General features: G+C 39.9%; 51 protein-coding genes, 12 long non-coding RNA genes and 22 pseudogenes across 64 annotated transcripts; 34 read left to right on the top strand and 51 right to left on the bottom strand.

Moving 5' to 3' along the window:
* Positions 1–4,822: 4,822 nt before the first annotated feature.
* LOC125314072 lies at positions 4,823–5,371 on the bottom strand. The gene has a single exon (XM_048275527.1). The coding sequence runs from the start codon at positions 5,369–5,371 to the stop codon at positions 4,823–4,825; it is 549 nt and encodes a 182-aa protein (XP_048131484.1).
* A 7,469-nt stretch (positions 5,372–12,840) lies between these two features.
* LOC115731247 (disease resistance protein L6-like) lies at positions 12,841–13,578 on the bottom strand. Its single transcript, XM_030661899.1, has one exon. It carries the CDS (start codon positions 13,576–13,578, stop codon positions 12,841–12,843), a length of 738 nt encoding a protein of 245 aa, XP_030517759.1.
* Positions 13,579–17,480: 3,902 nt separating this feature from the next.
* On the bottom strand, positions 17,481–37,598 carry LOC115733655 (anaphase-promoting complex subunit 4-like). The gene is made up of 19 exons (XM_048276531.1): positions 37,288–37,598; positions 37,081–37,192; positions 35,214–35,305; positions 33,338–33,424; positions 32,749–32,988; positions 31,109–31,189; positions 29,608–29,759; positions 28,530–28,690; positions 28,351–28,451; positions 28,175–28,249; positions 23,867–24,046; positions 23,084–23,166; positions 22,913–23,011; positions 21,725–21,829; positions 20,783–20,918; positions 20,457–20,681; positions 20,233–20,385; positions 18,724–18,805; positions 17,481–17,948 (listed from the first exon to the last, which is right to left on the bottom strand). Exons 1-19 carry the CDS (start codon positions 37,357–37,359, stop codon positions 17,854–17,856), a joined length of 2,331 nt encoding a protein of 776 aa, XP_048132488.1. The 5' UTR covers positions 37,360–37,598; the 3' UTR covers positions 17,481–17,853.
* On the top strand, positions 26,740–37,217 carry LOC125314407. The gene is made up of 3 exons (XR_007197906.1): positions 26,740–26,751; positions 27,528–27,529; positions 37,084–37,217. It is a non-coding gene; the product is annotated as an uncharacterized LOC125314407 (long non-coding RNA).
* A 5,779-nt stretch (positions 37,599–43,377) lies between the features above and the next one.
* LOC115733941 lies at positions 43,378–45,329 on the bottom strand (annotated as a pseudogene).
* Positions 45,330–47,136: 1,807 nt separating this feature from the next.
* Positions 47,137–49,184, bottom strand: LOC125314071 (disease resistance protein L6-like). Its single transcript, XM_048275526.1, has 3 exons — positions 48,450–49,184; positions 47,275–47,562; positions 47,137–47,160 (listed from the first exon to the last, which is right to left on the bottom strand). The coding sequence occupies exons 1-3, from the start codon at positions 49,182–49,184 to the stop codon at positions 47,137–47,139; spliced, it is 1,047 nt and encodes a 348-aa protein (XP_048131483.1).
* Positions 49,185–60,580: 11,396 nt separating this feature from the next.
* On the bottom strand, positions 60,581–61,206 carry LOC115730355. Its single transcript, XR_004014101.2, has 2 exons — positions 61,166–61,206; positions 60,581–60,761 (listed from the first exon to the last, which is right to left on the bottom strand). It is a non-coding gene; the product is annotated as an uncharacterized LOC115730355 (long non-coding RNA).
* A 3,375-nt stretch (positions 61,207–64,581) lies between these two features.
* Positions 64,582–65,333, top strand: LOC125314376 (glucosamine 6-phosphate N-acetyltransferase-like). Its single transcript, XM_048276518.1, has one exon. The coding sequence runs from the start codon at positions 64,770–64,772 to the stop codon at positions 65,241–65,243; it is 474 nt and encodes a 157-aa protein (XP_048132475.1). The 5' UTR covers positions 64,582–64,769; the 3' UTR covers positions 65,244–65,333.
* Positions 65,334–73,578: 8,245 nt separating this feature from the next.
* LOC125314070 (F-box/LRR-repeat protein 25-like) lies at positions 73,579–74,445 on the top strand. Its single transcript, XM_048275525.1, has one exon. The coding sequence runs from the start codon at positions 73,579–73,581 to the stop codon at positions 74,443–74,445; it is 867 nt and encodes a 288-aa protein (XP_048131482.1).
* Positions 74,446–94,279: 19,834 nt separating this feature from the next.
* Positions 94,280–95,446, bottom strand: LOC125314402. The gene is made up of 3 exons (XR_007197901.1): positions 95,377–95,446; positions 94,867–94,906; positions 94,280–94,344 (listed from the first exon to the last, which is right to left on the bottom strand). It is a non-coding gene; the product is annotated as an uncharacterized LOC125314402 (long non-coding RNA).
* Positions 95,447–96,263: 817 nt separating this feature from the next.
* On the bottom strand, positions 96,264–127,681 carry LOC125314069 (putative adenylate cyclase regulatory protein). The gene is made up of 4 exons (XM_048275524.1): positions 126,657–127,681; positions 120,915–120,998; positions 102,080–102,130; positions 96,264–96,555 (listed from the first exon to the last, which is right to left on the bottom strand). Exons 1-4 carry the CDS (start codon positions 127,679–127,681, stop codon positions 96,264–96,266), a joined length of 1,452 nt encoding a protein of 483 aa, XP_048131481.1.
* A 50-nt stretch (positions 127,682–127,731) lies between these two features.
* On the bottom strand, positions 127,732–131,568 carry LOC125314068 (disease resistance protein RUN1-like). Its single transcript, XM_048275522.1, has 3 exons — positions 131,381–131,568; positions 128,868–129,996; positions 127,732–128,082 (listed from the first exon to the last, which is right to left on the bottom strand). The coding sequence occupies exons 1-3, from the start codon at positions 131,566–131,568 to the stop codon at positions 127,732–127,734; spliced, it is 1,668 nt and encodes a 555-aa protein (XP_048131479.1).
* Positions 131,569–178,634: 47,066 nt separating this feature from the next.
* LOC125314396 lies at positions 178,635–179,315 on the bottom strand. Its single transcript, XR_007197892.1, has 3 exons — positions 179,255–179,315; positions 179,009–179,125; positions 178,635–178,645 (listed from the first exon to the last, which is right to left on the bottom strand). It is a non-coding gene; the product is annotated as an uncharacterized LOC125314396 (long non-coding RNA).
* Positions 179,316–183,459: 4,144 nt separating this feature from the next.
* Positions 183,460–184,138, top strand: LOC125314378 (glucosamine 6-phosphate N-acetyltransferase-like). The gene has a single exon (XM_048276520.1). It carries the CDS (start codon positions 183,665–183,667, stop codon positions 184,136–184,138), a length of 474 nt encoding a protein of 157 aa, XP_048132477.1. The 5' UTR covers positions 183,460–183,664.
* Positions 184,139–192,156: 8,018 nt separating this feature from the next.
* Positions 192,157–193,915, top strand: LOC125314067 (F-box/LRR-repeat protein 25-like). The gene is made up of 3 exons (XM_048275521.1): positions 192,157–192,862; positions 193,172–193,246; positions 193,704–193,915. Exons 1-3 carry the CDS (start codon positions 192,157–192,159, stop codon positions 193,913–193,915), a joined length of 993 nt encoding a protein of 330 aa, XP_048131478.1.
* Positions 193,916–197,888: 3,973 nt separating this feature from the next.
* Positions 197,889–199,355, top strand: LOC125314066 (putative F-box protein At2g39415). The gene is made up of 2 exons (XM_048275520.1): positions 197,889–198,333; positions 199,273–199,355. Exons 1-2 carry the CDS (start codon positions 197,889–197,891, stop codon positions 199,353–199,355), a joined length of 528 nt encoding a protein of 175 aa, XP_048131477.1.
* A 3,592-nt stretch (positions 199,356–202,947) lies between these two features.
* On the top strand, positions 202,948–204,549 carry LOC115731781 (probable F-box protein At1g60180). The gene is made up of 2 exons (XM_030662458.1): positions 202,948–203,211; positions 204,036–204,549. Exons 1-2 carry the CDS (start codon positions 202,948–202,950, stop codon positions 204,246–204,248), a joined length of 477 nt encoding a protein of 158 aa, XP_030518318.1. The 3' UTR covers positions 204,249–204,549.
* A 27,315-nt stretch (positions 204,550–231,864) lies between these two features.
* LOC125314065 lies at positions 231,865–234,615 on the top strand (annotated as a pseudogene).
* Positions 234,616–253,321: 18,706 nt separating this feature from the next.
* On the bottom strand, positions 253,322–256,019 carry LOC125314064 (FBD-associated F-box protein At5g56370-like). Its single transcript, XM_048275519.1, has 3 exons — positions 255,762–256,019; positions 254,167–254,349; positions 253,322–253,648 (listed from the first exon to the last, which is right to left on the bottom strand). Exons 1-3 carry the CDS (start codon positions 256,017–256,019, stop codon positions 253,322–253,324), a joined length of 768 nt encoding a protein of 255 aa, XP_048131476.1.
* A 10,216-nt stretch (positions 256,020–266,235) lies between these two features.
* On the top strand, positions 266,236–268,506 carry LOC125314063 (F-box protein At5g03100-like). Its single transcript, XM_048275517.1, has 2 exons — positions 266,236–267,165; positions 268,004–268,506. The coding sequence occupies exons 1-2, from the start codon at positions 266,236–266,238 to the stop codon at positions 268,214–268,216; spliced, it is 1,143 nt and encodes a 380-aa protein (XP_048131474.1). The 3' UTR covers positions 268,217–268,506.
* An 11,053-nt stretch (positions 268,507–279,559) lies between these two features.
* LOC125312550 lies at positions 279,560–281,475 on the bottom strand (annotated as a pseudogene).
* Positions 281,476–298,017: 16,542 nt separating this feature from the next.
* LOC125314062 (putative disease resistance protein RGA1) lies at positions 298,018–300,464 on the top strand. Its single transcript, XM_048275516.1, has 3 exons — positions 298,018–298,301; positions 298,376–299,569; positions 299,741–300,464. The coding sequence occupies exons 1-3, from the start codon at positions 298,018–298,020 to the stop codon at positions 300,462–300,464; spliced, it is 2,202 nt and encodes a 733-aa protein (XP_048131473.1).
* Positions 300,465–314,316: 13,852 nt separating this feature from the next.
* LOC125314061 (F-box/LRR-repeat protein 25-like) lies at positions 314,317–315,999 on the bottom strand. The gene is made up of 2 exons (XM_048275515.1): positions 315,010–315,999; positions 314,317–314,499 (listed from the first exon to the last, which is right to left on the bottom strand). Exons 1-2 carry the CDS (start codon positions 315,997–315,999, stop codon positions 314,317–314,319), a joined length of 1,173 nt encoding a protein of 390 aa, XP_048131472.1.
* Positions 316,000–321,440: 5,441 nt separating this feature from the next.
* Positions 321,441–323,460, bottom strand: LOC125314060 (F-box/LRR-repeat protein At5g02910-like). The gene is made up of 3 exons (XM_048275514.1): positions 322,519–323,460; positions 322,057–322,233; positions 321,441–321,791 (listed from the first exon to the last, which is right to left on the bottom strand). The coding sequence occupies exons 1-3, from the start codon at positions 323,458–323,460 to the stop codon at positions 321,441–321,443; spliced, it is 1,470 nt and encodes a 489-aa protein (XP_048131471.1).
* Positions 323,461–325,155: 1,695 nt separating this feature from the next.
* Positions 325,156–328,233, top strand: LOC125314359 (F-box protein At5g03100-like). The gene is made up of 3 exons (XM_048276482.1): positions 325,156–326,133; positions 327,219–327,389; positions 327,880–328,233. The coding sequence occupies exons 1-3, from the start codon at positions 325,156–325,158 to the stop codon at positions 328,231–328,233; spliced, it is 1,503 nt and encodes a 500-aa protein (XP_048132439.1).
* Positions 328,234–339,452: 11,219 nt separating this feature from the next.
* On the top strand, positions 339,453–341,644 carry LOC125314059 (F-box protein At5g03100-like). The gene is made up of 3 exons (XM_048275513.1): positions 339,453–340,415; positions 340,606–340,779; positions 341,279–341,644. The coding sequence occupies exons 1-3, from the start codon at positions 339,453–339,455 to the stop codon at positions 341,642–341,644; spliced, it is 1,503 nt and encodes a 500-aa protein (XP_048131470.1).
* Positions 341,645–343,499: 1,855 nt separating this feature from the next.
* On the top strand, positions 343,500–359,976 carry LOC125314058 (annotated as a pseudogene).
* Positions 359,977–360,437: 461 nt separating this feature from the next.
* LOC115733436 lies at positions 360,438–365,648 on the top strand (annotated as a pseudogene).
* A 5,217-nt stretch (positions 365,649–370,865) lies between these two features.
* Positions 370,866–372,631, bottom strand: LOC115733779. The gene is made up of 2 exons (XM_048275512.1): positions 372,496–372,631; positions 370,866–372,013 (listed from the first exon to the last, which is right to left on the bottom strand). Exons 1-2 carry the CDS (start codon positions 372,554–372,556, stop codon positions 370,866–370,868), a joined length of 1,209 nt encoding a protein of 402 aa, XP_048131469.1. The 5' UTR covers positions 372,557–372,631.
* A 9,091-nt stretch (positions 372,632–381,722) lies between these two features.
* On the top strand, positions 381,723–385,127 carry LOC125314057 (annotated as a pseudogene).
* Positions 385,128–389,914: 4,787 nt separating this feature from the next.
* Positions 389,915–391,594, bottom strand: LOC125314056 (probable disease resistance protein RPP1). The gene has a single exon (XM_048275511.1). It carries the CDS (start codon positions 391,592–391,594, stop codon positions 389,915–389,917), a length of 1,680 nt encoding a protein of 559 aa, XP_048131468.1.
* A 147-nt stretch (positions 391,595–391,741) lies between these two features.
* On the bottom strand, positions 391,742–392,449 carry LOC125314055 (disease resistance protein RUN1-like). The gene is made up of 2 exons (XM_048275510.1): positions 392,239–392,449; positions 391,742–392,118 (listed from the first exon to the last, which is right to left on the bottom strand). Exons 1-2 carry the CDS (start codon positions 392,447–392,449, stop codon positions 391,742–391,744), a joined length of 588 nt encoding a protein of 195 aa, XP_048131467.1.
* Positions 392,450–393,727: 1,278 nt separating this feature from the next.
* On the bottom strand, positions 393,728–396,068 carry LOC115732030 (disease resistance protein RUN1-like). Its single transcript, XM_048275509.1, has 3 exons — positions 395,499–396,068; positions 394,474–394,707; positions 393,728–393,883 (listed from the first exon to the last, which is right to left on the bottom strand). The coding sequence occupies exons 1-3, from the start codon at positions 396,066–396,068 to the stop codon at positions 393,728–393,730; spliced, it is 960 nt and encodes a 319-aa protein (XP_048131466.1).
* A 6,157-nt stretch (positions 396,069–402,225) lies between these two features.
* On the top strand, positions 402,226–815,349 carry LOC125314374 (annotated as a pseudogene).
* LOC125314054 lies at positions 403,379–404,404 on the top strand (annotated as a pseudogene).
* On the bottom strand, positions 405,727–406,894 carry LOC115730319. Its single transcript, XR_007197886.1, has 3 exons — positions 406,854–406,894; positions 406,126–406,219; positions 405,727–405,791 (listed from the first exon to the last, which is right to left on the bottom strand). It is a non-coding gene; the product is annotated as an uncharacterized LOC115730319 (long non-coding RNA).
* Positions 432,232–435,446, bottom strand: LOC125314380 (annotated as a pseudogene).
* Positions 435,572–441,959, bottom strand: LOC125314053 (disease resistance protein RPV1-like). Its single transcript, XM_048275508.1, has 3 exons — positions 441,157–441,959; positions 439,658–439,842; positions 435,572–435,875 (listed from the first exon to the last, which is right to left on the bottom strand). The coding sequence occupies exons 1-3, from the start codon at positions 441,957–441,959 to the stop codon at positions 435,859–435,861; spliced, it is 1,005 nt and encodes a 334-aa protein (XP_048131465.1). The 3' UTR covers positions 435,572–435,858.
* On the bottom strand, positions 455,727–456,947 carry LOC115733623 (putative adenylate cyclase regulatory protein). The gene is made up of 2 exons (XM_048276507.1): positions 456,739–456,947; positions 455,727–456,333 (listed from the first exon to the last, which is right to left on the bottom strand). The coding sequence occupies exons 1-2, from the start codon at positions 456,886–456,888 to the stop codon at positions 455,746–455,748; spliced, it is 738 nt and encodes a 245-aa protein (XP_048132464.1). The 5' UTR covers positions 456,889–456,947; the 3' UTR covers positions 455,727–455,745.
* On the bottom strand, positions 457,585–463,421 carry LOC125314052 (disease resistance protein RPV1-like). The gene is made up of 4 exons (XM_048275507.1): positions 462,619–463,421; positions 460,355–461,444; positions 458,110–458,424; positions 457,585–457,884 (listed from the first exon to the last, which is right to left on the bottom strand). The coding sequence occupies exons 1-4, from the start codon at positions 463,419–463,421 to the stop codon at positions 457,585–457,587; spliced, it is 2,508 nt and encodes an 835-aa protein (XP_048131464.1).
* LOC115733921 (probable disease resistance protein RPP1) lies at positions 491,460–492,018 on the bottom strand. Its single transcript, XM_048275506.1, has 2 exons — positions 491,541–492,018; positions 491,460–491,495 (listed from the first exon to the last, which is right to left on the bottom strand). Exons 1-2 carry the CDS (start codon positions 491,811–491,813, stop codon positions 491,460–491,462), a joined length of 309 nt encoding a protein of 102 aa, XP_048131463.1. The 5' UTR covers positions 491,814–492,018.
* Positions 492,075–493,917, bottom strand: LOC125314405. The gene is made up of 3 exons (XR_007197904.1): positions 493,905–493,917; positions 493,088–493,091; positions 492,075–492,252 (listed from the first exon to the last, which is right to left on the bottom strand). It is a non-coding gene; the product is annotated as an uncharacterized LOC125314405 (long non-coding RNA).
* Positions 500,258–500,632, top strand: LOC125314051 (glycine-rich protein DOT1-like). The gene has a single exon (XM_048275505.1). It carries the CDS (start codon positions 500,258–500,260, stop codon positions 500,630–500,632), a length of 375 nt encoding a protein of 124 aa, XP_048131462.1.
* LOC125314050 (F-box protein At5g03100-like) lies at positions 502,253–505,008 on the top strand. Its single transcript, XM_048275504.1, has 3 exons — positions 502,253–503,182; positions 504,022–504,189; positions 504,679–505,008. Exons 1-3 carry the CDS (start codon positions 502,253–502,255, stop codon positions 505,006–505,008), a joined length of 1,428 nt encoding a protein of 475 aa, XP_048131461.1.
* Positions 506,448–510,573, bottom strand: LOC125314049 (annotated as a pseudogene).
* On the bottom strand, positions 517,511–519,367 carry LOC125314048 (annotated as a pseudogene).
* LOC125314047 (putative F-box protein At1g49610) lies at positions 531,082–533,808 on the bottom strand. The gene is made up of 3 exons (XM_048275503.1): positions 532,927–533,808; positions 531,947–532,129; positions 531,082–531,429 (listed from the first exon to the last, which is right to left on the bottom strand). The coding sequence occupies exons 1-3, from the start codon at positions 533,806–533,808 to the stop codon at positions 531,082–531,084; spliced, it is 1,413 nt and encodes a 470-aa protein (XP_048131460.1).
* LOC125314046 (F-box protein At5g03100-like) lies at positions 536,726–539,007 on the top strand. The gene is made up of 2 exons (XM_048275502.1): positions 536,726–537,655; positions 538,494–539,007. Exons 1-2 carry the CDS (start codon positions 536,726–536,728, stop codon positions 538,704–538,706), a joined length of 1,143 nt encoding a protein of 380 aa, XP_048131459.1. The 3' UTR covers positions 538,707–539,007.
* Positions 550,494–552,407, bottom strand: LOC125314045 (annotated as a pseudogene).
* Positions 567,157–568,318, bottom strand: LOC125314044. Its single transcript, XM_048275501.1, has 2 exons — positions 567,988–568,318; positions 567,157–567,872 (listed from the first exon to the last, which is right to left on the bottom strand). Exons 1-2 carry the CDS (start codon positions 568,316–568,318, stop codon positions 567,157–567,159), a joined length of 1,047 nt encoding a protein of 348 aa, XP_048131458.1.
* Positions 572,130–576,075, bottom strand: LOC115732069 (annotated as a pseudogene).
* Positions 581,972–583,682, bottom strand: LOC125314043. Its single transcript, XM_048275500.1, has 3 exons — positions 583,220–583,682; positions 582,472–583,106; positions 581,972–582,334 (listed from the first exon to the last, which is right to left on the bottom strand). Exons 1-3 carry the CDS (start codon positions 583,680–583,682, stop codon positions 581,972–581,974), a joined length of 1,461 nt encoding a protein of 486 aa, XP_048131457.1.
* LOC125314042 (disease resistance protein RGA2-like) lies at positions 599,157–601,708 on the top strand. Its single transcript, XM_048275499.1, has 3 exons — positions 599,157–599,440; positions 599,515–600,708; positions 600,880–601,708. Exons 1-3 carry the CDS (start codon positions 599,157–599,159, stop codon positions 601,706–601,708), a joined length of 2,307 nt encoding a protein of 768 aa, XP_048131456.1.
* Positions 627,244–628,042, bottom strand: LOC125314399. 2 transcript variants are annotated; one of them, XR_007197896.1, is made up of 3 exons: positions 628,006–628,042; positions 627,782–627,908; positions 627,244–627,346 (listed from the first exon to the last, which is right to left on the bottom strand). It is a non-coding gene; the product is annotated as an uncharacterized LOC125314399 (long non-coding RNA). The 2 variants fall into 2 exon arrangements; XR_007197897.1 differs by lacking the exon at positions 627,244–627,346 and adding an exon at positions 627,655–627,705.
* Positions 638,806–641,151, bottom strand: LOC125314041 (F-box protein At5g03100-like). The gene is made up of 3 exons (XM_048275498.1): positions 640,162–641,151; positions 639,474–639,653; positions 638,806–639,177 (listed from the first exon to the last, which is right to left on the bottom strand). The coding sequence occupies exons 1-3, from the start codon at positions 641,149–641,151 to the stop codon at positions 638,806–638,808; spliced, it is 1,542 nt and encodes a 513-aa protein (XP_048131455.1).
* Positions 650,332–652,304, bottom strand: LOC125314357 (F-box/LRR-repeat protein At5g02910-like). The gene is made up of 3 exons (XM_048276480.1): positions 651,315–652,304; positions 650,853–651,029; positions 650,332–650,682 (listed from the first exon to the last, which is right to left on the bottom strand). Exons 1-3 carry the CDS (start codon positions 652,269–652,271, stop codon positions 650,332–650,334), a joined length of 1,485 nt encoding a protein of 494 aa, XP_048132437.1. The 5' UTR covers positions 652,272–652,304.
* On the top strand, positions 655,961–658,925 carry LOC125314361 (F-box protein At5g03100-like). The gene is made up of 3 exons (XM_048276483.1): positions 655,961–656,938; positions 657,909–658,079; positions 658,572–658,925. Exons 1-3 carry the CDS (start codon positions 655,961–655,963, stop codon positions 658,923–658,925), a joined length of 1,503 nt encoding a protein of 500 aa, XP_048132440.1.
* Positions 661,017–663,459, top strand: LOC125314040 (F-box protein At5g03100-like). The gene is made up of 3 exons (XM_048275497.1): positions 661,017–661,973; positions 662,390–662,563; positions 663,109–663,459. Exons 1-3 carry the CDS (start codon positions 661,017–661,019, stop codon positions 663,457–663,459), a joined length of 1,482 nt encoding a protein of 493 aa, XP_048131454.1.
* On the top strand, positions 674,338–676,609 carry LOC125314363 (F-box protein At5g03100-like). Its single transcript, XM_048276486.1, has 3 exons — positions 674,338–675,297; positions 675,489–675,662; positions 676,171–676,609. Exons 1-3 carry the CDS (start codon positions 674,338–674,340, stop codon positions 676,534–676,536), a joined length of 1,500 nt encoding a protein of 499 aa, XP_048132443.1. The 3' UTR covers positions 676,537–676,609.
* On the top strand, positions 677,397–684,022 carry LOC115733555 (annotated as a pseudogene).
* Positions 685,165–687,423, top strand: LOC125314039 (annotated as a pseudogene).
* Positions 696,334–701,101, top strand: LOC125314385 (annotated as a pseudogene).
* LOC125314038 (heterogeneous nuclear ribonucleoprotein U-like protein 1) lies at positions 702,978–703,779 on the top strand. Its single transcript, XM_048275496.1, has 2 exons — positions 702,978–703,633; positions 703,720–703,779. The coding sequence occupies exons 1-2, from the start codon at positions 703,022–703,024 to the stop codon at positions 703,777–703,779; spliced, it is 672 nt and encodes a 223-aa protein (XP_048131453.1). The 5' UTR covers positions 702,978–703,021.
* On the bottom strand, positions 716,919–750,971 carry LOC115728327 (annotated as a pseudogene).
* LOC125314037 (putative adenylate cyclase regulatory protein) lies at positions 754,413–758,869 on the bottom strand. The gene is made up of 3 exons (XM_048275495.1): positions 758,545–758,869; positions 756,139–758,415; positions 754,413–754,528 (listed from the first exon to the last, which is right to left on the bottom strand). Exons 1-3 carry the CDS (start codon positions 758,867–758,869, stop codon positions 754,413–754,415), a joined length of 2,718 nt encoding a protein of 905 aa, XP_048131452.1.
* LOC115728328 (disease resistance protein L6-like) lies at positions 759,018–762,831 on the bottom strand. The gene is made up of 3 exons (XM_030658680.2): positions 762,116–762,831; positions 759,667–760,765; positions 759,018–759,287 (listed from the first exon to the last, which is right to left on the bottom strand). The coding sequence occupies exons 1-3, from the start codon at positions 762,766–762,768 to the stop codon at positions 759,018–759,020; spliced, it is 2,022 nt and encodes a 673-aa protein (XP_030514540.2). The 5' UTR covers positions 762,769–762,831.
* On the bottom strand, positions 793,846–795,429 carry LOC125314036 (putative adenylate cyclase regulatory protein). Its single transcript, XM_048275494.1, has one exon. It carries the CDS (start codon positions 795,427–795,429, stop codon positions 793,846–793,848), a length of 1,584 nt encoding a protein of 527 aa, XP_048131451.1.
* LOC125314035 (disease resistance protein RPV1-like) lies at positions 795,299–942,934 on the bottom strand. The gene is made up of 4 exons (XM_048275493.1): positions 942,119–942,934; positions 939,011–939,322; positions 938,020–938,917; positions 795,299–795,615 (listed from the first exon to the last, which is right to left on the bottom strand). Exons 1-4 carry the CDS (start codon positions 942,932–942,934, stop codon positions 795,437–795,439), a joined length of 2,205 nt encoding a protein of 734 aa, XP_048131450.1. The 3' UTR covers positions 795,299–795,436.
* Positions 809,492–810,169, bottom strand: LOC125314392. The gene is made up of 3 exons (XR_007197888.1): positions 810,112–810,169; positions 809,865–809,981; positions 809,492–809,501 (listed from the first exon to the last, which is right to left on the bottom strand). It is a non-coding gene; the product is annotated as an uncharacterized LOC125314392 (long non-coding RNA).
* On the top strand, positions 856,295–859,484 carry LOC125314360 (annotated as a pseudogene).
* On the top strand, positions 879,739–885,624 carry LOC125314271 (annotated as a pseudogene).
* LOC125314382 lies at positions 895,453–903,755 on the top strand (annotated as a pseudogene).
* LOC125314386 lies at positions 908,716–934,914 on the bottom strand. The gene is made up of 3 exons (XR_007197880.1): positions 934,273–934,914; positions 933,500–933,592; positions 908,716–908,843 (listed from the first exon to the last, which is right to left on the bottom strand). It is a non-coding gene; the product is annotated as an uncharacterized LOC125314386 (long non-coding RNA).
* Positions 942,935–962,132: 19,198 nt separating the features above from the next.
* LOC125314406 lies at positions 962,133–962,555 on the top strand. Its single transcript, XR_007197905.1, has 2 exons — positions 962,133–962,180; positions 962,347–962,555. It is a non-coding gene; the product is annotated as an uncharacterized LOC125314406 (long non-coding RNA).
* Positions 962,556–966,064: 3,509 nt separating this feature from the next.
* LOC115729807 (disease resistance protein L6-like) lies at positions 966,065–973,709 on the bottom strand. The gene is made up of 6 exons (XM_048275492.1): positions 972,907–973,709; positions 970,650–971,739; positions 968,671–968,738; positions 968,424–968,583; positions 968,033–968,194; positions 966,065–967,948 (listed from the first exon to the last, which is right to left on the bottom strand). The coding sequence occupies exons 1-6, from the start codon at positions 973,707–973,709 to the stop codon at positions 966,065–966,067; spliced, it is 4,167 nt and encodes a 1,388-aa protein (XP_048131449.1).
* Positions 973,710–977,542: 3,833 nt separating this feature from the next.
* LOC125314034 (uncharacterized mitochondrial protein AtMg00810-like) lies at positions 977,543–978,312 on the bottom strand. Its single transcript, XM_048275491.1, has 2 exons — positions 978,230–978,312; positions 977,543–978,029 (listed from the first exon to the last, which is right to left on the bottom strand). Exons 1-2 carry the CDS (start codon positions 978,310–978,312, stop codon positions 977,543–977,545), a joined length of 570 nt encoding a protein of 189 aa, XP_048131448.1.
* A 19,035-nt stretch (positions 978,313–997,347) lies between these two features.
* Positions 997,348–999,136, bottom strand: LOC125314033 (putative adenylate cyclase regulatory protein). Its single transcript, XM_048275490.1, has 4 exons — positions 999,010–999,136; positions 998,837–998,948; positions 998,236–998,709; positions 997,348–998,100 (listed from the first exon to the last, which is right to left on the bottom strand). The coding sequence occupies exons 1-4, from the start codon at positions 999,134–999,136 to the stop codon at positions 997,575–997,577; spliced, it is 1,239 nt and encodes a 412-aa protein (XP_048131447.1). The 3' UTR covers positions 997,348–997,574.
* A 3,604-nt stretch (positions 999,137–1,002,740) lies between these two features.
* On the bottom strand, positions 1,002,741–1,003,293 carry LOC125314391. Its single transcript, XR_007197885.1, has 3 exons — positions 1,003,251–1,003,293; positions 1,002,963–1,003,162; positions 1,002,741–1,002,892 (listed from the first exon to the last, which is right to left on the bottom strand). It is a non-coding gene; the product is annotated as an uncharacterized LOC125314391 (long non-coding RNA).
* A 6,114-nt stretch (positions 1,003,294–1,009,407) lies between these two features.
* On the bottom strand, positions 1,009,408–1,016,990 carry LOC115733368 (disease resistance protein L6-like). The gene is made up of 5 exons (XM_048275489.1): positions 1,016,144–1,016,990; positions 1,013,634–1,014,724; positions 1,013,022–1,013,255; positions 1,011,926–1,012,434; positions 1,009,408–1,011,775 (listed from the first exon to the last, which is right to left on the bottom strand). Exons 1-5 carry the CDS (start codon positions 1,016,988–1,016,990, stop codon positions 1,009,408–1,009,410), a joined length of 5,049 nt encoding a protein of 1,682 aa, XP_048131446.1.
* Positions 1,016,991–1,030,197: 13,207 nt separating this feature from the next.
* Positions 1,030,198–1,088,648, bottom strand: LOC115729440 (disease resistance protein RUN1-like). The gene is made up of 5 exons (XM_048275488.1): positions 1,087,780–1,088,648; positions 1,085,266–1,086,328; positions 1,031,214–1,031,367; positions 1,030,442–1,030,924; positions 1,030,198–1,030,313 (listed from the first exon to the last, which is right to left on the bottom strand). Exons 1-5 carry the CDS (start codon positions 1,088,646–1,088,648, stop codon positions 1,030,198–1,030,200), a joined length of 2,685 nt encoding a protein of 894 aa, XP_048131445.1.
* LOC115728541 lies at positions 1,050,122–1,073,877 on the bottom strand (annotated as a pseudogene).
* A 13,936-nt stretch (positions 1,088,649–1,102,584) lies between the features above and the next one.
* Positions 1,102,585–1,103,713, bottom strand: LOC125314032 (pyrophosphate-energized vacuolar membrane proton pump-like). Its single transcript, XM_048275487.1, has 2 exons — positions 1,103,441–1,103,713; positions 1,102,585–1,103,048 (listed from the first exon to the last, which is right to left on the bottom strand). The coding sequence occupies exons 1-2, from the start codon at positions 1,103,711–1,103,713 to the stop codon at positions 1,102,617–1,102,619; spliced, it is 705 nt and encodes a 234-aa protein (XP_048131444.1). The 3' UTR covers positions 1,102,585–1,102,616.
* A 2,313-nt stretch (positions 1,103,714–1,106,026) lies between these two features.
* On the bottom strand, positions 1,106,027–1,107,554 carry LOC125314397. The gene is made up of 2 exons (XR_007197894.1): positions 1,107,454–1,107,554; positions 1,106,027–1,106,056 (listed from the first exon to the last, which is right to left on the bottom strand). It is a non-coding gene; the product is annotated as an uncharacterized LOC125314397 (long non-coding RNA).
* A 236-nt stretch (positions 1,107,555–1,107,790) lies between these two features.
* LOC115729438 lies at positions 1,107,791–1,109,775 on the top strand (annotated as a pseudogene).
* An 11,800-nt stretch (positions 1,109,776–1,121,575) lies between these two features.
* Positions 1,121,576–1,123,323, top strand: LOC125314031 (F-box protein At5g03100-like). Its single transcript, XM_048275486.1, has 3 exons — positions 1,121,576–1,122,445; positions 1,122,580–1,122,654; positions 1,123,111–1,123,323. The coding sequence occupies exons 1-3, from the start codon at positions 1,121,576–1,121,578 to the stop codon at positions 1,123,321–1,123,323; spliced, it is 1,158 nt and encodes a 385-aa protein (XP_048131443.1).
* The last annotated feature ends 12,874 nt before the right edge of the window (positions 1,123,324–1,136,197 follow it).

Below are 1,136,197 nucleotides of genomic sequence, written 5' to 3'. Positions count from 1 at the left end.
CGAGGTTCCTCCTTGATTACCCACAAATTCAAAACTAGCACTATCCCGAGGATTAAACTGAATCACCTTACGATGACAATCCACTATCGCCCTCTGTTTCTTCAGCCAATCCATTCCGACTATCAAATCAAAGTCATACATTTCCAGCATAATCAAATCTATCCTATCCTCATGACCACTTACTACCGGTTTACATCCAGGGCAGCCTACAGCAACCACTACACTATCTTGTAAGGGCGTAGAAATCCTATATGTCGTATCCAACGGCTTCGTTTCCAAGTCAACTAGCTTAACAAATTGTTCAGCCACAAATGAATGTGTCGCACCAGGATCAAACAAAGCGTATGCAGCTTGATTATGTAAAAGGACCGTACCTGTCACGGTTGGCGAATCATTCGCCGTATCTCGAGTGACCGCAAACACCCTTCCTTGAGCTGGAGGTCGATTCCGAGTGTTACGTGGTGCGCTTCCTCCAGGTTGCCCTCCCCGTGGCCTACTCCCTTGGCGTTGCGGGCAATCTCTCACTTGATGGCCAGTTTGACCGCATCCAAAACAGGCTCCAGTTCTCATAGGGCACGGGCCTGGCCTATGCCTTCGACGGCAAATGCGACAATCCTCATTTTGATAATAGGTCGGCTTAGTAATGGCGCCAGCTTTGTTTGGTGGGATAGAGGTCCCGCTACCAGGCATCGACCTCTTGCCTTGCCTAATGTCTCTTCCGGCACGAGCAAACCTTGAACCGGCAGTGGCAGCTCTTTCATTAATACCCCTTTCTACCAACTAAGCCCTCTCATACAGCTCATTATAGTCTTTCAAATTAAAAGGCAACAGTACTTCCCTTATTTCGGGCCTCAGTCCGTCCCGAAATCTTTTGGCCTTGTCTTCGGGGTTTTCGACCATTCGTGGAGCATATCGAGACAACTCAGCAAATCTTGCCTCGTACTGATCCACGGTCATCTGATTCAGGCGCAGGCTCATAAATTCATTCAGTTTCCTTTCTCGCGCCGTGTCCGAGAAATATTTGTTATAAAAAGCTTCCACAAACTTATCCCAATTAAAAGTTGTACCTTGAGGGAAGACTCGTCCTTTGGATGCATTCCACCAATGGCTCGCATTTCCTTGCATCCGATAAACAGCCAGAGTGACCTTATCTTCATCGGTGCATCGTAGTAAGGCGAACACTTTTTCTAGATCCATAATCCATTGGGTCGCAACTTCAGGATCGCCTTCTCCTGCGAACCTTGGTGGCTTCAACTTCAGGAAAGACTCTACCAGTCTATGCATCGGAGTACCTTCTACCATAACGGCCGAAGGACCTACTTGAGATGGCTCTGTAGCAATGTTTTGACTCCATACTCGTTGGCTTATCAATTCCCCAAGTGCAGCAAGGATGTCATCAGTCATCCTTGGACCTCTTTCAGGTGGGGCTTGAGGTGGCGTTTCACCTTCCAAGGTCTCATCGACCCTTGGTTCTTGCCTTTCAGGTCTAGCTCGAGGTGGTCTTCCAGCTCCCGAGGTCTCATCAATCTCATTGATCCTCAATCGCCCGACAGGCCTAGTTCGAGGTGCTCTTCCACCGCGTTCGCTCATTATGCAGGTATTATACGGAGTCCTGCTCACCCCAGAGCAAAGCACGATAAGAACAACTCAAACTATTAAGTTAACAAACAGCAATCACATGCACTAATCGTATAATCCTACTAACTATCCTAATTTCCCCATCGCTCCTTATTACTCCAAACCTATGACCGGGTGAATCAGGCTGACCTGCTCTGATACCACTTCGGGCGGGGATGTCACGCCCCGACCCTCGGGTACGTAATATCCCTACCAAATCGCCTCGGGTCATAATGATAACGTCCCAGGTACGCTATCGACCCACGATAACATATGGCACATGCGGAAACGAACAAACTCCCAACCATACAAAACAACGGGGATAGTCAAACATAGCACCCGTAACAGTAGGATATCAAAATACATATCTATTAGATAATAGCTAGCCCTATAGAGCTACAGACAACGCAAGGTCAAATCCTCATCTACTCCAAAAAGAGTCAACGGCTCCCAGCCTACGAACTTCATCACCTCGGACCTGAAAAATGTTCCCACAAAGGGGTGAGATAAAAATCCCAGCGAGTCAACGCCTAAGCCTCGACTAGGGCAATGATTCGTCCAGATACCATATCGGGCAATCACACATTCATATCAATCACATGCAACTTACTTGATATTAAGTCATACATATGTGCACCATGAATATAACGTGAGACCATGCCAACTCGAGACGATCATCGAGGCAATCAAGAACCATGGTATACTCAACCATAAAGCAACACTGGACATCACACGTAGTCCATTTATTAATGATGATTTTCGTGAATGAAATTCTTTGGATCCATACAACGCAATGCTGGGGTCCATTAATTCGACCCGCACAACACAATGCCGGAATCGACTTCTGATAAACAGGCATCGTCCCGACTCCTTTCGGCGACGGCAACCACAAGCGATAACTCGATATCTCAAGTAGGCATTCCCCTAAAGGGCTTCGGTCCGTCACAAGCTGCGACCGGCATCCGACAATCCATGACTCGACATGAAAGGTCGGGCAACCGACAAGTCGTGTGATCCGTACAAAAAGATACGATACGAACTTGACAGGCCACGAATCATCATCCATTATGTGATCACTCAATTCATCCATTAGTCATTCCACTTACTTTATTTAAATTATAACCGGATGTCCAAAACTTGACCACAGGCCATTTTCATGCTGTGTGCATCACCACGAACAATTGAATGCATATTGCTATCTACCAGCTTTTGCATGTGAATACATGATGGAGAATTATCAAACGATCATGCAATCATGACAGTCAATGGCCTTCTATTTATAGGCAATCCATGCTAATAAATCAAGTCAAATATGAACCCAAATCGACTAGGTCAACTAAAATCCATAACAACAAAAATTATCGTTAATCAATTATTAACTAATCGATCGCTCTTGGCTAATCAATCCTTCGCTCACTATCAAGCAAGGCCAAGCACAAAATAAGCAATCTCAATCAGACAGCCATAAATATGACTAACCCAACCGATTAGGGCTATTTAACCTAAATCCACTTCCTCGCCTAACCGGCCCTAATCGAACTACCTAAACGCTTAATAATACAGGAAGACTAATCCAAACGTAATTAAAGACCTAATCAAGGATTATAGGTCAACTCACCAAAAACGGTGGTCAAGGTCGGGTCGGGCACGATTTTCGAGGTCGGGGCCGAATTTCACTATTCACGCCGGAAAATACTGTTCACCGGCAACACTGTTCCGGCGACACTGTTCACGACCGAAAATAGTGACGAGTTCGGCGGTGAAATCGCTGCAAACGGCAGCAGCTCAGCGATTGGAGGTCCGACCAGCGACGGAAGCTGAAAAACAGAACCGACGAAGGTAAAAACAGGGGAAACCGAGCTGAATTTGGGGGAAAAACGATCTCACAGGCTGAGGCGAGGTTGGGGAAGGCTGGGGGACTCACCTACAGGTCGATGATGACCTTCGGGACCAGCTAGGGGCGGCGGATGGTGGCCGGAGGCGACCGAACAACAACGGTGCAGAACAGTCCGGTTTCTCCGAAAACAGGGCAGATTGAGCAGTCCGGACGGCGACGTGTACAGTTTCAATTTCGAGGACTGATCTGGGGGTTTTCTTTAGATGGAAACGTCGTAGAGAGGTAGAGGAAGGTGTGTACAAATTTTGGGGTGGTTTCGGGTCCGTATGCTATGCGAACGGGCTCTGTTTCTCCAAGTCAGTCTTTAAAAACTGCAATGTACCGCAGCAGGGGAGGAACGATTTTGGGCTGTTTCGGGGCTGTGGCCGGCGGGATTAAGGGCGGCGGCTGCTGGGACACATCGCAGGGTGTCTGAGGAGGTTGCAAGTGGCCGGAGATGGGAGCTGGAGGTGGTGGAACCAGCGAGCTTCAGCTCGCACAGAACCGGCCCCAAAACAGGGGAACCGGATTGAGCTTCTGGTTTTCCCGCTCTCCGGCGAGCTGCGGCGGTGACGGACGATTGGCGACGGTCGAGGAAGTCCTATGAATGTCGTAGTTTTCCCTGGTAGCTCGTGGAGTGGGTGTTGTCGTTGAAAAATGAAGAACGAAGAGGAAAAAGAAGGGCTGCTGCAAGTCGGTTGAGAAGGAGGGGGAAAGAAGGGTGTACGTGTACTTGGGCGGCAGAAAGAGAGAGTGGAAGGTGGTAGAGAGAGGGAGAAAGGAGTTGCCAAATTTGACCAAAGAAAGCTTAAGAGATAAAGTGGGTCCGCCTTCATAATATCCTTGTTTTGAGCTCACAAAATTCTAGGGTGTTACATGAAGGATATTCGAGAAATTAAAAGATTTGTTGGTATGGATTTTTAGAGTGGAAGAACCGACATTAACAATGTCTAAACCTGTTCCATTACCTACACGAAGAGATTCGTTACCGCTATGTGGTGCAGAGATCTGCAGATTGGCAATATCAGGCGTCATATGATGAGTGGCTGCAGTATCTGGAAACCAGCCTTCCTGCAACGAGGTAGGAAGAATTCCAGCCATATTAGCAATAGGCTGAATTGCAGTATTGTTAGACTGCGAATACTTGAAATAACATCTTGCGGCAGTATGATTATATTTCTGACAAATTTGGCATCGATCTTTTCTGTTTTTAGATCGATTGTCCGGGTTCCCATAATTGTGCGGGTTGCCTTGACCACGATATTGAGGATTTTGAGTGGTAGAAAGTGGAAAATTGGAAATCGATTGTGGTTGAACAGGAGGGGTGGATCATAGAGGAGTGTAAGCAGTAACATTTGCCTCTATAGGCACTGTGGCAGACTTCATTCGAAGCTCACGATTGAGGAGCAATCGATGGAGTTCAGGAAATGTTATCGGATCAGGTTTTGTAGCCAAGACAGTAACAATGTCAGAAAAATCAGAACCAAGATTACGGAAGACAATGGCATTTAATTCTTCATTCTCAAGAGGGCGATTGGCAGCAGCTAATTGATCTGAAATATATTTTACCTCACGGAGATAAGTTAAGACAAACTTGTCACCTTTAGATGTATTCTGGAGTTGCATATGAAGTTGAAGAATGCTTGTATACGATAGAGATCCGAAGGCGGTTTGTAGAGCCTTCGAAACATCGGCAGCAGATATCGATCCAACCACATAGGGTAAGACATCGGGTGAAAGAAAAGATATCATCCAACTAATAACACGTTGGTCTTTTCGAATCCATTCATCATATGCAGGGTTTGGTGCTGCAATAGTGGAGTCCGTAGGGGTGATGGTTGGAGTGGGACAGACAATGGTGCAGTCAAGGTATCCCATCAAGGATTGGCTATGAAGCAACGGAAACAACTGAGTTTTCCACAGTAGAAAATTATCACCGGAAAGTTTAAGGCTAAGGTGGTGTTGCACAGCCGGAGTGGAGGTGGAAGATGACATTGTGAATAGGAGAGATGGAAAAATGGTAGAGAATAAATAGCGTTGGTATTTTCAAGGATCCTACTGGTCGTTACGATACCATGTAAGAAATAGACTCAAGGTTTGAGAATGAGTTTCGCTTATCCTCAACTCTAGGATAGCGTTTGTATTTATAGAGTTTTCCTACAATGACTAATTCAAAGTATTTTGAATTAATCCGTTACAATATTAACTACAGAATATAACTACATTAATGGACTAATTCAAAATTAGTCCGTTACGATATTAACTACAGGCGTTACGGTATTAAATACAAATATTACAATATTAATTACAGAATAATTTTGAATTATCCGTTACATATTAACTACATTCCTTAACACATATGAACACGAAAAGTCGTACATAGTGAGATATTGTGAACTACCTAAATGCAATTGAGGGGATTTCTCCTTGTTTGCACAATTCTGCACGCTTGCAAGTTTCTAGTCTTGTCACGAATTTATTTTCATTCTAGATTGGTGTTCTTATCTGTTTTCATTGCCTCTAGGCATGATAGCAGGTTGTATATTATTTTCCTTTTGAGTATCTATGTTATACGATTATAATTGATCCAATAGTGGTTTTATAGGGGAGTAATAGAGTAATTTCTACCCAAAATAGGACATTGCTTCAATTTATGCAGGTGTAAGATATATATTTATTTATTTTTTTGTCGAAAGATATATACTTGTCGAAGATAGGAAAATGCGTTGAATAGTATTTAAACAAAAATATAATAAAATAATCCTTTTTTCCTTTTTTTATTATTATTTACCATCATCTTCTTTTTTTCTTTTGTTTTGACCAAAAAAATTTCTCTTGTAAAGGTAATTTTGATAGCAACTAATCAATGACATTAATGATTTAATAAATGTAACTTGGGAAGATAAAGAATGATGGCTTTGACAATCACCATGCACGGTCTGTGATATTATGAGCTTTAAATAAAAATCACCAATTAGTGGTACTATCAGTCTCCCTTAAATATGTAATTAGAAAAGTTTGACGAACGCTAATGTAATGTACACTACAAACATGAAGAAAAATGGTCAATATCATTAAAGCAAAATACTAAAAAGAATATGAGAGTAAAAATTCATTCGAAATATATTTATTTTTCAAACGAATAGGAACATAATATCTATAACTAGATTGTCTATATCATTAAAGCAAAAAAAAAAAAAAAGGAATGACAAGATCTTATTGTTAGTGTTTATATATATCTTGTTATATAAAGAATGAAAATGACGAACTTTTCATTTGCTCCAAATTCGCGGGTACTGTTCATCCAGAATGCTCCCGCCCCCTTTGCCTCGGGCTACTGTTCATTCGACGGGTTGAAGGCTACTCCGGCCAGCTGAGGCAATGGTTGGACCTGACTTTCGCTGCTGAGCATCGTCCTCCTCCCCTCTCTGCCCTCTCCGACTAGATTCCCCCTTCGTGGTGTTGTGTGACCGGTGGAACAGATTTGAGTTTTGCCGTCTGTTGCACTTTCAGGTTGGAATTTCTTCTGTTTCTGCTTTATCCCTGGTTGGCTTAGCCTTGTTGTTGTTTTGGAAGGTCCTCTCCACCCATTATTGAACGATTTTTCTGTTGGTGGACTTATATGAGTCGTGGAACACATCTGGATTCTTCTGGTACTGTGGTTCGAGTTTTCTCTGAGTTCTTTGGTCTCGATACCCGTACGGTCTAGGGATGGTAGATGCATTGACCACCCTTGTTGTATCGCCTCCCCCAATGACTTCTTTAGCTAAAGATAAGGAGCACCAATTCCCTGAGCTTCAGAACCTTGTTATTGGTGCTGCTGGTGTGGCTGGTAGCAGCAAGGAACCTGGCAATAGGGGAGGATCTCATCAGGGTGTTGCTGGGGGGCTGAATGCATTGGGGACCCAACGGGCTGTTGGGCAAGCTGGTAGTAGAAGCCGTAGTAGGGGCAGGCCTTCTAATAGGCAATCACGACCTGCCTTAGTGAGAAATGATGGATTTCGCTATAGAAGTAGGACCAGCCATGGCTCTAAGGCCCCTCTGCCAACTCAAAAGCGACAAGATCAGCCGAGGACTTGGGAAAATGTTGCTAGGTCTTTGGAGAAAGGTTATAATCTATCTTATATGCCACCTACTGTTGAAAATGGGAGGCCCATTGTGGAAATTTCGGCTGCAATTGTGGAGGATGCGAACCCCTTATGGAAGGAGTGTCTTGTTGGATACTTTGTGGGGAAGAAACTCCCCTTCAAGTTGACTGAAGACGCCATCAAAAAAGCATGGGGTGCTCATGTCATTGATGTCCGTTTGAATGAAAATGGATTCTTTTTCTTTCATATCCCGGATGAGGCCTTTAGACGAAAGATACTAGATGTGGGACCTATTTCGATTATGAGGAGTACAATCATGCTTCAACAATGGCACCCGAAGTTGAAGCTTAAGAAGGATCAACATGATACACTCCCAGTATGGGTTAAATTGCGGGAGATCCCCATACACGCTTTGGTCGGCATCGGGTATAAGCGCCATAGCTAGTGCGATTGGTAGACCGTTGTATGTTGATTTACAAACGGAGCAAATGAGAAAAATCTCCTATGCTCGGGTTTGCATAGAGATTAAGGCGACACAACCCCTCCCTCACCTCGTAGAGTTCCGTTGGGATGGTGAAATAAGTTCAATTGAGGTGGACTATGAATGGAAACCTATGGCTTGTGACACTTGTCATGTATTTGGCCATAAAAATGGCACTATTGGGCACCCGTGCCATGCAGCCCCTGTGGCTCCTGCTCTTGAAGTCTCGGCTTCTTCGAATACTGGGGCTGCAAACGTTGGGCTCTCTGTTGTTGAAGATGAATGGGAACAAGTCAAAAGGAAGTCTAGATCTCCTGCAGCAAAGATGCTTCCCCTGCTTCCTATTCCCCAAGAGCAGACCCCTGTGCAAGTCTCTCCCTCTCCTGCTGCTCAACCTGGAACCCATCTCATGCTGTCTGAACCAGTACTCACCTCTCGGGCTACCTCTGCTGCGTCTTCGGACTCGGAAGATGCTGGTGAGGACCTACCCAGTCAGATTGGTAGTGGAGAGGAGGAAGATCCCCCATCACCTCCACCGCCTAATACAAGATCTAAGAGGACTATTACTGGTCTTTTATCTGACTCTCATGAGTCCACCCCCTCGGTGCCACCTGAATCTCCTGCTCCCCCGATAGTCAGTGCTGGCAGCAACCCCTCATCCTCACAGAGTGCCATCCCCAAGTCTAAAAACAAAAGGGGTGGTAGAAGAAAGAGATAATGGCTCGTTATTCCTTGCCTTGTATATATGTTTTTTGGAGTATGGAATATTCGGGGTCTAGTTAACCCCCTCAAACAAGCTGAAATTAGAACTCTTGTTAGATCCCACAAATTATCTTGTATTGGTATCTTGGAGACTAAGGTTACTGAATCTATGTTTCTGCAGATCTCAGCTGGATTAGTACATGGTTGGCGGTGGTCGTCTAATTATCTCCACTCACCCCGGGGTAGAATATGGGTTGGTTGGGATCCTACAATGGTTGACATGGATATCCTCTCCTTATCAGCTCAGGCCATTCATTGTCGTGTGCAAATGCTTCATATGAATAAGTCTCTTGTCCTCTCGGTGATCTATGGAGAGCATACTTTTGTTACTCGACGTGCTCTTTGGTCCGACCTTCTCCTTTCTAGTGCCGAATTCTACGTTGAGCCGTGGGTAGTGGCTGGTGATTTTAATGCCATTAGAGACCATTCTGACAGATTGGGTAGCTCGAATACTTGGATCCCGGCTTTTGATGAATTTGGAGAGTGTCTTATACAGGCGGGCCTTGATGATCTTAGATACGTCGGCCACAGATTTACTTGGTCAACCTCTTCTAGCTTGTCCCGTAAACAGCGGAAGATTGATCGGGTTCTCATTAATGAGCGGTGGTCTTCGGTTTTCTCTTTCTCGGAGGCATCTTTTCCGGCTCCTGGTGTGTCCGATCACACTCCCTCGATTATTAGAATTGTACCTTCCCCCGTGGTCAGGAAACCTTTCAAGTTCTATAATTGCTGGATGTCGCATCCGTCATTTAAGGACATTGTTGCTGAGGTATGGGATATGCAGGTTATGGGGACATCGATGTATGTCCTTTGTTGCAAACTAAAACTTCTTAAATCTAGACTCAAGCAACTCAATAGAGACTCCTTCTCTGAGATATCTTCTCGCACCGCTCAGGCCAGGATAGCCCTTATGTCCACACAAGATGATCTTGCCTTAGATCCCCACAACTGCTTCCTTGCGGACCGAGAAAAGGAGCAGCTCAAGTTATTCTCGAACTTGAGACTCCAAGAGGAGTCCTTCTTTAAGCAGAAGTCCAGAATACGTTGGTTGAAGGAAGGGGACCAAAATACTAAATACTTCCATCATTTTGTCAATAAAAGACACTTGCATAATCGTATTCTCTCGGTTGAAGATTCGGATGGGGTGATTCTCACTGAGCACAACACCATTCGGTAGCATATTGTGAGGCATTTTGAAAATCTGCTAAATGGGACTTCTCTTAGCTACGAACCGGAAATACACGAGATTAGGGAGTTCATTGCTTGTGGCCTCGATGGGGATCAGGTCAGTTTTCTTTCTCGGGCTGTCACGGATGCTGAAATTCGTAGTACCATGTTCTCCCTTGCTTCGGGAAAGGCGCCGGGGCCTGATGGATACAATGCTGATTTCTTTAAAGCATCTTGGGCTATTATTGGACCTTCAGTCATCTTGGCCATTAGGAATTTTTTTGAAACCGGGTTGCTACTCAAAGAAACAAACGCCACCATCCTCACCCTTGTGCCTAAAGTGCCTAATGCTTCGGCTATGTCTGATTTTAGGCCTATAGCTTGCTGCAATACGGTGTATAAATGTATCACCAAGATCCTTGCAAATCGGATTGCCAATGTTTTGCCTTCTATCATAAGCTCTCCCCAAAATGCTTTTGTTAGGGGCCGGCGGATTAGTGACAATATCATGCTAGCCCAAGAGTTGTTTGCTGGGTTTCATCATGATCCGTATCTCCCTAAATGTGCCATTAAGGTAGATTTTCAAAAGGCTTATGATACAATTGATTGGGGGTTCCTTGAATTGACCTTACAAGCTTTTGGCTTCCCGGCTATGTTCATCAAGCTGATTATGATATGTGTTTCCTCTCCTAAGTTCTCCATTGCGATTAATGGTGAGCTCCATGGTTTTTTTCCAAGTTCTAGAGGAATTCGTCAAGGAGACCTTGTTTCCCCTTATCTCTTTACTATGATTATGGAGGTGTTCTCGGGCATCCTCAAGTCCAAGACCGACTCGGGGGCTTTCAAGTTCTATTGGCGGTGCAAACGTACCTGTGTGTCACATCTCTTCTTCGCTGACGATGTCTTACTTTTTGCTGAGGCACACATACCCTCCATCACTCTCTTGAAGGAAGGCTTAGATATTTTCTCAAGGTGGTCCGGATTAAAGCCCAATGCCAATAAAAGTGAGCTTTTCCTCTCCGGTGGCTCCACCGGGCTTCGTGAGCAGATTCGGTTGGTGTTGGGGTTTCGGGAAGGTAATCTCCCTTTTCGCTATCTTGGTGTCCCCATCATTGCATCCAGGCTTACTAAGTCAGACCGTAATGCTTTGGTTAACTCCATTACTGCGCGAGCTCGCTCGTGGTCCCAAAGATTCTTATCTTTTGTGGGTAGACTACAACTTATTAAATCTGTCTTGCATGCTATCCACGTGTATTGGGCTAGTGTTTTCACTCTGCCAATGTCTATACTGTCTCGAATTGAGCTCATCCTAAGACAGTTCCTTTGGAAGGGTCCGGACTTGGGATTTGGGGGAGCTAAAGTATCTTGGGCTGATGTATGTAGGCCGAAGGATGAGGGAGGCCTTGGAATCCGAAGGTTGAGAGATTGTAATAAAGCGTCAATGCTCAAGCATATTTGGATCCTTTTCACCGATAAAGAGTCTTTATGGTGCAAGTGGATCCACTCCAATTTTATTAAGAACAAAAATTTCTGGGTGGTCCCTAAACCCACTTTCTGTTCTTGGACATGGAAAAAAATCTTGGATCTTCGGTCGATTTCTCCTTTGCTCTTTAGATGGAGAATTGGAAATGGCTTATCCACCTCCTTTTGGTTTGATTGGTGGCACGATAGAGGCCCCCTCCACAAGCTATTCTCGGCCGGTGATATATACAGGTCTAAGATCCCCCGCAATGCTACTGTCCAATCCTTCTATGCTTCTGATTGGCAACCTTCGGCTGTTCTGGACACTTTCTTGACTTGGCCGGAGCCTGCCCCTGTTTTTGTGGATGGAAGAACCGACAAGCTTATTTGGCAGAGCCACCCCTCCGGTATGTTTTCGATTGCCTCGGCTTGGGGATGTATTAGGACGAGGGGCCGTGTAGTACATTGGCACTCTTTCATCCGGGATTGTTCCTTAACCCCTCGGCATGCTTTTCTACTATGGTTAATCACCCTTAGACACCTCCCTAATCAAATTTTGCTGTTGCAATACCGTAGAATTGAATATGGAGTGTGTGCTTTCTGTCGATCTAGACCCGACTCTATCGACCACTTATTTTTTGGATGCTCTATTACGGGCTCTCTCGCATTATATTGGGCTACGAAATGCGACATAGCTTGGCAGAACCGTCATTGGGATGACTTCATTCGTTGGGCTATGCAAGCTTTTGGAGACCGTTCTTTTCACCATCGCATTACTAGGTTTTCTCTCGGTGCCCTATGTCATATCATTTGGACCGAAAGGAACAATATCCTCTTCCGAGACAAGCCTCTTTTTGTGCCGGCTATTATCAAACACCTTGTCAAAGTTGTGAGAGACAAGAGTCTCTCTCTTGGTCATGTTCAAGACCACCCTCGTAATAGGCGACTCCAAAGAATTTGGGGGCTCCCATCCTCTATCTTTGAAGATTGCCCTGATGCTGTTTAGTGTATTTTCCTTGTATTTTTTGGCTGCTGTCTTGGCCGGTATCTATGACCCGTTAGATAGTCTTTGTCTTGGTTGGCCGCTGTTTTGGCTGTTCCCTCTTACATAGCCATCTCTTTGGCTTCTTTGGTATATGCGCTTTCAGTTTGTGTATCTTGATAGACCGCTACACCTTTGCACCCATTAAGACAAGCTCTTGTGTACTAATGGGTACGAGGTTTTTGTGTTCGGTCTCTTCCTTGTAAATGGCGCTTTGAAAAGTTATATACATTCTTACCTTACCAAAAAAAAAAAAAAGAATGAAAATGACGCGGGCGGGAATCAGAATAACCAGTAAACATCCACACATGTTAAAAGAAAGTAAAGAATGTTTTGGTGAAAAGTTTTACCCATCTGCTTCGCATCCTTTCAAGGTGCTGACTCCAAGAAGTGCTTGCTTCCATTTCTCCAAAATCGCCGGGTCGAAACGCCTCTTAAGCAAACGCCTCTCACGCTCGTGAAATGCGCCTCCGAAACTCCCGATTTGATGCCCCACGTCAGCTGGTTTCACTTTATAGAATACTGGCAACACTATTTGCCCATTATTATCATTCCTGCACTCTATTAGTTGAACTAGTTCATCCAGGCACCAACTGCTCGCACCATAATTCACGGAGAGAATGGGGATCAGGATCTTTCTATTCGTGATGGCTGCCACAAGATCTGGTCGGATGTCCTCGCCTTGGCAGAGCTCGTCATCGTCTCTGAAAGCATCAATTCCGGCTTCCAAGAGCCCATTGTAGAGGTGATCAGTAAAGCTATTTCGAGTGTCTAGGCCTCTGAAGCTCAAAAACACCTCGTAGCAATTTCCAATCGGTGCGGTCATCGAACTAGATGCACCATTGTTAGCATCTATAGAAGACAAGCTAAATGCAACATCATCAGTTCCTGCCGGAGACAAACTAGATCCACCGAAATTAGTTTTTGTCGGCGCATTCATCGAACCAAATGCGCCGGTATGAGCATCTTCTGTGTTTCTTCGCACACAACCTTTCTTGTTATTGAGAAAATAGAACACCAGCCAAGGGAGAAGGATCAGTGCCACGAACATGGCGAAAGACTGCTCAAAAATGGGATGATGCATTTCGTCTTTGCTCTGATCCGCCCTTGATTTTCGCTCGCAAGTCTCACAGAGAAACGAACCAGGATGCCTCTCAGGAAACAGAAAATGCCTTCTTGTTGCCTAATCTCTTGTGGTCTGACTTATATTAGTCAAGCTTGTCAAGTAATTCTTTCACGGGGAACCGTAACCACGTGGTTAGGAGTCGTTGCCCTCCACGCGGCTGAAATCTCAATGCCCAAGAGAATCCAAGGGTGACAGACAAGGCCGGTCAAAATTTCAATACATATAAAAAGGTGGATTTGTTGGGAAGATGAAAAGTGGAGAGAAAGAGAAAGAGGAAGTGAGAGAGAGAGAGATTCGTCCGGTCCTTAGAAGACCGGACAAACAAAGCGTCAAGACCTCCTCAATTGTAGGTCTTGTCCTAAATCTATCCTCGCTAGCCCACCTCCATCCAAAAATCATCCTTAATCATCCCCAGTTTTCGGGTGTGCGGGCGCTGGCTTTGCGCCAGAGAATGGGCTTCGGGTGTGCCAGAGCGAAGAGCGAAAAGCGCCCGAGGACAGAGCGAGAGAGCGCTGGAAGAGAGACGAGGGAGCCAAAATCATGGTGGTCGTCGCTCCTTTTGCGAGAAAGGAGGGCTCCCCACTTGATTTTTGAGCTTTAATAAATCAAAATCAATATGTTCCAGAACCTTATGATGTGGGTTCGACATAACATGAAGACGTTTACTCTGTCCAGCTAAACTTAAATTGAACTTGAATCCAAGGAGATTTTACTAATTTTGCCACCTCTTTGGCACTGACTCTAAGTTATATTTAGAATAATCTCATTTGTAAGTTAGGCTTTAATGTGTCTTCAGATGCAACCGAAAATGCTCAGAAGTAGTTTTCACTGATGGCGAACAAATGAGATGAGTAGGTTATCACCACCAAAAGTAGTAATCTAATAGATTTTCAGCACAAAGGCAAAAGGGCAAATATCAAGTACTTCATTTTATCAGGGTTCTATTAAAGAGACACGACTTCAATTTGGACTCGACAGAGTTGAAGTGTCAAAATGGCCTGTAAGGACATGCAATGTGGAGAACGGTCAGTATCCAATGTTAAATATGCATGAAAAGATAAATTCCCCAAGCTGTGATAATTGCAAAATGAGCCTCATTCAATGCACTATCCATTTGGCCACTGTATCTGTTCTGTCCAAGAAATTAAAAACCAACTAAAAAAATTTAGTTGGTAACATGTGGTTTTTTGGAGTGGGGGATTGGGGGGTGGGGGAGAGTAGAAACTCATGAACACCTTCAATTAGGTGCTAAGTGGATATTGACATGCTACCACTCGGCAGACACAAGAAGATGTAATAAGCACACAGTAAATTGTCTATATGTGCATCTCTATGGTCTTTCCAGGTACGATCATAGCTTCATTCATTTGTTAACATTTGGAATTTTCAAATGGTGGCCGAAAGATCATCTCCGCAAAGAAGGTTTTTGGTTGGTTAAACTTGTATGTCAGAAATTGGGATATGGAATGCTCAATTTGTGAAGCAAGCGGGCAGGGCCTTGTCAACTGAAGCACCTAAAGATCGCAAAGACCAGGCGCAAGAAAAATTAAAGAGATGTGCGGGGTGAGGAAAAGAAAATTAGTAGCACTTTCCGTCATATCAGAATTGTAAGATTTGATGGGACCACGACCAATCGCTCTAAAAGCTTAAGCTTATAGAAGAAGGCGTGGTTTAATATTTATATATTTCAACACTCCCCCTCACGCTTAGTCTGGTCTTTTTGCCTAGTACTAAGCGTGGAAATATTCATTTGGGGAGGCAAATAGGGGCCTGGAAAGATTTGAACTCATGACCACCTGCTCCGATACCATGTAAGATTTGATGGGACCACGCCTAACTCCTCTAAAAGCTTAAGCTTATAGAAGAAGGCGTGGTTTAATATTTATATATTCCAACAAGAATAATAAAAGCTCACAATTAATCATTGCAAGATTTTCTATAAGCTCGTATACCTGTGCTCACGTAGGCCTATGTTTTTTTTTTTTTTTTTTGTCGAACACGTAGGCCTGTGTTTACTAACCACATTAATGTTCTAGTTCATTGTCCAGGACGTAATGATGTAAACGCTTTGGCATTGCCAGGACAGGATTCTGGGAATTCCATGGAGTTTTCACTTGATGACAATTTTTGTCCCGCTGCACATCAGCCTATGTCATCAGACCGCTTGAATGTTCTCATTTCTCCAGGAGATATTGGCTTTGATACCATTGGATTGCCAATACAGTCCCATGGCGTCAATTTACAATGTGCCATGCGTAGCCAAACGATCAATTGTTTGGGCCAAATGGACTATACAGTAAATGAGCATGTTTGCCCCTGTGAACCACCCCATACCTCAGTATCACAATTTAGTAGTAGACTTGTTCCTGAATGCAATCACATGATGGAAGATTACCAACCAATGGTTTGTGATGATTTGGATTGCTGGTTTTCTGATGCCTTTCAGACTCCACCACGTGATGATGATGCTGGTCGAGGTCCCAGCAAAGGCGTTAATGGCTGGCTCAAGATAAAGGCAGTGCTGCAGTGGGGTTTCTTCTACAGGAGAGGTGTCAGACTTGAGCCGTTAGATGAACCGCCGAATGAAGTCCAGGCTTGATTTGATTAGTTCTTGATGTCGCATTACGTAAGCTGATTCTCCATTTACTTTCTGATAGAATTCATAGCATTCTTTTCTTAGATGCGGGCATATTATTTACTCATCTGTATTCGTTTTATTCATTTGTGTATAGAACAGCTTTGTTTGAATGCCTTTTTAAGAGAATTAAGCTTTTTCATCAGGAAGCCTCTCTACTTCAGTCCTTTGAACTTCTTTTTTTTTTTTTAGAGATATCTGATATTTCGAATGCAAGGAATGCAAGGTAATATCTTTCAAAGAGTTTACTTTGATTCCACATCAGTTATGCATCGGGAAGTGCAACCACGTCCATCGAGTCCTATGTATTAAGTCATTGTCCATTTGCGGCTATCCACAGGCAATAAAGCTATTTCTCGTCTGCTAAATTATGCTGCTAAGTTCCCTTGATATTCTCCATTCATTCACACTGACATTTCAGTTTGAAAGTCACACGTAGTCTTCTATGATGATTTGGTGTTTAGTCCTTGTTTTTTCCGTTTCTCGAAACTTTAACTGTAATTTCTCAAAAACGAGCTTGCGTAAAACGGCTCGTGGAATTTAAATTTAGTATGGGGTTCACACTGGTAGTGGACCTAACAACAATCACCCGTCTTATAATTAATGTTCGATATCACTATTTCTGCACTTGCATCAAGAATGCATTGAAGACGTGAAGATTTGGTAGGGCAACAAATAAAGGGTGATTTAATTCGAGAGAAAAATCAGCTCAAGTTCCCAAAAGGCTATTATCACGACGAATAATAAACATAAGACAAGTATCACATATGCACGTTACATTCAAACAATTATATTTTCTTTCTCCTCGAGATTGGTAATGATGCCAAGCGAGAGAAAAATAACAATTAAACAATTGTTAGATTCCAGAATGTCTATACATCATTAAGTTAAAAAGGTTACATGATACTCTATCAAGGGTACTTAGTCCATCAAAGGTATGGTACACATAATCTCATGATCTTACCTAACATTTATTTGAGGATTCCGAATCACTGAGATTAGAATATAGCCTATGTTCTTTAATGCCCCCTAGAAACCATATATCTGGCTTATGTTCCACACAAGAATGTATATTGTGCATCGGAACGGATCGATGCATCACTTGACAATGACACATGGAGAAGGGAGTTGGTCTTCAGTGAGAGATTTCCACATTCAAATGCGGAGTTCGTTGGTCGAGTACACCGCATGAACCATTTAACCCAAAGCATAAACAATCCAAACATAAGAAAATAATAAACATATACAGAAGAAGCAAAAGCTTGGTGCTATCAAGGTCGTCTCAGGGCTTGCAGCAATACCATGAAGACAGTTACCACCAGATAGAAGCCATGGGTCAGCATCTCAGGGTTGATTCTATCTGACTCAATAGATACATAGCTACCTTTTACTCCACTTTTCTCTTCAACAAATGCCCGCCTAGCAGAAAAGGCACATGGCAGGTATAGATTAAGACTCCAAGAAATGTGGAGTTGAAAAGCTTCAGTCAGAAAGCCCACATACATTTGTTCTCACACCGAAGTCTGCAGCTTTAAGTATTAGAGATCCACCTGCAGGAGTGACACCAGCATAACCACCACAAATTCTTGAACAGATGGTCATTCTGAATCAGAGATTTCATCTTCATCCTCGTCCAGTATGTAGACCAGGGCCCGCTTTCTTGCAGCTAAAACACAAGCCACACCTCTACTTGCTGTTGCCAAAAAAAAATCTCGATTTCAGTCTAACGTTCCTTGAATATATGGCCATAACTAACCTGATGTTTAGATACCATTGTTGGGTAAAAGTAAAAGTACAACACTTGCATTATGCTAAAACACAGGCGGAAAGCAAACCTTGTAGGCCTAAAGAGGCTATGGCATGCATGTAAACTATGAATGCTCTACAGTATCTTGCTATACTAAATACTATGATAGGATCTATCACCATTGACATGTACAGGTTCTCAGTCAGTAACTCAGACTGCAATGTACCTACCATAACAAGATAATTATTCTCCCTATTTGTCTGGCCAATAGAGATTCATCTTTTTCGAACTTTGACCTCTCAATTGACTCAAAATATAGGGGAAAACCTGATACTTTAGTTCACTTCTTCGACTGAAAAAAAAAAACTACTTTTTTGGAGCATGTTTGCACTTCTTCAAACTGTGGGAACGAACATGAAGTGATCCAATAAAGAGACACAATGTACCTAGGCCAGTCATATTTAAATAAGAGTAGGTGGACAGGATTAATTCAGTTCCACTATCCAGTCAACAACATAAATCTGTTACCTACGCTTGCCAGTTTATCAAACATTGATACACAAAGGAAAGAGCATGGGCAACAATAAGTTTTCAAATATCCAAATATGCAAATGGACAAGGTAAGAAGCTCAAGGAAAAAAAGTTTCAGAACTATACAATTGATTGCATGAAAATGAATTAATCCTTAACTTGATAGTATGACAGCATCAAAAATTCATACCACTAACTGACAAGGGAGGAACTACAGCATGGGGAATGCTGCGAATCTTCTCATTCTCCATCTCTAGGTGTAAGATGGAGTCCTAGACGCATAGTTTCACTGGGTTAGTGTTTCAGGAGTGAGAATAAGATAATAAAGCAAAAAATGATCTCACAAAATAGAAGAGAAAATGGCACTACTTACCCATTAGGGCCATCACATGCCCATTTCTTAACATACATACAAGGTTCCCACTGTCAAGATATGTTGAAACTTTTGCAGTTCCAATAAGACAGAGTAAAACATCCTTTAAAAATCCAAGCATGAAGTAGCATGTGTATGCAAATAGGAGGAAAAACTAAGCTGCAGCTCCTCGTGCTGATGAGGAGAGCATATAAATTATAGATAGGAAGAATAAAAGAAATATAAACCGGACCAGTGGTTCAACTGGTCAAACTGGTAGAACAGTGCTCTACCATTTTAACCGGTTGAACCGATTGCATGTGATGTCATATGATAGAATACTCTGCATATATTAGACTACACTTGTTCAGAACAATAGATGCCCGGCTCAGTCAGCAGAACCGCTTGAGCACAAAAACAGGATTCGAGTTCTCAAGAGAATCGTCCAATTTTCCTATAAATTAAGCCAATAAATAAATAATCCACCACAAATTGAAGGGAGAAGACATTGGAGCAATTGGTTGGCACGAATTAGTTACAAGAGGTTGGAGTTCCAAACCCCAACCCAACTCCAACACTCTTCCTTTAAATTTTTGGGATAAGTTTATTGGAAGTCCTAAAACTTGTCACGAATATACAATTTAGTCATAAAACTTTCAAAAAGTACAATCAAGTCCTAAAACTCGTCACAAAGTGCAATTAAGTCCTAAAATTTTCAAAAAGTGCAATCAAATCCTAAAACTTGTTAAATTGGTGCACTCAAGTTCTTAAACTTGTTAGCATTTTCCGTTTGTCAAGTTCCACGGAGTTAATGGAAGGACTTGATTGCACCAAATTGACAAGTCTTAAGATTTTGATTGCACTTTTTGAAAGTTTTAGGACTCAATTGCACTTTCCCAACAAATTTTAGGACTTGATTGCAGTTTTTGAAAGTTTTAGAACACAATTGCACTTGCGTGATCAGTTTTAGGACTTTCACTATACTTATCTCTAAATTTTTTGAATGCCCTGGTCCAGGCTAGTTGACAGGGTTGCCAGGTTACAAGTTTGCAGTTACGCCTGATTACCAATTGAATAGGGTCAAACAATACCACCAGTTCTTGACCACTACTGATTCTGCAGTGAAACCAAACTGGAGAGGTCTGGTTCCTGGTCAAACTGGAGCCGGTTCTTAAACACTAAAAAGAACGGGAGTTGAAAGGAAAGCACAATATCCCCAGTTTTTTCTTTTTGCCATTAATGTCTTAAATAGTGAATTGACGTGTGTCGGAACAAAGAGAACTCAGGAGCATCCCATATGTATCATGAGTACGAAACCAAAATGCAAGCGCTGGATCAACAAGTTACCTTCAATTGGTACAATTCCCAGTTATTTTCCCAAGTGGTTCCTGAAATATGCACAAATGGAAGGTCATCGGCCTGCAAGATCATCATCCAGGCATCTCCCAAGTTTTCTCGAGTATCATTCATCTTATTTAGCAACATAACAATTTGATGTTCCTGTTCAAAACAGAATAAATTAGCCACATCTACAAATTCGGGCATTAAAATATTATGTACCAAGCTCTTACCTTATATAGAGCCAAATCCACACAATAGTAACCAGGAGGAACGCACAACAAGATCCCTTCCAAAGATCTTCCCTGCTTCACATTGCTTAAATCATTCATAAATCCCCTCACTACAGCTATACAGTTTGTAACATCTAAAAAGGACTCATCGGGTATTTGGAAGGAAATATAATCTGTAAACCCAACTTCATGAGTCTGGTTAGATGAAGCAAATTCAGAGGCATCCTGCAGAGCCATACAGAGAAATAATTAGCATGAAAAGGAAGTTGTACTCTGCACATGCAGATCTCCCGATAAAATTGTAGATTCAAATTAAAGTTACATACCTCATAGAAGGACAGTGAAATGGGAATGTATCTGGTGGACGCTGAAACAGACGTAAGAGGGAATAGCGGCAATAAATTCTTACAAAGTATCTTTTTTGAAATAGTAGAAAAAGGCATCTGGGCAGCTTCCTTGAAACTGCGATGATTAAATTAATTCCTAATCAGGAAACCTGAGATTCAGTATTTCCATAATGATTATAAAAACAGAAAGCCCAATCCAACAAGCACCCAAGTTAAGTTTCCATATACATTATCAAGTTATCAACCTGAGATCGAATACAAAACACTAGATTATTAGGCAGAGGGAAAACCCATCGCTGAGTACGACCTCCAGAAGACAACCCCCACCCCTGAAGGTTTCCTTCTCTTTTTCTCCTTCTCTAATTATAGTCTCAGGAATCTGGCAACTCAGGCAAGGAAATGAAAAACATAGGTACATTATCATGGTAAAAGAAATATGGATAGAAAGATCTACAGACAAACCACGTCAACAAGATTCCTGAATCAGCCAAATGAGAAATGAAAATTTCAGCTCACTTAAATGATGAGTTGGGTGAAACCAAAGGCACAGGTTTTAAGTGAAGGATTGCAATGTTTACAAAACCCAATTTTGAATCTGGCCCATCATACTCAAACTCCTGTCATGCATACAAAGAGATCAAGAATTTCACATTTGGTACACTTGTCAGCAATGAGGACCAGACTTGAAGGAGGGAAAAAAGCAATCACTTCAAACAACAGAAAATAGTAACTATTTATCCCTGAGTTCATACTTCTCCCACATAGGAAGCATGTGAGAACACTTATGAATGGAAAATCTAGATAAAGCATTAATACGAAGAATCTACAATGAAATAGCAATAAGCGAGACATTCAAGTAAGACCTTCTATGCACGAACAAGATTCTATTACATTTCACATTTCTATTTCTTTTGCTAATACCTGTTTTCCATCTGTTGAAACTCCTCCACAAGTGTCCTCTGCAAATATTCGCTGTCTCCAAATCCTCCATATTGCACTAACTCTCTGACTCTCTGCATTGTTTCTCTGAGACAATAATGCGTGTAAGACATCTTACTGACCTGACAAGATACATCAGGGCAGAAAAGCGCAAGAAATTACATTTGAACTTCGAAAAGTGAGACTTTCCAATCCAATGAGAAATTACAATCCATCCGTCAATTTCAATCCTTGTTTCCCTGTGGCAAATTAAATAGTGCTGGACCAACAATAACCACATTTGAAGCCCAGCAAACTACCCTAACTTAGTCAACCACATCTAGTTGTGCTCTTAAGTATTTATGAAGACAGTACAAAGATGACCTGAAATGAAGAACAAATCCACAAACCAGAAGCCATTTACAATTTCATATCCTCAGTTTAGCAACTGATTTGTGTCACATTGCATTAAAGCATGAGTGAGCCACTAGAGTGCATGAAAACAATACTAGGTTTGACAGCATATCATTGTGACATTCAAAGCATGAACAAGTTCCATTACACCATGATAATCTAATCCTCTGGCACACAAATGTACAGCATAACCTAGCGAATGGCTACCAAAATTCGGCACTAGGGCACATGAAGGCAATACTAAGCTGACCGCACTTTGCAGCATCCAAGCTATTGCCTCACCAAATTTCAGGTACAAAGAATGAAGATATGACCCACCCTTGGAGTTATACGTCATCTTATGTCAAATTATGAATCCAGTCTCACATCATGTCTGAATGTTAAATATGATTCCGTAACTAGGGCCAGGCAATAACACTTTCTTATTAGATGAATGGAACTCATTAAGAACACCAAGGAGGAGCAAAACTTACAGATAATTCACAACAGAAGAAATTTGTTAATTCATTTGAGAGCCATACTATCGACAATAATGACATGTCACATCTAAGCCCAACTAAAAGTTAATGTTGACTGAAATTACAGGAAAAAAATTACTTTCAAGGAGTATACAAGCAATTTCTACTGGAAGCTTTCTAAAAATGGTGATGCCAAACATTCCACTTGGTGCCTTCATCAGTTATTGAACAATCATTAACTAAACATCTGGAGGTTCCAGATGCCATATTGTAAAGGACGTAAAATTAGGATCTGGACAAGTTAGAAGAAATCACTTACGAATCAATGTCAATTTCTTCATCAGCCTCAGGGAGATCGAGAAGCTGCATAACAGGATCTTGATCATACAGAAACTTCAAGAACACCACAACAAGTTCACTGTTGAAATTTACAAGAGTAAATGGGGATTCACCGTGAGGAAAGACCCTGATGTACAAAAGTTAGACAAACCTATTGTATGTTAAAAGTTGATCACTTGGCTCTGACATCAGTTGCTTTATACATTTCAGAAGCCAGCTGAAGAAATTTGCAAACTGAAAGAGAGACGAAAGCAAAAGCTTCAGCAACATGCACATTATTAAGAGAGATGAAAGGAAAAGCTTCAGCAACATGCACATTATTAACCAATACAAAATGCTTTCGACCCTAGATAAATTTCACAAGCACACCGAAGGCTTGAGAATTTCATAGGATCCTATCAATATTCAGAGCTTGCTCTAGATTTCAGCATTCACACTAGCATATTTTCATTTTGGAACAAGAAAGAATGCATTTCTTGAGTGTAGCGTGTGAGAATTGAAAAGGTATCAACAAACCCCATGTTGTGCGCAATTTCTCTTTGCTCCTTTAAAAGCATGACAATATCAACAAAACAACAATTTTGTATGGTCAGTTCTTCATCATGATCTTAACAGGCACAAAAAGGACCTTTGTTAAACAGGTTCAAGTCATGTGCAAAGGCCCACCAATAACAATATGGCCTTTAAAATCCCAAAAACAAACTCATTTTGCAAAACACAAAATGCTATTTCACTTACAATTCTCTATCATTCTGAACACACAATATATTGTGTCTTATATCCACAAATAGTTCAGTTCCATGTCAAAAATTCAGTAATTTAGTGTCACTAAAGACAAGCACGATGAGAGACACGTAAGATTTTAGAAAATAGTTGCAAACAGAAGATATCGAGAAAGGTAAAGAAATCATAGTAAAGATTGTAACAGGCATACCTGCTGCAAAACAGATGAGAGCACCCTTATGAATCGCTCAACCTGTACAAGCAGCATTCCAGCCTTTTCTACTGCATTGTCCACCAGTGTCTCATCCAAACCAATTCCCAGATAACGAGAACGCCATCTCGAAAGACCCCTGAGCTCACCCATTCTAAAGCCAATAATTTCTACAGCAGGCTACTAAGTACATAACAATACTTCAATTAGCTAACCCAACAAATCAAATATCATGTCTAATTAAGGAAACTGACAGACACTCAGGTGGGATAAAGGTAGCATTGAACATATAAGTAACAAGCAACAGCAAGAGGATTTATCGATGTTAAAATTCTACAGAAGAAAATGTTTCACACAGCAAATGGCCATTACAAGCCATCTTCATCATTCAAGTGCAAACTGTGTTTGAACTACCTAACATGTGCCAGATTCTCTGACAAATCAAAGTTATCCAGGAAAAATCATTCACAAAATGGAGCTTAGACTGCCATCCAATTCATGCAAGCTGGCTGGAAGTTTGGAATGTTTGGGTGAAACAATCATGTCCTATCCCAAAGTGGCTGTGCGCGCGCGTGCGCACGTGTCCCGGGAAAAGGAAGGGCCGGGGGGGTGCTAGCCCTTCTGCTGTTAGCTTGGGCAAGGGTAACTTCTTTAAGACATTCGAATATCAAACTACATCTTTATCCAATAGCTTATGCTCTTTGATTAGTTAGCTCTAGTCCCATAAAAATTAACGAGGAATTAGTGTAGGAGTAACTAGATTCAAAACTCACCTTGCTACCTATTTAAGCCCCCAATTATCAAACTTTTATACTTCAATCTAAGGCCAAGTCCTAGCCTCCATGAGAGGGGGAGTGTTATGACATTTAATTAGCAAACCACATCTTTATTTGATAGGTTAATCTTTTAGATCACTTGGCAGTTATTCCACAAAATTCTACACCATTGTGAATGCACATTTTGAATAACAATAGGAGAAAGGAGGCCCAAAGCATTGATTGACAGTACCATGGAGTTAAAAGAAAGTTCATAAACTTTGGTAAGAAAGAAACAAGCAAGCTCCAAATAATTAGGAAAGTTACATAGATGCTGTACAGCATATATGGCTTTCCACCATGTTCTTTTTGGCATTTTGATGGCAGTTCTTTAGACAGTAAGTCTTTTCTGAATTTCTCAAATAAATATGAGCTTATAGGTGGTGATTTGTAAATAAGAGGCATCCCCCTGATGCTCTTTAATAGACTTACTTATCAAAAAACACAAAAAGAGTACATAATCTTAAAGAATCCAACTAGAAACATCATTTCTCAATATACTAGCAATAAACAAGAATGTGTAGCATGTACGTGAGAGTCCCGGAACCCAGGAGAAGCAAGGATCCGATCTCATTAACGACAGCCCTCTAGTGTGCATGCACATGTACAAACACCTGTGCAAGCACATGATCGCATGCAAGTGAACATGTAATGTACATGTTCACAACACACACAAAATGTCCACATACATGGAGAGAGATCAAGCGGAGAATAACTGGCAATATCTTTTGTATAGATAATAAAGAATTTTGTTAAAAAGAAAATAATTCTACTACATCAGTATATACAAGGACATAACAAAAGTAAAACAAACAATAAGAAAAAATCAGAAGGCTCTGTGGAATCACAATATGAATTCAAAAGCCAGTTAAAAGGTACAACACAGTACCAACAAAATATTCCAAACCCTACTATTATGTTGCTTTCTTTCAAAAGGCACCACATGAGACAAAGGTGCAGCGCTACAAGACTTCTTAGAAATTGATCCTCCTAAATAAGCATTCCACCAACTAAAAAGCTGGATGGCAAGTCTTGGCAAGAACTGAACCGAACCAAACCAACTTAGACAAACTGAAATTTTATGCGAAAGCTTGGGAGCGAGTTTGACTGAAGAAAGAGATGATTAACATTTTCACCCGAATGCTTACACATACAACACCAATCTGTGAGAGTCAAATCTGTCTCCTGAGGCTGTAAGTTTCCCAGTAGATGTGCACCAAATTGGAATAAGGTTCTTACAATTGAGAATCTCAAGAAACGGAATTTGATTCTCACAGATTGGCATCGTATTTGATCATCTCCTAAATCTCTTTGACATTGCAAGGAACAAGGCAGCTTTGGCAGCGGATTGTTATCAGTTGAACAAGGGAATGATCATTTGGGAAATTGGGTTCATGAGACAAGCCCAAGATTGGGAGTTTTTGCCTCTTTTTTATGTCTTATATAATTCCAAGAATTCTGTTGCTTCTGAGGATGCTTTAGTGTGGAACAATGAAAGAGAAGGAATCTTTGCAGTAAAGTCTTACTACAAGCAGCTCGATAGGGACGATGTTGGTCGTAGAATGGCGGAAAGCAATTTGGAAAGTGAGGGTTTCAATTAGAGCTTCTCTTTTTGCTTGGGAAGCAACTTGGGAACACACCCTCACTTTAAGATAACCTAAAACAAGGGAAAATACTGGTTAGCAGTTATCTCCTCTGCAAAAAGGAGGCAGAATCCGTGCGTCATCTCCTCCTTCATTGTCCATGAACAAGAATAGCTTGCACCGAATTTTCTTGGGTTATTGGCGCTTCTATGGAGCTAGAGACCTGGGCTCGGCAGGGCATTCATTTACAGTGGCACAAGAAAAGAAGGATAAACTCAATTCCTCTCTGTTTTTTGGCTGATTTGGAAGGAGCTGAACAAGAGAGCTTTTGACGGAGAGAAATCTTTTGTCTATTGAAGTTTGGCTAAAGTCACACTTTTGGTATATTGGAAATTGCATACGGATGTTACTACCTTGGTTAATATAGTCGATGACTTACCTTGTATTTGAGCTTGCCTATCTTGTTTTTAAACTTACTTTTCGTTTTGTGAGTTGTTTTGTATACAGCTTTATGTTTTAGGCTCTTTTTTTATATGGGTTTGCAACCCCTTGGTGCCCTATAGTTCAAGTATTTATACAAAAAGAAACTCAACACTTTTCTGACGATTTTTAAGATATTCCAATAGCCCTTTACCCCAACATTCATTATCTAATCATGTAGTTCCAAGTACAAATATTAACATCTCATGTATGATTTGGCGCTAATCAGTATAACCATCATCCACATAACATGTTTTTATCGAGCACAAAAACACCCCATTAACTCACAGTCGCCATTCCTTTTATGAGTAAGTTCATCACGACAAAAAGGTGCCTCTACAACCTAGAGTTAAGATCTATACAGTTCAAGAGAAACTTCGGATTTGAAGAGCTACCAACACACTCCCAACAAAGAACAATACTACAGATACTGAGACTAAGATACAAAACTGGTTTGAAGTGGTAAAATTTAAGTATTTAAGTAGATCTCAAACACCTAACACAAATGTTTAGCATTACTCTACAAAAAAAAAATGCCGTTAGCTACCAAAAATGGTGATCCAAATGATATAATAGTTGGGTTAAAAAAAAATATAATAATGAATTCCCACATCTGAGTATGTAAACCAATCATTGTGAACAGAGGCTCTCATAACCACGGTTAAGCATCACAGATGATATCAACGTAGGCTCAATTCACTATCATCTGATCTCCCGCTAGTTAGTTTATCTGTGCATTTTTTTCTGATAACTGAGTTTTCATCCTCATCCTTAGCTTGTCAGCAGTAAAAGTACCATAGGAAAGTAGAGTTTCACTTTCCACACTGAATCCAAGGAGTGGAATTTGGTAGTCTAAATAAGTCTCAAACTGCTCTTAGGCTCTAATGATGCTATTGGCAGGTCAAGAGTTAGAATATGATTCACTGATACAAAGACTGACACATGCAATTATGAGGGAATATGCCAAAATCAAAGCGGGCAATAAACTTTTTCCTTTTAAAACTGAGAACATATCTCTACACCTGCTAATTACAACGTAAATGCATAAACATTCTCTCTCCACACCTCCATGTCCAGTTCTCTGAAAGCTCAAACTTAGATCAAGTTCAAATTCAAACCAATGATTAACGACCTATAAATTCTATTATACACTTATACTAGAGATTACCAACTATTAAATCAGAATCAAATTCAATTTTACTTCACACTTTCCAGCCACTTAATGTTAGTAATCCATATCACTGAATATGATACGTTCGTATAAGAATTCAACATCAGGATGTCTGAAAGATATACCGTGTCTCGAGACATGCGAAGCATAACTTACTATAACAAATTTATCTAATCACCCTCCAAGACTGTCTCTGAGATGCTTAAAACACAATAATTTATGAGAGAGGAAGGCTAAATGCAAAGGTCATAATGTGCACCTGCAGATGATTGAGGACAACCAGCTGAAGTTCTTTTCCAGCACCACAAACAACTTTTGATACACGCTTCATACCCTATCAATGAACAAACTAGCAGATTAAGATTATAAAAACCAACCAAAAAAAAAACACCAAAAGTCCTATAGCAAGACCAGAGCTTAAAAAACCAGCCATACCACTTCACCCAGAGAACTAAGAAGAAACTGATGGACTGCCTGACTGGTCCTAGCACCACCTAGAAGACTCAAAAATTCCTCCTGAGGAGAAGAGTCAAGACCTACATAAGCAAACAGAAACAGTTAAATGAAGAAAAATGAAAAGCCATCTACTGCTCTGTACTAACAGTACCACTTACCATGGTCATTAATAAGGTTTGATAACAAATCAAACTTCTCGTGGAATATATTCATGGCATCAGCCCACTGCTTATTCATGACTGATAATGATGTCCGGATGACATGAAGTAAATCTTCGATGTTGGAAGCCTGTTGAGCAACTTGATGAAGTTCATTTTCACTGCAGACAGGAAGCATTCAGCCGATAAAGATTCTCAGAAACCTGTTCTCGTTCTGTTTGGGAATAAAACAGACCAGAAAGTGTGTTTGGTAACACTTCAAAAGCAGTTGATGAAAGGAAAACTAATCGTAGAATCAAGATTTAAAACTGAAGATGACTGTGTTCTCGTTCCACATGCAAACATGGAGGTTTGGAATAACTGAGCATTATTTTTTATTGTGATGGAACACGAGCATGTTCTCACAATTTTCATCCCTTACAGCATATATCATTGGTACTCAACAAGTTTTCTGTCAAAAAAACATTGAACACAGTTTCTATGAAGATTAATACTAAAAATGTTAAATAAAACTAAGCAGGCCTCTAATGGTTGAGAACAAAAATGACGTGTGAATCATGCAACAATGTTTAAAATTTTGCAACGATAACTACCGCATTTTTGTCCCATCACTGTCAACATCTAAACGTCATCAATTACTAGAGGTTTCTATTGAAAGATGGTACGATACTTAAAGGGTCGAGTGAAACCTTAAGCATGAACATAATTATTCAGGCTTCAAAGTATGAGGCATCATGTTGTTCAGCTTATAGTGACTCTTGAAAGTCAACTTGGGCATTTAAAATTATCAGAAGGATAGTTCTTCTATCATGCAAATTTAGAGTTATTTCTAAGAAAAATGCTTCAAAATTGCTCTATGTCAACTATTGGTTTTGTTTTAAGGAGGATGATAATATCCAGAGTCACTATGAGTTATACTTTCTGTAAAACCAAACAAAGTTGATACCTTTGAAACAAATATCAGTGCACACAAACAATCCTAATGTAATCATAATATCGAGTACAATCACTAGTACGTAAACGAGAACAGAAGTTTCACCTAAAATTTGAACAACACTAAATCCAAGTGCAAGTTTACCTCTTTTGGAATATTGAGGTATCAAGCACTAAGCAATGGAAGCCATGAATGCTATCTCCAACCATTTGACCCCCTCTTGATTCAACAATGTCTTCAACAAGTTCTCCTGAGCATGCAACCATCAAATGACAAAGATCCTTGGATAAAACCACCTAATGATAACAATCACATGCCAGTTAGCTCGCTCTGGTGAAACATCTAACATGATATCTGGAATAATCCAATGACAGGAATAAATTTTACAGCAGGTATACTTAAGTTTAGCAAACAGACAGCATTTTATGTCTATCAAACCAATATACATGCTGTTTGACATTTACTATATCTGGCTGTTTGACATTTTTGTAGAAACATGTTTAGTGACCACTGAGCTTTTATTCAATAGTTGCTTTGTCAAATTCCAATAACGTGTCCATGAAAAGACAATGTATCTGATGACTACAACTTATGTCACAAAGTGAATGAAATTCTTCGTTGGCCACTGAAGCATTTTGAGGAAGAATCTTTGAACAATCACAGACTCATTTAAAACACATGATATATATATAAGAAAATGACGATAAGCATGCCCTGCATATACAAATAAACAAAATTCTATCCACAGCTCAGTTCTCTAGGAAAGACAATTTTCATCAGATTATTGTCTAAGATTCCCTATATAAAAATAGAATATAAAAATGAGTAAAAATAGAAGATAAGAAAACTTCCTAATTCATGTAGGATGTGACACATGAGTAGTGAAACTGTCATCTATGTGAGTCTTGCAAGTGTACACTAAATGTGCTCTAGTTTTAAGGAGAAGTTACACAGTTACTTTCAAAAACATTTTTAGTAAATACATATACTCATTTCTAAATAAAACAATTTCATAAGTGATTGATAAAAGCCGTCATCCTTCCGCCCATAAGGCCATACTGATAACCAGCCCTAATATCCATTGAATCATCCACTTTAAAAGCATTCCAACAGAGTCTTAGGAATTCCTTCTACTTTTTTGTAATGTAGAAAAGATTCTCATCCTCCAACTTCCTTAAGAAGTCTCTGTTTTCTCATCCTTGAGTAACAATCACATTTTTTCCCCAACACACTTCTTTCCAATCCTGTAAAAATGAAATGTCACACCAATGCTTGAAGTCCATTAGAGCATGCAATCTAAAATAACTAAACCATGAGAATCTAAATGCTGACATGGGCCAAAAACATCAAGGTGGGTCCACTGATTTTTTGCTTCATTCGGTCTAGGTTCTTTTGTATTACTTTAACTTGGATCCCAAATACTTCCAAAAGTGTCTGTTAATGTTTATTTGTATTTTATCTTCTTCTAATGCGCGGGAAGAACTAAGGAAAAGACAATTTATCATATCATAAAGTTCAAATACATTAGAAGACTAACTAGGGAGGAAATTAAATCAATCACACGAGCAAAAAGAGGAACTGTTATTATTCCATTAGTTGAAGGAACATGGAGGCTCTTGAGAGGTAACTGTTGTAGCAAGTATACCTTCCTGATGGAAGCATTCAGAAGTCGGCCAACGATATTTCTGTCCTTGGTTGTCGTAGGAATATCACATTCATGTATATTCTGGGGCACATTGCCATGTGTTACAGAAATCACACAGCAAGAAGCAACAAGTGACTCATTATCAAACTGAAAATAGCAAGCTCAATATAACAAAGCAACCATACAAACAAAATGGGAACAGAGAGCTAAATAAGCTTCTAAACTGAAATAACTAGTGGAGTGCGAAACAGTGCTACTCTACAAGGTAAACTTGGAGATCAGCCAAGCACAATATTTAAGTAACATTCCTTTTTAGGTCAGGTCAATGACAGAAACAGAGAGAAGCAACACTTTAAACGAAAAATGTGAACTTCATGGGCAATAGCACAAGTGCAGTATAGGCACTGGTTTAACTATTCTTAAGGCCTTTAGATGACTTAACTCAATGCCAGACTACAGAATATTTACTTCATTGGAACTCAGAAGGCCTTAATTTAGCAGTTATACATTGTGGTTCCACAGAAACTTAGTATTCCTGTCAGTGGCATTGTTTTAAAAGGAAAAGAAAAACCAACCCACAGGCTCATTATTGAACTAAAAGAGCTACATCAACATAACAAGCAATTTCCCATCAATCATGCTTTGATTTTCCATCTAAAATATCTCACCAAAAAGTGCAAATTACCTGTTCTAGGTCAAGGACATAGAATCTGGAATTGACTTAAGGTAGTTCACCGAGTCAAGACATTTTGATCAAATAGTCAGCGACAATTCACAAACCAGTATATAGATCTAAAAAAATCCCCATTAGGAAGCAATAGTCCACACTTATAGATGTAGTGATAGAGCAATGGGCCCTATGAAGCCCATTTGGAAGAGTTCCAACAAGGAATTATAACCATAAGGACTTGACTCCATGTAACTAAAGAGACAACTGACGGAACCTAAATAGTACTGATTAAAACAATTCTCCTGCACGCATATTCTAGACTAATCAAATGTTTGTGGAGAAGTACATAATGTTTGTTTTATTTTCATGTTGAAACAGTACCAAACCTGAACATGCATTGTTCAGAGTACCTAAAATTCTAAATCTTCTAATGGTTGCACACCCACAGAGAGAACTATCTACACAGGCGAACACGCTCACATAACACTTTTCCCAACCAACAGTTGCATAGGCTCTCTCAATCTCCCTAGAACAGAGCAGAAACCCAAGAATCTAAAACAAAAGCAGAAAGTCCGTGAGGCAGGCTAAGCCAGAAAGACGCCAAATTCTCCTTTAGGTGCTTCAACTGCAGTATAGGTAGAAGGAGCACTCAGGGAAACTAACAAAACCTTCGGATAATTGTTCTGTATCCAAGTCGGATGTGTCATCTCTGAAGTGACCAACAGAAGTGATATCTAGCCTGAAAATATGGCATAAACATCTAGAAATTTTACAAGCATAACTTCACCTAGTATAGTTGCTTACTTAACCAGCTCATTACTTTCACTTTCCAAGCAATCCTGATTTACTGCCATCAAATCCATTTATTAAGAAAGACTGCTGTGTGAGAGGCAAGAAAGGAAAGTACTCATTGACAGAATCGGATAGACTATACTGCTAAACATTTGATTTGAACAAAGAGGAAGCTTACAACATTTCCGATTGGAAAGACACCAAATATACTGAAGCACAAAACCCCATCTTTATCTCCACTGCAGAGAATATTGAAACATTGCTTTGAAGAATTTGAGAGCTCTACGAATGAATCTTGACCATCTTCAGTTAAACCAGTTTCTCCAGGTACTAGTCTAGGCATGCGAGGAACTCTTGGAGCTGGAGGGAAGAAACGAGTGGTGCGATCTTCAAATGCCAAAGGGTTACCAGAAGTGTCCTATGAGAAAAAATGGATAATTACCTTTCCAATTGCAAAAATAAATAAGAAACAATATAACAAGAGATTAAAGCTAAGGAGTCAACAATCAGCAAATCAAAAACTAACATATGACTCCAAACATAAGTTTTTCAAAAAAAAACCTTGCATAAACCCACATTGAAGCTGTTGGACTGTGAAATTAGATTCTAAGTTTGAAAAAAAAAATTAAGTAAACCAGACTGCAATAACTACGTAACTGCAAACAAAACATTAGAAACAATATGAAGGGTATGAACAATAAAATATTGTCAGTCAAGAATCAAGATCAAGAAGTTGTATGAATTTATGTAAGTTGACAGATGCATACTCTATTCACTTGGGCATCCTCCTCCCAATTGAGACACACCACAGCTGCCGCATGGGACTTCAAGCTTCTTAACAGTTTTCCATTTTGCTTAAAATATACACCGTGTAAGAAAAAATATACCACAGTATGTATAACTGCTGCAAGCACTATCGCATATAAAAAGTAGTACACCTCATATCCATAGATCCATAAAGACAGCTAGATTGATAAGATAACATTCATATGTAAAAGTAAACTCTTGAGAGAGAAACGTAATCCATGAAGAGGACAATGATTAATAAATTGGTAAAAACCTCAAAGAAACAGAAATGCAGTAGCATCAACTCTAATGTAAAAGTAAACTCTTGAGAGAGAAACGTAATCCATGAAGAGGACAATGATTAATAAATTGGTAAAAACCTCAAAGAAACAGAAATGCAGTAGCATCAACTCTGAGCAATTGTACCCTTGACCAAACAGCAATAGCTTAATGACATAACCGGTTATCTACGAACTTTTCTACCCACAAGCATAGTTGAGGCACATGCAAGTTCTATCATTTAAGAGTCACCTGAACTATTACCTTCCTAATTTGACTGAACTGGACATATGTGGCTTTAAATAAAAGAAAGATAGAAAATAACTGTAAATTTGATGAAAACGAGCATGTCATAGATGACTGCTTCTATATGACACCATCCACTTAGACCGTAGATCCTCACAATGAGCTCAATAACAGTAAACACTGCTGTAATCCATCCTTTAAATTTGGAAAATATTCAGTCATCGATGACAACATCTACAACAAGGTGACAATTTTTTGTCTTACATGAGAATGCAATTGAGCACATCCAGATTCAAGTCCTAAGTGTATAAATCTATAGTATGACTCTACTAGTACTATATCAAACAATTCACCACTGATTTCACCTATTAGATATAAGTCAATCAACTTGATTCATCATTTAATATGATGTTGCGGTCAAAAACATTTCATGGCTTTGATGTAGGACGAAGAGTCCAACAATTAAGAATAGATCTTTAGACATCACATCCAAAACTTAGTTATATTTAATGTATCTTTTCTGTTAGCTATGGAACTACTTAACATTAAGGAAACATCATATTTTATAATTAATTAACATCTGTAATGGACCACCAATGGTCAACACTATATCAAACTTTATGATACTTTTGGATTTAATTCACGATCCACAATCCATAGATTTACCATGTTGATTCATTAAATATATTTTCAAGTGACAGCTATGGGTGACCCTAAGTGGTAATCACATCATATCAAAGTTGCGGTTAGCTACTAAACAGTTGACACAACTAATAAACTAATACCATTTGGGTTCAAAGTTCAAACCACGTAATACTAATTCACTCACATAATCTATCTAACTAAACAATCGGTCATGTTTGGATTGGAATGAACCATTCAATCCAATTAGTTAAATGGATCAGAATGAACCGTTCAATCTAATTAGTTAAATGGGTTATTCATCTCTTGTCATTTGGTTGACCTATTTACAAATGGGTCATGTAAAATAGAGTGTTCTAATAAGATTTGTTAAGCTGGGTCATGTACAATAGTGTTCTAATAAGATTTGTTAGGCTTATCCTGCTCGGATTGACCCATATAGCAGCCCAATGTTAACTTGACAATGGCTGACAAGACCCATAAACATGGATTGCCATCTCAATTAGCCGCTAAATGCCCGCTGAGCAAGTTTGCTGTTTGCATTGCATCATGCAACTTTTAAGCGATTCAGAATCTCTCCCAAGAGAGATTAGAAAAGAACATATTCTGATGATAAAAGATTGTTGCAGGACGAATTTCTAGTTGAGAAGTAGTGAGGGTAATGGTAAAGTAATTACATAGAAAACTTACTTCAACATCATGCAGTGAAACCGTACCATCTTCAAGTCCCAAGACAACAACCTTGCCATCGGGACGCCAGCATAATGATGTTATACACTTACCTGGAGTAAATTAGAATAGTTAAAAGAAGCCAGTATTGACGACACACAATGAAATGTGCAAAGAAAAGTCGATTCATACAGAAAAAAAAAAAAAACCACCAGAAAGAAAGAATGAATAATTTGTTCAGAATAAAATTAATAGACGAAGAGGAAATATAGAGAACACACGTAACCCAAGAAAATGATAATCACAATTTTTGAAGTGAGCAAAGCGTGGTAGCATTACAATATAATTGAGAGGGACATTGGTCGCTTGATATGGTATTTCTTGGTGCTAGTAGGTCATCTAAAGCCAGGCCATCTATACGTTTTTGGCAGCCTCCAATCCATTATCTCAATCCAAAAACGAATCTTGTTGTTCAGCTTTAGAAGCTCAAGGTGGAGTGGGTCCACGAAAGTAGACTTCAGGCAAGAATCATGAGTGTACTAGCATCTACAACTTAGGATCTCAACAGAAACTATTCAAGGATTGGTTAAAGTACTACGGTGCACTCGACAACATGTTTTCTATATCCAGAAAACAATCTGACATGTGAAGCATTCAGATGGTTCTAGAGAAAAAATACCTCCTCTTTAAATTTTTCCAGTGAGAATAGATAGCAAAAACTACCAAGGCTAGGCATCTAATCCTAAGCTCTTATGAATTTGAATTACCAAGTCGTATGAGAACTTAACATACTTGGATGCAGGTCCCCCTACCTCCTAGTCTCTTTGTTTTCTCCAATTCACCCCTCCATCCCTGACCAGATTGTCATACCAGTATGCAGCATAGCTTGAGATATATCCTATACGCAAGTAAGTTAAATTTCCAACAGCGGACTTGCGTAATCAAAATGATGTGACGAAATGCCCCTCCGTAATCAGAAGAAGACAAAGTAACTTCAAGTAATACAAAATGTGAGGAACTTTTCAGACTATACTCTACATTTTAGCAATAAAAAATCTGAGGAACTTTCCAGCCTATACTAGATCTATCCTAGTAGGGAACACTCAATCAGCACAAGAAGAGGAAGAAGAGAAGCCATAACTAATACTACATTGTGAGAGTCACCATCACAAATCGAAGAAAAACTATATAGATGCCTGACGACATTGAGATGGAATTCTGCAGGGGCTAAATCTGCCAACTCCATGCAGGCATCAAGCATTTCTGCATCTGACATAGCTAGTCTATCTAGCATTAATGACATCCCTTCTTTATTTTCATGGACGCTTTAACTGGTATACCGAAAAGGGTAACAAGATGGAAAAACAAGAGTATGGTACACTTCCGGTTGGTCTAGATGACTGTCCGTTAAGTTATGGGTAAACTCCCCTAAGGCACCAACCTTGTCTAGAAGCTGATAGGAATGTATGGCTGCTACAATTAAAAGTCCCTCCATTTAACTGATATCAGCTTGGAATTCTTTACTGGAAACTAAGTCATCTCTAGATTTCCACTTGTATCACCATCATTGACTCTTCATTTTTCTGGAAAACACCATTTCCTTGGTTCAGCTCCGTCCTCTCATCTAGTTCAACGTGGTTTCTCATGTAGACTTTCAAGCACTCCTATATTTGTCCAATTCTCCATCGAATGCAATTTGAACTACATTAACAGTTACAGTGGTTCCTATGGGAAAGCGTAGCACATTTAGCAAAAGCAAAATTTATAAACGATATAAGGCCAATGACTCAAAGGGCACAGCAAGCCATCGTTGAAGAAACGAACACACTGATAAAAAAGAAGAAAAAGAAAAGGGAGAGAGAGAACTTTCTCGATTCAAAGCAATTACCAGGAGAGATTGTCCACAGCCTCTGCCAATTGAAGCGATGAAGCACCACCTTCGAGTCCTCCGTGACCATGGCCAGCAAATCCTTCTCCGGGTTCCACTCCGCCATCTTCACCTGCCAATCGAAAATCGAGCAAACCTCACAAAACCGAGTCGGAACAATCGAATCAACCTGCCCATTAGGTCGCAAAAGAAGGCCAGGACCCGAACCTGAGAAGCCAGCGGTTTGTCGAACTGAAGCTGAAAGGGAAGAACACGCCGCGACCCTTCGTCGGTCTCCATAGCTAAGAAAAAAATGCTTCGGAGGCAGCCGAAAAACGCAGCACCAGCTGCTGGAGCAAACAGCGAGGACTGTACACAAGCGCCGGTGGCCAATGCGAACTGAGTGAAGGGTAGAGCTCGAAAACCCTAGAAGAAAGATCAATGCAAATTGCTACCGAGGGAACGGAGGCACGATGGAAGAGCTAGACGAAGGATGGAAGAGCTAGAGAGTGACGAAGTCCACTGGAGTCAACAGAATTTGTAGAGAGAATTGCAGAAGCGGAGCAGGCGGGAGGGAAAATGTGGAAAGAGGGAGAGACTAATGGGCGGGCCGAACCGGGCCGGATCGGGCTATATGCCGGACCGAACTTGTTGTCCGGGCTCGCTTTCATCATCAAGAAACATATGTGATTTCGTTTCGGAACGGGTCGGGTTACCAAAGTGGTGTGTTTTACTTGCGACCGCAGTGGTCACATTCTCGTGCATCGGTTATCAAATTGATCAAAATGGATTTTCCAGTTAGGCAATCCCTTGCGCATGGTGGGAGAAATAATATGGCAAGAAAAGGCGTTAAAAGAGTACATGAATCTTTCTAAAATTCAATTGGTTATCGAATGTGACCATCGATTTCACGAGAACTACTTTAGTTAACGATAAGGAACAAGATAAATTATTGGGCATTTGTTTTCGAAAATGAAGTTGGCAGTTGGATTCCAATAATGCATTTTCATCATGAGAAAATTATGTAAATAGTCACTATTGATGAATGTTCAATTTTAATTCTTCCATCTGCTCAAATGACTAATTAGACATCATTTAATGATGTCGATTATTATATGTCGAGCCGGACATGAAAAATAATTAGGCAGAGTTTATTTGAGGACAACAATCACTTTGAAATATTTAGACACTATTTGATGACATATGTTCTATAACGGAGATTATCATATTATGAGGCCGATTATTATATACAAAGATGAAAAGCCAAGTGAATAATCCACGTGCAATCTATTTTTTATCCACCGTTCAAATTGAACGGATTGGAAGCCACGTGAGTAAATTTCATTAAATTTTGAATTAACGAAATGATGATACTGAATATTTTCATATAGCCGAGGGACTAGATTAAACATATACCAATACAACGATATTGCATATTGAGCTAAAGTTCTTGAACCATTTGTATCATTTTTCCACTTCTCGAAACTCATCCAATTCGGAGCCAATTTCTTCTCCAAAACTAAACCGACCAAAATCGACTTAACCCCAGCAACAACCAGCATTATATTCCAGCAATACAACCTCAAAGTAAGCACAATATAATGCTCAAATGTTAAGATACAAGGAGGCAACCATGCCAAGATTTTTACGTGGAAAACACAATGCGAAAAAAAAAATCACGGCCCGCTCAAAAACTTTCACTAATCATCTAGAATAGTAGATACGCAAAAGTTCTTCTCTGGTTACACACCGGAGGCTCAACGTCAATAATACAACAACATTTCATCATCACGAAAGTGGATTAATATAAATGGAGCAAGAAACTCTAAACCCGATCGGAGAAAACGAGAAATAATTTGGACAAGGTTTTCAACGAACAAAACCGATCAACTTGTAAATCTCGGTAACAACAAGCTGAAATTTGAGTCACGACAAAGTTCGGGCCTTCGGATCCGGGTCGGAAAGCCGCCGCCCCTTTTTCTTCTTCTCCTGCGTTCTTCTACGGGAACGCTTTCTCTCTCCATTCTTTCACTCCACGATCAGCCTCTCTTTCTTTTTGCTTTTGACTTTTTGACCTGTTTTTTCGTTTTCTTTTATGTTATGTTAGCTAAACCCCACAAAGAGGCGGAACCAGCCAACAGACCTCCATCATTCTAACGGCAAAATCAACACCAATATGATCTCTACCTCGGACCGAATTGCTTCCACTTTAACATGAAGATCCAAACCCGCATCACAAACAACTCTCTTTGAATAAAAAAAGACTCCAATGGACCCTCGATACAAGTGTCAGCTACGATACCAACTTAAGATACAACTGTCCGATTAGCCGGTCATTATATCAGACGAGTTGGCTACATTTCAAGGATTTCAGAAACATCTTGCGGGGTGAATTTCTTGTTGAGTAGTAATGAGGGTGACCTTGCTGCAATAGCATGAAAAACTTACTTCTACATCATCCAGTGAAACTGTACCATCTTCAAATCCCAAGACAACCTATCTTGCCACCAGGACGAGCAAGCATAATGATCTCGTCCACATACCGGGAGTAGATTAGAATAATTATGAGAAACTAGTATTGAAGACACAATGAATGTGCAAAGAAAACAACAGAGAGAGAACGAATGATTTCTTCACCACAAAATTACTATGGGGGAAGATAGAGAAGGCACCACAACAAGAAAATGTCAATCAAAATTTGATAAGACAAGACAACCGAGAGGGATATCGGTCACTTGATATGGGATTTATTTGGCTACTAGGTCATGTAAAGTGGCGGGAATCTACATCTTTATGGCAGCCTCCAATCCATTATCACAATCCCCAAAATGAATCTTCTTGTTCCGCTTTGGAACCTCAAGATGGAGTAGATTGAGGCAAGGTTCCCAAGTGTACTAGTACCAACAACTTAGGATCTCAACAGAAACCATTCAAAGGTTGGCTCAAGAATTATAGTGCACTCAATATGTTCTCCAAATCCAGAAGACCATATGGTGCCCGAAGCATTCGGATGTTTCTGGAGAAAAGATGCCTCCTCTCTAAATTTATCCAATGAGAATAGATATCAAGAACTGTCAAAGCTAGACATCTAATCCAAAGTCCTTGCGACTTTGAATTACCAAGAGATACAATCATATAAGTACTTAAAATACTTGGATGCAGCTCCCTCTACACTCCTAGTTTCCGCGCTTTCTCCAATCCCTCACTCCTTCCCTCTTGACCCGATTTTCATACAAGTATGCATCATGGCTTGAGATATCCTATTAACAAGTAAGTTAAACTCCCACCAAGAAATTTGATTAATCAAAATGATGCGGCGCAATGCCCCTCTCGTAATCGAAGAAGATAAATTAACTTCAAGTAGTTCAAAATGCGAGAAACTTTCCAGCCTATACTCTGCAACTGGGTATTTATTAAATATCTCCTTGTTGGGAACTCTCAATCGGTAAGAAGAGGAAGAAGAGGAGCCACAAGTAGCATTACATTGTGAGAGTCAGCATTAGAAATCCGAGAAAACTATATAGATGCCGGACATCGTCGAGATGTTATTCTCAGAGGCCTAAACCTACCAACTCCAAGTGGGCATCAAGCATTTCTGCAACCGACATAGCTAGGCTATCTAGAGTACAAGACATCCCCTCCAATTCAAGTTTTTTATTTTCATGGACACTTTAACCGGTGTACACGAAAGGAAACAAGATGGCAATACAACAGTATGGTACACTTCCCGTTGGTCTAGGTGACTATCGATTAAGTTAGGGAACTCCTTAGTTCGACACCATGTTCTCATTTAGAATTTCAAGCACTTCACCTTTATATTTGTCCAATTTTCCATCAGACACAAATCGAGCTAGATTGACAATTACAGCGGTGTCTCCCGGGAGAAGGAAGCGTAGCACGCTTAGGAAGAGCGAAAGAAGTAAAACGAGATAAGGCCAATGACTCAAAGGGCACACCAAGCCATTGTTGAAGGAACGAACACGCTGAATTAAAAAGAGAACTTCCTCTAGTCGAAGCAAGCACCGGGAGAGACTTTCTCGTTTCGAAGAAATTACCAGGAGAGATTGTCTACGGCCTCTGCCAATTGACGCCATGAAGCACCACCTTTGGGTCATGCGTGACCATCGCCAACAAATCCTTCTCCGCATTCCACCCCACGATCTTCACCCGCCAATCAGAAATCGAGTAAACTTCACAAAACGGAGTCAGAATAATTGAGACAACCGGCCATTAGGTCGCAAAAGAACGCCGAATGGGAGCCGAACCCGAGAAGCCAGCAGTTTATTGAACCGAAGCCGGAATGGAAGCACGTGCTACGCTCCTTCCTCGGCGCTGGAAAACCCCGAGGAAAGCTTGAGGCTAGACTTCCCTCGAGTCCAAGAGTAGCATGAATAAAACTACGTAAGAGGAACAGGTGGGAGAGAAAGTAAGGAAGAGAGAGACTTGATTACAACAGCAGAGGCGGACATCTCCAGCTCTGCAAAGCTTCTGCTAAATAAAAGTAGGGCGATGTGAGATGACAACATGCAAACATCCTTTACTATTCCAAGGCTGCATTGTCAGACTTTGGAGAAGTTCAAGAAACATCGAGCTCCTCATTCTTTGATGATTTTGTTTCCTTTTAGAAAGGCCTTGCGAAAGCTCCCTTGCATATTTCAGCATCTACATCAACCAGTGGAATGATAACCGAATCCCGGCAGTGAGCCAGATGAAATCAATCCAGCAACTAACATCAACGCACTCCTAATAACACTCTCGAAGTTTAGGGATCCCTGTTTGTAAAACTTAATATTGTTTTTGAACTCTAAGGATCCAACTAATGGGGTATCTAACATAATCAACCACAGAAGCTTTGAGCAAGTTAGTACAATGAATTCAACTCAAGTTGCTTGCTCTTGTGGTATATAGTTTGATTCTTTCCTTGTCATCATTTGCCATTCATGTATTAGAAATAATGCAAGACAGTTTTCAAACGGCACATAGGATAAAATTTCCTCAGGAAACTTATGGAAATGCTTCCCGTGTTTTTCTTTTCAGCAAGTAAATGAAATAACAAGTGCTTATGCACAATGTAAGGGATTATTTCACAGTAGAGTCAATAATGTCAAACCACATTCTAGTTAATGTCTTGCTTGGCTCAAATGTTCGGGCATCTCACGTATGGCTATACCAACTCTACGTACATCAAGATGCATTCTTTGGGTAGTCGCCTTGGACTTTTAGGTATATCCTGGATTCGAAACAAATGAACACGGATTCAAACAAGAACCGATGTGTAGGGTCCTCCATTTAGGATTTCTCAACCTATACAATGACATTTGGCATGCTATCAAATGCCCGTATACATCGGTTTTTCTAAGATTTTTCCAGAAATCCAGAAACAATCAAACGCCACGAATAATTGTTTTTCCGCATAGGATGAAGGATCTTACCCAAAACATATGATGTGCTTAGAAAGCCTTTTCATCTATTTCCGTTATTGGCATGATAAGAAGAATCATTTTGCCAAAGCACACATTAACTTCCATGTACATCTCCCCCAGTTTCCTTGAATTCATGTAACAAAAATAATGATGACACTATCAACCAGGAAATGATAATGAGAAGATTATAAATCTTGAAAGAAATTGCAAATGACAATTGGGCAGTACATCTCAAAAGAGCAAAGGTAACTTACCCGCTTTATGTACCTTTGTTAGAAAATGTGGATCATCTCCCTTATCTTGACTCATCCGAGTCGTCCGAAAAGTCCGATGCAAATTCTATGCTTCTACCACATGCAAATAGCTTTTTCTCGTAATTTTGATAAACCAGCGTTCAGGACAATTCCGGAATTGTTTTGAGTGACTTGCATCCGAAAATATCCGGTTCCGCTAGTTGCTCCGGTTTCTCGAGGCCTCGAAGCTCGGTCAATTTCTCGCAATCTTGCACAATCGGACTTATCAAGCGGGTACATGAAGACAAATCCGGTAAGAGCTCGATCGAGGAACATCCCGAGATAGCAATACATGCTAGAGATATTGACTCCTCAAGCCCCGGGATCTCTCGAAGTTCATGACAGTTTGACAGGAACAATTCTCGTAAATCATGAAAGCTTGACAAGTTCGGTAATTTTGCTAAGGACTTGCAACGTTCAATCCATAAAGTTTTGCAGGATGGGAATCTCTCTAGGCTCTGTATGTCTTGAAGCTTGTCACGCCCGTTGATAGTCAAACTTTCCAAGTAGTCAAAGCAACATAAGTTTGGTAGCCTTTCAAACGAAGTGCACCCAGAGACATTCAACATCGTTAAGCATTTCATCATATTGAGACCTTGAATTTAGACTAAGTTTGCGCAATTGTTTGTATCTAATATCTCCAGCATCTTGGACTTCTGAAGATCCAGCCTTTCAATTGAACACCCGGAGAGATCCAGCTTTTCCAAGAACTCCAACCCTTCAAGCCCTCGAATTTCGGCTAAGTTTACGCAGCCTCCAGCATGTAACTCCTTCATACTCCCGGATTTTGGAAGGTTCAGCCTTTCAATTGCAACGCATCCAGAGATATCCAGCTTGTTCAAGAACTCCAACCCTTCAAGCCCTCGAATTTCGGCTAAGTTTATGCAGCCTCTAGCATGTAACTCCATACTCCCGGATTTTGGAAGGTTCAGCCTTTCAATTGCAACGCATCCAGAGATATCCAGCTTGTTCAAGAACTCCAACCTATTGACACCTTGAATTTCGGCTAATTTTGCGCATTCCGTAGCACGTAATATCTTCATACTCCCGGATTTTGGAAGGTCCAACCTTTCAATTGAAGCGCACTCGTAGATACTCAACTCTTCCAAGAACTCTAACCTATCGAGGCCTTGAATTTGGATTAAGTTTTTGCAAAATCCAAGATGCAATTTCCACTATCAGATTTTGGAAGGTTCAGCCTTTCAATTGTAGCCCAGTTAGAGATACTCAGCTGCTCCAAGGACTCCAACCTATCGACGCCTTGAATTTCGGCTAATTTTGCGCATTCCGTAGCACGTAATATCTTCATACTCCCGGATTTTGGAAGGTCCAGCCTTTCAATTGAAGCGCACTCAGAGATACTCAACTCTTCCAAGAACTCTAACCTATCGAGGCCTTGAATTTCGGCTAAGTTTATGCAGCCCTTAGCATGTAACCCTTTCATACTCCCGGATTTTGGAAGGTCCAACCTTTCAATTGTAGCGCAGTTAGAGATACTCAAGTACTCCAAGCCATCGACGCCTTGAATTTCGGCTAATTTTGCACATTGTGTAGCATCTAATGTCTTCATACTCCCGGATTTTGGAAGGTCCAGCCTTTCAATCGTAGCGCAGTTAGAGATACTCAAGGACTCCAACCTATCGAGGCCTTGAATTTCGGCTAATTTTGCGCATTCCGTAGCACATAATGTCTTCATACTCGCGGATTTTGGAAGGTCCAGCCTTTCAATCGTAGCGCAATTAGAGATACTCAAGGACTCCAACCTATCGACGCCTTGAATTTCGGCTAATTTTGCGCATTTTGTAGCACATAATGTCTTCATACTCCCGGATTTTGGAAGGTCCAGCCTTTCAATTGAAGCGCACCGATGGATACTCGGGTTTTCCAAGCAATCGAGACCTTGAATTTCGACGAGGTTTTCGCAATCTTGAACGTCCACTACCTTCAGACCCTCGGACTTTGGAAGCTCCAACCGTTCAACCGAATCGCGAAACTCAACAATCAAGGATTCCAAATATTTCATTTTATCAAGACCTCGAACTTCAAGTAAATTCCAGCAACCATAGACAGATAATGTCCTTAGATGGATAAACAATGAAACGTCCAAGATTTCAATAGATTTACATCCATAGACTCTCAAGATTTCCAACTTGAACGGAGTGTTTAGGGATTGTGGTAATTCCGATTCTTCAACACCCGTCGGTTGGGAGCATTCCGAATTCTTTAGTAGTGTTGATGGAAGCTCCTGGATGCACTCGAGAAATTCACAAGAATGTACTTGTAGCTCCTTGAGACAAGTTAGGTGGGAGAGTGAAGGCAATTTGCGACTTTGACACTTGACCGTCAAGTATGTTAAGTCGGAAGGAAGGTCCGGCAGCGATTGGAGCTTGTCGCAGCCACGAAAATCAAGGCGTTGTAGGGATGAAAGATTGCACATGCTTTCTGGCATTTCCCCTTTGAGCTTTTTGCAAAATGAAGCATGTAATTCTCGGAGCTTTTTCAGCCTCCCAATACCATCGGGTAATTCTTCTATACCACTTTCCGAAATTATTAGAATTTCTAGATTCCGCAAAGATCCTATGCTTTCTGGTAACGCAGAAAGTTTTGGAGTGTTGTATAGGCGGAGTTCCTCCGGCGCCTTTAATTCACCTATTTCTTCCGGAAGCTTCGTGAGGCTCTCACGGTAGCTCAAGTCCAAGCGAAGGAGGGCCTTCATGCCTCCAATTGAAGAGTCAATTTGCTGCAGTCGCGAACAACGATGGAGGTTCAAAACCTCCAAACTCTCAAAAGCCGAGAGGAAGTCCGTATTTTCCAAGTATTCACAAGTCGTAAGGTAGAGAAATTTGAGCTTCTTTGCCATCCGGTAAAAAGAAATGGTTGTCAAGGGTGATTATGATTATAAATAAAAATAAAAAAGCATAAAAGGGAAAAGAAGAAGAAGAAAAAGACTTGCTCTTACCACGAAAGAACTCCACCCTTGCCATCTCTCATTTATCCCGTTAAATGACAAATCCAGTTTAACTAATTCCGTTGGGTGAAGCCATCTTAACTCCCGCATTAAGTCCACAAAATCGCCAGTGAGATGAGGCCGCTCCATCCGAAGAAATTTTAGACTAGTCAATTTTTTAATTGTTTTTCCGTGTAGAAGTTGTCATCCGGCTCGCCTATTTTGCCAAAGCCTTCTGAGCGGCCTTCACTCAGATCAACGGCCTCAGCCTTTCCCGTTCCATATATGCAACAATTCAATTTCCATTACTACTATATCCAACTAAAGTAATCTAAAATTACCAAAAAAGTCTTTAACCTATTGCAATCGTGCCGGTTCAAATCTAAATTTTTTTCTTTGCTAGTCGAGTCCTAAACCTTTTACGTTTATGCTAATTCAATCAATCTCGCCAACTTTGGCCTCGCGGCTCTAATGTGGCAATTTATAGTAATAATTGCTATTATATCAATTTTCTTTTTGTTTTTTTATTAATTTTCTTTTCTCTCTCTCTTTTTCCCTTCTTCTTCTTCCTCTTGCTGGTCACGGGATTGGCGACCGGTGAGACGCGAGGGTCGGCGGCGAGGCCAAGCTCCCCTAGCAATGGCAAGGATGATGCCAAGCAATTTAAACCGAGAATAGGAAAAATTCACGGCGGATGTCACTTTTATCCCATGAACGAAAACATGTGTTTGAAAGATAATGTCATTTTCGGCCCATATGCAAAAGGCTGTGCTTCTTTTTTATGATACTATGGATGAAGAGTGAAATGGATTCATGCAAAAATACTGAAGTAACTATATGAAAAAATGTACCTCTTCTAGATTCTGCAAAGACCCCATGCTTTCCGGAAGTTTTCCTCCCAATTTTTCGCATCCAAGAGCACATAATTCTCGAAGATTTCTCAGCCTCCCAATAACATGGGATAATTCTTCTATACCACTAAGAGAAATATCTAGAATTTCTAGATTCCGCAAAGACCCTATGCTTTCTGGAAGTTTTCCTCCCAAATTTTTGCATCCACTAGCATGTAATTCTCGGAGATTTCTCAGCCTTCCAATATTGTCGGGTAATTCTTCTATACCACTTTCCGAAATTATTAGAATTTCTAGATTCTCCAAAGATCCTATGCTTTCTGGTAATGCAGAAAGTTTTGGAGTGTTATTTAGAAGGAGTTGCTCCAGTTTTTTTAATTTACCTATTTCTTCCGGAAGCTTCGTGAGGCTCCCACAATGTCTCAACTCCAAGCAACGGAGGGCCTTCATGCCTCCAATTGAAGAGTCGACTTGCTGCAGTCTCCGACAACCGTTGAGGATCAAAACCTTCAAATTCTTAAAAGCCGAGAGGAAGTCCGTATTTTCCAAGTATTCACAATCTGTCAGGTCAAGAAATTGGAGCTTCTCTGCTATCCGGTGAAACAAATAATTTTATGCTTTTAAGGGGTTAGTCTAGAGTGATTATGATACAACAGAAAGCAAGAAAAAAATAAAAATAAAAATAAAAGACGCGTTCTCACCTTGAAAGAACTCCATCCTTCCCATGCTTCATTTATCTTGCTATGTGGCAATTCCAAGACAACTAATTCTGTTGCGTGAAGATTGTTCACTTCAAATTTCGTGGGACAGTTTTCCCATCGAAGCCATTTTAACTCATCAACCGAGTCCTTAAAATCACCCTTGAGCTTTGCCCCCTTCATCATGTGAAGGAATCTTAGACTTGTCAACTTCTTGAATTGTTCATCTTGGTAAACGTCGCCATCCGACCCGCCTTTACTCGGATCAATTGCTTCGATCTCTTCCGTTCCCTATAAGCAAGAATCAATGTTCATTAATACTATTATATCCAACTAAAGTAATCTAATATCATTTGGTTCGTATTGCTATTGACGTGCATTAATGTGCTGAAGAGACTAGAAATGTGAAGATGTGATTTTCGTTTAACGCCAAAAAACAATATTTTTAAAGGCTAACTAAGTGAAGTATGTCAACTTCCATTTTGAAAATTGGCCATAAGCATTCGGATCTTAAAAAGAGTTGTGATTGGGATGGCTCATATGGCAAATACTTGTAATCTTCTTCTTTCCGGTATTGTAGCTCCACTAGCGTATCACTTAGGACATGCGTGTCCAATGCACGGAATTTAATCAAATTACAATGTGCAAAATCAAAATTTGATTTGATGAATTTTTAATAGAAATAGGATAACTTCCTTCCGTAAATTTCATATTAATTTTGTGTATATTACTCGACCGTGCTACTTAAGCGATTACTTAGAAAATAACGTATACTCTGATTTTCGATTCGACTATTAACTAATAACAAGAAACCGATGACAATATTAATATCTACCACTTCTTATTTAATCATAAATTTTAGTTTTTAATGTGATAAAATCATAATCGTAAATAACTGAATTACTTAAGTATTACAAATACTAAATAAAGGACCAACATTACTCTTGCAGTAGAACATAGACTAAGAGAAGAAAAGAAGATAAATGGTTACCTTATTTGCCTTTAGCACTTTCAAGGCTTCGTCGGAGTCCCATAACCTACTATGTTTCCAAGGTCAAGCGCTCGTAATTCTCGCGAACAATTGTCCTACCTAGATCTCTCAATTGGTCATGCATTCCGAGCCAACGATCATCTTGGATTTTTATTAATGACATAAATCTCAATTCTTCAATATTGACCTTTGGGAAAAATTTACGGGCCTCCCACATGTAGGATGCGATTCTCTTGTCGCTGCCAATGAAAAAGCAAGCGATATCCAGAAATATTTGTTTTTGTCCATCATCTAATGCTTCGTAACTTATTCTTAACCTTTCTTGCACTTCCTTACGAGGGATTTTTTTTAACTTCTTTATCATATCTCCCCATTCCGTTGACTCTTTTCCGCAGAATAATGAACCAAAAATCTCAAGGCATAAGGGAAGCCCTCCAGTGATCGATACAACTTCACGAGTGAGGTCCTCAAATCCCTTTGGAGGAGAGTCCATTCGAAACGCATGTTTGCTAAACAGAATCAAGGATTGAGCGTCATCCATTTCCTTAAGGTCATACTTGCAGTCTACCTCAACACCTTTAAAAATCCCCTCGTCTCTAGTGGTAATAATGATTCTACTTCTCGAAGAAAACCAATCACGATTACCACTCAAAAGCTTCACCCGATTGACATTATCCACATCATCAAGGACAACGAGCACCTTTTCATTTTTAAGCCTGGAGGAGATAATATAAGTCCCTTCATTCTCATCACGAACTCCAATATCTTGCTGCAATATATCATCGATTAACCGCTTCAGAATCTGATGAACGCCTTTCTTCCATGATTCCCTTATATCAGCAATGAAGCTACGATGCTCAAATTGATTGGAGAGCTTGTTGTAGATGGCTTTAGCAAGAGTAGTCTTACCAATGCCTCCCATTCCATGGATGCCAAGAAATAGGGGGGCTTGAGATTTGTCATCTAGAAATTCCATAACCTTCTTCACGTGATTTTCAATTCCAACCAAATTCTCAGAAATAACCAACTCAAAATTTTTCTTCAATTCTCTCAACACTCTTTGCACAACCAAATTCACTAACTCTACTTCAGACACATCAAATGTGACAAGAGATCAAATAAGTGGCAACAATTTTATATTGTTAATCTATTGAGAACACAATAATAAACAAATCTGGGATAGATTGAAAAACTCTATGAATCGTTGTCGTCACACCTCTGTACATGATCTTTAATGGTAAGACTAAAGTGGGAAATGCTGGCCGTTGCTTCGGATGGCGTGCCCTATTCCACTCGTTACTCGACATAATTTATTAATGTAGAATAAATTTGAGGGCATCGCTTATGAATCTTGAATATTGTATATATTATGGATTTGAACCAAATTTGAAACTTGTTTGTTAACAATATTAGGGATGACCTGGACATGACTTCGAAAATTTTCTAGCGTGTTTGAATAAGCAAAAATCCAATAAGCCAACCCAAGATGAAAGTCAGCCATAACTTTTGATGCAAGAGAATCTCAGGCCCTATAATGCGAATCCGAAAACTAAAAGTCATACAGATGGTGATATTGTGACTCTTTGTTTGTGCAATTCTACACGCTTGCAAGTTTCTACCAGTGTCTTGAATTCAGTATCATTTTAGATTGGTGTTCTCATATTTTTTAAATTTCCCTAGGGATGATAGCAGGTTGTACTTTATTTTCCTTCCGAGTATCTATGTTATGTTATTTCAATTGATCTAACATCGATTTTATATGGAAGTAGAAGAATAATTTTTACCCATGATAAGAACATTGGTTCAATATATGCCGGTTTATGAGATAAAAATTGCTTGTTGAAGATAGGATATGCATTGAAATTTTTTTAAACAAATATACAATATTTTTTCCTTTTTTGTATTTGCCAACATCATGCATAACCATTTCCTTCATAAAGTAATTTTCATAGATTGAAAAGTTTGTGATGAAGATCAATGTAGCACACACTATAAACATGAAAGAAAGATGGCACGATGTTACAAAATCTTTGGATATAAAAGTAAATATTCACTAAAAAAATCTTATAATCCAGGCGAATGGTCATTACAATAAATTCTATAATTATATTGGTCAATATCATTAAAGCAAAAAACAGGAAAAAAGAAATTGAAGGTGAGAATCAAAAAAGAACGCAAATAAAGCAGGTGAGAATCAAAACTGAAGGTCCATGGGACTTACGGTGTGCGCCCATGCGGCAATCACACCTCCCATTAGAGATAACCGACAAAACGTGAAGAGTCATGTCCGTTGACTTACGAAAAAAAACAGATGTTCTCCCCCATCGTTCTCATTTTTTACAGTAATTAGCACTCAAGAGAAACGAACGACGCTTTCCTCCCTCACGATTGCTGTATTGCGTCAAAAGCGAAAGGATTCTCGAGATTGTGAAGGTGACACTTAAGCTATGGATAGCGGGTACGTTTCTTCATGTGATCTTACTTCGATCGGTGATACAAGTTATTGATTGATTGGGCATGCTATAATAAGATTTTCCGCACTTGTTTCGTATGGAATAAGGAATTCGTTTCCAACGAGAACAACCAGTAAACACCCACACACATTAAAAGAAAGTAGAGAATGTCTTGGTGAAAAATTTTACCCATGGACTTCGTATCCTTTCACTTTGCTGACTTCAAGGAGTGCTTGCTTCCATTTCTCCAAATTCGCCAGGTCTTGAGAAGACCTCTCACGCAAACGCCCCTCACGCTCACGAAATAATTTTCCAAAACTTCCGGCCTGACGTCCCACGTCAGATGGTTTCACTTTGTAGAATATAGGCAACACTACCTGCCCGCTATTATTCCTGCGCTCCATTATCTCAACCAGTTCATCCAAACACCAACTGCTCGTACCATAACTCTCGGACAAAATGGGGATCAGGATCTTACTGTTCGTGATGGCTGCCGTAAGCTTTGGTCTGATGTCCTCGCCTTGACAGAGCTCGTCATCATCTCTGAAAGCACAAATTCCGACACGACAGAGCCCATCGTAGAGGTGATCGGTGAAGCCATGGCGAGTATCCGGGCCTCTGAAGCTCAAGAACACCTCATAGCAGTTTCCAGGAGACGCGTTTAACGAATTTGATGTACCATCGTTAGTTTCTGTCTGAGACGAACCAGATGCGCCTTTGTTTATTTCTGCCGGAGATGAACTGGATCCACCAGATTTAGTTTCCACAGGTGACGGACTAAATCCACCGGAATTAGTTGCCGTCGGAGGCGAATTATTAGTTTCTGTCGGAGACGAAGTAGATGCACCAGAATTAGTTTCTGTTGGAGACGGACTAGATGCACCGTTATTAGTTGCTGTCGGCAACGAACTAGATCCACCAGAATTAGCTTCTGTCGGCGTAGTCATCGAACCAGGTGCGCCAGTATCAGCATCTGCTTCATTTCTACGAGCACCAGCTTTCTTCTTATTGAGAAGAAAAAAGGCAAGCACGGAGAGAAGGATGGGTGCCACGAGCACGGCGAAAGAATGCCCAAAAATGGGTCGATGCATTTCGGCTTTGCTTCGACTCTGCGCTTAATTTTCACTTTCAGGTCTGACGGAGAGAAGAGCCAGAATGCCTCTCTCAGAGGAAAGAGGAAATGGCCTTGTTGTTGCCAATTCTCTCTCCCTGTGGGTTGATTTGTATAATGGGAACCAGTTGGCAAAGAGAATCTAGCTGTAGTAGCTCTGTAGTTGTAGCTCAGTAATTGCAAGGGAGTCTTCTCCGGTCCCCCCTCTCTGTCTCTCTTCACTGCTTCCAATAATCAATTAGATTTCCTAACAAAAAAAAACCAAAAAACAATTAATAATTAGAACTTGTAATTAACTGAACCAATAAATAATCTCTTTCAGGTGCGCGTAGCCGAGCCTGAGCCTCACGACGTGACTGTCTTTTTAATTTATGTGCCTCTTTGCTAGATTCGTTGCCAAATTTAGTAGGTATCACTTATATGGATGTTTTTCTAAAATGGTGGACTTTCGTTTCGGACATTTCCGAACGGCGTATTGAACTGGAGTCGAACCGAGTAAACGAATTGAATGAATGCAAGTGTGAGAGGGACGAGATGAGGGGAACAGGACGAGAGGGACCCGCTTTTGCTTGGTACAAGCAACTAAATATATTGGATCATCGATTAAGTCACGGATGTGTGCATAGACGAGGCTCGTGGCATGAGTTCGATACCCAAGGCATCTCATATAGAATTTCCTTTCTTTTAGTCCAACCTAAATTCCTAATCGATTGATGTTGAATCATCAAATTGGTCCTAGTGCTCTGGACATTTGAGATTTTACACTTATGGCCTTATGTGTGTTCAATGAGCAATTACTAAAACCATTGTGCAAGCAATTGACCAAACAAGAAAATGGATAGAATAATAAAATATACGAGATACCTAATTTCTCTTATTCGACCAAGAGAGAGAGCAACGATGAATCTCGCTCGACCAAAGCATGTAAACCTATTATCCGATTTATTTTCTTATTCCGCCTATTTTATTTTATTGTTCAATTGCTTGTTTATGCAATAATTGGTATCAGAATTAGGTTTGACCGAGTTGAAACATAACAGAAGAAGGAAAAGTGGAAAATCGATGGATTTAACGGAGATAATTTTGATTTATGAAAGATTAACAAGCAAGCTCCATGGTTGATAAGTGAAGTTTCCTTTTTGGAGACATATATCTTAACAGAAACAATTATTTATGGTCACCGATTGTGGATCAACACGTCACGTGTCCACGCACTTTCTCATGTGGCCACCGACAAAATGCCGGTGAAGATTTCTCAAACACAATTGCAGATCTAAATATAATCAATGAAGCTAATCAACACCTAATAACCATCCATGGCCATTAAAACTCAGGAAGGAACAAAAAGAAAGTATCTTCGGAGGCAAAATAAAGAGACAGTTTGCCCTTCAATGAACTAACGAGTGGAGCATCGTGTTTGATCTAATTGCTTGGTATATAGCTATGAGTTGACTGCATTTTGTTAATATATTTAAAGCTCTTGATCCCACTTGGGAATTTACTCCTCTCGCATTGAAACTCTAAATTGATCTATTATATTTTTTCCCCGAAATCCACAATATGGATATCCTCCTTGTTTTTGCCTCACTTTGGCTGAACACAAGTAGAGTCAATCAAACATACAAGGTCAATCCCAAATGCAATCAAGGGGACCGGTGAGGATGTAGAATTACCTTTCTTTTTCTGGAAAGCTTCAATGTAGTGGTAATCTGTCGAATTTATAGTTAGACTAGACCTTCTCTTGATAAGAGAAGAAAATAGATTGCACATATCACTATCTCTTCTCTCTCTAAAAAAGTTTGTTTGATGATCTCATTTTGACCACAAGCAGCACATATTCTAGTCAACTTTTCTCTCTTATGATCGGGAACTTGAAGCACATACCAAAACAAGTTAAGTGCCCCAAAATAGACAACTTGTTTAATCGGGTCTTTCCACTGCGTGCGAAAGTGAGTGGGGAAGGAAGCAATAGAAGAAGGCCCGGGCGTCACGTTTGCCACGAGCATGGTCCCTTACGTAATATTATGTCCAAAAAAAAAATTGATGATGACGAATAAACTGCTCCATTTCCACTCAAACTCAAAGCTGAATGCCTTCTAGACTCGATTAAGCAAACTCTAGAATAGAGTTTAAATGCCTTCAGTCACAATTTGCCTAGATCAACTAGCTTCTCTTTCGATCCGTGCCTTTCATGTCTTTTAAGTTTTGAGGACCAACTTTTCCAACATGAGCGCATCACTTGGCAAAAACTTTACTGGGGAAAATAGAATGCAAGCCCCGAGAGAAGGATCGGTGCGACGAGCTCGGCAAAAGAATATCCAAAATTGAGACGGTGCATTTCGTCTTTGCTCTAACCCCGCCATTGATTTTTGAGTTCAAGTCTCATGGAGAAAAGAACCAGAATGCCTCTTAGGAAATAGAAATTGCCCAGTTGTTGACCATTCTCTTGTGATCCGATTTATACAAGGGTCAATACTACCAAAAATCCTACATTGGTACACTTATGATAAATTTACCCCGGATTATTTTTTTACTACAAAAAACCCCAAATTGAAATACCTACCCAAACTAGTACAGCTGCAAAAAATTTATCATCAATTAGTTTTCGTTAAATTTTACTGTCAAATGCTGAGTTTGATGACATATGAAAATTGTCAAGTGTACACGTAACCGTATGCATGTTACATGTGTATTAATTTAGGATTTTTCTTGATATTTATCCTTTATACAATGGAACCGGTTGGCAATGAGAATCGCACTAAAAAGTCAAACTTGTCAAGCTACACAATAAATTAGTAATTCATTCCCTGGAAATAGCAACCACATGCTTAGAGTCACGAGGAAATATTGGGTTACATGAAATGTTCTAAGTCAACAAAATAACACTATATTAATTGACCAACACGTGTCCAGCGGGAGCCCGCATTCCATATTTTCCACATGACTTGGTCAAAAAGTGGGCTTTAGAAAAAGAAAAAAGCAAAAGAAGAGATATAAAGCCAAAAGGGAGAGCTCGCACTAAGAGAGAAAGAAGAGGAAAGAAGGGGAAAGGAAAAAGGAGCATTTTCGATCCGCAATATCCGGTGAGGATTAAGCCATGTGTTCGTCAAAACGAAGTAATTTTTGAAATTATGACACAAATTCAAAATTATGTGAAATTTGAACTGTGAAATCCAATTAGAATTATTAAGTCGTGGAATTACATGAAAATTATGAATTATGACGTTGTGCGCTTATGAGATTTCATTGAGAGTTGATTTGAAGTATCGTTTTAGTTGGAGCAAAATTTTCGAACTTTGCGTGCGAGCTCCACGTTGCGTATAACTTTGAATAATCGCTTTGTGCGAGCAATTTGTTATTGCCTGGCGATCCTTTTATTAGCGATTAAGCTTCGTTTTAGCCAATTCGGAATCGCGGTAGTATACTGCTTGATTTTGATATTGATTCTCCTTTAATTAACATGCTTACGAGGTGGTCCGCTCGAATAACTATGTTGTTGAGGCATTCTTAGCTGAATAGTGTTATCTCTTCAATAAGAAGGATTAGACATTTCATAGAACGTTTTCACTATACCAAACATATATCCTTTTACAATATAATAATTTCTGTTAATCAGATACACAAATCAATACGAATAACCTTTTTACAATCCCTTGATAATTTCAAACCATGTCACAATAATCAACTCCCTTTTCTTTGATTTGATACCCGATCGTTTGCTCTCTGTGGGTTTCTCACGCGTGTCCCCACAATTTCTGTCTCTGTGTCCTTTCAAGTTTTCCTTTTTACCTCTTCCACAAGAATCTCTCTCCTCTGTTCTTTTTTTCTTTCTTTCTTTCTTTTGACGACCACTTCTCAAATTTTTTATTTTTATTTTTTATTAAATTTTTCTCTCTTTTGCCGACCATAACGCTTTCCCTTTATTTCTCGTTCTTGGCCACGAAGAAAAGCTCCACCATTTTCTTTTTTCGAGCTCTCCTTGCAATGATCATATGCCGAAAAGTCTGCCGCCCCACTTGACCGTGAGTTTTGGTCCGAATGCTGAGATTGCTCCCTTGTCAACATGGAAATTGCAATCTCTTGAGTCTTGGCCTTGTCCTCAAGGTTCTTGCCTTTATTTTGGGCAAATTTGAGACAGGACATAAAATGTAAAACTTTTTTAGACAAGGAATTGCGGGTAGATTTAACACTAGGTCTAAAGTTTGATGATTTTAATTAAAAAAACATTCGGGGTAAAATTACCAAAATTTGAGGGTTTTTAGGGACTATAACTATATTTACTAAATAAGAGCATGAAATGTCCTTATTTGCTCAAATAATTACCTAAAGTGCCTTTATTTTCTCAAATAAGTGTTTGAAGTGAAACTTGTTTCAAACAAGAACTTGAAGTGCCCTCATTATTTAAGAGAATAGCCTAACCAAGTGTGACGTCCCAGGCCCACCACTTACTAAGTACGCGCTTTACTTTAATCTGTTATTATATATATAATATACGGCGTATGCGGAAGACTATCTAAACAAGTGAGGCCAACATACAAGTGCATACAATAGGGTAGGCATGCCTAAAGTGTATGGCCTCATAGGGTTTCACTATCGACACCTATTATAAACAAACATTCACCGACACGTAACAAAGTCATCTAATTATAAAACCTTTATGTACATCATCCTTTTAAATCAAAAGTTTACATTGGGAGGATCAAAAGAAAAATCTACTCTAGAATACTATCCATAGTCACCATTGGCATGCTCCAGCACCGCCACTATCATCCGAAGACACAGGAACCAAGGTATATGAAAAAAAGTTCAACAATGAGAGTGAGCTAAAAGCTCAACGAGTATAGTTCTAGCTAGCCAACCATCAAAAATGTCAATCACCTAGCAAACAAGACATCAACCGCAACAACATGGCAAGATCAATTTGGTAACAACCACGATAAGCAAAAGTATCAAGATCATCTGTTCACTCATGTAATGGCATCGCCGACTTTCTCACATGAATACATCAGTCATCTTGCCTAGCCGGCCTTGAATTCCTCTAATCCAACACCTATAACACCTTGTACAACTCAAAATAACCACATGCGAATCAATTCGAGAGTCCTTCGCCCATCCAAATCATCAATGACAAGAACTTCGAACGGCCAACCACTAATCACCTTCCACCTCAACGAGCAGCCCACCATTATCATGAATTCAACCCTCAAGAGCGCCAATCAAGCAGTTAGATATGACATGCAAAACCAATTCGACAGAGGCATGCCTAAGCCGAAGCTTAGCTCTCTCGGCCACCACTAATCAACATCCGATTTTGATGATCCAACCATTAATTTCATGAATCCCGTTGAGAGCACGCAGCAGAAATCGAATACCTTTACAGGGGAGATCACCAAGAGGGAGTCTAAGTCCGAGCCCGTTAACATATCTAGTTGGACTCACTTTCACTTAAAAGCTTAAGCCAATGAGTTGTGGGCCAACTTGGATATATTAACTGCTCCACACTATATTAATTCTCCAATGTGGGACTTCTCTAACACAATTCACACATGCGTCCTAACAATCTCTCCCTTGCGTGTGAGCTCTAGTGTTAGGTTTGCTGCCTCTCAATCTAAATATCATTCCGTACCAACTTATCTCAACTTGAATCTCCATTAACGCCCATCAAGCCTGCATTGCTACACCACAACGCCCACCGGCCCGGAAACCGCATTGGCTACCCTATGCGTTGATAGCGCCTTGCCTTTTATGTTGATCATAAGTATAAAATCTAACTATTAGTGACATGCCGTTTCGGTAGAATTTAGCATTGTGCAAAGACTAAACGTTGTGAATTAGGGTAGCTATTAGCTTCCAATTACTTCTAGATATCCGTAAAAATAACTATTCTAATCTCCCTAATAAAATAATGCATTGAGATTCAAATTCGGGATGGAGAATTAGAACAACGGTACTAGAATAAACGAGGAGATAATATAGCATAATGTGACCAGCTTTCCCACCGTTCAGGTATTGAACCTAATGTTGCTTGAAGTACTTTTCATTCGGATGGTCAAGTCTTTCATCCAATTGCTATTTTGTTGGTACACCTAATCTTTGTTTTTGCAAGAACAATTATGGTTGTGATCATTTTAACTTGTGCACTATGTTCTGTCGGACTTTAGTTCGCACAATGGAGTTCACTTGTCATTAACATACTTAATTTGGCTATCCACTTCTCCTTTTCCTTATTTTCTCCATTTTGCTCTCTCACGAACTCAATCAAAGGAATCGCTTTGAGCTCCACCATTGCACGGGAAAATTGCATTGGTATAAATTTCAGCCATAATCCTTTCAATTTGGAAAATTTAGTCCTAAACCTTTTAACAATTTACCAATTCAATTCTAAACATTTCAATTGTGTCAATTTAATTCTAAACCTTTTAATGAATTACCAATTTAGTCCTTTTGGTTAATTTTGGCAGAAAATCCTAACGTGACAACCGAATTAGCACCGATTATTCTTCATGGCATGATCAGCATTGACATAAATAGTATATATATATTTTTATTTTATTTTTATATATTTTTAGAACTTTTTATTGATTTATTTTATTTTATTTTTCTTCACAACGCCAGCAAAGCCGATGGCCCCTAGGCGAGGATCGAGGCCCTTGCTCTGCTCGGGGCCGCGACCCTTATCTAGGCCCTTGCGAGCCATATTGAGGGCAAGCTAAGTGCTATGACGCCCTCAATGTCCTCAAGCAATCACCTGTGTGGTCCATTCTCATCTATCGGGTCCGTTGTACTTCACCGTCATGTCCTCGCCTCACCACCTTTCTGTTTCTCCTAGGATTTTTCCTCTACATCTTGTCGGCATAAGCCCCCAAACCCATATAAACTACATTGCATGCTCCACCCGCCGACCATTTTTGTCTCTCTGTCACGCACATTTTGTCCCTCATTGTCTCTTCAGTAGTGCTTCTTCACTAAAAGGTGAAAAAATCGATAAACGATGAGCGATCCCCAAAATCTCCTCCCCGGTTCTTCCGACCGAGGAAGAGCTAAAAGTAAGGCTCTCGCTGGTGCTGGATCATCTTTTTCGGTTGCGGTGGAGTTTAAAAAGCTGTCATCCATGATGGTTTGGAGGCATTGCCTTTTGGGTCATTCTTTGATATGGAGAACATTGGCTTTTATGGGTCTCCTTCACCTCTCATGGAGCTTGAGACATTCTCTCCTTTGAACGGGCTTTTCTTTTTTTTGAAATATCATTAATTTTTTTGACCAATTTATGTGATTTTTAAAAAAATTTACCCTTTTAGGGTTCTGTGCGCCACTTTTAGAGGCGCCTCCTAGAGTGGCGCGCATGCCCCATTTTCTTTTTTTTACTTTCTTTTTTATTTTTGTAGCCGCACATTTTATTCTTTTACTTTTTTTTTATATTTATAATAACTTTTATTTATAACTAGGTGTGTCAACTGTTCGGTTCAATTCGATTTTTTAGAAAAACGGAACGTAACCGAACTGTTAGGATGAGCAATTAAGCCGAACCAAATCGCAAACCAAACCGAATACAAACCGAATAGAAAATTCAAACTGAACCGCTTACCGAACCGAAACATTAAATTATTTATTAATAATTACGTTATAAAAAGAAGGTTTAAAAAGAAAAAAACATTATATTTATAAAGTTGTATAAATATAAATTTTATTATAAATAAATATTATTATAAATATAAAAATAAAAAAATGTAAAAAAATAAAATATGCGACTGCAAAAATAAAAAGAAAGTAAAAAAAAAAAATGGGGCTGTGCGCGTCTTTGGGAGGCGCACAGCCCCATTAGAAGCGCACATGCCCTAAAAGGGTAAATTTTTTTTTTAAAAGTCACATAAATTGGTAATTTTTTAACCATATGTTCAAAAAAGCCCCCTTTCAACTCTATAGGTTCCATTAGACCTCTTGTTTCCTGTATAGGATTAGACAGAACCGAGAAACGTCGCCCTTTATATTTAGTACTGAATTGGTATAAGTGTAATAAATTTAAAATGAAGTGTCTTTGCCGCTTGCCATTGAACAATCTCGAAACCCCAATAGACACCTTGAGCCATTGATCACAACCCCAACCCCCAACTCTCTCCGTATCTATCTTTTTGGATGAGTTCTAGACGTCAATTCCAATGTCGGCGAGCCCATATCCGGTGCTGCTTGCCTTGGGCAACGCAAATTTGGTGCGAGCGACCGGTGATGCTGTTGGTAGCACTGTAATGGCCACATCAGCACAGCTCTAGAGGACAGAGACACGAGGCACAACAAGGACCCGATAAACAACAATGGACGCCGGGTAATTGCTCAAAGACACGAGGGCGAGGTAAAATGGCAATGGGCGATAGCTCGTTGGATGCGAGGCATCGTCAATGGCAGTTCGTAGTGGAGCTTCGAGGAAGCCTATCATGTCATGAAACAATACTGTGGCGGGAGAGAATGGGGAAGATTAAAGATTCAGGCGTTTTTCGCAAAATGATTCTGGTCGGTATGCACAAGCGTACAGTGGGAAGCATCAATAAGCGGGCTACACCAAGTGAACGGCTACTAATTGTTGCCCAAGTTCAAATATTTATGAAGCCCTCTTCTATAAACAAAGCCTCAGTCCCAAAGGATAATTCACATAAAGAACAATGAAATGCTCGATTTCACAATTCTTGGTTGTAGAGAGAGAGAGAGAGGAGGAGGAGGAGGAGGAGGAGGAGGAGGAGGGGGGGGGACTAGTTACTAGACTTCCAAAACAACCTGGATTTTCTCTTTCTGTGGCTTCTCACCTCATGCTTTACGAAGTTAAAAACCAAGTCAGGTGTCATGTTATGAAGCCAATTAGGTTAAATTTACAATAGGCCTACTCATAAACTTCTTGTTGCTCCATGCAGCATATGGAGTATTCCCTCTCTAAGAACAAAAATTCCTGGAAAAAAACCCAAAGACACCATCAGCAACTTTAAGTAACTAGAATAATCCCACAAGAGTTGGCGAAATGCATAAAAGTCGGACACTACTCTTTGTAAGAAGAGTATGGAAGAGTAAAACACGATCCATTTTAGACACGATAAAGGCATACGATCGAGATGTCCTTTGTTCACAGGGTGCAGAATTTAAAGTATCAAAGACAATTTAAACCAACTAGGACCCAGTGGACTAGAGTGAATCATTGTTATGCCAATAAAATTTACGCGCAACACAGTCAGGACTTGCAGGAGAGACTTGCAGGAGAGAAGTTCTCTAGCAATGATGGGTCAGGCCAACTATCCCTGGCATCCCATGATACAGGAAGACCCAATATATTGTATCAAGTACTAGTATCGAAATTACCTGCAATTGTTGCTGACTAAACAGATGAAGTAGGCCTGCTTCATGTGAAGTGATTAATTCAATCAGATCATCATGCGCTTTCAGGAGGGCCACTGGACTCCACTACAGATACCAAGACCTGCGTCGCATAGAGAACGGTTCAATAAATTGAAAGACAGATGAGATGCTGCGTGCATCCATTTTGGTATGTATGCTGAAAATGTCAAAAAGAAAAGAGAGGGGGGGGATTTCTTCTTTGGGAGAAAACACCACCTGCATGCAAATGCATCGCAGAATGACTTCTGGTAGACAACACCTACGACACAGGCCCGGAAAATGTATGATGCTAGGCTTTCCAAAGAACCATCTTTTTTTGAATACCAAGCATCTAATCGGGAGATTTCCATGGTGACTCCAACCTGAAATCCAGCAAGCTCACTTGCAGTAAACAGTCATCAGCACTACAAAAATAAGTCGGCGCATCTGAAAATCTGGACCAAACTGTGTAGACAGCAATGATTTTCAGTTCTTCCAAGATTGGACTGCTTTTAGGGTAAATTTCAATCTTTTCCTCACATAAATTATGCCCAAGAAAGTATCGAAGATCTTTTCTCGATAACTTACAGCAGCTCACCAAACAAAAGCTAAGAGAACAAAGATAGCAAGTATTACTAGCATGACATCTACAATTAGATTCTAAAAAGTGTAGGCCGATCTTCGGTCATTGGATCAGAAACCAAATTGCATCACATAAGCCATCTCGCCGTAATCCCGTATAACTTTTCCTCAAGTCTTTCATTCTATGAAGCTTTCCTAAATTTTTCCCTTTCTAAAATGGCAAGTTCATCAAATCACTCCACCTGTTATAAAACATAATCAAGTGGCTCTGCTTTTCAAAATTAACTTTTAAAGTTAACTTTTGCCTTGCTTCACTTTCCGATGTCCGAAAATCTTCAAAAAGAAAAACAGCTACTAAACTTCACCAACTCTCTTCAAGCAAATCCCATGAGAGAGATGATATGAGATCTAACATGGAGGGAGTAAAAGGAATACTATAATTCGGGGATACCATCGCTTTTCCCGATATGAATACTATGAAGAGCTTCTGGTGCCGATTTGATATGAGGACTATCCTATTGCTACAACACAGAGTTGGTGAATTCTTTAAATTTTTACCGAGAAATCCATTTACCTCCGCACCCAGTTGGAACTACAGAATTCGAAAAGCATAGGGATCTAATCTGAAGCCAATGAAAACAGGCCCTCAATCAGTGTCAACTACATCTAAGCTTTACATACTCCCCCTCTTGAAGCCCATCAGTACAATATTGAGATAAAAATACCCGAATGCACCTGTCAGTCAGGTGTATGTCATCAGGAGATGTCAATGGAGAGGAAGAAGCTTCACAAGTGCGTCCGGATGAACGCCCCGCAAATTCCACCGACAGTCGTGCGGACAACTTTCGGTAATATATCATCACAACGGCCAAGAATTGTTGGATATCGACATAAGAACATCACATCAGCCACGGACAGAGAGGCAACTACGCAAGTAACGAGACGTATAGAGGGTTACCTGATCCAATTTCAGCCCGGTCTTCGCACGAATCAAAAGGAAGTGCGGGAAAGGTGACGCTCCGGAGATAAGGGAGGACTCACTTCACGGGAGGGGATTGCGCCGACTGAACACCAGACATCTCCTCTCCACCTTCGTGGAACTTTCCGCCTTCACCACCCTCCTCTCCACCACCGTCGCCTCGCGGAGTGCGACCTAAACTGAAATTCCTTTTTTGCCCCTCTCGGTAACTTTGGGGGTAAATAGGTTACCAACCGCCAGTCGCGCAGAAGGCACAGCAAGTCTCAGACTCTTTTGCTTCCTTCGTCCCTCGCTTGCATTTCATCAATCACTTGCAGAGTTCGAATCGGCAGAGCAGGGAGCAGCAATTAAATTGAGCCCAAGGGTACTCTCTCGTTCTTCTGGTTTGTGATTGTGATTATTACGAGCGTTGTCAATGCGTAATCTTTTTTGCTCCTCCTGAATTGAAAGCGCAAGACAGTGTTGGGTGTCGTTCGATTCTGGGAATTTCCACTGATTTTGATAAGCTTTATGCCCCTGGACTTCTCTGCTAGCGTAGATTAGAAGTACGCGATGGCTAGGCTCAATCACACTCTAGAAAAAGCGCAGGACAGTCTCGTGTACTCTCTCCGAGATTGCTATGGCATCTGGCATTGATGCATTAGTTAATATGAAGCTTTTGTAATCCATCCATTTCTTCTGCTTTTTGGGTTGAATCTTTTGATACTGTTTAGGCTGTTTAGGAGTTGGGTGCGTCTTTAATGAGTTGTTGCAAACTTCGTAATCTGGCTCTCTGTCTCAACCTCATAGTTTTAAGCGGAGTTAATTTGCAGTGAAGCAATGTTTTCGGGGACTATTTGTGGTGACTTTTTCTCTGGCACTTACAATTTTTGCTACAAGAAATACAGATCGTGGCATTTGCAAATGCCACTCTCAAATGCTTCTAAAGAGAGAAACTTTTGCTGGCATTTTTGGATGTCTTTAGCAGCATTTGCGACAATTAGCAGTAAATGTTTTCTCAACATCGCTCTGAACTTCTTTTTTCCCTTTTGCCTGTAAGAATTCTATTGGCATTTACGACTGCCAGCAAATAACTTAATGAGTGTTGGCAAAAGCTGCTCCTATTGTTGTGTGGTCATCATCGGCATTGTGTCCAAAATATGCAGCCCGTGTCAAGATAGTGTTCTATGGCTTATCTAGAGTGTATATTTCATAGGATTATCTGCCATATCCTAGACATGAACTAAGTCCTAGTAAGAAAAATCTTTTGAGATATTTTATGCTTTGAGAAAGAACTACTCCATTTGTTTGTGAGTTTTTGACTAAAAAGCACTGCAGATGTTGTTTTCCAATGTATCAATTGAGAATGGTTTCGTGTATTAACACCAAACATCATTACAGATACCTATTGTGCACCAAAGAAAGCAACTAATGGAATTTTCTTAGTTGGAATTTTATTTGAAGCTTTAATGAGCTGTTTTGATAAATGACAAAACCAAGGAAACTTGTTCATCGTTCTCTCTTTTTCAGCCGTAATTGTTGCCAGGCTGTAGATAGGTTCTTCGATTCTGCTTTCTAAGTTTGTAATTTAAAGCGAGACTGTCACTCTGTAAACAGAGGACTCCATAGAACTGCTTCTTTGTCCTCTTTGTATTGTGTACGTAAATACTAATTTAGCCTCATTAGTAAGTTTTTCTCCTCTTCTCCTCTTCCTCCTCCTCTTGTTTTTATCATTTGTGAATAGACTCACCAGAAAGTAACCGATATCGCATTTGCATTAATATTAGCTTGATAGAAGAAGGCCGAAAAGTGAATTGCATTTATCTTTTGCTTTATGATTTAGAGCTCAACAGATTTGGCCACTACAAGCCTGTGCAAGGTAGCTTGCTTAGATAGAGAAATGCTATGTGTCTTACGTGTGATTTACCTTTAATAACATGTTGGAGCTTCTAAATGCGTTCCATGTTCTTTTCTTTGACTCTATGAACTCTAATTCTCTCCTTGTCGATGTGAATGAAGTTGGTGTAAACAGAAGCCACATCTCAGGAAATGCAGACTGGGGTCCCACTAAATGAAACATGTAATCTTCAAGTTTGGAAACTAGAGATCTCCGACAAAAGCAAAGGGTTTGTAGAGCTACTGCAGCAACTGACAGTTTGCGATGCTATCTCCGATGAGGATTTCCAAAAGCGGTTTCAAGAGCTCAGCTCTCTAGGCGATGACCATGTGATTTGTGTGATAGAGGATACTAGTCGTGGAAAGATAGTCACTACTGGAAGTGTGTTCATCGAGAAGAAGTTTATAAGGAACTGCCGCAAGGTTAGCCATATTGAAGACGTGGTCGTTGGTTGTGATTCCAGGGGGATGCAGTTAGGGAAGAAGGTTCTTTCTTTTCTCACCGATCATGCCCGGTTTGTGGGTTGCTATAAGGTGATTCTTGACTGCAGCAATGAGAATAAAGCATTCTATGAGAAGTGTGGCTACAAGCGTAAAGAAATTCAGATGGTTAAGTATTTCATCTAAGAAATTACCCAATTTGTTCGGCTTATAAGGAAGCAATCCGTGTCTAACCTCATTTTAAGTTCATTTTTCTCGGTAATCTCTCCCCGCAGTTTCGATCAAGATGAGTAAGTTCAACGGATTTCTGTGTTCTGATAATTCTATAGCGTAACTTGCATTTTCTACTGTGAATTTGGATACTTGGGTGCCCCTTCTAATTTCATCTGTTCGTTCACACCACCTTGCCTTTTGTGTTGATCATAAATATTAATAGAACTATTAGTGACATGTCGTGTCCGTAGAATTTAGCATAAACCGTCACCATGACTTGTTTATCGGTAAAAATCTAAAAGTTGTGAATTAGGGTAGCTATCGGCTTCCAGTTATTTCTAAAGATTTAAGTGAAAATCTAATCTCCCAAGTGAAATTATGCATAGTGATTTAAAGTGAGGATGAAGAATTAAAATAGTGGTAGTAGTGATGAGATACTATAGCATAATGTGACCAGCTTTTCCACCTTTCGGGTATCATTGAACTAGATGTTGCCTCAAGTACGTTTGATTCAGATGGTCTAGTATTTCATCCAATGGCTGTTTTGTTGGTACGCCTAATCTTCGTTTTGAAGTAACAATTGTGGTTTTGATCTTTACTCTTGTGCACTTAGTACGGTGGGATTTCAATTTGCACAACGGAGTCCACATGTCATTAACATAATTTGGCCGAGATAGCTACCGACATGATAATTAGTCCCGGTGCCGCCGCCCTCTCAATGGCCACCGGAGCCACCCCGGGAGATGTCCTCTTCGGGTTTCTATAAAACCCTCTGGTTATTGAATTTACGTGTTCGATTACCCGGTTGTCCCTTGGAGTAATCCGCCACAACCGGCAAAAGTAAAGACGGTGCGACGTATTTGAAGTAACCAAAAAAAAAAAAAAAGGTGTAGCAACATCCGCCATATTTTACCGCCTTATTTATATATTGATTCAAAGTTCACATCGCAAAATGGTAATGGATTTCCTTTTGATTCCTTCAAGTTAAAAAAAGGCAAATAATTAGCTTTTTCTTTTCTTGCGAAGATGTCATAAGGCAATTAATTATTTATAGATTTCTTTATGTTTTACTTTTTTTTCACCGAGCCAGCAAGTCGATCGGCCAACGAGCAAGGGCGACGACCCTCCACTAGGGTCATCGGCCCTTGGGTGGGTGGAGGGTCGCGGCCCTCACCGTGTTCCACGAGGTCTTGGGCGAGGGCTCACGACACCCTCATCGGCCACAACAAGTGCGTTGTGAGCCCTCGTTGGATGCGGTGAGGGTTGCCAACCTTGCCTGAGCCGATGAGGCTCTGTAGCCCTCGCCTAGAAAAAAGAAAGAAAAGAAAATCAAGAATAAAAATCAGTTAAAATAATAAAAATAAGAAACTATGCAAAGTTTGCCTCGATTGTGCCACATAGGACGAATGGCGATGATTGGACTGCCATATCAATGATTCCTAACCAAATTAATCGAACGGACTACATTGATCATTAACATGTTTGAGATTAAATTAGCAAATCTTAAAAATATTAGGACTAAGTCGGCCAAATTAAAAAAACTTATGACTGAATTAGCATAATTGATATAGATTTAAGATTTTTTTTTTGATAATTACTCTGCAAGACCTTTGCCCATTTTCCATTGACCCGCCTCAGCAACACCCGAGCACACAACTCTATTTCTATCTTTTTGGATGAGTTCTACACGTCAAATCTATTTTTGTGGATGCCTTTGGCTACCCAGATTTGGGGTGACCGGCCGGTGATGCCACTCGTCGCATCAGCATAGCTCCACAGGACAAAGAGGGACAAAGACCCAAGACTCGGTGAGGACCCGACTGACGACAATGGACGACGGACGACTGCTTGAGGACATGACGGCGAGGTAAAATACTATGGCGGGAGAGACTTGGGAAAATAAAGATTTTGGGTGTTTTTTCAGCAAAATGCTTACAGTCGGATGCACGAGCGAACAGTGGGAAGCACCAATAAACGAGCTACAGCTAGTGAACAAGTTCAAATCTTTATGAAGCCCTCATTAACAGATGAAGTAGGCCTGTTTCTGGTGAAGTGATCAGTTCAATCAGATCATCATTGGCTTTCAGAAGGGCCACCAGACTCCACGACAGGACACCAAGACCTGCGTCGCATGGAGACTTGCAATTAGGCAAAGAAAACGGCACACCTTCAACCTCTGCGGCAAGTGATATAACCTAAGCACATCCAACAATGAAGAGGCAACATGTAAGAATAAACATAATTCACTCTTCTTTTCAAATACAGTTACAAAAAAAAAAAAAAACCAGTGAAGTTTATGTTTGAGAACTATTTCGTTTCCCACCTGAATGACAGATTGAGTGATGCCAAAGCTTTCAAGTGTTGAAATAACAGAGTTTATATTCTGGAATCAAGATTATTCACTATTGAGAAGATATAGACTAACCCAACGCCAGCTGTTTTTCTCCTTGGTCTTTTGGTAGTCATTCTGAAGGCACAATGCACATTTGCAGCACTAGACATCATGCAGAGTAGCAAAGCATGTGAGCCAGATTCCAGTGTGATAAAATTTAGTATGAACTTCCTCAACTCCAAGAAGAGGGACCATCAACTATCCATAAGTATGAACACAAATTGGTTGAATTAAACAATTTGCTCACCCGAATGCACCAATTGCCAATCAAAAGCTTAGTCACGTTATGCAGCTTCTGAAGTAGTCCCTCAACAAGGCTGCAATACCCTCTGTAAAACTCTTAACCAATTCTGAACAGAACAGTTAGTTCGCCTTTTCGTAGAGAACTTCCAACTCAACTTCAGTCAAGGACGAGGCTTCAATCACCAGCTGCCTCATCATACCGAACAACCCTTCTCAAACGCGGCAACAGCAAAAGAGGACTCGAAATCTCCAGTGGGAAGCCCTCATCAAGAACATACCAAAAGCAGCGATCGACCACAATTTCCCTCAAATGTCTGGAACAAAGCTTGACGTTTTGCTTCAAACCACGGCATTCCTCCAACCTAAGGTACTCGAGAACAGGGCTACCCTTCAAGATTTCCTGCATCACCTTGTCCGTGATCCCCGTGCCGCATATGAACAGGGACTTGAGATTACTCCAAGTGACACTTCTACTAAATGGGAGTGCATACTGTCATCTATAAGAACGAAACTCTCTCAACATCAAAACAGAATGAATCTCGGCCAATCACCGAATCTCGCATTGTCATCAGTGAGCACATATCGCAATCCTTTCTCTAGTAGATTCGTCAACACTATGTACAGAGACGCTAAAAATAGGTTGAAGAAGCTCTAAGATCTAGATTTAGATTGGGAGGGGTATGATGAGCACATAGCGCCTCTAATGAACTTTCTGATCTAGATCTAGATAGGGAGAGGAGCTCCAAGATTTAGGTTTAGATGGGGAAATGAGACCTTCCGAAACTCAGAGAAGTTTTATAAATACTTCCAAGGCAGTAGGAACTCACTGTATTCCTCCTTGATTTTATCAAACTTCTTGATCCGGACGATTTAAAGTAGCAGCTTGATTTTTAACGACGAAAGTGGGAAATACACCCAACAAGCGAAGAAGAGCATCAACAACGAGCAAAGAAAAAAATTAGATGCAAATTGTAAAACATTCCCAGATTAGATCAAAAGAAATAATCTCAACTCAAGTTAAGAAGGTGGAGCCTCCCACAAGTGTTTTCTCATTCAAGGAAGCTTGGAGAGGAAAGAAAAAAAGAAAAAGAAAAAAAGAGAGCGAACCAGAGAGAGGAGGGTGAGGAGAGAAAGCGGCTAGGTTTAAGAATCACTGTTAATACAATTCATGAGGTTCGCCAGCTCAGGATAGAGACGTTCTTCCATTGTTAAACTGGATGACATGTAATGTAAACAGCCGGAGAGGACTCTTTCCTCGCCTCACCACCATGCCAAATGCGAGGCTGGGATGCACGTCATGAGTCGTCTCCATTTAGATGGCTACTCTACGATTCTACTAGTTAAGGTTGTTGACACTTTCGGAGGCGTCGTGGTCGAGCTACGCGGAGAGGATCGGTCGTCCCGGGCCCTGCTGGCCAACTGCTTGCCGCTGGGTCTTGGCCAAGCTCCCGAGCAGTCCTTGCGGACCCCGAATAACTAGTTTAGACCGTATTCAACATCTTATTTGTCCCGTTGGGATTTTAAGGTCATGAATTTTCTTAATTGGGACGAAATAGATTGAATTCGTCCGTCATATTGAAGAACCAGAGGTATTCATAATAATTCGCAACTGGATAAATCTCCGACAAAAAAAAGTGGATAAATTAAATTGAACCGACTAAAAAGTAGTATCAATTTCGTTTCCATTTAAATTTTCCTTACGGCCGGTTTTTAGATTGGTGGGGTTCGATTGAAAATTTTGCTAAAAAAAAAAATCATTGTTCAAATATGATCACAGTAATGAGCAAGGTGATTAAGTAAATTTCAATATTTACGATTTACACCTAAATCTTTCTTACCGAATAGCTTTCTAATCCCATTGTTCTTTCATAGACTAAATCATTCGAACATTTATTCATTTTGTTTGATACATTTAATTTTTTTTTCCACAATTTTCTCACAATGAATTTCTTTTCTCTTTTCTAGTACTACTAAATAACTTATCCTCACTAATAATTAAAATAAGTTCACCTAATTGAGTGAGTCCATTGTTATATCATAAACTAGACATCAAGACACGTAGTGCATGGGTCCGGAAACAAGTAGTATACATTAAAAGGGAATATGCTAATCTATTGTGATGCTTCTGTTCTTCGCAATTAGAAGATGAAATCCATCGACGTCTAGAATGCTTATTTCCCTTGATTTGGTAAGCGGTCGGACCACGCCCACTCAGCCCCAGCCACCCAGCCCATCCCAGCCTCTCGGGCAAGATGTGGGCCCCAGTTGTCTCCGATTATATGAGTTGGTCAACTGCTTGCGGGTGTCCGACCCCTAAAAAAAAAACTGCTTGGGGGTGTGTGTATAAATATATTCTTTTTCTCTTTTTATGGGAGGACTTTAATAAAACATATTGGCATCGCAAATTAATTAAATGATTAGTCCTAATGGAAAAAGATTAGTTGGCTATAATCTCATCATCTTGAATTTTTTTCCATTTTTTGAGTGGTCCCAAATATTATTTGACTAGATATTCGAGAAATACATCAATCCTCGACCTCGAATTGCTTCTTGTTCGGTTTTTTTTTTTATTTTTGGAGCTGACTTGCCTGGCTTTGGAAGTTTTCGTTGACTCATTATCTTTCTCGTTTAGAGCACGTCGCGGCGGGCATGTTTGATAGCTCTCATGAAATCACATAAGTGGGAACATTCATAAGACGGATAGAGTAACATGTTAGTATAATAAGGTGTTAAAAGTTGAGAAGAATTGAAATTCGAAGCCGTTATAACGGAAGGCAAATTGATCATTTTTAATCCGAGAAGCTCTTTTGAAGGCTCAATTGGCTGCTCAAGAAATTTTTTCGTGTCTTTTGGAACACGGCGAATTCGATTATCCGTATCGCAATTGGCGTTTTTTTTAATCGAATAGACATTTCTCAAATCTCTCTTAGAAAATCACATTTTTTTGAAGTATCTTTTCTTACCATATATGTGTGTAAAATTTCTTCTTATTTTGTCAATATTGCGTTCCATCAATAATAATTCAAATATTTCAGAATAATATGATTTTGCAAAACCTTACAAGTTTTTTTTTTTTTTTTGCACACAAGCAACATGTGCCCCCTTTCTAGTAACAATAGATGAATAGAAGCAATTTCTTTGATGCACATTAAATTATGCATATATGCAATAAGAAAAGGTAAGGAACGATAATACTACTTACCTTACCAAAAAAAAAAAGGTAAGGAACGATAACAAAAGTAAGTTTTGAAAGGCTCTTAGAAAGCTAAACATAGATAGTAAGTAAACAAAACCCTATGTGGTACCTTGAAAAACTCTCTCTCTCTCTCTCTCTCTCTCTCTCTCTCCTCTCATATCTATTTTCCGCAATAAATTGAGTGTCTTTCCCCATCAAATCTACTGATGCTTGATAGATTTGGAATTTCAAAGAAGGCTTACTCTATATATGAACCCTCTCTCTCCTTATGGGCACGCATGGCAATACTTATTCTTCAAACATCAACTACCGATCAAAAGTTGATTTTTGTACTTCTTCTTCTGAGTATAAGTTAATCTACTTATGCTCTAGAAGTTAGTATCCGATTATAGAAAATAGTTTGATAATAGGACAATAATTTCTACTTCTAGAACAGAAATTTATTTGGTAACGGTTGAAAATTTCTACTTCTAGGATATTATTAACACAAAATATTCTATAAAAAATTTATTGTCGACGGTTGAAAAATTTCTACTTCAATTTAAATTTTTTAAATTTTTTTTAAAATAATTTTTATTATTAGAAAATATATTATTATTTATTTTTTATTTGGACGGCTGGAGAAGGTCACTCGACAATGGCGGTAGGCGGTGGTCGTCGGCGGCAGGCAACGAGGGGCAATGACAGTTGTTGGGCATCGGGTGGCGATGGTCAAGGGGGCCGGTGGTGGTCGGAGGTGGTTAGCAACGGGTGATGGCTACCGACGGTGGTTGTGGCAATGGGCGGCGACGATGGAGACATGATTGGGAGAGATGCACTAAAAATGAAAGAGGCTAAAATGAGACAAATATTGATGTTGAGAAATTTCTACTTCTTAAATATAAGTAACTTTTTTTAGCTTTTGGAATTGGCTTAAAAACAACTTCATATGTAGAAATTGTCTTCAAAAGTAGAAATGAAATTTTACATAACAAAACTGATTTATGCTTTAGAAATTGCATTACCAAACAGATTTTTGCTTCAGAAGCACTTTTGGAGCAGAAATTCAATCCTAGAAGTGTTACCACGCGTGCCCATATTACCTATAATTGATTCAAATGATAATTATACACCATCCTTTGAAATCATAAAACATGTAAAATTTAATTTTTAATTGGTTTTTGCTTGATATTAGGAGGCATCCATCCAACATTATCGATTCCATGATTATAAGTTCATTCCAACTTTCATCGTACTGTGTTCTCCAAAGAGCAACTCTTCTCAAAATCTCAAAGGGTGCTGAGTTGGAATCCCATTCTAACTAAGGATTCTTGTGGTTCCGGAGGATCCAACTACAGGAGAACCAGGAACGGAGAGCTTTCCCCCCTTTTCCGCCCGACTCTTTGGTCTTAAGAATGCTGGTTTTAAGAATGAGTGATTGCCCTTCTCCGACCCTTACTGCTCAACCTAAGAGCGGACAGCTAATGCGTTCCACTTATTGAACAGGATTCTATGGTCGGTCCGCGACCCTTGGATGCCGAAGGCATCCTTGGGGTGATCTCGTAGTTCCTACGGGGTGGAGACGATGGGGTCGGTCCATGGATTTTCTTTCCTTTTGCTGCATTTCGCTTAAAGGGTTGAAGGGAGATTAATAATAGGTTTAAGACCATTAAAAATTCCAAATTGATGCCCCATGATACATTTAATTCAAAATAATTTTCGTCTGGCAAAAATTTCTAAACTAGAAACCATAACAAATATACCCCAAGTACCTTTCATCTCACCAAAAATCTCAAACGGTACCGTACACTTAACCCAAATTTACTAGTCCTTAGATTTGCATTATGGATTGTTTTTTTTTCCCCAAAATTACTTTAGAGAAAATTTATCACAGGATATCACTTTCAAATTTTTTTTTGAAACGAAAACTATTTTGGGGTAGATGATTCATTGAATACCAATTTAGGACCTTTTGGGATAATATTTTGTTCCCCTAATAATGCTAACTAGTCTTGACTTATAAGTTTCATTTAAGTAGAAAATTCTTCAATTTCTCTTTGGTGCAAAGCAAATTTAAAGGATCTTTCAACTTCACAATCCGGCCCAGGAATTTCAATGACATTCTTGCCTTATATAAGATGAAAAGCAAAAACATATACTAAATAGTTGACAAAAAAATAATTTAAAGAGTCTTAAATATGCGTATAACTCTTTTTTTTTTTCGACCAAGAAAAAAAACCAATCCTTCTAAATATCATACCCTTTTCAAAAAATTTCTCAAAAGATATAAAATAATTTTTATGCCATTATTTTGATTCATTTATCAAAATAACCCTACAATGATGCTTCTAAAACAAAGCTACAAAACAAATCCCGTGACAGATGATATTCGAAATCTGAATTGTGTAGATTTGCGTGACTTGATTTGGCTTCTGTGTCAATCCACCAGCACCTTCATGAACCCTCCAAGTCCCTCAAAATCCATTCACGGCGAGGAGATGGCGCCACCAGACGCCAGCCCTGATCTCTCCTCCTCTCCGCCAGAGGCGGTGGAGGTTGATAACATCAGCCCCCTGCCCGACGTCATAATCCACCATATCTTCTGCTTCTTGCCCTTCAAAGACCTGGTGAAGACCAGCGTGTTGTCCAAGCAATGGCGTTTGGCTTGGACCTCCACTCCATACATCAATCTCTCTTTCCTCTCTCTCCCCTCAAGGCGTGTCGCTCTTTTGATCAGCAGTGCACTGAGTCTCTGCACTGCCACTAAGATAGAGAAGCTCCATGTGGATTGTTACGTCCGCACTGAATTCGATCGGTGGTTCCGCTTTGCCGCGGCATGCCAAGTGGAGGACGCTTCGTTGGTCTTTGGAGGCTCGGATCGTTTCGTACCACAATTCATGTGCGATTGCACGTCGCTGGTGAGTTTGCGAATATCGAAGGCTACTTTTCCACCGGATTTTAGCATCCACTGGCCTTCACTTAAGAAATTGTGCCTTCACGACTTTATTTTCGATTACTTTCCTTCGGGGAAGGATGTGATTAAGAAAATAATAAGGGGGTGCCCTGTTCTTGAATCTCTTACATTGCTTTCCTCCCGGGTCGGCATATTCAACGTCTGGATTGATTCAAGATCTCTAAGAGAGTTGGTGATCGAAGCCGATTCTATTTGGTCTCTCGATATTTCGGCTCCGCTCCATATTTCGGCTCCGAATCTGCATTCATTGCGTTTGTCGGGTGGAGTTGTCTTCAGCCTATTCCTAACGGGAGTATCTTCATTAGCAGAGGCAGAGTTGAACTTTAAGCAGCCAACTGCTTGTCGTTGGAATTTTTCTCGCGACTTGAGGTTCCTCCTTACGAAGCTGTAGCATGTCGTGAAAATCACAATCGGAAGCTGGTGCCTTCAGGTATGAGTTAGGGTTTGGTCTCTCTTCCTGGGTATGTTCGTATATCTATCGAAGTTATTCCCTTCCTTTCCTTTGCATAATGTTCGGCTATAAATAAGGTTAATTGCGACACGAGAAAATGAAAGATGTAGCCTCCAGTATTTTCTATTTCCCTCTCTCTTGAAAGCAAACTTAATTATCTGTATGTCTGATTTTTCAACCGTTATCGGCCTTTCGTTGCTAAGGCAGTAGTTGATCATGCAGCGAGGGAGGTGATTCCTTGTCTGTGGAAAAAGATATTGCTGTTATATCAGACATAGATGAACCGCAACAGCTAAGTTCATATCTTGTTCTGCTACTTGGCTCACAATTCGAGTTGTTTTCAGGTTCTATCAACCATGGGGGTAAAGGGATGGCCGTACTTGTCATCAAGATGGCGAAATGTTGTGGTGTATACTACAGTTTGTAAACGCGAGCTTCAGGGGATGGCGTTCTTGCTGCAGATTTCTCCACTACTGGAAAGGCTAGCCATATGCAATCCAAAATCCAATAATGTCACGGTATTAGTCCATTTTTGTTCTGGACATAGTTACATACCTGCTTTGGTAATCAGCCTCGTATCTACTTTCGGCCTTTTATCATGAGGTTGATGTGGTACGGTACAATCAAGTCTATTCTTGCCATTTATGATTTACGCACGTTTGCATTTACTTACATAACTGAATTGGTACGTGAAAAAATCGGAGCTACATGGAAAAAAGCTATTCATTTGGGTCCGTGAGAACTTACATTGTGCTCTACCAGATTGTACTTATATTTTTTTTTGTATGTAATGTCCCTGCTACATTATCGCAATTCCTAATTATCGCTTACAAAGCTACTGTGGATGTGTGTTTTCAGTTCAAGAAAAAAGACTTTCGGAAGCTCTGCAACTTTGTCGAAAAGCAATTTTGGCGCTCACGGAAGGATTTCCCTTGTGTGGCAAATCAACTTAAAAGGATTGAAATTGTCGGGTTCGAATTCGACAATGAGAAATCAAAACTTTTGCTTGCCTTGACTAAGTTCCTTCTCGAGGAGACAGTTGAAGATGACAATCCATGCTGATTAAAGATGTCACAAACCCTCATGATCTTTGGGATACTCACGATGTGATTCAGCTGTAAGAAGGCCATTAGAGAGCTTCTATAAATGCTGAAATTATTATAATTAATTATCGTTTCAATGGACTCCCCGATCGGTTATGCAAGCATAAGCAAAATCATAGGTGCTCATTACATCCCTAGATATGCATGATAGGTGTGGAACTAAAAGCTTTGTTTCGTATGTGCCACTTTTCAAGTTTGTGATTTCATTTGGATCGAACTTCTCCGACTTGGAGGAACAATTCTTCATCTTAACATGTGTTACAAGCACTTTGTGAAATCCTTAGATTTTCATTAAAATTTTAGTTTTGTCTAGTTAAATTATGCAGACAGCTTGACCTAACCAGACGGCAAGGCCATTGTCTTGTTGATTCAGTTGTGAAAATGATTTACTTGCGCTATCATAACATCCCCACGAAACCAATATGATCGATAGCTACGATGGTGTTAGTTCATATAGACCGAGTCTATTTATTTACTTCTTTAGCATAAGCAATATGAAATGCGCCTAAGCGTTTCTGTTTATACTATATGACAATTCACCTTGCGGTGAAAGGCATATGCAAATCCCTCTTTGTGATAAAAAGAATGCAAAGAAGGATCTCAATCCCAAACTCTTACCATTAAGTACAATAAAATATCCTTTGACACATTATAATATCATAATACTAAATGTGAGAGAAAATGCTGACCTATTGTGTATAATTAAGGTTGGAGCCGGGAGAAAAGTTGCTCTTGTGATCACCATGAGGCATCTCACTTTTCCTCTATAATTGCCACATGGCAAGTCACATGACATATTTTTGCAATGGGGGTTGAATTTGACCGACAAGCTTTCAGCTTATTCATTTATCATCTCCTACTTTTGTCTTTAACTTAATTTTGAGGACAATGGATAACAAAAGTATATTGATTTTTTTTTCTTGAGTTCAAAATCGACAAAAATATATGAATTAGAGAAAGTGTCTTCAAATATAAGGTTCCATTTATTTCTCAAAAAAAGAGTGATTTGAAACATATTCATAAAAATGATGGCTTATGTGAAATGAGTAACTAATAAAAAGTATTTTCATAGTGGACAATGAAATCCTTTTTGGATAATTCATTTTTGGGAGCGATATAAGAAATCATTTTAAGAAAATATTTTCTAACTTATCCGTTTTTTATGAAATAAACAGAGCCCGAATGAAATAAGTTTTCAATTCAACAAATTCTCTTTAACCAAGAAAAAATAAGATAGAATAAAAAAAAATAAGGACATATTTTCTTTCCTAAATTAATTTGCTATTATTTCGCCGGATTTTTTCCCGCAACGAAATATCTTTCACAGAAAGTGACTCTTCGATTTTTAAGTGAAAAGGGTCATGTGGCCTCTCCGGAAGGAGTGATCCAAATCGATCAAGAAATCGAAGATTTTTTTTTTGGGTCGAAATGAAACTTTTCATTCATTAAAACATAAAAAATAACATAAGTTATAAGTTTCTGAACATAAAAGATCCCAAAAAGGTAACAATGGTACTGCGAGTAGGGGTGAGCGGTTCCCGGTCCGGTCCGGTTCCCATAAAAAATCGAGAACCGGACTGGTGGTCCCGATTCCCACTTTTCGGAACCACATACCGGACCGGCCACCCTTGGAACCGGGAACCGGACCGGACCGTCGGTCCGGTCGGGTTCCAAGGGTTTCCGGTCTGCGGTTCCGAAAAATAGATGTACACTTTGCAGAAGGTGTCAATGAAGTTTGAGGCGAGATAAGCGGTGGGATGACTCAAGACTCGTCCGTGTAGTGAAATAAGTGGAGATTGGATAGTGAAGAGGTAAGAAAAAATGTTTGCGATGCTGCACTGAAGTGAAGAAAAGAAATTCTAAAGGACCTAAACCTAAACAACAAGTAAACGTTAGGTTTGTTTTTTAAAAAAATTAAAAGAAAAAAGAGGACCGGTCCGGTCCGGTCCTAGGCCTTGGAACCGGGAACTCGACCGCCCGGTCACCGGTTCCAATTTTAGGAACCGGGAACCGGACCGGATCCCCCTAAAACCGGGAACCGGACCATTGATCCCGGTCCGGTCCGGTCCGGGCGGTCCCGGTTCGGGCGGTCCCGGTTCGGGCGGTCTTTTTTGCTCACCCCTAACTGCAAGCCAATTGTGAGGAAGGGCATTTTTGCGATGAGTTTTGGCGATCCAGTTTGCTACATTGTGTGATTCCCGTGGGCCAAGTGTCAACTTAATCGAACTGGACCTATCGAGCTTCTCTTTACATTTTTGTATAATGGGCCGAAGTGTCCATGGGCATAATTCTTGGCCCATGATTATTTGCACAAGTGATCAGCTATCAGAACTTAACTCCACGTGCAGATCACTTTGCTTCAGTTCATCGTCTTTTTCCAAGTACAATAGAGCAGCTCGCAAAGGGAACCAGATCACTTTGCTTCAGTTCATCGTCTTCACTTGGCTTCCACTTCCATGGCCGAAGCTGCGACGACCCGTTCCGCGAACCCGTCGATCACTTTCCCAGCTGAGTCATGGCAGGTGCCAGCCACTGCTGCTTCGCTCTCCCCCTCGATAATCGACCCGTCAATATTGAACTTCAAGCCACCAAAGTCACGGCAGATTTGTTTGTCATAAAAAAAAACACGTAACTTGGGGTGAAGTTCCAAATTTGCCCAAAGTGATTTTTGTCTAAGAAAACCCCTCAATTGTTGGTCTTGTCCTAAATCTATCCCCCTAGCCCGCCATCCAAAAATCATTCTTAATCATCCCTAGTTTTCCGAATTTTCTGATTGAAAAAAAAAGATGTCATTTTGAAGATAATTTTTCATATCACTCTGCTAATGTATATTTTCAATTGACATAGAAATGCGACGTGAACCATCTTCGAGTGGCTTTGCTTGCCACTCAAAATATACCTAAGCATATTAACATTGTTATTCAACTTGGTTGGTGCAAGCCATTAAGCACTGACATGCTGAGGGAGGTGCTGCGTCGGTGTTCGGACACGGACATGAGACACGCTTCGGGACGCGGTCAATTCCAGTGACACGCTAGGGACATGCTAGTCGGTGAGAAAGGAGGGCGGGGATGGCACAAATCTGGAGGGCAGAGATCGGGGGATAAGGGGAGGAGTTGTCTGCATCTTGGGCCATGAGACAGATGAGGGAGAGAGCCAGCGACCCGTGGTGAGCACCAGAGCAGAGAATGGGCTTCGAATGTGCCGGAGCAGAGCGCGAAGAGCGCAAGAGAACAGAGAGCATCAGAAGAGAGATGGGGCGGCCCAAGCCATGGGGGTCATCATTCCCTTCGCGAGACATAGAGGAAGGAGTGAGAGGTGAGGTAGAGATTTTTACAAAAACTAAAGATAGAGAGGCGGTGGAGCAGACACAAGTCGTGAGAGGAGAGAGAACATGTTCTGTCTAGTCTACCGTGTAGTGCACACGGCTAATTTTTTTTTTTTTTTTTTTGTGGTCCGAAATGCACATGGCTAATTGAGAGCTCAATTTTTTTAATTAATAGGAGAGAGAAAAAGGCAGATTTTGAGAAATCTAATTTGGGCTCACTTGGCTAAGCATGCAAGAGATTTTTTTCAAAAAGTAAGGACAGGGGAGGGGAGAGCGTGTTTTGCCCCGGTCTCGTCAAATGTCTAGACTCTAGTTCAAGTACCTATGGTAGGAAATCTATTCTTCATTTTTGTGAAAAATCATAGAAATAGTAATTATATGTTTAATATATAACATGGCTCAACATGTCGAAGAACTCTATTTTTTCCACAAAGAACGTGTTGGCATGTTGCGACGTGTCGTGTTGTGTGTCGATGTTACTTAGGATGCAAGATGTGAAGCAATTTTTTGAAAAACTATTATTGCAATGCGAACTCGGGTGAGCTTTGCTGGAAATCCGATGTGACATCTACATGATTCGCCGGAACTTCCAAGTCAGCAATAAAAAAAATTTAAAAAGATAAAAAATAAGCCAAAAAAAAAAAGTTGTGTTGCTGCGGCTAGGGCTTGGAAGCCCTCGCTGCCGTTGGCCCCCATTGCCAGCAATGGCCAGCCGCAAGCAAGGCCACACTAGGGATAGTGGGGTCTCACCGTCGCAGATCTAGGTGAGGCTTGGTTGTCGTTAGGCAAGGTCGGCCTCGCCCACCCACGACAAGGCTAGACCTCGCAAAATTGGGCAAGATTGAGCCTCGCCCAGATTTGCGACGGCGAGGCCTCGCCCACGGCCGGCTAGGGTCGCCGGCCACTCGGTGACCAATGCGGGCCATTTCCCATGCTCGCTGCCCATTGCCCATTGCTTCAACAGATTTTCAATTTCGATTTTTTTTATTTCTTTTATTTTTTAGTTGTTTAGCTAATTATTTAAATTTAATTTAATTTTTTAAAAATATTTTAGCTTATTTTGTAAAAAGATATTACATGTGGCATCAACATGGATTAATTTTTTTTAAAAAGTTGCCATGTGGACTCTATGTGGATAGACTTTTTAAAAAAAATCACATAACATTAAAAAATTAATAAAAAAAATGCCTTGTGGCCAGAATTGACACTTAAGTTATCATTTTTCTTTGATGTGATACTTAAATAATTCAAAAAAAAAAATATTGGCATTAAAATGAACGTCATACACAAATATTGACATTTCTAGCATCCTTTTGCCTCAATAAAATAAAGCTCTTCGGACATTGAATGAACTCCAGTTAAAATGTTTGTGTCAAGAATTGAGTGAAAGGCTAAAAATGCAATGCATTAATTACTTCATCTTGCAATAGAAAGAAGGTTATTTTGATAGTCACTTGTAACAATGCAAGCTAAAAGAATTATCAATGCTATTTATGTACCGACAATCCAAACTCCAATAACAATACTTGAAATTGTGGAGTGTGAAACAAGAAAAGGAAAAGAATGCTTGTGCATGTCACGAGCACTAGGGTTCTCTAAAGCCAATCAACTCTAGCTCGGACGTTAGACTGCTTTGCCTATAATGCATCTAAACCAAACGGAATCAGACATGAATGCAATATATCAACCTATAGCTATTTACCATCCTAATAGGAGTACTAGGTATATTTGCCATGTTAAATGTTGCAACACTAAAATATTCAGCCTATTGATGCACACACAATTGTCGATCATTTGCTTGACTCAATAAAGTTGACATCTGATAACGAAAATCACCATCTTATCGAATTCGACGCAAAATTATCTAGTGACAGAAAGGCAATGCCATGAGTTCACATTTTAAAATTAAATCGTACTTGTCATTCCTTATACGCATGCTATTCAGTACTGTAATTGTTGCTTTAAGTTGGTATTTACGTTTTACATTTTTCTCGCGGTTGTCTTTACGGCATCATATTGCCGGAAAGCGTGACAAACGTCTTGGCCCTCCAAGCCGGAAAGGGAAAGATCTTCATAGGCTCTCTCAAATCTTTCCTAGAATAGAGCAGAAACCCACTAGTCCGAGGGAAGAGCAGCAAGCATGCAAGGCAGGCTAGCCTCAGGCCAAACGACAAAAAAGCTTCAGATAATTAATTGTTCTGTATCGAAGTTGGATGTGTCATCTCTGAAGTGACACCAACAGAAGTGAAATCTAGACTGGGAGATGGCATAAGCATCTAGAACTTTTACGAGCAGAACTTCACCTAGTATAGTTGTTTACTTAACCAGCCCATTATTTTCCAAGAAATACTGATTTACTTCCAGTCTGCCCTCAAATCCATTTATTAAGAAAAACTGCCTTATGAGAAGCAAAGAACAAGGAAAGAAGGACTCATAGACTGAATCTGATAGACCACACTGCTAAGTATACTGAAGCACAAAAACCCTTCTTTATCTCCACTGCAAAGGATATTGAAACATTGCTCTGAAGAATTTGAGAGAGCTACGAATGAATTTTGACCATCGCCTAGGCATGCGAGGAAGTCTTGGAGCTGGAGGGAAGAATCCAGTAGTGTTATCTTCAAATGCCAAAGAGTTACCAGAAGCGTTCTACAAAACAAATGAATTACTGCATTCCAGTTGGAAAATAAAAGGATGAAAAATTATGAGATTAGAGCTAAGGAGCCAAACAAATCAACAAGTTATTATGGACAGCAAATCTGGTAAGATAACATTCATTATGTACAAGCAATCTCTCTTCTCAGCAAAATGTAATCCATGAAGTGGAAGATTAGTAATAAACTGGTAGAAATCTCAAAGAAACAGAATTGTAGCAGCCTCAGCCAACTTCTCAGCCATTCTACTCTTGACCAAGCAGCTATAGCTAAGTAATTACCTTCCTTATTTGACTGAACTGAACATGTCACTGATAATCGAAGGAAGCTATTAATTTTGATGAAAATGAGCATGTCACAGATGAATCCTTCGATATGACACCATCAACTTAGAGCACAGATTCTCACAACGAATTGGACCCCAGTAAACACTGTACTGTAATTTGTCGTTGACAACAAAAATAGTTTCAATCATTGATGACAACATTAGCAGCGAGGTGATAATTTTTTTTTTTGTCCTACACGAGAATGCAATTGAGCACATCAATCATTTCAACTCCAAAAGTATATAAATCTATTGAATGAGTAAATTAACTCTATATGATATGGGATTAAAGTAATTCAACGCTGATTCCACCGATTAGATATGAGGTGATCAATTTCCTTGATTCATAATTTAACTCATGCGTCAAAATGTAGTATCAAAAACATTTCATGGCTTTTGTTAGAATGCACGTGTGAGTTGTGTTAGAGAAATCTCATATTAGAGAATTAATATGGTGTGGAGCAGTTAATATATCTAAGTTGACACATAACTCATTAGTTTAAGCTTTTGAGTGAAGGTGGATCTAACTAGATATGTTAACGGGCTCGGACTTGAGCTCCCTCTTAGCGATCTTCCCGAGTGAAGGTATCAGACTTTTGCTGCACCCTCTCATCAAATGGTATCGGAGCTGATGATTGATTGGTAGGCCTTCAATCTGTTTTGGTGTTTGGTGAACATCTCAATGAAGGAATCTGGTAACCAATGCGGTTTTCGGGCCGGTGTGGTATTGTGGTGTAACAATGCGGGCCCGATGGGCATTGATGGAGATTCAAGTTGAGATATGTTGGTGCAAAAAGGATACTTAAATTAAGGGGGAGCAAACCTAACACTGGAGCTCACACGTGAGGGGGAGATTGTTAGAATGCACGTGTGAGTTGTGTTAAAGAAGTCCCATATTAGAGAATTAATGTGGTGTGGAGCAGTTAATATATCCAAGTTGGCCCATAACTCATTAGTTTAAGTTTTTGAATGAAGGTGGGTCCAACTAGATATGTTAACGGGCTCGGATTTGGGCTTCCTCTTGGCGATCTTCCCAGGTGAAGGTATCGGACTTCTGCTGCACGCTCCCATCAGCTTTAATGTAGGATGATAATTTTCAAGAAGAACAATGATCTTGTTTGAGTTTCAAAGTCGATCTTCCCCACAAACTTGGTAAGTCGTTTTGCATGATATTGTTGGCTACATCAGGCTTAGCGGATGGTTTGATTGTCTTATACAAAATTCTGCGAAAGGGAATGCAATTACAGTACCATGCACACGATCTCATATTTGTGTCCTTGCAGTCAAATGGGTACTTATTTGACAAAAGAAAAATAACGTGTTGGAATATCTCATGTCCGGAAATAACGAGGTTGAGTGAATTTGAAGTGTCTTTATCATTAGTTGTTACCTAACGATAAAAATAACACCATACAAGTAATTTACATCTGTCATGAAATACCAATATCAAACATAAACAATCTGCAATCAATAGATTTAACCTTTTGATTCATGGCTCATATTTCCCCATGACAACTAAGGGTGACAATTAACTGGTAATCATGTCATATCAAAATTGTGGCTACCTATTTAACAGTTAACACAATTGATAGACGAATTTTGTTGCGGGTTCAAGTTTCAAACCACAAAACACAAATTGACTCTTGTTATCTGTCTAAGTAAACAATAGTGCCAACTTGATTAGCAACCCGAACTATCATGACTTGTTTATATTTAGTTTAGTAAGTCCATCATCTGGGAATTTCGTTTCCACAAGTTTACAGATTACAATTTGTCATACCATATGAACCTTTCTTTTCTTATAAACCGAGGATTTTGTAAGTTTACGGCTCGTTTCTTTTGAAACTTATTGGACATTGATGAAGATAAGCATATTTTACATCTGCTCTGTTGGACATGTTAGGATTGGAATGACCCATTCAATTGAATCTAATTACTCAAACGGCTTGTTCATCTCTTGTAATTTGTTGATCTATTTAATAAACGGGTCATGTTCGAATAGAGTTTTCTAATAAATTTTATTACTTAATCTTATCCTCCTCGATTGACTTATCTAGCAACTCGTTGTTAACTTCACATTGACAGATATGACAAACGAAAATGGCTTGCCATCTCTATTAGCATACGAATGTTCGCTGAGCAAGTTTTGCTGTTTGCATTGCATCATGCAGATTTTGAGCAATTCAGACTCTTTCCCAAGAGAGATTAGAGAAGAACGCGCTCGTCAAGGACTGTCGCATGAGGAATTTATAGTTGAGAAGTAATAAGGGTAACGTTCAAGTAACAAAATGGAAAACTTACTTCGGCATCCTGCAGCAAAACTGTATTGTCTTCCAGTCCCAAGACAGCAACCTTGCCATCAGGACGCCAGCATAAGGATGTTATACATTTAGCTGGAGTAAATTAGAAGTATTACTTGTTGGCAGGCTCCAACCCAATATCTGAATCAGAAAACAAATCTTGTTTTTCAACTATGGGCCCTCAAGGGGGAGTGGATGCACGAAAGCTTACTTCAAGCGAGGATTACAAGTGTAACTTAAGATCTTAACAGGAAACATTCAGGATTGGCTCAAGTACTATATTGCACTCAAAATGCTCTCCATTACCGGATTACAAGTGTAAGAGAAGGCAGTATAATGAGCGAAGCATCCAGATGTTTCTGAAGAAATGGGCCGGGCTGGGCCAGGCCTAGACGTACCAGATTAACAAATGGGCCGGGCTGGGCCAAGCCAGACTTTATAACTATATAGCCTTGTTAAATAAACGCCCGACATCGCCCTTTCGCGCCCATGGAGGCTGAAGGACATTACATTGATGCGAACGTGATTGATTAGTTATTGAGATGTAATTTGGAAGAAACAATCTGATCATCCTCATTTGCTTTTGAATTTTTTTTTAAAAAAATATGCTGATGGATTACTCAAATCGACGAGAACAAACATTCATACCTGGTTAAATGTCGAGACAATGGGTCAAGCTCGAACTCCACCGAGCCATTGGCCATCACCACCCAAGCTCCAAAACACTCGGCCGGATAGAAACACTCGACCATGTCGTTTGCCATCACCACCCGAAATCCAATCCCTTTCTGCGCGCCTTTTTTTTTCCTTTCCAATTTGTGATGAATGCATATCAAACTTGAACGTACAAAATCATTCTTTAGTCAAGCGGCGAACGTGATTCGTGTCCATGCTTATCCTCATCCACACTTCGGACGGATCATTAAGTCTTGTTACCAATAAATGTGCAGGCCATGTTTGATCCGGCCATTCCCTCTTATCTGCGATGCACAGGAATTCTGCCTGCTGCAAAACTTCACTATGCTTGGCTTGGCATCTGAAGAGCATGGAGATTGCCGGGTTCATATCTGAAGAGCGTGGAGAATGCCAGGTTCGAAGCTCATTCTTTTGACGATGACGGATTGAAGCTTGCCTTGCCAATGCTGCTTTGACCAAGAGCTGCACTCCTGCTAGAGAAGATGGTCATTAACAGCAAGAGCAGCATAAGACGCCAGCCAAAATCTCTCGAGTCCTTGCCACGGATTGTTCTACCCTACCAAATAGCTTTTGAAATAGCTAGGTTGTCTTTAACTATTGTTAAAAGCGAGGTCTTGCTAGCAGCGGCAACGAGTTATACAACCTAAGAAGAACCGCAGTTAGACTCTCCTGGGCAACGAATGTACTGAATCCTAGTACTTATTAGTCTACTAGTCCCTCACATGGTGCTCCTTTGCTCAGATTTAAGTGTCTCATCAACAAAGATAGGCCAGTCAAATAAGCACCATTTTGAAGCTTTTACCAAAGTAAAGCTATATTGTGACTTGCAACGAACTGTGAAGAAATTTGAAGCTGATTTTATTTCCCGAGCATCTTCCGAAGCTAGAGAATATCCTTCCAAAAGAGTGACTGCACCATTGACATCAAACCTTTCAGATTCTCTGGCTGTTGCTTGCCATAACACCTTGCCTTTACTAGCCTTTCTGCCCGCTATACTGGACGCCTTCTAGACTCGATCCTCCAAGCGTGGAGGGTCGTTCTTAGGTATCCTTCCCAAGGATGTACCTCTAAAACATGTACCTACATCCTATTTTTTTTTCATCAACCCCGATGACATCTTTGGCTCCTTGCACATCTGTTTTAGCCCAACATTTACAGAAATTGTGATTGAAGGCATTTAGACTACAATGGCCCAGGGCAGAAATTTGAAAAAATAACCGTGTTTGCTCGACTGGACTTTTGGCTCAGCATAATATTTTGTTCATAGATTAACACAGTGGGTTTGTCTCTAATAACACAAGTTCACAAGCACTCACAATAGCTAACAGACCAAACAAATGAGCAAACATGGTATCTTGAACCAGCAGTTCATCTTGTCCGCTGCACTATGCTGTGAGTTTGCTTTAGTAAAACCTCTGAAAATAAATCACCAACTCTCGCAGACCTCTCGATTGAACTATGATGCGCTTGAAGCCTAGCAATCATTTCAACTCAAGGAACTCTAAAACAGGGCTACCAGTTAGAACTCTTGTCAAAGAATTATCCTTCAGCTCTGCATGTCCAATGCGCAATGTCTTCAGCAAACCCCGGTTCACAGTTTCCAATATCCAATATTGAAAAACGGCATTGGAACACGCGCAAACTCACCTGCATAGTGTAGCAGGACAATATTGGTGGGAAGGCATAACTTTTGAGGCGCCAGGCTTGCAAGGTTACTATTGAAAGGATAGTTTAGTCTTTTCTATAATTAGTGAGCCCTAATGCTCACCATATATATATATGATGTAATCTGAGAACCAAATTGGATGACGATTATGTTTTTCAACATGGTATCAGAGCCTATAGTCACCAAAATCCTTCTGCGCTTTCAGTAAAAAAAATCCAGAGCGGCTGGCGCTGCTCGACGTCTCCGGCATTGCTCGACGCAACCCCGTCCATTGTTCTGTTGGATCGACGAATTTCTTTGCCCAATTATAATCTGGAGGCTTGAATCCATTGGCATCTTCTATTAAATGTTGGTGTGAATCCATTGGCGTGACTTTCTCATAGCAAAGTCCTTCTGTTGTTCCCACTGATGCGAGTAAAATAAAAAAAAAAAAGGGAATTCGTGAGGATCTTTTATGTGAGCAAGGTGCTATGGCGGCCACCTACTGATGGTTCTCTTTCTTCGGATCACCCACAGGCTTCTACTGTTCCATCGTCTCCCTCCCTCTCCGAGCCCGAGCCCGGCTCTGATAAGAAGCAGCGCCATGTCTGGATCTGATTTCAGCATGCCTCGGATGGTGGTCAAGCAACAGCACGAGGGCCAGCCTAGTGATTTCACTCTCTAAGTTGTTGTGTGCGTTGCCTTCTCTTAGGTGAAGCTTGGTGACGTTTCCGAAGTTGGTGTCTGATTGCTAAAGTTGTAGGCTTTAGTATAGCTGGATTTTTTTTTTTGTTGCGAGAAAATATTGGATATTGTTGATTGCGTATTCGGATACATTCTGAGTTGCATATAATGCGATGCAGCTTAGAATTGTCTGCGAGTTGAGACATAGCTGGTCTGGGGGGGGAGAGGTCTGCTTCATTGTTCATGGTTGATGAAATGTGGAAGACAATGTTGATTTGTGCTTCTGTTCTGATGAGTTATTATCATTGATGGTAGTTATCACCTTTGGAGCACAAGGTGCAAATTTTGTTGTTAAATTCACTTTTATATTATTATTGAGCTATGGCTGGCAATTCTGGAAATGCGGATACCAGTCTCACTAATCTAAAGTTGACCTCTGTTAAGCTTGATGGGACCAATTACCCTTCTTGGTCTATGGCAGTCGAAACATATCTTTTGGCCACCAAACAACCGAGTTATCTCGACTTCATCTCTTCCTACGGATAAAACAAATGTGGATGATTGGCGCTGCGCGATGCTGCTATTCGAACATTGTTGTGGAATACCATGGATTCCAAGATTAGTTCTCGCTTTATGCGGTGTACATCAGCCAAAGCTATTTGGGACAAATGTGCTCTTATGTTTTCAGGTCGTGATAATATGACCCGTGTTTGTGATGTGTGGGAGGAGTTATTTGACCTTCGTATTGGAGACATGTCTCGCATCCCGATTACTATTCTAGATTCACTATGCTTTGTGAGAAACTCGGATACTTATTTGCCTCGCCATCGATGACATTAGAGAGTTAGCCAAACGCCAACAGGATATGAGAGTTGTGTTATTTCTTCGAGGGCTTGGTCCTACTCATTCTTCTCTCCGACAGCAGATTATCTCCCAGGATACTCTTCCATCAATAGATGAGGTCTTTTCTCGGGTCCTTCGATGTGTGCCTGACTCATTATCATCTGCACCCGTAGCGAGTGCTATGGTTTCTCAGCCTTCTGGTGGTCGTGGAAGTCGGGGCCGTGGTCCTCGGGGCCGTGGTAGGTCTGTCTTTTCATCAAGTCGTGGTCGAGATGGTGGTAGGGGTGTTGGAAGTTCTCGTTATTGCAACCATTGTCGCCGAGCTGGCCATACCGAGCCTTATTGCTATGTCCTACATCCCGAGCTTCGTCCACGAGCCGCTTATGCGGAAGCAATAGAGTCTTCGGTACAGAAGGTTATTGACTAGTCACAGGAGCTACCTAGTACTATTATGCTGACTCGCAACGAGTACGAGTCCTTAGTGCGTCCCAACCAGGTGGTGGATTCCTCTGCTCCTACCGCTACTTTGGCACTGACTTCTTCAGGTAGCCCATCTTGTTTACTCTCTTCTGCGCCCACTTCTTGGGTAGTAGACTCTGGTGCCATAAATCATATGACCGGTAATTCTAAATTGTTGTCCGGTATTACCTCTATGTCTTCTAGTTCCGTTACACTTGCCGATGGCTCACAATCCCATATTATCGGTCAAGGGAATGCAACCTTGGGTCCCTCTCTTACTCTTTCATCTGTTTACCATTTGCCAACTTTCCCATATAACTTGCTCTCTGTTAGTTCTCTTACTAGAGATTTGAATTGTTCTGTAACGTTTACTTCTACTCATTGCATCTTTCAGGATCCGAGGACCGGACGAATGATTGGTGGCGGGCATGAGTCCAATGGGCTGTACTACTTGAACAAAGACCTTGTTGCTGCAATCGCTCAAAAGAAAACCGCTTTCGACTTATTTCGGATGCATTGTCATACGGGTCATCCACCACCCGACATTCTTCGTCATTTTTCACCTGTTTCAGAGTCTATGAGTCCTATCCAATGTGACGCTTGCCAATTTGGCAAACACCATCGGGTATCGTTTCCTTCTCGTGTCCAGCGTCGTGTGTCAAGTCTTTTTGAGTTGGTCCATTCCGACGTTTGGGGACCGTGTCGTGTCGTTGATATGTCCGGTTACAAATACTTTGTTACGTTCGTGGATGATTATTCCCAAATGACGTGGTTATATTTAATAAAAGATCGAACTGAAGTTTTTTCTTGTTTCCGTATGTTTTACTTTGAAATTCTCAATCAATATCATGTTTCTATTAAATATTTGCGTTCTGATAATGCCAAAGAATATATGGTCATTTCCTCCGGTTTTCAATCATTTCTTATATCTCATGGGATTTTGCATCGACTTCTTGTCCCTATACCCCCAACGTAATGGGGTGGCTGAACGAAAAAAAATCGTCATCTTCCCGGATGTGGCTCGTTGCCTTCTTTTTCATATGAACCTCCCCAAAATATATTGGGGGCATGCCGTTCTTACAAGCATGCTATCTCATAAATCGTCTTCCATCCTCGCACTTCATGGGGGCATACCTTTCTCCACTATCCATCCTACCAGTTCACTTTTTACTTTACCACTTCGTGTGTTTGGGTGTGTCTGTTTTGTGCATCGTCTTGCTCCCGGTCATGATAAGCTCGATCCACGGGCCGACAAGTGTGTGTTTCTTGGGTATTCTCGAACTCAAAAAGGGTATAAGTGTTATAATCCAATCAATCGGCGATTGTATGTGTCAGCAGATGTAACTTTTTTCGAGAATCAATCATATTACTCCTCTACAGCGGGTTCTTCGGAAGATGTTCTGTTTTCGACTATGGCTCCACTACCGCCTATTTCCTTGGCGAGTATGCCCGAGTCATCGTGTCATCACCTAGTTTTCGGTTCGCCGAGAAGACCTATCAACGACGCCCGATCTGTTCAACGTGAGGTAGCATGCCGCCGCCCGCATTGGATATGCATGATTCTCCACCGGTCAATGTCCCGTCTCCCGATCCACTAGTTGCCTCCGAGCCCGATTCTACTACTGAAATTCCCATTGCATTACGCAAAGGTACACGTTCTTGTGTTGGTCACGGTTTACTCCCTATAGTGGATTGTCTTGTCATACACATACTCGTTACCCTCTTTCTCGTTTTTTATCCTATAATTGTCTTTCTCCTACATATTCCTCGTTTGTTGCTTCTTTGTCTCGTGTATACGTGCCAAGTACAGTTGTAGAGGCTCTTGCTCATCCAGGTTGGCGACAGGCTATGGAAGATGAAATGCAAGCACTACAGGATAATGAGACATGGCAACTTACACCGTTACCCGCCGGCAAACAGTCTGTGGGGTGCCGTTGGGTTTTCACAAGAAAGTTTCAACCGGATGGCACCGTTGAGCATCCGAAAGCACGTCTAGTTGCTAAAGGTTACACCCAAACATATGGAGTTGATTATGATGACACATTCTCTCTTGTAGCCAAGATACCTTCCATTTGTGTTTTCATCTCTCTTGCTGTCCATTATGGTTGGACTCTTCACCAACTTGACGTCAAGAATGCCTTTCTTCATGGGAACTTGGCAAAGGAGGTATATATGGAGCAACCTCCGGGGTTCGTTGCTCAGGGGGAGTCTACCGGTGTTTGTCGCTCGCGCAAGGCATTATATGGGTTGAAACAGTCTCCACGTGCCTGGTTTGGTCGTTTTAGTGATGTAGTTATTCAATTTGGTTTGCGACGTTGCACCGTAGATCATTCCGTATTTAGCTCTACTTCCTCTGCTGGTTGTGTTCTCCTGGTTGTGTATGTGGATGATATTATTATTACTGGTAGTGATTCTTTGGGCATAAAAAAATTGAAGCAGTTTTTACGGGCAGAGTTTAGCACAAAAGATATGGGTTGTTTGCGGTACTTCTTGGGGATTGAGGTAGCCTACTCACGTGATGGTATCTCACTATCACAATGGAAATATGTACCGGATATTCTCAGTGAGGTTGGTTTTCTTGGAGCGAAGCCTGTTAATACTCCGATGGATCCTAATGTGAAGCTTGATGCAGAACATGGCGAATTACTTCATGATCCTAGTAAGTATCGGAGACCGGTGGGTAAGCTCAATTATTTAACCGTTACCCGACCGGATATCTCTTTGCTCGTTAGTGTTGTTAGTCAATTTATGAGTAGTCCTCGTACTACACATTGGGAGGCAGTGCCACGTATAGTTAAATACTTGAAGGGAGCACCAGGCAAAGGGATATTGTTCAAGAATCATGGACATCTTGATGTTATTGGCTACTCGATGCTTGATTGGGCTGGCTATCCTTTTGATAGGCGATCAACTTCTAGTTACTGTGTATACTTGGGAGGCAATCTTGTGAGTTGGAAAAGCAATAAACAACAGGTGGTATCTCGATCAAGTGCTGAGGTGGAATATTGAGCCATAGCTCATGAGACTAGTGAGTTGATTTGGTTAAGGATGTTATTATCCGAACTCAGCATGTCATCATCGGCTCCCTCGGTCCTTTGTTGTGATAACTAGCCTGCTATGCATATCGCTTCAACTCCGGTTTTTCATGAGCGCACGAAGCATATTGAAGTAAATTGTCATTTTGTGCGAGAAAAGATTCAAAACAGGGACATAAAACTTCAATACACGCGGATCGAAGACCAACTCGCCGATCTTTTCACTAAGTCATTGTCGGGCAGTAGAGTAATTACTTTGTGTAACAAGTTAGGGCTTTTTGATGTTTATGCCCCAACTTGAGGGGGAGTATTGAAAGGGTAGTTTAGTCTTTTCTATAATTAGTGAGCCCTAATGCTCACCATATATATATATATATATATATATGACGTAATCCGAGAACCAAATTGGATGACGATTATGTTTTTCAACAGTTACCAATGCCTCTTCGACATCGTGCCCTACCGCAACCTGAAGCCACCTATCTATACCTCATTGCATCAAGGCAAGACAAACAAATTTATAACCCAAGACATCAATCAACTACCAGTCTGTTTCATAGTTTGGGACTTCATGCCAGAAATTGAAAATCTTTACTACAGCCATTTAAAAAATTTTGCAGCAGCATAATTGATTACACATCTAAAGCACTTTTTTCTTTGTCTAACTTATAACCCATAAGTTAGCATAGCAGTGCAAGAAACTTGTACAACAATAGTCAGAGGGTAATTTTCAGAAAGAGCACTATTATTTCCATGTGGCTTCTAAGGCCTTGTTTTCTGAACATCTTTGGAAACCGGAGAATAACTTTGAAAGAGAGGACCGCATCGACATCAAACCTTTCAGATTCTGTCTGGCTGCTGCTACCAATAATACCTTCCCTCTGCTTGCCTTGCTACTCGTTATGATGAACGCCTGCTTGAATCAATTCAGCATTCTCAGGCTCTTGCAAGACATCGCCGTTGCTGGCAGAATTCAAGCAATTTGTCAGGATTAGATTCTATCAGGCTGCAGCTTCTAATAACACCTCCTTGCCATTCTGCTTATTATGCTGAATGCCTTCTAAACTCAATTTACTCAATCTAGTATTCCTAGAAACTCTTGGGAGGCATAGAAGTTGCTGGTGGAATTCGAACAATTTGCCAGGTTCAACCAGCTTCTCTTTCGATTCATGCCTTTCATGTCCTTATTAAGGATATGAAACCCAATTAACAATAGTGTAGACATAATCTTATGATCTTAAACCAACCATTTATTTGAGGATTCCAAATCTACGAGATTAGAATATAGCCTATGTTCTTTACTGCCACCTTGAAGTCATATATCTGCTAGTCGTGTTCCACACAAGACAGATGCATCACTTAAAAATGACATGTGGAGTTGCTGAGTTAATCTCAGGTGAGAGATTTCAACATTTAAATGCAAAGTTTATTAGTTGAGTACACTGCATGAACAATTCAACCCAAAGAATAAACAATACAAACCAAACATTTGGTTCTCTTACACATGAAAATGATAGCCACATACAGATGAAGCAAAAGCTTGGAGCTCTTGAAGAGGTCTCAGAGCTTGCAGCAATACCATGAAGACAGCACCAGATAAAAGCCATGAATCATCGGTCGACTCTATCTGAGTCAATAGACGAATACTTACCTTTTACTCCATCTTTCTCTTCGACAAATGCCTGCCTAGCAGAAAAGGCACATGGCAAGTATAGATTAAGACCTTCCAAGAAGGGTGGAGTCGAAGAGCTTCAGTCAGAAAGCCCACATGCATTGCTTCTCACACTCATGTCTGCAACTTCAAGTATTAGAGGTCCACAACAGCAGCAACACGAGCATAACCACTGCAAATTCTTGAACAGACAGTCATTCTGAATCAGAGATTTCATCTTCATCGTCGTCCAGTATATAGACCAGGGCTCCCTTTCTCGCATCTGAAACACAAGCCACGCCTCTACCTTCTGCTGCCAAAAAAACATCAACTTGATTTCATTCCCGTGTTCCTTGAATATGTGGGCATAACTAACGTGATGTTTAGATACCTTTTTCAGTAAAAGTAAAAGTACGACACATGCATTATGCTGAAACACAGGTGGGAAGCAAACCTTGTGTGCCTAAAGAGGCTATGGCATGCATGTATACTATGAATGCTCTACAGTATCTTGCTATACTAGAGACCATGATAGTATCTATCATCATGAACTTGCACATAGCAGTTCTCAGTCAGTAACTCAGACTGCTAGGCACCTACCACAAGAGGATGATTATTCTTTTTGTATTTGTCTGGCAACTATAGATTCATCCCTTTTGCACTTTGTCCTCTCAATTTATTTGAAACGTTTTAGGGGAAAACTCAGTGCTTCAGTATTTTACTTCTTCAACTGAATAAATATTTTTCTTTGGAGCTTACTTTTGCACTTCTTCAATCTGTAGGAACAAACATGAAGTGGTCCACTAAAGAGGCACGATGTACCTATGTCAGTCGCACTTAAACTTAAGAGTAGGTCCGGAGTGGAAATGTAGTAAGGAGCATGGACAGGATTAATTCAGTTCCACCACCCAGCCAATGAGATAAATTTGTTACTGACACTGGCAAGTTTATAGAACATTGATACACAATGGGAAGAGTATGGGCAACAATAAGTTTCCAGACATCCAAAACTGCGAATGGACATGGCAAGAAGCTCAAAGAAAAAATCTTCGGAACATTGCTGTACCAGTTCGACCGATTGAACCGATTGCATGTGATGTCATCTGATAGAATACCCTGCATATATTAGATTACACACGTTCAGAACAAGAGAAGCCCAGTGAGTCGGCAGACACCGCAGCATCTTAAAACATTACACACACTTGATGTCATCTTAATACGGTCAACAAATGAATTAGCCACCACAAATTAAAACAAGAAGACACCAAAGCAAATGGTTGGCACGCTTCTTAGTTACAAGAGGTTGGACTTCCAAACCCCAATCCAACACCAATACTACTCCTCTAAATTCTTTTAAGGCCCAGATGGTCCAGACTAGTTGACAGGTTTGCTGGGTACCAGTTGACAGGCACACCTGGTTACCGGGTGAACAAGGTCAGCACCACCAGTTCCTGATCAACACTATTTCTGCTGGGAAATCAGACTGGACAGTTCCGGTTCCCGTTCCAACCAGACCCACTTCTTAAAACTTAGAAAAGAACCAGAGCCACAATATGCTAGTTTTTTTCCTTTTTCCATCAATGTCTTAAAGAGTGAATGGACATGATCGGAATAGAACTTAGGATATCATGAGTTAACTTCAATTGGTACAACTCCCAGTTATTTGCACAAGTGGTTCCTGCAATATGCACAAATGGAAGGTCACTGGCCTGCAAGATCGTCATCCTGGCATCTTCCAAGTTTTCACGAGTATCATTCATCTTATTTAGCAACATCACAATTTGATGTTCATGTTTCCAACAGAATATATTATCCACATTTGCAAATTTGGCTTTGAAGTATGATTTACCAAGCCTTCACCTTATATAAAGCCAGATCCACACAACAAGGACCAGGAGGTACATGCAAACATCCTTTACCATTCCAAGGATGCATTGTCAGAGTTCAGAGAAGTTCAAGAAACATCGAGCTCCTGATCCTTTGACGATTTCGAAAAATCTTCCATCAACCCATATTAAAGCTGCTGGCCAGTGAAATAAGATTCTAAGTTTGGAACTTAACTGCAAACAAAGCATTAGAAATAACATGCAAGATAGGAAGAATCGAGATCAAGAAGTCGTATCAACTTTTAAATTGAAAGATGCATACTCTGTTCACTTGGGCATCTTCCTCCCAGTTGAGACACGCCACAGCTGTCGTATGGGACTTGAAGCTTCTTACGAATTTGAGACAGTCATATAAGAACTTAACATACTTGGATGCAGTTCCCTCCATACTCCTAGTCTCCGTGCTTTCTCCAATTCCTAACTCCATCGCTCTTGACCAGATTGTCATACAAGTATGCAGCATAGCTTAAGATATCCTATTAACAAGTAGTTAAACTCCCACCAGCGAACTTGATTAGTCAAAATGATGCGACGAGATGCCCCTCTGTAATCAGAAGATAAATTGACTTCAAGTAGTACAGAATAGGCGAAACTTTCCAGCCTATACTCTACAATCTAAGTATACATTAGATATCTCCTTGAAAGGGAAACTCAATCAGTAAAAAGAGAAAGAAGAGTGGCCAGAAGTAGCATTACGTTGTGAGTGTCAGGATTATAAATCTAAGGAAAACTATATAGATACCCGACCATGCCATGCCATTGTTAAAGAAACAAACAACACTGAATTAAAAGGAGAACTTTCTCTGTGTTAAGATGGTATTCTGCAGGGCCTAAACCTACCAACTCCATGTGGGCATCAAGCATTTCTGCATGCGACATAGCTAGTCTATCTAGCATAAATGGCATCCCTCCAATTCAAGTTCTTTACGTTCACGGACACTTAAACTGGTGTACCCAGAACGGAAACGTGATGGTAACTGTCAGTAAAGTTAGGGAAAAAATCACCTAAAGCACCAACCTTGTCTAAGAGTTGATAGGAATCTATCACCCCTATAACTAAATGTCCCTCCATGCAACTGATATCAGCTTGGAATTCTTTATTCGCAACAGAGTCATTCACTCTTCATTTTTTGGTAAAACACCAACTCCTTAGTTCGATATCATGTTCTCATTTAGAATTTCAAGCACTTCACCTCCATATTCAGCCAATTCTCCATCAGACGCGATCGGAGCTAGATTGGCAATTACAGTGGTTTCTCTTGGGAAAAGGAAGTGTAGCACAATTAGGAAAAGTGGAAGGTGCAACTTTTCAATTGAAGTGCACCAACTAATATTTAGCTTTTCCAAAAACTCCAACCTATCGAGGCCTTGAATTTCGGCTACGTTGATGCACAATTCAGCATCCAATATCTTCAAACTCCTGGATTTTGGAAGAAGCAGTCTTTCAATCGAAGTGCAACAAGCTATATTCAGGTTTTCCAAGAACTCCAATCTATCGAGACCTCGAATTTCGACTAAGTTATCACAACCTTGAACATCCAATATCTCCAGTCCCTTGGACAATGGAAGGTCCAACCGTTCAATCGAATTGCAATACTTGATAGCCAAGCTTTCCAAGTATATCAATTTATCAAAACCTCGAACTTCAATTAGATTATTGCAACTACGGGCAGATAATGTCCTCAGATGGTTTAACTATGAAACGTCCAGTGTTTCAATGAACTGACAGTTACCAATTTTCAAGACTTCCAACTTGGATTGTGGTAATTCTGATTGTTCAAAGCAATTACCAGGAGAGATTGTCCACAGCCTCTGCCAAATGAAGCGATGAAGCACCACTTTCGAGTCCTCCGTGACCATGGCCAGCAAATACTTCTCCGGATTCCACTCCGCCATCTTCACCTGCCAAACAAAAATGGAACGAACCTCACAGAACCGAGTCGGAACAATCGAATCGAGCTGCCCATTAGGTCGCAAAAGAAGGCCGGGACCCGAACTTGTTGTTCGGTCTCGCTCATCATGAAGAACTGGGCCCAATCGGGCTATATGCCAGACCGAACTCGTTGTCTGGGCTCGCTCATTAAGATGTGATTTCAGGAACGGCCCGGTTACCAAAGAGTTTGTTGGGTTTTCTTGCAACCGCAGTGGCCACCTTCTTGTGCAACTACCAGTAGTATATTCCAGCAATACAACCTCAAAATAAGTAAAATATAATGCTGAAATGTTAAGAGACAAGGCAACAAAACACCTAGATTTTTACGTGAAAAACCCAATACAGGAAAAAAATAATGGCCCGCTCAAAAACTTCCACTTATTATCAAAAATAGTAGATACACAAAAGTTCTTCTCTAGTCGCACACTAGAGGCTCAACATAAGTAATACAACATTTCATCATCACAAAAGTGGATTAATACAAATGGAGCAAGAATCTCTGACCACGTTTGGAGAAAACAAGAAATAATTTGAAAAAGGATTTCAACGAGATCAACTTGTAAGTCTCGGTACCAAAACATTGAAATTTGAGTCACGACAACGCTAGGCCTTTGAATCCGGACCGGAAAGCCGCTGCCCCTTTCTGTTCTTCTCGTGCGTTCTTCTCCGGGAACAGCCCCTCTTTCTTTTTGTTTTTGACGTTTTAACCTATTTTTGTTTTCTTTTATGTTATGTTAGCTGAACCCCACGAAGAGGCGGAACCAGCCAACAAATCTCCATCATTCTAACAGCAAAATCAACACCAATAAGATCTCTACCTCGGACTGAATTGCTTCCACTTTAACATGAAGATCCAAACTTGAATCACAAACAGCTCTCTTTGAATAAAGACTCCAATAGACCCTAGATACAAGTGTCAACTACGATGCCGAGTCAAGATACAACCGTCCGATTAGTCGGCCATTATATCAAACGAGTTGGCTAGACTTTCGGTTGTTCAGAAACATCTTAACTTAATGTTCATTCAGCAAGCTTGCTGTTTGCATTGCATCATGCAGCTTTTGAGCAATTCAGAATATTTCCCAAGAGAGATCGCAGAAGAACACATTCCGATGATAAAGGATTCTTGCAGGGTGAATTTCTTGTTGAGAATTAATGAGGATAACATTGCGGCAATAGCATGGAAAACTTACTTCTACATCATGCAGAAACCAGAACATCTTCAAGTCCCAAGACAACGGTCTTGCCACCGTGACGAGCCAGCATAATGATGTTGTACATTTACCTGGAGTAGATTAGAATAAGTATGAGAAACTAGTATTGATGACACAATGAATGTGCAAAGAAAACAACAGAGAGAGAAAAATAACGAATAATTTCTTCACAACAAAATTACTATAAGACGGAAGATAGAGAACGCATAGTGACGAGAAAATCAAAATTTGTTAAGTGAGGTAAAGCATCGTAACAAGACAAGACAATTGAGAGGGGTATCAGTCACTTGATATGGGATTTATTTGGGCTAGCGGTCATGTAAAGTGACTGGAATATATATCTTCATGGCAGCCCCCAATCCATTATCACAATCCCAATATGAATCTTGTTGTTCCGCTATGGAACCTTGAGGTGGAGTGGATTCGGGCAAGGATCACAAGTGTACTAGTACCTACAACTTAGGATCCCAATAGAAACCATTCAAAGGTTGGCTCAAGAATTATAGTGCACTCAACAACATGTTCTCCAAATCCGGAAGACCAAATGATGCGTGAAGCTTTCGGATGTTTCTGGAGAAAAGATGCCTCCTCTCTAAATTTTTCCAGTGAGAATAGATGTCAAGAACGGCCAAGGCTGGGCATCTACTCCTAAGTCCTCACGAATTTGAATTACCAAGAGATAGAGTCATATAAGAACTTAACATACTTGGATGCAACTCCTCTACACTCCCGGGTTTAGTGCTTTCTCCAATCCCCGACTCCATTCCTTTCGACCAGATTGTCATACAAGTACGCGGCATGGCTTGAGATATCCTATTAGCAAGTAAGTTAGGTTCCCACCAAAGAGCTTGATTAATCAAAATGATGCCACGCAAGCCCCTCTGTAATCAGAAGAAGATAAATTAAGTTTAAGTGGTACAAAATGAAAGAAACTTTCCAAACTTTATACTCGCAATCTAGTATACCGTAAATATCTCCTTGTTGGCAACTCTCAATCAGTAAAAAAGAGGAAGAAGAGCAGCCAGAGGAGCATTACATTATGAGAGTCAGCATTAAAAATCCAAGCAAACTATATAGATGCCCGACAGCATCGAGATGTTATTCTGCAGGGGCTAAACTTACCAACTCCAAGTGGGCATCAAGCATTTCTGCAATCGACATAGCTAATCTATCTAGAATAAATGACAGAATAAATGACATCCCCTCCAATTCAAGTTCTTTATTTTCATGGACACTTCAACCGGTGTACACAGAATGGAAACAAGATGGCAATAAAGCAAGATGGTACACTTCCGGTTGGTCTCGGTGACTGTCGATTAAGTTAGGGAACTCCTCAATTCGACATCATGTTCGCATTTGGACTTCAAGCACTTCACTTTTATATTTGTCAAATTCTCCATCAAATGCAAATCAAGCTAGATTGGCAATTACAGTGGTTCCTCTCGGGAGAAGGAAGTGTAGCATATTTAGGAAGAGCGAAAGAAGTAAAACGAGATAAGGCCAATGACTCAAAGGGCGCACCAAGCCATTGTTGAAGGAATGAACACGCTGACTTAAAAAGAGAACTTCCCCTAGTCGAAGCAAGTACCAGGAGAGACTTTTTCTTTTCGAAGAAATTACCGGTAGAGATTGTCTACAGCCTCTGCCGATTGAAGCCATGAAGCACACCTACGGGTCCTCGGTGACCATCGCCAGCAAATCCTTCTCCAGATTCCACCCTAAGATCTTCACCCGCCTATCATAAATCAAGCAAACTTCACAAAACCGAGTCGATACAATTGAGATGACCACCCATTAGGTTGCAAATGAACGCCGAATGGGAGCCGAACCCGAGAAGCCGGCGGTTTATTGAACCGAAGCCGGAACGGAAGCATGCGCTACGGTCCTTCGTCCGTGCTCAAAAACCCGGAGGAAAGCTCGAGGCTAGACTTTCCTCGAGTCCGAAAGTAGCATGAATAAAACTACGAAAGAGGAACAGTGGGAGAAAAATAAGAGAGACTTGATTACACGAGCGGAAGCGGACATCTCCAAACTTGGCAAAGCTTCGCTAAATATAAGCGGGGGCAATGTGAGATGACAAAGATGCAAACATCCTTTACCATTCCAAGGATGCATTGTCGACTTTGGAGAAGTTCAAGAACCATCGAGCTCCTCATCCTTTGATGATTTTTTTTCCTTTTAGAAAAGCCTTGCGAAAGCTCTCTTGCATATTTCAAAGCATCTACATCAACCAAAGTGGAATGATAACCGAAACCTCGCGAGTGAGTCGATGAAATCAATCCAAAGAACTAACATCAAAGAACTCCTAATAACACTCCGAAGTTTAGGGATCCCTGTTTGTCAAGCTCGATATTCTTTTTGAACTCTTCGGATCCAACTAATGGGGCATCTAACATCATCAACCACAGAAGCTTTGAGCAAGTTAGTATAGTGAATTCAATTCAAGTTGCTTGCTCTTGAGGGATATAGTTTGATTCTTTCCTTGTCAACATTTGCCATTCATGTACTAGAAATAATGCAAGACAGTTTTCAAACTGCATATAGGATAAATTCTCCTCAGGAAACTTATGGAAATGCTTCTGGTGTTTTTCTTTTCAGCAGGTAAATGAACTAACAAGTGCTTATGCACGATATAAGGGAAGTACAATCAATCATGTCAAACCACATTCTAGTTAATGTCTTGCTTGGCTCAAATGTTCGGGCATCTCACAGATGGCTATACCAACTCTACAAACATCAAGATGCTTTCTTTTGGTAATCTATTGCTTGCATTGGACTTTTAGGTATATCTTGGATCCAAAACAAATGAACATGGATTCAAACCAGGACCGCCGTATAGTGTCCTCCATTTAGTATTTCTCAACCTATACAATGACCTTTGGCATGCTATCAAATGCCCGTATACATCGGTTTTATCGGATTTTCCGAAATCCAGAAACAATCAAACGCTAGGAATAGTTATTTTTCCGCATAGGATGAAGGATCTTACCCAAAGTTTAAAGACATACGATGTGCTTAGAAAGCCTTTCCATCTATTTCCGTTATTGGCATGATAAGAAGAATCATTTTGCCAAAGCACTCATTAACTTCCATGAACATCTCCCCCAGATTCCTTGAATTCATGTAACAAAAATAATGACGACACTATCGACCGGGAAATGATTATGAGAAGATGATAAATCTTGAAAGAAATTGCAAATGACAATTGGGCAAGAGATCTCAAAAGAGCAAGGGTAACTCACCCGCTTTATGTACCTTTGCTAGAAAATGTGGATCATCTCCCTTATCTTGACTCATCCGAGTTCGTCCGAATAGAGTCTATCCAAATTCTATGCGTCCGATCAATGGAGATGGCTTTTTCTCGTAATTTTGATAAAGTCTGCGATCCGACATATTCTCGGAATTGTTTTGAGAGACTTGCATTCGAAATGTCCAATTCCACTAGCTGCTCCAATTTCTCGAGCCCTCGAAGCTCAGTCAATTTCTCGCAATTTTGCACAATCGGGCTCATCAAGCGGGTACATGATGACAAATCCGGTAAGATCTCAATCGAGGAACATCCCGAGATAGTAATACGTTCTAGAGATATTGACTCCTCAAGCCCCGGGATCTCTCGAGTTCATGACAGCTTTGACAGGAACAATTCTCGTAAACCATGAAAACTTGACAAGTTTGGTAATTTTGCTAAGGACTTGCAACCTTCAATAAATAAACTTTTGCAGGATGGGAATCTCTCTAGGCTCAGTATGTCTTGAAGCTTGCCACGATCGTTGATATTCAAACTTTTCAAGTACTCAAAGCAACATAAGTTGGGTAGCCTTTCAAACGAAGTGCACCCATAGAGATTCAACTCTTCCAAGAACTCCAACCTATCAAGGCCTTGAATTTGGATTAAGTTTTTGCAATCCGCAACATCCAATTTCCTCAAACTATCGGATTTTGGAAGGTTCAACCTTTCAATTGAAGCGCACCTAGAGATACTCAACCGTTCCAAGGACTCCAACCTATCGACGCCTTGAATTTCGGCTAATTTTGCGCATTCCGTAGCATCTAATATCTTCATACTCCTGGATTTTGGAAGGTCTAGCCTTTCAATTGAAGCGCACCGATAGATACTCGGCTTTTCCAAGCGATCGAGACCTTGAATTTCGACGAGGTTTTCGCAATATTTAACGTTCACTACCTTGAGACCCTCGGACTTTGGAAGCTTTAACCGTTCAACCGAATTGCGGGAGAGCGAACAGTCAAGGATTCCAAATATTTCAATTTATCAAGACCTCGAACTTCAAGTAAATTCCAGCAAAAAATCGACGAGATAATGTCCTTAGATGGATAAACCGTGAGACGTCCAAGATTTCAATAGATTCACAATCATTGACTTTCAAGATTTCCAACTTGAAGGGAGTGTTTAGGGATTGTGGCAATTCCGATTCTTCAACACCCGTCGGTTGGGAACATTCCGAATTCTTTAGTAGTGTTGATGGAAGCTCCTCGGATGCACTCGAGAAATTCACAAGAATCCGACTTCTAGCTCCTTGAGACCGGGTCGGGTGGGAGAGTGAAGGCAATTTGCAACTTTGACAGTGATGCGCAAATATGTTAAGTCGGAAGGAAGGTCCTAGCAACGATTGGAGCTCTCTACGTAAAGAAAAATCGAGGTGTTGCGGGGATGACAGATTGCACATGCTTTCTCTCCTTTCCCCTTTGATTCTCGCAACTCTCAAAGACGCAACTCTCGGAGCTTTCTCAGCCCCCAATACCTCCGGGCAATTCTTCTATACCGGTTTGGAAATATCTAGAATTTCTAGATTCTCCAAAGACCCCATGCTTTCCGGCATTTCCCCTCCTAGTTCACGGCACCGTGAAGCATCTAAATGTCGGAGCTTTTTCAGCCTCCCAATACCTCCGGGCAATTCTTCTATACCGGTTCTAGAAATATCTAGAATTTCTAGATTCTCCAAAGACCCCATGCTTTCTGGCATTTCCCCTTTGAGATTTTTGCAATAAAAAGCACGTAATTCTCTGAGCTTTTTCAGCCTCCCAATACCATCGGGTAATTCTTCTATACCACTGTATTCAATATCTAGAATTTCTAGATTCCGCAAAGATCCTATGCTTTCCGGTAATGCGGAAAGTTCCGGAGTTTCTGCTAGAAAGAGTTGCTTCAGCGCCTTTAATTCACCTATTTCTTCCGGAAGCTTCGTGAGACTCTTACAGTAGCTCAAGTCCAAGTGAAGGAGGGCCTTCATGCCTCCAATTGAAGAGTCGATTTGCTGCAGTCTCCGACAAGCGGTGAGTATCAAAACCTCCAAACTCTTAAAAGCCGAGAGGAAGTCCGTATTTTCCAAGTATTGACAATGGTCGGGTTGAGAAATTTGAGCTTCTCTCGCCATCCGGTGAAACAAATAATTTTATGCTTTTAAGGGGTTAGTCTAGAGTGATTATGATACACAAGAAAGCAAAATAAAAAAAAAAAAAAAAAAGACACGTTCTCACGTTGAAAGAACTCCATCCTTCCCATCCTTCATTTATCTTGCCACGTGGCAATTCCAAGACAACTAATTCTGTTGCGTGAAAATTGTTCACTTCAAAATTCATGGGGCGGTTTTCCCATCGAAGCCATTTTAACTCCTCAACCGAGTCCTTAAAGTCACCGGTGAGATGTGCCCCCTTCATCATGTGAAGGAATCTTAGCCCCGTCAACTTCTTGGATTGTTCACTGTGTAAATGTCGCCACCTAAGCCGCCTTCACTCGGATCAATGGCCTCAATTTTTCCCTGTTCCCTATATGCAAAGATTCAATGTCCATTAATACTATATCCAATTAAAGTATTCTAAAATTACCAAAACAGTCTTAAATCTATTTTAATTGTGCTAATTTAGACCTAAACTTTTTTTTTCCTTTTTCCGCTTGAGTTTATGATTCTATGATTTATCGTTAGTCAAGTTATTTACTGCATTTGTCAAAGACGTAAGTGAAGCAAATGTAGAAATTCATGATCTTAACACTACAATACTTACTCAAAGAGAGCAACCTCCCTACTTTCTAATCTCGTCAATGAAACATTCAAGTTGCAACAATAGTAGAGCAAGCACTAAGCAGTGGACCAACATTACTTTAACAGTAGAACATGGACTACGTACGAAAAATAAACGAAACGGTTACCTTATTTTTTTTTAGCACTTCCTTGACATCCTCTGAGTCCCATAACCTACTACGGTGCCAAGGTTGTTGTTGGTTTTCCTCAAGAACGATTGTCCTACCAAGATCTCTCAACCGATCATGCATTCCGAGCTCATGTTTATCTCCAATTTTTATTAATGACATAAATCTCAATACTTCAATATTCTCCCCTGGAAAAAAGTGACAGGCATCCCACATGTAAGATGTGATTCTCATGTCGGTACCAATGAAAAAGCAAGCGATATCCAAAATATCTGTTTTTGTCCATAGTCTAATGCTTCGTAACTTATCTTTAGCCTTTTTTGCACGTCCAAATGAAGGACTTTCTCTAACTTCTTTATCGTATCTCTCCATTTGCTTCGCTCTTTTCCACAGAATAATGAACCTAAAACCTCAAGGGACAAAGGAAGCCCTCCTGTGATGGATACTACTTCATGAGTGAGGCCCTCAAATTCCCTTGGAGGAGACTCCTTTCTAAATGCATGTTTACAAAACAAAATCATAGATTGTTCGTAATCCAATTCCTTGTGGTCATAGATATGGTCCACCCCAAACTTTTGAAGAATACGCTCGTTTCGGTGGTAATAATGATCATACTTTCCGAAGAAAACCAATCACGATCACCGGCCACAGGATTACCGGCCACGGATTTACCGCCAAATGCGTCAATTGAACGACATCATCCACGTCGTCAAGAAGAAGGAGGACCTTTTTACCTTTAAACTTGGAGGAGATGTACTCAACCCCTTCATCCTCATTACGGACTTCATTTTTGCGCTTCGATATATCATAGATTAATTGATTCTCAGAAATAATGTCCGCCATTACGCTTCCATGATTCCCTTATATCAGCAATGTAGCTACGGTGCTCGTATTGATTGGAAATCTTGTTGTAGATGGCTTTAGCAAGAGTAGTCTTACCAATGCCTCCCATTCCATGGATGCCAAGAAATAGGGTGGCATGAGATTTTTTAGTATCCACAACTTCCATGACCTCCTTCACATGACGATCAATTCCAACCAAATTCTCAGAAATATGCAACTCAAACTTTTTCTTCGGTTCGCTCAACACTTTTCGGACAATCGATTCCACCAAGTCTGCTTCATACTCGTCAAATGTGAGAATAGTTCAGTTATGTGGCAACAGTAATTTTATGTTGTTTATCAAATGAGAACACAATAATAAATAAATCATGCGGATTGATTGAAAAACTTTAAAAATCATTTTTGTCACACCTCAAGATATTGGTGGTTGCTTCACATGGCGTGCCCAATTCCACTGTTACTCCTAAATAATTTATTAAGCCGAAAAAAAACTTGAGGGTATGAGTTATGAATATTAAATACTCTTATCTATTATGGATTTGAGTCAAATTTTAAACTGTTGTTTGTTAAGGATATGAGGGATGACGTGGACGTGCCTTTGAAAATTTGTAGAGCGTTTGAATATGCAAAGACAAGTTATAACTTTTGATACAAGATGATTTCGGGTGTTGCGATACCAATCGAAAAAGTTGTTCAGAGTCCGATATTGTGAACTACCCGAATTGCGGTTGAGAGGCTTTCTCCTTGTTTGCTCACTTCCACACGCTTGCAAGTTTCTATTCGTGCTGTGAATTTAGTATCATTCCAGATTTGTGTTCTTATCATTTTTCATTGCCTCCAAGGATGATAACAGGTTGTACTTTATATTCCTTTTGAGTATCTGTGTTCTATGATTTTAACTGGTCTATTATTGATTATACACGAAAGTAGAAGAATAATTTTTAACCAAAATAAGAACACTGCTTCAATACATGCAGGTGCATGAGATTAAAATTACTTGTTGAAGATAGGAAATGAATTGGAAATTATTTGAACAAACATATAACAAAAATAATCCCTTTTTCCCTTCTTTATATTTTGCATCATCATATGCAACCAAAGAAACATTTCTTTTGTGAAAAATAATCTTAATAGCAACTAATCAACGATAATAATGATTCAATGAATGTAACTTGGGAAGATAAAGAAATATAGCTTTTTTTTGTTTGGTCGGAAAAGAAATATAGCTTTGACAATCACCATGCACGGTATATGATGTTGCGAGCTTTAAATAAAAAAACACCAATAAGTTGTACTATTAATCACAAATAAATATGGAATTAGAAAAGTTTGAGATGAAGATTAATGTAGCGTACGCTATAGACATGATATGAAAATGGCGCAATGTTGAAAAATCTTTGGATATAAGAGTAAAAATTCATTCAGAAAATCTTATTGTTCAAGCAAATGGGATTATAACAACAAAATCTATAATTAAGTTGATCATCCTTAAAGCAAAAAACCTAAAAAACAAAAAAAAATTATAGAACTCATGCATTGCAGGATCTTACAGTTCTTTTATATACAAATAAAAAAAAAAACGAAAATGAAGCAGGTGAGAATGAGAACAACCAGTAAACACTCGCACATATTATAAGAAAGTAGAGAATGCTTTGGTGAAAAATTTTACCCATCGGCTTCGTATCCTTTCAAGGTACTGACTTCACCGAGTGCTTTCTTCCATTTCTCCAAGATCGTTGGGTCGAAAGGAGGCCTCTCAAGCAAACGCTTCTCACGCTCATGAAATGCTTTTCCAAAATTCCCGATTTGATGTCCCACGTCAGCTGGTTTCACTTTGTAGAATACAGGCAACACCATTTGCCCATTATCATTCTTGCACTTCATTATTTGAGCCAATTCATTCAGGCACCAGCTGCTTGTACCGTATCCCTCGGACAAAATGGGGATCAGGATCTGACTCTTCGTGATGGCTGCTAAAATCTCTGGTCCGATGTCGTCGCCTTGGGGGAGCTCCTCTTCGTCTCTGAAAGTAACAATTCCAGCTCTAAGGAGCCCCTTGTAGAGGTGATCCGAGAAGCTATATCGAGTATCTGGGCCTCTGAAGCTCAAGAACACCTCATAGTGGTTTCCAGTAGTCGCGGTCGACGAACTAGATGCACTGTTGTTAGTTTCTGTAGGAGATGAACTAGATGCGCCTTTACTAATTCCTGTCGGAGACGGACTAGATCCACCGGATTTAGTTTCTGTAGGAGACGAACTAGATCCACCGGAACTAGTTGCCATCGGAGACGAAGTAGATCCACCAGATTTAGTTTCTGTCGGAGACGGACTAGATGCACCATTATGAGTTTCTGCCGGCAACGAACTAGATCCATCACAATCAGCTTCTGTCGGCGTAGTCATCGAACCAGGTGCGCCAGTATCAGCATCTTCTCCATTTCTACGCACACCAGCTTTCTTCTTATTGAGAAGATAAAATGCAAGCACGGAGAGAAGGATGGGTGCCACGAGCACGGCGAAAGAATGCCCAAAAATGGGTCGATGCATTTTGGCTTTGCTCTGACTCTGCGCTTAATTTTCACTTTCAGGTCTGACGGAGAGAACAGAACCAGAATGCCTCTCTCAGGAAACAGGAAATGGCCTTGTTGTTGCCAATTCTCTCTCCTGTGGGTTGATTTGTATAATGGGAACCAGTTGGCAAAGAGAATCTTGTAACCCCTTCTCTCTCTCCCCCCGAATTATGTTTTGGACATATTCTTTGCGGGAAGCTTGTCACGCAATGACTGTAGCAACTTTGAAGCCTGTCGCTGCCTATGTTTCCACGTCTTGATGTGAAGTGATGCCCTTATTCTTTTCTTGTTGTTTGGCTTTTGGGTTTTCGTCGGGACAGTCGGATATTTATCGCAATTTTTTTTTCCAACCCCGTTTAGGGGTTGAGCCTTGAGCGTGTCATTCACGTGCATAGATAATTTACTAGCGGAACAAACAGGGATTTTTTTTCAATTTAATTTTTTTAAATTAAATATTTACGAAAATATTTTTTAAAAATAAATATTTACCGATTTGGGTTTTCGTCGGGTCCTTGCTCTCGGCCCACGGCTGAGCTAGGGCGGAGGTGGGCCCCCACCGGCCCGCTCGGCGGTTCAACCGCCGAGCGGACAGGCGGGGGGGCCCCACGGGCCCGCTCGCCCGCCAGCAGCTGGCGAGCGGGGTGGCGGGTCCCCCCCTCCCCCACGTGTCGCCCCCCCTTCCCCCTCCCCCCACGTGGCGCCCCCCCTTCCCCTCTCTTCCGTGCCGCCCCCTCCCCCTCTCCTCCGTGCCGCTGTCCCCGCTCTCCGTGTGGCAGTCTCCTCGCGTAAGTTTGTGCCGCGAAAGAGTAGGGGCTCTTCTCTCCCCCGCATTTTGCGCACTGCAAAGATCGACGCTACAATACGCAAAATGCTCCGGATTTTCTGGTGCTCTTCTCTTCACTTCTTTAAATTCTCTCTTCCTCTCCTTCTCTCATTTCTTCTCTTTTTGGAAATGCTTTGTCGCTCTCCCTCTCTTTCAAACGTTTTTTGTCCGTCTCAAAACATTCTCTCATTTCTTCCCTCTTTCAAACTGTCTCTCTCTTAGACGCTCTTACTGTCCTTCAAACGCTCTTCCTTAGACACATTTCTTTATAGTTAAGTATGAATTTTTATTTATATGTTGTTAGTACTACGTTTTTATATTAATATTTAAATTAATTCGGTACTTTTTCTTGACAGTTTGAGCTTCTCATTCGGTGCGTGCGCTCTCTCGATAATTTGAGGTAAATTTCTTTTTTATTATTTTTTACGGTTTCGTAAGTGTAGATTTATTTATGTGATTGTTATTTATATCTGAATCATGTATGTTACATATAGGTTATTAGTAAATTTTTTTAAATTGTTGTGAATGTAAATATTGTTTTAAAAGTTTAAAATAAATTTTTAGGAAAATAACTTAAAAAAAGGGTTATCGAATAGCCAATACGAGAAGTGTGGACCGCATTTGACCCGATTAAAAAAAAATCAACGAGATTAGGGCGAATTTTTTATTTACCCTATGTCCAAGTATGCTATCGTGTTCTCCTTCATGACTTTTTGTAGCGCTCTATTTAAAAAAAAAAATTTAATAGGTAGAGCCGTACTTGGAGACAGGGAAAATAAAAAAGTTTGGCCTAATGTGGTTAATTTTTTTTGGACTCATTTTCACAATTATGTCCATATTCATTTTTAGGTTATCGGATGACCCGAGAATTGCATTCCGAATTTGACCCACTCCAAAAAAATAATTTTTTAAAATAATTTGAAAATTCGGAAAAGAAAATAAAAAAATTAAAAATTGATAAAAAAGCATAGAAAAGAAAAAAAATAGGAAAAAATCATTGAAAATTTGAAGAATTCAATGCTGCAATGGTCACAATGAAATGGCCATGGAATATTATGGATATTTGGCCCCCGATTTTAAAAAAAATAAGAATTTTGCGGGTTTTTTTCCAATTTAATTTTTGTAAAAAAAGTATTTAGTAAATCAATTTATAAAAAAAATATTTACAAATTTGGGCCTCGTTCGGCTGTGGAAGAGTAAATGGCCACAATCAATTTTTTTTTAAAATAATTTAGTATATACTTTTTTAAAAAAAATAAATTAGGAAAAAACCTCAATTTTGCCATTCTGGGAAAATCTCTCCCAAAAAAATGAATAAAATTTCGAGAAATCCTGAAAAAGAGTAAATGGCCACAATCTACTGGTCATGGACTATTATTGATATTCGGCTCCCGATTTAAAAGAAAATAACAATTTTGGCATTTTGGGAAAATATGTCCCAAAAAAAATAGGTAAAATTTCGAGAAATCCCGAAAAAATAGTAAATGGCAAAATCAACTGGCCATGGAATATTATGGATATTTGGCCCCCGATTTTAAAAAAAATAAGAATTTTGCAGGTTTTTTTCCAAATTAATTTTTTTTTTAAAAGTATTTACTAAATTAATTTATAAAAAAATATTTACAAATTTGGGCCTCGCTCGGCCGTGGAAGAGTAAATGGCCACAATCAAATTTTTTTAAAAATAATTTAGTAAATACTTTTAAAAAAATAAATTAGGAAAAAATCTCAATTTTGCCATTCCGGGAAAATCTCTCCCAAAAAAATGAATAAAATTTCGAGAAATCCTGAAAAAGAGTAAATGGCCACAATCTACTGGTCATGGACTATTATTGATATTCGGCCCCCGATTTAAAGAAAATAACAAATTTGGCATTTTGGGAAAATATGTCCCAAAAAATAGGTAACATTTCGAGAAATCCCGAAAAATAGTAAATGGCAAAATCAATCGGCCATGGACTATTATTGATGTTGAAGTGCCGATTTTAAAAAAATAACAAATTTTCTCTTATGGGAAAATTTCTCCAAAAAAAAAAGGGTAAAATTTCGAGAAATCCCGAAAAATAGTAAACGGCCACAATTAACTAGGCAAATCCTTATTTCGGTAATTTGACTTTCCGTGCTTTTGAAAATAAAGATTTTTCCCTTTTTGACAAATTGGCTCTGAATTTTTTTTTATTTCCCCATGCAAATCATTAGGAATATATGATACATTTATTTCATTTCATTTGATATATTAATTGTTATAATATTAATTTGTTAATGAGCTCGGGACAATGTTTACCGAATTGTATGTGCGAAATAATTTGTAATTTTTTATTTAGCGGAATGTCATCTTCATTAGTTGCGATTGTATACAGGGAGGTAGAATAGTGCAAACAGAATATGGACATGATTACGAAGGCGGACAATCTATCATGTTCGAGTTTGCAAACATATCAACATTTGATGAGTTACGTGCTACGATAGAGAGCACGTTGAATATAACACCCAACCAGTATATTCATAAGGCGATATATAGATTCTCGATTTTAACATCGAATTGTGTCATATACGACATCACGGAGGTGCGTGATGATGGTACCGTTAGGATGATCAAGCAATTTGCACTTGAGACCGGTGCTACGGGGTTTTTACGCTTTTATGCAACTATAGCTGAACACCAAGTGATAAATGATTCAGCCGAGGAAGGTTGTAATATCGATAAAGATGAAGTTGGCGTGCATAATCAGTACTTGGACCCTTATCATAATGATGATAATGATGGAGATGATAACGATGAAGAAGATGATGAATGGATAGACAGTGATGACAATGATGAGGAAGATATCGAAGGTGACAATATGGAGGCTTACTACAACACCCATTGTAGTAATCCCATATTGCCGTTGGTACATCCGCCGCCATATTCGAGATCGACTTTGATATGATGCAAGTCGATATAAGAGCCAAGTCTGGGACGTATGTTATTTGATCCATCAAAAGAATTTGATGTTGGCATGTTATTTCCATCACGGGACGCTGTTACGGTTGGTCGCTGAAAAGAGTACTCTCGATAAGAAATCGAGCTTTCTGCAACGATGTCACAAATAAGTCCCAATATGTGATAAGGTGCGGTAATTTGAATGGACCATGTGATTGGAGGCTCCGTGCGTCTAATAAAGCGGGTACCCTATTTTGGAAAATAGTTAAGTACAATGGGCCACACACATGTAGTCATCCTCAAATATCACGGGATCATCGACAACTTGATCGAGAGATACATATGCAGCCGGATAAAAGCAATGGTTACCGCCCAACCGGATATCGAAATCAAGGCACTCATGGCGGAGATTCAAGACAAGCTGCATTTCGAACCTACTTATCGTAAAACCTAGGCAGCTAAACAAATGGCGATTGCCGAAGCTTTTGGAGGATGGGATGAGTCGTACGGTATGTTGAGAAAGTTCATGAACGAAATGATGGTAAGGAATCCAGGTTCTTATTTTGTGATCGATGATCACATGAACGTAGATCAAAGCCGCACCGTTTTCAACCGGTGTCGCGACCCTCCGGAAATTTTTCCGGGTGGAATAGGGCTAACGAGCCGATCCTTAAATTTTTTATAACCCCGGTTGTCGGCGGGGTATTTTTTTAGGATCGCGGGTCTCTCCCAAGACCCATTACTCGAATCGCGATGTCGGGTAAAAAATTATAAAATATCGAAATTGACCTTGTGTGGTCGGGTGGCATGTGCGATGTGTACATGCAATTTTAGAGTCGCCACCGATCGATTTATTGGAAGGTACGATCGGAAAACCTTACCGAGCGGTCGGGAGAAACCGTTCGGTTCCGCGAAAACCAGAGATTATTGGGTCCGAGGACTTGGTTACGCCGAAATTTTAATCGACGCCCTTTCGGTTACCGATGTTGAGTGATTTTCTAACCTACGAGTTCATGCGGATGCGATATCGGGTGAGGTAGGCCCTAACGGTTCTAAGTATTCATGCGGATGGGAATTTTCTATCCTAATGATCACAATCGAAAAAAAATGTACAATCAAAATCATCATAAGCAATCAAATCAATCGATCAAGGTTTGACATGTCTAAAATGGCCCTATCGGCCCACACAAAAATCAAATTTGGGTTACGGGGTGATTTGGTGAAAATTTGGGGCGAATGGCCCGGAAGGGTAGAATGGTCATTTTTGGGGTTTGGGACCCGAAAATCACAAAATTGGGGTCGGGCCAGTTGAATGCGGCCATTTCCCATTTTTTGTGATTTTATGGAATTTTTCTAATTTTTTCTATTTTTTTGGAATTTTTATTTATTTTCTAAAAATATTAGGAATTTTCCCGGATCGAAATTAATCGACCCTCGAAGTCTCAAAAATTTTCGATCCAGACTTTATGAGTCCCGAATCGATCTAGGAATTTTTAGAAATTTTTTGTGAAGATCTAGGAATTTTTATGAATTTTCTAAGTATTTTTGCAATTTTTTTGGATTTTTGGAAATTTCTTTTATTTTTTTTATTTTTTTATTAATAAACCAGACCGGGTCAACCCGGTCAACGGCCGGTCAACCCGGTCCGACCGCCCGTAGACTTGCTCTACACCTATACGGCACCATATACGTATTTTCTATATATTCCTATATTATTTTTTGATTTTCTAAATCTAATTTTTAATATTCTGAATATACTAAAATGATGGACGGCCGAGATCAATTCTGGATCAATCTCAACCGTCGATCGACGCCTAAGATGAAACGACGACGCCGGACTCATCTACAACAAAACGACGTCACATCTCGCTATTCAAATGGACGGCCGTGATTTGAGATTGGATCTAATCTCGGCCGTCGACTCTCCTAGGCTAAAACGACGTCACTTCTAAAAAAACCTTGAACGGTCACGATCGACTCTAGCCCTAATCTAGGCCGTCCATTCCACCTACCGCCAAAACGACGCCGCATAAGCCTAGGAGAAACGGCACCGTTTTGCATTTTTATTTTTCTATCTAATATATGAAATTTCGGAAAATATAAAAAGGACGATCCAACGACCGAGAATCAAATCGCCTATTTATCTCAATCGTTGGATCGAGCCCGGCCACGACCCGCTCGCGCCAACGGCCGAGGCCGACGGACTCACTGGACCAATCCGGACACGACACGTAGGCCGCCGACCCGTTTGACTCGCCACGCGTCGGCATCGTCGTCTTCCTTGCGACGACGCCGAACGAACGGCCGAGGTTTCCCGATGAGATCCAACGATGAAATCTCGGCCGATCAACCTCAAACCAACGCCAATCTACTCGCTTTTACATCTAGATTAACATACTCTAAGATCAAACAATTTCAACGGCTAAATCGTAAGAATCGAGCTATGCGCATCACGGCATCTCAAACTTCAATCACGCAATATCGAGCATAACAATGCAATCAAAGCTTCAGGTACGTTAATATCGAGTTAAGGACACTTACCTCGGGCTCCGATCGAGCCCGGCGCGTTGCGATTTGTTCGGGCCGAAGATCGGCCGAACCGAGAAATGTTGGAGGTTTGATTCAGTGACTCGGGCGAAATCAATGCGAAAAAAGGATGCGATCATGGTTAGAGATGCATAGGGATGAAAACGCCTAGATTAATTGCGGAAATCACACTCGGGATAGTAAAAAGCCATGATCGTGCCGCAGGGAAGTTGGAAGCTCAACTCACCGTTTTAAGAGGTCCCAGGCGTAACGAGCTGATGCGATCGTCTTCTCCGAGCTCGGGCGAGCTTCCGGCGGCAGCTTGATGGTCCGATTTGGTCTCGAATCGCGCGGATGAAGTACTTACAGTAGAGCTCCCGCAAAGCGACGACGAATCTCACGAGAACTTCTCTCTCTCTCCTTTCTTCCGTTTCTCTCTATTCCGGTAGTCGAGCGAACGTAATGAGCCCTTCTGTTCGCGAACCTTCTTTCTCCTTTTATACCAAGTTTTGAAATCTCGCGCGTCGGGTGTGAGTAGCCGAGCCCTCCTCGTGCCTTGGCATGTGATTTCCGGTCACCTGGACAAGATAGAATCGGTTATGATTCCGTCAACGTCCGTTTGGCACTGTGCGAGCACAAACGAGCGCAAATTTGACACGGTTTGAGGATTTGTTGACTTTTTGCCTCGCCGGGAGCTTTGACCGTCAATTCCGGCCACCTCCGTGACGACTTGGCCCCGCCGCCGGGTCTCAATCGACGCACCACAACTCCGCAAAGCAAAAGCCCTAATATAATTGGCTTAATTAGGCATGAATTGTCGTCCAATTTGATCACAAAATTCGTCATTCAATTCTGCAAAATGAAGTGCTCGCGCGAGGAAGAAGAAGTATCAGGACCGGTTCGACCGGTCCGACCGGCGGATCGACCGGTCTCGAACCGGATTCGACGGTGAATTTTGTGAATTTTTCAAAATTAAATGAAATTGAGTGGGAATTTTGCAATTAATCTTCAAAATTGGATTCAGGGGCCTGGATATTACCTAGAAATGTGGTTTTGCCCAAAATTTTATATCAATTTGCACAAAAACCCCAAATTTTTCTATTTGCCCAAATTGGGGAAAACTTCAATTGGATGTCAATTTGATAAAATTGGACTACGAGACCCATGCCAATCGATTCAGAATGTTCAAAAACCTTAGGGGTAGCCCAATTGTGTATAGAAAGTTCCTCAATTGAAAGTAATTTCAAAAATTTCAAAGTCGAGGGACTTAATTGCAACATTTTTAAGAATTTCTGTGCAATTCGTGCAATTCACGCAATAAAGGGTGCAATTGATCAAATTGAAGTTCAAAGGGACCACAATAGAATGTCTAGACTCCAAATGTGCAAAAATTGCAAATAAAAAGACTCAATTGGTATTTTTTGTGCAAATTCAACTCTAGGTATTGTGAAGAAACACCTAAAATTGAACTCAATTTTCAATTTTTCTTGAGGTCAATATTAAAAGGGGATTAAAAGAAAAACATTGGACATTTTTGTGTATTTTTGCGACCTCAAAAGGTATTTTTATGCATTTTCTAGTATTTTCTATTTTCCGAAAATATTAAAAAAAAATGTGAAAAATATGAAAATTATTTTTTTGTTCCAAATTGGTTCCTTATGCTTGGCCAAGGCTTCCAATGTTGATTTTTTTAATTTTTTTGATTTTTTGTGAATTTTTAGTGAATTTTGGAAGATAAAACTAAAGGAAAACCGATTAAAAATCGTGTCAATACTTGCCCTCTTTGAAAGTAATCTCGGTTAGAGGTTGCTTTCAAAGACAAGGTGACACCCGAATCCTTAATCGACTCTGGGGGAAAAATCTAAGAAAATAAGTCTTGACATTCGATTGCTTTACCTTTGTTTGTTAAGCTCCAACTACGTGGGGAATTCATTTCAGTCATGCTCATCTTATGTGAAAGAGGGATGAGAAAAGAGAGATACTTACCGTAGCTCACCCGTATGTAATCCGAGATTTGTTGATCCGAGGTTGAGAAATTGGGTGTACGGAATTACCTTTGAACGGTTGGGCGCGATTTTGCAATGGTAAACTTCAATACACGCGGATCGAAGACCAACTCGCCGATCTTTTCACTAAGTCATTGTCGGGCAGTAGAGTAATTACTTTGTGTAACAAGTTAGGGCTTTTTGATGTTTATGCCCCAACTTGAGGGGGAGTATTGAAAGGGTAGTTTAGTCTTTTCTATAATTAGTGAGCCCTAATGCTCACCATATATATATATATATATATATATGACGTAATCTCGAGAACCAAATTGGATGACGATTATGTTTTTCAACAGCTTACCAATGCCTCTTCGACATCGTGCCCCTACCGCAACCTTTGAAGCCACCTATCTATACCTCATTGCATCAAGGCAAGACAAACAAATTTATAACCCAAGACATCAATCAACTACCAGTCTGTTTCATAGTTTGGGACTTCATGCCAGAAATTGAAAATCTTTACTACAGCCATTTAAAAAATTTTGCAGCAGCATAATTGATTACACATCTAAAGCACTTTTTTCTTTGTCTAACTTATAACCCATAAGTTAGCATAGCAGTGCAAGAAACTTGTACAACAATAGTCAGAGGGTAATTTTCAGAAAGAGCACTATTATTTCCATGTGGCTTCTAAGGCCTTGTTTTCTGAACATCTTTGGAAACCGGAGAATAACTTTGAAAGAGAGGACCGTATCGACATCAAACCTTTCAGATTCTGTCTGGCTGCTGCTACCAATAATACCTTCCCTCTGCTTGCCTTGCTACTCGTTATGATGAACGCCTGCTTGAATCAATTCAGCATTCTCAGGCTCTTGCAAGACATCGCCGTTGCTGGCAGAATTCAAGCAATTTGTCAGGATTAGATTCTATCAGGCTGCAGCTTCTAATAACACCTCCTTGCCATTCTGCTTATTATGCTGAATGCCTTCTAAACTCAATTTACTCAATCTAGTATTCCTAGAAACTCTTGGGAGGCATAGAAGTTGCTGGTGGAATTCGAACAATTTGCCAGGTTCAACCAGCTTCTCTTTCGATTCATGCCTTTCATGTCCTTATTAAGGATATGAAACCCAATTAACAATAGTGTAGACATAATCTTATGATCTTAAACCAACCATTTATTTGAGGATTCCAAATCTACGAGATTAGAATATAGCCTATGTTCTTTACTGCCACCTTGAAGTCATATATCTGCTAGTCGTGTTCCACACAAGACAGATGCATCACTTAAAAATGACATGTGGAGTTGCTGAGTTAATCTCAGGTGAGAGATTTCAACATTTAAATGCAAAGTTTATTAGTTGAGTACACTGCATGAACAATTCAACCCAAAGAATAAACAATACAAACCAAACATTTGGTTCTCTTACACATGAAAATGATAGCCACATACAGATGAAGCAAAAGCTTGGAGCTCTTGAAGAGGTCTCAGAGCTTGCAGCAATACCATGAAGACAGCACCAGATAAAAGCCATGAATCATCGGTCGACTCTATCTGAGTCAATAGACGAATACTTACCTTTTACTCCATCTTTCTCTTCGACAAATGCCTGCCTAGCAGAAAAGGCACATGGCAAGTATAGATTAAGACCTTCCAAGAAGGGTGGAGTCGAAGAGCTTCAGTCAGAAAGCCCACATGCATTGCTTCTCACACTCATGTCTGCAACTTCAAGTATTAGAGGTCCACAACAGCAGCAACACGAGCATAACCACTGCAAATTCTTGAACAGACAGTCATTCTGAATCAGAGATTTCATCTTCATCGTCGTCCAGTATATAGACCAGGGCTCCCTTTCTCGCATCTGAAACACAAGCCACGCCTCTACCTTCTGCTGCCAAAAAACATCAACTTGATTTCATTCCCGTGTTCCTTGAATATGTGGGCATAACTAACGTGATGTTTAGATACCTTTTCAGTAAAAGTAAAAGTACGACACATGCATTATGCTGAAACACAGGTGGGAAGCAAACCTTGTGTGCCTAAAGAGGCTATGGCATGCATGTATACTATGAATGCTCTACAGTATCTTGCTATACTAGAGACCATGATAGTATCTATCATCATGAACTTGCACATAGCAGTTCTCAGTCAGTAACTCAGACTGCTAGGCACCTACCACAAGAGGATGATTATTCTTTTTGTATTTGTCTGGCAACTATAGATTCATCCCTTTTGCACTTTGTCCTCTCAATTTATTTGAAACGTTTTAGGGGAAAACTCAGTGCTTCAGTATTTTACTTCTTCAACTGAATAAATATTTTTCTTTGGAGCTTACTTTTGCACTTCTTCAATCTGTAGGAACAAACATGAAGTGGTCCACTAAAGAGGCACGATGTACCTATGTCAGTCGCACTTAAACTTAAGAGTAGGTCCGGAGTGGAAATGTAGTAAGGAGCATGGACAGGATTAATTCAGTTCCACCACCCAGCCAATGAGATAAATTTGTTACTGACACTGGCAAGTTTATAGAACATTGATACACAATGGGAAGAGTATGGGCAACAATAAGTTTCCAGACATCCAAAACTGCGAATGGACATGGCAAGAAGCTCAAAGAAAAAATCTTCGAACATTGCTGTACCAGTTCGACCGATTGAACCGATTGCATGTGATGTCATCTGATAGAATACCCTGCATATATTAGATTACACACGTTCAGAACAAGAGAAGCCCAGTGAGTCGGCAGACACCGTAGCATCTTAAAACATTACACACACTTGATGTCATCTTAATCGGTCAACAAATGAATTAGCCACCACAAATTAAAACAAGAAGACACCAAAGCAAATGGTTGGCACGCTTCTTAGTTACAAGAGGTTGGACTTCCAAACCCCAATCCAACACCAATACTACTCCTCTAAATTCTTTTAAGGCCCAGATGGTCCAGACTAGTTGACAGGTTTGCTGGGTACCAGTTGACAGGCACACCTGGTTACCGGGTGAACAAGGTCAGCACCACCAGTTCCTGATCAACACTATTTCTGCTGGGAAATCAGACTGGACAGTTCCGGTTCCCGCTCCAACCAGACCCACTTCTTAAAACTTAGAAAAGAACCAGAGCCACAATATGCTAGTTTTTTCCTTTTTCCATCAATGTCTTAAAGAGTGAATGGACATGATCGGAATAGGAACTTAGGATATCATGAGTTAACTTCAATTGGTACAACTCCCAGTTATTTGCACAAGTGGTTCCTGCAATATGCACAAATGGAAGGTCACTGGCCTGCAAGATCGTCATCCTGGCATCTTCCAAGTTTTCACGAGTATCATTCATCTTATTTAGCAACATCACAATTTGATGTTCATGTTTCCAACAGAATATATTATCCACATTTGCAAATTTGGCTTTGAAGTATGATTTACCAAGCCTTCACCTTATATAAAGCCAGATCCACACAACAAGGACCAGGAGGTACATGCAAACATCCTTTACCATTCCAAGGATGCATTGTCAGAGTTCAGAGAAGTTCAAGAAACATCGAGCTCCTGATCCTTTGACGATTTCAAAAATCTTCCATCAACCCATATTAAAGCTGCTGGCCAGTGAAATAAGATTCTAAGTTTGGAACTTAACTGCAAACAAAGCATTAGAAATAACATGCAAGATAGGAAGAATCGAGATCAAGAAGTCGTATCAACTTTTAAATTGAAAGATGCATACTCTGTTCACTTGGGCATCTTCCTCCCAGTTGAGACACGCCACAGCTGTCGTATGGGACTTGAAGCTTCTTACGAATTTGAGACAGTCATATAAGAACTTAACATACTTGGATGCAGTTCCCTCCATACTCCTAGTCTCCGTGCTTTCTCCAATTCCTAACTCCATCGCTCTTGACCAGATTGTCATACAAGTATGCAGCATAGCTTAAGATATCCTATTAACAAGTAGTTAAACTCCCACCAGCGAACTTGATTAGTCAAAATGATGCGACGAGATGCCCCTCTGTAATCAGAAGATAAATTGACTTCAAGTAGTACAGAATAGGCGAAACTTTCCAGCCTATACTCTACAATCTAAGTATACATTAGATATCTCCTTGAAAGGGAAACTCAATCAGTAAAAAGAGAAAGAAGAGTGGCCAGAAGTAGCATTACGTTGTGAGTGTCAGGATTATAAATCTAAGGAAAACTATATAGATACCCGACCATGCCATGCCATTGTTAAAGAAACAAACAACACTGAATTAAAAGGAGAACTTTCTCTGTGTTAAGATGGTATTCTGCAGGGCCTAAACCTACCAACTCCATGTGGGCATCAAGCATTTCTGCATGCGACATAGCTAGTCTATCTAGCATAAATGGCATCCCCTCCAATTCAAGTTCTTTACGTTCACGGACACTTAAACTGGTGTACCCAGAACGGAAACGTGATGGTAACTGTCAGTAAAGTTAGGGAAAAAATCACCTAAAGCACCAACCTTGTCTAAGAGTTGATAGGAATCTATCACCCCTATAACTAAATGTCCCTCCATGCAACTGATATCAGCTTGGAATTCTTTATTCGCAACAGAGTCATTCACTCTTCATTTTTTGGTAAAACACCAACTCCTTAGTTCGATATCATGTTCTCATTTAGAATTTCAAGCACTTCACCTCCATATTCAGCCAATTCTCCATCAGACGCGATCGGAGCTAGATTGGCAATTACAGTGGTTTCTCTTGGGAAAAGGAAGTGTAGCACAATTAGGAAAAGTGGAAGGTGCAACTTTTCAATTGAAGTGCACCAACTAATATTTAGCTTTTCCAAAAACTCCAACCTATCGAGGCCTTGAATTTCGGCTACGTTGATGCACAATTCAGCATCCAATATCTTCAAACTCCTGGATTTTGGAAGAAGCAGTCTTTCAATCGAAGTGCAACAAGCTATATTCAGGTTTTCCAAGAACTCCAATCTATCGAGACCTCGAATTTCGACTAAGTTATCACAACCTTGAACATCCAATATCTCCAGTCCCTTGGACAATGGAAGGTCCAACCGTTCAATCGAATTGCAATACTTGATAGCCAAGCTTTCCAAGTATATCAATTTATCAAAACCTCGAACTTCAATTAGATTATTGCAACTACGGGCAGATAATGTCCTCAGATGGTTTAACTATGAAACGTCCAGTGTTTCAATGAACTGACAGTTACCAATTTTCAAGACTTCCAACTTGGATTGTGGTAATTCTGATTGTTCAAAGCAATTACCAGGAGAGATTGTCCACAGCCTCTGCCAAATGAAGCGATGAAGCACCACTTTCGAGTCCTCCGTGACCATGGCCAGCAAATACTTCTCCGGATTCCACTCCGCCATCTTCACCTGCCAAACAAAAATGGAACGAACCTCACAGAACCGAGTCGGAACAATCGAATCGAGCTGCCCATTAGGTCGCAAAAGAAGGCCGGGACCCGAACTTGTTGTTCGGTCTCGCTCATCATGAAGAACTGGGCCCAATCGGGCTATATGCCAGACCGAACTCGTTGTCTGGGCTCGCTCATTAAGATGTGATTTCAGGAACGGCCCGGTTACCAAAGAGTTTGTTGGGTTTTCTTGCAACCGCAGTGGCCACCTTCTTGTGCAACTACCAGTAGTATATTCCAGCAATACAACCTCAAAATAAGTAAAATATAATGCTGAAATGTTAAGAGACAAGGCAACAAAACACCTAGATTTTTACGTGAAAAACCCAATACAGGAAAAAAATAATGGCCCGCTCAAAAACTTCCACTTATTATCAAAAATAGTAGATACACAAAAGTTCTTCTCTAGTCGCACACTAGAGGCTCAACATAAGTAATACAACATTTCATCATCACAAAAGTGGATTAATACAAATGGAGCAAGAATCTCTGACCACGTTTGGAGAAAACAAGAAATAATTTGAAAAAGGATTTCAACGAGATCAACTTGTAAGTCTCGGTACCAAAACATTGAAATTTGAGTCACGACAACGCTAGGCCTTTGAATCTGGGACCGGAAAGCCGCTGCCCCTTTCTCGTTCTTCTCGTGCGTTCTTCTCCGGGAACAGCCCCTCTTTCTTTTTGTTTTTGACGTTTTAACCTATTTTTGTTTTCTTTTATGTTATGTTAGCTGAACCCCACGAAGAGGCGGAACCAGCCAACAAATCTCCATCATTCTAACAGCAAAATCAACACCAATAAGATCTCTACCTCGGACTGAATTGCTTCCACTTTAACATGAAGATCCAAACTTGAATCACAAACAGCTCTCTTTGAATAAAGACTCCAATAGACCCTAGATACAAGTGTCAACTACGATGCCGAGTCAAGATACAACCGTCCGATTAGTCGGCCATTATATCAAACGAGTTGGCTAGACTTTCGCTTGTTCGAAACATCTTAACTTAATGTTCATTCAGCAAGCTTGCTGTTTGCATTGCATCATGCAGCTTTTGAGCAATTCAGAATATTTCCCAAGAGAGATCGCAGAAGAACACATTCTGATGATAAAGGATTCTTGCAGGGTGAATTTCTTGTTGAGAATTAATGAGGATAACATTGCGGCAATAGCATGGAAAACTTACTTCTACATCATGCAGGAAACCGTAACATCTTCAAGTCCCAAGACAATAGTCTTGCCACCGGGACGAGCCAGCATAATGATGTTGTACATTTACCTGGAGTAGATTAGAATAAGTATGAGAAACTAGTATTGATGACACAATGAATGTGCAAAGAAAACAACAGAGAGAGAAAAATAACGAATAATTTCTTCACAACAAAATTACTATAAGACGGAAGATAGAGAACGCATAGTGACGAGAAAATCAAAATTTGTTAAGTGAGGTAAAGCATCGTAACAGTACAAGACAATTGAGAGGGGTATCAATCACTTGATATGGGATTTATTTGGGCTAGCAGGTCATGTAAAGTGACTGGAATATATATCTTCATGGCAGCCCCCAATCCATTATCACAATCCCAATATGAATCTTGTTGTTCCGCTATGGAACCTTGAGGTGGAGTGGATTCGGGCAAGGATCACAAGTGTACTAGTACCTACAACTTAGGATCCCAATAGAAACCATTCAAAGGTTGGCTCAAGAATTATAGTGCACTCAACAACATGTTCTCCAAATCCAGAAGACCAAATGATGCGTGAAGCTTTCGGATGTTTCTGGAGAAAAGATGCCTCCTCTCTAAATTTTTCCAGTGAGAATAGATGTCAAGAACGGCCAAGGCTGGGCATCTACTCCTAAGTCCTCACGAATTTGAATTACCAAGAGATAGAGTCATATAAGAACTTAACATACTTGGATGCAACTCCCTCTACACTCCCAGTTTATGTGCTTTCTCCAATCCCCGACTCCATTCCTTTCGACCAGATTGTCATACAAGTACGCAGCATGGCTTGAGATATCCTATTAGCAAGTAAGTTAGGTTCCCACCAGCGAGCTTGATTAATCAAAATGATGCCACGCAAGCCCCTCTCGTAATCGAAGAAGATAAATTAAGTTTAAGTGGTACAAAATGAAAGAAACTTTCCAGCTTATACTCTGCAATCTAGTATACCGTAAATATCTCCTTGTTGGCAACTCTCAATCAGTAAAAAAGAGGAAGAAGAGCAGCCGGAGGAGCATTACATTATGAGAGTCAGCATTAAAAATCCAAGCAAACTATATAGATGCCCGACAGCATCGAGATGTTATTCTCAGGGGGCTAAACTTACCAACTCCAAGTGGGCATCAAGCATTTCTGCAACCGACATAGCTAATCTATCTAGAATAAATGACAGAATAAATGACATCCCCTCCAATTCAAGTTCTTTATTTTCATGGACACTTCAACTGGTGTACACAGAATGGAAACAAGATGGCAATAAAGCAGCATGGTACACTTCCGGTTGGTCTCGGTGATTGTCGATTAAGTTAGGGAACTCCTCAATTCGACATCATGTTCGCATTTGGACTTCAAGCACTTCACTTTTATATTTGTCAAATTCTCCATCAAATGCAAATCAAGCTAGATTGGCAATTACGGTGGTTCCTCTCGGGAGAAGGAAGTGTAGCATATTTAGGAAGAGCGAAAGAAGTAAAACGAGATAAGGCCAATGACTCAAAGGGCGCACCAAGCCATTGTTGAAGGAATGAACACGCCGACTTAAAAAGAGAACTTCCCCTAGTCGAAGCAAGTACCAGGAGAGACTTTTTCTTTTCGAAGAAATTACCAGTAGAGATTGTCTACAGCCTCCGCCGCTTGAAGCCATGAAGCACACCTACGGGTCCTCGGTGACCATCGCCAAAAAATCCTTCTCCGGATTCCACCCTAAGATCTTCACCCGCCTATCATAAATCAAGCAAACTTCACAAAACCGAGTCGATACAATTGAGATGACCACCCATTAGGTTGCAAATGAACGCCGAATGGGAGCCGAACCCGAGAAGCCGGCGGTTTATTGAACTGAAGCTGGAACGGAAGCATGCGCTACGGTCCTTCGTCCGTGCTCAAAAACCCGGAGGAAAGCTCGAGGCTAGACTTTCCTCGAGTCCGAAAGTAGCATGAATAAAACTACGGAAGAGGAACAGGTGGGAGAAAAATAAGAGAGACTTGATTACACGAGCGGAAGCGGACATCTCCAGCTTGGCAAAGCTTCTGCTAAATATAAGCGGGGCAATGTGAGATGACAAGATGCAAACATCCTTTACCATTCCAAGGATGCATTGTCAGACTTTGGAGAAGTTCAAGAACCATCGAGCTCCTCATCCTTTGATGATTTTTTTTCCTTTTAGAAAAGCCTTGCGAAAGCTCTCTTGCATATTTCAGCATCTACATCAACCAGTGGAATGATAACCGAAACCCGCCAGTGAGTCGGATGAAATCAATCCAAAGAACTAACATCAAAGAACTCCTAATAACACTCCGAAGTTTAGGGATCCCTGTTTGTCAAGCTCGATATTCTTTTTGAACTCTTCGGATCCAACTAATGGGGCATCTAACATCATCAACCACAGAAGCTTTGAGCAAGTTAGTATAGTGAATTCAATTCAAGTTGCTTGCTCTTGAGGGATATAGTTTGATTCTTTCCTTGTCAACATTTGCCATTCATGTACTAGAAATAATGCAAGACAGGTTTTCAAACCGCATATAGGATAAATTCTCCTCAGGAAACTTATGGAAATGCTTCTGGTGTTTTTCTTTTCAGCAGGTAAATGAACTAACAAGTGCTTATGCACGATATAAGGGAAGTACAGTCAATCATGTCAAACCACATTCTAGTTAATGTCTTGCTTGGCTCAAATGTTCGGGCATCTCACGCATGGCTATACCAACTCTACAAACATCAAGATGCTTTCTTTTGGTAATCTATTGCTTGCATTGGACTTTTAGGTATATCTTGGATCCAAAACAAATGAACATGGATTCAAACCAGGACCGCCGTATAGTGTCCTCCATTTAGTATTTCTCAACCTATACAATGACCTTTGGCATGCTATCAAATGCCCGTATACATCGGTTTTATCGGATTTTCCAGAAATCCGAAACAATCAAACGCTAGGAATAGTTATTTTTCTGCATAGGATGAAGGATCTTACCCAAAGTTTAAAGACATACGATGTGCTTAGAAAGCCTTTCCATCTATTTCCGTTATTGGCATGATAAGAAGAATCATTTTGCCAAAGCACTCATTAACTTCCATGAACATCTCCCCCAGATTCCTTGAATTCATGTAACAAAAATAATGACGACACTATCGACCGGGAAATGATTATGAGAAGATGATAAATCTTGAAAGAAATTGCAAATGACAATTGGGCAGTAGATCTCAAAAGAGCAAGGGTAACTCACCCGCTTTATGTACCTTTGCTAGAAAATGTGGATCATCTCCCTTATCTTGACTCATCCGAGTTCGTCCGAATAGAGTCTATCCAAATTCTATGCGTCCGATCAATGGAGATGGCTTTTTCTCGTAATTTTGATAAAGCTGCGATCCGGACAATTCTGGAATTGTTTTGAGAGACTTGCATTCAGAAATGTCCAATTCCACTAGCTGCTCCAATTTCTCGAGCCCTCGAAGCTCGCTCAATTTCTCGCAATTTTGCACAATCAGGCTCATCAAGCGGGTACATGATGACAAATCCGGTAAGATCTCAATCGAGGAACATCCCGAGATAGTAATACGTTCTAGAGATATTGACTCCTCAAGCCCCGGGATCTCTCGAAGTTCATGACAATTTGACAGGAACAATTCTCGTAAACCATGAAAACTTGACAAGTTTGGTAATTTTGCTAAGGACTTGCAACCTTCAATAAATAAACTTTTGCGGGATGGGAATCTCTCTAGGCTCTGTATGTCTTGAAGCTTGCCACAGTCGTTGATATTCAAACTTTTCAAGTACTCAAAGCAACATAAGTTGGGTAGCCTTTCAAACGAAGTGCACCCATAGAGATTCAACTCTTCCAAGAACTCCAACCTATCAAGGCCTTGAATTTGGATTAAGTTTTTGCAATCCGCAACATCCAATTTCCTCAAACTATCAGATTTTGGAAGGTTCAACCTTTCAATTGAAGCGCACCTAGAGATACTCAACCGTTCCAAGGACTCCAACCTATCGACGCCTTGAATTTCGGCTAATTTTGCGCATTCCGTAGCATCTAATATCTTCATACTCCTGGATTTTGGAAGGTCTAGCCTTTCAATTGAAGCGCACCGATAGATACTCGGCTTTTCCAAGCGATCGAGACCTTGAATTTCGACGAGGTTTTCGCAATATTTAACGTTCACTACCTTCGGACCCTCGGACTTTGGAAGCTTTAACCGTTCAACCGAATTGCAGGAGCGAACAGTCAAGGATTCCAAATATTTCAATTTATCAAGACCTCGAACTTCAAGTAAATTCCAGCAAAAATCGACGGATAATGTCCTTAGATGGATAAACCGTGAGACGTCCAAGATTTCAATAGATTCACAGTCATTGACTTTCAAGATTTCCAACTTGAAGGGAGTGTTTAGGGATTGTGGCAATTCCGATTCTTCAACACCCGTCGGTTGGGAACATTCTGAATTCTTTAGTAGTGTTGATGGAAGCTCCTGGATGCACTCGAGAAATTCACAAGAACCGACTTCTAGCTCCTTGAGACCGGTCAGGTGGGAGAGTGAAGGCAATTTGCAACTTTGACAGGTGATGCGCAAATATGTTAAGTCGGAAGGAAGGTCCGGCAGCGATTGGAGCTCTCTACGTAAAGAAAAATCGAGGTGTTGCGGGGATGACAGATTGCACATGCTTTCTCTCCTTTCCCCTTTCAGATTCTCGCAACTCTCAGCACGCAACTCTCGGAGCTTTCTCAGCCCCCCAATACCTCCGGGCAATTCTTCTATACCGGTTTCAGAAATATCTAGAATTTCTAGATTCTCCAAAGACCCCATGCTTTCTGGCATTTCCCCTCCTAGTTCACGGCACCGTGAAGCATCTAAATGTCGGAGCTTTTTCAGCCTCCCAATACCTCCGGGCAATTCTTCTATACCGGTTCTAGAAATATCTAGAATTTCTAGATTCTCCAAAGACCCCATGCTTTCCGGCATTTCCCCTTTGAGATTTTTGCAATAAAAAGCACGTAATTCTCGGAGCTTTTTCAGCCTCCCAATACCATCGGTAATTCTTCTATACCACTGTATTCAATATCTAGAATTTCTAGATTCTGCAAAGATCCTATGCTTTCCGGTAATGCAGAAAGTTCTGGAGTTTCTGCTAGAAAGAGTTGCTTCGGCGCCTTTAATTCACCTATTTCTTCCGGAAGCTTCGTGAGACTCTTACAGTAGCTCAAGTCCAAGTGAAGGAGGGCCTTCATGCCTCCAATTGAAGAGTCGATTTGCTGCGGTCTCCGACAAGCGGTGAGTATCAAAACCTCCAAACTCTTAAAAGCCGAGAGGAAGTCCGTATTTTCCAAGTATTGACAATGCATCGGGTTGAGAAATTTGAGCTTCTACGCCATCCGGTGAAACAAATAATTTTATGCTTTTAAGGGGTTAGTCTAGAGTGATTATGATACACAAGAAAGCAAAATAAAAAATAAAAAAAAAAAGACACGTTCTCACGTTGAAAGAACTCCATCCTTCCCATCCTTCATTTATCTTGCCACGTGGCAATTCCAAAGATACAACTAATTCATTGCGTGAAAATTGTTCACTTCAAAATTCATGGGGCGCTTTTCCCATCGAAGCCATTTTAACTCCTCAACCGAGTCCTTAAAGTCACCGGTGAGATGTGCCCCCTTCATCATGTGAAGGAATCTTAGCCCCGTCAACTTCTTGGATTGTTCACCCGTGTAAATGTCGCCACCTAAGCTGCCTTCACTCGGATCAATGGCCTCAATTTTTCCCTGTTCCCTATATGCAAAGATTCAATGTCCATTAATACTATATCCAATTAAAGTATTCTAAAATTACCAAAACAGTCTTAAATCTATTTTAATTGTGCTAATTTAGACCTAAACTTTTTTTTTCCTTTTTCCGCTTGAGTTTATGATTCTATGATTTATCGTTAGTCAAGTTATTTACTGCATTTGTCAAAGACGTAAGTGAAGCAAATGTAGAAATTCATGATCTTAACACTACAATACTTACTCAAAGAGAGCAACCTCCCTACTTTCTAATCTCGTCAATGAAACATTCAAGTTGCAACAATAGTAGAGCAAGCACTAAGCGGTGGACCAACATTACTTTAACAGTAGAACATGGACTACGTACGAAAAATAAACGAAACGGTTACCTTATTTTTTTTTAGCACTTCCTTGACATCCTCTGAGTCCCATAACCTACTACGGTGCCAAGGTTGTTGTTGGTTTTCCTCAAGAACGATTGTCCTACCAAGATCTCTCAACCGATCATGCATTCCGAGCTCATGTTTATCTCCAATTTTTATTAATGACATAAATCTCAATACTTCAATATTCTCCCCCGGAAAAAAGTGACAGGCATCCCACATGTAAGATGTGATTCTCATGTCGGTACCAATGAAAAAGCAAGCGATATCCAAAAATATCTGTTTTTGTCCATAGTCTAATGCTTCGTAACTTATCTTTAGCCTTTTTTGCACGTCCAAATGAAGGACTTTCTCTAACTTCTTTATCGTATCTCTCCATTTGCTTCGCTCTTTTCCACAGAATAATGAACCTAAAACCTCAAGGGACAAAGGAAGCCCTCCTGTGATGGATACTACTTCATGAGTGAGGCCCTCAAATTCCCTTGGAGGAGACTCCTTTCTAAATGCATGTTTACAAAACAAAATCATAGATTGTTCGTAATCCAATTCCTTGTGGTCATAGATATGGTCCACCCCAAACTTTTGAAGAATACGCTCGTTTCGGGTGGTAATAATGATCATACTTTCCGAAGAAAACCAATCACGATCACCGGCCACGGGATTACCGGCCACGGATTTACCGGCCAAATGCGTCAATTGAACGACATCATCCACGTCGTCAAGAAGAAGGAGGACCTTTTTACCTTTAAACTTGGAGGAGATGTACTCAACCCCTTCATCCTCATTACGGACTTCATTTTTGCGCTTCGATATATCATAGATTAATTGATTCTCTAAATAATGTCCGCCATTACGCTTCCATGATTCCCTTATATCAGCAATGTAGCTACGGTGCTCGTATTGATTGGAAATCTTGTTGTAGATGGCTTTAGCAAGAGTAGTCTTACCAATGCCTCCCATTCCATGGATGCCAAGAAATAGGGTGGCATGAGATTTTTTAGTATCCACAACTTCCATGACCTCCTTCACATGACGATCAATTCCAACCAAATTCTCAGAAATATGCAACTCAAACTTTTTCTTCAGTTCGCTCAACACTTTTCGGACAATCGATTCCACCAAGTCCGCTTCATACCCGTCAAATGTGAGAATAGTTCGGTTATGTGGCAACAGTAATTTTATGTTGTTTATCAAATGAGAACACAATAATAAATAAATCTGCGGATTGATTGAAAAACTTTAAAAATCATTTTTGTCACACCTCAAGATATTGGTGGTTGCTTCACATGGCGTGCCCAATTCCACTGTTACTCCTAAATAATTTATTAAGCCAGAAAAAACTTGAGGGTATGAGTTATGAATATTAAATACTCTTATCTATTATGGATTTGAGTCAAATTTTAAACTCGTTGTTTGTTAAGGATATGAGGGATGACGTGGACGTGCCTTTGAAAATTTGTAGAGCGTTTGAATATGCAAAGACAAGTTATAACTTTTGATACAAGATGATTTCGGGTGTTGCGATACCAATCGAAAAGTTGTTCGTAGTCCGATATTGTGAACTACCCGAATTGCGGTTGAGAGGCTTTCTCCTTGTTTGCTCACTTCCACACGCTTGCAAGTTTCTATTCGTGCTGTGAATTTAGTATCATTCCAGATTTGTGTTCTTATCATTTTTCATTGCCTCCAAGGATGATAACAGGTTGTACTTTATATTCCTTTTGAGTATCCGTGTTCTATGATTTTAACTCGGTCTATTATTGATTATACACGAAAGTAGAAGAATAATTTTTAACCAAAATAAGAACACTGCTTCAATACATGCAGGTGCATGAGATTAAAATTACTTGTTGAAGATAGGAAATGAATTGGAAATTATTTGAACAAACATATAACAAAAATAATCCCTTTTTCCCTTCTTTATATTTTGCATCATCATATGCAACCAAAGAAACATTTCTTTTGTGAAAAATAATCTTAATAGCAACTAATCAACGATAATAATGATTCAATGAATGTAACTTGGGAAGATAAAGAAATATAGCTTTTTTTTGTTTGGTCGGAAAAGAAATATAGCTTTGACAATCACCATGCACGGTATATGATGTTGCGAGCTTTAAATAAAAAAACACCAATAAGTTGTACTATTAATCACAAATAAATATGGAATTAGAAAAGTTTGAGATGAAGATTAATGTAGCGTACGCTATAGACATGATATGAAAATGGCGCAATGTTGAAAAATCTTTGGATATAAGAGTAAAAATTCATTCAGAAAATCTTATTGTTCAAGCAAATGGGATTATAACAACAAAATCTATAATTAAGTTGATCATCCTTAAAGCAAAAAACCTAAAAAACAAAAAAAAATTATAGAACTCATGCATTGCAGGATCTTACAGTTCTTTTATATACAAATAAAAAAAAAAACGAAAATGAAGCAGGTGAGAATGAGAACAACCAGTAAACACTCGCACATATTATAAGAAAGTAGAGAATGCTTTGGTGAAAAATTTTACCCATCGGCTTCGTATCCTTTCAAGGTACTGACTTCACCGAGTGCTTTCTTCCATTTCTCCAAGATCGTTGGGTCGAAAGGAGGCCTCTCAAGCAAACGCTTCTCACGCTCATGAAATGCTTTTCCAAAATTCCCGATTTGATGTCCCACGTCAGCTGGTTTCACTTTGTAGAATACAGGCAACACCATTTGCCCATTATCATTCTTGCACTTCATTATTTGAGCCAATTCATTCAGGCACCAGCTGCTTGTACCGTATCCCTCGGACAAAATGGGGATCAGGATCTGACTCTTCGTGATGGCTGCTAAAATCTCTGGTCCGATGTCGTCGCCTTGGGGGAGCTCCTCTTCGTCTCTGAAAGTAACAATTCCAGCTCTAAGGAGCCCCTTGTAGAGGTGATCCGAGAAGCTATATCGAGTATCTGGGCCTCTGAAGCTCAAGAACACCTCATAGTGGTTTCCAGTAGTCGCGGTCGACGAACTAGATGCACTGTTGTTAGTTTCTGTAGGAGATGAACTAGATGCGCCTTTACTAATTCCTGTCGGAGACGGACTAGATCCACCGGATTTAGTTTCTGTAGGAGACGAACTAGATCCACCGGAACTAGTTGCCATCGGAGACGAAGTAGATCCACCAGATTTAGTTTCTGTCGGAGACGGACTAGATGCACCATTATGAGTTTCTGCCGGCAACGAACTAGATCCATCACAATCAGCTTCTGTCGGCGTAGTCATCGAACCAGGTGCGCCAGTATCAGCATCTTCTCCATTTCTACGCACACCAGCTTTCTTCTTATTGAGAAGATAAAATGCAAGCACGGAGAGAAGGATGGGTGCCACGAGCACGGCGAAAGAATGCCCAAAAATGGGTCGATGCATTTTGGCTTTGCTCTGACTCTGCGCTTAATTTTCACTTTCAGGTCTGACGGAGAGAACAGAACCAGAATGCCTCTCTCAGGAAACAGGAAATGGCCTTGTTGTTGCCAATTCTCTCTCCCTGTGGGTTGATTTGTATAATGGGAACCAGTTGGCAAAGAGAATCTTGTAACCCCTTCTCTCTCTCTCCCCCGAATTATGTTTTGGACATATTCTTTGCGGGAAGCTTGTCACGCAATGACTGTAGCAACTTTGAAGCCTGTCGCTGCCTATGTTTCCACGTCTTGATGTGAAGTGATGCCCTTATTCTTTTCTTGTTGTTTGGCTTTTGGGTTTTCGTCGGGACAGTCGGATATTTATCGCAATTTTTTTTTTCCAACCCCGTTTAGGGGTTGAGCCTTGAGCGTGTCATTCACGTGCATAGATAATTTACTAGCGGAACAAACAGGGATTTTTTTTCAATTTAATTTTTTTAAATTAAATATTTACGAAAATATTTTTTAAAAATAAATATTTACCGATTTGGGTTTTCGTCGGGTCCTTGCTCGGCGGCCCAGCTGCCGAGCTAGGGCGGAGGTGGGCCCCCACCGGCCCGCTCGGCGGTTCAACCGCCGAGCGGACAGGCGGGGGGGCCCCACGGGCCCGCTCGCGCCCGGCCAGCCCGGCGAGCGGGGTGGCGGTCCCCCCTCCCCCCCACGTGTCGCCCCCCCCTTCCCCCCCCCCCACGTGGCGCCCCCCCTTCCCCTCTCTTCGTGCCGCCCCCTCCCCCTCTCCTCCGTGCCGTCCCCGCTCTCCGTGTGGCGGTCTCCTCGCGTAAGTTTGTGCCGCGAAAGAGTAGGGGCTCTTCTCTCCCCCCGCATTTTGCGCACCGCAAAGATCGACGCCACAATACGCAAAATGCTCCGATTTTCTCGCTGCTCTTCTCTTCACTTCTTTAAATTCTCTCTTCCTCTCCTTCTCTCATTTCTTCTCTTTTTGGAAATGCTTTGTCGCTCTCCCTCTCTTTCAAACGTTTTTTGTCCGTCTCAAAACATTCTCTCATTTCTTCCCTCTTTCAAACCGTCTCTCTCTTAGACGCTCTTACTTGTCCTTCAAACGCTCTTCCTTAGACACATTTCTTTATAGTTAAGTATGAATTTTTATTTATATGTTGTTAGTACTACGTTTTTATATTAATATTTAAATTAATTCGGTACTTTTTCTTGACAGTTTGAGCTTCTCATTCGGTGCGTGCGCTCTCTCGATAATTTGAGGTAAATTTCTTTTTATTATTTTTTACGGTTTCGTAAGTGTAGATTTATTTATGTGATTGTTATTTATATCCGAATCATGTATGTTACATATAGGTTATTAGTAAATTTTTTTAAATTGTTGTGAATGTAAATATTGTTTTAAAAGTTTAAAATAAATTTTTAGGAAAATAACTTAAAAAAAGGGTTATCAGATAGCCAATACGAGAAGTGTGGACCGCATTTGACCCGATTAAAAAAAAATCAACGAGATTAGGGCGAATTTTTTATTTACCCTATGTCCAAGTATGCTATCGTGTTCTCCTTCATGACTTTTTGTAGCGCTCTATTTAAAAAAAAAAATTTAATAGGTAGAGCCGTACTTGGAGACAGGGAAAATAAAAAAGTTTGGCCTAATGTGGTTAATTTTTTTTTGGACTCATTTTCACAATTATGTCCATATTCATTTTTAGGTTATCGGATGACCCGAGAATTGCATTCCGAATTTGACCCAGTCCAAAAAAATAATTTTTTAAAATAATTTGAAAATTCGGAAAAGAAAATAAAAAAATTAAAAATTGATAAAAAAGCATAGAAAAGAAAAAAAATAGGAAAAAATCATTGAAAATTTGAAGAATTCAATGCTGCAATGGTCACAATGAAATGGCCATGGAATATTATGGATATTTGGCCCCCGATTTTAAAAAAAAATAAGAATTTTGCGGGTTTTTTTCCAATTTAATTTTTGTAAAAAAAGTATTTAGTAAATCAATTTATAAAAAAAATATTTACAAATTTGGGCCTCGTTCGGCTGTGGAAGAGTAAATGGCCACAATCAATTTTTTTTTAAAATAATTTAGTATATACTTTTTTAAAAAAAATAAATTAGGAAAAAACCTCAATTTTGCCATTCTGGGAAAATCTCTCCCAAAAAAATGAATAAAATTTCGAGAAATCCTGAAAAAGAGTAAATGGCCACAATCTACTGGTCATGGACTATTATTGATATTCGGCTCCCGATTTAAAAGAAAATAACAATTTTGGCATTTTGGGAAAATATGTCCCAAAAAAATAGGTAAAATTTCGAGAAATCCCGAAAAATAGTAAATGGCAAAATCAACTGGCCATGGAATATTATGGATATTTGGCCCCCGATTTTAAAAAAAATAAGAATTTTGCAGGTTTTTTTCCAAATTAATTTTTTTTTAAAAGTATTTACTAAATTAATTTATAAAAAAATATTTACAAATTTGGGCCTCGCTCGGCCGTGGAAGAGTAAATGGCCACAATCAAATTTTTTTAAAAATAATTTAGTAAATACTTTTTAAAAAAAATAAATTAGGAAAAAATCTCAATTTTGCCATTCTGGGAAAATCTCTCCCAAAAAAATGAATAAAATTTCGAGAAATCCTGAAAAAGAGTAAATGGCCACAATCTACTGGTCATGGACTATTATTGATATTCGGCCCCCGATTTAAAGAAAATAACAAATTTGGCATTTTGGGAAAATATGTCCCAAAAAAATAGGTAACATTTCGAGAAATCCCGAAAAATAGTAAATGGCAAAATCAACTGGCCATGGACTATTATTGATGTTGGGCTGCCGATTTTAAAAAAATAACAAATTTTCTCTTATGGGAAAATTTCTCCAAAAAAAAAAGGGTAAAATTTCGAGAAATCCCGAAAAATAGTAAACGGCCACAATTAACTAGGCAAATCCTTATTTCGGTAATTTGACTTTCCGTGCTTTTGAAAATAAAGATTTTTCCCTTTTTGACAAATTGGCTCTGAATTTTTTTTTATTTCCCCATGCAAATCATTAGGAATATATGATACATTTATTTCATTTCATTTGATATATTAATTGTTATAATATTAATTTGTTAATGAGCTCGGGACAATGTTTACTGAATTGTATGTGCGAAATAATTTGTAATTTTTTTATTTAGCAGAATGTCATCTTCATTAGTTGCGATTGTATACTGGGGAGGTAGAATAGTGCAAACAGAATATGGACATGATTACGAAGGCGGACAATCTATCATGTTCGAGTTTGCAAACATATCAACATTTGATGAGTTACGTGCTACGATAGAGAGCACGTTGAATATAACACCCAACCAGTATATTCATAAGTCGATATATAGATTCTCGATTTTAACATCGAATTGTGTCATATACGACATCACGGAGGTGCGTGATGATGGTACCGTTAGGATGATCAAGCAATTTGCACTTGAGACTGGTGCTACGGGGTTTTTACGGTTTTATGCAACTATAGCCGAACACCAAGTGATAAATGATTCAGGCGAGGAAGGTTGTAATATCGATAAAGATGAAGTTGGCGTGCATAATCGGTACTTGGACCCTTATCATAATGATGATAATGATGGAGATGATAACGATGAAGAAGATGATGAATGGATAGACAGTGATGACAATGATGAGGAAGATATCGAAGGTGACAATATGGAGGCTTACTACAACACCCATTGTAGTAATCCCATATTGCCGTTGGTACATCCGCCGCCATATTCGGAGATCGACTTTGATATGATGCAAGTCGATATAAGAGCCAAGCTGGGACGTATGTTATTTGATCCATCAAAAGAATTTGATGTTGGCATGTTATTTCCATCACGGGACGCGTTACGGTTGGCTGCGAAAGAGTACTCTCGATAAGAAATCGAGCTTTCGCGATGATGTCACAAATAAGTCCCAATATGTGATAAGGTGCGGTAATTTGAATGGACCATGTGATTGGAGGCTCCGCGCGTCTAATAAAGCGGGTACCCTATTTTGGAAAATAGTTAAGTACAATGGGCCACACACATGTAGTCATCCTCAAATATCACGGGATCATCGACAACTTGATCGTAGATACATATGCAGCCAGATAAAAGCAATGGTTACCGCCCAACCAGATATCGAAATCAAGGCACTCATGGCGGAGATTCAAGACAAGCTGCATTTCGAACCTACTTATCGTAAAACCTAGGCAGCTAAACAAATGGCGATTGCCGAAGCTTTTGGAGGATGGGATGAGTCGTACGGTATGTTGAGAAAGTTCATGAACGAAATGATGGTAAGGAATCCAGGTTCTTATTTTGTGATCGATGATCACATGAACGTAGATCAAAGCTGCACCGTTTTCAACCGGTGTCGCGACCCTCCGGAAATTTTTCCGGGTGGAATAGGGCTAACGAGCCGATCCTTAAATTTTTTATAACCCCGGTTGTCGGCGGGGTATTTTTTTAGGATCGCGGGTCTCTCCCAAGACCCATTACTCGAATCGCGATGTCGGGTAAAAAATTATAAAATATCGAAATTGACCTTGTGTGGTCGGGTGGCATGTGCGATGTGTACATGCAATTTTAGAGTCGCCACCGATCGATTTATTGGAAGGTACGATCGGAAAACCTTACCGAGCGGTCGGGAGAAACCGTTCGGTTCCGCGAAAACCCGAGATTATTGGGTCCGAGGACTTGGTTACGCCGAAATTTTAATCGACGCCCTTTCGGTTACCGATGTTGAGTGATTTTCTAACCTACGAGTTCATGCAGATGCGATATCGGGTGAGGTAGGCCCTAACGGTTCTAAGTATTCATGCAGATGGGAATTTTCTATCCTAACAATCACAATCAGAAAAAAAATGTACAATCAAAATCATCATAAGCAATCAAATCAATCGATCAAGGTTTGACATGTCTAAAATGGCCCTATCGGCCCACACAAAAATCAAATTTGGGTTACGGGGTGATTTGGTGAAAATTTGGGGCGAATGGCCCGGAAGGGTAGAATGGTCATTTTTGGGGTTTGGGACCCGAAAATCACAAAATTGGGGTCGGGCCAGTTGAATGCGGCCATTTCCCATTTTTTGTGATTTTATGGAATTTTTCTAATTTTTTCTATTTTTTTGGAATTTTTATTTATTTTCTAAAAATATTAGGAATTTTCCGGATCGAAATTAATCGACCCTCGAAGTCTCAAAAATTTTCGATCCAGACTTTATGAGTCCCGAATCGATCTAGGAATTTTTAGAAATTTTTTGTGAAGATCTAGGAATTTTTATGAATTTTCTAAGTATTTTTGCAATTTTTTTGGATTTTTGGAAATTTCTTTTTATTTTTTTTTATTTTTTTATTAATAAACCAGACCGGGTCAACCCGGTCAACGGCCGGTCAACCCGGTCCGACCGCCCGTAGACTTGCTCTACACCTATACGGCACCATATACGTATTTTCTATATATTCCTATATTATTTTTTGATTTTCTAAATCTAATTTTTAATATTCTGAATATACTAAAATGATGGACGGCCGAGATCAATTCCTGGATCAATCTCAACCGTCGATCGACGCCTAAGATGAAACGACGACGCTTCGGACTCATCTACAACAAAACGACGTCACATCTGCTATTCAAATGGACGGCCGTGATTTGAGATTGGATCTAATCTCGGCCGTCGACTCTCCTAGGCTAAAACGACGTCACTTCTAAAAAAACCTTGAACGGTCACGATCGACTCTAGCCCTAATCTAGGCCGTCCATTCCACCTACTGCCAAAACGACGCCGCATAAGCCTAGGAGAAACGGCACCGTTTTGCATTTTTTATTTTTCTATCTAATATATGAAATTTCAGAAAATATAAAAAGGACGATCCAACGACCGAGAATCAAATCTGCCTATTTATCTCGGCCGTTGGATCCGAGCCCGGGCAGCCCGCTCGCGCCAACGGCCGAGCTGACCGGACTCCAGCTGGACCAATCCGGACACGACACGTAGGCCGCCGACCCGTTTGACTCGCCACGTCGGCATCGTCGTCTTCCTTGCGACGACGCCGAACGAACGGCCGAGGTTTCCCGATGAGATCCAACGATGAAATCTCGGCCGATCAACCTCAAACCAACGCCAATCTACTCGCTTTTACATCTAGATTAACATACTCTAAGATCAAACAATTTCAACGGCTAAATCGTAAGAATCGAGCTATGCACAATCACGGCATCTCAAACTTCAATCACGCAATATCGAGCATAACAATGCAATCAAAGCTTCAGGTACGTTAATATCGAGTTAAGGACACTTACCTCGGGCTCCGATCGAGCCCGGCGTTGCCAGATTTGTTTGGCCGAAGATCGGCCGAACCGAGAAATGTTGGAGGTTTGATTCGGGTGACTCGGGCGAAATCAATGCAGAAAAAGGATGCGATCATGGTTAGAGATGCATAGGGATGAAAACGCCTAGATTAATTGCGGAAATCACACTCGGGATAGTAAAAAGCCATGATCGTGCCGCAGGGAAGTTGGAAGCTCAACTCACCGTTTTAAGAGGTCCCGGGCAGAACGAGCTGATGCGATCGTCTTCTCCGAGCTCGGGCGAGCTTCCGGCGGCAGTTTGATGGTCCGATTTGGTCCGAATCGCGCGGATGAAGTACTTACAGTAGAGCTCCGGCAAAGCGACGACGAATCTCACGAGAACTTCTCTCTCTCTCCTTTCTTCTGTTTCTCTCTATTCTGGTAGTCGAGCGAACGTAATGAGCCCTTCTGTTCGCGAACCTTCTTTCTCCTTTTATACCAAGTTTTGAAATCTCGCGCGCGTCGGGTGTGAGCTGGCCGAGCCCTCCTCGTGCCTTGGCATGTGATTTCGGGTCACCGGACGGTGATAGAATCGGTTATGATTCCGTCAACGTCCGTTTGGCACTCGAGCGAGCACAAACGAGCGCGAATTTGACACGGTTTGAGGATTTGTTGACTTTTTGCCTCGCCGGAGCTTTGACCGTCAATTCCGGCCACCTCCGGTGACGACGGGTCCCGCCGCCGGTCTCAATCGACGCACCACAACCTGCAAAGCAAAAGCCCTAATATAATTGGCTTAATTAGGCATGAATTGTCGTCCAATTTGATCACTGAAATTCGTCATTCAATTCTGCAAAATGAAGTGCTCGCGCGAGGAAGAAGAAGTACAGTTCCGGACCGGTTCGACCGGTCCGACCGTGGATCAGACCGGTCCGAACCGGTTCAGACGGTGAATTTTGTGAATTTTTCAAAATTAAATGAAATTGAGTGGGAATTTTTGCAATTAATCTTCAAAATTGGATTCAGGGGCCTGGATATTACCTAGAAATGTGGTTTTGCCCAAAATTTTATATCAATTTGCACAAAAACCCCAAATTTTTCTATTTGCCCAAATTGGGGAAAACTTCAATTGGATGTCAATTTGATAAAATTGGACTACGAGACCCATGCCAATCGATTCAGAATGTTCAAAAACCTTAGGGGTAGCCCAATTGTGTATAGAAAGTTCCTCAATTGAAAGTAATTTCAAAAATTTCAAAGTCGAGGGACTTAATTGCAACATTTTTAAGAATTTCTGTGCAATTCGTGCAATTCACGCAATAAAGGGTGCAATTGATCAAATTGAAGTTCAAAGGGACCACAATAGAATGTCTAGACTCCAAATGTGCAAAAATTGCAAATAAAAAGACTCAATTGGTATTTTTTGTGCAAATTCAACTCTAGGTATTGTGAAGAAACACCTAAAATTGAACTCAATTTTCAATTTTTCTTGAGGTCAATATTAAAAGGGGATTAAAAGAAAAACATTGGACATTTTTGTGTATTTTTGCGACCTCAAAAGGTATTTTTATGCATTTTCTAGTATTTTCTATTTTCCGAAAATATTAAAAAAAATGTGAAAAATATGAAAAATTATTTTTTGTTCCAAATTGGTTCCTTATGCTTGGCCAAGGCTTCCAATGTTGATTTTTTTAATTTTTTTGATTTTTTGTGAATTTTTAGTGAATTTTGGAAGATAAAACTAAAGGAAAACCGATTAAAAATCGTGTGTCAACAACTGCCCCTCTTTGAAAGTAATCTCGGTTAGAGGTTGCTTTCAAAGACAAGGTGACACCTGAATCCTTAATCGACTCACTGGGGGAAAAATCTAAGAAAATAAGTCTTGACATTCGATTGCTTTACCTTTGCTGTTAAGCTCCAACTCTGTGGGGAATTCATTTCGATTCATGCTCATCTTATGTGAAAGAGGGATGAGAAAAGAGAGATACTTACCCGTAGCTCACCCGTATGTAATCCGAGATTTGTTGATCCGAGGTTGAGAAATTGGGTGTACGGAATTACCTTTGAACGGTTTGGCGCGATTTTGCAATGGTCGGCGTCCGTCCGGTGTCGAGCGGTGGTTTGAAAACTTAGAAGGGAGGTTCACCCTTGTAACAAAGGGATTTTACCTATTCAAAATGGTTTGACTATCCACTGGGGATTCATCATTTAAAAAGGGGGGAGATCGGCTTTCATCTAAGAAGCTACTCACCGTCTGAAAGGGAGGTTCACCCTTGTAACAAAGGGGTTTCACCTATTCAAAAGAGATTGGCTATCCTCCATGCGGGGACTCACCATCTAAAACGCAGATCGGCTTTCGTCTATGCAGCTACTCACCGTCTGGAAGGGGAGGTTCACCCTTGTAACAAAGGGGTTTCACCTATTTAAAAAAGATTGGCTATCCTCCATGCGAGGACTCACCATCTAAAACGCAGATCGGCTTTCGTCTATGCAGCTACTCACCGTCTGGAAGGGAGGTTCACCCTTGTAACAAAGGGGTTTCACCTATTTAAAAAAGATTGGCTATCCTCCATGCGGGGACTCACCATCTAAAACGCAGATCGGCTTTCGTCTATGCAGCTACTCACCGTCCGAGAGGGTGCCATCCGAGGACCTAGGTTGACTAGTGTACCTACGCAGCTCAAACCCTATTTCAAATTTTCTAAAAAGCAGATCGGCTTTCATCTAGGAAGCTACTCACCATCCGAGAGGGTGCCATCTGAGGACCTAGGTTGACTAGTGTACCTACGGAGCTCAAACCCTATTTCAAATTTTCTAAAAAGCAGATCGGCTTTCGTCTATGCAGCTACTCACCGTCCGAGAGGGTGCCATCCGAGGACCTAGGTTGACTAGTGTACCTACGGAAGCTCAAACCCTATTTCAAATTTTCTAAAAAACAGATCGGCTTTCGTTTATGCAGCTACTCACCGTCCGAGAGGGTGCCATCCGAGGACCTAGGTTGACTAGTGTACCTACGTAGCTCAAACCCTATTTCAAATTTTTAATGTGTAGGATCCGAGGACCCGGGGACGCCGTAAGACCCGCAGAAAATCCAAGTTAATCAAATTTTAAAATGCAACTTTTCCGAGGATTTGGGGTCACCAGGGAACCCGCAGAAAGTTCAAGTTAATCAAATTTTTAAAATGCAACTTTTCCGAGGATTTGGGGTCACCAGGGAACCCGTAGAAAGTTCAAGTTAATCAAATTTTTAAAATGCAACTTTTATGAGGATTTGGGGTCACCAGGGAACCCGCAGAAAGTTCAACCAAACATCATTAGAATGGCAATTCTAAGTTCTGGGGAGAAACTTAAGAATTCTTAGACAAATTTTCAAAGTGTATTTTGTGAAGGAAATGTGTCCAATCACAATTTCAAATTTCCACCGAGGATGGATTTTAAATGACACATCCCGAGTGTTTTACAAAAAGGTTGTTTTAAAAGTTTTTCAAAAGGGTTTTCCTTCATCCAAGAGGGCTTCTCACCATTTTGGAAAGGCTTTTTCTTAAAATTTAAATCCGCTCACAGGAAACCTAACCTTGAGGTTTCGAGATCATTCGAGATGCATACAATCCGACTAATCGTAGAAGGCATTTTAAAAGGGACCGTAATTCGGGCCGGGTCAAAGGCTTATCAAAGGATATTCAATTTAAGGTTTAGAAATGAATCTTAATCAACAATAGCTTCTTCGGGTTTACAAGTCAAGAACCCCGAAGTCATGATAAGATAGGATTGTACTTACCTCTTTAAGTGGTAGCTTCTCGTATGATTTCCTGCATCAACCTGAAACACCTCTTAGATCGAAAAAGTTTTGGTGACGGGTTGTATCTTGGCTTAAGGTGGGCTGTTTAAGAATGGCCATATTTTCAAAAGAGGGGTGAACTTTGGTGATCACCTTGACATTTTTCCCAGCATTCATTTGCTTTTACGTAAAGTTCATGATCATTTTTCTTCAATTGACTTTGAGGATTTCCCTCTTTTCATCTTGATGATTTTTCTTCAGGATTTTCCCTTTTCGGGATGTTCTTTTCATGGGCTTTGGCCTTGCTTTTACCAGGCACTTTGCTTTTTCTAGCCCTTTCATTCTTCATCATTTTTTGCATTGATCGGCTCTTTTGAGACCAGTACCAAAAATTCTTCCAAATTATGCTTTTTGACTCATTGCTGGTAATTCCTTTGTTTGCCCCAGTGTGGGGAGGTGATCACCAACAAGGGTTTAGAAATGAATATTCAATGGCTCAAATTGGCTTTTCAAAGGGTAAGTGTTTGGGATATAGAAATGAAGTGCTTTTCTTCACTTTGAGGTGTTCCAAGTCTCCGCCAGAAATCACCCGAAGCTATCACAAAAAGATTGATGCAAGTTAGCACAATAAAGTCTTACCCGATCTTTTCTCCAAGGAAATCATCCAATGAACCTCCAAATATGCCCCGGTGTGGGGTGGTTCTTGACAGGGTTATGTTCATAAAATTCTCCCTTTTTGGCTCAGAATGGTTATCAAGGGGTATAAATGTGTGTGGATAATTTTGAAATGGAAATGCCTTTCATCATTTTAATCCATGTAATCACCGCGAATGATCCCTACGTCCCAAAATTAAGCTCTTTCGCTCTATCACTCTCACTCATCACTCAAGTGTATCGGGGACGTGTTTAAGGACAAAGTTTGCCTCTTTTCATCCGAAGGATCATTCTTTCAAAAAACTTTCAAAGCATGCCCTTTTTATAGAGACTCAGGGCGTTTCATCAAAAATTCATCATTCGCAAAATGTTCTCATCAAAAGATATATTCAAAAGATGTTTCTGAAACTTGTAAAGGGATGTCTCTTTGAAAGGGCCTTGTGGCTCTATAAATCCAAGTTTTTTCAATTTCAAGCACAACGGCGTATGAAAATTCTTTGTAAAGGAGGAGAACCTCAAACCCGTCTTCTTCAAATATCGATTCATGTCCCCCGTAAAAAAAAAAGGAAACAATCGGTCCAAGATATTCAAAATTTCAAATTCCGAAGCGATTTCTTCTTGTCTCCTTCGGACGTTGATTCCCGTTTCTCGTAAAAACAAAAGGAGACGATCGCTTAAAGATATTCAAAATTTCAAATCCCGAAGTGATTTCCTCCCGTCTTCTTCGGACGTTGACCCCTGTTTCCTGTAAAAACAAAAGGAAACCATCGATTAAAGATATTCAAAATTTCAAATCCCGAAGCGACTTCCTCCTGTCTTCTTCGGATGTTGACCCCTGTTCCCCGTAAAAACAAAAGGAATCAATCAATTAAAGATATTCAAAATCTGTGATCCAAAATAACGGATAACTTCCCTGTTTTGATCAATTGCTCTGCAAAGTTCTTCATGATTCCCGGTCTACCTACAAAATACAAACGTATGCAAATGCATGTATGCGAATGCGAATGCAAAATCTTTATGTGACTCAGATCTGCTCATCAATCGCTCCGAAGCTCAATTTATTTCAAGGAAAATATCTCTTCACGGCATCCGAATTCATTAGACTTGCGAATTCTTCTCCATCCATGTTTACAAGTATAAGAGCTCCCCCGGATAACACCTTCTGAATCACGTAGGGGCCTTCATAATTTGGCATGAATTTGCCTCCTGGATGTTGAGCATTTGGGAGCATTTTCTTCACAACTAGCATCCCCGCTTCAAAATTTCTAGGTTTGACCTTCTTGTTAAAAGCTCTAGCCACTTTCTTCTGGTAGCTTTGACCATGACAGATAGCCTTCAATCGCTTTTCGTCAATCAAATTTAACTGTTCATGTCTCTGCCGGTTCCACTCCTCTTACGTGAGCTCAACTTGAGACAAGATCCTTAAAGAGGGGATTTCCACCTCCACTGGTAGGACTGCTTCCATACCGTATACCAAAGAGTAGGGAGTTGCCCCGGTTGAAGTACGTATTGAAGTTCGATAAGCCATAAGGGCATATGGCAATCTTTCGTGCCAGCCTCGATATTTCTCAGCGATCTTAGCCAATATCTTCTTGATGTTCTTGTTTGCCGCTTCCACGACTCCATTCATTTGTGGGCGGTAAGGTGAAGAATTAAGGTGTCATACCTTAAATTGTTCCAATAGGTGATCGACCACCTTTTTGTTCAAATTTGAGCCATTGTCCGTAATGATGGCTCTTGGCACTCCATATCTTGAGATGATATCTCGCTTGATGAATTTAGCCACACTATTCGTAGTGACATTGGCATATGAGCTAGCTTCAATCCATTTGGTGAAATAATCAATAGCCACCAGAATAAAGCGATGTCCGTTGGAGGCCTTCGGGTTGATAGGGCCAATCATATCAATTCCCCACATGCAGAATGGCCATGGTTCTGACATTTGATGTAGCTCGGTTGGTGGCGCATTTATCCCGTCGCCGTATACCTAACATTGATGACAGGATCTAACATGCTGGTTGCAATCCGACTCGATAGTCATCCAAGAATATCCGAGTCTTATAATCTTCTTGGCGAGGAGGTGGCCATTCATATGCGGTCCGCATTCTCCTTCATGAATCTCTTTCATAATGAGATTTGCTTCTTTCGAATTCACGCACCTCAATAGGACTGAGTCAAAGGATCTCTTGTATAGGATCCGTCCGCCGAGGAAGAATTTAGACGCCATCTTGCTAATATACTTTTTATCTTCCGGTTGACTATCTTGAGGGAATTCGCCCTTCAGTAGATAACTCTTGATGTTATGATACCACGGTTCTTCATCGGGTTCTTCTTCAATGGCCATGCAGTATGCAGGTTGCTCCAGGATGTCAATCTTTAACGGCTCTATCTCAAGGCCGTCTTGCACTTGTAACATGGGTGATAGTGTGGCCAAAGCATCTGCGAAGTGATTCCGAGTTCTTGGCGGATATTCAAAGGTGATCTCCTCAAAATGTTGGATCGGCTCCTCAAGGTACTTATGATAGGGAATCGGCTTGGGATCTTTTGTCTTCCACTCCCCTTGAGTTTGTAAAATGATTAGCATGGAATCTCCATATACCAGTAGCTTTTTCACCTTTAATGATATGGCCAATTGTAATCCCAAGATGCGGGCTTCATATTCAGAAATGTTATTGGTGCACGGAAACACCAATTTAGCTGAAACTAGATAATGTTGATCTTCGGGGGATATCAAAACTGCCCTAGTGCCCGATCCAGTGAGGTTCACTGCGCCGTCGAAATACATTGTCCATTTGTCTTCAGATATATTCAGGATTTGACCTCCCTTGTTTTGCTCTAAAACGTCCTTAGGAGGATTCTCGGCTAGCATGTCAGCAATTGCTCTTCCTTTGACAGACTTTTGGGGAGAAGTTTTGATATCGAACTCTGAAAGTAATATTTGCCATTTAGCCATCTTTCCCAACAATGTTGGTTTCTCCAAAAGGTACTTGATAGGGTCATTTTCGGTGACCAGCTCTATATGATAGTGCGGCGTATACTGCCTCAATCATGGGAGGACCCAAACCAATGCTACGCAAGTCCTTTCCACTTCTTTGGGTATTTGGCTTCAGATGTTGTGAACGTTTTGCTCAAATAATATATGGCTCGTTCCTTACGATCCTTGGGGTTGGTCCGAGCTAATAAAGCTCCCAAGGATTCATCGTTAACTGTCAGATATAGAGTTAAAGGAACGTTAGGGATAGGAGGTACCAATACTGGAGGTTGTACTAGATATTCCTTGATCTTCTCAAATGCTTGTTGGCATTCCGAATCCCATTTTACTTTTGCGTCTTTCTTCGGGAGTTTGAAAAAGGGTTTCGCCGTTTCTGACGGTTGGGATATGAATCTGGATATATAATTCAATCTTCCAAGTAGGCCTCTTACTTCTTTGACAGTGGCGGGAGTCCCTATTTCCCATATGGCTTTAATCTTGGAAGGGTCAATTTCAATACCACGATTGCTCACCACAAATCCTAGCAACTTTCCGGATCTTGCGCCAAATACGCATTTCGCATGATTCAGCTTGAGCTTGTACTTTCTCAATCGATCAAATAACTTCTTCAGCACCTTAACATGGTCCTCTCCAGGCTTAGACTTGGCAATCATATCGTCCACATAGACCTCAATCTCCTTATGTACCATGTCATGAAAAAGGGTCACCATAGCCCTCTGATAAGTTGCCCCTGCATTTTTCAATCCAAAGGGCATTACCTTGTAAATGAAGGTTCCCCATTGTGTAGTGAATGAGGTCTTGATCTTATCTTCTTCCTTCAGCATGATCCGATTATATCCCGAAAATCCATCCATAAAGGAGAATAATTCAAAGCCCGCGATGCTGTCGACGAGTACATCAATGTGCGGTAAGGGAAAATCATCTTTCGGACTAGCTTTGTTTAAGTCCCGATAATCCACGCATATTCTAATTCTCCCATCCTTCTTCTTTACGGGTACGATGTTGGCGACCCAATCAGCATATGGGACAGCCTCGATAAATCCAACTTTTAGGAGCTTCATCACCTCTTCCTTAATTTTATTTGCCGGTTCAGGATTCATTCTTCCGGGCGATTGACTTACTAGTGTGCAAGAAGGATTTGTGGCAAAACATGCTCCACAATTTCACGATCTAGACCCGGCATGTCAGTATATGACCAGGCGAAAATATCTTGATATTCCTTGAGCAATGCCGTCATTCTTAAAACATCTCCTGCGGACAGGTGTCCTCCTATTTTCACTTCCTTGACGCAATCAGAATCTCCCAAATTAATAGTAATGGGTTCTTCAGAGATAGGGGGTTCAGATTCTTCAAAACAATCCCACTCTTTCTTGATATCGCTCACATCAACCTCGTCTATATCAACTTCGCATGCATAATCATCGAGCTGATCCGAGTCACATATTAACCTGTTATGTATGGGTGGGATGACATGCCCGAAACGCACCATGAAAGGTTAGTATTCAAAGATGATAAAATCAAAGAATGCATGTTTTTTTTATCATGGAAACATTTTTAGAATTTTAATTTTGAAGAAAAAGGAAAGAGAACTAGTCCATAATTTCCCGGACATCCTTGTTCTCAAAAAGCTATTTAAAACCCAAGATCATATGGCGGATCGGGCCTCAAGTCTCATGGTAGAATCAATTGTCATCATCGGACCAATCCGTTGCTCCACATGTCTGTAATCAAATTTGTGATGATTTTCATTAATAAATGCAACTAAGAGTAATACAAGACCGCACTTCTTGGATTGCAGCATGCGATCCAAAGGGTGCTAAAACAATGAAAAGCTTCAAAAACAAATGCAGTAATCAAAATGCACTAAAAGATAAAGTTCAGAAAGAGCCTTTTACTCGGGGGTGGGGAAATCATCGTCCAACCACTCAATTATCACGGTCACCCGATTATCCAGGAACGGGTTGAATAAGTCCAGCTCTGCATCCTCGGAGATGTCCTCATCTTCCAGCCATTTGCTTCCTTTAGAGAATACCTCTGATAGGTGATTTAGGAACATTTTCCCTCTAGCTTTCCATGCGTTAGTGCCTATGAAACGGCCACCTTGGTGTCCACGGCCTCCTTGGTTTCCATAACGATTGTTTCGACCTCGGCCTCGACCCGTATTATTCTTCGCTATTCCATTATAACCTAGACCAACCTTGTGGTCATTTGAGCCCAAATTCAAAGGGTTACGGATTCCCCGACCGTACTTCCCTAATCCGGCACCTGGAATAAACCCATTCGAGAGTAGCATTTTCCCGCCATAGTCGCAGGCCTCGAAAGCTCCGGTGTAGCCACCTTTGCATTTGGTGACACATGCATGATAGATACAATGTCGAAGGTATGATAACTCAGCTCCTCCTCCTTTGAAGGCTCTACGTATGGAACCATCCCTTTTAAAGCGGCTCGATGTCCCGTCTCGCCATGGACAGTGATCAACCGACCCTTAACCACAAATTTTAACTTTTGATGCGGGGAGGAAGGTACCGCTCCGGACACATGGATCCATGGTCTTCCCGGGAGCAAGGTGAAGGCGCTAGGAATGTCCAATACTTGGAACGGTATAGAAAATGTTACCGGTCCAATGACAATGTCCAATTCGATCTCTCCCACCACATTCTTGGAGACTCCATCGAATGATCGGATGGTGGCTTTGGATGTCTTTACGAAATCTTCATTGATCCCTAAGCTTCTCGGGGTGCTCAGAGGACATAGGTTGAAAGCAGAACCGTTATCGATCGGGACGTGAGGAACCTCCTTCCCGTGGCACCTCACAGCAATATAGAGAGCTCAGTTGTGGACACGCCCCTCTTTTGGGAAATCCTCATCCGAGAAGGATATCTGGTCTTTCAAGAGGATGGCGCCTACGAAATCTCCCGGTTGCACTTCGTTAATTGTTTCCGGAACATGCACCTCATCCAGCACTTCCAAGAGGGCATTCTTGTGCTTTTTAGAATTTTTGAAAAGATCCACTAAGGAAATCCGTGCCGGCATTTTCCTTAGTTGATCAACGACCTCATATTCACTGGTCCTTACGACCGGTTGCAACTTCTCAACTTCTTCCTCAGTCGGGTCTTTCTTTTCAGAATCCGCCTCTCTTGGTGGATAACACCTTCCCGATCTCATTATGGCGTCAATCTCGCCCGTTCCATAATCCCAATGCACTGCCTTCGAGTTGTACTCTTCCACAGGCGGTAACTTAATCCTCACCGGCATGATCTTTTACGGTGATGATGGTTGTTCCGCACTAGAAGCTTCCAACTCCCAGCTATCAACTTTGTTCAAATCAATCACGAAGCGAATCGGGGTATCTACCATCCCGATCATCTCGTCCTCATGAACATCTTCGGGGTTATGTTACGGACCTGGCCTCACCAATGTGGCATTTTCTTCGTCCAAATTCCTCTGCCTTTCCCTTCTGACTCTTAAGATAATCCCCTCAATTCTCATACCAATCTCCACCATATGTTGGAACGACGAGTAAGTGTACGCATACATGCGGTCAAAGTATTCCGCCGGAAGTGACTTCGATACGAACTCCAGCATTTCTCTCTCCGATAGCGGCGGTTGCACCATCACGGCGTGTTTCTTCCACCTCCTAGCGAAGAGTTCAAAACTCTCGTCTTCACCTTTCCGGATGTTCAACAGATTAGCCTTAGTGAAATAACCTCTGATTCCAGCTTCAAAGTGTCGTATAAAGTGCTCTGATAAATCCTCCTAGTTCGGGACCCAATCCGGATCGATTGATTGGAACCACACCGGTGCGGGGCCCGCTAGACTATGTCCGAAATTCCGGATTGGTGTTTCATCATCTTCATGATGGCCAACCATTTGGTGAAGATAATATGAGATATGCGCCAGAGGACATCCAGCGCCATTATACTTTGTGCGGAAGACCACTCTCGGGTTCGCGCCTTGAGGTGGAACATTTCTTGCTTGAGTGAGTGGCGTAATCGGTTCCTTCAACTCATCCATTTTTCTTGACACGTCATCTCCTTGCTCTTGCGGTAGGGCGATCTTTTGATTTTGTGCCTCCATGGCCCACCGCATTTCCAGAATCTGCATGTTCTCTTCTACTCTAGTGGCGTCATTCTTAGCCATCGGTTGCGATAATTCCGCTACCATGGTTGTTAAATGTCGCATATGGGTCTCCAAATTAGAAAGTCGCACGTTGGACTCCCGATTCTCCTGTTCATTCCGAGGAGCCGCTTGGTCTTTGACTTCATCTACCGTTCCCACAAATTCTTCACTTTCGGGGTCGTCCATTCCACCCCATCCATCGGGGACTACATCTTCAGAGTCAACAAAGAAACTCGGGGGCGCCGAATATAGCACTTTAAAGTTGTAACCATCACTATCTTCCCCCCGGTTGTCAACTATTTCGCCCCTCTCTAGGGCCCTTTGCAAAAATCTTCTATCGCCTCGGCGGGCCTTATCCAGACGGACTTCATATTCGTCTATCTCTTCAATTTCTTGACCATCTTTGATGCTCATCAAATATCCCGAGGGTATTTTCAAAACAGCTCCCCTTGTAGGTTTTATCGCGAACTCCTCGGACAGCATGTCCACCGCCACGTAGGTATCCTTGAAAGCGACATTTTCCATTCTTCCTATGACGCCCAAGTTAATCAGCTTTTCTAAGCAAGTTTCTTTTTGCTCCCGGGAAATACTCTCTCCTTCCGGGTATTGCGAGGCCAATGTCAAGACATCCCGCATTTTACCCATATCTACTATAAACTCCCGAACTTCTTCCTCTTCACCTCCAAAAATCGTGTTCACCTCGCGATGCTCGGGTAGCGGGTTCTGCTGCACATTCGGTTCGATTTTATCAAACTCCAAAACCTTACCGTCAATCAACGCTTGTACCTTAAATTTGAGAGCGAGACAGTTGTCTGCATTATGTCCCCTTTCTCCCATATGGTATATGCACGTCCGGGTCTCATCATACCCAGGAAATCTTGGCGGGTGAGCTCTAGGTGGCTCTTTTGCAACTAAGCGGTTCTCCAACAGCATGGGTAACAATTTGGATAAGGGTCGGGGTAGTGGGGTGAAAACAATTTGGTTCTTTTTTTGAATTCCGGTGGTTTGGAAGCAGTCCGGGAGGACGTTCCTTGGGTAGGGATCGAAGGCGAGAAATTTCCGGGCTTTGGCGGGTTAGGGACAAAAGCTACTTCTCTAGTTTGCTCCATATTATCCCTTCTCAAAGGGTATTGGCGTTTGAAAGGTGCCTCGGGTATCTTCTTTTCTCTTAATGCCCACTCGTGGCGCTCCGCCACCTTGATCGGGTGCGCAAATGTCCGACACCCGGAGGTGTTCGGTTTGTCTAAAAATTCAAATGGAAGGGCCTTGAGAAACAGATCTATTAGTTCTTCTTCCGGGACGGGCGGCTTTACCTGCACGGCCAATGCTCTCCATCTGCGGGCGTAGGCGCGAACGGCCTCGCTCTTTCCCTTTGTAGTTCTCGGAAGGTCCTCTCCGGTGAGGGCGGTCAAAGTGTTAAACTTGTATTGCCGAAGGAACTCGTCTCGCCGGTTGTCCCAATCGGCGAGCCTCTCTGGCTCCAATTCAATGAACCACGCCGGGGCTGCCCCGGATAGGCTCTCATGGAAGGTGTTAACCAATAGTGGGATGTTGTCGGAGAACTGGGACATTCGGCGCAAATAATACTTCAAGTGCGCCTTGGGACACCCGGTCCCATTATATCTCCTCACAAAGTCCGGTTCCTTGTAGTCGGCGGGAACCTCTATCTTTTCAAACGATGCAACCTTGTCAAACCTCGAAAGTTCATAACCCCGACTCGCTAAACACTCTTCAATCTTAGCAAGCCTTTTGATCTCCTCTTCCATTTTGTGGACCTGTTTCTCCTTTTTCTCCAGGTCAATCACAATGGGAGGATCCTTAGGCGGTCTCTCCGGATTTAGAGTGGGATTAGCGGCGGGCGCCGGATTAGCGTTCGCTCCATCGGATGACCCCGCGGGGGCTTGAGAATTAGGATCAACGGGGTATCTTCCCCGGCTTGCAATCATCATTGCCTTCATCTCCGCCACCATTGTGGCAATCACATTCATTTGGTTTTCCAGATTACCCACGAGGTGCGAGTTCTTCTTGTTCCATCCTTAATTTGCGCGTTTTGCTACGAGTCCTCGTATTTGTCACTCACCTGTTTTCAGAATATCAAATCAGTATGGGAAATATTAAAGGATTGGAGACATTGATCCGTGGTAATTGACTTTTCTATATGTATGCATGAAATGCTCATAAAAGAAATAGTATGTATTTATTACAAACCGGATTGTTCAAAAGCATCTAAAAGATAACAAATATATAAAATCTAAATGGGGGAGTGGATCTATCCAAGTCGAGGACGCTTCCACTCTTCTTGCTCTTCTGATCCATCGGAATCCCACAAGTATGGGTCTTCTCCTTCTTCTGACATCCACTGCTCCGGATCCTCGGGAATGTACGGCTCTACCCCCGGTATATACGGTACTATGTACTCTGGCTCATATGACTCCACCTATTCAATCCGAGGAGATACGCACTCGGGTACATATGGCTCGACCGTTGATTGGCGATACTCCTTAAACTTCTGGATATACTCCTTGGAGGCCCCGTGAACGTTCATCTCGTCGTCCACATAGTCCGGCCATTCAACTCGTTGTAGTGGGGAGTTCTTCAAAGCGTGAAGAATAAGCTTGATCCGGGCGCGATACAACTCCTTTGTTTCCTTAGTGAGCTTTCCTCGTGTCATATGAAATGAGAAGATCCCGGGACAAACATCCGGTGGTATTTCTTGTAGAACTCCAAATTGCCTCACCACTCGGATAGGGTAATACGCCACGGCGCCAAGACATCCCAATAAGGGAATAGGGCTATCTTCCACACCCATAATGTGAGCCTCCACAATCTTGGGCCAAGTTAGGCGCCACCTAATGTGCTCGGGTTTCAAATTGTCCAATAGCTCAACCTACTTCTTGAACGAGTATTTGGGTATAAGGGATTGACACTTGAGGAAGGATCTAAGAGGGTGGACGTGCTCATTGATCTCATAGCACCCCACTCGGAGTTGAAAAGTCTTTATATGAGAGGTGAACCACATGTGAAGTAGCCCACTAGATGCTTGAAAAACAGCCTTTCTTGAAGTTTTGGAACGATTTAAGGAAAGAAAGGTCTCAGCTAAGATCATGTACGAATAATCCCAGCGACAACATGCTTGTCCGGCTATATGGGTTATGGAGGGGTCAAAGGTAGTTCTAGAAGTCGGGAATAGAACGAATGCAAAGAAAGCCAAAATGAACACCTTTCTCGATTTATGACCGGTTTCGGTGGGTAAAGAGGAATAATTGTCGAAAAGGAATGAGAAGGTGAACTTGTTGGAATTGGACTTGTAAACTTTTTCAATCTCGGAAGTTTTAAGACGGAGAAAACTCAATAACGAACGAGTGGAGTCCATGTCCAAAGGGGGTTGAGCTATACGTTCTTCAAATTTGGCCCCGATAATAGCGGTATACTCCTCAAGCGTAGGAGTCGGCTCTAATCCTCGGAAGTTAAATGTCATTGTCCGCGCGTCCCATGCCTTGGCTAGTGCTTGAATGAGCGCCGGTTGGTATTCGACTTTGATCAAATCTACGAGTCGTCCCAAACGTCCTTCCACGTAGGCTTTGTTAACGATGTTGAGGCGATCCCACCATATAGCGAGTTCCTTGCGCGGTATTGGGATGACTTTGATGTCTCCATTCCCTATGATCGATCTAAAAATGCAAAAATGATGATCCTAAAGTCAATTACCACAGTTTAATATGCATATGCATGAAATGTGATGCAAATGTGCTAATCAAATTCCATGTCATCTTTTGGTAACATGAGGGTCAACTACTCCTACTTGACCCAAATAAGCCAAATAGGGTAGTTATGGACCTAATCTCACCCAAAGATGGCATGTAATTTGATTAGGATCGTTTAAGCGTAATTGGGGTAGAAAATCACTCACAATTTGACAACTCATGGAATTTACAAGTCTAACACAATAGAGTCGAGAGAAATAGAACATGATAGCATCTAAAGAGGTTCGGACACTAAATGTCGATGAACGTACATAATCGACTCAAAATATAATAAAATCTAGAAAATGCCCCAAAGTCATACTAAACTAGATAGTCGGAACGGTGTCCTCATCCGATGAAATCTCCACTATCTCGGGAAGCTTGACATCTTCTTCATCATCGGAGGATATGGTGATGACTTCTTTCTTCTTAATTGGGGAATGTGTCGGGGCCGTCTTGGTCGCACGAGGCTTCTTCGCCAATTTCATGTACAATTCCCAAATTCTTTCTTTTTCACGCTTGATTTTCAAATGGCGTCCACAACGGGTATAATCGCAACTCTCGCTACGAATGCGGTTCCGTCCATTGAGCTCCCGTCCATGGACAAATCCAAAAACCCGAAATGTAGCGGGTACGCGGTCCTCGCGTTGAACAGTCCTCTGCTCCCATGTGAATACGTCGGATACATCAACATGACCTCGGGGCGCCATCTATCTAAAAAGGAAAATTTGACCTTCAACCCCGATCACTTAAACGATCTTACAAATTATGATGATATGTCGTGAAAATGCATGATATGCAAAATTTAAATTTACAAATTCAAAATAAAAAGGGTAGAAAGCCTTACCAACCGATGTTACTCTTTTTTTTATTTTTGGTTTTAGGTATACCAACCATCCATTTCACATGCGCATGAGACAAGTGGGGCTCAACTCTAAAGAAATCAAAAAGGCTCGGGTATGGACCTAAAAAGGCTCCCGCTATACAAATCGATGGGCCGCCCACAAGCGCAATCAAACAACAAGTGGGTAGGACCATCAATCTTGCATAGCGAGCGGGATCAAATATGGTCAACCTAAGTGCAATCAAACACAAGAGCTTTGCATACCGATCCCTATCTATGGCGACCTAAAAGGTGATTTCGCGGCTCGGGTTTAGGCGCTTGTGTGTGCAGTGTCGTGATCCTCAAATATGCAAGACATGCACCACAATTTATATTCAAAACACCGCTTCAAAATTTGCATAAATAAACAAACAATCCAAAACTCCATATCTACATCAAAATGGTTAGCACGGACGCCACCCCTTATAACTCTCATCTGCATCAACATTTAACACTTTTTGTTAGTGGACGCCATCTTCAAGAGCATAGAAGAGAGGTTAGAAAACAATCAACATTTTTATCGGCTTAAGTCCTCCAATAATTTTTTCGGGAATGGGCTAACAGCCGATCCTTAATTTTTTATAACCCGTTATCGGGGTATTTTTTAGGATCGTGGGTCTCTCCCAAGACCCATTACTGAATGCGATGTCGGGTAAAAAATTATAAAATATCGAAATTGACCTTGTGTGGTCGGGTGGCATGTTTAATTTTGGAGTCACCACCGATCGATTTATTGGAAGGTACGTTGGAAAACCTTATCGCCGGGGACTTGGTTACGCCGAAATTTTAATCGACGCCCTTTCGGTTACCGATGTTGAGTGATTTTCTAACCTACGAGTTCATGCGGATGCGATATCGGGTGAGGTAGGCCCTAACAGTTCTAAGTATTCATGCGGATGGGAATTTTCTATCCTAACAGTCACAATCAGAAAAAAAATGTACAATCAAAATCATCATAAGCAATCAAATCAATCGATCAAGGTTTGACATGTCTAAAATGGCCCTATCGGCCCACACAAAAATCAAATTTGGGTTACGGGGTGATTTGGTGAAAATTTGGGGCGAATGGCCCGGAAGGGTAGAATGGTCATTTTTGGGGTTTGGGACCCGAAAATCACAAAATTGGGATCGGGCCAGTTGAATGTGGCCATTTCCCATTTTTTGTGATTTTATGGAATTTTTCTAATTTTTTCTATTTTTTTGGAATTTTTATTTATTTTCTAAAAATATTAGGAATTTTCCGGATCGAAATTAATCGACCCTCGAAGTCTCAAAAATTTTCGATCCAGACTTTATGAGTCCCGAATCGATCTAGGAATTTTTAGAAATTTTTTGTGAAGATCTGGGAATTTTTATGAATTTTCTAAGTATTTTTGCAATTTTTTTGGATTTTTGGAAATTTCTTTTTATTTTTTATTATTTTTTTTATTAATAAACCAGACCGGGTCAACCCGGTCAACGGCCGGTCAACCCGGTCCGACCGCCCGTAGACTTGCTCTACACCTATACGGCACCGTATATGTATTTTCTATATATTCCTATATTATTTTTTGATTTTCTAAATCTAATTTTTAATATTCTGAATATACTAAAATGATGGACGGCCGAGATCAATTCCTGGATCAATCTCAACCGTCGATCGACGCCTAAGATGAAACGACGACGCTTCGGACTCATCTACAACAAAACGACGTCACATCTGCTATTCAAATGGACGGCCGTGATTTGAGATTGGATCTAATCTCGGCCGTCGACTCTCCTAGGCTAAAACGACGTCACTTCTAAAAAAACCTTGAACGGTCACGATCGACTCTAGCCCTAATCTAGGCCGTCCATTCCACCTACTGCCAAAACGACGCCGCATAAGCCTAGGAGAAACGGCACCGTTTTGCATTTTTTATTTTTCTATCTAATATATGAAATTTCAGAAAATATAAAAAGGACGATCCAACGACCGAGAATCAAATCCGCCTATTTATCTCGGCCGTTGGATCCGAGCCCGATCAGCCCGCTCGCGCCAACGGCCGAGCCGATCGGACTCCGGCTGGACCAATCCGGACACGACACGTAGGCCGCCGACCCGTTTGACTCGCCACGTCGGCATCGTCGTCTTCCTTGCGACGACGCCGAACGAACGGCCGAGGTTTCCCGACGAGATCCAACGGTGAAATCTCGGCCGATCAACCTCAAACCAACGCCAATCTACTCGCTTTTACATCTAGATTAACATACTCTAAGATCAAACAATTTCAACGGCTAAATCGTAAGAATCGAGCTACGCACAGTCACGGCATCTCAAACTTCAATCACGCAATATCGAGCATAACAATGCAATCAAAGCTTCAGGTACGTTAATATCGAGTTAAGGACACTTACCTCGGGCTCCGATCGAGCCCGGCGTTGCCAGATTTGTCTGGCCGAAGATCGGCCGAACCGAGAAATGTTGGAGGTTTGATTCGGGTGACTCGGGCGAAATCAATGCAGAAAAAGGATGCGATCATGGTTAGAGATGCATAGGGATGAAAACGCCTAGATTAATTGCGGAAATCACACTCGGGATAGTAAGAAGCCATGATCGTGCCGCGAGGAAGTTGGAAGCTCAACTCACCGTTTTAAGAGGTCCCGGGCAGAACGAGCCGATGCGATCGTCTTCTCCAAGCTCGGGCGAGCTTCCGGCGGCGGTTTGATGGTCCGATTTGGTCCGAATCGCGCGGATGAAGTACTTACGGTAGAGCTCCGGCGAAGCGACGACGAATCTCACGAGAACTTCTCTCTCTCTCCTTTCTTCTGTTTCTCTCTATTCTAGTAGTCGAGCGAACAGAATGAGCCCTTATGTTCGCGAACCTTCTTTCTCCTTTTATACCAAGTTTTGAAATCTCGCGCACGTCGGGTGTGAGCTGGCCGAGCCCTCCTCGTGCCTTGGCATGTGATTTCTGGTCATCGGACGGTGACGGAATCGGTTATGATTCCGTCAACGTCCGTTTGGCACTCAAGCGAGCACAAACGAGCGCGAATTTGACACGGTTTGAGGATTTGTTGACTTTTTGCCTCGCCGGAGCTTTGACCGTCAATTCCGGCCACCTCCGGCGACGACCGGTCCCGCCGCCGGTCTCAATCGACGCACCACAACCTGCAAAGCAAAAGCCCTAATATAATTGGCTTAATTAGGCATGAATTGTCGTCCAATTTGATCACTGAAATTCGTCATTCAATTCTGCAAAATGAAGTGCTCGCGTGAGGAAGAAGAAGTACTTGTTCGGACCGGTTCGACCGGTCCGACCGGCGGATCGACCGGTCCGAACCGGTTCAGACGGTGAATTTTGTGAATTTTTCAAAATTAAATGAAATTGAGTGGGAATTTTTGCAATTAATCTTCAAAATTGGATTCAGGGGCCTGGATATTACCTAGAAATGTGGTTTTGCCCAAAATTTTATATCAATTTGCACAAAAACCCCAAATTTTTCTATTTGTCCAAATTGGGGAAAACTTCAATTGGATGTCAATTTGATAAAATTGGACTACGAGACCCATGCCAATCGATTCAGAATGTTCAAAAACCTTAGGGGTAGCCCAATTGTGTATAGAAAGTTCCTCAATTGAAAGTAATTTCAAAAATTGCAAAGTCGAGGGACTTAATTGCAACATTTTTAAGAATTTCTGTGCAATTCGTGCAATTCACGCAATAAAGGGTGCAATTGATCAAATTGAAGTTCAAAGGGACCACAATAGAATGTCTAGACTCCAAATGTGCAAAAATTGCAAATAAAAAGACTCAATTGGTATTTTTTGTGCAAATTCAACTCTAGGTATTGTGAAGAAACACCTAAAATTGAACTCAATTTTCAATTTTTCTTGAGGTAAATATTAAAAGGGGATTAAAAGAAAAACATTGGACATTTTTGTGTATTTTTGCGACCTCAAAAGGTATTTTTTATGCATTTTCTAGTATTTTCTATTTTCCGAAAATATTAAAAAAATGTGAAAAATATGAAAAATTATTTTTTGTTCCAAATTGGTTCCTTATGCTTGGCCAAGGCTTCCAATGTTGATTTTTTTAATATTTTTTGATTTTTTGTGAATTTTTAGTGAATTTTGGAAGATAAAACTAAAGGAAAACTGATTAAAAATCGGGTGTCAACAACCGGTTGTTTTGGACTTTCAAGCAAACGATTGAAGGCTTCGCAAGTTGTCGGCCTGTGATATTTGTTGATGGTACTCATTTGTACGGGAAATACCGAGGAACACTCCTTGTAGCGGCCTCACTTGATGGCGACAACCATATATTCCCGTTGGCATTTGCTGTAGTCGATCGGGAAGATATTGATAATTGGAGTTGGTTTATGACTCTGTTGCGGACATATGTTACTAGTAGGGATAATATTTGTGTAATATCAGACAGACATATGGGGATTAAAAGAGCAATGGAGACAAAGGGGTGGCGTCCTCCATATGGCTACCACAGATATTGCGTTCATCATCTTGTAAGCAACTACAACAAACAATTCAAAAATGCCGAATGCAAAGCCCTTATTGAAGCGGCAGGTGAATTTTGAAATTTTAAAATTTGATGAAAATACGTATTGACAATATTTGAGAAGGAAATACTAATTATTATTGTAATATACAGCTTACGCGAATCAACAACGAAAGTTCGATCGTATCATGAACGAAATTAGGGGTATGGATGCACGCACAGCTGCATGGTGTGACCAGATTCCAAGGGACAAATGGACGAAGGCTTATGATGGAGGGAGAAGATATGGAGCGATGACAACAAATTTAGTTGAATCGATCAATGGCATGTTGAAGGGTTATCGTGGTCTGCCAATAAAAGCTATGGTGGAGAAGATATTCTATCGGTTGGTCCACTATTTTGATACAAGAAGAACAAAGTACGGGATGCAGAAGGACCAAGAACATGTATTTACACATTTTGCTGGTCAAACACTCGGGGAAAACAGTCAACGTGCAAATAGGCACGAAGTTACATGTTTCGACTACGATGGAGGGATTTTCGAAGTTAAAACTGGACATGACGGATCAAGAGGATCAGGGGGCCATAAACCGATAGTGTGCCTAGACTCACGAACGTGCACATGTGGAAAATTTCAAGAGATTAAAATTCCATGTTCCCACGTAATTGCAGCATGTCAAGCATATGGAATTGATTACGAGCTGTACGTAGATGAGTGCTACACGCTGGATAAAACTCTTCAGTGCTATCGGTATATGTTTTATCCGTTGGGGCATGTTGAGTACTGGTCCGAACCCGACGCACCGCCATTAGTACCGGACCCGAGACGCATTAGGAATAAAGGAAGGCCCCGTGCATCACGTATACGTAATGAGATGGACTGGAGGACACCGAGTTGTAGCAATTCCCGCATCCATTGCTCGATATGTGGGAAATCGGGGCATAATAGGAGTACTTGTACACACGGGTCGTGTGACATTCCGAATTTCGACCGTAACTCTTGATAAAAGACTGAGTAAATTGGGATGAGTTATGTTCGGTTATAGAATGTAGTCGTGGATAGGACGACTTGCTTTATTGATGCATTTAATACTCGATTTTGTATGTGCGAAATAATATTTGATGATTGGTTGAGGTGTTAACACGCGGGCCCGCCCATTGAGTTGAGAATCTCTGTGACTATCCTAACATTTTATATTATAGACTTATGAATCTATGTTGCTTGAAATGATATAGTATGAAGTCTAGTTCCACTTCTATATTAATTCTTGAATTGTTGTTGATGTATCGTCGTTTGGTTATTAATCGCTGTATATGACGCATTTTAGAATTGTTCGGAAGTAGTATTGGCCTACTAACGAATTAGGGTTGACTTATTGAGATGAAATCTCACCCCGTTGTGGTACAACCTTTTCCAGACTCTAACCTCTAGATATGCCGCCAAAGCGTTTTGGGGTACCGATGGATATTGATACGATCATCACCGAGTACCCGGTAGGCGAGGATAAGGTCTACCTTAGGAAGGGAACCATAGTTTGGGTCGATGAAGGGAGCGATTCTTGGATCCCACATACCTTTGAAGCTTGGTTCTATCAAGAGGGAGAAGTAGAACATGGACCGCTTAGGACTTTTGAGATACCTCATGGTATTATTCCGGGCTGGTGTAATAATAGACCCGCGGACGGTGAAGTGTTCAACCCCGAGCCCAAGCCTGAAGGTGAGCAATCGGAGTCCCCCAAACCCCCGCGAGATGATCGGATCGTCGAGCCCTCTAATGCGGACGTTGCGCACGGAGAACCATCCGAGTCCGAGCCCGAGATGGAGGACGAGTCCGAGCCCGAGATGGAGCACGAGTCGACCACTGAAGAAGCTGAAGAGTGAGACGCATTTACGGATTACGACCCGCTAGGCGATGAGGACTTATCCGAGAATAGTGGCCCGACCTCGTTGTGTAGCTATATTATCTACCTTTTTATGCCCTCGTAGGATTGCGTTCATATTTGGACACGTCTGTGGGATTTCTTTTGGTAGTTTTTTGTTGTAAGCTTCGAACCTCGTACCGCTGTATCCCTTTTCGTTGAACTCGTTGTGTAATTTGGTTTTCAGTTATGTGATGTTTGTTTTTATGATATCCTGGATCATCTTGCTTCGTTGCATTCGAATTTTGTTTAGGCGTCCGCATGTGCATTTCATTTCGCAATTTCGGGTTTTTATATATTAATTTATTGTGATGTTATAATATCACGGTTGCACGATATTTATTCATTGCTTCTGTTCCATATGTACATTAGATATGTCAATTTAATGATGGAGATAATATGACAATTGTAGATATGGCACAAAGGACTCATATTCAGCCGGGACCTCGGGATGATTCACTACTTACACGACAGGCCCGACATAGATCAGAGACCGTATGGAACGCTCGGGTAATTGAGAAATTTAGTAGTTCATTTGCCATTCATAACCCCAATATCAAAATTTCTACTAACTGTTCATATCACATTTCACAGGCAGATGAAAATGCACTCCTTAGATGTCGGCGATCCATGTTGCACGTGAATGAACTTGATGAACGCATACTCCCGTATCTTCAAGCTTCGGGATTTTATGGAGTTTATATGATGGGGTATTTTCAGTTAGATTGGCATTTGATTACTGCGTTGGTCGAGCGGTGGAGACCCGAGACCCACACCTTCCATATGCCGGAAGGTGAATGTACGATTACGCTTAAGGATATAGCGGTGATCACGGGGCTGCCCATAGATGGACGTGCGATTCTTGGCCGTACCGATTTTAACTGGGGCACTCTCTGTGATGATCTACTTGGTGCTCGCCCACCTAATTTGAGTGGGACGCAGATAAACTTAAGTTGGCTGAGAGAACACTTTGATGATCTCCCTCCGGATGCCGATGACGTTATGATAGTACAACATGCTAGGGCGTTCATTCTCCGTTTAATTGGAGGATGCATTTTTTCGGATAAATCAAGGGCACGGGCTAGTTTACTATTTCTTCCACTGTTGGCGGACCTCAACAACCCTACGCAGTACGGTTGGGGTTCAGCAGCGCTTGCATGGTTATATCGGGAGCTATGTAGTGCAACCGATCCATCAAAACATCAAATTGGAGGTGCCCTACATGTATTGCAGATTTGGGCATGCGAGCGCTTCGGATGTGTCGCCCCATCCTTGGCAGATCGTGATCCTTTAGAAGATGCACCTCTCGGTAGTCGGTAAGTGATCTATTATTTTTTTAGTTCATCAGTCATTAATTTTTTCCAGTGCGTATAATATATGAAAATCTCATTTTTTTTTTTATGCAGGTGGAGTCAAGGCCTACCGACAACGGAGGTCCCTACACATACGTTGCCACATTTACGCTATCAACTTGATAGAATGGGATCAGAAGACGTAAGTAATGATAACAACCAATAAGTTTAATATAATTTTAGCTTATAAATTAATTATTGATTTAATTTAATATGTTTTATTACCATACCAGATTATTTGGGAGCCATACCCCAATGACATTCTGGAGGCTCTACCATATTATCGCCGGCGGGGACAAGATAGTTGGAGGGCTCGTGTCCCACTCATCTCATTCTGGATAGTTGAGTGGTATTATCCGGATCGAGTACTTCGTCGGTTCGGTATGCAGCAGCCAATACCTACTCGTCCGCGTGATCATACCGCGTTGCATGATATTGAATTAAAGCCGGTTGGCAAGGATTGGGTAGGTAAACACGGACGGTGCATTGATATGTGGGACCGTCGTATCGATTACATTGTCAATGGTGATCCTGCAACGGAGGCACTTCACTATCATTCGGGATATATGGAGTGGTACCGTAGACATACCCGGAGGTGGATTTCTATTCCGGGGGCCGCAATGGGTGTAACGGTTCGTGCAAATGCTTTCAATTTGATTCGTTAATTATTTTTTAGTAACGTGATCTATTATCATTTCATAACTTTTGTTAATTTTGATATCATTACCGGGGTGATGGCGTTGAACAAATTTTGCATATCATACATAATGTCAACCCATCTCGTCAATCCTGGGCAGTTGTGGGGAATATAGCTAGGGCAATGCTATACGCTCGTAATGAGGAAAGACGGCTAACAATGATGCCACCGCCCCAACCAGCAACTACAGCAGCACCCGTTGGACCGCGGGATGATAACCCTCCCGAGACTGTTCAGCCAATGCGGAGGGCTACTCGAGATCATCCAGGTGGTCATGTCGTCCCCTATCCCTTGGAGTATCATACGACAGATTTCACTCCGGGGTTCACTCCGGGGTTTGGCCGATCAGATTTCACTCCGGGGTTTACTCCAGGATTTCGCCGGTCAGATTTCACTCCCGGGTTCTCATAGTTTGCAAGCCCATCTCACGGGGGATCCGATTTTTCAATATCCCGACAATACACCGCCGCAGACTCCAGCTACTTCTTGCGAGCCTTATGGATCCGATTTCTCTCCTTTTTCTCAATACCCTCATACAGTAGGATATGTACCATATGGACGGGGCATATTTGCAGAAGATATGCCTTCGTCATCCACACATCCTAGTCATCCGGATTCTCGTCCTCGACGTCCGTACAATACTAGACTTCCCGAACAACGGAGACGACCTACTTGCGGAACGGGAGGTCATAGAGGAGGACAACATCATTAGTATATGTAATTACGGTTGACGATTGTTATATATTATGAAAATTTCATTTTTTTCATATATCTTACCAATTTTATTTTATGAATACTTTCAATTAATTACATAATTACAATATTATTTATTAATTATAGATCTTAATAAATTTTAACATTAATTACAACATATTTTTTTTTATATATCTTACCAACTTTTTTTCATTTCGTATTTTTTTAATTATTGATACTTATATTAAGTATTGAGATTTTCATAATTTCTAAAAATCCAAAATTACAAAACCGCAATTAAAAAATCCCAAAAATACTAAAAAAATAGAAAAACCCATCTAGACAATCCCCAATCGCAAAAATCCATCGTTCATCACCGCCAACGGCAATGTATATTGATTAAGACGCCGTTTCCCTTCAGTCGACCGAATTTGAGCCCGATCTGATATCGTCGACCCTATCCGCCGGTTGTTGACACATCACCATTTCACCTTCCGGTTGGATTTATGTCTCTCCAATATATGAATATATTATGAAAATCTCATTTTTTTTTTTTCATATATCTTACCAATTTCATTTTATGAATATTTTAAATTAATTACATAATTACAAGAAAACGGCGTTTTTTTAGGAAAAAGCCGGGCTTTTCTTTTTGTGTGGGAAAACGGCTGTTTTCCTTGTCAATTTTGCATTTTTCTCCCATCGGTGCTACTTCTTGATATCAAATGAACCCTCTTTTCCCTCTTTCCTCTTCTTTCAATCTTTTTAGCCAACTGAATTGCATAATTACAATATTATTTATATGAATATTTTACCAATTTTATATTATGAATATTTTCAATTAATTTCATATATTGTTAAATATGTCTTGAATTTTATGTACCCGGTCCGGTTTATCACCCGACTCGACATATTTTTGTGTGGCCCATAAAGTGGAGGAAAAATTGAGATTTAGTTCATCATGCGGAGAATTGGGCCAATAGGCTCAACTCGGAGCAAGCGAACAAATCTCCTTTGCGGTGTGAACAGATTTGCGTGCGGGTTCGGGGGCAACGCCCCCGAGAAATTCTTTTTTGTGCCCTATTTTTTATACTGCGGGTAGAGTTTCTTTTCGTTTGCTATTGAAGATTTTCCTTATGTGAGAGACGAGTGAGCCGTGTACTTTTGTTCAGTCGAAAATCGACTTTTGTAATCTATACTCTCTTTGATCATAGTGCAATTTCGTTTTGCCTCATCCGTGGACGTAGATCACCTTAATCGAACCACATAAATCCTTGTGTTACGTGTTCGTTTTCGCATTTGTTTTTTCAACATATATCTTACCAATTTTTTTTTATGAATATTTTCAATTAATTACATAATTACAACATTATTTATGAATTATAGATCTTAACAATTTTTTCTATTAATTATTACTAATTATGTTATAAACATAAGCTTCGCAAAAAAAATTATGCACAAAATAAATATAACATGTTAAAAAAATACGATATAAACTAAATATTATAAATATAAATAATTAAAACACTTAAAAAAGGAAAAAAAAAAACCAGCCAGCTGCCGAGCGGGCCGTGGGGGCCCACCGCCCGGCCGCTCGGCGGCATGGCCGCCGAGCGGGCGGGCTGGGCCCACTCCCGGCCGCTCGGCGGACCAACCGCCGAGTGAGGCCCAAATCGGTAAATATTTATTTTTAAAAAATATTTTCGTAAATATTTAATTTAAAAAAATTAAATTGGAAAGAAACCCAACAAACAGCACTCTTAAAAAACAAAAAGAAAAAAAAAGGCCTCCAATTTTCCCCCCCACCATATGTCGGGCGTACCAAGAACTTAATTTTTCCCTACTTGCCAACTGTGCGAAAACAGTGCAAGTTCAGGGAAATGTCCTGAACTCTTATCGCAATGATTGTGGTGGGGGAAAATGTTAGTGAAATTATTGAGATTAATCCCCTATTTATGGTGAAGGGTGGGTAGGGATCGGTTGCGAAAGCTATGATGGGAGGACTTCTTTGGCGTTGTGGGGTCTCTTTCTTTCCCCTCGCCCCACCCGATTCGAGAACACATGCTTCCTTCATGGTCCCGATTCGATCCGGATCACTCTGATAGCTCTAGTGATAGTGTTAGGATTTGGCGCACAATAGTAGCGAAGAAAGAGAAATCGAGACATATGATTTTATCCTGGTTCATTCTCAAACTGGGGTTACGTCTAGCAGAAAATTCTACTATAATTAGCACTTCGCACGTCTTGTTAGATTCCTCAATTACTAGAGAAAAAAATTATGCATAATAGTAGCTATTCATAAGTCCAAACTCAAATTATTAATGAAAAATATGAGCTTAAATCGTAAAAGCCCTATGGTATCAACATACTTTCTAATCGTCGGAAGTATGAATTATACCCAAATAATTGGTTCAAACAATAGCATAAAATCTCCTTGTGTGCGCATCACATCCCATTTCAAGTAGCAAGAGCATTTCGTCTTTGTCGTTCACTATCAACGACTAGCAACGTACCATAGGTCGCACGGGCATGAATATCTTCATCCATATAGGATCAGGACGTGTGCCTTACTGTGAAGTATTCGTCGAGCTGCGTCATGTTTCACATGAATCTACCATTTTCGAACAACGTAAAATCGGAATTGTCAGCTTCTGTCGGCGTAGTCATCGAACCAGGTGCGCCAGTATCAGCATCTTCTCCATTTCTACGCGCACCAGCTTTCTTCTTATTGAGAAGATAAAATGCAAGCACGGAGAGAAGGATGGGTGCCACGAGCACGGCGAAAGAATGCCCAAAAATGGGTCGATGCATTTTGGCTTTGCTCTGACTCTGCGCTTAATTTTCACTTTCAGGTCTGACGGAGAGAAGAACCAGAATTCCTCTCTCGGGAAACAGGAAATGGCCTTGTTGTTGCCAATTCTCTCTCCCTGTGGGTTGATTTGTATAATGGGAACAGTTGGCAAAGAGAATCTTGTAACCCATAAGTTTATAGTCGTTGCCTTCATGTGGTGGAAGTTTCACTGCACATGTGAGCAAGTTTCGATGCAGACAAGTGGTCATACTTGATAAATACATACAGTTGCTGCGCCGTTGAACTTTCCTGCACTTTTTCAAATTTATTTTCCATCAGAAAATGTTTTTTTTAATATATTTAAAGCTCTTGATGCCACAATGAGCACATCCTTCTGCAATATCTATGTTAACTTGATTGACTATGTGAGTAACCAGAGGATCTATAGTTTTCTTAGTAGTAGGGAATATAATAAACCCTAGTAGCACCTTACCAAAAAAAAAAAAATAAACCCTAGTAGCTTGATATCTCGACTCCTGCAGTCTATATTGTACTTTTAAGACTTTCGCTACGCCTTTCTCTCTATTAAATTAGTATAGTCTATAATGGAGAATATACTGAAATAACTTTCGGTGATACGTAAATTTTTACATATATTGGTCTATTTTTTTGCTCGTAAATGATACAATTGGCAGATCTAAATATATAATAAGAAATGGACAGCGACTTGCAATGCATCCGGATAAGAAACATGCTGATGCCAATTCCCTCTCCCCGTGAGTTGATTTGTATAATGGGAACCGGTTGGCAACCACGCGTAGCTGGGTAATTGCAAGAGAGTCTTCTCCGGTCCTCTCTCTCTCTCTCTCTCTCTCTCTCTCTCTCTCTCTCTCTCTCTCTCTGCGCTTCCAATAACCAATTAGCTTTCCTTAAAAAAAAATTAATAATTAGAACTTGTAATTAACTGAACCAATAAATAATCTCTTTCAAGCTGCGCGTAGCCGAGCTTGAGCCTCGCGACATGATTGTCTTTTTAATTTACGTGCCTCTTTGCTAGATTCGTTGTGGAATTTAGTAGGTATCACTTATATGGATGTTTTTTCTAAAATGGTGGACTTTCGTTTCTGACATTTCCGAACGGGGTATTGGACCGGAGTCAAACTAAGTAAACGAGCTAAATGAAGGCAAGTGCGAGAGCGACGGAGAGGGACGGGACGAGAGGGCCCCACTTATGCTTAGTGCAAGTAGCTAAATATATTGAATTATCGATTAAGCCACGGATGTGTGGACACACGAGGCTCGTGGCTTGAGTTTGATACCCAAGGCAACTCATATAGAATTTCCTTTCTTTGGATCCAACCTAAATTCCTAATCGATCGATGTCGAATCATCAAATTGGTCCTAGTGTTCGGACATTTGAGATTTTACACTTATGGCCTTATGTGTGTTCGATGAGCAATTATTAAAATTGTTGCGCAAGCAACGATCGAACAAGAAAATAGATAGAATAATAAAATATACGAGATACCTAATTTATCCGATTCGATCAATAGAGAAAGCAGCGATGAATCTCACTCGACCGAAGCATGTAAACCTATTATCCGATTTATTTTTTTGTTTTGCCTATTTTATTTTATTGTTCGATTGCTTGTTTATGCAATAATCGGTATCGAAATTGGGTTTGACTAAGTTAAAACATAACTAAAGAAGGAAAAGTGGAAAATGAATGGATTTAATGGGGATGATTTTGATTTACGAAAGACTAATAAGCAAGCTCCATGTTTGATTAGTAAAGTTTCCTTTTTGGAGACATATATCTTAACAAAAACAATTATTTATGGTCATTGATTGTGGATCAACACGTCACGTGTCCTTGCACTTTCTCATGTGGCCACCGACCAAATGCCGGTGAAGATTTCTCAAACACAATTGGCAGATCTAAATATAATCAATGAAGCTAATCAGCACCTAATAACCATCCATGGCCATTAAAACTCAGGAAGGAACAAAAAGAAAGTATCTTCGGAGGCAAAATAAAGAGGCAGCTTGCCCTTCAATGAACCAACGAGTGGAGCATCGTGTTTGATCTAATTGCTTGGTATATAGCTATGAGTCGACTGCATTTTGTTAATTTATTTAAAGCTCTTGATCTCACTTGGGAATTTACCCCTCTTGCATTGAAACTCTAAATTGATCTCGTTGTATTTTTCCCCGAAATCCACAATATGGATGTCCTCCCTGTTTTTGCCTCACTTTGGTTGAACACAAGTAGAGTCAGCCAAGCGTACAAGGTTAATCCCAAACGCAATCAAAGGGACCGGTGAGGATGTAGAATTACCTTTCTTTTTCCGGGATAAAGTGTAGGACATTCTGTAATTGGCATGAAACTGGAAAGCTTCAATGTAGTAGTAATGCATCGAATGTACAATTAGATCGGACCTTCTCCCGATAAGAGAAGAAAATAGATTGCACATGTCACTACCTCTTCTCTCTCTAAAAAAGTTCGCTTGATGATCTCATTTTGACCACGGGTAGCACATATTCTAGTCAACTTTTCTCTCTTATGATCGGGAACTTGAAGCACATACTAGAACAGGTTAAGTGCCCCAAAACAACTTGTTTAATCGGGTCTTTCCACTCCGTGAGGAAGTGAGTGGGGAAGGAAGCAATAGAAGAAGGCCCGCACGTCACATTGCCATGAGCATGGTCTCTTACGATATATTATGTCAAAAAAAAAAAATTTGATGATGACGAATAAACTGCTCCATTTCCACTCAAACTCAAAGATGAATGCCTTCTAGACTTGATTTAGCAAAGCTGAATGCCTTCTAGACTCGATTTAGCAAACTCTAGAACAGAGTTTAAATGCCTTCAGTCACAATATGCCTGGATCAACTAGCTTCTCTTTCGATCGATGCCTTTCATGTCTTTTAAGTTTTGAGGACCAACTTTTCCAACATGAGCGCATCACTTGGCAAAAACTTTACTGGGGAAAATAGAATGCACGCCCCGGGAGAAGGATCATTGCGACGAGCTCCGTGAAAGAATATCCAAAATTGAGACGGTGCATTTCGTCTTTGCTCTGACCCTCCCTTGATTTTTGAGTTCAAGTCTCACGGAGAAAAGAATCGAAATGCCGCTTAGGAAATAGAAAATGCCCAGTTGTTGACCATTCTCTTGTGATCCGATTTATACAAGGGTCAATACCACCAAAAATCCCACATTGGTACACATATGATAAATTTATCCCAAATTATTTCTTGATCATAAAAAACTCCAAACCGATATACCTACCCAAACCGATACAGCTGCAAAAAATTTATCATCCGTTAGTTTTCGTTAAATTTTACCGTCAAATACTGAGTTTGATAACACATGATAATTATCGGGTGTACATATAACCATCTACATGTTACATGTGTATCAATTTAAGATTTTTCGTGGTATTTATCCTTTATACAATGGAACCGCACTAAAAAGTCAAACTTGTCAAGCTACATAATAAATTAGTAATTCATTTCCCGGAAATAGCAACCACATGCTTAGAGTAACGAGGAAATATTGGGTTACATGAAATATTCTAAGTCAACAAAATAATACTATATTAATTGACCGACACGTGTCCAGTGGGAGCCCACATTTCATATTTTCCACATGGCTTGGTCAAAAAGTGGGCTTTAGAAAAAGAAAAAAGCAAAAGAAGAAATATAAAGCCAAAAGGGAGAGCTCGCACTAAGAGAGAGAGAAGAGGAAAGAAGGGGAAAGGAAAAAGGAGCATTTTTGATCCGCAATATCCGGCGAGGATTAAGCCATATGTTCGTCAAATCGAAGTAATTTTTGATATTATGACACAAATTCAAAATTATGTGAAATTTGAACTGTGAAATCCAATTAGAATTATTAAGCCGTGGAATTACATGAAAATCATGAATTATGACGTTGTGAAGTTATGAGATTTCATTGAGAGTTGATTTGAAGTAACGTTTTAGTTGGAGCAAAATTTTCGAACTTTGCGTGCGAGCTCCACGTTGCAGATAGCTTTGAATAATCGGTTTGGGCAAGTAATTTGTTACTGCCTGGTAATTCTTTTGTTAGCGATTAAGCTTCGTTTTAGCCAATTCGGAATTGAGGTAGTATACTACTTGGTTTTGACATTGATTCTCCTTTAATTAACATGATTACAAGATGGTCGGCTCGAATAACTATGTTGTTGGGAGCATTCTCAGCTGAGTAGTATTATCTCTTCAATAAAAAGGGTTAGACATTTCGTAGATCGTTTTCACTATACCAAACATATATCCTTTTACAATAGAATAACTTCTGTTAATATGATACACAAATCAATTCGAATAACATTTTTACAATCCTTTGATAATTCTCAAATCATTTCACAATAATCAACTTCCTTTCCTTTGATTTGACACCCGATCTTTTGCTCTCGGTGGCTTTCTCACACGTGCCCCGACAATTTCTGTCTCTCTGTCTTTTCAATTTTTCCTTTTAACCTCCTCCACGAGAATCTCTCTCCTCTGTTCTTTCTTTCTTTCTTTTGACGATCACTTCTCAATTTTTTATTTTTATTTTGTATCAAATTTTTCTCTCTTTTGCTGACCATCACGCTTTCTCTTTATTTCTCTTTCTTGGCCGCGAAGAAAAGCTCCACCCTTTTCTTTTTTGAGCTCTCCTTGCAATGATTATATGCTGAAAAGTCTACCGCCCCACTTGACCGTGAGGTTCGGTCCGAATGCTGAGATTGCTCCCTTGTTAACATGGAAACTGCTCTCTCGAGTCTTGACCTTGTCCTCAAGGTTCTTGCCGTTATTCTGGGCAAATTTGAGAGAGGACATAAAATGTAAAACTTTTTTAGACAAGGAATTGCGGGTAGATTTAACACTAGGTCTAAAGTTTCATGATTTTTTTGAATTAAAAAAAACATTCGGGGTAAAATTACTTAAATTTGAGGGTTTTTAGTGACTGTAACTATATTTTCTAAATAAGATCATGAAGTGTCCTTATTTTCTTAAATAATTACCTAAAGTGGCTTCAATTTCTCAAATAAGTGCCCGAATTAAATCTTGTTTCAAACAAGAACTTGAAGTACCCTCATTATTTAAGAGAAGGGCCTAACCAAGTGTGACGTCTCAGGCCCGCACTTACAAGTACGCACTCTGCTTTAATCCGTTATTACATACAAAGTATATGGCGCATGTGGACGACTATCTAAACAAGTGATGCCAACATACAAGTGCCTAAAGTGTATGGCCTCATAGGGTTTCACTATCGACACCTATTATAAACAAACAGTCACCGACACGTAACAAAGTCATCTAATTATAAAACCTTTATGTACATCATCCTTTTAAATGAAAAGTTTACATTGGGAGGACCAAAAGAAAAATCTACTCCATAATACTATCCACAGTCACCATCGGCATGCTCCAGCATCGCCACTATCATCCGAAGACACGGGAACCAAGGTATATGAAAAAGAGTTCAACAATGAGAGTGAGCTAAAAGCTCAACGAGTACAGCTCTAGCTGGCCAACCATTAGAAATGTCAATCACCTAGCAAACAAGACGTCAACCGCAACAATAGGGCAAGATCAATTTGGTAACAACCACGATAAGCAAAAGCATCAAGATCATATTCTCACCCATGTAACACCATAGCTGACTTTCTCACATGAATACATCAGTCGTCTTGCCCAACTAGGCTTGAATTCCTCTAATCCAGCACCTATAATACCTTGTACAACTCAAAATAACCACAAGCGAATCAATTCGGGGATCCTTCACCTATCCAAATCGTCGATGACAAGAACTTCGCACGGCCAACCACCAATCACCGTCCACCTTGATGAGCAGCCCACCATTATCATGAATTCAACCCTCAAGAGCGTCAATCAAGCAATTAGATACAACGTGCAAAACCAATTCAAAAGAGGCATGCCTAAGCCGAAGCTCAGCTCTCTCGGCCACCACTAATCAATGTCCAATTTCGAAGATCCAACCATTAAGTCCATAAATCCCACTCTCAATGACGTCAATCAAACCAGCAAAAGTAATATGCAAAGAGAGGTAGACAATCGACAAGTTAGAATTTCTACTCGCCTAATGTCTAGTAAGAAGGTTCATTCTTTCCTCGCTGATCATGCCAAGTTTGTGGGTTGCTATAAGGTGATTCTTGATCACAGCAATGAGAATACATCATTCTATGAGAAATGTGGCTTCAAGCAGAGAAGGACATTCAAATGGTTAAGTATTTCATCTAAGAATGTACCCAATTTTTTAAGTTATGAGGAAGTAGTTCATGTCTAATCCAAATTTACGTTCATTTTTCTCAATAATCTCTCCCCGAGTTCCCGTTGATATGAGTAAGTTCAACAGATTTACGTATTCTAATAATTCAACAACTGACACTTGCATTTTTCTACTGTGAATTCGAGATACTTCGGTGCCCTTTTTAGTTTCATCTGTTCGTTGACAGCGCCCTTGCCTTTTGTGTTGATCATAAGTATAAAATCTAACTATTAGTGACATGCCGTTTCAGTAGAATTTAGCATTGTGCAAAGACTAAACGTTGTGAATTAGGGTAGCTATTAGCTTCCGGGTTACTTCGGATATCCGTAAAAAGAACTATTCTAATCTCCCTAGTGAAATAATGCATAGAGATTCAAATTCGGGATGGAGAATTAGAATAGCGATAGTAGAATAAAAGAGGAGATAATATAGCATAATGTGACCAGCTTTCCCACCATTCGGATATTGAACCTAATGCTGCTCGAAGTACATTTCATTTGGATGGTCAAGTCTTCCATTCAATCGTTATTTTGTTGGTACACCTCATCTTTGTTTTTGCAAGAACAATTATAGTTTTGATCATTTTAACTTGTGCACTTTGTTTTGTTGGATTTTAGTTTGCACAATGGAGTCCACTTGTCATAGACATACTTAATTTGGCTATCCACTTCTCCTTTTCCTTATTTTCCCCATTTTGCTCTCTCATGAACTCAATCAAAGGAACAGCTCTAAGCTTCACCATACGCGGGAAAATTATTTAAGAAGTTCAAAATTTATTGCATTGATACAAATTTCAGCCATAATCCTTTCAATTTGGAAAATTTAGTCCTAAACCTTTTAAAAATTTACTAATTCAATCATAAACATTTCAATTGTGTCAATTTAATCCTAAACCTTTTAATGAATTACCAATTTAGTCTTTTTGGTTAATTTTGGCTAAAAATCCTAATGTGACAACCCAATTAAGGCCGATTGTCCTACATGACATGATCAACACTAACATAAATAATATTTTTTATTTTATATATTTTTAGAACTTTTTATTGATTTTTTATTTTATTTTTCTTCACAACGCCAGCAAAGCCGATGGCCCCTAAGTGAGGATCGAGGGCCCTCGCTCTGCCCGGGGCCGCAACCCTTATCTAGGCCCTTGCGAGCCATACTGAGGGCAGGCTAAGTGCTGTGACCCCCTCAATATCCTCAAGCAATCATGTGTGGTCCATTCTTATCTGTCGGGTCCATTGTACCTCGCTGTCATGTCCTCACCTCATTGCCTTACTGTTTCTCCTAGGATTTTTCCCCTGCACCTTGTTGACATAAGCCCCAAAACCCATATAAACTACATCGCACACTCCACCTGCCGACCATTTTTGTCTCTCTTTCGCGCACATTCTGTCCCTCATTGTCTCTCTCTCTAGTGCTTTTTCATTGAAAGGTGAAAAAATCGATGAACAACGAGTGATTCCCAAAATCTCCTCCTGGTTCTTCCGACCGAGGAAGAGCTAAAAGTAGGGCTCCTGCTAGTGCTCGATCTTTTTTTTCGGCAGCGTTGGAGTTTAAAACGCTGTCGTCCGTGATGGTATGGAGGCATTGCCTTCTAGTCATTCTTTGATATGGAGAATAGTGGCTTTTCTCGGTCTCCTTCACCTCTCATGGAGTTTGAGACGTTCTCTCCTTTGAACTCTATAGGTTCCATTAGATCGCCTGGATTCTGGATTCTCGTTTCCTGTATAGGATTAGACGGAACCGAAAAACGTCACCTTTTATGTTTAGTACTGAATTAGTACAAGTATAATAAATTTAAAATGTAGTGCCTTTGCCGCTTGCCATCAACCAATCTTGGAACCCCAAACAACACCTTGAGTCATTAACCGGAGCCCCAACCCCCAACTCTCTCTGTATCTATCTTTTTGGACGAGTTCTAGACGTCAATTCCAAAGTCGGCGAGCCCATATTCGGTGTTGCCCACCTTGGGCGACCCAGATTTGGTGCAGGCGACTCAGATTTGGTGCAAGCGACCCATGATGCTGTTGGTAGCAATAGTGGCCACATCAGCATAGCTCTTGAGGACAGAGACATGAGGTTCAACAAGGACCCGATAAACAACAATGGACGGCGGGCAATTGCTTGAAGACACGATCGCTAGGTACAATGGCAATGGGTGACAACTCGTCGATGCGAGGCATCGTCAATGGCTGTTCGTAGTGGAGCTTCGAGGAAGCCTATCATGTCTTGAAACAATACTGTGGCGGGAGGGAATGGGGAAGATTAAGGATTCAGGCGTTTTTTCTATTTCTGCTTAAGAAGCAGAAGTTAAAAAATCAACTTCTGCCTCAAAAATTGATTTTTGATCAGATAAATGCCTTTGATAACAGGATAAAATTTCTGCTTATCGAACAGAAATTCGATTGATAACGGTTGAAAATTTCTACTTCTGGAATATTATTAACATAAAATATTCTATGAAAAATGATTGATTCTTACCTAAAATGCATGTTATTCAAGAAAATGTAAATTCAAATATTGAATAATTTAAGTATAATTCGTCATTTAATTATTTATGTAAACGCGGACCAAATTATAGGTCCTGCTCATGCTTCTTTTACTTCGTTGAAGCAGAAGGAGTCGGTATGTAGGGGCTACCTCAATTTCCTAGTACCTGCATTGTTCTTGGAGCATGCCTGATTGGGTAAAACTTTCAGCTATCTGTCAACACAGATCAAAGGAAAGATGCAGAAGCTCCATCAAAGCAGTAGCATCGACATTCATCATGTCTGAGGATCAGTCTTGTGTTTCTCAGATAAAAGGACAAAAGGGTGGTTGTGGTTGCTCCCTTTTGACGATGCAAATTTTTAGTAACGTTCAGAAAAATAAGGATTTTGCATGCTCATGAAATACTCAAGAGAAGCGTGTCCCCCAGTGAAGACATTTGGACAGAGACTTCCACTTAATCTTTCCTCTGGTGTGAGGTGATCTCAGTACAGGATGAGGTATGAACATAGACTCAAAACATTCCAAGAATATCAATAGTAAAATTTAAAGAATACCAACATGATCATCAGCCGAAAAATGAAACTCCACATTTCATGGTCGATAATTATTCTTTCCTATGAGGAAAACATGATGAGTACACTAAAAGTGAAGAATCCGCCAGTCCATAATTCAAAAATTGCCAGGTTCAGCCTTAAAACTCAAGTAGGCATTCCCATAATAACATAAACTTGTAACCCTCATAATCGTCATCATCATCCTTAGATATCAGAATTGCTAAAGCTATAGAGAACCAACAAGGAAATAGATGCACCATCCTTAGCAATCAGAATCACTAAAGCTATAGAAAACCAACAAGGAAATATATGCCAAGGCCAAATTGAGTTGATGACGATGCTGCTGGTACAAAAGGGAAGTCATCCATTTCCTTCCCTCAGAAATCCTTGAACAGCAGACCACCGTGAGTAGCAAAGAAGGGAGCAAACACGAACGACTCCACTGCCATTAGCTTGATGAGGATGTTGAGCGATGGGCCTGAAGTTTCCTTCAGAGGATCGCCAATGGTATCTCCAATAAGAGTAGTCTTGTGAGGCTCCGATCCTTTAGGGCCAAGGGTCCTCGCATGCTCCGAAGCACCAGCCTGAAAGCGAATTTCAAGATATTAAGGAAAAAGATCTATGAAGTCACACAACTTTACTTAGCAGGTCACTGAGTAACCACATACAAGTATATGCTAACTTTCGAACAGTTGGAGCAATTGCATATCTCAATGTAATTCTTTGCATTGTCCGATCAGCATTTTGAAGTATCTCAAGGACCGACCGCTGCTTAGGGCTTGTTTAGCGCATCTTCAAGCGGACCCTAGAATAGAGAGAGAGTATGGCAAGGCTCCTGGTTCGGCCTCAATGGGAAAATAAAATGGAGCACCATGCTCCCCCAGTGTGGGATGTTGAAATTCCAATCTGTTTAAAACCAAGGCCAACGAATAATTTTCATCAAGGAAAAAACCACAATCAAATGATACAAACCGATGTGAAGCTCCAACATTGTCATAGAGATCATGATAAGAGCATTAATCAGCAAACCTAGTTTACCTACAGATTTTGTTCAACAACGAAGAAACTACAACATCTTCTGAACAAGCAGTCTATCAAGAGCTATACCTTGAGCAACGTAAACTATCAAAACAGATACGCATCTTATTTCCATAAGAATTAACTGAACACCAGAAACAAGAGCACCAGGTGGAATCATCTCCTTGAGAGATGCATCAGTTGAAATTTTGATGCATCTAGCATAGTTAGCCTTTGCATGACCCTCCATGAGCCCTGGAATGCTGTTAAACTGCCTGCGGACCTCCTCAACCATCTTCAATGCTGCCCTTCCCACACTTTCCATGGTCATAGCAGAGAACCAGTAAGGAAGCATGGCACCCATGAGCAAACCAATGAAGACCTTTGGTGTCAGGACATCAACGGTAGAAATTGCTGCATGACTCACAAATGCACCAAACAGAGCGAGAGACACCAGGGCAGCTGATCCAATAGTGAATCCCTACTACCAGGAGAAAGTGAAAAGCTTATCAAATATAAGATTCAAATAACAGGTAAGTAGAATTTGACAACAGGGGTAATATTAATAATGATAGATTAAAGGCAGCACATCAAGGAAAAAAAAAATGTGATTTTAGACAAACGTCATGCCACACCAGCAAGAATCCAAACGGACTTGCATAATTCACCTATATATTTAGTCATGAATGTTGGTAAAAAAAATTATTGGCCAATGTGCGCACACTGGATGATATGAACGTGGTCTCACAAAAAAATTTCTACACAGAGACTGACGTTTCCACTGCTATGTTACGGATTTTTTCAAGACAAGCTACTAAAAGGACAACAAGACAGTGTCTGTTACTATATTCATATGCGAGGATTGTCTGTACCTTTCCAATGGCAGCAGTTGTATTACCAGCAGCGTCAAGGGCATCGGTTCTCTCCACGAATTCTGTGAGTCATGCCAGCCATCTCAGCAATACCTCTAGCATTGTGGCATGCATCTATGGCCAATCTAGTGGTAATGGTACTAGGCATACCAAGGGCAGCCACAGCAATTCCATACATGGCAGCAAAACTGAAACTCACAAAAATGCTCATGGCAATGGCAAAAATTGGGATAATGACAGATTTATATCCCAAGGCAGGGTAAAAAATAACATTGGAGAAAACCCTAACCTCCAGCAGATCTGAGTTGGGAATCTCTTGCCGAAGATTGAAGTCGAGCTTTGCGGTTGGGAGACTCAGCTTCGCAGTGGGTCACTTGCACAGAGAGCGAGCGAAGAGAGAGAGGTGCTCTCGTAACTTTTTGATGACGAGCGAAGAGGCGACCTTCGCAAACAAGCGAACGAGCGAAGAGAGAGAAGTGAACCCTTCGAGCAAAGAGTTAGAAACAAACCCTCTGAGCGAAGACAGAGGAGCGAACCCTTCGCAGTCGACCTTCGCACAGAGGACAGACGAGCGAACCCTCGAGCGAAGAGAGAGACAGAGGACAGCCGCGCGAAACAGAGGAAAAGGAAGGGCTAATGAATGATTTCTCATCGAGAAGTAACTTTAAGTGTCTTGTTATGAAGCCAATTATCAACTTCTTGTTGCTCCATGCGGCATATGGAGCATTCTCTGTGCAAGAACAAAAATTCCTGGAAAAAACCAAGACACCATCAGCAACTTTAAGTAACTAGAATAATTCCACAAGAGTTGGCAAAATGCATAAAAGTCGGACACTACTCATTGTAAGAAGAGTATGAAAGAGTAAAACACAATCCATTTTAGACACGATAAAGGTGTACGATCAAGATGTCCTTTGTTCACAGGGTGCATAATTAAAAGTATTAAAGACAATTTAAACCAGAGAGGACCCAGAGGACTGTAGTGAATCATTGTTATGCCAACAAAATTCACGCGCAATGCAGTCAGGACTTGCACGAGAGTAGTACTCTCGTAATGACTGTCCCTGGTATCCCATGATACATGAAGACCCATGTGTCAAGTACTTAAATTACCTGCAAGTGTTGCTGACTAAACAGATGAAGTAAGCTTGTTTCAGGCGAAGTGATCAATTCAATCAGATCATCATGGCTTTCAGGAGGGCCACCAGACTCCGCTACAGATACCAAGACCTGCATCGCATAGAGAATGGTTCAACAAATTGAAAGACAGATGAGATGCTATGAACATCCGTTTTGGCGTGTACGCTGAAAATGTCAAAAGAAAAGAGGGGGGATTTCTTCTTTGGGAGAAAACACCACCTGCATCCATCGCAGAATGACTTCTGGTAGACAACACCTACGACACAGGCCCCGGACAATGTATGCTGCTGGGGCTTCCATCTCTATTCGAATGCCAAGCATCTAATCGGGAGATTTCCATTGTGACTCCAACCTGAAATCGAGCAAGCTCACCTGCAGTAAACAGTCATCAGCACTACAAAAATAAGTCGGCTCATCTGAATATCTGGACCAAACTATGTAGACAGAAATGATTTTCAGTTCTTCCAAGATTGGACTGCTTTTAGGGTAAATTTCAACCTTTTTTTCACATAAATTATGCCTAAGAAAGTATTAAAGATCTTTTCTCGATAACATACAGCAGCTTACCAAACAAAAGCTAACAGAACAAAAATAGCGAGTATTACTAGCATGACATCTACAATTAGATTCTAAAAAGTGTAGGCCGGTCTTCGAGTCAATGGATCGGAAACCAAATTATACCATATAACCCATCTGCCGCAATTATGTATAGAGTTTTCCTTAAGTCTTTCATTCTATGAAGCTTTCGTAAATTTTTCTCTTTACGAAATGGCAAGTTCATCAAATCACTCCACCCGTTATAAAACATAATCAAGTGGCCCCACTTTTAAAAATTAACTTTTAAAGTTAACTTGTGCCTTGCTTCACTTTCCGATGTCCGAAAATCTTAAAAAGAAAAACAACTACTATACTTCACCAACTCTCTTCAAGCAAATCCCATGAGAGAGATGATATGAGATCTAACATGGAGGGAGTAAAAGGAATACTATAATTCCGGGATACCATCGCTTTTCCTGATATGAATACTATGAGGAGCTTCTGGTGCTGATTTGATATGAGGACTATCCTATTGCTACAACACAGAGTTGGTGAATTCTTTGAAGTGTTACCGAGAAATTCATTTACCTCCGCACCCAGTTGGAACTACAGAATTCGGAAAGCATGGGTATCTAATCTGAAGCCAATGAAAACAGGCCCTCAATCGGTGTCAACTACATCTAAGCTTTACATACTCCCTCTTTTGAAGCCCGTCAGCATAATATTGAGCTAAAAATACCTGAATGCAACTATCGGTCAGGTGTATGTCATCGGGAGATGTCAATGGAGAGGAAGAAGCTTCAACGGGGTGAGACTTCACCTCAAGGAGATATGTGTGATTATGAGATGAGATCCAGATTATTATGATGAGCGAGGGTTGCTTGAATGTGAATTTGATCTAGTCACCCCAATCAATATTTCCGGCTTTTGCAAACATGCATACATGAACCACAACCAGTCCCGACCAAAATTCGCAACATAAATCCATTCACTAAGCTTAATATTTTAACTAGACAAATTCGTGCGCTTTTAGTAAATTATTTCCATCTTATTTCAGCAAGATATTACTTCTCTACAAGTTCATGAGGACACGCCAACATTTAATCGATTTAAAGTTCAACAAGTAGGATTAATACTGAAAGAAAAAGGATACGATTGCCAATCCTTTTGTCCCCGGAGGAACTTTACAGCCAGAAAGCCTTCCAACGTTGAGATTAACCACTCAATAAAGTGCTGACCATATAACGCCCAACGTCTACGGTTTAAGAGTTAAACCAACAGCAAATTGACATGAGACTAATTGCATATTGACGACACCGGGATCTTAGAATCTAGTAATCCGAGCGCGTACATGACTATAATCTAAATCAAACTCTAAACTCATCATCTCACATGAAATGCACTATCATCGAAAGATATCTCATAGAACAGTTTCACAGTCTACAAGATAAAATAAACGACAAGTGATGTTACAAACAAAATGTAACAATCCAATCAATTTCAAAGATAACAAGATGATGCAAGAGAGCTAACAAACATGCGAGAACTTTGCTACAATGGCAGCCAATGGTCGCTTTTGACATTAGTAGAAGCGAGTTATGCCCGACTTGTCTCAAACCCATGAACTGAGATTTTGTATGTATGGGTGTGTGCGTGTGTTCAACATCTTGATGAACGAAGTTCACTTTTTCTACAGAGAAACCATTCTCCCAAGAGTATGTATTGGCACTGAAACCATTTGAAGCCTTCACAATCCCCAGTAACAAGATGTGCATCTCTATGTTCACACCGTTCCGGACTTTCATTTCGATCATTCACCACAACCGAACAGCGAGTGGCTTGACATCATTCATCTCACCAATCTGACTTCATTCACGGGGCTCGCGCCTTGCGGTGTGTCGGATGAACGCCCCGCAAATTCCACCGACAGTCGTGCGGACAACTTTCAGCAATATCATCACAACGGCCAAGAATTGTTGGATATCGACATAAGAACATCACACCGGCCACGGACAGAGAGACAACTACGCAAGTAACGAGACGTATGGAGGGTTACCTGATCCAATTTCAGCCCGGCCTTCGCACGAATCAAAAGGAAGTGCGGGAAAGGTGACGATCCAGAGATAAGGGAGGACTCACTTCATGGGAGGGGATTGCGCCGACTGAACACCAGACATCTCCTCTCCACCTTCGTGGAACTTTCCGCCTTCACCGCCATCCTCTCCACCCCCGTCGCCTCGCGGAGTGCGACCTAAACTGAAATTCCTTTTTTGCCCCTCTCGGTAACTTCGGGGGTAAATAGGTTACCAACCGCCAGTCGCGCAGAAGGCACAGCAAGTCTCAGACTCTTTTGCTTCCTTCGTCCCTCGCTTGCATTTCATCAATCACTAGCAGAGTTCGAATCGGCAGAGCAGGGAACAGCAATTAAATCGAGCCCAAGGGTACTCTCTCATTCTTCTGGTTTGTGATTGTGATTATTACGAGCGTTGTGCATGCGTAATCTTTTTTGCTCCTCCTGAATTGAAAGCGCAAGACAGTGTCGGGGGTCGGTCGATTCTGGGAATTTCCACTGATTTTGATAAGCTTTATGCTCCTGGACTTCTTCGCTAGCGTAGATTAGAAGTACGCGATGGCTAGGCTCAATCACACTCTAGAAAAAGCGCAGGACAGTCTCGTGTACTCTCTGAGAGATTGCTATTGTGTCTGGCAACGATGCATGAGTTGATATGAAGCGTTTGTAATCCATCGATTTCTTCTGCTTTTTGGGTTGAATCTTTTGATACTATTTAGGCTGTTTAGGAGTTGGGTGCGTCTTTAATGAGTTATTGCAAACTTCATAATCTGGCTCTCTGTCTCAACCTCACAGCTTTTAGCAGAGTTAATTCGCGGTGAAGCAATGTTTTTGGGGACTATTTGTGGTGACATTTTCTCTGGCACTTACAATTTTTGCTACAAGAAATACAGATCGCAGCATTTGCAAATGCCACTCTCAAATGCCTCTAAAGAGAGAACTTTCGCTGGCATTTTTGGATGTCTTTAGCAGCATTTGCGACAATTAGCAGTAAAGCTTTTCTCAACATCGCTCTGAACTTCTTTTTTCTCTTTTGCCTGTAAGAATTCTATTGGCATTTACAACTGCCACCAAATAACTTAATGAGTGTTGGCAAAAGCTGCTCCTGTTGTTGTGTGGTCATCATCAGCATTGTGTCCAAAATATGCAGCCAGTGTCAAGATAGTGTTCTATGGCTTATCTGGAGTGTATATTTCATAGGATTATCTGCCATATCCTAGACATGAACTAAGTCCAGGTGAGAAAAATCTTTTGAGATATTTTATGCTTTGATAAAGAACTACTCCATTTGTGAGTTTTTGACTAATAAGCACCGCGGATGTTGTTTTCCAATGTATCAATTGAGAATGGTGTCGTGTATTAACACCAAACATCGTTACAGATACCTACTGTGCACCAAACAAAGCAACTAATGGAATTTTCTTAGTTGGAATTTTATTTGAAGCTTTAATGAGCTGTTTTGATAAATGACAAAGCCAAGGAAACTTGTTCATCGTTCTCTCTTTTTCAGCCATAATTGTTGCCAGGCTGTAGATAGGTTCTTCGATTCTGCTTTCTAAGTTTGTAATTTAAAGTGAGACTATCACTCTGTAAACAGAGGACTCCATAGAGCTGCTTCTTTTTACTCTTTGTAGTGTGTACGTAAATACTAATTTAGCCTCATTAGCAAGTTTTTCTCCTCCTCCTCCTCCTCTTGTTTTTATCTTTTGCGAACAGACTCACTAAGAAGTAACTGATATCGCATTTGCATTAATATTAGCTTGATAGAAGAAGGCCGAAAAGTGAATTGCATTTATCTTTTGCTTTATGATTTAGTGCTCAGCAGATTTGGCCACTACAAGTCTGTGCAAGGTGGCTTGCTTAGATAGAGAAATGCTATTTGTCTTATGTGTGATTTACCTTTAATAACATGTTGGAGCTTCTATATGCGTGCCATGTTCTTTTCTTTGACTCTATGAACTCTAATTCTCTCCTTGTCGATGTGAATGAAGTTGGTGTAAACAGAAGCCTCATCTCAGGAAATGCATACTGGGTTCCCACTAAATGAAGCATGTAATCTTCAAGTTCGGAAACTAGAGATCTCCGACAAAAGCAAAGGGTTTGTAGAGCTACTGCAGCAACTGACAGTTTGCGATGCTATCTCCGATGAGGATTTCCAAAAGCAATTCCAAGAGCTCAGTTCTCTAGGCGATGACCATGTGATTTGTGTGATAGAGGATACTAGTTGTGGAAAGATAGTTGCTACTGGAAGTGTGTTCATCGAGAAGAAGTTTATAAGGAACTGCGGCAAGGTTGGCCATATCGAAGACGTGGTCGTCGATCGTGATTCTAGGGGGATGCGGTTAGGCAAGAAGGTTCTTTCTTTTCTCACTGATCATGCCCGATCTGTGGGTTGCTATATGGCGATTCTTGACTGCAGAAATGAGAATAAAGCATTCTATGAGAAGTGTGGCTTCAAGCAGAAAGAAATTCGGATGGTCAAGTACTTCATCTAAGAAATTACCCAATTTGTTCATTTATAAGTAAGCACTTCATGTCTAACCTCATTTTAAGTCCATTTTTCCTCAATAATCTCTCCTTAAAGTTTTGATTGAGATGAGTAAGTTCAACAGATTTCTTGATTCCAATGATTCTACAACGAAACTTACATTTTCTACTGTGAATTTGGATACCTGGGTGCCCCTTCTAATTTCATCTGTTCATTCACACCACCTTGCCTTTTGTGTTGATCATGAATATTAATAGAACTATTAGTGATATGCCGTGTCTGTAGAATTTAGCGTATAAGCCGTCGCCATGACTCGTATACGGGGTAAAAGTCCGAAAGTTGTGAATTAGGGTAGCTATCGGCTTCCAATTATTTCTAAAGCTTTCGGTGAAAATCTAATCTCCCAAGTGAAATAATGCATAGTGATTTAACGTGAGGATGAAGAATTAAAATAGCGGTAGTAGAGACGTGATATTATAACATAATGTGACCAGCTTTTCCGCCATTCGGGTATTATTGAACCTCATGTTGCCCGAAGTATGTTTGATTCGGATGGTCAAGTATTTCATCCAATGGATGTTTTGTTGGTACGCCTAATCTTTGTTTTTGAAGTAACAATTATGGTTTTGATCTTTACACTTGTGCACTTTGTACAGTGGGATTTTAATTTGCACACCGGAGTTCCACATGTCATTAACATAATTTGGTTGAGATGACAACCGACATGACAATTCGTCCCGGCGTCGCCGCTACCACCCTCTCAATGGCCACCGGAGCCACCTTGGGAGACGTCCTCTTCGGGTTTCTACAAAACCCTCCGGTCGGGACTTTAAAAGTGGCCACAGTCAACGCTACTCAACCGATCTCCTGGCTCCCCGCTATACCATTGACGTGTTCGATTTCCCCGATTGTCCCTTGGAGTTATCCACCACAACCGTCAAAAGTGAAGATGGAGTGACCTGTTTGAACTAAAAAAAGAAAAAAAGTGTAACAACATCTGCCATATTTTACCGCCCTATTCATATATTGATTCAAAGTTCACATTGCAAAATGGTAATGATTTTGACTCCTTCGAGTTCGAAAAAGGAAATTAATTAGCTTTCTTCTCGCAAAGATGTCATAAGCCAATTAACTATTTATAGATTTCTTTATGTTTTACTCTTTGTTTTTTTTAAGCGAGCTAGCAGGCCGACCGGCCAATGAGCAAGGGTTGCGGCCCTCCACCACCTCCGCAACACCCACTATGTCCCACGAGGTCTTGGGAGAGGGCTCACGACGCCCTCATCGGCCACAACAAGTGTATTCGAGCCCTCACTCAATGCGGCGAGCGTTACCACCCTGGCTCGGGCTGACAAATGCTCTGCAAGCACTTGCCTAGAAAAAAGAATGAACAGAAAATCATAAATAAAAAACAGTTAAAATAATAAAAATAAAAAAATATTCAAAGTTTGCTCCGACTATGCCACATAGGATGGATGGCGCTAATTGGGGCTATTGTATCAATGATTCATAACCAAAGTTAATCGAAGGGACTACGTTGATTATTAAAATGTTTAATACTAAATTAGCAAATCTTCAAAAAAATTATGACTAAATTGCCCAAATTAAAAACATTTAGGATTGAATTAGCATAAATGATATAAATTTAAGACTTTTTTTTTTATAATTATCCTGCAAAACCTTTGCCGCTTGCCATTGACCAGCCTCAGCAACAATCGAGCACACAACTCACTCTCTATTTCTATCGTTTTGGATGAGTTCTAGACGTCAAATCCAATGTCATGAAACCCAAACCGGTGTTTCCTGCCTTTGGCGACCCAGATTTGGGGTGACCGGCCGGTGATGCCGCTCATTGCATCAGCATTGCTCCAGAGGGCAAACAGGTACAGACACAAGACTCGACAATGACCCGACTGATGACAATGGACGACGGACGGCTGCTCGAGGACATGACGGCGAGGTACAATACTGTGGCGGGAGAGATTGGGGAAAATAAAGGTCCTGGGTGTTTTTTTTCCAGCAAAATGCTTATAGTCGGATGCATGAGCGAACAGTGGGAAGCACTAATAAACGGGCTACAGCCAATGAACAAATTCAAATATTTATGAAGCCCTCATTAACAGATGAAGTAGGCCTGTTTCAAGTGAAGTGATACAGTTTAATCATATCATCATTGGCTTTCAGGAGGGCCACCAGACTCCACGATAGGACACCAAGACCTGTGTCGCATAGAAACTTGCAATTAGGGAAGGAAAATGGCACACCTTCAACTCTGCCGCAAGTGATATAACCTAAGCACATCCAACAATGAAGAGGCAACATGTAAGAATTTACTTTGACCTTTTGGAATCATGATTATTCACTACTGAGAAGATATAGTCTGACCCACACCAGCTATTTTTCTCCTTGGTCTTTTGGTAGCTATTTTGGAGACACAATGTACATTTGCAGCACTAGACATCATGCAGAGTAGCAAACCATGTGAACCAGATTCCAGTGTGATAAAATTTAGTATGAACTTCCTCAACTCCAGGAAGAGGGACCATCAACTGTTCATAAGTATGAACCCGAATTGGTTGAATTAAACAATTTGCTCACCTGAAGGCACCAATTACCAATCAAAAGCTCAGTTGCGTTCTACAGCTTCTGAAGCAGTCCCTCAACCAGGCTGCAGTACCCTCTGTGAGACACTTAACCATTTCTGAATAGAACAATTAGTTTGCCTTCTCATAGAGAACTTCAACGCAGCTTCAGTCAAGGGTGAGGCTTCAATTACCAGCTGCCTCATCATACTGAACGAACCCTCTCAAACGCGGCAACAGCAAAAGAGGGCTCGAAATCTCCAGTGGGAAACCCTCATCAAGTGCATACCAAAAGCAGCAATCGACCACAATTTCCCTCAAACATCTCGAACAAAGCTTGACGTTTTGCTTCAAACTGCAGCATTCTTCCTACCAAGATACTTGAGAACAGGGCTACCCTTCAAGATTTCATGCATCACCTTATCCGTGACCCCCGTGCCGCATATGGACAGGGACTTGTGGTTACTCCAAGTGACACTCCTACTTAATGGGAGTGCATATTCTCATCTATAAGAATGAAACTCTCTCGGCATCAAAACGAATCTTGCCTTGTCAACGAATCTCGCATTGTCATCAGTGAGCACACATCGTAATCCCTTTCTCTAGTAGCTTTGCTTTGTGCAGTGGGCGGTGCGCACCCATGCTTAGCATCATCAACACTATGTACAGAGACGCTGAAAATAGGATGAACAAGCTCTAAGATCTAAATATAAGATCTAGATTTAGATTGGGAGAGGTAAGATGAGCACATAGGCGCCTTTAATGAACTTCCAGATCTAGATCTAGATAGGGAAAGGAGAGCTCCAAGATTTAGATTTAGAAGCGGAAATGAGAGCTTTCAAAACTCAGGGAAGTTTTGTAAGTGCTCCCAAGGCAGTAGGAACTCACTGTATTCCTCCTTGATTTTGTCGGACTTCTTGATCCGGAGGATTTGCAGTAGCATGTTGATTTTTAAACAATGAAAGTGGGAAATACACCCAACAAGCGATGAAGAGCATCAACAACGAGCAAAGAAAAAAATTAGATGAATATTGTAAAATATTCCCAGATTAGATCAAAAGAAATAATCTCAACTCAAGTTAAGAAGGTGGAGCCTCCCACAAGTTTTTTCTCATTCAAGGGAGCTTGGAGTGGAAGAAAAAAAAAACCAGAGAGAGGAGGGTGAGGAGAAAAATTGCTACTTTGCCATGGCCGAGCTCCCAAGCAATCCCTGCGACGCTCGAATAACTAGTTTAGACTGTATTCAACATCTTATTTGTTCCGTTCGGATTTCAAGGAGATGAATTTTCTTAATGTGGATAAAATGGATTGACTCGTCCTCCATATTGAAGAACCAGAGGTCTTCATAATATTCTACAAATGGATAAATCTCGGACAAGAAAAAGTGGATAAATTAAATCGAACCGATTAAAATGTAGCATCAATTTCGTTTCCATTTGAATTTTTCTTACAGCCGGTTTTCAGGTTGGTAGGGTTCGATTGAAAATTTTGCTTAAAAAAAATCATTGTTCAAATATAATCACAGCAACGAGCAAGGCGATTAAGCAAAATTTCAATATTTACGATTTACGTCTAAATCTTTCTTACCAAATAGCTTTCTAATCCCATTATTCTTTCATAGACCAAATCATTCGAACATTTACTCATTTTGTTTGATACAATTAATTTTTTTCCACAATTTTCTCACAATGAATTTCTTTTCTCTTTCGCTAGTACTACTAAATAACTTATCCTCACTAATAATTAAAATAAATTCACCTAATTGAGTGAGTCCATTGTTATATCATAAACTAGACATCAAGCCACGTAGTGCATGGGTCCGGAAACAGTAGTATACATTAAAAGGGAATATGCTAATCAATTGGAAGATAACAATTTTTTTTTTTTGTGATAGGTGAATAACTTTTCTATTGTGATGCTTCTGTTCTTCGCAATTAGAAGATGAAATCCATCGACTATCTAGAATGCTTATTTCGCTTGATTTGGTAATTGGTCGACCACGCCCACTCAGCCCCACCACCTGGCCCATTCCAGCCTCTAAAGCAAAATGTGGGCCCCGGTCGTCTCCGATTATATGAGTTGGTCAACTGCTTTGGGTGTCGACCCTCCAAACAAAAAAAAAAAAAGAAAAAGAAAAACTGCTTGTGGGTGTGTGTATAAATATATTCTTTTTCTCTTTTTATGGGAGGACTTTAAAACATATTGGCATCGCAAATTAATTAAATGATTAGTCCTAAAGACAAAAGATTAGTTGGCTATAATCTCATCATCTTGATTTTTTTTTTCCCATTTTTTGAGTGGTCCCAAATATTATCCGATTAGATATTCGAGAAATACATTAATCCTCGGCCCTCGAATTGCTTCCCGTTCGATTTTTTTTTTTTGAGTTGACTTGCCCGGCTTCGGAAGTTTTCGTTGACTCATTATCTTTCTCGTTTAGAGCACATCGTGGCAGGCATGTTTGATAGCTCTCACGAAATTACATAAGTGGGAACATTCATAAGACGGATAGAGTAACAAGTTAGTACAATAAGGCTGCGTTTGGTCGTCGGGATTTACGGTCGGGATAGGATTGGATAGGATAGGATAAGAAATCTAGGGATTTGGCCTTATCCTATCTATTGTTTGGTAAATCATGGATTTAAAGTCGGATATTCTCATATCCTATCATATCCTGCATTTGGTAGAAACCGTATATCAATGTAAAGGACATATATGCCCCTACGTGATGCTCATGAAATATTCCGATCTTATTACTATAAAAATAACGTTCTCATACAAAAAAAAAAATGAAAATATATACATTTTATTAGATTTTCAAACCTCTTTGCAAAAAAAAAATAATAAATAAATAAAATGAAAATAGAAACAAATGAGACAAGAAAGCTGTCATCATTTTAAAAGTTAGATTTTATATGACGGATAAGAGAAATCCTATCCGACCTTATCCTGCCCCCTTCCTTCGGATTTTTTTTATCCAGGTTATATCCCCTCTATATCCGACATTATACTATCCGGGACACCTACCAAACATGGGATAGGATAAAACATAACCAATCTCGAGTTTTATACGGACAACCAAACGTAGCCTAAGGTGCTAAAAGCTGAGAAGAATTGAAATTCGAAGCCGTTATAATGGAAGGAAAATTGATCATTTTTAATTTGAGAAGCTCTTTTGAAGGCTCCATTGGTTGCTCAAGAAAGTTTTTCGTGTCTTTTGGAACACGACGAATTCGATTATCTGTATCGCAATTGGCAATTTTTTTTTTTAATCGAAGAGACACTTCCCAAATCTCTCTTAGAAAATCACATTTTTTTGAAGTATCTTTTCTTACCATATATGTGTGTAAAATTTCTTCTTATTTTGTCAATATTGCATTCCATCAATAATAACTCAAATATTTCAGAATAATATGATTTTGCAAAACCTTACAAGTTCCTTTTTTTTTTGCACACAAGCAACATGTGCCGCCTTCCTAGTAACAATAGATGAATAGAAGCAATTTCTTTTATGCACATTAAATTATGCATGTACGCAATAAGAAAAGGTAAGGAACGATAACAAAAGTAAGTTTTTAAAGGCTCTTAGAAAGCTAAACATAGATATTTAATAAACAAAACCCTATGTGGTACCTTGAAAAACACACACACACACACACACACTCTCTCTCATATATCTATTTTGCGGTATAAATTGAGTGTCTTTTCCCATCAAATCTACCGATGCTGATAGATTTGAAATTTCAAGGAAGGCTTACTCTATATATGAACCCTCTCTCTCCTTATGGGCACGCATGGCAATACTTATGCTTCAAAAATCAACTACCGATCAAAAGTTGATTTTTGTAATTCTCCTTCTAAGTATAAGTTAATCTACTTTTGCTCTAGAAGTTAGTTTCTGATTATATAAAATAGTTTGATAACGGACAACAATTTCTACTTTTAGAACAAAAATTTATTTGGTAAAGGTTGAAAATTTCTATGTCTAGAATATTATTAACACAAAATATTCTATGAAAAAATTATTGTCAGCGATCGAAAAATTTCTACTTCATTTTAAATTTTTTGAATTTCTTTAAAAATAATTTTTATTATTAAAAGATATATTATTATTTATTTTTTATTTTGACGGCTAGAGAAGGTCACTCGACAAAGGCGATAGGGTCATCAATAACCGGCGATGGCTACGACGGTGGTCGTGGTGACGGGCGGCGATGATGGAGACATGATTGGGAGAGAGGCACTAAAAATGAAAGAGGCTAAAATGAGACATATATTGATGTTGAGAAATTTCTACTTCTTAACGACAAGTAACTTTTTTTAGCTTCTAAAATTGGCTTAAAAACAACTTCAGATGTAGAAATTGTCTTCAAAAGTAGAAATGACATTTTACGTAACAAAATTGATTTATGCTTCAAAAATTGCATTACTAAACTGATTTTTGCTTTAGAAGCACTTTCGAAGGAAAAATTCAATCCTAGAAGTGTTATCATGCATGCCCATATTACCCATAATCTATTCAAATGATAATTATACACCATCCTTTGAAATCAAAGAACATGTAAAGTTTACTTTTTAATTGGTTTTTGCTTGATATTAGGAGGCATCCATCCAACATTGCCTTTTTTTTTAATACTAGGTTTAAGACCATTAAAAATTCCAAATTAATGCCTCATGATACGTTTAATTCAAAATAATTTCGTCTGGCAAAAATTTCTAAACTAGAAACCATAACACATATACCCCAACTACCTTCATCTCACGAAAAATCCCAAATGGGTCCCAAATTTACTCTTCCTTAGATTTGCGTCATGGATTGTTTTTTTTCCCCCAAAATTACTTTAGAGCAAATTTATCACAGGATGTCAACTTCAAAAATTTTTTGAAATGAAAACTATTTTGGGGTAGATGATTCATTGAATACCAATTTAGGACCTTTTGGGATAATATTTTGTTCCCCTAATAATACTAACTAGTCTTGACTTATAAGTTTCATTTAAGTAGAAAATTCTTCAATTTCTCTTTGGTGCAAAGCAAATTTAAAGGATCTTTCAACTTCACAATTCTGCCCACGAATTTCAATAATATTCTTGCCTCATATAAGATGTAAAGCAAAACCAGATACTAAATAATTGACAAAAAATATTAATTTAGAGGGTCTTAAATACGCATGTAACTCTTTTTTTTTTTACCAAAAAGAAAACCAATCATTCTAAATATCATACCCTTTCACAAAATTTCTCAAAAGATATAAAATAATTTTTATGCCATTATTTGGATTCATTTATTAAAATAACCCCACAATCTACCAACAAATCTCTCGACAGATGATTTTTGAAATCTGAATTGTGTAGATTTGCGTGACTTGATTTGGCTTCTGTGTCAATCCACCAACACCATCATAAACCCTCCAAGTCCCTCAAAATCCATTCTCGGCGAGGAGATGGCGCCGCTAGACGCCAACCCTGATCTCTCCTCTCCACCACAGGCGGTGGAGGTTGATAACATCAGCCCCTTGCCCGACGTCATAATCCACCATATCTTCTGCTTCTTGCCCTTCAAAGACCTGGTGAAGACCAGCGTGCTGTCCAAGCAATGGCGTTTGGCTTGGACCTCCACCCCGAACATCGATGTCTCGCTCCGCTCATGGCTTGTCATTCCATTGATCAGCAAAGCACTGAGTCTCTGCACTGCCACTAAGATAGAGAAGTTCCATGTGGACTTTTACGTCCGTACTGAATTCGATCTGTGGTTCCACTTTGCTGCGGCACGCCAAGTGGAGGACGCTTCGTTGGTCTTTGGAGGCTCCAATCGTGTCGTACCACAATTCATGTGCGATTGCACGTCGCTGGTGAGCTTGCGAATATCGAAGGCTACTTTTCCACCGGATTTTACCATCCACTGGCCTTCACTTAAGAAATTGTGCCTTCACGACTTTATTTTCGATTACTTTCCCTCGGAGAAGGATGTGATTATGAAAATCATGAGGGGGTGCCCTGTTCTTGAATCTTTTACATTGCGTTCCTCCTGGCTCGAAGCTCGCGACATCTGGATTGATTCAAGATCTCTAAGAGAGTTGGTGATTGAAGCGGATATTTCTTCGTCGCTCATTCTTTCAGCTCCGAATCTGCTTTCATTGTGTTTGTCAGGTGGATTTGTCTCCAGCCTAATTGGAGTATCTTCATTAGCAGATCTTCATTAGCAGAGGCAGAGTCGAACTTTAACGAGCCAACTCGTCATTGGTACGTTTCTCACGACTTTAAGTCCCATCTTTTAAAGCTGCGACATGCCACGAAAATCACATTCGGAAGCTGGTGTCTTCAGGTACAGAGTTGATTTTGTTTGGTCTTTCTTCCTGGGTATGTTATTGACGTATATTGCTGCTATATCAGACATACATGAACCTCAATGGTCATTTCTTATTCTGCTACTTGGTTCCAAATTCAACTTGTTTTCAGGTTCTATCAAGAACGGGGATAAAGGGACGGCCGTACCTGTCATCGAGATGGCGAAATATTGTGGTGTATACTACAGTTTGTAAAAGTGAGCTTAAGGGGATTGCGTTCTTGCTGCGGAGTTCTCCACTACTAGAAAGGCTAGCCATATGCAATCCAAAATCCAATAATGCCAGGGTATTAATCCGTTTTTGTTCTGGACATAGTGACATATATGCTTCGGTAGTCAGCCTCGCATCTTTTATCTTGAAGCTGATGTTGTGTGGCATTTATGATTTACACACAGTTTGCATTTTATTGCATAAGCGACATAAGCGAATTGGTATGTGAAAAAAAGCTGGGATGGTTTGGAGCTACATGGAAAAAAGTTGATTGCTTTGCAACAAAGATGCGATCATTGATTCATTTGGTCCGTGAGAACTTATAGCGTGCTCTACCAGATTAGACAAGTTTGTTTGTTTTACAATCTTTTTCGGTAATAATGTCACTGCTACGTTATTGCTTCTCCTAATTTGCTGTGGATGTGTGTTTTCAGTTCAGGAAAAAGATTTTCCAAAGCTCTGCAACTTTGTTGAAAAGCAATTTGGGTGCTCACGGAAGGATTTCCCTTGTGTGGCAAATCAGCTCAAAAGGGTTGAAATTGTCGGGTTCGAATTCAACAATGAGAAATCAAAACTTTTGCGTGCCTTATCTAAGTTTCTTCTCGAGGAGACAGTTGAATTGGAGAAGATAGACAATCCGTGCTGATTAAAGAGGTGATTCAGCTTCAAGAAGGCTGTCTGAGAGCTTCTAGAAATGCTGAAATTATAGTCAATTATCATTTCAATAGTCTATCTTTTGAGTTATACAAGCATAAGCAAAATCATAGGTACTCATTACCCCCTAGATTACACCCTAGATTTGCATGATATGTATGGAACAAAAATTGCTCTCTCTCTCTGGTTGTGCAACTATTCAAGTCTGTGATTTCGTTTGGATCGAGCTTCTCTGACTTGGATGAACAATTCTTCATCTTAACATGTTTACGAGTTCTTTGTGAAATCCTTCGATTTCCATCACAATTTGAGTTATGTCTATTTCAATTATGCAGACGGCTTAACCTAACCAGACGGCAAGACCAGTGTTTTGTTCGTAAGGTTGAGAAAATGATTTACTTGCACTCCCTCCCCTCGAAACCTATTTTGATCAAGGAGGTGCGGGTACATATAAGCCGAGTTTATTTATTTACTTCTTTAGCATACCCAATTTGTAATTGGCCTAAACACTTCCATTTATGCTATATGACAACCGACCTTGCTGTGAAAAAATATCCTTTGACGCTAACCTATTGCGTATGATTAAGGTCGGAGCCGAGAGAATGCTTGCTGTTGTGATCGCCACGAGGCATCTCACTTTTCGTCCGTGATTGCCACATGGCAATACACATGACATAGTTTTGCCATGTGGCTCGAATTTGACGGATAAGCTTCAGCTTATTAATTTATCATCTCTTAACTTTTGTCTTTAATTTAAATTTCTTAACAGTGGCTAAGCAAAAGTATATTGATTTTTTTGTTGAGTTTAAAATCAGAAAAAAAAATTGATGAATTAGAGGAAGTGTGGTTTTATTTGTTTCGCGAAAAATGAGCGATTTGATAAATTTTCTAAAAATAATGGCTTATATTATTTGAAATAAATAGCTAATAGAGATTATTCTAAGAAAATATTTCCTAACTTATTCAATTTTCGCGAAAACGAACAAAGCCTCAATAAAATAAGTTTTTAATTCAACAAATTCTCTTTTATCAAGAAAAAAAAAAGATAGAATAAAACAAAAATAAAGACATTTTTTCTCTCCTAAATTAATTTGCATCTTGTTTCGTCGAAATTTCTCCCTCAACGAAATATCTTTCAACGAAAAGGGCTCTTCGATTTTTAAGTGAAAAGGGTCCTATGGCCTCTCCGGAAAGGAGTGATCCAAATCAATCAGGAAATCAACGAGCTTAACATTAACTGAAATTTACCAAACTTAGACCAAATCGGAGTTTCACTCAACCGCATGACTTAAAAATTATAACTAATATAAAAGAACCTACAATAGCAAACCTCGATGGAGTTCGACTTGACGAAGAAGCATAAAGACGCAATCGAACCAAACTACAATTATGAACCTCGACGGAGTTTGACTCCACGATGAAGCCTGGTAATGCAGTTGCACTTTACCGGAGTTTGACTCGACAATTAAGTACAAGGATGAAGATACGAGCCGGAATTTAATTTGATGATAAGAATCTGAAAGTTACAGTTAAGTTACGCTAATCAATTGGAAAGATAACATTTTTTTTGACAATACGTGGATAACATTTCTATTATGATACTTCTGTTCTCCCCAATTAGAACCCGAAATCTATCAATAATACTGGACTGCTTATTTCGTTTGATATTGCAATCGTATGGGCAATTAAGGGTCAAAAGCTCTCGAAGAAAGTCAGAGATACGTGATAAAGGGGAACAAAACTACAACTCTTTACTTTTTTTTTTTGGTCTGGACGACTCTTTACTTGAAAAGTTTGCAATTGACAAACAGTAATTTGATAACTCTACTTTATCTTTCACGTATTTCAATTTTAAAAGTTGAAAATGTTTTCTTTTATCTTATAAAAAATTTTACAAAAAAATCAGATTATTTTAAAATATATGTTCTTTCCATATATGTGTCTACAATTTCTTCATATTTTGTCAACATTTAATTCTGTCAATAATAATTAAAATATTTCACAATAACATGATTATGCAAAATCTTGCACGTTTCTATTTTTTTGCACACCCGCAACATGGTTGTACCCTTGCTTTTAACAATTGATAAATAGAATAAATTATTTGGTGCGCATCTTCATCTAAAATTATTCATATATGCAATACGAAAATGTAAATTTGCAAAAAATTGAAATTTGTTTAGATATTTACTTAGTTATGTTATGGTGAAGGAAACAGAAAAGGTAAGGAACGATAAAAAAAAAGTAAGATTTGAAAGGCTTTTAGAAAGAAAAACATAAATATAAAATATGAAAAAACACTTTTAGAGTAAAAATTCATTTTCAGAAGTGTTACCATGCGCACCCATATTACCCATAATTACTTCGATTCAAATGACAATGATTCACCATCCTTTGCAATCGTAGAACATGTAAAGTTCCCTTTTGATTGGTTTTTGCTTGATATTAGGAGACATCCGTCCAACATTGCCTATTTAATTTTTTTAATAATAGGTTTAAGACCATTAAAAATTCCAAATTGATGCCTTAGATACATTTATTGCAAAATAATTTTCGTTTTGCAAAAATTTCTAAACTAGAAACCACAACACAAATACCCCAACTAACTTTCGTCTCATGGAAAATCTCAAATGGGCGCCCTTAAATTTGTGTCATGGATTGTTTTTTTTTTCAAAGTTACTTTGAAGCAAATTTATCACAGGATATCAATTTTAGAATTTTGTGAAACGAAAATTATTTTGGGGTGGATGATTCATTGAATACCAATTTAGGACCTTTTGGGATAATATTTTGTTCCCCTAATAATACTAACGAGTCTTGACTTTTAAGTTTCATTTAAAAGAAAATTCTTCAATTTCTCTTTAAGCAAATTAGCCTAAATTTAAAGGATCTTTCAAATTCACAACTCGACCCAAGAATTTCAATAACATTCTTGCCTTCTATAAGATGAAAAGCAAAACAAAAAAAATAAATAATTGACAAAAAATAATTTAAAGACAATCTTAAATATGTGTATAACTCTTTTTTTTTTCCTTCTTTTCCACACAAGTCAACCCCATCATTCTTCGACCAAAAAGAAAAAAACCAATCATTCTAAGGGTGCGCATGAAAACACTTCAGAAATTGCATTTCTCCATCGGAAGCCTATTTGGCAGAGAAATGTGTTTGATAAAAACCTGATCGAAGTAGAAATCTGTTTGGTAAAAAAATGTACTTATGGTAGGATTTTTCACTTGTGGTAAGATTTTTCACTTCTGATAGGATTTTTGGTCAATTTTGAGGAGTAAAAAATTTTTATTTCTCGGCCTCAGAATCACTTCTTGGACCATACCACCGTTGTTGTGACCGCCGGCCGCGGACCATAGCAACCGCCGCCGACCACTGCCGATCACAACCAGCGCCGACCACTGTTGCTGTGACCGCCGGCCGCCGACCACCGCCGACCATCGCCTACCACAGCGACCACCGCCGCCGCCCACCACCACCGCCACGCCCGCCAACCACCGCTGATCACCGCCACCGTCAACCATTGCCGTCGAAGATTTTGTGAATAATGTTTCAAAAGTAGAAATTTTCAATCGTTATCAAACGAATTTTTCTGATCAAAAGTCAATCTGAAGCTGAAGTAGAAAAATCAACTTCTACTTTTGAGGAGAAGTAGAGAAATCAACTAAGTTAATTTCTCATGGAGAAGTGTTTTCATGCGCACCCTAAATATCAAACCCTTTCCGTAAAATTTCTCAAAAGATATAAAATAATTTTTATGCCATTATTTGGATTCATTTATTAAAATAACCCTATAACGATGCTACTAACCAAGCTGCAAAACTAAAAATCTCCTGACAGAAGATTCGAAATCTGAATTGCGTAGATTTGCGTGATTTGATTTGGTTTCTGTTTCAATCCACCAACACCTTCTCCACAAACCCTCCAAAGTCCCTCAAAATCCAATCACGGCGGGGGAGATGGCGCCGCCAGACGCCAACCTTGATCTCTCCGCCTCGCCACCAGAGGCGGTGGAGGTGGATAACAACAGCCCCTTGCCCGACGTCATAATCCACCATATCTTCTGCTTCTTGCCCTTCAAAGACCTGGTGAAGACAAGCGTGTTGTCCAAGCAATGGCGTTTGGCTTGGACCTCCACTCCATACATCAACCTCTCTTTCCCCTCTCTCCCCTCAAGGCGTGTCGCTCTTTTGATCAGCAGTGCACTGAGTCTCTGCACAGCTACTAAGGTAGAGAAGTTCCATCTTGATGCTGGTTCGTACATCCCCACCGAACTCGATGGGTGGTTTTGCTTTGCGGTGGCGCGCCAAGTGGAAGACGCTTCGGTGGTCTTTAGACGCTCATGCATGGTACCTCGAATCCTGTATGATTGCGCGTCCCTGGTGAGCTTGCGACTGTCGAATGGTTTTTTTCCATGGGATTTTAGCATCCACTGGCCTTCACTTAAGAAACTGTGCAGTGACGGGATTTTAGTGTTGGAATATATAAATATTAAACCACGCCTTCTTCTACAAGCTTAAGCTTTTAGAGCAGTTGGTTGTGGTTCTAACATGGTATCGAAGCAGGTGGTCCCGAGTTCAAATCTTTCCAGGCCCCTATTTGCCTCCCCATTTGAATATTTCCATGCTTAGTCTGGTCTTTGCCTTAGGGCTAAGCGTGAGGGGGAGTGTTCTATTTGCCTCCCCATTTGAATATTTCTACGCTTAGTCTGGTCTTTGCCTTAGGGCTAAGCGTGAGGGGGAGTGTTGGAATATATAAATATTAAACCACGCCTTCTTCTACAAGCTTAAGCTTTTAGAGCAGTTGGTTGTGGTTCTAACATTTAGCATCCACTGTTCTTTGGGATAACTTTGGGATTATGAAAATCATGAGGGGGTGCCCTATTCTTGAATCTCTTACGTTGCGTTCCTCCCCGCTCGAGAGTTGCCGCCTCCGGATTGACTCAAGATATCTAATAGAGTGGTGATTGAAGCCGATCATATTTTCTCACTCAATATTTTGGCTCCGAATCTGCTTTTATTGCGTTCGTCGGGTGGATTTGTCTTCTGCCCTTGCCTACTGAGAGTACCTTCATTAGCAGAGGCAGAGTTGACCTTTCACAAGCCAACTGCTCTTCGTTGGAAATTTTCTGACGACTTTAAATCACATCTTTTAAAGCTGCAACATGTCACGAAAGTCACATTCGGAAGCTGGTGTCTTCAGGTACGAGTTGATTTTGTTTGGTCTTTCTTCCTGGATATGTTATTGACGTATGTTGCTGTTATATCAGACATATATGAACCTCAACAACTAAAAGATCATATCATGTTCTGCTACCTGGTTCACAATTCAACTTGTTTTCAGGTTCTATCAACAACGGGGGTAAAGGGATGGCCGTACCTGTCATGGAGATGGCAAAATATTGTAGTGTATACTACAGTTTGTAAATGCGAGCTTCAGGGGATTGCGTTCTTGCTGCAGAGTTCTCCACTACTGGAAAAGCTAGCCATATGCAATCCAAAATCCAATAATGTCACGGTATTAATCCATTTTGTTGTGGACATAGTGACATGTATGCTTCGGTAGTCAGCCTCGCATCATCTACTTTCAGGCTTTTAACTTGAAGCTGATGTTGTACAATGAATCTCTTGTTGCCATTTATGGTTTACACACAGTTTGCATCTACTTACGTAAGCGAATTGGTATGTGAAAAAGGGCTGGGATGGTGCGAATTGGTATGTGAAAAAAAGCTGGGATGGTTTGGAGCTACGTGGAAAAAAGTTTGACTGTTTTGCGACAAAGATGTGATCATTGATTAGCGAGAACTTCTAGGGTGTGCCCTATCAGAATAGACAAGCCTGTTTGTTTTACAGTTCTTTTTTGTGCGCAATGTCACTGCTACGTTGTTGCTTCTCCTAATTCTTCTAATTAGCTCTTAAAAAGCTACTGTGGATGTGTGTTTTCAATTTAGGAAAAAAGATTTTCCAAAGCTCTGCAACTTTGTTGAAAAGCAATTTTGGCGCTCACGGAAGGATTTCCCTTGTGTGGCAAATCAACTCAAGAGGGTTGAAATTGTCGGGTTTGAATTCGACAATGAGAAATCAAAACTTTTGCGTGCCTTGGCTAAGTTTCTTCTCGAGGGGGCAGTTGAATTGGAGAAGATGACAATCCATGCTGAGTAAAGACGTCACGGACTCTCATGATCCTTGGGGTACTCACGATGTGATTCAGCTGCAAGGAGGCTGTCAAAGAGCATCTAGAATTGCCGAAATTATAGTCAATTATCGTTTTCTTCTTTACGGCGGTGAGGACCGAAGAAGTTGAACCTCATTTGAAGGTCATCTGCGGGCACTAAGTTCAGTCACTGACGGTCGTTGAAGCTTACATAGTTGAGCTTCATTTCACTCCATTAACCAGTTTACATTGTTTTCATTTTTCACTATGTTCTTAGGAGAAAAAGGTCAAGATGTAATCTTCTCCGTTAGGTCTAAATTGGCTTTGGTTTCATCTTTCGGTTTGCTCTCCACATTTAGAAGTTCCAAAACCACTGATTTCGCGTTCGGCCGGCTCCTCTTCTTCCATTGTCGCTCTCCACCAAATTCTGAAGTAATGCTTGGAACCCAGCATTATCCACGTAATCCTCCAAATTGGCTAGTTAGCATTCTGATTCAGGCACTTCGAGTCTTAGTACAACGAATTTATCATCCATTCCTAGCAGAATCTCTACATAATCGAGAATTCAGTTACGCCTGTGCTAAGCTCGCGTTGCAAAGTCTCGGCCGGAGCCTGAGCACGTCACACTGCCTCTGTCTTGCATCGTCCTCGTCATATTCATCTCCGTTCCTGTTATCCGATTGCTTATGGTCATCGTTCATTTCATTTTCTTCCTCGTCGTCATCGTCTAAATCCTTGTGCGCTTGACATGCTGCTTGCACGATCAATTGGCGATTCCGGCGACTGATGCCTAAGCTAATTGAGTGGTTTAAGCAACTTGCGGAGTTGGTTTCCATAACTGACGATGGGAGGACAAGAACTTTGTCGACCGTTGTAAGAGGTCGAGGCGCTGGAGTTTCAATATTAAAATTACTCAATTAGGTGATTTTTTTTTATATTGTAGAGTAACTCATTTATTAAACTTAAGTAACGAAGATGTTAATTTCCTAATTAATTCATGCGATTTTTATTATACTTGATAATTAATAATTTAGTACAAGAAATGCTAATAGTTAATCATTTTTATGATCACACTCATAATTAAATTTTTTCAATAGATTTGACAATAAAAGGTCGTAATAATTCTCGACTAACTTATAATCACAGGAAATTATAATATAGTTCTAATAATTACAGATTTTGATTATAATTAGACGCGAGTAAATTGAAAGTTACACATCAAATTTATAATTCAAAGAAACGATTTCATGATACTAGGATTAATTATTATATAAATAAAATTGATTTAAAAGATTCTCAAGTTTGACGATGTCAAAATTAGGAACTTTTAATCCTAAGCGTTTGAGGAGCGCTCCTTTATTAATGAAAAAAATAAGAAATTATTGAGCGAGTTAGGATATCATTTAAGTCCATTATTTAATATTTTTTCTCTAAGCATAAATAAATGTAATCCTCCATCTCTTTTTCATAAAATCTTCTAATTTGATTTTGCAATCAGATAATTTGTTTAGTCATACTTGCATAACGAGATCAAAAGAAAAAAAAATTCTGATAAAAAAATTTGAAGGATGTTTAAAAGGGAATAGGAAATCGGATCGAATTGAGAAAAAAGATAGTTTCTAAATCGAATCTATAACTAATTGATCGAGTCAATTGATTTTTGAAGAAATTAGAAAAGATGTCCTTGGAAAAATCAGGGGCACAGCCGCGGAAACCCTAGGATTTCAAATCCATGGCGGCGCCCTCCGTCCACGGCGTTATCCGCCGCAAACCCTCCGGCAACCGGCGGGATCGCACCGAAGGGAACCGACCTCCTCCTCCTTTGAGCTGTAGGGATCTAATTGGTCGTGGTCTTTTTATATAGGGTTAATACCATGGAAAATCCCAAATCGGTACACTTGTGACAAATTTACCCCAAATTATTTTTTTGACCACAAAAAACTCCAAACTCGATACACTCGTGACAAATTTACCCTAAATTGGTACACATGTGACAAATTTACCCTCCGTTAATTTTCATTAAATTTAACTATCAAATTGTTGATTTAGTGACATGTGATAGTTGACGGGTATACCAATATGGGGTTTTAACCCTCTATTTAGACAATGCCAATATTGAACCAGGGGCCGAAACCGGCCCGGAATCGGCCCGTTGATCGGGCCCACGGTTCCAACCCGGTTTAAAAAAAAAGAGAGAGAAGGCCCGCGAAAAAGAGTTATTGGGCCTAGGAACCGGCGGTTCCGAACCGGAACCGGAACCGGCTCTTCAAGGGCCGGTTCCGGTTCCACCTTTTCGAGAACCGGAACCGGCGGTTTCGTTGAACCGGCCATCTCTCGCCTTTATTTGTTACGAGTTTATCAATTTGAGATGTTTCATGATATTAAATCAATTTAACGGGGGTGAATTTGTCACATGTGTACCAGTTTAGGGTATTTCGTGGTCAAAATAATTAGTTTAGGGTAAATTTGTCACAAATATACCAGTTTAGGGTTTTTGGTGGTAAAAAAAATATTTTGGGGTAAATTTGTCACATATGTACCAGTTTGGGGTTTTTCATGGTCAAAAAAATAGTTTGGGGTAAATTTGTCACGTGTGTACCGGTTTAGGGTTTTTCATGGTATTAACCCTTTTATATACTACCGGAGTTCTTGTATTGCTTCAGCCGTTTGGTGCGCCTGGACGTCGGCATGTGCTGTTTCTCATCGGGTGCGACTATTAGGTGGCCTTGTCTTAAGGTCTTGTCGATAGAAGGTGCCGAGTTGAGCGATGACTTCCTCGAGCGAATCTTCAGGGGATGTCCTGTTTTAGAGTCCCTTGAGTTGTCCAGATGCCGGGGGCGTGAACAGCATTATAATTGATTCATTATGTTTGAAAGAGTGGCGCTCGTTGGCCTCGGCTTTGGTTCTTACGTGGAGAAACTTCGCGCCCCGTATTTGCTTTCCTTGCGCGTAATAGGAGGGAATCGTGCTGGGCTCAGACTTGACGACGTGTCTTCTTTGGTGGAAGCCGAGTTAGATTTTTCCGTTGAAAGTTGGGATCCCAATTCCAAGGGCCGCGACTTGTTGAGGCATCTTCTTGAGAAGCTGCGTGGAGTTCCTACCATCACCACCGGCGGTTGGTGTTTGCAGGTACAACCTTTATAAGACAAACTCATGTTGAATGGGGTCTGTGATTGGCAGCATTGTAGATTTCATCAAGGGGATTCGTTTTGATCTCATATCTAATTAATCATTGGCTGATAGGATGATTCATAAGTTTGTTGTTACGAACTAGTGAACCTTGGAGCTTTCTCCCCTCCATTTACATTTCAAGTAAATGGATCTGGGATCTCACTGAATTAGGGACAATGAGAGCCACTGGGTACTGCTGACTGTTTTGGATGCTGCTCCACGCCACATTGTCAAAATCTTTATTTTCACAAAAAAAAATCACAAAGAGATTATCTGAAAGTGTTACTTTTTTTTTTCAATTCATTTCACCATTTTATAGAGGAAATACAATTGTTTGGATATATGACGAAGGGTCATGGACCTAGTCATCTTAGGTTGACAGAACTGGGTCATGCTCTCTTGTCACCTTAGGCCGCCATTCCATAGTAAATGCTACTTGGCTATTCGCTGAATATTTTACAATGGCAGTAGAACGATTCACTTGGAGACTTCAGTAGATAAAAAGGTTCGCTGCCTCAGGTGACCAACTACTTGAATTTTCAGACCTTTCAAAGATCACAAGTTCTACCTAGGAAGCATATGTAAACAGTCTCGATTCTTAAATACATTCCCCTGTTCATTTTTACCCGTGGTGTCCTCATTGGTCTTTTCCCAGCTGCGAGACGGGGTCAGAGGATATCGAATCTGGATGGACTGTAAATTTTTGTTATTCCTTATTCATGTTGAACAGGAAAAAGAAATGTCAATTAACATTTTCTATTTTGCTTGCTTAATTTCCTTAGGTTCTGTCCCTCTTGGAGATGGATGGAGTGCCGTCTCCATTGTCAAAATGTCAGAATCTGATACTACATGCACCAGTTAATCAATGGGACCTTCCCGGGATAGCATACATGCTACGAAGTTCACAGTGCCTGGAAAAATTAGTCATATACCTGACTTGCTTCCCGATGGTATGTTCCTTTGCTATGGTATTTTCGATTCGCTTCTTGTGCTGACTTCTCTTTCGCATTGATGTTTAAACAATGAGTTAAAACTTTAGAAGCACATAAAGAAGATCAATCTCTAACTCTTATTTGTTCCAGCAATTGAAAATTGCCCAACCCTGTGAGTCTAGCAGCCTGTGTGCAGGGCAACATTAAGCTGTTTGGTTCATGTCTTAAAGTAACTGCAGTGTTGGACTGGAGGTCCTTTTGCTGCCATGTAGCGTTCGAATCTTGAACTAAGAGTTTAGCGATGAGCACCTAGAAAGAGAACATGTTTATATGTGTAGACGAGTTTGAGAGCTTAAATTAAAGTAAGACTAACTAGCATCTGCAGAGGACTAATGGAAATCGTTTGTTTGAAATTTTAGTGAGCCAATGAAGTTTTTCCCCCCTCCTGTGGTTCAGCTTCTCATGTGAAGTTTGTTTCTTGAATGGGGTATCTATGTGCAGTTTCAGCTTCGTCGAGAATCTGAAGAACGTTTCAACTTCGACGAAGAAGATTTTTTGTGCTCACGGAAGGGGAACTTTGAATGTTTGGTGAAACATCTCAAAAGAGTTGAGATCGTCGGCTTTGAAGCCTATATTCGTGAGTCAAAACATCTGCTCGCCCTAGTTAAGTTCCTTCTTGGGGATGCACTTGTGCTGGAGAAGTTGATTATCAAGGCTAAATTGCCGCCCACACCAGATGGACAAAAACGCCTTCAAGCGATCCAAAATGTGCTCAGCTATCAAAGAGCTTCGAAAAATGCTGAAATTGTCTTGGATTATTATTTCGAATAGGCGTCCTAAAAAAGGTACATGAAAATCCGGGTATCGAGTTGATCTCATGGCAAGGCATGTTGCCCCAGGCACTACACTGCTTATTCTTATTCGAACTATGACAGTTTTTAGGTTTCTTAACATGTAACCTAATTTAAACTTTCTTTCGAGCTTAGTTCATATGTATTTATGAACCTCTTAAGGAAAGAGGTTAATGGTAGTGCTTTGGATTATCGACAAATGAAAGGGGTGTTTTGGTTGCAACATTGCTCAGCTTTCTCTCTGTCCGAAATTTATGAATAAGCGAATAACATTTTCAGGTACGTTCGATTTCAAGGACACAAACTCGGAGTACTTCTTTGCTGCTCAGAAGAAGATAAAACTCGAATTTTAGCATCGACTTTTTTAATGGTTTAATTTGGTTCAAGTTGATTTTTTCTCCGCAAAGCGGTTTGCAATTGGAACGAAACATTATTTCGTGGTTCGGTTTGGTTCAACTTTTGGCAAAAAGAAATAAACCGTGAAATCATTAGTCTTCTTTATATCTCTGTTACGTGGCATTTATTTTCGTTAATAATCACGGGATACTAAAGAATGAAAAGAGTTATGAGTTCACGGTGGCGGCGATGCCGTTGTAATGAGTCGTGACTCGTGAGCTCGCCGAGGCGCATGGGGGACCATGGAGTTGGTCAAGTTCTCGGAGACGTGCTCTGGTTCTGGTGCAAGTTGGAGCTTAATGTCCGCATCGACCGACTCGCATGTTGGTGGATTTTGGAGGGGCAGGGCGAGAAGTTGGGCGAAAGATGATGGCAATAACTTGATTTTGATTTTTGAGTCGTTTGCACGACAAACTTAAATTTAGAAGCGCCTATATGAATTTTTCAGATTATTGTCTGCTTTTAAAGGACGGTGAGAATAAGGAAGAAATCACCAAAATGACATGACAAACTTGATTATTTTCCAGATTATTTGAGACCGATGCACTAAGGGTGGGTTTGGTTCAACATTTCAAATAGGCTTTGAGGGAATGCAAATGAATTTTGCTTAAGGGGCTTTGGGAGAATGCAAATAGCATTTGGTAAAAGCTCCTTTGGAAAATAACTTTGGGCCTACTTAGTGTTTGGCAAAATCAATTCGCAAAGTAGCTTTCTACCACATTTATTTAAATAAAAAAATCAAAAATCCAAACTTAAGACTACGGCCGCCGAGGGTTGCGTTCACCCCGGGGAGGGCCACCAAGGGTTGCACGACCACCGGCGGCCATCGCTTGGGCTTGTAGCTGAGGGTCGTGCGATCTCGACGACCCTCGCCTAGGCTTGTGCGGCCCAGGCAATGGCTGCAAGGGGTCGTTCGACCTCAGGGCGGCTCTCGTCTAGGTCGCGCGACCCCGGTGACGAGGAAGTCAAGCGACTCACAACGAGCCTTGCCCGAGCTCGCACGGCCCGTGCAACGACCACCGAGGGTCGCCCTATCCCTAGAGGCCTCGACCGGCGGTCGCAGATCTAGTTGGTCGGCAGCCACAACTAGGGTTTTGAAATTTTATTTAAAAATAAAATAACAAAAAAATGATGGGAAAAATTGGAATTTGAAAAAATAAGTAAGGGTAGATATGGAAGAAAAAAAATCATAACTTAGCATTTGGCCAAATGTTAACCAAGATTAAGCTTTCAGCATTTTCAAGGCTAACTTTCATCCCAAAATCTCTTGAAAATGGTTGCCAAATGCCTAGCATTTTTCCCAAGGAGCTTTGAAAATGCACTGAGGGTAGGTTTGGTTCAACATTTCCAATGGGCTTTGGGAGAATGCAAATACATTTGCTTAAGGGGCTTTGGGAAAATGCTAATGACATTGGTAAAAATTCCTTTGAAAAACAACTTTGGGCCTACATAGTGTTTGGCAAAACAAATTTGCAAAGTAGCTTTCTACCACTTTTATTTAAATAAAAAAATAAAAAATAAAAAAATTCGAAAATCCAAACTTAGGGCTACAGCCACCGAGGGTCGAACGAACCCCGGCTAGCACGTCTAAGGGTTACGTGACCACCGGCGGCCATCACTTGGGCTCATAGCTGAGGGTCGTGCGGCCCCGGCGACCCTCACCTAGGCTCGTGCGGCCCGGGCGATGGCCGCAAGGGGTCATCCGACATTGGAATTTGAACTATATGAATTTATCGACTAGCCAAACTACTTAAAAACTTGATCACATCGGCTGTCATCAAAGTAGGTGGTCCAATTTCCAGCATAAACTTCAACTGACATTCACCATCCAAATGAAAGGATGTCTCCCAAAGGAAAATATTTTGCGGCCCTTAGCAGTTGAGTTTATTTTGGTAGGCTATATGCTCAGTGTGCTACCTATGACGAATAAACCAATGGGACTGTGAACTGAATTATTACAAGCAACACTTTCTTCGTCGCCAACACATAGCTTCAGATAAGGCTCGAATCCCTCCCGAAAATGAAACACCTCGTCCAATCTGGTATCACCGGTATCCTCATCCACCAGCTAACTTGCTTGCTAAATTTTGCAATTAGCAAGGTTACAGTTAGATGCCATTAAATGACCTCGAGCTTGAAAGAAACATTTAAGAGAGAGAGAGAGAGAGAGAGAGAGAGGAAATACCAGAGCCATTGACTACTGTGGCCAATTGAGACCTAATCCCCTGGAAGTTGTGCTGTTGTCTATTCTACTCCCAGAGGATGCTTGTGCCTTCGGGAATGACAAAACGCAAATAGAATTAAGCATATGAAGTTGTTCAACATATTAACACTCTTCTCAAAAGACAAAATGTAATGAGCTTTAGTGAATAGTCTCGTAGAAAGATTATAAACACACAGATACGCACCGTTTTGGCTGTGATAATGTAATCAGAATAAGCTTAATTGCTACATTTGTATTCAGAGTATCCAAATTGATCTCGATAATTCTTCACAGGGAGGACAAACGAGGAGTGGCTTTCTTAGACTTCACATATGGACGCTTCAGCAAATTTTTCTGTACCTAATAGGACGTAACCGATGGCAGCCCTCTCCTCCGAACTGGAGAGGACCTTCTAGATTTTCCTCACACTCCTCCATCAGGTAAAAACAATCAGCCAGATAGGCACCTCGTTGCGCTTAGTAATCGTGTTCATGGGGCAGATACAAGGGAAAACACAAGTAAATAACCCAAGTGCATCATCCAAAAAAAGCTTTTGATCATGACTTGAGCTGTACCTATGCTGTTGCCGGAAGATTTTTCATTTGAGAATCCACCGGGGAAAGAGTCGTGGTAAATTCTGCAAAATCTAATTCGATTGATTCCTTCTCAACATCCCCCTTCCAGTCCTTCAAAGCATATCAACGGTGTCTCCCAATTTCACATATGTCAGCAATGACCTCATGAGCTTCTTTTGCAGTCAGCGTCCCCGAATTGTCCTTACCTACGTTACTAAATATAGCCGTGATATCTTCCCGAGAACAAACAACCAAACAAATTGGCACACCATCCTAGATGGAGTCAGTCTACATTTCTTAGTGTACAAAGAAATATGCCATGACTAGTAGTTAGTTGATTAGCATATTCTGTGAAGGCCCTCTCTTGTGAGTGAACGTATTCAGGTTCTCTAAACTCCAATAAAATCTTCAATTTCTGACCCCGCAACAATACCAGGACATAACCTTTTTCAATAATTTCCTAGAGAAACCTTCTAGCAATTCAACCGAGAAAGCCAAAAGAGATGAGTGCAAGTTGTTCGGCACTCAAATTGAATAAATTTTTACGGAGCACACTGAAGCGGATGCTGAATAGCAAGTGCTGAAATCCGAACACAAACCTGACAGAAAATGTGGTGGTTATCTTTTCATAATGAAATTTGAGGCACCGTAGACTGGCTTTAGCCACCGTGTACTGTCACAAGACAACTTGGACACACGTCAAAACATTTTTGCATTAGTGAAAGGCCGCCTGGAAAATGGATGTTTACACTCGGAGAATCGTTAACTCTATCGTTCGTAACAATGCTTTTTCGATGGAGACAAAAATTGTGACATGTCAACCTTAGCATATAAGTTCCAAGCAGATTGATAAGTAAAAAGCTCTAAGAATGAAAGGAAAGAAGCCACAAGGACACGAGAGAGATGTATTAGTAAAGAGCTATACGGGAACTTTACCAAGACTTTTCGCTAATCGCTTGAGGCATAATCACCACATAAAGGCTCTTACATTTCTCAACATGAAGCCATTCATCAGTCGCTAGAGCGCCTGTTATCCCGTTTCACTAAGATGTCAATCCAAAACAATTGATTCACACAAGAATACAAGTTTATGCTTAGCTTAAATGTAATAGACTAGAAGTGAAGAAATACTCAAATGAAATTTGTGACGCCTCGATTCTCGAGCTCGCAACATACCTATCAAAACACCGTTAGGTCACAAAAGATATTATCCGAGACACACTATCGACCTATACACTTTCGGCACATGCGGAAACGTGAACTCTCCCAAACGTTCAAACATACAGGGATAGCAACATAGGAAATAAGCACAATAGTCAATCGGGTAAAAGACGTTTCAGTTCTATAATAAGAATAGATGATCCTTAATCTTACAGAGTTACCGACTAATATATACAACCTCATGCTTCGAGGCGGCTCTCTAAGACCTCAAAAAGATACACGGTCGGGTAAGGTTAAACTCTCATCTACTCCAAAATCTCACATCACCGTCGCCCTAGCATCAACATGGCTCCAAAAAGGAAATAGCTCTACACCTAGGCTCTAGAGCCCTAACCAAAAGTGGACTATGCCTCCATGTCGGACTCGCAGTCCACTATTTCTCCATTGGGTGTATCAAGGTCCATCAAGCCCCAAGCGGGGACATAAACGGCCGGATTAGACGGCCCTTCAAACCCATGGAGCCGGCCGAATAGACCATCCCTGTCACGTAAATACCATGCATTGTCGTGACATGATGCTCCCAAACATGCTTTATGTCTACAACCGGGTAAGACGTTATATTAAACGACCGGTCTAACGGAACCCCGAATCTAATAGCCCTCTCCATCACTTGGGACCTAAAAGGTTAAATAATGGGGTGAAAATAATCTCGGTGAGTCAACACCTAAGCCCGACTAAGACGTTGGTTCGCTTAAAGCATTCTACCAAACAATCACATCATCACGAAACAGATATCTCAACCACATGCGAACTTTCCCGCCAGGAAGCCACACATAATGCAATGCGGACATGACACGATAATTAATTCAACCAATTCATTGGCAAAGCATCACATTACTTGCATATACAGGACATCACATGTAGTTCATTTATTATCATAAACAATCATTAAGTCCAGCCCATTAGTCGGTTGGTACTCTCCTGGTAGGACCAAGCATCATGCATTACTTCCAGCGACGGCTTTTGCTAGTCCATGTGACTTTGTTCGACCAACTAGAAGACAATGATTGTTGATACGGCACAGAGCTAACGAGAATCGTTATAAAGGCTTCAGTCCTCACAAGCTGCGATCGACAAACGAACAGCCAGAAGATAATGACTCACGCACATCCAACAATCGAAAGACAATGATTATCAAGATAGACCAATCATAAGACAATGATTGTCGGGATTCCCGATTACATGACCACTCAAGCAATTCCACATCCAACCAGTTCTTTTCTCAAATTTAGTCGAATGTTTATACATGCATGCTCAAGACTTAACCCAAAGCCATTTTCATGCTAAACATGCAATTTGATCTCACACGTGGTCTCATAAATGCACAATTAATTCGACCGACATTTCAAGCGGTTCGAGGTGACTAGCCCACAAAATAGTCATCCATAACCATCCCCAATCGATCAAGACATTCAATCAACCAATTCAAGAGACGGTTAATCGATCGAAGCTAATCGATCTCGCCACACAATTCAATTCCAATCGATAGTCAATCGTACACTCGTCTCTAACCCGTCACTCACTCGCGATCAATCAATCACAATCAATCAATTTTAATCATCAACTAGCCACAGACGACCTAGTTAATCAACTAACTTAACTAATTACAGTCATATATACTAAAGTAAGTCTCTAACTAATCCGATCATAATTAAACTACCTAAATATCTTAATGAGCTAATTAATCTAATTCCTAACGCAATTAGCGTCCTAACCGAGAGTTAAGGGATAACTCACTCGTCCGACAAGCTCGAGCACGATAACGACGATCTACGGTGGTGTTGATCCTTGATGGACTCTCGGCTCCCTCACGGTTCCCGGCTCCTCGAGCTCCCGCTCTCGCTTGGGTGGTCGGGTGAGGCGATGACACTTCGAAATAGCGGTACGGGTTCGGGAGAGGCGGCTAGCAATTCCGGGCTGCCAAAATAGTGGCGGCCAATAGCGAGGTAAAGTGAAACAAAATAGGGGAGGTGTTGGGAACAAGTAGTGTCGGGGGCTGATTGAGGGGTCTCGGGTGGCAAGGAGTCTCCGAGATGGTTGAGGAAAGCGGCGGCAATGGCGGAGGATGGCCAGAGACGACGAGCGTAGCTGGACAGAACCGGAGCCCGAAACAGGGGATATCGAGTTAGAACAAGGAAGGCAATTTCGAGGGTATTTTGGGGCTCCGCAAGTGTCGGACGACCACAACGGCTTCGGTGAATGATGGAAGGTCAAGGACAATGGCTGGGGTGGTCGATGAGTGGCGAATCTAGACGGAGGAGGCCGAGACAACCGCGACCGGAGATGGAGTGAAAACAAAGCGTAAAATAGGGGAAGGTGTCGTTGGCTTCGTGGTGGCGGGATTTGCGGTTGCTCTGGGCTCCACGACTAAGGGAGAGCGACGGCGTAGTGCGGGGTGGCTGGAGGATTGAGCACGATTGCTTGGAGGTGGCTGGGAGCAGCCTCGAGGTACGACCTGAAATAAGTCGCAGCAGCTTAGCGAACGTAGCTCGGCTAGCGGGGCTGCTCGACGGCCCGGCGATGGGCGAGGAGGTGGCGGAGCGACTACGAGACGTGGTCGAGGGTAGCAACAAGGTGTCGGAGGTAGTAGTCGAGCAAACAACAAGAGGAAGAGGGAGGAGGAGTGTTCGGTTGGAAGGAAGAAGGTGTCGTGCATGAACAGGGAGAGTAGATGGGAGAGAGAGAGAGAGAGAGAGAGAGAGAGGGTAGTGGGTGGGGTTAGGTTGACTCGATTGACCTTGGTGTAATTGGTGGAAGTTGACAAGAGGTATGGCCCATTTGAATTCAAAACTCGTCTTCTTGTGTATAATTGGAGGGCATTTTTGTCAAATCACAATTCGAGATTGAACGGGCATTTGGTGAGCTGGACGAAGGGTAATTTGGTCTTTTCACGGGCCAAGCTCCGTCGGGGTTAGGTTCGGGTGTGAGGATTTAAATCCTAAATCGAGGTGACTGAGATTTTCGAAACCTAACCTAATATGACCGACGTCTCGGGAATCGTCCAATAATCATCACTTACGTCCTTATGATCCAAAATCTCAAACAGACTGAAATTCAATTTTTAATCTTTTTATTGAATTCAAGCACTTTATAGAAATCGAATTTCTAGGGCGTCACAACTCTCCTAACCTTCGGAAATTTCATCCCCGAAATTAAACCACCGCAGCTCCTCAAAAGGATAAAAAAAATACTAATACCTCATAATATCCTCACTACTCGTCACACAAAACTCGTTTCATTTTAATCTTTATCTCCAGTTAGCGCACTAACACCACAATGCGACCATCAAAATACAAGTTAGATTTAAGCTTACGATCCTCAAATGCTAACTTTGTCACAATTTCGTATCAACCATCCGTCTAGACAAGTTAAATCGTCTAACTTCAAAAAAAAAAAAATTCAACCCTAAATTGTCACCATTTGAACTGCCATCCAAATCAATTGTCAATTACCATACTATAACCACAATTTACCACTGAAATTAGCCAACGACACTTATCGATCGGTAATCTCTTAATTAACAAACTAATAGAAGTTGTTACTATTCCCCTACCCCGGCACAAACACGTTCTACAACATATCACCTCGCATCTAATTTATCTTTTCAAACTGCCCATCCATGTATGGATGGTAAGCCGTACCAAACTATAGCTTCATTCTCAACGCAGTCTGCAAACTATTTCCAAAACGTGGTAGTGAATTTGGAATTGTGATTCGAGGTGATCGTCACTCGCTTTCCCTAAAGACGTACTATCTATAGCTTTTCAACTTCACATACCTATCCAAAGCAAAATCCTTTCGTATTGCTATAAAATGAGCAAAAAATCACTTCGCCTACTACAATCCAAATCAAATCATTTCTCTTTTGACTTCTTGGCAATCCCATCACAATTCCATTGTGATATGCTCCCACCTTCACTTTAGAATCTCCAATGATTGCGGTAGTCCACTAGACTTACAATGTTGGACCCCGACTTGCCGGTACATCTAACACTTCACTATGTGCTTAGCTACATCCGCCTTCAAACTAATCCACCAAAAGTGCTGCATCAGATTCTGATACCTCTTCATGCTAACTGGACTAGTATTATAGCTACGGTAATGGGTTTCCGACAAGATTTTTGCCTTATCAAAAGCAAGACCCTTATGGTCATTCTCTCAAGAAACTAGGTATCCTTTATATGCTTCCAAACGCACTCTGATCACTAGTTTTTCCTTATTTGCCACATCTCACAATCTTAACCTTATTTTGGGTCATCATCGATCTTAATGACTTAAAAACTCAACTGGCAAACCCCACCATATTATCCACTCACAACTTGCCATTACGAATCTATCAAATTCGTTTCCATTATTTTTCATCCCACTTGTTTGCCTAAAGTTCTATTGATTACAATCCTCAAATAGTAAAAACTCGACCATGACATGGTTGGGTTGCTGGTCGACCGACTCGTATGGGTCTCAAATCATTCTAAGACTATCCTAGTTATACAGCAGAGGACTCTCTCTACAACTACATTGGGGCGCAAACCGACCTTCACAATACCACAAGGCGCAAAAGTATCGCTTAACTGTGGCATCTCAATCCACTCACAATCCTTTTCCTGATGCTCAAGACGCAAGGCTATGCATTTCGTAATATATTTCTCACCTATCGGAATCTATTTTAATGCGGGAAACACTTGCGGGGCATGATCGCCCTCACCACTTTTCACACACCACTAGCTTTCACCTCCATTTTTATCGGTTTGAACTGTTCTAACTCCACAAGCGACCATTACATCTCAGAAATTAATTCCTAAGATCGATCTATAACATCATGTTCGATCGTGGTCCGTTCACAACTCTTATGTATTCAATCCTACCGACCTTTCGTTCTAATGTTCATCGTTTACTTTCCCGCAACCACCAACACCCCTCCCCCCTTTTTGTTCATTAATCGTTTCTCCCTAGGCTATGAAATTGTACTCGACCAATCTTTCTATCAGTCTACCGCACAGATAATTATAATCATTATTTACTTCAACCAGAGAGAGAGAGAGAGAGAGAGAGAGAGAGAAAGAGAGAGGGTGGAATTTGCTTGTGGGACGCTGTGGGTTGAAAACTCAATATTTCATTGGAAAAGTCAGGTAATGTTCTGATGAACAAAAGCCGATCGAAGCACTCTGCTTCGTCCAAATCAGAATGGCATACCGATTTAGAGTTGTAGCATCTCATCCGATCAATTGACATATAAATGGTGGATCCATCTAGATCAACGGTTTCTTCTTCACATCACTTGGTATCTTCAATTGCACTAGTAATAAGTGTACTCCCTAGTAGTTGTACCATCATGTATTTGTCAGAAACATCAAACAACGTACTTGACTCATCACCCTAGTACCCGAGCGTTAAATCATTGGCATCCTCATCATCCATTGTAACACCATCACGACGTAAACAAGCTATAAACATGTCGGACATAGCAATCTGACATACTGCAACTTTGGTAGTCACATGACTCCTTGTTTTCAAAGTTTTCATCTGCCTTCGACAATGCCTCAACAAAATCACAACTGCTCCCTACCAAATCTACGAAGGCATTAAAATTAAACTCCTCAAAAACAAACTAATAACTCTATGAAGGCATGCGCTCCGGGAAAATAAAATAGGCTCAACTCAACAAGCGGAATAAGTAGTTCCTCGTTAAACAATGGTCATACACGAAAAGTATTGAATTGACGTGTAATCCGACAAGTAAAGGATGACGAAGCCTGCTTCCATTTAAGAAGTAAAAATTCTAAGGATTGAGACGTGGGGTAAAATTCGTGGAGTACAGATGCATTAATGAAAAGAAACACCCCGTGGGGATCAAATACACTATCGGGTAAATTGTGGCATCCTTGGCAGTAAAGGATGCTTACCCCAATGCCCGATCCAAAAAGAAAAATTGGTGCTTAAAAGAAAGGTAAGGGAAAAACAGGATATTAGTCGCATAATTTAGATAAACAACAGTTACATGATCTCTCCAACAAGAATTCGTTCCTTCCCTTATTGCGGTTGCAGCAAAGTAACAAAAGGACGTAAACAGATGACAAGACGAGAAAGCGCAAAAGGGACTATCTAGCAGCATGAACATCTTTAATGGATAAGAGTCAAAACAGTAGCAATGGAGACACTTTCTATGCTGGGTAGTTCACCAGGCTCCAAAATGGGAGAAAAAATAGTCTCCAAATTTGTTGGACTGGAATGGACATGCTCCTGCACTTAGCAAACTCCGACTTTTATAGTAACACAAGATACATGGCAGTAATGACTATTTCAGAGCATAGTGAAGAAGCAAATCGATTCTCTCAGATTGGATATACATTTAGAAATTACTTACAAGTTTGCCCCCCCATTGAAGACAAAATTTATGGAATTCAATTAAAAAAAAACAAAAGACTGCTTTTTTAAAAAAAATTAACTTTCTTTATTGCTAAGCCAATTTTCTTGATTAAATATCTGGATGTTTCGACTTTTTATGATACCATCCAATTCTGTTCCTTTTCAATTTCACTTAACACTCGATGATATGTCATGTTGTTTGTGCCCACCTAGCTACTGATTCTACTCATTTTCCTATTAAAGGTTTCCTTTATATCTCCATTTCCATTTCCATTTCTTTTTCCTTTTTCCTTTTTCTTTGTTAAGGGCCAATAGAGGGCCATCGGGCCTAACCACTGGGTGATCACGAGCCCTTGCCCTCCCCGGTGGGGAGGGCTCGAGATCCTCGCTCAATGCTGGGCAAGGGTCACAACCGGTGAAAGCACGAAGGCTGCATGTGAGTGCAATGACCATTTGCCAGCCCATTTTGCGGGAGGGCTCGCGCCCTCGCCGGCTACCGATGAGGCCTCGCAAGTTTTAATCTAGTGGCCGCTCGCAAGCTCTTAACAATAAATAAGAGAAAGGAAAAGAATTTATAAAAATTATACATAAAAAAAAAATCCCATAAGCACCGACCGTGTCACGTAGTCTAAAAAATTAAGGGAGTTGAGAGAAGGCTAACATGGAGAACATCGACAAGTTTTAAAATTTGACTGTGCAAATCGAAAATTTCCAACTCGACGATCAAGTCTACACAAATTCTAAGACTTCCCCCATGATGCAGAATTAAAGCAAAAATGGAAAGAACTAGCCAAAGAAAGCAAAAGTTGAAGAAAGATTTTTGTTGGGGGTTATGGGTCCAAGTGATGAACAGAAGGCTCAAGAATTGTACGTCTCTATTGGCGAAATTACATCTTTGCCATCGGAGACGTATCATTCACATTTTCTACACGTGGATAGATAGAAAGGCAAGGCATAAAAGAGCTAATTAGACAAACAATGTATTACTGAGACGTGTCAATTTTACTATTCAAGTTTGACTCGACTGTACATCTTTGGACTTCCAACATTTATTGGACTAAACCCCATTTTCACACTGGAGCACAAAACCCCATTTTTATTTCCACTGCAAAGGAAATTAAAACATTGGCTTTGAAAAACCGAGAGCTCTACAAATGAATCTTTTGACCGTCGTCAGTTCAACCAGCATCTCCGCGCACTAGTCCAGGCATGCGAGGAACTCTTGGAGCTTGAGGAAAGAGGCGAGTAGTGCAATCTTCAATTGCCAAAGAGTTACCAGAAGCGTTCTATAAAACAAATGAATAATTACTTTCCAGTTGGAAAATAAAAAGACGAAAAACTTCGAGATGAAAGCTAAGGAGCCTAACGAATCAACAGGTTAAAAAGATCTTCCATAAATCCATACTGAACCTGTCGAACTTTGAAATAACTACTTAACTGCAAGCGAAGCATTATGAAAGGTGTGAGCCATAGAATATCCGCTGTTTTGGTCGTAAATATCACGAAGTCGTATCATCTTTTAAGTTGAAAGATGTATGCTGTATTCACTTGGGCATCCTCCTCCCAGTTGAGGCGCATCCCAGCAGCCATATGGGACTCCAAGCTTCTTAACATTTTTCCATTCTGCTTAATATTTATAACATGTTAGTACGATGACATTCATCATGTACAGACAAAATCTCTTCTCAGCAAAACGTAATCCGTGAAGTGGACCATCAGTAATAAACTGGCAGAAATTTCAAAGATAAAAGAATCGCAGCAGCCTCAACCAAGTTCTCAGCCTTCTTCTCATGACCATGCAGCTATAGCTTAGTGAAAACATAACCAGTTATTTACAAACTTTTCCACCCACAAGCATAATTTAAAAGTCACCTGAATAATTACCTTCCTAATTCGACTGAACTGAACTTATTTTACTAATAATTGAAAGAAGTTATTCATTTTGATGAAAATGAGCATGTCGCAGATGAATGCTTCTATATGACACCATCCGCTACAATCACTTTGAGTAAGAGAAGAGGGGGCGCAGCAAGGCAGAGGATAGAGAAGTAGGGGGAAGGAAGACAGAGCGGCAGAGGAGAGGAAACCTCTGAGGCGAAGATCAATTCCTAGCGGGGCATGACACCAGATAGGCAGGGGAGGAACTATGAAATGAAGGACTTTTCCTTTCCCCTTTCAAGCACTTTTCTTTCGGTTGAGCAACACTGGAGATGGTTCAACTACAACCTAGTATTCACTCGTGGGGTAGCTTCGCGTATTAAGATTCCACCATCCGCTACAATGAGTTGGACCCCAGTAAACGCTATGACGTAATTTGTTGTTGACAATTGAAATAGTCTCAATCATTGATAACAACATTAGCAGCGAGGTGAGATTTTTTTTGTCCTACACGAGAACGCAATTGAGCACATGAATTGAAATAGTCTCAATAATTGATAATACTCAAATCCTAGTTGACAATTTTAGTGATTAAACTACATGTAGAGTCCTGATCCTTGTTCGAGTTTCAAAGTCAATCTTCACCAAAAACTCGGTAGTCATCTTGCATGATTTTGTTGGCTGCACCAGGCTTAGTGGATGGTTTAATTGTCTTACACTAAATTCTATGAATGGGAATCCAATTACATTACTATGTACCCGATCCATGTGTCCTTGCAGTCAAATGGGTACGTATTTGACAAAAGAAAAAATAACCTGTAGGAATATCTCATATCTGGAAATAATAACATTATTCGAATCAGAAGTATCTTTATCATTAGCTATTGCCTAACAATAAATAACACCATATTGTACAATTAATTTACATCTGTTGTGCAATACCAATCTATTATATCACATAGTATGATTCCATTGGACGAAATTCACAATCACAGTCCACAGACTTAATTTTTTGATTCATGACTCATTTTCCAAGTGACAACTAAGGGTGACCCTAAGTGGTAATCGTGTCATATCAAAATTTTGGCTACCAACTTAACAGTTGCCACAATTAATAGACAAATATTGTTCTGGGTTCAAAGTTCAAACCGCAAAACACAAAATCATGCATGTAGTCTATGTAACTATACAATAGTGCCAACTTGATTAAAAACCTGAACTATCATGACCTGCTTATAGTTAGTTCAGTAAGTTCTCCAATGACAAATCATGCATGAATTTTCTTTCCACGGTGTTTACAAATTACAATATGATCACACCATATAAATATAACATCTCATGTAAACCTGGGATTTTGTAAGCTTATGGCTGGTTTCTCTTGAAACTTATTTGACATTGATGAAGTGATGCATATTGTACATAAGCCGTGTCAGTCATAAGCTATGATGTTTCACTCAACTCACACGACATGATAAGGCTACTGAGAGTTAAAAGAGTGCCTCGTTTATCTCAAGAGATTATCCACTTCCGCGAATTCTGAATTCAAACAAGACAAAGGAAAGCCCACGTAATTTTTAACTCTAGAATAGACAGGTAGCTCTGGATTTTTTATGTTCCAGTGGATTTTCAGGTTAACAAAAAGTACTAGAATGAATGAATCACGGGATGAGTTTGGAAGATGCATACCATGGCCCAAGTGTAGTCAAAGGAATAAAAATTTATTGATAGCTCCTCCAAATTAGGAGAACTTGCTAGCAGCTTTGCTATACCAGGAAAATCCCATTTCTCCACTCGTGCATGCAGAATCAGACACTTGCAATTAGGCAAAGAAAATGGCACCACCTTCAACCTCTGCCGCAAGTGAGAGAACTAAGCACATTGAAGAGGCAACATATAATAAGATTATTTGTTCTTCTTTTCAAGTACAGTTACAAAAACCCAGCAAGTTTATGCTTGAGAATTATTTTGTTTCCTACCTGAATGGTAAATTGAGTGATGCCAAAGCTTTCGAGTGTTGAAGGAACAGAGTTTACATATTCATTCTATTTTACTAAGAATTTACAATTACCTTTTGGAATCACGTTTATGCGCTACTGAGCGGGATATGGACTGACCCAACACCAGCTGCTTTTCCTTTGGTCTTTTGGTAGTTATTCTGAAGGCACGATGTACATTTGCACCACTAGACATTAGGCAGAGTAGCAAACGATGGGAACCAGAATCCAGTGTGATAAAATTTCGTATGAGCTTCCTCAACTCCAGGAAGAGGGACCCTGAACTATCCGTAAGTATGCACCCAAGTTGGTTGAATGAAACAATTTGCTAACCCGAAGGCACCAATTACCAATCAAAAGCTAAGTCGCGCTCTCCAGCTTCTGAAGCAGTCCCTCAACCAGGCTGCAGTACCCTCTGTAAGACTCAAACGAATATGGAACAGAACAATCAATTCGGCTTCGGAAATCCTCACGTCTCAATCAAGGAAGAGGCTTTAATTACCAGCTGCCTCATCATACCAAAAGACCCTCTCGAACGCAGCGACAGCAAAAGAGAACTCAAAATCTCCCATGGGAAAACCTCATCAAGTGCATACCAAAAGCGGCGATCGACCACAATTTCTCCCAGACCTCTCGGACAAGGCTTAACGTTTTGCTTCAAACCGCGGCATTCCTCCAACCTAAGCTACTCAAGAGGCTGTCCACAGACGAGGCGCCCTTCCAGGGAAAGGAGACGACGAAGGTCCGGGGTGGCGATCCACCACCGCTTCAACAAGACGCAGGATCGGACGACGAGGGAGGAGAAGATGCGGCGGACCACCGCGTCGGGCAAGGTGTTGATGCAATTGGCATCGTCGCCCAGGTTTCGCACCGGCGGGAGGAGGAGGACGATGATGAGGTCTGTGATCGTTTCTTCGCCCTGCAGAGCTTGACAATCGTGCCTTTGATTTAGGGTTTCTTATTGCTCGACTGAGCTCGGGCTTCCGGTCGTCGGAGAATTTCCGCGCCTTTCAAATGCGAGCGGCTACTATACGGTAGATATAAGGTGCGGATTCTACAACGGACGATTCGAGCCGGATGTCGAGCGTGAAAATTCTTTAACCCAGCTCCTCCGAAACTTTAGAAATCTTCGTTATCGATCATCATTTTTAGCGAAAGCCACATTCATGATAAAAAATGGCAGAGGAAATTACCAAAATAATCCTAAACTTTTTGTAATTGTGTTAATTCAGTCCTAACTCATTTTTTATATCAATTGAGTTCTAAAGTTTTTGTATTTATGCCAATTCACTCTATTTGATCGGTCGGAACCGACGTGGCACCACCGGTGCTGACGTGACAAAATCTTATTTTTTATTTTAATATATTTCAAACTTTTTAGTTATTTTTTATATCTTGGCTGTCGATCCAAACCTAAAAAAAAAAAAAAAAAAGAAAAATATTATTAAAAAAAGTCAAAATTCATTTTATTTCTCTATCGATTTCTGTAGCTTCCGATTTAATTCCAAAGTTACAATCCGCTTCCACTTTATCGCCGATACCATAATACGTGCGACGTTCGGATCGATTCAAAATGTCTAAAAGAGTCCGTGATTGAAGCCTTTTATAGTATGTCGCTCGATTTTTTGGCTCCGAATATGCCTTTGTTGCGTTTGACCGACGGATTTGCCCTCACAGGCTTTAGACTAAATGGAACATCCTCATCGAGATGGCGTAATATCATAGTGTATGCTATAGTTTGTAAAAGCGATCTTCAAAGTATGGCATACTCGACTAAGTAGCACCGACACCGACACGACACGACATACCGAAAGTCATTTCTCAAAAATAAAAAAAATTGATATTTTGGGACATGTTGTATATTAAATATATTTTTTCATATATACAAATTTCTTCTTCTTCTTATGTTAGGGATTCACAATTTTTTTTTTTGCTGGCTTTGTATACTAAATTTTATGGTGAATGGGTATATGACTTAATTATATATTTTTTTTATAAATTTATATTTTGACCCATAATTTATTAAAAATGCTTAAAATTGACATCTTACGTGTGAAAATGGCACGTTGAAATATTGGACTCGTCTCTTCTTGGCGTGTGTGGAGCGCCGACCACTCATCGGTCGCATGTCGGAGAGTGCCTAGAGTATCCGGAGAGTGTCGGAGTATCAAAGAGTGTTGAACATAATATGAAAGCCCCGAAGAGTATCAGTGCTTCATAGATGCTTGGTGCAGAGTTCTCCACTCCCGAAAAGGCTAGCCATATGCAATGTAAAATCCAAGAATATTGTGATATTTGATCTGTTTCCGGATCTGCGTGCTGTACCATATATGCTTTGGCATTCAGCCTCACGTCATCTACATTCGGGCTTCTACCATGAAGCTGCTGAAGTATAATCAAGTCTCCCGATCCCATTTATGTTCACACACGTTTGCGTTTAACGACATGAGTGGGTTGGCATGTAAAAGAGTTAGAGATGCTCAGTAGCTGCATGAAAATAAGGATCTGATCCTTGATTCATTCGACAAGCTTGTTTGTTTTATGTTTTTTTTTTTTCTACTGAATGTCGCAACTATGTTATGGCAACTGTTAATGAGCTCTGACAAAGCTCCTGTCAACGTGTGATTTTGGTGCAAATCTTACCAGGATTTTCGAGACCTATGCTACCTTAACGAAAAGCAATGTTGGTGCAGAGGAAAAGAGCTTCACTGTGGGGGCAAATCATCTCAGAAGGGTTGAAATTGTTGGTTTCCAATTTCACTTGGTGAAATCAAAACCGTTGCTTGCATTGGCTAAATTTCTTTATTTAGAAGGTAATTGGATTGGAGAAGATGATAATTGATGCCGAATTAAGGACGTTACGTCGAGGAGTACCTGTTGGCCCTCATGATCTTTGAGATTACATCAAGATGATTCACTCGTGAAACGCTGAAGCTACATATTACAGTTTGAATGGACTCCCTTATAACACACCCCTATATTGCATGGCACAGGCAGTCTCGAGTCGGGAATAAAATTGCTTGTCTCTTTCTGTGCCACTTTTGACGGTGTTGGATAACCAGGTATGTTGACACCATAAGTTGGAATCAAGAAATGCTTCGACGTCGCTTCATTTCGAGTTTTCGCGCTTGGGATTTCGTTTGGATCGAGCTTATCTGAGTTTCATGGGCAACTGTTCCTTTTGAACAGGTTTACAAGCACTTGGTAAAATCCTCAGTTTCCATTCCCTTTTGAGTTTTGTCTAGTTTAATGATGCAGACTGCTTAACAGAACTGCACAACAAGACCAATGTGTATGTTCAATGGTTTGATTGTCCTAAAAAAGTCGTGGGATGGCTTTGAATTGCGACATATCACATGCCTCTTATTGCTCCAACGTCTATGGCTTCTGAAAAAGCTGAGGCTATCTAAGAGAGGTATTGTGAGAAGCGGCAAAAAGAGAAACAACGTAAGGTCACCAATGTACTTCACTGCGTTTTATTTCCAAGCTGTTTTGATAATGAGGATGACATGGTTTTGCCTAATGCAGTGTATTCCAACACATTTTTAGACACACAAGACATCAATCGAGTATCCAGCAGTCTGTTTCCATCATTTGGATCTTCATGCCAGCAATTGAAAATCCTTCACTGCAGCCAAGTAAGACATTTTGCAGCAGCATAACGAATCGCACTTCTAAAGCACTTTTTTCTTTGTCGAACATGTAAATCACCATGTCACCAGAACAGCGCAAGCAACTTGTAGACTCGTAGTCAAAGAGTACGTTTCAAAAAGAATCCTATCAGTATCATTTACGTGTGGCTTCTATGGTCTTATTCACTGAGCATCTTTGAAAGACAAAGAATACCTTTCAAAACGAGGACTGCAGAACCAACATCAAACGCTTCAGATTCTGCCTCGCTGCTGCTTCCAATAACTCCTCCTTTTTTCTACTTGCCTTTCTGCTCGTCATGCTGAACGCCTTATAAAATCAGTTCAGCATTCGTTGAAGCTTTTGGGAGGCATAGGATTTGCTGGTAGAACTCAAGCAATTTGCCAGGATTAACAAGCTTTTCTCTCGATTCATGCCGTCGTTTAGCTTTTAGGACCCACTTCTCCAATGCGAGTGCATCACCCAGCAAATACTGCACCAAGTAAAGCACCCATTTCAGCTCTAGACAGTCTGTGTCTAACCCAACAATCTCAACCCTCTTTAGCTGTTGAGCCAAACCGACACACAACTTCTGACAGCAATATTCCTCTTCATCACCGTTTCCAAACACTGAATCAAACTTGACCTGCAAATGGATAGCAAAACTAAGTTCTTAGTATGAAACTTGATGAGCTTAGACATTTTAACCATGCAACAACAGGACATCAACCACCCTGTGGTGATAAATTGCGTGCACCTAATTCACCAGCTAAGATATCAGCTGAAAATAAATACAACAGAGATCAACTTTCCCTCTTAACTCTCCCCTCAATTAAAGTCTTTAAACTGTTCCCAAAGCTATCCGTAAAAGCCCATTTATGTATAGAGGTAACATTTGTTAATAAACCATTCATCATGGACATGGAAAGCATAATGTATGATGTTTCACTGAATGCGTGTGGCATAATAAAGCTACTCAGAGTTAAAAAGCGCCTCATTTGTCTCAAGAAATTATCCACTTTCGCAATATTTTAAGATAAAGAAGACAAGGAAAGGGCCACGTAATTTTTTTAATCTAGCACAGACAAGTTTCTAATTGATTACTAGATTTACAAAATATGCAAGAATCAATGAATCCTGGAAGGACTTGGGTGTCACACACGGCGTTGCCCCTAATCCCTCGCCTTTTCCTTACCAAAAAAAAAATGAATCCTGGAAGGAGTTTTGGCAGATATATACTATGGCCCATGTGTAGTCAACATAATCAGCATTTATCGATAGCTCCTCCAAATTAGGCGAGGTTGCTAGCAGGATCGCTATACCAGGAAAATCCCGATAATGCATTCACGCATTCAGAGTTAGGGACCTGCAATTTGGCAACAAAAATGGCACATCTTCCACGTCTTCCGCAATTGATAGAACCTAATCACATGAAGAGGCAACATTTAAGAATAAGATAATATACTCCTCTTTCCAATTACAGTTACAAAGACCCAGCAAGCATATGCTCTGAGAACTATTTCTGTTCCCACCTTAATGACAAATTGGTTGATGCTAAAGCTTTCAAGTGTTGAAATAACATAGTTACATATTCATTCTAGGGAACAGCTTGTACTTCAGTATTTAGATAAATGGGAAACAACTACTTTCCATTCATTCAATTTCGGTTTTTTTTTTTTCTGTGATCTTTTCAAATCGTGATTATGCACTACTGACCAGGATATGGACTGACCATAAACCAGCTCCATTTTCTATGGTCTTTTGGTAGTTATTACGAAGGCAGTGTACATTTGCACTAGTAGACATCAGGCAGAGTAGCAAATACTATGTCTGATTTTCTTCTTTATCAACAATTCCAGTGACCTCTCACAAAGATACGACAAGCTTGCAATTCCAACGCCCTCTCACACAAGCCGACAGACTAAACAAAATGAGCAAACAACCAGCAGATGCTTCCTGTGAAATTTTTCTCTTTTTTTTTTTTTTTTATTGGGACATCAGATTTTAGTCTTACCAAAATTTCAATGGATTGCTGAACCTCTAACGGCCATATCAGGCTAAGATGCGTATGAGTCCTATTACACAAAGAAAAACGCCACATCCAGCAAAAATTCTACTAAAGCTCTATAAGATGACAACGTATCTTTGAAACTAACAACCAACAAACAACGGGACGAATATGTCGCATGCAAATCGCACTCGGAGACACCAGCTCCCTATCACCAATTTGGTGACGTGACACAGGCTGTGGAGAAGCTTCTTGACTAGATTGCCATCAGTCCGATTGATTGGAGGACTAGTCATGTCGAAATCCAGCTCGGCCTGAACTAAAGACTTTAGTTCATCCACTGCGAACTTCTTCGTAGAGGAACCGCCCAACAAGCGCAAGTTTAGAACGTGGGGAGCCGAAATACTCGGGATTTGAGGTTTATCGCATTCAAACATGTGAGAATCTATAAGGATCTCTCTAAAACCTCTGGTTAGAACCACGCACGAGAAGTCTCGACAGCTTTTCAATTCCAGAAATTGAAGAACGGGGCAGCCCCTCGGAAGACTCGCCAGCGCATCGTTCTTGAGCTCCCCAAATTGAATGGACAATCTCTCCAGAGAAGGCAAATCAACATAATTCAATGCAGAAAAATCGGCTCTCCGGACAGACAATCGCAAATCCACTAACGTGCTGGAGCGGAACAAACAACCGGGTAAACGATACATGCTATAACGCCGGAGGAAAAACGATACGGAAACCTCTTCCACCCCGTGGTGCACTGAATATTCGAGCCATCTACCGAGAACCGACTCAATCAACGGGACTCAAGGTGCGTGGAGGATGAATTTTCTCACCCGAGGTGCGGTGCAAAGTACCCGGTCCACGAAATCCACAAAATTGGAATACCGCCGGCTGCTGCCCTGACGTAGAAAGAAATCCATGGACAGGTTGAAGGGACAAAACGCTGGTCTTGACGGCATCAACTGTGCTCATGAAAGACAGGATGTGACCGATTAGGGGATCGGGTAATCCGCCGATGTAGTCGGGGTTCAAGATTTCATCTTGATGGAGATGAAGTTCGCCGGCCATGTTCTTGAAACAGTTGGGAGACGAAGGGAGAGGAGAGAATTTGCGGAGCGAGAGAGAGAGCAAGACAGAGAGGGGAGACGATGGAATGGCAGAGCTAGAACCGGAGAACACGGGATAGTCCCGTTGAAGTAAAGATTAATTGCTTATTTGAATTTTCAAATTCTAATTTCTTCAAACAATTTCAATTTTTTGAATATAATCAATGAAGTATAAGCATTAGCTGCATGGAGCTTCAACGGCCAAACTCTTCAAGCGAGATTTGTAAGTAATGCTATTTTTAGGATAACTAAATGAGTTGATTGGGAAATTAATTTAAATAAAATCTGCTGCAAGTGCATGCATAGTTTTAATGAGATAAAACGATAACTTATTAGGGGTTTCCTAGTTGGGGCATGCTTTTCCTTGGTTGTCAAAGCAAAAATAGCTTTTCCACGAACAATTGTAATTGAAGTTCCGTTTTCGGAGACAAATAAATTAGCATAAAAATGAGCGCTTATAAAATGTGAGATTTTATGAGATCAAGGCGTGATTTATTATGTTAATAATAGGGGATTGGAAAGATTTAAATTCAAGACTTCCTAGTCCGATACCAAGTAAACTTTTTAAGGGACTATTGCTAACTTTTTTTATTTGTTCATTTTCTTGTTTTAGTTCGAGCTATTGATAGCATCACGTAGCGGGCAGGTTAATGCATTTGCCACATTTATTATTCTTAAATTTGAATTACTCTAAAAGGAATTATCATAACAATTTCTCAACTACAAAGGGTTCGCTCTTTCCCTTTGTCGAAATAAAGCGAGGGCAAATTTAAAGGCGTCAAATGGTGCGTAATCTTTTGTTTTCCCTTGAGAATATTAGGTTATTTTCTTTTTCTTTCTTAGTAGTGGTGTGGCTTTCGGAGCAATGATAGCGTTGTTGTTGGGCTTTCGTTAGGTCGCCTAATGGAACTTGGTTTCTCGGTAGTCACGGGACAATAGACCAAGGCCCTATTTAGTAATGTTTCTATTTCTCCGATTCTGCTTTCCGGAACAAAAAGGAATAACAAACATGTTTGGTAATATAAATAATTTTGAATTTGAATCTTTTAGACAAAAAAAAAAAAATTGATTCTCCAAAAAAAGAATACTTTTCAAAATCACCATAAAGAACAAAATCTCAGTTCTTTAAAAAAAAAAATTCAATCCACGTGGACTTTCGAATTTTTAAAAAATTAAAATTAGATTTGAAAATTTACTAACAACTAATTTTTTATATTTAAAATTAAATATAAAAATAACATTTCAAATTTCAAAAAAATTAAAAAAAAACTTAAAAGGAGAAATTTTAAATTTTAAAAAATATGAAAAAAAATCAAAACATAAAAAGTGAGGGAATTTTAAAAAAGTTTGAAAAAACATTTTTATTTTTTTTAAAAGAAGAAACGTATTTCTGTTTGAAAACAGAAATTTTATGTAGCTATCAAACGTGTACCGATTTTTTAAAAGTCATCTGTAGAATAAAATCAAAAATATAATTCTAATCAGAATCACTTTTTTGGAATGCCAAACAGGCCCTTAAGTGCGTTCATATTGTAAATTTGTTTTGGGACAATGGCAGTGCACGCATATTTTTACTGCCATAAAAATGTTAAGTCAAACATAACGCATGTTTCTAGATCGAAGGGCTAACAGGGGTGGATTTGACACTAGCTAATGTTTTTTTCTTAGATAAAAAAATGCTCGTAGCAGATTTGAGATTGATTATAAATGTTGGAATTTTTTTTGACAGAAAAATTGGAGACAGATTTGGGATTATAGAAAAGGCTGAGGTAGAATTAAAACTGGATTTAAAGTTTTAAGAGTTTTTACGGAATTTAGCCTATATAAAAAAGAAAGAAAGAAAGAAAGAAAGTCGAAGAACTTCACCTGCTTTAATCATCTAGGGGCAGATTCGTAATTAGATAGCACATAATAATTTTCTTTCTTTCCGCCCCTCTCCCGGTGACTGGGTCCCACCATTCCTTGCTTAACTTGAAGTCACCGCTTTTCTCTACCAAGTTTCGGTCCGTCTCCTGCTTGGAATGACTGGCCGGGCCCACCAGGGCCACCACTCTACCATCTCCTTAATTGTCAAGTTGCCAATTAATCATTTAATCAAATTTCTTGATCTCACAATTTCCTAATCAAACCGAAACTAAGTTAATAAATCAAAATTTTCAGTTTTTTTACCGGTAAATGTTTTTGCTTGGTTTAGTTTAGCGACTGCAATCTTCCTTGAACACCTATAATTTGCCATATGCGTCAATTCAAATACCTATAATATTGAATAGAGCTCATACGTGCGGTCTTAATTCATTTAAATCGTGTGTAACTGATAACTCTAGAAAATAGAGTTATTTTACCTATTTTAGATAACAAATAATATAATATCTTTGACAAAATATTTGAATTTCCTTCTATTTATTGAAATTTTCCTTGTTTGTGCGGGATAATGATATATGCAGAAGAAAAGGAAATCAAGATGCCACCAACAGAATCGTTAGAAGATAGAGACTAAATTGTCAAAGATTGCCTTGTTTTTAGGATATCATAATATTATCCTTAAAGGTTTATTTTTTTTTAAGATATCTTAATATTATCTTTACCACTTTATTTTATTCTTGAGTCTTGAATGTTATTCTAGACGGAGGATAACATAAAGAGCTTTGGGAGAGATGTCTGTTTTTTTTTTTTTTTTAAACTTTTTACATCGTTCGTTCATTATTCTCGGAGTTTTTCAAGTATTTTGAAAAGAAGACAAAGTGGCGATAGAATTCTTGTTCTTTGATTCCATATGTTTGATTTTATTTGTATGTTTATTTTTCCTTCTATTATGTTCTAATTTTCTTTTGTTAGGGCTACGATGTAGCCCGACCATGATGATATGAATTTCATGATGTTTATATTTTGCAAGTGATTTCGTTCGTGTGAGTTATATATTATTATGCTTAATGCTTTTAATTGACTAGCTACCGTTTAAATAATCCAATGTGCATGTTTGAGACTAAGAAGTAATAATATGCAATTGTTCCTTATAATATAATGTAGATAGAAACATACCATGTTATTTGTGTAGCTTTCGGTGATAAGGCGATCCAAAAGACTCATTGTAAATCGGGAAATATTAACAGATTTTAATGCACGGATGTTTACTTAAATTCACATAGAGATATAATGAATTGATAAATTAAGTAGGTTTAGTATACCTAGAGATAGGATAATAAATAGCAAAGAAAATTCCGCTATCACATATTTCATATCGTTATTGTTCTTGTATGCGTAAAGATCTGAAATTCACGTCTAGTGGTTATGGTGAAATCGGATACTCTAACATATTTATTTGATTGATTTATCACATCCGGTTACGAACTTTTGTCTTTAAGATTGTCAATTTTAATTTATTTTCAATTCTATTTTTACTTGTTAGATAAATTTTATAATTAATTCATTTTTAGTATTTAATTAGTTTATTAATCATCAATCTACGTGGGACGATATCTTTTCTCATCATTATATTAATTGTTCGACATGTACAGTTGCGTTGAGAATTTTGCGAACAGTAACTCTGTATAATAGTTAAACATAAATACATCGGGTTTCTCTTAAATAACGAGGGTTGCTAGGGAAAAGTGTCAAAAAAGTCTTAAACCTATTTCATTAGTGCCAAATTAGTCCTAAACATATTTTTGATGCCAATTCAGTCCTAAACCTTTTGCATTGGTGCCAATTCAGTCATAAACCTTTTTGCATTAGTGTCAATTTAATCCTAAATTTTTTGTATATATGCCAATTGAGTCAATACGGTCAATTTTGGCCGGAAATCACCGGAAGTGGACATCAATTGTCCTACATGGCACACCCGACGCTAACGTGGATATTTTTTTAATATATATTATATATTTTTAATAATTGTTAAGAATATTTAAAAAAACAAAAATGTTTTAAAAATTATTTAAAATATTTAAATAATATTTAAAAGTGTTCAAGTCAATGCTAGCCGTGTCACGTAGGACAATCAACGTCCACGTCAGCGATTTTCGATTAAAATTAGCATGATTAACTCAATTGGCATAAATACAGAAGATTTAGGACTGAATTGGCACCAATGAAAAATGTTTAGGACTGAATTGACATTAATAAAAGTTTTAGGACTGAATTGACACCATTGCAAAAGGTTTAGGACTGAATTGGCACCAAAAATAAGTTTAGGACTAAATTGGCACTAATGCAATACGTTTAGGACTTTTTTTATACTTTTCCCGAGTAGCTATGTTAGCAAAAATGTTAAATAGGATTTTTTAGCATACCACCCAAAATATACCCAAGCATATTAGTCTCATCCGACGATTCATTTAATATAGACCTATCCCCATAAAATAACGAGGGGGAGCTATCTTTTATAAGTATTTTAAATAGGTTTTACTTGCAACTCAACGTATACCTAAGCATAGTAATATTGTTATTCAACATGGTTGGTGCAAGATGTGAAGTAATTTGTACGTTCAATAGTGAGTCCATCCATTTAAATTCCATCTAATATTTATTTTTTATTTAGTTACTCAATAAAACAATGAATTTCGGATATTGAATCGGCTCCAGTTAAATTCGAGAGCTTAACTGCATTCGTCAAAAAGAGTCTGTAACGAATCATGAAGTTTGTTTTTTCCTTTTATCATTAATTCAGTTCTATTTAAAGCTAATCAACTCAAGCCTGTAATTCTAAAGTACTTTGCCTAGAATACAGCTAACCTAAAAGGCGCCAACACATGAATGCCACACATCAGCCTATACATATTAACCTCTCTAATAGGTGAGTACCGGGTGTATTTGCCACTCTAATTGTTGCGATACTTACCAACATAAACAACTGTCGATCATTTCTATAATTTGACGCGACAAAGTTGCGTCCGATGACACAAATCACCATCTTATCGAGTTCGGCACACACTTGTTTGGTAAGTAAAAAGCAATGCGAGGGCTTTACTTTTTTTAGATTCATTATATGCATGCTATTTAGTTATGTAATTGTTGCTTCAAGTTTGTATTTATGTTGTACATTATTTCACACTTGCTTTTACGACATCATATGCGCTTTTAGAAGATCTTCCCTAAACCCATGCTAAAGCTGTTGGACCGTGAAATAAGATTCTAAATTTGAAAAAGAAGTATTTAAAGAAAATCATACTAAAATAACTAATTAACTGCAAAACTAAGCATTTATGGAAGGTGTGAGCCATAAGATAATCAGCTATTGGTAATAAAAGATCCCAAAGTCGGATCACTTGCGCATGCTTCCTCCACTGCCCCACGTAAGTTGGGGTAATTACTTAATTCCTTTTTCTTTAAGTTTAATTTTTGTGTCTGCTAAAAAAAAAAAAAAGTTCAATTGAAAGGAGCGTGTACAGGAAAATGGATAAGGAAGCTCGGGGGAGAACGTCCGCAGAAACGAAACCCTAGAATTTCAATTCCATGGCGGAGACCTCCGTGCACGGCGCCATCCACCGCGAGTGCTCCGCTCCTCCTCCGAGCCGTAGGGATCTTATCAGCGGCTTGCCCGACGCCATGATCCACAACATCTTCTCTTTTCTGCCCATCCACGACGTCGTCAAGACCTGCGTCCTCTCCAAGCGCTGGCGGCCCACTTGGACCACCGCCACCGACCTTGTCTTCGTTGGATACGATGTATACTTTGAACCCCCGCCTGACAGTCCCTTGTTCTTCCCGTCCATTGTCGACAGCGTCCTGAGTCAGTTCTCCTCCCCCACGGTGAAGAAATTCCACCTCACCCACTTCATGTACGACGAGGCCGACCGCCCCAAGATCGACCTATGGCTCCGGTTCGCGGTGCGGCGCTCCGTGGAGGATCTCCGCTTGCGGCTGTCTCAATGGTCGCGGTTTTTTTATGTACTGCCGGAGTTCTTGTATTGCTTCAGCCGGTTGGTGCGCCTGGACGTCGGTAAGTGCTGTTTCTCGTTGGATATGACTATTAGGTGGCCTTGTCTTAAGGTCTTGTCGATCGAAGATGCCCAGTTGAGTGATGATTTCCTCGGGCGAATCTTCAGGGGATGTCCTGTTTTGGAGTCCCTTGTGTTGTCCAGATGCGAGGGCGTGAACAACATTATAATTGATTCATTATGTTTGAAAAAGTTGGTGCTCGTCAGCCTCGGCTTTGGTTCTTACGTGAAGAAACTTTGCGCCCCGAATTTGCTTTCCTTGCGCGTAATAGGAGGGAATCAGCTGGGTTCAGGCTTGACAACGTGTCTTCTTTGGTGGAAGCCGATTTAGATTTTTCCGTTGAAAGTTGGGATCCTAATTCCAAGGGCTGCCACTTGTTGAGGCATCTTCTTGAGAAGCTGCGCGGAGTTCCTACCATCACCACTGGCGGATGGTGTTTGCAGGTGCAACCTCAATTTTTCTTACTATTTATAAGACCAGCTCGTGTTGAGTGGGGTCTGTGATTGACGGCATTCTTGATTTCATCGAGGGGATTCGTTGTGATCTCATGTGTAATTAATCATTGGCTGATAGGATGATTCATAAGTTTGTCGTTACGAACTGGTGAACCTTGGAGCTTTTTTTTCCCTCCGTTTACATTTCACGTAAATGGATCTGGGATCTCACTCAATTAGGGACACTGAAAGCCACTAGGTATTGGTAACTGTTTTGGATGCTGCTCAACGCCACATTGTCAAACTCTTTACTTTCGCAAGAAAAATGCACAAAGAGATTATCTGAAAGAGTTACTTTTTTTCAATTCATTCCTCCAGTTTATAGAGGAAATACAATTATCTGGATATATGGCGAGGGTCATGGACCTAGTCATCTTAGGTTGACTGAACTGGGTCATGCTCTCTTGTCACCTTAGGCCGCCATTCCATAATAAATGCTACTTGGGTATCCCCTGAATATTTTACAATGGCAGTAGAATGATTCACTTGGAAACTTCAGTCGATAAATAGGCTCGCTGTCTCGGGTGACCCACTAGTTGAATTTTCAGATCTTTCAAAGATCACAAGTCTTACCTGAGAAGCATATGTAAACAGTCTCGATTCTTAAATACATTCCCTTGTTCATTTTTACCCGTGGTGTCCTCATTGGTCTTTTCCCAGCTGCGAGACTGGGTCAGAGGATATCGAATCTGGATGGACTGTAAATTTTTGTTATTCCTTATTCATGTTGAACGGGAAAAAGAAATGTCAATTAACATTTTCTATTTTGCTTGCTTAATTTCCTTAGGTTCTGTCCCTCTTGGAGATGGATGGAGTGCCGTCTCCATTGTCAAAATGTCAGAATCTGATACTACATGCACCAGTTAATCAATGGGACCTTCCCGGGATAGCATACATGCTACGAAGTTCACAGTGCCTCAAAAAATTAGTCATATACCTGACTTGCTTCCCGATGGTATGTTCCTTTGCTATGGTATTTTCGATTCGCTTCTTGTGCTGACTTCTCTTTCGCATTGATGTTTAAACGATGAGTTAAAACTTTAGAAGCACATAAAGAAGATCAATCTCTAACTCTTATTTGTTCCAGCTATTGAAAATTGCCCAACCCTGTGAGTCTAGCAGCCTTTGTGCGGGGCAACATTAAGCTGTTTGGTTCATGTCTTAAAGTAACTGCAGTGTTGGACTGGAGGTCCTTTTGCTGCCATTTAGCGTTCGAATCTTGAACTAAGAGTTTAGCGATGAGCACCTAGAAAGAGAACATGTTTATATGTGTAGACGAGTTTGAGAGCTTAAATTAAAGTAAGACTGACTAGCATCTGCAGAGGACGAATGGAAATCGTTTGTTTGAAATTTTAGTGAGCCAATGAAGTTTTTCCCCCCCCCTCCTGTGGTTCAGCTTCTAATGTGAAGTTTGTTTCTTGAATGGGGTATTTATGTGCAGTTTGAGCTTCATCGAGAATCTGCAGAACGTTTCAACTTCGACGAAGAAGATTTTTTGTGCTCACGGAAGGGGAACTTTGAATGTTTGGTGAAACATCTCAAAAGAGTTGAGATTGTGGGCTTTGAAGCTTATGTTGGTGAGTCGAAACATCTGCTCGCCCTAATTAAGTTCCTTCTTGGGGATGCACTTGTGCTGGAGAAGTTGATTATCAAGGCTAAATTGCCGCCCACACCGGATGGACAAAAACAACTGCAAGTGATCCAAAATGTGCTCAGCTATCAAAGAGCTTCCAAAAATGCTGAAATTGTCTTGGATTATCATTTCAAATAGGCGTCCTAAAAAAGGTACATGAAAATCCGGGTATCGAGTTGATCTCATTGCAAGGCATGTTGCCCCGTGCACTACACTGCTTATTCTTATGCGAACCGTGACAGTTTTTAGGTTTCTTAACATGTAACCTAATTTAAACTTCTTTCGAGCTTAGTTCATCTGTATTTATGAACCTCTTAAGGAAAGAGGTTAATAGTAGTGCTTTGGATTATCGACAAATGAAAGGGCGTTTCGGTTGCGACATTGCTCAGCTTTCTCTCTATCCGAAATTTGTGAATAAGCGAATAACATTTTCAGGTTTCAATGACACAGACTCGGAGTACATCTTTGCTGCTCAGAAGAAGATAAAACTCGAATTTTAACGTTTGACCTTTTTTCGCGGTTTAATTTGGTTCAAGTTGATTTTTTCTCGGCAAAGTAGTTTGCAATTGGAACGAAACATTATTTCATGGTTCGGTTTTGTTCAACTTTTTTTGGAAAAAAGAAATAAACATGGTTCATTAGCGGCGATGCTATTGTAACGAGTCCTGAGCTCGCCGAGGCGGATGGGGGACCATGGAGTTGGTCAAGTTTTCGGAGACGTGCTCTGGTTCCGGTACAAGTTGGAGATTAATGTCTGCATGGATCCACTCGTGTGTTGGTGGATTTTGGAGGTGTAGGGCAAGAAGTTGGTCGAAAGATGATGGCAATAATTTGATTTTGATTCTTAGAGTCATTTGCCCGATAAACTTGAAATTTAGAAGCGCCTGTCAATTGTTGTTGTTCCCCGATGTCATTCGAGAGTTCCTTTACCTGGACTCTAAAGAGACGCTCGGTGTCGATTAAAATGAGTTCGTAGGCAAGAAGATATACCCTGCCCCACTTTGAAACTCCCCAACCCACTTATTAATTGATGCATCATATGCGAGAACCGAATTTCTTTGAATCAAGCCAAAAGAGAGAGCCTTTTCCAATTGAATCCTCTGGCTGCATTCATGTTGCGGCTTAGATCGTATGCTGAGTTGCATAGAAAGAACAAGACGCTTGCCCCTATCCCCATTATATGTTCTCCACTGTTTGCTTTTAAAGGACGGTGAGAATAAAGAAGAAATCACCAAAAAGTGACATCACAAACTTGATTATTTTCAGATTATTTGAGACTGATGCACTAAGTTGTTGAACTATATGAATTTATCGACTACCCAAACTACTTAAAAACTTGGTCACATCGGCTGTCATCGAAGTAGGCGATCCAATCTCAAGCATAAACTTTAACTAACATTCACCATCCAAATGAGAGGATGTCTCCCAAAGGAAAATATTTTGCAGCTCCATGCAGTTGAGTTTGTTTTGGTAGGCTATATGCTTAGTGTGCTACCTATGACGAGTAAACCAATGGGACTGTGAACTGAATTATTACAAGCAAAACATTTACTGTTGCGCGCACTTACATAGCTTCAGATACGGCTCGAATCCCTCCCAAAAATGAAATGCCTCGTTCAATCTGATATCACCAATATCCTCGTGCACCAGCTAACATGCTTGCTGAATTTTGCGATTAGCAAGGTTACAGTTAGATGCCATTAAATGACCTCGAGCTTGAAAGAAATATTTAAGAGAGAGAGAGAGAGAGAGAGAGAGAGAGAGAGAGAGAGAGAGAGGAAATACCAGAGCCATTGACTAGTGTGGCCAATTGAGACCTAATCCCCTGGAAGTTGTGCTGCTGTCTATTCTACTCCCAGAGGATGCTTGTGCCTTCGGGAATGACAAAACGCAAATAGAGTCAAGCACATGAAGTTGTTCAACATATTAACACTCTTCTCAAAAGTCAAAATGTAATGAGCTTTAGTAAATAGTCTCGGAGAAAGATTATAAACACACAGATACGCACCGTTTTTGCTGTGATAATGTAATCAAAATAAGCTGAATTCCTACATTTGTATTCATAGATCCAAATTGATCTCGGTAATTCTTCATGAGGAGGACGAATGAGGAGCGGCTTTCTTAGACTTCACGGATGGATGTTTCAGCAAATTTTTACGTACCTAAAGGATGCAACCGATAGCAACCCTCTCCTCCGAACCAGAGAGGACCTTCTGGATTTTCGTCACACTCCTCCATCAGGTTAAAACAATTAGCAAGATAGGCACCTTGCTGTGCTGCAACCGTGTTCATGTGGCAGATACAAGGGAAAACATAGGTAAATAACCCAAGCGCATCATCCAAAAAAAGCTTTTGATCATGACTTGACCTATACCTATGCTGTTGCCGGAAGATTTTTCGTCCGAGAATCCACCCGGGAAAGAACCGTGGTAAATTCTGCAAAATCTAATTCGATTGATTACTTCTCAATATCCCTCTTCGATTCCTTCGACGGATCAACAATGTCTCCCAATTTCTTATTCTTCAGGTATAGCTCCACCCGAGGGTATCTTTCACGGATGTCAGCAATGAACTCACGAGCTTCTTTTGCGGTCGGCGTCCCCGAATTGTCCTTACCTACCTTACTAAATATAGCTGCAATATCTTCCCGAGAACAAACAACCGAACAAATTGTCACGTCATCCCTAGATGGAGTCGGTCTCCAATTCTTAGTGTAGAGAGAAATATGCCATGACCAGTAGTTAGCTTGTTAGCATGTTTTGTGAAGGCCATCCCTTGTGAGTGAACGTATTCAGGTTCTCTAAACTCCAATAAAATCTTCAATTTCTGCCCCCGCAACAATACCAGGGCATAACCTTTTCAATAATTTCCTGGAGCAACCTCTTAGCAATTCAACCGAGAAAGCCAAAATAGATGAGTGCAAATTGTTCAGCACTTAGATTGATTGAATTTTAACGAGCACACTCAAGCTGATGCTAAATAGCAAGTGCTGAAATCTGAACACAAAATTGACAGAAAATGCAGTGCTTATCTTTTCATAATGAAATTTAAGGCACTGCAGACCGGCTTTAGACACTATGTACTGTCACAAGACAACTTGGACACACGTCAAAGCATTTTCGCATTAGTGAAATGCCGCCTGGAAAATGGATGTTTACACTCTGGAGAAGAGTTAACTCTATCGTTTAGAACAATGCTTTTTCGATGGAGACAAAAATTGTGACATGTCAACCTTAGCATTTAAGTTCCATGGTCTATCATTTAATGTTTATGATATATCCCCCAGGCTCATTAAGGTTATAGCAGATAAATATTTCTCTAGTAACTCATCTCATGGACCACTCTCGTTGAACCTGTCTAATCCTCAATAAGCATTCCAAATAAGAAGTCCACGTGCAAATAGAACATGATCTAAGGGGCCTTGTGGTGGTGTAATCCTATTACATGAGAGTATTATTACCTTCTGAACTGGTTCAACAATGCTACGAGCAACATAGGGGTAAATGCAAAGTAATTATGAGGTGATAAGACCTGGATATCATAGGAGGAATTCTTAATATGCCTTGAAAAAGATGTTCCAAGTACCACCACCCTCTTCTTTTTGTTCTCGGCTTCTACTGGTGCAATTGCTTGTGCACCTAAGGTTGCCTGTGCATATGCCACTGAACAAATCATAACAGAAGAAACAAGCTATGAAACTCTCAACATTAAATGATAGACCATGGAAGACTATCAAATAAAAGAGAGAAGAAAATCCTACCATTGGTAATGAAACTGGCATCTGAGGCGGTTGTGATGCTGATGAGATAAAAAAAGCATTCGCAATACCCTATTATGTGTGAGAGAAGTGAGAATACAGCAAGCCACGCTGCAGGGGCTAAAGCCCCACCAGCACCCTTGTCGGTTCATCTTCGTCTTTTTGTGGAAAATCTAGCATTTCTCAGCTTCACTTTCAAGCATCACGACATAAAATTTCAAGCGATCATGCCACTCACAGGACATAACAAGGAAGATGCAAAAACTCCAAGCTGCATCCAAGTGAACATCCGACATTTCATTTCACGGGAACAAACGGCCGGTTCCTGTCTCAGAACGGAGGACCCACAAACGAAAACTGCCGCATGCAACATGGCTCGATAGATTAAACATGGAACAGACAAAAACAGAAATAATATCCACGGCCAAGTATGAAGGACACAGAATTATTTGAAAACACCAGCTTTTATGCCTGTAATTTACATGCAAGAAGCCAACCACGAGTATTTCTGTCAATTCTACAGAGCTTATTGGATTTTTGGTTAGTTCTATCAAACCGACACTAATTTGCTTAAAAAGGATTGAGACCTAGTCAGCAAACTTGTCCAATTGGTGCGCTTTCATCTTCTGGCTCTCTTCTTTTTTGGGAGCAATCAGATCATCTACCTCACTTGATATAAGTCCTTTTGTCCCTGGCTGTTATTGACAATGAAGACTGTCAAATGGCTTACTTTTTAGAAAATCGACATTTATGTGAATGCACTTCCACACCCACACCCACACACACACACAGAGGGAGACGTTGAGAGGAGGGTTGTAGTTGGCCATGTTCCAATGGGCAAGGGTAGGTGAGGGTGTGCGACCTTGACAATGCATCGCCGGGCACAGGCGGTGCCAAGCAACCCTTGCCGGACACTTACCGGAGTCCCGCCAAACTCTCCGATTGTGGCATGCGGCAGTAATGTTCCCTCCCAAGCACCGTGAGCTGTCGGACACTCGCTAATGACTGCTCTCACTCTCCGATTGTGGCATGCGGCGGTAATGTTCCCTCCCAAGGATATGGCAACACTCATACCCTCCTTTGTAATCAGATATTGATTACATTGGCTACAATAAAGAACAGGACAGCTCCGAGCTCATGTTTGCCTATTAAAACTTATATGATCCTTTTATCATACTTAAAAATTGTGCTCAACTTGCAAGAATACCCAAGTTTCATGCAAAATTGTGCTTATCACTCAAAATCGTATATTATGTCCGGCTCTCTTCGTCTAGAATAGACAGCTAACATAAGCATATTTACAATATGCATTTCATCCTGATGGGAAAAATCATAGATAAGTTTCTGTCAAGGGCTTTCATAAGACGATGAAACTAACAAGAAGTATTGATACATGACTAGGAAAGGTGATGATTAGTAGAGGCAAGGCAGCACCAGATAAATACTGCTTTCTTTTAGAAGTAGCATTTGACTAGCTATTCGGTTCAGAAATTGACATTAAAAGTGCCGGAACCTCAGCAGGTGTCCTAGTATCTCCACAAGACATTGACTTTGCATTCTGACGCTTTTGTTTACAACGGAGAAATTGGAACAACAAACTTTTCCTTTTAAGGGATAAGAAATAAAGAGGAGAGGTGAGCATGCAGGATCAAAAGTTTCTCCCGAGGCTATGAAATTGTATTCGGTCGATTTTTCTGTCAGTCTACCTATCATACGCACAGATAATTACAATTGTTTGTTTACTTCAACCAGAGAGAGAGAGAGAGAGAGAGAGGGGCAAACTATAAACTAAGCTTCTTACCATCAAGATCAAGCACCAATGTCATAGACTTCCTTTTTCTGAATTTCCTTGTGCGATCTTGTGAGTTGAAAACTTAACACTTCATCCAAAAAGTCAATGTAATGTTCTGATGAACAAATGTGGATCGAAGCACTCTGCTTCGCCCACATCAGAATGGCATACTGATTCAGAATTGTAGCATCTCATCCGATCAATTGACATATAAAAGTTGGATCCATCTAGATCAACTGTTCCTTCTTCATGTGGCTTGGTATCTTCAATTGCACTAGTAATAAGTGTACTCCCTAGAAGTTGTACCATCATGTATTTGTCAGAAACATCAAACAACGTACTTGACTCATCACCCTTGTACCACGGCGTTTAATCGGTGGCATCCTCATCATCCATTGTAACATCATCGGGACGTTAACACGCTATAAACATGTCAGAGACATAGAAATCTGATATACCGCAACTTTGGTAGTCACATGACCCCTTGTTTCAAAGATTTCATCCGCCTCCGACAATGCCTCAACAAAATCTAGTGCTCCCTACCAAATCTACCAAGGCATTAGAATTAAACTCGTCAAAAACAAACTAATAACTCTATGACGGCATGCGCACCAGGAAAATAAAATAGCCTCAACTCAACAAGTGGAATAAGTAGTTCCTCGTTAACAAGTAATGTTCATACAAGAAAAGTATTGAATTGACCGGATGATCCGACAAGTAAAGGATAATGAAGCCTGCTTCTATTTAAGAAGTAAAAATTCTAAAGATTGAGGCATGGGGTGAAATTCGTAGAGTACAGATGCATTAATGAAAAGAAACACCCCGTGGGGGATCAAATACACTACCAGGAAAATTATGGCATCCTTGGCAGCAAAGGATGCTTACCCCAATGCCGTATCCAACAAGAAAAATTGGTGCTTAAGAGAAAGGTAGGGGAAAAACAGGATATTAGTCGCATCAATTTAGATAAACAACAGTCATATGATCTCTCCAACAAGAACTCGTTCCCTCCCTTATTGTAGTTGCAGCAAAGTAACAAAAGGATGTAAAACGATGATAAGACGAGAGAGCGCAAAAGGGACTATCTAGCTGCAGGAACATCTTTAATGGATGAGAATCAAAACAGTACCAATGGAGACACTTTCTATGCTGGGTAGTTCACCAGGCCCCAAAATTGGAGAAAAAATAGTCTCCAAATTAATTAGAATGGTCATGTTCCTGCAATTACGAAACTCCAACTCTTACGGTAGCAAAGGATGCATGAAAGTAATGACTATTTTAGAGCATATTGAAGAAGCAAACCGGACTCTGCAGATTGGATATACATTTGGAAATTACTAACAAGTTTGCCCCCACCGAAGACAACATTTATGGAATTCGATTAAAAAAGAAAAAGAAAGACTGCTTTTCAAAAAAAGTTAACTTTCTTTATTGCTGAGCCAATTTCCTTGGTTAAATATCTTGATGCTTCAACTTTTGATGATACAGTCCAATTCTCATCCTTTTCAATTTCACTTAACACTCGATAATATGTCATGTTGTTTGTGCCCACCTAACTACCGATTCTAGTCCTCCTTGTGTTTTCACACATCAACACATATTTAATAACAAATGAGTATAAAAATAGATCCATCACCCAGGTAACCAAAAGGAAAAGCTAGCCCTATAGATTCATTTCGGACAAATAATTCATAAGAGAACGAAAATCAAAAAATGAATGCATAACCCAATCAATATGTAGCTAAAAACAATAAGAGAAAAATGTCAAATCCTGATCGATGCTCTCCCACACCTCCCAAGTACTTAGATTTGTCGGATCTATCCCGATTATCCGTAGCATCCTCCCGCCCATGTAAGAGTGTTAGATACCGACGACAAAGCATGTAGGTTTGAGGGATAGTAAGGTCATTCACACTTTTGGCATAACTACTTATGAAGTCTTTGGCAAATTGAAAGGCTGACTCAACCACAGTATGATAATAAAATTAGAAATAAGATAAAATTTCCAATAGTTTTGCTTATCAGAAACGCAGACGGAATGGTGAAATCCAAAATGTAATGAGCTTTAGTGAATAGTCTCGGAGAAAGGTCATAAACACACAGATATGCACCGCTTTTGCTGTGATAATGTAATCAGAATAAGCTTAATTCCTACATTTGTATTCAGAGTATCCAAATTGATCTCGATAATTCTTCATGAGGAGGACAAATGAGGAGCGGCTTTCTTAGACTTCACGGATGGACGCTTCAACAAATTTTCATATACCTAAAAGGACGTAACCAATGGCAGCCCCCTCCTCCGAACAGGAAAGGAGGACCTTCCGGATTTTCCTCACACTCCTCCACCGGGTTAAAACAATCGGCTAGATAGGCACCTTGTTGTGCTGCTACTGGGTTCATGTGCCGAGTACAAGGGAAAACATAAGTAAATAACCCAAGCGCATCATCCAAAAAAAGCTTTTGATCATGACTTGAGCTGTACCTACGCTGTTGCCGGAAGATTTTAGAATATCTTACATTTCAATTAATTCCCTAATTCAATAGAAAATATGCTATCCTAATTCATTCAATCCAGTTCTTCAAATGTTACCCGTCTATATTGATTTTGCATGGTTCTGAATTTAGTGCTATTGACAATATGTTAGTTGTAAACATGTTTCGAGATGATCTAACAGAATATTCTTTATTTAGTCTCGTCACTACTTTCTTATGTTGGCTTCTGTTTTCACCTCCTCCACTCCAGGGAAAAAATGGGGACCCCTTCAGCGGATAAAAGAGTCGACAAGATGATCAATCACATGGTGTAGGTTCCTGATGATATCATCTTATTGCTCTGTGCTATCCTTGAGTGGATAGGTTCTTTAATTAAGGAGGAATAAGAATGTCACTTATGCTTCTTATGTTCTCTTGTGTGAACATCTCCAACCGTTCCACGAAACAGGCCGAGTGAAAAATGTTATGAGGAACTCCTTTCCAATGAAATCGAGGCACTCGTTTGACCACCTCAAAGCAAGTATAAGCTTCCGCTTCAGGGAATTTGACTAAGAAAAAGCTACTCGAATAAAGGGCGTGAAGTATCGTGTTTTGCTTTCTCAGCCAGGGATAACATAATTCCCAGGTGAAGGAGGGCATCCTTCAAGTACGTAAAAAAAGTACCGGATAAATTGAATGGCAGCCAATGATGCAACACAACCCTCAATTTGCTTCCGTGGAGAGTTTTTTCACGAATGAGGAGAGTCTGATAAGACCATTGAAGGAATGTTTTTAAATGGTTTACATAATTCACACGTAAAATACACATTGCTAATAAAAAGTGAGGATAGTAAAAGCTTGACCCGCGTTTCCTAAAGTTTACATTATAGAAAGTTCGCAGCTCCCATACAAAATCTTCTGATGATTGTAGCAAGAAGACTGAATCTTGTTTCATAAAACTAGGGTTAGGAGAGAATGAACATACATGGAGGCGAACTGTCAAATACTAGCAGAACAAGGAACACAAGTGCATAGAAGGACAATACTAAATCACAATTAGCAAATTAGCGTTGCATGACTAGCAAACATTAGCAAATACAGGATTATGTCGCAATTACACAATTTAACTCCAAGTACAAGAAGGGTACAACAGTTGATAGCTTCTCAAACTTCCGGGAATGTTACAATCAGGAGTTCGACACTCGGACACATAGATTCAGTCAAAGAGGCAACTCAGCATACACTACAGCACAGCAACTCTATTCTTGATTCCTGAGGACCTGCAAGTAAGGCATACAAACATCTGGAGGAAAAAGAAATTAATACTATGATTATTAAGAATATGCCAGGCCAATGGCAGAATCGGTAAACCGTTCATGCCATCTGATTTAACACGTCTCCATTGTAGCATAGTTGGCTGTTGATACCATCATTGACACAATCTCAATTTCGATCAGTAGCTTCTTACAGGAATTTTTCACACACAAGACGACGAAAAGTGCTCCAATTCAAACAATTCCTAACAATTCGATGCCCATTGCTAAATTCTTAATCTTAGATGCATCTTCCCAACTCCTAATGCTCACCAATAAAGTCCCTCTTACACCCCAAATATTCAACTCGAGTACTTTAAGCTAAATTAAGCTTCTATCTTGTGATCCTGGTCCCGTCCATGGTTTTAAACTCTCTTCAAGAAAGGAAAAATAATGCTGAAAATTATAACTTCATAAGAGCATAGCCTTATACTTTAAGCAATCTACATAGGCATCAAGCCATTTTGGTAGAAAATGAACCCCCCGAAATTTGATGCTCAAAGAATATTGATACCCTATTCCTCAATCAAGACAGGGGAGAGCTAGCCAAAAGGTCAGTGGACAGAAACACATTTCTTCACAGCCAAAAGATCGATAATTATTACTTTTAGACAGCCACTTCTCTTCCCCTAAGACCGAGCGTGAAACAAAGGTTATAATTATCATCAAATATGCCAGCGTAATAAAACAAGGAAAGCACGATGAACATGGAGGATTATTTGCACGTGTTCTATAATTGCTCCAATGAAAGGTTAAAGGTAGAGCATGCCTGAAAAAGTTACAAATGCTTAAGAGCAATAAGAAGTACAATGAAGAAAGCAAGCGGGTGGATTTATGTAGCTAGCAAATGACAATTCTGAGAAGCAAAAAGAAAGAACTTTACCTCAGCTGACCCCATTCAACTAAATAAGATCAAGAACACCCAAATGGAACCTGAGAAGAGACACAATACCAAATCCTAACAGAAGTCATCCTTAATTGAATCCCAAGAGCAATCTGTCATTCCTAAATTACACTTTCTTCATCATTTTTTGTTTCATATGACATTATATTATTCACCTAAGCAAATATTCTGATGAATGGTTATTCTCACATGGAGTTACTTTTAAGTTAACATCATCAAGGTCGCACCTTTTACCTGCTTTAGTGGATATCGATCAAAGAAACAACCATGTCTAGGGCCAGTTGCAACTCATTGTAGCAACCTGTCTCAGTCAATATGGAGCTGTAACTACATCACCTTTCTACAAATTTATAACTCTGGCATATATGATGACTGTTCTTGCCGCTCCAAAAGAAAACAGAACCAGATGCGGTGCTAGTCACATTACCAAAGAAAGTGAGGAAACAAGCAAAATCAATTTCTCCACAAAGTTATAAATAGATGCCCTTTAAAAGTACACTAAGAATTGCGCCAAATGAATACACAGGAATGTGTTTTCAACCAGATAAATCGAGTCTTCAAATTCTTCAACCACGTAGAATGAGAGAGATATCTGCAGGTCATAGTGTGACAGAAGATCAGATCCAAGAACAAAAAATTCCGAAAATTCACTACTTTATCTTCATATTAAATGAAGAATGTTACGGCTCAGTAACACTCTCTTTATCCATCATGACAAGGTCCAGTATTTCCATAACTACTCGTAACTAAATTTCTATTAAGTTCCTGCACTTACATTTTGTTCCCATATTTGGATCATTACAAAAAGAACTTCATATCCTCTTTCGAGAAGGCTAGACAGCACCATTTTGATTAAATAAAGTCTGCTACAAGTAGCAAGATCTCACTTTTAGTGCATGTCCAATATCTCCTAACTGTCGCAAATTACAAAACAATATTTTATGGAGCTATAAACTAGCGTAAACTAAGTTTAGATCCCCATAACCAATGACGATATTGTCGAGGTAATATGTTAGCAGTTAACACATTTATGCATCTAAATCCAGTTTTAGTGAAGAAGTTCTGTGATCTAGTTTCTTAGTTATTTATGCTCATGCGAATATATATATTCTTTTCTGCTTAATCCCCCAAATACTATCTTGAGCCGATGTTTCTGTCAATCAGACTGTTATACCAATTACTGAAGAGGTTAAAAAAGTGTACTACAAACAGGAAGAATTTATCAGGGATAATTTCAATTCCTTTATGCAGGGAAAAAAGGTCTCAAGAGATCAAGAAAAATTAGCTTCCTAGCCAGACATATGAAGCCAGAAAAAGAAATGCTGAAATCGATAATATGAGGTTTGCTTACACACCCCTATGAAGAATGCTATAGCTCATTTTTAAACCACAGCAGAAATCCCTAAGCTCTTTCTGGAACCATCTATTTACAAAATTAGCCAATACACTCCGTGGAACTGTCAATAGGAAGGAAAATATGGAAAAACTTAGAAGCAATTGAAGGAGACTCAGGAATACGACAATCTATGCTTTGACGTGTAACAATTATCTAAACACCAAATAAAAGAAAACAACAGTAAGAGGGCAAACAATAGGAAACGGGACTGCTATTTAAAAAATGTAGATGACGAGGGTTCTTATTCCTTGTTACCGAATCTTCTAGCAATTATAAGACGTACATCATCAGCCCCAACCAGAGTCTCTAAAAAGGGAAGGAGTGATACTAATGCACAATCTGATGGATCATCAAACCAACTCCTAATAGGAATTCCCTTATTAACTTGCAACCGGAATACCTGAAATAATCAAAGTGGAGCAACCCCCAAAAGTAAGAATTCTATGTAAGGAAAAAGATATTCAATGATTCTTCACAACACTTCCTTGCAAATATATTACGTATCATTTGCAAGCACTTGCACAAAACAATCTGAATTTACACTTTCCACCCTCTTCTCTAGATTTAAACCACTTGTGTGAACCCTCAGCAAATAACAAATTGGATTCCTGAATCGACACCTTTTCAATTGATCTGGACGACAAATCATAACCGAGTTTCTTAACTTCTTATAGTTCAGATATTCAGACACCTTTTCATGTTGTTTGCGCCCACCTAGCTAATGATTCTAGTCCTCCCTGTGTTTTCACACGCCAACATATATTTAATCACAAATTAGTGTAAAAATAGATCAATCACCCAGGTAATCAAAAGGAAAAGCTAGCCCTATAGATTCATTTCAGACAAATAATTCATGAGAGAACAAAAATCAGAAAGCGAATGCATGACCAAGTTAATATGTAGCTAAAAACAATAAGAGAAAAATGTCAAGCCCTGACTGATGCTCTCCCACACCTCCCTAGTACTTAGATTTGTCAGATCTATCCTGATTATCTGTAGCATCCTCCTGCCCATTTAATAGTGTTAGTTATTGATGATGAAGCATGCAGGTTTGAAAGATAGTAAATTCATTCACACTTTTGGTAAAACTACTTATCAAGTCTTTGGCAAGTTGAAAGGCAGACTAAACCACAACATGCAAATAAAATTAGAAATAAGATAAAATTTTAAATAGTTTCACACATCAGAAAAGCAAACAGAGTGGTGAAATCCAATGAGTAAAATGCCATTCTTCCTGAAGAAGATGAATCAGCTAGAAATGACAGCTGCTTCTTTGCTTCACCCTTTTCCTCATCGAGTTGTTCAGGTTTGGCAATGGCTCCATTGCAGTCCCTCTCTTAAGTGGCCACTTTTCTAGCTGAAATAGTAGCGGCAGAATACAGAATGCTCAATGGAGAGAAGCTGATGATGCAATGATCACAAAATTTGCTGCCTGCATGAAAACACATTGGTTGCACCTCATTGCATCCAGTGTAACTAATGCAAGATGTGACATTTCCAATTATGTTCATGTTAACTACATTCAGTACGAGGAAAGTTCAAAACTTCATCCCATACAATAATCAACAACTCGTGGGAAACTGAATTCTCCATCAAATTGTTACAACATGGGAAATCTATTGCAGTGAAGCTGTTTTATTTTTCATCAATGCTATTAGACACAATCAAGTCCATGAAACAAATATGAAATGGTTTCCCCTATATTGCATTATAACTGGGGAAGGAAATTGAATGAACGGAATGCAGTTATGAAAAAGGTTATTAGCGATTCACCTGATATTGTGCAATTAATTTACATCTGTTATGCAATAGCAATCTATTATATCACATAGTATGATTTCATTGGATGAAATTCACAATCATGATCCACGATCCACAGACTTAATTTTTAGATTCATGACTCATTTTCCAAGTGACAATTAAGGGCAACCCTAAGTGGTAATCATGTCATATCAAAATTTTGGCTACCTACTTAACAGTTGCCATAATTGATAGACAAATATTGCTCTGGGTTCAAAGTTCAAACCGCAAAACACAAAATCATGCATGTAGTCTATCTAACTATACAAGAGTGCCAACTTGATTAAAAACCTGAACTATCATGACCTGCTTATATTTAGTTCAGTAAGTTCTCCAATAACAAATCATACATGAATTTTGTTTCCATGGTTTTTACAAATTACAACATGATCACACCATATAAATATAACATCTCATGTAAACCGGGGATTTGGTAAGCTTACGGCTGGTTTCTCTTCAAACTTATTTGACATTGATGAAGAAATGCATATTGTACATAAGCTGTGTCGGTCATAAGCTATGATGTTTCCCTGAACTCACATGGCATGATAAGGCTACTGAGAGTTAAAGAAGTGCCTCGTTTGTCTCAAGAGATTGTCCGCTTCCGCAAATTCCGAAGACAAACAAGACAAAGGAAAGCCCGTGTAAATTTTAACTCTAGAATAGACAGGTAGCTTTGGATTTTTTATGTTCCAATGGATTTTCGAGTCAACAAAAAGTACTAAAATGAATGAATCATGGGATGAGTTTTGGCAGATGCGTACCATGGCCTAGGTGTAGTCAAAGGAATCAAAATTTATCGATAGCTCTACCAAATTAGGAGAACTTGCTAGCAGCTTTGCTATACCAGGAAAATCCCATTTCTCCACTTGTGCATGCAGAGTCAGACACTTGCAATAGGGCAAAGAAAATGGCACCACCTTCAACCTCCGCCGCAAGTGAGAGAACCCAAGCATATTGAAGAGGCAACGTATAAGAATAAGATAATTTACTCTTCTTTACAAGTACAGTTACAAAAACCCAGCAAGTTTATGCTTGAGAACTATCTTGTTTCCCACCAGAATGGTAAATTGAGTGATGCCAAAGCTTTCAAGTGTTGAAGTAACAGAGTTTACATATTCATTCTATTTTAATTAAGAATTTACAATTACCTTTTGGAATCACGATTATGCACTACTGAGCGGGATACAGACTGACCCAACACCAGCTGCTTTTTCTTTGGTCTTTTGGTAGTTATTCTGAAGGCACGATGTACATTTGCACCACTAGACATTAGGCAGAGTAGCAAACGATGGGAACCAGATTCCAGTGTGATAAAATTTAGTATGAACTTCCTCAACTCCAGGAAGAGGGACCATGAACTATCCATAAACATGAACCCAAGTTGGCCGAATGAAACAATGTGCTAACCCGAAGGCACCAATTACCAATCAAAAGCTAGTCGCGTTCTGCAGCTTCTGAAGCAGTCCCTCAACCAGGCTGCAGTACCCTGGTGAGACTCAAAAGAATATGGAACAGAACAATCAATTCGGCTTCGGAAATCCTCACGTCTCATAAAAAAGCTCAACTCAGCCTCAACCAAGGAAGAGGCTTTAATTACCAGCTGCCTCATCATACCAAAAGACCCTCTCAAACGCAGCGACAACAAAAGAGGACTCAAAATCTCCCATGGGAAACCCTCATCAAGTGCATACCAAAAGCAGCGATCGACCACAATTTCCCTCAAACCTCTCGGACAAGGCTTAACATTTTGCTTCAAACCGCAGCATTCCTCCAACCTAAGCTACTCAAGAGGCTGTCCACGGACGGGGCGCCCTTTCAGGGAAAGGAGACGGCGAAGGTCTGGGGTGGCGATCCACCACCGCCTCGACAAGACGTAGGATCGGACGACGAGGGAGGAGAAGATGTGGTAGACCACCGCGTCGGGCAAGGTGTTGATGCGATCGGCACCGTCGCCCAGGCTTCGCACCGGAGGGAGGAGGAGGACGATGAAGAGGTCTGTGATCGCTTCGTCGCCCTGCGGGCTTCACAATCGTGCCTCCGATTTAGGGTTTCTTATTGCTCGACTGAGTTCGGGCTTCCAGACGCCGAAGAATTTCCACGCCTTTTAAATGCGAGCGGCTACTATACGTTGGATCACGAGTTCGAATATAAGGTACGGATTCTACAATGGACGATTCGCGCCGGAGAATTTCCGCGCCTTTTTTTGTATCAATTCATTTTTAGAAATTTTATATTTGTATCAATTCAATGTATTTAGCAGGCCGGAGTTGATGTGGCAATTTTTTATTTTGATATATTTCAAATTTTTAGTTATTTTTAATAATTTTTTTAATCTCTTGTCGGCCGATCCAAACCTAAAAAAAGAAAAAGACAGAAAAATATTGTTCAAAAATAAGTCAAAATTCATTTTATTTCTATATCGATTTCTATAGCTCCCGATTTGATTCCAAAGTTATGATCCGCTTCCGCTTTATTGCCAATACCACAACACGTGCGACGTTCGGATCGATTCAAAATGTCTAAGAGAGTCCGTGATTGAAGGGTTTTATAGTATGCCGGTCGAATTTTTTGGCTCCAAATATGCTTTTATTGCATTTGATTGGCGGATTTGCCCTCACAGGCTGTAGACTAAATGGAACATCATCGTCAAGATGGCGTGATATCATAGTGCATGCTACCATTTGTAAAAGCAGTCTTTTAAGAATGGCATAGTTGGTTAAGTAGCACCGACACCGACACGACACGACACGCCGACTGTCATTTCTCAAAAAATAAAGAATTTCGATACGTTGGGACACGTTACATATTAAATATGTATTTTCATATATATAAGTTTCTTCTTCTTCTATTAGGGATTCACGATTAGTTTTTTTTTCCTTTGCCGCCTTTATATATTAAATTTTTGGATGGTTGGATCTATGACTTAACTATGCATATTTTTAATAAATTTATATTTTGACCTATAATTTATTGAAAATACTTAAAATTGACTCCGTACGCATCACAATGGCATGTTGGAATGTTGGACTCACGTATCACTAGTGTGTCCGGAGCGCCGACCACTTGTCGGTCGTGTCGAAGAGTGCAAGAGTGTCAAGAGAGTGTTGAAGAGTGTTGGACATAACATGGAGGCTCTGGTGAGTGTCGGTGTTTTGTAGGTACTTTGTGCATAATTCTCCACTCTTGAAAAGGCTAGCCATATGCAACGTAAAATCCAAGAATATTGTGATATTTGATCTGTTTCCGGATCTGCGTGTTGTTCCATATATGCTTTGGCATTCAGCCTCACGCCATCTACATTCGGGCTTCTACCATGAAGCTGCTGAAATATAAGGATCTGATCCTTGATTCATTCGACAAGCTTGTTTGTTCTATGTTTTTTTTTTTTTCCTACTGAATGTCGCAACTATGTTATTGCAACTGTTAATTAGCTCTGACAAAGCTCCTGTCAACGTGTGATTTTGGTCAAAATCTTACCAGGATTTTCAAGACCTATGCTACCTTAATAAAAAGCAATTTTGGTGCAGAGGAAAAGAGCTTTATTGTGGGGCCAAATCATCTCAGAAGGGTTGAAATTGTTGGTTTCCAATTTGACTTGGTGAAATCAAAGCCATTGCTTGCATTGGCTAAATTTCTTTTTCGAGAAGGTAGTTGGATTGGAGAAGATGATAATTGATGCCGAATTAACGACGTTGCGTCGAGGAGTACCCGTTGACCCTCATGATCTTTGGGATTATATCGAGGTGATTCACTCGCGAAATGCTGAAGCTATAGATTACAGTTTCAATGGACTCCCTTATAACACACCCCTAAATTGAATGGCACAGGTAGTCTCCAGTCAGGTATAAAATTGCTTGTCTCTTTCTATGCCACTTTTGACGGTGTTGGATAACCAAGTATGTTGACACTATAAGTTGGAATCAAGAAATGCTTCGACGTGGCTTCATTTCGAGCTTTCGCGCTTGGGATTTCATTTGGATCGAGCTTATCTGAGTTTCATGGGCAATTGTTTCTTTTGAACAGGTTTGCAAGCACTTGGTAAAGTCCTTAGTTTCCATTCCCTTTTGAGTTTTGTCTAGTTTAATGATGCAGACTGCTTAACGGAACTGCACAACAAGACCAATGTGTTTGTTCAATGGTTTGATTGTCCTAAGAAAGTCGTGCGATGGCTATGAATTGCGACATATCACATGCTTCTTATTGCTCCAACGTCCATGGCTTCTGAAAAAGCTAAGGCTATCTATAACCATTGTTAAAAGAGAGGTAATGTGAGAAGCCGCAAAAAGAGAGACAACGTAAGAAGACCTGCGGTGACACTCTTGGGTCACCAATGTACTTCACTGCGTTTTATTTCCAAGCTGTTTTGATAATGAGGATGACATGTTTATATTTTGTTGTTTTCATATTTTTTTAGTAGTTCGAGTAGATTGCATTCAACATCACTGCCTTCCTTTCCTTCTCTAAGGCTTGCCTCATCCCCCTGATGTTTCAAAAATATGAGGTTTTATAACTTTTATAAACATTCAAATTTGACTGTCAACTTAAAGGGAAAATGAAAAGACAAAAGCATTACCAAACATGCACGCTAATTTGGAACCAAATAAAACGATTCTAAAACTTCCTACCCGATTTACCCAAAAAGAAAACAAAAAATAAAATAAATTTCCTATCAGACTTTTAGCCATGTCCCTGCTAAAATCTTTCTGATAATAAAATATATTTGCATATTGGGGATTTTAGAACTTTTGTGTATGAGCAGTCTCAACCAATTTGTCCAACCAATTGAGTTTCACTTCCATCTCCCTTTAGACGTCCTGAAATCAGGGAAGAAACAATCACCTTCCCGGGTGCAATTGACTTGGATCAATCAACCAAAAATGCGAGAGGTAAACAAACAAATCTGCTGTAATCGGTAGAACCAATGATGATGTTTTCGAACGAGAACGCGAACTTGTCTAGATCCTCAATATGGATCGATTGTAATGTCATTGGTTTTGCCTAATGCAGTGTATTCCAACACATTTTTAGACACACAAGACATCAATCAAGTATCTAGCAGTCTGTTTCCATCATTTGGATCTTCATGCCAGCAATTGAAAATCCTTCACTGCAGCCAAGTAAGACATTTTGCAGCAGCATAACGAATCGCACTTCTAAAGCACTTTTTTGTTTGTCGAACGTGCAAATCGCCATGTCACCAGAACAGCGCAAGCAACTTGTAGACTCATAGTCAAAGACTACGTTTCAAAAAGAATCCTATCAGTATCATTTACATGTGGCTTCTATGGTCTTATTCACTGAGCATCTTTGAAAGACAAAGAATACCTTTCAAAACGAGGACTGCAGAACCAACATCAAACGCTTCAGATTCTGCCTCGCTGCTGCTTCCAATAACTCCTCCTTTTTTCTACTTGCCTTTCTGCTCGTCATGCTGAACGCCTTGTAAAATCAGTTCAGCATTCGTTGAAGCTCTTGGGAGGCATAGGAGTTGCTGGTAGAACTCAAGCAATTTGCCAGGATTAACAAGCTTTTCTCTCGATTCATGCCGTCGTTTAGCTTTCAGGACCCACTTCTCCAATGCGAGTGCATCACCCAGCAAATACTTCACCAAGTAAAGCACCCATTTCAGCTCTAGACAGTCAGTGTCTAACCCAACAATCTCAACCGTCTTTAGCTGTTGAGCCAAACCGACACACAACTTCTGACAGCAATATTCCTCTTCATCACACTTGACCTGCAAATGGATAGCAAAACTAAGTTCTTAGTATGAAACTTGATGAGCTTAGACATTTTAAACATGCAACAACAGGACATCAACCACTCTGTGGTGATAAATTGCATGTTCCTAATTCACCAGCTAAGATATCAGCTGAAAATAAATACAACAGAGATCAACTTCCCCTCTTAACTCTCCCCTCAATTAAAGTCTTTAAACTGTTCCCAAAGCTAGCCGTAAAAGCCCATTTATGTATAGAGGTAACATTTGTTAATCAACCATTCATCATGGACATGGAAAGCATAATGTATGATGTTTTACTGAACGCGTATGGCATAATAAAGCTACTCAGAGTTAAAAAGCGCCTCATTTGTCTCAAAAAATTATCCACTTTTTCAATATTTTAAGATAAAGAAGACAAGGAAAGGGCCACGTATTTTTTTTTAATCTAGAACAGACAAGTTTCTAATTGATTACTGGATTTACAAAATATGCGAGAATCAATGAATCATGGAAGGAGTTTTGCAGATATATACCGTGGCCCAAGTGTAGTCAACATAATCAGCATTTATCGATAGCTCCTCCAAATTAGGCGAGATTGCCAGCAGGATCGCTATACCAGGAAAATCCCGATAATGCATTCGCGCATTCAGAGTTAGGGACTTGCAATTTGGCAACAAAAACGGCACATCTTCCACGTCTTCCGCAATTGATAGAACCTAATCACATGAAGAGGCCACATTTAAGAATAAGATAATATACTCCTCTTTCCAATTACAGTTACAAAGACCCAGCAAGCATATGCTCTGAGAACTATTTCCGTTCCCACCTCAATGACAAATTGGTTGATGCTAAAGCTTTCAAGTGTCGAAATAACATAGTTACATATTCATTCTAGTGAACAGCTTGTACTTCAGTATTTAGATTAAATGGGAAACAACTACTTTCCATTCATTCAATTTCGGTTTTTTTTTTCTGTGATCTTTTCATATTGTGATTATGCACAACTGACCAGGATATGGACTGACCATAAACCAGCTCCATTTTCTATGGTCTTTTGGTAGTTATTACGAAGGCAGTGTACATTTGCACTAGTAGACATCAGGCAGAGTAGCAAATACTATGTCTGATTTTCTTCTTTATCAACAATTCCAGTGACCTCTCACAAAGATACGACAAGCTTGCAATTCCAACGACCTCTCACACAAGCCGACAGACTAAACAAAATGAGCAAACAACCAGCAGATGCTTCCCGTGAAAGTTTTCTCTTTTTTTTTTTTTATTGGGACATCAGATTTTAGTCTTACCAAAATTTCAATGGATTGCTGAACCTCTAACGGCCATATCAGGCTAAGATGCATATGAGTCCTATTACACAAAGGAAAACGCCACATCCAACAAAAATTCTACTAAAGCTCTATAAGATGACAACGTATCTTTGAAACTAACAACCAACAAACAACGGGACGAATATGTCGCATGCAAATCGCACCTGGAGACACCAGCTCCCTATCACCAATTTGGTGATGTGACATAGGCTGTGGACAAGCTTCTTGACTAGATTGCCATGAGTCCGATTGATTGTAGGACTAGTCATGTAGAAATCCAGCTCGGCCTGAACTAAAGACTTTAGTTCATCCACTGCGAACTTCTTCGTAGAGGAACCGCCCAACAGGAGCAAGTTTAGACGTGGGGAGCCAAAACACTTAGGATTGGAGGTTTATCGCATTCAAACATGTGAGAATCTATAAGCATCTCTCTAAAACCTCTGGTTAGAACCACGACGCACGAGAAGTCTCGACAGCTTTTCAATTCTAGAAATTGAAGAACAGGGCAGCCCCTTAGAAGACTCGCCAACGCATTGTTCTTGAGCTCCCCAAATTGAATGGACAATCTCTCCAGAGAAGGCAAATCAACAGAATTCAATGCAGAAAAATCGGCTCTTTGGACAGACAATCGCAAATCCACTATCGTGCTGGAGCGGAAGAAACAACCGGCTAAACGATACATGCTATAACGGCAGAGGAAAAGCAATGCAGAAACCTCTTCCACCCCGTGGCGCACCGAATATTCGAGCCATCTACCGAGAACCGACTCAATCAATGACACCTTGCGGGATGAATTTTCTCACCCGAGGTGCGGTGCAGAGTACCCCGTCCACGAAATCCACAAAATTGGAATACCGCTGGCTGCTGCCCTGACGCAGAAAGAAATCCATGGACGAGTTGAAGGTCCAAGCGGAATGCCACCGCTTGGACAAAACGCTGGTCTTGACGGCATCAACTGTGCTCATGAAAGACAGGATGTGACCGATTAGGGGGTCGGGTAATCCGCCGATGTAGTCGGGGTTCAAGATTTCATCTTGATGGAGATGAAGTTCGCCGGCCATGTTCTTGAAACAGTTGGGAGACGAAGGGAGAGGAGAGAATTTGCAGAGCGAGAGAGAAGACAGAGAGGGGAGACGATGGAATGGCAGAGCTAGAACCGAGAGAACACGAGAATAGTCCCGTTGAAGTAAAGATTAATTGCTTATTTGAATTTTCAAATTCTAATTTCTTCAAACAATTTCAATTTTTTGAATATAATCAATGAAGTATAAGCATTAGCTGCATAGAGCTTCAACGGCCAAACTCTTCAAGCGAGATTTGTAAGTAATGCTATTTTTAGGATAACTAAATGAGTTGATTGGGAAATTAATTTAAATAAAATCTGCTGCAAGTGCATGCATAGTTTTAATGAGATAAAACGATAACTTATTAGGGGTTTCCTAGTTGGGGCATGCTTTTCCTTGGTTGTCAAAGCAAAAATAGCTTTTCCACGAACAATTGTAATTGAAGTTCCGTTTTCGGAGACAAATAAATTAGCATAAAAATGAGCGCTTATAAAATGTGAGATTTTATGAGATCAAGGCGTGATTTATTATGTTAAAAATAGGGGATTGGAAAGATTTAAATTCAAGACTTCCTAGTCCGATACCAAGTAAACTTTTTATGGGACTATTGCTAACTTTTTTTATTTGGTCATTTTCTTGTTTTAGTTCGAGCTATTGATAGCATCACGTAGCGGGCAGGTTAATGCATTTGCCACATTTATTATTCTTAAATTTGAATTACTCTAAAAGGAATTATCATAACAATTTCTCAACTACAAAGGGTTCGCTCTTTCCCTTTGTCGAAATAAAGCGAGGGCAAATTTAAACGCGTCAAATGGTGCATAATCTTTTGTTTTCCCTCGAGAATATTAGGTTATTTTATTTTTCTTTCTTAGTAGTGGTGTGGCTTTTGGAGCAATGATAGCGTTGTTGTTGGGCTTTCGTTAAGGGTCCGTTTGGCGGTGATTCTGTTCCCAAAAAATGATTCCGATCAAAATCACTTTTTTTGATTCTGTTCCCTGGATGATTTTTTGAGAATCAAAACGCGTTTGGTAACTGTTTAAAATTTTTGTTCCCGGAACAGAAACGCGTTTGGTAGCTGCACAAAATTTCCGTTCCCAATTTTTCATTTAAATCAAATAATTATATAATCACATTTGATGGCAAAGAGGGAAAATAATCAAATAGTGATTATGGAGCAAAAAAAAAAAAAGTAACAAAATTTCCGTTCCCAATTCGTTTGTCGATTTTTCATGAGTATGCAGTCGTTTATATTGTTTGAAAAGTAATTCGTATTACATTTACAGAATTTGTCTAAATCATTTGTTTGTTATTATTTATCGTGACTTTTAGATTGATTACCCAAAAAAAATGAAAGAAAAGCTCCTCATTGTGCAACCGCCTATAGTTTTGCACTCTTGTAATTACACATCGTAAAAGCTTACAAGACCTATAACTCAACTATATTGATTTTTTCTTCACCCGACTCGACAAAATTTTTGTGCGACTCGAAAAATGGAGAAAAAATGGAGATTTAGTTGACGGCGTGGAGAGTTGGGTCCAATCTTTAATAAAAAAAAGTTGAAAAAACATAATAGGAAATAAAAAATAAAACTTAATTAGAGTAAAAAATAAAATAGCTAAAAATTTGAAAAAAAAAATGCGCATTAGAGGTCCCTTAATATAAAAAATAAATTAGATTTAAAATTTTTCTAAAAACTAATTTTTTTAAATATAAATTTAAATTTAAATTGAATTTAAAAATAGGCTTAAAATTTTACAAAAAAAAAACTAATTTAAAAAAAAAGGAGGGGGGGAGGGGAAGATTTGATGACGAGAATTTTTTTTCAAAATTTTAGCTATTTTCAATCTAATTTTTTTTAAATTTTTTTTAAATTATTAAATTAAAAATTTAAATATTTTTTATTTCCCCCATTTCTTAAAATTTTAAATTTTTTTATTAAATTTTCCTTAAATAAAAATTTTAATTTAAGAAAATTAGTTTTTAGCAATTAATTTATTTTAATTTATGTAAAGTTGAAAATCCACGTGGACTTTTTTTTAAAATAATACCATTTTATATTAAATTTTAATTATAAGTATGAGGGATAAGTCATAAGTATATTCTGTAAAAAAGTGATCCTCAAAAGTGTTCCAAAACATCAGAATCATCTTTTTTTTGCTTCTGAAAAGTGGTCCAAAAGTGTTCCCGGGACCAGAATCAAAATCATTTTTTTTTCCATTACCAAACATGTTTCTGATTCTTTTTTGTTTAAGGAACGAAACGAGAATCGAATCACCGCCAAACGGACCCTAAGTCGCCTAATGGAACTTGGTTTCTCGGTAGTCACGGGACAATAGACCAAGGCCCTATTTAGTAATGTTTCTATTTCTCCGATTCCGCTTTCCCGAACAAAAAGGAATGACAAACATGTTTGGTAATATAAATAATTTTGAATTTGAATCTTTTAGACAAAAAAAAAAATTGATTCTCCAAAAAAAGAACACTTTTCAAAATCACCAAAAAGAACAAAATCTCAGTTCTTTTTTAAAAAAAAAAATTAAGTTCACGTGAACTTTCGAATTTTTAAAAAATTAAATTTAGATTTGAAAATTTACTAACAACTAATTTTTTATATTTAAAATTAAATATAAAAATAAAATTTTAAATTTTAAAAAAAATTAAAAAAAAACTTAAAAGGGGAAACTTAAAATTTAAAAAAATATGAAAAAAATCAAAACATAAAAAGTGGGGGAATTTTAAAAAAGTTTGAAAAAACATTTTTATTTTTTTTAAAAGAAGAAATGTATTTACGTTCGAAAACAGAAATTTTATGTAGCTATCAAACGCGTACCGATTCTCTAAAAGTCATCTGTAGAATAAAATCAAAAATATAATTCTAATCAGAATCACTTTTTTGGAATGCCAAATAGGCCCTTAAGTGCGTTCATATTGTAAATTTGTTTTGGGACAATGGCGGTGCACGCATATTTTTACTGCCTTAAAAATGCTAAGTCAAACATAACGCCCGTTTCTGAATCGGAGGGCTTACGGGGGTGGATTTGACACTAGCTAATGTGTTTTTCCTAGACAAAAAAATGCTTGTAGCAGATTTGAGATTGATTATAAATGTTGGAATTTTTTTGATAGAAAAATTGGAGACAGATTTGGGATTATAGAAAAGGCTGAGGTAGAATTAAAACTGGATTTAAAGTTTTAAGGGTTTTTACGGAATTTAGCCTATATAAAAATGAAAGAAAGAAAGAAAGAAAGTCCCCGCTTTAATCATCTAGGGGCAGATTCGTAATTAGATAGCATATAATAATTTTCTTTCTTTCCGCCCGTCTCCCCGTGACTGGGTCCCACCATTCCTTGCTTAACTTGAAGTCACCGCTTTTCTCTACCAAGTTTTGGTCCGTCTCCTGCTTGGAATGACTGGCCGGGCCCACCAGGGCCACGACTCTACCATCTCCTTAATTGTCAAGTTGCCAATTAATCATTTAATCAAATTTCTTGATCTCACAATTTCCTAATCAAACCGAAACCAAGTTAATAAATCAAAATTTTCAGTTTTTTTCCGGTAAATGTTTTTGCTTGGTTTAGTTTAGCGACCGCAATCTTCCTTGAACACCTATAATTTAACATATGCATCAATTCCAATACCTATAATATTGAATAGAGCTCATACGTGCGATCTTAATTCATTTAAATCGTATGTAACCGATAACTCTAGAAAATAGAGTTATTTTACCTATTTTAGATAACAAATAATATAATTTCTTTGACAAAATATTTGAATTTCGTTCACCAATTTGGTGACGTGACACAGCCTGTGGAGAAGCTTCTTGACTAGATTGCCATCGGTCTGATTGATTGTAGGACTAGTCATGTAGAAATCCAGCTCGGCCTGAACTAAAGACTTTAGTTCATCCACTGCGAACTCCTTCGTAGAGGAACCGCCCAACAGGCGCAAGTTTAGAACGTGGGGAGCCAAAATACTCGGGATTGGAGGTTTATCGCATTCAAACATGTGAGAATCTATAAGGATCTCTCTAAAACCTCTGGTTAGAACCACGACGGACGAGAAGTCTCGACGACTTTTCAATTCCAGAAATTGAAGAACAGGGCAGCCCCTCGGAAGACTCGCCAACAGCATCGTTCTTGAGCTCCCCAAATTGAATGGACAATCTCTCCAGAGAAGGCAAATCAACAGAATTCAATGCAGAAAAATCGGCTCTCGGGACGGACAATCGCAAATCCACTAACGTGCTTGGAGCGGAACAAACAACCGGGTAAACGATACATACTATAACGCCAGAGGAAAAACGATACGGAAAGCTCTTCCACCCCGTGGCGCACTGAATATTCGAGCCATCTACCGAGAACCGACTCAATCAACGGGACCCAAGGTGCGTGGAGGATGAATTTTCTCACACGAGGTGCGGTGCGAGTACCCCGTCCACGAAATCCACAAAATTGGAATACCGCCGGCTGCTGCCCCGACGTAGAAAGAAATCCATGGACGGGTTGAAGGTCCAAGCGGAATGCCACCGCTTGGACAAAACGCTGGTCTTGACGGCATCAATCGTGCTCATGAAAGACAGGATGTGACCAATTAGGGGATCGGGTAATCCGCTGATGTAGTCGGGGTTCAAGATTTCATCTTGATGGAGATGAAGTTCCCCGGCCATGTTCTTGATACAGTTGGGAGACGAAGGGAGAGGAGAGAATTTGCAGAGCGAGAGAGAGAGCGAGACAGAGAGGGGAGACGATGGAATGGCGGAGCGAGAATCGGAGAACACAGAATACTCCCGTTGAAGTAAAGATTAATTGCTGATTTGAATTTTCAAATTCTAATTTCTTCAAACAATTTCAATTTTTTGAATATAATCAACGAAGTATAAGCATTAGCTGCATAGAGCTTCAACGGCCAAACTCTTCAAGACCCACGGGCACGGGCACGGATCCGCGAGTGGATCCGAACAACGAGTTTTGTAAGTAATGCTATTTTTAGGATAACTAAATGAGTTGATTGGGAAATTAATTTAAATAAAATCTGCTGCAAGTGCATGCATAGTTTTAATGAGATTACATATTAGGGGTTTCCTAGTTGGGGCATGCTTTTCCTTGGTTGTCAAAGCAAAAATAGCTTTTCCACGAACAATTGTAATTGAAGTCCCGTTTTCGGAGACAAATAAATTAGCATAAATATCAGCGCTTATAAAATGTGAGATTTTTGGAGATCAAGGCGTGATTTATTATGTTAATAATAGGGGATTGGAAAGATTTAAATTTAAGACTTCCTAGTCTAATACCAAGTAAAATTCTTATGGGATTATTGCTAACTTTTTTTATTTGGTCATTTTCTTGTTTTAGTTCGAGCTATTGAGCGGGCAGGTTAATGCATTTTCCACATTTATTATTCTTAAATTCGAATTACTCTAAAAGGAGTTATCATAACAATTTCTCAACTATAAAGGGTTCGCTCTTTCCCTTCGTCGAAATCAAACGAGGGCAAATTTAAAGGCGTCAAATGGTGCGTAATCTTTTGTTTTCCCGTGAGAATATTAGGTTATTTTCTTTTTCTTTTTTTTTTCTTAGTAGTGTTGTGGCTTTTGGAGTGATGATAGCGTTGTTGTTGGGCTTTCGTTAGGTCGTGTGATGGGACTTGGTTTCTCAGTAGTCACGAGACAATGCACCAAGGCCCTATTTAGAAACGTTTCTATTTCTTTGATTCTGCTTTCCGGAACAAAAAAGAATGACAAACATGTTTGGTAATGCAAATAACATTAAATTTGAATCTTTTAGACAAAAAAAAAAGTTGATTCTCCAAAAAAAGAACACTTTTCAAAATCACCAAAAAAAACAAAATCTCAGTTCTTTTTTAAAAAAAATTAAGTCCACGTGGACTTTTAAATTTTTAAAAAATTAAAATTAGATTTGAAAATTTACTAACAACTAATTTTTTCTATTTAAAATTAAATAAAAAAAATAAATTTTAAAAAAATAAAAAACTTAAAAGGGGAAATTAAAAATTTTAAAAAATATGAAAAAATATCAAAACATAAAAAGTGGGGGAATTTTAAAAAAGTTTGAAAAAACGGTTTAATTCTTTTTAAAAAGAAGAAATGTATTTCTGTTCAAAAACAGAAATTTTATGTAGCTATCAAATGCGTGCGGATTCTCTAAAAGTCATATGTAGAATAGAATCAAAAATATAATTCTAATCGGGATTACTTTTTTGGAATGCCAAACAGGCCCTTAAGTGCGTTCATATTGTAAGTTTGTTTTGGAACATTGGCGGTGCATGCAGATTTTTACTGCCATAAAAATGCTAAGTCAAACATAACGCCCGTTTCTGGATCGGAGGGCTAATAGGGGTGGATTTGACACTAGCTAATGTTTTTTTCCTAGATAAAAAAATGCTTGTAGCAGATTTGAGATTGATTATAAATGTTGGAATTTTTTTGACAGAAAAATTGGAGACAGATTTGGGATTATAGAAAAGGCTGAGGTAGAATTAAAACTGGATTTAAAGTTTTAAGGGTTTTTACGGAATTTAGCCTATATAAAAAAGAAAGAAAGTCGAAGAACTTCACCTGCTTTAATCATCTAGGGGCAGATTCGTAATTAGATAGCATATAATAATTTTCTTTCTTTCCGCCCCTCTCCCGGTGACTGGGTCCCATCATTCCTTGCTTAACTTGAAGTCACCGCTTTTCTCTACCAAGTCTCCTGCTTGGAATGACTGGCCGGGCCCACCAGGGCCACGACTCTACCATCTCCTTAATTGTCAAGTTGCCAATTAATCATTTAATCAAATTTCTTGATCTCACAATTTCCTAATCAAACCGAAACCAAGTTAATAAATCAAAATTTTCAGTTTTTTTCCGGTAAATGTTTTTGCTTGGTTTAGTTTAGAGACTGCAATCTTCCTTGAACACCTATAATTTGCCATATGCGTCAATTCAAATACCTATAATATTGAATAGAGATCATACGTGCGGTCTTAATTCGTTTAAATCGTATGTAACCGATAACTCTAGAAAATAGAGTTATTTTACCTATTTTAGATAACAAATAATATAATATCTTTGACAAAATATTTGAATTTCCTTCTATTTATTGAAATTTTCCTTTTTTGTGCATGATAATGATATATGGAGAAGAAAAGGAAAAAAGAAGGAAATCAAGATGCTACCAACAGAATCGTTAGAAGATAGAGACTAAATCGTCAAAGATTGCCTTGTTTTTAGGATATCATAATATCATCCTTAGAGGTTTTTTTTTTTAAGATATCTTAATATTATCTTTACGACTTTATTTTATTCTTGAGTCTTGAATGTTATTCTAGACAGAGGATAACATAAAGAGCTTTGGGAGAGATGTTCGTTTTTTTTTTTTTAACTTTTTACATCGCTCATTCATTATTCTCGGAGTTTTTCAAGTATTTTGAAAAGAAGACAAAGTGGCGATAGAATTCTTGTTCTTTGATTCCATATGTTTGATTTAATTTGTATGTTTATTTTTCCTTCTATTATGTTCTAATTTTCTTTTGTTATGGCTACGATGTAGCCTGACCATGATGATATGAATTTCATGATGTTTATATTTTGCAAGTAATTTCGTTCATGTGAGTTATATATTATTATGCTTAATGCGTTTAATTGACTAGCCACCATTTAAATAATCCAATGTGCATGTTTGAGATTGAGAAGTAATAATATGCAATTACTCCTTATAATATAATGTAGATAGAAATATACCATGTTATTTGTGTAGCTTTCAGTGATAAGGTGATCCAAAAGACTCTAAATCAGGAAATATTCACATATTTTAATGCACGTATGTTTGCTTAAATTCACACAGAGAATTAAGTAGGTTTAGTATGCCTAGAGATAGGATAATGAATAGCAAAGAAAATTCTGCTATCACATGTTTGATATCGTTATTGTTCTTGTATGCGTAAAGATCCGAAATTCATGTCTAGTGGTAATGGTGAAATCGAATACTCTAACATATTTATTTGATTGATTTATCACATCTGGTTACAAACTTTTGTCTTTAAGATTGTCAATTTTAATTTATTCTCAATTCTATTTTTACTTGTTAGATAAATTTTATAATTAATTCATTTTTAGTATTTAATTAGTTTATTAATCATCAATCTCTATGGGACGATATCTTTTCTCATTATTATATTAATTGTTCGACATGTACAGGTTGCATTGAGAATTTTGCGGACAGTAACTCTATATAATACTTAAACATAAATACATCGGGCTTCTCTTAAATAACGAGGGTAGCTAGGGAAAAGTGTCGAAAAGGTCCTAAACCTATTGCATTAGTGCCAATTTAGTCCTAAACATATTTTTGGTGCCAATTCAGTTATAAACATTTTACATTGGTACCAATTCAGTCATAAACCTTTTTGCATTAGTGACAATTTAGTCCTAAATTTTTTGTATATATGTCAATTGAGTCAATATGGTCAATTTTGATCGGAAATCCCTAGAAGTGGACATCAATTGTCCTACATGGCACATCCGATGCTAACGTGGACATTTTTTAATATATATATTTAATAATTTTTAAGAATATTTAAAAAAACAAAAAATATTTTAAAAATTATTTAAAAATATTTAAATAATATTTAAAAGTGTCCAAGTCAATGCTAGCCGTGCCATGTAGGATAATTGACGTCCACGTCAGCGATTTTCGATCAAAATTAGCCCGATTAACTCAATTGACATAAATATAGAAGATTTAAGACTTAATTGGCACCAATGCAAAATGTTTAGGAATGAATTGACATTAATACAAGTTTTAGGACTGAATTGGCACCATTGCAAAAGGTTTAGGACTGAATTGGTACCAAAAATAAGTTTAGGACTAAATTGACACTAATGCAATACGTTTAAGACTTTTTTGATACTTTTCCCGAGTAGCTATGTTAACAAAAATGTTAAATAGGATTTTTTACGTACCACCCAAAATATAGCCAAGCACATTAGTCTCATCCGACGATTCATTTAATATAGATCTATCCCCATAAGATAACGAGGGGAAGCTATCTTTTATAAGTATTTTAAATAGGTTTTACTTGCAACTCAACGTATACCTAAGCATAGTAATATTGTTATTCAACATGGTTGGTGCAAGATGTGAAGTAATTTGTATGTCCAATGGTGAGTCCATCCATTTAAATTCCATTTAATATTTATTTTTTTATTTAGTTACTCAATAAAACAATGCAATTCGGATATTGAATCAGCTCCAGTTAAATTCGAGAGCTTAACTACATTTCAACTGCCCGTCAAAAAGAGTTTGTAACGAATCACAAAATTTGTTTTTTCCTTTTATCATTAATTCAGTTCTATTTAAAGCTAATCAACTCAAGCTCGTAATTCTAAAGTACTTTGCCTAGAATACAGCTAACCTAAAAGGCGCCAACACATGAATGCAACACATCAGCCTATACATATTAACCTCTCTAATAGGAGAGCACTGGGTGTATTTGCCACTCTAATTGTTGCGATACTTACCAACATAAACAACTATCAATCATTTCTATAATTTGACGCAACAAAGTTGACGTCTGATGACACAAATCACCATCTTATCGAGTTCGGCACACACTTGTTTGGTAAGTAAAAAGCAATGCGAGGGCTTTACTTTTTTTAGATTCATATTATGCATGCTATTTAGTTATGTAATTGTTGCTTCAAGTTTGTATTTATGTTGTACATTATTTCACACTTGCTTTTACGACATCATATGCGCTTTTAGAAGATCTTCCTTAAACCCATGCTAAAGTTGTTGGACCGTGAAATAAGATTCTAAATTCGAAAAAGAAGCATTTAAAGAAAATCATACTAAAATAACTAATTAACTGCAAAACGAAGCATTTATGGAAGGTGTGAGCCATAAGATAATCAGCCATTGGTAATAAAGATCCCAAAGTCGAATCACTTGCTCATGCTTCCTCCACTGCACTGCCCCACGTAAGTTGGGGTAATTACTTAATTCCTTTTTCTTTAAGTTTAATTTTGGTGTCTACTAAAAAAAGGAAAAAAAAAACAAAAAAAAAAAGAAGTTCAATTTCAAGTGGGGAAACGGATTCGCTGGCCACCCCCCACTAAAAGGAAAATTGAAAGGAGCGTGTACAGGAAAATCGATAAGGAAGCTCGGGGGAGAACGTCCGCAGAAACGAAACCCTAGAATTTCAATTCCATGGCGGAGACCTCCGTGCACGGCGCCATCCACCGCGAGTGCTCCGCTCCTCCTCTGAGCCGTAGGGACCTTATCAGCGGCTTGCCCGACGCCATGATCCACAACATCTTCTCTTTTCTGCCCATCCACGACGTCGTCAAGACCTGCGTCCTCTCCAAGCGCTGGCGGCCCACTTGGACCACCGCCACCGACCTTGTCTTCGTTGGATACGATGTATACTTTGAACCCCCGCCTGACAGTCCCTTGTTCTTCCCGTCCATTGTCGACAGCGTCCTGAGTCAGTTCTCCTCCCCCACGGTGAAGAAATTCCACCTCACCCGCTTCATGTACGACGAGGCCGACCGCCCCAGGATCGACCTATGGCTCCGGTTCGCGGTGCGGCGCTCCGTGGAGGATCTCCGCTTGCGGCTGTCTCAACGGTCGCGGTTTTTTTATGTACTGCCGGAGTTCTTGTATTGCTTCAGCTGGTTGGTGCGCCTGGACGTCGGTAAGTGCTGTTTCTCGTTGGATATGACTATTTGGTGGCCTTGTCTTAAGGTCTTGTCGATCGAAGATGCCCAGTTGAGTGATGATTTCCTCGGGCGAATCTTCAGGGGATGTCCTGTTTTGGAGTCCCTTGTGTTGTCCAGCTGCGAGGGCGTGAACAACATTATAATTGATTCGTTATGTTTGAAAAAGTTGGTGCTCGTTAGCCTCGGCTTTGGTTCTTACGTGAAGAAACTTTGCGCCCCGCATTTGCTTTCCTTGCGCGTAATAGGAGGGAATCATGCTGGGTTCAGACTTGACGACGTGTCTTCTTTGGTGGAAGCCGATTTAGATTTTTCCGTTGAAAGTCGGGATCCTAATTCCAAGGGCCGCGACTTGTTGAGGCATCTTCTTGAGAAGGTGCGCGGAGTTCCTACCATCACCACCGGCGGTTGGTGTTTGCAGGTACAGCCTCAATTTTTCTTACTATTTATAAGACCAGCTCGTGTTGAGTGGGGTCTGTGATTGGCGGCATTCTTGATTTCATCGAGGGGATTCGTTGTGATCTCATGTGTAATTAATCATTGGCTGATAGGATGATTCATAAGTTTGTCGTTACGAACTGGTGAACCTTGGAGCTTTTTTCCCCTCCGTTTACATTTCAAGTAAATGGATCTGGGATCTCACTCAATTAGGGACAATGAAAGCCACTAGGTATTGGTAACTGTTTTGGATGCTGCTCAACGCCACATTGTCAAACTCTTTACTTTCACAAGAAAAATGCACAAAGAGATTATCTGAAAGAGTTACTTTTTCTCAATTCATTCCTCCAGTTTATAGAGGAAATACAATTATCTGGATATATGGCGAAGGGTCATGGACCTAGTCATCTTTGGTTGACTGAACTGGGTCGTGCTCTCTTGTCTCCTTAGGCCGCCATTCCATAATAAATGCTACTTGGGTATCCCCTGAATATTTTACAATGGCAGTAGAATGATTCACTTGGAAACTTCAGTCGATAAATAGGCTCGCTGTCTCGGGCGACCCACTACTTGAATTTTCAGATCTTTCAAAGATCACAAGTCTTACCTGAGAAGCATATGTAAACAGTCTCGATTCTTAAATACATTCCCTTGTTCATTTTTACCCGTGGTGTCCTCATTGGTCTTTTCCCAGCTGCGAGACGGGGTCAGAGGATATCGAATCTGGATGGACTGTAAATTTTTGTTATTCCTTATTCATGTTGAACGGGAAAAAGAAATGTCAATTAACATTTTCTATTTTGCTTGCTTAATTTCCTTAGGTTCTGTCCCTCTTGGAGATGGATGGAGTGCCGTCTCCATTGTCAAAATGTCAGAATCTGATACTACATGCACCAGTTAATCAATGGGACCTTCCCGGGATAGCATACATGCTACGAAGTTCACAGTGCCTGGAAAAATTAGTCATATACCTGACTTGCTTCCCGATGGTATGTTCCTTTGCTATGGTATTTTCGATTCGCTTCTTGTGCTGACTTCTCTTTCGCATTGATGTTTAAACAATGAGTTAAAACTTTAGAAGCACATAAAGAAGATCAATCTCTAACTCTTATTTGTTCCAGCAATTGAAAATTGCCCAACCCTGTGAGTCTAGCAGCCTGTGTGCAGGGCAACATTAAGCTGTTTGGTTCATGTCTTAAAGTAACTGCAGTGTTGGACTGGAGGTCCTTTTGCTGCCATGTAGCGTTCGAATCTTGAACTAAGAGTTTAGCGATGAGCACCTAGAAAGAGAACATGTTTATATGTGTAGACGAGTTTGAGAGCTTAAATTAAAGTAAGACTAACTAGCATCTGCAGAGGACTAATGGAAATCGTTTGTTTGAAATTTTAGTGAGCCAATGAAGTTTTTTCCCCCCCTTCTGTGGTTCAGCTTCTCATGTGAAGTTTGTTTCTTGAATGGGGTATTTATGTGCAGTTTCAGCTTCATCGAGAATCTGAAGAACGTTTCAACTTCGACGAAGAAGATTTTTTGTGCTCACGGAAGGGGAACTTTGAATGTTTGGTGAAACATCTCAAAAGAGTTGAGATCGTCGGCTGTGAAGCTTATGTTGGTGAGTCGAAACATCTGCTCGCCCTAATTAAGTTCCTTCTTGGGGATGCACTTGTGCTGGAGAAGTTGATTATCAAGGCTAAATTGCCGCCCACACCAGATGGACAAAAACAACTTCAAGTGATCCAAAATGTGCTCAGCTATCAAAGAGCTTCCAAAAATGCTGAAATTGTCTTTGATTATCATTTCAAATAGGCGTCCTAAAAAAGGTACATGAAAACCCGGGTATCGAGTTGATCTCATGGCAAGGCATGTTGCCCCGGGCACTACACTGCTTATTCTTATTCGAACCGTGATAGTTTTTAGGTTTCTTAACATGTAACCTAATTTAAACTTTCGAGCTTAGTTCATCTGTATTTATGAACCTCTTAAGGAAAGAGGTTAATGGTAGTGCTTTGGATTATCGACAAATGAAAGGGCGTTTTGCTTGCGACGTTGCTCACCTTTCTCTCTGTCCGAAATTTATGAATAAGCGAATAACATTTTCAGGTGCGTTGGAGCTTTAGTGAATAATCTCGGAGAAAGATGATAAACAGATAGATACACACCGTTTTTGCTGTGATAATGTAATCAGAATAAGCTTAATTCCTACGTTTGTATTTAGAGTATCCAAATTGATCTCGATAATTCTTCACGAGGAGCGGCTTTCTTAGACTTCACAGATGGACGCTTCAGCAAATTTTTACGTACCTAAACGGACGTAATCGATGGCAGCCCTCTCCTCTGAACCGGAGAGGACCTTTTGGATTTTCCTCACACTCCTCCATCGAGTTAAAACAATCGACCAGATAGGCACCTCGTTGTCTTGCAACCGTGTTCATGTGGCAGATACAAGGGAAACCATAAGTAAATAATCCAAGCGCATAATCCAAAAAGAGCTTTTGATCATGACTTGAGCTGTACCTATGCTGTTGCTCGAAGATTTTTCATCGGAGAATCCGCCCGGGAAAGATCCTTGGTAAATTCTCCTTCAACGGATCAACAATGTCTCCCAATTTCTTATTATTCGTGCACGGCTCCACCCGAGGGTATCTTTCACGGATGTCAGCAATGACCTCACGAGCTTCTTTTACGGTCGGTGTCCTCGAATTGTCCTTAACTACCTTACTAAATATAGCCGCGATATCTTCCCGAGAACAAACAACCGAACAAATCGTCACGCCATCCTTAGATGGAGTCGGTCTCCATTTCTTAGTGTAGAGAGAAATATGCCATGACCCGTAGTTAGCTTATTAGCATGTTTTGTGAAGGCCCTCTCTTGTGAGTGAACGTATTCGGGTTTTCTAAACTCCAATAAAATCTTCAATTTCTGACCCCGCAACAATATTAGGACATAACCTTTTCAATAATTTCCTGGAGCAACCTCTTAGCAATTCGACCGAGAAAGCCAAAATAGATAAGTGCAAATTGTTCAAGACTCGGATTGATTGAATTTTAACGGAGCACACTGAAACGGATGCTAAATAGCAAGTGCTGAAATCCGAACACAAAACCGACGAGAAAATGCGGTGCTTATCTTTTCATAATGAAATTTAAGGCATTGCGGATCGGCTTTAGACACTATGTCTTGTCACAAGACAACTTGGACACACGTCAAAGCATTTTCGCATTAGTGAAATGCCGCCTGGAAAATGGATGTTTACACTCTGGAGAAGAGTCAACTCTATCGTTCGGGACAATGCTTTTTTTCGATGGAGACAAAAATTGTGACATGTCAACCTTAGCATTTAAGTTCCAAGTAGATTGACAAGTAAAAATCTAAGAATGAAAGGAAAGAAGCCACAAAGGACACGAGAGAAATGTATTATTAAAGAGCTATACAGGAACTTTACCATGACTTTTCGCTAATCACTTGCGGGACAATCACCGCATAAAGGCTCTCACATTTCTCAACACGAAACCATTCATCGGTTGCCGGAGCGCGTCCGTTATCCTGTTTCACCAAGATGTCAATCCAAAATAATTAATTCACACAAGAATACAAGTGTATGCTTAGCTTAAATGTAATAGACTAGAAGCGAACATATAGTCGGATGAGATACCCGACCAACTCGCTTCGTGAAATCTCTTACTACAGGCCGCAGCCCAATACCGATTGACGAGGCAGCCATACCATAGGGAATAGAAGATGTTTCTCCGGTCTTCTCTTGGGTAGACATTTCTTTGTCGATTACTTTCACAACCCTTCTTTTAGATCGATTCCATCTCTTCGAACCCGCCAAAGACTAAAAGTCTTTGGTATGCTGAACTCGTTTAAATTATGAGGGCGATAAAACTTCCGGTATTAGTAGGCATATTGCTCTTTCAGCCTCCACATAGATGAGAGAGGTCGCACTACCATCATAAGATGTCGATATTACAATTCTTCTAACTTATGCGCAAAACCAATCCCCATCGATAGCATCATGCCGTGCCTAAGGCACAAAAGTTAGCATCCTCAAATTAGCATATATTCCAGAAGATAATCTTCCGCTTATGAGGCAAGCATATTAATGGCGTTAAAATAGTTCAGACTAGAACATATATGCATGGTTGATCAAATAAACAGTTTTTACGGTATGCCTTGATTCCGGAGAATATCCATATAGTGACATTTGAAAGTGCGGAAACCCCCCAAGATGGGAGAAGAAAAATTGTGTAGACGGACACCAGATATGCAATTACACTAAGAAATAACTGGTTCACCAAAGAAACAACGTAATGAAGTATGGAGTAATTACATGTTCAAGATATGATCAGCTGCCTCCAGAAGTGTTATATTGACTTACTCCGTGGAAAATCTAGCATTTCTCAGCTTCACTTTCAAGCATCACGACATAAAATTTCAAGCGATCATGCCACTCACAGGACATGACAAGGAAGATGCAAAAACTCCAAGCTGCATCCAAGTGAACATCCGACATTTCATTTCACGGGAACAAATGGCCAGTTCCTGTCTCAGAACGGAGGACCCGCAAACGAAAACTGCCGCATGCAACATGGCTCGATAGATTAAACATGGAACAGACAAAAACAGAAATAATATCCACGGCCAAGTATGAAGGACACAGAATTATTTGAAAACACCAGCTTTTATGCCTGTAAATTACATGCAAGAAGCCAACCACGAGTATTTCTGTCAATTCTACAGAGCTTATTGGATTTTTGGTTAGTTCTATCAAACAGACACTAATTTGCTTAAAAAGGATTGAGACCTAGTCAGCAAACTTGTCTTATTGGTGCGCTTTCATCTTCTAGCTCTCTTCTTTTTTGGGAGCAATCAGATCATCTACCTCACTTGATATAAGTCCTTTTGTCCCTGGCTGTTATTGACAATGAAGACTGTCAAATGGCTGACTTTTTAGAAAATCGACATTTATGTGAATGCACTTCCACACCCACACCCCCCCACACACACAGGGAGACGTTGAGAGGAGGGTTGTAGTTGGCCATGTTCCAATGGGCAAGGGTAGGTGAGGGTGTGCAACCTTGACAATGCATCGCCGGTGCTTGGCAGTGCCAAGCAACCCTCGCCAGACACTTACCGGGGTCCCGCCAAACTCTCCGATTGTGGCATGCGGCGGTAATGTTCCCTCCCAAGCACCGTGAGCTGCCGGACACTCGCTAATGACCGCTCTCGCTCTCTGATTGTGGCATGCGGCGGTAATGTTCCCTCCCAAGGATATGGCAACACTCATACCCTCCTTTGTAATCAGATATTGATTACATTGGCTACAATAAAGAACAGGACAGCTCCAAGCTCATGTTTGCCTATTAAAGTTATATGATCCTTTTATTATACTTAAAAATTGTGCTCAACTTGCAAGAATACCCAAGTTTCATGAAAAATTGTGCTTATCACTCAAAATCGTATATTATGTCCGGCTCTCTTCGTCTAGAATAGACAGCTAACATAAGCATATTTACAATATGCATTTCATCCCGATGGGAAAAATCATAGATAAGTTTCTGTCAAGGGCTTTCATAAGACGATGAAACTAACAAGAAGCATTGATACATGACTAGGAAAGGTGATGATTAGTAGAGGCAAGGCAGCACCGGATAAATACTGCTTTCTTTTCGAAGTAGCTTTTGACTAGCTATTCGGTTCAGAAATTGACATTAAAAGTGCCGGAACCTCAGCGGGTGTCCTAGTATCTCCACAAGACATTGACTTTGCATTCTGACGCTTTTGTTTACAAAGGAGAAATTGGAACAGCAAACTTTCCTTTTAAGGGATAAGAAATAAAGAGGAGAGGTGAGCATGCGGGATCAAAAGTTTCTCCCGAGGCTATGAAATTGTATTCGGTCGATTTTTCTGTCGGTCTACCTATCATACGCACAGATAATTACAATCGTTTGTTTACTTCAACCAGAGAGAGAGAGAGAGAGAGATGCAAACTATAAACTAAGCTTCTTACCATCAAGATCAAGCACCAATGTCACAGACTTCCTTTTTCTGAATTTCCTTGTGCGATCTTGTGAGTTGAAAACTTAACACTTCATCGAAAAAGTCAATGTAATGTTCTGACGAACAAATGTAGATCGAAGCACTCTGCTTCGCCCACATCGAAATGGCATACTGATTCAGAGTTGTAGCATCTCATCCGATCAATTGACATATAACAGTTGGATCCATCTAGATCAACTGTTCCTTCTTCATGTGATTTGGTATCCTCAATTGCACTAGTAATAAGTGTACTCCCTAGAAGTTGTACCATCATGCATTTGTCAGAAACATCAAACAAGTACCCGGGCGTTTAATCGGTGGCATCCTCATCATCCATTTGTCAGAAACATCAAACAAGTACTCATCACCCTTGTACCCGGGCGTTTAATCGGTGGCATCCTCATCATCCATTGCAACATCATCGGGACGTCAACACGCTATAAACATGTCGGAGACATAGAAATATGATATACTGCAACTTTGGTAGTCACATGACCCCTTGTTTCAAAGATTTCATCTGCCTCCGAAAATGCCTCAACAAAATCTAGTGCTCCCTACCAAATCTACCAAGGCATTAGAATTAAACTCCTCAAAAACAAACTAATAACTCTATGACGGCATGCGCACCAGGAAAATAAAATAGCCTCAACTCAACAAGTGGAATAAGTAGTTCCTCGTTAACAAGTAATGTTCATACAAGAAAAGTATTGAATTGAACGGATGATCCGACAAGTAAAGGATAACGAAGCCTGCTTCCATTTAACAAGTAAAAATTCTAAGGATTAAGGCATGGGGTAAAATTTGTAGAGTACAGATGCATTAATGAAAAGAAACACCCCGTGGGGGGTCAAATACACTACCAGGAAAATTATGGCATCCTTGGCAGCAAAGGATGCTTCCCCCAATGCCGTATCCAACAAGAAAAATTGGTCCTTAAGAGAAAGGTAGGGGAAAAAGAGGATATTGGTCGCATCAATTAATTTAGATAAACACCAGTTATACGATCTCTCCATCAACAACTCCTTCCCTTCCTTATTGTAGTTGCAGCAAAGTAACAAAAGGATGTAAAACGATGACAAGATGAGAGAGCGCAAAAGGGACTATCTAGCTGCAGGAACATCTTTAATGGATGAGAGTCAAAACAGTAGCACTGGAGACACTTTCTATGCTGGGTAGTTCACCAGGCCCCAAAATTGGGGAAAAAATAGTCTCCAAATTAATTGGAATGGTCGTGTTCCCGCAATTAGCAAACTCCAACTGTTACGGTAGCAAAGGATGCATGAAAGTAATGACTATTTCAGAGCACATTGAAGAAGCAAACCGGACTTTGCAGATTGGATATACATTTAGAAATTACTGACAAGTTTGCCCCCACTGAAGACAAAATTTATGGAATTCGATTAAAAAAGAAAAAGAAAGACTGCTTTTCAAAAAAAGTTAACTTTCTTTATTGCTGAGCCAATTTCCTTGGTTAAATATCTGGATGCTTCAACTTTTGATGATACAGTCCAATTCTCATCCTTTTCAATTTCACTTAACACTCGATAATATGTCATGTTGTTTGTGCCCACCTAACTACCGATTCTAGTCCTCCCTGTGTTTTCACATATCAACACATATTTAATCACAAATGAGTATAAAAATAGATCCATCACCCAGGTAACCAAAAGGAAAAGCTAGCCCTATAGATTCATTTCGGACAAATAATTCATGAGAGAACGAAAATCAGAAAATGAATGCATAACCAAGTCAATATGTAGCTAAAAACAATAAGAGAAAAATGTCAAATCTTGATGGATGCTCTCCCACACCTCTCAAGTACTTAGATTTGTCGGATCTATCCCGATTATCCGTAGCATCCTCCCGCCCATTTAAGAGTGTTAGATACCGATGACAAAGCATGTAGGTTTGAGGGATAGCAAGGTCATTCACACTTTTGGCATAACTACTTATGAAGTCTTTGGCAAATTGAAAGGCTGACTCAACCACAGTATGATAATAAAATTAGAAATAAGATAAAATTTCTAATAGTTTTGCTTATCAAAAACACAGATGGAATGGTGAAATCCAAAATGTAATGAGCTTTAGTGAATAGTCTCGAAGAAAGATCATAAACACACAGATATGCACCGCTTTTGCTGTGATAATGTAATTAGAATAAGCTTAATTCCTACATTTGTATTCAAAGTATCCAAATTGATCTCGATAATTCTTCATGAGGAGGACAAATGAGGAGCGGCTTTCTTAGACTTCACGGATGGACGCTTCAGCAAATTTTCATATACCTAAAAGGACGTAACCAATGGCAGCCCCCTCCTCTGAACAGGAAAGGAGGACCTTCTGGATTTTCCTCACACTCCTCCACCGGGTTAAAACAATAAGCTAGATAGGCACCTTGCTGTGCTGCAACCGGGTTCATGTGGCATATACAAGGGAAAACATAAGTAAATAACCCAAGCGCATCATCCAAAAAAAGCTTTTGATGGTGACTTGAGCTGTACCTACGCTGTTGCCGGAAGATTTTAGAATATCTTTACATTTCAATTCATTTCCTAATTCAATAGAAAATATGCTATCCTAATTCATTCAATCCGGTTCTTCAAATGTTACCCCGTCTATATTGATTTTGCATGGTTCTGAATTTGGTGCTATTGACAATATGTTAGTTGTAAACATGTTTCGAGATGATCTAACAGAATATTCTTTATTTAGTCTCGTCACTACTTTCTTATGTTGGCTTCTGTTTTCACCTCCTCTACTCCAGGGAAAAAATGGGGACCCCTTCGGCGGATAAAAGAGTCGACAAGCTGATCAATCACATGGTGTAGGTTCCCGATGATATCATCTTATTGCTCTGTGCTATCCTTGAGTGGATAGGTTCTTTAATTAAGGAGGAATAAGAATTTCACTTATGCTTCTTATGTTCTCATGTGTGAACATCTCCAACCGTTCCACGAAATAGGCCGAGTGAAAAATGTTATGAGGAACTCCTTTCCAATGAAATCGAGGCGCTCGTTTTACCACCTCAAAGCAAGTATAAGCTTCCGCTTCAGGGAATTTGACTAAGAAAAAGCCACTCAAATAAAGGGCGTGAAGTATCGTGTTTCGCTTTCTCAGCCAGGGATAACATAATTTCCAAGTGAAGGAGAGCATCCTTCAAGTACGTAAAAAAAGTACCGGATAAATTGAATGACAGCCAATGATGCATCACAACCCTCAATTTGCTTCCGTGGAGAGTTTTTTCACGAATGAGAGTCTGATAAGACCATTGAAGGAATGTTTTTAAATGGTTTACATAATTCACACGTAAAATACACATTGCCAATAAAAAGTGAGGATAGTAAAAGCTTGACCCGCGTTTCCTAAACTTTAAATTATAGAAAGTTCGCAGCTCCCATAGAAAATCTTCTGATGATTGTAGCAAGAAGACTGAATCTTGTTTCATAAAACTAGGGTTAGGAGAGAGTGAACATACATGGAGGCGAACTGTCAAATACTAGCAGAACAAGGAACACGAGTGCATAGAAGGACAATACTAAATCACAATTAGCAAATTAGCGTTGCATGACTAGCAAACATTAGCAAATACAGGATTATGTCACAATTACACAATTTAACTCCAAGTACAAGAAGGGTACAACAGTTGATAGCTTCTCAAACTTCCGGGAATGTTACAATCAGGAGTTCGACACTCGGACACATAGATTCAGTCAAAGAAGCAACTCAGCATACACTACAGCACAGCAACTCTATTCTTGATTCATGAGGACCTGCAAGTAAGGCATACAAACATCTGGAGGAAAAAGAAATTAATACTATGATTATTAAGAATATGCCAGGCCAATGGCAGAATCGGTAAACCGTTCGTGCCATCTGATTTAAGACGTCTCCATTGTAGCATAGTTGGCTGTTGATACCAACATCGACACAATCTCAATTTTGATCAGTAGCTTCTTACGGGAATTTTTCACACCCAAAACGACGAAAAGTGCTCCAATTCAAACAATTCCTAACAATTCGATGCCCATTGCTAAATTCTTAATCTTAGATGCATCTTCCCAACTCCTAATGCTCACCAATAAAGTCCCTCTTATACCCCAAATATTCAACTCGAGTACTTCAAGCTAAATTAAGCTTCTATCTTGTGATCCTGGTCCCGTCCATGGTTTTAAACTCTCTTCAAGAAAGGAAAAATAATGCTGAAAATTATAACTTCATAAGAGCATATCCTCATACTTTAAGCAATCTACATTGGCATCAAGCCATTTTGGTAGAAAATGAACCCCCGAAGTTTGATGCTCAAAGAATATTGATACCCTATTCCTCAATCAAGACAGGGGAGAGCTAGCCAAAAGGTCAGTGGACAGAAACATCTTTCTGCACAGCCAAAAGATCTATAATTATTACTTTTAGACAGCCACTTCTCTTCCCCTAAGACCGAGCGTGAAACAAAGGTTATAATTATCATCAAATATGCCAGCGTAATAAAACAAGGAAAGCACGATGACCATGGAGGATTATTTGCACGTGTTCTATAATTGCTCCAATGAAAGGTTAAAGGTAGAGGATGCCAGAAAACGTTACAAATGCATAAGAGCAATAAGAAGTACAATGAAGAAAGCAAGCGGGTGGATTTATGTAGCTAGCAAATGACAATTCTGAGAAGCAAAAAGAAAGAACTTTACCTCAGCTGACCCCATTCAACTAAATAAGATCGAGAACACCCAAATGGAACCTGAGAAGAGACACAATACCAAATCTTAACAGGAGTCATCCTTAATTGAATCCCAAGAGCGATCTGTCATTCCTAAGTTACACTTTCTTCATCATTTTTTATTTCATATGACATTACATTATTCACCTAAGCAAATATTCTGATGAATGGTTATTCTCGCATGGAGTTACTTTTAAGTTAACATCATCAAGGTTGCACCTTTTGCCTGCTTTAGTGGACATGGATCAAAGAAACAACCATGTCCAGGGCCAGTTGCAACTCATTGTAGCAACCTGTCTCAGTCAATATGGAGCTGTAACTACATCACCTTTCTACAAATTTATAACTCTGGCATAAATGATGACTGTTCTTGCCGCTCCAAAAGAAAACAGAACCAGATGCGGTGCTAGTCACATTACCAAAGAAAGTGAGGAAACAAGCGAAATCAATTTCTCCACAAAGTTATAAATAGATGCCCTTTAAAAGTACACTAAGAATTGCGCCAAATGAATACTCAGGAATGTGTTTTCAACCAGATAAATCGAGTCTTCAAATTCTTCAACCACTTAGAATGAGAGAGATATCTGCAGGTCATAGTATGACAGAAGATCAGATCTAAGAACAAAAAATTCCGAAAATTCACTACTTTATCTTCATATTAAATGAAGAATGTTACAGCTCAGTAACACTCTCTTTATCCGTCATGACAAGGTCCGGTATTTCCATAACTACTCGGAACTAAATTTCTATTAAGTTCCTGCACTTACATTTTGTTCCCATATTTGGATCATTACAAAAAGAACTTCATATCCTCGAGAAGGCTAGACAGCACCATTTCGATGAAATAAAGTCTGCTACAAGTAGCAAGATCTCACTTTTAGTGCATGTCCAATATCTCCTAACTGTCGCAAATTACAAAACAATATTTTATGGAGCTATAAACTAGCGTAAACTAAGTTTAGATCCCCATGACCAATAACGATATTGTCGAGGTAATATGTTAGCAGTTAACACATTTATGCATCTGAATCCAGTTTTAGTGAAGAAGTTCTGTGATCTAGTTTCTTAGTTATTTATGCTCATGCGAATATACATATTCTTTTCTGCTTAATCCCCCAAATACTATCTTGTGCCGATGTTTCTGTCAATCAGACCGTTATACCAATTACTAAAGAGGTTAAAAAAGGGTACTACAAACAGGAAGAATTTATCAGGGATAATTTCAATTCCTTTATGCAGGGAAAAAAGGTCTCAAGAGATCAAGAAAAATTAGCTTCCTAGCCAGACATACGAAGCCAGAAAAAGAAATGCTGAAATCGATAATATGAGGTTTGCTTACACACCCCTATGAAGAATGCTATAGCTCATTTTTAAACCACAGCAGAAATCCCCAAGCTCTTTCTGGAACCATCTATTTACAAAATTAGCCAATACACTCCGTGGAACTGTCAATAGGAAGGAAAATATGGAAAAACTTAGAAGCAATTGAAGGAGACTCAGGAATACAACAATCTATGCTTTGACCTATAACAATTATCTAAACACCAAATAAAAGAAAACAACAGTAAGAGGGCAAACAATAGGAAACGGGACTGCTATTTAAAAAGTGTAGATGACGAGGGTTCTTATTCCTTGTTACCAAATCTTCTAGTAATTATAGGACGTACATCATAAGCCCCAACCAGAGTCTCTAAAAAGGGAAGGAGTGCTACTAATGCACAATCTGATGGATCATCAAACCAACTCCTAATAGGAATTCCATTATTCACTTGCAACCGGAATACCTGAAATAATCAAAGTGGAGCAACCCCCAAAAGTAAGAATTCTATGTAAGGAAAAAGGTATTCAATGATTCTTCACAACACTTCCTTGCAAATATAGTGTGTATCATTTGGAAGCACTTGCACAAAACAATCTGAATTTACACTTTCCACCCTCTGCTCTAGATTTAAACCACTTGTGTGCACCCTCAGCAAATAACAAATTGGATTCCTGAATCGACGCCTTTTCAATTGATCTGGACGGCAAATCATATTCAGACAGATATGACCCATAGAACCACTTTATTTCTATTGCGGTCGAACTTCAATTTTCAGGGTGAAAACCAGAAGCTTTTAAACTAGAGAGTGCAGAAGGTAACCCAATTGAAAGTACATGGTAAAGCACAACTCACACCACAAAAAAGATGAGCACTCAAGGTAAGCACGACAAGGAAAATGAAAGTCGAAGTCAGCAAGAGGCAAACAAGTAACTGAATAGGAAGTGGACAGGAGAGTACCTGTGGAAAATAATCAATAATAGCAACTTTAGCCAAGTCAAAACCTTAGATGGTCAAATCTTTCGTGTATGTCCCATCACAAAAAGTGCATGATTCACGATAAACTCGACTTGATATTAACTTCTGGTATGGATCCAGTATGTCAAGCAGTTGCTCTGCATAGATGCTTGGGCTGGCTGCAAAGATTATGACATGGAACATGTCCACAATTCTCTCTCCAAGAAGGTTTGCAGATAAGGCCTCCTTTTTTGACATACACAGTGTGCTCTTTCATATTGAAAAAGACAGTGAAGGTACAATCCACATCATCACAGTGCTCCCATTTCGAATGGACGAGTGTCTCTGCAACAACTGCAACCGAGTGCAATGGCACTTCATAACCAGATATTCTTCATGTGTCTGTCTCATGGGCTAAGTAAATAAAAGAATCTAATTAAGGCAATCAATTTCACCGGCAGATGCACTTCAACGCATCTTCTCGATATATTAAACATGGAACAGACAGAGACGGAGATAATATCCATGGCCAAGTATGAAGGACATAGAATTATTGGAAAACACCAGCTTTTATGCATGTAAATTGCATGCAAGAACCCAACCACGAGTATTTCTGTCAATTCTACAGAGCTTCTTGGTTTTTTGGTTAATTCTATCAAACAGACCCAAAATTTGCTAAAAAATGGTTGAGACTGTGACGCTCGGGAAATTCGGACTATGTAATTTGCCCGAATTCAATAAAAAAGGAAGAAAATTGAATTTTAGTCGGTGCAAATTTCGGATCGCAAGGACGAAAGTGACGAATTTGGACGAGTTGCGAAATGTCGTTCGATTTCGATTGGATCTCGAAATCTCTGTTGCCGCAACTTAGGATTTCTAATCCTCGTGCGTAGCTTTTTTCCGGACCGAACCCAGGCCGTGAAAATCCAAATTTTATTCCCAATCGGTTAAGCCAAAAATCCGATCAGTCCCGATTTGTCGAATTACGAAACCACCCTTGGATATTATTCATGTGAGACAAAAACTATTAATTTTGAAGAGACCCGTGGGCCTCCCCTACTAGTCAAATCTGGTCAAATTTTCTAGCTGCCCACGTGACCTTCTCTCTCTCCCTCACGTCTGCGGGGCCCTCCCTTGTTGCTCACTTGAAATGCCCCCTGCACACCGAGCCTCCCATCTCCTTCCGTGACCGTTTTTGTGCGACACCACCACCTCCGACCACCACCTCAGGCCCCCACCGTCGCTCGGCCACCTCGCCACCACCATCCCGGCCGCCGTTCACTGTCGGGAAGCCCCGAAATCAGCCCCGATGTCCCCCGCTCTTTTTCGGGTCCAAGGGGCTGTGTGTGCTGCCCGGTCGCCCTGCGTCTCTTTCGACCGCCACCAGTCACCTTGACGTCTCCCTCTCGACCCCCCGACATCGACCCACCGCCGTGCGCCGCCTCGGAGCTGCCGATCGGCCTCAGAACAACCCCATCAGTCCGTCCGTTCTGTTTTCGCCGTGCCACTGTTTCATCGTCCTCCACCGTGTTTCGGTTGCACCCACTACCCGCCGACCACCCTAGGACGTCGCCCTCGACCCCTTGATGTCCCCCAGAGCCACCGGCAACCAATCACCGCCTGTAGAGCCTGATTTGAGCCCCGGCCGGACCTTCCCTGCTCTAACCCGATTTCCCTGTTTCGGCGCCCATTTTGTCCAGCCGTGGTTTAGCCGCCTCCGGCCGTCCGCCGTCACCTCCGGCGCCACCTCCGGCCACCCCAAAGACCCCCCAGCCTTGACCAACTTTTCCCCAGCCTTTGGCCACCCGAAACCCCAAAAAACAGCCCCCGACGCCCACTATTATGCTCCGTGTTCGTCCGCCCGAGCACTATTCATGTCGGCTAGCCACTATTCCGGCCGGCTCCCTCCACCGGCCGCCACCCCGCAGTCCAAAGTTGCTGTACCGAAGTGTCGTCAAGTCCCGCGGACCGCCCTTGATCAAGTTGGAAGCCCGAAGTTCATTTTGGGCCACGAGTCGTCGTCGTCGGGCCGGATCGGGCCGAGTTTGCGTTGTGGCGGCCGTTTTTGAGACCGCTCGAGCTAATTAAAATTGTGAGTTAGCCCCTAACTCTTGATTAGGATGCTAATTGCGTTCGGATTAGTTTAATTAGCTAATTAGGATATTTAGATAGATTAATTACGGTCGGACTAGATAAAAATATGGTTCGAGCTAAATGACCGTAATTAGTTAAGATTAGTTAATTAGCTAGATTATCTATGGCTAATTGGTAAGTAGAATTGATTGATTTGATTGATTGCGTTGATTGATCGCAAGCGAGCGATAGGTCAGAGATGAGCGCGCAATTGAAATTGAAATTGAAATTAATAATAGACTGGCTGCAATTGACTAATTAACTTATGAATTGTTGGTTGTGAATGCTAGTTTGGTCATTAATTGTTGCGGGGGTCCGATTAGAGGTTAATCGCCCCAAATTGCTTAGTCTGTCAGTCGATATAAATTGCGCATTCATGTGACCACGTATGAGATAAAATTGTATGTTTTTGCATGAAAACGGCATTGGGCCAAGTATTTGAACATGTAAGTATGAGCATTCGACCAAAATCCAAGAAATGAACTGGCTGGTTGTCAAAGTGCCTGAGTGGTCACATAATGGGATAATTCCGACGATCATTATCTTCTGGTCGATCAATCTTGGCAATTATTGTCTTCCCGTTGCTGGATGGGCGTTAGTCATTGTCTTACGGCTGTACGTTTGCCGGTCGCAGTTTGTGATGGGCCTAAACCTTTTAAGGATTCTTATTTACTCCGTGCCGTGTCGACAATCATTGTCTTCCGGTTGTTCGAGCGGAGTCACATGGACTATCAGAAGCCGTCATAGAAGTAAGGGACGATGCCTGGTCTACCGGAAGAGCACCGACCGACTAGTGTGTTGGCACTAACCGACTAGTGTGCGAGACCTACGAGTCCGATCCGATAATAAATGGACTACGTGTGGTGTCCTGTGCATGCAAGTGTTGTGATGCTTTGCAATGGGTTGAATTGGTTTAGTTGGTTGGCTGTTGAGTCGAGTTTGCATTGCATTATGTGTGGCCTGGAGGGTAAGCTTGCATGTGGTTGAAATATCTGCTATATACTGATGTGATTGCTTTTTAGGGTGTTTGAGCAAATCAACGTCCTAATCGGGCTTAGGCGTTGGCTCACCGAGATTAATTTCTTACCCCGTCGTGGTTAACAATTTTCAAGCGATGATGGAGATCATGGACGTTGAACCCGGAGGTTTGTGGTAGGATTTTTGGGAGTAGACAAGGGATTAACCTTACCGGACCTCGTGTCTTTTTGAGGCCTTAGTGAGCCGCGCCGAAGAGTGAGGTTGTATATATTTATTGTAGCTCAATAGGATTAATATTCGTATGCTCTGGCTGTTTAATAAAATTATTTTTGTGAATTAATTGTGTTAATTTTCCTGCTGTCTTGTCCCGCTGTTGTTGCTGTTTGGGAGAATTGTACGTTCCGTATGCGCCATAATTTCATAGGTCGATAGCCTACCCGAGACGCTATCATTCATGACCCGAGGCTAGTAAGGTAGGGGTGTCACGAGCTCGAGAGTCGGGCGTGACGGAGACCTAGTCAGCAAACTTGTCTACTTGGTGCGCTTTCATCTTCTAGCTGTCCTTTTCTTTTTTGGGTGCAATCATCTACCTCACTTGACATAAGTCCTTTTGTTGCTGGCTGTTACTCACACTAAACATTGTCGAATGGCTGACTTTTTAGAAAATTGTCATTTATGTGAATGCACTTCTACATGCACACGCATACGTACATGCACACGAGACATACAGAGGGAGACGTGGAGAGGAGGGTTGTATGTGCCCATGTTTGGGCAAGGGTAGGTGACGGTGTACAACCTTAACAATCATCGCCAACCTTGGCCGGACATTTATAAGGGTCCCGCCACACACCGATTGTGGCATGCGGCGATAATGTTCCCTCGCAAGCATTGTGAGCTGCCAAACACTCGCTAGTGACTACTCTCTCTCTCTCTCTCAAAGGATATGGTAACACTCGTAGCTCCTTTGTAATTAGATATTGATGTCAATAATCATTAGTGGCAATAGACGTGACTACTCAAAAAAGATAGGATAAAATCGTGGAACTCCTATACATTAGCCGACATAACCCCTTATCCGAATGGGATCTTTAGTGCTCGTCTGAATGTGAATAATTTAGAGGATAACTTATACTTTGTGTGAGAAATGTTGAGAAAAAATCCCTAGATGGTTTTGAATATTGACAAAACAATCCGAGTACTCTTGTGCTTTGAGATAATGCGTGATTTACTTGTTTTGCAGATTATCCTTTTGTGTGGGGATGCACGGGATTATATCTAGCAAAAGGATTTGGCTCACATGTTGTTTTTGAGAATCTCGGACGCTGGTTCGAGCTCGGACGATGAGCGAGGATAGCTCAGACGTTGGAATGACGCTCAAGCTCTAAGAGAAGTACTTCACAAGCAGTAATCAGAACTTCAAGATGAATACAAATTGAGCTAAATTGATGCATATCAACGGACGCCATCGAGCTAGATCATTCTTGAAGATTTTCGGTGATAGAGATCAATCAAGGATGTGGAACCAAGAAGACAAATAAGGACTTTCCAAATGGAAGAAACCATCTATGAAAACCCGGGATCATAATTGTATAGGCGATTTGATCCAAGCGGGGAAGACTTTCCTTTGGCGATATCCAACGGCTAAGATATCTTCTTTTGGCAAACATCTCGTCCAAAAGGGTAGATTTAGAGATATCTCTTCTGGATGCCTTGCAACGGCTAGATTGAAGGCGGAAGAGTATAAAAGACATCTCGAAGGCGAAGGGAAAGAGAGAGATCGACGTAAAAAGGAAAAAGTGTTCATAATTCCTAGATAGAGTGTACTCCATTTTAAATCCACTTCTTGATTCATCCATTGTAATTGTAAGGAGGTGTACACACGAGTGTTGAGCGTTATGTGTGAATTCCTGCGTATTAAGGAGATCACCGATTTGTAACATATGAGCAACTTTCTAGTGGAATCCAGCCAATTGGTCATTAGCCGAAGAAGTGGACGTAGGCTTAACCAAAGCCGAACCACTATAATCCCTCCGTGCGCTTTCCTTATCTCTTACTCTAACTATTCTAAATATTTTGTGACAGCTAAACCGCATACGAACAGCACGTATCGATCCTATTACAAATCCTGCATCAACCGAATTGCTTGATCATTTGAGATCTCTGTTTTACGTTGTGTGATCTAAATTCCACAATAAAATCTTAAAATCACACTTTATCACATATTCACCCTCCTCTAGGTGAAATCACTAGCCGTCAACAAGAAAGCCCTTGCCGTTGTTAAGGTTTGTGAAAGCCCTCACCCGAGGTCCGGCGGCGATTGACGGGGGTTGCTGGCCCCGGCCGAGGCTTGGCGACCCTCGGCGGCCATGCCCCACCACCACCGGCCAATTCCCGAGTTGGTAGGGGCGGCGGTGGTGAAGGCTTGTGAAAGCCCTTGCCGTTGGCAAGGTTTTTCTCCCCTTTTTTTGCTTTTTATTTTAAGGTTTTTAGTTAAATTTTAAACTTATTTTTAATTTTTCTTTAAATACAATTTATATTTTAAACAAATTTATTTTCAGTTAATTTTTAAATTTAAATTTGATTTATTTTAAATGTAAAAGCCCACGTGGACTTATTATTATTTTTATCATTTTGCATTAAAAAATTTATTATTAATTACACACGGCAATTTTGATTGAAAAATTTCACCGGAGGCACTAAAATGATCCTTTTATGTCCGAATTGATGCTAAAGTGATCCGGTGGAAACTTTTGATACCAAAGTGATCTCTGTACACAACTTTTGGCACTAAAAGTATAATTTTCCCTCAGAATGGTGAAGTTATCTTATGTTCTATCTAAAGATGATCTCAAAGTCGATGGATGTCATAGGACATTGGGTATAGTTGAGCCAAAACCCCAGCCATCGCCACCCATCCCCTGGAATCATTATTCTTCTTGGAGCACCTTTTAGATTGAGTAACACCGATCTTCCCCTTGTCGATCGATAAGAAGACACTTTGTGCAATAGAACATGCTCCAATTACTCCTCAGCACACGAACAATGGAGTTGAAAATCGATAACATCGGGAGCGAGATCCATACTTTGGAGAATGGTTAGTGTTACGCAAAAGCAAGCGATCGAACATTAAAAAAGACAGAATAAGAAAAATAAATTGGACACTAGATTTACGTGGTTCGATGGTAGAGATCTACATCCACCGAGAGAGAAGAAACAAGTTCCACTATAGAACAAGCGATACAATGGAGATTACAAATCACTTGAATCATTCAAATACTCTCCGTGTTTCCCAACCTTAATTACAATCAAATAACTCACAAATGTTTAGCCCCACAATTCTTCACGAAATAATCTTTCAATTTCATGAAGGAATTAAACGCAAATGTTATGACAAGATTTAAGATTTAATCAACTTCGACATCCGAATACTTGTTATAATTCCAAGAACAAAACCCTTGCCGAGCACTCACCGTAAAATGTTGCTTCAAGACAACTCTACTCTGTCTCGATGTAACTTGCAGGTACATATATGCATATTGGAGAAGGAAATAATTACCAAGTAAAAAACCATAATTACGCTGAAGTAGCCATCGCCTTCGTCAAAGATAATCTGCATATTGGAGTAGGAAAAGTGCACCATACTGATTCCAATAGCAAAAGATATAACACGCCCATCTTTTTTTTTTAATGATTTTTATTTGTTTTAAATTTCCATAAGAGGAGCCCATGCTTTTCACGTGACCGCTTAATTTAATCACTTCGCTTTGACTTGGGTTTTACTTGATAGGCTTAAACTCGAGATGTATTTTTAACAGTTGGAAGGCCATAAATGAACTTTCTATTTAGATCTCCATAAAGTATATGGCGTAACAATTACACTTAAGTTATGGGGAGAGGCCAAGAATAGAAGTCTAAATGGACCAAACATCGATCTTGCTAATACCATATGAGCAAATTGCTGTTCGACAAGGATTCAGCCGTACAACGAAACTTTGAAGAATTTTTTTTTGGTCAAAAAAACTTTGAAGACTTGATTAACGCGGATTGTAAAAGAAAGTTGTCGTGTTATATGTGCGAGTCTTCCATATCTAGTGTAAGCTTTCTTTCTGCCATCTTTAGTGCCACTTTTCCACATGAACTTATTAGCTTCCAAAGATTCTAAAAGGTTGATCATGATCCTTCCAAGTTCTCACACGCACCTCATCACGCGTGACTTGTTCACCTCCTGCCGAAATCTACATTTCTGTAGCTAGTCTTCGCTAAGCTCTTTTGCTGTCATGTATATCATCACTGTCTTTCAGATGTCACCACGAGCGTGGGCACTTATCATTGTAGATATTATACCAATGATAGTTTGGAATAATCAAAATTTCATAGGGATGTTTTTCAGCAAGTTCCGGAAGTCTCTGATTTAAAATAAGGTCAGTATACATCAGCCACGAATTTTTTATCAGCAAAAAATGAAATGTAAAAGTCAATTCACACATGCTTAAACAAAAACTAAAAACTAAAAGTACATTATTCCTTTGATTAGAGTAGAAAATAAATGGGCTAAAAGGGTACCAATAGTTCGAAACAAAACCTTACATCCAGTACAAAATTTTTAAAGAAAGCACGATTAAGCTTTGACAAAATGGGTTCATGAACAATATCATCTGGATTATTTACTATGTCCCAAAAGCTTGAAAAGGTGGCCAAACAACGCGACGTTAGAAAGAATGAGTCAGTAACATATTTTCTTTAAAGAAATATTGGCACTTTGATCTCTAAGGTTTAGGCTTAGAATCTCATTTTCCCGACATAAATGGAAATCTAATTGCATTGACATTAGAATTCAAGTTTGACCTCTTCCGAAGTACTACGAATATGTGTCATTCAATAAGTTGTCTGGAAAGACGATGTCTATTTGACGTGAAACAATGAGATAAGTAAAATTCAGAAAGCCCAATGACAATTCACCAGGTAAATAACGATTTCCGAGAAAAGCAATGTGCACTTTGAATAAAGTATTCCTTCCGTACCGTACACTCTTCCATATAAAGAACATGACTTAGTGAGTGCCATTTGGGCCCGTGGGCCCGGAACCGGCCCGTTGACCGGCCCGGAACCGGCCCGTTGACCGGGCCCACGGTTCCGGAAACGTGGGAACCGGCCCGGAACCGGCGGTTCCGGGCCGCTCCGAACCGCAAAAAAAAAAAAAAAAGTGGGCCCGGGCAGAGAGCCGTTGGGCTCTCTGCCCGGGCCCCCCCCCCCGCGGGCGGCTTTGGGCCGTTGGCAACGGCTCTTTGGCCGTTGCTTTTCATTTTTTAAAAATAAAAAATAAAAAAAAAAAATGATTCTTGCCTATAAATACATATGCTTCCCCTTTCATTTTTGTCACAAATTCTCCGAACAATCTCTCGAATTCTCTCCGAAATCCTCTCAAATCGCTCAAATTCTCCCAATTCTCTCAATCCCGATCAATTCTCTCAAAAAATGGCAAGTGGAAGCGGAAATGCTGACAAGGGCAAGATGGCTATGGGAGATTCCGACTATCCCTTTCATGAATACGATCCTCGTGAGTATGCAATTTGGGAAGACGACGACGATAATATCAACTACGTCCCGATTCCGAACGTCGAGCACATCCCAACACAAGAAAGTCTTCATCCTCCCACTGGTGTCGAAGAAACGTCAACGGCAAATGAGCCAGAACGGAAGGGCCGAGATAATACATCGGACTTGTGGCTACACTTCGACAAGGTACGTGATGAAGTCGAAGGTAAGTATAATGTAAAATGTAAATATTGTTCGCAAACTTATAAATTCACGAAAGGAGACGGCTACGGAACATTCCGTCGGCATTTGACGAAAAAACATCCAACGCAAGCGGGGATCGACAATACGCAACAACAAATTTCCGGGTACGCCACTTCTAAGCCTCATCCTTTATTTCGTTTCACTGAAGCACTTTATAAACAAACATTAGGTGAATATGTTGCCCTTGATCATGCTCCGTTTAATACTGGTGAAAATTTTAATATGAAATATTTGATAAATACTGCGTTGGTTCCATAGCGCCAACTATTCCAAAAAATACTCTTAAACGCGAAGTTTTTCATCTTTATAAAAAAGGAAAAAAATCTTTAGCAAAATTTTTTGCGGAATTCAATGGACGTGTGCATATAGGTAGCGATATTTGGAGTGATCCTTGGCAAATTCATTGTTATATGGGTGTCACGTGTCATTGGATAGATGACAATTGGATGATTCAAAAAGACTTATTGCATTCCGAGTTTTTGATGAAAGCCATTCGGCTCATAATATTTATAGAATAATTAGGCAAGTTTTAGAAGAATATAATTTAATAAATAAAGTATTTTCAATTGGTTTTGATAATGCCGCCGCAAATACCGCTTCTATTCCCGAATTAGAAAATATTTGCAAACCCACTTTTGGCGGACAATTTTTTCACATTAGATGTGCTTGTCATGTTTTAAATTTATGTGTACAAAATGGTTTACGAACTCTTGACACTTCTCTCGCCCCAATAAAAAGTGCAATTAAATTTTTATGGAGTCGTCCCCAATGTATGAAATCATGGGGAAAATTTTGTAAACAAAATGGGAGAAGGCCAAGAAGATTTCCAAAAGATATTCCGACTCGTTGGAATTCTACGTACGAGTTGCTTCGGCAAACTTTTGAATATAAAGATTTATTATGTATGTTTATTTCACAAAATATTCCCGAAATTACTTTACTTCCTCAACATTGGGACGTTTGCAAGAAAATTTTAGATATTTTGAAAATTTTTAATGATGCTACTAAGACTTTATCTGGTATTTATTATCCTACAACGCATTTATTTTTAATAGAGTGTGTTAATATTAGTAGTGTTTTTAGTGAATATGAAAAAGATACCGAATTAGGTCAAACTATTTTAGTAATGCGAGAAAAATGGTTGCATTATTATTTGCAAATTCCTCTTGTCTATTTAGTTGGTATTGTTTTTGATCCACGTATTAAATTAGACGGTTTACAAGATTATTTGAATGTGTATTATCATGATTGTTTACATTTGGATGATTCAATAGATATTTTAAATATATTAGGACATGTTAAAGAATCTATAGTAGCATTATATGGAGAATTTTGTAGTAGATATGGTTTAAGTGATTCCGGATCTTTACAATCTACTGCCTCACGTAGCGAAGGTGGTAGTTCACTTAGTAGAGGGTATAATATGCTTAAGAGTAGGCAAAAAAAAAACAAAAAGGGGCAACAGGTAATATTTCTGAATTAGAAAAATATTTAACCACTCAATTTGAGTTTCGTGATGCGTAACATAGTACAGATTTCAAATCTGAAGTGGTGGAAGAGTCACCAAATCGAGTATCCAGTTCTCGCCCTCATCGCTCGTCAAATATTAGCAACCCCTTCTTCAACGGTTGCGGTTGGACAAGCATTTAGTTCGGAGGATTAATTTTGGACTCTCGCCGTTCAAGATTAAGCCCGGACTCGTGGAAGCTCAAGCTTGTGTCGGCGATTGGACGAGGGCGAAATATCGACACCAAGAGTTAGATCGTGAACACGAATTTTTTAGCGATGATGTTGGAGATACCACCGCCACGGGTACCACAACGGGTAGCGACGATTGACGATGAGGTAAGTTGGGGTTCTCAAAGGTAAAAAGAACTACATGGGCTTTGATTCTTCTATCCCCAAGAAGATATGTAGGTCGCTTAATGATAATTCATTAAGTTCAAGCCCATTCCTTCTTTTTTTTTTTCCCATATTTTATTACAATGTACAATTTAATTGTATTTTATAATTTATAATTTATTATATTTATTTTATTATTTTAAAAATTATTATTAAAAATCGGAACCGCCGGTTCTGAAGCGGAACCGGAACCGGCCCGGGAACCGGCCCGGAACCGCCGGTTCCGGTTCGGAACTAGAAACGCCATTTTCACGGCCGGTTCCGGTTCCACCTTTCGTGGAACCGGAACCGCCGGTTCCTCGAACCGGAACCGGCGGTTCCACCGAACCGGCCGTGACTAACATGACTTATTATTTCTCTTTAATTGTGATATATATATATATATATATATATATATATATATATATATATATATATATATATATATATACCAACCTGCCTCTTTTACGTTATCCTCCTTTTTTTTTTTTTTTTTACCTCTGCCCAACGACTTCCGAGAACTCTCCCCGCTCTCCTTGAAACTAGTCCCTTCTATTGCTCCTCAAATCAACAGGAGCAGACGGGGATCCTTGATGCAGCGTCTCTTTGTGGGGGGGGAGGGGGTTGGTGGGTGTGGAAAGCGAGGCCCGACTGAGCTGGTTTGGTCTTTCTGTCCTCCTGGGTTCCTGCGCGCGCGAGAAAGGAGAGAAGAGATTGTGGGGGGGGGGTGGTGGTTGGTGGGTGTGGAAAGCGAGGCCCGACTGAGCTGCTTTGGTCTTTCTGTCCTCCTGGGTTCCTGCGCGCGCGAGAAAGGAGAGAAGAGATATGCCATTGTTGGCTTCTTCTTTTGCGTGGGAGGCTGTGAGTCGACTGGGTTGGCCGGGTCGGGTCGGGTCGGGTTTGACCAGCCCGATCTGGTTTGACATTGTCTCGATTCGATGCCCACTTGATCAATTGTGAGGCCGATTCGACTCGAAAGCATTTCGAGGTATCTAGATCAAATGTTATAACCGGCGAAAGGTGGAAAGAGGTCTAAAAAAAGGACTCAATTTTTTGATTTTTGTTCAACCAAGACCAAAATGCAAAATGTTTGGAAATTGAGGTTCCCGATCATTTTTTTTTTATTTAAAATGACTAAAATGCATTTGGGATTAAACAAAGACTAACGATTATTATTTATATATATATATATTTTCGGTCACAAGTGCTATTTTTGTAATGTTTGGCTATTTTCTAACATATAAAAATACTGAAAAATGAAAAAATACCGAAAAATATTTTTTGTTCAAAAATAGTTCTCTAGGCTTGGCCAAGGGTTCCAGAGTTGATTTTTGATTTTTATAATTTTTTTCGACTTTTAATTAATTTTCTAAAAAAATGATAAAAAAAAAATCAAATGTCAATAGTGGATTAGGCATAAGACATTGGCTCCTTTTTTCATTCCATTAAATCAAAGCAATCTCATATGACCAAGGGATGTGCAAAAAAGTCGGGAACCGCACGGACCCCCCGCATTGAAAGTTCCCATGGGAATCGTTCCGATTCTCGGTTTCAATATACGGGAATTGTTGAGTACTGGTCCGGTTCCTAGTTCCACACCTAGAACTGCTCACCGAATTGGATCAGTATATAGAAAAAGAAAGAAACCCTAGTCATGCTTCATGGTTCCTACCACTCTTTCACACTCCGATCCTTCTCCTCCTTACTGTTAGGATCAGCATACAATCATAGCAAAGTAAAACGAGCAAGAAAATGAAAAATTGAGGCACGAGAATCTTACGTAATCATTACTCAATCTTTGAAAAGTCAAACACAAGTTTATAAGAAGATTATAGAATCTCCGACTAATCATTACCATATTTTTAATATCCAAATTGCCCCTAGTAATATTTTAATTACTTTAGTACTTATAAAGAAAGAATCAATTAGAAAATTACTTTTGTCTTTCATAAGCTTAACTGTAAAATTAACTGTAATTGGCAACAATCATTTGAGCCGATCCTTGTGTGGGTGGCACAAATGGCGCCACTTATCTCATAATAGTGCAAATATGAGAACTCATTTTTATTAAATTTGATGTTATTAGAAAATCCTAATAATTATTAGAAATAAATTTAGAAAATTTAGAGGAAGACACATCACATGGGCATGTCGCATAAGATGGAGGTCACATGCTATTTACAAGACAAATGTCCGTATAGCTCTATTAGGATAGGTAGGTGGATTAAATTATAAGGAGCCACATGAAACAATAATATGGTGCCTCATTAGCCATTAGATTATGTGGCAAATGAATAATATAAGATTATGCCAAGTGTTGAAAATATGTCTCGAGTTTAAGATCGAAACGGAAATTTAAATTCCAAAATAGATATATCTTGATCTTGAAATTAAAGATAAGATTTGCTTGAATATCACCGAAATCTTGATGGAAGCGGTGGAAATTATATTTCCTGTTCGTATGATGCAAATCACGATCAAGATTGGATTTGATCTGTTGGAGTCAGCGAGAAAGAAATTAAAACAAGGGAAAGATAAGTCCAAGGTGGACTTGGTCAACTAGTTTTTTTTCCTCTTCTTTTGCTAACTAACGTGGATATCTCAACTGGTGATATGAAGAACTCAAGGTTTTGTCTTTTTGTGGGACTCACTTTCGTATGAAAGGAAAGCAACACCGTGGCTGTCACTTTGAGTCCTTGAAGCACCTATTTCGTTTGAGTGCTTGGTGTGCCGAAGTTGATGCAGCGTTTCTTGAACCACCGGTTATCGAGTGCTTGCTCGTGGGATTTATTCTGTGAAATTATATCAAGTATTCAAGTGTCAAAGCCGATTAAATCTTGAGGTTAGATTTGTTTTAATTCCTTTGCGAGTTCGAGAGATTGTTTCGCTAGAAATTGGGGGCTAAACATTGTGTGTGTTCTTGGATGTAATTGGGGCTGGAAACACTAAGAGTGTTTGAGTGACTCGAGTGTGATCTCGTAATCTCTGTGTATCGCTTGATCTATAGTGGAATTCGTTGCTGCTCTCCTCGTGGACGTAGGTCTCTACGACCGAACCACGTACATCCGGTGTCCGATTTATTTTCTTGTTCTGTTTATTTTATTGTTCGATCGCTTGTTCCGCGCAACACCAAGTGTAAAATATAATTTAGAAAATAATAAATCAAGAAAATTGGACTATAAATAAGCAATGCATCACCTTGACCCTACCTATCTACACGCCACTCTCTATTCTCCACACACACTCCCTACCTCTCAGCCACTCTACTCACCGCCACCACCATAACCAGTCGCCCCTCTCACACGTACACCATAGCCTAGTTCCGACCGTCTCTAGCCACCACCGAACCTTGTCTTGCCATTTTATAGTTCTTGCCAACAAGATATGTAAGTAAATCTCTAAACCTTGGTTAAGACGAAGGCTAGTATCGACTTGTGTGCTTGTATGAGAAAAATGTAGTTTGCATGCTCTTTTCATGTCTTGCCGCTCATGGTGATAAGCTTATAACAAATGACATGATATGCCTCATTCATGGCAAGCAAGTGCATCTCAATCATGAGATTTGGTATGGGACAAATCAAATGGAACGACGCAAGTAACTCCTTGAGTCCTGAATGGGTTGCCCTATGAGATGCCTCGGTATAAATGTAAATTGCGCACCAAGATGCCTCGTTCAAGAATGGACGGATGGGCCTGCAAAGAGTGCAGAACGAATATGAATAAATGAGAATTGCATGCTGGTCTACAATAGTTGACATGGCCGAATTTGATAAGGAAGTGTTCTTGCCAATTTATTTTCAATTGCTTGTTTCATGAGTTTTGTATTAGCTAACTACTTAACATAGGTTTAGATTTTTGCTTACTGAGAAATTATTCTCATTCCTTTAAATTTTTAGATCTGTAGGTATGGCTGCCGCCCCGCGTTTTGGTCTTGCTATGTCAACAGAGGTTATGCGTGTGGATGTCGTAGATGTAGGGAGTGACACAACATTCCGCCACTTGCTTACAACCTTATATTTGGAGGAGGGACTAGACCATTGGGTCCGTCGTTATTATGTGGCGTAGTACGTAGAACTTGGTGGAGAGCTTGTAGGTCCAATAAGAGACTCTGACGGATCGCCATTTTTCAATGGCAGAGGATGGCCGCATGACATGTGAGCGACAAAGAAGAGTCGGGAGCTTTTGATGAAGGAGGATGAACAGTTTTTGATGGGCAAATCTTTGGATACCCATGCCACTGGTGGAGATAGGTGTAGCTTTGCCCATATCGATGTTAATAAGTTGTGTGAAAGGGATATGTAATATAAAATGGTAGACTCGTATTGTGCATGCATGTATATATAATTTTTCCCTCATTGTCATGATCGTATGGTAGATAATATTTAAAATTTCGCTACCGCATGAGATTGAGGTGTCGAATACAAATTAAAGGGACGAATTGAGGTTGACGTGCTTGGGATGTCATTGAACCTCACCCACCGACACTTAGGCCCCACGGCAGTAACTGGCTTCGACTCCAAATGATGCAATGTCAAATGCACACAAAGATCTTTTCATCTTAATTGTAGCGTTGGGATCGGGTCGAGTGTGTTACATCCGATTTTGGTATCATAGCGGGGTTATACCTTGAGTGATAAGGTGCGCTGGAGTTATGGGTTTAGTGAATAGGAAACACCATGTGCATGTGATTGTTAGTTTAATCTTTACCGTTGTTGTTTTGAATTGGTACTAATTTTGATGGTAGTCGTATAGAACTTTCCTCAGTAGGCGCTTTGACAGTAGAACAAGATAGGTACTTGAGGAAGGCCTCCAAGACAGGATCCCTGGCTGGATGAAATTCTGCAAGCCTTAACTCAAATTGGTAACCTCATAGGGCAGCAAGCTCAACAACAGATAGCTAATGCCTCTAGAAATGCTTTGACATTCGGATATGGGATTGAAAATGGCGGACTTCATATGCAGGGTTTGAATGAACAATTTTTAAAATTAAGGCCTCACTAAATTTGCTGGTACTGGAATCCTGATGAGGCGGAGTTGTGGATCGATGAACTGGAAAAGATATTGTCATTTTTGGAATGCTTGGAAGTTGATCGTGTAGCAGTGGCAGAATGTCGGTTATAGGATATTGCGAATTATTGATGGAAGGTTATTAAGGGAACGTCTTCCCCTACGGGTACCGAGATAACCTAGGGTGCCTTTGTCAAGGCTTTTTATGAGAAATATTTTTTGAACAAAAGAGAAAATTAAAAAAGAAAACTGAAAAAAAAAATTAAAAAATTATGATTTTTTAAAAAAATTATTAAAAGAAGTTCATGGAACCAAATGACGGAAAATATTTTTTGAGTCTTTTTCATAGTTTAGCCAAACACCCGAAAATATTGTCATTTTTCTGAAAAATAATGTTTGAGAAAATATTTTCTGAAAGCCTCACAGTTTTCGCGAAACAAACGAAGCATAAAAGATGAATGAAAATTTCAAAAACCTAGTTGCTCCTGTGACATGCTCTAAGAGGGGTCACTATTAACGATAATGAAATGAAACTTACACTAAATTTGTGATAAAAAAAAATGTAAAGGCGTGGCAAGCTCTTCTCAATAATTTGTGGCGAGAAAAAGATATAAGTTCTTAAATAGAAGAGAATACACAATCATTTTCACCCGTTAGTCTAAAATCAGAGATAAATATAATTAGAGTCATTTTTTCATTAGGTTCCATGCGGGTTCCTCATTTTTTATAACCTGAAACCTACTATGCATGCATTGAAACCTGGAACCTATCCTATCACATATTCCAGGATCGATTTCAGAGTCTAGACAAATTCCACCTCTATTCTTAATTGAACAATCTCGGTGAATCATCATATTTTATGATCGAAAATAAAAGGATAGACTAGTGGTTTCAGATTATACACTCATCATCGGATGCCATGAAAAGCCATAACAACTTGTTACAAGTTATAAGTTACTTAGAATCTAGAACATATTCATCGGAACATGTTCCTAAATTTTTAGAAACTGAATCCTACTATGCATATATTGGAATGTGGAACATGGAACCGAACCGACCCCATTCCAAGTTCCAGGTTCCAAGTTTCACTCTGAAACCATACTCACCCCTACTTATTTTGGACATTTTTGGGTCCGGTTCGAGGAAGGAATTATGGAAAGAGTGATCCAATTTTCCAGAAGTATACTGGTTGTTGGACCTAGCTGTCTCATCATAGTTTCCCACGGGGCTGCCAGCTTTTTATTATTTGAAATAATGTCCACTTCGCGCAAATACCAATTAATCTTAAAAATTTCTCCCATCTAGAATTTTCTGGTTTATGAAAGCTTAGAGTGGTCTGACTATCCGGATTGACTTTTAAATTTTACTTATTTCTTCTCTATCGAAAGTTTTCTTCCCCATGAACCAATCGCAATGTCAGAAAAAAATAGAAATTGAGAATATAAAACTATTTTGATTCTCATTTTCAATTGAAAATGGAAATTGAAAAAATTTTCAAGAACCAAACGGATCATCAAAGAATAAAATAGAGTCTTCTAAAATCATTACGAGACGAGTTGATCATCGTTAATTAAAATTTTATAAGTGAACCAACACATCACGAAAAGAGTTCAATCCATGGTCCGTACAAGGTCTGGTCCATATCTCACTTTGTATTTTGCTTTATACATAGCACCATCAATATATGCTATCTTTTGATTCTTTGCTTGGTTTGATTATGAAAGCATTTCTCAGGTGAATTACATAAGCGGGTAAAGAGTAGATACTTGGACGAGATTGGGTCTTTGAAGTAACCTTAATTCCTTACTGTTCCCAGGAAAGCAAGGTAAAGGAAAGGTACAAAGAATGTTTCGGTTAGCTTGCAGGCCATTCGTTAAGGAAAGAATCTCCTTTTCATCCATATGTGAGCAAGTTATCATCATATCAACTGCTGACTCACGAGAGGAAGGCATTGTGTGTTCTTATTTGTCTCAAATCAAATAGCCTGAATCAATTTCCCCGTCACCTAGCATGGCTGAATCACTCCTTTTCAGCATTGCACAGGGTGTGCTGGGGAAGATAGCATCTCCGGCGTTCCAAGAAGCTGTCGCCGTTTACGGTGTTGAAGATCAGATCCACGAGCTTAAAGATACGATGGATGCCATTGCAGCCGTGTTGTTAGATGCTGAGGAGCAACAGGCGAAGAACCACCGCCTGCAACTGTGGCTACGTCGGCTTCGAGACGTGTTGTACGATGCGGAGGATGTGCTCGATGAACTCGAGTGTGAAGCCTTACGGAAGCGGGTAATCAATCGGTACGGGGGCGTCAAAGAGAAGGTACACCGCTTCTTTTCTCTCTCAATCCACTGATACTCCGTGCAAAAATCAGTCGTAAGATCAAGGAGATTAGGGAGACATTATCAAAAATTTCCGTCGAAAAGAATCAGTTTGATCTTAATGTGCGGAGTGTCGACAATGGTGTGGTGCATTTGCGATCGCGAGAGATGACTTACTCGTTCATAAACAAGTTGGATGTCGTCGGAAGAGAAAGTGATAAGGAAAAGATAATTGAGATATTAATGCAATCAGATCGGAAAAATCTCTCGGTGATTCCCATTGTCGGAATAGGAGGTATGGGCAAAACGGCCATAGCTAAATTAGTTTATAATGACGACAACGTGAAAGAGCAATTCGAATCAGGACTATGGGTGTGCATGCCCGAGGACTTTGATTTAAAGAAAACTATCGAAGGAATCATCAAAGATGCAACTGGTCAAAGCTCGAGTAACCTTGACATTCAGCAATTGCAAACCTCTTTGCGATACATCATCAAAGACAAGAAATTTCTACTAGTCTTGGATGACGTATGGAGCAACGACCGTAGTAGATGGGAAGAATTGAAAGCTTTGCTAACCGAAGGAGAGAGTGGAAGCAAGATAATTGTGACAACGCGCAGTTCAAAAGTCGCTTCTATAACGGGTACCCATCCGGCACATAATCTAAGAGGTCTTTCTCATGAAGACTCCATGGCCTTGTTCAAAAAATGGGCTTTCGACCAAAAGGAAAAGCACCCACGTCCTGATCTCCTTGAAATGGGAGATGACATTGTCAAAAAATGTCAAGGAGTTCCTCTCCTTGTGAAAACTTTGGGGAGTCTACTTTTCGCAAAGGATGAAGTACCATATTGGGCTCATATAAGAGATAGCGAGGTATGGAAGTTAGTGGAAGAAAAAGAGGACCTTCTGCCAGTACCTAAGCTCAGTTATGATCATTTACCGTCCCACTTAAAACGTTGCTTTGCCACATTTTCGCTTTTTCCCAGAGGGTTTGAATTTCGTAGCGATCGTTTAGGTGCCTTATGGATGGCTTCAGGACTCATTAGTTCAACAACGGAAAAAGAAGACAGTAGTGTTGAGTACGTCAAAGAGTTGTGGAAGAGATCTTTGATCCAACAAGTTGAGGAGTCCGAATCAATATTAACTTTTAAAGTGCACGATCTAGTCCATTCTCTTGCAACGATTGTGGCTCGAAATGATTGCTCCATTGTTGGCTTAGACACTGAAGAGATTTCGGAAAGAGCACGGTACGTTTCGTTCTCTAGTTTTGATGGAGTCCCACCATTTCTGAGAAAACCAACTTAGAAGAGGCTCCGTGTAATTGATTTTCAATTAGATGTCAAGGATGGAGTTATTACTAGAGAGTTTGCTAGCACCTGTATCTCCAAGTGTAACAATTTACGGTATGTGTATTTAAGAAATGGTAGTCTTGAGGAGCTTCCAAGTTCAATATGCAACTTGAAGCAATTGAGGACGTTACTTCTCTCTGGGAACAAGCGACTGAAGAAGCTTCCGGATACCATTTGCGAGCTGCAGAGTTTGCTACACTTATATCTCGATGGTTGCTCAGAGTTAGGCGAATTACCCAAAAATATGCAGAGGCTTGTCAGCCTTAGACTTCTAACCGTAACAACAAAGCAGAAGAGTTTGCAAGAAAGTGGAATACAATACCTAGAAAATCTACAGTTGTTGGGACTCGATGGATGCCAAAATCTACAAGTTTTGTTTGAAGGCACTTGTCGACTGACTTGCCTTCGACGGTTGGAAATTGTTAATTGTAGGGGACCAATATCTATTCCTTTTGTGGAATTAACTGCCCTACAGATCTTGGAGATTTTTGATTCAAAGCTCATGTTGACCGAGGAGAACAAGCCCATTTTTCCTTCGAATCTTCATACACCGGCAATATCAAAATCCGAACAAGTGATGGAGTTGCTGCAGTGTCTGGATCAGTCCGCTTGTAAATTGGAGTCCTTTTACGTATATGATTGCCCGAGCTTCACTGCTATACCCGAATGGCTGCCCAATCATTCACATCTCAGATACATCTTCTTGATCAGATGTCTCAAATTATCATCTATGCCGCAAGGAATCCAGTCCCTCACTCGCCCTCAAAGAATTACGAGTCGAATATTGTGGTGAACCGAGCGAGAGATGTCGACCAACAACGGGCGTGGATTGGCCAAAAATCGCTCACATTCCTCGAATCTGTCTTGATCTTGTATGGGTACAATGGATGGAGGATTAGGTAAGCACCTATCTATTTCTTCTTTGTTCTTAGATGAAATATAGCGATTGATTTTATTCAATCGAATTAAAATTTAATACAAGTATTGCAATTTCAAAAAACGACAATGAGATAAAAAAAAAAGTTGTTTACTAAGATACAATCAATAGTCGTCCATTAGATTGCAAAAGGAATTCAATGTAGAATGATCTTTCTCATAAAGCAAATTATCCAATTTAAATTTGAACGAAAAATTAGAAGTTGCATTTAATACTCGAGTAATGATTAAAACTATAGACTCAATTCGTAATACTATCTTTTTTTTTTTAACTCGGATTGTGAAACAATAAAGAATGTTTTTGTACCGTAAATTCAATTCAGGTCATAGCACGAGAATGATTGCTACTTCAAATAATGTATTTTGAAGGCTTTTGGATTATCTTCGTTGGCAAGACACTTGGCTTAATACCAATTGTAGGTGGGTCGAATGGAGCCAATAAAATGCGCTTAATAAAGATAAATCGTCCAATAGAATCTTATTTGTTTTAACTTCATATGCATGAAAAGTTAATGCACAGATAAATCTCTTCACTTTCAATTTAACATTCCCACTTCTTCTTCAAAAAAAAAAAAAAATCTCAACGTTATTATAAGAATGTCAAAATGTTCAATTTATTTGTCCAATCAAAATAGTTGCAGATATCTATGTTCACGATTGTTATGGTGATGTGGTTGAACTTCTTATAACAATTTTCTAAGTAAGTGTGTAATATATTGTTTCATTTCACGAAGATTTTTCACTTTATGCAATCAGATAATTGGCACCAGAATAAATGTCATAATATTATGTGATGCATTTTCTAACCTCATTTTTTTCTCTTTTGAGCATAGACGAGCTCCCGCGATCAACTTGTCACGCCGTGTGGACTTCTGCTGCAAAAGATTTGGACATACACTCAACTAATCCTCCGTCGATCTCTTTCATTTTCATGGATGAAAACAATGGGCATGGGTATTATTTGTCCTTCTTTCTTTCTTTCCTTGAATAAGTGCAGTTGTTTATTATTCGTTTGTGTTTGTATTTCAAATTTTTCTATGGAGAAAAATACCTACTTCGTATTGTATGGGACCAACTGTCGAATTGTCTCAATTTAAATTTGTTTATATCGATATTTATCTTCCGCCCATGGACGCTGAATGATATCATACCACACCACCAAATCTTATTTTTGCCAAACGAGTGTCAATTACTCGATTTTTTTGTAATGATTCCACTAGACTACTTAAAGAGTTTCCCAGGAATAATGCATTTAAAAAAAAACGTCTTTTTCGTTTTAAATCAGTTTGACTTTACTTCTAAATAGGAAGATTAGTTCTTTATTTTTTTCTTTTTCGTTTGAAATTTGTATGAACTCATAGTTCTGAATGCTATGGTTCCATAAGTTTAGCATCTCCTCGGTTGATTTCATGACTACACTAGATTGCACAGAACCGCCCAAAATGGACATCCTGAAAGTGAGAAAACAGAAAGATAACCATAAAGCCATATGCCCTAGGAGAACCAATGATGGAGTCAAACCATATTAAAACCTTCATTGTCTGCGGTTCATCAAACTCTCTTGATAACCCCCTACTGTTCTTCCAATGGCAAGAAGAGAAAATGGCCAAATCAATTCTTTACAGCATCGCAGAGAGTGTGCTGAGCCGGTTCGGATCACATGCCCATCCAAAATAATGAGGCTGGGATGTTTAGGCAAAACAGTGCTCGCTAAGTTAGTGTACAACAACGACAATTTTTCATTTCAGAACAAGGGTATGCATTCACAATGATTTTGATCTAACGAAATCTCTTGAAAAGGTTAGGAGAGACACTGTTGGTCAAGGCTTGATTAGAGTTCCTGCCGCTATTAGTCGACGTATAGGACAATGGTCGTACTCATAGCACTTGAAATGATACAGAGAGATTTGTTCATAGAAGGTGGTAAGGGTAGTTGCCTAGTTTCGGCAACCCGCAGTCGCGAATTCGCTTCCCTTGTGGGACTTTGTACGAGCATTCAGGTTGAAGGCCTTTCTTTCTTCTCTTCACACTGTCTATTTGACATGAAACGATGAGGAGATAAGTAATATTAAAAAGCCCAATGACTATTAATTAGGTAAACAACGATTTTTGCGCAAAGTAAACAACGCTTTTGTCCCATTCATTCTTCTACACAAAGTACACGACTTATTATTTCTCTTTAATTGCGCATGAGATCCTCCAAACTCTTGAGTGGCTTAAGAGTTTGATGCGTTGATATACCATGGTTAATCATATCGTTGACTTTCTTGGGGTATGCATTAGAAGAAAGTACATAAAACCCATATTATACATTTCCAAATATTGAAATACAATAAAAAAAAAGATAATTAAAGAAATTTTATTAGGTATAATGTTCACTATAGACGATAATTATTCAATAACCACCTACGCTAAGGGGGCACTAACACCGCCGCGCGAGGCCCAAATTCGTAAATAAAAAAAAATAGACCTATTTTGATAAATTTTTTTATTTTTACATCTATTTTAAAAAAAAGCCCACAAACACAGGCATTTTCTGAAAAAATCAAGTTGTCTTCAAAGCAAATGGATCCCAGATGCACGAATAATAGATATAATAAATTTTTATTCCACAAAGCAAAAGTAAAAATCTCTTTATTTTACAAGCAGTCTAATGATATCAAATAAAAGTTGAAGGTTTTAGTCCATCGTAATCGATGAAATGAATTCGACATCCGTGAATGGACGGGGGCATTGGCATCCCCTAAACCCAAAACTTTGTTTCGACACCCAAAAATCGGAATCGAAATCTTGGTGAGCTCAACCCAAAACTCAGATGAGGGGAAGAGCTTCGATTGGGACTGAAATTGAATGAAGGTTAGGAATTTGACTACCTATGATTTATTATCGATAGGGATCCAAAAACAAAAAAAAAACCGTCAAAATTCAAGAAAAAAAATATATTCTGACTGAAACACATTTTCTCATTTTTCCGGCAGCTAAAATATGGAAGGTAATTTTAGCACAATGGCTTAAAAATCAAAAGCAAATTACAATCCTGTTATTTTAATTCCGCACATTCCTTTTTCTAAAACTTACGGGTGTCACAATGGAATTCGACTTTTATTTTGCGACGAACATCTAAAATATCTTGAAATGTTACAAACATTAAATTAGTTGTGCACGCTTGTAAAGCTTTGAATGGATATTAGTATACACATCTATATTTTATTTAATAAAAAAACCATTTTTTTTGTCAAAATACTCGGATACTTTCATTAAAAAGATGGGCAAATGCCGTAAGGGTTCTTACGATCGTAACATAACAGCGATCAAAGGTGGGAGAAATTATTCAGTGGTTAGCAACCGGCAACCGCCACGTCATAAGCCTATGTGGCGTGCGTGCTCTACTAAAAAGTGACACATGTCCTATGACATGGAAAAAATGAAAAATCAGAAACTAAAATAAAGAGCTCTCGTTTCTCTTTCCTCTGCAAAAAGCACTGACCACAAGCAAGCATTTACTTTCTTCCTCCCTCCCTCTCTCCTCCTTTACGTTTCAACCTCTGTCTTCTGCAAAAATGATTTCACCCTCTCTTCCTCTCCCTCGTTCACCTCAAGCCCTCCCCTTCTTCTTCACCTTCGTCCTTATAGCCATCGTCGCCTCTCCGGCTCAAAAAATCGCTGACTTGGCGTCTCCCAAAACTCATCATATTTTAATGTCGCTAAAATCATTGATCTGTTTTAGTAAGCTGAGTCCAAAAGTTGTATTTGAAGCTTGAGAAAAAATCGAGTAATGATTAGGATAAAGCAATTGTTTGAGCAGGTCTTAATGTCCCCGAAATCATCCGGGTTGGAATTAGTTGTTCGATGATGCTTATGTGCTCTTTGTTTGAATGGATCACCAAGCGTTCGTGAAAGTGACCAGGTGAGATCGCATATATATTTGAGAGGAGTTTTTCTAAAACGTAATGCAGGTTTAGCAAGAACCATGCTGAAAAACGCCAAGGAGAATTTGGATCTTCGGCTTGATTTTGACTTTGTAGACATGCTCCTTATGCCTGGGCAAAATGAACTAAGAAGAATCACCTTGGAGGATCTAGACGCGGGCCTTCGATTGTTATCCACATTATACAGATTTTTTTGGGTTAGAAAAGCTTGTAATGTTTTTTTCGGCCTGGTGCAATTACAAATGATGTATCACGAAATTGATTGAGTTCGTTTAGGGGATTATTTGTCTTGTTAGTAAAAAATCACAAATGTTTGTGGCTAACAAATATAACCAGAACCAGAACTAGAAATCCCCAAAATTATAAAGAAGGTAGATTCCTAAACAAGACGTAGAATCCGACTCCAATGTGGTTGTCTTCGGTTGGCGTACAACACGGGGAGAGACACTGCGAGAGACTTGATTTGAAGAAGACGCAGAATCGGGTGTTGTAAAGGCTCACCCCTAAGAGAAGCATGTCAACCGGTCAAGACACGAGCAAAGGCAGAAAATTACACCTTGGTTTATTGGGCTAATTCCCTAAAAAAGCACCAACTTTAAGTCTAATGACGATTATGGCCCGAACTTTTTTTTTTCTCATAAAAAGGCATCAAGTTTAGGTCAAATGACGATTCTGGCCCAAACTTTTTTTCATCTCATGAAAAAGCACAAACTTTAACTCGAGTCTCAAATCGGGCCCCTCTTAATTTGGAACCATTAGTTATCCAATATAACAATTCCACATCATCAATAAATCCACATGACTTGTCGATGTGCATTTAAGATTCTATTCATCATCTTCTTGGAATGGAATATAAAGTTGTTCATTCGCTTTGGGAGGGGATAGGGCGAGGCTTGTTAAAAAATGAAGACTCTAGTCGTGAGCTTGGCGATTTCGTCCATGGCGTCCGTCCCCGAGTGGTAATACACAACTTCGGATTCCAATTAAACAGCTGATGCTTGTGGATGAAGTGAAGGAAACGAAACCGTCGTCCTTCAAGTTGTGCCGAAGGTGAAGTAGATGAATAATTTCAAATTCCGTGCTAAGAAGACGATGAATAGTGCCTTAAATCTACATTAATAAATCACGTAGATTTATTGATGACGTGTGATTGCCACGTTGGATCACTAATGGTTCCAAATTAAAGGGGATCGGATTTGGGACTCGAGTTAAAGTTGGGGCTTTTTCATGGGATGAAAAAAGTTCGGGCCAGAATCGTCATGGGACCTAAAGTTGATGCCTTTTTATGAGACAAAACAAAGTTCGGGTCATAATCATCATTAGATCTAAAGTTAGTACTTTTTTACGGAATTAGCCCCTGGTTTATAATAGCCGGAACCCCAAAACTCGGTGCGGCCACCGGTATATCTAGCATCGCAGGCCTCTTCCACTTCAAAATCGTTGGCAACTTACCCAAGTCCGAAATGGGGAGCGAAGCCGCAAAGGCGATGATGGCAACCAGGGAGGTGAAGAAGAAGGGGAAGGGGACGGCTTAAGGTGAACGGGGGAGAGGATGCGAGGGTGAAAGAGGAGAGAGAGAGAGAGAGAGAGAGAGAGAGAGAGAGGGGTAGAGAGAGAGAGAGAGAGCAAGCAATAAATGTTTTGCTTGTGCTCGGTGCCTTTTGCAGAGGAGAGATAAACGAGACTTCTTTATTTTAGTTTCAGATTTTCATCATTTCCATGTCGGAGGACATGTGTCGTTATTTTAGTGGAGCACGCACGCCGCATAGGCTTATGGCGGGCGCTTGCTAACCGCCTAATAATTTCTCCGGATGCCACAGAGCACGCTCCCTCTCTTCTTTTACATTTTTTGAAAAAATTTCTCGCGCTTAGTTGAGTGAGCCCGAAGATCCGCCTTCTTCTCTTTCCTATTAAATGAAAAAAATTGAGCTGCACTAGCTAGCTGTGTACACTGCACGGTAGATTAGACACAAGTCAGAACCCTCTCTCTCCTCTCTTATCTCATGTCTTATCCACCCCATTTCTCTCTTTACTTTTTTAAAAAATCTCTGCCTCATCTCTCTCTCTCTCTCTTCTTTTATCTCGCGAAGGAAACGGCGAGCTGACCTCTTCCTCTCTCCTCTCGAGTCTCGCGAAGGGAACGACCACTGCCTTAGTTTGGCTGCCTCGGCTCTTCTCCAGCGCTCTCCCGTGATGTCCTCCGGCTATGTAACACGAACACGATACGAGACACGATACGACACGATACGTCGATACATTTTTTTTTAAAATATAGAAAATTTCGACACGTTGAGACACGTTATATATTAAATAATTTTTTTTGTATACAAAAATGATTTTATTATTTTTGTGACATTTTACAAAAATAGAAAATTTATAAAAAAATAAAAAATAAATTCTTACTATGCTTCATCCCGTAATTTAAGCTCAGCCAACCAAGGAAAAAAGGTAATAAAATAAAAAAGAAAAATGAATCACTTGACCGAAGGATGCTTCCCGAAATGACTTGATGAGACACAGACTCAACGCGCTCTCTCTCTCTCTCCTGTCATCTTTCGTCTTCCCCACGCTAATGCCTCTCTCATCTTCTCATCTCGCGTTTTCCCAATGACCTCTCCTCCCTTTCTGTCTTTGTGCTGCCCCCCTCTCCCTCACTGGTTACTTTTTGAAAAAGATCGTCCCCCTCCCCCACTCTCTCTTTACTTTTTGGAAAGATCTCGTTCCCCACCCACGCTAACGCTCTCTCTCCTCTCTCATCTTCTCATCTCATCCTGTGTCTTCCCAGAGCTCTCTCTCATCTTGCGTCGCCCTCACCTCTCTGTCTCGCGAAGCAAGCTACGGCGACGACGACCTCCGTGATTTTAGCTGCCTCGTCTCTCCTCCGGCGTTCGCTCTCTGCTCGCTCTGGCGCTGGCTCGCTTTGTACTCGTCGCTGCCTCTGCTTCTACCTACAACTCGGCACTCTGCCTCCTCCTCCAGACCCGCGCTTTCCCCGCACTCCTTCCTCACTGACTTGCGGTCGCCGGCTCGCTCCTTTATCTCTCTCATGGCTCCAGATCTGTACTTTTCACGCCCTCCTTCCTCTCCGACTCGCGTGTCCCGAGCGTGTCACTGGCGTTGACGCCGTGTCAAACCTCCGTAGAGAGAACCGGCAATCGGAGCGTGTCGAACACGTGTCCGTATCCGATACCGACGCAGTTGCCTTCTTCACGTGTCGGTGCTTCATAGTCCTCCGTCACTCTTCGCTCTCTGCTCAGACCCTCTCTACGGATTGCCGGTTCTCTCCCTCGTCTCTCTCATAGCCTGAGAGGCAGACAAATCCTCCGTCCTCCCCTTCCCCGCATCTCTACCACCCAGATCTATGCCATCCATGCCCTCCTTCCTCACCGACATGAGTGTCCCCGGCGTATCGCTCCTGTTGACCAGGTGTCGGACCTCCGACACGCGTTGATCTCGTGTCGGAGCGTGTCCATGTCCGACACGGCAACTCCTCCAATGTGTCAGTGCTACATAGCTGACAAAGAGAAAATCAGACATACCTCCGTTATTCATATGCTCCACGACTCGTATCTCATGAATTATTAGCGCAGAATTCACATTTTAAAATTAAAATTTAGTCCAATATCATGCATCATAAGGCCTACTAGTCCGATCATCACGCTACACTCTCTTGAGGTGAGGTCTCATTTTATAAGAATGTGTCCTTCTTTTTCTCTATTTGCCGATCGATGTGGAACTACTATCGGTGCTAACTTGCCATTCTTCCTCGACAAGTTGAGTCCGATAGTAGTCCTACATCGGTCAGCAAATAGAGAAAGAGAAGGGCATATCCTTATAAAATGAGGTCTTAATAGAGTGTAGCGCGTTGGCCGGGTTGGTGGGCCCTATGGCACATGGTGTTGGGCCAAATTTTGATTTTAAAATAGGAAATCTGCGTTAATAATTCATGAGATGCGAGTCGTGGAGTGTAGGAGTAACTGAGGTATGTCTGATTTTCTTCTTTGTCGACTTGCTTGCAATTCCAACGCCCTATCACACAAGCCGGCAGACTAATTGAAGTTCATTTTTGGAGACAAATAAATTAGCATAAAAATGAGCGCTTATAGAATGTGACATTTTGTAGGATCAAGGCGTGGTTTATTATGTTAACAGTAGGGGATTGAAAAGATTTAAATTCGGGACTTCCTAATCTGATACTATGTAAGATTTTATAGGACCATTGCTAGCTTTTTTTATTTGGTGCTTTTCTTGTTTTAGTTCAAGCTATTGATAGCACGACGTAGGGGGCAGGTTAATGCATTTTCCAAATTTATTATTCTTAAATTCGAATTACTCTAAAAGGAATTATCATAACAATTTCTCAACTATAAAGGGTTCGCTCTTTCCCTTTGCTGAAATCAAACAAGGGCAGATTTAAAGGCGTCAAATGGCGCGTAATCTTTTGCTTTTCTACGATAATATTAGGTTATTTTCTTTTTCTTTTTCTTTCTCAGCAGTGATTTGGCTTTTGGAGCGGTGATAGCATTGTTCTTGGGCTTTCGTTAGGTCACTTGATGGAACTTGGTTTCTCAATAGTCACGGGACAATGCACCAATGTTCTATTTGGTAGCGTTTCTATTTCTCTGATTCCGTTTTTTCGAACAAAAAAAAAATAAAAAACATGTTTGGTAACGCAAATGATTTTGAATTTGAATATTTTGGACAAAAAATAAAAACAAAAAGAAAATTAATTCTAAAAAAATATTTTTCAAAATCACCAAAAAAATAAAATCTCAATTCTTTTTTTTTAAATTAAGTCCACGTGGACTTTTGAACTTTTAAAAAATTAAAATTATATTTGAAAATTTACTAATGACTAATTTTTTATATTTAAAAATGAAATTTAAAATTTAAGAAAAAATTAAAAAATTCAAAGGGGAAATTAAAAATTTTAAAAAATCAAAAGAATGAAAAAAATCAAAAGTTAAAAAATGGGGGAATTTTAAAAAATTTAAAAAAAGTTTAAAAAAATTTGAAAAAACATTTTAATTTTTTTTTAAAAAGAAGAAATGCATTTCTATTCGAAAACAGAAATTTTATGTAGTTATGATTCTCTAAAAGTCATATGTAGAATGGAATAAAAAAATATGATTCTCATTAGAATCTCTTATTTGGAATGCCAAATAGGCCCTTAAGTGCGTTCATATTGTAAGTTTGTTTTGGGACAATGGCGGTGCATGCAGATTTTTACTGCCATAAAAATGACAAGTCAAACATAATGCCTGTTTCCGGATCGGAGGGCTAACAGGGGTGGATTTGACACTAGCTAGTGTTTTTTTTTTAGATAAAAAAATGCTTGTAGCAAATTTGAGATTGACTATAAATGTTGGAATTAACTCAAGATGCAGATATTGAACATCATGGCAAAAGATGAGCGATAGAATTGGAACTGGATGAGACAAATATTAAGGTTTGACAGAGATAAAATAGCAGTTGCACATTAAGAGAAATGTAAATAGATAGAGAATCCGAAATTAGTTAAAATGTCAGAGTGCAAAGACGATTTTCAATCACGAGACCAAAAGAAATGACAAGTTTATATCCGGCCTAAGGCTGAAATTCACAAACTATGTATGTTCATGCAATCTACTGTTAAAAGTGAATTGGGAGAGTTCTAGTAGTTGTTTACCACAAATTCGGAGTCGGTTACGCAAGTTGTACGAATAACTTCTCCAAGTGCGGGGAACTTTCGAGTATCTTCACTATACTATGAACTCCCTCAAGGTTCGCTGCAACGTGGAACATCAGATGCCGACATTCTAAGGATGGAAGAAACACTTCTCTCGCCTCCCTTAACGACAGCACCTAAGCATGTCAATTGTGGAAACTAATCACTTTTAACTTCTTCAAGCACTAAAGAAGTTCATTCATAAGACATGCATATGGTTCCAGCCATCTCTCACTATAGGCGACAGACCAAACAAATGAGCAAACAACCAGCAGATGCTTCTCAAGAAAATCTTTTTATGGCACAACAGATTTTAGTCTTATCAAAGTTTGAATGTATTGTTAGATCCATAATAGCGATAAGATGTGTATAATTCCAATTACAAAAAGGAAAAAACAATCTCATTCCGCAAAAGTTCCACCGAATCTCTATAAGATGACTATGTTTCATTGAATAAACGATTATGAGCATGGCATATCAAGCCAACAAAAAATAATACAATCAGTCCTAAGCAAATGGCACGGTTGGTAATTCCGTTCGCAACTTGAATTAGAACCGACAACGACAGGGCTCAAAATTAATTAAATTGGCTTGCAGGCACCAGCTCCCTATCACCAATGTCGTTACATGCTGCAATCAAGCCCCTTGACAACATCCACACAAACCTTAACCTTATCATCTCTGTAAGCATTTCGAAATTTACCTCGGCTTCAACCAAAGAAGATACTTCATCTAGTCTGAATTCTACTAATGAATTCTCCTAACTCTCTCTCAAAATCAGAATACTTGCCCAATAAACGTAATTTGAGAAGATGAGGAGCCGAAATTTTCAAGATCGGAACTTCACCAATTCAAGGCATCAATCATCGAAAAAACAGCAACGTGACACGTGAAGACTCACCAGCGTAGTGTATCGGAAGAAGAATTGTGGCAACGCATAGATGTTGTCCTCGCGCGGGGTCAAATCTTCGAGGCCATGCCCGAAAGCAAAGAGTAGCCACCTATCAATGGTTGGCCCAACAGCAGAGTCGCTTCGCGAGTGGAAGGTGAGACAAAGGAACTTCAAAGAGGAAGCTTTTCACCTTCAATGCGGTGCAGCGCAACAGCACGGCGTCCATGAAAGCATTGAAACTCTCCAACGTCATGCCATCAACATAGTCATCATCGGAGGGCATCGCTTGGGCAAGGCACTAGTTCCGATGGCGTCTTTTGTCGTCAAGGAGGAGAAGATGTGGAGGATGATGGCGTCGGGCAATTGGCTGATGTAATCTACTGAGTTTCGGGTTTCATCTCGACCCAAAGGAGGTCGTGATCGTGGACGTTTCCGTAGGCAAGATGGATCAGCGGAGAACTCTATTATGGCCATGTATGGAGGATTCTTCAAGCTTTTGCCTTAAGCTGCCGACTACGATGAAGCGTTTAGGTTGGCAAAACCAATAGGGGAGAAGAGAACCATATATATAGGGCAACACCCCGTATCATTTAATTTTCCCTTTTACGTACTATATTGATTTTTCTTAAATGTCCAGCCATTGTCGAGCAATATGAGCTCCACGTGGTGGCCACATTAAACTTTTTCCCATATGAATATTTCAAAAGGGATTAGTAGAATGATTTTTCGCGCAACATGAGCTCTATAGCCATCGCTAGAGGTGTCAAAAATATCCAAACTAGATCGAACCGAGCCTATTAACACCAAAAGTCGACTGGGGCTTCAGGCAGTCGGAGAGCCCATAAGAGCGATGCGTTGTCTAAAGGCCCACAGGAAAACACGTATTGGTAACCAAAAGCATGGCAAATCGATGCTCGGTTAAGCAGAAAGTTAGGATCGGTACGTCACACCGACACACAAGTGGAGCGGATGATTCAAGACTTCAAAATATCTAAAAGATAACAAGATCGATTACCGATGCCAATCCGAGAATTTAGGGATAGGACGTAGAGATTGTTTCGCTATGCAATTTATCTTACTTGCAATTTATTTTATATGCATTTACCTTTATGGCACAATTTATCTTTTAGACATTTACTTTACTTTTTGTCCGGAATCACCACAAGAACTTATTTACTCATCAAATTCGAAGGCTCTATGCATTCGGTGAAAGATATCCATTTTAAGCATTTTCAATAAATTAGGGGTCAAAATATAAATTTATCGAAAATATAAATACTTAAGTCATATATCTAGCTACTTTAAAATTAATACACCCAACCAGCTAAAAAAAACCTAATTGTGAATCTCTAATAGAATAAAAAGAATAAACTTATCGCTGATATTTTTATTTATGCATTATAATTTATTACGTATATGTAAAAAATATACATTTAATATACAACGTATCTCAATGTGTCCAAATTATCTGTTTTTTTTTTAGAAATGATCCGTCGACATGTCATGTGTCGGTGCTACTTACTTTATAAGATCACGATTATTTATTAAAGAAAGATTCTTTAACACCGCTCTAGTTTATGAAAAATCACTACAGTAATTGGTTCGGTAGGTTTTCAATTTGGAAAAATATTGACATGACGAAAAAGTGAATGCCGCCTCCACGGGTGTTCAAGTTGCGGCGTAATAGCTTGAAAATAAAATGAATTTATAGACAAGTATTGAAATGGGAAAACTGAAAAAAATAAATAATAGGCTAATTGCATTTCATAGGAAACAGTTGCAAAAGTTGAAGCCTACTGCGAAGAGGGTTGAATGAAATTCTCTCGGTAAAATTTTGCAAAAATCAAAATTTCAAGTGATTTAAATTTTTTCATTATTGTTTAAATTGTATTATACTCTACTTTATACATAAATATATGTTTGTAAAATGGTTATACTAAAATACTCTACATTTCATCCAAAATGTAATACGCATTGTTCGACTCTAGGGACTACATAAACCGATTCTATAGACTTTATAAACTTGTCAATAATGTTAAAATCCTTTAACCTTTTTTTTTATATATACAGAGGACGACCAATTCTCTATAAAATTACGTCAATCATGCAATCAGACATTAAAAAAATTGGTGTGGCCGCCACATGACACTCATGCCGCACGATAATATGTCAACATTGAAAAAAAAAAAAAAACAGGGTTAGCATCACGGAAAATTTTAAATTGATACATCTGTGACAAAATAAGTTTGAGGTAAATTTATTACATGTGTGACAGTTTAGAGTTTTCCGTGGTATTAAGAAAAATAATCAGTGGATAGTATTAAACAGGGAAGATTAAATGTAATGGACTCTTGCCATGTACAAGCAATAACTGCATGGAGGGAAATCTTCTATAATCACAGAGAGTTCAGAACAATAATATTTCATAATATGCCCGAAGTTACTTTTTACAATGAAAAGTAGAATGAGATATTTTTTTCCTTAATTCTAAAGAAAAGATAGAAGTGGGTTTAGTTCCTTTCCTTTTGTGCTGATCATAAAATTCTAAATGCATGCAATCAGAACGCCTGTAAATGCAGGCTTTTAGAAGGACATCCTCGGGAGGGATAGCTAAGAATGACCTTCAAATTGGGAGAGCGATTTGGGTCCGACAGAATCATCCGAGCCACTTCGAGCAGCCCCCAGGGTTCAAGTCTCTCGGACAGTCTGGAATTGTTACTGTTGATCTTTATTTTGTCCAGCCAGCGTGCATTCTGGAGAAGAAACTTGAGCAGGGAAAGAACAGGTTCCCAAGCCAGTCAGTTGGCACCGATAGATCCTTCTCTATTTGGCAGAATTCCGCAATTCTTTTGCATCAAAGTTGCGATGGCGGACATTCTCCGCAAAGAACTTAATTTGCAGAAATGGAACATCATGACAAACGATCAGCAACAATTGGAACTGGATGAGACAAATATCAAGGTTTGACAATATAAAACAGCAGTTGCTACATTCGGGAGAAATATAAATTGATGGAGAATCTGAAATGTCAGTTAAAATGATAGAGGTACTAAGACGATTGTCAATCATGAAAAGAAAAGAAAATGACAGGTTTATATCTGGCCCAAGGCTAAAATTCACAAACTATGTATGTTCATGCAATCTGCTGTTGAAAGTGAATTGGGAGAGTTCTAATAGTTGTTTACCGGATATTCGAGCCGGGTGTGCAAGTCATTTGTAAGAATAACTTCTCCAAGCGCGGGGAACTTTCGAGTATCTTCACTATACTATGAACTCCAAAATGGTCAACTGCGACGTGGAACATCAGATACCGACATTCTAAGGATGGAAGAAACACTTCTCTCGCCTCCATTATCGACAGCACCTAAGCATGTCAATTATGGTGGAAGAAGCAGAAACTAATCACTTTTACTTCTTCAAACACTAAAGAAGTTCATTCATAAGACATGCGCATAAGTGATCTCTCACAATAGGCGACAGACCAAAGAAATGAGCAAACAACCAGCAGATCTTCTCAAGAAAAATCTTTTTATGGCACATCAAATTTTAGTCTTATCAAAGTTTGACTGTATAATTGGATTCATAATGAGTCTTATCAAAGTTCGAATGTATTGTTGGATCCATAATGGCGATATTAGGTTAAGATGTGTATAAGTCTATTAGAAAAAAAAAAAATAAAGCTCATCCGGCAAAAGTTTCATCGAATTTCTATAATTATCTTATAAGATAATTAAACTAACAATTTATGAGCATGGTATCATCAAGCCTACTAAAATAACACAATCAGACCTAAGCTAATGGCACAGTTGGTAATGTCCGTGCGTAACTTGAACTAGAACCGACAGGATTCAAGATTAATTAAATTGGCTCGCACCTGAAGGCACCAGCTCCCTATCACCAATGTCGTTACATGATGCGGTCTCTCGAGAAGCCCCTTGACAATATCCACACAAACCTTAGCCTTATCGTTTTCGAAAATTTGTATTTCAAAATTTAACTCGGCTTCAACCAAAGAAGATGCTTCATCTAGTTTGTACTCTCCTAACTCTCCCTCAAAATCTGTCTCACAATAATCGCCCAATAGACGCAATTTGAGAAGATGAGGGGCTGAAATTTTCAAAATCGGAACTTGAGCATGATGAAATCCGTGACAATCGATCACCAGCTCTCTCAAACATCTTGATTCGACTATAATGCGGTGGAAGCCCACGCAGTAATCCAAGTGAAGGAACTCTAGAGCGGGGCTGCCCCTCAAAACTTGCATCATGGTGTCATCCTCCAACTCCGCATCTTCAATGTGCAATCTCTTCAGCGACGACCAATTCACGGTAGCAATCTTCGAAAAACGGCAACGGGACAAGTGTGAACTCACCAGCGTAGTGCAGCGAAAAAAGAACTGCGACAACGCATAAATGTTGTCCTTACGCAGGGTCAACTCTTCGAGGTCGTGCCCGACAGCAAAGTCGAGCCACCTATCAATGGTTGGCGCAATAGCGGAGTCGAGCCCCCGATCAACAGCAAAGATGAAGCTTTTCACCTTAATTGCGGTGCAGAGCAACAGCACGGCGTCCATGAAAGCCATGAAACGCTCCAACATCATGTTACTATGGCGATGATGGCGGGCGGGCATAGAGAAAGATATATGTGGATTAGCGGTCCAAGTGGAACGCCATCGCTTGGACAAGACACTAGTTCTGACGGCATCTTCTGACGTCAAGAAGGCGAAGATATGGAGGATGATGGCGTCGGGCAATTGGCTGATGTAATCCACTGAGTTTCGGGTTTCATCTCGACCCAGAGGAGGAGATGATCGTGGACGTTTCGGTAGGCAAGATGGATTGGCGGAGAATTCTATTTTCGCCATGTCCGGAGGATTCTTCGAGCTTTTGCCTCTAGCTGCCGACTACGATGAAGCGTTTAGGTTGGCAAAACAAAAGGAGAGAACTATATATAGATATCGCTTAGGTTAAAGGATTTGCATCACGGTTTTTTTTTCAAATGTCCAGCTATTGTCGCGCAATATGAGCTCCATGCGGTGCCCCCATTAAACTTTTTCCCGTATGAATATTTCAAAAGGAATCAGTACAATGATTTTTCGCGCAACATGAGCTCCAAAGCCAATGCTAGGGTGTCGAAAATATTCAAACCAGATCAGACCGAACCCGTTAACACCAAAAGTCAGCATGGGCTTCGGGCAGTCGGAGCGCCCACAAGAGCAATGCGCTGTCTAAAGGCCCACAGGGAAACACATATTGGTGGCCAATAGCATGGCAAATCGATGCTCGGTTAAGCAGAAAGTCGGGATCGGTACGTCACATCGACACACGAGTGGAGCAGATGAGTCAATACTTCAAATCGTCTAAAAGATAAGAAGAGTAGTTACCGAAGCCAATTCGAGAATTTAGGGATAGGACGTACAGAAGTAGCCGCGATCGATGGTTATAGTTTGCACTATGGTATACATAGTCAAAGACAACTCTTTGTAGGAGACCTTCAATCATCCAATAATCAATAACACTTATCGTTTTGGTCTGCATTTTATCTTACTTGAAATTTATTTTATATGCATTTATCTTTATTGCACAAATTTTCTTTTATTTATTTACTTTACTTTTTGTCCGAAATCGCCACAAGAACCCGTTTAATCTTCAAATTTGAAGGGTCTACACATTCGGTGAAAGATCTTTCGTCATGGATATTTCCGGCGAAACAGGACTCTTCTTCAGTGTTGCAATGCTTTATATAACAAATTATCGTGGGCTATTTAGCAACTGGCGATGGATGATTTTTAAATCAATGGCTGATATTGCCTATGTATTGAACAATTGATATCTAATCATATTGTCCATTGATGCATGATTCGCACGATAACTTTTTCTCGAAAGTGGACACGCATTGTATGTTGGGAGCACGCAGCAGAAGCTCGACACGTTTGCTTTGGGAGATCACCGAAAGGAAGCCCAAGTCAATGCTGGTCAACATACGCAGTTGAATCTTAAGGTCTTCTCGATCGAATATACAGAGTTGAGTGATGATTTCCTTGGGCGAATCTTCAGGGGAAGTCTTGTTTTAGAGCCCCTTGAGTTGCGCAGGTGTTGGGGCCTGAAGAACATTATAATAGATTCATTAAGTACGAAGAAGTGGGTACTCATCGGCCTCAGCATAAATTTCTCTTAAGTGCAGAAAATTGTCCGAAACTCCGTCAGTCTACTCAACATTTGTGCAAGGACAACACTAAGCTGTTTGAGTTCGTGTCTTAAAGTAAGTGCAGTATTGTGCTGGAGATTCTTTTGCTGCCATGTTGCGTTCGGATCTTGAACTAAGAGTTTGGCAATGAGCACCAAGAAAGAGAACATGTTTTATATGTGTAGAATAGTTTGAGAGCTTAAATTAAAACAAAACCAGGGTTTGTTCCTTTCTTTGAAAGTGTTTTCCGAGAATTTATTTACCGAACTTTGCTCGTTTGGTTCTCTAAAAGTGACTTAGTCAATGAAAAACACTTTCCGAAATTATTCATCTCGAATTTTTTTAATATTCTATTTTCTATTTTATTTATATATTTTCCTACTTTTTATTTTTTAAATATTTTTATTTTTTTTTTCTCTTTTTCTTTTTCTTCTTCCTCTGCCGGTCGGCTTGCCTCGGCAACAACCGACGACCAGTTACAAACATGGGCCGGCAAGCTCAAGGCTCGCCGGATCCCACAGATTCGAGCTCGCCCGTGGTCGTTATTGGCCGGTAGAGATGGAGGGAGAAAGAAAACAAAAGGAAAATATAAAAATACTTTCAAATTTTGATTTTTTTTAACATGAAATTGAAATAATTTATCAAATGAGATTCAAATACGAGAAACCATTTTTGGTCACATATCACCGGATATATGAAAAATAACCAATTTCTAGGAAATGATTTCACGGAAACTTATTTTGTTTTTCATGGAGTTTTTCCCCAATCAAACACATCCTAACTAGCATCCGCAATGGACAAATGGAAGTTGCTCATTTGAAATTTTAGTGAGCCGATGCTGTATTTTTCCTGTGGATCCGCATCTAATGTGAAGTAAGGTTCTTAAGTAAGCTATCTATGTGCAGATTGAGCTTGATGAAGAATCTAAAGAACATTTTAACTTTGACGAAGAAGATTTTTTATGATCATGGAACGGGAACTTTGAATGTTTGGCGAAACATCTCAAGAGAGATGACATCATCGGATTTGTAGCTAATAGCTGTAGGCAAAACATCTGCTCGCCCCGATTAAGAGGATGCACTAGTGCTGGAGAGTTGATTATGCAGGCCGAATTGCCCACACGACATGAATTGCGAATAAATCGAGTTTTGCTAGTTCTTTTCAAGCCTATTATAACTTTGTTGTTAGACTTAAATGATCAAGATGTTAATTATCCCAATTCATTAATGCGATTCTTATTATACTTGGCAAACAACAATTTGCTGCAAAAACTGTTAATAGTTCCTCATTTGTGTGGTTGTGCTCGTTAAAAAAATTGTTGGCATATTTGGAGTACGATGATTTCTTTTTCTTTTTTTTTTTTATTACCTCTACTGGTTACTACATTCGAGATATTTCGGTTACTTGTATTCATTCGAAATCCTTATAGAAGTGTTGTCGGATTTGATTTTGCCGACCCAACTTTGTAAGTTGTCAATGTTACGTTCGCATTTAGTTGAAATAAATCATAGAAATGACATCGTGTATAAAATAAATTGTCAATTCCAAGCATGGCATTCTTCAATCTTGACCTTGCCTATGGGAGATGAAATATTTGACTTTCCTATCTATCAGCTTGTTTGATCTGTTATACACTACTATGATATTAGGATTTAATCATCATATTAAAAAGAGTTTCGAGCTTGCCGATGTTATTCTTAGATCATCTTGTGAAACGACTAGAAGTAATCTTTCCCGTATTTGTTCCGAGCTTAGTTTATCTTCATAAGATTATTATTTACGCCCCTGCTCATTCATTTCGTGAATCAAAGGCTCAGGGGCTCTCGCTCTCTCCCTAACTCAAAAAGAGGGCTGAGCTGACTAAGCCAAAATTAAAAATTTTCTATTCTAAATGTTTTATGAACATGCATTTTGGGAAAAAAAAATAAGAAAAAATATCGAGCAGGTTAGTGCACAGCGTAAGTCGATCCCTTAATACTTGTTTCTCTAAGCAGAAATTTTAGTTGTGGTGCTCCAACTCTTTTTCAACGTCGAGATCTTCAAATTTATTTTCGCAATGAGATTCTTTATTTAGTTACGCTTGCATGAATTACTAGAAAGAGAAAAATTCTGATAAAAAAATTTTTGGCCACAAAATTAGGAAAAGTATAAACGAAAAAATTGAAGGATAATCCTTACCAAAAAAAAAAAAAATTGAAGGATAAGGCAGGGTGTTTAAAAAAGGATAGGAAATAGGATTGAATAGAAAAAAAAAAGATAGATACCAAATCGAGAATCGATAACTAATTGATGAAATCAACTTGAATTTTGAAGAAACTAGAATAAATGGTGATTAGGTAGAAAGAAAGAGAAAAAGAGAGGTCTATATTTTGGGAAAAAACGTGTAGATAACGTCATTTATGGGCATGTATGTTGACCGGGCATTGCCGGCAAGCCACGTATTAAAAAAATATGGCCACGTCATATTTTCAGCAACCCAAATTGGAGTTGGCATTTAACTGATCATTTTTTCAAGTGACACTCAAGTGATCCGAAAAATACTTTTGATATCAACATGAACGTCTTATGAAACTTTTGACACTTTTATGTTCTTATACCGAAAATAACCTAAAAAAAGTTCTTTTACGAAGAAAATTCTGTTAGCAGAGGAACACAAAGATAGCATAACATAAAAGGCAAATGGACTTTGGATTGTGAAACTTGAGAATCTTGCGTGTTGGCTCGTGAATTGTAGCATGAAGATAAAAATTTGTGGGGCTTTTTTGTTTTTGAAGTAAAAACTCATCTCCGCGGCCACCGTGCTTTGCTCTTGTGGGATTCTTTAACATCACAATTTTCTTGTAAAAGATAACTCGAATTCTCCAACATCACAAGTGTTTATCAATTTTTGCATGTCATTAGAGGGCAACGTGTCTTAGGATTAACATGCAATAAGCATTCCGTATAGATAGCGTTTTCAAATTGCGTCTCATGTGTCATGAAAGAACGGACGAAAAAATTTAATTGGTGTTGCATCATTAAATTATTGCTCACTTAATGACAAGTTCATTAGCTGACATGTGGATTCCAATGGAATAATTTACTGTTTTCATAGAGAAGAAAAATACAAAAAAAAAATCTCATATTACTTGAATCATAAGATTAATCCCTTATTAATTCTATCTCATGTCATAGCATTCATGACATATAATTTCATTAGCTTTAGGGGTTAATTTCATGCCATTGCACATACTTAATTCATTATAGCATAGCACACATGGCATTTAGGGCTTTATGGCAGTTCATTAGTGAATGTTAAGATTAGGTGCATCTAATACAAAGATAACATATATTTGATTTACATGTTCATCGATCGTTTGGTTACTGTCTTGAGATAATTTTATCACGTCTTCTCAATGGTGATTAGTGCACGAATGGAATACCAAAACTATGCGAGCTTCCCTTCTCTTTCAATCTTTTCCCATATTTCCTGTTCTTCACGTAAATGTTAACTTGTTTAATTAAAGGTATCTAAGAATATGATAACAACATAGAGAGGCTCAGTCCTTGAACAACATGTTCATTATTAGTAACTAAACCGGTTGTCCCATTCATGACATGAAATTTATTAAACTTCATCTGAACATGCTTACTTTTGTATCGTGTAGACATACCATGTCGAAAATTGCCAGCCTTAATTTGAAGGTGACGCGACTCGGGGTATGGTCGGATGCGGAGGTGGGCGAGTGGCAAGTGTAGCAACGGCTATGGTGGAGAGGATGGACGAAAGAGAGTGAAGAACATAGAACCTCTAGTTAGTCATCTACGTACGCATCATGAAGTAGACCGATTGCATGCTTGCATAAAGAACTCGAAGTATAAAATCTTTGGGCTGTTGGTGCAAGACAAGAGAGTGTGCTTGTAAACCTGTGCTATTCACTGAGATAAACAGCCAAACTAGCCGTTTTTTGAGACGGACACACACTTGATGAAACGATAGTAAGCTGAGCCACAAGTCTAGTTGGACAAGCACAAAGGGATGATATTTCAAATGCACGTAACCGGAACTCCAGTAAATGTTAGGCTAAAATTCCGGAGTCACTAAACGAGGAAAAGCCGTCATAGGTGGTGATGAACAAATCAGGATTTACGCGCGCGTTTAGAAGGACATCCCTGGGAAAGATACTTAAGAATGACCTTCGCGCTCGGAGAACACCTTGCGTGCGACAGAATTATCCGGGCAACTTCGAGCAGCACCCATGGATCAATCGCCTTGGACGGGATGGAATTGGCACTGTTGATCGCTATTTCATCCAAACTGGGTGCATTCTGGAGGAGAAACTTGAGCATGGAAAGAGTAGGTTCCCATGCCGACAAATTGGCACCAGGATCGACAACCTTGACATGCGTCAGACGCCGGTAGATCCTTCGCTTTGGAGAATTCCAGAATTCTTCTGCATCAAAGTTGGGAAGGCCAAGATTCTGCAAGGACTTAGTATGCAAATATAAGACATTAGGACAAGCAACGGGCCCTACAATTGGAACTGAGACAAAGAAGTATCGAGGTTTAACATGATGTCAATGGAGAACCTGGAATGTCAATTAAAATGAAAGAGGTACAAAACACGATTTTCACTCTCAAGAAGAAAAGAAATAACTGGTTTATATCTGCCCTAGGGCTGAAATTCACAACCTATATATGTGCATGCAAATCTAGTGTTAGAACTGAATTGAGAAGGTTCTAGCAGTTTCGTACCCAAGAACTACTATGTTTGCAAGTCAGTTGTAAGAATAACTTCTCCAAGCATGGCGAACTTTCGAGTATTTTTGCTAGACCGGGAACTCCCTTATGGTCCGCTACAATGAGGAACGTCAGATGCTGACATTCAAAGGATGGAAGAAGCAATTCTCTCGCGTCCATTAGCGACAGCACCTAAGCATGTCAGTCGTAGTTCAAGCATTAAACAGGATCATACATAAGACATGCTCTCTCACAACAGCAGACAGACCCAAAAAATGAGCATGCGACCAGCAGATGCTTCTTAAGAAATTTTCCTTATGGGACATCAGATTTTGGTCGTATCAAAGTTTTAATGTTTTGCTGAACCGAATAAGATGACAATATTTCATTGAACAGTTTAAGAGCATGGTATCATCAAGCCAACAAACAATACACCAATCAATCCGAATCCAGGCTTAAAATTAAACAAATTGGCACCTGAAGGCACCAGCTCCCCATCACCAACTTCGTGACATGATGCAGCCTCTGGAGAAGCCCTTTGACAAGATCACCATGAGCATGAACCCGACCGAATGCATCGAGTGCATAAGTCAAGTTGAAATTTAAATCGGCCTCAACCAAGGAAGATACCTCATGTACTTTGAACCCTGCCCCCACAGAATTGCCCACTAGGCGTAATTTGAGAAGATAAGGAGCCCAAATTTCCAGGATTAAGCTTCGCGTCCCGTGAGAATCGATCACCAACTCTTTCAAAGCTCTTGATTCAACTCTAATGTGCTTGAACCCCTGGCAGAATTTCAACTCAAGTGACTCTAGAACAGGACTGCCACTCAACAGTCTCATCATCGCATCATCATCGAAGTCCGCAAATTCAATGCGCAACATCTTCAGCGAAGACCAGTTCACAGCGCCAATCATGAGAAAACAGCAACAGATCACGCGAAAACTTACTAGCGTGGTGCAGCGGAACAAGAAATGCGGCAACACATAGACGATGAGTGGCCAACTAGACAGGGTCATCGACAACTCTTCGGAGTTGTGCCGGACAGCAAATTGGAGCAACCTATCAATGCTCGACTGCATCGAGGCATGGAAAGGAACGTCAAAGAGCAACCTTTTTACCTTAGTTGTGGTCCAGAATGACAGTACCGTGTCTGTGAAAGCTTCTGTGAAATGTACGAAGTTCCTGGAGTTCCGTTTCGGCCTTTTGTCGACCGGTAAAGAGAAAGTAATATATGGATTAGAGGTCCAAGTGGAACGCCATCGCTTGGACAAGACACCGGTTTTGATGGATTCTGTTGTGGTCAAGAAGGAGAAGATATGAAGGATGATGGCGTCAGGCAATTGGCTGATGTAATCCATTGGCTCTCGGGTTTCATCTTGATCAGAAGAAGGACGCGGTAGTTCGATCCTGTCCATGTATGGAGGATTCGTCCAGCTTTTGCCGCTGGCTGCGCCACGACAATGAAGCGTTTAGGGTTTGGCAAAACGACAAGAGACGACTACATAAGTTCTACTTCTGATCAGTACAGAGACTAAAATCCCCATAAAATCTTCGGGATTTTCTTCAAAATTTAAAAAGGGAAAACGCGCGTTCTGAACTTTGGATGACGATGGAGACATGTCTAAATAGTACGAAATAATAATTCCCAAAAAGCTATGAAATATCATTGTTACGGCCAATCTACAACAGCGGATAAAAAATTTGCGTCTATATGGTTGTTGCTGGCTAGAAAGCACCGACAACCGCCCAAGGCCTTTGTGTGCGTCCGACACTCTCCGACATGCAACCAATACCCGATCGGCGCTCTATACACGCCAGCGACACGTCCGCATCGACACACAGTCAATTTTATGCAATTTCGGGGATCAAAATATAAATTTATCAAAAATATATATACTTAAGTTATATATCAATGTACAAAAAAAAATCTTGAATCAAGAAGAAGAAACTCATTGCTGATATTTTTATAATACATAATAATTGACCTTATATATATATACAAACACATATTTAACACGTAACGTGTCCCAACGTGTCGGAATTCTCTACTTTTTTGAGAAATTAAGTGTCGCATTTCGTATCATGTCGTGTTGAAATGAAAATGCCAAATGAAACCATGGAAGCGTATATTCCAATAATTAATAGACGCAACTTACAAATTTAATAAAAACAAAAATCAAAACATCTCTTGCTAAGATTTGAGATTGCTTAAGACTTTTTATTCTAGTCGGTGTCTATGTCCATGAGGTTCATTTTCCTCTGCGAGAGTAGTCTTATTGCAAAGGTCTCTTCATCAAATGAAACAAGCTTATCGTCTAAATAGATCCCGTCTTTTAGTTGCTTGCTCGCCATCCGAGTACAAAACCTCCAACTTCAAAGCTCTTTTGGCGGCAAAATTCACGAAAAAACCCCGGAAGTGGATGATATCCATGGCCTGGAGCTTTCCCCACGCACGGAGTGATCCAAAGCAAATTCTTCGGCGGATGACCAAAATGCATAGAGTGAAACCGATTTCCTCCTCCCGACTTCGAGACAAAGCGAAGAACCTCCAACGATTTCATCAATGCCTTTGCCTGACGGCCTAGTTCGTAACGTCTCCCCTCCTCCTTGCTCATCGAAGACGCCGTCGAGACCTATACGTCTTCTCCAAGTAGCGGCTATTCACCTGGACCGCCGCCACCGACCTACTTTTTTCTATTGGCTTCGTCCGCCAAGCAAAACCGTGGTGGATGTTACTTCAAGAGTCAATTCCATCGTAAATTTCAAATTGATATGTTGTGGAACATTTATCTCGAATTATTTTTTTATTTAATAAAGAGATACCAAGTCGGCACCCCATTTCACATTTACCTCAATTTAGGAGAACCAAAAGTCTGTTTTCTTCCCTTTGCTTTTTCCCTTTTTTCGATTTTTCTTTTCTTCTTCTTCCTTACGACAATTATTTTTTCTTTGAGTTTAATTTTGGTTCTCCAACTCTTTTTCCACAGTCGGCAATATATATATATATATCTTTTTTCACATTGCCACTAAAATAGGGTAAGTATAAAAGGAGCATTAAAGGACAAGGGAAACTCGGGGAACGACCGCAGAAGCCCTAGAATTTTTAATCGATGGCGGAGACCTCCGTGCACGGCGCCTGCCACCGCGAATCCTCCCGCGACCGGCCGAATCGCACCAAACAAAACCCACATCCTCCTCCTCCTTTGAAACGGAGCAGTATCCCTAGGGATTTCATCAGCCCCTTGCCGGACGCCGCGATCCACCGCATCTTCTCGTTTCTGCCCCTCCGAGACGCCGTCAAGACCAGCGTCCTCTCCAAGCGCTGGCGGTCCACTTGGACCACCACCACCGACCTTGTCTTCGATGGACAGATCGGTACCTTGGGCTTCCCGTCCCTCGTCGACAGCGTCCTGAGCCAGTGCACCTCGCCCACGGTGAAGAAATTCCACCTCACCGACTTCAGGTACGATGAGCCCGACCGCCCCAAGGTCGACCTATGGCTTCGCTTCGCGGCGGGACGCCCTGTGGAGGAGCTCCACCTGAGGCCGTCTTTCTTCTCGCCGGTAAAGTATGAACTGCCGCAGTTCCTGTATAGCTTGAGTTGGTTGGCGCGTCTGGAAGTCAGTTTGTGCTGCTTCTCATTGGGTGGGATTATTAGGTGGCCATGTCTTAAGACTTTGGTGATCGAATATTCAGAGTTGAGTGATGATGTACTTGAGGGAATTTTCAGTGGAAGTCCTGTTTTAGAGTCCGTTCAGTTCCGCGGGTGCAAAGGAGTGAAGAACATTATAATAGATTCAACAAGCGTGAAAGAGTTGGTACTCAACGATCGCTGGTTCTCTAATCCGGATAGAATTTGGGCCCCGCATTTGCAGTCACTACGTGTATTAGGCAGATGGTATCATGATTCCATGTTCAGACTTGACGATGTATCTTCTTTGGTTGAAGCTGAGTTAGTTTTTTCCATTCGAATTCGAACTGGAACTCTTGTATCTGATAAAAAGAGGATGTGCTGCGACTTGGTGAAGGGATTTTTTGAGAAGCTGCACGGAGTACCTACAATCACCATTGGCGGTTGGTGCTTGCAGGTACGAGCTCATTATTTTTACGTTTTATAAGTGTCTGTGATTAGCACCGTCTAGTCATGTTTGCTGCCCAGGTCGAGTGACCTCAGGTCTCTGTGGCATTCTCGGCATTATTGTGAATGCCTGCATAAATAGTTACTGGTAGTGTTTCAAATTATAATTTAAGAACATATAGCGAACTGTGCGAACTGCAGAGCTTCTTCCCTCTGTTTAATTTCCAATAAATGGATCTGGGATCACTCTGTTGAGGACAATGAATGCCATTAGATATTGTTAATTATTATGGATGCTACTCAACACAACATTATTAGACGCTTGATTTTCGCAAAAAAAAAAAAAGATGCATAAATAGATCATTTGAAGGTGTGCCTTTTCAATTCATTAGATTTTGTTAATTATTATGGATGCTACTCAACACAACATTATTAGACGCTTGATTTTCGCAAAAAAAAAAAAAAAAGATGCATAAATAGATCATTTGAAGGTGTGCCTTTTCAATTCATTAGATATTGTTAATTATTATGGATGCTACTCAACACAACATTATTAGACGCTTGATTTTCGCAAAAAAAAAAAAAAAAAGAAAGATGTATAAATAGATCATTTGAAGGTGTGCCTTTTCAATTCATTCTTTCAGTTTATATAGAAAAGTCATTTATCTGGAAATATGACAGAATAATGGATCTTAGGCTGGCAGAACCAAATCATGGTCTCTTGTCACATTTTGCTGTTGTTCGATAATATATCTTACAGAGATTTCTCATATTATTTTAAAATGGCAATGGACAGATTCACTTGGAAACTTCCGTCAGTAACGAGGTTTGATGTCTCATGGAACTAACTAATAGAATTTTCAGATCATTCAAAGATCACAAGTTTTACATGAGAAGCATATGTAAATACTGTCGATTCGTAAAGAGATGCACTTTTTATTTCCGCTTGTGGTTTCCTATCGCTCTTTTCCTGGCTGGGAGACAGGATCAAAGGATAGATTGTCTGGATGGACCGTAATTTTGTTATTCTTTATTCATGTAATACAGGAAAAGAAATATTAATTATATTTTCTTTGTTGCTTGCTCGCTGCTTAGATTCTGTCCCTTTTGGAGTTGGAAGGACTGCCTTCTCCATTCTTCAAATGTCAGAACCTGATACTACATGGGCCAGTTAGTCAATGGGACCTTCCCGGGATAGCATACTTGCTAAAAAGTTCACAGTGCCTGGAAAAATTAGACATAGTCCTGACTGACCTCCCCCTTCAGGTTTGCTCCTTTGCTATGATAGTTCAGTTCACTTCTTCTGCTGTCTTCTTTCTTGCACGAATGTTTAAACAGTGATTTACAACTTTGGAAGCACAAAAAGATGATCAGTCTCAAACTCTGTATTTATTTTAGCAATTGAAAATTGCCTATAACTCCGTCAGTCAGCTCAACATTTGTACAGGGCAATATTAAGCTGTTGTTTTTCATGTCTTAAAGTAACCTGCATTGATGTACAGAAGGTTCTTTTGCTGCCATGTACATTAGGATCTTGAACTAATATGAGCACCTCGAGAGAGATGATGTTATATGGTATGGACGAGTTTAAGAGATCCAATTGATCTGTACTGCATATAAAGTAAAACTAACTAGCATGTGCAGTGGACAAATGATGGTTGTTTGTTTGAAATTTTAGTTAGCAGATGAATTTTTTTCCCTTGTGGATCATCTTCTAATGTGAAGTAAGTTTCTTAAATGGGGTATCTTTGTGCAGCTTGACCTCTTTGAAGAATCTGCAGAACGTTTTAACTTTGACGAAGGAGATTTTTTACCATCACGGAAGGGGAACTTCGACTTTTTGGTAAAACATCTCAAGAGAGTTGAGATCATCGGTTTTGGAGCTAATAGTTTTGGGTCAAAACATCTGCTCGCCCTGATTAAGTTTCTTCTTGGGGAAGCACTTGTGCTGGAGAAGTTGATTATCAAGACTGAATTGCCCACATGCCACGGACAAAAATGCCTTGACGCTGCTGTTCTGTCGAAACTACTTGGCACGAGCCGAAACGTACTCAGATATCAAAGAGCTTCCAAAAATGCCGAGGTTATCTTTGATTATCCTTTCGAATAGGTGTCTCATAAAAGCATGCGAAAATCCCGGTTTTGGGTTGGTCTCATGGCAAGGGTATGTTGCCCTGCACCCTACGCTGCTCATTCTTATTCACTCGCTTTTGACAGTAAAGTTACATGAACTGTGATATCAGGTTTTTAACATGTTCCTGATTTAAACTGGATCATTTGCAAATATGAACCTCCTTAAGGAAGGAGGTTAACAGCAGCGAATTTTCAACATATGAAAGGGATGTTTTGGTTGAGAAATTGCTCAGCTTTCTCTGTCTGAAAATTTGTTTATAATTTGGTTGCGTTTGATTTCAAAGACTCGAACTTGGAGTACTTCTGTGCTACCCAAAAGAAGATAAAGTGGAATTTTAACATAACCCTTTTTGTGGTTTAGTTTGGTTTTTTCCCGGCAAGAAAGTTGTAATCGGAACTAATCAGTATTTCGGGATTCGATTTTTAATCATTAGTCTTTCCATTAGCTCCGGCAAGTTTTGTCGGATGTTCGGGTGAGATTGTTTTAATTAATAGTTGGGGGATATTAAAAGAATAGAAAAGGTTAAAAAATTGTGCATCCAAGTTGAATGTTTGAGGACTTAAATGCACGAAATGTGAGTTTTCGCACTCAAGCGCATTATTGGAACAGTTGTAGGACTTATTCAGTAATTTTAAGGAAAAAAATCTCATAGAAAATTATGGGGTTTACTAAATTTTTTTAGGCCTATTATTAATGAACTCAACATGTAATTTGTCAAAACAAGGGAGTCTTTAGAGACCTAAAAGCGAGCATGCATGATCTAATGGGTGCCGGGTAGATTCGAGAATAAGAATCTAACATACACGATTGGTTATAGGGTAACCATTATAATATTTTAATTTAGACTCTGTTCATTTCGCAAAAAATAAATAATTTAAAAAGGGTTTTTTTAAAAATAATCATTTTTATTGCTTGCAAAATGATAAATGGAAAATATTTCCATACGAAACTATTTTTTATTGATTAATTATTTCGAGAGATAAAAGTTATTATTTTTCAAGAAAATATTTTACAAATCATTATTTTTTTAACGAAACATAGAGAGCCTTCATTTTAATTTAATGTTACGATTAGCTGGTGCATGATGCTCAGTAGATGAGCAACCATACTAGGATTTTAGAATACTCAATTAAGTGAAAATTAAATTATCGGATAACTTGATTATTAAACACAAATAATGAAGATGTTAAGTGCCATAATTAAATAATGTGAATTTTATTATACTGGGTAAATAATAATTTATTGCAAAAACTACTAATAGTTCATGATTTGTATTATTACACCCATTAAAAGTAATTTGATAGAATTTATATTAAAAGGTCGTAATAATTCTTGACCGACTTATAATCATCGGATATTGCATTATAGTTCTAATCTTACTTTTATGATTATAATTAGATGCGAGTAACTTGTAAGTTACATATCAAATTTATAATTCGAAGAAACAACATTATAATATTAGGATTTAATCTTCACGTAGTTAAACTAATTAAAAGAGTTTCAAGCTTGTTGATTTTATTCTTAGATTATCCTGCAAATCAAATAAAAAATATCTCTCCCGTATTCATTCTGAGTTTAATTTTATTTTCACAAAATCGTTATTGCTAATTCGATGTTATTTCATATCGCAAATCAAAGGGCGAGAGGTGTGCCCTTAACCTTTGTCTAACTCAAAAATAGTGAGGAGCATACCGAGCCAAAATTAAGAATCTTTTTATCCTAGGTGTCTAAGAAACACACATTTATAAGGGGATGAAAATATAAAGAAAATATCGAATGAGTTAGTAAATCACGTAAGTCGATTTCTTAATACATTTTTTTTCTCTCTACGCATAAGTTTAATTTTAGTCCTCCTCCCATCGAAATCTTCTAATTTGTTTTTGCAATCAGATTCATTATTTAGTCATGCTTGCATAAATAACTCAAAAGAGAAAAATTCCGATAAAGAAAATTTTCAGCCTAAAAATGGAATAAGAATAAAAAAAATTGAAGGATAAGACAGTGTGTTTAAAAAAGAATAGTAAATCGGATCGAAGAGGAAAAAATATATATTCCAAATCAAATCAATAACTAATTGATCTAATCAAATTGAGTTTTGCAGAAATTAGAATAAAGAGGGAAAGGGTAGAAAGAAAAAAGAAAAAGCAAAAACCTTGGAAAAGTCGGGGGAACATCCGTGGAAACCTCAGAATTTCAAATCCATGGCGGGGACCAACGTCCACGGCGTCATCCACCGCAAATCCTCCGGCGACCGGCCGAGTCGCACAGAAGGAAACCGAGCTCCTCCTTTGAGGCCTAGGGATCTCATCGGCGCCTTGCCGGACGACGTGATCCGCCGCATCTTCTCGTTCCTGCCGCTCGAAGACGTCGTCAAGACCAGCGTCCTCTCCAAGCGGTGGCGGTCCACTTGGACCACCACCAACCACCTAAAAGAAGACAAACTCGAAATTTGAACATAAACATTTTTGTGGTTAGTTTCAGCTGAGCTTTTTGAAAAAAAAAGACTGCGAGATCAAACCATGGTACATGTTTTATAATTTGATTTCGAAGACAACTTTGAAGTACTTTGCTGCCCAAAAGAAGATAAACTTGAATTTTTTTTTTTGGGTAAAAAAACTCAAATATTTAACATAACCATTTTTGTTGCTAATTTCGGTTCAGCTTTTTGAAAATCAAAACAGTGTGCGAGATTATTCCCTGGAACATTTTTTAATTTTTATTATCCATCATCAAATTTTGAAATGGCTTAGATTTTGTAATCTAGTTCAGCTGGAATTTTTACTATATATAATTTTGTATCTATGAGGTACATTTTCTCTATGAGATTACTAATTTACTGTTTGAGCTGTGCCATGTTTGTGTGAATTTGTAAGTTCAAAGAATCAGCAACAAAGAGCACATTAAAAGAATCGAAGGTTTTACCAATCAGTTTCGGTTCAATACAAAACATAAATTGCTTCGACTTGCATACAATTGGGGTCAAATAATGGTAATACAAATTTGTTCCATTCGACATTCAGTAAGCCAAATCAAGCTGCATAATGTTTGCCCCTCCTCTCTTGCTCAAATAGAGGAACCCTTGAACCATTATACGTTTCTACAAGGTATAAAAACTACCTTTGCTGTTTATTGCAAAGGTCTTCATCAAATGAAACAAACATATCGTACAATGGTCCTTTAGTTGCTTGCTCACCATCTGAAAACAAAGCCTTCAACTTTAAAAGCCCTTCGGGTGGCAGAATTCAAAGAAGCCCTGGAATGATATCCGTGGCCGAGAGCTTTGCCCACAATCGGATCCAAGTCAAATTCTTTGGCAAACGATCGAATCGCACGTAACGAAGCTAATTTCATTAGTGTCTTTACCAGACAACCCGATCCACGACATCTTCTCCCTCTTGTGAATACATTGGCAAGAGTTAATACCATGGTAAATTTCAAATTGATATGCCACGATACATTTACCTCATTAATTTTTTATTTCGCAAAAAATTCCAAACCGGCACCCCATTTCACATTTACCTCAAATTAATTTTCTTTGTTTTTTAGTAGGCTTTATTTATTTACAAATTGATAAGAGATAATCATCCGAGGATGACTGTTTATGTTATTTGGATGTACACATATAAATTCACATGCAGTGTATATTTGATTGGTATCTTGCGGGCAATGAATGTATGACATCGGTAGTCTTTTTGTACGGTATAGGAAAGAGAAAAATTATAAAGAATGCCCAAAGGCGCCGTGAAATCCCAAAAGAACATTTGTCTAAAGGTGGGAATCCCAAAATAACATTTACTTGAAGTTGCGAGCATCAACTGAAATTAGGACTCATTGTTTTGTGCCGTTACGATTTACAACGCAAATTATTGCGGGCCACCCACCGGATGACTATGGATAGTTTTTAAAAGGGTTGAGGATAATGGACCGATCGGAATCACCTGGATCGGACCGAATTGGCCGATTAGGTACGGCTCTCGTGGGTTCTGTCCGGTTTTTTGGTTCCATATAATTGGAATTGGTTAAGGTCGGTGCGATTTCCGGGTCCATGGAGAAACTGGACCGTACGGATCAGACCGAACAACCTTTTTTTAAAAGCAAAAATCTAAATGCAAACCTAAACTGAAATCTAAGATGTTTATGATGCTTAGTGCGATTTTCAAGTTTAGCGACAGTGCGACACAATTAAGGAAAGGTGGTCCAACGATTGGACCGCCTAAGAACCCGTCCTCGCAGTCCGGTTCTCGGTTCCAAGGTGGGACCGGACCAGATCGGGAAATGATCACCCCTAATTTTTAATTGAAAAAAAACCACCAAAAATCCTAAACTATGCTCACTGTGACACATTTACCATAAACATTTTTTTATAATACCGAAAACCCCAAACTTGTATCCGTGTGACATATTTTTTTATGACACAAAAAATTTCAACCTTATACCAATGTGATACATTTATCCCAAATTATTTTTTTGTGATACAAAAAATCCCAAACTTGTAGGCGGGTGACTCATTACCCTAAATTTTAAGGTAAATATGTCACACGGATACAAGTTTAGGGTTTTTAATGTCACAAAAAAAGTTTCGGGTAAATTCGTCACACTGATATAAGTTTGGGGTAAATGTATCACATGGATAAAAATTCAAGAATTTTTTATGTGACATAAAATTTTTAGAGTAAATGTGTCACAATGGATATAGTTTAGGATTTTATATACACTGCATTTGAGTTTGCATGTCCCCAATGAAATAATATACACAATCGTCCCCAGGCGATTATCTCTTATCAATTTGTAAATTAGGGTGCTGGTTCGGAATTTTTTGGAAAATAAATATAATTAATTTAAGACAAATATACCAAATCATACCAATTTGAAAATTATCATGAAGTAACATCTACATAGCCATTGGAGAAAAAGGATGTCAATGGCGGTAGTCCAGGTGAACCGCCACTGTCTTCGATGCGCAAGAGGAGGAGATGTCACAGACTAGGCCGTTCGGTAAAGGCGCTAATGAAACCGCCAGGATTCCTCGCTTCATTTCAGAGGAAGGGGAGAAGAAGGAGAAAGTGGCCTTCCTTCCGCGCAATTCGATCATTCGCCGCAGAGTTTGCTTTGGATCACACCGTGGGAAGCCCTTTCAGCCGTGGATACATTCCCAAGGTTCCTGGGAATTATGCCGCCGAAAGGGCTTGAAAGGTTGGAGGTTTTGCATTCGGATGGTGACCAAGCAGCTAAAGAAACGGATCGATTTTAGAATATATGTTGTCCAATGAATTTCGGACCATTGAACAATAAGTTTGCTTCATTTGACGAAGACCTTTGAAATAAGAAACAACAAAAGAAGGTTCTACGCCGGCCAAATATAATGCGGCTTGATTCGGCTTAACGAATATTTAATGGAACAAATCTTAGACCCAAATTGGGCTAAAGTGAAAGCAAGTTATGTTCCGAAATTGCGCTGAATCTAATTGGTAAAATCTTCGATTATTGTAATGAAGTACCAGCTACTTTAGATTGAAGAATCTAAAGTTATTTCAAATCTTAATGACAGATAATAAATTGTGTTTTGGTTTTCAAGAAGACGAACTTATGATCCAGTTCTGCTAGCAAATACTATCCTGGTTCATGTAACTTTACTAATGAGCAGTGTAGTGCCCACAGCAATACACCCTCTTGCCATGAGATTAATGGGAATCCCCCGTTTTCATATGCTTTTAGAGGGACACCTTTTTAAAAGGTACGTTGAAGATAACTTCAGCAGTTTTGGAAGCTCTTCGATAGCTGAGCACATTTCGGCTGACAGCAAGAAGTTCCATAGCAACAGCAGCTTGAAGATGTTCTTGTCCATGCTGTGCGCACAAAGCAGCCTTGATGATCAACTTCTCCAGCACAAGTGCATCCCCAAGAAGAAGCTTGATCAGGGCGAGTAGATGTTTCAACCGAAAACGATGAACTCTAAATCTGATGATCCCAACTTTCTTGAGATATTTCGCCAAACATTCAAAGTCACCATTCCTTGAGCACAAAAAACGTCTTCGTCAAAGTTAAAACACTCATTTCAATTCTTCATCAAGCTCAAACTGCACATGAGTGCCGCATTTAAGAAACTTACTTCACGTTAGATGTGGGTCCACGAGGAAAAGAAAAATTCATCGGTTCACAAAAATTTCAAACAAATAATCTCCATTTGTCCTCCGCAGATGCTAGTTAGTTTTGCTTTATATGGAGTCTTAATCAATTTGAGCACTTAAACTCGTCCACACAACATAAAATCTTCTTTTTCTAGGTGCTCGTTGCTAACCTATTAGTTGATCCAAACCTACATGGCAGCAAAAGAGCCTCTAGTACAGCACTGCCGTTACTTTAAGTCATGAACTAAAACAGCTTAAAGTTGCCTTCCACATATGTTGAGTAGACTGACCGAAGTTACCGGCGATTTTCAATTGCTAAAGCAAGTAAGAGTTTGAATTTGATCATCTTTATGTGCTTATAATGTTTTAACTCACTGTTTAAACATGTGTGCGAAATAAAAGTCAGCACAATAAGCGAAATGAAAATATCATAGAGAAGGAACAAACCTGCAAGTTGGTTCAACCAGCTAGGTGTATGACTAATTTTTCCAGACACTCTGAACTTTGTAGTAGGTGTGCTATCTCAGGAAGGTCCCATTGACTAACTATTGAGACTAGTGTCAAATTCTGAAATTTTGACAATGGAGATGTCACTCCTTCCATCTCCCATAGGAACAAAATCTAAGCACATTGAGCAAGTAACACAAGAAAAGACTAGGGAAAAGCTATGAAAAATCCTAAACTATACCCATTGTGACACATTTACCCTAAATTTTTTTTGGGACAAAAAACCCTCAAACTTTTATCCATGTGATACATTTAACCCGAGCTTATACTAGTGCAACACATTACTCCAAACTTCTTTTGTGATACTAAAAATATCAAACTGGTATTCCTTTGACACATTTACCTCAAAATTTATGGTAAATGAGTCACATGCCTATAAGTTTGGGAGTTTTTTTGTGTGACAAAAAGATAATTTTGGGATAAATATGTCACATTAGTATAAGTTTGGAATTTTTTGTGTCATAAAAAAAATATTTGGGATAAATGTATCATATGGGTATAAGTTTAGGATTTTTGGTATCACAAGAAAATGTTTAAGATAAATGTGTCATAGTGGTATAGTTTAGGGTTTTTTATGGTGTTTTCCCTAGTCTTTTTTATACCGTAGGGGAAAGAGCAAAATAACAAAGAAAGCCTGAAGGCCCTGTGCAATCCCAATATACCATTTACATGAAATTGAGAATTCAAGATGTTTTTAGGATCATTAACAAGGAGCAGTTACGGGGATAAGAATAGCGGGAATGCTATAACTTTTGTATGACACTCGCTTGAATATCATAACTTTTTTTCTCCGTTCACTTAAGTACCATATCGAGGTAAAATCGATCATTTAGATGTCCTTTCCAACAAAATCATCATACATGGATTTTTTATTTAATTTTCCATTCAGATTTTTGTATTTTTTATTTTTTATTTTCAATTTTTTTTCCGACCACCCTAGACCGTCGAGAAGGGCTCACTCGGACCGGGGGAGAGGGCCATGTCACCCTCAGCCAACAAGGCCACGAAGGCTCGGGGCGAGGCCAACTCCTTGGCTTGGGGGGCCGTGATAGACTTAGGGCGAGGCCTCCACGGCCCTTACTTCTTGCCTTCGCTCTTACGGCTCTAGCCGCTACCGGCGCTAGAATCGAAAACCGTCAAGCCGTTGGTCTTCAGCACGTCGCTCGATGGCGAACCGATGCACTGAAGCAATGGGACCATGGTCGCTCTACTTGCCGTAACACCTTGAAATCAGGTTCCGTCGAAATGAAATCCGAGACCAAAACGTGAAATGTTCAATAATCACAAACTGAAATCGCAGAGGATCGCTGCAGAGAGAGAGAGAGAGAGAGAGAGGCATTGCTCTTCGCTGCCTTTTTTCTCCCTCCTCATTTTTCCTGTTTCTTATGATCTACTCTCGAGAGTAATGGTGCAAATGTAAAGCGTTGATCTCGTGAGCAGCCAGCGCCACCCATGGAAGTAGGAAACAAAAGAAAAGGAAAAAATAATTAAAAATTCAAAATTTGTGGCTATTTTCTCTTAGGAAATCAACCGTTCCAAACGTGGAAAACATTTTAACGGGCGGAATTATAAAAGAAGTCTTAAATCTATAACGATTGTGTCTATTCAGTCCTAAAATTTTTTTCCGTCAATTGACTACTAATCCTCTTGCATTTGTTTCAATTTATTGGGCCGGCCTACACTTATGTAGATAATTTTTAATAATGTTTTAATAATTTTATTTTTTCTCTTCTTTCTCTTTCTATTTTTTCTTTCTCCTCACCAACCATTGGGTGAGGCCATCGCGGGTGTGGGCACGGTTGCCTTGCTCGCGAGCATGCCTCTCTAACCCAAGCTATCGGGACGCACGGTTGCGGACAAGGCCGCCTAGCCCGGATATGGGCGAGGCCAACCTTGCTAGGGCCTCATCAACCGAGGTCGAAGGCGGCCATGGCCTAGCTAGTGGCTGTGATGGGCTTGCCCGGTGGCCGGCGTGCTACGACAACCCTCGCCGACCAGTGGCAAGAAAAAAACAAACTAAAAGAGAAAAAAAAAGAAAAGATAAAGATAAAATAAAAAAATTGAAAAGAAAAATTATTATTAAAAAGTGTCTATGTTAGCATTGACCGGCTAAATGATTGAATTGGCACGATTACAATAGGTTTCTGACTTTTTTGATTATTTTTCTATAGTAACATTTATTTTCAGGTTTTAGCCAAACATCGAAAAATATTGTTATTTTCCTAAAAAAATGATTTGCTGAAAAATATTTTTCAAAAATGTCTCATTCTCCACGAAAAGACGGCAACTAAAAGATTGAAGATATTCACCCCCTTTTTATACAGCTATTTTTCATTTCATCGAAGATATAACTATTTAAAAGTGCTAAAAAATCATTAGAGGAAAATTCCAAGAATAATTTAATTTAAAAATTGACAAGAAATAGCAATTTTTAATAAATTATGAAGTGTTCTTCCTATGATAATTGTATGGAGAGGGCAACTACCTCTCTTTTGAGTTAATCGTACAAAAAATCCTAAACTGGCACATATGTAACAAGTTTACCCTAAATAATTTTTATGATCATAAAAAATCCCATACAGGTACACCTGTAAAAAATTTATCCAAATTATTTTTTTGATTACAATAAACTTGAAATTGGTACACCCATGATAAATATATCCCAAATTAATTTTTTCAACCACAAAAACCTCCAAACTAGTACAATTGTATCGAATTTACCCTCTGTTAGTTTCTATTAATTGAGTTAATATCATGAAATGCCCCAAATTGATACATATCTGATAAACATAGGATAAAAGTCCCAAACGTATACATTCGGCAATTATCACGTGTCATCCAACTAGGCAATTTGATGATAAAATTTAATAAAAATTAATGGATGATAAACTTGTCATAGGTGTACCAATTTGGGGTAAAATTTTCCAATGTGTACCAATTTAGGGTTTTTAATGGTCCAAAAAAAAATTTAAGATAAATTTCTCATATGTGTACCAGTTTGAGATTTTTTGTGATAAAAAAATATTTTGGGGTAAATTTATCGCCGATGTACCAGTTTGGTGTTTTTCGTGATATTCACCCCTCTCTTTTTAGTATCTTTAATATATTTTTTTTAGAAAAAATACCGTCAAAAACCTTAAACTATGCATACTGTGACACATTTACTCTGATTTTTTTTTTTGTGACGTCAAAAATCCTAAACTATATCCATTGTGAGACATTGACCCTAGATTTTTCATTGTGACGCTAGAAACCCTGGACTTATATCATTGTGACACATTTACCTTCCAGTTAAAAGTATAATGTGAATCCAAGGAGGGCCTGAATTGGAGGAGGCCGGGCTGGCCCTTGTTGAAGCCAAATTGCAGGAGAAATTCAAACCTCCACAAAGCCAAGCCAATGCTTCATACTGTAAATCACAATTTAATATTGAGCTAAGCCGCACAATCCTTTCCTTTTTCTCGACCTTGCTCAAGCTAAGATCTATTCCAAATTTAATCTTAAAGCAGGATTTTGACAATTAGGCATCCATCATAAAAATGTCCATCCCATAGAACAAACAAATCCCAAACTTTCCAACAGTATCGGTGATGCAATCAATGCAGGGCTCAAGGAATGCGGTCCCCGTTGTCCCAAACGAGCTCATCGTTCACAGGCACCTAAAACACCAAATCAACAATCATAAATGATTTTGGAAAGTGCCAGGAGTCATCGCATTGACTGTATCTCACTCCAGCGGTGTCTCCAAATAGAAGGGGGTAGTGGATGGACAAGTGCCTAAGGAACTCGAATGTTGAAGACGATGAATAATAACTTCAGATTTTCCTCCTTCTTTTTTACGTTTTTCTAATGTGACACTTGCGTGGCGCCATATCAACGCCACCTTGAATTTTCGTTATATTTTTAATTGCTGCTTTTAACTGGAAAATTAATGTCACAATGGTAAAAGTTCAGGATATTTAGTGTCACAAAAAAAAAAAGATTTAGGGTAAATGTGTCACCATGGGTATAGTTTGGAGTTTTTGATGTCACAAAAAAAGTTTAGGGTAAACGTGTCACATTGGGCATAATTTAGGATTTTTTATTGTATTTATCTTTTTCTTTATTTAGGCAAATATGGCCGTCACATAAATACCACCACATGATGGATATGTTACCTATAATAGATTGAAATAGTACCTTTTTTTTTTGCCATAATAACTATTTCGTGGATAATAATATATATTCTCATTACAAAAGGATTACTAGGTTTATCACTTTTTTCCTTTTAATTGAATGCCACGTTAGCATGACGAAAGAATTATGCTTCTTCCTGTTTACCTTTGGATCAATATTCGTAACAATTTGCTGGAGTATTCTGATTCCACGTGGGAAAATTACTTGACCATTGAGCACTCGCTTGGTCACAAAACAAAAATTCTTATAAATATTGAAAAAGAGAGAAATACGCACACAAAAAAATAAAATAAAATTATGCCATATAACTATAAAACGCAAAAGTCAAGAGCCTCGAAAGCATATATTCCATGGCGGACTCGACCGAGAACGCATACATATTCCATGGCGGAGACCTCCGTGCACGGCGACATCCACCGCGAATCCTCTGGCGATAGCCCGAATCGCAGGAGCCGACCTCCTCCTCCTCCTTTGAGCCCCAAAGATCTCATCGGCGCCTTGCCAAACGACGTGATCCACCACATCTTCTCGTTCCTGCCCCTCCAAGACGTCGTCAAGACCAGCGTCCTCTCCAAGCGGTGGCAGTCCACTTGGACCACCACCACCCACTTCGTCTTCAATGGAGACCGGCCTCGCAATCACGAAACCTATTCCTTCGACTTCCTGTCCCTCGTCAACAGCGTCCTGATCCAGAGCACCTCCCCCACGGTGAAGAGGCTCCACGTCACTGGCTTCGTGTACGACGAAGCCAACTCGCCCAAGCTCGACTTCTGTCTCCGCTTCGCGATGGCGCGTCGCGTGGAGGATCTCTGCCTGGGGCTGACTGCTTCGCCGTTCTTGTACACGCTGCCGCGGTTCATGAGTCGCCTGAGTTGCCTGGTACGCCTGGAGGTCTCTTACTGCTGTTTTTCGTTGGGTACTAGTATTAGGTGGCCTTGTCTTAAGGTCTTGTCAATAAGACATGGGGAGTTGTGCGATCAATCCCTCCAGAAAATTCTCAGGGGAAGTCCTGTTTTAGAGTCCCTGGAGTTAGACTCCTGCAAGGGCGTGAAGAACATCAGAATAGATTCAACGAGTGTGAAGGACTTGCTACTCGTTCCCTCCTTGTTCTCTGACGTGGAGAATCTTTGGGCCCCTCATTTGCTGTCACTGCGGGTGTCGGGGTTCTCGCCACACGACTCCGTGTTCAGACTTGACGACGTATCCTCTTTGGTCGAAGCCAACTTATATCTTCGCATCTTATATTTTAGTATGTCTCATGTGGAGAGGAAACGGGACCTTTTAAAGGGACTCCTTGAGAAGTTGCGCGGAGTTCCTACACTCGCCACAGGTGGTTCGTGTTTGCAGGTACGGGCTCCGTATTCTTTACCCTTTATAAGACGTGCTCTGAAGAGGAATCATTGTGAATTCTTCGTTGGAGACAGGATCAAGGATACAGTATTTGGATGGACCGTAGATTTTGCTAGTCTTTATTCACCTTAAGCAGGAAAACAAATAATGATCAGAATTTTCTCTTTTGCTTGCTCATTGTGCTTAGATTTTGTCCCATTGGGAGATGGAAGGAGTGCCATCTCCATCGTCAAAATGTCGGAATTTGACACTAAATGCACCAGTCTCTCGTTGGGACCTTCCTGGGATAGTGCACCTGCTACGAAGTTCACCATGCCTGGAAAAATTAGTCATACACCTGGCTGGCTTCACCAATTTGCAGGTTTGTTCCTTCGCCATTATGTTTTCAATTCGCTTCTTGTGCCGACTTTTTTTTTTCGCACAAATATTTAAACAGTGAGTTAAAACTTCAGAAGCATATAAAGACGATCGAATTCCGACTCTTACTTGTTTTAGAAATTGAAAATTGCCCCTAACTTCGGTCGGTCTACTCAACATCTGTACTGGACAACTTTAAGCTGTTTTAGTTCACTTCTAAAGTAACTGCAATGTTGTACTGGAGGTTCTTTGGCTGCCATGTAGGTTTGGACGTTGAACCAATAGGGTGGCGATGAGCACCTAGAAAGAGAAGATATTTTGTTGTGTGGACGAGCTTAAGAGCTCAAATTGATTAAGACTCCATACAAAGTAAAACTAACTAGCACTTGCTGTGGATAAATGAAGGTTGTTTGTTTGAAATTTTAGTGAGCTAATGGATTTTCTTTTCCTCGTGGACCCACATCTAATGCAAAGCAAGTTTCTTAAATGGGGTTCATGTGCAGTTTGAGCTTGATGAAGAATCTAAAGATCGTTTTAACTATGATGAAGAAGATTTTTTGTGTTCGAGGAAGGGGAACTTTGAATGTTTGGCTAAACATCTCGGACGAGTTGAGATCATCGGCTTTCAAGCTAATAGTTTTCGGTCGAAATATCTGCTCGCCTTGATGAAGTTTCTTCTTGGGGATGCACTTGTGCTACAGAAGTTAATTATCAAGGCTGAATTGCCCACACAAAATGGACAAGAGCGCCATCAAGACCCTGTTCTTTTGGAACTACTTGGCGAGATCCAAAAAGTGCTCGGTTATGGAAGAGCTTCCCGAAATGCTGAAGTTATATTCAATCATCCTTTCAAAGAGACGTCCTTTTAAAAGCATATGAAAATCCCAGTTTCTAAACTTGAATGAGCACTGCAATGCTCATCCTGGCTTACACTCTTTTGACACTGTCATGGTTGGAAAATCACTCTTTTGGCCCATTGGCAGCTTATCACTCGTTGGATAATCGGACTTCAAATGTCTCAACTTTTATATGTTTTTCTACTTCCAATTCTTCAATCTTTCTCTGATCATGTACTAATTCCTGTAGTTAATATCAAAACATGAACACAGTATAGGCATGACTCTTTCTTATGAGAAAGGCTCCTCCAATAAGCGACAAACTTAGCCAAATCAACTGATCCTTGAGAGAAAGAATGATTCCGGGCCATGAATGTATGATCCGAATCGATTTGTAAACTGAAAGAGCAAATCAAAACACCAATGCTCCAAAATACCATTTACCTAAAATTGGAAGTCGAAGATGTTATCTACATGCAAAATCATTATCGACCGTCCGACGCCCTGAAAGGAATATTTTTACTTCGACAGTTGCGAATGCCTGTCGATTTAACGATTGTTGTTTCACCTTATCGTCCAACAGTCCAAAGTTTGCATGTAAAGTGATCGGTCATCACTTGCTTGCCAACAATTCCACTACAAAACCCCAAACTTCAAAGCTCTTTTGGCGGCAGAATTCATAGAAACCTGGGAACTGAAATTCATGGCTCTTGCCCACGGCGTAATCCGAGGCAAATTTTCTGGTGAACAACCGAATCTTGCCTAAACGAAACCAACCTTCTCCTTCGAAACGAGACGAAGCAGGAGCCCTGGACTACTGCCACTAACCTCCTTTTTCTGCGGTAACTTCGTGCGCCAAGATGCTTAGACTTGCAAGACGATCCATCCGAGCCGTCTTTGCCTTGGTAGACATGGTTCTGGCCCGAGCACCTCTACCGCAGTGAAGAGTTCCCATATCAGACACATCCTCTGTCGGAAGCCAATCGCCCCATATATTCCCTTGAGATTATAACTTCGATGAAGATGAATTATGATGTCTGTCATCATTCATTGAACCATGTGCCCTTCTGCCGTAGGAGACGATCATCATAGCCAGTATGCACATCCAGAAAAAAATCTTTCGAGGTAGGTGATCTTTGAAAGCTGCTTGTTATGATTCAACGGGTACAAGGCCACCGAAGAGCCCAAATACGACGAGTTTATTAAACGCCTTACGCACCACAGCGTGCTTAACACATTTAATATTTGATTCCAACATACATGTCCAACCCATGGCGGAGAACTTCGTCCCTGGCACCATCTGCCGCAAACGACTATGGGTTGTTCAAAAGACTCGTTTCGCCAAGACGGTTCTGACTACGTGTTCAAAGCTACTTTTATTGTACAGAAAATCACGAATTATCTCAGAATAGTAGATTCGTAAAACGGGTTTTTCGCACTAATTCAATCACAAAAATTTACGCGACCAGAAAGCAAGAACAACACACTTTGATAGAAAGCAAGAACAACACACTTTGATACCAATGACGGCAACCAATCCCTAACTCCATAAGTACGGATTGCGGAATTAACATGCTTAGGAAGTCTTGAATCACTTATCAAAAGCATATATTACGATTACGAACATACTTTCTTGTTCCACAAATTAAGTGTTTTTGATGTAGAGAGAGAGCTCACCGATTTGACGTTCAGAGAGAGAGAGAGAGAGAGAGAGAGAGAGAGAGAGATCGTTTGTTATCTTTTTTTATTCTGTCTTCACAGTGAGAACGACACACGTAATATCTTTTTTTAGAAAGATGATGTTCTTAAAATCACCAGAATTATTTTACGTGATAAAAGAACATGATTAGATATCACGTTTAAAAACGATAATTATCCATAATGGATAATGCACTGGGTTAGTCCACACGGATGGCCCACCCATAAACCCAACATCTTCAATGGAGACAAGCCTCGTAAACCCTTGGACTTCCCGGTCCCTCATGGACAGCGTCCTGAGCTAGTGCACCTCGTCCCACGGTGAAGAAATTACACATCATTGGCTTCGAGTGCGAAGAGGCCAACTGCCCCAAGCTCGACCTCTGGCTAAGGTTCGCGGCGGGGTGCCGTGTGGAGGAGCTCTGCCTGTACACTACCGCAGTTCTTCTATTGCCTAAGTTGGTAGGTACGCCTGGAAGTCATAAAGTGTTGTTTTCTGTTGGGTACTGCTCTTAGGTGGCCTTGTCTTAAGGTCTTGTTGATAGAATTTGCGGAGATGAGTGATGATATCTAGGAGGAAATTGTCCGGGAAAGTCCTGTTTTAGAGTCCCTCGAGTTGTACGTGTGCAAGGGCATGAAGAACAATAGAATAGAGTCAACGATTGTGAAAGAGTTGTTACTCGTCCGCCGCGCGAGCCCTAAGATGGAGAAACTTTGGGCCCCCACATTTGTTGTCACTGCGAATAGAAGGGTGCTGGTTTCATGATTATGTGTTCAGACTTTACGACATATCTTCTTTGACGGAAGCCAAGTTAGATTTTGTCGCGTGCAGTGACAATAGCATGCTCTTCCGACTTTTTCTGAGGGATTTGACGAGAAGATGCGCGGAGTTACTAGAATCACCGTTAGCTCTATTGGCAGCTGGTGTTTGTAGGTAGGAGCTCAGTATTTTTACGCTTTATGAGGCGTACTCGTGTTGAATTTCTTCCGCGATTAGCACCTGGTGCTAATATACTCGGAAAGGATGATGTCGGTTCGCTGCTTTGCAACAAGTCCTGAATGTCTACCAACACCTCGGGCCGAGTCGCCGCCACGTAAATCATAAGTGGAATTTAGATGAGAGATGAGCTCTTTGCAACGGATACGGAACTCATTGATGAAGGAGGTAGCATCAGAAACCTAAGAAGAGATTGAAGACATTCTGGGGTAACGGAAAGAGATTCAAACTTTAAGAAAAGAAGAACTGTAGTAGAATGTAAGTACGATGGAGGCCACAACTTATAGAGCCAATCATATGGAAGAGGACGTCTCTTTTAATGCAATGCCGTCGTCACCCATTAATTTGAAAAGCTTGAAACGTTTAGGAACATTTAAGACGTCTCTTTTCCTCCGCTGATGTTTCTCCATCAATTTCTATTCTGCGCCCTAGTGTTTTGGCTATTTTACTTTGCTTGCTTGCTTAATCACCACTTTTCCCCTCTTTGCTATCAAAAGGAAAAATTACCATGCTACCTTTCTCTGAACTCCTAAGCAAGAAATTCTACTCCCTAAGAAGATTTATTAAGAGAGAGAATCTTTTTTTCTTATAATTCGTGGAATGATTTATGATTTCATTGGCAAAGAAATCGAGTCAAGAGTTGCTCGCTCTATTTCTAGAACACAAGAAGCAGAAGGCCAAAAAACTTAGAACCTACATGGGACTATTAGAAACGTTATTACGGTAAACTAACACTATATACAATTTACATTAACATTCCACCTCAAACTTAATATGGTAATTTTGAGACTAAATCTAAACGGCCAGGTGGATTTGCTTTAGTGAAAGTATCTGCTAGTTGTTCCGCTGCGAAGATGGAAAGAAGAATGATTACACCACTGTGGATATGTTGACGAATAAAATGTCGCTCAATCTCAATATATTTAGTACCCTCATGAAAAATAAAATCTTGAGTTATCTGTATAACATTAAGATTCTCTCCAAAAGAGCGGAGTAGCACCATAATGGGCAATTCCTATATCCATCAGTAAGCACCTTAGCCAAAGTTGTGAAGAAGTAGTCTAAACAATTGCTCTGTTTTCAATAATGTAATATTGAATCATATATTATTTTTTCATTTTTTTTTTAGTTTTAGATTACAAAGAAAAATTAGAGACAAAAAATATTGAGTGATTTTTTTATGCTTCGTAAACAAGTGAGTTATATAAAATGAAGCCCATTGCTATGTATATGGTCAACCATACTAGAATTAAATTCTCAAATATAAAATTATGGAATTAGATGAAACTTAAACTGTAATATAAATCCATTCTCAAACTTAAATAATCAAGATATTAATTATCATTAATTAAAGAAATTTTATAATTTTTGATAATTACAATTCATTTCAAAAACAGCTAATAGTCCATGAACTGTAACCGTGAATTATTATTCGACAAATGTCAAGTTACCTATGATTTATAATATTTAACATAACATGGATAGAAATCGATGCGATGTTATATGATATTAGAATTTAATCATTATATGATTAAAACGAATTGAACTTCATTTATTTAGGGTAAAAATTCGAAAAAGAGCCCCAAGTATCCTTATTTTCTTATATAAGTACACGAAGTGGACTTTATTTCAAATAATAGCACGAAATGCCATTATTGTCCCAAAAAATGACATGAAGTGGTTATGGTTGTTTTAAAGGAGATCAATCCTCCGCATGTGTTTTGTTTTTTACTTTTCTTTTTTTTTTCAAAATCTCTAAGAAAATAGAAAAAGGGAAAAATGAGTTTAAAATAGTAAATGACCAAAATGCCCTTAACTAAAGTGAATCAAGCTCTTTTTTTAGACTAATATAGCCACTTTATGTTTTTATTCGAAACAATATGTACTTCAGGCCTTTTTTTTTTTTTTTTACACACAATGAGGGCACTTGAGAAAAGACATCGACTTCACCCCTAATAAAAGCACTTGGGCTCTTTTTTGAAATTTTTTCTTTATTTCGAGTTTGGTTTATATTCATGAAATTGTTATTTCATTTCGCAAAATCGAAAGGTGAGAGCTTTGCTTTTTCCCTTTGCCGAACTCAAAAGTGGGCAGGGACGGAGCCAAAACTCCCCGGCGACATCTGAAGAAAAGCCTCCCAGCTGGTGCTGGACGCTGTTCAACACACGTTCTCTCTCCCACAAGGATGGTTGAAGAAGAAGAGCAGCGTCAACAGAGCCCGCTCAACGAACCCACAGAGGCCACTCATCATGGCCCGCCATACGGTTCGATGTCCCTCCTCAGAGAGCCCATCATTTCCACAAACAGTTCAGAATTGACCAGAAGCCGAACAACTTTCTTAAAGGCGTCAAATGGTGCGTAACCTTTCGTTTTCCCTTGATGGGTGTTTGGCTGTTCGTTTTCTTAGCAGTGGGTGTGGCTTTCGGAGCGATGATTGCTTTTTTTTCTTTCCTCACTCTTGTTGGGCTTTCGTTAGGTCACCTGATGGGACTTGCTTTCTCAGTAGTGCAGAGGACAATACACTTCGCGTGTTCACATTGTAGGTTTGTTTGAGGACAATGGTGGTGCTTGCTGATTTTTCTGTTCCTTTTATGTTTTATTCGTTCACGAGATGTGGCGATGTTGGTTGTACTTTAATTGCTCTGTTTAATGATCAGATCAGACTTGGGGTGACGAAAGCGCAAATGCAAATTCGTCTGATGTTGATCAAGGTACAGGTTCTTAAGGCGTTTTGTGCCCTCGTAGAATGTGTATTTTTTTTGTTCTGCTTATTTAAGTAGCTTGAAAAGATGTTAGCTTTAGGACTGCTGAGACTATCTGCGAGTAATATCTACAACCAAATATTCGCAAAATGCAACAATGGGTGGTTTATCTCTATGTGGTTGCAGATTCTTTTCCAGCCAATCTTGTTGTCACAGGAGGGGAATCGGTTTACGAGTTCTGTTGGCATCCATATGTCCACTACAGGTCGTCCCGTTAAATTTCACTCGTTTCTTTTTACTGTATGATGGTTTTTTTTTTCAGCTATGATATTTCTCTTCTGGTAATTAGCGACAGCCAGAATTGATTGTGGAAGATTTTCATGTTTCAGACCCAGTTAGCTGTGTATTTGCTTCACCTACTCGTGATCATCCGATTCATGCCTGGGACGCTACTACTGGACAGGTCAGAATTGTTTAGTCTAGAGGTTTCAAGAACTCTAGGAAGACTTTGTGGAAGCCATATAATTGCTTCAGGTACACTGAAGTTATAGACCCTGAGCTTATCACACATCTTAGACATGCTTTATAGCAACTCTGTTGTCTGCATACCCCGTAGCTTCTCCTTTACAATCTTCTGAATGCAGCTTCATTTTTAATTGTCTTGAAAAGAAACAAGGAAATTTTATTGACTTGTGGACTTGACATTGCAGCTACGTTGCACATACAGTGCTTTTGATGCTGTGGATGAAATTACAGTTGCATTTTCAAATGCATTTAATCCTGCAGGGAAAAAGTAAGGTTAACATTAAATTTTGAAGACTCTTAAATTCCCTCATGTCAACGGTCCACTCTACTTCGCCTCGAAATTTTCATTGGAAATCGTACAATACTTTACCTACTATTGTTGAAAGAAATCAGCATTTGGTGATGTATGTTATGCTTTGCTTCCCAAATTTCGGAATGTCGGTGTATGGTTGCTTAGTGGTTTTTGTGGTTATGATAAATGATTTAGTTTGTTGGAGCTATTCTCTTTACGTAGGTTTATTGCATTTTAAGTCTATAAAAGTTTCAACCTACATCCTTTGTTCATGTGTAGGAACTTTTCTGGATATGACAAATCCATAAGAGTGTTTGATGTACATCACCCTAGTAGAGATTTTGAGAAGCACTCGACACTTCAAGGAGACCAAGAAGATCAAACAGGTTGATTGTTGTGCTTGTCTTGGTTTAGCTATTTTTGTATGTTTGTCAAACAAGTTAAATAAAATAGGATTTAGAGGAACTGCAGTGGAGAAAAATTGAGTGTTTCAACTTCAAAGGGTTATTTTGGATTGTAAGGGTGACTTTTTCTGTTTTATTTCGCAATGGAGCTGATATACGTTGCATGCGAAGGAAAATAGCAGATCTCCTAAGTGCCTTGGATTTCCTTGTTAATTTTATAATGATTCGAGATAATATTGCGATCACAAGATAAAAGGGAAGAATTGGGTATCTTACTCTCTATTGCTTTTGTGCAGGTATAATATCTGCCATTGTTTCCTCTCCAGCTCATACCGGAATGCTGGCAACTGGTTCGTAGAGCCAGACTACTGCAATCTACAGAGAAGATAGCATGGAACTCTTATACATCTTACATGGTCAACTAGTTTGGTTACCCGGGTAAGTGCCGGATGATTGGATTTCCGTGATGTGATGGTTATTTCTTATGAAATTACAGGTGATAAGCTTGCAATTTCAGGTGTTATTCTGGAAAGATGGAAACTACTTGTATACTGGAGGACGAAATGTATAATGCTCTAAATCTTCTCTTTTTCTTTTCTTGGAAATATATACATAATGACTCTACCATTCCCTCTCTCTTCTTTCCACACACCCCCCCTCCTTCCATGCGCGGGGCGATGGGAACATTTTATTTGGACATTTTCAGAGTTTTTGTTATCGATTAATCAGATAAAAGTTGGGACAATTACCTTTTGATGATGAGTGTTTGAATTCATTTGTTGCCTCTAAGATATCCAAATTTGTTTAAGATGCTGAAAATAGTGATGATCATGGAAAGATATCCTATTTTCATGTCTTGAACTTGCTTGGATATTTAAGGTGTCTTCTTTGGCATATGCAAATTCTATCAGATTGGATATACCCAAATATCGAGCCAGAAGAACAACAAAGGACAAGATAAATGTGGAAAACTTTTCTTTTAGGCGGAAGGGAATGGCTTTGGTTTGAGTTGGGGGTGGGGATTATGGCGAAAGAGGAAAAGGGAGGAGGGGGGTTCATTGAAAGGGAGGGATTGAGGGAGGGTGAGTTAGTGCATGATCCTGCCCTGTTCTTTCCAGACACAGTGACCTAACAAGTACCCAGGCACTCGCTAATGTGGGATGTGTGTTAATTGGTGAAGCCGGACTAGATAGGAGAACATATCTAATTCTTATATCTAATCACTCTCCAAATGAATGCACAAACATTTTCATCTGTTACTTGGTGAAGCCGGACTTCTGGCTCCGCTTCGCGGAGGCGCGCCGCGTGGAGGATCTCTGCCTGTGGCTGAGCGATTCTCTATTCTCGTACACACTGCCGCGGTTCGTGTGTTGCTTGAGTTGGTTGGTACATCTGGAAGTCTGTTTCTGCTGTTTTTCGTCGGGTACTAATATCAGGTGGCCTTGTCTTAAGGTCTTGTCTATAAAATACGCTGAGTTGAGTGATGATTTGGAAGGAATTCTCAGGGGAAGCCCTGTTTTAGAGTCCCTCGAGTTGGAGTATGGCGGGGGGTTGAAGAACATTAGAATAGATTCGACGAGTGTGAAAGAGTTGGTACTCTTCCGCCACGATATTGTCGAGTACTCGAACATGGAGAAACTCTGGGCTCCGCATTTGCTGTCGCTGTGGGTATCAGGGTATTGGCCTAATCGTTCCGTGCTTATACTTGAGGATGTATCATCTTTGGTCGAAGCCAAGTTATATTTTCTCGAGTCTCCTGTGAGGAGGATGCCCTGTGACGTTTTCAAGGGACTCTGTGAGAAGCTGCGCGGAGTTCCCACAATCGCCATCAGCTGTCCATGTTTGCAGGTACGAGCTCGGTATTTTTACCTTTATAAGACTTGCTCGTGTTGAATGCGGTCGGTGATTAGCACCGTTGTAGTGCTGTTTGTTGCCCCGGTTGAGCAACTACAGCTCTCCATGGCATTCTAGTCTTCCATCAAGATGTATCATTGCGAACTCGTGGGAGACAGAGTCAGGGTATAAGGTATTTGGATGGACTTTAATTTTTGTTAGTCTTCATTCATCTTATAACAGGAAAAGAAAGTATAGTCAAAATTTTCTATGTTGCTTGCTCAATGTTCTTAGATTCTGTCCCTTTGGGAGATGGGAGGAGTGCCATCTCCATTGTCAAAATGTCAGAATTTGACACTACTTGCACCAGTTTCTCGTTGGGAACTTCCTGGGATAGCACACCTGCTACGAAGTTCACCGTGCCTTGAAAAATTAGTCATACGCCTGGCTGGCTGCAGCAACGTGCTGGTTTGTTCCTTTGCTATGAAACTTTCATCTCGCTGCTTGTGCTGAATTTCTTTTGCCAAATGTTTAAACAGTGAATTAAAGCTTTAGAAGCACATGAAGATGATCAACTTCAAACCCTTACTAGTTTTAGCAATTGAAAATTGCCTGTAACTTCGGTCAGTCTACATAACATATGTGCAGCTAAAGTAACTGCAGTGTTTTACTGGAGATTCTTTGGCTGCCATGTAGGTTTGGATCTTGAACTAATAGGGTAGCAATGAGCACCTAGAAAGAGAAGATATTTTATTGTGTGGACGACTTTAAGAGCTCAAAAATTGATTAAGACTCGATACAAAGTAAAACTAACTAGCATTTACGGTGGGCAAATGAAGGTTGTTTGTTTGATATTTTAGTGAGCCGTTGAATTTTTTTTTTTTTTATCCTTGTGGACCCACACATCTAGTGCAAAATTTCTTACATGGGGTATTCATGTGCAGTTTGAGCTTCATGAATCCAAAGACCATTTTAACTTTGAGGAAGAAGATTTTTTGTGCTCAAGGAAGGGGAACTTTGAATGTTTGGCGAAACATCTCAAGAGAGTTGAGATAATCGGCTTTGGAGCTGATTGCTTTTGGTCGAAACATCTGCTCGCACTGATTAAGTTTCTTCTTGAGGAAGCACTTGTTCTGGAGAAGTTGATTATCAAGGCTGAATTGCCCGCGCATTATGGACTAAGACACTATGAAGCCGCTGTTCTTTGGGAACTACTTGGCGAACGCCAAAATGTGCTCAGCTATCGAAGAGGTTCCCAAAATGCTGAAGTCATCTTCAATCATTCTTTCAAAGAGGCGTCCTTTTTTTCAAAGCTGTTTTGGCGGCAGGACTCATAAAAACCTGGGAAGTGAAATTCATGGCCGAGAGCTCTGCCCACGGCATAATCCAAGGCAAATTGTCGTGGCAAACTACTGAATCTCATAAAACGAAGCCAACCTTCTCCTTCAAAACGAAACGAAGCAGGAACCTGAGAATTTATCTCCACGATTTCATCAACCCCTTTGCGCGAAGCCATAGTCCGCCTCATCTATCCTTACCCCATTCAAGACGTTTTTAAGGCCTGCGTCCCCTCCAAGCGGTGGCGATCCATCTGCACTATTGCAAAAGACCTTTCTTTTTTTTTTTTTTTTCTGTAACTTTGTGCGCTAAGACGCTTACTCTGGCAAGACGATCCATCTCTGTCTTTGTAGAAATGGTTCTGGCCCGTGGGCCTCGGCCACAGTGAGGAGGTTTAGGATCAGAGACATCCTCTATGGGAAACCAATTGACCCATAGATTTCCTCCATATTTTAACTTTGATGAAGATAAATTATGATGTCCGCCATCATTCATTGAACCATGTGCCCTTTTGTAGCAGGATATGATCATCATAGCCTCTGTAGGATAGTTGGTCGAGTGGTGCAAGGCGTAGCATTGAAACTGCTCTGTAGGCTTTTGTTTACAGAGGATTTGAATCTCTTTCTTTCCGTACCTTAAATTAATTTACCAATGTTACTTACCACAATGTATAAAATAACAACGCATGTCCGGATTTCAAAAGTTCAAACTTTATTTGATATAGATTTAATATTCCTAATTTCATTTCTTTGGTACGTCAATTATTGAAAAGAGCGGACAATAGATGAAATCTCCCTATTGATTATGGTACATTAATGGGAAAAAAATCCCTTGAAAATCACCTTATCTTAGGTTGATCTCGGCAAGAAGCTGACCTACGTCAAGATAACCCTTCTTTGAAACACTTTAGTAGTGCTCCTAGGTTGAAACCAAAATAATAACTCAGAGCACATGGAGCCATCTCTTTATTTGCTAGAAAAAAATGGTGGACTAACTGATATTTTGATTAGTTAATGAAAGAGCCCAATAACCCCCCAACCCAAAAAAAAAGGGACATCTTGGGCCTTTGAAATAATTCGAATCATTTTGATAATAATCAATTTGATCTGTTTTATCGTGAAGGTCTACGGTTCAAGTCCATAAGCCCTAACATAACTAATATTATAGTTTATTATAACTACTAGAATAGTTTAGTTAACTAGTATATTAAAATTAGAATAAAATAATCTTTTATATAAAATATAAAAAAATCGATTTCCTTTTCGAATTTTTTTTAATATTCGAATTTTTAATCCAAAGAATTAAAAAAATGCGAATTCTTTTTCTTTTGAATTCCTTTCCTTCGTTAGAAAAAATTCATCTGAAGGCGGGTGAAAACGAGAAAATTTTATTTGTTTTGTATAAGAGCACTATCTATTTATAACTACCGTATCTATTTCGAAAAAAAAATCAAAGTAAGGTTAATGTAAATATGATTCCAATTGATAAATATTTAAACAAGACATGTACAAGAACAACCCGATTTTTCCACCAGCTTAAGTTATGAGTGGATTAGTACTTATTCATCTCAAGTCCGTAGTAAAAACGATATTTTTGAGGATACACTACGGTATAATTTGGACCCCATAGAGTTAAAAAATATGTGAAATTGGAACCCGACCGAGTGAAAATTGCACCTCACCCCTCTCTCTTCTTTCATGGACGACACCTCCCTCCCCATGTGGCATAGGAACCTTCAAGCCACCATCTCCTCTTCCTCTTCTTCTTTTCTTCTTCCTCTTCTTCCTTCTCATTTCGTGACAACCCCACCGAACTCTCTTCATCTCTCAATTTCACTCATCCGACATTCTAGGATATCAAGCAAACCAACAAAAGTAACATGCAAAGAACATTGGCAATATGCAAGCCGAAACCCACGATCCGAGGGTTACACGAATTAGAAATCTACTCACCTGGACTCCTGCGCGAGAGGCCCACCACGGGACCGAACCGCCGTGTCGCTACTAGCTCGTCCTTCCATCCACATGAACACAAGCAAATCGCGGAACCACTGCAAGACTCGGACTTACCTCGATCCTACGCCCAAAACTACCGCAGGAATATCATCATACCGCTGCTTTGTGCTCCTCCTTCCTTCCGCAAGGCTGGGGTGAGAGAGCAAGGGATCGTCGCCGGACGGAGCCGCCGAGTGAGAGAGAGCATCAGCAGGTGAGAGATTGAAGGAGACAAGAGCGAGCGAGAGCTTGTCGGCCTGTGACCATATAAGGTCAGCCAGATTTAAAAGAATTAAACGGAGCCTAAAAGAATCAAAATTTCACCGTTTTTCGTAGGAAAATTGCTTGACCATTGAGCACTTGCTTGGTCACCCCAAAAGAAATTCTTATATATATTGAAAAACAAAAAATACGCCCAACAGAAAAAAAAAATTATGCCATTTAAATATAAAACGTGAAAGTCAAAAGCCTCGAAAGCTCGGGATAGAAACCCTAGGTTTTATAGACCATGGCGGAGACCTCCGTCCACGGCGCCATCCACTGCAAATCCCCCGGCGACCGGCCGAATCGTACAAGACGAATCCCACCTCCTCCTCCTTTGAGCCCTAGGGATGACATCAGCGCCTTGCCAGACGACGTGATCCACCACATCTTCTCGTTCCTGACCCTCCGAGATGTAGTCAAGACCAGCATCCTCTCCAAGCGGTGGCAGTCCACTTGGACCTCTACCACCGACCTCGTCTTCAATTATGGGATTGGTGATGACCTGCCTCACAGTTCCAGGGACTTCTCGTCCTTTGTCGACAGCGTCCTGCTTCAGAGGACCTCCCCGACCGTGAAGAGATTCCACATCATGTGCGACGGGGTCAACTCACCCAAGTTCGACTCCTGGTTCTGCTTTGCGGCAGCACGCCGCGTGGAGGATCTCTGCCTGTTGCCGGCTGCTACACCATTGTTCTCGTACGCATTGCCGCAGTTCGTGTGTCACTTGAGTTGGTTGGTACGCCTGGAATTCAGAAAGTGCCGCTTTTCGCTGGGCACTACTGTTAGGTGGCCTCGTCTTAAGGTCTTGTCGATGTCATTTGCGGAGTTGAGTGATCATATCCTAGAGGAAATTGTTAGGGGAAGTCCGGTTTTAGAGTCCCTTGAGCTGCACATGAGCAAGGGCGTGAAGAACATCAGAATAGATTCAATGAGTGTGAAAAAATTGATACTCGTCTACCCCATGACCTGTAAAGTGGAGACAATTTGGGCCCCTTATCTGCTGTCACTGTGGATATCAGGGTTTTTGCCTAATGATCCCATGTTCAGACTTGACAATGTTTCTTCTTTGGTGGAAGCCAACTTATATTTTCTTATGTCTCGTGGAGAGAGGATGCTGGATCTTTTAAAGGGACTCCTGGAGAAGCTGCGGGGAGTTCCTACGATTGCCACCTGCGGCCGGTGTTTCCAGGTACGAGCTTGGTTTTTTTTACCTTGAATGGGATCCGTGATTAGCACTGTTTTATTAATGTATGTTGCCCCACTAGAGCGACCTACAGGGTCAAGGGATAAAGTATTTGGATGGACTGTAAATTTTGTTAGTCTTTATTCATCCTGAACAGGAAAAGAAATAATAATCAAAATTTTTCTATTTTGCTCGCTCAATGTGCTTAGATTTTGTCTCCTTGGGAGATGGAAGGAGTGCCATTTCCATTGTCAAAATGTCAGAATTTGACACTGCATGCACCAGTTACTCATTGGGACTTCCCTTGGATAGCACACTTGCTGCGTAGTTCACCATGCCTGGAAAATTTACTCATATGCCTGGATGGCTACACCCTGTTTAAGGTTCGTTCATTCGCTATGATATTTTCATTTCACTTCTTGAGCTGACTTTTATTTCGCACAAATGTGAGTTAAAACTCCAGAAGCATATGAAGATTATCAAATCCAAAATCTTATTTGTTTTGGCAATTGAAAATTGCCCGTAACTTTGGTCAGTGCACTCAACATATGTGCACCTGTTTTAGTTCATGTCTTCAAAGTAACTGCAGTGCTGTACTGGAGGTTCTATTGCTGCCATGTAGGTTTGGATCTTGAACTAATAGGTCAGCAATGAGCAGCTAGAAAGAGAATAGATTGTATTGTGTGGGCGAGTTTAAGAGCTCAAATTGATTAAGACCTCATATAAAGTAAAACAAACTACCATTTGCAGTGGACAAATAAAGGTTGTTTGTTTGAAATTTTAGCAAGGCAGTGAATTTTCTTTTCCTCATGGACCCACATCTAATGCGAAGTGAGTTTCTTAAATGGGGTATTCACGTGCAGTTTGGGCTTGATGACGAATCTAGAGAACGTTTTAACTTCAACGGAGAAGATTATTTGTGCCCAAGGAAGGGGAACTTTGAATGTTTGGCGAAACATCTCAAGAGAGTTGAGATCATCGGTTATGAAGCCAATCGTTTAGGATCAAATCATCTGCTCGCCTTGATTAAGTTTCTTCTTGGAAATGCACACGCGCTGGAGAAGTTGATTATCAAGGCTCAGTTGACCCGACATGTACAAAAGCATCTTCAAGCCGCTGATCTATCGAAACTATATGGTATGAACAAGAATGTGCTCAGCTGTCGAAGAGCTTCCCAAAATGCAGAGGTTATCTTTGTTTATCGTTTCAACCGGGTTTCTCGTTGAACTCATGGGCACTACACTGGTCATTTGTATCCACACTTTGACAGTAAAGTTACATGTAAGTGGGACAGTATTAGTTTTTTAACGTGTGCCTAATTTGCTCTTGTTTCAAGTTTTATTCTAGTTGTAAATATAAATCTCTCTAGGAGAAACCTCGGTAGATTCTGATCCCCTAACGTTGGGGATCCATGTTAGGGGTAACATAACCACCCATTGGTCCGTTCATTTCCCATCGGACGGTTAACAATCGATTACGTCAATTAAAAAAAAAATTTCCACCCAAAATTTTCCCCTTCTCAAAATTTGAATTGATCGATTGTTGACGGTCCGATGGGAAATGGACGGTCCGATGGGGGGTTATATTACCCCTAACATAGATCCCAATGTTAGGGGATCCATTTCCCAATACGAGTGTCTTGGTTTAAAAGGTTTTTTTTTTTCTTTTCCTGAGAAAAAAAAAAGTTTGCGATGGGAACTAAACTGTATTTTGCGTGGCATTTTTCTTTTTTTTCTAAAAGGCACGAGATATTATAAAAATAAAAGTCACGTGACGTTTTCAGTCCACTTACAATTGACGCAGTTAAGAAAAGCTTCAGGCGCATCGAAGTTGCATGTTTGAGGACTTGCATGCATGAAATGCAAGCTCTGTGATTCAAGCTAATTGTGATAGCAAATTTTTAGGACTTGTCCGGTAATTATCTGAAAAAAGAAGTATCTTATATGATTACGAAGCTAATTAACATAGTTATTACCTATTTAAGAAGCTTAAACTTGTGAATATGTAATTTAATATAAATTAAGGACATTAAAGCAGCTTATTATTTGCCCATTAGCAGCTTACCACTTCTTTTTTGGGGTCGATTGCTTATCACTTGTTGAAAAGCAGATTTCGACTGCTTCAATTTTTAACATTTTTTTACTCACAAAATTTTAAGTTTCTTTAGTCTTGCGTGTTCTATGATTATTTATTTAATATGAAACACTTGAAACATTTTAAGTACTTAAATATGTAATGTACAATGATGAATTAGGTTTTCTCATATCTTTTTAGTTTAAGATTCTAATCATAAGCAGAAATATTAAGTGATTTTTCTACTCTTCGCAGACATGTCATTTATATTGAATGAAGCGTGATGCTCAGTATATAAGCAAACCGTACTAGAATTAATTTCTCAAATATTAGATTATTGAGTTAAATGGAATTTCAATTGTAAGATAACTCAATTTCAAACTTAAATAATCATGGTATTAATTATCATAACTAATAATTACAATTCATTTCAAAAACTGTTAATAATCCATAACCTGTAACTATGTGTTCTTGTTCTAAAATAGTCAATTTTTCTATGATTTACGATATTTAACATAATATGAATAGAAAACAATGCATTATTCTATGATATTAGGATTAACATATAATTAAAAATGATTAAAAAATTTAAGCTTGCTGATGTTTTTATGAAATTATCTGCTCAATATTAGACTCCATTTGTTTCACAAAAAATGAATGATTTGAAAAACTTTTTTTTTCCAAAAAATAATTGTGTGTATGCTTGATATAAACGATCAATGAAAAATATTTCATTACCGATAGAATTTTTTTTTTTTTTTAACCGAGGTTTCCCACGTACAATAAACTACTCCTAAGGATGGTGGGAGGGGGGGTTTTGCCAATACCATCAAGTAAGTCTCCCAAGACGTGGTCGCTGGAAGTCGAACTTGGAACCTTATTAGTTTAACTGTCTAAAGCCCAAGCATCTCACCAACTCATCCAACGCCTCATTGGCCATTACCGATAGAAATTTATATCTAAGTATTTGCGTAAACGATGAAAATAATTTATGTTCATTAGTTTTCGTAAGCGATAAAAGCAATCATTTTAGGAAAAATATTTTTAAAATCATTTATTTTTTACGAAATAAATGGAGCCCTAATTTTGAGTTTAGTTTATTTTCATTTATTCCCATTTTATTTCAGTGCCCTTTAACGAACTCAAAAGAGGGAAGGTTCGACGAAGCCAAAACTCAAGAAAAGTGTCACAGCTCGTGCTCGATGCTCTTCAACACCTATGTAGCATAAGTGTGCGGGAAAGTCTTATCTTTTGAGCTAGACAGTTGTGGAGTTCGCGCTAATCACACATCTTAGAAATGCTTCGTAGTAACTCTGTCATCTGCATATCCCTTAGCATTTGCAATTGCAATTCTAGGGGGAACAAGTAAGGTTAACATTCAATTTTGAAGACTCTTAATTTCCTTGTGTTAAAAGTCCATTCTATTTCCCCTTGAAATTTTCTTTTGAATTCGTACATTACTTTTTACCTTCTATTGTTGAAAGAAATCAGCATTTGGTGATTTTGGTTATTCTCCACCACCAGAATTTCAGAATGTCTCCGGTTGGTTGCTTGGTTGTTTTTGATGTTATCATAAACGATTTAGTATGTTGGAGCTAGTCTCTTTACATAGGGTTTATAGCATGTCAAGTCTAATAAAGTTTCAACCCTCATCCCGGGTTCACGTGTAAGTTCTTTGCTGCTTATAACAAATCCATTAGAGTGTTTGACTTACGTCGTCCTGGTTGGGATTTTGAGAAGCACTCAAAACTTCAAGGAAACAAAGAAGGTTGGACGGCCGAGTTTTTTTGTTTTATTTTGCATGCAAAGTAAGATAACAGATCTCCTCAATGTTTTGGATTTCCATGCGTATTGTTATCCAAGATAACATCACGATCACAAGATACCAAGGAAGAATTGATTATCTTACCCTCTATTGCTTTTATGCGGGTATGATATCTGCCATTGCTTTCTCTCCAGCTCACGATCACAAGATACCTCGTTCCCTTCCTAAAGCCATACTACTGCAATTGACAGAGAAGATAACATGGAACTCGTATACATCTTACATGGTCAACAAGATGGGGTTACCCATGTGATGGTTATTCCTCAAGAAATTATAGGTGATAAGCTTGCAATTCCGGGTGTTATTTTCGAAAGATGGACGAAAGGTTGAATGCTCTAAACCTTCTCTTTTCCTGTCCTTGGGAACGAATATAAATGACTCTCTACTACTCTCTCTCTCTCTCTCTCTCTCTCTCTCCCATGCAATGGCTTGTGATGGTAACATTTTAATTGGACATTTCCAGAGTTTTTGTTGTCGATTAATCGGATAAAAGTTGGAAAAAATTATTTTGTGATGTTGAGTGATTGAATTTGTTGTTGCCTCTAAGGTATGCGAATTTATTCCTTTTGCTTCTAATAGTGATTATCATGGGAAGATATTATTTTTTTTTTTTTTCACATCTTGGACTTTGCTTGAATGTTCTTTGGTGTTTATACAAGCTAATAGGAGTTATCGTGTCCTCTTTGGCAAAATGCAAAGTCCCATCGGATTGGATATATAGGAGCCGGACATAAAGTCCCAACAACAAAGGACAAGATAAACGTGGAAAGCTTTTCTCTTAGGTGGAAGCGAATTTGCTTTGGGTTTGAGTTGGGGGTGGGGATTGTGGCGGAAGCGGAAAAGAGTGTGCATGATTCTCTGCCCAATTCTTTTCGGACACAGTGACCTAGCAAGTGACGAGACGCTAACTAATATGGGATATGAACCCGGATAAGATAGGAGAACATTTCTAATTCTTACATGTACTAACTCTCCAGGTTGAATGGAAAAGTATTTTCGTATCAATTCTGTCTTCATCTTGTGATCAAACACAGTCTTAAGTTCTCAATTTGTGAGAAAACCACTGGAGCATTTTGGATGGACTTAACATTCACGAATCATGAGTAAAACATTTGTTAAGCGTTATTTCTACATTAGGCATGTTTGTCTCTGACAATGTCTCTTCTTAAATTTCTTGTAGGACCCGTTTATTATGTGCTGGGGTGTTCGCAAGGCTGTTGATGTTGTCTACAATTGAGTGTTGTTTTCTAGGGATGGCAAAGCTTCTATTTCCATACACCTGGATGACATATTCTTACTGAAATGTTGAGTCTTTAGATGAGAAAGTAGAATAGTTTCCTGAACATGCCTTTCCTAAGAAGGGACAGGATTCATTGGCGGCGAGCCGGTTGCCCAAAAACTTCGAGTATGCTCCTCACCGGATTTGCCGTGGTTCACCCTCGCTTGCCCAAGCGAGGGCAGCCCTCGCCAGAGTTCGGCAACTTCCTCTAGCCGGATGGTGGCTAGAGGAGGAAAAAAAGAAAAAAAAGTAGAAAAGTAGAAAATTTTAAAAAAGTAAAAAGACGAAATTGCCCTTTGGTTGGCCAAGTCAAACCCTTCTTTGAGATTAATATGGGCACTTTAGGCGTTTTATTTGAGATAATGGCCACTTCATGCTCTTATTTAAAGCAAAATTCATTTCGACCCATTATTCGAGAAATGAGGGTACTTTAGGCTCCTAATTGGAATTTTTCCTTATTTATGTGCATTGTCGGAAGGTCGGGCGAAATCCCGAGTATTAGAATATGCATTTTATTTCATGTATTTGTGCTTAACTATATAGACATCGTTACAATTTGATTTTAGTTTCAACACAACTCCTTGTTTTCAAGTGAAGCAACGACTCCTTGCGGTGTTCGCAAATTTATGAATAAGCAAGCGAGTAGCTCCTTCGATTGCATTCGATTTCAAATGACAAAACTTGAAGTGCTTCTTTGCTGCCCAAAAGAAGTAAAACGTGACTTTTAACATTACCATTTTAGGATTCCAAAGAAAATACCTCAATTACGATTTCGAGTTTTTCTAATGTGTTAAAGTAAATTCACTTATTTTTACGTAGGAACTATATGTTTTAGACACCCCTTTTTTGTTTGGTCGAAATTTTAGACCCTATTTTTATTTTTAATTTTTTTTATTATAGATCCCTTTTTTTTTTTTTTTTTTTTTTTTTGTAAAACCCTATTTTACTTGCACAGACTTTTGAATATGAACTTGCCTTTTCTTTTGGCCCATTGGCAGCCTATGTCTTGTTGTAAAAATCAGATTTCAACTAGCCGGCGACCCCCTCAAGAAATCTCTCACAGCTCGTGCTCGACGCTCTTCAACACACACACACACTTCTCTCTCGCACGAGGGTGGTTGAAGAAGAAGAGCAGCGTCAACTGAGCCCGCTCGACGAACCCACAGTGGCCGCTCATCAAGACTACTCATGGCCGGCGATTCGGTTCGATGTCCCTCCTCAAAGAGCTTATCATTTCCACAAACAGTTCAGAACTGACCAGAAGCCCAACAACTTTCTGAAAGGCGTCAAATGGTGGGTAATTTTTTGTTTTCCCTTGATGGGTGTTTGGTTGTCCGCATTCTGTGTAGTGATGTGGCTTTTGAAGCGATGATTGCCTCTTCTATTTCGGGCTTTCGTTAGGTCACCTGATGGGACTTGCTTTCTCAGTAGTTCAGAGGACAATACACTACGTGTGTTCACTTTGTAAGTTTGTTTTGGGACAATGGTGGTGCTTGCTGATTTTTCTGTTCCTTTTTATGTTTATTCGTTCACGAGAATTGGCGATGTTGGTCGTGCTTTAATTGCTGTTTTTCATGATCAGACCAGACTATGGGGGTGACGACAGGGCAAATGCAAGTTCCTGTGATGTTGATCAAGGTACAGGTTCGCAAGGAGTTTGTGGTCATGCAGCATGTGTGTTATTTCTGTGTATTTAAGTAGCTTGAAAAGATGTTAGCTTTAGGACTGCTGAGACTATTTTGCGAGTAATATCTACAACCAAATATTAGCAAATCCAGACATTGGGTGGTCTATGTCTCATGTGGTTCTCTTTGGTTGCAGATTCCTTCACAGCAAATCATGTTGTGACGGAAGGGGAATCGGTTTATGATTTCTGTTGGTACCCATACATGTCTGCTACAGGTTGTCTCGTTAAATTTTACTCTTCTTTTAATTATCATGGTTATATTTGCAGCTATAGTTAGTTTTCTTCTGGTAATTAGCTACAGCTGGAATTGAGTATGGAAGTTTTTCATATTTCAGACCCAGTTAGCTGTGTATTCGCGTCAACTACTCGTGATCTTCCAATTCATGTCTGGGATGCTTCTACTGGACGGGTCAGAATTGTTAAGCTTAGTTTAGAGGTTTCAAGAACTATAGGGAGACTTTATGGAAGCCATATAGTTATTTAGGGGTACACTGAAGTTGTGGACCCTGAGCTTATCACACATCTTAGACATGCTTTGTAGCAACTCTGTTGCCTGCATACCCCTCATTTTCTCCTTTACAATCTTCTTTGTACAACTTCTGTTTCAATTGTCTCGACAAAAAAGAGGAAATTTTATTGACTCGTACAATTGACATTGCAGCTACGTTGCACATACAGGGCTTATGATGCTGTGGATGAAATTACAGCTGCATTTTCAATTGCATTTAATCCTGCGGGGAACAAGTAAGGTTAACATTCCATTTTGAAGACTCTTAAATTCCCACATGTCAACGGTTCACTCTAATTCCCCTTGAAATTGTACATTACTTTACCTTCTATTGTTGAAGGAAATCAGCATTTGGTGATGTAGGTTATGCTCTGCTATCCGAATTTCCAAATGTCGGTGTTTGGTTACTTAGTGGTTTTTGTGGTTATCAAGAATGATTTAGTTTGTTGGAGCTATTCTCTATAGGCAGGGTTTACAGCATTTTAAGTCTATTAAAGTTTCAACCTACATCCTCTGTTCATGTGAAGGATCTTTGCTGGATATAACAAATCCATAAGAGTGTTTGACGTACATCGCCCTGGTAGAGATTTTGAGAAGCACTCAACACTTCAAGGAAACAAAGAAGGTCAAACAGGTGCATTGTTGTGCCTGTCCTGGTTTAGCTGTTTCTTTATATTTGTCTGACAAGTTAAATAAAAGAGGAATTCAAAAACTCCAGTCGAGAAGAATTGAGTATTTCAACTTCAATGGAATACTTTGGATTGTAAGGCTGACTTTTTCTGTTTATTTTGCCATGGGGCTGATACATGATGCATGTAAAGGGAAATAGCAGATCTCCTGAATGCCCTGGATTTCCATGTTAATTATATAATGATTCAAGATAATATTGAGATCGCAAGATAAAAGGGAAGAATTTAATATCTTACTGGCTATCGCTTTTGTGCAGGTATTATATCTGCCATTGCTTTCTCTCCAGCTCATACTGGAATACTGGCAACTGGCTCCTACAGCCAGACTACTGCAATCTACAGAGAAGATAACATGGAACTCTTATACATCCTACATGGTCAACAAGGCGGGGTTACCCATGTAAGTGCCAGATGGTTGGATTTCCCTTATGTGATGGTTATTTCTCAAGAAATTATAGGTGATAAGCTTGCACTTCCAGGTGTTATTTTCGAAAGATGGAAACTACTTGTATACTGGAGGATGAAAGGTAGAATACTCTAAACCTTCTCTTTTCCTTTTCTTGAAAATATATAGAATGACTCTACCATTCTCCCTCTCTTTCTCTCTCTCATGCAAAGGCGTGTGATGGAAGCATTTTATTTGGACATTTCCAGAGGTTTTTTAATCGATTAATTAGATGAAATTTGGAACAATTACTTTGTGATGATGAGCGATTGAATTCGTTGTTGCCTCTGAGATATGCAAATTTGTTTTATCTGCTACTAATGGTGATAATCATGGAAACATATCCTTTTTTCATGTCTTGGACTTGCTTGAATGACAAGCTAAATGTGGAAAGCTTTCCTCTTAGGTGGCAGGGAATGGCTTTTTTTTTTTGGGGGAGGGGGGTGTGGTGGTTTCGGTTGGTAGAGAGAGAGCGCGCGCGCGCATGATCCTGCCCTGTTCTTTCCAGACACAGTGACCTACCAAGTAACCAGGCACTTGCTGATTTGGGATGTGTGTGTTAATTGGTGAAGCCGGATAAGATAGAACATATCTAATTCTAGTCACTCTCCAAATGAATGCACAAACATTTTGTCTCAATTCTGTCTTTTTCCAGTGATCAAACAGAGCCTAAATTCTGAATTTGTGCGAGAACCACTGTAGTGTTTTGGGATGGACTTAACATTGAGGAATCATGGTAAACATTCTTTATGCATTGTTTACTTTAGACATGTCTATCTTTGACAATGTCTCTTCTTAAATTTCTTGTAGGACCCTTTCATTATGTGCTGGGATGTTCGCAAGGCTGTTGATGTCGTCTACAAGTGAGTATTGTTTTCTAATGATAGCAAAGCTCCTCTTTCCATGCAACTGAATAACATATTTTTAATGAAATGTTGGGTCTTAGATAAGAAAGTAGAATATTTCCTGCTAATATGCCTCTCCCAAGGTGGGTTTTTTTTTTCCCCTCAAGTAATCACTTTTGCTATCATTATTGTTTTTTTTTTTTTGGTAAGGTATCATTATTGTTTTTCCGTATCATCGAAGTGACTTTTTTTGTCCCTCAATTGTTTATATAGGTTGTACCGGTCATCTGAAGATACCAACCAGCGCATATACTTTGATGTTGAACCTCTAGGTTGATATCTTGGTACAGGCGGTCAGGTACCATGCTGCTTTTGCATTTGTAGCAAACTATATCGTCAATAGTCTACTCTTTCTGACTCTTTCCCATCAGGATGTTCTAGTTCATATATATGATCTTCAAACTGGCCAGTGGATTTCAGGCTTTCAGGCTGCATCAGGTCTGATACTTTGTAATTGAAGAGTTTCTTGTCCATTTATGCGTGTTGTGTTTAGTTGTACTTGATTTGCCTGATGATGAACATTTCCTTGTCTTTCTTTACCAAAAAAAAAAAAAAAAAAACATTTCCTTGTCTTCCGTGATAATCCAGATACAGTAAATGGCTTCTCTTTTCATCCGTTTCTGCCAATGGCCGCTTCTTCTTCCGGGCACCGAAGATTTGAGGTTCCTGAGGAGGATGATGCAGTATTTCATTTGAGGGGTATCATAGATGTCCACCTTTTCCTGTTAAAGCTTTGCAGCATATTTCACCTTGCCTTATTGATTGATCGCCTTGGTCATTGTGCTAATTCAATCAAAATATTGGGCCCTAGAAGGTCATCCTCCATTTGGTTTTTTCTTGATCTTGTTCTTCCCATTTTTCCCCAAAGTCCCCTAGAAGATCATCCTCCATTGGGTTTTTTCTTGTTCTTGTTCTTCCCATTTTTCCCCAAAGTCCCACTTGAGGGTCTTCTACGGCCCAATGTTTGGAATTTTCCTGGGGAAAAGATATCCTTTTGTTTTTCAAGTTCTTCGGCCAGCTAAGATTATGCCATCTTGAAGTTTTTTTTTTTGCTAGTTTCAACAGCCATAGACTGTTCTGCTTTTCTTCGATGATGTACTTGGATAAAATTTGTTGCATGTTTAATTACACGGATTAGAGTCGATATCTCTTGCCAGCCGTGCATGCGTGCACTCTCCTTTGATCAGCTCAACAATTTACTGTTGCCCTTGGTTTACATTGTATTGTCTTGTCTTCTTTTGCAGGTGATGAGAACTGTCTCTCAATCTGGAGCTTTGCTTTTGATTCCGCATGTAACAGCGTGCATGATGGAGATGGAGGTGCTGATCTTGAGGCCGTGTCCCCTGAAAAGGGGCAACAGGATTCTTGAGATTTCTTAACAACTTTACGTCAATCTATATCACGTCTTTCACTGATCGGAAATATTGAATGATTGATGGCAGAGGCAAATCCATGATCTGCAGTGATCCAGCAATGTTGAGCTCTCGCGATTTGTAACGGGTTATAGCGATTTGCGGCATAGCTTTGTGCAGTTGCTCAAAGTAGAGTTTGAGTTTGTCTTGGCCGGGGTTTGTTTCGATGTAACTAATGTATGAGGAATGATGATGACCAAATGATAATCTTTTCATGCAAAGGGTACTTTGATAGGATTTGGACGAAGTATTGTTAAACTCGTCGAAAAGCAGGGACCGGTCCACGGGAAAATGTCATGGGCATACCGATTCTCTCTTCGTTAGGGCATTGTACATGTGTTTGGTCGTCTGATTAACGTGGTTTATCCTACTAACTTTCGTAGATATGCATATTGATGATTATTATTCTCTAATGCGTCACATGACTATAATCGTGAGCATCATGTCTTATCATGTGATGGGTCAAAATGGACAGTAGTATCTTCTCATGCACAGGTGTGCTGAGCATCATGTCTTATCATGTGATGGGTCAAAATGGACAGTAGTATCTTCTCATGCACAGGTGTGCCAAGGAGCTCATTGGTGGGTTTTGACGCCTCTAGCGAGTCGGGTTGGGTTAGGTTTAGATGGGTCTAAAATGTATATGATCTAAATCGACCTGTTTTTTTTTCATGCGAAAAGATTCTAGCGAACCATTGTCGGCTCGTTTTGGACTAACCAAAATTGACTCGTTCGGAGCAAAAATCGAACTTCAAATGTCAAGGTGAACTAAAGTGCCCTTGAAGCCCATTTTACCTGTTCCATCCAAAAAAAAAAAAAAAAACATAGAGAGAGAGAGCCCATTTACCTTAAACGCGGATCATGAAAACTATAAACCCTGCCAAAGCCCAATTAGTTCTTCCATTTCCCTTTCCCCCTTAATTAATTAAGGGAAAATTTCAAAAAAGGACCCGAAGTGCCCCTATTTTTTCAAAAAAGGGCCCGGAGTAAACACTTTTTCAAATAAGGGCCCGAAGTGTCTAATCTTGTTTTAATTAGGGACCTGAGGTCACCAGCCAGTCAAATGTTCACCGACCGGCGAGTATATGATGTTTCCGGCGACCGGAACAGGGGCATTTTTGTCCAAAATTTTTTGAATAAAGTAAAAGACTAACTTTAAATTAAAAATCCCAAAACCTTTGCACCTTCTTCTCCCCACGTTTATCGACAAAAGAGACTGCTGCTTGAACAAGGAAGCGTTACCACAGCAAGCATCGTTGGGCGTTGGTGGCCTGCAACCAGGCGACGGCGTGAATCGAACGGCGGCGGTGGCACCAGCGCCGGTGACTGTCAAAGGGTAAAGGGTTTTGAAAGAAAATCTAAAACCCACGTTCTCTTAACCAATGGCTGCTACATCTCGCCTCATTTACAAGCTTCCGATCCTCGTTGGTGACTTCCTGAACGTACGCGCTTCATTTTCTCATGGTCTGGAGTTAGAAGTGCAGTTGTGCGAAGGTGAGTTCCATAGTAGCTATTTTGGTTGCTCTTAGAATGAAAACATACAGTGAATCTTCAAGTAGTGTTGGTTTAAAATCTCATATGATGAAGGTTGAGTTGTTGATTTAGATACATATTTGCTCTTATTGTGATGGATTGAAGCGAGTCGCTAGTTTAAACTTGTGTATAAACTACACGAGCAAACCGCATACAACATGTTTGACAGAATGCTTGAACCGAGTCTATATAGATTATACATACTTGCTCTTTTGGGTATTTTCGTTTGCTTGTGGATTTGGTTCCGGCTTCTTTGCTGATCGAGACCGATTGGAAGCTTCACAGGGCAAAAAAAAAAAAGGGCTTGAACATCTTATCTTAAGATATAATAGACATTACACATGATCTCAAATAAGTTTTATATATTGGTTTTAAAACCTTATGGATCTGTAAGTAGAAAACAGAAATCACTACTGCATTTGACCAAATTTCACACCGGTTTTCCATTATAGATTTCTATGTATCCGGTTTTAAAATGATGTGCGCAGATACTTTAGTATTGTAGAGTCTATGCATTGCTTGTAGACTTTCCTCATTAGTGGTAATAACTTTCTTGTTAGGACTCTGTAGAAACGTTTTTGTTTTGCTCTATTAGCTACAATATATTGATGACAATTTATGATTTTGCTGCAGACTCCAAAAGATAAGCCCTCTTTTGCTTTAGAAGCAAAGCGCAGTGAAGTGCAAAAGGGACTTCAGGATTTAGCATCAGAAGCATCATTGAATGTGTCTTTAGATGCTAGTATATCTGCTTCTGGAAAAATAATATCATCTAACGTGGAGAAGACAATGTCAGACTGGTTTGATCATTGAGATGGATGCAACTTATGTTTCTCAAGCTATTAAATCACTAAGATGGATGTGCCAATTGCAATGTAACGAGGCAGAGCTTCTTAACTGTAGCACTGGAGCTGCTGAATGGAGCACCACTGCAAATGAAGTTCTCTGTTTGTGCATATGGTGATGCTGACTGTATTGAAGTTTGTGATATTCAATGGCTGCCTGCATTAAGATTGGATAGAAACGGTACATGAAGGAGCTGAGAATGTCACCTAAGGTTGTATTAGAATGGGCTGTGATCGATGGAGCTTTCTATTGAGGGTTGTGCTATGCACACATATTGAAATTGTAAACTTATATGTGATTGTCTCTTTTTGTAATGCAAATATGAAAGTTGAATAAATGTGAGTGTTTAAAGATAAGTTGTTGATGATCAATAATTTCCTATCGTTTGATACCTTACATATTTCACAGTCCTTTTCGGTTTGGATTCAATAGAACCTGTGTTTTAGCGATGCTTGTGAAATAAAATGTACAATACTGCCCGACTGAGAAATTCATTTTCAAGTACTAGGCTGCTTTTTTTAAAGACCTGGGATATTATTCGCAAGAGAATTCAGTATTGAATATGTTTAACTCCACAATGCAGTTCTCGGGCCACTAGTGAGTCTCATGATATAGCAGAGGAAAGAAAGTACAGGAAAGGATATGCAAAAAAATATAGCATTTGCTTGCACATCATCCATCTTCACTTGCCAAACTATCGATCTAAATAACAGAACAATTCTATATTCTGGTACATAGTTCACATACGGAATAGATACGTCTTACACAATACCAAAAGCACATGCATACACGTATATCTAGCAAGCATTCCCCTTTACACAGAATCTGAAAATGGAATATTAGAATCCTCTTGTTAAGAGCTCAGTGACTCAGAGGTAAATCTTCAAGTCTCTTCCCTTGCTCCGGAAGGACGAAAGTGGGAAAAACGCTCGTGGTGCTGTAAAATTTTAAATGGCATGTAAGTAAGTTACTCGGAAACGAACATTACTACGCAATAGGAAAACTGACCTTCCTAGATAAAATCACTTCCACTAAAGTTATCCCTGCAAGAATGAACCTGCCAAAAACCTGTAAATAAAGCATCAAAATCTTTAGTGTCTTGTGTGCTATGTAAATGTTAATTTCGCTGGGGTTACAAAGAGCAAAGAAAATTGTCATATCTATGTAGTCACACATGTATGTTCCAAATTTCCAACTCATGTGGGGATGCTTTTTCTTCGATATGCAAGCCATTTGCAATATAATTCCAGTGCATAACAATGAAAATGTGCAGAGGAAGGTTCATGCAGCTACTTTAAGAGATTCTTGGCATTGAAAAGAGATCTTTTAAAGAATCGTCTAGAACAAAGCTACTCACCTCCCCAACAAAAGCCAGCAGCCCCAATTGCAGATGCACATTTACATTTCACAGCTTCAACTACTTGCTTTGCATCCTCATATCCCTTACCATGCCAAAAAAAAAAGAAACATGACCCCATGTAGACTTACTTGTTTGATGGAAAAGAGAAACATCTCAAACATCCCAAAAAGTGATCGATCTTGTTGGTCTTGTTGGTATTGCATATCTCAAAAAGTTGCTCGTCTTTGACCATTTTCATGTTTAGGTGTTCACGTCCTCCTCTTTACCTACAGTTGAATTAAGAATTAAATTAGGTAGTCAAAACAAAGTCAAGCACAAGAACACGTTTATCACAAAGTCAAGCATAGATGGATACTGGCATCTTCTCTCTTCCCATAGATGATATTGAGCTTTCCATGTTGCTTAAAAATGACGCAAGCAGTTCAGCGATCTCGGTTTGTGATGTTGGGGCTAATGGAGTGCTTTCTACCACATCTTGTGAGCATGAAGCGAATGTAGAAGTTGCTAGGGCGGTTGATGTTGCCGCCATTGTTGTTGTCGATGCAGCTGATGGATTCTTGCAATAATACCTGTTATGGCCTAACCCACCGCATTTCCCACAAGTGATTGTGGTATTTTGTCTCTTCAATTTGGTTCCCATGGGTTCTTGCACAACTTTCTTCTTCCTCTTCTTTAAATTGTTATCGGCTATTTCATTCACCGACTTTGTTCTTTGTTTCTTCTTTCTACCAACTTTCTTAGGCACATCTGGTGGGAGTAGACACTCTCTAGCAGGCCATGTATCCTTGGAATCTATAGCATGCACAACATGGCTATAAGTTCGCGTGAATTTTTTCACACTGAAGCATGTGTGAACCCATTTTTCAGGTTGTTCCTTCAAGTATACAAGAGCTGCCACAGCATGACAACAAGGGATCCCACTAATGTCCCATCTTCTGCAGCTACAAGTTTTGTGTCTTATATTAACTACCCTCTTGTCTCCATGTGGTCCACTCAATTCAAACTCATCCTCCCCATTCCATGTAGGAATCCACGATGCTGACATTTTTTTTTGAAGATCCAATATCTCCCGAATCTTAGGACAAATCACACCATTATAGTTGGCCAATCCATCTCTTTGCTTATGAATCCTTTCCATGAGTTGCACTCTTATGGCTTCAAGCAATGTGATGATAGGCTTGTCTCTAGCATCAATGATGCTCTTGTTGAAACTTTCGCACCAATTATTCAAGGAAGCATCGCATTTTGAGCTTGTTCTAAAGTGGGACTTGCTCCATTGCACTGGAGGCCTTTGGGACAACCAATCATAAGCTTTTTCATTAACTGCCTTAAGCTCTTCCATTACCAAGTCGAAATCACATACCCTTGTTGCCATGGCTGCCTTCCAAACCAAAAGTTTAAGTTCTAGTCCTTTGTGATGCAACCTGAAGTTCTCATAAAGATGCCTCAAGCAAAATCTATGTTACGCTTCAGGCATCAAATTAGCTAGTGCTTGCACCAATCCCTTTTGCTTATCACACATGAAAGTCCAAGACTTTGAATTTGCCGAGTCCGTAATCCCCAAATCTTCAGCGATCATACTAATGAACCAATGCCATGTCTTGTATGTTTCTTGTCCCACGATCGCCCATGCAAATGGATACATTTGATCATTTCCATCTAGGCCCACAACTGCTAGAAGTATACCTTTGTAGCCCGATGACAAATGACAACCATCAAACCCCACAAAGCGCCTACATCCTTCTAGAAAGCCCCTTCTCAATGCATCTAGACATATATAGACTCCTTCAAACTTGAATTGGTCTTCACATTGCTCACTCTTGATTACACAAGTGGATCCGGCATTGGAATCAAGAAGTGCTTGGCAATAGCTTCTAAGTATCCCAAATTGCTCCTTCTCATTTCCCGTGACCATACTCATAGTCGTAACCCCGGCTCTGTAGACCATTGTCCTGGACAACTTCAAAACATTTTCAGACTCCATTGTTTTCTTCATTGAAGCACTAGGCCACGTTGGATTATTCCTCAACCGATCACAATACTTGTTTGCCGACCATTTAGAGCTCACTTGAGGAACATGTAGAGCTCTATTGCATGTATGTACGGGGTTGAAGGTTTTAACTTGTAAAGTCTGCTCCCTTTGAACTTTGGAGGCATATATAAGCCAACCACAACCGTCAAAACACACTGCCCTCAACTTATTTGGCGCATTCTTAGTGAACCTCACCTGTTTCTCATTTTTAATAGCATAATTTCTAACTGCTCCTCTAAACTCTTTAGCATTACTAAAGCACATCCCCAACTTGAAAGTTGGATTCTCCATATCCACCTCAGCATCAAACTCGGGATGTGTATACTCAACTTGACTATCCACATTTAGCAAATCTACATTATCAGATAATGTATCTACATACAAGCCGACGTCTCCAACTTCCGTATCCCTCCGCATTGAACTACCTTCCTGCGTATCCCTTCGCATTGAAGTACCTTCTATACTTTGTACATTTCTTCTATATAACTCATTAAGATCAATAATCGCAAACCCATCTTCTTCAGCACCTTCAGCCCACCTATTAGACGTGGCATGATTCACTTCTTCACATCCATCACCTGGTGCAAATGGAAGAAGAAAAAACATCAAGTTGCAATTATAATCCTCATCACAAGCATGCGCAGGTCATACAACAAATCAGCCCTTCAAAGTGCAATTTTCATCCTTGAAACACTTCAACTTATCCTTATCATTCGTGAACAACATCCACATGATATCTCTCAAAACAGTCTCATAAAAACAGTCTCATACCATGGCATTTTGACATATGCACAAGAATAACATAATAAAATATTTGGACCATGAACAAATATTTGAGAAACAGAGACCACAAACACAATAGACAAAATGAAAACAGTAAATAGTGGACCATGAATAAATAGTTGTGTAAACGACAAAACACACGCAAAAAAACACATGTTCAAAGTGGCAACTATTTGATAAACATGGACCACGAACGACACGTAGGGACCACGACCACAACAAATACAATTAGAAAATGCATAATAAATACAACTTGTCACTAGAAAATGAAACTCACTTCCATCGATGGTACTGCTATCAGTGTCACATTCCACCACATGCCCACTCCTTATGGACATGTTACTCAACAGGTGCAATCGCCTTGTCTTGGATGAACGAAGTACCGATTGAACCAACCTAGGAAACTAACCTTTATAAAAAACGAAAGAAATTAGAGGATTAGGAAAATTAGGGTTTTTGATTCGTAGATCCACTTCTGGAAGAAAACCGACCTCCGTTGAATTATAAAAGCAAAACGAAGGACACAATTGAAACGATTGTTGAATTGGGAGGGCGAAGACTTTGTATGAACCCTAGGAGCAGAGTTTTTTCCTTTCGGTTTCTTTCAATATCCTTCACCCTTCGATTGTCTTTGTCATCGCCGCCGCCGCCGCCCGATTCACACCGCTTCATGGTCATAGGCCGCCAACGCTCGCCGGTGCTTGCTCTGGTAACACTTCCTCAAGGAACAATTTCTTTCGGTGATGAACGTGCGTTGGAGAAGAACGTGGGTGGGTTGAAGAAAAGAAAATGAACGTGTGTTTTGAGTTTTTTAATTTAAAGTTTTGGCTTTTTCTTATTTAAATTTGTTTGGACAAAAATGCCCTCGTTCCGATCACCTGAAGTATCACGTGTTCGCCGGCCGGCAAACATTTGACCGGCCAGCAAGCCGAGGCCCTTATTTGAAACATGTTTGAACACTTCAAGCCCTTAATTGAAATAAGGTTAGACACTTCAGGCCCTTATTTGAAACAATGTCTACTCTGGGCCCTTTTTTGAAAAAATTAGGGCACTTGAGGCCCTTTTTTGAAAATTTCTCATTAATTAATCCAACTATCTAGTAAACTTTTTTGGGCAAAAAAGTAAAAAAATAAAAAAGCAATATTTTATTGACTTGTGGGTCCCACTCCGCTTCCGATCCCTTTATATGCACGACGACACATTTCGTTTACGCCCCTCCTCTCTCTCTCTCTCTCTCTCTCTCTCTCTCTGTGCCGGTACTGGTTCAGCTTCAGAGCCCGGTGGCAATGGCTTCTCTGAAACGCGAACCTTCCGGAGAAGACGAATTCGAGCAGAACCTCAAGAGGACGAGACGCGGCGACGCCTCGGAGTCGAAGCCCGACACCGTGTGGCTCTCAACTCCGCCGATTGCAACTTAGGTACCGCCTTTTCCCCTTCGTTTTCCCCTCCTTTTTTTTTTCCTTTTCTGTCTCTTCGTACTTTTCGTTGATCGTGCCTGCTTCGTAAGAGTGTTTCTCTCTTTGATCGTTCGTTCTCTGACTGTTTTGGTGATATACGGAGGAATGATCGTGACACGTTTCTTTCGTTTGGTCCGAGAATTGTGCGTGCGAGGGGTCAGATGGAGTTCTCGATCGATCGTGTATTGGCTTGGTGTCGTCGATTCTATCGGTCATGACCGTGATTGCTTGTGCTGTGCGTGGTCAGGAAGCAAAGTGCGTGTGTTTGGGTCGGCTGCGCGAAGTTCAATTGAACAGTACTGTTTAGTGACAGTTTGGTTTTTAATTTCGTGTAACAGAGAGATCAAATCCGAAGAAATGTCCATTCTTGTTAAGACTAGTCAAGTGTCTTATGGCATCCATAGTTATGTGAGTCACTGGTGTAATTTTTTTTTTTTTGAGAGAAAAGATGGATGGTCAATGTGGGAAATATCCTTCAATTGCCTCATTTTGTGGCATACGTTCTGAATGTTCTCCTCTAGTATTTTTCTCAGTCGTGGATGGTGTTTGGCACGGTTGTAGAAAAGCGTGCAATGGAAATATATGAGCCTATGCATGGTGGTACTTTGTGCTCTTACTTCACGTATGTCTCTACCAAGGTGTCAAGTGTATCGTCGTTTGCATATGTCAAAAGGTCCAAACTCTTTCTTGTTTTGCTGACTGAACTTATGTTGCGACCACGTATTCCCTCGCGCAGATTTTAATGTGGAAGGCAATGGGCTTCGAGGATCCACACTTCATGAGAAAGGGTTTGCTTATTGCTGGTCTGGTGCGTGTGCTAATGCTGGAATAATTGGGGGGAAATACTGTTTTGGCTGCAACGTTGTCTCAACTCAGCCAGTTGAAATGGACGACACTCCCCATGACAAGCAGCATCTTTGTCGTGTTGGTGTCTCGACTGGGGACAAACCAGTGGGAAGCCTTGGAGAAAGCTCCTGTAGCTTTGGATATGGAGGGACTGGAAAGTTTTCAACTGAAAACGACTTTTTGGATTATGGTGAAAAGTTTGGAGTTGGTGACACGATTATCTGTGCTGTTGATCTTGAGAGTAAGCCCCTGGCGTCCATAGGTTTCTCAAAGAATGGTAAGTGGCTGGGAGTTTCGAAGCAGTTTGATGCCAGTGGGATGGGTCTTGGAGTGGATACTGCAGCAAGTAATGTACCGTGGAAATCAGCGCTCTTTCCGCACATACTATTGAAGAATGTTGAAGTAGAGATGCACTTTAGTCTTGAAGATGGATTGAGCTTGTGCATTTGAGGATCAGAAGGCCATTCTAGGTCCTGCTTTCTCTGATATTAGCTGCTGTGAAATAATGATGATGGTGGGATTACCAGCTTCTGGAAAAACTACTTGGGCTGAGAAATGGATCAAAGAACACCCTGAGAAGCGATATGTGTTGCTTGGAACCAACCTTGTTTTGGATCAAATGAAGGTTTGATTTTGTTCTCTTGCATATCTAGCCTCTTTGTGTTGCATTTATGCTCATTTCTATCGCCTCTCTGTGGAATCTTGACCCAGGTTCCTGGGCTCAGGCGTAAGGAAAACTACGGTGAAAGGTTCGATCGTCTGATGGACCGAGCAACCGACATATTTAATATCCTATTGACAAGGGCTGCAATGTGCAAAATCTAAAGTTGATTTGATTAATTTTAATAGAAATATATCTTTCTCGCAATACTAATTTCGTGTATATTACTCGTCTGTGCTACTTACGCGATCAATAAAAAAAGAACAAATACTCTTATTTTCCATCGGAGTAATAATAACTAATTACGAGAAAGTGAATGTTCTGATACTAGTTATATTAATATATTATGTACCTATTATTTTACTAATATTAGATATATTAATATTCTCTACAACTTTTTATAGTATCATGAATTTTAGTTTAACTATAGATTACAATTTGATATATTCATAATCATAGATGACTGAGCTACTCAAGTACAATAAATAAAATTAAACAAACCTATTAACTTTGATGTATACTAAAAAAAGATTAATTGTTGAAAGCGCAAAGCATTTCTGAAATGTGAAAGAGGAAGCTATTCTCGGCAAATTCCCGAAAATAAGCCCCACTTCTTTTTACTTGGGACAAAAGCAGCAAAGCCTTTCAAACGCCTACAAAGCCTAACCTTCAGAATCTACCACGAAAATAACATGACCTTTCAAACGTAATAAAAAACAGGCTAACCATAAAATCGTAGAACAAAGCTCACACCCTCTACAAATTTCATCCGTTATCATTGTTAAATCGCCATGGGTAACCTCCATTGCTCATTATAAAGCAGTACCTTTTCAGTTGTAAAATTTATCTATACAATTTTAGTCGTATCTAAACTATAAAACATATTCATTTTTCTTTTGGTTATTTTAGTTTATTTAATCAACGAAAGACATAATAAATAGACATTGGCTTAGAATTTGTTAATAAATGAATTGGCTCTTGAGATTATACATGGGTCGCACGTTGAGATTGCATATGAGTTCTAGTCTGTTAAAGCAACAACTCGAGTCAAACCAAATGATGGATTAAAAGTACCAGAGTCAGAATTATGATTAAATTCACAAATGCAAATACAATCACATACTTCATGGTCATTGCATAAAATACGCTTGATGTTACGCCCGCACGATATTCATGTTCCTATCTTATTCGGCAAGTTTTAAATAAGTCATGAGAAATGCGGGCATCTTAGTCCTATTATATTAACTTTAACATCTAGATATTATTGATTTTTAGAGGAAGCACTAAGTAGTGAACCAACATTACTCTAACAATAGAATATGGACTATGTGAGCAAAAGAACATAATGTTTACCTTCTTCTCCTTTAGCATTTTCTGGACTTCTTCAGAGTCCCATAGCCTGCTACGGTTCCGAGGCTCCCGTTGGTTTTCCTCACGAATTAGTTCCCTACCGAGATCTCTCAATTGGCCATGCATTCGCAACTCATGATCATCTCCAATTTTTATTAATGACACGAATCTCAATACATCAATTCCCTCCTCGGGGAAAAAGCGACATGCCTCCCACATGTAGGATGCAATTCTCTTGTCGGTGCCAATGAAAAAGCGAGTGATATCCAAAAATATTTGCTTTTGTTCGTACTCTAATGCATCATAACTTATCCTTAACTTTTTTCTCACTTCCTTAGGAGGCACTTTTTTTAACTTGTCTATTGTACCTCTCCAGGATGCTAGCTTTTTTCCACACAATAGAGAACCCAAAACCTCAAGGGACAAGGGAAGTTCTCTCGTGATGGATACAACTTCATTCGTGAGGTCCTTAAATTCCCCCGAAGGAGAATCCTTTCGAAACGCATGTTTGCTAAACAGAATCAAAGACTGATCATTATCCATTTCCTTAAGGTCATAGGAATAGTCCACCCCAACCTCTTCAAGAATGCTCTCGTTTCCGGTGGTAATAATGATCTTACTTCCCGAAGAAAACCAATCACGTTTACACGACAAACGCTTCAACCGAATGACATTATCCACATCATCAAAAAGAACGAGGATCTTTTTACCTTTAAACTTGGAGGAGATGAATTTAGTCCCTTCATCCTCATTATGAACTTGATTTTCTTGCTTGAATATATCAAAGATAAACCGATTCTGCAAGCAATATGCCCCATTACGCTTCCATGATTCCCTTATATCGGGAATGAAGTTGTGATGCTCGAATTGATTGGAGAGCTTGTTCTAGATGGTTTTGGCAAGAGTGGTCTTACCATTCGAGTCCTAAAACTTGTTATGAAAATGCATTCAAGTCCTAAAACTTTCAAAAGATACAAACAAGTTCTAAAACTTGTCATATTAGTTCAATCAAGTCCTTCAATTGGTCGTACTTTTTAAAAATTTTAAGATTCGATTGTACTTTCGTGATTAGTTTCAGGATTTCATTGCATTTTTTGAAAATTTTAGGACTCGAATGTACTTTCGTAATAAGTTTTAGAACTTGATTGAACTTTTTGAAAGTTTTAGAATTCATTTGCACTTACAAAATAAGTTTTAAGATTTCTAGTGCATTTATCCTCAATTGATAAATTGATACAAAGTGCGACGACAGTGGCTGGCCGTTGAACTTCCCTTTTCTTTTTTAAATTTATATTTCATCAGAAAATGTATTTTGTTGAATATATTTAAAGCTCTTGATCCCACTTAGTAATTTACCCCTCTCACATTGAAACTCTAAATTGATCTATTGAATTTATTTCTGAAATTCACAATATGGACATCATCCCGCAATATCTACGTTAACTTGATTGGCTGTGTGAGTGACTAGCGGATCCACAGTTTTCACGCGGCTGAAATCTCAATGCCCAAGAGAATCCAAGGATGACAGACAAGGCCTGCCAAAATTTCAATACACATAAAAAGGTGGATTTGTAGAGAAGATGAAAAGTGGACTAGGCTAGGATGTCCTTTGGGGAATGCATCTGGACAAGAAACATTACATTATAATTTTATGTCGAGTAAGAATCAGTAAGCACACTGATGCATCGATCACTGTTATTTATTTAAAGGGTTGTAGAAGAATCAGTAAGCACATGTTGAACACATCTATGCTCAATACCTTTGTCTTTCCTCGTGTTTGATTTTTTTTACCAGGTAGACGTTTTTAAGTCCACGATAACTCTTTCTAGTTGCTTCCTCGACCTTTGTACCTTTTTTTTTTTTTTTTATCTCCCTCGCTCCAGATCCTTGATCTTTCCCTTGTGGTCACGGCTTCACTCACATGCCTGCAGAACACCAACCCGAAAATCACCTGCGAGCTCGTGAGAGATGGATGCATCGTACTGATATTATGAAACTATCATGTCCATGCCTGTTACAAGATAAAGTTATGACTGTTTACACAAAAATGATAAACTAGAAGAGTACAAGCTCAAGTGTACAAGCTTACTTGGCGCCTACATGCCCAAATCTTGTAAGAAAGTACGCTAACAATTTTAATCCTTGTAAATTTATTTTAGCAAATTAAGTTCATTTCCTTAGATAATCCATATCAAATACATAAGGCGATCTTATTTGCTCTTCGTGTGTGATGGTTAATAAGAGAGTGAAATGTTAAATTCCTCAAATAAAAAGTGGATAAACCACATCTTGCTTTAATTACTAATTAATTGACTGATCAATAATAAGGATGTGGCTGCAACTCTCGAGATATCAAAAGATGAGGTGCACTCTCATTCATTTCGAGCTATAGCGACTCCCACAAATATATCTAAACAATGGAGAGCATTTTTCTGATCAACTTGGACAAGTAGTATTGGTATGCTTATCTTTGATTAAATAATTCTTCTTGATCTCGCCCTCGAGTCAATGCGCTGCTTGTCTAGGAAAATGCTCAATTTTCTAGGGAAATTAGGACTAAAGATTGATATTAATTTTTTTAATGAGAAGGTTCGGTGACTTTAGCCAAACATAATACCTATCAATATAAAAGGCCTAATTCTCTGAAAAAAAATAATAATTCAACTTTAGGTTTAATTTAAATTCTATGTCGAATTTTTTTTTTCTTCAAAAAAAAAAACTTAGTAACTTTGGTTCAAGTCCCAAATTTGCCCAAAGTGAATTTTGTCCCAAAAAAAACACCTCAATTGTAGGTCTTGCCCTAAATCTACCTCCCTAGCCCTCCATCCAAAAATCATTGTAAATCGTCCCTAGTTTTTTCAATTTTCTGATTAAAAAAAAAAGATTTTCTTTTGAAGATAATTTTTCGTATCACCCAGTTAATGTATATTTTCAATTGACATAGAAATGCCACGTTAACCAACTTTGAGTGGTTTTGTTTGCAACTCAAATTATACCTAAGCATATTAACATTGTTATTCAACTTGGTTGGTGCACGCTATGAAGCACCGACTGGTCAAGGGAGGTGCTGTGTTGGTGTTGGACACGGACATGCTCCGACACACGATCAACACAAGCAACACGCCGGGGGCACGCGAGTCGGCGAGGAAGGAGGGCAACGATGGCGCAGATCTGGAGGGCAGAGATCGGGGGATAGAGGGAGGAGTTGTCTGCATCTTGGGCCATGAGACGGATGAGGGAGAGAGCCGATGACGTGCGGTGAGCACTGGAGCGGAGAACAAGCTTCGGTTGTGCCGGAGCGGAGCGCCAGAGGGCAGAGTGAGAGAGTGCCGGAAGAGATGATGCAGCCAAAATCATGGTGGTTGTCGTTCCCTTCGCGAGACAGATAGGAAGGAGATAGAGCTGAGGCAGATATTTTTACAAAAAGTAAATGAAGGAGAGGGGGGGCGGGGGGGGGTAGAAGAGAGGAAAGAGTGTGTGTTCTGTCTAGTGTTACCGTGCAGTGCACATGGCTAATGCAGGGCTCAATTTTTTTAATTAATAGGAGAGAGAAAGAGGCGGATTTTCGGAAATGTGCTTTGGGCTCACCTCACTCGGCCGAGCGTGCGGGAGAACGTGTTCAGTCTGGTGCGTCAAATGTCTAGACTCTAGTTCAAATTACGGGAGTACCTCGGGCAGGAAATTTATTCTTCATTTTTGTGAAAAATCATAGAAATAGTAATTATCTATTTAATATATAACGTGTCCCAACGTATCGAATGAACCCCAGTTAAAAAGTTTGTATCAAGAATTGAGTGAGAGTTTAAAAAATTAGTGCATTAGTTACTTCATCTTACAATACAAAGAAGGTTATTCTGATAGTCACTTGTAACAATGCAAGCTAAAAGAATTATCAATGCTATTTATATACCAACAATCCGAACTCAAATATCAATACTTGAAATTATGGAGTGTGAAACAAGAAAGGAAAAGAGTGTGCTAAATTATCACTTCAAATTCAAGAGCACAACTGCACTGTTCTCTACGACTAATCAACTCTAGCTCGGACGTCGGACTACTTTGCCTATAATGCATCTAAACTAAATGGAATCAGACATGAATGTAATATATCAACCTATAGCTATTTACCACTCTAATACGAGTACTAGGCATATTTACCGCGTTAACTGTTGTGACACTAACATATTCAGCCTGTCAATATATACACAACTGTCGATCATTAGCTTGACGCAATAAAGTTGACATCCGTTAAAAAAATTCATCATCTTATTGGATTCGACGCACAAATTGTTTGGTGACCAGAAAGCAATGCCATGAATTCACGTTTTAAAGTTAATGGTACTTGTAATTCTTTATACGCATACTATTTAGTTCCGAAATTGTTGCTTTAAGTTGGTATTTACACTGTACATTTTTTCTGGGTAGCACCGACATCAATATGTGACACGTGGTACGACACGATACACCGACATTTTATTTTCAAAAAAATAGAGAATTTTGATACATTGGGACACGTTATATATTAAACATATATTTTTATATATACATGATAAATTATAATTTCTATACTTATTACAATCAAACTAACTTAATTCAAATAGAAAAACAAATAAATAATAAAAGAGAGCCTAAAAATGAATTTACATTATAAATATTAATTCAGTGTTTGTTACTACGAGTCATTGTTTGGAATTAATAAATTTAAGGGAAAGTATCACAAAAAATCCTAAACTTTGCCCAATGTGATATATTTACCCTGAATTTTTTTTGTGACATTAAAAACCCTAAATTATACCTATTACGACACATTTATCCTATTTTTTTTTTGTGACACTAAAAATCCTAAATTTGTATCTTGTGACACATTTACCCTCTTTTATTAAAAGTGACAGTTAAAAATCTAACGTGAATCCAAGATGGCACTGATATGGCGCTTGGCAAGTGCCAAATCAAAAAACCATTAAAAAGAAGAAAAAGGAAAAGTCACTATTCATTATTTTCGACCTCGCAAGGTCCTTGGGCGATGGTCCGTCGCTAGCCACTTCCGTTTGGACCTCCGACGGCGCTCATCGTCCCTTGCTTCACCACATCTAATAGATCTGGCATAGCGGCGGCAAGCTTTGAGGTCCGATTCAGGGAAAAAAAAATGAGATGTTATTGTTCATTTTGTTGATTGCGAAAAGATGAGCCATGGACAGGCAAGAGGTGCATCGTCAGGGAAAGGTCGAAGAGAAGGAGCATAGCCTGGAGGGACTTCCGCTAAAGGACAGCCTTTACCTGCAGTACAAGGACTTGGAGCACTGGAAGCTTCGGGGCTGCGGCGTTCAGCGACTCAGGGCCAACAGGAGCCGAAGTGTAGGGCTTGCCCATTCCCTCGCAAAGCAGATGAAATTCACAAACCCTTATGCCAGCTTCGAGCTCGAGTGGCCATGGCGGCTGTGAACTTCGAAGCCAGATCCAATCACGAAGCTAGCGGCCGCTGTGGACAGATTTGGTGGGAGGTCAAGCAAGGGTCGACCAACGTTGCTGGGAGGTTTAGGAAGTGAATAGCGACGACGAGCACCGGAGAAGCTTTGGTCGACTGATCGCAAGGTTGAAGATGATGAACAGTGAATTAGATTTTTTTCTTCTATTTTAGTTTTTAATTGTTAATCTTTTGTTGATGTGGCGCTAGCATTTGAAACATTTTCAGAAATAATTGGGAACACTTTTGTTCTTGAACACACATCTTGAATATTTTTATAGTTGATCTCATCCATATTATAATTTGATAAATCATGTATAAATTACTTATATATATATAGTGATCTGATTTGATTTAATTATTGAACAAATGAGACTTAATTTGATTTAGTAAATTAAAAAGATAAATAAATCTTAATTTTAATATATATAGTCTCCTCAATTAAATAAAAAAATAAAAATATTTTTTTTTATAATTATCAAACGCGTTTTTATTTTTATTAATTATTATTGAGAATAAAAACCAATATATATATATATATATATATATATATTCCGTTTCAAAAATTGTTCCGAGAGCAGAAAAGTTAGCCCCAGACAGCCTCACTCTCATTGACTTTCTCTCTGACCTTTTCTGCTTTGTTCTCTCTTTCTCTTCCCTTCCACGCTCTCTGTTTTCATCGGAGAGAGACCACTGAACACCAGACCATCTTCTCTCCACCTTCGCGGGAGCTTTCCGCCTTCACCGCCCTCCTCTCCACCACCATCGCCTCGCGGATCTGGCCCAGTGCGACCCAAACTGAAATTCCTTTTTTGCCCCCCTCTCGTTTACTTTGGGGGTAAATAGGTTACCAAAGGCACAGCAAATCTCAGACTCTTTTGCTTCCTTTTGTCTCTCGCTCGCATTTCATCAATCACTTGCCGACTTCGAATCGGGAGAGCAGGGAACGGCAATTAAATCGAGCCCAAGGTACTCTCTCGTTCTTCTGGTTTGTGATTGTGATTATCACCAGCGTTGGGAATGCGTAATCTTTTTTTGCTCCTCCCGAATTGAAAGCGCAAGACAGTGTTGGGTGTCGAGCGTGGATGCTGGCCATCGTACGATTCTGGGAATTTCAACTTAATTTGATAAGCTTTATGCCCCTGGACTTCTTCGCTAGCGTGATTAGAAGTAGGCGATGGCTAGGCCCAATCACACCCTAGAAAAGCGCAGGAGAGATTGCTATCGTGTCTGGCATTGATGCATGAGTTGATATGAAGCTTTTGTAATCCATCGATTTCTTTTGCTTTTTGGGTTGAATCTTTCGATACTGTTACGGCTGTTTAGGAGCTGCAAACTTCGTAATCTGGCTCTCTGTCTCAACCTCACAGTTTTAAGCGGGAGTTAATTTGCGGTGAAGCAATGTTTTCAGGGACCATTTGCGATGACTTTTTTCTAGCACTTACAATTTTTGCTACAAGAAATACACATTGCGGCATTTGCAAATGCCACTATCAAATGCCTCTAAAGATAGAGCTTTTGCAGGCATTTTTGGATGTCTTTAGCAGAATTTGTGGCAATTAGTAGTAAAGCTTTTCTCAACATCGCTTTGAACTTCATTTTTTCCCTTTTGCCTGTAAGAATTCTACTGGCTTTTACGAATGCCGGCAAATCACTTAATGAGTGTTGGCAAAAGTTTTTCCTGTTGTTGTGTGGTCATCATGGGCATTGTGTCCAAAATATGCAGCCATGTCAAGATAGTATTCTATGGATTATCTGCCATATCCTAGACATGAACTTAGTCCATGTAAGAAAAATCTTTTGAGATATTTTATGCTTTGAGAAAGAGATACTCCATTTGCGAGTTTTTGACTAATAAGCACCGCAGATGTTGTTCTCCGATGTATCAATGGAGAATGGTGTTGTGTATTAACATCAAACATTGTTACAGACACCTACTGTGCACCAAAGAATGCAATTAATGGCATTTTCTTAGTTGGAATTTTATTTGAAGCTTTAATGAGCTGTTTTGAAAAATGACAAAGCCAAGAAAACTTGTTCATCGTTCTCTGTTTTTCAACGGTAATTGTTGCCAGGTTGTGGATAGGTTCTTCGATTCTGCTTTCTAAGTTTGTAATTTAAAGTGAGAATATCACTCTGTGAACAAAGGAGTCTATAGAACTGCTTCTTTTTCCTCTCTGTATTGAGTACGTACATACTCATTTAGCCTCATTAGCAAGTTCTCCTCCTCCTCCCCTCTTGTTTTTATCTTTTGCGAACAGACTCACTAGGAAGTAACTGATATCGCATTTGCATTAATATTACCTTCATAGAAGAAGGCAGAAAAGTGAATTGCATTTATCTTTTGCTTTATGATTTAGAGCTCAGCAGATTTGGCCACTACAAGCCTGTGCTAGGTGGCTTGGTTAGATAGAGAAAGAAATGCTATGTGTCTTATGTGTGATTTCCCGTTAATAACATGGTGGAGCTTCTAAATGCGTTCCATGTTCTTTTCTCTGACTCTATGAACTCTAATTCTCTCCTTGTTGATGTGAATGAAGTTGGTGTAAACAGAAGCCTCATCTCAGGAAATGCAGATTGGGGTCCCACTAAATGAAGCACGTAATCTTCAAGTTCGTAAACTAGAGATCCCCCACAAAAGCAAAGGGTTTGTAGAGCTACTGCACCAACTGATAGTTTGCGATGCTATCTCCAATGAGGATTTCCAAAAGCGGTTCCAAGAGCTCAGCTCTCTCGGCGATGACCATAGAGGATACTAATCGTAGAAAGATAGTCGCTACTGGAAGTGTGTTCATTGAGAAGAAGTTTATAAGGAACTGCAGCAAGGTTGGCCATATTGAAGACGTGGCCGTTGATTGTGATTCTAGGGGGATGCAGTTAGGAAAGAAGGTTCTTTCTTTTCTCATCGATCGTGCCCAATCTATGGGTTGCTACACGGTGATTTTTGACTACAGCAATGAGAATAAAGCATTCTATGATAAGCAGAAAGAAATTCAGATGGTTAAGTATTTTATCTAAGAAATTACCAAATTTGTTCAATTATAAGGAAGCAATTCGTGTCTAACACCATTTTAAGTTCATTTTTCTCATTAATCTCTCCCCAGAGTTTCAATTGAGATGAGTAAGTTCAACAGATTTTGCATTTTCTACCGTGAATTTGGATAGTTGGATGCCCCTTCTAAGTTCATTTGGTCGTTCACACCACCTTGCCTTTTGTGTTGATCATGAATATTAATTCAATTGGTTATCGAGTGCAACCATTGATTCCACAAGGAATGCTCTAGTTTCAAAAACCAAGTTGGTAGTTGGATTCCAATATCGCATTTTTTATGAGGAAAAAAATGATGTAAATAGTCTTTGAATTTTTAGTTTGTTCGGTGTAGTCCATGAACTATTGCTAAATTTCCAATTTAGTTCTTCCATCTGCTTAAACGACAAATCAAACATCATTTAATGATATTGATTATTGTATGTCAAGTCGGATGTGTGAAAACAATTAGGCAGACTTAAATCAATGACCACAGTTTTTTTAAAATAATGAGACACTATCCGATGATGCATGTTCTATAATGTACATTATCATATTATGAACTCGATTATCATATGTAGATATGAAAATTTATGTGAACAATCCACCTGATATCTATTTTTTGTCCATTGTTCAAATTTAACGGATTAGAAGCCACGTGAGAAGGCTTCATTAAATTTGAATTAACGAAATGGCGGTATTGAACATTTTCATATAGCCTAGAGTCTAGATTAAACATCTATCAATAGGTCAAGGATCATATTGACCAATTAAAAAGTCCAAGGATGACATTGTATATTGAGATAAAGTTCATTTGCATCATTTTTCTTTTTGTGAGAGCCGATTCTTTGTTACAAAGCCTAAAGCAACACTAACGGAGCTTCAATATCCCAAATAGAATTATAGAAGCACAATCTCAAATGCACATCAATTAGACTCTAGCGACCTCGTTCTTGACACTAGAAACATTTTCAACTTTGGTTCCAACAACAACCTTGTTAGGCCTTCGATTGGAGAAAACAGGGAACAATTTAGACTCGGTAACAATACACTGAAATTTGAGTCCCAACAACGTTGGGCCTTCGAATCTGGACCGGAAAGCCACTGCCCCTTTTCCTTTTCTTGTGCGTTCTTCTCTGGGAACGCTTTCTCTCTTTACTCTTCACTCCACGAACAGCCCCTCTCTTTCTTTTTCTTTTTTCGACTTTTTCGCCTTTTTTGGTTTTCTTTTTATGTTATGTTAGCTGAACCCCACAAAGAGGCGGAACCGGCCAACAAACCTCTGTCATTCTAACAGCAAAATCAACACCGATAGGATCTCAACCTCGGACCGAATTGCTTCCACTTTAACATGAAGATCCAAACCTGAATCACAAACAACTCTCTTTGAATAAAAAAAAGACTCCAATGGAACCTCGATACAACCGTCCGATTAGCCGGTCATTATATCGGACGAGTTGGCTACATTTCAAGGATTTCAGAAACATCTTGCGGGGTGAATTTCTTGTTGAGAATTAATGAGGGTAACATTGCGGCAATAGCATGGAAAACTTACTTCTACATCATGCGGGGAAACCGTACCATCTTCAAGTCCCAAGACAACGGGCTTGCCACCAGGACGAGCCAAAGATAATGATGTTGTACATTTACCCGGAGTAGATTAGAATAATTATGAGAAACCGGTATTGACGACACAATGAATGTGCAAAGAAAACAACAGAGAGAGAAAAATAATGAATAATTTCTTCACAACAAAATTACTAAAAGAGGGAAGATAGAGAATGCATAGTGACGAGAAAATCAAAATTTGTTAAGTGAGGTAAAGCATCGTAATAGTACAAGACAAGTGAGAGGGGTATCGGTCACTTGATATGGGATTTATTTGGGCTAGCGGGTCATGTAAAGTGACTGGAATATATATCTTTATGGCAGCCCCCAATCCATTATCACAATCCCAAAATGAGTCTTGTTGTTCCGCTATGGAACCTCGAGGTGGAGTGGATTCGGGCAAGGATCACAAGTGTACTAGTACCTACAACTTAGGATCTCAACAGAAACCATTCAAAGGTTGGCTCAAGAATTATAGTGCACTCAACAACATGTTCTCCAAATCCAGAAGACCAAATGATGCGTGAAGCTTTCGGATGTTTCCGGAGAAAAGATGCCTCCTCTCTAAATTTTTCCGGTGAGAATAGATGTCAAGAACTGCCAAGGCTAGCCATCTATTCCTAAGTCCTCACGAATTTGAATTACCAAGAGATAGTCATATAAGAACTTAATACTTGGATGCAACTCCCTCTACACTCCCGGTTTCTGCGCTTTCTCCAATCCCCGACTCCATTCCCGTTGACCGGATTATCATACAAGTATGCATCATGGCTTGAGATATCCTATTAACAAGTAAGTTAGATTCTCACCAGCAAGCTTGATTAATCAAAACGATGCCACGCAAGCCCCTCGGTAATCAGAAGAAGATAAATTAACTTTAAGTGGTACAAAATGAAAGAAACTTTCGAGCTTATACTCTGCAATCTAGTATACCGTAAATATCTCCTTGTTGGCAACTCTCAATCAGTAAAAAAGAGGAAGAAGAGGAGCCAGAAGTAGCATTACATTGTGAGAGTCAGCATTAAAAATCCAAGCAAACTATATAGATGCCCGACAACATCCAAATGTTATTCTGCGGGGGCTAAACTTACCAACTCCAAGTGGGCATCAAGCATTTCTGCAACCGACATAGCTAGTCTATCTAGAATAAATGACAGAATAAATGACATCCCCTCCAATTCAAGTTCTTTATTTTTATGGACACTTCAACCGGTGTACACGTAATGGAAACAAGATGGCAATACAGCAGCATGGTACACTTCCGGTTGGTGCGGGTGACCGGTGATTAAGTTAGGGAACTCCTCAATTCGACATCATGTTCGCATTTGGACTTCAAGCACTTCACTTTTATATTTGTCAAATTCTCCATCAAATGCAAATCGAGCTAGATTGGCAATTACGGTGGTTCCTCTCGGGAGAAGGAAGTGTAGCATATTTAGGAAGAGCGAAAGAAGTAAAACGAGATAAGGCCAATGACTAAAAGGGCGCACCAAGCCATTGTTGAAGGAACGAACACGCCGACTTAAAAGAGAACTTCCCCTAGTCGAAGCAAGTACCAGGAGAGACTTTCTCGTTTCGAAGAAATTACCGGGAGAGATTGTCTACAGCCTGCGCCGGTTGAAGCCATGAAGCACACCTACGGGTCCTCTGTGACCATTGCCAGCAAATCCTTCTCTAGATTCCACCCTAAAATCTTCACCCGCCAATCATAAATCAAGCAAATTTCACAAAACCGAGTTGATACAATTGAGATGACCGCCCATTAGGTCGCAAAAGAACGCCGAACGGGAGCCGAACCTAAGAAGCCGGCGGTTTATTGAACCGAAGCCGGAACGGAAGCACGCGCTATGGTCCTTCGTCCGTGCTCGAAAACCCGGAGGAAAGCTCGAGGCTAGACTTTCCTCGAGTCCGAAAGTAGCATGAATAAAACTACAGAAGAGGAATAGGTGGGAGAGAAAATAAGAGAGACTTGATTACACGAGCGGAGGCGGACATCTCCAACTCGGCAAAGCTTCTGCTAAATATAAGCGGGGCAATGTGAGATCACAGCATGCAAACATCCTTTACCATTCCAAGGATGCATTGTCGGACTTTGGAGAAGTTCAAGAACCATCGAGCTCCTCATCCTTTGATGATTTTTTTTCCTTTTAGAAAAGCCTTGCGAAAGCTCTCTTGCATATTTTAGCATCTACATCAACCAATGGAATGATAACCGAAACCCCGCAGTGAGTCGGATGAAATCAATCCAGCAACTAACACCAAAGAACTCCTAATAACACTCCGAAGTTTAGGGATCCCCGTTTGTCAAGCTCGATATTCTTTTTGAACTCTTCGGATCCAACTAATGGGGCATCTAACATCATCAACCACAGAAGCTTTGAGCAAGTTATTATAGTGAATTCAATTCAAGTTGCTTGCTCTTGTGGGATATAGTTTGATTCTTTCCTTGTCAATATTTGCCATTCATGTACTAGAAGTAATGCAAGACAGTTTTCAAACCGCATATAGGATAAATTCTCCTCGGGAAACTTATGGAAATGCTTCTAGTGTTTTTCTTTTCAGCGAGGTAAATGAACTAACAAGTGCTTATGCACGATATAAGGGAAGTACAGTCAATCATGTCAAACCACATTCTAGTTAATGTCTTGCTTGGCTCAAATGTTCGGGCATCTCACAGATGGCTATACCAACTCTACAAACATCAAGACACTTTCTTTTGGTAATCTATTGCTTGCATTGGACTTTTAGGTATATCCTGGATCCGAAACAAATGAACATGGATTCAAACCAGGACCGCTATATAGTGTCCTCCATTTAGTATTTCTCAACCTATACAATGACCTTTGGCATGCTATCAAATGCCCGTATACATCGGTTTTTATCAGATTTTCCAGAAATCCAGAAACAATCAAACGCTAGGAATAGTTATTTTTCTGCATAGGATGAAGGATCTTACCCAAAGTTTAAAGACATACGATGTGCTTAGAAAGCCTTTTCATCTATTTCCGTTCTTGGCATGATAAGAAGAATCATTTTGCCAAAGCACTCATTAACTTCCATGAACATCTCCCCCAAATTCCTTGAATTCATGTAACAAAAATAATGACACTATCGACCGGGAAATGATTATGAGAAGATGATAAATCTTGAAAGAAATTGCAAATGACAATTGGGTGGTAGATCTCAAAAGAGCAAGGGTAACTCACCCGCTTTATGTACCTTTGTTAGAAAATGTGGATCATCTCCCTTATCTTGACTCATCCGAGTTCGTCCGAATAGAGTCTATCCAAATTCTATGCGTCTGATCAATGGAGATGGCTTTTTCTCGTAATTTTGATAAAGCTGTGTTCCAGACAATTCTGGAATTGTTTTGAGAGACTTGCATTCAGAAATGTCCAATTCCACTAGCTGCTCCAATTTCTCGAGCCCTCGAAGCTCAATCAATTTCTCGCAATTTTGCACAATCGGGCTCATCAAGCGGGTACTTGATGACAAATCCGGTAAGATCTCAATCAAGGAACATCCCGAGATAGTAATACGTTCTAGAGATATTGACTCCTCAAGCCACAGGATCTCTCGAAGTTCATGACAGTTTGACAGGAACAATTCTCGTAAACCATGAAAACTTGACAAGTTTGGTAATTTTGCTAAGGACTTGCAACCTTCAATAAATAAACTTTTGCGGGATGGGAATCTCTCTAGGCTCTGTATGTCTTGAAGCTTGTCACGATCGTTGATATTCAAACTTTTCAAGTAGTCAAAACAACATAAGTTGGGTAGCCTTTCAAACGAAGTGCACCCATAGAGATTCAACTCTTCCAAGAACTCCAACCTATCAAGGCCTTGAATTTGGATTAAGTTTTTGCAATCTGCAACATCCAATATCCTCAAGTTTTTGCAATCCGCAACATCCAATATCCTCGGACTATCAGATTTTGGAAGGTTCAACCTTTCAATTGAAGCGCACCCAGAGATACTCAACCGTTCCAAGGACTCCAACCTATCGACGCCTTGAATTTCGGCTAATTTTGCGCATTCTATAGCGTCTAATATTTTCATACTCCTGGATTTTGAAAGGTCTAGCCTTTCAATTGAAGCGCATTGATAGATACTCGGCTTTTCCAAGCAATCGAGACCTTGAATTTCGACGAGGTTTTCACAACATTTAACGTTCACTACCTTCGGACCCTCGGACTTTGGAAGCTTCAACCGTTCAACTGAATTGCGGGAGCGAACAGTCAAGGATTCCAAATATTTCAATTTATCAAGACCTCGAACTTCAAGTAAATTCCAGCAAAAATCGACAGATAATGTCCTTAGATGGATAAACTGTGAAACGTCCAGTATTTCAATAGATTCACAAAAAGTGACTTCCAAGTTTTCCAACTTGAAGGTAGTGTTTAGGGATTGTGGCAATTCCGATTCTTCGACACCCGTTGGTTGGGAGCATTCCGAATTCTTTAGTAGTGTTGATGGAAGCTCCTGGATGCACTCGATAAATTGACAATCAATGACTATTAGCTCCTTGAGACGGGTTAGGTGGGAGAGTGAAGGCAATTTGCGACTTTGACAGGTGATGCGCAAATATGTTAAGTCGGAAGGAAGGTCCGGCGGCGATTGGAGCTCTCTACATAAAGAAAAATCGAGGTGTTGCGGGGATGAAAGATTGCACATGCTTTCCGACAATTCCCCTTTCAGATTCTTGCAACTCTCAAGATGCAACTCTCGAAGCTTTCTCAGCCTCCCAATACCTCCGGGCAATTCTTCTATACCGGTTTTAGAAATATCTAGAATTTCTAGATTCTCCAAAGACCCCATGCTTTCTGGAAGTTTTCCTCCCAATTTTTCACATCCACCAGCATGTAATTCTCGGAGCTTTCTCGGCCTCCCAATACCTCTGGACAATTCTTCTATATTGGTTCCGAAAATATCTAGAATTTCTAGATTCTCCAAAGACCCCATGCGTTACGGCATTTTCCCTTCCAGGTTTTCGCAACTTGCAGCATCTAAAACTCGGAGCTTTCTCGGCCTCCCGATCTTGTTTGGTAATTTTCTTATACCACTCGAAGAAATATCTAGAATTTCTAGATTCTCCAAAGACCCTATGCTTTACGGCATTTCCACTTTGAGATTTTTGCAATGTGAAGCACGTAACTCTCGGAGTCGTCTCGGCCTCCCAATATCATTGGGAAATTTTTTTATGCCAGCGTCAGAAATATCTAGAATTTCTAGATTCTCCAAAGACCCCATGCTTTCTGGCAATTCCCCTCCCAGTTCACGGCACCATGAAGCATCTAAATGTCGGAGCAGTCTCAGCCTCCCAATATCATTGGGTAATTTTCTTATACCACTCCGAGAAATATTTAGAATTTCTAGATTCTCCAAAGACCCCATGCTTTCTGGCATTTCCCCTTTGAGATTTTTGCAATCAAAAGCATCTAATTCTCGGAGCTTTTTCAGCCTCCCAATACCATCGGGTAATTCTTCTATACCACTCCAAGAAATATTTAGAATTTCTAGATTCTGCAACGATCCTATGCTTTCTGGTAATGCAGAAAGTTTTGGAGTGCTTTCTAGGAGGAGTTGCTCCAGTTTTTTTAATTTACCTATTTCTTCCGGAAGCTTCGTGAGGCTACAACAGCGCCTCAACTCCAAGCGAACGAGGTCCTTCATGTCTCCAATCGAAGAGTCAACTTGCTGTAGGCTTGAACAATCAGTGAGGATCAAAACCTCTAAATTCTTAAAAGCTGAGAGGAAGACCGTATTTTCCACGTATCGACAATCCGCAAGGTCGAGAAATTTGAGCTTCTTTGCCATCCGGTAAAAAGAAATGGTTGTCAAGGGTGATTATGGTTAAAATAAAAATAAAAAAACATAAAAAGGGAAAAGAAGAAGAAGAAAAAGACTTGCTCTTACCACGGGAGAACTCCACCCTTGCCATCTCTCATTTATCATGCTTCCCGACAAATCCAGTACAACTAATTCCGTTGGGTGAAAACTCACGGGACATTCTTCCCGTGGAAGCCGTCTTAACTCCCGCATTGAGTCCACAAAATCGCCGGTGAGATGTGCCCGCTCCATCCGAAGAAATTTTAGACTCGTCAATTTTTTAATTGTTTTTACGTGTAGAAGTTGTCATCCGGCTCAGCTATTTTGCCAAAGCCTTCCGAGTGGCCTTCACTCGGATCAACGGCATCGGTCTTTCCCATTCCATATATGCAACGATTCAATTTCCATTAATATTATATCCAACTAAAGTAATCTAAAATTACCAAAAAAGTCTTCAACCTATTGCAATCGTGCCGGTTCAAATCTAAATTTTTTTCTTTGCTAGTCGAGTCCTAAACCTTTTACGTTTATGCCAATTCGGTCAATGTCGTCAACTTTGACCGGCCGGCTCTAATGTGGCAATTTATAGTAATAATTGCTATTATATCAATTTTCTTTTTTTTTATTATTTTTCTTTTTTCTCTCTCTTTTTCCCTTCTTCTTCTTCCTCTTGCTAGTCACGGGATTGGCGACTAGTGAGACGCGAGGGTCGGCGGCGAGGCCAAGCTCCCCTAGCAATGGCAAGGATGATGCCAAGCAATTTAAATCGAGAATAGGAAAAATTGACGGCGGATGTCACTTTTATCCCATGAACGAAAACATGAGTTTGAAAGGTAATGTTATTTTCAGCCCATATGCAAAAGGCTGTGCTTCTTTTAATGATACTATAGATGAAGAGTGAAATGGATTCATGCAAAAATACTGAAGTAACTATATGAAAAAATGTACCTCTTCTAGATTCCGCAAAGACCCTATGCTTTCTGAAAGTTTTCCTCTCAATTTTTGGCATCCACCAGCACGTAATTCTCGAAGATTTCTCAGCCTCCCAATACCATCGGGTAATTCTTCTATACCACTAAAAGAAATATCTAGAATTTCTAGATTCCGCAAAGACCCTATGCTTTCTGGAAGTTTTCCTCCCAATTTTTCGCATCTACGAGCATGTAATTCTCGGAGATTTCTCAGCCTTCCAATATTGTCGGGTAATTCTTCTATACCACTGCGTGCAATATTTAGAATTTCTAGATTCTCCAAAGACCCTATGCTTTACGGTAATGCAGAAAGTTTTGGAGTGTTTTCTAGGAGGAGTTGCTCCAGCGCCTTTAATTCACCTATTTCTTCCGGAAGCTTCGTGAGGCCGTCACAGAGGCGCAACTCCAAGCGAAGGAGGGCCTTCATGCCTCCAATTGAAGAGTCGACCTGCTGCGGTCTCGAACAAGAATTGAGGATCAAAACCTCTAAATTCTTAAAAGCCGAGAGGAAGTCCGTATTTTCCAAGTATTGACAATCCGTAAGGTCAAGAAATTTGAGCTTCTTTGCCATCCGGTAAAAAGAAATGGTTGTCAAGGGTGATTATGATTAAAATTTAAAAAAAAAACATAAAAGGGAAAAGAAGAAGAAGAAAAAGACTTGCTCTTACCACGAAAGAACTCCACCCTTGCCATCTCTCATTTATCTTGCTTCTTGACAAATCCAGTACAACTAATTCATTTGCGTGAAAATTTTTTGCTTCAAAATTCACGGGACATTCTTCCCGTGGAAGTCTTAACACCTGCATAGAGTCCTTAAAATCGCCGGTGAGATGTGCTCGCTCCATCCGAAGAAATCTTAGACTCGTCAATTTTTAAATTGACAACCGAGGTCACTTTTATCCCATGAACGAAAACATGAGTTTGAAAGGTACTGTTATTTTCGACCCATATGCAAAAGGCTGTGTTCTTTTTATGATACTATGGATGAAGAGTGAAATGGATTCGTGCAAAAATACTGAAGTAACTACATGAAAAATGTACCTCTTCAATTGCAAAATTCATGGGCCATATTGGCCATCGAAGCCATTTTAACTCCTCCATTGAGTTCTTAAAATCTCCACTGAGATGTGCCCCTTTCTCCATGTGAAGGAATCTTAGACTTGTCAAAGTCTTGAATTGTTCTCCTATGTAAATGTTGTCATCTCGCTCAACTATTTCACCGAAGCCTTTTGAGCTACCTTCACTTAGATCAATGGCCTCAATCTTTCCTGTTCCCTATGTGCAACGATTCAATGTCCATTAATACTATATCCAATTAAAGTATTCTAAAATTACCAAAAAAGTCTTAAACCTATTTCAATTGTGCTAATTAAGACCTAAACTTTTTTTTTCTTTTTCCGCTTGAGTTATGATTCTATGATTTATCATTAGTCAAGTTATTTACTGCATTTGTCAAAGACGTAAGTGAAGCAAATGTAGAAATTCATGATATCAACACTACAATACTTACTCGGAGAGAGCAACCTCCCTACTTTCTAATCTCGTCAATGAAACATTCAAGTTGCAATAATAGTAGAGCAAGCACTAAGCGGTGGACCAACATTACTCTAGCAGTAGGACATGGACTAAGTACGAAGAATAAACGAAACAGTTACCTTATTTTTCTTTAGCACTTTCTTGACTTCCTCGGAGTCCCATAACCTGCTACGGTTACGAGGCTCCAATCGGTTTTCTTCGCGAATTATTTCTCTACCAAGATCTCTCGGTTGGTCATGCATTTGCAGCTCATGATAATGCCCAATTTTTATCAATGACTTGAATATCAATTCTTCAATTTCCTTCTCGGGGAAAAAGCAACATGCATCCCACATATAGGATGCGATTCTTCTGTCAGTGCCAATGAAAAAACAAGCAATATCCAAAAATATTTGCTTTTGTTCATATTCTAATACTTCATAACTTATTCGTAACTTTTTTTGCACTTCCTCATGAGGCACTTTTTTTAACTTGTCTATTGTACCTCCCCCGAATGGTAGCTTTTGTCCGCACAATAATGAGCCCAAAACCTCAAGGGATAAGGGAAGCCCTTTGGTGATGGATATAACTTCATGAGCGAGGTAATCAAATTCCCTTGGAGGAGAGTCCCTTCGGAATGCATGTTTGCTAAATAGAATCAAAGATTGATCTTTATCCATTTCCTTATGGTCATAGGCATAGTCCACCCCAAATTCTTGAAGAATCCTCTTGTTTCTGGTGGTAATAATGATCATACTTCCCGAAGAAAACCAATCACGCTCACCAGCCAAATGCTTCAATTGAACGACATCATCCACATCGTCAAGAAGGAGGAGGACCTTTTTACCTTCAAACTTGGAGGAAATAAAGTTAGTCCCTTCATTCTCATCACGAACTTCATTTTCGCGCTTCAATATATCATAGATTAACTTATTCTGCAAGTAATGTCCGCCATTACGCTTCCATGATTCCCTTATATCAGCAATGAAGCTACGGTGCTTGAATTGATTGGTAAGCTTGTTGTAGATGGCTTTAGCAAGAGTAGTCTTACCAATGCCTCCCATTCCATGGATGCCAAGAAATAGGGTGGCATGAGATTTTTTACTATCCACAACTTCCATGACCTCCTTCACATGACGATCAATTCCGACCAAATTCTTAGAAAGAACCAACTCAAAATTTTTCTTCAGCTCGCACAACACTTTTCGGACAATCGAATCCACCAAGCGTGCTTCATACACGTCAAATGTGATAAGAGTTCGGTTATGTGGCAACAGTAATTTTATGTTGTTTATCAAATGAGAACACAATGATAAATAAATCTACGGATTGATTCAAAAATTTTAAAAATCATTTTTGTCACACCTCCGGATATTGGTGGTTGCTTCACATGGGGCGCCCAATCCCATTGTTACTCCAAAACAATTTATTAAGCCGGAAGAAACTTGAGGGTATGCGTTATGAATATTAAATACTCTATCTATTATGGATTTGAGTCAAATTTTGAACTTCTTGTTTTTTAAAGATAAGAGGGATGACGTGGACGTGACTTTGAAAATTTGTAGAGCGTTTGAATAAGCAAAAACAAGTTATAACTTTTGATACAAGATGATTTCGGGTGTTGCGATACCAATTAGAAAAGTTGTTCAGAGTCTGATATTGTGAACTACCCGAATTGCGGTTGAGAGGCTTTATCCTTGTTTGCTCACTTCTACACGCTTGCAAGTTTCTACTCGTGCTGTGAATTTTAGTATCGTACTAGATTTTTGTTCTTATCAGTTTTCATTGCAAGTGTCTATTACCGGTTTTATATGGAAGGAGAAAGAGTAATTTTTACCCAAAATAAGAACATTGCTTCAATAAATGCAGGTGCATGAGATAGAAATTACTTGTTGAAGATAGGAAAATGAATTGCCAATGATTTAAACAAACATATAAAAAAAAATAATCCGTTTTCTCCTTTTATATATTAACCATCACCATATATCACCAATGAAACATTTCTTTCGTAAAAATAAGTTTAATAGCGACCAATCGACAATATTAGTGACTCAATGAATGTAACTTGGGAAGATAAAGAGTTATCGCTTTGACAATCAACATGCACGATATATGATGTTATGAGCTTTAAATAAAAAAAATCACCAATGAGTTGTACTATTAATCTAGAATAAATGCGTAATTAGAAAAGTGCGTGATGAGGATAAACAAGCCAAAAAAAAAAAAATTGGCACAATGTTACAAAATCTTTAGATGTAAAAGTAAAAGTTTATTCAAAAAATCTTTTTTCCAATGGGATCATGATAACAAAATCTATGATTCTCCAAAGAAAAAAGGAGAATAACTTATGGAAAATTTTACCCATCAGCTTCGTGTCCACTCAAGGCGCTGACTTCAAGGAGTGCTTTCTTCCGATTCTCCAAAATCGTTGGGTCGAAACCCCTCTTAAGCAAACGCCCCTCACGCTCAAGAAATGCGTCTCCAAACCTCCCGTTTTGATGGCCCACGTCAGATGGTTTTACTTTGTAAAATACAGGCAACACAATCTGCCCGTTATTATTCTTGCGCTCCATCATCTGAACCAGTTCATCCAGGCACCAATCACTTGTACCATAACTCTCGGAGAAAATAGGGATCAGGACTTTACTGTTCGTGATGGCTTCCATAAGCACTGGTCTGATGTCTTGGCCTTGACAGAGCTCATCATCGTCTCTGAAAGTGTCAATTCCGGCATCGAGGAGCCTGTGGTAGAGGTGATCGGTGAAGCCGTATCGAGTATCTCTGCCTCTGAAGCTCAAGAACACCTCATAGCGGTTTCCAGTAGCCGCGGTCAACGAACTAGATGCACTGTTGTTAGTTTCTGTCGGAGATGAACTTGATGCGCCGTTACTAATTCCTGTCGGAGACGAACTAGATCCACCAGATTTAGCTTCTGTCGGAGATGAACTAAATCCACCGGAATTAGTTGCCGTCGGAGGCGAACTAGATCCACCATTATTAGTTTCCATCGGAGACGAAGTAGATGCACCGTCATTAGTTTCTGTCGGCAACGAACTAGATCCATCAGAATTAGCTTCTGTCGGCGTAGTCATCGAAGCAGGTGCGCCAGTATCAGCATCTTCTTCATTTCTACGTGCACTAGCTTTCTTCTTATTGAGAAGATAAAAAGCAAGCCCGGGGAGAAGGATCAGTGCCACGAGCTCGGCGAAAGAATGCCCAAAACTGAGATGAACCATTTCGGCTTTGCTCAGACTCTGGCCTTGATTTTCGCTTTCAAATCTGAAGGAGGAAAAATCCCAGAATGCCTCTCTCAGAAAACAGGGAATGCCTCGTTGCTGCCAATTCTCTCTCCCTGTGGGTTGGTTTGTATAATGGGAACCAGTTGGCAAAGAGAATCTTGTACCCATAAGTCAACCACGCGTTTATAGTCGTTGCCTGGTGGAAGTTTCACTGCACACGTGAGCAAGTTTCGATGCAGAAGCAATGTTAAAAAAAAATAAAAAAAGTAAAACTTTTGATATCTCGACTTCAACAATCTAAATTGTACTTTTAAGACTTTCGATGTGCTTTTCTCTCTATTAAATTAGTATACTTTATAATGGATAACATACTAAAATAACTTTTGATGATACGTAAATTTTTACATACATTGGCCTTTTTTTTGCTCGTAAATGAATACAATTAGCATATCTAAATATATAATAAAAAATGGACAACGACTTGCAATGCATCCGGATAAGAAACACGCTGATGCATCTTAAAAAAACACCTCAATTGTAGGTCTTGCCCTAAATCTACCTCGCTAGCCCTCCATAAAAAAATCATTGTAAATCGTCCCTAGTTTTTTAATTTTCTGATTAAAAAAAAGATTTTCTTTTGAAGATAATTTTTCGTACCATCCGATTCTTGTATATTTTCAATTGACATAGAAATGCCACGTTAACCAACTTTGAGTGGTTTTGCTTCCAACTCAAATTATACCTAAGCATATTAACATTGTTATTCAACTTGGTTGGTGCACGCTATGAAGCACTGACCGGTCAAGGGAGGTCTGTGTGTTGGTGTTGGACACGGACACGCATTCGGCATGCTCCGACACACGATCAACACAAGCAACACGCCGGGGGCACGCAAGTTGGCGAGGAAGGAGGGCAAGGATGGCGCAGATCTGGAGGGCAGAGATCGGGGGATAGATGGAGGAGTTGTCTGCATCTTGGGCCATGAGACGGATGAGGGAGAGAGCCGACGACGCGCGGTGAGCACTGGAGTAGAGAACAGGCTTCGGTTGTGCCGGAGCAGAGAGCCAGAGGACGGAGCGAGAGAGCGTCGGAAGAGAGATGATGCAGCCAAAATCATGGTGGTTGTCGTTCCCTTTCGCGAGACAGTTAGGAAGGAGATAGAGGTGAGGCAGAGAATTTTACAAAAAGTAAATGAAGGGGAGGGTGGGAGAAGAGAGGAAAGAGAGTGTGTTCTGTCCAGTGTTACCGTGCAGTGCACATTGCTAGTGCGGGGATTGGGCTCACCTCACTCGGCTGAGCGTGCGAGAGAACATGTTCCGTCTAGTCTGTCAAATGTCTAGACTCTACTTCAAATTACAGGAGTACCTCATGCAGGAAATTTATTCTTCGTTTTTGTAAAAAAATCATAGAAATAGTAATTATATATTTAATATATAACATATCTCAACGTGTCGAATGAACTTCAGTTAAAAGGTTTATATCAAGAATTGAGTGAGAGGTTAAAAAATCAATGCATTAATTACTTCATCTTACAATACAAAGAAGGTTATTCTAATAGTCACTTATAACAATGCAAGCTAAAAGAATTATCAATGCTATTTATATACCAACAATCCAAACTCAAATATCAGTACTTGAAATTGTGGAGCGTGAAACAAGGAAGGAAAAGCGTGTGCTAAATTATCACTTCAAATTCAGGAGCACAACTGCACTGTTCTCTAAAGCTAATCAACTCTAGCTCGGACGTTAGACTACTTTGCCTATAATGCATCTAAACTAAACGGAATCAGACATGGATGTAATATATCTACCTATAGCTATTTACCACTCTAATAGGAGTACTAGGCACATTTACCGCGTTAACTGTTGTGACACTAACATATTCAGCTTGTCAATATATACACAACTGTCGATCATTAGCTTGACGCAATAAAGTTGACATCTATTAAAAAAAATCATCATCTTATTAGATTTGACACAAAATTGTTAGGTGACCAGAAAGCAATGCTATGACTTCACATTTTAAAGTTAATGGTACTTGTAATTCTTCATACGCTTGCTATTTAGTTCTGAAATTGTTGCTTTAAGTTGGTATTTACGTTGTACATTTTTTCTAGGTAGCACCGACATCAATATGTGACACGTGGCACGACACGACACACCGCCACTTCATTTTCAAAAAAATAGAGAATTTCGATACATTGGGACACGTTATATATTAAACATATATTTTTATACGTACATAATAAATTATAATTTCTATACTTATTACAATCAAACTAAATTCAAATATACAAACAAATAAATAACAAAAGAGAGCCTAAAAATGAATTTACACTATAAATATTAATTCAGTGTTTGTTAATACGAGTCATTGTTTGGAATTAATAAATTTAAGGGAAAGTATCACAAAAAACCCTAAACTTTGTCAATTGTGACACATTTATCTTAAATTTCTTTTGTAACATTAAAAATCCCAAACTACGCCTATTACGATATATTTATCATAATTTTTTTTGTGACACTAAAAATTCTAAATTTGTATCTCGTGACACATTTACCCTCTTTTATTAAAAGTGACGGTTAAAAACCTAACGTGAATCCAAGATGGCACTGATATAGCGCTAGGCAAGTGCCAAATCAGAAAAAACATTAAAAAGAAGAAAAAGGAAAAATCACATTCATTGTCTTCAACCTCACAAGGTCCTTGGGCAATGGTCCGTCGCTACCCACTTCCGTTTGGACCTCCGACGGCGCTCATCGTCCCTTGCTTCACCACATCTAATAGATCTGGTCATGGCGGCGGCAATCTTTGAGGTCCGATTCAGGGTAAAAAAGTGAGATGTTGTTGTTCATTTTGTTGATTGGGAAAAGATGAGCCATGGATAGGCAAGAGGTGCATCGTCAGGGAAAGGTCGAAGAGAAGAAGCATAGCCTGGAGGGACTTCCACTAAAGGACAGCCTTTTCCTGCAGTACAAGGACTTGGAGCACTGGAAGCTTTGGGGCTGCGGCGCTCAGCGACTCAGGGCCAACAGGAGCCGAAGTGTAGGGCTTGCCCATTCCCTCGCAAAGCAGATGAAATTCACAAACCCTTATGCCAGCTTCGAGCTCGAGTGGCCATGGCGGCTGTGAACTTCGAAGCCAGATCCAACCACGAAGCTAGCGGCCGCCGTGGACAGATTTGGTGGGAGGTCAAGCAAGGGTCGACCAACGCTGCTGGGAGGTTTAGGCAGTGAATAGTGACGACGAGCACCGGAGAAGCTTTGGTCGACTGCTCGCAAGGTTGAAGATGATGAACAGTGAATTAGATTTTTTTTCTTCTATTTTAGTTTTTAATTGTTAATCTTTGTTGACGTGGCATTCACATGGCACTAACATTTGAAACATATTTAGAAATAATTGGGAACACTTTTATTTTTGAACACACATCTTGAATATTTTTATAATTAATTTCATCCATATTGTAATTTGAAAATTATGTATAAATTACTCGTGTATATATATTGATCTAATTTGATAAATAGAGCTTAATTTGATTTAGTAAATTAAAAAAATAAATAAATCTTAATTTTAACATATATATAGTGTCTCTTCAATTAAATAAAAAAATAAAATTTTTTTTTTTTATAATTATCAAGCACGTTTTTATTTTTATAATTTATTATTGAGAATAGAAACCATATATATATATATATATATATAGATATATATACCATTTCAAAAATTGTTCCGAGAACAGAAAAGTTAGCCCAGACAACCTCACTCTCATTGACTTTTCTCTCTGACCTTTTCTGCTTTGTTCTCTATTTCTCTTCCCTTCCACGCTCTGTGTTTTCATCGGAGAGAGACAACTGAACACCAGACCATCTTCTCTCCACCTTCGCGAAACTTTCCGCCTTCACCACCCTCCTCTCCACCACCATCGCCTCGCGGATCTGGCCCAGTGCGACCCAAACTGAAATGCCTTTTTTAGCTCCCTCTCGTTTACTTTGGGGGTAAATAGGTTACCAAAGGCACAGCAAATCTCAGACTCTTTGCTTCCTTTTGTCTCTCGCTCGCATTTCATCAATCACTTGCCGAGTTCGAATCGGGGGAGCAGGAAACAGCAATTAAATCGAGCCCAAGGTACTCTCTCGTTCATCTGGTTTGTGATTGTGATTATCACGAGCGTTGGGAATGCGTAATCTTTTTTGCTCTTCCTGAATTGAAAGCGCAAGACAGTGTTGGGTGTCGAGCGTGGATGCTGGCCATCGTGCGATTCTGGGAATTTCGACTTAATTTGATGAGCTTTTTGCCCCTGGACTTCTTCGCTAGCGTGATTAGAAGTAGGCGATGGCTAGGCTTAATCACACCCTAGAAAAGCGCGGGACAGTCTCGTGTACTCTCTCCGAGATTGCTATCGTGTCTGGCATTGATGCATGAGTTGATATGAAGCTTTTGTAATCCATCGATTTCTTTTGCTTTTTGGGTTGAATCTTTCGATACTGTTACGGCTGTTTAGGAGTTGCAAACTTCGTAATCTGTCTCTCTGTCTCAACCTCACAGTTTTAAGCGGGAGTTAATTCACGGTGAAGCAATGTTTTTGGGGACCATTTGCGATGACTTTTTTCTGGCACTTACAATTTTTGCTACAAGAAATACACATTGCGGCATTTGCAAATGCCACTATCAAATGCCTCTAAAGATAGAGCTTTTGCAGGCATTTTTGGATGTCTTTAGCAGAATTTGCGGCAATTAGTAGTAAAGCTTTTATCAACATCGCTTTGAACTTCATTTTTTTCCCTTTTGCCTGTAAGGATTCTACTGGCTTTTACGAATGCCAGCAAATCACTTAATGGGTGTTGGCAAAAGTTGTTCCTGTTGTTGTGTGGTCATCATGGGCATTGTGTCCAAAATATGCAGCCGTGTCAAGATAGTATTCTATGGATTATCTGCCATATCCTAGACATGAACTAAGTCCATGTAAGAAAAATCTTTTGAGAAATTTTATGCTTTGGGAAAGAGATACTCCATTTGCAAGTTTTTGACTAATAAGCACTGCAGATGTTGTTCTCCGATGTATCAATGGAGAATGGTGTCGTGTATTAACACCAAACATTGTTACAGATACCTACTGTGCACCAAAGAATTCAATTAATGGCATTTTCTTAGTTGGAATTTTATTTGAAGCTTTAATGAGCTGTTTTGAAAAATGACAAAGCCAAGGAAACTTGTTCATCGTTCTCTGTTTTTCAGCGGTAATTGTTGCCAGGTTGTGGATAGGTTCTTCGATTCTGCTTTCTAAGTTTGTAATTTAAATTGAGAATATCACTCTGTGAACAAAGGACTCTATAGAACTGCTTCTTTTTCCTCTCTCTATTGAGTACATACATACTCATTTAGCCTCATTAGCAAGTTCTCCTCCTCCTCCCCTCTTGTTTTTATCTTTTGCTAACAGACTCACTAGGAAGTAACTGATATCGCATTTGCATTAATATTACCTTCATAGAAGAAGGCAGAAAAGTGAATTGCATTTATCTTTTGCTTTATGATTTAGAGCTCAGCAGATTTGGCTACTACAAGCCTGTGCTAGGTGGCTTGCTTAGATAGAGAAATGCTATGTGTCTTATGTGTGATTTCCCGTTAATAACATGGTGGAGCTTCTAAATGCGTTCCATGTTCTTTTCTCTAACTCTATGAACTCTAATTCTCTCCTTGTCGATGTGAATGAAGTTGGTGTAAACAGAAGCCTCATCTCAGGAAATGTTGATTGGGGTCCCACTAAATGAAGCACGTAATCTTCAAGTTCGTAAACTAGAGATCCCCCACAAAAGCAAAGGGTTTGTAGAGCTACTGCAGCAACTGATAGTTTGCGATGCTATCTCCGATGAGGATTTCCAAAAGCGGTTCCAAGAGCTCAGCTCTCTTGGCGATGACCATAGAGGATACTGATCGTGGAAAGATTGTCGCTACTGGAAGTGTGTTCATTGAGAAGAGGTTTATAAGTAATTGCAGCAAGGTTGGCCATATTGAAGACGCGGCCGTTGATTGTGATTCCAGGGGGATGCAGTTAGGAAAGAAGGTTCTTTGTTTTCTCACCGATCATGCCCAATCCGTGGGTTGCTACATGGTGATTTTTGACTACAACAATGAGAATAAAGCATTCTATGATAAGCAGAAAGAAATTCAGATGGTTAAGTATTTTACCCGAGAAATTACCAAATTTGTTCAATTATAAGGAAGCAATTCGTGTCTAACCCCATTTTAAGTTCATTTTTCTCATTAATCTCTCCCTTGAGTTTCAATTGAGATGAGTAAGTTTAACAGATTTTGCATTTTCTACTGTGAATTTGGATACTTGGATGCCCCTTCTAAGTTCATCCGGTCGATCATACTACCTTGCCTTTTGTGTTGATCATGAATATTAATTCAATTGGTTATCGAGTGCGACCATTGATTTCACGAGGATCGCTCTAGTTAATGACAAGGAATGAAACAAATTATTGGGCATCTGTTTTCAAAAACCAAGTTGGTAGTTGGATTCCAATATCGCATTTTTTATGAGGAAAAAAATGATGTAAATAGTCTTTGAATTTTTAGTTTGTTCGGTGTAGTCCATGAACTATTGCTAAATTTCCAATTTAGTTCTTCCATCTGCTTAAACAACAAATCAAACATCTTTTAATGGTATTGATTATTGTATGTCAAGTCGGATGTGTGAAAACAATTAGGTAAGACTTAAATCAATGACCAGTCTTTTTAAAATAATGAGACACTATCCGATGATGCATGTTCTATAATGTACATTATCATATTATGAACTCGATTATCATATGTAGATATGAAAATTTATGTGAACAATCCACCTAATATCTATTTTTTGTCCATTGTTCAAATTTAATGGATTAGAAGCCACGTGAAAAGACTTCATTAAATTTGAATTAACGAAATGGCGGTATTGAGCAGTTTCATATAACCTAAGGTCTAGATTGAACATCTATCAATAGGTCAAGGATTATATTGACCAATTAAAAAGTTCAAAGATGACATTGTATATTGAGATAAAGTTCATTTGTATCATTTTTCTTTTTGTGAGAGCTGATTCTTTGTTACAAAGCCTAAAGCAACACTAACGGAGCTTCAATATCCCAAATAGAATTATAGAAGCACAATCTCAAATGCACATCAATTAGACTCTAGCGACCTCGTTCTCGACACTAGAAACATTTTCAACTTTGGTTCCAACAACAACCTTATTGGGCATTTGATTGGAGAAAACAAGAAACAATCTAGACTCGGTAACAATACACTGAAATTTGAGTCACAACAACGTTGGGCCTTCGAATCTGGACCGGAAAGCCGCTGCCCCTTTTCCTTTTCTTGTGCTGCCTTCTCCGGGAACGCTCTCTCTCTTTACTCTTCACTCCACGAACAGCCCCTCTCTTTCTTTTTCTTTTTTCGACTTTTTCGCCTTTTTTGGTTTTCTTTTTATGTTATGTTAGTCGAACCCCACGAAGAGGTGGAACCAGCCAACAAACCTCCGTCATTCTAACAGCACAAAATCAACACCGATAGGATCTCAACCTCGGACCGAATTGCTTCCACTTTAACATGAAGATCCAAACCTGAATCACAAACAGCTCTCTTTGAATAAAGACTCCAATAGACCCTAGATACAAGTGTCAACTACGATGCCGAGTTAAGATACAACCGTCCGATTAGTCGGCCATTATATTGAATGAGTTCGCTAGACTTTCAGTAGTTCAGAAACATCTTAACTTAATGTTCATTCAGCAAGCTTGCTGTTTGCATTGCATCATGCAGCTTTTGAACAATTCGGAATATTTCCCAAGAGAGATCGCAGAAGAACACATTCCGATGATAAAGGATTCTTGCGGGGTGAATTTCTTGTTGAGAATTAATGAGGGTAACATGGCGGCAATAGCATGGAAAACTTACTTCTACATCATGCAGGGAAACTATACCATCTTCAAGTCCCAAGACAACAGTCTTGCCACCAGGACGAGCCAGCATAATGATGTTGTACATTTACCTGGAGTAGATTAGAATAATTATGAGAAACCAGTATCGACGACACAATGAATGTGCAAAGAAAACAACAGAGAGAGAAAAATAATGAATAATTTCTTAGCAACAAAATTACTATACGAGGGAAGATAGAGAACGCACAGTGACGAGAAAATCAAAATTTGTTAAGTGAGGTAAAGCATCGTAATAAGACAAGACCACCGAGAGGGGTATCAGTCACTTGATATGGGATTTATTTGGGCTAGCGGGTCATGTAAAGTGACGGGAATATATATCTTTATGGCAGTCTCCAATCCATTATCACAATCCCAAAATGAATCTTGTTGTTCCGCTATGGAACCTCGAGGTGGAGTGGATTCGAGCAAGGATCACAAGTGTACTAGTACCTACAACTTAGGATCTCAACAGAAACCATTCAAAGGTTGGCTCAAGAATTATAGTGCCCTCAACATGTTCTCCAAATCCGGAAGACCAAATGATGCGAGAAGCTTTCGGATGTTTTTGGAGAAAAGATGCCTCCTCTCTAAATTTTTCCCGTGAGAATAGATGTCAAGAATCGCCAAGGCTAGGCATCTAATCCTAAGTCCTCACGAATTTGAATTACCAAGAGATAAGAGTCATATAAGAACTTAACATACTTGGATGCAACTCCCTCTACACTCCTAGTTTCTGCACTCTCCAATCCCCGACTCCATTCCCGTCGACTAGATTGTCATACAAGTATGCAGCATGGCTTGAGATATCTTATTAACAAGCAAGTTAGATTCCCACCAGCGAGCTTGATTAATCAAAATGATGCCACGCAAGCCCCTTTGTAATCAGAAGAAGAAAACTTTAACTTTAAGTGGTACAAAATGCAAGAAACTTTCCAGCTTATACTCTGCAATCTAGTATACGGTAAATATCTCCTTCTTGGCAACTCTCAATCAGTAAAAGAGAGGAAGAAGAGGAGCCAGAAGTAGCATTACATTGTGAGAGTCAGCATTAAAAATCCAAGCAAACTATATAGATGCCTGACAGCATCGAGATGTTATTCTCAGGGGGCTAAACTTACCAACTCCAAGTGGGCATCAAGCATTTCCGCAACCGACATAGCTAGTCTATCTAGAATAAATGACATCCCCTCCAATTCAAGTTCTTTATTTTCATGGACACTTCAACTGGTGTACACGGAAGGGAAACAAGATGGCAATACAAAAGCATGGTACACTTCCGGTCGGTCTAGGTGATTGCCGATTAAGTTAGGGAACTCCTTAGTTTGACATCATGTTCTCATTTAGATTTTCAAGAACTTCACCTTTATATTTGTCCCATGCTCCATCAAACGCAAATCGAGCTAGATTGGCAATTACAGTGGTTTCTCTCGGAAGAAGGGAGCCTAGCACATTTAGGAAGAGAGAAAGAAGTAAAACGAGATAAGGCCAACGACTCAAAGGGCACACCAAGCCATTGTTGAAGGAACGAACACGCTGAATTAAAAAGAGAACTTCCTCTAGTCGAAGCTAGTACCAGGAGAGACTTTCTCGTTTCGAAGAAATTACCAGAAGAGATCGTCTACAGCCTCTGCCAATTGAAGCCGTGAAGCACACCTTCGGGTCCTCCGTGACCATTGCCAGCAAATCCTTCTCCAGATTCCACACTGCGATCTTCACCCGCCAATCAGAAATCGAGCAAACTTCACAAAACCGAGTCAGAACAATTGAGACGACCGCCCATTAGGTCGCAAAAGAATGCTGAACGGGAGCCCAACCCGAGAAGCCAGCAGTTTATTGACCTGAAGCCGGAATGGAAGCACGCGCTACGGTCCTTCGTCGGTGCTCGAAAACACAGAGGGAAGCTCAAGGCTAGACTTCCCTTGAGTCCGAGAGTAGCATGAATAAAACTACAGAAGAGGAACAGTTGGGAGAGAAAATAAGGAAGAGAGAGACTTGATTACGGGAGCGGAGGCGGACGTCTCCAGCTCTACAAACCTTCTGCTAAATATAAGCGGGGCAATGTGAGATGACAACATGCAAACATCCTTTACCATTCCAAGGATGCATTGTCGGACTTCGGAGAAGTTCAAGAAACATTGAGCTCCTCATCCTTTGATGATTTTTTTTTTCCTTTTAGAAAAGCCTTGCGAAAGCTCTCTTGCATATTTCAGCATCTACATCAACCAGTGGAATGATAACCGAATCCCGCCAGTGAGTCAGATAAAATCAATCTATCAACTAACATCAACGCACTCCTAATAACATTCCAAAGTTTAGGGATCCCCGTTTGTCAAACTCGATATTCTTTTAGAACTCTACGGATCCAACTAATGGGGCATCTAACATCATCAACCACAGAAGCTTTGAGCAGGTTATTATAGTGAATTCAACTCAAGTTGCTTGCTCTTGTGGGATATAGTTTGATTCTTTCCTTGTCGTCATTTGCCATTCATGTATTAGAAATAATGCAACAGTTTTCAAACGGCATATAGGATAAAGTTTCCTTGGGAAACTTATGGAAATGCTTCCCGTGTTTTTCTTTTCAGCAAGTAAATGAACCGACAAGTGCTTATGCACAATATAAGGGATTATTTCACAATACAGTCAATCATGTCAAACCACATTCTAGTTAACGTCTTGCTTGGCTCAAATGTTCGGGCATCTCACAGATGGCTATACCAACTCTACAAACATCGAGATGCATTCTTTTGGTAATCTATTATTTGCCTTGGACTTTTAGGTATATCCCCGATCCAAAACAAATGAACATGGATTCAAACAAGGACCGCCATATAGGGTCCTCCATCTAGTATTTCTCAACCTATACAATGACCTTTGGCACGCTATCAAATGCCCGTATACATCGGTTTTTATCAGATTTCCAGAAATCCAGAAACAATCAAACACTAGGAATAGTTATTTTTCTGCATAGGATGAAGGATCTTACCCAAAGTCTAAAGACATATGATGTGCTTAGAAAGCCTTTTCATCTATTTCCATTACTGGCATGATAAGAAGAATCATTTTGCCAAAGCACACATTAACCTCCTTGAACATCTCCCCCAGATTCTTTGAATTCAAGTAACAAAAATAACGATAACACTGACAACCAGGAAATAATAATGAGAAGATGATAAATCTTGAAATAAATTGCAAATGACAATTGAGCGGTAGATCTCAAAAGAGCAAAGGTAACTTACCCGCTTTATGTAACTTTGCTCGAAAAAGTGGATCATCTCTAGTATCTTGACTCATTCGAGTCATCCGAATAGTCTTATGCAAATTCTATGCTCCCATCACGTGCACATGGCTTTTTCTCGTAATTTTGATAAAGCCGCCTTCCGGAGAATTCTGGAATTGTTTTAAGTGACTTGCATCCAGAAATATCCATTTCCGCTAGCTGCTCCAGGTTCTCGAGCCCTCGAATCTCAATCAATTTCTCGCAATCCGGCACAATCGGACTCTTTAAGTGGGTGCATGATGACAAATCCGGTAAGATCTCAATCGAGGAACATCCTGGGATAGCAATAGATTCTAGAGATATTGACCCCTCAAGCCCCGGGATCTCTCGAAGTTCATGACAGTTTAATAGGAACAATTCTCGTAAATCACGAAAACTTGACAAGTTCGGTAATTTTGCTAAGGACTTGCAACCTTCAATCCATAAACTTTTACAGGATGGGAATCTCTCTAGGCTGTGTATGTCTTGAAGATTGTCACACCTGTTGATAGTCAAACTTTTCAAGTAGTTAAAGCAACATAAGTTTGGTAGCCTTACAAACGAAGTGCACCCAGAGAGATTCAACTCTTCCAAGTACTCCAAACTACCAAGGCCTCGAATTTCGACTAAGCTTTCGCAATCTTCAGCATTTAAGTTCTTCGGACTATCGATTTTTGGAAGGTTCAATCTTTCAATTGAAACGCACCCAAGGAGATTCAACTCTTCCAAGAATCGTAACCTATCGAGGCCTTGAATTTGGATTAAGTTTTCGCACGATCCAACATTCAATATCCTCAGACTATCGATTTTTGGAAGGTTCAGCCTTTCAATTGTGGCACGACTAGAGATACTCAGATGTTCCAAGGACTCCAACCTATCGAGGCCTTGAATTTCGGGTAATTTTGCGCATTCTCTAGCATCTAATATCTTCATACTCCTGGATTTTGAAAGGTCTAGCCTTTCAATTGAAGCGCACCGATGGATACTCGGGTTTTCCAAGCAATCGAGACCTTGAATTTTGACGAGGTTTTTGCAATCTTGTACGTTCACTACCTTCAGACCCTCGGACTTTGGAAGCTCCGACCGTTCAACCGAATCGCAGTACTCAACAGTCAAGGATTCCAAATATTTCAATTTATCGGGACCTCGAACTTCAAGTAAATTCCCGCAACGATCGACGGATAACGTCCTTAGATGGATAAACCGTGAAATGTCCAGTATTTCAATAGATTCACATTCACGGACTGTCAAGATTTCCAACTTGAAGGGAGTGTTTAGGGACCGTGGTAATTCCGATTCTTCAACACCCGTCGGTTGGGAGCATTCTGAATTGTTTAGTTGTGTTGATGGAAGCTCCTGGATGCACTCGAGAAATTCACACCCATGGACTTTTAGCTCCTTGAGACGGGTTAGGTGGGAGAGTGAAGGCAATTTGCGACTTTGACGGGTGATGCACAAATATGTTAAGCTGGAAGGAAGGTCCGGCGGGGATTGGAGCTTCTTGCAGCAAAAAAAATTAAGGCGTTGTAGGGAAGAAAGATTGCATATGCTTTCTGGCATTTTCCCTTCCAGGTTTTCGCAATATGAAGCATCTAAAACCCGGAGCTTTCTCAGCCTCCCGATACTGTTTGGTAATTTTCTTATACCACTAAAAGAAATATCTAGAATTTCTAGATTCTCCAAAGACCCCATGCTTTCTGGCATTTCCACTTCCATTTTTTTGCAATATGAAGCATCTAAATGTCGGAGCTTTTTCAGCCTCCCAATACCATTGGGTAATTCTTCTATACCACTTCGAGAAATATTTAGAATTTCTAGATTTTGCAAAGACCCTATGCTTTCTGGAAGTTTTCCTCCCAATTGTTTGCATCCTTTAGCGTGTAATTCTCGGAGCTTTATCAGCCTTCCAATATCGTCGGGTATTTCTTTTATACCACTGTCTTCAATATTTAGAATTTCTAGATTCTGCAAAGATCTTATGCTTTCCGGTAATGCGGAAAGTCTAGTGTAATTTAGAAGGAGTTGCTCCAGTTTTTCTAATTTACCTATTTCTTTTGGAAGCTTCGTGAGGCTCTCACAGCCCCCCAACTCCAAGCGAACAAGGTCCTTCATGTCTCCAATCGAAGAGTCAACTTGCTGCGAGCTCGAACAATCATTGAGGATCAAAACCTCTAAACTCTTAAAAGCCGAGAGGAAGTCCGTATTTTTCAAGTATCCACAACGTGAAAGGTCGAGAAATTTGAGCTTCTTTGCCATCCGGTAAAAAGAAATGGTTGTCAAGGGTGATTATGATTAAAAAAAAACATAAAAGGGAAATGAAGAAGAAGAAAAACACTTGCTCTTACCATGAAAGAACTCCATCCTTGCCAACTCTCATCTATCCAACTAATTGACGGATCCAATACAACTAATTCCGTTGCGTGAAAATTTTTTACTTCAAAAAACTTGGGAAATTCTTCCCATAGAAGCGATCGTAACTCCTCCAGTGAGTACAGAAAATTGCCGGTCATGAGGAAATATAACTGCTGCACCCGATACACCTGAAGAAATCTTAGACTCGTCAATTTTTAAATTGAAAGTGACGGCAGAGGTCACTTTTATCCCATGAAGGAAAACATGAGTTTGAAAGGTAATGTTATTTTCGGCCCATATGCAAAAAGGCTGTGTTCTTTTAATGATACTATGGATGAAGAGTGAAATGGATTCGTGCAAAAATACTGAAGTAACTACATGAAAAATGTACCTCTTCCATTTTAAAATTCATGGGCCATATTGGCCATCGAAGCCATTTTAACTCCTCCATTGAGCCCTTAAAATCTCCATCGAGATGTACCAATTCCTCCATGCGAAGGAATCTCGGACTTGTCAAATTCTTGAATTGTTCTCCCGTGTAAATTATGTCATCTCGCTCGGCTATGTTGCCGAAGCCTTCCGAGCTGCCTTCACCGAGATTAATGGCCACAATATTTCCCGTTCCCTATATGCAACGATTCAATGTCCATTAATACTATATCCAATTAAAGTATTCTAAAATTACCAAAAAAGTCTTAAACCTATTTCAATTGTGCTAATTCAGACTTAAACTTTTTTTTCTTTTTCCGTTTGAGTTTATGATTCTATGATTTATCATTAGTCAAGTTATTTACTGCATTTGTCAAAGACGTATGTGAAGCAAATGTAGAAATTCATGAACTTAACACTACAATACTTACTCCGAGAGAGCAACCCTCCCTACTTTCTAATCTCGTCAATGAAACATTCAAGTTGCAATAATAGTAAAGCAAGCACTAAGCAGTGGACCAACATTACTCTAACAGTAGAACTTGGACTAAGTATGAAAAAGAAACGAAACGGTTACCTTATTTTTTTTTAGCACTTTCTTGACTTTCTCGGAGTCCCATAACCTGCTACGGTTCCGAGGCTCCTCTTGGTTCCCTTCACGAACTATTTCCCTACCAAAATCTCTCGCTTGGTCATGCATTTGGAACTCATGATCATTTCCAATTTTTATCAATGACATGAATCTCAATACTTCAATTCCCTCCTCGGGGAAAAAGCCACAGGCATCCCACATGTACGATACGGTTCTTCTATTAGTGCCAATGAAAAAACAAGCAATATCCAAGAAAATTTGCTTTTGTTCATATTCTAATTCGTCATAACTTATCCGTAACTTTTCTCGCACTTTCTTAGGAGGCACTTTTTTTAACTTGTCTATCCGACCTCTCCAGAATGCTAGCTCTTTTCCGCACAATAATGAGCCTAAAACCTCAAGGGATAAGGGAAGCCCTCCGATGATGGATACGACTTCATGAGCGAGGTCCTCAAATTTCCCCGGAGGAGAGTCCCTTCGAAATGCATGTTTGCTAAACAGAATCAAAGATTGATCGTTATCCATTTCCTTATGGTCATAGGCATGGTCCACCCCAAAATTTTGAAGAATACTCTCGTCTCTGGTGGTAATAATGATCATACTTCCCGAAGAAAACCAATCACGATTACCAGCCAAACGCTTCAATCGAACGACATCATCCACGTCGTCAAGAAGGAGGAGGACCTTTTTACCTTTAAACTTGGAGGAAATAAAGTTAGTCCCTTCATTCTCATCACGAACTTCATTTTCGCGCTTCAATATATCATAGATTAACTTATTCTGCAAGTAATGTCCGCCATTACGCTTCCATGATTCCCTTATATCAGCAATGAAGCTTCGGTGCTCAAATTGATTGGAAATCTTGTTGTAGATGGCTTTAGCAAGAGTCGTCTTACCAATGCCTCCCATTCCGTGGATGCCAACAAATAGGGTAGCATAAGATTTTTTAGTATCCACAAATTCCATAATCTCCTTCACATGACGATCAATTCCGACCAAATTCTCAGAAATATCCAACTCAAACTTTTTCTTCGCTTCGCTCAACACTTTTCCGACAATTGATTTCACCAAGCCTGCTTCGGACACATCAAATGTGACAAGAGTTCAATTATGTGGCAACAGTAATTTTATGTTGTTTATCAAATGAGAACACAACAACAAATAAATCTGCAGATTGATTGAAAAACTTTAAAAATCATTTTTGTCACACCTCCGTATAGTGGTGGTTGCTTCACATGGCGTGCCCAATCCCACTGTTGCTCCAGAATAATTTATTAAGCCAGCATAAACTTGAGGGTATTAGTTACGAATATTAAATATTGCATCTATTATGGATTTGAGTGAAATTTTAAACTTGTTGTTTGTTAAAGATATGAGGGCTGACATGGACGTGACTTTGAAAATTTGTAGGGCGTTTGAATTAGTAAAGACAAGTTATAACTTTTGATACAAGATGATTTCAGGTCTTGCGACACCAATCGAAAAAGTTGTTCAAAGTCCGATATTGTGAACTACCAGAATTGCAATTGAGAGGCTTTCTCCTTGTTTGCCCACTTCCACACGCTTGCAAGTTTCTAATCGTGCTGTGAATTTTAGTATATTCTAAATTTGTGTTCTTATCAGTTTTCATTGCAAGCGTCTATTATCGGTTTTATACGGAAGGAGAAGAGTAATTTTTACCCAAAATAAGAACATTGCTTCAATATATGCAGGTGCATGATATAGAAATTACTTGTTGAAGATAGGAAAATTAATTGAAAATGATTTAAACAAACATATGAAAAAAAAACAACCTGTTATTTCCTTTTTTATATTTACCATCACCATATATCACGAATGAAACAATATTAATGACTCAATGAATGTAACTTGGGAAGATAAAGAAATATGGCTGTGACAATCAACATGCACGGTATAAGATGTTATGAGCTTTAAATAAAAAAATCACCAATGAGTTGTACTATTAATCTAGAATAAACGCGTAATTAGAAAAGTGTGTGATGAGGATAAACAAGCAAATAAAAAATAAAAAATGGCACAATGTTACAAAATCTTTAGATGTAAAACTAAAAGTTTATTCAAAAAATCTTTTTTCCAATGGGATCATGACAACAAAATCTATTATTACATTGGTCAACATCATTAAAACACAAGGCAAAAAAGAAAAAGGGAGAATAACTTATGGAAAATTTTACCCATCAGCTTCGTATCCACTCAAGGTGCTGACTTCAAGGAGAGCTTTCTTCCATTTCTCCAAATTCGCCAGGTCTTGAGAAGACCTCTCATGCAAACGCCCCTCACGCTCATGGAATAATTCTCCAAACCTCCCGATCTGACGCCCCACGTCAGATGGTTTCACTTTGTAGAATATAGGCAAGACTATCTGCCCGTTGTTATTCTTGCGCTCCATTATCTGAACCAGTTCATCGAGGCACCAGCTACTTGTACCGTAACTCTCGGAGAAAATGGGGATCAGGACCTTGCTGTTCGTGATGGCTTCCATGAGCACTGGTCTGATGCCCTGCCCTTGACAGAGCTCGTCATCGTCTCTGAAAGTGTCGATTCCGGCATCGACGAGCCCGTGGTAGAGGTGATCGGTAAAACCTTTTCGAGTGTCTGAGCCTCTGAAGCTCAAGAACACCTCGTAGCAATTTCCGGCCGGAGACGAACTAGATCCACCGAAATCAATATCCGTTGGTGCAGTCAACGAACCAGGCGCGCCATTATCGGCATCTGCTGCATTTCTAGCCGCATTGTTTTTCTTCTTATTGAGAAAACGGAACGCGAGCACGGAGAGAAGGATGGGTGCCACGAGCGCGGCGAAAGAATGCCCAAAAATGGGACGATGCATTTCCGCTTTGCTCTGATCTGCCCCTCGGTTTTCGCCTGCAAGTCTGAGGAAGAAAAAAGCCAGAGTCCCTCTCAGGAAATAGGAAATGCCTTGTTGTTGCCCACTCTCTTGTGGTTTGATTTTATGTTATGGAACCAGTTGGCAAAGGGAATCGCACCAATAATTCAATCTTGTCAAGCTACATATAAATTAGTAATTCATTGACTGGGACAGCTAACCATGCATCTGTAGTCGTTGCCTTCATGTGGTGGAAGTTTCAATGCACAAGTGAGGAAGTTTCGAGGCAGAAGCAATGTCAAGTAAAAAAAAAAAGAGTAAAACTTTTGAATAAAAAACAAATTCTGTTATCATCCGTAGACAAGTGGTCATTAATTAATTGATAGATACATACAAAGCGTCACGACAACGGCTCCGCCGTTGAACTTCCCTTTATTTATTTATTTTTAAATTATTTTCCATCAGAAAATCTATTTTTGTTCAATATATTTAAGCTCTTGATCCAGCTCAGGAATTTACCCTTCACTTTGAAACTCTAAATCGACATGTTGAATTTATTCTTGAAACCACACGATATGGACATCCTCCTGCAATATCTATATGGTAACTTGATTGCCTATGAGAGTAACTAGGGGGATCCATAGTTTTCTTAGTAGTAGGGAATATAATAAACCCCAAAAAAAAAAAAAGCTAAGAGGAAAACTCGAGCAACTTGACGTCCCTACAGGCCAAATTGCACTTGTAGAACTTTCGGTGCGCCACTACCTCTGTTAAATTTGTATAGCCTATAATGGAGAACAGACCGAAACAACTTTCGGTGGCATGTTACACACATTTGCCTTTATTTTACTAGCAAATGAAACAACTTTTGGCGACATGTTACATATAAATGGATGATTCTCTAAATGCATAATAGGAAATGGACAGCAACTTGCAATGCATCCCGACAAGATATATGCTGATGCATCGACCAATGACATAGTTAAACTATTTCTTAAACTAACCAAAGAGCAGCCTATGTTGAACGTTCGGATGTGGCCGTCTAGAATGAGGGTAGGTATTTCTGTTTCCCTTACTACATCTTTTATGTTGGAGACCACTTTAAACACATAATTGCTCAATATTTTTTTTAGGGATATGTTCACTAGAAGTCCTAAAACTTGTCACGAAAGTACAATTGAGTCTTAAAATTTGTAAAAAATGTAATCAAGTCATAAAACTTGTCAAATTGATTCAATCGAGTCCTTCAGTTAATACTGTCAATTTGTCTAAAGAAAAATACCGCCGTGACATTTTTAAATTAATTTTCTTATTCTAAGTGGCATTTGTTAATTATTTTATTTTTTTGAAATATTATTTAAATCAAATTAAAACTGAAAAATGCTAAAAAAAAATTATTTGAAACAAAAAACAAAACTGGAAAAAATAATGAAAAGGGCGGGTCTCGCCGTTGAGGCCATGCCCCTACCCATCGCCGGAGGGTCTGACGAAGGTTGCCGGCCCCGGGCGAGGGTGGCTGGCCCTCACCGGCCCCGAGCGAGGGTCGGCGAGACTCGCTAGGCGCGGGCGAAGCCTCACCCAAATCGGGGTCGAAGAAACCCGGATCTGGCGAGGTTTGCTAGGTACTCGTCTCCGTCGACCTCCACATTCACCTCCTCCTCCTTAAGCCCCGAGAGATAGGCAATGAACACATGGGCCGGCGGGGTCTCCTTCCAATCGGTCGGTGTGTTGAGCACCGAGCGGTTGTTGACCATTGACAGGAACTAGTCCAAGATCTCGTTCCCCATGAGATGAGAAATCGCAGACATCGTTCGTCAATGGCAGGCACTCGAATGCTGAGATGGGCAAGCACTGGCCTATGTGAAGCAGCATCCAATTAGCAAGATTTGCCATTCTTGTATAGCTCAACGAGGGAGAAGTTATGGGCGGAATACGCCACTCTAATGCTGCAAAATCCCACCGCTTTCGCTAGAGTCTCAAACTCTTTCTCGGTCCTCTCTTCCCCCATTGAATCGATCCCCCACATGAAGACGTACATCTGCAATAGGCTTCGGGCAGCGAGATTGGCTTTAGGCACTTCCGGAGTCTAGTTTTCTTCAACCCGGATCGTGGAGAGGGTTTGGCCGTGCCTAGCGAGCCTTGCCTGCGAGGCCTCGCCGGAGGCCGGTGAGGGCCAGCCACTAGGGTTGGCGACCTCCGCCCGCCCCTCCGGCTATGGGCGGCGGCGGTGGCGGGGCCTCACCGGTGAGACCCTACCCTTTTCTTTGTTTTTTCCTTTTTTTTTTGTTTCAAATAATTTTTTAGCATTTTTCAGTTTTTAATTTGATTTAAATAAGATTTCAAAAAATAAAATAATTAAAAAGGCCACCTAGGATAAGAAAATTAATTTAAAAATACCACGTTAGCATTTTTCGTTAGATAAATTGACGGTGTTAATAGAATGACTTGATTGAATCAATTTGACAAGTTTTAAGACTTCTAGTGAACATATCCTTTTTATTTTTTTTTTTTTTTTGTCTTTACTCTAGTTTAACTTCTTTTACATATAGACTTTTAAACTCCATGACAACTCTTAATTACTGTGTTTAGACAAAATGATAATCCAGAAAAGTACAAGCTCGTATGGTGCCTACATGAACAAACCTTCAACTTTTGCTTAAATTGGTTAAATGTCAAAGAAAATTGTCAAAAAAGTCTTGAATTTATTGCACTTTTGCCAATTCAATCCTAAATCTTTTAATTTTGTCAATTGAATCCTAAACCTTTTGCATTTATGCCAATTCATTCTTAAACCTTTTTTTGTGTCAATTCAATTCTAAACCTTTTGTATTTGTGTCAATTCAGTTCATTCAGCCAACTTTGACTTGTCGATGATGACGTGGATGTCGGCTAGCTCTAATGGGGTAATTTTTAGTAATATTTAGATATTTTTTTAAATTTTTTTTCTATTTGCTAGTCCATCTTCTTTCTCTAGCCGGTCGCCAGATCGGAAACCGAGTCGAGATGAGGGCCAGTGAGACTTGACCTCAGCGGCCACCGGCACCGTTGATGTTGGGCGAGCTCGGCCTCGCCCGGCGACGGGGACACCATGGTCGGGCGAGCTCGAGCTCACCTAGTGACGGCGACGCTGTATGAGGTCGACATAAATGCAGAAGGTTTAGGACTGAATTGGAGCAAAAAAATGTTTAGAATTGAATTGTCACAAATTCAAAAGGTTTATGACTGAATTGGCAAAATGAAAAGGTTTAGGCCAGAATTGGCAAAAGTGAAATAGGTTTAGGACTTTTTTGACAAATTTTCCTGTTTTTGACACCTCAACAAATTAAGTTCATTTCCTTAGATAATCCAAATCAAGCACATATTTGTGTGCCCTTTTTGGCTGGTGAATCGAATAAGAGTTCTGACCTAGGTGGACTGGTTTCCTTCTTAGACAATGTGAAAAATATCTCCTTAAGCAGTCTTATTCGCTCTTCTTGTGATGGTTTCTAAGAAAGTGGATAGTTAAATTCCACAATTGAAAAGTAAAAAAACCAAATCTTGCTTAAGTACTAATTAATTTACTGATCAGTTATAAGGCTGGGATTGCAAGTCTGGAGATATCCGAAGATGAGATCCATCCTAATTCATTTTGCCATAGAGACTCCCACAAACAAATGTAAACAATGGAGAGAGTATTTTACTGATCAAGCTAGACAAATAATATTTGTAAATTTCTATTTGATTAAATTATGCCTCTTGACCTCTCCCACGAGTCAATGCTTTGCTGTCTGGGAATAAATTCAATTTTCAAGGAAATATGGTAAAAATATGAAGAAATGCATGAAAAATACGCGGTGCTTTGGTCCCAAATAGTACTGTGCGGCTGTACTGATCATTACAATTACATTAGACCCAAAAAAATTTAGTGTTAAATTATACTTTCGAGTGCATAAAAAATTGAGCAATTACTTATTTAAGCAGAAGGGTCGGTGACTTTAACCAAACACAAAAGCTATGTATATTTAAAAAGGCTTTAGGTCTTGTTTCAATCTTTTTCGGAATCTTTTTCTTAGAAAAAACCCTAGTTGTAAGTTCAATCCTAAATTTACCCCTAATTATTTTTGTCTTAAAAAAAAACCCGACTTTAAGTATAGTCCAGAATTTGTTCCTACTAACACCTGTCCAAAAATCACTGTAGTCGTCTCTAGTTTTCCAAATTTCCATATCAAAAACCGATTGTTTGAGATAAATTTCCACCTCACTTTGCCAATGTGGATTTTTTTTATTGACGTACAAATACCACGTCAAACAATAATGACTATTTTTGGACGGAGAGGTAACATGGGCGGATTTGAGATTAGCTAATGATTTGTCTTTTGAGATAAAAAAAAAATGCTCAAAGTAGATTTGAGACTGGATTTGGGATTTCCTTGACAGAAAAAGTGGAGGCAGGTTTGGGATTAAATCAAAAGTTAAGGATTTTTTCAAGAGAAAAAAAGAGAGTTTAGGATAGAATTAAGATTAAATTTTAAGTCGAAGGGCTTTTACGGAAATAGGCCTATATAAAAAAATGGGAAAGAGAAAGTCGCGGAGCTTCACCTGCTTTGATCATCCAGGGGGCAGAATTGTAATCAGATAGCATATAACAATTTACTTTCTGCCCTCTCCCCCGGTAGCCGGGGCCCACCAATCCTTGCTTAACTAGAGGCCACCGGTCTTCTCTACCAAGTTTTTGTCAATTTCTTATTTCGGATTGTCCCGTTACCAATTAATTTTTTTTTGGGAATAAGTGCACTAAGAGTCCTAAAATTTATTAAGAAATTATAATTGAGTCCTAAAACTTTCAAAAAGTGCAATCAAGTCTTAAAACTTGTCACGAAAATGCAATCGAGTCCTAAATATATTCAAAGAGTGCAATTAATAGAAGAGTTTGATTGGGTCAATTTGACAATTTTTAGGACTTGATTGCACTTTTGAAAGTTTTAGGACTCAATTGCACTTTTGTAACAAGTTTTAGGACTCAATTGCACTGTCGTTATAAATTTTAAGACTTCTAATGTACTTATCCCTTTTTTTAAGATGTCAACTCATTGATTTCATTTAATCAAATTTATTGATTTCACAACCCAAAGCCAAATTAACAAATAAAAAAATTTCAAATTTTCCCGGCAAATGCTATTGCTTGGTTTAGTTTAATGACTGCAATATTCCTTAAGCACCTATAATTTGTAATGTGTGTTAGTTCAAATATTTATAATGTTGATATTTAGTTACTCAATAAAACAAAGCTCTTCAGACATTGAATCAACTCCATCCAATTCGGTCCTAACCTTTCAATTGTGTTAATTGAGTTCTAAACATATTTTATGTTTTACCAAGAAAGTCTATCCAAGCAACTCGGCATTCTCATGGCCACCCGATCGGCACACCATCAGCCCTCGCTGCCGACATGGGCAGTCACGTAGATCACCTCCCGATGGAAATTGCGGTGGCAGCCACATGCCGTGCGTTGGAAGCTGCCCGAGGAGGTGTAGTTCGAGGTGAACTCACCGCACCCGTCAGTCGCATAGCTCCCCAAGCTAGCTGCATGGTTACTCGAGCACTCTCTATATGCGTCATTCCTATTAATCTCCTTCCATTCACTTTCTCCCCCACTCCCTCTTGATATGATGTTGCTGTTGTTGCGTTTGGGTTGGATATCTATTTTTGGGAAGATGATGAGGAAGAGGAATTATACAAAGCTGAGTTTTAGTTAATAGAGGACACCTTGTGGATAAGGAGTTAAAATTTCAATCGTGGAACACACGATGTGTTTCTATGGGAGGAAAGAAGATGCCGTTTGAAGATGCCTTGTTGCGAAGCGTACATCCAGTCAAAACGAAGTAATAATCTTCTATTAAATAAGTTGGCAAATTAACTTGAGAATAATGTAAAACAGGGTACCTTTCTTACAGCTCATTCAATAGGGATCAACGTAAACCAAGGTTCCTTTAACACAATAATATAAAAAGAGGAGATTTTACAAAAATTGTTAACATGAGTATCTTATCCACAATTTTCAGCGTCTAGTTATTTTGTAAAAATGCAATCAATAGAAGGACTTGATTGGATCAATTTGATAAGTTTTATGATTAAATTGTACTCTTTAAAAATTTTAAGACTCAATTATACTTTTGCGATAAATTTTAGAACTTAATTACACTTTTTAAAAGTTTTTAGGACTCAATTGCACTTTCATAACAAGTTTTAGAACTTCAATACAATTATCCAAAAAAAAAAAAACTAACAAGCAATATTTTCTTGCTCTCGATGCTAATGTGCATGAGTCAATGACAAGAACATATACGACCCAAAAGAAAATGACAAAAACATATCAGTCAGATTGGATTTTGTTAATAAATAGCTGTAGCACGCTTAATATTCAAATAAGGAAAGTTCATTATTTCAATCTTCAATCTGATTTTTTACGAAAATCAACACTTATAAATTAATGCCAAAGCACACACGGTAGCTTGTAAATACTGTAGGGCCAAACCAAAAAAATCAATACCTGAAAAAAAAAAAAAAAGCAAGAATAGATGGCAGCATGAGTCAAGTCGTCTTCTTCTAATTAAGAGAAGACGTCATTGATTACGTATGATTTACGTGCATATAAATCCATCCCCGTCACATCTTCCACCGAAAACACCCTTAAAAAATTCTTCCCCTAAAATAAGGGCGAAAATTTCACTGATCCCTGATAATAAAAGTCGCATAAAACCAATGTTAACCGGCCATTTATCTAGCCGGAACGCAGTTAACAATAACAATAGTAAAAAAAAGACGATTTCGACAACCTTACAGTTGTTGTCTTCTCAAGTTGGACCGTCCATCGAATAAATCGTACGATCTCTACCAAAGCTGTCGGGGCCAATGAGAGGAAGGGCCCACCTTATAAGAAAACTTTGGAGTAAACATTAGAAAGAAACTGTACAAGCTTATATAAGGGGCGATCGTTCGCTTCGGTCCCACGCCGAGATTGAGAATCGGATCGGGAGGACTAATTTTCAGTTTTAAAGATCGGGAGCCGGACCGGATGATCTCGGGACCAACCAGTCCGATACAATTCCTCGGCTGTCCAATCATTAGACCAGTGACTTTTTTTTTGTGATATGTCATTAAATTTATCTCACTAACGATATATTCATCGAACCGCCTCTCATTAATTGTATAGCATTGTTGCTAAAACGTCACTAAGGAAACAAAAAACAAAAATATTGTATTCAAGTTTAGGTTTACATTTAGGAAATTTAAAAATATAAATATTATTCGGTCCGGTATGGGTGGTCCATTCACTTGGAACCGGGAACCGGATCGGAGTCCTCAAGAACCGAATCATATTGACCAGTTTGGTCCGATCTGAGCGGTTCCCAAACCGATTGATCCATTATGCTTAGCCATGGCTTATGTGATGCCTATGCTCACAAAGTTAGACCTATAGATTGATAATAACTTTTTTAATGAGAAGGTGCGGTGATTTTAGCCAAACAAGGTACCCATCCATATAAAAGGCCTAATTTTCTAAATAAATTTCAACTTTAGATCTACTATTAATTCGGCCTCAATTTTTTTTTGTCTCGAAAAACACATAAATATAGGTCCATTCACAAATTTTTCCAAAATTCTTTTTTGTAAAAACCGAGCATCGATGATAACTATTTTGATTATAGAATCAATTTCTGGCCAGAAATAGATTTTTCCATTTACAATTTTTGGATGAGTTTCTAAGCGGATAAACGTGTTTCATAATAATACAAAATTTTTGTTCCCGAATACAAATTCATCCGATAGCAGCATAAAATTTCTATGATTGCCAGCGGAGTGGAAAGCCATAACATGCTTGATATCCCAACTCCTCAACGGAAGTAGTCGAGGGCCCCGCCGGCCAATTCGTATTTTTAGGACTTTTAGTCACTCTATTAATTTAGTATAGTCTCGGGTCGAAGCAACTATTGGTGACATGTAATTTTGTACACACATTTGCCTTTATTAGGCAGACATAATGGGATGATTTTGTAAATATATAACATGTGAGAAATAACTCCGTTCCTATTGTGCGGACTAGAGATCTAGTCCTATGGATTGATTGAATAAATGATTCAATCAATTCAAAATTTGTGCAATCAATCTAAAAGGCCAAATCCTATAATAGGGGTGATTCTCTAAATATATAATAGGAAATGGACAGCGACTTGTAATGTATCCGGACAAGAAACATGATGATACATCGACCATTGATATAGTTAATTATTTCTTGGACTAACCAAAGAGCAGCCTGTGTTGAACGTTCAGATGCGGCCGGCTAGTACAAGGGTAGGTATGCCTATTGCCCTTAATGCACGTCTTTTATGGTGGAGAATGGATACCACTTTAACACATAAATGCTCAACAATTTTTTTTTTTTTTGGGTCTTTCCTCTTGTTTATTTCTTTTCCAGATAGACTGTAACTCCACGACAACTTTTTATTGCTGTGTTTGGACAAAATGATAATCTAGAAGAGTACAAGCAGCGTGAATGGTCCCAACATGAACAAACCTTCCACTTTTGCTTAAATTGGTTAAATGTTTTTCACACTTCAACAAATAGAGTTCATTTCCTTAGATAATCCAAATCAAGCACATATTTGTGTGCCCTTTTTTGCTAGTGAATTGAATAAGCAAACTAATCTGGGTGGACTGATTCTCATATATATATATATATATATATTTTATGATCATCTTCTTAGATAATGTGCGACACACTGACACATAGTAAAATAGAGTAATTTTAGCACGTAATGTTAATGTAAAAAACATATCCTAAAACGATTTATTCATTCTTCTTGTGATGGTTAGTAAGAGAGTGGATGGTTAAATTCTTCAATTGAAAAGTGGATAAACCACATCTTGCTTAAGTAATGATTAATTAAGTGATGAGTAATAAGGATGTGATGGCAAGTCTGGAGATGTCCGAAGATGAGGTGCACTCTCATTCGTTTTGATCCATAGAGACTCCCACAAACAAATCTAAACAATGGGGAGAGCATCCTTCTGATCAAGCACTCTCTGTATGCCTCGTTCCTATTATCTCCTTCCATTCTGTCACTTTTTCTTCCCCTCTCCCTCTCTCTCTTGATATGATGTTGTTGTTGCTGTGGTTGTGTTGGATATCTATTTTTGGGAAGATGATGAGGGAGTGGAATTATAATGTCTCTGGTCTGTGCTTGAACAAAGCTGAGTTCTAGTTAATAGTTGTCTGCAGGATACCTTGTGGATATGGAGCTAAGTAATAGCTACTCATTTCAATTGCGGTAAGTACTATGTGTTTCTACAGGAGGAAAGAAGATGCCGCTTGAAGATGCCTTGATGCGAAGTGTACACACAGACAAAACTACGTAACAATCTTATATTAAACAAGTTGGCAAATTGACCACTGCTCTGAAGAAAAAGCTGAAGGAAATCTGTTTTTGGCGGGCTAGTTGAAACAACTGCTTTTGATTTGCATATGTATCACAGCTTAAGGATTATTCGACCAACTACTCTGAAGAAACCTTTTTAATCGGTGGAAATCTTTTAATGTCTTTCTAGAGAATTCCTAACCCTTGATTGAAATAAACTTATGCCACTTCCTGTAAATAGCTGTAGCACGCTTAATATTCAAATATGGAAAGTTTATTATTTTCAATCTTCAATCTGATCTTTTTTCGAAAATCAACACTTCTAAATTCATACAAAAATGGCCAAGAGTAGATGGCAGTCGAGGCTTTTTCTTCTCATGAAGAGAAGACGTCACTGATGACGCATCATCTCCGTCACATCTTCCACCGAAAACACCCTTAAACAATTCTTCCCCTAAAACAAGAGCCATTCGTCTAGCTGGAACCCGGTATATGTATATTCCTTTGTGGTCGAACCAACTCCTGATGATAAAAGTCGCATAAAACCAATGTTCACCAGCCATTTATCTAGCTAAACCCCAGTTAATAATAATAATGATAGTAATAAAACAACAATTTCGATGACCTTGCAGTTGTTGTCTTCTGAAGTTGGACCGTCCATCGAATAATTCGTACGATCTCTACCAAAGCTATTGGGGTCCTCCGAGAGGAAGGGCCCACCTTATAAGAAAACTTTGGAGTAAGCGTTAGAAAGAAAGTGTACAATCTTTTATATTAGGGGTGATCGGTCGGTTCGGTCCCACCCTTAGATCGAGAACCATATCGGGAGGACTAGTTTCCAATTTTAGGGTCCGGACTAGATGATATTGAGACCGACCAGTCCTATACGATTCATCGATGGTCCAATCATTAGACCAATCGTATATTTTTTTTTTTGGGTGATGTGTCGTTAAATTTATCTCGCTAACGATATATTCATCGGACCACCTCTCATTAATTATGTCGCATTGTCGCTAAAACATCACTAAGGAAACAAAAAGCAAAATTATTAGGTTCAAGTTTAGGAAATTTAAAAATATATATGCTATTCGGTCCAGTATGGGTGGTCTAGTCCCCCCGAAATCGGGAATCGGACCGAAGCCCCCAAGAATCAGACCATATCGGCCGGTTTGGTCCAGTCTAAGCGATTCCCAAACCGATTGGTCCATTATGCTTAGCCTTAGCTTATATGATGCCTACGCTCACAAAATTAGGCCTATGATTGATAATAACTTTTTAAATGAGAAGCTTCGGTGATTTTAGCCAAAATGAATAAATTTCAACTTTAGATCTACTATTAATTCTGTCTCAATTTTTTTTTGTCTTGAAAAACGTATAAATGTGGGTCCAGTCACAAATTTTCCCAAAATTCTTTTTATAAAAATCCTTAGGGCACGAATGATAACCATTTTGATTTTGAAATCAATTTTTGGTCAGAAATAGATTTTTCCATTTCTATTTTTTGGACGGGTTTCTAAGCACATAAATGTGTCTGGTCATGAATCTACCCTCGCTAGCCCTCCATCGGAAAATAATTGTTACTCGTCCCTAGTTTTCCTAATTTTATGATCACAAAAAAATTTTCATTTTGAAGATAATTTTCCGTATCACTTTGCTGATGTTGAATTTTTACTGACATCAAAATGCCACGTTAAACATCTATGATGGTTTTTGGACAAAGGGTTAACGGGGTTAAATTTGACGGACTATCTAGTGATTTTTTAAGACAAAAAATATTTGAAGAAGATTTGGGACTTTACATAAAGCTTGAGTTTTTTTTTTAAGTCTCTACATCTAAAATGAGGCTTTTTTTAGATTAAAAAGTTGGTGGCAGAATTAAGACTGTCCTTGAAATACAAATTGTATGAGTTAGTTTGCTCCGCGTGTTTTTGTACGTGTTGTAATAGTGAGGTGTGGTCTTTTGCTCTATATCTAGCGTACAATAGTTGTGCAGATTTTATCTAATTTTAATATGCGTACCGCATTTGGGTACAAGTGTGTTTCGAGTTATTTAGTGTGCCCATGGTAACATTTCTGAAAATAAATTTCTACTCCAGTAGTGTTTCGGGAGTAGAAATCTGTTTGGTAATGCAACTTTTGAAGTAGAAATCCATTTGGTTACTTAACATTATATTTCTATTTCTGAAGCAGATTTCCATTTTTGAAGTTGTTTTTGAACCAATTCCAGAAGTTAAAAAAAATTACTTCTCTTTCAGAAGAAAAAATCTCTCAACATCAATATTTCTATCACTTCATCCTCTTTTCATTTTCAACGCTTCTCTCTCCCAGCCACGCCTCCGCTATCGCCGCCCACCGTTGACCTTCGCCGACAACCACCAATAGCTGCCCACTACCGACCATTGCCACTAGCCGCTGGCCTCCGTCGACCACCATCGAGCGGTCGACCTCTGCCGCATGCCACCCCACCGCCGCACCGTGGCCGCGACCACGACCACCCCCCTCCCTCGCCTCACCCCGCCCCTCGGCCACCAACCGCCGACCGCCACTAGTTGCAAACCATCAACTACCGTGACCGGTGCCGCCGCCAAAGTAAAAAATGAATAATATTTTTTTTATCTTTAAAAATTAAATAACTAAATTTTAATAATAAAATTTATTTCGGAAGATATTAAAAAAATTTAAAACGAAGTAGAAATTTTTTGACGCCGATACTAATTTTTCGTAGAAGATTTTGCGTTAATAATGTTTCAGAAGTAGAAATTTTCAACAGTTATCAAATGAATTTCTTTTATCGAAATCAACTTTTGCTCCAAAAGTTGATTTCTGAAACAGAAGTGGTGCAATGCATGCCCAGATTTATCGAACTGAAGCTGAAAGGGAAGCACGACGTGCCGCAGTCCTTCGCCGGTCTCCATAGCTAAGAAGCTCCGCCGGGCAGGAGAGAAAATAAGGAAGAGAGGAGTGGAGGTGGACTCATTTGATGGATGGGCAGGCTGATTCTGGCCGAATCGGGCTATATGCCGGACCTGAACTTGTTGCCGGGGCTCGTCCATCATGGCGAAACGCATGTGATTTCAGACGGGCCGGGTTACTGAAGTGTTGGGTCTACTTCCAAGAGTTGCAAGCACAATGGCCACATTTATTGTGCGTCGGTTATCAAATTGTGCTCTCGTTATCAAATTGATCAAAACTCGATTTCCCAGTAAGGAAACCCCTTGCACGCGGTGGGAGAAATAATATGACGAGGGAGGGCATTGAAGGAGTACGTGAATCTCCCTAAAATTTAATTGGTTATCCAATGCGATCATCGATTCCACGAGGACTGCTTCACATGGAACAAGACAAACTATTGGACATTCGTCTTCGAGAGCTAAATTGCTAGTTGTTCCAATATTGCATGGTTCACGAGGAAAAAATAACACAAATAATTTTTGAATTTTTAACAAGTTTCGTATTGCCCCTGAACTGCTGGTAAATGTTTAATTTAGTTCTTTCATTTGCTCAAACGACAAATCAGACATTATATGATGACCTTGATTATTATATAGTGAGTCGGACATATAAAAATGATTAGTCAGACTTCATGCAATGGCAATAGTCTTTTCAAAAATAAGAAGCTGCTATTTGATGACATAGATTATTATATTTTGAAGTCGATTATCATATGTAGAGGTGAATACTCACGTATATATTGCTTGGGTAACTATCTTTTTTTTTTTTTTGTTCATCGTTCAAATTTAAAGGATTGGAAGCAACATCAGTGGATTTCATTAGACTTGAATTAAGAAGAATGACCTTGAACATTTTCGTATAGCCTAGGGACTAGATTGAATATTTACTAATAATTCAAATATCACACTGAACAAATTAAAAATTCGAGGAGGATATTGCATATTGGATTAAAGTTTATGGATAATTTGTGTCATTTTTCCTTTTGTGAAAGCTGGCTCTTTGTTACAAAGTTAAAGCTACATTAAGCGAGCTTCAATATCCGAAACAGAAGCACAGTTTCTCACCAAGAACAATTTCAACTCTAGTTCCAACGACAATCTTGTTGGGGAGAACCATGCAACAATTCACCAAGAACTAACCCAATCAAGAATAAATTTCGTCCCCAAAACTAAACTGACCAAAATAGAGTTAACCCCAGCAACAATAGCAGTATATTCCAGCAATACAACCTTAAAATAAGCAAATATAATGCTGAAATGTTAAAGAGACAAGGCAACAACACCAAGATTTTTAAGTGAAAAAAACAATGCGGGAAAAAAAATCACAGACCACTAAAAAACTTTCACTAGATGTACAAAGGTTCTTCTCTAGTTACACATTAGAGGCTCAACGTCAATAATACGACAATACTTCATTACTGCGAAAATGGAATTACTCCAAATGAAGCAAGAAATCCCAACCACGATTGGAGAAATGAGAGAAAGGTCTTTGATGAACAGAACTGATCAACTCCTAGCTCTCGATCTCACGAACAACGTGTTGGAATTTAAGCCCATTCCGACAAAAGCCTTTGAATCTGGACTGGAAAGCCGCAGGGGATATACCCGTTCCAAGCCAACTCTGACAGCAGCTTCCCATAGCAAGAACCTCTTAAGTTCTTTATCAACCCCGAAAAATTTAGCAGGCAAGCATCGAATTGCTTCCACTTTAGCATGAAGTTTCAAACCTGAATCACAAAATACTCTCTCTGAATAAAGACTCCAACCGACCCTCCATACGGGAATAAGCTATTGTACTGACCTAAAATACAACCGTCCGATTCATCGGCCGTTATATCAAACCAGTTGGCTAGACTTTAAGGATTTCAGAAACATCTTAACTTAATGTTCATTCAGCAAGCTTGCTGTTTGCATTGCATCATGCAGCTTTTGAGCAATTCAGAATATTCCACAAGGGAGATCAGAGGAGAACACATTCTGATGATAAAGGATTCTTGCAGGAGGAATTTCTTGTTGAGAAGTAATGAGGGTAACATTACAGCAATAGCATGGAAAACTTACTTCTACATCATGCAGTGAAACTGCATCATCTTCAAGGCCCAAGACAACAATCTTGCCATCAGGACGCACCAGCATAATGATGTGATACATTTACCTGGAGTAGATTAGAATAATTATGAGAAGCCAGTATTGACGAATCATACACAATGAATGTGCAAGGGAAAGTGGGTCGATAAGACAACCAAAAAAACGAGAGAGAGAGAGAGAGAGAGAGAGAGAGAGAGAGAGAGAGAGAGAGAGAGAGAGAGAGAGACTGAATAATTTCTTCACAGTAACCAGAAAATGTTAATCAAAATTTGTGAAGTGAGGCAAAGCGTCATAACAGTACAAGATAACTGAGGGGGATATAGGTCACTCAATATGGGATTTGTTTGGCTAGTAGGTAATCTAAAGTGTTGGGAATCTATATCTTTTTGGCAGTCTCCAATCTTATCTCAATCCAAAAATGAACCTTGTCGTTCCGCTTTGGAACCTCGAGGTAAAGTGGATCCATGAAAGCTTACTTCAGGCAAGGATCACAAGTGTGCTAGTACCTACAACTTAGGATCTCAACAGAAACCATTCCAGGGTTGGCTCAATTACTATAGTGCAATCAACATGTTCTCCAAATCCAGAAGACAATATGCTGCGTAAGCATTCAGATGTTTCTGGAGAAAAAATGCCTCCTCTCTAAATTTTTTAGGTGGGAATAAATAGCAAGAACTGGCAAATCTAGGCATCTAATCCTAAACTCTTGCGAATTTGAATTACCAAGAGATAAAACTCATATAACAACTTAACATACTTGGATGCAGCTCCCCCTACACTCTTAGTCTCTGCGCTTTCTCCAATTCGTAACTCCATCCCTCTCGACCAGATTGTCATACAAGTATGGAGCATTGCTTGAGATATCCTATTAACAAGTAAGTTAAACTCCCACCTGCGAACTTGATTAATTAAAATGATGCGTCAAAATGCTGCTCCGTAATCAGAACAAGATAAATTAACTCTAGTAGTACAAGAAGTGAGAAACTTTCCAGCCTATACTCTACAATCTAGTATACATTAAATATCTCCTTGTAGGGATCGCTCAATCAGTAAAAAAGAGGAAGAAGAGGAGCCAGAAGTGCATTACATTGTGAGAGTCGGCATTAGAAATCTAAGGAAAATTATATAGATGCTTGACAGCATCGAGACGTTATTATGCAGGGCCTAAACCTACCAACTCCATGTGGGCATCAAGCATTTCTGCATCTGACATGGCTAGTCCATCTAGCATAGATGACATCCCCTTCAATTCAAGTTCTTAATTTTCATGGACACTTTAAATTGTATACCCAGAAGGGAAACAAGATGGAAATACAGCAGTATGGTACACTTCATATTGGTCTAGATGACTCTCGGTTAACTTAGGGAAAAAATCCCCTAAGGCACCAACCTCCAATTCAACGATGTTTTCGCTTATGGCCTGTTTGCTAGTTCATTCATGACCACACCACTAGGAGAAGGGCCTGTTCTTGCATTTAGCATTTCTAGACCGATGTGATTACTTTTATTAGCTAATGCAGACCGTCTGAAAATGTGAAGTGTACCATACTGCTGGACAAAATTTGTCCCAAGTCAGTAGCGTAAGCATACTAAGGGATTTCCTCTCAACATACTCCTTTTGCATGGTAAATTCATCCTCAAGTGTACCTGAAACACGCAGTAATGAGCCGCATGGTGAGCGCAGAGCAAACTAAAACCTCACATAAGAAGGACCCCATATAGGGTCCTTCATTTAGCATTTCTCGACCTATACAATGACTTTTGTCGTGCTATCAAATGTTGTATACATCAGTTTTTATTCAGTACTTCCAGCATTCCAGAATCAATCAAACGTCGAGAGTCTTTATTTTTCTGCATAGGATGAAGGATCTTACCCGAAGACCAACGACAAATGATGCGCTTAGAAAGCCTTTTCATCTATTTCTGTTAATGGCATGATAATCAGAATCATTTTGCCAAAGCACATATTAACTTCCATGAACATCTCCCCAGATTCCTTGAATTCAAGTAAGAAAAAATGACGGCACTCTCAACCAGGAAATATAATGACAGGATCATTACAGGAAATACAAATAAAAATTGGGCGGTAGATCTCAAACGAGCAAAGTTAACTTACCTGCTTTAAGTACCTTTGTTAGAACTGTTCCTTGATATGCAAAGGGCTTCTTCTCTTAATTTTGATAAATCCGTGTCCCAGATAATTCTGGAATTGTTTTAAGTGACTTGCATCCAATGATACTCAGTTGTTCCAAAAACTCCAACCTATCGAGGCCTTGAATTTCAGCTAAGTTTTCGCAGCCTCCAGCTTCTAATATCTTCAACCTGCCGGATTTTGGAAGTTCTAGCCTTTCAACAGACGTGCATCCTTCGATACATAGCACTTCCAAAAACTCCAACCCATCGAGGCCTTGAATTTCGGCTAATTCCTTGCATGAACCAGCATATAATGTCTTCAGACTCTCGGATTTTGGAAGGAGCAGCCTTTTAATTGAAGTGCACCTAGCGATATTCAGGCTTTCCAAGAACTCTAGCCTATCGAGACCATGAATTTCAGTTAAGTTTTCGCAGTTTCCAGCTTCTAATTTCTTCAGTCTCCCGGATTTTGGAAGGTCTAGCCTTTCAATTGAAGTGCACCCTTCGATGTTTAGCATTTCCAAAAACTTCAACCTATTGAGGCCTTGAATTTCAGCTAAGTTTTTGCAGTCTCCAGCTCCTAAATTCTTTAGCCTCCGGGATTTTGAAAGGTCTAGCCATACAATTGAAGTGCACCTTTCGATATTTAGCATTTCCAAAAACTTTAACCTATCGAGGCCTTGAATTTCAACTAAGTTTTTGCAAACTCTAGCTTCTAATTTCTTCAGCCTACCGGATTTTGGAAGGTCTAGCCTTTCAATTGAAGTGCACCCTTCGATATTTAGCATTTCCAAAAACTCCAACCTATCAAGGCCTTGAATTTCAGCTAAGTTTTCGCAACCTCCAGCTTCTAATTTCTGCAACCTCCCAGATTTTGGAAGGTCTAGCCTTTCGATTGAAGTGCACCCTTCGATATTTAGCATTTCCAAACAATCCAACCTAGCGAGGTCTTGAATTTCAGTTAAGTTTCCGCAGCCACCAGCTTCTAATTTCTTCAGCCTCCCAGATTTTGGAAGGTCTAGTCTTTCAATTGAAGTACACCCTTCGATATTTAGCATTACCAAAAACTCCAACCTATTGAGGCCTTGCATTTCAGCTAAGTTTTCGCAGCCTCCAGCCCTTAATTTCTCCAGCCTCCCGGATTTTGGAAGGTCTAACCTTTCAATTGAAGTGCATCCTTCGATAATTAGCATTTCCAAAAACTCCAACCTAGCAAGGTCATGAATTTCAGTCAAGTTTCCGCAGCCTCCAGCTTCTAATTTCTTCATCCTCCCAGAATTTGGAAGTTCTAGCCTTTTAATTGAAGTGCACCCTTCGATTTTTAGCATTTCTAAAAACTCCAACATATCAAGGCCTTGAATTTCCGCCAAGCTTTCGTAGCCTCCCGCTTCTAATTTCTTTAGCCTCCCGGATTTTGGAAGGTTTGTCCTTTCAATTGAATTGCACCCTTCGATGTTTAGTATTTCCAAAAACTTCAACCTATCGAGACCTCGAATTTCAGCTAAGTTATCGCAGCCTCCAGCTTCTAATTTCTTCAGCCTGCCCGATTTTGGAAGGTCTAGCCTTTCAATTGAAGTGCACCCATCGATATTTAGTATTTCTAGAAACTCCAACATATCAAGGCCTTGAATTTCAGCTAAGTTTTTGCAGCCTCCAGCTTCTAATTTCTCCAGCCTCCCGGAGTTCGGAAGGTTTAGCATTTCGATTGAAGTGCACCCTTCGATATTTAGCCTTTCCAAAAACTCCAACATATCGAGGCCTTGAATTTCAGCCAAATTTTCGCAGCTTCCAGCTTCTAATTTCTTCAGCCACCTGGATTTTGGAAGGTTTAGCTTTTCAATTGAAGTGCATCCTTTGATATTTAGCATGTCCAAACACTCCAACCCGTCGAGGCCTTGAATTTCAGCTAAGTTTTTACAAAGTCCAGCTTCTAATTTCTTCAGCCTCCCTGATTTTGGAAGGTCTAGCCTTTCAATTGAAGTGCACCCTTCGATATTTAGCATTTCCAAAAAGTCCAACCTATTGAGGCCTTGAATTTCAGCTAAGTTTTCGCAGCCTCCAGCTTCTAATTTCTTCAACTTCCCGGATTTTGGAAGGTCTAGCCTTTCAATTGAAGTGCAACATGCGATATGCGAGGCTTTCCAAGAACTCCAACCTATCGAGACCTTGAATTTCGACTAAGTTATCACAGTCACGAGCATCCAGTATCTTCAAGCTCTCGAAATTCGGAAGGTCCAACCGTTCAATTGAATCACAGCGTGCGATAGTCAAGCTTTCCAAATATTTCAATTTGTTACGACTTCGAACCTCAAGTAGATTCTTGCAATATCCAGCGTAGAATGTCCTTAGATGGATAAACCGTGGAAACGTCCAAGTGTTTCAATATATTCACAGTGACGGACTTCCAATATTTCCAACTTGAAGGGAGTGTTTAGGGATTGCGATAATTCTGATTGTTCAACATCTGTCCATTGGGAGCATTCTGAATTCTTTAATAGTGCTGATGGAAGTTCTTGGATGCACTCGAGAAATTTGCATTCACTCACTTGTAGTTCCTTGAGATGGGTTAGGTGGGAAAGTGAAGGCAATTTGCGACTTTGACAGGTGACACCCAAATATGTTAAGTTGGAAGGAAGGTCCGGCAGCGATTGGAGCTCCATACAGCCAAGAAAATCAAGGCGTTGTAGGGATGAAAGATTGCACATGCTTTCCGACATTTCCCCTTTCGGATTTCTGCAACTTGAAGCATGTAACTCTCGGAGCTTTCTCAGCCTCCCAATACCTATGGGTAATTCTTTCATGCTGGTTTCAGAAACATTGAGAATTTCTAGATTCTCCAAAGACCCTATACTTTCTAGCATTACCCCTTCCAGTTTATTGCACCTTGAAGCATCTAAATGTCGGAGCTTTCTCGGCCTCCCAATACCGTTGGGTAATTCTTTTATGCCACTGCCAGAAATATTTAGAGTTTCTAGATTCCGCAAAGAATCTATGCTGTCCGGTAATGCAGAAAGTTTTTGAGTATCTTCTAGAAGGAGTTGCTCCAGTGCTTTTAATTTACCGATTTCTGCTGGAATCTCCATGAGGTTGTCACAGCCGATCAACTCCAAGCGAAGGAGGGCCTTCATGTCTCCAATTGAAGAGTCAATTTGCTGCAGTCCCCAACAACTATTGAGGATCAGAACCTCTAAATTCTTAAAAGCCGAGAGGAAGTGCGTGTTTTCCAAGGACAGACAACTTGTAAGGTCGAGAAACTTGAGCTTCTTTGCCACCTGGTTAAAAAAAATGATGGTCAAGGGATTAGTCCAGAGCAATTATGATTCAAAAGAAAGCATAAAAGGAGGGTAAAAAAGACTTGTTCTTACCGTGAAAGAACTCCATCCTTTCCATTTCTCATTTATCTCGCTTTTTGACGGTTCGAGTACAACTAATTCCTTAACATGGAAATTGTTTACTTCAAAATTCATGGGACATTTTTGCCATCGAAGCCATCTTAACCCCTCAAATGAGTCCTTAAAATCTCCACTGAGATGTGCCCTCTTAATGTGAAGGAATCTTAGACTCGTCAAATTCTTGAATTGTTTTTCCGTGTAAATGTCGCCATTTCGCTCAGCTGTTTTGCCGGAGACTTTTGAGCTGCCTTCACTCAGAATAATCGCCTCAATCTTTTCTGTTCCCTATAAGCAAGAACCAATGTTCATCAGTACTATATCCAACTAAAGTGGTGTACTACAATTTTGTTCATATTGCTATTGACGTGCATTAATGTGTTCAAAAGACTACTAATGTGAAGATATGATTCTCTTTTTACGACAATAAGCAGTATTTAATATTTATTAACGCTAACAAAGTGAAGGATGTCAACTTCCATTTTGAAATTCGGCCATAAGCATTCGGATCTTAAAAAGAACTATGATGTAATGGCACATACAGAATAAAATCTTTCAAAATCTACTTTACTAGAAATATAACTTTTCTGCAATTTTTATATTAATTTCTTATATATTACTGTACTGTGCTACTTACGGCAATTAATACAAAAACTAACATGTACTCTTATTTCCCATTGGAGTGATAACTAATTACAAGAAACTGAATATTGTGGTAGTAGTTATATTAAGATATTATGCATTTATTATTTTCCTAGTAGTAACTTGAAATATTGTTAATTAATTATTTTCAACTTATAAATAGCTAAGACAATACTTTTAGCTATATTAATATACTCTACAACGTATTATTTTATCATAAATCTTAGTTTAACTATGGATTACAATTTGATATATTCAAAACCATAAATAACTTCTCAGTTATATTATAAATCTCTAAAACTAAACATTTTATCATAAATCTTAGTTTAACTATGGATTAAAATTTGATATAATCATAATCATAAATAACTGAGTTACTCAAGTATAACAGATATAATAAATAGACCCTAATAACTTTGACGTACATAGAAAAAAATTAATTGTTGAAAGTGCAAAGCATTTTTGAAATGTAAAAGCTGAAGCTATTTTTGGCTACAACCCTATATGGAATAGCTTTTCCTTGGCCCCCAAGAAATAACTATTCCTGATTTGCGAGAGAATAGTAATTTCTAACCCATTTCTGAACGAAAAAGAAGGAATAATTGCTTCCACTTGAATAGATTGAAAATGGAATAGTTATCCTATCCCTGAGAACCAAATGCGTAGTAAGCATTCACACCAAAATATATCTATATATATATATATATATATATATATATATATATATTCACCTATACATGGATTTCTCCAAACCAGAAATTTGGTTGTTGTAAGTCACAATGTTGTACAAGATTTCATGGATACTCATAGGCGGATGATATGATAATTTGGGGAAAAGTGTCAAAAAAGTCAAAAACCTATTGCATTGGTGTCAATTCAGTCCTAAACCTTTTTTTTGTGTCAATTCAGTCCTAAACCTTTTTTTTGTGCCAATTCAGTCCTAAACATTTTACACCGGTACCAATTCAGCCCTAAAATTTTTATTAGTGCCAAACAAATCTTAAACCTTTTGGATTGGTGCCAATTTAGTCCTAAGATTTTTTGCATTTGTACAAATTGAGTCAATTCGGTCAATTTTAGTCGAAAATCGTAGACGTGGACGTCTATCGCCGACGTGGATATTTTTTAATATTATTTTTAATGTTTTAAATATTTTTTAAAAAATTATTAAAAATTAGTGACAATTATTAAAAATAATAAGTAACATTTTAAAAAAAGTCCGCGTCGGCACGGGCTATGCCACGTAGGACAATTGACGTCCACATTAGCAATTTTGGGTCAAAATTGACCAGATTGACTCGATTTGTACAAATACAAAAAAATCTTAGGACTGAATTGGCATCAATCCAAAAGGTTTAGGACTCAAATGGAACTAATAAAAGATTTAGGATTGAATTGACTTCAATGTAAAAGGTTTTGGATTGAATTGGTACAAAAAAAAAGTTTAGGACTAAATTGACACCAATGCAATAGGTTTAAGACTTTTTGGACACTTTCCCCTGATAATTTGGGAAAGAATTAGATCTCAACACTTAAAAGGAATCCAAGAAAGAGTAACTATTAAAAAAAAAAAAAAAAGAAGAGATCTTCAACAGAAGTTATCTACTAAGATTAGTCATTTCCCACATAAACTTCCCTCTCAAAATATCAAGATACCTTTCTCTATCTCCAAGATTTCTTTGTGTGGTGTGTAACATTTTTCACCACCAAAAATCGATAGCTAGAGTTTGGCCAAATGCCGAAAATAAGCCCAATTTTTGTACTTGACCATTAAAGCCTAGCCTTCGGCATCTACGACAAAAAAAAAGAATTTGATTATTTATGTCTTGGATTTTTTACTACGAAAAAGAAAAACATTTCTCTTTTTAATGGTCATTGCATAAAATACGTTGATGTTATATATGTACACATATTATATATAAGAAATTTATGTTCCTAATTTATTATCGTAAGTTATAAATGAGTCCTTGTCCTATTAATATTGGTAAATGCAATTCCTAATGCAATATTACACAAAATAAGTATTCCTTCCATTCTCCATTATGCGATAATGACTACAATTTCATGAGAAATGTGGGCATCGTTAATCCTATTATATAAATTTTAACATCTAGAGATTAAAATTCTATGGTTTATACTTTATATATTGTAAGTAGTTATGGTTTACAGTAGCACAGTTAATTTATTTATTGCATGTGTCAAAAAAGTAAATGAAGCAATTATAGAAATTTAAGGTCTTTCCAAAATTGAATACCTCTATAATTTATCTAGAAAAATTGAAAGTATCTCATTCTTGGAGATACTTTCGTAATATTCACTTTAAGGAAAATCTCGGATAACACTACAATACTTACTAAGAGAGAGCAACCTCCGTACTTTCTAATTTCACCAATGAAACATTCGAGGGCAATAATAGTCGAAGGTTCTCTATTCACTAGAGCAAGCACTAAGTAGTGGACCAACATTACTCTAACAGTAGAACATGGACTAAGTGAGCAAAAGAAACCAAACCGTTACCTTATTTTCCTTTAGCACTTTTTGGACTTCCTCGAAATCCCATAACCTGCTACGATTCCGAGGCTCCCGCTGGTTTTCCTCACGAACTATTTCCCTACCAAGATCTCTCAGTTGATCATGCATTCGAAACTCATGATCATCTCCAATTTTTATTAATGACATGATTCTCAATACTTCAATTCCCTCCTCAGGGAAGAACCGACAAGCTTCCCACATATAGGATGCAATTCTTCTGTCGGTGCCAATGAAAAAGCAAGCAATATCCAAAAATATTTGTTTTTGTTCATAGTCTAATGCTTCATAACTTATCCTTAACTTCTCTCGCACTTCCTTAGGAGGCACTTTTATTAACTTTTCTATTGTACCTCTCCGGAATGCTAACTTTTTTCCGCACAATAATGAACCTAAAACCACAAGGGACAAAGGAAGTCCTCCAGTTTTGGATACAACTTCACAAGTAAGGTCCTTAAGTTCCCTTGGAGGAGAGTCCTTTCGAAATGCATGTTTGCTAAATAGGAGCAAAGATTGATCTTTATCCATTTCCTTATGGTCGTAGGTGTAGTCCACCCCAACTTCTTCAAGAATCCTCTCATTTCTGGTAGTAATAATGATCCTACTTCCCGAAGAAAACCAATCACGATTACCAACCAAACACTTCAATCGAATAATATTGTCCACATCATCAAGAAGAATGAGGACCCTTTTACCTTTAAACTTGGAGGAGATGAACTTAGTCCCTTCATCATCATTACGAACTTCATTTTCTCGCTTCAATATATCATAGATTAATTGATTCTGTAAGTAATGTATGCCATTACGCTTCCATGATTCCCTTATATCAGCAATGAAGCTACGATGCTCAAATTGATTGGAGAGCTTGTTGTAGGTGGCTTTAGCAAGAGTAGTCTTACCAATGCCTCCCATTCCATGGATGCCAACAAATAGGGTGGCATGAGATTTGTTCTCCACAAATTCCAAAACATTCTTCACATGACTATCAATTCCGACCAAATTCTCAGAAACAACCAACTCAAACTTTTTCTTCGGTTCGCTCAACACTTTTCGGACAACCGAGTTCACCAACTTCGCTTCATACCTGTCAAATATGACAAGTTCAAATATGAGGCAACAATAATTTATATTGTTTACCTATGGAGAACACAATAATAAATAAATCTAGGGATAGATTGGAAAACTTAGAAAATTGATTTTGTCATGTCACCATATATTATCATATATGCTAAAATTAAAGTGGGAAAAGCTGGTGGTTGCTTTACATGGCGTGCCCCATTCCACTGTTACTTCGACATAATTTATTAAGCCATAAGAGACTTGAGGATATCGCGTACGAATGTTGGATATTGTATATATTAAGGATTTGAACCGAATTTTTAACTTCTTGTTTATTAAACATATTAGGGATGTGGATGTGATTTTGAAAATTTTGTAGAGCGTCCGAATAAGCGAAAATCCAATGAGCCAGCTACTGAGAATTAGCCATCAATCAATAAACAAGTCATAACTTTTGATGCAAGATGATTTCAGGTCCCGTAATACCAATCCGAAAAGTCATTTAGAGTGCCATATTGTGAACTACCCGAATGTCATTGAAGGGATTTCTCCTCATTTGCACAATTCTATGCACTTGCAAGTTTCTGCTCGTGTTTTGAATTTAGTATCCTCCTAGATTGGTGCTCTTATGAGTTTTCATTCCTCTAGAGATGATAATAGGTTATACTTTATTTTATTTTATTTTTGAGTATCTATGTTCTATGATTCAGTTTATAAGGAAGTAGAAGAATAATTATTACCAAAAATAAGAACACTGCTTCAATATATGCAGGTGCATGAGATAGAAATTACTTGTTGAAGAGAGGAAAATGCATTGAAAATTATTCAAACAAACATGTAATAAAAATAATCGTTTTTTTCTTTTTTCATATTTACAATCATCATATATAACAAATGAAACATTTATTTTGAGAATAACTTTAATAGCAACTAATCAACGACATTAATGATTTAATAAATGTAACTTGGCAAGACAAAGAATTAAGGCTTTGACAATCACTATGCACGGTATATTATGATGTTATGAGCTTTAAATATAAATCACCAATAATATGTACTATTAATCTCAAATAAATATGTAATTAGAAAAGTTGTGATGGAGATCAATGTAGAGCACACTATAAAGAAGAAAAACATTGGCGCAATGTTACAAAATCTTTGGATATAAGATTAAAAGTACATTAAAAAAATCTTATTATTCAAGCGAACGGGATCATGATAATAAAATCTATAATTAGATTGGTCAATAACATTAAATCAAAAAACTGAAAAAGAGAATAACCAGTAAACACCCACACATATTAAAAGAAAGGAGAGAATGTCTTGGTGAGAAATTTACCCCGCGGCTTCGTATCCTTTCAAGGTGCTGACTTCAAGGAGTGCTTGCTTCCATTTCTTCAGAATCGTCGGGTCGAAACGCCTCTCAAGCAAACGACTCTCACGCTTATGAAATGCTTCTCCAAAACTCCCGATTTGATGTCCCACGTCAGCTGGTTTCACTTTATAGAATATAGGCAAAACTATCTGCCCGTTATTATTTTTGCAATCTATTATTTTAACTAGTTCATCCAGGCACCAACTGCTTGTGCCATAATTCACGGAGAGAATGGGGATCAGGATTTTACTGTTCGTGATAGCTGCCAAAAGCTCTGGTCTGATGTTCTCGCCTTGGGGGAGCTCATCATCGTCTCTGAAAACGTCAATTCCGGCATCGAGGAGCCCATTGTAGAGGTGATCGGTAAAGCCTTTTCGAGTATCTGGGCCTCTGAAGCTCAAGAACACCTCGTAGCAGTTTCCAGTCGAAGCAGCTAACGAACTAGATGCACCATTGTTAGCTTCTGTCAGAGATGAGCTAGATGCAATGGACTTAGTTCCTGTCGGAGACGAACTAGATCCTACGGAAATATCGGTCGCTGGAGACGAACTAGATCCAATGTTGCTAGTTTCTGTCGGAGATGAACTAGATCCACCGGAATTAGTTTTTTTCGGTGTAGTCAACGAACCAGATGTGCCCGTATCAGCATCTTCTGTATTTCCATGCACACTAGCTTTCTTCTTATTGAGGAAATAGAACGCTAGCCCCAGGAGAAGGATCACTGCCGCGAGCTCAACGAAAGAATGCCCAAAGATGAGACGATGCATTTCGGCTTTGCTCTGACTCTGCCCTTGATTTTTGCTTTCAAGTTTGATTTAATTTCGGCACCAGTTGGCAACCATAATGGCAGCAATAAGTCAAAAACTTGTCAAGCTACCCCACGCTTAGAGTCGTTGCTGAAATATCATTGCACAAGAGAATCCAAAGATAATAGATAAGGTCTGTCAAAATTTCAACCACATGTTGGCAAGATGAAAAGTGGAGAGAGAGAGTCTTGGGACGAGATTGTGACATGAATTTGTGGGAGAAGATGAAAAGAGGGGGGAGAGAGAGAAAAAGGGAGATTCGTCCGGTCCAAGTTGCACACTTGACAAGCAATGAGTAGAGTCGTGTATGATATACGCCGTATTTCCTGTCTGACATTACTTGAGTACCCAATATATTTTCCAGACAGTGCTCAGAATACATCAATGTATACAAAGCTCTCGATTAATAGAGTGATGTTGTCTGGAAACCTTCCTCTTATTTTTTTTTTCTATTTTTTTTTTCATGCGGGTCTCGCTAACTAGATGGGAAATACGTGCGGAATTAGTCATCCCTCCCAATAGCTGATTGAAAAGGAGGATGACAGCAAGATAGGAATACAGAACTATTTCCCGTGTGGAAGACAGGACTTATGTGCTGAATTAGTCGTCCCTCCCAAAAGCCGATTAAAAGGGAGGATGACAGGAAATATGGAATTATTTCTAGGTTGGTATAAGGGATCCTTCTTCGCGACTGATCCACAAACTTTCTCCTCTTGGTCGATCAACTAATCTTATTCTTTCAAAATCACGTCGCATCATCGTTGCTGAGAGTTATGGAGATTGAAGTCTTTGACGTTCTTTCTAGTAATCTGGTGGTAAAGATTCTTACTCGGGGACCCTTTAAGTTTGGAAAAAAAAGTATTTAAGAAAACCAGACTAAAATAACTAAGTGTGAGCCATAAGATATGCACTATCGGTCATAAAGATGACAAAGTCGTATCAACTTTTAAGTTCAAAGATGCGTACTCTATTCACTGGGGCATCCTCCTCCAAGTTGAGACACACCACAGCTGCCATATGGGACTTCCAGCTTCTTAACAGTTTTCCATTCTGCTTAATATTTATACCATGTTAGAAATGATTATACCACAGTGTGCATAACTGCCGCAAGCACTAGCATATCCAAAGCAGCACACCGCATATCCATAGTTCCATAAAGACAGCTACTTTGGTAAGATAACATTCATATGTACAAACAAAATCTCTTCTCAACAAAATTTAATCTATGAAGTGAAGGATTAGTAATATACTGCTAGAAATCTCAAAGAAACAGAATGGCAGAAGCCTCAGCCAAGTTCTCAGCCATTCTACTCGTGAGAAAGCAGCTATTAGCTTGATAAAAACATAACCAGTTATTTACAAACTTTTCCTCCCACATGCATAATTGAGGCACATACAAACCCTATCATTTAAGAGTCACCCACAAGCATAATTAGATTTTGTAAGCTTACACGGCTAGTTTTGTAAGCTTACGGCTAGTTTCTTTTCGAACTAGTTTGACATTGATGAAAATATTCATACTGTATGACCCATTGGATTCAATCTAATTAGTCAAACGGGTTATTCATCTCTTGTAATTTGTTACCCTATTTAACAGATGTTCAAATCAAGTTTTCTAAAAAAATTGTTGATAATTTTATCCAACTCAGATTGACCTATCTAGCAATCCATTGTTAACTTAACATTGACAGACATGACCAAAAAAAATGGATTGCCATCTCTATTAGCAGCTGAATGTTCGGTGGGAAAATTTGCTGTTTGCATTGCATCATACAGATTTTGAGCAATTCAGAATCTCTCCCAATAAAGATTAGAGAAAAGAACATATTCTGATGATAAACAACTGTTGTAGGAGGAATTTCTAGTTGAGAAATAGTGAGGCTAACGTTCAAGTAACAACATAAAAAACTTGCTTCGAAATCATGCAGTAAAACCGTACCATCTTCAAGTCCCAAGACAACAACCTTGCCATCAGGACGCCAGCATAATGATGTTATACATTTACCTGGAGTAGATGAGAATCATTAAGAAGAGCCAGTATTGACGACATACATTGAAATGTGCAAAGAAAGTGAGTTCATTATAAACAAAAAAGAACACAAAGAGAGAGAGAGAGTAATTTTTTTTTTTTTTTTGGTAAGGGAGAGAGAGTAATTTGTTCCCAATAAAATCAACAGAAGAAGAGGAATGAAGAGCACACACATTAACTGACAAAAAGTTAATCAAAATTTGTGAAGTGACGCAAAACATCATAAGTATACAAAATAACTGAGAAGGATATCGGTCACTTGATATGGGATTTCTTTGGGCTAGTTGGTCATCTAAAGCAAGGGAATCCATATCTTGTTGGCAGGCTCCAATTCAATATCTGAATCAAAAAATAAATCTAGTTGTTCAACTATGGAACCTCAAGTTGGAGTGGATGCACGAAAGCTTACTTCAGGCGAGGATTACAAGTGTAACTTAGGATCTTAACAGAATGGAGAAACCATTCAAGGATTGGCTCAAATACTATAGTGCACTCAAAACATTCTCCACATCCAGAAGATAATGTGACGAGCGAAGCATTCAGATGTTTCTGGAGAAAAATCTCCTCTCTAAATCCTGTGAGAATAGACAGCAAGAACTACCAAGGCTAGACATCTAATCCTAAGCTCTTACGAAATTCAATTACCAAAAGATTAAGTCTATTTGCTCTCTCCAATTCCTCCCTCCGTCCCTCTTGACTAGATTGTCATACAAGTACGCATCATAGCTTGAGATATATCCTATTCAAAAGTCAAACTCCCCATCAGCAAAATGATGTGACGAAATGCCCTTCTGTAGTGAGAAGAAAATAAATTAAACTTCAAGTAATACAAAATGTGAGAAACTTTCCACCTATAGTCTATATCTCCGTATCCATTAAATCTCTCCTTGTAAGGCACGCTCAGACGATAAAAGAATGCTCAATCAGTAAAAGAAGAGGGGTCAGCAGTACAATTACATTGTGAGCGTCACCATTAGAAATCTAAGAAGATCTTTTTAGATGCCTGATCACATTTAGATGGTATTCTGCAGGGGCTAAACCTGCAAACTTCCAAGTGGGCATCAAGCATTTCTGGATCTGACATAGCTAGTCCATCTAGCATAAATGGCATCCCCTCCGATCATGTTGTGCAATTTCATGAACACTTCAACTAATTCACAAAGAAGGGCAACAAGATGGCCATACAGGAGTATGGTACACTAACGGTCGGTGTAGATGACAGTGGTGTAGGTAATGGAAAAAAAATCTCCCAAGACAACAACCTGGGCGAGAAGATGATAAGAATCTACTGCGCCTATAAATGAAATCCCTTAATTCAAATAAAACCAGCTTGGAATTCTTTACTTGCACTAAGTCATCTCTAGATTTCCACTCGCATCACCATCATTGACTCTTCGTTTCTGTGTAAAAGACCAACTCCTTAGTTTCGACGTCGCCTTCTCATTTATATTACCAGGAGAGATTGTCCACAGCCCCAGCCAATTGAAGCCATGAAGGCACCACCTTCGAGTCCTCCGTGACCATCGCCAGCAAATCCTACTCCGGATTCCACTCCACCATCTTCACCTACCAAACGGAAATCATCGAGCAAACCTCACGAAACCGAATCGGAGCAATCGAATCGAAGCTGAAACGGGAGCACATGCCGCGACCCTTCGTGGGGTTCCATTGCTAGAAAGCTCCGCAAGCATGGAACAAATCGCGAGGAGCAAGGAAAATGTAAGAGAGGAAGGAGGTCCACTGTGGAAAGTGAGAACTCGCGGTGAAAAATTGCGGAAGCGGAGGAACGGGCGGGAGAGGAAATAAGGAAGAGAGAGATTTGAGCTCACGAGTGGAGTCGGACTCATTGGCTTGATGGGCGGGCCATACCAAATTGAGAAAATGGGCCGGGCCGGACTATATAACTATATAGCCTTGTCAAGTAACGCCCGAAATCGCCCTTTCGGGCCCATGGAGACCGAAGGACATTACATTGATGCGACCGTGATTAATTAGTTATTGAAATGTAATTTCGAAGAAACAATCTGATCATCATAATTTAATTTTGAATTAAAAAAAACAATGCTGATGAATTACTCGAATCGGTACCTTACCGAAAAAAAACACTCACGCATGGTTAAATGTCGAGATGACTAGTCAAGTTCGAACTCAACCGAGCCATTTGCCATCACCACCCAAGCTCCAAAACACCCAGCCGGATAGAAATACTCAACCACGTCGTTTGCCATCAACACCCAAAATCCAATCCCTTTGTGCGCGCCAATTTCTTCACTCTCCAATTTGTGATGAATGCATATCAAACTTGAACATAGAAAATCATTCTCTAGTCAAGCGGCGAACTTTGGCCAAAAAAAAAAACCGGCGAACATGATTTGTTTCCATGTTTATCCTCATCCATACTTTGAATAAATCACTAATGGCGCGCATGGTAACACTTCTCTACCAAAAATCAACTTTTGACCGTAAGTTGGTTTCTCTACTTCTTCTCAAAAGCAGAAGTTGATTTTTCTACTGCTGTTCCAGATTGACTTCTGATTAGAGAAAATCGTTTGGTAATGGTTGAAAATTTCTACTTTTGAAACATTATTAACAAAATCTTCGGCGGCTGGCGGCGACGGGCAACGACGGGGGGTGGGCTGCGGCGAGCGGGTGGAGGTCAGTGTGATCGAAAAAGTGATTCTAAAGCGGAGAAGTAAAATTTGCTTTTTTACCAAACGGATTTCTACTTCGATCAGGTTTTTATCAAACATATTTATCTGCTAGATGGACTTCCGGTAAAGAAATGGAATTTCTGAAGTGTTACCATGCGCGCCCTAAGTGTTCTTGCTTTTTTGCTCGTTCTGCTGAAAGCCTTCCAAACTCAATTAGCATTCTTAAAAGCTCTTGGGAGGCAGAGAACCAACTAGCTTCTCTTTCGATTCATGCCTTCTAGCTTTGAGAACCAACTGTTTCAGCATTAGTGCATCACCTAGCAAAAACTTTACGAGGAAAAGCACAGATTTTAGTTCTAGACAATCAGCATCTAACCCAACAATCTCAACCCTCTTCAGTTGTTGAGCCAAAACGCTGAGTCACACTTGATCTGCAAATGGATAGCAAAACTAACTTCTTTTGAAACTCGATGAACTTAGACATTTTACACGATTGAACAACAGTCTCTATGAACAATAATCATCATGGACATCAATCACCCCTATTATGATAAACTGAATATTCCTGATTCTCCGGCTAAGATATCAACCGAAAAGAAGTGCAACAGAGATGAATTATGCCTCCCATCTCCTCCACTCCCCACCCCTCCCCCTCCCACACTCCCCACGCCACCCCACCCACCCCCCCTCCCCTCAATTGAAGGCTTCTCATTGTTCCCAAAGCTATTCAGGAAATGCCATTTGCATGTAGTGGTAGCATTAGCTCATGCCTTTTATCGTGGACTAGGAAAGCAAAAGCTATGATGTTTCGCTGAACTCACACGGCATAATGAAGCTTCTAAGAGTTCAAAAAAGTGCCTCATTTGTCTCGAGACTATTCACTTCCGCAATTTCTGAAGATAAAAGAAGACAAATGAAGGGCCACACATTTTGGTCACTCTAGAACAGACAAGTTCTTTGGATTTTGAGTTCCAGATGATTTTTGGATTTACCAAAAGTACATGAATCAATGAAACACGGGAGCTAGCAAGTTCACCTAATGTAGTCAAAGGAGTCAACATTGATACCTTCTCTACGTTAGGTGAATTGCTAGCAGCTTTGCTATACCAGGAAAATCCCATCTTTCCAATCGTGTGCATGGAGAGTCAGAGACTTGCAATCTGGAAGCAAAAATGGCACACCTTCAACCTCTGCTGCCATTGATAGACCTGAGCACATCCAACAATAAAGAGGCAACATATAAGAATAAGAATAAGAATAAGATAATTTGCTCTTCTTTCCAAATGCAGATTACAAAAACCCAGCAAGCATATGATATTATACGTTTTTCGATTCCCACCTAAATGACAAACTGAGTGGTGCTCAAGCTTTCAAATTTTGAAATAACAGAGTTTACACATTCATTCTAGTCAACAACTTCTTTTTAAGTACTTAGATAAACGGGAAACAACTACTTTCCATTAACAATTTATCATGACCTGTTGGAGTCATGATTATGCAGATGCACAACTGAGCAGGATATAGACTGACCCTACGCCACCTGGTTTTTCTGTGGTCTTTTGATAATTATTCTGAAGGCACAATGTCCATTTGCACCAGTAGACATCAGGCAGAGTAGCAAACGATGTAAACCAGATTCCACTGTGATAAAATTTAGGATGAACTTCCTCAACTCCAGGAAGAGGAAACAGTAACTATCCATAAATTGATTAAATATGAAATAGAAAACAATTTGCTCACCCCGAATGACCCGATTACAATTCAAAAGCATAATGGCATTCTGCGGCTTCTGAAGAAGTTCCCTCAACCAGGCTGAATTGCACTAAGACTCAAACCAATTTTGAACAGAACAATCCGTTGGCCTTCCGAAATCCTCACCTCTCAAAAAAAAAAAAACAAAGTTCAACTCAGCTTCAATCAAGGATGAGGCTTCAATACCATCTGCCTCATCATACCGAAACACCCTCTCAAACGCAACGACAGTGAAACAGGACCCGAAATCTCCAACAGGAAAACCTTGTCAATTGCATACCAAAAGCAGGGATCGACCACAATTTCCCTCAAAGTAAAGCTTGATGTTTTGCTTCAAACTGCGGCATTCTTCCGACCTAAGGTACTCAAGAACAGGGCTATCCTTCAAGGTCTCGTGCATCATCTAATCGGTGACCTCCTACTAAATGGAAGCTACATATCCTCAAATGCAGGTTCACCAACGAAGAGCATCCATAAAGGAGCAGCGGAACTGCACTCGCACGACCTCATATCCACATTGACGGAAGGGTCCTCGACACGGCATTCGACAGCAAAATGAAGCCACGGACTGAGATTAGGCATCCGATGGTCGAGAAAATTCAATGTCGAGGCAGAACTTCCTGATCCGAGGCGACGCATAGAGGCCTCGAGAGGCTATCTGCGAATGGGGTGTCATGCCAGGGGAAGGAGAAGAACGAGGTCCGGGGCAGCGATCCAGACAGATCGCCAACGCTTAGACAAAATGCAGGTTTGGACAACGTCCGTGATGTCGAGGAACGAGGAGATGCGGTTCGGACAACGTCCGCGAAAAGAGACTCGCCAGTGTTATAGTTTTAATGCACAATAAGAGCACTAAAGGTCCACATGAAAATAACCGTTGGAGCAGAATTGCTTCAGAAGTGTTTTTAGAATAGATATCTGTTTAAAAACGCAACTTATGAAATATTTTTATTTTTCTTCACAAGTAGTTTTGGAACCACTTGAAAAGTAAAAAAAAAAATTTACTCGTCTCCACAAGTGAAAAAATTGACTTCTACTAAAAAGTATAAGTTGATTTCTAGAATAGAAGTGTTGTCATGCGCAATAGACCCGCTTCATCGAGCGAGTAGCAGCCATTAGTCCACCGGCTAAAATTTAGCCCATGCGATAATGGCACACTCGAATTCTTTGGGCCTATCCAGGAGCACAATAAACTAGACAAAGGGAGTTCGACATACGAGAGTTGCGTATATGTTTTTAACCAGTGAAAAATTATCAAAAAAGTCCTAAACTTATTGTAATTGTGTCAATTCAATTTTAAATCTTTTTTTTAGCTAATTCAGTCCTAAATCTTTTGTATTTGTGTTAATTTAGTCATTTTGACTAATTTTAATAGATCGGCATTGACGTGACAAATTTTTATAATATTTTGAAGTAATTTTTCTTTTATCTTCGTCTTTTTACTTTTTTTCTTCTGGCATAGGGCCGGGTCGCCCCCACCAGCCACAGGCCACAGGCCATAGACCACAGGTGAGAGACCATTGCCCGGTGAGGCACACATAACTTTTTTGGGTCTGGTATACAGGAAATGTTTCTCCGTGCTGCATTTACATACTCACAATACAATCTCGTCCCTTGGAATGCAACATTGCTTTTACTCGCGATCCCATAAACGAGAAACTATTGCTTCCCATTAGTCCAGCTTGACCAATGCGCTGAGTGTTTTCTTCTTCCAGGAGCATAGAGATGCCATCGTGAAAAAAAGGCCTTTTGTAACTGATTTTAGGGAGTTCAATGGCGAGACCTTTTCTTGTTCGATGCAGAAGAAAGGCTCAAGCTCCTTTCCAACTCCAAGTCTTTGAAGGACAAATTGAAAAATCTCACCCCAATCTTTGCCTGCTCCAGTTGGTCCGGAAGCTTTAGTAACTGAGAATGTTGTCCCTTCTGAACCACCCCGTGCCTTGAAATCAAGCTTGCAATCTAGTAATACACCTCCTCTTCCTGAAGGCTATCAAGTGATGGAAAACGCAAAATTGACCATTTCAGATGACAGTTTGAAGAACTGGCTGGCTGGTGTGCCCAGTAAAAACCCACCATGTGATGAAGGTTTTGTTAGAGGTGCCAGCAAAGGTGTTCATGCCTGGCTCAAGATGAAGGGAGTGATGCAGTGGGGTTTCTTCATCAGGAAGAGTGGTGTCAGAACAGGGCAGGTAGATAAACCACCGATTGAGGGCATAGTAATTACTTATTTGTATAGAACAGCTCGATTGCCTACTTTAGATCTTTCGACATCGTTCTTGTTTTCTCAGTCCTTGAAACTTTTAACTTTGTGTAAAATAGCTCGTCTAATTGACAATATTATATGGGGATTGCTCTTGCAGCGGACCTGATGAGAGTCATTTATTTTGTTGGTAAAGTTATTATCCCATCTTATGATTAATGTTCGATGTCACTATTTCTGCACTTGCATCGGGGAAGAATACATCGAAGACGTGAAGAGTTGGAAGGGAAATAAATAACGCGGAGGATTTAATTAATTTTAGAGTAAATTCAGCTAAAGTTCACAAAAAGCTATCATCATGACATGATACTCTCTATTTAAGGATATGAAACCCAATTAACAATATTGTAGACATAATCTCATGATCGTAAATCTACCATTTAGTTGAGGATTCCAAATCTATGAGATTAGAATATAGCCTGTGTTCTTTATTGCCACCTTGAAATCATATATCAGCCACTCATGTTCCACACAAGAATGTATTTTGTACATCGGATCGGATGCATCACTTATCAATGACATGTGGAGTTGCTGAGTCAATCTCTGGTGAGAGTTATTCAACATTCAAATGCAAAATTCGTTAGTTGAGTACCCTACGTGAACAATTCAATCCGAAGTATAAACAAATATAAACCAAACATTTGGTTCTCTTACACATGAAAATGATAAATACATACAGATGAAGCAAAAGCTTGGCACTCTTGAGGGGGTCTCAGAGCTTGCAGCAATACCATGAAGACAGCAACAGATAGAAGCCATGAGTCAGCATCTTTCGGTCGATTCTATCTGAGTTAACAGACGCATAGTTACCTTTTACTCCATGTTTCTCTTCGACAAATGCCAGCCTAGCAGAAAAGGCACACAGCCGGTATAAATTAAGAATTTTCAATAAGGGTGGTGTCGAAGAGCTTCAGTCAGAAAGCCCCCACATGCATTGCTTCTCACATTCATGTCTGCGACTTCAAGTATTAGAGGTCCACCCACAGGAGCAACACTAGTGTAACTACCGCAAATTCTTGAACAGACGGTCATTCTGAATTAGAGATTTCATCTTCATCATCATCCAGTATATAGACCAGGGCCCGCTCTCTCGCATCTGAAACACAAGCCGCGACTTTACTTTCTGTTGCCAAGAAAACATCAACTTGATTTCAGTCCGCTGTTCCCTGAATATGTGGGCATAAAAAACGTTGATAGATACCTTTTTCGGTAAAAGTAAAAATGCAATCCATGCATTATGCTGAAACACAGGCGGAAAGCAAGCGTTTGTGTGCCTAAAGAGGCTATGGCATGCATGTATACTATGCATGCTCTAAAGTAGCTTGCTATACTAGAGACCACGATAGTATCTATCATCATGAACTTGTACATAGCGGTTCTCAGTCAGTAACTCAGACTGCTATGCACCTACCATAAGAGGATGATTATTCCTTTTGTATTTGTCTGGCGACTATATATTCACCCCTTTCGCACTTTGTCCTCTCAATTGGTTTGAAACATTTAGGGGAAAATTTAATGCTTCAGCATTTTACTTCTTGGACTGAACAAATATTCTTCTTCCGAGCATACTTTTGCACTTCTTCAATCTGTAGGAACAAACATGAAGTGGTCCACTAAAGAGGCGCAATGTACCTATGCCAGTCACATTTAAACTTAAGAGTAGGTTCTAAGTGGAAATGCAGTAAGGAGCATGGACAGTATTAATCCAGTTCCACCACCCAGCCAACAAGATAAATTTGTTACCAACACTGGCAAGTCTATTGAACGTTGATACACAAAGGGTAGAGTATGGGCAACAATAAGTTTCCAGACATCCAAAACTGCGAATGGAAATGGCAAGAAGCTAAAAGAAAAAATCTTCAAAACCGTGTTGTACCAGTTCGACCGATTGAAACGATTGCATGTGATGTCATCTGATAGAATACTCTGCATATATGAGATGACACGCACTCAGAACAAAAGAAGCACAGTGAGTCTGCAAGCGAGCAAAAGAAGCCCAGTGAGTCGGCAGATACCATAGCATCTTAAAACATTACACGCACTTGATGTCATCTTACTAGCAACCTGTTCTGTTTTCTAATAGATTAGGAAAATACGGTCAATAAATAAATTATCCACCCCAAATTGAAGCAAGAAGACAACAAAGCAAATGGTTGGCACGCCTGTTAGTCACAAGAGGTTGGACTTCCAAATCCCAACCCAACACTACTCCAAATTCTCTTAAGGCCCAGAACTAGTCCAGACTAGTTGACAGGTTTGCTAGGTATCAGTTGACAGGTAGATCTGGTTACCGGTCGAACAGGGTCAGTACCACCAGTTCTTGACAAACACTATTAGTGCTAGGAAACCAGACTGGACAGTTCTGGTTCCCGGTCCAACCAGAGCCACTTCTTAAAACTCGAAAAAGAACCAGATCCACAATACGTTAGTTTTTTTTTCCTTTTTTTTTTTCATCGATGTCTTAAATAGTGAATTGACATGATCGGAATAGGACTTAGGATCTCATGAGTAACCTTCAAGTTGTACACCTCCCAGTTATTTGGACAAGTGGTTCCTGCAATATGCACAAACGGAAAGTCATTGGCCTGCAAGATCGTCATCCCAGAATCTTCCAAGTTTTCATGAGTATCATTCATCTTATTTAGCAACACCACAATTTGATGTTCCTGTTTCCAACAGAAAATATTATCCACATTTGCAAATTTGGCTTTGAAATATTATATGCCGAGCTTTTTCCTTATATAGAGCTAAGTCCACAAAACAAGGACCATGGGGTATATGCAAACATCCCTCACCATTCCAAGGATGCATTGTCAGAGTTCAGATAAGTTCAAGAAACATTGAACTCCTGATCCTCTGATGATTTCGAAAAATCTTCCATCAACCATATTAAAGCAGCTGGACTGTGAAATAAGATTCTAAGTTTGGAACTCAACTGCAAAGAAAGCATTAGAAATAACAAGTAAGATATAAAGAATCAAGATCAAGAAGTCATATCAACTTTTAAGTTGAAACATGCATACTCTGTTTACTTGGGCATCTTCCTCCCAGTTGAGACACACTACAGCTGTCGCATGAGACTTGAAGCTTCTTAAACAGTTCCCCATTCTGCTTAATATTTATACCAGGTTGGAAACTATTATACCAGAGCATGTAGAACTGCTGCAACAGCACACCACATATCCATAGTTAAGTAAAGAAAGCTAGATTGGCAAGATAACATTCATAATGTATTATGTGAAAAACTCTCTTCCGAGAAAAACGTTTCACGAAGTGGATGATGGTTAATAAAATTGTAGAAGTCTAAGAGAACCAGAAAAGCAGCAGCATCAACCAATCCATTATCTAAAGCGATGGTAATCTATATATTTTTGGCAGCGTCCAATCCATTATCTCAATCCAGAAATGAATCGTTTTTCCGCATTGGAACCTCGAGGTGGAGTGGATCCATGAAAGCTTACTTCAGGCAAGGATCAGAAGTCTACTCTGCAACTTAGGATCTCAATGGAAACCATTCAAAGGTTGGCCCAAGAATTATAGTGCACTCAACAATATGTTCTCCAAATCCAGAAGACCGTATGATGCCTGAAGCATTCAGACGTCTCTCGAGAAAAAATGCATCCACTCTCTAAATTTTTCCAGTGGGAATAGATATCAAGAACTGCCAAAGCTAGACATCTAATCCTAAGCTCTTACGAATTTGAATTACCAAGAGATAGAGTCATATAAGAACTTAACATATTTGGATGCAGTTCCCTCTATACTCCTAGTCTCCGCGCTTTCCCCAATTCCTAACTCCATCCCTCTCGACCGGATTGCCATACAAGTATGCAACATAGATTGGAATATCCTATTAACAAGTAGTTAAACTCCCACCAGCGAACTTGATTAGTCAAAATGATGCGACGAGATGCCCCTCTGTAATCAGAAGAAGATAAATTGACTTCAAGTAGTACAGAATGCTAGAAACTTTCCAGCCTATACAATCTGGTATACATTAGATATCTCCTTGCAGAGAACGCTCAATCAACTAAAAAGAGGAAGAAGAGTGGCCAGAAGTAGTCTTACATGGTGAGAGTCAGGATTAAAAATCTAAGGAAAACAATATAGATGCCTGACAGCATTGAGATTGTATTCTGCAGGGCCTAAACCTACCAACTCCATGTGGGCATCAAGCATTTCTACATGCGACATAGCTAGTCTATCTATCATAAATGACATCCCCACCAATTCAAGTTCTTTATGTTCATGGACACTTAAACTGGTGTACCCAGAACGGAAACGTGATGGTAACTGCAGGTTAAGTCAGGGAAAAAATCACCTAAAGGCACCAACCTTGTCTAAGAGTTGATAGGAACCTATCACGCCTATAACTAAGAGTCCCTCCATTCAACTGATATCAGCTTGGAATTCTTTATTTGCAACAGTCATTCACTCTTCATTTTTCAGTAGAACAACAACTCCTTAGTTCGACATCATGTTCTCATTTAGACTTTCAAGCACTTCACCTCTATATTCGTCCAATTCTCCACCGGACGCAATCGGAGCTAGATTGGCCATAACAGTGGTTTCTCTCGGAAAAAGGAAGCCTAGCACATTTAGGAAAAGTGAAAGAAGAAAAACGACATAAGGCCAATGACTCAAAGTGCAAAACCAGCCATCGTTGAAGAAACAGACACACTGAGCAGAATAAAAAAGAGAAGTTTCATCAGTTTTTTATTCAGTACTTCCATCGTTCTAGAATCATTCAAACACTAAAAGAATCTTTATCTTTTCGGCATAGAATGAAGTATCTTATCCGAAGACTAATGATAGATGATGCGCTTAAGAAGCCTTTTCATCTATTTCCATTACTGGCATGATAAGCAGAATCATTTTGCCAAAGCACACGTTAACTTCCATGAACATCTTCTCCCAGGAAATATTAGTGACGAGATCATAAATCTTGAAAGAAATCCAAGCAGGAAATACAAATGAAAATTGGGCGGTAGATCTCAAGAGAGCAAAGGCAAGTAACCTGCTTTATGTAGCTTTCTTAGAAAATGTGGATTATCTCTAGTAATCTGACTCATCCGAGTCATCCGAGTCATCTGAGTCAACATGTGAAAATCCAAATTGTATCACTCTAGGATCATCTGAGTCAAATGGCTTTTTCTCGCAATTCTGATAAAGTCCCGTTCCAGATAATTTTGGAATTGTTTCGAGTGACTTGCATCCAGAAATGTCCAATTCCACTAGTTGCTCCAATTTCTCGAGCCCTCGAAGCTCAGTCAATTTCTGGCAATCTTGCACAATCAGACTCATCAAGCGGGTACATGACGACAAATCCGGCAAGATCTCGATCGAGGAACATCCTGAGATAGCAATACATTCTAGAGATATTGACTTTTCAAGCCCCGGGATCTCCCGAAGTTCATGACAGTTGGACAGGAACAATTTTTGTAAATTAAGAAAATTTGACAAGTTTGGTAATTCTGCTAAGAACCGGCAATCTTCAATCCATAGACTTTCGCAGGATGGGAATCCCTCTAGGCTCTGAATATCCTGAAGCATGTCACAGCCATTGATACTCAACCATCTCAAGGTGTCAAAGCAACATAAAATTGGTAACCTTTCAATTGAAGCGCACCCAGTGAGATTCAACTTTTCTAAGAACTCCAGCCTATCAAGGCCATGAATTTCGGCTAAGCTTTTGCAATATCCAGCATTTAATATCTTCAGACGATCGGATTCTGGAAGTTCTAGCCCGTCAATTGAAGCGCACCTACTGATATTCAACTTTTCCAAGAACTCCAGCCTACCAAGGCCATGAATTTCGACCAAGTTTTCGCAACGTTTAGCATATAATTTCTTCAGACTATCGGATTTTGGAAGGTATAGCCTTTCAATTGAAGTGCACTTGAAGATACCCAGCCATTCCAAGAACTCCAACCTATCGAGACCTTGAATTTCAACTAACATTTCGCAACCAGTAACACCTAATGCTTTCAAGCGACCAGATTTTGGAAGGTGTAACTCCTCAAGTGAAGCGCACTCAAAGAGATACAAACTTTCCAAGAAGTCCAACCCATCAAGGCCATGAATTTTGGCTAAGCTCATGCACAATGTAGCCTCCAATTTCTTCAAACTCCCGGATTTTGGAAGGAGCAGACTTTCAATTGAAGCGCACTCGGAGATGCTCAGCTCTTCTAAGAACATCAACGTATCGAGACCTTGAATTTCGACTAAATTTTTGCAATCACGAACATCCAATTCCTTCGGACCTCCGAACCGTGGAAGATCCAGCCGTGAATTGCAGAACATGATAGTCGGGCGTTCCAAATATTTCAATCTATCAAGACCTCGAACTTCAAGTAAATTCCAGCAACGATCGACAAATAATGCCCTTAGATGGATTAAGCATGAAACGTCCAATATTTCAATAGATTCACAAAAAGTGACTGCCAAGTCTTCCAACTCGAAGGGAGTGTCTGGGGATTGTGGTAATTCTGATTCTTCAACACCCGTCCGTTGTTGAGAGCATTCCGAATCCTTTAGTACCGTTGGTGGAAGCTCCGGGATGCACTGGAGAAATTGACAGTGGCTGAGTCTTAGCTTCTTGAGACGGGCTAGGCGGGAGAGTGAAGGCAATATGCGACTTTGACAGGTGACGCCCAAATATGTTAACCTGGAAGGAAGGTCCGGCAGCCATTGGAGCTTCTTGCAGCCATGAAAATCAAGGTGTTGTAGGGATGAAAGATTGCATATGCTTTCCGGCATTTTCCCTTCCAGATTTTTGCAATATGAAGCTTTTATAACTCGGAGCTGTCTCGGCCTCCCAATATCATTGGGTAATTTTTTTATACCGGTGCAAGAAATATCTAGAATTTCTAGATTCTCCAAAGACCCTATGCTTTACGGCATTTCGACTTCCATATTTTCGCAATGTGAAGCACGTAACACTCGGAGTCGTCTCGGCCTCCCAATATCATTGGGTAATTTTTTTATGCTAGTGCAAGAAATATCCAGAATTTCTAGTTTCGGCAAAGATACTATGCTTTCTGGTAATGGAGAAAGGACACGAGTATTATTCAGGAGAAGTTGCTCTAGCGCCTTTAATTCACCTATTTGTGCTGGAAGCTTCGTGAGGCTCTCACGGGCGCGCAACTCGAAGCGAAGGAGGGCCTTCATGCCTCCGATTGAAGAGTCGATTTGCTGCAGCCCCGAACAATAATTGAGGATCAAAACCTCCAAATTCTTAAAAGTCGAGAGGAATTCCGTAGTCTCCAAGGATTTACAAAAGGAAAGGTCGAGAAATTTGAGCTTCTCCGCCATCCGGTGAAACAAATAATTTTATGCTTTTAAGGGGTTAGTCTAGAGTGATTATGATACACAAGAAAGCAAGAAAAATAAATAAATAAATAAAAGACACGTTCTCACCTTGAAAGAACTCCATCCTTCCCATGCTTCATTTATCTTGCTATGTGGCAATTCCAGTACAACTAATTCCGTTGCGTGAAAATTGTCCACTTCAAAATTCGTGGGACAGTTTTCCCATTGAAGCCATTTTAACTCGTCAACCGAGTCCTTAACATCTCCCCTGAGATGTGCCCCCTCCATCATGTGAAGGAATCTTAGCCTCGTCAACTTCTTGAATTGCTTATCCGTGTAAATTGCACCATCTCGCGTAGCTATTTTGCAGGAGCCTTCTGAGCTGCTTTTGCTCGGATAAATGGCTTGAATCTTTTCCGTTCCCTATAAGCAAGAATCAACATTCATTAATACTTTATCCAACTAAAGTAATCTAAAATTATTATTAAAAAAAAAATCTTAAGCCTATTACAATTGTGTCAATTCAGTCATAAATATACTCTTTTTACCAATTGAGTCCTAAATCTTTTGAATTCATGTCCATTTAGTACATCCGGCTAAAGTTGACAGGCCGATGCTAACGTTATAATTTATAGTAATATTATAATATTTTTTTCAATTATTTATTATTTACCATTTATTTCTTTGCTTTTCTTTTTTTCCTTAGCCTTCTTTCTCCAGTCGGTCGCCGGATCGGTGGATCGGCCGAGGCAAAGGCCGGTGAGGGCGAGCTCACTGGCCACTGATGAGGCTCAACCAGAAATTTTTTTCATTATACTTCTCAATGTTGTGCAAGATTTCTTTTGTGGTGTTTAACCGGTTCCACCATAAAAAATTGATAGCTAGAGTTTGGCCAAAACCCGAAAATAAGCCCAACCTTTTCTACTTGGGACAAAAGTAGCAAAACCTTCAAACTTCTATAAAGCCTAACCTTCGCCATCTACGACAAAAATAACATAACCTTTCAAATGTAATAAAAATAGTTCAATTATTTAAACGTAGACCAAAGCTGATACCTGTTATAAATTTCATCCGTTATCATAGTTAAATCGTCGGGGTTAAACCTACATTGCTCACTATGCTGCCGTGTACAGTTGGTCATGTAAACCTTTTATTTTATAATCTTGTCAACAAACTTTGTTTATAATCTTTTTTTACAAAATTTCTGGCTTTTTAAAAAAAAAAGAAGAAGTCATTTGTGGTCACTATTAACGTGGTTCATTGTGAATGTTCGTACGATGAGAGGATGATGCGAGGCAATTTAAAGTGAGAACAGGAAGAATTGACGCCGAATGTGACTTTTATCCCTGAATTCGATAGGTAATGTTATATGCAAAAGGCTGGGCTTCTTTTTATGATGGTACTATGGATGAAGCGCGAAATGGAGTCATGCCAAAAATTCTGAAATAATTATATAAAATGCACCTTTTCAGCTGTAAAATTTAATTTAGCTATACCAATTTATTTGTATATGAGATATATAGCATACTCGTTTTAATTTTTTTTGGTCGAAAATATTGGTTTTTCTTTTGGTTAGTTTAGTTTATTTAGTCATGTAGTACGAAAGACATAATAAATAGACACTGGCTTTGAATTTGTCAATATATGAACTGGCTCTTGAGATGATACACGGGGTCGCACGGTGAGATTGCAAATAAGTGCTAGGCTATGGAGCAACATCTTGAGTCAAATCAAATGATAAATAAAAAGTAGTAGTTATAATTAGGATTAATTTCGCAAATTCAAACACAATCACATACTTTATTATTTAAAATATAATTTTAGAGTATTTATCTGTTGGACCTTTTATGTAGAAAAAGTAAAACATTTATCTTTTTTAATGGTCAATGCAGAAAATATGCTTAATACATACATATACATATACATATATGTATAAAGAATTTCTATTATGATCTAATACGGTAAGTTTTAAATAGTCTTTGTCCTATGAATACTGGTGAATGGAATTCCTAACGTAATATTACATAAAATAAGTATCCCTTCCATTCTCCATTGTGGACAAATGACAAAAATTTCATGGGACATGCGGGCATCGTGAGTCTTGTTATATTAATTGTAACATCTAGAGATGATAATTCTATGATTTATCATTAGTCAAGCTATTTACCGCATGTCGAATACGTAAATGAAGCAGTTATAGAAGTTCAAATCTTAACACTACGATACTTATTCAGAGAGAGCAACCTCCCTACTTTCTAATCTCGTCAATCAAACATTCAAGGGCAATGGACCAACATTACTCTATTAGTAGAACATGGACTAACTGAGTGAGAAAAACAAATGAAAAGGTTACCTTATTTTGCTTTAGCACTTTCCCGATTTCCTCAGAGTCCCATAACCTGCTACGATTCTTAGGCCACTGGTTTTCTTCGCGAACTATTTCCCTACCAAGATCTCTCAGCTGGTCATGCATTCGAAGCTTATGATCATCGTCAATTTTTATTAGTGACATGAACCTCAATACTTCAATTCCCTCCCCGGGGAAAAAACGACAGGCATCCCACATGTAGGATGCGGTTCTCCGGTCAGTGCTAATGAAAAAACAAGCAATATCCAAAAATATTTGCTTTTGTTCATCTTCTAATACATCATAACTTATCCGTAGCTTTTCTCGCACTTTCTTAGGAGGCACTTTTTTTAACTTGTCTATTGTACCTCTCCAGAGTGCTAGCTCTTCTCCGCACAATAATGAGCCTAAAACCTCAAGAGATAAGGGAAGCCCTCCGATGATGAATACAGCTTCATGAGTGAGGTCCTTAAATTTCCTTGGAGGAGGGTGCCTTCGGAATGCATGTTGGCTAAAAAGAATCAAAGCTTGGTCGTTATCCATTTCCTCATGTTTATAGGCATAGTCCACACCAACTTCTTTAAGAATCTTCTCGTTTCCGGTAGTAATAATGATCATACTTCCCGAAGAAAACCAGTCACGTTTACCGGCCAAACACTTCACCCGAACAACATCATCCACATCATCGAGAAGAACAAGGACCTTTTTACCTTTAAACTTGGAGGAGATGAACTTAGTCCCTTCATTCTCACTATGAACTTCATTTTCGCGCTTCAATATATCATAGATTAATTGATTCCGTAAGTAATGTACGCCATTACGCTTCCATGATTCCCTTATATCAGCAAGGAAGCTACGGTGCTCAAATTGATTGGAAAGCTTGTTGTAGATGACTTTAGCAAGAGTAGTCTTACCAATGCCTCCCATTCCATGGATGCCAACAAATAGGGTGGCACGAGATTTACTCACACGTTCCATAACATGGTTCACATGACTATCAATTCCGACTAAATTCTCAGAAATATCCAACTCAAACTTTCTCTTCAGTTCGCTCAACACATTTCGGACAATCGATTTCACCAAGTTTGCCTCATACCTGTCAAATGACAAGAGTTCATTTATGCGGCGACAATAATTTTCTAAATGTTTATCTATTGAGAACATAATAATACATAAATATTGGTATTGATTGAAAACTTTAAGAATCGTTTTTTCACACCTCCATAAATTATCTTACATGCCAAAAGTAAAGTGGGAAATGCTGGTGGTTGCTTCACATGGCTTGCCCCACTCGACTGTTACTCCGACATAATTTATTAAGTCAGAAAAAACTCGAGGGTATGAGTTATGAATATTAAATATTGTGTCTATTATGAATTTGAGTCAAATTTTAAACTTGTTGTTTGTTAAAGGCATAAGGGATGACGTGGACGTCACTTTGAAAATTTTAATAGCATTGAATAAGCAAAAGCAATTTATAACTTTTGATATAAGATGATTTCAGCTCTTGCAATACCAATCAGAAAAGTTGTTCAGATTGTGATATTGTGAACTACCGAATTGCAACCGAGAGGCTTTCTCCTTGCTTCTGCTACACGATTGCAAGTTTCTAATCGTGCTGTGAATTTGGTATTGTTCTAGACTTGTGTTCTTATCGGTTTTCATTGCAAGTGTCTATTATCGGTTTTATATGAAAGTAGAAGAGTAATTTTTACCCAAAAAAAGGACATTGCTTCAATATATGCAGGTGCATGAGATAGAAATTACCTGTTGAAGATAGGGAAATGAGTTGAGAGTTACTTAAACAAACATATACAAAAAATAATCCATTTTTTCCTCTTTTATAATTACCATCGCCATATATCACCAATGAAACATTTCTTTTGTAAAAATAAGTTTAATGGCAACTAATCAACGATATTAGTGACTCAATGAATGTAAGTTGGGAAGAAAAAGAATTATGGCTTTGACAATCAACATGCACGATATATGATGTTTTGAGCTTTAAATAAAAAAATCACTAATGAGTTGTACTATTAATCTAGAATAAACGCGTAATTAGAAAAGTGTGTGATGAGGATAAACAAGCAAAAAAAAAAAAAAAAAAAAGGCACAATGTTACAAAATCTTTAGATTTAAAAGTAAAAGTTTATTCAAAAAATCTTTTTTCCAATGGGATCATGACAACAAAATCTATTATTACATTGGTCAACATCATTAAAACACGAGGCCAAAAAGAAAAAAGGAGAATAACGTATGGAAAATTTTACCCATCAACTTCGTATCCACTCAAGGTGCTGACTTCAAGGAGTGCTTTCTTCCGATTCTCCAAAATCGTTGGGTCGAAACCCCTCTTAAGCAAACGCCCCTCACGCTCAAGAAATGCGTCTCCAAACCTCCCGTTTTGATGGCCCACGTCATATGGTTTCACTTTGTAAAATACAGGCAACACAATCTGCCCGTTATTATTCTTGCGCTCCATCATCTGAACCAGTTCATCCAGGCACCAATCACTTGTCCCATAACTCTCGGAGAAAACGGGGATCAGGATCTTACTATCCGTGATGGCTGCCACAAGCGCCGGTCTGATGTCCTGGCCTTGACAGAGCTCATCATCATCTCTGAAAGTGTCAATTCCGGCGTTGAGGAGCCCGTGGTAGAGGTGATCGGTGAAGCCGTATCGAGTATCTGGGCCTCTGAAGCTTAAGAACACCTCATAGCGGTTTCCAGTAGTTGCGGTCAACGAACTACATGCACCGTTGTTAGTTTCTGTCGGAGATGAACTAGACGCGCCGTTATTAATTTCTGTCGGAGACGAACTACATCCACCGGATTGAGTTTCTGTAGAAGACGAACTAAATCCACCGGAAGTCGTTGCTGTCGGAGACGGACTAGATCCATCAGAATTAGCTTCTGTCGGCGTAGGCATCGAACCAGGTGCGCCAGTACCAGCATCTTCTTCACTTCTACGTGCACTGGCTTTCTTCCTATTGAGAAGATAAAAAGCAAGCCCGGGGAGTAGGATCAGTGCCACGAGCTCGGCGAAAGAATGCCCAAAACTGAGATGAAACATTTCCGCTTTGCTCAGACTCTGGCCTTGATTTTCGCTTTAAAACCTGACGGAGGAAAAAGCCAGGATGCCTCTCCCAGGAAACAGGAAATGCCTTCTTGTGGTGGTAGTTTATAGTCGTTGCCTTCGTGTGGTGGAAGTTTCACTGCACAAGTGGTCATAATTGATAAAAAAACAATTTCTGTTATTATCCGTAGACAAGTGGTCATAATTGATAAATACAGACAGGTGCTGCGCCGTTGAACTTTCCTGCACTTTATTAAATTTATTTCCATCGGAAAATGTATTTTTTTGAATATATTTAAAGCTCTTGACGTCACAACATGGACATCCATGTCAACCTGACTGACCATGTGAGTAACTAGGGGATCTATAATTTTCCTAGTAGTAGGGAATATAGTAAATCCTAGTGGCTTGATATCCCAACTCCTGCGGTCTAAATTGTACTTTTGAGACTTTCGGTTGGCCTTTCTCTCTATTAAATTAGTATAGTCTATGATAGAGAACATATTGAAATAACTTTCGATGGTACGTAAATTTTTACATACATTGGCCTCTTTTTTGCTCGTAAATGAATACAATTGGCATATCTAAATATATAATAGGAATTGGACAGCGACTTGCAATGCATCCGGACAAGAAACACGCTGATGCATTGACCACAGATATATTTTTCTGCTTGTTTAATTTCTTTTCCTGGTAGACTTTATAACCCACGACAACTCTTTATTACTATGTTTGGACAAAATGATAATCTGGAAGAGTACAAACTCACATGTACAAGATTACATGGTGCCTACATGCACAAACCTTCTACTTTTGATCATCATATTCTTGTGAATGTTCGATTTCATTCCTTATAATTTGTTTTAGAGACAAAACTAGTGAAAAACATATGCATTAAATTGATTAAATTTTTTTGACCCCTAACAAATTAAGTTCATTTCCATAGATAATCCAAATCAAGCATATATTTGTGTGCCCTTTTTTGGGTCATAAGGTGGACTGTTTTCTCGTTTATATTTTACGAGCATCTTCTTGGACAATGTTTAACAGATTGAAACATAAAAATTAGGGTAATTATAGCACACAATACTGATGTAAAGAAATATTTCCTAAAGCGTTCTTATTCACTTGTCATGTGATGGTTGGTAATAGAGTGTTTAGTTAAAAGTCATAAAATCAAAAGTGGATAAACCACATCATGCTTAAGTACTAATTAGAAGATGAGATGCACTCTCACTCTTTTTCATCTATAGAGACTTCCCAAAACAAATCTAAACAATGGAGAACATCTTTCCGATCAAGGTGGACAAAAAAAATATTTGTACATTTATATTTGATAATCCTCTTGACCCCTCCCTCAAGTCAATGTGTTGTTGTCTGGGAATATAGTCAATTTTCAAGGAAATATGGAAAAAAATAATGAAGAAATACACGAAAAATGCGTGGTGCTTAGGTCCCAAATAGTGCCGTGCGACTATACTAATCACTCACAAGTTTATTAAACCCAAAAATTTGTTCGAGTGCATAAAAAATCGAACAATTAATTATTTAATGAGAAGGGTGCCTATCTATACAAAAAGGCTTTAGGTCTAGTTTCAAAAAAAAAAAAATTCTAACAAAAAAACCTTATTATAAGTTCAGTCCGAAAGTTGGCCCCAATTCTTTGTCTAAAACAAACCGCAACTTTAGGTTTAGTCTTAAATCCACCCCCGCTAACCCTCCATCCAAAATTCACTGTCGGTCATCCCTATTTTTCCTAATTTCCTTATCAAAAAATGATTTCGTCGAAGATAATATTCCACCTCACTTTGTTGATGTAGATTTTTTCATTGACATAGAAATATCACGTCAAATAATAATGACTGTTTTTGGATGGAGGATAATAAGGGTGGATTTGAGACTAGCTAGTCTGTTTTTAAAGACAAAAAGTTACTAGAGCAGATTTGAGACATGACATAAATTTTGGGAAAAGTACACTAGAAGTGCCATAACTTTTAAAACGTTCACTTAAGTGTCATAACTTTAAAAAATCGTTCACTTGAGTGCTACGTCGGAGCAAAATCGTTCACTTGAGTGCTACATTAACTTTTCCGGCGTACCATGTCGGCTTTCCGGCGTCTACGATAACTTTCCCGGCTGTCACGTCAGCTTTTCCGAATGCCACGTCAACATGGCACTCAAGTGAACGATTTTAAAAGTTATGGCATTTAAGTGAACGTTTTGAAAATTATGGCATTCAAGTGAACGCCGTACAAAAATTATGGCACTTCTAGTGTACTTTTCCCCATAAATTTCAGGATTTTTTGGATAGAAAAATTGGGCGCATATTTATGACTAACTCTAGAGTTAAAGATTTTTTAGATAAAAAAGTTCAAAACTGAATTGAGATTGATTTTAAGGTTTAACCTCGTGTAAAAAGGGGGAAAGAGAAAAAGTCGAAGAGCTTCACCTGCTTTGTCATCCGGGAACAGATTTGCAATCCAGGTAGCATATAATTTTCTTTCTGCCCCCTCTCCCAGTGCTGGGTCCCGCCTGTCCTTGTTTGGAAATCCAGTGCCCTACTTATATCATTTTACAATTGAAAGAAGCTTAACCTGAGATCCACTTGTAACAATGCAAGCTAAAATAATTATCAGTTACTTATACACCAACAGTCCAAACAAAATGACAATATTTGAAATTGTGGAGTGTAAAAGAAAACAGAAAAAAAGATTGTTTTGCTAAAATGGATTCTAAGCTACAAGGCATCAAACACGAAGGTCCTATGTTAGCCTGTACATATTTACCACTCTGATAGGAGTTACTAGATATATTTAATACTCTAACCGCTGCTATACTTATCCGTATATAAAATCATCGATTATTTCACTACTTTGACACAATAAAGTTGACATATGATAAAAAATTCACCATCTCATCGGATTCGACATATAATTTTTTGGTAAGTAAAAATCAAATCAATGCAATGACATTTCGTTTTTAAGTTTATCGTATTGATAAATCGTTATATGCACACTATTTAGTCCCGTAAATGTTGCTCTATGTTTGTATTTACGTTGTGCATTCTTTCACACTTGCTTTTTGTGGCATCATATTGCCCAAAAGTTTGACAAACATCTCGGCCCTCCAAGTAAATTTTCTTATGAAGTTTAGACAAAGGCTTCTGCAATGTCCTCGGCTTGGACTAAACTTGTTGGAAAGGGGACGAGCTTCATGGGTTTATCTCAATCGTCCTCGAAGAATCCAGATCCTTTTCTGAGTTTCAAAGTCAAATCGTCACCAAGAAATTTGGTGGTCATCTTGCATGATTTTGTTGGCTACATCAGGCCTAGTGGCTTGTTCGATTGTCTTATACTAAATTTTATGAACGGGAATCCAATTGCAATACTATGTACACGATCTTTGTGTCCTTGCAGTCAAATGGGTACTTTTTTCGACAAAAGAAAAATAGTTTGTAGCAATATCTCATGCCTAGAAATAATAACTGAAGACTTTTATGTAAGAAGAAAGAAGTTTTGGAATGGATTGATGATCTTTTTCTTAGAGCATCATCCCGTATTTATATTAATAAAGGAATCAATCAGTACAATAAGATCCCCAACAATACGACAATTAAATCCCTCAAAATATGAAATCCCATTAACTAGTCCACTAATCATGGAATCTATAATATTCCATCAATTGGCCCACTAATTATGGTTCTAATTCTGGAATAAATATTGCAACACCCCCCTTTAAGTAGGCGCATGGATGTCGCACATGCCCAACTTGGACACATAATAATTAAATACACGTTTATTCATGCCTTAGGGAATATATCTGCAGTTTGTTATGAGGATTGAACAAATGGAGCACAAAATTCTCCTATATCAAGCTTTTCCTTGATGAAGTGTCGATCAATTTCCACGTGCTTAGTTCAATGGTGCTGGACAGGATTATGTGAAATACCGATAGCAAATTTACTATTGGAGTAAATCATCAATGGCTTCTGAACTCGGAATCCCGGATCATCCAAAAGTTTATGAATCCATAATAATTCACACATGCCCCGAGCCATAGAGCGAAATTCAGCCTATGCGCTTGATCTAGCAACAACATCTCGCCTTTTGCTTCGCCAAGTAACTAGGTTACCTCCAACATAAGAACAATAACCTGGAGTAGATCAACTGTCATCCACATTACTAGCCCAATCTGCATCGAAAAATGCCTCGGCCTTCAAATGACCATGGTTCTGAAACAATATACCTTTACCTGGTGTGCCTTTCAAGTAACGAAGAATTCGAGTCACAATATCCATTTGAGTAGTTTACGGATCATGCATGAATTGACTTACAAGACCGATTGCATAGGCAATATCAAGACGAGTATGAGAAAGATAGATGAGCTTTCCAACAAGACTTTGATAGCTTTCGCAATCTACTCGCTCCCCTGTCTTGGCCCGAATCTTCGCGTTTGAGTCAAGTGGAGTATTAATAGGTTTACATCCAAGCATTCCTGTCCGAGATAGAAGATCAAGTATGTACTTACGCTAACATAAGAAGATCCAATATGAGGAGCGAGATACTTCAATTCCAAGAAAATGTCACAGTTTTCCAAGATCTTTAATCTCAAATTCCTTTCCCAATGCGTTCTTCAATCTAATGATTTCACTAGTATCATTTCCAGTCACCACAATGTCATCCACATACACAATTAAGAAAGTTGAGAGAGATCCATTGCGGCGAATGAACAAGATGTGATCAGCATTACTCTCGGTGTATCTATAAGCTCGCATAGCTTTGTTGAACCTGCCAAACCAAGCCCGAGGTGATTGTTTAAGCTTGTATAGAGAATGTTTGAGGTGACAAACCTTTCCAACAGTAGTGCTATTTGCAAAACCCGGTGGAATGTGCATGTAAATCTCCTCATCAAGTTCTCCGTGAAGAAACGCATTCTTCACGTCCAATTGTTGAAGATCCCAACCATAACTTGCGACACATGATATAAGAATCCTCACAGTATTCATCTTTGCTATAGGGGCAAACGTCTCTTGATAATAAACACCTGCAGTTTGAGTGAATCCTCGGGCCACTAGTCGAGCCTTGTACCTATCCATAGTTCTATAAGCTTTTTGCTTGACTATATATACCCATTTGAACCCTACTGTTTTCTTCCCAAGAGGGAGATGCATCAAATTTCAAGTATGCTATTTCTTCAAAGCCTCCATTTCCTCTAACATGGCATCTTTCTATTTTTTTTTTTGTTGAATAGCAATTTGCCAAGTATTAGGAATAGACACAGAGTCTAAAGAAGAAACAAACAGCAAATATGATGGAGAAAGAACATAATAGGAAGTATATTCATCGATAGGATACCAAGGCTTACCAACACAAGACCGTTTACCGTTACGAAGAGCAATTGGGGTTGTTTCATCCTCAATATTATTATCATCGATAGGACTAGGCTCCGGCGGTCTTGTATTGGATTCAGGTATTGCCTATGAAGACTCACCAGGAGGATTACTGGGCATAGCAGTCTATTTATGAGAATAAACATGTGAATAATCTCTTTGAACATGTGAGACCTCTTCATGGAGTACACTTTGATTCACAATAGGCTCCTCTGTCTGCTCTATTGATAATAGCATCGACAGCTCGGGAAAAAGGTTCAAATTAGATATCTTAGAGGGTGGATTATCAAAAAAGGCTTAAGACTCATTAAAGATAACATCTTTGGAGATATAAAACTTACGAGTAGATGGATGATAGCACCTATAACCTTTACGGGAAGAGGAGTAACCTAAGAAAATGCACTAAAGACTCTTGGAAGACAATTTACTATTCACCCGATGATCTCTAATAAAACAAACAGACCCAAAGATTTTGGTGGGAGGATAAATGTATGTTTCCCAGTCAACACAGAAATTGGACTTTTATTTTACGGAACCCTGGATGGCATACAATTAATTAAGTAAGTAGCTGTAAGAATAGCTTCACTCCAGTAGGATGGTGAGACATGCATTTGAAACAAAAGAGGATGTGCAACTTCAAGAAGATGTCTATTTTTTCGCTCTGCTACACCATTTTGTGCAGGGGTATCCACACAACTAGTTTGGTGGAGAATACCATGCTCTCGTAAAAAATTTTGAAAGGAAGAAGCACAATATTCTCTACCATTATCTGTTCGAAGAGGCTTAATGGTAGTATTAAACTGGGTCTGAATTATTTTGAAAAAGGTTTTGAAGGCTTCAAAAACATCGCTTTTATGTCTAAGTAAAAAGATCCAAGTTGCTCCACTATAATCATCAATAAATGTCACAAACCAATCATATCCAGTAACATATTTAACAGAGGAAGGACCCCAAATATCAAAATGAACCAAATCAAATGAAACAAAACTTCTATTATTTAACTCTGGACAAATAGTTCTAGTCTTCTTAGAATAAGCACAAGTATCACAAAAAAACCGATGATCTTTAACTTGATTCTTTAAACTAGGAAAAATGATAGAGAGTATGAAGTGGTGGATGCCCCAAACGTCGATGCCATTGTCGCAGAGAAGAAATAGCAGCCGAATTGGAATCTGCGGTGCTAGCCGGAAAGGTGCTTGCCGATGATCCACATAGCCGGTAAAGTCCATCACATACACTATCATTGCCAATCTTTACCCCTGTCACCAAGTCCCGAAAGACACAATATGTAGGATAAAAGATTACTTTACACTTGAGATCTCGAGTAAGACTATTAATTGAAAGTAATTGATGTGGAAATTTAGGAACATGAAGAACTGACGATAATGTCAAGGATGGAGTGCAAGAATTTGATCCCTTTCCCGATATAGGAGAAAAAGATCCATCGACTATCCTAACTTTGTCTTGTCTGGAACATGGTTTATATGATTCAAACCGACTCGAACATCCCGTCATGTGATCAGAAGCTCCCGAATCTATGATCCAAGGAGATGAATGGAAAGATATATCCGAAAAAAGATGAGTGGTAGAAGATATAGCGGATGCACTAGATGCTACATAAGAGGAATTAGGACCCTTTAGATTAATCATATCCTTGATAATTTGCTGCATCTCCTCTTTGGTGACAAAATTTCCAATATCACTAGGACTTGCATATTCAAAACCAGCTAGCGCAACCACCTCGACTTCATGAGCTTGTGAACAACCCTTATTCACACCTTTGCCTTTATTGATTCCTAGTGATTTTCCATGAAATTTCTAGCACTGCTCTCTGATATGATAAGGTTTACCACAATAATCACAGCAAATAGATGACTTATTTATTGATCGCGAGATATGAACTTGAGAGGATCTTAATGTGGAAGACATAATAAGAGCCGAACGATTAGGAGCAAGAGTAGGAGTCACAGAATATAAGTGATGCATGTTATCTTCTTTATGGACCAAGGTATAGGCCTGCTGAAGGGTAGGAAGAGGATCCTTTTGCAAAATGTTGTGACGCACGATATCAAATTCCGGATTCAACCCATAAGAAATTGATATACACGTTTCTTATCTTCTTTTTGTTGAAGTCGAACAACGACATCCGCAGCAAGTCCCTCATAAGTGTCATCATAAACCTCGAGCTCCCGATACAAAGTACGTAGCTTTGAAAAATAAACACTAACGGACATACCTCCCCGATGAAGTTCCTGGATCTTCTTCATCAATTCATAAATCTGAACATCATTTCCTGTCTTAGAATAGGTATCCTTAACTGATACCCAAATATCTCGTGATGTCTGCATAAAAATATATTGTTTACGAATACCATCAATCATATGATTCAAAAGAAATGCTTTTATAGAGGCATCTTCAGCCAACCATCTCGAGAGGGTCATTAAAGGAGTAGTAGGTCTTGGTTTCTCCCTTGTGAGAAAACCAGTAAATTCTCTGGATGCAATACTGATCATCATATATTGTGGCCAAAGTAGGTAATTAAAGCCATCAAACTGAACCGAAGGGAAGAGAATGTTTTCATATTTCCCCCCGGTTTTAGAAGTAAGAGAATCGTCCTTATTACCAAAATTTTCTGAAGTCACTATTAAATGACAATAACTCAAGATGGAAGAGAAAGGAGAAAAAAAAAGATTATGATCCGATTAGACCATAAAAAGTGACCTCTATTTAGGCTGAGGTTAGGCCAAAAAATAAAAGAGAGTGAGATTAACTAAGAGAGTTGCAAGCTTTGGCAAAAAGATGTGGTGACGATGATGGTGCACAATGAAGAATGTGGTTTAAGGTGGGAACTAGAAAACTAACTCTGATACCATAAAGAATTTTATGCAAGAAGAAAGAAGTTTTGGAATGGATTGATGATATTTTTCTTAGAGTATCATCCCGTATTTATATTAATAAAGGAATCAATCAGTACAATAAGATCCATAACAATACGACAATTAAATCTCTCAAAATATGAAATCCCATTAACTAGCCTACTAATGATGGAATCTATGATATTCCATCAATTAGCCCACTAATTATGGATCTAATTCTAGAATAAATATTACAACAATAACATCAGTCGAAATCATTGTTAATTAATTCTTATTATATGGGACATAAGACTTTTTGAAGTAACTAACTTAAATTTCAATATGAATATTCAATATTTCAAGTATAAGGGGATGGACATACAATGAAAAGCTCATTCAACCTCTTTTGCAACCCCTTTTTTTCTTTATTTCCAATTCTTCGAATCTATGATTTGCCTCTAGCTATTCTTGTAGGCATTAGGGCTGGCGAAATGATAGAAGAATTAAATCTTCTGAATATGGACCGAAAGGTCACTGAGTTAGCAATAAATGTTATTAAAGAAAAGATAATCGAGGAACTAAGGAAAAAAGGACTCATTGACTGAATCTGATAGACCACACTGCTAAGTATACTGAAGCACAAAAACCCATCTTTATCATGTACACGATCTTTGTGTCCTTGCAGTCAAATGGGTACTTATTTGACAAAAGAAAAATAACTTGTTGGAATATCTCATGTCTGGAAATAATGAGGTTACGTGAATTTGAAGTATCTTTATCATTAGTTGTTACCTAACAATAAAAATAACACCTTACTGTGCAATTAATTTACAGCTGTCATGGAATACCAATCTCAAACATAAACAATCCACAATCAATAGATTTAACATTTTGATTGATGACTCATGTTTCCCCATGGCAACTAAGGGTGACACTTAATTGGAAATCATGTCATATCAAAATTGTGGCTACCTATTTAACAGTTAACACAATTGATAGACGAATTTTGTTCCAGGTTCAAGTTTCAAACCACAAAACACAAATTGACTCATGTAATCTGTCTAACTAAACAATAGTGCCAACTTGATTAGCAACCCGAACTATCATGACTTATTTATATTTAGTTCGGTAAGTCCATCATCCATGAATTTCGTTTCCACAAGTTATAGATTACAATTTGTCATACCATATGAATCTAACTTTTCTTATAAACCGAGGATTTTGCAAGTTTATGGCTCGTTTCTTTTCAAACTTATTGGACATTGATGAAGATATGCATATTTTACATTTGCTCTGTCGGACATGTTAGGATTGGAATGACCCATTCAATTGAATCTAATTAGTCAAACGGTTTATTCATCTCTTGTAATTTGTTGATCTATTTAACAAATGGGTCATCTTGGAATAGAGTTTTCTAATAAATTTTATTACTTAATCTTATCCTACTCAGATTGACTTATCTAGCAACCCGTTGTTAACTTCACATTGACAGATATGACAAACGAAAATGGCTTGCCATCTCTATTAGCATACGAATGTTCACTAAGCAAGTTTTGCTGTTTGCATTGCATCATGCAGATTTTGAGCTATTCAAACTCTTTCCCAAGAGAGATAAGAGAAGAACGCGCTCGTCAAGGACTGTTGCAGGAGGAGTTTATAGTTGAGAAGTAATAAGGGTAACGTTCAAGTAACAAAATGGAAAACTTACTTCGGCATCCTGCAGCAAAACTGTATTGTCTTCCAGTCCCAAGACAGCAACCTTGCCATCAGGACGCCAGCATAAGGATGTTATACATTTAGCTGGAGTAAATTAGAATTATTACTTGTTGGCAGGCTCCAACCCAATATCTGAATCAGAAAACAAATCTTGTTTTTCAACTATGGGGCCTCAAGGGTGAGTGGATGCACGATAGCTTACTTCAAGCGAGGATCACAAGTGTACCTTAAGATCTTAACAGAAAACATTCCGGATTGGCTCAAGTACTAAATTGCACTCAAAATGCTGTCCATTACCGGATTACAAGTGTAACAGAAGGCAGTATAATGAGCGAAGCATTCAGATGTTTCTGGAGAAATGGGCCGGGCAGGGCCAAGATGTACCAGATTGACAAATGGGCTGGGCCGAGCCGGACTTATAACTATATAGCGTCGTTAAATAAACGCCCGACATCGCCCTTTCATGCCCATGGAGGCTGAAGGACATTACATTGATGCGAACGTGATTGATTAGTTATTGAGATGTAATTTGGAAGAAACAATTTGATCATCCTCATTTACTTTTGAATTTTTAAAAAAATATATGCTAATGAATTACTCAAATCGACGAGAAAAAACACTCATGCCCGGTTAAATGTCGAGACGACGGGTCAAGCTCGAACTCCACCGAGCCATTGGCCATCACCAACCAAGCTCCAAAACACTCGGCCGGATAGAAACACTCGACCATGTCATTTGCCATCACCACCCGAAATCCAATCCCCTTCTGCGCACCTTTTTTTTTTTTTCCAATTTGTGATTAATGCATATCAAACTTGAACGTACAAAATCATTCTCTATTCAAGCGGCGAACGTGATTCGTGTCCATGCTTATCCTCATCCACACTTTGGACGGATCATTAAGTCTTATTACCAATAAATGTGCAGGCCATGTTTGATCCGGCCATTCCCTCTTATCTGCGATGCACAGGAATTCTGCCTGCTGCAAAACTTCATTATGCTTGGCTCGGCATCTGAAGCGCATGGAGATTGCCGGGTTAGTATCTGAAGAGCGTGGAGATTGCCGGGTTCAAAGCTCATTCTTTTGACGATGACGGATTGAAGCTTGCCTTGCCAATGCTGCTTTTACCAAGAGCTGCAATCCTGCTGGAGAAGATGGTCATTAACAGCAAGAGCAACGTAAGACGCCAGCCAAAATCTCTCGAGTCCTTGCCACGGCCAGTTCTACCCTACCAAATAGCTTTTGAAATAGCTAGGTTGTCTTTAACTATTGTTAAAAGCGAGGTCTTGCTAGCAGCGGCAAAGAGTTATACAACCTAAGAAGAACCGCAGTTAGACTCTCCTGGGCAACGAATGTACTGAATCCTAGTTCTTATTAGTCCACTAGTCCCTCGCATGGTGCTCCTTTGCTCAGATTTAGGTGTCTCATCAACAAAGATAGGCCAGTCAAATAAGCACCATTTTGAAGCTTTTACCAAAGTAAAGCTATATTGTGACTTGCAACGAACTGTGAAGAAATTTGAAGCTGACTTTATTTCCCGAGCATCTTCCGAAGCTAGAGAATATCTTTCCAATAGAGGACTGCACCATTGACATCAAACCTTTCAGATTCTGTCTGGCTGTTGCTTCCCATAACACCTTGCCTTTACTAGCCTTTCTGCCCGCTATACTGGACGCATTCTAGACTGGATCCTCCAAGCGTAGAGGGTCGTTCTTAGGTATCGTTCCCAAGGATGTACCTCTAAAACGTGTACCTACATCCTGATTTATTTATTTTTTTCAACCCCGATGACGTCTTTGGCTCCTTTTTGCACATCTGTTTTAGCCCAACATTTACAGAAATTGTGACTGAAGGCATTTAGACTACAATGGCCCAGGGCAGAAATTTGAAATAATAACCCTGTGTTTGTTCGACTGGACTTTTGGCTCAGCATAATATTTTGTTCATAGATTAACACAGTGGGTTTGCCTCTAATAACATAGGTTCACAAGCACTCACAATAGCTAACAGACCAAACAAATGAGCAAACACAGTATCTTGAACCAGCAGTTCATCTTGTCCGCTGCACTATGCTGTGAGTTTGCTTTAGTAAAACCTCTGAAAATAAATCACCAACTCTCGCAGACCTCTCGATTGAACTATGATGCGCTTGAAGCCTAGCAATCATTTCAACTCAAGGAACTCTAAAACAGGGCTACCACTCAGAACTCTTATCAAAGAATTATCCTTCAGCTCTGCATGTCCAATGCGCAATGTCTTCAGCAAACACTGGTTCACAGTTTCCAATATGCAATATCGAAAAACGGCATTGGAACACGTGCAAACTCACCTGCATAGTGTAGCAGGACAATATTGGTGGCAAGGCATAACTTTTGAGGCACCAGGCTTCAAGGTTACCAATGCCTCTTCGACATCGTGCCCTACTGCAACCTGAAGCCACCTATCTATACTTCATTGCATCAAGGCAGACAAACAAATTTATAACCCATGACATCAATCGACTACCGGTCTGTTTCATAGTTTGGAACTTCATGCCAGAAATTGAAAATCTTCACTACAGCCATTTAAAAAATTTTGCAGTAGCATAATTGATTACACTTCTAAAGCACTTTTTTCTTTATCTAACTCATAACCCATAAGTTAGCATAGCAGTGCAAGAAACTTGTACAATAATAGTCAGAGGGTAACTTTCAGAAAGAGCACTATTATTTCCATGTGGCTTCTAAGGCCTTATTTTCTGAACATCTTTGGAAACTGGAGAATAACTTTGAAAGAGAGGACCGCATCGACATCAAACCTTTCAGATTCTGCCTGGCTGCTGCTACCAATAATACCTTCCCTCTGCTTGCCTTTCTACTCGTTATGATGAACGCCTGCTTGAATCAATTCAGCATTCTTAGAAGCTCTTGCAAGACATTGCCGTTGCTGGTAGAATTCAAGCAATTTGTCAGGATTAGATTCTATCCGGCTGCTGCTTCTAATAACACCTCCTTGCCATTCTGCTCATTATGCTGAACGCATTCTAAACTCAATTTACTCAATTTAGTATTCTTAGAAACTCTTGGGAGGCATAGAAGTTGCTGGTGGAATTCGAACAATTTGCCAGGTTCAACCAGCTTCTCTTTCGATTCATCCCTTTCATGTCCTTATTAAGGAAATGAAACCCAATTAACAATATTGTAGACATAATCTTATGATCTTAAACCTACCATTTATTTGAGGATTCCAAATCTATGAGATAAGAATATAGCCTATGTTCTTTACTGCCACCTTGAAATCATATATCTGCTAGTCGTGTTCCACACAAGACAGATGCATCACTTAAAAATGACATGTGGAGTTGCTGAGTCAATCTCAGGTGAGAGATTTCAACATTTAAATGCAAAGTTCATTAGTCGAGTACACTGCATGAACAATTCAACCCAAAGAATAAACAATACAAACCAAACATTTGGTTCTCTTACACATGAAAATGACAACCACATACAGATGAAGCAAAAGCTTGGAGCTCTTGAAGAGGTCTCAGAGCTTGCAGCAATACCATGAAGACAGCACCAGATAAAAGCCATGAATCATCGGTCGACTCTATCTGAGTTAATAGACAAATACTTACCTTTTACTCCATCTTTCTCTTCAACAAATGCCTGCCTAGCAGAAAAGGCACATGGCAAGTATAGATTAAGACCTTCCAAGAAGGGTGGAGTCGAAGAGCTTCAATCAGAAGCCCACATGCATTGCTTCTCACACTCATGTCTGCAACTTCAAGTATTAGAGGTCCACAACAGCAGCAACACGAGCATAACCACTGCAAATTCTTGAACAGACAGTCATTCTGAATCAGAGATTTCATCTTCATCGTCGTCCAGTATATAGACCAGGGCTTCCTTTCTCGCATCTGAAACACAAGCCACGCCTCTACTTTCTGCTGCCAAAAAAACATCAACTTGATTTCATTCCAGTGTTCCTTGAACATGTGGGCACAACTAACGTGATGTTTAGATACCTTTTTCGGTAAAAGTAAAAGTACGACACATGCATTATGCTGAAACATAGGTGGGAAGCAAACCTTGTGTGCCTAAAGAGGCTATGGCATGCATGTATACTATGAATGCTCTACAGTATCTTGCTATACTAGAGACCATGATAGTATCTATCATCACGAACTTGCACATAGCAGTTCTCAGTCAGTAACTCAGACTGCTAGGCACCTACCACAAGAGGATGATTATTCTTTTTGTATTTGTCTGGCGACTATAGATTCATCCCTTTTGCACTTTGTCCTCTCAATTGATTTGAAACGTTTTAGGGGAAAACTCAATGCTTCAGTATTTTACTTCTTCAACTGAATAAATATTTTTCTTTGGAGCTTACTTTTGCACTTATTCAATCTGTAGGAACAAACATGAAGTGGTCCACTAAAGAGGCACGATGTACCTATTTCAGTCGCACTTAAACTTAAGAGTAGGTCCTGAGTGGAAATGTAGTAAGGAGCATGGACAGGATTAATTCAGTTCCACCACCCAGCCAATGAGATAAATTTGTTACTGACACTGGCAAGTTTATAGAATATTGATACACAATGGGAAGAGTATGGGCAACAATAAGTTTCCAGACATCCAAAATTGCAAATGGACATGGCAAGAAGCTCAAAGAAAAAATCTTCGGAACATTGCTGTACCAGTTCGACCAATTGAACCGATTGCATGTGATGTCATCTGATAGAATACTCTGCATATATTAGATTACATAAGTTCAGAACAAGAGAAGCCCAGTGAATCTGCAAGCGAACAATAGAAGCCCAGTGAGTCGGCAGACATCGTAGCATCTTAAAACATTACAAAAACTTGATGTCATCTTAATACGGTCAACAAATGAATTAGCCACCACAAATTAAAACAAGAAGACACCAAAGCAAATGGTTGGCACGCTTGTTAGTTACAAGAGGTTGGACTTCCAAACCCCAACCCAACTCCAATACTACTCCTCCAAATTCTTTTAAGGCCCATATGGTCCAGACTAGTTGACAGGTTTGCTGGGTACCAGTTGGCAGGTACACCTGATTACCGGGTGAACAAGGTCAGCACCACCAGTTCCTGATCAACACTATTTCTGCTGGGAAATCAGACTGGACAGTTCCGGTTCCCGTTCCAACCAGACCCACTTCTTAAAACTTAGAAAAGAACCAAAGCCACAATATGCTAGTTTTTTTCCTTTTTCCATCAATGTCTTAAATAGTGAATGGACATGATCGGAATAGAACTTAGGATATCATGAGTTAACTTCAATTGGTACAACTCCCAGTTATTTGCACAAGTGGTTCCTGCAATATGCACAAATGGAAGGTCACTGGCCCGCAAGATCGTCATCCCGACATCTTCCAAGTTTTCACAAGTATCATTCATCTTATTTAGCAACATCACAATTTGATTTTCATGTTTCCAACAGAATATATTATCCACATTTGCAAATTTGGCTTTGAAATATGATTTACCAAGCTTTTACCTTATATAGAGCCAAATCCACACAACAAGGACCAGGAGGTACATGCAAACATCCTTTACCATTCCAAGGATGCATTGTCAGAGTTCAGAGAAGTTCAAGAAACATCGAGCTCCCGATCCTTTGACGATTTCGAAAAATCTTCCATCAACCCATATTAAAGCTGCTGGCCAGTCAAATAAGATTCTAAGTTTGGAACTTAACTACAAACAAAGCATTAGAAATAGCATGCAAGATATGAAGAATCGAGATCAAGAAGTCATATCAACTTTTAAATTGAAAGATGCATACTCTGTTCTCTTGGGCATCTTCCTCCCAGTTGAGACACGCCACAGCTGTTGTATGGGACTTGAAGCTTCTCAAGAATTTGAATTAGAAAGAGACAGAGTCATATAAGAACTTAACATACTTGGATGCAGTTCCCTCCATACTCCTAGTCTCCGTGCTTTCTCCAATTCCTAACTCCATCCCTCTTGACCAGATTGTCATACAAGTATGCAGCATAGCTTGAGATATCCTATTAACAAGTAGTTAAACTCCCACCAGCGAACTTGATTAGTCAAAATGATGCGACGAGATGCCCCTCTGTAATCAGAAGATAAATTGACTTCAAGTAGTACAGAATGTACGAAACTTTCCAGCCTATACTCTGAAATCTGAGTATACATTAGTTATCTCCTTGAAAGGGAAACTCAATCAGTAAAAAGAGAAAGAAGAGTGGCCAGAAGTAGCATTACATTGTGAGAGTCAGGATTAAAAATCTAAGGAAAACTATATAGATACCCGACCATGCCAGGCCATTGTTAAAGAAACAAACAACACTGAATTAAAAGGAGAACTTTCTCTGCGTTAAGATGGTATTCTGCAGGGCCTAAACCTACCAACTCCATGTGGGCATCAAGTATTTTTGCATGCGACATAGCTAGTCTATCTAGCATAAATGGCATCCCCTCCAATTCAAGTTCTTTATGTTCATGGACACTTAAACTGGTGTACCCAGAACGGAAACGTGATGGTAACTGTCAGTAAAGTTAGGGAAAAAATCACCTAAAGCACCAACCTTGTCTAAGAGTTGATAGGAATCTATCACCCCTATAACTAAATGTCCCTCCATGCAACTGATATCAGCTTGGAATTCTTTATTCGCAACAGAGTCATTCACTCTTCATTTTTTGGTAAAACACCAACTCCTTAGTTCGACATCATGTTTTCATTTAGACTTTCAAGCACTTCACCTCTACATTCAGCCAATTCTCCATCAGATGCAATCGGAGCTAGATTGGCAATTACAGTGGTTTCTCTTGGGAAAAGGAAGTGTAGCACAATTAGGAAAAGTGGAAGGTGCAACTTTTCAATTGAAGTGCACCGACTAATATTTAGCTTTTCCAAAAACTCCAACCTATGAGGCCTTTAATTTCGGCTAAGTTCATGCACAATTCAGCATCCAATATCTTCAAACTCCCGGATTTTGGAAGAAGCAGTCTTTCAATTGAAGTGCAACAAGCTATATTCAGGTTTTCCAAGAACTCCAATCTATCGAGACCTCGAATTTCGACTAAGTTATCACAACCTTGAACATCCAATATCTCCAGTCCCTTGGACAATGGAAGGTCCAACCGTTCAATTGAATTGCAATACTTGATAGTCAAGCTTTCCAAGTATATCAATTTATCAAAACCTCGAACTTCAATTAGATTACTGCAACTACGGGCAGATAATGTCCTCAGATGGTTTAACTATGAAACGTCCAGTGTTTCAATGAACTGACAGTTACCGATTTTCAAGACTTCCAACTTGGATTGTGGTAATTCTGATTGTTCAAAGCAATTACCAGGAGAGATTGTCCACAGCCTCTGCCAAATGAAGCGATGAAGCACCACTTTCGAGTCCTCCGTGACCATGGCTAGCAAATCCTTCTCCGGATTCCACTCCGCCATCTTCACCTGCCAACCAAAAATGGAGCAAACCTCACAAAACCGAGTCGGAACAATCGAATCGAGCTGCCCATTAGGTCGCAAAAGAAGGCCGGGACCCGAACCTGAGGAGCCAGCGGTTTGTCGAACTGAAGCTGAAACGGAAGAACACGCCGCGACCTTTCATGGGTCTCCATAGCTAAGAAATAAAGCTCCAGAAGCAGCCGAAAATGCAGCGCCAGCTGCTGGAGCAAACCGCGAGGACTGTACACGAGCGCCGGTGGCCAATGCAAACTGAGTGAAGGGTAGAACTCGAAAATCCTAGAAGAGAGCTCAATGCTATTTGGGGAACGGAGGCAGGATGGAAGAGCTAAAGAGTGACGAAGTCCACTGAAGTCGAGAATTTGTAGAGACAGCTGCAGAAGTGGAACAGGGGGGAGAGAGCATGAGGAAGAGAGAGATTAATGGGCGGGCCTAACCGGGCCGGATCGGGCTCTTTGCCGGACCAAACTTGTTGTCCGAGCTCGCTCATCATGAAGAAACGTGTGTGATTGATTTCGGAACGGGCCGGGCTACCGAAGTGTTGGGTTTACTGGCAACCGCATTGGAACAGGCAGGCGAGAGAATGAGGAAGAGAGACATTAATGGGCGGGCCGAACCGGGCCATGTACCGGACCGAACATGTTGTTCGGTCTCGCTCATCATGAAGAACTGGGCCCAATCGGGCTATATGCCAGACCGAACTCGTTGTCCGGGCTCGCTCATCAACATGTGATTTCAGGAACGGCCCGGTTACCAAAGAGTTTGTTGGGTTTTCTTGCAACCGCAGTGGCCACCTTCTTGTGCAACTACCAGTAGTATATTCCAGCAATACAACCTCAAAATAAGTAAAATATAATGCTGAAATGTTAAGAGACAAGGCAACAAAACACCAAGATTTTTAAGTGAAAAACCCAATGCGGGAAAAAAATTATGGCCCGCTCAAAAGCTTCTACTAATTATAAAAAATAATAGATACACAAAAGTTCTTCTCTAGTCACACACTAGAGGCTCAACATCAGTAATACAATAACATTTCATCATCACAAAAGTGGATTAATATAAATGGAGCAAGAACCTCTGACCACGTTTGGAGAAAACAAGAAATAATTTGAAAAAGGATTTCAACAAATGAAACCGATCAACTTGTAATTTGAGTCACGACAACGCTGGGCCTTCGAATCTGGACCGGAAAGCCGCTGCCCCTTTCTGTTCTTCTCGTGCATTCTTCTCCGGGAACAGCCCCTCTTTCTTTTTGCTTTTGACGTTTTAACCTTTTTTTGTTTTCTTTTATGTTATGTTAGCTGAACCCCACGAAGGGGCGGAACCAACTTCACGAAGAGGCGGAACCAGCCAACAAACCTCCATCATTCTAACAAAAAAATCAACACCGGTAAGATCTCTACCTCGGATTGAATTGCTTCCACTTTAACATGAAGATCCAAACCTGAATCACAAACAGTTCTCTTTGAATAAATACTCCAATAGACCCTAGACACAAGTGTCAACTACGATGCCGAGGCAAGATACAACCTTCCGATTAGTCGGCCATTATATCGAACGAGTTGGCTAGACTTTCAGTAGTTCAGAAACATCTTAACTTAATGTTCATTCAGCAAGCTTGCTGTTTGCATTGCATCATGCAGCTTTTGAGCAATTCAGAATATTTCCCAAGAGAGATCACAGAAGATCACATTCTGATGATAAAGGATTCTTGCGGGGTGAATTTCTTGTTGAGACTTAATGAGGGTAACATTGCGGCAATAGCATGGAAAACTTACTTCTACATCATGCGGGGAAACTGTACCATCTTCAAGTCCCAAGACAACGGTCTTGCCACCGGGACAAGCCAGCATAATGATGTTGTACATTTACCCGGAGTAGATTAGAATAATTATGAGAAACCAAGATCGACGACACAATGAATGTGCAAAGAAAACAACAGAGAGAGAAAAATAATGAATAATTTCTTAACAACAAAATTACTATACGAGGTAAGATAGAGAACGCACAGTGACGAGAAAATCAAAATTTGTTAAGTGAGGTAAAGCATCGAAACAGTACAAGACAACCGAGAGGGGTATTAGTCACTTGATATGGGATTTATTTGGGCTAGCGGGTCATGTAAAGTGACAGGAATATATATCTTTACGGCAGCCTCCAATCCATTATCACAATCCCAAAATGAATCTTGTTGTTCCGCTATGGAACCTCGAAGTGGAGTGGATTCGGGCAAGGATCACAAGTGTACTAGTGTCTACGACTTAGGGTCTCAACGTAAACCATTCAAAGGTTGGCTCAAGAATTATAGTGCACTCAAAACATGTTCTCCAAATCCACAAGACCAAATGATGCGTGAAGCTTTCGGATGTTTCCGGAGAAAAGATGCCTCCTCTCTAAATTTTTCCCGTGAGAATAGATGTCAAGAACTGCCAAGGCTAGGCATCTAATCCTAAGTCCTTACGAATTTGAATTACCAAGAGATAGAGTCACATAAGAACTTAACATACTTGGATGCAGCTCCCTCTACACTCCTAGTTTCTGCGCTTTCTCTAGTCCCCGACTCCATCCCTCTCGACCCGATTGTCATACAAGTATGCATCATGGCTTGAGATATCCTATTAACAAGTAAGTTAAACTCCCACCAGCGAACTTGATTAATCAAAATGACGCGACGCAATGGCCCTCTCGTAATCGAAGAAGATAAATTAACTTCAAGTAGCACAAAATGCGAGAAACTTTCCACCCTATACTCTGCAATCTAGTATACATTAAATATCTCCTTGCTGGGAACTCTCGATCGGTAAAAAAGAGGAAGAAGAGGAGCCACAAGTAGCATTACATTGTGAGATTCAGCATTAGAAATCCGAGGAAACTATATACATGCTCGACAAAGATTGAGATGTGATTCTCACGGGGCCTAAACCTACCAACTCCAAGTGGGCATCAAGCATTTCTGCAACCGACATAGCTAGTCTATCTAGAATAAATGACATCCCCTCCAATTCAAGTTCTTTATTTTCATGGACACTTCAACCGGTGTACACAGAAGGCAAACAAGATGGCAATACAAAAGCATGGTACACTTCCGGTCGGTCTAGGTGATTGCCGATTAAGTTAGGGAACTCCTTAGTTTGACATCATGCTCTCATTTAGATTTTCAAGAACTTCACCTTTATATTTGTCCAATTCTCCATCAAACGCAAATCGAGCTAGATTGGCAATTACAGTGGTTTCTCTCGGGAGAAGGGAGCCTAGCACATTTAGGAAGAGAGAAAGAAGTAAAACGAGATAAGGCCAACGACTCAAAGGGCACACCAAGCCATTGTTGAAGGAACGAACATGCTGAATTAAAAAGAGAACTTCCTCTAGTCGAAGCTAGTACCAGGAGAGACTTTCTCGTTTCGAAGAAATTACCAGAAGAGATTGTCTACGGCCTCCGCCAATTGAAGCCGTGAAGCACACCTTCGGGTCCTCCATGACCATCGCCAGCAAATCCTTCTCCGGATTCCACATCGTGATCTTCACCTGTCAATTAGAAATCGAGCAAACTTCACAAAACCGAGTCAGAACAATTGAGACGACCGCCCATTAGGTCGCAAAAGAATGCCGAACGGGAGCCCAACCTGAGAAGCCGCCAGTTTATTGACCTGAAGCTGGAACGGAAGCACGCGCTACGGTCCGCCGTCGGTGCTCGAAAACACGGAGGGAAGCTCAAGGCTAGACTTCCCTTGAGTCCGAGAGTAGCATGAATAAAACTACAGAAGAGGAACGGTTGGGAGAGAAAATAAGGAAGAGAGAGACTTGATTACGGGAGCGGAGGCGGACGTCTCCGGCTCTACAAAGCTTCTGCTAAATATAAGCGGGGCAATGTGAGATGACAACATGCAAACATCCTTTACCATTCCAAGGATGCATTATCGGACTTTGGAGAAGTTCAAGAAACATCGAGCTCTTCATCCTTTGATGATTTTTTTCCCTTTTAGAAAAGCCTTGCGAAAGCTCTCTTGCAATATTTCAGCATCTACATCAACCAGTGGAATGATAACCGAATCCCGCCAGTGAGTCGGATGAAATCAATCTAGCAACTAACATCAACGCACTCCTAATAACATTCCGAAGTTTAGGGATCCCCGTTTGTCAAACTCGATATTCTTTTAGAACTCTACGGATCCAACTAATGGGGCATCTAACATCATCAACCACAGAAGCTTTGAGCAGGTTATTATAGTGAATTCAACTCAAGTTGCTTGCTCTTGTGGGATATAGTTTGATTCTTTCCTTGTCGTCATTTGCCATTCATGTATTAGAAATAATGCAACAGTTTTCAAACGGCATATAGGATAAAGTTTCCTCGGGAAACTTATGGAAATGCTTCCTGTGTTTTTCTTTTCAGCAAGTAAATGAACCGACAAGTGCTTATGCACAATATAAGGGATTATTTCACAAGACGATCAATCATGTCAAACCACATTCTAGTTAATGTCTTGCTTGGCTCAAATGTTCAGGCATCTCACAGATGGCTATACCAACTCTACAAACATCGAGATGCATTCTTTTGGTAATCTATTATTTGCCTTGGACTTTTAGGTATATCCCGGATCCAAAAGAAATGAACATGGATTCAAACAAGGACCGCCATATAGGGTCCTCCATCTAGTATTTCTCAACCTATACAATGACCTTTGGCACGCTATCAAATGCCCGTATACATCGGTTTTTATCAGATTTCCAGAAATCCAGAAACAATCAAACGCTAGGAATAGTTATTTTTCTGCATAGGATGAAGGATCTTACCCAAAGTCTAAAGACATATGATGTACTTAGAAAGCCTTTTCATCTATTTCCGTTCTTGGCATAATAAGAAGAATCATTTTGCCAAAGCACACATTAACCTCCATGAACATCTCCCCCACATTCTTTGAATTCAAGTAACAAAAATAATGATAACACTGTCAACCAGGAAATAATAATGAGAAGATGATAAATCTTGAAATAAATTGCAAATGACAATTGAGCGGTAGATCTCAAAAGAGCAAAGGTAACTTACCCGCTTTATGTAACTTTGCTCGAAAAAGTGGATCATCTCTAGTATCTTTACTCATTCGAGTCGTCCGAATAGTCTAATGCAAATTCTATCCTCCCATCATATGCAAATGGCTTTTTCTCGTAATTTTGATAAAGTCGCCTTCCGGACAATACTGGAATTGTTTTAAGTGACTTGCATCCAGAAATATCCATTTCTGCTAGCTGCTCCAGTTTCTCGAGCCCTCGAATCTCAGTCAATTTCTCGCAATCTTGCACAATCAGACTCTTCAAGTGGGTACATGATGACAAATCCGGTAAGATCTCAATCGAGGAACATCCTGGGATAGCAATAGATTCTAGAGATATTGACTCCTCAAGCCCCGGGATCTCTCGAAGTTCATGACAATTTAACAGGAACAATTCTCCTAAACCATGAAAACTTGACAAGTTTGGTAATTTTGCTAAGGACTTGCAACCTTCAATCCATAAACTTTTGCGGGATGGGAATCTCTCTAGGCTCTGTATGTCTTGAAGCTTGTCACAGTAGTTGATATTCAAACTTTTCAAGTAGTCAAAGCAACATAAGTTTGGTAGCCTTTCAAACAGAGTGCACCCAGAGAGATTCAACTCTTCCAAGAACTCCAAACTACCAAGGCCTCGAATTTCGACTAAGCTTTCGCAATCTTCAGCATTTAAGTTCTTCAGACTATCAGATTTTGGAAGGTTCAATCTTTCAATTGAAGCGCACCCAGAGAGATTCAACTCTTCCAAGAACTGTAACCTATTGAGGCCTTGAATTTGGATTAAGTTTTTGCAAAATCCAACATCCAATATCCTCGTACTATCAGATTTTGGAAGGTTCAGCCTTTCAATTGTAGTGCACCAGGAGATATCTAAATGTTGCAAAAACTCCAACCTATCGAGGCCTTGAATTTCGGCTAATTTTGCGCATTCTCTAGCATCTAATATCTTCATACTCCTGGATTTTGGAAGGTCCAGCCTTTCAATTGAAGCGCACCGATAGATACTCGGGTTTTCCAAGCAATCGAGACCTTGAATTTTGACGAGGTTTTCACAATCTTGTACGTTCACTACCTTCAGACCCTCAGACTTTGGAAGCTCCAACCGTTCAACCGAATCGCAGTACTCAACAGTCAAGGATTCCAAATATTTCAATTTATCAAGACCTCGAACTTCAAGTAAATTCCCGCAATGATCGACGGATAATGTCCTTAGATGGATAAACCGTGAAACGTCCAGTATTTCAATAGATTCACATTCACGGACTGTCAAGATTTCCAACTTGAAGGGAGTGTTTAGGGATTGTGGTAATTCCGATTCTTCAACACCCGTCGGTTGGGAGCATTCTGAATTGTTTAGTTGTGTTGATGGAAGCTCCTGGATGCACTTGAGAAATTCACACCCATGGACTTGTAGCTCCTTGAGACGGGTTAGGTGGGAGAGTGAAGGCAATTTCCGACTTTGACAGGTGATGCACAAATATGTTAAGTTGGAAGGAAGGTCCGGCAACGATTGGAGCTCCTTGCAGCAAAAAAAAATCAAGGCGTTGTAGGGAAGAAAGATTGCACATGCTTTCCGGCATTTTCCCTTCCAGGTTTTTGCAATATGAAGCATGTAAAACTCGGAGCTTTCTCGGCCTCCCGATACTATTTGGTAATTTTCTTATACCACTAAAAGAAATATCTAGAATTTCTAGATTCTCCAAAGACCCTATGCCTTCCGGCATTTCCCTCCCGAGTTCATGGCAATATGAAGCATCTAAATTTCGGAGCTTTTTCAGCCTCCCAATACCATCGGGTAATTCTTCTATATCGGTGTAAGCAATATTTAGAATTTCTAGATTTTGCAAAGACCCTATGCTTTTGGGAAGTTTTCCTCCCAATTGTTTGCATCCTTTAGCGTGTAATTCTTGGAGCTTTCTCGGCCTTCCAATATCATCGGGTAATTCTTTTATACCACTGTATTCAATATTTAGAATTTCTAGATTCTCCAAAGACCCTATGCTTTCTGGTAACGCAGAAAGTTTTTGAGTATTGTCTAGAAGGAGTTGCTCCAGTTTTTCTAATTTACCTATTTCTTTTGGAAGCTTCGTGAGGCTCTGACAGCCCCCCAACTCCAAGCAAACGAGGTCCCTCATGTCTCCAATCGAAGAGTCAACTTGCTGCAGGCTCGAACAATGATTGAGGATCAAAACCTCTAAATTCTTAAAAGCCGAGAGGAAGTCCGTATTTTCCAAGTATCCACAACGTGTAAGGTCGAGAAATTTGAGCTTCTTTGCCATCTGGTAAAAAGAAATGGTTGTCAAGGGTGATTATGATTAAAAAAAAAACATAAAAGGGAAAAGAAGAAGAAGAAAAAGACTTGCTCTTACCACGAAAGAACTCCATCCTTGCCATCTCTCATCTATCCAGCTACTTGACGGATCCAATACAACTAATTCTGTTGCGTGAAAATTTTTTACTTCAAAAAGCGTGGGAAATTCTTCCCGTAGAAGCGGTCGTAACTCCTCCATTGAGTACGGAAAATCGCCGGTCATGTCGAAATATAACCGCTGCACGTTATACACCTGAAGAAATCTTAGACTCGTCAATTTTTAAATTGAAATTGACGGCGGAGGTCACTTTTATCCCACGAACGAAAACATGAGTTTGAAAGGTAATGTTATTTTCGGCCCATATGCAAAAGGCTGTGTTCTTTTTATGATACTATGGATGAAGAGTGATTCGTGCAAAAATACTGAAGTAACTACACGAAAAATGTACCTCTTCCATTCTAAAATTCATGGGCCATATTGGCCATCGAAGCCATTTTAACTCCTCCATTGAGTCCTTAAAATCTCCACCGAGATGTACCCCTTCCTCCAGGTGAAGGAATCTCGGACTTGTCAAATTCTTGAATTGTTCTCCTGTGTAAATTTTGTCATCTTGCTGAGCTATGTTGCCGAATCCTTTGGAGCTGCCTTCACCGAGATTAATGGCCACAATATTTCCCGCTCCCTATATGCAACGATTCAATGTCCATTAATACTATATCCAATTAAAGTATTCTCAAATTACCAAAAAAGTCTTAAACCTATTTCAATTGTGCTAATTTAGACTTAAACTTTTTTTTTTCTTTTTCCGCTTGAGTTTATGATTCTATGATTTATCATTAGTCAAGTTATTTACTGCATTTGTCAAAGACGTAAGTGAAGCAAATGTAGAAATTCATGATCTTAACACTACAATGCTTACTCGGAAAGAGCAACCTCCCTACTTTCTAATCTTGTCAATGAAACATTCAAGTTGCAATAATAGGAGAGCAAGCACTAAGAAGTGGACCAACATTACTCTAACAAGAGAACACGGACTCGGTACGAAAAAGAAACCAAACGGTTACCTTATTTTTTTTTAGCACTTTCTTGACTTCCTCGGAGTCCCATAACCCGCTACGGTTCCGAGGCTCCTCTTGGTTACCTTCGCGAACTATTTCCCTACCAAAATCTCTCAGTTGGTCATGCATTCGGAACTCATGATCATCTCCAATTTTTATCAATGACATGAATCTCAATACTTCAATTCCCTCCTCGGGGAAAAAGCCACGGGCATCCCACATGTACGATACGGTTCTTCTATCGGTGCCAATGAAAAAACAAGCAATATCCAAGAAAATTTGCTTTTGTCCATATTCTAATTCGTCATAACTTATCTGTAACTTTTCTCGCACTTTCTTAGGAGGCACTTTTTTTAACTTCTTTATCCGACCTCTCCAGAATGCTAGCTCTTTTCCGCACAATAATGAGCCTAAAACCTCAAGGGATAAGGGAAGCCCTCCGATGATGGATATGACTTTATGAGCGAGGCCCTCAAATTTACTTGGAGGAGAGTCCCTTCGAAATGCTTGTTTGCTAAAACGAATCAAAGATTGATCGTTATCCATTTCCTTATGGCCATAGGCATGGTCCACCCCAAAATTTTGAAGAATACTCTCGTCTCTGGTGGTAATAATGATCATACTTCCCGAAGAAAACCAATCACGATTACCAGCCAAACGCTTCAATTGAACGACATCATCCACGTCGTCAAGAAGGAGGAGGACCTTTTTACCTTTAAACTTGGAGGAAATAAAGTTAGTCCCTTCATTCTCATCACAAACTTCATTTTCGCGCTTCAATATATCATAGATTAACTTATTCTGCAAGTAATGTCCGCCATTACGCTTCCATGATTCCCTTATATCGCCAATGAAGCTTCGGTGCTCAAATTGATTGGAAATCTTGTTGTAGATGGCTTTAGCAAGAGTCGTCTTACCAATGCCTCCCATTCCGTGGATGCCAACAAATAGGGTAGCATAAGATTTTTTAGTATCCACAAATTCCATAATCTCCTTCACATGACGATCAATTCCGACCAAATTCTCGAAATATCCAACTCAAACTTTTTCTTGATTCGCTCAACACTTTTCCGACAATCGATTTCACCAAGCTCGCTTCGGACACATCAAATGTGACAAGAGTTCGATTATGTGGCAACAGTAATTTTATGTTGTTTATCAAATGACAACACAACAATAAATAAATCTGTGGATTGATTGAAAAACTTTAAAAATCATTTTTGTCACACCTCCGTATATTGGTGGTTGCTTCATATGGCGTGCCCAATCCCACTGTTGCTCCAGAATAATTTATTAAGCCAGAATAAACTTGAGGGTATGAGTTATGAATATTAAATATTGTATCTATTATGGATTTGAGTCAAATTTTGAACGTGTTGTTTTTTAAAGATAAAAGCGATGACGTGGACGTGACTTTGAAAATTTGTAGAGCGTTTGAATAAGCAAAGACAAGTTATAACTTTTGATACAAGATGATTTCGGGTGTTGCGATACCAATCAGAAAAGTTGTTCAGAGTGTCATATTGTGAACTACCCGAATTGCGGTTGAGAGGCTTTATCCTTGTTTGCCCACTTCCACACTCTTGCAAGTTTCTACTCGTGCTGTGAATTTTAGTATATTCTAAATTTGTGTTCTTATCAGTTTTCATTGCAAGTGTCTATTATCGGTTTTATACGGAAGGAGAAGAGTAATTTTTACCCAAAATAAGAACATTGCTTCAATATATGCAGGTGCATGATATAGAAATTACTTGTTGAAGATAGGAAAATTAATTGAAAATGATTTAAACAAACATATGAAAAAAAAACAACCTGTTATTTCCTTTTTTATATTTACCATCACCATATATCACCAATGAAACAATATTAGTGACTCAATGAATGTAACTTGGGAAGATAAAGAGTTATGGCTTTGACAATCAACATGCACGGTATATGATGTTATGAGCTTTAAATAAAAAAATCACCAATGAGTTGTACTATTAATCTAGAATAAACGCGTAATTAGAAAAGTGTGTGATGAGGATAAACAAGCAAAAAAAAAAAGCACAATGTTACAAAATCTTTAGATGTAAAAGTAAAAGTTTATTCAAAAAAAAAATTTTCCAATGGGATCTTGACAACAAAATCTATTATTACATTGGTCAACATCATTAAAACACAAGGCAAAAAAGAAAAAAGGAGAATAACTTATGGAAAATTTTACCCATCAGCTTCGTATCCACTCAAGGTGCTGACTTCCCGACCAAAAAAAAAAAAAAAAAAAAAAAAAAAGGTGCTGACTTCAAGGAGTGCTTTCTTCCAATTCTCCAAAGTCGTTGGATCGAAACCCCTCTTAAGCAAACGCTTCTCACGCTTAAGAAATGCATCTCCAAAACTTCCCCTCTGATGTCCTACGTCAGATGGTTTCACTTTGTAGAATATAGGCAAGACTATCTGCCCGTTGTTATTCTTGCGCTCCAATATCTGAACCAGTTCATCCAGGCACCAGCTACTTGTACCATAACTCTCGGAGAAAATGGGGATCAGGACCTTGCTGTTCGTGATGGCGTCCATGAGCACTGGTCTGATGCCCTGCCCTTGACAGAGCTCGTCATCGTCTCTGAAAGTGTCGATTCCAGCATCGACGAGCCCGTGGTAGAGGTGATCGGTAAAACCGTTTCGAGTGTCCGAGCCTCTGAAGCTCAAGAACACCTCGTAGCAATTTCCGGTCGGAGACGAACTGGATCCACCGAAATCAGTATCCGTTGGTGCAGTCAACGAACCAGGCGCGCCATTATCGGCATCTGCTGCATTTCTAGCCGCATTGTTTTTCTTCTTATTGAGAAAACGGAACGCGAGCACGGAGAGAAGGATGGGTGCCACGAGCACGGCGAAAGAATGCCCAAAAATGGGTCGATGCATTTCGGCTTTGCTTCCACTCTGCGCTTAATTTTCACTTTCAGGTCTGACGGAGAGAAGAACCAGAATGCCTCTCTCAGAAAACAGGGAATGCCTCGTTGCTGCCAATTCTCTCTCCCTGTGGGTTGGTTTGTATAATGGGAACCGGTTGGCAAAGAGAATCTTGTACCCATAAGTCAACCACGCGTTTATGGTCGTTGCCTTCATGTGGTGGAAGTTTCACTGCACATGTGAGCAAGTTGCGATGGCATTATTAAATAAAAATAAAACTTTTGAATAAAAAAACAATTTCTGTTATTGTCCGTAGACAAGTGGTCATAATTGATAAATACATACAGTTGCTGCGCCGTTGAACTTTCCTGCACTTTTTTAAATTTATTTTCCATCAGAAAATGTATTTTTTTGAATATATTTAAAGCTCGTGATGCCACGATGAGCACAACCTCCCACAATATCTATGTTAACTTGATTGACTATGTGAATAATCAGGGGATCTATAGTTTTCTTAGTAGTATGGAATATAATAACCTTAGTAGCTTGATATTTCGACTCCTATAATAAACCTTACTTTTAAGACTTTCAGTACGCCTTTCTCTGTATTAAATTAGTATAGTTTATAATTGAGAACATACTGAAATAACTTGCGATGATATGTAAATTTTTACATATATTGGCCTTTTTTTTTTCTTGTAAATGAATGCAATTGGCATATCTAAATATATAATAGAAAATAGACAGCGACTTGCAATGCATCTGAATAAGAAACACGTTGATACATCGACCACAGATATATTTTTCTGCTTGTTTAAGTTCTTTTCTAGGTAGACTTTGTAACTCCACGACAACTCTTTATTACTGTGTTTGGACAAAATGATAATATGGAAGAGGACAAACTCACATGTACGAGATTACATGGTGTCTACGTGCACAAACCTTCCACTTTTGATCATCATATTCTTGTGAATGTTCGATTTCATTCCTTATAATTTGTTTTAGAGACAAAACTAGTGAAAAACATCTCCATTAAATTGATTAACTTTTTCGACCCCTAACAAATTAAGTTCATTTCCATAGATAATCCAAATCAAGCATACTTTTTTCGGTTCATAACGTGGACTGGTTTCTCGTTTATATTTTACGAGCATCTTCTTGGACAATGTTTAACAGATTGAAACATAATAAATTAGGGTAATTATAGCACACAATACTGATGTAAAGAAATATTTCCTAAAGCGGTCTTATTCACTTGTCGTGTGATGGTTGGTAATAGAGTGTATAGTTAAAGTCATAAAATCAAAAGTGGATAAACCACATCTTGCTTAAGTACAAATTGGAAGATGAGATGCACTCTCATTCTTTTTCATCTGTAAAGACTTTCCGGAAGAAATCTAAACAATGGAGAGCATCTTTCCGATCAAGCTGGACAAAAAAATATTTGTACATTTATATTTGATAATCCTCTTGACCCCTCCCTCAAGTCAATGCGTTGTTGTCTGGGAATAAATTCAATTTTCCGAGGAAATATGGAAAAAAATAATGAAGAAACACACGAAAAATACGTGGTGCTCTGGGCCCAAATAGGGCCGTGCGAAGCTTTCTTCTTATTGAGAAAATAGAACGCCAGCCTAGAGAGAAGGATCAGTGCCACGAGCACGGCGAAAGACTGCCCAAAAATGGGATGATGCATTTCGTCTTTGCTCTGATCTGCCTTTGATTATGGCTCTCAAGTCTTACAGAGAAAAGAACCAGAATGCCTCTCAGGAAACAGGAAATGCCTTCTTGTTGCCTATTCTCTGGTGGTTTGATTTATATAAGTCAAGCTTGTTAAGTAATTCATTCACAGGGAACCGCGACCACTTGGGGTAGGAGTCGGTGCCCTTCACGCGGCTGAAATCTTAATGCCCAAGAGAATCCAAGGATGACAGACGAGGCCTGTCAAAATTTCAATACACATAAAAAGGTGGATTTATAGGGAAGATGAAAAGTGGACTAGGATGTCCTTCGGGGAATGCATCTGGACAAGAAACATTAAATTATAATTTTATGTCGAGTAAGAATCAGTAAACACATGCTGATGCGCCGATCACTGTTATTTATTTAAAGGATTGCAGAAGAATCAGTAAGCACATGCTGAACACATCTATGCTCAATACCTTTGCCTTTCCTCTTGTTTAATTTTTTTACCAGGTAGACTTTTTTAACTCCACGATAATTCTTTCTAGTTGCTTCCTCGACCTTTGCACATTTTTTTTTATCTCCCTCGCTCCAGATCCTTGATCTTTCCCTTGTGGTCACTGCTTCACTCACATGCCTGCAGTAACCTGAAAATCACCTGCGAGCTCGTGAGAGATGGATGCATCGTACTGCTATTATGAAACTATCTTGCCCATGCCTGTTACAAGATAAATTTATGGCTGTTTAGATAAAAAAAATGACAAACTAGAATAGTACAAGCTCACGTGTACAAGCTTACTTGGTGCCTACATGCACAAATCTTGTAAGAAAGTACGCTCACAATTTTAATCCTTGTAAATTTATTTTAGCAAATTAAATTCATTTCCTTAGATAATCCATATCAAACACATAAAGCGATCTTATTTGCTCTTCGTGTGTGATGGTTAATAAGAGAATGAAACGTTAAATTCCTCAAAATGAAAAGTGGATAAACCACATATTGCTTGAGTACTAATTAATTGATTGGTCAATAATAAGGATGTGGTTGCAAGTCTCAAGATATCAAAAGATAAGATGCACTCTCATTCATCTCGAGCTATAGCAACTCTCACAAACATATCTAAATAATGGAGAGCATATTTCTGATCAACTTGGACAAGTAGTATTGGTACGCTTATCTTTGATTAAATAATTCTTCTTGACCTCACCCTCGAGTCAATGCGCTGCTTGTCTAGGAAAATGCTCAATTTTCTAGGGAAATTAGGACTAAAGATTGATATTAACTTTTTTAATGAGAAGGTTCGGTGACTTTAGCCAAACACAATACCTATCAATATAAAAGGCCTAATTCTCTGAAAAAAAATAATAATTCAACTTTAGGTCTAATTTAAATTCTATGCCAAATTTTTTTTTGTCTTGAAAAAAAAAAAAACATAGTAACTTTGGGTCAAGTCCCAAATTTGCCCAAAGTGAATTTTGTCTAAAAAAAACACCTCAATTGTAGGTCTTGCCCTAAATCTACCTCCCTAGCCCTCCATTCAAAAATCATTGTAAATCGTCCCTAGTTTTTTCAATTTTCTGATTAAAAAAAAGATTTTCTTTTGAAGAAATTTTTCGTATCACCCAGTTAATGTATATTTTCAATTGACATAGAAATGCCACGTTAACCAACTTTGAGTGGTTTTGCTTGCAACTCAAATTATACCTAAGCATATTAACATTGTTATTCAACTTGGTTGGCGCACGTTATGAAGCACCGATCGGTCAAGGGAGGTGCTGTGTTGGTGTTGGACACGGACACGCATTCGGCATCCTCCGACACACGATCAACACAGGCAACATGCCTGGGGCGCGCGAGTCGGTGAGGAAGGAGGGCAAGGATGGCGTAGATATGGAGGGCATAGATTGGGTGATAGAGGGAGGAGTTGTCTGCATCTTGGGCCATGAGACGGATGAGGGAGAGAGCCGACGACGCACGGTAAGCACTGGAGCAGAGAACAGGCTTCGGTTGTGCCGGAGCAGAGCACCGGAGGATAGAGCGAGAGAGCGCCGAAAGAGAGATGACGCGGCCAAAATCATGGTGGTTGTCGTTCCCTTTCGCGAGACAGATAGGAAGGAGATAGAGGTGAGGCGTAGATTTTCACAAAAAGTAACCCGGGGGGGGTCACCTCACTTTCCGAGCGTGTGAGAGAACGTGTTCTGTCTAGTCTGTCAAATGTCTACACTACAAAAAAGCACGAATTTAGCCACGAAAAATTTGCCATGAAAAAAATTCGTCGCTAATTTCCGATGAAAATAGTGACAAAATGAATATTCGTCGCTATTTGCGACGAAAACATTCGTCGCCCATTAGTGACAACTATAGCGATGAAAAATAATTCGTCGCTAATTTGCGACAATGGCCATGAAATAATTATTCGTCGCTATCTCCTTTGCGACGAAAATGGGCTTCGTTGCCAATTAGCGACGAACGTCCTTTTTTGTCACAAATTCTTTTATTAAAAGTTAGCGACGAAAATCGACGTTTGTCGCTAATTAGCGACGAAAATAAACGTTCATCGCTAATTAGCGACGAACTTTTGTTTTCGTCGCAAAATTAGCACTATGAAAAAAAATAACAAAGAAAATATTAAAATTAGCAACGATTCATTATTTTCGTCGCTAATTTAGCGAAGAAATGTATTATTCGTCGCTAATATGAAGGAAATAAAAAAAAAGAAAATGTTCAATTTATTTAATTTGCGACGAAAAAACCGTGTTAGTAGCTAAATTTGCAACGAAGTAATACATTTCGTCGCAAATTTATTTAATTTATTCTGGAAATTAGTGACGAAATTATTTTTTTGTCACTAATTATTTTTTTTCTTTTTTATTTAATTTATATCAGCAATTTGCGACAAAATGAGAATTTGTCGCAAATTTTGCGACAAATTTCATCTTTCGTCGCAATTTTTTTTAAAATTAGCGACAAAATTATGTGTTTCGTCGCTAATTAGCGACGAAAGGACTTTATTTCGTCGCTAAATTTTTCAGGTAGATTTTGAAATTTTGCGATTCCCACTCTCTCTTCCCGCCTAACCTTATTCTATAAACTCTTCCGCCCCCTTTCTATCATTCCGCTCTCCACAGCATTCAATTTCCCCCACCTAACCCCACTCACCTTCTCTCTCTTCGTCCTTCTCTCTCTTCCCCCCACTCACCTTCTCTCTTCCTCCTCTTGGTGCGAACAGACCCCCTTTCCCCCCTGTTCATCTTCTTCTTCTTCTTCATTCGGCAGCCCCCCTAGCCGATGCTAGCCTCCAGCTGACCACCACCCGCCTTTGTCGTCACCTCGCCATTGCGGCCGTTGCCGCTCGCCCGCCAGCCCCGCGTAGCTGTCGTCGACCTCCACCCCACCACCTCTCTGTTTCCCACAACTCAGGCTGCGACGCCCACAGCCTACAGCCGTCTGCCCCGAGCTCGAGCCCGAGCCCTCGACCTCCATCTCCATCTCTCGGTCTCTCTCCCTCTCCTTGTCCCGGCACCCCGACTACCCTCCTACTCTGCTCCTCCTCTGTCCGCGACGCTCCTTGCTCCAGCTGAGACCCACCCCCTTCGCCATCGTCCAGCTCACCAGCCCCATCCCCATCCACCTCAGCCCGGGGACTCCCTCGACCCTCTGCCACCCAAGACTCCCTCACCCCCTATGCCATTGAATAGAAAGGAACACCAAAAAAAAAAATGCACTTTTTGCAACAAACATTTGCGACGAATAAAAATTCATAGCAAATTTTGCCACGAAAAATTCGGTAAAATTTGTCGCTAATTGGGTTTTGCGACGAATTTTGCCACGAAAAAAAATTCGTGGCTAATCTGGCGTCGCAAAATTTGGCGACGAAAAATTATTTTTTGGTCGCTAAATTTAGCGACGAACAAAAAATTCGTCGCTAAATTTAGTGACAACATTTTTTTTTTGTGGCTAATTAGCGACGAATAAGTTTCGTCGCTAATTTGCCACGGAGAGTAATTAGTCGCAAAATTCGTGGCTAATTTGTGACGAAACTTATTCATCGCTAATTAGCCACGGATAAATAGTCGTCGCAAAATTCGTCGCTAATTAGCGACGAACTTTATTTTTTCGTTGCTAAATTTTGTGACGCCGAATTGGCGACGAATATTTTTTTGTCGCTAATTTTCGTCGCAAATTGGTTTATCGATGAATTTTGGTCAATTTTTCATGGCAAAATCCGTGGCTAAATCCTTATTTTTTTGTAGTGCTAGACTCTAGTTCAAATTACAGGAGTACCTCATGCAGGAAATTTATTCTTCGTTTTTGTAAAAAATCATAGAAATAGTAATTATATATTTAATATATAACGTGTCCCAACGTGTCGAGTGAACTCCAGTTAAAAGATTTGTATCAAGAATTGAGTGAGAGGTTAAAAATCAAATGCATTACTTACTTTATCTTACAATATAAAGAAGGTTATTCTGATAGTCACTTGTAACAATGCACACCGCACTGTTCTCTAAAGCTAATCAACTCTAGCTCGGACGGTAGACTACTTTGCCTATTATGCATCTAAACTAAACGGAATCAGACATGAATGTAATATATCAACCTATAGCTATTTACCACTCTAATAGGTGTACTAGGCATATTTACCGCGTTAACTGTCGTGACACTAACATATTCAGCCTATCAATATATACACAACTGTCCATCATTAGCTTGACGCAATAAAGTTGACATCTCTTAAAAAAAAAACACCATCTTATTGGATTCGACGCAAAATTGTTTGATGACCGTAAAGCAATGCCATGACTTCACGTTTTAAAGTTAATGGTACTTGTAATTCTTCATATGCATGCTATTTAGTTCTGAAATTATTGCTTTAAGTTGGTATTTACGCTGTACATTTTTTCTAGGTAGCACCGACATCAATATGTGACACGTGGCACGGCACGACATACCGACACTTCATTTTCAAAAAAATAGAGAATTTCGATATATTGGGACATGTTATATATTAAACATATATTTTTATATGTACATAATAAATTATAATTTCTATACTTGTTGCAATCAAACTAACTTAATTCAAATATACAAAAATAAATAATACAAGAGAGCCTAAAAATGAATTTACACTATAAAAATTAATTCAGTGTTTGCTAGTACGAGTCATTGTTTGGAATTAATAAATTTAAGAGAAAGTATCACAAAAAACCCTAAACTTTGTCCAATGTGACACATTTATCCTGAATTTTTTTTGTGTCGTTAAAAATCCCAAATTATGCCTACTACGACACATTTATCCTATTTTTTTTTTTTTTTTTGGTAACCGAGGTGTCCGCGCGGCCGGCGAGCTTTATCCTAATTTTTTTTGTGACACTAAAAACCTTAAATTTGTATCTTATGGCACATTTACCCTCTTTTATTAAAAGTGACAGTTAAAAACTTAATGTGAATCCAAAATGACACCGATATGGCGTTAGTCAAGTGCCAAATAAAAAAAAAACATTAAAAAGAAGAAAAAGGAAAAGTCACTATGCATTGTTTTCGACCTCGCAATGTCCTTGGGCGATGGTCCGTCGCTACCCACTTCCATTTGGATCTCTGACGGCGCTCATCGTCCCTTGCTTCACCACATCTAATAGATCTGGTCATGGCGGCGGCAAGCTTTGAGGTCTGATTCAGGAAAAAAAATGAGATGTTATTGTTCATTTTGTTGATTGGGAAAAGATGAGCCATGGATAGGCAAGAGGTGCATCGTCAGGGAAAGGTCGAAGAGAAGAAGCATAGCCTGGAGGGACTTCCGCTAAAGGACAGCCTTTACCTGCAGTACAAGGACTTGGAGCGCTAGAAGCTTTGGGGCTGCGGCGCTCAGCGACTCAGGGCCAACAGGAGCCCAAGTGTAGGGCTTGCCCATTCCCTCGCAAAGCAGATGAAATTCGCAAACCCTTATGCCAGCTTCGAGCTCGAGTGGCCATGGCGGCTGTGAACTTCGAAGCCAGATCCAACCACGAAGCTAGCGGCCGCCGTGGACAGATTTGGTGGGAGGTCAAGCAAGGGTCGACTAACGCTGCTGGGAGGTTTAGGCAGTGAATAGCGACGATGAGCACCGGACAAGCTTTGGTCGACTGATCGCAAGGTTGAAGACGATGGACAGTGAATTAGATTTTTTTCTTCTATTTTAGTTTTTAATTGTTAATCTTTTGTGGGAAAATGCCAAAAAAGGGCCTCAAGTGTACTTGTTTTTTATAAAAAGGGCCTGAAGTGCAACTTGTATCAAAAAAGGGCCTCAAGTGCCATTTTTTATTCAAATGAGGGCCTGAACGGGGACATTTTTGTCTTTTTACATTTTGTGATTGTTTTCCTTTTTTTTCTTCTGTTTTTTTCCTTTTCTTCTTTCTTCTACCCCTTGCACCAGCCGACCACGGGGATGATTCACCAGCGACGCACCGGAGGACGGCGGCCCCCCGGTTCTCATCTCGGCTCATGGGGGCGGCCGCTCGCTTGCGGCGGGGGAGGGGGCGGCGTGGCGAGAGGAGAAGCCGCGGGAGGGGGCGTCGCCGTCGGCGGGCCGGGAGCCGTCGTCGAAGTTCCGGGGAGTAGCCGAGGGGTCGTAGCGGAAGTTGCCGATGGGTGCGGGCCTGGGGACGGAGAGGGTGGTGGCGATGGACTTGCGGTCGAGGTTGGGGCGGGTGAGGAGGCTCCTGGCGGAGTTCTTGTTGCTACTCCTCCGGTGGTGGTCGGCGCCGCTTCTGTTGGGCCACGGGAGCTTCAGCTTGAGACGACCCCAACAGGAGAAGAGTGAGCTGCAAACAGGCGCATTTTCTTCTTTCTTCTTCCCCTTTCTTCTTCCCCTTGCACCCGGCCGTGCGTGAGTCGCAAACAGGTGCCTTTTCTTCTTTCTTCTTCCCCTTGCACCCGCCCGGCCGTGAGCCGCAAACAGCGCGAGGACCCCGCCTCGACCTCTCCGCCCGCGTCCTCGCCGCCCGCGATCTCGGCCGCTCAACCCGCGGCTCTCTCGTCGGCCGAGACGGGTGCAAGATCGCTTCGGCCGCGATGAGCGACACGAGGACCCCCGCCTCGGTCTCTCCGCCCCGCGTCCTCGCCACCCGCGATCTCGGCCGCTCAACCCGCAGATCTCTCGTCGCCGGCCGCAGACGGGTGCAAGGTCGCCTCGGCCGCGATGAGCGACGATCTCGAACGCGAAGCTCGCCCTCAACCAAATCTTGACCCCCGCCGCTGCCTCCACCTCGGCCGCCGCGCCGCCGTCGCCGCGTCCTCGCCGTCCGCCATTTCGGCGGCTCAGCCGACCCTCGCCCGAGCCGAGTGAGGTAAGCCCTTGCGGCCGCTCACGACCCACGGCCCCAGGTGAGGAGGAGGAGAACAAAAGGAAAAAAACAGAAGAAAAAAAGGAAAACAATTACAAAACGTAAAAAGACAAAAGTGTCCCCATTCGGGCCCTTGTTTGAATAAAAAAAGGCACTTTGGGCCCTTCTTTGACACAAGTTGCACTTCAGGCCCTTAATTGAGAGAACAAGTACACTTGGGGCCCTTTTTTGGCATTTTCCCATCTTTTGTTGATGTGGCACTCGCATGGCACTAACATTTGAAACATTTTTAGAAATAATTGGGAACAGTTTTATTTTTGAACACACATCTTGAATATTTTTATTGTTGATCTCATCCATATTATAATTTAATAAATCATGTATAAATTACACATATATATTGATTTAATTTGATTTAGTTTTTGAACAAATGGGACTTAATTTGATTTAATAAGTTAAAAAGATAAATAAATCTCATTGCTCTCACCAACATAAACAATTGTCGATCATTTCTATAATTTGACGCAACAAAGTTGACGTCGGATAACACAAATCACCATCTTATCGAGTTCGGCACACACTTGTTTGGTAAGTAAAAAGCAATGCGAGGGCTTTACTTTTTTTAGATTCATTATAAGCATGCTATTTAGTTATGTAATTGTTGCTTCAAGTTTGTATTTATATTGTACATTATTTCACACTTGCTTTTACGACATCATGTACGCTTTTAGAAGATCTTCCATAAACTCATGCTAAAGCTGTTGGACTGTGAAATAAGATTCTATATTTGAAAAAGAAGTATTTAAAGAAAATCATACTAAAATAACTAATTAACTGCAAAAGTCGGACATTTGCGCATGCTTCCTCCACTGCCCCACGTAAGTTGGGGTAATTACTTAATTCCTTTTTCTTTAAGTTTAATTTTGGTGTCTACTAAAAAAAGGAAAAAAAAAAAAAAAGAACAATTTCAAGTGGGGAAACGGATTCGCTGGCCACCCCCCAATAAAAGGAAAATTGAAAGGAGCGTGTACAGGAAAAAGGATAGGGAAGCTCGGGGGAGAACGTCCGCAGAAACGAAACCCTAGAATTTCAATTCCATGGCGGAGACCTCCGTGCACGGCGCCATCCACCGCGAGTGCTCCGCTCCTCCTCCGAGCCGTAGGGATCTTATCAGCGGCTTGCCCGACACCATGATCCACAACATCTTCTCTTTTCTGCCCATCCACGACGTCGTCAAGACCTGCGTCCTCTCCAAGCGCTGGCGGCCCACTTGGACCACCGCCACCGACCTTGTCTTCGTTGGATACGATGTATACTTTGAACCCCCGCCTGACAGTCCCTTGTTCTTCCCGTCCATTGTCGACAGCGTCCTGAGTCAGTTCTCCTCCCCCACGGTGAAGAAATTCCACCTCACCCACTTCATGTACGACGAGGCCGACCGCCCCAAGATCGACCTATGGCTCCGGTTCGCGGTGCGGCGCTCCGTGGAGGATCTCCGCTTGCGGCTGTCTGAATGGTCGCGGTTTTTTTATGTACTGCCGGAGTTCTTGTATTGCTTCAGCCGGTTGGTGCGCCTGGACGTCGGTAAGTGCTGTTTCTCGTTGGATATGACTATTAGGTGGCCTTGTCTTAAGGTCTTGTCGATCGAAGATGCCCAGTTGAGTGATGATTTCCTCGGGCGAATCTTCAGGGGATGTCCTGTTTTGGAGTCCCTTGTGTTGTCCAGATGCGAGGGCGTGAACAACATTATAATTGATTCATTATGTTTGAAAAAGTTGGTGCTCGTCAGCCTCGGCTTTGGTTCTTACGTGAAGAAACTTTGCGCCCCGCATTTGCTTTCCTTGCGCGTAATAGGAGGGAATCATGCTGGGTTCAGGCTTGACAACGTGTCTTCTTTGGTGGAAGCCGATTTAGATTTTTCCGTTGAAAGTCGGGATCCTAATTCCAAGGGCTGCCACTTGTTGAGGCATCTTCTTGAGAAGCTGCGCGGAGTTCCTACCATCACCACTGGCGGATGGTGTTTGCAGGTGCAACCTCAATTTTTCTTACTATTTATAAGACCAGCTCGTGTTGAGTGGGGTCTGTGATTGGCGGCATTCTTGATTTCATCGAGGGGATTCGTTGTGATCTCATGTGTAATTAATCATTGGCTGATAGGATGATTCATAAGTTTGTCGTTACGAACTGGTGAACCTTGGAGCTTTTTTTTCCCTCCGTTTACATTTCACGTAAATGGATCTGGGATCTCACTCAATTAGGGACACTGAAAGCCACTAGGTATTGGTAACTGTTTTGGATGCTGCTCAACGCCACATTGTCAAACTCTTTACTTTCGCAAGAAAAATGCACAAAGAGATTATCTGAAAGAGTTACTTTTTTTCAATTCATTCCTCCAGTTTATAGAGGAAATACAATTATCTGGATATATGGCGAAGGGTCATGGACCTAGTCATCTTAGGTTGACTGAACTGGGTCATGCTCTCTTGTCACCTTAGGCCGCCATTCCATAATAAATGCTACTTGGGTATCCCCTGAATATTTTACAATGGCAGTAGAATGATTCACTTGGAAACTTCAGTCGATAAATAGGCTCGCTGTCTCGGGTGACCCACTAGTTGAATTTTCAGATCTTTCAAAGATCACAAGTCTTACCTGAGAAGCATATGTAAACAGTCTCGATTCTTAAATACATTCCCTTGTTCATTTTTACCCGTGGTGTCCTCATTGGTCTTTTCCCAGCTGCGAGACTGGGTCAGAGGATATCGAATCTGGATGGACTGTAAATTTTTGTTATTCCTTATTCATGTTGAACGGGAAAAAGAAATGTCAATTAACATTTTCTATTTTGCTTGCTTAATTTCCTTAGGTTCTGTCCCTCTTGGAGATGGATGGAGTGCCGTCTCCATTGTCAAAATGTCAGAATCTGATACTACATGCACCAGTTAATCAATGGGACCTTCCCGGGATAGCATACATGCTACGAAGTTCACAGTGCCTGGAAAAATTAGTCATATACCTGACTTGCTTCCCAATGGTATGTTCCTTTGCTATGGTATTTTCGATTCGCTTCTTGTGCTGACTTCTCTTTCGCATTGATGTTTAAACGATGAGTTAAAACTTTAGAAGCACATAAAGAAGATCAATCTCTAACTCTTATTTGTTCCAGCTATTGAAAATTGCCCAACCCTGTGAGTCTAGCAGCCTTTGTGCGGGGCAACATTAAGCTGTTTGGTTCATGTCTTAAAGTAACTGCAGTGTTGGACTGGAGGTCCTTTTGCTGCCATGTAGAGTTCGAATCTTGAACTAAGAGTTTAGCGATGAGCACCTAGAAAGAGAACATGTTTATATGTGTAGACGAGTTTGAGAGCTTAAATTAAAGTAAGACTGACTAGCATCTGCAGAGGACTAATGGAAATCATTTGTTTGAAATTTTAGTGAGCCAATGAAGTTTTTTCCCCCCCCCCCTCCTGTGGTTCAGCTTCTAATGTGAAGTTTGTTTCTTGAATGGGGTATTTATGTGCAGTTTGAGCTTCATCGAGAATCTGAAGAACGTTTCAACTTCGACGAAGAAGATTTTTTGTGCTCACGGAAGGGGAACTTTGAATGTTTGGTGAAACATCTCAAAAGAGTTGAGATTGTGGGCTTTGAAGCTTATGTTGGTGAGTCGAAACATCTGTTCGCCCTAATTAAGTTCCTTCTTGGGGATGCACTTGTGCTGGAGAAGTTGATTATCAAGGCTAAATTGCCGCCCACACCGGATGGGCAAAAACAACTGCAAGTGATCCAAAATGTGCTCAGCTATCAAAGAGCTTCCAAAAATGCTGAAATTGTCTTGGATTATCATTTCAAATAGGCGTCCTAAAAAAGGTACATGAAAATCCAGGTATCGAGTTGATCTCATTGCAAGGCATGTTGCCCCGGGCACTACACTGCTTATTCTTATTCGAACTGTGACAGTTTTTAGGTTTCTTAACATGTAACCTAATTTTAAACTTCTTTCGAGCTTAGTTCATCTGTATTTATGAACCTCTTAAGGAAAGAGGTTAATAGTAGTGCTTTGGATTATCGACAAATGAAAGGGCGTTTTGGTTGCGACATTGCTCAGCTTTCTCTCTGTCCGAAATTTATGAATAAGCGAACAACATTTTCAGGTTTCAATGACACAAACTCGGAGTACATCTTTGCTGCTCAGAAGAAGATAAAACTCGAATTTTAACATTTGACCTTTTTTCATGGTTTAATTTGGTTCAAGTTGATTTTTTCTCGGCAAAGTAGTTTGCAATTGGAACGAAACATTATTTCGTGGTTCGGTTTTGTTCAACTTTTTTTGGAAAAAAGAAATAAACATGGTTCATTAGCGGCGATGCTATTGTAACGAGTCGTGAGCTCGCCGAGGCAGATGGGGGACCATGGAGTTGGTCAAGTTTTCGGAGACGTGCTCTGGTTCCGGTACAAGTTGGAGATTAATGTCTGCATCGATCCACTCGTGTGTTGGTGGATTTTGGAGGTGTAGGACGAGAAGTTGGTCGAAAGATGGTGGCAATAATTTGATTTTGATTCTTAAGAGTCATTTGCTCGATAAACTTGAAATTTAGAAGCGCCTGTCAATTGTTGTTGTTCCCCGATGTCATTGGAGAGTTCCTTTACCTGGACTCTAAAGAGACGCTCGGTGTCGATTAAAATGAGTTCGTAGGCAAGAAGATATACCCTGCCCCACTTTGAAACTCCCCAACCCACTTATTAATTGATGCATCATATGCGAGAACCGAATTTCTTTGAATCAAGTCAAAAGAGAGAGCCTTTTTCCAATTGAATCCTCTGGCTGCATTCATGTTGCGGCTTAGATCGTATGCTGAGTTGCATAGAAAGAACAAGACGCTTGCCGCTATCCCCATTATATGTTCTCCACTGTTTGCTTTTAAAGGACGGTGAGAATAAAGAAGAAATCACCAAAAAGTGACATCACAAACTTGATTATTTTCAGATTATTTGAGACTGATGCACTTGGATGTTGAACTATATGAATTTATCGACTAGCCAAACTACTTAAAAACTTGATCACATCGGCTGTCATCGAAGTAGGCGATCCAATCTCCAGCATAAACTTTAACTAACATTCACCATCCAAATGAGAGGACGTCTCCCAAAGGAAAATATTTTGCGGCTCCATGCAGTTGAGTTTGTTTTGGTAGGCTATATGCTTAGTGTGCTACCTATGACGAATAAACCAATGGGACTGTGAACTGAATTATTACAAGCAAAACATTTACTGTCGCGCGCACTTACATAGCTTCAGATACGGCTCGAATCCCTCCCGAAAATGAAATGCCTCGTTCAATCTGATATCACCAATGTCCTCGTGCACCAGCTAACATGCTTGCTGAATTTTGCGATTAGCAATGTTACAGTTAGATGCCATTAAATGACCTCGAGCTTGAAAGAAATATTTAAGAGAGAGAGAGAGAGAGAGAGAGAGAGAGAGAGGAAATACCAGAGCCATTGACTAGTGTGGCCAATTGAGACCTAATCCCTTGGAAGTTGTGCTGCTATCTGTTTTGCTCCCAGAGGATGCTTGCGCCTTCGGGAATCACAAAACACAAATAGAGTCAAGCATATGAAGTTGTTCAACATATTAACACTCTTCTCAAAAGACAAAATGTAACGAGCTTTAGTGAATAATCTCGGAGAAAGATGATAAACACACGAATACACACCGTTTTTGCTATGATAATGTAATCAGAATAAGCTTAATTCCTACATTTGTATTTAGAGTATCCAAATTGATCTCGATAATTCTTCACGAGGAGCGGCTTTCTTAGACTTCACAGATGGACGCTTTAGCAAATTTTACGTACCTAAACGGACGTAACTGATGGCAGCCCTCTCCTCCGAACCGGAGAGGACCTTTTGGATTTTCCTCACACTCCTCCATCAGGTTAAAACAATCAGCCCAGTTGGCACCTCGCTGTGCTGCAACCGTGTTCATGTGGCGGATACAAGGGAAACCATAAGTAAATAACCCAAGCGCATAATCCAAAAAGAGCTTTTGATCATGACTTGAGCTGTACCTACGATATTGCTTGGAGATTTTTCATCCGAGAATCCACCCGAGAAAGAGCCATGGTAAATTCTCCAAAATCTAATTCGATTGATTTCTTCTCAACATCCCTCTTCGATTCCTTCAACGGATCAACAATGTCTCCCAATTTCTTATTATTCGGGTACAGCTCCACCTAAGGATATCTTTCATAGATGTCGACAATGACCTCACGAGCTTCTTTTGCAGCCAGTGTCCTCGAATTGTCCTTACCTACCTTACTAAATATAGCCGCGATATCTTCCCGAGAACAAACAACCAAACAAATCGTCACGCCATCCCTTGATGGAGTCGGTCTCCATTTCTTAGTGGAGAGAGAAATATGCCATGACGAGGCAGCCATACCATAGGGAATAGAAGATGTTTCTCCGGTCTTCTCTTGGGTAGACATTTCTTTATCAGTTACTTCCACAACCCTTCTTTTAGATCGATTCCATCTCTTCGGAACCTGCCAAAGACTAAAAGTCTTCGGTATGCTGAACTTGTTTAAATTATGAGGGCGATAAAACTTCCGGTATTAGTAGGCATATTACTCTTTCAGCCTCCGGATAGATCGTAGAGGCCGCACTACCATCATAAGATGTTGATATTACAATTCTTCTAACTTATGCGCAAAACCAATCCCCATCGATAGAATCATGCCGTGCCTAAGGCACAAAAGTTAGCATCCTCAAATTAGCATATATTCCAGAAGATAATCTTCTGCTTATGAGGCAAGCATATTAATGGCGTTAAAATAGTTCAGACTAGAACACATATGCATGGTTGATCAAATAAACAGTTTTTACGGTATGCCTTGATTCCGGAGAATATCCATATAGTGACATTTGAAAGTGCGGAAACCCCCCAAGATGGGAGAAGAAAAATTGTGTAGATAGACACCAGATATGCAATTACACTAAGAAATAACTGGTTCACCAAAGAAACAACGTAATGAAGTATGGAGTAATTACATGTTCAAGATATGATCAGCTGCCTCCAGAAGTGTTATATTGACTTACTCCGTGGATGCAATTTCAATGAATCCTCATTCACAAAGTCATAAAGCTCTGCAGCAAACTCCACACCTGTCCGGCCACCGCCAACAAAGGAAAATGAAGAATCCTTCTTCTCTCTTCATCACTTAAGTTTAGTAGGCTCGCTCTTTCAAAACAGTCGATGACACTTCTCCGAATTTCTTAAGCATCCTCTACTTCCTAAAAGATCAACATGCAAAAAAAGAAAAAGAAAAAGAAATAAAAATCATAAACTCCATCCCCGGTGCAATAACTAGAACTCCAATGACAATTGCTCGCAGGCATCAAAACTTTTTTTTCCTGCTTTATTTCACACGCGTTACTATGTGAGAACACACGAGAAGGCACACAAGAATCTCCAATCTATTAATGCTTATAGTCGATTGCGCCTGTAGTCAAAATTAACCATATGGTGTTGCTTCATCTTTACTTGCAGTTCTCCGCCACCCTAGGAATATTAAATGTGTTGGACCGGGCACCAATGGCTATAACGAGATGGTCATAGTCAACAACAAATTCCTCTTTTCCATCGGAATTGGTTCCATTGCTAGTTCGACGGTAGACCTTTTTAGTTCCTGCATCAATTTTGACACACTCGGCTTCCCAGAAACGAATGTCCATATTTTTCTGCTTTCGAAAAAACAAGACAAACCATATGAAGCTATCGCTACTCACGCAAACTCCATAGTCACTACTAAAGGTCTGCCCGTCATTTCAGAAGCAGGTGATGAACGAGGGGTTTATGATATATCCCCCGGGCTCATTAAGGTAATAGCAGATAAATATTTCTCTAGTAACTCATCACATAGACCACTCTCGTTGAACCTGTCTAATCCTCAATAAGCATTCCAAATAAGAAGTCCACGTGCAAATAGAACATGATCTAAGGGGCCTTGTGGTGGTCTAATCCTATTACATGAGAGTATTATTACCTTCTGAACTGGTTCAACAATGCTACGAGCAACATAGGGGTAAATGCAAAGTAATTACGAGGTGATAAGACCTGGATATCATAGGAGGAATTCTTAATATGCCTTAAAAAAGATGTTCCAAGTACCACCACCCTCTTCTTTTTGCTCTCGGCTTCTACTGGTGCAATTGCTTGCGCACCTAAGGTTGCCTGTGCATATGCCACTGAACAAATCATAACAGAAGAAACAAGCTATGAAACTCTCAGCATTAAATGATAGACCATGGAAGACTATCAAATAAAAGAGAGAAGAAAATCCTACCGTTGGTAATGAAACTGGCATCTGAGGCGGTTGTGATGCTGATGAGATAAAAAAAAGCATTCGCAATACCCTATTATGTGTGAGAGAAGTGAGAATACAGAAAGCCACGCTGCAGGGGCTAAAGCCCCACCAGCACCCTTGTCGGTTCATCTTCGTCTTTTTGTGGAAAATCTAGCATTTCTCAGCTTCACTTTCAAGCATCACGACATAAAATTTCAAGCGATCATGCCACTCACAGGACATAACAAGGAAGATGCAAAAACTCCAAGCTGCATCCAAGTGAACATCCGACATTTCATTTCACGGGAACAAACGGCCGGTTCCTGTCTCAGAACGGAGGACCCACAAACGAAAACTGCCGCATGCAACATGGCTCGGTAGATTAAACATGGAACAGACAAAAACAGAAATAATATCCACGTCCAAGTATGAAGGACACAGAATTATTTGAAAACACCAGCTTTTATGCCTGTAAATTACATGCAAGAAGCCAACCACGAGTATTTCTGTCAATTCTACAGAGCTTATTGGACTTTTGGTTAGTTCTATCAAACAGACACTAATTTGCTTAAAAAGGATTGAGACCTAGTCAGCAAACTTGTCTAATTGGCGCGCTTTCATCTTCCAGCTCTCCTCTTTTTTGGGACAATCAGATCATCTACCTCACTTGATATAAGTCCTTTTGTCCCTGGCTGTTATTGACAATGAAGACTGTCAAATGGCTGACTTTTTAGAAAATCGACATTTATGTGAATGCACTTCCACACCCACACCCACACCCACACACACACAGAGGGAGACGTTGAGAGGAGGGTTGTAGTTGGCCATGTTCCAATGGGCAAGGGTAGGTGAGGGTGTGCAACCTTGACAATGCATCGCCGGTGCCCGGCAGTGCCAAGCAACCCTTGCCAAACACTTACCGGGGTCCCGCCAAACTCTCTGATTGTGGCATGCGGCAGTAATGTTCCCTCCCAAGCACTGTGAGCTGCCGGACACTCGCTAATGACTGCTCTCACTCTCTGATTGTGGCATGCGGCGATAATGTTCCCTCCCAAGGATATGGCAACACTCATTCCCTCCTTTGTAATCGAGTATTGATTACATTGGCTACAACAAAGAATAGGACAGCTCCGAGCTCATGTTTGCCTATTAAACTTATATGATCCTTTTATTATACTTAAAAATTGTGCTCAACTTGCAAGAATACCCAAGTTTCATGAAAAATTGTGCTTATCACTCAAAATCGTATATTATGTCCGGCTCTCTTCGTCTAGAATAGACAGCTAACATAAGCATATTTACAATATGCATTTCATCCCGATGGGAAAAATCATAGATAAGTTTCTGTCAAGGGCTTTCATGAGACGATGAAACTAACAAGAAGTATTGATACATGACTAGGAAAGGTGATGATTAGTAGAGGCAAGGCAGCACCCGATAAATACTGCTTTCTTTTAGAAGCAGCATTTGACTAGCTATTCGGTTCAGAAATTGACATTAAAAGTGCCGGAACCTCGACGGGTGTCCTAGTATCTCCACAAGACATTGACTTTGCATTCTGACGCTTTTGTTTACAACGGAGAAATTGGAACAACAAACTTTTCCTTATAAGGGATAAGAAATAAAGAGGAGAGGTGAGCATGCAGGATCAAAAGTTTCTCCCTAGGCTATGAAATTGTATTCGGTCGATTTTTATGTCAGTCTACCTATCATACGCACAGATAATTACAATCGTTTGTTTACTTCAACCAGAGAGAGAGAGAGAGAGAGAGAGAGAGAGAGAGAGAGAGAGAGAGAGAGAGAGAGAGAGGCAAACTATAAACTAAGCTTCTTACCATCAAGATCAAGCACCAATGTCACAGACTTCCTTTTTCTGAATTTCCTTGTGAGATGCCGTGAGTTGAAAACTTAACACTTCATCGAAAAAGTCAATGTAATGTTCTGATGAACAAATGTGGATCGAACCACTCTGCTTTGCCCACATCAGAATGGCATACTGATTCAGAGTTGTAGCATCTCATCCGATCAATTGACATATAAAAGTTGGATCCATCTAGATCAACTGTTCCTTCTTCATGTGACTTGGTATCTTCAATTGCACTAGTAATAAGTGTACTCCCTAGAAGTTGTACCATCATGTATTTGTCAGAAACATCAAACAACGTACTTGACTCATCACCCTTGTACCCAGGCGTTTAATCAATGGCATCCTCATCATCCATTGTAACATCATCGGGACGTCAACACGCTATAAACATGTCAGAGACATAGAAATCTGATATCTTGCAACTTTGGTAGTCACATGACCCCTTGTTTCAAAGATTTCATCTGCCTCCGACAATGCCTCAACAAAATCTAGTGCTCCCTACCAAATCTACCAAGGCATTAGAATTAAACTCCTCAAAAACAAACTAATAACTCTATGACGGCATGCGCACCAGGAAAATAAAATAGCCTCAACTCAACAAGTGGAATAAGCGGTTCCTTGTTAACAAGTAATGTTCATACAAGAAAAGTATTGAATTGACTGGATGATCCGACAAGTAAAGGACAACGAAGCCTGCTTCCATTTAAGAAGTAAAAATTCTAAGGATTGAGGCATGGGGTAAAATTCGTAGAGTACAGATGCATTAATGAAAAGAAACACCCCGTGAGGGATCAAATACACTACCAGGAAAATTATTGCATCCTTGGCAGCAAAGGATGCTTACCCCAATGTTGTATCCAACAAGAAAAATTGGTGCTTAAGAGAAAGGTAGGAGAAAAATAGGTTATTAGTCGCATCAATTTAGATAAACAACGGTTATATGATCTTTCCAACAAGAACTCGTTCCCTCCCTTATTGTAGTTGCAGCAAAGTAACAAAAGGATGTAAAATGATGACAAGACGAGAGAGCGCAAAAGGGACAATCTAGCTGCGGGAACATCTTTAATGGATGAGAGTCCAAACAGTACCAATGGAGACACTTTCTATGCTGGGTAGTTCACCGGGCCCCAAAATTGGAGAAAAAATAGTCTCCAAATTAGTTGGATTGGAATGGGCATGCTCCCGCAATTAGCAAACTCCAACTATTACGTAGCACGGGATATATGACAAGTAATGACTATTTCGAGCATAGTGAAGAAGCAAACCGGATTCTACAGATTGGATATACATTTAGAAATTACTGACAAGTTTGCCCCCACCGAAGACAAAATTTATGGAATTCGATTAGAAAAGAAAAAGAAAGACTGCTTTTCAAAAAAAGTTAACTTCTTTATTGCTGAGCCAATTTCCTTGGTTAAATAGCTGGATGCTTCAACTTTTGATGATACGGTCCAATTCTCATCCTTTTCAATTTCACTTAACACTCGATTATAGGTCATGTTGTTTGTGCCCACCTCACTCACGATTCTAGTCCTCCCTGTGTTTTCACACATCAACACATATTTAATCACAAATGATTATAAAAATAGATCCATCACCCAGGTAACCAAAAGGAAAAGCTAGCCCTATAGTTTCATTTCGGACAAATAATTCATGAGAGAACGAAAATCAGAAAATGAATGCATAACCAAGTCAATATGTAGCTAAAAACAATAAGAGAAAAGTGTCAAATCCCGATCGATGCTCTCCCACACCTCCCAAGTGCTTAGATTTGTCAGATCTGTCCCGATTATCCGTAGCATCCTCCCGCCCATTTAAGAGTGTTAGATACCGACGACAAAGCATGTAGGTTTGAGGGATAGTAAGGTCATTCACACTTTTGGCATAACTACTTATGAAGTCTTTGGCAAATTGAAAGGCTGACTCAACCACGGTATGATAATAAAATTAGAAATAAGATAAAATTTCTAATAGTTTTGCTTATCAGAAACATAGATGGAATGGTGAAATCCAAAATGTAATGAGCTTTAGTGAATAGTCTCGGAGAAAGATCATAAACACACGGATACGCACCGCTTTTGCTGTGATAATGTAATCAGAATAAGCTTAATTCCAACATTTGTATTCAGAGTATCCAAATTGATCTCGATAATTCTTCATGAGGAGGATAAATGAGGAGCGGCTTTCTTGGACTTCACGGATGGACGCTTCAGCAAATTTTCATATACCTAGAAGGACGTAACCAATGGCAGCCCCTCCTCCGAACAGGAAAGGAGGACCTTCCGGATTTTCCTCACACTCCTCCATCGGGTTAAAACAATCAGCTAGATAGGCACCTTGCTGTGCTGCAACCGGGTTCACGTGGCAAATACAAGGGAAAACATAAGTAAATAACCCAAGCGCATCATCCAAAAAAAGCTTTTGATCATGACTTGAGCTGTACCTACGTTGTTGCCGGAAGATTTTAGAATATCTTTACATTTCAATTCATTTCCTAATTCAATAGAAAATATGCTATCCTAATTCATTCAATCCGGTTCTTCAAATGTTACCCGTCTATATTGATTTTGCATGGTTCTGAATTTAGTGCTATTGACAATATGTTAGTTGTAAACATGTTTCGAGATGATCTAACGGAATATTCTTTATTTAGTCTCGTCACTACTTTCTTATGTTGGCTTCTGTTTTCACCTCCTCCACTCCCGGGAAAAAATGGGGACCCCTTCAGCGGATAAAAGAGTCGACAAGATGATCAATCACATGGTGTAGGTTCCTGATGATATCATCTTATTGCTCTGTGCTATCCTTGAGTGGATAGGTTCTTTAATTAAGGAGGAATAAGAATTTCACTTATGCTTCTTATGTTCTCTTGTGTGAACATCTCCAACCGTTCCCACGAAACAGGCCGAGTGAAAAATGTTATGAGGAACTCCTTTCCAATGAAATCGAGGCGCTCGTTTGACCACCTCAAAGCAAGTATAAGCTTCCGCGTCAGGGAATTTGAGTATGAAAAAGCTACTCAAATAAAGGGCGTGAAGTATCGTGTTTCGCTTTCTCAACCAGGGATAACATAATTTCTAGGTGAAGGAGGGCATCCTTCGAGTACGTAAAAAAAGTACCGGATAAATTGAATGACAGCCAATGATGCATCACAACCCTCAATTTGCTTCCGTGGAGAGTTTTTTCACGAATGAGGAGAGTCTGATAAGACCATTGAAGGAATGTTTTTAAATGGTTTACATAATTCACACGTAAAATACACATTGCTAATAAAAAGTGAGGATAGTAAAAGCTTGACCCGCGTTTCCTAAAGTTTAAATTATAGAAAGTTTGCAGCTCCCATACAAAATCTTCTGATGATTGTAGCTAGAAGACTGAATCTTGTTTCATAAAACTAGGGTTAGGAGAGAGTGAACATACATGGAGGCGAACTGTCAAATACTAGCAGAACAAGGAACACAAGTGCATAGAAGGACAATACTAAATCACAATTAGCAAATTAGCGTTGCATGACTAGCCAACATTAGCAAATACAGGATTATGTCGCAATTACACAATTTAACTCCAAGTACAAGAAGGGTACAACAGTTGATAGCTTCTCAAACTTCTGGGAATGTTACAATCAGGAGTTCGACACTCGGACACATAGATTCAGTCAAAGAAGCAACTCAGCATACACTACAGCACAGCAACTCTATTCTTGATTCCTGAGGACCTGCAAGTGAGGCATACAAACATCTGGAGGAAAAAGAAATTAATACTATGATTATTAAGAATATGCCAGGCCAATGGCAGAATCGTAAACCGTTCATGCCATCTGATTTAACACGTCTCCATTGTAGCGTAGTTGGCTGTTGATACCATCATTGACACAATCTCAATTTTGATCAGCAGCTTCTTACGGGAATTTTTCACACCCAAGACGACGAAAAGTGCTCCAATTCAAACAATTCCTAACAATTCGATGCCCATTGCTAAATTCTTAATCTTAGATGCATCTTCCCAACTCCTAATGCTCACCAATAAAGTCCCTCTTATACCCCAAATATTCAACTCGAGTACTTCAAGCCAAATTAAGCTTCTATCTTGTGATCCTGGTCCCGTCCATGGTTTTAAACTCTCTTCAAGAAAGGAAAAATAATGCTGAAAATTATAACTTCGTAAGAGCATAGCCTTATACTTTAAGCAATCTACATTGGCATCAAGCCATTTTGGTAGAAAATGAACCCCCGAAGTTTGATGCTCAAAGAATATTGATACCCTATTCCTCAATCAAGACAGGGGAGAGCTAGCCAAAAGGTCAGTGGACAGAAACATCTTTCTGCACAGCCAAAAGATCTATAATTATTACTTTTAGACAGCCACTTCTCTTCCCCTAAGACCGAGCGTGAAACAAAGGTTATAATTATCATCAAATATGCCAGCGTAATAAGACAAGGAAAGCACGATGAACATGGAGGATTATTTGCACGTGTTCTATAATTGCTCCAATGAAAGGTTAAAGGTAGAGGATGCCTGAAAAAGTTACAAATGCTTAAGAGCAATAAGAAGTACAATGAAGAAAGCAAGCGGGTGGATTTATGTAGCTAGCAAATGATAATTCTGAGAAGCAAAAAGAAAGAACTTTACCTCAGCTGACCCCATTCAACTAAATAAGATCAAGAACACACAAATGGAACCTGAGAAGAGACACAATACCAAATCCTAACAGAAGTCATCCTTAATTGAATCCCAAGAGCGATCTGTCATTCCTAAATTACACTTTCTTCATCATTTTTTGTTTCATATGACATTACATTATTCACCTAAGCAAATATTCTGATGAATGGTTATTCTCACATGGAGTTACTTTTAAGTTAACATCATCAAGGTTGCACCTTTTACCTGCTTTAGCGGATATCGATCAAAGAAACAACCATGTCTAGGCCCAGTTGCAACTCATTGTAGCACCTGTCTCAGTCAATATGGAGCTGTAACTACATCACCTTTCTACAAATTTATAACTCTGGCATATATGATGACCGTTCTTGCCGCTCCAAAAGAAAACAGAACCAGATGCGGTGCTAGTCACATTACCAAAGAAAGTGAGGAAACAAGCGAAATCAATTTCTCCACAAAGTTATAAATAGATGCCCTTTAAAAGTACACTAAGAATTGCGCCAAATGAATACACAGGAATGTGTTTTCAACCAGATAAATCGAGTCTTCAAATTCTTCAACCACGTAGAATGAGAGAGATATATGCAGGTCATAGTGTGACAGAAGATCAGATCTAAGAACAAAAAATTCCGAAAATTCACTACTTTATCTTCATATTAAATGAAGAATGTTACAGCTCATGAACACTCTCTTTATCCATCATGACAAGGTCCAGTATTTCCATAACTACTCGTAACTAAATTTCTATTAAGTTCCTGCACTTACATTTTGTTCCCATATTTGGATCATTACAAAAAGAACTTCATATCCTCTTTCGAGAAGGCTAGACAGCACCATTTCGATGAAATAAAGTCTGCTACAAGTAGCAAGATCTCACTTTTAGTGCATGTCCAATATCTCCTAACTGTCGCAAATTACAAAACAATATTTTATGGAGCTATAAACTAGCGTAAACTAAGTTTAGATCCCCATAACCAATAACGATATTGTCGAGGTAATATGTTAGCAGTTAACACATTTGTGCATCTAAATCCAGTTTTAGTGAAGAAGTTCTGTGATCTAGTTTCTTAGTTATTTATGCTCATGCGAATATATATTCTTTTCTGCTTAATCCCCCAAATACTATCTTGAGCCAATGTTTCTGTCAATCAGACTGTTATACCAATTACTGAAGAGGTTAAAAAAGGGTACTACAAACAGGAAGAATTTATCAGGGATAATTTCAATTCCTTTATGCAGGGAAAAAAGGTCTGAAGAGATCAAGAAAAATTAGCTTCCTAGCCAGACATACGAAGCCAGAAAAAGAAATGCTGAAATCGATAATATGAGGTTTGCTTACACACCCCTATGAAGAATGCTATAGCTCATTTTTAAACCACAGCAGAAATCCCTAAGCTCTTTCTGGAACCATCCATTTACAAAATTAGCCAATACACTCCGTGGAACTGTCAATAGGTAAGAAAATATGGAAAAACTTAGAAGCAATTGAAGGAGACTCAGGAATACGACAATCTATGCTTTGACATATAACAATTATCTAAACACCAAATAAAAGAAAACAACAGTAAGAGGGCAAACAATAGGAAACGGGACTGCTATTTAAAAAATGTAGATGACGAGGGTTCTTATTCCTTGTTACCGAATCTTCTAGCAATTATAGGACGTACATCATCAGCCCCAACCAGTCTCTAAAAAGGGAAGGAGTGATACTAATGCACAATCTGATGGATCATCAAACCAACTCCTAATAGGAATTCCATTATTCACTTGCAACCGGAATACCTGAAATAATCAAAGTGGAGCAACCCCCAAAAGTAAGAATTCTATGTAAGGAAAAAGATATTCAATGATTCTTCACAACACTTCCTTGCAAATATAGTATGTATCATTTGCAAGCACTTGCACAAAACAATCTGAATTTACACTTTCCACCCTCTTCTCTAGATTTAAACCACTTGTGTGCACCCTCAGCAAATAACAAATTGGATTCCTGAATCGACACCTTTTCAATTGATCTGGACGACAAATCATAACCGAGTTTCTTAACTTCTTATAGTTCAAATATTCAGACAGATATGACCCATAGAAACACTTTATTTGTATTGCGGTCGAACTTCAATTTTCAGGGTGAAAACCAGAAGCTTTTAAACTAGAGAGTGCAGAAGGTAATCCAATTGAAAGTACATGGTAAAGCACAACTCACACCACAAAAAAGATGAGCACTCAAGGTAAGCACGACAAGGAAAATGAAAGTGGAAGTCAGCAAGAAGCAAACAAGTAACTGAATAGGAAGTGGACAGGAGAGTACCTGTGGAAAATAATCAATAATAGCAACTTTAGCCAAGTCAAAACCTAAGATGGTCAAATCTTTCGTGTAAGTCCCATCACAAAAAGTGCATAATTCACGATAAACTCGACGTGATATTAACTTCTGGTATGGATCCAGTATGTCAAGCAGTTGCTCTGCATAGATGCTTGGGCTGGCTGCAAACATGTCCACAATTCTCTCTCCAAGAAGGTTTGCAGATAAGGCCTCCTTTTTTGACATACACAGTGCGCTCTTTCATATTGAAAAAGACAGTGAAGGTAAAATCCGCATCATCACAGTGCTCCCATGTCGAATGGACGAGTGTCTCTGCAACAACTGCAACCGAGTGCAATGGCACTTCATAATCAGATATTCTTCATGTATCTGTCTCATGGGCTAAGTAAATAAAAGAATCTAATTAAGGCAATCAATTTCACCGGCGGATGCACTTCAAAGCATCTTCTCGATATATTAAACATGGAACAGACAGAGACGGAGATAATATCCATGGCCAAGTATGAAGGACATAGAATTATTGGAAAACACCTGCTTTTATGCATGTAAATTACATGCAAGAACCCAACCACGAGTATTTCTGTCAATTCTACAGAGCTTCTTGTTTTTTTGGTTAATTCTATCAAACTGACTGACCCAAAATTTGCTAAAAAAGGGTTGAGACCTAGTCAGCAAACTTGTCTACTTGGTGCGCTTTCATCTTCCAGCTGTCCTTTTCCTTTTTGGGTGCAATCAGGTCATCTACCTCACTTGACATAAGTCCTTTTGTGGCTGGCTGTTACTCACACCGAACACTGTCAAATGGCTGACTTTTTAGAAAATTGTCATTTATGTGAATGCACTTCCACACGCACACGCACACGAGACACATACAGAGGGAGACGTGGAGAGGAGGGTTGTAGGTGCCCATGTTCACATGGGCAAGGGTAGGTGACGGTGTGCAACCTTGACAATCATCGCCAACCTTGGCCAGACATTTATCAGGGTCCTGCCACACACTGATTGTGGCATGCGGCATTAATGTTCCCTCGCAAGCACCGTGAGCTGCCGGACACTCGCTAGTGACTACTCTCTCTCTCTCTCTCTCTCGCTCTCAGAGGATATGGCAACACTCGTACCTCCTTTGTAATCACATATTGATGTCAATAATCATTAGTGGCAATAGACGTGACTGCTCAAAAAAGACAGGATAAAATTGTGGAACTCCTATACATTAGCCGACATAACCCCTTATCCGAATGGGATCTTTAGTGCTCGTCTGTATGTGAATAATTTAGAAGATAACTTATACTTTGTGTGAGAAAGTCCAACCAAAAAGCTTAAGTTGATAGGTGAAGGGAGGCCATATGAATATAAAGAGCATATAAGTCAACACTTTGTATTCTTGAATTTCTTTCCCGGAGTACAATGGAAACTGAAAGTGAAGTAGTGGCAAGCATCCTTAAGTGCATGAGAAAAGAAGGTTTATCAGTTTATGTTCAAGGGGAAAAATCCAAAATCTTTCACTAAAGAGTAGGCATTATTCATATTCACAGGTGCCAATCGTTAGAATTCTGAAACTTCTCTTACCACACATAAAACAGTTACATTGGCAACAATAAATAACAAGACAGCTACAAGCTCATGTTTACCTATTAAACTTCTATGATCCTTTTATTACACCTAAAAATTGTGCTCAACTTGCAAGAATGCCCAAGTTTCAAGCAAAATTGTGCTTATCACTCAAAATCGTATAACATGTCTGGCTCTCTTCTTCTAGAATAGACAGCTAACATAAGCATATTTACAATAAGCATTTCTCCCGATGGGAAAAATCATATGTAAGACCCTATCAAAGGCTTTCATAAGACGATGAAACTAAAAAGAAATATTGATACATGACTAGGAAAGGTGATGATTAGTAGAGGCAAGGCAGCCCTAGATAAATACTGCATTCTTTTAGAAGTAGCATTTAACTAGCTATTCAGTTCAGAAATTGACATTAAAAGTGTCAGAACCTTAGCAGGTGTCCTAGTACCTCGACAAGACATTGACTTTGGAATCTGACGCTTTTCTTTACAAAGGAGAAATTGGAACAACAAACTTTACCTTTTAAGGGATAAGAAATAAAGAGGAGAGGAGAGCATGCAGGATCAAAAGTTTCTCCCTAGGCTATGAAAATGTACTCGACCGATCTTTCTGTCAGTCTACCTATCATACACACAGATAATTATAATCGTTATTTACTACAACCACAGAGAGAGAGAGAGAGAGAGAGAGAGAGAGAGAGAGTCAAACCATAAAATAAGCTTCTTACAATCAAAATCAAGCACCAATGTCACAAACCTCCGTTTTTGAATTTCCTTGTTCGATGCTGTGGGGTGAAAACTCGACATTTCATTGGAAAAGTTAGGTAATGTTCTGATGAACCATTGCGGAATGAAGCACTCTGTTTCGTCCAAATCAGAATGGCATACTGATTTAGAGTTGTAGCATCTCATCTGATCAATTGACATATAGAAGCTGGATCCATCTAGATCAACTGTTCCTTCTTCATATCACTTGGTATCTTCCATTGCACTAGTAATAAGTGTACTCCCTAGAAGTTGTACCATCATGTATTTGTCGGAAACATCAAGCAACGTACTTGACTCATCACCCCAGTACCCAAGCGTTAAATCAGTGGCATCCTCATCATCCATTGTAACATCATCAGGACATCAACATGCTATAAACATGTCAGAGAAATAGAAATCTGATATACTGCAACTTTGGTAGTCACATGACCCCTTGTTTTCAAAGCTCTCATCTGCCTCCGACAATGCTTCAACAAAATCACAAGTGCTCCCTACCAAATCTACGAAGGCATTAGAATTAAACTCCTCAAAAACAAACTAGTAACTCCATGAAGGCATGCGCACCAGGAAAATAAAATAGCCTCAACTCAACAAGCGGAATAAGTAGTTCCTCGTTAAACAAGTAATGTTCATACACGAAAAGTATTGAATTGACCGCATGATCCGACAAGTAAAGGATAACGAAACCTGCTTACATTTAAGTAAAAATTCTAAGGGTTAAGACATGGGGTAAGATTCGTGGTGTACAGATGCATTAATGAAAAGAAACACCCTGTGGGGGATCAAATACACTATCAAGTAAATTATGGCATCCTTGGCAGCAAAGGATGCTTACCCCAATGTCGTATCCAACAAGAAAAATTGGTGCTTGAAAGAAAGGTAGGGGAAAAACAGGACATTAGTAGCATAATTTAGATAAACAACAGTTATATGATCTCTCCAACAAGAATTGGATCCCTCCCTTATTGCAGTTGCAGCAAAGTAACAAAAGGATGTAAACAGATGACAAGACGAGAGAGCGCAAAAGGGACTATCTAGCTGCAGGAACATCTTTAATGGATACGAGTCCAAACAGTACCAATGGAGACACTTTCTATGCTGGGTAGTTCACCAAGCTCTAAAATGGGAGAAAAAATAGTCTCCAAATTAGTTGGACTGGAATGGGCATGCTCCTGCAATTAGCAAACTCCAACTGTTACAGTAGCACAGGATATATGACAGTAATGACTATTTCAGAGCATAGTGAAGAAGCAAACCGGATTCTGCAGATTGGATATACATTTAGAAATTACTGACAAGTTTGCCCCCCACTCAAGACAAAATTTATGGAATTCAATTTAAAAAAAAAAACAAAAGACTGCTTTAAAAAAAATTATCCTTCTTTATTGGTGAGCCAACTTCCTTGGTTAAATATCTGAATGTTTCAACTTTTGATGATACAGTCCAATTCCCATCCTTTTCAATTTCACTTAACACTCGATAATATGTCATGTTGTTTGCGCCCACCTAGCTAATGATTCTAGTCTTCCCTGTGTTTTCACACGCCAACATATATTTAATCACAAATTAGTGTAAAAATAGATCAATCACCTAGGTAATCAAAAGGAAAAGCTAGCCCTATAGATTCATTTTAGACAAATAATTCATGAGAGAACGAAAATCAGAAAGCGAATGCATAACCAAGTTAATATGTAGCTAAAAACAATAAGAGAAAAATGTCAAGCCCTAACTGATACTCTCCCACACCTCCCTAGTACTTAGATTTGTCGGATCTATCCCGATTATCCGTATCATCCTCCTGCCCATTTAATAGTGTTAGTTATTGATGACGAAGCATGCAGGTTTGAAAGATAGTAAATTCATTCACACTTTTGGTAAAACTACTTATCAAGTCTTTGGCAAGTTGAAAGGCAGACTAAACCACAACATGCAAATAAAATTAGAAATAAGATAAAATTTTAAATAGTTTCGCACATCAGAAAAGCAAACAGAGTGGTGAAATCCAATGAGTAAAATGACATTCTTCCTGAAGAAGATGAATCAGCTAGAAATGACAGCTGCTTCTCTGCTTCACCCTTTTCCTCATCGAGTTGTTCAGGTTTGGCAATGGCTCCATTATAGTCCATCTCTTAAGTGGCCACTTTTCTGGCTGAAATAGTAGGGGCAGAATACAGAATGCTTAATGGAGAGAAGCTGATGATGCAATGATTACAAAATTTGCTGCCTGTATGAAAACACATTGGTTGCACCTCATTGCATCCAGTGTAACTAATGCAAGATGTGACATTTCCAATTATGTTCATGTTAACTACATTCAGTACGAGGAAAGTTCAAAACTTCATCCCATACAATAATCAACAACTAGTGGGAAACTGAATTCTCTCCATCAAATTGTTACAACATGGGAAATCTATTGCGGTGAAGCTGTTTTATTTTTCATCAATGCTATTAGACACAATCAAGTCCATGAAACAAATATGAAATGGTTTCCCCTAGATTGCATTATAACTGGGGAAGGAAATTGAATGAACGGAATGCAGTTATGAAAAAGGTTATTAGTGATTCACCTGATATTGTACAATTAATTTACATCTATTATGCAATACCAATCTATTATATCACATAGTATGATTTCATTGGATGAAATTCACAATCACGATCCACGATCCACAGACTTAATTTTTAGATTCATGACTCATTTTCCAAGTGACAACTAAGGGCGACCCTAAGTGGTAATCATGTCATATCAAAATTTTGGCTACCTACTTAACAGTTGCCACAATTGATAGACAAATATTGCTCTGGGTTCAAAGTTCAAACCGCAAAACATAAAATCATGCATGTAGTCTATCTAACTATACAATAGTGCCAACTTGATTAAAAACCTGAACAATCATGACCTGCTTATATTTAGTTCAGTAAGTTCTCCAATAACAAATCATACATGAATTTTGTTTCCATGGTTTTTACAAATTACAATATGATCACACCATATAAATATAACATCTCATGTAAACCAGGGATTTTGTAAGCTTACGGTTGGTTTCTCTTCAAACTTATTTGACATTGATGAAGAAATGCATATTGTACATAAGCCGTGTCGGTCATAAGCTATGATGTTTCCCTGAACTCACATGGCATGATAAGGCTATTGAGAGTTAAAGAAGTGCCTCGTTTGTCTCAAGAGATTGTCCACTTCCGCAAATTCCGAAGACAAACCAGACAAAGGAAAGCCCGTGTAATTTTTAACTCTAGAATAGACAGGTAGCTTTGGATTTTTTATGTTCCAATGGATTTTCGGGTCAACAAAAAGTACTAAAATGAATGAATCATGGGATGAGTTTTGGCAGATGCATACCATGGCCTAGGAGTAGTCAAAGGAATCAAAATTTATTGATAGCTCCTCCAAATTAGGAGAACTTGCCAGCAGCTTTGCTATACCAGGAAAATCCCATTTCTCCACTCATGCATGCAGAGTTAGACACTTGCAACTGGGCAAAGAAAATGGCACCACCTTCAACCTCTGCCGCAAGTGAGAGAACCCAAGCATATTGAAGAGGCAACGTATAAGAATAAGATTATTTACACTTCTTTACAAGTACAATTACAAAAACCCAGCAAGTTTATGCTTGAGAACTATCTTGTTTTCCACCAGAATGGTAAATTGAGTGATGCCAAAGCTTTCAAGTGTTGAAGTAACAGAGTTTACATTTTCATTCTATTTTAATTAAGAATTTACAATTACCTTTTGGAATCACGATTATGCACTACTGAGCGGGATACAGACTGACCCAACACCAGCTGCTTTTTCTTTGGTCTTTTGGTAGTTATTCTGAAGGCACGATGTACATTTGCACCACTAGACATTAGGCAGAGTAGCAAACGATGGGAACCAGATTCCAGTGTGATAAAATTTAGTATGAACTTCCTCAACTCCAGGAAGAGGGACCATGAACTATCCATAAATATGAACCCAAGTTGGCCGAATGAAACAATTTGCTAACCCGAAGGCACCAATTACCAATCAAAAGGTAGTCGCGTTCTGCAGCTTCTGAAGCAATCCCTCAACCATGCTGCAGTACCCTGGTAAGACTCAAAAGAATATGGAACAGAACAATCAATTCGGCTTCGGAAATCCTCACGTCTCATAAAAAACTCAACTCAGCCTCAACCAAGGAAGAGGCTTTAATTACCAGCTGTCTCATCATACCAAACGACCCTCTCAAACGCAGCGACAGCAAAAGAGGACTCAAAATCTCCCATGGGAAACCCTCATCAAGTGCATACCAAAAGCAGCGATCGACCACAATTTCCCTCAAACCTCTCGGACAAGGCTTAACGTTTTGCTTCAAACCGCGGCATTCCTCCAACCTAAGCTACTCAAGAGGCTATCCACGGACGGGGTGCCCTTCCAGGGAAAGGAGACGGGGAAGGTCTGGGGTGGCGATCCACCACCGCCTCGACAAGACGTAGGATCGGACGACGAGGGAGGAGAAGATGTGGTGGACCACCGCGTTGGGCAAGGTGTTGATGCGATCGGCACCGTCGCCCAGGCTTCGCACCGGAGGGAGGAGGAGGACGATGATGAGGTCTGTGATCGCTTCTTCGCCCTGCGGGGTTCACAATCGTGCCACCGATTTAGGGTTTCTTATTGCTCGACTGAGTTCGGGCTTCCAGACGCCGGAGAATTTCCGCGCCTTTTAAATGCGAGCGGCTACTATACGTTGGATCACGAGTTCGAATATAAGGTACGGATTCTACAATGGACGATTCGCGCCGGATCTAGAGCTTGAAAATTCTTGATCCCGGCTACTCCGAAACTTTAGAAATCTTCGTTATAGATCATTTGTAGCCTAAGCCACGTTCATCATGAAATATGGCAGGTAAAATTATCAAAACAATCGTGACCGTATTGTAATTGTGTCAATTCAAGATTAAATCTTTTTTTGTATCAATTCATTTCTAGAAATTTTATATTTGTATCAATTCAATGTATTTAGCAGGCCGGAGCCGACGTGGCAATTTTTTTATTTTAATATATTTCAAATTTTTAATTATTTTTAATAATTTTTTTTAATCTCTTGCCGTCCGATCGAAACCTTAAAAAAGAAAAAGACAAAAAAATATTATTAAAAAATAAGTCAAAATTCATTTTATTTCTATATCGATTTCTATAGCTCCCGATTTGATTCCAAAGTTATGATCCGCTTCCGCTTTATCGCCGATACCACAACACTTGCGACGTTCGGATCGATTCAAAATGTCTAAGAGAGTCCGTGATTGAAGGGTTTTATAGTATGCCGCTCGAATTTTTTGGCTCCGAATATGCTTTTATTGCGTTTGATCTGCGGATTTGCCCTCACAGTCTGTAGACTAAATGGAACATCATCGTCAAGATGGCGTGATATCATAGTGTATGCTACAGTTTGTAAAAGCAGCCTTTTAAGAATGGCATAGTTTGTTAAGTAGCACCGACACCGACACGACACGACACGCCGACCGTCATTTCTCTAAAAATAAAGAATTTCCATACGTTCGGACACGTTACATATGAAATATGTATTTTCATATATATATATATATATATATATATATATATATATATATATATAAGTTTCTTCTTCTTCTGTTAGGGATTCACGATTAGTTTTTTTTTTTTGCCGCCTTTATATATTAAATTTTAGGGTGATTGGATCTATGACTTAACTACGCATATTTTTAATAAATTTATATTTTGACCCATAATTTGTTGAAAATACTTAAAATTGACTCCTTACGCATCACAATGGCATGTCGGAATGTTGGACTCACGTATCACCGGTGTGTCGGGAGTGCCGACCACTTGTCGGTCGTGTCCGAGAGTGCGAGAGTGTCAAGAGAGTGGCGAAAAGTGTTGGACATAACATGGAGGCTCTGGAGAGTGTCGGTGTTTTGTAGGTACTTTGTGCAGAATTCTCCACTCCTGAAAAGGCTAGCCATATGCAACGTAAAATCCAAGAATATTGTGATATTTGATCTGTTTTCGGATCTGCGTACTGTTCCATATATTCTTTGGCATTCAGCCTCACGTCATCTACATTCGGGCTTCTACCATGGAGCTGCTGAAGTATAATCAAGCCTCCCGATCCCATTTATGTTTCACACACGTTTGCGTTTAACAACATGAATGGGTTGGCATGTAAAAGAGTAGAGATGCTCAGTAGCTGCATGAAAATAAGGATCCGATCCTTGATTCATTCGGCCCGTAGCCATCTGCCGATCGCTGTCTACCGATCGCCGGGCTCTGCTGCCGTTCACCCGCCACCAATCTTTAGTCCCCAGCTGCCATTCACCCACCGTCGGTTGATGTTCGTCCGTTGCCGTTTGGCGGCTGCAAGTTGCCATCTTCGATCCCCAGCTGCCGTTCACCCGCCGCAGGCTTCCGATCACCGACCACTGGTCCCCGTTCGCGCACCACCGGTGTCTATTCACCAATCTCTAACCGCCCTTTGCTAGTAGCTAGCCTCCAATCTCGAAGCCGGTGGCCTTCATCCGCCGGTTGCCCAATCGTAGAAATTGTGGGTTATTATCAAATGAATCTCTTTTTCGAGAATAGAAATTTTATATCGTTATTAAACGCTGTGTCTTTATTTAGAAACTCATCCAGGAAATAAAAAATAGAAAAATATGTTTATGGCAAGAAACAGAATCCGGGAAGAGAATGATTGTCATTCGCACTCACAAAGAGAGAAAAGAATAACCGTAGTTCTAAAACATCTATACGCTTGATCCCGTAGACCAAAAAAAAAAAATACAGGGTTACCTGAAATCATAACATGAAAGTCAAAAAAGTTTAATACACCTAAATCATAAGCTTAGTTTTCATAATCATACTCCTTCATATCCAACCTTTTTTTCGCGTGACTCATTCGCCGTGAAAAGAAAAGAAATCCCTTTAACGCTCGGCAAGAATTCTGCTAGGGACAATTTCGTATGTAATCGACGACACTATCTCAATATCGAGAGAGAATAGCTAAAACTTTCAAGAGAATATTTACTAGGAAGAGTTACCGAAAACGTTTGCGATTTTTCTAAAGCCCGACCCTGCTCGGATACCTTCGCCCTCCCAAGGCCCGACTACGCGGAGTCCCTCTCCTACGAGTACCCGCTGTACCCGAACTACATGGCCAACACCGAGTCCTCCCGGGCCAAGGCCTGATCCCAGAGCGCGCCGAAACAGAGGCCGGACAATTACTACGAGAGGCAGCCGAGCCGGAGGAGGCCCTCACTGGAGGGGAGGAACGTGCCGTGGGTGATGCGGATGCAGCAGTCGTCATCGCACGCCGGGTCGGCGGTCCAAAGCTACCAGTATCCCTGGTCGATCAAGCTGGATAAGTCGACGGTGTCGCTTAAGGAAAGCGAGTGCGGATCCACCAGCACGGTGCTCACAAACGCCAATCACTGCAGATCCCTTGTTTCATATGACGTGAGGAGTGCTGAATCTAAAAATGGAAAATACACATTAAAAGAAAAACTCAATTCAGAAGAGTAATTCATTGTTTTTCTGTGATTGCAGGTTCACGGAAACAGGTACTGATTGAGCCTTTTTTCCAAACTCAATGCCTATCTTCGAAAGCACAAGTGTGGTTGAAGGAGTCTAGAGCTGGTTTTCTCACGAAGTCAACTCCTAAGTTTTTCTGACAGTTTCCCAATTCTCCCTCTTTCCTTTCTTTTTCATTTGGAAAAAAGGAAGCACCTACTTGATGCAACCTAAGTGCGGAATCTGGATATCTCTCTTGCCTCTCTCTCTCTCTCTCTCTCTCTCTCTCTCTTTTGACTTTCTGCTTTTTGAATTTGTGTAGCTGACTGTGTCCCTGAAGAAGGTTTGGTCTTCCCTTTAACTTAAAGCAAACTCCAACGTATTTGTCAGAGGGACAGCCGTTTCGCTGTTGCTTCATCTTGTCTATAAAAGTTGTTCGAGTTCGATTTAGCACCCCGTGTGATGTTCGCGACCATTCGTCTGTATCCATCTGCGTTCTTCGATCGTAGTCGAAGGTTCATCGTTGTGTTCATAACTCTCAAGGGTTGCTACCGAAAATGACAGAACAACAACGTTCTTGACCAGTAAAAACAGAGACGTCGCGCACGAGTTTTGATGACGAGAGGTGAAGCTGGGCAGGGAGGTTGATAGCTTCATTTAAATCTCCCACATTCTCAGTTCTTGAAGTTAAAATGGACAGAGGCAATTAAGTCATAGGACTATGGGCCTAAGCACACTCTGTGGGCTTTCATATTTGAGCGGGCTTTTTATGGGCTAATTATGAATGGGCCTAGACATGTGAGAACTTGCAATGGGGAATCCATACATGAAGCTTGTTTGTTCTGTGTTTTTTTTTTTCCTACTGAACATCGCAACTATGTTATTGCAACTGTTAATTAGCTCTGACAAAGCTCCTGTCAACGTGTGATTTTGCTCAAAATCTTACCGGGATTTTCAAGACCTATGCTACCTTAATGAAAAGCAATTTTGGTGTAGAGGAAAAGAGCTTTATTGTGGGGGCAAATCATCTCAGAAGGGTTGAAATTGTTGGTTTCCAATTTGACTTGGTGAAATCAAAGCCGTTGCTTGCATTGGCCAAATTTCTTTTTCGAGAAGGTAGTTGGATTGGAGAAGATGATAATTGATGCCGAATTAAGGATGTTACGTCGAGGAGTACCTATTGACGCTCATGATCTTTGGGATTATATCGAGGTGATTCACTCGCGAAATGCCGAAGCTATAGATTACAGTTTCAATGGACTCCCTTATGACACACCCCTAAATTGAATGGCACAGGTAGTCTCAAGTCGGGTATAAAATTGCTTCTCTTTCTGTGCCACTTTTGACGGTGTTGGATAACCAGGTATGTTGACACCATGAGTTGGAATCAAGAAATGCTTCGACGTGGCTTCATTTCGAGTTTCCGCGCTTGGGATTTCGTTTGGATCGAGCTTATCTGAGTTTCATGGGCAATTGTTCCTTTTGAACAGGTTTACAAGCACTTGGTAAAATCCTTAATTTCCATTCCCTTTTGAGTTTTGTCTAGTTTAACGATGCAGACTGCTTAACGGAACTGCACAACAAGACCAATGTGTTTGTTCAATGGTTTGATTGTCCTAAGAAAGTCGTGGGATGGCTATGAATTGCGACAGATCACATGCTTCTTATTGCTCCAACGTCCATGGCTTCTGAAAAGGCTGAGGCTATCTATAGCCACTGCTAAAAGAGAGGTGTTGTGAGAAGCGGCAAAAAGAGAAACAACGTAAGAAGACCTGCCGTGACACTCTTGGGTCACCAATAAACTTCACTGCGTTTTATTTCCAAGCTGTTTTGATAATGAGGATGACATGTTTATATTTTGTTGTTTTCATATTTTTTTTTGTAGTTCGAGTAGATTGCATTCAACATCACAGCCTTCCTTTCCTTCTCTAAGGCTTGCCTCATCCCCCTGATTGTTTCAAAAATATGAGGTTTTATAACTTTTATAAACATTCAAATTTGACTGTCAACTTAAAGGGAAAATGAAAAGACAAAAGCATTACCAAACATGCACGCTAATTTGGAACCAAATAAAACGATTCTAAAACTTCCTACCCGATTTACCCAAAAAGAAAACAAAAAATAAAATAAATTTCCTATCAGACTTTTAGCCTTGTCCCTGCTAAAATCTTTCTGATAATAAAATATATTTGCATATTGGGGATTTTAGAACTTTTGTGTATGAGCAATCTCAACCAATTTGTCCAACCAATTGAGTTTCACTTCCATCTCCCTTTAGACGTCCTGCAATCAGGGAAGAAACAATCACCTTCCCGGGTGCAATTGACTTGGATCAATCAACCAAAAATGCGAGAGGTAAACAAACAAATCTGCTGTAATCAGTAGACCCAATGATGATGTTTTCGAACGAGAACGGGAACTTGTCTAGATCCTCAATAAGGATCAATTGTAATGTCATTGGTTTTGCCTAATGCAGTGTATTCCAACACATTCTTTAGACACACAAGACATCAATCAAGTATCTAGCAGTCTGTTTCCATCATTTGGATCTTCATGCCAGCAATTGAAAATCCTTCACTGCAGCCAAGTAAGACATTTTGCAGCAGCATAACGAATCGCACTTCTAAAGCACTTTTTTGTTTGTCGAACATGCAAATCGCCATGTCACCAGAACAGCGCAAGCAACTTGTAGACTCATAGTCAAAGAGTACGTTTCAAAAAGAATCCTATCAGTATCATTTACATGTGGCTTCTATGGTCTTATTCACTGAGCATCTTTGAAAGACAAAGAATACCTTTCAAAACGAGGACTGCAGAACCAACATCAAACGCTTCAGATTCTGCCTCGCTGCTGCTTCCAATAACTCCTCCTTTTTTCTACTTGCCTTTCTGCTCGTCATGCTGAACGCCTTGTAAAATCAGTTCAGCATTCGTTGAAGCTCTTGGGAGGCATAGGAGTTGCTGGTAGAACTCAAGCAATTTGCCAGGATTAACAAGCTTTTCTCTCGATTCATGCCGTCGTTTAGCTTTTAGGACCCACTTCTCCAATGCGAGTGCATCACCCAGCAAATACTTCACCAAGTAAAGCACCCATTTTAGCTCTAGACAGTCGGTGTCTAACCCAACAATCTCAACCCTCTTTAGCTGTTGAGCCAGACCGACACACAACTTCTGACAGCAATAATCCTCTTCATCACCGTTTCCAACCACTGAATCACACTTGACCTGCAAATGGATAGCAAAACTAAGTTCTTAGTATGAAACTTGATGAGCTTAGACATTTTAAACAGCAACAACAGGACATCAACCACCCTGTGGTGATAAATTGCATGTACCTAATTCACCAGCTAAGATGTCAGCTGAAAATAAATACAACAGAGATCAACTTTCCCTCTTAACTCTCCCCTCAATTAAAGTCTTTAAACTGTTCCCAAAGCTATCCGTAAAAGCCCATTTATGTATAGAGGTAACATTTGTTAATCAACCATTCATCATGGACATGGAAAGCATAATGTATGATGTTTTACTGAACGCGTATGGCATGATAAAGCTACTCAGAGTTAAAAAGCTCCTCATTTGTCTCAAAAAATTATCCACTTTTTCAATATTTTAAGATAAAGAAGACAAGGAAAGGGCCACGTATTTTTTTTTAATCTAGAACAGATAAGTTTCTAATTGATTACTGGATTTACAAAATATGCGAGAATCAATGAATCATGGAAGGAGTTTTGCAGATATATACCGTGGCCCTAGTGTAGTCAACATAATCAGCATTTATCGATAGCTCCTCCAAATTAGGCGAGATTGCTAGCAGGATCGCTATACCAGGAAAATCCCGATAATGCATTCGCGCATTCAGAGTTAGGGACTTGCAATTTGGCAACAAAAACGGCACATCTTCCACGTCTTCCGCAATTGATAGAACCTAATCACATGAAGAGGCCACATTTAAGAATAAGATAATATACTCCTCTTTCCAATTACAGTTACAAAGACCCAGCAAGCATATGCTCTGAGAACTATTTCCGTTCCCACCTCAATGACAAATTGGTTGATGCTAAAGCTTTCAAGTGTCGAAATAACATAGTTACATATTCATTCTAGTGAACAGCTTGTACTTCAGTATTTAGATTAAATGGGAAACAACTACTTTCCATTCATTCAATTTCGGTTTTATTTTTTTCTGTGATCTTTTCATATTGTGATTATGCACAACTGACCAGGATATGGACTGAACATACACCAGCTCCATTTTCTATGGTCTTTTGGTAGTTATTACGAAGGCAGTGTACATTTGCTCTAGTAGACATCAGGCAGAGTAGCAAATACTATGTCTGATTTTCTTCTTTGTCAGCAATTCCAGTGACCTCTCACAAAGACACGACATGCTTGCAATTCCAACGACCTCTCACACAAGCCGACAGACTAAACAAAATGAGCAAACAACCAGCAGATGCTTCCTGTGAAATTTTTCTCTCTGTTTTTTTAGTGGAACATCAGATTTTAGTATTACCAAAATTTCAATGGATTGCTGAACCTCTAACGGCCATATCAGGCTAAGATGCGTATGAGTCCTATTACACAAAGAAAAACGCCACATCCAGCAAAAATTCTACTAAAGCTCTATAAGATGACAACGTCTCTTTGAAACTAACAACCAACAAACAACGGGACGAATATGTCGCATGCAAATCGCACTCGGAGACACCAGCTCCCTATCACCAATTTGGTGACGTGACACAGGCTGTGGAGAAGCTTCTTGACTAGATTGCGATCGGTCTGATTGATTGTAGGACTAGTCATGTAGAAATCCAGCTCGGCCCGAACTAAAGACTTTAGTTCATCCACTGCGAACTCCTTCGTAGAGGAACCGCCCAACAAGCGCAAGTTTAGAACGTGGGGAGCCGAAATACTCGGGATTCGAGGTTTATCGCATTCAAACATGTGAGAATCTATAAGGATCTCTCTAAAACCTCCGGTTAGAACCACGACGCACGAGAAGTCTTGACAGCTTTTCAATTCCAGAAATTGAAGAACAGGGCAGCCCCTCGGAAGACTCGCCAGCGCATCGTTCTTGAGCTCCCCAAATTGAATGGACAATCTCTCCAGAGAAGGCAAATCAACAGAATTCAATGCAGAAAAATCGGCTCTCTGGACAGACAATCGCAAATCCACTAACGTGCTGGAGCGGAACAAACAACCGGGTAAACGATACATGCTATAACGCCGGAGGAAAAACGATACGGAAACCTCTTCCACCCCGTGGCGCACTGAATATTCGAGCCATCTACCGAGAACCGACTCAATCAACGGGACCCAAGGTGCGTGGAGGATGAATTTTCTCACCCGAGGTGCGGTGCAGAGTACCCCGTCCACGAAATCCACAAAATTGGAATACCGCCGGCTGCTGCCCCGACGTAGAAAGAAATCCATGGACGGGTTGAAGGTCCAAGCGGAATGCCACCGCTTGGACAAAACGCTGGTCTTGACGGCATCAACTGTGCTCATGAAAGACAGGATGTGACCAATTAGGGGGTCAGGTAATCCGCTGATGTAGTCGGGGTTCAAGATTGCATCTTGATGGAGATGAAGTTCCCCGGCCATGTTCTTGAAACAGTTGGGAGACGAAGGGAGAGGAGAGAATTTGCAGAGAGAGAGAGAGAGCGAGACAGAGAGGGGAGACGATGGAATGGCGGAGCGAGAATCAGAGAACACAGAATACTCCCGTTGAAGTAAAGATTAATTGCTGATTTGAATTTTCAAATTCTAATTTCTTCAAACAATTTCAATTTTTTGAATATAATCAACGAAGTATAAGCATTAGCTGCATAGAGCTTCAACGGCCAAACTCTTCAAGACCCACGGGCACGGGCACGGATACGGATCCGCGAGTGGATCCGAACAACAAGTTTTGTAAGTAATGCTATTTTTAGGATAACTAAATGAGTTGATTGGGAAATTAATTTAAATAAAATCTGCTGCAAGTGCATGCGTAGTTTTAATGAGATTACATACTAGGGGTTTCCTAATTGGGGCATGCTTTTCCTTGGTTGTCAGAGCAAAAACAGCTTTTCCACGAACAATTGTAATTGAAGTCCCGTTTTTGGAGACAAATAAATTAGCATAAAAATGAGCGCTTATAAAATGTGAGATTTTATGAGATCAAGGCGTGATTTATTATGTTAATTATAGGGGATTGGAAAGATTTAAATTCAAGACTTCCTAGTCCGATACCAAGTAAAATTCATATGGGATTATTGCTAACTTTTTTTATTTGGTCATTTCTTGTTTTAGTTCGAGCTATTGATAACATCACGTAGCGGGCAGGTTAATGCATTTTCCACATTTATTATTCTTAAATTCGAATTACTCTAAAAGGAGTTGTCATAACAATTTCTCAACTATAAAGAGTTCGCTCTTTCCCTTCGTCGAAATCAAACGAGGGCAAATTTAAAGGCGTCAAATGGTGCGTAATCTTTTGTTTTCCCGTGAGAATATTAGGTTATTTTCTTTGATAGCTTGAAACTGGCCACTTCCTCGCATTGCTTGGGGAGAACTAGAGATGTTAACAAGGTGAGTATTGCCTCCACCCACAATCGAATTCTCGCTTCAAGATGTTGCTAAGTTGGTTGGTAAAACGATTTCTAGTTCCTCAATAGATTATGTGTAAGATATGCGCACATTTTTGTGAGGTCTATTCTGAGTCACTTCAAGTTTTCACTACGAATGAACGTAGCCTTATGGCCTGAAACGGCTTACAAAATCTTTCGGCTGCAGTCGGTTTGGATAGGGCACCAAATTTGTTCAAAATCCTAAATTTCCAAAGCACCTGGAAATCACTTGAAGTGGACATCAATTGTCCTACATGGCACATCCGACGCTACCGTGGACATTTTTTAATATATATATATATTTAATAATTTTTAAGAATATTTAAAAAAATATATTAAAAATTATTTAAAATATTTAAATAATATTTAAAAGTGTCCAAGTCAATGCTAGCCGTGCCACGTAGGATAATTGACGTCCACGTCGGCGATTTTCGATCAAAATTAGCCTGATTAACTCAATTGGCATAAATACGGAAGATTTAGGACTGAATTGATACTAATACAAAATGTTTAGGAATGAATTGACATTAATACAAGTTTTAGGATTGAATTGACACCATTACAAAAGGTTTAGGACTGAATTGGTACCAAAAATAAGTTTAGGACTAAATTGGCACTAATGCAATACGTTTAGGACTTTTGTTACACTTTTTCCGAGTAGCTAAGTTAACAAAAATGTTAAATAGGATTTTTTTACGTACCACCCAAAATATACCCAAGAATATTAGTCTCATCCGGCGATTCATTTAATATAGATCTATCCCCATAAAATAACGAGGGGGAGTTATCTTTTATAAGTATTTTAAATAGGTTTTACTTGCAACTCAACGTATACCTAAGCATAGAAATATTGTTATTCAACATGGTTGGTGCAAGATGTGAAGTAATTTATATGTTCAATAGTGAGTCCATCCATTTAAATTCCATTAAATGTTTATTTTTTTTATTTAGTTACTCAATAAAACAATGCATTTCGGATATTGAACCAGCTCCAGTTAAATTTGAGAGCTTAACCGCATTCGTCAAAAAGAGTTTGTAACGAATCATGAAGTTTGTTTTTTCCTTTTATCATTAATTCAGTTCTATTTAAAGCTAATCAACTCAAGCTTGTAACTCTAAAGCACTTTGCCTAGAGTACAGCTAACCTAAAAGGCGCCAACACATGAATGCAACACATCAGCCTATACATATTAACCTCTCTAATAGGAGAGTACCGGGTGTATTTACCACTCTAATTGTTGCGATACTTACCAACATAAACAACTGTCGATCATTTCTATAATTTGACGCAACAAAGTTGACGTCCGATAACACAAATCACCATCTTATCGAGTTCGGCACACACTTGTTTGGTAAGTAAAAAGCAATGCGAGGGCTTTACTTTTTTTAGATTCATTATATGCATGCTATTTAGTTATGTAATTGTGGATTCAAGTTTGTATTTATGTTGTACATTATTTCACACTTGCTTTTACGACATCATATACGCTTTTAGAAGATCTTCCATAAACCCATGCTAAAGCTGTTGGACCGTGAAATAAGATTCTAAATTTGAAAAAGAAGTATTTAAAGAAAATCATACTAAAATAACTAATTAACTGCAAAACGAAGCATTTATGGAAGGTGTGAGCCATAAGATAATCAGCTATTGGTAGTAAAGATCCCAAAGTCGGATCACTTGCGCATGTTTCCTCCACTGCCCCACGTAATTCCTTTTTCTTTAAGTTTAATTTTGGTGTCTACTAAAAAAAGGAAAAAAAAAAAAAAAAGAAGTTCAATTTCAAGTGGGGAAACGGATTCGCTGGCCAACCCCCAATGAAAGGAAAATTGAAAGGAGCGTGTACAGGAAAATGGATGAGGAAGCTCGGGGGAGAACGTCCGCAGAAACGAAACCCTAGAATTTCAATTCCATGGCGGAGACCTCCGTGCACGGCGCCATCCACCGCGAGTGCTCCGCTCCTCCTCCGAGCCGTAGGGATCTTATCAGCGGCTTGCCCGACGCCATGATCCACAACATCTTCTCTTTTCTGCCCATCCACGACGTCGTCAAGACCTGCGTCCTCTCCAAGCGCTGGCGGCCCACTTGGACCACCGCCACCGACCTTGTCTTCGTTGGATACGATGTATACTTTGAACCCCCGCCTGACAGTCCCTTGTTCTTCCCGTCCATTGTCGACAGCGTCCTGAGTCAGTTCTCCTCCCCCACGGTGAAGAAATTCCACCTCACCCGCTTCATGTACGACGAGGCCGACCGCCCCAGGATCGACCTATGGCTCCGGTTCGCGGTGCGGCGCTCCGTGGAGGATCTCCGCTTGCGGCTGTCTCAACGGTCGCGGTTTTTTTATGTACTGCCGGAGTTCTTGTATTGCTTCAGCCGGTTGGTGCGCCTGGACGTCGGTAAGTGCTGTTTCTCGTTGGATATGACTATTTGGTGGCCTTGTCTTAAGGTCTTGTCGATCGAAGATGCCCAGTTGAGTGATGATTTCCTCGGGCGAATCTTCAGGGGATGTCCTGTTTTGGAGTCCCTTGTGTTGTCCAGCTGCGAGGGCGTGAACAACATTATAATTGATTCGTTATGTTTGAAAAAGTTGGTGCTCGTTAGCCTCGGCTTTGGTTCTTACGTGAAGAAACTTTGCGCCCCGCATTTGCTTTCCTTGCGCGTAATAGGAGGGAATCATGCTGGGTTCAGACTTGACGACGTGTCTTCTTTGGTGGAAGCCGATTTAGATTTTTCCGTTGAAAGTCGGGATCCTAATTCCAAGGGCCGCGACTTGTTGAGGCATCTTCTTGAGAAGGTGCGCGGAGTTCCTACCATCACCACCGGCGGTTGGTGTTTGCAGGTACAGCCTCAATTTTTCTTACTATTTATAAGACCAGCTCGTGTTGAGTGGGGTCTGTGATTGGCGGCATTCTTGATTTCATCGAGGGGATTCGTTGTGATCTCATGTGTAATTAATCATTGGCTGATAGGATGATTCATAAGTTTGTCGTTACGAACTGGTGAACCTTGGAGCTTTTTTCCCCTCCGTTTACATTTCAAGTAAATGGATCTGGGATCTCACTCAATTAGGGACAATGAAAGCCACTAGGTATTGGTAACTGTTTTGGATGCTGCTCAACGCCACATTGTCAAACTCTTTACTTTCACAAGAAAAATGCACAAAGAGATTATCTGAAAGAGTTACTTTTTCTCAATTCATTCCTCCAGTTTATAGAGGAAATACAATTATCTGGATATATGGCGAAGGGTCATGGACCTAGTCATCTTTGGTTGACTGAACTGGGTCGTGCTCTCTTGTCACCTTAGGCCGCCATTCCATAATAAATGCTACTTGGGTATCCCCTGAATATTTTACAATGGCAGTAGAATGATTCACTTGGAAACTTCAGTCGATAAATAGGCTCGCTGTCTCGGGCGACCCACTACTTGAATTTTCAGATCTTTCAAAGATCACAAGTCTTACCTGAGAAGCATATGTAAACAGTCTCGATTCTTAAATACATTCCCTTGTTCATTTTTACCCGTGGTGTCCTCATTGGTCTTTTCCCAGCTGCGAGACGGGGTCAGAGGATATCGAATCTGGATGGACTGTAAATTTTTGTTATTCCTTATTCATGTTGAACGGGAAAAAGAAATGTCAATTAACATTTTCTATTTTGCTTGCTTAATTTCCTTAGGTTCTGTCCCTCTTGGAGATGGATGGAGTGCCGTCTCCATTGTCAAAATGTCAGAATCTGATACTACATGCACCAGTTAATCAATGGGACCTTCCCGGGATAGCATACATGCTACGAAGTTCACAGTGCCTGGAAAAATTAGTCATATACCTGACTTGCTTCCCGATGGTATGTTCCTTTGCTATGGTATTTTCGATTCGCTTCTTGTGCTGACTTCTCTTTCGCATTGATGTTTAAACAATGAGTTAAAACTTTAGAAGCACATAAAGAAGATCAATCTCTAACTCTTATTTGTTCCAGCAATTGAAAATTGCCCAACCCTGTGAGTCTAGCAGCCTGTGTGCAGGGCAACATTAAGCTGTTTGGTTCATGTCTTAAAGTAACTGCAGTGTTGGACTGGAGGTCCTTTTGCTGCCATGTAGCGTTCGAATCTTGAACTAAGAGTTTAGCGATGAGCACCTAGAAAGAGAACATGTTTATATGTGTAGACGAGTTTGAGAGCTTAAATTAAAGTAAGACTAACTAGCATCTGCAGAGGACTAATGGAAATCGTTTGTTTGAAATTTTAGTGAGCCAATGAAGTTTTTTCCCCCCCCTGTGGTTCAGCTTCTCATGTGAAGTTTGTTTCTTGAATGGGGTATTTATGTGCAGTTTCAGCTTCATCGAGAATCTGAAGAACGTTTCAACTTCGACGAAGAAGATTTTTTGTGCTCACGGAAGGGGAACTTTGAATGTTTGGTGAAACATCTCAAAAGAGTTGAGATCGTCGGCTGTGAAGCTTATGTTGGTGAGTCGAAACATCTGCTCGCCCTAATTAAGTTCCTTCTTGGGGATGCACTTGTGCTTGGAGAAGTTGATTATCAAGGCTAAATTGCCGCCCACACCGGATGGACAAAAACAACTTCAAGTGATCCAAAATGTGCTCAGCTATCAAAGAGCTTCCAAAAATGCTGAAATTGTCTTTGATTATCATTTCAAATAGGCGTCCTAAAAAGGTACATGAAAACCCGGGTATCGAGTTGATCTCATGGCAAGGCATGTTGCCCCGGGCACTACACTTGCTTATTCTTATTCGAATCGTGACGCTTTTAGGTTTCTTAACATGTAACCTAATTTAAACTTTCGAGCTTAGTTCATCTCGTATTTATGAACCTCTTAAGGAAAGAGGTTAATGGTAGTGCTTTGGATTATCGACAAATGAAAGGGCGTTTTGCTTGCGACGTTGCTCGGCTTTCTCTCCGTCCGAAATTTATGAATAAGCGAATAACATTTTCGGGTGCGTTGGAGCTTTAGTGAATAATCTCGGAGAAAGATGATAAACGGATAGATACACACCGTTTTTCTTTGTGATAATGTAATCGAATAAGCTTAATTCCTACATTTGTATTTAGAGTATCCAAATTGATCTCGATAATTCTTCACGAGGAGCGGCTTTCTTAGACTTCACGGATGGACGCTTCAGCAAATTTTTACGTACCTAAACGAACGTAACCGATGGCAGCCCTCTCCTCTAAACCGGAGAGGACCTTTTGGATTTTCCTCACACTCCTCCATCGAGTTAAAACAATCGACGAGATAGGCACCTCGTTGTCTTTGCAACCGTGTTCATGTGGCAGATACAAGGGAAACCATAAGTAAATAATCCAAGCGCATAATCCAAAAAGAGCTTTTGATCATGACTTGAGCTGTACCTATGCTGTTGCTCGAAGATTTTTCATCCGAGAATCCGCCCGGGAAAGATCCTTGGTAAATTCTCCTTCAACGGATCAACAATGTCTCCCAATTTCTTATTATTCGAGTGCGGCTCCACCCGAGGGTATCTTTCACGTGATGTCGCAAATGACCTCACGAGCTTCTTTTACGATCGGTGTCCTCGAATTGTCCTTAACTACCTTACTAAATATAGCCGCGATATCTTCCCGAGAACAAACAACCGAACAAATCGTCACGCCATCCTAAGATGGAGTCGGTCTCCATTTCTTAGTGTAGAGAGAAATATGCCATGACCCGTAGTTAGCTTATTAGCATGTTTTGTGAAGGCCTTCTCTTGTGAGTGAACGTATTCGGGTTTTCTAAACTCCAATAAAATCTTCAATTTCTGACCCCGCAACAATATTAGGACATAACCTTTTCAATAATTTCCTGGAGCAACCTCTTAGCAATTCGACCGAGAAAGCCAAAATAGATAAGTGCAAATTGTTCAAGACTCAGATTGATTGAATTTTAACGGAGCACACCGAAACGGATGCTAAATAGCAAGTGCTGAAATCCGAACACAAAACCGACGGAAAATGCGGTGCTTATCTTTTCATAATGAAATTTAAGGCATTGCGGATCGGCTTTAGACACTATGTACTGTCACAAGACAACTTGGACACACGTCAAAGCATTTTCGCATTAGTGAAATGCCGCCTGGAAAATGGATGTTTACACTCTGGAGAAGAGTCAACTCTATCGTTCAGAACAATGCTTTTTTTCGATGGAGACAAAAATTGTGACATGTCAACCTTAGCATTTAAGTTCCAAGTAGATTGACAAGTAAAAATCTAAGAATGAAAGGAAAGAAGCCACAAAGGACACGAGAGAAATGTATTATTAAAGAGCTATACAGGAACTTTACCATGACTTTTCGCTAATCACTTGCGGGACAATCACCGCATAAAGGCTCTCACATTTCTCAACACGAAACCATTCATCGGTTGCCAGAGCGCGTCTGTTATCCTGTTTCACCAAGATGTCAATCCAAAATAATTAATTCACACAAGAATACAAGTGTATGCTTAGCTTAAATGTAATAGACTAGAAGCGAACATATAGTCGGATGAGATACCCGACCAACTCGCTTCGTGAAATCTCTTACTACAGGCCGCAGCCCAATACCGGTTGACGACGCAGCCATACCATAGGGAATAGAAGATGTTTCTCCGGTCTTCTCTTGGGTAGACATTTCTTTGTCGGTTACTTTCACAACCCTTCTTTTAGATCGATTCCATCTCTTCGGAACCCGCCAAAGACTAAAAGTCTTTGGTATGCTGAACTCGTTTAAATTATGAGGGCGATAAAACTTCCGGTATTAGTAGGCAAAATGCTCTTTCAGCCTCCACATAGATGAGAGAGGTCGCACTACCATCATAAGATGTCGATATTACAATTCTTCTAACTTATGCGCAAAACCAATCCCCATCGATAGCATCATGCCGTGCCTAAGGCACAAAAGTTAGCATCCTCAAATTAGCATATATTCCAGAAGATAATCTTCTGCTTATGAGGCAAGCATATTAATGGCGTTAAAATAGTTCAGACTAGAACATATATGCATGGTTGATCAAATAAACAGTTTTTACGGTATGCCTTGATTCCGGAGAATATCCATATAGTGACATTTGAAAGTGCGGAAACCCCCCAAGATGGGAGAAGAAAAATTGTGTAGACGGACACCAGATATGCAATTACACTAAGAAATAACTGGTTCACCAAAGAAACAACGTAATGAAGTATGGAGTAATTACATGTTCAAGATATGATCAGCTGCCTCCCGAAGTGTTATATTGACTTACTCCGTGGAAAATCTAGCATTTCTCAGCTTCACTTTCAAGCATCACGACATAAAATTTCAAGCGATCATGCCACTCACAGGACATGACAAGGAAGATGCAAAAACTCCAAGCTGCATCCAAGTGAACATCCGACATTTCATTTCACGGGAACAAATGGCCAGTTCCTGTCTCAGAACGGAGGACCCGCAAACGAAAACTGCCGCATGCAACATGGCTCGATAGATTAAACATGGAACAGACAAAAACAGAAATAATATCCACGGCCAAGTATGAAGGACACAGAATTATTTGAAAACACCAGCTTTTATGCCTGTAAATTACATGCAAGAAGCCAACCACGAGTATTTCTGTCAATTCTACAGAGCTTATTGGATTTTTGGTTAGTTCTATCAAACAGACACTAATTTGCTTAAAAAGGATTGAGACCTAGTCAGCAAACTTGTCTTATTGGTGCGCTTTCATCTTCTAGCTCTCTTCTTTTTTGGGAGCAATCAGATCATCTACCTCACTTGATATAAGTCCTTTTGTCCCTGGCTGTTATTGACAATGAAGACTGTCAAATGGCTGACTTTTTAGAAAATCGACATTTATGTGAATGCACTTCCACACCCACACCCCCCCACACACACAGGGAGACGTTGAGAGGAGGGTTGTAGTTGGCCATGTTCCAATGGGCAAGGGTAGGTGAGGGTGTGCAACCTTGACAATGCATCGCCGGTGCTTGGCGGTGCCAAGCAACCCTCGCCAGACACTTACCGGGGTCCCGCCAAACTCTCCGATTGTGGCATGCGGCGGTAATGTTCCCTCCCAAGCACCGTGAGCTGCCGGACACTCGCTAATGATCGCTCTCGCTCTCTGATTGTGGCATGCGGCAGTAATGTTCCCTCCCAAGGATATGGCAACACTCATACCCTCCTTTGTAATCAGATATTGATTACATTGGCTACAATAAAGAACAGGACAGCTCCAAGCTCATGTTTGCCTATTAAAGTTATATGATCCTTTTATTATACTTAAAAATTGTGCTCAACTTGCAAGAATACCCAATTTTCATGAAAAATTGTGCTTATCACTCAAAATCGTATATTATGTCCGGCTCTCTTCGTCTAGAATAGACAGCTAACATAAGCATATTTACAATATGCATTTCATCCCGATGGGAAAAATCATAGATAAGTTTCTGTCAAGGGCTTTCATAAGACGATGAAACTAACAAGAAGCATTGATACATGACTAGGAAAGGTGATGATTAGTAGAGGCAAGGCAGCACCGGATAAATACTGCTTGCTGTATGGTAACACTCCCTGGAAAGTGTTTCTGCTTCGAAAGTGTTCCCGGAACACTTTCGGAACAGAAACGCGTATGATAAAAAAATGTTCCAAAAGTGTTCCGGAGAACATTTTTGAAAAAAAGAACACTTTTGAAGCAAAATTAAGGAACAAAAAAAACTTGTTTCATGTTCTTCGGAACACATTTTGGAAACAACTCGAGGGCGAATTTGTGCAAGCCACCACAGCCCACCATCGTCCCCGAGGAGTTGGACGCGGCCGCCCGCCGCCGGTCGGTCGCCCGGTCGCCGCGCGCCGGTCGCCGCGCGCCGGTCGCCCGTCGCCGCCGCCGCCGGTCGCCCGTCGCCGCCGGTTGCCGGTTTCAAATCCTTCCTTTTGGTTAAAAAAGTGTTTTTTTTTTTTACTTGCCAAACGCGTTTCTGTTCTTGAAAATCGTAGCCGGGAACAGAAACACAAAAAAATGTTTCTGTTCTAAATATGTTCCCGGAGAAGGGAACGTTACCATACGGACCCTAAAAGTGCCGGAACCTCAAGAGGTGTCCTAGTATCTCCACAAGACATTGACTTTGCATTCTGACGCTTTTGTTTACAAAGGAGAAATTGGAACAAGAAACTTTCCTTTTAAGGGATAAGAAATAAAGAGGAGAGGTGAGCATGCGGGATCAAAAGTTTCTCCCGAGGCTATGAAATTGTATTCGGTCGATTTTTACGTCGGTCTACCTTTCATACGCACAGATAATTACAATCGTTTGTTTACTTCAACCAGAGAGAGAGAGAGAGAGAGAGAGGCAAACTATAAACTAAGCTTCTTACCATCAAGATCAAGCACCAATGTCACAGACTTCCTTTTTCTGAATTTCCTTGTGCGATGCTGTGAGTTGAAAACTTAACACTTCATCGAAAAAGTCAATGTAATGTTCTGACGAACAAATGTAGATCGAAGAACTCTGCTTCGCCCACATCAGAATGGCATACCGATTCGGAGTTGTAGCATCTCATCCGATCAATTGACATATAACACTTGGATCCATCTAGATCAACTGTTCCTTCTTCATGTGATTTGGTATCCTCAATTGCACTAGTAATAAGTGTACTCCCTAGAAGTTGTACCATCATGCATTTGTCAGAAACATCAAACAAGTACCCGGGCGTTTAATCGGTGGCATCCTCATCATCCATTTGTCAGAAACATCAAACAAGTACTCATCACCCTTGTACCCGGGCGTTTAATCGGTGGCATCCTCATCATCCATTGCAACATCATCGGGACGTCAACACGCTATAAACATGTCGGAGACATAGAAATATGATATACTGCAACTTTGGTAGTCACATGACCCCTTGTTTCAAAGATTTCATCCGCCTCCGAAAATGCCTCAACAAAATCTAGTGCTCCCTACCAAATCTACCAAGGCATTAGAATTAAACTCCTCAAAAACAAACTAATAACTCTATGACGGCATGCGCACCAGGAAAATAAAATAGCCTCAACTCAACAAGTGGAATAAGTAGTTCCTCGTTAACAAGTAATGTTCATACAAGAAAAGTATTGAATTGAACGGATGATCTGACAAGTAAAGGATAACGAAGCCTGCTTCCATTTAACAAGTAAAAATTCTAAGGATTAAGGCATGGGGTAAAATTTGTAGAGTACGAGATGCATTAATGAAAAGAAACACCCCGTGGGGGTCAAATACACTACCAGGAAAATTATGGCATCCTTGGCAGCAAAGGATGCTTCCCCCAATGCCGTATCCAACAAGAAAAATTGGTCCTTAAGAGAAAGGTAGGGGAAAAAGAGGATATTAGTCGCATCAATTAATTTAGATAAACACCAGTTATACGATCTCTCCATCAACAACTCCTTCCCTTCCTTATTGTAGTTGCAGCAAAGTAACAAAAGGATGTAAAACGATGACAAGACGAGAGAGCGCAAAAGGGACTATCTAGCTGCAGGAACATCTTTAATGGATGAGAGTCAAAACAAGAGTAATCGGGAGACACTTTCTATCTTTGGGTAGTTCACTAGGCCCCAAAATTGGGGAAAAAATAGTCTCCAAATTAATTGGAATGGTCGTGTTCCCGCAATTAGCAAACTCCAACTGTTACAGTAGCAAAGGATGCATGAAAGTAATGACTATTTCAAAGCACATTGAAGAAGCAAACCGGACTTTGCGAGATTGGATATACATTTAGAAATTACCGACAAGTTTGCCCCCACCGAAGACAAAATTTATGGAATTCGATTAAAAAAGAAAAAGAAAGACTGCTTTTCAAAAAAAGTTAACTTTCTTTATTGCTTGAGCCAATTTCCTTGGTTAAATATCTGGATGCTTCAACTTTTGATGATACGGTCAATTCTCATCCTTTTCAATTTCACTTAACACTCGATAATATGTCATGTTGTTTGTGCCCACCTAACTACCGATTCTAGTCCTCCCCGTGTTTTCACATATCAACACATATTTAATCACAAATGAGTATAAAAATAGATCCATCACCCAGGTAACCAAAAGGAAAAGCTAGCCCTATAGATTCATTTCGGACAAATAATTCATGAGAGAACGAAAATCAGAAAATGAATGCATAACCAAGTCAATATGTAGCTAAAAACAATAAGAGAAAAATGTCAAATCTCGATGGATGCTCTCCCACACCTCCCAAGTACTTAGATTTGTCGGATCTATCCCGATTATCCGTAGCATCCTCCTGCCCATTTAAGAGTGTTAGATACCGATGACAAAGCATGTAGGTTTGAGGGATAGCAAGGTCATTCACACTTTTGGCATAACTACTTATGAAGTCTTTGGCAAATTGAAAGGCTGACTCAACCACAGTATGATAATAAAATTAGAAATAAGATAAAATTTCTAATAGTTTTGCTTATCAAAAACACAGATGGAATGGTGAAATCCAAAATGTAATGAGCATTAGTGAATAGTCTCGAAGAAAGATCATAAACACACGTATATGCACCGCTTTTGCTGTGATAATGTAATTAGAATAAGCTTAATTCCTACATTTGTATTCAAAGTATCCAAATTGATCTCGATAATTCTTCATGAGGAGGACAAATGAGGAGCGGCTTTCTTAGACTTCACAGATGGACGCTTCAGCAAATTTTCATATACCTAAAAGGACGTAACCAATGGCAGCCCCCTCCTCCGAACAGGAAAGGAGGACCTTCTGGATTTTCCTCACACTCCTCCACCGGGTTAAAACAATAAGCTAGATAGGCACCTTGCTGTGCTGTACCTAAGTAAATAACCCAAGCGCATCATCCAAAAAAAGCTTTTGATGGTGACTTGAGCTGTACCTACGCTGTTGCCGGAAGATTTTAGAATATCTTTACATTTCAATTCATTTCCTAATTCAATAGAAAATATGCTATCCTAATTCATTCAATCCGGTTCTTCAAATGTTACCCCGTCTATATTGATTTTGCATGGTTCTGAATTTGGTGCTATTGACAATATGTTAGTTGTAAACATGTTTCGAGATGATCTAACAAAATATTCTTTATTTAGTCTCGTCACTACTTTCTTATGTTGGCTTCTGTTTTCACCTCCTCTACTCCAGGGAAAAAATGGGGACCCCTTCAGCGGATAAAAGAGTCGACAAGCTGATCAATCACATGGTGTAGGTTCCTGATGATATCATCTTATTGCTCTGTGCTATCCTTGAGTGGATAGGTTCTTTAATTAAGGAGGAATAAGAATTTCACTTATGCTTCTTATGTTCTCATGTGTGAACATCTCCAACCGTTCCACGAAATAGGCCGAGTGAAAAATGTTATGAGGAACTCCTTTCCAATGAAATCGAGGCGCTCGTTTTACCACCTCAAAGCAAGTATAAGCTTCCGCTTCAGGGAATTTGACTAAGAAAAAGCCACTCAAATAAAGGGCGTGAAGTATCGTGTTTCGCTTTCTCAGCCAGGGATAACATAATTTCCAAGTGAAGGAGAGCATCCTTCAAGTACGTAAAAAAAGTACCGGATAAATTGAATGACAGCCAATGATGCATCACAACCCTCAATTTGCTTCCGTGGAGAGTTTTTTCACGAATGAGAGTCTGATAAGACCATTGAAGGAATGTTTTTAAATGGTTTACATAATTCACACGTAAAATACACATTGCCAATAAAAAGTGAGGATAGTAAAAGCTTGACCCGCGTTTCCTAAACTTTAAATTATAGAAAGTTCGCAGCTCCCATAGAAAATCTTCTGATGATTGTAGCAAGAAGACTGAATCTTGTTTCATAAAACTAGGGTTAGGAGAGAGTGAACATACATGGAGGCGAACTGTCAAATACTAGCAGAACAAGGAACACGAGTGCATAGAAGGACAATACTAAATCACAATTAGCAAATTAGCGTTGCATGACTAGCAAACATTAGCAAATACAGGATTATGTCACAATTACACAATTTAACTCCAAGTACAAGAAGGGTACAACAGTTGATAGCTTCTCAAACTTCCGGGAATGTTACAATCAGGAGTTCGACACTCGGACACATAGATTCAGTCAAAGAAGCAACTCAGCATACACTACAGCACAGCAACTCTATTCTTGATTCATGAGGACCTGCAAGTAAGGCATACAAACATCTGGAGGAAAAAGAAATTAATACTATGATTATTAAGAATATGCCAGGCCAATGGCAGAATCGGTAAACCGTTCGTGCCATCTGATTTAAGACGTCTCCATTGTAGCATAGTTGGCTGTTGATACCAACATCGACACAATCTCAATTTTGATCAGTAGCTTCTTACGGGAATTTTTCACACCCAAAACGACGAAAAGTGCTCCAATTCAAACAATTCCTAACAATTCGATGCCCATTGCTAAATTCTTAATCTTAGATGCATCTTCCCAACTCCTAATGCTCACCAATAAAGTCCCTCTTATACCCCAAATATTCAACTCGAGTACTTCAAGCCAAATTAAGCTTCTATCTTGTGATCCTGGTCCCGTCCATGGTTTTAAACTCTCTTCAAGAAAGGAAAAATAATGCTGAAAATTATAACTTCATAAGAGCGTAGCCTTATACTTTAAGCAATCTACATTGGCATCAAGCCATTTTGGTAGAAAATGAACCCCCGAAGTTTGATGCTCAAAGAATACTGATACCCTATTCCTCAATCAAGACAGGGGAAAGCTAGCCAAAAGGTCAGTGGACAGAAACATCTTTCTGCATAGCCAAAAGATCTATAATTATTACTTTTAGACAGCCACTTCTCTTCCCCTAAGACCGAGCGTGAAACAAAGGTTATAATTATCATCAAATATGCCAGCGTAATAAAACAAGGAAAGCACGATGAACATGGAGGATTATTTGCACGTGTTCTATAATTGCTCCAATGAAAGGTTAAAGGTAGAGGATGCCTGAAAATGTTACAAATGCTTAAGAGCAATAAGAAGTACAATGAAGAAAGCAAGCGGGTGGATTTATGTAGCTAGCAAATGACAATTCTGAGAAGCAAAAAGAAAGAACTTTACCTCAGCTGACCCCATTCAACTAAATAAGATCAAGAACACCCAAATGGAACCTGAGAAGAGACACAATACCAAATCTTAACAGAAGTCATCCTTAATTGAATCCCAAGAGCGATCTGTCATTCCTAAGTTACACTTTCTTCATCATTTTTTGTTTCATATGACATTACATTATTCACCTAAGCAAATATTCTGATGAATGGTTATTCTCGCATGGAGTTACTTTTAAGTTAACATCATCAAGGTTGCACCTTTTGCCTGCTTTAGTGGACATCGATCAAAGAAACAACCATGTCCAGGGCCAGTTGCAACTCATTGTAGCAACCTGTCTCAGTCAATATGGAGCTGTAACTACATCACCTTTCTACAAATTTATAACTCTGGCATATATGATGACTGTTCTTGCCGCTCCAAAAGAAAACAGAACCAGATGCGGTGCTAGTCACATTACCAAAGAAAGTGAGGAAACAAGCGAAATCAATTTCTCCACAAAGTCATAAATAGATGCCCTTTAAAAGTACACTAAGAATTGCGCCAAATGAATACTCAGGAATGTGTTTTCAACCAGATAAATCGAGTCTTCAAATTCTTCAACCACTTAGAATGAGAGAGATATCTGCAGGTCATAGTATGACAGAAGATCAGATCTAAGAACAAAAAATTCCGAAAATTCACTACTTTATCGTCATATTAAATGAAGAATGTTACAGCTCAGTAACACTCTCTTTATCCGTCATGACAAGGTCCGGTATTTCCATAACTACTCGGAACTAAATTTCTATTAAGTTCCTGCACTTACATTTTGTTCCCATATTTGGATCATTACAAAAAGAACTTCATATCCTCGAGAAGGCTAGACAGCACCATTTCGATGAAATAAAGTCTGCTACAAGTAGCAAGATCTCACTTTTAGTGCATGTCCAATATCTCCTAACTGTCGCAAATTACAAAACAATATTTTATGGAGCTATAAACTAGCGTAAACTAAGTTTAGATCCCCATGACCAATAACGATATTGTCGAGGTAATATGTTAGCAGTTAACACATTTATGCATCTGAATCCAGTTTTAGTGAAGAAGTTCTGTGATCTAGTTTCTTAGTTATTTATGCTCATGCGAATATACATATTCTTTTCTGCTTAATCCCCCAAATACTATCTTGTGCCGATGTTTCTGTCAATCAGACCGTTATACCAATTACTAAAGAGGTTAAAAAAGGGTACTACAAACAGGAAGAATTTATCAGGGATAATTTCAATTCCTTTATGCAGGGAAAAAAGGTCTCAAGAGATCAAGAAAAATTAGCTTCCTAGCCAGACATACGAAGCCAGAAAAAGAAATGCTGAAATCGATAATATGAGGTTTGCTTACACACCCCTATGAAGAATGCTATAGCTCATTTTTAAACCACAGCAGAAATCCCCAAGCTCTTTCTGGAACCATCTATTTACAAAATTAGCCAATACACTCCGTGGAACTGTCAATAGGAAGGAAAATATGGAAAAACTTAGAAGCAATTGAAGGAGACTCAGGAATACAACAATCTATGCTTTGACCTATAACAATTATCTAAACACCAAATAAAAGAAAACAACAGTAAGAGGGCAAACAATAGGAAACGGGACTGCTATTTAAAAAGTGTAGATGACGAGGGTTCTTATTCCTTGTTACCAAATCTTCTAGTAATTATAGGACGTACATCATAAGCCCCAACCAGAGTCTCTAAAAAGGGAAGGAGTGCTACTAATGCACAATCTGATGGATCATCAAACCAACTCCTAATAGGAATTCCATTATTCACTTGCAACCGGAATACCTGAAATAATCAAAGTGGAGCAACCCCCAAAAGTAAGAATTCTATGTAAGGAAAAAGGTATTCAATGATTCTTCACAACACTTCCTTGCAAATATAGTGTGTATCATTTGGAAGCACTTGCACAAAACAATCTGAATTTACACTTTCCACCCTCTGCTCTAGATTTAAACCACTTGTGTGCACCCTCAGCAAATAACAAATTGGATTCCTGAATCGACGCCTTTTCAATTGATCTGGACGGCAAATCATATTCAGACAGATATGACCCATAGAACCACTTTATTTGTATTGCGGTCGAACTTCAATTTTCAGGGTGAAAACCAGAAGCTTTTAAACTAGAGAGTGCAGAAGGTAACCCAATTGAAAGTACATGGTAAAGCACAACTCACACCACAAAAAAGATGAGCACTCAAGGTAAGCACGACAAGGAAAATGAAAGTCGAAGTCAGCAAGAGGCAAACAAGTAACTGAATAGGAAGTGGACAGGAGAGTACCTGTGGAAAATAATCAATAATAGCAACTTTAGCCAAGTCAAAACCTTAGATGGTCAAATCTTTCGTGTATGTCCCATCACAAAAAGTGCATGATTCACGATAAACTCGACTTGATATTAACTTCTGGTATGGATCCAGTATGTCAAGCAGTTGCTCTGCATAGATGCTTGGGCTGGCTGCAAAGATTATGACATGGAACATGTCCACAATTCTCTCTCCAAGAAGGTTTGCAGATAAGGCCTCCTTTTTTGACATACACAGTGTGCTCTTTCATATTGAAAAAGACAGTGAAGGTACAATCCACATCATCACAGTGCTCCCATTTCGAATGGACGAGTGTCTCTGCAACAACTGCAACCGAGTGCAATGGCACTTCATAACCAGATATTCTTCATGTGTCTGTCTCATGGGCTAAGTAAATAAAAGAATCTAATTAAGGCAATCAATTTCACCGGCAGATGCACTTCAACGCATCTTCTCGATATATTAAACATGGAACAGACAGAGACGGAGATAATATCCATGGCCAAGTATGAAGGACATAGAATTATTGGAAAACACCAGCTTTTATGCATGTAAATTGCATGCAAGAACCCAACCACGAGTATTTCTGTCAATTCTACAGAGCTTCTTGGTTTTTTGGTTAATTCTATCAAACAGACCCAAAATTTGCTAAAAAATGGTTGAGATCTGTGACGCTCGGGAAATTCGGACTATGTAATTTGCCCGAATTCAATAAAAAAGGAAGAAAATTGAATTTTAGTCGGTGCAAATTTCGGATCGCAAGGACGAAAGTGACGAATTTGGACGAGTTGCGAAATGTCGTTCGATTTCGATTGGATCTCGAAATCTCTGTTGCCGCAACTTAGGATTTCTAATCTTGTGCCTAGCTTTTTTCCGGACCGAACCCAGGCCGTGAAAATCCAAATTTTATTCCCAATCGGTTAAGCCAAAAATCGATCACGCCGATTTGTCGAATTACGAAACCACCCTTGGATATTATTCATGTGAGACAAAAACTATTAATTTTGAAGAGACCCGTGGGCCTCCCCTACTAGTCAAATCTGGTCAAATTTTCTAGCTGCCCACGTGACCTTCTCTCTCTCCCCTCACGTCCGGGGGCCCTCCCTTGTTGCTCACTTGAAATGCCCCCTGCACACCGAGCCTCCCATCTCCTTCCGTGACCGTTTTTGTGCGACACCACCACCTCCGACCACCACCTCAGGCCCCCACCGTCGCTCGGCCACCTCGCCACCACCATCCCAGCCGCCGTTCACTGTCGAGAAGCCCCGAAATCAGCCCCGATGTCCCCCGCTCTTTTTCGGGTCCAGTGGGGCATGTGTGTTGCCCGGTCGCCCCGCGTCTCTTTCGACCGCCACCAGTCACCTTGACGTCTCCCTCTCGACCCCCGGACATCGACCCACCGCCGTGCGCCGCCTCGGAGCTGCCGATCAGCCTCGAAACAACCCCATCAGTCCGCCTGTTCTGTTTTCGCCGTGCCACTGTTTCATCGTCCTCCACCGTGTTTCGGTTGCACCCACCGCCCGCCGACCACCCTAGGACGTCGCCCTCGACCCCTTGACGTCCCCCAGAGCCACCGGCAACCAATCACCGCTCGTAGAGCCTGATTTGAGCCCCGGCCGGACCTCCCCTGCTCTAACCCGATTTCCCCTGTTTCGGCGCCCATTTTGTCCAGCCGTGGTTTAGCCACCTCCGGCCGTCTGCCGTCACCTCCGGCGCCACCTCTGGCCACCCCAAAGACCCCCCAGCCTTGACCAACTTTTCCCCGACCTTTGGCCACCCGAAACCCCCAAAAACAGCCCCCGACGCCCACTATTATGCTCCGTGTTCCTCTGCCCGAGCACTATTCATGTCGGCTAGCCACTATTCCGGCCGGCTCCCTCCACCGGCCGCCACCCCAGAGTCCAGTGCTTTGCTGTACCGAAGTGTCGTCAAGTCCCGCGGACCGCCCTTGATCAAGTTGGAAGCCCGAAGTTCATTTTGGGCCACGAGTCGTCGTCGTCGTCGGGCCGGATCGGGCCGAGTTTGCGTTGTGGCGGCCCTTTTTGAGACCGCTCGAGCTAATTAAAATTGTGAGTTAGCCCCTAACTCTTGATTAGGATGCTAATTGCGTTCGGATTAGTTTAATTAGCTAATTATGGTGTTTAGATAGATTAATTACGGTCGGACTAGATAGAAATATGGTTCGAGCTAAATGACCGTAATTAGTTAAGATTAGTTAATTAGCTAGATTATCTATGGCTAATTGGTAAGTAGAATTTGTCACGCCCCGACTCTCGAACCCGCGACATCCCTACCAAACCGCCACGAGGTCACGAAGGATAACGTCCCAGGCGCGTTATCGACCTTTCAATTATATACGCATGCGGAAACGGTTTACTCCCGGACAACATATAAACAAACAGGGATAGCATAGCGGGAGATATACACCAAGGCAGATAATCCAAAGTAACAAATACGGTCACCGGACAGCAGATGAGTCTTAACCCTACTGAGTTACAGAAATACATATAACCCCACACTTCGGGGCAGCTCACTAAGACCTCAAAATGTTACTAGTTCAGATAAGGTTTACTTCTCATATACTCCAAAAGACTACCCTCATAACCTGGCCTTGGTATCCATAAAGTTCCATCACTTGGGACCTGAAAAATGGTTCCCACAACGGGGTGAGATATAAATCTCAGTGAATCAAGCCTAAGCTCGGTTAGGACACCGATTCGCCCAAAACATCCTAACCACGAGCATTATAAAAATCACGATATAACCATATATCCAACAATCATATCACATCACAATAATCACCCACATGCATACTTACCAGCCCTTGACCACGCATAATGCAATGCTCGACTCCACTCAACAGCCACATTAGGCAACCAACCGAACACGCATCATACTCACAAGCATACACTGGACACCACACAAGTCCATTTATTAACGATGATCGCGCCCTCGGCGCCACAGTGATGAGGATCTACGCGACCGGCGTGATCAACTCTCACAAACAATGCGCTCCCGCATTCTTCCGGCAGGACCGGGCTACGTTCCTTTTCCCTCTCGGCAACGGCTACTACAAGCGGTGTATCTAGTGCACTCTGCACGGCACGGCAAGTAGGCATCCCTATACGGGGCGTCGGTCCATCACAAGTCTGCGACCGGCATCCGATAATCCCTTAAAACCGTACGTACCATACGGGGCATGAATTATCGTGCTTACGGCAAGTCGTGTGGTTCCATAAAAATGGTACGGTGTGTACTATGAGTACAGACGAACTTGCCAGGAAAACCCATCATCGTTCCTTTATATGACCATACAGCACACCCGACACATCAATCAATTTATTCTCTTTGATTTAGGCCGGATGCTCACACAGACGTGCTCAAAGACTCGGCCCAAGGCCATTTTCATGCTAAATTATGTCTTTGATCTTGCACACGGTCATATGCATATGCAGACTGCCAAATAGACACTGCAAGGATACACGGGACAATTAACTCCCAAACAAACACCAAATCACTCAACGAGCATTTAGGGTACTCAAATCAACATTTCAACACGGCGATCCGCCCATACAAAGTCATCGATTCAACACGAATTAACCAATTCGATTAGGCCACATAAAGGCTCAATTTCGTGCCGATCATTAATTAGCCAATTCGATTTATAATCGCCAATCGATCGCTCGTCTTTAACCTATCACTCGCTCGCGATCAAATCACCACATACAATCAAATTCATTTAACAACAATTAACCACAAACAATTCTAACTTAATCGATTATGGTCATTTAGCCTAAACCGGGTTTCTAACTAATCCGACCATAATCAAATCTACCTAAATTCCCTATCGACTAGCTAACTAATTCTAGGCGCAATTAGCGCCCTAACCAAGGATTAGGGTCAACTCACCAAAAACACTGTTCACGCCGGAAACACTGTTCACGCCGGAAACACTGTTCACCGCGGTACTGTTCCGGCGACACTGTTCACGGCCGAAAACAGTGACGAGTTCGGCGGTGAAATCGCTGCAAACGGCAGCAGCTCAGCGATTGGAGGTCCGGCGAGCGACGGAAGCTGAAAAACAGAATTAACAGAGGTAAAACAGGGGAAACCGGGCTGAATTTGGAGGAAAAACGATCTCGCGGGCTGAGGCGAGGCTGGGGAAGGCTGGGGGACTTACCTACAGGTCAAGGACGACCTTCGGGACCAGCTAGGGGCGGCGGACGGTGGCCGGAAGCAGCGGAACAGCAGCTGTACAGATCGCGCAGAAAACAGAGGAAAAGCGGGCAGAGCAGGGGAGGTCCGATCGAGGCTCAAATCGGGCTCTACGGGCGGCGGCCGACCACCACAAGTTCCGAGGGACAAGATAGGACTCTAAGGAGGTCGTTGGTGGCGGTGGTGAGCGGCGGAAGACGGCGGTTTGAGCTGGAACAGAAGCAAAAACAGCAAAACCCGAAAACAGGGGTTGTCGGTTTCCGGGGCGGTTCGCGGCGGTTCTGGTGGACGACGAGCAGCGGGGTTGGGTCGGGATGGTGGTAAGGAGGTTGGTGGACGTTGCTGAGGTGGGGGTTGGCTTTGATGGTGTCATGAACGACCGGAGGAGGAGCTGGAAGTCTCGGTTTCAGGGGCGCCGAAACAGAGCGGGGCTTCCGCGGAGTCAGGCGATGTCGCAACGATCGTAGAAGAGAAGAATAAGAACAAGAAGAAGAAGGAGAGAAGAAAGAGGGGTCAAGTGGGGGGGGGGAAGCGGCGGACAAAAGAAGAAGGTGGGGGGAAAGAGAGAGAGTGAGTGGAGATAAAGAAAGGAAGGGATAATCATGTGGGTGAGTGGAGGGAATAAGAGAGAGAGAGAGTGGCAGAATGGTGAGTGGATTAGTGGTTGGGAAGGATAAGTGGGGTGGGTTTCGCACGAAAGGAGGAAGCAAAAGAGAAAGAGAAAGGGAGGGAGGGAGTGTGTGGGCGGAATGATGAAATGGGGAAATCACATGGGGGAGGGGGCCGGCTTCCAGGGCGTCACAACTCTCCCCACCTTAGAAAATTTCGTCCCCGAAATTATAGTACGATCACGATTCTTCAAAAAGATAAGGATAGCTACTCTTCATAACTTCTTCGTTCTCCCATGTAGCTCCTTCGGTTCCGTGATGTTGCCAAACCACTTTGACTAGCGGAATCGTCTTACTCCGGAGCACTTGTTCTTTCCTATCCACGATCCCGACCGGCTGTTCCACATATGCAGCTCGCTCATCTAGCTCGATTTCTTCATAACTCGGGACATGAGCGGGGTCCGGTTCGTATTTTCTTAACATCGACACGTGGAATACATTATGCACTCGAGCCGATCTTGGCGGTAACGCAAGACGATATGCCAGATTTCCAATCCGCTCCAAAATCTCAAAAGGCCCAACATATCTAGGGCTCAACTTTCCCTTTTTGCCAAAACGGGATGTCCCTCTCATAGGCGACACCTTCGAGAAAAACATGATCGCCCACTTGGAATTCAAGAGGTCTACGCCTCCTATCTCGCATAGCTCTTCTGGCGACTACGAGCGGTTCTCGGTCTGTCTCTGATAACTTTGACCGCTTCCATAGATTGTTCCACCAACTCGGGACCGGTGATTTTCCTTTCACCTACTTCGTCCCAACAAACCGGCGTTCGACACGCTCTACCATACAACGCTTCAAATGGTGCCATCTTGATACTCTGCTTTGAAAGGCTGTTGTTGTAGGCAAACTCAACCAAATGCAATAGCTCTTCCCAACTGCCCTTAAAATCCAAAACACACGCTCTCAACATATCCTCCAGTGTCAGTATCGTCCTTTCGGACCGGCCATCTGTCTGTGGATGATAGGCCGTACTAAACTGCAGCTTCGTTCCTAAAGCAGTCTGCAGACTCTTCCAAAAGGTGGCGGTGAACTTAGGGTCACGATCTGAGGTGATCGTCACTGGCACTCCATGCAATCTCACAATATGCCTCACATAAAGCTCGCATATCTATCCAAAGCGAAGTCTTTTCTCACCTTGGAATGAAGTGCGCCGACTTCGTCAACTGGCCGACTACAACCCGGATTGAATCATGCCCTCTCTGACTTCTTGGCAACCCCATCACGAAGTCCATCGTGATATGCTCCCATTTCCACTCCGGAATCTCCAAAGGCTGCAGCAAACCTCCAGGTTTACAATGCTGCGCCTTTACCTGCTGACAGGTCAAACACTTAGCCACATGCTTGGCTATATCCGCTTTCATGCCATTCCACCAGTAGTGTTGCTTCAAATTCTGATACATCTTCGTACTTCCAGGATGGATACTATAACCGCTACGATGTGCCTCCGATAAGATATCCTCCCTTAAACTTTCATCGACCGGCACAACTAGACGTCCTCTAAACTTCAGTATCCCATCCTCGGCCACTTGAAAATCGACCCTTCGCTTAGCCGGGTCCACTTGAAGGATCTTCCGAATAGTAGGGTCCGTCGATTGCAGGGCTTTTATTCTAGCCCCGCACTTCGGCTCAATTCTCAATGTAGCTACAAGACTCGATGACGACTTATCTCCAACTTAAAGTCCGAGTCTCTCACTTCCTCAAGTAAACGCCATTCATGTACACACAATTGAGCAATCGCCGATTTTCTACTCGGGGCATCTGCAACCTTATTCGCCTTGCCCGGATGATATAGGATCTCACAATCATAATCCTTAAGCAGCTCCATCCATCAACGTTGCCTCATGTTTAACTCTTTTCGAGAGAACAGGTACTTTAAGCTCTGATGATCGGTATACACCTGAAAACTTTCTCCGATCAAATAATGCCTCCAGATCTTCAAGGCGAACACGACCGCAGCCAACTCTAGGTCGTGCGTCGGATAGTTTAACTCGTGGGGTCTCAATCGGCGAGACGCATAAGCTACTACCCTTCCATGTTGCATTAGCACGCAACCCGGACCTCTAAGAGACGCGTCACTGTAGATCTCGAATCCTCCAGGACCAAACGGAATAGTCAACACAGGAGCCGTAGTCGCCTTATGTTTAAGCTCTTGAAAACTACACTCACACTTGTCTGTCCATTCAAACTTCATATCCTTCTTCAGTAGCTTAGTTAAAGGTGAGGCTATAGCTGAAAATCTTTCCACGAAACGTCTATAATAGCCTCGCCAAACCCAAGAAGCTTCGATCTCCGTCACCTGTCTTCGGTCTTGGCCAATCCATAATCGCCTCGATCTTCGATGGATCTACTTCAATTCCTTCTCCAGAGACCATGTGGCCTAGGAACGCCACACGAGTTAACCAAAACTCGCACTTGCTAAACTTCGCATAAAGCTGATGTACCCTTAGAGTTTCCAAAACTACCCTTAGATGTTGCTCGTGCTCCTCTAGGCTCTTCGAGTACACTAGAATGTCGTCTATAAATACGATCACAAAGAGATCCAAGAACTCTTTGAACACCCATTCATCGATCCATAAAAGCAGCAGGAGCATTCGTCGGGCCAAACGGCATCACTGTGAACTCATAGTGTCCATAGCGCGTCCCGAATGCCGTCTTCGGTATATCTTCTTTCCTTATCCTCAACTGATGGTAGCCTGTCCGTAGATCAATCTTAGAAAACATTGATGCTCCACGCAACCGATCGAACAGATCATCAATCCTAGGCAAAGGGTATTTATTCTTTATCGTCATTTGATTCAACCGCCGATAGTCTATACACAACCTCATCGATCCATCTTTCTTCTTGACAAACAATACTGGTGCTCCCCACGGCGACGCACTAGGGCGGATAAATCCTTTATCCAACGGTTCTTGCATTTGCACCTTCAGTTCCTTCAATTCTGACAACGCCATCCTATACGGCGCTTTAGAGATTGGCTCCTTCCCTGGAGCTAACTCTATTACAAATTCTATCGCCCTTTTCGGCGGTAAACCAGGCAGTTCCCGAGGAAAGACATCCGGAAACTCGCGAACTACTGCGATGTTCTCAATCTTCGGTTCCTCAACCGATACATCCATTACGGTCGCCAAATACCCTTCGCATCCACTTTCCAACAGACGCGTCGCTTCCAACGACGAAATCAACAAGGTTGAGGTTCCACCCCGACTCCCAACAAATTCAAAACCTATTCCATCCAACGGGTTAAACCGGATGGCCTTACGATAACAATCCACTACAGCCTTTTGCTTCATCAACCAATCCATCCCCACGATCGGATCAAAGTCATACATTTCCAGCACAATCAAGTCTATTCTACCCTCATGTCCATCTATAACCAGCCTACGATTAGGACATCCATTTGCAGCCACTACACTATCCTTTAAAGGTGTAGAAACCTTAAAAACAACATCCAATGGTACTACACGCAAATCAGCCAGCTTAACAAATTTATCAGCAACAAACGAATGCGTAGCACCCGGATCAAACAAAGCATAGGCGACTTGATTATGCAAGAGGACCGTACCAGTAACGGTCGGCGAATCCTTCGCCTCCTCACGGGTGACAAAGAAACACCCTTCCTTGAGCCTGTGGACGATTCTGGAAGTTTTGTGGCGCGGCTCCCCTTAGCGGTACTCTCGGTTGTGGCGCCTGCCTTCCTAGCTGCCTCTGCGGGCGATCCTTCACCTGATGGCCCAGCTGGCCACATCCATAGCAGGCTCCATTCCTAAACGGGCATGGACCAGGTCCATGTCTCCGGTGACACAGATCGCACACCTCATTCGGGCGGAAAAACAGGTTTATTGATCGCTCCTCTGCGATTGGGTGGGATGTTATGTACGCCCCCCTAACATAGGCTTCTTCCCTTGCCTCTTCTCAAATCTACTTGAGGATGCAAACCGCGACCCGGATGCGGCGGTTCTCTCGGCTAAGTCCCGCTCCACTATCGGCGCCCTCTCATAAAGGTCATCATAGTCCCGAAGGTTGAACGGCGCTAGAATACTCTTAATCTCGGGCTTTAGTCCGTCCCCGAACTTTCGAGCCCTATCCTCGGGGTCCTCAATCAACCTCGGGGCATACTTAGACAATTCCGAGAACTTAGCTTCATATTGGTCGACAATCATTTGATTCAAGCGGAGGCGGAAGAACTCGGCCATCTTCTGCTCTCTAGCTGTCCTCGAGAAATACTTGCTATTAAAAGCCTCCACAAAGGTATCCCACATCGGGACCGTGCCTTCCGGGAAAATTCTATCCTTGACAGCTCTCCACCAAGTAATGGCGTTACCCTCTAGTTGATAAATGGCCAGGACCACCTTATCCTCATTAGAACATCTAAGCAAGTTGAACACTTTCTCCAATCCTTCAATCCATTGGGTGGCGGCCTCGGGGTCTCCGCTTCCGGTGAACTGCGGTGGCTTCAACTTCAGAAACTGTTCCACCATCTTTTGAGCCTTACGATCCTCCACTACGGCCACAGGTGGCACATCCATCGGCGGAATTGCAGGTGGAGCTACGGGTGGGGCTCCAACAGCAGCGGCGGTAGCGGCATTTTGATTCCTTATCTGCTGCCCTATCAACTCCCCCATAGCTCCTAAAGCTTGCATAACCTCTGCCATAGTCGGCTCTTGCCGAGCCGGACCAGCTGCGGGAGGTGCAACAGGAGGTGCTGCTCCAACATCAGCGATCTCATCTACCAGCCTCACAGGCCTCCTTCGGGGTGCCCGAGGTGCTCTTCTACCGCGCCCGCTCATTACGCGAAATGATGCGGAGTCCCGCTTACCCCAAAGCAAAACGCGGTCAGAAGGCGACCCCAAAACTTAACACTCAAATAACAATCACATGCATAGCGATAAAAGTCCTACTAACTATCCCATATCCCATCGCTCCTTATTACTCCGGGCCAATGACCGGATGGATCGGGCGGACCTTGCTCTGATACCACCTTGGGCGGGGATGTCACGCCCCGACTCTCGAACCCGCGACATCCCTACCAAACCGCCACGAGGTCACGAAGGATAACGTCCCGGGCGCGTTATCGACCTTTCAATTATATACGCATGCGGAAACGGTTTACTCCCCGACAACATATAAACAAACAGGGATAGCATAGCAGGAGATATACACCAAGGCGTATAATCCAAAGTAACAAATACGGTCACCGGACAAAAGATGAGTCTTAACCCTACTGAGTTACAGAAATACATATAACCCCACACTTCGGGGCAGCTCACTAAGACCTCAAAATGTTACTAGTTCGGATAAGGTTTACTTCTCATATACTCCAAAAGACTACCCTCATAACCTGGCCTTGGTATCCATAAAGTTCCATCACTTGGGACCCGAAAAATGGTTCCCACAACGGGGTGAGATATAAATCTCGGTGAATCAAGCCTAAGCTCGGTTAGGACACCGATTCGCCCAAAACATCCTAACCACGAGCATTATAAAAATCACGATATAACCATATATCCAACAATCATATCACATCACAATAATCACCCACATGCATACTTACCAGCCTTGAGCCACGCATAATGCAATGCTCGACTCCACTCAACAGCCACATTAGGCAACCAACCGAACACGCATCATACTCACAAGCATACACTGGACACCACACAAGTCCATTTATTAACGATGATCGCGCCCTCGGCGCCACGGTGATGAGGATCTACGCGACCGGCGTGATCAACTCTCACAAACAATGCGCTCCCGCATTCTTCCGGCAGGACCGGGCTACGTTCCTTTTCCCTCTCGGCAACGGCTACTACAAGCGGTGTATCTAGTGCACTCTGCACGGCACGGCAAGTAGGCATCCCTATACGGGGCGTCGGTCCATCACAAGCTGCGACCGGCATCCGATAATCCCTTAAAACCGTACGTACCATACGGGGCATGAATTATCGTGCTTCTGGCAAGTCGTGTGGTTCCATAAAAATGGTACGGTGTGTACTATGAGTACAGACGAACTTGCCAGGAAAACCCATCATCGTTCCTTTATATGACCATACAGCACACCCGACACATCAATCAATTTATTCTCTTTGATTTAGGCCGGATGCTCACACGTGACGTGCTCAAAGACTCGGCCCAAGGCCATTTTCATGCTAAATTATGTCTTTGATCTTGCACACGGTCATATGCATATGCAGATCGCCAAATAGACACCGCAAGGATACACGGGACAATTAACTCCCAAACAAACACCAAATCACTCAACGAGCATTTAGGGTACTCAAATCAACATTTCAACACGGCGATCCGCCCATACAAAGTCATCGATTCAACACGAATTAACCAATTCGATTAGGCCACATAAAGGCTCAATTTCGTGCCGGTCATTAATTAGCCAATTCGATTTATAATCGCCAATCGATCGCTCGTCTTTAACCTATCACTCGCTCGCGATCAAATCACCACATACGATCAAATTCATTTAACAACAATTAACCACAAACAATTCTAACTTAATCGATTATGGTCATTTAGCCTAAACCGGGTTTCTAACTAATCCGACCATAATCAAATCTACCTAAATTCCCTATCGACTAGCTAACTAATTCTAGGCGCAATTAGCGCCCTAACCAAGGATTAGGGTCAACTCACCAAAAACACTGTTCACGCCGGAAACACTGTTCACGCCGAAACACTGCTTCACCACGGTATTGTTCCGGCGACACTTGTTCACGGCCGAAAACAAGGACGAGTTCGGCGGTGAAATCGCTGCAAACGGCAGCAGCTCGGCGATTGGAGGTCCGGCGAGCGACGGAAGCTGAAAAACAGAATTAACGGAGGTAAAACAGGGAAACCGGGCTGAATTTGGAGGAAAAACGATCTCGCGGGCTGAGGCGAGGCTGGGGAAGGCTGGGGGACTTACCTACAGGTCAAGGACGACCTTCGGGACCAGCTAGGGGCGGCGGACGGTGGCCGGAAGCAGCGGAACAGCAGCTGTACAGATCGCGCAGAAAACGAGAGGAAAAGCGGGCGGAGCAGGGAGGTCCGATCGAGGCTCAAATCGGGCTCTACGGGCGGCGGCCGACCACCACAAGTTCCGAGGGACAAGATAGGACTCTAAGGAGGTCGTTGGTGGCGGTGGTGAGCGGCGGAAGACGGCGGTTTGAGCTGGAACAAGAAAAAAAACAGCAAAACCCGAAAACAGGGGTTGTCGGTTTCCGGGGCGGTTCGCGGCGGTTACGGTGGACGACGAGCAGCGGGGTTGGGTCGGGATGGTGGTAAGGAGGTTGGTGGACGTTGCTGAGGTGGGGGTTGGCTTTGATGGTGTCATGAACGACCGGAGGAGGAGCTGGAAGTCTCGGTTTCGGGCGCCGAAACGAGAGCGGGGGCTTCCGCGGAGCCGGGCGATGTCGCAACGATCGAGAAGAGAAGAATAAGAACAAGAAGAAGAAGGAGAGAAGAAAGAGGGGGTCAAGTGGGGGGGCAAGCGGCAGACAAAAGAAGAAGGTGGGGGGAAAGAGAGAGAGTGAGTGGAGATAAAGAAAGGAAGGGATAATCATGTGGGTGAGTGGAGGGAATAAGAGAGAGAGAGAGTGGCGGAATGGTGAGTGGATTAGTGGTTGGGAAGGATAAGTGGGGTGGGTTTCGCACGAAAGGAGGAAGCAAAAGAGAAAGAGAAAGGGAGGGAGGGAGTGTGTGGGCAGAATGATGAAATGGGGAAATCACATGGGGGAGGGGGCCGGCTTCCAGGGCGTCACAACTCTCCCCACCTTAGAAAATTTCGTCCCCGAAATTATAGTACGATCACGATTCTTCAAAAAGATAAGGATAGCTACTCTTCATAACTTCTTCGTTCTCCCATGTAGCTCCTTCGGTTCCGTGATGTTGCCAAACCACTTTGACTAGCGGAATCGTCTTACTCCGGAGCACTTGTTCTTTCCTATCCACGATCCCGACCGGCTGTTCCACATATGCGGCTCGCTCATCTAGCTCGATTTCTTCATAACTCGGGACATGAGCGGGGTCCGGTTCGTATTTTCTTAACATCGACACGTGGAATACATTATGCACACGAGCCGGTCTTGGCGGTAACGCAAGACGATATGCCGATTTCCAATCCGCTCCAAAATCTCAAAAGGCCCAACATATCTAGGGCTCAACTTTCCCTTTTGCCAAAACGGGATGTCCCTCTCATAGGCGACACCTTCGAGAAAAACATGATCGCCCACTTGGAATTCAAGAGGTCTACGCCTCCTATCTGCATAGCTCTTACGGCGACTACGAGCGGTTCTCGGTCTGTCTCTGATAACTTTGACCGCTTCCATAGATTGTTCCACCAACTCGGGACCGGTGATTTTCCTTTCACCTACTTCGTCCCAACAAACCGGCGTTCGACACGCTCTACCATACAACGCTTCAAATGGTGCCATCTTGATACTCTGCTGAAAGCTGTTGTTGTAGGCAAACTCAACCAAATGCAATAGCTCTTCCCAACTGCCCTTAAAATCCAAAACACACGCTCTCAACATATCCTCCAGTGTCAGTATCGTCCTTTCGGACTGGCCATCTGTCTGTGGATGATAGGCCGTACTAAACTGCAGCTTCGTTCCTAAAGCGGTCTGCAGACTCTTCCAAAAGGTGGCGGTGAACTTAGGGTCACGATCCGAGGTGATCGTCACCGGCACTCCATGCAATCTCACAATATGCCTCACATAAAGCTCTGCATATCTATCCAAAGCGAAGTCTTTTCTCACTGGAATGAAGTGCGCCGACTTCGTCAATCTGTCGACTACAACCCAGATTGAATCATGCCCTCTCTGACTTCTTGGCAACCCCATCACGAAGTCCATCGTGATATGCTCCCATTTCCACTCCGGAATCTCCAAAGGCTGCAGCAAACCTCCAGGTTTACAATGCTGCGCCTTTACCTGTCGACAGGTCAAACACTTAGCCACATGCTTGGCTATATCCGCTTTCATGCCATTCCACCAGTAGTGTTGCTTCAAATTCTGATACATCTTCGTACTTCCAGGATGGATACTATAAGCGCTACGATGTGCCTCCGATAAGATATCCTCCCTTAAACTTTCATCGACCGGCACAACTAGACGTCCTCTAAACTTCAGTATCCCATCCTCGGCCACTTGAAAATCGACCCTTCGCTTAGCTGGGTCCACTTGAAGGATCTTCTGAATAGTAGGGTCCGTCGATTGCAGGGCTTTTATTCTAGCCCGCACTTCTGGCTCAATTCTCAATGTAGCTACAAGACTCGACAGACGACTTATCTCCAACTTAAAGTCCGAGTCTCTCACTTCCTCAAGTAAACGCCATTCATGTACACACAATTGAGCAATCGCCGATTTTCTACTCGGGGCATACGCAACCTTATTCGCCTTGCCCGGATGATATAGGATCTCACAATCATAATCCTTAAGCAGCTCCATCCATCAACGTTGCCTCATGTTTAACTCTTTACGAGAGAACAGGTACTTTAAGCTCTGATGATCGGTATACACCCGAAAACTTTCTCCGATCAAATAATGCCTCCCGATCTTCAAGGCGAACACGACCGCAGCCAACTCTAGGTCGTGCGTCGGATAGTTTAACTCGTGGGGTCTCAATCGGCGAGACGCATAAGCTACTACCCTTCCATGTTGCATTAGCACGCAACCCGGACCTCTAAGAGACGCGTCACTGTAGATCTCGAATCCTCCAGGACCAAACGGAATAGTCAACACGGGAGCCGTAGTCGACTTATGTTTAAGCTCTTGAAAACTACACTCACACTTGTCTGTCCATTCAAACTTCATATCCTTCTTCAGTAGCTTAGTTAAAGGTGAGGCTATAGCTGAAAATCTTTCCACGAAACGTCTATAATAGCCTGCCAAACCCAAGAAGCTTCTGATCTCCGTCACCGTCTTCGGTCTTGGCCAATCCATAATCGCCTCGATCTTCGATGGATCTACTTCAATTCCTTCTCCAGAGACCATGTGGCCTAGGAACGCCACACGAGTTAACCAAAACTCGCACTTGCTAAACTTCGCATAAAGCCGATGTACCCTTAGAGTTTCCAAAACTACCCTTAGATGTTGCTCGTGCTCCTCTAGGCTCTTCGAGTACACTAGAATGTCGTCTATAAATACGATCACAAAGAGATCCAAGAACTCTTTGAACACCCCGTTCATCGAGATCCATAAAAGCAGCGGGAGCATTCGTCGGGCCAAACGGCATCACTTGTGAACTCATAGTGTCCATAGCGCGTCTCGAATGCCGTCTTCGGTATATCTTCTTTCCTTATCCTCAACCGATGGTAGCCTGTCCGTAGATCAATCTTAGAAAACATTGATGCTCCCTGCAACCGATCGAACAGATCATCAATCCTAGGCAGTGGGTATTTATTCTTTATCGTCATTTGATTCAACCGCCGATAGTCTATACACAACCTCATCGATCCATCTTTCTTCTTGACAAACAATACGGGTGCTCCCCACGGCGACGCACTAGGGCGGATAAATCCTTTATCCAACGGTTCTTGCATTTGCACCTTCAGTTCCTTCAATTCTGACAACGCCATCCTATACGGCGCTTTAGAGATTGGCTCCTTCCCCGGAGCTAACTCTATTACAAATTCTATCGCCCTTTTCGGCGGTAAACCAGAGCGTTCTCGAGGAAAGACATCCGGAAACTCGCGAACTATCGCGATGTTCTCAATCTTCGGTTCCTCAACCGATACATCCATTACGGTCGCCAAATACCCTTCGCATCCACTTTCCAACGGACGCGTCGCTTCCAACGACGAAATCAACAAGGTTGAGGTTCCACCCCGACTCCCAACAAATTCAAAACCTATTCCATCCAACGGGTTAAACCGGATGGCCTTACGATAACAATCCACTACAGCCTTTTGCTTCATCAACCAATCCATCCCCACGATCGGATCAAAGTCATACATTTCCAGCACAATCAAGTCTATTCTACCCTCATGTCCATCTATAACCAGCCTACGATTAGGACATCCATTTGCAGCCACTACACTATCCTTTAAAGGTGTAGAAACCTTAAAAACAACATCCAATGGTACTACACGCAAATCAGCCACTTAACAAATTTATCAAGAACAAACGAATGCGTAGCACCTCGGATCAAACAAAGCATAGGCGACTTGATTATGCAAGAGGACCGTGCCTGTAACGGTCGGCGAATCCTTCGCCTCCTCACGGGTGACAGCAAACACCCTTCCTTGAGCCTGTGGACGATTCTGGAAGTTTTGTGGCGCGGCTCCCCTTAGCGGTACTCTCGGTTGTGGCGCCTGCCTTCCTAGCCGCCTCTGCGGGCGATCCTTCACCCGATGGCCCAGCTGGCCACATCCATAGCGAGGCTCCATTCCTAAACGGGCATGGACCAGGTCCATGTCTCGGTGACACGAGGCGCACACCTCATTACGGCGGAAAACGGGTTTATTGATCGCTCCTCTGCGATTGGGTGGGATGTTATGTCTGCCCCCATACATAGGCTTCTTCCCTTGCCTCTTCTCAAATCTACTTGAGGATCCAAACCGCGACCCGGATGCGGCAGTTCTCTCGGCTAAGTCTCGCTCCACTATCGGCGCCCTCTCATAAAGGTCATCATAGTCCCGAAGGTTGAACGGCGCTAGAATACTCTTAATCTCGGGCTTTAGTCCGTCCCCGAACTTTCGAGCCCTATCCTCGGGGTCCTCAATCAACCTCGGGGCATACTTAGACAATTCCGAGAACTTAGCTTCATATTGGTCGACAGTCATTTGATTCAGGCGGAGGCGGAAGAACTCAGCCATCTTACGCTCTCTAGCTGTCCTCGAGAAATACTTGCTATTAAAAGCCTCCACAAAGGTATCCCACATCGGGACCGTGCCTTCGGGAAAATTCTATCCTTGATGACTCTCCACCAAGTAATGCGGCGTTACCCTCTAGTTGATAAACGGCCGGGACCACCTTATCCTCATTAGAACATCTAAGCAAGTTGAACACTTTCTCCAATCCTTCAATCCATTGGGTGGCGACCTCGGGGTCTCCGCTTCCGGTGAACTGCGGTGGCTTCAACTTCGGAAACTGTTCCACCATCTTTTGAGCCTTACGATCCTCCACTACGCCCACAGGTGGCACATCCACCGGCGGAATTGCAGGTGGAGCTACGGGTGGGGCTCCAACAGCAGCGGCGGTAGCGGCATTTTGATTCCTTATCTGCTGCCCTATCAACTCCCCCATAGCTCCTAAAGCTTGCATAACCTCTGCCATAGTCGGCTCTTGCCGAGCCGGACCAGCTGCGGGAGGTGCAACGGGAGGTCTGCTCCAACATCAGCGATCTCATCTACCAGCCTCACAGGCCTCCTTCGGGGTGCCCGAGGTGCTCTTCTACCGCGCCCGCTCATTACGCAGAAATGATGCGGAGTCCCGCTTACCCCAAAGCAAAACGCGGTCAGAAGGCGACCCCAAAACTTAACACTCAAATAACAATCACATGCATAGCGATAAAAGTCCTACTAACTATCCCATATCCCATCGCTCCTTATTACTCCGGGCCAATGACCGGATGGATCGGGCGGACCTTGCTCTGATACCACCTTGGGCGGGGATGTCACGCCCCGACTCTCGAACCCGCGACATCTCTACCAAACCGCCACGAGGTCACGAAGGATAACGTCCCGGGCGCGTTATCGACCTTTCAATTATATACGCATGCGGAAACGGTTTACTCCCCGACAACATATAAACAAACAGGGATAGCATAGCGGGAGATATACACCAAGGCAGATAATCCAAAGTAACAAATACAGTCACCGGACAGCAGATGAGTCTTAACCCTACTGAGTTACGTAAATACATATAACCCCACACTTCGGGGCAGCTCACTAAGACCTCAAAATGTTACTAGTTCAGATAAGGTTTACTTCTCATATACTCCAAAAGACTACCCTCATAACCTGGCCTTGGTATCCATAAAGTTCCATCACTTGGGACTCGAAAAATGGTTCCCACAACGGGGTGAGATATAAATCTCGGTGAATCAAGCCTAAGCTCGGTTAGGACACCGATTCGCCCAAAACATCCTAACCACGAGCATTATAAAAATCACGATATAACCATATATCCAACAATCATATCACATCACAATAATCACCCACATGCATACTTACCAGCCTTGAGCCACGCATAATGCAATGCTCGACTCCACTCAACAGCCACATTAGGCAACCAACCGAACACGCATCATACTCACAAGCATACACTGGACACCACACAAGTCCATTTATTAACGATGATCGCGCCCTCGGCGCACGGTGATGAGGATCTACGCGACCGGCGTGATCAACTCTCACAAACAATGCGCTCCCGCATTCTTCCGGCGGGGACCGGGCTACGTTCCTTTTCCCTCTCGGCAACGGCTACTACAAGCGGTGTATCTAGTGCACTCGCACGGCACGGCAAGTAGGCATCCCTATACGGGGCGTCGGTCCATCACAAGCTGCGACCGGCATCCGATAATCCCTTAAAACCGTACGTACCATACGGGGCATGAATTATCGTGCTTCTGGCAAGTCGTGTGGTTCCATAAAAATGGTACGGTGTGTACTATGAGTACAGACGAACTTGCCAGGAAAACCCATCATCGTTCCTTTATATGACCATACAAAGACACCCGACACATCAATCAATTTATTCTCTTTGATTTAGGCCGGATGCTCACACGTACGTGCTCAAAGACTCGGCCCAAGGCCATTTTCATGCTAAATTATGTCTTTGATCTTGCACACGGTCATATGCATATGCAGACCGCCAAATAGACACTGCAAGGATACACGGGACAATTAACTCCCAAACAAACACCAAATCACTCAACGAGCATTTAGGGTACTCAAATCAACATTTCAACACGGCGATCCGCCCATACAAAGTCATCGATTCAACACGAATTAACCAATTCGATTAGGCCACATAAAGGCTCAATTTCGTGCCGGTCATTAATTAGCCAATTCGATTTATAATCGCCAATCGATCGCTCGTCTTTAACCTATCACTCGCTCGCGATCAAATCACCACATACAATCAAATTCATTTAACAACAATTAACCACAAACAATTCTAACTTAATCGATTATGGTCATTTAGCCTAAACCGGGTTTCTAACTAATCCGACCATAATCAAATCTACCTAAATTCCCTATCGACTAGCTAACTAATTCTAGGCGCAATTAGCGCCCTAACCAAGGATTAGGGTCAACTCACCAAAAACACTGTTCACGCCGGAAACACTGTTCACGCCGGAAACACTGTTCACCGCGGTATCTTTTCGGCGACACTGTTCACGGCCGAAAACAAGTGACGAGTTCGGCGGTGAAATCGCTGCAAACGGCAGCAGCTCGGCGATTGGAGGTCCGGCGAGCGACGGAAGCTGAAAAACAGAATTAACGGAGGTAAAACAGGGAAACCGGGCTGAATTTGGAGGAAAAACGATCTCGCGGGCTGAGGCGAGGCTGGGGAAGGCTGGGGGACTTACCTACAGGTCAAGGACGACCTTCGGGACCAGCTAGGGGCGGCGGACGGTGGCCGGAAGCAGCGGAACAGCAGCTGTACAGATCGCGCAGAAAACAGAGGAAAAGCGGGCGGAGCAGGGGAGGTCCGATCGAGGCTCAAATCGGGCTCTACGGGCGGCGGCCGACCACCACAAGTTCCGAGGGACAAGATAGGACTCTAAGGAGGTCGTTGGTGGCGGTGGTGAGCGGCGGAAGACGGCGGTTTGAGCTGGAACAGAAGCAAAAACAGCAAAACCCGAAAACAGGGGTTGTCGGTTTCCAGGGCGGTTCGCGGCGGTTACGGTGGACGACGAGCAGCGGGGTTGGGTCGGGATGGTGGTAAGGAGGTTGGTGGACGTTGCTGAGGTGGGGGTTGGCTTTGATGGTGTCATGAACGACCGGAGGAGGAGCTGGAAGTCTCGGTTTCGGGGGCGCCGAAACAGAGCGGGGCTTCCGCGGAGCTGGGCGATGTCGCAACGATCAGAGAAGAGAAGAATAAGAACAAGAAGAAGAAGGAGAGAAGAAAGAGGGGTCAAGTGGGGGGGGGCAAGCGGCGGACAAAAGAAGAAGGTGGGGGAAAGAGAGAGAGTGAGTGGAGATAAAGAAAGGAAGGGATAATCATGTGGGTGAGTGGAGGGAATAAGAGAGAGAGAGAGTGGCAGAATGGTGAGTGGATTAGTGGTTGGGAAGGATAAGTGGGGTGGGTTTCGCACGAAAGGAGGAAGCAAAAGAGAAAGAGAAAGGGAGGGAGGGAGGGAGTGTGGGGCGGAATGATGAAATGGGGAAATCACATGGGGGGAGGGGCCGGCTTCCGGGGCGTCACAACTCTCCCCACCTTAGAAAATTTCGTCCCCGAAATTATAGTACGATCACGATTCTTCAAAAAGATAAGGATAGCTACTCTTCATAACTTCTTCGTTCTCCCATGTAGCTCCTTCGGTTCCGTGATGTTGCCAAACCACTTTGACTAGCGGAATCGTCTTACTCCGGAGCACTTGTTCTTTCCTATCCACGATCCCGACCGGGCTGTTCCACATATGCAGCTCGCTCATCTAGCTCGATTTCTTCATAACTCGGGACATGAGCGGGGTCCGGTTCGTATTTTCTTAACATCGACACGTGGAATACATTATGCACTCGAGCCGGTCTTGGCGGTAACGCAAGACGATATGCCAGATTTCCAATCCGCTCCAAAATCTCAAAAGGCCCAACATATCTAGGGCTCAACTTTCCCTTTTTGCCAAAACGGGATGTCCCTCTCATAGGCGACACCTTCAGAAAAACATGATCGCCCACTTGGAATTCAAGAGGTCTACGCCTCCTATCTCGCATAGCTCTTACGGCGACTACGAGCGCTTCTCGGTCTGTCTCGATAACTTTGACCGCTTCCATAGATTGTTCCACCAACTCGGGACCGGTGATTTTCCTTTCACCTACTTCGTCCCAACAAACCGGCGTTCGACACGCTCTACCATACAACGCTTCAAATGGTGCCATCTTGATACTCTGCTTGAAAGCTGTTGTTGTAGGCAAACTCAACCAAATGCAATAGCTCTTCCCAACTCGCCCTTAAAATCCAAAACACACGCTCTCAACATATCCTCCGCAGTCTGTATCGTCCTTTCGGATCGGCCATCTGTCTGTGGATGATAGGCCGTACTAAACCGCAGCTTCGTTCCTAAAGCGGTCTGAGACTCTTCCAAAAGGTGGCAAGTGAACTTAGGGTCACGATATGAGGTGATCGTCACCGGCACTCCATGCAATCTCACAATATGCCTCACATAAAGCTCTGCATATCTATCCAAAGCGAAGTCTTTTCTCACTTGGAATGAAGTGCGCCGACTTCGTCAATCGTCGACTACAACCCGGATTGAATCATGCCCTCTCGACTTCTTGGCAACCCCATCACGAAGTCCATCGTGATATGCTCCCATTTCCACTCCGGAATCTCCAAAGGCTGCAGCAAACCTCCAGGTTTACAATGCTGCGCCTTTACCTCGCCGACAGTCAAACACTTAGCCACATGCTTGGCTATATCCGCTTTCATGCCATTCCACCAAGTAGTGTTGCTTCAAATTCCGATACATCTTCGTACTTCCAGGATGGATACTATAATCGCTACGATGTGCCTCCGATAAGATATCCTCCCTTAAACTTTCATCGACCGGCACAACTAGACGTCCTCTAAACTTCGAGTATCCCATCCTCGGCCACTTGAAAATCGACCCTTCGCTTAGCCGGGTCCACTTGAAGGATCTTCGAATAGTAGGGTCCGTCGACCGCAGGGCTTTTATTCTAGCCTGCACTTCTGGCTCAATTCTCAATGTAGCTACAAGACTCGACAGACGACTTATCTCCAACTTAAAGTCCGAGTCTCTCACTTCCTCAAGTAAACGCCATTCATGTACACACAATTGAGCAATCGCCGATTTTCTACTCGGGGCATCTCGCAACCTTATTCGCCTTGCCCGGATGATATAGGATCTCACAATCATAATCCTTAAGCAGCTCCATCCATCAACGTTGCCTCATGTTTAACTCTTTACGAGAGAACAGGTACTTTAAGCTCTGATGATCGGTATACACCCGAAAACTTTCTCCGATCAAATAATGCCTCCAGATCTTCAAGGCGAACACGACCGCAGCCAACTCTAGGTCGTGCGTCGGATAGTTTAACTCGTGGGGTCTCAATCGGCGAGACGCATAAGCTACTACCCTTCCATGTTGCATTAGCACGCAACCCAGACCTCTAAGAGACGCGTCACATCGTAGATCTCGAATCCTCCAGGGACCAAACGGAATAGTCAACACAGGGAGCCGTAGTCGCCTTATGTTTAAGCTCTTGAAAACTACACTCACACTTGTCTGTCCATTCAAACTTCATATCCTTCTTCAGTAGCTTAGTTAAAGGTGAGGCTATAGCTGAAAATCTTTCCACGAAACGTCTATAATAGCCTGCCAAACCCAAGAAGCTTCTGATCTCCGTCACTGTCTTCGGTCTTGGCCAATCCATAATCGCCTCGATCTTCGATGGATCTACTTCAATTCCTTCTCCAGAGACCATGTGGCCTAGGAACGCCACACGAGTTAACCAAAACTCGCACTTGCTAAACTTCGCATAAAGCTGATGTACCCTTAGAGTTTCCAAAACTACCCTTAGATGTTGCTCGTGCTCCTCTAGGCTCTTCGAGTACACTAGAATGTCGTCTATAAATACGATCACAAAGAGATCCAAGAACTCTTTGAACACCCTGTTCATCAGATCCATAAAAGCAGCAGGAGCATTCGTCGGGCCAAACGGCATCACCGTGAACTCATAGTGTCCATAGCGCGTCCCGAATGCCGTCTTCGGTATATCTTCTTTCCTTATCCTCAACCGATGGTAGCCTCGTCCGTAGATCAATCTTAGAAAACATTGATGCTCCACGCAACCGATCGAACGGATCATCAATCCTAGGCAATGGGTATTTATTCTTTATCGTCATTTGATTCAACCGCCGATAGTCTATACACAACCTCATCGATCCATCTTTCTTCTTGACAAACAATACCGGTGCTCCCCACGGCGACGCACTAGGGCGGATAAATCCTTTATCCAACGGTTCTTGCATTTGCACCTTCAGTTCCTTCAATTCTGACAACGCCATCCTATACGGCGCTTTAGAGATTGGCTCCTTCCCCGGAGCTAACTCTATTACAAATTCTATCGCCCTTTTCGGCGGTAAACCAGGCAGTTCCCGAGGAAAGACATCCGGAAACTCGCGAACTACTGCGATGTTCTCAATCTTCGGTTCCTCAACCGATACATCCATTACGATCGCCAAATACCCTTCGCATCCACTTTCCAACGGACGCGTCGCTTCCAACGACGAAATCAACAAGGTTGAGGTTCCACCCCGACTCCCAACAAATTCAAAACCTATTCCATCCAACGGGTTAAACTGGATGGCCTTACGATAACAATCCACTACAGCCTTTTGCTTCATCAACCAATCCATCCCCACGATCAGATCAAAGTCATACATTTCCAGCACAATCAAGTCTATTCTACCCTCATGTCCATCTATAACCAGCCTACGGTTAGGACATCCATTTGCAGCCACTACACTATCCTTTAAAGGTGTAGAAACCTTAAAAACAACATCCAATGGTACTACACGCAAATCAGCCAGCTTAACAAATTTATCAGCAACAAACGAATGCGTAGCACCCGGATCAAACAAAGCATAGGCGACTTGATTATGCAAGAGGACCGTACCAGTAACGGTCGGCGAATCCTTCGCCTCCTCACGGGTGACAGCAAACACCCTTCCTTGAGCACGTGGACGATTCTGGAAGTTTTGTGGCGCGGCTCCCCTTAGCGGTACTCTCGGTTGTGGCGCCCGCCTTCCTAGCTGCCTCTGCGGGCGATCCTTCACCCGATGGCCCACCTGGCCACATCCATAGCGGGCTCCATTCCTAAACGGGCATGGACCAGGTCCATGTCTCTCAGTGACACGCATCGCACACCTCATTCCGGCGGAAAACAGGTTTATTGATCGCTCCTCTGCGATTGGGTGGGATGTTATGTCCGCCCCCATACATAGGCTTCTTCCCTTGCCTCTTCTCAAATCTACTTGAGGATCCAAACCGCGACCCGGATGCGGCGGTTCTCTCGGCTAAGTCCCGCTCCACTATCGGCGCCCTCTCATAAAGGTCATCATAGTCCCGAAGGTTGAACGGCGCTAGAATACTCTTAATCTCGGGCTTTAGTCCGTCCCCGAACTTTCGAGCCCTATCCTCGGGGTCCTCAATCAACCTCCGGGCATACTTAGACAATTCCGAGAACTTAGCTTCATATTGGTCGACAATCATTTGATTACGGCGGAGGCGGAAGAACTCGGCCATCTTCCGCTCTCTAGCTGTCCTCGAGAAATACTTGCTATTAAAAGCCTCCACAAAGGTATCCCACATCGGGACCGTGCCTTCGGGGAAAATTCTATCCTTGACGGCTCTCCACCAAGTACTGGCGTTACCCTCTAGTTGATAAACGGCCGGGACCACCTTATCCTCATTAGAACATCTAAGCAAGTTGAACACTTTCTCCAATCCTTCAATCCATTGGGTGGCGGCCTCGGGGTCTCCGCTTCCGGTGAACTGCGGTGGCTTCAACTTCGAAACCTGTTCCACCATCTTTTGAGCCTTACGATCCTCCACTACAGCCACAGGTGGCACATCCATCGGCGGAATTGCAGGTGGAGCTACGGGTGGGGCTCCAACAGCAGCGGCGGTAGCGGCATTTTGATTCCTTATCTGCTGCCCTATCAACTCCCCCATAGCTCCTAAAGCTTGCATAACCTCTGCCATAGTCGGCTCTTGCCGAGCCGGACCAGCTGCGGGAGGTGCAACAGGAGGTGCTGCTCCAACATCAGCGATCTCATCTACCAGCCTCACAGGCCTCCTTCGGGGTGCCCGAGGTGCTCTTCTACCGCGCCCGCTCATTACGCAGAAATGATGCGGAGTCCCGCTTACCCCAAAGCAAAACGCGGTCAGAAGGCGACCCCAAAACTTAACACTCAAATAACAATCACATGCATAGCGATAAAAGTCCTACTAACTATCCCATATCCCATCGCTCCTTATTACTCCAGGCCAATGACCGGATGGATCGGGCGGACCTTGCTCTGATACCACCTTGGGCGGGGATGTCACGCCCCGACTCTCGAACCCGCGACATCTCTACCAAACCGCCACGAGGTCACGAAGGATAACGTCCCAGGCGCGTTATCGACCTTTCAATTATATACGCATGCGGAAACGGTTTACTCCCCGACAACATATAAACAAACAGGGATAGCATAGCGGGAGATATACACCAAGGCAGATAATCCAAAGTAACAAATACGGTCACCGGACAGCAGATGAGTCTTAACCCTACTGAGTTACAGAAATACATATAACCCCACACTTCGGGGCAGCTCACTAAGACCTCAAAATGTTACTAGTTCAGATAAGGTTTACTTCTCATATACTCCAAAAGACTACCCTCATAACCTGGCCTTGGTATCCATAAAGTTCCATCACTTGGGACCCGAAAAATGGTTCCCACAACGGGGTGAGATATAAATCTCAGTGAATCAAGCCTAAGCTCGGTTAGGACACCGATTCGCCCAAAACATCCTAACCACGAGCATTATAAAAATCACGATATAACCATATATCCAACAATCATATCACATCACAATAATCACCCACATGCATACTTACCAGCCTTCAGCCACGCATAATGCAATGCTCGACTCCACTCAACAGCCACATTAGGCAACCAAGCGAACACGCATCATACTCACAAGCATACACTGGACACCACACAAGTCCATTTATTAACGATGATCGCGCCCTCGGCGCCACGGTGATGAGGATCTACGCGACCGGCGTGATCAACTCTCACAAACAATGCGCTCCCGCATTCTTCCGGCGGGGACCGGGCTACGTTCCTTTTCCCTCTCGGCAACGGCTACTACAAGCGGTGTATCTAGTGCACTCTGCACGGCACGGCAAGTAGGCATCCCTATACGGGGCGTCGGTCCATCACAAGCTGCGACCGGCATCCGATAATCCCTTAAAACCGTACGTACCATACGGGGCATGAATTATCGTGCTTACGGCAAGTCGTGTGGTTCCATAAAAATGGTACGGTGTGTACTATGAGTACAGACGAACTTGCCAGGAAAACCCATCATCGTTCCTTTATATGACCATACAGCACACCCGACACATCAATCAATTTATTCTCTTTGATTTAGGCCGGATGCTCACACGGACGTGCTCAAAGACTCGGCCCAAGGCCATTTTCATGCTAAATTATGTCTTTGATCTTGCACACGGTCATATGCATATGCAGACGCCAAATAGACACCGCAAGGATACACGGGACAATTAACTCCCAAACAAACACCAAATCACTCAACGAGCATTTAGGGTACTCAAATCAACATTTCAACACGGCGATCCGCCCATACAAAGTCATCGATTCAACACGAATTAACCAATTCGATTAGGCCACATAAAGGCTCAATTTCGTGCCGATCATTAATTAGCCAATTCGATTTATAATCGCCAATCGATCGCTCGTCTTTAACCTATCACTCGCTCGCGATCAAATCACCACATACAGTCAAATTCATTTAACAACAATTAACCACAAACAATTCTAACTTAATCGATTATGGTCATTTAGCCTAAACCGGGTTTCTAACTAATCCGACCATAATCAAATCTACCTAAATTCCCTATCGACTAGCTAACTAATTCTAGGCGCAATTAGCGCCCTAACCAAGGATTAGGGTCAACTCACCAAAAACACATTCACGCCGGAAACACTGTTCACGCCGGAAACACTTGTTCACCGCGGTATTGTTCCGGCGACACTGTTTCACGGCCGAAAACAGTGATGTGAGTTCGGCGGTGAAATCGCTGCAAACGGCAGCAGCTCGGCGGTGGAGGTCCGGCGAGCGACGGAAGCTGAAAAACAGAATTAACAGAGGTAAAACAGGGGAAACCGGGCTGAATTTGGAGGAAAAACGATCTCGCGGGCCGAGGCGAGGCCGGGGAAGGCTGGGGGACTTACCTACAGGTCAAGGACGACCTTCGGGACCAGCTAGGGGCGGCGGACGGTGGCCGGAAGCAGCGGAACAGCAGCTGTACAGATCGCGCAGAAAACGAGGAAAAGCGGGCGGAGCGGGGGAGGTCCGATCGAGGCTCAAATCGGGCTCTACGGGCGGCGGCCGACCACCACAAGTTCCGAGGGACAAGATAGGACTCTAAGGAGGTCGTTGGTGGCGGTGGTGAGCGGCGGAAGACGGCGGTTTGAGCTGGAACAGAAGCAAAAACAGCAAAACCCGAAAACAGGGGTTGTCGGTTTCCGGGCGGTTCGCGGCGGTTCCGGTGGACGACGAGCAGCGGGGTTGGGTCGGGATGGTGGTAAGGAGGTTGGTGGACGTTGCTGAGGTGGGGGTTGGCTTTGATGGTGTCATGAACGACCGGAGGAGGAGCTGGAAGTCTCGGTTTCAGGGGCGCCGAAACAGAGCGGGGCTTCCGCGGAGTCGGGCGATGTCGCAACGATCGTAGAAGAGAAGAATAAGAACAAGAAGAAGAAGGAGAGAAGAAAGAGGGGTCAAGTGGGGGGGGCAAGCGGCGGACAAAAGAAGAAGGTGGGGGAAAGAGAGAGAGTGAGTGGAGATAAAGAAAGGAAGGGATAATCATGTGGGTGAGTGGAGGGAATAAGAGAGAGAGAGAGTGGCAGAATGGTGAGTGGATTAGTGGTTGGGAAGGATAAGTGGGGTGGGTTTCGCACGAAAGGAGGAAGCAAAAGAGAAAGAGAAAGGGAGGGAGGGAGTGTGTGGGCAGAATGATGAAATGGGGAAATCACATGGGGGAGGGGGCCGGCTTCCAGGGCGTCACAACTCTCCCCACCTTAGAAAATTTCGTCCCCGAAATTATAGTACGATCACGATTCTTCAAAAAGATAAGGATAGCTACTCTTCATAACTTCTTCGTTCTCCCATGTAGCTCCTTCGGTTCCGTGATGTTGCCAAACCACTTTGACTAGCGGAATCGTCTTACTCCGGAGCACTTGTTCTTTCCTATCCACGATCCCGACCGGGTGTTCCACATATGCAGCTCGCTCATCTAGCTCGATTTCTTCATAACTCGGGACATGAGCGGGGTCCGGTTCGTATTTTCTTAACATCGACACGTGGAATACATTATGCACCTGAGCCAGTCTTGGCGGTAACGCAAGACGATATGCCAGATTTCCAATCCGCTCCAAAATCTCAAAAGGCCCAACATATCTAGGGCTCAACTTTCCCTTTTTGCCAAAACGGGATGTCCCTCTCATAGGCGACACCTTCAGAAAAACATGATCGCCCACTTGGAATTCAAGAGGTCTACGCCTCCTATCTGCATAGCTCTTCTGGCGACTCTGAGCGCTTCTCGGTCTGTCTCCGATAACTTTGACCGCTTCCATAGATTGTTCCACCAACTCGGGACCAGTGATTTTCCTTTCACCTACTTCGTCCCAACAAACCGGCGTTCGACACGCTCTACCATACAACGCTTCAAATGGTGCCATCTTGATACTCTGCTGAAAGCTGTTGTTGTAGGCAAACTCAACCAAATGCAATAGCTCTTCCCAACTGCCCTTAAAATCCAAAACACACGCTCTCAACATATCCTCCAGAGTCAGTATCGTCCTTTCGGACCGGCCATCTGTCTGTGGATGATAGGCCGTACTAAACTGCAGCTTCGTTCCTAAAGCGATCTGCAGACTCTTCCAAAAGGTGGCAGTGAACTTAGGGTCACGATATGAGGTGATCGTCACTGGCACTCCATGCAATCTCACAATATGCCTCACATAAAGCTCTGCATATCTATCCAAAGCGAAGTCTTTTCTCACTGGAATGAAGTGCGCCGACTTCGTCAATCTGTCGACTACAACCCAGATTGAATCATGCCCTCTCCGACTTCTTGGCAACCCCATCACGAAGTCCATCGTGATATGCTCCCATTTCCACTCCGGAATCTCCAAAGGCTGCAGCAAACCTCCAGGTTTACAATGCTGCGCCTTTACCCGCCGACAAGTCAAACACTTAGCCACATGCTTGGCTATATCCGCTTTCATGCCATTCCACCGGTAGTGTTGCTTCAAATTCTGATACATCTTCGTACTTCCAGGATGGATACTATAACTGCTACGATGTGCCTCCGATAAGATATCCTCCCTTAAACTTTCATCGACCGGCACAACTAGACGTCCTCTAAACTTCAGTATCCCATCCTCGGCCACTTGAAAATCGACCCTTCGCTTAGCTGGGTCCACTTGAAGGATCTTCCGAATAGTAGGGTCCGTCGACTGCAGGGCTTTTATTCTAGCCTGCACTTCTGGCTCAATTCTCAATGTAGCTACAAGACTCGACAGACGACTTATCTCCAACTTAAAGTCCGAGTCTCTCACTTCCTCAAGTAAACGCCATTCATGTACACACAATTGAGCAATCGCCGATTTTCTACTCGGGGCATCTGCAACCTTATTCGCCTTGCCCGGATGATATAGGATCTCACAATCATAATCCTTAAGCAGCTCCATCCATCAACGTTGCCTCATGTTTAACTCTTTACGAGAGAACAGGTACTTTAAGCTCTGATGATCGGTATACACCCGAAAACTTTCTCCGATCAAATAATGCCTCCGGATCTTCAAGGCGAACACGACCGCAGCCAACTCTAGGTCGTGCGTCGGATAGTTTAACTCGTGGGGTCTCAATCGGCGAGACGCATAAGCTACTACCCTTCCATGTTGCATTAGCACGCAACCCGGACCTCTAAGAGACGCGTCACTGTAGATCTCGAATCCTCCAGGACCAAACGGAATAGTCAACACAGGAGCCGTAGTCGCCTTATGTTTAAGCTCTTGAAAACTACACTCACACTTGTCTGTCCATTCAAACTTCATATCCTTCTTCAGTAGCTTAGTTAAAGGTGAGGCTATAGCTGAAAATCTTTCCACGAAACGTCTATAATAGCCCGCCAAACCCAAGAAGCTTCTGATCTCCGTCACTGTCTTCGGTCTTGGCCAATCCATAACTGCCTCGATCTTCGATGGATCTACTTCAATTCCTTCTCCGGAGACCATGTGGCCTAGGAACGCCACACGAGTTAACCAAAACTCGCACTTGCTAAACTTCGCATAAAGCCGATGTACCCTTAGAGTTTCCAAAACTACCCTTAGATGTTGCTCGTGCTCCTCTAGGCTCTTCGAGTACACTAGAATGTCGTCTATAAATACGATCACAAAGAGATCCAAGAACTCTTTGAACACCCTGTTCATCGGATCCATAAAAGCAGCGGGAGCATTCGTCGGGCCAAACGGCATCACCGTGAACTCATAGTGTCCATAGCGCGTCCCGAATGCCGTCTTCGGTATATCTTCTTTCCTTATCCTCAACCGATGGTAGCCTGTCCGTAGATCAATCTTAGAAAACATTGATGCTCCCTGCAACCGATCGAACGGATCATCAATCCTAGGCAGTGGGTATTTATTCTTTATCGTCATTTGATTCAACCGCCGATAGTCTATACACAACCTCATCGATCCATCTTTCTTCTTGACAAACAATACTGGTGCTCCCCACGGCGACGCACTAGGGCGGATAAATCCATTATCCAACGCTTCTTGCATTTGCACCTTCAGTTCCTTCAATTCTGACAACGCCATCCTATACGGCGCTTTAGAGATTGGCTCCTTCCCCGGAGCTAACTCTATTACAAATTCTATCGCCCTTTTCGGCGGTAAACCAGGCAGTTCTCGAGGAAAGACATCCGGAAACTCGCGAACTCATGCGATGTTCTCAATCTTCGGTTCCTCAACCGATACATCCATTACGGTCGCCAAATACCCTTCGCATCCACTTTCCAACAGACGCGTCGCTTCCAACGACGAAATCAACAAGGTTGAGGTTCCACCCCGACTCCCAACAAATTCAAAACCTATTCCATCCAACGGGTTAAACTGGATGGCCTTACGATAACAATCCACTACAGCCTTTTGCTTCATCAACCAATCCATCCCCACGATCGGATCAAAGTCATACATTTCCAGCACAATCAAGTCTATTCTACCCTCATGTCCATCTATAACCAGCCTACGGTTAGGACATCCATTTGCAGCCACTACACTATCCTTTAAAGGTGTAGAAACCTTAAAAACAACATCCAATGGTACTACACGCAAATCAGCCCGACTTAACAAATTTATCAAGCAACAAACGAATGCGTAGCACCCGGATCAAACAAAGCATAGGCGACTTGATTATGCAAGAGGACCGTACCAGTAACGGTCGGCGAATCCTTCGCCTCCTCACGGGTGACAGCAAACACCCTTCCTTGAGCCTGTGGACGATTCCGGAAGTTTTGTGGCGCGGCTCCCCTTAGCGGTACTCTCGGTTGTGGCGCCCGCCTTCCTAGCTGCCTCTGCGGGCAGTCCTTCACCCGATGGCCCAGCTGGCCACATCCATAGCAGGCTCCATTCCTAAACGGGCATGGACCAGGTCCATGTCTCTGGTGACACAGACTGCACACCTCATTCCGGCGGAAAACAGGTTTATTGATCGCTCCTCTGCGATTGGGTGGGATGTTATGTCTGCCCCCATACATAGGCTTCTTCCCTTGCCTCTTCTCAAATCTACTTGAGGATCCAAACCGCGACCCGGATGCGGCGGTTCTCTCACCTAAGTCCCGCTCCACTATCGGCGCCCTCTCATAAAGGTCATCATAGTCCCGAAGGTTGAACGGCGCTAGAATACTCTTAATCTCGGGCTTTAGTCCGTCCCCGAACTTTCGAGCCCTATCCTCGGGGTCCTCAATCAACCTCGGGGCATACTTAGACAATTCCGAGAACTTAGCTTCATATTGGTCGACAGTCATTTGATTACGCGGGAGGCGGAAGAACTCAGCCATCTTCCGCTCTCTAGCTGTCCTCGAGAAATACTTGCTATTAAAAGCCTCCACAAAGGTATCCCACATCGGGACCGTGCCTTCCGGGAAAATTCTATCCTTGACGGCTCTCCACCAAGTACGGCGTTACCCTCTAGTTGATAAACGGCCGGGACCACCTTATCCTCATTAGAACATCTAAGCAAGTTGAACACTTTCTCCAATCCTTCAATCCATTGGGTGGCGGCCTCGGGGTCTCCGCTTCCGGTGAACTGCGGTGGCTTCAACTTCGAAACCTGTTCCACCATCTTTTGAGCCTTACGATCCTCCACTACGGCCACGGGTGGCACATCCACTGGCGGAATTGCAGGTGGAGCTACGGGTGGGGCTCCAACAGCGGCGGCGGTAGCGGCATTTTGATTCCTTATCTGCTGCCCTATCAACTCCCCCATAGCTCCTAAAGCTTGCATAACCTCTGCCATAGTCGGCTCTTGCCGAGCCGGACCAGCTGCGGGAGGTGCAACGGGAGGTGCTGCTCCAACATCGATCTCATCTACCAGCCTCACGGGCCTCCTTCGGGGTGCCCGAGGTGCTCTTCTACCGCGCCCGCTCATTACGCAGAAATGATGCGGAGTCCCGCTTTACCCCAAAGCAAAACGCGGTCAGAAGGCGACCCCAAAACTTAACACTCAAATAACAATCACATGCATAGCGATAAAAGTCCTACTAACTATCCCATATCCCATCGCTCCTTATTACTCCGGGCCAATGACCGGATGGATCGGGCGGACCTTGCTCTGATACCACCTTGGGTGGGGATGTCACGCCCCGACTCTCGAACCCGCGACATCCCTACCAAACCGCCACGAGGTCACGAAGGATAACGTCCCGGGCGCGTTATCGACCTTTCAATTATATACGCATGCGGAAACGGTTTACTCCCGGACAACATATAAACAAACAGGGATAGCATAGCGGGAGATATACACCAAGGCAGATAATCCAAAGTAACAAATACGGTCACCCGACAGCGGATGAGTCTTAACCCTACTGAGTTACAGAAATACATATAACCCCACACTTCGGGGCAGCTCACTAAGACCTCAAAATGTTACTAGTTCAGATAAGGTTTACTTCTCATCTACTCCAAAAGACTACCCTCATAACCTGGCCTTGGTATCCATAAAGTTCCATCACTTGGGACCTGAAAAATGGTTCCCACAACGGGGTGAGATATAAATCTCGATGAATCAAGCCTAAGCTCGGTTAGGACACCGATTCGCCCAAAACATCCTAACCACGAGCATTATAAAAATCACGATATAACCATATATCCAACAATCATATCACATCACAATAATCACCCACATGCATACTTACCAGCCTTGAGCCACGCATAATGCAATGCTCGACTCCACTCAACAGCCACATTAGGCAACCAACCGAACACGCATCATACTCACAAGCATACACTGGACACCACACAAGTCCATTTATTAACGATGATCGCGCCCTCGGCGCCACGGTGATGAGGATCTACGCGACCGGCGTGATCAACTCTCACAAACAATGCGCTCCCGCATTCTTCCGGCGGGGACCGGGCTACGTTCCTTTTCCCTCTCGGCAACGGCTACTACAAGCGGTGTATCTAGTGCACTCTGCACGGCACGGCAAGTAGGCATCCCTATACGGGGCGTCGGTCCATCACAAGCTGCGACCGGCATCCGATAATCCCTTAAAACCGTACGTACCATACGGGGCATGAATTATCGTGCTTCTGGCAAGTCGTGTGGTTCCATAAAAATGGTACGGTGTGTACTATGAGTACGGACGAACTTGCCAAGAAAACCCATCATCGTTCCTTTATATGACCATACAAGACACCCGACACATCAATCAATTTATTCTCTTTGATTTAGGCCGGATGCTCACACGGACGTGCTCAAAGACTCGGCCCAAGGCCATTTTCATGCTAAATTATGTCTTTGATCTTGCACACGGTCATATGCATATGCAGACTGCCAAATAGACACCGCAAGGATACACGGGACAATTAACTCCCAAACAAACACCAAATCACTCAACGAGCATTTAGGGTACTCAAATCAACATTTCAACACGGCGATCCGCCCATACAAAGTCATCGATTCAACACGAATTAACCAATTCGATTAGGCCACATAAAGGCTCAATTTCGTGCCGTTCATTAATTAGCCAATTCGATTTATAATCGCCAATCGATCGCTCGTCTTTAACCTATCACTCGCTCGCGATCAAATCACCACATACAATCAAATTCATTTAACAACAATTAACCACAAACAATTCTAACTTAATCGATTATGGTCATTTAGCCTAAACCGGGTTTCTAACTAATCCGACCATAATCAAATCTACCTAAATTCCCTATCGACTAGCTAACTAATTCTAGGCGCAATTAGCGCCCTAACCAAGGATTAGGGTCAACTCACCAAAAACACTGTTCACGCCGGAAACACTGTTCACGCCGGAAACACTGTTCACCGCGGTACTGTTCCGGCGACACTGTTCACGGCCGAAAACAGTGACGAGTTCGGCGGTGAAATCGCTGCAAACGGCAGCAGCTCAGCGATTGGAGGTCCGGCGAGCGACGGAAGCTGAAAAACAGAATTAACGGAGGTAAAACAGGGGAAACCGGGCTGAATTTGGAGGAAAAACGATCTCGCGGGCTGAGGCGAGGCTGGGGAAGGCTGGGGGACTTACCTACAGGTCAAGGACGACCTTCGGGACCAGCTAGGGGCGGCGGACGGTGGCCGGAAGCAGCGGAACAGCAGCTGTACAGATCGCGCAGAAAACAGAGGAAAAGCGGGCAGAGCGGGGAGGTCCGATCGAGGCTCAAATCGGGCTCTACGGGCGGCGGCCGACCACCACAAGTTCCGAGGGACAAGATAGGACTCTAAGGAGGTCGTTGGTGGCGGTGGTGAGCGGCGGAAGACGGCGGTTTGAGCTGGAACAGAAGCAAAAACAGCAAAACCCGAAAACAGGGGTTGTCGGTTTCCCGGGCGGTTCGCGGCGGTTCCGGTGGACGACGAGCAGCGGGGTTGGGTCGGGATGGTGGTAAGGAGGTTGGTGGACGTTGCTGAGGTGGGGGTTGGCTTTGATGGTGTCATGAACGACCGGAGGAGGAGCTGGAAGTCTCGGTTTCAGGGGCGCCGAAACAGAGCGGGGGCTTCCGCGGAGTCAAGGCGATGTCGCAACGATCAGAGAAGAGAAGAATAAGAACAAGAAGAAGAAGGAGAGAAGAAAGAGGGGTCAAGTGGGGGGGGGGCAAGCGGCAGACAAAAGAAGAAGGTGGGGGGAAAGAGAGAGAGTGAGTGGAGATAAAGAAAGGAAGGGATAATCATGTGGGTGAGTGGAGGGAATAAGAGAGAGAGAGAGTGGCAGAATGGTGAGTGGATTAGTGGTTGGGAAGGATAAGTGGGGTGGGTTTCGCACGAAAGGAGGAAGCAAAAGAGAAAGAGAAAGGGAGGGAGGGAGTGTGTGGGCAGAATGATGAAATGGGGAAATCACATGGGGGAGGGGGCCGGCTTCCAGGGCGTCACGCAATTGATTGATTTGATTGATTGCGTTGATTGATCGCAAGCGAGCGATAGGTCAGAGATGAGCGCGCAATTGAAATTGAAATTGAAATTAATAATAGACTGGCTGCAATTGACTAATTGACTTATGAATTGTTGGTTGTGAATGCTAGTTTGGCTGTTAATTGTTGCGGGGGTCCGATTAGAGGTTAATCGCCCCAAATTGCTTAGTCAATCGATCGATATAAATTGCGCATTCATGTGACCACGTATGAGATAAAATTGTATGTTTTTGCATGAAAACGGCATTGAGCCAAGTATTTGAACATGTAAGTATGAGCATTCGACCAAAATCCAAGAAATGAACTGGCTGGTTGTCAAAGTGCCTGAGTGGTCACATAATGGGATAATTCCGACGATCATTATCTTACGGTCGATCAATCTTGGCAATTATTGTCTTCCGTTCTTTGGATGGGCGTTAGTCATTGTCTTCCGGCTGTACGTTTGCCGGTCGCAGCTTGTGATGGGCCTAAACCTTTTAAGGATTCTTATTTACTCCGTGCCGTGTCGACAATCATTGTCTTACGGTTGTTCGAGCGGAGTCACATGGACTATCAGAAGCCGTCATCAGAAGTAAGGGACGATGCCTGTGCGCCGAAGAGCACCGGCCGACTACTTGTGTTGGCACTAAGCCGACTAGTGTGCGAGACCTACGAGGTCCGATCTGATAATAAATGGACTACGTGTGGTGTCCCGTGCATGCAAGTGTTGTGATGCTTTGCAATGGGTTGAATTGGTTTAGTTGGTTGGCTGTTGAGTCGAGTTTGCATTGCATTATGTGTGGCCCGGAGGGTAAGCTTGCATGTGGTTGAAATATCTGCTATATACTGATGTGATTGCTTTTTAGGGTGTTTGAGCAAATCAATGTCCTAATCGGGCTTAGGCGTTGGCTCACCGAGATTAATTTCTTACCCCGTCGTGGTTAACAATTTTCAAGCGGTGATAGAGATCATGGACGTTGAACCCGGAGGTTTGTGGTAGGATTTTTGGGAGTAGACAAGGGATTAACCTTACCGGACCTCGTGTCTTTTTGAGGCCTTAGTGAGCCGCGCCGAAGAGTGAGGTTGTATATATTTATTGTAGCTCAATAGGATTAATATTCGTATGCTCTGGCTGTTTAATGAAATTAATTGTGTTAATTTTCCTGCTGTATTGTCCCGCCGTTGTTCTTGTTTGGGAGAATTGTACGTTCCGTAAGCGCCGTAATTTCATAGGTCGATAGCCCACCTGAGACGCTATCATTCATGACCCGAGGCTAGTAAGGTAGGGGTGTCACGAGCTCGAGAGTCGGGGCGTGACGGAGACCTAGTCGACAAACTTGTCTACTTGGTGCGCTTTCATCTTCTAGCTGTCCTTTTCTTTTTTGGGTGCAATCATCTACCTCACTTGACATAAGTCCTTTTGTTGCTGGCTGTTACTCACACTAAACATTGTCGAATGGCTGACTTTTTAGAAAATTGTCATTTATGTGAATGCACTTCTACATGCACACGCATACGCACATGCACACGAGACATACAGAGGGAGACGTGGAGAGGAGGGTTGTATGTGCCCATGTTTGGGCAAGGGTAGGTGACGGTGTACAACCTTAACAATCATCGCCAACCTTGGCCGGACATTTATAAGGGTCCCGCCACACACCGATTGTGGCATGCGGCGATAATGTTCCCTCGCAAGCATTGTGAGCTGCCAAACACTCGCAAGTGACTACTCTCTCTCTCTCTCTCAAAGGATATGGTAACACTCGTAGCTCCTTTGTAATTAGATATTGATGTCAATAATCATTAGTGGCAATAGACGTGACTACTCAAAAAAGATAGGATAAAATCGTGGAACTCCTATACATTAGTCGACATAACCCCTTATCTGAATGGGATCTTTAGTGCTCGTCTAAATGTGAATAATTTAGAGGATAACTTATACTTTGTGTGAGAAATGTTGAGAAAAAATCCCTAGATGGTTTTGAATATTGACAAAACAATCCGAGTACTCTTGTGCTTTGAGATAATGCGTGATTTACTTGTTTTGCAGATTATCCTTTTGTGTGGGGATGCACGGGATTATATCTAGCAAAAGGATTTGGCTCACATGTTGTTTTTGAGAATCTCGGACGCTGGTTCGAGCTCGGACGATGAGCGAGGATAGCTCAGACGTTGGAATGACGCTCAAGCTCTAAGAGAAGTACTTCACAAGCAGTAATCAGAACTTCAAGATGAATACAAATTGAGCTAAATTGATGCATATCAACGGACGCCATCGAGCTAGATCATTCTTGAAGATTTTCGGTGATAGAGATCAATCAAGGATGTGGAACCAAGAAGACAAATAAGGACTTTCCAAATGGAAGAAACCATCTATGAAAACCCGGGATCATAATTGTATAGGCGATTTGATCCAAGCGGGGAAGACTTTCCTTTGGCGATATCCAACGGCTAAGATATCTTCTTTTGGCAAACATCTCGTCCAAAAGGGTAGATTTAGAGATATCTCTTCCGGATGCCTTGCAACGGCTAGATTGAAGGCGGAAGAGTATAAAAGACATCTCGAAGGCGAAGGGAAAGAGAGAGATCGACGTAAAAAGGAAAAAGTGTTCATAATTCCTAGATAGAGTGTACTCCATTTTAAATCCACTTCTTGATTCATCCATTGTAATTGTAAGGAGGTGTACACACGAGTGTTGAGCGTTATGTGTGAATTCCTGCGTATTAAGGAGATCACCGATTTGTAACATATGAGCAACTTTCTAGTGGAATCCAGCCAATTGGGCATTAGCCGAAGAAGTGGACGTAGGCTTAACCAAAGCTGAACCACTATAATCCCTCCGTGCGTTTTCCTTATCTCTTACTCTAACCATTCTAAATATTTTGTGACAGCTAAACGCATACGAACAAAGCACGTATCGATCCTATTACAAATCCTGCATCAACCGAATTGCTTGATCATTTGAGATCTCTGTTTTACGTTGTGTGATCTAAATTTCACAATAAAATCTTAAAATCACACTTTATCACATATTCACCCTCCTCTAGGTGAAATCACTAGCCGTCAACAAGAAAGCCCTTGCCGTTGTTAAGGTTTGTGAAAGCCCTCACCCGAGGTCCGGCGGCGATTGACGGGGTTGCCGGCCCCGGCCGAGGCTTGGCGACCCTCGGCGGCCATGCCCCACCACCACCACCCAATTCCAGAGTTGGTAGGGGCGGCGGTGGTGAAGGCTTGTGAAAGCCCTTGCCGTTGGTAAGGTTTTTCTCCCCTTTTTTTGCTTTTTATTTTAAGGTTTTTAGTTAAATTTTAAACTTATTTTTAATTTTTCTTTAAATACAATTTATATTTTAAACAAATTTATTTTCAGTTAATTTTTAAATTTAAATTTGATTTATTTTAAATGTAAAAGCCCACGTGGACTTATTATTATTTTTATCATTTTGCATTAAAAAATTTATTATTAATTACACACGGCAATTTTGATTGAAAAATTTCACCAGAGGCACTAAAATGATCCTTTTATGTCCGAATTGATGCTAAAGTGATCCGGTGGAAACTTTTGATACCAAAGTGATCTCTGTACACAACTTTTGGCACTAAAAGTATAATTTTCCCTCAGAATGGTGAAGTTATCTTATGTTCTATCTAAAGATGATCTCAAAGTGACACAAAATGTCGATGGATGTCATAGGACATTGGGTATAGTTGAGACAAAACCCCAGCAATCGCCACCCATCCCCTGGAATCATTATTCTTCTTGGAGCACCTTTTAGATTGAGTAACACCGATCTTCCCCTTGTCGATCGATAAGAAGACACTTTGTGCAATAGAACATGCTCCAATTACTCCTCAGCACACGAACAGTCGAAGTTGAAAATCGATAACATCGGGAGCGAGATCCATACTTTGGAGAATGGTTAGTGTTACGCAAAAGCAAGCGATCGAACATTAAAAAAGACAGAATAAGAAAAATAAATTGGACACTAGATTTACGTGGTTCGATGGTAGAGATCTACATCCACCGAGAGAGAAGAAACAAGTTCCACTATAGAACAAGCGATACAATGGAGATTACAAATCACTTGAATCATTCAAATACTCTCCGTGTTTCCCAACCTTAATTACAATCAAATAACTCACAAATGTTTAGCCCCACAATTCTTCACGAAATAATCTTTCAATTTCATGAAGGAATTAAACGCAAATGTTATGACAAGATTTAAGATTTAATCAACTTCGACATCTGAATACTTGTTATAATTCCAAGAACAAAACCCTTGCCGAGCACTCACCGTAAAATGTTGCTTCAAGACAACTCTACTCTGTCTCGATGTAACTTGCGGGTACATATATGCATATTGGAGAAGGAAATAATTACCAAGTAAAAAACCATAATTACGCTGAAGTAGCCATCGCCTTCGTCAAAGATAATCTGCATATTGGAGTAGGAAAAGTGCACCATACTGATTCCAATAGCAAAAGATATAACACGCCCATCTTTTTTTTTAATGATTTTTATTTGTTTTAAATTTCCATAAGAGGAGCCCATGCTTTTCACGTGACCGCTTAATTTAATCACTTCGCTTTGACTTGGGTTTTACTCGATAGGCTTAAACTCGAGACGTATTTTTAACAGTTGGAAGGCCATAAATGAACTTTCTATTTAGATCTCCATAAAGTATATGGCGTAACAATTACACTTAAGTTATGGGGAGAGGCCAAGAATAGAAGTCTAAATGGACCAAACATCGATCTTGCTAATACCATATGAGCAAATTGCTGTTCGACAAGGATTCAGCCGTACAACGAAACTTTGAAGAATTTTTTTTTGGTCAAAAAAACTTTGAAGACTTGATTAACGCGGATTGTAAAAGAAAGTTGTCGTGTTATATGTGCGAGTCTTCCATATCTAGTGTAAGCTTTCTTTCTGCCATCTTTAGTGCCACTTTTCCACATGAACTTATTAGCTTCCAAAGATTCTAAAAGGTTGATCATGATCCTTCCAAGTTCTCACACGCACCTCATCACGCGTGACTTGTTCACCTCCTGCCGAAATCTACATTTCTGTAGCTAGTCTTCGCTAAGCTCTTTTGCTGTCATGTATATCATCACTGTCTTTCAGATGTCACCACGAGCGTGGGCACTTATCATTGTAGATATTATACCAATGATAGTTTGGAATAATCAAAATTTCATAGGGATGTTTTTCAGCAAGTTCCGGAAGTCTCTGATTTAAAATAAGGTCAGTATACATCAGCCACGAATTTTTTATCAGCAAAAAATGAAATGTAAAAGTCAATTCACACATGCTTAAACAAAAACTAAAAACTAAAAGTACATTATTCCTTTGATTAGAGTAGAAAATAAATGGGCTAAAAGGGTACCAATAGTTCGAAACAAAACCTTACATCCAGTACAAAATTTTTAAAGAAAGCACGATTAAGCTTTGACAAAATGGGTTCATGAACAATATCATCTGGATTATTTACTATGTCCCAAAAGCTTGAAAAGGTGGCCAAACAACGCGACGTTAGAAAGAATGAGTCAGTAACATATTTTCTTTAAAGAAATATTGGCACTTTGATCTCTAAGGTTTAGGCTTAGAATCTCATTTTCCCGACATAAATGGAAATCTAATTGCATTGACATTAGAATTCAAGTTTGACCTCTTCCGAAGTACTACGAATATGTGTCATTCAATAAGTTGTCTGGAAAGACGATGTCTATTTGACGTGAAACAATGAGGAGATAAGTAAAATTCAGAAAGCCCAATGACAATTCACCAGGTAAATAACGATTTCTGAGAAAAGCAATGTGCACTTTGAATAAAGTATTCCTTCTGTACCGTACACTCTTCCATATAAAGAACATGACTTATTATTTCTCTTTAATTGTGATATATATATATATATATATCCAACCTGCCTCTTTTACGTTATCCTCCTTTTTTTTTTTTTTTACCTCTGCCCAACGACTTCCGAGAACTCTCCCCGCTCTCCTTGAAACTAGTCCCTTCTATTGCTCCTCAAATCAACAGGAGCAGACGGGGATCCTTGATGCAGCGTCTCTTTGTGGGGGGGGGAGGGGGGTTGGTGGGTGTGGAAAGCGAGGCCCGACTGAGCTGGTTTGGTCTTTCTGTCCTCCTGGGTTCCTGCGCGCGCGAGAAAGGAGAGAAGAGATTGTGGGGGGGGGGGGTGGTTGGTGGGTGTGGAAAGCGAGGCCCGACTGAGCTGCTTTGGTCTTTCTGTCCTCCTGGGTTCCTGCGCGCGCGAGAAAGGAGAGAAGAGATATGCCATTGTTGGCCTCTTCTTTTGCGTGGGAGGCTGTGAGTCGACTGGGTTGGCCGGGTCGGGTCGGGTCGGGTTTGACCAGCCCGATCTGGTTTGACATTGTCTCGATTCGATGCCCACTTGATCAATTGTGAGGCCGATTCGACTCGAAAGCATTTCGAGGTATCTAGATCAAATGTTATAACCGGCGAAAGGTGGAAAGAGGTCTAAAAAAAGGACTCAATTTTTTGATTTTTGTTCAACCAAGACCAAAATGCAAAATGTTTGGAAATTGAGGTTCCCGATCATTTTTTTTTAATTTAAAATGACTAAAATGCATTTGGGATTAAACAAAGACTAACGATTATTATTTATATATATATATATATATATATATTTTCGGTCACAAGTGCTATTTTTGTAATGTTTGGCTATTTTCTAACATATAAAAATACTGAAAAATGAAAAAAATACCGAAAAATATTTTTTGTTCAAAAATAGTTCTCTAGGCTTGGCCAAGGGTTCCAGAGTTGATTTTTGATTTTTATAATTTTTTTCGATTTTTAATTAATTTTCTAAAAAAATGATAAAAAAAAAATCAAATGTCAATAGTGGATTAGGCATAAGACATTGGCTCCTTTTTTCATTCCATTAAATCAAAGCAATCTCATATGACCAAGGGATGTGCAAAAAAGTCGGGAACCGCACGGACCCCCAGACTGAAAGTTCCCATGGGAATCGTTCCGATTCTCGCTTTCAATATACGGGAATTGCCGAGTACCGGTCCGGTTCCTAGTTCCACACCTAGAACCGCTCACCGAATTGGATCAGTATATAGAAAAAGAAAGAAACCCTAGTCATGCTTCATGGTTCCTACCACTCTTTCACACTCCGATCCTTCTCCTCCTTACTTGTTAGGATCAGCATACAATCATAGCAAAGTAAAACGAGCAAGAAAATGAAAAATTGAGGCACGAGAATCTTACGTAATCATTACTCAATCTTTGAAAAGTCAAACACAAGTTTATAAGAAGATTATAGAATCTCTGACTAATCATTACCATATTTTTAATATCCAAATTGCCCCTAGTAATATTTTAATTACTTTAGTACTTATAAAGAAAGAATCAATTAGAAAATTACTTTTGTCTTTCATAAGCTTAACTGTAAAATTAACTGTAATTGGCAACAATCATTTGAGCCGATCCTTGTGTGGGTGGCACAAATGGCGCCACTTATCTCATAATAGTGCAAATATGAGAACTCATTTTTATTAAATTTGATGTTATTAGAAAATCCTAATAATTATTAGAAATAAATTTAGAAAATTTAGAGGAAGACACATCACATGGGCATGTCGCATAAGATGGAGGTCACATGCTATTTACAAGACAAATGTCCGTATAGCTCTATTAGGATAGGTAGGTGGATTAAATTATAAGGAGCCACATGAAACAATAATATGGTGCCTCATTAGCCATTAGATTATGTGGCAAATGAATAATATAAGATTATGCCAAGTGTTGAAAATATGTCTCGAGTTTAAGATCGAAACGGAAATTTAAATTCCAAAATAGATATATCTTGATCTTGAAATTAAAGATAAGATTTGCTTGAATATCACCGAAATCTTGATGGAAGCGGTGGAAATTATATTTCCTGTTCGTATGATGCAAATCACGATCAAGATTGGATTTGATCTGTTGGAGTCAGCGAGAAAGAAATTAAAACAAGGGAAAGATAAGTCCAAGGTGGACTTGGTCAACTAGTTTTTTTTTTCTTCTTTTGCTAACTAACGTGGATATCTCAACTGGTGATATGAAGAACTCAAGGTTTTGTCTTTTTGTGGGACTCACTTTCGTATGAAAGGAAAGCAACACCGTGGCTGTCACTTTGAGTCCTTGAAGCACCTATTTCGTTTGAGTGCTTGGTGTGCCGAAGTTGATGCAGCGTTTCTTGAACCACCGGTTATCGAGTGCTTGCTCGTGGGATTTATTCTGTGAAATTATATCAAGTATTCAAGTGTCAAAGCCGATTAAATCTTGAGGTTAGATTTGTTTTAATTCCTTTGCGAGTTCGAGAGATTGTTTCGCTAGAAATTGGGGGCTAAACATTGTGTGTGTTCTTGGATGTAATTGGGGCTGGAAACACTAAGAGTGTTTGAGTGACTCGAGTGTGATCTGTAATCTCTGTGTATCGCTTGATCTATAGTGGAATTCGTTGCTGCTCTCCTCGTGGACGTAGGTCTCTACGACCGAACCACGTACATCCGGTGTCCGATTTATTTTCTTGTTCTGTTTATTTTATTGTTCGATCGCTTGTTCCGCGCAACACCAAGTGTAAAACATAATTTAGAAAATAATAAATCAAGAAAATTGGACTATAAATAAGCAATGCATCACCTTGACCCTACCTATCTACACGCCACTCTCTATTCTCCACACACACTCCCTACCTCTCAGCCACTCTACTCACCGCCACCACCATAACCAGTCGCCCCTCTCACACGTACACCATAGCCTAGTTCCGACCGTCTCTAGCCACCACCGAACCTTGTCTTGCCATTTTATAGTTCTTGCCAACAAGATATGTAAGTAAATCTCTAAACCTTGGTTAAGACGAAGGCTAGTATCGACTTGTGTGCTTGTATGAGAAAAATTGTAGTTTGCATGCTCTTTTCATGTCTTGCCGCTCATGGTGATAAGCTTATAACAAATGACATGATATGCCTCATTCATGGCAAGCAAGTGCATCTCAATCATGAGATTTGGTATGGGACAAATCAAATGGAACGACGCAAGTAACTCCTTGAGTCCTGAATGGGTTGCCCTATGAGATGCCTCGGTATAAATGTAAATTGCGCACCAAGATGCCTCGTTCAAGAATGGACGGATGGGCCTGCAAAGAGTGCAGAACGAATATGAATAAATGAGAATTGCATGCTGGTCTACAATAGTTGACATGGCCGAATTTGATAAGGAAGTGTTCTTGCCAATTTATTTTCAATTGCTTGTTTCATGAGTTTTGTATTAGCTAACTACTTAACATAGGTTTAGATTTTTGCTTACTGAGAAATTATTCTCATTCCTTTAAATTTTTAGATCTGTAGGTATGGCTGCCGCCCCGCGTTTTGGTCTTGCTATGTCAACAGAGGTTATGCGTGTGGATGTCGTAGATGTAGGGAGTGACACAACATTCCGCCACTTGCTTACAACCTTATATTTGGAGGAGGGACTAGACCATTGGGTCCGTCGTTATTATGTGGCGTAGTACGTAGAACTTGGTGGAGAGCTTGTAGGTCCAATAAGAGACTCTGACGGATCGCCATTTTTCAATGGCAGAGGATGGCCGCATGACATGTGAGCGACAAAGAAGAGTCGGGAGCTTTTGATGAAGGAGGATGAACAGTTTTTGATGGGCAAATCTTTGGATACCCATGCCACTGGTGGAGATAGGTGTAGCTTTGCCCATATCGATGTTAATAAGTTGTGTGAAAGGGATATGTAATATAAAATGGTAGACTCGTATCGTGCATGCATGTATATATAATTTTTCCCTCATTGTCATGATCGTATGGTAGATAATATTTAAAATTTCGCTACCGCATGAGATTGAGGTGTCGAATACAAATTAAAGGGACGAATTGAGGTTGACGTGCTTGGGATGTCATTGAACCTCACCCACCGACACTTAGGCCCCACGGCAGTAACTGGCTTCGACTCCAAATGATGCAATGTCAAATGCACACAAAGATCTTTTCATCTTAATTGTAGCGTTGGGATCGGGTCGAGTGTGTTACATCCGATTTTGGTATCATAGCGGGGTTATACCTTGAGTGATAAGGTGCGCTGGAGTTATGGGTTTAGTGAATAGGAAACACCATGTGCATGTGATTGTTAGTTTAATCTTTACCGTTGTTGTTTTGAATTGGTACTAATTTTGATGGTAGTCGTATAGAACTTTCCTCAGTAGGCGCTTTGACAGTAGAACAAGATAGGTACTTGAGGAAGGCCTCCAAGACAGGATCCCTGGCTGGATGAAATTCTGCAAGCCTTAACTCAAATTGGTAACCTCATAGGGCAGCAAGCTCAACAACAGATAGCTAATGCCTCTAGAAATGCTTTGACATTCGGATATGGGATTGAAAATGGCGGACTTCATATGCAGGGTTTGAATGAACAATTTTTAAAATTAAGGCCTCACTAAATTTGCTGGTACTGGAATCCTGATGAGGCGGAGTTGTGGATCGATGAACTGGAAAAGATATTGTCATTTTTGGAATGCTTGGAAGTTGATCGTGTAGCAGTGGCAGAATGTCGGTTATAGGATATTGCGAATTATTGATGGAAGGTTATTAAGGGAACAGTCTTCCCTACGGGTACCGAGATAACCTAGGGTGCCTTTGTCAAGGCTTTTTATGAGAAATATTTTTTGAACAAAAGAGAAAATTAAAAAAGAAAACTGAAAAAAAAATTAAAAAATTATGATTTTTTAAAAAAATTATTAAAAGAAGTTCATGGAACCAAATGACGGAAAATATTTTTTGAGTCTTTTTCATAGTTTAGCCAAACACCCGAAAATATTGTCATTTTTCTGAAAAATAATGTTTGAGAAAATATTTTCTGAAAGCCTCACAGTTTTCGCGAAACAAACGAAGCATAAAAGATGAATGAAAATTTCAAAAACCTAGTTGCTCCTGTGACATGCTCTAAGAGGGGTCACTATTAACGATAATGAAATGAAACTTACACTAAATTTGTGATAAAAAAAAATGTAAAGGCGTGGCAAGCTCTTCTCAATAATTTGTGGCGAGAAAAAGATATAAGTTCTTAAGTAGAAGAGAATACACAATCATTTTCACCCGTTAGTCTAAAATCAGAGATAAATATAATTAGAGTCATTTTTTCATTAGGTTCCATGCGGGTTCCTCATTTTTTATAACCTGCAACCTACTATGCATGCATTGAAACCTGGAACCTATCCTATCACATATTCCAGGATCGATTTCAGAGTCTAGACAAATTCCACCTCTATTCTTAATTGAACAATCTCAGTGAATCATCATATTTTATGATCGAAAATAAAAGGATAGACTAGTGGTTTCAGATTATACACTCATCATCGGATGCCATGAAAAGCCATAACAACTTGTTACAAGTTATAAGTTACTTAGAATCTAGAACATATTCATCGGAACATGTTCCTAAATTTTTAGAAACTGAATCCTACTATGCATATATTGGAATGTGGAACATGGAACCGAACCGACCCCATTCCAAGTTCCGGGTTCCAAGTTTCACTCTGAAACCATACTCGCCCCTACTTATTTTGGACATTTTTGGGTCTGGTTCGAGGAAGGAATTATGGAAAGAGTGATCCAATTTTCCAGAAGTATACTGGTTGTTGGACCTAGCTGTCTCATCATAGTTTCCCACGGGGCTGCCAGCTTTTTATTATTTGAAATAATGTCCACTTCGCGCAAATACCAATTAATCTTAAAAATTTCTCCCATCTAGAATTTTCTGGTTTATGAAAGCTTAGAGTGGTCTAACTATCCGGATTGACTTTTAAATTTTACTTATTTCTTCTCTATCGAAAGTTTTCTTCCCCATGAACCAATCGCAATGTCAGAAAAAATAGAAATTGAGAATATAAAACTATTTTGATTCTCATTTTCAATTGAAAATGGAAATTGAAAAAATTTTCAAGAACCAAACGGATCATCAAAGAATAAAATAGAGTCTTCTAAAATCATTACGAGACGAGTTGATCATCGGTAATTAAAATTTTATAAGTGAACCAACACATCACGAAAAGAGTTCAATCCATGGTCCGTACAAGGTCTGGTCCATATCTCACTTTGTATTTTGCTTTATACATAGCACCATCAATATATGCTATCTTTTGATTCTTTGCTTGGTTTGATTATGAAAGCATTTCTCAGGTGAATTACATAAGCGGGTAAAGAGTAGATACTTGGACGAGATTGGGTCTTTGAAGTAACCTTAATTCCTTACTGTTCCCAGGAAAGCAAGGTAAAGGAAAGGTACAAAGAATGTTTCGGTTAGCTTGCAGGCCATTCGTTAAGGAAAGAATCTCCTTTTCATCCATATGTGAGCAAGTTATCATCATATCAACTGCTGACTCACGAGAGGAAGGCATTGTGTGTTCTTATTTGTCTCAAATCAAATAGCCTGAATCAATTTCCCCGTCACCTAGCATGGCTGAATCACTCCTTTTCAGCATTGCACAGGGTGTGCTGGGGAAGATAGCATCTCCGGCGTTCCAAGAAGCTGTCGCCGTTTACGGTGTTGAAGATCAGATCCACGAGCTTAAAGATACGATGGATGCCATTGCAGCCGTGTTGTTAGATGCTGAGGAGCAACAGGCGAAGAACCACCGCCTGCAACTGTGGCTACGTCGGCTTCGAGACGTGTTGTACGATGCGGAGGATGTGCTCGATGAACTCGAGTGTGAAGCCTTACGGAAGCGGGTAATCAATCGGTACGGGGGCGTCAAAGAGAAGGTACACCGCTTCTTTTCTCTCTCAATCCACTGATACTCCGTGCAAAAATCAGTCGTAAGATCAAGGAGATTAGGGAGACATTATCAAAAATTTCCGTCGAAAAGAATCAGTTTGATCTTAATGTGCGGAGTGTCAACAATGGTGTGGTGCATTTGCGATCGCGAGAGATGACTTACTCGTTCATAAACAAGTTGGATGTCGTCGGAAGAGAAAGTGATAAGGAAAAGATAATTGAGATATTAATGCAATCAGATCGGAAAAATCTCTCGGTGATTCCCATTGTTGGAATAGGAGGTATGGGCAAAACGGCCATAGCTAAATTAGTTTATAATGACGACAACGTGAAAGAGCAATTCGAATCAGGACTATGGGTGTGCATGCCCGAGGACTTTGATTTAAAGAAAACTATCGAAGGAATCATCAAAGATGCAACTGGTCAAAGCTCGAGTAACCTTGACATTCAGCAATTGCAAACCTCTTTGCGATACATCATCAAAGACAAGAAATTTCTACTAGTCTTGGATGACGTATGGAGCAACGACCGCAGTAGATGGGAAGAATTGAAAGCTTTGCTAACCGAAGGAGAGAGTGGAAGCAAGATAATTGTGACAACGCGCATTTCAAAAGTCGCTTCTATAACGGGTACCCATCCGGCACATAATCTAAGAGGTCTTTCTCATGAAGACTCCATGGCCTTGTTCAAAAAATGGGCTTTCGACCAAAAGGAAAAGCACCCACGTCCTGATCTCCTTGAAATGGGAGATGACATTGTCAAAAAATGTCAAGGAGTTCCTCTCCTTGTGAAAACTTTGGGGAGTCTACTTTTCGCAAAGGACGAAGTACCATATTGGGCTCATATAAGAGATAGCGAGGTATGGAAGTTAGTGGAAGAAAAAGAGGACCTTCTGCCAGTACCTAAGCTCAGTTATGATCATTTACCGTCCCACTTAAAACGTTGCTTTGCCACATTTTCGCTTTTTCCCAGAGGGTTTGAATTTCGTAGCGATCGTTTAGGTGCCTTATGGATGGCTTCAGGACTCATTAGTTCAACAACGGAAAAAGAAGACAGTAGTGTTGAGTACGTCAAAGAGTTGTGGAAGAGATCTTTGATCCAACAAGTTGAGGAGTCCGAATCAATATTAACTTTTAAAGTGCACGATCTAGTCCATTCTCTTGCAACGATTGTGGCTCGAAATGATTGCTCCATTGTTGGCTTAGACACTGAAGAGATTTCGGAAAGAGCACGGTACGTTTCGTTCTCTAGTTTTGATGGAGTCCCACCATTTCTGAGAAAACCAACTTAGAAGAGGCTCCGTGTAATTGATTTTCAATTAGATGTCAAGGATGGAGTTATTACTAGAGAGTTTGCTAGCACCTGTATCTCCAAGTGTAACAATTTACGGTATGTGTATTTAAGAAATGGTAGTCTTGAGGAGCTTCCAAGTTCAATATGCAACTTGAAGCAATTGAGGACGTTACTTCTCTCTGGGAACAAGCGACTGAAGAAGCTTCCGGATACCATTTGCGAGCTGCAGAGTTTGCTACACTTATATCTCGATGGTTGCTCAGAGTTAGGCGAATTACCCAAAAATATGCAGAGGCTTGTCAGCCTTAGACTTCTAACCGTAACAACAAAGCAGAAGAGTTTGCAAGAAAGTGGAATACAATACCTAGAAAATCTACAGTTGTTGGGACTCGATGGATGCCAAAATCTACAAGTTTTGTTTGAAGGCACTTGTCGACCGACTTGCCTTCGACGGTTGGAAATTGTTAATTGTAGGGGACCAATATCTATTCCTTTTGTGGAATTAACTGCCCTACGGATCTTGGAGATTTTTGATTCAAAGCTCATGTTGACCGAGGAGAACAAGCCCATTTTTCCTTCGAATCTTCATACACTGGCAATATCAAAATCCGAACAAGTGATGGAGTTGCTGCAGTGTCTGGATCGATCTGCTTGTAAATTGGAGTCCTTTTACGTATATGATTGCCCGAGCTTCACCGCTATACCCGAATGGCTGCCCAATCATTCACATCTCAGATACATCTTCTTGATCAGATGTCTCAAATTATCATCTATGCCGAAAGGAATCCAGTCCCTCACTGCCCTCAAAGAATTACGAGTCGAATATTGTGGTGAATCGAGCGAGAGATGTCGACCAACAACGGGCGTGGATTGGCCAAAAATCGCTCACATTCCTCGAATCTGTCTTGATCTTGTATGGGTACAATGGATGGAGGATTAGGTAAGCACCTATCTATTTCTTCTTTGTTCTTAGATGAAATATAGCGATTGATTTTATTCAATCGAATTAAAATTTAATACAAGTATTGCAATTTCAAAAAATGACAATGAGATAAAAAAAAAAGTTGTTTACTAAGATACAATCAATAGTCGTCCATTAGATTGCAAAAGGAATTCAATGTAGAATGATCTTTCTCATAAAGCAAATTATCCAATTTAAATTTGAACGAAAAATTAGAAGTTGCATTTAATACTCGAGTAATGATTAAAACTATAGACTCAATTTGTAATACTATCTATTTTTTTTTTAACTCGGATTGTGAAACAATAAAGAATGTTTTTGTACCGTAAATCCAATTCAGGTCATAGCACGAGAATGATTGCTACTTCAAATAATGTATTTTGAAGGCTCTTGGATTATCTTCGTTGGCAAGACACTTGGCTTAATACCAATTGTAGGTGGGTCGAATGGAGCCAATAAAACGCGCTTAATAAAGATAAATCGTCCAATAGAAACTTATTTGTTTTAACTTCATATGCATGAAAAGTTAATGCACAGATAAATCTCTTCACTTTCAATTTAACATTCCCACTTCTTCAAAAAAAAAAAAATCTCAACGTTATTATAAGAATGTCAAAATGTTCAATTTATTTGTCCAATCAAAATAGTTGCAGATATCTATGTTCACGATTGTTATGGTGATGTGGTTGAACTTCTTATAACAATTTTCTAAGTAAGTGTGTAATATATTGTTTCATTTCACGAAGATTTTTCACTTTATGCAATCAGATAATTGGCACCAGAATAAATGTCATAATATTATGTGATGCATTTTCTAACCTCATTTTTTTCTCTTTTGAGCATAGACGAGCTCCCGCGATCAACTTGTCACGCCGTGTGGACTTCTGCAAAAGATTTGGACATACACTCAACTAATCCTCCGTCGATCTCTTTCATTTTCATGGATGAAAACTGTTGACACCTAAATTTTGACTAATCTATTTTTTGCATAAAAATTAGAACTAATTTTAGTTCTAAATAAAAATCATCTCACATATTTATTTTTAGCGTACATTGCATTGGCATATAATTGGGCAAGCAGAATACTTAATTTAGCATGCGTCTAGACTAGGCACGGGATGGAAAAATACACCGAGAAGATTTGAAACTTCAGGGACTGTATTGCAAATACTTAAAATTTCAGGGACTACATTGCAAATACTTGGAACTTCGGGGACTGTATTGCAAATACCAAAAGAAGATGAAGAAGGGAAGGTGAAGAAATGAAGATGAAGAAGGGAAGAGTGAAAGAGAATTGAGAGAGTTTAGAGGGGGGAGTGGAAGAAAATTGAAAGAGTTTTGAGAGAGTTTTTGAGAGGAATTTTTAGAGAGGAAAAAGAGAGTTCTTGAGAAAAATCAGAAGAGAAAATTCGAGAGTGAAGAAAAGAGTTTTAGTCGAGTATCATCTTCGACGAGTCCCGACACATATTTCGCCTCTCGCCACCCAACAACGTCATTGCTTGCCATTTTCGACGACAGCCGCGTTCTTCCAGCTCCGAGATCTTGAAGGGAACTATAACGTGTATGTGAGTAAGATTTTGTGTAATAGAAGGTAATCCTTTCCATCTCGATCTACAAAAATGTAATCGTTTGATTTGAACATTTGTTTGTTTATTTTAGATATGTCACGTGTTCCAAAATTTAGCATTATTACGTGTTAATTTATTTTTGTAAATACTCGTGATTGGCTACGTTTTCTTTTTTTCTAAATCATCCATGGTGTATATCGCACAAAGTTCAATATTTTGCATTCTCATAAAAAAGAAAAAAAAATCAAAAAATTGCATCTTTGAATTTCAAGTAAAATTCATCAAAATTGCCAAATCAAATATTTTTCATGAAAATGGTACCGAAATGGCGTTAGAGTAATCTAGCGTAACCAAATCCCCGAATTCAAAATCTCCGGTTCGCAGAAATAAGATAGCTTTCTCCCGCTATTTTATTTAGGTTTCTAATCAACCTACCGAAAATGATTAGTGGCGACTCCAAATTCAAAACACATTGCATGTTAATTATTTGAACCTTAAGTTGCGATTTGGTATGGACTTGGGAGAGTCCGAGTTAGGTTAGTTAATTAATTAACCTGATAATCCATTAGCCCGAAAATTAACTCGTTTATTTTTCTAGGTCGCGACAGCTTGGCGACTCATTTGGGGAATCAAAGAGGACTTAGGCCAGATAATTTCATGAAAAAGCAATCACTTGATTTGGTAAACTTTGGTTGAATTCTCATTCTTAGGTGTTAAATGTTTTTGCAGATTGGGAGTTATAAGGGGAGGAGTGATCGGCTAACCCTTTGTTTTGCAGGCTTGGTGAATTGGAATTGTGATTTAACTTTTGAATCATTGAAGCGGTGTTTGCCTTTAATTGTTGTGCATGATTTATCGTATTTGCACTTCACTGCACACAACCCGTGACCGGACCTCGGTCACACTAATAGTTTTAAGATGGTATTTAGATGGTTCTTTAACCTTGGCGGTAAGGTTTCGCTAAAGGTTATCCCATCCGGATCCCGAAAATTTTTCCAAAAAATGGCTCAAGGGTCGTTCTCATACACGTGAGGTTACGATGCATGAGAATTGCCCTTGTCGACCGAACCAAGCCGAAGTGATTGGACCCGACTAGTCATGACTATTGTACGCGAGGTTGCGACTAGTCATGATGATTGCGCGTGAGGCTGCGACATGTCATTTCGTTTATCATTTCACTTTGCAAAAGCCTTTTGAATGATAGAATAAGATTTAAACTCACAATTCATGCGCATGTCTTTGTGATTGGCATTTTCTTCGTATGAGAGGTAATTTCTTGTCTCTTGTACCCTGTTATCTCATTTTTATTTTGGGCCGGTCCATGGTTTAGGTTGATTGTTTAGAAGTTTCATTGTCTTATTTCCAATTTCGCACTTTGCTTCCGTAGCTTTTACAATTTCATCAGTTGTCCTCAATTCTGATTTGGCTTATTCCTGTTGTGCGATTTTTACTAAATTCTACGATCGAGCTTTGAGTAAGTGCCAAACATGAAAGTTGTAGACCTATGTTTCAACTAATATCTTACAAAATTTCAGAATTAAATTCATAATTTAAGATGGTCCTTCGTTTTTTCAACAACATGCGGTTATAACAGTTTTCTGAACATGATTTTTTTCGGAAAGACACATTAAACTGATTTGATCCGTGCATTTCTAGTCCGATTGGCCAACATAAAAGTTGTTCATCATCTTCTTAGCTACAAGCTTGTAAAATTTGGACATGTTTTGATCAACGTGTGAATTAATACGAATTTTTTCGTAAAAGCCGACAGACTGAAAATTACATGTTTCAATCCTTTGATCATAATCACTTTGTTCGTTTGAGTCTAGAGAGATGCCATGGGCCGGCTCGCTATTCTTGCTCCCTGTACTCATTTTGGGTTTGTTACTGCATACAGGTAATTTATCACGGATCCTCCACATATTACTCGATCGGTCGCGAAGAGGATGGCCGACATTAACGCCACCGTTAGTGCTGCCCTAGACGAGAAACTTGGCTCCTTGACTGAGCGCTTTGAAGGAATGATGTCCTGAAAGATGAAGGAAATGATGGCCGCCTTCACTGCCAAACTTTAATCATCCACCGCCAGCCCGCCGCTAACCATTCTTGCTCTAATTTCTCCTATGGACAACTCCGGTAAAGCCCCGGAAACTGCTCCCTATCAGACAATGCCACTAGAAGACGTGATCTTCACGGGCGTGAGCTCGAGCACGCCGCCCGTAGTCCCAATCCCCCAAGCCAGCCCCGTGGCCCCCGGGTTGAATGGTGATACGGCCAAGCGGTTGGCCCAAATGGAACAGAGGATCCGAGAGGTCGAGAGGACTCACAACATACCCCAGATTGACTTGTCTGTCTTTTCAAAGGTCACAGTGCCAGAGAAGTTCAAAATGTCCGACTTCGAGAAGTATGATGGGACTTCCAACCCGGTTCAGCACGTCCGGATGTACCAGGCAAGAATGAACAAGTATGCGATCAACGGCCCCCTAATGGTCCAGACTTTCCAGGCTAGTTTAAGAGAAGCTGCCATGAGATGGTATACGGACTACGAGATCTACCGGATGGATGATTGGGAGAAGGCAGCTAATGCTTTCATCAAACATTTTAGCTTTAACTTGGACGTGCTGACCACCGGAGAAGATCTTGAACAGCTTGAGATGAAGAGAGGAGAAACAATCAAGCAAGATGCTACCAGGTGGAGGAACGTGGCATCTCGGCTGAAACCGGTCCCTCCCGAAATGGAGCTCATGAAATTGTTTGTTTCCACTCTGCCGCAAGTTATGAGAATCCGAATTTTGGGATCCGCTGCCACGTCATTCAGCCATCTCATCGCAATGGCTGAAGAAATCGAGAACGGTATGAAGAAAGGCTGGTACGATGATGTCGCCACAACGACTAAGAGGTTTGCGGTAAGGAAAGACAAGGAGCCGGCCCCACAGGTCAACATGACCTACGGCTAAAAACCCACGACCCGGACGCTAGTCGTACAGATTCCTAATCAGCAGCATGCTAATTTTGGCATGCAACGACAAAGAGGGAATCAATGGTCCCCTCGGCGGTTTACCCCTCTACCAGGAACCCCGTCGCAGGTACTCGCGGTTCTGCGTAAGAGAGGTTTATCGACTTCCGAGCCTCTACGACCCAGTAACACGAGCTCGCCGAGATATGATCCATCAAAGAAATGTGATTACCACTGCGGGGAGCTCGGACATGACACCGACGGCTGTTTCGTGCAGAAGCATCGAATTCAAGATCTTCTTGATTCTAAGGCATTCTCGTTCCAAGGCAACAAACAGCCAAATGTCCAGAATAATCCTTTGCCAGATCATTCTGGTAAAGTTAATGCTGTATTCGGGCTGGGAATCAGACAGGTTGGTGCTAGTAAGGATGAAGGAGTCTTCGATATCGCCGGTTGTTTTGATGATGTAACCATTGCTGCTATATCCGAAGACGGAGCGCATAAGGAGGAACCTTACCCGGCGCCTAAACCTTCCAAATCATTCATTAATGCCATATGTGATGATCCACTGGAGGGTTTAGATTCAGAGTAACATCTTTATGTTTATGCAATCCCCTACGTGGGACATTTTCTGTTTCCTTTAGGTTTTGGGTTGCATTTAGATTTCTATTCTGTCTTGCACTCTTGGATTTTCTTTCCTAGAAGATGTAATTTCATATCAATAAAATTGCACCATTTTTCGAATCTTGTTGAAGTATCCCAAACCAACCCGATGACGATAACCAACGACCAACAAGTTTGTCATCATGGTAAGAACCGAGGGTTGGGCTTCTTCAAGAATTCATGTCCCACGGTTTTGAAAAAATAAAAACAAAAATAAAAATAAAAATAAAAGTTTTTCAAAAAAATCACACCGCAATTAAACCATGTTTGTCCTTCCGATTTTGTTACTTTATGTTTCAAGGGGATATATGAGGAGGGGAACTTAGTGGATTCAGAAGTATACGACCTAGATGAGTCCAATCCAGATTATGAGGAAATTCATCGGGATTTCGAACGACATGAGGAGATCAAGCCCTTGACCGGTGAACAAACTGTCTCGGTCAACCTAGGCGATGCGAAAAACCCTAAAGATGTTAAGATCGGAGCAAACATTTCCAAAGAGATGACCGATCGCTTGACTAAGCTCCCGAAGGATGACCAGGACATTTTCGCCTAGTCCTATGCAGATATGCCCGGTCTTGACCGTTCCATTGTCGAACATTGTTTGCCGACAAATCTTTCGGCTAAGCCGGTGGTGCAAAAGTCAAGGAGGGCCGGACCAGGATTGGTCCGGAAGATCAAAGAGGAAGTCATGAAACCGCTTGACGTCGGATTCCTTGAGACCACAGAATATTCCGATTGGTTGCCAATATAGTCCCGATCATGAAGAAGGATGGGCGTATTCGGGTGCATGTCGATTACGTAGATCCGAATAAGGCCAGTCCTAAAGATGATTTTCCCCTTTCGCATATCGACATACTTGTTGACGATCATGTTTGAATTGTTCTCATTCATGGACGGTTTCTCCGGGTACAATCAGATCCCGATGAATGTCAATGACAAGTTGAAAATCACCAACACCACAGCCTAGTGGTCGGGGGAATGATAGTGGTCCGAGGCGTCCCAAGTTCGATCCCGGGATTTGACATCAATGTACAAAGATTAATAAAAATATTTTTTGCTTCGCAGTTCAATTCCAATTGAAGCTCGGCCCAGATGGTTACAAAACCGGAGAGATAACATCCCGGACATACAATCCGATCCGGATGAGTTGATCTTTTCAATTCAAAGTTCACAAGAAATTCGTACAAGGGTAAAGCGGTATCGTTTCAACTCGTTTAGGACATGAGAACGTACATTGATGCTTTCCCTTTTGATTTTTACGGGGGTCACTGTCTTTCCGGATAGGGAAGTATCCATTCTCCCTGAAAAATTAATAAGAAATTCCCGGAGCCTTTGACAATCTCATGTCTCGAACCAGATAATGAAGTTTTGCAACTCATTTGCATGAGCAGGGGCAACTCCCAATCCACGCCCCTAAGAAATTTCTTATGTGCTTGCGAATTCTGTCCACCAAGATAAAAAGTTGCTGCATTTTATATGCTCAAAAATACTCATACATTGCATAGTTTGCGCATGACTGTTCCTCATGTTTAATTTACCAACTCTGAATAAGGAACATGAACTACATAAGATACATCGAATGTATGGAATGGGGCAGAGCGGGATGATGAAAGGCAATCTTTTTCCAAACACGTCCCATTTTTTTTAGGAGAGTTGAACGGTGGCTAAGTTCCGCATTTCACAAGGTAAAAGGTTTTCTCGCAAAAGGTACGATAGCCGAAATGACAGAGGCATTCAGTTCTCTATCCTAAACACTACGGGTGATCCATTGATTACCCCTTTTAAGCGGTGGTTTCATTTCTTTACCCCTGTCAAGAACCACCCCACATCGGGGTCCAGACGGATTAATTCTAGCAGCAACACGAGGTAAATGGTTAGAAATTTTCTTGCTCGGACTAACATTAATCTTCGGGTGTTTCTTTGCATTTATACTCGAATTTTAATTCAAGTGTCTAAGGATGATGAAGAGCATTCATTTCTCTATCCTATACACTTCATTCTTTGCATAGCTCACTTGAGCCCGCAAATTCATTTCTTAAACCCCTGTTGGTGATCATTTGCTCATTCCAAAAACGAAGATAGCATTTTCCCAAGGATTAGAATTGGAGATTGTCGGGTCAACAGAGAATTCCCGAATGGACTCATTTCTTGTATGCTAGATTTTTTATGTGTACATAATTTTGCTTTGTAAATGTTTATGCTTGTTGTAATTCCCGGTTCAAAATCATGGGATTGTAAAAAAAAAGGAGAGGCAAACTCAGCTTAAGGGAGAAGGGCCCGCTCTCGAAAAAAATAAAAAATATAAAAAAAGCAAAATAAAGAGATGTCGAAGAGCTCTCAAAGAAAAAGGAAAAGAAATCTCTTCTCGAAAAAAAGAAGAAAAAAAAGAAAAATGAGAGTCGGGAATAAGAAAAGCAAAGGCTGATCTCATATGAAAATTTCAAGCATAGGAAAAGCAAAGTGCCTACCAAAAGTAAGGCCAATGCACATTCATTTGTAAAGTACTTCTGAATTTTGAATGTACATTTTTCCATGTTAAGTTGTAAATTCCATGTACATGTTTGCATTGTGTCTCTTGCAAACCCCCGACGGACACTTGCTGTGAAGAAGACTCCCCAAGAAGTCGGCTTGCAAAGTGCAATTTTCGATAGAAAACTACCATCTCTCATTCAATGATGGTATTCTTTCTCAAGACATTTTCAGAAGACCAAGATCGGTGACTAGTCGGCGATGATCACCAACGTCAAGCCCCTTCTCATTTAATTTCTGAGCCAAAACGAGCCTTTTCGTTCCTCGGTCCCCAATCCTAGCCTACGTTATAACCCTCCAAAGTCTCTTCCGATTAGGGCACTTGAGTTAACGTAGAGTTAAATGATTTTAAGCATCACTCGAAAAAGTTCGAGCAAGATTATTTCTCTCTCATTTTTGCGGGGTTCTTGACTTGTAAACCCAGAGCAGATGACGAAGAAATTCATTTCAACAGCCTTGACTCAACTAGAGTCCCCTTTGTAAACCTTTGACCTAGCCCTCATTACGGTCCTAATCAAGACCTCCAGATCGGCTCGATCGTATCAATTGTGAGATTACTCGGATCCTTGTCGAATGTGATGATGGAAAGATTGAGTGATTTCTTTTGAATCCTGCAAGCGGGATAAATAGCTTGTCTTGAGGGTGAGTAAAAGCCCTTTCGAACCGAAGTCCCCCCATTCAGCTCACATTTGAGGTATTCGTAATGTGAGAATCTCCCTGGACAAAATTGGTAATGCAAACTTGACAGAATGGTTATGCATGAACCATAGTATGAGTGATTGCATTATACTCATTGTTGAATATGTTTGTGTGTGTTACCTCTGACATTCTATGATAGGTAATACATTCCCGATGTTCGAGTTCCCTCCCAAGGTCTCGAAATTCATCCAAGGATTATTGAATGAGCAAGTTTTGCTGGCAAATGCCTACCAGGTACGATACGAGCAATCTGTTTCGTTCCTTGATTAATCGTTTGGAGAACCCGGGTAAGTTTTCCGAACCCCTTTTCAAATTAACAACTCTTCTGATAATAGTTGTTATGATTAAATTCAGGCAATATGCCCCTTTTGTACTTATCGATTCCATTCGATGGTGCTCCTATCAAATATTGTTCAATTCGGGCAATATGCCTCTTCCGTCGGGTCGTGAAGACATATGCACTGGTGATCTTGACATCTTATCAAATCATAACGACGTAGCTCTTATGATTTCGATCTCGAATCACGAAGACGTATGCACCGGTGATCTTGACCTTTAGTCGGCTCATAATGACATAGCTCTTATGATTTTCGGCTCCTTTATCAAATCATGACGATATAAGCACCCATGATTTTGATCCAAACCAAATCATAATGACGTAGCTCTTATGATTTTGGTTCTCCTTTGTCAGGTCGTGAAGACATATGCACTGGCGATCTTGACATCTTATCAAATCATAACGACGTAGCTCTTATGATTTCGGTCTCGAATCACGAAGACGTATGCACTGGTGATCTTGACCTTTAGTCGGCTCATAATGACATAGCTCTTATGATTTTCGGCTCCTTTATCAAATCATGAAGACATAAGCACCCATGATTTTGATCCAAACCAAATCATAACGACGTAGCTCTTATGATTTTGGTTCCCTTTTATCGAATCGTGAAGACATATGCACTGGCGATTTCGACATTTAATCAACTCACAACGACGTAGCTCTTGTGAACTTGATTTCACTTCTTTCGACTCACAACGACGTAGCTCTTGTGATCTCAAACGACACACATATCTTGCGCTGTCTTGCATTAGGGAGAAGTCTCGATAATGTGATAGGCCAAATACCTTAAAATCCTTGCATCCGCAAAAAGAAGCTTGGAAATTAAGAGAACCGTCAGCTTACGAGGTATTTGATAAAACATGTATTCTCGTATGCGATCCATGTGCAGGTTTCTTTAACAAAAAAAGAGGAGGAGAAGTTTTAGCACATGTTATTTACAGTCTTGCATATCATGCATCACTTTATTACATAAAAAATGGGATTAAAACTCCCGCTAAAAAGTTCATCCATAATTTGCACTGTCAAAATTTATGGTTCAATTTTGTTTTTGAGCGGAACCTCTACGAGCCTCCACTCAAAGAGGGGCAACTGTTGACGCCTAAATTTTGACTAATCTATTTTTTGCATAAAAATTAGAACTAATTTTAGTTCTAAATAAAAATCATCTCACATATTTATTTTTAGCGTACATTGCATTGGCATATAATTGGGCAAGCAGAATACTTAATTTAGCATGCGTCTAGACTAGGCACGGGATGGAAAAATACACCGAGAAGATTTGAAACTTCAGGGATTGTATTGCAAATACTTAAAATTTCAGGGACTACATTGCAAATACTTGGAACTTCAGGGACTGTATTGCAAATACCAAAAGAAGATGAAGAAGGGAAGGTGAAGAAATGAAGATGAAGAAGGGAAGAGTGAAAGAGAATTGAGAGAGTTTAGAGGGGGGAGTGGAAGAAAATTGAGAGAGTTTTGAGAGAGTTTTTGAGAGGAATTTTTAGAGAGGAAAAAGAGAGTTCTTGAGAAAAATCAGAAGAGAAAATTCGAGAGTGAAGAAAAGAGTTTTAGTCGAGTATCATCTTCGACGAGTCCCGACACATATTTCGCCTCTCGCCACCCAACAACGTCATTGCTTGCCATTTTCGACGACAGCCGCGTTCTTCCAGCTCCGAGATCTTGAAGGAAACTATAACGTGTATGTGAGTAAGATTTTGTGTAATAGAAGGTAATCCTTTCCATCTCGATCTACAAAAATGTAATCGTTTGATTTGAACATTTGTTTGTTTATTTTAGATATGTCACGTGTTCCAAAATTTAGCATTATTACGTGTTAATTTATTTTTGTAAATACTCGTGATTTGCTACGTTTTCTTTTTTTCTAAATCATCCATGGTGTATATCGCACAAAGTTCAATATTTTGCATTCTCATAAAAAAGAAAAAAAAAATCAAAAAATTGCATCTTTGAATTTCAAGTAAAATTCATCAAAATTGCCAAATCAAATATTTTTCATGAAAATGGTACCGAAATGGCGTTAGAGTAATCTAGCGTAACCAAATCCCCGAATTCAAAATCTCCGGTTCGCAGAAATAAGATAGCTTTCTCCCGCTATTTTATTTAGGTTTCTAATCAACCTACCGAAAATGATTAGTGGCGACTCCAAATTCAAAACACATTGCATGTTAATTATTTGAACCTTAAGTTGCGATTTGGTATGGACTTGGGAGAGTCCGAGTTAGGTTAGTTAATTAATTAACCTGATAATCCATTAGCCCGAAAATTAACTCGTTTATTTTTCTAGGTCGCGACAAAAACAATGGGCATGGGTATTATTTGTCCTTCTTTCTTTCTTTCCTTGAATAAGTGCAGTTGTTTATTATTCGTTTGTGTTTGTATTTCAAATTTTTCTATGGAGAAAAATACCTACTTCGTATTGTATGGGACCAACTGTCGAATTGTCTCAATTTAAATTTGTTTATATCGATATTTATCTTCCGCCCATGGACGCTGAATGATATCATACCACACCACCAAATCTTATTTTTGCCAAACGAGTGTCAATTACTCGATTTTTTTGTAATGATTCCACTAGACTACTTAAAGAGTTTCCCAGGAATAATGCATTTAAAAAAAAACGTCTTTTTCGTTTTAAATCAGTTTGACTTTACTTCTAAATAGGAAGATTAGTTCTTTATTTTTTTCTTTTTCGTTTGAAATTTGTATGAACTCATAGTTCTGAATGCTATGGTTCCATAAGTTTAGCATCTCCTCGGTTGATTTCATGACTACACTAGATTGCACAGAACCGCCCAAAATGGACATCCTGAAAGTGAGAAAACAGAAAGATAACCATAAAGCCATATGCCCTAGGAGAACCAATGATGGAGTCAAACCATATTAAAACCTTCATTGTCTGCGGTTCATCAAACTCTCTTGATAACCCCCTACTGTTCTTCCAATGGCAAGAAGAGAAAATGGCCAAATCAATTCTTTACAGCATCGCAGAGAGTGTGCTGAGCCGGTTCGGATCACATGCCCATCCAAAATAATGAGGCTGGGATGTTTAGGCAAAACAGTGCTCGCTAAGTTAGTGTACAACAACGACAATTTTTCATTTCAGAACAAGGGTATGCATTCACAATGATTTTGATCTAACGAAATCTCTTGAAAAGGTTAGGAGAGACACTGTTGGTCAAGGCTTGATTAGAGTTCCTGCCGCTATTAGTCGACGTATAGGACAATGGTCGTACTCATAGCACTTGAAATGATACAGAGAGATTTGTTCATAGAAGGTGGTAAGGATAGTTGCCTAGTTTCGGCAACCCGCAGTCGCGAATCCGCTTCCCTTGTGGGACTTTGTACGAGCATTCAGGTTGAAGGCCTTTCTTTCTTCTCTTCACACTGTCTATTTGACATGAAACGATGAAGAGATAAGTAATATTAAAAAGCCCAATGACTATTAATTAGGTAAACAACGATTTTTGCGCAAAGTAAACAACGCTTTTGTCCCATTCATTCTTCTACACAAAGTACACGACTTATTATTTCTCTTTAATTGCGCATGAGATCCTCCAAACTCTTGAGTGGCTTAAGAGTTTGATGCGTTGATATACCATGGTTAATCATATCGTTGACTTTCTTGGGGTATGCATTAGAAGAAAGTACATAAAACCCATATTATACATTTCCAAATATTGAAATACAATAAAAAAAAAGATAATTAAAGAAATTTTATTAGGTATAATGTTCACTATAGACGATAATTATTCAATAACCACCTACGCTAAGGGGGCACTAACATTGCCGCGCGAGGCCCAAATTAGTAAATAAAAAAAAATAGACCTATTTTGATAAATTTTTTATTTTTACATCTATTTTAAAAAAAAGCCCACAAACACAGGCATTTTCTGAAAAAATCAAGTTGTCTTCAAAGCAAATGGATCCCGGATGCACGAATAATAGATATAATAAATTTTTATTCCACAAAACAAAAGTAAAAATCTCTTTATTTTACAAGCAGTCTAATGATATCAAATAAAAGTTGAAGGTTTTAGTCCATCGTAATCGATGAAATGAATTCGACATCCGTGAATGGACGGGGGCATTGGCATCCCCTAAACCCAAAACTTTGTTTCGACACCCAAAAATCGGAATCGAAATCTTGGTGAGCTCAACCCAAAACTCAGATGAGGGGAAGAGCTTCGATTGGGACTGAAATTGAATGAAGGTTAGGAATTTGACTACCTATGATTTATTATCGATAGGGATCCAAAAACAAAAAAAAAAACCGTCAAAATTCAAGAAAAAAAATATATTCTGACTGAAACACATTTTCTCATTTTTCCGGCAGCTAAAATATGGAAGGTAATTTTAGCACAATGGCTTAAAAATCAAAAGCAAATTACAATCCTGTTATTTTAATTCCGCACATTCCTTTTTCTAAAACTTACGGGTGTCACAATGGAATTCGACTTTTATTTTGCGACGAACATCTAAAATATCTCGAAATGTTACAAACATTAAATTAGTTGTGCACGCTTGTAAAGCTTTGAATGGATATTAGTATACACATCTATATTTTATTTAATAAAAAAAACCATATTTTTTGTCAAAATACTCGGATACTTTCATTAAAAAGCTGGGCAAATGCCAGAAGAGTTCTTACGGTCGTAACCTAACAGCGATCAAAGGTGGGAGAAATTATTCAGTGGTTAGCAACTGGCAACCGCCACGTCATAAGCCTATGTGGCGTGTGTGCTCTACTAAAAAGTGACACATGTCCTATGACATGGAAAAAATGAAAAATCAGAAACTAAAATAAAGAGCTCTCGTTTCTCTTTCCTCTGCAAAAAGCACCGACCACAAGCAAGCATTTACTTTCTTCCTCCCTCCCTCTCTCCTCCTTTACGTTTCAACCTCTGTCTTCTGCAAAAATGATTTCACCCTCTCTTCCTCTCCCTCGTTCACCTCAAGCCCTCCCCTTCTTCTTCGCCTTCGTCCTTATAGCCATCGTCGCCTCTCCGGCTCAAAAAATCGCTGACTTGGCGTCTCCCAAAACTCATCATATTTTAATGTCGCTAAAATCATTGATCTGTTTTAGTAAGCTGAGTCCAAAAGTTGTATTTGAAGCTTGAGAAAAAATCGAGTAATGATTAGGATAAAGCAATTGTTTGAGCGGGTCTTAATGTCCCCGAAATCGTCCGGGTTGGAATTAGTTGTTCGATGATGCTTATGTGCTCTTTGTTTGAATGGATCACCAAGCGTTCGTGAAAGTGACCGGGTGAGATCGCATATATATTTGAGAGGATTTTTTCTAAAACGTAATGCAGGTTTAGCAAGAACCATGCTGAAAAACGCCAAGGAGAATTTGGATCTTCGGCTTGATTTTGACTTTGTAGACATGCTCCTTATGCCTGGGCAAAATGAACTAAGAAGAATCACCTTGGAGGATCTAGACGCGGGCCTTCGATTGTTATCCACATTATACAGATTTTTTTGGGTTAGAAAAGCTTGTAATGTTTTTTTCGGCCTGGTGCAATTACAAATGATGTATCACGAAATTGATTGAGTTCGTTTAGGGGATTATTTGTCTTGTTAGTAAAAAATCACAAATGTTTGTGGCTAACAAATATAACCAGAACAAGAACTAGAAATCCCCAAAATTATAAAGAAGGTAGATTCCTAAACAAGACGTAGAATCCGACTCCAATGTGGTTGTCTTCGGTTGGCGTACAACACGGGGAGAGACACTGCGAGAGACTTGATTTGAAGAAGACGCAGAATCGGGTGTTGTAAAGGCTCACCCCTAAGAGAAGCATGTCAACTGTCAAGACACGAGCAAAGGCAGAAAATTACACTGGTTTATTGGGCTAATTCCCTAAAAAAGCACCAACTTTAAGTCTAATGACGATTATGGCCCGAACTTTTTTTTTTCTCATAAAAAGGCATCAAGTTTAGGTCAAATGACGATTCCGGCCCAAACTTTTTTTCATCTCATGAAAAAGCACAAACTTTAACTCGAGTCTCAAATCTGGCCCCTCTTAATTTGGAACCATTAGTTATCCAATATAACAATTCCACATCATCAATAAATCCACATGACTTGTCGATGTGCATTTAAGATTCTATTCATCATCTTCTTGGAATGGAATATAAAGTTGTTCATTCGCTTTGGGAGGGGATAGGGCGAGGCTTGTTAAAAAATGAAGACTCTAGTCGTGAGCTTGGCGATTTCGTCCATGGCGTCTGTCCCTAAGTGGTAATACACAACTTCGGATTCCAATTAAACAGCTGATGCTTGTGGATGAAGTGAAGGAAACGAAACCGTCGTCCTTCAAGTTGTGCCGAAGGTGAAGTAGATGAATAATTTCAAATTCCGTGCTAAGAAGACGATGAATAGTGCCTTAAATCTACATTAATAAATCACGTAGATTTATTGATGACGTGTGATTGCCACGTTGGATAACTAATGGTTCCAAATTAAGGGGGATCGGATTTGGGACTCGAGTTAAAGTTGGGGCTTTTTCATGGGATGAAAAAAGTTCGGGCCGAAATCGTCATGGGACCTAAAGTTGATGCCCTTTTATGAGACAAAACAAAATTCGGATCATAATCATCGTTAGATCTAAAGTTAGTACTTTTTTGCGGAATTAGCTCCTGGTTTATAATAGCCGGAACCCCAAAACTCGGTGCGGCCACCGGTACATCTAGCATCGCAGGCCTCTTCCACTTCAAAATCGTTGGCAACTTACCCAAGTCCAAAATGGGGAGCGAAGCCGCAAAGGCGATGATGGCAACGAGGGAGGTGAAGAAGAAGGAGAAGGGGACGGCTTAAGGTGAACGGGGGAGAGGATGCGAGGGTGAAAGAGGAGAGAGAGAGAGAGAGAAAGAGCAAGCAATAAATGCTTTGCTTGTGCTCAGTGCCTTTTGCAGGGGAGGGATAAACGAGACTTCTTTATTTTAGTTTCTCATTTTTCATCATTTCCATGCCGGAGGACATGTGTCGTTATTTTAGTGGAGTACGCACGCCGCATAGGCTTATGGCGCGGCGCTTGCTAACCGCCTAATAATTTCTCCGGATGCCACAGAGCACGCCTCCTCTCTTCTTTTACATTTTTTGAAAAAATTTCTCGCGCTTAGTTGAGTGAGCCCGAAGATCCGCCTTCTTCTCTTTCTTATTAAATGAAAAAAATTGAGCTGCACTAGCTAGTTGTGTACACTACACGGTAGATTAGACACAAGTCAGAACCCTATCTCTCCTCTCTTATCTCATGTCTTATCCACCCCATTTCTCTCTTTACTTTTTTAAAAAATCTCTGCCTCATCTCTCTCTCTCTCTTCTTTTATCTCGCGAAGGAAACGGCGAGCTCACCTCTTCCTCTCTCCTCTCGAGTCTCGCGAAGGGAACGACCACTGCCTTAGTTTGGCTGCCTCGGCTCTTCTCCAGTGCTCTATCGTGATGTCCTCCGGCTATGTAACACGAATACGATACGAGATATGATACGACACGATACGTCGATAAATTTTTTTTCAAAATATAAAAAATTTTGACATGTTGGGACACGTTATATATTAAATAAATATTTTTTTATACAAAGATAATTTATTATTTTTGTGACATTTTACAAAAATAGAAAATTTATAAAAAAATAAAAAATAAATTCTTACTGTGCTTCATCCCGTAATTTAAGCTCAGCCAACCAAGGAAAAAAGGTAATAAAATAAAAAAGAAAAATGAATCACTTGACCGAAGGATGCTTCCCGAAATGACTTGATGAGACACTGACTGAACGCGCTCTCTCTCTCTCTCTCTCCTGTCATCTTTCGTCTTCCCCACGCTAATGCCTCTCTCATCTTCATCTTCTCATCTCGCGTTTTCCCAATGACCTCTCCCCCCCCTGTCTTTGTGCTGCCCCCCTCTCCCTCACTCGTTACTTTTTGAAAAAGATCGTCCCCCTCCCCCACTCTCTCTTTACTTTTTGGAAAGATCTCGTTACCCACGCTAACGCTCTCTCTCCTCTCTCATCTTCTCATCTCATCCTGTGTCTTCCCAGAGCTCTCTCTCATCTTGCGTCACACTCACCTCTCTGTCTCGCGAAGCAAGCTACGGCGACGACGACCTCCGTGATTTTAGCTGCCTCGTCTCTCCTCCGGCGTTCGCTCTCTGCTCGCTCTGGCGCTGGTTCGCTTTGTACTCGTCGCTGCCTCTGCTTCTACCTACAACTCGGCACTCTGTCTTCTCCTCCAGATCCGCGCTTTCCCCGCACTCCTTCCTCACCGACTTGCGGTCGCCGGCTCGCTCCTTTATCTCTCTCATGGCTCCAGATCTGTACTTTTCACGCCCTCCTTCCTCTCCGACTCGCGTGTCACTGGCGTTGACGCCGTGTCAGACCTCCGTAGAGAGAACCGGCAATCGGAGCGTGTCGAACAGGTGTCCGTATCCGATACCGACGCGGTTGCCTTCTTCACGTGTCGGTGCTTCATAGTCCTCCGGCACTCTTCGCTCTCTGCTCAGACCCTCTCTACGGATTGCCGGTTCTCTCCCTCGTCTCTCTCATAGCCTGAGAGGCAGACAAATCCTCCGTCCTCCCCTTCCCCGCATCTCTACCACCCAGATCTATGCCATCCATGCCCTCCTTCCTCACCGACATGAGTGTCCCCGGCGTATCGCTCCCCGTTGACCAGGTGTCGGACCTCCGACACGCGTTGACCTCGTGTCGGACAACGCGTGTCGGAGCGTGTCCGTGTCCGACACGGCAACTCCTCCAATGTGTCAGTGCTACATAGCTGACAAAGAGAAAATCAGACATACCTCCGTTATTCATACACTTCACGACTCGTATCTCATGAATTATTAGCGCAGAATTCATATTTTAAAATTAAAATTTAGTCTAATATCATGCATCATAAGGCCTACTAGTCCGATCATCACGCTACACTCTCTTGAGGTGAGGTCTCATTTTATAAGGATGTGTCCTTCTTTTTCTCTATTTGTTGACCGATGTGGAATTACTATCGGTGCTAACTTGCCATTCTTCCTCGACAAGTTGAGTCCGATAGTAGTCCCACATCGGTCAAGAAATAGAGAATGAGAGGGGCATATTCTTATAAAATGGGGTCTTAATAGAGTGTAGCGCGGCGGCCGGGCTGGTGGGCCCTATGGCGCATGGTGTTGGGCCAAATTTTGATTTTAAAATAGGAAATCTGCGTTAATAATTCATGAGATGCGAGTCGTGGAGTGTATGAGTAATCGAGGTATGTCCGATTTTCTTCTTTGTCGCCTTGCTTGCAATTCCAACGCCCTGTCACACAAGCCGGTAGACTAATTGAAGTTTCATTTTTGGAGACAAATAAATTAGCATAAAAATGAGCGCTTATAGAATGTGACATTTTGTAGGATCAAGGCGTGGTTTATTATGTTAACAGTAGGGGATTGAAAAGATTTAAATTCGGGGCTTTCTAATCTGATATTATGTAAGATTTTATAGGACCATTGCTAACTTTTTTTTTTTGGTGATTTTCTTGTTTTAGTTCAAGCTATTGATAGCACGACGTAGGGGGCAGATTAATGCATTTTCCAAATTTATTATTCTTAAATTCGAATTACTCTAAAAGGAATTATCATAACAATTTCTCAACTATAAAGGGTTCGCTCTTTCCCTTTGCCGAAATCAAACAAGGGCAGATTTAAAGGCGTCAAATGGCGCGTAATCTTTTGTTTTTCTGCGAGAATATTAGGTTATTTTCTTTTTCTTTTTCTTTCTCAGCAGTGATTTGGCTTTTGGAGCGATGATAGCATTGTTCTTGGGCTTTCGTTAGGTCACTTGATGGGACTTGGTTTCTCAATAGTCACGGGACAATGCACCAATGTTCTATTTAGTAACGTTTCTATTTCTCCGATTCCGCTTTTCGGAACAAAAAAATAAAATAAAAAACATGTTTGGTAACGCAAATGATTTTGAATTTGAATATTTTGGACAAAAAATAAAAACAAAAAGAAAATTAATTCTAAAAAAAATATTTTTCAAAATCACCAAAAAAATAAAATCTCAATTCTTTTTTTTTAAAATTAAGTCCACGTGGACTTTTGAACTTTTAAAAAATTAAAATTATATTTGAAAATTTACTAATGACTAATTTTTTATATTTAAAAATGAAATTTAAAATTTAAGAAAAAATTAAAAAATTCAAAGGGGAAATTAAAAATTTTAAAAAATCAAAAGAATGAAAAAAATCAAAAGTTAAAAAATGGGGGAATTTTAAAAAATTTAAAAAAAAGTTTAAAAAAATTTGAAAAAACATTTTAATTTTTTTTAAAAAAGAAGAAATGCATTTCTATTCGAAAACAGAAATTTTATGTAGTTATGATTCTTTAAAAGTCATATGTAGAATGGAATAAAAAAATATGATTCTCATTAGAATCGCTTATTTGGAATGCCAAATAGGCCCTTAAGTGCGTTCATATTGTAAGTTTGTTTTGGGACAATGGTGGTGCATGCAGATTTTTACTGCCATAAAAATGACAAGTCAAACATAATGCCTTTTTCTGGATCGGAGGGCTAATAGGGGTGGATTTGACACTAGCTAGTGTTTTTTTTTTAGATAAAAAAATGCTTGTAGCAGATTTGAGATTGACTATAAATGTTGGAATTAACTCAAGATGCGGATATTGAACATCATGGCAAAAGATGAGCGATAGAATTGGAACTGGATGAGACAAATATTAAGGTTTGACAGAGATAAAATAGCAGTTGCACATTAAGAGAAATGTAAATAGATAGAGAATCCGAAATTAGTTAAAATGTCAGAATGCAAAGACGATTTTCAATCACGAGACCAAAAGAAATGACAAGTTTATATCTGGCCTAAGGCTGAAATTCACAAACTATGTATGTTCATGCAATCTACTGTTAAAAGTGAATTGGGAGGGTTCTAGTAGTTGTTTATCGTAAATTCAGAGTCGGTTCCGCAAGTTGTACGAATAACTTCTCCAAGTGCGGGGAACTTTCGAGTATCTTCACTATACTATGAACTCCCTCAAGGTTCGCTGCAACGTGGAACATCGGATGCCGACATTCTAAGGATGGAAGAAACACTTCTCTCGCCTCCCTTAACGACAGCACCTAAGCATGTCAATTGTGGAAACTAATCACTTTTAACTTCTTCAAGCACTAAAGAAGTTCATTCATAAGACATGCATATGGTTCCAGCCATCTCTCACTATAGGCGACAGTCCAAACAAATGAGCAAACAACCAGCAAATGCTTCTCAAGAAAATCTTTTTATGGCACAACAGATTTTAGTCTTATCAAAGTTTGAATGTATTGTTAGATCCATAATAGCAATAAGATGTGTATAATTCCAATTACAAAAAGGAAAAAACAATCTCATTCCGCAAAAGTTCCACCGAATCTCTATAAGATGACTATGTTTCATTGAATAAACGATTATGAGCATGGCATATCAAGCCAACAAAAAAATAATACAATCAGTCCTAAGCAAATGGCACGGTTGGTAATTCTGTTCGCAACTTGAATTAGAACCGACAATGACAGGGCTCAAAATTAATTAAATTGGCTTGCGAGCACCAGCTCCCTATCACCAATGTCGTTACATGCTGCAATCAAGCCCCTTGACAACATCCACACAAACCTTAACCTTATCATCTCCGTAAGCATTTCGAAATTTACCTCGGCTTCAACCAAAGAAGATACTTCATCTAGTCTGAATTCTACTAATGAATTCTCCTAACTCTCTCTCAAAAGCAGAATACTTGCCCAATAAACGTAATTTGAGAAGATGAGGAGCCGAAATTTTCAAGATCGGAACTTCACCAATTCAAGGCATCAATCATCGAAAAAACAGCAACGTGACACGTGAAGACTCACCAGCGTAGTGCATCCGAAGAAGAACCGTGGCAACGCATAAATGTTGTCCTCGCGCAGGGTCAAATCTTCGAGGCCATGCCTGAAAGCAAAGAGTAGCCACCTATCAATGGTTGGCCCAACAGCAGAGTCGCTTCGCGAGTGGAAGGTGAGACAAAGGAACTTCAAAGAGGAAGCTTTTCACCTTGATTGCGGTGCAGCGCAACAACACGGGGTCCATGAAAGCATTGAAACTCTCCAACGTCATGCCATCAACATAGTCATCATCGGAGGGCATCGTTTGGGCAAGACACTAGTTCCGATGGTGTCTTTTGTCGTCAAGGAGGAGAAGATGTGGAGGATGATGGCGTCGGGCAATTGGCTGATGTAATCTACCGAGTTTCGGGTTTCATCTCGACCCAAAGGAGGTCGTGATCGTGGATGTTTCCGTAGGCAAGATGGATCGGCGGAGAATTCTATTATGGCCATGTATGGAGGATTCGTCAAGCTTTTGCCTTAAGCTGCCGACTACGATGAAGCGTTTAGGTTGGCAAAACCAATAGGGGAGAAGAGAACCATATATATAGGGCAACACCCCGTATCATTTAATTTTCCCTTTTCTGTACTATATTGATTTTTTTTAAATGTCCAGCCATTGTCGAGCAATATGAGCTCCACGTGGTGGCCACATTAAACTTTTTCCCATATGAATATTTCAAAAGGGATTAGTAGAATGATTTTTCGCGCAACATGAGCTCTATAGCCATCGCTAGAGGTGTCAAAAATATCCAAACTAGATCGAACCGAGCCTATTAACACCAAATCACTACAAAAAAAGAGGACTTTAGCGACAAACTTTGCGACGAAAAAATGGGGAAAATTCGTCGCTAAAAAAATTTCCGACAACAATTGCGACGAAAAATTTTTCGTCGCTAATTCGGCGTCGCAAACTTTAGCGACAAAAAATTGTGTAAATCGTCGCTAATTAGCGACAAATAAATTTTCGTCGCAAATTAGCGACCAAACACGTTCGTTGCCAAAATCGTCGCAAATTAGCGACGAAACACGTTCGTTGCCAAAATCGTCGCAAATTAGCGACGAAATACTTTCATTGCCAAAATCGTCGCAAATTAGCGACGAAATGGTTTCGACGCCAAAATCGTCTCTAATTTGTGACGAAAAATTTCATGGCATAATTGTTGGTGAATTAGCGACGAATTTGGTTCGTGGCAAAATGCGTAACTAATTTGCCACGAATGTATTCATCACAACATTCGTGGAAAATTAGCAACGGATTTTGGCACGAAACATAATTCGTCGCTAATTTGCGACGAATATGTTCGTGACAAAACTCCTCATTTGTGACGAAATTTGCGACGAAAATTATGTCGTCGCTAAATCTGACCGGCATGATTTTGCGACGGAAAGCGCTATATGTCGTCGCTAATTTGCTACAAAACCGACATTCGTCGCTAACGTGCGACAAAATAATTCGTGGGACATTTCGTCTTAAATTTGGGACGGAAACCAATATCGTCGCTAACTTAACTTGGTGACGAATTTTACCGACCGCATTTGCGACGAAAAGCAATTAGTGACGAATTTTTTTACCGCGAATGCTGTTTCCTTTTAGGGACGACCGCGTTGATGAATTTTACAATAATTTAGCGATTAAATTAGCGAGATCGGGCACGAATTTCACAACGAACTTTTATAATTTGTAATTGTACGATAAAATAATTTATTTTATTTTCAATTTTAAATCTAATTAAAAGCAAAATTAATTTATAGAATTTATAGTTAACATTCATTAAGTAAGTAATAAGATGTAAATATTATACTAAAATGAGAAAGGAGGAAAACTATATATAAAACACCAAGAATGTACAATTGGTACAAATACACGTAAGAACTGGCCCTCCCATTGTTTTGACCACCCAAAAAAAAAATTCAGAATTAAGTCATGAATAAGATCAGCTCACCCACTTATGTGATATGCCATGACCCCATTCCCAGCTTCCTTAACAAGAATAGTCCGAACCATAAGCAATGAAGTGTATAATTTCGCTGACAGGATTTGAAATACAAGAAGTTCCACAAGCGGTCAAGAGAGATAACCAACCTCATCTTGTTCTTAGGAGAATGGACAACCTACAGACGTGTGCCTATGCATATACTCCCCTACCAAATCTCCTTGAGCTTGAGGTTCAGCAGGACTGTCTATTTGAGGACTTAATTTCGCAGAAGTCAACAATGCTTTGGCAAGAGTCACATCAGATTTGCTGGACTTATACATCTTTGCAAAGCAAGGAAATCTGCAAAGTACAGTGGCACTACAGTCAAGCAGAAGTTGCTTTGCTATATTTTCGTCAAATGTAACACATTAAAAGACACAGACATCAACATCTAAAAAAAGATCAAACAAATATTATGGATGGTGGCATCTTGTGGCTAAATCTCCTAACATATATAGGTACTCAAAAGAGTGCAAACCCACCAGCAGTCAGTTCATAGGTTTGTTATGGGACAAGTATGAGCAATATTAGCAACAATACGTTTGACAACACAGAGTGATCCAACCTTGCCTGAGTGATCCTAAAGCTTCAAGTACTTTTCTTGAAAAGGTACCAAGGTGTACTGCCTGATACAGAACGGCTTCCGGTAGAAGCCACTCATATTCAAAATTATGCACAATTCTGAAATTTTCAACAAATTTGATGTATCTGACCACAAAAAAAAAAATTTATGTATGAAACTGAAATTTCCTACTATACCAAAAGTGAAGAGCATACCGCTCATTATCCTTTAAAGAATCCCAAGAGGATTCAAGCCTTCCGAAATGCCCTTTTGTTTCTCTCTCCTATTAAGCGAAAAGCCTAGAAGAGGAATCATTAGTCTCTTTCAACACGCGAAGCTCCAAACCCACAGTTCGTGTCTCTAAGACATGAGTGCTATTCAAGCTAAAATTATGGAACAAAAAGGTTCCTAACAAATCAATTCAACACCCTCTCAGAGTAGAATAGCAGATATATAAGGGGCACATGGTTAATAAGCTCCATGAGATGCTGATGATAAATTTTCGACAATGAAAACAGAAAATTTCTTGGTTCAATGAAGGGATGCCCATATCATCAGCAACTAAAGAACAGCAAAATAAATGACAAACCTCAGTATGATAGATTGTCTCCCAGAGCAAAGATTGTAAGCCTTGGATTCATTCACCTGAACAGAGATCAACAAAGGAACATAGTTTCTCGTCTCAAAGCGAAAAGCAAGCATCCAAAAGGAGGGAGGGAAATTTTCTTCTCAACTCAATGATTAATAATGAATTTCGTGTCCACACAGAGTCATAGGACCAATATTTACCTTCAGTATTGATGACAAAGATCCATAAAGGTCACTTTTCCTAACATCTTCAACGAGTAAATCTTCAATACCAACATGCCGTAGCACACGAGAAGCTTCTCCCTTTGATAGATGTTTCCCAGCGCCATGCAAATTCAGCTTGTCATGTCGATGCTTTTTGACCTGATTTAACACTCTAATTTAAGAATCAAGTGGACAAAGAACGGGATGATCAAAGGAAAACATCTAAGTTACTTTCTCAACATACATAGACTTAAAGAACCCATGTAAACTTGTAATAGGTGAGCTGAAGAAACTGCACCCCTGTTAACTTCACCAACTCAACCTACGCAACAATAATTCCACATTTGAATATGAGCAATACAAAAATCTTACCTCGTAAGAGATTAGAGCAAAAGCAACTGAAAAAGACAAATAGTAAGCATTCAAACCAATTGCTTTGAAATCTCAGTCACATCGAACACAAACAAAACTTTTGATCTTCAGGCAATTGTTGCACGTATTTCTGCAATTATTGGAATCAAATTGTTCTCCGAAATGAACAAGCTGCAGGAGACGTCATCATTTTCACAGTAACTGACCTGAAACAATTGCATGACTTTCAGAACATCTTTAGTAATGGGAACTTTAGAAAGCATAATTTTTTCTTTAGAAAGCATCATTTGAATCAGTACAATACCATAAGCAGCAGATTGTCAGTATTCGTTTGAAGTATCCTTCCTGAATTCAACATATTGATACGGTTATAACCATTTGTGGTTGCCTCTTGAACCTAGATTCAGCAGATTGTCAGGATTCGTTTCAGCACTTCTCTCCTGGCCATATAACAAATAAGCTCACAAAAAATACTAACCTGACTGCCAAACAAAAAAGAAGCTGCGAAGGGCTCTTTTTTAACCAATGAGACGTCTAATTAAATCATCATCATCATCATCAGCAATCTCGTCCTCATTGTGTTGCCCATCATTGTGTCCATCACCTATTTGCTGAGTCGGAGGTGCAGGAGGAACTTGATCTTGATTTAGGTTGAGGTGTCGCAAGACCAATTGCATTTGACTCCGAAGAGAACTGATTTGCTCATCCTTTTATGACATTTGTTGTGACATTTGTTCTTTGACCACTTTCATTTCTTCATCCTTCTCTGCAAGTAAATGTCTCGGTTGGCTCACTTGTTGTGTCATTTCCTCCTCGAGTCGTGTCCTCCTTGAAACAGCCGCATTGGAGGATGAACTTCCAGCAGCCTTTCCCGTATATACCCTTGACAAGGACCCCAACCCAAATATTTTTCCTCTCTTCACCCCACCCGACGCCTCCACCCATAATGCCATATTGTCAGCCGCTGGCTCGGATGCAGCCCCATCATCGCCGACACCAGCCGTAGTGATTAAAAGCTCGTCATATTTTTCCTACATGAACTAAATAGATATGAAAATATAATAACTTCATATATGTAACCGCTATAAATATTGAAAGCATTCATGATTTTCATTGTAATTTCCATTAAGACAAAAGTATAACCTTACATACCTTAACAGATTTGGCTCGGTCGCCAATCCATGTCTTATCTTTCTTTTGAAATGTGCGTTCGAATGTAGCTACATACGTCGGTTCTGTCCCCAATTCATGTGCCTACAAAATTGAAACATAAATGAGTAATTGAATTAAATTAACTTACAACATGTTTACCAAACTTACCATTCTTTTTCTATGCTCCCCAATGTTGATGGAGCCTCCAGCATATGTCGCAGACGCTGAAGACCCTTCACTAGAACTAGAAGCTCGATTCTTGGCATTTTGTTCACTCCTTTGCTTATTTTTTTCAACTTCCCAACTTCTTGTTATTTCAGTCCAATCATCACCAGTAATAAAGTCGGCTTCACATTTTTTGTCTTCGCTTTATTCAACACATTGCGTATGTGATCACCAGCTTTCTTCTTAAAAATTCTTCTAACTTCATTCTCTTGCAATTCATCCCAGCTAAATTTCCGCTGTAATCAATAGAAAAATAACTAGCTTTATTTACCCCGAACTTAGTTTGTGAGAAAATTGAAGTACAAAACTTACCTTGAACTCGTTCCACCACAAATCTTTTACTTCTCTTGGAGCGCTACTATAACTAATCCACGGCCCCCTCCAATAGTTATTCACTATTTTATTAAGTTCCCGCACGACATACGTAGCTTCTTCAAATCTGCAAACAGTGACAATTCATTTCACACCCATATGTACAACCCAAACGAAACTCATCCCTAAATATTACATTTACTTCAAAAAAATGAAGCACTTACGAATCTCCATGTGGGCATATGACACGCCGGCTATCTTCTTCAACTATGTTGTCCTCATCATTCGAGAGTTCCACCGAAGAGGGTGGAGCTGAGGCGAGATGGAACCGAAGTACATTCAGTTCGGATGTGTCTAGGTGGTCCCCTAAAATGCTCTTCGGGGTCAGCATGTAGTGGTTGAGGATGAGATGAAAGGGAAGGGGAAGATTGCTGCGAAGGGGCAGGCGAATGGGAAGGGGCTACTGGTCTTATTTGTGAAACCGCACCACGCATGCGAACTCCACGTCTATTATACTGACAAATAAGAATGTTAGACAAATATCACTGCTCCAATATGAACATGTGTTAGGGAAACATAATAACCTACATCATAAAGCTTACCATTTTTGTTCGGAGAGCACGTGAGAAACTTGAGAAATCGAAAGAATCAATGGTTGCCTCCGATAAATGGATAATAATAACACAAGTCGGTACCTAGTTAACGAAATGGATAATAATAACACAATAACGGTGACATCGCCATTTCACGTGTCACCGTTGACTCAAGTCGTAGCTACGAGAAAGTCTAGGCATCAACAAATGCATCTCGCATCATTTTGTTTGCTATGCTGAAATTGGAGAACTATAACAGCAAAAATTTTATCAATCATCCTCGCTCACGACCATTGCAATCTACACTTAGATAAGGGGAAAGCAAAACAAGGCAAAATCATGACTTTACTCTATGTGATAGAACACAAAATCATCTAGTGCGAGGCAAGTTCAATACTACGGCCTTTCCCGCATTGGTTTTCTATCCATAACAGAGTAAATTCAGTCGCCACACCAAATTTCTGTTGAGATTTCTATTATACTGTCCAAATCAGAGTCATATGAAAACCGACATGTAGCAAAATTAGATAATAAACTTTTACTGTATTTTCCAATAGAACACCCAGAACTTCACAATTTGTCAAATACAAACAGAAACTTCCCCTGTGCTCTGTCGTCTCTATTGCCATTGGTAAGGCTCAACTAGAGTCTTCCACTGAGTACTATTTACAACAGTTGAATTCGACTTTCCGTCCATAGTTGGTACTCCTAAACCGGTGCAGAACAAAAGTCCTTACTAGATCAAATATAAAAAGGAACAACCTTATAGGTTTGAGAAGAAAAACAAATAGATGTTAATGGATACCTACCAACTGGGTGAGATTAAAAATAGACTCGCCTCCCGAACGAAATAAGAACAATTATCATCCTTTCCACCGAAATTATAAGGTACGATCGGGCAAAATCATGACTTTACTCTATGTGATAGAACACAAAATCATCGCAGACCGAAGTCACTTTACTATGTGATAGAACACAAAATCATGTCGAGAGGCATCAACTCCATGCACTAGAACACTATTAGTGCACAGGTTGGAAAAATGCTTGCTTCCACAATTTACTACGGAGACACTTTCTAGCAAATAAATGCAGCCACTTTGATCCTAGCGACCATGACACCCGAAAGAAACAAACATTGTTTTCTAACTACCGACACTCCTCAAGATTAATTAGAGAAGTGGGCAAGCACACAGCCACAAATAACAAATCGAAGCTACGTTGACGGAGGTTACGCTAAGCAATTCACCAAACAACTAAAATGCATTGATGAGTAAGTGCCCAAAAGCGCCTAATATTCCAATAAGGTTACGATTCCTTTCAAACCCAGTCAAACATTCTTTAAAGAAAGACCGACTTCATGTGAGCCTATATAGGCGATATGAAGTGCAACCCAAAAAAAAAAAAAAAATTGGACAGAGGCAACAAATTACACGATCGGTGAACCCCACGAGTTGGGCTGGAGGGCACTCGCTAAAACCCTAGAAAATCACCGAGAACCGAGAGGGGCCGACAACGGTACCCACAAAGACCGGACAAAAATCACCACGAGATGGACGAAGCCGAGAGAGATGCAAGAGTCTTGCACTGTGTCAAACAGAACCGAGACCATCTCTATGTGATAGAACACAAAATCATCGCACAAACTAGTGAGACAGCGAGAGCAGAGAGAGAGGGAGAGCGGATCTGGGGCGCACCTGACCTGGTTGCGGCTCGCGCGAGCTCGGCTTGCGGTGAGGCTTTGGCCGGAGACGGGACGGCACGAAGGGTGGTGGTGGAGGCCGTAGTGGTCGAAGGAGGTGGGTCGCACGGGGAGTCCGGTCAAACAAAGAAAGCAATGAGGAGGGAATAAAGCGAGCGAAGCAAAAAAAGTGCGAAAAGGTCGTCGCGAGAAGGGTTTAGCGATGGCGACGAAAAATTAAATTCGTCGCTAATTAGCTACGAAAAACTAAAGTCGTCGCTAATTAGCGACGAAAAACTAAAGTCGTCGCTAATTAGCGACGCAAAAATAAGGTCGTCGCTAATTAGCGACGAAAAAAAGGTCGTCGCTAATTAGTGACTCGTCGCTAATTAGCGACTTTAGCGACGAAAACTTAAGTCGTCGCTAATTAGCGACGAAACATTAAAGTCGTCGCTAATTAGCGCCTAAAAAATAAGTTCGTCGCTAATTAGCGACGAAAAAAGGTCGTCGCCAATTAGCGACGAAAAATGAAGTTGTCGCTAATTAGCGACGAAATACAAATATCGTCGCTAATTAGCGACGAAACATTAAAGTCGTCGCTAATTAGCGACTACAAAAAAAGTTCGTCACTAATTAGCGACGAATAAAAGGTCGTCGCTAATTAGCGACGAAAAATTAAGTCGTCGCTAATTAGCGACGAAAAATTAAGTCGTCGCTAATTAGCGACGAAACATTATATTCGTCGCTAATTAGCGACGAAACATTATATTCGTCGCTAATTAGCGACGAAACATTATATTCGTCGCTAATTAGCGACGAAAAATTATAGGCGTCGCTAATTAGCGACGAAAAATCAGGTCGTCGCTAATTAGCGATAATGGGCAAAGATTCCGTAACTAGTGTATAATTTTTTTTTTTGTCATAAAAAGAATAGGTTGAAATATCTATTGGTATTTTCACAAAAGGGCATTTTATTGAAGGATTAAGTTATTACTCAATAAAGAAAAATTTAAATTATTAAAGGATTAGATCAATTCATAAGTGCTTTTTTAGTTATTATTATGGCGGACAGAATTTCATTGGTCTAATTCGGGACCTTCCGATCGATTTTCGTCGCTAATGAACGACGAACACAAATTTTAGTTTGTTGTTTTATTGCTTTGAGGCGACGGATTTTTACCTCTTTTTTAATACGCACGACAATTGTCTTCCACATCATAACAATAAAAATATATAATAATATTAACAAGAAAATAACAAACCGAAATTTGTAATAATAATAATTACACAAAATTAGTTAAAAGTGTCAAAGATCTCAATCTTCGTCTTCGTCATCATCTTCATCTTCACATTCATCTTCGTCTTGATCTTCATCTTCGTCTTCGTCTTCGTCTTCTTCATGAGCATCATCGTCATCCTCTCACACGAAATCGGATTCTTCATCACTTTCTACATTTGATTCGCGAATTTCAATTGGGTCTACATCTATCACTGCTCCACATGGATCTCGTAAAGTCGGAATATTGTATTCCTCAACTTGAACGGTGTTACAAACTTCATCTTGTTGATACGCTGTATCCTTCCAATGTTCCTCGATTTTTCTTCGTGCTTTCGTTTTACATACAGCCCACCAATCAGCTTTGTCGCGCTTCAAACTAGGATACGATGCGTAATATACTTGAATTGCTTGTTGTGCCAAGACAAATAGTTCATATTTCATATACCTTTTCTTGTGATTTATTTCAACCAAATTAAACTTCGTATGCACCTTCATTCCTCCGATGGGGTCAAACCACATGCACTTCAATAACACAACCCGCATTAATGGTCCATGGTACTCTATTTCTATGATTTCATCCAACAAGCCATAAAAATCATCTTTCGCATTGCCACCATTGGATGACCGAACACACACACCACTATTCATTGTGGCTTTTCCCATTCCATACTCTCGTGTGTGAAAATTGTACCCGTTTATGAAATATGCTGGCCAAGTTCGTACCTTTCTTTGTGGACCCCATGACAGATGATATAGCAATCCTTGCTCTTCGACTTGATCACGATTACTGTGAACCTGAAGTCACACATGCAAAGTCAATAATATTTATTTAATTAATGTTTTATGAAATATTAATAACTTGCTTTTCGTCCATAGGCAACTTACATATGTTTGAAACCAAGCTGCAAATTCTTCATCGCACAAACGTTCAAACTCATTTGATGGTAGTCCATACATTGAAGTTTGGAAAATCCTATTAACAAATACCATTTATATATTAGCGAACGATTGACACATAATAAATATATTTGCAAAAGTACACTTACTCGAAGTATGGCTCCACTTACGGACAGTTCAGCAAAATATATGTATGCGCCGCTCGCCATTCTTCGTCGCTTAAATTACGAAACTTACATGCGCCACTTGGTCTACCAAGATAATTGAAAATAGAGAACGATTTGCAATTGGGATCAATGGGCCCTTCATCATTTCTTCCTCGCTTTCCGCCTCTTGCCTTTGCACGTGCGGCTCAAAATAATATGATGCAAATGTTGTCACTTCTTCCACAATATATGCATTACAAATTGAAGCTTCAACACATGCCTTGTTCTTCACTTTTTTCTTCAAATGATATAAAAACCTAGTTGCAATGGGAAAAAGTTTATCATAACATAATAAGTGGTAAAGTAATTTCAAATTTATTAAAAATATATTTTACCTCTCAAATGGATACATCCATCGAAATTGGACGGGACCCGCAACTTTGGCCTCATAAGGCAAGTGAACTAAGAGATGCTCCATTGAATCAAAGAACGATGGAGGAAATATTCTTTCTAAGTTGCAAAGAATGATTGGAATATCTCTCTCCAACTTCTCCATGTGTGATGCTTTTAACACTGTCGAGCAAATATCATGAAGAAAATTACTTAACTCCGTGATGGCGCCCCATACAAAATTTGGTAGAAGTTCCTTGAAAGCTATTGGAAGTAGTCTTTCCATAAATATGTGGCAATCATGGCTCTTCAAACCTGTTACCTTGCATTCATTCAAATCAACACATCTCTCGAGGTTCGAAGCGTATCCATCCGGAAATCGTATGGATTTCAACCATTGACAAACAACCCGTCTCTGCTCCCCGTTCAATGTGTAAACCGCTTTTGGTTTTGGTCCCCCGCTGCTTGCATCCACATCTAGTGCTGGCCGATCACAAATAACTCTCATATCTTTTCTTGCATTCAAGTTGTCTTTCGTTTTTCCAGTGACATCCATCACGGTATTTATGACATTCTCGAAAACATTCTTCTCTATGTGCATGAGGTCAAGATTATGACGAACAACATGGGTCTTCCAATATGGTAGATCCCAAAATATACTGCGCTTAGTCCACTTATGTGTGCTTCCATACGCAATAGTTGTGCCATGGGGGTTTTCAACAACGGTTGGAAAGTCATGAACTCGCTCCCAAATTTGATCACCGGTCAACCTCAATGGTGGGGGTGTTCTTTCAATCTTATTCTTGATAAACTCTTTCTTATTCCTTCGAAATGTATGATTTATGGGCAAAAATTGTCTGTGACAGTCAAAATAGCTGGCCTTTTTACCGTGTTTTAATCTGAATGACTTTGATCTCTCCATACAAATCGGACATCCTAAAATACCAGCTGTACTCCATCCAGATAACATCCCATAAGCTGGAAAGTCATTTATCGTCCAAAGAAGTGCAGCCTTCATTACAAATGTTTGATCGGTAGAAACATCATACGTAAGAATACCTTCATCCCATAGCTGTCGTAACTCCGCAATCAATGGTTGCATATAAACATCTATCAACTTTTTCGGATTTTGCGGGCCAGGCACGATCAATGTCAAAAACATGTAAGGTGTCTTCATGCACATACCAGGTGGAAGATTGTACGGAGTTAAGATAAGCGGCCAACATGAATAACTTTTTCCTGATTTTCCAAATGGGGCAAATCCATCGGCACAAAGACCTAACCTGATATTTCGAGGCTCCATCGCAAATTCGGGGTATGTTTTATCAAACCTGTTTCCATGCCTCCTGCATCCGAAGGATGACACATCGAACCCTCCTCTCGTTTCATGATTTGCATGCCAAGTCATGTGTTCAAGATGGCTTCCGGACGCATAAAGCCTTTGCAACTGGGATTAAAGGCGGATAAAACAATTGCTTGCATGGTCTACGCTTCTTATTACGACCACGCCTCCCGCTAATCTTGTACCTCTGTTGGCCACAAAATTTGCAAGATTCGACATTTTCATCGTTTCTCCAATATAACATACAACCCCTACTACATACATCAATCCTTACAACTGGAAGACCTAAGTTATCCACTAGCTTCTTCATGTCGTAAAAATCACTTGGCATGATGTTATCGCGAGGCATTGCTTCCCGCATTACGTCAACAAAAGAGTTGAAGCAATTCTCTGACACATTATGCTCTGCCTTGATGTTTAACAATCTTGCAGTCACCGATAACTTAGAGTGGTTATCACAAACTGCCCATAAAGGTTCATCTGCTGCTTTCAACACTTCCCCGGGCTGATTAGATGTAAAAGTTTCGTTGGGCACATTCTCATCAAAACCCGTTACTCCCGCTTCTTCCAATTGTGATGCATAGTTAGTACCTACTTGTTCAAATGTAGGAGCAAAACTAGTACTTGCATGGTTCGATTCCGACACGAAATTTTGACCAGCTACATCAATCACCATCCTCCGATATGGGTTCAATTGGTTATAGTAGCTACATTCTTCCCTAAGCGAGAATTGATCACTTCTTTGATATTCTTCATCAGATATAAATGGTTCACCATGGCAAGTCCAATTATAATAGTTCGGAGTGAACCCAAATCTACAAAGATGTTCTCTAACTTTGTCACACACATGAAATTTACTATTACTGCACTTTTTACACGGACATCTTAACTTATTTCCATCCATGAACTCAAATTTACTACTAGCAAATTCCAAAAACTGTTCCAACCCAGTACAAAACTCATCGATCAATCCTCGTCGCCCAGGTAAATTCTTATTATACATCCAAGCCCTGTCTCTTTGCATTGTGTCTGTATAAATATTAAAAAATCTCATCAAATATTAAAAATATCACATCTACAATTTAATATTCTTAATTAAAACCATAAAATCGTGAAAATTAAAATTCTATCCGTGACGCAATAATTACTTCGAAGTTGGAAAAAAAATATACCATCTGAAGAAGACTTACCCAAGTATTTCACTGAAATATTTATAGTACAAGATGATCAATTTGATAAGAATTGCAATGTTCACTTGGATTGCTAGTCCTTGAAATGGACATGTACCTTAAAAAAAATTACATAAGATTCATGAAGCTTATGGCAATTGATAGAAGAAAATGGTGAAATAGGCGGATGTAATTTATTCTACTTAGCGACGAAAGTGGAATTTCGTCGCTAATTAGCGACGAAAAAAATTCATTCGTCGCTAATTAGCGACGAAAAAAAATGCATTCGTCGCTAATTAGCGACGAAAGTCCTTTTATAGTCGCTAATTAGCGACGAATGTATTTTTTTCGTCGCTAATTAGCGACGAAATTATAATTTTCATCGCTAATTAGCGACGAAAAAAATACATTCGTCGCTAATTACAACGCAGCCTCCCCCAACCACCGACGAAATTCACCGCAACCCTATATGAACAATCCAACGGAATAATGGCACAAATATTGTCGCTAATTGTGCATTACTACAATTTTTTACACGAATAGCATAACTTATTTTGATTCACGAGCTCAACTTTACTTTCAAATTGAAAAAAAAAAGTTACATTGTCAATAAGACTTACCCAAGTATCCGATTGTATTTTTTGTAGGAGAAAGTGATCAATTTGATAAAAATTGCAAGGTTCACCTGGATTGCGAGACTTTCAAGTGGACATGTACCTGAAAAAAGGAAAATTAGTTAAGATTCATGTAGCTTATGGCAATTGGTAGAAGAAAATAGTGAAATAAAAACAAAATTAATTCTACGATTACCATAAGGCACAAATAAAAATAGAAGGGAGAGAAGACGGAACGCAAAACAGAAGGAAGAAGAGAGAAGAGAGCGGGCAAAAGAGGAGTGCAGAGAGAGAAGGTAATGTCGTATTAAAGGGTGAACTTTTACTCAGCCACGAATTTCGCGACGAAAATATGTGGTGCCGACGCAATTTGAAATTGGAGTACGAAAACTGTCGGTGGCTTTAGCGACGAAACCGGTCGTCCGTCGCACATTACCGACGAACAACAATTTTCATCGCTAATGTTAAAGAAGACAATTAGCGACGAAGTAACCCGTTCGTCGCTAATTTAGCAACGAATATATTATTCGTCGCTAAATTAGCGACGGAAACACTTCTTTGTCGCTAATTTAAATTTTTTTTATTAATAGTGCTAATTTTGCGACGCAAATAACACTTCGTCGCTAACATTTAAGAAAATATTTTGCGACGAAAACATATATTCGTCGCAAATTAGCGACCAAACGTAGAATTGCGTCGCTAATTGGCGACGAATAATATTTTCGTCGCAAAGTAATAGCGACGAATAATATTTTTGTCGCAAAATGATAACGACGAATAATATTTTCATGGCCGTTTTCGTTGCTAATATGCGACGACATTTTTTTGTGGCCATTTTCGTTGCAATTTAGCGACGAAATTGGTTTCGTGGCTAATTTCGTTGCAATTTACCGACGAAATTTTTTTCGTGGCTAATTTCGTTGCAAATTAGCGACGAACAATGTTTCATGACTAATTTCGTCTCAAATTAGCGACGACTTTTTGTGTAGTCGCTAAATGTGTCGCTAATGAGCGACGACCGGTTGCGTCGCTAATTCGATCGCAAATAGCGACGAATATGTATTTTGTCGCTATATTCGTCGCAAATTAGCGACGAAATTTTTTCGTCGCAAATAGTTCGTGGCTAAATCCGTGTTTTTTTGTAGTGAAAAGTCGACCCGGGCTTCAGGCAGTCGGAGAGCCCATAAGAGCGATGCGTTGTCTAAAGGCCCATAGGAAAACATGTATTGGTAGCCAAAAGCATGGCAAATCGATGCTCGGTTAAGCAGAAAGTTAGGATCGGTACGTCACATCGACACACAAGTGGAGCGGATGATTCAGTACTTCAAAGTATCTAAAAGACAACAAGATCGATTACCGATGCCAATCCGAGAATTTAGGGATAGGACGTAGAGATTGTTTCGCTATGCAATTTATCTTACTTACAATTTATTTTATATGCATTCACCTTTATGGCACAATTTATCTTTTAGACATTTACTTTACTTTTTGTCCGGAATCACCACAAGAACTTATTTACTCATCAAATTCGAAGGCTCTATGCATTCGGTGAAAGATATCCATTTTAAGCATTTTCAATAAATTAGGGGTCAAAATATAAATTTATCGAAAATATAAATACTTAAGTCATATATCTAGCTACCTTAAAATTAATACACCCAGCCAGCTAAAAAAAAACCTAATTGTGAATCTCTAATAGAATAAAAAGAATAAACTTATCGCTGATATTTTTATTTATGCATTATAATTTATTACGTATATGTAAAAAATATACATTTAATATACAACATATCTCAATGTGTCGAAATTATCTGTTTTTTTTTTAAAATGATCTGTCGGCATGTCATGTGTCGGTGCTACTTACTTTATAAGATCACGATTATTTATTAAAGAAATATTCTTTAACACCGCTCTAGTTTATGAAAAATCACTACAGTAATTAGTTCGGTAGGTTTTCAATTTGGAAAAATATTGACATGACGAAAAAGTGAATGCCGCCTCCACGGGTGTTCAAGTGCGGCGTAATAGCTTGAAAATAAAATGAATTTATAGACAAGTATTGAAATGGGAAAACTGAAAAAAATAAATAATAGGCTAATTGCGTTTCATAGGAAACAGTTGCAAAAGTTGAAGCCTACTGCGAAGAGGGTTGAATGAAAATCTCTCGGTAAAATTTTGCAAAAATCAAAATTTCAAATGATTTAAATTTTTTCATTATTGTTTAAATTGTATTATACTCTACTTTATATATATATATATATATGTGTGTGTGTGTGTGTTTGTAAAATGGTTATACTAAAATACTTTACATTTCATCCAAAATGTAATACGCATTGTTCGACTCTAGGGACTACATAAACCGATTCTATAGACTTTATAAACTTGTCAATAATGTTAAAATCCTTTAACCTTTTTTTTTTATATACAGAGGACGACCAATTCTCTATAAAATTACGTCAATCATGCAATCAAACATTAAAAAAATTGGTGTGGCCGCCACATGACACTCATGCCGAACGATAATATGTCAACATTGAAAAATTAAAAAAAAACAGGGTTAGCATCACGGAAAATTTTAAATTGATACATCTGTGACAAAATAAGTTTGAGGTAAATTTATTACATGTGTGATAGTTTAGAGTTTTCCGTGGTATTAAGAAAAATAATCAGTGGATAGTATTAAACAGGGAAGATTAAATGTAATGGACTCTTGCCATGTACAAGCAATAACTGCATGGAGGGAAATCTTCTATAATCACAGAGAGTTCAGAACAATAATATTTCATAATATGCCCGAAGTTATTTTTTACAATGAAAAGTAGAATGAGATATTTTTTTCCTTAATTCTAAAGAAAAGACAGAGTGGGTTTAGTTTCTTTCCTTTTGTGCTGATCATAAAATTCTAAATGCATGCAATCAGAACGCCTGTAAATGCAGGCTTTCAGAAGGACATCCTCGGGAGGGATAGCTAAGAATGACCTTCAAATTGGGAGAGCGATTTGGGTCCGACAGAATCATCCGAGCCACTTCGAGCAGCCCCCAGGGTTCAAGTCTCTCGGACAGTCTGGAATTGTTACTGTTGATCTTTATTTTGTCCAGCCAGCGTGCATTCTGGAGAAGAAACTTGAGCAGGGAAAGAACAGGTTCCCAAGCCAGCCAGTTGGCACCGGGATCAACAATCTCGACATCCTTGAGATGCATCAGACACCGATAGATCCTTCTCTGTTTGGCAGAATTCTGCAATTCTTTTGCATCAAAGTTGCGACGGCGGACATTCTCCGCAAAGAACTTAATTTGCAGAAATGGAACATCATGACAAACGATCAGCAACAATTGGAACTGGATGAGACAAATATCAAGGTTTGACAATATAAAACAGCAGTTGCTACATTCGGGAGAAATATAAATTGATGGAGAATCTGAAATGTCAGTTAAAATGATAGAGGTACTAAGACGATTGTCAATCATGAAAAGAAAAGAAAATGACAGGTTTATATCTGGCCTAAGGCTGAAATTCACAAACTATGTATGTTCATGCAATCTGCTGTTAAAAGTGAATTGGGAGAGTTCTAATAGTTGTTTACCGGATATTCAGAGCCGGGTGTGCAAGTCATTTGTAAGAATAACTTCTCCAAGCGCAGGGAACTTTCGAGTATCTTCACTATACTATGAACTCCAAAATGGTCAGCTGCGACGTGGAACATCAGATGCCGACATTCTAAGGATGGAAGAAACACTTCTCTCGCCTCCATTATCGACAGCACCTAAGCATGTCAATTATGGTGGAAGAAGCAGAAACTAATCACTTTTACTTCTTCAAGCACTAAAGAAGTTCATTCATAAGACATGCGCATCGGTGATCTCTCACAATAGGTGACGGACCAAAGAAATGAGCAAACAACCAGCAGATCTTCTCAAGAAAAATCTTTTTATGGCACATCAAATTTTAGTCTTATCAAAGTTTGACTGTATATTTGGATTCATAATGAGTCTTACCAAAGTTTGAATGTATTGTTGGATCCATAATGGCGATATTAGGTTAAGATGTGTATAAGTCTATTAGTAAAAAAAAATAAAACTCATCCGGCAAAAGTTTCACTGAATTTCTATAATTATCTTATAAGATAATTAAACTAACAATTTATGAGCATGGTATCATCAAGCCTACTAAAATAACACAATCAGACCTAAGCAAATGGCACTGTCGGTAATGTCCGTCTGCAACTTGAACTAGAACCGACAGGATTCAAGATTAATTAAATTGGCTCTCACACGAAGGCACCAGCTCCCTATCACCAATGTCGTTACATGATGCGGTCTCTCGAGAAGCCCCTTTACAATATCCACACAAACCTTAGCCTTATCGTTTTCGAAAATTTGTATTTCAAAATTTAACTCGGCTTCAACCAAAGAAGATACTTCATCTAGTTTGTACTCTCCTAACTGTCCCTCAAAATCTGTCTCACAATAATCGCCCAATAGACGCAATTTGAGAAGATGAGGAGCTGAAATTTTCAAAATCGGAACTTGAGCACGATGAAATCCGTGACAATCGATCACCAGCTCTCTCAAACATCTTGATTCGACTATAATGCGGTTGAAGCCCACGCAGTAATCCAAGTGAAGGAACTCTAGAGCGGGGCTGCCCCTCAAAACTTGCATCATGGTGTCATCCTCCAACTCCGCATGTCCAATGTGCAATCTCTTCAGCGACGACCAATTCACGGTAGCAATCTTCGAAAAACAGCAACGGGACAAGTGAGAACTCACCAGCGTAGTGCAGCGAAAAAAGAACTGCGACAACGCATAAATGCTGTCCTTACGCGGGGTCACCTCTTCGAGGTCGTGCCCGACAGCAAAGTCAAGCCACCTATCAATGGTTGGCGCAACAGCAGAGTCGAGCCCCCGATCAACAGCAAAGATGAAGCTTTTCACCTTAATTGCAGTGCAGCGCAACAGCACGGCATCCATGAAAGCCATGAAACGCTCCAACATCATGCTACTATGGCGATGATGGCGGCCGGGCATAGAGAAAGATATATGTGGATTAGCGGTCCAAGTGGAACACCATCGCTTGGACAAGACACTAGTTCCGATGGCGTCTTTTGTCGTCAAGAAGGAGAAGATATGGAGGATGATGGCGTCGGGCAATTGGCTGATGTAATCCACTGAGTTTCGGGTTTCATCTCGACCCAAAGGAGGAGATGATCGTGGACGTTTCGGTAGGCAAGATGGATTGGCGGAGAATTCTATTATGGCCATGGATGGAGGATTCTTCGAGCGTTTGCCTTTAGCTGCGGACTAAGATGAAGTGTTTAGGTTAGCAAAACAAAAGGAGAGAACTATATATAGATATCGCTTAGGTTAAAGGATTTACGTCACGGTTGTTGCTGCTAGAGGGCAACACCCGTACCATTTAATTTTCCCTTTTTTGTACTATATTGATTTTTTTTTCAAGTGTCCAGCTATTGTCGCGCAATATGAGCTCCATGTGGTGTCCCCGTTAAACTTTTTCCCGTATGAATATTTCAAAAGAAATTGTTACAATGATTTTTCGCGCAACATGAGCTCCATAGCCATCGCTAGGGTGTTGAAAATATTCAAACCAGATGAGACCGAGCCTGTTAACACCAAAAGTTGGCATGGGCTTCGGGTAGTCGGAGCGCCCACAAGAGCGATGCGTTGTCTAAAGGCCCATAGGGAAACATGTATTGGTGGCCAATAGCAAGGCAAATTGATGCTTGGTTAAGCAGAAAGTCGGGATTGGTACGACACACGAGTGGAGCGAATGAGTCAGTACTTCAAACCATCTAAAGATAAGAAGAGCAGTTACCGAAGCCAATTCGAGAATTTAGGGATAGGACGTACAAAAGTAGCCCCGGTCGATGGTTATAGTTTGTGCTATGGTATACATAGTCAAAGATAACTCTTTGTAGGAGACCTTCAATCATCCAATAATCAATAAAACTTATCGTTTTGCTCTACATTTTATCTTACTTGAAATTTATTTTATATGCATTTATCTTTATTGCACAATTTATCTTTCAGTTATTTACTTTACTTTTTGTCCAAAATTGCCACAAGAACCCGTTTAATCTTCAAATTTGAAGGCTCTACACATTCGGTGAAAGATCTTTCGTCACGGACATTTCCGGTGAAATAGGACTCTTCTTCAGTGTCGCAATGCTTTATATAACAAATTATCGTGGGCTATTTAGCGACCGGCAATGGATGATTTTTAAATCAATGGCTGATATTGCCTATGTATTGAACGATTGATATTTAATCATATTGTCCATTGATTCATGATTCGCACGATAACGTTTTCTCGAAAGTGGACACGCATTGTATGTTGGGAGCACGCAGTAGAAGTTCAACATCTTTGATTTGAGAGATCACCGAAAGGAAGCCCAAGTCAATGCCGGTCAACATATCCCGTTGAATGTTAAGGTCTTCTAGATCGAATATGCAGAGTTGAGTGATGATTTCCTTGGGCGAATCTTCAGGGGAAGTCTTGTTTTAGAGCCCCTTGAGTTGCGCAGGTGTTGGCGCCTGAAGAACATTATAATAGATTCATTAAGTACGAAGAAGCGGGTACTCATCGGCCTCAACATAAATTTCTCTTAAGTGCAGAAAATTGTCCGAAACTCCGTCAGTCTACTTAACATTTGTGCAAGGACAACACTAAGCTGCTTGAGTTCGTGTATTAACGTAAGTGCAGTATTGTACTGGAGATTCTTTTGCTGCCATGTAGCGTTCGGATCTTGAACTAAGAGTTTGGCAATAAGCACCAAGAAAGAGAACATGTTTTGTATGTGTAGAAGAGTTTGAGAACTTAAATTAAAACAAAACTAGGGTTTGTTCCTCTCAGTGAAAGTGTTTTCCGAGAATTTATTTACCGAACTTCGCTTGTTTGGTTCTTTAAAACTGACTTAGTCAATGAAAAACACTTTCCGAAATTATTCATCTCGAATTTTTTTAATATTCTATTTTATTTATATATTTTCCTGCTTTTTATTTTTTAAATATTTTTATTTTTTTCTCTTTTTCTTTTTCTTCTTCCTCTGCCGGTCGGCTTGCCTCGGCAACAACCGACGACCGATTCTGGACATGGGCCGGCAAGCTCGAGGCTCGCTAGATCCCACAAGTTTGAGCTTGCCTGTGGTCACTATTGGCTGGTCGCGATGGAGGGAGAAAGAAAACGAAAGGAAAATATAAAAATACTTTCAAATTTTGATTTTTTTTAACGTGAAATTGAAATAATTTTTAAAATGAGATTCAAATACGAGAAACCATTTTTGGTCACATATCACCAAATATATGAAAAATAACCAATTTCTAGGAAAATGATTTCACGGACACTTATTTTGTTTTTCATGGAGTTTTTCTCCAATCAAACCCATTCTAACTAGCATCCGCAATGGACAAATGGAAGTTGCTCATTTGAAATTTTAGTGAGCCGATGCTGTATTTTTTCTGTGGATCCGCATCTAATGTGAAGTAAGGTTCTTAAATAAGCTATCTATGTGCAGATTAAGCTTGATGAAGAATCTAAAGAACATTTTAACTTTGACGAAGAAGATTTTTTATGATCATGGAACGGGAACTTTGAATGTTTGGCGAAACATCTCAAGAGAGAAGGCATCATCGGATTTGTAGCTAATAGCTGTAGGCAAAACATCTGCTCGCCCCGATTAAGAGGATGCATTAGTGCGGGAGAAGTTGATTATGTAGGCCGAATTGCCCACACGACATGAATTGCGAATAAATCGAGTTTTGCTAGTTCTTTTCAAGCCTATTATAACTCTGTTGTTGGACTTAAATGATCAAGATGTTAATTATCCCAATTCATTAATGCGATTCTTATTACACTTGGCAAACAACAATTTACTGCAAAAACTGTTAATAGTTCCTCATTTGTGTGGTTGTGCTCGTTAAAAAAATTGTTGGCATATTTGGAGTACGATGATTTCTTTTTCTTTTTCTTTTTCTTTTTAATTACCTCTACTGGTTACTACATTTGAGATATTTCGGTTACTTGTATTCATTCGAAATCCTTATAGAAGTGTCGTTGGATTTTATTTTGCCGACCCAACTTTGTAAGTTGTCAATGTTACGTTCGCATTTAGTTGAAATAAATCATAGAAATGACATCATGTATAAAATAAATTGCTAATTCCAAGCATGGCATTCTTCAGTCTTGACCTTGCCGATGGGAGAAGAAATATTTGACTTTCCTATCTATCAGCTTGTTTGATCTGTTATACACTACTATGATATTAGGTTTAATCATCATGAAATCAAAACTGATTAAAAAGAGTTTCGAGCTTGCCGATGTTATTCTTAGATCATCTTGTGAAACAACTAGAAGTAATCTTTCCCGTATTTGTTTTGAGCTTAGTTTATCTTCATAAGATTATTATTGGGATAAGTACGCCATAAGTGCCATAACTTGTGTACGGCGTTCACTTGAATGCTATAATTTTCAAAACGTTCACTTAAGTGCCATAACTTTCAAAAATCATTCACTTGAGTGTCACATTGGAGCAAAATTGTAACGCCCTGAAAATTGGGCGACCATAATAGTAAAATCTAGTCTATGGAACGACTAGAAAATATAATTTGATGCCCAAGATCGGATATTAAGAAATTAGGAATCGGAAATTGGAAATTTCCGGGATCTTACTCGAATTGAAATAAATTCCGATTAAATGAGTAACTGCGTCTTAGAATTAGAAAATTTCATATTAATCCTCGTTCGGGCTAATTGGACTCGAGTTCGGATTAAACCTCCATCGGGTTTCCGGACGCCCGAATTACCTAAGGTGTGAAATTACCAAAACACCCCCGGCCAAAGTGTGAAATTACGAAAATGCCCCTAGGGTTTTCTGAACTAATGGACAAGGACATTAATTTAGTGGGACCCACCTAGCCAGCTCAGCCCTTAGCCATTTTTTCCATATCTCTCTCGTTTTCTCTCTCTCACACGTACACCCCCTCTCCCATTTAACCGACTTGCTGCAGACCCTTTTCTTCTTGGCATTTCTTCATTTTCTGGCGACAACTCCCACAATCCTAAGCCACCACGACAAACTACGACACTTATAGAACCCCCCTCGATACCGCTGGACCACCGCCGCACCGCCGGAGCCGCCGGAAAGCCGGCTGTAAGAAGTCTTCTCGAGCTACTCTGTTTCCGCCGGGATTGGGGTTGAAGAGCTAGTGCAGCTGCTCCGAGCTGCCGCCACCCCCACGACCACCACCTCTGACCTCCTGTGACGCCTTTCCCCGCTTGCAGCCGCCGCGAAGTCGTCAGAAAGGCTGGAACAGCCCCGAACGCCAGCTTGCTCTGTTTTGGGTTTCTGTGACACCGGTTCTGTGTCTAGCTTCTAACCGCCGCCACGTCACCTTTCTCCGCCCACCTCCAGCCACCAAACACTCCCCAATACCCCCTCAAACTTTGTCCATCAACCCCGTGAAGCCCCGTCGCCGCCGGAGCCCCGAAACAGCCCTGACCACCTCCTCTGTTTCTGTTTTCCTGTACCCGCGAAACCGCCATGTACCGGTTTTGCTTGTTGCTAGCGCTTGCTCCGGCCACCATGAGCCACCGTCGACCACCCCCAGCTACCTCACAGTCCCCACAAGCCTCTTGCCACTTGTCGCCGCCACAACGCCCGCCGGAAAGGCTGCCACAACGTCGAACAACCAACCCCACAGCCTGCCCTGTTCTGCTGTGCCCTGTTTCTGGGCTGGGCCGGGCCGGATCTGTTGGGACTGTTTGGTGGGCCTGCGTGTTGGGCCTCGGCTCAATTTTCTGTGGGCTGTTAAGTTGGGCCTTGTAGTAGACCCGTGGGCCTATTGGGCCATGAGTTTGGGCCTGTAATCCGAAGTTCTTCAGTTGCCATTCGATCAAGCCCAACGCGCGCATCGAAGATTTCCAAGGACCGCCGCTGCATTCGCTTCACCTATTTGACGGTGAGTCGACCTCTAATCCTTGGTTAGGTCATTAATTACGTTCGGATTAGTTTATATAGATTATTAGGTGTTTAGGTAGCTCGATTAGAGCCGGTTTAGATTAAAAACTTGGTTTAAGTTTCCTAATTGGTTAAGCTAGTCTAATTAGCTAAGATTCTATGGCTAATTGGATGAGATTGATTGATTGAATGTTCGTTATTGCTTAATCGAGAGTGAGCAATAGACTAGAGACGAGCATACGATCGATTGACTAATCGAATCGGTTAATATTAAATTGTCTCTTGAATTGAATATAATTGCACCTAATTCAATCGATACTCATTATTGAATTGATTGGCTTGCTTGAATTCATCGTATAAATCGATTGTCCGATTAAATATTTTGATTGACCATTGGTGGATTGGATGTCTAGTTTGGGAGTAAATAACCTCGTTATGCGTGCAAAGCTTGGTAGACAATTTCATACATTCGTATGATTATATTTTGGCATCAATTGCACGTATTGACGTGAAAATGGCCTTGGGTAGAGTCTTTGTGTACGATTGTGCGAGCATTCGCCTATAAGGAAAGTTGATAAATTGGCGTGATCGATTGGCATACTTATGTAGCCATGTGATGGTTATCGTCGGCCCGAGGGTACCAGGGGACGATATCTAATAAATTTAATGTATCCGTCCCGGGGGGTACCGGGGGGATCATTATCGTCGACTCGGGGGTACTAGGGGACGATTTCGGATATGTCCATCCCGGGGGTACCGGGGGGACTATCGGTTGTCATGGCCGAAAGAAATGGAATCATGTCTGGTCTTGCCAAAGAGAGCATCGATTGACTAGTGTGCCTAATTAAATAACCCTAATTATGTCAACTGAACCGTGTGATATTCTACTAGTGAATTGATTTGGGGTGATTGACGTATCAAGTTGTTGTTATATGTTGTGTGGTTTCCTGACGGGTAAATTACATGTGATTGATTAATAGGAAGTTTCGGACGAATCAACGCCCTAGCTGGGCTTAGGCATTGACTCATTGAGATTTATATCTCACCCCATCGTTGTTAAACCATTTTCAAGTTCTAAGTAATTGAGCTAGTAATTCTTGAAAAAGCTGAAAGTGACGTAACCCTATTTGGAGTAGGTATGAAGTTGATCCTATCCTGGTCCCAAAGTATGGGACCAATTAGCGTGTCATTTTAGTTGACTCACGATGTGAATGTAAATAAGATCATGTTTTTGAATTAATGCTTTTTTCTTACCGATCTATCCCTATCTTATATTTTTGTCCGGGAATATTGTACGTTTCCGCATGCGTAGTTAATCTCATGGGTTGGTAGCGTGCCCGGAACGCTATCTTTTTACCCCGAGGGACGAGATGGTAGGGATGCCCGTGCACTCGAAGATCGGGGCGTGACAAAAATTGTTCACTTGAGTGCTACAAGAACTTTTCCGCGTGTGTCACGTCGGCTTTTCTGGTTGCCACGTCAACCTTTCCGGTGTCCACTTCAACATGGCACTCAAGTGAACGATTTTTGAGAGTTGTGGCACTTAAGTGAACGTTTTGAAAGTTATGGCACCCAAGTGAACGCCTTATAAAAGTTATGGCACTTCTAATGTATTTTTCCCGATTATTATTTACGCCCCTGCTCCTTCATTTCGCGAATCAAAGGCTCAGGGGCTCTCGCTCTCTCCCTAACTCAAAAAGAGGGTTGAGTGGATCGAGCCAAAATTAGAATTTTTCTATTCTAAATTTTTTATGAACATGCATTTTAGGAAAAAAAAAAAGAAAAAAATATCGAGTAGGTTAGTGTACAGCGTAAGTCGATCGCTTAATATTTGTTTCTCTAAGCAGAAATTTTAGTTGTGGTGCTCCAGCTCTTTTTTGACGTCGAGATCCTCGAATTTATTTTCGCAATGAGATTGTTTATTTAGTTACGCTTGCACGAATTACTAGAAAGAGAAAAATTCTGATAAAAAAATTTTCAGCCACAAAATTAGGAAAAGTATAAACGAAAAAAATTGAAGGATGGAAAGGGTCTTCGCCGCCCTTCGGGTGGTGGTGAGTTGACCCGATTACGACCGGCGGATCCTGGATTATCAAAAAAAAAAAAATTGAAGGACAAGGCAGGGTGTTTATAAAAGGATAGGAAATAGGATCGAATAGAAAAAAAAGAAGAAGATAGATACCAAATCGAGAATCGATAACAAATTGATGAAATCAACTTGAATTTTGAAGAAACTAGAATAAATGGTGATTAGGTAGAAAGAAAGAGACAAAGAAAGGTCTATATTTGGGGAAAAAACGTGTAGATAACGTCATTTATGGGCATGTATGTTGACTAGGCATTGCCGGCAAGCCACGTATTAATAAAATATGGCCATGTCATATTTTCAGCAACCCAAATTGGAGTTGGCATTTCACTGATCATTTTTTCAAGTGGCACTCAAGTGATCCGAAAAATACTTTTGATATCAACATGAGCGTCTTACGAAACTTTTGACACTTTTATGTTCTTATGTCGAAAATAGCCCAAAAAATGTTCTTTCACGAAGAAAATTCGGTTAGCAGAGGAACACAAAGATAGCATAACATAAAAGGCGAATGGACTTTGGATTGTGAAACTTGAGAATCTTGCGTGTTGGCCCGTGAATTGTTGCATGAAGATAAAAATTTGTTGGCCTTTTTTGTTTTTGAAGTAAAAACTCATCTCCGCGGCCACCGTGCTTTGTTCTTGTGGGATTCCTTAACATCACAATTTTCTTGTAAAAGATTTAATATAGATAGCGTTTTCAAATTGCGTCTCATGTGTCATGAAAGAATGGACGAAAAAATTTAATTGGTGTTCCATCATTAAATTATTACTCATTTAATGGCAAGTTCATTAGGTGACATGTGGATTCCAAGGATCTAATTTGATGTTTTCATAGAGAAAAAAAATACAAAAAAAAAAAAATGAACATCTCATATAACTTGAATCATAAGATTAATCCCTTATTAATTCTATCTCATGTCATAGCATTCATGACATATCATTTCATTAGCTTTAGGGGTTAATTTCATGCCATTGCACATACTTAATTCATTATAGCATAGAACACATGGCATTTAGGGCTTTATGGCAGTTCATTAGTGAATGTTAAGATTAGGTGCATCTAATACAAAGATAGCATATATTTGATTTATATGTTCATCGATCGTTTGGTTACTGTCTTGAGATAATTTTATCACGACTTCTCAATGGTGATTAGTGCACGAATGGAATACCAAAACTATGTGAGCTTCCCTTCGCTTTCTATCTTTTCCCGTCTTTTCTGTTCTTCGCATAAATGTTAACTTGTTTAATTAAAGGTGTCTAAGAATATGATAACAACATAGAGAGGCTCAGTCCTTGAACAACATGTTCATTATTAGTAACTAAACCAGTTGTCCCATTCATGACATGAAATTTATTAAACTTCAACAGAACATGCTTACTTTTGTATCGTGTAGACATATCATGTCGAAGATTGCCAGCCTTAATTTGAAGGTGACGCGACTCGGGGTATGGTCGGATGCGGAGGTGGGCGAGTGGCAAGTGTAGCAACGGCTATGGTGGAGGAGATGGACGAAAGAGAATGAAGAACATAGAACCTCTGGTTAGTCATCTACGCATCATGAACTAGACCGATTGCATGCTTGCATAAAGAACTCGAAGCATAAAACCTTTGGGTACTGCTCAAGTGGGGCGAATTCAATTGGTGTTTGGTAGGATAATTGAAGATTCCATTTTTACCTCGACCCCACTGAGCTTAATGGACCAACCAAACCAGTCTCGGCTCAGTCCAGTTCTCGCTTTCATAAAATTTGAACCGATTTCCTGATTCAAAGGGAACTGGATCGGACTGACTAATCTCTTTTTTTTAAGAGAATCTTAAATGTAAATTTAAACCTCAGATGCTTAGAATGTTTAGTATAATTTTCAAGTTTAACGACAACGTGATGTAATAAACAAGAGGTGATCCGATGTAAGCGTCTTTAATGAGAAAATTTTAACAGCAAATCTCAAAAATGAAAATGTAAGTGATCCAATGACTGGACCACTCGGGAGCCGGACGGTAAAGGAATCAATCACTCCCTAGAAAATAGGGAGGAAAAAAAAAAGGGACAATAATTTGAATCATGGGTCTAGTCATTGCATCGGATGAGCAATCAATGTGGGGGCCATTATCAATTTTTTTTTTTCTCCTAACGCCTCGCAAGACGAGAGTGTGCTTGTAAACCTGTGTTATTAACTGAGATAAACAGCCAAACTAGCCGTTTTTTGAGACGGACACACACTTGATGAAACGATAGTAAGCTGAGCCACAAGTCCAGTTGGAGAAGCACAAAGGGATGATATTTCAAATGCACGTAACCGGAACTCCAGTAAAAGTTACGCTAAAATTCCGGAGTAACTAAACAGGGAAAAGCCGTCATAGGTGGTGATGAACAAATCAGGATTTACGCGCGTGTTTAGAAGGACATCCTTGGGAAGGATAGTTAAGAATGACCTTCGCGCTCGGAGGACACCTTGCGTGTGACAGAATTATCCGAGCAACTTCGGGCAGCACCCATGGATCAATCGCCTTGGACGGGTTGGAATTGGCACTGTTGATCGCTATTTCGTCCAAACTGGGTGTATTCTGGAGGAGAAACTTGAGCATGGAAAGAGCAGGCTCCCACGCCAACAAATTGGCACCAGGATCGACAACCTTGACATGCATCAGACACCGGCAGATCTTTCGCTTTGGAGAATTCCAGAATTCTTCTGCATCAAAGTTGGGCCGGCCAAGATTCTGCAAGGACTTGGAACTGAGACAAAAAAAATGAAAGAGGTACAAAAGACGATTTTCACTCACAAGAAGAAAAGAACTAACTGGTTTATATGTGGCCTAAGGCTGAAATTCACAACCTATATATGTGGATGCAAATCTAGTGTTAGAACGGAATTGAGAGGGTTCTAGCAGTTTCGTACCCAAGAACTACAATGTTTGCAAGTCAGTTGTAAGAATAACTTCTCCAAGCATGGCGAACTTTCGAGTATTTTTGCTAGACCGGGAACTCCCTTATGGTCCGCTGCAATGAGGAACGTCAGATGCCGACATTCAAAGGATGGAAGAAGCAATTCTCTCGCGTCCATTAGCGACAGCACCTAAGCATGTCAGTCGTAGTTCAAGCATTAAACAAGATCATACATAAGACATGCTCTCCCACAACAGCAGACAGACCCAAAAAGTGAGCATGCGACCAGCAGATGCTTCTTAAGAAATTTTTCTTGTGGGACATCAGATTTTGGTCGTATCGAAGTTTTAATGTTTTGCTGAACCGAATAAGATGACAATATTTCATTGAACAGTTTAAGAGCATGGTATCATCGAGCCAACAAACAATACCCCGGTCAATTCGAATCTAGGCATAAAATTAAACAAATTGGCACCTGAAGGCACCAGCTCCCCATCACCAACTTCGTGACATGATGCAGCCTCTGGAGAAGCCCTTTGACAAGATCACCATGAGCGTGAACCCGACCGAATGCATCAAGTGCATAAGTCAAGTCGAAATTTAAATCGGCCTCAACCAAGGAAGACACCTCATGTACTTTGAACCCTGCCCCCACAGAATTGCCCACTAGGGGTAATTTGAGAAGATAAGGAGCCCAAATTTCCAGGATTAAGCTTCGCGTCCCGTGAGAATCGATCACCAACTCTTTCAAAGCTCTTGATTCAACTCTAATGTGCTTGAACCCCTGGCAGAATTTCAACTCAAGTGACTCTAGAACAGGACTGCCACTCAACAGTCTCATCATCGCATCATCATCGATGTCCGCAAATTCAATGCGCAATATCTTCAGCGAAGACCAGTTCACAGCGCCAGTCATGGGAAAACAGCAACAGATCACGTGAAAACTTACTAGCGTGGTGCAGCGGAACAAGAAATGCGGCAACACATAGACGGTGAGTGGCCAACTAGATGACCGCCCACTAGACAGGGTCATCGACAACTCTTCGAAGTTGTGCCGGACAGCAAATTGGAGCAACCTATCAATGCTCGACTGCATCGAGGCATGGAAAGGAACGTCAAAGAGCAACCTTTTTACCTTAATTGTGGTCCATAATGACAGTACCGTGTCTATGAAAGCTTCTGTGAAATGTCTGAAGTTCCTGGATTTCCGTTTCGGCCTTTTGTCGACCGGTAAAGAGAAAGTAATATATGGATTAGAGGTCCAAGTGGAACGCCATCGCTTGGACAAGACACTGGTTTTGATGGATTCTGTTGTGGTCAAGAAGGAGAAGATATGAAGGATGATGGCGTCAGGCAATTGGCTGATGTAATCCATTGGCTCTCGGGTTTCATCTTGATCAGAAGAAGGACGTGGTAGTTCGATCCTGTCCATGTATGGAGGATTCGTCAAGCTTTTGCTGCTGGCTGCGCCACGACAATGAAGCGTTTAGGGTTTGGCAAAACGACAAGAGACGACTACATAAGTTCTACTTCTGATCAGTACAGAGACTAAAATCCCCATAAAATCTTCGGGATTTTCTTCAAAATTTAAAAAGGGAAAACGCGCGCTCTGAACTTTGGATGAAGATGGAGACATGTCTAAATAGTATGAACTAATAATTCCCAAAAAGCTATGAAATATTACTGTTATGGCCAATCTACAACAGTGGATAAAAATTTTGCGTCTATATGGTTGTTGCTGGCTAGAAAGCACCGACAATCGCCCGAGACCTCTTCGCGCGTCCGACACTCTCCGACATGCGACCAATACCCGATCGGCGCTCCGGACACGCCAGCTACACGTTTGCATCAACACACACAGGATCAATTTTATGCAATTTCAGGTATCAAAATATAAATTTATCAAAAATATATATACTTAAGTTATATATCGAGGCACAAAAAAAAAATCAAGAAGAAGAAACTCATTGTTGATATTTTTATAATACATGATAATGGACCTTGTATATATACAAACACATATTTAACATATAACGTATCCCAACATGTCGGAATTCTCTGTTTTTTTGAGAAATTAAGTATCGCATTTCGTATCATGTCACGTCAAAATAAAAATGCCAAATGAAACCATGGAAGCGTATGTTCCAATAATTAACAGACGCAACTTACAAATTTAATAAAAACAAAAATTAACTGGAAGAAATGAAATCCTCTTGATATTTTTAATAAAAGTGAAGTCGTGCCCATCTTGTGAGTCCACCAAGACTTTTCTAAACTTGGAACAGTCCCAAACACTCATTATTTTCTATTAGAGGGTGAAGAGAGATTCCCCAACGTGAATTGGGTTTGGGATAAAACTACGAACCCATTTAACACCTATATATTTTTGGGCTTTGCCATTCTAAACATATTTATAACCTCACTAAACATAACTAATCCATATGATGACTCGGCCTCTCAATTATGATTAAGAAATGGGTCCGTGGCCTATTTTGATAATTCTAGTCTCCGCCATCATCTTATTACTCTCGTCTCTCTCTTGGACAGGTACTGTACAGGCCCTCCCCATTAGATAAAATAGAGATAAACAGAGAGCACGTCGTCCAGGAAAAGCTTCAACGTCAAGATCTCTCCTCACGGCCACTGCACGCACGGGTTCATCTTCACGATGCTGCTGTACCTTGCCGCCATCCTCGCAGACATGGTTCGTCCCCCGGGATTTGACGACTAGCTCTCTTCTCACACCATGCCTTGCCTTCCTTACTGTTCCGCGCCAACTCTCACCCAAAGATTATAAAAATGATGAAGATGGATTTTGGGGTTTGTGTCACGAGAGCATCATGGGTGTAGCAAAGCCCATCAAGATTACACTCTTTTAACCGTAAAGTTACATGAGCTGTGACAGCATTAGGTTTTGAGATAAATGACCAAAATGCATTTAGGTCGGGCCTTCTTTGAAACAATGAAATCACATTAAGTTCTTATTTAAAACAAGACTAAATTCAGACCCTTATTCGAAAAAATGATGATACTTCGGGTACTTATTTGAAATTTTCCCTTAGGTCTTTTTTTTTTAAATTAATTTTCCCTTAGGTCTTTAACATGTACCTAATTTGCACTTCTTGAGGAATAACAGAAAATTTATGGCCTAATATTAAAAAAAACCCTCCAATTTTAGCGTTTGTGACAATTATACCCAAAACTTTTTTGTCTCATAAAAAATCTCAACTTTTACTTTTGTCCCAATTCTACCTATTGAATACCCAAAAAAATTCACAACTTTAACATTTGTCCCAGTTATATCCAAAACTTTTTTTTTGTCTCATAAAAAAAATTTTACTTTTACTTTTACTTTTATTCCAATTCTACTACCGTCGCCCTTCCGTCCATAATTACCGTTAATTAATCGTACGCGCTTCGAGTTTTCTCACCGAACTTACCAATAAATCTTTGAAATTTAGAAATAGTAGATTTCAAGGATGACAAGATTTTAGATCGTTAGTCCAAAAATCTCTATGTCTAGCCATTTTTTGGGCTGTTGAGTGCCGAAGAAAATTCGCGACGTGCCGTGATGAATGACTCTATATCTCCTGGTAATATGTAGAGGAAGCAAACAATAGAAGATAAGTTTAGAGGTTTTTTCATATCAGCTTTTTTGAGGTGCAATTCATTAACAACGTGAAAATACCACATAAGATTAACTAATAGTGATTATGAACGGAAGGCTAACGGTGGTATAATTAGGATAAAAGTACCAGTTGGAGATTTTTGATGAGACAAAAAAAGAGTTTTGCTTATAATTGGGACATATGTTAAAGGTAATCTTTTTTTTTTTTTAGTACTAGACTGGAAGAATTGAGACAAAAGTAAAAGTTTGGGATAAAATTGACACAAATGTAAAAGTTAGAGTTTTTTACGAGATAATTTTTTTTTTTAGTATAATTATCACAAATGATAAAATTGGAGTTTTTTTTTTGGGGTATTAGGCCCAAAAAAAAATTTAGTGATATAATATTTATCACTGTTGGAAGAGGTTCGCGTTTGCTTTCAATAATACAAACTAGAAGTACTATCTTTTTTTTTTTTTTTTTTGTGCGGCTTAATTGGGTTTGAGCCTCGAGGGGATTTTCTTTTTTTCCCGACAAAAGGGTTTGCTAGCGTAACTAGACCATAAGTTCGACCTTTTGAAAATCAAAACATCTATCGCTAAGATTTGAGATTGCTTAACACTTTTTATTCTAATCAGTGTCTGTGTCCATGAGGTTCATTTTCCTCTGTGAGAGCAGTCTTATTGCAAAGGTCTCTTCATCAAATGAAACAAGCTTGTCGTCTAAATAGATCCGGTCTTTTAGTTGCTCGCTCGCCATCCGAGTACAAAACCTCCAACTTCAAAGCTCTTTTGGCGGCAAAATTCACGAAAAAACCCCGGAAGTGGATGATATCCATGGCCTAGAGCTTTCCCCATGGAGTGATCCAAAGCAAATTCTGCGGCGGACAACCAAAATGCACAAAATGAAACCGATTTCCTCCTCCCGACTTTGAGACAAAGCGAAGAACCTCCGACGATTTCATCAATGCCTTTACCTAACCGCCTAGTTCGCAACGTCTCCCCTCCTCCTCGCTCATCAAAGACGCTGTCGAGACCTATACGTCTTCTCCAAGTAGCGGCTATCCACCCGGACCGCCGCTACCGACCTACTTTTCTCCACTGGCTTCGTCTGCCAAGCAAAACCATGGTAGATGTTACTTCAAGAGTCAATTCCATCATAAATTTCAAATTGATATGTTGTGGAACATTTATCTCGAAATATTTTTCTATTTCATAAAGAAATACCAAATCGGCACCCCATTTCACATTTACCTCAATTTAGGAGAACCAAAAGTCTGTTTTCTTCCCTTTGCTTTTTCCCTTTTTTCGATTTTTCTTTTCTTCTTCTTCCTTACGACAATTATTTTTTCTTTGAGTTTAATTTTGGTTCTCCAACTCTTTTTCCACAGTCGGCAATATATATATATATATCTTTTTTCACATTGCCACTAAAATAGGGTAAGTATAAAAGGAGCATTAAAGGACAAGGGAAACTCGGGGAACGACCGCAGAAGCCCTAGAATTTTTAATCGATGCCGGAGACCTCCGTGCACGGCGCCTGCCACCGCGAATCCTCCGGCGACCGGCCGAATCGCACCAAACAAAGCCCACATCCTCCTCCTCCTTTGAAACGGAGCAGTATCCCTAGGGATTTTATCAGCCCCTTGCCGGACGCCGCGATCCACCGCATCTTCTCGTTTCTGCCCCTCCGAGACGCCGTCAAGACCAGCGTCCTCTCCAAGCGCTGGCGGTCCACTTGGACCACCACCACCGACCTTGTCTTCGACGGAGAGATTGGTGCCTTGGGCTTCCCGTCCCTCGTCGACAGAGTCCTGAGCCAGTGCACCTCGCCCGCGGTGAAGAAATTCCACCTCACCGACTTCAGGTACGATGAGCCCGACCGCCCCAAGGTCGACCTATGGCTTCGATTCGCGGCGGGACGCCCTGTGGAGGAGCTCCACCTGAGGCCGTCATTCTTCTCGCCGGTAAAGTATGAACAGCCGCAGTTCCTGTATAGCTTGAGTTGGTTGGCGCGTCTGGAAGTCAGTTTGTGCTGTTTCTCATTGGGTGGGATTATTAGGTGGCCATGTCTTAAGACTTTGGTGATCGAATATTCAGAGTTGAGTGATGATATACTTGAAGGAATTTTCAGTGGAAGTCCTGTTTTAGAGTCCGTTCAGTTCCGCGGGTGCAAAGGAGTGAAGAACATTATAATAGATTCAACAAGCGTGAAAGAGTTGGTACTCAACGATCACTGGTTCTCTAATCCGGATAGAATTTGGGCCCCGCATTTGCAGTCACTGCGTGTATTAGGCAGATGGTATCATGATTCCATGTTCAGACTTGACGATGTATCTTCTTTGGTTGAAGCTGAGTTAGTTTTTTCCATTCGAATTCGAACTGGAACTCTTGTATCTGATAAAAAGAGGATGTGCTGCGACTTGGTGAAGGGATTTTTTGAGAAGCTGCACGGAGTACCTACAATCACCATTGGCGGTTGGTGCTTGCAGGTACGAGCTCATTATTTTTACGTTTTATAAGTGTCTGTGATTAGCACCGTCTAGTCATGTTTGCTGCCCAGGTCGAGTGACCTCAGGTCTCTGTGGCATTCTCGGCATTATTGTGAATGCCTGCATAAATAGTTACTGGTAGTGTTTCAAATTATAATTTAAGAACATATAGCGAACCGTGCGAACTGCGGAGCTTCTTCCCTCTGTTTAATTTCCAATAAATGGATCTGGGATCACTCTGTTGAGGACAATGAATGCCATTAGATATTGTTAATTATTATGGATGCTACTCAACACAACATTATTAGACGCTTGATTTTCGCAAAAAAAAAAAAAAGATGCATAAATAGATCATTTGAAGGTGCCTTTTCAATTCATTAGATATTGTTAATTATTATGGATGCTACTCAACACAACATTATTAGACGCTTGATTTTCGCAAAAAAATAAAAAAGAAAAGATGTATAAATAGATCATTTGAAGGTGTGCCTTTTCAATTCATTCTTTCAGTTTATATAGAAAAGTCATTTATCTGGAAATATGACAGAATAATGGATCTAGTCATCTTAGGCTGGCAGAACCAAATCATGGTCTCTTGTCACATTTTGCTGTTGTTCGATAATATATCTTACAGAGATTTCTCATATTATTTTAAAATGGCAATGGACAGATTCACTTGGAAACTTCCGTCAGTAACGAGGTTTGATGTCTCATGGGACTAACTAATAGAATTTTCAGATCATTCAAAGATCACAAGTTTTACATGAGAAGCATATGTAAATACTGTCGATTTGTAAAGAGATTCACTTTTTTATTTCCACTTGTGGTTTCCTATTGCTCTTTTCCTGGCTGGGAGACAGGATCAAAGGATAGATTATCTCGATGGACCGTAATTTTGTTCTTCTTTATTCACGTAAGACAGGAAAAGAAATATTAATTATATTTTCTTTGTTGTTTGCTCGCTGCTTAGATTCTGTCCCTTTTGGAGTTGGAAGGACTGCCTTCTCCATTCTTCAAATGTCAGAACCTGAGACTACATGGGCCAGTTAGTCAATGGGACCTTCCCGGGATAGCATACTTGCTAAAAAGTTCACAGTGCCTGGAAAAATTAGACATAGTCCTGACTGACCTCCCCCTTCAGGTTTGCTCCTTTGCTATGATATTTCAGTTCACTTCTTCTGCTGTCTTCTTTCTTGCACGAATGTTTAAACAGTGATTTAAAACTTTGGAAGCACAAAAAGATGATCAATCTCAAACTCTGTATTTATTTTAGCAATTGAAAATTGCCCATAACTCTGTCAGTCAACTCAACATTTGTACAGGGCAATATTAAGCTGTTTTTTGATCATGTCTTAAAGTAACCTGCATTGATGTACTGAAGGTTCTTTTGCTGCCATGTACATTAGGATCTTGAACTAATATGAGCACCTCGAGAGAGATGATGTTATATGTTATGGACGAGTTTAAGAGCTCAAATTGATCTGTACCGCATATAAAGTAAAACTAACTAGCATGTGCAGTGGACAAATGATGGTTGTTTGTTTGAAATTTTAGTTAGCAGATGAATTTTTTTTTTCCTGTAGATCATCTTCTAATGTGAAGTAAGTTTCTTAAATGGGATATCTTTGTGCAGCTTGAGCTCTTTGAAGAATCTGCAGAACGTCTTAACTTTGACGAAGGAGATTTTTTACCATCACGGAAGGGGAACTTCGAATTTTTGGTAAAACATCTCAAGAGAGTTGAGATCATTGGTTTTGGAGCTAATAGTTTTGGGTCAAAACATCTGCTCGCCCTGATTAAGTTTCTTCTTGGGGAAGCACTTGTGCTGGAGAAGTTGATTATCAAGACTGAATTGCCCACATGCCACGGACAAAAATGCCTTGACGCTGCTGTTCTGTCGAAACTACTTGGCACGAGCCGAAACGTACTCAGATATCAAAGAGCTTCCAAAATTGCTGAGGTTATCTTTGATTATCCTTTTGAATAGGTGTCTCATAAAAGCATGCGAAAGTCCCGGTTTTGGGTTGATCTCATGGCAAGGGTATGTTGCCCTGCACCCTACACTGCTCATTCTTATTCACTCGCTTTTGACAGTAAAGTTACATGAACTGTGATATCAGGTTTTTAACATGTTCCTGATTTAAACTGGATCATTTGCAAATATCAACCTCCTTAAGGAAGGAGGTTAACAGCAGCGAATTTTCGACATATGAAAGGGATGTTTTGGTTGAGAAATTGCTCAGCTTTCTCTGTCTGAAAATTTGTTCATAATTTGGTTGCGTTTGATTTCAAAGACTCGAACGTCGAGTACTTCTGTGCTACCCAAAAGAAGATAAAGTGGAATTTTAACATAACCCTTTTTGTGGTTTAATTTGGTTTTTTCCCGGCAAGAAAGTTGTAATCGGAACTAATCAGTATTTCCGGGTTCGATTTTTAAGCATTAGTCTTTCCATTAGCTCCGGCAAGTTTTGTCGGATGTTTGGGTGAGATTTTTTTAATTAATAGTTGTGGGGTATTAAAAGAATAGAAAAGGTTAAAAAATTGTGCATCCAAGTTGAATGTTTGAGGACTTAAATGCACGAAACGTGAGTTTTCGCACTCAAGCGCATTATTGGAACAGTTTTAGGACTTATTCAGTAATTTTAAGGAAAAAAATCTCATAAAAAATTATGAGTTTTGCTAAATTTTTTTAGGCCAATTATTAATGAAATCAACATGTAATTTGTCAAAACAAGGGAGTCTTTAGAAACCTAAAAGCGAGCATGCATGATCTAATGGGTGCCAGGTAGACTCAAGAATAAGAATCTAACATACACGATTGGTTATAGGGTAACTATCATAACATTTTAATTTAGACTCTGCTCGTTTTGCAAAAAATAAATAGTTTAAAAATGATCATTTTTATTTCTTGCAAAATGATAAATGCAAAATATTTCCACACGAAACTATTTTTTATTGATTAATTATTTCGAGAGACAAAAGTCATTATTTTTCAAGAAAATATTTTACAAATCATTCTTTTTTAACGAAACATACAGGGCCTTCGTTTTAATTTAATGTTACGATTAGCTAGTGCATGATGCTCAGTAGATGAGCAACCATACTAGGATTTTAGAATACTCAATTAAGTGAAAATTAAATTATAAGATATCTTGATTATTAAACACAAATAATGAAGATGTTAAGTGCCATAATTAAATAATGTGAATTTTATTATAATGGGTAAATAATAATTTATTGCAAAAACTACTAATAGTTCATGATTTGTATTATTACATTCATTAACTGTAATTTGATAGAATTTATATTAAAAGGCCGTAATAATTCTTGACTGACTTATAATCATCGGACATTGCATTATAGTTCTAATATTACTATTTATGATTATAATTAGATGCGAGTAACTTGTAAGTTACATATCAAATTTATAATTCGAAGAAACAACATTATAACAATAGGATTTAATCTTCACATAATTAAACTAATTAAAAGAGTTTCAAGCTTGCTGATTTTATTCTTAGATTATCCTGCAAATCAAATAAAAAATATCTCTCCCGTATTCATTCTGAGTTTAGTTTTATTTTCACAAAATCGTTACTATTAATTCGATGTTATTTCATATCGCAAATAAAAGGGCGAAAGGTGTGCCGTTAACCTTTGTCTAACTCAAAAATAGCGAGGAGCATACCAAGCCAAAATTAAGAATCTTTTTATCCTAGGTATCTGAGAAACACACATTTATAAAGGGATGAAAAAATAAAGAAAACATCGGATGAGTTAGTGTATCACATAAGTCCATTTCTTAATAAATTTTTTTCCTCTAAGCATAAGTTTAATTTTAGTCGTCCTCCCATCGAAATCTTCTAATTTGTTTTTGCAATCAGATTCATTATTCAGTCATGCTTGCATAAATAACTCGAAAGAGAAAAATTCCGATAAAGAAAATTTTCAGCCTAAAAATGGAATAAGTATAAAAAAAAATTGAAGGATGAGACAGTGTGTTTAAAAAAGGATAGGAAATCGGATCGAAGAGGAAAAAATATATATTCCAAATCGAAAACCCCAGAATTCCAAATCCATGGCGGGGACCAACGTCCACGGCGCCATCCACCACAAATCCTCCGGCGACCGGCCAAGTCGCACCAAAGGAAGCCGAGCTCCTCCTTTGAGGCCTGGGGATCTCATTAGCGCCTTGCCAGACGATGTGATCCGCCGCATCTTCTCGTTCCTGCCGCTCGAAGACGTCGTCAAGACCAGCGTCCTCTCCAAGCGGTGGCCGTCCACTTGGACCACCACCAACCACCTCGTTTTCCATGGTTTCCATGGACTCCGGCGTCGCAATCACGGCACCTACACCTTTGACTTCCCGTCCCTTGTCGACAGCGTCCTGATCCAGTGCACCTCGCCCTCGGTGAAGAGTTTCCACATCACCCACTCCAAGTACGACGAGGCCTGCCGTCCCAAGCTCGACCTCTGGCTCCGCTTCGCGGAGGCGTGCCGCGTGGAGGATCTTCGCCTGGTTCTGATTACCGGGCTGCAGTTCTTGTATAAACTGCCGCCGTTCTTGTATTGCTTGAGCTGGTTGGTGCGCCTGGAAGTTGGTTTGTGCTCTTTTTCGTTGAGTACTACCATTAGGTGGCCTTGTCTTAAGGTCCTGTTGATCGAATATTCAGAGTTGAGTGATGATGTCCTAGAGAGAATTGTCAGGGGAAGTCCTGTTTTTGAGTCTCTTGAGTTACATTGGTGCAGGGGCGTGAAGAACATTATCATAGATTCGACGAGTGTGAAAGAGTTGGTGCTCATCGGCGACAGGTTCTCTAACACGGAGAAAATTTGGGCACCACATTTGCTGTCGTTGCGTTTATCAGGTCGTCTTTCTTCCGTGTTCAGACTTGACGATATATCTTCTTTGGTCGAAGCCAAGATAGATTTTGATGTGCCTGGTGACATGAGGATGTGCTGTGATTTGCTAACGAAACTTCTTGAGAAGCTACGCAAAGTTCCTAAGATCACCATTGGCGGCTGGTGTTTGCAGGTACCAGCTCAGTATTTTTAACGTTTATAAGATGTGCTCGGGTTGAATGATGTCCGTGATTAGTCTTACTCTCTCATCACACTAGGATGCTGTTCCATAATAATCTTACAGAATAGTATTCTCAGAATATTTTACAGAGGCAATGGATGGATTTTCTTGGAAACTTCAGTCAATTACCTGGTTTGCTGTCTCATGTGAGAACTACTAGAATTATCAGATCCTTCAAGTGTCACAAGTTTTATGTAAATAGTCTCGATTCCTAAAGAGATTCATATGTTCATTTCTCCTTCAGTATCCTTATAGGTCTTTTTCCGATTGGGAGACAGGTCAAAGGATGTTTTGTTATTCTTTATTCAAGTTAAACAGGAAAATAAATACTACTTAATTTTTCTATTTTGCTTGCTTAATGTGCTTAGATTCTGTCCGTGTTGGAGATGAAAGGAGTGCTATCTCCATTGTCAAATTGTCAGAATTTGATACTACGCGCACAAGTTTGTCAATGGGACCTTCCTGGCATAGCGTACATGCTACAAAGTTCCCAGTGCCTGGAAAAATTAGTCATACATCTGACTGACCTCTCCCTATTGAAAGTATGTTCCCTCGGTATGATATTTTCGGTTCGCTTCTTGTTCTAACTTCCTATATACATGAATGTTTAAACAGTGAGTTAAAACTTAGAAGCACGTAAAGATGACCGATCTCGAACCCTTGCTTATTCCAACAACTGAAATTTGAAAGTAACTTAGTCAGCATACTCTACATTTGTGCAGGGCCACTTTAGGCAGTTTTAGGTCATGTCCTAAAGTAACTGCAGTGTCTTGACCACAAAAAAAAAAAAAAAAAAAAGGAGAAGTAACTGCAGTTTCATACTGGAGGTTCTTTTCTTTTGCTGCCATGCAGTGTTAGGAGCTTGAACTAATAGGTTAGTGATAAGTACCTAGAAAGAGAAGATGTTTCATTGTGTAGACATATTTAAGAGTTCAAATTCATTAATACTCTATATGAACTAGTACTATCATCTTAGATGGACTAATGAAAGTTGTTTTTTTTTTTATTTTGCATTTTAGTGACGCTTTTTTTTCGTGGATCCGCATCAAATTTGAAGTAAGTTTCTTAAATGGTTAACTATGTGCAGTTTGCGGTTGACAAAGAATCTGAAGCACGTTTTAACTTTGACGAAGAAGATCTTTTGCGTTCACGGAAGGGAAACTTTCAATGTTTGGGAAAACATCTCAAGAGGGTGGAGATCCCCGGTTTTGCTAATAGTTTTGGGTCGAAACATCTGCTGGCCCTGATTAAGTTTCTTCTTGGTGATACACTTGAGCTGGAGAAGATGATTATCAAGGCTGATTTGCATGTGCAACATGGACAAAAACGTCTAGAGACCGCTGATCTTTCCAAAGTTCTTAGTGTGAGCCGAAATGTGCTCAGCTATCGAAGAGCTTCCCAAAATGCTGAAGTTATCTTTAAATTTCCTTGTAAATAGGGGGTCCTTTTAAAAGCATATGACGATTCGGATTTCTAAACTTTTTTTTTGGTTTTTTGGTCCGGGGGTTTCTAAACTTGAAGGAGCCTTACACTGCTCATTCTTATTCACTCTCTTTTGACAGTAAACATGAACCTAAGTTACCCTTCTTTCAAGTTTAGGTTAGTTTAGTTGTAAATATGAACCTCTTGGGGAAAGATTTTAGTAGTAGTGTTTTAGATAATGGACATATGAAAGGGTGTTTTGGATAAGATATTTCTCATATTTCTCTTCTTTTTCAAGCAAAATAGAAAATTTAGGGGTGTATCATTTATGTGCACTCTTGGAAGATTAAGGTTATACATTTTGGAAATATTAATGTGGCAAAGACATCTTTACAATTTGATTTCGAAGATAACTTTGAAGTACATGTTTTATAATTTGATTTTAATAGTAGTGCTTTAGATAACTTTGAAGTACATGTTTTATAAGTTGCCCAAAAGAAGATAAACTCGAAATTTGAACATAAACATTTTTGTGGTTAGTTTCAGTTGAGCTTTTTGGAAATCAAAACAAACTGCGAGATCAAACCATGGTACATGTTTTATAATTTGATTTTGAAGAAAACTTTGAAGTACTTGGTTTCCCAAAAGAAGATGAACTTGAATTTTTTTTTTTTGGGTTGAAAAACTCGAATATTTAACATAACCATTTTTGGGGCTAATTTCGGTTCAGCTTTTTGAAAATCAAAACAGTGTGCGAGATCAATCCCTGGAACATTTTTTAATTTTTATTGTCCATCATCAAATTTTTAAATAGCTTAGATTTTATAGTCTAGTTCAGCTGGAATATTTACTATATATAATAATGTATCTATGAGGTACATTTTCTCTATGAGAATACTAATTTATTGTTTGAGCTGTGCCGTGTTTGTGTGAATTTGTAAGTTCAAAGAATCAGCAACAAAGAGCACATTAAAAGAATCAAAGGTTTTACCAATCAGTTTCGGTTTGATTCGAAACATAAATTGCTTCCTCTTGCATACAATTGGGGTCAAATAATGGTAATACAGATTTGTTCCATTCGACATTCATTAAGCCGAATCGAGCTGCGTAATGTTTGCCCCTACTCTCTTGCTCAAATAGAGGGACCCTTGAACCATTATACGTTTCTACAAGGTATAAAAACTACTTCTTCTTTTGCTTTTTATTGCAAAGGTCTTCATCAAATGAAACAAACTTATCGTACAATGGTCCTTTAGTTGCTTGCTCACCATCTGAAAAAAAAGCCTTCAACTTTAAAAACCCTTCGTGTGGCAGAATTCAAAGAAGCCCTGGAATGATATCCGTGGCCGAGAGCTTTGCCCACGGTCGGATCCACGACAAATTCTTTGGCAGACAATCGAATCGCACGTAACGAAGCCAATTTTCTCCTTCTACTCCTTTCAAATAAAGTGAGGAACCTCGACAGTTTCATTAGTGTCTTTACCAGACAACCTAATCCACGACATCTTCTCCCTCTAGTGCATCGAATACATTGGCAAGAATTAATACCATGATAAATTTCAAATTGATATGCCATGATGCATTTACTTCATTAATTTTTTATTTCGCAAAAAATCCCAAAGCGGCATCCCATTTCACGTTTACCTTAAATTAATTTTCTTTTTTTTTTGTAGGCCTTATTTATTTACAAATTGATAAGAGATAATCGTCCGAGGATGATTGTGTATATTATTTGGACATACACATATAAATTCACATGCAGTGTATATTTGATTGGTATCTTGTAGGCAATGAATGTATGACATCGGTAGTCTTTTTATACGGTATAGGAAAGAGAAAAATTATAAAAAATGCCCAAAGGCGCCATGAAATCCCAAAAGAACATTTGTCTAAAAGTGGGAATCCCAAAATAACATTTACTTAAAGTTGCGAGCATCAATTGAAATTAGAACTCATTCTTTTGTGCCGTTACGATTTACAGCGCAAATTATTGCAGGCTACACAACGGCTGACCACGAATAGTTTTTAAAAGGGTTGAGGATAATGGACTGATCGGAATCACCCGGATCAGACTGAATTGGCTAGTTAGGTACGGCTCTTGAGGGTTTCGGTCCAGTTTTCGGTTTCCTGTATAATTGGAATTGGTTAAGGTCGGTGCGATTTCCGGTTCCATGGAGGAACCGAACAAGACGGATTAGACCGAACAACCTTTTTTTAAAAGAAAAAATCTAAATGTAAACCTAAACCTAAATCTAAGATGTTTATGATGCTTAGTACGATTTTTAAGTTTAGCAACAATGCGACACAATTAAGGAAAGGTGGTCCGATGATTGGACCGCCTAAGAACCCATCCTCCTAGTCTAGTTCTCGGTTCCAAGGTGGGACCGGACCGGACCGGATGGGGAACCTATCAACCCTAATTTTTAATTGGAAAAACACCACCACAAATCCTAAACTATGTCCACTGTGACACAATTACCATAAACATTTTTTTATAATACCGAAAACTCCAAACTTGTACCCGTGTGACATATTTATCCCAAACATTTTTTTATGACACAAAAAATTTCAACCTTATACCAAAGTGACACATTTATCCCAAATTATTTTTTTATGATACAAAAAATCCCAAACTTGTAGACATGTGACTCATTTATCTAAAAGTGGGAATCGCAAAATAACATTTACTTAAAGTTGCGAGCCTCAAGTATTAGCTATAACTTGAAATTAGGACTCAATCTTTAGTGTCGCTACGACTTACACAGCAAATTATTGTGGGTCAACCAACGGATGACCGCGGATAGTTTTTAAAAGGGTTGAGGATAATGGACCGATCGGCATCACCTGGACCGAACCGAACCGACCAGTTGGTTACGGTTCTCGAGGGTTCCGGTCTAGTTTTCAGTTCCATATAATTGGAACTGGTTAAGGTCGATGCGATTCCCGGTTCCATGGAGGAAGTGGACCGCTTAGACCATACCAAACAACATTTTTTTAAAAGAAAAAATCTAAATATAAACCTAAACCTAAATTTAAGATGTTTAGGATGCTTAGTGTGATTTTCACGTTTAGCGACAATGTGACACAATTAAGGAAAGATGGTGCAGTGAATATGTCGTTAACAAAAAAAATTTAATGACAAATCACATACATAAAAATGCGACCTGTCCAATGATTGCACCGCCCGAGAACCCATCCTCCTAGTCCGGTTCTCGATTCCAAGGTAGGACCGGACCGGATCGGGAACCAATCACCCTTAATTTTTAATGGGAAAAACACCACCGGAAATCCTAAATTATGCCTACTGCGACGCATTTACCCTAAACATTTTTTTATGATACCAAAAACCCCAACTTGTACATGTGCGCCACATTACCTCGGACATTTTTTTATGACACAAAAAATCTCAAACTTATACTAATGTGACACATTTGCCCCAAATTATTTTTTTATGACACAAAAAACCTCAAACTTGTAGGCATGTGACTCATTTACCATAAATTTTAAGGTAACTGTATACGGATACAAGTTTAGGACTATTAGTGTCACAAAAAAATGTTTAGGGTAAATACGTTACACTGGTATAAGTTTGAAATAAATGTGTCACATGGATAAAAGTTCGAGGGTTTTTTTTTTGTTACAAAATTTTTTTAGAGTAAATGTGTCACAATGAATATAGTTTAGGATTTTATATACAATGCATTTACACTCATAGCTTAGAGGACACCAATCAAATATACACTGCATTTGAATTTGCATGTCCCCAGTGAAATAATATACACAATCGTCCCCAGGCCGTTCGGTAAAGGCGCTAATGAAACCATCGGGATTCCTCGCTTCGTTTCAGAGGAAGGGGTGAAGAAGGAGAAAATGGGCTTGCTTTGGATCACCCTGTGGGAAGCCCTCTCGGCCATGGATACATTCCCAAGGCTCCTGGGAATTATGCCGTCGAAAGGGCTTGAAAAGTTGGAGGTTTTGCATTCGGACCATTGAACAATAAGTTTGCTTCATTTGTGGAAGACCTTTGAAATAAGAAACAACAAAAGAAGGTTCTACGCCAGGCATATACAATGCGGCTTGATTCGGCTTAACGAATATTTAATGGAACAAATCTTGGACCCACATTGGGCTAAAGTGAAGGCAAGTTATGTTCCGAATTGCGCTGAATCTAATTGGTAAAATCTTCGATTATTGTAATGAAGTACCAGCTACTTTAGATTGAAGAATCTAAAGTTATTTCAAATCTTAATGACAGATAATAAATTGTGTTTTGGTTTTCAAAGAGTCGAACTTATGGTCCTGTTCTGCTCGCAAATACTGTCCTTGTTCATGTAACTTTACTGTGAAAAGAGAGTGAATATGAATGAGCAGTGTAGTGCCCCCAGCAATACACCCTCTTGCCATGAAATTAATGGGAATCCCCCGTTTTCATATGCTTTTACAGGGACACCTTTTTAAAAGGGACGTTGAAGATAACTTCAGCAGTTTTGGAAGCTCTTCGATAGCTGAGCACATTTCGGCTGACAGCAAGAAGTTCCATAGCAACAGCAGCTTGAAGATGTTCTTGTCCATGCTGTGTGCACAAAGCAGCCTTGATGATCAACTTCTCCAGCACTAGTGCATCCCCAAGAAGAAACTTAATCAGGGCGAGCATATGTTTCATTCGAAAACGGTGAACTCCAAACCCAATGATCTCAACTCTCTTGAGATGTTTCGCCAAACATTCAAAGTCACCCTTCTTTGAGCACAAAAAATCTTCTTCCTCAAAGTTAAAATGCTCTTTAGTTTCTTCATCAAGCTCGAACTGGACATGAGCACCGCATTTAAGGAACTTACTGCGCGTTAGATGTGGGTCCACGAGGAAAAGAAAATTTTCATTGGTTCACAAAAATTTCAAACAAATAACCTTCATTTGTCCACCACAGATGCTAGTTAGTTTTGCTTTAAATGGAGTCTTAATCAATTTGAGCACTTAAACTCGTCGACACAACATAAAATCTTCTCTTTCTAGGTGCTCATTGCTAGCCTATGCGTTCAAGATCCAAACCTACATGGCAGCAAAAGAACCTCTAGTACAGCACTGCCGTTACTTTAAGACATGAACTAAAATAGCTTAAAGTTGGCTTCCACAGATGTTGAGTAGACTGACCGAAGTTAACGGGCAATTTTCAATTGCAAAAACAAGAGTTTGAATTTGATCATCTTTATGTGCTTCTAAAATTTTAACTCACTGTTTAAACATTTGTGCGAAATAAAAGTCAACACAATAAGCGAAATGAAAATGTCATAGCGAAGGAACAAACCTGCAAATTGGCTCAACCAGCTAGGTGTATGACTAATTTTTCTAGACACTGTGAACTTTGTAGTAGGTGTGCTATCTCAGGAAGGTCCTATTGACTAACTGTTGAGGCTAGTGTCAGATTCTGAAATTTTGACAATGGAGATGTCACTCCTTCCATCTCCCATAGGAACAGAATCTAAGCACATTGAGCAAGTAACACAAGAAAAGACTAGGGAAAACCCATAAAAAAATCCTAAACTATACCAATTGTGATACATTTACCCTAAACTTCTTTTTTGGATAAAAAACTCTTAAACTTTTATCCATGTGATACATTTAACCCAAACTTATATTAGTGCGACTCATTACTCCAAATTTTTTTTGTGATACTAAAAATCCCAAACTTGTATCCTTGTGACATATTTACCTCAAAATTTAGTGTACATGAGTCACATGCTTATAAGTTTGGGAGTTTTTGTGTGACAAAAAGATAATTTTGGGATAAATATGTCACATTACTATAAGTTTGGGATTTTTTGTGTCATAAAAAAAATATTTGAGATAAATGTGTCACACGGGTATAATTTTAGGATTTTTGTTATCACAAAAAAATGTTTAAGGTAAATGTGTCATAGTAGGTATGGTTAAGGGTTTTTTTATGGTGTTTTCCCTAGTCTTTTTTAATACCATATGGGAAAGAGCAAAATAACGAAGAAAGCCCGGAGGTCCCGCGCAATCCCAATATACCATTTAAATGAAATTGAGAATTCAAGATGTTTTTAGGATGATTAACAAAGAGCAGTTACGGGGATAAGAATAGCAGGAGTACTATATCTTTTGTATGACACTCGCTTAAATGTCATAATTTTTTTTCTCTGTTCACTCAAGTGCCTTATCGAAGTAAAATCGATCATTTAGGTGTCCTTTCCGACAAAATTGCCATACATGGATTTTTTATTTAATTTTCCATTCAGATTTTTCTCATTTTGTTATTTTTTCTTTTCAATTTTTTTTCCGACCACCCCGGACCACCGAGAAGGGCTCACTCAAACCGGGGGAGAGGGCCACGTCGCCCTCGGCCAAGGGCCTCAAAGGCTTGGGGCGAGGCCATCTCCTTGGCTTGGGGGGCCGTGATAGACCCGGGGTGAGGCCTCCATGGCCCCTCCTTCTTGCCCTCGCTCTTACGGCTCTTGCCACTACCGGTCTTGGAACCGACAATCGTCAAGCTGTTGGTCTTCGGTTCGTCGCTTTTATAGCAAACTGATGCACTAAAGCAATGGGACCACCGTCGCTCTACTTGCCAAAACGCCTTGAAATCTGGTTCCGTCGAAATGAAAACCGAGGCCAAAACATGAAATGTTCAATAATCACGAACCGAAATCGCAGAGGATAGCCGCCGAGGAGAGAGAGAGAGAGAGAGAGAGAGAGAGAGAGAGAGAGAGAGAGAGAGGCATTGCTCTTCGCTGCCTTTGTTTTCTCCCTCCTCATTTTTCCTGTTTTTTATGGTCTAATCCCGAGAGTAATGGTGCAAATGTAAAGCGTTGATCTCGTGAGCAGCCCGCGCCAGCCGTGGAAGTAGGAAACAAAAGAAAAGGAAAAAATAATTCAAAATTCAAAATTTGTGGCAATTTTCTCTTAGGAAATCAACCGTACCAAACGTGGAAAACATTTTAACGGGCGGAATTATAAAAGAAGTCTTAAATCTATAACGATTGTGTCTATTCAATCCTAAATTTTTTTTCCGTCAATTGAGTACTAATCCTCTTGCATTTGTTTCAATTTAGTGGGCCGGCCTGCACTTATGTGGATAATTTTTAATAATATTTTAACAATTTTATTTTTTTATTTTTTCTCTTCTTTCTCTCTCTATTTTTTCTTTCTCCTTACCGACCATTGGGTGAGGCCATCGCGGGTGTGGGCACAATTGCCTTGCTTGCGAGCACGCCTCTCTAACCCAAGCTATCGAGACGCACGGTTGCGGACAAGGCCGCCTAGCCTAGATATGGGCGAGGCCAACCTTGCTAGAGCCTCATCAACCGAGGTCGAAGGCGGCTATGGCCTCGCTAGTGGCTGTGATGGGCTTGTCCGGTGGTCGGCGTGCTACGACAACTCTCGCCAACCAGTGGCAAGAAAAAAACAAACTGAAAGAGAAAGAAAAGAAAAGAAAAGATAAAATAAAAAAATTGAAAAGAAAAATTATTATTAAAAAGTATCTATGTCAAGATCGGCCGACTAAATGGTTGAATTGGCACAATTACAATAAGTTTATGACTTTTTTGATTATTTTTCTATTGTAACATTTATTTTCAGGTTTTAGCCAAACATCGAAAAATATTGTTATTTTCCTAAAAAATGATTTACTGAAAAATATTTTTCAAAAATGTCTCATTATCCACGAAAAGACGGCAACTAAAAGATTGAAAATATTCACCCCTTTTTTATACAGCTATTTTTCATTTCATCGAAGATATAACTATTAAAAAAATGCTAAAAACCATTAGAGGAAAATTCTAAGAATAATTTAATTTAAAAATTGACAAGAAATAGCAATTTTTAATAAATTATGAAGTGATCTTCCTATGATAATTGTATGGAGAGGGCAACTACCTCTCTTTTGAGTTAATTGTACAAAAAAATCCTAAGTCGGCACATACGTAATAAGTTTACCCTAAATAATTTTTATGATCATAAAAAATCCCAAACAGGTACACCCGTGACAAATTTATCCAAATTATTTTTTTGATTACAATAAACTCGAAATTGGTACACCCATGATAAATATATCCCAAATTAATTTTTTCAACCACAAAAAACTCCAAACTAATACAATTGTAACAAATTCACCTTTCGTTAGTTTTCATTAATTGAGTTAATATCACGAAATGTAGGGGTGAGCAAACCGGACCAGACCGGTATGGACCGGCCCGGGACCAGACCGGACCGGGAGGGTTGGTCCAGTCCCCGAGGGGGGTGGTTCGGTCTTCGGTCCCAATAAATGGGACCAGTGATCGGGCGGTCCGGTCCTTGGTTCTAGGTGGATGGGACCGGCCCGGACAGCCCGGACTGGACCACCTATAATACATATAATTATTTATATATATAGATATATACAATTAAAAAAATGAAGTTTTCATTTGTTTTCAATGTTCATTTCTCGAGCCATTTCTATTGTTAGGCTATACAAAATTCGAACAGCCCCTCAATGTTATGAATACAATATATCCAATTTATTATGGTCTTTTCCAGTGCATTGTGTGGTGAGTGTACGCTGGCATGTTCTTTCTAGAAAGACGTGATTCAATCGGTTCATTTAATATTATGGTAGCAATTTCTTACTGTTCATGCATTTCGATTGTTCATTTCAATGAGTAATCATGTATTTTGTTTTTGTACACTGCTTGGATGTGGAATTCATTTAGTGAACAACATCACTATTAGTATATCTTCGCTAGCTAAGTTTTTTCAATTCTGTCCTTTATATATCTCTATTGTGTTAGCGGTTAGACTAATGTCATTGTTAAACCTACATTATGTGAAGACACACCTTCATGAAGGTGAGCAAACTGGATTGTCGTGTTTTTTTATTCAACCGGGGGTATAGATTGTAATTTAACATGCAATCGAAGCATATTGTATTTCAAGGGTTAGATTTTAACAGTCCCCATGGGCCGAGACCGGGACCGGGCCGGACCGCTGGTCCCGGTCCAATCCAATCCTGGTCCAGTCCTTGGTCCCGAAAATTTGGGGACCGAGACTACTTGTCTAGTCCTCGGTTCTATACCGGGATCGGATTGGCCTGGACCATGCACACCCCTAACGAAATGCCCCAAATTGATACATATGTGATAAACATAGGATAAAAATTCCAAATGTGTACATTCGACAATTGCCACGTGTCATCCAACTAGGCAATTTGATGATAAAATTTAACAAAAATTAATGGATGATAAACTTATCATAAGTGTACCAATTTGAGGTAAATTTATCAAATGTGTGCCAATTTAGGGTTTTTAGTGGTCCAAAAAAAATTTAGAATAAATTTCTCATATGTGTACCGGTTTAAGATTTTTTGCGGTAAAAAAATATTTTGAGGTAAATTTATCACCGATGTACCAATTTGGTATTTTTTGTGGTATTCACCCCTCTCTTTTTAGTATCTTTAATCTTTCTTTTTAGAAAAAATACCGTCACAAACCTTAAACTATGCATACCGTGACACATTTACTCTAATTTTTTTTGTGACGTTAAAAATCCTAAACTGTATCCATTGTGAGACATTGACCCTAGATTTTTCATTGTGACGCTAGAAACCCCGGACTTATACTATTGTGACACATTTACCTTCCAGTTAAAAGTATGATGTGAATCCAAGGAGGGCCTGAATTGGAGGAGGCCGAGCTGGCCCTTGTTGAAGCCAAATTGCAGGAGAAATTCGAACCTCCACAAAGCCAAGCCAATGCTTCATACTATAAGTCACAATTTACTACCGAGCTAAGCCACACAGTCCTTTCCTTTTTCTCGGCCTTGCTCGGGCTAAGATCTATTCCAAATTTGATCTTAAAGCAGGATTTTGACAATTAGGCATCCATCCCGAAAAACGTCCATCCCATAGAACAAACAGATCCCAAACTTTCCAACAGTATCGATGATGCAATCAATGCAAGGCTCAAGGAATGCGGTCCCGTTGTCCCAAACGAGCTCATCGTTCACAAGCACCTAAAACACCAAATCAACAATCGGAAATGGTTTTGGAAAGTGCTAGGAATCATCGCATCGACCGTATCTCACTCCAGCAGTGTCTCCAAATAGAAGTGGGTAGTGGATGGACAAGTGCCTGAGGAACTTGAATGTTGAAGACGATGAATAATAACTTCAGATTTTCCTTCTTCTTTTTTTACGTTTTTCTGATGTGATGCTTGCGTGGCGCCATATCAATGCCACCTTGAATTCATGTTATATTTTTAATTGCTGCTTTTAACTGGAAAATTAATGTCACAATGTTACAAGTTCAAGATTTTTAGTATCATAAAAAAAAGGTTTAAGGTAAATATGTCACCATGGATATAGTTTGAAGTTTTTGATGTCACAAAAAAAGTTTAAGGTAAATGTGTCACAGTGGACATAGTTTAGGATTTTTTATGGTATTTATCTTTTTTATTTATTTAGGCAAATAGGGCCGCCACATAAATACCACGTACCGCGTGATGGATGTTACCGATAATAGATTGAAATATTACCTTTTTTTTTGCCATAATAACTATTTCGTGGATAATAATATATATTCTCATTACAAAAGGATTACTAGGTTTATCACTTTTTGCCTTTTAATTGAATGCCACGTTAGCATGACGAAAGAATTATGCTTCTTCCTGTTTACCTTTGGATCAATATTCGTAACGATTTGCTTGAGTATCCTGATTCCACGTGGGAAAGTTACTTGACCATTGGGCACTCGCTTGGTCACCAAACAAAAATTCTTATAAATATTGAAAAAGAGAGAAATACGCACACAACAAAAAAAAAATTATGCCATATAAATATAACACGCAAAAGTCTAGAGCCTCGAAAGCATATATTCCATGGCGGACTCGACCGAGAACGCAAACATATTCCATGGCGGAGACCTCCGTGCACGGCGACATCCACCGCGAATCCTCTGGTGATCGCCCGAATCGCAGGAGCCGACCTCCTCCTCCTTTGAGCCCCAGCGATCTCATCGGCGCCTTGCCAAACGACGTGATCCACCGCATCTTCTCGTTCCTGCCCCTCCAAGACGTCGTCAAGACCAGCGTCCTCTCCAAGCGGTGGCAGTCCACTTGGACCACCATCACCCACTTCGTCTTCAACGGAGACCGGCCTCGCAATCACGAAACCTACTCCTTCGACTTCCTGTCCCTCGTCAACCGCGTCCTGATCCAGAGCACCTCCCCCGCGGTGAAGAGGCTCCACGTCACCGGCTTCGTGTACGACGAAGCCAACTCGCCCAAGCTTGACTTCTGTCTCCGCTTCGCGATGGTGCGCCGCGTGGAGGATCTCTGCCTGGGGCTGACTGCTTCGCCGTTCTTGTACCCGCTGCCGCGGTTCGCGAGTCGCTTGAGTTGGCTGGTGCGCCTGGAGGTCTCTTACTGTTGTTTTTCGTCGGGTACTAGTATTCGGTGGCCTTGTCTTAAGGTCTTGTCAATAAGACATGGGGAGTTGTGCGATCAATCCCTCCAGAAAATTCTCAGGGGAAGTCCTGTTTTAGAGTCCCTCGAGTTAGACTCCTGCAAGGGCGTGAAGAACATCAGAATAGATTCAACGAGTGTGAAGGACATGCTACTCGTTCCCTCCTTGTTCTCTAACGTGGAGAATCTTTGGGCCCCTCATTTGCTGTCACTGCGGGTGTCGGGGTTCTCGCCACACGACTCCGTGTTCAGACTTGACGACGTATCCTCTTTGGTCGAAGCCAACTTATATCTTCGTATCTTATATTTTAGTATGTCTCATGTGGAGAGGATACGGGACCTTTTAAAGGGACTCCTTGAGAAGTTGCGCGGAGTTCCTACACTCGCCACAGGTGGTTCGTGTTTGCAGGTACGAGCTCCGTATTTTTTACCCTTTATAAGACGTGCTCTGAAGAGGAATCATTGTGAATTCTTCGCGGGAGACAGGATCAAGGGATACAGTATTTGGATGGACCGTAGATTTTGTTAGTCTTTATTCACCTTAAGCAGGAAAACAAACAATGATCAGAATTTTCTCTTTTGCTTGCTCGTTGTGCTTAGATTTTGTCCCATTGGGAGATGGAAGGAGTGCATTCTCCATTGTCAAAATGTCGGAATTTGACACTAAATGCACCAATCTCTCGTTGGGACCTTCCTGGGATAGTGCACCTATTACGAAGTTCACCATGCCTGGAAAAATTAGTCATACGCCTGGCTGGCTTCACCAATTTGCAGGTTTGTTCCTCTGCCATGATGTTTTCAGTTCGCTTCTTGTGCCGACTTTTTTTTTTTTTTTGCACAAATATTTAAACAGTGAGTTAAAACTTCAGAAGCACATAAAGAAGATCGAATTCAGACTCTTACTTGTTTTAGAAATTGAAAATTGCCCCTAACTTTGGTCGGTCTACTCAACATCTGTACTGGACAACTTTAAGCTGTTTTAGTTCACTTCTAAAGTAACTGCAATGTTGTACTGGAGGTTCTTTGGCTGCCATGTAGGTTTGGATGTTGAACCAATAGGGTGGCGATGAGCACCTAGAAAGAGAAGATATTTTGTTGTGTGGACGAGTTTAATTAAGAGCTCAAATTGATTAAGACTCCATACAAAGTAAAACTAACTAGCATTTGCTGTGGATAAATGAAGGTTGTTTGTTTGAAATTTTAGTGAGCTAATGGATTTTCTTTTCCTCGTGGACCCACATCTAATGCGAAGCAAGTTTCTTAAATGGGGGTTCATGTGCAGTTTGAGCTTGATGAAGAATCTAAAGATCGTTTTAACTATGATGAAGAAGATTTTTTGTGTTCAAAGAAGGGGAACTTTGAATGTTTGGCGAAACATCTCAGACGAGTTGAGATCATCGGCTTTCCAGCTAATAGTTTTCGGTCGAAATATCTGCTCGCCTTGATGAAGTTTCTTCTTGGGGATGCACTTGTGCTGGAGAAGTTAATTATCAAGGCTGAATTGCCCACACAATATGGACAAGAGCGCCATCAAGACCCTGTTCTTTTGGAACTACTTGGCGTGATGCAAGAAGTGCTCAGCTATCGAAGAGCTTCCCGAAATACTGAAGTTATATTCAATCATCCTTTCAAAGAGACGTCCTTTTAAAAGCATATGAAAATCCAGGTTTCTAAACTTGAATGAGCACTGTAATGCTCATCCCGACTTACACTCTTTTGACACTGTCATGGTTGGAAAATCACTCTTTTGGCCCATTGGTAGCTTATCACTCGTTGGATATTCAGACTTCAAATGTTTCAACTTTTATATGTTTTTCTACTTCCAATTCTTCAATCTTTCTCCGATCATGTGCTAATTCCTGTAGTTAATATCAAAACATGAACACAGAATAGGCATGACTCTTTCTTATGAGAAAGGCTCCTCCAATAAGCGACAAACTTAGCCAAATCAACTGATCCTTGAGAGAAAGAATGATTCCGGGCCATGAATGTATGATCCGAATCGATTTGTAAACCGAAAGAGCAAATCAAGACCCCAATACTCCAAAATACCATTTACCTAAAATTGGAAGTCGAAGATGTTGTCTACATACAAATCCATTATGGACCGTCCGACGCCCGAAAGGAATATATTTTACTTCGACAGTCACGAATGCCTGTCGATATAACAATTGTTGTTTCACCTTATCGTCCAACAGTCCGAAGTTTGCGTGTAAAGTGAGCGGTCATCACTTGTTTGCCAACAATTCGACAACAAATTAACCTCAAACTTCAAAGCTCTTTTGGCGGCAGAATTCGTAGAAACCTGGGAACTGAAATTCATGGCTCTGCGCCAAGATGCTTAGACTTGCAAGACGATCCATCCGAGCCGTCTCTGCCTTGGTAGACATGGTTCTGGCCCGTGCGCCTCTGCCATAGTGAAGAGTTCTCAGATCAGAGACATCCTTTGTCGGAAGCCAATCGCCCCATGTATTCCCTTGAGATTACAACTTTGATGAAGATGAAACCATGTGCCCTTCTGCTGTAGGAGATGATCATCATAGCCAGTATGCACATACAGGGAAAAATCTTTGGAGGTAGGTGATCTTTGAAAGCTGCTTGATATGATCCATCGTGTACAAGGCCACCGAAGAGCCTCTAAATCCACCGAAACTATCTCTGTCTCTAGATATAAATGCGCAGTGTCCAATGCACTGAATTCAGTGGGGCCTCAACACGACATAATTATCACTAGTGATGTACCTTTAAAGCCCAAGTACGACAAGTTTATTAAACGCCTTACGCACCACAACATGCTTAGCACATTTAATATTTGATTCCAACATACACGTACGACCCATGGCGGAGAACTTCGTCCCCGCCGCCCCCCGCTGCAAACCACTGTGTGTTCATAGGACTCGTTTCGCCACTCAAAAGACTCGTTTCGCCGAGACGGTTCTAATTATATGTTCAAAAATACTTTTATTGTACAGAAAGTCACGAACTGATCTAAGAATAGTAGGTTCGTAAAACGAGTTTTTCACACTAATTCGACCACAAAAATTCGCTCGATCAGGAAATAGGAACAAGATGCTCTGATACCAATGACGGGAACCAATCCCTAATTCTATAAGTATGCATTGGGGAATTAACATGCTCAAGAAGTTTTGAATCACTGATCAAAAAGGTTTATTGTGATTACGAACATACTTTCTTATTTCATAGATTAAGTGTTCCCGATGTAAAGAAAGAGTCCACCGATTTGACGTTCATAGAGAGACGTCGTTGTTTTTCTTTTTTTTCTTCTTTGTCTTCACAATGAGAACGACACACGTAATTTCTTCTTGGAGAAAGATGATGTTCTTATTATGTTAGGCGATAAAAGAACGTGATTAGACATCACATTTAAAAACGATAGTTATCCATAACGAGTAATGGGATGTGTTAGCCCACATGGGCGGTCCGGTCCACCCACCCATAAACCCAACATCTTCAACGGAGACAGGCCTCGTAAACCCTTGGACTTCCTGCCCCTCATGGACAGCGTCCTGAGGCAGTGCACCTCGCCCCACGGCGAAGAAATTCCACGTCATCGGCTTCGAGTGCGAAGAGGCCAACTGCCCTAAGCTCGACCTCCGGCTACGGTTTGCGGTGGGGTGCCGTGTGGAGGATCTCCGGCTATGCACTGCCGCAGTTCTTGTATTGCCTAAGTCGGTTGGGACGCCTAGAAGTCAGAGAATGCTGTTTTTCGTTGGGTGCTACTATTAGGTGGCCTTGTCTCAAGGTCTTGTTGATAGAATTTGTGGAGGTGTGTGATGATACCTGGGAGGAAATTGTCAGGGGAAGTCCTGTTTCAGAGTCCCTCGAGTTGTACTTGTGCAGGGGCGTGAAGAACAATTTACTAGAGTCAGTCAACGATTGTGAATAAAGCGTTGGTACTCGTCCCCCGCGCGATCTCTAAGATGGAGAAACTTCGGGCCCCCACATTTTTTTGTCACTGCGGATACGAGGGTGTTGGTTTCATGATTATGAGTTCAGACTTGACGATATACCTTCTTTGGTGAAAGCCAAGTTAGATTCTGTTGCATGCAGTGACAAATAGCATGCTCTTCGACTTTTTCAAGGGACTCGATTAGAAGCTGGGCGGAGTTCCTGCAATCGCCATTAGCTCTATCAGCGGTTGGTATTTGCAGGTACGAGCTCGGTATTTTGTACGCTTTTATGAGGCGTACCCGTGTTGAATTGCGTCCGCGTGGTGCGAATCCACTCGAAAAGGATGATGTAGTGGAAGATGTGTTGGTTCACCACTTTGCAACAATCACCGTGTAAGCGCGAGTGGAATTTAGAGGAGAGATGATGATGAGTTCTTTGCAAAGGATGCGGAACTCATTGCGGAAGGTGGTAACATCAGAAACGTAAGAAGAGGTCGAAGACATTATGTGGCAACGGAAAAGAAGAACTGTGATAGAACACAAGTATGATGGAGGCCACAATTTATAGAGCCAACAATGCCGTCGTTATCCATTAATTTGAAACACTTTGAAACGTTTAACGACATTTAGGACGTCTCTTTTCCTCCGCTGATGTTTCTCCGTCAATTTCTATTCTGCGCCTAAGTGTTTTCGCCATTGTACTTTGCTTGCTTGCTTGATCAACACTTCACTCCACTTCATCGGAACGGCCAGGTGGACATGCTTTAATGAAAATACCAGCTAGTTAATCCACTGAAGATGGAAAGAAAATTGATTGCACCACTATAAATATGTTGACGAATAAAATACTGGTCAGTCTCAATGTATTTAGTACCCTCATAAAAATATAATCTTGAGTTATCTGAATAGCACTACGGTTCTCTCCAAAAGAGCATAGTAGCACCACAATGGGTACTTTCTAGATCCATCACTAAGCACCTCAACCAAAGGTACGAAGAAGTCGTCTAAGCAATTGCTCTGCTTTAACTAATGTAATATCGAATTATATATTATTTTTTCATATATTTTTTTAGTTTTTTATTACAAAGAAAAATCAGAAGTAAAAATATTGAATGATTTTTCTATGCTTCACAAACAAGTGAGTTATATGAAATGAAGTGCGGTGCTACCATACTAGAATTAAGTTGTCAAATGTCAAATATTGAGTGATCTTTCCCCTTTGGCGAACTCAAAAGGGGGAAGGCTCGACGGAGCCAGAACTCGCTGGCGACGTCCGAAGAAAAGCCTGAGCAGCGTCAATTGAGCCGGCTCAACGAACCCGCAGAGGCCACACTCATCAAGACTACTCATGGCCCGCCATACGGTTCGATGTCCCTCCTTAGAGAGCCTACCAATTCCACAAACGGTTCAGAACTGACCAGAAGCCGAACAACTTTCTTGAAGGCGTCAAATGTGCGTACTTTTTGGTTTTCCCTTGATGGGTGTTTGGTTGTTCGCATTCTGAGTAGTGGGGTGGCTTTTGGAGTGATGATTGCCTCTTCTTTTTGGGCTGTCGTTAGGTCACCGGATGGGACTTGCTTTCACAGTAGCTCAGAGGACGATACCCTTTGTGTGTTCAAGTTGTAAGTTTGTTTTGGGACAATGGTGGCGCTTGCTGATTTTTCCGGTCCTTTTTATGTTTGTTCATTCACGAGATGTTGCCCTGTTGGTGGTACTTTAATTGCTCTGTGTCATGATTAGACCAGACCACGGGGGTGATGATTGCGCAAATGCAACTTCTTCTGATGTTGATCAAGGTACAGGTCCTCAAGGCATTTTGTAGTCACGCAGAGTGTGTGTTTGTTTCTGTGTATTAAATAGGTTGAAAGATGTTAGCTTTAGGACTCTTTGAGACAATTTGCCAGTGATATCTATAACCAATCATTCGCAAATTGAGATAATGAGTGGTCTGTGTCTATGTGGTTGCAGATTCTTTTCCAGCGGATCTTGTTGTCACAGAAGGGGAATCGGTTTATGATTTCTTTTGGTATCCATATGTCTGCTACAGGTAGTCTCGTAAAATTTCACTCTTTTCTTTTTACCGTATCATGTTTTTTTTTTTTAGCTATAGTTATTTCTCCTCCGGTAATTAGCCACAGCTAGAATTGATTGTAGATTTTCATGTTTCAGACTCAGTTAGCTGTGTATTTGCTTCAATTTCTCGTGATCATCCGATTCATGCCAGGGATGCTACTACTGGACAGGTCAGAATTGTTAAGTTTAGTTTATTCAAGAACTCCAGGGAGACTTTATGGAGGCCATATAATTGTTTCGGGTACACTGAAGTTGTAGACCCCGAGCTTATAACACATCTTAGACATGCTTTATAGCAACTCTGTTGTCTGCATACCCTTCTCCTTTACAATCTTCTGAATGCAGCTTCGTTTTTAATTATCTTGAAAAGAAACAAGGAAATTTTATTGACTTGTGGACTTGACATTGCAGCTACGTTGCACATACAGGGCTTTTGATGCTGTGGATGAAATTACAGCTGCATTTTCAATTACAGTTAATCCTGCGGGGAACGAGTAAGGTTAACATTCCATTTTGAAGACTCTTAAACTCCCTCATGTCAACAGTCCACTCTAATTCGCCTCAAAATTTTCGTAGGAAATGGTACATTACTTTATCTTCTATTGTTGAAAGAAATCAGTATTTGGTGATGTATGTTATGCTCTGCTAACCGAATTTCGGAATGTCGGTGTTTGGTTGCTTAGTGGTTTTTGCGGTTATCATAAATGATTTACTTTTTCTCTTTACATAAGGTCTACTGCATTTTAAGTCTATAAAAGTTTCAACCTACATCCTTTGTTCATGTGTAGGAACTTTCTGGATATAACGAATCCATAAGAGTGTTTGATGTACATCGCCCTGGTAAAGATTTTGAGAAGCACTCAAACACTTCAAGGAAACAAAGAAGGTCAAACAGGTGCGTTGTTGTGCTTGTCCTGGATTAGCTATTTTTGTATGTTTGTCAAACAAGTTAAATAAAATAGGATTTAGAGGAACTGCAGTGGAGAAAAATTGAGTGTTTCAACTTCAAAGAATTACTTTGGATTGTAAGGCTGACTTTTTCTGTTTTATTTTGCAATGGGGCTGATATACGATGCATGCAAAGGAAAATAGCAGATCTCCTAAGTGCCTTGGATTTCCTTGTTAATTTTATAATGATTCAAGATAATATTGCGATCACAAGAGAAAAGGAAAGAATTGGGTATCTTACTCTCTATTGCTTTTGTGCGGGTATCATATCTGCCATTGCTTTCTCTCCAGCGGCCAGACTACTGCAATCTACAGAGAAGATAGCATGGAACTCTTATGCATTTTACATGGTCAACAAGGTGGGGTTACCCAGGTAAGTGCCAGATGATTGGATTTCCCTGATGTGATGGTTATTTCTCAAGAAATTATAGGGTGATAAGCTTGCAATTTCAGGTGTTATTCCGGAAAGATGGAAACTACTTGTATACTCGAGGACGAAAGGTATAATGCTCTAAACCTTCTCTTTTTTTTTTTCTTGGAAATATATATAATGACTCTCTACCATTCTCTCTCTCTCTCTCTCTCTCTCTCTCTCTCTCTCTCTCTCTCTCTCTCTCTCTCTCTCTTGTGCAATGGCGTGTGATGGGAGCATTTTATTTGGACATTTTCAGAGTTTTTGTTATCTATTAATCGGATAAAAGTTGGGACAATTACCTTGTGATGATGAGTGATTGCATTCGTTTGTTGCCTCTAGGATATGCAAATTTGTTTAAGATGCTACTAATAGTGATAATCATGGAAAGATATCCTATTTTCATGTCTTGAACTTGCTTGAATGTTTAAGGTGTCGTCTTTGGCATATGCAAAGTCTATCAGATTGGATATACCCAAATATCGAGCCGGAAGAACAACAAAGGACAAGATAAACATGGAAAACTTTTCTTTTAGGTGGAAGGGAATGGCTTTGGTTTGAATTGGGGGTGGGGATTGTGGCGAAAGAGGAAAAGGGAAGAGGGGGGTTCATTGAAAGGGGGGGATTGAGGGAGGGTGAGTTAGTGCATGATCCCGCCCTGTTCTTTCCGGACACGGTGACCTAACAAGTAACCAGGCACTCGCTAACATGGGATGTGTGTTAATTGGTGAAGCCGGACAAGATAGGGGAACATATCTAATCACTCTCCAAATAAATGCACAAACATTTTCATCTCAATTCTGTCTTTATCCCGTGATCAAACACAGTCTAAGTTCTCAATTTGTGCGAAAACCACTGTAGTGTTTTGCGATGGACTAAAATTTGAGGAATCATGGTAAACATTCTTTATGTATTATTTACTTTAGGCACGTCTGTATCGGACAAGGTCTCTTCTTAGATTTCTTGTAGGACCCTTTTATTATGTGCTGGGATGTTCGCAAGGTTGTTGATGTTGTCCACAATTGAGAATTGTTTTCTAATGATAGCAAAGCTCCTGTTTCCATCCAACTGAATAACATATTTTGAATGAAATTTTGGGTCATTAGATAAGAAAGTAGAATATTTCTGGCTAATATGCCTTTCGCAAGACTCAGTTTTTTCTCTCAAGTAATTGTTTTTGCTATCATTATTGTTTTCCCAATCATTGAAGTGACTTTCTTTTGTCCCCTCAATTGACTATATAGGTTGTGACGATCATCCGAAGATACCAACCGGCGCATATACTTTGATGTTGAACCTTTAGGTCGACATCTTGGTATAAGCGGTCGGGTATCATGCCAATTTTACATTTAGAATGAAATATATCGTAAAATTGTCCACTCTTTCTAACAGTCTATATGGTAAAATTGTCTACTCTTTGTAACAGTCTTTGCCTTCAGGATGGTCTAGTTCATACGTATGATCTTCAAACTGGCCGGTGGATTTCGGGCTTTCGGGATGCATCAGGTCCGATACTTCATAATTCGAGGGTGGGTTTCTTGTCCACTTATGCGTATCATGTTTAGTTGTATATGATTTGCTTGATTATGAACATTTCCTTGTCTTCCGCAATAATGCGTATACAGCAAATGGTTTCTCTTTTCACCCGTTTACGCCAATGGCTGCTTCTTCTTCAGGGCACCAAAGATTTTGAAGTTCCTGAGGAGGATGATGCAGTTTTTTATTTGAAGGGTATCATAAACGTCCACCACCTTGTGCTTTTCACTTCGCCTTATTGGATGACTTGGTGATTGTGCTTAAGTCAATCAAAATATTGGGCGCCCTAGAAGATCCTCCATTGGGTTTTTTCTTGTTCTTGTTCTTCATTTTTTGCCGAAGTCCCCATGGTGGGACTTCTAGGTCCCAATCTTTGGATTTTTCTGTAGGGAAAAACGAGTTACTTACCATCTTGAAGTTTTTGTTGCTAGATTTAACAGCCATTGTCTGTCCTATATAGACCTATCAAATAGGTGAGTCTCGTCGAGTTTAGGTAAGTCAAAAATGGATTTGACACAAGTTCTCTCTCTCTCTTTTCAATTTATGGGAAATGATTTCAACGATTCATACCCGCCCGGCTGGGACCCAATCGAAACAAACCCAATCTCAAAGCAAACAACTAACTTCAAATAAAAGCCCCAATACGACAAGTTTATTAAGCGTCTTAGACATTACGACATGCTTAACGCATTTAAGATATTACTTGTCACACACACGAACAAAAAATGTGCTTCGACGGTTATTACACGTACCAAAAAATGTATCTACAACATGTGGTATCGACCCGGGCAAGTGTCGACGTGTCTACAAATGTAATAAGGGTGTTGGAAGGTTCAATAAGCGACGACGTACTTATTATATGCGTTTAAACATGTCCCATTTGTTGATGACAAGGTATCGATTAAGCTTCAACCGAGCACGCTCATTTGGGCGCCGTGTAAACACATCACGTTGAAAATTCCCGGCTTGTTGGAGGCGGCGCGACTCTAGAGTATGTTCGGATGTAGAGAGGGGCGAGTGACGAGTATGGCGACTCCGATGGCGGGGTTGACAAGGAATAGAGAGTTACGGATGTAGGAATTTAGGAAATTTGTCATAGTGCTTGATGAATGAAATACATACAGAACGAGTTATACATAATTAGTATAGATTAATTAACACCCTTTTTTCACTAAGCTTAAATTTAGTTTTTGTCCTTCCAATTCATCTTTCACATTCGAGGCCATCTAATTTTCACTCTATTTGTTTTGTAATTTTTCTTGTTTAATGAAGCAAAGGAAAATTACTTGATTATCCTTCACCTTCGTCTTGCTACGTCGTCATGTAAAAAGACGGGAAAAAGTAAAATCCTTCGAATCAGCGGGAAAATCCGCGGAAACCCTAGGATTCCAATCCCATGGCGGAGACCTCCGTCCACGGCGGCGACAGGCCCACTCGCACCGAAGGAAACCGAGCTCCTCCTCCTCCTCCGTTGAGCCCTAGGGATCTCATTAGCGCCTTGCCGGACGCCGTGATCCACCACATCTTCTCATTTCTGCCGCTCGAGGACGTCGTCAAGACCAGCGTCCTCTCCAAGCGCTGGCAGTCCATTTGGACCAGCACCGCGCACCTCGTCTTCAATGGAGACCACAAGCCCCTTAAACTATCGGACCTGTCGTCCCTCGTCGACAGCGTCCTGCTCCAGAGCACCTCCCCGACGGTGAAGAGGTTCCACGTCATCGGCTTCGAGTGCGACGCGGCCAACTCCCCCAAGCTTGACTTCTGGCTCCGCTTCGCGGAGGCGCGCCGCGTGGAGGATCTCTGCCTGTGGCTGAGCGATTCGCTATTCTCGTACACACTGCCGCGGTTCGTGTGTTGCTTGAGTTGGTTGGTACGTCTGGAAGTCCGTTTCTGCTGTTTTTCGTCGGGTACTAGTATCAGGTGGCCTTGTCTTAAGGTCTTGTGTATAAAATACGCTGAGTTGAGTGATGATATTTTGGAAGGAATTCTCAGGGGAAGCCCTGTTTTAGAGTCCCTCGAGTTGGAGTATGGCGGGGGGTTGAAGAACATTAGAATAGATTCGACGAGTGTGAAAGAGTTGGTACTCTTCCGCCACGATATTGTAGAGTACTCGAACATGGAGAAACTCTGGGCTCCGCATTTGCTGTCGCTGCGGGTATCAGGGTATTGACCTAATAGTTCCATGCTTATACTTGAGGATGTATCATCTTTGGTTGAAGCCAAGTTATATTTTCTCGAGTCTCCTGTGAGGAGGATGCCCTGTGACGTTTTGAAGGGACTCTGTGAGAAGCTGCGCGGAGTTCCCACAATCGCCATCGGCTGTCCATGTTTGCAGGTACGAGCTCGGTATTTTTACCTTTATAAGACTTGCTCGTGTTGAATGCGGTCGGTGATTAGCACCGTTTTAGTGCTGTTTGTTGCCCCGGTTGAGCAACTACAGCTCTCCCTGGCATTCTAGTCTTCCATCAAGATGTATCATTGTGAACTCGTGGGAGACAGAGTCAGGGTATAAGGTATTTGGATGGACTTTAATTTTTGTTAGCCTTCATTCATCTTATAACAGGAAAGAAAGTATAGTCAAAATTTTCTATGTTGCTTGCTCAATGTTCTTAGATTCTGTCCCTTTGATAGATGGGAGGAGTGCCATCTCCATTGTCAAAATGTCAGAATTTGACACTACTTGCACCAGTTTATCGTTGGGAACTTCCTGGGATAGCACACCTGCTACGAAGTTCACTGTGCCTTGAAAAATTAGTCATACGCCTGGCTGGCTGCAGCAACGTGCTGGTTTGTTCCTTTGCTATGAAACTTTCATCTCGCTTCTTGTGCTGAATTTTCTTTTGCACAGATGTTTAAACAGTGAATTAAAGCTTTAGAAGCACATGAAGATGATCAACTTCAAACCCTTACTAGTTTTAGCAATTGAAAATTGCCTGTAACTTCGGTCAGTCTACATAACATCTGTGCAGCTAAAGTAACTGCAGTGTTTTACTGGAGGTTCTTTGGCTGCCATGTAGGTTTGGATCTTGAACTAATAGGGTAGCAATGAGCACCTAGAAAGAGAAGATATTTTATTGTGTGGACGACTTTAAGAGCTCAAATTGATCGAGACTCGATACAAAGTAAAACTAACTAGCATTTATGGTGGGCAAATGAAGGTTGTTTGTGTGATATTTTAGTGAGCCGTTGAATTTTTTCTTTTTTATCCTTGTGGACCCACACATCTAGTGCAAAATTTCTTACATGGGGTATTCATGTGCAGTTTGAGCTTCATGAATCCAAAGACCATTTTAACTTTGAGGAAGAAGATTTTTTGTGCTCAAGGAAGGGGAACTTTGAATGTTTGGCGAAACATCTCAAGAGAGTTGAGATAATCGGCTTTGGAGCTGATTGCTTTTGGTCGAAACATCTACTCGCAGTGATTAAGTTTCTTCTTGAAGAAGCACTTGTTCTGGAGAAGTTGATTATCAAGGCTGAATTGCCCGCGCATTATGGACTAAGAGACTATGAAGCCGTTGTTCTTTGGGAACTACTTGGCGAACGCCAAAATGTGCTCAGCTATCGAAGAGGTTCCCAAAATGCTGAAGTCATCTTCAATCATTCTTTCAAAGAGGCGTCCTTTTTTTCAAAGCTGTTTTGGTGGCAGGACTCATAGAAACCTGGGAAGTGAAATTCATGGCCGAGAGCTCTGCCCACAGCATAATCCAAGGCAAATTCTTGTGGCGAGCCACCGAATCTTGCAAAACGAAGCAAACCTTCTCCTTCGAAACGAAATCGAGCACGAACCTGACAATTTTGTCTCCACAATTTCAACAACGCCTTTGCGCGAAGCCATAATCAGCCACATCTATCCTTCTCGCAGCATTGAAGACATTGTTAAGACCTGCGTCCTCTCAAAGCGATGGCGATCCATCTGGACTATTTGCCACCGACCTCCTTTTTTGTCTATAACTTTGTGCGCTAAGATGCTTACACTGGCAAGATGATCCATTCGAGCCTTTTCCGCCTTGGTAGAGACGGTTCTGGCCCGTGGGCCTCTGCCACAGTGAATAGGTTTAGGATCAGAGACATCCTCTATGGGAAGCCAATCGCCCCAAAGATTTTCTTCTAAACTTTGATGAAGATGAATAATGGTGTCCGCCATCGTTCATTCAACCATGTGCCCTTTTGTAGGATATGATCATCATAGCCTCTGTAGGAGAGTTGGCCGAGTGGTGCAAGAGGTAGCATTGGAACTGCTATGTAAGATATGATCATCATAGCCTCTGTAGGAGAGTTGACCGAGTGGTGCAAGGGGTAGCATTGAAACTGCTACGTAGTCTTTTGTTTATCGAGGGTTTGAATATCTCTCTTTCCGTACCTTAAACTAATTTACCAATGTTACTAATCACAATGTATAAATGACAACGCATACCCCGATTTCAAAAGTTCAAACTTTCTTTGATATAGATTTAATATTCTTAATTTCATTTCTGTGGTACATCAAATACTGAAATGAGCAGACAATGGATGAAATCTCCCTAGTGATTACGATACATTAATGGGAAAAAGAATCCCATGAAAATCCTCTTATCTTAGGTTAATCTCGACAAGAAGCAGACTTACATCAAGATAACCCTTTTTTGAAACACTTTGGTTGTGCTCCTGAATTGAAACCAAAATAATGACTCAGAGCACATGGAGCCATCTCCTTATTGGCAAGAAAAAAGATGGTGGACTAATTGGTATTTCGATTGGTTAATGAAAGAGCCCAATGCAAAAAAAAACAAAAAAGAGTCATGTTGGGTCTTTGAAACAATTCGAATAATTCTGATAATAATTAGTTTGATCTGTTTTACCACAAAGGACTACAGTTCGAGTCCATATAGCCCTAATATAACTAATATTATAGTTTATTATAACTAATAGAATAGTTTAGTTAACTAGTATATTAAAATTAGAATAAAATAGTATTTTTATATAAAATATAAAAAAAAATCGATTTCCATATCGAATATTTTTTGAATAGTCAAATTTTTAATTCGAAGAAATAAACAACACTATTTTTTTTTTTTCAATTCCTTTTGTTCATTAGAAAAAATTCACCCGAAGGTAGATGAAAGCGAGAAAATTTTATTTGTTTTGTATAAGAGCACTATGTATTCATAACTACTCTATCTATATAAAAAAAAATCAAAGTAAGGTTAATGTAAATATGATTCCAATTGATAAATATTTAAACAAGACATGCACAATAACGACCCCATTTTTCCACCAACTTAAGTTATGAGTGGATTAGTACTTATTGGACTCAAGTACGTAGTAAAAACGATATTTTTTAGGATACACTATGGTATAATTTGGACCCCATAGAGTTAAAAAATATGTGAAATTGGAACCCGACGGAGCGAAAATGACACCTCACCCCTCTCTTCTTTCATGGACGACACCTCCCTCCCCATGTGGCATAGGAACCTTCAAGCCACCATCTCCTCTTCCTCTTCTTCGTTTTCATTTCGTGACAACCCCACCGAACTCTCTTCCTCTCTCAATTTCACTCATCCGACAGCTCTAGGATATCAAGCAAACCAACAAAAGTAGCATGCAAAGAACATTGGCAACATGCAAGCCGAAACCCACGATCCGAGAGTTAAACGAATTAGAAATCTGCTCGCTCGGACTCCTACGCGAGAGGCCCACCACGAGACCGAACCACCGTGCCGCTGCTAGCTCATCCTTCCATCCACATGAACACAAGCAAATCACGGAACTACTGCAGGAATATCACCAGACTGCTGCTTTGTGCTCCTCCTTCTTCCACATGATGAAAATAAACGGTCAATGGAAAATATTTTTATTTATATCTAAGTATTTGCATAAACGATGAAAATAATTTATGTTCATTAGTTTTTGTAAACGATAAAAGTGATCATTTTGAGAAAAATATTTTTAAAATCATTTATTTTTCACGAAATAAATGGAACCTTAATTTCGAGTTTAGTTTATTATCATTTATTCCCATTTTATTTTAGCGCCCTTTAACGAACTCAAAAGAGGGAGGTTCAACGAAGCCAAAACTCAAGAAAAGTGTCATAGCTCGTGCTCGATGCTCTTCAACACCTGTGTAGCATAAGAGTGCGAGAAAACCTTATCTTTTGAGCTAGATAGTTGTGGAGTCCGAGCTAATCACACATCTTAGAAATGGTTCATAGTAACTCAGTCATCTGCATATCCCTTAGCATTTTCAATTGCAATTCTGGGGGGAACAAGTAAGGTTAACATTCTATTTTAAAACTCTTAATTTCCTTGGGTTAAAGGTCCATTCTATTTCCCCTTGAAATTTTCTTTTGAATTCGTACATTACTTTTTACCTTCTATTGTTGAAAGAAATCAGCATTTGGTGATTTTGATTATACTCCACCACCAGAATTTCAGAATGTCCGTGGTTGGTTGCTCAGTTGTTTTTGCTGTTATCATAAACGATTTAGTATGTTGGAGCTATTCTCTTTACGTAGGGTTCATAGCATTTCAAGTCTAATAAAATTTCAACTTGCATCCCCGGTTCACGTGTGAGATCTTTGCTGTCACGACCCGAACCCTACGAACCGTCGACATCCCACCTGGCCTCGCTTGCGTACGGTTCTCCAGGATCCTCGGGCCAACAAAATGAAATTTCGCATGCAGAAGCAACAACAACCCCCGTACAGAAAACCAACAAAACTACGATAACTTGGGATGGTAAAAACATACATATGTATATATATACATAGTTGTTACAAACCAACAAACTTAAGGCTTCAGGGGCCACTGTACAAGCCCGTGACCACCTATAACAAAAGACACGTGGTCGAAACCCGCTACACAACTAAAATACAATACTCCACAAAAACCGAGGGGCCGACTATCCTAAGCCTCATCCTACTGCGGTGGCTGCTCCGCATCGGAAGGCTTCACAACGTCCCCATCCTCTTCGGGCGCCACGACCTCCGGGCTAAGCTCCACGTCATCGGGACCAGCATCCGGGTGAACCACTACACCGTCCGGAGGGGAAGTACTAGTAGGGTCCCACTCCCCAACACCGTCATAGGGGATGTCAAAGCCTGTCAATGGTCCCACTAGCAAATCCCCGTGGCGGTACGTCCACCCCACGTACGTATGAGTCTTCCAAAAAGGCTCTCCGGTATCCACCAATATCATAGTCACGTGCCTATAATACACCTTGTCCTCTCCTATTGGGTACTCCGTCACCACGGTTTCCATGTCCCGAGGGATCCCGAACCTTTGAGGCGGGGTCATTCATGGCTGAGGCAAAAGGTCCGAAAAACAACGAACCCACGACGGGGTGAGATAAAATCTCAATAGGAAAATCTCTAACCCTATATCAAGTCGTTAGTGCCTCCAGACACAACTTAGGTGAATAACAAATTCCAACAACTCTTTCTTTCTTACCCAAAAATTCCACAATTAAATTCCAGAAGATTCCATTCTTTCTCCGAAAATTCCCACACCTTCTCAAATATTCTACGTTACTCCCGTTTCGGCGTTCCACGCCTCAGCCCGACAATAAAATATTCCACGTGCTCCGGGGCCCGTTTTTAACACATCCGGCCATAATATAAATATCCACATTACTCCGAAAATTTCTATGTTACTCCGAAAATATTCCACGTTACTCCAAAATATTCCACGCTACTCTAGAAATATTCCACGCTACTCCACAATATTCCACATTACTCCACCGCCATCACATAAATTCATAACATTGAGCCTCGGACCTTTATGGAACACGGTTCTATATATATAGCAGGGTCTCGGACACAAAGGAATACGACCCATAAATCTCGGTCTCGGACACATAGGAACACGACCGAATTAAGTCTCGGACAATTAGTCGAACATGACTCACTTTGGTCTCGGACGACTTAATTGAACACGGCTTTCATACTTTCTCGGTCTCGGACAATCGGACGAATACGGCTCACTTTGGCCTCGGACGACTTGATTGAATACGATCCTCACATTTTCTCGGTCTCGGACAATCGGACAAATACGGCTCACTTTGGCCTCGGACAACCCGATTGAATACGACCCTCACATTTTCTTAGAATCGTTCGGGATCACGTAATTCACTCACGTTAGAGAATTAATAATTCGGGATCATCCGATCAATTCACACTAATCCAAGAATCAATCCGGACTACCCGATCAATTTATGCTACCATAATATCCAATCCAGGCCATGCGACCATATTATGCTAACGTAACAATTTATAACTCACGTGCCATTAAAATTATATTAACGTGGAAATTTATCACAGCCGAACAATAATAATTTTCTAACATATAATTAATTTACGACTATAGTACTAAACTATAGTAATCATGCCACATTTAATTGGTACCATGGCATAACAACTTTATATCACATAAAAGTAACCCTAGTTAATATATTAACTAACCATGGTTCAAAAATTAACTAGAGTCAAATACTAACCTAACCATGATTAATAAATAGCATAAAGTAACCATAGTTAAACTTTGACCAACAATTATCTTCTTGACTTTACTATTCATGCAAGAACAAGCTTTCTCTCTCCTCCAAATCTGCAATTTTCGGCCAGCACAATTCCACCCTCAAATTCACCAATTTCTTCATCAAAAATTCACAATTTCATGGTCTTTTAGCACCCTAGTTATCTAATTTAGGTTTAGAAACAATCCTACCTCAAAAACTCGCAAAACGTCCGTTGAACGGTTGAGGAAAAGATCGAACCAAGTGGCGGTTCCGACGATCCTTGCACGGCCGGGGACTCGTCGACGATCTAGCAACTTCAAGTGGTCCAAAGCGACTCCGGGGAGAGCTCAAAGAATTTTCGGCAATGGAGGGTGAGAGAGAGGGTGTTCGGCCAAGTGAGGGAGAGGGAGAGAGAGTGAGGTAGAGAGAAAGTGAGCTAGAGAGAGAGTGGGTTCTTGGATAATGAAGAAGAAGAGGGCCAATATAATAATTAATATAGGTTAATAATAATTCATTATGCCCACAAAGTCAAGAGGGAAAGATAATTTTCTCCCCACATTGACTAGTCAATCTCGGCCAAAAGGGAAAATGGCCAAAATACCCTTTGTTCCAAGTGGAAAATGGGGTATTTTTCGAGGGAAAATGGGTCCTTTCCCATATCCAGATCAAATATACTTTTCCCGAACCTCTTTGGGGCGAACCGCGAAAGAATTTCACACAGGATGAGGAAACGTCCAAAATTTTATTTATTGAAACCCCCGAAGGTCCGACGTCAAATTCTGAAGCTCGATTCGCGATCAATCTCGATCAATAGAATTTTCAGCGTATCTCAAACTAACGGGCGGCTTTTAGGAGTTACGCGTATCGACCCGTGATTAAAATCACGTTTAAGAATTACTCGAGCCCCGACGACCTTGGTTGTCATTCAATTGCGAGGGTCAATCACTAGTCCCGATGGACACGATCGTTAGAAAATAATTCGGGGACGTTCGGAACCCACACGAAGTCGAACGGAATCACCCGTGATCCAAGCGTAGGGTATTACCCAAATCGTTCCTTAATTATTCTAGGATCGGCCTATATTGGTCCAAAATATTCCCTCGACAATTTTCATGACCAAAGAATCAGTCCAAGATCAAGTTCTTAGGTCTACGTACTTGATTTTCCTAGGTAGACATTCCCATTTGGTTAGTCCGCTCGAGAGGGATCAATTCCGAGTGAGATTCGACTGAAATACATCGATGAGACTTTTCATTTATTCAAGGCTTCAAAACGAGCCGGATTACGGGATGTCACATTTGCTGCTTATAACAAATCCACTAGAGTGTTTTGACTTACGTTGTCCTGGTTGGGATTTTGAGAAGCACTCAAAACTTCAAGGAAACAAAGAAGGTTGGAAGGCTGACTTTTTCTGTTTTATTTTGCATGCAAAGTAAGATAACAGATCTCCTCAATGCCCTGAATTTCCATGCGTATCGTTATCCAAGATAACATCACGATCACAAGATAACGGGGAAGAATTGAGTATCTTACTCTCTATTGCTTTTATGCGGGTATGATATCTGCCATTACTTTCTCTCCAGCTCACGATCACAAGATCCCTCGTTCCCTTCCTAAAGCCGGACTATTGGATTCGACGGAGAAGATAACATGGAGCTCTTATACATCTTACATGGTCAACAAGATGGGGTTACCCATGTGATGGTTATTCCTCAAGAAATTATAGGTGATAAGCTTGCAATTCCGGGTGTTATTTTTGAAAGATGGAGCGAAAGGTTGGATGCTCTAAACCTTCTCTTTTCCCGTCCTTGGGAACAAATACAACGACTCTCTACTAGTCTCCCTCTCTCCCATGCAATGGCGTGTGATGGTAACATTTTAATTGGACATTTATAGAGGTTTTGTTGTCAATTAATCAGATAAAAGTTGGAAAAAATTACTTTGCGATGTTGAGTGATTGAATTCGTCGTTGCGTCTAAGGTATGCGAATTTATTCCGTCTGCTTCTAGTAGTGATTATCATGGGAAGATATCATTTTTTTTTTCTTTTCACGTCTTGGACTTTGCTTGAATGTTCTTTGGTTTTTATACAAGCTAATAGGAGTTATGGTGTCCTCTTTGGCAAAATGCAAAGTCCCATCAGATTGGATATACCCAAATATGGAGCCAGATATAAAGTCCCAACAACAAAGGACAAGATAAACGTGGAAAGCTTTTTCTCTTAGGTGGAAGGGAATTTGCTTTGGGGTTTGAGTTGGGGGTGGGGATTGTGGCGGAAGCGGAAAAGAGTGTGCATGATCCTCTCCCCGGTTCTTTCCAGACACGGTGACCTAGCAAGTGACAAGACACTAACTAATACGGGACATGAACCAGGATAAGATATGAGAACATGTCTAATTCTTTCATGTACTAGCTCTCCAGGTTGAATCGAAAAGTATTTTCGTATCAATTCTGTCTTTATCTTGTGATCAAACACAGTAATCTTAAGTTCCCAATTTGTGAGAAAAACCACTGGAGCATTTTGGATGGACTTAGCATTCACGAATCATGAGCAAACATTCGTTAAGCGTTATTTCTACATTAGGTATGTTTGTCTCTAACAATGTCTCTTCTTAAATTTCTTGTAGGACCCTTTTATCATGTGTTGGGGGTGTTCGCAAGGCTGTTGATGTTGTCTACAATTGAGTGTTGTTTTCTAGGGATAGCAAAGCTTCTATTTCCGTCCAACTGGATGACATATTCTTACTGAAATGTTGAGTCTTTAGATGAGAAAGTAGAATAGTTTTTGAACATGCCTTTCCTAAGAAGGGATAGGATCCATTGGCAGCGAGTCGGTTGTCGAAAACTCTGAGTATGGTCCTCGCCGGATTTGTTGTGGTTCGCCCTCGCTTGCCCAGCTGAGGGCATCCCTCCCCCGAATCCAGCAACTTCCACCAATCCGATGGTAGCAGGAGGAGGAAAAAAAGAAAAAAAAGTTGAAAAGTTGAAAAAATAAATAAAAAGTAAAAAGACGAAATTGTCCTTTGGCCGGCCAAGTCAAGCCCTTCTTTAAGACTAATATGACCACTTCATGCTTTTATTTGAGATAATGACCACTTCAGGCTCTTATTTAAAGCAAAATTCATTTCAACCCATTATTTGAGAAATAAGGGCACTTTAGGCTCCTAATTGAAATTTTTCCTTATTTATGTGCATTGTTGGAAGGTCACACGAAATCCCGAGTATCATAATATGTATTTTATTTCACGTATTTATGCTTAACTATATAGACATCATTACAATTTGATTTTAGTTTCAACACAACTCCTTGTTTTCAAGTGAAGCAACAACTCCTTGCAGTGCTCGCAAATTTATGAATAAGCAAGCAAGTAGCTCCTTCAATTGCGTTTGATTTCAAATGACAAAACTCGAAGTGCTTCTTTGCTGCCCAAAAGAAGTAAGACGTGACTCTTAACGTTGCCATTTTAGGGTTCCAAAGAAAATACCTCAATTCTAGCTACCGTTTCATTCGAAATTTAAGACCCTATTTTTTTGTTTGATCAAAATTTTACACCTTCTTTTTTATTTTTTATTTTAGACCCTATTTTACTTGCATAAATTTTAACCCTAAACTATATCAACCGTAATACATTTACCCTAAACTTTTTTTTTTGTCACATCAAAAATCTCAAACTTTTTCTTATGATACCGAAAACCCTAAACTTATACCAATGGGACATATTTATCCCAAATTATTTTTTTATGACATCAAAAATCCTAAACTTGGATTCGTGTGACTCATTTACCTCAAAATTTAGAATAAATATGTCATATGCCTACAAGTTTAGGGTTTTTAGTGTCATAATAAAAAATTTGGGGTAAATATGTCGCATGGGTAAAAATTTGAGATAAATGTGTTACATGAATATAAATTTAAGATTTTTTGTGTCATAAAAAAAAATTTAGGGTAAATGTATCGTAACTAGCCACATAAAAGCTGCCTTATTACTTGCCGTTTCTTTTGGCCCGTTGGCGGCCCATACACTTGTTGGAAAAATCAGATTTCAACTCGCCGGCGACCCCTCGAGAAATCTGTCACGGCTCGTGCTTGACGCTCTTCAACACACACTCTTTTCTCTCGCACGAGGATGGTTGAAGAAGAAGAGCAGCGTCAACTGAGCCCGCTCGACGAACCCACAGTGGCCGCTCATCAAGACTACTCATGGCCCGCGATTCGGTTCGATGTCCCTCCTCAAAGAGCCTATCATTTCCACAAACAGTTCAGAACTGACCAGAAGCCGAACAACTTTCTGAAAGGCGTCAAATGGTGCATAATTTTTCGTTTTCCCTTGATGGGTGTTTGGTTGTCCGCATTCTGAGTAGTGCTGTGGCTTTTGGAGCGATGATTACCTCTTCTTTTTTGGGCTTCGTTAGGTCACCTGATGGGACTTGCTTTCTCAGTAGTTCAGAGGACAATACACTTCGTGTGTTCACTTTGTAAGTTTGTTTTGGGACAATGGTGGTGCTTGCTGATTTTTCTGTTCCTTTTTATGTTTAGTCGTTCACGAGAAGTGGCGATGTTGGTCGTACTTTAATTGCTGTGTTTCATGATCAGACCAGACTATGGGGTTGACCACAGCGCAAAGGCAATTTCGTCTGATGTTGATCAAGGTACACGTTCGCAAGGAGTTTGGGGTCATTTAGTATGTGTGTTGTTTCTGTGTATTTAAGTAGCTTGAAAAGATGTTAGCTTTAGGACTGCTGAGACTATTTTGCTAGTAATATCTACAACCACATATTAGCAAATCCAGACATTGGGTGGTCTATGTCTCATGTAGTTCTCTTTGGTTGCAGATTCCTTCACAGCAAATCTTGTTGTGACAGAAGGGGAATCGGTTTATGATTTCTGTTGGTACCCATACATGTCTGCTACAGGTTGTCTCTTTAAATTTTACTCTTCTTTTACGTAACATGGTTATATTTTCAGCTATAGTTAATTTTCTTCTGGTAATTAGCTACAGCTAGAATTGAGTGTGGAAGATTTTCATATTTCAGACCCAGTTAGCTGTGTATTTGCGTCAACTACTCGTGATCTTCCAATTCATGTCTGGGATGCTACTACTGGACAGGTCAGAATTGTTAAGCTTAGTTTAGAGGTTTCAAGAACTCTAGGGAGACTTTATGGAAGCCATATAGTTATTTAGGGGTACACTGAAGTTGTGGACCCTGAGCTTATCACTCATCTTAGACATGCTTTGTAGCTACTCTGTTGTCTGCATACCCCTCATTTTCTCCTTTACAATCTTCTTTGTACAACTTCTGGTACAATTGTCTTGACAAGAAAAAGGAAATTTTATTGACTTGTACAATTGACATTGCAGCTACGTTGCACGTACAGGGCTTATGATGCTGTGGATGAAATTACAGCTGCATTTTCAATTGCATTTAATCCTACGGGGAACAAGTAAGGTTAGCATTCCATTTGAAGACTCTTAAATTCCCACATGTCAACGATTCACTCTAATTCCCCTTGAAATTGTACATTACTTTACCTTCTATTGTTGAAAGAAATCAGCATTTGGTGATGTAGGTTATGCTCTACTATCCGAATTTCCAAATGTCGGTGTTTGGTTACTTAGTGGTTTTTGCGGTTATCAAGAATGATTTAGTTTGTTGGAGCTATTCTCTATATGCTGGGTTTACAGCGTTTTAAGTCTATTAAAGTTTCAACCTACATCCTCTGTTCATATGAAGGATCTTTGCTGGATATAACAAATCCATAAGAGTGTTTGACGTACACCGCCCTGGCAGAGATTTTGAGAAGCACTCAACACTTCAAGGAAACAAAGAAGGTCAAACAGGTGCATTGTTGTGCCTGTCCAGGTTTAGCTGTTTCTTTATATTTGTCTGACAAGTTAAATAAAAGAGGAATTCAAAAACTCCAGTCGAGAAGAATTGAGTATTTCAACTTCAATGGAATACTTTGGATTGTAAGGCTGATTTTTTCTGTTTATTTTGCCATGGGGCTGATATACAATGCATGTAAAGGGAAATAGCATATCTGCTGAATGCCCTGGATTTGCATGTTAATTATATAATGATTGAAGATAATATTGAGATCGCGAGATAAAAGGGAAGAATTTAGTGTCTTACTGGCTATTGCTTTTGTGCAGGTATTATATCTGCCATTGCTTTCTCTCCAGCTCATACTGGAATGCTGGCAGACTACTGCAATCTACAGAGAAGATAACATGGAACTCTTGTACATCCTACATGGTCAACAAGGTGGGGTTACCCATGTAAGTGCCAGAAGGTTGGATTTCCCTTATGTGATAGTTATTTCTCAAGAAATTATAGGTGATAAGCTTGCAATTCCAGGTGTTATTTTCGAAAGATGGAAACTACTTGTGTACTGGAGGACGAAAGGTAGAATACTCTAAACCTTCTCTTTTCCTTTTCTTGAAAATATATAGAACGACTCTCTACCATTCTCCCTCTCTTTCTCTCTCTCTCATGCAATGGCGTGTGATGGAAGCATTTTATTTGGGCATTTCCAGAGTTTTTTTATCGATTAATTAGATAAACGTTGGAACAATTACTTTGTGATGATGAGTGATTGAATTCGTTGTTGCCTCTTAAGATATGCAGATTTGTTTAATCTGCTACTAATGGTGATAATCGTGATAACATATCCTTTTTTCATGTCTTGTACTTGCTTGAATGACAGGCTAAATGTGGAACGCTTTCCTCTTAGGTGGCAGGGAATGGCTTTGGTTTGAATTGGGGGTGGCGATTGTGGCGGAAGAGGAAAAGATGAGTGGCTTTTTTTTAATTATTTTTTTTTTTTTTTTTTTTTTTGGGGTGGGGGGGGTGGGTGGTGGTTTCGGTTGGTAGAGAGAGTGTGTGTGTGTGTTCGCGCATGATCCTGCCCTGTTCTTTCCAGACACAGTGACCTACCAAGTAGCCAGGCACTCGCTGATTTGGGATGTGTGTTAATTGGTGAAGCCGGATAAGATAGAACATATTTAATTCTAGTCACTCTCCAAATGAATGCACAAACATTTCGTCTCAATTCTGTCTTTTTCCTGTGATCAAACAGAGTCTAAATTCTGAATTTGTGCGAGAACCACTGTAGTGTTTTGGGATGGACTTAACCTTCAGGAATCATGGTAAACATTCTTTATGCATTGTTTACTTTAGGCATGTCTATCTTTGACAATGTCTCTTCTTAAATTTCTTGTAGGACCCTTTCATTATGTGCTGGGATGTTCGTAAGGCTGTTGATGTCGTCTACAAGTGAGTATTGTTTTCTAATGATAGCAAAGCTCCTCTTTCCATGCAACTGAATAACATATTTTTAATGAAATGTTGGGTCTTAGATAAGAAAGTAGAATATTTCCTGCTAATATGCCTCTCCCAAGGCGGATTTTTTTTTCCCCCCTCAAGTAATCGCTTTTGCTATCATTATTGTTTTTCCGTATCATTGAAGTGACTTTTTTTGTCCCTCAATTGTTTATATAGGTTGTACCGGTCATCTGAAGATACCAACCAGCGTATATACTTTGATGTTGAACCTCTAGGTCGATATCTTGGTACAGGCGGTCAGGTACCATGCTGCTTTTGCATTTGTAGCGAACTATATCGTCAATAGTCTACTCTTTCTGACTCTTTGCCATCAGGATGGTCTAGTTCATATATATGATCTTCAAACTGGCCAGTGGATTTCAGGCTTTCAGGCTGCATCAGGTCTGATACTTTGTAATTGAAGGGTTTCTTGTCCATTTATGCGTATTGTGTTTAGTTGTACTTGATTTGCCTGATGATGGACATTTCCTTGTCTTCCGTGATAATCCAGATACAGTAAATGGCTTCTCTTTTCATCCGTTTCTGCCGATGGCTGCTTCTTCTTCTGGGCACTGAAGATTTGAGGTTCCTGAGGAGGATGATGCAGTATTTCATTTGAGGGGTATCATAGATGTCCACCTTTTCCTGTTAAAGCTTGCAGCATATTTCACTTTGCCTTGTTGATTGATCGCCTTGGTGATTGTGCTAATTCAATCAAAATATTGGGCCCTAGAAGGTTATCCTCCATTTGGTTTTTTCTTGATCTTGTTCTTCCCATTTTTCCCCAAAGTCCCCTAGAAGATCGTCCTCCATTGCGTTTTTTCTTCTTCTTGTTCTTCCCTTTTTTCCCCAAAGTCCCACTTGAGGGTCTTCTACGGCCCAATGTTTGGAATTTTCCTGGGGAAAAGATATCCTTTTGTTTTTCAAGTTCTTCGGCGAGCTAAGATTATGCCATCTTGAAGTTTTTTTTTTGCTAGTTTCAACAGCCATAGACTGTTCTGCTTTTCTTCGATGATGTACTTGGATAAAATTTGTGGCATGTTTAATTACACGGATTAGAGTGGATATCTCTTGCCAGCCGTGCATGTGGGCACTCTCCTTTGATCAGCTCAACAATTTACTGTTGCCCTTCGTTTACATTGTATTGTCTTGTCTTTTGCAGGTGATGAGAACTGTCTCTCAATCTGGAGCTTTCCTTTCGATTCCGCACGTAACAGCGTGGATGATGGAGATGGAGGTGCTGATCTTGAGGCTGCGTCCCCTGAAAAGGGGCAACAGGATTCTTGAGAATTCTTAAAAACTTTGCATCAATCTATATCACGTCTTTCACGGATCGGAAATATTGAATGATTGATGGCAGAGGCAAATCCATGATCTGCAGTGATTCAGCAATGTTGAGCTCTCGCGATTTGTAACAAGTTATAGCGATTTGCGGCATAGCTTTGGGCAGTCGCTCAAAGTAGAGCATGAGTTTGTCTCGGCTGGGGTTTGTTTCGATGTAACTAATGTATGATGAATGATGGTGACCAAATGATAATCTTTTCATGCAAAGGGTACTTTGATAGGATTTAGACGAAGTATTGTTAAACTTGTCGAAAAGCAGGACCGGTCCACGGGAAAATGTCGTGGCATACCGATTCTCTCTTCGTTAGGGCAATGTACATGTGTTTGGTCGTTTGATTAACGTGGTATATCCGACTAATTTTCGTAGATATGCATATTGATGATTATTATTCTCTAATGCGTCACATGACTACAATCGTAAGCATCATGTTTTATCATGTGACGGGTTAAAATGGACAATAGTATTTTTTCATGCACAGGTGTGTCAAAGAGCTCATTGGTGGGCTTTGACACCTATAGCGAGTCGGGTCGGGTTGGGTTTAGATGGGTTGAAAATGTATCCGATCTAAATCGACTTGTTTTTTTCATGCGAAAAGATTATAGTGAACCATCACCGACTCGTTTTGGACCTAACCAAAATCGACTCGTTTGAAACAAAAATCTAACTTCAAATGTCAAGGTGAACTAAGGTGCCCTCGAAGCCCATTTACCTGTTCGACCAAAAACATAAAATAAAAAAGAGCTCATTAACCTTAAACGCGGATCGTGAGCACGATAGACACTGCCAAAGCCCAATTAGTTCTTCTATTTCCCTTTTCCCCTTAATTAATTAATCCAACTATCGTGTAAACTTTTTTTGGGCAAAAAAGTAAAAAAATAAAAATAAAAAGAAATAATTTATTGGCTTGTGGGTCCCACTCCGCTTCCGATCCCTTTAAATACACGACGAGACGTTTCGTTTGGGCCCCTCCTCTCTCTCTGTCTCTGTCTCTCTTTCTCTCTGTGTGCCGGTGCTGGTGGTTCAGCTTCAGAGCCCGGTGGCAATGGCTTCTCTGAAAATCGAACCTTCCGGAGAAGACGAATTCGAGCAGAACCTCAAGAGGACGAGACGCGGCGACGCCTCGGAGTCGAAGCCCGACCACCGTGTGGCTCTCAACCCCGCCGATTGCAACTTAGGTACCGCCTTTTCCCCTTCGTTTTCCCCTCCTTTTTTTTTTTTCTGTCTCTTCGTACTTTTCGTTGATCGTGCCTGCTTCGTAAGAGTGTTTCTCTCTTTGATCGTTTGTTCTCTGACTGTTTTGGTGATATACGGAGGAATGATTGTGACACGTTTCTTTCGTTTGGTCCGAGAATTGTGCGTGCGAGGGGTCAGATGGAGTTCTCGATCGATCGTGTGTTGGCTTGGTGTCGTCGATTCTATCGGTCATGACCGTGATTGCTTGTGCTGTGCGTGGTCAGGAAGCAAAGTGCGTGTGTTTGGGTCGGCTGCGCGAAGTTCAATGGAACAGTACTGTCTAGTGACAGTTTGGTTTTTAATTTCGTGTAACAGAGAGATCAAATCCGAAGAAATGTCCATTCTTGTTAAGACTAGTCAAGTGTCTTATGGCATCCATAGTTATGTGAGTCACTGGTGTAATGTTTTTTTGAGAGAAAAGATGGATGGTCAATGTGGGAAATATCCGTCAATTGCCTCATTTTGTGGCATACGTTCTGAATGTTCTCCTCTAGTATTTTTCTCAGTCGAGGATGGTGTTTGGCACGGTTGTAGAAAAGCATACAATGGAAATATATGAGCCTATGCATGGTGGTACTTGTGCTCTTACTTCACGTATGTCTTTACCAAAGTATCAAGTGTATTGTCGTTTGCATATGTCAAAAGGTCTAAACTCTTTCTTGTTTTGCTGACCGAACTGATGGTGCAAACACGTATTCCCTCGTGCAGATTTTAATGTGGAAGGCAATGGGCTTCGAGGATCCGCACTTCATGAGGAAGGGTTTGCTTATTGCTGATCTGGTGCGCGTGCTAATGCTGGAATAATGGGGGGGGGAAATACTGTTTTGGCTGCAACGTTGTCTCAACTCAGCCAGTTGAAATGGATGACACTCCCCATGACAAGCAGCATCTTTGTCGTGTTGGTGTCTCGACTGGGGACAAACCAGTGGGAAGCCTTGGAGAAAGCTCCTGCAGCTTTGGATATGGAGGGACTGCAAAGTTTTCAACTGAAAACGACTTTTTGGATTATGGTGAAAAGTTTGGAGTTGGTGACACGATTTTCTGTGCTGTTGATCTTGAGAGTAAGCCCCTGGCGTCCATAGGTTTCTCAAAGAATGGTAAGTGGCTGGGAGTTGCGAAGCAGTTTGATGCCAGTGGGATGGGTCTTGGAGTGGATACTGCAGCAAGTAATGTACCGTGGAAATCAGCGCTCTTTCCGCACATACTATTGAAGAATGTTGAAGTAGAGATGCACTTTAGTCTTGAAGATGGATTGGTTCCCGAAGATGGTTTTAAGCCTTGGGCTTGTGCATTTGAGGATCAGAAGGCCATTCTGGGTCCTGCTTTCTCTGATATTAGCTGCTGTGAAATAATGATGATGGTGGGATTGCCAGCTTCTGGAAAAACTACTTGGGTTGAGAAATGGATCAAAGAACACCCTGAGAAGCGATATGTGTTGCTTGGAACCAACCTTGTTTTGGATCAAATGAAGGTTTGATTTTGTTCTCTTGCATATCTAGCCTCTTTGTGTTGCATTTATGCTCATTTCTATCGCCCCTCTGTGGAATCTTGACGCAGGTTCCTGGGCTCAGGCGTAAGGAAAACTACGGTGAAAAGTTCGATTGTCTGATGGACTGAGCAACCGACGTATTTAATATCCTATTGACAAGGGCTGCAATGTGCAAAATCTAAAGTTGATTTGATTAATTTTAATAGAAATATGTCTTTCTCTCAATACTAATTTCGTGTATATTACTCGTCTATGCTACTTACGCGATCAATAAAAAAAGAAGAAATACTCTTATTTTCCATTGGAGTAATAATAACTAATTGCAAGAAACTGAATGTTCTGATAGTAGTTATATTAATATATTATGTACCTATTATTCTACAACTTATTATAGTATCATGAATTTTAGTTTAACTATAGATTACAATTTGATATATTCATAATCATAGATGACTGAGCTACTCAAGCACAATAAATAAAATTAAACAAACCTATTAACTTTGATGTATATTAAAAAAAGATTAATTGTTGAAAGCGCAAAGCATTTATGAAATGTGAAAGAGGAAGCTATTCTTGGCGAATTCCCCGAAAATAAGCCCAACTTCTTTTTACATGTGACAAAAGCAGCAAAACCTTTCAAACGTCTACAAGGCCTAACCTTCAGAATCTACCACAAAAATAACATTGACCTTTCAAACGTAATAAAAAACAGGCTAACCATAAAATCGTAGAACAAAGCTCACACCCTCAACAAATTTCATCCGTTATCATTGTTAAATCGCCATGGGTAACCGCCATTGCTCATTATAGTACCATGGATGAATAGCGAAATGGAGTCATGCAAAAATACTGAAATAATATTATAAAACAGTACTTTTCCAGTTGTAAAGTTTATCTATACAATTTTAGTCGTATCTAAAATATATAACATATTCGTTTTTCTTTTGGTTATTTTAGTTTATTTAATCAACGAAAGACATAATAAATATACATTGGCTTAGAATTTGTTAATAAATGAATTGGCTCTTGAGATTATACATGGGTCGCGCGTTGAGATTGCATATGAGTTCTAGTCTGTTAGAGCAACAACTCGAGTCAAACCAAATGATGGATTAAAAGTACTAGAGTCAGAATTATGATTAAATTCACAAATGCAAATACAATCACATACTTCATGGTCATTGCATAAAATACGCTTGATGTTACGCTCGCATGATAGTCATGTTCCTATCTTATTCGGCAAGTTTTAAATAAGTCATGAGAAATGCGGGCATCTTAGTCCTATTATATTAACTTTAACATCTAGATATTATTGATTTTTAAAGGAAGCACTAAGTAGTGAACCAACATTACTCTAACAATAGAATATGGACTATGTGAGCACAAGAACAGAACGTTTACCTTCTTCTCCTTTAGCATTTTCTGGACTTCTTCAGAGTCCCATAGCCTGCTACGGTTACGAGGCTCCCGCTGGTTTTCCTCGCGAATTAGTTCCCTACCGAGATCTCTCGGTTGGTCATGCATTCGCAGCTCATGATCATCTCCAATTTTTATTAATGACATGAATCTCATTACATCAATTCCCTCCTCGGGGAAAAAGCGACAGGCCTCCCACATGTAGGATGCGATTCTCTTGTCGGTGCCAATGAAAAACAAGCGATATCCAAAAATATTTGCTTTTGTTCATACTCTAATGCATCATAACTAATCCTTAACTTTTCTCTCACTTCCTTAGGAGGCACTTTTTTTAACTTGTCTATTGTGTTACAATATTAGAAAAAGGATACTAACAATATGCAATGGAGTACGTTTATTCCTTACTGCTAAAAAAAAAAAAAAAACTTACAACGGATGCTCCATTTAAAGAGCTAATACCCAACGGTTAATAAAGAAAGTGCATCCACTAACTCCTAAAAAACAGCAACTGTGCAGAAACCTCCTATTGACTTGGTAAAACACAAAGCCATGTTCAGCACCACTAAAACAAACTCCTAATAGCTAGGACACTAAACAACCGATCATTCTACTAAAATAAAATAATAAGATAAATAAACATGGTCCACGTGACTCAACATTCCCTCCCTTAAACTGAAAGTTTGCCAACATTCAGTTTAATACAACTTGTCAACACCAAGCAGGTTTCTCAGCTTTTGAAATGCAGCCAACTTGAGGGATTTAGTAAAGATATCAGCAACCTGATCTTCACTTCTACGATAGATGAGATCTATGACTCCTTCCTTCGTGAGATCCCTTAAGAAGTGAAACTTCACATCTATATGTTTGCTACTTCCGTGTAAAGCAGGATTTTTGGAGAGCTTTATTGCTGAACTATTGTCACAATAAATTGCAGTAGGTCCTTGACTCTTGAAATGAAGTTCTTCAAGAATTTTCCCCAACCAAATAGCTTGACAAGCACATGAGGTTGCAGCAACAAATTCAGCTTCAGTGGTTGATAAAGTGACAATCGGCTGCTTCTTTGATGACCATGAGATAGCTCCCGAACCCAACATAAATACATATCCGGAAGTGCTCCTTCTATCATCTTGATCTCCAGCATACTCACCGTCGGTGAAGCCCATCAAGCTTGAGTTTTCTCCCTTCTTGTAGAGCAGTCCAAAGCCGGTCGTACCTTGCAAGTATCGAAAAATTCTCTTGACAGCAAAGAGATGCATCTCAGTAGGATTCTCCATGTACCTACTTATAAGACTCACAAAGTACATTATATCCGGCCTTGTTGCAGTTAAATACATCAAGCTTCCCACAATTTGCTTGTACATAGTGCTGTCAACCTTCTTTCCTTCAGAATCTTTCACTAACTTCAAACCCGCCTCGGTTGGTGTGCTAGAAGGATTACAATCCTTCATTTGGAACCTGTCTAAAATGTCTTGCACATATTTTCTTTGTGAAATAAAAATTCCACCAGCAAATTGAACAACTTCTATCCCAAGAAAATAGTGCATCTTTCCAAGATCAGATATATCAAATTCAAGCATCATAGATTGCTTAAATTTTTCAAACATGGCTCTATCATTTCCAGTATAGATCAAATCATCCACATATAAGCAAACAATAAGCATCTTCCCTCCATCTCCAATTTTGACAAAAAGTGTATGCTCATATGGACACTTGTGAAGACCTTCCTTCAGAAAATAGGCCTCTATACGACTATATAAAGCCCTTGGAGCTTGTTTTAGTCCATATAAAGCCTTGTTTAGTTTATACACCTTGTGCTCACTTCCAAACTTCACATAACCAGGAGGTTCATCAATAAATACCTGCTCTTCCAAGTCGCCATGTAAAAATGCCGATTTCACGTCCAACTGGAAGATAGGCCATGAGTTTTGCGCCGCCGGTGCAATCACCAATCTGATTGTGTCATGTCGGGCAACTAGAGCGAAAACTTCTTTGTAGTCAATGCCAAACTCTTGCTTGTAGCCTTTTACGACTAAGCGAGCTTTATACTTATCAACTTCACCATTCTCCTTCAGCTTCGTCTTGTACACCCACTTCACGCCAATGGTCTTTTGCCCTTTTGGAAGCTCTGTCAACTCCCAAGTATAATTTCTTTCAATGGCTGCAATTTCAGCATCCATCGCCTTCCGCCATTTTGGTTCTTTAACGGCATCTTTGAAAGCCATTGGATCGCAATCTGAAAATAAAGCAAAATGAGTAAGGGGGTCTTCGGTTTGGTAAATCCCGGTTACCTCATAATCAGTCATCCATGTAGGTCTTTTTCTAACTCGTCGGAGTCGTTGCTCATCTTCTGTTTCAGAGGCTGAAATATGTTCATTGATAGCTGGTTGATGCTCATTTTCTACAGGTTGTGCATTCTCCAAAGGCTGCTGCATTTTTTCTCCATTTTCTCCATCAAAATCAGCTTGTATTTGTTGTTCAACATTCTTTTCATCCCAAATCCAGAACCGCTCTTCATCAAAAATCACGTCACGACTGATGACAATTTTCTTGGTGATAGGATTGTACAATTTGTATGCTTTTGACTGCTCACTAACACCAAGAAAAATACGTTTTTCACCTTTGTCATCAAGCTTGCTCCTCTTCCGATCTAGAATGTGGGCAAATGCTATGCAACCGAAGATTCCGAAATGCCCGACACTTGGTTTGCGTCCACTCCAAGCTTCTTCAGGCGTCATGTTTTGAACAACAAGTGTGGGGCTTCTGTTCAATACATAAATGCTCCAATTGACAGCTTCAGGCCAAAAACTTCTTGGGACACCGCTACTTGCCAAAATGGTTCGTACCATGTTCACGATCGTGCGATTCTTCCTCTCTGCAACGCCATTCTGCTGCGGCGTATAGGCCGTTGTGAGCTGTTTTTGAATTCCATGAATCTCACAAAAATTTATGAATACTTGTGAGTTATATTCTCCACCACGATCACTGCGAAGAGTCTTTATAAGTATGCCTGCTTTTTTTTTCTACTAATACCTTGAAGTTTTTGAAAGCTAAAAAGGCTTCAGACTTCTCCCGCAAAAAATAAACCCAAGTTTTCCGGCTGTAATCATCAATGAACGTTATAAAATAACGTTTACCACCGTTTGATATTGGATTAATGGGTCCGCATAAGTCTGAATGAATCGGTTCCAACACCTTCTTTGCTCTACATGTTTTTCCTTTCAGAAACGGGTCTCGATGTTGTTTGCCAACAACACACTCTTCACAAACTTGAGAAGGGCTTTGAATTTGCAGAAGACCAATCACCATATTCTTTTGCTGCAGCGTTTTTAGACCACCAAAATTCAGATGTCCATAGCGAAAATGCCACAACCAGGCTTCCTCCTTCAATCTCACAGAGAAACACCATTGGGTGGTGTTATCGAGATATAGTGGAAACATCCGGTTTGTTGTCATGTTGACTTGAGCAATTAAGCCCAACTTTTCATCTTGAATGCGACAAACTCTATCCTTGATAGAGATCTCATATCCCTTCTCTTGTAACTGACCAATGCTAAGCAAGTTTGGTTTTCAAATCTGGAACAAAGTAAACGTTAGAAATAATCCGAGTAGAGTTCTCCTTGGTGTGGATCTTAACGTTGCCTTTGCCCATGACAGAAACTACAGATTTGTCACCAAACGTCACGGTGTTACGGAATGATTCATCCAAGTCTGAAAATACAGACTTATCCCCACACATGTGATTGTTGCAGCCGGTTGCAGCCGGTATCTAAATACCACAAATTGTGACGAACATCTTCTTTTGCATGACAAGCCATCAAAAGCGAAACTTCTTCTACTTTCTCTGCAAAATTTGATTTTGCACCATGATTTTTGTTGAGATTGGTTCTACATTCAAACTTGTAATGGCCATACCCGTGACATCTATAACATTCAACATTTGACTTGTCTACAGACTTCGATTTGTTGCCATTTGAATAGTTGTTGTCACGGCCTTTCGCTTTCCATTTGGAATCGGTAGCATGATCCTCATTTGATTTCTGGTGCAAATCTTTGTCCTTCCATCTCCCTTTCCCACGATCGGGACCCTTTGGATTGGATACTGCCTTTAATGCTTGTTCCTCTTTATCTTGCTGGACAATTTTTTGCTCATGAACCAGCAAAGAACTCTGCAACTCATCAATTGAAAGTTCATCAATATCTTTAGATTCTTCTATAGAACAAACAACGAAATTAAATTTCGGTGTCATTGATCGAAGAATCTTCTCGATGATGGTGACGTCCTCCATCTTCTCGCCATGGATCCGCATCTTGTTACCGATCGTCATTGTTCTTGATAAATAATCGATAACGGATTCGCCGGTCTTCATGCGTAAATTCTCAAATTCCGTCCGAAGACCTTGAAGTTGCACGCGCTTCGCCTTCGCGTTCCCTTGATACTTTTTCTTCATTGCATCCCAAACATGCTTGGAGGTGTCTTTGCAAAGAATTGTCTCCAAGGTTGATCGATTGATAGCTTGAAAAAGGTAGTTCTTGGCTTTGAGATCCTTTAGCTTCAATGCATCTAAGTCAGCTCTTTGTGTATCCGTCAACACCACTCCAGCCGCCGGTTCTGCTACTCCCGAATCAACGACATGCCAGCACTCTTTGGACCGCAAGAAATTCTCCATCAGCATGCTCTAATGATCATAGTGACCATCAAAGCGAGGGATAGCTGGCTGAATGAAATTATCGGTGGCCATTGAAAAGTTGCTGCTGCTCTCTTCTCACAACCAGGCTCTGATACCACCGTTACAATATTAGAAAAAGGATACTAACAATATGCAATGGAGTACGTTTATTTCTTACTGCTAAAAAAAAAACTTATAACGGATGCTCCATTTAAAGAGCTAATACCCAACGGTTAATAAAGAAAGTGCATCCACTAACTCCTAAAAAACAGCAACTGTGCGAAAACCTCCTATTGACTTGGTAAAACACAAAGCCATGTTCAGCACCACTAAAACAAACTCCTAATAACTAGGACACTAAACAACTGATCATTCTACTAAAATAAAATAATAAGATAAATAAACATGGTCCACGTGACTCAACATATTGTACCTCTCTAGAATGCTAGCTTTTTTCCACACAATAGAGAACCCAAAACCTCAAGGGACAAGGGAAGTCCTCTTGTTATGGATACAACTTCATTCGTGAGGTCCTTAAATTCCCCCGGAGGAGAATCCTTTCGAAACGCATGTTTGCTAAACAGAATCAAAGACTGATCATTATCCATTTCCTTAAGGTCATAGGAATAGTCCACCCCAACCTCTTCAAGAATGCTCTCGTTTCTGGTGGTAATAATGATCTTACTTTCCGAAGAAAACCAATCATGTTTACCGGCCAAAACGCTTCAACTGAATGGCATTATCCACATCATCAAAAAGAATGAGGATATTTTTACCTTTAAACTTGGAGGAGATGAATTTAGTCCCTTCATCCTCATTATGAACTTGATTTTCTCGCTTAAAGATATCAAAGATAAACCGATTCCGCAAGCAATATGCGCCATTACGCTTCGATGATTCCCTTATATCGGGAATGAAGCCGTGATGCTCGAACCGATTGGAGAGCTTGTTGTAGATGATTTTGGCAAGAGTGGTCTTACCAATGCCTCCCATTCCATGAATGCCAACGAATAGGGTGGCATGAGATTTATCATCCACAAATTCCATAATATTCCTCGCATGATTATGTATTCCGATCAAATTCTCAGAAATATCCAACTCAAATTGTTTCTTCAGTTCCCTCAACACTTTTCGGACAATCGATTTCACCAAGTCCGCCTGAGACCTATCAAATGTGACAAGTTCAGTTATGTGGCAACAGTAATTTTATGTTGTTTATCAAATGAGAACACAATAATAAATAAATCTGCGGATAAATAAAAAAACCCTTTAGGAATACTTCCGTCTCACCTCCATATATTATCTTATATGCTATGACTAAAGTGGGAAATGCCGATGGTTGCTTCACATGGCATGCCTCATTCCACTATTACGACATAATTTATTAAGCCAGAAGAAACTTGAGGGTATCGCTTATGAATCCAGAATATTGTATGTGTTATGGATTTGAACCAATATTTACACTTCTTGTTTGTTAACGATATTAGGGATCACGTGGACGTGACTTTAAAAATTTTCTAAAGTGTTTGAATAAGCAAAAATCCAATAAGCTAGCGCAGTATGAGAGTCAGCCATCAATCAATAAACATGTCATAAGCAAGAGGATTTCGCGGCCGTCTATCATATGAACATGAAAAGTCGTGCATTGTCAGATATTGTGAACTACCTAAATGCAATTGAGGGGCTTTCTCCTCGTTTGCGCAATTCTGCACGCTTGCAAGTTTCTACTCTTGTCACGAATTTATTTTCATTCTAGATTGGTGTTCTTATTTGTTTTCATTGCCTCTAGGGATGATAGCAGGTTGTACATTATTTTCCTTTTGAGTATCTATGTTATACGATTATAATGGGAAAAGTACACTAAAAGTAGAGAATCAGAATAACCAGTAAACAAGATCTTATTGTTAGTGTTTGAAAATATCTATAACTAGATTGTCTATATCATTAAAGCAAAAAATTTATAAAAAAAAAAAAAGGAATAACAAGATCTTATTGTTAGTGTTTGAAAATGACGCAGGTGAGAATCAGAATAACCAGTAAACATCCACACATATTAAAAGAAAGTAGAGAATGTTTTGGCGAAAAGTTCTACCCATCGGCTTCGTATCCTTTCAAGGTGTTGACTGCAAGAAGTGCTTGCCTCCATTTCTCCAAAATCGCCGAGTCGAAGCGCCTCTTAAGCAAACGCCTCTCACGGTCGTGAAATGCGTCTCCGAAACTCCCGATTTGATGCCCCACGTCAGCTGGTTTCACTTTATAGAATACAGACAACACTATTTGCCCATTATTATCATTCCTGCGCTCTATTATTTGAACTAGTTCGTCCAGGCACCAACTGCTCGCACCATAATTCACAGAGAGAATGGGGATCAGGATCTTACTATTAGTGATGGCTGCCATAAGATCTGGTCGGATGTCCTCGCCTTGGCAGAGCTCGTCATCGTCTCTGAAAGCATCAATTCCGGCTCCCAAGAGCCCATTGTAAAGGTGATCAGTAAAGCTATTTCGAGTGTCTAGACCTCTGAAGCTCAAAAACACCTCGTAGCAATTTCCAATTGGTGCGGTGGACGAACTAGATGCACCATTATTAGCATCTATCGAAGACGAACTAGGACGCAACCATTCAAACTGCCCGTTGTTGTGCCATGGAAGGAGTTGAATCCTAGCGCGAGCTTCTCCAACTTCTGGAGCTCGCACATCGATCCCAAGGGGAGCACGCCCGCTAACTGCTGATTCGATAGGTCAATCTCCATCACTGATCCATTGATGTCGCAGGTGATGCCTGCGAATTGGCACGGTGGGTTGTTCAGCGTCCACGAAGAGAACAGGTTTGAGTTTGGAGTTTCAAGTGTGGCTGTGAGGTTCAGGAGTATGTGGAGGTCGTCCGCAACGGCGGTGGAGGAGAAGAGGCAGAGGAAACAGAGCAGGAACAGAGGAGGGAGGCTCTGCCTGCCGTGAGTGGTCGACGCCGCCATGATTGGCGCTGGAGAGAGAGAGAGAGAGAGAGAGAAGTGAAGTTGAAGGGAGATTGAAGATGGAGACAATTGAACTTAGGCCGATTGTGTTCCCATCATCCACCTATCATCAACACATGCTCTGTTTTTCTCCGAGCACGGGGTGGTGGCGTTCATGTTTTCCGTTAATAACGGTGCATACATGCCTTATTATATTAGGCGCAGAAAATGTACAAAGAAGAAGGTACATCCAGGTCGTCCAACTTTGATCTTTTTTTAATACTCGAGGGTGACTCGATGAAGCAGAGCATGCAATACGTTTTCGTGATGGAATCGCTACGGCTGTCGGTGGTGTGTGCAATGAACATATCTCTTTCACTCACACGTACTCACATCATGCAATACGTTTTTGTGATGTCCTCTCTCATTATAATTCTTTCTTGTTATCCTTGTACTAGAGAAGAGGCACGCGCTAATTTTTCCCATACGCATAATTTAAAGTTTTTGTCGGAAACAAAGAACTAAAATTGTCCGTTACAGGAATTTAAACATTAAGATAATTGAATGCAGACTTCACTTCAAATGTGGTGTCATTTCACTATGATTTTGTCGAGCAATAAGCAAATGCCTCGACCAGGCACTCTTTGTAACGGCCCATTTTCAGCACATAATATATCCCGTTTTATCCTTAACAAAGAATTCTTCCTAGATCAAATCACATCAAACCCTATTCGACATTAAATTCTACCAAATGCCGCAATTGATACATAAACTTACACACACACACACACACATATATATATGAAAGAGACCGGCCATCATTCAATTTATTGCTATTTAGGTTGCTTTATTCTTGGTATAGGAGCTCATCCGAATGCATACATCGTAGGGTATAATTTCGAACCAAGCCTCAAACCTACTCATTCAGTAAATGGATAATCTTCGTATCTTATTCTGCAATCTTGAATACACATAAAAGGTAGATTTGTTGGGAAGATGAAAAGTGGAGAGAAACAGAAAGAGGAAGTGAAAGAGAGACAGAGATTCGTCCGGTCCTTAGAAGACCGGACAAACAAAGCGTCAAGACCTCCTCAATTGTAGGTCTTGTCCTAAATCTATCCTCGCTAGCCCACCTCCATCCAAAAATCATCCTTAATCATCCTGAGTTTTCGGGTGTGCGAGCGCTGGCTTTGCGCCAGAGAATGGGGCTTCAGGTGTGCCAGAGCGAAGAGCAAAAAGCGCCCAAGGACAGAGCGAGAGAGCGCTGGAAGAGAGATGAGTCAGCCAAAATCATGGTGGTTGTCACTCCTTTCGCGAGAAAGGAGGGCTCCCCACTTGATTTTTGAGCTTTAATAAATGAAAATCAATATGTTGCTGAACCTTATGATTTGGGTTCGACATAACATGAAGACGTTTACTCTGTCCAGCTAAACTTAAATTGAACTTGAATCCAAGGAGATTTTACTAATTTTGCCACCTCTTTGGCACTGACTCTAAGTTATATTTAGAGTAATCTCATTTGTAAGTTAGGCTTTAATGTGTCTTCAGATGCAACCGAAAATGCGCAGAAGTAGTTTTCACTGATGATGGACAAACGAGAGGAGCAGGTTATCACTACCAAAAGTAGTAATCTAATCAATTTTCAGCACAAAGGCAAAAGGGCAATAATCAAGTGCTTCGTTTTATCAGGGTTCTATTTAAGAGAACTTCAATTTGGACTCGAAAGAGTTGAAGTATCAAAATGGTCAGTAAGGACATGCAATGTGGAGAACAGTCCGTATCCAATGCTAGATATAAATGAAAAGATAAATTCTCCAAGCTGTGACAATTGCAAAATGAGCCTCATTCAATACACTCTATCCCTTTGGCCACTGTATCTGTTCTGTCCAAGAAACTAAAAACCAACTAAAAAATTTAGTTGGTAACATGTGGTTTCTTGGAGTGGGGGATTGGGGGTGGGGGAGAGTAGAAACTCACGAACGCCTTCACTTAGTGCTAAGTGGATATTGACAAGATATTGCTATCACTCGGTAGACACAAGTAGATGTAATAAGCACACAGTAACGTGTTTATATGTGCATCTTTATGGTCTATCCGGGTACGATCATAGCTTCATTCATTTGTTAAAAATTGGAATTTCAAATGGTGACCGGAAGATCATCTCCACAAAGAAGGTTTTTGGTTGGTTAAACTTGTATGTCAGAAATTGGGATATGGAATGCTCAATCTGTGAAGCAAACGGGCAGGGCCTTGTCAACTGAAGCACCTAAAGATCGCAAAGACCAGGGGCAAGAAAAATTAAAGAGATGTGCAGGGTGAGGAAAAGAAAAATTAGTAGCACTTTCCGCCATATCAGAATAATAAAAGCTCACAATTAATCATTGCAAGATTTTTTATAAGCTTGTATACCTGTGCTCACGTAGGCCTATGTTTTTTTTTTTTTTTTGGTCGAACACGTAGGCCTGTGTTTACTAACCACATTAATGTTCCAGTTCATTGTCCAGGACGTAATGATGTAAACGCTTTGGCATTGCCAGGACAGGATTCTGGGAATTCCATGGAGTTTTCACTTGATGACAATTTTTGTCCCGCTGCACATCAGCATACGTCATCAGACCGCTTGAATGTCCTCATTTCTCCAGGAGATATTGGCTTTGATTCCATTGGATCGCCAATACAGTCCCATGGCGTCAATTTACAATGTGCCATGCGTAGCCAAACGATCGATTGTTTGGGCCAAATGGACTATACAGTAAATGAGCATGTTTGCCCCTGTGAACCACCCCATACCTCAGTATCACAATTTAGTAGTAGACTTGTTCCTGAATGCAATCACATGATGGAAGATTACCAACCAATGGTTTGTGATGATTTGGATTGCTGGTTTTCTGATGCCTTTCAGACTCCACCACGTGATGATGATGCTGGTAGAGGTCCCAGCAAAGGCGTTAATGGCTGGCTCAAGATAAAGGCAGTGCTGCAGTGGGGTTTCTTCATCAGGAAGAGTGGTGTCAGACTTGAGCCGTTAGATGAACCGCCGAATGAAGTCCAGGCTTGATTTGATTAGTTCTTGATGTCGCATTACGTAAGCCGATTCTCCGTTTACTTTCTGATAGAATTCATGGCATTCTTTTCTTAGATGCGGGCATATTATTTACTCATCTGTATTCGTTTTATTCATTTGTGTATAGAACAGCTTTGTTTGAATGCCTTCTTAAGAGAATTAAATTTTTTTCATCAGGAAGCCTCTCTACTTCAGTCCTTTGAACTTCTTTTTTTTTTTTAAGAGATATCTGATATTTCGAATGCAAGGAATGCCAGGTAATATCTTTCAAAGAGTTCACTTTGATTCCACACCAGTTCTGCATCTGGAAGTGCAACCACGTCCATCGAGTCCTATGTATTAAGTCATTGTCCATTTGCGGCTATCCACAGGCAATAAAGCTATTTTTCGTCTGCTAAATTATGCTGCTAAGTTCCCTTGATATTCTCCATTCATTCACACTGACATTTCAATGACGATGTTGATTTTCAAAATGATAATTTGTTCTAGTATTACTTGGAAAAGTAGCAGAAGTAATTTAGCAAGACTATGCAGCGGCTAGAAATAGAGGGCTTAGCCAGAGGTGTTCAGTTTGAAAGACACAAGTAGTCTTCTATGATGATTTGGTGTTTAGTTCTTGTTTTTTCCGTTTCTCGAAACTTTAACTGTAATTTCTCAAAAACGAGCTTGCGTAAAACGGCTCGTGGAATTTAAATTTAGTATGGGGTTCACACTGGCAGTGGACCTAATAACAATCACCCGCCTTATAATTAATGTTCGATATCACTATTTCTGCACTTGCATCGGAGAAGAATGCATTGAAGACGTGAAGATTTGGAAGGGCAAACAAATAAAGGGTCCCAAAAGGCTATCATCACGACGAATAATAAACATAAGACAAGTATTACATATGCACATGTTACATTCAAAGAATTATATTTTCTTTCTCCTGAATGTCTATACATCATTAAGTTAAAAAGGTTACATGACACTATCAAGGGTACGTAGCCCATCAAAGATATGGTAGACATAATCTCATGATCTTACCTGACATTTATTTGAGGATTCCGAATCACTGAGATTAGAATATATAATGCCCCCTAGAAACCATATATCTGGCTTATGTTCCACACAAGAATGCATATTGTGCATCGGATCGGATCGATGCATCACTTGACAATGACACATGGAGAAGGGAGTTGGTCTTCAGTGAGAGATTTCCACATTCAAATGCGGAGTTCGTTGGTCGGGTACACCGCATGAACCATTCAACCCAAAGCATAAACAATCCAAACATAAGAAAATAATAAACATATACAGAAGAAGCAAAAGCTTGGTGCTATCAAGGTCGTCCCAGGGCTTGCAGCAATGCCATGAAGACAGTAACCACCAGATAGAAGCCATGGGTCAGCATCTCAGGGTTGATTCTATCTGACTCAATAGATACATAGTTACCTTTTACTCCACTTTTCTCTTCGACAAATGCCCGCCTAGCAGAAAAGGCACATGGCAGGTATAGATTAAGACTCCAAGAAATGTGGAGCTGAAAAGCTTCAGTCAGAAAGCCCACATACAGTTGTTCTCACACCGAAGTCTGCAGCTTTAAGTATTAGAGATCCACCCGCAGGAGTGACACCAGCATAACCACCACAAATTCTTGAACAGATGGTCATTCTGAATCAGAGATTTCATCTTCATCCTCGTCCAGTATGTAGACCAGGGCCCGCTTTCTTGCAGCTAAAACACAAGCCACACCTCTACTTGCTGTTGCCAAAAAAAAAATCTCGATTTCAGTCCAACGTTCCTTGAATATATGGCCATAACTAACCTGATGTTTAGATACCATTGTTGGGTAAAAGTAAAAGTACAATACTTGCATTATGCTAAAACACAGGCGGAAAGCAAACCTTGTAGGCCTAAAGAGGCTATGGCATGCATGTAAACTATGAATGCTCTACAGTATCTTGCTATACTAAATACTATGATAGGATCTATCGCCATTGACATGTAAAGGTTCTCAGTCAGTTACTCAGACTGCAATGTACCTACCATAACAAGATAATTATTCTCCCTATTTGTCTGGCCACTAGAGATTCATCTTTTTCGCACTTTGACCTCTCAATTGACTCAAAATATAGGGGAAAACCTGATACTTTAGTTCACTTCTTCGACTGAAAAGAAAAAAAAAACTACTTTTTTGGAGCATGTTTGCACTTCTTCAAACTGTGGGAACAAACATTAAGTGGTCCAATAAAGAGACACAATGTACCTAGGCCAGTCATATTTAAATAAGAGTAGGTGGACAGGATTAATTCAGTTCCACTATCCAGTCAACAACATAAATCTGTTACCGACGCTTGCAAGTTTATCAAATATTGATACACAAAGGAAAGATCATGGGCAACATTAAGTTTTCAAATATCCAAATATGCAAATGGACAAGGTAAGAAGCTCAAGGAAAAAAAGTTTCAAAACTATACAATTGATGCATGAAAATGAATTAATCCTTAACTTGATAGTATGACAGCATCAAAAATTCATACCACTAACTGACAAGGGAGGAACTACAGCGTGGGGAATGCTGCGAATCTTCTCATTCTCCATCTCTAGGTGTAAGATGGAGTCCTAGACGCATAGTTTCACTGGGTTAGTGTTTCAGGAGTGAGAATAAGATAATAAAGCAAAAAATGATTTCACAAAATAGAAGAGAAAATGGCACTACTTACCCATTAGGGCCATCACATGCCCATTTCTTAACATACATACAAGGCTCCCACTGTCAAGATATGTTGGAACTTTTGCAGTTCCAATAAGACAGAGAGTAAAACATCCTTTAAAATTCCAAGCATGAAGTAGCATGTGTATGCAAATAGGAGGAAAAACTAAGCTGCAGCTCCTCGTGCTGATGAGGAGAGCATATAAATTATAGATAGGAAGAATAAAAGAAATATAAACCGGACCAGTGGTTCAACTGGTCAAACTGGTAGAACTGTGCTCTACCATTTTAACCGGTTGAACCGATTGCATGTGATATCATATGATAGAATACTCTGCATATACTAGACTACACTTGTTCAGAACAATAGATGCCCGGCTCAGTCAGCAGAGCCGCTTGAGCACAAAAACAGGATTCGAGTTCTCAAGAGAATCGTTCAATATTCCTATAAATTAAGCCAATAAATAAATAATCCACCACAAATTGAAGGGAGAAGACATTGGAGCAATTGGTTGGCACGAATTAGTTAAAAGAGGTTGGAGTTCCAAACCCCAACCCAACTCCAACACTCTTCCTTTAAATTTTTGGGGTAAGTTTATTGGAAGTCCTAAAACTTTCAAAAAGTGCAATTAAGTCCTAAAACTTGCCACAAAGTGCAATTAAGTCCTAAAATTTTCAAAAAGTACAATCAAATCCTAAAACTTGTTAAATTGGTGCACTCAAGTTCTTAAACTTGTTAGCATTTTCCGTTTGTCAAGTTCCACGGAGTTAGTGGAAGGACTTGGTTGCACCAAATTGACAAGTCTTAAGACTTTGATTGCACTTTTTTGAAAGTTTTAGAACTCAATTGCACTTTGGCGACAAATTTTAGGACTTGATTGCTGTTTTTGAAAGTTTTAGAACACAATTGCACTTTTGCGATCGGTTTTAGGACTTTCACTATACTTATCTCTAAATTTTTCGAATGCCCTGGTCCAGGCTAGTTGACAGAGTTGCCTGTTACAAGTTTGCAGTTACGCCTGATTACCAATTGAATAGGGTCAAACAATACCACCAGTTCTTGACCACTACTGATTCTGCAGTGAAACCAAACTGGAGAGGTCTGGTTCCTGGTCAAACTGGAGCCGGTTCTTAAACACTAAAAAGAACGGGAGTCGAAAGGAAAGCACAATATCCCCAGTTTTTTCTTTTTGCCATTAATGTCTTAAATAGTGAATTGACGTGTGTCGGAACAAAGAGAACTCAGGAGCATCCCATACGTATCATGAGTACGAAACCAAAATGCAAGCGCTGGATCAACAAGTTACCTTCAACTGGTACAATTCCCAGTTATTTTCCCAAGTGGTTCCTGAAATATGCACAAATGGAAGGTCACTGGCCTGCAAGATCATCATCCAGGCATCTCCCAAGTTTTCTCGAGTATCATTCATCTTATTTAGCAACATAACAATTTGATGTTCCTGTTCAAAACAGAATAAATTAGCCACATCTACAAATTCGGGCATTAAAATGTAATGTACCAAGCTTTTACCTTATATAGAGCCAAATCCACACAATAGTAACCAGGAGGAATGCACAACAAGATCCCTTCCAAAGATCTTCCCTGCTTCACATTGCTTAAATCATTCATAAATCCCCTCACTACAGCTATACAGTTTGTAACATCTAAAAAGGACTCGTCGGGTATTTGGAAGGAAATATAATCTGTAAACCCAACTTCATGAGTCTGGTTAGATGAAGCAAATTCAGAGGCATCCTGCAGAGCTATACAGAGAAATAATTAGCATGAAAAGGAAGTTGTACTCTGCACATGCAGATCTCCCGATAAAATTGTAGATTCAAATTAAAGTTACATACCTCATAGAAGGAGAGTGAGATGGGAATGTATCTGGTGGACGCTGAAACAGACGTAAGAGGGAATAGCAGCAATAAATTCTTACAAAGTATCTTTTTTGAAATAGTAGAAAAAGGCATCTGGGCTGCTTCCTTGAAACTGCGATGATTAAATTAATTCCTAATCAGGAAACCTGAGATTCAGTATTTCCATACTTAATGATTATAAAAACAGAAAGCCCAATCCAACAAACACCCAAGTTAAGTTTCCATATACATTATCAAGTTATCAACCTGAGATCGAATACAAAACACTAGATTATTAGGCAGAGGGAAAACCCATCGCTGAGTACAACCTCCAGAAGACAACTCCCACCCCTGAAGGTTTCCTTCTCTTTTTCTCCTTCTCTAATTATAGTCTCAGGAATCTGGCAACTCAGGCAAGGAAATGAAAAACATAGGTACATTATCATGGTAAAAGAAATATGGACAGAAAGATCTACAGACAAACCACGTTAACAAGATTCCTGAATCAGCCAAATGAGAAATGAATATTTCAGCTCACTTAAATGATGAGTTGGGTGAAACCAAAGGCACAGGTTTTAAGTGAAGGATTGCAACGTTTACAAAACCCAATTTTGAATCTGGCCCATCATACTCAAACTCCCGTCATGCAAACAAAGAGATCAAGAATTTCACATTTGGTACACTTGTCAGCAATGAGGACCAGACTTGAAGGAGGGAAAAAAGCAATCACTTCAAACAACAGAAAATAGTAACTATTTATCCCCGAGTTCATACTTCTCCCACAGAGGAAGCATGTGAGAACACTTATGAATGGAAAATCTAGATAAAGCATTAATACGAAGAATTTACAATGAAATAGCAATAAGCGAGACATTCAAGTAAGACCTTCTATGCACGAACAAGATTCTATTACATTTCACATTTCTGTTTCTTTTGCTAATACCTGTGTTCCATCTGTTGAAACTCCTTTGCAAGTGTCCTCTGTAAATATTCGCTGTCTCCAAATCCTCCAAATTGCACTGACTCTCTGACTCTCTGCATTGTTTCTCTGAGACAATAATGCGTGTAAGACATCTTACTGACCTGACAAGATACATCAGGGCAGAAAAGCGCAAGAAATTACATTTGAACTTCGAAAAGTGAGACTTTCCAATCCAATGAGAAATGACAAGCAATCCGTCAATTTCAATCCTTGTTTCCCTGTGGCAAATTAAATAGTGCTGGACCAACAATAACCACATTTGAAGCCCAGCAAACTACCCTAACTTAGTCAACCTCACTAGTTGTGCTCTTAAGTATTTATGAAGACGGTACAAAGATGACCTGAAATGAAGAACAAATCCACAAACCAGGAGCCATTTACAATTTCATATCCTCAGTTTAGCAACTGATTTGTGTCACATTGCATTAAAGCATGAGCGAGCCACTAGAGTGCATGAAAACAATACTAGGTTTGACAGCATATCATTGTGACATTCAAAGCATGAACAAGTTCCATTACACCATGATAATCTAATCCTCTGGCACACAAATGTACAGCATAACCTAGCGAATGGCTACCAAAATTCGACACTAGGGTACATGAAGGAAATACTAAGCTGACCGCACTCAGCAGCATCCAAGCTATTGCCTCACCAAATTTCAGGTACAAAGAATGAAGATATGACCCACCCTTGGAGTTATACGTCATCTTATGTCAAATTATGAATCCAGTCTCACATCATGTCTGAATGTTAATTATGATTCCGTAACTAGGGCCAGGCAATAACACTTTCTTATTAGATGAATGGAACTCATTAAGAACACCAAGGAGGAGCAAAACTTACAGATAATTCACAACAGAAGAAATTTGTTAATTCATTTGAGAGCCATACTATCGACAATAATGACATGTCACATCTAAGCCCATCTAAAAGTCAATGTTGACTGAAATTACAGGAAAAAAGTTACTTTCAAGGAATTTCTACTGGAAGCTTTCTGAAAATGGTGATGCCAAACATTCCACTTGGTGCCTTCATCAGTTATGAACAATCATTAACTAAACATCTGGAGGTTCCAGGTGCCATATTGTAAAGGACGTAAAATTAGGATCTGGACGAGTTAGAAGAAATCACTTACAAATCAATGTCAATTTCTTCATCAGCCTCAGGTAGATCCAGAAGCTGCATAACAGGATCTTGATCATACAGAAACTTCAAGAACACCACAACAAGTTCACTGTTGAAATTCACAAGAGTAAATGGGGATTCACCACGAGGTAAGACCCTTATGTACAAAAGTTAGACAAACCGATTGTATGTTAAAAGTTGATCACTTGGCTCTGACATCAGTTGCTTTACACATTTCAGAAGCCAGCTGAAGAAATTTGCAAACTGAAAGAGAGATGAAAGCAAAAGCTTCAGCAACATGCACATTATTAACCAATACAAAATGCTTTCGACCCTAGATAAATTTCACAAGCACACCGAAGGCTTGAGAATTTCATAGGATCCTATCAATTTTCAGAGCTTGCTCTAGATTTCAGCATTCACACTAGCATATTTTCATTTTGAAACAAGAAAGAATGCATTTCTTGAGTGTAGCATGTGAGAATTGAAAAGGTATCAACAAACCCCATGTTGTGCGAGGCGTAGAAGCAAAGATAAAGAAGTCATGCAATTTCTCTTTGCTCCTTCAAAAGCATGACAATATCAACAAAACAACAATTTTGTATGGTCAGTACTTCATCATGATCTTAACAGGCACAAAAAGGACCTTTGTTAAACAGGTTCAAGTCATGTGCAAAGGCCCACCAATAACAATATGTCCTTTAAAATCCCAAAAACAAACTCATTTTGCAAAACACAAAATGCTATTTCACTTACAATTCTATATCATTCCGAACACACAATATATTGTGTCTTATATCCACAAATATTTCAGTTCCATGTCAAAAATTCAGGAATTTAGTGTCACTAAAGACAAGCACGGTGAGAGACACGTAAGATTTTAGAAAATAGTTGCAAACAGAAGATATCGAGAAAGGTAAAGAAATCATAGTAAAGATTGTAACAGGCATACCTGCTGCAAAACAGATGAGAGCACCCTTATGGATTGTAACGCCCTGAAAATTTGGCGACCGTAATGGTAAAATCTAGTCTATGGAATGACTAGAAAATTTTAATTTGATGCCCAAGATCGGATATTAAGAAATTAGAAATCGGAAAGTGGAAATTTCCGACATCGTTACTCGAATTGGAATAAATTTCGATTAAATGAGTAATTACGTCCTAGAATTAGAAAATTTCATATTAATCCTCGTTCGGGCTAAGTTGACTTGAGTTCGGATTAAATAACCCTCCGTCGGGTTTCCAGATGGCTGAATTACCTAGGGTGTGAAATTACCAAAATACCTCGGCCAAAGTGTGAAATTACAAAAATACCCCTATGGTTTTATGAACTAGTGGACAAGACTTGCACCACTCCTTCTTCTTCCTCTTTTTCTTCCTTTCTGGCCAACAATTTCTGCCACCTCAAGCTACCACACCATACTACGACTACCAAAGAATATCACCGACACCACCGGACCACCGTCACGCCGCCGGAGTCGCCGGAAAACCGGCTGGAAGAAGCCCCAGCAGCCTGCTCTGTTTTCTGCCGGGTTGCTGCTGTTGCTGCTTCTCTGTTCTGTTCGGCCTTCCTCAGCCCATCTCCGCCCTTCCCCGACTTCCACAGACTTCCTCCGACGCTGTCCAGCCACCACCAGGTCGAGTCGCAGCCGTGCCTCGCCGGAACAGCCACGAACAGCCGGTTTTGTCACTGCCTGCTCTGTTTTTCGCTGCTCTGCCCTACACCGCCTGGAGCTGCTGCCGCCGCTGTTCCGCCGCCTTCTCCAGCCACCTCCGGCCACCATACACTTCTCAACACTTCCTCAGACCTTTTCCACTAGCCCCGCGAAGTCCCGACGCCATTGGAGGTCCGGAACAGCCCCGACCAGCTTGCTCTGTTCTGTTCCCCTGCTCTGTTCCGCCTGTTGCAGCTTCTGTTGGCTGCTGCCGGCACTAGCTCCGGCCACCGAGTGCCACCACTGACCACCATCACCCTCCCCCTACCTCCTTGGACATCCACCGCCGATCCCGGAGCCAACCACTACCCACCAACCCACGAAACAGCCCCGGATCCCCTCAGTTTCCCCTGTTTTTGGTCTGGGCTGCTGCATTTAGGCCTGGACAGTGGGCCTATGAGCTGGGCCGTGGCCCAAACCGACTTGGGCCTTGATCTAGGGTGTTGGGCCAAGTGATTGGGCCATTTCTTGGGCCCGTGGGCCAAGTGAATCAAGAGTTTGGACTCATTATCCGAGGTTTTGGGCTGGCGATCCAATCAAATTCGAGGTTCGCGCTGAAGTTTTCAAGGACCGCCACCGCATTCGCCTCGCCCGATTGATGGTGAGTTGACCTCTAATCCTTGGTTAGTACGCTAATTGAGTTCGAATTTAGTTTAATTATATTTTTACGGTGTTTAGGTAGATTAATTAGGGCTGGTTTAGGGTAAAGCCTTAGTTTAGGTTAAATGGCCATAATTAGTTAAGTTAGCTCGATTGTGGCTGATTAGAATTAAATTGGGTGATTGAATGATTGTCAATGATTGATCGCGAGCAAGCGATAGGCTAGAGACGAGCGTATGATCGAATAACGAGTTGGGATGAATTATTGCTAAATTAGATTGAACCTTGTTAAGTTGACGTACGAATTGGAATTAAATGTATCCAATTGGATCGAATATGTGTTATTGATTTGATTGACTATGTTTGATCAATTGTCTATATCGATTATTTGATTAAATGCTTTGATGATTGCTAATTGATTTGTCGATTGTTGAGGGTTGAGCATTCTGTTTATATATGCAAAGTTTGGTGGATAATGTGTGTATCTATGTAACCATTCGTGGGTTCAAGTCGCACGTTTGGCATGAAACGACCTGTGGCCGAGTCTATTAACCCGCTCATACGGGTAAATGACTAAATGTGAAAATGAGAGTTGAATGGTATTTGACATGCTTGTGTGGCTACCTAATGGTTGGTCCGCCAATCATTGTCTTCTGATTGGTTGGATATCCCCGGCAATCACTGTTCTTTGATTGAATCGGATGCACGACAATCATTGTACTCCGACTGATTGGATACCGGTCGCAGTTAGTGAATAACCGAAGCTCTTGTAGGGATTCTTGATAGATCCGTGCTGTGACGATCGGAATTACACGAACTATCAGATGCCGTCGCCGGAAGTAAGAGATGATGCTTGGTACTGCTAGAAAGAGCACCAACCGACTAGTGTGCTGGCACCAATTGACTAGTGTGCCCGACTGAATGGCCTTAACCATCAATAATTGGACTATGAGTGGTGTTTTGTGTATGGATTGATATAATATACTGCCAAAGGATTGACCGATATGACTGTCACGTCATGGATTGTTTAGATTGTTTAACACGACTGTTGTGTCACTTCTGCATTATTTATTGCAACCGTCATGTCGTGTCTGTTTTGTTTTATACGTGTGGCATCCTGGCGGGTAAGTTGCATGTGGTTGAAACATCTGCTCCGTAATATGTGATTGGTTGATAGGACGTTCGGAACGAATCAACGTCCTAGCCGAGCTTAAGCATAGACTCACTAAAATTTTTCTCACCCCATCGTGATTAACATTTTTCAGTTCCGAAGTGAAGGAGTTTAGGATCTTTTTTGGAGTTGATGCCGAGGGCCGTAGCCATATAGCCTCTTTATGGGATAGTTGAGAAGTGAACCCTTCCCGACCCTATAATCCTTTTGTTGGTCTTAGAGAGCCGCCCTGAGTTATGGGGTTATATAGGACAGTAGCTACGAAGGTTAATTATCACCCACTTTTGGTATTGTATCGATGATTGTATTCCGTTATTTGACTGTTATGAATGTTCCTACTTTGCTATCCTTGTTATATTTATAGGTTGGGAGAGTATACGTTTCCGCATGCGTAATTAATTTCAAGGGTCGGTAGCGTGCCTGGGACGCTATGCTTATGACCCGAGGGACGGGATGGCGGGGATGCCGCGTGCTCGAGGATCGGGACGTGACATGAATCGCTCAACCTGTACAAGCAGCATTCCAGCCTTTTCTACTGCATTGTCCACCAGTGTCTCATCCAAACCAACACCCAGATAACGAGAACGCCATCTCGAAAGACCCCTGAGCTCACCCATTCTAAAGCCAATAATTTCTACAGCAGGCTACTAAGTAGATAACAATACTTCAATTAGTTAACCCCACAAATCAAATATCATGTCTAATTAAGGAAACTGACAGACACTCAGGTGGGATAAAGGTAGCATTGAACATATAAGTAACAAGCAACAGCAAGAGGATTTATCGATGTTAAAATTCTACAAAAGAAAATGTTTCACACAGCAAAGGGCCATTACAAGCCATCTTCATCATTCAAGTGCAAACGGTGTTTGAACTACATAACATGTGCCAGATTCTCTGACAAATCAAAGTTATCCAGGAAAAATCATTCACAAAATGGAGCTTAGACTGCCATCCAATTCATGCAAGCTGGCTGGAAGTTTGGAATGTTTGTGTGAAACAATCACGTCCTATCCCAAAGTGGCTGTGCACGCGCGCGCGAACGTGTCCCGAGAAAAGGATGGGGCGGGGGGGGTGCTAGCCCTTGTGCTGTTAGCTTGGGCAAGGGTAACTTCTTTAAGACATTCGAATATCAAACTACATCTCTATCCAATAGCTTATGCTCTTTGATTAGTTAGCTCTAGTCCCATAAAAATTAACGAGGAATTAGTGTAGGAGTAACTAGATTCAAAACTCACCTTGCTACCTATTTAACCCCCCAATTATCAAACTTTTATACTTCAATCTAAGGCCAAGTCCTAGCCTCCATGAGAGGGGGAGTGTTATGACATTTAATTAGTAAACCACATCTTTATTTGATAGGTTAATCTTTTCGATCACTTGGCAATTATTCCACAAAATTCTACACCATCGTGAATGCACATTTTGAATAACAATAGGAGAAAGGAGGCCCAAAGCATTGATTGACAGTACCATGGAGTTAAAAGAAAGTTCATAAACTTTGGTAAGAAAGAAACAAGCAAGCTCCAAATAATTAGGAAAGTTATATAGATGCTGTATAGCATATATGGCTTTCCACCATGTTCTTTTTGGCATTTTGATGGCAGTTCTTTAGACAGTAAGTCTTTTCTGAATTTCTCAAATAAATATGAGCTTATAGGTGGTGATTTGTAAATAAGAGGCATCCCCCTGATGCTCTTTAATAGACTTACTTATCAAAAAACACAAAAAGAGTACACAACCTTAAAGAATCTAACTAGAAACATCATTTCTCAATATATTAGCAATCAACAAGAATGTGTAGCACTAAACATACGTTTGGTGGTCGATCCTTTCCTCATCGCTTAGCTCGGTTCTCTTTGGGTGCCTTGTGCCATTTGATTTGGACGACAAGAAATGATATCCTTTTCAGAAACAAGCCTCTATTTGCACCAGCCTTGTTCAAGCACCTAGTCAAAGTGGTTTGGGATAAAGGGCTTACTTACCACCGGATTGAAGACAACCACCGCAATAGGCGGGTGCAAAGCAATTGGGGCATCTCCGAGGCTATTTTTGCAGAAAGCCCGGGCGCCCTCTAGGGTCTGCTATTAGTTTTTTTGTGATTCTGGTTCCTGAGGTCCTTTTTAAAGTTTGGCCGTTGTTTGGCCTTGTTGGTACAGGTTCGGTTTAGTCGTGTACCTAGTGCACTTTCTTCCTGTGTATTTTGTATTGGCCTTACACCTTCATACCCCGATGGACACGCTCATGCGTCCCTCTGGGTTCGAGGTTGTTGTGTTTGGCTTCATCCTTGTACCTAGCAAATTGAAAAGTTTATATATACTTAAAAAAAAAAAAAAGAATGTGTAGTATGTACGTGAGAGTCCCGGAACCCAGGAGCAGCAAGGATCTGATCTCATTAACGACAGCCCTCTAGTGTGCATGCACATGTACAAACACCTGTGCAAGCACATGATCGCATGCAAGTGAACATGTAATGTACACGTTCACAACACACACAAAATGTCCACATACATGGAGAGAGATCAAGCGGAGAATAACTGGCAATATCTTTTGTATAGATAATAAAGAATTTTGTTAAAATGAAAATAATTCTACTACATCAGTATATACAAGGACATAACAAAAGAAAAACAAACAATAAGAAAACATCAGAAGGCTCTGTGGAATCACAATATGATGCCAAAAGCCAGTTAAAAGGTGCAACACAGTAGCAACAAAATATTCCAAACCCTACTATTATGTTGCTTTCTTTCAAAAGGCACCACATGAGACAAAGGTGCAGCGCTACAAGACTTCTTAGAAATTGATCCTCCTAAATAAGCATTCCACCAACTAAAAAGCTGGATGGCAAGTCTTGGCAAGAACCGAACCAAACCAAACCAACTTAGACAAGCTGAAATTTTATGCGAAAGCGTGGGAGCGAGTTAGACTGAAGAAAGAGATGATTAACATTTTCACCCGAAGCTGTGAGAGTCAAATCTGTCTCCTGAGGCTGTAAGTTTCCTAGTAGATGTGCACCAAATTGGAATAAGGTTCTTACAATTGAGAATCTCAAGGAACGGAATTTGATCCTCACAGATTGGCATCGTATTTGATCATCTCCTAAATCTCTTTGACATTGCAAGGAACAAGGCAGCTTTGGCAGCGGATTGTTATCAGTTGAACAAGGGAATGATCATTTGGGAAATTGAGTTCATGAGACAAGCCCAAGATTGGGAGTGTTTGCCTCTTTTTTATGTCTTATATAATTCCAAGAATTCTGTTGCTTCTGAGGATGCTTTAGTGTGGAACAATGAAAGAGAAGGAATCTTTCCAGGAAAGTCTTACTACAAGCAGCTCAATAGGGACGATGTTGGTCGTAGGATGGCGGAAAGCAATTTGGAAAGTGAGGGTTTCAATTAGAGCTTCTCTTTTTGCTTGGGAAGCAACTTGGGAACACACCCTCACTTTAAGATAACCTAAAACAACAAGGGAAAATAGTGGTTAGCAGGTATTTCCTCTGCAAAAAGGAGGCAGAATCCCTGCGTCATCTCCTCCTTCATTGTCCATGAACAAGAATAGTTTGGACAGTTTGCTATGCTTGCACCGAATTTTCTTGGGTTATTGGCGCTTCTATGGAGCTAGAGACCTGGGCTCGGCAGGGCATTCATTTACAGTGGCACAAGAAAAGAAGGATAAACTCAATTCCTCTCTGTTTTTTGGCTGATTTGGAAGGAGCTGAACAAGAGAGCTTTCGACGGAGAGAAATCTTTTGTCTATTGAGGTTTGGCTAAAGTCACACTTTTGGTATATTGGAAATTGCATATGGATGTTACTACCTTGGTTAAGATAGTCGATGACTTACCTTGTGTTTGAGCTTGCCTATCTTGCTTTTAAACTTACTTTTCGTTTTGTGAGTTGTTTTGTATACAGCTTTACGTTTTGGCTCTTTTTTTGTATGGGTTTGCACCCCCTTGGTGCCCTGTAGTTGAAGTATTTATACAAAAAGAAACTTACACTTTTCTGACGATTTTTAAGATATTCCAATAACCCTTTATCCCAGCATTCACTATCTAATCATGTAGTTCCAAGTACAAATATTAACATCTCATGTATGATTTGGCGCTAATCAGTATAACCATCATCCACATAGCATGTTTTTTATCAAGCACAAAAACACCCCATTAACTCACAGTCGCCATTCCTTTTATGAGTAAGTTCATCACGACAAAAAGGTGCCTCTACAACCTAGAGTTAAGATCTATACAGTTCAAGAGAAACTTCGGAATTGAAGAGCTACCAACACACTCCCAACAAAGAACAATACTACGTATACTGAGACTAAGATACAAAACTGGTTTGAAGTTGTTAAAATATATGTCTCGAGTTTGATTTCGAACGAAATCCGACGATGTATTGTGTGGATGCTCCAGCACGTGAAAGAACGAAAAAAAAAAAAGATTGGCACATATATTTGCCGGTGGATATGTGTTCACGTGAAAGGATGAGAAAAGGGAAAAGTGCAATCTTTGACTTTGGCCAAATAATGAGGATATTTTGTTCAAAGTGGACTCCTTGAAGATAACGACAATGAAAGAAATAAAGAAGAAGAAAAGATAAGATTTGTTTTCTTGTTGTTGAAAAAAGTTGCGTGCAGGAGTAAGAAAGTCCAAGTTTGAGATTTTGTTGACCCTATCTTCACGGTGGAAATTTGCACATGCTTTGGTGGTGGGTTTAAAATAAAATGCTTATCAAGCTTGCTTTACAAATGACTTGAAAGAGAGTCCTGAAGTGCCATTCATTGAGTGCTTTGCAAGGGTTTCCTTCGTGGGTTTTGTTCGTGGAATTACATCAAGAATTCAAGTGTCGAAGCCGATTAAATCTTGAGGTTAGATTTGTGTTAATTCCTTTGCGAGAATATCGATAGGAATTGGGGGCTAAACACTGTGTGCGTTATTGGATGTAATTGGAGTTTGAGAAACACCGAGAGTGTTTGAGTTACTCGAGTGTGGTTCTGTAATCTCCATGTATCGCTCGTTCTATAGTGGAATTCGTTGCTGCTCTCCCCGTGGACGTAGGTCTCTACGACCGAACCACGTAATCCGGTGTCCGATTTATTTTCTTGTTCTGTCTATTTTATTGTTCGATCGCTTGTTCCGCGCAACAATTGGTATCAGAGCCAGGCTTGTCGAGTTGAAGTGAATCGATGGCGACGGAAGAAGTAAAAGTGAAAATCGACGGATTTGAGGGGAAGGACTTTGGTTTCTGGAAGATGCAGATTGAAGACTATCTATATCAGATGAAGCTGCACTTGCCCCTGTCTAGGGAGAAACCGGAGACGATGAAGCAAGCCGATTGGGAATTGCTGGATAGACGAGCGTTGGGTGTTATTCGGGCGACGTTGGCTCGTAACGTCGCATTTAATATCGTTAAAGAGAAGACCACTGCGGGTTTGATGAAAGCCCCGTCGGATATGTACGAGAAGCCCTCTGCGATCAACAAGGTATATTTGATGCGACGTCTGTTTAATTTGAAGATGAGCGAAGGTGCGTCAGTTACTAATCATATCAATGAATTCAATGTGATCGTTAGTCAATTGAGTTCGATCGATATTGACTTTGAAGATGAGGTATGTGCTTTGATTCTATTATCCTCATTGCCCGATAGCTAGAATACTACTGTTACTGCTGTTAGTAATTCCTCCGGGTCAACAAGTTTGACGTTTGATGGTATTCGAGATTTGATTTTAAGTGAGGACATCCGTAGAAGAGAATCTGGCGAATATGTATCTACCGCTTTAGTAGGTGAAAATAGGGGAAGGACCGATACTCGTGGTAGTAGAAGTAGTATGAACTCGAATAGACGCAATCGATCTAGGACTGGTGGTGCTGTCTGTTGGAATTGTGGCAAGATAGGGCATCTTAGAAGAAATTGCTTAAAGCTGAAAAACGAGAAAGGTAAGGAAATTAGAGTTGAATCTGCGGATGATATTGCAGCTATAGCAGAAAATTCTGATGGTGTCGATAGTGTCTTGTCCGTCACCGAGAATTCGTTATTTGACGGATGGATTATGGATTCTGGTTGTTCTTTTCATGCTACACCAAATAGGAACTGGTTTGCTACTTATCGGTGCACGGATAGTAGTAAAGTACAGTTGGGGAACAACGCCGAATGCGATGTTGTGGGTGTTGGTGATGTTAAAATCGGGATGCATGATGGTATTGTGAGGACACCGACCGGAGTAAGATACGTTCCAGAATTGAAAAAGAACTTAATTTCCTTGGGTGCTCTAGATTCAGCTGGATGCGGGTATTCTTCACAAGGTGGAGTTTTGAAAGTTGTTCGAGGTGCTCTAGTGATAATGAAAGGAATCAAGCATGGAAGCCTGTATGAACTTCAAGGTAAGACATTGACAGGTTTCGCTCCGAAGACATCGGTATCCGCTCGAGGGTCTAACGACCGCTCGAGGAAGACTTGGGTGACTGTGTCGAAGCACAAGTTTGATGCTGTTGTCAGGAACACGCGGTCGAGAGCTTTGATCGAGGTGGAGACTGCTAAGTCGATCAAGCATGTGCGAACCGACAGTAGCATGGAGTTTTGCTCAAAGCTGGTAAATAAATTCTGCATGATAAATGGCATAGTGAAACACCGCACTAGTGCCGATAAACCACAACAAGATGCAGAATTGATGAGCGAAACATTACTAGAGATGACCCGTAAAATGATCTCTAGTGCTGGTATGGCTAGAAGAGTTCTAGCGGATGCGCTTAGTATGGTGAGCTACCCGGTGAACAGATCTCCATCGAATGCGATCGGATTTCGGACTCCCGAAGAAGTGTGGTCGGGTAACGTTGCTGATTATTCTACTTTTAGAATGTTTGGTTGCCCGTGTTATTATCGAGTAAGTGATGGTAAGCTCGATGTGAGGGCAAGGTGCATATTCCATGGCTATGCACGAGGTGAGCGGGGCTATCGGTTGTGGTGCTCGAATATAAATTCACCTGTTTGCAACAGAAAAGTTACCTTTGACGAGTCTCCGGTACTTCGGGGTAAGAGTGTTTGTGGCGGTATAAATACGGATCCGAACGGTGTTCAGCTTGAGGTGGAGTTGCAGCTAGAAACTCCCGAGGTAGCGAGTACTAGCATGATAAACGACACAGATGGTGCTTGTAGCGAGGTGGAGCCCGTAGAGCCAACGGTTGCTGTAATCGCTGATATTGATGAGGTACGTATTCGATCTCCCGACAGATATGGATGCAATAAAGGTTTTACTTTATCCGTGGTTAAGGAGCTTGTATCAGAAAGTTCTTGTGGAGCGATTAAAGGTGCATATGGAGTTGGTATTCCGATGAGGTCCACGGTTATGGCAAAGTTCAAGCGCGGCTTGGACTTGGATGATATCTGTGGCGGTTGAGCCCATTGGGGCTGTTGGGAGAGTAGCAGATGATGTTTGGATTATAGAGAAGCGATTGTGACATGGCTCAAATATCGAGCCAAGGTGGAGATTGTTAAAATATATGTCTCGAGTTTGATTTCGAACGAAATCCGACGATGTATTGTGTGGATGCTCCAGCACGTGAAAGAACGAAAAAAAAAAGATTGGCACATATATTTGCCGGTGGATATGTGTTCACGTGAAAGGATGAGAAAAGGGAAAAGTGCAATCTTTGACTTTGGCCAAATAATGAGGATATTTTGTTCAAAGTAGACTCCTTGAAGATAACGACAATGAAAGAAATAAAGAAGAAGAAAAGATAAGATTTGCTTTCTTGTTGTTGAAAAAAGTTGCGTGCGGGAGTAAGAAAGTCCAAGTTTGAGATTTTGTTACCCTATCTTCACGGTGGAAATTTGCACATGCTTTGGTGGTGGGTTTAATATAAAATGCTTATCAAGCTTGCTTTACAAATGACTTGAAAGAGAGTCCTGAAGTGCCATTCATTGAGTGCTTTGCAAGGGTTTCCTTCGTGGGTTTTGTTCGTGGAATTACATCAAGAATTCAAGTGTCGAAGCCGATTAAATCTTGAGGTTAGATTTGTGTTAATTCCTTTGCGAGAATATCGATAGGAATTGGGGGCTAAACACTGTGTACGTTATTGGATGTAATTGGGGTTTGAGAAACACCGAGAGTGTTTGAGTTACTCGAGTGTGGTTCTGTAATCTCCGTGTATCGCTCGTTCTATAGTGGAATTCGTTGCTGCTCTCCCCATGGACGTAGGTCTCTACGACCGAACCACGTACATCCGGTGTCCGATTTATTTTCTTGTTCTGTCTATTTTATTGTTCGATCGCTTGTTCCGCGCAATAGAAGTGGTAAAATTTAAGTATTTTAGTAAGTAGATCTCAAACACCTACCACAAATGTTTAGCATTACTCTACAAAAAAAAAAAAATGCCGTTAGCTACCAAAAATGGTGATCCAAATGCAATAATAGTTGGGTTAAAAAAATATAATAATGAATTCCCACATCCGAGTATGTAAACCAATCGTTGTGAACAGAGGCTCTCATAACCACGGATAAGCATCACGGATGATATCAACGTAGGCTCAATTCACTATCATTGGTGCTTGTCGAATCCACCAAATATAATTCCTACTCTCTAAATCGCAAATAAATTGTACTTAGGGTGAGCAAAGTCGAATCCACAGAGACTAACAAATTGTTAATTCTTTGAAGACCAAGTAGACAATAAAAGTGAAATTAAAAAGGGGGGTTTATGCAGAATATACTTAAATAAAATAAGCAAACAGAAATAAATAAATAAAAATCAGATTATGTAACATCTAGCAAAGGTAATCTCATTCAAGTTCGGAAGTTGATCATTGAGTCAAATGAATAATTTCAAACACCGCAATAGATCGGTTATGGTTGTTGAAACGCTTCTAACAACCTAATCTTTCCTTTATATTAGATTAACCGGACACGCACCTATGATTAATCTCTTATTAACGAATAACCCCGACACGCGCCAAGGATTCAATTCACTAATAGTATGAAAAACGAGAAAAACCCAACCCCAGCCAATAAATCACACGCGTAACTTATTCAAGCTATACCATATATTCTCATAATACAACCTAAAAATCTGGTTTTAATCAAGTTATATTATCTGCCACTATCATTAAAACACCTAAACAATTACGGGTTTGGGTATTTCAATTGGCAACTATTACCCTGTCAATTGCACAACGAGCTCTTATTGTAACAATTAACCGAGCAATGATAAACAATAAAATAGAGAATATATAAATACTGCAGAAATTAAGAAGGAGAATTAAGTTTATATCTCACAACTTGAATGAACTTGAACCTTGATAAACCTTTGCTAGATCAAAGAGGAGTTAGCCACGCATGACAAAAGAGAAAAATAATATGCTTCTGAATTTTCCGGAGTAAAGTCTGTCTTCCCCTCTTGCGTTCAACCTCTTAAATAAAAAAGAAAGCCTAGAAAAAGAAATTCTATCCAATATGGAAAGAGAGAAAAAGTAGGCAAAAACTTCTCCCTAATATCCCTAATTAAAAGTTCTATTTAAGTACAAAAATCCTCCACAATCAGATTTGGAAAATATGAAAATAAATGGCCAAATCACATCCCCAAATTCTGCACCAGCTCTGCATCCGTACGACCTTAAGGCGCGGGCACGGCTCTTTGCACAAAATCTGGAAAATGGATCTTTTATGCGCAGAATCCCAACCAACAGCTCAAAAACACATCAAAAGCGTCCAAAATCTTCACGATTGCATCATTCACCATTACTTGTCACGCCCGATCTTCGAGCACGCGGCATCCCTACCATCTCGTCCCTCGGGTTAAAAGGATAGCGTCCCAAGCACGCTACCAACCCATGAGATTAATTACGCATGCGGAAACGTACAATATTTCCGGATAAAGATGTAAGATAGGGATAGATCGGTAGAAAAACGCATTAATTCAAAAACATGATCTTATTTACGATCACGTCATGAGTCAACCGAACCGACACGCCAATTGGTCCCATACTTCGGGACGGGGTAGGATCAACTTCGTACCTACTCCAAATAGGGCTACCTCACTTTCATCCCGAGCAGCTTTTTAAGAATTACTAGCTCCATCACTTAGAACCCGAAAATGGTTTAACAACGATGGGATGAGATATAAATCTCAATGAGTCAATGCCTAAGTCCGGCTAGGGCGTTGATTCGTCCGGAACTTCCTATTAATCAATCACATGTAATTTACCCGTCAGGAAACCACACAACATATAAGGACAACTTGATACGTTAGTCACTCCAAATCAATTCACTAGCGTAATATCTCACGGTTCGATCGACATAATTAGGGTTATTTAATTAGGCACGGTAGTTAGTGGGTACCAATGCTCTAGTCAATCGATGCTCTCTTTGGCAAGACAAGACATCATTCCATTTCTTTCGGCTATGGCAACCGATAGTCCCCTTGGTACCCCCGGGCCGACAATCATAATCCTCCTAGTACCCCCGGGATGGACATATCCGAAATCGTCCTCTGGTACCCCCAGGCCGACAATCATAATCCTCCTAGTACCCCCGGAAGGGATATAATAGATATACTGGATATTGTTCCCTAGTACCCCCGAGCCAACGATAATGATCCCCCTGGTACCCCGGGGACGGATATATTAGGTGTATTAGATATCCTCCCCTAGTACCCCCGGGCCGACGATAACCATCACATGGCCACACAAACATGCCCATCGATCAAGCCAATTGATTAATTTTCCTTATAGGCGGATGATCACACAGGCGTGCACAAAGTCTCCACCCAAGGCCGTTTTCACGTCAATACATGCAATTGATGCCAAATGTAGTCATACGAATGTATGAAATTGGCCACTAAACTCTACACGCATAATAGGGCTATTTACCCTCAAACTAGACATTCAAGCCACCAATGGTCAATCAAAGTATTCAATCGGACAATCGATATAGGTAATCGATTCAAGTAAGTCACTCAATTCAATAATGAATATTGATCGAATTAGGTGCACTTATGTTCGATTCAAGAGACACTTTAATATTAGGCGATTCGATTAGTCAATCGATCGTACACTCTGTCTCTAATCCATCGCTCACTTCTGATCAATCAATAATGATCATTCAATCAATCAATCTCATCTAATTAGCCATGGAATCCTAACTAATTAGACTAACTTAACCAATTAGGGCCATTGAACTCAAACCAAGTTTCTAACCTAAACCAGCACTAATCGAGCTATCTAAACACATAATAGTCCAAATAAACTAATCTGAACGTAATTAATGACCTAACCAAGGATTAGAGGTTGACTCACCATTAATTGAACGAGATTAGGCCAACAACGATCCTCAGAAAAATCCTCGGCACGAACTTTGGGGCTCGAACGGACCGCGAACCAAATTCCTCAAACTACGGGCCCAACTTCCGGTTTAATGTGTCAATGGGCCTAATATAGGGCCCAAATTCGTGCCCAAACAAATTGGGCCTCAGCCCAACTCGTGGGTCCACAGAATTGGGCCCAACGTATTTGGCCCGGCCCAAAAACAGGACACAGCAGAACAAGGTAGGCTGTGAGGCTGGCCGTTCGCGGTTGTAGCGGCTTTTCCGGCAGGCGTTGAGTCGGCGGCAAGTGACAAGAGGCTTAAGGGGGTTCCGAGGTAGCCGGGGGTAGTCGGCGGTGGCTCGTGGTGGCCGGAGCAAGCGCCGTTAGCAAGCAGAACCGGTGCAGGCGGATTCGCGGGTGCAGGGGAACAAAAACGGGGGAGATGGTCGGGGGCTGTTTCGGAGCTCTGTCGGCGACGGGGCTTCGTGGGGCTGGTGGCGATAGTTTGTGGGGATTAAATTAAAATTAAAATTTTAATTTAATCCGATCTTGGGCATTAAATTAAAATTTAATCCAATTTTCGATTTCTAATTTCTTAATATCCGATCTTGGGCATTAAATTAAAATTTTCTAGTCGTTTCATAGACTAGATTTTACTATTTTGATTGCCCAATTTTCAGGGCGTTACAATTACCTAACCACAATGCATAAGAACAAATAAATTTCACTCTATTTATTCGAATATTTGTCCAAAATACCATCAAATATAATCAAAATATAAGTCAAATATACACATCATCAAACTCCCCCACACTTATCCAGTGCTTGTCCTCAAGCATAACCCAAATCAGTCAACCAACAACATCCAGCCATCACTTGCACAAATCCCTCATTAATCCATGATTCAACATACTAAAAGCCATAATAAACTCAACATAACCAACAAGTCTCAATTTCTCAAGCAATAAATAACTGATTTTAATAATTCTTGTTATCATAAAACACAAGGCTCGAACATTTTTAGAATATTCACATAAATGAGTTCCATATAAGTTAAGTCAACGCATAAAGAATCATCCCTCAACCCGCCAAGTCACAAACCTCACACAAATTCAAATAAACAGGACATTGAGGTGCTTTTAAATTATTGCAACACCTTTAGGCTTACCTAGGGTGTCATAGACCTTTTGACGCGAAAGTAGACCGGTTTTGGTGGTTACCCCCGATTACTCAGCCCATCACAACCCTAAGTGGCTACTAGCATTGCTCATTTTCTGCTAGTTTTTTTGGCCCGAGTGTCAACATGGGGCGCATGAAGACCCCTAGTTACTTAACTAGAGCAGAACAATGGAGCAAAACATAATCAAACATAATAGTTTTCTCCATTTTTTTTTTAACTTTTGCAGGAACCTCATTTCCATCACACATTCACATATGAATAATTATGTGACCAGACAAGTTTAGTGAAAATTCCATATGCTTATGACGTAGATTTAAATCAAGCAAGTTAAGCATATTTCACTTCATTAATTCAAGCCTCATATTTTATGATAAGAAGAACGACCAAAATCAACCATTTATTCCACGAAAAATTAAGAATAAATCTGGTTATATTAAGTTTATTACATAATCTAGCATATTTTATCAATTCAAGACAAGAAGAGTTGCACAAATTCGAACTAGAAGTTAATGATTTAACTAGATAAAAGCTATGGTCAAGGACAAACAAAGTGATAAGCAAATTTTCCACAAAAAAAAAAATCAATCAAAATAAAAAAAAGTTCTCCCAAAACATCACAACATCGAAAAGAATTCTCCTCAAGCAGCAACCATATCAAATTCAGCATCAAAACCCAACCAAGATAAATCAGCTTCTTCATCAAACCTCCCCCACACTTAATAGACACATTGTCCTCAATGTGTAGGAAAAAGAAAAGCACAAATGGAAAAGAAAGAGGAGTCTAACTTCCCTGAATGGTAGCAGATATAGAATCACGGTAGTCTAACATGGGTAGTTGAAGTGGACGGGGAAACCATGCCCTCATCGGGAGCTCGAGTAGTGCTCTATTCCTTGAAGCGCTTACGCTTGTTGAGACGGGCTCCGATTTTACGTTGTGGGGGCAGTAGGTGGTGGTGTCGATGGAGAAGCACGAGTAGACATGTATGAGGGTAAATAACAGAACAAAAAATTAGGGTAAATTATTGGAGAAGATGATAGTAAATAAAATAAAATGAACTGAAAATGAACTAGAAATAAGGCGTGGGCACGCCTTAAACTTGGGCTGCCTCCCTAAAGCGCCCTTGTTTAATGTCCTAGGCTAGACGACTTGCATTTTCATTCTCCCTCATTAACCCCGTCTAGGGTCATTTCCTCTTTCCTATGAGCCCGAAACCCTTCATAAAATGGCTTGAGACGATGTCCATTCACTTTAAAAACTTTGTTTGTCCGGAGGCTCTGTATCTCCACTGCACCATGAGAAAAGACATTAGTAACAATAAAAGGACCAATCCACTTGGACCTTAGTTTTCCAGGAAATAATTTTAAACGGGAATGATAAAGTAGAACTTTTTGTCCAATTGAAAATTGTTCCCTAGAAATTATTTGGTCATGAAATTTCTTTGTCTTTTCCTAGTAAATTCGGGAGCTCTCATACGCATCAATTCTAATCTCCTTGAGCTCCCGCAATTGTAATTTCCTATGTTCACCAGCCTGATCCATCTTCATGTTGCATTGCTTGATAGCCCAATAAGCGCGGTGCTCTAACTCCACGGGGAGGTGACAAGGCTTACCAAAACCAAGACGATATGGAGACATGCATATAGGGGTCTTGTAGGCTGTACGATAAGCCCATAGTGCGTCATCCAACCGTAAACTCCAGTCTTTTCTATTTGGATTGACTAGATTTAATTTCTCTGTTCGACACTTCGGCTTGTCCACTCGTCTGTGGCTGGTAGGCGGTGGAGGTGCGATGAGTTACAGCATATTTGGTGAAGAGTGCTTCCATGATGTGATTGTAGAAATGAGTCCTCTATCACCGATAGTTGCCCTTGGCGTTTCGAACCTAGCAAAGATGTGAGTTTTGACAAAATCTGCAAAAGTCTTGGCATTGTCGGTTTATGTAGCCTTGGCTTCCACCCATTTAGAAACATAATCTACAGCAAGCAGAATATAAGTATGGCCAAATAAAGGTGGAAAAGGACCCATAAAATCAATACCCCATACATCAACTATTTCACAAACAAGAACAAGAGTGAGTGGCATTTGATTTCTATGTCCTAAACTACCAATTCTTTGACAATTAGCACAGGACTTACGGAACATATAAGCATCACGAAATAAAGAAGGTCAATACATCCCACACTCTAATACTTTGCGTGCTATTCTCTTGGGTCCAAAATGACCTCCACAAGCATAAGAATGACAAAATTTCAGAATTGACTCAACCTCTACCTCAAAAACACATCGCCTAATAACTTGGTTAGAACAATATTTCTACAAATAAGGATCATCCCATACATAATACTTAGCATCCCTCTTTATCTTATCCTTTTCGGACCTGGTTAATTCATTAGGGAAGATACCAGCTACTAGGTAATTTACAATATCAGCATACCAGGGAGTTGTACTCTGCACAAAAAATAAATACTCATTGGGAAAGTCATCTTGCAAAGGCTATGCTTCTTCGACGACAGGTAATCAACTAAGATGGTGAGCAACCCTATTTTCAGACCCCTTTTTATCTCTTATCTCCAAATTGAATTCTTGTAACAAGAGAATCCATCCGATTAGCCTCGGTTTTGCCTCCTTCTTCTTGAGTAAGAATTTCAATGTTGCATGATCGAAATAAACAATCACTTTAGTGCCCAATAAATAAGAACGGAATTTTTCTAAAGCAAATACAATAGCTAAAAGTTCTTTTTCCGTCATGGAGTAATTGCATTGAGCACTATCTAGTGTCCTTGAGGCATAGTAAATGACATGTGGATTCTTCTCAATTCGCTGTCCCAAAACTGCGCCCACGGCTCTATTGCTTGCGTCACACATGATCTCAAAAGAGCAATTCCGGTTTGGCGGCTAGATAATTGGTGCGAAAACCAACATCTCTTTAAGAGTATCAAAAGCTGCCTTGCGCTCTTCATTGAACTCAAATGGGACATCTTTTTGCAACATTGGACACAAGGGTTGAGTGATCTTGGAAAAATCCTTGATGAAGCGCCTACAAAAACCTGCATGTCCAAGAAAAGAACGCACCTCCCGCATACTCGCGGGGTAAGACATGGATTTAATAACATCTATTTTAGCTTTCTCTACTTCAATTCCTTTAGCAGACACAATATGTCCCAAAATTAACCCTTGATCGACCATAAAGTGACATTTTTCATAATTCAACACAAGATTAGACTCCAAACACCTTTTCAAGACTTTTGTAAGATTAGCCAGGCACTCATCAAAATAATTTCCATAAAAAGTGAAATCATCCATAAATACTTCTATGCAATTTTCAATATAATCAGAAAATATGCTAACCATACACCTTTGGAAAGTGGCTCGGGCATTACAAAGCCCAAATGACATTCTCCAGTAAGCAAAAGTTCCAAACGGGCAGGTGAACGTTGTCTTTTCTTGATCTTTGGGTGCAACTGGAATTTGGTAGAAAATTGAATATCCATCAAGACAACAATAATGAGTTCTACCAGCCAACCGTTCAAGCATTTGATCAATAAATGGAAGAGGAAAATGACCTTTTCTAGTTGATGCATTTAATTTTCTATAATCTACACAAACCCGCCACCCGTTTTGAACTCGGGTGGGCACCAACTCACCATCTATATTCTCAATCACCGTTATACCTGTTTTCTTGGGTACTACCCGAACCGGGCTTACCCATTTGCTAACCGAAATCGGATAAATCATGCCAACATCTAATAATTTCAAAATTTCTTTCTTTACAACTTCCATCATAGGTGGATTCAAATGCCTTTGAGCCTCCCTAATAGGCTTGCTGTTTTCTTCCAATAGGACTCTATGCATGCATGTAGATGGACTTATTCCTTTTATATCTGCAATTGTCCATCCTACAGCCCCTTTATGTTCTTTTAACACTTCAGTCAACTCTTCCTCTTTCCCCTTGCTGAGTTTATTTGAGATGATCACTGGGAGGGTATCCCCTTCATCTAAAAATGCATACTTCAAATGGTTGGGCCGCGGCTTTAATTCCAATTTAGGAGGCTGCAAAACAGAAGGTAAAAGAGTGGTGTGAGATGTGGGCAAGTCTATAAAAGGACTAGAACTTACCTTAGGCTTAAGTGCCTCCAATTCATACACCACTTCTTGCAATTCATCATCAATTAAAAACTTTCTTTCAACCTTACCAATACTGTCCGGACTTACACTTTTGCAAAGTGCAACCATCAACTTATCATCCTCACTTAACCCAAATGTCTTTTGAGTTAATGGTTCAATAATGTCAATGCTGAAAACACAAGATACATCATCGGGATATTTCATGGCATCATAAACATTAAATTTAATTATCTCACCATCAAATTTCATAGTTAATGTACCATCATGCACATTGATCTTTGCTCTAGCAGTACTAAGGAAAGGTCTTCCTAGCAGAATATCGGAAGAGTTTGAGGATTTATCATCCTCCATATCTAAAACAAAGAAGTCTACAGGAAAAATCAGACCATTGACCTGAACTAACACATCCTCTAACACACCTTTGGGGTAAACAATTGACCTATCAGCAAGTTGAATTACTATCCTAGTTTCTTTTAATGGACCAGCATTTAAAGAAGAATAAATGGACCATGGCATCACATTAATTGAAGCTCCCGGATCACACATAGCCCTTTTTATTCCAATATTCCCAATAGTGCAAGATATAGCAAACATACCTTGGTCTTTGCATTTGGGGGGTAATAATTTTTTTTGAAGAACAAGAGATACATTTTCCCCCACACTTACCTTCTCATATCCGGTCAACTTTTTCTTATTAGTGCACAACTCTTTAAGAAATTTTGCGTACTCGGGTATTTGCTTAATTACATCAAGCAATGGTATATTTACCTCTACCTTTAGAATGTTTCAAGAATTTCTTCCTTCTCCTTTTCTTTCTTTGATTTGGCTAATCTTTCCGGAAAAGGGGGTTTGGTCTCTAAAATTTTGGGCTCCTCAAGTATAGACTTCTCAGGCTGCTCTGTCTGTTTCTTAACTACCACCTCTGTTTCTTTTTCTAATGTCAACCCGTGCCCACGTCTTTTTCCAGCAACAAGTTCAAGCTCTTTTCCACTTCTCAAGGTAATTGCGCTCGCGTTTTCTTTTGGGTTCACTATTGTTTGGGAAGGCAATTTTCCTTTGAGACTCCAACTTGCTTAGGGATGTTGCCAATTGGCTAACTTGATTCTCCAAATTTTGTATGCTCGCCCTTGTCTCCTATTGAAATTGTTGAGTGTTAGTTGCAAAAGACTTGACTATATCTTCAAGGGACATTCTTGGTTTTGAAGAATTTTGTTGCGGTGGGGCTGATGGTCTTTCTTGGAATTGTTGGAAATTTTGCGCTCTAGATCCATAACTAAAGTTAGGGCGATCTCTCCATCCTGGATTGTATATATTTGAGTATTGATAATACTTTCTTTGTGGTAGGCTAGGAAAATTCCCAACGGCATTTGCTTGTTCAGGATTATCATCTTGCAAAGTGGGACACATATCCGTAGGATGACCGGTATAAGCGCAAATCCCACACACTTTAGCTTGTTGTGCATTCCCTACAACCAAATTTTGAACCAAAGAGGTTAGTTGATTGATTTTGCTCTCAAGGGAAGATGCATTTAACTCATTAACCATTCTTGAGGGTTCTTGGCGAGACCCAAATTGCTGAGAATTGGCAGCCATGGTAGAAATTAAATCACAGGCAGCTTGGGGTGTTTTGTTGATAATGGCTCCTCCATTGGCGGCATCCATCATCTTCCTCTCCATGGACAATAATCCTTCATAAAAATACTAAAGAAGGGCATGATCTGGAATTCCGTGTTGGGGACAGCTTGCACACAATCTTTTAAATCTTTCCCAATAGTCATGGAAAGTCTTTGTATCCCGTTGTTTAATCCCACAAATTCCTGTTCTAATTCCAGCGGCTCGGGAGGCGGGAAAGAACTTGTCAAGAAAAATATTTACCATGCCTGTCCATGAAGTAATAGTCCCGGGAGGTAGATAAAATAGCCATTCCTTGGCTGCATCGCCTAGCGAAAATGGAAAGGCTCTCGGCTTTAATTTGCTCTTCCGTTACTCCTTGTGGTTTCATGGTGGAACAAATTGCGTGAAATTCTTTAAGATGTTTATGAGGATCTTCATTCTCTAGTCCACGAAAAGTGGGTAGCAAGTGGATTAAACCCGATTTCAACTCGAATGGAGCCTCCAAATTTGGGTAAGTGATGCACAAAGGCTGTTGATTGACTAGAGGGTCTAGTAATTCTCTCAAAGTCCTATTTTCTTCAGCCATCTTTTCTTCTTGATCAGATTCGCTGGAAGAATAAGACGATTCAGGGGGTGATTCGTCTTTAGGCGCTGAAATTGTAGATGAAGACGCTTGTTTTCTTAATTTTGCTTCTTTTCTTAACCTCTTAGCAGTCTTCTCTATCTCAATATCATACTGGAGTTCACCCGTACGATTAGACCTAGTCATCAAAGAACAAAATCAATTAAAATCAGTCCCCGACAACGGCGCCAAAAATTTGGTGCTGGTCGATCCACCAAATATAATTCCTATTCTCTAAATCGCAAATAAATTGTACTTAGGGTGAGCAGAGTCGAATCCACAGAGACCGACAAATTGTTAATTCTTTGAAGACCAAGTAGACAATAAAAGTGAAATTAAAAAGGGGGGTTTATGCAGAATATACTTAAATAAAATAAGCAAATAGAAATAAATAAATAGAAATCAGATTATGTAACATCTAGCAAAGGTAATCTCATTCAAGTTCGGAAGTTGATCATGTAGTCAAATGAATAATTTCAAACACCGCAATAGACTGGTTATGGTTGTTGAAACGTTTCTAACAACCTAATCTTTCCTTAATATTAGATTAACCGGATGCGCGCCTATGATTAATCTCTTATTAATGAATAACCCCGACACGCGCCAAGGATTCAATTCGCTAATAGCATGAAAGACGAGAAATACCCAACCCTAGCCAATAAATCACATGCGTAACTTATTCAAGCTAGACCATATATTCTCATAATACTACCCGAAAATATGGTTTTAATCAAGTTATATTATCTGCCACTATCATTAAAACACCTAAACAATTACGGGTTTGGGTATTTCAATTGGCAACTATTACCCCGTCAATTGCACAACGAGATCTTATTATAACAATTAACCAAGCAATGGTAAACAATAAAATAGAGAATATATAAATACTGCAGAAATTAAGAAAGAGAATTAAGTTTAGATCTCACAACTTGAATGAACTTGAACCTTGACAAACCTTTGCTAGATTAAAGAGGAGTTAGCCACACATGGCAAAAGAGAAAAATAATATACTTCTGAATTTTCTGGAGCAAAGTCTGTCTTCCCCTCTTGCGTTCAACCTCTTAAATAAAAAAGAAAGCCTAAAAAAAAGAAATTCTATCCAATATGGAAAGAGAGAAAAAGTAGGCAAAAACATCTCCCTAATATCCCTAATTAAAAGTTCTATTTAAGTACAAAAATCCTCCACAATCAGATCTGAAAAATATGAAAATAAATGACCAAATCACGTCCCCAAATTCTGCACCAGCTTTGCATCCGTGCGACCTTAAGGCGCGGGCACGGCTCTTTGCACAAAATCTGGAAAATGGATCTTTTATATGCAGAATCCCAACCAATAGCTCAAAAACTCAGCAAAAGCGTCCAAAATCTTCACGATTGCATCATTCACCATTACCTAACCACAATGCATAAGAACAAATAAATTTCACTCTATTTATTCGAATATTTGTCCAAAATACCATCAAATATAATCAAAATATAAATCAAATATACGCATCATCAATCATCTGATCTCCTGCTAGTTAGTTTATCTGTGCATTTTTTTTCTGATAACTGAGTTTTCATCCTCATCCTTAGCTTGTCAGCAGTAAAAGTACCATAGGAAAGTAGAGTTTCGCTTTACACATTGAATCCAAGGAGTGGAATTTGGTAGTCTAAATAAGTCTCAAACTGCTCTTAGGCTCTAATAATGCTATTGGCAGGTCAAGAGTTAGAATATGATTCACTGATACAAAGACTGACGCATGCAATTATGAGGGAATATACCAAAATCAAAGCGGGCAATAAACTTTTTCCTTTTAAAACTGAGAACATATCTCTACACCTGCTAATTACAACATCAATGCAGAAACATTCTCTCTCCACACCTCCATGTCCAGTTCTCTGAAAGCTCAAACTTAGATCAAGTTCAAATTCAAACCAATGATTAACGACCTATAAATTCTATTATACACTTATACTAGAGATTGCCAACTATTAAATCAGAATCAAATTCGATTTTACTTCACACTTTCCAGCCACTTAATGTTAGTAATCCATATCACTGAATATGATACGTTCGTATAAGAATTCAACATCAGGATGTCTGAAAGATATGCCGTGTCTCAAGACATGCGAAGCATAACTTACTATAACAAATTTATCTAATCACCCTCCAAGAATGTCTCTGAGATGCTTAAAACACAATAATTTATCAGAGGAAGGCTAAATGCAAAGGTCATAATGTGCACCTGCAGATGATTGAGGACAACCAGCTGAAGTTCTTTTCCAGCACCACAAACAACTTTTGATACACGCTTCCTACCCTATCAATGAACAAACTAGCAGACTAAGATTATAAAAACCAACCAAAAAAAAAAAAAAAAAACACCAAAAGTCCTATAGCAAGACCAGAGCTTAAAAAACCAGCCGTACCACTTCACCCAGAGAACTAAGAAGAAACTGATGGACTGCCTGACTGGTCCTAGCACCACCTAGAAGACTCAAAAATTCGTCCTGAGGAGAAGAGTCAAGACCTACATAAGCAAACAGAAACAGTTAAATGAAGAAAAATGAAAAGCCATCTACTGCTCTGTACTAACAGTACCACTTACCATGGTCATTAATAAGGTTTGATAACAAATCAAACTTCTCGTGGAATATATTCATGGCATCAGCCCTCTGCTTATTCATGACTGATAATGATGTCCGGATGACATGAAGTAAATCTTCGATGTTGGAAGCCTGTTGAGCAACTTGATGAAGTTCATTTTCACTGCAGACAGGAAGCATTCAGCCGATAAAGATTCTCAGAAACCTGTTCTCATTCTGTTTGGGAATAAAACAGACCAGAAAGTGTGTTTGGTAACACTTCAAAAGCAGTTGATGAAAGGAAAACTAATCGTAGAATCAAGATTTAAAACTGAAGATGACTGTGTTCTCGATCCACATGCAAACATGGAGGTTTGGAATAACTGAGCATTATTTTTTATTGTGATGGAACACGAGCATGTTCTCACAATTTTCATCCCTTACAGCATATATCATTGGTACTCAACAAGTTTTCTGTCAAAAAAACATTGAACACAGTTTCTATGAAGATGAATACTAAAAATGTTAAATAAAACTAAGCAGGCCTATAATGGTTGAGAACAAAAATGACGTGTGAATCATGCGACAATGTTTAAAATTTTGCAACAATAACTACCGCATTTTTGTCCCATCACTGTCAACATCTAAACGTCATCAATTACTAGAGGTTTCTATTGAAAGATGGTATGATACTTAAAGGGTCGAGTGAAACCTTAAGCATGAACATAATTATTCAGGCTTCAAAGTATGAGGCATCATGTTGTTCAGCTTATAGTGACTCTTGAAAGTCAACTTGGGCATTTAAAATTATCAGAAGGATAGTTCTTCTATCATGCAAATTTAGAGTTATTTCTAAGAAAAATACTTCAAAATTGCTCTGTCAATTATTGGTTTTGTTTTAAGGAGGATGATAATATCCAGAGTCAATATGAGTTATACTTTCTGTAAAACCAAACAAAGTTGATACCTTTGAAACAAATATCAGTGCACACAAACAATCCTAATGTAATCATGATATCGAGTACAATCACTGGTACGTAAACGAGAACAGAAGTCTAGACCCAAAAAAAAAAAAAATGAGAACAGAAGTTTCACCTAAAATTTGAACAACACTAAATCCAAGTGCAAGTTTACCTCTTTTGGAATATTGAGGTATCAAGCACTAAGCAATGGAAGCCATGCATGCTATCTCCAACCATTTGACCCCCTCTTGATTCAACAATGTCTTCAACAAGTTCTCCTGAGCATGCAATCATTTGACAACAACCTTGCCATCAGGACGCCAGCATAATGATGTTATACACTTACCTGGAGTAAATTAGAATAGTTAAGAGAAGCCAGTATTGACGACACACAATGAAATGTGCAAAGAAAAGTCGGTTCATACAGAAAAAAAAAAACACCAGAAAGAAAGAATGAATAATTTGTTCAGAATAAAATTAATAGACGAAGAGGAAATATAGAGAACACACATAAACCAAGAAAATGAAAATCACAATTTTTGAAGTGAGCAAAGCGTGGTAACATTACAATATAATTGAGAGGGACATTGGTCGCTTGATATGGTATTTCTTGGTGCTAGTAGGTCATCTAAAGCCAGGCCATCTATACGTTTTTGGCAGCCTCCAATCCATTATCTCAATCCAAAAATGAATCTTGTTGTTCAGCTTTAGAAGCTCAAGGTGGAGTGGATCCACGAAAGTAGACTTCAGGCAAGGATCATGAGTGTACTAGCATCTACAACTTAGGATCTCAACAGAAACTATTCAAGGATTGGTTAAAGTACTACGGTGCACTCAACAACATGTTTTCCATATCCAGAAAACAATCTGACATGCGAAGCATTCAGATGGTTCTAGAGAAAAAATACCTCCTCTTTAAATTTTTCCAGTGAGAATAGATAGCAAAAACTACCAAGGCTAGGCATCTAATCCTAAGCCCTTATGAATTTGAATTACCAAGTCGTATGAGAACTTAACATACTTGGATGCAGGTCCCCCTACCTCCTAGTCTCTTTGTTTTCTCCAATTCACCCCTCCATCCCTGACCAGATTGTCATACCAGTATGCAGCATAGCTTGAGATATATCCTATACGCAAGTAAGTTAAATTTCCAACGGCGGACTTGCGTAATCCGAAATGCCCCTCCGTAATCAGAAGAAGACAAAGTAACTTCAAGTAATACAAAATGTGAGGAACTTTTCAGACTATACTCTACATTTTAGCAATAAAAAATCTGAGGAATTTTCCAGCCTATACTAGATCTCTCCTAGTAGGAAACGCTCAATCAGCACAAGAAGAGGAAGAAGAGAAGCCATAACTAATACTACATTGTGAGAGTCACCATCACAAATCGAAGAAAAACTATATAGATGCCTGACGACATTGAGATGGAATGCTGCAGGGGCTAAATCTGCCAACTCCATGCGGGCATCAAGCATTTCTGCATCTGACATAGCTAGTCTATCTAGCATTAATGACATCCCTTCTTTATTTTCATGGACGCTTTAACTGGTATACCGAAAAGGGTAACAAGATGGAAAAACAAGAGTATGGTACACTTCCGGTTGGTCTAGATGACTGTCTGTTAAGTTATGGGTAAACTCCCCTAAGGCACCAACCTTGTCTAGAAGCTGATAGGAATGTATGGCTGCTACTATTAAAAGTCCCTCCATTTAACCGATATCAGCTTGGAATTCTTTACTGGAAACTAAGTCGTCTCTAGATTTCCACTTGTATCACCATCATTGACTCTTCATTTTTCTGGAAAACACCATTTCCTTGGTTCAGCTCCATCCTCTCATCTAGTTCAACGTGGTTTCTCATGTAGACTTTCAAGCACTCCTGTATTCGTCCAATTCTCCATCGAATGCAATTTGAACTACATTAGCAGTTACAGTGGTTCATATGGGAAAAAAAAGGAAGCGTAGCACATTTAGGAAAAGCAAAATTTATAAACGATATAAGGCCAATGACTCAAAGGGCACAGCAAGCCATCGTTGAAGAAACGAATACACTGATAAAAAAGAAGGGAAAAAAAAAAGGAGAGAGAGAACTTTCTCGATTCAAAGCAATTACCAGGAGAGATTGTCCACAGCCTCTGCCAATTGAAGCGATGCAGCATCACCTTCGAGTCCTCCGTGACCATGGCCAGCAAATCCTTCTCCGGGTTCCACTCCGCCATCTTCACCTGCCAATCGAAAATCGAGCAAACCTCACAAAACCGAGTCGGAACAATCGAATCCACCTGCCCATTAGGTCGCAAAAGAAGGCCAGGACCCGAACCTGAGAAGCCAGCGGTTTGTCGAACTGAAGCTGAAACGGAAGAACACGCCGCGACCCTTCGTCGGTCTCCATAGCTAAGAAAAAAATGCTTCGGAGGCAGCCGAAAAACGCAGCACCAGCTGCTGGAGCAAACAGCGAGGACTGTACACAAGCGCCGGTGGCCAATGCGAACTGAGTGAAGGGTAGAGCTCGAAAACCCTAGAAGAAAGCTCAATGCAAATTGCTACCGAGGGAACGGAGGCACGATGGAAGAGCTAGACGAAGGATGGAAGAGCTAGAGAGTGACGAAGTCCACTGGAGTCAACAGAATTTGTAGAGAGAATTGCAGAAGCGGAACAGGCGGGAGGGAAAATGAGGAAAGAGGGAGAGACTAATGGGCGGGCCGAACCGGGCCGGATCGGGCTATATGCCGGACCGAACTTGTCGTCCGGGCTCGCTTTCATCATCAAGAAACATATGTGATTTCGTTTCGGAACGGGTCGGGTTACCAAAGTGTTGTGTTTTACTTGCAGTGGTCACTTTCTCATGCATCGGTTATCAAATTGATCAAAATGGATTTTCCAGTTAGGCAATCCCTTGCGCATGGTGGGAGAAATAATACGGCAAGAAAAGGCGTTCAAAGAGTACATGAATCTTCCTAAAATTCAATTGGTTATCGAATGCAACCATCGATTTCACGACGATCGCTCTAGTTAATGACAAGGAACGAGATAAATTATCAGGTATTTGTTTTCGAAAATGAAGTTGGCAGTTGGATTCTAATAACGCATTTTCATCATGAGAAAATGATGTAAATAGTCACTATTGTTGAATGTTCAATTTTAATTCTTCCATCTGCTCAAATGACTAATTAGACATCATTTAATGATGTCGATTATTATATGTCGAGCCGGACATGTAAAAATAATGAGGTAGAGTTTATTTGAGGACAACAATCACTTTGAAATATTTAGACACTATTTGATGATATATGTTCTATAATGGAGATTATCATATTATGAGGCTGATTATCATATACAAAGATGAAAACCCAGGTGAATAATCCACGTGCAATCTATTTTTTATCCACTGTTCAAATTGAACGGATCGGAAGCCACGTGAGTAAATTTCATTAAATTTTGAATTAACGAAATGATGATACTGAATATTTTCATATAGCCAAGGGACTAAATTGAACATCTACCAATACGACAATATTGCATATTGAGCTAAAGTTCTTGAACCATTTGTATCATTTTTCCACTTCTCGAAACTCATCCAATTTAGAGTCAATTTCTTCTCCAAAACTAAACAGACCAAAATCGACTTAAACCCAGCAACAACCAGCATTATATTCCAGCAATAAAACCTCAAAATAAGTACAATATAATGCTGAAATGTTAAGATACAAGGAGGCAACCATGCCAAGATTTTTACGTGGAAAACACAATGCGGAAAAAAAAAATCACGGCCCGCTCAAAAACTTTCACTAATCATCAAGAACAGTAGACACGCAAAAGTTCTTCCCCGATTACACACCAGAGCTCAACGTCAATAATACAACAACATTTCATCATCACGAAAGTGGATTAATATAAATGGAGCAAGAAACTCTAAACCCGATCGGAGAAAACGAGAAATAATTTGGACAAGGTTTTCAACGAACAAAACCGATCAACTTGTAAATCTCGGTAACAAGAAGCTGAAATTTGAGTCACGACAATGTTCGACCTTCGGATCTAGGCCGGAAAGCCGCCGCCCCTTTTTCTTCTTCTCGTGCGTTCTTCTACGGGAACGCTTTCTCTCTCCATTCTTTCGCTCCACGATCAGGCTCTCCCTTTCTTTTTGCTTTTGACTTTTTGACCTGTTTTTTCGTTTTCTTTTATGCTATGTTAGCTGAACCCCACAAAGGGGCGGAACCAGCCAACAGACCTCCATCGTTCTAACGGCAAAATCGACACTAGTATGATCTCTACCTCGGACCGAATTGCTTCCACTTTAACATGAAGATCCAAGCCTGAATCACAAACAACTCTCTTTGAATAAAAAAGACTCCAAGTGGACCCTCGATACAAGTGTCAACTACGATACCAACTTAAGATACAACTTAAGATACAACCGTCCGATTAGCCGGTCATTATATCAGACGAGTTGGCTACATTTCAAGGATTTCATAAACATCTTGCGGGGTGAATTTCTTGTTGAGTAGTAATGAGGGTGACCTTGCTGCAATAGTATGAAAAACTTACTTCTACATCATCCACTGAAACCGTACCATCTTCAAATCCCAAGACAACTTATCTTGCCACCAGGACGAGCAAGCATAATGATCTCGTACATTTACCCGGAGTAGATTAGAATAATTATGAGAAACCAGTATTGACGACACAATGAATGTGCAAAGAAAACAACAGAGAGAGAACGAATGATTTCTTCACCACAAAATTACTATAAGGGGAAGATCGAGAAGGCACCTCAACAAGAAAATGTCAATCAAAATTTGTTAACCGAGAGGGATATCGGTCACTTGATATGGGATTTATTTGGCTAGTAGGTCATGTAAAGTGGCGGGAATCTACATCTTTATGGCAGCCTCCAATCCATTATCACAATCCCCAAAATGAGTCTTCTTGTTCCGCTTTGGAACCTCAAGGTGGAGTAGATTCAGGCAAGGTTCACAAGTGTACTAGTACCAACAACTTAGGATCTCAACAGAAACCATTCAAAGGTCGGCTCAAGAATTATAGTGCACTCAACATGTTCTCCAAGTCCAGAAGACCATATGGTGCATGAAGCATTCAGATGTTTCTGGAGAAAAGATGCCTCCTCTCTAAATTTATCCAGTGAGAATAGATATCAAGGAACTGTCAAAGCTAGGCATCTAATCCTAAGTCCTTGCGACATTGAATTACCAAGAGATACAGTCATATAAGTACTTAACATACTTGGATGCAACTCCTTCTACACTCCTAGTTTCCGTGCTTTCTCCAATCCCTCACTCCTTCCCTCTTGACCCGATTTTCATACAAGTATGCATCATGGCTTGAGATATCCTATTAACAAGTAAGTTAAACTCCCACCAATAAATTTGATTAATCAAAATGATGCGATGCAATGCCCCTCTGTAATCGAAAGAAGATAAATTAACTTCAAGTAGTCCAAAATGCGAGAAACTTTCCAGGCTATTCTCCGCAATCTAGTATTTGTTAAATATCTCCTTGTTGGGAACTCTCAATCGGTAAAAAGAGGAAGAAGAGGAGCCACAAGTAGCATTACATTGTGAGAGTCAGCATTAGAAATCCGAGAAAACTATATAGATGCCCGATAGCATCGAGATGTTATTCTGCAGGGCCTAAACCTCCCAACTCCAAGTGGGCATCAAGCATTTCTGCAACCGACATAGCTAGGCTATCTAGAATACATGACATCCCCTCCAATTCAAGTTTTTTATTTTCATGGATACTTTAACTGGTGTACACAGAAGGAAACAAGATGGCAATACAGCATCATGGTACACTTCTCGTCAGCCTAGGTGACTATCGATTAAGTTAGGGAACTCCTTAGTTCGACACCATGTTCTCATTTAGAATTTCAAGCACTTCACCTTTATATTTGTCCAATTCTCCATCAGACGCAAATCGAGCTAGATTGACAATTACAGCGGTTTCTCCCCGGAGAAGGAAGCGTAGCACATTTAGGAAGAGCGAAAGAAGTAAAACGAGATAAGGCCAATGACTCAAAGGGCACACCAAGCCATTGTTGAAGGAACGAACGTGCTGAATTAAAAAGAGAACTTCCTCTAATCAAAGCAAGCACCAGGAGAGACTTTCTCGTTTCGAAGAAATTACCAGGAGAGATTGTCCACAGCCTCCGCCAATTGAAGCCATGAAGCACCACCTTTGGGTCCCGTGTGACCATCACCAGCAAATCCTTCTCCAGATTCCACCCCGCAATCTTCACCTGCCAATCAGATATCGAGCAAACTTCACAAAACCGAGTCAGAATAATTGAGACAACCGCCCATTAGGTCGCAAAAGAACGCCGAATGGGAGCCGAACTCGAGAAGCCAGCAGTTTATTGAACCGAAGCTGGAATGGAAGCACGTGCTACGATCCTTCCTCGGTGCTGGAAAATCCCGAGGAAAGCTCGAGGTTAGACTTCCTTCGAGTCCGAGAGTAGCATGAATAAAACTATAGAAGAGGAACAGGTGGGAAAGAAAGTAAGGAAGAGAGAGACTTGATTACGGGAGCAGAGGTAGACATCTCCAGCTCTGCAAAGCTTCTGCTAAATATAAGCGGGGCAATGTGAGATGACAACATGCAAACATCCTTTACTATTCCAAGGCTGCATTGTCGGACTTTGGAGAAGTTCAAGAAACATCGAGCTCCTCATTCTTTGATGATTTTGTTTCCTTTTAGAAAGGCCTTGCCAAAGCTCCCTTGCATATTTCAGCATCTACATCAACCAGTGGAATGATAACTGAATCCCGCCAATGAGTCAAATGAAATCAATCCAGCAACTAACATCAATGCACTCCTAATAACACTCAAAGTTTAGGGATCCCTGTTTGTAAAACTTAATATTGTTTTTGAACTCTAAGGATCCAACTAATGGGGTATCTAACATAATCAACCACAGAAGCTTTGAGCAAGTTAGTATAGTGAATTCAACTCAAGTTGCTTGCTCTTGTGGGATATAGTTTGATACTTTCCTTGTCATCATTTGCCATTCATGTAGTAGAAAAAATGCAAGACAGTTTTCAAACGGCATATAGGACAAAGTTTCCTCGGGAAACTTATGGAAATGGTTACTGTGTTTTTCTTTTCAGCAAGTAAATGAAATAACAAGTGCTTATGCACAATATAAGGGATTATTTCACAGTATAGTCAATCATGTCAAACCACATTCTAGTTAATGTCTTGCTTGGCTCAAATGTTCGGGCATCTCACGGATGGCTATACCAACTCTACGTACATCAAGATGCATTCTTTGGGTAGTCGTCTTGGACTTTTAGGTATATCCTGGATCCGAAACAAATGAACATGGATTCAAACAAGAACCGCCGTGTAGGGTCCTCCATTTAGTATTTCTCAACCTATACAATGACCTTTAGCATGCTATCAAATGCCCGTATACATAAGTTTTTCTAATATTTTTCCGGAAATCCGAAAACAATCAAACGCTAAGAATAATTATTTTTCCGCATAGGATGAAGGATCTTACCCAAAGTTTAAAGACTTATGATGTGCTTAAAAAGCCCATTTCATCTATTTCGGTTCTTGGCATGATAAGAAGAATCATTCTGCCAAAGCACATTGACTTCCATGAACATCTCCCCCAGATTCCTTGAATTCGAGTAACAAAAATAATGAGGACACTATCAACTGGGAAATAATAATGAGAAGATGATAAATCTTGAAAGAAATTGCAAATGACAATTGGGTGGTAGATCTGAAAAGTGCAAAGGTAAATTACCTGCTTCATGCACCTTTGTTAAAAAATGTGGTTCATCGCCCTTATCTTGAACGCATCAGATTCCGTCGGAATAGAGTCTAATCCAAATTCTATACTTCGGCCACATGCAAATGTCTTCATCTCGTAATTCTGATAAAGTTGAACTCCGGATAATTTTGGAATTGTTTTGAGTGACTTGCATCCGGAAATGTCCAATTCCACTAGTTCCTCCAATTTCTCGAGCCCTCGAAGCTCAGTCAGCCGCTCGCAATCTTGCACAATCAGACTCATCAAGCGGGTACACGATGACAAATCTGGTAAGATCTCAATCGAGGAACATCCCGAGATAGCAATAGATTCTAGAGATATTGACTCCTCAAGCCCCGGGATCTCTCGAAGTTCATGACAGTTTGACAGGAACAATTCTCGTAAATCATGAAAACTTGACAAGTTCGGTAATTTTGCTAAGGACTTGCAACCTTCAATCCATAAACTTTTGCAGGATGGGAATCTCTCTAGGCTCTGTATGTCTTGAAGCTTGTCACAGCCATTGATAGTCAAACTTTTCAAGTAGTCAAAGCAACATAAGGTTGGTAGCCTTTCAAACGAAGTGCACCCAGAGACATTCAACATTGTTAAGCATTTCATTATATTGAGACCTTGAATTTCGACTAAGTTTGCGCAATTGTTTGCATCTAATATCTCCAGCATCTTGGACTTTTGAAGATCCAGCCTTTCAATTGAACACCCGGAGAGATCCAACTTTTCCAAGAACTCCAACCTACCAAGGCCTTGAATTTCTACTAAGCTTTCACAATATCCAGCATTTAATTTCTTCGGACTATCGGATTTTGGAAGGTTCAACGTTTCAATTGAAGTGCACTTAGAGATATTCAACTCTTCCAAGAACTCTAACCTATCGAGGCCTTGAATTTCGGCTAAGTTTACGCAGCCTCTAGCATATAACTCCTTCATACTCTCGGATTTTGGAAGGTCCAGCCTTTCAATTGCAGCGCATGCAGATATATCCAACTTTTTCAAGAACTCCAACCCTTCAAGCCCTTGAATTTTGGCCAAGTTTACGCAGCCCTTAGCATGTAACTCCTTCATACTCCCGGATTTTGGAAGGTCCAGCCTTTCAATTGCAACACATCCAGAGATATCCAGCTTGTTCAAGAACTCCGACCCTTCGAGCCCTCGAATTTCGGCTAAGTTTACGCAGCCTCTAGCATGTAACTCCTTCATACTCCCGGATTTTGGAAGGTCTAGCCTTTCAATTGAAGCACACCGAGAGATATCCAACACTTCCAAGAACTCCAGCATATTGAGACCTTGAATTTCGGCCAACATTTTGCACCCATCGGGAATTAATTTCATCAAACCCTCGGATTTCGGAAGTTGCAACTTTTTAATTGAAGTGCAGCGACTGATATTTAGCTCTCCCAAAAACTCCAACCTATCGAGGCCTCGAATTTCGTATAATTTGGTGCATTCACTAGCATTTAACTTCTTCGGACTCCCGGATTGTGGAAGCAGCAGCCTTTGCAATGAACACTTAGAGATATTCGGGGTTTCCAAGAACTCCAACTCTTCAAGACCTTGAATTTCGACTAAGCTTTTGCAATATTCAACATTCACTATCTTCGGACCCCCGAACTTTGGAAGGTCCAACCGTTCAACTGAATCGCAGGAATCAACAATCAAGCATTCCAAATATTTCAGTTTATCAAGACCTCGAACTTCATGTAAATTCACGCAATGATGGATGATAATTTCCTCGAGATGGATAAACTGCGAAACGTCCAGCATCTCAATAGATTTACATTCATGGACTTTCAAGATCTCCAACTTGAAGGGAGTGTTTAGGGATTGTGGTGACTCTGATTCTTCAAAGCCCGTCGGTTGGGAGCATTCTGAATTCTTTAGTAGTGTTGGCAGAAGCTCGTGGATGCACTCAAGAAATTTGCGGTTCTCAACTTCTAGCTCTTTGAGATGGGTTAGGTGGGAAAGTGAAGGCAATTTGCGACTTTGACAGGTGACTCCCAAATATGTCAAGCTGGAAGGAAGGTCCGGCAACGATTGGAGCTCCTTGCAGCCAAAAAAATTAAGGCGTTGCGGGGAAGAAAGATTACACATGCTTTCCGACATTTTCCCTTTCAGATTTCTGCAATCCGAAGCTTTTAAATCTCGGAGCTTTCTCGGCCTCCCAATACCTATGGGCAATTCTTCTATGCGGGTTCCAGAAATATCTAGAATTTCTAGATTCTCCAAAGACCCCATGCTTTCTGGCATTTCCCCTTTGAGATTTTTGCAATATGAAGCATTTAAATCTCGGAGCTTTCTCAGCCTCCCAATACAGTTTGGTAATTCTTCCGTACCGGTTTCGTAAATATCTAGAATTTCAAGATTTTGCAAAGACCCTAAGCTTTACGGAAGTTTTCCTCGCAATTTTTTGCATCTTCTAGCATGTAATTCTCGAAGATTTCTCAGCCTTCCAATATCATTGGGTAATTCTTCTATACCACTCCCAGCAATATTTAGAATCTCTAGATTCCGCAAAGATCCTATGCTGTCCGGTAACGCAGAAAGGTCCGAAGTATACCGTAGAAGGAGTTGCTCCAGTTGTTTTAATTTACCTATTTCTTCCGGAAGCTTCGTGAGGCTCCAACAGTTGCTCAACTCCAAGCGACGGAGGCCCTTCGCATCACCAATTGAAGAGTCGATTTGAAGCAGCTCCCAACAATCGTTGAGGATCAAAACCTCTAAATTCTTAAAAGCTGGGAGGAAGTCCGTATTTTCCATGGATGCACAATTTGTAAGGTCGAGAAATTTGAGCTTCTCCGCCATCCGGTAAAATAACAATGATGATGATTGTCAAGGGGTTAGTCCAGTCCAGAGTGATTATCATTCAAACGAAAGTATAACAGGGGGAAAAAACAGGACTTGTTCTTACCATGAAAGAACTCCACCCTTCCCATTTCTCTTTTATCTCGCTTTACGGCATTTCGAGCACAGCTAATTCCTCCGCAGGGAAGTTGTTTACTTCAAAATTCATGGGACATTCCCGCCATCGAAGCCATCTTAACCCTTCCATTGAGTCCTTAAAATCTCCAGTGAGATGTGCTCCCTTCACGTGCAGGAATCTTAGACTCGTCAAATTCTTGAATTGTTCTTCCGTGTAAATGTCGCCATCTCGCTTAGCTGTTTCGCCGGAGCCTTCTGAGCTGCCTTCGGTCCGATCAATGGCCTCAATCTTTCCCGTTCCCTAGAAGCAAGAACCAATGTCCTTAATACGATATCCAACTAAAGTAATCTAAAATTACCGAAAAAATCCTAAACTTATTGCAATTGTACCAATTAAGTTCTAAACTTATTTTTTTGGGGGCTAATTGAGTTTATAATTCTATGATTTATCATTAGTCAAGTTATTTACTGCATTTGTCAAAGACGTAAGTGAAGCAAATGTAGAAATTCATGATCTTAACACTACAATACTTAATCAAAGAGAGCAACCTCCCTACTTTCTAATCTCATCAATGAAACATTCAAGTTGCAATAATAGTAGAGCAAGCACTAAGCACTGGACCAACATTACTCTAACAGTAGAACATGGACCAAGTATGAAAAAGAAACAAAACGTTTACCTTATTTTTTTTTAGCACTTTCTTGACTTCCTTGTAGTCCCATAACCTGCTACGGTTCCGAGGCTCCCGTCGATTTTCTTCGCGAACTATTTCCTTGCCGAGATCTTTCAATTGGTCATGCATTCGGAGCTGATGGTCATCTCCAATTTTTATCAATGACATGAATCTCAATACTTCAATTCCCGCCCCAGGGAAAAATTGACAGGCGTCCCACATGTAGGATGCGGTTCTACTGTCGGTGCCAACGAAAAAACAAGCAATATCCAAAAATATTTGCTTTTGTTCATATTCTAATACTTCATAACTTATCCGTAACTTTTCTCGCACTTCCTTAGGAGGCACTTCTTTTAACTTGTCTATTGTAGCTCTCCAAAATGCTAGCTTTTGTCCGCACAATAATGAGCCTAAAACCTCAAGGGATAAGGGAAGCCCTTTGGTGATGGATACGACTTTATGAGCGAGGTCCTCAAATTCCCTTGGAGGAGAGTCCCTTCGGAATGCATGCTTGCTAAATAGAATCATAGATTGATCGTTATCCATTTCCTTATGGTCATAGGGATAGTCCACCCCAAATTCTTCAAGAATCCTCTCGTTTCTGGTGGTAATAATGACCATACTTCCCGAAGAAAACCAATCACGATTACCAGCCAAACGCTTCAACCGAATGACATCATCCACATCATCAAGCAAAAGGAGGACCTTTTTACATTTAAACTTGCAGGAGATGTACGTAGTCCCTTTATCCTCATTATGGACTTTGTTTTCGTGCTTCAATATATCATAGATTAACTGATTCCGTAAGTAATGTGCACCATTACGCTTCCATGATTCCCTTATATCAGCAATGAAGCTACGATGCTCGAATTGATTGGAAAGCTTGTTGTAGATGGCTTTAGCAAGAGTAGTCTTACCAATGCCTCCCATTCCGTGGATGCCAACAAATAGGGTGGCATGAGATTTTTTAGTATCCACAAATTCCATAATCTCCTTCACATGACGATCAATTCCAACCGAATTCTCAGAAATATCCAACTCAAACTTTTTCTTCAGTTCGCTCAACACTTTTCGGACAATCGATTTCACCAAATCTGCTTCATACCTATCAAATGTGACGAGAGTTCAGTTATGTGGCAACAGTAATTTTATGTTGTTTATCAAATGAGAACACAACAATAAATAAATCTGCGGATTGATGGAAGAACTTTAAAAATCATTTTTGTCACACCTCCATATATTGGTGGTTGCTTCATATGGCGTGCCCAATTCCACTGTTACTCCAAAATAATTTATTAAGCCGGAATAAACTTGAGGGTATGAGTTATGAATATTAAATATTGTATCTATTATGGATTTGAGTGAAATTTTAAACTTGTTGTTTGTTCAAGATATGAGAGATGACGTGGATGTGACTTTGAAAATTTGTAGAGCGTTTGAATAAGCAAAGACAAGTTATAACTTTTGATACAAGATGATTTCAGGTCTTGGGATACCAATCAGAAAAGTTGTTCAGAGTCCGATATTGTGAACTACCTGAATTGCAATTGAGAGGCTTTCTCCTTGTTTGCTCAATTCTACACGCTTGCAAGTTTCTACTCGTGCTATGAATTTAGTATCATTCCAGATTTGTGTTCTTGTAAGTTTAATTGCCTCCGGGGATGATTACAGGTTGTACTTTATATTCCTCTTGAGTATCTGTGTTCTATGATTTTAACTGGTCTATTGTTGATTTTACACGAAAGTAGAAGAATAATTTTTACCCAAAATAAGAACATTGCTTCAATACATGCGGGTGCATGATATAAAAATTACCTGTTGAAGATAGGAAATGAATTGGAAATTATTTGAACAAACGTATAATAAAAATAATCCCTTTTTTCCTTCTTTATATTTTCCATCATCATATGCAACCAAAGAAACATTTCTTTTGTGAAAAATAATCTTAATAACAACTAATCAACTATATTAATGACTTAATGAATGTAACTTGGGAAGATAAAGAAATATGGCTTTAGCAATCACCATGCACGGTATAAGATGTTGCAAGCTTTAAATAAAAAATCACCAATAAGTTGTACGATTAATCTCAAATAAATATGTAATTAGAAAAGTTTGAGACAAAGATTAATGCAGCGTACACTATAAACATGACATGAAAATGGCACAATGTTGAAAAATCTTTGGATATAAGAGTAAAAGTCGGTTCAAAAATTTTATTATTGAAGCAAATGGGATTGTGACAACGAAATCTGTAATTAGATTGGTCTTCATTAAAGCAAAAAGACCGAAAAAAATAACTTATACAACTCATGCATTGCAGGATCTTTCTTGTGTTTATATATAAATACACTAAGCAAAATAACGAAAATGAAGCAGGTCAGGATCAGAACAACCAGTAAACACCCACATATATAACAAGAAAGTATAGCATGGTTTTGATGGAAAATTTTACCCATCAGCTTCGTATCCACTCAAGGTGCTGACTTCGAGGAGTGCTTTCTTCCAATTCTCCAAAGTCGTTGGATCGAAACCCCTCTTAAGCAAACGCTTCTCACGCTTAAGAAATGCATCTCCAAAACTTCCCCTCTGATGTCCTACGTCAGATGGTTTCACTTTGTAGAATATAGGCAAGACTATCTGCCCGTTGTTATTCTTGCGCTCCATTATCTGAACCAGTTCATCCAGGCACCAACTACTTGTACCATAACTCTCGGAGAAAATGGGGATCAAGACCTTGCTGTTCGTGATGGCTTCCATGAGCACTGGTCTGATGTCCTGCCCTTGACAGAGCTCGTCATCGTCTCTGAAAGTGTCAACTCCCGCATCGACGAGCCCGTGGTAGAGGTGATCGGTAAAACCTTTTCGAGTGTCCGAGCCTTTGAAGCTCAAGAACACCTCGTAGCAATTTCCAGTCGGAGACGAACTAGATCCACCGAAATCAGTATCAGTCGGTGCAGTCAACGAACCAGGCGCGCCATTATCAGCATCTGCTGCATTTCTAGCCGCATTGTTTTTCTTCTTACTGAGAAAATAGAACGCCAGCACGGAGAGAAGGATGGGTGCCACGAGCACGGCGAAAGAATGCCCAAAAATGGGACGATGCATTTCCGCTTTGCTCTGATCTGCCCCCCGGTTTTCGCCTGCAAGTCTGAGGGAGAAAAAAGCCAGAGTCCCTCTCAGGAAATAGGAAATGCCTTGTTGTTGCCCACTCTCTTGTGGTTTGATTTTATGTTATGGAACCAGTTGGCAAAGGGAATCGCACCAATAATTCAATCTTGTCGAGCTACATATAAATTAGTAATTCATTGACCGGGACAGCTAACCATGCATCTGTAGTCGTTGCCTTCATGTGGTGGAAGTTTCAATGCAAAAGTGAGCAAGTTTCGATGCAGAAGCAATGGAAAGTAAAAAAAAAAAAGAGTAAAACTTTTGAATAAAAAACAAATGCTGTTATTATCCGTAGACAAGTGGTCATTAATTAATTGATAGATACATACAAAGCGTCACGACAACGGCTCCGCCGTTGAACTTCCCTTTATTTATTTATTTTAAATTATTTTCCACCGGAAAATATATTTTTGTTCAATATATTTAAGCTCTTGATCTAGCTCAGGAATTTACCCTTCACTTTGAAACTCTAAATCGATATGTTGAATTTATTCCTGAAACCACACGATATGGACATCCTCCTGCAATATCTATATAGTAACTTGATTGCCTATGAGAGTAACTAGGGGGATCCATAGTTTTATTAGTAGGAGGGAATATAATAAACCCAAAACAAAAAAAAAAAAAGCTAAGAGGAAAACTCGAGCAACTTGACATCCCGACTCCATAAGGGAATTAGGCGATGGCCCTACACGCCAAATTGCACTTGTAGAACTTTCGGTGCGCTATTACCTCTATTAAATTTGTATAGCCTATAATGGAGAACAGACCGAAACAACTTTCGGCGGCATGTTACACACATTTGCCTTTATTTTACTAGCAAATGAAACAACTTTCGGCGACATGTTACATATAAATGGATGATTCTCTAAATGCATAATAGGAAATGGACAGCAACTTGCAATGCATCCCGACAAGATATATGCTGATGCATCGACCAATGATATAGTTAAACTATTTCTTGAACTAACCAAAGAGCTGCCTATGTTGAACGTTCGGATGTGGCTGGCTAGAATAAGGGTAGGTATTTACGTTGCCCTTACTACATCTTTTATGTTGGAGACCACTTTAAACACATAATTGCTCAATATTTTTTTTTTAGGGATATGTTCACTAGAAGTCCTAAAACTTGTCACGAAGGTACAATTGAGTCCCAAAATTTGCAAAAAGTGCAATCAAGTCATAAAACTTGTCAAATTGATTCAATCGAGTCCTTCCATTAATATCGTCAATTTATTTAATGAAAAATACCAACGTGACATTTTTAAATTAATTTTCTTATTCTAAGTGGCATTTTTAATTATTCTATTTTTTAAAAATCTTATTTAAATCAAATTAAAAATGAAAAATGCTAAAAAAAATTATTTGAAACAATAAAAAAACTGGAAAAAACAATGAAAAGGGCATGTCTTGCCGTTGAGGCCATGCCGCCGCCGCCGCCACTGCCCATCACCGGAGGGTCCGACGGAGGTTACCGGCCCCGGGCGAGGGTAGGCGGCCCTCACCGGCCCCGGGCGAGGGCCGGCGAGACTTGCTAGGCGCGAGCGAAGCCTCACCCGGATCGGGGTCGAAGAAACCCAAATCTGGCAAGGTTCGCTAGGTACTCATCTCCGTCGACCTCCACATTCACCTCCTCCTCCTTCAGCCCCGAGAGATAGGCAATGAACACATGGGCCTGCGGGGTCTCCTTCTAGTCGGTCGGCGTGTTGAGCACCGGGCGCTTGTTGACCATCGACAGGAACTACTCCAAGATCTCATTCCCCATGAGATGAGAAATCACAGACATCGTTCGTCAATGGCGGGAACTCGAATGCTGAGCTAGGCAAGAACCGGCCTATGTGAAGTAGCATCCAATTAGCAAGATTTGCCATTCTTGCATAGCTCAACAAGGGAGAAGTTATGGGCGGAATACGCCACCGTAATGCTGCAAAATTCCACCGCTTTCACTAGAGTCTCAAACTCTTTCTCGGTCCTCTCTTCCCCCATCGAGTCCATCCCCCGCATGAAGACGTACATCCGCAATAGGCTTCGGGCAGCGAGATTGGCTTTTAGGCACTTCTAGAGTCTAGTTTTCTTCAACCCGGATCGGGGTGAGGCTTTGCCTGTACCGAGCGAGCTTTGCCTACGAGGCCTCACCCGAGGCCGGTGAGGGCCAGCCACCGGGGCTGGTGACCTCCGCCCGCCCCTCCGGCTATGGGCGGCGGCGGCGGCGGGGCCTCACCAGTGAGGCCCTACCCTTTTTTTTGTTTTTTTTCCAGTTTTCTTTTTTGTTTCAAATAATTTTTTTATCATTTTTCAGTTTTTAATTTGATTTAAATAAGATTTCAAAAATAAAATAATTAAAAATGCCACCTAGGATAAGAAAATTAATTTAAAAATACCACGTTAGCATTTTCCGTTAGATAAAGTGACGATGTTAATCGAATGACTCGATTGAATCAATTTGACAAGTTTTAGGACTTCTAGTGAACATTTTTTTTTGTCTTTCCTCTAGTTTAATTTCTTTTCCAGATAGACTTTTAAACTCCACGACAACTCTTAATTACTAAGTTTAGACAAAATGATAATCCAGAAAAGTACAAGCTCGTATGGTGCCTACATGAACAAACCTTCAACTTTTGCTTAAATTGGTTAAATGTCAAAGAAAATTGTCAAAAAAGTCTTGAATTTATTGCACTTTTGCCAATTCAGTCCTAAATATTTTAATTTTGTCAATTTAATCTTAAACCTTTTGCATTTGTGCCAATTCATTCTTAAACCTTTTTTTGTGCCAATTTAGTTCTAAACCTTTTGTATTTGTGTCAATTCAGTTCATCTAGCCAACTTTGACTTGTTGACGATGACGTGGATGCCGGCCAGCTCTGATGAGGTAATTTTTAGTAATATTTAGATATTTTTTTAAATTTTTTTCTATTTGCTAGTCCATCTTCTTTCTCTAGCCGGTCGCCGGATCGGAAACCGACTCGTGATGAGGGCCAGCGAGACTTGACCTCATTGGCCACTAGCACTGTCGATGTTGGGCGAGCTCGGCTTTGCCCAGTGATGGGGACACCATGGTCGGGCGAGCTCGAGCTCGTCCAGTGACGGCGACGCTGGATGAGGTCGACAAAAATGCAGAAGGTTTAGGACTGATTGGCAAGAAAAAATATTTAGAATTGAATTGGCACAAATTCAAAAGGTTTAGGACTGAATTGGTAAAATGAAAAGGTTTATGTCGGAATTGGCAAAAGTGAAATAGGTTTAGGACTTTTTTGACAAATTTTCCTATTTTTGACACCTCAACAAATTAAGTTCATTTCCTTAGATAATCCAAATCAAGCACATATTTGTGTGCCCTTTTTTGCTGGTGAATCGAATAAGAGTTCTGATCTAGGTGGACTGTTTTCCTTCTTAGACAATGTAAAAAATATCTCCTTAAGCAGTCTTATTCGCTATTCTCGTGATGGTTTCTAAGAGAGTGGATAGTTAAATTCCACAATTGAAAAGTAAAAAAACCAAATCTTGCTTAAGTACTAATTAATTTACTGATCAGTTATAAGGCTGGGATTGCAAGTCTGGAGATATCCGAAGATGAGATCCATCCTAATTCATTTTGATCCATAGAGACTCCCACAAACAAATGTAAACAATGGAGAGAGTATTTTTCTGATCAAGCTAGACAAATAATATTTGTAAATTTCTATTTGATTAAATTATGCCTCTTGACCTCTCCCACGAGTCAATGCTTTGTTGTCTGGGAATAAATTCAATTTTCAAGGAAATATGGTAAAAATATGAAGAAATGCATGAAAAATACGCGGTGCTCTGGTCCCAAATAGTACCGTGCGTTTGTACTGATCATTACAATTACATTAGACCCAAGAAATTCAGTGTTAAATTATACTTTCGAGTGCATAAAAAATTGAGCAATTACTTATTTAAGCAGAAGGGTCGGTGACTTTAACCAAACACAAAACCTATGTATATTTAAAAAGGCTTTAGGTCTTGTTTCAATCTTTTTCGGAATCTTTTTCTTAGAAAAAACCCTAGTTGTAAGTTCAATCCTAAATTTGCCCCTAATTATTTTTGTCTTAAAAAAAACCCCGACTTTAAGTATAGTCCAGAATCTGTTCCTACTAACCCCCTGTCCAAAAATCACCGTAATCGTCTCTAGTTTTCCTAATTTCCAGATCGAAAACCTGATTGTTTGAGATAATTTTCCACCTCACTTTGCCAATGTGGATTTTTTTTTATTGACATACAAATACCACGTCAAACAATAATGACTATTTTTGGACGGAGAGGTAACATGGGCGGATTTGAGATTAGCTAATGATTTGTCTTTTGAGATAAAAAAAAAAGGCTCAAAGTAGATTTGAGACTGGACTTGGGATTTCCTTGACAGAAAAAGTGGAGGCGGGTTTGGGATTAAATCAAAAGTTAAGGATTTTTTCAAGAAAAAATAGAGAGAGTTTAGGATAGAATTAAGATTAAATTTTAAGTTGAAGGGCTTTTACGGAAATAGGCCTATATAAACAATGGGAAAGAGGAAGTCGCGGAGCTTCACCTGCTTTAATCATCCAGGGGCAGATTTGTAATCGAGATAGCATATAACAATTTACTTTCTGCCCTCTCCCCCGGTGGCTGGGACCCACCAATCCCCGCTTAAGTCGAGGCCACCGCTCTTCTCTACCAAGTTTTTGTCAATTTCTTATTTTGGATTGTCCAGTTACCAATTAATTCTTTTTAGGAATAAGTGCACTAAGAGTCCTAAAATTTATTAAGAAATTATAATTGAGTCCTAAAACTTTCAAAAAGTACAATCAAGTCTTAAAACTTATCACGAAAATGCAATCGAGTCCTAAATATATTCAAAGAGTGCAATTAGTAGAAGAACTTGATTGGGTCAATTTGACAATTTTTAGGACTTGATTGTACTTTTGAAAGTTTTAGGACTCAATTGCACTTTTGTAACAAGTTTTAGGACTTAATTGCACTTTTTGAAGGTTTTAGGACTCAATTGCACTTTCGTTACAAATTTTAAGACTTCTAACGTACTTATCCCCTTTTTTTAAGATGTCAACTCATTGATTTCATTTAATCAAATTTATTGATTTCACAACCCAAAGCCAAATTAATAAATAAAAAATTTTCAAATTTTCCCGGCAAATGCTATTCCTTGGTTTAGTTTAATGACTGCAATATTCCTTAAGCACCTATAATTTGTAATGTGTGTTAGTTCAAATATTTATAATGTTGATATTTCGTTACTCAATAAAACAAAGCACTTCAGACATTGAATCAACTCCATCCAATTCGGTCCTAACGTTTCAATTGTGTTAATTGAGTCTTAAACATATTTCATGTTTTACCAAGAAAGTCTATCCGACCAGCTCGGCATTCTCCTGCCCACTCGATCGGCACACCATTAGCCCCCTCTGCCAGCATGGGCAGTCACGTAGATCACCCGTTAGTCGCATAGCTCCCCAAGCTGGCTGCATGGTTACTCGAGCACTCTCCATATGCGTCATTCCTATTAATCTCCTTCCATTCTCTTTCTCCCCCACTCCCTCTTGATATGATGTTGCTGTTGTTGCATTTGGGTTGGATATCTATTTTTGGGAAGATGATGAGGAAGAGGAATTATACAAAGCTGAGTTTTAGTTAATAGAGGACACTTGGTGGATAAGGAGTTAAAATTTCAATCGTGGAACACACGATGTGTTTCTATGGAAGGAAAGAAGATGCCGCTTGAAGATGCCTTGATGCGAAGCGTACATCCAGACAAAACGAAGTAATAATCTTCTATTAAATAAATTGGCAAATTGACTTTAGAATAATGTAAAACAGGGTACCTTTCTTACAGCTCATTCGATAGGGATCAACGTAAACGAAGGTTCCTTTAACACGATAATATAAAAAGAGGAGACTTTACAAAAATTGTTAACATGAGTATCTTATCCAAATTTTCAGCGTCTAGTTATTTTGTAAAAATGCAATCAATAGAAGGATTTGATTGGATCAATTTGATAAGTTTTATGATTTAATTATGCTCTTTAAAAATTTTAAGACTCAATTGTACTTTTGCGACGAATTTTAGAACTTAATTACACTTTTTGAAATTTTTTAGGACTTAATTGCACTTTCATGACAAGTTTTAGAACTTTCAATACAATTATCCAAAAAAAAAAAACTAACAAGCAATATTCGCTTGCTCTCGATGCTAATGTGCATGAGTCAATGACAAGTACATATACGACCCAAAAGAAAATGACAAAAACATATCAGTCAGATTGGATTTTGTTAATAAATTGCTGTAGCACTCTTAATATTCAAATAAGGAAAGTTCATTATTTTCAATCTTCAATCTGATTTTTTACGAAAATCAACACTTATAAATTAATGCCAAAGCACACACGGTAGCTTGTAAATAGTGTAGGGCCAGACCAAAAAAATCAATACCTGCAAAAAAAAAAAAAAAAAACCAACAATAGATGGCAGCATGAGTCAAGTCGTCTTCTTCTAATTAAGAGAAGACGTCATTGATTACGTGTGATTTACGTGCATATAAATCCATCCCCGTCACATCTTCCACCGAAAACACCCTTAAAAAATTCTTCCCCTAAAATAAGGGCGAAAATTTCACTGCCCTGATAATAAAAGTCGCATAAAACCAATGTTAACCAGCCATTTATCTAGCCGGAATGCAGTTAACAATAACAATAGTAGAAAAAAGACGATTTCGACAACCTTGCAGTTGTTATCTTCTGAAGTTGGACCGTCCATCGAATAATTCGTATGATCTCTACCAAAGCTGTTGGGGCCTACGAGAGGAAGGGCCCACCTTATAAGAAAACTTTGGAGTAAACATTAGAAAGAAACTGTACAAGCTTATATAAGGGGCAATCGTTCGGTTCAGTCCCACGCTGAGATTGAGAATCGGATCGGGAGGACTAATTTTCAATTTTAAAGATCGGGAGCTGGACCAAATGATCTCGGGACCAACCGGTCCGATACAATTCCTCGGCTGTCCAATCATTAGACCAGTGACTTTTTTTGTGATGTGTCATTAAATTTATCTCACTAACGATATATTCATCGAACCGCCTCTCATTAATTGTATAGCATTGTTGCTAAAACGTCACTAAGGAAACAAAAAGCAAAAATATTGTATTCAAGTTTAGGTTTACATTTAGGAAATTTAAAAATATAAATATTACTCGGTCCGGTATGGGTGGTCCATTCACTTGGAACCGGGAACCGGATCGGAGTCCTCAAGAACCGAATCATATTGACCGGTTTGGTCCAGTCTAAGCGGTTCCCAAACCGATTGATCCATTATGCTTAGCCATGGCTTATGTGATGCCTATGCTCACAAAGTTAGACCTATAGATTGATAATAACTTTTTTAATGAGAAGGTACAGTGATTTTAGCCAAACACGGTACCCATCCATATAAAAGGCCTAATTTTCTAAATAAATTTCAACTTTAGATCTACTATTAGTTCGGCCTCAATTTTTTTTTGTCTCGAAAAACACATAAATATAGGTCCATTCACAAAATTTTCCAAAATTATTTTTTGTAAAAACCGAGCGTGAATGATAACTATTTTGATTATAGAATCAATTTCTAGCCAGAAATAGATTTTTCCATTTACAATTTTTGGATGAGTTTCTAAGCAGATAAACGCGTTTGATAATAACACAAAATTTTTATTCCCCGAATACAAATTCATCTGATAGCAGCATAAAATTTCTATGATTGCCAGGGGAGTGGAAAGCCATAACGTGCTTGATATCCCAACTCCTCAACAGAAGTAGTCGAGGGCCCCGCCGGCCAATTCGTACTTTTAGGACTTTTAGTCACTCTATTAATTTAGTATAGTCTCGGGTCGAAACAACTTTTGGTGACATGTAGTTTTGTACACACATTTGCCTTTATTAGGCAGACATAATGGGATGATTTTGTAAATGTATAACAGGTGAGAAACAACTCCGTTCCTATTATGCGGACTAGAGATCTAGTCCTATGGATTGATTGAATAAAGGATTCAATCAATTCAAAATTTGTGCAATCAATCTAAAAGGCCAAATCCTATAATAGGGGTGATTCTCTAAATATATAATAGGAAATGGACAACGACTTGCAATGTATCCGGACAAGAAACATGATGATACATTGACCATTGATATAATTAATTATTTCTTGGACTAACTAAAGAGCAGCCTGTGTTGGACGTTCAGATGTGGCTGGCTAGTTCAAGGGTAGGTATGCCTATTGCCCTTAATACACGTCTTTTATGGTGGAGAATGGATACCACTTTAACACATAAATGCTCAACACTTTTTTTTTTTTTTTTGGGTCTTTCCTATTGTTTATTTCTTTTCCAGATAGACTGCAACTCCACGACAACTTTTTATTACTGTGTTTGGACAAAATGATTCTAGAAGAGTACAAGCTGCGTGAATGGTCCCAACATGAACAAACTTTCCACTTTTGCTTAAATTGGTTAAATGTTTTTCACACTTCAACGAATAGAGTTCATTTCCTTAGATAATCCAAATCAAGCACATATTTGTGTGTCCTTTTTTGCTAGTGAATTGAATAAGCAAACTGATTTGGGTGGATTGATTTTCATATATATATAAGTTTTACGGAAAAGATACTTGAAAGGGGATACCTCTGGTATGCCACCGTGGTCCCGGCAGAGGTGCGTAAGACCGTTGGTCAGCGGGGCTTTGAGGAACTGATCAAGTATTTGGAAAGTATTATTTATATAAGATGAATCTTTTAAGACGTACTAATTCTTCCTCTTCGGGTTCAGGATCTGAAGTTTCTCGGATGGAAGGACCTTTGCATAGAGAACAGATTACGATTGAAGACTTTAATAAATCCATTAGGAATTGGAAAATTCCTAAAGTTCGTTATGACCAAATTTATGAACAATCTTCATTCCGAAAGATTTTTAAATCTTCTGACTATGTGATTACGACAGAGGAATGTGACATTCCTCTTAATTCATCTTATTCTTTGATCCCGCTTTTAGACAAAGACTCTGTTAAGAAACATGCCCAAAAGTATAACTATCTTCATTTAGGCATGGTTCAGGTTGGCATCAAGCCACTTTTGAAAGAAGGTTTAAATACCTCGATTTTACTTGTTCTAAGAGACTCCAGACTTTTAAGATATGAGGACTCGATTTTGGCTACCATTGAGACTTCTTTGTGTAACGGACCTATACATTTTGATTGTTTTCCTAATTTCTCTGTATCTCTAAGAGACAAGAACATTTTGAAATCACTTGTTTTACAAATTAAGACTCATAACTATGCCATAGATGACGGTTCGATTCCGCTTTCCCTCATCTACAAAGTCCATTACAAAGCGATGAGTTCCGCTTTTGACGTACACTCTTTGAATTCGGCCCCTAAGGGTGAAACCCTTCTTTTGACAACAGACATCAAAAAATCAAATTGCATAATTCCTAAATCCATTTCATGGAATGACGTTGTTTTACCGTAACAATGGGAAATAGACAATCCGATACCACGTCCCATTATCCGAAACGAAAATCCGACAAACATTGTCCAACATCCCGAAGGAAGAGTGACCATTCAATTTCCTCGAAGATCTTTTGACTTCTCACCCCATATCACTTCAAGACCTTCTTTTTCTAGTTCTTCTTCTCGCAGATCTGTTGATTTGAGACCAAATCTACCTCCGGTTATTACTATTCCAGTAAGTAACCAAGGCGATTCCATTTCCCAAGCACAAGGACATACAACTCCAAGTGCTCCTCCTCTTAATTCTGATTTAAACATTAGTGGTCTCGACACGAGCGCTGGAATCGCAAGACCCGTTTATCAACAGCAAGACCCGGGTTCTCCCGAACCTACTCCATCTCAGATGGAACAAGACGAAGACCCTGAAGTTTTTGTATTAGAAAAAGATTTTCAACCAGACCGTATTCTTTTAAATAAAGAGTTTAATTCTGATTATAATACTGAAATCAGAAATTGGTTTTTTGACAAATTCAAGAAACATGTTTTACAAATCAAAGAACAGTATTATGAATTCCTAGGACAATTAGGAGAACATATGTACTTCTTCGATTGGTTTGAAAATTATTTCCTTGAACAAAGAGAACTTTTCAACATTAATAAGATTTTGAAATGGAGATTAGACGACGGTCATGAGGTTGAGTCTAATCATCCCCCTTTGAGAAAAATCAACATTGATTATAGGACTCGATTATTCCTATCTGCACCTTTCAAAAAACCTTGTGACGAAGACAAGGATTTTAGACAAGAAAAGGAATTCAAAAAAATTATTGAACAAAATAATTTTTCAAATCAACATATTTACACGATAGGTGAACAATTGAATAGGATCGAAACGACTCTCGATTCTACTGTCTCTTCTCGTTCATCGTCCAGGCCTATTAATGACTCTTCCAGTCCTTCGACTTCCTCTTTAAAACAACCTCTTTTTAAGAATTTTGAAATGCCAAAGCAATTCAGCAAAGAATTCTTTGAAGCCCTTCAAGAAAAAAGAAATTTCTTTTTAAGGGAAAAAGAAAGGAAACAAAAGACTGCAAACTTTCCCGACCTTCAACCAGTTTTGAGCACACCAAAGGTTGAGAAACCTTTAAAAATTTCCAGTCCTAAGGGAATTGCCATTTTAGATTGTGACCAAACTTCTGAGATTTCAGACACTCCAAAGATTTCTATGTTAGACTCCGAAGATACTCCTCAAATCAACAGGATATCTTGGAAGGATCCTCAGAAACTCTACTATTCTCGTGCCACTCCTCCGGATCTCGTCAAGGAAGAATCTTCGACTAGGTTCCAAAACAAATATTCCTCCGACGCGATTTATGAATGGAACATTGACGGTGTTTCTGAAGCAAATTTAATCCAAGTTTTGAATCAAATGGTTATGCTTGCCACAACTTACAAGACCATTCCCGATACGACCGATCAACAAATTGCTTTTATGATTTTAGCCGGTTTTTCAGGAACTTTAAAAGGATGGTGGGATAATTATCTCACTGAAGACCAAAGAAATCAGATTTTAAATGCTGTTAAGACCGATGAAAACGGCCAAACTGTTTTAGATGACCAAGGACAAATGATCCAAGACGCAGTTTCGACTTTGATTTACTCAATTTCCCAACATTTCATTGGTGACCCTTACGTTGTCCGAAATCACAATCAGGATCTTCTTTCAAACTTAAAGTGTAGATCCTTAGGTGAATTCAGACAATACAAAGACGAGTTTTTTCAACGTGTTCCGCTCCGACCGGATCGCAATCAACCATTCCGGAAAGAGAAATTCCTTGCCGGTCTCCCTATCCTCATCGGAAACCAAGTCCGAAAGCGTATACGCGAGCAGTTCGGTGAAGAAATTCCTTTTGACATTCTTTCTTACGGTGAACTTGTTTCTTATGTTTTTAAGACTGGTTCTGAAATGTGTAATAACATTAAGTTGCAGAAACAACCTAAAAAAGAGAAATCTCTTGGTAACAAAGGACTAGGAGATTTTTGCAGACAATATGACCCTTCTTATGACTTTTCTTCTAAAAGAAATCCAAAGTGCAAAGGTACTTGCCCTCCCGAGAAAAATGATCAAAAGAAAAAGAAAATTTTTTCTAAAAAACCAAAGACATTTTCCAAAAGGAGGAGTTTTGACCCTAAGAAACAAGAAACAAAAAGGGACTTTTCTAAGTTTACTTGTTTCAATTGTGGGAAAAAGGGACATACTCGCAGATTTTGCAAGGTCTTCAAAAGGATTAATGAGTTAAATTTAGATGAAGAAGCCCTTGACCAATTAAATCAACTCATGATTGATTCTGAAAGTGAGACCTCCGATTTCTCCGAACCAGAGGATAATGACGATGGTCTCCAGTTTGACGAACTTGCAAATCTTCTTGATTCCGAGATTGATGAGCCCGAGAACCCCGAAAAGGATTCAAAGGATATTTGTGTTTTGACTAAAGATGAAGAAGAAATTTTAGATAAAATTGAAAACCTTTCTGATTCCGAGATTGCCATGAATCGTTTTCAAAAAACAAAAATTTCTACTCCAAGACCTTTTGACAATCCTTACAATTTGACAAATATTTTAAACAGAGGAAAGAAACAATTTTCTAGACCAACAAATTCTAATGACTTGCAGTTTGAGATTAATGAATTAAAAAAGGAAATTCGTTTTCTCAAAATAAACCAAATTGAACAAAGACAAGAATTTTTAGAATTTAAAAAACAAATTTTGACAAATAATAAAACTGAAACTCAAGAAACAGACCCTTCATCTTTTCTTCATTTACTTTCGGAAATAACTTCAAAAAAATGGATAATTAATGTGACTATTAAAATCCATGATTTTGAATTAAACACTACAGTTCTTTTTGACACAGGAGCAGACCTCAATTGTATTCGTGAAGGTTTAATACCAACCAAATATTTTGACAAAACTACCGAAGCCTTGAAAACTGCTTCAGGAGGTTATTTAGACATTCGTTACAAACTTCCAGAAGTTTTAATTATTAAAGACAACATTTCTTTAAAGACATCCTTTTTACTTGCTAAAAACTTAAAACAAAATGTTATATTGGGAACCCCTTTTATCAACCTAATTCAGCCTTTCATGGTGACTCGGGAAGGAATTGAGACAGATATTTTGGGAAATAAAATTATCTTCCATTTTATTTCTAAACCTCAGACGAGGAATTTAAACATTTTACAGAAACAGTCTATCAAGGAGATTAATTGTCTCATCGGAGATAAGGAATCTCACCTTTTATTTTTAAAAGAAGAACTGGATTATAAAAGGATTGAACAAAGGATAGTTCGTCCCGATATAAAACAGAAAATCCTTCTTTTAGAAAATAAACCGAAAAGAGAAGTCTGTTCCACCCTTCCAAATGCTTTTTGGAATAGAAAGAGACATATTGTTGATTTGCCTTATGAACCCGACTTTTCCGAAAAGGATATCCCGACAAAAGCAAGACCTTCTCGGATGAATTCTGAACTTTTGACTTTATGCAAAAAAGAAATTGAAGATCTTTTGCAAAAAGGACTAATTCGAAAGAGCAAATCTCCATGGAGCTGTTTCGCTTTTTACGTCAATAAGAATGCAGAATTGGAACGTGGAGTACCCAGACTTGTTGTGAATTATAAACCTTTAAACTCTGCTTTAAAATGGATTCGATATCCAATCCCCAACAAAAAGACCTTTCGAAGCAGATCGTGCCGTTCTAAGATATTTTCTAAATTTGACATGAAATCTGGATTTTGGCAGATTCAAATTTCAGAAAAAGACCGATTTAAGACAGCATTTACTGTTCCTTTTGACCAATTTGAATGGAATGTTATGCCCTTTGGACTAAAGAATGCGCCCTCCGAATTCCAGAGAATTATGAATGACATTTTTAATCCGTATTCCAATTACATCATTGTTTACATTGATGATGTTTTGGTTTTCTCTTCTGACATTGATTCTCATTTTAAACATGTTAACCAATTTTTAAAAGTTACCAGACAAAATGGATTAGCTTTATCTCCGACAAAGATTTTGCTATTTCGGACAAAGATCAGATTTCTTGGACATTACATTGAACATGGTACTATCATACCAATTGAGAGATCCATTCAATTTGCTGACAAATTTCCAGGCGAAATCAAAGACAAGACTCAATTACAAAGATTTCTTGGATCTTTGAATTATGTTATTGATTTCATTCCTAATATTAATATCATTTGTAAACCATTACATTTGAGACTAAGAAAAAATCCAGTCCCTTGGACAAATTTGCATTCTGACACGATCCGCAAGATAAAAACCTTGGTTAAAGAGATACCTTGTTTACATCTTGCTAATCCTTCTACTTTTAAGATTGTAGAAACCGATGCCTCTGACATAGGCTATGGTGGAATTTTGAAACAAAAGAATGACTCTGGAAAAGAACAAATTGTGCAATTTATTTCTAAACATTGGAATGATACACAGAAAAATTATTCCACAATTAAAAAGGAAATTCTTGCCATTGTTCTTTCCATTTCTAAGTTCCAAGGTGACCTTTTAAACCAAAAATTCCTTCCGAGGATTGATTGTAAATCTGCAAAGGACATATTGCATAAAGACATTTTAAATATTGCTTCTAAACAGATTTTTGCACGATGGCAAGCCATCTTATCCGTTTTTGACTTTGATATTGAATTCATACATGGAAATTCAAACTCTCTTCCCGATTTCATGACCCGAGAATTTTTACAGGGAAAAAACCCTTCACCATGCCCCCGAGAAAAGACAAAGGTAAGGCTCCGGCCAAGCCGAAAACCCAGATAGTTCCAGCCAAATTGACCCCCATCCGAAGGCGGCTTGAGGCAACCAAAGCTTCGGACAAACCCTTGACTCAACAACCTCAACCAAAGTTGGCCTCGGGACCGGGTCAATCTTCTTCTTCCAAACTTCTTAGACCATCAGACTCAAAATCCGTTTCTTTACCCTATGACAAACTGGCAATGATACCGCCGTAACTCTTGACTGCAATGGGATTTGAAGTTTTGACTACGTAAGAGGTACAGTCCCCTTCACCCCTAAGACCAAAAAATGTTTTGAACGAGGTGGTTATTCCGGCATCGCCAACCCCTCGAAAAATTTTTAAGACCAAATCTAAATGGTTTCCTAGACATTTAGAAAAAATTTTGACAATTGAAAAAGGTTTTTACCACAAAGACCCTTTTGTTTAGGCGAGAAAAATGTTTGGTGAAAACCAATATTTTACTCCTCATGACAGCTTAAAGACAGTAGAATTTTATGAAAGGATTTTGACACAAACCGAATCAGTAAAATTTAGACATTTTGCTGATAACAAGAATCCCGACGTTGTGAACTACTCGATTGCCAAAATTACTAGGGTCATCCACCCTTCTGACCGGGACATCTCACCTCGGACTCCCGTCAAATTCAATGCCAAACTCACAGAGATAATTTCTCACAGACCATCATTCACATACTTCGACTACCAGCAAGCCCGGTGGAATGCCTTTTTTAGACAAAACCTTAATGGAACACATACTTGGTCGTTCTATTTTGAAGACAATTTTGACATCACAACCCTACCATTTTGGTTCATACGGTGGTGGGATCATTTCGGACCATTCACTGACCTCCTTCCTCAAAAACCTCAAAATGTTTTTGAGTCTTATCGAATTTTTAAATCTTCCTATACACCGACCCCGGAAGAAAAGGTTTACCCAGCCTTTCTTCTTTTCTCGCCCACTTTCCGTATTTCCCGGGTCCTCGCCTGGGATTTCGAATACCAAGTAGGTACCCCAGGATCTACTTTTGTGATTCTTTCCGGAAGATTTAAAGTCAAATGGTGGGATGGCTTTACTTTCCGGGAAAAATGTTCTATAGAAAGTGTTCAGAGGTGGATTCAATCACGACAGATTCAGTCCATCACTCCTACCACAAACACGACCTTTCTTCATGACGGATCGATAGCTGTTTCTAAGTTAGCAGGAGCATCTACTGAAGGTGATTTCTGGAAAATGATGAAACAAGTTGTTGTAGACTACGAAGACTCCAGGAACTCTCAAGCGGATTCCCATCACAACGGGAATTCCAATGAAGACGATCGCTACGGGATCTTGCCTAACATCAATCGGGCGGATGTTGTAGACCAAGAAGATGAAGATGCTGAAGACTTGGCATCGGACTCTTAGTATTTTTACCGTATAAATGTACTTTGTACTGTAGACATTCACTGTACAATGTACACTATAGCGGTTTTATTTTTAAACTGTAGCACTGTTGCTACGGTACTTTTTGTGTTTATAAGACAGACCTCAGACATTGTGAGGGGCGGGCTTTTTCGAAACCCGGAAAACACCTCTCCTCCTCTCCAGAACCTCTCTCACCCTCACACCTTGAGAGTTCAGAATTTCTCTCTCCCTTCTAACCCTTTCGGACGATCATCCTTTCTAGCCGACCCTAGTAAGGAGCTAACCCGATTACCTTGAAGACTCCTCTACTTACTTCCCGGACGACTTCCGGTAAGTACTCAGATCTTTCCCTGATCTGTTTTGATTTTGATCCTTTCTTCTCGGATCTACTCCGGATCTTTCTGTTTTTGGAGTTTTTTGACACGGATCTACGGATCTTTTGATGTAATCTTTCGATTTTATAATATACATTGTGAAGTTGTGACATTTCTAGCTTAATACCCACAGATCGCGGAAGGCTCTGCCTCCTACTTGTGGTGTTCAGAGCTGTGTTCTTTTATTCTGCAGTTTATTTTCTGCATTCTATATCATACCCCAGAATCGGAAGGCCGTGCCTCCTACCGGTGGTTTATCTCATATCCCTTGACATTTCTGACATTCGAGTAAGGGTGAAGCTCTGTTTCTTTGGAATTACTCGTGTGATGCCGGCTGGGAGCCCCATCCGGACAATTGAGGTTTAAGTACTTCTTGTCCGAGCGATGAACATTCTCCAAAGCTTGAGCGACGAAGCCCGAGCTTGGGTTGAAGACCCCGACCCTCTCATGCATTATATACTATCTGTTTATATGTTGTGATAATTTTAACTTGTATAATTCTGATTTGGGAACTTGTTACTACGATTCTAGACTTATTCGACTCACGTGAATTCATAAGAATGTGGATTCATGGTTTATATTTCGACCGTTCTTGACTTCCATATCTTGTTTTCTTCTTTCATTATTCTCCTCATCCATCTTCTATTTTAATTTTCTTCTTTTCCATGCAATGTGTCTATCGATCCCGGAGACGTATATATATATATATATATATATATATATATATATATATATATTTGGTAACCGAGATGTCCGCGCGGCCGGCGAGCTATGGCTCAAACTAGCGGTGAAGCATGACTAGTCCTCGGGAGTGGCTAGCGCAGCATCCCACCGCCACGACCCCCGCTTAAATCACCGGCGCCTACGAGTTTTGAACCCAGAACCTCTCGTGAAAGGAACTGGGCTCAAACCATCGCGGCAACCGATGGGTGGGTTATATATATATTATGATCATCTTCTTAGATAATGTTCGACACACTGACACATAGTAAAATAGAGTAATTTTAGCACGCAATATTAATGTAAAAAACACATCCTAAAGCGATTTTATTCATTCTTCTTGTGATGGTTAGTAAGCTATTGGATGGTTAAATTCTTCAATTGAAAAATGGATAAACCACATCTTGCTTAAGTGATGATTAATTAAGTGATGAGTAATAAGGATGTCATGGCAAGTCTGGAGATATCTGAAGATGAGATGCACTCTCACTCGTTTTGATCCATAGAGACTCCCACAAACAAATCTAAACAATGGGGAGAGCATACTTCTGATCAAGCACTCTCTGTATGCCTCATTCCTATTATCTCCTTCTATTCTGTCTCTCTCTCTTCCACTCTCCCTCTCTCTCTTGATATGATGTTGCTGTTGTTGTGGCTGGGTTGAATATCTATTTTTGGGAAGATGAGGAAGGAGTGGAATTATACGGTCTCTGGTCCGTGCTTGAACAAATCTGAGTTTTAATTAATATTTGTCTGCATGATACCTTGTGGATATGGAGCTAAGTAATAGCTACTAATTTCAATTGCGGAACACGCAATGTGTTTCTACAAGAGGAAGAAGATGCCTCGATGCGCAGAGTACATATAGACAAAACTAAGTAATAATCTTATATTAAACAAGTTGGCAAATTGACTTTAGAATAATGTAAAACGGGATACCTTTCTTACAACTCATTCAATAGGGATCAGCGTAAACGAAGGTTCCTTTAACACAATAATGTAAAAAGAGTAGACTTTAGGAAAATTGTTAACATGAGTATCTTATGCACAATTTTCAGCGTCTATTCATTTATAAAAATGCAATCAATAGAAGGACTTAATGGGATCAATTTGATAAGTTTTAGAATTTAATTGTACTCATTGAAAGTTTTAAGACTCAAATGTACTTTTGCGATATATTTTCGGATTTAATTGCACTTTTTGATAGTTTTTAAGAATCAATTGCATTTTCATGACAAGTTTTAGAACTTTCAATGTATTTATCCAGAAAAAACTAACAAGCAATATTCACATGCTTCCGGTGCTAATATGCATGAGTCAATGACAAGAACATATACGACCCAAACGAAAATGACAAAAACATGTTAGTCATATTGGATTTTGTTAATAAATAGTTATAGCACTCTTAATATTCAAATAAGGAAAGTTCATTATTTTCAATCTTCAATCTGATTTTTTACGAAAATCAACATTTATGAATTAATGCCAAAGGACACACGGTGGCTTGTAAATAATGTAGGCCCAGACCAAAAAAATCAATACCCGAAAAAAAAAAAAAACAAGAACAGATGGCAGCATGAGTCAAGTCGTCTTCTTCTAATGAAGAGAAGACGTCATTGATGACGTATGATATACGTGCATATAAATCCATCCCCGTCACATCTTCCACCGAAAACACCCTTAAAAAATTCTTCCCTTAAAATGAGGGCGAAAGTTTCACCAACTCCTGACAATAAAAGTCGCATAAAACCAATGTTAACCAGCCATTCATCTAGCTGGAACCCAGTTAACAATAATAATAGTTAAAAAAAAAAAAGACAATTTCGACGACCTTACAGTTGTCTTCTGAAATTGGACTGTCCATCGAATAATTCATACGATCTCTACCAAAGCTGTGGGAGGCCTCCGAAAGGAAGGGCCACCTTATGAGAAAACTTTGGAGTAAACGGAAGAAAGAATGTGTACAAGCTTGTATTAAGGGTGATTGGTCCGTTCGGTCCCACCCCGAGATTGAGAACTAGATCAGAAGGACTAGTTTCCAATTTTAGAGAACGAGAGCCGAACCAGATGATCTTGGGACCAACCGGTGCAATACAATTCCTCGACGGTCCAATCATTAGATTGGTTACTTTTGTTTTGTGATGTGTCATTAAGTTTATCTCGCTAATGATATATTCATCGGATCACCTCTCATTAATTGTATCGTATTGTCGTTAAAACGTCACTAAGGAAACAAAAAACAAAAATATTATATTTAGGTTTAGGTTTACATTGAGGAAATTTAAAAATATAAATATTATTCGGTCCGGTATGGGTGATCCATTCCTCTGGAACCGAGAACCGGACCAGAGCCCTCAAGAACCAGACCATGTTGACTGATTCGGTCTAGTATGAGTGATTCCCAAATCTATTGGTTCATTATGCTTAGCACGGGCTTATATGATGCCTACACTCACAAAATTAGACCTATAGATTGATAATAGCTTTTTTAATGAGAAGGTACGGTGATTTTAACCAAACACGATACCCATCCATACAAAAGGCCTAATTTTCTAAATAAATTTCAACTTCAGATCTACTATGAATTTTGCCTCAATTTTTTTGTCTTGAAAAACACATAAATATGGATCCATTCACAAATTTTCCCAAAATTCTTTTTGTAAAAACCGAGCGTGAATGATAACCATTTTGATTATGGAATCAATTTCCGGCCGGAAATAGATTTTTTCATTTATATCTTTTGGATGAGTTTCTAAGCGGATAAGCGCATTTGATAATAACACAAAATTTTTGCTCCCCGAATAGAAATTCATTGATAGCAACATAAAATTTCTTGGGTTGTTCGCGATCGGTGGGTCGGCTACCAGCGAAGTAGAAAACCCTAACGTGCTTGATACCCCGACTCCTTAGGGGAAATAGTCGAAGGCCCTGTTGGCCAATTCATACTTTTAGGACTTTCAATCCCTCTATTTAGTACAGTCTATTATGGAGAACGGGTCGAAATAACTTTTGGTGACATGTAATTTTGTACACACATTTGCCTTTATTTGGCAGACATGATTTTGTAAATATATAATAGGTGAGAAATAACTTCGTTCCTATTATGCGAACTGGAGATCTAGTCCTATGGCTTGATTGAATCAATGATTGAATCAATTCAAAATTTGTACAATCAATCTAAAATGTCAAATCCTATAATAGGGATGATTCTCTAAATATATAGTAGGAAAAGGACGGCGACTTGCAATGCATCCGGACAAAAAAACCATAATGATGCATGGACCGTTGATATAGTTAATTAGTTCTTGGACTAACCAAAGAGCAGCCTGTGTTGAACGTTCATATGTGGCCGGCTAGTATGAGGGTGGGTATGCCTATTGCCCTTACTCTTTTATGGTGGAGAATGGATACCACTTTAACACATAAATGCCCAACAATTTTTTTTTTTTTTGGGGTCTTTCCTCTTGTTTATTTCTTTTCTAGGTAGATTTTGTAACTCCACTATAACTTTTTATTAATGTATTTGGACAAAATGATAATCTAGAAGAGTACAAGCTGCGCGTATGGTCCCAACATGAACAAACCTTCCACTTTTGCTTAAATTGGCTAAATGTTTTTCACATTTCAACAAATTAAGTTCATTTCCTTAGATAATCCAAATCAAGCACATATTTGTGTGCCCTTTTCCTTATGATTGTCTTCTTAGACAATGTTTGACACATTAACACATAGTAAACTAGAGAAATTTTAGGATGCAATATTAATGTAAAAAACATATCCTAAAGCTATGTTATTCATTCTTCTTGTGATGGTTAGTAAGACAGTGGGTGGTTAAATTCTTCAATTGAAAAGTGGATAAACCACATCTTGCTTAAGTAGTGATTAAATAAGTGATGAGTAATAAGGATGTGATGGCAAGTCCGGAGATATCCGAAGGTGAGATGCACTCTCATTCATGTTGATCCATAGAGACTTCCACAAACAAATCTAAACGATGGAGAGAGCATCCTTCTAATCAAGCACTCTCTGTATGCGCTGTATGCCTCATTCCTATTATCTCCTTCCATTCTCTCTCTCCCCCCTCTCCCTCTCTCTTGATATGATGTTGTTGTTGTTGAGGTTGGGTTGAATATCTATTTTTGGGAAGATAAGGAGGGAGTGGAATTATACAGTCTCTGGTCCGTGCTTGAACAAGGCCGAGTTCTAGTTAATAGTTGTCTGCATGATACCTTGTGGATATGGAGCTAAGTAGTAGCTACTAATTTCAATTGCGGAACACGCAATGTGTTTCTACAGGAGGAAAGAAGATGCTGCTTGAAGATTCCTTGATGCGAAGCGTACATATAGACAAAACTAAGTAATAATCTTATATTAAACAAGTTGGCAAATTGACTTTAGAATAACGTAAAACGGGGTACCTTTCTTACAGCTCATTCAATAGGGATCAGTGTAAACGAAGGTTCCTTTAACACAATAATGTAGAAAGAGGAGACTTTAGGAAAATTGTTAACGTGAGTATCTTATGCACAATTTTCAGTGTCTATTCATTTATAAAAATGCAATTAATGGAAGGACTTAACGGGACCAATTTGATAAGTTTTAGAATTTAATTGTACTTATTGAAAGTTTTAAGACTCAATTGTACTTTTACGATATACTTTAGGATTTAATTGCATTTTTTGAAAGTTTTTAGGACTCAATTGCTCCTTCATGAGAAGTTTAAGACTTCCAATGCATTTATCCAAAAAAAAAACTAACAAGCAATATTCACATGCTCTCAGCGCTAATGTGCATGAGTCAATGACAAGAACATATACAACCCAAACGAAAATGACAAAAACGTATCGGTTAGATTGGATTTTGTTAATAAATAGCTGTAGCACTCTTAATATTCAAATAAGGAAACTTCATTATTTTCAATCTTCAATCTGATTTTTTACGAGAATCAACACTTATAAATTAATGCCAAAGCACACACGGTGGCTTGTAAATAGTGTAGGGCCATACCAAAAAAATCAATTACCCCCCCCAAAAAAAAAAAAAAAAAACAAGAATAGATGGCAGCATGAGTCATGTCGTCTTCTTCTAATGAAGAGAAGACGTCATTGATGACATATGATTTACGTGCATAAAAATCTATCTCCGTCACATCTTCCACCGAAAACACTCCCCTCCCCTAAACTAAGAGCAAAAATTTGATCAACTCCTAACAATAAAAGTCGCACAAAACCAAAGTTCACCAGCCATTTATCTATCTATGTGGAACCAAACCTTTTCTTGCTAGCAGGCTGAATAAACGAACTGATCTAGGTGGACCAATTCCTCGTATGTATTTTATGAGCATTTTCTTGGACAATGCTTGACATGTTGACACATAATAAGTTATAGTAATTATAGCACGATTTGAGTGCCATATAACATTTCAATCGACGACTTGAGTGCTTTATTCTCTAAAGCAAATCAACTCTAGCTAGCAAGTTAAAAGTACTAAGCCTAACATACATTAACCTACGGAGAATCAAACATGAATGTAATGTATAAGCCTATATATAATCACCATGGGGAGAATTATATAAAAAAAAAAGTCATGAATCTATTGCATTGTTTGTCAATCAAGTCATAAATCATTTAATTTTTTTTAATTGAGTTTTAAATCATTTCTCGTTTTACCAATTAAGTCCAACCAGCATTATCTTGGCTACCCGAATGGTACGCCATCGGCCCCAGCCGCCGGCGTGGGGGGATAACATAGGTCACCATTTGGAGAGAGAGTGTGTATGTGTGTTGTGTCTTCTAATTTGCAATCATGGGTTTCTGCTATCTTTTACTAATAGGTAATAGCTACTCCTTTCAATTGAGATACGGATCATGCGTTTCTACAGGAGGAAAGAAGATGCTGCTTGAAGATGCTTGATGCGAAGCGTACGTACAGACAGAAGTAAATAATAAACCGTATCGCACGAGTTGGCAAATTGACCACTACTCTGACGAAAAAGCTGAAGGAAATCTGTTTTTTGAGGGCTAGTTGAAACAGCTGCTACTGATTTGCATATTACGTACCACAGCTTAAGGATTATTCGACCACTACCCTGAAGAAACCTTTTTAATTGGTGGAAATCTTTTAACGTCTTTCTAGAGAATTCCTAACCCATGATTAAAATAAATTTATGCCACTTTCTATTACTAAAAAAGAAAAAAAAGAAAGAAAGGAAAACCAACGAGCAATATTCACATGCTCCAGGTGCTAATGACCAAAACATGTTCGATCCAAATCAAAATGACAAAAACATATCAGTCAAATTGCATTTTGTTTCGATCAAAAAGGAAAAAAGACTGCATTTTGTTAATAAATAGTTGTAGCACGCTTAATATTCAGATATGGAAAGTTTATTATTTTCAATCTTCAATCTGATTTTTTTTCGAAAATCAACACTTCTAAATTCATACAAAAATGGCCTAAGAGTAGATGGCAGCATGAGTCGAGTCAAGGCCTCTTCTTCTCATGGAGAGAAGACGTCACTGATGACGCATCATCCCCGTCACATCTTCCACCGAAAACACCCTTAAAAAATTCTTCCCCTAGAACAAAAGCCATTCGTCTAGCTGGAACCCAGTTAGTAATCTTTTTATATTTTTGGTCGAACCAACTCCTGATAATAAAAGTCGCATAAAAATAATGTTCACCAGCCATTTATCTAGCTGGAACCCAGTTAATAATAATAATGTAAGAAATAAAATGATTTACTTGCACTCCCTCTTGCGAAAACCTATTTTGATCAAGAGGGTGCGGGTCCATATAGACCGAGTTTATTTATTTACTTCTTTGGCATACCCAATATGTAATGGGCCTAAACACTTCTATTTACGCTACATGACAACTGACCTTGCTATGAAAGGCATATGCAAATCCCTCTATGTAATGCAAAGAAGGATGCTAATCTCAAACTTTTACTATTAAGAATCATAAAACATCCTTTGACGCATTATAATATTATAATACTAAAGGTGAGAGAAAATGCTAACCTATTGCGTATAATTAAGGTCAGAGAGGAGAGAATGCTTGCTCTTGGGATCGCCACGAGGCATTTCACTTTTCCTCTATGATTGCCGCATGGCAATACCCATGACATAGTTTTGCCATGTGGCTCGAATTTGATGGATGGGTTTCAGCTTATTCATTTATCATCTTAACTTTTGTCTTTAATTTCAATTTCAAAACAATGGACAAGCAAACATATATTGATTTTTTTTTCTTGAGTTTAAAATAGGAAAAGGATTGATTAATTAGAGAAAGTGTGGTTCCATTTGTTTGGCAAAAAATGAGTAATTTGAAAAATTTTCATAAAAATGATGGCTTAAATTATTTGAAATAAATACCTAGTAGAAAATAGTTTCATAGTGGATAATACCTTTGGTCTCATTGTTTCATGGACAATGAAATTTTTTTCGGCTAATTCATTTTTATGAGTGATATGAGAGATCATTTTAGGAAAATATTTTTTTGATTTGTTCATTTTTCAGGAAAAAAATAGAGCCTAAATGAAATAAGTTTTTAATTCAACCACCGCCACCCACCGTTGCTTGCGGCCGCCCGCTGCCGCCCACCATCGTTGCCGCTTGCCATCGCCCATCGACCACTACTCGCCGCCGCTGCTCGCCACCGCCGCCCGTCAACAGCCACTTGCCACCATCACCATTGCCCATTGCTACCCGCCGCTCCTCGTCAATCGCCGCCAGCCATCTCCCGTCGACCGCCATTTGTCGCGGTTGCCTAGCATTGCCCGCTGTCACCCATCGATCGCCACTCGCCGCCCACCGCCGCTTGTCGATTGCCCACCTGCCGCCTGCCGTCGTCCACCCGCCGCCGGCCATCGCCCGTTGACCATCGACTATTGGCCGACGCAAGTAATTTTAAATTTTTTTGGTAAGTGTAATTTTAAATTTTTTTATATAGTAAAAATTCTTTTTTAAAAAAAAAGTAAGTGTACTTTACAAAGTGTACTTTTTACAAAGTGCATTTACATCAAAGTTGTTTTCAATGTATTTTGGAAGTACACTTTACCAAATACTACTTGCATCTTGAAAAAGGCCTTTAGCCCAAAAATATTTGTATTTTGTCAAAGATATTTCTCCAAATCTGAACCAAATAGGACGAACATGCATTTTATGAGGAGAAAAAGAAATACTGAATGGGTTATGCATAAATTAACACCTTTTTTTCACTAAGCTTAAATTTAGTTTTTGTCCTCCCAATTCATTTTTCACATCGACCATCTAATTTTCACTCTATTTTTTTCGTAATTTTACTTTTTAAATAAGCACCGCATTTATGACCAAAGAATTTTGCATTACGAGCACCGCTTAAAGAAAAGGCTTTTAATTTAATGGGTTAGTTCATCAAATAAGGCCCGATCAATCCCGAAGTTGTGTGAGGTAGCCCATACAATGAGGGAATTTCGCCAACCAATGATGACATCTACTTTGGCCGAAATTGATAGGTGTTTAGCTAGATTAGGACTCTTTTAAGGTCAAAATTCAAAATTTATTAAAAGAGTCTTATCTTAACTAGAGACTAGAGTTCAGCCCAAAAAAAAAAAATGGAGACTGGAGTTTAAGAAACTAAAATTTTATCGCTATTTGGCTGAAAATAACAGAAATTTTTAGTGGATGCAAACTCTTAAAATCTAAGGCTTACATTGGATCCCATTCTGACTAAAACTCTCTATTCGATGATCCAAATTGACTCCTACTCTTACTAGGATTGCCGAGACAAGCTCTATAAATATAAGGCTTCGTTCACGTTGCAAGGGGTCGGCTCACGCTCTGAAATTTGTGGTACTTCTAAGAGCCAAATAGAAGGTTCTCACAAGCAAGATCAAGGATTTGATTGTCTCTCTTGTCGTCAAGCTAAAGCCTCTCTGCGTCTACCACCAAAATTCAATCGGCGCTCCACACCAGCTTTGTCATCCACCACACAACTCTGGTGTTTCTTGCTGTCCTGTTACAATTCAGCCACGTTCAATCTTGGCTTTCTCTCTCAGCGGAAAAGACAGAAAAAAGGTAAAATACTTCGAATCAGCGGAAAACATTCTCAGTTACCAAAGCTTCCGGACTGACTGGAAGGGGGAACATTCTCATTTACTGAAGCTTACGGGTGATGGAAAACGTACAATTGACCATTTTCCTTGGCTAACAGTAAATTTGAGTTTTTCCCGTTTCAGATGACAGTTCGAAGAGCTGGCTGGCTGGTGTGTTCAGTCAAAACCCACCATGTGATGAAGGTTTTGTTAGGGGTACCAGCGAAGGTGTTCGTGGCTGGCTCAAGATGAAGGCAGTGATGCAGTGGCGTTCTTCGTCAGGAAGAGTGGTGTCAGAATTGTGCAGTTAGATGAACCACCGATTGAGGGCATGTTAATTACTTATCTGTATTTGGCCCCGTCATCATCGATATTCCTTTGTATAAGCTTGGTTGCCTACTTTAGATCTGTCGACATCGTATTTGTTTTCCTGGCCTTCTCTTCTTGTTTTCTCAGTCCTCGAAACTTTTAGCCTATGTTCTTTATTGCCACCTTTAAATCATATATCTGCTTGTCATGCTCCACACAAGAATGTATTTTGTACATCGGATCGGATGCATCGCTTAACATTGACATGTGGAGTTGCTGAGTCAATGTCAGGTCAGAGATTTCAATATTCAAATGCAAAATTCGTTAGTCGAGTACACTACGTGAACAATTCAATCCAAAGTATAAACAAATATAAACCGAACATTTGGTTCTCTTACACATGAAAATGATAAATACATACAGATGAAGCAAAAGCTTCGCACTCTTGAGGAGGTCTCAGAGCTTGCAGCACTACCATGAAGACAGCAACAGATAGAAGCCATGACTCAGCATCTTTCGGTCGATTCTATCTGAGTTAACAGACAAATAGTTACCTTTTACTCCATGTTTCTCTTCGACAAATGCCCGCCAAGCAGAACAGGCACACGGCCGGTATAAATTAAGAATTTTCAATAAGGGTGGTGTCGAAGAGCTTCAGTCAGAAAGCCCCCACATGCATTGCTTCTCATATTCACGTCTGCAACTTCAAGTATTAGAGGTCCACCCACAGGAGCAACACTAGTGTAACCACCGCAAATTCTTGAACAGATGGTCATTCTGAATCAGAGATTTCATCTTCATCGTCGTCCAGTATATAGACCAGGGCCCGCTTTCTCGCATTTGAAACACAAGCCACGCCTTTACTTGCTGTTGCCAAGAAAACATCAACTTGATTTCAGTCTGCTGTTCCCTGAATACATGGGCATAAAAAACGTTGATGTTTAGATACCTTTTTCGGTAAAAGTAAAAACACAATACGTGCACTATGCTGAGACACAGGCGGGAAGCAAGCCTTTGTGTGCCTAAAGAGGCTATGGCATGCATGTATACTATGAATGCTCTAAAGTATCTTGCTATGCTAGAGACCACGATAGGATCTATCATCATGAACTTGTACATAGCGGTTCTCAGTCAGTAACTCAGACTGCTATGCACCTACCATAAGAGGATGATTATTCCTTTTGTATTTGTCTGGCGACTATATATTCACCCCTTTCGCACTTTGTCCTCTCAATTGGTTTGAAACATTTAGGGGAAAATTTAATGCTTCAGCATTTTACTTCTTGGACTGAAAAAATATTCTTCTTTCGAGCATACTTTTGCACTTCTTCAATCTGTAGGAACAAACATGAAGTGGTCCACTAAAGTGGCGCAATGTACCTATGCCAGTCCCATTTAAACTTAAGAGTAGGTTCTAAGTGGAAATGTAGTAAGGAGCATGGACAGTATTAATCCAGTTCCACCACCCAGCCAACAAGATAAATTTGTTACCGACACTGGCAAGTCTATTGAAAGTTGATACACAAAGGGTAGAGTATGGGCAACAAAAAGTTTCCAGACATCCAAAACTGCGAATGGAAATGGTAAGAAGCTAAAAGAGAAAATCTTCAGAACCATGCTGTACCAGTTCGACCGATTGAAACGATTGCATGTGATGTCATTTGACAGAATACTCTGCATATATTAGATGACGCGCTCAGAACAAAAGAAGCACAGTGAGTCTGCAAGCAAGCAAAAGAAGCCCAGTGAGTCGGCAGATACCATAGCATCTTAAAACATTACACACGCTTGATGTCATCTTACTAGCAACCTGTTCTGTTTTCTAATGATTAGGAAAATACGGTCAATAAATAAATTATCCACCCCAAATTGAAGCAAGAAGACAACAAAGCAAATGGTTGGCACGCTTGTTAGTCGCAAGAGGTTGGACTTCCAAATCCCAACCCAACACTACTCCAAATTCTCTTAAGGCCCAGAACTGGTCCAGACTAGTTGACAGGTTTGCTAGATATCAGTTGACAGGTAGACCTGGTTACCGGTCGAACAGGGTCAGTACCACCAGTTCTTGACAAACACTATTTGTGCTAGGAAACTAGACTGGACAGTTCTGGTTCCCGGTCCGACCATAGCCACTTCTTAAAACTTGAAAAAGAACCAGATCCACCATATGCTATTTTTTTTTCTTTTTTTTTTGTTCATCAATGTCTTAAATATGTGAATTGACATGATCGGAATAGGACTCAGGATATCATGAGTTACATTCAATTTGTACACCTCCCAGTTATTTGCACAAGTAATTCCTGCAATATGCACAAACGGAAAGTCACTGGCCTGCAAGATCGTCATCCCAGAATCTTCCAAGTTTTCATGAGTATCATTCATCTTATTTAGCAACACCACAATTTGATGTTCCTGTTTCCAACAGAAAATATTATCCACATTTGCAAATTTGGCTTTGAAATATTATATACCAAGCTTTTACTTTATATAGAGCCAAATCCACAAAACAAGGACCAGGAGGTATATGCAAACATCCTTTACCATTCCAAGGATGCATTGTCAGAGTCCAGATAAGTTCAAGAAACATTGAGCTCCTGATCCTTTGATGATTTCGAAAAATCTTCCATCAACCATATTAAAGCTGCTGGGCTGTGAAATAAGATTCTAAGTTTGGAACTCAACTGCAAAGAAAGCATTAGAAATAACAAGTAAGATATAAAGAATCAAGATCAAGAAGTCGTATCAACTTTTAAGTTGAAACATGCATACTTTGTTTACTTGGGCATCTTCCTCCCAGTTGAGACACACTACAGCTGTCGCATGAGACTGGAAGCTTCTTAAACAGTTTCCCATTCTGCTTAACATTTATACCAGGTTAGAAAGTATTATACCAGAGCATGTAGAACTGCTGCAACAGCACACCACATATCCATAGTTAAGTAAAGAAAGCTAGATTAGCAAGATAACATTCATAATGTATTATGTGAAAAACTCTCTTCCGAGCAAAACGTTTCACAAAGTGGATGATGGTTAATAAAATTGTAGAAGTCTAAGAGAACCAGAAAAGCAGCAGCATCAACCAATCCATTATCTAAAGCGATGGTGATGTATATCTTTTTGGCAGCGTCCAATCCATTATCTCAATCCAGAAATGAATCATTTTTCCGCATTGGAACCTCGAGGTGGAGTGGATCCATGAAAGCTTACTTCAGGCAAGGATCAGAAGTCTACTCTGCAACTTAGGATCTCAATGGAAACCATTCAAAGGTTGGCTCAAGAATTATAGTGCACTCAACAATATGTTCTCCAAATCCAGAAGACCGTATGATGCCTGAAGCAATCAGATGTTTCTCGAGAAAAAATGCCTCTTCTCTAAATTTTTCCAGTGGGAATAGATATCAAGAACCGCCAAAGCTAGACATCTAATCCTAAGCTCTTACGAATTTGAATTAGCAAGAGATAAGAGTCATATAAGAACTTAACATACTTGGATGCAGTTCCCTCTATACTCCTAGTCTCCGTGCTTTCCCCAATTCCTAACTCCATCCCTCTCGACCAGATTGTCATACAAGTATGCAGCATAGCTTGGGATATCCTAGTAACAAGTAGTTAAACTCCCACCAGCGAACTTGATTAGTCAAAATGATGCGACAAGATGCCCCTCTGTAATCAGAAGAAGATAAATTCACTTCAAGTAGCACAGAATGCTAGAAACTTTCCAGCCTATACAATGTGGTATACATTAGATATCTCCTTGCATGGAACGCTCAATCAGTTAAAAAGAGGAAGAAGAGTGGCCAGAAGTAGCATTACATGGTGAGAGTCAGGATTAAAAATCTAAGGAAAACAATATAGATGCCTGACAGCATTGAGATTGTATTCTGCAGGGCCTAAACCTACCAACTCCAAGTGGGCATCAAGAATTTCTGCATGCGACATAGCTAGTCTATCTATCATAAATGACATCCCCACCAATTCAAGTTCTTTATGTTTATGGACACTTAAAATGTGTGTACCCAGAACGGAAACGCGACGGTAACTGCAGGTTAAGTCAGGGAAAAAATCACCTAAAGGCACCTACCTTGTCTAAGAGTTGATAGGAACCTATCACGCCTATAACTAAGAGTCCCTCCATTCAACTGATATCAGCTTGGAATTCTTTATTTGCAACAATCATTCACTCTTCATTTTTCAGTAGAACAACAACTCCTTAGTTCGACATCATGTTCTCATTTAGACTTTCAAGCACTTCACCTCTATATTCGTCCAATTCTCCATCGGACGCAATCGGAACTAGATTGGCAATTACAGTGGTTTCTCTCAGAAAAAGGAAGCCTAGCACGTTTAGGAAAAGCGAAAGAAGTAAAATGACATAAGGCCAATGACTCAAAGTGCAAAACCAGCCATTGTTGAAGAAACGGACACACTGAACAGAATAAAAAAAAGAAGTTTCATCAGTTTTTTATTCAGTACTTCCATCGTTCCAGAATCTTTCAAATGCTAAAAGAATCTTTATCTTTTCGGCATAGGATGAAGTATCTTATCCGAAGACTAATGATAGATGATGTGCTTAAGAAGCCTTTTCATCTATTTCCATTTTTGGCATGATAAGCAGAATCATTTTGCCAAGGCACACGTTAACTTCCATGAACATCTTCTCCCAGGAAATGTTAGTGACAAGATCACAAATCTTGAAAGAAATCCAAGCAGGAAATACAAATGAAAATTGGGCGGTAGATCTCAAGAGAGCAAAGGCAAGTAACCTGCTTTAGGTAGCTTTCTTAGAAAATGTGGATCATCTCTGGTAATCTGACTCATCCAAGTCAAACATACGAAAATCCAAATTGTATCACTCTGGGACCACCTGAGTCAAATGGTCTTTTCTCGTAATTCTGATAAAGTCGTGTTCCAGATAATTTTGGAATTGTTTCGAGTGACTTGCATCCAGAAATGTCCAATTCCACTAGTTGCTCCAATTTCTCGAGCCCTTGAAGCTCAGTCAATTTCTGGCAATCTTGCACAATCAGACTCATCAAGCGGGTACACGACGACAAATCTGGTAACATCTCAATCGAGGAACATCCTGAGATAGCAATACATTCTAGAGATATTGACTCTTCAAGCCCCGGGATCACCCGGAGTTCATGACAGTTGGACAGGAACAATTTTTGTAAATTATGAAAATTTGACAAGTTCGGTAATGCTGCTAAGGACTTGCAATCTTCAATCCATAGACTTTCGCAGGATGGGAATCCCCCTAGGCTCTGAATATCCTGAAGCATGTCACAGTCATTGATACTCAACCGTCTCAAGGTGACGGAGCAACATAAATTTGGTAACCTTTTAATTGAAGCGCACCTAGTGAGATCCAACATTTCTAAGAACTCCAGCCTATCAAGGCCATGAATTTCGGCTAATTTCAAGCAAGATATAGCCTCCAATATCTTCAGACTGTCGGATTCTGGAAGTTTTAGCGTGTCAATTTTAATGCACCCAGTGAGATTCAACTTTTCCAAGGACTCCAGCCTATCAAGGTCATTAATTTCGACTAAGTTTTCGCAAAATTTAGCATATAATTCCTTCAGACTATCAGATTTTGGAAGGTATAGCCTTTCAACCGAAGCGCACTTGGAGATATACAGCCGTTCCAAGAGCTCCAACATATCGAGACCTTGAATTTCAGCTAACACTTTGCAACCAGTAACATTTAATGACTTCAAGCGACCAGATTTTGGAAGGTGTAACTCCTCAAGTGAAGCGCACTCAAAGAGATACAAACTTTCCAAGATGTCCAACCCATCAAGGCCCAGAATTTCGGCTAAGTTCATGCACGATTTAGCCGTCAATATCTTCAAACTCCCGGATTTTGGAAGAAGCAGTCTTTCAATTGAAGCGCACTCGGAGATGCTCAGCTCTTCCAAGAACATCAACGTATCGAGACCTTGAATTTCGACTAACTTTTTGCAATCACGAACATCCAATTTCTTCGGGCGTCCGAAGTGTGGAAGGTCCAGCCGTGAATTGCAGAACGTGATAGTCAAGCGCTCCAAATATTTCAATCCATCAAGACCTTGAACTGCACGTAAATTCTTGCAATGAATGGTAAATAATGCCCTTAGATGGATTAACTGCGAAACGTCCAGTATTTCAATAGATTCACAAAGAGTGACTCCCAAGATTTCCAACTTGAAGGGAGTGTCTAGGGATTGTGGTAATTCTGATTCTTCAACACCCGTCGGTCTATTGAGACCTTGAATTTCAGCTAACACTTTGCAACCAGTAACATTTAATGACTTCAAGCGACCAGATTTTGGAAGGTGTAACTCCTCAAGTGAAGCGCACTCAAAGAGATACAAACTTTCCAAGAAGTCCAACCCATCAAGGCCAAGAATTTCGGCTAAGTTCATGCACGATTTAGCCGTCAATATCTTCAAACTCCCCGGATTTTGGAAGAAGCGGTCTTTCAATTGAAGCGCACTTGGAGATGCTCAGCTCTTCCAAGAACATCAACGTATCGAGACCTTGAATTTCGACTAACTTTTTGCAATCACGAACATCCAATTTCTTCAGACGTCCGAAGTGTGGAAGGTCCAAACGTGAATTGCAGAACGTGATAGTCAAGCGTTCCAAACATTTCAATCTATCAAGACCTCGAACTGCAAGTAAATTCTTGCAATGAATGGTAAATAATGCCCTTAGATGGATTAACTGCGAAACGTCCAGTATTTCAATAGATTTACAAAAAGTGACTTCCAAGAGTTCCAACTTGAAGGGAGTGTCTAGGGATTGTGGTAATTCTGATTCTTCAACACCTGTCGATTGCTTTGAGACCATTCTCAATCCTTTAGTATTGTTGGTGGAAGCTCCGGGATGCACTGGAGAAATTGACAGTGGCAGACTCTTAGCTCCTTGAGACGGGTTAGGTGGGAGAGTGAAGGCAATTTGCGACTTCGACAGGTGACGCCCAAATATGTTAAGCTGGAAGGAAGGTCCGGCAGCGATTGGAGCTTCTTGCAGCCAACAAAATCAAGGTGTTGTAGGGATGAAAGATTGCACATGCTTTACGGCATTTTCCCTTTCAGATTTTCGCAATATAAAGCTTTTAAAACTCGGAGCTTTCTCAGCCTCCCGATATTCTTTGGTAATTTTCTTATACCACTCCAAGAAATATTTAGAATTTCTAGATTCTCCAAAGACCCCATGCTTTCTGGCATTTCCCCTTTGAGATTTTTGCAATGTGAAGCACATAACTCTCGGAGCTGTCTCAGCCTCCCAATATCATTGGGTAATTCTTCTATGCCAGAGCCAGAAATATGTAGAATTTCTAGTTTCCGCAAATCTACTATCCTTTACGGAAGCTTCGTGAGGCTCGAACAGCTAGTCAACTCCAAGCGAAGGAGGGCCTTCATGCCTCCAATTGAAGAGTCGATTTGCTGCAATCTCCAACAGTGGTTGAGGATCAAAACCTCCAAATTCTTAAAAGCCGAGAGGAATTCCGTAGTTTCCAAGGATTCACACTGGGAAAGGTCGAGAAATTTGAGCTCCTCCGCCATCCGGTGAAACAAATAATTTTATGCTTTTAAGGGGTTAGTCTAGAGTGATTATGATACAACAGAAAGCAAGAAAAATAAATAAAAATAAAAATAAAAGACGTTCTCACCTTGAAAGAACTCCATCCTCCCCATCCTTCATTTATCTTGCCACGTGGCAATTTCGGTACAACTAATTCCGTTGCGTGAAAATTGTTCACATCAAAATTGTGGGGACAGTTTTCCCATTGAAGCCATTTTAACCCCTCCATTGAGTCCTTAAAATCTCCACTGAGATGTGCCCCTCCCTCCATGTGAAGGAATCTTAGGCCTGTCAAATTCTTGAATTTTTCTCCTGTGTAAATGTTGTCATCTCGCTCAACTATTTTGCCGGAGCCTTCTGAGCTGCTTTTGCTCGGATAAATGGCCTGAATCTTTTCCGTTCCCCGTATGCAACGATTCAATGTCCATTAATACTATATTCGATTAAAGTAATCTAAAATTATTATTTAAAAAAAAAGGTTTTAAGCCTATTGCAATTGTGCCGGTTCGGTCATAAATATACTATTTTTACCAATTGAGTCCTAAATCTTTTGAATTCAAGTCTATTTAGTACATCCGGCTAAAGTTGACAGGCCGGTGCTAACGTTATAATTTATAATAATATTATAATATTTTTTTCAATTATTTATTATTTACCATTTATTTCTTTGCTTTTCTTTTTTCGCTTAGCCTTCTTCCTCCAGTCGGTCGCCCGATCAATGATTGGCCAAAGGCAAAGGCCGGTGAGGGCGAGCTCGCTTGCCACTGGTGAGGCTCAACCATAAATTTTTTTCATTATACTTCACAATGTTGTACAAGATTTCTTTTGTGGTGTTTAACCGGTTCCACCATAAAAAATTGATAGCTAGAGTTTGGCCAAAACCCGAAAATAAGCCCAACCTTTTGTACTTGGGACAAAAGGAGCAAAACCTTCAAACTTCTATAAAGCCTAACCTTCGCCATCTACGACAAAAACAACATAACCTTTCAAATGTAATAAAAATAGTTCAATTATTTAAATGTAGACCAAAGATGATACCTATTATAAATTTCATCCGTTATCATAGTTAAATCGCCGGGGTTAAACCTACATTGCTCACTGTGCTGACGTGTACAATTGGTCATGTAAATGTTTTATTTTATAATCTTGTCAACAAACTTTGTTTATGATATTTTTTTACAAAATTTCTGGCTTTTTGTGAAAAAAGAAGAAGTCATTTGTGGTCACTATTAACGTGGTTCATTGTGAATGTTCGTACAATGAGAGGATGATGCGAGGCAATTTAAAGTGAGAACAGGAAGAATTGACGCCGAATGTGACTTTTATCCCATGAATTCGATAGGTAATGTTATATGTAAAAGGCTGGGCTTCTTTTTATGATGGTACTATGGATGAAGCACGAAATGGAGTCATGCCAAAAATTCTGAAATAATTATATAAAATGCACCTTTTCAGCTGTAAAATTTAATTTAGCTATACCAATTTATTTGTATATGAGATATATAGCATACTCGTTTTTCATTTTTTTTTTGGTCGAAAATATTGGTTTTTCTTTTGGTTAGTTTAGTTTATTTAGTCATGTAGTTCGAAAGACATAATAAATAGACACTGGCTTTGAATTTGTTAATATATGAATTGGCTCTTGAGATTATACATGGGTCGCACCTTGACATTGCAAATAAGTGCTAGGCTATGGAGCAACAACTTGAGTCAAATCAAATGATAAATAAAAAGTAGTAGTTATAATTAGGATTAATTTCGCAAATTCAAACACAATCACATCCTTAATTATTTAAAATAAAATTTTAGAGTATTCATCTGTTGGACCTTTTATGTAGAAAAAGTAAAATTTACCTTTTTAATGGTCAATGCAGAAAATACGCTTAATACGTACATATACATATATGTATAAAGAATTTCTATTATGATCTAATACGGTAAGTTTTAAATAGTCTTTGTCCTATGAATATTGGTAAATGGAATTCCTAACGTAATATTACATAAAATAAGTATCCCTTCCATTCTACATTGTGGACAAATGACTAAAATTTCATGGGACATGCGGGCATCGCTAGTCCTGTTATATTAATTGTAACATCTAGATATGATAATTCTATGATTTATCATTAGTCAAGCTATTTACTGCATGTCGAAGACGTAAATGAAGCAGTTATAGAAGTTCAGCTCTTAACACTACGATACTCATTCGGAGAGAGCAACCTCCCTACTTTCTAATCTCGTCAATCAAACATTCAAGGGCAATGGACCAACATTACTCTAATAGTAGAACATGGACTAACTAAGTGAGAAAAACAAATGAAAAGGTTACCTTATTTTTCTTTAGCACTTTCCAGATTTCCTCATAATCCCATAACCTGCTACGATTCTCGGGCCACTGGTTTTCTTCGCGAACTATTTGTCTACCAAGATCTCTCGGTTGGTCATGCATTTGAAGCTTATGATCATCTTCAATTTTTATTAATGACATGTATCTCAATACTTCAATTTCCACCTCGGGAAAAAAGCCACGGGCGTCCCACATGTAGGATGCAATTCTTCTGTCGGTGCCAATGAAAAAACAAGCAATATCCAAAAATAATTGCTTTTGCTGATCTTCTAATATATCATAACTTATCCGTAGCCTATCTAGCACTTCCTTAGGAGGCACTTTTTTTAACTTGTCTATTGTACCTCTCCAGAATTCTGGTTTTTCTGCGCACAATGATGAGCCTAAAACCTCAAGAGATAAGGGAAGCCCTCCGATGATAGATACAACTTCATGAGTGAGGTCCTCAAATTCCCTTGGAGGAGGGTGCCTTCGGAACGCATGTTGGCTAAAAAGAATCAAAGCTTGGTCTTTATCCATTTTCTCATGTTTATAGGCGCAGTCCACACCAACTTCTTTAAGAATCTTCCCGTTTCTGGTAGTAATAATGATCTTACTTCCCGAAGAAAACCAATCACGATTACCAGCCAAACGCTTCACCCGATTGACATGATCCACGTCATCAAGAAGAAGGAGGACCTTTTTATGTTTAAAGACGGAGGAGATGACCTTAGTCCATTCATTCTCACTATGAACTTCATTTTTTCTCTTCAATATATCATAGATTAACCGATTCTGTAAGCAATGTACGCCATTACACTTCCATGATTCCCTTATATCAGCAAGGAAGCTACGGTGCTCGAATTGATCGGAAAGCTTGTTGTAGATGGCTTTAGCAAGAGTAGTCTTACCAATGCCTCCCATTCCATGAATGCCAATAAATAGGGTGGCACGAGATTTACCACTTACATGTTCCATAACACGGTTCACATGACTATCAATTCCGACTAAATTCTCAGAAATATCCAACTCGGACTTTCTCTTCAGTCTGCTCAACACATTTCGGACAATCAATTTCACCAAGTTTGCTTCATACCTGTCAAATGACAAGAGTTCATTTATGTGGCAACAATAATTTTCTAATCGTTTATCTATTGAGAGCATAATAATAATACATAAATATCGATATTGATTGAAAACTTTAAGAATCATTTTTTCACACCTCCATAAATTATCTTACATGCCAAAAGTAAAGTGGGAAATGCTGGTGGTTGCTTCACATGGCTTGCCCCTCATTCCACTGTTACTACGACATAATTTATTAAGTCAGAAAAAGCTGGAGGGTATGAGTTATGAATATTAAATATTGTATCTATTATGGATTTGAGTCAAATTTTAAACTTGTTGTTTGTCAAAGGTATGAGGGATGACGTGGACGTGACTTTGAAATTTTTAATAGCATTTGATAAGCAAAAGCAATTTATAACTTTTGATATAAGATAATTTCAGGTCTTGCGATGCCAATCAGAAAAGTTGTTCGGATTGTGGTATTGTGAACTACCCGAATTGCAACCGAGAGGCTTTCTCCTTGCTTCCGCTACACGATTGCAAGTTTCTAATCGTGCTGTGAATTTAGTATTATTCTAGACTTGTGTTCTTATCGGTTTTCATTGCAAGTGTCTATTATCGGTTTTATATGAAAGTAGAAGAGTAATTTTTACCCAAAATAAGGACATTGCTTCAATATATGCAGGTTCATGAGATAGAAATTACCTGTTGAAGATAGGAAAATGAGTTGAGAGTTACTTAAACAAACATATAAAAAAAAATAATCCATTTTTTCCTTTTTTATAATTACCATCACCATATATCACCGATGAAACAGTTCTTTTGTAAAAATAAGTTTAATAGCAACTAATCAACGATATTAGTGACTCAATGAATGTAAATTGGGAAGACAAAGAATTATGGCTTTGACAATCATCATGCACGATATATGATCTTATGAGCTTTAAGTGAAAAATCACCAATAAGTCGTACTATTAATCTAGAATAAATACGTGATTAGAAAAGTGCGTGACGAGGATTAATGTAACGTACGCTATAAACATGAAAAAAAAGAAGCATAATGTTACAAAATATTTAGATGTAAAAGTAGAAGTTTAATTAAAACAAAATCTTTTTTCCAATGGGATCGTGACGACAAAATCTATGACTAGATTGGTCAACATCATTAAAGCGCAAAACTTAAAAAAAAAAATGAGAATAACTTATGGAACTCATGCATTGCAGGATCGTACTGAACAAAAAAAAAAAAAAAGGGAACGAAAATGAATCAAGTGAGAGTAAGAACAACCAGCAAACACCCACACACATTAAAAGAAAGTAGAGAATGTCTCGGTGAAAAATTTTACCCATCGGCTTCGTATCCTTTCACTTTGCTGACTTCAAGGAGTGCTTGCTTCCACTTCTCCAAATTCGCCAGGTCTTGAGAAGACCTCCCAGTCCCACGCAAACGCCCCACACGCTCATGAAATAATTCTCCAAACCTCCCGATCTGATGTCCCACGTCAGATGGTTTCACTTTGTAGAATATAGGCAACACTATCTGCCCGTTATTATTCTTGCGCTCCATAATCTGAACCAGCTCATCCAGGCACCAACTGCTCTTACCATAACTCTCGGAGAAAATGGGGATCAGGATCTGACTGTTCGTGATGGCTTCCATGAGCGCTGGTCCGATGTCCTGGCCTTGAGAGAGCTCGTCATCGTCTCTGAAAGTATCAATTCCAGCATTAAGGAGCCCATGGTAGAGGTGATCCGTGAAGCCATGTCGAGTATCTGGGCCTCTGAAGCTCAAGAACACCTCATAGCGGTTTCCAGTAGTCGTGGTCGACGAACTAGATACACTGTTGTTAGTTTCTGTCGGAGATGAACTAGATGCGCCTTTACTAATTCCTGTCGGAGACGGACTAGATCCACCGGATTTTGTTTCTGTAGGAGACGAACTAGATCCACCAGATTTAGCTTCTGTCGGAGACGAACTAAATCCACCGGAATTAGATGCCGTCGGACGCGAAGTAGATGCACCATTATTAGTTTCCATCGGAGACGAAGTAGATCCACCGTCATTAGTTTCTGTCGGCAACGAACTAGATCCATCAGAATTAGCTTCTGTCAGCGGAGTCATCGAACCAGGTGCGCCAGTATCAGCATCTTCTTTTTTTCTACGCGCACGAGCTTTCTTCTTATTGAGAACATAAAATGCAAGCCCGGTGCGACGAAGCATTTCGGCTTTGCTCAGACTCTGGCCTTGATTTTCGCTTTCAGGTCTGACGGAGGAAAAAGCCCAGAATGCCTCTCTCAGGAAACAGAGAATGCCTTGTTGTTGCCAAATCCCACTCCTTGTGGGTTGATTTGTATAATGGGAACCAATCGGCAAAAGAATCTTGTACCCATAACTCAACCACGCGTTTCGGGTCAACCACGCGCTTAGGGTCGTTGCCATCATGTGTAGTACTAGTAGCTGTAGTAGCTCTGTAGCTGTAGCTTAATAATTGCAAGAGAGTCTTCTCCGGTCCCCCCTCTCTCTCTCTTCACTGCTTCCAATAATCAATTAGATTTCCTAACAAAAAAAAACCAAAAACAAATTAATAATTAGAATTTGTAATTAATTGAACCAATAAATAATCTCTTTCAGGTGCGCGTAGCTGAGCCTGAGCCCGAGCCTGGCGACGTGACTGTCTTTTTAATTTACGTGTCTCTTTCCTAGATTCGTTGCGGAATTTAGTAGGTATCATTTATATGGATGTTTTTCTAAAATGGTGGACTTTCGTTTTGGACATTTTCGAACGGCGTATTAAACCGGAGACGAACCGATTAAACGAATCGAATGAATGCGAGTGTGAGAGGGACGGGATGAGGGGGACGAGACGAGAGGGACCCGCTTACGCTTGGTACAAGCAACTAAATATATTGGATCATCGATTAAGCCACGGATGTGCGCGCAGAGGAGGCTCGTGGCATGAGTTCGATACCCAAGGCATCTCATATAGAATTTCCTTTCTTTTGGTCCAACCTAAACTCCTAATCGATCGATGTTGAATCATCAAATTGGTCCTAGTGTTCCGGACATTTGAGATTTTACGCTTATGGCCTTATGTGTATTCGATAAGCAATTACCGAAACTGTTGCGGAAACAAGTGATCGAATAAGAAAATAGATAGAATAGTAAAATATATGAGACACCTAATTTATGTGATTCGATCGAGACGGAGAGCAGCAATGAATTTCACTCGACCGAAGCATATAAACCTATTATCCGATTTATTTTCTTATTTTGTCTATTTTATTTTATTGTTCGATTGCTTGTTTATGCAACAATTGGTATCGGAATTAGGTTTGAGCGAGTTGAAGCGTAACAGAAGAAGGAAAAGTGGAAAATCAACGGATTTAATGTGGATGATTTGATTTCCGAAAGACTAACAAGCAAGCTCCATGTTTGATTAGTAAAGTTTCCTTTTTGGAGACATATATCTTAACAGAAAGAATTATTTATGGTCACCGATTGTGGATCAACACGTCATGTGTCCACGCACTTTCTCATGTGGCCACCGACCAAATGCCGGTGAAGATTTCTCAAATCCTTGGGCTCGAGGAGCCGTATAATCAATGAAGGCGATCGACACCTAATAACCACCCATGGCCATTAAAACTCATGAAGGAACCAAAAGAAAATTTCTTCGGAGGCAAAATAAAGAGACGGCTTGCCCCTTAATGAACCAACGAGTGGAGCATCGTGTTTGATCTAATTGCTTGGTATATAGCTATGAGTTGACTGCATTTTGTTAATATATTTAAAGCTCTTGATCCCACTTGGGAATTTACCCCTCCCTGTTTTTGCCTCACTTTGGTTGAACACAAGTAGAGTCAACCAAGCATACAAAGTCAATCCCAAACGCAATCAAGGGGACCGGTGAGGATGTAGAATTACCTTTCTTTTTCCAGGATAAAGTGCGGGACGTTCTATAATTGGCATGAGATCGAAAAGCTTTAGTGTAGTAATCTGTCGAATTTACAGTTAGACTAGACCTTCTCCCGATAAGAGAAGAAAATAGATTGCACATGTCACTACCTCTTCTCTCTCTAAAAAAGTTCGCTTGATGATCTCATTTTGACCACGGGCAGCACATATTCTAGTCAACTTTTCTCTCTTATGATCGAGAACTTGAAGCACATACCAAAACATGTTAAGTGCCCCAAAATAGACAGCTTGTTTAATCGGGTCTTTCCACTCTGTGAGGAAGTGAACGGGGAAGGAAGCAATAGAAGAAGGCCTACACGTCACGGTTGCCATGGGCATGGTCCCTTACGATATATTATGTCAAAAAAAAAAATTGATGATGACGAATAAACTGCTCCATTTCCACTCAAACTCAAAGCTGAAAGCCTTCTAAACTCGATTCAGCAAACTCTAGAATAGAGTTTAAATGCCTTCAGTCACAATTTGCCTGGATCAACTAGCTTCTCTTTCAATTCGTGCCTTTCATGTCTTTTAAGTTTTGAGGACCAACTTTTCCGACATGAGTGCATCACTTGGCAAAAACTTTACTGGGGAAAATAGAATGCAAGCCCTAAGAGAAGGATCAGTGCGACGAGCTTGGCGAAAGAATATCCAAAATTGAGACGGTGCATTCCGTCTTTGCTCTGACCTTGCACTTGATTTTTGAGTTCAAGTCTCGCGGAGAAAAGAACTGGAATGCTTCTTAGGAAGCGTAAAATGCCCGGTTGTTGACCATTCTCTTGTGATCCGATTATACAAGAGTCAATACCACCAAAAACCCCAAATTGATACATTTATAATAAATTTACGCAAAATTATTTTTTGACCACAAAAAACCCCAAACCGATATACCTACCCAAACTAGTATAGTTGCAAAAAATTTACCATCCGTTAATTTTCGTTAAATTTTACCGTCAAATGCTGAGTTGGATGACACATTAAAATTGTCGGGTGGACATGTAACCCTCTGCATGTTACATGTGTATCGATTTATCATTTTTCGTGGTATTAACTTAATTAACAGAAACTACCCGAGGGCAAAGTTTTCAAATGTGTATGAATTTGAGATTTTTTGTTGTAAAAAAATTATTTTGGGGTAAATTTATCACAATTATATCAGTTTATGATTTTTGGTAGTCAAAAAAATAGTTTGAAATAAATTTGTCACGCTTATACTAATTTAAGATTTTTAGTAGTAAACAAATTGAGATAAATTTATTATAAATGTGTCAATACATGATTTTTCGTGATATTTACCCTTTATACAATGGAAACCAGTTGGCAATGGGAATCGCACTAAAAAGTCAAACTTGTCAAGCTATATAATAAATTAGTAATTCATTCCCCGGAAATAGCAACCACATGCTTAGAGTGACGAGGAAATATTGGGTACCTGAGATATTCTAAGTCAGCAAAATAATACTACATCAATTGACTGACATGTGTCCAGTGGGAGACCGCTTTTCATATTTTCCACATGACTTGGTCAAAAAGTGGGCTTTAGAAAAAGAAAAAGCAAAAGAAGAGATATAAAGGCAAAAGGGAGAGCTCACAACTAAGAGAGAAGGAAGGGGAAAGAAGGGGAAAGGAAAAAGGAGGAGCATTTTCGACCCGCAATATCCAGTGAGGATTAAGCCATGTGTTCGTCAAATCGAAGTAATTTTTTAAATTATGACGCAAATTCAAAATCATGTGAAATTTGAACTCCGAAATCCGACTAGAATAATTAAATTATGGAATTACATGAAAATCACGAATTATGACGTTGTGAAGTTATGGGATTTGTTAGGAATTGATTTAAAGTAACGTTTTAGTTGGAGCAAAATTTTCGAATTTTGCGTGTGAGCTCCACCTTGTAGATAGCTTTGACTAATCACTTTGTGCGAGCAATTTGTTACTGCATGGCAATCCTTTTGTTAGCGATTAAGCTTCGTTTTAGCCAATTTGGAATTGAGGTAGTATATTACTTGGTTTTGACGTTGATTCACCTTTAATTAACATGATTACGAGATTGTCGGCTCGAACAAATATGTTGTTGGGGCATTCTCAGCTGAGTAGTGTTATCTCTTCAATAAAAAGGATTAGACATATTATGTGCAAAGTATGATTTGGTTAAAAGGCAAAACTAATCATCTATAGCATATTTGATGCATCAAATTTGGATGGGACATTCACTATCCTTTTGATTATTTGAAATGGCGTGGAAAGCATTTTTAGTAACGGTTGGTGAGTTGATTATTGTGAATGGTTTGAGGATTATCAAGGGATTGCAAAAAGGCTACACGTATTGATTTGTGCATCTGATTAATGAAAGTTATTATGCTGTGAAAGGATATATGTTTGGTACAGTGAAAACGATCTATGAAAAGTATTCTGATTAATGAGATAGATAATGAATTTGATTTCTGATATTGATACCCAATCTTTTGGTCTCTGTGGCTTTCTCGCGCGTGCCCTGACAATTTCTGTCTCTCCGCCTTTTCAATTTTTCCTTTTTACCTCCGCCACCAGAATCTCTCTCCTATGTTCTTTTCTTTCTTTCTTTCTTTTGACGACCACTTCTCAATTTTTTTATTAAATTTTTCTGTCTTTTGCCGACCATAACGCTCTCTCTTTATTTCTCTTTCTTGGCCGCGAAGAAAAGCTCCACCCTTTTCTTTTTTGAGCTCTCCTTGCAATGATTATATGCTGAAAAGTCTACCGCCCCACTTGACCGTGAGGTTCGGTCCGAATGCTGAGATTCCTCCCTTGTTAACATGGAAACTGCACTCTCTTGAGCCTTGACCTTGTCATCAAGGTTCTTGTCGTTATTCTGGGCAAATTTGAGACAGGACATAAAATGTAAAACTTTTTAGACAAGGAATTGCGGGTAGATTTAACACTAGGTCTAAAGTTCGATGATTTTTTTGAATTAAAAAAAACATTCGGGGTAAAATTACTTAAATTTGAGGGTTTTTAGTGAGTTGATGACGATGCTGCTGGTACAAAAGGGAAGTCATCCATTTCCTTCCCTCAGAAAATCTTGAAGAGCAGACCACCGTGAGTAGCAAAGAAGGGAGCAAACACGAACGACTACACTGCCATTAGCTTGATGAAGATGTTGAGCGATGGGCCTGAAGTGTCCTTCAGAGGATCGCCAATGGTATCTCCAATAAGAGTAGTCTTGTGAGGCTCCGATCCTTTAGGGCCAAGGGTCCTCGCATGCTCCAAAGCACCAGCCTGAAAGCGAATTTCAAGATATTAAGGAAAAAGATCTATGAAGTCACACAACTTTACTTAGCAGGTCACTGAATAACCACAGACAAGTATATGATAACTTTCGAACAGTTGGAGCAACTGTATATCTCAATGTAATTCTTTGCATTGTCCGATCAGCATTTTGAAGTATCTCAAGGACCGACCGCTGCTTAGGGCTTGTTTAGCGTATCTTCAAGCGGACCCTAGAATAGAGAGAGAGTATGGCAAGGCTCCTGGTTCGGCCTCAATGGGAAAATAAAATGGAGCACCATGCTCCCCCAGTGTGGGATGTTGAAATTGCAATCCGTTTAAAACCAAGGCCAACGAATAATTTTCATCAAGGAAAAAACCACAATCAAATGATACAAACCGATGTGAAGCTCCAACATTGTCATAGAGATCATGATAAGAGCATTAATCAGCAAACCTAGTTTACCTACAGATTTTGTTCAACAACGAAGAAACTACAACATCTCCTGGACAAGCAGTCTATCAAGAGCTATACCTTGAGCAACGTAAACTATCAAAACAGATACGCATCTTATTTCCATAAGAATTAACTGAACACCAGAAACAAGAGCACCAGGTGGAATCATCTCCTTGAGAGATGCATCAGTTGAAATTTTGATGCATCTAGCATAGTTAGCCTTTGCATGACCCTCCATGAGCCCTGGAATGCTGTTAAACTGCCTGCGGACCTCCTCAACCATCTTCAATGCTGCCCTTCCCACACTTTCCATGGTCATAGCAGAGAACCGGTAAGGAAGCATGGCACCCACGAGCAAACCGATGAAGACCTTTGGTGTCAGGACACCAACGGTAGAAATTGCTGCATGACTCACAAATGCACCAAACAGAGCGAGAGACAGCAGGGCAGCTGATCCAATGGCGAATCCCTACTACCAGGAGAAAGTGAAAAGCTTGTCAAATATAAGATTCAAATAACAGGTAAGTAGAATTTGACAACAGGGCTAATATTAATAATGATAGATTAAAGGCAGCACATCAAGGAAAAAAAAATGTGATTTTACACAAACGTCATGCCACACCAGCAAGAATCCAAAAGGACTTGCATAATTCACCTATATATTTAGTCATGAATGTTGGTAAAAAAAAATTATTGGCCAATGTGCGCACACTCTGGATGATATGAACGTGGTCTCACAAAGAAATTTCTACACAGAGACTGACGTTTCCTCTGCTATGTTACGGATTTTTTCAAGAAAAGCTACTAAAAGGACAACAGGACTGTGTCTGTTATTATATTCATATGCGAGGATTGCCTGTACCTTTCCAATGGCAGCAGTTGTATTGCCAGCAGCGTCAAGGGCATCAGTTCTCTCACGAATTCTGTGACTCATGCCAGCCATCTCAGCAATACCTCCAGCATTGTCCGATGCATTTATGGCCATTCTAGTGGCAATGGTACTAGGCATACCAAGGGCAGCCACAGCAATTCCATACATGGCAGCAAAACTGAAACTCACAAAAATGCTCATGGCGATGGCAAAAATTGGGATAATGACAGATTTATATCCCAAGGCAGGGTAAAAAGTAACATTGGAGAAAACCCTAACCTCCAGCAGATCTGAGTTGGGAATCTCTCGCCGAAGATTGAAGTCGAGCTTTGCGGTTGGGAGATTCAGCTTGGCGGTGGGTCACTTGCACAGAGCGAGCAAAGAGAGAGAGGTGCTCTCGTAACTTTTTTGATGACGAGCGAAGAGGCGACCTTCACAGACGAGCGAACGAGCGCAGAGAGAGAAGTGAACCCTTCGAGCAAAGAGGGAGAAGCGAACCCTCTGAGCGAAGAAGACAGACGAGCGAACCCTTCGCAGTCGACCTTCGCACAGAGGACAGACGAGCGAACCCTCGAGCGAAGAGAGAGACAGAGGACAGCCGCGCGAAACAGAGGAAAAGGGAGGCCTAATGAATGATTTCTCATCGACAAGTAACTTTTTTTTTAAACTTCTCAAAACTTCCCCAAAAATAATTTTTGAAGCAAAAAGTTATTTCAGAAGTAGAAATATATAATTACGAACTAAATAAATTTCTGTTTCAGAAATTGAGCTACTAAACGTATTTCTGTTCAAAAAATTTCTACTTCAAAAGTGTTACCATGCGTGTTATGGACTTCCAAAACCACTCTGACTTTCTCTTTCTGTGGCTTCTCAGCTCATGTTTTGCGAAGTTAAAAAGGGGGAGGAGAAAATCAGATGTCTTGTTATGAAGCCAATTATCAACTTCTTGTTGCTCCATGCAGCATATGGAGCATACAAAAATTCCTGGAAAAAACCAAGACACCATCAGCAACTTTAAGTAACTAGCATAATCCCTCAAGAGTTGGTGAAATGCATAAAAGTCGGATACTACTCTTTGTAAGAAGAGTATGAAAGAGTAAAACGCGATCCATTTTAGACACGATAAAGGTGTACGATTGAGATGTCCTTTGTTCACAGGGTGCAGAATTAAAAGTATTAAAGACAATTTAAACTAAAGAGGACCCAGAGGACTATAGTGAATCATTGTTATGCCAACAAAATTCACGCACAATACAGTCAGGACTTGCAGGAGAGTAGTACTCTAGCAATGACTATCCCTGGTATCCCATGATACATGAAGACCCATGTATCAAGTACTTAAATTACCAGCAAGTGTTGCTGACTAAACAGATGAAGTAGGCATGTTTCAGGTGAAGTGATCAATTCAATCAGATCATCATGGCTTTCAGGAGGGCCACCAGACTCCACTACAGATACCAAGACCTGCATCGCATAGAGAATGGTTCTACAAATTGAAAGACAGATGAGATGCTACGGACATCCGTTTTGGCGTGTACGCTGAAAATGTCAAAAAGAAAAGAGGGGGGATTTCTTCTTTGGGAGAAAACACCACCTGCATGCATCGCAAAATGACTTCTGGTAGGTGTGGTAGACAACACCTACGACACAGGGCTCGGACAATGTATGCTGCTGGGGCTTCCAAAGAACCATCTTTATTGGAATGCCAGGCATCTAACCGGGAGATTTCCATGGTGACTCCAACCTGAAATCGAGCAAGCTCACCTGCAGTAAACAGTCATCAGCACTACAAAAATAAGTTGGCTCATCTGAATATCTGGACCAAACTGTGTAGACAGAAATGATTTTCAGTTCTTCCAAGATTGGACTGCTTTTAGGGTAAATTTCAACCTTTTTTCACATAAATTATGCCTAAGAAAGTATTAAAGATCTTTTCTCGATAACATACAGCAGCTTACCAAACAAAAGCTAAGAGAACAAGGATAGCGAGTATTACTAGCATGACATCTGCAATTAGATTCTAAAAAGTGTAGGCCAGTCTTGAGTCATTGGATGAGGAAACCAAATTACACCATATAAGCCATCTGCTGCAATTCTGCATAGAGTTTTCCTCAAGTCTTTCATTCTATGAAGCTTTCCTAAATTTTTCCCTTTCCGAAATGGCAAGTTCATCAAATCACTCCACCTATTATAAAACATAATCAGGTGGCTCTACTTTTCAAAATTGACCTTTAAAGTTAATTTTTGTCTTGCTTCACTTTCCGTTGTCTGAAAATCTTAAAAAGAAAAACAGCTACTAAACTCCACCAACTCTCTTCAAGCAAATCACATGAGAGAGATGGTACGAGATCTAAACATGGAGGGAGTAAAAGAAATACTATAATTCTGGGATACCATCGCTTTTCCCGATATGAATACTATGAGGACATTCTGGTGCTGATTTAATATCAGGACAATCCTATTGCTACAACACAGAGTTGGTGAATTCTTTAAAGTGTTACTGAGAAATCCATTTACCTCCGCACCCAGTTGGAACTACAGAATTCAGAAAGCATAGGGATCTAATCTGAAGCCAATGAAAACGGGCCCCCAATCAATGTCAACTACATCTAAGCTTTACATACTCCCTCTTTCGAAGCCCATCAGTACAATATTGAGATAAAAAGTAACCGAATGCAACTGTCGGTCAGGCGTATGTCATCGGGAGATGTCAATGGAGAGGAAGAAGCGTCGCAAAGTGCTGCAGCAGAAGAGCTCAAAAGCCTATGGTTCTCTCGAATCCGAGCAGCAAAAAATGGATTTATGCGCTTGATCAATGACATTTTTGTCTTACATGGATATCTCTTGCTCCGCTTTGCGGATCTGGAAACAGAAAGATCATCATCAGAATCATTCGTTAACTCCAGTCTCCGGCAACTTTATACTATTCCGATGTTATTAAGAAACCAAAAATAAACAGCTTTGTCTATGGACCAGAGAAGTCGCAACTCATACAGTATCAAATGTAGGCTTGTGAAGACAACACAAGGTGAGACTTCATCTCAAGGGGATATGTGTTATTATGAGATGCGATACATGTTATTACGATAAGTGAGGGTTGCTTGAATGTGAATTTGATCTAGTCACAGCAATCAAAATTTCCTGTTTTTGCAAACATGCATACATGAACCACAACCAGTCCTGACTAAAATTTGCAACATCAATCGATTCACTAAGCTTAAAATTTTAACTAGACAAATTCGTACGCTTTTAGGAAATTATTTCCATCTTATTTCAGCAAGATATTACTTCTCTACAAGTTCATGAGGACACGCCAACATTTAATCAATTTAAAGTTCAACAAGTAGGATTAATACTGAAAGAATAAGGATACAACTGCCAATCCTTTTGTCCCCGGAGGAACTTTACAGCCAGAAAGCCTTCCAACGTTGAGATTAACCACTCAATAAAGTGCTGACCATATAACGCCCAATGTCTACGGTTTAAGATTTAAACCAACAGCAAATTGACATGAGACTAATTGCATAGTGACGATACCGGGATCTTAGAATCTAGTAATCCGAGCGTGTACATGACTACAATCTAAATCAAACTCTAGACTCATCATCTCACATGAAATGCAGTATCACCGAAAAGATATCTCACAAAAGAGTTTCACGGTCTATATGATAAAATAAACAGCAAGTGATGCTGCAAACAAAACGTAACAATCTAATCAATTTCAAAGATAACAAGATGATGCAAGAGAGCTACCGAACATGAGAGAACTTTGCTACGGTGGCTGCCAACGGTTGCCCATGACATTAGTAGAGGCGAGTTTATGCCCGACTTGTCTCAAACCCATGAATTGGGATTTTTGTATGTATGTGTGTGCGCGTGTGTTCAGCATCTCGATGAATGAAGTTCACTTTTTCTACAAAGAAACCAATCTTCCAAGAGTATGTATCGGCTCTGAAACCATCTGAAGCCTTCACAATCCTCCAGCAACAAGATGCGCATCTCTACGTTCACGCCGTTTCGGACTTTCATTTCGATCATTCGCCACAACCGAACAATGAGTGACTTGACATCATTCATCCCACCAATCTAACTACATTCACAGGGCTCGCGCCGCGCGGTGCGTCCGGATGAACGCCCCGCAAATTCCACCGACAGTCGTGCGGACAACTTTCAGCAATATCATCACAACGGCCAAGAATTGTTGGATATCGACATAAGAACATCACACAGGCCGTGGACAGAGAGACAACTACGCAAGTAACGAGACGTATAGAGGATTACCTGATCCAATTTCAATCCGGTCTTCGCACGAATCAAAAGGAAGTGCGGGAAAGGTGACGCTCCGGAGATAAGGGAGGACTCCCTTCACGGGAGGGGATTGCGCCGACTGAACACCAGACATCTCCTCTCTACCTTCGTGGAACTTTCCGCCTTCACCGCCCTACTCTCCACCACCGTCGCCTCGCGGAGTGCGACCTGAACTGAAATTCCTTTTTTGCCCCTCGCGGTAACTTTGGGGGTAAATAGGTTACCAACCGCCAGTCGCGCGGAAGGCACAGCAAGTCTCAGACTCTGTTGCTTCCTTCGTCCCTCGCTTGCATTTCATCAATCACTTGCAGAGTTCGAATCGGCAGAGCAGGGAACAGCAATTAAATCGAGCCCAAGGTTACTCTCTCGTTCTTCTGGTTTGTGATTGTGATTATTACGAGCGTTGTGCATGCGTAATCTTTTTTGCTCCTCCTGAATTGAAAGCGCAAGACAGTGTTGGGGGTCGTTCGATTCTGGGAATTTCCACTGATTTTGATAAGCTTTATGCCCCTGGACTTCTTCGCTACCGTAGATAAGAAGTACGGGATGGCTAGGCTAAATCACACTCTAGAAAAAGCGCAGGACAGTCTCGCGTACTCTCTCCGAGATTGCTATTGTGTCTGGCAACGATGCATGAGTTGATATGAAGCTTTTGTAATCCATCGATTTCTTCTGCTTTTTGGGTTGAATCTTTTTATACTATTTAGGTTGTTTAGGAGTTCGGTGCGTCTTTAATGAGTTGTTGCAAACTTCATAATTTGGCTCTCTGTCTCAACTTCACAGTTTTTAGCGGAGTCAATTCGCGGTGAAGCAATGTTTTCGGGGACTATTTGTGGTGACTTTTTCTCTGGCACTTACAATTTTTGCTAAGAGAAATACAGATCGCAGCATTTGCAAATGCCACTCTCAAATGCCTCTAAAGAAAGAACTTTTGCTGGCATTTTTGGGTGTTTTTAACAGCATTTGCGACAATTAGCAGTAAAGCTTTTCTCAACATCGCTCTGAACTTCTTTTTTCCTTTTTGCCTGTAAGAATTCTATTGGCATTTACGACTGCCAGCAAATAACTTAATGAGTGTTGGCAAAAGCTGCTCCTGTTGTTGTGTGGTCATCATCGGCATTGAGTCCAAAATATGCAGCCAGTGTCAAGATAGTGTTCTATGGCTTACCTGGAGTGTATATTTCATAGGATTATCTGCCATTTCCTAGACATGAACTAAGTCCAGGTAAGAAAAATCTTTTGAGATATTTTATGCTTTGAGAAAGAACTACTCCATTTGTGAGTTTTTGACTAATAAGCACAGCAGATGTTGTTTTCCAATGTATCAATTGAGAATGGTGTCGTGTATTAACACCAAACATCGTTACAGATACCTACTGTGCACCAAAGAAAGCAACTAATGGAATTTTCTTAGTTGGAATTTTATTTGAAGCTTTAATGAGCTGTTTTGATAAATGACAAAGCCAAGGAAACTTGTTCATCGTTCTCTCTTTTTCAGCCGTAATTGTTGCCAGGCTGTAGATAGGTTCTTCGATTCTACTTTCTAAGTTTGTAATTTAAAGTGAGACTATCACTCTGTAAATAGAGGACTCCATAGAACTGCTTCTTTTTCCTCTTTGTATTGTGTACGTAAATACTAATTTAGCCTCATTAGCAAGTTTTTCTCCTCCTCCTCCTCGTCCTCCTCCTCTTGTTTTTATCTTTTGTGAACAGACTCACTAGGAAGTAACTGATATCGCATTTGCATTAATATTAGCTTGATAGAAGAAGGCCGAAAAGTGAATTGCATTTATCTTTTGCTTTATGATTTAGAGCTCAGCAGATTTGGCCACTACAAGTCTGTGCAAGGTGGCTTGCTTAGATAGAGAAATGCTATGTGTCTTATATGCGATTTACCTTTAATAACATGTTGGAGCTTCTATATGCGTGCCATGTTCTTTTCTTTGACTCTATGAACTCTAATTCTCTCCTTGTCGATGTGAATGAAGTTGGTGTAACAGAAGCCTCATCTCAGGAAATGCTGACTGGGGTCCCACTAAATGAAGCATGTAATCTGCAAATTCGGAAACTAGAGATCTCCGACAAAAGCAAAGGGTTTGTAGAGCTACTGCAGCAACTGACGGTTTGCGATGCTATCTCCGATGAGGATTTCCAAAAGCAGTTCCAAGAGCTCAGCTCTCTAGGCGATGACCATGTGATTTGTGTGATAGAGGATACTAGTTGTGGAAAGATAGTCGCTACTGGAAGTGTGTTCATCGAGAAGAAGTTTGTAAGGAACTGCGGCAAGGTTGGCCATATTGAAGACGTGGTCGTCGATCATGATTCTAGGGGGATGCAGTTAGGCAAGAAGGTTCTTTCTTTCTCACCGATCATGCCCGATCTGTGGGTTGCTATAAGGTGATTCTTGACTGCAGAAATGAGAATAAAGCATTCTATGAGAAGTGTGGCTTCAAGCAGAAAGAAATTCGGATGGTCAAGTATTTCATCTAAGAAATTACCCAATTTGTTCATTTATAAGTAAGCACTTCGTGTCTAACCTCATTTTAAGTCCATTTTTCCTCAATAATCTCTCCCCCGAGTTTCGATTGAGATGAGTAAGTTAAACAGATTTCTTGATTCCGATGATTCTACAGTGGAACTTGCATTTTCTACTTTGAATTTGGATACCCGGGTGCCCCTTCTAATTTCATCTGTTCATTCACACCACCTTGCCTTTTGTGTTGATCATGAATATTAATAGAACTATTAGTGATATGCCGTGTCTGTAGAATTTAGCATATAAGCCATCTCCATGACTCGTATATGGGGTGAAAGTTTGGAAGTTGTGAATTATGGTAGCTATCAGCTTCCAATTATTTCTAAAGATTTCAGTGAAAATCTAATCTTCCAAGTGAAATAATGCATAGTGATTTAAAGTGAGGATGAAGAATTAAAATAGCGGTAGTAGAGACTGTGATATTATAACATAATGTGACCAGCTTTTCCGCCATTCGGGTATTATTGAACCTCATGTTGCCTAAAGTACGTTTGATTCGGATGGTTAATTATTTCATCCGATGACTGTTTTGTTGGTATGCCTAATCTTTGTTCTTGAAGTAACAATTATGGTTTTGATCTTTACACTTGTGCACTTTGTACAATGGAATTTTAATTTGCACACTGGAGTTCCACGTGTCATTAACATAATTTGGTTGAGATGACAACCGACACGACAATTCGTGCTGGCGTCACCGCTGCCGCCCTCTCAATGGCCACCGGGGCCACCTTGGGAGACGTCCTCTTCAGGTTTCTACAAAACCCTCCGGCCAGGACTTCAAAAGTGGCCACGCTTAACGCTACTCAACCGATCTCTTGGCTCCCCGCTATACCATTGACGTGTTCAATTTCCCGATTGTCCCTTGGAGAAATCCACCACAACCGTCAAAAGTGAAGACAGAGTAACGTGTTTGAACTAAAAAAAGAAAAAAAGGGGTAGCAACATCGCCATATTTTACCGCCCTATTTATATATTGATTCAAAGTTCACTTTGCAAAATGGTAATGATTTCTTTTTGACTCCTTCAAGTTCGAAAAAGGAAATTGATTACCTTTATTCTCGCAAAGATGTCATAAGCCAATTAACTATTTGTAGATTTCTTTATATTTTTCTTTTTTTTTTAACCGAGCTAGCGTGTCGACCGGCCAGCGAGCAAGGGCTACGGCCCTCCCCCACCTCCGCAGCACCCACTGTGTCCCTTGAGGTCTTGGTAGAGGGTTCACGATGCCCTCAACGGCCACAACAAGTGTATTGTGAGCCCTCGCTCAATGCGGCGAGCGTTACCACCACGGTTCGGGCTGACAAACGATTTGCAACCCTCGCCTAAAAAAAAGAAAGAACAGAAAATCATAAATAAAAAACAGTTAAAATAATAAAAATAAAAAAATATTCAAAGTTTGCTCCAACTATGCCACATAGGACGGACGGCGCCGATTGACTTGTTGTATCAATGATTCATAACCAAAATTAATCGAAGGGACTACGTTGATTATTAAAATGTTTAATACTAAATTAGCAAATCTTCAAAAAAATTATGACTAAACTGCCCAAATTAAAAATATTTAGGATTGAATTAGCATAAATTGTATAAATTTAAGAATTTTTTTTTTGTATAATTATCCTGCAAGACCTTTGCCGCTTGCCATTGACCAGCCTCAGCAACAACCGAGCACACAACTCACTCTCTATTTCTATCGTTTTGGATGAGTTCTAGACATCAAATCCAATGTCATGGAACCCAGACCGGTGTTTCCTGCCTTTGGCGACCCAGATTTGGGGTGACCGGCCGATGATGTCGCTCATTGCATCAACATCGCTCCAGAGGGCAAACAGGGACAGACACAAGACTTGACAAGGACCCGACTGATGACAATGGACGACGGACGGCTGCTCAAGGACATGACGGCGAGGTACAATACTGTGGCGGGAGAGATTGCAGAAAATAAAGGTTCGGGGTGTTTTTTTCAGCAAAATGCTTATAGTCGGATGCACGAGCGAACAGTGGGAAGCACTAATAAACGGGCTACAGCTGGTGAACAAGTTCAAATATTTATGAAGCCCTCATTAACAGATGAAGTAGGCCTGTTTCAGGTGAAGTGATACAGTTCAATCATATCGTCATTGGCTTTCAGGAGGGCCACCGGACTCCACGATAGGACATCAAGACCTGCGTCGCATAGAGGCTTGCAATTAGGGAAAGAAAATGGCACACCTTCAACTCTGCCGCAAGTGATATAACCTAAGCACATCCAACAATGAAGAGGCGACATGTAAGAAATTACTATGACCTTTTGGAATCATGATTATTCACTACTGAGAAGATATAGACTGACCCACACCAGCTATTTTTCTCCTTGGTCTTTTGGTAGCTATTTTGGAGGCACAACGTACATTTGCAGCACTAGACATCATGCAGAGTAGCAAACCATGTGAACCAGATTCCAGTGTGATAAAATTTATTATGAACTTACTCAACTCCAAGAAGAGGGACCATCAACTGCTCGTAAGTATGAACCCGAATTGGTTGAATTAAACAATTTGCTCACCCGAAGGCACCAATTACCAATCAAAAGCTCAGTCACGTTCTATAGCTTCTGAAGCAGTCCCTCAACCAGGCTGCAGTACCCTCTGTAAGACTCTTAACCAATTCTGAATAGAACAATTAGTTTGCCTTCTCATAGAGAACTTCAACTCAGCTTCAGTCAAGGATGAGGCTTCAATTACCAGCTGCCTCATCATACCGAACAAACCCTCTCAAATGCGGCGATAGCAAAAGAGGGCTCGAAATCTCCATTGGGAAACCCTCATCAAGTGCATACCAAAAGCAGTGATTGACCACAATTTCCCCCAAACATCTCGAACAAAGCTTGATGTTTTGCTTCAAACTGCAGCATTCCACCTACCTAAGATACTTGAGAACCGGGCTACCCTTCAAGATTTCATGCATCACCTTATCCGTGATCCCCGTGCCGCATATGGACAGGGACTTGTGGTTACTCCAAGTGACACGCCTACTAATTGGGAGTGCATATTCTCATCTAAAAGAATGAAACTCTCTCAGCATCAAATCGAATCTCGCATTGTTAACGAATCTCGCATTGTCATCAGTGAGCACACATTGTAATCCCTTTCTCCAGTAGATTTGCTTTGTGCAGTGGGCGGTGTGCGCCCATGTTTAGCGTCGTCAACACTATGTACAGAAACGCTAAAAATAGGATGAACAGCTCTAAGATCTAAATCTAAGATCTAGATTTAGATTAGGAGAGGTAAGATGAGCACATAGGCGCCTTTAATGAACTTCCAGATCTAGATCTAGATAGGGAAAGAAGAGCTCCAAGATTTAGATTTAGAAGCGGAAATGAGAGCTTTCAAAACTCAAGAGAAGTTTTATAAGTGCTTCCCAGGCAGTAGGAACTCACCGTATTCCTCCTTGATTTTGTCGGACTCCTTGATCCGGAGGATTTGCAGTAGCATGTTGATTTTTAAACAATGAAAGTGGGAAATACACCCAACAAGCGAAGAAGAGCATCAACAACGAGCAAAAGAAAATTTGATGAACATTGTAAAATATTCCCAGATTAGATCAAAAGAAATAATCTCAACTCAAGTTAAGAAGGTGGAGCCTCCCACAAGTGTTTTCTCATTCAAGGGAGCTTGGAGTGGAAGGAAGAAAAAATGAGAACCAGAGAGAGGAGGGTGAGGAGAACAATTGCTACTTGGCCATGGCCGAGCTCCCGAGCAACCCCTACGACGCTCGAATAACTAGTTTAGACTGTATTCAACATCTTATTTGTCCCGTTCTTATTTCAAGGAGATGAATTTTCTTAACGTGGATAAAACGGATTGACTCATTCTCCATAATGAAGAACCAAAGGTCTTCATAGTATTTTGCAAATGGATAAATCTCCGACAAGAAAAAGCAGATAAATTAAATCGAACAGATTAAAAAGGAGAATCAATTTCATTTCCGTTTAAATTTTCCTTATGGCAGGTTTTCAGATTGGTACGGTTCGATTGAAATTTTGCTTAAAAAAAAATTATTGTCCAAATATGATCACAATAATGAGCAAGGTGATTACATAAATTTCAATATTTACGATTTACACTTAAATCTTTCTTACCAAATAGCTTTCTAATTCCATTGTTCTTTTATAGACCTAGTCATTCGAACATTTATTCATTTTTTTCCACAATTTTCTCACAATGAATTTCTTTTCTCTTTTCTAGTACAACTAAATAACTTATCCTCACTAATAATTAAAATAAATTCACCTAATCGAGTGAGTCCATTGTTATATCATAAACTAGACATCAAGCCACGTCGTGCATGGGTCCGGAAACAGTAGTATACATTAAAAGGGAATATGCTAATCAATTGGAAGATAACGATAATTTTTTTTTTTGTGATAGGTAAATAACTTTTCTATTGTGATGCTTCTGTTCTTCGCAATTAGAAGATGAAATCCATCGACATCTAGAATGCTTATTTCGTTTGATTTGGTAATCGGTCGGACCACGCCTTCTCAGCCCGAGAAACCCGGCCCATCCCAGCCTCTAAGGCAAAATGTGGGCCCCAATCGTCTTCGATTATATGAGTTGATCAACCGCTTGCGGGTGTCCGACCCCCCAAACAAAAAAGAAAAAAAGAAAAAAGAAAAAAGAAAAACTGCTTGTGGGTGTGCGTATAAATATATTCTTTTTATGGGAGGACTTTAAAACATATTGGCATCGCAAATTAATTAAATGATTAGTCCTAATGACAAAAGATTAGTTGGCTATAATCTCATCATCTTGAATTCTTTTTCCTTTTTTTGAGTGGTCCCAAATATTATATGATTAGATATTCGAGAAATACATTAATCCTCCACCCTTGAATTGCTTCCCGTTCGTTTTTTTTTTTTGGAGCCGACTTGCCTGGCTTTGGAAGTTTTCGTTGACTCATTATCTTTCTCGTTTAGAGCACGTCGTGGCAGGCATGTTTGATAGCTCTCACGAAATTACATAAGTGGGAACATTCATAAGCTGGATAGAGTAACAAGTTAGTACAATAAGGTGCTAAAAGTTGAGAAGAATTGAAATTCGAAGCCGTTATAACGGAAGGCAAATTGATCATTTTAATCCGAGAAGCTCTTTTTGTGACGCCCTGAAAAATTCGAACCCTTTTGGTGATAGAATATAGTTTACGGGATGTCTGTGGACTCCAATCTATTGTTTGAAATTGAATTCATGGAAATCTGGCTGTGGAAATTCCTAATTTCTTGAATCGTCGATCGTATTAGTTTAGGAGTCGATCGATCAATTGCTTTGTTTTAGAATTCGAAATTTCTATACCCAAGTCTTATTCTAGCCCAACAAAGATGGGATTGGATGAAATCGCCCTTCTTAGAATGGCCAGATGACAAGAGTGCCCTTAGGAAGACAATTGACAAAAATGAATGACGATTTTACCCCTAAGTCTTCATGAATGCCAATACAAGAAAATAAATAAAGTGGGGCCCACTCTTATCTCTTTCTCTCTTAGTCAGAGGCGGCAGCTACCACCACCCCTCTTCTTCTTCTCTCTCTTTCCCCCCCTCTCTTCCTCTTCACGCTACTTTTTCCCACAGCCGACTCTGCCCTTCTTCTTCCTTTTCTTCTATTTTCATGCAAAAACCACCACACTACAGCCACCCTCATCACCGCCACTGCTTTACCACCTCGTCACCACCACCTCAGACCACCACACATCCACCGCCGGCCACCGTCGAGCTCAGAACAGCTGCAAGAGGCCAGAAGTCCTGCAACAGCCCTTGCTCTGTCCTGCCGCGTCCGTCACTGTTCCAACAGCTTTCATGCATCATCATCAGCCGCCGCCACCACCTCCTCCAACCACTTCAGCCTTCCTCTGACCTCCAGCCCCCACCTCTAACCGTTAGAAGCCGCCATAGAACCGCCGGAGGAGTCGAAATAGCCGCTGCCCCAGTCTACCCTGTTTCGATCCCCTGTTTCGCCCGGTTCTGTCCTCACCAGTTGTCTGCCACTCCGCCGCCTTTCTCCGCCCATATCTGACCATCACACACTCCCCGACACTCCCTTAGACCATCATCGACTACTCCACGAAGCCCCGACGCCGTTGGAACCCCCAACAGCCCTCAAACCTAAGCTGTGTCACCTCCCCTGTTCTGGCCGATGCCCTGCTCTACTTCTACAGCTGCTGCAGCTTCTCTTTCTGTCTCTGTCGCCGTATCTGCTTGCTGTCCCGACCACCTTCGACCACCACAACATCCTCCAGACTATCCTCGACCACCCTGCACAGTCGTATAGCCGCCTGAAGTCCCAAAATTTTGCACTACAGGCCAAAGCCGCCCCTGCCCTGTTACTGTACAATGTAGTTTTCAAAGTCTGACTTGGAGAAACAAGGCTTGTTCGCATAGCAAATGGACTCGAAACCACCCCAAATTTTGTACACACCTTCCTCTACCTCTCTATGACATTACCAGCTAAAGAAAATCCCCAAATCAGTTCCGGCATTTTAAACTGTACACGTCGCCGTTCGGACTGCTCAATGTGTCCAGTTTTGGGGAAACTGGACTGCTTCGCCCTTTGCCGACCTCCACGGACCACCACACACCCCCGACACCTCCCTTGACCTCTTAAGACGTCCTTGGATCATTTCCAAGCTTCGTTGTGGGTTGTAGAGGCCTGAACAGCCCTGGTTCGGTAAGAACATTTTCTGTTCTTAGTCCGTTTCGATTATGCTTAGACTAATTATTGCTGATCGCGACTCAAACGAGTTCCGACATGACCTCGTCGACCTGTGTGATTCTCTATTAGGTCTCGACTTCGAGGAATAGCCATTGTTTGGTCGCATCGACCCTCGTTTTTCATCGAATCTCGGTTTGGAACCCGAGAACCACAGAGGATCATAAATTGTTGTTTTGACACCAATCGACGGTGAGTTGACCTCTAATCCCTAGTTAAGTCGCTAATTACGTTCAGAATTAGTGTGATTAGATCATCTAGGTGTTTAGGTAGATCGACTTGGGTCGGTTTAGGTTAGAATTGAATTTAGGCTAAATGGCCCTAATCGAGGAGGTTAGTTGGTTATAATTGCTTGGAATGTGACTGCTTGATTTTTGGGCACCTTGATAAGAATGAAGTTGGTCCTCAAAGTGATTCATTTGAAAATGAATTGGCTATTTGTGTTATTTGATTAATTGGCTCAGTTATGCAATTATGTGCAATGAACAAGTGAGAATCGATTGGATGCTCGTTTGAGTTGTATTGACTCTATTTGGTTAGCTGGACCTTTTAATTGGCACTATACATTCATATGACCTTGAATGTCCCAAAATGCATTGAGCATGAAAATGGCAAGAGCCAAGTGTTTGAGCATAATTGTAGGGAAAAGTACACTAGAAATGCCATAACTTGTGTATGGCGTTCACTTGAGTACCATAACTTTCAAAATGTTTACTTAAGTGCCATAACTTTAAAAAATTGTTCACTTGGGTGCTACGTCGGAGCAAAATCGTTCAGTTGAGTGCTACAAGAACTTTTTCAGCGTGCCATCTCAGCTTTTCGGCATGCTACAGTAACTTTCCGGTTGCCACATCAGCTTTTCCGGCTGCCACGTCAGCTTTTCCGGCTGCCACGTTAACATGGCACTCAAGTAAACGATTTTTGAAAGTTATGGCACTCAAGTGAACGCCGTACAAAAGTTATGGCACTTCTAGTGTACTTTTTCCCATAATTGTGTGAGCATCCGGCTAAATTCAAAGCTAAGAATGAGATAGTTGCTGGATGAGTTGATTGGTCATATGATGGGATGATGATGCGTGGCCTGTCGAGTTCGTATTGTGCCTACGGCATGAACCTCACTACTCGTCGGTTGCCCGACTTTCTGTGTTGCGTCGTGGATCGTTGGATGCCGGTCGCAACTTGTGACGGATCGATGCTCCATAATGGAATGCCTACTTGAGGTATTGCATTACTATTTGTAGTTGCCGTCCCCAAGAGGTTATGGGACGATGCCTATGTTGCTAGATGACGACCATAGCATTGTGTTGCATGGATTGTACTAATAGATTCCGACATTGTGTTGTACGAATCTATTTTCCTTGTTCATGCAAAATCATCGTTAATAACTGGACTTGTATGGTGTCCAAGGTCTAACCGATGTTGAGCTGCATTATGAGTATTTGAGAATTTGACTGTTGAGTTGAATTGACATGATCATATACTACGTCCACATTGCATTATGCATGATCTCCTGTTAGGTAAGTTGCTTGTGGTTGGCATACATGTATTCCATGGTCTACGATTGATCAATAGAATCTTCTAGACGAATCAACGTCCTAGCCGGGCTTAGGCATTGACTCACTGAGATTTATCTCACCTCGTCATAGTTAACCTTTTTCAGGTTCAAAATAATGGAGTTTAAGGTCCTTTTTTTTTTGGAGTTGAGGCTGAAGGCCATGGTGATGTAGCTTCTTTTAGGAATAGAAGTGATGTTAACCCCGCCCGACCCCTTACCCTTTTGTTGGTCTTAGAGAGTTGCCCCGAAGAGTGGGGTTGTATATGACAATAGCTCAGTAGGATTAATTACCATCTCCTTTTGATATGGTATCGACAATTGTATTTTGGTATTTGACTGTTATGGATATTCCTACTTGATGTTCCTATCATATTTGTGTGAATGGGAGTGTATACGTTTCCGCTTGCGTATTATGGTATCATAGGTCGATAGTGTACCTAGGACGTTATCCTTTATGACCTGAGGCGATTTGGTAGGATGCCGCGTACTCGAGAGTCGGGGCGTGACACTCTTGAAGGTTCGATTGGCTGCTCAAGAAAGTTTTTCGTGTCTTTTGGAACACATCGAATTCGATTATCTGTATCGCAATTGGCATTTTTTTTATAATCAAACAGACGCTTCCCAAATCTATCTTAGAAAGTCACATTTTTTTTAAGGATCTTTTCTTACCATATATATATGTGTAAAATTTCTTCTTATTTTGTCAATATTGCGTTCCATCAATAATAATTCAAATATTTCATAATAATATGATATTGCAAAACCTTACAAGTTTCTATTTTTTTTTTTTGCAGACAAGCAACATGTGCCCCCTTCCTAGTAACAATAACATGAATAGAAGCAATTTCTTTGATTCACATTAAATTATGCATATACGCAATAAGAAAAAGGTAAGGAACGATAACAAAAGTAAGTTTTTAAAGGCTCTTAGAAAGCTAAACATAGATATTAAATAAACAAAACCCTATGTGGTACCTTGAAAATCTCTCTCTCTCTCTCTCTCTCTCTCTCTCTCTCTCATATATATAAATATATATCTATTTTGCGGTATAAATTGAGTGTCTTTTCCCACCAAATCTACCGATGCTAATAGATTTGGAATTTCAAAGAAGGCTTACTCTATATATGAACCCTCTATTTTTTATTATAGAAAATAGTTTGATAGCAGGACAACGATTTCTACTTCAGGAATAGAAATTTATTTGGTAACGGTTGAAAATTTCTACTTCTAGAATATTATTAACTCAAAATATTCTATGAAAAAATTATTGTTAGTGGCCGAAAAATTTCTACTTCATTTTAAATTTTTTGAATTTCTTTAAAAATAATTTTTTTATTTAAAAATATATTATTATTTATTTTTTATTCCGAGGGCCGGAGAAGGTCACCCGACAGTGGCGGTAGGCGGTGGTCGTTAGCAGGCGGTAGCGAGGGGCAATGACGGTTGTTGAGCATCAGGTGGCGGTGGTTAGGAGGGCTGGTGGTGGCCTGGGTAGTCAACAACGGGTGATGGCTACTGACGGTGGTCGTGGCGACGGGCGGCGACGATGGAGACATGATTGGGAGAGAGGCGCTAAAAATGAAAGAGGCTAAAATGAGACATATATGGATGTTGAGAAATTTCTACTTCTTAAAGACATGTAATTTTTTTTTAGCTTCTCGAATTGGCTTAAAAACAACTTCAGATATAGAAATTGTCTTCAAAAGTAGAAATGAAATTTTACTTAACAAAATTGGTTTATACTTCAGAAATTGAATTACCAAACGGGTTTTTGCTTCAGAAACACTTTTGGAGCAGAAATTCAATCCTAGAAGTGTTATCATGCGTACCCATATTACCCATAATCAATTCAAATGATAATTATACACCATCCTTTGAAATCATAAGACATGTAAAGTTTACTTTTTAATTGGTTTTTGCTCGATATTAGGAGGCACAATCCAACATTGCCAATTTTTTTTAATAATAGGTTTAAGACCATTAAAAATTCCAAATTGATGCCTCATGATACGTTTAATGCAAAATAATTTCGTCTGAAAAAATTTTCTAAACTAGAAACCATAACACATATACCCCGACTACCTTTCATCTCACGAAAAATCTCAAATGGGTCCCAAATTTACTATTCCTTAGATTCGCGTCATGGATTGTTTTTTTTTTCCCCAAAAATACTTTAGAGCAAATTTATCACAGGATGTCAACTTCCAATTTTTTTTTAAACGAAAACTATTTTGGGGTGGATGATTCATTGAATACCAATTTAGGACCTTTTGGGATGATATTTTGTTCCCCTAATAATACTAGCTAGTCTTGACTTATAAGTTTCATTTAAGTCGAAAATTCTTCAATTTCTCTTTGGTGCAAAGCAAATTTAAAGGATCTTTCAACTTCACAATTCAGCCCAGGAATTTCAATAATATTCTTGCCTTATATAAGATGAAAAGCAAAACCATATACTAAATAATTGAGAAAAAAAATAATTTAGAGGGTCTTAAATACTTGTGTAACTTTTTTTTTTTTTACCAAAAACAAACCCATTCATTCTAAATATCGTACCCTTTTCGCAAAATTTCTCAAAAGATATAAAATAATTTTTATGCCATTATTTGGATTCATTTATCAAAATAACCCTACAATGATGCTCCTAAAAGAAAGCTACAAAACAAATCTTGTGACAGATGATATTCGAAATCTGAATTGTGTAGATTTGCGTGACTTGATTTGGCTTCTCTGTCAATCCACTAAGACCATCATAAACCCTCCAAGTCCCTCAAAATCCATTCTCGGCGAGGAGATGGCGCCGCCAGACGCCAACTCTGATCTCTCAGCCTCTCCACCAGTGGCAGCGGAGGTTGATAACATCATCCCCTGCCCGACGTCATAATCTACCATATCTTCTGCTTCTTGCCCTTCAAAGACCCGGTGAAGACCAGCGTGCTCCAAGCAATGGCGTTTGGCTTGGACCTCCACCCCGAACATCGATGTCTCTCTCCGCTCATGGCTTGTCGTTCCTTTGATCAGCAAAGCACTGAGTCTCTGCACTGCCACTAAGATAGAGAAGTTCCATGTGGACTTTTACGTCCGTACTAAATTCGATCGGTGGTTCCGGTTTGCTGCGGCACGCCAAGTGGAGGATGCTTCGTTGGTCTTTGGACGCTTGAATCGTGTCATACCACAATTCATGTGCGATTGCGCGTCACTGGTGAGCTTGCGAATATCGAAGGCTACTTTTCCAACGGATTTTACCATCCATTGGCCTTCACTTAAGAAATTGTGCCTTCACGACGTTATTTTCATTTACTTTCCCTCGGAGAAAGATGTGATTATGAAAATCGTGAGGGGGTGCCCTGTTCTTGAATCTTTTACGTTGCGTTCCTCCTGGCTCGAAGCTCGCAACATCTGGATTGATTCAAGATCTCTAAGAGAGTTGGTGATTGAAGCGGATATTTCTTCGTCGCTCATTCTTTCGGCTCCGAATCTGCTTTCATTGCGTTTGTCAGTTGGATTTGTCTCCAGCCTAATTGGAGTATCTTCATTAGCAGAGGCAGAGTTGAACTTTAACGAGCCAACTCGTCGTTGGTACGTTTCTCACGACTTTGAGTCCCATCTTTTAAAGCTGCGACATGCCACGAAAATCACATTCGGAAGCTGGTGTCTTCAGGTACAGAGTTGATTTTGTTGGGTCTTTCTTCCTGGGTATGTTATTGACGTATATTGCTGTCATATCAGACATATATGAACCTCAATGGTCATTTCTTATTCTGCTACTTGGTTCCAAATTCAACTTGTTTTCAGGTTCTATCAAGAACGGGGATAAAGGGACGGCCGTACCTGTCATCGAGATGGTGAAATATTGTGGTTTATACTACAGTTTGTAAAAGCAAGCTTAAGGGGATTGCGTTCTTGCTGTGGAGTTCTCCACTACTAGAAAGGCTAGCCATATGCAATCCAAAATCCAATAATGCCAGGGTATTAATTCATTTTTGTTCTGGACATAGTGACATATATGCTTCGGTAGTCAGCCTCGCATCTTTTATCTTGAAGCTGATGTTGTGTGGCATTTATGATTTACACACAGTCTGCATTTTATTGCATAAGCGACATAAGCGAATTGGTATGTGAAAAAAAGCTGGGATGGTTTGGAGCTACATGGAAAAAAGTTGATTGCTTTGCAACAAAGAGGTGATCATTGATTCATTTGGTGCGTGAGAACTTATAGCGTGCTCTACCAGATTAGACAAGCTCGTTTGTTTTACAATCTTTTTCGGTAATAATGTCACTGCTACGTTATTGCTTCTCCTAATTTGCTATGGATGTGTGTTTTCAGTTCAGGAAAAAAGATTTTCCAAAGCTCTGCAACTTTGTTGAAAAGCAATTTGGGCGCTCACGGAAGGATTTCCCTTGTGTGGCAAATCAGCTCAAAAGGGTTGAAATTGTTAGGTTCGAATTCAACAATGAGAAATCAAAACTTTTGCGTGCCTTAGCTAAGTTTCTTCTCGAGGAGGCAGTTGAATTGGAGAAGATAAACAATCCGTGCTGATTAAAGATGTCATGGACCCTGGGATACTCACGATGTGATTCAGCTTCAAGAAGGCTGTCTGAGAGCTTCAAGAAATGCTGAAATTATAGTCAATTATCATTTCAAAAGTCTCTCTTTTGAGTTATACAAGCATAAGCAAAATCATAGGTACTCATTACCCCCTAGATTACACCCTAGATTTGCATGATAGGTATGGAACAAAAATTGCTCTCTCTCTCTCTCTCTCTCTCTCTCTCTCTCTGGTTGTGCAACTTTTCGAGTCTGTGATTTCATTTGGATCGAGCTTCTCTGACTTGGATGAACAATTCTTCATCTTAACATGTTTACGAGTTCTTTGTGAAATCCTTAGATTTCCATCACAATTTGAGTTATGTCTATTTCAATTATGCAGACGGCTTAACCTAATCAGACGGCAAGACCAGTGTTTTGTTCGTAAGGTTGAGAAAATGATTTACTTGCACTCCCTCCCCTCGGAACCTATTTTGATCAAGAAGGTGCGGGTCCATAAAGGCCGAGTCGATTTATTTACTTCTTCAGCATACCCAATATGTAATGGGCCTAAACACTTCCATTTATGCTATATGACAATTGACCTTGCTGTGAAAAAATATCCTTTGACGCTAACCTATTGCGTATGATTAAGGTCGGAGCCGAGAGAATGCTTGCTCTTGTGATCGCCACGAGGCATCTCACTTTTCCTCTATGATTGCCACATGGCAATACACATGACATAGTTTTGCCATGTGGCTCGGATTTGACGGATAAGCTTCAGCTTATTAATTTATAATCTCTTAACTTTTGTCTTTAATTTAAATTTCTTAACAGTGGCTAAGCAAAAGTATATTGATTTTTTTGTTGAGTTTAAAATCAGAAAAAAAATTGATAAATTAGAGGAAGTGTGGTTTTATTTGTTTCGCAAAAAATGAGCGATTTAAAAAATTTTCTAAAAATAGTGGTTTATATTATTTGAAATAAATAGCTAATAGAAAATATTTTCATAGTGGGCAATACTTTAGGTCTCAAGGTCTCGTGGACAATGAAATTGTTTTCGACTAATTCATTTTTGTGAGTGATAGAGATTATTTTAAGAAAATATTTCCTAACTTACTCAATTTTCGCGAAAACAAACAAAGCCTCAATAAAATAAGTTTTTAATTCAACAAATTCTCTTTTACCAAGAACAAAAAAGATAGAATAAAACAAAAATAAAGACATTTTTTCTCTCCTAAATTAATTTGCATCTTGTTTCGTTGGAATTTCTCCCACAACGAAATATCTTTCAGCAAAAAGGGCACTTCGATTTTTAAGTGAAAAGGGTCCTATGGCCTCTTCGAAAAGGAGTGATCCAAATCGATCGGGAAATCAACGAGCTTAGCATTAACTGAAATTTACCAAACTTAGACCCAATTGGAGTTTCACTCAACCGCATGGCTTAAAAATTATAACTAATATAAAAGAACCTACCTCGACGGAGTTTGACTTGACGAAGAAGCCTAACGACGCAATCGAACCAAACTACAATTACAAACCTCGACGGAGTTTGACTCCACGACGAAGCCTGGTAATGCAGTTGCACTTTACCGGAGTTTGACTTGACGATAAAGTATAAGGATGAAGATACGTGCCGGAATTTAATTTGATGATGAGAATCTGAAAGTTACAGCTAAGTTACGCTAATCAATTGGAAAGATAACTTTTTTTTTTGCCGATACGTGAATAACATTTCTATTATGATACTTCTGTTCTCCCCAATTAGAAGCCGAAATCCATCGAGAATACTGGACTGCTTATTTCGTTTGATATTGTAATCGTATGGGCAATTAAGGGTCAAAAGTTCTCGAAGAAAGTCAGAGATACGTGATAAAGGGGAACAAAACTACAACTCTTTACCTTTTTTTTTTTGTCTGGGCAACTCTTTACTTGAAAAGTTTGCAATTGACAAATAGTAATTTGATAATTCTACTTCATCTCTCACGTATTTCAATTTTAAAAGTTGAAAATGTTTTCTTTTTATCTTATAAAAAACTTTACAAAAAAATCGGATTATTTTAAAATATATGTTCTTTCCATATATGTGTGTACAATTTCTTCATATTTTGTCAACATTTAATTCTGTCAATAATAATTAAAATATTTCACAATAACATGATTATGCAAAATCTTACAAGTTTCAATTTTTTCGCACACCCGCAACATGGTTGTACCCTTGCTTGTAACAATAGATAAATAGAATAAATTCTTTAGTGCGCATCTTCATCTAAAATTATTCATATATGCAATACGAAAATGTAAATTTGCAAAAAATTGAAATTTGTTTAGATATTTACTTAGTTATGTTATGGTGAAGGAAACAGAAAGGGCAAGGAACGATAAAAAAGGAAAAAAAAAAGAAAAGAAGAAGTCAGTTTTGAAAGGTTTTTAGAAAGAAAAACATAAATATAAAATTTTTGTATTAAAGAAACCATTAAATAAACAAAATCCTATGTGGTAACTTGGAAAAATCTCTCCATCTCTCTCTCTCATATACATCTATTTTGTTCTATAAATTAAGTTGGCCTCTCTCTCATACATCTATTTCGCACTATACATTGAGTGTTTTTTTCCCAACAAATCGACCGATGCTAATCAATTTGGAATTTTGAAGAAGGCCTACTCTATATATGAAATATGCTCTCTCTCCTTATATTACGCATAATTACTTGGATTCAAATGATAATAATACACCATCCTTTCCAAAAGCATTTCTGAAGCAAAAATTCATTTCCAAAAGTGTTACCATGCGCGCCCATATTACCCATAATTACTTCAATTCAAATGACAATGATTCACCCTCCTTTGCAATCGTAAAACATGTAAAGTTTACTTTTTGATTGTTTTTTGCTTGATATTAGGAGGCATCCATCCAACATTGCCTATTTAATTTTTTTAATAATAGGTTTAAGACCATTAACAATTCCAAATTGATGCCTTAGATACATTTATTGCAAAAAAAATTTCGTTTCGCAAAAATTTCTAAACTAGAAACCATAACACAAATACCCCAACTAACTTTCGTCTCATGGAAAATCTCAAACGGGCACCCTTAAATTTGTGTCATGGATTGTTTTTTTTTTTTTTTCAAAGTTACTTTGGAGCAAATTTATCACAGAATATCAATTTTAGAATTTTGTGAAACGAAAATTATTTTGGGGTGGATGATTCATTGAATACCAATTGAAGACCTTTTGGGATAATATTTCGTTCCCCTAATAATACTTACGAGTCTTGATTATAAGTTTCATTTGAAGTAGCAAATTCTTCAATTTCTCTTTAAGCAAATTAGCCCAAGTTCCTTACCAAAAAAAAAAAAATTAGCCCAAGTTTAAAGGATCTTTCAAATTCACAACTCGACCCAAGAATTTCAAGAACATTCTTGCCTTATATAAGATAAAAAGCAAAACAAAAAACTAAATAATTGACAAAAAATAATTTAAAGACAATCTTAAATATGTGTATAACTCTTTTTTTTTTCCCTTCTTTTCCACACAAGTCAACCCCATCATTCTTCGACCAAAAAAAAAAAACAATCATTCTAAATATCGAACCCTTTCCACAAAATTTCTCAAAAGATATAAAATAATTTTTAAGCCATTATTTGGGTTCATTTATTAAAATAACCCTATAACGATGCTACTAACCAGGCTACAAAACTAAAAATCTCGTGACAGAAGATTCGAAATGTGAATTGCGTAGATTTGCGTGATTTGATTTGGCTTCTGTGTCAATCCACCAACACCTTCTCCATAAACCCTCCGAAGTCCCCCAAAATCCATTCACGGCGGGGGAGATGGCGCCGCCAGACGCCAACCTTGATCTCTCCGCCTCTCCACCAGAGGCGGTGGAGGTTGATAACATCAGCCCCTTGCCCGACATCATAATCCACCATATCTTCTGCTTCTTGCCCTTCAAAGACCTGGTGAAGACAAGCGTGTTGTCCAAGCAATGGCGTTTGGCTTGGACCTCCACTCCATACATCAATCTCTCTTTCCCCTCTCTCCCCTCAAGGCGTGTCTCTCTTTTGATCAGCAGTGCACTGAGTCTCTGCACAGCTACTAAGGTAGAGAAGTTCCATCTTGATGCTGGCTCGCACATCCCCACTGAACTCGCTGGGTGGTTTGGCTTTGCCGTGGCACGCAAAGTGGAAGACGTCTCGTTGGTCTTTAGACACTCATGCATGTTACCTCGAATCTTGTATGATTGCACGTCCCTGGTGAGTTTACGAGTGTCGGATGGTTTTTTTTCCATGGGATTTTAGCGTCCACTGGCCTTCACTTAAGAAACTGTGCATTGACGGGATTTTAGCATCCACTGGTCTTTGGGATACCGATGGGATTACGAAAATCATGAAGGGGTGCTCTGTTCTTGAATCTCTTACGTTGCGCTCCTCCCGGCTCGAGAGTTGCCTCCTCCGGATTGACTCAAGATCTCTAAAAGAGTTGGTGATTGAAGCCGATCATATTTTGTCGCTCAGTATTTTGGCTCCGAATCTGCTTTTATTGCGTTTGTCAGGTGGATTTGTCTTCTGCCCTTGCCTAATGAGAGTACCTTCACTAGCAGAGGCAGAGTTGAACTTTCACAAGCCAACTGCTCTTCGTTGGAATTTTCCTAACGACTTTAAGTCACATCTTTTAAAGCTGCAACATGTCACGAAAGTCACATTCGGAAGCTGGTGTCTTCAGGTACGAGTTGATTCTGTTTGGTCTTTCTTCCTGGGTATGTTATTGACGTATGTTGCTGTTATATCAGACATATATGAACCTCAACAACTAAAAGATCATATCATGTTCTGCTACCTGGTTCACAATTCAACTTGTTTTCCGGTTCTATCAACAACGGGGGTAAAGGGATGGCCGTACCTGTCATCGAGATGGGGAAATATTGTAGTGTATACCACAGTTTGTAAATGCGAGCTTCAGGGGATTGCGTTCTTGCTGCAGAGTTCTCCACTACTGAAAGGCTAGCCATATGCAATCCAAAATCCAATAATGCTGCTGTATTAATCAATTTTTGTTCTGGACATAGTGACATGTATGCTTCGGTAGTCAGCCTCGCATCATCTACTTTCAGGCTTTTATCTTGAAGCTGATGTTGTACAATGAATCTCTTGTTGCCATTTATGATTTACCCACAGTTTGCATCTACTTACGTAAGCGAATTGGTATGTGAAATAAAGCTGGGATGGTTTGGAGCTACATGGAAAAAAGTTTGATTGTTTTGCGACAAAGATGTGATCATTAATTCATGAGAACTTATAGGGTGTGCCCTATCAGATTAGACAAGCTTGTTTGTTTTACAATTCTTTTTTGTGGGCAATGTCACTGCTACGTTGTTGCTTCTCCTAATTAGCTCTTAAAAAGCTACTGTGGATGTGTGTTTTCAGTTCAGGAAAAAAGATTTTCCGAAGCTATGCAATTTTGTTGAAAAGCACTTTTGGCGCTCATGGAAGGATTTCCCTTGTGTGGCAAATCAACTCAAGAGGGTTGAAATTGTCGGGTTTGAATTCGACAATGAGAAATCAAAACTTTTCCGTGCCTTGGCTAAGTTTCTTCTTGAGGGGGCAGTTGAATTGGAGAAGATGACAATCCATGCTGATTAAAGACGTCACGAACCCTCATGATCCTTGGGGTACTCACGATGTGATTCAGCTGCAAGGAGGCTGTCAAAGAGCTTCTAGAATTGCCGAAATTATAGTCAATTATCGTTTTCTTCTTAACGGCGGTGAGGACCGAAGAAGTTGAACCTCATTTGAAGGTCATCTGCGGGCACTAAGTTCAGTCACTAACGGTCGTTGAAGCTTATATAGTTGAGCTTCATTTCACTCCATTAACCAGTTTGCATTGTTTTCATTTTTCACTATGTTCTTAGGGGAAAAAGGTCAAGATGTAATCTTCTCCGTTAGGTCTAAATTGGCTTTGGTTTCATCTTTCGGTTTGCTCTCCACATTTAGAAGTTCCAGAACCACTGATTTCGCGTTCGGCTGGCTCCTCTTCTTCCATTGTCGCTCTCCACCAAATTCTGAAGTAATGCTTGGAACCCAGCATTATCCACGTAATCCTCCGAATTGGCTAGTTAGCATTCTGATTCAAGCACTTCGAGTCTTAGTTCAATGAAGTTATCATCTATTCCTAGCAGAATCTCTACCTAATCGAGAATTCAGTTACAGCTGCACTGAGCTCGCATTGCAAAGTCTCGAACGGAGCCTGAGCACGTCACACTGCCTCTGTCTTGCATCGTCCTTGCCATATTCATATTGTTCTTGTTATCCGATTGCTTATGGTCATTGTTCTTTTCATTTTCTTCCTCATCGTCATCATCAACATCCTCGTCCTCATGACATGTTGCTTGCACAATCGATTGGCAATTCGGGCGATTGACGCCTAAGCTAATTGAGTGGTTTAAGCAACTTGCGGAGTTGGTTTTCATAACTGGCGATGGGTGGACAAGAACTTTATCAACCGTTGTAAGAGGTTGAGGAGCTGGAGTTTCAATATTAAAATTACTCAATTAGGTGATTTTTTTTTTTATATTGCAGAGTAACTCATTTATTAAACTTAAGTAACCAAGATGTTAATTTCCTAATTAATTCATGCGATTTTTATTATACTTGATCATTAATAATTTAGTAGAAGAAATGTTAATAGTTAATCATTTTTATGATTACACTCATAATTAAATTTTTTAACAGATTTGACAATAAAAGGTCGTAATAATTCTCGGCTAACTTATAATCACAGGAAATTATAATATAGTTCTAATAATTACAGATTATGATTATAATTAGATGCGAGTAAATTGTAAGTTACACATCAAATTTGTAATTGAAAGAAACAATTTGATGATACTAGGATTTAATTATTATATAAATAAAATTGATTAAAAAGATTCTCAAGTTTGATGATGTCATTCTTAGATTGTCCTGTGAATCAGATAAATCTTTTTCATGTTATTTCGAGTTTAGTTTATTTTCATGAGATCATTGTTTGTCCCTTTCGATTTCATTTTTCAATTATTTTGCAAATCAGAGGGGAATAGCTGAGAGGAGCCAAAATTAGGAACTTTTAATCCTAAGCGTTTGAGGAGCGCTCCTTTATTAATGAAAAAAAAAATTATTGAGCAAGTTAGCATATCATTTAAGTCCATTATTTAATATTTTTTTCTCTAAGCATAAATAAATGTAATCCTCCATCTCTTTTTCATAAAATCTTCTAATTTGATTTCGCAATCAGATTATTTGTTTAGCCATACTTGCATAACGAAATCAAAAGAAAAAAAAAATTCTGATAAAAAAATTTGAAGGATGTTTAAAAGGGAATAGGAAATCAGATCGAATAGAGAAAAGATCGTTTCTAAATCGAATCTATAACTAATTGATCAAGTCAATTGATTTTTGAAGAAATTAGAAAAGATATCCTTGGAAAAATTGGGGGGAACAGCCACGGAAACCCTAGGATTTCAAATCCATGGTGGTGCCCTCCATCCACGGCATTATCCGCTGCAAACCCTCCGGCGACCGGCGGAATCGCGCTGAAGGGAACCGACCTTCTCCTCCTTTGAGCCGTAGGGATCTCATCGGCGCCTTGCCAGGCGCCATGATGCACCACTTCTTCTCGTTTCTGCCCATCCAAGATGTCGTCACGACCAGCGTCCTCTCCAAGAGCTGGCGGTCCACTTGGACCACCGCCCACCTCGTCTTCGATATCTATAAGAAGCAGTATTGTTGACATTCAATTGCTTTAGCTCATACTAGGAAATCCTCATGAGTCTCACCAATACCGCTTCTTGGACCGAACTAGCTTGGATCTCTTGTTAATGAATCGATTCGCACAAAATCACGAAGAAAATGAGAACCTTCAGATTTCTAAATTCGCACTCGATAAAGTTAGTACAGTCAGCAATAGATCTAAGTGTACATGCCCCCTCCCGTGCCCCCATAAACTTAGACTTAACTTGGGATGAATTGTTCTACGTTATATTACTGCGTGTTGGCAGATCCGTTAGCAAAAGCTAAGGAAATCGTGGCTATTTAACGAATCGCGGTTTATTCGTATACTGCTGTGGTTCTTGTATTGGGAAATATCCAGTTCTATTGTATGTAATGAGCATGCATCTTATAAAGTAAAAGGAAAAAAAAAAAGAGCGCATGCAGGAAAAAGGATGAGGAAGCTCGGGGGAGAACGTCCGCAGAAACCCTAGGATTTCAATTCCATGGCGGAGACCTCCGTGCACGGCGCCATCCACCGCGAATGCTCCGTTCATCCTCTGAGCGGTAGGAATCTCATCAGCGGCTTGCCCGACGCCATGATCCACAACATCTTCTCTTTTCTGCCCATCCACGACGTCGTCAAGACCAGCGTCCTCTCCAAGCGCTGGTGGCCCACTTGGACCAACACCACCCACCTTGTCTTCGATGGATTCGATGGATATTTTGAAGCCCCCCCTGGCAGTCCCTTGTTCTTCCCGTCCATTGTCGATAGCGTCCTGAGTCAGTGCACCTCCCCCACGGTGAAGAAATTCCACCTCACCCACTTCAAGTACGACGAGGCCAACCGCCCCAAGATCGACCTATGGCTCCGGTTCGCAGTGCGGCACTCCGTGGAGGATCTCCGCTTGCGGCTGTCTAATTGGTCGTGGTCTTTTTATATACTGCCGGAGTTCTTGTATTAGTTCACCCGTTTGGTGCGCCTGGACGTCAGCATGTGCTGTTTCTCGTTCCCATGAAGCTGCTGAAGTATAATCAAGTCTCCCGATCCCATTTATGTTTCACACACGTTTGCGTTTAACAACATGAATGGGTTGGCATGTAAAAGAGTTAGAGATGCTCAGAAGCTGCACGAAAATAAGGATCTGATCCTCGATTCATTCGACAAGCTTGTTTGTTTCGTGTTTTTTTTTTTCTACTGAATGTCGCAACTAATGTTATTGCAACTGTTAATCAGCTCTGACAAAGCTCCTGTCAACGTGTGATTTTGGTGCAAATCTTACCAGGATTTTCAAGACCTATGCTACCTTAATGAAAAGCAATTTTGGTGCAGAGGAAAAGAGCTTTATTGTGGGGGCAAATCATCTCAGAAGGGTTGAAATTGTCGGTTTCCAATTTGACTTGGTGAAATCAAAACCGTTGCTTGCATTGGCTAAATTTCTTTTTCGAGAAGGTAGTTGGATTGGAAAAGATGATAATTGATGCCAAATTAAGGAGTTGCGTCGAGGAGTACCAGTTGACCCTCATGATCTTTGGGATTATATCAAGATGATTCACTCGCGAAATGCTGAAGCTACAGGTTACGGTTTGAATGGACTCCCTTATAACACACCCCTAAATTGTATGGCACAGGTAGTCTCGAGTCGGGAACAAAATTGCTTGTCTCTTTCTGTGTCACTTTTGACGGTGTTGGATAACCAGGTATGTTGACACCATAAGTTGGAATCAAGAAATGCTTCGACGGGGCTCCATTTCGAGTTTTCGCGCTCGGGATTTCATTTGGATCGAGCTTATCTGAGTTTCATGGGCAATTGTTCCTTTTGAACAGGTTTACAAGCTATTAGATTAAATATTAAAGTGGAGTCTACGGGAGATACGGTGTGCGCCCATGTGGGCAACCACACCCCATTGAGCGATTATATGCTCAAACGTGAAAAGTCACGTTGGTTGGTTTTACGTCAATAACCGACGTGGTCTCCATCGTTCTCCCCAGTTGTTCATTCTATCACTTTCAAGAAAACAGAGAACGAAGAACGCTCCTCCCATCGTCGATTGTCGTTTGACAGAGAAAAACTCCGAGATCGCAAAGGGCATCTAATCGGTGATTAATAAGGTATGTCCTCGTGATGTATCTTCGTCGATCGCTGAATCCGGTGATCTATTGGGCATGTTTCCGCTGTTTTTGAGTATGTATTAGATCGGATTTAGTATCCTTCATTGGTATCAGAGCATGTGTTACTTGATTCCCGATTGTTTTGTGTTGATATGGTGCGTTTTTAAAGTTTTTTAACCCTAATCGCGAAGTTACTGTTCATAGCGTTTTGATTATGATTTGTTCGTCAAAATAGTAAATTGAACATACCATTAGAACGGGCCCGTCGAGACGATCGTTTTGAGTGGTCGCCGGCCCCGAGGGTCCGCCGGACGCCGCCGCACGCGCGCCGCGCGCCGCGACGGGGCGGAGTCCCACAGGGCCGTGGCGTTTCATCCCTTTTTATGCCTTTTTTGTTCGTCGTTTTTGAGTTATGAATATACCATAGTGTTCGTCTCGAAAAGACAAAAAAATTTTGGCGAAAATTTGGTCGCCGGAGGAGGCCGGACGGCCGGTCACGCTGTCGGCGCCCGGCGCTGCGCACGGCAGGCCACGCGCCGCACGTGCGGCGCACGTGGAGAGGCCGGGCCGCGCGCTTGGCTGCGGCCCGCAGGTTATTGGGCCAGGGCCGGCCCAATACCAAAACCCACCTTTTATATAAAAAAAAATAATAATATTGGGCCGGCCCATTTCGTTTTTTGCCGGACCGGCCCGTGACCCGCGACCCACGGCCCGTTATAGACCCGACCCGGGTCGACCTTTGACCCGCGCCCGTTGACCGTTGACTGTTGACCATTGACCCGTTGACCGGAAAAAAAAAAAAAGGTCTTGTTGGTCAATACTAAGGGGTCTTGTTTTACCTATTATTTTATTTGTTATGATATGTTCATAATAGTTACAAAATAATTGGATTTTCGTAATCCATTTGTGTTCTGCATTCGTTGCGGGAACAATGCAATAGGTAAGACGAAATGCGAGAACACCCCAAAGGCCAAGGAGAGTCGAAGCTCAGCAAGTTCTAAGGGAAAAGATTACAATATTGGGTCTTTATAAATGGGATAATGCTTCTGACATTATAACCCATGTTATTAAGGTCAACGAAATGATCCAAGAAATCGTATGGGCTGGACAAGAAATGACTCCAGTAGATGCATTTTATGCACTACGTAACACTATACCCGTAGAATGGCATGGTTTGATGAATATCGCGTGGTGGAATGATGCTGCCACATATAAGAAATCCGTGCTACATTTCTTACACGATTTTATAAGGATCGGAGCGATGAAGACGTCATCGCTTGCAATGAATGTGTCTTGGCGCAGGCAGAATGCGCCCTGGCGTAAAGGCAATGGTCCGCAAAGGTTTTCTTCAAAGGAGCTGATTTGGGCTCCCGATTTGATTCATAATCCTCCTCAAGACCTTAATGTTTCTTTTCCTTGTACCAAGGAAATTACATATGCTCATGTTGTAACCGGAGCTAGGAGGATCACACATTATTATATTTAGACTTTTATTTTTAGCTAGTTCCTTTCCCGTATATCTTAGGAGACTTTTAGGGACTTGTGATTGTTGTATTAATGATTTTTGTATATGCATTATGTTATGTGTATATATTTCGAGTGGGAGTGTTCACAAGTTTTAGTAATCGTATGATGAACACAAAGTGATGATTGTATTGGTATTGGTTTTAGATAAGAAAATCTGGATGATGATGGGGAACTTAGTGAACTGTTGATTTTAGAATTCTTTTTTGAAACTATATACCAGTATAATCGAGATGCATGAATATGATTGCATTTGTTGCATACAAATAGACTTTAAATACGTGCTAAATGTTATACTCGGATACTATGGCAATGACATCTAAGAATATTGTTGCTGAGCTCAACAAGGGTGAGAAATTGAATGGAGAAAATTATGAAATCTGGAGTATGAAAATCTAGTATGTGATTGAAGAACTAGAGGCATTGGAAGCTCTTAACCCGACCATGATCGAGCCGGAGGATGGCAATACTGCACATCACGGAAGAGACAAAGAAGCCTTCACCGCCTGGAAGAAGAGGAACTCTACTGCTCGCATTACGTTGTTGAGTAGTATGGATAATGACATCATAAGGGAGTTCAGGCAGCATGAAAATGCTAAAAACATGTGGGATGCATTGAAGGCTAGATTTGGTCAGACTTCAGTCACCAAACGGAAGCGACTTACAATCGGGTTCGACACTTATAAGATGCCACATGGGCAGAATATAAAGCAACATTTGAGGAAGATGTCGAACATGATTAGTGAGCTAAAGGATGATGGACATGTATTGTCCGATGAACAACAAGTGCATGCTGTAATTCGCTCTTTGCCTCACAATTGGGAACACATGAAGGTGAACCCGACCCACAATGTGAACGTCACAAACTTTGAGGATGTTGTGCGCCATTTGGAGCTAGAGGAGGACCGCCTTCTGGCGGCTAAGATACAATCTAATGTATATGTTCTTGGATCTAGCTCACATGGAGCTTCGGGCTTCAAGCGCAAACATCCCGGAAAGTTCAAGAAGTGGACAGCCATCCGGCAAGAAACCAAAGTTTGAGAAGCATGGAAAAGGGAAACGTCCCATGAAGAAGAACATTTCGAGGATGAAATGTTACAACCGTGGCAAGAAGGGTCACTTCGCTCGCGACCGTGGTGAGCCGAAGAAGGTAGAAACCCTTAACACACTTAAAGGTGTTTGTTACGTATCAAGTTCTGTATTTTTAACTGAATCTCATCCTTTGTGGATTGTAGACTCGGGAGCCACAGACCATGTAACCAGAGATCGAAATACGTTCGTGGAATTTCGACGAATTCCAAGTGGAGCGAGATGGATTTATGTAGGAAACAATTCCAGAGTAAAAGTGAAAGGAATTGGCACTCGCCAACTTATCATGCGTGGTGGACGCACTTTATTTCTATATGATGTTCTGTACGCTCCGGAGATTCGTCGAAATCTTGTGTCTGTGTTGGTATTAGTCAAACTTGGTTTTAGTATGAATTTTTACAATAATGGTGTGGATTTGTTGTTAGGAACAACTTTTTATGGTTCTGGTTATTTCACGGATGGCTTTATTGTATTAGATGTTGAACATGCTAGTGTGAATGTATGTTATTCCCTGTTTGCATCTTCTAGTTCTAATGAGAATGATGTGAATACATGACATGCTAGACTTGGTCATATTGGCCAACAAAGAATGAATAGATTAGCCAAAGATGGTTTATTAGGCAATATTGAGAAAGTTGAATTGCCTACCTGTGAGCATTGCCTAATGGGAAAAACAACTAGAAAGCCATTTGGAAAAGGAACAAGAGCTGAATTTCCATTGCAATTAATTCATACCGACATCTGTGGCCCGATGAATGTTAGGGCAAGGCATGGTGCTGTTTATTTGATCACATTTATTGATGATTATACTCGATATGGATATGTCTATCCGATATCTCATAAATCAGAATCATTTAGTTGCTTCAAGAAATTTATGACCTTAGTGGAAAATCGCTTAGATAAGAAAATAAAAGCTTTGAGATCCGATCGAGGTCGAGAATATTTATCTGATGAGTTCAGAAATCTATGTGATGAAAACGGAATAGATAGACAGTTATCTATTCCATACACTCCGCAACAAAATGGTGTTGCCGAAAGACGAAACAGAACCCTACTTGAAATGGTTAGGTCCATAATGGCACAAGCTAATTTACCGATTGCCTTTTGGGGCGATGCTTTATTAACTGCTGCCTATATACTTAACCGAGTGCCTTCCAAATCAGTTACTTCTAGCCCATATGAATTGTGGACAAGTCGAAAACCTGATTTAAGCTTTCTCAAACCTTGGGGTTGTCTTGCCTATACTCATGAGTCCTCACATAAATATGAAAAATTAGGACCAAGAGGCAAAAAGAGTATCTTCATAAGATACTCAGAACACTCAAAGGGAAATGTGTTCATAGGTGAGCAAGAAAGTGGAAATGTGACTGAATTTGAATCACGAGATGTCACATTCTTAGAGAATGAATTTCCAAGAAATGGCGAAATAGGTGAAGATTGTTCCCTATTTGAGACATTGGATCAAGATAATGAGATCGTTGGACATAATGATCCAAGTGGAAGCAATGTGAGAGGTGGGGAGTTGAATACAAACCGATCTCCATTGCAACCACTTGATGAATCAATACCATTATCCGGTCCGAGTGGGAGCGTATTGGAGGAAGAAGTACCCTTGGTACAATCTTCTCCACGACGAACTGGTCGCAAAAGCATTCCTCGACGACGCTTTGAAATTGAAGGGGAAGCTTTCATGATCGCTCCATTGGATGAAGATGAGCCAAGAAATGTGAATGAGGCTCTATCTTGCCCTGATAAGGAAAAATAGATGAAAGCAATGAAAGAAGAGATGGAGTCAATGAAATCAAATCAAGTTTGGGAACTGGTTGATCTTCCGAAAGGACGCAAAGCCATTGGGAACAAATGGGTTCTCAAAATAAAGCGTAAGGCTGATGGCTCAATTGAGAAATATAAGGCACGCCTTGTGGCGAAAGGATATAACCAACGGGAAGGAATTGACTATGAAGATACTTTTTCTCCCGTGGTAAGATTTACCTCGATTCGCCTCATTCTAGCAATAGTGGCTAGTTTGGATCTTGAATTACATCAAATGGATGTAAAGACTGTTTTTCTAAATGGAGAATTAGATGAAGAGATTTACATGGAACAACCCGTTGGGTTTGTTAAAAAGGGCCAAGAACAAAAAGTATGTCGACTTTTGAGATCAATAAATGGCCTTAAGCAGTCTTCAAGACAATGGTATATACGCTTCAATAATGCCATAGTGGCATATGATTTTGTAATAATTAATGAAGATAATTGCGTCTATATCAAAAAGTCCAAAGGTCACTTTGTAATTTTATCATTATATGTTGATGATATATTGATTGCTGGAAATAATATGGAGTTTGTGAAGACAATCAAAAGTTGGCTATCTTCTAATTTTGAAATGAAAGATATGGATGAAGCTACATACATTCTCGGAGTTAAGATTTCGAGAGATCGTTCGAAAAGGTCATTATCTCTTTCGCAAGAGACGTACGTCAATAAAATTCTCGAACGATTTTGTATGCAAGATTGCAAACCCATTGATACTCCTATTGCAAAAGGTAATGGGTTGAGCCGAAGAATGTGTCCTAAGACTCCACAAGAGCAAGAACGTATGAAAAACGTTCCATTTGCCAGTGCTATTGGAAGTCTCATGTACGCTATGATGTGTACAAGACCTGATATTTGTTATGCAGTTGGATTGGTCGGTAGATACCAATCCAATCCAGGTCAAGCACATTGGATTGCCGTTAAGAGAATCTTGAGGTATCTGAAAGGAACCGCCGATTACTCGCTAACTTATCAAGGAAGTGATCTGCACCTAGAGGGCTACACCGATGCTGACCGGGGAGGAGATTTGGATGAGAGAAAATCCACTTCTGGAAATGTATTCTTACTGAATAATGGCGCCATATCATGGAGCAAGAAGAAACAACGATGTATAGCCTTATCCACCATGGAAGCCGAGTTCGTGGCATTATCGGCGGCAGCACAAGAAGTTGTTTGGCTTAGAAGATTTATGGATCATTTGGGTGTTACGGGAGATGCTGCAAAACCTGTGAAGGTTTATTGTGATAGTCAAGCAGCAATGGCTTATACTAAGGATCCTAAGTTTCATAGTAAGACCAAACACATAGACATTAAGTATAACTATGTCAAGGACATGGAAGCCCGAAAGGAAGTGAACCTACAGTATATATCTACGCATAGAATGTTAGCGGATCCCATGACAAAGCCAATTCCTAGAGATGCTCTCTTTGGTCATATAAAGACTCTAGGACTCCGTAGAGGTTAATGTATTGAATATTTGTAATTTTTCCCCGAACATTAATAATTGATGATGTTGTTTATCAATATTAAAGTCTATAAGTTTATTTGATATTCATGCATATTAATGCTTGGTGCACTATATGTTGAAAAGGTATGTCGGACGGATGAGAGGTTAGCCCACTCACATGGGTAATCGCCTCTATTTTTTTATGTAGTGAATAGAGATGAGGCAATTTTAAGTTTATTATCTAGGTGATAATTGAGAGCTCAAGCTTAAAATAATAATACCGCCTTAACATGATGTTAAGATGAGGACTTATTACTTACAATGTCCGGAAGTGAAATAACCCACATATTTCGCTTTATCTGTCTTAAACGCCGGATGAGAGTTCTGATGAAAACTCTTGGCTGGAGTTGTTACGTGAACTCAAGTTAGACACCGAGTGTGTCAAGATGAGCATCTGTACGGTATTAAAATAGAAAGACATACGCTCCATAGGGAAGGAGAACATACCGTAATACGTATTTCATATTACGTATGCACTATCGACCAATGAGAGTAGGCAAGAGTTTTTTATCTCAACTTCTCAGTGCCGTGTGAGACTCTCGAGGATAAAATTCCTCATTTTTAGTACCCTCATGACTCTTCATTATTCTCAAGGTCTCTATTTAGTGTTTGCTATCTTAGGGTGTTGCCTATGGTCATGAAATTGATTCGATCTAAAGGGACATTTCTAGAAAAGCGAGCTGAACCGAGATTGAGAGATCTAATGAATGAGGAAGATTGATTTGGAGTTTTAAGTCACATTATGAATTATATTCACATACCGGTCAATTATGATTATTTGGTGTAATCATAATTGTGAATATAATATGTCAATTTTAAAATGAGATCTAGTGAGAAATTTATATGTGACTGATCGATCTACGGTATAGCATACAATTCATTTCTTTTTATGTCCAATTTTAGAGCTGTCATATACTCCCAACGGATATATGACAACGAGCTCTCGGTGTATCTTGGTCGCACGGGTTATTTGCCAATATGAACTTTGCGAAGATAAAAGGTTTAGTTGTTAGTCCTCCGTGGACAAATAGGAGTTGTTTGCCCTACATGGGCGAGTGAGAGATATTAGATTAAATATTAAAGTGGGGTCTACAGGAGATACGGTATGCGCCCATGCGGGCAACCACACCCCATTGAGCAGTTATATGCTCAAACGTGAAAAGTCACGTTGGTTGGTTTTACGTCAATAATCGACGTGGTCTCCATCGTTCTCCCAAGTTGTTCATTCTGTCACTTTCAAGAAAACAGAGAACGAAGAACGCTCCTCCCATCGTCGATTGTCGTTTGACAGAGAAAAACTCCGAGATCGCAAAGGGCATCTAATCGGTGATCAATAAGGTATGTCCTCGTGATGTATCTTCGTCGATCGGTGAATATGGTGATCTATTGGGCATGTTTCCGCTGTTTTTGAGTATGTATTAGATCGGATTTAGTATCCTTCACAAGCACTTGGTAAAATCCTTAGTTTCCATTCCCTTTTGAGTTTTGTCTAGTTTAATGATGCAGACTGCTTAACGGAACTGCACAATGGGACCAATGTGTTTGGTCAATGGTTTGATTGTCCTAAGAAAGTCGTGGGATGGCTATGAATTGCGACAGATCACATGCTTCTTATTGCTCCAATGTCTATGGCTTCCGAAAAAGCTGAGGCTATCTATAACCATTGTTGAAAGAGAGGCATTGTGAGAAGCGGCAAAAAGAGGAAACAACGTAAGGTCACCAATGTACTTCACTGCGTTTTATTTCCAAGCTGTTTTGATAATGAGGATGACATTGTTTTGCCTAATGCAGTGTATTCCAACACATTTTGGACACCCAAGACATCAATCAAGTATCTGGCAGTCTGTTTCCATGATTTGGATCTTCATGCCAGCAATTGAAAATCCTTCACTGCAGCAAAGTAAGACATTTTGCAGCAGCATAACGAATCGCACTACTAAAGCACTTTTTTCTTTGTCGAACATGTAAATCACCATGTCACCAGAACAGCGCAAGCAACTTGTAGACTCATAGTCAAAGAGTACGTTTCAAAAAGAATCCTATCAGTATCATTTACATGTGGCTTCTATGGTCTTATTCACTGAGCCTCTTTGAAAGACAAAGAATACTTTTCAAAACGAGGACTGCAGAACCAACATCAAACGCTTCAGATTCTGCCTCGCTGCTGCTTCCAATAACTCCTCCTTTTTTCTACTTGCCTTTCTGCTCGTCATGCTGAACGCCTTGTAAAATCAGTTCAGCATTCGCTGAAGCTCTTGGGTGGCATAGGAGTTGAACTCAAGCAATTTGCCAGGATTAACAAGCTTTTCTCTCAATTCATGCCGTCGTTTAGCTTTTAGGACCCACTTCTCCAATGCGAGTGCATCACGCAGCAAATACTTCACCAAGTAAAGCATCCATTTTAGCTCTAGACAGTCATTGTCTAACCCAACAATCTCAACCCTCTTTAGCTGTTGAGCCAAACCGACACACAACTTCTGACAGCAATATTCCTTTCATCACCGTTTCCAAACACTGAATCACACTTGACCTGCAAATGGACAGCAAAACTAAGTTCTTAGTATGAAACTTGATGAGCTTAGACATTTTAAACACACAACAACAGGACATCAACCACCCTGTGGTGATAAATTGCATGTACCTAATTCACCAGATAAGATGTCAGCTGAAAATGAATACAACAGAGATCAACTTTCCCTCTTAACTCTCCCCTCAATTAAAAATCTTTAAACTGTTCCCAAAGCTATCCGTAAAAGCCCATTTATGTATAGAGGTAACATTTCTTAATCAACCATTTATCATGGACATGGAAAGCAAAATGTATGATGTTTCACTGAACGCGTATGACATAATAAAGCTACTCAGAGTTAAAAAGCGCCTCATTTGTCTCAAGAAATTATCCATTTTCGCAGTATTTTAAGATAAAGAAGACAAGGAAAGGGCCACGTATTTTTTTTAATCTAGAACAGACAAGTTTCTAATTGATAGCAATCCCACATCGGTCAAGAAATAGAGAAAGAGAGGGGCACATCCTTATAAAATGGGGCCTCAAATCGGTGTAGGTCGCCGGACGGGCTGGTGTGCTCTATGGCCCATGGTGTTGGGGCCCAATTTTGATTTTAAAGTACGAAGTGCGCATTAATAATTCGTGGGACACGAGTACTGGAGTGTCAATCGCGTGTTTACGGGTCCCACGCCCAACCAGCAAATGTTTCTTGTGATTTTTTTTTTTTTATGGGACATCAGATTTTAGTCTTACTAAAATTTATTTCAATGGATTGCTGAGCCTCTAACGGCCATATCGGGTAAGATGCGTATGAGTCATATTACACAAAGGAAAAAAGCCACATCCAGCAAAAATTCTACTAACAAACGTATCTTTGAAACTAACAACCAACAAACAACGGGACGTATTTGTTGCATGCAAATCGCACCCGGAGACACCAGCTCCCTACAACCAATTTCGTGATGTGACACAGGCTATGGAGAAGCACCTTCACTAGATTGCCATGAGTCTCATCGATTGTAGGACTAGTCATGTAGAAAATCCAGCTCGGCCCGAACTAAAGACTTTTTCATCCACTGCGAACTTCTCCGTAGAGGAATTGCCCAATAGGTGCAAGTTTAGAATGTGGGGAGCCGAAATACTCGGGATTGGACGTTAATCGCATTCAAACATGTGAGAATCTATAAGCATCTCTCTGAAAGCTCTGGTTGGAACCACGACGCACGATAAGTCTCAACAGCTTTTCAATTCCAGAAATTGAAGAACAGGGCGGTCCCTCGGAAGACTCGCCAACGCATCGATCTTGAGCTCCCCAAATTGGATGGACAATCTTTTCGGAGAAGGCAAATCAACAAAATCCAATGTAGAAAAATCTGCTTGCGCGATAGACACTCGCAAATCCACCATCGTGCTGGAGCAGAACAAAGAACCGGGTAAACGATACATGCTACAACGCCGTAAGAAAAGGGATACGGACACCTCTTCCACACCATGGCTCACTAAATATTCGAGCCATCTACCGAGAACCGAGTCAATCAATGGGGACCCCAGGTGCGTAGAGGATGAATTTCCTCACTCGAGGTGTGGTGCAGAGCACCTTGTTGACGAAATCCACGAAATTGGAGTACCACTAGCTGCTGCCTTGACATAGAAAGAAATCCATGCACAGATTGAAGGTCCAAGCGGAATGCCACTACTTGGACAAAATGCTGGTCTTGACAGCGTCAATCGTGCTCATGAAAGACAGGATATGACCGATTAAGTGGTCGGGTAATCCGCCGATGTAGTCAAGGTTCAAGATTTCATTTTGATGGAGATGAAGATCCCTGGCCATGTTCTTGAAACAGTTGGGAGACAAAGCGAGAGGAGAGAATTTGCAGAGCAAGACAGAGTGGGGAGACGATGGAATGGCGGAGCGAGAATCGTAGACAACAGAATCGTCCCGTTGAAGTAAAGATGAATTGCTGATTTGAATTTTCAAATTCTAATTTCTTCAAACAATTTCAATTTTTTTCATATAATCAATGAAGTATAAGTGTTAGCTGCATAGAGCTTCAACGGCCAAACTCTTCAAGACCCACGTGCATAGGCATGGGTCCGCGAGTGTATCCGAACAACGAGTTTTGTAAGTAATGCTATTTTTAGGATAACTAAATGAGTTTATTGGGAAATTAATTTAAATAAAGTCTGCTGCATGCATAGTTTTAATGAGATAAAAGGATTACTTAGGGGTTTTCTAGTTGGGGCATGTTTTTCCTTGGTTGTCAAAGCAAAAGAGCTTTTCCACGAACAATTGAAATTGAAGTTCCGTTTTTGGAGACAAATAAATTAGCATGAAAATGAGCGCTTATAGAATGTGACATTTTGTGAGATCAAGGCGTGGTTTATTATGTTAATAGTAGGGGAATGAAAAGATTTAAATTCAGGACTTCCTAATTTGATACCATGTAAGATTTTATGAGACAATCGCTAACTTTTTTTATTTGATGATTTTCTTGTCTTAGTTCAAGCTATTGATAGCACCACGTAGCGGGCAGGTTAATGCATTTTCCAAATTTATTATTCTTAAATTCAAATTACTCTAAAAGGAATTATCATAACAATTTCTCAACTATAAAGGGTTCGCTCTTTCCCTTCGCCAAAATCAAACAAGGGCAGAATTAAAGGCGTCAAATGGTGCGTAATCTTTTGTTTTCCAGTGAGAATATTAGGTTATTTCCTTTTTCTTTTTCTTTCTCAGCAGTGATTTGGCTTTTGGAGAGATGATAGCATTGTTCTTGGGCTTTCGTTAGGTCGCTTGATGGAACTTGGTTTCTCAATAGTAGGGGTGAGCATGGGCCGAGTGGGCCGGGTCCATACCTAAACCCCGAAACCGACCTCATTATAACCGGTTCCCAGTTTTTGGAACCGAGAACCGATCATGTTTGTCTTGGAACCTGTTTTGAAACCGACCCTATTTTTCGGTCCGGTTTCACGGTCTACCCGAGAACCTGTTTTTCCTTTTTTTTAATCAAAATAATATGGGCATTGATGAAATGAGCAACAAAAATTATAATACACCAAAAGCAACAATCCAAAAAATAATAATAAATAATAGTATGATCCACCAAAAGTAACAAACTCTGATATAAAAAATAAAAGTTGTAATCCACCAAGAGCAACAATGATCCTCCGTAACGCTGAATTAACATAGTGCAAGTCTTTCTATCACACTTCAATTTTCGTTGTACCCATTAAAAAAGAACTAAAATTGTATGATCCAAATAACATGCTAAAAGACATCACATTAAACGCACATGAACCAGCACCAGAAAAACTCAAACACCACGAGCATAAAACCAAACTCATAGTTATTTGGACACTACATTAGGGTTTTTTTTTTTTTTTAAGTAACTAAAAACCAGTTCTAAAACCGGTCCAGTGGGTCTTCACCTAAAATCGGGAATCGGACCGGTTTCAACCGGTTCCCAAAAATTGGAACCGAAACTTGGACCGGTTTGAGCAAGAACAAATTCCCGACCCTGTTTTTCGGGTGGGTCGATCCGGATTTCGGGTAAACTCGGTCCGGTTGCACACCCCTACTCAATAGTCACAAGACAATGCACCAATGTTCTATTTAGTAACGTTTCTATTTTTCTAATTCCGCTTTTCGGAACAAAAAAGAATCAAAAACATGTTTGGTAGTGTAAATAATTTTGAATTTGAATCTTTTGGACAAAAAAAAAAAAAAAAAAAAGAAATTTGATTCTAAAAAAAAATAGCACTTTTCAAAATCACCAAAAAGAACAAAATCTCAGTTCTTTTAAAAAAATAATTAAGTCCGCGTGGACTTTTGAACTTTTAAAAAATTAAAATTATATTTGAAAATTTACTAACAACTACTTTTTTATATTTAAAAATGAAATTTAAAATTTAACAAAAAATTTAAAACTTAAAAGGGGAAATTAAAAATTTAAAAAAATCAAAAGATAAAAAATGGGGGAATTTTAAAAAAAATTAAAAAAAGTTTAAAAAAATATTTAAATTTGTTTAAAAAAAGAAGAAATGTATTTCTATTCGGAAACAGAAATTTTATGTAGTTATTAAACGCGGATTGCTTCTCTAAAAGTCATATGTAAAATGGAATAAAAAAATACGATTCTAATCGGAATCACTTAGTTGGAATGCCAAATAGGCCCTTAAGTGCGTTCCTATTGTAAGTTTGTTTTGGGACAATGGCGGTGCATGCAGATTTTTACTGCCATAAAAATGTCAAGTCAAACATAATGCCTGTTTTGGGATCGGAGGGCTAACAGGGGTGGATTTGACACTAGCTAGTGTTTTTTTTTTTTAGATAAAAAAAATGCTTGTAGCAGATTTGAGATTGACTATAAATGTTGGAATTAACTCAAGAGATGCAGATCTTGAACAGTCTGGCAAAAGGTGAGTGATAGAATTGGAACTGGATGAGACAAATATCAAGGTTTGACGGAGATAAAATAGCAGTTGCACATTAAGAGAAATGTAAATAGATAGAGAATCCGAAATTAGTTAAAATGTCAAAGTGCAAAGACGATTTTCAATCACGAGACCAAAAGAAATGACAAGTTTATATCCGGCCTAAGGCTGAAATTCACAAACTATGCATGTTCATGCAATCTGCTGTTAAAAGTGAATTCGGAGAGTTCTAGTAGTTGTTTACCGCAAATTCAGAATCGGGTGTGCAAGTTGTACGAATAACTTCTCCAAGCGAGGGGAACTTTCGAGTATCTTCACTATACTACGAACTCCCTCATGGTCCGCTGCAACGTGGAACATTAGATGCCAATATTCTAAGGATGGAAGAAACACTTCTCTCGCCTCCCTTAAAGACAGCACCTAAGCATGTCAATTGTGGAAATTATTCACTTTTAACTCCTTCAAGCACAAAAGAAGTTCATTCATAAGACATGCGTATAGTTCCAACCATCTCTCACTATAGGCGACAGACCAAACAAATGAGCAAACAACCAGCAGGTGCTTCTCAAGAAAATCTTTTTATGGCACAATAGATTTTAGTCTTATCAATGTTTGGATGTATTGTCGGATCCATAATGGCGATAAGATGTGTATAAGTCCAATTACAAAAAGTTAAAAACAATCTCATTCCGCAAAAGTTCCACTGAATCTCCATAAGATGACTATGTTTCATTGAATAAACGATTATGAGCATGGCATATCAAGCCAACAAAAAATAATACAATTAGTCCTAAGCAAATGGCACAGTTGGTAATTTTGTCCGCAACTTGAATTAGAACCGACAGGGCTCAAAATTAATTAAGTTGGCTCGCAGGCACCAGCTCCCTATCACCAATGTCGTTACATGTCGTTACATGCTGCAATCTCTCGAGAAGCCCCTTGACTACATCCACACAAACCTTAACCTTATCATCTCCATAAGCATTTCGAAATTTACCTCGGCTTCAACCAAAGAAGATACTTCATCTAGTCTGAATTCTACTAACACTCTCTCAAAAGCAGAATACTTGCCCGATAAACGTAAATTGAGAAGATGAGGAGCGGAAATTTTCAAGATCGGAACTTCACCAATTCAGGGCATCAATCATCGAAAAAATAGCAACGTCACACGTGAAGACTCACCAGCGTAGTGCATCGGAAGAAGAACCGTGGCAACGCATAAATGTTGTCCTTGCGCGAGGTCAAATCTTCGAGGCCATGCCCGAAAGCAAAGAGTAGCCACCTATCAATGGTTGGCCCAACAGCAGAGTCGCTTCACGAGTGGAAGGCGAGACAAAGGAACTTCAAAGAGGAAGCTTTTCACCTTGATTGCGGTGCAGAGCAACAGCACGGCGTCCATGAAAGCAATGAAACTCTCCAACGTCATGCCATCAACATAGTCATCATCGGAGGGCATAGAGAAAGACATATGGGGATTAGCGGTCCAAGTGGATCGCCATCGCTCGGGCACGACACTAGTTCCGATGGCGTCTTTTGTCGTCAAGAAGGAGAAGATATGGAGGATGATGGTGTCGGGCAATTGGCTGATGTAATCCACTGAGTTTCGGGTTTCATCTCGACCCAAAGGAGGTCGTGATCGTGGACGTTTCCGTAGGCAAGATGGATCGGCGGAGAATTCTATTATCGCCATGTATGGAGGATTCTTCAAGCTTTTGCCTTAAGCTGCCGACTACGATGAAGCACTTAGGTTGGCAAACCAATTTATCAAAATATATATACTTAAGTTATATATCCAGGCACAAAAAAAAAATTCGTGAATAAAAAAAAAGAAACTCATTGATGATATTTTTATAATACATGACAATGGACCTTGTATATATACAAACACATATTTAACACACAATGTGTTCCAACATGTCGGAATTCTCTACTTTTTTGAGAAATTAAGTGTCGCATTTCGTATCATGTCGTGTCGAAATAAAAATGCCAAATGAAACCATGGAAGCATATATTCAAATAATTAACAGATGCAACTTACAAATTTAATAAAAACAAAAATTAACTGGGAAGAAATGAAATCGTCTTGATATTTTTAATAAAAGTGAAGTCGAGCCCATCTTGTGGGTCCACCAAGACATTTCTAAACTTGGAACAATCCCAGGTGCTCATTATTTTCTAATAGAGGGTGGAGAGATTCCCTAACGTGTGAGTTGGGTTTGGGATAAAACTGCGAACCCATTTAACACCTATGTATTTTTGGGCTTTGCCATTCTAAACATATTTATAACCTCACTAAACATAACTAATCCATATGATGACTCGGCCTCTCAATTATGATTAAGAAATGGGTCCGTGGCCTATTTTGATAATTCTAGTCTCCGCCATCATCTTCTTACTTTGGTCTCTCTCTTGGACAGATACAGGCCTTCACCACATGGCCATCGCCTCCTTGGAGAACAAGAAAAGAAAAAAGAAGAAGAAAGACGCGCATTAGATAAAATAGAGATGAACGGGAAAAGTATACCATAAGTATCATAACTTTTGTACGGCATTCACTTGAGTACCATAACTTTCAAAACGTTCACTTAAGTGGCATAACTTTCAAAAATCGTTCACTTGAATGCCATGTTGACGTGGACGTCGGAAAAACTGACGTGGTACGCTAGAAAAGTTACTGTAACATGCCGGAAAGCTGACGTGGCACACCGAAAAAGTTACCGTAGCACTCAAGTGAACGATTTTATTCCGACGTAGCATTTAAGTGAACGATTTTTTAAAGTCATAACACTTAAGTGAACGTTTTGAAAGTTATGTCACTCAAGTGAATGCCGTACACAAGTTATGACACTTCTAGTGTACTTTTCCCAAGATGAACAGAGAGCACATCGTTCAGGAAAAGCTTCAAAGTCAAGATCTCTCCTCACCGCCACTACGCGCACGGTTCATCTTCACGATGCTGCTGCACCTTGCCGCCATCCTCGCAGACATGGTTCGTCCCCTGGGATTTGACGACTAGCTCTCTTCTCACACCATGCCTTGCCTTCCTTACTGTGCCGCGCCAACTCTCACCCAAATATTATAAAAATGATGAAGATGGATTTTGGGGTTTGCGTCAGGAGAGCATCATGGGTGTAGCAAAGCCCATCAAGATTACACTCTTTTAACCATAAAGTTACGTGAGTTGTTGCAGTATTAGGTTTTGAGATAAATGACCAAAATGCATTTCGGTTGGGCCTTCTTTGAAACAATGAAATCACATCAAGTTCTTATTTAAAACAAGACTAAATTCAGACCCTTATTCAAAAAAATGATGATACTTCGGGTACTTATTTGAAATTTACCCTTAGGTCTCTTTTTTTTTAAATTAATTTTCCCTTAGGTCTATAACATGTACCTAATTTGCACTTCTTGAGGAAGAACAGAAAATTTATGGCCTAATATTAAAAAAAAACCCCTATAATTTTAGCATTTGTGACAATTATACCCAAAAATTTTTCTCATAAAAAATCTCAACTTTTACTTTTATCCAAATTCTACCTGTTTAATTGCCAAAAAAATCCCCAACTTTAACATTTGTCCCAGTTATATCCAAAACTTTTTTTTGTCTCATAAAAAAAACTTTTAGTTCTATTTTTATCCCAATTCTACCACCATCAGCCTTTCGTCCATAATTACCGTTAATTAATCGTACGCGCTTCGAGTTTTCTCACCGAACTTACCAATGAATCTTTGAAATTTAGAAATAGTAGGTTTCAAGGATGACAAGATTTTGGATCGTTAGTCCAAATATCTCCATGTCTAGCCCTTGTTTAGGCTGCTAAGTGCCGAAGAAAATACGCGACGTGCTGTGATGAATGACTCTATATCTCCTGGTAATATATAGAGGAAGCAAATAATAGAAGATAAATTTAGAGTTTTTTTCATATCAGCTTTGTTGAGGTGTAATTCATTAACAACGTGAAAAGACCATGTAAGATTAACTAATGGTAATTATGAACGGAAGGCTAACGGTGGTATAATTGGGACAAAAGTAATAGTTGGAGATTTTTGATGAGACAAAAAAAGAGTTTTAGATATAATTGGGACATATGTTAAAGTTAAGCATTTTTTTTAGTACTAGACTGGAAAAATTAAGACAAAAATAAAAGTTTGGGATAGAATTGAGACAAATGTAAAAATTAAAGTTTTTTATGAGACAAAATTTTTTTTGGATATAATTATCACAAATAACAAAATTGGAGTTTTTTTTTTTTGGGTATTAGGCCCAAAAAAATTTAGTGATATAATATTTATCTGCACTGTTGGAAGAGGTTCGCGTTTGCTTTCAATGACACAAACTAGAAGTACTATCTTTTTTTTTTTTTTTGTGGCTTAATTGGGTTTGAGCCTTGAGGGGATTTTTTTTTCCCGAAGAAAGGGTTTGCTAGCGTAACTAGATCATAAGTTCGACCTTTTGAAAATCAAAATATCTATCGCTAAGATTTGAGATTGCTTAAGACTTTTTATTCTAGTCGTTGTCTGTGTCCATGAGGTTCATTTTCCTCTGCCGGAGCGATCTTATTGCAAAGGTCTCTTCATCAAATGAAACAAGCTTATCGTCTAAATAGATCCTGTCTTTTAGTTGCTTGCTCGCCATCCGAGTACAAAACCTCCAACTTCAAAGCTCTTTTGGTGGCAAAATTCACGAAAAAACCCTGGAAGTGGATGATATCCATGGCCTAGAGCTTTCCCCACGCACGGAGTGATCCAAAGCAAATTCTGCGGCGGACGACCAAAATGCATAGAATGAAACCAATTTCCTCCTCCCGACTTCGAGACAAAGCGAAGAACCTCTGACGATTTCATCAATGCCTTTACATGACGGCCTAGTTCGCAACATCTCCCCTCCTCCTCGCTCATCGAAGACGCTATCGAGACCTATACGTCTTCTCCAAGTAGTGGCTATCCACCCGAACCGCCGCCACCGACCTACTTTTCTCCACCGGCTTCATCCGCCAAGCAAAACCGTGGTGGATGTTACTTCAAGAGTCAATTCCATCGTAAATTTCAAATTGATATGTTGTGGAACATTTATCTCGAAATATTTTTCTATTTCATAAAGAAATACCAAATCGGCACCCCATTTCACATTTACGTCAATTTAGGAGAACCAAAAGTCTGTTTTCTTCCCTTTGCTTTTTCCCTTTTTTCGATTTTTCTTTTCTTCTTCTTCCTTACGACAATTACTTTTTCTTTGAGTTTAATTTTGGTTCTCCAACTCTTTTTCCACAGTCGGCAAGGGAAACTAAAATAGGGTAAGTATAAAAGGAGCATTAAAGGACAAGGGAAACTCGGGGAACGACCGCAGAAGCCCTAGAATTTTTAATCGATGGCGGAGACCTCCGTGCACGGCGCCTGCCACCGCGAATCCTCCGGCGACCGGCCGAATCGCACCAAACAAAACCCACATCCTCCTCCTCCTTTGAAACGGAGCAGTATCCCTAGGGATTCATCAGCCCCTTGCCGGACGCCGCGATCCACCGCATCTTCTCGTTTCTGCCCCTCCGAGACGCCGTCAAGACCAGCGTCCTCTCCAAGTGCTGGCGGTCCACTTGGACCACCACCACCGACCTTGTCTTCGATGGAGAGATTGGTGCCTTGGGCTTCCCGTCCCTCGTCGACAGAGTCCTGAGCCAGTGCACCTCGCCCGCGGTGAAGAAATTCCACCTCACCGACTTCAGGTACGATGAGCCCGACCGCCCCAAGGTCGACCTATGGCTTCGATTCGCGGCGGGACGCCCTGTGGAGGAGCTCCACCTTAGGCCGTCTTTCTTCTCGCCGGTAAAGTATGAACTGCCGCAGTTCCTGTATAGCTTGAGTTGGTTGGCGCGTCTGGAAGTCAGTTTGTGCTGCTTCTCATTGGGTGGGATTATTAGGTGGCCATGTCTTAAGACTTTGGTGATCGAATATTCAGAGTTGAGTGATGATGTACTTGAGGGAGTTTTCAGTGGAAGTCCTGTTTTAGAGTCCGTTCAGTTCCGCGGGTGCAAAGGAGTGAAGAACATTATAATAGATTCAACAAGCGTGAAAGAGTTGGTACTCAACGATCACTGGTTCTCTAATCCGGACAGAATTTGGGCCCCGCATTTGCAGTCACTGCGTGTATTAGGCAGATGGTATCATGATTCCATGTTCAGACTTGACGATGTATCTTCTTTGGTTGAAGCTGAGTTAGTTTTTTCCATTCGAATTCGAACTGGAACTCTTGTATCTGATAAAAAGAGGATGTGCTGCGACTTGGTGAAGGGATTTTTTGAGAAGCTGCACGGAGTACCTACAATCACCATTGGCGGTTGGTGCTTGCAGGTACGAGCTCATTATTTTTACGTTTTAGAAGTGTCTGTGATTAGCACTGTCTAGTCATGTTTGCTGCCCAGGTCGAGTGACCTCAGGTCTCTGTGGCATTCTCGGCATTATTGTGAATGCCTGCATAAATAGTTACTGGTAGTGTTTCAAATTATAATTTAAGAACATATAGCGAACCGTGCGAACCGCAGAGCTTCTTCCCTCTGTTTAATTTCCAATAAATGGATCTGGGATCACTCTGTTGAGGACAATGAATGCCATTAGATATTGTTAATTATTATGGATGCTACTCAACACAACATTATTAGACGCTTGATTTTCGCAAAAAAAAAAAAAAAAAGATGCATAAATAGATCATTTGAAGGTGTGCCTTTTCAATTCATTAGATATTGTTAATTATTATGGATGCTACTCAACACAACATTATTAGACGCTTGATTTTCGCAAAAAAAAAAAAGATGCATAAATAGATCATTTGAAGGTGTGCCTTTTCAATTCATTAGATATTGTTAATTATTATGGATGCTACTCAACACAACATTATTAGATGCTTGATTTTCGCAAAAAAAAAAAAAGATGCATAAATAGATCATTTGAAGGTGTGCCTTTTCAATTCATTAGATATTGTTAATTATTATGGATGCTACTCAACACAACATTATTAGACGCTTGATTTTCGCAAAAAAAAAGAAAGAAAGATGTATAAATAGATCATTTGAGGTGTGCCTTTTCAATTCATTCTTTCAGTTTATATAGAAAAGTCATTTATCTGGAAATATGACAGAATAATGGATCTTAGGCTGGCAGAACCAAATCATGGTCTCTTGTCACATTTTGCTGTTGTTCGATAATATATCTTACAGAGATTTCTCATATTATTTTAAAATGGCAATGGACAGATTCACTTGGAAACTTCCATCAGTAACGAGGTTTGATGTCTCATGGAACTAACTAATAGAATTTTCAGATCATTCAAAGATCACAAGTTTTACATGAGAAGCATATGTAAATACTGTCGATTCGTAAAGAGATTCACTTTTTATTTCCGCTTGTGGTTTCCTATCGCTCTTTTCCTGGCTGGGAGACAGGATCAAAGGATAGATTGTCTGGATGGACCGTAATTTTGTTATTCTTTATTCATGTAATACAGGAAAAGAAATATTAATTATATTTTCTTTGTTGCTTGCTCGCTGCTTAGATTCTGTCCCTTTTGGAGTTGGAAGGACTGCCTTCTCCATTCTTCAAATGTCAGAACCTGATACTACATGGGCCAGTTAGTCAATGGGACCTTCCCGGGATAGCATACTTGCTAAAAAGTTCACAGTGCCTGGAAAAATTAGACATAGTCCTGACTGACCTCCCCCTTCAGGTTTGCTCCTTTGCTATGATATTTCAGTTCACTTCTTCTGCTGTCTTCTTTCTTGCACGAATGTTTAAACAGTGATTTACAACTTTGGAAGCACAAAAAGATGATCAGTCTCAAACTCTGTATTTATTTTAGCAATTGAAAATTGCCTATAACTCCATCAGTCAGCTCAACATTTGTACAGGGCAATATTAAGCTGTTGTTTTTCATGTCTTAAAGTAACCTGCATTGATGTACAGAAGGTTCTTTTGCTGCTATGTACATTAGGATCTTGAACTAATATGAGCACCTCGAGAGAGATGATGTTATATGGTATGGACGAGTTTAAGAGATCCAATTGATCTGTACTGCATATAAAGTAAAACTAACTAGCATGTGCGGTGGACAAATGATGGTTGTTTGTTTGAAATTTTAGTTAGCAGATGAATTTTTTTCCCTTGTGGATCATCTTCTAATGTGAAGTAAGTTTCTTAAATGGGGTATCTTTGTGCAGCTTGACCTCTTTGAAGAATCTGCAGAACGTTTTAACTTTGACGAAGGAGATTTTTTACCATCACGGAAGGGGAACTTCGACTTTTTGGTAAAACATCTCAAGAGAGTTGAGATCATCGGTTTTGGAGCTAATAGTTTTGGGTCAAAACATCTGCTCGCCCTGATTAAGTTTCTTCTTGGGGAAGCACTTGTGCTGGAGAAGTTGATTATCAAGACTGAATTGCCCACATGCCACGGACAAAAATGCCTTGACGCTGCTGTTCTGTCGAAACTACTTGGCACGAGCCGAAACGTACTCAGATATCAAAGAGCTTCCAAAAATGCCGAGGTTATCTTTGATTATCCTTTCGAATAGGTGTCTCATAAAAGCATGCGAAAATCCCGGTTTTGGGTTGGTCTCATGGCAAGGGTATGTTGCCCTGCACCCTACGCTGCTCATTCTTATTCACTCGCTTTTGACAGTAAAGTTACATGAACTGTGATATCAGGTTTTTAACATGTTCCTGATTTAAACTGGATCATTTGCAAATATGAACCTCCTCAAGGAAGGAGGTTAACAGCAGCGAATTTTCGACATATGAAAGGGATGTTTTGGTTGAGAAATTGCTCAGCTTTCTCTGTCTGAAAATTTGTTTATAATTTGGTTGCGTTTGATTTCAAAGACTCGAACTTGGAGTACTTCTGTGCTACCCAAAAGAAGATAAAGTGGAATTTTAACATAACCCTTTTTGTGGTTTAGTTTGGTTTTTTCCCGGCAAGAAAGTTGTAATCGGAACTAATCAGTATTTCGGGATTCGATTTTTAATCATTAGTCTTTCCATTAGCTCCGGCAAGTTTTGTCGGATGTTCGGGTGAGATTGTTTTAATTAATAGTTGGGGGATATTAAAAGAATAGAAAAGGTTAAAAAATTGTGCATCCAAGTTGAATGTTTGAGGACTTAAATGCACGAAATGTGAGTTTTCGCACTCAAGCGCATTATTGGAACAGTTGTAGGACTTATTCAGTAATTTTAAGGAAAAAAATCTCATAGAAAATTATGGGGTTTACTAAATTTTTTTAGGCCTATTATTAATGAACTCAACATGTAATTTGTCAAAACAAGGGAGTCTTTAGAGACCTAAAAGCGAGCATGCATGATCTAATGGGTGCTGGGTAGATTCGAGAATAAGAATCTAACATACACGATTGGTTATAGGGTAAACATTATAATATTTTAATTTAGACTCTGTTCGTTTCGCAAAAAATAAATAATTTAAAAAAGGTTTTTCTAAAAATAATCATTTTTATTGCTTGCAAAATGATAAATGGAAAATATTTCCATACGAAACTATTTTTTATTGATTAATTATTTCGAGAGATAAAAGTTATTATTTTTCAAGAAAATATTTTACAAATCATTCTTTTTTTAATGAAACATAGAGAGCCTTCGTTTTAATTTAATGTTACGATTAGCTGGTGCATGATGCTCAGTAGATGAGCAACCATACTAGGATTTTAGAATACTCAATTAAGTGAAAATTAAATTATCGGATAACTTGATTATTAAACACAAATAATGAAGAGGTTAAGTGCCATAATTAAATAATGTGAATTTTATTATACTGGGTAAATAATAATTTATTGCAAAAACTACTAATAGTTCATGATTTGTATTATTACACCCATTAAAAGTAATTTGATAGAATTTATATTAAAAGGCCGTAATAATTCTTGACTGACTTATAATCATCGGATATTGCATTATAGTTCTAATCTTACTTTTATGATTATAATTAGATGCGAGTAACTTGTAAGTTACATATCAAATTTATAATTTGAAGAAACAACATTATAATATTAGGATTTAATCTTCACGTAGTTAAACTAATTAAAAGAGTTTCAAGCTTGTTGATTTTATTCTTAGATTATCCTGCAAATCAAATAAAAAATATATCTCCCGTATTCATTCTGAGTTTAATTTTATTTTCACAAAATCGTTATTGTTAATTCGATGTTATTTCATATCGCAAATCAAAGGGCGAGAGGTGTGCCCTTAACCTTTGTCTAACTCAAAAATAGTGAGGAGCATACCGAGCCAAAATTAAGAATCTTTTTATCCTAGGTGTCTAAGAAACACACATTTATAAGGGGATGAAAAAATAAAGAAAATATCGAATGAGTTAGTATATCACGTAAGTCGATTTCTTAATACATTTTTTTTTGTCTCTACGCATAAGTTTAATTTTAGTCCTCCTCCCATCGAAATCTTCTAATTTGTTTTTGCAATCAGATTCATTATTCAGTCATGCTTGCATAAATAACTCAAAAGAGAAAAATTCCGATAAAGAAAATTTTCAGCCTAAAAATGGAATAAGAATAAAAAAAATTGAAGGATAAGACAGTGTGTTTAAAAAAGGATAGTAAATTGGATCGAAGAGGAAAAAATATATATTCCAAATCGAATCAATAACTAATTGATCTAATCAAATTGAGTTTTGCAGAAATTAGAATAAAGAGGGAAAGGGTAGAAAGAAAAAAGAAAAAGCAAAAACCTTGGAAAAGTCGGGGGAACATCCGCGGAGACCTCAGAATTTCAAATCCATGGCGGGGACCAACGTCCACGGCGTCATCCACCGCAAATCCTCCGGCGACCGGCCGAGTCGCACAGAAGGAAACCGAGCTCCTCCTTTGAGGCCTAGGGATCTCATCAGCGCCTTGCCAGATGACGTGATCCGCCGCATCTTCTCATTCCTGCCGCTCGAAGACGTCGTCAAGACCAGCGTCCTCTCCAAGCGGTGGCGGTCCACTTGGATCACCACCAACCACCTCGTTTTCCATGGTTTCCATGGACTCCGGCGCCACAATCACGGCACCTACACCTTTGACTTCCCGTCCCTTGTTGACAGCGTCCTGATTCGGTGCACCTCGCCCTCGGTGAAGAGTTTCCACATCACCCACTTCAAGTACGACAAGGCCTGCCGCCCCAAGCTCGACCTCTGGCTCCGCTTCGCGGAGGTGTGCTGCGTGGAGGATCTTCGCCTGCTTCTGATTACCGGGCTGCAGTTCTTGTATAAACTGCCGCCGTTCTTGTATTGCTTGAGCTGGTTGGTGCGCCTGGAAGTTGGTTTGTGCTGTTTTTCGTTGAGTACTACCATTAGGTGGCCTTGTCTTAAGGTCCTGTTGATTGAATATTCGGAGTTGAGTGATGAAATCCTAGAGAGAATTGTCAGGGGAAGTCCTGTTTTAGAGTCTCTTGAGTTACATTGGTGCAGGGGCGTGAAGAACATTATCATAGATTCGACGAGTGTGAAAGAGTTGGTGCTCATCGGCAACGAGTATTATCATAGATTCGATGATGTGCTGTGATTTGCTAACGAAACTTCTTGAGAAGCTACGCGAAGTTCCTAAGATCACCATTGGCGGTTGGTGTTTGCAGGTACCAGCTCGGTATTTTTAACCTTTATAAGATGTGCTCGTGTTGAATGATGTCCGTGATTAGTCTTACTCTCTCATCACACTAGGCTGCTGTTCCATAATACTCTTACAGAATAGTATTCTCAGAATATTTTACAGAGGCAATGGATGGATTTTCTTGGAAACTTCAGTCACTAACGTGGTTTGCTGTCTCATGTGAGAACTACTAGAATTGTCAGATCCTTCAAGTGTCACAAGTTTTATGTAAATAGTCTCGATTCCTAAAGAGATTCATATGTTCATTTCTCCTTTAGTATCCTTATAGGTCTTTTTCCGATTGAGAGACAGGGTCAAAGGATGTTTTGTTATTCTTTGTTCAAGTTAAACAGGAAAATAAATACTAATTGATTTTTCTATTTTGCTTGCTTGATGTGCTTAGATTCTGTCCGTGTTGGAGATGAAAGGAGTGCTATCTCCATTGTCAAATTGTCAGGATCTGATACTATGCGCACGAGTTTGTCAATGGGACCTTCCTGGCATAGCCTACATGCTACAAAGTTCCCAGTGCCTGAAAAAATTAGTCATACATCTGACTGGCCTCTCCCTATTGAAAGTATGTTCCCTCAGTATGATATTTTCAGTTCGCTTCTTGTTCTAACTTCCTCTACGCATGAATGTTTAAACAGTGAGTTAAAACTTTAGAAGCACATAAAGATGACCGATCTTGAACCCTTACTTATTCCAACAACCGAAATTTGAAAGTAACTTAGTCAGCATGCTCTACATTTGTGCAGGGCTACCTTAGGCTGTTTTAGGTCATGTCCTAAAGTAACTGCAGTGTCTTGACCAAAAAAAAAAAAGAGAAGTAACTGCAGTGTCATACTGGAGGTTCTTTTGCTGCCATGCAACGTTAGGATCTTGAACTAATAGATTAGCGATGAGTTCCTAGAAAGAGAAGATGTTTCATTGTGTAGACATATTTAAGAGTTCAAATTCATTATTACTCGATATGAACTAGAACTATCATCTTAGATGGACTAATGAAAGTTGCTTTTTTTTTCACATTTTAGTGAGGCTTTTTTTTTCGTGGATCCGCATCAAATTTGAAGTAAGTTTCTTAAATGGTTAACTATGTGCAGTTTGGGGTTGACAAAGAATTTGAAGCACGTTTTAACTTTGACGAAGAAGATCTTTTGCGTTCACGGAAGGGAAACTTTCAATGTTTGGCAAAACATCTCAAGAGAGTGGAGATCATCGGTTTTGCTAATAGTTTTGGGTCGAAACATCTGCTGGCCCTGATTAAGTTTCTTCTTGGTGATACACTTGGGCTGGAGAAGATGATTATCAAGGCTGATTTGCATGCGCAACATGGACAAAAACGTCTAGAGACCGCTGATCTTTTCAAAGTACTTAGTGTGAGCCGAAATGTGCTCAGCTATCGAAGAGCTTCCCAAAATGCTGAAGTTATCTTTAAATTTCCTTGTAAATAGGGGTCCCTTTAAAAGCATAGATTCGGATTTCTAAACTTTTTTTTTTGTTTTTGGGTCGGGGGGTTTCTAAACTTGAAGGAGCCTTACACTGCTCATTCTTATTCACTCTCTTTTGACAGTAAACATGCACCTAAGTTACACTTCTTTCAAGTTTAGCTTAGTTTAGTTGTAAATATGAAGTTCTCGAGGAAAGATTTTAATAGTAGTGTTTTAGATAATGGACATATGAAAGTGTGTTTTGGATAAGATATTTCTCATGTTTCTCTTCTTTTTCAAGCAAAATAGAAAAATGAGGGGTGTATCATTTATGTGCACTCTTGGAAGATTAAGGTTATACATTTTGGAAATACTAATGTGGCAAAGACATCTTTGCAATTTGATTTCGAAGATAACTTTGAAGTACTTTGCTGCCCAAAAGAAGATAAACTCGAAATTTGAATATAAACATTTTTGTGGTTAGTTTCAGTTGAGCTTTTTGAAAATCAAAGCAAACTGTGAGATCAAACCATGGTACATGTTTTATAATTTGATTTTGAAGAAAACTTTGAAGTACTTTGTTGCCCAAAATAAGATGACCTTGAATATTTTTTTTTTTTGGGTTGAAAAACTCGAATATTTAACAAAACCACTTTTGTGGCTAATTTCGGTTCACCTTTTTGAAAATCAAAGCAAACTGCGAGATCAAACCATGGTACATGTTTTATAATTTGATTTTGAAGAAAACTTTGAAGTACTTTGTTGCCCAAAATAAGATGACCTTGAATTTTTTTTTTTTTTGGGTTGAAAAACTCGAATATTTAACAAAACCACTTTTGTGGCTAATTTCGATTCGACTTTTTGAAAATCAAAACAATGCGCGAGATCAATCCCTAGAACATTTTTCAATTTTTATTATCCATCGTCAAATTTTGAAATAGCTTAAATTTTATAATCTAGTTCAGCTGGAATTTTTACTATGTGTAATTATGTACCTATGAGGTACATTTTCTCTATGAGAATACTAATATATTGTTTGAGATGTGCTGTGTTTGTGTGAATTTGGAAGTTCAAAGAATCAGCAACAAAGAGCACATTTGTGACATCCCAATATTTTTCCCCCTCCCCACTCATTCTCTCTCCTTCCACTCCCTCCCTTTCTCTTTTTTTATTCCCTCCCCCCACACCCCACGTTCTCCACCCACTCTCTCTCTCTCCCACGTTCTCTCTCCCTCTTCCTTTTTCTTTTGTCTCCCACTTGTCCCCCCATTTGATTCCTCCTCCCTCATTCGGACGACAGCCCCCCTTTCCTCCTCCTGTTCATCATCTTCTTCCTGGTCTTCTTCTTCTTCTTCTTCGCTGGTCTTCTATTTGGAGCGAGAAGAACCCCCCACCCAACGTCTTCCTCTGTTGTTGCTTCGCCCGACCGACGCCACCACCGCTCGCGTTGTCGCCGCGCCGCCAAAAGCCCGCCTTGCGTCGCCGCCGTTGCCAACCCAACCCCGACCCGTGAGCCACCGCCGTCGCCGCCCCGCCGAGCCACCTCCGTCGCCGCCCCGCCGAGCCACCTCCGTCGTTCGTCACTCCCCGAGCCTCCTCCGCCGCGAACCACCGAGCCACTCCGTTAGCCTCGCGACCCACCTGCATCCCGGAGCCGAGTCCGAGCCGAACCCCCGTGTCCCGAGATCTCACCCGACGCGGACCCGAGCCCCCTCACCTTGGCCTCCTTTGTTCCTCGCCCGAGACCCACTAGATCTGGGTGTTCCGCCACCGGAATCGCAGCCTCGCCGTCGACCCGTGAGCGTGGAGCCGAGATCTTCCGTTCGGTGAACAGTGCTGTGAACAGTAACGGGTGAACAGTAACCAGTGAATAGTATTCGGTGAACAGTACGGTGTACAGTGTTCTGTGAACAGTCGTGAACAATACTGGTGTGAATAGTGCTTCCGGAGACCGTGAACAGTAACTCCGGCGGTGAACAGTAATTCGGTGAACAGTAATTCCGGCAATGAACAGTATTTTCGACACCGGTCTCAAAGTTCGTGCTGAGGAATTTTCAAGAGTCGCCGATCGTCGTTGGGCCGGGCCGAGCTCGCGTTGCCGCCGCTCGAGTTGAGACTGCCCGAGCTAGTTAAAATTTGTGAGTTAACCCCTACCTCTTGGTTAGGACGCTAATTGCGTTCGGAGTAGTTTAATTAGATTATTAGGTATTTAGGTAGCTCGATTAGGGCCGGTTTATGTTAGAAATTGGGTTTAGGTTCAATTGCCCTAATTGGTTAAGCTAGTCTAATTAGTAAGAATTTTATACCTAATTAGATTAGATTGATTGGTTGATCCGATTGTTTGAACTGTTTGATCGCGAGCGAGCGATAGGTCAGAGACGAGTGCGCAATTGGAATTGAAATTGGGATTAATAATTGACCGGCTGCAATTGATTAATTGAATTATTGAATTGTTGGCCGTGAGTGCCGGTTTGGCTGTTGATTGCCGTGGGGGTCCGATTAGAGGTTAATCGCCCCAAATTGCTTGATGTGCCGGTCAATTTAAATTGCGCATTCATGTGACCACGTATGAGATAAAATTGCATGTTTTTGCACGAAAACGGCCTTGGGCCAAGTATTTGAACATGCGAGTATGAGCATTCGACCTAAATCCAAGATAAGAACCGGCCGGTTGTCGAAGTGCCTGTGTGGTCACATAATGGGATAATTCCGACGATCATTGTCTTCTGGTCGTTCGGTCCCGGCAATCATTGTCTTCGGTTTGTTGGATGCGCGTCGGTCATTGTCTTCTGGCTGTACGTTTGCCGGTCGCAGCTTGTGAAGGGCCGAAGCCTTTTCGGGATTCCTGTTAGCTCCGTGCCGTGTCGACAATCATTGTCTTCCGGTTGGTCGAGCGGAGTCACATGGACTATCAGACGCCGTCGCCGGATGGGTGGTCACATGAGAATTATCGTCGGCCCGGGGGTACCAGGGGACGATTCGTGAGTTGTATAATATATCCGTCCCGGGGGTACCAGGGGGATTATTATCGTCGGCCCGGGGGTACCAGGGGACGATACATGAGTTACCTAAAATATCCGTCCCGGGGGTACCGGGGGGATTAATATCGTCGGCCGGGGGGTACCAGGGGACGATACTTAATATTCTAGATATGTCCGTCCCGGGGGTACCAGGGGGACTATCGGTCGTCCTTTTTGAAGGAATAAAACGATGCCTGGTCCGCCGAAAGAGCACCAACCGACTAGTGTGCTAGCTAGCACCAACCGACTAGTGTGCGGGACCTACGGGTCGGATCTGATAATAAATGGACTACATGTGGTGTCCTGTGCATGCAAGTGCTGTGATGCCTTGCGGTGGTGAATTGATTTGATTGGGTGACTGTTGAGTCGAGTTTGCATTGCATTACGTGTGGCCCGGAGGGTAAGTTTGCATGTGGTTGAAATATTTGCTTTATGCTGATGTGTTAATTTTTAGGGTCTACGAGCGAATCAACGTCCTAACCGAGCTTAGGCGTTGACTCACCGAGATTTATTTCTCTGACCCCGTCGTGGGCTAACATTTTCGGGTCCCGAGTGATGAACCCCATGGATGCCAAGATTTGACTGCTGGATTAGTCTTTTGAAGTAGATAAGGGTTTAACCTTACCCGACCCCGTGTCTTTTTGAGGTCCTAGTGAGCCGCCCCGAAGTATGGGGTTGTGTCTTTTACGTAGCTCGGTAGGGTTAAGTTTTATCTACTCGGGCCGTTGAACAAAGTTGTTTGTGAATTGATTGTGGTAAATTTTTCCTGCTATACTATCCCATTGTTTTTAATTGTCCGGGAGATTTGCACGTTCCGCATGCGCCGTTATTTTATAGGTCGATAGCTTACCCGGGACGCTATCCTTCATGACCCGAGGCGAGTAAGGTAGGGATGTCGCGAGCTCGAGAGTCGGGGCGTGACAACATTAAAAGAATCAAAGGTTTTACCAATCGGTTTCGGTTCGATTCGAAACATAAATTGCTTCCACTTGCATACAATTGGGGTCAAATAATGGTAATACAGATTTGTTCCTTTTGACATTCATTTAGCCGAATCGAGCTGCATAATGTTTGCCCCTGCTCTCTTGCTCAAATAGAGGGACCCTTGAACCATTATACGTTTCTACAAGGTATAAAAACTACTACTCTTCTTCTTCTTCTTCTTTTGCTTTTTATTGCAAAGGTCTTCATCAAATGAAACAAACTTATCGTACAATGGTCCTTTAGTTGCTTGCTCACCATCTGAAAAAAAAAGCCTTCAACTTTAAAAGCCCTTCGTGTGGCGAAATTCAAAGAAGCCCTGGAATGATATCCGTGGCCGAGAGCTTTGCCTACGATCGGATCCACGACAAATTCTTTGGCGTACAATCGATTCGCACCGAATGAAGCCAATTTTCTCCTTCTACTCCTTTAAAATAAAGTGAGGAACCTCCACAGTTTCATTAGTGTCTTTACCGACAACCTTGATCCACGGCATCTTCTCCCTCTTGTGCATCGAATACATTGGCAAGAGTTAATGCCATGATAAATTTCAAATTGATATGCCATGATACATTTACCTCATTAATTTTTTATTTCGTGAAAAATTCCAAACCCGCAACCCATTTCACATTTACCTCAAATTAATTTTCTTTTTTTTTAGTAGGCTTTATTTATTTACAAATTGATAAGAGATAATCATCCGAGGATGATTGTTTATGTTATTTGGATGTACGCATATAAATTCACATGCAGTGTATATTTGATTGGTATCTTGCAGGCAATGAATGTATGACATCGGTAGTCTTTTTATACGGTATAGGAAAGAGAAAAATTATAAAGAATGCCCAAAGGTGCCGTGAAATCCCAAAATAACATTTACTTAAAGTTGCGAGCATCAATTGAAATTAGGACTCATTGTTTTGTGCCGTTACGATTTACAACGCAAATTATTGCGGGCTACCCACCGGATGACTATGGATAGTTTTTAAAAGGGTTGAGGATAATGGACCGATCGGAATCATCCGGATCGGATTGAATTGGCCGATTAGGTACGGCTCTCGCGGGTTTTGGTCTAGTTTTTGGTTCCATATAATTGGAACTGGTTAAGGTCGGTGCGATTTCCAGTTCCATGGAGAAACTGGACGGTACGGATCAGACCGAACAACCTTTTTTTAAAAGAAAAAAAATCTAAATGTAAACCTAAACCAAAATCTAAGATGTTTATGATGCTTAGTGCGATTTTCAGGTTTAGCGACAATGCGACACAATTAAGGAAAGGTGGTCCAATGATTGGACCGCCTAAGAATCCGTCCTCCCGGTCCGGTTCTCGGTTCCAAGGTGGGACCGGACCGGATCGGGAAATGATCACTCCTAATTTTTAATTGAAAAAAAACCACCAAAAATCCTAAACTATGTCCACCGTGACACATTTACCATAAACATTTTTTTATAATACCGAAAACCCCAAACTTGTATTCGTGTGACATATTTTTTTTATGACACAAAAAATTTCAACCTTATACCAATGTGACACATTTATCCCAAATTATTTTTTTGTGATACAAAAAACCCCAAACTTGTAGGCGGGTGACTCATTACCCTAAATTTTAAGGTAAATATGTCACGCGGATACAAGTTTAGAGTTTTTAATGTCACAAAAAAAGTTTGGGGTAAATACGTCACTGTGATATAAGTTTGGGGTAAATGTATCACATGGATAAAAATTCAAGAGTTTTTTATGTGACATAAAATTTTTAGAGTAAATGTGTCATAATGGATATAGTTTAGGATTTTATATACACTGCATTTACACTCATAGCTTAGAAGATACCAATCAAAAATACACTGCATTTGAGTTTGCATGTCCCCAATGAAATAATATACACAATCGTCCCCAGGCGATTATCTCTTATCAATTTGTAAATTAGGGTGCTGGTTCGGAATTTTTTGGAAAATAAATATAATTAATTTAAGACAAATATACCAAATCATACCAATTTGAAAATTATCATGAAGTAACATCTACATAGCCATTGGAGAAAAAAGAGGTCAATGGCGGTAGTCCAGGTGGGTCTTGATAATGTCTTCGATGTGCAAGAGGAGGAGATGTCACAGACTAGGCCGTTCGGTAAAGGCGCTAATGAAACCGCCAGGATTCCTCGCTTCATTTCAGAGGAAGGGGAGAAGAAGGAGAAAGTGGCCTTCCTTCCGCGCAATTCGATTGTTCGCCGCAGAGTTTGCTTTGGATCACACCATGGGAAGCCCTCTCGGCCATGGATACATTCCCAAGGTTCCTGGGAATTATGCCGCTGAACGGGCTTGAAAAGTTGGAGGTTTTGTATTCGGATGGTGAGCAAGCAGCTAAAGAACGGATCCATTTTAGAATGTATGTAGTCCAGTGAATTTCGGACCACTGAACAGTAAGTTTGCTTCATTTGAGGAAGACCTTTGAAATAAGAAACAACAAAAGAAGGTTCTACCCCAGGCATATACAATGCGGCTTGATTCGGCTTAACGAATATTTAATGGAACAAACCTTAGACCCAAATTGGGCTAAAGTGAAAGCAAGTTATGTTCCGAATTGCGCTGAATCTAATTGATAAAATCTTCGATTATTGTAATGAAGTACCAGCTACTTTAGATTGAAGAATCTAAAGTTATTTCAAATCTTAATGATAGCTAATAAATTGTGCTTTGATTTTCAAAAAGTCGAACTTATCGTCCAGTTCTGCATGCAAATACTGTCCTGGTTCATGTAACTTTACTGCGGAAAGAGAGTGAATACGAATGAGCAGTGTAGTGCCCACAGCAATATACCCTCTTGCCATGAGATTAATGGGAATCCCCGGTTTTCATATGCTTTTAGAGGGACACCTTTTTATAAAGGTAAGTTGAAGATAACTTCAGCAGTTTTGGAAGCTCTTCGATAGCTTAGCACATTTCGGCTGACAGCAAGAAGTTCCATAGCAACAGCAGCTTGAAGATGTTCTTGTCCATGCTGTGTGCACAAAGCAGCCTTGATGATCAACTTCTCCAGCACAAGTGCATCCCCAAGAAGAAACTTAATCAGGGCGAGCAGATGTTTCAATCGAAAACAGTGAACTCCAAACCCGATGATCTCAACTCTCTTGAGATGTATCACCAAACATTCAAAGTCACCCTTCTTTGAGCACAAAAAATCATCTTCGTCAAAGTTAAAATGCTCTTTAGTTTCTTCATCAAGCTCAAACTGCACATGAGCACCGCATTTAAGAAACTTACTGCGCGTTAGATGTGGGTCCACGAGAAAAAGAAAAATTCATTGGTTCACAAAAATTTCAAACAAATAGCCTTCATTTGTCCACCACAGATGATAGTTAGTTTTGCTTTAAATGGAGTCTTAATCAATTTGAGCACTTAAACTCGTCCACACAACATAAAATCTTCTCTTTCTAGGCGGTCATTGCTAGCCTATGCGTTCAAGATCCAAACCTGCATGGCAGCAAAAGAACCTCTAGTACAGCACTGCCGTTACTTTAAGACATGAACTAAAACAGCTTAAATTTGGCTTCCACAGATGTTGAGTAGACTGACCGAAGTTAACGGGCAACTTTCAATTGCAAAAACAAGTTAGAGTTTGAATTTGATCATCTTTTTGTGCTTCTAAAGTTTTAACTCACTGTTTAAACATTTGTACGAAATAAAAGTCAAAGCAATAAGTGAAATGAAAATATCATAGCGAAGGAACAAACCTGCGAATTGGCTCAACCAGCCAGGTGTATGACTAATTTTTCCAGACACTGAACTTTGTAGTAGGTGTGCTATCTCAGGAAGGTCCTATTGACTAACTGTTGAGGCTAGTGTCAGATTCTGAAATTTGGACAATGGAGATGTCACTCCTTCCATCTCCCAAAGGGACAGAATCTAAAAACATTGAGCAAGTAACACAAGAAAAGACTAGGGAAAAGCCATAAAAAAATCTTAAACTATACCCATTGTGACACATTTATCCTAAAAAAAAATTTTGAAGAAAAAATCCTCAAACTTTTATCCATGTGATACATTCACCCCAAATTTATATTAGTGCGACACATTACTCCAAACTTTTTTTGTGATACTAAAAATCCCACACTTGTATCCCCGTGACATATTTACCTCAAAATTTATGGTAAATGAGTCGCATGCCTATGAGTTTGGGAGTTTTTGTGTGACAAAAAGATAATTTTAGGGTAAATATGTCACATTAGAATAAGTTTGGGATTTTTTGTGCCATAAAAAAAAATTTGGAATAAATGTGTCATACGGGTATAAGTTTAGGATTTTTGCTATCACAAAAAAATATTTAAGATAAATGTGTCACAAAGGGTATAATTTATGGTTTTTGATGGTGTTTTCCCTAGTCTTTTTTATACCATATGGGAAAGAGCAAAATAACAAAGAAAGCCCGAAGGCCCCGTGCAATCCCAATATACCATTTACATGAAATTGAGAATTCAAGATGTTTTTAGGATCATTAACGAGGAGCAATTACGGGGATAAGAACATCATGAATGCTATAACTTTTGTATGACACTTGCTTGAATGTTATAACTTTTTATTTTTCGTTCACTTAAGTGACATATTGAAGTAAAATCGATCATTTATGTGTCTTTTCCGACAAAATCATCACACATGGATTTTTTTATTTAATTTTCCATTCGGATTTTTGTCATTTTGTTATTTTTCTTTTCAATTTTTTTTCCGACCACCTCGGACCGCCGAGAAAGGCTCACTCAAACCGGGGAGAGGGCCACGTCGCCCTCGGCCAACAAGGCCATGAAGGCTCGGGGCGAGGCCATCTCCTTGGCTTGGGGGGCCATGATAGACCTGGGGCGAGGCCTCCACGGCCCCTTCTTCTTGCCCTCGCTCTTCTTGCTCTAGCCGCTGCCGGGGCTAGAATCGAAAACCGTCAAGCCGTTGGTCTTCGATACGTCGCTCGATGGCGAACTAATGCACTGAAGCAATGGGACCACCGTCGCTCTACTTGCTAAAAGGCCTTGACATCAGGTTCCGTCGAAATGAAAACCGAGACCAAAACATGAAATGTTCAATAATCACGAATCGAAATCGTAGAGGAGAGCGACGAGGAGAGAGAGAGAGAGAGAGAGAGAGAGAGAGAGAGAGAGAGAGAGGCATTGCTCTTCGTTGCCTTTTTTTCTTCCTCCTCATTTTTCCTTTTTTTTTTTTATGGTCTAATCTCAAGAGTAATGGTGCAAATGTATAGCGTTGATCTCGTGAGCAGCCAGAGCCGGCCGTGGAAGTGTAGGAAACAAAAGAAAAGGAAAAAATAATTAAAAATTAGAAATTTGTGTCAATTTTCTCTTAGGAAATCAACCGTACCAAACGTGGAAAACATTTTAACGGACGGAATTATAAAAGAAGTCTTAAATCTATAACGATTGTGTCTATTCAGTCCTAAACTTTTTTTCCGTCAATTGAGTACTAATCCTCTTGCATTTATTTCAATTTAGTGGGCCGGCCTGCACTTATGTGGATAATTTTTAATAATATTTTAACAATTTTATTTTTTATTTTTTCTCTTCTTTCTCTTTCTATTTTTTCTTTCTCCTCACCGACCATTAGGTGAGGCCATCGCAGGTGTGGACACAATTGCCTTGCTCGCAAGGACGCCTCTCTAACCCAAGCTATCGGGACCAACGGTTGCGGACAAGGCCGCCTAGCCCGGATATGGGCGAGGCGAACCTTGCTAGGGCCTCATTAACCGAGGTCGAAGGCAGCCATGGCCTTGCTAGTGGCTGTGATGGGCTTGCCCGGTGGTCGGCGTGCTACGACAACCCTTGCCGACCAGTGGCAATAAAAAAACAAACTGAAAGAGAAAGAAAAAAAAAGAAAAAGATAAAATAAAAAAATTGAAAAGAAAAATTATTATTAAAAAGTGTCTATGTCAAGATCGGCCGACTAAATGGTTGAATTGGCTCAATTACAATAAGTTTATGACTTTTTTGATTATTTTTCTATTGTAACATTTATTTTTAGGTTTTAGCCAAACATCGAAAAATATTGTTATTTTCCTAAAAAATGATTTGCTGAAAAATATTTTTCAAATATGTCTCATTCTCCACGAAAAGATGGCAACTAAAAGATTGAAGATATTCACCCCTTTTTTATACAGCTATTTTTCATTTCATCGAAGATATAACTATTAAAAAAGTGCTAAAAATCATTAGAGGAAAATTGTAAGAATAATTTAATTTAAAAATTGACAAGAAATAGCAACTTTTAATAAATTATGAAGTGATCTTCCTATGATAATTGTATGGAGAGGGCAACTACCTCTCTTTTGAGTTAATTGTACAAAAAATCCTAAACCGGCACATATGTAACAAGTTTACCCTAAATAATTTTTATGATCATAAAAAATCCCATACGGGTATACCCGTGACAAATTTATCCAAATTATTTTTTTATTACAATAAACTCGAAATTGGTACACCCATGATAAATATATCCCAAATTAATTTTTTCAACCACAAAAAACTCCAAACTAGTACAATTGTATCGAATTTATCCTCCGTTAGTTTCCCTTAATTGAGTTAATATCACGAAATGCCTCAAATTGATACATGTCATAAACATAGGATAAAAATCCCAAATGTGTACATTCGGCAATTGCCACATGTCATCTAACTAGGCAATTTGATGATAAAATTTAAAAAAAATTAATGGATGATAAACTTGTCATAATAAGTCTACCAATTTGGGGTAAATTTATCAAATGTGTACCAATTTAGGATTTTAAGTGGTCCAAAACAAAATTTAGAATAAATTTCTCATATGTGTACCAGTTTGAGATTTTTTGTGGTAAAAAAATATTTTGGGGTAAATTTATCACCGATGTACCAATTTGGTGTTTTTCGTGGTATTCACCCCTCTCTTTTTAGTATCTTTAATCTTTCTTTTTACAAAAAAATACAGTAAAAAACCTTAAACTATGCATACTGTGATACATTTACTCTGATTTTTTTTTTGTGACGTCAAAAATCCTACACTATATCCATTGTGAGACATTGACCCTAGATTTTTCATTGTGATACTAGAAACCTTGGACTTATACCATTGCGACACATTTACCTTCCAGTTAAAAGTATAATGTGAATCCAAGGAGGGCCTGAATTGGAGAAGGCCGACTGACCCTTGTTGAAGCCGAATTGCAGGAGAAATTCAAACCTCCACAAAGCCAAGCCAATGCTTCATATTGCAAATCACAATTTACTACCGAGCTAAGCCACACAATCCTTTCCTTTTTCTCGGCCTTGCTCGGGCTAAGATCTATTTCAAATTTGATCTTAAAGCAGGATTTTGACAATTAGGCATCCATCCCGAAAAACGTCCATCCCATAGAACAAACAAATCCCAAACTTTCCAACAGTATCGATGATGCAATCAATGCGGGGCTCAAGGAATGCGGTCCCATTGTCCCAAACGAGCTCATCGTTCACAGGCACCTAAAACACCAAATCAACAATTGGAAATGATTTTGGAAAGTACCAGGAATCATCGCATCGATCGTATCTCACTCTAGCGGTGTCTCCAAATAGAAGTGGGTAGTGGATGGACAAGTACCTGAGGAACTCGAATGTTGAAGACGATGAATAATAACTTTAGATTTTCCTTCTTCTTTCTTACGTTTTTCTGATGTGACGCTTGCATGGCGCCATATCAACGCCACCTTGAATTCACGTTATATTTTTAATTGCTGCTTTTAACTGGAAAATTAATGTCACAATGGTACAAGTTCAGGATTTTTAGTGTCACAAAAAAGAAAAAAAGGTTTAGGGTTAATGTGTCACCATGAGTATAGTTTGGAGTTTCTGATGTTGCAAAAAAAGTTTAGAGTAAATGTGTCGCAGTGAACATAGTTTAGGATTTTTGATGGTATTTATCTTTTTTTTTTATTTAGGCAAATATGGCCGCCACATAAATACCACCACGTGATGGATATGTTACCTATAATAGATTGAAATAGTACCATTTTTTTTGCCATAATAACTATTTCGTGGATAATAATATATATTCTCATTACAAAAGGATTACGAGGTTTATCACTTTTTTCCTTTTAATTGAATGCCACGTTAGCATGACGAAAGAATTATGCTTCTTTCTGTTTACCTTTGGATCAATATTCGTAACAATTTGCTTGAGTATCCTGATTCCACGTGGGAAAGTTACTTGACCATTGGGCACCCGCTTGGTCACCAAACAAAAATTCTTATAAATATTGAAAAAGAGAGAAATACGCACACAAAAAAAAAAATTATGCCATATAAATATAAAACGCAAAAGTCTAGGGCCTCGAAAGCATATATTCCATGGCGGACTCGACGGAGAACGCAAACATATTCCATGGCGGAGACCTCCGCGTACGGCGACATCCACCGCGAATCCTCTGGCGATAGCCCGAATCGCAGGAGCCGACCTCCTCCTTCTTTGAGCCCCAGCGATCTCATCGGCGCCTTGCCAAACGACGTGATCCACCACATCTTCTCGTTCCTGCCCCTCCAAGACGTCGTCAAGACCAGCGTCCTCTCCAAGCGGTGGCAGTCCACTTGGACCACCACCACCCACTTCGTCTTCAACGGAGACCGGCCTCGCAATCACGAAACCTATTCCTTCGACTTCCTGTCCCTCGTCAACAGCGTCCTGATCCAGAGCACCTCCCCCACGGTGAAGAGGCTCCACGTCACTGGCTTCGTGTACGACGAAGCCAACTCACCCAAGCTCGACTTCTGTCTCCGCTTCGCGATGGTGCGCCGCGTGGAGGATCTCTGCCTGGGGCTGACTGCTTCGCCGTTCTTGTACACGCTGCCGCGGTTCGCGAGTCGCTTGAGTTGGCTAGTACGCCTGGAGGTCTCTTACTGCTGTTTTTCGTCGGGTACTCGTATTAGGTGGCCTTGTCTTAAGGTCTTGTCAATAAGACATGGGGAGTTGTGCGATCATTCCCTCCAGAAAATTCTCAGGGGAAGTCCTGTTTTAGAGTCCCTCGAGTTAGACTCCTGCAAGGGCGTGAAGAACATCAGAATAGATTCAATGAGTGTGAAGGACTTGCTACTCGTTCCCTCCTTGTTCTCTAACGTGGAGAATCTTTGGGCCCCTCATTTGTTGTCACTGCGGGTGTCGGGGTTCTCGCCACACGACTCCGTGTTCAGACTTGACGACGTATCCTCTTTGGTCGAAGCCAACTTATATCTTCGTATCTTATATTTTGGTATGTCTCATGTGGAGAGGATACGGGACCTTTTAAAGGGACTCCTTGAGAAGTTGCGCGGAGTTCCTACACTCGCCACAGGTGGTTCGTGTTTGCAGGTACGAGCTCCGTATTTTTTACCCTTTATAAGACGTGCTCCGAAGAGGAATCATTGTGAATTCTTCGTGGGAGACAGGATCAAGGGACACAGTATTTGGATGGACCGTAGATTTTGTTAGTCTTTATTCACCTTAAGCAGGAAAACAAACAATGATCAGAATTTTCTCTTTTGCTTGCTCATTGTGCTTCGATTTTGTCCCATTGGGAGATGGAAGGAGTGCATTCTCCATTGTCAAAATGTCAGAATTTGACACTAAATGCACCAGTCTCTCGTTGGGATGTTCCTGGGATAGTGCACCTACTACGGAGTTCACCATGCCTGGAAAAATTAATCATACGCCTGGCTGGCTTCACCAATTTGCAGGTTTGTTCCTCTGCCATGATGTTTTCAGTTCGCTTCTTGTGCCGAATTTTTTTTTTTTTGCACAAATATTTAAACAGTGAGTTAAAACTTCATAAGCACATAAAGAAGATTGAATTCAGACTCTTACTTGTTTTAGAAATTGAAAATTGCCCCTAACTTCGGTCGGTCTACTCAACATCTGTACTGGACAACTTTAAGCTATTTTAGTTCACTTCTAAAGTAACTGCAATGTTGTACTGGAGGTTCTTTGGCTGCCATGTAGGTTTGGATGTGGAACCAATAGGGTGGCGATGAGCACCTAGAAAGAGAAGATATTTTGTTGTGTGGACGAGTTTAAGAGCTCAAATTGATTAAGACTCCATACAAAGTAAAACTAACTAGCATTTGCTGTGGATAAATGAAGGTTGTTTATTTGAAATTTTAGTGAGCTAATGTATTTTCTTTTCCTCGTGGACCCACATCTAATGCGAAGCAAGTTTCTTAAATGGGGGTTCATGTGCAGTTTGAGCTTGATGAAGAATCTAAAGATCGTTTTAACTATGATGAAGAAGATTTTTTGTGTTCAATGAAGGGGAACTTTGAATGTTTGGCGAAACATCTCGGACGAGTTGAGATCATCGGCTTTCTAGCTAATAGTTTTCGGTCAAAACATCTGCTCGCCTTGATGAAGTTTCTTCTTGGGGATGCACTTGTGCTGGAGAAGTTAATTATCAAGGCTGAATTGCCCACACAATATGGACAAGAGCGCCATCAAGACCCTGTTCTTTTGGAACTACTTGGCGTGATGCAAGAAGTGCTCAGCTATCGAAGAGCTTCCCGAAATACTGAAGTTATATTCAATCATCCTTTCAAAGAGACGTCCTTTTAAAAGCATATGAAAATCCAGGTTTCTAAACTTGAATGAGCACTGCAATGCTCATCCCGACTTACACTCTTCTGACACTGTCATGGTTGGAAAATCACTCTTTTGGCCCATTGGCAGCTTATCACTCGTTGGATATTCAGACTTCAAATGTTTCAACTTTTATATGTTTTTCTACTTCCAATTCTTCAATCTTTCTCTGATCATGTGCTAATTCCTGTAGTTAATATCAAAACATGAACACATAATAGGCATGACTCTTTCTTATGAGAAAGGCTCCTCCAATAAGCGACAAACTTAGCCAAATCAACTGATCCTTGAGAGAAAGAATGATTCCGGGACATGAATGTATGATCCGAATCGATTTGTAAACTGAAAGAGCAAATCAAGACCCCAATACTCCAAAATACCATTTACCTAAAATTGGAAGTCGAAGATGTTGTCTACATACAAATCCATTATGGACCGTCCGATGCCCGAAAGGAATATATTTTACTTCGACAATCGCGAATGCCTGTCGATATAACGATTGTTGTTTCACCTTATCGTCCAACAGTCTGAAGTTTGCGTGTAAAGTGAGCGGTCATCACTTGTTTGCCAACAATTCGACAACAAATTAACCTCAAACTTCAAAGCTCTTTTGGCGGCAGAATTCGTAGAAACCTGGGAACTGAAATTCATGGCTCTGCACCAAGATGCTTAGACTTGCAAGACGATCCATCCGAGCCGTCTCTGTATAGCCCGTGCGCCTCTGCAATAGTGAAGAGTTCTTAGATCAGAGACATCCTTTGTCGGAAGCCAATCGCCCCATGTATTCCCTTGAGATTACAACTTTGATGAAGATGAAACCATGTGCCCTTCTGCTGTAGGAGATGATCATCATAGCCAGTATGCACATACAGGGAAAAATATTTGGAGGTAGGTGATCTTTGAAAGCAGCTTGATATGATCCATCGTGTACAAGGCCACCGAAGAGCCTCTAAATCCACCGAAACTATCTGCCTCTAGATATAAATGCGCAGTGTCCAATGCACTGAATTCAGTGGGGGCCTCAACACGACATAATAATCACTAGTGATATACCTTTAAAGCCCAAGTACGAGAAGTTTATTAAACGCCTTACGCACCACAACATGCTTAGCACATTTAATATTTGATTCCAACATACACGTGCGACCCATGGCGGAGAACTTCGTCCCCGCCGCCGCCCGCTGCAAACCACTGTGTGTTCATAGGACTCGTTTCGCCACTCAAAAGACTCGTTTCGCCGAGACGGTTCTAATTATATGTTCAAAAATACTTTTATTGTACAGAAAGTCATGAACTGATATAGGAATAGTAGGTTCGTAAAACGAGTTTTTCACACTAATTCGACCACAAAAATTCGCTCGATCAGGAAATAGGAACAAGATGCTCTGATATCAACGACGGAAACCAATCCCTAATTCTATAAGTATGGATTGGGGAATTAACATGCTCAAGAATTCTTGAATCACTGATCGAAAAGATATATTATGATTACGAACATACTTTTTTATTTCACAGATTTAGTGTTCCCCGTGTAAAGAAAGAGTCCACCGATTTGACGTTCATAAAGAGACGTCGTTGTTTTTCTTTTTTTTTCTTCTTTGTCTTCACAATGAGAACGACACGCGTAATTTCTTCTTGGAGAAAGATGATGTTCTTATTATGTTAGGCGATAAAAGAACGTGATTAGACATCACATTTAAAAACGACAGTTATCCATAACGAGTAATGGGATGTGTTAGCCCACATGGGCGGTCCACCCACCCATAAACCCAACATCTTCAACGGAGACAGGCCTCGTAAACCCTTGGACCTCCCGCCCCTCATGGACAGTGTCCTGAGCCAGTGCACCTCGCCCCACGGCGGAGAAATTCCACATCGCCGGCTTCGAGTGCGAAGAGGCCAACTGCCCTAAGCTCGACCTCCGGCTACGGTTTGCGGTGGGGTGCCGTGCGGAGGATCTCCGGCTATGCACTGCCGCAGTTCTTGTATTGCCTAAGTCGGTTGGGACGCCTAGAAGTCAGAGAATGCTGTTTTTCGTTGGGTGCTACTATTAGGTGGCCTTGTCTCAAGGTCTTGTTGATAGAATTTGTGGAGGTGTGTGATGATACCTGGGAGGAAATTGTCAGGGGAAGTCCTGTTTTAGAGTCCCTCGAGTTGTACTTGTGCAGGGGCGTGAAGAACAATATACTAGAGTCAGTCAACGATTGTGAATAAAGCGTTGGTACTCGTCCCCCGCGCGATCTCTAAGATGGAGAAACTTTGGGCCCCCACATTTTTTTGTCACTGCGGATACGAGGGTGTTGGTTTCATGATTATGAGTTCAGACTTGACGATATACCTTCTTTGGTGAAAGCCAAGTTAGATTCTGTTGCGTGCAGTGACAATAGCATGCTCTTCGACTTTTTCAAGGGACTCGATTAGAAGCTGCGCGGAGTTCCTGCAATCGCCATTAGCTCTATTAGCGGTTGGTATTTGCAGGTACGAGCTCGGTATTTTGTACGCTTTTATGAGGCGTACTCGTGTCGAATTGCATCCGCGTGGTGCTAATCCACTCGAAAAGGATGATGTGGTGGAAGATGTGTTGGTTCGCCGCTTTGCAACAATCACCGTGTAAGCGCGAGTGGAATTTAGAGGAGAGATGATGAGTTCTTTGCAAAGGATGCGGAACTCATTGCGGAAGGTGGTAACATCAGAAACGTAAGAAGAGGTCGAAGACATTATGTGGTAACGGAAAAGAACTGTGATAGAACACAAGTATGATGGAGGCCACAATTTATAGAGCCAACAATGCCGTCGTTATCCAGTAATTTGAAACACTTTGAAACGTTTAGGGACATTTAGGATGTCTCTTTTCCTCCGCTGATGTTTCTCCGTCAATTTCTATTCTGCACCTCAGTGTTTTCGCCATTGCACTTTGCTTGCTTGCTTAATCAGCACTTCACTCCACTTCATCGGAACGGCCAGGTGGATATGCTTTAGTGAAAATACCAGCTAGTTAATCCACTAAAGATGGAAAGAAAATTGATTGCACCACTATAAATATGTTGACGAATAAAATACTGGTCGGTCTCAATGTATTTAGTATCCTCATGAAAAATATAATCCTGAGTTATCTAGATAGCGCTACGGTTCTCTCCAAAAAAGCACAGTAGCACCACAATGGGTACTTTCTAGATTCATCATTAAGCACCTCAACCATAGTTATGAAGAAGTCGTCTAAGCAATTGCTCTGTTTTAACTAATGTAATATCGAATTATATATTATTTTTTCATATATTTTTTGAGTTTTTTATTACAAAGAAAAATCAGAAGTGAAAATATTGAATGATTTTTCTGTGCTTCACAAACAAGTGAGTTATATGAAATGAAGTGCGGTGCTATGTATATGGTCAACCATACTAGAATTAAGTTGTCAAATGTCAAATATTGAGTGATCTTTCCCTTTGGCGAACTCAAAATGGGGAAGGCTCGACGGAGCCAGAACTCGCCGGCGACATCCGAAGAAAAGCCTGAGCAGAGTCAATTGAGCCGGCTCAACGAACCCACAGAGGCCACACTCATCAAGACTACTCATGGCCCGCCATACGGTTCGATGTCCCTCCTTAGAGAGCCTATCAATTCCACAAACGGTTCAGAACTGACCAGAAGCCGAACAACTTTCTTGAAGGCGTCGAATGTGCGTACTTTTTGGTTTTCCCTTGATGGGTGTTTGGTCGTTCGCATTCTGAGTAGTGGGGTGGCTTTTGGAGCGATGATTGCCTCTTCTTTTTGGGCTTTCGTTAGGTCACCGGATGGGACTTGCTTTCACAGTAGCTCAGAGGACAATTCCCTTTGTGTGTTCAAGTTGTAAGTTTGTTTTGGGACAATGGTGGCGCTCGCTGATTTTTCTGGTCCTTTTTATGTTTGTTCATTCACGAGATGTTGCGCTGTTGGTGGTACTTTAATTGCTCTGTGTCATGATTAGACCAGACCACGGGGGTGATGATTGCGCAAATGCAAGTTCTTCTGATGTTGATCAAGGTACAGGTCCTCAAGGCATTTTGTAGTCACGTAGAGTGTGTGTTTGTTTCTGTGTATTTAAATAGCTTGAAAGATGTTAGCTTTAGGACTTTGAGACTATTTGCCAGTGATATCTATAACCAATCATTCGCAAATTGAGATAATGAGTGGTCTGTGTCTATGTGGTTGCAGATTCTTTTCCAGCGAATCTTGTTGTCACAGAAGGGGAATCGGTTTATGATTTCTGTTGGTATCCATATGTCTGCTACAGGTAGTCTCGTAAAATTTCACTCTTTTCTTTTTACTGTATCATGTTTTTTTTTTTTCAGCTATAGTTATTTCTCCTCCGGTAATTAGCCACAGCTAGAATTGATTGAAGATTTTCATGTTTCAGACTCAGTTAGCTGTGTATTTGCTTCAATTTCTCGTGATCATCCGATTCATGCCAGGGATGCTACTACTGGACAGGTCAGAATTGTTTAGTTTATTCAAGAACTCCAGGGAGACTTTATGGAGGCCATATAATTGTTTCGGGTACACTGAAGTTGTAGACCCCGAGCTTATCACACATCTTAGACATTTTTTATAGCAACTCTGTTGTCTGCATACCCCTTAGCTTCTCCTTTACAATCTTCTGAATGCAGCTTCGTTTTTAATTGTCTTGAAAAGAAACAAGGAAATTTTATTGACTTGTGGACTTGACATTGCAGCTACCTTGCACATACAGGGCTTTTGATGCTGTGGATGAAATTACAGCTGCATTTTCAATTACATTTAATCCTGCGGGGAACGAGTAAGTTTAACATTCCATTTTGAAGACTCCTGAATTCCCTCATGTCAACAGTGCACTCTAATTCACCTCGAAATTTTCGTAGGAAATCGTACATTATTTTACCTTCTATTGTTGAAAGAAATCAGTATTTGGTGATGTATGTTATGCGCTGCTAACCGAATTTCGGAATGTCGGTGTTTGGTTGCTTAGTGGTTTTTGCGGTTATCATAAATGATTTACTTTTTCTCTTTACATAAGGTCTATTGCATTTTAAGTCTATAAAAGTTTCAACCTACATCCTTTGTTCATGTGTAGGAACTTTCCGGATATAACGAATCCATAAGAGTGTTTGATGTACATCTCCCTGGTAAAGATTTTGAGAAGCACTCAAACACTTCAAGGAAACAAAGAAGGTCAAACAGGTGCGTTGTTGTGCTTGTCCTGGATTAGCTATTTTTGTATGTTTGTCAAACAAGTTAAATAAAATAGGATTTAGAGGGACTGCAGTGGAGAAAAATTGAGTGTTTCAACTTCAAAGGATTACTTTGGATTGTAAGGCTGACTTTTCTGTTTTATTTTGCAATGGGGCTGATGTGCGATGCATGCAAAGGAAAATAGCAGATCTCCTAAGTGCCTTGGATTTCCTTGTTAATTTTATAATGATTCAAGATAATATTGCGATCACAAGAGAAAAGGAAAGAATTGGGTATCTTACTCTCTATTGCTTTTGGGCAGGTATCATATCTGCCATTGCTTTCTCTCCAAGAGCCGGACTACTGCAATCTACAGAGAAGATAGCATGGAACTCTTATGCATTTTACATGGTCAACAAGGTGGGGTTACCTAGGTAAGTGCCAGATGATTGGATTTCCCCGATGTGATGGTTATTTCTCAAGAAATTATTGGGTGATAAGCTTGCAATTTCGGGTGTTATTCTGGAAAGATGGAAACTACTTGTATACTTGAGGACGAAAGGTATAATGCTCTAAACCTTCTCTCTTTTTTTTCTTGGAAATATATATAATGACTCCCTACATTCTCTCTCTCTCTCTCATGCAATGGCGTGTGATGGGAGCATTTTATTTGGACATTTTCAGAGTTTTTGTTATCTATTAATCAGATAAAAGTTGGGACAATTACCTTGTGATGATGAGTGATTGCATTCGTTTGTTGCCTCTAGGATATGCAAATTTGTTTAAGATGCTACTAATAGTGATAATCATGGAAAGATATTCTATTTTCATGTCTTGAACTTGCTTGAATGTTTAAGGTGTCGTCTTTGGCATATGCAAAGTCTATCAGATTGGATATACCCAATTATCGAGCCGGAAGAACAACAAAGGACAAGATAAACGTGGAAAACTTTTCTTTTAGGTGGAAGGGAATGGCTTTGGTTTGAATTGGGGGTGGGGATTGTGGCGAAAGAGGAAAAGGGAAGAGGGGGGTTCATTGAAAGGGGGGGATTGAGGGAGGGTGAGTTAGTGCATGATCCCGCCCTGTTCTTTCCGGACACAATGACCTAACAAGTAACCAGGCACTTGCTAACATGGGATGTGTGTTAATTGGTGATGCCGGACAAGATAGGGGAACATATCTAATTCTTATATCTAATCACTCTCCAAATGAATGCACAAACATTTTCATCTCAATTCTGTCTTTATCCCGTGATCAAACACAGTCTTAAGTTCTCAATTTGTGTGAAAACCACCGTAGTGTTTTGCTTTTGCTATCATTATTGTTTTCCCAATCATTGAAGTGACTTTCTTTTGTCCCCTCAATTGACTATATAGGTTGTGACGATCATCTAAAGATACCAACCGGCGCATATACTTTGATGTTGAACCTTTAGGTCGACATCTTGGTATAGGCGGTCGGGTATCATGCCAATTTTACATTTAGAATGAATATATATCGTAAAATTGTCTACTCTTTCTAACAGTCTATATCGTAAAATTGTCTACTCTTTGTAACAGTCTTTGCCTTCAGGATGGTCTAGTTCATACGTATGATCTTCAAACCGGCCGGTGGATTTCAGGCTGCGTCGGGTCCGATACTTCATAATTCAAGGGTTTCTTGTCCACTTATGCGTATCATGTTTAGTTGTATATGATTTGCCTGATTATGAACATTTCCTTGTCTTCCGCAATAATGCGGATACAGCAAATGGTTTCTCTTTTCACCCGTTTACGCCAATGGTTGCTTCTTCTTCAGGGCACCAAAGATTTGAAGTTCCCGAGGAGGATGATGCAGTTTTTTTTTTTTAAGGGTATCATAGACGTCCTCCTTGTGCTTTTCCCTTCGCCTTATCGGATGACTTGGTGATTGTGCTTAAGTCAATCAAAATATTGGGCGCCCTAGAAGATCCTCCATTGGGTTTTTTTTTTCTTGTTCTTGTTCTTCATTTTTTGCCGAAGTCCCAATCTTTGGATTTTTCTGTAGGGAAAAAGATTTACTTACCATCTTGAAGTTTTCGTTGCTAGATTTAATAGCCATTGTCTGTCCTATATAGACCTATCAAATAGGCGAGCCTCGTCGAGTTTAGGTGAGTCAAAAATGGATTCGACACAAGTTATCTCTCTCTCTCTTATCTCTCTCTCTCTCTCTCTTCAATTTATGGGAAATGATTTCGACGATTCATACCCACCCAGCTGGGACCTAATCGAAACAAACCCAATCTAGAAGCAAACAACTAACTTCAAATAAAAGCCCCAATACGACAAGTTTATTAAGCGTCTTAGACACTACGACATGCTTAACGCATTTAAGATATTACTTGTCACACACACGAAAAAAAAATGTGCTTCGACATTTATTACACGAACCAAAAAATGTATCTACAACATGTGGTATCAACCCAGGCAAGTGTTGACGTGTCTACGAATGTAATAAAGGCGTTGGAAGGTTCAATAAGCGACGGCGTACTTATTATATGCGTTTAAACATGTCCCCTTTGTTGATGACAAGGTATCGATTAAGCTTCAACCAAGCACGCTCATTTGGGCGCCGTGTAAACACATCATGTCGAAAATTCCTTACCCGTTGGAGGTGGCGCGACTCTAGAGTATGTTCGGATGTAGAGAGGGGCGAGTGACGAGTATGGCGACTACGATGGCGGGGTTGACAAGGAATAGAGTTACGGATGTAGGAATTTAGGAAATTTGTCATAGTGCTTGATGAATGAAATACATACGGAACGAGTTATACATGATTAGTATAGATTAATTAACACCCTTTTTTCACTAGCTTAAATTTAGTTTTTGTCCTTCCAATTCATCTTTCACATTCGAGGCCATCTAATTTTCACTCTATTTTTTTGGTAATTTTTCTTGTTTAATGAAGCAAAGGAAAATTACTTGATTATCCTTCACCTTCGTCTTGCTACGTCGTCGTGTAAAAAGACGGGAAAAAGTAAAATCCTTCGAATCAGCGGGAAAATCCGCGGAAACCCTAGGATTTCAATCCCATGGCGGAGACCTCCGTCCACGGCGGCGACAGGCCCAATCGCACCGAAGGAAACCGAGCTCCTCCTCCTCCTCCTCCTCCTCCTTTGAGCCCTAGGGATCTCATCAGCGCCTTGCCGGACGCCGTGATCCACCACATCTTCTCATTTCTGCCGCTCGAGGACGTTGTCAAGACCAGCGTCCTCTCCAAGCGCTGGCAGTCCATTTGGACCAGCACCGCGCACCTCGTCTTCAATGGAGACCACGAGCCCCTTAAACTGTCGTCCCTCGTCGACAGCGTCCTGCTCCAGAGCACCTCCCCGACGGTGAAGAGGTTCCACGTCATCGGCTTCAAGTGCGACGCGGCCAACTCCCCCAAGCTTGACTTCCGGCTCCTGACTTCTGGCTCCGCTTGGCGGAGGCGCGCCGCGTGGACGATCTCTGCCTGTGGCCGAGCGATTCGCTATTCTCGTGCACACTGCCGCGGTTCGTGTGTTGCTTGAGTTGGTTGGTAGGTCTGGAAGTCCGTTTCTGCTGTTTTTCGTCGGGTACTAATATCAGGTGGCCTTGTCTTAAGGTCTTGTCTATAAAATACGCTGAGTTGAGTGATGATATTTTGGAAGGAATTCTCAGGGGAAGCCCTGTTTTAGAGTCCCTCGAGTTGGAGTATGACGGGGGGATGAAGAACATTAGAATAGATTCAACGAGTGTGAAAGAGTTGGTACTCTTCCGCCGCGATATTGTAGAGTACTCGAACATGGGGAAACTCTGGGCTCCGCATTTGCTGTCGCTGCGGGTATCAGGGTATTGGCCTAATAGTTCCATGCTTATACTTGAGGATGTATCATCTTTGGTTGAAGCCAAGTTATATTTTCTCGAGTCTCCTGTGAGGAGGATGCCCTGTGACGTTTTCAAGGGACTCTATGAGAAGCTGCGCGGAGTTCCCGCAATCGCCATCGGCTGTCCATGTTTGCAGGTACGAGCTCAGTATTTTTACCTTTATAAGACTTGCTCGTGTTGAATGCGGTCGGTGATTAGCACTGTTGTAGTGCTGTTTGTTGCCCCGGTTGAGCAACTACAGCTCTCCGTGGCATTCTAGTCTGCCATCAAGATGTATCATTGTGAACTCGTTGGAGACAGAGTCAGGGTATAAGGTATTTGGATGGACTTTAATTTTTGTTAGTCTTCATTCATCTTATAACAGGAAAAAGGAAAAGAAAGTATAGTCAAAATTTTCTATGTTGCTTGCTCAATGTTCTTAGATTCTGTCCCTTTGGGAGATGGGAGGAGTGCCATCTCCATTGTCAAAATGTCAGAATTTGACACTACTTGCACCAGTTCATCGTTGGGAACTTCCTGGGATAGCACACCTGCTACGAAGTTCACCGTGCCTTGAAAAATTAGACATCCGCCTGGCTGCCCGCAGCAACGTGCTGGTTTGTTCCTTTGCTATGATACTTTCATCTCGCTTCTTGTGCTGAATTTTCTTTTGCACAAATTTTTAAACAGTGAGTTAAAGCTTTAGAAGCACATGAAGATGATCAACTTCAAACACTTTGGTCAGTCTACATAACATCTGTGCAGCTAAAGTAACTGCAGTGTTTTACTGGAGGTTCTTTGGCTGCCATGTAGGTTTGGATCTTGAACTAATAGGGTAGCAATGAGCACCTAGAAAGAGAAGATATTTTATTGTGTGGACGACTTTAAGAGCTCCAATTGATTAAGACTCGATACAAAGTAAAACTAACTAGCATTTACGGTGGGCAAATGAAGGTTGTTTGTTTGATATTTTAGTGAGCTGTTGAATTTTTTTTTTTTATCCTTGTGGACCCACACATCTAGTGCAAAATTTCTTACATGGGGTATTCATGTGCAGTTTGAGCTACATGAATAACTTTGAGGAAGAAGATTTTTTGTGCTCAAGGAAGGGGAACTTTGAATGTTTGGCGAAACATCTCAAGAGAGTTGAGATAATCGGCTTTGGAGCTGATTGCTTTCGGTCGAAACATCTACTCGCAATGATTAAGTTTCTTCTTGAGGAAGCACTTGTTCTGGAGAAGTTGATTATCAAGGCTGAATTGCCTGCGCATTATGGACTAAGACACTATGAAGCCGCTGTTCTTTGGGAACTACTTGGCGAACGCCAAAATGTGCTCAGCTATCGAAGAGGTTCCCAAAATGCTGAAGTCATCTTCAATCATTCTTTCAAAGAGGCGTCCTTTTTTACAAAGCTGTTTTGGTGGCAGGACTCATAGAAACCTGGGAAGTGAAATTCATGGCCGAGAGCTCTGCCCACGGCATAATCCAAGGCAAATTTTCATGGCGAAACCACCGAATCTTGCAAAACGAAGCGAGCCTTCTCCTTCTAAACGAAACGAAGCAGGAACCTTGACAAATTTTATCTCCATGATTTCAACGACGCCTTGCGCGAAGCCATAAGCTGCCACGTCTATCCTTCTTGACGTATTGAAGACATTTTTAAGACACTGCATCCTATCAAAGCGGTGGCGATCCACCTGACTATTGCCGCTGGCCTCCTTTTTTGTTTGTAACTTTGTGCGCTAAGATGCTTAAACTGGCAAGACGATCCATCGGAGCCTTCTCCGCCTTGGTAGAAATGGCTTTGGCCCGTGGGCCTCGGCCACAATGAAGAGGTTTAGGATCAGAGATATCCTCTATGGGAAGCCAATTGCCCAATAGATTTCCTCGATATTATAACTTTGATGAAGATGAATTATGATGTCCGCCATCATTCATTGAACTTTGTGCCCTTTTTGTAGGATATGATCATCATAGCCTCTGCAGGAGAGTTGGCCGAGTGGTGCAAGGTGTAGTTTGAATCCCTCTCTTTCCGTTTCTTAAATTAATTTATCAATGTTACTAACCACAATGTGTAAAATAACAATGCATATCCTGTCTTCAAAACTTCAAACTTTCTTTAATATAGATTTAATATTCCTAATTTCATTTCTGTGGTACGTCAAATACTGGAAAGAGCGGACAATGGATGAAATCTTCCTACTGATTGTGGTAAATTAATGGGATAAAAAATCCCCTAAAAATCTCCTTATCTAGGTTAATCTCGGCAAGAACCAAACCCACATCAAAATAACCCTTCTTTGAAACGCTCTGGTAGTGCTCTTGAGTTGAAACCAAAAATCATGATTCAGAGCAAGGAGCCATCTCCTTATCGGCAAGAAAAAAGATAAGTGGACTAATTGATATTAACCCAATGCAAACAAAATGGAAAAAAGAGAGGCATGTTGAGTCTTTGAAACAGTTCGAATCATTTTGATAATAATCGCTTTGATCTGTTTTACCGAGAAGGTCTACAATTCGAGTCCGTATGGCCCTAGTATAACTAATATTATAGTTTATTATAACTAATAGAATAGTATAGTTAAGTAGTATATTAAAATTAGAAAAAAATATTTATATATATAAGAGTATAACTATTTTGATTTTTTTTGTATATTCGTATTTTTAATCCGAAGAAATAAAAAAAATATGAATTCTATTTTTTTAATTCCTTTTTTTCATTAGAAAAAATTCATCCGAAGGCATGTGAAAGGGAGAAAAGTTTATTTGTTTTATATAAGAGCACTATCTATTCATAACTACTCTATCTATATAAAAAAAAAAATCAAAGTAAGGTTAGTGTAAATATGATTCCAATTGATGAATATTTAAACGAGACATGTACTGAAATGAACCGATTTTTCCACCAGCATAAGTTATGAGTGAATCGGTACTTATTGGTCTCAAGTCGGTAGTAAAAACGATATTTTTGAGGATACACTACGGTATAATTTGGACCCCATAGAGTTAAAAAATATGTGAAATTGGAACCCGACCGAGCAAAAATTGCACCTCACCCCTCTCTCTTCTTTCATGGACGACACCTCCCTCCCCATGTGGCATAGGAACCTTCAAGCCACCATCTCCTCTTCCTCTTCTTCTTTTCTTCTTCCTCTTCTTCGTTCTCATTTCGTGACAACCCCACCGAACTCTCATCATCTCTCAATTTCACTCATCCGACATTCTAGGATATCATGCAAACCAACAAAAGTAACATGCAAAGAACATTGGCAATATACAAGCCGAAACCCACGATCCGAGGGTTACACGAATTAGAAATCTACTCGCCCGGACTCCTACGCGAGAGGCCCACCACGGGACCGATCCGCCGTGCCGCTGCTAGCTCGTCCTTCCATCCACATGAACACAAGTAAATCGCGGAACCACCTGCAAGACTCGAGACTTACCTCGATCCTACGCCCAAAACTACCGCAGGAATATCATCATACACTGCTTTGTGCTCCTCCTTCCTTCCGCGGGCTGGGGTGAGAGAGCAAGAGATCGTCGCCGGACGGAGCCACCGAGTGAGAGAGAGCATGAGCAGGTGAGAGATTGAAGGAGACGAGAGCAAGCGAGAGCTTGTCGGCCCCGTGACCATATAAGGTCGGCCAGACTTAAAAGAATTAAACGGAGCCTAAAAGAATCAAAATTTCACCGTTTTTCGTAGGAAAATTGCTTGACCATTGAGCACTTGCTTTGTCACCCCAAAAGAAATTCTTATATATATTGAAAAACAAAAAATACGCCCAACAGAAAAAAACGAATTATGCCATTTAAATATAAAACGCGAAAGTCAAAAGCCTCGAAAGCTCGGGATAGAAACCCTAGGATTTTTAGACCATGGCGGAGACCTCCGTCCACGGCGCCATCCACTGCAAATCCCCCGGCGACCGGCCGAATCGTACAAGACGAATCCCACCTCCTCCTCCTTTGAACCGTAGGGATGACATCAGCGCCTTGCCAGACGACGTGATCCACCACATCTTCTCGTTCCTGACCCTCCGAGATGTAGTCAAGACCAGCATCCTCTCCAAGCGGTGGCAGTCCACTTGGACCTCTACCACCGACCTCGTCTTCAATGATGGGATTGGTGATGACCTGCCTCACAGTTCCAGGGACTTCTCGTCCTTTGTCGACAGCGTCCTGCTTCAGAGCACCTCCCCGACCGTGAAGAGATTCCACATCATGTGCGACGGGGTCAACTCACCCAAGTTCGACTCCTGGTTCTGCTTCGCGGCAGCACGCCGCGTGGAGGATCTCCGCCTGTTGCCGGCTGCTACGCCATTGTTCTCGTACGCATTGCCGCAGTTCGTGTGTCACTTGAGTTGGTTGGTACGCCTGGAATTCAGAAAGTGCCGCTTTCGCTGGGCACTACTGTTAGGTGGCCTCGTCTTAAGGTCTTGTCGATGTCATTTGCGGAGTTGAGTGATCATATCCTAGAGGAAATTGTTAGGGGAAGTCCGGTTTTAGAGTCCCTTGAGCTGCACATGTGCAAGGGCGTGAAGAACATCAGAATAGATTCAATGAGTGTGAAAAAATTGATACTCGTCTACCCCATGACCTGTAAAGTGGAGACAATTTGGGCCCGTTATCTGCTGTCACTGTGGATATCAGGGTTTTTGCCTAATGATCCCATGTTCAGACTTGACAATGTTTCTTCGTTGGTGGAAGCCAACTTATATTTTCTTATGTCTCGTGGAGAGAGGATGCTGGATCTTTTAAAGGGACTCCTGGAGAAGCTGCGGGGAGTTCCTACGATTGCCACCTGCGGCCGGTGTTTCCAGGTACGACCTCCGTTTTTTTTTACCTTGAATGGGATCTGTGATTAGCAGTGTTTTAGTAATGTATGTTGCCCCACTAGAGCGACCTACAGGGTCAAGGGATAGAGTATTTGGATGGACTGTAAATTTTGTTTGTCTTTATTCATCCTGAACAGGAAAAGAAATAACAATCAAAATTTTTCTATTTTGCTGGCTCAATGTGCTTAGATTTTGTCTCCTTGGGAGATGGAAGGAGTGCCATTTCCATTGTCAAAATGTCAGAATTTGACACTGCATGCACCAGTTACTCATTGGGACTTCCCTTGGATAGCACACTTGCTACGTAGTTTACCATGCCTGGAAAATTTACTCATATGCCTGGATGGCTACATCCTGTTTAAGGTTTGTTCATTTGCTATGATATTTTAATTTCACTTCTTGAGCTGACTTTTATTTCGCACAAATGTGAGTTAAAACTTCAGAAGCACATGAAGATTATCAAATCCAAAATCTTATTTGTTTTGGCAATTGAAAATTGCACGTAACTTTGGTCAGTGCACTCAACATATGTGCACCTGTTTTAGTTCATGTCTTCAAAGTAACTGCAGTGCTGTACTGGAGGTTCTATTGCTGCCATGTAGGTTTGGATCTTGAACTAATAGGTCAGCAATGAGCAGCTAGAAAGAGAATATATTGTATTGTGGGCGCGAGTTTAAGAGCTCAAATTGATTAAGACCTCATATAAAGTAAAACAAACTACCATTTGCAGTGGACAAATAAAGGTTGTTTGTTTGAAATTTTAGCGAGGCAGTGAATTTTCTTTTCCTCATGGACCCACATCTAATGCGAAGTGAGTTTCTTAAATGGGGTATTCACGTGCGGTTTGGGCTTGATGACGAATCTAGAGGACGTTTTAACTTCAACGGAGAAGATTATTTGTGCCCAAGGAAGGGGAGCTTTGAATGTTTAGCGAAACATCTCAAGAGAGTTGAGATCATCGGTTCCGAAGCCAATCGTTTAGGATCGAATCATCTGCTCTCCTTGATTAAGTTTCTTCTTGGAAATGCACACGCGCTGGAGAAGTTGATCATCAAGGCTCGATTGACTCGACATGTACAAAAGCATCTTCAAGCCGCTGATCTATTGAAACTATATGGTATGAACAAGAATGTGCTCACCTGTCGAAGAGCTTCCCAAAATGCAGAGGTTATCTTTGTTTATCGTTTCAACCGGGTTTCTTGTTGAACTCATGGGCACTACACTGGTCATTTGTATCCACACTTTGACAGTAAAGTTACATGTAAGTGGGACAGTATTAGTTTTTTAACGTGTGCCTAATTTGCTCTTGTTTCAAGTTTTATTCTAGTTGCAAATATAAATCTCTCTAGGAGAAACCTCGGTAGATTCTGATCCCCTAACATTGGGGATCCATGTTAGGGGTAACATAACCACCCATTGGTCCGTTCATTTCCCATCGGACGGTTAACAATCGATTGCGTCAATTAAAAAAAAAAATTTCCCACCCAAAATTTTCCCCTTCTCAAAATTTGAATTGATCGATTGTTGACAATCCGATGGGAAATGGACGGTCCGATGGGGGGTTATATTACCCCTAACATAGATCCCAATGTTAGGGGATCCATTTCCCAATACGAGTGTCTTGGTTTAAAAGGATTTTTTTTTTTTCCTGAGAAAAAAAAAAGTTTGCAATGGGAACTAAACTGTATTTTGCGTGGCATTTTTCTTTTTTTCTAAAAGGCACGAGATATTATAAAAATAAAAGTCACGTGACGTTTTCACTCCACCTACAATTGACGCAGTTAAGAAAAGCTTCAGGCGCATCGAAGTTGCATGTTTGAGGACTTGCATGCATGAAATGCAAGCTTTGTGATTCAAGCTAATTGTGATAGCAAATTTTTAGGACTTGTCCGGTAATTATCTGAAAAAGAAGTATCTTATATGATTACGAAGCTAATTAACATAGTTATTACCTATTTAAGCAGCTTAAACTTGTGAATATGTAATTTAATATAAATTAAGGACATTAAAGCAGCTTACTATTTGCCCATTAGCAGCTTATCACTTTTTTTTTTTTTTGGGTCGATTGCTTATCACCTGTTGAAAAAGCAGACTTCGACTGCTTCAATTTTTAACATTTTTTTACTCACAAAATTTTAAGTTTCTTTAGTCTTGCGGCACTTCTATGATTATTTATTTAATATGAAACACTTGAAACATTTTAAGTACTTAAATATGTAATGTCCAATGATGAATTAGTGTTTTTTCATATCTTTTTAGTTTAATATTCTAATCATAAGTAGAAATATTAAGTGATTTTTCTACTCTTCACAGACATGTCATTTATATTGAATGAAGCGTGATGCTCAGTATATAAGCAAACCGTACTAGAATTAATTTCTCAAATATTAGATTATTGAGTTAAGTGGAATTTCAATCGTAAGATAACTCAATTTCAAACTTAAATAATCATGGCATTAATTATCATAATAAATTAAAGCGATGTTATCATAACTAATAATTACAATTCATTTCAAAAACTGTTAATAATCCATAACCTGTAACTATGTATTCTTGTTCTAAAATAGTCAATTTTTTTATGATTTATGATCTTTAACATAACATTAATAGAAAACAATGCAATATTATATGATCTTAGGATTTAACATATAATTAAAAAAGATTAAAAAATTTAAGCTTGCTAATGTTATTATGAAATTATCTGCTCAATATTAGACTCCATTTGTTTAGCGAAAAATGAGTGATTTGTCAAAAAAAATTTCAAAAAATAATTGCAGTCAATGAAAAATATTTTCATTACCGATAGAAATTTATATCTAAGTATTTGCGTAAATGATGAAAATAATTTATGTTCATTAGTTTTTGTAAGCGATAAAAGCAATCATTTTAGGAAAAATATTTTTAAAAATATTTATTTTTCATGAAATAAATAGAGCCTTAATTTCGAGTTTAGTTTATTATCATTTATTCCCATTTTAGTTCAGTGCTCTTTAACGAACTCAAAAGAGGGAAGGTTTGATGAAGCCAAAACTCAAGAAAACTGTCACAGCTCGTGCTCAATGGCCTTCAACACCTATGCGGTATAAGTGCACGGGAAAACATTATCTTTTGAGCTAGACAGTTGTGGAGTCCGAGCTAATCACATATCTTAGAAATGTTTCATAGTAACTCTATTATCTGCATATCCCTTAGCATTTTCAATTGCAATTCTGGGGGGAACAAGTAAGGTTAACATTCAATTTTGAAGACTCTTAATTTCCTCATGTTAAAGGTCCACTCTAATTCCCCTCGAAATTTTCTTTTGAATTCGTACATTACTTTTTACCTTCTATCGTTGAAAGAAATCAGCATTTGGTGATTTTGGTTATACTCCACCACTAGAATTTCAGAATGTCCGTGGTTGGTTGCTTAGTTGTTTTTGCTGTTATCATAAACGATTTGGTGTGTTGGAGCTAGTCTCTTTACCTAGGGTTTATAGCATTTCAAGTCTAATAAAGTTTCAACCCACATCCCCGGTTCACGTGTAAGATCTCTGCTGCTTATAACAAATCCACTAGAGTGTTTGACTTATGTCGTCCTGGTTGGGATTTTGAGAAGCACTCAAAACTGAGGAAACAAAGAAGGTTGGAAAGCTGACTTTTACTGTTTCGTTTTGTATGCAAAGTAAAATAACAGATCTCCTCAATGCCCTGGATTTCCATGCGTATTGTTATCCAAGATAACATCACGATCACAAGATAACGGGGAAGAATTGAGTATCTTACTCTCTATTGCTTTTATGCGGGTATGATATCTGCCATTGCTTTCTCTCCAACTCACGATCACAAGATACCTTGTTCCCTTCCTAAAGCCGGACTCATGCGATCGACAGAGAAGATAACATGGAACTCTTTGACATCTTACATGGTCAACAAGATGGGGTTACCCATGTGATGGTTATTCCTCAAGAAATTATAGGTGATAAGCTGGCAATTCCGGGTGTTATTTTCGAAAGATGGATGAAAGGTTGAATGCTCTAAACCTTCTCTTGTCCTGTCCTTGGGAACAAATACAATGACTCTCTACTAGTTTCTCTCTCTCTCTCTCTCTCATGCAATGGCATGTGATGGTAACATTTTAATTGGACATTTACAGAGGTTTTGTTGTCAATTAATCGGATAAAAGTTGGAAAAAATTACTTTGCGATATTGAGTGATTGAATTCGTCGTTGCCTCTAAGGTATGCGAATTTATTCCGTCTGCTTCTAATAGTGATTATCATGGGAAGATATCATTTTTTTTTCTTTTCACGTCTTGGACTTTGCTTGAATGTTCTTTGGTTTTTATACAAGCTAATAGGAGTTATGGTGTCCTCTTTGGCAAAATGCAAAGTCCCATCAGATTGGATATACCCAAATATGGAGCCGGATATAAAGTCCCAACAACAAAGGACAAGATAAACGTGGAAAGCTTTTTCTCTTAGGTGGAAGGGAATTTGCTTTGGGGTTTGAGTTGGGGGTGAGGATTGTGGCGGAAGCGGAAAAGAGTGTGCATGATCCTGTGCCCGGTTCTTTCCGGACACAGTGACCTAGCAAGTGACAAGACACTAACTAATATGGGACATGAACCAGGATAAGATAGGAGAACATGTCTAATTTTTTCATGTACTAGCTCTGAAGGTTGAATCAAAAAGTATTTTCGTATCAATTCTCTCTTTATCTTGTGATCAAACACAGTAAACTTAAGTTCCCAATTTGTGAGAAAAACCACTGGAGCATTTTGGATGGACTTAACATTCACGAATCATGAGCAAACATTCGTTAAGCGTTATTTCTACATTAGGCATGTTTCTCTCGACAATGTCTCTCCTTAAATTTCTTGTAGGACCCTTTTATCATGTGCTTTGGGGTGTTCGCAAGTGCCGTGATGTTGTCTACAATTGAGTGTTGTTTTCTAGGGATAGCAAAGCTTCTATTTCCGTCCAACTGGATGACATATTCTTACTAAAATGTTGAGTCTTTAGATGAGAAAGTAGAGTAGTTTCTGAACATGCCTTTCCTAGGAAGGGACAGGATCCATTGGCAAAGAGTTAGTTGCCGAAAACTTTGAGTATGGTCCTCGCTGGATTTGCCGTGGTTCGCCCTCGCTCGCTCAGGCTAGGGCATCCCTCCCCAGAATCCAGCAACTTCCACCGGTCCAATGGTGGCGGGAGGAGGAAAAAAGGAAAAAAAAAAGTAGAAAAGTAGAAAAAATAAATAAAAAGTAAAAAGACAAAATTGTCCTCCGGCCGGCCAAGTCAAGCGCTTCTTTGAGACTACTATGACTACTTCATGCTTTTATTTGAGATAATGACCACTTCAGGCTCTTATTTAAAGCAAAATTCATTTCAACCCATTATTTGAGAAATAAGGGCACTTTAGGCTCCTAATTGAAAATTTTCCTTATTTATGTGCATTGTTGGAAGGTCGCACGAAATCCCGAGTATCATAATATGTATTTTATTTCACATATTTATGCTTAACTATATAGACATCGTTACAATTTGATTTTAGTTTCAACACAACTCCTTGTTTTCAAGTGAAGCAACAACTCCTTGCGGTGCTCGCAAATTTATGAATAAGCAAGCAAGTAGCTCCTTCGATTGCGTTTGATTTCAAATGACAAAACTCGAAGTGCTTTGCTTTGCTGCCCAAAAGAAGTAAGACGTGACTCTTAACGTTGCCATTTTAGGGTTCCAAAGAAAATATCTCAATTCTAGCTACCGTTTCATTCGAAATTTTAGACCCCATTTTTTTGTTTGATCGAAATTTTACACCCTATTTTTTATTTTTTATTTTAGACCCTATTTTACTTGCATAAATTTTTATCCTAAACTATATCAACTCGCAATATATTTACCCTAAACTTTTTTTTTTGGAAAGGCTAAACTTTTTACCCTAAACTTTTTTTTGTCACATCAAAAATCTCAAACTTTTTCTTATGACATCGAAAACCCTAAACTTATACCAATGTGACATATTTATCCCAAATTATTTTTTTATGACATCAAAAATCTTAAACTTGTATTCGTGTGACTCATTTACCTCAAAATTTAGAATAAATGTGTCATATGCCTACAAGTTTAGGGTTTTTAGTGTCATAATAAAAAGGTTGGGGTAAATATGTCGCATGGGTAAAAAATTTGAGATAAATGTGTTACATAAATATAAATTTAAGATTTTTTGTATCATAAAAAAAAATTTAGAGCAAATGTATCGTAACTAGCCACATAAAAGCTGCCTTATTACTTGCCCTTTCTTTTGGCCCATTGGCGGCCTATACACTTGTTGGAAAAATCAGATTTCAACTCGCCGGCGACCCCTCGAGAAATCTGTCACGGCTCGTGCTCGACGCTCTTCAACACACACTCTTTTCTCTCGCACGAGGATGGTTGAAGAAGAAGAGCAGCGTCAACTGAGCCCGCTCGACGAACCCACAGTGGCCGCTCATCAAGACTACTCATGGCCCGCGATTCGGTTCGATGTCCCTCCTCAAAGAGCCTATCATTTCCACAAACAGTTCAGAACTGACCAGAAGCCGAACAACTTTCTGAAAGGCGTCAAATGGTGCGTAATTTTTCGTTTTCCCTTGATGGGTGTTTGGTTGTCCGCATTCTGAGTAGTGGTGTGGCTTTTGGAGCGATGATTGCCTCTTCTTTTTGGGCTTCGTTAGGTCACCTGATGGGACTTGCTTTCTCAGTAGTTCAGAGGACAATACACTTCGTGTGTTCACTTTGTAAGTTTGTTTTGGGACAATGGTGGTGCTTGCTGATTTTTCTGTTCCTTTTTATGTTTAGTCGTTCACGAGAAGTGGCGATGTTGGTCGTACTTTAATTGCTGTGTTTCATGATCAGACCAGACTATGGGGTTGACGACAGCGCAAAGGCAATTTCGTCTGATGTTGATCAAGGTACACGTTCGCTAGGAGTTTGGGGTCATTTAGTATGTGTGTTGTTTCTGTGTATTTAAGTAGCTTGAAAAGATGTTAGCTTTAGGACTGCTGAGACTATTTTGCTAGTAATATCTACAACCAAATATTAGCAAATCCAGACATTGGGTGGTCTATGTCTCATGTAGTTCTCTTTGGTTGCAGATTCCTTCACAGCAAATCTTGTTGTGACAGAAGGGGAATCGGTTTATGATTTCTGTTGGTACCCATACATGTCTGCTACAGGTTGTCTCTTTAAATTTTACTCTTCTTTTACGTAACATGGTTATATTTTCAGCTATAGTTAATTTTCTTCTGGTAATTAGCTACAGCTAGAATTGAGTGTGGAAGTTTTTCATATTTCAGACCCAGTTAGCTGTATATTTGCGTCAACTACTCGTGATCTTCCAATTCATGTCTGGGATGCTACTACTGGACAGGTCAGAATTGTTAAGCTTAGTTTAGAGGTTTCAAGAACTCTAGGGAGACTTTATGGAAGCCATATAGTTAATTAGGGGTACACTGAAGTTGTGGACCCTGAGCTTATCACACATCTTAGACATGCTTTGTAGCTACTCTGTTGTCTGCCTACCCCTCATTTTCTCCTTTACAATCTTCTTTGTACAACTTCTGGTACAATTGTCTCGACAAGAAAAAGGAAATTTTATTGACTTGTACAATTGACATTGCAGCTACGTTGCACGTACAGGGCTTATGATGCTGTGGATGAAATTACAGCTGCATTTTCAATTGCATTTAATCCTGCGGGGAACAAGTAAGGTTAACATTCCATTTGAAGACTCTTAAATTCCCACATGTCAACGATTCACTCTAATTCCCCTTGAAATTGTACAGTACTTTACCTTCTATTGTTGAAAGAAATCAGCATTTGGTGATGTAGGTTATGCTCTGCTATCCGAATTTCCAAATGTCGGTGTTTGGTTAGTTAGTGGTTTTTGCGGTTATCAAGAATGATTTAGTTTGTTGGAGCTATTCTCTATATGCTGGGTTTACAGCGTTTTAAGTCTATTAAAGTTTCAACCTACATCCTCTGCTCCTGTGAAGGATCTTTGCTGGATATAACAAATCCATAAGAGTGTTTGACGTACACCGCCCTAGTAGAGATTTTGAGAAGCACTCAACACTTCAAGGAAACAAAGAGGGTTTCAAACAGGTGCATTGTTGTGCCTGTCCTGGTTTAGCTGTTTCTTTATATTTGTCTGACAAGTTAAATAAAAGAGGAATTCAAAAACTCCAGTCGAGAAGAATTGAGTATTTCAACTTCAATGGAATACTTTGGATTGTAAGGCTGACTTTTTCTGTTTATTTTGCCATGGGGCTGATATACAATGCATGTAAAGGGAAATAGCATATCTCCTGAATGCCCTGGATTTGCATGTTAATTATATAATGATTCAAGATAATATTGAGATCGCGAGATAAAAGGGAAGAATTTAGTGTCTTACTGGCTATTGCTTTTGTGCAGGTATTATATCTGCCATTGCTTTCTCTCCAGCTCATACTGGAATGCTGGCAACTGGTTCCTACAGCCAGACTACTGCAATCTACAGAGAAGATAACATGGAACTCTTGTACATCCTACATGGTCAACAAGGTGGGGTTACCCATGTAAGTGCTAGAAGGTTGGATTTCCCTTATGTGATAGTTATTTCTCAAGAAATTATAGGTGATAAGCTTGCAATTCCAGGTGTTATTTTCGAAAGATGGAAACTACTTGTATACTGGAGGACGAAAGGTAGAATACTCTAAACCTTCTCTTTTCCTTTTCTTGAAAATATATAGAATGACTCTCTACCATTCTCCCTCTCTTTCTCTCTCTCTCATGCAATGGTGTGTGATGGAAGCATTTTATTTGGTCATTTCCAGAGTTTTTTTTATCGATTAATTAGATAAAAGTTGGAACAATTACTTTGTAATGATGAGTGATTGAATTCGTTGTTGCCTCTAAGATATGCAGATTTGTTTAATCTGCTACTAATGGTGATAATCATGGAAACATATCCTTTTTTCATGTCTTGGACTTGCTTGAATGACAAGCTAAATGTGGAAAGCTTTCCTCTTAGGTGGCAGGGAATGGCTTTGGTTTGAATTGGGGGTGGCGATTGTGGCAGAAGAGGAAAAGATGAGTGGCTTTTATTTTATTTATTTATTTATTTATTTTTTTGGGGTGGGGGGGTGGGTGGGTTTCGGTTGGTAGTGCGCACGCGCGCGTGCATGATCCTGCCCTGTTCTTTCCAGACACAGTGACCTACCAAGTAACCAGGCACTTGCTGATTTGGGATGTGTGTTAATTGGTGAGCCGGATAAGATAGAACATATTTAATTCTAGTCACTCTCCAAATGAATGCACAAACATTTCGTCTCAATTCTGTCCTTTTCCTGTGATCAAACAGAGTCTAAACTCTGAATTTGTGTGAGAACCACTGTAGTGTTTTGGGATGGACTTAACCTCCAGGAATCATGGTAAACATTCTTTATGAGTTGTTTACTTTAGGCATGTCTATCTTTGATAATTGTCTCTTCTTAAATTTCTTGTAGGACCCTTTCATTATGTGCTGGGATGTTCGCAAGACTGTTGATGTTGTCTACAAGTGAGTATTGTTTTCTAATGATAGCAAAGCTCCTTTTTCCATGCAACTGAATAACATATTTTTAATGAAATGTTGGGTCTTAGATAAGAAAGGAGAATATTTCCTGCTAATATGCCTCTCCCAAGGTGGATTTTTTTTTTTTCCCCTCAAGTAATCACTTTTGCTATCATTATTGTTTTTCCGTATCATTGAAGTGACTTTTTTGTCCCTCAATTGTTTATATAGGTTGTACCGGTCATCTGAAGATACCAACCAGCGTATATACTTTGATGTTGAACCTCTAGGTCGATATCTTGGTACAGGCAGTCAGGTACCATGCTGCTTTTGCATTTGTAGCGAACTATATCGTCAATAGTCAACTCTTTCTGACTCTTTGCCATCAGGATGGTCTAGTTCATATATATGATCTTCAAACTGGCCAGTGGATTTCAGGCTTTCGGGCTGCATCAGGTCTGATACTTTGTAATTGATGGGTTTCTTGTCCATTTATGCGTATTGTGTTTAGTTGTACTTGATTTGCCTGATGATGAACCTTTCCTTGTCTTCCGTGATAATCCAGATACAGTAAATGGCTTCTCTTATCATCCGTTTCTGCCAATGGCTGCTTCTTCTTCCGGGCACTGAAGATTTGAGGTTCCTGAGGAGGATGATGCAGTATTTCATTTGAGGGGTATCATAGATGTCCACCTTTTCCTGTTAAAGCTTTGCAGCATATTTCACTTTGCCTTATTGATTGATTGCCTCGGTGATTGTGCTAATTCAATCAAAATATTGGGCCCTAGAAGGTCATCCTCCATTTGGTTTTTTCTTGATCTTGTTCTTCCCATTTTTCCCCTAAGTCCCCTAGAAGATCATCCTCCATTGGGTTTTTTCTTCTTCTTGTTCTTCCCTTTTTTCCCCAAAGTCCCACTTGAGGGTCTTCCACGGCCCAGTGTTTGGAATTTTCCTGGGGAAAAGATATCCTTTGTTTTTCAAGTTCTTCGGCCAGCGAAGATTATGCCATCTTGAAGTTTTTTTTTGCTAGTTTCAACAGCCATAGACTGTTCTGCTTTTCTTCGATGATGTACTCGGATAAAATTTGTTGCATGTTTAATTACACGGATTAGAGTGGATATCTCTTGCCAGCCGTGCATGTGGGCACTCTCCTTTGATCAGCTCAACAATTTACTGTTGCCACTTGGTTTACATTGTATTGTCTTGTCTTTTGCAGGTGATGAGAACTGTCTCTCAATCTGGAGCTTTCCTTTCGATTCCGCACGTAACAGCGTGGATGATGGAGATGGAGCTGCTGATCTTGAGGCTGCGTCCCCTGAAAAGGGGCAACAGGATTCTTGAGAATTCTTAAAAACTTTGCATCAATCTATATCACGTCTTTCACGGATCGGAAATATTGAATGATTGATGGCAGAGGCAAATCCATGATCTGCAGTGATCCAACAATGTTGAGCTCTCGCGGTTTGTAACGAGTTATAGCGATTTGCGGCATAGCTTTGGGCAGTCGCTCAAAGTAGAGTTTGAGTTTGTCTCAGCCGGGGTTTGTTTCGATGTAACTAATGTATGAGGAATGATGATGACCAAATGATAATCTTTTCATGCAAAGGGTACTTTGATAGGATTTGGACGAAGTATTGTTAAACTCGTCGAAAAGCAGGGACCGGTCCACGGGAAAATGTCGTGGGCATACCGATTCTCTCTTCGTTAGGGCAATGTACATGTGTTTGGTCATCTGATTAACATGGTTTATCCGATTAATTTTCGTAGATATGCATATTGATGATTATTATTCTCTAATGCGTCACATGACTATAATCATGAGCATCATGTCTTATCATGTGATGAGTCAAAATGGACAGTAGTATCTTCTCATGCACAGGTGTGCCAAGGAGCTCATTGGTGGGTTTTGACGCCTCTAGCGAGTCAGGTTGGGTTAGATTTAGATGGGTCGAAAATGTATATGATCTAAATTGATCCGTTTTTTTTTCATGCGAAAAGATTCTAGCGAACCATCGTCGACTCGTTTTAGACCTAACCAAAATCGACTCGTTCAAAACAAAAATCTAACTTCAAATGTCAAGGTAAACTAAAGTGCCCTCGAAACCCATTTACCTGTTCGACCAAAAAAAAAAAAAAAGGTAGAGAGAGCCCATTTACCTTAAACGCGGATCGTGAAAATTATAAACCCTGCCAAAGCCCAATTAGTTCTTCCATTGCCCTTTTCTCCTTAATTAATTAATCCAACTATCTTGTAGACTTTTTTGGGCAAAAAAATAAAATGACATACGTAAAGTAATAGCACACATCTAATGGATCTGGTCACGGCGGCGGCAAGCTTTGAGGTCCAATTCAGGGAAAAAAAAAAGAGATGTTATTGTTCATTTTGTTGATTGGGAAAAGGTGAGCCATGGACAGGCTGAGAGGTGCATCGTCAGGGAAAGGACGAAGAGAAGAAGCATAGCCTGGAGGGACTTCCGCTAAAGGACAGCCTTTACCTGCAGTACAAGGACTTGGAGCACCAGAAGCTTTGGGGCTGCGGCGCTCAGCGACTCAGGGCCAACAGGAGCCCAAGTGTAGGGCTTGTCCATTCCCTCGCAAAGCAGATGAAATTCACAAACCCTTATGCCAGCTTCGAGCTCGAGTGGCCATGGCGGCTGTGAACTTCGCAGCCAGATCCAATCACGAAGCTAGCGGCCGCCGTGGACAGATTTGGTGGGAGGTCAAGCAAGGGTCGACCAACGCTGCTGGGAGGTTTAGGCAGTGAATAGCGACGACGAGCACCGGACAAGCTTTGGCCGACTGATCACACAAGGTTGAAGATGATGAACAGTGAATTAGATTTTTTTCTTCTATTTTAGTTTTAGAAATAATTGGGAACACTTTTATTTTTGAACACACATCTTGAATAGTTTTATTGTTAATCTCATCCATATTATAATTTAATAAATCATGTATAAATTACACATATATATATATATTGATTTAATTTGATTTAGTTTTTGAACAAATGGGACTTAATTTGATTTAATAAGTTAAAAAGATAAATAAATCTTAATTTTAATATATATATAGAGTCTCCACAATTAAATAAAAAAATAAAAATACTTTTTTTATAATTACCAAGCGCGTTTTTATTTTTATAAATTATTATTGAGAATAGAAATAAAACCGAAATTCCTTTTTTGCCCCCCTCTCGTTTACTTTGGGGGTAAATAGGTTACCAAAGGCACAGCAAATCTCACTCTTTGCTTCCTTTTGTCTCTCGCTCGCATTTCGTCAATCACTTACCGACTTCGAATCGGGAGAGCAGGGAACAGTAATTAAATCGAGCCCAAGGTACTCTCTCGTTCATCTGGTTTGTGATTGTGATTATCACGTGCGTTGGGAATGCGTAATCTTTTTTTGCTCCTCCTGAATTGAAAGCGCAAGATAGTGTTGGGTGTCGAGCGTGGATGCTGGCCATCGTGCGATTCTGGGAATTTCGACTTAATTTGATAAGCTTTATGCCCCTGGACTTCTTCGCTATTGTGATTAGAAGTAGGCGATGGCTAGGCTCAATCACACCCTAGAAAAGCGTAGGACAGTCTCGTGTACTCTCTCCGAGATTGCTATCGTGTCTGGCATTGATGCATGAGTTGATATGAAGCTTTTGTAATCCATCGATTTCTTTTGCTTTTTGGGTTGAATCTTTCGATACTGTTACGGCTGTTTAGGAGTTGCAAACTTCGTAATCTGTCTCTCTGTCTCAACCTCACAGTTTTAAGCAGGAGTTAATTCGCGGTGAAGCAATGTTTTCAGGGACCATTTGCGATGACTTTTTTCTGGCACTTACAATTTTTGCTACAAGAAATACACATTGCGGCATTTGCAAATGCCACTATCAAATGCCTCTAAAGATAGAGCTTTTGCAGGCATTTTTGGATGTCTTTAGCAGAATTTGCGGCAATTAGTAGTAAAGCTTTTCTCAACATCGCTTTGAACTTCATTTTTTCCCTTTTGCCTGTAAGAATTCTACTGGCTTTTACGAATGCCGGCAAATCACTTAATGAGTGTTGGCAAAAGTTGTTCCTGTTGTTGTGTGGTCATCATGGGCATTGTGTCCAAAATATGCAGCCGTCAAGATAGTATTCTATGGATTATCTGCCTTATCCTAGACATGAACTAAGTCCATGTAAGAAAAATCTTTTGAGATATTTTATGCTTTGAGAAAGAGATACTCCATTTGCGAGTTTTTGACTAACAAGCACCGCAGATGTTGTTCTCCGATGTATCAATGGAGAATGGTGTCGTGTATTAACACCAAACATTGTTACAGATACCTACTGTGCACCAAAGAATGCAATAAATGGCATTTTCTTAGTTGGAATTTTATTTGAAGCTTTAATGAGCTGTTTTGAAAAATGACAAAGCCAAGGAAACTTGTTCATTGTTCTCTGTTTTTTAGCGGTAATTGTTGCCAGGTTGTGGATAGGTTCTTCGATTCTGCTTTCTAAGTTTGTAATTTAAAGTGAGAATATCACTCTGTGAACAAAGGACTCTATAGAACTGCTTCTTTTTCCTCTCTGTATTGAGTACGTACATACTCATTTAGCCTCATTAGCAAGTTCTCCTCCTCCTCCTCCTCTTGTTTTTATCTTTTGCGAACAGACTTATTAGGAAGTAACTGATATCGCATTTGCATTAATATTACCTTCATAGAAGAAGGCAGAAAAGTGAATTGCATTTATCTTTTGCTTTATGATTTAGAGCTCAGCAGATTTGGCCACTACAAGCCTGTGCTAGGTGGCTTGCTTAGATAGAGAAATGCTATGTGTCTTATGTGTGATTTCCCGTTAATAACATGGTGGAGATTCTAATTGCGTTCCATGTTCTTTTCTCTGACTTTATGAACTCTAATTTCTCTCCTTGTCGATGTGAATGAAGTTAGTGTAAACAGAAGCCTCATCTCAGGAAATGCAGATTGGGGTCCCTCTAAATGAAGCACGTGATCTTCAAGTTCGTAAACTAGAGATCCCCGACAAAAGCAAACGGTTTGTAGAGCTACTGCAGCAACTGACAGTTTGCGATGCTATCTCCGATGAGGATTTCCAAAAGCGGTTCCAAGAGCTCAGCTCTCTCGGCGATGACCATGTGATTTGTGTGATAGAGGATACTAATCGTGGAAAGATAGTCGCTACTGGAAGTGTGTTCATTGAGAAGAAGTTTATAAGGAACTGCAGCAAGGTTGGCCATATTGAAGACGCGGCTGTTGATTGTGATTCTAGGGGGATGCGGTTAGGAAAGAAGGTTCTTTTTTTTCTCACCGATCATGCCCAATCTGTGGGTTGCTACACGGTGATTTTTGACTACAAAGAATGAGAATAAAGCATTCTACGATAAGCGAGAAAGAAATTCAGATGGTTAAGTATTTTATCTAAGAAATTACCAAATTTGTTCAATTATAAGGAAGCAATTCGTGTCTAACCCCATTTTAAGTTCATTTTTCTCAGTAATCTCTCCCTAGAGTTTCAATTGAGATGAGTGAGTTCAACGGATTTTGCATTTTCTACTGTGAATTTGGATACTTGGATGCCCCTTCTAAGTTCATCCGGTCGTTCACACCACCTTGCCTTTTGTGTTGATCATGAATATTAATTCAATTGGTTATCGAGTACGACTATTGATTCCACGAGGACTGCTCTAGTTAATGACAAGGAATGAGACAAATTATTGGGCATCTGTTTTCAAAAACCAAGTTGGTAGTTGGATTCCAATATCGCATTTTTTATGAGGAAAAAAATGACATAAATAGTCTTTGAATTTTTAGTTTGTTCGGTGTAGTCCATGAACTATTGCTAAATTTCCAATTTAGTTCTTCCATCTCGCTTAAACGACAAATCAAACATCATTTAATGATATTGATTATTGTATGTCGAGTCGGATGTGTGAAACCAATTAGGTAGACTTAAATCAATGACCATAGTCTTTTTAAAATAATGAGATACTATCCGATGATGCATGTTCTATAATGTACATTATCATATTATGAACTCGATTATCATATGCAGATATGAAAATTTATGTGAACAATCCATCTTATATCTATTTTTTGTCCATTGTTCAAATTTAACGGATTAGAAGCCACGTGAGAAGACTTCATTAAATTTGAATTAATGAGATGGTGATATTGAAAATTTCATATAGCCTAGGGTCTAGATTGAACATCTATCAATAAGTCAAGGATCATATTGACCAATTAAAAAGTCCAAGGATGACATTGTATATTGAGATAAAGTTCATGTGTTATCATTTTTCTTTTTGTGAGAGCTGATTCTTTGTTACAAAGCCTAAAGCAACACTAACGGAGCTTCAATATCCCAAATAGAATTATAGAAGCACAATCTCAAATGCATATCAATTAGACTCTAGCGACCTCGTTCTTGACACTAGAAACATTTTCAACTTTGGTTCCAACAACAACCTTGTTGGGCCTTTGATTGGAGAAAACAAGAAACAATCGAGACTCGGTAACAATACACTGAAATTTGAGTCACAACAACGTTGGGCCTTCGAATCTGGGCCCGGAAAGCCGCTGCCCCTTTCCCTTTTCTTGTGCTTTCTTCTCCGGGAACGCTCTCTCTCTCTTTACTCTTCACTCCACGAACAGCCCCTCTCTTTCTTTTTCTTTTTTCGACTTTTTCGCCTTTTTTGGTTTTCTTTTTATGTTATGTTAGCTGAACCCCACGAAGAGGCGGAACCAGCCAACAAACCTCCGTCATTCTAACAGCACAAAATCAACACCAATAGGATCTCAACCTCGGACCGAATTGCTTCCACTTTAACATGAAGATCCAAACCTGAATCACAAACAGCTCTCTTTGAATAAAGACTCCAATAGATGCTAGATACAAGTGTCAACTACGATGCCGAGTTAAGATACAACCGTCCGATTAGTTGGCCATTATATTGAACGAGTTGGCTAGACTTTCAGTAGTTCAGAAGCATCTTAACTTAATGTTCATTCAGCAAGCTTGCTGTTTGCATTGCATCATGCAGCTTTTGAGCAATTCAGAATATTTCCCAAGAGAGATAGCAGAAGAACACATTCGGATGATAAAGGATTCTTGCGGGGTGAATTTCTTGTTGAGAATTAATGAGGGTAACATTGCGGCAATAGCATGGAAAACTCACTTCTACATCATGCAGGGAAACCGTACCATCTTCAAGTCCCAAGACAACAGTCTTGCACCGGGACGAGCCAACATAATGATGTTGTACATTTACCTGGAGTAGATTAGAATAATTATGAGAAACCAGCATTGACGACACAATGAATATGCAAAGAAAACAACAGAGAGAGAAAAATAATGAATAATTTCTTCACAACAAAATTACTATAAGAGGGAAGATAGAGAACACATAGTGACGAGAAAATCAAAATTTGTTAAGTGAGGTAAAGCATCGTAACAGTACAAGACAACCGAGAGGGGTATCGGTCACTTGATATGGGATTTATTTGGGCTAGCAGGTCATGTAAAGTGACTGGAATATATATCTTTATGGCAGCCCCCAATCCATTATCACAATCCCAAAATGAATCTTGTTGTTCCACTATGGAACCTCGAGGTGGAGTGGATTCAGGCAAGGATCACAAGTGTACTAGTACCTACAACTTAGGATCTCAACAGAAACCATTCAAAGGTTGGCTCAAGAATTATAGTGCACTCAACAACATGTTCTCCAAATCCAGAAGACCAAATGATGCGTGAAGCTTTCGGATGTTTCTGGAGAAAAGATGCCTCCTCTCTAAATTTTCTAGTGAGAATAGATGTCAAGAACTGCCAAGGCTAGCCATCTATTCCTAAGTCCTCACGAATTTGAATTACCAAGAGATAGTCATATAAGAACTTAACATACTTGCATGCAACTCCCTCTACACTCCCAATTTCTGCGCTTTCTCCAATCCCCGACTCCATTCCCGTTGACCAGATTGTCATACAAGTATGCAGCATGGCTTGAGATATCCTATTAACAAGTAAGTTAGATTCCCACCAGCGAGCTTGATTAATCAAAATGATGCCACGCAAGCCCCTCTGTAATAAGAAGAAGATAAATTAACTTTAAGTGGTACAAAATGAAAGAAACTTTCCAGCTTATACTCCGCAATCTAGTATATCGTAAATATCTCCTTGTTGGCAACTCTCAATCAGTAAAACGAGGAAGAAGAGGAGCTAGAAGTAGCATTACATTGTGAGAGTCAGCATTAAAAATCCAAGCAAACTATATAGATGCCCGACAACATCGAGATGTTATTCTGCAGGGGCTAAACTCACCAACTCCAAGTGGGCATCAAGCATTTCTGCAACCGACATAGCTAGTCTATCTAGAATAAATGACAGAATAAATGACATCCCCTCCAATTCAAGTTCTTTATTTTCATGGACACTTCAACCGGTGTACACAGAATGGAAACAAGATGGCAATACAGCAGCATGGTACACTTCCGGTTGGTCTCGGTGATCGGTGATTAAGTTAGGGAACTCCTCAATTCGACATCATGTTCGCATTTGGACTTCAAGCACTTCACTTTTATATTTGTCAAATTCTCCATCAAATGCAAATCGAGCTAGATTGGCAATTACAGTGGTTCCTCTCGGGAGAAGGAAGTGTAGCATATTTAGGAAGAGCGAAAGAAGTAAAACGAGATAAGGCCAATGACTCAAAGGGCGCACCAAGCCATTGTTGAAGGAACGAACACGCCGACTTAAAAGAGAACTTCCCCTAGTCGAAGCAAGTACCAGGAGAGACTTTCTCGTTTCGAAGAAATTACCGGGAGAGATTGTCTACAGCCTGCGCGAGTTGAAGCCATGAAGCACACCTACGGGTCCTCCGTGACCATCGCCAACAAATCCTTCTCCGGATTCCACCCTAAGATCTTCACCTGCCAATCATAAATCAAGCAAACTTCACAAAACCGAGTCGATACAATTGAGATGACCGCCCATTAGGTCGCAAAAGAACGCCGAATGGGAGCCGAACCCGAGAAGCCGACGGTTTATTGAACCGAAGCCGGAACGGAAGCACGCGCTATGGTCCTTCGTTTGTGCTCGAAAACCCGGAGGAAAGCTCGAGGCTAGACTTTCCTTGAGTCTGAAAGTAGCATGAATAAAACTACGTAAGAGGAACAGGTGGGAGAGAAAATAAGAGAGACTTGATTACACGAGCGGAGGCGGACATCTCCAGCTCGGCAAAGCTTCTGCTAAATATAAGCGGGGCAATGTGAGATGACAGCATGCAAACATCCTTTACCATTCCAAGGATGCATTGTCGGACTTTGGAGAAGTTCAAGAACCATCGAGCTCCTCATCCTTTGATGATTTTTTTTCCTTTCAGAAAAGTCTTGCGAAAGCTCTCTTGCATATTTCAGCATCTACATCAACCAGTGGAATGATAACCGAAACCCGCCAATGAGTCGGATGAAATCAATCCAGCAACTAACATCAAAGAACCCCTAATAACACTCCGAAGTTTAGGGATCCCTATTTGTCAAACCCGATATTCTTTTTGAATCTTCGGATCCAACTAATGGGCCATCTAACATCATCAACCACAGAAGCTTTGAGCAAGTTAGTATAGTGAATTCAACTCAAGTTGCTTGCTTTTGTGGGATATAGTTTGATTCTTTCCTTGTCATCATTTGCCATTCATGTATTAGAAATAATGCAAGACAGTTTTCAAACGGCATATAAGATAATTCAAAAATCCCTCAGGAAACTTATGGAAATGCTAGCTGTGTTTTTCTTTTCATCAAGTAAATGAACTAGCAAGTGCTTATGCACAATATAAGGGATTATTTCACAAGATAGTCAATCATGTCAAGCCACATTCTAGTTACTGTCTTGCTTGGCTCAAATGTTCGGGCATCTCACAGATGGCTATACCAACTCTACAAACATCAAGATGCATTCTTTGGGTAATCTATAATTAGCCTTGGACTTTTAGGTATATCCTGGATCCAAAACAAATGAACATGGATTCAAACAAGGACCGCCATATAGGGTCCTCCATTTAGTATTTCTCAACCTATACAATGACCTTTGGCATGCTATCAAATGCCCGTATACATAAGTTTTTATCAGATTTTCCAGAAATCCGAAACAATCAAACGCTAGGAAAAGTAAATTTTCTGCGAGAGGATGAATTACCTAAAGTCTAAAGACATGATGTGCTTAGAAAGCCTTTTCATCTATTTCCGTTCTTGCATGATAAGAAGAACCATTTTGCCAAAGCACACATTAACTTCCATGAACATCTCCCCCGGATTCCTTGAATTCATGTAACAAAAATAATGATGACACTATCAACCAGGAAATGATAATGAGAAGACTATAAATCTTGAAAGAAATTGCAAATGACAATTGGGCGGTAGATCTCAAACGAGCAGAGGTAACTTACCCGCTTTATGTACCCTTGTTAGAAAATGTGGATCATCTCCCTTATCTTGACTCATCCGAGTCATCCGAAATGCTTGGTGCAAATCCCTTGTAAATCCGATAACGTCGAGTTACGTATAATTTTGGAATTGTTTTGAGTGACTTGCATCCAGAAATTTTCAATTCCACTTGTTGCTCCAATTTCTTGAGCCCTCGAATCTCGGTCAATTTCTCGCAATCTTGCACAATCGGACTTATCAAGCGGGTACACGATGACAAATCTGGTAAGAGCTCGATCGAGGAACATCCCGAGATAGTAATACGTTCTAGAGATATTGACTCCTCAAGCCCCGGGATCTCTCGAAGTTCATGACAGGTTGACAGGAACAATTCTTGTAAACCATGAAAACTTGACAAGTTCGGTAATTTTGCTAAGGACTTGCAACTTCCAATCCATAAACTTGTGCGGGATGGGAATATCTCTGGGCTCAGTATCTCTTGAAGCTTGTCACAGCCGCTGATAGTCAAACTTTTCAAGTAGCGAAAGCAATGTAAGTTTGGTAGCCTTTCAAACGAAGTGCACCCAGAGACATTCGACATCGCTAAGTTGTCAAGACCTTGAATTGCCACTATGTTTGCGCAATTGTTTGTATCTAATCTCTCCAGCATCTTGGATTTCTCAAGATCCAGCCTTTCAATTGAAACGCACCCAGAGATATTCAACTCTTCCAAGAACTCTAACCTATCGAGGCCTTGAATTTCGACTAAGCTTTCGCAATATTCAGCATGTAATTTCTTCAGATCATGGGACTTTGGAAGGTCCAACCTTTCAATTGTAGCGCACCCATGGATATCCAACTCTCCCAAGAACTCCAACCCTTCGAGCCCTCGAATTTCGGCTAAGTTTACGCAGCCTCTAGCATGTAACTCTTTCAAGAACTCTAACCTATCGAGGCCTTGAATTTCGACTAAGCTTTCGCAATATTCAGCATGTAATTTCTTCGGACGATGGGACTTTGGAAGGTCCAACCTTTCAATTGTAGTGCACCCATGGATATCCAACTCTTCCAAGAACTCCAACCCTTCGAGCCCTCGAATTTCGGCTAAGTTTACACAGCCTCCGGCATGTAACTCTTTCAAGAACTCTAACCTATCAAGGCCTTGAATTTGGATTAAGTTTTTGCAATTTCCAATATTTAATATCTCCGGACTACGGGTTTTTGGAAGGTCCAGCCTTTCAATTGTAGCGCACGCGGATATATCGAGCTTTTGCAAGAACTCCAACCCTTCGAGCCCTCGAATTTCAGCTAAGTTTACGCAGCCTCTAGCATATAACTCCTTTATACTCCCGGATTTTGGAAGGTCTAGCCTTTCAATTGAAGTGCACCGAGAGATGTTCAAGACTTCCAAGAACTCCAACCTATTGAGACCTTGAATTTCGGCTAAGGTTTCACTACCTTCGACATTTAATTTATACAAACCCCCCGATATTGGAAGGTGCAACTTTTTATTTGAAGTGCAGCCACCGATATTTAGCTCTCCCAAAAGCTCCAACCCATCGAGGCCTTGAATTTCAGCTAATTTGGTGCAATATTCAGCATCTAACACCCTCAGACTCCTGGATTGTGGAACGAGCAGCCTTCCCATTGAAGCACACCTAGAGATACTCGGGGTTTCCAAGGACTCCAAGTTTTTGAGACCTTGAATTTCGACTAAGTTTTTGCAAAATTCAACTTTCACTATCTTCGGATCCCCGAACTTTGGAAGGACCAACCGTTCAACCGAATGGCAGGATTCAACAATCAAGGATTCCAAATATTTCATTTTATCAAGACCTCGAACTTCAAGTAAATTGTGGCAATTATAGAAGGATAATGTCCTTAGATGGATAAACCGTGAAACGTCCAGTGTTTCAATAGATTCGCACGCATTGACTATCAAGGTTTCCAACTTGAAGGGAGTGTTTAGGGATTGTGGTAATTCCGATTCTTCAATACCCGTCGCTTGGGAGCATTCTGAATTCTTTAGTAGTGTTGATGGAAGCCCTGGGATGCACTCGAGAAATTGACAATCAATAACTTCTAGCTCCTTGAGACGGGTTAGGTGGGAGAGTGAAGGCAATTTGCGACTTTGACAGGTGACTCCCAAATATGTTAAGTCGGAAGGAAGGTCCGGCGGTGATTGGAGCTCCATACAGCCAAGAAAATTAAGGCGTTGCGGGGAAGAAAGATTACACATGCTTTCTGTCCTTTCGCCTTTCGGATATTTGCAATATGAAGCATTTAAATCTCGGAGCTTTCTCAGCCTCCCGATACCGTTTGGTAATTCTTCTATGCCGGTTGCAGAAATATCTAGAATTTCTAGATTCTCCAAAGACCCCATGCTTTCTGGCATTTCCCCTCCCAGTTCACGGCACCATGAAGCATCTAAATGTTGGAGCTTTTTCAGCCTTCCAATACCATCGGGTAATTCTTCTATACCGGTGCGAGAAATATTTAGAATTTCTAGATTCTGCAAAGATCCTCTCGCTTTCGGAAGTTTTTCTCCCAATTTTTTGCATCCACCAGCATCTAATTCTCGAAGATTTCTCAGCCTTCCAATACCATCGGGTAATTCTTCTATACCGATGCCAGCAATATTTAGAATTTCTAGCTTCTGCAAAGACCCTATGCTTTCCGGAAGTTTTCCTCCCAATTTTTGGCATTTTTTAGCATGTAATTCTCGGAGATTTCTTAGCCTTCCAATATCGTTGGGTAATTCTTCTATACCACTTGCCAAAGAATATTTAGAATTTCTAGATTCTCGCAAAGATACTATGCTTTCCGGGTAATGCGAAAGGCACCAAGTATACTGTAGAAGGAGTTCTTCCAGCTTTTTCAATTTACCTATTTCTTCCGGAAGCTTCGTGAGGCTCCCACGCTTGCTCAACTCCAAGCGACCGAGGTCCTTCAGGTCTCCAATTGAAGAGTCAATTTGCAGCAGTCCCCAACAATTATTGAGGATCAAAACCTCTAAATTCTTAAAAGCCGAGAGGAAGTCTGTATTTTCCAAGTATCGACAATCCGTAAGGTCGAGAAATTTGAGCTTCTTTGCCATCCGGTAAAAAGAAATGGTTGCCAAGAGTGATTATTATTTAAAAGAAAGTATAACAAAAAGAAAAATAAAAAAAAGATACTTGTTCTTACCATGAAAGAACTCCATCCTTCCCATTTCTCTTTTATTTTGCTTTCCGGCAATTCGAGCACGACTAGTTCCTTCACAGGGAAGTTGTTTACTTCAAAATTCATGGGACATTCTCGCCATCGAAGCCATCTTAACCCCTTCATTGAGTCCTTAAAATCTCCACTTAGATGTGCCCCATTCACCAGAAGGAATCTTAGATTCGTCAAATTCTTGAATTGTTCTTCTGTGTAAATGTTGTCATCTCGCTCGCTTGTTTCGCCGGAGCCTTTTGAACTACCTTCAGCCAGATTAATGGCCTCAATCTTTCCCGTTCCCTAGAAGAAACAATTCAATTTCCATTAATATTATATCCAACAAAAGTAATCTAAACTTACCAAAAAAGTTCTAAGCATATTCCAATTATGCCAATTCAGTTCTAATTTTTTTTTCCCAATTGTATTTATGATTCTATGATTTATCATTAGTCAAGTCATTTACTGCATTTGTCAAAGACGTAAGTGAAGCAAATGTAGAAATTCATGATCTTAACACCACAATACTTACTCAAAGAGAGCAACCTCCCTACTTTCTAATCTCGTCAATGAAACATTCAAGTTGCAATAATAGTGAGCAAGCACTAAGCAAGAGACCAACATTACTCTAACAGTAGAACATGGACTAAGTATGGAAAAGAAACGAAACAATTACCTTATTTTCCTTTAGCACTTTCTTGACTTCCTCGGAGTCCCATAACCTGCTACGGTTATGAGGCTCCCGCCGGTTTTCTTCGCGAACTATTTCCCTACCAAGATCTCTCAGTTGGTCATGCATTTGGAGCTTATGATCATCTCCAATTTTTATTAATGACATGAATCTCAATACTTCAATTTCCTTCTCAGGGAAAAAACGACAGGCCTCCCACATGTAGAATGCGATTCTTCCGTCGGTGCCAATGAAAAAACAAGCAATATCCAAAAATGTTTGCTTTTGTTCATATTCTAATGCTTCGAAACTTATCAGCAACTTTTCTTTCGCCTCCTTAAGAGGCACTTCTTTTAACTTGTCTCTTGTCCCTCTCCAAAATGCTAGCTTTTGTCCGCACAATAATGAGCCTAAAACCTCAAGGGATAAGGGAAGCCCTCCGGTGATGGATACGACTTCATGAGCGAGGTCCTTAAATTCCTTTGGAGGAGAGTCCCTTCGGAATGCATGTTTGCTAAACAAAATCAAAGATTGATCGTTGTCCATTTCCTTATGGTCAAAGGCATAGTCCATCCCAAATTCTTGAAGAATCTTCTCGTTTCCGGTGGTAATAATGATTATACTTCCCGAAGAAAACCAACCACGATTACCAACCAAACGCTTCAATTGAACGACATTATCCACGTCGTCAAGAAGAAGGAGGACCTTTTTACCTTTAAACTTGGAGGAGATGAACTTAGTCCCTTCACCCTCATCACGAACTTCATTTTCGTGCTTCAATATATCATAGATTAACTTATTCTGCAAATAATGTGCGCCATTACACTTCCATGATTCCCTTATATCAGCAATGAAGCTACGGTGCTCAAATTGATTGGAAATCTTGTTGTAGATGGCTTTAGCAAGAGTAGTCTTACCAATGCCTCCCATTCCGTGGATGCCAACAAATAGGGTGGCATGAGATTTTTTAGTATCCACAAATTCCATAATCTCCTTCACATGACGATCAATTCCGACCAAATTCTCAGAAATATCCAACTCAAACTGTTTCTTCAGTTCGCTCAACACTTTTCGGACAATCGATTTCACCAAGTCTGCTTCATACCTATCAAATGTGACAAGAGTTCGGTTATGTGGCAACAGTAATTTTATGTTGTTTATCAAATGAGAACACAATAATAAATAAATCTGCAGATTGATGGAAGAATTTTAAAAACCATTTTTGTCACACCTCCATATATTGGTGGTTGCTTCATATGGCGTGCCCAATTCCACTTTTACTCCAAAATAATTTATTAAGCCAGAATAAACTTGAGGGTGTGAGTTATGAATATTAAATATTGTATCTATTATGGATTTGAGTCAAATTTTAAACTTGTTGTTTGTTAAAGATATGAGAGATGACGTGGACGTGACTTTGAAAATTTGTAGTGCGTTTGAATAAGCAAAGACAAGTTATAACTTTTGATACAAGATGATTTTAGGTATTGCGATACCAATCAGAAAAGTTGTTCAGAGTATGATATTGTGAACGATCTAAATTGCAATTGAGAGGCTTTCTCCTTGTTTGCTCAATTCTACATGCTTGCAAGTTTCTACTCGTGCTATGAATTTAGTATCATTCCAGATTTGTGTTCTTATAATTTTAATTGCCTCCAAGGATGATAACAGGGTGTACGTTATATTCCTTTTGAGTATCTATGTTCTATGATTTTAACTAGTCTATTATTGATTTTACACGAAAGTAGAAGAATAATTTTTACCCTAAATAAGAACATTGCTTCAATACATGCAGGTGCATGATTAAAAATTACCTGTTGAAGATAGGAAATGAATTGGAAATTATTTGAACAAACATATAATAAAAATAATCCCTTTTTTCCTTCTTTATATTTTCCATCATCATATGCAACCAAAGAAACATTTCTTTTGTGAAAAATAATCTTAATAGCAACTAATCAACTATATTAATGACTTAATGAATGTAACTTGGGAAGATAAAGAAATATGGCTTTAGCAATCACCATGCACAGCCTAAGATGTTGCGAGCTTTAAATGAAAAATCACCAACAAGTTGTACAATTAATCTCAAATAAATATGTAATTAGAAAAGTTTGAGACGAAGATTAATGCAGCGTACACTATAAACATGACATGAAAATGGCACAATGTTGAAAAATCTTTGGGTATAAGAGTAAAAGTCCATTCAAAAATTTTATTATCGAAGCAAATGGGATTGTGACAACGAAATCTGTAATTAGATTGGTCTTCATTAAAGCAAAAGGACCGAAAAAAAAATAACTCATACAACTCATGCATTGCAGGATCTTTCTTGTGTTTATATATAAATACACTAAGAAAAATAACGAAAATGAAGCAGGTCAGAATCAGAACAACCAGTAAACACCCCCACATGATACAAGAAAGCATAGAATGCTTTTGATGGAAAATTTTACCCATCAGCTTCGTATCCACTCAAGGTGCTGACTTCAAGGAGTGCTTTCTTCCAATTCTCCAAAATCGTTGGATCGAAACCCCTCTTAAGCAAACGCCCCTCACGCTCAAGAAGTGCGTCTCCAAACCTCCCGATTTGATGTCCTACGTCAGATGGTTTCACTTTGTAGAATATAGGCAAGACTATCTGCCCGTTGTTATTCTTGCGCTCCATCATCTGAACCAGTTCGTCCAGGCACCAGCTACTTGTACCATAACTCTCGGAGAAAATGGGGATCAGGACCTTGCTGTTGGTGATGGCTTCCATGAGCACTGGTCTGAGGTCCTGCCCTTGACAGAGCTCGTCATCGTCTCTGAAAGTGTCAACTCCCGCATCGACGAGCCCGTGGTAGAGGTGATCGGTAAAACCTTTTCGAGTGTCTGAGCCTCTGAAGCTCAAGAACACCTCGTAGCAATTTCCGGTCGGAGACGAACTAGATCCACCGAAATCAGTATCCGTTGGTGCAGTCAACGAACCAGGCACGCCATTATCAGCATCTGCTGTATTTCTAGCCGCACTGTTTTTCTTCTTACTGAGAAAATAGAACGCCAGCACGGAGAGAAGGATGGGTGCCACGAGCACGGCGAAAGAATGCCCAAAAATGGGACGATGCATTTCCGCTTTTCTCTGATCTGCCCCTGGGTTTTCGCCTGCAAGTCTGAGGGAGAAAAAAGCCAGAGTCCCTCTCAGGAAATAGGAAATGCCTTGTTGTTGCCCACTCTCTTGTGGTTTGATTTTATGTTATGGAACCAGCTGGCAAAGGGAATCCAACCAATAATTCAAACTTGTCAAGCTACATATAAATTAGTAATTCATTGACCGGGACAGCTAACCATGCATCTGTAGTCGTTGCCTTCATGTGGTGGAAGTTTCAATGCACAAGCGAGGAAAACTTTTGAATTAAAAACAAATGCTGTTATCATCCGTAGACAAGTGGTCATTAATTAATTGATAGATACATACAAAGCGTCACCACAACGGCTCCGCCGTTGAACTTCCCTTTATTTATTTTTTTTAAATTATTTTCCATCAGAAAATATATTTTTGTTCAATATATTTAAGCTCTTGATCCAGCTCGGGAATTTACCCCTCACTTTGAAACTCCAAATCGATATGTTGAATTTATTCCCGAAACCACACGATATGGACATCCTCCTGCAATATCTATATGGTAACTTGATTGCCTATGAGAGTAACTAGGGGGATCCATAGTTTTCTTAGTAGCAGGGAATATAACAAACCCAAAAAAAAAAAAAAAGCTAAGAGGAAAACTCGAGCAACTTGATATCCCGACTCCTTAAGGGAATTAGGATATGGCCCTACAGGCCAAATTGCACTTGTGGAACTTTCGGTGCGCCACTACCTCTATTAAATTTGTATAGCCTATAATGGGGAACAGACCGAAACAACTTTCGGCAGCATGTTACACACATTTGCCTTTATTTTACTAGCAAATGAAACAACTTTCGGCGACATGTTACATATAAATGGATGATTCTCTAAATGCATAATAGGAAATGGACAACAACTTGCAATGCATCCCGACAAGATTTATGCTGATGCATCGACCAATTATATAGTTAAACTATTTCTTGAACTAACCAAAGAGCAGCCTATGTTGAACGTTCGGATGTGGCCGGCTAGAATGAGGGTAGGTATTTCTGTTGCCCTTACTACATCTTTTATGTTGGAGACCACTTTAAACACATAATTGCTCAATATTTGTTTTTTTAGGGATATGTTCACTAGAAGTCTTAAAACTTGTCACGAATGTACAATTGAGTCCCAAAATTTGCAAAAAGTGCAATCGAGTCATAAAACTTGTTAAATTGATTCAATCGAGTCCTTCAGTTAATATCGTCAATTTGTTTAACGATAAATACTGACGTGACATTTTTAAATTAATTTTCTTATTCTAAGTGGCATTTTTAATTATTCTATTTTTTAAAAAAATCTTATTTAAATCAAATTAAAACTGAAAATTGCTAAAAAAATTATTTGAAACAAAAACAAAACTGGAATAAACAAAGAGAAGGGCGGGTCCCACCGTTGAAGCCCCGCTACTACTATTGCCCATCGCTAGAGGGTCCGGCGGAGGTTGCCAGCCCCGGGCGAGGGTGGCTGGCTCTCGCCAGCCCCATGCGAGGGCTAGCGAGACTCGCCAGGCACGAGCAAAGCCTCACCCAGGTCGGGGTCGAAGTAACCCGGATTTGGCGAGGTTTGCTAAGTACTCGGCTCTGTTGACCTCCACATTCACCTCTTCCTCCTTCAGCCCCGAGAGGTAGGTAATGAACACATGGGCCCGTAGGGGTCTCCTTCCGATCGGTCGACGTGTTGAGCACCGGGTGCTTGTTGACCATCGATAGGAACTAGTCCAAGATCTTGTTTTCCATGAGATGAGAAATCACAAACATCACTCGTCAATGGCAGGCACGCGAATGCTGAGCTGGGCAAGCACTAGCTTATGTGAAGCAGCATCCAATTAGCAAGATTTTCCATTCTTGTATAGCTCAACAAGGGAGAAATTATGGGCGGAATACGCCACTCCAATGTTGCAAAATCCCACCGCTTTCGCTAGAGTCTCAAACTCTTTCTCGGTCCTCTCTTCCCCCATCGAGTTCATGCCCCGCATGAAGACGTACATTTGCAATAGGCTTCGAGCGGCGAGATTGGCTTCAGGCACTTCCGGAGTCCGGTTTTCTTCAACCCGGATCAAGGCGAGGCTTTGCTCGCGCCTAGCAACCCTCGCCTGCGAGGCCTCACCCGGGGCCGTTGAGGGCTGGCCACTAGGGCCGGCGACCTCCGCCCGCCCTCCAACTATGAGAAGTGGCGTTGGCGCAGCCTCACCGGTGAGGCCCCGCCCTTTTCTTTATTTTTTCCATTTTTTTTTGTTTCAAATAATTTTTTACCATTTTTCAGTTTTTAATTTGATTTAAAGAAGATTTCAAAAAATAGAATAATTAAAAATGCCACCTATTATAAGAAAATTAATTTAAAAATACAACGTTAGCATTTTCCATTATACAAATTAACGGTGTTAATAGAAGAACTAGATTAAATCAATTTGATCGGTCTTAGGACTTAATTGCACTTTTTGTAAATTTTAGGACTCAATTGCACTTTTGTGACAAGTTTTCAGACTTCTAGTGAACATATCTTCCTTTTTTTTGTCTTTCCTCTAGTTTAATTTCTTTTCTAGATAGACATTTAAACTCCATGACAACTCTTAATTATTGTGTTTAAACAAAATGATAATCCAGAAAAGTACAAGCTCGTATGGTGCCTACATGAACAAACCTTCAACTTTTGCTTAAATTGGTTAAATGTCAAAGAAAATTGTCAAAAAAGTCTTGAATCTATTGCACTTTTACCAATTCAGTCCTAAATCTTTTAATTTTGTCAATTTAATCCTAAACCTTTTGCATTTGTGCCAATTCATTCTTCAATCTTTTTTTGTGTTAATTTAGTTATAAACCTTTTGTATTTATGCCAATTCAGCTCATCTAGCCAACTTTGACCTGTCGACGATGACGTGGACGCCGGCCGGCACCGATGGGGCAATTTTTAGTAATCTTTAGATATTTTCTAATTTTTTTCTATTTCTTAGTCCATCTTCTTTCTCCAGCCAGTCGCCGGATTGAAAACCGACTCGAGATGAGGGCTAGCAAAGCTTGACCTCGCTGACCATTGGCATCGTTGATGTTGGGCGAGCTCGGCCTCGCCCAGCGACGGGGACACCATGGTCGAGTGAGCTCGAGCTCGCCCAATGACGATGACGCTGTGGCTAGGCGAGTTGTTGCCGTTGGACTTACTTTTGAGTGTCGCTTTGAGTCGTCCTTGCTCACCCAGATTTGGCGACACCACGGCTGGGCGAGCTCGAGCTTGCCCAGCCATGACATCACGTTGCCATCGAGCTTGCTTTTGGTGTCACTTCAAGTTGTCCTTGCTCGCAATCACAATATGGAAGTCTTTGATCTCAAAAGGGTTCTTTTCTTTTGGATGTTGGTACTGACTTGAGCCATTGGACTCCATGAGAGTGATGAAGCAGAGAGAGAGAGAGAGAGAGAGGGGGAGGGAGAGGTGAACGAATGGGTCAAACACAGATGATCTTCTTCCAAATAGCTCGAGTTTGCTTGGCCATGGCGTCACCGTCAACCTCACCTAGCGATGGCGGTGTTAGTGGTCGGAGAGGTTGAGCCTTACCGGCCGGAGGTAGAAGATAATGACTATTTTTGGACGGTGTCAATTTAATCCTAAACATTTTGTATTTGTGCCAATTCATTCTTAAAATATACTTTCGAGTGCATAAAAAATTGAGCAATTATTTATTTAAGCAGAAGGGTCGATGACTTTAACCAAACACAATACCTATGTATATTTAAAAAGGCTTTAGGTGGTTTTAATTTTTTCAGAATCTTTTTCTTAGAAAAAACCCTAGTTGTAAGTTCAATCCTAAATTTGCCCCTAATTATTTTTGTCTTAAAAAAAAAATTCCCCTGACTTTAAGTATAGTCCAGAATTTGTTCCTGCTAACCCCTTGTCTAAAAATCACTGTAGTTGTCTCTAGTTTTCCAAATTTCCAGATCGAAAACTGATTGTTTGAGATAATTTTCCACCTCACTTTGCCAATTTGGACTTTTTTTATTGACATACAAATGCCACGTCAAACAATAATGACTATTTTTGGACGGAGAGGTAACATGGGCTTATTTGAGATTAGCTAATGATTTGTCTTTTGAGATAAAAAAAAAAATGCTCAAAGTAGATTTGAGACTGGATTTGGGATTTTCTTGACAGAAAAAGTGGAGGCAGGTTTGGGATTAAATCAAAAGTTAAGGATTTTTTCAAGGAAAAAAAAGAGTTTAGGATAGAATTAAGATTAAATTTTAAGTGGAAGGGCTTTTACGGAAATAGGCCTATATAAAAAATGGGAAAGAGAAAGTCACGGAGCTTCACCTGCTTTAATCATCCAGGGGCAGATTTGTAATTAGATAGCATATAACAATTTTCTTTCTGGCCACTCCCCAGGTGGCTGGGACTCTCCAATCCCCGCCTAACTTGAGGCCACTGCTCTTCTCTACCAAGTTTTTGTCAATTTCTTATTTCGGATCGTCCGGTTACCAATTAATTTTTTTTAAGAATAAATGCACTAGGAGTCCTAAAATTTATTAAGAAATTATAATTGAGTCCTAAAATTTTTAAAAAGTGCAATGAAATCCTAAAATCTGTCACAAAAATGCAATCGAGTCCTAAAACTTAAAATCTTAAAACTTGTCATGAAAATACAATCGAGTCCTAAAATATTCAAAGAGTGCAATTAATAGAAGAACTTGATTAGGTCAATTTGACAAGTTTTAGGGCTTGCTTGCATTTTTTGAAAGTTTTATGACTTAATTACACTTTTCTAACAGGTTTTAGGACTTAATTGCACTTTTTGAAGGTTTTAGAACTCAGTTGCACTTTCGGTACAAGTTTTAAGACTTCTAACGCACTTATCCCCTTTTTTTAAGATGTCAACTCATTGATTTCATTTAATCAAATTTATTGATTTCACAACCCCAAGCCAAATTAATAAATAAAAAATTTTCAATTTTTCCCGGCAAATGCTATTGCTTGGTTTAGTTTAACGACTGCACTATTCCTTAAGCACCTATAATTTGTAATGTGTGTTAGTTCAAATATTTATAATGTTGAATGGAGCTGGAAACGTGTAGTTCAATTAGATTATATTTAACTTTATTTAGTACTTAAACATAAATGCATGCGGTTCCTCTCAAATAAGGAGGGGCAGCTATGCGAATAAAAAAATGTTAAATAGGTTTTACTAACCACCCAAAACATACATAAGCATATTATTCTCATCCAAAAATTAATTTATTTCCTATTAAAAAACGAGGGGTAGCTATCTTTTATAAATATTTTAAATAGGTTTGACTTACCACTCAAGATAGATCTAAGCATATTAATATTGGTATTCAACTTGGTTGGCGCTAGATGCGAAGCAATTTGTATGTTCAAAGTGAGTCCACCCATTTAGATACCATTTAATGCATTTTTTATATTTAGTTACTTAATAAAACAAAGCTCTTCAGACATTGAATCAACTTCAGCCAATTCGATTCTAACCTTTCGATTGTGTTAATTGAGTTCCAAACATATTTCGTGTTTTACCAAGAAAGTCTATCCGACCAACTCGGCATTCTCCCGACCACCCGATTGGCACACCATCAGTCCCTGCTGCCGGCATGGGCAGTCATGTAGATCGCCTTTCGGTGGAAATTGCGGTGGCAGCCACATGCTGTGCGTTGGAAGCTACCCGAGGAGGTGTCGTCCGAGGTGAACTCACCGTACCCGTCGGTCGCATAGCTCCCCAAGCTGGCTGCATGGTTACTCGAGCACTCTCTATATGCGTCATTCCTATTAATCTCGTTCCATTCTCTTTCTCCCCCACTCCCTCTCTTGATATGATGTTGCTGTTGTTGCGTTTGGGTTGGATATCTGTTTTTGGGAAGATGATGAGGAAGAGGAATTATACAAAGCTGAGTTTTAGTTAATAGAGGATACTTTGTGGATAAGGAGTTAAAATTTTAATCGTGGAACATACGATGTGTTGCTATGGGAGGAAAGAAGATGCCACTTGAAGATGCCTTGATGCAAAGCGTACATCCAGACAAAACTAAGGAATAAATCTTCTATTAAATAAGTTGGCAAATTGACTTTAGAATAATGTAGAATATGGTACCTTTCTTACAGCTCATTCGATAGGGATCAATGTAAATGAAGGTTCCTTTAACACGATAATATAAAAAGAGGAGACTTTACGAAAATTGTTAACACGAGTATCTTATCCACAATTTTCAGCGTCTAGTTATTTTGTAAAAATGCAATCACTAGAAGGACTTAATTGGATTAATTTGATAAGTTTTAGGATTTAATTGTACTTTTTGAAAATTTTAAGACTCAATTGTACTTTTGCGATAAGTTTTAGAACTTAATTGCACTTTTTAAAAGTTTATAGGACTCAATTGCACTTTTATGACAAGTTTTAGAACTTTCAATATAATTATCCAAAAAAAAGAAAAACTAACAAGCAATATTCACTTGCTCTCGATGCTAATGTGCATGAGTCAATGACAAGAACATATACGGCCCAAAAGAAAATGACAAAAACATATCAGTTAGATTGGATTTTGTTAATAAATAGCCGTAGCACGCTTAATATCCAAATAAGGAAAGTTCATCATTTTCAATCTTCAATCTGAATTTTTACGAAAATTAACACTTATAAATTAATGCCAAAGCACACACGGTGGCTTGTAAATAGTGTAGGGCCAGACCAAAAAAATCAATACCCAAAAAAAAAAAAAAACCAAGAATAGATGGCAGCATGAGTCATGTCATCTTCTTCCAATTAAGAGAAGACGTCATTGATGACGTATGACTTACGTGTATATAAATCTATCCCCGTCACATCTTCTACGAAAACACCCTTAAAAATTTCTTCCCCTAAAATAAGGGCGAAATTTCACCGACTCCTGATAATAAAAGTCGCATAAAACCAATGTTAATTGTTAACCAGCCATTTATCTAGCGGGAACCCAGTAAATAATAACAATAGTAAAAACAAAAAAAGACAATTTCGGCAACCTTGTAGTTGTCGTCTTCTGAAATTGAACCCCAACGAATAATTCATACAATCTCTACCAAAGCTGTTGGGGGCCTCCGAGAGGAAGGGCCCACCTTATGAGAAAACTTTTGGAGTAAACGTAAGAAAGAATGTGTATACACATTTACCTTTATTTGGTTGACATGATTTTGTAAATATATAATAGATAAGAAATAACTTCGTCCCTATTATGCAGACTGGAGATCTAGTCCTATGGCTTGATTGAATCATATTGATTCAATAAATTCAAAATTTGTGCAATCAATCTAAAATGTCAAATCCTATAGTAGGGATGATTCTCTAAATATATAATAGGAAATGGATAGCAACCGGCAATGCAACCGGACAAAAAAAACATGATGACGCATGGACCGTTGATATAATTAATTATTTCTTGGACTAACCAAAGAGCATACTGAGTTGAACGTTCAGATGTGGCCGGCCAGTATGAGGGTAGGTATGCCTATTGCCCTTACTACACGTCTTTTATGGTGGATAATGGATACCACTTTAACACATAAATGCTCAACTTTTTTTTTTTTTGGGTCTTTCCTCTTGTTTATTTCTTGTCCAGATAGACGGTAACTCCACGACAAGAGAGTACAAGCTGCGTGTATGGTCCCAACATCAATAAACCTTCCACTTTTGCTTAAATTGGTTAAATGTTTTTCACACTTCAACAAATAGAGTTCATTTCCTTAGATAATCCAAATCAAGCACGTATTCGTGTGCCCTTTTTTGCTAGTGAATTGAATAAGCGAACTGATTTGAGTGGACTGATTTTCATATATATTTTATGATCATCTTCTTAGACAATACTCGACACATTGACACATAGTTAAATAGAGTAATTTTAGGACGCAATATTAATGTAAAAAACATATCCTAAAGTGGTTTTATTCATTTTTCTTGTGATGGTTAGTAAGAGAGTGGATGGTTAAATTCTTCAATTGAAAAGTGGATAAACCACATCTTGCTTTATTAATGATTAATTAAGTAATGAGTAATAAGGATGTGATGGTAAGTCTGGAGATATCGGAAGATGAAATGCACCCTCATTCGTTTTGATCCATAGAGACTCCCGCAAATAAATCTAAACAATGAAGAGAGCATCCTTCTGCTGAAACACTTTCTGTACGTCTCATTCTTATTTTCTCCTTCCATTCTGTCTCTCTCTCTTCCCCTCTCCCTCTCTCTCTTGATATGATGTTGCTGTTGCTGTGGTTGGGTTGGATGTCTATTTTTGGGAAGATGACGAGGGAGTGGAATTATACAGTCTCTGGTCCGTGCTTGAACAAAGCTGAGTTCTAGTTAATAGTTGTCTGCAGGATACCTTGTGGATAAGGAGCTAAGTAATAGCTACTCACTTCAATTGCGGAACGTACGATGTGTTTCTACAGGAGGAAAGAAGATGCCGCTTGAAGATGCCTTGATGCGAAGCATACATACGGACATAACTAAGTAATAATCTTATATTAAACAAGTCGGCAAATTGACCACTGTTCTGAAGAAAAAGCTGAAGGAAATCTGTTTTTTGAGGGCTTGTTGAAACAGCTGCTATTGATTTGCATGTGTATCACAGCTTAAGGATTATTCGACCAACTACTCTAAAGAAACCTTTTTAATCGGTGGAAATCTTTTAATGTCTTTCTAGAGAATTCCTAACCCTTGATTGAAATGAACTTATGCCACTTTCTGTAAATAGCTGTAGCACGCTTAATATTCAAATATGGAAAGTTTATTATTTTGAATCTTCAATCTGATCTTTTTTTGAAAATCAACACTTCTAAATTCATACAAAAATGGCCAAGAGTAGATGGCAGTCAAGGCCCTTTTCTTCTCATGAAGAGAAGACGTCACTGATGACGCATCATCTCCGTCACATCTTCCACCGAAAACACCCTTAAAAAATTCTTCCCCTAAAACAAGAGCCATTCGTCTAGCTGGAACCCGGTATATATATATACACACACACTTTGTGGTCGAACCAACTTCTAATTAAGAGAATACGTCATTGATGACGTATGATTTACGTGCATATAAATCTATCCCCGTCACATCTTCCATCGAAAACACCCTTAAAAATTTCTTCCCCTAAAATAAGGACGAAAATTTCACCAACTCCTGATAATAAAAGTCGCATAAAACCAATGTTCACCAGCCATTTATCTAGCTGGAACCCAGTTAATAATAATAATGACAGTAATAAAACGACGATTTCGATGACCTTACAGTTGTTGTCTTCTGAAGTTGGACCGTCCATCGAATAATTCGTACGATCTCTACCAAAGCTATTGGGGTCCTCTGAGAGGAAAGCCCACCTTATAAGAAAACTTTGGAGTAAGCGTCAAAAAGAAAGTGTATAAGCTTTTATATTAGGGGTGATCGGTCGGTTCAGTCCCACCCTTAAATCGAGAACCGAATTGGGAGGACTAGTTTTCAATTTTAGAGAGCGAGAGCCGGATCGGATGATCTTGGGACCAACCGGTGCGATACAATTCCTCGATGATCCAATCATTAGACCGGTTGTATTTTTTTTTGGTGATGTGTCATTAAATTTATCTCGCTAGCGATACATTTATCGGACCACTTCTCATTAATTGTGTCGCATTATCGCTAAAACACCACTAAGGAAACAAAAAGCAAAAATATTAGGTTCAAGTTTAGGAAATTTCAAAATATGTAAGTTATTTGGTCCGGTATGGCCGGTCTAGTACTCTCGAAATCGGGAACCAAACTAAAGCCCCTAAAAACCAGATCACATTGGCCGGTTCGGTCTATTCTAAGTGATTCCCAAACCGATTGGTCCATTATGCTTAGCCATAGCTTATATGATGCCTACGCTCACAAAATTAGGCCTATAGATTGATAATAACTTTTTAAATGAGAAGATTCGGTGATTTTAGCCAAAATGAATAAATTTCAACTTTAGATCTACTATTAATTCTGCCTCAATTTTTTTTTTGTCTTGAAAAACATATAAATGTGGGTCCAATCACAAATCTTCCCAAAATTCTTTTTATGAAAACCCTTAGGGCACGAATGATAACCATTTTGATTCCGAAATCAATTTTTGGTCAGAAATAGATTTTTTCATTTCTATTTTTTAGACTAGTTTCTAAGTAGATAAACGCGTTTGATAATGACACAAATTTTCTATTCCCGAATAGAAATTCATTTGATAGCATTATAAAATTTCTAGGTTTGCCAGCAACGATCAGCTAGCGGTGGACGGCGAATGGGTGACTAGTGACCAACGAAGGTCGAATAGGCGACCGGTGGCCCACGACCAGTTATATGAGACTAGCAACCATTGGACGACGGAATGTGGACCGGCGACCGGAGGAATAGCAAAAGGTGGATTGGTGACCGATGGACAATGTACAGCAGATCGATGACAAGGAAGAGAGAGAGAGAGAGAGAGAGAGAGAGAGAGAGAGAGAGAGAGAGAGAGAGAGAGAGAGAGAGAGAGAGAGAGAGAGAGAGGAATTCTTATTTTTCAATTCTTTTTCAGAAACAGAAAAGCTGGGAATTTTAGCTTCTTCTTTTTGTTCCAAAGAGGAATAAATTTTTGTTCCAAAAGAAATAGAAAAAAGAAATTGAGTTACCAAACCGATCTTTCTTCCAAATCTATTCAATAAACAGGTTTAGAATAAAAATAGAAAACATAGAATGGTTTTCATTCACGCACTCAATTTTAGGTCCGGTCATGAATCTACCCTCGCTAGCCCTCCATCCAAAAATAATTGTTACTCGTCCCTAGTTTTCCTAGTTTTCCTAATTTTATGATCACAAAAAAGATTTCATTTTGAAGATAAATTTCCATATCACTTTGCTGATGTTGAATTTTTACCGACATCGAAATGCCACGTTAAACATCTATGATGGTTTTTGGACAAAGGGTTAACAGGGTTAAATTTGATAGACTATCTAGTGATTTTTTAAGACAAAAAATATTTGAAGAAGATTTGGGACTTTACATAAAGCTTGAGTTTTTTGTAGTCTCTACATCTAAAATGAGGCTTTTTTTGGATTAAAAAGTTGGTGGCAGAATTAAGACTATCCTTGAAATACAAATTGCCTTGAAATACAAATTGTATGAGTTAGTTTGCTCCGTGTGTTTTGTACGTGTTGTAATAGTGAGGTGTGGTCTTTTGCTCTATATCTAGCGGACAATAATTGTGCAAATTTTATCTAATTTTAATATTCGCACCGCATTTGGGTACAAGTGTGTTTCGAGTTATTTAGTGTGTCTATGGTAACATTTCTGAAAATGAATTTCTACTCCAACACCGCTTCGGGAGTAGAAATCCGTTCGGTAATGCAACTTTTGAAGTAGAAATCTATTTGGTTACGCAACATTACATTTCTACTTCTGAAGCAAATTTGTATTTTTGAAGTTGTTTTTGAACCAATTCCAAAAGTTAAAAAAAGTTACTTCTCTTTCAGAAGAAAAAATCTCTCAACATCAATATTTCTATCACTTCGTCCTCTTTTCATTTTCAATGCTTCTCTCCCCTAGCCACACCTCCGCTATTGCCGCCCACCGCCGACCTTCGCCGGCAACCACCAACAGCTGCCCACCGCCGCCCATTGCCACTAGTTGTTGGCCTCCGTTGCCCACCATCGAGCGGTCTACCTCCGCCTCGTGCCACCCCAATACCGCATCGTCGCCGCGACCACGCCCACCCCCTCCCCCCACCGCGCCCCGCCCCTCGGCCACCAACCGCCGACCGCCACCGGTTGCAAACCACCGGCTACCGTGACCAGTGCCGCCGCCAAAGTAAAAAATAAATAATATTTTTTGTATCTTTAAAAATTAAATAACTAAATTTTAATAATAAAATTTATTTTGGAAGATATTAAAAAAAAATTTAAAACGAAGTAGAAATTTTTCGGCGCCAACACTAATTTTTCGTAGAAGATTTTGCGTTAATAATGTTTCAGAAGTAAAAATTTTCAACAGTTATCAAATGAATTTCTCTTATCGTAAATCAACTTCTAGAGCAGAAGTAGAAAAATTAACTTCTGTTCCAAAATTGATTTCTGAAATAGAAGTGGTGCAATGCATGCCCAGATTTATCGAACTGAAGCTGAAAGGGAAGCACGACGTGCCACAGTCCTTCGCCGGTCTCCATAGCTAAGAAGCTCTGCCGGGCGGGAAAGAAAATAAGGAAGAGAGGAGTGGAGGTGGACTCATTTGACAGATGGGCAGGCTGATTCTGGCCGAATCGGGCTATATGCCGGACCTGGACTTGTTGCCGGGGCTCGTCCATCATGGCGAAACGCATGTGATTTCAGACGGGCCGGGTTACCGAAGTGTTGGGTCTACTTCCAAGAGTTGCAAGCACAATGGCCATATTTATTGTGCGTCGGTTATCAAATTGTGCTCTCGTTATCAAATTGATCAAAACTCGATTTCCCAGTTAAGGCAATCCCTTGCACGCGGTGGGAGAAATAATATGACGAGGGAGGGCATTGAAGGAGTACGTGAATCTCCCTAAAATTTAATTGGTTATCCAATGCGATCATCGATTCCACAAGGACTGCTTCACATGGAACAAGACAAACTATCGGACATTCGTCTTCGAGAGCTAAATTGCTAGTTGTTCCAATATTGCATGGTTCACGAGGAAAAAATAACACAAATAATTTTTGAATTTTTAACAAGTTTAGTATTGCCCCTGAAGTCGATTATCATATGTAGAGGTGAATACTCACGTATATATTGCTTGGGTAACTATCTTTTTTTTTTTTTGTTCATCGTTCAAATTTAAAGGATTGGAAGCAACATCAGTGGATTTCATTAGACTTGAATTAAGAAGAATAACCTTGAACATTTTTGTATAGCCTAGGGACTAGATTGAATATTTACTAATAATTCAAATATTACATTGAACAAATTAAAAATTCGAGGACGATATTGTATATTGGATTAAAGTTTATGGATAATTTGTGTCATTTTTCCTTTTGTGAAAGCTGGCTCTTTGTTACAAAGTTAAAGCTACATTAAGCGAGCTTCAATATCCGAAACAGAAGCACAGTTTCTCACCAAGAACAATTTCAACTCTAGTTCCAACGACAATCTTGTTGGGGAGAACCATGCAGTATATTCTCACCAAGAGCTTCAATATCTTGTTGAAGGAGTACGTGAATCTCCCCAAAACTAAACTGACCAAAATAGAGTTAACCCCAGCAACAATAGCAGTATATTCCAGCAATACAACCTTAAAATAAGCAAATATAATGCTGAAATGTTAAAGAGACAAGGCAACAACACCAAGATTTTTAAGTGAAAAAAACAATGCGGGAAAAAAAATCAGACCACTAAAAAACTTTCACTAGATATACAAAGGTTCTTCTCTAGTTACACATTAGAGGCTCAATGTCAATAATACGACAATACTTCATTACTGCGAAAATGGAATTACTCCAAATGAAGCAAGAAATCCCAACCACGATTGGAGAAACGAGAGAAAGGTCTTTGATGAACAGAACTGATCAACTCCTAGCTCTCGATCTCACGAACAACGTGTTGGAATTTAAGCCAATTCCGACAAAAGCCTTTGGATCTGGACCGGAAAGCCGCAGGGGATATACCCGTTCCAAGCCAACTCTGACAGCAGCTTCCCATAGCAAGAACCTCTTAAGTTCTTTATCAACCCCGAAAAATTTAGCAGGCAAGCATCGAATTGCTTCCACTTTAGCATGAAGTTTCAAACCTGAATCACAAAATACTCTCTCTGAATAAAGACTCCAACCGACCCTCCATACGGGAATAAGCTATTGTACTGACCTAAAATACAACCGTCCGATTCATCGGCCGTTATATCAAACCAGTTGGCTAGACTTTAAGGATTTCAGAAACATCTTAACTTAATGTTCATTCAGCAAGCTTGCTGTTTGCATTGCATCATGCAGCTTTTGAGCAATTCAGAATATTCCACAAGGGAGATCAGAGGAGAACACATTCTGATGATAAAGGATTCTTGCAGGAGGAATTTCTTGTTGAGAAGTAATGAGGGTAACATTACAGCAATAGCATGGAAAACTTACTTCTACATCATGCAGTGAAACTGCATCTCTTCAAGGCCCAAGACAACAATCTTGCCATCAGGACGCACCAGCATAATGATGTGATACATTTACCTGGAGTAGATTAGAATAATTATGAGAAGCCAGTATTGACGAATCATACACAATGAATGTGCAAGGGAAAGTGGGTCGATAAGACAACCAAAAAAACGAGAGAGAGAGAGAGAGAGAGAGAGAGAGAGAGAGAGAGAGAGAGAGAGAAACTGAATAATTTCTTCACAGTAACCAGAAAATGTTAATCAAAATTTGTGAAGTGAGGCAAAGCGTCATAACAGTACAAGATAACCGAGGTGGATATAGGTCACTCAATATGGGATTTGTTTGGCTAGTAGGTAATCTAAAGTGCTGGGAATCTATATCTTTTTGGCAGTCTCCAATCTTATCTCAATCCAAAAATGAACCTTGTCGTTCCGCTTTGGAACCTCGAGGTAAAGTGGATCCATGAAAGCTTACTTCAGGCAAGGATCACAAGTGTGCTAGTACCTACAACTTAGGATCTCAACAGAAACCATTCCAGGGTTGGCTCAATTACTATAGTGCAATCAACATGTTCTCCAAATCCAGAAGACAATATGCTGCGTAAGCATTCAGATGTTTCTGGAGAAAAAATGCCTCCTCTCTAAATTTTTTAGGTGGGAATAAATAGCAAGAACTGGCAAATCTAGGCATCTAATCCTAAACTCTTGCGAATTTGAATTACCAAGAGATAAAACTCATATAACAACTTAACATACTTGGATGCAGCTCCCCCTACACTCCTAGTCTCTGCGCTTTCTCCAATTCGTAACTCCATCCCTCTCGACCAGATTGTCATACAAGTATGGAGCATTGCTTGAGATATCCTATTAACAAGTAAGTTAAACTCCCACCTGCGAACTTGATTAATTAAAATGATGCGACAAAATGCTGCTCCGTAATCAGAACAAGATAAATTAACTCTAGTAGTACAAGAAGTGAGAAACTTTCCAGCCTATACTCTACAATCTAGTATACATTAAATATCTCCTTGTAGGGATCACTCGATCAGTAAAAAAGAGGAAGAAGAGGAGCCAGAAGTGCATTACATTGTGAGAGTCGGCATTAGAAATCTAAGGAAAATTATATAGATGCCTGACAGCATCGAGACGTTATTATGCAGGGCCTAAACCTACCAACTCCATGTTGGCATCAAGCATTTCTGCATCTGACATGGCTAGTCCATCTAGCATAGATGACATCCCCTTCAATTCAAGTTCTTAATTTTCATGGACACTTTAAATTGTATACCCAGAAGGGAAACAAGATGGAAATACAGCAGTATGGTACACTTCATATTGGTCTAGATGACTCTCGGTTAAGTTAGGGAAAAAATCCCCTAAGGCACCAACCTCCAATTCAACGATGTTTTTGCTTATGGCCTGTTTGCTAGTTTTTTCATGATCACACCACTAGGAGAAGGGCCTGTTCTTGCATTTAGCATTTCTAGACCGATGTGATTACTTTTATTAGCTAATGCAGACCGTCTGAAAATGTGAAGTGTACCATACTGCTGGACAAAATTTGTCCCAAGTCAGTAGCGTAAGCATACTAAGGGATTTCCTCTCAACATACTCCTTTTGCATGGTAAATTCATTCTCAAGTGTACCTGAAACACGCAGTAATGAGCCGCATGGTGAGCGCGGAGCAAACTAAAACCTCACATAAGAAGGACCCCATATAGGGTCCTTCATTTAGCATTTCTCGACCTATACAATGACTTTTGTCGTGCTATCAAATGTTGTATACATCAGTTTTTATTCAGTACTTCCAGCATTCCAGAATCAATCAAACGTCGAGAGTCTTTATTTTTCTCCATAGGATGAAGGATCTTACCCGAAGACCAATGGCAAATGATGCGCTTAGAAAGCCTTTTCATCTATTTCTGTTAATGGCATGATAATCAGAATCATTTTGCCAATGCACATATTAACTTCCATGAACATCTCCCCAGATTCCTTGAATTCAAGTAAGAAAAAATGACGACACTCTCAACCAGGAAATATAATGACAGGATCATTACAGGAAATACAAATAAAAATTGGGCGGTAGATCTCAAACGAGCAAAGTTAATTTACCTGCTTTATGTACCTTTGTTAGAACTGTTCCTTGATATGCAAAGGGCTTCTTCTCTTAATTTTGATAAATCCGTGTCCCAGATAATTCTGGAATTGTTTTAAGTGACTTGCATCCAATGATACTCAGTTGTTCCAAAAACTCCAACCTATCGAGGTCTTGAATTTCAGCTAAGTTTTCGCAGCCTCCAGCTTCTAATATCTTCAACCTGCCGGATTTTGGAAGTTCTAGCCTTTCAACAGACGTGCATCCTTCGATACATAGCACTTCCAAAAACTCCAACCCATCGAGGCCTTGAATTTCGGCTAATTCCTTGCATGAACCAGCATATAATGTCTTCAGACTCCCGGATTTTGGAAGGAGCAGCCTTTTAATTGAAGTGCACCTAGCGATATTCAGGCTTTCCAAGAACTCCAGCCTATCGAGACCATGAATTTCAGCTAAGTTTTCGCAGTTTCCAGCTTCTAATTTCTTCAGTCTCCCGGATTTTGGAAGGTCTAGCCTTTCAATTGAAGTGCACCCTTTGATGTTTAGCATTTCCAAAAACTTCAACCTATTGAGGCCTTGAATTTCAGCTAAGTTTTTGCAGTCTCCAGCTCCTAAATTCTTTAGCCTCCAGGATTTTGAAAGGTCTAGCCATACAATTGAAGTGCACCTTTCGATATTTAGCATTTCCAAAAACTTTAACCTATCGAGGCCTTGAATTTCAACTAAGTTTTTGCAAACTCTAGCTTCTAATTTCTTCAGCCTACCGGATTTTGGAAGGTCTAGCCTTTCAATTGAAGTGCACCCATCGATATTTAGCATTTCCAAAAACTCCAACCTATCAAGGCCTTGAATTTCAGCTAAGTTTTCGCAACCTCCAGCTTCTAATTTCTGCAACCTCCCGGATTTTGGAAGGTCTAGCCTTTCAATTGAAGTGCACCCTTCGATATTTAGCATTTCCAAACAATCCAACCTAGCGAGGTCTTGAATTTCAGTTAAGTTTCCGCAGCCACCAGCTTCTAATTTCTTCAGCCTCCCAGATTTTGGAAGGTCTAGTCTTTCAATTGAAGTACACCCTTCGATGTTTAGCATTACCAAAAACTCCAACCTATCGAGGCCTTGCATTTCAGCTAAGTTTTCGCAGCCTCCAGCTCTTAATTTCTCCAGCCTCCCGGATTTTGGAAGGTCTAACCTTTCAATTGAAGTGCATCCTTCGATAATTAGCATTTCCAAAAACTCCAACCTAGCAAGGTCATGAATTTCAGTCAAGTTTCCGCAGCCTCCAGCTTCTAATTTCTTCATCCTCCCAGAATTTGGAAGGTCTAGCCTTTTAATTGAAGTGCACCCTTCGATTTTTAGCATTTCTAAAAACTCCAACATATCAAGGCCTTGAATTTCCGCCAAGCTTTCGCAGCCTCCCGCTTCTAGTTTCTTTAGCCTCCCGGATTTTGGAAGGTTTGTCCTTTCAATTGAATTGCACCCTTCGATGTTTAGTATTTCCAAAAACTTCAACGTATCGAGACCTCGAATTTCAGCTAAGTTATCGCAGCCTCCAGCTTCTAATTTCTTCAGCCTGCCAGATTTTGGAAGGTCTAGCCTTTCAATTGAAGTGCACCCATCGATATTTAGTATTTCCAGAAACTCCAACATATCAAGGCCTTGAATTTCAGCTAAGTTTTCGCAGCCTCCAGCTTCTAATTTCTCCAGCCTCCCGGAGTTCGGAAGGTTTAGCATTTCGATTGAAGTGCACCCTTCGACATTTAGCCTTTCCAAAAACTCCAACATATCGAGGCCTTGAATTTCAGCCAAATTTTCGCAGCTTCCAGCTTCTAATTTCTTCAGCCACCTGGATTTTGGAAGGTTTAGCTTTTCAATTGAAGTGCATCCTTTGATATTTAGCATGTCCAAACACTCCAACTTGTCGAGGCCTTGAATTTCAGCTAAGTTTTTGCAAAGTCCGGCTTCTAATTTCTTCAGCCTCCCTGATTTTGGAAGGTCTAGCCTTTCAATTGAAGTGCACCCTTCGATATTTAGCATTTCCAAAAAGTCCAACCTATTGAGGCCTTGAATTTCAGCTAAGTTTTCGCAGCCTCCAGCTTCTAATTTCTTCAACTTCCCGGATTTTGGAAGGTCTAGCCTTTCAATTGAAGTGCAACATGCGATATGCAGGCTTTCCAAGAACTCCAACCTATTGAGACCTTGAATTTCGACTAAGTTATCACAGTCACGAGCATCCAGTATCTTCATGCTCTCGAAATTCGGAAGGTCCAACCGTTCAATTGAATCACAGCGTGCGATAGTCAAGCTTTCCAAATATTTCAATTTGTTATGACTTCGAACCTCAAGTAGATTCTTGCAATATCCAGCATAGAATGTCCTTAGATGGATAAACCGTGAAACGTCCAGTGTTTCAATAGATTCACAATGACGGACTTCCAAGATTTCCAACTTGAAGGGAGTGTTTAGGGATTGCGATAATTCTGATTGTTCAACATCTGTCCATTGGGAGCATTCTGAATTCTTTAATAGTGCTGATGGAAGCTCTTGGATGCACTCGAGAAATTTGCATTCACTCACTTGTAGTTCCTTGAGATGGGTTAGGTGGGAAAGTGAAGGCAATTTGCGACTTTGACAGGTGACACCCAAATATGTTAAGTTGGAAGGAAGGTCTGGCAGCGATTGGAGCTCCATACAGCCAAGAAAATCAAGGCGTTGTAGGGATGAAAGATTGCACATGCTTTCTGACATTTCCCCTTTCAGATTTCTGCAACTTGAAGCATGTAACTCTCGGAGCTTTCTCAGCCTCCCAATACCTATGGGTAATTCTTTCATGCTGGTTTCAGAAACATTGAGAATTTCTAGATTCTCCAAAGACCCTATACTTTCTAGCATTACCCCTTCCAGTTTATTGCACCTTGAAGCATCTAAATGTCGGAGCTTTCTCAGCCTCCCAATACCGTTGGGTAATTCTTTTATGCCACTGCCAGAAATATTTAGAGTTTCCAGATTCTGCAAAGAATCTATGCTGTCCGGTAATGCAGAAAGTTTTTGAGTATCTTCTAGAAGGAGTTGCTCCAGTGCTTTTAATTTACCGATTTCTGCTGGAATCTCCATGAGGTTGTCACAGCCGATCAACTCCAAGCGAAGGAGGGCCTTCATGCCTCCAATTGAAGAGTCAATTTGCTGCAGTCCCCAACAACTATTGAGGATCAGAACCTCTAAATTCTTAAAAGCTGAGAGGAAGTGCGTGTTTTCCAAGGACAGACAACTTGTAAGGTCGAGAAACTTGAGCTTCTTTGCCACCTGGTAAAAAAAAATGATGGTCAAGGGATTAGTCTAGAGCAATTATGATTCAAAAGAAAGCATAAAAAGAGGGAAAAAAAGACTTGTTCTTACCGTGAAAGAACTCCATCCTTTCCATTTCTCATTTATCTCGCTTTTTGACAGTTCGAGTACAACTAATTCCTTAACATGGAAATTGTATACTTCAAAATTCATGGGACATTTTTGCCATCGAAGCCATCTTAACCCCTCAATTGAGTCCTTAAAATCTCCACTGAGATGTGCCCTCTTAATGTGAAGGAATCTTAGACTCGTCAAATTCTTGAATTGTTTTTCTGTGTAAATGTCGCCATGTCGCTCAGCTGTTTTGCCGGAGACTTTTGAGCTGCCTTCACTCAGAATAATCGCCTCAATCTTTTCTGTTCCCTATAAGCAAGAACCAATGTTCATCAGTACTATATCCAACTAAAGTGGTGTACTACAATTTTGTTCATATTGCTATTGACGTGCATTAATGTGTTCAAAAGACTACTAATGTGAAGATATGATTCTCTTTTTACGACAATAAGCAGTATTTAGAATTTATTAACGCTAACAAAGTGAAGGATGTCAACTTCCATTTTGAAATTCGGCCATAAGCATTCGGATCTTAAAAAGAACTATGATGTAATGGCACATACAGAATAAAATCTTTCAAAATCTACTTTACTAGAAATATAACTTTTCTGCAATTTTTATATTAATTTCTTATATATTACAGTACCGTGCTACTTACGCTATTAATACAAAAACTAACATGTACTCTTATTTCCCATTGGAGTGATAACTAATTACAAGAAACTGAATACTGTGATAGTAGTTATATTAAGATATTATGCATTTATTATTTTCCTAATAGTAACTTGAAATATTGTTAATTAAATATTTTCAACTTATAAATAGCTAATACAATACTTTTAGCTATATTAATATACTCTACAACGTATTATTTTATCATAAATCTTAGTTTAACTATGGATTACAATTTGATATATTCAAAACCATATGTAACTTCTCAGTTATATTATAAATCTCTAAAACTAAACATTTTATCATAAATCTTAGTTTAACTATGGATTAAAATTTGATATAATCATAATCATAAATAACTGAGTTACTCAAGTATAACAGATATAATAAATAGACCCTAATAACTTTGACGTACATAGAAAAAAATTAATTGTTGAAAGTGCAAAGCATTTTTGAAATGTAAAAGCTGAAGCTATTTTTGGCTACAACCCTATATGGAATAGCTTTTCCTTGGCCCCCCAGAAATAACTATTCCTGATTTGCGAGAGAATAGTAATTTCTAACCCATTTCTGAACGAAAAAGAAGGAATAATTGCTTCCTCTTGAATAGATTGAAAATAGAATAGTTATCCTATCCCCGAGAACCAAATGCGTAGTAAGCATTCACACCAATATATATATATTCACCTATACATGGATTTCTCCAAACCAGAAATTTGGTTGTTGTAAGTCACAATGTTGTACAAGATTTCATGGATACTCATAGGCGGACGACATGATAATTTGGGGAAAAGTGTCAAAAAAATCATAAACCTATTGCATTGGTGCCAATTCAGTCCTAAATCTTTTTTTTGTGCCAATTCAGTCCTAAACATTTTACACCGGTACCAATTCAGCCCTAAAATTTTTATTAGTGCCAAACAAGTCTTAAACCTTTTGGATTGGTGCCAATTTAGTCCTAAGATTTTTTGCATTTGTACAAATTGAGTCAATTCGGTCAATTTTAGTCGAAAATCGTAAACATGGACGTCTATTGCCGACGTGGATATTTTTTAATATTTTAAATAATTTTTAAAAAATTATTAAAAATTAGTAACAATTATTAAAAATAATAAGTAACATTTAAAAAAAAGTCCACGTCGGGCCACGGCTATGCCACGCAGGACAATTGACGTCCACATTAGCAATTTTGGGTCAAAATTGACTAGATTGACTCGATTTGTACAAATACAAAAAAATTTTAGGACTGAATTGGCATCAATCCAAAAGGTTTAGGACTCAAATGGAACTAATAAAAGATTTAGGATTGAATTGACTTCAATGTAAAAGGTTTTGGACTGAATTGGCACAAAAAAAAAGTTTAGGACTAAATTGACACCAATGCAATAGGTTTAAGACTTTTTGGACACTTTCCCTTGATAATTTGGGAAAGAATTAGATCTCAACACTTAAAAGGAATCCAAGAAAGAGTAACTATTTAAAAAAAAAAAAAGAAAGAGATCTTCAACAGAAGTTATCTACTAAGATTAGTCATTTCCCACATAAACTTCCCTCTCAAAATATCAAGATACCTTTCTCTATCTCCAAGATTTCTTTGTGTGGTGTGTAACATTTTTCACCACCAAAAATCGATAGCTAGAGTTTGGCCAAATGCCGAAAATAAGCCCAAACTTTTGAACTTGACCATTAAAGCCTAGCCTTCGGCATCTACGACAAAAATAGAATTTGATTATTTATGTCTTGGATTTTTTACTACGAAAAAGAAAAACATTTCTCTTTTTAATGGTCATTGCATAAAATACGTTGATGTTATATATGTACACATATTATATATATAAGAAATTTCTGTTCCTAATTTATTATCGTAAGTTATAAATGAGTCCTTGTCCTATTAATATTGGTAAATGCAATTCCTAATGCAATATTACACAAAATAAGTATCCCTTCCATTCTCCATTATGCGATAATGACTACAATTTCATGAGAAATGTGGGCATCGTTGATCCTATTATATAAATTTTAACATCTAGAGATTAAAATTCTATGGTTTATACTTTATATATTGTAAGTAGTTATGGTTTACAGTAGCATAGTTCATTTATTTATTGCATGTGTCAAAAAAGTAAATGAAGCAATTATAGAAATTTAAGGTCTTTCCAAAATTGAATACCTCTATAATTTATCTAGAAAAATTGAAAGTATCTCATTCTTGGAGATACTTTCGTAATATTCACTTTAAGGAAAATCTCGGATAACACTACAATACTTACTAAGAGAGAGCAACCTCCGTACTTTCTAATTTCACCAATGAAACATTCGAGGGCAATAATAGTCGAAGGTTCTCTATTCACTAGAGCAAGCACTAAGTAGTGGACCAACATTACTCTAACAAGAGAACATGGACTAAGTGAGCAAAAGAAACCAAACCGTTACATTATTTTCCTTTAGCACTTTTTGGACTTCCTCGAAATCCCATAACTCGCTACGATTCCGAGGCTCCCGCTGGTTTTCCTCACGAACTATTTCCCTACCAAGATCTCTCAGTTGATCATGCATTCGAAACTCATGATCATCTCCAATTTTTATTAATGACATGATTCTCAATACTTCAATTCCCTCCTCGGGGAAGAACCGACAAGCTTCCCACATATAGGATGCAATTCTTCCGTCATTGCCAATGAAAAAGCAAGCAATATCCAAAAATATTTGTTTTTGTTCATAGTCTAATGCTTCATAACTTATCCTTAACTTCTCTCGCACTTCCTTAGGAGGCACTTTTATTAACTTTTCTATTGTACCTCTCCGTAATGCTAACTTTTTTCCGCACAATAATGAACCTAAAACCACAAGGGACAAAGGAAGTCCTCCAGTTTTGGATACAACTTCACAAGTAAGGTCCTTAAGTTCCCTTGGAGGAGAGTCCTTTCGAAATGCATGTTTGCTAAATAGGAGCAAAGATTGATCTTTATCCATTTCCTTATGGTCGTAGGTGTAGTCCACCCCAACTTCTTCAAGAATCCTCTCATTTACGGTAGTAATAATGATCCTACTTCCCGAAGAAAACCAATCACGATTACCAACCAAACACTTCAACTGAATAATATTGTCCACATCATCAAGAAGAATGAGGACCCTTTTACCTTTAAACTTGGAGGAGATGAACTTAGTCCCCGCATCATCATTACGAACTTCATTTTCTCGCTTCAATATATCATAGATTAATTGATTCTCGTAAGTAATGTATGCCATTACGCTTCCATGATTCCCTTATATCAGCAATGAAGCTACGATGCTCAAATTGATTGGAGAGCTTGTTGTAGATGGCTTTAGCAAGAGTAGTCTTACCAATGCCTCCCATTCCATGGATGCCAACAAATAGGGTGGTATGAGATTTGTTCTCCACAAATTCCAAAACATTCTTCACATGACTATCAATTCCGACCAAATTCTCAGAAACAACCAACTCAAACTTTTTCTTCAGTTCGCTCAACACTTTTCGGACAACCGAGTTCACCAACTTCGCTTCATACCCGTCAAATATGACAAGTTCAAATATGAGGCAACAATAATTTATATTGTTTACCTATGGAGAACACAATAATAAATAAATCTAGGGATAGATTGGAAAACTTAGGCAATTGATTTTGTCATGTCACCATATATTATCATATATGCTAAAATTAAAGTGGGAAAAGCTGGTGGTTGCTTTACATGGCGTGCCCCATTCCACTGTTACTTCGACATAATTTATTAAGCCATAAGAGACTTGAGGATATCGCGTACGAATGTTGGATATTGTATATATTAAGGATTTGAACCGAATTTTTAACTTCTTGTTTATTAAACATATTAGGGATGTGGATGTGATTTTGAAAATTTTGTAGAGCGTCCGAATAAGCGAAAATCCAATGAGCCAGCTACTGAGAATTAGCCATCAATCAATAAACAAGTCATAACTTTTGATGCAAGATGATTTCAGGTCCTGTAATACCAATCCGAAAAGTCATTTAGAGTGCCATATTGTGAACTACCTGAATGTCATTGAAGGGATTTCTCCTCATTTGCACAATTCTACGCACTTGCAAGTTTCTGCTCGTGTTTTGAATTTAGTATCCTTCTAGATTGGTGCTCTTATGAGTTTTCATTCCTCTAGAGATGATAATAGGTTATACTTTATTTTATTTTATTTTTGAGTATCTATGTTCTATGATTCAGTTTATAAGGAAGTAGAAGAATAATTATTACCAAAAATAAGAACACTGCTTCAATATATGCAGGTGCATGAGATAGAAATTACTTGTTGAAGATAGGAAAATGCATTGAAAATTATTCAAACAAACATATAATAAAAATAATCGTTTTTTTCTTTTTTCATATTTACAATCATCATATATAACAAATGAAACATTTATTCTGAGAATAACTTTAATAGCAACTAATCAACGACATTAATGATTTAATAAATGTAACTTGGCAAGACAAAGAATTAAGGCTTTGACAATCACTATGCACGGTATATTATGATGTTATGAGCTTTAAATATAAATCACCAATAATATGTACTATTAATCTCAAATAAATATGTAATTAGAAAAGTTGTGATGGAGATCAATGTAGAGTACACTATAAAGAAGAAAAAAATTGGCGCAATGTTACAAAATCTTTCGATATAAGATTAAAAGTACATTAAAAAAATCTTATTATTCAAGCGAACGGGATCATGATAATAAAATCTATAATTAGATTGGTCAATAACATTAAATCAAAAAACTGAAAAAGAGAATAACTAGTAAACACCCACACATATTAAAAGAAAGGAGAGAATGTCTTGGTGAGAAATTTACCCCGCGGCTTCGTATCCTTTCAAGGTGCTGACTTCAAGGAGTGCTTGCTTCCATTTCTTCAGAATCGTCGGGTCGAAACGCCTCTCAAGCAAACGACTCTCACGCTTATGAAATGCTTCTCCAAAACTCCCGATTTGATGTCCCACGTCAGCTGGTTTCACTTTATAGAATATAGGCAAAACTATCTGCCCGTTATTGTTTTTGCAATCTATTATTTTAACTAGTTCATCCAGGCACCAACTGCTTGTGCCATAATTCACAGAGAGAATGGGGATCAGGATTTTACTGTTCGTGATAGCTGCCAAAAGCTCTGGTCTGATGTTCTCGCCTTGGGGGAGCTCATCATCGTCTCTGAAAACGTCAATTCCGGCATCGAGGAGCCCATTGTAGAGGTGATCGGTAAAGCCTTTTCGAGTATCTGGGCCTCTGAAGCTCAAGAACACCTCGTAGCAGTTTCCAGTCGAAGCAGCTAACGAACTAGATGCACCATTGTTAGCTTCTGTCAGAGATGAGCTAGATGCAATGGACTTAGTTCCTGTCGGAGACGAACTAGACCCTACGGAAGTATCCGTCGCTGGAGACGAACTAGATCCAATGTTGCTAGTTTCTGTCGGAGATGAACTAGATCCACCGGAATTAGTTTTTTTCGGTGTAGTCAACGAACCAGATGTGCCCGTATCAGCATCTTCTGTATTTCCATGCACACTAGCTTTCTTCTTATTGAGGAAATAGAACGCTAGCCCCAGGAGAAGGATCACTGCCGCGAGCTCAACGAAAGAATGCCCAAAGATGAGACGATGCATTTCGGCTTTGCTCTGACTCTGCCCTTGATTTTTGCTTTCAAGTTTGATTTAATTTCGGCACCAGTTGGCAACCATAATGGCAGCAATAAGTCAAACTTGTCAAGCTACCACACGCTTAGAGTCGTTGCTGAAATATCATTGCACAGGAGAATCCAAAGATAATAGATAAGGTCTGTCAAAATTTCAACCACATGTTGGCAAGATGAAAAGTGGAGAGAGAGAGTCTTGGGACGAGATTGTGACATGAATTTATGGGAGATGATGAAAAGAGGGGGGAGAGAGAGAAAAAGGGAGATTCGTCCGGTCCAAGTTGCACACTTGACCAGCAATGAGTAGAGTCGTGTATAATATACGCCATATTTCCTGTCTGACATTACTTGAGTACCCAATATATTTTCCAGACAGTGCTCATAATACATCAATGTATACAAAGCTCTCGATTAATAGAGTGATGTTGTCTGGAAACCTTCCTCTTATTTTTTTTTTTCTATTTTTTTTTTTCATGCGGGTCCCGTTAACTAGATGGGAAATACGTGCGGAATTAGCCATCCCTCCCAATAGCTGATTGAAAAGGAGGATGACAGCAAGATAGGAATACAGAACTATTTCCCGTGTGGAAGACAGGACTTATGTGCTGAATTAGTCGTCCCTCCCAAAAGCCGATTAAAAGGGAGGACGACAGGAAATATGGAATTATTTCTAGGTTGGTATAAGGGATCCTTCTTCTCGACTGATCCACAAACTTTCTCCTCTTGGTCGATCAACTAGTCTTATTCTTTCAAAATCACGTCGCATCATCGTTGCTGAGAGTTATGGAGATTGAAGTCTTCGACGTTCTTTCTAGTAATCTGGTGGTAAAGATTCTTACTCGGGGACCCTTTAAGTTTGGAAAAAAAAGTATTTAAGAAAACCAGACTAAAATAACTAAGTGTGAGCCATAAGATATGCACTATCGGTCATAAAGATGACAAAGTCGTATCAACTTTTAAGTTCAAAGATGCGTACTCTATTCACTGGGGCATCCTCCTCCAAGTTGAGACACACCACAGCTGCCATATGGGACTTCCAGCTTCTTAACAGTTTTCCATTCTGCTTAATATTTATACCATGTTAGAAATGACTATACCACAGTGTGCATAACTGCCGCAAGCACTAGCATATCAAAAGCAGCACACCGCATATCCATAGTTCCATAAAGACAGCTACTTTGGTAAGATAACATTCATATGTACAAACAAAATCTCTTCTCAACAAAATTTAATCTATGAAGTGAAGGATTAGTAATATACTGCTAGAAATCTCAAAGAAACAGAATGGCAGAAGCCTCAGCCAAGTTCTCAGCCATTCTACTCATGAGAAAGCAGCTATTAGCTTGATAAAAACATAACCAGTTATTTACAAACTTTTCCTCCAACATGCATAATTGAGGCACATACAAACCCTATCATTTAAGAGTCACCCACAAGCATAATTAGATTTTGTAAGCTTATACGGCTAGTTTTGTAAGCTTACGGCTAGTTTCTTTTCGAACTAGTTTGACATTGATGAAAATATTCATACTGTATGACCCATTGGATTCAATCTAATTAGTCAAACAGGTTATTCATCTCTTGTAATTTGTTACCCTATTTAACAGATGTTCAAATCAAGTTTTCTAAAAAAATTGTTGATAATTTTATCCAACTCAGATTGACCTATCTAGCAATCCATTGTTAACTTAACATTGACAGACATGACCAAAAAAAATGGATTGCCATCTCTATTAGCAGCTGGATGTTCGGTGAGAAAATTTGCTGTTTGCATTGCATCATACAGATTTTGAGCAATTCAGAATCTCTCCCAATAAAGATTAGAGAAAAGAACATATTCTGATGATAAACAACTGTTGTAGGAGGAATTTCTAGTTGAGAAATAGTGAGGCTAACGTTCAAGTAACAACATAAAAAACTTACTTCGAAATCATGCAGTAAAACCGTACCGTCTTCAAGTCCCAAGACAACAACCTTGCCATCAGGACGCCAGCATAATGATGTTATACATTTACCTGGAGTAGATGAGAATGATTAAGAAGAGCCAGTATTGACAACACACATTGAAATGTGCAAAGAAAGTGAGTTCATTATAAACAAAAAATAACACAAAGAGAGAGAGAGAGAGAGAGAGAGAGAATAATTTGTTCCCAATAAAATCAACAGAAGAAGAGGAATGAAGAGCACACATTAACTGACAAAAAGTTAATCAAAATTTGTGAAGTGACGCAAAACATCATAAGTATACAAAATAACCGAGAAGGATATCGGTCACTTGATATGGGATTTCTTTGGGCTAGTTGGTCATCTAAAGCAAGGGAATCCAGATCTTGTTGGCAGGCTCCAATTCAATATCTGAATCAAAAAATAAATCTAGTTGTTCAACTATGGAACCTCAAGTTGGAGTGGATGCACGAAAGCAAACTTCAGGTGAGGATTACAAGTGTAACTTAGGATCTTAACAGAATGGAGAAACCATTCAAGGATTGGCTCAAATACTATAGTGCACTCAAAACATTCTCCACATCCAGAAGATAATGTGACGAGCGAAGCATTCAGATGTTTCTAGAGAAAAATCTCCTCTCTAAATCCAGTGAGAATAGACAGCAAGAACTACCAAGGCTAGACATCTAATCCTAAGCTCTTACGAAATTCAATTACCAAAAGATTAAGTCTGTTTGCTTTCTCCAATTCCTCCCTCCGTCCCTCTTGACTAGATTGTCATACAAGTACGCATCATAGCTTGAGATATATCCTATTCAAAAGTCAAACTCCCCATCAGCAAAATGATGTGACGAAATGCCCTTCTGTAGTGAGAAGAAAATAAATTAAACTTCAAGTAATACAAAATGTGAGAAACTTTCCACCTATAGTCTATATCTCCGTATCCATTAAATCTCTCCTTGTAAGGCACGCTCAGACGATAAAAGAATGCTCAATCAGTAAAAGAAGAGGGGCCAGCAGTACAATTACATTGTGAGCGTCACCATTAGAAATCTAAGAAGATCTTTTTAGATGCCTGATCACATTTAGATGGTATTCTGCAGGGGCTAAACCTGCGAACTTCCAAGTGGGCATCAGGCATTTCTGGATCTGACATAGCTAGTCCATCTAGCATAAATGGCATCCCCTCCGATCATGTTGTGCAATTTCATGGACACTTCAACTAATTCACAAAGAAGGGCAACAAGATGGCCATACAGGAGTATGGTACACTAACGGTCGGTGTAGATGACAGTCGTGTAGGTAATGGAAAAAAAATCTCCCAAGGCAACAACCTGGTCGAGAAGATGATAAGAATCTACTGCGCCTATAAATGAAATCCCTTAATTCAACTAAAACCAGCTTGGAATTCTTTACTTGCAACTAAGTCATCTCTAGATTTCCACTCGCATCACCATCATTGACTCTTCGTTTCTGTGTAAAAGACCAACTCCTTAGTTTCGACGTCACCTTCTCATTTGGATTACCAGAAGAGATTGTCCACAGCCCCAGCCAATTGAAGCCATGAAGGCACCACCTTCGAGTCCTCCGTGACCATCGCCAGCAAATCCTACTCCGGATTCCACTCCACCATCTTCACCTACCAAACGGAAATCATCGAGCAAACCTCACGAAACCGAATCGGAGCAATCGAATCGAAGCTGAAACGGGAGCACATGCCGCGACCCTTCGTGGGGTTCCATTGCTAGAAAGCTCCGCAAGCACCAGCGACTGGAACAAATCGCGAGGAGCAAGGAAAATGTAAGAGAGGAAGGAGGTCCACTGTGGAAAGTGAGAACTCGCGGTGAAAAATTGCGGAAGCGGAGGAACGTGCGGGAGAGGAAATAAGGAAGAGAGAGATTTGAGCTCACGAGTGGAGTCGGACTCATTGGCTTGATGGGCGGGCCATAACAAATTGAGAAAATGGGCCGGGCCAAACTTTATAATTATATGGCCTTGTCAAGTAACGCCTGAAATCGCCCTTTCGGGCCCATGGAGGCTGAAGGACATTACATTGATGCGACTGTGATTAATTAGTTATTGAAATGTAATTTCGAAGAAACAATCTGATCATCATCATTTAATTTTGAATTAAAAAAAACAATGCTGATGAATTACTCGAATCAGTACCTTACCAGAAAAAAACATTCACGCCTGGTTAAATGTCGAGATGACTAGTCAAGCTCGAACTCAACCGAGCCATTTGCCATCACCACCCAAGCTCCAAAACACCCGGCCGGATAGAAATACTCAACCACGTCGTTTGCCATCAACACCCAAAATCCAATCCCTTTGCGCGCGCCAATTTCTTTACTCTCCAATTTGTGATGAATGCATATCAAACTTGAACATAGAAAATCATTCTCTAGTCAAGCGGCGAACTTTGGCCAAAAAAAAAACCGGAAAACATGATTTGTTTCCATGTTTATCCTCATCCATACTTTGAATAAATCACTAATGGCGCGCATGGTAACACTTCTCTACCAAAAATCAACTTTTGACCGGAAGTTGGTTTCTCTACTTCTTCTCAAAAGCGTAAGTTGATTTTTCTACTGCTGTTCCGGATTGACTTCTGATTAGAGAAATTCGTTTGGTAATGGTTGAAAATTTCTACTTTTGAAACATTATTAACAAAATCTTCGGCGGTCAGGCGACGGGCAACGACGGGGGGTGGGTCACGGCGAGCGGGCGGAGGTCGGTGTGATCGAAAAAGTGATTCTAAAGCGGAGAAGTAAAATTTGCTTTTTTACCGAACGGATTTCTACTTCGATCGGGTTTTTATCAAACATATTTATCTGCTAGATGGAATTCCGGTAAAGAAATGGAATTTCCGAAGTGTTACCATGCGCGCCCTAAGTGTTCTTGCTTTTTTGCTCGTTCTGCTGAAAGCCTTCCAAACTCAATTAGCATTCTTAAAAGCTCTTGGGAGGCAGAGAACCAACTAGCTTCTCTTTCGATTCATGCCTTCTAGCTTTGAGAACCAACTGTTTCAGCATTAGTGCATCACCTAGCAAAAACTTCACGAGGAAAAGCACAGATTTTAGTTCTAGACAATCAGCATCTAACCCAACAATCTCAACCCTCTTCAGTTGTTGAGCCAAAACGCTGAGTCACACTTGATCTGCAAATGGATAGCAAAACTAACTTCTTTTGAAACTCGATGAACTTAGACATTTTACACGATTGAACAACAGTCTCTATGAACAATAATCATCATGGACATCAATCACCCCTATTATGATAAACTGAATATTACTGATTCTCCGGCTAAGATATCAACCGAAAAGAAGTGCAACAGAGATGAATTATGCCTCCCATCTCCTCCACTCCCCACCCCTCCCCCTCCCAAAACCACCCCCCCTCTCCCTCAATTGAAGGCTTCTCATTGTTCCCAAAGCTATTCAGGAAATGCCATTTGCATGTAGTGGTAGCATTAGCTCATGCCTTTTATCGTGGACTAGGAAAGCAAAAGCTATGATGTTTCGCCGAACCCACACGGCATAATGAAGCTACTAAGAGTTCAAAAAAGTGCCTCATTTATCTCGAGACTATTCACTTCCGCAATTTCCGAAGATAAAGAAGACAAATGAAGGGCCACATATTTTGGTCACTCCAGAACAGACAAGTTCTTTGGATTTTGAGTTCCAGATGATTTTTGGATTTACCAAAAGTACATGAATCAATGAAACACGGGAGCTAGCAAGTTCACCTAATGTAGTCAAAGGAATCAACATTTTATTGATACCTTCTCTACGTTAGGTGAATTGCTAGCAGCTTTGCTATACCAGGAAAATCCCATCTTTAAAAAATCGCTTCCATGGAGAGTCAGAGACTTGCAACCTGGAAGCAAAAATTGCACATCTTCAACCTCTGCTGCAAGTGATAGACCTGAGCACATCCCACAATAAAGAGGCAACATATAAGAATAGGAGTAAGATAATGTACTCTTCTTTCCAAATACAGATTACAAAAACCCAGCAAGCATATGATATGATACGTTTTTCGATTTCCACCTAAATGACAAATTGAGTGATGCTCAAGCTTTCAAATTTTGAAATGACAGAGTTTACACATTCATTCTAGTCAACAACTTCTTTTTAAGTACTTAGATAAACGGGAAACAACTACTTTCCATTAACAATTTATCATGACCAGTTGGAGTCATGATTATGCAGATGCACAACTGAGCAGGATATAGACTGACCCTACGCCACCTGATTTTTCTGTGGTCTTTTGATAATTATTCTGAAGGCACAATGTCCATTTGCACCAGTAGATATCAGGCAGAGTAGCAAACGATGTAAACCAGATTCCACTGTGATAAAATTTAGGATGAACTTCCTCAACTCCAGGAAGAGGAAACAGTAACTATCCATAAATTGATTAAATATGAAATAGAAAACAATTTGCTCACCCTGAATGACCCGATTACAAATCAAAAGCATAATCGCATTCTGCGGCTTCTGAAGAAGTTCCCTCAACCAGGCTGAATTGCACTAAGACTCAAACCAATTTTGAACAGAACAATCAGTTGGCCTTCCGAAATCCTCACCTCTCAACAAAACAAAAAAAAAAAGTTCAACTCAGCTTCAATCAAGGATGAGGCTTCAATACCATCTGCCTCATCATACCGAAACACCCTCTCAAACGCAACGACAGTGAAACAGGACCCGAAATCTCCAACGGGAAAACCTTGTCAATTGCATACCAAAAGCAGGGATCGACCACAATTTCCTTCAAAGTAAAGCTTGATGTTTTGCTTCAAACTGCGGCATTCTTCCGACCTAAGGTACTCAAGAACAGGGCTATCCTTCAAGGTCTCGTGCATCATCTAATCGGTGACCTCCTACTAAATGGAAGCTACATATCCTCAAATGCAGGTTCACCAATGAAGAGCATCCATAAAGGAGCAGCGGAACTGCGCTCGCACGACCTCATATCCACATTGACGGAAGGATCCTCGACACGGCATTCGACAGCAAAATGAAGCCACGGACTGAGATTAGGCATCCGATGGTCGAGAAAATTCAATGTCGAGGCAGAACTTCCTGACCCGAGGCGACGCATAGAGGCCTCGAGAGGCTATCCGCGAATGGGGTGTCATGCCAGGGGAAGGAGAAGAACGAGGTCCGGGGCAGCGATCCAGACGGATCGCCACCGCTTCGACAAAATGCAGGTTTGGACAACGTCCGTGATGTCGAGGAACGAGGAGATGCGGTTCGGACAACGTCAGCGAAAAGAGACTCGCCAGTGTTATAGTTTTAATGCACAATAAGAACACTAAAGGCCCACATGACAATAACCGTTGGAGCAGAATTTCTTCAGAAGTGTTTTTAGAATAGATATCTGTTTAAAAACGCAACTTATGAAATATTTTTATTTTTCTTCACAAGTAGTTTTGGAACCACTTGAAAGTAAAAAAAAAAATTTACTCGTCTCCACAAGTAAAAAAATCGACTTCTACTAAAAAGTATAAGTTGATTTCTAGAATAGAAGTGTTGTCATGGGCAATAGACCAGCCTCATCGAGCGAGTAGCAGCCATTAGTCCACCGGCTAAAATTTAGCCCATGTGATAATGGCACACTCGAATTCTTTGGGCCTATCCAGGAGCACAATAAACTAGACAAAGGGAGTTCGACATACGAGAGTTGCGTATATGTTTTTAACCAGTGAAAAATTATCAAAAAAGTCCTAAACTTATTGTAATTGTGTCAATTCAATTTTAAATCTTTTTTTTAGCCAATTCAGTCCTAAATCTTTTGTATTTGTGTTAATTTAGTCATTTTGACTAATTTTAATAGATCGGCATTGACGTGACAAATTTTTATAATTTTTTGAAGTAATTTTTCTTTTATTTTCGTCTTTTTACTTTTTTTCTTCTGGCTTAGGGCCGGGTCGCCCCCACCAGCCACAGGCCACAGGCCATAGACCACAGGTGAGAGACCATTGCCCGGTGAGGCACACATAACTTTTTTGGGTCTGGTATACAGGAAATGTTTCTCCGTGCTGCATTTACATACTCACAATACAAGCTCGTCCCTTGGAATGCAACATTGCTTTTACTCGCGATCCCATAAACGAGAAACTATTGCTTCCCATTAGTCCAGCTTGACCAATGCGCTGAGTGTTTTCTTCTTCCAGGAGCATAGAGATGCCATCGTGAAAAAAAGGCCTTTTGTAACTGATTTTAGGGAGTTCAATGGCGAGACCTTTTCTTGTTCGATGCAGAAGAAAGGCTCAAGCTCCTTTCCAACTCCAAGTCTTTGAAGGACAAATTGAAAAATCTCACCCCAATCTTTGCCTGCTCCAGTTGGTCCGGAAGCTTTAGTAACTGAGAATGTTGTCCCTTCTGAACCACCCTGTGCCTCGAAATCAAGCTTGCAATCTAGTAATACACCTCCTCTTCCTGAAGGCTATCAAGTGATGGAAAACGCAAAATTGACCGTTTCAGATGACAGTTTGAAGAACTGGCTGGCTGGTGTGCCCATTAAAAACCCACCATGTGATGAAGTTTTGTTAGAGGTGCCAGCAAAGGTGTTCATGCCTGGCTCAAGATGAAGGGAGTGATGCAGGGGGGTTTCTTCCTCAGGAAGAGTGGTGTCAGAATTGTGCAGGTAGATAAACCACCGATTGAGGGCATAGTAATTACTTATTTGTATAGAACAGCACGATTGCCCACTTTAAATCTTTCGACATCGTACTTGTTTTCCTGGCCTCCTCTTCTTGTTTTCTCGGTCCTCGAAACTTTTAACTGCAATTTCTCCAAAATGAGCTTGTGTAAAATAGCTCGTCTAATTGAAAATTTTATATGGGGATTGCACTTGCAGCGGACCTGATGACAATCATTTATTTTGTTGGTAAAGTGATTATCCCATCGTATGATTAACGTTCGATGTCACTCTTTCTGCACTTGCATCAGGGAAGAATACATTGAAGACGGGAAGATTTGGAAGGGAAATAAATAACGCGGAGGATTTAATTAGTTTTAGAGGAAATTCAGCTAAAGTTCACAAAAAGCTATCATCATGACATGATACTCTTTATTTAAGGATATGAAACCCAATTAACAATATTGTAGACATAATCTCGTGATCGTAAACCTACCATTTAGTTGAGGATTCCAAATCTATGAGATTAGAATATAGCCTGTGTTCTTTATTGCCACCTTGAAATCATGTATCAGCCACTCATGTTCCACACAAGAATGTGTTTTGTACATCGGATCGGATGCATCACTTAACAATGACATGTGGAGTTGCTGAGTCAATCTCAGGTGAGAGATTTCAACATTCAAATGCAAAATTCGTTAGTCGAGTGCACTACGTGAACAATTCAATCCGAAGTATAAACAAATATAAACCAAACATTTGGTTCTCTTACACATGAACATATTAGCTGCGATTTATACCCTTATGCAACAACCCAAGATAATCACGTTTAAATACACGAATCACAGATTCATAAAGTTGAAGCATTGACGCACCTTGTTTCGGATCCATCGTTTTTGATGCGGAATTTGCGACGATCCGTTGCTCAAGAGCTTCTCCTCTATGAACCCCCTTTATCACCGGCTTCAATGAGACGGCCCCTCACGTATCGTTATCGACGACTCTTGATGTGAGGTTATGTAGACATTAGGGTTTAGAGGAGGGACTTGAGCTCTATTTATAGAGATTGAAACCTTATCCTCTCATTATAGATAAAGCTTATCTCGGCCCATACTTATCCATTCCCATATCAAATTTGAATTAGGATTTATCTATCTTTATTAGACCAAATTTGTATTTACAATAACAATTAATAAAGCCCATATAGAATATTTGAAATATATTCTAACATTCTCCCACTTGGGCTAGATTAATTGAAATTGTACTTTATACGCGCATCTTTATATTGGTCTAGAGATAATTCCCAATAGTCAATCCGATCCCATAAAGTCTTAAGCACCGAATCATAGCAAGAATCGCATCAAAAGACACAGAGCCATCTATGGTCACAAATGCTCTTAACTTTACTAATATGGATTTGATATGGTAGTATGGCAAACGGATAACATCTCAAAAGAGACACCTTATATGTTATCCTCTTTGTCGGGCACCATTCTCTTACTTTATGCGTCACAAAACCCGATGTGTCACAAGAGAACATCCTTATGGTTCCAACGAACCCACATATATCTTACCTTTATAGTTAACTATACTTTATGTGTAACAAGACATATGCACATGGCCAAAAATAAATGCCCTAGCCATTACTCAAGGTGTACACAATACCTTGAGATTTTAACAGATATGCATTCAATAACACATTCATAAATACTCAATTGAATGTAAAAGAATCAATACATATCAAAACCGTTACTAAAAGTAACATAATACAAATGCAAACTTTATTAGAGCAAAAATAGAAAGCTCCCACTAAATAATGGCATCCCACGATGCTTCTAAACCCATGCTAATAACATCTCGTTCAAATATGCAAGGGCGTAGACCTTTAGTCGCTGGATCAGCAATCATAGCATCCGTAGTAATATGATCTACCGTAATGTCACCATTCTGTACGGATTCCTTTATAGTCAAAAACTTGACTTCCATATGCTTAGACCCCTTGAGACTTCTGTTGTTGTTAATGAACAACACCGCAGAGTTATTGTCACAATACAACTGTATGGGTCTATCAACAAAATTAAACACGGTCAACTCCCTAATGAGATTCCGGAGCCAAATAGCCCGAGTAGCAGCTGAAAAGCATGCTATAAACTCCGCTTGCATAGTAGAGGATGATATCGTTTTCTGTTTCTCACTTTTCCATGACACTGCACCACCCGCTAGCATAAAGATGTATCCCGTTGTCGACTTCTTGTCATCCCGACAACCAGCATAATCTGAATTTGAATACCCTATTAGCTGCAAGTTTTGAACATGTCTATAAAATAGCATATAGTCTCCGGTCCTCTTTAAGTACCTCAAAACCTTCTTGGCAAGAACCCAGTGATCGTGTCCTGGATTTGACCGATATCTGCCTAGAAGTCTTGTTGCAAAAGCAATATCCGGTCTAGTACAAACCCGTGCATACATGATACTACCAAGTGCACTAGCATAAGGTACATTCTTCATCTGTGCTTTCTCAATATCTAAATGAGGACATTGTGAAAGACTCAATTTATCACTTTTGCGGACAGGAGCAATTCCCGCAGTGTTGCATATTGAATCTCTCCAAAATACGATCAATATATGCCCTCCGAGATAAGCCTAATATGTGACGAGAACGATCCATATGGATCTCAATTCCAAGAACAAAAGACGCTTCACCAAGATCCTTCATATCAAAGTTTTGTGACAACATTCTCTTTGTCTCACGCAGTAATTCAACATCAGTGCTAGCAAGCAAGATGTCATCAACATAAAGAACGAGAAAAATAAATTTTCTCCAACTGACCTTGTAGTAAATACACCGATCTAACTTGTTCTCGGTGAACTGAAAAGAAGTAACAACACTATGAAACTTCAAGTACCACTGTCTAGAAGCTTGCTTCAAACCATAGATAGACTTTTTCAATCTACAAACCAAATTACCTGTATCATCCGCTGCAAAACCTTCAGGTTGTGCCATATAAACCTGTTCATCAAGATCTCCATTTAGAAAAGCAGTTTTAACGTCCATCCGGTGAAGCTCCATATCAAAATGAGCTACTAAAGCCATGATTACTCTAAATGAGTCCTTAGAAGAGACTGGAGAAAAAGTTGCCTCATAATCTACTCCTTCTCTTTGAGTGAATCCTTTAGCTACTAATCCGGCTTTAAATTTTTCAATCTTTCTTGTAGAGTCTTTCTTGGTCTTAAACACCCATTTACAACCGACGGGTTTATATCCTTCAGGTAATTCAACAAGCTCCCAAACATCATTATTCTTCATAGACAACATCTCATCTTTCATCGCATCTAACCATAAATCAGAGCGAGGACAAGAAATAGCTTCTGCATAAGTCACCGGATCAACAACACAACCGATATCATAATCCTGCTCACCTAAATAAACTATGTAATCCGGTGGTATAGCTGATCGTCTTTGTCTAACAGATCTCCTTAAAGGAGCATCTTCAACCTCATTTTGTTCTTGAGAGGCTTGAGGAACTTCATCAGGAACCGCTTCAGTAGCAGGTTCTTGGGCCTCAACAGGTTCGGTCTGTGGAGTAGGAGCCTCCACAATTGTCTGTATAGGTATAGAAAACGACATAGAAGTACTCGTCGTACCGTTATCTTCGATAGTCTGCGAACAATCACCTTTTTCTGCCACATCAAGCTCTAGAAACTTTGCTGTCTGTGAATCCACAATTCTCGTTCTTCCATTGGGATTATAAAATCGATACCCCTTTGAATGATCTGGATAAGACACGAAATAACATCGAGTGGTCTTGGAGTCCAACTTGCTCAAAGTCGGATTATATAATTTTACTTCAGCAGGGCATCCCCAAACTTTCAAGTGATTCAAGCTAGGTTTCCGTCCAGTCCATAACCGGAAAGGAGTAAGAGGCGCAGATTTCGTAGGAACACGATTCAAAATATAAAGCGTCGTTTTCAAAGCTTCACCCCACAAAAAACAAGGTAAATTAGTTCTGCTAATCATACATCTCATCATATCCATAAGTGTACGATTACGCCTTTCTGCTACACCATTCCGTTCGGGACTACCGGGCATAGTAAACCGAGCCACAATCCCGAAATCCTCTAAGTACTTGGCGAATGGCCCTTTAACCCGTCCAGCATCGCCATGTCGCCCATAATACTCACCACCGCGGTCAGATCTGACAATTTTTATGACTTTTCCCATCTGTTTCTCAACTTCAATCCGAAAAATCTTAAACTTGTCAAGAGATTCAGACTTTTCCTTAATCAAATACAGATAACCATATCGGGAATAATCATCTATAAATGTGATGAAATAAAAATTTCTACACAATGTTGCGGTATAGGGTCCACTTATATCCGTATGGATGATCTCTAATAAATGAGAACTACGGACTGCAGTTTTCTTCTTTGTTTTAGTCATCTTACCTCTACAGCAATCTACGCATGCGTCTAAATCACTTTTGAGAGTGGGCGGAATGTCCGCCTTTATTAGTCTTTCCACTCTTTCCTTAGAGATGTGACCAAGACGTTTATGCCATAATGCGTAAGACTGTTCCTTAGGTAGAGGTCTTTTAGAAACAACATTTTCGACTGTATAAGCGACGTATATTTCATTGGGAGACAAACATAATCTGTACAATCCATTGGACATAGTGCAATACCCAACTTTATTTGAATTAAAAGAAATAGAAATTGCATTGTTTGAAATCTCAAAAGAGTAACCACACATGTCCAAACTTGATACGGAAATTAAATTCCGTCTAAAGGAAGGTACATAAAATGTATTCCTTAACATCAAATTAAAACCAGAATCTAGAATTAAAATGAGATCTCCCACGAACTCGACATCGCCTTTATTGTTGTTTCCTACGGTGAGCTTTGATTCTTCCTTATTTGGCTTCCTCCGGTTTATGAATCCCCGTATGGTAAACGCAACATGATTAGTTGCACTGCTATCTAGCCACCACGACCAAGATGGGGCTTCGACGAGATTAGATTCACAAACCGGTGCCAAAGAATCATTACCTTTAGGCTCACGTTTAGACAACCAATTTTTATACTTAACGCAGTCTTTCTTTACGTGTCCTCCCTTCTTACGGAAGAAACAGAGACCATCCTTACCAGTTTTACCGTCTCTTTTAAAGGTCGGCTTCTTTGAACCCAAGTTGTCGGATGCACCAGCAGATGAATGAGTTTCTTTGTGAGCACGATTTTTGTGTCCCCTACCCTTTTTGACACCAGAACTAGAAGCGCCGTACATAGCAATATATGCTTTACTTTTCTTCAGCTTAGTCTCCTCTGACACTACCCTTGCAATCAAGTCATTGATTGTCCATGGTTGATCGGCGGTATTGTACTGTGTTTGGATGATGCCAAATTCGGGTGGAAGAGAGTTGATTGCAAGATGCACAATACAAGCATCGGGGATGGGTACATTAAGGGCCTTAAGCTTTGATTGCAGATCAACCATCCTTAGGACGTAATCCCTAACACCAGCAGAACCATCATACTTCAAACCGAATAATCCCGACATATGTGTGCCTACTTCAGCATTAGGCGAGTCACGATTTCTAGCCACCAAGGCCTCCATCATCTGCCTAGCAGTGATGTCAGCATCAAAATCACTTCTAAGATGTTCCCGTATGGATCGCTTCATCGACGTTAAGCAAATCCTATTGCTCTTTTCCCAAGCAGCAACCTGTGCTTTCTGGGCATTTGTACTAGCATCAGTGGGAGCTATCGGTCTATCCTCATTGAGAGCAACATGAACATCCGCTAGTTCCATACCAAACAGAAAATCCTCTCTCCACTTCTTAAAATTAGAACCAATAAGAATCTCAATAGTTATGGAGTTGCCGTTCACGTAAAAGGTCACCGAAAAAATCAATATTTATAATTAGCATAATGTGAAAATTTACCTTGAGAGTTACATACATAATCATATAATCACCTTTGGGCAGAAGACATGATATGCGGTTGCATACTCTCCGCATTACGGCGGCCATGAGAATTTATTCTAATCTTCGTTAATCACCACCTTTGGGTGTATGAAATCACTTAGACCAACCAATTCTCAACCATATGCTGTATATGCAACCCTCCATGCAACAACACGCAATTACCTCCTTTGGGAGTATAACTATGCATTAAAGCAAGAGACATCCCAATACTTTATAAACCGTTATTTATTAAATCTAATCAAGTGTGCCACTTTGGCGATCACAACCCAATTAGATTTTTCTGAGTTTGGGATATAAACTTTATATTTCACATTAACCGTATGCATGTAATTTCAGAAACTATGGGCAATTATCCACAAAATTACATGCCGTGCTAATTCACTCAACAGTACATGTTAATCTATATACATGTAAAATAAATATACCACCTGGTAGAGCATAAGTATACGAGCACGTCGATACCTAAAATACCTTGAACAAAGCGCTCATGCGTCTCAAAGCTTTTGTTCGTTACCCCACGCGCTAACACGTGCGCAGCACGTGTTCGAGTATTAGCCGGTCCCGAAAACCAATCCGATCAATTTTCCCGATCTAACCGCTATCCCTTGACCAAACCGGCGAACTAGGTCACGCAAACTCGGTCCGACCGGTCAACGACCGGTTCAACCGAGAGGCACGAGTCAACAGTCAACCGATTTAGGTCGGGATCACGAGTCGGGTCGGGTCATCGAATCGGAACGAGTCTACCCGGACTGAAGCGACGTCATGTGACGTCAACCCGCACGTGTCGAGCACGTGCGGGCCCGTGTCTAGCATGCGTGGGGATGATTTTCTCTCATGCGTGGAGTGCCACCTGGGCACACAAAAAGTGTGCTTATTTCGTTCCATTGAATTGCGGGAGTAATGATCCAGAAAAACTTGGATTAACAATAGTATGTACGGGCTCTAAATTATCCGACCCAACTTAGAGCTTATCGCCGGTGTAGCTCTTATCCGGAATCCTCAAAATAATTAAACAATTATTCAATGCAAAGTCAAATCAGGTTATAACATAAACGTTATCTCTCACAAACCATATCCATACAATTGGATCCAACAAACGACCCCTTCCGTATGATCTCAATTTGCATCGTTTTTCGTCAAATATCAAATCTTGTTTATTGCTTGATGGGAATTGAAAGATCGGCACTCTGTTCTTTTGCTTTACCGAATAAAAAGTTTCGAACAAAAAAAAAAAAAACCTGATTTCGTGACCTAATACGTGTTTGCTCTGATACCACATATTAGCTGCGATTTATACCCTTATGCAACAACCCAAGATAATCACGTTTAAATACACGAATCACAGATTCATAAAGTTGAAGCATTGACGCACCTTGTTTCGGATCCATCGTTCTTGATGCGGAATTTGCGACGATCCGTTGCTCAAGAGCTTCTCCTCTATGAACCCCTTTATCATTGGCTTCAATGAGACGGCCCCTCACGTATCGTTACTGACGACTTTTGATGTGAGGTTATGTAGACATTAGGGTTTAGAGGAGGGACTTGAACTCTATTTATAGAGATTGAAACCTTATCCTCTCATTATAGATAAAGCTTATCTCGGCCCATACTTATCCATTCCCATATCAAATTTGAATTAGGATTTATCTATCTTTATTAGACCAAATTTATATTTACAATAACAATTAATAAAGCCCATATAGAATATTTGAAATATATTCTAACATGAAAATGATAAATACATACAGATGAAGCAAAAGCTTGGCACTCTTGAGGAGGTCTCAGAGCTTGCAGCAATACCATGAAGACAGCAACAGATAGAAGCCATGACTCAGCATCTTTCGGTCGATTCTATCTGAGTTAACAGACGAATAGTCACCTTTTACTCCATGTTTCTCTTCGACAAATGGCCGCCTAGCAGAAAAGGCACACGGCCGGTATAAATTAAGAATTTTCAATAAGGGTGGTGTCGAAGAGCTTCAGTCAGAAAGCCCCCACATGCATTGCTTCTCACTTTCATGTCTGCGACTTCAAGTATTAGAGGTCCACCCACAGGAGCAACACTAGTGTAACCACCGCAAATTCTTGAACAGACGGTCAATCTGAATTAGAGATTTCATCTTCATCGTCGTCCAGTATATAGACCAGGGCCCGCTTTCTCGCATCTGAAACACAAGCCACGACTTTACTTTTTGTTGCCAAGAAAAAATCAACTTGATTTCAGTCCGCTGTTCCCTGAATATGTGGGCATAAAAAACGTTGATGTTTAGATACCTTTTTCGGTAAAAGTAAAAATGCAATCCATGCATTATGCCGAAACACAGGCGGGAAGCAAGCGTTTGTGTGCCCAAAGAGGCTATGGCATGCATGCATACTATGCATGCTCTAAAGTAGCTTGCTATACTAGAGACCACGATAGTATCTATCATCATGAACTTGTACATAGCGGTTCTCAGTCAGTAACTCAGACTGCTATGCACCAACCATAAGAGGATGATTATTCCTTTTGTATTTGTCTGGCGACTATATATTCACCCCTTTCGCACTTTGTCCTCTCAATTGGTTTGAAACATTTAGGGGAAAATTTAATGCTTCAGCATTTTACTTCTTGGACTGAACAAATATACTTCTTCCGAGCATACTTTTGCACTTCTTCAATCTGTAGGAACAAACATGAAGTGGTCCACTAAAGAGGCGCAATGTACCTATGCCAGTCACATTTAAACTTAAGAGTAGGTTCTAAGTGGAAATGTAGTAAGGAGCATGGACAGTATTAATCCAGTTCCACCACGCAGCCAACAAGATAAATTTGTTACCGACACTGGCAAGTCTATTGAAAGTTGATACACAAAGGGTAGAGTATGGGCAACAATAAGTTTCCAGACATCCAAAGCTGCAAATGGAAATGGTAAGAAGCTAAAGGAAAAAATCTTCAAAACCGTGCCGTACCAGTTCGACCGATTGAAACGATTGCATGTGATGTCATCTGATAGAATACTCTGCATATATTAGATGACACGCACTCAGAACAAAAGAAGCACAGTGAGTCTGCAAGCGAGCAAAAGAAGCCCAGTGAGTCGGCAGATACCGTAGCATCTTAAAACATTACACACGCTTGATGTCATCTTACTAGCAACCTGTTCTGTTTTCTAATAGATTAGGAAAATACATTCAATAAATAAATTTTCCACCCCAAATTGAAGCAAGAAGACAACAAAGCAAATGGTTGGCACGCCTGTTAGTCACAAGAGGTTGGACTTCCAAATCCCAACCCAACACTACTCCAAATTCTCTTAAGGCCCAGAACTAGTCCAGACTAGTTGACAGGTTTGCTAGGTATCAGTTGACAGGTAGACCTGGTTACCGGTCGAACAGGGTCAGTACCACCAGTTCTTGACAAACACTATTAGTACTAGGAAACCAGACTGGACAGTTCTGGTTCCCGGTCCAACCAGAGCCACTTCTTAAAACTCGAAAAAGAACCAGATCCACAATACGTTAGTTTTTTTTTTTTATTTTTTTTTCATCAATGTCTTAAATAGTGAATTGACATGATCGGAATAGGACTTAGGATATCATGAGTTACCTTCAAGTTGTACGCCTCCCAGTTATTTGCACAAGTGGTTCCTGCAATATGCACAAACGGAAAGTCATTGGCCTGCAAGATCGTCATCCTAGAATCTTCCAAGTTTTCATGAGTATCATTCATCTTATTTAGCAACACCACAATTTGATGTTCCTGTTTCCAACAGAAAATATTATCCACATTTGCAAATTTGGCTTTGAAATATTATATGCCGAGCTTTTTCCTTATATAGAGCTAAATCCACAAAACAAGGACCATGGGGTATATGCAAACATCCCTCACCATTCCAAGGATGCATTGTCAGAGTTCAGATAAGTTCAAGAAACATTGAGCTCCTGATCCTCTGATGATTTCGAAAAATCTTCCATCAACCATACTAAAGCAGCTGGACTGTGAAATAAGATTCTAAGTTGGAACTCAACTGCAAAGAAAGCATTAGAAATAACAAGTAAGATATAAAGAATCAAGATCAAGAAGTCATATCAACTTTTAAGTTGAAACATGCATACTCTGTTTACTTGGGCATCTTCCTCCCAGTTGAGACACACTACAGCTGTCGCATGAGACTTGAAGCTTCTTAAACAGTTCCCCATTCTGCTTAATATTTATACCAGGTTAGAAACTATTATACCAGAGCATGTAGAACTGCTGCAACAGCACACCACATATCCATAGTTAAGTAAAGAAAGCTAGATTGGCAAGATAACATTCATAATGTATTATGTGAAAAACTCTCTTCCGAGAAAAACGTTTCACGAAGTGGATGATGGTTAATAAAATTGTAGAAGTCTAGGAGAACCAGAAAAGCAGCAGCATCAACCAATCCATTAACTAAAGCGATGGTAATCTATATATTTTTAGCAGCGTCCAATCCATTATCTCAATCCAGAAATGAATCGTTTTTCCGCATTGGAACCTCGAGGTGGAGTGGATCCATGAAAGCTTACTTCAGGCAAGGATCAGAAGTCTACTCTGCAACTTAGGATCTCAATGGAAACCATTCAAAGGTTGGCCCAAGAATTATAGTGCACTCAACAATATGTTCTCCAAATCCAGAAGACTGTATGATGCCTGAAGCATTCAGACGTTTCTTGAGAAAAAATGCATCCGCTCTCTAAATTTTTCCAGTGGGAAAAGATATCAAGAACTGCCAAAGCTAGACATCTAATCCTAAGCTCTTACGAATTTGAATTACCAAGAGATAGAGTCATATGAGAACTTAACATATTTGGATGCAGTTCCCTCTATACTCCTAGTCTCTGCACTTTCCCCAATTCCTAACTCCATCCCTCTCGACCGAATTGCCATACAAGTATGTAACATAGATTGGGATATCCTATTAACAAGTAGTTAAACTCCCACCAGCGAACTTGATTAGTCAAAATGATGCGACGAGATGCCCCTCTGTAATCAGAAGAAGATAAATTGACTTCAAGTAGTACAGAATGCTAGAAACTATCCAGCCTATACAATCTGGTATACATTAGATATCTCCTTGCAGAGAACGCTCAATCAACTAAAAAGAGGAAGAAGAGTGGCCAGAAGTAGCATTACATGGTGAGAGTCAGGATTAAAAATATAAGGAAAACAATATAGATGCCTGACAGCATTGAGATTGTATTCTGCAGGGCCTAAACCTACCAACTCCATGTGGGCATCAAGCATTTCTACATGCGACATAGCTAGTCTATCTATCATAAATGACATCCCCACCAATTCAAGTTCTTTATGTTCATGGACACTTAAACTGGTGTACCCAGAACGGAAACGCGATGGTAACTGCAGGTTAAGTCAGGGAAAAAATCACCTAAAGGCACCAACCTTGTCTAAGAGTTGATAGGAACCTATCACGCCTATAACTAAGAGTCCCTCCATTCAACTGATATCAGCTTGGAATTCTTTATTTGCAACAGTCATTCACTCTTCATTTTTCAGTAGAACAACAACTCCTTAGTTCGACATCATGTTCTCATTTAGACTTTCAAGCACTTCACCTCTATATTCGTCCAATTCTCCACCAGACGCAATCGGAGCTAGATTGGCCATAACAGTGGTTTCTCTCGGAAAAAGGAAGCCTAGCACATTTAGGAAAAGTGAAAGAAGAAAAACGACATAAGGCCAATGACTCAAAGTGCAAAACCAGCCATCGTTGAAGAAACAGACACACTGAACAGAATAAAAAAGAGAAGTTTCATCAGTTTTTTATTCAGTACTTCCATCGTTCTAGAATCATTCAAACGCTAAAAGAATCTTTATCTTTTCAGCATAGAATGAAGTATCTTATCCGAAGACTAATGATAGATGATGCGCTTAAGAAGCCTTTTCATCTATTTCCATTACTGGCATGATAAGCAGAATCATTTTGCCAAAGCACACGTTAACTTCCATGAACATCTTCTCCCAGGAAATATTAGTGACAAGATCATAAATCTTGAAAGAAATCCAAGCAGGAAATACAAATGAAAATTGGGCAGTAGATCTCAAGAGAGCAAAGGCAAGTAACCTGCTTTATGTAGCTTTCTTAGAAAATGTGGATTATCTCTAGTAATTTGAGTCATCCGAGTCATCTGAGTCAACATGTGAAAATCCAAATTGTATCACTCTAGGATCATCTGAGTCAAATGGCTTTTTCTCGCAATTCTGATAAAGTCCCGTTCCAGATAATTTTGGAATTGTTTCGAGTGACTTGCATCCAGAAATGTCCAATTCCACTAGTTGCTCCAATTTCTCGAGCCCTTGAAGCTCAGTCAATTTTTGGCAATCTTGCACAATCGGACTCATCAAGCGGGTACATGACGACAAATCCGGTAAGATCTCGATCGAGGAACATCCCGAGATAGCAATACATTCTTGAGATATTGACTTTTCAAGCCCCGGGATCTCCCGAAGTTCATGACAGTTGGACAGGAACAATTTTTGTAAATTAAGAAAATTTGACAAGTTTGGTAATTCTGCTAAGAACCGGCAATCTTCAATCCATAGACTTTCGCAGGATGGGAATCCCTCTAGGCTCTGAATATCCTGAAGCATGTCACAGCCATTGATACTCAACCATCTCAAGGTGTCAAAGCAACATAAAATTGGTAACCTTTCAATTGAAGCGCACCCAGTGAGATTCAACTTTTCTAAGAACTCCAGCCTATCAAGGCCATGAATTTCGGCTAAGCTTTTGCAATATCCAGCATTTAATATCTTCAGATGATCGGATTCTGGAAGTTCTAGCCCGTCAATTGAAGCGCACCTACTGATATTCAACTTTTCCAAGAACTCCAGCCTACCAAGGCCATGAATTTCGACCAAGTTTTCGCAACGTTTAGCATAAAATTTCTTCAGACTATCGGATTTTGGAAGGTATAGCTTTTCAATTGAAGTGCACTTGAACATACCCAGCCATTCCAAGAACTCCGACCTATCGAGACCTTGAATTTGAACTAACATTTCGCAACCAGTAACACCTAATGCTTTCAAGCGACCAGATTTTGGAAGGTGTAACTCCTCAAGTGAAGCGCACTCAAAGAGATAGAAACTTTCCAAGAAGTCCAACCCATCAAGGCCATGAATTTTGGATAAGTTCATGCACAATGTAGCCTCCAATTTCTTCAAACTCCCGGATTTTGGAAGAAGCAGACTTTCAATTGAAGCGCACTCGGAGATGCTCAGCTCTTCCAAGAACATCAACGTATCGAGACCTTGAATTTCGACTAAATTTTTGCAATCACGAACATCCAATTCCTTCGGACCTCCGAACCGTGGAAGGTCCAGCCGTGAATTGCGTAACATGATAGTCGGGCGTTCCAAATATTTCAATCTATCAAGACCTCGAACTTCAAGTAAATTCCAGCAACGATCGACAAATAATGCCCTTAGATGGATTAACTGCGAAACGTCCAATATTTCAATAGATTCACAAAAAGTGACCGCCAAGTCTTCCAACTTGAAGGGAGTGTCCGGGGATTGTGGTAATTCTGATTCTTCAACACCCGTCGCTTGTTGAGAGCATTCTGAATCCTTTAGTATTGTTGGTGGAAGCTCCGGGATGCACTGGAGAAATTGACGGTGGATGAGTCTTAGCTTCTTGAGACGGGCTAGGTGGGAGAGTGAAGGCAATATGCGACTTTGATAGGTGACGCCCAAATATGTTAACCTGGAAGGAAGGTCCGGCAGCCTTTGGAGCTTCTTGCAGCCATGAAAATCAAGGTGTTGTAGGGATGAAAGATTGCACATGCTTTCTGGCATTTCCCCTTCTAGATTTTTGCAATAAGAAGCTTTTATAACTCGGAGCTGTCTCAGCCTCCCAATATCATTGGGTAAATTTTTTATACCGGTGCAAGAAATATCTAGAATTTCTAGATTCTCCAAAGACCCTATGCTTTCTGGCATTTTGACTTCCATATTTTCGCAATGTGAAGCACGTAACACTCGAAGCTGTCTCAGCCTCCCAATATCATTGGGTAATTTTTTTATGCCAGTGCAAGAAATATCTAGAATTTCTAGTTTCGGCAAAGATACTATGCTTTCTGGTAATGCGGAAAGGACACGAGTATTATTCGGGAGGAGTTGCTCCAGCGCCTTTAATTCACCTATTTCTGCTGGAAGCTTCGTGAGGCTCTCACAAGCGCGCAACTCCAAGCAAAGGAGGGCCTTCATGCCTCCAATTGAAGAGTCGATTTGCTGCAGCCCCGAACAATAATTGAGGATCAAAACCTCCAAATTCTTAAAAGCCGAGAGGAATTCCGTAGTTTCCAAGGATTTACAAAAGGAAAGGTCGAGAAATTTGAGCTTCTCCGCCATCCGGTGAAACAAATAATTTTATGCTTTTAAGGGGTTAGTCTAGAGTGATCATGATACACAAGAAAGCAAGAAAAATAAATAAATAAATAAATAAAAGACACGTTCTCACCTTGAAAGAACTCCATCCTTCCCATGCTTCATTTATCTTGCTCTGTGGCAATTCCAGTACAACTAATTCTGTTGCGTGAAAATTGTCCACTTCAAAATTCGTGGGACAGTTTTCCCATTGAAGCCATTTTAACTCGTCAACCGAGTCCTTAAAATCTCCCCTGAGATGTGCCCCCTCCATCATGTGAAGGAATCTTAGCCTCGTCAACTTCTTGAATTGCTTATCTGTGTAAATTGCACCATCTCACATAGCTATTTTGCAGGAGCCTTCTGAGCTGCTTTTGCTCAGATAAATGGCTTGAATCTTTTCCGTTCCCTAAAAGCAAGAATCAACATTCATTAATACTTTATCCAACTAAAGTAATCTAAAATTATTATTAAAAAAAAATCTTAAGCCTATTACAATTGTGCCAATTCAGTCATAAATATACTCTTTTTACCAATTGAGTCCTAAATCTTTTGAATTCATGTCCATTTAGTACATCCGGCTAAAGTTGATAGGCCAATGCTAACGTTATAATTTATAGTAATATTATAATATTTTTTCAATTATTTATTATTTACCATTTATTTCTTTGCTTTTCTTTTTTTCCTTAGCCTTCTTTCTCCAGTCGGTCGCCGGATCGGTGACTGGCCAGAGGCAAAGGCCGGTGAGGGTGAGCTCACTGGCCACTGGTGAGGCTCAACCAGAAATTTTTTTCATTATACTTCACAATGTTGTGCAAGATTTCTTTTGTGGTGTTTAACCGGTTCCACCATAAAAAATTGATAGCTAGAGTTTGGCCAAAACCCGAAAATAAGCCCAACCTTTTCTACTTGGGACAAAAGTAGCAAAACCTTCAAACTTCTATAAAGCCTAACCTTCGCCATCTACGACAAAAATAACATAACCTTTCAAATGTAATAAAAATAGTTCAATTATTTAAACGTAGACCAAAGCTGATACATGTTATAAATTTCATCCGTTATCATAGTTAAATCGCCAGGGTTAAACCTACATTGCTCACTGTGCTGCCGTGTACAGTTGGTCATGTAAACCTTTTATTTTATAATCTTGTCAACAAACTTTGTTTATAATCTTTTTTTTACAAAATTTCTGGCTTTTTGTAAAAAAAGAAGAAGTCATTTGTGGTCACTATTAATGTGGTTCATTGTGAATGTTCGTACAATGAGAGGATGATGCGAGGCAATTTAAAGTGAGAACAGGAAGAATTGACGCCGAATGTGACTTTTATCCCTGAATTCGATAGGTAATGTTATATGCAAAAGGCTGGGCTTCTTTTTATGATGGTACTACGGATGAAGCGCGAAATGGAGTCATGCCAAAAATTCTGAATAAAATGCACCTTTTCAGCTGTAAAATTTAATTTAGCTATACCAATTTATTTGTATATGAGATATATAGCATACTCGTTTTAATTTTTTTGGTCGAAAATATTGGTTTTTCTTTTGGTTAGTTTAGTTTATTTAGTCATGTAGTACGAAAGACATAATAAATAGACACTGGCTTTGAATTTGTCAATATATGAACTGGCTCTTGAGATGATACACCGGTCGCACGGTGAGATTGCAAATAAGTGCTAGGCTATGGAGCAACATCTTGAGTCAAATCAAATGATAAATAAAAAGTAGTAGTTATAATTAGGATTAATTTCGCAAATTCAAACACAATCACATACTTAATTATTTAAAATATAATTTTAGAGTATTTATCTGTTGGACCTTTTATGTAGAAAAAGTAAAACATTTATCTTTTTTAATGGTCAATGCAGAAAATATGCTTAATACATACATATACATATATGTATAAAGAATTTCTATTATGATCTAATACGGTAAGTTTTAAATAGTCTTTGTCCTATGAATATTGGTGAATGGAATTCCTAACGTAATATTACATAAAATAAATATCCCTTCCATTCTCCATTGTGGACAAATGACAAAAATTTCATGGGACATGCGGGCATCGCGAGTCCTGTTATATTGATTGTAACATCTAGAGATGATAATTCTATGATTTATCATTAGTCAAGCTATTTACTGCATGTCGAATACGTAAATGAAGCAGTTATAGAAGTTCAAATCTTAACACTACGACACTTATTCAGAGAGAGCAACCTCCCTACTTTCTAATCTCGTCAATCAAACATTCACGGGCAATGGACCAACATTACTCTATTAGTAGAACATGGACTAACTAAGTGAGAAAAACAAATGAAAAGGTTACCTTATTTTGCTTTAGCACTTTCCCGATTTCCTCAGAGTCCCATAACCTGCTACGATTCTCAAGCCACTGGTTTTCTTCGCGAACTATTTCCCTACCAAGATCTCTCGCTTGGTCATGCATTCGAAGCCTATGATCATCGTCAATTTTTATTAATGACATGAACCTCAATACTTCAATTCCCTCCTCGGGGAAAAAGCGACAGGCATCCCACATGTAGGATGCGGTTCTCCGGTCAGTGCCAATGAAAAAACAAGCAATATCCAAAAATATTTGCTTTTGTTCATCTTCTAATACATCATAACTTATCCGTAGCTTTTCTCGCACTTTCTTAGGAGGCACTTTTTTTAACTTGTCTATTGTACCTCTCCAGAGTTCTAGCTCTTCTCCGCACAATAATGAGCCTAAAACCTCAAGAGATAAGGGAAGCCCTCCGATGATGGATACAGCTTCATGAGTGAGGTCCTTAAATTTCCTTGGAGGAGGGTGCCTTCGGAATGCATGTTGGCTAAAAAGAATCAAAGCTTGGTCGTTATCCATTTCCTCATGTTTATAGGCATAGTCCACACCAACTTCTTTAAGAATCTTCTCGTTTCCGGTAGTAATAATGATCTTACTTCCCGAAGAAAACCAGTCGCGTTTACCGGCCAAACACTTCACCCGAACAACATCATCCACATCATCGAGAAGAACAAGGACCTTTTTACCTTTAAACTTGGAGGAGATGAACTTAGTCCCTTCATTCTCACTATGAACTTCATTTTCGCGCTTCAATATATCATAGATTAATTGATTCTGTAAGTAATGTACGCCATTACACTTCCATGATTCCCTTATATCAGCAAGGAAGCTACGGTGCTCAAATTGATTGGAAAGCTTGTTGTAGATGACTTTAGCAAGAGTAGTCTTACCAATGCCTCCCATTCCATGGATGCCAACAAATAGGGTGGCATGGGATTTACTCACACGTTCCATAACATGGTTCACATGACTATCAAGTCCGACTAAATTCTTAGAAATATCCAACTCAAACTTTCTCTTCAGTTCGCTCAACACATTTCGGACAATCGATTTCACCAAGTTTGCCTCATACCTGTCAAATGACAAGAGTTCATTTATGCGGCGACAATAATTTTCTAAACGTTTATCTATTGAGAACATAATAATACATAAATATTGGTATTGATTGAAAACTTTAAGAATCGTTTTTTCACACCTCCATAAATTATCTTACATGCCAAAAGTAAAGTGGGAAATGCTGGTGGTTGCTTCACATGGCTTGCCCCACTCGATCACATTACTCCGACATAATTTATTAAGTCAGAAAAAACTCGAGGGTATGAGTTATGAATATTAAATATTGTGTCTATTATGAATTTGAGTCAAATTTTAAACTTGTTGTTTGTTAAAGGCATAAGGGATGACGTGGACGTCACTTTGAAAATTTTAATAGCATTGAATAAGCAAAAGCAATTTATAGCTTTTGTTATAAGATGATTTCAGGTCTTGCAATACCAATCAGAAAAGTTGTTCAGATTGTGATATTGTGAACTACCGAATTGCAACCGAGAGGCTTTCTCCTTGCTTCTAGTACACGATTGCAAGTTTCTAATCGTGCTGTGAATTTAGTATTGTTCTAGACTTGTGTTCTTATCAGTTTTCATTGCAAGTGTCTATTATCGGTTTTATATGAAAGTAGAAGAGTAATTTTTACCCAAAAAAAGGACATTGCTTCAATATATGCAGGTGCATGAGATAGAAATTACCTGTTGAAGATAGGGAAATTAGTTGAGAGTTACTTAAACAAACATATAAAAAAATAATCCATATTTTCCTTTTTTATAATTACCATCGCCATATATCACCAATGAAACATTTCTTTTGTAAAAATAAGTTTAATGGCAACTAATCAACGATATTAGTGACTCAATGAATGTAAGTTGGGGAGAAAAAGAATAATGGCTTTGACAATCAACATGCACGATATATGATGTTAAGAGCTTTAAATAAAAAAATCACCAATGAGTTGTACTATTAATCTAGAATAAATGCGTAATTAGAAAAGTGTGTGATGAGGATAAACAAGCAAAAAAAAAAATGGTACAATGTTACGAAATCTTTAGATGTAAAAGTAAAAGTTTATTCAAAATTTTTCTTTTCCAACGGGATCATGACAACAAAATCTATTAGTACATTGGTCAACATCATTAAAACACAAGGCAAAAAAGAAAAAAGGAGAATAACTTATGGAAAATTTTACCCATCAGCTTCGTGTCCACTCAAGGTGCTGACTTCAAGGAGTGCTTTCTTCCGATTCTCCAAAATCGTTGGGTCGAAACCCCTCTTAAGCAAGCGCCCCTCACGCTCAAGAAATGCGTCTCCAAACCTCCCGATTTGATGGCCCACGTCATATGGTTTCACTTTGTAAAATACAGGCAACACAATCTGCCCGTTATTATTCTTGCGCTCCATCATCTGAACCAGTTCATCCAGGCACCAATCACTTGTCCCATAACTCTCGGAGAAAATGGGGATCAGGATCTTACTATCCGTGATGGCTGCCACAAGCGCCGGTCTGATGTCCTGGCCTTGACAGAGCTCATCATCATCTCTGAAAGTGTCAATTCCGGCGTTGAGGAGCCCGTGGTAGAGGTGATCGGTGAAGCCGTATCGAGTATCTGGGCCTCTGAAGATTAAGAACACCTCATAGCGGTTTCCAGTAGTTGCGGTCAACGAACTAGATGCACCGTTGTTAGTTTCTGTCGGAGATGAACTAGACGCGCCGTTATTAATTTCTGTCGGAGACGAACTACATCCACCGGATTGAGTTTCTGTAGAAGATGAACTAAATCCACCGGAAGTCGTTGCTGTCGGAGACGGACTAGATCCATCAGAATTAGCTTCTGTCGGCGTAGGCATCGAACCAGGTGCGCCAGTACCAGCATCTTCTTCATTTCTACGTGCACTGGCTTTCTTCTTATTGAGAAGATAAAAAGCAAGCCCGGGGAGTAGGATCAGTGCCACGAGCTCGGCGAAAGAATGCCCAAAACTGAGATGAAACATTTCCGCTTTGCTCAGACTCTGACCTTAATTTTCGCTTTAAAACCTGACGGAGGAAAAAGCCAGGATGCCTCTCCCAGGAAACAGGAAATGCCTTCTTGTGGTGGTAGTTTATAGTCGTTGCCTTCGTGTGGTGGAAGATTCACTGCACAAGTGGTCATAATTGATAAAAAACAATTTCTGTTATTATCCGTAGACAAGTGGTCATAATTGATAAATACGGACAGGTGCTGCGCCGTTGAACTTTCCTGCACTTTATTAAATTTATTTCCATCGGAAAATGTATTTTTTTGAATATATTTAAAGCTCTTGACGCCACAACATGGACATCCATGTCAACCTGACTGACCATGTGAGTAACTAGGGGATCTATAGTTTTCCTAGTAATAGGGAATATAGTCAATCCTAGTGGCTTGATATCCCGACTCCTGCCGTCCAAATTGTACTTTTGAGACTTTCGGTGGGCCTTTCTCTCTATTAAATTAGTATAGTCTGCGATGGAGAACATATTGAAATAACTTTTGATGATACGTAAATTTTTACATACATTGACCTTTTTTTTGCTCGTAAATGAATACAATTGGCATATCTAAATATATAATAGGAATTGGACAGCGACTTGCAATGCATCCAGACAAGAAACACGCTAATGCATTGACCACAGATATATTTTTCTGCTTGTTTAATTTCTTTTCCTAGTGGACTTTATAACTCCACGACAACTCTTTATTACTATGTTTGGACAAAATGATAATCTAGAAGAGTACAAGCTCACATGTACAAGATTACATGGTGCCTACATGCACAAGCGTTCCACATTTGATCATCATATTCTTGTGAATGTTCGATTTCATTCCTTATAATTTGTTTTAGAGACGAAACTAGTGAAAAACATATGCATTAAATTGATTAAATTTTTTTGACCCCCTAACAAATTAAGTTCATTTCCATAGATAATCCAAATCAAGCATATATTTGTATGCCCTTTTTTGGGTCATAAGGTGGACTGGTTTCTCGTTTATATTTTACGAGCATCTTCTTGGACGATGTTTAACAGATTGAAACATAATAAATTAGGGTAATTATAGCACACAATACTGATGTAAAGAAATATTTCCTAAAATGTTCTTATTCACTTGTCATGTGATGGTTGGTAATAGAGTGTATAGTTAAAAGTCATAAAATCAAAAGTGGATAAACCGCGTCATGCTTAAGTACTAATTAGAAGATGAGATGCACTCTCATTCTTTTTCATCTATAGAGACTTCCCAAAACAAATCTAAACAATGGAGAGCATCTTCCTGATCAAGGTGGACAAAAAAATATTTGTACATTTATATTTGATAATCCTCTTGACCCCTCCCTCAAGTCAATGTGTTGTTGTTTGGGAATAAAGTCAATTTTCAAGGAAATTTGGAAAAATAATAATGAAGAAATACACAAAAAATGTGTGGTGTTCAGGTCCCAAATAGTGCCGTGCGACTATACTAATCACTCACAAGTTTATTAAACCCAAAAATTTGTTCGAGTGCATAAAAAATCAAACAATTAATTATTTAATGAGAAGGGTGCCTATCTATACAAAAGGCTTTAGGTCTAGTTTTAAAAAAAAACAATTCTAATAAAAAAACCTTATTATAAGTTCAGTCCAAAAGTTGGCCCAAATTCTTTGTCTAAAACAAACCGCAACTTTAGGTTTAGTCTTAAATCTACCCCTGCTAGCCCTCCATCCAAAATTCACCGTCGGTCGTCCCTATTTTTTCTAATTTCCTTATAAAAAAATGATTTCGTCGAAGATAATATTCCACCTCACTTTGTTGATGTAGATTTTTTCATTGACATAGAAATAGCACGTCAAATAATAATGACTGTTTTTGGATGGAGGGTAATAAGTGTGGATTTGAGACTAGCTAGTCTGTTTTTAAAGACAAAAAGTTACCAGAGCAAATTTGAGACATGACATAAATTTCAGGATTTTTTGGATAGAAATATTGGACGCATATTTATGACTAACTCTAGAGTTAAAGATTTTTGAGATAAAAAAGTTCAAGACTGAATTAAGATTGATTTTAAGGTTTAACCTCGTGTAAAAATGGGGAAAGAGAAAAAGTCGAAGAGCTTCACCTGCTTTGTCATCCAGGGGCAGATTTGCAATCCAAATAGCATATAATTTTCTTTCTGCCCCCTCTCCCAGTGCTGGGTCCCGCCTGTCCTTGTTTAAAAATCCAATGCCCTACTTATATCATTTTACAATTGAAAGAAGCTTAACCTGAGATCCACTTGTAACAATGCAAGCTAAAATAATTATCAGTTACTTATACACCAACAGTCCAAACAAAATGACAATATTTGAAATTGTGGAGTGTAAAAGAAAACAGAAAAAAAGAGTGTTTTGCTTAAATGGATTCTAAGCTAAAAGGCATCAAACACGAAGGTCCTATGCTAGCCCATACATATTTACCACTCTGATAGGAGTTACTAGATATATTTAATACTCTAACCGCTGCTATACTTATCCATATATAAAATCATCGATTATTTCACTAGTTTGACACAATAAAGTTGACATATGATAAAAAATTCACCATCTCATCGGATTCGACATATAATTGTTTGGTAAGTAAAAACCAAATCAATGCGATGACATTTCATTTTTAAGTTTATTGTATTGATAAATCGTTATATGCACGCTATTTAGTCCCGTAAATGTTGCTCTATGTTTGTATTTACGTTGTACATTCTTTCACACTTGCTTTTATGGCATCATATTGCCCAAAAGTTTGACAAACATCTCGGCCCTCCAAGTAAATTTTCTTATGAAGTTTAGACAAAGGCTTCTGCAATGTCCTCGGCTTGGACTAAACTTGTTGGAAAGGGGACGAGCTTCATGGGTTTATCTCAATCTTCCTCGAAGAATCCAGATCCTTTTCTGAGTTTCAAAGTCAAATCTTCACCAAAAAATTTGGTGGTCATCTTGCATGATTTTGTTGGCTGCATCAGGCCTAGTGGCTTGTTCGATTGTCTTATACTAAATTTTATGAACGGGAATCCAATTGCAATACTATGTACACGATCTTTGTGTCCTTGCAGTCAAATGGGTACTTTTTTCGACAAAAGAAAAATAGTTTGTAGCAATATCTCATGCCTGGAAATAATAACTGAAGACTTTCATGTAAGAAGAAAGAAGTTTTGGAATGGATTGATGATCTTTTTCTTAGAGCATCATCCCGTATTTATATTAATAAAGGAATCAATCAGTACAATAAGATCCCCAATAATACGACAATTAAATCCCTCAAAATATGAAATCCCATTAACTAGCCCACTAATCATGGAATCTATAATATTCCATCAATTAGCCCACTAATTATGGATCTAATTCTGGAATAAATATTGCAACACCCCCCCTCAAGTAGGCGCATGGATGTCGTACATGCCCAACTTGGACACATGATAATTAAATACTTGTTTATTCATGCCTTAGGGAATATATCCGCAGTTTGTTATGAGGATTGAACAAATGGAGTACAAAATTCTCCTATATCAAGCTTTTCCTTGATGAAGTGTCAGTCAATTTCCATGTGCTTAGTCCTATCGTGCTGGACAGGATTATGTGAAATACCGATAGCAAATTTACTATCGGAGTAAATCATCAATGGCTTCTGAACTCGGAATCCCGGATCATCCAAAAGTTTCTGAATCCATAATAATTCACACATGCCCCGAGCCATAGAGTGAAATTCAGCCTATACGCTTGATCTAGCAACAACATCTTGCTTTTTGCTTTGCCAAGTAACTAGGTTACCTCCAACATAAGAACAATAACCTGGAGTAGATCAACTGTCATCCACATCACCGGCCCAATCTGCATCAGCAAATGTCTCAGCCTTCAAATGACCATGGTTCCCAAACAATATACCTTTACCCGGTGTGCCTTTCAAGTAACGAAGAATTCGAGTCACAACATCCATATGAGTAGTATACGGATCATGCATGAATTGACTTACAAAACCGATCGTATAGGCAATATCGGGACGAGTATGAGAAAGATAGATGAGCTTTCCAACAAGCCTTTGATAGCTTTCGCGATCTACTAGCTCCCCTGTCTTGGCCCAAATCTTCGCGTTTGAGTCAAGTGGAGTATCAATAGATTTACATCCAAGCATTCCTATCCGAGATAGAAGATCAAGTATGTACTTACGCCGACATAAGAAGATCCCATGTGAGGAGCGAGATACTTCAATTCCAAGAAAATATCGCAGTTTTCCAAGATCTTTAATCTCAAATTCCTTTCCCAATGCGTTCTTCAATCTAACGATTTCACTAGTATCATTTCCAGTCACCACAATGTTATCCACATACACAATTAAGAAAGTTCAGAGAGATCTACTGCGGCGAATGAACAAGGTGTGATCAGCATTACTCCGGGTGTATCTATAAGCTTGCATAGCTTTTTTGAACCCGCCAAACCAAGCCCGAGGTGATTGTTTAAGCCTGTATAGAGAATGTTTGAGGTGACAAACCTTTCCAACAGTAGTGCCATCTGCAAAACCTGGTGGAATGTGCATGTAAATCTCCTCATCAAGTTCTCCGTGAAGAAACGCATTCTTCACGTCCAATTGTTGAAGATCCCGACCATAACTTGCGGCACATGATATAAGAATCCTCACAATATTCATCTTTGCTATAGGGGCAAACGTCTCTTGATAATAAACACCTGCAATTTGAGTGAATCCTCGGGCCACTAGTCGAGCCTTGTACCTATCCATAGTTCCATTAGCTTTTTGCTTGACTATATATGCCCATTTGAACCCTACTGTTTTCTCCCCAAGAAGGAGAGGCATCAAATTTCAAGTATGCTATTTCTTCAAAGCCTCCATTTCCTCTAACATGGCATCTTTCTATTTTTTTTTTTTTTGTTGAATAGCAATCTGCCAAGTATTAGAAATAGACACAGAGGCTAAAGAAGAAACAAACGGCGAATATGATGGAGAAAGAACATAATAGGAAGTATATTCATCGATAGAATACCGAGGCTTACCAACACAAGACCGTTTACCTTTACGGAGAGCAATTGGGGTTGTTTCATCCTCAATATTGTTATCATCGATAGGACTAGGCTCCGACGGTGCTGCATTGGATTCTGGTATTGCCTATGAAGACTCACCAGGAGGATTACCGGGCATAGCAGTCTATTTATGAGAATGAACATGTGAATAATCTCTTTGAACATGTGAGACCTCTTCATGGAGTACACTTTGATTCACAATAGGCTCCTCTATCTGCTATGTTGATAATAGCATCGACAGCTCAGGAAAAGGTTCAAATTAGATATCTTGGAGGGTGGATTATCAAAAAAGGCTTGAGACTCATTAAAGATAACATCTTTGGAGATATAAAACTTACGAGTAGATGAATGATAGCACCTATAACCTTTCTGGGAAGAGGAATAACCCAAGAAAATGCACTTAAGACTCTTGGGAGACGATTTACTCTTCACCCGATGATCTCTAACAAAACAAACAGACCCAAAGATTTTTGGTGGGAGGATAAATGTATGTTTCCTAGTAAACACGGAAATTGGGCTTTTATTTAACGGAACCCTGGATGGCATACGATTAATTAAGTAAGTAGCTGTAAGAATAGCTTCACTCCAAGAGGACGGTGAGACATGCATTTGAAACAAAAGAGAACGCGCAACTTCAAGAAGATGTCTATTTTTTCGCTCTACTACACCATTTTGTGCAGGGGTATCCACACGGCTAGTTTGGTGGAGAATATCATGCTCTCGTAAAAAATTTTGAAAGGAAGAAGCACATTATTCTCTACCATTATCCGTTCGAAGAGGCTTAATGGTAGTATTAAACTGGGTTTGAATTATTTTGAAAAAGATTTTGAAGGCTTCAAAAACATCGCTTTTATGTCTAAGTAAAAAGATCCAAGTTGCTCCACTATAATCATCAATAAATGTCACAAACCAATCATATCCAAGTAACAGATTTAACAGGGGAAGGACCCAAAATATCAAAATGAACCAAATCAAATGAAACGAGACTTCTATTATTTAACTCTGGACAAATAGTTCTAGTTTGCTTAGAATAAGCACAAGTATCACAAAAAAACCGATAATCTTTAACTTGATTCTTTAAACTAGGAAAAATGATAGAGAGTATGAAGTGGTGGATGCCCCAAACGTCGATGCCATTGTCGCAGAGAAGAAATAGCAGCCGAATTGAAATCAGTAGTGCTAGCCAGGAAAGGTGCTGCCGGTGATCCATATAGCCGGTAAGTCCATCACATACACTACCACCGCCAATCTTTACCCCCGTCACCAAGTCCCGAAAGACACAATATGTAGGATAAAAGATTACTTTACAATTGAGATCTCGAGTAAGACTATTAATTGAAAGTAATTGATTTGGAAATTTAGGAACGTGAAGAACCGACGATAATGTCAAGGATGGAGTGCAAGAATTTGATCCCTTTTCCGATATAGGAGAAAAAGATCCATCGACTATCCTAACTTTGTCTTGTCCGGAACATGTTTTATATGATTCAAACTACCTCGAACATCCTGTCATGTGATCAGAAGCTCCCGAATCTATGATCCAAGGAGATGAATGGAAAGATATACCCGAAAAAGGATGAGTGGTAGAAGATATAGCAGATGCACTAGATGCTACATAAGAGGAATTATGACCCTTTAGATTAATCATATCCCCGATAATTTGCTGCATCTCCTCTTTGGTAACAAAATTTCCAATATCACTAGGACTTGCAGATTCATAACTAGCTAGCGCAACCACCTCGCCTTCATGAGCTTGTGAACAACCCTTATTCACGCCTTTGCCTTTATCGATTCCTAGTGATTTTCCATGAAGTTTCCAGATCTGCTCTCTAATATGATAAGGTTTACCACAATAATCACAGCAAATAGATGACTTATTTATTGATCGCGAGATATGAACTGGAGAGGATCTTAATGTGGAAGACATAATAAGAGCGATCGGGAGCAAGAGTAGGAGTCACGTAATATAAGTGATGCCTGTTATCTTCTTTATGGACCAAGGTATAGGCCTGCTAAAGGGTAGGAAGAGGATCCTTTTGCAAAATGTTTTGACGCACGATATCAAATTCCAGATTCAAACCCATAAGAAATTGATATACATGTTTCTTATCTTCTTTTTGTTGAAGTCGAACAACGACATCCGCAGCAAGTCCCACATAAGTGTCGTAATAAACCTCGAGCTCCCGATACAAAGTACGTAGCTTTGAAAAATAAACACTAACGGACATACCTCCCCGATGAAGTTCCCGGATCTTCTTCTTCAATTCATAAATTTGAACATCATTTCCTGTCTTAGAATAGGTATCCATAATCGATACCCAAATATCTCGTGCTGTCTGCATAAAAATATATTGTTTACGAATACCATCACTCATATGATTCAAAAGAAATGCTTTTATAGAGGCATCTTCAGCCAACCATCTCGAGAGGGCCATTGGAGGAGTAGTAGGTCTTGGTTTCTTCCCCGTGAGAAAACCAAGACATTCTCCGGATGCAATACCGATCATCATAGATTGTGACCAAAGTAGGTAATTAAAGCCATCAAACCGAACCGAACTCAAGGGGAAGAGAATGTTTTCATATTTCCGCTCGGTTTCAGAAGTAAGAGAATCGTCCTTATTACCAAAATTTTCCGAAATCACTATTAAATGACAATAACTCAAGATGGAAGAGAAAGGAGAAAAAAAAAGATTATGAGCTGATTAGATCATAAAAAGTGACCTCTATTTAGGCCGAGGTTAGGCCAAAAAATAAAAGAGAGTGAGATTAACTAAGAGAGCTCAAGCTTTGGCAAAAAGATGTGGGGATGATGATGGTACACAACGAAGAATGTGGTTTAAGGTGGGAACTAGAAAACTAACTCTGATATCATGAAGAATTTTATGTAAGAAGAAAGAAGTTTTGGAATGGATTGATGATCTTTTTCTTAGAGCATCATCTCGTATTTATATTAATAAAGGAATCAATCAGTACAATAAGATCCCTAACAATACGACAATTAAATCTCTCAAAATATGAAATCCCATTAACTAGCCTACTAATCATGGAATCTATGATATTCCATCAATTAGCCCACTAATTATGGATCTAATTCTAGAATAAATATTACAACAATAACATCAATCGAAATCATTGTTAATTAATTCTTATTATAAGGGACATAAGACTTTTTGAAGTAACTAACTTAAATTTCAATATGAATATTCAATATTTCAAGTATAAGTGGATGGACATACAATGAAAAGCTCATTCAACCTCTTTTGCAACCCCTTTTTTTCTTTATTTCCAATTCTTCGAATCTATGATCTGCCTCTAGCTATTCTTGTAGGCATTAGGGCTGGCGAAATGATAGAAGAATTAAATCTTCTGAATATGGACCGAAAGGTCACCGAGTTAGCAATAAATGTTATTAAAGAAAAGATAATCGAGGAACTAAGGAAAAAAGGACTCATTGACTGAATCTGACAGACCACACTGCTAAGTATACTGAAGCACAAAAACCCATCTTTATCATGTACGCGATCTTTGTGTCCTTGCAGTCAAATGGGTACTTATTTGACAAAAGAAAAATAACTTGTTGAAATATCTCATGTCTGGAAATAATGAGGTTACGTGAATTTGAAGTATCTTTATCATTAGTTGTTACCTAACAATAAAAATAACACCTTACTTTACAATTAATTTACATCTGTCATGGAATACCAATCTCAAACATAAACAATCCACAATCAATAGATTTAACCTTTTGATTCATGACTCATATTTCCCCATGGCAACTAAGGGTGACACTTAATTGGAAATCATGTCATATCAAAATTGTGGCTACCTATTTAACAGTTAACACAATTGATAGACGAATTTTGTTCCAGGTTCAAGTTTCAAACCACAAAACACAAATTGACTCATGTAATCTGTCTAACTAAACAATAGTGCCAACTTGATTAGCAACCCGAACTATCATGACTTGTTTATATTTAGTTCAGTAAGTCCATCATCAGTGAATTTCGTTTCCACAAGTTTATAGATTACAATTTGTCATACCATATGAATCTAACTTTTCTTATAAACCGAAGATTTTGCAAGTTTATGGCTCGTTTCTTTTCAAACTTATTGGACATTGATGAAGATATGCATATTTTACACATGCTCTGTCAGACATGTTAGGATTGGAATGACCCATTCAATTGAATCTAATTAGTCAAACGGCTTATTCATCTCTTGTAATTTGTTGATCTATTTAACAAATGGGTCATGTTCGAATAGAGTTTTCTAATAAATTTACTTAATCTTATCCTACTCAGATTGACTTATCGAGCAACCCGTTGTTAACTTCACATTGACAGATATGACAAATGAAAATGGCTTGCCATCTCTATTAGCACATGAATGTTTGCTGAGCAAGTTTTGTTGTTTGCATCACATCATGCAGATTTTGAGCAATTCAGACTCTTTCCCAAGATAGATTAGAGAAGAACGCGCTCGTTAAGGACTGTTGCAGGAGGAGTTTATAGTTGAGAAGTAATAAGGGTAACGTTCAAGTAACAACATGGAAAACTTACTTCGGCATCCTGCAGCAAAACTGTATTGTCTTCCAGTCCCAAGACAGCAACGTTGCCATCAGGACGCCAGTATAAGGATGTTATACATTTAGCTGGAGTAAATTAGAATTATTTCTTGTTGGCAGGCTCCAACCCAATATCTGAATCAGAAAACAAATCTTGTTTTTCAACTATGGGGCCTCAAGGGGGAATGGATGCACGAAAGCTTACTTCAAGCGAGGATTACAAGTGTAACTTAAGATCTTAACAGAAAACATTCTGGATTGGCTCAAGTACTATATTGCAGTCAAAATGTTCTCCATTACCGGATTACAAGTGTAATAGAAGGCAGCATAATGAGCGAAGCATTCAGATGTTTCTGGAGAAATGGGCAGGGCCAGGCCGGGCCTAGCCGGACTTTATAACTATATAGCCTCGTTAAGGAACGCCCGACATCGCCCTTTCGGGCCCATGGAGGCTAAAGGACATTACATTGCGAACGTGACTGATTAGTTATCGAGATGTAATTTGGAAGAAACAATCTGATCATCCTCATTTACTTTTGAATTTAAAAAAAAAAAATATGGTGATGAATTACTCAAATCGATGAGAACAAACATTCACGCCTGGTTAAATGTTGAGACTACGGGTCAAGCTCGAACTCCACCGAGCCATTGGCCATCACCACCCAAGCTCCAAAACACTCGGCCAGATAGAAACACTCAGACCATGTCGTTTGCCATCACCACCCGAAATTCAATCCCCTTCTGTGTGCCTTTTTTTTTTCTTTTCAATTTGTGATGAATGCATATCAAACTTGAACGTAGAAAATCATTCCCTAGTCAAGCGGCGAACGTGATTCGTGTCCATGTTTATCCTCATCCACACTTTGGACGGATCACTAAGTCTTGTTACCAATAAATGTGCAGGCCATGTTTAATCCGGCAATTCCCTCTTATCTGCGATGCAGAGGAATTCTGCCCGCTGCAAATCTTCACTATGCTTGGCTCAGCAAAGAACGTGGAGATTGCCTGGTTCGCAGCTCATTCTTTTGACGATGACGGATTGAAGCTTCCCTTACCAATGCTGCTTTTACCAAGAGCTGCACTCATGCTGGAGAAGATGGTCATTGCCACGGCCAGTTCTACCCTACCAAATAGCTTTTGAAATAGCTAGGTTGTCTTTGACTATTGTTAAAAGCGAGGTCTTGCTAGCAGCGGCAAAGAGTTAAACAATGTAAGAAGAACCGCGGTTCGACTCTCCTGGGCAACGAATGTACTGAATCCTAGTTCTTACTAGTCTCCTAGTCCCTCACATGGTGCTCCCTTGCTCAGATTTAAGTGTCTTATCAACAAAGATAGGCCAGTCAAACAAGCACCATTTTGAAGTTTTTACCAAAATAAAAGCTATATTGACTTGCAACAAACTGTGAAGAAATTAGAGGCTGACTTTATTTCCCGAGCATCTTCGGAAGCTAGAGAATATCTTTCCAAAAGAGGACCGCACCATTGACATCAAACCTTTCAGATTCTGTCTGGCTGTTGCTTGCCATAAACACCTTGCCTTTACTAGCCTTTCTGCCTGCTATACTGGACGCCTTCTAGACTCGATCCTCCAAGCGGGAAGGGTTGTTCATAGGTGTACTTCCAAAGGATGTACCTCTAAAACGTGTACGTAAATCCTGATTTTTTTTTTCATCAACCACGATGACGGCAAACAGCATTGGCACATGTGCAAACTCACCTGCATAGTGTAGCGGAACAATATTGGCGGCAAGGCATAACTTTTGAGGCGCCAGGCTTGCAAGGTTACCAATGCCTCTTCGACATTGTGCCTGACTGCAAACTGGAGCCACCCTATCAATACTTCACTGCATCAAGGCGAGACAAAGGAACGCATAACACAAGACATCAATCAACCATCTACCAGTCTGTTTCTTAGCTTGTAACTTCATGCCAGAAATTGAAAATCTTCACTACAGAAATTTCAGAAATTTTGCAGCAGCATAATGGATTTCACTTCTAAAGCACTTTTTTCTTTGTCTGACTTATAACCCCTAAGTTAGCATAACAGTGACAGAAACTTGTACAACAATAGTCAGAGAGTACCTTTCATAAAGAGCATTATTATTTCCATGTGGCTTTGAAGCTCTTATTTTCTGAGCATCTCTGGAAACCGGAGAATATCTTTCAAAAAGAGGACTGCACCGACATCAAACCTTTCAGATTCTGTCTGGCTGCTGCTTCCAATAATACCTTCCCTCTGCTTGCCTTTCTACTCGTTATGCTGAACGCCTTCTTGAATCAATTCAGCATTCTTAGAAGCTCTTGCAAGGAATAGCCGTTGCTGGTAGAATTCAAGCAATTTGCCAGGATTAGATTCTATCCGGCTGCTGCTTCTAATAACACCTCCTTGCCTTTCTGCTCGTTATGCTGAATGCCTTCTAAACTCAATTTACTCAATTTAGCATTCTTAGAAGCTCTTGGGAGGCATAGAAGTTGCTGGTGGAATTCGAGCAATTTGCCAGGTTCAACTAACTTCTCTTTCAATTCATGCCTTCCATGTCTTTTAGCTTTGAGGACCAACTTTTTCAACATTAGTGCATCACCAAGCAAAAACTTTACCAGGAAAAGCACAGATTTTAGTTCTAGACAATCAGCATCTGACCCAACAATCTCAACCCTCTTTAGTTGTTAAGCCAAACCCACAAACAGCTTCTGATGGCAATATTCCTCCTCATCAATATTCCCAAACGCTGAGTCACACTTGACCTGCAATTGGATAGCAAACCTAAATTCTTTCCGAAACTTGATGAGCTTAGACAATTTTACACGATGGAACAACAGTTACTATGAACGATAATTATCATGGACATCAATCATTCCTGTTATGATAATCTGCATGTTCCTAATTCTCCGGCTAAGATATCAACTGAAAAGAAATACAACAGAGATGAATTATCCCTCCTATTTCATCTCTGCCTCAATTGAAGGCTTTTCACTCTTCCCAAAGCCTATTCATAAAAGGTCATTTGCATATAGTGGTAGCATTCACTCGTGCCTTTTATTATAGACTTGGTAAGCAAAAGCTATGATGTTTCGCTGAAGTCACATGGCATAATGAAGCTACTGAGAGTTCAAAAAAGTGCCTCATTTGTCTCGACACTATTCACTTCCGCAATTTCTGAAGATAAAGAAAACAAATGAAGGGCCACATATTTTGGTGACTCTAGAATAGACAAGTTCTTTGGATTTTGAGTTCCAAATGATTTTTGGATTTAGAAAAAGTACATGAATCAACGAAACACAGGAGCTAGCAAGTTCATTCTAGTCAACAACTTCTTTTTAAGTATTTAGATAAACGGGAAACAACTACTTTCCATTGACAATTTATCATGACCTGTTGGAATCATGATTCTGCACAACTGAGCAGGATATAGACTGACCCTATGCCACCTGGTTTTTCTGTGGTCTTTTGATAATTATTCTGAAGGCACAATGTCCATTTGCACTAGTAGACATCAGGCAGAGTAGCAAACGATGTAAACCAGATTCCAATGTGATAAAATTTAGAATGAACTTCCTCAACTCCAGGAAGAGGAAACAGTAACTATCCATAAATTGATTAAATATGAAATAGAAAGCAATTTGTTCACCCCAAAGGACCCGATTACAAATCAAAAGCATAATCGTGTTATGCGGCTTCTGAGGAAGTTCCCTCAACCAGGCTAAATTGCACTAAGACTCGAACCAATTTTGAACAGAACAATCAGCTGGCCTTCCGAAATCCTCACCTCTGTTATAAAATTGCTTCAGTGCTGCACATGTTCTTTGAATATGTTTCTTTTTTCTTTAGTTTGTTTCAGTTAATAAAATCATGTTGTCCTAGTCTTTAGGAAATAGTTAGATATGTTGTTGGGATTTTGATCCATGATTCTCTCACTTTCAGTTTGTTTAGACTTTAAATTTGAGATTGAGAAATCAAATAGAAGAAGATTTCCTTGTTGGCTGCACATACGTATCTTCCTTTTCTTCTTCAGTACTAAAACACTTCTTCAATCCTCTGTTTTTATCTTTAAACACTAACAAATTGGTATCAAAGCACTCTTCTTAAGGGATCTGTGTGTGAGTTTGACGCGTCATGGAAGCCGAAGCTAGTTTCTCATCAATTGCTCCGCCGGTGTTCGACGGAGACAACTACCAGATTTGGGCAATACGCATGGAGACATACTTGGGTGCTTTGGATCTTTGGGAAGCAGTGGAAGAAGACTATGAAATTCTTGCTCTTCCTAACAATCCCACCATGGCGCAGATCAAAGCACCGAAGGAGAAGAAGACAAAGAAATCAAAGGCAAAGGCCTGCTTGTTTGCTGCGGTCTCATCCAACATCTTCACTCGTATCATGTCTCTAAAGTCAGCAAAGGAGATATGGGATTATCTCAAGACTGAATACGAAGGAGACGAAAGGATCCGAGGGATGCAAGTGCTGAATCTGGTACGTGACTTTGAGTTGCAGAAGATGAAAAAAACTGAATCCATCAAAGAGTATTCTGACAGGTTGTTTAGCATTGCAAGCCGAGTCAGACTACTTGGCTCTTCTCTGCCAGAATCAAGGATTGTTGAAAAAATCCTCGTAACGATGCCTAAAAAATTTGAGACCACAATTACATCCTCAGAAAACACTAAGGATATGTCAAAAATCACTCTGGCAGAACTGTTGAATGCTTTACAAGTGCAGGAGCAAAGAAGAGCTATGAGGCAGGAAGGTGAAATTGAAGGAGCCTTACCTGCAAAACATCATGAAGCTGACAAAAACAAGAAGAAAAAGAAGAAAAGCCAAGAGGGAAATTCGGTTTTTCCTACTTCGAGTAGCAACAAAAGCAGAAATGGAAATTTCAGGGGTAAATACCCTCTTTGCCATCACTGTGGGAAGAAAGGTCAGCCTCCATTCAAATGTTGGAGGAGACCCGACGCCAAATGTTCCAAATGCAATCAGCTTGGATACGAGGCAGTGATATGCAGGAATAAAAATCAGGTGTAGGAAGAAGATGCTCAAGTTACAGACCAAGAAGAGGAAGATAAATTGTTTGTAGCCACTTGCTTCTCAAGCAGAGAATCAAATGTGAGTTGGCTAATAGATAGTGGTTGTACAAACCACATGACTCATGATCGAAGTCTTTTCAAAGAATTGTAGCCCACGGCAATCACAAAGGTCAGAATAGGAAATGGTGACTATATTCTGGTGAAGGGAAATGGAACCATTGCTATCTCAACAAATTCAGGTACAAAGTCAATTTCAGATGTTCTCTTTGTACGTGATATTGACCAAAATTTGTTGAGTGTTGGTCAGCTCATTGAAAAAGGATTCAAGGTATTCTTTGAAGATAAACTTTGCCTCATTCAAGATGCAAATGGAAATGAAATCGTCAAAGCAAAAATGAGATGCAAGAGCTTCTCATTTGAACCAACCAAGGAGGTGCAAGCTGCTTATTCCACGGAGGAGAATGTGACTGAGACATGGCACAAGAGACTAGGCCATTGTCACCTTTCAAGAATGTTGCTAATGAAGAAAAAGGAGCTGTCAAATGGTTTACCAGTCTTTGCAGACCATTTACCGAATTCTCATGCCTGTCAATTTGGTAAACAAAATAGAAATCCATTTCCTAAGTCAACTTGGAGAGCCTCTCACAAGTTGCAACTAATCCACACAGATGTTGCTAGTACTCAAAGAACTCAATCACTCGCAGGTAGTCAGTACTACGTTATTTTCATAAATGATTTCAGTAGAATGTGTTAGATTTTTTTCATGAAGAATAAATCAAAAGTGGCTGGCACGTTCTGGATGTTCAAGAAAATGGTGGAGAAGCAAGTGGTAGCAACATTCAATGCATTAGGTTTGACAATGGAAGAGAGTATACTTCAAAGCAGTTCAACATGTTCTGTGAAGAATCAGGCATCAAGCACCAACTCACCGCTCCCTACACTCCACAGCAGAATGGAGTCAGTGAGCGGAGAAACAGACACATAATGTAAATGACTCGATGCATGCTTCATGAAAAGGAGCTACTAAAGAATTTCTGGACTGAGGCCGCAAGTACTGCGGTTTTCTTGCAGAACAGATTGCCTACCAAGGCATTAGAGGACAAAACTCCATTTGAGGCATGATATGGCTATAAAACTTCACTCAATTTCCTTAGAGTATTCGGTTGTATGTGTTTCTCTCATGTTCCACAGGTCAAGCGTGATAAACTTGACAAGAAGTCAGAACCGGGCATCTTCTTGGGTTACAGTTCTTCCTCCAAGGCCTGCAAGGTGTATCAACCTCAAACAGGGAAGATAATTGTTAGTAGACATGTGTTCTCTAATGAAGATGAGAAGTGGAACTGGAAACAAATGCAAGAAGCATCCACGAGCAAGCAGAAATCTAGTCTTCCCTTCCAAACAATAGAAGGGCAAGCAACAGAACAGTGGCACGAAGAGTTGGAAGATGATCCACCAATCCATGGAACAAGACTGCTCTCTGATATCTATCAGAGATGCAATGTGCCCATTTGTGAACCTGTAGGGTATGAAGAAGCTATTAAAGACCAGAACTGGAAGAAGGCAATGGAAGAGGAGTTGTCAATGATAAGAAAAAACAAGACTTGGGAGCTTGTTGACAAACCGAAGGATAGAAAGGTTATTGGAGTAAAGTGGGTGTTCAGAACCAAGTTAAATGCAGATGGTTCCATCAACAAATACAAGGCTAGACTTGAAGTTAAGGGGTATGCACAGATTTTTGGTGTTGATTATTCAGATACCTTTGCACCTGTGGCTAGATTGGACACCATAAGACTCTTGTTAGCAATGGCAGCTCAAAAGGGTTGGAAGGTGTTTCAACTAGATGTAAAATCTGCATTCTTGAATGGTATTTTACAGGAGGAGATCTATGTTAATCAGCCCGAGGGATTCGTGAAAAAGGTGAAGAGGAGAAGGTCTACTTGCTCAATAAGGCTCTATACGGCTTGAAACAAGCACCTAGAGCATGGTATAGCAAGATACATGAGCATCTCTCAAGCCTCAGATTCGAAAAAAGCATATTAGAGGCTACTCTTTATGTGAAACATAAGGGAGATGATCTGCTCATAGTCTCTCTTTATGTTGATGATCTCTTAATCACAGGTGGTAATGCCAAGCTTGTTGAAGAGTTCAAAAGAGAAAGGATGCAAATATTTGAAATGACAGACCTTGGACTAATGACATACTTTCTGGGAATGGAGATTAAGCAGTTGGAAGATGAAGTTTTCATCTGTCAAAAGAAGTATGCCAAGGAAATTCTCAAGAAGTTTCATATGGAGGATTGCAAGGCAATGGCCACTCCAATGAATGAAAAGGAGAGCTTGAGCAAAGAGGATGGGACTGACAGAGTTGAAGAGGGTTACTTTCGAAGTCTGATTGGTTGTCTAATGTACCTCATAGCATCAAGACCAGACATTTTATTTCCTGTAAGTCTCTTATCTCGTTTTATGCATTGTGCTACTGAAATGCACTTAAGAGCAGCAAACAGAGTGGTGAGATACATTAAAGGAACAATTGAATTTGGTGTGAAGTTTAAGAAAAACCATGATTTCAAGCTGTTGAGATTTTCTGACAGTGATTGGGGAGGTTCCGTGGATGATATGAAAAGTACCTCTGGTTATTGTTTTAGTCTTGGTTCAGGAATTTTCTCATGGTGCTCTAAGAAGCAGTAAGTTGTAGCACAGTCCACAGTAGAAGCTGAGTTCATAGCAGCCACAGTAGCAGTCAATCAGGCAATTTGGCTAAGAAAAATTTTATGTGATTTGCACCTGAAGCAGTGGAACAACACGGAAATTCTTGTTGATAATCAGGCAGCAATTGCAATTTCTCATAATCTAGTCTTTCATGGGAAGACTAAGCATTTCAAAATCAAGTTTTTCTTTCTAAGGGAAGTGCAGAAAGAAGGCGAAATTACATTTGTTTACTGCAAGTCAGAAAATCAGTTGGCAGACATTTTCACGAAGCCATTGCCTATAAGCAAATTTGAAGATCTAAGGGAGAAGCTCGGGATTTGCAGCACCTAAAGCATGGAGGGGTGTTATAAAATTGCTTCAGTGCTGCACGTGTTCTTTGAATACGTTTCTTTTTTCTTTAGTTTGTTTCAGTTAATAAAATCATGTTGTCCTAGTCTTTAGGAAATTGTTAGATATGTTGTTGGGATTTTGATCCATGATTCTCTCACTTTCAGTTTGTTTAGACTTTAAATTTGAGATTGAGAAATCAAATAGAAGAAGATTTCCTTGTTGGCTGCACATACGTATCTTCCTTTTCTTCTTCAGTACTAAAACACTTCTTCAATCCTCTGTTTTTATCTTTAAACACTAACAACCTCTCAAAAAAAAAAAAAGTTCAACTCAGCTTCAATCAAGGATGAGGCTTCAATACCATCTGCCTCAACATACCGAAAGACCCTCTCAAACGCAACGACAGCGAAACAGGACCCCGAAATCTCCAACGGGAAAACCTTGTCAATTGCATACCAAAAGCAGGGATCGACCACAATTTCCCTCAAAGTAAGCTTGATGTTTTGCTTCAAACCGTGGCATTCTTCCGACCTAAGGTACTCAAGAACAGGGCTACCCTTCAAGGTCTCATGCATCATCTAATCGGTGACCTCCTACTAAATGGAAGCTACATATCCTCAAATGCAGATTCACCAACGAAGAACATCCAGAAAGGAGCAGCGGAACTGCACTCGCACGACCTCATATCCACATTGACAGAAGGATCCTCGACAGGGCATTCGACAGCAAAATGAAGCCACGGACTGAGATTAGGCATCCGATGGTCGAGAAAATTCAATGTCGAGGCGGAACTTCCTGACCCAAGGCGACGCGTAGAGGCCTCGAGAGGCTATCCGCGAACGGGGTGTCGTGCCGGGGGGAAGGAGAAGAAGACGAGGTCCGGGGCAGCGATCCAGACAAATCGCCACTGCTTCGACAAAATGCAGGTCGCGGACTCGATGCGGTTCGGACAACGTCCGTGATGTCGAGGAACAATAAGATGCGGTTCGGACAACGTCCGTGAAAAGAGACTCGCCAGTGTTATAGTTTTAATGCGCAATAAGAGCGCTAAAGGCCCACGTGACAACACCGCTGGAGGAGAAGTTTTGCTTCAGAAGTATTTTTATAGTAGAAATTCATATGGAAACGCATAGACCACAGGTGAGAGACCATTGCCCGGTGAGGCACACATAACTTTTTTGGGTCTTGGAATGCAACATTGCTTTTACTTGCGATCCCATAAAAGAGAAACTATTGCTTCCCATTAGTCCAGCTCGACCAATGCGCTGAGTGTTTTCTTCTTCCAGGAGCATGGAGATGCCATCATGAAAAAAGTCCTTTTGTAACTGATGTTAGGGAGTTCAATGGCGAGACCTTTTCTTGTTCGATGCAGAAGAAAGGCTCAAGCTCCTTTCCAACTCGAAGTCTTTGACGGACAAGTTGAAAAATCTCACTCCAATCTTTGCCTGCTCCAGTTGGTCCGGAAGCTTTAGTAACTGAGAATGTTTTCCCTTCTGAACCACCCCGTGTCTCGAAATCAAGCTTGCAATCTAGTAATACACCTCCTCTTCCTGAAGGCTATCAAGTGATGGAAAACGCACAATTGACCTTTTCAGATGACAGTTTGAAGAACTGGCTGGCTGGTGTGCTCAGTAAAAACCCACCATATAATGAAGGTTTTGTTAGAGGTGCCAGCAAAGGTGTTCATGCCTGGCTCAAGATGAAGGGAGTGATGCAGTGGGGTTTCTTCATCAGGAAGAGTGGTGTCAGAATTGTGCAGGTAGATGAACCACCGATTTAGGGCATATTAATTACTTATTTGTATAGAACAGCTCGATTGCCCACTTTAGATCTTTCGATATCGTACTTGTTTTCCTGGCCTCCTCTTCTTGTTTTCTCGGTCCTCGAACCTTTTAACTGCAATTTCTTCAAAATTTTATATGGGGATTGCACTTGCAGCGGACCTGATGACAATCATTTATTTTGTTGGTAAAGTTACTATACCATCTTATGATTAACGTTCGATGTCACTCTTTCTGCACTTGCATCAGGGAAGAATGTATTGAAGACGTGAAGAGTTGGAAGGGAAATAAATAACGCGGAGGATTTAATTAGTTTTAGAGGAAATTCAGCTAAAGTTCACAAAAAGCTATCATCATGACATGATACTCTTTATTTAAGGATATGAAACCCAATTAACAATATTGTAGACATAATCTCATGATTGTAAACCTACCATTTATTTGAGGATTCCAAATCTATGAGATTAGAATATAGCCTGTGTTCTTTATTGCCACCTTGAAATCATATATCAGCCACTCATGTTCCACACAAGAATGTATTTTGTGCATCGGATCGGATGCATCACTTAACAATGACGTGGAGTTGCTGAGTCAATCTCAGGTGAGAGATTTCAACATTCAAATGCAAAGTTCATTAGTCGAGTACACTGCGTGAACAATTCAACCCAAAGTATAGACAAATACAAACCAAACATTTGGTTCTATTATGCATGAAAATGATAAACACAAACAGATGAAGCAAAAGCTTGGCACTCTTGAGGAGGTCTCAGAGCTTGCAGCAATACCATGAAGACAGCTACAGATAGAAGCTATGACTCAGCATCTTTCGGTCGTTTCTATCTGAGTTAATAGACAAATAGTTACCTTTTACTCCGTCTTTCTCTTCGACAAATGCCCGCCTAGCAGAAAAGGCACATGGCAGGTATAGATTAAGACTTTCCAAGAAGGGTGAGTCGAAGAGGTTCAGTCAGAAAGCCCACATGCATTGCTCCTCACACTCATGTCTGCAACTTCGAGTATTAGAGGTCCACCCACGGGAGCAACACGAGCATAACCATTGCAAATTCTTGAACAGACGGTCATTCTGAATCAGAGATTTCATCTTCATCCTCGTCCAGTATATAGACCAGGGCTCGCTTTCTTGCATCTGAAACACAAGCCACGCCCCTACTTTCTGTTGCCAAAAAACCATCAACTTGATTTCATTCCGGTGTTCCTTGAATATGTGGGCATAACTAACGTGATGCTTAGATACCTTTTTCGGTATAAGTAAAAGTACGACACATGCATTATGCTGAAACACAGGCGGGAAGCAAACCTTGTTTGCCTAAAGAGGCTACGGCATGCATGTATACTATGAATGCTCTACAGTATCTTGCTATACTAGAGACCATGATAGTATCTATCATCATGAACATAGCAGTTCTCAGTCAGTAACTCAGACTGCTATGCACCTACCACAAGAGGATGATACTTTTTTTGTATTGGTCTGGCGACTATAGATTCATCCCTTTTGCACTTTGTCCTCTCAATTGAATTGAAACGTTTTAGGGGAAAACTCAATGCTTCAGTATTTTACTTCTTCAACTGAATAAATATTCTTCTTTGGAGCATACTTTTGCACTTCTTCAATCTGTAGGAACAAACATGAAGTGGTCCACTAAAGAGCCACAACGTACCTATGCCAGTCGCATTTAAACTTAAGAGTAGGTCCTAAGTGGAAATGTAGTAAGGAGCATGGACAGGATTAATTCAGTTCCACCACCCAGCCAACGAGATAAATTTGTTACCGACACTGGCAAGTTTATAGAACATTGATACACAATGGGAAGAGAATGGGCAACAATAAGTTTCCAGACATCCAAAACTGCGAATGGACATGGTAAGAAGCTCAAAGAAGAAATCTTCGGAACCTTGCTGTACCAGTTCGCCTGACTGAACCAATTGCATGTGATGTCATCTGATAGAATACTCTGCATATATTAGATTACACACGTTCAGAACAAGAGAAGCCCAGTGAGTCTGCAAGCGAACAATAGAAGCCCAGTGAGTCGGCAGACACCGTAGCATCTTAAAACATTACACACACTTGATGTCATCTTAATACGGTCAATAAATGAATTAGCCACCACAAATTAAAACAAGAAGACACCAAAGCAAATGGTTGGCATGCTTGTTAGTTACAAGAGATTGGACTTCCAAACCCCAACCCAACTCCAATACTACTCCTCCAAATTCTTTTAAGGCCCAGATGATCCAGACTAGTTGACAGGTTTGCTGGGTACCAGTTGACAGGTACAAATGGTTATCGGTTAAACAGGGTCAGTACCACCACTTCCTGATCAACACTATTTCTGCTAGGAAACCAGACTGGACAGTTCTGGTTCCAACCAGAGCCACTTCTTAAAACTCAGAAAAGAACCAGAGCCACAATATGCTAGTTTTTTTCCTTTTTCCATCAATGTCTTAAATAGTGAATGGACATGATCGGAATAGAACTTAGGATATCATAAGTTCCCTTCAATTGGTACAACTCCCAGCTATTTGCACAAGTGGTTCCTGCAATTTGCACAAATGGAAGGTCACTGGCCAGCAAGATCATCATCCCGGCATCTTCCAAGTTTTCATGAGTATCATTCGTCCTATTTAGCAACATCACAATTTGATGTTCCTGTTTCCAACAGAATATATTATCCACATTTGCAAATTTGGCTTTGAAATATGATTTACCAAGCTTTTACCTTATATAGAACCAAATCCACACAACAAGGACCAAGAGGTACATGCAAACATCCTTTACCATTCCAAGGATCCATTGTCAGAGTTCAGAGAAGTTCAAGGAACATCGAGCTCCTGATCCTTTGATGATTTCGAAAAATCTTCCATCAACCCATGTTAAAGCTGCTGGACTGTGAAATAAGATTCTAAGTTTGGAACTTAACTGCAAACAAAGCATTAGAAATAACATGTAAGATATGAAGAATCAAGATCAAGAAGTCGTATCAACTTTTAAGTTGAAAGATGCATACTCGTTTACTTGGGCATCTTCCTCCCAGTTGAGAGACACCACTGCTATAGCACGGGACTTGAAGCTTCTTATGAATTTGAATTACCAAGAGATAGAGTCATATAAGAACTTAACATACTTGGATGCAGTTCCCTCTATACTCCTAGTCTCCGTGCTTTCTCCAATTCCTAACTCTATCCCTCTTGACCAGATTGTCATACAAGTATGCAGCAGAGCTTGAGATATCCTATTAACAACTAGTTAAACTCCCACCAGTGAACTTGATTAGTCAAAATGATGCGACGAGATGCCCCTCTGTAATCAGAAGAAGATAAATTGACTTCAAGTAGTACAGAATGCGAGAAACTTTCCAGCCTATACTCTGCAATCTAAGTATACATTAGATATCTCCTTGAAGGGGACGCTCAATCAGTAAAAAAGAGGAAGAAGAGTGGCCAGAAGTAGCATTACATTGTGAGAGTCAGGATTATAAATCTAAGGAAAACTATATAGATACCCGACCATGCCAGGCCATTGTCAAAGAAGCAAACAACGCTGAATTAAAAGGAGAACTTTCTCTGTAATCGGAGCTAGATTGGCAATTACAGTGGTTTCTCTCGGGAAAAGGAAGCGTAGCACATTTAGGAAAAGTGAAAGAAGTAAAATGATATAAGGCCAATGAGTCAAAGGGCAAAACCAGCCATCCATCAATAAACAAACACACTGAACAGAGTAAAAAAGAGAACTTTCATCAGTTTTTTATTCAGTACTTCCATCGTTCCAGAATCATTCCAACACTAAAAGAATCTTTATTTTTTCTGCATAGGCCGAAGGATCTTATCCGAAGACTAATGACAGATGATGCACTTAAGAAGCCTTTTCTTCTATTTTCATTACAGGCATGATAAGCAGAATCATTCTGCCAAAGCACACGTTAACTTCCATGAACTTCCCCTCCCCCGCATTCCTTTGATTCAAGTAAGAAAACGATGACACTGTCAACCAGGAAATATTAGTGACAAGATCATAAATCTGGAAAGAAATCGAAGCAGGAAATACAAATGAAAATTGGGCGGTAGATCTCAAAAGAGCAAAGGCAAGTAACCTGCTTTATGTAGCTTTCGTAGAAAATCCAAATTGTATCGATCTAGGATCATGTGGGTCAAATGGCATTTTCTCGTTATTTTGATAAAGCCTCATTCCAGATAATTCCGGAATCATTTTGAGTGACTTACATCCAGAAATGTCCAATTCCACTAGTTGCTCCCATTTCTCGAGCCCTCGAAGCTCAGTCAATTGCTTGCAATTTTGCACAATCAGACTGATCAAACGGGTACAAGATGACAAATCGGGTAAGATCTCAATTGAGTAACATCTTGAGATAGCAATAAATTTTAGAGATATTGACTCTTCAAGCCCCGAAATCTCCTGAAGTTCATGACAGTTCGACTGGAACAATTTTTGTAATTATGAAAACTTGACAAGTTTGGTAATTCTGCTAAGGCCTTGTAATCTTCAATCCATAAACTTTCGCAGGATGGGAACCTCTCTAGGCTCTGCATATCCTGAAGCTTGTCACAGCCGTTGATCGTCAACCTTCTCAAGGTGTCAAAGCAACATAAAATTGGTAAACATTCAATTGAAGCGCACCAAGAGAGATCCAACATTTCCAAGAACTCCATCCTATCGAGGCCTTGAATTTCTATTAAGCTTTCGCAATTTAAAACATCTAATTGCTTCAGACTCCCAGATTTCGGAAGGCATAGCCTTTCAATTGAAGGGCACTTGGAGATACTCAGCTCTTTCAAGAACTCCAGCCTATCGAGGCCTTCAATTTCGATTAAGCTTTTGCAATCAGAAACATCTAATTGCTGCAGACTCCCGGATTTTGGAAGGTCTAGCCTTTCAATTGAAGGGCACCTGGAGATACTCAGCTCTTTCAAGAACTCCAGCCTATCAAGACCTTGAATTTCGATTAAGCTTTTGCAATCAGAAACATCTAATTGCTACAGACTCCCGGATTTTGGAAGGTCTAGCCTTTTAATTGAAGCGCACTCGGAGATATTCAACTCTTTCAAGAACTCCAGCCTATTGAGACCTTGAATTTCAACTAATATTTCGCAATGTTGACCATTTAATATCTTCAAATGCTCAAATTTTGAAAGGTGCAGCTTTTCAATTGAAGTGCACCAACTAACATTTAGCTTTTCCAAAAACTCCAACCAATCGAGGCCTTGAATTTCGTTTAAGTTCATGCACAATTCAGCATCCAATATCTTCAAACTCCCGGATTTTGGAAGAAGCAGTCTTTCAATTAAAGTGCAACAAGCTATATTCAGGTTTTCCAAGAACTCCAACCTATCGAGACCTCGAATTTCGACTAAGTTATCGCAACCTTGAACATCCAATATCTCCAGTCCCTCGGACAATGGAAAGTCCAACTGTTCAATCGAATTGCAATACTTGATATTCAAGCTTTCCAAGTATATCAATTTATCAAGACCTCGAACTTCAATTAGATTATTGCAACTACAGGCAGATAACGTCCTCAGATGGTTTAACTATGAAACGTCCAGTGTTTCAATGAACTGACAGTTACCGATTTTCAAGACTTCCAACTTGGATTGTGGTAATTCTGATTGTCCAAAGCAATTACCAGGAGAGATTGTCCATAGCCTCAGCCAATTGGAACGATGAAGCACCACTTTCGAGTCCTCCGTGACCATGGCCAGCAAATCCTTCTACGGATTCCACTCCGCCATCTTCACCTGCCAACCAAAAATGGAGCAAGCCTCACAAAACCGAGTCGGAACAATCGAATCGACCTACCCATTAGGTCGCAAAAGAAGGCCGGGACCCGAACCTGAGAAGCCAGCGGTTTGTTGAACTGAAGCTGAAACAGAAGAACACGCCGCGACCCTTCGTCAATCTCCATAGCAAAGAAATAAAGCTCCATAAACAGCCGAAAATGCAGCACCAGCTGCTGGAGCAAACCGCGAGGACTGCACACAAGCGCCGGCCAATGCAAACTGAGTGAAGGTTAGAGCTCGAAAATCCTAGAAGAAAGCTCAATGCTACTTAGGGAACGGAGGCAGGACGGAAGAGATAGACGAAGAATAGAAGAGCTAGCGAGTGACGAAGTCCACTGGAGTCTAAGAATTTGTCGAGAGCTGCAGAAGTGGAGCAGGCGGGAGAGAGTGTGGAAGAGAGAGATATATGCCGGACTGAATTTATTGTCCAGTCTCGCTCATCATGAAGAAATGGTCCAAATGGATGTGACGAACTGGGCCCGATCGGGCTATATGCCAGACCGAACTTGTCGTTTGGGCTCACTCATCAATATGTGATTTCGGAATGGGCTGGGTTACGAAAGTGTTCGATTTACTTGCAACCACATTGGAACAGGCGAGAGAGGGAATGAGGAAGAGAGACATTAATGAGCGGGCCGAATTGGGCAAGACAGGGCTATATACCGAACCGAGCTTGATGTCTGGTCTAGCTCATCACGAAGAAATTGTCCAAATGAACGTGATGAACTGGGCCCAATTAGGCTATATGCCAGATCGAACTTGTTGTCCAGGCTTGCTCATCAAGATGTGATTTCGGGAACGGCCCGGGTTACGAAAGTGTTTGTTGGGTTTTCTTGCAACCACAACGGCCACCTTCTTGTGCATCGGTTATCAAATTGATAAAAATGGATTTTTCTAGTTAGGCAATCCCTTGCACATTTTGGGAGAAATAATATGGCAAAAAAAGGCGTTAAAAGGGTACATGAATCTCCCTAAAATTTCAATTGGTTATCGAATACAACCATCAATTCCATGAGGATTGCTCTAGTTAATGACAATGAACGAGATAAATTATCGGACATTTATTTTCGAAAACAAAGCTGGTTGTTGGATTCTAATATCGCATTTTTCATTATGAGAAAATGATATAAATAGTCTTTAGACTTTTAGTTTATTCGTTGTGATCCTTGAATTATTGTTGAATGTCCAATTTAGTTCTTCCATCCGCTCAAACAACTAATCAAACATCATTTAATGATGATTATTATATGTTGAGTCAGACATGTAAAAACGATTAGGCGGGTTATATTCGAGGACGACAATCATTTTAAAATAATAAGACATTATTTGATGACGTATGTTCTATAATAGACATTATCATATTATGAGCTCGATTATCATATGCAGAGATGAAAATTTATGTGAACAATCCACGTGCCATCTATTTTTTGTCCACCATTCAAATTTAACAGATTAGAAGTCACATGAGTAAATTTCATTAAATTTGAATTAACGAAATGACGATATTGAGCATTTATATAATCTAGGGACCAAATTGAATATCTATCAATAGGCCAGAGATCACATTGGCCAAATTAAAAATCCAAAGACGACGTTGCATATTGAATTAAAGTTCATGGACCATTTTTGTTATTTTTTCTTTTATGAGAGCTGATTCTTTGTTACAAAGCTAAAAGCAACACTGACCGAGCTTCGATATCCCAAATAGAAGCACAATCTCAAATGCACATCAATTGGGCTCTGGCGACCTTGTTATTGACACTAGAAACATTTTCAACTCTGGCTCCAACCACCTTGTTGGGGAGACGTGGACAACAATTCACCAAAACTAACAAAACACCAAGATTTTTATGTGGAAAACCCAATGCGGGAAAAAAACTACGGCTCGCTTAAAAGCTTCCACTAATCATCAAGAATAGTAGATACACAAAAGCTCTCTAATCACACACTAGAGGCTCAATATCAATAATACAATAACATTTCCTCATCACGAAAGTGGATTAATATAAATGGAGCAGGAAACTCTAACCACCGTTGGAGAAAATAAGAAATAATTTGGAGAACGTTTTCAATGAACGAAACCAATCAACTTGTAAGTCTCGGTAACAATACATTGAAATTTGAGTCACGACAACGCTGGGCCTTCGAATCTGGACCGGAAAGCCGCTGCCCCTTTTTGTTCTTCTCGTGCCTTCTTCTCCGGGAACGCTTTCTCACACTCATGTCTGCAACTTCAAGTATTACAGGTCCACCACAGCAGCAACACGAGCATAACCACTGCAAATTCTTGAACAGATAGTCATTCTGAATCAGAGATTTCATCTTCATCCTCGTCCAGTTTATAGACCAGGGCCCACTTTCTCGCATCTGAAACACAAGCCACGACTTTACTCGCTGTTGCCAAGAAAACATCAACTTGATTTCAGTCCGCTGTTCCCTGAATATGTGGGAATAAAAAACGTTGATGTTTAGATACCTTTTTCGGTAAAAGTAAGAGTACGACACATGCATTATGCTGAAACACAGGTGGGAAGCAAACATTGTGTGCCTAAAGAGGCTATGGCATGCATGTATACTATGAATGCTCTACGGTATCTTGCTATACTAGAGACCATGATAGTATCTATCATCATGAACTTGCACATAGCAGTTCTCAGTCAGTAACTCAGACTGCTAGGCACCTACCACAAGAGGATGATTATTCTTTTTGTATTTGTCTGGCGACTATAGATTCATCCCTTTTGCACTTTGTCCTCTCAATTGATTTGAAACGTTTTAGGGGAAAACTCAATGCTTCAGTATTTTATTTTTTCAACTGAATAAATATTTTTCTTTGGAGCTTACTTTTGCACTTCTTCAATCTGTAGGAATAAACATGAAGTGGTCCACTAAAGAGGCACGACGTACCTATGTCAGTCGCACTTAAACTTAAGAGTAGGTCCTGAGTGGAAATGTAGTAAGGAGCATGGACAGGATTAATTCAGTTCCACCACCCAGCTAATGAGATAAATTTGTTACTGACACTGGCAAGTTTATAGGACATTGATACACAATGGGAAGAGTATGGGCAACAATAAGTTTCCAGACATCCAAAACTGCGAATGGACATGGTAAGAAGCTCAAAGAAAAAATCTTCGGAACATTGTTGTACCAGTTCGACCGATTGAACCAATTGCATTTGATGTCATCTGATAGAGTACTCTGCATATATTAGATTACACACGTTCAGAACAAGAAGAGCCCAGTGAGTCTGCAAGCGAACAATAGAAGCCCAGTGAGTCAGCAGACACCGTAGCATCTTAAAACATTACACACACTTGATGTCATCTTAATATGGTCAACAAATGAATTAGCCGCCAAAAATTAAAACAAGAAGACACCAAAGCAAATGGTTGGCACGCTTGTTAGCTATAAGAGGTTGGACTTCCAAACCCCAACCCAACTCCAATACTACTCCTCCAAATTCTTTTAAGGCCCAGATGGTCTAGACTAGTTGACAGGTTTGCAGGGTACCAGTTGACAGGTACACCTGGTTACCGGGTGAACGTCAGCACCACCAGTTCCTGATCAACACTTTTTCTGCTGGGAAACCAGACTGGACAGTTCTAGTTCCCATTCCAACCAGAGCCACTTCTTAAAACTTAGAAAAGAACCAGAGCCACAATATGCTAGTTTTTTTCCTTCTTCCATCAATGTCTTAAATAGTGAATGGACATGATCGGAATAGAACTTAGGATATCATGAGTTAACTTCAATTGGTACAACTCCCAGTTATTTGCACAAGTGGTTCCTGCAATATGCACAAATGGAAGGTCACTGGCCTGCAAGATCATCATCTCGGCATCTTCCAAGTTTTCACGAGTATCATTCATCTTATTTAGCAACATCACAATTTGATGTTCCTGTTTCCAACAGGATATATTATCCACATTTGCAAATTTGGCTTTGAAATATAATTTACCAAGCTTTTACCTTATATAGAGCCAAATCCACACAACAAGGACCAGGAGGTACATGCAAACATCCTTTACCATTCCAAGGATGAATTGTCAGAGTTTAGAGAAGTTCAAGAAACATCGAGCTCCTGATCCTTTGACGATTTTGAAAAATCTTCCATCAACCCATATTAAAGCTGCTGGACAGTGAAATAAGATTCTCAGTTTGGAACTTAACTGCAAACAAAGCATTAGAAATAACATGTAAGATACGAAGAATTGAGATCAAGAAGTCGTATCAACTTTTAAATTGAAAGATGCATACTCTGTTCACTTGGGCATCTTCCTCCCAATTGAGACACGCCACAACTGTCGCATGGGACTTGAAGCTTCTTACGAATTTGAATTACCAAGAGACAGAGTCATATAAGAACTTAACATACTTGGATGCAGTTCCCTCCATACTCCTAGTCTCCGTGCTTTCTCCAATTCCTAACTCCATCCCTCTTGACCAGATTGTCATACAAGTCTGCAGCATAGCTTGAGATATCCTATTAACAAGTAGTTAAACTCCCACCGGCGAACTTGATTAGTCAAAATGATGCGACCAGATGCCCCTCTGTAATCAGAAGATAAATTGACTTCAAGTAGTACGGAATGCGCGAAACTTTCCAGCCTATACTCTACAATCTAAGTATACATTAGATATCTACTTGAAAGGGAAACTCGATCAGTAAAAAGAGAAAGAAGAGTGGCCAGAAGTAGCATTACATTGTGAGAGTCGGGATTATAAATCTAAGGAAAACTACATGAATCTCCCTAAAATTTCAATTGGTTATCGAATGCAACCATCAATTCCACGAGAACTGCTCTAGTTAATGACAATGAACGAGACAAATTATCAGGCATTTATTTTCGAAAACAAAGCTGGTTGTTGGATTCTAATATCGCATTTTTCATTATGAGAAAATGATATAAATAGTCTTTGAACTTTTAGTTTATTCGGTGTGATCCCCGAACTATTGTCGAATGTCCAATTTAGTTCTTCCATCCGCTCAAACAACTAATCAAACATCATTTAATGATGATTATTATATGTCGAGTCAGACGTGTAAAAACAATTAGGCGGGTTTTATTCGAGGACAACAATCATTTTAAAATAATAAGACACTATTTGATGACGTATGTTCTATAATAGACATTATCATATCATGAGCTCGATTATCATATACAGAGATGAAAATTTATGTGAACAATCCATGTGCTATCTATTTTTTGTCCACCATTCAAATTTAACATATTAGAAGTCACATAAGTAAATTTCATTAAATTTGAATTAACGAAATGACGACATTGAGCATTTTCATATAATCTAGGGACCAAATTGAATATCTATCAATAGGCCAAAGATCACATTGGCCAAATTAAAAATTCAAAGACGACGTTGCATATTGAGTTAAAGTTCATAGACTATTTTTGGTATTTTTTCTTTTGTGAGAGCTGATTCTTTGTTACAAAGCTAAAAGCAACACCGACCGAGCTTCGATATCCCAAATAGAAGCACAATCTCAAATGCACATCAATTGGGCTCTGGCGACCTTGTTATTGACACTAGAAACATTTTCAACTCTGGCTCCAACCACCTTGTTGGGGAGACGTGGACAACAATTCACCAAAACTAATCCAATTCATAATCAATTTCTTATCCAAAATTGAACAGACCAAAATCTACTTAATCCCAGCAACAATCAGTAGTGTATTCCAGCAATACAATCTCAAAATAAGTAAAATATAATGCTGAAATGTTAAGAGCAAGGCAACAAAACACTAAGATTTTTATGTGGAAAACCCAATGCGGGAAAAAAACCACAGCTCGCTTAAAAACTTCCACTAATCATCAAGAATAGTAGATAGACAAAAGTTCTTCTCTAATCATACGCTAGAGGCTCAACATCAATAATACAACAACATTTCCTTATCACGAAAGTTGATTAATATAAATGGAGCAAGAAACTCTAACTACTGTTGGAGAAAATAAGAAATAATTTGGAGAACGTTTTCAATGAACGAAACCAATCAACTTGTAAGTCTCGGTAACAATACAATGAAATTTGAGTCACAACAACGCTGGGCCTTCGAATCTGGACCGGAAAGCCGCTGCCCCATTTTGTTCTTCTCGTGCCTTCTTCTCCGGGAACGCTTTCTCTCTCCACTCTTCACTCCACAAACAGCCCCTCTCTTTTTGTTTGACTTTTTAACCTTTTTTTCGTGTTCTTTTATGTTATGATAGCTGAACCCCACAAAGAGGCGGAACCAGCCAACAAACCTTCATCATTCTAACAGCAAAATCAACACCAATAAGATCTCTACCTCGGACCGAATTGCTTCCACTTTAACAATGAAGATCCAAACCTGAATCACAAACAACTCTCTTTGAGTAAAGACTCCAATGGACCCACGATACAAGTGTCAACTACGATGCCGACTTAAGATACAACCGTCCGATCAATCGGCCATTATAGCAAACGAGTTGGCTAGACTTTCAAGATTTCAGAAACATCTTTAACTTGATGTTCATTCAGGAAGCTTGCTGTTTGCATTGCATCGTGCAATCATGCAGCTTTTGAGCAATTTAGAATATTTCCCAAGAGAGATCGCAGAAGATCACATTCCGATGATAAAGGATTCTTGCAGGGTGAATTTCTTGTTGAGAAGAATGAGGGTAACATTACAGCAATATCATGGAAAACTTACTTCTAACTCATGCAAAGAAACTGTACCATCTTCAAGTCCCAAGACAACAATCTTGCCATCGGGACGCGCCAGCACAATGATGTTGTCCATTTACCCGGCGTAGATTAGAATAATTATGAGAAAACAAGATGGACGACTCAATGAATGTGCAAAGAAAACAACAAAGAGCGAAAAAGAACGAATAATTTCTTCACCACAAAATTACTATAAGAGGGAAGATAGAGAACGCACGGTAATGAGAAAAAGTTAATCAAAATTTGTTAAGTGAGGCAAAGCATCCTAAGAGTACAAGACAACCGTGAGGGATATCGGTCACTTGATATGGGATTTATCCGGGCTAGTGGGCCATGTAAAGTGACACGAATCTATATCTTTATGGCAGCCTCCAATCCATTATCGCAATCCCAAAATGAATCTTGTTGTTCCGCTTTGGAACCTCAAGGTGGAGTGGATTCAAGCAAGGATCACAAGTGTACTAGTATCTACAACTTAGGATCTCAACGTAAACCATTCAAAGATTAGCTCAAGAATGATAGTGCACTCAACAACATGTTCTTCAAATCCAGAAGACCACATGATGCGTAAAGCATTCGGATGTTAATGGAGAAAAGATGCCTCCTCCTCTCTAAATTTTTCCAGTGAGAACAGATATCAACAACTGCCAAGGCTAGGCATCAAATCCTAAGTCCTTACGAATTTGAATTACCAAGTGATAAAGTCATATAAGAACTTAACATATTTGGATGCAGCTCCCACTACACTCCTAGTTTTTGCGCTTTCTCTAGTCCCCGGCTCCATCCCTCTCGACCCGATTGTCATACAAGTATGCATCATGGCTTGAGATATCCTATTAACAAGTAAGTTAAACTCCCACCAGCGAACTTGATTAATCAAAATGATGCGACGCAATGGCCCTCTGTAATCGGGAGAAGATAAATTAACTTCAAGTAGCACAAAATGTGAGAAATTTTCCAGCCTATACTCTGCAATCTAGTATACATTAAATATCTCCCTGCCGGGAACTCTCAACCAGTAAAAAGAGGAAGAAGAGGAGCCACAAGTAGCATTACATTGTGAGATTCAGCATTAGAAATCCGAGGAAACTATATACATGCCCGACAGCATTGAGATGTGATTCCGCAGGGCCTAAACCTACCAACTCCAAGTGGGCATCAAGCATTTCTGCAACCGACATAGCTAGTCTATCTAGAATAAATGACATCCCCTCCAATTCAAGTTCTTTATTTTCATGGACACTTCAACCGGTGTACACGTAAGGGAAACAAGATGGCAATACAAAAGCATAGTACACTTCCGGGCCGTCTAGGTGACTGCCGATTAAGTTAGGGAACTCCTTAGTTTGACATCATGTTCTCATTTAGATTTTCAAGAACTTCACCTTTATATTTGTCCAATTCTCCATCAAACGCAAATGGAGCTAGATTGGCAATTACAGTGGTTTCTCTCGGGAGAAGCCTAACACATGTAGGAAGAGCGAAAGAAGTAAAACGAGATAAGGCCAATGACTCAAAGGGCGCACCAAGCCATTGTTGAAGGAACGAACACGCTGAATTAAAAAGAGAACTTCCTCTAGTCGAAGCTAGTACCAGGAGAGACTTTCTCTTTTCAAAGAAATTACCAGAAGAGATTGTCTACAGCCTCCGCCAATTGAAGCCGTGAAGCATGCCTTCAGGTCCTCCGTGACCGTCGCCAGCAAATCCTTCTCCAGATTCCACAAGATGATCTTCACCTGCCAATCAGAAATCGAGCAAACTTCACAAAACCGAGTCAGAACAATTGAGATGACCGCCCATTAGGTCGCAAAAGAATGCCGAACGGGAGCCCAACCCGAGAAGCCAACGCTTTATTGACTCGAAGCCGGAACGGAAGCACATGCTATGGTCCTTCGTCGGTGCTCGAAAACACAGAGGGAAGCTCGAGGCTAGACTTCCCTTGAGTCCGAGAGTAGCATGAATAAAACTACGTAAGAGGAACAGTTGGGAGAGAAAATAAGGAAGAGAGAGACTTGATTACAAGAGCGGAGGCGGACATCTCCAGCTCCGCAAAGCTTCGACTAAATATAAGGAGGGCAATGTGAGATGACAACATGCAAACATCCCTTACCATTCCAAGGATGCATTGTCGGACTTTGGAGAAGTTCAAGAAACATCGAGCTCCTCATCCTTTGATGATTTTTTTTCCTTTTAGAAAAGCCTTGCGAAAGCTCTCTTGCATATTTCAGCATCTACATCAACCAATGGAATGATAACCGAATCCCGCCAAAGAGTCAGATGAAATCAATCTAGCAACTAACATCAACGCACTCCTAATAACGTTCCGAAGTTTAGGGATCCCCGTTTGTCAAACTCGATATTCTTTTTGAACTCTACGGATCCAACTAATGGGGCATCTAAAATCATCAACCACAGAAGCTTTGAGCAGGTCATTATAGTGAATTCAACTCAAGTTGCTTGCTCTTGTGGGATGTAGTTTGATTCTTTCCTTGTCGTCATTTGCCATTCATGTATCAGAAATAATGCAACAGTTTTCAAAAGGCATATCGGATAAAGTTTCCTAAGGAAACTTACGGAAATGATTCCCGTGTTTTTCTTTTCAGCAAGTAAATGAACCAACAAGTGCTTATGCACAATATAAGGGAAGTACAATCAATCATTTCAAACCACATTCTAGTTAATGTCTTGCTTGGCTCAAATATTCGGGCATCTCACGTATGGCTATACCAACTCTCAAACATCAAGATGCATTCTTTGGGTAATCTATAATTAGCCTTGGACTTTTAGGTATATCCTAGATCCAAAACAATGAACATGGATTCAAACAAGGACCGCCGTATAGGGTCCTCCATTTAGTATTTCTCAACCTATACAATGACCTTTGGCATGCTATCAAATGCCTGTATACATCAGCTTTTATCAGATTTTCCAGAAATCCATAGACAATCAAATGCTAGGAGTAATTATTTTCCCGCATAGGATGAAGGATCTTACCCAAAGTCTAAAGACATCCGATGTGCTTAGAAAGCCTTTTAATCCGTTTCCGTATCTGGCATGATAAGAAGAATCATTTTGCCAAAGCACACATTAACTTCCATGAACATCTCCCCCAGATTCCTTGAATTCAAGTAACAAAAATAATGATGACACTATCAACCAGGAAATAATAATGACAAGATGATAAATCTTGAAAGAAATTGCAAATGACAATTGGGCAAGAGATCTCAAAAGAGCAAAGGTAACTTACTTGCTTTATGTACCTTTGTTCAAAAATGTGGATCATCTCTAGTATCTTGACTCATCCGAGGCGCCCAAATAGTCTTATGCAAATTTTATCCCCCCATTATATGCAAATGGCTCTTTCTTGCAATTTTGACAAAGCCGCATTCCGCACAATTCCGGAATAGTTTTAAGTGACTTGCATCCGTAAATATCCAGTTCCGCTAGCCCTCGAAGCTCAGTCAATTTCTCGCAATTTTGCACAATCAGACTCATCAAGCCGGTACACGATGACAAATCCGGTAAGATCTCAATCGAGGAACATCCTGGGATAGCAATATGTTCTAGAGATATTGACTCCTCAAGCCCCGGGATCTCTCAAAGTTCATGACAGTTTGACAGGAACAATTCTCGTAAATTACGAAAACTTGACAAGTTCGGTAATATGGCTAAGGACTTGCAACCTTCAATACGTAAACTTTTGCGGGATGGGAATCACTCTAGGCTCTGTATGTCTTGAAGCTTGTCGCAGCCGTCGATAGTCAAACTTTTCAAGTGGCCAAAGCAACATAAATTTGGTAGCCTTTCAATTGAAGCGCATCCAGAGATATTCAACTCTTCCAAGAACTTTAACCCATCGAGGCCTTGAATTTGGGTTAAGTTTTTGAAATTTGTAATATTTAATATCTTCGGACTATCAGATTTTGGAAGGTCCAGCCTTTCAATTGTAGCGCACGTAGAGATATCCAACCTCTCCAAGAACCGCAACCCTTCAAGCCCTTGAATTTTGGCTAACTTTACGCAGCCTCTAGCATGTAACTCCTTCATACTCCAGGATTTTGGAAGGTCTAGACTTTCAATTGAAGTGCACCGAGAGATATTCAGCTCTTCCAAGGACTCCAAACTATTGAGACCATGAATTTCGGCTAAGATTGTGCACCAGCCAGCATTTAATCTCTTCACACAATCTGGAAGGTGCAATTTTGTAATTAAAGTGCAGCCACCGATATTTAGCTCTTCCAAAAGCTCCAACCCATCAAGGCCTTGAATTTCGGCTAATTTGGTGCAATCTTTAGCATCTAATTTCTTCAGCCTCCCGGATTTTGGAAGGTGCAATTTTGTAATTGAAGTGCAGCCACCGATATTTAGCTCTCTCAAAAGCTCCAACCCATCGAGGCCCCGAATTTCGGCTAATTTGGTGCAATCTTTAGCATTTAATTTCTTCAACTTCCCGGATTTTGGAAAGAGAAGCCCTTCGATTGAAGGGCACCAAGAGATATTAAGGATTTCCAGCTTTTCGAGACCTTGGATTTCGGCCAAGATTTTGCACCGGTCAACATTTAATCTCATCAAATCCTCGTAGTTTGGAAGGTGCAACTTTTTAATTGAAGTGCAGCCAATGATATCTAGCTCTCCCAAAAGCTCCAACCCATCGAGGCCTTGAATTTCGGCTAATTTGGTGCAATCTCTAGCATCTAATTTTTTCAGCCTCCCCGATTTTGGAAAGAGAAGCCCTTCAATTGAAGTGCACCTAGAGATATTAAGGATTTCCAACTTTTCGAGACCTTGAATTTCGGCCAAGATTTTGCACCCGTTAACATTTAATCTCATCAAATCCTCGGCGTTTGGAAGGTGCAACTTTTTAATTGAAGTGCAGCCAATGATATCTAGCTCTCCCAAAAGCTCCAACCCGTCGAGGCCTTGAATTTCGGCTAATTTGGTGCAATCTCTAGCATCTAATTTCTTCAGCCTCCCGCATTTTGGAAAGAGAAGCCCTTCAATTGAAGCGCACCAAGAGATATTAAGGATTTCCAACTTTTCGAGACCTTGAATTTCGGCCAAGATTTTGCACCCGTTAACATTTAATCTCATCAAATCCTCGTAGTTTGGAAGGTGCAACTTTTTAATTGAAGTGCAGCCAATGATATCTAGCTCTCCCAAAAGCTCCAACCCATCGAGGCCTTGAATTTCAGCTAATTTGGTGCAATCTTTAGCATCTAATTTCTTCAGCCTCCCGAATTTTGGAAGGTGCAATTTTGTAATTGAAGTGCAGCCACCGATATTTAGCTCTCTCAAAAGCTCCAACCCATCGAGGCCCCGAATTTCGGCTAATTTGGTGCAATCTTCAGCATCTAACATCTTCAGTCTCCTGGATTGTGGAAAGAGAAGACTTTCCATTGAAGCGCACCCAGAGATATTCGGGATTTCCAAGAACTCCAACTTTTCGAGACCTTGAATTTCGGCCAAGATTTTGCACCCGTTAACATTTAATCTCATCAAATCCTCGTAGTTTGGAAGGTGCAACTTTTTAATTGAAGTGCAGCCAATGATATCTAGCTCTCCCAAAAGCTCCAACCCATCGAGGCCTTGAATTTCAGCTAATTTGGTGCAATCTTTAGCATCTAATTTCTTCAGCCTCCCGAATTTTGGAAGGTGCAATTTTGTAATTGAAGTGCAGCCACCGATATTTAGCTCTCTCAAAAGCTCCAACCCATCGAGGCCCCGAATTTCGGCTAATTTGGTGCAATCTTCAGCATCTAACATCTTCAGTCTCCCGGATTGTGGAAAGAGAAGACTTTCCATTGAAGCGCACCCAGAGATATTCGGGATTTCCAAGAACTCCAACTTTTCGAGACCTTGAATTTCGGCCAAGTTTTTGCACCCGTGAACATTTAATCTCATCAAACCCTCGCATTTTGGAAGGTGCAATTTTTTAATTGAAGTGCAACCACCGATATTTAGCTCTCCCAAAAGCTCCAACCCATCGAGGCCCCGAATTTCGGCTAATTTGGTGCAATCTTCAGCATCTAACATCTTCAGCCTCCCGGATTGTGGAAAGAGAAGACTTTCCATTGAAGCGCACCTAGAGATATTCAACTCTTGCAAGGACTTTAACCCATCGAGGCCTTGAATTTGGGTTAAGTTTTTGAAATTTTTAATATTTAGTATCTTCAGACTATCAGATTTTGGAAGGTCCAGCATTTCAATTGTAGCGCGCGTAGAGATATCCAACCTCTCCAAGAACTCCAACCATTCGAGCCCTTGAATTTTGGCTAACTTTACGCAGCCTCCGGCATGTAACTCCTTCATACTCCCGGATTTTGGAAGGTCTAGACTTTCAATTGAAGTGCACCGAGAGATCTTCGGCTCTTGCAAGGACTCCAACCTATTGAGACCATGAATTTCGGCTAAGAATGTGCACCGGCCAGCATTTAATCTCTTCACACGCTCCGGAAGGTGCAATTTTGTAATTAAAGTGCAGCCACCGATATTTAGCTCTTCCAAAAGCTCCAACCCATCAAGGCCTTGAATTTCGGCTAATTTGGTGCAATCTTTAGCATCTAATTTCTTCAGCCTCCTGGATTGTGGAAAGAGAAGACTTTCCATTGAAGCGCACCCAGAGATATTAAGGATTTCCAAGAACTCCAACTTTTCGAGACCTTGAAGCTTCGTGAGGCTCCCACAGTAGCTCAACTCCAAGCGAACGAGGTCCTTCACGTCTCCAATCGAAGAGTCAATTTGCTGCAGTCCCCTACAATTGTTGAGGATCAAAACCTCTAAATTCTTAAAAGCCGAGAGGAAGTCCGCATTTTCCAAGTATTGACAATTTGTAAGGTCGAGAAATTTGAGCTTCTTTGCTATCCGGTAAAAAGAAATGGTTGTCAAGGGTGATTATGATTAAAATAAAAAAAATATATAAAAGGGAAAAGAAGAAGAAGAAGAAAAAGATTTGCTCTTACCACGAAAGAACTCCACCCTTGCCATCTCTCATTTATCCTGCCGCTTGATAAATCCAAGACAACTAATTCCATTGCGTGAAAATTTTTTACTTCAAAATTCATGGCATATTCTTCCCGTGGAAGCCGTCTTAACTCCTCCCTTGAGTCCTCAAAATCGCTGGAAAATGCCCGCTTCATCTAAAGAAATCTTAAACTCGTCAATTTTTAAATTGACTGCAGAGGTCACTTTTATCCCATGAACGAAAACATGAGTTTGAAAGGTAATGTTATTTTCGGCCCATATGCAAAAGGTCGTGTTCTTTTTATGATACTATGGATGAAGAGTGAAATGGATTCATGCAAAAATATTGAACTAAACGAAAAATGTACCTCTTCAATATCAAAATTCATGGGGCATATTGGCCATCGAAGCCATTTTAACTCCCCTATTGAGTCCTTAAAATCTCCATCGAGATGTGCCCCTTCCTCCATGTGAAGGAATCTTAGACTCGTCAATTTCTTGAATTGTTCTCCCGTGTAAATGTTGTCATCTTGCTCAGCTGCTTTGCCGAAGCCTTTTGAACTACCTTCACTCGGATGAATGGCCTCAATCATTCCCGTTCCCTATATGCAACGATTCAATTTCCATTAATATTATATCCAACTAAAGTAATCTAAACTTACCAAAAAAGTTCTAAGCCTATTCCAATTATGCCAATTCAGTCCCTAATTTTTTTTTTTGGCCAATTGTATTTATGATTCTATGATTTATCAATAGTCCAATCATTTACCGCATTTGTCAAAGACGTAAGCGAAACAAATGTAGAAATTCATGATCTTAACACTACAATACTTACTCAGAGAGAGCAACCTCCCGACTTTCTAATCTCGTCAATGAAACATTCAAGTTGCAATAATAGTAGAGCAAGCACTAAGCAGTGGACCAACATTACTCTAACAAGAGAACATGGACTAAGTACGAAAAAGAAATGAAACGGTTACCTTATTTTCCTTTAGCACTTTCTTGACATGCTCGGAGTCCCATAACCTCCTACGGTTTTGAGGCTTCAAATGGTTTTCTTCACGGACTATTTCTCTACCAAGATCTCTCAATTGGTCATGCATTCGGAGCTCATGATAATCCCCAATTTTTATTAACGACTTGAATCTCAATACTTCAATTTCCTTCTCGGGGAAAAAGCCACAAGCTTTCCACATGTAGGATGCGATTCTTCCGTCAATGCCAATGAAAAAACAAGCAATATCCAAAAATATTTGCTTTTGCTCATATTCTAATGCTTCATAACTTATCCGTAAATTTTTTTGCACTTCCTCAAGAGGCACTTTTTTTAACTTGTCTATTGTACCTCTCCAGAATGCTCTCTCGTGTCCGCACAATAATGAGCCCACAACCTCAAGGGATAAGGGAAGCCCTTTGATGATGGATACAACATCATTAGCGAGGTCCTCAAAGCCCCTTAGAGGAGAGTCCCTTCGGAATGCATGTTTGCTAAACAGAATCAAAGATTGATCGTTACCCATTTCCTTATGGTCATAGGTGTGGTCCACCCCAAAATTTTGAAGAATACTCTTGTCTCTGGTGGTAATAATGACCCTACTTCCCGAAGAAAACCAATTGTGATTACCAGCCAAACACCTCAATTGAATGACAACATCCACGTCATCAAGAAGAAGGAGGACCTTTTTACCTTTAAACTTGGAGGAGATGAACTTAGTCCCTTCATGTTCATTATAAACTTCATTTTTGAGCTTCAATATATCATAGATTAACCGATTTTGTAAGTAATGTGCGCCGTTACGCTTCCATGATTCCCTTATATCGGGAATGAAGCTACGGTGCTCGAATTGATTGGAAAGCTTGTTGTAGATGGCTTTAGCAAGAGTAGTCTTACCGATGCCTCCCATTCCATGGATGCCAACAAATAGGGTGGCATGAGATATTTTAGTATCCACAAATTCCATAATCTCCTTCACATGATGATCAATTCCAACCAAATTCTCAGAAATATCCAACTCAAAACTTTTCTTCAGCTCGCTCAACACTTTTTGGACAATCGAATCCACCAAGCGTGCTTCAGACACATCAAATGTGACAAAAGTTCGGTTATGTGGCAACAAGAATTTTATGTTGTTTATCAAATGAGAACACAATAATAAATAAATCTCCTGATTGATTGAAAAACTTTAAAAATCATTTTTGTCACACCATATATTGGTGGTCGCTTCACATGGCGCGCCCAATTCCACCGTTACTCCTAAATAATTTATTAAGCCAAAATAAACTTGAGGGTATGGGTTATGAATATTAAATATTGTATCTATTATGGATTTGAGTCAAATTTTAAACTTGTTGTTTGTTAAAGATGTGAGAGATGACGTGGACGTGACTTTGACAATTTGTAGAGCGTTTGAATAAGCAAAGACAAGTTATAACTTTTGATACAAGATGATTTCGGGTGTTGCGATACCAATCGAAAAAGTTGTTCGTAGTCCGATATTGCGAACTACCCGAATTGCGCTTGAGAGGCTTTATCCTTGTTTGCTCACTTCTACACGCTTGCAAGTTTCTACTCGTCTTGTGAATTTTAGTATCGTTCTAGATTTGTGTTCTTATCGGTTTTCATTGCCTCCAAGGATGATAACAGGTTGTACTTTAAATTCCTTTTGAGTATCTATGTTCTATGATTTCAACTGGTCTATTATTGATTATATATACACGAAAGCGGAAGAATAATTTTTACCCAAAATAAGAACATTGCTTCAATACATGCACGTGCATGAGATAAAAATTACTTGTTGAAGATAGGAAATGAATTGGAAATTATTTGAACAAACATATAATTAAAAAAAAAACCCTTTTTCCCTTCTTTATATTTTCCATCATCATACGCAACCGAAGAAACATTTCTTTTGTGAAAAATAATCTTAACAGCAACTAATCAACGATAACAATGACTTAATGAATGTAACTTGGGAAGATAAAGAAATATAGCTTTTTTTTTTGGTCGAAAAAGAAACATAGCTTCGACAATCGCCATGCACGGTATATGATGTTGCGAGCTCTAAATAAAAAAACACAATTAAGTTGTACTATTAATCTCAAATAAATATGTAATTAGAAAAGTTTGAGATGAAGATTAATGTAGCATACGCTATAGACATGATATGAAAATGGCGCAATGTTGAAAAATCTTTGGATATAAGAGTAAAAATTCATTCAGAAAATCTTATTGTTCAAGCAAATGGGATTATAACAACAAAATCTATAATTAAGTTGGTCATCCTTAAAGCAAAAAACCTAAAAAACAAAAAAAAATTATAGAACTCATGCATTGCAGGATCTTACAGTTCTTTTATATACAAATAAAAAAAAACGAAAATGAAGCAGGTGAGAATGAGAACAACCAGTAAACACTCACACATATTATAAGAAAGTAGAGAATGCTTTGGTGAAAAATTTTACCCATTGGCTTCGTATCCTTTCAAGGTACTGACTTCACCGAGTGCTTTCTTCCAATTCTTCAAGATCCTTGGATCGAAACCCCTCTCACGCAAACGATCCTCACGCTCACGAAATGCTTTTCCAAAATTCCCGGTTTGATGTCCCACGTCGGCTGGTTTCACTTTATAGAATACAGGCAACACCATTTGCCCATTATCATTCTTGCACTTCATTATTTGAGCCAGTTCATTCAGGCACCATCTGCTTGTACCGTAACCCTCGGACAAAATGGGGATCAGGATCTGACTCTTCGTTATGGCTGCTAAAATCTCTGGTCCGATGTCCTCGCCTTGGGGGAGCTCCTCTTCGTCTCTGAAAGTATCAATTCCAGCTCTAAGGAGCCCATGGTAGAGGTGATCCGAGAAGTTACATCGAGTATCTGGGCCTCTGAAGCTCAAGAACACGTCATAGCGGTTTCCAGTAGTCGCGGTCGACGAACTAGATGCACTGTTGTTAGTTTCTGTCGGAGATGAACTAGATGCGCCTTTACTAATTCCTGTCGGAGACGGACTAGATCCACCGGATTTTGTTTCTGTAGGAGACGAACTAGATCCACCAGATTTAGCTTCTGTCGGAGACGAACTAAATCCACCGGAATTAGTTTCCATCGGAGACGAAGTAGATCCACCGTCATTAGTTTCTGTCGGCAACGAACTAGATCCATCAGAATTAGCTTCTGTCGGCGGAGTCATCGAACCAGGTGCGCCAGTATCAGCATCTTCTTTTTTTCTACGCGCACGAGCTTTCTTCTTATTGAGAACATCTTCTTTTTTTCTACGCGCACGACCTTTCTTCTCATTGAGAACATAAAATGCAAGCCCGGGGCGACGAAGCATTTCGGCTTTGCTCCGACTCTGGCCTTGATTTTCGCTTTCAAATCTGACGGAGGAAAAAGCCCAGAATGCCTCTCTCAGGAAACAGAGAATGCCTTCTTGTTGCCAATTCTCTCTCCCTGTGGGTTGATTTGTATAATGGGAACCAGTTGGCAAAGAGAATCTTGTACCCACAAGTCAACCACGCGTTTAGAGTCGTTGCCTTCACGTGGTGGAAGTTTCACTGCACATGGGAGCAAATTTCGATGCAGCAGCAATGAAAAAAAAAACAATTGCAGTTATTATCCGTAGACAAGTGGTCATAATTGATAATTGAGTAAAACTCCCCTTTTTTAAAATTTATTTTTCATCAGAAAATGTACTTTTTTGAATATATTTAAAGCTCTTGATCCCACTTAGGAATTTACCCTCTCACTTTGAAACTCTAAATTGATCTGTTGAGTTTATTCATGAAATCCACATTGTGCACGTCCTTCCGCAATATCTACGTTAACTTGATTGACTATGGGAGTAACTTGGGATCCAAAGTTTTCTTAGTAGCAGGGAGTATAATAAACCCTAGCGGCTTGATATCCCGACTCTCTAGCAGCTTGATATCCCGACTCCTGCAGTCTAAATTGTACATTTATGACTCCAGTGCACCTTTCTTTCTATTAAATTAGTATAATCTATAACGGAGAACATACCAAAATAACTTTCGGTAATACATAAATTTTACATACATTGGCCTTTCTTTTACTAGTAAATGAATACAATTGGCAAATCTAAATATATAATAGGAAATGGACAGCAACTTGCAATGAATCCGGATAAGAAACATGTTGATGCATCGACCATGGATATATTTTTCCTCTTATTTAATTTCTTTTCCAAGTAGACTTTGTAACTCCATGACAACTCTTTATTACTATTTTTGGACAAAATGAAAATCTAGAAGAGTACACGCTCGCATGTACAAGATTACTTGGTGCCTAGATGCATAAATCTTCCACTTTTGGTCATCACATTCTTGTGAATGTTTGACTTCAGTCCTTTTAATTTGCTTTTAGAGATAAAACTAGTCAAAAACATATCCATTAGATTGATTAAATTTTTTCGACCCTGTAACAATTTAAGTTCATTTCCTTATATAATCCAAATCATGCATATATTTGTGTGCCCTTTTTTGGTTCATAAGGTGGACTGGTCTCTCGTATATATTTTATGAGCATCTTCTTGGATTAGAGTAATTATAGCACACAATATGGATGTAAAAAAAATATTTCCTAAAGCGTCTTATTCACTCATCGTGTGGTGGTTAGCAATAGAGTGGATAGTTGAAGTCATCAAATTAAAAGTGGATAAACCACATCTTGCTTAAGTACTAATTAGAAGATGAGATGCACTCTCATTCTTTTTTATCTATAGAGACTCCCAAAAAAAATCTAATAAATGGAGAGCATCTTTCAGAATAAGTGCACCATCAATGCCATAATTTATGTAAGCCGCTCACTTGAGTGCCATAATTTTGAAAAATCAATCACTTAAGTGCTATCTCCGATGTGGACGCTGGAAAAACCGACGTAGCACTTTCGAAATGATTCTATTGAAAATTTTAATGTACACGTGAATTTTTTCCTAAATTTTTTTATTTATTTTGTAATTTTTTGCTTCCTTGGTTAGTGAGGGTCACCGGCAACCCTCGCCGGCCATGATTGGCGACCCCCAAGGGTGAGGGCCTTCTCGCCTTAGATTGGAGGTTGCAATGACCCGCGCCCAGGGCCGTAGCGGCCTCAATGGTGGGGAGCAAGGGCGCGAAGTCCCTCACCGGATATGGGTGAGGGCCCTCGCAGCCCCGCCGGCCATGGGGAGAGCTATCCTTGACTACGATTGAGGGCACGACGGCCCTCGCCCATGGCCTGCGAAGGTCCTTGCCCAGATCCGGCGAGGGCCTTTACACCCTCGCCCGCTATTGCTTAGGCCGCGACGGTTGTCTCCTAGGGCCATCGCGGCTCCGCCGGCTCAAGGCGAGGCAGCCTTCGCCCCTGGGCCAACCGGTCGTGGCCAGAGAGGGTCGCCGATGTCCCTCGCCAACCAAGGTTGAAAAACCAACAAAAATAAAATAAAAATAAAAATATCAAAATAAATAAAAATAAAAAAAATTCAGAAAATATTATTTCACCAAAAAAATAGAAAATATTAAAAATGAAAAAAAATCCTTTTGCTGAAAAATAAATAAAAAGTCCACATAGGATGATTCGCGGGAAGTGGCACTCAAGTGAACGATTTTCACCGGAAGTAGCAATCAAGTGAATGATTTTCCTCCGATGTGGCACTCAACCGAACAAAAAAAAAATTATAGCCCTCAAATGAGCGCCATAACAAAATTTATGGAATTCGTAGTGTATTTATGCCGCGTCTTTTTTATCAAACTGGACAGCCAATATTTGTACATTTATAGTTGAAATAGCTCTCCTCCAGAATGCGTTGTTGTCTAGGAATAAATTCAATTTTCCAAGGAAATATGGAAAAAATAATGAAGAAATACACGAAAAATACGTAGTGCTATGCTCCCAAAGAGTGTTGTGCTACTGTACTCATCACCTACAAGTTTATTAAACTAAAAATTTGTTCAAGTGCGTAAAAAGTCGAACAATTAACTATTTAATGAGAAGGGTACCTATTTATATAAAAAGGCTTTAGGTCTAGTTTCAAAATAAAAATTCTAATAAAAAATAATTATAAGTTTAGTCTCAAATTTGCCCCAAATTTTTTTGTCTAAAACAAACTAGAACTTTAGGTTTAGTCCTAAATTTTCCCTTGCTAGCCCTCCGTCCAAAAATCACAGTCAGTTTTCCCTAGTCTTCCTAATTTCCTTATCAAAAAACAATTACGTTTGAGATAATATTCCACCTCACTTTGCTGATTTAGATTTTTTTTCATTGACATTGAAATGTCACGTCAAAAAATAAGGACTACTTTTGGATGGAGGGTTCACAAGGGCGGATTTGAGACAAGCTAGTGTGTTTTTTAGACAAAAAGTTATCGAAGCAGATTCTAGACATGAGATACGTTTCAGGATTTTTTGGATAGAAAAATCAGAGGCAGATTTAAGATTAAATCTAAAGTTTCAGGATTTTTTGGATAGAATTAAGATTGAATGAGTTAAAGCGTTGTTACGGAATTAGCCCTGTAATCAGACAGCATATAATTTTCTTTCTACCCCCTCTTCCAGTGGCTGGGTCCTACCTGTCCTTGCTTAACTTGAGGCCACCGCTCATCTCTACCAAATTTTCTTTTGTCCATTTCTTATTTCGAATGAGTGGGTAGGCCCACCACTCTTCTCTCTACTTTATTGTCAAGTTACCAATTAATCATTTGATCAATTTTGTTGATTTCACAGTTTCTCATCCAAAATTTCATATTATTGACTATTCCACACTAACTGCTGCTATACTTATCAATATATAAAATCATTGATTATTTCATCAGTTTGACACAATAAAATTGACATCTGATAAGAAAATCACCATCTCATTGGATTCAACATAAAATTGTTTGGTAAGTAAAAACCAAACCAATGCGATGACATTTCATTTTTAAGTGTATCATATTGATAAATCGTTATATGCACGCTATTTAGTTCTATAAATGTTGCTCTAAGTTTGTATTTGCGTTGTACATTCTTTCACACTAGTTTTCACGACATCATATTGCGCAAAAGGTAGACAAACATCTCAGCCTTCCAAGTAAATGTTATCATTAGTTTTCACCTAACGATCATTTAAAATAAATTACAATCTGTCATGAAATACCATATCCCATTTTATTATTCTGTTTGATGAAATTCACGATTCACCATCCATACTTTTAACTTTTCGATTTAGGAGTCATATTTCCATGTGACAACTAAGGGTGATTCTAAGTGGTTATCATGTCATATCAAAATTGTGACTAGTCCTTCACATGGTGCTCTCTTGCTCAGATTTCAGTGTGCAACAAGCCAGTCAAATAAGCACCATTGAAATGAAAGTTGTATTGCAACTTGCGATGAACTAGGAAGAAATCTGAAGCAGACTTTGTCTCTGGAGCATCTTCGGAAGCCAGAAAATATCTTCCAAGAAGAGGACTGGACCGCTGACATCAAACCTTTCAACTTCTGTTTGGCTGCTGCTTTCAATAACACCTTGCCACCACTTGCCTTTCTGCTCGTCATGCTGGACGCCTTTTAGACTCGATTCAGCAAACTCTAGAATCGGGTTTAAATGCCTTCAGTCACAATTTTCCTGGATCAACTAGCTTCTCTTTCAATTCACGCCTTTCATGTCTTTAAGTTTTGAGGACCAACTTTTCCAACATGAGCGCATCAATTGGCAAAAATTTTCCAGGGAAAATAGAATGCAAGCCCCGGGAGAAGGTTCAATGCTATGAGCTCAGCAAAAGAATATCCAAAAATAGGACGATGCATTTCGTCTTTGCTCTGACTCTACCGTTGATTTTTGAGTTCAAATCTCATGGAGATAAGAACCGGAATGCCTCTCTAGAAATAGAAAATGCCCTGTTGTAGACCATTCTCTTGTGATATGATTTATATAATGGAATCAGTTGGCAATCAGAATCGCACCAAAAAGTCAAAGCTGCCAAGCTACATAATAAATTAGTAATTCATTCCCAGGGAACAGCAGCCACATGCTCAGAGTCATTGTCTCCATATGCTAAAAAACTAACGTTATTAACACGTGTCGAGGATCCTAAAAAACTATCAATATGTTATATACACACACTCTCGAGCATTTATGAGACGAATTCCTTTTTTGCTCTGGTCTTGGCTTAATTTATCCTTCAAATCTCAGAAAGAAATGAAAATGCCTTTTTGCTTTTGCTTTGGCTTTTTATTTTACTATTGGTTTGGTTTATCTAATTGAACAAGTTGACGGAGCAGCGAGACAGCTAAGAGGAAGTCCAAGTTCGAATCCGTTAATATATCTAATTAGATCTACATTCATTCAAAAATTTAATCCAATGAGTTATAAGCAACTTGATATATTAAATGCTTCACTTTACATTAATTTTTCAATATGAGACTTCTCAAACACAATTTTACGTGTATCTCAATATCTCCCATTCATGTGTGAGTTTAGTGTTAGGTTTGTTCCCCTTTAATTTAGGTATTTTCTTGTATCAATTTATCTTGACTTGAATCTCAAACGCTCACTTTTATCCCTAGTTTCTTTCTCCGGACCGAACCGTGAAGGTTGCCATCGGGCTTGCGGGTTGCTACACTACAATAGCCACCATCCGGAGACAATGTTAGTCACTGAATTCCTTTATTGAGATATTTACCAAACACCATAATAGATTGGGGACTACCAATCTACCATTGGCTGTGATAATTTTTGTAATATTAGCATGAAAACCGGCAGGATTTTGCAATTAAATCAACACGAGAGAACTAGAGAAATAAACAAGTAACAATAAAGGACATGAGCAATTTACATGGTTCGGTCCGAGTGTTGTTCTCTACATCCATGTGGAGATCCATCAATCGAAGAATCAAAGTTACACTAGATCACTCGCTCGAGTGTTTCCCACACTTAGATTACACCCAAGCTCCAAGTGTTTACAAATTAACAACTCAATTTGGATATAAAGCTCACAACACAAATCACTGTGTTTAAAGAATTCCTTCGTGCTGTTGAAGAAAGAACTCTCTGTGTGATCCTTTCGACGAGGCTCTTAAGAAGTCCCTTCACTATTTGGTCTAATCCTAAATCTATCCCTGCTAGCACTCCATCCAAAAACCACACTCAATTGTCCCTAATTTATGCACTATCAAACAACCAACGAAGGTTTTTAGATAGAAGATTATCGGGAGCATATTTTAGAATAATCAGTGTTCTGTTTTTTTATTAAAGATGTTTGAGCGGATTTAGGATTGGACCTAAAATTTGTGAATTTTTTAGACAAAATAATTGGGGGGCAGATTTAGGACTGAATCTAAATTGAAGATATTTTACATAGAAAAATTTAGGTAGAATTAAAATTAAACTTAAAATTTGAAGGCATTTAGGTCGAGGAGCTTCACCGGTTCTAATCATGGAGGAGTAGATTTGTAATTAAATAGCATATATAATTTTCTTCATATCCCCCTCGACCGGTGGCTAGGTCCCATTAATCCTTGCTTAACTTGTGCTAAGTTTGTGTCTATTTCTTATTTGGTTAGTATCATGAAAGAACCTCAAATTAGTATACATGTGACAAATTTACTCAAAACTAATTTTTTGACCATAAAAAATCCCAAATTGGTACATACATGACAAATTTACCCTCCGTTACTTTTCATTAAATTGAGTTAATATCATGAAAAATCCTAAACTGGTATACATATGACAAACGAAGGGTAAAAATCCTAAATTAGTACACCAGTGAACTGCCACATATCACTCATCTCAATAATTTAACATTTAATAGAAATTTAAAAAGGGTAAATTGTCACAGTTTTATAAATTTGGAATTTTTTATTAGTTTGAGATAAATTTATCACGTATATACTCAATTGAGATTTTTCACGAAATTAATTTTTTTTCTTATTTCAAATTAGTTGCTAGGCCCACCACTCTTCTCTCTACTTAGTTGTCAAGTGAGTATTATTATTATTTTTTTAAATTTCAACTTATTGATATCATTTGGTCGTATTTATTGATTTCACAATTTCTTAATCAATCCAAAGCCAAATTAATAAACAGGGCTTTAGAAAAATAAAAAAGCAAAAGAAGAGATAAAAGGCAAAAGGGAGAGCACGCCCTAAGGGAGAAAGAAGAGGAAAGAAGAGGAAGAAGGGAAAGGAAAAAGAAAGAGCATTTTCGACCTGCAATGTCCGGTGAGGATGACCGAGTTTTCGAAATTATGATACAAATTCAAAATTATGTGAAATTTGAATTGCGAAATTCAATTGGAATTTTTAATTTATGGAATTACATGGAAATCATGGATTATGACGTCGTGAAGTTATGGGGTTTGACGCGAGTTGATTTGAAGTAACTTTTTAATTGGAGCGAAATTTTCAAATTTTGTGTGTGAGCTTTGCATTTCAAACAGCTTTGAATAATTGCTTTGCCCGAGCAATTTGTTGCAACCTGGGAATGCTTTTGTTAGCGATTAAGCTTCGTTTTAGCCAATTCAAAATTGAGGTAGTGTGTTACTTGGTTTTGACGTTGATTCTCCTTTAATTAACATGATTACGAGATGGTCTGCTTGAATAAATATGTTGTTGGGCATTCTCGGCTAAGTAGTGCTATCTCTTCAATAAAAAGGAATAGACATATTATGTGCAAAGTATGATTTGGCTAAAAGGCAAAACTAATTGTTTATAGCATCTACTATCCTCTTGATTATTTGAAATGGCATGAAAAACATTTTCATAAACAGTTTGTGAGTTGATTATTGTGAAATGGTCTGAGAATTATCAAGGGATTGCAAAAAAGCTATACCTATTGATTTGTATATCTGATTAACTAAAGTTATTAATTATTATGTTGTGAAAGGATATATGTTTGGCACAATAAAAACTATTTATGAACAGTATTCTGATTAATGAGATAGATACTGGATTTGATTTCTGATATTGAATGTTAGATGATTTGATACCCAATCTTTTGCTCACTGGCTCTTCTTCACGAGTGCCCCGACAATTTCTGTCTCTCTGTCTTTTCAATTTTCCCTTTTTACCTCCTTCACGAGAATCTATCTTCTCTGTTCTCTCTTTTGCCGACCATAATGCTCTCTCTTTATATCTTTTTATTGGTCGTGAAGAAAAGCCCCACCCTTTTTCTTTTTTGAGCTCCCGTTGGCAATGATTATATTCTGAAAAATCTACCGCCCCACCTGACTATGAGTTTCGGTCCCAATGCTGAGATTGCTCCCTTGTCAATATGAAAATTGCTCTTTCCAGGTAGACTTTGTAACTCCACGACAACTCTTTGTTACTGTGTTTGGAAAAAATAATAATCTAGAAGAGTACAAGCTCACATGCACAAGATTACATGGTGCCTACATGCACAAACCTTCCACTTTTGATCATCATATTCTTGTGAATGTTTCGATTTCATTCCTTATAATTTGTTTTAGAGACAAAACTAGTAAAAAACATCTCCATTAAATTGATTAAACTTTTTTCAACCCCGTAACAATTTTAGTTCATTTCCTTAGATAATCCAAATCAAGCATATATTTGCGTGCCCTCTTTTTGATTCATAAGATGGATTGGTTTCTCGTATATATTTTATGAGCACCTTCTTGGACAATGTTCAACACATTGACACATAATAAATTAGAGCAATTATAGCACACAATATTGATGTAAAAAAATATTTCCTAAAGCGGTCTTATTCACTCATGGTGTGATGATTGGTAATAGTGGATAGTTAAAGTCATCAAATTAAAAATGGAAAAACCACATCTTGCTTAAGTACTAATTAGAAGATGAGATGCACTCTCATTCTTTTTTAATCTATAGATACTCCCCAAAACAAATCTAATCAACGGAGAGCATCTTTCTCAACAAGCTGGACAAACAATATTTGTACACTTATAGTTGATAATCCTCTTGACCTCTCCCTCGAGTTAATGCGTTGTTGTTTGGGAATAGATTCAATTTTCTAAGGAAATATGGAAAAAATATTGAAGAAAACACACGGAAAATAGGTGGTGCTCTGGTCCCAAATAGTGTCGTGCGACTGTGATGATCACTCACAAGTTTATTAAACCCAAAAATTCGTTCTAGTGCATAAAAAATCGAACAATTAATTATTTAACGAGAAGGGTACCTATCTATATAAAAGGCTTTAAGTTTAGTTTTAAAAAAATTCTAACAAAGAAACCTAATTATAAGTTCCGTCCCAAAGTTGCCTCATCCTCCAAATAGAAGGGGTTAAGGTCAGCCGGTGAGATGTGGGGGATAAGCGTAATTGTCGAGAGGGAAATAGTCCGGATCACCAGCTAAGGCCCCTACATGATAAATGATATTCTTTGTCTAAAACAAACTACAACTTTAAGTTTAGTCTTAAATCTGCTCCCGCTAGCCCTCCGTCCAAAAATCATCGTTGGTCATCCCTAATTTTCATAATTTCCTTATCAAAAAACGATTTTGTTGAAGATAATATTCCACCTTATATTTGCTGATGTGGATTTTTTTTATTGACATAGAAATGTCGCGTCAAATAATAACTGACTGTTTTTGGGCGAAAGGTTCACAAGAGCGGATTTGAGACTAGATAGTGTGTTGTTTCGGACAAAAAGTTACCGGAGCAAATTTGAGACATGACATGGATTTCAGGATTTTTTGGATAGAAAAATTAGAGGCAGAGTTACGACTAACTCTAATAAAGTTGAAGATTTTCCAGATAAAGAGGTCCATTAGGGAATTAAGGTTGAATTTAAAGTTTAAGCGTTGTTACGGAATTAGCTCCGTATAAAAAGAGGGAAAGAGAAAAAGTCGAGGAGCTTTATCATCCAGGGGCAGATTTGTAATCAGATATCTCCCAGTGGCTGGGTCCCGCCTGTCCTTGCTTAACTTGATGTTTCAGTGAACTCACGTCGTATGATGTAACTACTGAGAGTTAGCTAAAAAGCAACATTAACCGAGCTTCAATATCCCAAATAGAAGCACGGTCTCAAACGCACGTCAACTGGGCTCTAGCGACCTCGTTCTTCACACCAGTGATTTCTAACTCCGGCTCCAACAACAACCTTGTTGGGAAGGACGGGGCAACAATTCACCAAAATCGGCTTAACCCCATCAACAACTGTGCTAAAATATTAAAGAGATAAAAGGCAACAACACCACCAACATTTTACTCAATGCGGGAAAAAATCAAGAACCGCTAAAAAACTTTCACTAACCACCAAGAATAGTATGACACACAAAAGTTCCTCTCTAGTCATGCACTAGAGGCTCAACGTTAACAATACAACAGTATTTCATCTCCACGGACGTAAATTAATACAAACGGAACTAGAAACCGTAACCGTGATTGGAGAAAACGACGTACAATTAGGAGACGGTTTCAAAGAACGAAACCGATCAACTCGTGGGCGTCGGTCTCACAAACAACACTGAATTTGAGCCAATTCCAACAACATTTGGCCTTCAAATCTGGACCGAAAATCGGTCGTCCCTTTTTCTTCTTCTTGTGTTCTCTCGAACAGCCCCTCTCCTTGACCCCTCTTTTTTTTTTTTATGTTATGTTAGCTGGGCCTCACAAAGTGGTGGACCCAGCCAACAAACCTCCATCGTTCTAACAGCAAAATCAACAGCAATGAGAAATCTCTACCTCGCAAAACTCTGGCTCAGAAACTTTCGACCGCAGGGGATACATCCATTCCAAATTTCCAAGCCAACCCTGACAGCAGCTTTGCAGAGAAAATTGCAGGAGAGAGAGAGAGAGAGAGACTTGGTTACAGGAGCAGAGGCGGAAAGTTCCAGCTCTGCAAAGCTTCTGTTGAATGTAAATCAGGACAATGTGGGATGACAACATGCAAACATCCTTTACCATTCCAAGGATGCAAAGTCAGAGCTTGGAGAAGTTCAAGAAACATCAAGCTCCCGATCCTTTGATGATTTCCTTTTAAGATTGCCTTGGGACAGCTCTCTTGGATATTTCCAGCACTTACATCAACCAGTGGAATGCTAACCGAATCCTGCCAGTGAGTGAGATGAAATCAATCCAGCAACTAACATCAACGAACTACTAATGATACCCCAAAGTTTAAGGATCTTTATTTATTAAACTCGAAATTCTTTTTGAACTCTTTGGATCCAACTAGCGGGGCATCTAACATCATCAACCACAGAAGCTTTGATCAAGGTAGCATAGTGGATTCGGCTCACGTTGCTTGCTTTCTTCCTTATCATCATGTGCTATTCACGTATGAGAATTAATGAAAGTCAAAAGACATTTTAGTTAATGCCTGCCATCTTAATTATCTGCTTGGCTCAAAAGTTCAGGTATACGAAAGAAGGCTTTGCCAACTCTACAAACATCAAGATGCATTCTTTAGGACAATCTATTATTAGCCTCGGACTTTTAGGTATATCCTGGATTCACACAAAAGAACATGGATTCATAGTCAGTCAGAAAAATTTGAATTGCAGTTCTCTAAGATCCTGTCCAAATATTTCACGCTGGTTTTGCTCCTGGCCTGTTTGCTAGGTCTTCCACGACCACAACACTAGGAGAAGAGCCCGTTCTTGCATTTACCATTTCTAGACTGATGTGATTACCTTAATAACCCAATGCAGACAGTTCGGCGAGATAAGATGCGTGGAACACAATGGTTGGAAAAATTTTGTCCCAAGTCAGCAGAGTATGCATCCTAAGTGATGCCTCTTAAGTGTACCTCAGGAACATGCAGTCATGAACTGTGAGAGCAGAGCAAACTAAAATCTCACATTAGAAGAACCGCCATATAGGGCCCTTCATTTAGCATTTCTCGACCTATATGATTACCTTTGGCATTGTATACATCGGTTTTTTTTCGGTACTTCAAGCATTCCAGAATCAATCAGAACACTGAGAATCTTTATTTTGCTGCATAGGATGAAGAGTCTTACCTGAAGACTAATGACAAAGCGATTAGTAAGCCTTTACATCTATTTCCATTACTGGCCCGATAAGCAGAATCTTATTGCCAAAGCACACATTAACTTCCTTGAACATCTCCCACGGATTCCTTTGATTCAAGTGAGAAAACAATGACACTGTTAACCAGGAAAATGATAATGACAAGATCATAAATCTTGAAAGAAACTCAAGCAGGAAATGCGAATGAAAATTGGGCGGAAGATCTCGAAAGAGCAAAGGCAAATAATCTGCTTTATGTACCTATATTAGAAAAAATGGATCATCTCTAGTATACTGACTCATCCGAGACAACTCCGGAAATCCAAATTCTATCGATCCATGACCCGAGTCAGATGGCTTTTTCTCATAATTTTGATAAAGCTGCGCTCCGGATAATTCTGGAATTGTTTTGAGTGACTTACATCCAGAAATGTCCAATTCCACTAGTTGGTCCAATTTCTCGAGCCCTCAAAGCTCGGTCAATTGCTCGCAATTTTGCACAATCAAACTGATCAAGCAGGTACAAGATGACAAATCAGGTAAGATCTCAATCGAGGAGCATCCCGAGATAGCAACAAATTTTAGAGATATTGACTCTTCAAGCCCCAGGATCTCCCAAAGTTCGGGACGGTTCGACAGGAGCAATTTTTGTAAATTAGGAAAACATGACAAGTTCGGTAATTCTTCTAAGGACTTGCAATCTTCAATCCATAAACTTTCGCAGGATGGGATTCTCTCTAGGCTCTGAATATCCCGAAACTTGTCACGGCTTCTGATCGCCAACCATCTCAAGGTGTCAAAGCAACATAAAAATTGGTAAACTTTCGATTGAAGTGCACCAACAGAGATCCAACCTTTCCAAGAACTCCAACCTATCGAGACCTTGGATTTCGATTAAGCTTTCGCAAGATGAAACATATAATTGCTTTAGACTCCTGGATTTTGGAAGGTCTAGCATTTCAATTGAAGCGCATTTGGAGATACTCGGCTCTTCCAAGAACTCCAGCCTATTGAGACCTTGAATTTCGACTAATATTTCGCAACGTTGAACATTTGATATCTTCAAATGCTCAGATTTTGGAAGGTGCAACTTTTCAATTGAAGTGCAATCACAGATATTTAGCTTTTCCAAAAACTCCAACTTATCGAGGCCTTGAATTTCGGCTAAGTTCGTGCACATTTCAGCATATAATATCTTCAAATTCCCCGATTTTGGAAGAAGCAGTCTTTCAATTGAAGTGCAAGTAGTGATGTTCAGCTTTTCCAAGAACTCCAACCTATCGAGACCTCGAAGCTCGACTAAGCTATCGCAAACCCGAACAACCAATATCTTCAGCCCCTCGGACTTTGGAAGGTCCAACTGTTCAATCAAATCGCAACAATCGATAGTCAAGCTTTCCAAGTGTATCAATTTATCAAGACCTCGAACTTCAATTAGATTATCGCAACTATTGGCGGATAATGTCCTCGGATGGTTGAACCGTGAAACGTCCAGCTTTTCAATAAGTGGGCGAGAACCGATTTCCAAGACTTCCAACTTGGATTGTGGCAATTCTGATTGTTCAACATTTGTCGGCTCCTCCCGGACGCACTCGAGGAATTCGCAGTCACTAACTCGTAGTTCCTTGAGATGGGTTAGGCGGGAAAGCGAAGGCAATCTGCGACTTCGACCGGTGACATCCAAATATGTTAAGCTGGAGGGAAGGTCCGACAGAGATTGGAGCTCCTCGCAGCCACAAAAATCAAGGCACTGTAGGCAAGATAGACCACCAATGTTCCTTTTTGGCATTTCCCCTCTCAGATTCTTGCAATATGAAGCGTTTAAATCTCGGAGCTTTCTTAGCCTCCCTATACCAATGGGCAATTCTTCTACGCCGGCCACGAAAATATTGAGAATTTCTAGATTCTCCAAAGACCCTATGCTTCCCGGCATTTCCCCTTCCAGATCTTTGCAACATGAGGCATCAGAATGTCGGAGCTTTCTCGGCCTTCCAATCGCGCTGGGCAATCCTCTTACACCGCTCCAAGAAATATTGAGAGTTTCTAGATTCTGCAAACGTCCCATGCTGTCCGGTAACGTAGAAAGGGCTCGAGTGTGCTGTAGGAGGAGTTGCTCCAGAGCTCTTGATTTGCCTATTTCTGCTGGAAGCTCCGCGAGGCTCGTATAGAAGCACGGCTCCAAGCGGAGGAGGGCCTTCATGTCTCCGATTGAAGAGTCGATTTGCTGCAGGCCCCCACAAAAATTGAGGATCAGAACCTCCAAGTTCTTAAAATCTGAGAGGAAGTTGGTGTTTTCCAAGGATTCACAATGGGAAAGATCCAGAAATTTGAGCTTCTCTGCCATCCGGTGAAACAAATAAAATTCATGCTTGTCAAGGGGTTAGCCTAGCTAGAGTGATTATGATACAAAACAAAAGAAAGCAAAAAAATGAAAAACAAAAAATATAAAATAAAAGAATTGTTCTTACCATGAAAGAACTCCATCTCTGCCAACTCTCATTTATCTCGCTTCTTGACGGTTCCAAGACAACTAATTACGTGGCGTGAAAATTGTCTACTTCAAAATTCGCGGGACAATTTGGCCATCGAAGCCATCTTAACCCCTCGACCGAGTCCTCAAAATCACCACTCGAGATGCCCCCCTTCACGTGAAGGAACCTTAGACCGGTCAATTTCTTAAACTGTTCTTCCGTGTGAATCGCACCATCTTGCTCGGCTGCTTTGCCGGAGCCTTCCGAGCTGCCTTTACTCAGAAAAATGGCCTCAATCTTTTCTGTTCCCTGTAAGCAAGAATTAACATTCATTACTACTATATCCAACCAAAGAAAGTAATCTAATGGGATTTGTTCGTATTGCTATTGACGTGCACTAATGTGTTCAAGAGACTACCGATGTAAAGATTTGTTTTTCCATTTTGAAATCCGTCCATACGCATAAAACTTTACAGCTTGTAATCTTCTTCTATCCGGTTTTATGGCTAAAGAACACTAGAAGTGCCAAAACTTGTATATGACGCTCACTTTAGTGCCAAAACTTTCAAAACGATCACTTAAGTATCAACTTTTTTAAAAAACGATCACTTAAGTGCCAACTTCTTTTAAAAATGATCACTTCAATGCCAACTTCAATTTTAGCTAACGTGGCTTACCGGAAATCCGACGCGTGCTTTTTTTTATTAATATTTGAGTTGACGTGTCTCGGTAGAGTTGACACTAACGTGATCATTTTTTAAAAAAATTGGCACTTAAATGATCGTTTTTAAAAAAAGTTGGCACTTAAGTGATTGTTTTGAAAGTTTTGGCCCTGAAGTGATCGTTTTTAAAAAATTTTGGCACTTAATAATCATTTTGAAAGTTTTGACACTAAAATGAGCGCCGTATACAAGTTTTGGCACTTGTAGTATACTTAAGCCCCTTTTTATGTGTATTGAAATTTTGACAGGCTTTGTCCGCCATCCTCGGATTCTATTGGGCATTGAGATTTCAGCCCCGTGAAGGCAACGACTCCTAACCACGTGGTTGCGGTTCCCCGTGAAAGAATTACTTAACGAATTGACTCATGTAAATCAAACCACGAGAGAATAGGCAACAACAAGGCATTTCCTGTTTTCGGGAAAAGTACACTAGAAGTGCCATAACTTGTGTACGGCGTTCACTTGAGTGCCATAACTTTCAAAACGTTCACTTAAGTGCCATAACTTTTAAAAATCGTTCACTTGAGTGCCATGTTGACATGGCAGCCGGAAAAGCTGATGTAGTAGCCGGAAAAGTTACTGTAAACGCCGGAAAAGTTACTGTAGTACGCTGGAAAAGTTATTGTAGCACGCCGGAAAGATGACATGGCACATCGGAAAGGCGACGTGGCACGCCGGAAAAGTTACCGTAGCACTCAAGTGAATGTTTTTTGAAAGTTATGGCACTTAAGTGAACGTTTTGAAAGTTATGGCACTCAAGTGAACGCCGTACACAAGTTATGGCACTTCTAGTGTACTTTTCCCCCTGTTTTTCGAGAGACATTCTGGTTCTTTTCTCTTTTAGACTTGAGAGCCATAGTCAAAGGCGGATCAGAGCAAAGACGAAATGCATCATCCCATTTTTGGGCAGTCTTTCGCCGTCCTCGTGGCACCGATCCTTCTCCCTTGGCTGGTGTTCTATTTTCTCAATAAGAAGAAAGCTAGTGTGCGAAGAAACGCATAAGATGTTCATACCGGCGCATCTGGTTCGATGAATGCGTTGGTAGAAACTAATTCCGGTGGATCTAGTTCATCTTCGGCAAAAACTGATGATGTTGCATCTAGTTCATCTTCGATAGAAACTAACAATCGTGCATCTAGTTCGGTGACTGCACCGACTGGAAATTGCTACAAGATGTTTTTGAGCTTCAGAAGCCTAGATACTCGAAATGGCTTTACAGATCACCTCTACAATGGGCTCTTGGAAGCCGGAATTGATGCTTTCAGAGATGATGATGAACTCTGCCAAGGTGAGGACATCTGACCAGATCTTATGGCAGCCATCACGAATAGTAAGATCCTGATCCCCATTCTCTCCGTAAATTATGGTGCGAGCAGTTGGTGCCTAGACGAACTGGTTCAAATAATAGAGTGCAAGAGTAATAATGGGCAAACAGTGTTGCCTATATTCTATAAAGTGAAGCCAGCTGACGTGGGGCATCAAATCGGGAGTTTCGGAGACGCATTTCACGAGCGTGAGAGGCGTCTGCTTAAGAGGCGTTTAGACCCAATGATTTTGGAGAAATGGAAGCAAGTACTTCTTGAAGTCAGCACCCTAAAAGGATACGAAACCTATGGGTAAAACTACTCACCAAAACATTCTCTACTTTTCTTTTAATATGTGTGGATGTTTCCTGTTTATTCTGATTCTCACCTCCGCCATTTTCATTGGTTACATACACACACACACACACACACACACACCATAAGGGAACTAAGATCGATAAACCTGAGCATAAAAATAGAAATTGAAGATTGAAGAGGAGAATGCTGAAAATATGTAGAAGAAAACAAGATTAAAACAGAAGATTACTCAAAAGGATGGAAGTGAATATCATAAAGGATATCGATTGGGATATCTAAATTAAACCATTCACCAAAATCACAAATAAACTTTATCCACAAGTGTACACAACGTATCAGAAGGAGAATGACAAAAGTATGAAGACGGATAGTAGATATAAGCAAAAATAAAAGATACAGCATGTGAGGGGTCGGGGGATCCGACGTTCTCACTGGTTGAGATATTAAGAACAAATCTTACTGAACTCAATCTCAAAAAGAGGGGAGGGCTCCCGGCGGACTCCACACTCTGTTCACTTAATATCTGAATCAGGTTTAAATCGAAATGTGCAGAAGGGGTATGCAATGCGAACCACCGGTAGGAGGCACGGTCTTCCCATTCCGGGGTTTCCTTTAAATTAAAATTGTAGAAATTGAAAGTACAGAAAGTAAATCCACAAGATAAAGTGCACAACTTGTAACACCACAAGTAGGAGGCAGAGCCTTCCGTAATCTGTGGGTATTAAGCTTAGAAATGTAAAAACTTCACAATATTATTCATGAAATTGAAAGTTTACAAGAAAAGATCCGTAGATCCGTGCATAAAAACTCCAAAAATAGAAAGATCCGGAGTAGATATGAGTAGAAAAACAGAATAGATTAGGAAAGATCCGGGTAGCGAAAGTTTCTTCTTGGAAACCTTACGGGAAGTGAAGAAGGGTTTCTTCAAGATGGGATATGGGTATCAAAAGATAGAAAAGGTTAGTTCTTCTCTATGAGTGCTCGTGAGGAGCTATCAGAAAGAGAAGATATCAAAAGGGTTAGAAGAGGGGGGAGGATTTGGAGCAATAGGTTCTGTGTTTTACGTGTTCCGAACGTTCTCTCGAGTAACGTTCTCAAAATGGGTATTTAAAGACAAAAGTTACCGTGGCTACAGTGTACGCTTAAAAATTAAGATCCGCTACGGTATACGGTGTTACGGTGAAGTTGTTACGATGTACGGTGTTATACGGTATTTTTACAAAATCAAAAATCTCAATCCGATGCTAAGTGTTCAGCATCCTCTTCGTCGACGACGTTTGCTCATTTTAATCTAGGCGTGATCGCATAGCAATCATCCTCATTTGAATTTCCACTATGGTGAGATCCTTCCCGCGAAGCCCGAGATTCTTCATAATCGGCTCTTGCTTTCTTCATTTTTTGGTAGAATTCCTCTTTTGATGTGGATCCCGCCAAATTAGAAACTACAATAGCTCGATCGTGCAAAAATGAGGTACTGATTGATGCTGGCTTCGGGGGTTTTCTCATTTGAAGCCATACTTCAACCGCATCTCTAGAAACATTTTTCCAGAAATTAAAGCCATCCCACCACTTGACTTTATATCTTCCGGTCAAAATTAAAATATCGAATTTCTCTAATTTCCTTTGGTATTCAAAATTCCAACCAAGAACCCAAGAGATTTTAAAGAAGGCTGAGAAAAGCAAAAGAGAAGGGAAATTTTTCTCTTACGTGGTTGGAGTATAGTTGTGATAGAAAAGATGGTAAGAATCCAGAATACTTCGGGGTAGAATTTCCTAGATAGGACCAAATGTTTCCCACCATCTTATGAACCAGAATGGGGCGATGGAGAATTCAAAATTGTCTTGAAAGTAAAAAGGCCATGTATGGGTTGTATTATGATTTTGTCGAAATAATACATTCCACCAGGCTTGTTGATAGTCAAAATAGGTGAAAGATAGTCCAGGAGATATAATCTCGGTTAACATACTTTCGAATTTGATGGGGGTAGAAGGAGAAATATCCCACTCATTAGTTCCCTTATGGTATCAGAGCCACGGGAGAAGAGTAATTAGTGAGTCTTTTGAGTGAAATTTTATATAAATTTTGTGGAACAATTACTTGAAAGGGGATATCTCCGGTATATCGCTGTGGTCCCTACAGAGGTGCGTAAGACCGTTGGTCGCCAGGATTTTGAGGAACTGATCAAGTGTTTGGAAAACATTATTTATATAAGATGAATCTTTTAAGACGTACTAATTTTTCTTCTTCGGGTTCGAGATCTCGAGGTTTCTCAGGTGAAAGACCTTTGCATAGAGAGGAAATTACTATTGAAGATTTTAATAAATCAATCGGGAATTGGAAAATTCCAAAAGTTCGTTATGACCAAATTTATGAACAATCTTCTTTTAGAAAGATTTTTAAAGCTTCTAATTATGTTATAACAACAGATGAACATGACATTCCTCTTAATTCTTCTTATTCCTTAATCCCACTTTTGAATAAGGATTACGTTAAGAAACACGCCCGTAAGTATAATTACCTTCATTTTGGTATCGTTCAAATTGGAATTAAACCACTTTTGAAAGAAGGATTAAATACTGCTTTTTTGCTTGTTTTGCGTGATTCTAGGTTATTGCGGTATGAGGATTCTATACTCGCAATATAGAGACCTCACTTTGTAGTGGACCTATTCATTTTGATTGTTTCCCAAATTTCTCTGTCTCTTTAAGAGATAAAAATATTTTGAAGTCACTCGTTTTACAAATTAAAACTCATAATTATGCGATAGATGACAGTTCGATTCCGCTTGCCCTCATCTATAAGGTCCACTACAAAGCGATGAGTTCCGCTTTTGACGTCCACTCTTTAAATTCGGCTCCTAAAGGTGAAACCCTTCTTTTGACAACAGATATCAAAAAATCAAATTGTATAGTTCCAAAAGCGATAAGTTGGAATGATGTAGTTTTGCCAGAACAATGGGAAATTGAAAACCCGATACCCCGTCCTATTGTTCAAAACGTTTGTTCAACCAATATTGTGCAACATCCCGAAGGAAGAGTAACCATCCAATTCTCTCGGTGATCTTTTGATTTCTCATCCCATATTTCTTCAAGACCTTCATTTTCTACTTCATCTTCCTAAAGGTTTGTAGATTTACGACCGAATCTACCTCCTGTCATTACTATCCTAGTAAGCGATCAAGGTGATTCCATTTCTCAAGCACAAAGACATAGAACTCCAAGTGCTCCTCCTTTAAATTCTGATTTAAATATTAGCGGTCTTGACACGAGCTCGGGAATTGCAAGACCTGTTTATCAACAACGGGATCCGGGTTCTCCCGAACCCACTCCTTCGCAGATGAATGAAGACCGAGAATGTTTTGTTTTAGAAAAGGATTTTGAACCATATCGAATTCTTTTAAATAAAGAATTTAATTTTAAATTTAATACTGAAATCGGAGATTGGTTTTTTGCAATTTTTTAAGGACAAACCAAACAAATCAAAGACCAATATTATGATTTCCTAGGCCAATTAGGAGAACATATGTTTTTCTTTGATTGGTTTGAGAACCATTTTCTTGCTCAAAGAGAAATTTTTAACATTAATAGAGTTTTTAAATGGAGATTGGATGATGGTCATGAAATCGAATCTAATCATCCACCCTTAAGAAAAATTAATATTGATTTTCGTGATCAAATAATTCTTGCTGCACCTTTTAAGAAACCTTCTCTTGAAAATGATAAGGATTTTAAGGTAGAAAAGGAATTTAAAAAGATCATCGAACAAAATAATTTTGCTAATCAACATATTTTCACGATAGGCGAACAGTTGAATAGGATCGAAACGACACTAGATTCGACAACCTCTTCGTACTCAATTCCTATCCAATCTGTTCCTACCTCTTCCTTAAAACAACCACTTTTTAAGAATTTTGAAATGCCGAAGAAGTTCAGTAAAGAATTTTAGGAAGCTCTTCAACAAAAAAGAGATTACTTTTTAAAAGAAAAGGAAAGAAAACAAAAAGCTGTAGACTTTCCTCCTCCTCGACAACCTGTTTTGAATACTCCGAAGGTTGAAAAACCTTTAACCATTTCTACTCCCAGAGAAGTTGCGATTTTGGATTTTGATCAAATTTCTGAAATTTCTGATACTCCAAAAATTTCTGCTCTTGATTCCGAAGATACTCCTCGGATCAACGGGATATCTTGGAAAGAGCCTCAAAAGTTATATTATACACGCGCCACTCCTCCGGATCTCGTCAAAGAAGAATCCTTCACTAGCATTCAAAATAAATATTCTGCTGATGCAATCTATGAATGGAATATTGATGGCGTTTATGAAACAAATTTAATTAAAGTTTTGAATCAAATGGTTATGTTAGTCACAACCTATAAAACCATTCCCGATACTACCGATCAGCAAGTCGCCTTTATGATCATTGCTGGTTTTTCTGGATCTTTAAAAGGTTGGTGGGATAACTATCTCATAGAAGATCAAAGAAACCAAATTTTGAACGCAGTCAAAACCGATGAAAACGGTCAAACTGTTTTTGATGATGAAGGACAGACAGTCCAAGATGCAGTTTCAACTTTGATTTATTCCATTTCCCAGCATTTTATCAGCGATCCTTCTGTTGTTCGCGATCACAACCAGGATCTTCTTTCAAATTTAAAATGCAGATCCTTAGGTGAATTTCGCCAAGACAAAGATGAATTCTTTCAACGCGTTTTGCTCGGATCAGATTGCAATCAACCTTTCCGGAAAGAGAAATTCCTCGCCGGTCTCCCTATTCTTATCGGAAATCAAGTTCGTAAAAGAATCCGCGAACAATTCGGCGAAGAAATACCTTTTAATATCCTTTCTTATGGTGAACTTGTTTCTTATGTTTTTAAAATTGGATCCGAGATGTGCAATAATATTAAGCTGCAAAAACAGCTTAAGAAAGAGAAATCCCTTGGAAACAAAGGATTGGGGGACTTTTGCTGTCAATATGATCCATCTTATTCCTTCTCTTCTACTTCTAAAAAGAACTCGAAGTGCAAAGGAACTTGCCCTCCCGAGAAAGTTGGACAGAAGAAAAAGAAAAATTTTACAAAAAAGTCCAACAAATTAAGAAAATTTCCCGATTCCAAGCAACAAGTTGTGAAGAAAGATTTCTCCAATTTTACTTGTTTCAATTGTGGAAAGAAGGGTCATACCCGCAAGTTTTGTAAGGTTTTCAAAAGGATTAATGAGCTGGAATTGGACGAGGAAGCCCTCGACCAGTTAAACCAACTCATGATTGATTCCGAGAGCGAAACATCTGATTTCTTTGGACAAGAGGAAGAGGACGATGGTCTTCAAATCAATGATTTGGAACATCTTTTTGACTCTGAACAAGAACCCTAGGAACCTAAAAAGGATTCCAAGTTTATTTGTGTTTTAACTAAAGATGAAGAAGAAATTTTAGATAAAATTGAATCCTTTTTTATTCCGAGATAGCCAAGAATCGTTTTCAAAAAACGAAAATTCCTACTCCAAAACCTTTTGAGAATCCTTATAACTTAACCGATATTTTGAATAGAGGGAAAAAGCAATTTTCTTGACCAACAAATTCTAATGATCTGCAGTTTGAGATAAACGAATTAAAAAAAGAAATTCGTTTTCTTAAAATCAATCGATTGAGCAAAGATCAAGAATTTTTAGAATTTAAAAGACAAATTTTGAAAAGAAAAGAAAATGAAACCGAAGGCCCCGAGGAATCGGATCCTTCGTCTTTTCTTCACTTACTTTCTGAAGTCACTTCTAAAAAATGGATAATTAATATTTCTATTAAAATCCATGATTTTGTGTTAAATACTACAGCCTTTTTTGACACAAATGCGGATTTGAACCGCACCGTGAAGGATTAATTCCAACAAAATATTTTGATAAAACCACTGAAGCCTTGAAAACTGCTTCAGGTGGTCGTTTGAATATCAGATATAAACTCGCAGAAGTTTTGGTCATTAAAAATAATATTTCTTTGAAGACATCATTTTTGCTTGCTAAAGCTTTAAAACAAAATTTTATTCTTGGAACTCCTTTCATAACTTTAATCCAACCTTTCATGGTTTCTCGGGAAGGAATTGAGACAAACATTTTGCGTAATAAAATTACTTTCCATTTTATTTCCAAACCTCGGACGAGGAATTTAAATGTTTTACAAGAATAGTCTATTAAGGAGATTAATTGTCTCATTCGAGATAAAGAGTCTCATCTTTTATTTTTAAAAGAAGAACTGGTGTATAAAAGGATTGAACAGAGGATAGTTCATCCCGATATACAAAAGAAAATTCATCTTTTAGAAAATAAATTAAAAAAGGAAGTCCGTTCTGCTCTTCCTAACGCCTTTTGGAATAGGAAGAAACACATTGTTGATTTACCTTATGAACTTGATTTTTCTAAGAAAAGTATTCCTACAATGGCAAGACCTTCACAGATGAATTCTCAACTTTTGAATTTATGCAAAAAAGAAATTGAAGATCTTTTGAAAAAAGGATTAATTTGCAAAAGCAAGTCTCCATGGAGTTGTTCTACTTTTTACGTTAATAAAAATGCTGAATTAGAACGTGGGTCCCCAGACTTGTTGTGAATTATAAATTCTGCTTTAAAATGGATTCGTTATCCGATCCCAAACAAAAAGGATCTTTTGAACCAATTGTGCCGTTCTAAGATTTTTTCTAAGTTCGACATGAAATCTGGATTTTGGCAAATACAAATTTCTGAAAAGGACCGGTATAAAACGGCATTCACTGTAGCTTTTGATCAATTCGAATGGAATGTTATGCCCTTCGGTTTAAAATATGCGCCCTCCGAATTCCAGAGGATTATGAATGATATTTTTAATCCTTATTCCGATTACATCATTGTTTACATCGATGATGTTTTGATATTCTCCTCTAATATTGATTCGCATTTTAAACATGTTAATCAATTTTTGAAAATTGCTAAACAGAATGGATTAGCTTTGTCTCCAACAAAGATTTTGATGTTCCAAACCAAGATTAGATTCCTTGGTCATTATATTGAACACAGTACCATTATACCTATTGAACGATCTATTCAGTTTGCAAAAAAATTTCCCGACAAACTAAAAGATAAGACTCAATTACAGAGATTTCTTGGATCTTTAAATTATGTTATGGATTTTATTCCAAACATCAACATCATTTGCAAACCTTTACATCAAAGGTTAAAAAAAAAAATCCAATTCCATGGACTATTTTGCATTCCGACACGCTTTGTAAGATTAAAACCTTGGTAAAAGAAATACCATGTTTACATCTTGCAGATCCTTCCGCTTTTAAAATTGTGGAAACAGATGCCTCCGATATGGGATATGGAGGCATTTTGAAACAACGAAATCACCTTGGTAAAGAACAAATTGTTCAATTTATTTCCAAACATTGGAATGATACTCAAAAAAATTACTCCACTGTTAAAAAGGAAATTCTTGCGATTGTTCTTTCCATTTCTAAATTTCAAGGTGATCTTTTGAATAAAAAATTTCTATTAAGAATTGATTGTAAATCTGCAAAGGATATTTTGCAAAAGGACATTTTGAATATTGCCTCAAAACAAATATTTGCACAATGGCAAGCCATCTTATCTGTTTTTGATTTTGATATTGAGTTTAGACATGGTGATTCAAATTCTCTACCAAATTTCCTCACATGAGAATTTTTACAGGGAAAATATCCTTCACCATGCCCCCAAGAAAAGACAAAGGCAAGGGCAAAGCAACTGCCCAGCCCGAAATCAAAATAGCCTCAGGGGAACTCACCCCAATTCGTAGCTGGCTTGAGGCTACCCAGCCAAAAGAAGAAAAACCCCAGCCTCACCTTTTGACTCTACCCAGTAAGCCTACTACTGGCCAAAGTTCATCCCCGACCATATCTTTTGAAAAAGTAGCCACAATTTTGCCGCCCAATATTTTGAAGGAAGTCCAAAGCAATTTGGATGCTCATCTATCTACTTGTGAAGAGGTACAATCACCTTCACCTCAAAAAAATCTTTCAAGCGAGGTGGTTCTTCGGTCAAAACCAGCCCCTCCAAAAGAAAAATCAAAATTTTTCTTAAAACATTTTGATAAGGTTTTTACTGTAGAAAGGGGATTCTATCACCAAAATCCTTACATATTTGTGAAGAAAATGTTTGGAGAAAACCAATTTTACACTCCCCATGATCTACACAAACCAATAGAATTTTATGAAAAAATTTTGACACAGACTCAGTCTGTCATTTTCAAACATTTCTTATATATATAAACACTAACAGTAAGATCTTGTTATTCTCCTTTTAATTTCTTTTTTTTGGCTTTACTCTTGTATTCTTTCTTAGTATTTTGCTTTAATGCTATTGACCATTTTTCTTCATGTATGTAGTGCACGTTACATCAGTGTTCGTCTAACTTTTCTGATTACATATTTAAGGAAGATTGATAGTACCGCTAATTGGTGATTTTTATTTAAAGCTCATAACATCACATACCGTGCATGGTGATTGTCAAAGCCATCATTCTTTATCTTCCCAAGTTACATTTATTAAATCATTAATGTCGTTGATTAGTTGCTATCAAAATTATCTTTACAAGAGAAAATTTTTTTGGTCAATACAAAAAAAAAAGATGATGATGGTAAATAAAAAAAGGAAAAAAGGATTATTTTATCCTATCTTCAACAAGTATATATCTTTCGATTGAAAAAAAAAACTAGTAAATATCTTACACCAGCATAAATTAAAGCAATGTTCTATTTTGGTAAAAATTATTCTATTACTTCCCTATAAAAGTAAAACCACTATTGGATCAATTAAAATCGTATAACATATATACTCAAAAGAAAAATAATGTACAACGTTTTATCATCTCTAGAGGCTATGAAAACAGATAAGAACACCAATCTTGAATGATAATAAATTCACGACACAAGAAGAAATTTGCAAGCGCGTAGAATTGCGCAAACAAGAAGAAATCCCCTCAACCGCTTTTAGGCGGTTCACAATATCAAACTCTGAACGACTTTTCGCATTCGTATGATAGACGGGGTCTGAAATCCTCTTGCTTATGACATGTTTATTGATTGATGGCTGACTCTCATACTGGGCTAGCTTATTGGATTTTTGCTTATTCAAACGCTCTAGAAAATTTTTGAAGTCATGTCCACGTGATACCTAATATTGTTAACAAACAAGAAGTGTAAATATTGGTTCAAATCGGCTTAAGTACACCCCAAGTGCCATAAGTTGTGTACGGCGCTCACTTTAGTGCCAAAACTTTCAAATCGATCACTTTAGTGCTAAGTTTTTGTAACTTCGATGACTTCAGTGCCAATTTCTTTTAAAAACGATCACTTTAGTGCCAGAGCTAACGGGGTTTGCCAAAAATTTGACACGTGGTATTTTTTATTAATATTTGAGATGACGTGGCTCGGTGAATATGACACTAAAGTGATCATTTTTTAAAAATATTGGCACTTAAATGATCGTTTTTAAAAAAAGCTGGCACTTAAGTGATCGATTTGAAAGTTTTGGTATTAAAGTGAGCGCCATATACAACTTATGGTACTTGGGGTGTACTTAAGCCGTTCAAATCCATAACATATACAATATTCTAGATTCATAAGCGATACTCTCAAGTTTCTTCTGGCTTGATAAATTATGTCATAATAGGGGAACGAGGCATGCCATGTGAAGCAACCATCGGCATTTCCCAATTTAGTCATAGCATATAAGATAATATATGAAGGTGTGACGAAAGGATTCCTAAAGGGTTTTTTATTTATCCCCATATTTATTTATTATTGTGTTCTCAATAGATAAGCAATAAAAAAATTATTGTTGTCACATATTTGAACCCTTGTCACATTTGGCATGTCCGAAGCAAAGTTGGTAAAACCAATTGTCCGAATAGTATTGAGCGAACTCAAGAAAAAGTTTGAGTTGGTTATTTCTGAGAATTTGGTCGGAATTGATAGTCATGTGAGGAATGTTATGGAATTTGTGGATGATAAATCTCATGCCACCCTATTTATTGGCATTCACGGAATGGGAGGCGTTGGTAAGACCACTCTTGCTAAAACCATTTGCAACAAGCTCTCCAATCAATTTGAGCATCACAGCTTCATTGCTGATATAAGGGAATCATGGAAGCGTAATGGCGCACATTACTTACGGAATCAGTTTGCAATGATGTATTGAAGCGAGAAAATGAAGTTCATAATGAGGATGAAGGGACTAAATTCATCTCCTCCAAGTTTAAAGGTAAAAAGATCCTTGGTCTTTGTGATGATGTAGATAATGGCATTCAGTTGAAGCATTTGGCTGGTAAATGTAAATGGTTTTCTTCAGGAAGTAAGATCATTATTACCACCAGAAACGAGAGGATTCTTGAAGAGGTTGGGGTGGACTATGCCTATGACCTTAAGGAAATGAATAAAGGTCAGTCTTTGATCTTGTTTAGCAAACATGCATTTCGAAAGGATTCTCCTCCTAGGGAATTTAAGGACCTCACGAATGAAGTTGTATCCATCACAAGAGGACTTCCCTCATCCCTTGAGGTTTTAGGCTCTCTATTGTGCGGAAAAAAGCTAGCATTTTGGAGAGGTACAATCGACAAGTTAAAAAAAGTGCCTCCTAAGGAAGTGTGAGAAAAGTTAAGGATCGGTTATGATGCATTAGAGTGTGAACAAAAACAAATATTTTTGGATATCGCTTGCTTTTTCATTGGCACCGATAAGAGAATCGCATCGTACATGTGGGAGGCCTGTCACTTTTTCCCCGAGGAGGGAATTGATGTATTGAGATTCATGTCATTAATAAAAATTGGAGATGATCATGAGCTGCGAATGCATGACCAACTAAAAGATCTCGGTAGGGAAATAATTCGTGAGGAAAACCAGCAAGAGCCTCGGAACCGTAGCAGGGTATGGGACTCCGAAGAAGTCCAGAAAATGCTAAAGGAGAAGAAGGTAACCGTTCTATTCTTTATCTCCCATAGTCCATATCCTATTGTTAGAGTAATGTTGGTTCACTACTTAGTGCTTGCTCTAAAAATCAATAATATCTAGATGTTAAAGTTAATATAATAGGACTAAGATTCCCGCATTTCTCATGACTTATTTAAAACTTGCCGAATAAGATAGGAACATGAATATCATGCGAGCGTAACATCAAGCGTTTTTTATGCAATGACCATGAAGTATGTGATTGTATTTGCATTTGTAAAGGGTGTCAGCTTTGTTCTACGATTATATGGTTAGCCTCTTTTTTATTACGTTTGAAAGGTCATGTTATTTTTGTGGTAGATTCTAAAGGTTAGGCCTTGTAGACGTTTGAAAGGTTTTGCTGCTTTTGTCCCAAGGAAAAAGAAGTTGGGCTTATTTTCGGGATTTCGCCAAGAGTAGCTTCATTTTTCACATTTCATAAATGCTTTGCGCTTTCAACAATTAATCTTTTTTTATATACATCAAAGTTATTAGGTTTTGTTTAATTTTATTTATTATACTTGAGTAGCTCAGTCATCTATGATTATGAATATATCAAATTGTAATCTATAGTTAAACTAAAAGTCCTGATACTATAATAAGTTGTAGAGAATACTGATATATCTAATATTAGTAAAATAATAGGTACATAATATATTAATATAACTACTATCAGAACATTCATTTTCTTGTAATTAGTTTTATTACTCCAATGGAAAATAAGAGTATTTGTTTTCTTTTTTATTGATCGCGTAAGTAGCACAGACGAATAATGTACACGAAGTTAGTATTGAGAGAAAGATATATTTCTATTAAAATTAGTCAAATCAACTTTTGATTTTGCACATTGCAATTTGATTAAATTCTGGGCATGCCTTAACTAGTATGGTAAAGAAGCTATAAAACCGGGGCTTAAGTACACTATAAGTGCCAAAACTTGTGTACGACGCTCATTTTAGTGTTAAAACTTTCAAAACGATCACTTAACTGCCAAAATTTTTGAAAAACGATCACTTCGATGCCAAAACTTTCAAAACGATCACTTAAGTGCCAACTTTTTTTAAAAACGATCATTTAAGTGCCAATTTTTTTTTAAAAACGATCACTTTAGTGTCAACTCCACCGAGCCACGTCAACTCAAATATTAATAAGAAAAGTACGTGTCGGATTTCCGGTAAGCCACATCACCTGAAATTGAAGTTGGCACTGAAGTGATCATTTTTAAAAGAAGTTGGTACTTAAGTGATAATTTTTTAAAAAAGTTGACACTTAAGTGATCGTTTTGAAAGTTTTGGCATTAAAGTGAGCGCCGTATACAAGTTTTGACACTTCTAGTGTTCTTTAGCCCATAAAAAGGTGGATTTGTAGGGAGGATGAAAAGTGGACTAGAATGTCCTTTGGGGAATGCATCTGGACAGGACAAGAAACATTAGATTATAATTTTATGTCGAGTAAGAATCAATAGATGCATCGATCATTGTTATTTATTTAAAAGGTTGCAGAAGAATCAGAAAGCACGTGCTGAACACGTCTACGCACCAGTATCAGCATCTTCTGCATTTCTACGCGCACTATTTTTCTTCTTACTGAGAAAATGGAGCGCGAGCACGGAGAGAAGGATGGGTGCCACGAGCACGGCGAATGAATGCCCAAAAATGGGAAGATGCATTTCCGCTTTGCTCTGTTCTGCCCCTTGGTTTTCGCCTGCCAGTCTGAGGGAGAAAAAAGCCAGAGTCCCTCTTAGGAAATAGGAAATGCCTTGTTGTTGCCCGTTTGATTTTATATGTATGGAACCAGTTGGCAAAGAGAATCGCACCAATGAAGTCAACTTCATGTGGTGGAAGTTTCAACGCACATATGAGCAATTTCGATGCAGAAGCAATGTAATTTAAAAAAAAAGAGTAAAACTTTTGAATAAAAAACAATTTCTGTTATTATCCGTGGACAAGTGGTCCTAATTGATAGGGAGAAGTGCATTGGAAGTCCTAAAACTTGTCACGAAAGTGCATTTGAGTCCTAAAAGTTTCAAAAAATGTAATTTTAAGTCCTAAAACTTGTTATGAAAGTGCATTCGAGTCCTAGAACTTTCAAAAAGTGCAAACGAGTTCTAAAACTTATCACATTAGTTCAACAAGTCCTTCAATTGGTCATTCTTTTTGAAAATTTTAGGACTCGATTGCACTTTCGTGACTAGTTTTAAGATTTCATTTCACTCTTTGAAAGTTTTAGGACTCGAATGTACTTTTGTGATAAGTTTTAGAATTTGATTGAACTTTTTGAAAATTTTAGGACTCATTTGCACTTATATGATAAGTTTTAGGACTTCTAGTGCACTTATCCCTAATTGATAAATTCATACAAAGCGTAACGACAGTGGCTGCCGGTTGAACTTCCCTTTCCTTTTTTAAATTTATTTTTCATCAGAAAATGTATTTTGTTGAATATATTTAAAGCTCTTGATCCCACTTAGGAATTTACCCCTCTCACATTGAAACTCTAAATTGATCTGTTGAATTTATTTCTGAAATCCACAATATGGACATCCTCCAGCAATATCTACGTTAACTTGACTATGTGAGTAACTAGGGGATTCATAGTTTTCTTAGTAGTAGGGAATATAATAACCCCAAGAAAATCCAAGAGGAAAACACTAGCGGCTTGATATCCCGACTCTTTAGGGAAGCAAGTAAGGGTCTGTAGTCTAAAATGTACTTTTAGGACTTTTAGTGCATATCTCTCTCTATTAAATTAGTATAGTCTATAATGAAAAGCATATCGAAGTAACTTCCGGTGATATGCAAATTTTTACACACACTGGCCTTTCTTTTGCTAGTAAATGAATACAATTAGCAAATCTAAATATATAATAGGAAATGGACATCAACTTGCAATGCATCCGGACAAGAAACATGCTGATGCATTGACCACAAATATATTTTTCATGTTGTTTAATTTCTTTTCGAGTTAGACTTTGTAACTTCACGACCACTCTTTATTACTGTGTTTGGACAAAATGATAATCTAGAAGAGTACAAGCTCACATGTACAAGATTATGTGGTGCCTACATGCACAAACCTTCCACTTTTGATCATCATATTCTTGTTGTTTTAGAGATAAAACTAGTCAAAATCAAATTCATTAAATTGATTAATTTTTTTTCGACCCCATAAAAATTTAAGTTCATTTCCTTATATAATCCAAATCGAGCATATATCTGTGTGCCCTTTTTTCGGTTCATAACATGGACTGGTTTCTAGTATATATTTTATGAGCATCTTCTTGGACAATCACTACAAAAAAACAAGGATTTAGCCATGAATTTTGCCACGAAAAATTGACCAAAATTTGTCGCTAAACCGATTTGCGACGAAAAAATATTCGTCGCCAATTCGGCGTTGCAAAATTTAGCAACGAAAAACTAAAGTTCGTCGCTAATTAGCGACGAATTTTGCGACGACTATTTATCCGTGGCTAATTAGCGACGAATAAGTTTCGTCGCAAATTAGCCACGAATTTTGCGACTAATTACTCTCCGTGGCAAATTAGCGACGAAACTTATTCGTCGCTAATTAGCCACAAAAAAAAAATTTCGTCGCTAAATTTAGCGACGAATTTATTGACGAATTTTCTGTTCATCGCTAAATTTTGCGACGCCAGATTAGCCACGAATTTTTTTTCGTGGCAAAATTCATCGCAAAACCCAATTAGCGACGAATTTTACCGAATTTTTTGTGGCAAAATTTGCTACGAATTTTTATTCGTCACAAAATTTGTCACAAATTTGATTCATCGCAAAATTCGTCACAAATTTGCTACGAATTTTTATTCGTCGCAAATGTTTGTCGCAAAAAGCGTGTTTTTTTTTTGTAGTGTTCCTTTTTATTCAAGAGAGGAGGGGGTGAGGGAGTCTTGGGTCGCAGCGGGTCGAGGGAGTCCCCGGCCTGAGGTGGATGGCGACGAGGCCGGCGAGCCGGACGGTGGCGGAGGGGGTGGGTCTCAGCTGGAGCAGGGGGCGTCGCGGGCAGAGGAGGAGCAGAGCGGGAGGGTAGTCGGGGTGCCGAGACAGAGAGGGAGAGAGACCGAGAGATGGAGATGGAGGTCGGGGGCTCGGGCTCAAGCTCGGGACGGACGGCGGGAGGGGTGACGACGAGGCCGACGGTGATTGGAGGAGGCAGCAGGTGGTGGCGTCGGTGGTCACCGGGAGGCTAGTAGAGCAGAAGTGGAACAGAGGAGGAGGGCGAAGCGTCGCGGGTCTAGCGGCTTGCGAGGCCGGCGAGGCGAGCTCGGGCAGCTCGTGGGGCTCGCGGGTGATGGAATATCGTGGCGACGGTGCAACCGGAGATGGCGGCCGCAGCCTGTAGGCATCGGGGCCCGAATTGTGGGGAACAGAGAGGTGGTAGGGGTAGAGGTCGACGATGGCTACGCAGGGCTGGCGGGCGAACGACGACGGCCGCAACGACGGGGTGACGACGAAGGCGGGTGGTGGTCACCTGGAGGCCGGCGTCTACTGGGGGGTCTGCGTAATGAAGAAGAAGAAGATGATCAACAGGGGGGAAGGGGGTCTGTTCGCACAAAGAGGGGGAAGAGAGAAGGTGAGTGGGGGGAAGAGAGAGAAGGACGAAGAGAGAGAAGGTGAGTGGGGTTAGATGGGGGAAATTGAATGCTGTGGAGAGCGGAATGATAGAAAGGGGGCGGGAGAGTCTATAAAATGGGGTTAGGCGGGAGGAGAGAGTGGGATCGCTAAATTTCAAAAGCTCCCTAAAAAATGTAGCGACGAAATAAAGTCCGTCGCTAATTAGCAACGAAACACATAATTTCGTCGCTAATTAGTGAAGAAACATAATTTCGTCGTTAATTTAAAAAAAAAAATTTGCGACGAAAGATGAAATTTGTTGCAACATTTGCGACGAATTCTCATTTCGTTGCAAATTGCTGATATAAATTAAATAAAAAAGAAAAAAAATAATTAGCGACGAAAAAATAATTTCGTCACTAATTTCCAGAATAAATTAAATAAATTTGCGACGAAATGTATTAGTTCGTTGCAAATTTAGCGACGAACACTGTTTTTTCGTCGCAAATTAAATAAATTGAACATTTTCTTTTTTTTATTTCCTTCATATTAGCGACGAATTATACATTTCGTCGCTAAATTAGCGATGAAAATAATGATTAGTCGCTAATTTTAATATTTTCTTTGTTATTTTTATTCATAGTGCTAATTTTGCGACGAAAACAAAAGTTTGTCGCTAATTAGTGACGAACGTTTATTTTCGTCGCTAATTAGCGACAAATGTCAATTTTCGTCGCTAACTTTCAATAAAAGAATTTGTGACGAAAAAAGACATTCATCGCTAATTGGGGACAAAGCCCATTTTCGTCGCAAAGGAGATAGCGACGAAAAATTATTTCATGGCCTTTTTCGTCGCTAATTAGCCACAACAATTTTTTGTGGATATTTTCGTCGCTAATTAGCCACGAAAAATATTTCGTGGCTATTTTCGTGGCTAATTAGCCACGAAAAATTTTTCGTGCGAATTTTCATCGCAAATTAGCGACGAATTATTTTTCATCGCTATATTCGTCACTAATGAGCGACGAATTTTTTCGTCGCGTATTTCGTCGCAAATAACGACGAATATTCATTTTGTCACTATTTTCATCGGAAATTAGCGACGAATTTTTTCCATGGCAAATATCCACATTCAAATGCGGAGTTCGTTGGTCGAGTACACCACGTGAACCATTCAACCCAAAGTATAAACAATCCAAACATAAGAAAATAATAAACATATACAGAAGAAGCAAAAGCTTGGTCCTATCAAGGTCGTCTCAGGCCTTGCAACAATACCATGAAGACAGTTACCACCAGAGAGAAGCCATGGGTCGGCATCTCTGGGTCGATTCTATCTGACTCAATAGATACATAATCACCTTTTACTCCACTTTTCTCTTTGACAAATGCCCGCCTAGCAGAAAAGGCACATGGCAGGTGTATATTAAGACTCCAAGAAATGTGGAGCTGAAAAGCCTCAGTCAGAAAGCCCGCATGCATTTGTTCTCACACCGAAGTCTGCAACTTTAAGTATTAGAGATCCACCGGCAGGAGCGATACCAGCATAACCACCACAAATTCTTGAACAGACGGTCATTCTGAATCAGAGATTTCATCTTCATCCTCATCCAGTATGTAGACCAGGGCCCGCTTTCTTGCAGCAAAAACACAAGCCACACCTCTACTTGCTGTTGCAAAAAAAAAAAAAAAAATCCTCATTTCAGTCCAACGTTCCTTGAATATCTGGCCAACTAACCTGATGTTTACATACCTTTGTTGGGTAAAAGTAAAAGTACAACACTTGCATTATGCTTAAAATACAGACGGGAAGCAAACCTCGTGGGCCTAAAGAGGCTATTGCATGCATGTAAACTACGAATGTTCTACAGTATCTTGCTATACTAAATACTATGATAGGATCTATCACCATTAACATGTACAGGTTCCCAGTCAGTAACTCAGACTGCAATGTACCTACCACAACAAGATAATTATTCTCCTTATTTTTCTAGCCACTAGAGATTCATCTTTTGCGCACTTTGACCACTCAATTGACTCAAAATATTGGGGAAAACCTGATACTTTAGTTTACTTCTTTGACTGAAAAAAAAAGCACTTTTTTGGAGCATGTTTGCACTTCTTCAAACGGTGGCAACAAACATGACGAGGTCCAATAAAGAGACACAATGTACCTATGCCAGCCATATTTAAACAAGGGTAGGTTGTTATGTGAGAATGTAGTAAGGAGCGTGGACAGGAATAATTCAGTTCCACTACCCAGTCAACAACATAAATTTGTTACCAACGCTCGCAAGTTTATCAAACATTGATACAAAAAGGAAAGAGCATGGGCAGCAGTAAGTTTCCAAGCATCCAAATATGCAAATGGACATGGTAAGAAGCTCAAGGAAAAAAGTTTCAGAACTATTCAATTGGTGGCATGACAATGAATTAATCCTTAGCATGATAATATGACAGCATAAAAAATTCATACCACTAACTGACAAGGGAGGAATTACAGCATGGGGAATGCTGCGAATCTTCTCATTCTCCATCTCTAGGTGTAAGATAGAGTCCTAGACGCACAGTTTCACTGGGTTAGTGTTTCAGGAGTGAGAATAAGATAATAAAGCAAAAAATGACCTCATAAAATAGAAGAAAAAATGGCACTACCTACCCATTAGGGCCATCACATGCCCATTTCTTAATATACGTACAAGGCTCCCACTGTCAAGATAAGTTGGAACTTTTGCAGTTCCAGTAAGGCAGAGAGTAAAACATACTCTAAAATTCCAAGCGTGAAATAGCATGTGTATGGAAATAGGAGGAAAAACTAAGCTGCTGCTCCTCGTGCTGATGACGAGAGCATATGAATTATAGATAGGAAGAATAAAAGAAAAACTGATTTGAAAACCAGACCAGGGCTTAACTGGTCAAACTGGTAGAACTGTGCTCTACCATTTTAACCGGTTCAACCGATTGCATGTGATATCATCTGATAGAATACTCTGCATATATTAGACTACACTTGTTCAAAACAATAAATGTCCGGCTGAGTCAGGAGAGCCGCTTGAGAACAAAAACAGGATTCCAGTTCTCAAGAGCATCGGTCAATTTTCCTATAAATTAAGCCAATAAATAAATTATCCACCACAAATTGAAGGGAGAAGACATTGGAGCAAATGGCTTTAGTTACAAGAGGTTGGAATTCCAAACCCCAACCCAACTCCAACAATCTTCCTCTAAATTTTTGGAGTACGTTTATTGAAAGTCCTAAAACTTGTCACGAAAGTGCAATTGTATTATAAAACTTTCAAAAACTGCAATCAAGTCCTAAAATTTGTCACGAAAGTGGAATTAAGTCCTAAAATTTTTAAAAAATACAATCAAATCCTAAAACGCGTCAATTTGGTGCAATCAAGTTCTAAAACTTGTTAGGATTTTCCTTTTGTCAAGTTCCATGGAGTGTGACAAGTTTTAGGGCTTTCGCTAAACTTATCTCTAAATTTTTTGAATGCCCTGGTCCAGGCTAGTTGACAGGATTGCCAGGTTACAAGTTTACAGTCACGGTTGATTACTAGTTGAATAAGGTCAAACAATACCACCAGTTCTTGACCACTACTGTTTCTGCAGTGAACCAGACTGGACAGGTCTGGTTCCCGGTCAAACTGGAGCCAGTTCTTAAACACTGAAAAGAACGGGTCGAAAGAAAAGCACCATATCCCCAGTTTTTTCTTTTGCCGTTAATGTCTTAAATAGTGAATTGATGTGTGTTGGAACAAACAGAACTCAGGAGCGTCCCATTCGTATCATGAGTACGAAACCAAAATGCGAGTACTGGATCCACAAGTTACCTTCAATTGATACAACTCCCAGTTATTTTCCCAAGTGGTTCCTGACATATACACAAATGGAAGGGCACTGGCCTGCAAGATCATCATCCAGGCATCTCCCACGTTTTCTCGAGTATCATTCATCTTATTTAGCAACATAACAATTTGATGTTCCTGTTCAAAAAAGAATAAATTAGCCACATCTACAAATTCGGGCCTTAAAATATTATGTACCAAGCTCTTACCTTACATAGAGCCAAATCCACACAATAGTAACCAGGAGGAATGCACAACAAGATCCCTTCCAATGATCTTCCCTGCTTCACATTGCTTAAATCATTCATAAATCCCCTCACTACAGCTATACAGTTTGTAACATCTAAAAACGACTCGTCGGTTATTTGGAAGGAAATATAATCCGTAGACCCAACTTCATGAGTCTGGTTAGATGAAGCAAATTCAGAGGCATCCTGCAGAGCCATACAGAGAAATCATTAGAATGAAAAGGAAGTTGTACTCTGCACATGCAGATCTCCTGATAAAATTGTAGATTCAAATTGAAGTTACATACCTCATAGAAGGACAGTGAGATGGGAATGTATCTGGTGGACGCTGAAACAGACGCAAGAGGGAATAGCCGCAATAAATTCTTACAAAATATCTTTTTTGAAATAGTAGAAAAAGGCATCTGGGCAGCTTCCTTGAAACTGCGATGATTAAATTGAGTCATAATCAGGAAACCTGAGATACAATATTTCCATCCCTAATAATTATAAAAACAGAAAGCCCGATCCAATAAGCACCCAACTTAAGTTTCCATTACATTATCAAGTTATCAACCTCAGATCGAATACGAAACGCTAGATTATTAGGCAGAGGGAAAACCCATCGCTGAGTACAACCTCCACAAGACGACCCACCCCACCCACCCAAACCCCCAACCCGCGCCCTCTCTTCTCTTTCCTTTTTCTCCTTCTCTAATTATAGTCTCATGGATCTGGCCACTGAGGCAAGAAAATAAAAAATGCAGGTACATAATTATGGTAATAGGAATATGGATAGAAAGATCTACAGACAAACCACGTTAACAAGATTCCTGGATCAGCCAAATGAGAAATGAAATTCATTTCAGCTCACTTAAACAATGAGTTAGGTGAAACCAAAGGCACAAGGTTCTAAGTGAAGGATTGCAATGTTTACAAAAACCAGTTTTGAATCTGGGCCATCATACTCAAACTCCTGTCATGCATACAAAGAGATCTTGAATTTCACATTTGGTACACTTGTCAGCAATGAGGACCAGACTTGAAGGAGGGAAAAAAACAATCACTTCAAACAACAGAAAATAGCAACTATTTATCCCAGAGTTCATACTTCTCCCACTGAGAAAGCATGTGAGAACACTTATGAATGGAAAAGATAGATAAAGCCTTAATACGAAGAATCTATGGTCAGAGTAATAAGCGAGACATTCAAGTAAGACCTTCTATGCACGAACAAGATTCTATTACATTTCACATTTCTATTTCTTTTGCTAATACCTGTGTTCCATCTGTTGAAAGTCCTCTGCAAGTGTCCTCCGCAAATATTCGCTGTCTCCAAATCCTCCAAATTGCACTAATTCTGACTCTCTGCATTGTTTCTCTGAGACAATAATGCGTGTAAGACAACTTACTGATGTGACAAGATACATCAAGCCAGAAAAGCGCAAGAAATTACATTTAATCTTCAAAAAGTGAGACTTTCCAATCCAATGAGAAACAATAATCAATCCCTGAATTTCAATCGTTGTTGTCCTGTGGCAAATTAAATAGTGCTGGACCAACAATAACCACATTTGTAGCCCAGCAAACCACACTAACTTAGTCAACCTCATCAAGCTGTGCTCTTAAGTATTCATGAAGACTGTACCGAGATGACCTGAAATGCAGAACTAATCCACAAACCAGGAGCCATTTACAATTTCATATCCTCAGTTTAGCAACTTATTTGTGTCACATTACATTAAAGCATGAGTGAGCCACTTGAGCGCATGAAAACAATACTAGGTTTGACATCATGTCACTGTGACATTCACAGCATGAACAAGATCCATTACACCATGATATTCTAATCCTCTGGCACACAAATGTATAGCATGACCTTGCGAATGGCTACCAACATTCGGCTCTAGAGTACATGAAGGCAATACTAAGCTGACCACACTTTGCAGTATCCAAGCCATTGCCTCACCAAATTTCAGGTACAAAGAATGAAGAGACGACCCACCCTTGGAATTATAGGTCATCTTATGGCAAATTATGAATCCAGTCCCACATCATGTCTGAATGTTACATATGATTCCGTAACTAGGGCCAGGCAATAACACATTCTTATTAGATGAATGGAACTCATAAAGAACACCAAGGAGGAGCAAAACTTACAGATAATTCCCAACAGAAGAAATTTGTTAATTCATTTGAGAGCCATACTATCGACAATAATGACATGTCACATCTAAGCCCAAGTGAAAGTTAATGTCAACTGAAATTACAGGAAAAAAAATTACTTTCAAGGAGCATACAAGCAATTTCTACTGGAAGCTTTCTAAAAATGGTGATGCCAAATATTCCACTTGGTGCCTTCATCAGCTATGAAAAATCATTAACTAAAGATCCAGGGGTTCCAGGTGCCACATTGTAAAGGATGTAAAATTAGGAACCAGACGAGTTGGAGGAAATCCCTTACAAATCAATGTCGATTTGTTCATCAGCCTCAGGTAGATCCAGAAGCTGCATAACAGGATCTTGATCATACAGAAACTTCAAGAACACGACAATAAGTTCACTGTTGAAATTCACAAGACTAAATAGGAATTCACCACAAGAAAGGACCCTGATGGAAAAAAGTTAGACAGACCTATTGTACGTTAAAAGTTGATCACTTCGCTCTGACATCAGTTGCTTTATACATTTCAGAAGCCAGCTGAAGAAATTTGCAAACTGAAAGAGAGACGAAAGCAAAAGCTTCAGCAACATGCACATTATTAACCAATACAAAATGCTTTCGACCCTAGATCAAGCACGCCAAAGGCTTGAGAATTTCATAGGATCCTGCCAATATTCTGAGCTTACCCTAGATTTCAGTGGTCACACTAGCATATTTTCATTTTGAAACAAGAAAGAATGCATTTCTTGAGTGTAGCATGCGAGAATTGAAAAGGTATCAACAAACCCCATATTGTGCGAGACATCAGAAGGAAAGATAAAGAAGTCACGCAATGTCTCTTTGCTCCTTCAAAAGCATGACAATATCAACAAAACAACAATTTTGTATTGTCAATACTTCATCATGATCTTCACAGGTACAAAAAGGACCTTTGTTAAACAGGTTCAAGTCATGTGCCAAGGCCCACAGGTAACACTATCTCCTTTAAAATCCCAATAACAAGCTCATTTTGCAAACGTAAAATGCTATTTCACTTACAATTCTATATCATTCTGAACACACAATATATAGTGTCTTATATCCACAAGTAGTTCAATTCCATGTCAAAAATTCAGGAATTTACTGTCACTAAAGACAAGCACGATGAGAGACACACAAGATTTTAGAAAATAGTTGAAAACAGAAGATATCAGGAAAGGTAAAGAAATCATAGGAAAGACTGTAACAGGCATACCTGCTGCAAAACAGATGAGAGCACCCTTATGAATCGCTCAACCTGTACAAGCAGCATTCCAGCCTTTCTACTCCATTATCCACCAGTGTCTCATCCAAACCACTACCCAGATAACGAGAACGCCATCTCGAAAGACCCCTGAGCTCACCCATTCTAAAGCCAATAATTTCTACAGCAGGCTACTAAGTAGATAACAATACTACAATTAGTTAATCCCACAAATCAAATACCATGTCTAATTAAGGAAACTGACAGACACTCAGATAGGATAAATGTAGCATTGAACATACAAGTAACAAGCAACAGCAAGAGGATTTATCGATGTTAAAAAAATAAAAAAGTTTCACACAGCAAATGGCCATTTCAAGCCATCTTCATCTTTCAAGTGCAAACTGTATTTGAACTACATAACATGTGCTAGAGTCTCTGACAAATCAAAGTTATCCAGGAAAAATCATTAACAAAATGGAGCTTAGACTGCCATCCAATTCATGCAAACTGGCTGGAAGTTTGGAATGTTTGTGTGGAACAATCAAGTCCTACCCCAAAGTGGCTCTGTGCGCGCGCGTGCGCGCGCGCGTGCATGTGTCCGGGGAAAAAGAAGAGGAAGAGGACGGGGGGGCCTAGCCCTTGTGCTGTTAGCTTGGGCAAGGGTAACTTCTTTAAGACATTCGAATATCAAACTACATCTCTATCCAATAGCTTACACTTTTTGATTATGTAGGAGTAACTAGATTCAAAACTCACCTTGCTACCTATTTAACTCCCCAATTATCGAACTTTTACACTTCAATCTAAGGCCAAGTCTTAGCCCACATGAGAGAGGAAGTGTTATGACGTTTGATAGGTTAATCTTTTAGAACACTTGGCAGTTATTCCACAAAATTCTACACCATTGTGAATGCACATTTTGAATAACAATAGGAGAAAGGAGCCCCAAAGCATTGATTGACAGTACCATGGAGTTAAAGAGAGTTCATAAACTTTGGTAAGAAAGAAACAAGCAAGCTCCAAATAATTAGGGAAGTTATATAGGTGCTGTATAGCATATTTGGCTTTCCACCAGGTTCTTTTTGGCATTTTGATGGCAGTTCTTTAGACAGTAAGTCTTTTCTGAATTTCTCAAACAAATATGAGCTTATAGGTGGTAATTTGTAAATAAGAGGCATCCCCCTGATGCTCTTTAGTAGACATACTTATCAAAAAACACAAAAAGAGTATGTAACCTTAAAGAATCTAACTAGAAACATCATTTCTCAATATATTAGCAATCAACAAGAATATGTAGCATGTACGTGAGAGTCCTTGAACCCAGGAGAATCAAGGATCTGATCTAATTAACGACAGCCCTCTAGTGTGCATGCACATGTACAAACACCAGTGCAAGCACATGCTCGCATGCAAGTGAACATGTAATGTACATGTTCACAACATACACAAAATTTCCACATGCATGAAGAGAGATCTGGTGGAGAATAACTGGAAATAGCTTTTGTATAGATAATAAAGAATATTGTTAAAAAGAAAAGAATTCTACTACGTCAGTATATACAAGGACAAAACAAAAGAAAAACAAACAAGAAGAAAACATCAGAAGACTCTGAGGAATCACAATATGATGCCAAAAGTCGGTTAAAAGGTTCAACACATGTAACAACCAAATATTCCAAACCCTACTATTATGTTGCTTTCTTTCAAAAGGTACCACATGAGACAAAGGTGCAGCGCTACAAGACTTCTTAGAAATTGATCCTCCCAAATAGGCATTCCACCGACTAAGAAGCTGGATGGCATGTCTTGGCAAGAACCAAACCAAACCAAACCAACTTAGACAAGCTGAAGATTTTATGCGAAAGCTTAGGAGCGAGTCGGACTGAAGAAAGAGATGATTAACATTTTCACCTGAATGCTTACACATACAACACCAATCTGTGAGAGTCAAATCTGTCTCCTCAGGGTGTAAGTTTCTTAGTAAATGCGCACCAAATTGGAATAAGGTTCTTACAATTGAGAATCTCAAGAAACGGAATTTGATTCCCACAGATTGGCATCGTATGTGCAAACATTTGGGTGAAACATTGATCATCTCCTAAATCTCTTTGACATTGCAAGGAACAAGGAAGCTTTGGTAGCGGATTGTTATCGATTGAACAAGGGAATGATCATTTGGGATATTGAGTTCGTGAGAAGCAAAAGATTGGGAGTTTTTGCCTGTTTTTTATGTCTTATATAATTACAAGAATTCCGTTGCTTCTGAGGATACTTTTGTGTGGAACAATGAAAGATATGGAATCTTTCCTGTGAAGTCTTACTACAAGCAGCTTGATAGGGACGATGTTGGTGGTAGAACAGCGGAAAGCAATTTGGAAAGTGAGGGTTTCAATTAGAGCTTCTCTTTTTGCTTGGGAAGCAACTTGGGAACATAACCTCACTTTCGATAACCTAAAACAACGAGGCAAAATACTGGTTAGCAGGTATCTCCTCTGCAAGAAGGAGGCAGAATCCATGCGTCATCTCCTCCTTCATTGTCCATGAACAAGAATAGTTTGGACAGTTTCCTATGCTTGCACCGAATTTTCTTGGGTTATTGGCGCTTCCATGGAGCTAGAGACCTGGGCACGGCAGGGCATTCATTTACAGTGGCACAAGAAAAGAAGGATTAACTCAATTCCTCTCTGTTTTTTGGCTGATTTGGAAGGAGCAGAACAAGAGAGCTTTCGATGGAGAGAAATCTTCTGTTTATTGAGGTTTGGCTAAAGTTGCACTTTTGGTATATTGGAAATTGCACACAGATGTTGATGCCTTGGTTAATAAAGTCAATTATTTATTTTGTATTTGAACTTACTTTTGGTTTTGAGAGTTGTTTTGTATATAGCTTTACGTTTTGGCTCTTTTCTTATATGGGTTTGCACCTTCCTTGGTGCCCTATAGTTGAACTATTTATAAAAAAAGAAACTTACACTTTTCTGAGGATTTTTAAGTTATTCCAGTAACCCTTTATCCCGACATTCATTATGTAATCATGTAGTTCCAAGTACAAATATTAACATCTCATGTATGATTTGGTGCTCATCAGCATAACCATCATCCTAATAGCATGTTTTTATCGAGCGCAAAAACAACCCATTAACTCACAGTCGCCATTCCTTCTATGAGCAAGTTCATCACAACAAAAAGGTGCCTCTACAACCTAGAGTTAAGATCTATACAGTTCAAGAGAAACTTCGGATTTGAAGAGCTACCAACACTCTCACAACAAAGAACAAAACTACGGATACTGAGACTAATATACAAAATTGGTTTGAAGTGGTAAAATTTAAGTATTTAAGTAGATCACAAACACCTAACACAAATGTTTAGCATTACTCTACAAAAAAAAAAAAAAAAAAAGGCGGTCAGCTACCAAAAATGGTGATCCAAATGCAATAATAGTTGGGTAAAAAGAAAATATAATAATGAATTCACATCTGAGTATGTAAACCAATCATTGTGAACAGAGGCTCTCATAACCACGCTTAAACATCACAGATGATATCAACATAGTCTCAATTCACTATCATCCGATCTCCCGCCGCTTAGTTTATCTGTGCATTTTTTTCCGATAACCGAGTGTTTTCATCCTCATCCTTAGCTTGTGAGGAGTAAAAGCACCATAGAAAGTAGAGTTTCGCTTTCTACATCGAATCCAAGGAGTGGAATCTGGTAGTAAAAATAAGTCTCAACTTCTCTTAGGCTCTAATAATGCTATTGGCAGGTCAAGAGTTAGAATATGATTCACGGATACAAAGATTGACGCATGCAATTATGAGGGAATATGCCTGTTAGAGTATTAACAAGTTGGGGTATAAGTGTAATTGTACTAGGCTTAATCTTAAGCCTATAAGTACTTCTCTTATTCTCGAAAATAAAAAAATCACTCTTTTATCATTAACATGGTATCAGAGCTACAGTAAACCCTAGAAGCTACAGTAAACCCTAGCAGAACAGAACCCTAGAAGCAGAACAGCCGCCGGTGACTCAAGATCGGCGTCGCCTAGGCTCCGGCGACGCCGCCAAGAGTCGCCCAGGCCCCGGCGGCCTCCCGGCGATCTCGCCCAGCGCCGGCGAGGCTCCGGCGACCTCGCCAGAAGTCGCCCAGGTCCCGGCGGCCTCCCGGCGATCTCGCCCAGCGCCGGGCGAGGCTCCGGCGACCTCGCCAGAAGTCGCCCAGGTCCCGGCGACCTCCTGCGAGCTCGCCCAACATCCCAGCAGCCTCCGGCGACCTCGTCCAGAGTCGCCCAGGTCCCGGCGACCTTGCCCAGCACCCCGGCGTCCTCCCGCGACCTCGCCCAGCATCGCGCGGCCTCCGGCGACCTCGCCCAGCGTCCCGGCGGCCTCCGGCAACCTCGCCCAGCATCGCCTAGGCTCTGGCGACCTCTCCCAGCGTCGACCAAAGTCAGGTGATTTGATTTCGGGGTTGCACACTACTAGCTAGTGTTGCTGGAAGTTATCTAGGTCAGAAAACCTAGAAATCAGTGTTGTCGAACTTGATTTCTCTTGCCTCGAACCTCTCCATGTGTTGATTCCTCACGACCGATTGTACTTCAGGGAGTTTCTGAGGCTTACTGTTACATAGTTTGAATGAATGGTGTCTGCTGATTTGGTTGAATGAGTTGTGGAAGAGATATGTTGAAGTGAGCTGTGTTTGCTGTTTTTTGGCTAAATTTACTGATCCGTGGAAGTGAATCTTTGTGTTAGAAGTGGGAGTGAGTTGAAGTTGATAATGTTTTTGGCTGAATTGATGATTAGTGTGAGTGAAGTTGAAGTGGCTGCTGGGATCGTTGAATATGGTACTGGATTTGACTGAATTTGGAGTTCTGCGGTGTCAAAAGTGTGAATATTGTGTCTGAATTTGAAGTAATATTTGTGGATACTCGAAGAAGTAGTATAGTAAGTGGCGTGTTTTACTTGATTGCATACGGGTCAAGTTTCTAGTGATCAGTGATTAATAGTTTGTGAGGATGTCTACTAGTTCATCTAGTTCCCCATCAATTGTTTCGGGGTCGGGCCCCTCTAGTGCTTCTTCGAGTTCGGTATCCTTTGGTCCATATTATAGTATGACAAATTTACACAATACCTTGGTTAAGTTGGACGGTACCAACTACCCTTCTTGGTCGATGGCTCTTTCAACTTTTATTTATTCTAATCGCCAATCTAGATGGCTTGAAGAAGAACCACCTGCAGATTCGGATAGTCTAGAAGAATGGAAGTACGTAGATGCCACCTTGCGTACACTTTTATGGGGAAGTATGGCTGAATCCGTTCGTCATTTTTTCATGGATTGCACTACAGCACGTGAGGTATGGACAAAGTGTGCTTTATTGTATTACGGACAGAATAACATGAGTCGGGTTTGTGATATGTGGGAGGCTTTATTTGAAGCCAAAATTGGTGATGCTTGTCCAGCAGAACATTATGCTCATTTTGCATCTTTGTATCGGCGCCTCAAGTCTTATTTTCCACCCGCTACCACGATTACTCGGATGCAGCAACGAGAAGCGGACATGATAACCGTGCTCTTTCTTCGTAGCCTTGGTCCGGATCACAGTGCTCTTCGTCAACAGATTACCTCTCAAAGCACTCTTCCTTCTATTGAAGAAGTGTATTCTCGAGCTGCTCGTTACACTTCCAGTTCTAAGACTTCACCAATTTCAGACGGTAGTGCTATGGTGGCTCGTGGAGGTCAAGGGACTCGTGGCCGTATTAGTAGTCGTGGACATTGGAATTCAGATAGTTCTTATCGTGGTCGTGGTCGTGGTTTTCAAGGTCGAGGTGCCGTTCGCGGTGGTGGTATTAATACTTCTAGAGGAGCTCGTGGTGGTGGTCGAGCGAACCGCTTTTTTACTCATTGCCGCCTTTCCGGACACACTATTGATTATTGTTATGATCTCCATCCGTAGCTGCGGGGTCTACATGCTTCTATTGATACCGAACCTTCCTCTGGATTCTCTTCTAAAGAGGGTACGGTACACTTAACTCGTGCAGAATATGATGAGTTGGTCAGAGCACGACAAAGTGAGAGTGGTATTGTCTCCGGTCCCACTGCTACTTTAGCACAACGGGATGATCCTACCCGTCTCTTATCCAAGACAGCTGCTCCTCGTTCTTGGGTTATTGATTCAGGAGCCACTCATCATATGATCGGCGATTCTCGTCTTTTCACGTCCACTTCATCTGTTTCTCCTACATCGGTCACCTTAGCAGATGGTTCTCATTCTAAAGTAACCTGGTACAAAGTTGTGTATCATTGAGTTCTTCCGTCTCCTTACCCTTTGTTTATCATATTCCACACTTTCCTTATAATCTATTATCAGTTAGTTCTATTACTCGTGATCTTGATTGCAATATTATCTTTTCTTCGTCTTCGTGTGTTCTTCAGGATCGGAAGACCGGACGCCGAATAGGTGGTGGGCGTGAAGTTGGTGGATTGTACATCCTAGATCCCGAGATTATTGTTGCTGCTATAACAATTCGGACTAAAGGCGTGGATGATACTTACCGATTACATTGTCGCCTTGGTCATCCATCGGCAGACGTACTCCGACGTTTTCATTTTGTGTCTAGTTCGGGTCTTCAGTTTAATTGTGAAACGTGTCGGTTGGGTAAACACCATCGTGAGTCTTTCTCTCCTCGTGTTTTGGGTCGTGCTTCACATCCATTCGAGTTAGTTCACTCCGATGTATGGGGCCCTAGTCGAGAGTCTTCATTTGGTCTTCGCTATTTTGTCACTTTTATTGATGATTGTACTCGTACAACTTGGTTATATTTAATAAAAGATCGTATCGAAGTTTTTCATTCTTTTCGCGGTTCTATAATGAAATCCGTACTCGGTATGATTGTTCTATTAAGTGTTTGCGTCCTGACAATGCTCGTGAGTATTTTTCCTCTTCTACCTTCATTCCGTTTCTGAAATCTCATGGCATTTTACATCAGAGTTCTTGCGCTCATACTCCGCAACAAAATGGAGTTCTTGAACGTAAGAACCGTCATTTGTTGGATGTTGCTCGCTGTCTATTACTTCACACTCATATGCCTAAATCATTCGGGAGCTATGCTCTACTTGCAACATGTCATCTTATTAATCGTCTTCCGTCCTCCGTGTTGAAAGGAGCTATTCCTTATGCTCTTCTTCATCCCGATCGTCCTTTATGGTCTGTTCGCCCTCGTATCTTTGGTTGTGTCTGTTTTGTTCATTCTTTGTCTCCTGGATTGGATAAATTATCTCCTCGTGCAGAAAAATGTATATTCGTAGGCTACTCCCGTACTCAAAAGGGATATGTCTGTTATAATCCTACTCGTCGTCGGGAGTATGTTTCTGCTGATGTGACTTTCTTTGAGGATCAACCATTCTTTGGCGATGCTCATCCTCAAGCACCATTAACCATGGATCTTCCGCCATCATATGCACCTACTTCTCAACTAGAGCCACCGTCTGTTACTCCTAATGCTGCTCCATTGGATCCGGGCTCATCATCATCGACTCCTCTTCAGGTTTATACACGCGGTCCTCCCTCTATTTGGGGTTGTAACTCTCCACCAGCAAGCGCCCCACCATCACCACCTCCAGTCCAGGCTTCTGATCCTCCTCCACAATCTCCCGCCGGTTCGCCTATTGCTCATCGTACTCGGTCTCGGTATCCTCTTTCTAACTTTGTGTCTTATCATAACTTGAGTCCTCGGATATCCGCCTTCGTGTCGTCCCTTGCATACGTATGCATGCCAAATAGTGTGCGGGAAGCTTTGACCCATCCTGGTTGGACTCGTGCTATGGAAGAGGAGATGGCTGCATTATATCGTAATAACACTTGGGAGCTGGTTTCGTTACCGGCTAATAAACGATTGGTGGGCTGTCGTTGGGTCTTTGCTGTCAAACACAATCCGGATGGTTCGGTTGAGCGCTTAAAAGCACGTCTTGTGGCGAAGGGCTATACTCGGACTTATGGTATTGACTATGATGAGACATTTTCTCCCGTAGCTAAAATCCCTTCTATTCGTATTGTTATTTCATTAGCTGCTCGATCACAGTGGACTCTTTATCGCCTTGATGTCAAAAATGCATTCCTTCATGGTGATCTTCACGAGGAAGTATATATGGAGCAACCACCTGGGTTTGTTGCTCAGGGGGAGAAGGTGTGCGGGTTACGAAAAGCTCTCTATGGTCTTAAACAATCTCCTCGTGCATGGTTTGGTCGTTTCAACGATGCGGTTGTCTCTTTTGGCATGCATCGGTGCGGTGTGGATCACTCGGTATTTAGTATGTCATCTTTACAAGGATGTGTTATTCTTGTTGTTTATGTTGATGATATCATTGTCACGGGAAGTGATGTTGAAGGTATACGACGACTCAAGCAATTTCTACAGAAGGAGTTTAGCACTAAAGATCTAGGATGTCTTCGATATTTTCTTGGCATTGAAGTTGCATATGCCAATGGTAGTATTGCTCTCTCCCAACGAAAATATACTCTTGATATTCTTAAGGAGGTCGGTTTACATGATGCTAAACCTGGTGGCACACCTATGGATCCCGGAGTAAGACTTGATAATGAACACGGAGAACTTCTTCGTGATCCAGAGAAGTATCGCCGGTTAGTGGGCAAGTTAAACTATCTTACCATTACTCGTCCGGATATTTCATTTGCTGTTAGCGTGGTAAGTCAATTTATGAGCTCTCCTCGTACTAATCATTGGCAAGCTGCATTACAAATTGTTCGATATTTAAAGGGAGCTCCGGGTCAAGGACTTGTGTTTCATAATCGGGGTCATCTTCATATATCCGATTATTCTAATTACGAGTCCTTGGAGGTGATAGGATATTCCGATGCAGATTGGGCTGGTTGCCCTATGGATCGCAGATCTACTTCGGGATACTGCGTATTTCTTGGTGGTAATCTTGTGTCATGGAAAAGTAAGAAGCGATCTGTTATTTCCCGATCAAGTGCGGAGGCCGAGTATCGTGCTATGGCCAATGTTACAGGTGAACTCCAATGGGTTCGTATGTTTTTAGCTGAGATTGGATTGCCTATGATCGGATCATCTACTCTCTGTTGTGATAATCTATCAGCCATTCATATTGCTAGCAATCCAGTGTTTCACGAGCGAACAAAGCATATAGAGGTGGATTGTCATTTTGTTCGAGAAAAGGTGAACAGTGGGGACATACGATTGGTGCATACACGTTCGAAGAGCAACTAGCAGACATTTTCACAAAGCCTCTTCGATGCGGAAGAGTTTCATATATTTGTCATAAGCTAGGTCTTTTTGATATGTACGCTCCAACTTGAGGGGGAGTGTTAGAGTATTAACAAGTTGGGCTATAAGTGTAATTGTACTAGGCTTAATCTTAAGCCTATAAGTACTTCTCTTATTCTCAGAAATAAAAAAATCACTCTTTTATCATTAACAATGCCAAAATCAAAGCGGGCAATAGACTTTTTCCTTTTAAAACCGAGAACATATCTCTACACCTGCTAATTACAACGTAAATGCATAAACATCTCTATCCACACCTCCATGTCCAGTACTCCGAAAGCTCAAATTTAGATCAAGTTCAAATTCAGATCAAGTTCAAACTCAAACCAATGATTAACAACCTATAATTTCTATCATACACTTACACTAGAGATTGCCAATTATTAAATCAGAATAAAATCCGATTTTACTTCACCCTAGAGATTGCCAACTATTACATCAGAATAAAATCCGATTTTACTTCACCCTTTCCAGCCACTTAATGTTAGTAATCCATATCACTGAATATGATATGTTCGTATACGAATTCACATCAGGAGGTTCTGAAAGAGATGCTGTGTCTCAAAGATGTGCGAAGCATAACTTCCTATAACAAATTTCTATATCTATCTAATCACCCTCCAAGACTGTCTCTGAGATGCTTAAAACACAATAATTTATCAGAGAGGATGCATGAATGCAAAGGTAATAATGTGCACCTGCAGATGATTGAGGACAACCAGCTGAAGTTCTTTTCCAGCACCACAAACAACTTTTGATACACGCCTCATACCCTATCAATGAACAAACTAGCAGACTAACATTATAAAAACAAACACCCCCCCCGGCCCAAAAAAAAAAAAGCACCTATGTCCTATAGCAAGACCAGAGCTTAAAAAACCAGCCGTACCACTTCACCCAGAGAAGTAATAAGAAACTGATGGACTGCTTGACTAGTCCTAGCACCACCTAGAAGACTTAAAAATTCCTCCTGAGGAGAAGAGTCAAGACCTACATAAACAAACAGAAACAGTTAAATGAAGAAAAATGGAAAGCCATCTACTGCTCTGCACTAACTGTACCACTTACCATGGTCATTAATAAGGTTTGATAGCAAATCAAACTTCGCATGAAATATATTCATGGCATCAGCCCACTGCTTATTCATGAGTGACAATGATGTCCGGATGACATGAAGTAAATCTTCGATGTTGGAAGCCTGTTGAGCAACTTGATGAAGTTCATTTCTACTGCAGACAGGAAGAGATTGAGAATCTAAGTAGGCATTCAGCTGATAAAGATTCTCAGAAATCTGTTCTCATTCTGTTTGGGAATAAAACAGACCAGAAAGTGTGTTTGGTAACACTTCGAAAACAGTTGAAGAAAGGAAAACTAATCGTAAACTAAACATTTAAAACTGAAGACGACTGTGTTTTCGTTCCACATGCAAACATGAAGGTATGGAATAACAGAGCATTATTTTTTGTTGTGATGGAACACAAGCATGTTCTCACAATTTTCATCCCTTACAGCATATATCATTTGTACTCAACAAATTTCCTGTCAAAAAACATTGAACACAGTTTCTATGAAAACGAATACTAAAAATGCTATATAAAACTAAGCAGGCCTCTAGAGCAAAAATGACATGAATCATGCGACAGTTTTTAAAAATTTGCAACAATAACTACCGCATTTTTGTCCCATCACTGTCAACATCTAAACGTTATCAATTACTAGAGGTTTCTATTGAAAGATGGTATGATACTTAAAGGCTCGGGTGAAACCTTAAGCATGAACATAATTATTCAGGCTTCGAAGTATGAGACATCATGTTGTTCAGCTTATGGTGACTCTTGAAAGTCAACTTGGGCATCTAAAATTATGAGAAGGATAGTTCTCCTATCATGCAAGTTTAGAGTTATCTAAGAAAAATGTTTCAAAAGTGATCTATGTCAACTATCGGTTTCGTTTTAAGGAAGATGATAATATCCAGAGTTAATATGAGTTATACTTTCCGTAAAACCAAACAAAGTTGATACCTTTGAAACAAATATCAGTGCACACAAACAATCCTAATGTAATCATGATATCGAGCACAATCACTACTACGTGAACGAAAACAGAAGTTTCACCTAAAATTTGAACAACACTAAATCCAAGTGCAAGTTTACCTCTTTTGGAAAATTGAGGTATCAAGCACTAAGCAACGGAAGCCATGCATACTATCTCCAACCATTTGACCCCCTCTTGATTCAACAATGTCTTCAAGAAGTTCTCCTGAGCATGCAACCATCAAATGACAAAGATCCTTGGATAAAACCACGTAATGACAACAATACATGCCAGTTAGCTTGCTCTGGAGAAACATCTAAAATGATATCTGGAATTATCCAATGACAGGAATAAATTTTACAGCATGTATACTGAAGTTTACCAAACAGACAGCATTTTATATCTATCAAACCAATATACAAGCTATTTGACATTTACTATATCTGGCTGTTTGACATTTTTGTAGAAACATGTTCAGTGACCACTGAGCTTTTATTCAACAGTTGCTCTATCAAATTCCAACGACGTGTCCATGAAAAGACAATGTATCTAATGACTACAACTTATGTCACAAAGTGAATGAAATTCTTTGTTGGTCACCGAAGCATTTTGAGGAAGGATCTTTCGACAATCGCACTCATTTAAAACACATGATATACATAAGAAAATGACGATAAGCATGCCCCACATATACAAATAATCAAACATCTATCCACATCTCAGATCTCTAGGAAAGACAATTTTCATCAGATTATTGTCTAAGATCCATGTGACACATGAGTAGTGGAACTGTCATATATGTGAGTCTTGCAAGTGTACACCAAATGCGCTCTAGTTTTAAGGAGAAGTTACACGGTTACTTTTGAAAACATTTTTAGTAAATTTATGTACTTGTTTCTAAATAAAACAATTTCATATGTGATTGATAAAAGCCCTCATCCTTCTACCCATAATGCCATACCGATAACTAGCCCTAATTTCCATTGAATCATCCCCTTTAAAAGCATTCCAATAGAGTCTTAGGAATTCCTTCTACTTATTTGTAATGTAGGAAAGATTCTTATGCTCCAACTTCCTTAAGAAGTCTCTGTTCCCTCATCCTTGAGTAACAATCACATTTTTTCCCCAAAACACTTTTTTCCAATGCTGCAAAAATGTCACGCTGATACTTGAAGTCCACAAGACCATGCAATCTAAAATGAGCGTGCATCATTCAGAGACCTAAAATTCTAAATCTTCTAATGATTGCACACCCACAGAGAGAACTATCTACACAGGCGAACATGCTCCCAGAACAATTTTCCCAACCAATGGTTGCATAGGCTCTCTCAATCTCCCTAGAACAGAATAGAAACCCAAGAATCTAAAACAAAAGCAGAAAGTCTGTAAGGCAGGCTAAGCCAGAAAGACACCAAATTCTCCTTTGGGTGCTTCAACTGCAGTATAAGTAGAAGGAGCACTCAGAGAAAACCACAAAACCTACGGATAATTGTTCTGTATCCAAGTCGGATGCATCATCTCTGAAATGACCAACAGAAGTGAAATCTACCTGGGAATATGGCATAAACATCTAGAAATTTTACAAGCATAACTTCACCCAGTATAGTTGCTTACTTAACCAGCTCATTACTTTCACTTTCCGGGCAATACTGATTTACTGCCATCAAATCCATTTATTAAGAAAGACTGCTGTGTGATAGGCAAGAAAGGAAAGAAGTACTCATTGACAGAATCGGATAGACTATACTGCTAAACATTTGATTTGAACGGACAGGAGGCTTACAACATTTCTGATCGGAAAGACACCAAATATACTGAAGCACAAAACCCCATCTTTATCTCCACTGCAGAGAATACTGAAACATTGCTTTGAAGAATTTGAGAGCTCTACAAATGAATCTTGAACATCTTCCGTTAAACCAGTTTCTCCAGGTACTAGTCCAGGCATGCAAGGAACTTTTGGAACTCGAGGGAAGAAACGAGTGGTGCGATCTTCAAATGCCAAAGGGTTACCAGAAGTGTCCTATGAAACAAATGGATAATTACCTTTCCAATTGCAAAAATAAAGAAGAAACAATATAACAAGAGATTAAAGCTAAGGAGTCAACAATCAGCAAATCAAAAACTAACATACGACTCCAACCAAAAGTTTTTCAAAAAAACCTTCCATAAACCCACATTGAAGCTGTTGGACTGTGAAATTAGATTATAAGTTTGAAAAAAAAAATTAAGTAAACCAGACTAAAATAACCACTTAACTGCAAACAAAATATTAGAAACAATATGAAAGGTATGAACAATAAAATATTGTCAGTCAAGAATCAAGATCAAGAAGTTTTATGAACTTTTCCAAGTTGAAAGATGCATACTCTATTCACTTGGGCATCCTCCTCCCAATTGAGACACACTGCAGCTGCCACATGGGACTTCAAACTTCTTAACAGTTTTCCATTCTGCTTAAAATATATATCATGTAAGAGAAAATATACCACAGTATGTACAACTGCTGCAAGCACTATCATATATAAAAGTAGTACACCGCATATCCAAAGATCCATACAGACAGCTAGATTGATAAGATAACATTCATATGTAAAAGTAAACTCTTGAGAGAGAAAGGTAATCCATGAAGAGAACAATGATCTATAAGTTGGTACAAACCTCAAAGAAACAGAAATTCAGCAGCATCAACCAAGTTCTGAGCAATTGTACCTTGACCGAACAGCTATAGCTTAATGACATAACCGGTTATCTATGAACTTTTCTACCCACAAGCATAGCTGAGGCACATGAAAGTCCTATCATTTAAAAGTCACCTGAACTATTACCTTCCTAATTTGACTGAACTGGACATATGTTGCTTTAAATAATAGAAAGATAGAAAATAACTATAAATTTGATGAAAACGAGCGTGTCATAGATGACTGCTTCTATATGACACCATCCACTTAGACCGTAGATCCTCACAATGAGCTCAATACCAGTAAACACTTCTGTAAACCATCCTTTAAATTTGGAAAATTTTCAGTCATCGACAACAACAACTACAACAAGGTGACAGTTTTTTGTCTTACATGAGAATGCAATTGAGCACATCCAGATTCAAGTCCTGAGCGTATAAATAAATTGAATGACTCTAGTAGTACTATATCAAACAATTCACCACTGATTTCACCGATTAGATATAAGTCAATCAACTTCTTTGATTCATCATTTAATACGATGTTGCGGTCAAAAACATTTCATGGCTTTGATGTAGGACGACGAATCCCACAATAAAGAATAGATATTTAGGCATCACATCCAAAACTTAGTTAAATTTAATGTATCTTTTCTATTAGCTATGGAACTACTTAACATTAAGAAAACATCATATTTTATAATTAATTAACATCTGTAATGGAACACCAATCGTCAACACTATATCAAACTTTATGACTCTTTTGGATCTAATTCACGATCCCCAACCCGTAGATTTAACATGTCGATTCATTAAATATATTTCCATGTGACAACTATGATTGACCCTAAGTGGTAATTAGTGTTACATGGTTTGAACTTTGAACCCAAATGGTATTAGTTTATTACAAATGGGTCATGTAGAATAGAGTGTTCTAGTAAAATTTATTATGCTGGGTCATGTACAATAGCGTTCTAATAAGATTTGCTAGGCTTATCCTGCTCGGATTGACCTATAGAGCAGTCCAATGTTAACTTGACATCGGCAGACAAGACCAATAAACATAGAATGCCATCTCAATTAGTTGCTAAATGTTCATTAAGCAAGCTTCCTGTTTGCATCGCATCATGCAACTTTTAAGCAATTCAGAATGTTTCCCAAGAGAGATTAGAGAAGAACATATTCAGATGATACAACATTGTTGCGGGAGGAATTCTAGTTGAGAAGTAGTGAGGGTAATGGTAAAGTAATTACATAGAAAACTTACTTCAACAACATCATGCAGTGAAACTGTACCATCTTCAAGTCCCAAGACAACAACCTTGCCATCGGGACGCCAGCATAATGATGTTACACATTTACCTGGAGTAAATTACAATAGTTAAGAGAAGCTAGTATTGACGACACACGACGAAATGTGCAAAGAAAAGTCAGTTCATACCCCCCCCAAAAAAAAAAAAAATGAATGAATAATTTGTTCACAATAAAATTACTAGACGAAGAGGAAAGATAGAGAACACAAATAAACCAACAAAATAATAATCAAAATTTTTGAAGTGAGGCAAAGTGTTGTAACAGTACAATATAAGTGAGAGGGATATTGGTCGCTTGATATGGGACTTCTTGGTGCTAGTAAAACCAGGCAATCTATACGTTTTTGGCAGCCTTCATTCCATTATCTCAATCCAAAAACGAATCTTGTTGTTCAGCTTTAGAAGCTTGAGGTGGAGTGGATCCACGAAAGTATACTTCAAGCAAGGATCATGAGTGTACTAGCACCTACAACTTAGGATCTCAACAGAAACTATTCAAGGATGGGTTAAAGTACTACAGTGCACTCGACAACATGTTTTGCATATCCAGAAGACAATATGATGTGCGAAGCATCCAGATGTTTCTGGAGAAAAAATAACTCTTTAAATTTTTCCAGTGAGTATAGATAGCAAAAACTACCAAGGCTGGGCATCTAATCCTAAGCTCTTATGAATTTGAATTACCAAGTTGTATGAGAACTTAACATACTTGGATGCAGCTCCCCCTACCCTTCTAGTCTCTTTGTTTTCTCCAATTCCCCCCTCCATTCCTGACCAGATTGTCATACCAGTATGCAGCATAGCTTGAGATATATCCTATTCGCATGTAAGTTAAATTTCCAACAGCGGACTTGCTTAATCAAAATGATGTGACGAAATGTCTCTCTGTAATCAGAAGAAGACAAAGTAACTTCAAGTAATACAAAATGTGAGAAACTTTTCAGACTATACTCTACATTTTAGCAATAAAAAACCTGAGGAACTTTCCAGCGTATACTAGATCTCTCCTAGTAGGGAACGCTCGATCAGTACAAGAAGAGGAAGAAGAGAAGCCATAACTAATACTACATTGTGAGAGTCACCATCACAAATCGAAGGAAAACTATATAGATACCTGACGACATTGAGATGGAATTCTGCAGGGGCTAAATCTGCCAACTCCATGCGGGCATCAAGCCTTTCTGCATCTGACATAGCTAGTCTATCCAGCATTAACGACGTCCCCTCTTTATTTTCATGGACACTTTAACTGGTATACCGAAAAGGGTAACAAGATGGAAGAACAAGAGTATGGTACACTTCCAGTTGGTCTAGATGACTATCGGTTAAGTTATGGATAAACTCCCCTAAGGCACCAACCTTGTCTAGAAGTTGATAGGAATGTATGGCTGCTATAATTAAAAGTCCCTCCATTTAACCGATATCAGCTTGGAATTCTTTACTGGCAACTAAGTCATCTCTAGATTTCCACTTGTATCACCATCATTGACTCTTCATTTTTCTGGAACACCATTTCCTTGGTTCAGCTCCGTCCTCTCATCTAGTTCAACGTGGTTTCTCGTGTAGACGTTCAAGCACTCCTATATTCGTCCAATTCTCCATCGAATGCAATTTGAACTACATTAGTAGTTACAGTGGTTCCTATGGGCAAAAAGGATGTGTAGTATATTTAGGAAAAGCGAGATTTATAAACGATATAAGGCCAATGACTCAAAGGGCACAACAAGCCATCGTTGAAGAAACGAACACGCTGATAAAAAAAGTAAGGAAAAAAAAAAAAAGAGAACTTTCTCGATTCAAAGCAATGACCAGGAGAGATTGTCCACAGCCTCTGCCAATTGAAGCGGAGAAGCACCACTTTCGAGTCCTCTGTGACCATGGCCAGCAAATCCTTCTCCGGATTCCACTCCGCCATCTTAACCTGCCAACCAAAAATGGAGCAAACCTCACAAAACCGAGTCGGAACAATTGAATCGACCTGCCCATTAGGTCGCAAAAGAAGGCCGGGACCCGAACCTGAGAAGCCAGCGGTTTGTCGAACTGAAGCTGAAACGGAAGAACACACTGCGACCCTTCGTCGATCTCCATAGCTAAGAAAAAAAGGCTCCGGAAGCAGCCGAAAACGCAGCACCAGTTGCTGGAGCAAACCGCGAGGACTGTACACAAGCGCCGGTGGCCAATGCAAACTGAGTGAATGGTAGAGCTCGAAAACCCTAGAAGAAAGCTCAATGCTGCTTAGGGAACGGGGCCAGAATGGAAGAGCTAGAGAGTGACGAAGTCCACTGGAGTCTGAGAATTTGTAGAGAGAATTGCAGAAGTGGAACAGGCGGGAGAGAAAATGAGGAAGAGAGAGATTAATGGGCGGGCTGAACCGGGCCGGATCGGGCTCTATGCCGGACCGAACTCGTTGTCCGGGCTCGCTCATCGTAAAGAAATGTGTGTGATTGATTTCGGAACGGGTTGGGTTACCAAAGTGTTGGGTTTACTGGCAATCGCATTGGAACAGGCAGGAGAGAGAACGAGGAAGAGAGACATTAATGGGCAGGCCGAACTGGGGCAGATTGGGCTGTATGCCGGACCGAACTTGTTGTCCGGTATCTCTCATCATGAAGAAATGGTCCAAATGGATGTGACGAACTGGTCCCGATCGAGTTATATGCCAGACAGAACTTGACGTCTGGGCTCGCTCATCAATATGTGATTTCGGAATGGGCTGGGTTACGAAAGTGTTTGGTTTACTTGCAACCGCATTGGAAAAGGCGGGAGAGTGAGGAAGAGAGACATTAATGGGCGGGCCGAATAGGGCTAGATCGGGCTATGTACCGAACCGAGCTTCTTGTCCGGTCTTGCTCATCATGAAGAAATGGTCCAAACGGATGTGACAAAGTGGGCCCGATCGGGCTATATGCCAGACTGAACTCGTTGTCCGGACTCGCTCATCAAGAAGTGATTTCGAGAACAGCCTGGGTTACCCAAGTGTTTGTTGGGTTTTCTTGCAACCGCAATGGCCACCTCTTATGCATCGGTTATCAAATTGATCAAAATGGATTTTTTTGTTAGGCAATCCCTTGAGCATGGTGGGAGAAATAATATGGCAAGAAAAGGCGTCAAAAAGTACATGAATCTTCCTAAAATTCAATTACTTTTTGAATGCGGCCATCGATTCCACGAGGACTACTCTAGTTAATGACGAGGAACGAGACAAATTATTGGGCATTTGTTTTCGAAAACAAAGTTGGTAGTTTGATTCCAATATTGAATTTTTCATGAGGAGAGCATGACGTAAATAGCCTTTGAACTTTTAGTTTGCTCGGTGTAATCCTTGAACTATTGTTGGATGTCCAATTTAGTTCTTTCATCCGCTCAAATGACTAATCAAAAATCATTTAGTGATGTTGATTATTTTATGTCGAGCCGGGTGTTTCTAAAAACGATTAGGCAGATTTTATTCTATGACAACAATCATTTTAAAATAATAAGACACTATTTGATGACGTATATTATATAATATACATTTGTTGACACCTAAATTTTGACTACCTTTTTAGGATATCAAATTTTGCATATAAAATTAGAGAATGATACGTAGTTCGCATTTAGATCAATTTAATTTCTGCATGCATCTCATTTATATTTTAATTGAACCGATGGTGGCAGATATGGTTCAAATAAATAGTCTTGGACTTAATTGGCATAGTGAACTTAGTCTGCGAGATGGTAATATACGATCTAACCCTTTGGGTAGCTCGGTGGCCGAAATTATACGAGAAGTGCACATGGGACGATCTTGATCGGGAAAGATTGCATTCATGGAATAAAGGACACCTAGGTTGAAAATATGGAGTCAAATTTGGGGATTAAAGATGTCATCGTGGGAATATTCTTTGGCTGCAAATCAGGAGGAGGCAAATATCAAGGTCACAAATAAAGGGGAGGCATGAGTGCATGGTGGGTGTTTATACGGATACGATTGAGAGGAGTTACTGGAATGGAATGAGCTAACTGAAGAACGTGGAGAAGAAAAACCCGATTCTGGTGATCGAGGGACATCGGCAATGAAAAAGGAAACATAAAAAGGGAGGGAAAGTAAACATAATGGAAAGATTGTTGAAGAGAAGGCAATCACTCAATGGAGTCCCCCAAATGAAGAGATAATTTCTTTCACATTGGGAATTCTTTTTCAAGAAAAGGAAAGAGCATTGGAAAGGAAGCGCACAATGGAATGGATAGATCGGCAACATGAAAATAAAAAAGAATTGATTGAGTCTGCAGATTATCTATCATTCTTTTTTAACCTGTTCATCATACGAGACAAAGAAGGAAGGATTAAAATAGACGTGCACATGGTGGAATGAATCTGGTCATAGGAGGAAGGGATATTCATGAAGACCCACAAGAGAGAAATACTTCGTGCGCTGATTTACAGCCAATTCTTGATGGCAATCCAAAGCAAAATTTTAGTAATTGATTCCACTGAGTTTCGGTAATTGATTCAACGGTCCAGGCTTTCCAAAGTTGCGGCAGTGTTATCTGCTATAAAACCAGACTTCGCTCACTTCAACAGGGGGGAATTGATTGACAACTCTTGGCGTATTAAAAAATTGAGAAGAAGACGAGAGGCAAAAGAAGTCTGAGAGAAGTCAAGGGAAAAGGACGAGAAGAGAGAGGAAAAGCAAAGAGTTTCTTCTCGTCTTTTTCTTCGATTTGTCCGGACACCCCAGGAGCGTCACCACGATCCCTTCTTGCTTCAACACCTTGCCGACATCACCAACCAGTCGAGGCTTTTCCTTGCCAATTCTGGCTTTCTCGAGGCATTACCGTGATTGCCCTTGTCCGGGAAGGATCCGTACTACAGCCTGAGCTCTTGGTACAAGTCATTGAGCCTTATCAGACGATTCCTCATTGTTACCGCCATGTCCATCAAACAATCAGCACGCTTTGTCCACCAAGTCTACTCAACGTCCCACGCATTGGATCAATGAACCGTTGACTTGTTGCTCATGTACTCGTGAAGTTCTTTTTGTTTCTGCAGATCATTTGGTTACAAAGGCAAAAGTCCAAGCGGTGGTCAAAGAAAAAAGAAAAAATTGTTACAGGTCCACAAGAGTCAAAAGCGTAAGTCATCGCCACGAGTCGGTCCGCACGATCCGCAAACCGAATCTGTCTCGAGCTGTTCGTGATACACCATGAAGCAATTCCCCTTCATCCTTTTCCAGTAGATTTACTGGCCTCGAGTTCTCGTCGTGAACTGCGAATCACCACGAAGCATCACGCAATCCATTGGAAGTGCGGTAGTCGTCGTTCGATTCCGTCATTTGCATATTCGAATTTGGAAATAATATCCATGAAATAGGTAGCGATTGTTGTCCAATTTAGTTTTGATATTTGGTTGCCATGTTTCGTATAAACCGATATCTAACTCGAGAAAAGTCAATTTAATTACTAATTTGATCCATAAGACTTTGGATCATTTTTTTTTAATTATTTTGACTTATATTGAATACTGATGTTGCCTAAAGTTGCGATAATCTTTAGTGAGACGATGGGTTATTTTTTTAGGTTGCCATGCTCTTTGATTTGAAATTTTCATGCACTGCACATATGGATTAGGTAAGATTTTACCACTAGCATAGATAATATTCACATTTTAAAAACATCAAAAAATAAAAAATCATGCATGCATATCATATGTTTCAATTTGCACACTTGCCATGTCATTCACAGTTGCCGTTTTTGACGAGTCATTAGGGTCATTCATTAAAAAGTGCATGTTATAATGTAGTTGCATTATCTTGCTAGCCATTAGAATTAGGTCATGTGATCAGCATATCATTTAGGTTTACTCATGTAGTTCATTAAACTTATGCAATGATGAGCTATTACACTTTTCATGTTATTTTCATATCATATGCATTCGTATTAGAATAGATTGCATGTCATTACATTTAGGTTCAATTGCGGAACCAGCCAACAGACCTCCGTCATTCTAACAGCAAAATCGACACCAACAGGATCTCAACCTCGGACCGAATTGCTTCCACTTTAACATGAAGATCCAAACCCGAATCACAAACAACTATTTTTGAATAAAGACTCCAATACACATTACAAGTGTCAACTACAATGCCGACTTAATGATGTTAAACTTACTTCTACATCATGCGGTGAAACTGTACCATCTTCAAATGCCAAGACAACAATCTTGCCACCGGGACGAGCCAGCATAATGATGTTGTACATTTACCCGGAGTAGAATAGAACAATTATGAGAAACCAAGATTGGCAACACAATGAATGTGCAAAGAAAACAACAGAGAGAGGAAAAGAATGAATAATTTTTTCACAACAAAATTACTACAAGAGGGAAGATAAAGAACGCGCAGTAACAAGAAAATGTTAAAGCATCGGAACAAGACAAGACAAATGAGAGGGATATCGGTCACTTAATATGGGATTTATTTGGGCATGTAAAGTGACAGGAATCAGCCCCCAATCCATTATCACAATCCCACAACAAATCTTGTTGTTCCGCTTTGGAACCTCGAGGTGGAGTGGATTCAGGCAAGGATCAAAAGTGTACTAGTGTCTACGACTTAGGATCTCAACAGAAACCATTCAAAGGTTGGCTCAAGAATTATAGTGCACTCAACAACATGTTCTCCAAATCCGGAAGACCATATGATGCGTGAAGCTTTCGGATGTTTTCGGAGAAAAGGTGCCTCCTCTCTAAAATTTTCCAGTGAGAATAGATGTCAAGAACTGCCAAGGCTACGCATCTACTCCTAAGTCCTTACGAATTTGAATTACCAAGAGATAGAGTCATATAAAAACTTAACATACTTGGATGCGGCTCCCTCTACACTCCTAGTTTCTGCGCTTTATCTAATCCCCGACTCCATCCCCCTTGACCAGATTGTCATACAAGTATGCAGCATTGCTTGAGATATTCTATTAACAAGTAAGTTAAACTCCCACCGGCAAACTTGATTAATCAAAATGATGCGATGCTATGGCCCTCTGTAATAAGAAGAAGATAAATTAACTTCAAGTAGTGCAAAATGCGAGAAATTTTCCAGCCTGTACTCTGCAATCTAGTATACATTAAATATCTCCTAGTTGGGAACTCTCAATCAGTAAAAAAGAGGAAGAAGAGGAGCCAGAAGTAGCATTACATTGTGAGAGTTAGCATTAGAAATCCAAGGAAACTATATCGATGCCCGACAATGTCGAGATGTTATTCTCACGAGCCTAAACCTACCAACTCCAAGTGGGCATCAACCATTTCCGCAACCGACATAGCTAGTCTATCTAGAATACATGACATCCCCTCCAATTCAAGTTCTTTATTTTCATGGACATTTTAACCGGTGTACACAGAAGGGAAACAAGATGGCAATACAGAAGCATGGTACACTTCCGGTCGGTCTAGGTGATTGTCGATTAAATTAGGGAACTCCTTAGTTGTTCTCATTTAGACTTTCAAGCACTTCGCCTTTATATTTGTCCAATTATCCATCAAACACAAATCGATCGAGATTGGCAATTCAAGTGGTTTCTCTTGAGAGAAGGAAGCGTAGCACATTTAGGAAGAGCGAAAGAAGTAAAATGAGATAAGGCCAATGACTCAAAGGGCGCACCAAGCCATTGTTGAAGGAACGAAAACGCCGAATTAAAAAGAGAACTTCCTCTAGTCGAAGCAAGTATCGGGAGAGACTTTCTCGTTTCAAAGAAATTACCAGGAGAGATTGTCTACAACCTCTGCCAATTGAAGCCATGAAGTACACCTTCGGGTCCTCTGTGACCATCACCAAGAAATCCTTCTCCGTATTCCAGCCCGCGATCTTCACTTGCCAACCAGAAATCAAGCAAACTTCACAAAACCAAGTCAGAACAATTGAGACAACCGCCCATTAGGTCGCAAAAGAATGCCGAACGGGAGCCCAACCCGAGAAGCCAGCAGTTTATTGACCTGAAGCCGGAATGGAAGCACGCGCTATGGTCCTTCGTCGGTGCTCGAAAACACAAAGGGAAGCTCGAGGCTAGACTTCCCTTGAGTCCGAGAGTAGCATGAATAAAACTACGAAAGAGGAACAGTTGGGAGAGAAAATAAGGAAGAGAGAGACTTGATTACGGGAGCGGAGGCGGACATCTCCGGCTCTGCAAAGCTTCTGCTAAATATAAGGAGGGCAATGTCAGATGACAACATGCAAACATCCTTTACCATTCCAAGGATGCATTGTCGGACTTTGGAGAAGTTCAAGAAACATCGAGCTCCTCATCCTTTGATGATTTTTTTTCCTTTTAGAAAAGCCTTGCGAAAGCTCTCTTGCATAGTTCAGCATCTACATCAACCGGTGGAATGATAACCGAATCCCGCCAGTGAGTCAGATGAAATCAATCTAGCAACTAACATCGGCAAACTCCTAATAACATTCCGAAGTTTAGGGATCCCTGTTTGTCAAACTCGATATTCTTTTTGAACTCTACGGATCCAACTAATGGGGCATCTAACATCATCAACCACAGAAGCTTTGAGCAGGTTATTATAGTGAATTCAACTCAAGTTGTTTGCTCTTGTGGGATATAGTTTGATTCTTTCCTTGTCGTCATTTGCCATTGATGTATTAGAAATAATGCAACAGTTTTCAAACGGCATATAGGATAAAGTTTCCTCGGGAAACTTATGGAAATGATTCCTGTGTTTTTCTTTTCAGCAAGTAAATGAACCAACAAGTGCTTATGCACAATATAAGGGAAGCACAATCAATCATTTCAAACCACATTCTAGTTAATGTCTTGCTTGGCTCAAATGTTCGGGCATCTCACGGATGGCTGTACCAACTCTACAAACATCAAGATGCATTCTTTGGGTAATCTATAATTAGCCTTGGACTTTTAGGTATATCCTGGATCCAAAACAATGAACATGGATTCAAACAAGGACCGCCGTATAGGGTCCTCCATTTAGTATTTCTCAACCTATACAATGACCTTTGGCATGCTATCAAATGCCTGTATACATCATTTTTTATCAGATTTTCCAGAAATCCAGAAACAATCAAATGCTAGGAGTAATTATTTGCCTGCATAGGATGAAGGATCTTACCAAAGTCTAAAGACATCCGATGTGCCTAGAAAGCCTTTTAATCCATTTCCGTTATCGGCATGATAAGAAGAATCATTTTGCCAAAGCGCACATTAACTTCCATGAACATCTCCCCCAGATTCCTTGAATTCAAGTAACAAAAATAATGATGACACTATCAACCGGGAAATAATAATGACAAGATGATAAATCGTGAAAGAAATTGCAAATGACAATTGGGCGGTAGATCTCAAAAGAGCAAAGGTAACTTACATCCTTTATGTACCTTTGTTCGAAAATGTGGATCATCTCTAGTATCTTGACTCATCCGAGGCGCCCGAATAGTCTTATGCAAATTTTATCCCCCCACTATATGCAAATGGCTCTTTCTCGTAATTTTGATAAAGCCGCCTTCCAGACAATTCTGGAATAGTTTTAAGTGACTTGCATCCAGAAATATCCAGTTCCGCTAGTTGCTCCGGTTTCTCTAGCCCTCGAAGCTCAGTCAATTTCTTGCAATCTTGCACAATCGAACTCATCAAGCGGGTACACGATGACAAATCCGGTAAGATCTCAATCGAGGAACATCCCGAGATAGCAATACGTTCTAGAGATATTGACTCCTCAAGCCCCAGGATCTCTCGAAGTTCATGACAGTTTGACAGGAACAATTCTTGTAAATTACGAAAACTTGACAAGTTCGGTAATATGGCTAAGGACTTGCAACCTTCAATCCATAAACTTTTGCGGGATGGGAAGCTCTCTAGGCACTATATGTCTTGAAGCTTGTCGCAGCTGTTGATAGTCAAACTTTTCAAGTGGCCAAAGCAACATAAATTTGTTAGCCTTTCAATTGAAGCGCATCCAGAGAGATTCAACTCTTCCAAGAACTCCAAAATACGAAGGCCTTGAATTTCGACTAAGCTTTCGCAATGTTCAGCATTTAAGTACTTCAGACTTTCGGATTTTGGAAGGTTCAACCTTTCAATTGAAACGCACCCAAAGATACTCAATTGTTCCAAGAACTCCAACCTATCAAGGCCTTGAATTTGGATTAAGTTTTTGCAATATCCGACAGCCAATATCCTCATACTATCAGATTTTGGAAGGTTCAACCTTTCAATTGAAGCCCACCCGGAGATACTCAACCGTTCCAAGAACTCTAACCTATCGAGACCTTGAATTTCGGCGAGGTTTTCGCACCATTTAACGTTCACTACCTTCGGACCCTCAGATTTTGGAAGCTTCAACTGATCAACCGAATTGCGAAACTCAACAATCAAGGATTCCAAATATTTCAATTTATCAAGACCTCGAACTTCAAGTAAATTCCCGCAATAATCGACGGATAATGTCCTTAGATGGATTAACTGCGAAACGTCCAAAATTTCAAGAGATTCACAAGAAGTGACCGCCAAGTCTTCCAACTTGAAGGGAGTGTCCAGGGATTGTGGTAATTTCGATTCTTCAACACCCGTCGGTTGTTGAGAGCATTCCGAATCCTTTAGTATTGTTGGTGGAAGCTCCGGGATGCACTGGGAGAAATCGACGAAACCGACTTCTAGCTTCTTGAGACGGGTTAGGTGGGAGAGTGAAGGCAATTTGCGACTTTGACAGGTGATGCGCAAATATGTTCAGCTGGAAGGAAGGTCCAGCAGCGATTGGAGCTCCATACGACCAAGAAAATCAAGGCGTTGTAGGGATGAAAGATTGCACATGCTTTCTGACGCTTCCCCTTTCAGATTCACACAATCTTCAAGACGCAACTCTCGGAGCTTTCTCGGCCTCCCGATCTTGTTTGGTAATTTTCTTATACCACTAAAAGAAATATCTAGAATTTCTAGATTCTCCAAAGACCCCATGCTTTACGGAAGTTTTCCTCCCAATTTTGCGCATTTAGCGAGACGTAATTCTCGGAGATTTCTTAGCCTCCCAATATCGTCAGGTAATTCTTCTATACTAGTGACATTAATATTTAGAATTTCTAGATTCCGCAAAGACACTATGCTTTCCGGAAGTTTTCCTCCCAATTTTGCACATTTAGCAGCACGTAATTCTCGGAGATTTCTCAACCTCCAAATATCGTCGAGTAATTCTTCTACACCACTTTCAGAAATATCTAAAATTTCTAGATTCCGCAAAGACACTATGCTTTCTGGAAGTTTTCCTCCCAATTTTGCGCATTTAGCAGCACGTAATTCTCGGAGATTTCTCGGCCTCCAAATATCGCCGGGTAATTCTTCTACACCACTTTCAGAAATATCTAGAATTTCTAGATTCTGCAAAGACACTATGCTTTCTGGAAGTTTTCCTCGCAATCCTCGGCATTCACCAGCATGTAATTCTCGGAGCTTTCTCGGCCTCCCGATACTGTTTGGTAATTCTGTTATATCGCTCCGAGAAATATTGAGAATTTCTAGATTCTGCAAAGATCCTATGCTTTCTGGAAGTTTTCCTCGCAATCCTCGGCATTCACCAGCATGTAATTCTCGGAGCTCTCTCGGCCTCCCGATACTTTTTGGTAATTCTTATATATCGATTCGAGAAATATTGAGAATTTTCAGATTCTCAAAAGATCCTATGCTTTCCGGTAATGCAGAAAGTCCAGTGTGCTCTAGAAGGAGTTGCTCCAGGTTTTTTAATTTACCTATTTCTTCCGGAAGCTTCGTGAGGCTCCAACGGAACATCAACTCCAAGCGAAGGAGGGCCTTCATGCCTCCAATTGAAGAGTCGACTTGCTGCAGTCTCCGACAACCGTCGAGGATCAAAACCTCTAAATTCTTAAAAGTTGAGAGGAAGTCCGTATTTTCCAAGTATTCACAACCCGTAAGGTCGAGAAATTTGAGCTTCTTTGCCATCCGGTAAAAAGAAATGGTTGTCAAGGGTGATTATGATTAAAATTTAAAAAAAAAACATAAAAGGGAAAAGAAGAAGAAGAAAAAGACTTGCTCTTACCACGAAAGACCTCCACCCTTGCCATCTCTCATTTATCATGCTTCTTGACAAATCTAGTACAACCAATTCAGTTGCGTGAAGATTTTTTACTTCAAAATTCATGGGATATTCTTCCCGTAGAAGCCGTCTTAACTCCTCCCTTGAACCGTTAAAATCGTCGGCGAAATATGACCGCTTCATCCGAAGAAATCTTAAACTCGTCAATTTTTAAATAGTTTTTCCGTGTAGAAGCCGTCATCTTGCTTAGCTATTTTGCCGGAGCCTTCTGAGGTCCCCTCACTCATATCAATGGCCTCAATCTTTCCCGTTCCATATATGTAACGATTCAATTTCCATCAATATTATATCCAACTAAAGTAATCTAAAATTACCAAAAAAGTCCTAAATTCAAATGTAAATTTTTTTCTTTGCTAGTCAAGTCCTAAACTTTTTGCGTTTATGCTAATTCAGTCCATCTCGCTAACTTTGACCGGTTGGCTCTGATGTGGCAATTTATAGTAATAATTACTATTATATCAATTTTCTTTTTGTTTTTTATTATTTTTCTTTTCTCTTTTTTTTTCCCCTTCTTCTTCTTCCTCTTGCTGGTCACGGGATTGGAAACCGGTGAGACGCGAGGGTCGGCGGCGAGGCCAAGCTCACCCAGTGATGGCAAGGACGATCCCAAACAATTTAAACCGAGAATAGGAAAAATGGACCGTGGAGGTCACTTTTATCCCATGAACGAAAACATGAGTTTGAAAGGTAATGTTATTTTCGGCCCATATGCAAAAGGCTGTGTTCTTTTTATGATACTATGGATGAAGAGTGAAATGGATTCGTGCAAAAATACTGAAGTAACTATATGAAAAATGTACCTCTTCAATATCAAAATTCATGGGGCATATTGGCCATCGAAGCCATTTTAACTGCTCCATTGAGTCCTTAAAATCTCCATTGAGATGTGCCCCTTCCTCCATGTGAAGGAATCTTAGACTTGTCAAATTCTTGAATTGTTCACCTGTGTAAATGTTGTCATCTTGCTCGGCTATTTTGCCAAAGCCTTCTAAGTAGCCTCTACCGAGATCAATGGCCTCAATCTTTCCCGTTCCCTATATGCAACGATTCAATGTCCATTAATACTATATCCAATTAAAGTATTCTAAAATTACCAAAAAATTCTTAAATCTATTTCAATTGTGCTAATTCGGACCTAAACTTTTTTTTTTCCTTTTTCCGCTTGAGTTTATGATTCTATGATTTATCGTTAGTCAAGTTATTTACTGCATTTGTCAAAGACATAAGTGAAGCAAATGTAGAAATTCATGATCTTAACACTACAATACTTACTCGGAGAGAGCAACCTCCCTACTTTCTAATCTCGTCAATGAAACATTCAAGTTGCAATAATAGTAGAGCAAGCACTAAGCGGTGGACCAACATTACTCTAGCAGTAGAACATGGACTAAGTACGAAGAAGAAACGAAACGGTTACCTTATTTTTCTTTAGCACTTTCTTGACTTCCTCGAAGTCCCATAACCTGCTACGGTTCTGAGGCTCCGGCCGCTTTTCTTCGCGAACTATTTCTCTACCAAGATCTCTCAGTTGGTCATGCATTCGAAGCTTATGATCATCTTCAATTTTTATTAATGACATGTATCTCAATACTTCAATTTCCACCCCAGGAAAAAAGCCACAGGCGCCCCACATATAGGATGCAATTCTTCTATCGGTACCAATAAAAAAACAAGCAATATCCAAAAATATTTGCTTTTGTTCATATTCTAATACTTCATAACTTATTCGTAACTTTTTTTGCACTTCCTCATGAGGCACTTTTTTTAACTTGTCTATCCGACTTCTCCAGAATGCTAGCTCTTTTCCGCACAATAATGAGCCCAAAACCTCAAGGGATAAGGGAAGCCCTCCAGTCATGGATACAACTTCATGGGCGAGGTCCTCAAACTCCCTTCGAGGAGAGTCACTTCGGAATGCATGTTTGCTAAACAGAATCATAGATTGATCGTTTTCCATTTCCTTATGCTCATAGGGATAGTCCACCCCAAATTCTTCAAGAATCCTCACGTTTACGGTGGTAATAATGATCATACTTCCCGAAGAAAACCAATCACGATTACCGGCCAAATGCTTCAATTGAATGACAACATCCACGTCGTCAAGAAGAAGGAGGACCTTTTTACCTTTAAACTTGGAGGAGATGTACTTAACCCCTTCATCCTCATTATGGACTTCATTTTCGCGCTTCAATATATCATGGATTAACCGATTCTGTAAGTAAAGGGCGCCATTACGCTTCCATGATTCCCTTATATCAGCAATGTAGCTACGGTGCTTGAATTGATTGGAAAGCTTGTTGTAGATGGCTTTAGCAAGAGTAGTCTTACCAATGCCTCCCATTCCATGGATGCCAAGAAATAGGGTGGCATGAGATTTTTTAGTATCCACAACTTCCATAATCTCCTCCACATGACGATCAATTCCAACCAAATTCTCAGAAATATCCAACTCAAACTTTTTCTTCAGTTTCCTCAACACTCTTTGGACAATCGATTCCACTAATAATGCTTCATACCCATCAAATGTGAGAATAGTTCAGTTTTGTGGCAACAGTAATTTTATGTTGTTTATCAAATGAGAACACAATAATAAATAAATCTGCGGATTGATTGAAAAACTTTAAAAATCATTTTTTTCACACCTCAAGATATAGGTGGTTGCTTCACATGGAGTGCCCAATTCCACTGTTACTCCCAAATAATTTATTAAGCCAGAAAAAACTTGAGGGTAGGAGTTATGAATATTAAATACTCTTATCTATTATGGATTTGAGTCAAATTTTAAACTGTTGTTTGTTAAAGATATGAGGGATGACGTGGACGTGACTTTGAAAATTTGTAGAGCATTTGAATAAGCAAAGACAAGTTATAACTTTTGATACAAGATGATTTCGGGTTTTGCGATACCAATCAGAAAAGTTGCTCAAAGTGTGATATGGCGAACTACCCGAATTGTAGTTGAGAGGATTTCTCCTTGTTTGCCCACTTCCACACGCTTGCGAGTTTCTACTCGTGCTATGAATTTAGTATCATTCCGTATTTGTGTTCTTATCATTTTTCATTGCCTCCAAGGATGATAACAGGTTGTACTTTATTTTCCTTTTGAGTATCTATGTTCTATGATTTTAACTGGTCTATTATTGATTATACACGAAAGTAGAAGAATAATTTTTACCCAAAATAAGAACACTGCTTCAATACATGCAGGTGCATGAGGTAAAAATTACTTGTTGAAGATAGGAAATGAATTGGAAATTATTTGAACAAACATATAATAAAAATAATCCCTTTTTCCCTTCTTTATATTTTCCATCATCATATGCAACCAAAGAAACATTTCTTTTGTGAAAAATAATTTTAATAGCAACTAATCAACTATATTAATGATTTTTTTTTTGGTCAAAACGACAATAATGACTTAATGAATGTAACTTGGGAAGATAAAGAAATATAGCTTTTTCTCTTTTTTTGGTCGGAGAAGAAATATAGCTTTGTCGATCACCATGCACAGTATATGATGTTGCGAGCTCTAAATAAAAAAACACCACTAAGTTGTACTATTAATCTCAAATAAATATGTAATTAGAAAGTTTGAGATGAAGATTAATGTAGCGTACGCTATAGACATGATATGAAAATGGCGCAATGTTGAAAAATCTTTGGATATAAGAGTAAAAATTCATTCAGAAAATCTTATTGTTCAAGCAAATGGGATTATAACAACAAAATCTATAATTAAGTTGGTCATCCTTAAAGCAAAAAACCTAAAAAACAAAAAAAAAATTATAGAACTCATGCATTGCAGGATCTTACAGTTCTTTTATATACAAAGAAAAAAAAAACGAAAATGAAGCAGGTGAGAATGAGAACAACCAGTAAACACTAACACATATCATAAGAAAGTAGAGAATGCTTTGGTGAAAAATTTTACCCATCGGCTTCATATCCTTTCAAGGTACTGACTTCACCGAGTGCTTTCTTCCATTTCTCCAAGCTCGTTGGGTCGAAAGAAGGCCTCTTAAGCAAACGCTCCTCATACTCATGAAATGCTTTTCCAAAACTTCCCCTCTGATATCTCACCTCAGCTGGTTTCACTTTGTAGAATACAGGCAACACCATTTGCCCATTATCATTCTTGCACTTCATTATTTGAGCCAGTTCATTCAGGCACCAGCTGCTTGTACCGTAACCCTCGGACAAAATGGGGATCAGGATCTGACTCTTCGTGATGGCTGCTAAAATCTCTGGTCCGATGTCCTCGCCTTGGGGGAGCTCCTCTTTGTCTCTGAAAGTAACAATTCCAGCATCATGGAGCCCCTTGTAGAGGTGACTCGCGAAGGCCTTTCGAGTATCTGGGCCTCTGAAGCTCAAGAACACCTCATAGCGGTTTCCAGTAGTCGCGGTCGACGAACTAGATGCACTGTTGTTAGTTTCTGTCGGAGATGAACTAGATGCGCCTTTACTAATTCCTGTCGGAGACGGACTAGATCCACCGGATTTTGTTTCTGTAGGAGACGAACTAGATCCACCAGATTTAGCTTCTGTCGGAAACGAACTAAATCCACCGGAATTAGTTGCCGTCGGACGCGAAGTAGATGCACCATTATTAGTTTCCATCGGAGACGAAGTAGATCCACCGTCATTAGTTTCTGTCGGCAACGAACTAGATCCATCAGAATTAGCTTCTGTCGGCGGAGTCATCGAACCAGGTGCGCCAGTATCAGCATCTTCTTTTTTTCTACGCGCACGAGCTTTCTTCTTATTGAGAACATAAAATGCAAGCCCGGTGCGACGAAGCATTTCGGCTTTGCTCAGACTCTGGCCTTGATTTTCACTTTCAGGTCTGACGGAGAGAACAGAACCAGAATGCCTCTCTCAGGAAACAGGAAATGGCCTTGTTGTTGCCAATTCCCACTCCCTGGGGGTTGATTTGTATAATGGGAACCAGTTGGCAAAGAGAATCTTGTACCCACAAGTCAACCACGCGTTTAGGTCGTTGCCTTCATGTGTAGTACTAGTAGCAGTAGTAGGCTAGTAGCTCTGTAGCTGTAGCTCAGTAATTGCAAGAGAGTCTTCTCCGGTCCCCCCTCTCTGTCTCTCTTCACTGCTTCCAATAATCAATTAGATTTCCTAACAAAAAAAAAACCAAAAAACAAATTAATAATTAGAACTTGTAATTAACTGAACCAATAAATAATCTCTTTCAGGTGCGCGTAGCCGAGCCTGAGCCTCGCGACGTGATTGTCTTTTTAATTTACGTGCCTCTTTGCTAGATTCGTTGCGAAATTTAGTAGGTATAACTTATATGGATGTTTTTCTAAAATGGTGGACTTTTGTTTCGGATATTTTCGAACGGCTTATTGAACGGGAGACGAACTGAGTAAACGAATCCAATGAATGCGAGTGTGAGAGGGACAGGACGAGGGGGACAAGACAAGAGGGACCCTCTTCTGCTTGGTACAAGCAACTAAATATATTGGATCATCGATTAAGCCACGGATGTGCGCGCAGAGGAGGCTCGTGGCATGAGTTCGATACCCAAGGCATCTCATATGGAATTTCCTTTCTTTTGGTCCAACCTAAATTCCATATCGATTGATGTTGAATCATCAAATCGGTCATAGTGTTATGGACATTTGAGATTTTACACTTATGGCCTTATGTGTGTTCGATGAGCAATTACTAAAACTGTTGAGGAAGCAAGTGATTGAACAAGAAAATAGATAGAATAGTAAAATATATGAGACACCTAATTTATGTGATTTGGTTGGGACGGAGAGCATCAATGAATTTCACCCGACCGAAGCATGTAAACCTATTATCCAATTTATTTTCTTGTTCTGTCTATTTTATTTTATTGTTCGATTGCTTGTTTATGCAACAATTGGTATCGAAATTAGGTTCGACCGAGTTAAAGCGTAACGTAAGAAGGAAAAGTGGAAAATCAACGGATTTAATGTGGATGATTTTGATTTCTGAAAGACTAACAAGCAAGCTCCATGTTTGATTAGTAAAGATTCCTTTTTGGAGACATATATCTTAACAGAAACAATTATTTATGGTCACCGATCGTGGATCAACACGTCACGTGTCCACGCACTTTCTCATGTGGCCACCGATCAAATGCCGGTGAAGATTTCTCAAATCCTTGTGCTCGAGAAGCTGTATAATCAATGAAGCCGATCAGCACCTAATAACCACCCGTGGACATTAAAACTCAAGAAGGAACCAAAAGAAAATTTCTTCGGAGGCCAGTTGGCAAAGAGAATCTTGTAACCCTTAAGTCAACATTGTGTTTATAGTCGTTGCCTTCATGTGGTGGGAGTTTCAATGCACATGTGAGCAAGTTTCGATGCAGCAGCAGTGAAAAAAAAAAACTTTTGAAAAAAAAAAACAATTGCAGTTATTATCCGTAGACAAGGGGTCATAATTGATAATCGAGTAAAACTCCCCTTTTTTTAAATTTATTTTCCATCAAAAAATGTACTTTTTTGAATATATTTAAAGCTCTTGATCCCACTTAGGAATTTACCCTCTCTCTTTGACACTCTAAATTTATCTGTTGAGTTTATTCATGAAATCCACATTATGCACGTCTTTCCGCAATATCTACGTTAACTTGATTGACTATGGGAGTAACTTGGGATCCAAAGTTTTCTTAGTAGCAGGGAATATAGTAAACCCTAGTAGCTTGATATCCCGACTCTCTAGCGGCTTGATATCCCGACCCTCGCAGTCTAAATTGTACATTTATGACTCCGATGCACCTTTCTTTCTATTAAATTAGTATAGTCTATAACGGAGAACATACCGAAATAACTTTTGGTAATACATAAATTTTTACATACATTGGCCTTTCTTTTGCTAGTAAATGAATACAATTGGCAAATCTAAATATATAATAGGAAATGGATAGCAACTTGCAATGGGTCTGGATAAGAAACATGTTGATGCGTCAACCATGGATATATTTTTCCTCTTATTTAATTTCTTTTCCAGGTAGACTTTGTAACTCCATGACAACTCTTTGTTACTGTTTTTGGAGAAAATGAAAATCTAGGAGAGTACACGCTCGCATGTACAAGATTACATGGTGCCTAGATGCATAAATCTTCCACTTTTGGTCATCATATTCTTGTGAATGTTTGACTTTAGTCCTTTTAATTTGCTTTTAGAGATAAAACTAGTCAAAAACACATCCATTAGATTGATTAAATTTTTTCGACCCCGTAACAATTTAAGTTCATTTCCTTATATAATCCAAATCAAGCATATATTTGTGTGCCCTTTTTTGGTTCATAAGGTGGACTGGTCTCTCGTATATATTTTATGGGCATCTTCTTGGACAATGTTCAACACATTGACACATAATAAATTAAAGTAATTACAGCACACAATATGGATGTAAAAAAATATTTCCTAAAGCGTCTTATTCACTCATCGTGTGATGGTTAGCAACAGAGTGGATAGTTGAAGTCATCAAATTAAAAGTGGATAAACCACATCTTGCTTAAGTACTAATTAGAAGATGAGATGCACTCTCATTCTTTTTTATCTATAGAGACTCCCAAAAAAAATCTAATAAATGGAGAGCATCTTTCGGAATAAGTGCATCATCAATGCCATAATTTACGTAAGCCGTTTACTTGAGTGCCATAACTTTGAAAAACCGATCACTTAAGTGCTATCTCTAACATGGACGCCGGAAAAGGCGACGTGGCACTTTCGAAATGATTCTATTGAATATTTTAATGTACACATGAATTTTTTCCTAAATTTTTTAATTTATTTTGTAATTTTTTGCTTCCTCGGCCGGTGAGGGTCACCGGCAACCCTCGCCGGCCATGATCGGCGACCCCCAAGGGGAGGGCCTCCTCACCTTAGGCTGGAGGCCGCAATGACCTGCCCCTAGGGCTGTGGCGGCCTCAATGGTGGGGAGCAAGGGCGCGAAGTCCCTCACCGGATATGGGTGAGGGCCCTCGCAGCCCCGCCAGCCATGGGGAGAGCTGTCCTTGACCACGACTAAGGGCATGACAGCCCTTGCCCATGGCCTGCGAAGGTCCTTGCCCAGATCTGGTGAGGGCCTTTGCACCCTCACTTGCCATTGCCTAGGCCGCGACGACAGCCTCCCGGGGCCGTCGCGGCCCCGTTGGCTCGGGGCAAGGCACCCTTCGCCCCTGGGCCAACCGGTCGTGGCCGGCGAGGGTCATCGATGTCCCTCGCCGACCAAGGTTGAAAAACCAACAAAAATAAAAATAAAATTAAAATTAAAATATTAAAATAAAAAAAATTCAGAAAATATTACTTCACCAAAAAATAATTTAGAAAATATTAAAAATGAAAAAAAATCCTTTTGCTGAAAAATAAATAAAAAGTCCACGTAGGATGATTCGCCGGAAGTGGCACTCAAGTGAACGATTTTCACCGGAAGTGGCGATCAAGTGAATGATTTTTCTCCGATGTGGCACTCAACCGAACAAAAAAAAATTATAGCTCTCAAATGAGCGTCATAACAAAATTTATGGCACTCGTAGTGTATTTATCCAGCGTCTTTCTAATGAAACTGGACAACCGATATTTGTACATATATGGTTGAAATAGCTCTCCTCCGGAATGCGTTGTTGTCTGGGAATAAATTCAATTTTCCAAGGAAATATGGAAAAAATAATGAAGAAATACATGAAAAATACGTGGTGCTCTGCTCCCAAAAAGTGTTGTGCTACTGTATCGATCACCTACAAGTTTATTAAACCAAAAATTTGTTCAAGTGCGTAAAAAGTCGAACAAATAACTATTTAATGAGAAGGGTACCTATTTATATAAAAAGGCTTTAGGTCTAGTTTCAAAATAAAAATTCGAATAAAAAATAATTGTAAGTTTAGTCTCAAATTTTCCCCAAATTTTTTGTCTAAAACAAACTAGAACTTTAGGTTTAGTCCTAAATTTTCCCTTGCTAGCCCTCCGTCCAAAAATCACGGTCAATCGTCCCTAGTCTTCCTAATTTCGTTATCAAAAAACAATTTCGTTTGAGATAATGTTCCACCTCACTTTGTTGATTTAGATTTTTTTTTTCATTGACATTGAAATGTCACGTCAAACAATAAGGACTGTTTTTGGATGGAGGGTTCACAAGGGCGGATTTGAGACAAGCTAGTGTGTTTTTTAGACAAAAAGTTATCGAAGCAGATTCTAGACATGACATAAGTTTCAGGATTTTTTGGATAGAAAAATCAGAGGCAGATTTAAGATTAAATCTAAAGTTGAAGATTATTGAGATAAATAAGGAAAGGATAGAATTAAGATTGAATGAGTTAAAGCGTTGTTACGGAATTAGCCCTGTAATCAGACAGCATATAATTTTCTTTCTACCCCCTCTTCCGGTGGCTGGGTCCTGCCTGTCCTTGCTTAACTTGAGGCCACCGCTCATCTCTACCAAATTTTCTTTTGTCCATTTCTTATTTCGAATAAGTGGGTAGGCCCACCACTCCTCTCTACTTAATTGTCAAGTTACCAATTAATCAATTGATCAATTTTGTTTATTTCACAGTTTCTCATCCAAAATTTCATATTATTGATCTATTCCACTCTAACTGCTGCTATACTTATCAATGTATAAAATTATCGATTATTTCATCAGCTTGACGTAATAAAGTTGACATATGATAAGAAAATCACCATATTGTCGGATTCGACATAAAATTATTTGGTAAGTAAAAGCCAAACCAATGCGATGACATTTCATTTTTAAGTATATCATATTGATAAATCATTATATGCACGTTATTTAGTTCTATAAGTGTTGCTCTAAGTTTGTATTTGCGTTGTACATTCTTTCACACTAGTTTTCACGACATCATATTGCACGAAAGTTTGACATACATCTCAGCCTCCCAAGTAAATGTTATCATTTGTTTTCACCTAACAATCATTTAAAATAAATTAACATCCGTCATGAAATACCTATCTCGAATATTATGTCCCATTTTATGATTCTGTTGGATGAAATTCACGATCCACCATCCATACTCTTAACTTTTCGATTCATGAGTCAAATTTCCATGTGACAACTAAGGGTGACCCTCAATGACTATCATATCATATCAAAATTGCGGCTAGTCCTTCACATGGTGCTCTCTTGCTCAGATTTCATTGTGAAACAAGCCAGTCAAATAAGTACCATTAAAAATTGAAAGTTATATTGCAACTTGCGATGAACTGGGAAGAAATTTGAAGCAGAGTTTATCTCCGGAGCATCCTCGGAAGCCAGAAAATATCTTTCAAGGAGAGGACTGCACCGCTGACATCAAACCTTTCAAATTCTGTTTGGCCTGTGGCTGCTGCTTGCAATAACACCTTGCCTCTACTTGCCCTTTTGCTCGTCATGTTGAACGCCTTCTAGACTCAATTCAGCAAACTCTAGAATAGAGTTTAAATGCCTTCAGTCACAATTTGCCTGGATCAACTAGCTTCTCTTTCGCATCGTGCCTTTCATGTCTTTTAAGTTTTGAGGACCAACTTTTCCGACATGAGCGCATCAGTTGGCAAAAACTTTACTGGGGAAAATAGAATGCAAGCCCCAAGAGAAGGATCAGTGCGACGAGCTTGGTGAAAGAATATCCAAAATTGAGACAGTGCATTTCGTCTTTGCTCTGGCCCTGCCCTTGATTTTTTAGTTCAAGTCTCATGGAGAAAAGAACTGGAATGCCCCTTAGGAAACAGAAAATGCCCAGTTGTTGACCATTCTCTTGTGATCCGATTTATACAAGGGTCAATATCACCAAAAATCCCAAATTGGTACACATGTGATAAATATATCTCAAACTATTTTTTGACCACAAAAAATTTCAAAATGATATACCCGTGACAAATTTACCCTAAATTGGTACAACCGTGATAAATGTACCATCCGTTAGTTTTCGTTAAATTTTATCATCAAATGTTAAGTTAGATGACACATGAAAATTGCCAGGTGTACGCATAACCCTCTACATATTACATGTGTATTGATTTAGGATTTTTTGTGGTATTGACTCAACTAACGAAAACTAACCGAGGGCAAATTTATCACATGTGTATGAGTTTAAGATTTTTTGTTGTAAAAAAGTTGAGATAAATTTGTCATAGTTGTATTAGTTTATGATTTTTGGTGGTCAAAAAAATTTGATAAATTTGTCACAGTTGTATCAATTTAAGATTTTTGATAATTAAAAAATTAAGATAAATATATTACAAACGTATCAATTTAAGATTTTTCATGATATTTATCCTTTCTACAATAGAACCGGTTGGCAATGAGAATCGCACTAAAAAGTCAAACTTGTCAAGCTACATAATAAATTAGTAATTCATTCCCCAGAATAGAAACCACATGCTTAGAGTCACGAGGAAATATTGGGTACATGAGATATTCTAAGTCAGCAAAATAATACTACATTAATTGACCGACACGAGTCCAGTGGGAGCCCGCATTTCATATTTTACACATGCCTTGGTCAAAAAGTGGGCTTTAGAAAAAGAAAAAGCAAAAGAAGAGATATAAAGGTGAAAGGGAGAGCTCGCACTAAGAGAGAGAGAGGAGGAAAGAAGGGGAAAGGAAAAAGAAGGAGCATTTTCAACCCGCAATATCCGGTGAGGATTAAACCACGTGTTCGTCAAATCGAAGTAATTTTTTAAAATATGACGCATATTCAAAATCATGTGAAATTTGAACTCCGAAATCCGATTAGAATTATTAAGTTGTGAGATTACATGAAAATCAAGGATTATGATGTTGTGAAGTTATGGAATTTGTTGGGAGTTGATTTGAAGTAATGTTTTAGTTGGAGCGAAATTTTCAAACTTCGTGTGCGAGCTCCACGTTGCAGGTAGCTTTGAATAATCGCTTTGTGCAAGCAATTTGCTACTGCTTGGCAATCCTTTTGTTAGCGATTAGGCTTCGTTTTAGCCAATTCGAAATTGAGATAGTATATTATTTGATTTTGACGTTGATTCTCCTTTAATTAACATGATTATGAGATTGTCGGCTCGAATAACTATGTTGTTGGGGCATTATCAGCTGAGTAGTGTTATCTCTTCAATAAAAGGATTAGACATATTATGTGCAAAGTATGATTTGGTTAAAAGGCAAAACTAATCATCTATAGCATATTTGATGCATCAAATTCGGATGGGGCATTTACTATTCTTTTGATTATTTGAAATGATATGGAAAGCATTTTTAGAAACGGTTGGTGAGTTAATTATTGTGAAATGGTTTGAGGATTATCAAGGGATTGCAAAAAAGTTATACGTATTGATTTGTGTATCCGATTAACGGAAATTATTATGCTGTGAAATGATATATGTTTGATACAGTGAAAACGATTTATGAAAAGTATTCTGATTATTGATACAGTGAAAACGACAATTTTTGCTCTTCGTCTTTTCAATTTTTCCTTTTTACCTCCTGCACTAGAATCTCTCTCCTATGTTCTTTTTCTTTCTTTCTTTCTTTTGACGACCACTTCTCAATTTTTTATTTTTATTTTTTATTAAATTTTTCTCTCTTTTGCCGACCATAACGCTCTCTCTTTATTTCTCTTTCTTGGCTACGAAGAAAAGCTCCACCCTTTTCTTTTTTGAGCTCTCCTTGCAATGATTATATGCTGAAAAGTCTGCCGCCCCACTTGACCGTGAGGTTCGGTCCGAATGTTGAGATTGCTCCCTTGTTAACATGGAAACTGCACTCTCTTGAGTATTGACCTTGTCCTCAAGGTTCTTGCCGTTATTCTGGACAAATTTGAGACAGGACATAAAATGTAAAACTTTTTTAGACAAGGAATTGCGGGTAGATTTAACACTAGGTCTAAAGTTTGATGATTTTTTTTAATTAAAATAAACATTCGGGGTAAAATTACTTAAATTTGAGGGTTTTTAGTGACTATAACTATATTTTCTAAATAAGATCATGAAGTGTCCTTATTTTCTTAAATAATTACCTAAAGTGCCTTCATTTTCTCAAATAAGTGCCCGAAATAAATCTTGTTTCAAACAAAAACTTGAAGTGCCCTCATTATTTAAGAGGAGCCTAACAAAGTGTGACGTCCCAGGCCCGCCACTTACAAGTACGCACTCTGCTTTAATCTGTTATTACATATAAAGTATATGGCATATGTGGAAGACTATCTAAACAAGGGAGGCCAACTTACAAGTGCCTAAAGTGTATGGCCTCATAGGTTTTCACTATCGACATTTATTATAAACAAACATTCAACGACACGTAACAAAGTCATCTGATTATAAAACCTATATGTACATCATCCTTTTAAATCAAAAGTTTACATTGGGAGGACCAAAAGAAAAAACTACTCCAGAATACTATCCACAATCACCATTAGCATGCTCCAGCATCGCCATTATCATCCGAAGACACGGGAACAAAGGTATATGAAAAAGAGTTCAACAATGAGAGTGAGCTAAAAGCTCAACGAGTATAGCTCTAGCTAGCCAACCATTAGAAATGTCAGTCACCCAGCAAACAAGATGTCAACTGCAACAATAGGGCAAGATCAATCTGGTAACAACCACGATAAGCAAAAGCATCAAGATCATCTGCTCACCCATGTAACACCATCACCGACTTTCTCACATGAATACATCAGTCATCTTGCCCAACCGGCCTTGAATTCCTCTAATCCAGCACCTATAATACCTTGAACAACTCAAAATAACCACATGCGAATCAATTCGAGGGTCCTTCGCTTGTCCAAATCGTCGATGACAAGAACTTCGCACGGCCAACCACCAATTACTGTCCACCTTGACGAGCAGCCCACCATTATCACGAATTCAACCCTCAAGAGCGTCAATCAAGCGCTTAGATACGATGTGCAAAACCAATTCAAAAGAGGCATGCCTAAGCCGAAGCTCAGCTCTCTCGACCACCACTAATCAATGTCCAATTTCAACTATCCAACCATTAAGTCCATGAATCCCACTCTCAATGATGTCAATCAAACCAGCAAAAGTAATATGCAAAGAGAGGTAGATAATCCGACAATCGACAAGTTAGAATTTCTACTCGCCTAATGTCCAAGAAGAAGGTTCTTTCTTTCCTCGCCGATCATGCCAGGTTTGTGGGCTGTTATAAGGTGATTCTTGACTGCAGCAATGAGAATAAATCATTCTATGATAAATGTGGCTTCAAGCAGAGAAGGAAATTCAAATGGTTAAGTATTTCATCTAAGAATGTACCCAATTTGTTCAGTTATGAGGAAGTAATTCATGTCTAACCCAAATTTACATTCATTTTTCTCAATAATCTCTCCCCTGAGTTCCCGTTGATATGAGTAAGTTCAATAGGTTTCAGTATTCTGATAATTCAACAGCGACACTTGCATTTTTCTACTGTGAATTCGGATACTTCGGTGCCCTTTTTAGTTTCATCTGTTCGTTGATAGCGCCTTGCCTTTTGTGTTGATCATAAGTATAAAATCTAACTATTAGTGACATGCCGTTTTGGTAGAATTCAGCATTGTGCAGAGACTAAACATTGTGAATTAGGGTAGCTATTAGCTTCTAGTTACTTCTGGATATCTATAAAAAGAACTATTCTAATCTCCCTAGTGAAATAATGCATAGAGATTCAAATTTAGGGTGGAGAATTAGAATAGCGGTAGTAGAATAAAAGAGGAGATAATATAGCATAATTTGACCAGCTTTCCCACCATTCGGGTATTGAACCTAATGCTGCCTGAAGTACGTTTCATTTGGATGGTCAAGTCTTTCATCCAATCGCTATTTTGTTGGTACACCTCATCTTTGTTTTTGCAGGAACAATTATAGTTTTGATCATTTTAACTTGTGCACTCCGTTCCGTTGGATTTTAGTTTGCGCAATGGAGTCCACTTGTCATAGACATACTTAATTTGGCTATCCACTTCTCCTTTTCCTTATTTTCCCCATTTTTCTCTCTCACGAACTCAATCAAAGTAACAGCTCCGAGCTTCACCATGCGCGGGAAAATTATTTAAGAAGTCCAAAATTTATTGCATTGATACAAATTTCAGCCATAATCCTTTCAATTTGGCAAATTTAGTCTTAAAACTTTTAACAATTTACCAATTCAATCCTAAACATTTCAATTGTGTCAATTTAATCCTAAACCTTTTAATGAATTACCAATTTAGTCATTTTGGTTAATTTTGGCAAAAAATCATAACGTGACAGCTTAATTAAGGTCGACTGTCCTACATGATATGATCAAGACCGATATAAATAATATTTTTTTTATTTTTATATATTTTTAAAACTTTTTATTGATTTTTTATTTGATTTTTCTTCACAACGCCAACAAAGCCGATGGCCCCTAGGCGAGGTTGGGGCCCTCGCTCTGCTCAGGGCCGCAACCCTTATCTAGGCCCTTGTGAGCCATACTAAGGGCAGGCTGAGTGCTGTGACCCCCTCAATGTCCTCAAGCAATCACGTGTGGTCCATTCTCATCTATTGGGTTCGTTGTACCTCGCCGTCATGTCCTCACCTCATTGCCTTACTGTTTCTCCTAGGATTTTTCCCCTGCACCTTGTCAGCATAAGCCCCCAAACCCATATAAACTACATCGCACACTCCACCTGCCGACCATTTTTGTCTCTCCGTCACGCACATTTTGTCCCTCATTGTCTCTCTCTCTAGTGCTTTTTCATTGAAAGGTGAAAAAATCGATGAATGACGAGCGATTCCCAAAATCTCCTCCTGGTTCTTCGGACCGAGGAAGAGCTAAAATAGGGCTCCTACTAGTGCTGGATCATTTTTTTCGGCAGCCTTGGAGTTTAAAATGCTATCGTCCGTGATGGTTTGGAGGCATTACCTTCTGGTCATTATTTGATATGGAGAATAGTGGCTTTTCTCGGTCTCCTTCACCTCTCATGGAGTTTGAGACATTCTCTCCTTTGAACTCTATAGGTTCCATTAGATCGCTTGGATTCCGGATTCTCGTTTCCTGTATAGGATTAGACGAAACTGAAAAACGTAACCCTTTATGTTTAGTACTGAATTGGTACAAGTATAATAAATTTAAAATGTAGTGCCTTTGCCACTTGGCATTGACCAATCTCAGATTCCCAAACAACACCTTGAGTCATTGGCCAGAGCCCCAACCCCCAACTCTCTCTGTATCTATCCTTTTGGACGAGTTCTAGACGTCAATTCCAAAGTCAGCGAGCCCATATCCGGTGTTGCTTGCCTTGGGCGACCCAAATTTGGTGCAGGCAACCCATATTTGGTGCAAGCGACCCACGATGCTATTGGTAACAGTAGTGGCCACATCAGCACAGCTCTAGAGGATGGAGACACGAGGTTCAACAAGGACCCGATAAACAACAATGGACGGCGGGCAATTGCTTGAAGACATGATTGCGAGGTACAATGGCAATGAGCGACAGCTCGTCGACGCGAGGCATCGTCAATGGCGGTTCGTAGTGGAGCTTCGAGGAAGCCTATCATGTCATGAAACAATACTGTGGCGGGAGGGAATGGGGAAGATTAAGGATTTAGGCGTTTTTTCTATTTTTGCTTAAGAAGCAGAAGTTAAAAAATCAACTTCTGCTTTAAAAATTGATTTCCGATCGTAGAAACGCCTTTGATAACAGGATAAAATTTCTGCTTATCAACCAAAAATTCGATTGATAACGGTTGAAAATTTCTACTTCTGGAATATTATTAACATAAAATAATCTATGAAAAATGATTGATTCTTACCTAAAATGCATGTTATTCAAGAAAATGTAAATTCAAATAATGACTAATTTAAGTATAATTCGTCATTTAATTATTTATGTAAATGCGGACCAAATTATGGGTCCTGCTCATGCTTCTTTTACTTCGTTGAAGCGGGAGGAGTCGGTATGTGGGGGCTACCTCAATTTCCTAGTACCTGCATTGTTCTTGGAGCATGCCTGATTGGGTAAAACTTTCAGCTCTCTGTCAACACAGATCAAAGGAAAGATGCAGAAGCTCCATCAAAGCAGTAGCATCGACATTCATCATGTCTGAGGATCAGTCTTGTGTTTCTCAGAGAAAAAGACAAACGGTGGTCGTGGTTGCTCCCTTTTGACGATGCAAATTTTTAGTAACGTCCAGAAAATAACGTCCAGAAAAATAAGGATTTTGCATGCTCATGAAATACTCAAGAGAAGCGTGTCCCCCAGTGAAGACATTTGGACAGAGACTTCCACTTAATCTTTCCTCTGGTGTGAGGTGATCTCAGTACAGGATGAGGTATGAACATAGACTCAAAACATTCCAAGAATATCAATAGCAAAATTTAAAGAATACCAACACGATCATCAGCTGAAAAATGAAAAAAAGGAGCAAATCATAATTATCAAGGAAGAATTAACAGACTTATATTTTAGTGGAGGCAAGTTGGGTTTGTGCTAGCAGCTGGTGAAGGTGTCGCCTATCATTCTATTCCACCCTCCTCCCTTGGAAGCCTGGAGATTGTTTCCACTATGTTACCAACAATTAGACAAGATTAGTCCAAAGTAGAAAATTCAATAAGTGAATGATTTGTCTTATATTTTCGGTTTTTGGGATTGGGGGATACATCATTTTGTTTTATATTCTTTTATAGAGGTTGTAGAATTGAGTGTCAACACAGCCAATCTATTATTGACGTTTCTTACAGTGATTAATTAATTAAAGGATCTGTGACTTCTGTCTAGTCTGATGTGCACTGGCTAGCGCAGAGCTTATTTTTTTTTTAATTAATAGGAGAGAGAAAAAAAAAGGATTTTGGGAAAACATGATGAGTACGCTAAAAGTGAAGAGTCCGCCAGTCCATAATTCAAAAATTGCCAGGTTCAGCCTTAAAACTCAAGTAGGCATTCCCATAATAACATAAACTTGTAACCTTCATAATCGTCATCATCATCCTTAGATATCAGAATCGCTAAAGCTATAGAGAACCAAGAAGGAAATAGATGCACCATCCTTAGCAATCAGAATCACTAAAGCTATAGAAAACCAACAAGGAAATATATGCCAAGGCCAAATTGAGTTGATGACGATGCTGCTGGTACAAAAGGGAAGTCATCCATTTCCTTCCCTCAGAAAATCTTGAAGAGCAGACCACCGTGAGTAGCAAAGAAGGGAACACGAACGACTCCACTGCCATTAGCTTGATGAGGATGTTAAGCGATGGGCCTGAAGTCTCCTTCACAGGATCGCCAATGGTATCTCCAATAAGAGTAGTCTTGTGAGGCTCCGATCCTTTAGGGCCAAGGGTCCTCGCATGCTCCGAAGCACCAGCCTGAAAGCGAATTTCAAGATATTAAGGAAAAAGATCTATGAAGTCACACAACTTTACTTAGCAGGTCACTGAATAACCACAGACAAGTATATGCTAACTTTCAAACAGTTGGAGCAATTGCATATCTCAATGTAATTCTTTGCATTGTCCGATCAGCATTTTGAAGTATCTCAAGGACCGACCGCTGCTTAAGGCTTGTTTAGCGTATCTTCAAGCGGACCCTGGAATAGAGAGAGAGTATGGCAAGGCTCCTAGTTCAGCCTCAATGGGAAAATAAAATGGAGTACCATGCTCCCCCAGTGTGGGATGTTGAAATTGCAATCTGTTTAAAACCAAGTCCAACGAATAATTTTCATCCAGGAAAAATCCACAATCAAATGATACAAACCGATGTGAAGCTCCAACATTGTCATAGAGATCATGATAAGAGCATTTATCAGCAAACCTAGTTTACCTACAGATTTTGTTCAACAACGAAGAAACTACAACATCTTCTGAACAAGCAGTCTATCAAGAGCTATACCTTGAGCAACGTAAACTATCAAAACAGATACGCATCTTATTTCCATAAGAATTAACTGAACACCAGAAACAAGAGCACCAGGTGGAATCATCTCCTTGAGAGATGCATCAGTTGAAATTTTGATGCATCTAGCGTAGTTAGCCTTTGCATGACCCTCCATGAGCCCTGGAATGCTGTTAAACTGCCTGCGGACCTCCTCAACCATCTTCGATGCTGCCCTTCCCACACTTTCCATGGTCATAGCAGAGAACCGGTAAGGAAGCATGGCAACCACGAGCAAACCAATGAAAACCTTTGGTGTCAGGACATCAACGGTAGAAATTGCTGCATGACTCACAAATGCACCAAACAGAGCGAGAGACACCAGGGCAGCTGATCCTATGGCGAATCCCTACTACCAGGAGAAAGTGAAAAGCTCATCAATTATAAGATTCAAATAACAGGTAAGTAGAATTTGACAACAGGGCTAATATTAATAATGATAGATTAAAGGCAGCACATCAAGGAAAAAAAATGTGATTTTAGACAAACGTCATGCCACACCAGCAAGAATCCAAAAGGACTTGCATAATTCACCTATATATTTAGTCATGAATGTTGGTAAAAAAAAATTATTGGCCAATGAGCGCACACTCTGGATGATATGAACGAGGTCTCACAAAAAAATTTCTACACAGAGACTGACATTTCCTCTGCTATGTTACGGATTTTTTCAAGACAAGCTACTAAAAGGACAACAGGACAGTGTCTGTTACTACATTCATATGCAAGGATTGCCTGTACCTTTCCAATGGCAGCAGTTGTATTGCCAGCAGCGTCAAGGGCATCAGTTCTCTCACGAGTTCTGTGACTCATGCCAGCCATCTCAACAATACCTCCAGCATTGTCGCATGCATCTATGGCCAATCTAGTGGCAATGGTACTAGGCATACCAAGGGCAGCCACAGCAATTACATACATGGCAGCAAAACTGAAACTCACAAAAATGCTCATGGCAATGGCAAAAATTGGGATAATGACAGATTTATATCCCAAGGCAGGGTAAAAAAAAAACATTGGAGAAAACCCTAACCTCCAGCAGATCTGAGTTGGGAATCTCTCGCCGAAGATTGAAGTCGAGCTTTGCGGTTGGGAGATTCAGCTTCGCGGTGGGTCACTTGCACAGAGAGCGAGCAAAGAGAGAGAGGTGCTCTCGTAACTTTTTGATGACGAGGGAAGAGGCGACTTTCGCAGACGAGCGAACGAGCGAAGAGAGAGAAGTGAACACTTCAAGCAAAGAGTGAGAAGCGAACCCTCTGAGCGAAGACAGACGAGCGAGCCCTTCGCAGTCGACCTTCGCACAGAGGACAGACGAGCGAACCCTCGAGCGAAGAGAGAGACAGAGGACAGCCGCACGAAACAGAGGAAAAGGAAGGGCTAATGAATGATTTCTCATCGAGACGTAACTTTAAGTGTCTTGTTATGAAGCCAATTATCAACTTCTTGTTGCTCCATGCGGCATATGGAGCATTCCCTCTGCAGGAACAAAAATTCCTGGAAAAAACCAAGACACCATCAGCAACTTTAAGTAACTAGAATAATCCCACAAGAGTCGGCGAAATGCATAAAAGTCGGACACTACTCATTGTAAGAAGAGTACGAAAGAGTAAAACACGATCCACTTTAGACACGATAAAGGTGTACGATCCAGATGTCCTTTGTTCATAGGGTGCAGAATTCAAAGTATCAAAGACAATTTAAACTAGAGAGGACCCAGAGGACTATAGTGAATCATTGTTATGCCAACAAAATTCACGCGCAATACAGTCAGGACATGCAGGAGAGTAGTACTCTAGCAATGACTATCCCTGGTATCTCATGATACATGAAGACCCATGTATCAAGTACTTAAATTACCTGCAAGTGTTGCTGACTAAACAGATGAAGTAGGCTTGTTTCAGGCGAAGTGATCAATTCAATCAGATCATCATGGCTTTCAGGAGGGCCACCAAACTCCACTACAGATACCAAGACCTGCATTGCATAGAGAATGGTTCAATAAATTGAAAGACAGATGAGATGCTACGTACATCCGTTTTGGCGTGTACGCTGAAAATGTCAAAAAGAAAAGAGGGGGGATTTCTTCTTTGGGAGAAAACATCACCTGCATGCATCGCAGAATGACTTCTGGTAGACAACACCTACGACACAGGCCCCGGACAATGTATGCTGCTGGGGCTTCCAAAGAACCATCTTTAAACGAATGCCAGGCATCTAATCGGGAGATTTCCATGGTGACTCCAACCTGAAATTGAGCAAGCTCATCTGCAGTAAACAGTCATCAGCACTACAAAAATAAGTCGGCTCATCTGAATATCTGGACCAAACTGTGTAGATAGAAATGATTTTCAGTTCTTCCAAGATTGGACTGCTTTTAGGGTAAATTTCAACCTTTTTTTCACATAAATTATGCCTAAGAAAGTATTAAAGATCTTTTCTCAATAACATACAGCAGCTTACCAAACAAAAGCTAAGAGAACAAAGATAGCGAGTATTACTAGCATGACATCTACAATTAGATTCTAAAAAGTGTAGGCCAGTCTTCAGTCATTGGATTAGGAAACCAAATTGCACCATATAAGCCATCTGCCGCAATTATGTATAGAGTTTTGCTTAAGTCTTTCATTCTATGAAGCTTTCGTAAATTTTTCTTTCTGAAATGGCAAGTTCATCAAATCGCTTCACCCGTTATAAAACATAATCAAGTGGCCCCACTTTTAAAAATTAACTTTTAAAGTTAACTTGTGCCTTGCTTCACTTTCCGATGTCTGAAAATCTTAAAAAGAAAAACAACTACTAAACTTCACCAACTCTCTTCAAGCAAATCCCATGAGAGAGATGATATGAGATCTAACATGGAGGGAGTAAAAGGAATACTATAATTCTGGGATACCATCGCTTTTCCCGATATGAATACTATGAGGAGCTTCTGGTGCTGATTTGATATGAGGACTATCCTATTGCTACAACGCAGAGTTGGTGAATTCTTTGAAGTGTCACCGAGAAATCCATTTACCTCCGCACCCAGTTGAAACTACAGAATTCAGAAAGCATAGGGATCTAATCTGAAGCCAATGAAAATAGGTCCTCAATCGGTGTCAACCACATCTAAGCTTTACATAATCACTCTTTTGGAGCCCATCGGTACAATATTGAGATAAAAATACCTGAATGCAACTGTCAGTCCGGTGTATGTCATCAGGAGATGTCAATGGAGAGGAAGAAGCTTCATGAAGTGCAGAAGCAGAAGAGCTCAAAAGCCTACGGTTCTCTCGAATCCAAGCAGCAAAAAATGGAGTTATGCGCTTGATCAATGACATTTTTGTGTCATATGGATATCTCTTGCTCCGCTTTGTGGATCTGGAAACGGAAAGAACCATCATCAGAATCATTCATTAACTCCTGTCTCCAGCAACTTCATACTACTCCGATGTTATTGAGAAACCAAAAATAAACAGCTTTGTCTATTGACCAGAGAAGTCACAACTCATACAGTATCAAATGGGACCTTGTGAAGACAACACAGGATATGTGTTATTATGAGATGAGATACATGATATTACGATAAGCGAGGGTTGCTTGAATGTGAATTTGATCTAGTCATAGCAATCAATATTTCCTGCTTTTGTAAACATGCATACGTGAACCACAACCAGTCCTGACTAAAATTCGCAACATCAATCAATTCACTAAGCCTAATATTTTAACTATACAAATTCGTACGCTTTAAGTAAATTATTTCCATCGTATTTCAGCAAGATATTACTTCTCTACAAGTTCATGAGGACACGCTGATATTTAATCAATTTAAAGTTCAACGAGTAGGATTAATACTGAGAGCATAAGGATACGACTGCCAATCCTTTTGACCCCAGAGGAACTTTACAGCCAGAAAGCCTTCCAACGTTGAGATTAACCACTCAATAAAATGCTGACAATATAACACCCAATGTCTACGGTTTAAGATTTAAACTAACAGCAAATTGACATGAGACTAATTGCATATTGACAACACCGGGATCTTAGGATCTAGTAATCTGAGCATGCACATGACTACAATCTAAACCAAACTCTAAACTCATCATCTCACATGAAATGCACTATCACCGAAAGATATCTCACAGAACAGTTTCGTAGTCTATAAGATAAAATAAACAGCAAGTGATGTTACAGACAAAAGGTAACAATATAATCAATTTCAAAGATAAAAAAAATGATGCAAGAGAGCTAACGAACATGAGAGAACTTTGCTGCAGTGGCTGCCAACGGTTGCTCATGACATTAGTAGATGCGAGTTATGCCCGACTTGTCTAAAACCCGTGAACTGGGATTTTGGATGTATGTGTGTGTGCGTGTGTTCAACATCTCGATGAATGAAGTTCACTTTTTCTACAGAGAAACCAATCTCCCAAGAGTATGTATTGGGTCTGAAACCATCTGAAGCCTTCACAATCCCCCAGCAACAAGATGCGCATCTCTATATTCATGCCGTTCCGGACTTTCATTTTGATCATTCGCCACAACCGAACAGCGAGTGACTTGACATAATTCATCCCACCAATCTGACTTCATTCACAGGGCTCGCGCCTTGCAGTGCGTCCGGATGAACGCCCCGCAAATTCCACTGACAGTCGTGCGGACAACTTTCAGCAATATCATCACAACGGCCAAGAATTGTTGGATATCGACATAAGAACATCACACCGGCCACGGACAGAGAGACAACTACGCAAGTAACGAGACGTATAGAGGGTTACCCGATCCAATTTCAGCCCGGTCTTCGCACGAATCAAAAGGAAGTGCGGAAAAGGTGACGCTAAGGAGATAAGGGAGGACTCACTTCACGGGAGGGGATTGCGCCGACTGAACACCAGACATCTCCTCTCCACCTTCGTGGAACTTTCCGCCTTCACCACCCTCCTCTCCACCACCGTCGCCTCGCGGAGTGCGACCTAAACTGAAATTCCTTTTTTGCTCCTCCTGAATTGAAAGCGCAAGACAGTGTTGGGGGTCGTTCGATTCTGGGAATTTCCACTGATTTTGATAAGCTTTATGCCCCTGGACTTCTTCGCTAGCGTAGATTAGAAGTACGCGATGGCTAGGCTCAATCACACTCTAGAAAAAGCGCAGGACAGTCTCGTGTACTCTCTCCGAGATTGCTATGGCATCTGGCAACGATGCATGAGTTGATATGAAGCTTTTGTAATCCATCCATTTCTTCTGCTTTTTGGGTTGAATCTTTTGATACTGTTTGGGCTGTTTAGGAGTTGGGTGCGTCTTTAATGAGTTGTTGCAAACTTCGTAATCTGGCTCTCTGTCTCAACCTCACAGTTTTAAGCAGAGTTAATTCGCGGTGAAGCAATGTTTTCGGGGACTATTTGTGGGGACTTTTTCTCTGGCACTTACAATTTTTGCTACAGGAAATACAGATCGCGTAATTTGCAAATGCCACTCTCAAATGCCTCTAAAGAGAACTTTTGCTGGCATTTTTGGATGTCTTTAGCAGCATTTGCGACAATTAGCAGTAAATGTTTCCTCAACATCGCTCTGAACTTCTTTTTTCCCTTTTGCCTGTAAGAATTCTATTGGCATTTACGACTGCCAGCAAATAACTTAATGAGTGTTGGCAAGAGCTGCTCCTGTTGTTGTGTGGTCATCATCGGCATTGTGTCCAAAATATGCAGCCAGTGTCAAGATAGTATTCTATGGCTTATCTGGAGTGTATATTTCATAGGATTATCTGCCACATCCTTGACATGAATTAAGTGCAGGTAAGAAAAATCTTTTGAGATATTTTATGCTTTGAGAAAGAACTACTCCATTTGTGAGTTTTTGACTAATAAGCACCGCAGATGTTGTTTTCCAATGTATCAATTGAGAATGGTGTCGTGTATTAACACCAAACTTCGTTACAGATACCTACTGTGCACCAAAGAAAGCAACTAATGGAATTTTCTTAGTTGGAATTTTATTTGAAGCTTTAATGAGCTGTTTTGATAAATGACAAAGCCAAGGAAACTTGTTCATCGTTCTCTCTTTTTCAGCCGTAATTGTTGCCAGGCTATAGATAGGTTCTTCGATTCTGCTTTCTAAGTTTGTAATTTAAAGTGAGACTATCACTCTGTAAACAGAGGACTCCATAGAACTGCTTCTTTTTCCTCTTTGTATTGTGTACGTAGATACTAATTTAGCCTCATTAGCAAGTTTTTCTCCTCCTCCTCCTCTTGTTTTTATCTTTTGTGAATAGACTCACTAGGAAGTAACTGATATCGCATTTGCATTAATATTAGCTTGATAGAAGAAGGCCGAAAAGTGACTTGCATTTATCTTTTGCTTTATGATTTAGAGCTCAGCAGATTTGGCCACTACAAGTCTGTGCAAGGTGGCTTGCTTAGATAGAGAAATGCTATGTGTCTTATGTGTGATTTACCTTTAATAACATGTTGGAGCTTCTATATGCGTGCCATGTTCTTTTCTTTGACCCTATGAACTCTAATTCTCTCCTTGTCGATGTGAATGAAGTTGGTGTAAACAGAAGCCTCATCTCAGGAAATGCAGACTGGGGTCCCACTAAATGAAGCATGTAATCTTTAAGTTCGGAAACTAGAGATCTCCGACAAAAGCAAAGGGTTTGTAGAGCTACTGCAGCAACTGACGGTTTGCGATCCTATCTCCGATGAGGATTTCCAAAAGCAGTTCCAAGAGCTCAACTCTCTAGGCGATGACCATGTGATTTGTGTGATAGAGGATACTAGTTGTGGAAAGATAGTCGCTACTGGAAGTGTGTTCATCGAGAAGAAGTTTATAAGGAATTGTGGCAAGGTTGGGCATAATGAAGACGTGGTCGTCGATCGTGATTCTAGGGGGATGCACTTAGGCAAGAAGGTTCTTTCTTTTCTCACTGATCATGCCCGATCTGTGGGTTGCTAAAAGGTGATTCTTGATTGCAGAAATGAGAATAAAGCATTCTATGAGAAGTGTGGCTTCAAGCAGAAAGAAATTCAGATGGTCAAGTATTTCATCTAAGAAATTACCCAATTTGTTCATTTATAAGTAAGCACTTCGTGTCTAACATCATTTTAAGTCTGTTTTTCCTCAATAATCTCTCCCCGCAGTTTCGATTGAGATGAGTAAGTTCAACATATTTCTTGATTCTGATGATTCTACAACGGAACTTGCATTTTCTACTGTGAATTTGGATACCTGGGTGCCCCTTCTAATTTCATCTGTTCATTAACACCACCTTGCCTTTTGTGTTGAGCATGAATATTAATAGAACTATTAGTGATATGCCGTGTCCGTAGAATTTAGCATATAAGCCGTCTCCATGACTCGTATACGGGGTAAAGGTCTGAAAGTTGTGAATTAGGGTAGCTATCAGCTTCCAATTATTTCTAAAGATTTCAGTGAAAATCTAATCTCCCAAGTGAAATAATGCATAGTGATTTAAAGTGAGGATGAAGAATTAAAATAGCGGTAGTAGAGACTGTGATATTATAACATAATGTGACCAGCTTTTCCGCCATTCATGTATTATTGAACCTCATGTTGCCTAAAGTACGTTTGATTCGGATGGTCAAGTATTTCATCCAATGACTGTTTTGTTGGTTTGCCTAATCTTTGTTTTTGAAGTAACAATTATGGTTTTGATCTTTACACTTGTGCACTTTGTACAGTGGGATTTTAATTTGCACACTGGAGTTCCACATGTCATTAACATAATTTGGTGGAGATGACAACTGACACGAAAATTCGTCCCGGCGTCGCCACTGCCGCCCTCTCAATGGCCACCGGAGCCACCTTGGGAGACGTCCTCTTCAGGTTTCTACAAAACCCTCCGGTCGGGACTTTAAAAGTGGCGACAGTCAACGCTACTCAACCGATCTCCCGGCTCCCCGCTATACCATTGACGTGTTCAAATTCCCGATTGTCCCTTGGAGTAATCCACCACAACCGTCCAAAGTGAAGACGGAGTGACCTGTTTGAACTAAAAAAAGAAAAAAAGTGTAGCAACATCTGCCATATTTTACCGCCCTATTCATATATTGATTCAAAGTTCACATTGCAAAATGGTAATGATTTCTTTTAGACTCCTTCAAGTTCGAAAAAGGAGATTAATTAGCTTTCTTCTCGCAAAGATGTCATAAGCCAATTAACTATTTATAGATTTCTTTATGCTTTTTTTTTTAAACCGAGCTAGCGGGTCGATCGGCCAATGAGCACCCTCCACCACCCTCGCAGCACCCACTGTGTCCCGCGAGGTCTTGGGAGAGGGCTCACGACGCCCTCATCGGCCACAACAAGTGTATTGTGAGCCCTCGCTCAATGCGGCGAGCGTTACCACCCTAGCTCGGGCTGACAAATGCTCTGCAACACTCGCCTAGAAAAAAGAAAGAACATAAAATCATAAATAAAAAACGGTTAAAATAAAAAAAAAAATTCAAAGTTTGCTCCGACTATGCCACATAGGACGGACAGCACCGATTGGGGCTTTTGTATCAATGATTCATAACCAAAGTTAATCAAAGGGACTACGTTGATTATTAAAATGTTTAGTACTAAATTAGCAAATCTTCAAAAAAATTATGACTAAATTGCCCAAATTAAAAACATTTAGGATTGAATTAGCATAAATGATATAAATTTAAGACTTTTTTTTTATAATTATCCCGCAAAACCTTTGCCGCTTGCCATTGACCAGCCTCCGCAACAATCGAGCACACAACTCACTCTCTATTTCTATCGTTTTGGATGAGTTCTAGACGTCAAATCCCATGTCGTGGAACCCAAACCGGTGTTTCCTGCCTTTGGCGACCCAGATTTGGGGTGACCGGCTGGTGATTCCGCTCATTGCATCAGCATTGCTCCAAGGGGCAAACAGGGACAGACACAAGACTCGACAATGACCCGACTGATGACAATGGACGACGGACGGCTGCTCGAGGACATGACGGCGAGTTCCAATACTGTGGCGGGAGAAATTGGGGAAAATAAAGGTCCTGGGTGTTTTTTTTCAGCAAAATGCTTATAGTCGGATGCATGAGCGAACAGTGGGAAGCACTAATAAACGGGCTACAGCCAGTGAACAAGTTCAAATATTTATGAAGCCCTCATTAACAGATGAAGTAGGCCTGTTTCAGGTGAAGTGATACAGTTCAATCATATCATCATTGGCTTTCAGGAGGGCCACCGGACTCCACGATAGGATATCAAGACCTGCGTCGCATAGAGGCTTGCAATTAGGGAAAGAAAATGGCACACCTTCAACTCTGCCGCAAGTGATATAACCTAAGCACATCCAACAATGAAGAGGCGACATGTAAGAATTACTATCACCTTTTGGAATCATGATTATTCACTACTGAGAAGATATAGACTGACCCACACCTGCTATTTTTCTCCTTGGTCTTTTGGTAGCTATTTTGGAGGCACAATGTACATTTGCAGCACTAGACATCATGCAGAGTAGCAAACCATGTGAACCAGATTCCAGTGTGATAAAATTTAGTATGAACTTACTCAACTCCAAGAAGAGGGACCATCAACTGCTCGTAAGTATGAACCCGAATTGGTTGAATTAAACAATTTGCTCACCCGAAGGCATCAATTACCAATCAAAAGCTCAGTCACGTTCTATAGCTTCTGAAGCAGTCCCTCAACCAGGCTGCAGTACCCTCTGTAAGACTCTTAACCAATTCTGAATAGAACAATTAGTTCGCCTTGTCATAGAGAACTTCAACTCAGCTTCAGTCAAGGATGAGGCTTCAATTACTAGCTGCCTCATCATACCGAACGAACCCTCTCGAATGCGGCGATAGCAAAAGAGGGCTCCAACTCTCCAATGGGAAACCCTCATCAAGTGCATACCAAAAGCAGTGATCGACCACAATTTCCCCCAAACATCTCGAACAAAGCTTGATGTTTTGCTTCAAACTACAGCATTCCTCCTACCTAAGATACTCGAGAACCGGGCTACCCTTCAAGATTTCATGCATCACCTTATCCGTGATCCCCGTGCCGCATATGGACAGGGACTTGTGGTTACTCCAAGTGACACTCCTACTAATTGGGAGTGCATATTCTCATCTAAAAGAATGAAACTCTCTCAGCATCAAATCGAATCTCGCATTATTAACGAATCTCGCATTGTCATCAGTGAGCACACATTGTAATCCCTATCTCCAGTAGATTTGCTTTGTGCAGTGGGTGGTGTGCGCCCATGTTTAGCGTCGTCAACACTATGTACAAAGACGCTAAAAATAGGATGAACAAGCTCTAAGATCTAGATCTAAGATCTAGATTTAGATTAGGAGAGGTAAGATGAGCACATAGGCGCCTTTAATGAACTTCCAGATCTAGATCTAGATAGGGAAAGAAGAGCTCCAAGATTTAGATTTAGAAGCGGAAATGAGAGCTTTCGAAACTCAAGAGAAGTTTTATAAGTGCTTCCAAGGCAGTAGGAACTCACCGTATTCCTCCTTGATTTTGTCGGACTTCTTGATCCGGAGGATTTGCAGTAGCATGTTGATTTTTAAACAATGAAAGTGGGAAATACACCCAACAAGCGAAGAAGAGCATCAACAACGAGCAAAGAAAAAAATTATATGAACATTGTAAAATATTCCTAGATTAGATCAAAAGAAATAATCTCAACTCAAGTTAAGAAGGTGGTGCCTCCCACAAGTGTTTTCTCATTCAAGGGAGCTTGGAGCGGGAAGAAAAAAGAAAAAGAAAAAAAGAGAACCAGAGAGAGGAGAGTGAGGAGAAAAATTGCTACTTGGCCATGGCCGAGCTCCTGAGCAATCCCTGCGACGCTCGAATAACTAGGTTGGACTGTATTCAACATCTTATTTGTCCCGTTCGGATTTTAAGGAGATGAATTTTCTTAATTTGGACGAAATAGATTGAATTCGTCCTCCATATTGAAGAACCAGAGGTATTCATAATAATTCGCAACTGGATAAATCTCCGACAAGAAAAAGTGGATAAATTAAATCGAACCGGCTAAAAAGTAGTATCAATTTCGTTTCCGTTTAAATTTTCCTTGTGGCAGGTTTTCAGATTGGTAGGGTTCGATTGAAATTTTGCTTAAAAAAAAAAATCATTGTCCAAATATGATCACAATAATGAGCAAGGTGATTACGTAAATTTCAATAATTACAATTTACACCTAAATCTTTCTTACCAAATAGCTTTCTAATTCCATTGTTCTTTCATAGACCTAATCATTCGAACATTTATTCATTTTTTTTCCACAATTTTCTCACAATGAATTTCTTTTCTCTTTTCTAGTACTACTAAATAACTTATACTCACTAATAATTAAAATAAATTCACCTAATCGAGTGAGTCCATTGTTATATCATAAACTAGACATCAAGCCACGTCGTGCATGGGTCCAGAAACAGTAGTATACATTAAAAGGGAATATGCTAATCAATTGGAAGATAACAATAATTTTTTTTTTGTGATAGGTAAATAACTTTTCTATTGTGATGCTTCTGTTCTTTGCAATTAGAAGATGAAATCCATCGACATCTAGAATGCTTATTTCGCTTGATTTAGTAATCGGTCGGACCACGCCTTCTCAGCCCCAGCCACCCGGCCCATCCCAGCCTCTAAGGCAAAATGTGGGCCCCGATTGTCTCCGATTATATGAGTTGGTGAACCGCTTGCGGGTGTCTGACCCCCAAACAAAAAAAAGAAAAAAGAAAAACTGCTTGTGGGTGTGCATATAAATATATTCTTTTTATGGGAGGACTTTAAAACATATTGGCATCGCAAATTAATTAAATGATTAGTCCTAATGACAGAAGATTAGTTGGCTATAATCTCATCTTCTTGAATTTTTTTTCCATTTTTTGAGTGGTCCCAAATATTATCCGATTAGATGTTCGAGAAATACATTAATCCTTCACCCTTGAATTGCTTCCCGTTCGGTTTTTTTTTTTTTTTCGACTTGCTTGGCTTCAGAAGTTTTCATTGACTCATTATCTTTCTCGTTTAGAGCACGTCGTGGCAAGCATGTTTGATAGCTCTCACGAAATTACATAAGTAGGAACATTTATAACCCGGATAGAGTAACAAGTTAGTACAATAAGGTGCTAAAAGTTGAGAAGAATTGAAATTCGAAGCCATTATAACGGAAGGCAAATTGATCATTTTAATCCGAGAAGCTCTTTTTGTGACGCCCTGAAAAATTTGAACCCTTTTGGTGATAGAATATAGTTTACGGGATGTTTGTGGACTGCAATCTATTGTTTGAAATTGAATTCATGGAAATCTGGCTATGGAAATTCCTAATTTCTTGAATCATCGATCGTATTAGTTTAGGGGTCGATCGATCAATCGCTTTGTTTTAGAATTCGAAATTTCTTTATCTAAGTCTTATTCTAGCCCAACTAAGATGGGATTGGATGAAATCGCCCTTCTTAGAATGGCCAGATGACAAGAGTGCCCTTAGGAAGACAATTGACAAAAATGTTCCTGAAATTTTAGGAAATGACAATTTTACCCCTAAATCTTCATGAATGCCAAGACAAGAAAATAAATAAACTGGGGCCCACTCTTATCTCTTTCTCTCTTAGTCAGAGGCAGCAACTACCACCACCCCTCTTCTTCTTCTCTCTCTTTCCCCACCTCTCTTCCTCTTTATGCTACTTTTTCCCACAACCGACTCTGCCCTTCTTCTTCCTTTTCTTCTGTTTTCATGCAAAAACCACCACGCTACAGCCACCCTCATCGCTGCCACTACTTTACCACCTCGTCACCACCACCTCAGACCACCACACATCCACCGCCGGCTACCGTTGAGCTCAGAACATCTGCGAGAGGCTGGAAGTCTCGCAACAGCCCCTGCTCTGTCCTACCATGTCCGTCATTGTTCCAACGGCTTTCATGCATCATCAGCCACCACCACCACGTCCTCCAACCACCTTAGTCTTCCTCTGACCTCCAGCCCCCACCTCTGATTGTTGGAAGCCGCCATAGAACCACCGGAGGAGTCGAAACATCCATTGCCCCAGTCTACCATGTTTCGCTCGGTTCTTTCCTCACCAGTTGTCCGCCACTCTGCTGCCTTTCTCCGCCCATATCTAACCACCACACACTCCTGGACACTCCCTTAGACCCTCATCGACCACTCCACGAAGCCCCGACGCCATTGGAACCCCGAACAGCCCTCAAACCTAAGCTGTGTCGCCTCCCCTGTTCTGGCCAACGCCTTGCTCTGCTTCTACAGCTGCTCTAGCTTCTCTTTCTGTCACTGTCGCCGCATCTGCTTGCTGTCCCGACCACCTTCGACCACCACAGCGTCCTCCAGACTATCCTCGACCACCCTGCACCGTCGTATAGCCGTCTGAAGTCCCAAAATTTTGCACTACAGCCCAAAACCGCCCCTGCCCTGTTGCTGTACAGTGTAGTTTTCAAAGTCTGACTTGGAGAAACAAGGCTCGTTCGCATAACAAACGGACCCAAAACCACCTCAAATTTTGTACGCACCTTCCTCTACCTCTCTTCGACATTACCAGCTAAAGAAAATCCCCAGATCAGTTTCGGAATTTTAAACTGTACACGTTGCCGTTCGGACTGCTCAATGTGCCCGGTTTTGCGAAAATTGGACTGCTTCGCCCTTTGCCGACCTCCACGGACCACCACACACCCCCGACACCTCCCTTGACCTCTTAAGACGCCCTTAGATCATTTCCAAGCTTCGTTGTGGGCTGTAGAGGCCCGAACAGCCCTGGTTCGGTAAGAACAATTTCTGTTCTTAGTCCGTTTCGGTTCTGCTTAGACTAATTATTGCTGATTGTGACTCAAACGAGTTTCGACATGACCTCGTCGACCTGTGTGATTCTCTATTAGGTCTCGACTTGGAGGAATAGCCATTGTTTGGTCGCATCGACGCTCGTTGTTCATCGAATCTCGGTTTGGAACCCGAGAACCATAGAGGATCATAAATTGTTGTTTTGACACCAACCGACGGTGAGTTGACCTCTAATCCCTAGTTAAGTTGCTAATTACGTTCAGAATTAGTGTGATTAGATCATCTAGGTGTTTGGGTAGATAGACTTGGGTCGGTTTAGGTTAGAATTGAATTTAGGCTAAATGGCCCTAATCGAGGAGGTTAGTCGGTTATAATTGCTTAGAATGTGACTGATTGATTTTTGGGCACCTTGATAAGAATGAAGTTGGTCCTCAAAGTGATTCATTTGACAATGAATTGGCTATTTGCGTTATTTGATTAATTGGCTCGGTTATGCAATTATGTGCTACGAACGACCGAGAATCGCTTGGATGCTCATTTGAGTTGTATTGACTCTATTTGGTTAGCTAGACCTTTTAATTGGCACTATACATTCATATGATCTTGAATGTCCCAAAATGCATTGAGCATGAAAATGGCAAGAGCCAAGTCTTTGAGCATAATTATAGGGAAAAGTACACTAGAAGTGCCATAACTTGTGTACGGCGTTCACTTGAGTACCATAACTTTCAAAACGTTTACTTAAGTGCCATAACTTTCAAAAATTATTCACTTGGGTGCTACGTTGGAGCAAAATCGTTTACTTGAGTGCTACAAGAACTTTTCTAGCGTGCCATGTCGGTTTTCCGGCGTGCTGCAGTAACTTTTCCGGTGTGCTGCAGTAACTTTTTCGGCGTGCCATGTCAGCTTTCCGGCGTGCTACAATAACTTTTTCGGCGTGCCACGTCAACTTTCTGGCGTGTTACAGTAACTTTTCTAGCGTGCCACGTCAGCTTTTCCGGCTACCATGTCAACATGACACTCAAGTAAACGATTTTTGAAAGTTATGGCACTCAAGTGAACGCCATACAAAAGTTATGGCACTTCTAGTATACTTTTTCCCATAATTGTGTGAGCATCCGGCTAAATTCAAAGTTAAGAATGAGATAGTTGCTGGATGAGTTGATTGGTCATATGATGGGATGATGATGCATGGCTTGTCGAGTTCGTATCGTGCCTATGGCATGAACCTCACGACTCATCGGTTGCCCGACTTTCTATGTTGCGTCATGGACGTTGGATGTCGGTCGCAGCTTGTGATAAATCGATGCTCCATAATGAAATGTCTACTTGAGGTATTGCGTTACCATTTGTAGTTGCCATCCCCGAGAGGTTATGGGACGATGCCTGGGTTACCGGATGACGACCATAGCATTGTGTGGCATGGATCGTACTAATAGATTCCGACATTATGTTGTACGGATCTATTTGCCTTGATCATACAAAATCATCGTTAATAACTAGACTTGTATGGTGTCCAAGGTCCAACCGATGTTGAGCTGCATTATGAGTATTTGAGAATTTGACTGTTGAGTTGAATCAACATGATCATACACTACGTCCACATTGCATTATGCATGACCTCCTGCCCGGTAAGTTACTTGTGGTTGGCATACATGTATTCCATGGTCTACGATTGATCAATAGAATCTTCCGGACGAATCAACATCCTAGCCGGGCTTAGGCATTGACTCACCGAGATTTATCTCACCTCGTAGTGGTTAACCTTTTTCAGGTTTGAAATGATGGAGTTTAAGGTCTTTTTTTTTGGAGTTGAGGCTGAAGGCCACGGTGATGTAGCTTCTTTAGGAATAGAAGTGATGTTAACCCCGCTCGACCCCTTACCCTTTTGTTGGTCTTAGAGAGCTGCCCCGAAAAGTGGGGTTGTATATGACAATAGCTCTGTAGGATTAATTACCATTTACTTTTGATATGGTATCGACAATTGTATTTTGGTATTTGACTGTTATGGATGTTCCTAGTTGATATCCCTGTCATATTTGTTTGAATGGGAGTGTATACGTTTCCGCTTGCGTATTATGGTATCATAGGTCGATAGTGTACCTAGGACGTTATCTTTTATGACCCGAGGCGATTTGGTAGGGATGCCGCATACTCGAGAGTCGGGGCGTAACACTTTTGAAGGTTTGATTGGCTGCTCAAGAAATTTTTTCGTGTCTTTTGGAACACGGCGAATTCGATTATCCGTGTCGCAATTGCTGCTTTTTTTTTTTATAGTCAAACAGACCCTTCCCAAATCTCTCTTAGAAAGTCACATTTTTTTTAAGTATCTTTTCTTACCATATATATGTGTAAAATTTCTTCGTATTTTGTCAATATCGCGTTCCATCAATAATAATTCAAAGATTTCAGAATAATATGACTTTGCAAAACCTTACAAGTTTCTATTTTTTTTTTTGCACACAAGCAACATGTGCCCCCTTCCTAGTAACAATAGATGAATAGAAGCAATTTCTTTGATGCACATTAAATTATGCATATACGCAATAAGAACAGGTAGGGAACGATAACAAAAGTAAGTTTTTAAAGGCTCTTAGAAAGCTAAACATGGATATTAAATAAACAAAACCCTATGTGGTACCTTGAAAATCTATCTATCTATCTATCTCTCTCTCATATATATATATATATATATATATATATATATATATATATCTAGTTTGCAGTATAAATTGAGTGTCTTTTCCCACCAAATCTACCGATGCTAATAGATTTGGAATTTCAAAGAAGGCTTACTCTATATATGAACCCTCTCTCTCCTTATGGGCGCGCATGGCAATACTTATGCTTCAAAAATCAACTACTGACCAAAAGTTGATTTTTGTACTTTTCCTTCCGAAGATAAGTTAATCTACTTACGCTCTAGAAGTTAGTTTTTGATTATAGAAAATAGTTTGATAGCGGGACAACGATTTCTACTTACGGAACAGAAATTTATTTGGTAACGGTTGAAAATTTCTACTTCTAGAATATTATTAACACAAAATATTCTATGAAAAAATTATTGTCGGCGGCCGAAAAATTTTTACTTCATTTTAAATATTTTGAATTTCTTTAAAAGTAATTATTATTATTAAAAAATATATTATTAATTATTTTTTATTCCGAGGGCTGGAGAAGGTCACCCGAAAGTGGTGGTAGGCGGTGGTCGTCGATAAGCGATAGCGGGGGGCAATGACGGTCGTTGAGCATCGGGTGGCGGTGGTCGGGGGGGCTGGTGGTGGCCTGGGCGATCAATAACGGGTGATGGCTACTGACGGTGGTCGTGGCGACGGGCGGCGACGATGGAGACATGATTAGGAGAGAGGCGCTAAAAATGAAAGAGGCTAAAATGAGACATATATCGATGTTGAGAAATTTCTACTTCTTAAAGACATGTAACTTTTTTTAGCTTCTGCAATTGGCTTAAAAACAACTTCAGATATAGAAATTTTCTTCAAAAGTAGAAATGAAATTTTACTTAACAAAACTGATTTATGCTTTAGAAATTGAATTGCCAAACGGATTTTTGCTACAGAAGCACTTTTGGAGCAGAAATTCAACCCTAGAAGTGTTACCATGTGTGCCAATATTACCCATAATCGATTCAAATGATAATTATACACCATCCTTTGAAATCATAAAACATGTAAAGTTTACTTTTTAATTGGTTTTTGCTCGATATTAGGAGGCATCCATCCAACATTGCCAATTTTTTTTAATAATAGGTTTAAGACCATTAAAAATTCCAAATTGATGCCTCATGATACATTTAATTCAAAATAATTTTCATCCGGCAAAAGTTTCTAAACTCGAAACCATAACACATATACCCCAACTACCTTTCATCTCATGAAAAATCTCAAACGGATACCATACCCTTAACCCAAATTTACTATTCCCTAGACTTATTGTTTTTTTTCCCCAAAATTACTTTAGAGCAAATTTATCACAGGATATCAATTTCAAATTTTTTTTTTGAAATTAAAACTATTTTGGCGTAGATGATTCATTGAATACCAATTAGGACCTTTTGGGATAAGATTTCGTTCCCCTAATAATACTAACTAGTCTTGACTTATAAGTTTCATTTAAGGAGAAAATTCTTCAATTTCTCTTTGGTGCAAAGCAAATTTAAAGGATCTTTCACCTTCACAATTCGGCCCAGGAATTTCAATAACATTCTTGCCTTATATAAGATGAAAAGCAAAACCATATACTAAATAATCGACAAAAAAAATTAATTTAGAGGGTCTTAAATACGCGTGTAACTCTTTTTTTTTCCCAAAAAAAAAAAAACACAATCATTCTAAATATCATACCCTTTTCGCAAAATTTCTCAAAAGATAAAAAATAATTTTTATGCCATTATTTGGATTCATTTATCAAAATAACCCCACAATGATGCTCCTAAAACAAAGCTACAAAACAAATCTCGTGACAGATGATATTCGAAATCTGAATTGTGTAGATTTGCGTGACTTGATTTGGCTTCTCTGTCAATCCACTAAGGGTGCGCATGAAAACACTTCTCCAACCGAGAATGGCTTCTAGCAAGAAGTTGGTTTTTCTACTTTTACTTTTGAGCAGAAGTTGATTTTTCAATTTCTACTTCAGAAGTTGATTTCTGATTGAAAAATGCGTTTGATAACCGACATAAATTCCAGCTTTTGAAATAGAAATTCGTTTGATAATGACTTGAAATTTCAGCTTCTGAAATAGAAATTCGTTTGATAATGGGTGAAAATTTCTACTTCAAATATGTTATTAGAACAAATTTTTTTTTTTTTTTTGTTCTCATCTTTCATTTTTGGGAAAAATGAAAAACACGATGCCCTTGCTCCTCCCAAAAAACAGACTAGGCAAATTGAGAAACCTAGTTTGGTTTCTTTTCATCGTCCTCTTTTGGCCCTGTACAAGAGAATGAGTCCATTTCGGGAATGATGTCTTTCCCGCGAAAGCTTTCCAATTCCACCGCCATTAGTGAGTCGCCATCTCCAGAAAAACAAATCAGTACTGTGGAAACGACCATCATAAACCCTTCAAGTCCCTCAAAATCCATTCTCGGCGAGGATATGGCGCTGCCAGACGCCAACCCCGATCTCTCCTCCGCTCCACCAGAGGCGGTGGAGGTTAATAACATCAGCCCCCTGCCCGACGTCATAATCTACCATATCTTCTGCTTCTTGCCCTTCAAAGACCTGGTGAAGACCAGCGTGCTGTCCAAGCAATGGCGTTTGGCTTGGAACTCCACTCCGAACATCGATGTCTCTCTCCGCTCATGGCTTGTCGTTCCTTTGATCAGCAAAGCACTGAGTCTCTGCACTTCCACTAAGATAGAGAAGTTCCATGTGAACTTTTACGTCCATCCTGAATTCGATCGGTGGTTCCACTTTGCTGCGGCACGCCAAGTGGAGGACGCTTCGTTGGTCTTTGGAGGCACGAATCGTGTTGTACCACAATTCATGTGCGATTGCACGTCGCTGGTTAGCTTGCGAATATCGAAGGCTACTTTTCCACCGGATTTTACCATCCACTGGCCTTCACTTAAGAAATTGTGCCCCCACGACGTTATTTTCATTTACTTTCCCTCGGAGAAAGATGTGATTATGAAAATCATGAGGGGGTGCCCTGTTCTTGAATCTTTTACGTTGCGTTCCTCCTGGCTCGAAGCTCGCAACATCTGGATTGATTCAAGATCTCTAAGAGAGTTGGTGATTGAAGCGGATATTTCTTCGTCGCTCATTCTTTCGGCTCCGAATCTGCTTTCATTGCATTTGTCAGGTGGATTTGTCTCCAGCCTAATTGGAGTATCTTCATTAGCAGAGGCAGAGTTGAACTTTAACGAGCCAACTCGTCGTTGGTACGTTTCTCACGACTTTAAGTCCCATCTTTTAAAGCTGCAACATGCCACGAAAATCACATTCGGAAGCTGGTGCCTTCAGGTACAGAGTTGATTTTGTTTGGTCTTTCTTCCTGGGTATGTTATTGACGTATATTGCTGTTATGTCGGACATAAATGAACCTCAATGGTCATTTCTTATTCTGCTACTTGGTTCCAAATTCAACTTGTTTCCAGGTTCTATCAAGAACGGGGATAAAGGGACGGCCGTACCTGTCATCGAGATGGCGAAATATTGTGGTGTATACTACAGTTTGTAAAGCGAGCTTAAGGGGATTGCGTTCTTGCTGCGGAGTTCGCCACTACTAGAAAGGCTAGCCATATGCAATCCAAAATCCAATAATGCCAGGGTATTAATCCATTTTTGTTCTGGACATAGTGACATATATGCTTCGGTAGTCAGCCTCGCATCTTTTATCTTGAAGCTGATGTTGTGTGGCATTTATGATTTACACACAGTTTGCATTTTATTGCATAAGCGACATAAGCGAATTGGTATGTGAAAAAAAGCTTGGATGGTTTGGAGCTACATGGAAAAAAGTTGATTGCTTTGCAACAAAGATGCGATCATTGATTCATTTGGTCCGTGAGAACTTATAGCGTGCTCTACCAGATTAGACAAGCTTGTTTGTTTTACAATCTTTTTCGGTAATAATGTCACTGCTACGTTATTGCTTCTCCTAATTTGCTGTGGATGTGTGTTTTCAGTTTAGGAAAAAAGATTTTCCAAAGCTCTGCAACTTTGTTGAAAAGCAATTTGGGCGCTCACGGAAGGATTTCCCTTGTGTGGCAAATCAGCTCAAAAGGGTTGAAATTGTCGGGTTCGAATTCAACGATGAGAAATCAAAACTTTTGCGTGCCTTAGCTAAGTTTCTTCTCGAGGAGGCAGTTGAATTGGAGAAGATAGACAATCCGTGCTGATTAAAGATGTCATGGACCCTGGGATACTCACGATGTGATTTAGCTTCAAGAAGGCTGTTTGAGAGCTTCTAGAAATGCTGAAATTATAGTCAATTATCATTTCAATAGTCTCTCTTTTGAGTTATACAAGCATAAGCAAAATCATAGGTACTCATTACCCCCCTAGATTACACCCTAGATTTGCATGAAAGGTATGGAACAAAAATTGCTCTCTCTCTCTCTCTGGTTGTGCAACTTTTCGAGTCCGTGATTTCGTTTGGATCGAACTTCTCTGACTTGGATGAACAATTCTTCATCTTAACATGTTTACGAGTTCTTTGTGAAATCCTTAGATTTCCATCACAATTTGAGTTATGTCTATTTCAATTATGCAGACGGCTTAACCTAACCGGACGGCAAGACCAGTGTTTTGTTCGTAAGGTTGAGAAAATGATTTACTCACACTCCCTCCCCTCGAAACCTATTTTGATCAAGAAGGTGCAGGTCCATATAGGCCGAGTCTATTTATTTACTTCTTTAGCATACCCTATATGTAATGGGCCTAAACGCTTCCATTTATGCTATATGACAACCGACCTTGCCGTGAAAAAATATCCTTTGACGCTAACCTATTGCATATGATTAAGGTCGGAGCCGAGAGAATGCTTGCTCTTGTGATCGCCACGAGGCATCTCACTTTTCCTCTGTGATTGCCACATGGCAATACACATGACATAGTTTTGCCATGTGGCTCGAATTTGACGGATAAGCTTCAGCTTATTAATTTATCATCTCTTAACTTTTGTCTTTAATTTAAATTTCTTAACAGTGGCTAAGCAAAAGTATATTGATTTTTTTGTAGAGTTTAAAATCAGAAAAAAAAATTGATAAATTAGAGGAAGTGTGGTTTTATTTGTTTCGAGAAAAATGAGCGATTTGAAAAATTTTCTAAAAATAATGAATTATATTATTTAAAATAAATAGCTAATAGAAAATATTTTCATAGTGGGCAATACTTTAGGTCTCAAGGTCTCGTGGACAATGAAATTGTTTCGACTAATTCATTTTTGTGAGTGATAGAGATTATTTTAAGAAAATATTTCCTAACTTATTCAATTTTCGCGTAAACAAACAAAGCCTCAATAAAATAAGTTTTTATTTCAACAAATTCTCTTTTACCAAGAAAAAAAAAGATAGAATAAAACAAAAATACAGACATTTTTTTTCTCCTAAATTAATTTGCATCTTGTTTCGTCGGAATTTCTCCCACAACAAAATATCTTTAAGTGAAAAGGGCACTTCGATTTTTAAGTGAAAAGGGTCCTATGGCCTCTCCGGAAAGGAGTGATCCAAATCAATCAGGAAATCAACGAGCTTAACATTAACTGAAATTTACCAAACTTAGACCCAATCGGAGTTTCACTCAATCGCATGGCTTAAAAATTATAACTAATATAAAAGAACCTACAATAGCAAACCTCGACGGAGTTTGACTTGACGAAGAAGTCTAAAGATGCAATCGAACCAAACTACAATTACAAACCTCGACGGAGTTTGACTCCACGACGAAGCCTGGTAATGCAGTTTCACTTTACCGGAGTTTGACTTGATGATAAAGTACAAGGATGAAGATATGCGCCAGAATTTAATTTGATGACGAGAATCTGAAAGTTGGGGCTAAGTTACGCTAATCAATTGGAAAGATAACATTTTTTTTTTTTTTGCGATACTTGAATAACATTTCTATTATGATACTTCTGTTCTCCCCAATTAGAAGCCGAAATCCATCGAGAATACTGGACTGCTTATTTCGTTTGATATTGTAATCGTTTGGGCAATTAAGGGTCAAAAGCTCACGAAGAAAGTCAGAGATATGTGATAAAGGGGAACAAAACTACAACTCTTTACCTTTTTTTTTGGTCTGAACAACTCTTTACTTGAAAAGTTTGCAATTGACAAATATTAATTTGATAACTCTACTTCATCTCTCACGTATTTCAATTTTAAAAGTTGAAAATGTTTTCTTTTTATCTTATAAAAAAACTTTACAAAAAAATCGGATTATTTTAAAATATATGTTCTTTCCATATATGTGTGTACAATTTCTTCATATTTTGTCAACATTTAATTCTGTCAATAATAATTAAAATATTTCACAATAACATGATTATGCAAAATCTTACAAGTTTCAATTTTTTTCGCACACCCGCAACATGGTTGTACCCTTGCTTGTAACAATAGATAAATGGAATAAATTCTTTAGTGCGCATCTTCATCTAAAATTATTCATATATGCAATACGAAAATGTAAATTTGCAAAAAATTGAAATTTGTTTAGATATTTACTTAGTTATGTTATGGTGAAGGAAACAGAAAAGGTAAGGAACGATAAAAAAGAAGAAGAAGAAGAAGTAAGTTTTGAAAGGTTTTTAGAGAGAAAAACATAAATATAAAATTTTTGCATTAAAGAAACCATTAAATAAACAAAATCCTATGTGGTAACTTGGAAAAATCTCTCTATCTCTCTCTCTCATATACATCTATTTTGTACTATAAATAAAGTTGGCCTCTCTCTCATACATCTATTTCGCATTATACATCGAGTGTTTTTTTCCCAACAAATCGACCGATGCTAATCAATTTGGAATTTTGAAGAAGGCCTACTCTATATATGAACTATGCTCTCTCTCCTTATATTACGCATAATTACTTGGATTCAAATGATAATAATACACCATCCTTTCCAAAAGCATTTTTGAAGCAAAAATTCATTTCCAGAAGTGTTACCATGCGCGCCCATATTACCCATAATTACTTCAATTCAAATGACAATGATTCACCATCCTTTGCAATCGTAGAACATGTAAAGTTTACTTTTTGATTGTTTTTTGCTTGATATTAGGAGGCATCCATCCAACATTGCCTATTTAATTTTTTTAATAATAGGTTTAAGACCATTAACAATTCCAAATTGATGCCTTAGATACATTTATTGAAAAAAAAATTTCGTTTCACAAAAATTTCTAAACTAGAAACCATAACACAAATACTCCAACTAACTTTCGTCTCATGGAAAATCTCAAACGGGTGCCCTTAAATTTGTGTCATGGATTGTTTTTTTTTTTTTTCAAAGTTACTTTGGAGCAAATTTATCACAGGATATCAATTTTAGAAATTTGTGAAACCAAAATTATTTTGGGGTGGATGATTCATTGAATACCAATTTAGGACCTTTTGGGATAATATTTCGTTCCCCTAATAACACTTACGATTCTTGACTTTTAAGTTTCATTTAAAGTAGAAAATTCTTCAATTTCTCTTTAAGCAAATTAGCCCAAATTTAAAGGATCTTTCAAATTCACAACTCGACTCAAAAATTTCAATAACATTCTTGCCTTCTATAAGATGAAAAGCAAAACAAAAAACTAAATAATTGACAAAAAATAATTTAAAGACAATCTTAAATATGTGTATAACTCTTTTTTTTTCCTTCTTTTCCACACAAGTCAACCCCATCATTCTTCGACCAAAAAAAAAAAAAAACAATCATTCTAAATATCAAACCCTTTCCACAAAATTTCTCAAAAGATATAAAATAATTTTTATGCCATTATTTGGATTCATTTATTAAAATAACCCTATAACGATGCTAGTAAACAGGCTACAAAACTAAAAATCTCGTGACAGAAGATTCGACATCTGAATTGCGTACATTTGCGTGATTTGATGTGGCTTCTGTGTCAATCCACCAACACCTTCTCCATAAACCCTCCGAAGTCCCTCAAAATCCATTCACGGCGGGGGAGATGGCGCCGCCAGACGCCAAACTTGATCTCTCCTCCTCTCCACCAGAGGCGGTGGAGGTTGATAACATCAGCCCCTTGCCCGATGTCATAATCCACCATATCTTCTGCTTCTTGCCCTTCAAAGACCTGGTGAAGACAAGCGTGTTGTCCAAGCAATGGCGTTTGGCTTGGACCTCCACTCCATACATCAATCTCTCTCTCCCCTCTCTCCCCTCAAGGCGTGTCGCTCTTTTGATCAGCAGTGCACTGAGTCTCTGCACAGCTACTAAGGTAGAGAAGTTCATCTTGATGCTGGTTCGTACATCCCCACTGAACTCGCTGGGTGGTTTGGCTTTGCCGTGGCAAGCAAAGTGGAAGACGTCTCGTTGGTCTTTAGACACTCATGCATGTTACCTCGAATCTTGTATGATTGCACGTCCCTGGTGAGCTTGCGAGTGTCGAATGGTTTTTTTTCCATGGGATTTTAGCGTCCACTGGCCTTCATTTAAGAAACTGTGCATTGACGGGATTTTAGCATCCACTGGTCTTTGGGATACCGATGGGATTACGAAAATCACGAAGGGGTGCTCTGTTCTCGAATCTCTTACGTTGCACTCCTCCCCACTCGACAGCTGCCTCCTCCGGATTGACTTAAGATCTCTAAAAGAGTTGGTGATTGAAGCCGATCATATTTTGTCGCTCAGTATTTTGGCTCCGAATCTGCTTTTATTGCGTTTGTCGGGTGGATTTGTCTTCTGCCCTTGCCTAATGAGAGTACCTTCACTAGCAGAGGCAGAGTTGAACTTTCACAAGCCAACTGCTCTTCGTTGGAATTTTCCTAACGACTGTAAGTCACATCTTTTAAAGCTGCAACATGTCACGAAAGTCACATTTGGAAGCTGGTGTCTTCAGGCACGAGTTGATTTTGTTTGGTCTTTCTTCCTGGGTATGTTATTGACGTATGTTGCTGTTATATCAGACATATATGAACCTCAACAACTAAAAGATCATATCATGTTCTGCTACCTGGTTCACAATTCAACTTGTTTTCAGGTTCTATCAACAACGGGGGTAAAGGGATGGCCGTACCTGTCATCGAGATGGCGAAATATTGTAGTGTATACTACAGTTTGTAAATGCGAGCTTCAGGGGATTGTGTTCTTGCTGCAGAGTTCTCCACTACTGAAAGGCTAGCCATATGCAATCCAAAATCCAATAATGCCACGGCATTAATCCATTTTTGTTCTGGATATAGTGACATGTATGCTTCGGTAGTCAGCCTCGCATCATCTACTTTCAGGCTTTTATCTTGAAGCTGATGTTGTAAAATGAATCTCTTGTTGCCATTTATGATTTACACACAGTTTGCATCTACTTACGTAAGCGAATTTGTATGTGAAAAAAAGCTGGGATGGTTTGGAGCTACATGGAAAAAAGTTTGATTGTCTTGCGACAAAGATGTGATCATTGATTCGTGAGAACTTATAGGGTGTGTACCCTATCAGATTAGACAAGCTTGTTTGTTTTACAATTCTTTTTTGTGCGCAATGTCACTGCTACGTTGTTGCTTCTCCTAATTAGCTCTTAAAAAGCTACTGTGGATGTGTGTTTTCAGTTCAGGAAAAAAGATTTTCCGAAGCTCTGCAACTTTGTTGAAAAGCAATTTTGGCGCTCACGGAAGCATTTCCCTTGTGTGGCAAATCAACTCAAGAGGGTTGAAATTGTCGGGTTCGAATTCGACAATGAGAAATCAAAACTTTTGCGCGCCTTGGCTAAGTTTCTTCTCGAGGGGGCAGTTGAATTGGAGAAGATGACAATCCATGCTGATTAAAGACGTCACGGACCCTCATGATCCTTGGGGTACTCACGATGTAATTCAGCTGCAAGGAGGCTGTCAAAGAGCTTCTAGAATTGCTGAAATTATAGTCAATTATCGTTTTCTTCTTAACGGCGGTGAGGACCGAAGAAGTTGAACCTCATTTGAAGGTCATCTGCGGGCACTAAGTTCAGTCACTGACGGTCGTTGAAGCTTACATAGTTGAGCTTCATTTCACTCCATTAACCAGTTTACATTGTTTTCATTTTTCACTATGTTCTTAGGGGAAAAAGGTCAAGATGTAATCTTCTCCGTTAGGTCTAAATTGGCTTGGTTTCATCTTTCGGTTTGCTCTCCACATTTAGAAGTTCCAGAACCACTGATTTCCCGTTCGGCCGACTCCTCTTCTTCCATTGTCGCTCTCCACCAAATTCTGAAGTAATGCTTGGAACCCAGCATTATCCACGTAATCCTCCAAATTGGCTAGTTAGCATTCTGATTCAGGCACTTCGAGTCTTAGTACAACGAATTTATCATCCATTCCTAGCAGAATCTCTACCTAATCGAGAATTCAGTTACGCCTGTGCTGAGCTCGCGTTGCACAGTCTCGGACGGAGCCTGAGCACGTCACATTGCCTCTGTCTTGCATCGTCCATCGTCCTTGTCATATTCATCTCTGTTCCTGTTATCCGATTGCTTATGGTCATTGTTCTTTTCATTTTCTTCCTCGTCGTCATCGTCTACATCCTTGTGCTCTTGGCATGCTGCTTGCACGATCAATTGGCGATTCCGGCGACTGACGCCTAAGCTAATTGAGTGGCTTAAGCAACTTGCGGAGTTGGTTTCCATAACTGACGATGGGTGGACAAGAACTTTGTCGACCGTTGTAAGAGGTCGAGGCGCTGGAGTTTGAATATTAAAATTACTCAATTAGGTGATTTTTTTTTATATTGTAGAGTAACTCATTTATTAAACTTAAGTAACGAAGATGTTAATTTCCTAATTAATTCATGCGATTTTTATTATACTTGATAATTAATAATTTAGTACAAGAAATGCTAATATTTAATCATTTTTATGATCACACTCATAATTAAATTTTTTCAATAGATTTGACAATAAAAGGTCGTAATAATTCTCGACTAACTTATAATCACAGGAAATTATAATATAGTTCTAATAATTACAGATTTTGATTATAATTAGATGCGAGTAAATTGAAAGTTACACATCAAATTTATAATTCAAAGAAACGATTTCATGATACTAGGATTAATTATTATATAAATCAAATTGATTTAAAAGATTCTCAAGTTTGATGATGTCAAAATTAGGAACTTTCAATCCTAAGCGTTTGAGGAGCGCTCCTTTATTAATGAAAAAAATAAGAAATTATTGAGCGAGTTAGGATATCGTTTAAGTCCATTATTTAATATTTTTTTTCTCTAAGCATAAATAAATGTAATCCTCCATCTCTTTTTCATAAAATCTTCTAATTTGATTTCGCAATCAGATAATTTTTTTAGTCATACTTGCATAATGAGATCAAAAGAAAAAAAAATTCTGATAAAAAAATTTGAAGGATGTTTAAAAGGGAATAGGAAATCGGATCGAATTGAGAAAAAAGATAGTTTCTAAATCGAATCAATAACTAATTGATCGAGTCAATTGATTTTTGAAGAAATTAGAAAAGATGTCCTTGGAAAAATCAGGGGCACAGCCGCAGAAACCCTAGGATTTCAAATCCATGGCGGCGCCCTCCGTCCACAGCGTTATCCGCCGCAAACCCTCCGGCAACCGGCGGGATCGCACCGAAGGGAACCGACCTCCTCCTCCTTTGAGCTGTAGGGATCTAATTGGTCGTGGTCTTTTTATATACTACCGGAGTTCTTGTATTGCTTCAGCCGTTTGGTGCGCCAGGACGTCGGCATGTGCTGTTTCTCATCGGGTGCGACTATTAGGTGGCCTTGTCTTAAGGTCTTGTCGATCGAAGGTGCCGAGTTGAGCGATGACTTCCTCGAGCGAATCTTCAGGGGATGTCCTGTTTTAGAGTCCCTTGCGTTGTCCAGATGCCGGGGCGTGAACAACATTATATTTGATTCATTATGTTTGAAAGAGTTGGCGCTTGTTGGCCTCGGCTTTGGTTCTTACGTGGAGAAACTTCGCGCCCCGTATTTGCTTTCCTTGCGCGTAATAGGAGGGAATCATGCTGTGTTCAGACTTGACGACGTGTCTTCTTTGGTGGAAGCCGAGTTATATTTTTCCGTTGAAAGTTGGGATCCTAATTCCAAGGGCCGCGACCTGTTGAGGCATCTTCTTGAGAAGCTGCGTGGAGTTCCTACCATCACCACCGGCGGTTGGTGTTTGCAGGTACAACCTTTATAAGACAAACTCATGTTGAATGGCGTCTGTGATTGGCGGCATTCTAGATTTCATCAAGGGGATTCGTTGTGATCTCATGTCTAATTAATCATTGGCTGATAGGATGATTCATAAGTTTGTTGTTACGAACTAATGAACCTTGGAGCTTTCTCCCCTCCATTTACATTTCAAGTAAATGGATCTGGGATCTCACTCAATTAGGGACAATGAAAGCCACTAGGTACTGCTAACTATTTTGGATGCTGCTCCACGCCACATTGTCAAAATCTTTATTTTCACAAAAAAAAATTGACAAAGAGATTATCTGAAAGAGTAACTTTTTTTTTTTTTCAATTCATTCCTCCAGTTTATAGAGGAAATACAATTATTTGGATACATGACAGAAGGGTCATGCCCTCTTGTCACCTTAGGCCGCCATTCCATTGTAAATGCTACTTGGCTATTCGCTGAATATTTTACAATGGCAGTAGAATGATTCACTTGGAGACTTCAGTCTGATAAAAAGGTTCACTGTCTCAGGTGACCAACTACTTGAATTTTCAGGCCTTTCAAAGATCACAAGTTCTACCTAAGAAGCATATGTAAACAGTCTCGATTCTTAAATACATTCCCTTGTTCATTGTTACCTGTGGTGTCCTCATCGGTCTTTTCCCGGCTGCGAGACGGGGTCAGAGAATATCGAATCTGGATGGACTGTAAATTTTTGTTATTCCTTATTCATGTTGAACGGGAAAAAGAAATGTCAATTAACATTTTCTATTTTGCTTGCTTAATTTCCTTAGGTTCTGTCCCTCTTGGAGATGGATGGAGTGCCGTCTCCATTGTCAAAATGTCAGAATCTGATACTACATGCACCAGTTAATCAATGGGACCTTCCCGGGATAGCATACATGCTACGAAGTTCACAGTGCCTGGAAAAATTAGTCATATACCTGACTTGCTTCCCGATGGTATGTTCCTTTGCTATGGTATTTTCGATTCGCTTCTTGTGCTGACTTCTCTTTCGCATTGATGTTTAAACAATGAGTTAAAACTTTAGAAGCACATAAAGAAGATCAATCTCTAACTCTTATTTGTTCCAGCAATTGAAAATTGCCCAACCCTGTGAGTCTAGCAGCCTGTGTGCAGGGCAACATTAAGCTGTTTGGTTCATGTCTTAAAGTAACTGCAGTGTTGGACTGGAGGTCCTTTTGCTGCCATGTAGCGTTCGAATCTTGAACTAAGAGTTTAGCGATGAGCACCTAGAAAGAGAACATGTTTATATGTGTAGACGAGTTTGAGAGCTTAAATTAAAGTAAGACTAACTAGCATCTGCAGAGGACTAATGGAAATCGTTTGTTTGAAATTTTAGTGAGCCAATGAAGTTTTTTCCCCCCCTCCTGTGGTTCAGCTTCTCATGTGAAGTTTGTTTCTTGAATGGGGTATCTATGTGCAGTTTCAGCTTCGTCGAGAATCTGAAGAACGTTTCAACTTCGACAAAGAAGATTTTTTGTGCTCACGGAAGGGGAACTTTGAATGTTTGGTGAAACATCTCAAAAGAGTTGAGATCGTCGGCTTTGAAGCCTATATTCGTGAGTCAAAACATCTGCTCGCCCTAGTTAAGTTCCTTCTTGGGGATGCACTTGTGCTGGAGAAGTTGATTATCAAGGCTAAATTGCCGCCCACACCAGATGGACAAAAACGCCTTCAAGCGATCCAAAATGTGCTCAGCTATCAAAGAGCTTCGAAAAATGCTGAAATTGTCTTGGATTATTATTTCGAATAGGCGTCCTAAAAAGGTACATGAAAATCCGGGTATCGAGTTGATCTCATGGCAAGGCATGTTGCCCCAGGCACTACACTGCTTATTCTTATTCGAACTATGACAGTTTTTAGGTTTCTTAACATGTAACCTAATTTAAACTTTCTTTCGAGCTTAGTTCATATGTATTTATGAACCTCTTAAGGAAAGAGGTTAATGGTAGTGCTTTGGATTATCGACAAATGAAAGGGGTGTTTTGGTTGCAACATTGCTCAGCTTTCTCTCTGTCCGAAATTTATGAATAAGCGAATAACATTTTCAGGTACGTTCGATTTCAAGGACACAAACTCGGAGTACTTCTTTGCTGCTCAGAAGAAGATAAAACTCGAATTTTAGCATCGACTTTTTTAATGGTTTAATTTGGTTCAAGTTGATTTTTTCTCCGCAAAGCGGTTTGCAATTGGAACGAAACATTATTTCGTGGTTCGGTTTGGTTCAACTTTTGGCAAAAAGAAATAAACCGTGAAATCATTAGTCTTCTTTATATCTCTGTTACGTGGCATTTATTTTCGTTAATAATCACGGGATACTAAAGAATGAAAAGAGTTATGAGTTCACGGTGGCGGCGATGCCGTTGTAATGAGTCGTGACTCGTGAGCTCGCCGAGGCGCATGGGGGACCATGGAGTTGGTCAAGTTCTCGGAGACGTGCTCTGGTTCTGGTGCAAGTTGGAGCTTAATGTCCGCATCGACCGACTCGCATGTTGGTGGATTTTGGAGGGGCAGGGCGAGAAGTTGGGCGAAAGATGATGGCAATAACTTGATTTTGATTTTTGAGTCGTTTGCACGACAAACTTAAATTTAGAAGCGCCTATATGAATTTTTCAGATTATTGTCTGCTTTTAAAGGACGGTGAGAATAAGGAAGAAATCACCAAAATGACATGACAAACTTGATTATTTTCCAGATTATTTGAGACCGATGCACTAAGGGTGGGTTTGGTTCAACATTTCAAATAGGCTTTGAGGGAATGCAAATGAATTTTGCTTAAGGGGCTTTGGGAGAATGCAAATAGCATTTGGTAAAAGCTCCTTTGGAAAATAACTTTGGGCCTACTTAGTGTTTGGCAAAATCAATTCGCAAAGTAGCTTTCTACCACATTTATTTAAATAAAAAAATCAAAAATCCAAACTTAAGACTACGGCCGCCGAGGGTTGCGTTCACCCCGGGGAGGGCCACCAAGGGTTGCACGACCACCAGCGGCCATCGCTTGGGCTTGTAGGCGAGGGTCGTGCGATCTCGACGACCCTCGCCTAGGCTTGTGCGGCCCGGGCAATGGCTGCAAGGGGTCGTTCGACCTCGGGCGGCTCTCGTCTAGGTCGCGCGACCCCGGTGACGAGGAAGTCAAGCGACTCACAACGAGCCTTGCCCGAGCTCGCACGGCCCGAGGCAACGACCACCGAGGGTCGCCCCTATCCCTAGAGGCCTCGACCGGCGGTCGCAGATCTAGTTGGTCGGCAACCACAACTAGGGTTTTGAAATTTTATTTAAAAATAAAATAACAAAAAAATGATGGGAAAAATTGGAATTTGAAAAAATAAGTAAGGGTAGATATGGAAGAAAAAAAATCATAACTTAGCATTTGGCCAAATGTTAACCAAGATTAAGCTTTCAGCATTTTCAAGGCTAACTTTCATCCCAAAATCTCTTGAAAATGGTTGCCAAATGCCTAGCATTTTTCCCAAGGAGCTTTGAAAATGCACTGAGGGTAGGTTTGGTTCAACATTTCCAATGGGCTTTGGGAGAATGCAAATACATTTGCTTAAGGGGCTTTGGGAAAATGCTAATGACATTGGTAAAAATTCCTTTGAAAAACAACTTTGGGCCTACATAGTGTTTGGCAAAACAAATTTGCAAAGTAGCTTTCTACCACTTTTATTTAAATAAAAAAATAAAAAATAAAAAAATTCGAAAATCCAAACTTAGGGCTACAGCCACCGAGGGTCGAACGAACCCCGGCTAGCACGTCTAAGGGTTACGTGACCACCGGCGGCCATCACTTGGGCTCATAGCTGAGGGTCGTGCGGCCCCGGCGACCCTCACCTAGGCTCGTGCGGCCCGGGCGATGGCCGCAAGGGGTCGTCCGACATTGGAATTTGAACTATATGAATTTATCGACTAGCCAAACTACTTAAAAACTTGATCACATCGGCTGTCATCAAAGTAGGTGGTCCAATTTCCAGCATAAACTTCAACTGACATTCACCATCCAAATGAAAGGATGTCTCCCAAAGGAAAATATTTTGCGGCCCTTAGCAGTTGAGTTTATTTTGGTAGGCTATATGCTCAGTGTGCTACCTATGACGAATAAACCAATGGGACTGTGAACTGAATTATTACAAGCAACACTTTCTTCGTCGCCAACACATAGCTTCAGATAAGGCTCGAATCCCTCCCGAAAATGAAACACCTCGTCCAATCTGGTATCACCGGTATCCTCATCCACCAGCTAACTTGCTTGCTAAATTTTGCAATTAGCAAGGTTACAGTTAGATGCCATTAAATGACCTCGAGCTTGAAAGAAACATTTAAGAGAGAGAGAGAGAGAGAGAGAGAGAGGAAATACCAGAGCCATTGACTACTGTGGCCAATTGAGACCTAATCCCCTGGAAGTTGTGCTGTTGTCTATTCTACTCCCAGAGGATGCTTGTGCCTTCGGGAATGACAAAACGCAAATAGAATTAAGCATATGAAGTTGTTCAACATATTAACACTCTTCTCAAAAGACAAAATGTAATGAGCTTTAGTGAATAGTCTCGTAGAAAGATTATAAACACACAGATACGCACCGTTTTGGCTGTGATAATGTAATCAGAATAAGCTTAATTGCTACATTTGTATTCAGAGTATCCAAATTGATCTCGATAATTCTTCACGGGGAGGACAAACGAGGAGTGGCTTTCTTAGACTTCACATATGGACGCTTCAGCAAATTTTTCTGTACCTAATAGGACGTAACCGATGGCAGCCCTCTCCTCCGAACCGGAGAGGACCTTCTAGATTTTCCTCACACTCCTCCATCAGGTAAAAACAATCAGCCAGATAGGCACCTCGTTGCGCTGTAATCGTGTTCATGGGGCAGATACAAGGGAAAACATAAGTAAATAACCCA

Source organism: Rhodamnia argentea, chromosome 3 (assembly GCF_020921035.1).
Source record: "Rhodamnia argentea isolate NSW1041297 chromosome 3, ASM2092103v1, whole genome shotgun sequence".
In the NCBI taxonomy this organism is placed as follows: Eukaryota; Viridiplantae; Streptophyta; class Magnoliopsida; order Myrtales; family Myrtaceae; genus Rhodamnia; species Rhodamnia argentea.
The sequence above is the reverse complement of the archived record's forward strand: the minus strand, read 5'-3'. Positions and strand labels throughout refer to the sequence as shown.

What these genes read in the sequence shown, in the direction of transcription:
- LOC125314072 (XM_048275527.1), bottom strand. Translation starts at nt 5,371, where the DNA reads ATGGGATACCTTGACTGCACCATTGTCTGTCCCACTCCAACCATCACC.
- LOC115731247 (XM_030661899.1), bottom strand. Translation starts at nt 13,578, where the DNA reads ATGCATCATCCCATTTTTGAGCAGTCTTTCGCCATGTTCGTGGCACTG.
- LOC115733655 (XM_048276531.1), bottom strand. Translation starts at nt 37,359, where the DNA reads ATGGAGACCGACGAAGGGTCGCGGCGTGTTCTTCCCTTTCAGCTTCAG. An exon ending in TGAATGCTTCCATCAGGAAG is followed by an intron (nt 29,760 to 31,108) that starts GTATACTTGCTA and finishes TGTTATCATTAG; the next exon opens with GTGGTTTTATCCAAGGATCT. An exon ending in CAACTTTTAACATACAATAG is followed by an intron (nt 23,012 to 23,083) that starts GTTTGTCTAACT and finishes AAATTTCAACAG; the next exon opens with TGAACTTGTTGTGGTGTTCT.
- LOC125314071 (XM_048275526.1), bottom strand. Translation starts at nt 49,184, where the DNA reads ATGGGAGGCATTGGTAAGACTACTCTTGCTAAAGCCATCTACAACAAG. An exon ending in CCCGTAAATTTTTCCCAAAG is followed by an intron (nt 47,563 to 48,449) that starts GTCAATATTGAA and finishes TCTTGCTTATAG; the next exon opens with GGAACGGAAGAGATCGAAGC. An exon ending in AAGGATGGAGTTCTTTCAAG is followed by an intron (nt 47,161 to 47,274) that starts GTGAGAACGCGT and finishes ACCGGATAGCAG; the next exon opens with AGAAGCTCCAATTTCTTGAC.
- LOC125314376 (XM_048276518.1), top strand. Translation starts at nt 64,770, where the DNA reads ATGCAGACTGGGGTCCCACTAAATGAAACATGTAATCTTCAAGTTTGG.
- LOC125314070 (XM_048275525.1), top strand. Translation starts at nt 73,579, where the DNA reads ATGGCGCCACCAGACGCCAGCCCTGATCTCTCCTCCTCTCCGCCAGAG.
- LOC125314069 (XM_048275524.1), bottom strand. Translation starts at nt 127,681, where the DNA reads ATGCCGGAAAGCATGGGGTCTTTGGAGAATCTAGAAATTCTAGATATT. An exon ending in AGGTGCGCTTCAATTGAAAG is followed by an intron (nt 120,999 to 126,656) that starts GTTGAACCTTCC and finishes TTCGATTGAAAG; the next exon opens with ACTGCTTCTTCCAAAATCCA. An exon ending in GGGTGCACTTCGTTTGAAAG is followed by an intron (nt 96,556 to 102,079) that starts GCTACCCAACTT and finishes TTCGATTGAAAG; the next exon opens with ACTGCTTCTTCCAAAATCCA.
- LOC125314068 (XM_048275522.1), bottom strand. Translation starts at nt 131,568, where the DNA reads ATGGTGTTGCCTGTATTCTACAAAGTGAAACCAGCTGACGTGGGACAT. An exon ending in AAAGGATACGAAGCCGATGG is followed by an intron (nt 129,997 to 131,380) that starts GTAAAATTTTTC and finishes CACATTTGACGG; the next exon opens with GTATGAAGCGGACTTGGTGG. An exon ending in AAGTGCTAAAAAAAAATAAG is followed by an intron (nt 128,083 to 128,867) that starts GTAACCGTTTCG and finishes CGGATGGCGTAG; the next exon opens with AAGCTCAAATTTCTCAACCC.
- LOC125314378 (XM_048276520.1), top strand. Translation starts at nt 183,665, where the DNA reads ATGCATACTGGGTTCCCACTAAATGAAGCATGTAATCTTCAAGTTCGG.
- LOC125314067 (XM_048275521.1), top strand. Translation starts at nt 192,157, where the DNA reads ATGGCGCCGCTAGACGCCAACCCTGATCTCTCCTCTCCACCACAGGCG. An exon ending in GCTTTCATTGTGTTTGTCAG is followed by an intron (nt 192,863 to 193,171) that starts GTGGATTTGTCT and finishes ACTTGTTTTCAG; the next exon opens with GTTCTATCAAGAACGGGGAT. An exon ending in ATATTGTGGTGTATACTACA is followed by an intron (nt 193,247 to 193,703) that starts GTTTGTAAAAGT and finishes GTGTGTTTTCAG; the next exon opens with TTCAGGAAAAAGATTTTCCA.
- LOC125314066 (XM_048275520.1), top strand. Translation starts at nt 197,889, where the DNA reads ATGGCGCCGCCAGACGCCAACCTTGATCTCTCCGCCTCGCCACCAGAG. An exon ending in GAGCTTGCGACTGTCGAATG is followed by an intron (nt 198,334 to 199,272) that starts GTTTTTTTCCAT and finishes ACTTGTTTTCAG; the next exon opens with GTTCTATCAACAACGGGGGT.
- LOC115731781 (XM_030662458.1), top strand. Translation starts at nt 202,948, where the DNA reads ATGTTTGAAAGAGTGGCGCTCGTTGGCCTCGGCTTTGGTTCTTACGTG. An exon ending in CCGGCGGTTGGTGTTTGCAG is followed by an intron (nt 203,212 to 204,035) that starts GTACAACCTTTA and finishes TAATTTCCTTAG; the next exon opens with GTTCTGTCCCTCTTGGAGAT.
- LOC125314064 (XM_048275519.1), bottom strand. Translation starts at nt 256,019, where the DNA reads ATGGCCGGCGAACTTCATCTCCATCAAGATGAAATCTTGAACCCCGAC. An exon ending in TACTCTGCACCGCACCTCGG is followed by an intron (nt 254,350 to 255,761) that starts GTGAGAAAATTC and finishes TCATGTGATTAG; the next exon opens with GTTCTATCAATTGCGGAAGA. An exon ending in TTGACTACACTTGGGCCACG is followed by an intron (nt 253,649 to 254,166) that starts GTATATATCTGC and finishes ATCCATTTGCAG; the next exon opens with GTCAAGTGTGATGAAGAGGA.
- LOC125314063 (XM_048275517.1), top strand. Translation starts at nt 266,236, where the DNA reads ATGGCGGAGACCTCCGTGCACGGCGCCATCCACCGCGAGTGCTCCGCT. An exon ending in CCGGCGGTTGGTGTTTGCAG is followed by an intron (nt 267,166 to 268,003) that starts GTACAGCCTCAA and finishes TAATTTCCTTAG; the next exon opens with GTTCTGTCCCTCTTGGAGAT.
- LOC125314062 (XM_048275516.1), top strand. Translation starts at nt 298,018, where the DNA reads ATGGCTGAATCACTCCTTTTCAGCATTGCACAGGGTGTGCTGGGGAAG. An exon ending in CGGAAGCGGGTAATCAATCG is followed by an intron (nt 298,302 to 298,375) that starts GTACGGGGGCGT and finishes TGCAAAAATCAG; the next exon opens with TCGTAAGATCAAGGAGATTA. An exon ending in GAGATTTCGGAAAGAGCACG is followed by an intron (nt 299,570 to 299,740) that starts GTACGTTTCGTT and finishes TGTGTATTTAAG; the next exon opens with AAATGGTAGTCTTGAGGAGC.
- LOC125314061 (XM_048275515.1), bottom strand. Translation starts at nt 315,999, where the DNA reads ATGGCGAAAATAGAATTCTCCGCCAATCCATCTTGCCTACCGAAACGT. An exon ending in TAGGGAGCTGGTGCCTTCAG is followed by an intron (nt 314,500 to 315,009) that starts GTGCGAGCCAAT and finishes TGACATGCTTAG; the next exon opens with GTGCTGTCGATAATGGAGGC.
- LOC125314060 (XM_048275514.1), bottom strand. Translation starts at nt 323,460, where the DNA reads ATGGACAGGATCGAACTACCGCGTCCTTCTTCTGATCAAGATGAAACC. An exon ending in TGGGGAGCTGGTGCCTTCAG is followed by an intron (nt 322,234 to 322,518) that starts GTGCCAATTTGT and finishes TGACATGCTTAG; the next exon opens with GTGCTGTCGCTAATGGACGC. An exon ending in GCAAACATAGTAGTTCTTGG is followed by an intron (nt 321,792 to 322,056) that starts GTACGAAACTGC and finishes TTGCATACTAAG; the next exon opens with TCCTTGCAGAATCTTGGCCT.
- LOC125314359 (XM_048276482.1), top strand. Translation starts at nt 325,156, where the DNA reads ATGGCGGAGACCTCCGTGCACGGCGCCTGCCACCGCGAATCCTCCCGC. An exon ending in TTGGCGGTTGGTGCTTGCAG is followed by an intron (nt 326,134 to 327,218) that starts GTACGAGCTCAT and finishes CTCGCTGCTTAG; the next exon opens with ATTCTGTCCCTTTTGGAGTT. An exon ending in TGACTGACCTCCCCCTTCAG is followed by an intron (nt 327,390 to 327,879) that starts GTTTGCTCCTTT and finishes ATCTTTGTGCAG; the next exon opens with CTTGACCTCTTTGAAGAATC.
- LOC125314059 (XM_048275513.1), top strand. Translation starts at nt 339,453, where the DNA reads ATGGCGGAGACCTCCGTGCACGGCGACATCCACCGCGAATCCTCTGGC. An exon ending in CAGGTGGTTCGTGTTTGCAG is followed by an intron (nt 340,416 to 340,605) that starts GTACGGGCTCCG and finishes CATTGTGCTTAG; the next exon opens with ATTTTGTCCCATTGGGAGAT. An exon ending in CTGGCTTCACCAATTTGCAG is followed by an intron (nt 340,780 to 341,278) that starts GTTTGTTCCTTC and finishes GTTCATGTGCAG; the next exon opens with TTTGAGCTTGATGAAGAATC.
- LOC115733779 (XM_048275512.1), bottom strand. Translation starts at nt 372,556, where the DNA reads ATGTCCATAAGGAGTGGGCATGTGGTGGAATGTGACACTGATAGCAGT. An exon ending in TAGCAGTACCATCGATGGAA is followed by an intron (nt 372,014 to 372,495) that starts GTGAGTTTCATT and finishes CATTTGCACCAG; the next exon opens with GTGATGGATGTGAAGAAGTG.
- LOC125314056 (XM_048275511.1), bottom strand. Translation starts at nt 391,594, where the DNA reads ATGGGGTCTTTGGAGAATCTAGAAATTCTAGATATTTTCGGAACCAAT.
- LOC125314055 (XM_048275510.1), bottom strand. Translation starts at nt 392,449, where the DNA reads ATGGCAAAGAAGCTCAAATTTCTCGACCTTGCGGATTGTCGATACGTG. An exon ending in GAAGCTTCCGGAAGAAATAG is followed by an intron (nt 392,119 to 392,238) that starts GTAAATTAAAAA and finishes GGAGTGGTATAG; the next exon opens with AAGAATTACCCGATGGTATT.
- LOC115732030 (XM_048275509.1), bottom strand. Translation starts at nt 396,068, where the DNA reads ATGGAAGTTGTGGATAGTAAAAAATCTCATGCCACCCTATTTCTTGGC. An exon ending in GGCTTCCCTTATCCCTTGAG is followed by an intron (nt 394,708 to 395,498) that starts GTTTTGGGCTCA and finishes CGTTGCACATAG; the next exon opens with GGAACAGGAAAGATTGAGGC. An exon ending in TGAATTTTGCAATTGAAGAG is followed by an intron (nt 393,884 to 394,473) that starts GTACATTTTTCA and finishes TCGAGACCGCAG; the next exon opens with CAGGTCGACTCTTCAATTGG.
- LOC125314053 (XM_048275508.1), bottom strand. Translation starts at nt 441,959, where the DNA reads ATGCATCGTCTCATCTTTGGGCATTCTTTCGTTGAGCTCGCGGCAGTG. An exon ending in AAAGGATACGAAGCCGCGGG is followed by an intron (nt 439,843 to 441,156) that starts GTAAATTTCTCA and finishes CATATTTGACAG; the next exon opens with GTATGAAGCGAAGTTGGTGA.
- LOC115733623 (XM_048276507.1), bottom strand. Translation starts at nt 456,888, where the DNA reads ATGTTCTTAGAAGAGCTGAGCATCTCCGAGTGCGCTTCAATTGAAAGT. An exon ending in GGTTGGACTTCTTGGAAAGT is followed by an intron (nt 456,334 to 456,738) that starts TTGTATCTCTTT and finishes TTCTTAGAAAAG; the next exon opens with TTGAATCTCACTGGGTGCGC.
- LOC125314052 (XM_048275507.1), bottom strand. Translation starts at nt 463,421, where the DNA reads ATGTTTCATCTCAGTTTTGGGCATTCTTTCGCCGAGCTCGTGGCACTG. An exon ending in AAGTGCTAAAGCAAAATAAG is followed by an intron (nt 458,425 to 460,354) that starts GTAACCTTTTCA and finishes TCTTGCTTATAG; the next exon opens with GGAACGGAAAAGATTCAAGC. An exon ending in AAGGATGGAGTTCTTTCAAG is followed by an intron (nt 457,885 to 458,109) that starts GTGAGAACGTGT and finishes TCGGGGCTGCAG; the next exon opens with CAAATCGACTCTTCAATCGG.
- LOC115733921 (XM_048275506.1), bottom strand. Translation starts at nt 491,813, where the DNA reads ATGGACGCCATCACGAACAGCAAGGTCCTGATCCCCATTTTCTCCGAG. An exon ending in GGAAGAAAGCACTCCTTGAA is followed by an intron (nt 491,496 to 491,540) that starts GTCAGCACCTTT and finishes TTTGGTCGGGAA; the next exon opens with GTCAGCACCTTGAGTGGATA.
- LOC125314051 (XM_048275505.1), top strand. Translation starts at nt 500,258, where the DNA reads ATGATTCACCAGCGACGCACCGGAGGACGGCGGCCCCCCGGTTCTCAT.
- LOC125314050 (XM_048275504.1), top strand. Translation starts at nt 502,253, where the DNA reads ATGGCGGAGACCTCCGTGCACGGCGCCATCCACCGCGAGTGCTCCGCT. An exon ending in CTGGCGGATGGTGTTTGCAG is followed by an intron (nt 503,183 to 504,021) that starts GTGCAACCTCAA and finishes TAATTTCCTTAG; the next exon opens with GTTCTGTCCCTCTTGGAGAT. An exon ending in ACCTGACTTGCTTCCCAATG is followed by an intron (nt 504,190 to 504,678) that starts GTATGTTCCTTT and finishes ATTTATGTGCAG; the next exon opens with TTTGAGCTTCATCGAGAATC.
- LOC125314047 (XM_048275503.1), bottom strand. Translation starts at nt 533,808, where the DNA reads ATGGCCGGGGAACTTCATCTCCATCAAGATGCAATCTTGAACCCCGAC. An exon ending in TGTGTCACGTCACCAAATTG is followed by an intron (nt 532,130 to 532,926) that starts GTGATAGGGAGC and finishes TCATGTGATTAG; the next exon opens with GTTCTATCAATTGCGGAAGA. An exon ending in TTGACTACACTAGGGCCACG is followed by an intron (nt 531,430 to 531,946) that starts GTATATATCTGC and finishes ATCCATTTGCAG; the next exon opens with GTCAAGTGTGATTCAGTGGT.
- LOC125314046 (XM_048275502.1), top strand. Translation starts at nt 536,726, where the DNA reads ATGGCGGAGACCTCCGTGCACGGCGCCATCCACCGCGAGTGCTCCGCT. An exon ending in CCGGCGGTTGGTGTTTGCAG is followed by an intron (nt 537,656 to 538,493) that starts GTACAGCCTCAA and finishes TAATTTCCTTAG; the next exon opens with GTTCTGTCCCTCTTGGAGAT.
- LOC125314044 (XM_048275501.1), bottom strand. Translation starts at nt 568,318, where the DNA reads ATGGCAGAGGTTATGCAAGCTTTAGGAGCTATGGGGGAGTTGATAGGG. An exon ending in GGCCGTTTATCAACTAGAGG is followed by an intron (nt 567,873 to 567,987) that starts GTAACGCCGCAT and finishes TCTCGAGGACAG; the next exon opens with CTAGAGAGCGTAAGATGGCT.
- LOC125314043 (XM_048275500.1), bottom strand. Translation starts at nt 583,682, where the DNA reads ATGAGCGGGCGCGGTAGAAGAGCACCTCGGGCACCCCGAAGGAGGCCC. An exon ending in GGCCGTTTATCAACTAGAGG is followed by an intron (nt 583,107 to 583,219) that starts GTAACGCCGTAC and finishes TCTCGAGGACAG; the next exon opens with CTAGAGAGCGGAAGATGGCT. An exon ending in AGGCGAAGGATTCGCCGACC is followed by an intron (nt 582,335 to 582,471) that starts GTTACTGGTACG and finishes GTTGTTTTTAAG; the next exon opens with GTTTCTACACCTTTAAAGGA.
- LOC125314042 (XM_048275499.1), top strand. Translation starts at nt 599,157, where the DNA reads ATGGCTGAATCACTCCTTTTCAGCATTGCACAGGGTGTGCTGGGGAAG. An exon ending in CGGAAGCGGGTAATCAATCG is followed by an intron (nt 599,441 to 599,514) that starts GTACGGGGGCGT and finishes TGCAAAAATCAG; the next exon opens with TCGTAAGATCAAGGAGATTA. An exon ending in GAGATTTCGGAAAGAGCACG is followed by an intron (nt 600,709 to 600,879) that starts GTACGTTTCGTT and finishes TGTGTATTTAAG; the next exon opens with AAATGGTAGTCTTGAGGAGC.
- LOC125314041 (XM_048275498.1), bottom strand. Translation starts at nt 641,151, where the DNA reads ATGGCCATAATAGAATTCTCCGCCAATCCATCTTGCCTACCGAAACGT. An exon ending in TAGGGAGCTGGTGCCTTCGT is followed by an intron (nt 639,654 to 640,161) that starts GTGAGAGCCAAT and finishes TGACATGCTTAG; the next exon opens with GTGCTGTCGATAATGGAGGC. An exon ending in CACCCGGCTCTGAATATCCG is followed by an intron (nt 639,178 to 639,473) that starts GTAAACAACTAT and finishes CTGCAAATTAAG; the next exon opens with TTCTTTGCGGAGAATGTCCG.
- LOC125314357 (XM_048276480.1), bottom strand. Translation starts at nt 652,271, where the DNA reads ATGGACAGGATCGAACTACCACGTCCTTCTTCTGATCAAGATGAAACC. An exon ending in TGGGGAGCTGGTGCCTTCAG is followed by an intron (nt 651,030 to 651,314) that starts GTGCCAATTTGT and finishes TGACATGCTTAG; the next exon opens with GTGCTGTCGCTAATGGACGC. An exon ending in GCAAACATTGTAGTTCTTGG is followed by an intron (nt 650,683 to 650,852) that starts GTACGAAACTGC and finishes CTCAGTTCCAAG; the next exon opens with TCCTTGCAGAATCTTGGCCG.
- LOC125314361 (XM_048276483.1), top strand. Translation starts at nt 655,961, where the DNA reads ATGCCGGAGACCTCCGTGCACGGCGCCTGCCACCGCGAATCCTCCGGC. An exon ending in TTGGCGGTTGGTGCTTGCAG is followed by an intron (nt 656,939 to 657,908) that starts GTACGAGCTCAT and finishes CTCGCTGCTTAG; the next exon opens with ATTCTGTCCCTTTTGGAGTT. An exon ending in TGACTGACCTCCCCCTTCAG is followed by an intron (nt 658,080 to 658,571) that starts GTTTGCTCCTTT and finishes ATCTTTGTGCAG; the next exon opens with CTTGAGCTCTTTGAAGAATC.
- LOC125314040 (XM_048275497.1), top strand. Translation starts at nt 661,017, where the DNA reads ATGGCGGGGACCAACGTCCACGGCGCCATCCACCACAAATCCTCCGGC. An exon ending in TTGGCGGCTGGTGTTTGCAG is followed by an intron (nt 661,974 to 662,389) that starts GTACCAGCTCAG and finishes TAATGTGCTTAG; the next exon opens with ATTCTGTCCGTGTTGGAGAT. An exon ending in CTGACCTCTCCCTATTGAAA is followed by an intron (nt 662,564 to 663,108) that starts GTATGTTCCCTC and finishes AACTATGTGCAG; the next exon opens with TTTGCGGTTGACAAAGAATC.
- LOC125314363 (XM_048276486.1), top strand. Translation starts at nt 674,338, where the DNA reads ATGGCGGAGACCTCCGTGCACGGCGACATCCACCGCGAATCCTCTGGT. An exon ending in CAGGTGGTTCGTGTTTGCAG is followed by an intron (nt 675,298 to 675,488) that starts GTACGAGCTCCG and finishes CGTTGTGCTTAG; the next exon opens with ATTTTGTCCCATTGGGAGAT. An exon ending in CTGGCTTCACCAATTTGCAG is followed by an intron (nt 675,663 to 676,170) that starts GTTTGTTCCTCT and finishes GTTCATGTGCAG; the next exon opens with TTTGAGCTTGATGAAGAATC.
- LOC125314038 (XM_048275496.1), top strand. Translation starts at nt 703,022, where the DNA reads ATGGATGACACTCCCCATGACAAGCAGCATCTTTGTCGTGTTGGTGTC. An exon ending in TTGTTTTGGATCAAATGAAG is followed by an intron (nt 703,634 to 703,719) that starts GTTTGATTTTGT and finishes ATCTTGACGCAG; the next exon opens with GTTCCTGGGCTCAGGCGTAA.
- LOC125314037 (XM_048275495.1), bottom strand. Translation starts at nt 758,869, where the DNA reads ATGGCGGAGAAGCTCAAATTTCTCGACCTTACAAATTGTGCATCCATG. An exon ending in TCTAAATATTGCTGGGAGTG is followed by an intron (nt 758,416 to 758,544) that starts GTATAGAAGAAT and finishes TTGAAATTCTAG; the next exon opens with ATATTTACGAAACCGGTACG. An exon ending in GACATTTGCATGTGGCCGAA is followed by an intron (nt 754,529 to 756,138) that starts GTATAGAATTTG and finishes TCTGATTGGCAG; the next exon opens with GTGAAGATTGCGGGGTGGAA.
- LOC115728328 (XM_030658680.2), bottom strand. Translation starts at nt 762,768, where the DNA reads ATGCATCGTCCCATTTTTGGGCATTCTTTCGCCGTGCTCGTGGCACCC. An exon ending in AGTGGATACGAAGCTGATGG is followed by an intron (nt 760,766 to 762,115) that starts GTAAAATTTTCC and finishes CACATTTGATAG; the next exon opens with GTATGAAGCAGATTTGGTGA. An exon ending in AAGTGCTAAAAAAAAATAAG is followed by an intron (nt 759,288 to 759,666) that starts GTAAACGTTTTG and finishes TCTTGCTTCTAG; the next exon opens with GGAACGGGAAAGATTGAGGC.
- LOC125314036 (XM_048275494.1), bottom strand. Translation starts at nt 795,429, where the DNA reads ATGAACTTAGCCGAAATTCTTGGCCTTGATGGGTTGGACTTCTTGGAA.
- LOC125314035 (XM_048275493.1), bottom strand. Translation starts at nt 942,934, where the DNA reads ATGGCATACATTACTTACGAGAATCAATTAATCTATGATATATTGAAG. An exon ending in AAGTGCTAAAGGAAAATAAT is followed by an intron (nt 939,323 to 942,118) that starts GTAACGGTTTGG and finishes TCTTGCTTATAG; the next exon opens with GGAACAGAAAAGATTGAGGC. An exon ending in AAGGATGGAGTTCTTTCACG is followed by an intron (nt 938,918 to 939,010) that starts GTAAGAACAAGT and finishes TTTTTTTACCAG; the next exon opens with GTGGCAAAGAAGCTCAAGTT.
- LOC115729807 (XM_048275492.1), bottom strand. Translation starts at nt 973,709, where the DNA reads ATGTTTCATCTCAGTTTTGGGCATTCTTTCGCCGAGCTCGTGGCACTG. An exon ending in AGTGGACACGAAGCTGATGG is followed by an intron (nt 971,740 to 972,906) that starts GTAAAATTTTCC and finishes GTCATTTGACAG; the next exon opens with GTATGAGGCAAACTTGGTGA. An exon ending in GGCTCCTGCAAAATAGCTAT is followed by an intron (nt 968,584 to 968,670) that starts GTGAGATGGTGC and finishes GGCACATCTCAG; the next exon opens with GGGAGATTTTAAGGACTCGG.
- LOC125314034 (XM_048275491.1), bottom strand. Translation starts at nt 978,312, where the DNA reads ATGCGTTTCTTCACGGAGAACTTGATGAGGAGATTTACATGCACATTC. An exon ending in ATGGCACTACTGTTGGAAAG is followed by an intron (nt 978,030 to 978,229) that starts GTTTGTCACCTC and finishes AAATGATACTAG; the next exon opens with TGAAATCGTTAGATTGAAGA.
- LOC125314033 (XM_048275490.1), bottom strand. Translation starts at nt 999,136, where the DNA reads ATGGAGCTTTATTTCTTTGCTATGGAGATTGACGAAGGGTCGCGGCGT. An exon ending in GCTATGGACAATCTCTCCTG is followed by an intron (nt 998,710 to 998,836) that starts GTAATTGCTTTG and finishes ATCTGCCTGTAG; the next exon opens with TTGCAATAATCTAATTGAAG. An exon ending in AAAGAGTTGAATATCTCCGA is followed by an intron (nt 998,101 to 998,235) that starts GTGCGCTTCAAT and finishes GAGTATCTCCAG; the next exon opens with GTGCCCTTCAATTGAAAGGC.
- LOC115733368 (XM_048275489.1), bottom strand. Translation starts at nt 1,016,990, where the DNA reads ATGCTTCGTCGCCCCGGGCTTGCATTTTATGTTCTCAATGAGAAGAAA. An exon ending in AAGTGCTAAAGGAAAATAAG is followed by an intron (nt 1,013,256 to 1,013,633) that starts GTAACCGTTTCA and finishes CGTTGCATATAG; the next exon opens with GGAACGGGAATGATTGAGGC. An exon ending in TGGTTGGAGTTCTTGGAGAG is followed by an intron (nt 1,011,776 to 1,011,925) that starts GTTGGATATCTC and finishes GAATATCTCTAG; the next exon opens with GTGCGCTTCAATGGAAAGTC.
- LOC115729440 (XM_048275488.1), bottom strand. Translation starts at nt 1,088,648, where the DNA reads ATGCTTCGTCGCACCGGGCTTGCATTTTATGTTCTCAATAAGAAGAAA. An exon ending in GAAGGGGGGCATCTCGAGTG is followed by an intron (nt 1,030,925 to 1,031,213) that starts GTGATTTTGAGG and finishes ACCGGATGGCAG; the next exon opens with AGAAGCTCAAATTTCTGGAT. An exon ending in CGTAGAAGAATTGCCCATTG is followed by an intron (nt 1,030,314 to 1,030,441) that starts GTATAGGGAGGC and finishes TGTGGCTGCGAG; the next exon opens with GAGCTCCAATCTCTGTCGGA.
- LOC125314032 (XM_048275487.1), bottom strand. Translation starts at nt 1,103,713, where the DNA reads ATGTTTTTTTTTTACCCTGCCTTGGGATATAAATCTGTCATTATCCCA. An exon ending in CAACTGCTGCCATTGGAAAG is followed by an intron (nt 1,103,049 to 1,103,440) that starts GTACAGGCAATC and finishes TCCTGGTAGTAG; the next exon opens with GGATTCGCCATAGGATCAGC.
- LOC125314031 (XM_048275486.1), top strand. Translation starts at nt 1,121,576, where the DNA reads ATGGCGCTGCCAGACGCCAACCCCGATCTCTCCTCCGCTCCACCAGAG. An exon ending in TCGGAAGCTGGTGCCTTCAG is followed by an intron (nt 1,122,446 to 1,122,579) that starts GTACAGAGTTGA and finishes ACTTGTTTCCAG; the next exon opens with GTTCTATCAAGAACGGGGAT. An exon ending in ATATTGTGGTGTATACTACA is followed by an intron (nt 1,122,655 to 1,123,110) that starts GTTTGTAAAGCG and finishes GTGTGTTTTCAG; the next exon opens with TTTAGGAAAAAAGATTTTCC.